The sequence below is a fragment of the Polypterus senegalus genome, chromosome 7 (assembly GCF_016835505.1).
Source record: "Polypterus senegalus isolate Bchr_013 chromosome 7, ASM1683550v1, whole genome shotgun sequence".
Lineage (NCBI taxonomy): Eukaryota > Metazoa > Chordata > Cladistia > Polypteriformes > Polypteridae > Polypterus > Polypterus senegalus.
In genome coordinates this window covers 8,403,009-9,556,441 of record NC_053160.1, presented here as the reverse complement: position 1 = coordinate 9,556,441, position 1,153,433 = coordinate 8,403,009, and the positions used below count along the sequence as shown (strand labels likewise).

General features: G+C 41.6%; 3 protein-coding genes, 1 long non-coding RNA gene and 1 pseudogene across 6 annotated transcripts in view; 2 read left to right on the top strand and 3 right to left on the bottom strand.

The window, feature by feature from the left end:
* Window positions 1-11,365: 11,365 nt before the first annotated feature.
* Window positions 11,366-223,345, bottom strand: LOC120532312 (endophilin-A1-like). The gene is made up of 9 exons (XM_039758211.1): window positions 223,092-223,345; window positions 85,980-86,048; window positions 63,792-63,864; window positions 36,164-36,307; window positions 30,352-30,485; window positions 27,905-28,063; window positions 18,886-18,989; window positions 16,168-16,292; window positions 11,366-13,198 (listed from the first exon to the last, which is right to left on the bottom strand). Exons 1-9 carry the CDS (start codon window positions 223,134-223,136, stop codon window positions 13,002-13,004), a joined length of 1,050 nt encoding a protein of 349 aa, XP_039614145.1. The 5' UTR covers window positions 223,137-223,345; the 3' UTR covers window positions 11,366-13,001.
* A 26,901-nt stretch (window positions 223,346-250,246) lies between these two features.
* Window positions 250,247-250,408, top strand: LOC120533133 (annotated as a pseudogene).
* Window positions 250,409-339,595: 89,187 nt separating this feature from the next.
* Window positions 339,596-354,240, bottom strand: LOC120532106. Its single transcript, XR_005634199.1, has 3 exons — window positions 354,176-354,240; window positions 351,006-351,095; window positions 339,596-339,636 (listed from the first exon to the last, which is right to left on the bottom strand). It is a non-coding gene; the product is annotated as an uncharacterized LOC120532106 (long non-coding RNA).
* Window positions 354,241-364,538: 10,298 nt separating this feature from the next.
* cntln (centlein, centrosomal protein) lies at window positions 364,539-867,943 on the bottom strand. Its single transcript, XM_039758210.1, has 27 exons — window positions 867,643-867,943; window positions 867,023-867,162; window positions 862,029-862,117; window positions 807,620-807,704; window positions 770,899-771,033; window positions 770,091-770,270; window positions 743,835-743,968; window positions 721,228-721,390; window positions 716,366-716,560; window positions 648,409-648,579; window positions 623,686-623,811; window positions 615,696-615,817; window positions 593,944-594,066; window positions 553,898-553,998; window positions 540,541-540,632; window positions 520,331-520,872; window positions 512,937-513,099; window positions 508,041-508,113; window positions 496,371-496,591; window positions 462,710-462,913; window positions 458,945-459,042; window positions 449,912-450,038; window positions 448,091-448,228; window positions 443,036-443,221; window positions 420,405-420,590; window positions 408,029-408,106; window positions 364,539-365,014 (listed from the first exon to the last, which is right to left on the bottom strand). The coding sequence occupies exons 2-27, from the start codon at window positions 867,140-867,142 to the stop codon at window positions 364,877-364,879; spliced, it is 3,990 nt and encodes a 1,329-aa protein (XP_039614144.1). The 5' UTR covers window positions 867,143-867,162; window positions 867,643-867,943; the 3' UTR covers window positions 364,539-364,876.
* Window positions 867,944-957,261: 89,318 nt separating this feature from the next.
* Window positions 957,262-1,153,433, top strand: part of bnc2 (basonuclin 2) — an 803,167-nt gene continuing 606,995 nt past the window's right edge. For all 3 annotated transcript variants that reach the window (XM_039758208.1, XM_039758207.1, XM_039758209.1), the window contains exon 1: window positions 957,262-957,625. In XM_039758208.1, the coding sequence (XP_039614142.1) occupies window positions 957,623-957,625 (3 nt within the window). In that variant the 5' untranslated portion in view covers window positions 957,262-957,622. The remainder of the gene's footprint in view (window positions 957,626-1,153,433) is intronic.

Below are 1,153,433 nucleotides of genomic sequence, written 5' to 3'. Positions count from 1 at the left end.
AAGGCGGAGCAAATGTAGAACGAGAAAATACGAACGTTACAAGTTGGCTCTTGCTGACGAGAGAGTATCGCTGTAGCTGCAGCTCTCACCACTTAATCGTCTGAGTATTACTATGGAAAGATAATTTTCGCTCTGACACCGCTGATCAACACAGTAAACTTTGTAAACTCAGTGACCTTTTCCAGTTCTTCGTGGAGAAAAACATTTTGTTGATACTTCCTTGTAATTTAATTCTCAACGATTATCACTTGATTTTAATTTACGGTAATTTTAATTAAACTTTATCTAGAAAAATTCATACATAGTTTATTCTCGTCACACCTTTATTTATGGGCAGTCCCTCAGGTGCGCCGCGAAAGAAAAGTTTTGGACTAAGTGCGCCGCAACTCGAAAAAGGTTGCCTTTCACTGGTGTAGAGAGAAAGAAACGATATTCACTCACGGGCAGTTATACGTTGTGTTGTCACGATGTCATTCCAAACACGGCTTCCAAATACAATGTGATGTCGATGAAAAGGTAATTCCAAATATTGTTTTTACTGAAGTGTTACAGCAAAAGTGTAAATTTAAAAAGTATTTGAGAGTGAATTTCAAAGCCAAAAAGAACGAAAACGTATAACGCAACCAATCCCTCTAACACAACATGAAACATAAATGCAGAGCAGGTTAGAGATTATGAAAGTACTAAAATTCAAAAGTCTCGAGTAAAGATCATAGTAGTGCTAAGAAACGGAAATTATTACTCGGTGAAATTATGGAACAGCGAAAAGAGATCAAACATATAGACATAGGTGATATGTCAGAAGTATGTCGATATTGTTTGGATTTAAAGTTTAAGTCGGAGACTTGCAGATCGTCTAATTCATGTTGCCATCAGGGGACAGTAGTGTTTCTCCCCAATGAAGAGGCCTAACCGCGAGAATTGAAAGATTTGTTGTTTGGTGAAAGTGAAATCGACATACGTGAGCGGCAGAGACGTGAAGTTGCTGGTGCGTAGTGCGGGCAGGGGGGTTGGCGAGCAAAGCAAACAGAGGGCAAAGCCCCCTACTTTTTTATATAACAGAGAGATGTTTTGTGAATAAATTGTTTCTGCCATCCAAATGTTAACATAATTTTTGACTCACCCTGCACATCTAGGGACAGCCAGGGCCGGATTAAGGTGGGTGCTATTGATGCTGCAGCATTAGGCCCATTCCTGAAATAGGCCCAGATGAAAACAGACGAGAATTTTCCGGAAGCTGAACAGTTTTCCTTTGCTATATTAACCTCAAAATAATTCTTAGAATGAAATTTGGAGTCTGACTTTCGGACGCCTAGACACGGCGTTACTTATTACAGTTAGGTCCATAAATATTTGGACAGAGACAACTTTTTTCCAATTTTGGTTCTGTCCATTGATTACCACAATGAATTTTAAATGAAACAACTCCGATGCAGTTGAAGTGCAGACTTTCAGCTTTAATTCAGTGGGTTGAACAACACGATTGCATAAAAATGTGAAGCAAATAAAGCATTTTTTGAACACAATCCCTTCATTTCAGGGGCTCAAAAGTAATTGGACAAATTAAATAACTGGAAATAAAATGTTCATTCCTAATACTTGGTTGAAAACCCTTTGCTGGCAATGCCAGCCTGAAGTCTTGAACTCACGGACATCACCAGATGCTGGATTTCCTCCTTTTTAATGCTCTGCCAGGCCTTTACTTCAGCGGCTTTACTTTCAGTTTGTGGGCCTTTCTGTCTGAAGTTTAGTCTCCAACAAGTGAAATGCCTGCTCAGTTGGGTTAAGATCAGGTGACTGACTTGGCCATTCAAGAATTTTCCACTTCTTTGCTTTAATAAACTCCTGGGTTGCTTTGGCTGTATGTTTTGGGTCATTGTCCATCTGTATCATAAAACGCCCGACGCCCAATCAATTTGACGTCATTTAGCTGGATTTGAGCAGACAGTATGTCTCTGAACACCTCAGAATTCATTCGGCTGCTTCTGTCCTGTGTCACATCATCAATAAACACGAGTGTCCCAGTGCCACTGGCAGCCATCACAATGCCTGCCTCCACCGTGTTTTACAGATGATGTGGTGTGCTTTGGATAATGAGCTGTTCCACGCCTTCTCCATACTTTTTTCTTGTCATCATTCTGGTAGAGGTCGATCTTGGTTTCATCTGTCCAAGGAATGTTTTTCCAGAACTGTGCTGGCTTTTTTAGATGTTCCTTAGCAAAGTCCAATCTCGCCTTTCTATTCTTGAGGCTTATGAGTGGCTTGCACCTTGCAGTGCACCCTCTGGATTTACTGTCATGCAGTCTTCTCTTTATGGTAGACTTGGATATCGATACGCCGAACCCCTGGAGAGTGTTGTTCACTTGATTGGCTGTTGTGAAGGGGTTTCTCTTCACCATGGAAATGATTCTGCGATCATCCACCGCTGTTGTCTTCCGTGGACGTCCAGGTCTTTCTGCGTTGCTGAGTTCAGCAGTGCTTGCTTTCTTTCTCAGGATGTACCAAACTGTAGATTTTGCCACTCGTAATATTGTAGCAATTTCTCGGATGGTTTTTTTCTGTTTTCGCAGCTTAAGGATGGCTTCTTTCACCTGCATGGAGAGCTCCTTTGACCGCATGTTGTCTGTTCACAGCTAAACCTTCCACATGCAAGCACCACACCTCAGATCAACTCCAGGCCGTTTATCTGCTTAATTGATAAGACATCACGACGAACTTGAACACACCTGCCATTAAATAGCCTTTGAGTCAATTGTCCAAGTACTTTTGAGCCCTGAAATGAAGGGATTGTGTCGAAAAAATGCTTTAGTTGCCTCACATTGTTATGCAATCGTTTAGTTCAACCCACTGAATTAAAGCTGAAAGTCTGCACTTCAACTGCATCGGAGTTGTTTCATTTAAAATTCATTGTGGTAATCAATGGACAGAACCAAAATTGGAAAAAAGTTGTCTCTGTCCAAATATTTATGGACCTAACTGTATATAGTTACTATTGTTCTTTGTGCGGGTGGCACGGTGGCGCAGTGGTAGCGCTGCTGCCTCGCAGTTAGGAGACCCGGGTTTGCATCCCGGGTCCTCCCTGCGTGGAGTTTGCATGTTCTCCCCGTGTCTGCGTGGGTTTCCTCCCACAATCCAAAGACATGCAGGTTAGGTGGATTGGCGAATCTAAATTGGCCCTAGTGTGTGCTTGGTGTGTGGGTGTGTGTGTGTGTGTGTCCTGCGGTGGGTTGGCATCCTGCCCAGGATTGGTTCCTGCCTTGTGCCCTGTGTTGGCTGGGATTGGCTCCAGCGGACCCCCGTGACCCTGTATTCGGATTCAGCGGGTTAGAAAATGGATGGATGTTCTTTGCGCTGTGACATAACTATAACGTCGTTGTGTTTATTGTTAACCGAAGATTTCAAGTTAAAGCTATCAATTTTACGTTAAACCGTTTACTTAGTAATTTAGCTGCGTTTTTTGCACTATCTTGGGGATTCTTGCCACTTTATTATTGTTCGGTAAGTGCCATGTAGTAAATTTTTCACCTTGAAAGTTAGTTGTACAGTAAAAATTGATGCCTATTTAAATCTTTCTGTAAAGGTAAAACTAAAAGCCGGCCTGTGGGCCTGGCATGGATGTTTAGAATTTTTTAAATCTTTAAAGGAGACCTGCGGTCCTCAATGGGGCAGGAAAGGCTAAGCATGCTGGCGCTTTTGAGCATTGAGCATTAGCCTTGACTTCACTGACATGATCGAAGAATTTGCGCCTGCTAAGGCTCGACAAACCGCAATATAAGTAAGCAGCCCTAGCGCAGTAGTTAGGGTGACAATATGCCTAAGTTAAGTTGATCTGGTTTAGCCTTTTCTGCATTAAGTGCACTTTGCAGACGATTGCTATTGAATGTTGGTGTTACATAGTTTGATGTTAATCTCGAGTTGTTACGATACTACGTCGTTATTATTATTCATGTTCAACAAAGGCTGGCCGGTTGCGTCGCAAGCAATTAAGGCTCCTTGGTCGGTCTGAGTGCGCATGTGCGGTGAGTGTCGAATGCACAGGCGCCAATGGCGAGAAAAAATAGGCCTTTTTTGCGCTGCAGCATCAGGCCCAGTTTCGTCTTAATCTGGCCCTGGGGACAGCCCTGGGTGGGTGCCAGGGTGGCGTTGCCCAGCCTCAATTTGGATGAATTCATGAGATGATAAATTAGCATATGGTGTTCAATTTCCCACAACTTCTGATTTGTCGACAATGCCAATCCTGGATGCCCATCGGTGGACAAAATGAGACTTGGACAAGGAGGAATTGTGTCATAGTGTTTATTTCAAGAAGCAACGTTATTGTTTCAAAATATTTTTCTATGTAAAGCTTTTTTTTTGTCTTAATCCAGCACAGGAAAAGAAAAAAAAAGAAAATTAGGAGATAGGAAAGCAGTAAACATTAATGAAGAGACACAATTACTTTTTAAAGATTCTGTACAGGTAAGATAAATATATCTTATATTTATTTATATATAATATAATATAGTAATCAAGCAAAGGAAATGAACTCACAATTATAAAAATAATAAGTTAGTTCCACCACTATACACACAAAATAAAAAAAAAAAAGACAGCATGGAAACATAAATGCATTCGGTAAATTATACAGAGTATCCACTAGGTGTCACTGTTCTGCAAAAACCTGTACAGTCCTCATTGAGGGCAAGAATACTCCACAAAAATGTCTGGAATTAAAGAATTTGACTAACGTGCGGTCACTACACAATGATCCCAATTGTTACATCAAGCAAACAACACTGTGCGGTCCTTTTAAATGTAGAGAAGTACATGATACTTGTGCTTGCTATGTTTCACAGATTACTGGTGTTGTACTGGTGGAGGTCTGGCCATTGAACTGCCATCCAAGTGAGAGGACACCGTGAGCTAAAAGCAAGTTCAAATTCAAATGTTTTGTCACATATACAATCCATGATTGTCACATCCACCGTAAGCTCATTATCACTTTGTGGGATGAAAAGCCAAGATAAATTCAAATCTAGGAAAAGCTCTTTTGTATTTTGGTCTTGCTCAGACTTTATAGAGATCAGCTGCTTTTAGAATGAAATCAATAAATAAATGAATAAAGACAGTGTCACCTTGCTGGCTCTGTTGAGGTAAGCAGTACCACCCCGGGTTGAGAGGGGGCGCTGTTGCTAAACATGTCTTCCCTTTCCCTCACTCCAGTTCAGAGTAAAAGATGGGTGACGAGGACTAGCCCCACCTACCAAGGCTCAAATTGGCCACGCCCCCTTCCACCCTAGACAATTTAAAAGAGGGATGTCTGATTGGATCCAGAGCCGTTTGATGAATCTGCATGATAAGAGATTTGAAGCCAGAAACAATGGCAGCTTTTTCTGTTTTTTATTTTTAAATTTTTATTTTTTTATTTGTATAACGTCTGCTCTGTTTTATGAATTTATTAAATGGGGGGGCGACACCCAACAATTATTTGTCACCCTTAGTCTCTTCCTCGGTCAGAGCAGTTATAATCAGTATATCCCTTTTAAAGGACTACCAAACATTTATTCTTCAGGGCCAGGGTGTCAAACTTCAATCATTTAAGGACGCAGTGGCTTCAGGTTTTTATTCCTGCCACTTTCTTAATTTGTAACTTTTTGCGCTCCTTCCGACCATTTTTTTTTTGTTCATATCTTCCATCTTCTTCTTCATTTATTTTTATTATTCCTGCCAATTTCATTTTAGGCAGATCTCCATGTTAGTATTGTAATAATTTGTTCACGTTGAGATTCATTTGTCTTTTAAAATACATTTTTTTAGAACACAAATATACACTGGAAAATTTGCTGCTTTATTTCCACAACTTTTCTGTGTGGTTTCCTTGTATTATAGATAGATAGATAGATAGATACTTTATTAATCCCAATGGGGAATTTACAATGATAATGTTTCCTGATTACAATGATTAATTAATTCACAGTGCCACGCATTTGGCTGGCACCATGACTGGTGGCACGCTGCTCCCGGTCAGTGCTGGTCGAAGCCCTTTTCGAGCTGGACACTTTGTGGGAGGACGGCACCCCCTGGTGTCCATTCTGCATAGTCACTTTTAGATTCCAAGCACACATCCCTTTACTTACATAATTGGTGCCCTCTGTGTACATAACATGAACTTTAGAAAGAGCGTGCCCCTTTAATCTCAGAAATGGTGCCCCGTGTGTGATGGCACACAAACGAAATTTTAATACTTTGATGACCTGTGGGTTCCCCTTCAGTATCTGGAGTGCATGCCCCTTCAGTTACATAATTGTGTACATAACACGGACTTTACAGAGCGCGTGCCCCTTAACTGTCATAAACAATGCCCCTTGTGTGATGGCGTGCAAACTGCATTATTAGACTTTCCTGATCAGGAGGGGGTCCCCTTTAATGTCTGGAACGCACGTCCCTACAGTTACATAATTGTGTACGTAACACAGACTTCACAGAGCACGTGCCCCTCAACTTTCATAAACGATGCCCCATGTGTGATGGCGAAGAAACTGTATTACTAGACTTGGATGAGCCAGGGGGGTCCCCTTTAATCTCTGGAGCACACGCCCTTTCAGTTATATAGTTGGCACCTCTCTGCCTACATAACACAGACTTTATGAAGCCCATTAACTTTCATAAAGAGCTCTACATGTGTGGCAGCACACGTAAATTATTACCAGAATTTAATGACCCCTAGGGGTGTCCAGAGTGTGCACCCCCATCAGTTTCATATTCATTGCTCCTCCTGGACTATATGGAGCTCATGTCCTGTGGTGTCTGATGCAAGCGCTCCTTAACTTTCATAAACTGTGCCCCTAACGGCTTAGGCTGTAGTCACCATTCAGAAGTCTTTGTTGCGGGAGCCCCAACAAGCTGTCACCCTGGGTGGCTGCCTTTGTCACCCATACTTAAATGCGTCACTGCTCCAGATTGCCATGGGCCATTATTTTGAACGTTGCTTGTCCTTGCATCATTAACGTGACCCTTTAAATCTGGTTCAAATATTCATTCTGTATCTGCGATTTGGACAAAACCTCCATCAAACTTAGCGTATGTTTTATTCTCAAATTTTGGCTTACGATTTTACTGTTTTCTTTCTGACTTTCAATTTTTGGTTAGCGATTAGATTTTGGTGTAAAAAGGTTTTGTCATTAAGATGCCGACTCGTTCCTGGTTTCGACTTCGTTTCATTGCCTGGTCCTCTTCTCACCCTTGATTATTGCCTAGCCCAGGGGTGTCCGGCTCCGGTCCCGGTGGGCCGCAGTGGCTGCAGGTTGCCATTCTAACCTTTTTCCTAATCAGCGAGCCGTTTTCACTGCTAATTAACCCCTTTCACCTTTTAATATCCCCATTTTGAAGGACTCAGCCCTCTGAATTGATTCGTTTGTTCATTAAATGGCAGCCAAACAGAAATGAGATGTGAAACGAGCCAAAAGATGAACAGCTAAACTGGAACATCAAACTCCAACCAGTTTCATTCCAACCAGTTTCTTAATGAGAAGCCGATTCTTGCTGTTAATTAAAGCCTTTATTGACTATCATGACTTGTTGCTGCTCTCATTCTGTCACAGCTGACTGTTGATTTTCTGTTTCTTCTAAGATGTTTTGGTCACCTGAGCAGACCAACAGGACCGAGACCCTCACCTTTCTTTATTTTCAGTTGAGCTGGTCATGTGGCGGCTTGTTTCGTGTCTCATTGTTGTTTGGCTGCCCATTAAGATAAAAGAAACAACTAAGGGTGTCTGAGTCACGTCAGTTCGAACTGAGGCAAAACAAGTGAATCAGCAGCAAAAATGGCGCACTGATTAAGAAGATGGTTAGAATGAAAACCTGCAGCCACTGAGGCCTACCAGGACCGGGGTTTGAGGCCACTGCTCTATACACTGAATAATCATGAATTGATGGTAACAGATTTGTAAAACAAAGGATAATAAGTCTCAATCTGTTAGTGTCCTCCAAGGGGACCTTGAAGATTCTCAAAGCACAAAGAACCAACTTCATATGCAGAGAAGCCTTCCTACAAGGAAATGGCGGTGCTTAGTCAAGCAACGGTTCTACCAGGAACCACACAACCCATTAAAGAACCATAAAGTGCCACTAAAGAACTGGCATGGATACGTGAAAATGGCAGTGACATCACTTAATCCAGTGGTTCTCAACCTGTGGCGGGCCCCCCTAGGGGGGCGCGAAGTAACAAAAAAGGGGGAAGTGAAGATGTGGAAAAAAGAAAACAAGTATCAAAAATATGAAACAAACATCTGTTGAAACCAAAACAAATTAACTTAAACTACATTCTGATACTAGAACAATAAATACAGAGTAAGATAAATGTCAATAAAATTTAAGTAGGTATAATAAAATATGCATCTACGGTTCAAAAAAAAAAAAACGTTAGGGGGCGCAATTAAAACTTATGAAAACTCGGGTCGCAAATACTTAAAGGTTGAGAAATGCTGACTTAGTCATCAATGGCGTACCAAGAAAAGGTGATGTGAGACAGGTGAGGTCTTATAGAGTGTTGACGTTTCCTCTAATTAATTGATATTCTATATGGTGGTCCACAAGGCTCTATCAGGGTCCGCTGCTCTTTTCGATTTACATGCTTCCATCAGGTCAGGTTATCTCAAGGCATAACGTGAGCTACCACAGCTATGCTGATGACACACAACTGGATTTATCAATAGCGCCTGATGACCCCGACTCTCTTGATTAACTGACCCCAATGTCTTACTTGTGCTTCTGAATGGATGAGTAGTCATTTTTTCAAACTAAATAAAGAAAAAAACTGAACTTTTTGTGATAGGTATTGTGATGGCAATAATGGATATAATGAGGTTATTAGAAATAAGGATAGGATTAGGGCGGCACGGTGGCACAGTGGTAGCGCTGCTGCCTCGCAGTTAGGAGACCCGGGTTTGCTTCCCGGGTCCTCCCTGCGTGGAGTTTGCATGTTCTCCCAGTGTCTGCGTGGGTTTCCTCCCACAATCCAAAGACGTGCAGGTTAGGTGGATTGGCGATTCTAAATTGGCTCTAGTGTGTGCTGGGTGTGTTTGTGTGTGTCCTGCGGTGGGTTGGCACCCTGCTCAGGATTGGTTCCTGCCTTGTGCCCTGTGTTGGCTGGGATTGGCTCCAGCAGACCCCCGTGACCCTGTATTCGGATTCAGTGGGTTAGAAAATGGATGGCATTAGGATTAAAAGTCAAGACAGAGGTAAAGAATTTAGGGGTACCTATTGACTCTGGCCTGAATTTTAAATCACATATTATATATAATCAGATTACCAGGACAGCATTTTTTCACTTAAGGAATACAACAAAAGTTAGACCTCTTAAAATATTGCAAGATGCTGAATAATGAGTTCACGCTTTTGTTTTCAGTCGGCTAGATTACTGCAACACACTCCTCTCTGGACCACCCAAAAAAAGACATTAATCGATTACAAGGAGTGCAGAATACGACTGCAGATTTGATTTTTTCTCTCAAGCCGTCTGGAGTTTTTTTTTTTTTTGTTTGTTTATTCTGTCCTCCCTGGCTTTCGGACCTTACTATTATTCTATGTTAATTAGCGTTCCCTAATTTTAAGTCTTATTTATATTGTCTTTTTTCTCTTTCTTCATCATGTAAAGCACTTTGAGCTCAGTCATTTATATGAAAATGTGCTCTAGAAATGAATGTTGTTGTTGTTAAAAACAGGGTTAAGTTTCGAGTTTGGTATTTTTCTGTCCAGTTGTTTTAGCTCTAGACTGTCCTCATAAAATTGTGAAACACACACAGACACACACCCCATCACTGAGATATCGATGTTTTTGGTATTAGGGGAAATTCACAAGAGGTTCATTAATAGCACAAACAGGGCACTCATTAAAAAAATGGTTAGAATGAAAAGCTGCAGCCATGGTGGTCCTAAAGGACCGGACTTGGCGACCCCAGTGACTATTACCTCCCACGTTTTTAAGTTCAAAGGTTCTGCTTCTGTCAATTATTACACAGAATTGTTTATGGTGTTGTGTTTTTGCTGCGTCTTGGACACCATTTTAGATCCTTACAGCCGCCCCATCGCGTTCTTGTCGTTAGGTCCGCTTTCCCTTCGGTTTCTAGGGGCGTGGCCAGTCCGTAATCAACACGACAGGACTAAAGGATGGCTCGGGGTTCGCTTCCTTATCCAATTTGCGGATATCAAAACTATCTAAATATTTGCTCTTGACCTCTAGCCTGTTTTTTCACCTTTGATTTTGTCTCACGTCTCGGCTTCGTGTTCTAATTGTGATTTCCCGGCTTATCCTCTTTTTTTATTTTCTTGCACGTATCTCCTGGTGTTACTTAAAAACAGTTCGCTGTCAGGATAGCATATATTAAACAGTCTATACTTTTACCTTATCTACAGAGTGGAAAAATTCAGTCCCTCCAGGATTTCGCAAGCTTTTTTTTATGACTACTGCGGCATAAAATGCCTGATTTTGCGGCAGCCTTTTCAAAAAGTGGCGCTGAAAGTTGCGATATTTCGAGGTTTTATTTTTTTTCTAAAAAGAAAAAAAAACAAGTAGTACAGATCAAATGCAATAAAACTGTGTAAGATAAGTTACCCACTTTACTAATAAAATATGTGTGAGCTTATGTGTGTACGCCCTTTCTTTTCTCTGCATCACTGCATCCGTGACATGTGACACACACACGCACACATACAACCATAAAACATTAAACAAAGCACATACAGCATGTTTAATTGTTCCATTTAATATTTTTATCCGTAAACATATTTATTTCTCTCATACTCACTCACACACACCATGTACGGGCACACGCGGGTGTGCGCGCGCGCGCACACATACACATCATTGGAGACGCAGACTGACAAGCACGCCAGCGTAACTTTCTAATTATGCCTCTGTAACATTTTCCATAAACGTGCATTTTAATCTAACTCGCCTCTTATTTTCAGCACTTGCAACCGATCTGGATGCACCAGCCTCTGTCACGGTCACTTGTCGCGACTGTAAGTCCTCGCTTTTCAGTCATTCTCCGGGCATGTTTTGAAGTAAAAAAGTGCCCGTCAAGAGATGACTTTCGTCTGTGTTTTACCACGATATTGCATATGGTGTAAAACATCCATCCATCCATTATCCAACCCGCTATATCCTAACTACAGGGTCACGGGGGTCTGTTGGAGCCAATTCCAGCCAACACAGGGCGCAAGGCAGGAAACAAACCCCGCAGGGTACACACACACACACACACACCAAGCACACACTTGGGACAATTTAGAATCTCCAATGCACCTAACCTGCATTTCTTTGGACCGTGGGAGGAAACCAGAGTACCCGGAGGAAACACGGAGAGAACATGCAAACTCCACGCGGGTCTCCTAACTGCGAGGCAGCAGCGCTACCCATTGTGCCACCGTGCCGCCCTGGTGCAAAACAGTTTCGTGTAATACTTCAGGAAATTGACTTGCACGGACTTTAGCAGTAATATCTGATGGCAAATGTGATCTTTTCGCGATTAGCACATCTTCAAGGAAGTGGACCAAGGGGGGCGGTCGGGGGAGGTGCTAAGGTGAGTGATCAAATTTGCTGTAAAAATGCAGTAATTGGACAAAATCGCAAGGCTGCGCAAAGTTCGCGAGTTTTGGTTGAATTTGCATCGACATCGCAACTTCCTGGAGAGACTGAAAATGATTATAGGGCTTTATTATAGGACTTTATTATAGGCAATTATAGGACTAGAGGAAATCCTGGCATATGCATATGCACTGGAATGCCACTAGGGGGCACAAAAGAGTTGACCAGGAAACCTACGCGTGTTCTGATTGAAGGATTAAACAAAATGTGAATTCACAAAATGAAATTAAACTTCAGACTATACCCAGATGGCTAACGTCCTTGTTGTCCATTCTAAATTTCATTAATTAGTTCATCTTTATTGAGTGAAGCCGGAGGGCTTATCTTTGTAATGAGCTAAAAGCTAAGCTCATTAAGCATCTTTTGATTTTGTGCGGTAATAAAGATGTTATTTAAAATAAAGCTTGACTAATTTACATATATTTTTGTCTTTATAGAGCAGTACCTGGTCAAATATAGACAAGTATTAATTTCTGCTGAACTATTTAACACAACAGCCGTTTCCAAAGAAGAATCTGAAAAGAGAGAGAGAGAGAGAGCGCTGCAGGGCGTGTCCAGTAGGGGGAGCACTTAATCCCAACAGTAGACAGCTAAGTTATCTGAGAAGAATCAAGATGGATGAAAAGCAGGACAAGAGAGCGACTACACGACACGATATGATACATGCTACCCGGAAGGCTCGTGATTTTCTTTCCCTTCCAAGACCACCAGTCCAGTATTCCACATAATTCCACATTCCTCAAAACACATGGGTATAAATACAACAGCCAAAGAGGTGGAAATGGTACCTTTGCCGTGCACTCGGCCACCTGGCTCCTTGATTTTGCCAGCCAGGTTGAAGCGTGTGTGTCTGTTTTGAAATGGCACTGTTAATGCTGTACCATCATCAGCTGCCGTATACGTGGGGCAACGTGAATGTGGCCACATGCATGCCATCTGTCAACTAAATCGATATTCATATATAAATTGTGTTATTTTACGCCATTTTACATTGCGTCTATTGTTCAGGGTTTGTTGTCTCCTGTTTAGGGAGAGGAAAGCAATGTTTTCATCCCAGTGAGATAGCTGAGTTAAACGTACAGGGAATACAAATGGTTAAAGACTTCCTACTACTCCAAACACGATTTAAGAAGGGAATAAAACTAAAAATACTGCGCACCGGCGGTCGCCCTCATGGAAAGTCACTTAGCTGCCTTCACACTCCCTTCTCGTTGCTCAGTTCCTCTTGCAGCCACCGTGCAGGTAAAGTGTGTTGGTTTTGTCATCATCAGTCAGTCACGTTGTGTTGTTAGCAGTCGCCCAGTGGGGTTGGGGGTCGGGAGGTGGGGGGATCTGGAGTGTGGTGGTGGGCGCAGAGGAAGTCACTGGTGGGTGCTTAGTGTGGCAAGGGTACCAGGATATCCACATAGTTGATGGGGAAGAATCCTGACTGGCCATGAATCATTCCCTCGTACCAGTTGTCATCGATCTGGTTGGTGAGAGTGATGATGTCCCCTTCCTTGAAGCCGAGTTCCCCTTCGTTCTCGGGGTCAAAGTCGTAGAGAGCCCGGCAGCATGGCTGATCCATTGGGGCTGGAAAGAGAACAGAAAAATATGACCCATCAGCTGGGCTTCATTTACATGTAATGGGTGAAAGAACTTTGATATTTCTAGAAACGATGGGGTAGAAGCAGCCAGACTGATCCTCCTCAGTGTCACATGGACAGCTACTAATAGCAAGTGTGTGATCTTTTAAAGCGCCCTACATAGTAAATCATATTTCTAGGTGCTTTGCAGATATACCACAATCTACCATAACAAAAGGCTAAATATCTGCACAATATAAATATCTTTAGAAATAAAACACACTGCATTTGTCATTCCAACAGATGGCGCATCACAAACATTAACACTCCTTTTATGAACCCCATACCAAATGACATATAACCGAAACAAATGCGCTGCATTTGTAATTCCAACAGATGACACGTCAGAAACATTTTAGTAATAAAATGCACCATATTAGTCTTTCCAACAGAGGGTGCATCACAAACATTAACACCGTTTTTAAGAATCCCATGCTAAAGGCATATAACAGAGAGATATGCATTGCATTTGACAGTACAACAGATGATGCATCACAAATATTTTTAGTAATAAAATACACAGTATTAGTCATTTTAACCAATGGCGCATTGTAAACATTAACACTGTTTTTATGAATCCCATACCAAAAGGTATATAACAGGGAGATACACATTGCATTTGTCATTTCAACAGATGGCACATCACAAACATTGGTACTAATCCATGTTATTACTACAAATGTTTGTAAGGTGCCATCTGCTGGAATGACAAATGCAATGCATCCATCTTAATAAAAGTATACAAGTATATTTGGGCCTGTTTGTGTGTCCACCTGGTTGATGTCATTCCTGTCTCTGTCATTCCAACAGGTGGTGTATCACAGATATTTATAGTAATAAAAGTTATTGCATTTCCAATACAAACATCTTTAGTAGTAAAACACTGCATTTGTCATTCCAACAGATGGTGCATCATCACAAATGTTAACACTGCTTTTATGAATCCCATAGTCAGTCATTATCCAACCCACTATATCCTAACACATTCCAAATGGCTTATACAAGAAACATATGAACTGTGTTTGCCATTCCAACAGATGACATGTCACAAACATTTTTCATAATAACATACACCATATTAGTCTTAGGGGCGGCATGGTGGCGCAGTGGTAGCGCTGCTGCCTCGCAGTTAGGAGATCCGGGTTCGCTTCCCGGGTCCTCCCTGCGTGGAGTTTGCATGTTCTCCCCGTGTCTGCGTGGGTTTCCTCCCACAATCCAAAGACATGCAGGTTAGGTGGATTGGCGATTCTAAATTGGCCCTAGTGTGTGCTTGGTGTGTTTGTGTGTGTCCTGCGGTGGGTTGGCACCCTGCCCAAGATTGTTTCCTGTCTTGTGCCCTGGATTGGCTCCGGCAGACCCCCGTGACCCTGTATTCGGATTCAGCGGGTTAGAAAATGGATGGATGGATATTAGTCTTTCCAACAGATGGCACATCACAAACATTAACACTGCTTTTATAAATGCCACACTAAAAGGCATATAAAAGGATGATATGCATTGCATTTGTCATTCCAACAGATGATGCACCACAAACATTTTTCGTAATAAAATACACCATATTTGTCATTCCAACAGATGGCGCATCACAAACATTAACACTGCTTTTACAAATCCCATACCAAATGGCATATAGCAGAGACATACACAATGCACTTGGCACATCACAAAAATATGTAGTAATCCATGTAATTATTACAAATGTTTGTAATGTGCCATTTGCTGGAATGACAAATGTAATGCATCAACCTTAATAAAAGGATATGTTAATTCGTGTCTGTTTGTGTGTCCATCTGCTTGATATGTCTCTGTCATTCCACAACAGATGGTGTATCACAAATATTTGTAGCAATAAAATTCATTGCATCTGTCATTTGAACAGATGGTGGGTGCATCACAAACATTAACATTGCTTTTATGAATCCCATACCAAATGGTTAATAACTGGGACATTGCATGGTGCAATGCAGACATTAACATAGACTTCTACATTCATTATTTCCATTTCAACCAGTCTGAGATGGGCAGCACAGCAACTGCACCTTAATAAAAGGATACGTATCTGTATGTCTGTGTGTCCATCTGGTTGCTGTTTCCCTGTTGTTCCAACAGATGTTGCATCACAAACATTTGGAGTAATATAAAACATAGCACTTGTCATTTCAACAGATGACATAAATATTAACACTGCTTTTATGAACGCCACACCAAATGGCATGTAATGGAGGCACATGCATTGCATTTATCATTCCAACAGATGGTGCATCTCAAACAGTTGTAATAGTTCATTTTATTACTACAGATGTTTGTGATGCACCATCTGTTGGAATGACAAATACAATGCATTTTATTGCTACATGCATTGAAAATATATTCCAATAGATGGTGCACTACAAACGTTAACAATGAGGTCTACATTGATGACTTAGATTTCAGCCAATCTTAGATGGGTAGCACAGCTAGCCCATCTTAATAAAAGAACACGTGTATGTGTTTGTGCATCTGTGTGACTGTCTGGTTGCTATGTATCTGTCATTCCAACAGATGGCGCATTACACACATTTGTGGTAATAAATGCATTGTATTTTTCATTCCAACAGATGGAGCATCACAAACATTTGTAGTAATAAAATGCATTACTACAAATGTTTGTAATGTGTCGTGTGATACAAGTGTGAATGTGACATTTAAGTTTTTATGTTTTAATACCATACATTTGCCAAAACGTCTGAAATCTTTTATCAGTTTGTCAACCTGAGGTACTGAATTTTGCTTTATGAAGGAAAAAATTAATTTAAATGATTTTAGCACAAGGCGGCAACATAACAAAATGTGTAAAAAGTGAAAGGGGTCTGCATACATCAGTCTCAGTGGACAAGGACAAGCCACGTCTTCTTATAAACCCAAGAGCCTTCCTACCTGGTGACTTGGCAGCTGTGCTGTGGGCGAGGGCACCGTTGTGATTCTCACTGGGTGTGAACTCCATCACCATGCGAGGCTTGGGCATGTATTCTCTCCTTGGCTTTGTCGATGTTTCCTTTATTCTGCAAGACAGTTAAACACCAGTCAGAGCTCGTCTGCCATCTTGAAGAATGATCTGCAAATGAGTAACTATGTGAGTCTCGGCTGAGGGGCTGCTGGGCAGCAGGCTGGCGTCTTGTACTTGGCTGGCTTTGGACACTTCCTGGTTGTACCGGGGCTCTCACGCTTACAGAAAATGAAGAGATGAATGACCACTGTCATTCTGGTTTATGGAGGAATATTTCATACAATCTTCTATAAAATAAGAAAATAAATAAAAGTACTGCGGAATGTGGCAATAAATAGAGAAAAAGAGCATGAAAAGTGAGGGTAAATAAATAAATGCATCACAGAAAATGTTTTTGGCTGCTTATTTATTTAATTTTGTCTGTAAAATTCCTCCAAATGCAACATGGCATACGGCTTGAATTTACAACTGTCACTTCCACTCGTCAAAGCTGAGTGGGTGGGGCCTAGTGAGGGCAGTGCAGTGTCATAATGCAGCTTCACAATCCAGCACAGTGATTGGACGGCAGGGAGCCTGGCCGGGCAGTACTAAGGGGCTGGCTGGGTGGATCAGTGTGCATGTGTGTGTGAGTGTGTGTTCACACTGCAATGGACTACTGTCCTGTCCAGGGATTCTTCCTGCCTTGGAACTGATGATTGCTGGGGGAGGCTCCAGATGCCCTGTGACCCTACCCTAGGGTAAGATGGATGGATGGATGGATGGATGGATGGAAAAGAGCATTTAGATTAGATTAGATAAACTATTAATCTCAAAGGGAAATTTAGATGCATACAACAGCAAAAACATAAAAACAGATACAGATACAGCCGATCAATCATTTTTCATTTTTGTTCATCACTCTAGACTCAATAACCCATGATAACAAAGTGAAAACACATTTTCAGGAAGGTTTGCAAATGTATTACAAATCAAAAACTAAACTCTCCCATTCCTAGAAGTATTCAGAGCCTTCATTCAGTACTTTGTAGGAGCTCCTCTGGGTGTAATTCCAGATTTGAGACTTCTTGGTGAGTCTCTACAAAGCTTTGCACATCTGGATTTGGGCTACTTCTCCCACTCTCCTTGGCAGATCCTCTCAAGCTCTGTTAGACTGGATGGGCAGCGTCTTTGTAAACTGCATTCTTCAGGTCTCAGCACAGATGTTCTACAGGGTTTGGACACTCAGAGACTTGTCCCGAAGCCACTCCAGTGTCGTCCTGGCTGCTTGTTTCAGGTCATGTTGTGCTGTGAGATGAACTGCTGCCCCAGTCTGAGGTCACATGCTCTCTGGTGGAGCAGGCTTTCTTCAAGGACTGGACTTCATTCTTTGTATTTGGCTGCATCAGTTCTGACCAGTCACCTGCATAGCACAATGCCCTCACCACCATGCTTCACCATTGGGATGGTATTAGTCAAGTGATGAGCAGTGCCTGGGGTTTGCCAAACACTATTCTTGGACTTCTGCCTAAACACTCCAACTCATATCCCTTTAATTCAAGAGTTGCTTTCGTCTAGACACTCAACCATTTTGACTAGATTTATGGAGTGCTGCTGAAGATGGTCATCCTTCTGACAGGTTCTCTCATCTCAGCAAATCTTTTGAAGCTCTACTAAAGGGAACAGCAGGTGCTTAATCACCTCCCCGACCCAGGCAGAGGGCTTCTGAAGCTCCCTAACCAAAGGCCCTTCCTCCCCAGAGTCCTGGTGGTTCCAAACGTCTTCCATTTGACAATTATTGAGGTCACTGTGCTCCTCATGACACTAAACGCTTTAGTAATGGTTTGACCCCTTTGACCCGACCTGTGCCTCTGACTACGTAGAGGTCCTTGGACTTCATGGCTTGGTTTTATGTCCTGACAGGCAGCGTCAGTTGTGGGACCTTCTCTACATGGGTACACGTGTGCCCTTTCTCAACTGTCCAATCAATTCAATTTTCCACAGGTAGACTCCAATCAAGTTCTAGAAACATCTCCAGGATGATTAAAGCAAAATGGGAGGGCCCCCACAACAATTTGAACGGCCACAGCAAAGGGTGTGAAGACTTCTATTGGGAGAAGTTTTCAGTTTTTGATTTTTAATAGATGTGTTCCAATAAATAATAAACACGTTACAATATTGTCATTATAGGTTAAGTGAATGTGGATAGATGGGTGCAAATGGAAAATTCATCCATCTAAAAATAAATCTGCAGCACAATAAAGGGAGCAGAAGGTGAAGGGATCTTCTCAGTGCTTTCTGTAGGGAAGCAAATCATACCACCCTCATGTCAGCAGGGCCATTAAGTTAAATTAGGCCCCCGCTTTGGGCACAGATCACCCAGCCACATGGGTCAAATGCCAAAGAGTTGGTCAGCACACTAATAATAATAACCTAGCACTGGCACTGCCTACCAGGGTCATATATGAGGCATGTTTGTAAGTGCCCACTGCCACTTTTTGGCAGGTTTCAGATAATGGTGGTAGGTTTGGATGAATGGAAATGGGCAGATTTTCATCAATCAGACACATTGATTTTCATTTGTCCTGCTTTTGACGTGTGGCGACTTTCACTTCAACAGAAGATCTGATCGAGGCCCCCCATGACAACAGAACCATCCACAACTCACTGACCTGTCCTCCAGCTTACTGGACAGCTGCTGCAGGATCTCCGCGGCCTGTCTGTGGTAATCCACCTGGGCTTGAACCAAGGCCGAGAGCTGGCTCACTTGTTCAATCTGCAAGGGCAAAGAAAGAGGAAAAAATGGAGTAAGTATTACAATCTGAGTTGCTTGGAATGATGTCAAAAAATATATATATAAAATATAAAAGTATACATCCAAAGTTGGCACTATGGACTGTTGATAATTACAAAGCAGATGGCATCATTTCTGAAAAATGGCACCCCAATATAATTACAGATGAATAATTGCCTGTGGTGGGTTGGCACCCTGCCCGGGATTAGTTCCTGCCTTGTGCCCTGTGTTGGCTGGGATTGGCTCCAGCAGAGCCCTGTGACCCTGTGTTCGCATTCAGCGGGTTGGATAATGGATGGATGGATGAATAATTGCTGTCTATCTGGTCTGTAATAATAGGAAATGAGTTCTGCCATATTCAGTTTTTTTGCTTTCTAACCAATTTTCAAGAATGGATTAGAATTGGATAACCAGAGGTTATTGTACAGTTAAAAAAGACAGAATTATAGCCCCCAATTTTGGGGGTGTTCATAAGAAATGTAATGATTAAGTTCATGAGGTTGAAGTACTGCACATAATAAACAAGAATGGTTGCGACAAATATTTGACATATTGAAATGTGTGCTTCAGTTTGAATGTTTAATATCTAAATAATCTTGATTGTAATACAAATTTGTCTTTTGTCACCCTCTGATGGTGGTCCATAGAGGTCTGGATCCCTAGAAATGGATCAGATGGATCAAAAACAACCTCATATTCATAATCGATGACCTTGAAATAGTCTGAAACGATACCCCACAAGCTTATGTTACAAATTGGTTGTTTTTAACCTTCTGGGAGGGCTAGGACCACCAGTAAAGAATCAAATATACAAAATATGAACATATTCATGATCAGCAACCTCAAAAGGGCATGCAAGGGCACTCCACACACCTATTTTACCAATCCCCCATTTCTTCAAAGTTTTGTAAAAAGGAGTAACTTTGATCCCTCGTATCTTATTAGGGGGTGAACCCCTGGGGTTGGTTGAGATGGCATCCACAACTTCAAGTCCTTCTGCTTGTTATATTTCTGCCAGAATTCCCACCCTGCCTGGAGTTTACATTCTTCTTTCATGTCTTGTTTGGTTCATTTTTGCTTATTTTATTTATGTTAATGTTACTTTTGTTAAATATTTGCATTATTCTTTGTTTTCTATTTTATCTCTATGCCTTCCTTATGTGCCTTGTGTTTTGTGGGCAGTTTCCTGAAGAGGCGGGGCCACCTGTTCATCATCTCCTGGGACGGCCCACAGCCCTATAAAGGCGGAGCGTTTCCCACAGTTCCTGGCATTTCATTTTGAATGTGCTACTGTAGATAGTTGGTGAATATTCATCTTCTTTTTTGCTTGGGGGCAATTGTGACTTCTGGATTTTTTTGACCTGTCCTCTGTTTTAACTTTCTCCTCTTCATAATATAGAGTAAGTATAGGAATTGTGAAAAAATCTGACCTCAAGATTTTAATAAATCTTCTTCCACATTTAGATAAAGTTTGCGTTGAATTCCTCCCACCCAATTGCACAGCAGTGCTTCGGCCATTGGATTTGGGCATCATTCACACCCTGAAAGTGTATCATCGCAAGGAAAATGCTGGGAAACATTCTCCTCAGCATAACTTGTAGGCAGGAGGTGATTAAAAAACGTGAAAGTAGCTATTGAAATGATTGTAAACGTCTGGACACAAGTTAAAGAGAGCACTATAGTAACAAATATGGAATCTCATTACAATAAAATATTTTTTAGGCCCCTGGCAGTTCGTTGTAGTGGAAGTTTACCTGTATTTTAATTTATACATCATCAGTTTAACAATAATGTGTAAGCATTGAACATGCCATGTAAATATAGAGATGTAATGGAAACAATAAGCTGCTACATCCTTGTTGTGTTCTTGATCATACATTTAATTTTATGATATTTTTTTTTTTATTTCTGCCATCATTATCATAATTAAATATAGCTAAATGCAGTTTTACTTTTAGCAATTTATTGCAACATACAGTATCTTATATATAAACATCTATGCGTGGAAGTGTGTGAGTCTGTCTGTCCAGCTCTGAAGTGCGAGGCTACAGCATGAGGCTCAAAGAAATCGATTCTGTCGCCAAAGTGAAACTGCAGAGAAAAGAGAAACTCACTTAGCTGAAGACAAAATCCAACATCTGTCTGTCTGTCTGTCTGTCTGTCCGTCCGCTTTTCACGAGAAAACTACTTAAAGATCGGGTTTTTTATTTCTATAATTTGCTTGAACGTTCCGGTTGATTTTGTGATTTCTCTCATTGCGCTATGCATCGTAATTCTCTTGCGGTACCGATTTATTCGCGCGAATCTGAGTGACAGGCTGCGTGCCGAGGGGGAGGCGGGACCTCAGGAGTAGAGAGCTGGGCAGGACCCTCCTCACTCACTCACATGCCAGCCTCTTTGCGAGTTGGTCTACCTCACTCCACGTGTTGGAGTGCACTTTGCCTCTACTTAGCTAGCGATACCTGTTTGTTCAGCAGACATTATTATCTAGAGGTTGTTAAGGACTAACATTTGACGTTTTTGAGAGAGAGATCACAGCTATGTGTGTTTTCGAGGGTAGCTGCTCATTGGCAGATATATCATGGCCACGTGCTCTTCTCCCCACACCGGGTACGCTCTCCCATCAGAGCTGAACACGATCAGATATACTGAACACGATCAGATATAGTGCCAATGTTTGACGATGGAACGTTCAGACCTTCTGCTTGCCAACTTTTTACATTTTTCCCAAAGAGTTCACAGCTACATTCTCACCCCGATAGCAAAACCAAAATATTGTATACTAGCTGAAGCCCGCCGTAGCATGCAGCGGTGTAAGAGTAGGAATGGAATACGATGAGAAAGGAATTCAGAAATCAAAAAGAAAAAAATATTTCTTGAAAGACACAGCTGTGAATAGGTGTTTTGCTGGAGACGATTTGTGTCAAGAAATAACCCACTGATAGGAACAGGCAGTTGCCGGATCACGGAATAGAGATGACGTTGTACAAAAACCCATCGACAGAGAAGATACTGTCGTTCATTTTATAACAAAGGCTTAGGAAACAACCATCGCAGTATAACAAAATTATCAAGGTGTTTGGGAGACCACAGGCAACGTGGGGAAGGGTTTGGAAGAGGACGAATAGGAATCGAGAAATGCCATGTCGGCTGCGTGTGGGCGGGACCGGCTGTGAAGAGGAGCCACAGGCAGCATGGGGAAGGGTTTGGAAGAGGACAAATAGGAATCGAGAAATACCATGTCGGCTGCGTGTGGGTGGCAACGGTTTTGAAGAGGAGCCACAGGCAGCGTGGGGAAGGGTTTGGAAGAGGACGAATAGGAATCGAGAAATGCTGTGTCTGCTGCGTGTGTGCGGGACCGGTTTTGAGGAGGAAGCAGGACGAACCAGAAGAGAAATATATATAAGAGATCAATAGACTCTTGAATATGAAAGCTATTGTGGTGTATTAAGATTGTATGTTTGTGTTTTTTGCCATTTTGGAGCTGCTGTAGTGGAAACCTAAAAAGTAACAAAAAAGTGTTTGGTGGCGTGGCTCAATAATAGAAGTAAGTAGAGAACTTAAGTTTCAAATATCAGTGTGTCTGACTGTCTTTGTGATACTGAATTTCTACATCACAACAATTGGCGACAAGGATTGAAAGAGTCGTAACGAAGATTTCACAGAGTGAGTAAAATGGCTCATCTTGGTGGAATTGACTAATTTAAACCTGGCACTGAATCATGGTCGGCACATGTAGAACACATGGAGCAGTTTTTTTTCTCGCTAACAGCATAGCGCAAGATAAACAGGTCGCCACTCTCTTAAGTGTAATGGGCGCTAGCACTACTGAGGAATTTAGTGCAGCCTTTGAAGCCCAAGGGCAAAACTTTTGTGCAAATTGTGGAAATACTAAAGGATCATTTTGAGCCCAAACCGCTGATAATTGCGGAGAGATTTTGTTTAAATCACTGCAGTCAAAAAGCCAGTGAGACAGTAACTCAGTATGCGGCAAAGCTGAAGCGATGTCCTCTAAATTGAGAGTTTGGGGTTAATTTGGACGAGGCACTGAGAGACCGATTTGTGAGTGGGATTCAGAGTGAGGCTTGTCATAGCAAAAGTTAGACCTCTTACATCATTGAAAGATGCAGAGAAATGAGTTCACGCTTTTGTTTTCAGTCGACTAGATTACTGTAACGCACTCCTCTCAGGACCACCCAAAAAAGACATCAATCGATTACGAGTGCAGAATGAGGATGCTAGAATCCTAACTAGGAAAAGAAAATCCGAGCACATCACCCCAGTTTTGATGTCACTGCACTGGTTACCTGTGTCATTCAGGATTGACTTTAAAATACTGCTTATGGTTTATAAAGCCTTAAATAATCTCGCTCCATTTTATATATCGGAATGTTTGACACGTTATATTCCAAATCGTAACCTCAGATCTTCAAATGAGTGTCTGCTTAGAATTCCAAGAGCGAAACTTAAAAGAAGTGGTGAGGCGGGCGGCCTTCTGCTGTTATGTACCTCAAATCTGGAATAGCTGACCGATAGAAATTCGCCAGGCTGATACGGTGGAGCACCTGCTGAAAACTCATTACTTTAACATAACCTTCTCATAACTTCACTTTAATTTAATCCTGATACCCTGTATATTCAATTCATTATCATTACTATTCATGGTGGTTCTAAAATCCGTACTGACCCCTACTCTCTCTTCTGTTTCGTTTTCCGGTTTTCTGTGGTGGCGACCTGTGCCACCACCACCTAATCAAAGCACCATGATGTTCCTACATTGATGGATTAAAAGCCAGAAGTCTACATGACCACCATCATCAAGTCCTTCCATGAGAACCCTAAATACAAAGAGGACTGTTTCATTTATGTTACATAGAATACTCAGAGGGGGCTGGGTGGTCTTGTGGCTTCGGACCCCCTGCAGATTTTGTTTTTTCTCCCCAGCCGTCTGGAGTTTTTTTTTTTTTGTTTTTTCTGTCCTCCCTGGCCATCGGACCTTACTCTTATTCTATGTTAATCAGTGTTGTCTTATTTTAATTTTTACTTTGTCTTTTATTTCTGTTTTCTTCATTATGTAAAGCACTTTGAGCTACATTATTTGTATGAAAATGTGCTATAGAAATAAATGTTTTTGTTGTCAGCGTCAGCTGTTATCAGAAACGAATCTGACGTTGGCGAGAGTGTTTGAGATCGCACTCAGCATGGAAACAGCAGATAGAGACACACAGCAGCTAAGGCGACAGGGCGCCTCTTTGAGTGCAGTGCAGAAAGTTGGCGCACAGTTTCTCGGTCAGATGGGGAAGAGGCAGTGTCATCGTTGCAATGGTAAAAACCGCAGCTCGTATGAGTGCAATTTTAAAGTTGCAAAATGCCATAGTTGTGGGAAAACCACAGCCACTCCAGCAACATAAAGGTCAGAAAGCTGAAAAAGTATTAAATATGTGGAAATGGGACAGAGTGAGTACCGCATGTTCACAGTACAAACAGACCAAGAGAAATAACCGTTCAAAGCAACCTTTATGATTGATAGTAAGGTTATCCATCCATCCATCCTCTTCCGCTTATCCGAGATCGGGTCGCGGGGGCAGCAGCTTGAGCAGAGAGGCCCAGACTTCCCTCTCCCCGGCCACTTCTTCTAGCTCTTCTGGGGGAATCCTGAGGCGTTCCCAGGCCAGCCGGGAGACATAGTCCCTCCAGTGTGTCCTGGGTCTTCCCTGGGGCCTCCTCCCGGTTGGACATGCCCGGAACACCTCGCCAGGGAGGCGTCCAGGAGGCATCCTGATCAGATGTCCGAGCCACCTCATCTGACTCCTCTCGATGCGGAGGAGCAGCGGCTCTACTCTGAGTCCCCCCGGATGACTGAGCTCCTCACCTTATCTTAAAGGGAAAGCCCAGACACCCTGCGGAGAAAACTCATTTCAGCCGCTTGTATTCGCGATCTCGTTCTTTCGGTCACTACCCATAACTCATGACCATAGGTGAGGGTAGGAACGTAGATCGACTGGTAAATTGAGAGCTTTAAGGCCTTATGGCTCAGCTCCTTCTTCACCACGACAGACCGATGCAGAGCCTGCATCACTGCTGACGCCGCACCAATCCGCCTGTCGATCTCCCGTTAGTAAGGTGATAGATATGGAAAAAGACACTGGGGCTGCTGTGTCAATTATACCTGATCAGTTATTTAAGGAAATGTTCCCTGGAAAGAACTTTGGAAGTTACTAATGTAAAACTAAAAACACAAACATACAATCTTAATACATCACAGCTATCAATATGAATTCTTCTCAATACAAATCATTACATTTTTTATTGATTTTTAAAGTTTGTCCTGTTTCACTGCTATGCGGGTAGAGCCGCGGGGCACAGCTAGTCTTTATATAACTAGGGGGCTTCACCCCCTGCTTGCTTCGCTTGCCAATCCCCGTTTTTGTTTTTCCGGATACACACTTTTAAGATTTCTTTTTCTTTGAATTGTTGCTATTTCATTAGTTTCACTTTTATTTCAGAACTTCTGTAAAAACAATATTTGGAATCTTGCAAGTCCCAATGTGCTGAATCTTTCAATGAGGTCAGTGAGACGTTGTTGTTGTAAAACTTTTAAAACAACTTAATTTTGCCTGTGGAATTATTTGAACACACATCACACTGGTGCTTGAATCATCTAATGAGGCAAACTAAAAGCTGCAGAACTTTGGTAATTTTGGACAGACGCGGCTACACTGATCATTTTTTGTTATTGGCGTACTCTTTATCATAAAGGTGAAATTTCTTGCAGAAACTATGGTTCAAAAATGGCCTAAAAATGAGGACCTTTTGGGTGTAGAGGGCCAAAAATAGGGAAAGCCCCCAAACATCTCTCATTACTAGACATTGTGATGGATGGTGGCTGGAGCCATTACCCAGCCGGGATGCCTCCGAGGTGGAAGGACAGGCAGAGAAGACTTCCAGGGGGATGCTCTCTTCCCCGAACTGTTATTTGGCAGCCCGCCCCGGGTTGTAACAACACCTTGGATTCCTCCAGGGATGTGTGGGAATTACTATTTGCCAGTACGGTCCTGTTGGGATCCGTGGATGCTGCAAGGGGGAGTTGTGGGGACTGCAGGAGCTGCAGAGCCCTACTTTGTGTTTCAGCCGCACCTGGGGGGCAATTGCAGACCTCCTTAATGAACCACCTGGAGTGCTCACGGGCATGTCTTAAAAAAGAGTCGGAGCAGAAGCTGGTGAGGTTTATATCTGGATGAGAAAGGAAGCTGCAAGACTGCAGAGGAAGGGAATGCAGTTTTACTCTGTTTGGGACTATTGGTATCGGTCATTGAGGACTACTCTGGATCTGAGTGTCTTTACGTTAAATAAAGGCTTTTGTTGGACTAAGCTGCTGGCTTTGTCTTTTGTGTCGGGTTGGGGCAGCAGGTGCACACCGAGTCTTCACAGCATCAAGGCGTCCCAAACAGTATTTCATAACATATGAGTTTTCTCGTATCGTGCCTGGGGATCTCCTTTAGTGCTTCAGGAAGGTAAGCGATACCAGCCTGAGCCGAGAGGAGGTGCTGTCGCTCACCATTCTTTCTCTTCCACCTGCCGTAGTTGACTCCACCTGTCTGCAGAGCCTGAAGAAGGCCCCGCCCCTTCCCATTCTGGACCAGACAAAAGGAGGCGTGTCCAAACAGAGGCATCTTACTCTGCTGCCAGCTTTCATAGAGGAAGGAGCCAAATGCTGCCAATTTGTTTCATGTGTTATGTCGAGTTTCTGTTCATTATACCTCAACCTGAATGTGCATCTGCTATTTTCATTACAATACAATACGATACATCCATCCATTTTCTAACCCGCTGAATCCGAATACAGGGTCACGGGGGTCTGCTGGAGCCAACACAGGGCACAAGGCAGGAACCAATTCTGGGCAGGGTGCCAACCCACCGCAGGACACACACAAACACACCCAGCACACCCACGGGCCAATTTAGAATCGCCAATTCACCTAACCTGCATGTCTTTGGACCGTGGGAGGAAACCGGAGCGCCCGGAGGAAACCCACGCAGACACGGGGAGAACATGCAAACTCCACGCAGGGAGGACCCGGGAAGCGAACCCAGGTCTCCTAACTGCGAGGCAGCAGCGTTACCACTGCACCACCGTGCCGCCCTCAATACGATACAATACAATTTATTTTTTGATTAGCCCAAAATCACGTAAGAAGTGCCGCAATGGCCATTAACAGGCCCTGTCTCTTGACAGCCCCCCAGCCTTGACTATCTAAGAAGACAAGAAAAACTCCCAAAAAACCCCAGTAGGGAAAAAATTGAAGAAACCTCGGGAAAGGCAGTTCAAAGAGAGACCCCTTTCCAGGTAGGTTGGGCATGCAGTGGGTGTCAAAAAGAAGGGGGTCAATACAATACAATACACAGAACAGAACAAATCCTCAATACAGTATAAAAATAAAAATTTGACAAGTACGGAGCAGAATTTAACAGTAGATGATATCACGTCTGCAGTGGGTTGGCGCCCTGCCCGGGATTGGTTCCTGCCTTGCGCCCTGTGTTGGCCGGGATTGGCTCCAGCAGATCCCCGTGACCCTGTAGTTAGGATATAGCGGGCTGGATAATAGATGGATGGATGATATCACATAATATGATTTGGATTTGTTTAGAGTCCTGGAGACCTCAGCCATGAAGCTGCCTCCCCCATTTGTCCATTCCACAGCTGAAACAGCACTGAGCCAGCCAATTAAGCAAGGCTGTCCAGCTAGCTCCCCAACAATTATTAGAAGTGACTTCAAAGCATTCCTACGTAATTCTTATGAACACAATAAACTGAAAAAGTGCAACAAAGCAGCCTACAGGAATACACGGACATCTACATTGCGTAAATGTATAGACTTGAAGCTGTAGGTCCTTACATCACTTTCCAGCAGGTTGAACATGCTTTGTTCGGCAATCTCCTTGGACTCGTCAAACTTTTCAAGGGCTTGTTTGATCTCGTCTTCTTGCAGTTTGCCGTGTCTCTTCTTCTTGTAGTCAAAGTCTAAACGCCGGCCCTCCATCTTTTTCAAGTGGTGCTAGAAATACGAGAAAGAAGTGTTATTTTGCATGTACAGACATAAGGCACATTATCAGTTAATTATCTCAGACTATGCATACATTTTGGTGAAAGTGGGTGGTAAACTGCCGGCTTCTTCCGTTCTTGGAACATCTCAGGCTATGGACAAATTACAATGGCTCAAAGAAAATAGTAATCCTAAATGATGGTGGCAAGCCACACTCACGTGACGTCACACAAGTAGCTTGGGGGTGTAATGGAACTGTCAGCGAGGTGCAGATTCCCGGGTTCAAATAAAAGGTTTATTCCACAATTCCTTTCCTCAAGTACCAAGAGCACTAAGCACAGGTTATCTCTCTCCACAATACTCTCCTCTCATAATTCCTCTCACCACCGCACTGCCCTCCTCCAGTAGAGTGTTGCTCCACATTCTCCCAACTTCCACTTTGACTGGATAAGGGAGTGCGGCCCCTTTTATTAAGGACCCGGGAGTATTTCTGATGCCATGGCCACTGCCCGATGGAAGCACTTCCAGGTCATATGGAAGTCCCACTTAATTTGGAAGCGCATCTTCCTTACAGTGTCTCCTGCAGCAGGGCTGTGTTGCTGGACTAGACTTCCCAGCATGCCCTACTGGTTCCGTACTGGGCACCGATATCCAGGGCCACTGCCTTCTATTGTCCTGGAGGGATAAAGAGTCCCCAGTGACATCTTCTGGTGGGCTGTCTGTCTATCCCTTCCGGCCATCACTTCCTGGTCTGGCTCCTTCCCCTCTCCTCGTCGGGATGCCCACCTGCCTGCTCAGATCCTCCCATCCAGGTAAGGAATCATCTCCCTTTCTGATCGGGATGCCCATCCAAACCCTGTGGCATTTACAGTGGTTGTGTCTGATGCTTTCGCGTATATTTCACCCCTGCTGGAGACACCAGCCCCCTGACATCAAGACAGAGTATTGAATGTTCCAGTTGTCTCATTTTGTAACTCGTAATTCTAGACCCCCTACTACAAGAAACGTTACACCCTGGTGGCTCTTCTTCACACTCACAATTCTCTAATTCGGCTGAATTTGTACCACAGTCCTAGGTCCGTTGTTGCTTTCCATTGTGATGGAAGCAATGACATGGGACCTTAGACAAGATCTACACATGAAACTCTGGTACGCTGATGATCTGCTATGGATGGTCGAGAGAGAAGATGAACTTTGAGGAGAAGATTCATAAGTGGCAAGGCAGGGTGGGTGACATGATTTGAAAAGGAGTGAAGGGAAAACAAAAGTGACGGAGGTAGGGGATAAGCAACATGGCAAAGGGGGGGTCTGGTAAGTGGACGTGTGGTGTTATTAAGTGTGTGAAATGTGAGAAATGGATCCATACTTGTGGTAGATTTGAACCACTGTCCCCGCGCTGGCTGGGTTTATGTCCTTTTATGTGTCATGTGTCCATCTCTTGCTGTTTCCATAGTTCTGTTTTTTTACAGAATGGGGTCACTTGCACCACGTCCAACCCTCCTTTCTTTATCCAGGCTTAGGACTGCCAAGGGTAAAGTTACGCTAGATAAGCAATGGATATGTCAAAATGGGATGAGCAAGATCAACTGGCTGACCTCTACATTTCTTTCTAGCTACAAAATATGGCTACCAACCTTGTCAACCAGGCTGCACCACTGGGTTTGGTTGTGAGGGGTGACAAAACCAAGATAATGAAAACTGGGACCATCACAAGCACCCATCCAGGTGCCGTGAAACAAACTCTTCTGGAGGAACTTGAGAAATTCACCTATCTGAGAAGCTGTATAGCATGAGATATAACTGTTGAAGATGATGTCCAGATTTGATTTGGTAAATCTATGATCATTTTCCAGAAAATCCCTGATCATTTTCAGGAAAATTCACAGGATTTAGAAGTCATCCACACAATCACTAAACCTGAAGATTAAGTTGTACAAGTCAATTGTTTTACCCTGAGGCTCAGGCAGATGCTCTTCGTAGTCAATGACTGACAGTCATGAGCGAGAACATGTGACCACCTCAAACGCTCCTCTCAGTCCAAAGAAGCAACGATTCTACGACCTGGTCCTCCCATATTGCTGACTTCTTCCCCATATCATGGAGATTCAGTCCAGCAACACTCCACCAGAACTTCATTCTGACCTCTTATCCTTGAGCTCTCATTCTTTCAGGCGCTACCCACAGCCTGTGACCACAAATGAAGACTGACAGGCAGATCGAGATGTTCAGTTTTTCCAAATACCAAACTCAAAGTGACGCCAATTGATGTCACCTACCGGAATATTCAGAGTTCAACGTACCTGTATCTCCTTTAGATCCTTGTCGTGAAGATTTTGAAGGGGGTCAATAAAATTCTGCTTCACGTCCATGTCCAGAGCGTCCTTTACTTCAGCGAGTTCTCGCATGGTGTCACCAGCGTCTATAAGAGCTAAGCCTGTGTGGCAATTAAAGAGAAAGGTTATGATGGCCAGGTAGATCCTTGCTTAGAACACAGTGCAAATGATCATGGGCTCAAAGGTCAAATTGGAGTTATTGGACCACAGTTGTCTATACAGGAAAATCTCACTACCTAGGAAGCTTCTCCCCTCCTCACCACCCCAGCCGTACATCTAGCCAGCATCCTCCCTTTGCTCTTTCTTGATTTCTACAGTAGAGGTTGATATTTGCACTCTCCACGTGCCCTGTAGCTTCGCATTTATTGCTTTGTCTCCGATGCATCTTTAGGATTGTCATGACGTGTGACAAAGCAGGGGTCATACCACTGGCTCAACTAAAAATATCTACACATGAGACCTTTCTTCTTCTTCTTTTGGCTGCTCCCGTTAAGGGTCGCCACAGTGGATCATCTGCCTGTCCTCTTCATCTTGCTCTGTTACACCCACTACCTGAATGTCCTCTCTCCCCACCTCCTCTTAGGCCTTCCTCTTCTCCTCTTACCTGGCAGCTCTATCCTTAGCACCCTTCTCTCAATGTAAATTCTTTGTGAGTTGTGGTAATCAAATCTCAAAGACACATGATATCCTATATGGTGTTCCACAAGGCTCTATCCTGGTCTGCTGCTCTTCTCAATCTACATGCTTCCGTTAGGTCAGATTATCTCAGTTTACAACGTGAGTTACCACAGCTATGCTGATGACACACAGCTGTATTTATCAATAGCACCTGATGACTCCGACTCTTTCGATACACTAACACAATGTCTTACTGGTATTTCTGAATGGATGAATAGTAATTTTCTCAAACTAAATAAAGAGAAAACTGAAATTTTAGTAATTGGCAATAATGGATTTAGTGAGGTTATCAGAAATAAACTTGATGCACTAGGATTTAAAGTTAAGACGGAAGTAAAAAATTTAGGGGTAACCGTTGACTGTAATCTGAATTTTAAATCGCATATTCATCAGACCACTAGGACAGCATTTTTTCACTTAAGAAACATAGCTAAAGTTAGACCTCTTATATCATTGAAAGATGCAGAGAAATTAATTCACGCTTTTGTTTTCAGTCGACTAGATTACTGTAACGCACTCCTCTCAGGACTACCCAAAAAAGACATAAATCACTTGCAACGAGTGCAGAATGGAGCTGCTAGAATCCTAACTAGGAAAAGAAAATCTGAGCACATTTCTCCAGTTCTGATGTCACTACACTGGTTGCCTGTGTCTATCAGGATTGACTTTAAAATTCTGCTTATGGTTTATAAAGCCTTAAATAATCTCGCTCCATCTTATATATCGGAATGCCTGACACGTTATATTCCAAACCGTAACCTTAGATCTTCAAATGAGTGTCTCCTTAGAATTCCAAGAACAAAACTTAAAAGAAGTGGTGAGGCGGGCGGCCTTCTGCTGCTATGCACCTAAAATCTGGAATAGCCTGCCAATAGGAATTCGCCAGGCTGATACGGTGGAGCAGTTTAAAACACTGCTGAAAACACATTACTGTAACATGGCCTTTTTATAACTTCACTTTAACTTAATCCTGATACTCTGTATGTTCAATTCTTCATAATAACTATTCACAGTGGCTCCAAAATCTATACTGACCCCTACTCTCTCTTCTGTTTCTTTTTCCGGTTTCTTTGTGGTGGCGGCCTGTGCCACCACCACCTACTCAAAGCATCATGATGCACCAACATTGATGGACTGAAAGCCAGAAGTCTACGTGACCATCATCATCAGGTCCTTCCATGAAAACCCTAAATACAAAGAGGACTGTTTGACTTGTGTTAGGTAGATTGCCCAGAGGGGACTGGGCGGTCTCTTGGTCTGGAACCCCTACAGATTTTATTTTTTTCTCCAGTCTTTGGAGTTTTTTTGTTTTTCTGTCCACCCTGGCCATCGGACCTTACTCTTATTCTATGTTAATTAATGTTGACTTATGTTTATTTTTTATTATGTCTTCTATTTTTCTATTCATTTTGTAAAGCACTTTGAGCTACATTTTTTTTGTATGAATATGTGCTTATGTGCTATATAAATAAATGTTGATTGATTGATTGATTGATTGATTGATACCCAGCATCTGTCCTCTGCACATGTCCAAACCAACGCAATCTCGCCTCTCTGACTTTGTCTCCCAAACCGTCTAGCCTGAGCTGACCCTCTAATGTCTTCATTTCTAATCCTGTCCATCCTCGTCACACTCAATGCAAATCTTAGCATCTTTAACTCTGCCACCTCCAACTCTGTCTCCTACTTTCTGGTCAGTGCCACCGTCTCCAACCCATATAACATAGCTGGTCTCACTACCATTCTGTAGACCTTCCCTATCACTCTTGCTGATACCCGTCTGTCACAAATCACTCCTGACACTCTTCTCCACCCACTCCACCCTGCCTGCACTCTCTTCTTCACTTCTCTTCCATACTACCCATTACTCTGTACTGTTGAACCCAAGTATTTAAACTCATCCACCTTCACCAACTCTACTCCCTGCATCTTCACCATTCCACTGACCTCCCTCTTATTCACACACATGTATTCTGTCTTGGTGGTCCTACTGACCTTCATTCCTCTCCTCTCATATCTCCACCTCTCCAGGGTCTCCTCAACCTGCTCCCTACTATCGCTACAGATCACAATGTCATCAGCAAACATCACAGTCCACGGGGACTCCTGTCTAATCTCGTCTGTCAGCCTGTCCATCACCAAATAATAAAGGGCTCAGAGCCGATCCCTGATGTAATCCCACCTCCATCTCTCCTACCACAGACCTCACTACTGTCACACTTCTCTCGTACATATCCTGTACCACTCTTACATACTCCTCTGCCACTCCCGATTTCCTCATACAATACCACAGCTCCTCTCAAGGCACCCTGTCATGTGCTTTCTCCAGGCCCACAAAGACGCAATGCAACTCCTTCTGGCCTTCTCTGTACTTCTTCATCAATACCCTCAGAGCAAACATAGCATAGACATAAGATCTTTAGAGACCTTTATTTAAATACTAAATGACAGGCAAGATACAATGCAGAACTAATGCATGAAAACTCTTCCAGACACAAATTCATCACCTTACTTCTTGCGTGAATGGCGTAAATTTCACTAGAAGTGTAGCACAATTTGTCACATGCAACACTGTGGAAGAAATTTACCAGCACTCCCCCCTTAACTGGGTGTCTCGATTCGGGCAATAAACACAGACAGGAGAAAAGCATCAATCATTCTTCTTTATTATTCAAGTCTTGCAAGAGGTAACCCTTACAGGAGCGTAAGCACCATATTAGCAAGTGTTAAAAAGGCAGGGCGCCTGTCGGGCTCTGTTCATACACTTCACTCATTAGATCAGCGTTTCTCAACCTTTACGTATTTGCGACCCGAGTTTTCACAACAGTTTTAATCGCGCCCCCCTAACATTTTTTGAAAGGAGCCCCTCTAATACCAATTTGTTCTTTTTTAATTAATGATATATCACAGATGCATATTTTATTATACCTACTTAACTTTTATCGACATTTATCTAACTCTACAGTATATTTATTTTTCTAGTATCAGAATGTAGTTTAAGTTAATTTGTTTTGGTTTCAATAGATGGATTTTTCATATTTTCGATTCTTCTTTTCTTTTTTTCACATCTTTGCGCCCCCCTTTTTGTAACTTCACACCCCACTAGGGGGGCCCGCCCCTCAGATTGAGAACCACTGCATTAGATCACAATTCCAAGGAATTCATTACATAATCAGAAAACTTTTAACATGCTAGCGGGACGTGACAAACATTAATACTTTAAATAACCACAATTAACACCAGTTCATGAGGCTGATTGACAGTCCTGTTAGATTAGGAGTACGTGGTTTTATAAACAGAGCATGAGATTTTGCAGATTTATTCTGTTCTCAAGCCTTTGCATTAATCCAGCTTTTTTCTTTAACAGGAAACTTGGCTTATAGAGCAACCAGTACACTTGAAAACAGTGGTCTCAAACTCCGATCCTGGAGGGCCGCCGTGGCCGCATGTTTTCATTCTAACCCTTTTCTTAATTAGTGACCTGTTTTTGCTGCTAATTCCCTTTCTTTTGAATTTGTTTTAATTGACTTGCTCTTGAAGACTCAGACCCCTTAATTCAGGGGTGGGCAAAGTCGTTCCTGGAGGGCCGCAGTGGCTGCAGGTTTTTGTTCCAACCCAATGGCCTACTAAGGAGCACTTTTTGCTCAAGTAACACTTCTTCTTCATTTTAGTAGTCTCGTTCGTTAAGATTTTGAACCCTTATGGCTTATTTTAGTCTTAAACCGCTGTATTCTCGGTTTTTAATTGCCCCTTATTACCAATAAGATGCAAACGACAAAGGAAAGCAGCAGTTCTCCATTTAGATTGTTACCATTCACACCTCTGTGTGTATTCATCATGCACTATTTGGTTTAATGAAATACTTGGAAGGAAAGTGAAGAGAAAAAAGTGGAGGACAGAGGATTACTCCTCTGTTTTAGACTTCAAATCATTTGGATGATATCCTTAGAAAGGGGAAGAAAAATATAGGATATGCGAATAACCTGACATGGCAGCGTTAAAGCACTAACAAGCCATTAAATGTAATTATTGGCAAGGATTGTTTTCTAATTAAGCAACTGGGTTGGATCAAAAACCCGAAGCCACTGTGGCCCTCCAGGACTGACTTTGCCCACCCCTGCCTTAATTGTTTCTTTTTCCCTAATTAGCAGCCAAACAATAATGAGATACAAAATGAACCAAAACATGACCAGCAAACTGTGACCATCTTACAATATCTGAAAATGAAGAAAGATGAAGGTCTCAGGAATGTTGATCTGCTCAGGTCCACAAAATATTTGACCAGAGCTCTTAGAAAAGAGAAAATCAACAATTTCGGATATGTCTGCTATTACACAAATAGAGCAGCAACAAGCCAAGGAATTAAAGAACGGGTTTAATCAACGGAGCCTAATTGAGCAACTGGTTGGAATGAAATTGGTTGGAGTTTGAGGCCCTGACTAGGTTGGTCTTCTGTTGGCTCCCTCATTGTTTGGGTGCCATTTAAGAACTGAAATGAAGCAATTCAAAGGGATGATGAAGAAATTCAGGGGAAGACATCTTAAAAAAACAAGTCAATTAAAACGAAAGGAAAAAGAAGTTAATTAGCAGCAGAAACTGGTCACTAATTAAGAAAAGGGTTAAAATGAAAACCTGCAGCCACTTTGGCCCTCCAGAACTGGAGTCTGAGAGCACTGCCTTTAGATGATGTTTTCAAATAGCTATGTTTGCTTTTGTTTTTTAATTTTTTAATGTATTTATTTTTGCTCTGAAGTTACTTATTATGCCCTTTGTTAATAATTCAAGCCTTTATTATAGTGAATATAAAAAAAAACACCTTGGTCCTTCAAGCGTAAGCTCAGAAGAAGAATAAGTAACTCAAACCCAAACTCATTAAATAATAAAGCTGGTATCTTTTTTAACAGTGCCCCCACATCACAAACATTGACCCAGGGTTCAAATTCAGCTTCTACAACATTGCCCCCGAGAATTCAATTTTGCACAAATTGTTTCAACTCATCGCTACTAACAAGCTTGACGTGAATCTAGAAAGTCCCAATGTCACATTGCAGGTGCTTCAATTCAGTTTTTGATACCAAAACGAAGAGGGGTGCTGGCTTACCAAAGTTGGACTCCTCCCCGAGTTCTCTTCCATACTTCACCATGGCTTCACCTAGTAACGCTTCAGCCTGAGGGTAGCCTGGTCCCTTCTCCTGGCCCCGGATTTTGGACATGGTGTTGATCATCGACAGCTTTGCTCTGGAAGCTGGTAAGAGAGAAATGGAGGTTAGAAAACAAAACAAAAAGAAAACCTCATTAAGAAGGGAGTCCAATAGGAGTAAGAGCATCTTGTGAGTTATGGAGATGGACTAGGAGGAGGAGGAGGAGGAGGAGGGTGGGAGCATGCACTACATTAGAAGATTAGAACAATCGAGACAAGAACGGGCCATTCAGCCCAACAAAGCTCGCCAGTCCTGTCTACTTATTTTCTCCAAAAAGACAGTCGAGCTTTGAAAGTCCCTAACGTCTTACTGTCTACCACACTACTTGGTCGCTTATTCCAAGTGTCTATCATTCTCTGTGTGAAGAACAACCTTTTAATGTTTGAGTGAAATTTAACCTTAGCAAGTTTGCAACTGTGTCCCCGTGTTCTTGATGAACTCATTTTAAAATAACAGTCTTGATCCACTGGACTAATTCACTTTATAATTTTAAACAGTTCAGTCAGGTCTCCTCTTCATTTCCTTTTACTTAAACTATAAAGGCTCAGCTCTTTTAATTTTTCCACCTAACTCATCCCCTGTAGCCCTGGACTCAGCCTTGTTGCTCTTCTCTGGACCTTTTCTTGTGCTGCTATGTCCTTTTTGTAGCCTTGAGACCATAACTGGACCCAGTACTCCAGATGAGGCCTCACCAGTGTGTTATAAAGGTTGAGCAGAACCTCCTGTGACTTGTACTCCACACATCAAGGCGCTATATAACCTGACATTCTGTTAGTCTTCTTAATGGCTTCTGAACACTGTCTGGAAGTCGATAGCTTAGAGTTCACCATGACTCCTAAATCCTTCTCATAAGGTGTCCTCTCGATTTTCAGGCCGCCCATTGTGTATTCAAACCTCACATTTTTACTTCCTATGTGTAATTCTTTACATTTACTGACATTAAATTTCATCTGCCACAAATCTGCGCAAGCCTGTCTGCTATCCAAGTCCTTCTGTGATGATATAATGGGTTTCAAATTATCTGCTAATCCACCTATCTTGGTATCATCTGCAAACTTAACCAGCTTGTTACTTATATTCCTGTCTAAATCATTTATTTATATTAAAAATAGCAGCAGCCCTAGCACTGACCCCTGCTGGTCACCACTCTTAATGTCACCCAATTCTGATGAGGTTCCTCACACCATCGCCCTTTGCGACAATTCTGCACCCATCTAAAAGCATCGCCCTGAATTGCCACTTCTTTCAGTTTGATGCCCACCTCTCATGTAGCGCCTTCTCAAATGCTTTCTGAAAGTCCTGATCAATAATCTCATCTACTTCTATCCGGTCGTATCCCTTTGTTGCCTCCTCATAGAATTCCAGCATGTTAGTAAAACACTAATAACACTAATAATTCCTAATAACTCCTGTCCTTGCCAAGTGTTGCTCAATCTTATCCTTAATAATTCTTTCCATTAATTTTCCTGTGATGCATGTTAAACTCACAGGCCTATAGTTGCTTCGATCTGCCCGGTCACCCTTTTTATACAACAGGATCTTATTTGCCATTTTCCAGTCCTTTAGAATCTCTCCAGTGTGCAGTGACTTCCTAAAAATATGTGTCAAGGGTTTATATGTGTACTCGCTAGTCTCCTTAAGAACTCTTTGATAAATATTATCTGGTCCTGGTGATTTGTTTGATTTCATCTTATTTAATCTGAGCAGCTCTTCTCTCTGTACGATTTCCAAATCCCTCAGTACCTCCTTAGTAGTCCCTGTTACTGCTCTGAGGTTATCCACATCCTCACGTGTAGACACCTCAGAAAAATGTAAGACTATTTCCCTGTCTGTATCTTTTAATTCCCTTTTACTATTCCTGATGCACTTCACCTCCTCCTTGACTGATCTTTAACTACTAAAATACTGAAAGAATCTCTTAGGGTCGTCTCTCTCCTTATCTGCTCTATTCCTCTCCAACTGTCTTTTAGCCTCCCTGATATCCTTCTTAATGGTTGCCCTCATGTTCTCATACGCTCTACGACTCACTTTGCAGTCATTGGTCTTATATGCCTTATAAAGCAGGTTTTTTTTTTCCTTTGCAGCTTCTTTTTTAAATCTTTATTAATCCACTGTGGAGTTTTTTTTTTAATTTCCTATTAATTCCAATTTTAGGTATGTATTCAATTCAATTCAGTTCTTTATTGCCATGTGTACAAGTACCATCTACAACGAAATGCTTGCTTGCATGTGCCCCAGACAGTGAACATAGATAAAAAAAAAATCACAGTAAATCCATCCATCCATTATCCAACCTGCTATATCCTAACTACAGGGTCACGAGGGTCTGCTGGAGCCAATCCCAGCCAACACAGGGTGCAAGGCAGGAAAGAAATCCCGGGCAGGGCACCAGCCCACCACAGGGCACAATAAATAAATGAATATAAATAGGTAAATAAATAAAACCAGAATCCTAGGAATAAATAGAGACAGTGGCAGAAGTATATGTGCAGGTAGCAGTGGAGGTGACACAAGGTTACTGATTGTTCATGAGTCTGATTGAAGTTGGGTAGAAACTGTTCCTGTACCTGGAGGTGTGAGTCCAAATGGACTTTAAGTCACTTCCCAGATGAGGAGGAGGGTGAAAAGTGACAGCTGGGGTCCCGCCTGATATGATTCACTTTCCTGAGACAGCGTGTAGTGTGGATGTCATGGATTGCACTGAGCTGTGTGGCCGTCATCTGCTGTGCCGTATTGACCACCCGCTGCAGAGCTGTGCAGTCCTGAGCTGAGCAGTTGCTGTACCAGGATGTGATGCCTCCTGTCTGAATGGATTCCACAGTTCACCTGTAGTATCTGCACAGGGTTCTGGGGGACATCCGGGCCTTACTCATTCTCCTGAGGAAGTAGAGGCATTGTTGGGCTTTCTTGACTACTGCCGCAGTGTGACTTGACCATTTAAGGTCATCAGTGAGGGCCACTCTGAGGAACCTAAAGCTGCTGACCTGCTCCACAGCTTCACCTCCAATGTAGATGGGGCTGTGCTCTGTTGCCTGTTTGCGGAAATCCACAATCATCTCCTTAGTTTTGCTAACATTAAGTGTGAGGTTGTTGTCCTGACACCATTCTGCCAGGAGTCTGACCTCCTCCCTGCAGGCCGTCTCATTGTCCTCACTGATCAGACTTATCACAGTGGTATTGTCAGCAAACTTGAGGATGGTGTTAGAGTTGTACTTAGCTATGCAGTCATGGGTGCAGAGAGAGTAAAGCAGGGGGCTCAGCACGCTGTCCTGCGGGGTGCCAGTGTCAATGGTGATGATGGAGGAGGTTTTTCCACCAATACACACTTGCTGAGGTCTGCCGGTGAGGAAGTCCAGTACCCAGTTGCACAGTGAAGAGCTAAGCCCCAGATCCAGGAGTTTATCGATGAGCTGGGATGGAATGATGGTGCTAAATGCAGAGCTGCAGTCCACAAACAGCAGCCTGGCATAACAGTTCTTGTTCTCCAGATGAGACAGTGTGGTGTGAAGTGTTATGGAGGTGGCATCCTGGGTGGACCTGTTGCAACGGTAGGCAAACTGGAGGGGGTCCAGACTGTCAGGGATGATGTCCTTGATGTGTTCTAGCACCAGCCTCTCAAAGCACTTCATGGCTATGGGAGTAAGTGCTAATGAGCGGTAATCATTAGGGCAGTCTACTTTATTTTTCTTTGGGACAGGGATGATGCCTGTGAGCTTGAAGCGGGTGGGGACAGATGAAACTCTCAGAGATGTGTTAAAAATATCCGTAAAGACAGCAGCTAGCTGTCCTGCATTACATGTAACACATTTTAAACCTGTTCCACTGCTCCTCGACTGTCTCCACACTTAAAAGCGTATCCCAATCTATCCCACTTAGACTTTGTTGCATCTACTCAAAATTTGCCCTACCAAAGTTCAATTTAACAATTTTAGTCTTTGCATCTGCAGGCACTAATAGGTGGACCTGAAATCAAATTAATAGAGGAGTCTTCTCAGCTGTATATTCCTTCCATTATTGACAAAATAATATTTTTGGCATTGGAGATACAGAAACACAGAGAATATACACTTCAACAGTAATATTATTAAAAAGATAAGTTTGTCTGTCTGGTTACTATGCCCCTGTCATTCCAACAGATGGCGCATCACAAAAATATACTACCTACCTAAGATGGGTTGAAATCTAAGTAATTCGAATAGACCTGCACGTTAATGTTTGCAGCACACCACCTATTGGAATGTATTTTGTAATGCATGTAAGTAATAAAACGTATTACATTTATCATTCCAACAGATGGCGCATCACAAACATTTGTAGTAGTAAAATGAATTTCTACAAATGTTTGAATTGTGCCTTCTGTTGGAATGGCAAATGCAATGCATACTTCTCTGTTATTTGCCACTAGCTGTACTACCTATCTAAGATGGGTTGAAGTCTAAGTAATCAGCATAGACCGGTACGTTAATGTTTGCAGTACACCATCTATTTGGAATGTACAGTGCATCCGGAAAGTATTCAGAGCGCATCACTTTTTCCACATTTTGCTATTTTACAGCCTTGTTCCAAACTGGATTAAATTCATTTTTTTCCTTAGAATTCTACACACATCACCCCATAATGACAACGTGAAAAAAGTTTACTTGCGGTTTTTGCAAATTTATTAAAAATAAAAAATGAGAAAGCACATGTACGTAAGTATTCACAGCCTTTGCCATGAAGCTCCAAACTGAGCTCAGGTGCATCCTGTGTCCCCTGATCATCCTTGAGATGTTTCTGCAGCTTCATTGGAGTCCACCTGTGGTAAATTCAGTTGACTGGACAGGATTTGGAAAGGCACACACCTGTCTATAGAAGGTCCCACAGTTGACAGTTCATGTCAGAGCACAAACCAAGCATGAAGTCAAAGGAATTGTCTGTAGACCTCCGAGACAGGATTGTCTCGAGGCACAAATCTGGGGAAGGTTACAGAAAAAATTCTGCTGCTTTGTAGGTCCCAATGAGCACAGTGGCCTCCATCATCCGTAAGTGGAAGAAGTTCGAAACCACCAGGACTCTTCCTAGAGCTGGCAGGCCATCTTAACTTGAGCGATCGGGGGAAAAGGGCCTTAGTCAGGGAGGTGACCAAGAACCCGATGTTCAGTCTCTCTTTTAGAGCTCCAGAGGTCCTCTGAGGAGAGAGGAGAACCTTCCACAAGGACAACCATCTCTGCAGCAATCCACCAATCAGGCCTGTATGGTAGAGTGGCCAGACGGAAGCCACTCCTTAGTAAAAGGCACATGGCAGCCTGCCTGGAGTTTGCCAAAAGACACCTGAAGGACTCTCAGACCATGAGAAACAAAATTCTCTGGTCTGATGAGACAAAGATTGAACTCTTTGGTGTGAATGCCAGGCGTCACGTTTGGAGGAAACCAGGCACCGCCATCACCAGGCCAATACCATCCGTACAGTGAAGCATGGTGGTGGCAGCATCATGCTGTGGGGATGGAACTGGGAGACTAGTCAGGATAAAGGGAAAGATGACTGCAGCAATGTACAGAGACATCCTGGATGAAAACCTGCTCCAGGGCACTCTTGACCTCAGACTGGGGCGACGGTTCATCTTTCAGCAGGACAACGACCCTAAGCACACAGCCAAGATATCAAAGGAGTGGCTTCAGGACAACTCTGTGAATGTCCTTGAGTGGCCCAGCCAGAGCAGAGCCAGACTTGAATCCGATTGAACATCTCTGGAGAGATCTTAAAATGGCTGTGCACCGACGCTTTCCATCCAACCTGATGGCGCTTGAGAGGTGCTGCAAAGAGGAATGGGCAAAACTGGCCAAGGATAGGTGTGCCAAGCTTGTGGCATCAGATTCAAAAAGACTTGAGGCTGTAACTGCTGCCAAAGGTGCATCGACAAAGTATTGAGCAAAGGCTGTGAATACTTATGTACATGGGATTTCTCATTTTTTTTTATTTTTAATAAATTTGCAAAAACCTCAAGTAAACTTTTTTCACTTTGTCATTATGGGGTGTTGTGTGTAGAATTCTGAGGAAAAAAATTAATTGAATCCATTTTGGAATAAGGCTGTAACAGAACAAAATGTGGAAAAGTGATGCGCTGTGAATACTTTCAGGATGCACTGTACTTTGTAACGCATGTAGTAATAAAATACATTGCATTTATTATTCCAACAGACATTAACACAGCTTTTACAAATCCTGCATCAAATGTCTTATCATTTTCTAACCCACTGAATCCAGACCAGGGTCACAGGGGTTGCTGAAGCCTACCTCAGCTAGCACAGGGTAAAAGGCAAGAATAAACCCTGACAGGGCATCAGTCTATCGAAGGGCAAATACAAACACACACCAAACACACAACAGGGCAAAAAATTTTGCGTCACCTACACTGCATGTCTTTAGGCCGTGGGAGAAAATGGGAGCACCCGGAGGAAACCCAGGCAGACACAGGGAGAACATGCAAGCTCAAAGCAGGGAGGGATGAACTCAAAATGTATAATTTTAATTTACATTTTGTCACCCACGTGCACACAGGGAGCATCTACCAATCTCGGTTAAGGTGACATCTCCGTTAGAAATGTCTGAGGACGCCTGTCCCCCAATGTCTCCATCTTTTTCATCTGCAGACAGGAGGTCAGGTTTTAATGTCACTTCTGATTTTGGCAAGGAGGTCCAACAGCTTCAGCTCCGGGATCCATTTAAAGAGTGATGGTGCCAGGAGTCCAATGTTCACCGACGCACACGTTGCTACCGAGGAGGAGACCAAAAGAGCTAGCAAAGCCAAGGTGTCATCCGATTATAGATGTTCAATTACTGTCATTGGGCTTTACGTTCTTTCATCTTTGCTTATTTTAAATGGGGGGGACTCGGCTGGGCCGGGCGGACCCCAACCCTTTCACGATCTCCCTCTCACTTCTTATTTTGTAATTTTAATAGAATTCCTAATATTGTTTCATATGATAATTTACCACATGTACATGTATTCCATATTAAATTCCCAAGCCTATTTACTTCGATGCTTAGCTAATTCTGCATGCGAGGCTGCACCTGTATGGCGCCTCTGAGCTTCTGTCTGACCTCAGCTGGTGTACAGCAGGCAGCAGCGACTGCAGATTTATGCTTTAGTAGACTCCATTCTGTCAGGATTGCTTAAGCCGCCATCATATTTTGAGTTTTCATGTAGCGAAGGGGTGGCACCGTCACTCGTGGCCTGCCTGTCTCTGCAGTCCACCAGATTTACTGTTCCAGAGTTAGAGGAGCGCAGCTAAAATTTTTGTCCTCAGGTTCACTAATTTTAAAAAGCTGAATCAGTCCACATAGTTTATAGATAAGAGTCATAAATGATACATGGGGGCAGCATTAAGTATTCATGGAATATTTATGAGTGACGGTGCAAGCTGAGAGTCCTCCATGATTATCAGTTCAAGTCCCAGCTGTCAAGCCCGTCGGATCGAGAGCAGCTCCGGTGGATGACGCCGTCGATCTGCTCTTTAGTGACAGCAGCTGGCCATCGAATTCATTAACTGAATGGAAATCCGGAGCATCAGCAACCATACTGGGCAAGAGTTGTGAGTCCAGCTAGGGAGCCACATTACATTATTTATAACATGTAGTGCACACAAAAGGGCAAGGGACGTTCAGTTGGAGGTTAGGATGGGTGAGAAAAGACGTCAACGTCTAGGGGAGGGTGTCACACATAAAGGACGCCACGCAAGACAAACAAATTAGGGAAGCTCAGAAAGAGATCTCCTTCACTTTGTCTAAGTGTCTGATCTAACCTTAGATCTTCAAATGAGTGTCTGCTTAGAACTCCAAGAGCTAAAGTTAAAAGAAGTGGTGAGGCGGGCGGCCTTCTGCTATTATGCACCTCAAATCTGGAATAGCCTGCCAATAGGAATTTGCCAGGCTGATACGGTGGAGCACTTTAAAAAACTGCTGAAAACACATTACTTTAACATGGCCTTCTCATAGCTTCATCTTAGTTTAATCCTGATGCTCTGTATACTGAATTAATTATCATTACTATTCATGGTGACTCTAAAATCCGTACTGACCCCTACTCTCTCTTCTGTTTCTTTTTCTGGTTTTCTGTAGTGGCAGCCTGCGCCATCACCACCTGATCAAAGCACCGTGATGTCCCTACATTGATGGATTAAAAGCCAGAAGTCCACATGACTGTCATCATCAAGTCCTTACATGAGAACCCTAAATACAATGAGGACTGACTGAGGCCATTTATGTTAGGTAGAATGCCTAGAGGGGACTGGGTGGTCTCGTGGCCTGGTACCCCTGCAGATTTTATTTTTTCTCTCCAGCCGTCTGGAGTTTTTTTGTTTTTTCTGTCCTCCCTGGGCATCGGACCTTACTCTTATTCTATGTTAATTAGTGTTCTCTGATTTTAATTCTTACTTGGTCTTTTTTTTCTCTTTCTTCATCATGTAAAGCACTTTGAGCTCCAATATTTGTATGAAAATGTGCTATAGAAATAAATGTTGTTGTTGTTGTTGTTGCTGTTGTCTATGCGCGGACCGCACTGGGTGGCAGCAGTTAGAATTAGCAATTAGAAACAGAAGGTGGAGTGGTGATGATAAGCAAGCTAAGGTCAAAACCAGGTAGTCAGAACATTAGAACATTAGAAGACTCTGGGCGAGAACAGACCATTCAGCCCAGCAAAGCTCGCCAGTCCTGTCCACTTATTTCTTCCAAAATAACATCAAGTTGAGTTTTGAAAGTCCTTAACATCTCACTGTCTACCACACTACTTGGTTGCTTATTCCAAGTGTCTATCATTGTTTGTGTAAAGAAAAACTTCCTAATGTTTGTGTGAAATTTACCCTTCGCAAGTTTCCAACTGTGTCCCCGTGTTCTTGATGAACTAATTTTAAAATAACAGTCTTGATCCACTGGACTAATTCACTTCATCATTTTAAACACTTCAATGAGGTCTCCTCTTAATCTTCTTTTCCTTAAACTGTAAAGGCTCAGCTCTTTTAATCTTCCCTCATAACTCAACCCCTGTAAGCCCCTCAATCAGCCTAGTTGCTCTTCTCTGGACCTTCTTCTTGTGCTGTTATGTCCTTTTTGTAGCCTGGAGACCCAAACTGCACCCAGTACTTTAGATGAGGCCTCATCAGTGTGTTATAAAGGTTGAGCAGAACCTCCTGTGACTTGTACTGCACACATCAAGGCGCTATATGACCTGACATTCTGTTAGCCTTCTTAATGGCTTCTGAACACTGACTGGCGGTCGATAGCTTAGAGTCCACTACGACTCCTAAATCCTTCTCATAAGGTGTCCTCTCAATTTTCCGACCCGCCCATTGTTTATTCAAACCTAACATTTTTACTTCCTATATGTAATTCTTTACATTTACTGACATTAAATTTCACCTGCCACAAATCTGTCTAATTCTGTCTGCTATCCAAGTCCTTCTGTAATGATATAATGGATTCCAAATTATCTGCTAATCCACCTATCTTGGTATCATCTGCAAACTTAACCAGCTTGTTACTTATATTCCAATCCAAATCAATTATATTTATTAAAAATATCAGCGGCCCCAGCACTGCCCCCTGCTGGCCACCACCCTTAACATCACCCAGTTCTGATGAGGTTCCTCACGCCATCACCCTCTGCTTCCTGTGTCTGAGCCAATTCTGCACCCATCTACACTCCACACCCTGAACTCCCACTTCTTTTAGTCTGAAGCCCACCCTCACATGTACCACCTTATTAGTACAGTACACAACAAAGCCCAGGACGAGTCGGCTTCACACCCCTTGGTTTGCTTCGGGAGCCACTTGAACCCAGAAACATACCCGAGGATGAGTCCTGACATGTGAGGCCACACACGATCAGCAAGGGTTGATACAAGTGCATAGTACTTTTATGTAATAATGAAGCAAACAAGTGTCGAAACGTACAATGCAGTCCAATTTTTAAATAAGTACAAATCCATAGAATCAATTTAATAGTCAATTAAAAGTTCTAAATTCTAAAAAGTCCTCTCCAGGTTTGGGCGAGTAGGTTCTCTAAACAGTCAGTCCTTCTTCTTCCTTCTTTGTTTCTCATTGCCAATGGCTCATCCCACCTCTGGCACCATTTGTGATGGTCCGGGTCGGCTCCACGCACCTTGAGTGCTTGAACCCGGAACCGTCAGTAAGGTACCCGAGGATGAGTTGTTTGGTTATTTTATAAAAACTAAGTCTTGGGACGTTATGGTCAGACGACACAGCACACTAGTGAGACCACATCTGGAGTGCTCTGTGCAGTTCTGGTCATCACGGTACAAGAAAGACAGAGCAGCACTTGAAGCCATGCAGAGGAGAGCAACCAGGAGCATCATGGGACTTAAGGAGAATTAAACCTGTTTAACCTCGAGCAGAAAAGAACTGCATGGGCACCTCCAAATTCTCAAATGGCTTTGATAAAGCAGATCCAGATCCAGCTGGATTCTTTCAATTCAAAGGTGGAACACAAACTCAAGGACACGAGTGGAAATGAAGGGGGAGTGCATTTAGGACTGAAAGCAGGGAGAACTTCTTGACGTAAAGACTTGTGGGAATCTGGACGAAAATGACCAAGTCATGAATGAGAAATCTTGACGACCTTTAAGAAGACTCTGTATGAAATATTGGGACACCTCAGCGATTAGCTAAACAAATGAGAGACAGATGGGATGAATGGTCTCCTCTCGTTTGAATCTTATGTTCTTATTGCACCCAGGAAGTACTTTCAGCCCTGGGGGAACCACCCGGAAACACGGAATCCTCCTCCTCATCCTATCTGTAGCTCCTCCTGTTAGCTTCCAAGAAATCCAGCAGGGCTGTCCATCAAGACAGATAAACGCCATGCGGCCTTGCGGGTGTGTAGAGTGGAGATCCACCAGAGAGCTGCTGTATGTTGGGGGGGGGCACATTGACCTGGGATGCAGTCTCCTTCCTATCCATCTGTTGTAATGGCCTCCCGACCAGGCAACCTCTAAGTAGGATCTGTCTCATCCCACCGCTGCCACCATTTGGGACATCTTAGCCAAACCAATGAGCGACAGGGAGGCTCATCTCATTTGTCAGATTTCTTATGTTCTTATGATGTTATGTTTATGCCAGGGTTCCTCTTCTGGCTTATGTTGAGATTTCTTTTTTAGGTTGTCGTTTTTTCATATCTGTACCTATTGATTATCTTATTATTGTTATATTTTTGTTATTTGTCTTATTGTGTATTTTTCTGGGTGTGCAATTATGTTCTCTGATGTTCCTTCTATTTTGTGGGTGGATTCGCCAAAAGGCGGGGCCACCTGTCCATCACTGTTAAAGGACTGCCCCCCTGCCAATAAAAATATGGGGGGGGTATTTATTCAGTTCCGGTCAGGTTTTTTATTTATTGTGTATTGTCTCTTTGGTTTTGAGTTTTTAACTTATTTTGCTCTGTTTTACTGTAGGGTGGTGGATTCAGTGTTGGGTCTCACTGGGTCTTACCCTTCTAATAATAATAATGCTTTGCATTTATATAGCGGTTTTCTCACTACTCAAAGCGCTCAGCAATTGCAGGGTAAGGACTTTGCTTACGGGCCCAACAGAGCTGAGTTCCTTTTGGACATTTACGGGATTCAAACCGGCAACCTTTCGATTGCCAGCGCAGATCCCAAGCCTCAGAGCCACCACTGCGCCAAGCACTTCTGTCTGAGAGGCGGACTTCAGTCGTCAGGAGGACACTTTTAGATGCTGCCTTCCGCTGAGCGAAGTACTGTGAGTAACGGGAAGAAAGAGAAAGCGTGATTGTTTGCACCTCACAAAGCTAGAGAATTCCTTAGAAATAATGTGCGACAGATGAAGCAGCATAAGTTTGTTTTTTTTTTTTGTTCGTATTAAATTGTTTGCGTATTTATGTATATTTCAAAAAACCAATAAGTTATTCCTTTGTTAATGTTAAATGAGTAAAGAACCAGGTAGTAATGATGTATATTTGAGAACTTATAAGGCACTGTTAACTTAGAATATTTAATTTATTAATATCGTTATAATAGTGGGTGGCATGGTGGCGCAGTTAGGAGACCCGGGTTCGCTTCCCGGCTTCCATCGGGTACTCCGGTTTCCTCCCACAGTCCAAAGACATGCAGTTTAGGTGAATTGCGATTCGAAATTGTCCCTTGTGCGTGTGCGCGTGCCCTGCCCAGGCTTTGTTTCCTGCCTTGTGCCCTGTGTTGGCTGGGATTGGCATCAGCAGTCCCCCGTGACTCTGTAGTTAGGATATAGCGGGTTGGATAATGGATGGATTGTTACGCTTGTAATTGTAAAACGTTTCTCAATAGTGCCTTTAGTTATAAAGGTGTCGTCTGGTGGCCAACTTCAGTATTGCAACTTTAGATTAATATTTGTGTAAGATTTGCAACGAAATTTTCCTTTCATTTGAGAACTAAGAATAGAGAGAGAGGGGGGGGTTAGGAGTCTGCGCTGATACAGTGCATTGCCGCAACCACAATATGACAAACCAACTCAAGATCCCAGATTAGGACCCGAGTGCAGCCATGCAATGGGTGACACCACAGCACCACACTAGTTCAGATAAAATGGAACCAGTGTGAGGTTTTTGTGGTGGCTGGAGTGCCAATTCTGCCACCACCCCCCAGGTTTTTTCCTGCAGGTTGGATCCACTTGAATTTTTATTGTAGACCACACACACTTATATGTACATCTGTATCTACAAATTAAAGTCTGGACTTGAAATCTACTTTCCAAGTGTTTTAATGGACACTCTCTACTGCGACAGCCAACCATTTCCGCACACACCAGAAGAAGTCCTTCAGTTGTTTCTCTATTTCACCTTCTGCCTCCTTTTTTTGCTCTTTCGGAACATTTTGGTTTTTTTTTTTGCTTCATTTTTGTGAATAAATCCTTTATTTATAAGGATGCCTTGTGAGACATATTTCTGAGAGCTGGGGTTTTACTGTTCTTCCTCTTGTAGGTATACTTATTGTTATTTTGTGACTTTCAGGAATATTTTTAACTTTTGAAGCCAAAGCCATATTTGGCCTGGTCTAACCTGAAGCCAGCCTATAGAGTTGAAGCACAGGCTGCCTTGGAGTGTTGCATTTTCAGGGAAGGCGGGTGTGGATACCAGCCTGCTCTCGAATCAGTTTTGGAGGCCTCACACCTTTGCTGTTTGTATGCTGCTGCAATCATAACAGTAGGATTCATTCCTTGCGACTTCCTTATTAGTGTTTTCTGACTTTTCATTCCTCTTCTTCACAATTTATAACGTTGATTATTAGATTGTGATTTGAGTTTGGTAAAAGATCGGTTTATTCTTTTTGGCATGAACTTGGAATACATCATATGTCTCTGTTATATGCCCTATTTGGGATGAGATTTATAAAAGCAGTGCTAATGTTTGTGATACACCATCTGTTGGAATGACAAATGTAATGTAGTTCATTACTAGAAATGTTTCTGATGTGCCATCTGCTGGATTGACAGAGACATAACAACCAGATGGACACACAGACACTTGTCCATTTATTAAGGTGAGCTAGCTGTGTTACCTGTCCAATCTAAGTAATCAATGTAGGACTATTAAGATGTGCAGTGCACCAGCTATTGGAATGTACAGTATTTTGTAATGCAGGTAGTAATAAAAAACATTGCATTTGTCATTCCAACAGATGGAGCATCAAAAACATTTTTAACATTAAAATGTACAGTATTACTACAAATGTTTGTGGGTTACCATATTTTGGAATGACAAATGCAATGCATCTGTCTTTGTTATATGCTGATATGCTGTTTGGTATGGGATTTACGAAAACAGTGTTAATGTTTGTGATGAGCCATCTATTGGAATAACAGAGACATAGCAACTGGGCAGATACACAGACACTTGCTATTTTATTACGGTGTACCAGCTGAGCTACCCATCTGGGGTGAAATCTAAATAATAAACATAGACTCACCATTAATGTTTGCAGGGCAACATCTATTGGAATGTATCTTGTGATGCATGTAGTAATTTAATGCATTGCATTTGTCATTCCAACAGATGGCACATCACAAGCATCTGTATAATAAAATGAATTGCTACAAATGTTTGTGATAAGCCACCTATTGTAATGGCAAATGCAATGCAATAAATTACTACATGCATCACAAGATACATTCCAATAGATGTTGCCCTGCAGACATTAATGGTGAGTCTATGTTTATTATTTAGTGCCAATGCCATTTGGTATGGGATTTTTAAAAACAGAGTTAATGTCATCTGTTGAAATGACAAATGCAATGCATTTTAATAATAGAACTGTCTGTGATGTGCCATCTGTTGGAATGCCAAATGCATTATAGTTTTCTTTGTTTAATGCCATTCTGTATGATATTTGTAAAAGCATGTCAAAGTTTGTGGTATACCATCTGTTGGAATGACAAATGCATTTTGTATGTCTTTGTTTAAAGCCAATTGGTATGATATTTGTAAAATCATGTTAAAGTTGGTGATGTGCCATCTGTCGGAATTACAAATGCATTTTAAATGTCTTTATTTAATGCCATTCTGTATGATATTTGTAAAACCATGTTAAATCTTGTGATGTGCCATCTGTTGGAATGACAAATGCAATTTATATCTTTTCCGGTTTCGTCCCACAGTTCAAAGACATGCAGGTTAGGTGCATTGGTGATTCTAAATTATTCCTAGTGTGTGCTTGGTGTGTGGGTAGGTGGGTGTGTGTGTGTGCCCTGCGGTGGGCTGGCACCCTGCCCAGGGTTTGTTTCCTGCCTTGCGCCCTGTGTTGGCTGGGATTGGCTCCAGCAGACCCCCGTGACCCTGTAGTTAGGATATAGTGGGTAAAATAATGGATGGAAGGATTGTTTAATGCTATTTGGTATGAGATTTGTAAAATCATGTTAAAGTTTGTGATGTGCCATCTGTTGGAATGCCAAATGCATTATAGTTTTCTTTGTTTAATGCCATTCTGTATTAAATTTGTAAAAGCATGTTAAAGTTGGTGATGTGCCATCTGTCGGAATGATAAATGCAATTTATATCTTTTCCAGTTTCGTCCCACAGTCCAAAGACATGCAGGTTAGGTGCATTGGTGATTCTAAATTGTCCCTAGTGTGTGCTTGGTGTGTGGGTAGGTGTGTGTGTGTGTGCCTTGCGGTGGGCTGGCGTCCTGCCCAGGGTTTGTTTCCTGCCTTGATCCCTGTGTTGACTGGGATTGGCTCCAGCAGACCCCCGTGACCCTGTAGTTAGGATATAGCGGGTTGGATAATGGATGGATGGATGGATGGATGGTTTAATTCCATTTGGTATGAGATTTGTAAAAGCATGTTAAAGTTGGTGATGCACCATCTGTTGGAATGACAGAAAAATAGCAACTGCATGTTCACACAGATGCACGGACATTTGTCCTTTTATTAAGGTGGATACTGTATATATAGCTGAACGTTACCTCAAATTCGAGCATTATTTATTGTTTGTATTTTTCATTTCAATTTTCAATTTAAAAAAAAAAAAAAATTGTTTCATTGTTCATGGTCCCCCATCTCTGACTAGATTTTCACGTCTGTTTTGTTTCATGCCCGGAGGTCTGCGTGTTCCAGGAATATGACGGAATATGGATCAATCCAGAGAGCTCTCTCCTTGTATGACCTTGATGGACTCATATCGACTGTCAAGAGTTCCAGGAGTAAAAATATGGCCACAATCGTAGTCCATGAGTTCATCACCTTGAACAGCAGACAGAACGATAGCTTCAGGTCCTTGAGGCTGTGCCATTTAATGATCTGAGCTCCACTGACAGCCTTACAAATCTTTACTTTCGGAGACACCAACACCGCACGCTTTACAGGTGTCAAAGGGGTCATATTTCAGAATAATTACAACAAAAGAGCAAACATTACCGCAAACACTACAAACAGAAAAGTCCCTCAAATCAAAGTGATATCCTCATCAGTGAACTTCTGTATTTACAGGCACCATAACGTAAAAATCCTCGGTAATAAGCTGCCAGGACTGTCTGATGCAGTACTCCCCACGCAGCCCTGCAGAGATCTTTTATAGCGGCGAGATTTCTGCAATATTCAAGGCAGAGACATTTTTCAATTCGGTGCAATCGCCGCTGTGACAGTGATTCAGTTGCTTGGAGCTCTCGTAATGAAATTATATTCCCCGAGTGACGCTATGAGCGCAACTGTGTGATTAATCATATTGGCAAGAAATCAAAGCAGAGGTCAACTCGTCGCGCTTTCATTACACGCATATAAAGAGTTCCTTCACTATTAGTGATATCAACAATAAAATCCGCAAAAATGAAACAATAGCCCCCCTGTCGCAGTACCCCTGTCATAACGAATGCTGCACTCTTTATAACTTTGTCAGCCTGCAAACTCAAAACGCCGTTACGCCATTTGGCATTCAGTGGAGCGCAAACATGCAGCCCGACACCCAGCAGTCAGTGTGTCCGCACAACGCGGAGGGGCAGACATGCAGGACCAAAAGCCACCAATCTAAGATAATGTGTGACCCGCAGTTTATACCGCAGCCGAAATAAATTAGTCGATACTTCAACATTTATGTCATTAAACACAATTCAGCTATGCACATGAAATTTAGCCCATGCAGGGGTAAGAATTTAATAAAACGACACGGACAAAGACGTCGCCACATTCTAATCCATAAAAAAGTTACGTGAAAAAATGGAATGAATGACACTGGGAAAAAAAGTACTCGGTACAATAAGGAAAAACTGTCAAGAAGCTGTCTCCACTCCTGCCTGTGCTAATAAGAATCGGCCGGATTAATGAATGTTGGTGATGTGGGACGAAGCGACTTGCAGAGTCCCAAAAATAACTAAACCCCGTTAAATTGCAAAGCCACTGAAAAGTTTGTAGCGTCGAGAAAATAAACAGCCACACGGGGGCGCCAAATCATCAACTATCACTTGCAGCACAAAAAGAGGGAAATCAGAGCTCCACACTGCAGAGAGTTCGGGTCACAAGCGAGAAGTCACCTTAGATAAGCTACTGACCGTTAGGGGCGGGGCTTGTGGAGACGACGGGGGCGTGGTCAGTAGGTCACCTGGGGCATTATCTCAGAATTGCGAAGTAAAGAGACTAAACCAGGGGTGTCCAACTCCTGTCCTGGTGGGCCACAATGGCTGCAGATTTCCATTCTAACCCTTTTCTTAATCAGTGACCAGTTTTCACTGCTAATTAACTTCTTTCCCCTTCATTTGAATAGCACTGTTTTAAAGGATTCAGTCCTATGAATTGATTTGTTACTTCATTAAATGGCAGCCAAACAGAAATGAGACGTGAAACGAGCCGACAGATGACCAGCTAAACTGGAATGGCAAACTCCAGCCAGTTTCACTCCAACCAGTTCCTTAATGAGCAGCCGATTCTTGCTGTTAATTAAAGCCGTTATTGAATATCAGGACTTGCTGCTCTCATTCTGCCACAGCAGATTGTTGGATATTTTGGTCACCTGAGCAGACCAACATGACCGAGACCCTCACCTTTCTTTATTTTCAGGTGAGCTGGTCATGTGGCGGCTTGTTTTGTGTTTTATTATTGTTTGACTGCTCATTAAAGAAAAAGAAACAACTAAGGGGGTCTGAATCACGTCAATTCAAACTGAGGCAAAACAAGTTAATCAGCAGCAAAAATGGCTCACTGATTAAGAAGATGGTTAGAATGAACTGTGGCCCACCAGGACTGGAGTTGGACTAGACCATTGGTGACAGTACCGCTAGTGCTGGGCGGTATGATCAAAATTCTATATCACGGTATTTTTCAAACTTATCCCGGTTTCACGGTATTCAACGGTATTTTTTCCCATGCATGAGGGGATGTTAACCACATTTTCCACCACAATTATTGCAGTAGACTGGTTAAGAATAACCTATTCCACTGTCATGAGCATTGAACATTGTCCAAAAAAACAATTTAATGTGCACACAAGTATTAGGGCAGAGTGGTGGCTCTGAGGCTAAGGATCTGCGCTGGTATCCCGAAGGTTGCCGGTTTTAATCCTCGTCACTGTCAAAAGAGACCCTACTCTGCAGGGCCCTTGAGCAAGACCCTTAACCTGCAATTGCTCCAGGGGCGCTGTACAATGGCTGACCCTGCGCTCTGACCCCAAGGGGTATGCGAAAAGTTACAAATTTCTAATACAAGAAATCGTATAAGGTGAAATAAAGAACCAAAACAGAACCAAGTATTAATACAGGTTTGCATGGCCCCATAAAGTGAGGGTGGCACTAATGAAGAGAAGGAATCACATTGCATGACAGTTGCAGTCAAAATACAGTAATCCCTCGTTTATCGCGGGAGATTCCAAGGTTCCAAGGCCAGCCACAATAACTGAGTTTCAGCGAAGTAGGGACACCACATTTATTTAATTATTTAACGTGTATTTGGACGTTTTTAAACCCTCCCAGTACTGTTTACAACCCACCCTTTACTCTATTAATAACAGGGACAACTGTTAAGCAATATGAAATCGGTAGATAAGTTTACAGTTACTGTATAGCGAAGTACACGTACCTATACTATATGACGTGATGATGGTGATGAATATGCTGTGCAGTAAAAATGATGACGATGAAGGTGATGATGACTTTTACTACTGTATTTTACGTCTCTTCAGACGGCTCAGCAGCAGCCTTGGAAGAAGGAGCACGTTTGAGAGCCATTGCAGGGGGTGAAAATTGAAGCAAAGTTCAACACAAAGAAACCACAAAAAAAATCACACACAGTACAGTGTAAAGTAAACCGCTCGGCGAGAAAACTTGAAGCGAAATGGCCATGACAGGGAGACAGGGGGAGGTGCTGTGGGATCTGGGCATCAGTCAAAGCACCAATCACGGGGCCCGATTAGAAAGCGGGAAGCTGTGATTTGTCGTCTCCCTCTCATGTACCAATCACAGCCCGTGTTACAACGCACTTAGTCACCGAACTTGTTTTGTTGTTCTTAGACTAGGAAATACTAGATAGATAGATAGATAGATAGATAGATAGCAGTATCTATCAGCAGTATACTGATACAAAGAAACAATATTAAATTAAATAGTAATAAAAATTAAAAAAATTAAAATAAAATTAATGTTAGCATTTACTCCCCTGAATGGAATTGAAGAGTCGCATAGTGTGGGGTCTCCTCAGTCTGTCAGTGGAGCAGGATGGTGACAGCAGTCTGTCTGGAGATGACACTGTTAAGTGGATGCAGTGGATTCTCCATGACTGACAGGAGTTTGCTTAGTGCCCGTCGCTCTGCCACAGATGTTAAACTGTCCAACTTTAATCCTACAATGGAGCCTGCCTTCTTAACAAGTTTGTCCAGGCGTGAGGCGTCTTTCATCTTTATGCTGCCACCCCAGCACACCACCGCGTAGAAGAGGGCACTCGCCACAACCGTCTGGTAGAACATCTGCAGCATCTTACTGCAGATGTTGAAGGACGCCAGCCTTCTAAGGACGTATAGTCGGCTCTGACCTTCTTTACACAGAGCATCAGTATTGGCAGTCCAGTCCAATTTGTCATCCAGCTGCACTCCCAGATATTTAAAGGTCTGCACCCTCTGCACAGTCACCTCTGATGGGTGATACTACTACTATATTTAAAAACCCGCGAAGTCGTGAATCCGCGAAAAGTGAACCGCGAAGTAGCAAGGGATTACTGTATAGAACCTTTTTATTGAACAAATTTTGCAAACAACTTAAGCTATAATTTTGACAACATATTTTCAACCAGGGTGGCACGGTGGCACAGTGGGTAGCGCTGCTGCCTCGCAGTTAGGAGACCCGGGTTCGCTTCCTGGGTCCTCCCTGCGTGGAGTTTGCATGTTGTCTCCGTGTCTGCGTGGGTTTCCTCAAACAGTCCAAAGACATGCAGGTTAGCTGTATTGGCGATCCTAAATTGTCACTGGTGTGTGTGCCCTGTGGTGCCAGGGGTTTGTTTCCTGCTCCCTGAAAATCCATGACATCCACACTACACGCTGTCTCAGGAAAGTGAACCGTATCAAGCGGGACCCCAGCCACCCTGCACCGTCACTTGTCACCCTCCTCCTCATCTGGGAAACGACTAAAGTCCATTTGGACGCACAGGAACAGTTTCTACCCAACTGCCATCAGACTCATGAACAATCAGTAACCTTGTGCCACCTCCACTGCTACCTGCACATACACTTCTGCCACTGTCTCTATTTATTCCTAGGATTCTGGTTTTATTTATTTACTTTTTTATATTCATTTATTTATTGTGTTCTGCGCTGAGCTGACGCCCTGCCAGGGGTTTGTTTCCTGCCTTGCGCCCTGTGTTGGCTGGGATTGGCTCCAGCAGACCCTCGTGACCCTGTAGTTAGGATATAGCAGGTTGGATAATGGATGGATATTTTCAACCATCCAAAGAGGCATTTAGACTTAGTCAAATATCCAGAGGTGCTGTCAAAAGTTGTATTGCACTGAACAAATAGTGAATATATTTTTTGTAAACCAACTACACTTTCTGTTAATGTTAACAATCTCTGCCCACCGACACGTTAGCTATATGCATTGCAATGGCGTTGGTTCTCTCGATCCACCGCTTGCTTTTTCTGTCGTAGGCAGCACCTCCAGAAAACGCGTCTACAAGTGACGTCTGACTCGAGTGTCCTCTGGCTTTTTCAGTTTCTCCTGAGGACGTGGAGGGTGCTAATCTTAGTGCCATACATTCATGGTACTCCAAAGCATGTTTGCGGCTACGGTGGTGCAGCACATCGCTCGTGTTAGCAATTTTAGCATTTGCAGTAAATAAATATAATAAATATTAAAACCAAAGTATCTCCAGACAACAGCAAAAGTTCTTCTGTGTCATCGTGTTCCACTTTATCGTCTGCTACAGCTTCCGTTTACGAATGTTCTCTGTCCATTTTCACCGCTCAATACCTCCACTAACACATGTACTGTGTTGCACGCGTGTTTAGCGGCGTAGCAGTCAAAAAGGTCCCCCCTTAAACAGTTTCCCGCTGCGCCACGTTTCAAACGTTCTTTAGGCTATTGAAACCGGTGTTGCGGTAAAAGAAAAATCCATATCATAACAAGAAATAAAAATCAATTTTCGGTATCAACGGGTATACCGCCCAGCACTTGGTACCGCATACCTGAGCAGAGCTGGCAAGGTGGTACTAAGACACATATGTGTGACAGCGGGTTAGAACTTCCACTCTTTGAAACAGAGCAACTCCCACACATCCACAGGGCGACCCTCCAAAGACCTAAGGCAGAAGGTGGCATGGCGCTACCTAACTTTCAGTTTTATTACTGGGCAGCAAACATACAAGCCATAAAAACCTGGACAAGGACACAAATAGATGAAGAGACACAGACTTGGTCTGCAACAGAAATAAAAAACTGCAGCACTTCTTTATATTCCTTGCTTTGTACCCCCAATAAGTACAAGTCATCGCCAATATACTAACAACCCAATGGTGCGTCACTCACTCAGAATATGGAGACAATGTAGGAAGCACTTCAAGCCAGAGAAGCTTTAATCCATGGCACCTCTGCATGATGACCACCTTTACCCACCCTCTCAAACATATGCAGTTTTTAATGTCTGGAAAACATTTTGGATTAAATCACTTAGAGATCTGTACATAGACGACGTCTGCGCATCCTACGAACGATTACACTCCAAATTGAACTTTCCAGCAACACATTTCTTTCACTACCTTCAAATCAGAAGTTTTGTTAAACAGAACCTGCCCAATTTTCCTCACCTCCCACCTGCCTCTATGCTGTAAATAATATTGATCAGTCTCAAGGACTGCATTTCTGTATATATATAAAACTATTTTACAGTCCCTTCCCTTTCAAAGATCCTAGAGGACAGTGAGAAAAGGATCTCTCAGTCAACATCTCAGAGCAGGAGTGGAAGGCAGCAATGCAGAGCATTCACTTCAGCTCCATATGTGCAAGCATACAATTATTCAACTTACAATTATACATCGAGCACATCTCTCTCGTTTAAAATTGTCCAAAATGTTTCCAGAACGAGAGCCAACCTGCGAACGTTGCAGTCGAGCTCCAGCCTCACTGGGTCACATGTTTTGGGCCTGCACCACATTAACATCATTCTGGACCAAAATCTTTAAGTGCCTTTCAGACAGCCTTGATGTCCCAACCACTCGTAACCCACTAACAGCTGTGTCTGGTGGGCTCACTGAGGGGCTTAAAATGGAGAAGGACAAACAAACTGTGATCGCCTTTACCTCACTATTGGCACGTGGACTTATCTTGGTCACCTGGTAGAATCCTAACTCTCATATTCTAACTCAGTGGGTAACTGATGTTCTATACGACTTGAAATCGGAAAAAATCAAATTCTCACTTAGAGGATCTGCGCAGTACTTTTTTAAAACCGGGCAGGATCTGATCAATAATATTTTAGAATAAGATTTTATTTTGGGGGAAAGAGTTATCCTCAGGTGGCGCAGTGGTAGCGCTGCTGCCTTGCAGTTAGGGGACCCGAGTTCGCTTCCCAGGTCTTCCCTGCGTGGAGTTTGCATGTTCTCCCCGTGTCTGCGTGAGTTTCCTCCCACAGTCCAAAGACATGCCGGTTAGGTGGATTGGCGATTCTAAAATTGGCCGTGGTTGTGTTTGTGTGTGTCCTGTGGTGGGTCGGCACCCTGCCCAGGATTGGTTCCTGCCTTGTGTCTGTGTTGACTGGGATTGGCTCCAGCAGACCCCCGTGACCCTGTGTTTGGATTCAGCGGGTTGGAAAATGGATGGATGGATGGAGTTATCCTCCGGCAGTGTGGTAGCGCTGCTGACTTGCAGTTAGGAGACCCGGGTTCGCTTCCCAGGTCCTCCCTGCATGGAGTTTGCATGTTGTCTGCATGGGTTTCCTCCCACAATCCAAAGACATGCAGGTTAGGTGGACTGGCAATTCTAATTTGTCCCTTGTGTGTGTGTGCCCTGCCCGGGATTTGTTCCTCCGGGTGCTCCGGTTTCCTCCCACAGTCCAAAGACATACAGGTTAGGCGGATTGGCGATTCTAAAATTGGCCCTAGTGTGTGCTTGGTGTGTGGTTGTGTTTGTGTGTGTCCTGTGGTGGGTCGGCACCCTGCCCAGGATTGGTTCCTGCCTTGTGCCTGTGTTGACTGGGATTGGCTCCAGCAGACCCCCGTGACCCTGTGTTTGGATTCAGCGGGTTGGAAAATGGATGGATGGATGGAGTTATCCTCCGGCAGCATGGTAACACAGTGGTAGTGCTGCTGCCTTGCAGTTAGGAGACACGGGTTCGCTTCCCAGGTCCTCCCTGCATGGAGTTTGCATGATGTCTGCGTGGGTTTCCTCCCACAATCCAAAGACATGCAGGTTAGGTGGACTGGCAATTCTAATTTGTCCCTTGTGTGTGCTTGGTGTGTGTGTGTGTGTGTGTGCCCTGCCCGGGATTTGTTCCTCCGGGTGCTCCGGTTTCCTCCCACAGTCCAAAGACATGCAGGTTAGGTGGATTGGCGATTCTAAATTGTCCTTGGTGGGTGTGTGTGTGCCCTGCGGTGGGCTGGCGCCCTCCCGGGGTTTGTTTCCTGCTTTGTGCCCTGCGCTGGCTGGAGTTGGCTCCAGCAGACCCCTGTGACCCTGTGTTAGGATGACTGACTGAGTTATCCTCCCTCTTTTCTACTCTTGAACGTTTTACTCCATCTGTTGGCCTTCCTCTCCTTCTCATGGCTGGGGCTGTTGAATTGAATTTCATTTTGTTAAGTTTGACTTGATTGTATGGAATGTCACATGCTTGTAATAAATTCAATAAAAGGAACAAAAAAGAAGTGCATGGTGCGATTTTATTAAGTCAAAGTCCTGAAAATAAAGTGCAGTGCAGATCTTAATAAATAAATCAGTGCATAATGTGGAGGATACAAATGAACAATAAATACTTTAACATCCCAATGTGAGACCCTCCGAAGCAGCAGGTTGGGCTCCTCCACAAGACAAACATGGCTCTCTCCCTCTCTGTGTCTCTCCAGCTCACCCCGGGGGTCCTGCCACCTGGACTCCTGTCCCACCTGCCCACAGTGGAAACAGCCGAGTCGCACCTAGCTGGACCTCCATCTTCAAAAACACTTCTAGGATCCCCAAGAGAGTTGTTCTCCAGTCAGTGTTGTTAATAGGGGCACTGGCGCTGCCATTGCCTCTCTTCCTCCTCCTCTTCCTCACTTTCTGGCGCTCCGGACTTTGCCTTAGTGTTTCTTTTCCAACTCCTTTTCCTATACTGCTTGGACTTTCTTTTTAAATGTTCCCAAGCATGGGTGCTTCATTATCGAGGAAGTTGGCCAGACTGTACACATCTGCACGTGAATGCAAGCACACCAGTTCCCCCATTAACAGCCCCTGGGGTTACTCCGCCATGCTACCACACACCAGTGCCCCATCGTCCTGTTCTTGGCCGCACTGAGTTTCTAAGAGCATGTGCCGCCACGGATCTCACTTCGTGGCAAGGCGTAGAGGCTTCACAACAGGACTGTGGAGTAACACAGCAATGGCGCTGATTACCAATGGATTCCTGAACTCCTCTAAGCACCACTGGGTCCGTCATCTGCAAGTGGAAGGAACATCACTCCACCATCAACCGGCCACACACAAGGCCGAGCAAGTCAGAAGGTTAGTCAGAAGAGTAGCCCACATTCCAAGGACTCCACCCAAAGAAAGACCTGGAAGCGGCAGCTACAGTCGCCACACAGAAGACATTAAATGACGCTCTTCACTAACACTGGAAGACCCCATTACTGAAGAAAAGGCACATTGAAGCTCATTAGAAATTTGAAGTTGGACTGAAACCACTTCTTTACTCTTTACTTAGTTGTGGGAATCTGGAACAAACAACAGAGACATGGAGCTGAAGCTGAAACCTTGAGAGGCTTTAAGAAGGACCTGGTGACTTATTGGATTGCCTTTGCTATTAGCTAAACAAACAAGTGACAAATGCAATGAATGGTCTTATGTTTCCTATTGCACCCTGGAAGCACTTCCAGCTCAGGAGAAACTCCTCCCAGCAGCTCCTCTGGCTGCCCAACAAAAAAGGATAAATGTCTGCGTGGCATTGTGTCCATCCAGTTGCTATGTCTCTGTCATTCCAACACATGGTGCATTTGTAGTAATAAAATGCATTGCATTTGCCATTCCAACAGGTGGAACATCAAAAACACTGCTTTTCAGAATCCAATACCAAATCAATTATCTACACTATATTGCCAAAAGTACTGGGACACCTGCCTTTTACACACACATGAACTTTAATGACATCCCATTCTCAATACATAGGCTCTAATGTGGAGTTGTCCCACCCTTTGCAGCTCTAACAGCTTCAGCTCTTCTGTGAAGGCTTTCCACAAGATATAGGAGTGTGTTTTGGGGAATTTGTGACCAGGAGAGCATTTGTGAGGTCAGGCACTGATGTTGGACGTGAAGGCCTGGCTCGCTCGCTCCCTCGCAGTCTCCGCTCAAATTCATCCCGAAGGTGGTCTGTCAAGTTGAGGTCAGGGCTCTGTGCAGGCCACTCAAGTTCCTCCACACCAAACCCGCTCCTCCATGTCTTTATAGACCTTACTTTGTGCACTGGTGTGTGCCCAGTCATGTTACCATCCCCAAACTGTTCACCACAAAGTTAGGAGCATGAAATTGTCCAAAATGGCTTTGTATGCTGAAGCATTAAGAGTTCCTTACACTGGAACTAAGGTGCCAAGCCCAACCCCTGAAAAACAAACCCACACCATAATCCAACTTTCCACTTGGCACAACACAGTCAGGCGAGTCCCGTTCTCCTGGCCAGACTCGTCCATCTGATTGCGTGATTCGTCACTCCAGAGGACACGTCTGCACTGCTCTCGAGTCCAGTGGCAGGCGGTGGGCTTCACACCACTGCATCTGATGCTTTGCATTGCACTTGGTGATGTTAGGCTTGGCTGCAGCTGCTCAACCATGGAGACCCACTCCATGAAGCTCTCTCTACGCTGCACTGTTGTTGAGATTTTAGAGGTCTGTAGCTATGGACTCTGCAGAACGCTGGTGACTTCTGCCCACCACAGCATGCGCTGTCCCTGCTCTGTGATTTGCGTGGCCTACGTGGCCTGCCATTCCCAATTTCTACCACTTTGTTATAACATAACTAACAGCTGACTGTAGAATATTTAGTAATGTGGAAATTTCACAAATGGACTTATTGCATAGTTGGCATCCTATCACGGTACCAGGCTTGAACTCACTAAGCTCCTGAGAGCGACCCATTCTGTCACAAATGTTTGTAGCAGCCACCTGCATGCCGAGGGGCTCGAGTTTATACACCTGTGGCCATGGAAGTGATTGGAACACAAAATTCAATGATTTGGAGGGGGGGTTCCAATACTTTTAGCAATATAGTGTATGTCTGTAACCCGGAGTCTCCAGCCTGGAGCTCCAAGTAGGTAGAGCTGACTAAATGAGCACCAGTAGTGGGGAGCTGCAGACCTCTAGAGCTCTGTCTGGTTACATTCAGGTTAAGATGAGGGTTGTCTGACTCAAATAATGCCAAGTTCTGTCATATAAATGAATTACTTGGTGCTCCTGGGTGGAGTCTCCAGGATGCAGGGATACCAGACTCTTCCCAACGGCTTATAATAGAGACATGTGCTTTGCATTTGTCATTCCAACAGATGGCACATCATAAACATTTTTATTAATAAAAGGTGTTGCATTTGTCATTCCAACAGATGGCACATCATATACATTTGTAGTAATAAAAGGTGTTGCATTTGTCATTCCAACAGATGGCACATCATAAACATTTTTATTAATAAAAGGTGTTGCATTTGTCATTCCAACAGATGGCACATCATATACATTTGTAGTAATAAAAGGTGTTGCATTTGTCCTTCCAGCCGATGGCACATCACTAACATAAACATTGCTTTTACAAATTCCTATACCAAATCAAGTATGTATGCCTCCAGCCCAGAGTCTCCACCCTGGAGCTCCAAATAGGTGGAGTTGACTCCAATGGGCACTAATAGTGGTGAGCTGCAGACCTCAAGAGCTCTGCCCAGTTACATTAAGGTTAAGAGAAGGGTTGTGGGAGGCTTGCCTGACTCAAATAATGCCAAGTACTGTTGTTATTAATTCCTACTATTTGGAGCTCCTGGGTGGAGTCTCAAGGATGTAGAGATAGCAGCCTCTAAGAAATGGCATTTGACAGAGACATATATTATTGCATGTGTCATTCCAACAGATGGTGCATCACAAGCAAGTACAGTATATTAATGCATTTTATTACTGCAAATGTTTATGACATGCCATCTGTTGGAATGAAAAATGAAATGCAATTTTTTACTACATGCTTCACAAAATACATTCCAAACGATGGTGCACTGCAAACACTACTGCTGAGGTCTACATTGAGTACTTAGATTTCAACCTATCGTAGACGGGTAGCACAGCTAACACAAAAATAAAATAAATTGCACTGAATTGGGTTTATGTTTGGGTATTGGGTTTCTGTTGTTCATACAACATGCTTACCTGGGTTAGGCTGAAGGTATTCTGTTGTTCTGGCCATTATTTCCAATACAGCTCTGCTTGTGATGTCCACTTTCTAAGAAAACAAAGAAAGCAAAATATCATATAGTTTAGGATATGATGGCAACTTTGCTGTTTAATTTAGCTTTGTTGATTTAAGTGAACACATTTCTAAAAAATCTCATCAAAGCAACTGGAGAGCCGTTGATGAGGAAATAAGGCAACATAACCTGGCAGCCAGGTGGATGAGGGTAAAATGAAAGCCTTTAAAGTTACGAGTTCAGAATATGCATATGGCCTACAGCATGGTCCTTGGTGAGACAATTTAGTAGTCTGTACACAATATGTAGGAACGTCAGCCTTCATTATTATATAAGCATCTCTACACACCATAAAGTAACACTTCACAAAGGTGTAGCATGAGATCCTTCAAACTTCAAAACTCAAAATTAAGTAAATCTCGGGAGAAATGCTAAGCCCCTCAGAAGAGACTCATAACATCTTACCATAGGCACAACATAAAGGAACAAATCAGATTAAGAACTCAGTCCACTTGTGCACTTTACTGAAATCCTTTGGTCCAAAAGTCTCCCAAAAGTCACAAATGTTCAGACCCAGACTTTCCAGATTTTAGCAGGTGATGTGACCAACTTAGGGGCCCACAGTGGCAACCGGAAGGCATGGAATGAGCCGGCACACTTGGACATATTTATTTTAAAAGCTTCGTAAAAAGCCAAATTTCACCCTTGGGACAAATACAATTCTATCTATCTATCTATCTATCTATCTATCTATCTATCTATCTATCTATCTCTTATAGTGCCTTTCCTATTTATCCATTTATTATATAGTGCCTTTCCGATCTATCTATCTTATAGTGTCTTTCCTATCTATCTATCTTATTGTGCCTTTCCTATTTATCTATCTATTATATAGTGCCTTTCCTATCTATCTATCTATCTATCTATCTATCTATCTATCTATCTATCTATCTATCTATCTATCTATCTATCTATCTATCTATACCAAATACTTACAGCTTCAACTGTGAAAAACAGGAAGGAGTATCATCCATCCATCCATCCATCCATCCATCCATCCATCCATCCATCCATCCATTCAGGAACACCAGAACCAATGAACAGCAGTATCAAGCCCAAGGCAGTACCCAAGTCTGGACAGGATGCCAGTCCGTCTCATGCCCAGACTCACATTTACTAGCAGCAGGCCAAAGTAAAAGCAGAATAAATTGAACCGTAGGCATAACACAGCATATGATGCCCCTCCTGCCTTCACAAGATGCTGTCTTTCTCTTTTTTGTTTATTTTGTCATCCTATGGCTGGCTTAATATTTTATATAGTGCCTTTTATTATATTATATTATATTATATTATATTATATTATATTATATTATATTATATTATATAGTACCTGTCTACTATCTATCTATCTATCTATCTATCTATCTATCTATCTATCTATCTATCTGTTCCCTTGGTCAACATCAATATGTATTGTAGAAAAGAAATGGTCATGGTGTAATGAACAACATGGATGGACTGCTGTTCTAACAAGGACGAACCTCTTTATTGGTCCTAGACTTGAGGCTGGAGTGCAGAAACCACAATAATAGAAGCTCCAAGGGGTAGATAACCTTTCCAGACTGCATACTAACCCGATATGTTAGTGGACACTGCCCAGGTACCACAGGGCATGCTGGGAGTCACAGTCCCAAGGCAAAGCCCTGCTGAGTTCCATGGGTGCCTCCAGGGGGAGCTGTTGGGATGGACCATCCTTAGTTGGAAACCTTCCAGCTGACCTGGAAGGACTTCCTTCATGCAAGGTCATGATAGCGGAAGTATTATATTTTACTATATTTTATATAGTGCCTTTTATTCTGCTACATTATATAATGCCACACACAAGAGAGAGACTGTATGTAAAAGCCACATGTTCATATTGCTAGTAATGGGAGTTCACTGATCACCAGCTGCCCAGCAGACATAACTTTGCTAGCAACTGAGGACATGATTCGAAACCTTTAAGGGAAAACTGCAGTACTGCATGTAACAGGAAGGAGCAACTGAGGAAACGAAGCAGAAGGACTCCTTATTAAAGTAAGAAGAGCACTCTGAAGATCTTTCCACGTGTACTGCAGTAAGCCAACCATAAAAAGAACAAAGCATCACCCACACCAAACGACAAGTACACCTGCTGTAATGGAGTCTCAATGCACATTCAGTAGATGCCAGTAAGTTACAAAAGCACCTCCTAAAACGCCCATTACAGGGGGATATGTATTATTAATAGTGGAGCTCATTTGAAAAATCAGTTTTTAAATATTATTTAAGACACGATAACTGCATCAGTTCATTGTTTTTTGACTACCTTATTCCTTATCCTGCACCAAGAATCAGACTGACTAAGTTAAGTCATCATTCATACTGTTCTTTCAAAATTCATGAAAAAGTTTAAGAATTCCTGGCATAACATTTTTTCCCATCCTAGCAGAGGGCCACTGAAGCTCTGTAAAGGGATGATTTGTACTTCATGCTCATGGCTGCCACATGTTATCCAGCGTTCATTTGACGCGTTCTCTGAAATTAGCGCGGTGCGTGTGCAAGTTGCAGTACCAACAAAAAGTCTGTCGGGGCGCATTGTGATTAAAGTCGGAATGTGACGCCAGAGTCTCTGGTTACTATCTACATGGGACAGAAAGCCGCTTTGCGGATCCAACGAGATCGATGTGTGTGCTTCAATGTTTAATGAATGGTTCGATGTGGTGAAGCAAAATGCCGACATACAGATGTATTTGTGGTGCTTTATATTCAAGTGTCGCATATTCCTGATCGTGTCGACACGATACATTTTTAAAGTCTCACGTACCATCTTCTGTGCCGTCTTTTTTTTTTTTTTGCAGTATCAGAAAATATGGAAGCGTATTTGAGCAACAGAGAAAAAAATTTGTTTTGGCAGAGAGACGCCCCAGAACTGTGAGCTTGCTGTTGCCCCGGCAACGGATAAACAGTCTTCCACAGACGCGGCGATCGCACTTTGGGACGCTCTTTGGCATGTCGTCGTGTTGGAGGAGGTCCCAAGAGAATTTAGAAACCTCACATTTTCTTGAATGAGTGCTGAATTAATAGGAACGTTTCTTGAACAAGCGACACTGAACCACATAAAAATGGCTTTTTCCACGTCTTCAAATGCGGCAGTTCGCTATACGTTTGCAATCCGAGATTTTTCTTCTTTTTTCGTTCAGCCTTTCAAGAAAGTTGACGGTGTTGATGACGAAATTCCGAATTCCTTGGCAATGTCTTTATTCTTTTTGCTGCAATCGAGAGCCGCAAAATTGTAATTTTTTTTTTTTCTAATATGAACTGTTATCGTTTTTTCGTGTCTGCCATTTCTATAGGAGGGCGGCAATAAGTTCAATTCCAATGGATATTTTTCAAATGTTGATGAGCAATAAGCAAATGGTATCACTGAAAAAACCGCAGGGAAAAAAAACAGGATGAGGAAAGTTCGAAGAAAGAAAAAATTTGCAATGTTTGTGTTCGGGGATCGTTGTGCACAACTGAGCTGCAACCACAGAACGAACTGCTCTGTGGATGATTCATTCAAGCATTTCAAGGTCACTTCGTTGTAATGAAAGGATCTGCTGAATGTACTTTGTAGTAATGAGATTTCTATAGACTCGTGTCATATGGGGAAACTGTCACGACCATAAAAATACTTCGTTGTAATGAAAATTTCGTTGTAAAGATATTCGTTGTAACAGAATTTTACCTGTATAATAGAGCCAAATATCTCACCACTCTTGATAACGTCAGACTCTGCCGCACAATGGTTTTCGCGTGATTATCTTCAAAAGGCCCTCCAGTTATTTGTGGGCACAATTGCAGAGTGCATGGCCACCCAGCTATCAGTTACCAGTTAAAGTGAGTCATTAAGTGTAAGAGGACACCCAATGTCCTGAAGTCGTAACAAAGAAGACAACAGCTCAGTGTCCACGTCTCTGAGTCAATCAATCAATCTGATTACTTCAAGGACTTGAGAGGTGGCTAAAGTCCACCAGCCTGGGCGTGTAGCCATTCGGTGGGCTTCAGGTTAGGTTCCTTGGCATTAGATCAGCTCACAGAGGTGGCAGAGATAGGACAGATTGCACACTGCCATCGACCCCAGGTGAGCAGCGTGAAACATCTCAAGGTGAATGACAGCAAACTGGATGCACCTGAGCACTATGGAGGAATACTTCAGACAAAATTAAATAAATAAATAAATACAGGCGCAAATAAATAAAAGTACTGTGAAATGTGCACATTAAAAAATAAATGTATCATGAAATACGTTTTTTGTTGCTTATTTATTTATTTATTTATTTATTTAATTTTGTCCGTAACATTCCTCCAAACCATCATGAAATGCGACTTGAAATAAAACTGTCACTTTCACTCGTCAAAGTTGAGAGGGTGGGCTCTAACACGCCCTCTAGTTACTGATTGGTGAATCGATAGCACAAGAATTAATTAGAAAAATGCTTACTACTGCCGATGAAATGGATTCTACCAAAGATATTACGTATTTCAGAGAGAGAATTGAAGATTTATCGGAAGAAATTGCAATGTTGGCGGCCCTTTTAGACTCCGATATAGATTTTTGAAAATATCGAAGAACTGGCAGAAGGGACTCGGCTGCACTTCAGTTCAGGTGACGCAGTTCCCTGCTCTGGACGTCCATCCTTTGACTTTCCAGCTGAGTCAATAGAACACCTTCTGTTATGCGGTTTAAAAGTACAACAGATTACAGATCTATATGGTGTATCGGAGAAGACGATCACAAGGCGAATGAGCCAGTTTGATATACGGCTGTATTAGTTTAGGTACTTTGACATGGAATGCCCAAAGCAGCGCCAACTAATATTTTGATCTGAGTATTTGACCCTAGTTTTACGAGTATAAAGTTAGGTGCATATTCACAGCTACTTTTTCAAACAACTTTACAACTCTGATCAGTGGCAAACATTGCAATTTCTTCTGATAAATCTTCAATTCTCTCTCTGAAATACGTAATATCTTCGGCAGAATCCATTTCATCGGCAGTAGTAAGCATTTTTCTAATTAATTCTTGTGATATCGATTCACCAATCAGTAACTAGAGGGCGTGTTAGCGCCCACCCTCTCAACTTTGACGAGTGAAAGTGACAGTTTTATTTCAAGTCGTATTTCATGATGGTTTGGAGGAATGTTACGGACAAAATGAAATAAATAAATAAGCAACAAAAAACATATTTTGTGACACATTTATTTATTTGTGCTCTCATTTCATGACATATTTATTTATTAAGGCTGTCATTTCACAGTACTTTTATTTATGTGCGCATCTATTTATTTCATTTTGTCCGAAATATTCCTCCATAGAGCACAGCTTGGGGTGCCACAGCAAAGGATCAGAATACTTCCAGGAATGAGAGCTTTCAGCTTTGATTTTTAACAACATTGAAAACATTTCTGAAAAGATGTTCTTAATTTGTCAATTTGGGTTATGGAGTTTAGACTGATGTTCAGAGATGGCAAAAGTAGTCCACTTGAAATGAAACCTACAACACAATATAGTGGTGTCTAGAACAGGGGATTCCTGAGCACAATTACCGTATTTACTTGTGTACCACTCGCCCTTGTGTAAGATGCGCACCCTAATTTTTACAAAGAAATCGCGAAAATCGTTTTGCCCTGTGTACGACGCGCGTTGTGATTGTATAGAAAGCGTTTAGAGAGAGAGAGAGCGCGAGCGAGAGAGAGAACGAGAGAGTGCAAGCAAGCGATAGAGAGAGAGTGCGAGTGTGCGAGCAAGAGAGCGAGAGAAAGAGAGAGCGAGAGAGCACAAGCAAGCGATAGAGAGAGAGTGCGAGCGCGAGCAAGAGAGCGAGCGCGAGCAAGTGACGAGAGAGAGAGAGCGCGAGAGAGCACAAGCAAGCGATAGAGAGAGTGTGCGAGTGCGCGAGCAAGAGAGAGAGCGCGAGCAAGTGAGCGAGAGAGAGAGAGAGAGCGAGCCCAAGCAGAAGAAGTAAACATTACAGAATTACATTTCTTCGTGTATGACGCGCACCTGATTTTCTAATGCTAATTTTCAGGAAAAAATGTGTGTGTGGTACACGTGTAAATACGATAGTCCCAAAAAATACCTCTCTAGTGGGCAGAAAACTCTAAAACCCAATCTTAGTGATTGGCAAAAATGGATATAATGAAGATATTAGAAATAAACTTGATCCATTAGGCTCAAAAGGTTAAGACAGAGGTAAAGAATTTAGGGGTCATTATTAACTCTGACCTGAATTTTAAATCACATATTAATCAGATTACCAGGATGGCATTTTTTCACTTAAGGAGTATAGCAAAAGTTAGATCTCTTATAACTTGGTAAGATGCTGAGAAATGAGTTCACGCTTTTGTTTTCAGTCGACTAGATTACTGTAACGTACTCCTCTTAGGACCACCCAAAAAAGACATCAATCGATTACAACGAGTGCAGAATGAGGCTGATAGAATCTTAACTAGGAAAAGAAAATCCGAGCACATCACACCAGTTCTGATGTCACTACACTGGTTACCCGTGCCATTTAGGATTGACTTTAAAATTCTGCTTATGGTTTACAAAGCCTTCAATAATCTGACTCCGTCTTATATTGTGGAATGCCTGTCACCTTACACTTCAAATCGTAACCTTAGATCTTCAAATGAGTGTCTGCTTATAATTCCAAGAGCTAAATTTGCAAGAAGTGGTGAGGTGGCCTTCTGCTGTTATGCACCTCGAATCTGAAATAGCCGACTGACAGAAATTCACCAGGCTAATACAGTGGAGCGCTTTAAAAAACTGCTGAACACACATTATTTTAACATGGCTGTTTCATAGCTTCAGTTTAATGTAACCCTGATATCATGTTGTGGCAGTAGGGGGCAGTAGTGCACCCTCGAACCCTCAGGTACGACTCCTGACACCGGGTAACAGTCCAAGACCTTTTTATTTTTCTCACAGTGCACCAAGCACCTTCCACACTACAAACAAACACACTCTAAACAAACCACTACTATTAAACTCGCTATAACCTCTCCTCCTCGCCCAGACACTTTGCTCCTCTCCCACCCAGCACAGCTCAGTGTCTGGACTGAGGCAGCGTCCTTTTATAGCCCCTGACCCGGAGGTGTTCCTGTCCCAGGAGTCCACAGTTCCCTACTCCTTCCGGGTCAGGGCAATAAGTCCATTACTTCAACCCGGGAGCACGCCATATCTTCCTGTCACGTGACCGTGACGTACTCCCGGGTCATAAGGCACAACAGAGCCGATAAGTCCCCCCACAGCGACTCCTGGTGGCGCCCAAGGTATCCAGCAGGGCTGTGAATAAACACCACAGAGTCCATAAGGCCCTGCTGGACCTCGGAGCACAATCCCGCTGTCTGGAGAGCTCCTCCTGTCGGCCTGGGGGTGCGGACCGGCCTCGGAAGCCGGCAGTCTTCCACAATGTATATGCATTGAATTATCATTTTTATCATGGCTAACCCCTACTTTCTCTGCTGTTCTTTTTCTGGTTTTCTGTGGTGCCAATCTGCGCCACCACCACCTGAGCAGGGTGCCATGCAGTCCCTCCATTGATGGATTGAAGACCAGAGGTCCACATGACTGTCATCGTTTAATTCTTCCACGTCAAGCCTGAAAGCCATGAGGACTGATTGAGATCATTTATGTTAGGTAGAATGCCCAGATGGGGCTGGGTGGTCTCGTGGCCTCAGAACCCCTGCAGAATTTTTTTTTTGTCTCCAGCCCATGGAGTTTTAATTTTTTTTTTTTTTTGTTTTTTCTGCCCTCCTGACCATTGGACCTTAATTTATTCATTGTTAATTAGTATTGCCGAATTTTATTTTTATGTTTTTCTTTTTTCTTTGTTACCTTGTAAAGCACTTTGAGCGACAGCATTTGTATGAAAGTGTGCTATAGAAATTAATGTTGTTGTTGTAGTCATGAGAAGGCAAAGGTAGAATGTATATAAAAATATCTATTATGCAAAAAATGTCAAAGAGCACAAAAGGCACAACAAGGGTTGCCAGAAAAAATCCAAGGTAATCCCAGGCAAACAAATCCCAATACACAAATCCCACGAATGGTCAAAAGACAGAGGGCAGAGGTCAAAAGTCCAGGAAATTCTCAAAAAGCACCAGAGATACTCACCAACATCAGAGCATTCAATGAACCACAAGAGACTCTGTGTATCCTTAGCCTTTATAGGGCTGAGCACAGCCCTTTGATGGTGATGGGCAGGAGGCCCCGCCTCAGGGGGAACCACCCACAAGACACACGGAACATAACAGAACAAGCATAGAAACACGGAAAAATGCAAATAATTGGCATCAGTAACACAAACAAAACAAGCAAAAATGGACTTAAAGGGCATAAAGAAGGAATCTGACTGGCTGGCTGAAATATAACATGGTCTCCACCTTAAGGGGGAGACACCCCGACTCACTCTCATAAATCTCATAAGTCCAAAGTGTACAGAAGGTTGAAGGGGGTCTGGATGCTTTCTGCATCCACTGTATACTCTATGAAACTTCTAGAACACCACACAAGGACAACACACAAACACCAAAAAGAAGACATCACTGGAATCTAACCAGGGTTCAACCTCAATAACAACTGCATCACCATCTTGCTTGAACAGGCATCTCCACTTTGACCATTCCGACTACGGAGTTTTCTTCTATTTTAGATTTTCATCAGTAACGGAAGCCTAACATAGAAATAGCAGATGCAAGGCAGGATGTCATCACACATGGGGTACCATTGGGCACAATCATTCCTTACCCAATCAGTTTGGGTGGCCAATCAACAGGGTGGTCTTTGGGTGATCCTGATGGATGCAAACACCCAGCGACTTAACATGTCAGAGAGGTTTCCATGATCGATGATCCCCTGAGCGATGCCGTCGAGAGTCGTATACTCCTGGTAGTGCCTCCCATGGCGGCAAGGTCAGAGGTGATGTCCTGACTATGACCGAATCAACCCCTATTCCCACCAAGGGTCCATCCAAAGTTTCAAATTGGTGCAACTTCCTGCTGTCCCTCATCACCCTGCGCACGGCTTCCCATGTGGATTCCCGACAGGAAGTGAAGCGGTGCGATTGAGTATTGCCCACCCTCACCACAACAACTCCTTTGCAATGGCTCTTCCTTCCAAACTTGAACAACAAAGGACCCCATCAACAAAAAGAACAAGAGAGTGTCATTATATCACTATCAAAACCAACCCACCATCCCCAGGTGTGGCATTTCCCCGTCCCATCATGCCTCTGGGGTCTGCCTTACCCAAGATGGACTGTTCTCCAACCAGCCTACACACAGGAGGGGGAGTGACAAGGATGGATGAATGGATGGACAGCATCATTATAGGGTCGACAGACAGCCATGACAAAGGCCCAAACCCAACGCAGAGTAGTCCAAGAACTGAAGCGGAGTCAAGCCGCCACCTGTTAAAGCAGATGACTGGTTCATTAATCAGAAGACGTCTATTTAAAATGTGGTGAGCCCTTTTGAGTGCTAAATGTTCAAAACAAATTGATTTTTTTTTTTTTGGCAAGAAGGAAAGTGCTTTATACTGAGAAACTAAAATCAATATGCTGTGTGAAACTGGCATTAAACAAACCCAGAAATGACAGCCGTGTGATTTAAACGAAATTATTTTTAGACCAAGGGTGTATACATAATAAATGATAGGAGCCATTACTGTCGGCACACTGCGGCGCATTTCTAGCTCAGGATTCCATCTTCTGTAGCCTGCCTGGACTGAGGCCTCCCTGCTCTCTCCATCCATTTATTTTTATAACTTTGCCTTCTTGTTAAAGGATTGTAGAGAGACAGAGGTTACAGGGTAAGGCAAAAAACTAAGGTTGAGCCAGGGTATTCCATTAGAGGCCAGCTTACAGTTGTGCTTGAAAGTTTGTGCACCCTTTAGAATTTTCTATATTTCTGCATAAATATGACCTAAAACATCATCAGATTTTCACTCAAGTCCTAAAAGTAGATAAAGAGAAACCAGTTAAACAAATGAGACAAAAATATTATACTTGGTCATTTATTTATTAAGGAAAATGATCGAATATTACATATTTGTGAGTGGCAAAAGTATGTGAACCTTTGCTTTCAGTATCTGCTGTGACCCCCCAATAACTGCAACTAAACGTTTCTGGTAACTTCTGATCATTCCTGCACACAGGCTTGGAGGAATTTTAGCCCATTCCTCCGTACAGAACAGCTTCAACTCTGGGATGTTGGTGGGTTTCCTCACATGAACTGCTCACTTCAGGTCCTTCCACAACATTTTGATTGGATTAAGGTCAGGACTTTGACTTGGCCATTCCAAAACATTCACTTTATTCTTCTTGAACCTTTCTTTGGTAGAGCGACTTGTGTGCTTAGGGTCGTTTTCTTGCTGCATGGCCCACCTTCTCTTGAGATTCAGTTCATGGACAGATGTCCTGACATTTTCCTTTAGAATTCTCTGATATAATTCAGAATTCATTGTTCCATCAATGAAGGCAAGCCGTCCTGGCCCAGATGCAGCAAAACAGGCCCAAACCATGATACTACCACCACCATGTTTCACAGATGGGATAAGGTTCTTATGCTGGAATGCAGTGTTTTCCTTTCTCCAAACATAACACTTTTCATTTAAACCAAAAAGTTCTATTTTGGTCTCATCCGTCCACAAAACATTCTTCCAATAGCCTTCTGGTTTGTCCACGTGATCTTTAGCAAACTGCAGATGAGTGGCAATGTTTTTTTTGGAGAGCAGTGGCTTTCTCCTTGCAACCCTGCCATGCACACCATTGTTGTTCAGTGTTCTCCTGATGGTGGACTCATGAACATGAACATTAGCCAATGTGAGAGAGGCCTTCAGTTGCTTAGAAGTTACCCTGGGGTCCTTTGTGACCTCGCCGACTATTACACGCCTTGCTCTTGGAGTGATCTTTGTTGGTCGACCACTCCTGGGGAGGGTAACAATGGTCTTGAATTTCCTCCATTTGTACACAATCTGTCTGACTGTGGATTGGTGGAGTCCAAACTCTTTAGAGATGGTTTTGTAACCTTCTCCAGCCTGATGAGCACCAACAACTCTTTTTGTGACGTCCTCAGAAATCTCCTTTGTTCGTGCTATGATACACTTCCACAAACACGTGTTGTGAAGAGCAGACTTTGATAGATCCTGTTCTTTAAATACCACAGGGTGCCCACTCACACCTGATTGGCATCCCATTGACTCGAATTTCACCTTCAAACTAACTGATCATCCTAGAGGTTCACATACTTTTGCCACTCACAAATATGTAATATTCGATCATTTTCCTCAATAAATAAATGACCAAGTATAATATTTTTGTCTCATTTGTTTAACTGGTTTCTCTTTATCTACTTTTAGGACTTGAGTGAAAATCTGATGAAGTTTTAGGTCATATTTATGCAGAAATACAGAAAATTCTAAAGGGTTCACAAACTTTCAAGCACAACTGTAGGTGCAAAATTACTGCAATGAGGTAGGAAAGCTGGAGCACCCACAAGGACACAGGGAGAACATGCAAAATGTACAAAAGATGTTCCATAAGAGGACAGGGAATGAGACCAATGAGCTGTGAAGCGGCTAAGGTGCCACTACCAGCAGCCATAGCAGTTGCACTTCAGGTAGGCCCCTTAAGGATAAGCATGTCTGGGCCCGGTCAATACCTTTTTTTTCTGTGCCTTTAACACCATTCTACTTCATCGACTAGGGGAAAAAGCTCAATGCCCCCACAATCTCCTGGACCATGGAGTCCCTGACCAAAAGACAGCAGTTTTTGAAGCTCAAGGACTGGGTGTCAGAAGTGGTGGGGGGGATAATACTAGGGCACCCCAAACTGTCCCGTCTCCCTTCTGTCTACACAACAGCATTCCAACACAATGCCAACGCTTGCCGTCAACTGAAATTTTCAGATGACTCCTCCATCGTAGGCTGCATTAATAATGGAGACAAGTCGGAGTACAGGAAGGCTGTGGAGGACCTCGTCTTGAGGTGCAGGGACAACAACCTGCAACTCAACATCAGCAAAACAGAAGAGCTGGTGGAGGATGTCTGGTGTGCCAGGGAGTATAATAAGTGTTGTGATATATGGCCGGCAGTTTATCCCGGCCAATAACCCCAGGCCGCCAAATGGAGCTCTTCCCTGCAACATGGAGGTGCCCCGAATTCCAGCAGGGCATCATGGACCTTGGAGTTTTAATTCACAGCCCTGCTGGATACCATGGGGGCCGCCAGGGGACGCTGCAGGGAGGCTCAGGGACTTGTATTTTCCATATAGCCCAGAAGTACTTCCCAGTGACAGGGACAGGGGAAATGACATACTTCCAGGCTGAAGAAAAGAAGAAGTTTTCAGCTGACCCGGAAGTGATATGGAATCATGGACTGAAGGACAGAAGCACTTCCGGGTCATGAACTATAAAAGGACTAGGGGAATCCCCACCAGACTGTGCTGAGTTGGGAGGAAGGGTGACTGAGCTGCTGGGAGTGGAGGATTCTAATTATTGTGTTATTCTGATTATTATTATTGTTATTATTGAAAGTATAGCAGAGGTGGAGGTGCTTTGTGCACAATTTATGAAATTAAATTCATTTCTGACTTTTATCTGGTGCCTGACGTGTGGTCTGAGGGTTCAAAGGGACTACAGCGCCCCCTATCTGTCACAGTGTATAAGTTTAATATGTCACTGTGCTCTGTGCAAATATATTTTATAAATCTGTCTTTTTCTACTCACATGCACAGTTGACACAGGGCCAGATTTAGCACAGGGGTTCACCATATAAGGACGACTGCGAAATGGGCAGTCAGACTGAGGACCATTGTATACTGTTTCTATGTGTCAAAGTCAGCATGAAACTGTGTCCTCTCTTTGCCTTGTTTGGAATGGCATGATTTACCTAAGTGGGGGGCCTGCACATGAAGAAGGAGTTTAAAGCCTTGAAACATTGCACACCTTTGAAGTCGACAGACGGATGGGAGATAACGTCATCCGATCCTGAAAATCCTTCCACTTCAAGTGGTGAAAATGGCAGACCCTATACATCGGGACCCCCATTCCCAAACGGGGTTCTTGCCATTGGCTTCCTTCATCTATTATGCAGTGCACGCCATCATTAAACAAAGCTGTGACTTCTTACCGCTATATCACTAAGGGAGGGGTATCACCTTTTTATATAATATCTAGTGTGATGGACAGCCAGGGATCTTGCCCAGATGGGATGCCCTGTTTAGGAGAAGACCGGGGGAATGGGCATACTGCCAGGAATACCTTCCCCGGGACATGAGAGGGCAGCCCCCTTAGTTTACATTGGGGCCACGGAATTGGAGCTTAGAAGCTCAACCCGGTGCGGGTCCATGGCCACCGCCAGGGGGCACTTGGACAGCTCCAGAGTCTGGACTTGCAGCACATCTGCCACACCCGGAAGTGCTACCGGATGTTAATCAAGGGGCACCTGGAGCACTTCCGGGTGCACTATAAAGGAGACCATCTCGCTCCACTCATGAGCCAGAGACGGGAGGAGGAAGACAAAGCTTTGGGAAGGAAGCAGTAGAGGAGAGACGGGAAGAGAAGGACTGAGTACTGTTTGGAGCATAGGAGTAAATAAACGTGTGTGTTTTGGACATATGGTGTCTGTCTGTCTGTGCCCGGGGCCTGATCTTCTACACTATATAGATTTGGGTGATGTAGCACACCACAATTACAAAAGAGCTCATTCCAAGGGAGCTAACGCCCCCTACTGGATACAGGGAGCCTCTGAGACCACCAGTCACCATTCAAGTGGTGCAGAGCTACAAGTACCTGGGGATTCACATGAACAACAAACTGGACTGGCCTGACAGCACAGAGGCGTCGTAGAAGAAGGGCCAAAGCAGACTGGACTTGCTTCGGAGACTCAGGTCTATTGATGTGTGCAGCAAGTGTTGAGGTTTAGATCAAGGAGCGATATGTCTTCTTATTGGTTTTAGAACTATTGGCTATTAAAAGGAGTTGCAACTTTCTTGACATCTTTTTAAGTGGCTTAGACAGGCACTATTATTTTACAGGCCGCTGCTTTTGTTTTGAATGTGGCCTGCTTACTTGCTTTTCACTTGTTTTGCTTTCTATGAACCGAGGACGCTGTGTTTTTTGAGGGAACTGAGAAAACAAGCTTTTGTTTGGGACATGGCGGCTTTGCAGGGCCTTCTGGCTGACTGAAGACCAAACAAGTTTCTGCAAACACTCAAGGCCCTTAAACTAAGTAAACTTGCATGCTAGCGTATAAACACTTTAAATATATAAGCATTTCATTTTAAATTTTAAGGATTATGACTGCTCTAGGCTGCACGGTGGCACAGTGGGTAGCGCTGCTGCCTCGCAGTTAGGAGACCCGGGTTCGCTTCCTGAGTCCTCCCTGCCTGGAGTTTGCATGTTCTCCCCGTGTCTGCGTGGGTTTCCTCCCACAGTCCAAAGACATGCAGGGTAGGTGCATTGGTGGTCCTAAATTGTGAGTGTGTGCCCTACTCGGGGTTTGTTTCCTGCCTTATGCCCATTGTTTGCTGGGATTGGCTCCAGCAGACCCCCGTGACCTTGTAGTTAGGATATAGTGGGTTGGATAATGGATGGGGGTGGCACGGTGGCGCAGTGGTAGCGCTGCTGCCTCGCAGTTAGGAGACCAGGGTTCGCTTCCCTGCCTGGAGTTTGCATGTTCTCCCCGTGTCTGCGTGGGTTTCCTCCCACAGTCCAAAGACATGCAGCGTAGGTGCATTGGCGATTCTAAATTTTCCCTAGTGTGGATGTGCCCTGAAGTGGATGGATGGATGGATGAATATTCTAGATCAGTGTTTCCCAGCCTCGGTCCTGTGGCCCCCACTGTGGCTGCAGGTTTTTGTTCCAACCAGCTTCTGTTTTTAATTGGACTCCTGGGCTAATTAATTGATGTGTTATTTCCCAAGTTCTGTGTTTTGGGAACAATATAGAAATCACAATATTATCCAACCCGCTATATCCTAACTACAGGGTCACGGGGGGCTGCTGGAGCCAATCCCGGCCAACATAGGGCGCAAGGCAGGAAACAAACTACAAACCAAGAGTGAGGGAACTACCTACAACCAAACGCTCATTCAGGAAGTGGTCCCCTGAGGCACAGCAGGCTCTGAGAGACTGCTTTGGAACTACAGACTGGGATATATTGCTGGGGTCACATGGTGAGAACATTGAAGAGGCTGTTGAATGCACAACTGATTACATCAACTTCTGGATAGATAGATAGATAGATAGATAGATAGATAGATAGATAGATAGATAGATAGATAGATAGATAGATAGATAGATAGATAGATAGATAGATAGATTTATCCTTTATCGAGGGAAATTCTTTTGTCATATACATGCTCAGTGCAACAAGAGGAATAAAGATAAGGTAATAAAGAGTTAAAAAGATCAGTAATAATAGTGCAAACAGAATAACTAAATAAACAGAATAACAACATAACTCTCAACAAAATATCAAATAACTATAACTATAACTAATAGTTTGTATTATAACTATATAACTTATTTGTGCAAAGCAACAAACAACTATAACAAAAACTATAACAGATATAATAAATTACAGATTAAAAGTGCAAGTGGTAATGAAAAGTGGCTAGTGTTTATGCTTTAAAAAAATGAGATAGCAGCATGTGATGATGGGAAGGATCACCTACAGAATGAGGAAGAATTATACAGTCTTATTGCCACATGTAGAAAGGATTTCCTGTGGCGTTCGGTTCTACACTTGGAGGCAATGAGTTTTTTGCTATGTGTGCTCCGATGACCCATCAAGGAGGCATGCATGGGGTGAGAGGGGTTGTCCATGATACCGAGAATCTTTTTCAGCATTCTCCTACTGACCCCTACTCTCTTTTCTGTTTCTTTTTCCGGTTTCTTTGTGGTGGTGGCCTGCGCCACCACCACCTACTCAAAGCTTCATGATGCTCCAACAATGATGGACGGATTAAAAGGCAGAAGTCTACGTGACCATCATCATCATCAAGCCCTTCCGTGAGAATCCTAAATCCAAAGAGGACTGTTTCCTTTATGTTAGGTAGAATGCCCAGAGGGCACTGGGTGGTCTCATGGTCTGGAATCCCTACAGATTTTTTCTTTTTTCTCCAGCCGTCTGGAGTTTTTTTGTTTGTTCTGTCCGCCCTGGGCATTGAACCTTACTCTTATTCGATGTTAATTAATGTTGATTTATTTTGTTTTATAATTGTGTCTTTCATTTTTCTATTCTTTAATATGGTAAGGACTTTGAGCTACTGTTTGTATGAAAATGTGCAATATAAATAAATGTTGTTGTAAATGTTGTTGTCTCCTCTCAGACACCTCCGCCAGGTTCTCCAGTTTGACACCCAGGACAGAGCCAGCCTTTTTAATCAGTTTGTTCAGCCTGTCGGCCTCAGCTGTCTTCAGCCCACTGCCCCAACACACAGCTGCAAAAAACACCACACTCTCTACCACAGAGTGATAGAACATAGTCAGCATCTTCCCACAGACATTGAAAGACCTGAGCCTCCTCAATAGGTAAAGTCGGCTCTGCCCTTTCTTGAAAACCATGTTGGTGTTCTTGGGCCAGTCCAGTTTACAGTCAATGTGTACCCCCAGGTACCTGTAGTCCTCAACCACCTCAACATCAGTTCCTCTGATGGTGACAGGGGTGGGAAAAGGAGCCTGTTTTCTAAAGTCCACAACCAGTTCCTTTGTCTTTGTGATGTTTATCTGTAAAAAATTTAGCTCACACCACTCCACAAAACTGTCCACCACCCTCCTGTATTCATCCTCCTGTCTTTCCCTAATACAGGCCACAATGGCAGAGTCATCAGAGAATTTCTGCAGATGACATGACTGAGACCTGTACCTGAAGTCAGATGTATAGAGGGTGAAGAGGAAGGGTGATAGGACAGTTCCCTGCGGTGCCCCCGTGCTGCATCAGAGCAACAGCTCTTCAGCCGGACATGCTGTGGTCGATTGGTTAAATAGTCCGTAATCCAGGCTACCAATGGGGCATCCACCTGCATTTCCGTAAGCTTATTTCCCAGCAGTGATGGTCTGATTGTGTTAAAAGCACTGGAGAAGTCAAAAAACATGACCCTCACAGTGTTCCCAGCAATGTCCAAATGAGAATAAGCCTGGTTCAGCAGATAGATGATGGCGTCCTCCACGCTGATACGGGGCCGATAAGCAAACTGTAGAGGGTCCAGCCAAGGTTCTACCAGCAGACTCTTATGTTTCAGGAGAAGTCTCTCCAGCACTTTCATAACGTGTGAAGTCAGAGCCACTGGCCTGTAGTCGCTGGGGGTCAATGGGTGGGTCTTTTTAGGGACTGGAACCAGACAGGATGTTTTCCAGAGTGACGGGACCCTCTGCAGTTTCAGACTCTTGTTGAAGATCAGATGTAGAGCTCCACACAGCTGGGCAGCACAGCACCTGAGCATCCTGGGACTGATGCCATTGTAGTTCCAGTAAGAACAGTATGCTGCTATGCTAACAACAAGCCATGGATTACAACTGACATCAAAGGCCTTTTGAACCAGAAGAAAAGGGCTTTTAAAGGCGGTGATCAGCATGAGCTCAAGCACGTGCAGAAGGAACTCCGAGTCCAGCTCAGGGCGGTGAAGGAGCAGTACAGGAGAAAGCTGGAGCAGAAGCTGCAGAATAACAGCATGAAGGAAGTGTGGGACAGGATGAAGATTATCACTGGCTGCAGCTCGAAGCGGGGTGCCGCCATCGAGACAGACGTGGAGAGAGCAAACCAAATGAACAACTTCTTTAACAGGTTTGATCACCCTAACCCACCTCGGAGTACTGCATCCTCCAACCATCCTTCTGCTGATACCAGCATAGGAGAGACATCGCCACCCACAATTACAGCAGCCCATGTGAGCAGAGAGCTGAGAAGACTTCGTGCCAGCAAAGCAGCAGGTCCAGATAGAGTATCGCCACGACTGCTGAAGGCCTGTGTGTTGGAGCTGGGGAGTCCTCTACAGCGCATCTTCAACCTGAGCCTGGAACAGGGGAAAGTCCCAAGGCTTTGGAAAACATCTTGTATCACCCCTGTCCCAAAGGTATCAAGTCCTAGTGAGCTGAATGACTTCCGGCCAGTTGCTCTGATGTCACATCTGATGAAGACCATGGAGCGGCTACTGCTTCACCACCTGAGGCCACAGGTCCGCCACGCCCTTGACCCTCTGCAGTTCGCATACCAGGAGAAGGTGGGAGCGGAGGATGCCATCATCTATATGCTACACCGATCCCTCTCCCACTTGGACAGAGGCAGTGGTGCTGTAAGAATTATGTTTCTGGACTTCTCTAGCGCCTTCAACACCATCCAACCTCTGCTCCTTAGAGACAAGCTGACAGAGATGGGAGTAGATTCACACCTGGTGGCATGGATCGTGGACTATCTTACAGACAGACCTCAGTATGTGCGTCTTGGGAACTGCAGGTCTGACATTGTGGTCAGCAACACAGGGGCGCCGCAGGGGACTGGACTTTCTCCGTCCTGTTCAATCTATATACATCAGACTTCCAATATGACTCGGAGTCCTGCCACGTGCAAAAGTTCGCTGATGACACTGCTATTATGGGCTGCATCAGGAGTGGGCAGGAGGAGGAGTACAGGAAGCTAATCAAGGACTTTGTTAAATGGTGCGACTCAAACCACCTACACCTTAGCACCAGCAAGACCAAGGAGCTGGTGGTGGATTTTAGGAGGCCCAGGCCCCTCATGGACCCTGTGATCATCAGAGGTGACTGTGTGCAGAGGGTGCAGACCTATAAATATCTGGGAGTGCAGCTGGATGACAAATTGGACTGGACTGCCAATACTGATGCTCTATGTAAGAAAAGTCATAGCCGACTATACTGTACTTTCTGAGAAGGTTGGCATCCTTCAACATCTGCAATAAGATGCTGCAGATGTTCTACCAGACGGTTGTGGTGAGTGCCCTCTTCTACGCAGTGGTGTGCTGGGGAGGCAGCATAAAGATGAAAGACGCCTCACGCCTGGACAAACTTGTTAAGAAGGCAGGCTCTGTTGTAGGAGTTAAGTTGGACAGTTTAACATCTGTGGCAGAGCGACGGGCACTAAGCAAACTCCTGTCAATAATGAAGAATTCACTGCATCCACTGAACAGTGTCATCTCCAGGCAGAGGAGTAGCTTCAGTGACAGACTTTTGTCACCATCCTGCTCCACTGACAGACTGAGGAGATCGTTCCTCTCCCACACTATGTGACTCTTCGATTCCACCCGGGGGAGTAAATGTGAACATTACTCAAAGTTATTGTCTGCTTTTACATGCATTTTTATTATTATTTAATTTAATATTTTTTTCTGTATCAGTATACTGCTGCTGGATTATGTGAATTTCCCCTTGGGGTTAATAAAGTATCTATCTATCTATCTATCTATCTATCTATCTATCTATCTATCTATCTATCTATCTATCTATCTATCTATCTATCTGTCTATCTATCTATCTATCTATCTATCTATCTATCTATCTATCTATCTATCTATCTATCTATCTATCTATCTATCTATCAAACCCTGTGCAGGGTGCCAGCCCACAGCAGGGCACACACACCCACACACCAAGCAAACACTAGGGACAATTTAGAATTCCCAATGCACCTAACCTGCATGTCTTTGGACTGTGGGAAGAAACTGGAGTACCCGGAGGAAACCCATGCAGAAACGGGGAGAACATGCAAACTCCACGCAGGGAGGATTACAATACTAAGTTTGGTAAAAATAAAAAGTATATCCATTTTCCATGTCCATTTTCCAACCCGCTGAATTCGAACACAGGGTCACGGGTGCTGCTGGAGCCAATCCCAGCCAACACAAGGTTTATATATATTAAAATGTACCAAACAGTTATAGTGGAATAATATATTTATTTCTTTTTAACAGTATTGTCATCTTGATTTTCTTTCTACTTTTCTAGGTGTTCTGATTGTTTAAGTCACCCGTTACTGTATTTACTAATTAGTGGGTCTGATGCTAAAGTCCTTGCGGCCTTTCCGTGTGGTTTGCCAGCGTGTCTGCTCTGCTCATTTTTAATTGTCATTAATAAGATGCAAAGACAGGGAAAAACTGCACAGAGAAAGGGCAAAATATAATAAAAATCAACAAAAGAGAGTTAAGCATTTAAATCTATAGCAAAAGCAGAAATATTTCTAAATGTCTTATAAATATAAAAATCATGCTGCTGTGCTTTTCTGAATGTAGAATAAAAGAAAAATCATACCAGCTAATTAAATGAGATCAGTGCTATCAGGTGTTGTCACTTATTAGGAATCCGGTTGGCACAGAAACCTGCAGCCACAGTGTGCCCCCCAGGACCGAGGTCATCAAACACTGCTCTAGATGATCACGTTTAAAGCAAGCTGCATTGTGTTAGCTAGACTGAGCTATACAGGAGTTTAAGAGTTGACTATCCAAGCAGTCGCCCGCATTCAGCTCCAGCAGCTTAGCTCTAATCAGTGAAGCTGCCTGCCACCCTTACCAGTGCAACCTGCCTATGACTGCAACAAGCAATTATTAATTGAACAGTTTAGTTTCTCATATGGGGGGGGTCACCCTGGTTCCAATTTAATGATGAGGACTGACCTATTAAAAGGCCTCTAATTTTTATTAGATCAAGATTAGAAATGTGAAAATGTGAGAAATGTAAAACATGATCAGACGATGGTCATCTCTGGGCCAGGCGGCAAGTACGACCTTTGAGTCCTAATGATTGTTACTTGAAGATTGATGATTATTAGGGGAAAGGAGTTTACAAGACAAGGTAATTGCTATGAAAACAGGTACAGCGCGAGGTCATTATTATGAAGATAACATGTAAAGTGGATGACGAGAAATCTGTACGAAATGGGGGTGTTTTGTGAGTTAGAACTGAAATAAAAACGAACCGCGCCCTAACCACCTGGCTCACTTCATGAACTGAGACGGCTTTATGTGCTCTGTAATAAAGACTAAATTCTGACTGCCTTTCTGAAGACTCTGCTCATTTTCGTCTGACGATTTCTCCACAATACAAGCTGCTGGACATGTTCTATCAGTCCATAGTAGCCAGTGTGGTGTTCAATGCTGCAGTCTCCTGGGAAGATCAGAAGAAACACAATGGCAGAACAAACGAATCGGGAAAGCCTGTGAACTCTGGACACACTGGAAGCTGTTGTGGAAAAGTGGGTGGTGGTAGAATCGGATGCCATCTTGAAAAATCCCCTCCATCTTCTCCAGGAGGCACTCTCTTGGAGCAAGTCTAGCTACAGGCTCATTCCACCACGGTGGGGGTCTTTACGGCTGCTATCAGGCAATTCAATGCTTCCTCCCAATGTACTCTTTAAGTTCACTTGTATTTGTTTTAATTCTGTACAATATTTATTTATTATATGTCTATCTACTGACTGATTGTCCTGTGAGTCTGCATCTTTGTTTTTTACGTTTCTAACTTTTCCTTGGGATTAATAAAGATTACCTCATCTGATCTACTTGGATAGAAGACCAACTAGAGATGAGGCAGCCTTTTAAATCAATTTGTTTAACCTGCTGGCATCACTTATTGCTGTCGCAAGAGGTGTCGGTGAGGCCAGCAGAGGGCACTTAACCTGTGGTCAGTGTGTGGATCCCAATTTCGGCCATATTATGCTGCAAAAATTGGTGACACTCTTCAAATGAGATGTAAAACCAAAATCCTGATTCTTTGTGATCACTGAAGACCCCTGGGCTTCCTTCAAAAAGAGTAAGGGGTTCCCTGATGTCCTGGATAAATGGCCCACCACGGCCTGGTCATTTTGGCCCCCTAATCATTTCCTGTCATTCACCAGCTAACTATCTCCCCCCAGCCACCTAAAAGCTAATGTGTGGTGAGTGTACAGGAGCAAACATGGCTGCCATCGTGCCATCCAGGTGGGTGATACACATTGGTTGTGGCTCAAGTGGTCCCCCTCTATGCAAAACACACTGAGTATTTTAGAAAAGTGTTATATAAAAATAATAATAATTCTTTTTTTATTATTATGACTATTCAATGAGTCTTTTCCAAAATGTCCTTTCTCACCCACCTTCTCCATTTCTTTGAAGTCATCATCCAGTTTGGTTCCTTCTGCCCCACCAACCTTCTCACTCACTTTCTGCAGAAAAAACAGAAATACAAAATTGTTATAAACTGAACTCATTTTCATTCATAAGGTGATTTATTTTTTCCCATACATTTTACTTTATGATGGTGAGGATGAAAAAAAAAAAACAGACTATACCTCTGCATTCTGGAAGAAAAGTTGCCATGATGGTGGTGTTGATATTTACAATACATGTAAAGAAGCTTAAATTGCTTTCCCTATTAAAGCCACACAGGATTTTATATATTTATACACAAAAGGGCTTGATCGAGGTATGTAATAACCCATAGCGGTGAGAGAGGGCGCTGTGGCTAACAATTTCTTCTCTTGTCCTTCTCTCTCAACAGCACCAAAAAACCGCCCAGTGAGGGCACTTAGCCCCGCCCCCTTTTGTGCTTCTGCTATAAGAAACCTGGCTGACCAGAAGAAGGTGTCTTTTACGACCATTGCTGTATTCTTGTGTGCTGCTTTGTGATTGTAATGTGCTGTGGGAAATTCTTGGGAGAGGCATTTCACATGAATAAAAATCCTCTTGTTGAGTGCAACTAGCCCCTGAAACTGTGTGTGTTGGGCATTTAGGGAGCTGGCACGTGCTCTGGTGGCCACAATATATGAGATAACATGCTTTAACTCCTATCATCATGAAAATGATATCACGTATACATCTCAGCATTTTAATTATTCAGACAGCTGTAATATTATGACTGTAATGGATTCTGTGTCCTGTCGGAGGAAGAGAAAGACCATTTAAGAAGCACGTAGTGATTCACACACATAGAGCGCATAGAACAGGGGTGCCCACACTCTTTTGGCTTGCAAGCTACTTTTAAAATGACCAGGTCGAAATGATCTACCTACATTAAAAATGATTTTATATATATATATATATATATATATATAGCATTCGAAGTCTGAATCACAATCTGATTGAATGGGTGGGTAACGCGTGTGGTTGGTCTGCAAGTCGGCAGACATCCGCCATGGGTGCCTTCTCAGTTGCGAGAAACAGATCATAGAATGTTACATAGTTAACTGTCAAATAATGCAAATATTACGCGACACGTGTTTCGCCCTATTTTGGGCTCATCAGGCATATACACTGCACCCCTCATCGGGGATTGAACCTCAGACGTCAGACAAACGCACTTCAATTGTGACGTTGTGAGAAAAAAAATCCTCTTTCAGTTCCACATTCAGCCCATACCCTCCCCAAACAATTTTTTTTTTTAAATCCCTTCTTTAGTCGATATAAATTGGAAAGCTAAATAGATCACAGCCGGAGTTTTGCAATAGCTCACGGCTTTGATCGTGCGTGAGGGATGGCCAGTGTGTTAGAAAAAAAGAGATGTCAGCCTGGCCACCCTGTATGTCAATCAAGTGGCAAATGCCATAGGGAGGATACATGATAGACTAACGTTTAAAGAAACATTTTTTTTGAATGCAAAGCGATCTACCTGCACTACCTTTGCGATCTACCGGTCGATCGCGATCGACGCATTGGGCACTCCTGGCATAGAAGAACACACAGAATACAGAGCATTTAACGTCCTAATTTAGTTACAATGGGATTTGAGAAACTAGTAAATTAAACAATTTTAAGATGAAGTTTATGATGTTCTACTTTAATGACAAAATAAACTACGTGATTAAAGTGGAAATGTTGAAATTAAAGTTGACATTTCGTGCTTTTTTCTGACTGTGTGCCTATTTTTCTTTTCTCTATACCCTAATAAGCTTTCATATGAAACTCAGACAGTGGGCTACGACTCGCCTTTTCACGGCAACTTTGATATGTGACAACTTTTTATTTCGGGCACTCTGCAACTTTGTGAACTTGACCTTTCGAGTTTCTCCGACACTCTATATCACTCGATCAACTTCCTTTTGTTGTTTAAACCACTGCTTAAACCAACAAATAGTACATTTTTCCTTTCCTCCACTTGGTATTCGCTGAACTTCTTCTATTTGCCCCCCGTGCTTTTGCCATTGCCATTTCACAGAACGCTGAGCTTAAGGGCTATTTATATTGATTTGCATATTGAAAGAGGCGTAATTCTGGGCGGAGTTGGGGAGTGGCATCAGGCGCGTGCACATGAGTTATTTTTCACGCTGACCGGGATTTATGGAGCGGAAGAACGTGGAAGTTGGCGTTCGCACAGATTTATGCATCTGGATTTTTTTTGTGCGTACGCACATTTCTGCTTTTGTCCGAACGTCATGTTAGAGTGTGATTTCTACGCACGCCGTGATACATGAGACCCCAGGACTGCAGTTTGAGATCCCTAGTGTAGATGGAATGGCCAACATGGCAAATGAAGCGTGCAGAACGTGGAGGGGTTCTGAGTACTCTTTGAGTCCACTGTAAACGTTCTCCTTTTAGAGAAGTATTTTCAAGTTTGGCTGAAGAGCGCGCTAAGACACTGCACTGCTGGCTGCTGAAGCATTTTGGTCCAAGAGGGTGTCCTTAATCGCACCTTTTAGGGCATCTGAACAATCCCTAATATATGGGAGCTCAGCGACAGTGAAGATTCCCCTCCTTGTTTACATAGTACATTCAAATTGGTAGGTGACCCCAAAAATAGACCCTGAAAAAGTCAGAGAGATGAGAATTGAGTCTTCCCAGGGCCATCTTAACACATGGGCACGCTGGGCAGCTGCCCGGGGGTACAGGCATAGGGGTCCTATGCTGTATGGTTTACCAATTGGGTATCATTTACTTGTATATGTTGAAATTTTTGTGTTTTTCAAGGCTCATGTTATGTTGTTCAAAGGTTTGTGTTAATTAATCTTTTCTGTACAGCAGAGGTCACCAAGTCCAGTCCTGCAGTACCACCATGGCTGCAGGGTTTCATTCTAACCTTTTTTAATGAGTGACCATTTTGCGCTGCTAATTAACTTCTTGTGCATTCATTTTAATTGAATTGCTTTTTTCAGATTTGTTCCCCTGAATTTCATTCATCGTTCCTCTCAGTTGCTTCATTTCTTTCCTTAAATGGCACCCAAACAGAAATGAAATGTGAAATGAGGGAGCCAAGAGAAGATCAACTAAGTCAGGGCCTCAAACTCCAACCAATTTCACTCCAACCAGCTGCTTAATGAGGCGCAGAGTCTTGACGTTAATTAAACCCGTTCTTTAATTCCGTGGCTTGTTGCTGCTCTCATTGTGCATTAGCAGACATTTCTGAAATTGTTGATTTTCTCTTTTCTGTCAAAATGTTTTGAGGACCTGAGCAGATCAGCATTCCTGAGACCTTCACCTTTCTTTATTTTCACATATTGTATGATGGACACCAGTTGTTTTGGCTCATTTTGTATCTCGTTCTGGTTTGGCTGCTAATTAAGGAAGAAGAAACAATTGAGGGGTCTGAGTCTTCAAGAGCAAGTCAATTAAAATGACTTCAAAAGAAGTGAATTAGCAGCAAAAACAGGTCACCCATTAAGAAAAGGGTTAGAATGAAAACCTGCAGCCACGGTGGTCCTCCAAGACCGGAGCTGGTGACCCCTGCTGTACAGCCTATTTTTAATGTTTAAACACTGATTTAATTGTACCAATATAATGAATATATGTTTAATTTTATTCCTGTGAATGGTTGTGTTGGTAGGGGCCCCAGTGCACTGCTTTGCCCGCGGCCTATAATGCTGTTAAGACGGCCCTGAAGAACTGGAGAGTGGAGTGCACTAGTCTGTTAGCCATTTCAGACAAACCATTTGATATTTTTTTGGGTTTCCGAACCCCAATGACCCAAAATTTCAGATAACTGACCCTGGGAGTAAGGTGGAAAGCAGCCCTGGATGGGACACCACATGTCAAACATGCCACACATTTAGAATTTCTAGTCAGCCTGACAAACTACATGTCTAAGAATAAGGAAGGATAACCCGTACAGACATGGAGAGGACATGGGAACTTCACCCAGATGATGAATGGATACAACCCAGAAGGCTGGAGCTCTGCCCCCGTGCCACCGTGCTGTTAGACGTGAGACATTCACAGTATAAATGTATCTTTGCCTCTCACCCCTGATCTTTTTCTTCTCGAGAAACATTAACACCCATACCAACAGAACAGATTCCAGCCCGAGTTGTAAACGGCGGCCTGCCAAGACGGAATTTCATCAGGATCAGGGGAAGCAGTTCATTACCATGGCAACACGAGGCTTCTTCACACTTCAGTTCTGCGCAGAGAATGAGCTGTGAAACCGAGAAGATGCCATAGTGCAGCTCGTGTGCGTCTTCGTTTTGAAATTAAAGCTGAAGGGGGGTAAAAAAATTTTTTTAGAAATGCTTTATACTCCAGGTGTATGCGTACATACCTTAAATTGTAAAATCACCAGTGGAGTGTGATCTACTGGGTAAGATGCTGGAAAAAACTTTCAGTGGGTGTAATCCATGACAATGCCTCAACAAGAAAGGCTGTAGCCGAGGACCGCTGTAAGCTGCCCAGAAGGAGGCGTCTTTTACGACCAGAGAAACCCATCGAGCAGAGCTCCTGCAAAATGACCCTTACTTCTGCGGCCAAATATATTTTTACTTATATTTCAACATAGCGCCAAGAATTATTTCTTTGGTTAGACCTTTATGTTGATTGAATGGAGCAGCTCTTTTATACTTCTGCGACCTGTCATTCCTGCAACCACTCACCATATCCATCCATCCATTATCCAACCTGCTATATCCTAACTACCGGGTCACAGGGGTCTACTGGAGCCAATCCCAGCCAACACAGGGTGCAAGGCAGGAAACACACCCCAGGCAGAGCGCCAGCCCACCGCAGCATTCACCATTCTTTCGGAATGATTCGGTCCTGAAGACCCCGAACCGTTTAAAAAATAAGTGTAGAGGGGTGCAGAGAGGAAGGGGTCTCTTTTTATTAAATAGAGAAACTCAGACTGTGGGAAACCCCCAAAGCAAACAGGAGAGCCCAAAAATAGAACGGGGGTCTCCTGACAAAGAAAGAAAAGGCGAGAAAGAATATTTAGAAGCGGCGGGAGTTTCCTTCTCCGCAAGAAAAGGGGAGGACCGAACTTTTCCCGATTGTTTTCAGTCCCGCAGGGGGAGAATAACAGGAGGACGGAGGCAGTGCTACGGATGCTGAAGGTTGGGCCACATTTGCCGAAACTGTCCTTGGAGAACGGGGGACCAGATGTTGAATCGGTCTAATATTCCCCCTAGATTCTCCAGGGAACAAGAAACAAGGATCAGCCAAGGCTCGACCGGAAACTCCTCTTGGAGAAAGACTTCCCTTGTGGGGCTGGCCGCTCCAAATTATAATTCTTTGCTGGGAGGGGAGTACTGTGGAATATGTCCGGCCATTCATTCCGGCCAATACCCCCAGGCCGCCAAGTGGAGCCCTCTCTGCAGCATGGAGGTGCCCCGAATGCCAGCAGGGAATTATGGACATCGGAGTTTTCCTTTACAGTCCTGCTGGATACCACAGGGGCCGCTAGAAGGTACAGTGTTTATTTACCCTATGCCCCGGAAGTACGTCCGAGTCACATGGACAAGGGGAATGACGTGCTTCCGGGGTGAAGACAAAGGACTTTTGATCTGACCCGGAAGTGATAGGAGATCACATGGACTGGGGATTGCCACACTTCTGGGTCAGGGATAATAAAAGGATTGTGGGAGCTCCCAGACGGCGAGCTGAGCTGGGTGGAAGGGTGGCACCGCGTCTGGGAGTGGAGAATTGTATTATTGAGTATTTGTAGTGTATATTAATGAGTATTGTGGAGAGGAGGGTGCTTGGTGCACTGTGCAGAATAAATATAGTGTACTTTTGGACTTTTATCTGGTGTCTGGCGTCTTGGACAAGGGTTCAAGGGAGCGATAGCGCTCCCTATCTGTCACTATATATATATGGTTCAAATGGGAGTACTTCTGGTGCCAGGGCTACTGCCCAATAGAAGCCCTTCTGGGTCATCTGGAAGTCCCATATTTTATGGGTGGGGGGGGCACATCTCCTTGCAGCGCCCCCTTGTGACATCCATGGACCCAGCAGGGCTGTGCTGCCGGACTACAACTTCCAGCATTCCCTGCTGGTTCCTGAATGGGCGTCAATATGGGGGGTTGCTGCCATCTAGCGCCTGGGGGGATAAACATCCCCCAGGGACAGTCCTTCCCTGTCCTCTTCTTCTGTCGTGGCCAGGTAAGGTATGAGGTCTATGTCCGGTTGGGACCCTTGTCCATTTATTTTGGTAAGGAACCGTTCACCCTGGCCGGGATGTCCGTCCATCTATTAAGGCTGCCTAGTCCAAGTGTGACCCCCCCTCCTTTTCTGTTCCCATGAGGGCCTCCCATCTGGGTAACGGATCTTCTGGACTCCTGGCCGGGGTGCTCATCCATCCTGTGTGCCTCCTACAATATTCACTTTATTTAATATATATTTAGGATCGGAAGTGCACCACAACATAAAGGATCACCAAACGGTTGTTGTTTAACTCCTGCTTTCTTAATCATTTAAACACTATGACCTGTCCACCTGGAAGTATGAGGGTAAGTCAGACATGACAGTGTTCTGGGTTACATACCAGCATGAGTTACCATAATTCTGGAATCCATTTGGACCCAAAAAGAGCAAATTCTCAACTCAGAGCAGAGACATTGATAGAGAGAGGCAATGAGGATGATGGGTGGGACAGCTGGCAATAACAACAGAGTCACCATTTAAATAACACATCATTCTTTCCTTTCTTTAACCCGTTCTACAAATATATCTGGGCAATGCTGGGTACTTCAGCTCATGTAATATAAGTAAACATGACATTTTAATTTAAAAAATCAAAATAAAAAAGAATATAAAAGAGCCTGAAATCAGACACATACTGTTTCAAACACACACACAAAACAAATGACAGGCACACCATACAAGAAAAGCACAAAGAAGAATGACCTGTTCTTGTTTTAGATGACAGCACAGAGCAGTGGCCTTTCTAAGAAAAGAAAAGAAAAGAAAAAGTGTGATGATGGAGAGTGGAGAGACGAAGTCTGCACGGCCAACCTATTGTTCTTTCTTTCAGACAGCCTGATATATGTTTAATTTAAATAGAAAGGTTATTTATCAAACAATCATTAAACGAAGTAAATAAATTCCATTACACATTAAAAATGCCACATTCCTCAGGATGGTGCATGTTGTGCTTACTTCTCAAATATATAAAGAAAAAATATATTATATTAAAAATTATAAAATAAAATATCTCTTCTCAGGGCAATTGGACTTAGAAAATGGCATTATTATATTATATTATATTATATTATATTATATTATATTATATCTAGGCTAACAGAATTTTCATAATCCCAAAACAACCAGAGGGTGGAAGAGTCTTATTAGTTTTCTTTATTTGTAATCATTCTAGTGTGTATTTGTCAGGGGTTTGTGCAATGTATCTATCTAACTGTTATATAGTGCCTTTCCTATCTATCTATCTATTATATAGTGCCTTTCACATATCTATCTATCTATCTATTATATAGTGCCTTTCACATATCTATCTATCTATCTATCTATCTATCTATCTATCTATCTATCTATCTATCTATCTAACTATTTATCTTGTATATAGTGACTTTCCTATCTAACTATCTATCTATTATATAGTGACTTTCCTATCTATCTATCTATTTATCTATCTATCTATCTATCTATCTATCTATCTATCTATCTATCTATCTATCTATCTATCTCTCTCTTTCTAGAAATAATTAGCATTTCTATATAAAATGGTTATGGTACTTATGGCTTCAACTGTGAGAAATGAAAAAGAGTGCCATCCCACCATTCAACCATCTATCCACTTTTGAAAAAGCATAATCTAACCCAGAGTTACAGGAAGGTCAGAGCCCACACCAGCAGCACCCAAGTCTGAACGGGCTGCCAGTCCATCTCATCACATGTACTCACACTGGGCCAAAGTAAAAGCCGATTAAACTGAAGTGTAGGCATGACACAGTATACGCTGTCCCTCCTTCCTCCACAAGATGTTGATTTTTTCTTTTTTGTTTATTCTGTTATCTTATGGCAGGTGTTAATATTACAATTACTATCATCTTATGCATATTTTTATATTAAATCTTCTGGTCCGGGCACGGTCTGGTCTGCTGCCTCGCAGTTAGGAGACCTGGGTTCGCTTCGGGTCCTCCCTGCGTGGAATGTTCTCCCGTGTCTTGGGTTTCCTCCGGCACTCTTTCCTCCCACAATCCAAAGACATGCAGGTTAGGTGGATTGGTGATTCTAAATTGGCCCTGGTGTGTGCTTGGTGTGTGGGTGTGTTTGTGTGTGTCCTGCGATGGGTTGGCACCCTGCCCAGGATTGGTTCCTGCCTTGTGCCCTGTGTTGGCTGGGATTGGCTCCAGCAGACCCCGTGACCCTGTATTCGATTCAGCGGGTTAGAAAATGGATGGATGGATGAATCTTCTGGTCCACTTTATTAATCTTCTTACCTCACTGACAACCATTCTGTTTTTAAGAATATGCAGATTCACGTAGAAATGCCTACAAGTTGTTGTTTCCTACTCCATAAGCCGCACGGCACCAGCCATTTCTTCGTCTGGAGTTGTTATAGAAGACTCTTTGAACACCACAGAGACTGCACACGCAGATCTACTCCATCACATCCTGCCCACTGTCACACAGCAGATGGCAAGGTCATGGAAAGAAAAGCCATTTCAAATGCCGCAGGCTGCCAAGGTGCCACCAGAAGGCAAAATCAGGGGCAGCAAACGTCCTGCCCGCACCAACCAGCTTTATTTCTTGAGGTGTTCTTTTTCATTTTCTGCAGATCCTAAGCTCAGCCTACAGGAATATCACTCAGAGTTGTAATTGGAACAAACGGAGCCCGAGGAGCTGGCTGCCTCTCAGTTAAAAATGAACAACATGCTCCATATTCCTGCCTTTTTTTTCATGGCCCATCTGTCTGGTTATTGTTATTATGATGATCCATGCTAAACTGGTTTCTGCATTGCTGCCATGACAGACCTCACCGAATGCAATGAATTCTAAAATAATTACCTGGTTCAGTAAAAAGAATGTACAGTTTATTATTATTATCAGAATAACAATACTGCATTCTACAAGGTCATAACTATTACGTGTTTGAGTAATTCTGCTCGACCACTCGTACTAACAGATCAATCCTACTCAGGTTTGGTTCCCGTCCACTTCGCATGTTTGTTTTGTCATTGAGGGGTATTGAGTGTTGCATGATGAGGGAAAAAATTATTTAAATGATTTTATATCAAGGCAGTAACGTAATAAAATGTCGAAAAAGTCAAGGGGTCTGAGTACTTTCTGAAGGCGCTGTATTATACTGTTGCTATACTAGCTGTCCTCCGCGGCACGTACTAGTAAAACAGGACACATTTTAAAAATCAATGAAGAAAAATGTAATTTGTAGTGAGAAGAACGTATATTGACAGCTTTCGTATCCGGGGGATTCTTGATATACAATATTTTTGGTTTTGCTATCAGGGGCTATCAGTTTCTTGGGTACATAAACCGGGAGAAAGCGACGTCCAGCTGACCATGCGAGAAGCCTGGTGAGCTGAGATCAACCCCGGCCAACTCCAGTGTCTGTCCCTGGGTCTTGTTAAATGACATTGCAAAACAAAGCTTCACCGGGAACTGGAATCTCTTCAATTGAAAGGGCATGTCTGTCGCGATTAGAGGAATGAGAGAGAAAGAGGTTAGGAGCACGAGCTGATACAGGCATTGCCGCACCCTCCACACGACAAACCAACTCAGGATCCTAGATTAGGTTCCGAGTGCAGCCATACAGGGGTGACACCTCAGCACCACACTAGTTCAGATGCAGAGGAACAGTGGAAGGTGTTTTTTTTTTTTTTAATGGTGAATGCTAGGGATTAAAACCCTCCTGCCAATGACACATCAGAGCGACTGGCGCGTGACAGAGGAGGGCCCCGCCCACTTCCCCCTCCCCTCGGTCCGCAGCCTCTCTCTAATAAATCGGCGCCACAAGCAAACTCTGATACTTAGCGTGATGAGAGAAGTCGCAAAATCAACCGGAACGTTCAAACAAAATACAGAAAAAAAAACGATCTAAATCCGTTAAGTAGTTCTCTCGTGAAAAGTGGACAGGCATACAGACAGACGTTGGATTTTATATATAATGCTCAAAAGAATTAAAGGAACCCTTTTAAATGAAGAGTATAGCGTCAAGTCAATGAAACTTCTGGACTATTGATCTGGTCAGTTAAGTAGCAGAGGGGGTTGTTAAATAGTTTCAGCTGCTTTGGTGCAGTAGAGGGGCAATAATGAGACGACCCCCAAAACAGGAATGAATGGTTTAACACAGGGGTGCCCAATGCGTCGATCGTGATCGACCGGTAGATCGAAAAGGAAGTGCAGGTATATATATTTTATAATATATATATATATATATATATATATATATATATATATATATATATATATATATATATATATATATATATATATGTTAGTCTGTCATATATCATATATCCTCCCTATGGCATTTGCCACTTGATTGACATACAGGACGGCCAGTCTGAGATCTCTTTTCTTCTAACACGCTGGTCATCCTGCATGCACAATCAAACGCGTGAGCTACTGCAAAACTCCGTCTATCTAAGTGATCTAGTCAGCCTTCCAATTTACAGTACTGTATATCGACTAAAGAAGGGATTTAAAAAAAATGTTTATGGGCTGGATGTGGAATTGGAAGAGGATTTTTTTGTCTCACAATGTCACAATCGAAGTGCTTTTGTCTGATCTGTCAATCTATCGTTGCTATTCCAAAGAAGGAAAATGTGGAAAGGCACTTTCGAACTGTTCATAAAGACTACAAAATTAACTTCCTTCCGAAAAGCGATCTGAGAAAGAAAGGAGAGGGAACTAAAATCGCATTTAATCGGACAGCCGTCATTTTTCACTCGGCTGAATTCAAAAGCAAAGGCAGACACACCGAAGCATCGTTTCGGGTGAGTCATTCGATCATTAAGCATAAGAAGTCCTTCCAAGATGGAGAGATGATAAAAGAGGCCATCCTTGAGGCAGACGGTTGGGGAGAACTTCCTGCTGAGATTTCAAGACCCCTGGCCGGAGAAAAAGGAGTTTCTCCTTGTCATTAAACATGCAGAATACAAGCAACTTAATAACGATCAATGGCCGCTAGACTTGCCGTTTTTTTCCGATCTGACCAATATGTTGAATGGGCTTAATTTAAAGCTGCAAAGAAAAGAGAAAACCAATATGGTCAATATGATTAGCTCAGTTAACGCTTTCAAACGAAAAATGCAACATCTGTCCTCAAAGCTGCAGCGCCTTGATTTGGGGAACATCAAAAACCTCACGTCAGAGCTGGAGACGCAATGGAAGGCGTGTGTGCAACTTGACAGAGCAGATTGAAAATTGCCTGTCAGACTTTATCTAATGGAGAAAAAGTAACGAGTCAATATATACAGTGCATCCGGAAAGTATTCACAGCGCATCACTTTTTCCACATTTTGTTCTGTTACAGCCTTATTCCAAAATTGATGAAATTCATTTTTTTCCTCAGAATTCTACACACAACACCCCATAATGACAATGTGAAAAAAGTTTACTTGAGGTTTTTGCAAATTTATTAAAAATAAAAACTGAGAAATCCATGTACATAAGTATTCACAGCCTTTGCTCAATACTTTGTCGATGCACCTTTGGCAGCAATTCCAGCCTCAAGTCTTTTTGAATCTGATGCCACAAGCTTGGCACACCTATCCTTGGCCAGTTTCGCCCATTCCTCTTTGCAGCACCTCTCAAGCTCCATCAGGTTGGATGGGAAGCGTCGGTGCACAGCCATTTTAAGATCTCTCCAGAGATGTTCAATCGGATTCAAGTCTGGCTCTGCTCTGGCTGGGCCACTCAAGGACATTCACAGAGTTGTCCTGAAGCCACTCCTTTGATATCTTGGCTGTGTGCTTAGGGTCGTTGTCCTGCTGAAAGATGAACCGTCACCCCAGTCTGAGGTCAAGAGCGCTCTGGAGCAGGTTTTCATCCAGGATGTCTCTGTACATTGCTGCAGTCATCTTTCCCTTTATCCTGACTAGTCTCCCAGTTCCATCCCCACAGCATGATGCTGCCACCACCATGCTTCACTGTAGGGATGGTATTGGCCTGGTGATGAGCGGTGCCTGGTTTCCTCCAAACGTGACGCCTGGCATTCACACCAAAGAGTTCAATCTTTGTCTCATCAGACCAGAGAATTTTGTTTCTCATGGTCTGAGAGTCCTTCAGGTGCCTTTTGGCAAACTCCAGCCGGGCTGCCATGTGCCTTTTACTAAGGAGTGGCTTCCGTCTGGCCACTCTACCATACAGGCCTGATTGGTGGATTGCTGCAGAGATGGTTGTCCTTCTGGAAGGTTCTCCTCTCTCCACAGAGGACCTCTGGAGCTCTGACAGAGTGACCATCGGGTTCTTGGTCACCTCCCTGACTAAGGCCCTTCTCTCCTGATCGCTCAGTTTAGATGGCCGGCCAGCTCTAGGAAGAGTCCTGGTGGTTTTGAACTTCTTCCACTTACGGATGATGGAGGCCACTGTGCTCATTGGGACCTTCAAAGCAGCAGAACTTTTTCTGTAACCTTCCCCAGATTTGTGCCTCAAGACAATCCTGTGTCGGAGGTCTACAGACAACCCCTTTGACTTCATGCTTGGTTTGTGCTCTGACATGAACTGTCAACTGTGGGACCTTCTATAGACAGGTGTGTGCCTTTCCAAATCATGTCCAGTCAACTTAATTGACCACAGGTGGACTCCAATGAAGCTGCAGAAACATCTCAAGGATGATCAGGAGAAACAGGATGCACCTGAGCTCAATTTGGAGCTTCATGGCAAAGGCTGTGAATACTTATGTACATGTGATTGCTCAGTTTTTTTTATTTTTAATAAATTTGCAAAAACCTCAAGTAAACTTTTTTCACTTTGTCATTATGGGGTGTTATGTGTAGAATTCTGAGGAAAAAAATGAATTTAATCAATTTTGGAATAAGTCTGTAAGATAACAAAATGTGAAAAAAGTGATGCGCTGTGAATACTTCCCCCCATAAGCTAACATGTCAGTTAGAACATCAGAACACTGTAGACAAGAGCAGGCCATTCAGCCCAACAAAGCTCGCCAGTCCTGTCCACTTATTTCTTCTAAAAAACATCAAGTCCAGTTTTGAAAGTCCCTAACGCCTTACTGTCCACCACACTACTTGGTCACTTATTCCAAGTGTCTGTCATACTTTGTGTAAAGAAAAACTTCCTAATGTTTGTGTGAAATTTCCCCTTCACAAGTTTCCAACTGTGTCCCAGTGTTCTTGATGAACTCATTTTAAAGTCACCGTCTCGATCCACTGGACTAATTCCCTTCATAATTTTAAACACTCCAATCAGGTCTCCTCTTAATCTTCTTTTTCTTAAACTGTAAAGGCTCAGCTGTTTTAATCTTTCCTCATAATTCACCCCGTGTAGCCCCTGAATCAGCCTAGTCGCTCTTCTCTGGACCTTCTCTAGTGCTGCTATATCCTTTATGTAGCCTGGAGACCAAAAATGCACCCAGTACTCCAGATGAGGCCTCACCAGTGTGTTATAAAGCTTGAACAGAACCTCCTGTGACTTGTACTCCACACATCAAGGCGCTATATAATCTGACAGTCTGTGAGGCTTCTTAATGGCTTCTGAACACTGTCTGGAAGTTGATAGCTTAGAGTCCACTATGACTCCAAAATCCTTCTCATAAGGTGGACTCTCGATTTTTTGTGTATTCAAACCTCACATTTTTACTTCTTACCTGTAATACTTTACATTTACTGACATTAAATTTCATCTGCCACAAATCTGCCCAAGCCTGTCTGCTATCCAAGTCATTCTGTGATGATATAACAGATTCCGACTTATCTGCTAATCCACCTATCTTGGTATCATCTGCTAACTTAACCATCTTGTTACTTAAAAATAGCAGCAGCCCCAGCACTGACCCCTGCTGGTCACCACTCTTAACATCACCCAATTCTGATGAGGTTCCTCACACCATCACCCTCTGCTCCCTGTGTCTGAGCCAGTTGAATGCTCTTAATGATCTGCTACATTTCTGGTGTGATAATACAGTAGAATGATCTCAGATTGCAGCTAGATGAACCATTAGACCAGGGGCGAGAAAAAGTTGTTCCTGTTGGGCTGCAGTGGCTGCAGGTTTTTTGCTCCAAACCTTAATATGAAGCGCTTTTTCCTCAAGTGACACTTCTGCTTCACTTTAGTTGTCTTGCTTGTTAAGAATTTGAACCCTTATGGCTTATTTTAGTCTTAAACTGCTGTGTTCTCGTTTTTAAATTGCTCCTTATTAGCAATAAGATGCAAGTGACAAAAGAAACCAGCATTTTCCCTTTAGCTTGTTACAATTTACACCCCGTGTGTATTTATCACGCACTATTTGGTTTAATTAAATACTTGGAAGGAAAGTGAAGAGGAAAAAATCGGGAGTGGTCTCCCCTCGACTTTCTCGTAGACTCAGATATGGGGATAGATATTTGAGGAGTAAACTACAAGACAATGATTATATTTGTATTAACTGATACCAGGACTGAGGCCGGCTGCGAGTTCAGCACTCACTCCAGTGGACAGCGCACAGCGGGCACACTTGATGTGTTTTATTGGCACACACACCATGCATTATCAGAATAACACGAGAAAGCTGCAAAAAAGCACAACACTACAAGTCAAGAAGAAGACATAAACAGCTGCATCTTTTGCAGACACATGGGGTCAATCTACTGTCACACATGTGCGCATAGGGGGACAACTTAAGGGCTTTGCTTGATGGTAATTCCCTGTCACTCCACAGGATGGCGCTGTGTACTAACACCTTTTCTTTTCCCCTCTACAGACTGGAAGACTGACAGCTTTAATATCAATGATGTCACTTCCAGGGCCCCGCCCCTTCCTGCCAGACATATTTAAATCTGAAAGAGCCAGCAGTCAAGAACTGCACTCGTGTCTGAAAAGATGCCATTTGTACATTTTTTTCTCAGTTAAATGGGCTTTGCCTGTACAGTTGTGCTTGAAAGTTTGTGAGCCCTTAACATCATCGGATTTTCACTCAAATCCTAAAAGTAGATAAAGTGAAACTAGTTAAACAAATAAGACAAAAATATTATACTTGGTCATTTATTTATTGAGGAGAAAGATCAAATATTACATATTTGTGAGTGGCAAAAGTATGTGAACCTCACGGATGATCAGTTAGTTTGAAGGTGAGGTGTCGGGTGTTTTCAATCAATGGGATGCCAATCAGGTGTGAGTGGGCACCCTGTGTTATTTCAAGAACAGGATCTATCAAAGTCTACTCTTCACAACACGTGTTTGTGGAAGTGTATCATGGCACGAACAAAGGAGATTTCTGAGGACCTCACAAAAAGAGTTGATGGTGCTCATCAGGCTGGAAAAGGTTACAAAACCATCTCTAAAGAGTTTGGACTCCACCAATCCACAGTCAGACAAATTGTGTGCAAATGGAGGAAATTCAAGACCATTGTGACCCTCCCCAGGAGTGGTCGACCAACAAAGATCACTCCAAGAGCAAGGCACACGTGTAATAGTCGGCGAGGTCACAAAGGACCCCAGGGTAACTTCTAAGCAACTGAAGGCCTCTCTCACATTGGCTAATGTTCATGTTCATGAGTCCACCATCAGGAGAACACTGAACAACAATGGTGTGCATGGTAGAGTTGCAAGGAGAAAGCCACTGCTCTCCAAAAAAAACATTGCTACTCGTTTGCTAAAGATCACGTGGACAAACCAGAAGGCTATTGAAAGAATGTTTTGTGGACGGATGAGACCAAAATAGAACTTTTTGGTTTAAATGAAAAGCGTTATGTTTGGAGAAAGGAAAACACTACATTCCAGCATAAGAACCTTATCCCATCTGTGAAACATGGTGATGATAGTATCACGGTTTGGGCCTGTTGTGCTGCATCTGGGCCAGGACGTCTTGCCTTCATTGATCGAACAATGAATTCTGAATTATATCAGAGAATTCTAAAGGATAATGTCAGGACATCTGTCCATGAACTGAATCTCAAGAGAAGGTGGGTCATGCAGCAAGACAACGACCCTAAGCACACAAGTCGTTCTACCAAAGAATGGTTAAAGAAGAATAAAGTGAATGTTTTGGAATGGCCAAGTCAAAGTCCTGACCTTAATCCAATCGAAATGTTGTGGAAGGACCTGAAGTGAGCAGTTCATGTGAGGAAACCCACCAACATCCCAGAGTTGAAGCTGTTCTGTACGGAGGAATGGGCGAAAATTCCTCCAAGCCGGTGTGCAGGAATGATCAGAAGTTACCAGAAATGTTTAGTTGTAGTTATTGGGGGGTCACAGCAGATACTGAAAGCAAAGGTTCACATACTTTTGCCAATCACAAATATGTAATATTCAATCATTTTCCTTAAAAAATAAATGACCAAGTATAATATTTTTGTCTCATTTGTTTAACTGGTTTCTCTTGATCTACTTTTAGGACTTTGAGTGAAAATCTGATGATGTTTTAGGTCATATTTATGCAGAAATATAGAAAATTCTAAAGGGTTCACAATCTTTCAAGTACAACTTTATGTGTTTTTATAACTTTCATGGTGTGGATGGAAATCCAAAGAATTTGAAGGACAAGAACATATGCAAACCCCCCTATGGACAGTGACCAGCTGAAAGATCTAAACTCAGGACCTCCATGAAGCAGTAGTGTGACCCGCTTTGCCACCATGCCACCCGCAGAAGTGAAAAAGCAGAAATGAAAATAAAATGACAGGTTAACTTAACATCACTGCCCAGAGCCGTTCAAAGAGGCATTTGTGTGCATTTCCGTCTGCAGTCATGTGAGAGGCGGCTCTGAATGGGAGCAGAAAACCATTCAGACATTCTGTGAATGCTGGAGAGCGGTGCCGGGGGGGAGGTTTTGCATTGGAGGATGTGATATTCCATTAAATCACTGGCAAATCCCATAAGGTCATTAATCCCTATCATGACACTAGGAAGTAAGGGATTTCAAAGGAGCACTAAGTACAAGATGGCTTCAGTACAGGAGCTTCCAAGCATGTTTAAGATTACTAGAGGGTCAGGACTTTCTGCCAGCCGTGCCCACGTGCAGAGGAGTGACAGTCACACTCCCACGCATGTGACACCACAGGCTTCCCTAGAGTCCAGCAGGCAGCCAGTTCAGCGGCCAGGGCTGGAGGCTCTTGGATACGCTACAGCAAAATCTCAATCCTCCAGGCGAAGGAAAGAAACGTTTAATATTAGTGAGTCGACAGGATTTTAAGATTTATAAGGCAATTGAATCTGCTTCTGCTACAGTGTTTATGTTTGCTTTGTGATGGGGTTTGTAAGGGAATGCTTTGGGGAAAGGTGTTAAAGAAAATAAGGGTTGGCTTATTGACTAATAAAGTCACACACAGGAATGAGGAGGGAGCAGACTGGGAGCCCCGAATCACTAAGCGAAACGGAGACGAGTTACATGGTGGCACACATATAGCAACCTCTCCCTCAGCTACTGTCCTAAAATAGAGGAGGAGACCCTGTGAGGAGACCTGACTTCAGTTCTGGAGCGGCCACAAAGTCCCATCTGTTCTGGCCCCGAAGACATATAACGAGACTCCCACCAGAAGAAGGTGGTCAATCTGTACCCAGCGACTGAAGGACACTAACTAGCCCTCAGTACCCTCATTGTAATGAGCTCAAGCAGTGCTGGGCATTGTTTATTTGCATCTTTATTTTTGCAGTTATTTTGTGTTGTAAAGTTATTGCACATTGCAACCACTACATGGAGTGTGGCAGACCCCTAACCTTTTACCGCTGTTTTTGCATTTTTTCTAATAGCAGAGTCACAGTAATTATTTCATTCAAACAGCACAGTAACTTTCAACAACTAGAATTTATTTAAAAACAACTTCTTCGAAAAGCTCCCATCTATCTATTATATAGTGCCTTTTCTACCTATCTAGATATTGACCCTATATATTCCTAACTATCTATTGTATCGAGGATTACTGTGTTCTCTTCTGTGTATTGTATTGTATTTGCCCCTTTTTTGGAACCCACTGCATTCCCAACCTGCCCGGAAAGGGGTCTCTCTTTGAACTGCCTTTCCTGAGCTTTCTTCTGTTTTTACCTCCTAAAAGGTTTTTTTTTTTTTGGGGGGGGCTTGTTTTTTTAGAGAGTCATGGCTGGGTGGCTGTCAAAAGAAAGGGTCGGTTAAACCCCAATGAGGCACTCCTTGTGTGATTTTGGGCAATACAAAAAATAAATTGTATTGTATTGAATTGTATCTATCTATCTATACAGGTAGTGCCAAGCAGGGATGCTGCCACCTGCTGTGTTGGGGGGGGACATATAGCCCTGACTAGTTCTCTCCCCTGGTTCTTCTATCACACTGGCCTCACAGCCAGGAATTAGTCCTCGATCTGACTCTGCCAGGACTCCAGCGCACCCAGTTCTATCTATCTATCTATCTATCTATCTATCTATCTATCTATCTATCTATCTATCTATCTATCTATCTATCTATCTATCTAATATATAGTGCCTTTCATATCTATCTATCTATCTATCTATCTATCTATCTATCTATCTATCTATCTATCTATCTATCTATCTATCATGACCAGTAGAGGGCAGCACCCCAAATCCCAAACACAACACTACACAAGTCACAAGCTTAAAATAAAACAAGTTTATTAATCAAAGTACCTTACAACAAGGTTCTTATATGTTAAACCTTCACAAATAGTCTCTCTTTCTCGCTCTTTGTTATTCCTCTACTCCTCCCAAGTGAATGTTGTCCAGCTCCTCACCCAAATTCAACACGCCTGGAAAAGATAGAGCGGCTTCCTTTATCTTAGACCTGGGAGTACTTCCAGTGCTAGGGCATAGTGGAAGTTTCACAAAAGTAAGCATCACAAACCCTTACAGCACCCTCTGGTGGCACTCCCAAAGCCCAGCATGGCTGCCCCATAGGACTACAGCACCCAGCATAGCTGGTGGGGGTAAATACAGGTATTGTATCAGGGGAGCATATAGTCCTGACTAGTTGTCTCTCCTGGTTCTTCTATCACACAGGCCTCACGGCCAGGAATTAGTCCTCAGTCTGACCCTGCCAGGACTCCAGTGCACCAAGTTCCAAACTGGCATCTTCTGTCATCCTCTTGGCTATCCCAATCCCACCTGAAACGCCCGCCCAGGTGCACTGTCCTTTACACTATCTATCTATCTATCTATCTATTGTATAGCGCCTTTGTATAGCGCCTTTCATAGCGCTATTGTATAGCGCCTTTGTATAGCGCCTTTCATAGCGCCTTTGTATAGCGCCTTTCATATCTATCAATCTATCTAGATAGATAGATAGATAGATACTTTATTAATCCCAAGGGGAAATTCACATAATCCAGCAGCGGCATATTGATACAAAAAACAATATTAAATTAAAGAGTAATAAAAATGCCTTTCATATCTATCAATCTATCTATATATCTATCTATAATATAGCGCTTTTCCATCTAGCCATTATCCAAACTACAGGGTCACGGGGGTGTGCTGGAGCCAATCCCAGCCAACACAATGCGCAGGGCAGGAAACAAATCCCGGGCTGGGCGCCAGCCCACCGCAGATATAGCGCTTTTCACTCTGTCTATACAGTATATCACATTGTGCCTATCATCTATCTATCAGTCTATCTGTGTCCTCCACCCGTTTTCCTAACTGTCTCTCTATTCTGGGCACATCCGCATCAGCTTTCAGTAACCCTGCTTGTTAATATTGCAACATCCCAGCTGAGATGCATTGATTCACCGCCGTACCTCTGCATGACAATGAAGAACTGATGCCGATTACCATAGCAACCAGCCACAGCATAACAGTTTCTTATCACTAAAACCCAGATGAGCAAGACGTGGGCTGAGGCATGTTTTGGCTTTTTAGGAATTTGCAAGGCCCCGCATTGGAGGCTCCTCCAGCTTCGCGGGCATTACTTGGGTTCGACGAGGCTGCCGATTCTTCACGCTCGCCATTGTTGTTTCTGACGCACACGTCCGGTGTGTTTCTACAAGCGCCACACTCCTGACGTCACCATGAGGGAAAATCCTTCAACTCTACCCTGATGCTGTTGGTATTTTAAGCGCGTAATCGATAGTAGTAACCTTTATCATTTTTTGAAGGAGCTGCTAAATGAGCTTTAATGTTTTAAAGACTTTAATGTTAGTGGGTTTGCCAAGCATCATCATTATAGCATAATTAATCAAAACACTCAATAGACCGAAGAATCTACTCGAGAGGATTTGAACGCATTAACACTTAGCCCGTATGAATTTTTATTCACTAATTCATGTTAGCATCAATTAGAAGATGAATCGACTGCTACCCTGCAGCGTTTTATTGCCACCGAAGGCCAGTATTTTCCACTCCTAGACGTGAGGATCCACTTGGCTGTGCTTTTTGTTCCAACTAATATTCCAATCAGCGAGTCATTTTATTCTGCATTTACAGAAGTGCAGTTGTGTGAGATTTCGTGTGGAAAAATAAGTACGCCTCATGAAACACTTCTTTTTTTTTTTCTTTTAAGATTTGATCATTTGATTCATGGTGGCTCTAAAATCCGTACTGACCCCTACTCTCTCTTCTGTTTCTTTTTCCGGTTTTCTGTGGTGGCGATTTGCAAAACTAAAAATGGTGCAATTGAAACAGATTCCACAAAAAGGGGCTCCCACATTAAATGAAAAATAACACATACATATTAGGGGAGTGTTCACCCCCCCCAGCACCCAATCCCGCCGTCGATAAGTCACTTCGTTCGCACTCAGTTCACGGTATTTTACACATAGAGGACCCGGGACGCGCACTGAAAATCTTTTCAGGCCGGAGATATAATAATAATAATAATAATAATAATAATAATAATAATAATAATAATAATACATTTTATTTACACAAGGCGCCTTTCAAAGTACTCAAGAACACCGAACAAACAATAAATACAAAACACATATAAACAACACTTAAAAATCAGAAAATATAGAAAATATAAAAATGAAAACCAAACAAAGCCACTGTAATCATAGAGAAAAGGCCATTTTAAACAGATGGGTTTTAAGTTTACATTTGTGCTCTGGTTTCCTCCCACAGTCCAGAGACATGCAGGTTAGGTGCATTGGTGATCCTAAATTGTCCATAGTGTGTGCTTGGTGTGTGTGTGTGCCCGGCGGTGGGCTGGAGCCCTGCCCGGGATTTGTTCCTGCCTTGTGCCCTGTGTTGGTTGAGATTGGCTCCAGCAGACCCCCGTGACCCCGTAGTTAGAATGTAGCGGGTTGGATAATGGATGGATGGGTTGAAAATGATTCGATATTTCTAACTTAATACTACGCGATGCGTACGCTTGAGGACGCTGCTGCTACGTAAGCAGTGTGCGGTGTTCCTTCCAACTCCAACAATTAATAACTACAGAGACAATGGTTAACTCAACGTGCTCTTTACTCAATTTACCAACACTTCCTTTTCCCTACAAAGCAAAGCACACAAGATTTCTTTATGTAAATTAGGGTATTAACATTACTACTTAACAAAGGCAAATAAATAACACAGTGCACTGTCTATACTTGAGCGCGTACTTTAAGTACTGTAAATCTGAAGGATTCCACCAGGTGGCAGTGCGAGACATCTTCGCGGTGAGAAAACAACGCCCGGTTTCGCTGTGAATCGAGGTAAGATAGATGTTAAAGATAAAATTATTTGTATTCTGAAGCTGTTGCGAAGGAGCAAAAAAGGGAAAAAGGACAACAGCGACAGAGAAGATGGTATACGAGACCTTTAAATGAACTGAGTCATTACGATGGGGAATATGCGACGCTTGTATCATCTAGGCGCGAAGTGGATGAATGCCATTCGTGTCAGGTTGCTGCACCTCATCGAAGTATTCATCAAAGATCGAAGCACACACACTGATCATGTTGGAGGACCTACAGTGCGGCTCGCCGTCACATGTTAAAAGTAAACAGCGATGTTTTAGTAACAATAAATATCTCATATTCAAACTTTTTTGATCATTATTTTTCAAAACCGCTAATCATAAATGACGGTGGTAAAAATACATTGTAGTCTCAATAATGCACTAAACAGAGCGCTATAGCGTAAGATACTGGCACTAGTAGGTTACCGTCGCAGACGTACTTTACGAATATAAACTCCGTCTCTTGCAGTCACTTCATCTTGACCGTCCACCTTTAGAAATGACTCCCATTGTAATGATAGTTGATGTTGATTTGTGAACTCGACAGCTAATAGTAATGTCTTAATTCACATACAGGAAGTGGTAATAGGATTTGGTGTTTTGCAGAAGTTGTTTTACATGTCTGCCACTGTTCAAGTAAAGAGTTACTCTTTTCCAAACAACGGGTCGCTGAGTTATTGGAACCCGCAATAAAAACAACACACCCACCTTTCTTTTTAAATATCCATAAGGCTAAAGTGGAACATGAATGCAAATAACACCGATTGGCGATTTGCAGAATAAAAAAGTGTTTGACCGCGACGTTTAAATTTGCGATTGGCTGATGAGTTCCCGACGTAAACAAATTTAATATATGATTGGCTGAAGTCGAAAACATGTCACGCAGCAATATCTACATGGCAATTGCTGATGCTGCAACTCTTGCACGCATCACGTTAATTTCTGGTAACGTGTCAGGAGACGCTTCATAAGAACGCTGGCAACGCGTGGAAGCCGTGCGCCGTCTTGCGTCCTGAGTGTCAAATGTAAACCGGTGTTACACACAAATGAACCACTACTGTTCTTAGCGGGGCAGATGTTTAAAAAAATTTTTTTGACGTATTCGCATTAAATTGGTTGTACTGACATGAGAGTATCATTATTGTATTCCCACAATGAAGACTAAAAAAATTATATATATATATATATTGTGGACTTGGCCCAGACACAGACAGGCGGACATGTTGTTTTTCAACCACCACACGTTTATTTAGAATATTTACAGTTAAATTGGTCACACAGACCCAGTCACGTGCACAAAACCCCCCAAAATACTCAGTCCTGGCCACAATGCCTCTCTTCTGGCCACCTCCACACCTCCTCTGTGCTTTGTCCTGCCTCCTCCCGACTCCAGCCCTGAATGAATGGAGACGGCCCCTTTTATGCAGTCCCTGGATGAGCACCAGGTGTTCCCAGCATTCCTCCCTTGGCCACGCCCCAGCGTGGCAGAAGTGCCAGCCGTCCTCCCGGCAGCTCTCCGGGTGTCACCCTAAATCTTCCCCCCAGCACTTCCTGGTGTGGCAGAAGTGCTGGGGCAACAGGTCCCCAAGGCATTGGGGTGCCTCCTGGCGGTGACCACGGGCCCCTACAGGGTAGGGCTTCAATGCCCTCAACCCATGGCCCCCAGAGCAACCAGGAAGGTGGCCCCCACGTAATCCAGGGTGGGCTTTGACCCTCTTCCGGTCCCTCACGGCGTCCCGGCTGGGTCGTTGCCCCTGGCATCCCAGACAATATATATATATATATATATTTATATATATATATATAGAATGGGGTGACAAACAGGCAAATATAATGATTTTCGGAATATATAAAGTCAGTGTTCTGAATATATAACACCAAAACCTGATTATATAAAATCAGTGTCGGAATTTATAAAGTCATTCCTGAATATATAAAGTGAAAAATTGAATATATAAAGTAAGCGTCAGAATATATAAAATCATTCCCGATTATATATAACGTCAAAGCCTGATTGTATAAAGTCAGCGTCGGAATATATAAAATCATTCCTGAATATATAAAATTTCCGTGCTTGTCATTTCACTCGTACTAGTGAAAGGTAAACTTCGACAGAAGCCACTCAGAGTCGATTGGGCTTGTGAGGTTCAAATGCACCCATACAAAAAGAATAAATAAATATAGTGTTCAAAATGCTGGGCACATACATCATTTTGAATGAATTAACTGAACAGTGGGTTTTTTAAAATATTTTTCTGAAGATGTTTTTGTTAGGGTGGCGCAGTGGGTAGCGCTGCTGCCTCGCAGTTAGGAGACCCGATGGGTTCGCTTCCAGGGTCCTCCCTCCTTGCGTGGAGTTTGCATGTTCTCCCCGTGTCTGCGTGGGTTTCCTCCCACAGTCCAAAGACATGCTGGTTAGGTGGATTGGCGATTCTAAATTGGGCTTGGTGTGTGTCCTGCGGTGGGTTGGCACCCTGCCCAGGATTGGCTCCAGCAGACCCCCATGACCCTGTGTTTGGATTCAGCGGGTTGGAAAATGGATGGATGTTTTTGTTAACTTATTTCATTACGTTGTATTAGGAGCTCATTGAGTTTACTAAAAATGTGCCTGAGTCGCTTCAATCAATATCAATATAATCTGACTTTAAATTTATATATTCAGGAATGAGGTTATATATTCTGACGCTGACTTTATATATTCAGTAGTGACTTTATATATTCTAACTCTGACTTTATATACTCAGGAATGACTTTATATATTCCAACGCTGACTAATCAGGCTTTGACTTTATAAATTCAGGAATGACTTTATATATTCCGACACTGACTATATATATTCCGAAAATCATTGTAACTGCCTGTTTGGCACCCCATTTTATATATATATATATATATATATATATATATATATATATATATATATATATATATATATATATATATATATATATATATTTGCAGCTGGAGATCCACAAAGGAAAAATATGAATCACGTATCATAAAGTAGTTTTTATTCCTGAGCTTTCAACCCCTGCCAGGGGTCTTCATCAGAGGATAATGCTTAGACATACAAGAATCAAAGGTTAGGTGGCTAAGTAAGTCAGTGTGATCAGGAAGGGAGGTATTGGTTGTAAAGTTGTATTTATTATGAACATGTTCTTCTTAAGTTTGCATATGCCTGATTTATGTGCAAGTGTCTGTTGATGGCGTTCTCATTTGATAGCCCAGATTCTGCCAGCTCTCTGGCACTAAAATTTAAAGCCAGTACTAAAAGTGCCAGAGAGCTGGCTGAATCTTGGCTATCAAAAGGTCTTAAGCCTGCCCTGATTGAAAGTCAGAAAAGACGGAAGAGCAAGTGACGAGCCAGCACAGAAGAGGAGGCGGTGCACTCAGACCCCAGTACGGTGCGTAACTGACAATGGGGGCTGCCTGAGCCGACAACAATCGGACATGTAAACAAGAAATTCGCCAGTTCTCCGCGCCTGCACGGGTTTTCTCCCGCACACCAACACTCATGCAGTTTAAGGTGCACCATTCTTCTGTAGCCTTCGTAGCGTTACGTTTATCTCAGTAAAAAATGACCAAAAACATTGCATTTTTTTCAACATGGCAAAATATTAATATGTGGAACATGTAAATACCAAAACATTAACATAAATAAGTAGGGAATGTCTGCCGAGTGACCGCTGGTATACCGAGGCAGATTTAGTGCATGGCATGTCTTCAGACAGTCACCAAAGCACAGCCTGGTGTCACAATTGGGACAGTAGAAGCTTTTTCTTTGCACACATCTCTTATATTTTGTTCTGCTGATTGTACAATCAGAGGCTGCAATGACGGTGCCTGATCTGCATGATTCACGCACCCCCTTGTGTAATTGCAGCCAGGGCCCTCTTAACTCATGGGCACACTGGGCAGTGGTTTTGATTTGCTGAGTGGTTGTGTAAGTAGAGGCCCCAGTGCACTGCTTTGCGCGGGGGCCTATAATGCTGTTAAAACGGCCCAAATTGCAGCCCACCGAACACAAAGAGTGTTGAGGGGGCTAACGACTTTCACTTGATTGCAATTACTTGTATTTTGCCTTTTTTGTCAGGCAGCTACAGTTGCACCACAATGAAGCTTTAGCTCACCAGATTCACCAAGTCATATTCATGGCTGTTTGGTCATACAGTGCCATATCATGCATCAGTCTAACGTTACGTGTCTGATGATCAATTCGCAACGTCATCACTATCACTCGATTCAAGCAATTGTTCATTTTCAGTTCATTCTAAAGCTGTCTTTATGGCATTTCATTCGCCATTGTGTTTTTCGTTAGAGGCTCCACCCCACTCATGAATATTGATGAGTTACCTTCGAGTTTCTATGAAGTAGCAGAAAGCATAGAAAAGTTCATGCATTTTTTATTTTTGCAGCATTATGTTATTTCATCCAGTAGATGGCAGCAAAATCCTGTCCTGAGAGTTATTCAGACTTAACATTGTAGAATGTATTCTTACACGTCATCCTGAGCCTGACTCAGGTTTAACCGTAATAGCATAGAATTCTGAGCCCGAGTCACAGTCTGGGTTAACACTAACTACGTTAAGGGTTTAACATAAACCCTTCACTCCTATTTTGCTGGTCTGCCGCGTTAATATAAGGGATGCTGTCGTCTCACATTGGCCACAAATCCTGGACATGCTCCACCACAGACATGAGATTAGTGTTTAAGAGCCATGTCTGTATGCTTTTTCTCCTGGGAGTCAAATATTCTGCTAATCTGCCTACCAGAATATTTGGTGACTTGCTGTGCTACCTGTCTAAATTGGGTAGAAATCTAACAAGTAAATGTAGAACTCGGCGTTAATGTTTGCATTGTACTATGCAATATGTAATAAATATTCTTTTATAAGCCATTTGGTATGGAATTCATAAAGGAAGCAGTGTTAATGTTTGTGATGCACCTTCTGTTGGAATGACAAATAAAATGCATAGTCTCTGTTAAATGTCATTTGGTACCGGATTATTAAAGCCAGTGTTAATGATCGTAATGCACCATTTGTTGGAATGACAAATACAATGAATATGACTCTGCTCTGTGCCATTTGATATGAGATTCGTAAACACAGTGTTAATGTTTGTGATGCACCTTCTGCTGCAATGACAAACACAATGCCCATGTCTCCATTATATGCCATTTCATTTGAGATTTGTTAAAGCAGTGTTAATGCTTGTAATACGCCTTCTGTTGGAATGAAAGTGAAATAGCAGCCAGATGTGCACACAAATACACAGATACTTGTCCTTTATTTAAGATAGACTAGTTGTGTTACCAGTCTATAAGGGTTAGGAATCTCAGTAATCAACATAGACCTCAGCGTTAATGTTTGCAGCACAGTATGCAATAATATGTGTCTGTTATACACCTTTTGATATTAGAGTAGTAAAAGCAGTCTTAATGTTTGTGATGTGTCATCTGTTGAAATGACAAATGAAATAAATTCATAAAAGTAGTGTTAATTCTTGTGATGCACCATCTGTTGGAATAACTGAGACAAAGCAACTGGATGGACACACAGACAGATACAATCTGGATGTGAATTGGCCCTACTGAAGTAAGTGTGTGTGTGTGTGTGTGCGTGTGTGTGTGTGAGTGTGTGCATATGCGTGATCAGCTGGGTCCCAATCCACTTTTGGTTCAAGCCTTAAGCTCAACTGGTACAGACCCCACTAAATCTTGACCTCCCAAAGTAAAATTTGTGTGTTTGAGAATTAAATGTTAATATTTATATTAATCTGAATTGACTCTCAGTTCATTTTCCGTCATAACAACCCCATTCCATTCTTTGAAATCCCACGTTTAACTCATTTTCTTTAATACAAAACTAATTTAGTCATTTATGTAGCTCCACAGAATGACTAATTAAGACCGCACCGGGTGCCGATTAGCCGACGAGTTCACTGATCAATTGTAATGAAGCATTTGGCAGGCGGCATAATTACACGATTTCATTTCCCCTAACTGCTCACTTTTAATACTCGTAACAAAAGCTTGGTGAATCACAACTCCAACATAAATATAGTATTTCTATGATGACTCACCAAGTTTTGAGATTTAGTTAAAAAAAAGTCAAAGTGCTATTTCTGGAATTAGCAGACTGACGTATTCCCTGGCAGTTGAATCTATTTTTGTGATGATTTGCCTTAAGCCGCCGTATTAGAGGATTGGAGAAGATCACAGCACGTCGAGTGCAGCTGCAAACATGACAGTTGTCCATGAATTCACTGTGAAAAAGTAAATGCACCCCGTGAAATGTTTTTGTTTTTTTTAATATATGTGAGCAGAGCAAGATTTGATCTTCATTTAAACAATGTCTGTAGATAACCGTGATTTAATATAACAAGCATCATGCCACATTTATATTTTAAAGTTTAAAATCTATGCCACATTTATATTTTAAAGTTTAAAATCTATCTATCTATCTATCTATCTATCTATCTATCTATCTATCTATCTATCTATCTATCTATCTATCTATCTCTTATATAGTGCCTTTCATATCTATCTATCTGTCTATCTCTTATATAGTGCCTTTCATATCTATCTATCTATCTATCTATCTATCTATCTATCTATCTATCTATCTATCTATCTATCTACAGTTGTGCTTGAAAGTTTGTGAACCCTTTAGAATCTATATATATAATTCACTAAGGCAAGACACCCATGGAAAGCACGCCAGAAGGGGTGTGGATTCACTAAGCCTCTGACAAGTAAGACACCTATGGCGCACGCAGGAAGGAGCCACGCCGGATGTGAATCGCCATATGCAGCGTGTAAAACGGTTTGCGAGGGGTATCCCATGGGATCCTTAAAACAATCCTTTACAACTGAGGTTAAAACACAATGAAGTAAGCAGTCTTTAAAAAAGAATTTTCGGTTACAACGGACGACCACGTGCACCATAGCAAACTGTTTTACACGCTACATACAGCAATTTTCATCCGCGACAAACATGCGTCTTCTTAGATACTACTGCAGGAACACGGAAAGTCTACGTGAGTCACAGGTGCATGTGGACTGTGCAAAGACGACAACGACTCGAGTGACGAGTTGGAGGTGGGCACATGAGCGATGGCGGTCCGCCAGTTTTCAGTCATGGACGATTGTGTGTTGGTTCATTCCGTGCATTGCTACAATGTTGCTTTTCTTGATGATTTATTACATTACTGATTCTTCAAATGGTAATTTTCTCCCTGTGCTTAAAAATAATTAAAAAACCGGCCTGATTATGCAGCGTATGGTACGCCGCGGGTTGGCTAGTTTTCTATATTTCTGCATAAACATGACCTAAAACATCATCAGATTTACACTCAAGTCCTAAAAGTAGATAAAGAGAAACCATTTAAACAAATGAGACAAAACTATTATACTTGGTCATTTATTTATTGAGGAAAATGATCGAATATTACATATTTGTGAGTGGCAAAAGTATGTGAACCTCACGGATGATCAGTGAGTTTGAAGGTGAGGTGTCGGGTGTCGGGTGTTTTCAATCAATGGGATGACAATCAGGTGTGAGTGGGCACCCTGTGTTATTTAAAGAACAGGATCTATCAAAGTCTACTCTTCACAACACACGTTTGTGGAAGTGTATCATGGCACGCACAAAGGAGATTTCTGAGGACCTCACAAAAAGAGTTGTTGATGCTCATCAGGCTGGAAAAGGTTACAAAACCATCTCTAAAGAGTTTGGACTCCACCAATCCACAGTCAGACAGATTGTGTACAAATGGAGGAAATTCAAGACCATTGTTACCCTCCCCAGGAGTGGTCGACCAACAAAGATCACTCCAAGAGCAAGGCACACGTGTAATAGTCGGCGAGGTCACAAAGGACCCCAGGGTAACTTCTAAGCAACTGAAGGCCTCTCTAACATTGGCTAATGTTCATGTTCATGAGTCCACCATCAGGAGAACACTGAACAACAATGGTGTGCATGGTAGAGTTGCAAGGAGAAAGCCACTGCTCTCCAAAAAACATTGCCACTCATCTGCAGTTTGCTAAAGATCACGTGGACAAACCAGAAGGCTATTGGAAGAATGTTTTGTGGACGGATGAGACCAAAATAGAACTTTTTGGTTTAAATGAAAAGCGTTATGTTTGGAGAAAGGAAAACACTGCATTCCAGCATAAGAACCTTATCCCATCTGTGAAACATGGTGGTGGTAGTATCATGGTTTGGGCCTGTTTTGCTGCATCTGGGCCAGGACGGCTTGCCTTCATTGATGGAACAATGAATTCTGAATTATATCAGAGAATTCTAAAGGAAAATGTCAGGACATCTGTCCATGAACTGAATCTCAAGAGAAGGTGGGTCATGCAGCAAGACAACGACCCTAAGCACACAAGTCGTTCTACCAAAGAATGGTTAAAGAAGAATAAAGTTAATGTTTTGGAATGGCCAAGTCAAAGTCCTGACCTTAATCCAATCGAAATGTTGTGGAAGGACCTGAAGTGAGCAGTTCATGTGAGGAAACCCACCAACATCCCAGAGTTGAAGCTGTTCTGTACGGAGGAATGGGCTAAAATTCCTCCAAGCCGGTGTGCAGGAATGATCAGAAGTTACCGGAAACGTTTAGTTGTAGTTTTTGAGGGGTCACACCAGATACTGAAAGCAAAGGTTCACATACTTTTGCCACTCACAAATATGTAATATTCGATCATTTTCCTCAATAAATAAATGACCAAGTATAATATTTGTGTCTCATTTGTTTAACTGGTTTCTCTTTATCTACTTTTAGGACTTGAGTGAAAATCTGATGATGTTTTAGGTCATATTTATGCAGAAATATAGAAAATTCTAAAGGGTTCACAATCTTTCAAGCACAACTGTATCCATTGGCTGAAGGTCTGGTGACTGTGGAGGCCATTTGAGTCCAGTGAACTAACGATTATGTTCAAGAAACCATTTGAAGATGATCTGAGCTTTGTGACATGGTGCGTTATTTTGCCTGAAGGAGCCATCAGAAGATGGGAACACTGCGATCATAAAGATATGGACATGGTTAGCAACAACACTCAGGTAGGCTGTGACATTTAAACGATGCTCTTTTGGTACTAAGGGGCCCAAGGTGTGCCAGGAAGATATCAACCACACCATTACACCACATCCACCACCACCAGCCTGGACTGTTGATACAAGGCAGGATGGATCCATGCTTTCATGTTGATGATACTGCCATCTGAATGTCGCAGCAAAAATCGAGACTCATCAGACCAGACGACATTTTTTCAGTCTTCTATTGTCCATGTTTGGTGAGTCCTTGATTCTAAAACAGATCGCCATTGACTTGACACAAGATTGCTTCTCACTTGGCCAACTGTATGTTGCATGCTCAACAGTCAGCTCAGCAGACCAGCAGCTTGGTCATTTTACAGCCTGAGGGCAGAACTGCAAACGTTGTTTACAAAGAGATCCTTACATCCTAAAAATGGGCATTTCTCATACACAATATTTACAATCCTAAATTAAACTCTTTACAATCATCAAATTCACTCTCAATCTATACTAATAAAAGGCAAAGCCCTCACTCACTCACTCACTCACTCACTCACTCACTCACTCACTCACTCACTCACTCACTCACTCACTCACTCACTCACTCACTCATCACTAATTCTCCAACTTCCCGTGTAGGTAGAAGGCTGACATTTGGCAGGCTCATTCCTTACAGCTTACTTACAAAAGTTGGGCAGGTTTCATTTCGAAATTCTACGTCTAATGGTCATAACTGGAAACTATTTTTCTCCATATACTGTAAAGGAGTTGAGCTTGATGGCCGTGGGGGGCAGAGTTTCGTGTGACATCATAACGCCTCCCACGTAATCACGTGAACTGACTGTCAATGCAGTGCGTAGAAAACCAGGAAGAGCTTCAAAAAGCGCTGAAGAAAACATGCATTATACAATTGAGAAGGCAGCGAAACAATAAGAAGCGAGCGAGTGACACATACAAGCATATTCATGAGTGCTGCTACTTTGGAAACAAAGCACGATGTAAACCTACACTTTAAATTAAGTTCATAGACAGGCTGCCGCTGGCGTTTGTCATGCCCACGCGTAATGCTGGATACAAGTTTAATGAGAGGACGCAGGGTATAAACGAGAGTTTTGATCACTTTGTAACTAAGTTAAAATTGCTGGTGAAGGGGTGTGCTTATGCAAATTCCGAGAGACTGTGTTTGTGGGGGGGATTGACAGTTAAGGTGGGTGGGGGAGTCACGTCATCCTCTCCCCTCCCATTCACCTCATTTCGATCTGAGCTGAGCTCCGCGGCTAACGCGGTCTTACACAAGTGACTTTGTGACGCTGCCACCAAATACTCACAGAAAAATCCACAAGTTAATACACACGCTGTCTCTACAGTTTCTCCACTCTGAATCCTCCAGGCACTACTTACAAAAGGTTACATTGACAATCGTGTTACGTTATTTTTAAAATGTTTCCTTTTCTTAGCACAAGCACGGCTGAGAAGCTTCGATGCATGTGCTCCATAACGCGTAAAAAAAAATGCATTTAATCACACTTTGCATTCCAAGCAAAGGGGAACTTCTGTCAATGCATGATTTCCTGGTACACCGATTACATTGATGCACACATCAGAGCTACAAAAATGTAACAGTCGGAAGAAAGCGCGTTGCTACGACTGATTGGAGGAAATTTTCATTTCAAAAGACTACTCGACGGAAGCCTTGATAAAAGCGTGGTTTTGTGCACATATATATATATATATATGTATATATATGTGTGTGGATGTATATGTATATATACTGTATATATATGTGTTGTGAAGGCTGGCCCCGGCACAGACAGACGGACAACATTGTTTCACCACACACCATTTATTGTCACTAATATTATCTACAAAAATGGCTCACGTGCACCCCCAGTGCCTTCTTGCACCGATTTCCCCAAGTCCAGGCCCACAGTCTCTTGTGCCTTCCTGGCCGCCTCCCGTCCTCTCTCTCCAGTTCCGTCTACTTCCTCCCGACTTCCACCAATGACTGGAGGGAGGCGGCCCCTTAAATAATGCCCCGGATGAGCCCCAGGTGCTTCCGCCATCTGTTCCTTGGCCACGCCCCAGCGTGGCGGAAGTGTCGGCTGCCTTCCTGGCAGCTCTCCGGGCGCCACATAAAGTCTTCCCCCCGGCACTTCCTGGTGTGGCGGAAGTGTCGGGCTCCCGGGATAATTAGGCACTGGGGCGCCGCCTGGCGGTGGCCACGGGTCCCTGCAGGGCTGGGCTTCCATGCCCTGTACCCGAGGCCCCCTGCCTAACCAGGACGGACGCCCCACTCTGTCTGGAGGAGGCACTCGCCCTCCTCCGGTCCTCCAAGGCGTCCCGGCCGGGCTCCTGCCCGACCGGCAACCGCACGGAATAAACCGCATCGGGCGCCCTGGCGGTGACCACGGGCCCCTACAGGGAAGGGCTTCCATGCCCTCAACCCGTGGCCCCCAACAGAACCAGGATGGACGCCCCCTCGCGGTGTGGAGGAGGCACAAGCCCTCCTCTCGTCCTCCTGGGCGTCCCGGGCTCCAGCTCCGCCGGCGACTGCATGGGATCAACCGCATCGGGCGCCGGCGGCAACCACGGGCCCCTACAGGGTAGGGCTTCCATGCCCTCGACCCGTGGCTCCCAATAGAACCAGGACGGACGCCTCGCGGTCTGGAGGAGGCACAAGCCCTCCTCATGTCCTCCTGGGCGTCCCGGCGGGGCTCCAGCCCCGGCCGGGGGCCACAGTGTATATGTATATATATGTTTATGTGTGTGTATATAAATATGTATATACAATATGTGTGTGTATATATAATATATATGTGTATTTGTATATATGTAGATATATATGTATATGTGTATATGTATATATATGTTTGTGTGTGAGTGTGTGTATATATATTGTGACAGATTAGGGTTTTCTCGCACCCTTGTACGCTCAGACCACACGTCAGACACCAGATAAAAGTCCAATAATATTTATTATAATAATAAGGTGCACAAAGCACGCTCCTCTCCACAATTCTCCAATAAACAAAACACAATAATAATCCTCCTCTCCCAGACGCTTAGCCACCCTGCCTCCCAACTCAGCTCATTGTCTGGGAGTTCCCATGATCCTTTTATACTCCCTGACCCGGAGGTGTTCCTGCCCAACAGTCCACAAGTCCCTATTCCTTCCGGGTCAGGGTAAATTGTCCTTTTCTTCAACCCGGGAACACGTCGTTTCTTCCTGTCATGTGACCGTGATGCACTCCCGGGTCATAGGGCACATAAGAGCCTACGAGCCCCCCTACAGCGACGCCTGGTGACCCCCAAGGTATCCAGCAGGGCTGTGTACAAACACTACATAGTCCATGATGCCCTGCTGGAACTCAGGGCATGATCATGCTGTCGGGAGAGCTCTTCCTGGCGGCCTGGGGGTGAGGGCCGGAGTAAAATGCCGGCAATCCACCACAATATATATATATGACAGCAACACTCATAACAGTGACAAAACAATTACATTGACAATCATGTTACGTTATTTTTAAAATGTTTCCTTTTCTTTTTCATAACTTCTTTAACACACTACTTCTCCGCTGCGAAGTGCGGGTATTTTGCTAGTCTTATATATAAACGTATATGCATAGAAGTGCATGTGTCTGTCCGGCCCAGAAGTGAGAGGTGGAGTCAGGGTAGGAGCTCCGCCTCCGAGTAAACAGAAAACTAAACGTCTACGCATGGAAGTGTGTGTGTCTGTCCGGCCTGAAAGTGGAGGAAAGTGGAGGTGGAGTCAGGGTAAGGACTCCGCCTCCGAATAAAAATAAAAATTAAATGTCTACGCATGGAAGTGTTTGTGTCTGGCCGGCCCGAAAGTGGAGGAAAGTGGAGGTGGAGGTGGAGTCAGGGTAAGGGTTCCGGCTGCGAGGAAACAGAAAATTAATACACAAGCGAGGCGAGCACGTCAGCACAATGAAACCTAGGAGAGAGCCGCCCAGAGTAGTTCCTTTCAATGACCTGACATCTCTACATTTCAATTTTTTTCCGATTTCAATAGTTTCTAGGATGCCGGGCTTTTTACAGCATGGGCTTACATAGCTAGTGTATTATAATGTGCTTTCTAAGTTGCCTTGGATAAAGGCATTTGTTAAGTAATTAAATGTGTTGTAATAATAATAATGACAAATCTTTGGACTTGCACTTAAATGGCTTAGCCGTGGCATGCTTCCTCTGCCCAGAGTCCAGATTCCCTAGGCAGTCACGATGAATTCCTTCCACTTTTCCTGATTTCTCTCTCATTTTCCACTCAAGTCAATCATTTGAATCTCCTCAGTGAAAGCACACGTTCAGGAATCCTGCCAAAGACTCACCAAGACAGACAGTCTGATGCACACTTTGGCTCCTTTCATTAAAAGAATTTCCATAAAGTGTAAATGCACATGAACCGAATGCATGAAAGTTCTGCAGCTTCAGAAAGTTGCTGCCGCCATATAAATTCACTGTAGATTTATGTAGGCATCTCTGACTCCCCCCGCCACCCCCACAAAACAGACTACAAAACACAGACTCCAATTTTCATTTTGCTCCGAGCAGGAGACAGCAGAACATAGAAAGGAAGAAATGAAAAATATCAACCGTGCAGATCACTTTCACACATCATAAAGGCATAGAGCACCATGCAGAGCGTGATTCACTCCAGACGCCCACGCACTGCTGTAACAGCACCAATCATTCAGGACGGCATAATGGTCCGGGGTAGCGAGTCCTCCAGGGAAGACGCTCGGCACACAGAGTTTATCTCATCATTTTTTCCTGTGCTGATAAATGGATAATTAACATTTATCTCATCTTCCTTGCCATCTCTTCTTTGCTTTTAAAAGTTGTGAGGAGGAATCTGGTGATGGAGTGAATAGCAGTGGGTTTCATGTCCCCTATGGGATGCCAGTGTCTTTAGTACCTGGTCAGGAGACTGAGGCTCCATCTGAAACAGCCACTTTTACACCTCCTCAGGACTGGCTCAGGCCGAGTAGGCACCGACCTAAGGGGGGTCATGACTTGGGGTGTGGCAAAGCATATCCAAGTGCCCCCAACCGGTCAACATACTTACATGAACTCGCACTGATCTACATGTAGGAAACTCCACGCCCCCAAACTTTCAATTTCATGAATGACTGCGATCACTCTCCGATCACAACCCAAGCTCTTCGACTTCAAATATGACCGTGAAGGCTCTCCGATCTCCACGTTCACATCTCGGAATTCACAATAGTGTGTCGAATGAGAAGTACCTACAGTAATTGAATAAGATCTCCAAGGGGAACCCAAACCCTAGCTCTTCGGTTTCACAGAAGTCTAAAAATGCTCTCCGATTTCCAATGGGAACACAACCCAAACTCTTCCATTTCAAATACGACTATGAAAACCACCCAGTCTCCAAGGGCACACAACGTCCACTCTTCGATTTCACAAACTGCTGTGAATGTTCTGTGCTTTCCGAGGAAGGCCAAATATAAACCCCTTCACTCCTCATTTTTTTTGATTTCACATATGGCTGTGAATGCTCTCCGATCTCCGAGGTCACATCCCGGATGTCACAATAGTGTGCCTAGTGAGAAGTACCTAAATTAAACTTGTGAAGGGTAAATTTCACACAAACATTAGGACGTTTTTCTTTACACAAAGAACGATAGACACTTGGAATAAGTGACCAAGTAGTGTGGTAGACAGTAAGACGTTAGGGACTTTCAAAACTCGACTTGATGTTTTCTTGGAAGAAATAAGTGGACAGGACTGGCGAGCTTTGTTGGGCTGAATGGTCTGATCTCGTCTAATGTTCTAAATGAATGTGATCTCCAAGGAGAATCCACACTGATCTTAATTTTACATATGACTGTGAACACTCTCCGATCGCTGAGGGATACCCTCACACTTCTCAATTTCAAATACGACAGTGAATGATCGCCGATGGGAACACAAATCCCCAAGCTCTTCAATTTCAAATGAATGCTCTTCGATCCCTGAGGGAAACGGAACACCCACTCTTCGATTTCACAAACATCTGCAAATGCTTTCCAATCTCCAATGGGGATTCTCTCCCCATTTTTCAATTTAAAAATTGTCTGTAAGCGCTCTCCAGGGGAACACAACCCAAGCTCTTTAGTTTCAAGAAGTTGCAAACGTTCTCCAGTCTCTGAGGGGGCCAAATATAAACCACCCTTTTCAATTTCGATTTCAAATACGACTGTGAATGCTCTCCGATCTCAAAGAGAAGCACAACAACCTGCTCTTCAAATTTTCATATAGCAGCAAACACTTCTCGATCTTCAAGGTGACTGTTCCTCCCACACCTCGGTTTTCGTGAATGCTCTCTGATCTCCGAGGACACATCCCGGATGTCACAAAATTGTGTCTAGTGAGAAGTACGTAAATGAATGTGATCTCCAAGGAGAACCCACATCGATCTTAATTTCACATATGACTGTGAACACTCTTCGATCTCTGAGGGAAGCACAACAACCTGCTCTTCAAATTTTCATATAGCAGCAAACACTTCTCGATCTTCAAGGTGACTGTTCCTCCCACACCTTGGTTTTCGTGAATGCTCTCCGATCTCCGAGGACACATCCCGGATGTCACAAAATTGTGTCTAGTGAGAAGTACGTAAATGAATGTGATCTCCAAGGAGAACCCACATCGATCTTAATTTCACATATGACTGTGAACACTCTCCGATCTCTGAGGGAAGCACAACAACCTGCTCTTCAAATTTTCAAATAGCGGCAAACACTTCCCGATCTTCAAGGTGACTGCTCCTCCCACACCTCGGTTTCCAAATTCACTGTGAATGCTCTCTGAGAATACTCCCACCATTCTTTAGTTTCAAATACGACTTTGAATGCTCTCCCATCTCTGAGAGGAACACAAGCCCTGCTCTTTGATGTCACCAACATCAGTAAACACTCTCCAATCTCCAAGGAGGTCAAGTATAACCCCCTTTTTTCAGTTTCACATTCAGCTGTGGACACTCTCCAATCTCCAAAAGGGATACCCCTCTGTTTTCAATTTCAAATACGACTGTGCACGCTTTCTGATCTGCAAGGGGCCCAAATATAAATCCCCACCCCGATTTTCAACATGTGACTGTCCAATCGGATGTCACAATAATACATCTAGCAAGAAGCATCTAAATGAATGTGATCTTCTAGGGAAAACAAAACCACTCGCTCTTCAATTTCACATTTCTGATCTCTGAGGGGCAACTCGCCCCCTCCACTCCCATGCTCCTCAGTTTCAAATAAGACTGTGAATGCTCTCCAATGGGAACACAATCCAAACTCTTCAATATTAAATATGGCTATGAATGCTCTTCAGTCTTCGAGGAGAACACAACACCCGCTCTTCGATTTCACATACAGGCTTTGAGATCTTTGAGGGAGCCATCAACCACGGGTTTGCGATTTTACATGTGACTGTGAGCGCTCGACTAATCTCCAAGGGCGATGGATATCCACCCTTCTTTGATTTCAAATATGACAACTTAATGTTCTCTGATCTCTTTTCAGTTTCACAAAGAACTGCGAACGCTTTCCAATTTTCGAGGGGCCAACCCCCCAACTCCAGTTTTCAATTTCACATATGACCGTGAATGTTCTCTAATCTCCAACAGGAATACCCAGCCTCCTACTATTGTAAATACGACTCTGGACACACTCTCTGGTCCCTTTGGGGAACAGAAGAAATGCTTCTCTATTATAAAAAAGCTGCAAACACTTTCTAAAATTTGAGGGGTCCATTACCCACTTCCAGATTTTTGATTTCACATATGAATGTTCTTCAACCTCCAAAGGGGATATCTCACCACTCTTCAACTTCAAATATGTCTGTGAATGTGTATGTCTCAGTTATATGTCATTTGGTATGGGCAGTGTTAACATTTTTGATGCACCATCTGTTGGAGTGACAAATACTATGAATTGTATTACTATAAATACAGGAAACAAAGAGTCATAGTAACTGGACAGACTCACATGCACTTATTTTTTTTTTAATTAAGGTGGATTAATAATTAAATTATTCGATATTTTCAATTAAATAATACGATCTACAACAAAACACTTAGATTTGTTTTCTCAGCCCACTTTGCAGCACATGGTCAGCAGAAGCTTGAGTCTTTAATGGCATCATTGCACAAACCAGCCATGGATGATGATGCCAGCCTGTCATTTGGTAACCACCAGATTCAATAAACGAGTACAAGTTATTTAGCTCTTTTAACAGCCATAACTCCCACAAAGCCCCTAATTTTGTTCATTGATTGTCTAGAAATTTCAGCTTAATTAATGCTATTCATATAGTGCTTTCCTTAATCTGAACTATGAGATAGTGTTTTAATCCTTTCAGCCAGGTATTTAACTACAGTGCCACCTGATGGCATTGAATGTAAGATGAGAACCCGCCAAAGATGGGATGCCAGCCTGTCACATGGTAATAAACCACTGGATTCAATAAATGACTACAAGTTATATAGCTCCTTTAACAGTTATAACTTCCGCAAAACACCTAATTCTATTCAGCAATCACCAAGTATTTTCAAGGATGAATATGGCTTATATAGTGCCTTTCATAACCTGAACTACCACAATGAGTTTTAATCTCCTCAGTCAGCTTTTTCAGTGCAGTACCACCTGATGTCGTAAAATGTAAGGTAAGAACCCGCAAAGGATGGGATGCCAGCCTGTCACATGGTGAAAAATCATTGGATTCAATAAAGGAGTACAAGTCATACAGCTCCTCTAACAGTTATAACTTCCACAAAGCTCCTAATTCTGTTCAATGATTGTCTAGTAATTTCAATTAAGTATTTCTATTCATATAATTTCTTGCTCAACCTGAACTATGACCTTAATCATTTCCGCCAGCTATTTTAATACAATGCCACCTGATGTCATTAAATGTAAGGTAAGAATCCACCCAGGATGGGATATCAGCCTGTCACATGGTAATAAACCACCAGATTCAATAAACGAGTACAAGTTATTTAGCTCTTTTAACAGCCATAACTCCCACAAAGCCCCTAATTTTGTTCATTGATTGTCTAGAAATTTCAGCGTAATTAATGCTATTCATATAGTGCTTTCCTCAATCTGAACTATGAGATAGTGTTTTAATCCTGGATTCAATAAAGGGGGACAGGTTATATAGCTCCTTTAACAATCAGAAGGTCCACAAAGGACCTAATTCTATTCAGTAATTGTTTATAGTGTTTTCCAGGAGTAATATGATTCATGCAGTGCCTCCCACTACTTATTTTACTTGGCCGGCATGTTCACTGCAGTGCCACCTGATGTCATTGAACGTAAGGTAAGAACCCACCCTGGATGGGATTCCAGCCCATCATTCCAGCCTAGCAAATAAATTCAGTCACGTGAAAATGTACACCCCATTGAAACTGTTGAGTTTTTCCACGTATTGGAAAAGGGAAATATAAGATCTTCATGCAAACAGAGTTTACAGATAAATTGATAAACTTGAATAGGAACACAAGAAAAATTGGCCTTTTCAATTGTTTATTTAACAAAAATATGAATAGATGTGGCGGCACGGTGGCACAGTGGGTAGCGCTGCTGCTGCGCAGTTAGGAGACCTGCGTGGAGTTTGCATGTTCTCCCCGTGTCTGTGTGGGTTTCCTCCTACAGTTGAAAGACATGCAGGTTAGGTGGATTAGCGATTCTAAATTGTCCCTAAGGTGTGCTTGGTGTGTGTATGTGTGTGTGTGTGCCCTGCGGTGGGCTGGCGCCCTGCCCGGGGTTTGTTTCCTGCCTTGTGCCCTGTGTTGGCTGGGATTGGCTCCAGCAGACCCCCGTGACCCTGTAGTTAGGATATAGCGGGTTGGATAATGGATGGATGGATGAATAGATGTTATTATGTACAGGTGGAAAAGGTAAGCCTGCACTTGGCCTCAGGAGTTGGTGTTGCCCCCGTTAGCAGAGACGACGTCTTGTACAGGTAGGTGTTTTGCTTGAAATGACCACCCATCTCTGACCACTGCTCCAGTGCATCACCTTTAAAGACCTGCAGCACCTGGAAGAGTGCGCCACTTGGCTGATGAACAGCATTGACTGCCTTTAAGCTAATTTTGTTCCTTGTCTTACTATCGATCCCCTTGTTTTTTGTTTTAGCCACAAGCCTGGGCCCAGACGAGCTTTTTTTTTTGTTTGCTTGTTTTGGACTGATAATTAACAGGACGACCAAGCTGGCACCCAAATATTGATCAACTCGCCCATCATTCCCGAAGTTGTCCAAACTTCACTTAAATCGGTATTTGGGTTTGACAAAACTTCATTCAGGGGTCTGGTCACAGGGGATTTCATTCCATTCATCATCATCCTCGTCTGCATTTGTTGTACTGGACCGTGTTTGAACTTTTACATCAGATTACATTAAAACTACTTTTATTAATCCCATGGGAAAATTCAGATGCAAACAGCAGCAGAAACTTAAAACATGAGGATACAGCCAATCAATGAATCAATAAATTAATACACTTAACAGAAATTACAAAGAGAACTTAAAGATAATTAATAATAGCAGTGGGCAGAAAAGACCCCAGAGGCACTTCTTAGCACACCGTAGTGAAATGAACCTGTGGCTAAAGGTGCACCGAGAGAGGGGTGATGGAGGGGTTTTATCAGGATGGCATCCAATTGTAGGGGTGGAGGGGTGGCTCTGAGGTTGGGATCTGCACTGGTAATCAGAAGGTTGCCAGTTCAAATCCCATAAATGCCCGAAGTGACTCTACTCTGTTGGGCGGGCCCTTAACCTGCAATTGTTCTGTCCTGAGTATGACGTTAATCTGCATCCAGCCCTACAGGTAGGCCCTAGGGGTTGGTGGCAGAATTGGCACTCCAGCCTCCATTAAGAACCTCCCAGTGTTCCATTCCATCTGAACTAGTCTGGTGCTGAGGTGTCACCCATTGCATGGCTGCACTTGTGTCCAAACCTGGGGTCCTGAGTTGATTTGTCATGTAGTTGGGTGCGGCAATGCACTGTATCAGCGCCTGCTCCGTAACCTCCTCCTCCTCCTCCTCATCCAATTTTGCCACTGTCTTGCCATGAGTGTTTATCGTTATTTGCTTTGTGCGCAGTGTTTTGGCAGGTTTCATTAGTAGTAATTATCACCGTCAGGGTTATTTGGGTGGGCTTTTATGTGTGCATTATTTGTTGATTCATTGGTTTTTGCCCTCTTCATTTGGTTAGTATAATTTTGAGATGCTTCATTACATCTGTGTGTGAATGTGGGTGTGTTTCTGAGGTCTGCAAAATAAAGAAATCACCATTTATCAGCGATGTGAATCTGAGTGCCACGCAACACCACTACATTGGCATTTCTGCAAGTATACCGCCTTCATCTGTTGCCACTGTTTGCATGAATAACTAATGTTTGCCTGTTAAAACATGTTGAAAAAGTCAACCATTTCAATGGGGTGCACTTACTATTTCACAGGACTATAATACAAGTTCACAGCCAGAACTGGCACAGATAACGTCGTTCTGAAACATACCCAGTCATTTGCTGTCTTCAAATAAACGAAAACTGAAACTAGAACTGCCACAAAGCATCTCGGCCTTCTCAGATTCTGCAGTGTAGGACCACCAGACGACCATGGCTGTAAGGCAGGAATCAGTATCTGCTTCTGCTCTCTTCTCCTTCTTTTATGAAGCACCTGCCACACTGCACACAATACAAGTCCCTCCAATTAGAGTTGAATACAAAATAGCAAATTCCATCCCCTCCATTTTGTAACCCTCGTATCCAGTTCAGGATTGTGGTAACAGCTGAGGGGATTCCGTGACTTGACATTGGTGAAATGTGACAATGCAATGACACCAGCACAGCCTGCCTTCTTTGATCTACAGCTCTGGCCTACTTAAGACGCCCGGCATACAGCAGCAATTTTCCATGTAAGCATTACCAGTTGAGCGCCAATGCGTCACTAATGTGGCCGATTCAGGTAATCTGATTTGTAACGCAGTCCGTCTATAAATGCACATCAGTTGTAAGCTCAGGGCTTTGTGATGTGTGCCAGCCTCTGACTCTGCCTTATGTGCCAGGGGATGGTGAGCAAGAGCATTGGCTACTTTGGGAGCTGCAACCCCCTGTTGGGAGTGAACAACGATTTGTAGTTGGCATTCCATTTGGGTGGTCCGAATGAATGTGACTCAGACACTCACACCCCCCTTCCCCTTACATGCCCTGGGGGATGCCAGGTAGCCTTTACCAGCCACATTAGGCTGGCATGAAATGAAGGCTACCAGAATAATTAAGGACAACAACACTTTACTGTAAAAGACATTTGTAAATGGGTGACGGGTAGAGTGGGCAACAGGAGACTTGGCAGGAAGAGGGCCACACATGCATTGACGGTAAGTCTTCAGAACGTATTATTACCTCACTGATGCCTTTACCCAAGTTGATTTAAAACATTTAATTGGTTACTTTTTTTTTTTCAAAATGGAACTCACTACCTCCTTAGTGGTCCCTGTTACTACATGTGAGGTTATCAGATGCTTCACATGTGAAAACACAGCTCTAGTAATTACACAGTCTCTGCATTTTCATTCCCTTTTACAATTGTATTTTACTCCTTAAGGTCGTATTGACAGTTCTGTTTATTTTTATGTATGTCCGGGGTCGGCAATGTCGGTCCAGGAGGGCCGCAGTGGTTGCAGGTTTTTGTTCCAACCCAGTTTCTTAATAAGAAGTCATTTATAGCAGATGAAGCACTTATTGCTCAAGTGACATTTTGATGCTTTGTTTTATTAGTGGTCTCTCTTATTAAGGTTTCCCCCACTTAATTGCTGATTTCAGTTTTAAACCGTTGCATTCACTGTTTTTAAATGGCTTCTTATTACCAATAAGATACAAATGACAAAAGAGCCAACAGCTCTCCATCTAACTTGTTTCCATTTACACCTGTGTGTTCATCAGGCACCATTTGCTTTAATAAAAACACCTAAGAGAAAAATGTGACAGACTGAAAATGATCTGTTTTAGGCTTCAAATCATTTGGATGATATCCTTGGAAAGGAAAAAATTCTAAAATATAAGACTAATAAGACATAAAGTTAAATAAGGTCTCGACAAGGACTGGGTTCTAATTAAGCAATTGGGTTGGAACAAAAACCTGCAGCCACTGTGGGCCAGCAGGACCGATACTGCCCACCCTTGGTGTGTGTGTGTATATATCTATATCTATATATTGTAACAAAGGCACTATATAGACGTCTGACCCGACACAGATGGACATGGAGGCACGTATAAAAAGTACAAAGACTTTTATTTTTCTTCAGCTGTGGGACACGTCTTCCCCGTGCCACACAGCCCAAACACAGTCCCCAAAACACAAAACAATTTTCTTCCCTTTCTTTACCACCACTCCTCCTCAAGCTTCGTCTCCTTCCTCCCAACTCTGGCTCCTCAAGTGGTGGTGGCTGGGCCCTTTTATAGCCCACCCGGAAGCATTCCAGGTGATTGACCACCTGGTCCTGATTGCACTTCCGGGTGGGGCTGAAGACCTGTCCAGCCGGGCTATTGGAAAAAGACAGCCCCTTCTAGCGGCCACCCTACCAAGCTGTGGAGGACTCCATCTCCCATGGAGCCCTGCGGGTGGTTGGGGAATCATCACCAGGCGTCGCGGGGGAGGTATTGGACTGCCCATGGCGGCTCCCCCGGAACATAAGCAGCAGGGGTGTCCCTCACAATATATATATACATATATATATATATCTATATATCTATATATATATATATATCTTTATATCTACAGTATATCTATATATATCTTTATATCTATATCTATATATCCCTATCTATCTACAGTGGTGTGAAAAACTATTTGCCCCCTTCCTGATTTCTTATTCTTTTGCATGTTTGTCACACAAAATGTTTCTGATCATCAAACACATTTAACTATTAGTCAAATATAACACAAGTAAACACAAAATGCAGTTTTTAAATGATGGTTTTTATTATTTAGGGAGAAAAAAAAAATCCATGGCCCTGTGTGAAAAAGTAATTGCCCCCTGAACCTAATAACTGGTTGGGCCACCCTTAGCAGCAATAACTGCAATCAAGCGTTTGCGATAACTTGCAATGAGTCTTTTACAGCGCTCTGGAGGAATTTGGCCCACTCATCTTTGCAGAATTGTTGTAATTCAGCTTTATTTGAGGGTTTTCTAGCATGAACCGCCTTTTTAAGGTCATGCCATAGCATCTCAATTGGATTCAGGTCAGGACTTTGACTAGGCCACTCCAAAGTCTTCATTTTGTTTTTCTTCAGCCATTCAGAGGTGGATTTGCTGGTGTGTTTTGGGTCATTGTCCTGTTGCAGCACCCAAGATCGCTTCAGCTTGAGTTGACGAACAGATGGCCGGACATTCTCCTTCAGGACTTTTTGGTAGACAGTAGAATTCATGGTTCCATCTATCACAGCAAGCCTTCCAGGTCCTGAAGCAGCAAAACAACCCCAGACCATCACACTACCACCACCATTTTTACTGTTGGTATGATGTTCTTTTTCTGAAATGCTGTGTTCCTTTTACGGCAGATGTAACGGGACATTTCCTTCCAAAAAGTTCAACTTTTGTCTCATCAGTCCACAAGGTATTTTCCCAAAAGTTTTGGCAATCATTGAGATGTTTCTTAGCAAAATTTAGACGAGCCCTAATGTTCTTTTTGCTTAACAGTGGTTTACGTCTTGGAAATCTGCCATGCAGGCCGTTTTTGCCCAGTCTCTTTCTTATGGTGGAGTCGTGAACACTGACCTTAATTGAGGCAAGTGAGGCCTGCAGTTCTTTAGACGTTGTCCTGGGGTCTTTTGTGACCTCTCGGATGAGTCGTCTCTGCGCTCTTGGGGTAATTTTGGTCGGCCGCCACTCCTGGGAAGGTTCACCACTGTTCCATGTTTTTGCCATTTGTGGATAATGGCTCTCACTGTGGTTCGCTGGAGTCCCAAAGCTTTAGAAATGGCTTTATAACCTTCACCAGACTGATAGATCTCAATGACTTCTGTTCTCATTTGTTCCTGAATTTCTTTGGATCTTGGCATGATGTCTAGCTTTTGAGGTGCTTTTGGTCTACTTCTCTGTGTCAGGCAGCTCCTATTTAAGTGATTTCTTGATTGAAACAAGTGTGGCAGTAATCAGGCCTGGGGGTGGCTACGGAAATTGAACTCAGGTGTGATACACCACAGTTAGGTTCTTTTTGAACAAGGGGGCAATTACTTTTTCACACAGGGCCATGTAGGTTTGGATTTTTTCTCCCTAAATAATAAAAACCATCATTTAAAAACTGCATTTTGTGTTTACTTGTGTTATATTTGACTAATGGTTAAATGTGTTTGATGATCAGAAACATTTTGTGTTGTGACAAACATGCAAAAGAATAAGAAATCAGGAAGGGGGCAAATAGATAGATAGATAGATACAGTGGTGTGAAAAACTATCTATCTATCTATCTATCTATCTATCTATATATATATATATTGTGGTGGATAGCCAGCTTCATATTCCGGCCCTCACCCCCAGGCCGCCAGGAGGAGCTCTCCCGAGAGCATGGACGGGCCCCGAATTCCAGCAGGGCCTCATGGACCATGTAGTTTTTATGCAGAGCCCTGCTGGATACCTTGGGGGCCACTGGGAGTCGCTGTCGGGAGGCCAGTGGACTCTTTTGCGCATTATGAACCGGAAGTTCGTCACAGGAAGAGCGATGGGCTTCCGGGATAAGGAAAAGCATTGTTTACCCTGACCCGGAAGGAATAAGGACTTGTGGACTGTTGGATTGGGAACACTTCCGGGTCGGGGAATATAAAAGGACTGAGGGAGCTCCCAGACGGTGAGCTTATATGGGTGGAAGGAGGGCAACGTGTCTGGGAGTGGAGGATTGTTGATTTATTATTATAGTTATCGTGTTTATTTGTGAGTATAGTGTGGAGTGGAGAGTGCTTAATGCACATAATTAATATAATAAAATAATTATTGCACTTTTACCTAGTGTTTTGGCATGGTACCTGAGGGTTCAAGGGAGCAATAGCACCCCCTACTGTGACTATATATATACTAGGGGCTTTGCCGTTACTCGCTTTGCTCGCCCACCCCCCTTACCACCATACCCCCTCCCAGGGCACGCTACACACTCGCCACTTCGTGTCTCTGTCGCTTGCATTGTAAAGGGGGTTCGCTGAACGCACACTAAGGGGATGCGGATGGATCAGCTGCAGGGTTGCTGCTACCGAGCTGCGTGTTCTTCTTGTCGCGCTGCGTGACGATCATTTAAAAGCCTGTACAGCAGCTGTCCTTTTGTCTCACTTCCTCGTCTCACAGGACATTAAAGTGTCTCTGAGAAATTGGTTTTAAGTAGGGCGTGATGTGCAACTAGTCTCGAGGGACTTCAAGGTGTTTCCCCGAGATGATCACGTCTCAACCCAAAATTATTTTATATGTATATAGGTTAGGAGCACGCACTGGCACAGTGCATTGGCACAGTGCATTGCCACACCCACCACACGACAACCAACACAGGATCCAGATTAGGACCCGAGTGCAGCCATGCAACAGGTGATACCTCAGCACCACTCTAGTTCAGATGGAGTGGAAGAGTGGGAGGTTTTTTTTTATGGTGGCTGGAGTGCCAATTCTGCCACCAACCCCCAAGTTTTTCCCTGCAGGTTGGAGGGCCAACATGCAGGGACGGATGCGGATTACTGTCATACCCAGGATGGAGATATTGCAGGTTAAGGGCCCAACAGAGCAGAGACCTTTTTGGCATTTTACGGGATTCGAAACGGCAACCTTCCAATTGCCAGTGCAGATCCCTAGCCTCAGAGCCACCACTCCGTCTTACATACTGTACATATATATATAATCTTAAGCCTATAAGGGCAATGTTTTTATGTCACGTTTTTTGTGACGCTTTAAATCTGGCTTATTTTAAAACCTACATATATACCGTATGTTTGGTATCATTCTTTTCAGAATTTATCAGACTTTAATGTGATGTTGTTAGAGTTTCAGGTTCTATTTCCGTTTTTAAATTATAAACTAAAAAATATAAAGAACTCACGAGACTTTGTGCCAAGAGAGTTAACCACGCCCAGGGCCAGAAATAAAAGACAAAGAGTAGATGACAAAGACAGCTGTGGTACAGGCTTCAAAATGTTTGAAGCGCCACAGCTGATTGAGCAAAGAGGAGGTAAAAAAAACCCAACTGTTTGTTGTTTCCCATTGTATCACCGTTTAAGTGGGGGTTTCGGAGGTGCGACCGCATCTCCTTGGGGCGAGCGGCAGAGATGAGAAGTGGCTGGCATGTGGTGCAGGCCGGGAGGTTGGTGAGCGAAATGAGCAGGGGGTGAACCCCCTAGTGTGTATGTATGCATGTATATATATATATATATATATACACACACACACCTGATTGGGGGCGCTTATTGTTCCTTAAGGTCGTATGGAGAGTTTTCTGTATGTGAATGTGAGGGATTGTTTGTACGGACCATCCTTTATAGTTAAAGGTTGCAATTGGGTGTTTTTTTTTTCCTTTAAATGTATATAGAGGTAGGAAATTGCCCAAGGGGCAGCTAAAGGTGACTTTATTTAGTTGATACTTTTGTGTGACGCAAACATGTGTAATTGCGCCGTTAAAATACATCCATTTATCTATCCATCCATTATCCAACCTGCTTTATCCTAACTACAGGGTCACGAGGGTCTGCTGGAGCCAATCCCAGCCAACACAGGGCGCAAGGCAGGAAACAAACCCCAGGCAGGGCGCCAGCCCACCGCAGTACAAAGAACTTAATGAGTTAATCATCAGTGTAGATTTCTCTCTTTGAGTTTAGAGGAATCGTTACCCACTTGTGGCGAAGCAAATTGATTGGCCGTCATTTAAAAAGGTCCACAATTCAGCATTCACACCACATGAGCTTCAGGACAGGTGATCGCCCTGACGCTAAGCCTCTTAAGGCCTGGCCAGTACATGGATGGGAGACCACCTATAGGAAAAGCTTGGGTTGCTACTGGAAGAGAACAGAAGTGGCAGAGAAAAAAATGGAGCCATTGTTCTTTTACACCAGGCCGTCAGTGTCTTGCCTCGTTGATTAAACATAAGTGATTTCAATTTTTGATAAATGTGCCAACCTTTCTGAAAACGTGTTGACACTTTGTCATTTTGGGTTACTGAGTGGAGATCGACTGGCAAAATTGATCAATTTACAAAGAAGTCTACAATACAAAGTATACAGAAAATGAAGGGGTCTGAAAACTTTCTGAATCCACTGTGTCTCTCGCCTCAAAGAAAAAAATGTTGCCAACCTGGTGCCTTCCATAAGGGTGCCTGTTCCTTTATCTGTGCCACTTTCATCTCCCCACTGCCTCCAGCTCTTTAGATCTGACTGAAATTGCATCGACCCTTCGGCCTGTGCTGCCCCCTCAGTGAAGCGTCTAATTTAATATTATTGGACTGGCGGATGGATCGATGGACAAATCCACTTTCTCCACTTCAGATGGGACTTTGTAACGAAGCAATTTGTGACAAAGAGTGGCAGACGGACCCGTGGAGAATCGTTTAGGGAGCTTATCGGTGGTGGGCCTGTAATTGGAAGGAGCAAGCATGGCGAGATACATCCTCCTTCTCTAGTTACATTAGGACTGTGGGTGTGTGCATCTGAGTGGGTCAGCGTGTTAGATCTGATGGGTGTTCAGGAGGTGGGCTGCAGCTGTACCCGAGCAATTTTGGATTGATGTACAGTGGTGTGAAAAACTATTTGCCCCCTTCCTGATTTCTTATTCTTTTACATGTTTGTCACACAAAATGTTTCTGATCATCAAACACATTTAACCATTAGTCAAATATAACACAAGTAAACACAAAATGCAGTTTTTAAATGATGGTTTTATTATTTAGGAGAAAAAATCCAAACCTACATGGCCCTGTGTAAAAAAGTAATTGCCCCTTGTTAAAACATAACCTAACTGTGGTGTATCACACCGGAGTTCAATTTCCGTAGCCACCCCCAGGCCTGATTACTGCCACACCTGTTTCAATCAAGACATCACTTCAATAGGAGCTGCCTGACACAGAGAAGTAGACCAAAAGCACCTCAAAAGTTAGACATCATGCCAAGATCCAAAGAAATTCAGGAACAAATGAGAACAGAAGTAATTGAGATCTATCAGTCTGGTAAAGGTTATAAAGCCATTTCTAAAGCTTTGGGACTCCAGCGAACCACAGTGAGAGCCATTATCCACAAATGGCAAAAACATGGAACAGTGGTGAACCTTCCCAGGAGTGGCCGGCCGACCAAAATTACCCCAAGAGCGCAGAGACGACTCATCCGAGAGGTCACAAAAGACCCCAGGACAACGTCTAAAGAACTGCAGGCCTCACTTGCCTCAATTAAGGTCAGTGTTCATGACTCCACCATAAGAAAGAGACTGGGCAAAAACGGCCTGCATGGCAGATTTCCAAGACGCAAACCACTGTTAAGCAAAAGAACATTAGGGCTCGTCTCAATTTTGCTAAGAAACATCTCAATGATTGCCAAGACTTTTGGGAAAATACCTTGTGGACTGATGAGACAAAAGTTGAACTTTTGGAAGGCAAATGTCCCGTTACATCTGGCGTAAAAGGAACACAGCATTTCAGGAAAAGAACATCATACCAACAGTAAAATATGGTGGTGGTAGTGTGATGGTCTGAGGTTGTTTTGCTGCTTCAGGACCTGGAAGGCTTGCTGTGATAGATGGAACCATGAATTCTACTGTCTACCAAAAAATCCTGAAGGAGAATGTCCGGCCATCTGTTCGTCAACTCAAGCTGAAGCGATCTTGGGTGTTGCAACAGGACAATGACCCAAAACACACCAGCAAATCCACCTCTGAATGGCTGAAGAAAAACAAAATGAAGACTTTGGAGTGGCCTAGTCAAAGTCCTGACCTGAATCCAATTGAGATGCTATGGCATGACCTTAAAAAGGCGGTTCATGCTAGAAAACCCTCAAATAAAGCTGAATTACAACAATTCTGCAAAGATGAGTGGGCCAGAATTCCTCCAGAGCGCTGTAAAAGACTCATTGCAAGTTATCGCAAACGCTTGATTGCAGTTATTGCTGCTAAGGGTGGCCCAACCAGTTATTAGGTTCAGGGGCAATTACTTTTTCACACAGGGCCATGTAGATTTGGATTTTTTTCTCTCTAAATAATAAAAACTATCATTTAAAAACTGCATTTTGTGTTTACTTGTGTTATATTTGACTAATGGTTAAATGTGTTTGATGATCAGAAACATTTTGTGTGACAAACATGCAAAAGAATAAGAAATCAGGAAGGGGGCAAATAGTTTTTCACACCACTGTATACATTTATATTTATTTTCTTGGCAGACGTGTCTCTCATGGGGCATAGGCTCTGTCAGAAACAATGAGTCTCTTATGGGGACCAATGAAAATCCACACTGGACAAGGACAGGGAGGTGGAATGATCTGGAAGAAGAGCAGCATCACATCCAGACCATCTTCTGCTCTTCTGCTCAGCATGGATTAAAAACCCCACAAAGCAGGACATGGTTGCCATTGTACCCACAGACCTTTAGGAGAACAGATATTCCCTTATTGCTGTTTTTATGCATAACTGGTATCAAAGAGGCATCTTAACATCCATCCATTATTGAACCCACTATATCCTAACTACAGGGTCACGGGGGTCTGCTGGAGCCAATCCCAGCCAACACAGGGCGCAAGGCAGGAAACAAACCCCGGGCAGGGCGTGCACACACTCACACACACACACCAAGCACACACTAGGGACAATTTTGAATCGCCAATGCACCTAACCTGCAAGTCTTGTGACTGTGGGAGGAAACCCATGCAGAAACTGGAAGAACACGCAAAATCCACGCTGGGAGGACCCGGGTCTCCTAACTGGGAGGCAGCAGCGATACCCACTGCGCCACCGTGCTGCCCTCTGTACATTTCAAGAAGAACAATCCTACTTTATACCTAGTAAGCGGGGATCTCCTGGTTGGAGCCCCAACTCCTTTTGCTATCATTCTTGTCATCCCAGGTCACTCTTGTTCATGTGGGTTCAAACTGTTCTCTTTGTACAGTTCAATGGATTGGTGCTCCCTCCACAGAGGCGTCTTTGAGAGCCACAAGTGGGAAAAAAAATGTAATTTTCACAAGGATGCCATTCCACAGACATCAATGTGGCACACTGTCTGTTTAGTACCATTGCCGAACAAGTCCTTGTTTCGTAATCAAAAAATGGGCATCTTTGTGTCGCGTTTTGAGTCATTCTCTTTTTGTCTTCCACATGCTGAAGATGTTTTTATTAATTTAATTAACGGTTCAATTTAAGAGCCTGTTTTTGTGTATAGAGATATGCTAGACAACGAAGTGCCACCCTGTCAATGACAGATTCCTTCCATGAGCCAGGATCGGTTCCATGTCACCTTGTAATTTGATTAAATGGGTTGGGTGGATGGAGTGTTCAGCATACCAGCCAACAAATCAGCAGGTTTAGTTTGAATGAAGACGCCATTGACCCAGAACTGCATGCCAATCCATGACAGGGCACACTCAGCCAAACACACCTATAGTCCTCATTTTTAAAATGTTATCAATTCATAAATGAATTCATTCATTTAGTATCTAAGCTTCTATTTACATCATCTATCACAGGGCCCACTTAGGCACATGCAGTCATGATTTATTAAATGTCTTTCAATCATTTTATATCTAAGCTTCTATTTACATTGTGCACAAGCCCATCACAGCACACACTCACACACACACACACAATCACCATTAATGAAATGTCGGTCAGTCACTCACTGATTTTTTCCATCCAATATTCTGTTGACTTTGGGCACACAGCAGGTGCCAGCACATCACAGAGCACAAACACCACCATGCACAGTTAGTCATTCATTCATTCATTCATTCTCTATTTATCACATGTAATGTAGAATGGTGTCCTGCAGGGCTCAGAACTGGGACCTTTACTGTTTTCACTTTACATGCTTCCACTGGGATCTCTCATTAGGAAACATAATGTTAATTTTCTCTTGTATGCAGATGACACCCAGTTATACCTTTCTTTTAGATCAAATGAAGTTTCTCCGATGTTGTCTTTAATTAGTTGTGTTAGTGAATTAAAGGAATGGATGAATGAGAACTACTTGTCTTTAAATACAGATAAAACAGAGATGTTAATTGTTGGAGGGAATGATGCTGATCACAGCAATATTTTGTCGTCATTTAACTCAGTTGGGATCCCAATTAATTTTACGGAATCAGCCCGCAATCTAGGAGTTATCTTTGACTCTAGCATGTCATTTAAAGCGCATATTACAAAGTCGTCCAAAACATGTTTCTTCCATCTTAAAAATGTTAGGAAATTAAGGCGCTTTCTAAATAAACAGGATTGTGAGAAATTAATTCATGCATTTATCTCTAGTAGGATTGACTACTGCAATGCGGTGTTCACTGGCTGTTCAAACTGTTCTTCATTCAGCCTCCAGTTAATCCAAAATGCCGCTGCAAGAATTATTACAAGAACAAGAAAATATGAACACATAACCCCAGTTCTTAAATCCTTACACTGGCTCCCAGTTAAGTTTAGGGCAGATTTCAAAATCCTCCTTTTAACATATAAAGCATTAAATGGCCAAGGTCCGCTTACTTGTCTGAACTTATCATGACTTACAAACCTGAGCGCACATTAAGATCTCAAGATGCCGGTCTGCTTAGGATTCCAAGGATTAATAAAATAACAGTGGGAGGTCGAGCTTTTAGTTACAGGGCCCCTAAACTGTGGAATGGTCTTCCTGCTTCCATAAGAGATGCCCCTTCAGTCTCAGCCTTTAAATCCCGGCTGAAGACTCACTACTTCAGTTTAGCATACCCTGACTAGAGCTGCTGATTAACTGTACAGACTGCATCTCTGTTGTTAGTCATTAGCACTAAAACATAAGTAACATGATAATTATATTTGAATACTAACCCTCACCTATTCTGTTTCTTTTCTCGGTACCCAAATGTGGCCATTGGTGCCACAGCCACCTGCCAAGTTGTTTGCCTGCCTATGGTAAAGTCATCCCTGATGGAGGATCACAGGAATCATGGGAAAGAGGGGTCCTTTCATCGGAGCAACGTTTCAGCCGTGGCATGGCCAAATGGGGAGGCAGCTTGATGGATGAGGTCTCCAGGACTCTAAAAATATCCAAACTAATTATGTCATATCATCTACTGTTAAACCGCATTTCTAAAATTTTATTATTATGCTGTCTTAAGGAATTGTTCTGTTGTGTATATTGTATTGTATTGACCCCCTACTTTTGACACCCACTGCACGCCCAACCTACCTGGAAAGGGGTCTCTCTTTGAACTGCCTTTCCCGAGGTTTCTTCCATTTTTCCCTACAAGGTTTTTATTGGGAGTTTTTCCTTGTCTTCTCAGAGAGTCAAGGCTGGGGGGCTGTCAAGAGGCAGGGCCTGTTAAAGCCCATTGCGGCACTTCCTGTGTGATTTTGGGCTATACAAAATAAACTGTATTGTATTGTAGAAGCCAGCACACGATAGAATGCTAGTCCATCAAAGAATACATTTAGAGACACACACACACATAGAGTAATCATTTATTAAATGTCATTCATTTTATATCAAAGCTTATATTTACATTGTGCACAAGCCCATCACAGCACACAATCACAGTTTATGAAATGCCAAACAGTCAGTCGCTCACTGATTTTTTTCCATCCAACATTAATTGACATTGGGCACCAAGCAGGCACCAACACAGGACAAAGTGGCAGCATATCACAGAGGACAAACACCAACATGCACAATTAGCCATACATTCATTCATTCATTCTCTATCTATTATATGCAATGCAGGAGCCAACCCAAGACAGGATGCCAGTCCATCAAGGGGCACATTTATCCACACACAGTCGTAATTTGTTAAATTTCATTCATTCATTCAGTTCATATCTAAGCACATTTTTCCATTGCACAAAAAGCTGTCACAGGGTATAGTCAGCCACAGACCCTCAATCATAATTAATTTATTAAATGTCATTCATTCATTAATGATGTGACTTTGTATTTACATTTTGTGCAACATAGGGGCACGCTTATCCATACACCTACAGTCATAATTTATCAAATGTCACTCACTCAGACACTCACTCATTCATTCATTTTATATCTAAGGTGACATTTCCATTGTGCAAAGGGCTATCTATCACAGGGCACACTCAGCCACACAAGCAAAGTCCTAATTTGTCAAATGTCATTCATTCGTTCATTCTCTATCTGACTTTCCATTTACATTGTGTGCAACATAGGAACCAACCCACAATAGGATGCCAGTCCATCAAAGGACACACTTATCCATGCACCCACAGTCATACTTTATTAAATGTCATTCATTCATTTCCTGTCTAAACTTTTACTTATACCTTGCACAAGGCTATTAAAGGATGTATTCACACTCGCCTAGTCTGTTTGTTAAGTGACACTCACTCATACATTCAGTCACTCAGTCTTTGGTGCCATTACAGCACAGAGTGCACTCAGATACACACCTGCAGTTACCATTAATGAAGTGGCATTCATTCTCTGTCTAAGTTTCCACACATTCACCGTCGTGATTTATTAAATTTCATTCATTTTATATCTAAGCTTCTATTTGCATTGTGCACAAGGCTATGGCAGGACACAGTTAGCCAGACACCCACAGTCCTGATTTATTAATGTGATTCATTCATTTTCTGTCTGACTTTCTATTTACATTGTGTGCAATGTAGGAAGCAGCCCACGATAAGGTGCTAGTCCATCAAGAGACACATGCAGTCATAATTAATTGAATGTTATTCATTTGCTTATTTTCTAACCAGCCTTCTATTTACATTCGGCACAAAGCCAGCATTGGACACGGAGTCTTAATATATTACAAGTCATTCGTTCATTTATTTTCTGCCTAATCTGATCCAGTATTTATTTTGTTGCTTCCGTTAGGTCAGATTATCTCAGGTTACAACGTGAGCTACCACAGCTATGCTGATGACACACAGCTGTACTTATCAATAGCACCTGATGACCCCGATTCTCTCGATACACTTACACAATGTCTGACTGGTATCTCAGAATGGATGAATAGTAACTCTCTCAAGTTAAATAAAGAGAAAACTGAAATCTTAGTGATTGGCAATAATGGATACAATGAGGCTATTAGAAATAAACTTGATACATTAGGATTAAAAGTCAAGATGGAGGTAAAAAGCTTAGGGGTAATTGTTGACTGTAATCTGAATTTTAAATCGCATATTAATCAGATCACTAGGACAGCATTTTTACACTTAAGAAACATAAGTGAAGTTAGACCTCTTATATCACTGAAAGATGCTGAGAAATGAGTTCACGCGTTTGTTTTCAGTCGACTAGATTACTGTAACGCACTCCTCTCAGGACTACCCAAAAAAGACAGAAATCGTTTGCAACGAGTGCAAAATGCAGCTGCTAGTATCCTAACTAGGAGAAGAAAATCAGAACACATCACACCAGTCTTAGCGTCACTACACTGGTTACCTGTGTCATTCAGGATTGACTTTAAAATATTGCTTATGGTTTATAAAGCCTTAAATAATCTCGCTCCATTTTATATATCAGAATGTCTGACACCTTATATTCCAAATCGTAACCTCAGATCCTCAAATGAGTGTCTCCCTAGAATTCCAAGAGCTAAACTTAAAAGAAGTGGTGAGGCGGGCGGCCTTCTGCTGCTATGCACCTAAAATCTGGAATAGCCTGCCAATAGGAATTCTCCAGGCTGATACAGTAGAGCAGTTTAAAACACTGCTGAAAACACATTACTGTAACATGGCCTTCTCATAACTTCACTGTACTTACAGTAAAATCCTAATACTCTGTATATCCAGCTCATTATAATAACTATTCATGGTGGCTCTAAAATCTGTACTAACCCCTACTCTCTCTTCTGTTTCCTTTTTTTTTGCACCACCATCATCTACTCAAAGCACCGTGATGTTCCAACAATGATGGATGGATTAAAAGCCAGAAGTCTACGTGACCATCATCATCAAGTCCTTCCGTGAGAACCCTAACTACAAAGAGGACTGTTTCATTTCTGTTAGGTAGAATGCCCAGAGGGGACTGGACGGTCCCGTGGCCTGGAACCTCTGCAGATTTTATTTTTTTTTTTCTCCAGCCGTCTAGAGTTTATTTTTGTTTTTTCTCTCCACCCTGGCCATCGGACCTTACTCCTTTTCTATGCTAACTAATGTTGTCTTATTTTAATTTCATATTTTGTCTTTTATTTTTATTTTCTTCATTATGTAAAGCACTTTGAGCTACTTTTTGTATGAAAATGTGCTATAGAAATACATGTTGTTGTTGTTGTTGTGCAATGCACAGACCAGGTGTCTGTTCAGGACTGATTGGAAAATGAATGCTCCCAATTACACCCAGATTCTTGAGGAAAACCCATGGCCCTCAGTGAGGCAGCTGAAGATGGGCAGGTGGCTCACCTTCCAGCTCAATGGAGACACTAAACAGACCAAAAACACAACAAGGCAAGGGCTTAAAGGGCAGGTAGGTGAATATCCCTGAGTGGCCGAGTCAGAGCCCTGCTTGAAATCTGCGCATGGACTTGAAGGGAGCCCTCCATGGCCATGAAATGTGACTGAATTTGTAACAATTCTGTAAGAGTCAACGGGCCCCACCAGTCTAGGGGTGCAAAGCTGGTAGAGACGCATCCAAACAGACTGATGGCCGCCATTAAAGCAGAAGGTGGCTCTGTGAAGTATTCAATCCTGGGATGCGTCACTTTTCCAATCCTGTCATTCTAGCTTTTCATTTTTTATTGATTTTTAGACGTTAAATGAATGGTGTAAGGCAAAATGTGCAAACAAAGCTGGGAAAATAGATTTTTAAAGGGTTTTGATGTCGGTCTGTAAGACGAAAGAAGCGAGTACTTTAAAGGACAGGAGGATTTTCTGTCGGTACTGTCATACGCGGATGTTGCTTATTTCCAAGGTGGCTTAGAGGACTTCATTTTCTTTTTTTAATGTATGATCCTTGACCATGAGGAGTACTTCCATTATTTCCTCATTTGCACAATTCTGGTCCATAAATCGTGGCTCTACTGATTTCCTATCACTTTGTTCCCTCTTGGCGATTGGTCTCTTCTGACGCATGGACAGTGTGACTGACAAAGTCCCCTATGATGATGCTGACTCAGACCACCATAGCAACCACGGCTGCAGAATTCAATTTTCATTATCAAGGCAAATCCCGTGCTGTTCCAAGTAAAGCAAATCTGTCACCACTGTAAACCAGGGCTCAGGACTGAATTAATAAATAAACACACATTTTAAAGTTGTCACTACGTTGAGTGTCATCCTGTGATTCAGATACTTAATATAAGGGATGTCTAAATGGATTCCTACAGCCCTGAAATGGATACAAAGGTGGGATGGCTGGATGGGTTAAAATTCCCTTCCTTTCACTGTAGGGCTGCTGTCACCCTGCATTGGACTCAAGTCAAGTCAAGTTGGGGAGCACCAACTACACGACGAAAAACAACTCAGGATCCTGGATGGCAACCCCCCCAGGTAGACACATAGTCCAGTCTCACTCTCCGGAAAAGACCCTCTATCTGCCACAGCCTGGTGTTACGTGGGTGACCCCTTGGCCTGGTCCAGTCACTCGGGTCCCCAAAAATGAGGATCTTGCGAGTCGGATCACCCTTGGGTAATCGCACCACATGACCATAGTGCCGTAACTGACGCTCCCTCACAATAAAGGTCATGTGCCTCATTTGGGACTCCATGAGCAACACAAAGTCAAACCAGCGGCACCCAATGATTCCCCAAAGAGACACAGTACTGAAGGAGTCCAGTCCTCATCTTAGGTCACCGGATAGCATCCATGTCTCACAAATAGGGAGCTCCAGGACTCAAAAGACTTGGACCTTCGTCCTTTTGCAGAGATATCAGGAGCGCCACACACCCCTTTAAAGTGACCTCATGATCCCCCATGCTCTCCCAATCCGTCTACTGACTTCATAGGAAGAGTCACCAGAGAAATGAATGTCACTGCCGAGGTAAGTAAACCTCTCGATGAAGTCAACACTCTCTCCACAGACAGACACACTGCTGATGGCTGAGCCCAAGAGGTTATTAAAGGCCTGGATGTTGGTTTTTATCGGGACACTTGCAAGCCCAGACACTCAGACTCCTCATTCAGTCTCTCGAGAGCCCCGATCAGAGCGTCTATCTACTGTACAATGAGGATCACCCTCGGGTAATCGTGCCACATGGCCGTAGTGCCGTAACTGACACTCCCTCACAATGCAGGTCATGTGCCTCATTCGGGACTCCATGAGTAACACAAAGTCAAACCAACGGCACCCAAGCACTCTCTGAAGAGACACAGAACTGCAGGAGTCCAGTCTTCATCTCAGGTCACTGGGTAGTGTCCATGTCTCGCAACCAGGAAGCACCTGGACTCTAAAGACTTGGACCTTCATCTTTTTGTAGGGCTATCAGGAGCACCACAAACCCCTTTCCAGTGACTTCATGCCCCCCATGCTCTCCCAATCCGTCTACTGACTTCATAGGAAGAGTCACCAGAGACATGAATGACGCTGCTGAGTTAAGTTAACCTAAATAAACTAAGAGGTCATTAAAGGCCTGGATGTTGGTTTTTATCAGGACACTTGAAAGCCCTGACACTCAGACTCCTCACTCTCAAGAGCCACGATCAGAGCCTCCATCTACAATGAGGATCACCCTCAGGTAATCACTCCACATGGCCGTAGTTTTGTAACTGACGCTCCCTTACAATGCAGGTCATGTGCCTCATTCGGTACTCCATGAGCAACACAAAGTCAAACCAGCGACACCCAAGGATTCTCTGAAGAGACACACATGAAGGAGTCCAGTCTTCTTCTCAGGTCACTGGATAGTGTCCATGTCTCACAACCATATAGCAACCAACCAAATTCTCCAAAGAGATAAAGAAAATGAAACCCACTGGGACAACTACGGTCCACAATTTGAGTTTCAAAGTAGTTTGCCTTGTCAGTATGGTCCCAAAGAGCATCCGTGCACAATTTGGTCCAGATCGGTCAAAGGGTGGGTAATTACAGTATATGGGGAGCATAGAGACAGACAGACATGACATTCTACTTTATTCATGTATAATTATTACTAAGAACTCACATAGTCCAAGAACTATACTGCAAACACTGTTCTCAGTCCAGCTTCGAGTCTGCTGTTGTACATTTCAGTGCTGAAAACTAATTGTAATTCTCTATTGATAAGATTAATGGAATTAGCTCTTGGCTTATATTTTCCACTTACCCTGCCTTTGAGAAAGTGAAATGTTCATCTGGTTTTGATATTTTTGCTCCTGTGACTCAGATGGATTTGACCGAAGTGCTTATGCATATAAAACAAGTAATCTCACCATGAGAAGTCATCCCTGGTCACCTTATTAGGCGCCTGAGGGACACGATTGCTGCTGTGGTTCTCTGGATAATTAAAAGTAGCTTAGCTAGTAGAGTTGTGCCCATGTATTGTAAACATGCTGTGGTTGAACCACTGCTTAAAAAAACTGCATCTGGATCCCTCGGTCTTAAGTAATTAAAAGACCTATTTTGAAAGTGCCCTTCCCAGCCAAGGTCTAAGAGAGGGGTGTCCAACTCCGGTCCTGGTGGGCCGCTGTGGCTGCAGGTTTTCCTTCTAACCCTTTTTCTAATCAGCGAGTAGTTTTCACTGCTAATTAACTCCTTAACGCCTTGCAGTTCATGTTCCCGCCATGTCTGCATGGGTTTCCTCCCACAGTCCAAAGACATGCACGTTAGGTGCATTGGTGATTCTAAATTGTGCTTGGGGTGTGTGTGTGTGTGAGCCCTGAGGTGGGCTGGTGCCCTGCCCGGGATTTGTTTCCTGCCTGCGCCCTGTGTTGGCTGAGATTGGCTCCAGCAGACCCCCGTGTTTTATCTTGGTAGAGCAGCTCTACTTTCCCCTTTGTGTTAGTAAGATGTAGCCTCTGTCAGAATGCCTAACCCCACAGACTTACCACTGTTTATAAGGTATCTCTCTATATAATCTTCATTTGGATCTTGATCTTTGTTTGTCCGCGAATGAATTAGAAGAAGAAGCACTAGATGGCAGTAGAGAGACAGCTAAAACATAGGCGTTGCATTAAGAATCTCCTCCAGGCTTATACTACTGAAGACTGTAGTACGCCAGTCACACCTCAAAACACAGACATTCAAACTAAACAAATCGTTGTGCTTTAAATTAACTAAATAGATCTTAATTTAGATCTTGATCTTTGTTTGTCTGCGAATTCCACATATGCGTAGCCCACCTTCTAGTTTAGTATGTTGTTGTTACTCACAGATGTCAACAATGTGCCGGAATAATGAAAGGGGTGGTGGACAGTGTTACACTGGTTAGCTCCTAAGGCCTGGTTAGAGAATGAGATTGCCGAAGATAAAAGGTACGTGCCTACGTAACATATGAATGAAAGAAAGACAGTGGGTGAAATGAATGACAACGTAATGGCATGTTCTGGAAATTCTGATTGTTACGTTAGAAGCGGTGAGTGCTGCGCTGTCTCACAGTTGTACCGTGGCTTGCTCACATGTCAGTGAAGTGATCTCTATTTATGCTTTAAAGAGCCTGGATATCTATGTGTCCCCCTTTTATAACCATTGCTCCGTGTATATTGCCTTACTCTTTGGATTGCCACAAAGCAACCTGCGAGATTAGATAAAGGTTGAGAAGACATCGTTAGAGGAAACGACAGCGTCGTGAAAACGAGACAGACTGTGAACGGACAGAAGCAGAAATGCTCCTACACCACCACATAATTACTATTCAGACAGTGATTCCGAGTAGGCCGTTCCTGTCGAATCAATTTTCAAGGGATTTCTTTTGTACAGTAATTTTGTTTCCCTTATAAAAAATAATAATGCTGTGCGACGAAGGGCCCAGTTCACGACTGGCAGCTGCGTTAAACAGGGAGCCCTTCACAGACAACTTTAACACGCGCAACGTAGTTGGGCGCACATGGCTAGTTATTGTATGTAACTTATTCCCACCTTCCCTTCTGTATGTATAACCTCAGGCAATTAGATGTAGTAAAAAGACAAGCAGGAGTTACGTTACAATTTAAACAATGTTTTATTAATAATATTCATAAATAATAACAAAATGCAAAGTACATTTGAATATTGACAACCATACAACCTGATCAAATGGTGATGTGTAGTTCAGGCGGCACACACACTTGTTTGTTACTTAATGTCTCTAGTTAAGGCATCATTTGTAGTCAGCTTTCAGCCACATGTCTGTTCAATATGGCTGAAGCCGAGCTGTGCTCTCCATTGTGTTGTCCTTTCAGTTCATGGTGTGATGGTCGTCTTCATCAGATCAGTAAGAGAGATACTTCTTCATCATCAGAGGTTAGTAAGAGAGAGAGTGTGAGGTTAAACAAATAAATTTATAGATTCTCTGTCCAATCCCTAGAGCCAATAGGACGTCATGGTACTTAAAAGCTTCTGATCCAAGCCAATTCCAAACAGCCATACTTCAGACCAATGGGGGAATGGAACAACTTAACACCTGCCACACCCCAAACCATATGTTAAGGTAAAGTTTGGCTTTCTTGCAGGGGTTGAAAGACTTTAGCAGAGAAACACTCGCCAAACTGGTTTAACTCTTTTAGGGCGGATGTCGACTTTTGTCGACAGGAGGGGTTGAGGGCGCATGTCAACTAAAGTCGACATCCAGGGATAGAGAGCGATAATCAGCCGTTAATGGCGACAAATCTCACTGTCACGTCACCGGCATTCCCTCTGTGCTTGGAGGAATGCTAGACTCGTTGACTCTGCAACTAATCCTAGCGTGTGCGTGAGCTGCGAAATGTAAACAATGGCAAGATGGCATCGACATGTGACAAGGGAGCGACGCGGGTGCAGAAAAGAAAACACTCGGCAGACAATGCTTTGCGCATTATCGTGGAGTCGGACTCTGATTTTTCAGAATCGGATTTTATTGACAGTGATCAGGAGATCGAGCAGGAGAGTGAGAAGCCGGCATCAGCTGATCAAACACCAGCCGATGCCGCCAGCGGATCTGCTGCCAGTTGAGCGCTTCACGCAGCCGATGCATCTACGGCAAGGTTTGCATGAAATAAATATACAGACATTGATCCGTTGAGAGCCGATCTGGCTGCTTGACTTCACAAGACGGCATGGCTTGCTGTTGGACACGACAGATCACCAGCTGCTGTACTTCAGGCTGCTCTCTCCTGATGCTGCTTTTCAGCTACCGTCAGACGAGACAAACAGGTAGGCAGAGAGATTTTTTGAAACGCGGGCTGCGTTTGCATCACATTCTCGTTTTTCAAAGTGTAAACCCACAACAAAAGACGAGATGAAGCGTGCTGTGGTATTACAAATAGAGATGGGACAGAACTGGTGATATAACTTCAGGGAGCATTGGTCCAAACGTGCTTTGTCCCCTGGTGGCTTTGGACAGGTTATGTAGCATGGTGATAGGTACGTGCTGCTGCAAAGTTTTATTCACTTCTGTAATAAACAGAAGCAAATCCCATGAGGTGAGCCAGGCTATAATGCCATGCATAAAGTTCATAAAGTTTCAGAAGATGAAAAGAGGTGACAATACGGTTTTCATGCGGGCAGAAAACTTGGTGGCAGTGGAATGGCACGATGGCAAAAGGGTGACTTGTCTCTCTACAGTACACACTAACAATATGTGTGAGAAAGTGCAGCAACAGACAATTGAAAAGTAGGCACCAAAGCAACACGTATTCTAAGCAGTGCAATGTGGCAATGACTGAAATTGGCTGCTCTGAGCGAGATCAGACTTTGCAGTGTGAAATGTATGTGATATGTATGTGAAATCATAGAGTATTGCAGGCTCATACAACATGCAAGACAGGAACATTTGTCAAAAGTAAATATTTGTTGTTGATTTGATATGTTAAACAATTGCTTTGTGTTCTTTTTTAAAAAATGTTAGTTTTTGGAAAAATATTCAGCCCTGGGAGATAAGAAACCAAAAAAAAAATTAGCCCTAAAAGAGTTAAGGCACATCCCTCCAACTCTCTGTAAAATTACAAAGAGACTTAGTTGTAAAGGGGTTGGGGGGTAAACCTGAATGCTTCTCACTAAAGTAACACTAAATTACAAATAAAGACATACAAAATATTTATCAAGTTATATGCAAAATCTTACATCACAACACTCCCGTGACCCTGCACTTAGTATATAATGGGATGGATTGATTTTTTTAAGGATTCACTCTTCTGAATTGATTAATTTCTTCATTAAATGGCAGCCAAACAGAAATGAGACGTGAAACGAGCCGACAGCTGACCAGCTAATTTGGAACATCAAACTTCATCCAGTTTCACTCCAACCAGTTTCTTAATGAGAAGCCAATTCTTGCTGTTAATTAAAGCCGTTATTGAATATCAGGACTAGTTGCTGCTCTTATTCTGCCACAGCAGACTGTTGATTTTCTGTTTCTTCTAAGGCCACCAACATTTTGGTGACCTGAGCGGACCAACATGACCGAGACCTTCACCTTTCTTTATTTTCAGGTTAGTTGGTCATGTGGTGCCTTGTTTCATGTCTCATTATTGTGTGGCTGCTCTTTAAGGTAAAAGAAACAACTAAGGGGGTCTGAGTCACGTCAGTTCAAACTGAGGCAAAACAAGTTAAAGAGCAGCAAAAATGGCTCACTGATTAGGAAGATGGTTAGAATGAAAACCTGCAGAACACTACGACCCACCAGGACTGGAGTTGGACACCCCTGGTCTAAGAGAAGGTGCTGTAACAGTTGTGTTGATGATGATGACAACAAGTTATTGGATAAAATCCAAGGGGAACATCACAAGATGGAGTCTGCTCTCGTATGGGTGGTTGATGATTTACTCCTTATCACTCTTTGCATTTACATGCACTTCAATGACCTGGTCATTCACAGAAACTTGGTTAAAAAACATCATGTGTGCCCTTATTGTTAGTCTCTAACAAACTGACTTAACACATGTAGATTCCTCTGTGAGGAACCCAGTTACTTGGCCATGTAAACCCTTAAACCGGGTTATAGTTAAGAATTTTGTGGTCTGCACATGTCTGATGCACACACACAGTGGGAGCGTCCAAACTGATTATATTGTCTGAATTAGCGTAATTCAGGGTGTTCATAAGAAATGTAAAGATTTACTTCATGAGGTAGAATTGCATAATTGTTACATCAGATATTTGAAATATTAAATTGTTTGCTTTATTGCCAACACAGGGCACAAGGCAGGAACAAATCCCTGGGCAGGGTGCCAGCCCACCGCAGGGCACACACACACACACAAACCAAGCACACACTGGGGACAATTTAGGATCACCAATGCACATAACCTGCATGTCTTTGGACTCTGGGAGGAAACCGGAGCACCAGGAGGAAACCCATGGAGACACGCTGAGAACATGCAAACTCAACGCAGGGAGGACCCGGGAAGCAAACCCAGGTCTCCTAACTACGAGGCAGCAGCGCTACCACTGCACATGAATCCATGCCCATGTTAGAAATTTCCTATTTTTTACTTTCTAGGAGTGTTTCTTAGAAGGCCAGGACCACCAGTAAAGAATCAAATATCAAAAATGTAATCATAGTCATGATCAGTATAGGGCAGCACGGTGGCGCAGTGGGTAGCGCTGCTGCCTCGCAGTTAGGAGACCCGGTTTTGCTTCCCAGGTCCTCCCTGTGTGGAGTTTGCATGTTCTCCCTGTGTCTGTGTGGGTTTCCTCCCACAGTCCAATGACATGCAGGTTAGGTGCATTGACAATCCTAAATTGTCCTTAGTGTGTGCTTGGGATGTGTGTGTGTTTGTGTGTGCCCTGCGGTGGGCTGGAGCCCTGCCCAGGGTTTATTTCCTGCCTTGTGCCCTGTGTTGGCTGAGATTGGCTCCAGCAGACTCCGTGACCCTGTAGTTAGGATATAGCATGATGGATGGATGATCAGCATAGCACAAACAGTAGAAAACGACACTCCACTTGCCTGTTTTATCAATTCCCAGTTTTTTGACGTTTTTGTGAAAAGAAGTAAATTTGACCCCTCGTATCCCTTTAAGGGGGTGGACCCCCTCGGCTCGGTTGATGTGGCCAGCACAACATTTTGCAGGAGACGCATATTGATTTACTCTTCATCATAAGGGTGTCATTTCCTGAACAAAATATGGTCCAAAACTGGCGAAAAAATGAGGGCTTGTTTCAGGTCTAGAGAGCCAAACACAGGGGGGAACCCCAAAAAGCTTGATGTCTTGAATATCTAAACATTAAGATGAGTTGAAAGGTGTGAGCAGCCATGACAACTGCACCTCAGAAGAGGTCATCTACCTGAAGCTAAGCAGGCTCAGGGCCGGCCAGTACTTGGGTGGGAGATCATCTACAAAAATCTTGGATTGCTGCTGAAGGAGGCGTTGGGGCTTACGCTGTGGCCTGATTGTGGATCCCAATGCCCTAGTGCAGTGACGGGGACACTGTGCTGTACAAATGGTGCCATCCAAGGTCCTTACTCTCCATGGTTATTAAAGATCCCTGCAGACCCTTCAAAAAGCGTAGGATGTACCACGATGTCTTGACTAAATTGACCGTCATGGCCTCATCCATTCTGGCCCCCTAATCATTCCCTGTCTCTAACTGACTAGCTATCTCTCACCAGTTTACAACCTAATAGCTAATAAGTGGTGGGCATACTGGCACAATAATGGCTGCCGTTGCATCATCCAGGTGGGAGCTACACATCGGTAGTGGCTGAAGTGGTTCCCATCTGTCCAGGTTTCGGCCTTATCCAGGTGACTCACCTTTATCCCCGTTTTGCATGTCCAGGTAAACATCCTCACTGACTCTAGGAAATGCGATGTTTTATTTCATCTCTTTCAATTACAGACCAGAGGCCGAGTCCCACAGCGGCCTCTAACATCACTTCCGGCTTTGACTCAGAAGTCCTCCCTTCTTCTGCCCCATGGTCTATTTAAAGAATTAAGGCACCAGAAGTGGGCAAAGAAGAACCCAAAGTGGACAGAGAACGACTATTGACCAAGCCTGACGGAATGGCACAGAAGGGTTCTTCATGTCCATGATACTATTCTGACTTTTTATTTTGAGTTTTTGTTTCATACTAAATGGGACACCAGCATGGTCCCCAACATATTACCATCTCCTTGGTATTTATTCTCACAGGGTATATGCGGGTAAAGGAAATGAATGGTGTGGCAGATGGCACACATACGTTGGCATCTCTGTTGGGATGGGACAAGAAGGACAGGATATTGCCAGAAGACTGATAAAGAATACCAATTTGCAGGAGGGCACGTTGGCTTCCTGACAGGATGGACTGAAGACCCTTTCCTGGTTAGAAAGCCAGTAGGATGGAAGAACAGTGGGGGGGATTACCTGGAAGGGCTACTTACTCCCTGCTAGGACACATTCAAGGCATTCTGGGAACTGAAGTCCTGTAGGGCTGCCATGTTGGGTTCCATGGGTGCCACCAGGGGCTACTGCAGGGATTTGTGATTCCTTCTTTGTGGAACTTCTGTTTGACCCGGAAGTGCCTCTGACCGGGTATGCCCTGGCACCGGAAGTACTCCCAGGTCTATGATGAAAGGAGCCACTCCAACTTATTCAGGTGACTCGGGTGTGGAGAACAGACAAAGCTCACTTGGGAGTTGTGGAAGAGAAGAATAGAGAGAGAAGAAGAACTGTCTTGTGTTTATGCCATTGTTCAAAGGTATTTGTTAAAAAGAACCTTTTTATTATACCGGGACTTGTGCCTGTGATGTTGTGTCTTGGGGTTTGGGTGGTGCGGAAATGATCCCTACTGGTCACAATGATTACTTATTCCCTAGAAACTGTCCTTCTTTCAAAAGCCTCAATCAATCAGCCATTGTTGGTCGGAGCCAAGTGTTTATTTACAGCGAGTGGGCAGCGATCAATTCTCGTTTCCCTGGGTCTGCACCAGTTAACTGATTGCCCAGCAGGCAGGATACAAATAGACTGTCTGGTGGGATTCCAGGCCTCTCACGCGTTGGACAGCAGGCTTGTTTACCGTACTGCCACAGCATATAAATTTATACCCGATAAAAAAAAAGATGAAAGGATGTGGATTTAGAATTCCTAGGCTGGCGATGCTGAAGTGGATTTGGTGTTTCCTCCAATTTATCAGACAGATTGGTTGATGGGTGGCGCAGTGGTAGCACTGCTGCCTCACAGTTAGGAGACCCGGGTTCACTTCCCAGGTCCTCCCAGTATGGAGTGTGCATGTTCTCCCCGTGTCTGTGTGGGTTTCCTCCCACAGTCCAAAGACATGCAGGTTAGGTGTATTGGTGATCCTAAATTGTCCCTAGTGTGTGCTCGGTGGGTGTGTGTGAATGCCCTGTGGCGCCCTGCCTGGAGTTTGTTTCCTACCTTGCACCCTGTGTTGGCTGGGATTGGCTCCAGCAGACCCCCATGACCCTGTAGTTAGGATATAGCATAATGGATGGATGGATTGGTGGAGGTGATTACTTGCTGATAAAACATTAATTGGTTGCTGCTTTGCATTAAACGTCAGTTTATGTTGCAGTAAACTTTTACTGGTAACGTATTGAAGATGTCACCTTTATCCAAAGAGACTTACAAATCACAAAAATTAGTCACCTCTGTCATTATATGTATGGGGCTGAATGGCCTGTTCTCCACTAAATGTTTGTGATGTTCTAATGATAACCTTTCAGACGAACCTGGATGAGATTTTGGGACAACTTCGCTATTAGCTAAACAAACAGGCTGGATGGACTGAATGGTCTCCTCTCGTTGGTCAAATTTCCTATGTTTCTTATGAAGGACTCATTAAAGATGCCATTTGCTCCTTCATCTCTAGCAACATTGACCCCACTGCACTGCCTAATAGATCAACTGAAGAAGCTTTCTCTCTCGTTCCACATACCAGCCGTGTTCGACAGCAAAAATGGGAACCATGTGAGTCTGATATTTAGAGACCAACTAGGAAACTCTTCAGACGTTTCTTTCTGCTTTTTCAGTGTTTCAACTGGTTACCGGTTCAATCAAGGATTAAATTCAAGATTCTGCTTCTCAACTTCAAAGCCCTACATAACCTTTTCCCCTCTCTTCCTCACTCAGCTCCTTACACTCCTTGTCGCTCTCTCAGATCCTCGTGGGGTCATCGGTATCCTTCAATAAGGGCGCGTAAATAAAGGAGAGCTTCAAAAGGGCGACCTCAATTGGGCGCAACGAATAAAGGCAAACGCAACACAATTATTACAAAAAATGGATTATTAATGTTGCTCTTCACATATTCCAGAGCCATTTGAACTAAATTATCTACTAACGCCTTTATTCGCCACGCTCAATTGAGGTCGCCCTTTTGAAGCTCGCCTTTATTTACGCGCCCTTATTTTATAGAGCCTGGTCATCTCCTTAATGTCCCACACACCAGGCCCTTTATGGCCCCTCAACTCTGGAGCTCTCTTCCTCAGTCTCTCTCTGAGTTTGCTCCTCTTTCCCCACTTTTAAATCTCAACTGAAAACTTTCCTCTTCTACGAACTTTTATCATTTTTTTTTTTACTCTGTATGTAAAGCGACCTTGGGTTTGTGAAAGGCACTCAGTAAATTTAACTTATTATTATTATAAGTACTGTGCTTTCTATTATACATCACCATTGTTCTTTCGATAATGTCACTCTGTTCATCAGTGTCACTATCCTAGAGTTGACAATCTGCGCAGGAGATGCAATGTGCTTCACAGAGTTCTCTGTGACAAGAGAAGGACCCAAAGCCTAAAGGGTGTGTTGACTTTCTTTTGCGCTCGGCGTGGTCGCGCCTCTCACCAAGGTTGCAGCAAAGTTCTTCATAGCCACTGGATGTCACTGCGCATCCTTTCTTGACAGACGTGTCACATGCTCTTTTCTCATTAGCAGCGGCACATGCAGTCCCCGCTGCTGTTTTCCTGTTATCCGGTTACCACTCATCCATGGTTGCATGCCATGAGAAGGGCCTGAAGAACAATTCCATGGATCGACATAGCCTGCACAACGAATTCACAGGTCATGTTGCACATGTCACGTCATAAGGACCAAGGTCATGCTTCAAGGCCCAGAGATATGCAAGTACACTGGTACCTCGGTATATGTCCTTAATCCATTCCAGATCCTTGGACTTATACTAAACAGGACAGATACCGAACACATTTTTCCCATAAGAAATAAAGGGAAAATGATTAATCCGTTCCCATGAAAAAAATCCTATTGTTATTGGATTATCATACATTGATGGGGTTGTATAAAATACAGTGATCCCTCGCTATATTACACTTCGACTTTCGCGGCTTCACTCTATCGCAATTTTTTCTCATACACGCTTACGTCACTATGCATGCGCTTTCTGAGAACTTTTATCTAAGCCCTACGATGGCTCTTAAACGTGCTGCTTTTTCTAAGCCTTCTGACAATAAAACTAAGCGCCGGAGGAAGATGCTTACTATCCAGAAGAAGGTGAAACTCTTGGATATGATTAAAGATGGCAATACCCAACAAAAACCTCCTCACGCATATGAAAAGACAGCGCCAGCAACTGCCTATGAAGATGTTCTTCCGCCGCGCACCCAGACACCCACTGCCTACTCCTAGTACTTCTTCACTGAAGACAACAACGCACCTGCTGAAGATACTGCACCACCCCTGAAGGCTCTCCTACTGAGGTCGTGCCTTCATAGGTTAGTGGTTGGTGTGTACGAACTGTGTGTGTGTGTGTAATTAAATGTACAGTACAATAATCTACTATAGAAAAGCGCTCGGGATTGTCCTTCTGTCACGTGAGTGCAAAGCGTAGCGGTATTCCGCTTATCACAGACTTACTACTTGCGGCTTGAAGTACGAAGCGACGCAATGTAAGCAGAGCTCTGGTGCTCTCATCGTTCCCTTGCTTTTGTGTGCGATGTCCTGGAAAAATAGACAAAATTATGTCTCTGGAAATAATTAATGTTGATGGAGTACAAATGCCTCACCAGAGTAAATATCAGGGAGATGGTGCTTGCTTATTCTCATCTATAGCTTTTTTAGTGCATGAAACTCCATCTTTAGCGGTACAGATTTGGGCTGACATTGTACGACTTTGGACAGGCACTCGAGGTGATAAAAAAAAAAAACTTAGGTTTTTGGGAAATGTTATGAATTGGCACTTTGATGTTCTCATTCCCTACACTTACAGTACATGCAATGATGTACACATAGAGCGCACACAAATTGAGGATAAAAGTCAGTCGCTTTAAAAGGCGGGTGAGCCTAGTAATAATATGATATTTGTAACGTCTTATTTTCTCTTATTTTGTCTAATATATTGGGTAATACGAGTGTAATGCTGACTAAAGTGTGTTATTTCATGTCTAGAGGGCTCTAATAATGTTAAAAAACGTATTTAGAAGGTCGTGAACAGGTTTTCTATACTCTAACTGCAAAAATATTCAATTTATAAATAAAGAATCCTACTTCGCGAAAATTCATTTATCACGGTAGAGTCTGGAACGGATTAACCGTGATAAACGAGGGTTCACTGTAGTTTAAACACTGTTTAAATCTAAAATAGATAAATACAAAAGCAATTAGATGAAATAAATGAAAATTGAACATTTAACCTCACTTTACTTTGTTTTTCACAATCGTAGATACCGTCGTTCTCGGCATACGGTATGCAGCAGCCAAGTCCCGGATATGCATGCCACCTTCATACTTTTCAACAATCTCATTTTTCACCTCCATGGGATCCTAACCATTTTCTTCGTTCATTTCATTAACTTTCTTAGAACTCATGGTTAATGAATTTACTAAACATTTACATGAAAAAATACAAAATCACGTGAAAATTCACAGAGAGTTATCGCGCGGGTTGTTCACTGATTGGTAGCAACTGGCATACTGACGCTCGTGAGCTGTCGTGGCTTTGTCTTGACAAGGGTAGAGCGTGCGGTGTCGTGAATCATTTTGACTCGTACAAGTTCTAGCACGCAACTCGTATTTCCAACAATCAAAATTTTTGGCATCTAAACAGGACGTATACCAAGTTGGATATATTCCAAAGAGGATGTACAGTGGTGTGAAAAACTATTTGCCCCCTTCCTGATTTCTTATTCTTTTGCATGTTTGTCACACAAAATGTTTCTGATCATCAAACACATTTAACCATTAGTCAAATATAACACAAGTAAACACAAAATGCAGTTTTTAAATGATGGTTTTATTATTTAGGAGAAAAAATCCAAACCTACATGGCCCTGTGTGAAAAAGTAATTGCCCCCTTGTTAAAAAATCACCTAACTGTGGTGTATCACACCTGAGTTCAATTTCCGTAGCCACCCCCAGGCCTGATTACTGCCACACCTGTTTCAATCAAGAAATCACTTCAATAGGAGCTGCCTGACACAGAGAAGTAGACCAAAAGCACCTCAAAAGCTAGACATCATGCCAAGATCCAAAGAAATTCAGGAACAAATGAGAACAGAAGTCATTGAGATCTATCAGTCTGGTAAAGGTTACAAAGCCATTTCTAAAGCTTTGGGACTCCAGCGAACCACAGTGAGAGCCATTATCCACAAATGGCAAAAACATGGAACAGTGGTGAACCTTCCCAGGAGTGGCCGGCCAACTAAAATTACCCCAAGAGCGCAGAGACGACTCATCCAAAAGGTCACAAAAGACCCCAGGACAACGTCTAAAGAACTGCAGGCCTCACTTGCCTCAATTAAGGTCAGTGTTCACGACTCCATCATAAGAAAGAGACTGGGCAAAAACGGCCTGCATGGCAGATTTCCAAGACGCAAACCACTGTTAAGCAAAAGAACATTAGGGCTCGTCTCAATTTTGCTAAGAAACATCTCAATGATTGCCAAGACCTTTGGGAAAATACCTTGTGGACTGATGAGACAAAAGTTGAACTTTTTGGAAGGCAAATGTCCCGTTACATCTGGCATAAAAGGAACACAGCATTTCAGAAAAGAACATCATACCAACAGTAAAATATGGTGGTGGTAGTGTGATGGTCTGGGGTTGTTTTGCTGCTTCAGGACCTGGAAGGCTTGCTGTGATAGATGGAACCATGAATTCTACTGTCTACCAAAAAATCCTGAAGGTGAATGTCTGGCCATCTGTTCGTCAACTCAAGCTGAAGCGATCTTGGGTGCTGCAACAGGACAATGACCCAAAACACACCAGCAAATCCACCTCTGAATGGCTGAAGAAAAACAAAATGAAGACTTTGGAGTGGCCTAGTCAAAGTCCTGACCTGAATCCAATTGAGATGCTATGGCATGACCTTAAAAAGGCGGTTCATGCTAGAAAACCCTCAAATAAAGCTGAATTACAACAATTCTGCAAAGATGAGTGGGCCAAAATTCCTCCAGAGCGCTGTAAAAGACTCATTGCAAGTTATCGCAAACGCTTGATTGCAGTTATTGCTGCTAAGGGTGGCCCAACCAGTTATTAGGTTCAGGGGGCAATTACTTTTTCACACAGGGCCATGTAGGTTTGGATTTTTTCTCCCTAAATAATAAAACCATCATTTAAAACTGCATTTTGTGTTTACTTGTGTTATATTTGACTAATGGTTAAATGTGTTTGATGATCAGAAACATTTTGTGTGACAAACATGCAAAAGAATAAGAAATCAGGAAGGGGGCAAATAGTTTTTCACACCACTGTATACCGAGGTACCACCATATTTGCGTGGGTGATAATCATAACTTAGCTTTGGCCTGTGTGTCTGTCTGTTTGTTCATCCTGTCCAGGGATTTTTCCTGCCTTACGCCATGTGCTTTGCTAGGATAAGCTTCAACTTCTCTCTGATCCTGTTCAGGATAAAGCATGTTTGGAAGATGGATGGATGGATGAATGGGACCAGTCTAGTTTCAGATTCTTACCCTGCTTATCCTGGGCAAGGTCGCAGTACCAATGGAGCCCATCCCAGCAATCATCTAGTGATGGGTGAGTCACAGATGATTAATTCATTTTGAATGACTTTTCTCAGTGAGTTATACAAATCAATCGATATGTGACGTCTTTGCAGTTGGAGAGTTTTGAAGTGCATGTGCAGGTTCTGCCCCATCTCATCCTTGATTCCTGTTTCCATCACTAATCAATACCATCAAACGAGAACTCTGACACTGCTGATTCTCTCATTTATCATACAAGTAAAATACAGGAACAACAAATTTATATTATGATATAATGTTTATTTTGAATTGGATGCTTTGTAAGGAGAATATACTGTATAGACATAATATCACAATAATACGTTTATGTCACTTTGTTTGCATTCAACCAATTAGTCGCATAAAATTAAACCTTATAAAACTATTACTCTAATTTCTAAACATTATTTGCTTTCAATTTTACTTTAACACATAGTTTTTTTTACAGATCATTGAGTGCACCAGGCATGTGTCATTCACTGATTCTTTTGACTTTGAACTGAATTATTACCTGCAAACAAATCTCACGATTCTTATTCATGTGATTCTCAAACCAAATCATTACCCGAGAATTAGGCAAACAAATTTTGTTCATTTGATTCAAACTGAATCATTACGTGTGAATGAGTCTCATGATTTTCATTGATCTGATTCAGAAAAGAATAATTACTTGGCAAACAAGTCTCACAGATTTCTCGTTCATTTGATTCTCAAACCTCATTACTGAGAAATGAGGAGCACAATTCTCATTCAATTCTCTAACTGAATCATTACCTGTGAACGAATCTGTCGATTCTCACTCATTTGATTCTGAAACTAAATCAATATCTGCAAAACAGTCACACGATTCTCATTCATGTGATTCTCAAACAAAGTCCTTACCCGAGAATTTGGCACACAATTCTCACTCATTTGATTCTCAAACTGAATCATTATACTCAAATCAGTCTAACGATTCTCATTAATGTGATTTTCAAACTGAATCATTAATGGGAAATTAGCCACACAGAACTCGTTCATTGGATTCGCAAACTGAATCATCACCTGTGAACGAATCTCATAACTCTTGTTTATTTGAGTCTCGAACTGAATCATTACCTACAAACTAGTTTCAATATTCTCGTTCATTTGATTCACAAACTGCATCATTACGCAAGAATGAGTCTCATGATTTTCATTCGTTTGATTCAGAAACAGAATAATTACTTGGCAAACAAGTCTCACGAATTTCTCATTCATTTGATTCCCAAACCTCATTACTGAGAAATGAGGAACACAATTCTCATTCAATTCTCTAACTGAATCATTACCTGTGAACGAATCTGACAATTCTCACTCATTTGATTGTCAAACTGAATCATTATCTGCAAACCAGTCACACGATTCTCATTAATGTGATTTTCAAACTGAATCATTAATGGGAAATTAGCCACACAGAACTCGTTCATTGGATTCGCAAACTGAATCATCACCTGTGAACGAATCTCATAACTCTTGTTTATTTGAGTCTTGAACTGAATCATTACCCACAAACTAGTCTCCATATTGTCAATCATTTGTTTTGCAAACTGACTCATTACGCGAGAATGAGTCTCAAGATTTTCATTCATCTGATTCAGAAACAGAATAATTACTTGGCAAATGAGTTTCACAAATTTCTCATTCATTTGATTCTCGAACCTAATTACCGAGAAATGAGGAACACAATTCTCATTCGATTCTCTAACCAAATCATTACCTGTGAACAAATCTGACGATTCTCACTCATTTGATTCTGAAACTGAATCATTATCTGCAAATCAATCACACGATTCTCATTCATGTGATTCTCAAACTGAGTCCTTACCCAAGAATTAGGCACACAAATCTTGTTCATTGGATTTGCAAACTGAATCATTGCCTGTGAATGAATTTCATGACTCTCATTCATTTTATTCTTAGACTGACTCATTACCAAAAAACGAATGACAAAATGAATCACTACTTGTGAACGAGTGTCATGATTCTCAGTCGTTGAGCCTCGAACTGAATCATTACCCACAAACTAGTTTCAATATTCTCATTCATTTAATTCGCAAACTGCATCATTACGCAAGAATGAGTCTCATGATTTTCATTCGTTTGATTCAGAAACAGAATAATTACTTGGCAAACAAGTCTCACGAATTTCTCATTCATTTGATTCTCAAACCTCATTACTGAGAAATGAGGAACACAATTCTCATTCAATTCTCTAACTGAATCATTACCTGTGAACGAATCTGACAATTCTCACTCATTTGATTGTCAAACTGAATCATTATCTGCAAACCAGTCACACGATTCTCATTAATGTGATTTTCAAACTGAATCATTAATGGGAAATTAGCCACACAGAACTCGTTCATTGGATTCGCAAACTGAATCATCACCTGTGAACGAATCTCATAACTCTTGTTTATTTGAGTCTCGAACTGAATCATTACCCACAAACTAGTCTCCATATTCTCAATCATTTGTTTTGCAAACTGAGTCATTACGCGAGAATGAGTCTCATGATTTTCATTCATCCGATTCAGAAACAGAATAATTACTTGGCAAACGAGTTTCACAAATTTCTCATTCATTTGATTCTCGAACCTAATTACCGAGAAATGAGGAACACAATTCTCATTCGATTCTCTAACCGAATCATTACCTGTGAATGAGTTTCACGGTTCTCACTCATTTGATTCTCAAACTGAATCATTATCTGCAAACCCGTCACACGATTCTCATTCATGTGATTCTCAAACTGAGTCCTTACCCGAGAATTAGGCACACAAATCTTGTTCATTTGATTCACAAACTGAATCATTATCTGTGAACGAATTTGATGAGTCTCGTTCATTTGATTCTCAAACTAACTCATTACCGAAAGATCAATCACACAAATCTTGTTCATACGATTCGCAAAAAAAGTATCCTCTGCAAACTAGTCTCAAGATTTACGTTCATTTGATTTGTAAACCATGTCATTGCGCATGAATGAGTCTCATGATTCTCGTTTAAAACTGAACTTAAACTTAAAACTGAACAATTACTCTGCAAACAAGTCTCACAAACCTCTCATTTATTTGACTCTTAAACTGAATCAAAACCTGTGATAAGAATGGAAAAGACCAGAAAAACACAACATTAAAATATAGCAGGATGGGGTGCAACAATCTATTTTGAGATTGAAAAGCCTATTTCTCAATTCTGGGACCTGGACAGGCCAGTAGTATTTGGGGTCAGGCTGTCTAGGGTGAGCAATGTTTTTGCCAGGTTAGGAAAGACGTCACACAATTGTTTCTGTTTTGTGTGCTGCTCCATCATAACATAAATATGAAATGAGATCTACATCTTTTGCATGGATCACCCAGAATTCAAACCTGGTCCATCAGATGGTCCCTGACCTGCATCTCCTCTCCTGCACTGGCACTTCCAGTGCTGTATTCCTTGGTTGTCCTTTTCTAAATGGCTTTTTTTGTCTTTTATTCTCTGTATCACTGGAGTCTTTCAGAGCATAAAAGAAGCAGAGGATAAAAAGAGAATTCTCTCTTTGATGATGATGTGAGTAACGGTAAAAATGCCAAGTGTTTTAGCCTCGAGGGAGATGTGGCTGTGTCACATAAATCAGGTCACCGCTGACATGTTGTTTTCCTCCCAACTCTATAGCGCCTCCCCCACAGAGCACTGAGTTATTGTCTAACAGCTCTCTCAGCTGCATAGGGGACACACGGCCCAGGCGCCCTCTGTCTTTGTGAAGTGATGAACTACAAAAGGACATGGCAGCAGACTCCTAGAGTAGAGCCTTTAACTTCACAAAGAGCCAGCCAACCATTTTATGTGCATTGGTATGTCAACGTACTGGCAAGGATTTGAAAGGCAATAGGGAGACAGATGTCTAGACAGAAAAAAGATCAAAAGTAAGGGCACTGAAGACAAAACAAGACACAAAAATGCTGTCAAAATGAGCAAAGTTTAACCAAAAACAGATCAAAAGCAAGAGCTTTGAAAAATAGTATTGTTGTCCCCAGCTTGGATAAGGAAATGCATTATTCAAAGATCACAACCTCAGAAGACACACCTCTAAAAACAGACAGCTGCCCTAATGATGGGCAGTCACAGTCACAAAAATCAAATTGACAGAGGAGCCACGTCAAAATTGAAAATAAAGCTTTAAACAAACCAAGATGGGCAGCATGGTGGCGCAGTGGGTAGTGCTGCTGCCTCGCAGTTAAGAGATTAGGTTCGCTTCCCGGGTCCTCCCTGCATGGAGTTTTTATGTTATGCCCGTGTCTGTGTGGTTTTACTCCCACAGTCCAAATACATGGGGGTTAGATACATTGGTGATCCTAAATTGTGCTTGGTGTGTGGATGTGTGTGTGTGTGTGTGTGTGCCCTGGCACCCTACCCGAGATTTGTTCCTGCCTTGCACCCTGTGTTGGCTGGGATTGGCTCCAGAAGACCCCCACGACCCTGTGATAGGATATAGCGGATTGGACAATGACTGACTAACTGACAAATAAGGACATCAAAAATAAAAATCAGCATTGTAATCCGTGACCCCAAAATATCCTGCATCAAGTGTCAGATGGTCCAGAAAAGACAGCAGCTGATTTTTGCAGTCAACGTCACACAGAGGTAGAATGTGTTCTAGCAGCTATGGATGTAAGGCAGGCACTCACATGAACGGGAACCAAACCCACTCATCTAAAATAACAACATACTGTCATATGAAGAAAATTTGAGAACCCATCTCAGCCTGCATAAGAATTGACTCTCCTTTGAACAAACAAGATAACAGTGGTATGTCTTTCATTTCGTCGGAACATCTGAGTACTGGGGTGTTTTCTGAACAAAGATTTTTAGTGACGCAGTATTTAGTTGTATGAAATTAAATCAAATGTGAAAAACTGGCTGTGCACAAATGTGGGTCCCCTTGTAATTTTGCTGATTTGAATGCCTGTCACTGCTCAATGCTGATTACTGACAACACCAAATTGGTTGGATGAGCTCGATAAGTCTTGAACTTCATAGACAATCATGAGAAAAGCTATTTAAGGGAGTCAATTGCAAGCTGTGCTTCCTTCCCTTTGACTCTCCTCTGAAGAGTGACAGACAGCAAGGGATCCTCAAAGCAACTCTCAAAAGATCTGAAAACAAAGATTGTTGAGTCTCATGGTTTACGGGAATGCTACAAAAAGCCATCTCAGAGATTTAAACTGTCAGTTTCAACTGTAAGGAATGGAATCAGGAAATGGAAGGCCACAGGCACAGTTGCTGTTAAACCCAGCAGGTCTGGCAGGCCAAGAAAAATAAAGGAGCGGCATATGAGCAGGATTGTGAGAATGGTGACAGACAACCCACAGATCACCTCCAAAGACCTGCAAGAACATCTCGCTGCAGATGGTGTATCTGGACATCGTTCTACAATTCATCTCAATCTGCACAAAGAACATCTGTATGGCAGGGTGATGAGAAAGAAGCCCTTTCTGCACTCACGCCACAAACAGAGTCACTTGTTGTATCAAATCCTCATTTAGACAAGTCAGATTCTTTTTGGAACAAAGTGCTTTGGACTGATGAGACAAAAATGGAGTTATTTGGTCAAAACAAAAAGCACTTTGCATGGCGGAAGAAGAACACCACATTTCAAGAAAAACAGCTGCTACCTACTGTCACATTTGGTGGAGGTCCCATCATGCTGTGGGGCTGTGTGGCTAGTTCAGGGACTGGGGCCCTTGTTAAAGTCGAGGGTCAGATGAATTCAACCCAACATCAACAAATTCTTCAGGATAATGTTCAAGCATCAGTCACAAAGTTGAAGTTACACAGGGGTTGGATATTCCAACAAGACAATGACCCAAAACACAGTTCGAAATCTACAAAGGCATTCATGCAGAGGGAGAAGTACAATGTTCTGGAATGGCCGTCACAGTCCCCTGACTTGAATATCATCGAAAATCTATGGGATGATTTGAAGCAGGCTGTCCATCAAATTGAACTGAACTGGAGAGATTTTGTATGAAGAACGGTCAGAAATACCTCCATCCAGAATCCAGACACTCATTAAAGGCTATAGGAGGCGTCTAGAGGCTGTTACGTCGAGGCTGGTACGTCAAAATCTATCTTTGGGCAGTTCGGTTTTGGCATCTGTCCTGACATCTATTGGCAAACTGAGTAATGATGGCTGGGTATTAACAACGGTCATTGTTTAAATTTTATCTAAAATGATCACACCAATATAATTATTACTCCGACTCTGATTAGAGTCGTAAAATACGGTTTGTTTTGAAAATTTGTTTGCCAGAAAAAATCAAACAAGGTGCGCCGAAGAGCTGAGTTCACATCTCGCAGCCCCATTTAAACAGGAAGCTCTTCATTACATCTTCATTACAGGTCTATTTTAAGCACAAATCAATGCCATGATAACAAAATCATTTCAAGGAATTAAAAAAAGAAATAATTCTTTGCAGAGAAAGTATGGATTTCACAAACGTAGAATTTGATTCCCAGTCACTAGTTGTAAAATAAATGAAGTGTTACGTATTGTACTTACATGATGAATGACAGAATCCTAGAAACATGCGTTTAAATGAATCGATTCTTTTCATTCATTTGATTCCTTTATAATTTATTGTATATGGGAAGTCTGGGGTCTCCAATAGTCCATCCTTCCATCCTCTTCTGCTTATCCGGGATTGGGTCGCGGGGGGCAGCAGCTTAAGCAGAGAGGCCCAGACTTCCCTCTCCCCGGCCACTTCTTCCAGCTCTTCCGGGAGAATCCCAAGGCGTTCCCAGGCTAGCCAAGAGACATAGTCCCTCCAGCGTGTCCTGGGTCTTCCCAGGGGCCTCTTCCCGGTTGGACGTGCCCGGAACACCTCACCAGGGAGGCGTCCAGGAGGCATCCTGATCAGATGCCCGAGCCACCTCATCTGACTCCTCTTGATGTGGAGGAGCAGCGGCTCTACTCTGAGCCCCTCCCGGATGACTGAGCTCCTCACCCTATCTTTAAGGGAAAGCCCAGACACCCTGCGGAGGAAACTCATTTCAGCCGCTTGTATTCGTGATCTCGTTCTTTCGGTCACTACCCATAGCTCATGACCATAGGTGAGGGTAGGGACGTAGATCGACTGGTAAATTGAGAGCTTTGCCTTACGGCTCAGCTCTTTTTTCACCACGACAGACCGATGCAGAGCCCGCATCACTGCAGATGCTGCACCAATCCGCCTGTCAGTCTCACGGTCCATTCTTCCCTCACTCGTGAACAAGACCCCGAGATACTTGAACTCCTCCACTTGGGGCAGGATCTCTCCCCCAACCCTGAGAGGGCACTCCCCCTTTTCGGCTGAGGACCATGGTCTCGGATTTGGAGGTGCTGATTCTCATCCCAGCCGCTTCACACTCAGCTGCTAACCGATCCAGAGAGAGCTGAAGATCACGGCTTGATGAAGCAAACAGGACAACATCATCTGCAAAAGCAGTGACCCAATCCTGAGTCCACCAAACCGACCCCTTCAACACCCTGGTTGCGCCTAGAAATTCTGTCCATAAAAGTTATGAACAGAATTGGTGACAAAGGGCAGCCCTGGCGGAGTCCAGACCAAGCTCTGACACCGGTTGTACAGGGACCGAACAGCTCTTATCAGGGGGTTCGGTACCCCATACTCCCGGAGCACCCCCACAGGATTCCCCGAGGGACACGGTCAATGCCTTTCCAAGTCCACAAAACACATGTAGACCGGTGGGCAAACTCCCATGCACCCTCCAGGACTCTGCTAAGGGTGAAGAGCTGGTCCACTGTTCCGCGACCAGGACTAAAACCACACTGTTCCTCCTGAATCCGAGGTTCACTATCCGACGGACCCTCCTCTCCAGAACCCCAATAGACTTTTCCAGGGAGGCTGAGGAGTGTGATCCCTCTATAGTTGGAACACACCCTCCGTCCCCTTTTAAAGAGGGGACCACCGCCCCGGTCTGCCAATCCAGAGGCACTGTTCCCGATGTCCATGCGATGTTGCAGAGACGTGTCAACCAAGACAGTCCTACAACATCCAGAGCCTTAAGGAACTCCGGCGATCTCATCCACCCCGGGCCCTGCCACCAAGGAGTTTTTGACCACCTCGGTGACTTCAGTCCCAGAGATGGGAGAGCCCACCTCAGAGTCCCCAGGCTCTGCTTCCTCATTGGAAGGCATGTTAGTGGGATTGAGGAGGTCTTCAAGTACTCCCCACCACCCACAACGCCCCGAAGTCGAGGTCAGCAGCGCACCATCCCCACCATATACGGTGTTGACACTGCACTGCTTCCCCCTCCTGAGACGCCGGACGGTGGACCAGAATCTCCTCGAAGCCGTCCAAAGTCGCTCTCCATGGCCTCCAAACTCCTCCCATGCCCGAAGTTTTGCCTCAGCAACAACCGAAGCCGCTTCCGCTTGGCCTGCCGGTACCTATCAGCTGCCTCCAGAGACCCACAGGACAAAAAGTCCTATAGGACTCCTTCTTCAGCTTGACGGCATCCCTCACCGCCGTGTCCACCAACGGGTTCGGGATTGCCGCCACGACAGGCACCACCACCTTGCGGCCACAGCTCCGTCAGCCGCTCAACAATAGAGGCACGGAACATGGCCCATTCGACTCAATGTCCCCACCTCCCTCGGACGGGTTGAAGTTCTGCCGGAGGTGGGAGTTGAAGCTACTTCTGACAGGGGACTCTGCCAGCCTCCCAGCAGACCCTCACAACACGCTTGGGCCTACCAGGTCTGACCGCATCTTCCCCACCATCGGCCAACTCACCACCAGGTGGTGATCAGTTGACAGCTCCGCCCCTCTCTTCACCCGAAAGTGTCCAAGACATATGGCCGCAAGTCCGACACACGACCACAAAGTCGATCATACCTGAGGCCTAGGGTGTCCTGGTGCCAAGTGCACATATGAACACCCTTATGCTTGAACATGGTGTTCGTTATGGACAATCCGTGACGAGCACAGAAGTCCAATAACAAAACACCGCTCGGGTTCAGATCGGGGGGGCCATTCCTCCCAATCACGCCCTTCCAGGTCTCACTGTCATTGCCCACGTGAGCATTGAAGTCTCCCAGCAAAACGAGGGAATCCCCAGAAGGTATGCCCTCTAGCAACCCTCCAGAGACTCCAAAAAGGGTGGATACTCCAAACTGCTGTTCGGCGCATACGCACAAACAACAGTCAGGACCCTTCCCCACACCCGAAGGCGGAGGGAGGCCACCCTCTCATCCACCGGGGTAAACCCCAATGCACAGGCTCCGAAGTCTGCTTGGCGCCTCTCACCGGGGGCAACTCCAGAGTAGTAGAGAGTCCAGCCCCTCTCAAGGAGATTGGTTCCAGAGTCCAAGCTGTGCGCCGAGGTGAGTCCACTATATCTAGCCGAACCTCTCACCTCGCGCTAGCTCAGGCTCCTTCCCTTCAGAGAGGTGACATTCCACGTCCCAAGAGCCAGTTTCTCTAGCCGAGGATCAGACCGCCAAGGTCCCCGCCTTCGGCCACCACCCAACTCACACTGCACCCAACCTCCTTGGCCCCTCCCATAGGTGGTGAGCCCATGGGGAGGAGGACCCACGCTACCTCTTCGGCTGTGCCCGCCGAGCCCCATGGGTGCAGGCCCGCCACCAGGCGCCGCCATCGAGCCCCACCTCCAGGCCTGGCTCCAGAGGGGGCCCGTGACCCGTCCGGCAAGGGAAAATGTTGTCCAAAGTTTTTGTTCTTCATTGGAGGTTTGTTGAACCGCTCCTTGTCTCATCCCTCACCTAGGACCAGTTTGCCTTGGGTGGCCTACCAGGGTCATAAAGCACCGGACAACATAGCTCCTAGGATCATTGGGACACGCAAACCCCTCCACCAGGATATGGTGACGGTTCAAGGAGGGGCTCTCCAATAGTTGCATCACAAATATTTAAGTTCATAATTTAAACATAAGTTTATAAATTTACATAAAATTCAAAAGTCCTGTTCCAGATTCTCATTCTGGGGTATTGGGTGTTGATTGACGGAAGGAAAAATGGATTTAAATGATTTTAACAGAAGGCAGCATAACAACAAAACATGTAACTTTCTGAAAACACCCCACACTCTGCCAATTTAACGTCACCAATTAGCCAAGCCTGCGTGTCTTTGGGGATGTGGGAGGAAAATCAGAGTAACTACACAGACATTAAGTGAAGGGGTATAAATCTGAAAGAAACAAATACTAACAATTATAAAGAAAAGTAATGGGAACAAGATAAAAAAAACTAGAAATATGAGAAAAGCAACCCAGCCAAGCAAAGCTGGAAATTCCGGCTCACCTTGAGTGTCCAGAATACAACAACAAGCTACTTGGCGGTGAGCCTGCTGAAAGGAGGATGACACACCTGAAGTTCCTCCTGCACCACACACCGTACTGACAGGGAAAGGATTTAGGATTCTGTCACAGATGAGCAAATGGGAGGCAGTCGATGAGCTTCACTAAATGTGGTATACAGCACGGGTGTCAAACTCCAGTCCTGGTGGGCCACAGTGGCTGCAGGTTTTCATTCTAACCATCTCCTTCATCAGTGACCAGTTTTTGCTGCTAATTAACTTCTTATGCCTTCATTTTAATTAACTTGACTCAGGGCCCTTAGTTGTTTCTTTTTCCTTAATTAGCAGCCAAACAATAATGAGACACAAAACACATGACCAGCTCCCCTGTGCCCATTGCACAATATTTGAAATTAAAGAAAGGTGATGGTATCGGTAAAGGTGATCTCTCAGGTTCAAAAAAACATTTTGCTGGTGTTCTTAGAAAAAAAATGAAAAATCAACAGTTTTGGAAACGTCTGCTGTGGTAGAACGAGAGCAGCAACAAGCCAGGGAACTAAATATTGGGTTTAATTGACAGCAAGAATCAGCTTCTTATTAAGAGATTGGTTGGAGTTTGAAATCCCAGTTTAGCAGCTCATCTATGAGCTTGTTTCACATCTCATTTCTGTTTGGCTGTCATTTAATGAAGAAAGGGATCAAATCAGAGGACTGAATCCTTAAAAATAAGGCTACTAAAATTCAGTTCTATTAAAAGAAGTTAATTAGCAGTGAAAACTGGTCACTGATTAGGAAAAGGGTTAGAATGAAAACCTGCAGCCACTGCGGTCCACAGGGCCTGGAGTTTGACATCCCCTGGTATATTGGACCAGGGGCTGACAGAGTGCATTCACACCTTTACTCCTTCCTCTGCAGATCCTCAGAACATCCATGCATTATCCAACCCACTATATCCTAACTACAGGGTCACGGGGGTCTGCTGGAGCCAATCCCAGCCCACACAGGAAACAAACCCTGGGCATGGCACCAGCCCACCGCACACACCAATCACAATTTAGGATTGCCAAGGCACGTAACCTGGATATCTTTAGACTGTTGGAGGAAACCGGAGCACCCGGGGGAAACCCATGCAGACACGGGGAGAACATGTAAACTCCATTCAGGGAGAACCTGGGAAGCGAACCCAGGTCTCCTAACTGCGAGGCAGCAGTGCTACCCACTGCGCCACCATGCCGCCCTCCTCAGAACAGTTGCCTGCCTAACTGTAATCCCAATCCTCAAACAGACTTCACTGCCAGTTCCAGTTCCCGCCCTACTCCTGACCTCACATCCTGCCTTTAGACACACCTCTTCCTCCTCTCCAGCCCTAAAGCCAGCCACTTTTCTTTGTTTGCTAGTCCCGTCTTGGACTCCGTCATCTTAGTCATCCATACTAATCGATTTTTTTTGCATATTGTTGTGAACAAACAAGGTGGAACCCCAAACTCTTTTTTGTCTCTCTTGTTCTTTTCTCACAACTGAAAATCGGGAGAAAAGACATAGCCTGATAAAACAAGGTGGAATTCCAGAAGCACGATCATCCAAGACACTGACCAAAAATTAAAGTCAAGAAGAAAGCAAGCAGAGATTTTCACGCCAAGAAGTGTCAAAAAGAAAGTTGTACGCAATTGCTAAGGGTTTTTATCCAATTATAGGACAGGAAATGCTTTACATAGTCGTGCAGATTATCGTGCTGAAGCAATGTTGGAAATAATTAGAAAAATTAAACTTCATAACCAGTTTGAATATGACGCTATCTTCTTCTTTTGGCTGCTTCCATTTGGGGTCGCTACAGCGGATCATCCATTACCACATCCTCCTGTTCTCTTCATCTTGCTCCATTACACCCACTACTTTCATGTCCTCTCTCACCAAATTCATTAACCTTCTCTTAAGCCTCCCTCTTTTCCTCTCGCCTGGAAGCTCTAACCTTAGAACCCTTCTCCCTTCATATATATACATATACATATATATATGTATATATGTATATTGTGGAACATGACCCGGATACAAACAGGCAGACACGTAATCACCCCACACACGTTTATTATACATACTATTTACAAGTCAAGTGCTCACAAACCCCAAGTCCCCAAAGTCCTGGCCAACACCACACAATGCCTTCTCTTCTTCAGGCCGTCTCTTTGCCTCCTCCCAGACCTCGTCCTTCTCTCTCCCGACTCAAGTCTCCGATTGAAGGGAGGCGGCCCCTTTTATAATCACCCTGATGTGCTCCAGGTGCTTCCCGGCAATCTTCCACCGGCACTCCCCAGTGTGGCGAAAGTGCCGGCTGCGTACTCGGAAGCACTCCGGGTGTCCCTGCACGTCTTCCCCGCAGCACTTCTGGGTGTGGCAGAAGTGCTGAGGTCCAGGGCTCCTAAGGCATTGCAGCGCCCCCATGGCAGTGACCACGGGCCCCTACAGGGTCGAGCTTCAAAGCTCTGTACCCGTGGTCCCTATAGCAACCAGGGTTGTCGCCCCCATGTGGTCTGAGGTGGGCGTACGCCCTCTTCTGGTCCTCCTAGGCGCCCCAGCCAGGTCGCCCCCCCCAGGCATCTGCCACAATATATATATATATATATATGTAGTGAACACCAGGGGGGTGTACAGCTCCCCAAACACTTGAACACATCAGCCACAGGCACAAGTGTTGCACCAAACAAGACTTTCATTTCTATCCTTTCTGGGGACTCACTTCCAAATAGTCATTTCCCACAGCACCAAGCAAAGTCAGTCATTACCCAACCTGCCATATCCTAACACAGGGTCACAGGGCCTGCTGGAGCCAATTCCTGCCAGCACAGAGCACAAGGCAGGAACAAATCCTTAGACTGGGGGCCAGCCCACCGCAGGGCACATACACACCAAGTGCACACACTAGGGACAATTTAGGACCACCAATGCACCTAACCTGCATGTCTTTGGACTGTGGGAGGAAACTGGAGCACCCAGAGGAAACCTATGCAGACACGGGGAGGACATGCAAACTCCATGCAGGGAGGACCAAGCAAAGTCCTAAGCTCAATACAGCATACAGCACCCTTGACTTTCACTTCTCTCTTGTCCTTCTGCCTCCATTACTCCTCCACTGGCAAGCTTCATCCTCTTCCTCCTGACTCCAACTCCCCGAGTAGTAGTAGTGGCAGCTGGCTCCTTTTACAGGCAGAGTGGTGGCTCTGAGGCTAGGGATCTACGCTCACAATCTCTTTAAATTGTATATCCAGTAAACCAAATCCAGGGGTGGGCGACCAGGAGGCGAAGCCCCCTAGTGTATATATATATATATATATATATATGTATATATATATATATATATATATATATATATATATATATATATATATATATATATATTGTGAGATGTGACCGGCTTGTCATCCCAGCCAATACCCCCAGGCCGCCAGATGGAGCCCTCCCTGCAGTATGGAGGTGCCCCGAAGACCAGCAGGGAGTCATGGACTATGTAGTTTTTATCCTCAGCCCTGCTGGATACCACAGGGGCCACAAGAGGGAGTTGCAAGGAGGACCAAAGACTTATTTGTGCCCTATGACCCGGAAGTTTGTCAAGGGAAGAGCGACGGGCTTCCGGGGTAAAGAAAATAACTTTTACCTGACCCGGAAGTGATACAGGATCACATGGACTGGGGGTTGGGAACACTTCCGGGTCAGGGAATATAAAAGGACTGGGAGAGCTCCCAGACGATGAGCTGAGCTGGTGGAAGGGTGGCAACGCGTCTGGGAGCTGGAGGATTGTTTATTAGTGATTATTGTGTTTGTTTATGAGCATTGTGGAGGAGAGGGTGTTTTGTACACTGTGCTGAAGAATAAAGTCAATTTGAGGACTTTTACCTGGTGTCTGGATTCATGAACAGAGGTTCAATGGAGCGAGAGCGCCCCCTATCTACCACAATATATATATAGTGGCATCCGCCTGGGGGTGGTACCCAGCTGGGACGCCCGAGAGGACCGGAGGAGGGCTTGCTCCTCCTCCAGACCACGAGGGGGCGACCACCCTGGTTGAATTGGGGACCACGGGTGCAGGGCTTGGAAGCTCAACCCTGTAGGGGCCCATTGTCACCGCCAGGGGGCGCCCCAGTGCCTGGAGAGCTCTGGACCTCAGCACTTCCACCACACCCGGAAGTGCTGAGGGGAAGAAGACTGGGGACACCCAGAATGCTGCCAGGTGCGCAGCAGGCACTTCCTCCACACAGGGGAGTGTCCACGGAGGAGTGTTGGGAAGCACCTGGAGCCCATCTGGGCTTGTATAAAAGGGGCCGCCTCCCTTCAGACGATGACTGGAGTCGGACAGAAGTGGACAAGAGTCATGCTGGAGAGGAGTGGAGGCGGCCTTAAGAAGGCAGGCACTGGAGAGAGAGGCCTGGACTTTGGGGGATTGGTGCTGGAAGCACTGGGTTCTGCACCTGACTGTAAATATTACTGTAAATAAATATGTGTGTGTTGGGTGACAAAACGTTTGTGTCCGGGGCTCGTTCCACAATATATATACTGTATATATGTATATATGTATGCACCTGGAGCGCTTCGGGGGCAATATAAAAGAGGCCACATCACTCCAAAAAAGGGAAAAGAAAATAAAAGTGTATGCTTTTATATATATATATATATATATATAAATATATAAAATATATATATATATGTGCAAAACAATACATTCTAAAATAAATGAAGTGTTATGTATTGTACTTGCATGATGATTGAGAGAATCCTAGAAACGTGTTTAAATGAATCCATTCTTTTCATTCATTTGATTCCTTTATAATTTATTGTATATGGGAAGTCAGGGGTCCCCTCTAAGTGCATCATAAATATTTAAGTTAACAATTCATACATTAGTTTCACATATATGTGCATTACTTGTTAATGTACATTTGATTCATTATCTATAAATGTATGATTAATTATATGTAAATACTACATATAATCCATTACACATTTTTCATGATAATTCATACGCCATTGCCCTATTTCTGTACACAAAGCATTGATAACACATTTAAGATGCATAATTAATACAAGCCATTATATGACAGAATCACAACTCGTAATGGTTTGTTCACAAAACAAACGAAGGACACTCGTTAGTGTGATTCTGGTGTACTGCCTCGTTCATGAATCAGATGAGTCGAGACTCGTGAGTCGCATGGTTCTGCCACTTGTGCTTTAAACCATAGACATAGAATTACTAGACACCGCGTGACCAGCAGCAGGCCCGCCGCCAGAAATATTTGGGCCCCAGACAGCTGGGTACGTGTGGGCCCCTCTGCCTTCCCCGGGTCCCCACATGCCAAGACCTTCAAATACGTATACAAAATGATCGAAATATAGTTTATCCGACAGCGACAATGCTGCATTTATGAATACAATACTTGATGAGTTAAGCCTTCCCGCACATCAAAGTTGGACTGCGAGAAGGAAAGCCAGTGCTAACGGAAGCTCGTAGCAGAATTGAAACAATACATTATTGAGATAGGCCTGTGTATTATCTAACGTGTAACGGTACAGTTATACCAATCCAATGAATAGGAGTAACATCTGAACATTTTAATATATACTAACGGTTAGGGTTATCTACATGGTGTACAATCAGTATGGTAACTTACTGTATCAAACTTCTAAAAATCTAGGTGATCCAGAATCTTTAGTGATACACACAAAACCAACGCCAAAACCTCGTCACTGCTTTAAAACCAACAATAAACACCCAAGCGAATGAATTATCAAACTACGGAGACGGACTTCTGCTACACCATACACGTCAACATCCACGATAGTGCACAAGAATATCGCTGTTGTCTGAGACAGAACAGCGCCTGTGTGTGTGAAACTGAAGTGTTCAATTGCAGCGGCGAAGTCAATCCATTATCCACGTATCCTGTACAACAAACATACGACTCAACGTCAAGCTCAAGGATGTCGGCGTCGGCTCTCCTTTGTCTTTGAGAAACGTGCCGCTGCCGGCCCCCTTTGACAAGCGTGCTTCACACGACACGAGCACGATATCTACTTGCGTGGAGCATTTGCGGCTATTAAAACACTCACTTGTATTGTTGTAAGCTAAATGATTTAACTTTTCTATTACATGTAACTTGAATAATTGTCCGAATATATATCTACGCGCACAACATCAGCATAAAAAAAATCAAGCGTGAAGGGGCCCCCTTCCATTAGGTTCCTGGACCAGAATCCCGTTTGTCCCCCCCTGGCGGCGGGCCTGCCAGCAGCCTCGTACGTCAATGTCGCTGCCATATTGCGAGTGTCACTGCTGTGGAGTGAAGTAATGGATAAAGATGCCTCACGCATGTGCTGCTTGGGATTGTACAAACCGCTGTGCACTCCAAAGCAGATCGCAGGGGATTAGATTTCATAGGTAAGGCTGAACAATTGTTTTGGTTGTATTTGGAAAATCCCGTTTTATAATCTTAGCACTCAAGGTCACCTTACAATAAAATTAAACAACATTAGTAAAATTAAAACAAGAGAATGATAAAGCAATAATTATCAAACAAAGATAACTGGCAGTAACAGTGTAAAATTCACAATTGGTATGCCAGTTTGAAAAGATAAGTTTTGAGAGGCAGTTTTAAAATGTGTTACTGAATCAAGCTGACGGGTTTGAGAGGGAAGAGAATTCCCGAGCTGAGGAGCAGTAGGAGAGACGCTCGAGCTCCCATAGCACTGAGTCTGATGTGCGGTACAGAAAGTCGAGCTGCAGAGGAGGATCTGAGTGAGCGAGACGAGTGTCAGTCTGGAGGAGATCAGTGAGGTTATGGAGAGCTTTAAATGTTCAGAGCATTATTTTGTATTGTATTCTGTAGTTAACAGGGAGCCAGTGAAGCTGAGAGAGAGTAGGTGTGATATGTTCAGTGGATTTGGAACAGCAGGTTATCATCCTGGCAGCAGAATTATGAAGAAGTTGTAAGCGATGGATACGTTTTTGTGGGATGCCAGATAGAATAGCGTTACAGTAATCTACACGTGAGGTGACTGGGGCATTAACTGATACTTCAGTACTGTGTTGGGTAAGAACAGGACGAAGTCTAGAAATGTTTCAGAGATAGAAGAAGGCAGTCTGAGAAATGATACTTATAAGGGAGGAATTATTTAATAATAAATAATAATTATTATTATTTAATAATTTCCATTATTAGTGTATAAATGGATATAAATAATTGCATTTAAACGATTCGCTAAAATCTGTTGCATGTAAACGATTCTATTTTAAATGCTATTGTTTTTTCATCAGAACACCCGGTTTCCATGTCTACCTGTATTAGTTTAAATGGCACGTTTGCCACTCGCAATAAGGCTGACGCGCTGACATATCGTGTCAACTGGGCAACACAGTGAATGAGTCATCTATCTATATGTGTCTATGCTTTAAACAGCCACTAGTGGGCAGCGGCACTGAAACGGTAGACGATGACGTCATCACACAGGACTCACTTTTGCTTTACTCCTGTTGAGCTTCACAGAACCGACTCGTTTGTGCCTACGAATCGATTCACATGATTCACTAAAACGAGTCGTGCAAAAAGAATAAATCGTTCCTGAATCGCCCATCGTTACTCTTATCTGGCTACTGTCTGTTAGTAAACGTTGTGAACCCTGCGTGTGGTTGAAGAAATTCCCTTGGGCTGTCTTGTCCTTTACATTCTAACTCTTTGGCCACTAGGGGGCCACAGTTCGGTATATGGCTTGAATTTTCATTAATCTCTGATCAATGTTTCTCTTTCTCTTTATATAAATCTTTCAGGATTTCTTTCTTCTTCATCCTGTCTTTACCAAACTCTTTAAAAGATTACCAGTAAAGCAATCATAACAGATCTGAGAGCAAATTCTGAGCACAGCGTGGAGGCCAAATCCTGATGTAAACCGCCAAGGCGCCTCTGATGTGTTATCGATAAATCTCGCTCCTCAGAATGTCTGCTTCTGTGGGTCGTGCATCACGGTAGGTATCTGCTGTCACTAGATAAGACTCGGATGAAGCCTGCTGCTGCATTCTCAATGTATTTTTTTATCACCTTCATCGTGTTGTTAGCTGGCTGACTGTTAAACTCTCCGTCACCCCAGAGCGCACCTTACCAGTGAGCCCCTAATCACTGGAAATGCAGTTCTTGGTGTGAAAATGCCATGCTAAGGGTGGGCAAACACAGAGCCCGTGGGCCACAGCACCTGCACGTTTGAAACAAACCGGTGAAGACACCTTAGACCTGAGCTGATCAAATACTATAATGCTTTACAATTCCAAATGTATTCATATTCTACCTGTGCTATCAAGTCCAGAAGTGCGAGTGTGATGGTCCAGGTCGGCTCCACGCTCCCTGTCACATTCTGGAGACTCTTGAACCCTAAAAGTCGATAGGGAGCGTGGATCCGACCTAGACTGTCACAAATGGTGACCATCGTGCAGCTGAAAGGAGGCAGGCGGCTGGGAGGAGAGTAGAACTGATGCTCAAGGGGGCCGTAGAGGGTCACACCGGCTGAGCGTCTTTAAGGAGCAGGAGTGACTCTTTGCTCAAGCTGGACTCCAGCATAAGGCCCAAGGAGTGGAGGTTGGAGTTGCAGAAGGGACATTAGACAGCAGCAGGGAGTCGAGCCTGGATTAAAAAGGTTGGCCGTGCCTGTCGGTAGGAAGTCTCCCCCTCGTGCTGCTGGATCCGAACAGGAATCAGGTTTTAGAAGGAGGCACCGGGGCTTGTATATTGTGAATTTCAACCTCTTTTTTTTTATTAATATTCATTTATGGGTTGTTTTAACCTCCATTTTGCACGGTTTTATGGATTACTTATTTATTTTGAAGGAGATTTTGATGCACTGCTCTTTTCAAACACTGAGCACTTGTGTGTGTGTCTATATGTGTCTTCATTTGCCCAGTTCATTTTGGTATACGACTGTCGACGGTTTCTGGTTTAAGAGGCTCCCAGTGACTACGCGAGAGTGTGGAGCCGACTCAGACAGTCACCCTGTGTCTCCAGTGTCTATCACAGTCGTGCCGATCCCGGACTGGCCAGTCTAGCACGAAGCACCTTAACACACACACTGCCTTATTGGAATAAGTTAACGCTGTCAGTGAGCCTAACATGAATGGATTTGAAAAGGAGAGGGAGACGCCACTAACAGCAAAGGGGTAAAAACATGCAAACTCCACGCAGAAGGTGCTTGGGCTCTGATTTCAATCCCGGGCTGTGCTAACCCAAGTGTCCACGTATATAATTTAATTTTGTTTTTCCATTTGGAGCTCCAACGGCACATTTATGAGTCTGATATTGTGAACTGGGGTTTGAGCTGGAAGCCCCCTGAGGCTTACAGTCCAGGGGGCTCATGCGTAATGCGTAGAATTCACACTAAAACATGGTGTAAGGACAAAACGGAAATGTTCGTAAGCACAAAAAAATCCAGATGCATAAATCTGTGCGTTCGCCAATTACACGTTCTTCCACTGCATAAATCCCGTCAGGGTGAAAAGTAACGTACATGCACGCGCCTGCTGCTCCACCCAAACTCCTCCCAGAATTATGCCTCTTTGAATATGCAAATCAATATGAATAGCCCTTAAGCGCAGCGTTCTGTGAAAAGACAATGGCAAAAGCACGGGGGGAAATAGAAGAAGTTCCGCGAATACCAAGTGCAGGCAAAGAAAAACTTACTATTTGTTGGTTTAAACAGTGATATATACAACAAAAGGAAGTTAATCAAGTGACATAGAGTGTCGGAGAAACTCGAAAGCTCAAGTTCATAAAGTCGCACAGTGCCTGAAATAAAAAAAAAAGTTGTCAGATATCAAAGTCGCCGTGAAAAGGCGAGTCGTAGCCCACCGTCTGAGTGTCGTATGAAAGCTTATTAGGGTACAGAGAAAAAAAAATAGGGACACAGTGAGAAAAAAGCTCGAAATGTCAACTCTAATCTCAAAATTTCCACTTTAATCACGTAGCTTATTTTGTCATTAAAGTAGAACATCATAAACTTCATCTTAAAATTGTTTAATTTACTAGTTTCTCAAATTCCATCGTAACTAAAGTGGTACATTAAATGCTTTTGAATTTGATCTTCTATGTGCTCGGCGTGTGTGAATCATTACATGCTTCCGGGCTTTCTCTTCCTCCGACAGGACACAGAATCCATTATATTCATAATATTACAGCTCTCTGAATAATTAAAATACTGAGATGTATACTTGATATCATTTTCATGATGATAGGAGTTAAATCACGTTATTAACAATCGTCACAAAATCAGCTCTGTAATAGACGTTAAACCATCTGTAAGCTGAGAACGCAGATTCTTCAAAATTTTTAAGGAACATTGAAATATCTTCATAGTACATGTTTAATTATTCCATCCATTTATCCTTTCAGTGTCGTGTCGTGCCAGCCCAGCAAGAATACAGTGCAAGGCAGGAATAATCCGTGAAAGGAGCGCCAGCTAGCGCTGCGACACCATGTCCTCACATGTTTAATTATTAACAATATAGATTATTTAAATGAAGTTAAAGTTTTATCTGTATAATATAATAAACATATTTTGCATTTCATCTTAAAAATAATATCGTCATCATATGTAAATACGTGCTTTATAAAGTGGCGCAGGTTGTGCAATATTATAACTGTAGTGCAAGTTTACAATGAGGTGATTGTACTTATAAGTACAGACAGTTCTACAAGGAGCACTTGATGGACTGATTGACTGTGTTTAAAGTTCTTGGGATGAAACTGTTTCTGAACCTTTTAGGTCCATACAGGAAAGGCTCTGAAGCGTTTTCCGTAAGAGGGCAGTTCAAATAGACTGTGTGCATGGCTGAGGCAGCGTATGCTTGATGCTGTATACTGATAATTCTCTTTCTGATCAGCTGCTGTAGAGCTGTGATTCACATTCAAATACAGTGATATAAATACTCCGAGTGATGCAGTGAGAGTAATATGGAAAAAGATGATCCACTGTGGCAATCCCTAACGCGAGCAGCTGAAAGAAGAAGAAGAAGGTGCAGTGAGAGTAACAACGCTAAAGCAGTTATGGTATTTGGAATTGTTTCGACCATTCTGTGGACCATTATATTGTTACTGGTTAACTACAATCAGATGCATTAAACTAATAAGCAATATGCTTATCAAGCAACACTCAAATAGCCCATAATGACAAAGTTTTGCAAATTTATTTAAAAATTAAAAGCTGAAATCTCTCATTTTTATAAGGATTCAGGTCCCTTTTGGTGGCCCTCCACATTGTGTTCAAGTCCATCCTGTTTGCGTTGAGATGTTTCTAGAACTTGATTCGAGTCAAGCTGTGACAAACCGAATTCAGAAAGGTGCAGGTGTGTCCCTGCGTATAGAAGGTCCTGCAGTTCACACTGTCACTGAAGTCAAAGAAACTCTTTACAGTCTTCTGTGATCGGATTATGGTGAGGTGGAGATCAGGACAGGGGGATTAGAGCCATTTGTAAAGCTCCAAGTTGTCCTCAGAAGCACAGTGGTCTCAAGAACTGGGAAATGGTTTTGGAACCACCAGGACTCCTTCCTAGAGCTGGCCATCCAGCCAAACAGAATAACCAGGCAAGAAGGTCCTTGGTCAGGGTGATGACCAAGAACCCACTGGCCACTCAAACAGAATCCTCTCCTGAGATGGGAGATCTTGCAGAGGAAAAAATAAGTATTGAACACGTCAACGTTATCCTCAGTAAATGTATTTCTAATGAGGCTATTGACATGAAATGTTCACCAGATGTCAGTAAGAACCCAAGTGACCCACACATACAAAGAAATCCAAGCAAGTAAGTCCATAAATGAAGTTATGTGTAATAAAGTGGAATGACACGGGGAATAAGTCTTGAACACGCTTACTGAAATATATTTCATACTTAGTAGAAAAGCCTTTGTTAACTTCAAGATGCCTCCTGTATGGAGAAACGAGTCGTATGCATTGCTCAGGTGGGATTTTGGCCCATTCTTCTGTCTTCAAATCTTGAAGGTTCCGGGGGTCCTCTTCTATGAACTCTCATCTTCAGTTCTTTCCATCGATTTTCAATTGGATTCAAGTCGGCTGACTGACTGGGTCATTCTAGCAGTTTCTTTATTTTCTTTCTCTGACACCAATTGAGAGTTTTCTTGGCCATGTGTTTGAGGTCCTAGTCTTGCTGAAATGTCCCCGCTTTGTTTCATCTTCAGCATCCTGGTAGATGGCAACAGATTCTTATCAAGAATGTCCCACTACATTTCTCCAGTCATCCTTCATTCAATTCTATTAAGTCTGCCGGTATTTTGGGGTGTTTTGGGTGTGACGTGCAGCGCCATTTCTCCTCCAAACATGGGATGTGCAATGACATCCAAACAGTTCGGTTTTGGTCTCCTCTGACCAGACTCTATTCTCCCAGGATTTCATTGGCTTGTGCAGTAAACTTTAAATGAGCTTCAATGTGCTTTTTCTTCAACGGTGAGCGTGTACAGAGGCCATGGCGGTGGAGTGCATTACTTCTTGTCTTCTTTGAAACAACTGGACCTGCTCATTCCAGGGTCTTTCTGAAGCTCTCGGCGAGTGGTCCTTGGCTCTCCTGATTATTCTTTTGACAGAAATCTTGAGAGGAGCACCTGGTCATGGCCGGTTTATTGTGAAACTAGCAAAACACCCGCGCTTCGCAGCGGCGAAGTACTGCCTTAAAATTTTTATTAAAAAGAAAATTAAACCTTTTTAAACTGAGGGAAAATATACCAATAATTATTTGTTAAGGATCTCTTTGTATACCACATTGTGAGTTCGGCACTCCGGTTGTAATATGACCAAGCTGTGCTCTTGAGCATGCAACGTACAGTTGGCCATGTGAACAGTAATCTTGTCTCAAATCTCACAGCTTGGATTGCTGCTGTCATAATCGAGTTTCATGGTTTGTTTCAATTACGACAGTATTTGTAGGACTTGTGTTGACATTCGGCATCTGTCAAGCGTTGTAAGCATACAACCAGTTTCATCAAAACTTCACATCCAGCTTTTGAGAGTTTAAACATTCATAAACATCAGAGTGTCCACTACTGAAATCGTCACCTGTGAGTCTAAGATGTTTAAGAGGCATTGGCGGTTGTCCAAAGGTGTAAAATATTTGGCCATTTCGGTGCACTTGAAATCAACAACCGAACAATTCAACGGCAGCCATCAACTCACATGTAGATCCATAGGTGAAGGGCTTAAGCATTTCACTCTTCTAGTGCTCCTGTGTAGTCTAATTATCTCCTGTACGTCATCAGTCGACACCTTGAACCTGTCCCAGTCATTCAATACATAAGACACAATGGATATCAAGAGTGAGCCTGATATGGCCGTGCAATATGTAACACAGAGAATGGAAAAGGCAGGCGCCATCTCCGGGCATGGAAACCACTCGGTAAGTGACAGTTCTTTGATCGATGGTGATCACCTCGATAGACATGTTAATGCGGGTATGCTTGGAATGATAAAATAAATGGGTACCTGAACAATGTAAAGTAAGTCTAAAATACCTATACAATAACTATAATCGTAATAAATGAACAATAAAACAGCGCAGAAACCGTGGATTAAATAAAAAGGCTGTAGTTATCAGCAGGGAGACATGAATCAAGTGGCGAAGCAAGGAAGGGAATGTAGAGACTGGAGCGACGGACGGCCTTATATAGGCAGGCAGCCAACAACGTGGGAGGCGTTGGGATGGGGGGACCCAACGCCGCCTCACATGGTGACCGAGCTGCAGGCTATGGACGTATATATGTACGTAAGTAGGATTCAGTTAGCGTTGGGAACCCGCGTACCAAATTTCTTAAAGATGAGCCCATAAGTAACAAAGACTGTTGAAAAGTTCAATATGGCGGCCGACAATGGCATCATACCACCGAAATAAGTACCAAATTTCAGCCTTCTACCTACACGGGAAGTTGGAGAATTAGTGACGTTGGAAAGTTCAATATGGCGGCTGACAGTGGCGTCATACCACCGAAATAAGTACGTACATCGGTTTCGGTTAGCGCAGGAAAGCTACCTACAAAATTTCGTGAAGATGGGGCCATGAATAAGAAAGTTCAACATGGCAGACGTTGTCGACCGTTATGACCGTTACACTTAGAATTCCGAAATGAAACCTGCTTAACTTTTGTAAGTAAGCTGTAAGGAATGAGCCTGCCAAATTTCAGCCTTCTACCTACACGGGAAGTTGGAGAATTAGTGATGAGTGAGTGAGTGAGTGAGTCAGTCAGTGAGTGAGTGAGTGAGTGAGTGAGTGAGTGAGTGAGTGAGTGAGGGCTTTGCCTTTTATTAGTATAGATGATGTTCTTTTTACTTCCAGATTATCACTGCAAGACTCAGAAGTGTAGAAGTACGTCTTGTCACTGATGCCATCAGGAGGTTTGTAAAGGTCTTGAGAGAGCTCTTTGCTTTTACCCCTCATGAGATGCTTCTTGTGTGACACCTTGAGGATGATAGGCCATCAGTTAGGACTAAAGCAGCTGATATTCATGTGCACTAATGGGGGGCTATCAGGATTGACAGACGTCAGCTTCTTTCTTGGCTTTGCACCTCCTTTTCTTCACGTGTTCAATACTTACTCCCAGTGTCATTCCAGTTTATTACACATAACTTAATTTATGGACTTATTTGTTTTGATTTCTTTGTATGTGTGGGATTCTTGGGTTGTTACCGACCTCTGGTGAAAATTTCATTTCAATAGCCCCATTAGAAATACATTTACTGAGACAAAACGTTGACGTGTTCAATATTAATTTCCCCTGCTGTTTCCAAAGGATGGCCCTCTCAGCATCAAGCCATCAATTAGAGTAAAAGACGTGTGGCAGCCCTCTTGTAGTTTGCCAAATGGCGTTTAAAGGACTCTGATGATGAAGATTATCTGGTCTGAGGAGACTAAAGCTGAAATTCAGAAGTCCTCTGCTGAAATGGGAGGACAACCATCTCAGCGGCCCTTCATCAGTGAGGTGTTTATGGATGCCACTTTTCAGTTAAAGGAACAGGATAGTTTAAAAGACCCTGGGAGCATTTGGTCTGATGAGATAAACACATTGAACTCTTTGGGCTGATCACCATGCCCTGCATCTCGTATAGCATTACTGCTCGTCACCTGTTTATCCCCACCCCAACAGTCAAGCATGGTGGTGGCAACGTCATGTTATTGGGGTGCAAGGAAAAGGTGAGACTGATCAGAGTGAGTGATGAACACAGCCAAGAAAGAAGTCTGAAGAAAACCTGCACTGGAGTGCCCACCAGTTCACACTGGGCAGACAGCTCAATGCCCTGCAATGGATTGGCATCGTGTCCAGGATTGGATTCAGCCATGGACCTGATGGAGGCTTGAACTGAATTTAACAGGCTTGATAGTGGATGCATGAATAGAAGATGAATAAACAAGCTTGTCGCTAATCAGATTGGTGTGTGTGAGTGCATGCCATGCAATAGATTGGCATCATTTCCAAGATTGGTTTCAGCCATGAAGCTAAGGCAGCCCTGAATTGATTTGAACAGGTTCAGTAATGGATGGATGGATGGATGGATGGATGGATGGATGGGAGATAAATTAACAAACTCATCACTCATCTGACTGGCATGTATGAATGCCCACCCTGCAATGAACTGGCATCATGGCCAACATTGGTTTCAGCCATGGAGCTGATGCAGCCCTAAATTGAATTAAAAAGGTTCGATAATGGATGGATGGATGGATGATAAATTAACAAACTCATCACTCATCTGGCTGGCATGTATGAATGCATGCCCTGCAATGGATTGGCATCTGGGCCAAGTCTGGTTTCAGCCATGAAGCTGATGCAGCCTTGAATTGAATTGAACAGGTTCAATAATGGATGGCTAGATGGATGGATGGATGGATGGGAGATAAATTAACAAACATCACTCATCTGACTGGCATGTATGAATGCCCACCCTGCAATGAATTGGCATCATGTCCATTTAATAATGGATGGATGAATGGAAGACAAGTAATCAAACTCATTAGTAATCTGACTGACATGTCTGATTTCATGACCTGCAACGGATTGGCATCATGGGCAGGATTTGTTTCAGCCATTGATCTGATGCAGCCCTGATTTGAATTGAACAGGTTGGATGGACGGATGGACAGCCAGATGGATGGATGGGATATGAGTAAACAAACCCATTATCCATCTGACTGCCATGCTTGAATGCTTGCCCTGCAAAGGATTGGCATCATGTCCAAGATTGGTTTCAGCCATGGAGTTGATGCCACAGGGATAACTTTCAACTTCCATTGCCCTGAACTGAAGTCAACATCTCATTAATGGGTGGATGAGTGGAGAATGACTACACAAACTCATTGTTAATCAGATTGGTGTGTGTGAGTGCATGCCATGCAATGGATTGGCATCATGGCCAAGACTGGTTTCAGCTATGGAGTTGATGCAGCCCTGAATTGAATTAAACAGGTTCAATGATGGATGGATGAGCGATAAGGAAACAAACTCATCGCTCATCTGACTGCCATGTATGAATACATGCCCTACAATGGATTGGCATCATGTCCTGGATTGGTTCCAGCCACAGATGTGATGCAGCTGGGATTGCCTTCAATCCTTAAACTGAATTTAACAGGCTCAATAATGGATGGGTGAATGGAAAATGAATAAACAATCTCATCACTCATCAGATTGGCATGTGTGAGTGTATGAACTGTGATAGACTGGCATCACGGGCAGGATTTGTTTCATCCATTAATCTAAGGCAGCCAGGATAGTCCTCTACTTCCATTGACTTGAGCTCAATTTAACAAACTCGGTGATGGATGTATGAATGGAAGATGAATGAACAAACTTATCATGTATGGTTGCATGCCCTGCCGTGTATTGGCATCATTTTCAAGGACTGGTTTCATATGTGTATTTGTTGTAGCTGAGAGAGCATTTAACTTCCATTAACCTCAAGTGAACTGAACAGGCTCAGTAATGGATGGATAAATGGAAGAGGAGTAAACAAACTTATCATTCATCAGACTGACACGTGCGGGTGCATGCCCTGCAAAGGGTTGGCCTCATGACCAGGATTGTTTTCAGCCACACATTAAATGCAGTTAGGATTGCCTTCAACTTCCATCACCTTGAATTAAATTTAACACAATCAATAACAGATGGATGAATAAACAAACTCAATCACTCATCAGACTGGCATATGCAATTGCATGAGCTGCAAAGGAGTGGTGTCATGGGCAGGATTGCTTTCAGCCATGGATCTGATTTAGCCCTGAATAGAATTTAACAGGCTCAATAATGAATGAAAGACGAGTAAACAAACTCATCACTCATGTAACTGGCATGTCTGAATTCATGCCCTGCAATGTATGGGCATCATTGCTAGGACTGGTTTTAGCTATGGATCTGAGGCAGCTGGGAATGCCTTCAACTTCCATCACTTTGAACTAAATTTAATAAGATCAATAATGAGTGTATGAATGGAAGATGAATAAACAGACTCATCTCTCATCAGGCTGGCATATCAGAGTGCATGTCCTCCAGTGGAGTGGCATCATGGGCAGGATTGCTTTCAGGCATGGATCTGATACAGCCCTGAACAGAATTTAAAATGTTCATAAATGGATGGTCAGATGAATGAAAGACGAGTAAACAAACCCATCACTCATGTATGAATTCATGCCCTGCAATGTATTGGCGTTATTACCAGGATTGTTTTTAGACATGGGTTTGAGGTATCTGGGATAGCCTTTAACATCCATTGCCATGAAGCGAACTGAATAGTCTCAGTAATGGATGGATGAATGGAACATAAGCAAACTAACTTATCACTCATCAGACTGACATGAGTGGGTGCTTGCCCTGCAAAGGACTGGCATCATGTGCAGGAGTGGTTTCAGCCATTGATTTGATGCAGCTGCTACTGCCTTCGATTTTCATCACCTTGAACTAAATGCAACAAGATCAATAATGGATGGATGAATGGAAGACAAATAAACAGACACATCACTCATCAGACTGGCACGTGTGAGTGCATGAACTGGAATGGAGTGGCAACATGGGCAGGATTGGTTTCAGGCATGGAGCTGATGCAGCTGGAACTGCCTTCAACTTCCATCACCTTCAACTAAATGCAACAAGATCAATAATGGATGGATGAATAGAAGATGAATAAAAAGACTGTTCAATCATCAGACTGGCATGTGTGAGTGCATAAACTGCAATGAAGTGGCATCATAGGCAGAATTGGTTTCAGCTATGGATCTAATGCAGCTGGGACTGTCTTCAACTTCCATCACCTTGAACTAAATGCAAAAAGATCAATAATGGATGGATGAATGAAAGACGAATAAACAGACTCGTCACTCATCAGACTGGCATGTGTGAGTGCATGAACTGCAATGGAGTGGCATCACAGGGAGAATTGGTTTCAGCCATTGGTCTGATGCAACCCTGAATTGAATTTAATAGGTTCAGTGATGGATGGATGGATGGATGGATGGATGGATGGATGGACGGATGGATGGACGGAAGACGGATAAACAGACTCATCACTCATATGACGGACATGTGCGGGTGCATGCCCTGCAATAGAGTGGCATCAAGTCCAGGTTTGGTTTCAGCCAAGAATCTGATGCAGCTTAGATTGCCTTCAACTTTGAAATAAATTTAAGTTGATTAATAGTGGATGGATGGATGGATGGATGGAAGGTGAATAAACAAGCCTCATCACTCATCAGATTGACGTGTGTGTGTGTGCATGCCCTATGGACTGGCATCATGGGGATTATGGATTTCAGCCATTGAGATGATGCAGCCAGTGATGGTCTTCAATTTCCATCGCCCTGAAACGAATTTAAAAGGTTCAACAATCGGTAGAGGAGCAGAGGGAGAGTAAATGAACTCATCGCCAGCACCTTCCCACTTCCTGGCTCCTTGTCTCTCCGCTTTGTTCATCTCATGAGCTCAACTTCCATTGTTGTCCTGAAGAGTGGACCGATGTATCCCCAAATGTCATTACCTGTCCATTTTTCTAAAGACTGGCCTGATGAGAACCACCACGGCCATCTGATGTCCCCATATGGCTTGGGTTACAGGGCTATTTAGTCGGCTCAATGCCGCATTAGCGTCAATTTGCGAGCGCCGGTTTGAGTTCGGATTTCCGCTCCGTTCCTCCTCAGCGGAGGGTTAACAGCGCTTCACGTTTCAGACTTGCAGCCATTTAGCACTTCGCTGGTAATTTAGAGGTGTCTCCCTCTGCCACCATACTTAGTCATTTAGAATAAAACCTGACGGGAAGAACTGAGAAGAAACGGCAGAAGGGGAGAGTTCAGCGAAGTGAAGCCGACTATTTGAGCTGGCGAGCACGTACTGCTGCGGGCTGCGGGCGGGATGGCGCACTGACGGGCGGCGCTTCTCTGCGACGGTATGCGGCCCTTCCTTATGTAGGCTTGGAAAAATAAAAAAGCAAATCATCAAATTACAATTAAAATGAACTTAAAGGGGGAGCTCCGGTAAAACAACGCTGCGTATTAAGGCCGTTTTAGAAGGCGGTAATAGCATCGTGGTAACCTGCCTCCTGCGGGACTTCTGCACGGGCTAACTTGTAATGCTGATGTTTGAGTTTTTTTTGTTTGATTTTCAAATAAATATTCCGGTCGCTAGACTTGGATGAGGTTATCCCAAGGTCGCTAGTCCACCGCAAAGCCCACGCGTCCCGTCATCCCCGAGTCTGCGTGTATCCAGGGGACTGCACAGAGTGACAGCTGGACGGCAAAGAAAGTTGAATGCAGGCTATCGGAACGGAAAGTGCTTGTTATGACAGTGACCGTGTACAGTGGCCAGTGACAGCATTAGACACTCACTGATCAAATTATTGGGAACAAGTGTCCACCTGCTCATCTATGCGATCATCTAATCAGCCAATCAGGAAGCAGCAGCGCAATGTATAAAAATATTTAGGTCAGGAGCTTCAGTTCATGTTCACATCGGACACCAGAAGGGGAAAAACGTGATTGCAGTGATTACAAACCTGGCATGGAGGCTTCTTAGAAGAGTTAGGGTTTGAATGTTTCCATAACCGCTGCTCTTCTGGGATTTTCATGCACAACAGTGTCTAGAGATTTAGGAGACCTGAGTTCGCTTCCCATGGTTCTCCCTGCGTGGAGTTTGCATGTTCTCCCCGTGTCTGCGTGGGGTTCCTCCGGTTTCCTCCCACAGTCCAAAGACATGCAGCTTGGTGTGTGTGTGTGTGTGTGTGGTGTGTGTGTGTGTGTGTGTGTGTCCTGCAGTGGGCTGGCACCCTGCCCGGGATTTGTTCCTGCCTTGCACCCTGTGTTGGCTGGGATTGGCTCCAGAAGACCACTGTGACTCTGTAGTTAGAATATAGCAGGGTGGAGAATGACTGACTGACTGACTGACAGTGTCTAGAATTTACTGGGAGTGGTGCGAGAAGCGGGGTGAAAAGGCAAACTCCACGCTAACAACAAGCAGGAGCAGCATTCGAATCTTGGATCAGCACTAACCACTACACCACCCCTACTTTTATCACTCTTCGCTAAGACATTTTCATCGCAGTCAGATAAAACTTAAAAGAAACAGGCGGCTAAAACTATGACAGGTCATTATAGCCGCATATCAAATTGAAGGGAATTCTGAGGTGTCACAGGGGCAGAGACTCTACTCGAGCCTGTCAAAGGCTAAAAGAAACTTCATTCTGGAGAAAAGCGAAACCAGGAAGCAGGCCGACAGGATCCGCCACAACCCCGATGTGACTTGTCAAGGCACGCCATCTTGTTTGGCTGCTGACCGCAGTGAGAAATGTGCGGCAAACATTGCAAAACAGGTGGGCATGAATCTCGGGCATTCTACGGAGAAATCAGTTTGAGAAGTGACAATGTACACTCATTTATGTCTCATGATTTACCTTTTATTAAACCTCTTGGAATAAACTACAATTTAAATATGGACTTCTGTCTTTCTGCTGATTTAACAACCATCAGATTCACACAACATGAACACCTGCCCAAACTCTGAGTTTTGGAGGAAAATATTTTATGTAATGTTGTCATTCCTGACACCTTAAAGGTCACGTAAGCAGGGCAGTGATTTCTAACCCTGGGTCATAGGAGTGAATTGTGTTTATATCAGTTTGTGAATTTACTGACTCAGATATAGAAACAGAATATTTTTATGTAAAGGACTAGGTGGCCTAGATAGATAGATAAAAAGATAGATGTGAAAGGCACTATATAATAGATAGATAGATAGATAGATAGATAGATATGAAAGTCACTATATAATAGATAGATAGATAGATAGATAGATAGATAGATAGATAGATAGATAGATAGATAGATAGATAGATAGATAGATAGATAGATAGATAGATAGATAGATAGATAGATAGATAGAAAAGGCACTATATAATAGATAGATAGATAGATAGATAGATAGATAGATAGATAGATAGATAGATAGATAGATAAGAAAGGAAAGAAATCCAATGGAGTTATCATATGTCATATTTGACATAGCGGTGTGGCCCAGCAAGTGCATAAGGTGCTCTTTAAAATACATAAGTAATAATGTACTGTACTATAGAAGTGGATTTCAAGGCTGGATTTATTCTGTTTGATTTTTTTAGAATTGTTGTTGTGTGTATGAGCAGTGCAAACGTGTTTGTGTAAAATCGTAATGCATAGGGGCCACTCCGTATTCTTTCCAAAGTCCAAAATTAAAAATCTAAATACAAGACCAAAAGTCAAAACCTAAAATTCAAAACTATTAGAGGTCAAAAGACATAAAAAAGAGCAAAATTCAAAAAAGGGGAGCAAAGACACAGCAGACTAAATCCACCAAATGCCACTTGGTAGGAAGAGCCTCAAGTGGAGATATTTCTAGCCATCTTGTGTTGTAACTTGCCTTAATTACAGGCGCCAGAGGACTCCGCGTCTGCACCACTGACTTACTACAACACCTACCTGCATACCTGACTAATGCACACCACAACATTATTATTGCAGCGGCGGCTTTTCCAGGTTCCCAAAAATCGAGCAGCTACCGAGTTGGCAAGATAGGATACAGCGGGAGTCAAACACACATAAAAAAAAAAAAATTCCACAGTACCAATAAAAGTTTGTTTTTAAAAAGTTTAGTGAAAATTTAAAAAAGAACAAATCACAAAAATTCAGAAACACGTTCTTACACGTGCAGAATAAAAGACAAAAAGGGAAAAAAAGGTTTCTTCCCAGTTTCATTACAGTCTTAGCTATCTCAAGTTTAATTTCAGTTACTTTCTATACTTAAAACTTGTATTATTTTTCTGTGATGGACTTACATTGGCTCCACTTCACGTAGGTTCAGTATGCTACGTGCGTTAAATACATTTGGTATACTCCGTATATCCAGTATATTCAATACGTTCAGTACATTCTTTATGTTCAATATGTTCTGTACATGCCCTGTGGTGGGCTGGCGCTCTGCCCGGGTTTTGTTTCCTGCCTTGTGCCCAGTGTTGGCTGGAATTAGCTCCAGCAGACCCCCGTGACCCTGTAGTTAGGATATAGCGGGTTGGATGATGGATGGATGGATGGATGGATGGATAAAATGAAGTTCACGACGTTCTGCTTTAATGAATCAATAAATTACGAGATTAAAGTGGACATTTCAACCTTTTTTTTTCACTGTGTCCCTATTTTTTTAATTTTCCCTGTACCCTAATACGCTTCCGTATGACACTCAAGACAGTGGGCTACGGCGACTGATATCTGACCACTTCTTTTTTATTTTGAGCACTTTGTGACTTTCTGAACTTGACCTTTTCAGTTTGTGTATCACTTGATCAACTTCCTTTTGTTGTTTATACCACTGCTTAAGCCAACAAATAGTACATTTTTCCTTGCCTCCACTTCGCATTCACTGAAATTCTGTTTTTTCATGTTCTTTTAACCAACCACCGAACGGGAAAGGTGTTATTTATATTGATTTGCATATTAAAATATGTGACATTCTGGGAGGAGTCGGAGTGGGGCGGCAGGCCCGTGCATGTGCGTTACTTTTCACGCTGATTTGGATTTATGGAGCTGAAGTGCGCAGAAGTTGGCTTACACACGGTTTTGTGCATCTGAATTTTTTTGTGCATACGCACTTTTCCACTTTTGTCGATACGCCACATTTTAGTGTGAGTTCTACGCACGCCATGATGCATGAGGCCTCTGGTCTGGAATGGCCCTCAAAGTACTGAGTAAAGACTGAATACTTGTGTCAGTGGGGGGCTTCCGTTTTTCATTGTTAACAAAAAAATTGCAAAAAAAACATTCTGGGATAATAAATGTTAGCTGATGGAAGTGGGGGTGGAGAAAATGGAAATGATTTTAGCACAAGGCTGCAAAACCTAACAGAAAAAGTGAAAGCAGTGAAGAGCTCTGAAGACTCTCTGAAGGCTCGGGAGAAGAGCAGAGGTGTGTCACGACATTCCTGGTAAAACCCACAAATAGGAACTGGTCCAGCCGGGCCTGAGGCTCCCCGCGCCTCAGCCTCTACACGCCTGCATTAACAAGAAAAAGCAATTAAGTCTAGCAGAGCTTGTAGCAAGAAGGTTATTTTGTGCCAGTATCATCTGTGAAATGTACTTCAAAGCCATAAGAGAGACAGAGAGACTGGCAGAGAGAAGGACAAATGACAACTGGAGGTCAGGCAAGAGAGAGGGACAGAAAATATGTAAGGGGCACACAAGCAGGCTATTTTAAAAGTGCTCATGTCTGCTAGGCCAGTGAGTGATTCTCAAACTGTGCTCCGCGGCGCCCCTTTTGCAACCGTAACAAAGGTCAGGTCAGGTCAGGTTAGGGAGCATGCACTGGTACAGCGCGTTGCCGCACCCACCACACGACAAAACAGCTCAGGATCCCAGTTGGAAATCCCCGAAGCAAACACGCGGTCCAGTCTCACCCTCCAGAAATGACCCTCTATTTGCCGCAGCCAGGTGTTATGTGGGCGTCCCCTTGACCTGGTCCAGCTGCTCAGGTCCTCAACAATGAGGATCACCCTCAGGTAATTATACCACATGGCCGTAGTGCAATAACTGACACTCCCTCACAATGCAGAACATGTGCCTCATTCGGGACTCCGTGAGCAACACAAAGTCAGACCAGCAGCACCCAAGGATTCTCTGAAGAGACACACAGGAGTCCAGTCTTCATCTCAGGTCACTGGATAGTGTCCATGTCTCATAAACAGAGAGCACCAGGACACTAAATACTTGGACCTTCATTCTTTTGTAGAGACCCCCATGCTCTCCCAATCCATCTACTGACTTCAAATCTGCAAATAATTCAAAATATCTAGAAATAATAATACCACCGTTATAATAACGATATCCAACCCTTTTTCTAAGTTAAGTGTTCTCCGGAGCTAGGATTGTTTTATTCATAATAAATGATGCCCACCAATGATGAGACAGAACAGAATCATTTCGAGAACAGACCTGAATGAACTCATCCAGATGTCTGCCAACAAGCGTATATGTGTATGAATCACGTGAATATAATGGGCTTGTTCCATTCGTGATGCGTGAACTTGTCAGGGCCAATCGACATGCATAAAAGAAGTCACATGGTCGAAATCTGTGTTTTCTGATTGGTGTTTGTACTCGTATGTTAATCGCTGTGTCTGTGTCCTTATTTACTGAGGATCAAACCCCCTCCATATGGGGCTGTGATCAAAATAGGTTTTAAAAGTTGTCGTTTATATCCTCCTAAAAATGGACAAGATAAGCACACTAGGACTGAAAATGAAGAGGATGCACCACAAACGAGTGGCGGGTGTATGAAGAAGCAGAGATATCGTAAATATGACAACAGTTATACAGTATGGACTTTGGCTTTACATCAACAAATGTTAACGGCGAAGAGAGACTGCTGGGTGTAGTGTGTTTGAAGATTTTGGCTCCAGAGTGCATGCTTTCGAAACACCATTTAGAAACCAATCATTCAAGCAAGATCTGATCCTAAGCATTTGTGATAATTCACATTTAACCGCACCAAACTACCAACTACGAAATGAAGTGACAGCTGGCTGACAAGTTAAAGAGGAAAAAATACAAAATACACAAACTGAAGCAACCACTCAAAGTCAAATTGAAACAGTAAATTCTTAGTTGAAGTTGCACCGAACGTTTCTCCGTTTTTAAGATTAATGAGTTTTTCAAAGGGAAATTTTGAAACTTTGTAACTTCCTACAGTGCAATCTGTGTGAGAAATCTGAAGGAAAATGGAACAGTCACAGCAAATTTCTTTGAAGAACAAGTGTGCCACATCTCAACACAGTTGGTTCATGCAGACAGACAGATGGACAATTAGAGAGATAGACACAGGCTACCACATTAGGTGCTTCAGGTGATATATGTGAACAAACTAAAAGTGGTAATTTTTGGTCTGAGAATTTTATCTATCTATCTATCTATCATATAGTGCCTTTATTATCTAACTATCTATCTATCTATCATATAGTGCCTTTCTATTCATCATATAGTTCCTATCTATCTATCTATCTATCTATCGTATAGTGCCTTTCTATTTATCTCTATACATATAAAGGAGAGTTGGGATCCGAGAGACGGTGTTTGTGTATTTGTGGAGGGACGGAGAGTTAAGGCGGGTGTGGGAGTCACGTGATCATCTCCCCTCCCATTCACGTCATTTCATTCGCTTCATTTCGCTCCGAGCTGAGCTCCACAGCTGACGCGGTCTTGCCGTTCTTTTTCTTTAGTGTTTAGTCCTCTCTCCTTTACTGATTTACTGTTTACTAGATGCAGTACTTACTGAATAGTATTTTTTCCTTTAGTGTTTCTTACTGTTTAGTAGACGCGGTGTGCCGGTGTTGCCGGCGGTGTTGCGGTTTACTGTTACTTTGTACTTCGCTTTTGTACTCAAGTGATTAGTAGACTTTTACTTTATCTCATTTACTGTTGTTTTTTACTGTTGTTCCCGGCGCTGTTGCCCTTTTTTACTTTATCTCATTTAGTGTTTGGTAGACTTTTACTTTATCTCATTTACTGTTGTTCCCGGCGGTGTTGCCGTTTTTCCCGTTTCTATTTTTTTATGTAGCATGTTCATGAATTAGTCATAGAGAAAATTTATATATTTTGGATCCAGGAGGACAAACTAAAAATGTTGTATATAAAGAAGCTCTATAAGTCGCATGTAGATACATAATTATTCCAACTACAGCGACTGCAGCGAAGCGCACATGGTCTGCCAGTCTATTATATAGTGCATGTCTATCTACTATCTATCTATCTATCTATCTATCAATTGTATCATACAGTATATAAACTGGTAAGTTTTGTGTGCATGTCTGTTCCTTCTCAGAAATCTGATTGCTCAAACTTTAGTGTTATTGGTCAATTTCACTTTGGTGACACAATCGAAGGAGGAAGTGCAAGTGTGAGACACAAAGAGCATTCAAGGTGTAGAAGGCACGCTGAGAGTCACCTTCAAAGACAGGAGGTATAAAAGCAGATGGGAGGTGACAGAGTCTCAAGAGAGGGCTGATCTGTCAAGAGAGGCTCCGACGGACAAGGATGCTGAAGAAAGACATAGAAGGAATACCGAGGATACACGCAGGGCACAAAATATCAAATATTTTTTTATTTATTCTGTTATCAGTCTTTGACAAGTAACTTGGCTAGTAACATATATTTCAGGTACTCTTTCTTTAATTTGATCCTTCCTTCCATCCTTCCATTTTCTGAACTGGTTCAACTCAATTCAGTGTTGTGAGAAGCTTCTGTATATGTAACAGTGCCAAACCTGCCAATCTATGCCCGCACTGTGCCAGCTCTGCTCTTACCCGGCCTCAGTTAAAGAGGCTTCACCTCAGAGCATCACATTTCAAAGGGTTCACTCAAATTTTCAGATTTGAGTTATTTTGAATTCATAAATGACGCCCTCTTGTATGTCTCATACAAGCCTCATTAACTGATTAAGATTTGCTCAGGTTCTGCTCGCTTTCCCACCCTGCGAACACAAAACCACCCAAATGTTTTAGACAGTTTGATGTTTTGTTTAAAAAAAGGAAAAAAAGAAAAAAGGGTTATACGCTGACTCATTTCTCAGGTTTTGTCAGTGCTAATCATGCTGCATTCTGCAAATTACATTTCATTTTCTGCCAATTACAAGTTCAGCACAGTATTTCACTTCTAGGACATGGAAGTGAAATGAATTTGGAGTATTGTTCTCTTTTTAATGAATGTCTTCAGCAGAACAATTCAAGGCATATTTCTAATGTTCAAATGGAGCCGCTCTTCTCCCAACCGGGCACAGGCTTGTTCTGCATTTTTTCGGAGTTCAGTTGTTAAGCAGCATTAATGCCAAGTAGGGCTTCCCATAGCCTGGGGCTTCACTTTGAGAAAAAAAATGTGAATTTTGTGTTGTTTAAAGAGCCTTTGGGGTTATGAAGGAGGGCAGGGAAGTGTCAGATGATAAAATACAAGGCCTTCACAAAGTATTCAGACTCCTCTACTGTAAGAGCCCATCTTGAAATGTTTAATGGTAATGTTAGTTGTGCTGAATGCTTAACTTCAATAATAGAATAGCAGTTGCTTACGGTTACAATATGGTGTCATTTTTTACCCCCTGTAAGTTAACATGAAATAGATTTTCCTTTGCTATATCTGTAAAAATGAATGTTAATTAACTCTTTGAGGTCAGGTCAGGTCAGGTCGGGGAGCCTGCACTGGTACTGCATGTTGCCGCACCCACCACATGACCAAACAGCTCAGGATCCCATGTAGACACCAGATCCAGTCCCACCCAACGGAAATGACCCTCTGTCTGCTGCGGCCAGGTGTTACGTGGTCATCCCCTTTCCCTGGTCCAGCCACTCGGGTCCTCAACAATGAGGATCACCCTCGGGTAATCACGCAACATTGGCCGTAGTGCAGTATGTGATGCTTCCTCACTATTCGGGACTCCATGAACAACGGCACAAAGTCTGATCAGCGGATTCTCTAATGAGACACAGCACCAAAGGAGTCCAGTCTACGTCTCAGGTCACTGGATAGCGTCCATGTCTCGCAACCATATAGCACGACAGGAAGCACCAGGACTCTAAAGACTTGGACCTTTGTCGCTATTCAGAGATACCAGGAGCGTCACACACCCCTCTCCAGTGACCTCATGACCCCCCCATGTTCTCCCAATCCGTCTACTTACTTCATAGAAAGAGTCACCAGAGACATGAAAGTCACTGCCAAGGTAAGTAAACCTCTCGACGAGATCGACACTCTCCCTGCTGATGGATGTGCCCAGGAGGTCATTAAAGGCCTGGAATTTGGTTTTTGTCAGGATCCTCGCAAGCCCAGACACTCAGACTCTTCACTCAGTCTCTCGAGAGCCCCGGTCAGAGCCTCCATCAACAATGAGGATCACCCTCGGGTAATCACAGTAGTGCCGTAACAGACACTCCCTCACAAAGCATGTCATGTGTCTCATTCATGACTCCGTGAGCAACACAAAGTCAAACCAGCGGCACCCGTGGATTCTCTAAAGAGACACAGAACTGAAGGAGTCCAGTCTTCATCCCAGGTCACTGGGTAGTGTCCATGTCTCGCAACCAGGAAGTACCAGGACTCTAAAGACCCCACCTGGAAGTACAATTAGGACCAGGTGGTCAAACACCTGGAACGCTTCCGGGTGGGATATAAAAGGGGCCAGCCACCACCACTCGAGAGCCGGAGTCGGGAGGAGGAGGACTAAGCTTGGTGGATGAAGAGAGTGTTCTGGTGGTGTTATCCTTTGTGTGTTTTGCTTTGGGACTATGTTGGACTGTGTGACATGGGGAAGACGTGTCCCACGGCTGAAGAATAATAAAAGCCGGTGTTTATTTTGTACTTGCCTCTGCATCAGTCTGTGCCGGCTCAGGCGCTATATAGCATCCAGATTACACTAAGAATAATAAAAGCCTTTAAAAATACCTCAAATAATCCCAAATGATTGCATAAAAACTTTTCTAAAATGGTTTCATAATTATTTTCATAAAACCGTACAAAATTTGCAAAAAAACATTAATACTTACACTTGCATAAATTTAGACAGTTCCATTTAATTTTTCATAAACCCTTTATACAAAATGTAAATAGCAATAAAATTGGGATAAAATAAAGTATGTAAAAGCCATAAATAGATTTAAAAGGGTTATATTACAAGATCTAAACTAACTAGTGCTGTCAGGGTTAAAAATTTAAAATTAGGTTTTTAAACGGGTGAATTAAGATCAGGGACAATAAAAGACGGTAAAAAATGGGTGTCAATTTTAAGATTAGGTGCCTTTTAACACTTTAGGGTTAGGCACCGGGCGGCACGGTGGCGCAGTGGTAGCGCTGCTGCCTCGCAGTTAGGAGACCCGTTTGGGTTCGCTTCCCGGGTCCTCCCTGCGTGGAGTCTGCATGTTCTCCCCGTGTCTGCGTGGGTTTCCTCCCACAATCCAAAAACATGCAGGTTAGGTGGATTGGCGATTCTAAATTTGCCCTAGTGTGTGCTTGGTGTGTGGGTGTGTTTGTGTGTGTCCTGCGGTGGGTTGGCACCCTGCCCGGGATTGGTTCTTGCCTTGTGCCCTGTGTTGGCTGGGATTGGCTCCAGCAGACCCCCCGTGACCCTGTATTTGGATTCAGCGGGTTAGAAAATGGATGGATGGAGGTTAGGCACCCAATCTAATTATTAAGCTAAGACCCAATGGGGACTTAACCCTAGCCTCCACTGACCTTAAATTAGGGTTTGAGTCTTTAAGAAACTGGTTGGAGTGAAACTGGCTGGAGTTTGAGGTTCCAGTTTAGCTGGTCATCTGTTGGTTCATTTCACGTCTCAGTTCTGTTTGGCTGCCATTTAATGAAGAAACGAATCACTTCAAAGGAATGAATCCGTAAAAACAGGCTTATCAAAATGAAGGGAAAAGGAGTTAATTAGCAGTGAAAACGGGTCACTGATGAGGAAAAGGGATAGAATGAAAACCTGCAGCCACTGCAGCCCACCAAGACCAGAGTTGAACACCCCGTCATGTCACAATTATTGAGGCCATTGTGCTCCAGGGAAAATGCAAAGCTTTAGAAATGGCTTTATGCCCTTGCCCCAATCTCTGCCTCACCACCAGGAGGTCTACACAGAGTTCCTTGGACTTCATAGTTTGTTTTAGGTCACACTGACATGCAGTGTGAATTTTGTGACCTTTGTGGCCAGCAGGGGGCGCACCAGCTCCCCAACCCCGACGCCGTCAGATGTGGTCACAAATTTGGCAAACACTTTTTTATTTTTTCTTGTGGGAAACGCTTTCTCCCGTTTCCCACCTACACAACCCTGTTCCAAGTACAAATAATTCTTTTCTTTCCTTTCTTCTTTTTTCTTTCTCTCTCTCGCGTCTCCACTCCTCCCAGCTCTGGCTCCCAGAGTATTGGCAGCTTTAATGGAGCCCTGACAGCACTTCTGGGTATGGTGGCATTCCTAGCATGAAGGGCTCTGCCATTTCCACAGCTACCCCTTGTGGCATCCATGGAACCCAACAGGGCTTCAGTGAACTCCCATGAAACCCTGCAAGAATTGGTGGCACCGATGCAACCCGGGGGGGGCAGCCACCTAGTGTCCCGAGGAAGATAATGTCTTGAGCCTGCTCTCCCCCAACCCGGTCCTCTCATCATATCCTGGCCGGTTAAGGGCCCTGACCGTCCACCACACCTTCTATCCACATGTAGACATGTCCCTTTCTAAATGATGTCGAGTCAATTCAGTGTGCCACAGGTGAACCCCAATCATGTTCTAGAAAGATCTCCAGGAGAATGAAAGCAAACCAGAGGCACCTGAGCACAATCTGAAGTGCTGCAATAAAGGGTCTGAATCCTTCTAGGAATGCTTGATTTTGAGGAAACTGCGCAAACCTTTCTGTAAACATGTCTTCACTTTGTCATTCTGGGTTATTAAGTGTCAATCGATGGGCAAAAATGGCGCCTTTAACCATTTAAGTGCACAAAGTAGCGGGCTCTGAGCATCTTCTGAACCCACCATTCAGAATAATGAAGGAAATACTGCCAGCGAGCTTAGTGACATTCAGTCAGTCAGCCATTTTCTAACCCGCTTAGTCTTGAATGGGGTCGTAGGGGGTGGTGGAGTCTGTCCCGGCCAGCAGAGGGCGCAAGGTAGGAACAAACCCTGAACAGGGAGCCAGTCCATTTAATGAAATGTAGTCATCTGTAATGACAGAGATACAGTGAAATATAACTGAGCCAAATATCACGTCACTCTTGATAATGTCAGACTCTGCCGCACAATGGTTTTCATGTAATTATCTTCAAAAGGCCCTCCAGTTATTAGTGGGCACAACAGCAGAGTGTATGGCCATCAGCTATCAGTTACCAGTTAAAGTGAGCCATTAAGTGTAAGAGGACACCCAAGGTCCTGAAGTCGTAACAAAGAGGACAACAGCTCAGTGTCCACGTCTCTGAGTCAATCAATCAATCCAATTACTTGAAGAACCTGAGAGGTGACTAAAATTCACCAGCCTGGGGGTGTAGCCATTTGGTGGGCTTCAGGTTAGGTTCCTTGGCATTAGATCAGCTCACAGAGGTGGCAAAGATGGGACAGATTGTGCTGCCACCGACCCCAGGTGAGCAGGGGGAAGGCATGAGAAGACACGGCAGGAGGGCATGGAGCCGCAGATGATCCTGGCTGCGTTACGGAGGGTCCGGCTGGGATGGAATCTAATAAGGACCACCTACTGGTAAAGTGAGCAGAGTGCTTATTAAATTCCTACTCTCGCACCCCAGGTCGTTACAGTACTATTTAACCTTTTCAACTCAGCCTCATTGGTTTAGACCTGGCAGTGGGACCAAACAATAACACATTATTTTTTAATATTATCTATTATTATTATAGGTTATCATTGTATACTTTAATTACTATATTAATTATGATATATTATAATTAAAGTACAGTGTTTTCCTGTTAAAATGTTGTACTGCATACCCCAAAGATGGCTGAATTTGTGCATCACAGCAACACCTGCCCGCTCGGCTTGCTTGAATGTCCTGATTCAGCTGCGTACAATTTGACAGACCACATGAGAGAATGTTCAAGTGACACCCCAGGAGAAAACCCAGGAGGACACCACTGTAAAAAGCTAAAATGCGTATTGATAAGCCACAGTGCTTCTGGGAGGATGTCTTTTGGACAGATGAGATCAAACTGGAGCTTTATGGCAAAGTCACATCAACTCTTAAGTCCACAGACAACAAAATGAAGCTTTCAAGGAAAAGGACACCATAGCTACTGTGAAACAAGGAAGGGGCTCAGTAAGGTTTGGGGGGCTGCTTAACTGTGTCTGGCACTGCTCGGGTCTGGGCAGGGAACAATGAAATCTTAAAACTATAATGTCATTCTGGAATTAAACGTCCTGCCCAGTGTCAGAAAGCTCCGTCTCAGTCGGCAGTCATGGACCCTCCAACAGGATAAGGAGCCAAAACACAAAACTGAAAGCCCCCAATAATGTCTGAGAACAAAATATTAGACTGTTCTGAAGTGGCCTTGCAAGACCCCTGATTTGAATCCCATCAAACATCTATGAAAAGAACTGAAACCTGCAGGCTGGAGGAGACCCCCTTCACACCTGACACAGCTGGAGCAGTTTGCTCAGGACGAGTGGGCCGGACGACACGTGGACAGGAGCAGAGGGTCTCATGGAGGGATTCAGGAATCACTTGGGTGCAAAGTATGAGTGTAAGGGTCCCATCATTTTTATCTGTGCCATTTTCAATTGTGTTTTTATTTGAAATATTTAGTTGAATCAAAACTCTAAAGCAAAGTCTGATCAATCTATCTATCTATCTATCTTTAGATGCTTCGTCAGGAACATTTGTACCGATCTCTCTTTTGGGCTCCTAAAAAAACAAAAATGATGTTTTATGATGGATTTTGTGCCATTTGTATTAATTCATGTCTGCTTTTCAATCTTCCCATATTTTTTTCTTGTACAGTTTGTTTGTTTTTTTTTAAACTGCATGTTTTTCTCGCTCCTGGTACAAAGTAGCCCTACCCGTTGATTCTGTCAGAAAAAAAGATAAAAGTAAAAAAGTTTCAGTTATCTCGCGGAAGACACACGTTTTATTAATGACACATAATTATCTAAGTCTGTAACAACCTCCCAAATTGCCGATCATGATCGTCCAAAAAATGCCCTGAAGGGTATTAGCCATCAGGTCGACCTGTCACCCAGCGTGAAGTGGAAAAGGTGTTTGAATTTAAATTTTATTTTACTCTTGATCCACATGACCGATTGTGCTGATTTTTTCAAAAAATGTGTTAAATACTTGTATCAAGACATGTGCAAAGTATTGTGCAATTTGGTTTTATATTTTTAAAGTTATTAATATTTTTTCAGTTTTAACTGCCCCAGTTACTAATGTTCCATATTTTAAATCTATAATAAATCGTGATTTTAATTAATGGTGACACTTAATAACCTTTAGTAATTGAAAAAGGGTGTTTTGATGTACCATCTTTCCTTTTTAAATCGTAATTATCTTCTTTTATCTGCTCAGAAAGCAAAAAAATACTTTCGGGAGCATTTGTATCTTTTATTCTTAATTAAGCATATTTTGGAATAACTGATCAGATTTTAACAGCTGGGTGTCGTTTATGTATTAGTAAATGAATGTCTCTGAACGTCCTGATCGTTTTGATGGTCCGTGGTGAGCAGAAAACAATCCATTCAAGTAGCGGCACTTCAGCAAAAACTCGCAAGAGATAATGCATGTTGAGACGGCTTTATGAGCGCTCATTTCCCGGTGGAGCGCCCCCTAGATGGTTCTATTTTTTTTTTCTAGCGGCACTTCATCAAAAACTCGCAAGAGATAAACACGTTGGGACGTCTTTTTAAGCGCCCAGCGCCCGGTGTAGCACCCGCTAGATGTTTCTATTTTTTTCTATTACCGTTGTACTATACTGTACATGATTTTAATATTTAACCCTTTTCAGAATATTGCGTGATATGTGTAATGAGTGGGTATTTTTGCCTGTTTATTTTAAATGTCTCTTATTTTTACTGCTTTGTTTTACAGAAGCAATATGTTTTTACGTAATGGTCGTGCACGAATATATATTTTTTTATTTTATTTTAATAATAAATATAAGTCGCTATATGAAATATAAACTGATAGTTTTGATACGCAGAAAAATAGATTTCAGGTATGAAGAGCCTTGCTTGGACATCGAGAAATGGAGCTTTTTCACATATAAATAACATATATATATATATACAGTATATATATATATATATATATAATAACAAACGTGTTAATCTTGCTATCCGGAAGTGAATGAAATGACAGCTGCTGCGAGTTTTCAAGCACACTGGATGAAGACCTGCGAAAACTTGGAAGTTTCACTGATCTTTGACATCATATATAAGGTAAGATTATTCACGTTTTGTGCTTTCTGTACATTGCTTAAGTGTTTTTTTTTTTGTACATATTTAACTTGTGCATGTAATGTATTATATAATTAATATGCATTGTGATGTAAACTAATTAATCAAATTTGTCCTTTCATTCTTTTACTTAACCTGCTTCCTATGGTCTCATTAATAACAGTGCACTGTTTAAAAATGCAGACATATATGCATTTGAAGCATAAGGTAAAGCTGTAACAAAATCCAATACTAATCAATTTTTCCATCCAGCCACCTTCCTAACCAACTTATAGGGCAGGACACAGCTGAAGCCTATGCCAGTCCTTCACAGGGTGAACACACACACACACACTCTTTCTCACACACATCCACGCACACACACACATCAGGGCCAGTTTAGTGTTACCCACCCACCTAACCTGCATGTCTTTAGACTGTGGGAATAAATCCACATGAACATGGAGAGAACATGAAAACTCTGTGCAGGAGCACTTGGGACATAAACCTTGGTCTCCTTGTTATGAGGCAGGAGCAGCACCACTGAGTTACTCTGCCATCTGATGATATTCATTATAGAAAAATGAATTCTCTACTTAAATAGCTTAGTGGTGCTGAGGAATTGCAGCTAATATAGCCTTAAAGAAAAGGCATATGACACACCAGTGAAATATGAAAAAGCTTCTGATATAAATCTTGAGCATAGAAACAATCAGTTTTTTTTTCTTTTTCTTTCTATAGTTAAACAATTTTTCTAAAATATGCATTTAATTTGAGGATTCTACTTGATTGTAATTCATGCTTTTCCATGCTAACATATTTTGTGCATTTTCTTTAACCCTTCTGGATGGCATGATTGTTCAGCTCGGTGCCACAGTGGCAGTGCGGCTTTCTTGCAGTAAGGAGACCAGAATTCTCATTGCAGGTCCTCCCTGCGTGGAGTCTCCATGTTCTCCTGTGTCTGCATGGGTTTCCCCTGGTGCTTCTCCCCCACAATCCAAAGACATGCAGGTTATGTGTATTTGCCAATACTAGACTGGTCCTGGTGTGTGTGTGTGTGTGTGTTCACCATGTCAAGTGAACTGAACAGATGCTGTTCCTGCCTCTAGTCCTTGCTTGCTGGGATAGGCTCCTGCTACCTGCAACCTTGTCCTGGTTTAGAAAGTGGATGGTTAAATGGATGGATGACATGATTGCTTTGTGAGATTTATACAGCAATGGGGTCTGAATGTTATCACAAGTAGGGTCTGTCAAATTCAGATAAACAATCAATGAAGTAACCCACAAGAATACAATATCTTAGTTAGGCCTGAAGCCTTTCAATACAAAACAACTACTGAAAGTACAGTGAGTACAAACAACGTCACACATGTATGTTAGTGAGTTAACGTGTTCAAATACAAACTTTAAAGATGACAGGTTCATTCCGAACTAACAACATATGACTGTAAAATCATCAAATTCGGAGGTCAGACAATGTAAAGATGACCATCTGATTAGACAGCATGCTGGTATTGTAGAAGAGCAGGGCCAAGACGGGCTGATTCTGTACCCTTTTTAATGGAAGAGAGAAATCGATCTTTAAAACAAATCACATTTCTTACACTGCTTAAGAAAAATGCTTAAATATTACATTGTACAAGTTAAAATCATTGTGATTGTAAACTTGAATAAGCAGGTTTTGTAAATGAGCGAAAGAACAAATAAAATAATTTAAATTTCACATATTCTTTAATTTGTCAGGAAATGGAAAGAACAGAAAATTAACAATATATCTCATTGATTTTTTCAGCTGCTGTATTCTTGTACAACACCATAAAGGGGATCTTCAGGTCTTCAGGGGGCAGTGTGATAATGGAGAAGTGCCACCACATCATGGCATTGGGCCCAACAGTACAAGAGAGGGTGAAGAAAGCTTTAGGCAGCTGCCCTGAAGGAGGGGAGATGGCAGAGACGTTCAGATCACTCACAGTCTGACAAGAATGAAATCTGAACGCAGAAAAACAAACCTGAAGTACCTCAGGATCACAAGATGTCAGCTGAATGTGTGGCTTGAACATCCGGTCAGAGTCTGTTGCTGTGAGTTTGAAAATGTTTATTTCACTGACTCATTATTGCATTATGAATTAAATATTTAATTAGTATGACAATTGTTTTGTTTAATAAAACAACTACACTAACATTTGTACTTGTAATATTTTGTTCAATAAAAATATTTTTTCCTGAATTATGTTTTTGTATTATTTGTTCTCTGTTATTTTGTTTGTGATTACATTGTTTGATGGAGTGTATAAAACATTTACTTTAGTCTGGTATGGACTATTTCATTATAAAATATACATTATTTTACTAAAAAAAACAAATATGTTTAGTGAATGGAGGAGGGTTGTTGTGAATGTAGAGTTTTATTTGAAATTTCAGTTTTACAAATTTGACCTATAGAAACTACTTTGTGAAAATTAAGTTTGGATGGCGACATGATGGTCTTTGCCTTATACTGTAATAATACTGTTACTATTCTCTCTTATGTTGCCATTTTTAAACATAGTTTATTTAAGTTTAAATATAATATTTTAAGGATTTCAAAACTTAGAAATACTATTCTGCATTTTTAAACAGAGTAGTCATTGCCTGACATTCTGTGATTGCACTTCTATATGTTTTGGGTGTACAGCACAAGGGAAAGAAAGTCAGCACAACTGATGACCACCACTGACCAGCTGGCCTTGGTAACTCAAGGCACTCTGAGCTCACATTACAGGGAAGAGGAAAAGAAATTCAAAAATCACACTAGTTTTCAGTAAGTTGGATTAATCAATAACTTCATATAACCAGGTGCTGGCCACATTTACACAAGGCTTGTCTCCATTAAAGTTTTAATTCACTTTTTTGCATTTAAAACTATTTAGTCTGAGTTCCAGTAGAGTGTTACATAGATAAAGCAGTCTCAGTGGTCGTGTGGTAGGCCTTAGAGAGGAGCAGAAACAACTTAAGACACAAATCAGAATTGTGTTAGGCCACTGAAACGTCACTGTGCGTTAATAAGAAAAGCTTCATACTTTGTTAGCAATCAATCGTTATTGCTAGGATTCCTTATATTAATTCTTTTACTTTTTATAAAACTCACATTAATTTACTAGGCCTTTGATTTCCTTTTTTTCATATAAAACTACAATATTTTTAATCATTATTAATATTTTCTGTAGTGACCTAATCCTCCTGACAAATTTCTCTTTCTTCAAATTGCATCTTCTTGCAAGCCTCAGAGGGGAAGCAAAATTTACCTTTAGTTCAAATTGAAATTACTTAAGCAACAACATTTTTAAAAAGCAGAAATACACCAATTCAGCCTAACCAGCCTGTCTTTGTGAGACTTCAGGATGTTTGCAGGTGTGCCTTCGATCACAAAAATACACAAATACAACATGGAATTTACCAGCACAACACACTGACTTTTAAAACTTGAAGCCTCACATCTTAGCTCATGTATCAGACATCAAGACCTGAACAACAATCCATCAGGATTAGAGCTCGGCCTAACAGTCCACCTCATCTTATCTTGGCAGTGAAGAGAATAGGAAAGAAGGAGAGGGTGCAGGAGTGACATGAATGACTCAATATAAAAGTTAAATATGTCTGTATAGCTAAAAAAAGTCACATCTATCTGTGTATTAAAACTGTAGTGTATCCAGCATGAAGTATTATGGTGCTATAGCCTTTCAACAAACAATGTGCTAAAACCAGGAACCTACTAAGGTTAAGATTAATGTTTAAAACAAATATAAATAGAAAATTTTTTTTAAAAAGTCACCTTTTTGTGTTACAAAAGTGCCAATTGTGTTACAAAATAACCATTTTTTGGCTTGTTACTTAAGAGCCTGACTTGTGTTACAAAAAGGCCCTACAAGCTACAAATGTTCCCTGTGCTGTGGTACAAATGTGCCTTAAAGTTACAAAATGTCCCTACTAGAGGTACAAATGTTCCCTGTAGGTTACAAATGGGCCATTTAGTAGTTACAAAAAGGCCCTAACATCTAGCTATCTATCTATCTATTATATAGTGCCTTTCATATCTATCTATCTATCTATCTGTCTATCTATTATATAGTGCCTATCTATCTATCTATCTATCTATTATATAGTGCCTTTCTATCTATCTATCTATCTATCTATCTATTATAGTGCCTATCTATCTATCTATCTAGTTTTTATATTATTTGTCACCTTATTTAAGTGAAATCAATAACGTTCCTGTTAACATATCTTCTTCTTAGATTTCATGTCAGCAAAGTTCTTACTCATTTCTGACAAATCCAATTCTGCTACTGTGTCCTTTTCAACAGACAGAATTGCCAGTGAATTCAGCCTTGTCCCTGTCATTGAAGATGGCAGACCTGCTTTAATTAGCTTTAGTTCACTAAACCCCTCTCACTACTTGCCACAGTTACAGGAATGGTTAGTTGGATTCTCAATGCAGTCTGTAGGTTTGCTCGTATCTCCTGCACTTTACTTGAATTTATAAACTTCAAAATACCTGAAGCATTCTCAGAGGCGTTTTCAGACAAAAGTCCCCACCAATGTACCATTTGGGTAGACCTTATAGATTCCTAGAAGTGTGTTGTTCCTCTTGTTACATTTTTCATTCCTCACTGCCGCTGAGGGTATTTTTCGGCTATAACACTAATGTCCCTTCTGCACACTCCAGACTTACCCGTCTCTTCTCCTTGCACTTTTTCTGGATCTCTCTTATTGCTATTCCACTACCTCTGCACTCATGTGGAGGTCCTATACTATAATAAGTATGCCTTTCATGTATTTCCTGCAAGTGCTGCGCCAACAGAGTGTAGCTGCAGACCTCCAGAGCACCGCAGGGTCACACTAAAGGCTAAGATTAGGGTGGTGGGAAGGTGAGCTGAATCACATAATGCAGCAGAGGGTCTACTGAGACAGCTCCAAGATGGAGGCTCCAGGCTGCAGAAGGACACCAGACTCAATTAAACAGCTTTCTGGTGTGCAACCCCAAAATCTGAGCCAGTGCTGTAGATGTCAGCTACTGTCAACTGCTGGACAGAGCTGATGGAATAATCAACAATGAAAATGAAGAAGAACAACAGCAACAACATAAGAGAAATACAGCACCATTAAAGGAATATGCCACACAAAAATATTTTCTACTTTCTCGTATACGAAGTATGGGGAAAGTATTGTAATCGTCCAAAAATTCCATTTCAAGATTTTGATGAATCTCGATATTTTAGACCTCCCGAAAATTCCATATTTGGAATTATGTCTCAGTGTGTGTGTGTGTGTGTAAACACAATAACATGAGTATGCTATCAGTTAGGTCAACCAAATTTTTCATACAAATATTAGGTACAAAACTTTTGAGCTATTTCCGCTAACCGGCAGAGGCACTTTACCTTTTATTCATACAGCTGCAGAGTCTGATTTATTCAACTTTACTTTTATAAGAATTGTTCAAGATATTATTCATTTGATTTGATTTGTTGTTGATGATTCTTTAGTGTACATCTCTCTATTACTGTTTAATAAAAAAATCTCGGGATGAGAGACGAGACGTAATTTTCTTGGAGAGACACTTTCATGTCCTGTGAGTCGAGTCTTTGTGCCAAGAGATTTAACCAGGCCTGGGGCCGGAAATAAAAAACAAAGAGTAGCCGACAAAGTAGAACTTCATAAAGAATTCAAAAATGATGCAACGGTACACATGCAGAGCAGGTTAGAGAAAATGAAAGTACTAAAATTTGAAAGTCTCAAAAAAATTAAAGTAAAGAACGCATTGGCGCAAACAAACGGAAATTATTACTCAGTGAAATAACAGAACAGCAAAAAGAGATCAAATATATTGTTCAGATATAAACTTTAAGTCGCGCAGATTGCCTAATTTGTGTTGCCTCCAAATGAAGAGGCCTATCTGTGAGAATTTAAAGATTTGTTGTTTGGTGAAAGTGAAATCAACATACGTGAGCGACAGAGACGCGAATAGTGGCTGGCGCATAGCGCAGGCTGTGGGGTTGGCGACAGAATCGAGCAGGGGGCACAGGCCCCTCCATCCATCGATTATCCAACCCGCTATATCCTAACTACAGGGTCACAGGGGTCTGCTGGTGCCAATCCCAGCCAACACATGGCACAAGGCACGAAACAAACCCCGGGCAGGGCGCCAGCCCACTGCAGGGCACACACACACGCCCCAATTTAGGATCACCAATCCACCTAACCTGCATGTCTTTGGACTGTGGGAGGAAACCCACGCAGACACGGAGAGAACATGCAAACTCCACGCAGGGAGAACCCGGGAAGCAAACCCAGGTCTCTTCACTGCAAGGCATCAGCGCCACCGTGCCACCCCATTCATCCTGTATGTTTATCTATCTATTTATTTATTTATTTCTAAAGCTTCTGTAAAAAGCCAAAAAGCTTTGTGGCTCTGTATATCTCTTAATCAATCATATGGTGCCTTTCTATCTATCTGTCTGTCTAGTCAGGATGTTTTGCTGGCTTACACTGATGTTAGAACATGTTCAGATACCCGCTGAACACAGGGCCACGGGGGTCTGCTGGAGCCAATCCCAGCCAACACAGGGCACAAGGCAGGAACCAATCCTGGGCAGGGTGCCAACCCACCACAGGGCACACACACACACCCCAATTTAGGATCACCAATCCACCTAACCTGCATGTCTTTGGACTGTGGGAGGAAACCCACGCAGACACGGGGAGAACATGCAAACTCCACGCAGGGAGGACCCAGGAAGCGAACATTTCATTGCGAGGCAGCAGCTCTACCCACTGCGCCACCATGCCGCCCGCAAAGGCCCCTAGTAATATAAAAATATAATCCTTGTCTTGCAGTTTACTTCTCAAATATCCATCCCCATAACTGAGAATTGGAGAAAGTCGAGGGGAGACCACTCCCGATTTTTTAAGTTTAGGGAAGACTTGCAATAATATTATTTTTTTAAATTGTGTTCTCAAAATAAAGGAAACATTTTCTTGAGGAAGTGCAATATCATTTTTTTTATTGCTTTCTTAAGATCATTTCCTTGAGACCTTGAAGAAACGAAACGTAACCTTTGCTAAAACATAACAACAACTAACAACAATGAGGGCAACTGATGGTAACTCGTGTGATTTGTCCACAAATGTACGTTGTGGCGGACGGCCAGGATCCTTACCTGGCTGGGACGCCTTCATAATGGAAGGAGGTGGGGGGGTTAGAGAGCATGCAGAGGGCATTGTCTCCTTCAGGGCACTAGATGGCAGCCTGCTGGGTTGGGTGGGATTCCCACAAGGCTCCATAGGAAGTTTGGAGTTTGGCAGAGCCATGTTTGGTACCGTTGGTGCTGCCAGGGGGAGGTGAAGGGACTGCGGTGCCCCACTTTGTCGGGTTTCTGCCTCACCCCGAAGTGCTTCCGGACCACTTTAACGGGCTACCAGAAGTACTCCCGGGTACAGCATAAAAGGAGCCGGCTGCCACTGCTCCAGGAGCCAGAGTCGGGAGGAAGAAGGTGGGCGAAGCTTGCTAGAGGAGGAGGAGGAGGAGTGGAGGCGAAAGGACAGAAAAGGAGAGAAAAGGAAAGAAAGTGCAAGAAGAAACGAAAGGGCTGAGTGCTTTATTGGTGCTGGTAACTGTGCTAAAGTGAGACTTGAGATGATGCTTTCAGAGTCAAAAGATAAAGTGATTAGAGCTGCCGCACCAACTCTGGAAACTGGACGGAAATGGAAAGCTAAGAATGCAGTCCAGCAGGCAAAATCTGCACTCTACCACAGCGACATCGTCGGGCAAGAAGTGGGTTGGGGGTTGGCAAAGGGCGACCCTACTGGAGTAAGGCAACCCCAACAGACTGGAGGAAAATGGTCGTGGCTGATGTCCGTCGGCATGAAGAGGAGAAAAGGTGGGCCAAGGCTGTGGCACAGGCTAAACAGGGCCAATGGACAAAGTGAGAGAATTTGGAAAAGCGAAAGATGCTGAATGATGGAAGCAGGTAGGATAAGTTTCCTCATTCGAGCTACCTATGATGTCCTCCCTACTCCTCATAACCTCAACCAATGGCTAGGCGAAGATCCACCATGCCCCCTCTGCTCAACACCAGGTACACTGCGGCACATCCTCACAGGATGCAAAGTAAGCCTCTCTCAAGGACGATATACCTGGAGACACCACCAAGTGCTTAAATGTCTTGCAGCTACTCTGGAAAGCAAGAGAACTGCCATCAGTGGCCTGCCACCCAGAGAGACCAACTTAAATGTGCCTTTGTTGTTTGTTCGGGAAGGGGACCAAAGGCAACAAAAGGATTCCCTGAAGACCAGATTGGGTGAGATGGAAACAGCGCGGGACTGGCAAATGCTGGTGGACGTGGGCTAACGACTCACAGTCCTACCAGAAATAGCCGTCACCAACCTGAGGCCTGACCTGGTCTTGTGGTCAGGCACACAGCGCCAGGAATACTTTGTCAAGCTCACAGTTCCCTGGGAAGACGCAGCGCAAAAAGCTTTGGAAAGAAAAAAACAAAGATATTCCGAACTTGCAGCAGAGGCAGGACAGCAAGGATGGAATGTAAGGTCGGATGCAGGGGCCTTGTTGCAACATCCACTGTAAGGCTGATGAGGGACTTTGGCATTAGTGGGCATGCCCTACACTATGCCATTAAGGAAATACAGTATCTAGGGTAGTGGAATGGAGCAGCCAGTGGCTATGGATTAAAAGAAAAGACCCTCTCTGGTCTCCCAAATAAGAAGGCTGGACGAATGCAGAGGGGGGTGGTCCCGGGACACCAGATACCACTGCTGAGGCTACTGGAGACGTTGTGGGCCTAGTCAGGGAAACGCTGATGAAGGTAGGAGCTTCATGATGCTCCAACAATGATGGATGAATTAAAAGCCAGAAGTCTACGTGACCATCATCATCAGGTCCTTCCATGAAAACCCTAAATACAAAGAGGACTGTTTGACTTATGTTAGGTAGATTGCCCAGAGGGGACTGGGCGGTCTCGTGGTCTGGAACCCCTACAGATTTTATTTTTTTCTCCAGCTTTTGGAGTTTTTTTGTTTTTTCTGTCCACCCTGGCCATCGGACCTTACTCTTATTCTATGTTAATTAATGTTGACTTATGTTTATTTTTTATTGTGTCTTCTATTTTTCTATTCTTCATTTTGTAAAGCACTTTGAGCTGCTACATTTTTTTTTGTATGAATATGTGCTATATAAATAAATGTTGATTGATGATTGACTTGACAACCCCAGCGAAAGACATAGTGCGATTCCTTCTTTTAGGGTATGCTGTCAGGTGTAAGCTTGGCTCAGGGAAGAGGACGCCCCTTCCTAGCATAGTCCCCAGACACTATGGATGTTAAACATCTCATCCTGTGTATTTGAAATCTGCGCAGGTCGGAAAATGAGGGAAGCGTTTCCCACAACCAATGAAAACACTTGCCTTGCTGAACTTGCATCTACGTCTGTCTGTGTCGGGTTTGGGCAGCTGGTGCGCCCCCTGGTGGCCACAAACTCTAATTGACTCAATACTCGTGTCGGATGATTTCTTGCATGCCTGCTTTGAGGTGCTTTGTCTCAAACCCTAATCTCAAAAATATCAGTACCGAGATCCAATCTGATTCATTTTGGGCAAACCCGCCCCTTCTCCCCCACCCATTGCGAGTCTATCTAGACGCTCCTGCATGTTCTTCTCAGCATGTCCTCTTGGTCCAAACACGCTGATACTTCATACACAAGACCTTCAGTCATCACGAGGAATCTGACATAGCTAAAACGTTACGCTGGATGTTTTCTCAAGAGCTCCAGAAAATGATGGCGTTATTTTGAGAAAACAAATGTTATTTTTCTTCGAGATCTTCAGAACATTATTCCTTGATCTCCACGAAACAATAAAAAAAGATGAATAACACTGCACTTCCTTGAGCAAATTATTCTAAAACCTCTAGCAAACAAGACAAGTCATTACTACTGCATGTCCTTCCTCAACTTCTGTAGTTTTGTAGTGATTACCAACGAAAAACTGTAATCTCACGTTTTTATGGATTTTTAAAAAGTTTGCGATATAACAGGTGTTGATAGTAACCAACGCTGTACGGCAAACAATATGAAACCGTCGGTGGAGAAAAAATAAAACATCTCACGTTACTCCTAATCCCCATGTCAGATCTCCAATTGTATGCTCACAATGTGCAAAACACACGTCATTATATTGCAATAATATTACATTGATATTTAGGAAAAAGCCACCACTCATCATTGAGTCAAACACACGCATTGTTTTACTAAACAATAAATCAATGGTGTTGACAAAGCAGTGCCTGCTGTTATTTCTTCTAAACTTGATTGCTGCGGTGCACTGCTGACCATTGAGGTGATGAATAAACTTCAGCGGGTACAAAATGTCACTGCCAGAGTTCTTACAGGGACAAAGAAAATGGGAGATCAACAGTAAGTCCTGTCTTAGCTGCCATACATTGGCTACCAGTCAAATTTCAAATCCACTTTAACCAAAGGAATAAACGTGTGTCTGGTTGCTAAGTCTCTGCCATTCCAAAAGATGGCACATCCCACACAGTTTTAGAAAAAAAACCTACTTTGCATTTCTCATTCTAACAGATGGCGCATTACAGGCATTATCACTGCTTTTGCAAATTCCATGCCAAGCTGCATATAACCAACCAAGACGTATGCATTGCATGTGTCATTCCAACAGATGGCGCATCACAAATATTAACACTGCTTTTACGAATCCCATACCAAATGGCATATAACCAAGACAAGACGGAGGTAAAAAGCTTAGGGGTAATTGTTGACTGTAATCTGAATTTGAAATCGCATATTAATCAGATCACTAGGACAGCATTTTTTCACTTAAACATAACTAAAGTTAGACCTCTTATATCACTGAAAGATGCTGAGAAATGAGTTCACGCGTTTGTTTTCAGTCGACTAGATTACTGTAATGCACTCCTCTCAGGACTACCCAAGAAAGACATAAATCATTTGCAACGAGTGCAGAATGCAGCTGCTAGAATCCTAACTAGGAAAAGAAAATCCGAACACATCTCTCCAGTTTTGATGTCACTACACTGGTTACCTGTGTCATTCAGGATTGACTTTAAAATTCTGCTTATCTATATATATAATTCACTAAGGCAAGACAACCATGAAAAGCACGCCGGAAGGGGCGTGGATTCACTAAGCCGCCGACAAGTGAGACACCTATGGCGAACGCAGGAAGGAGCCACGCCCACCAACTCCAAGACCATTGAATATGACGACAACTCGCATGGCCACGCCCACCAAGTCGGACGGGAGGACACAGAAAAAGTGGCGTCATTTATATTCGTCTGTCGTGGAGGCCACATGCGGTGCAGGTCATGTTAATGCCATGTTCATGTCATGCACCTCCGAGCTACGTTGACTGTTAGGCATGTTTCTCGCGGAGGTGAATCGCCATATGCAGCGTGTGAAACGGTTTGCGAGGGGTATCCCATGGGATCCTTAAAACATTCCATTACAACTGAGGTTAAAACACAATGAAGTAAGCAGTCTACGAGTTTTCGGTTACAACGCATGATCGCTTGCACCATATCAAACTGTTTTACACACTACATACAGCAATTCGCATCCGCGACAAACATGCGTCTTCTTAGATGCTCCTGCAGGAACACGGAAGACGTTTTCTTGCCCACCAACACTCCTTTTTCACCGGCCCGCGTCTACCCTCGCTAATTACGCATTCACACTGCCTACCCATGTGCCCTGACGCAAAAACTCACCGACCACCCAGTTAGCCCCTTTCGTCTGTGCAAGGAGTCCACATGCACGTCTAAGCCACGTTGACTTTTCATTATTCTTTTCGGTTTCGACACCAACCGCGTCCACCATGAAAAACCATGCGAAAGGAACAACGAAGCCTCGCCCACAAACTCTACCCCTCCTCCCACGTGCTCAGGAACGCACCTCAGACCACTGCCCGCCAAATCAAACAGCTCATCAAACACATACTCACTCGCTTTGGTCTGTGCTGTGGTCCAAACCCAGCTGTGAGCCACGTTGACTATTCTTTTGCCCTCCATGGCTACCGCTTCAAATGTATTTCATGGAAACAACACTTCTTTCAATGTTATAGAAATTCCTGCTTCAGGTAACTGTTTGTTTCTGTCAGTTGGGTTTTTTTGGAGAAATGTCATTGACGAAACTGTTCATAGCAAACTGTTTTACACGCTACATACAGCAATTCGCATCCGCGACAAACATGCGTCTTCTTAGATGCTCCTGCACTTTGTACACACCCCCCCCCCGTGGTCGGGTGTCTTGGTGGATTATATATAGAAAGGCAGCCAAAACCGCACAGAGCAATGAAAAGTCTTCGTGAGTCACAGGTACGGTTACCACTTTTAATACAAACAAATAAGGGACGCATACTGCAGCGGGGGCCAAGACCACGGAACGCGCAATTTCATTCTCAAATACGGGACGATTCCGTATTTTAAACGACGGGTGGCAACCCTAGCCTCACAGGTGCATCTGCACTGTACAAAGACGACAACGTCTCGAGTGACGAGTTGGAGGTGGGCACTTGAGCAGGCGGTGTATACTGAACGAGAAATCAGCAGACTAGCATGACGGAGGGAGCGGAGTGGATGTCGTCCTCCTCTCCTCCCGTTCCACCCTCCGCGCCGCACAGACGATTGTGTGTTGGTTCGTTCCGTGCATTGGTTAAAACCCAATGAAGAAAGCAGTCTTTAAAAACCAATAAGCCCTGTGCCTCTGTTTCATTACCGTCTCACCTGATTCACCAAAGCAGGCCCCGCAACAGGCGATCTGGCAGCGTCATTCCCATGACCCGCCGGGCAGCCAACCGGGTAACCAAAGTCTTTGGGTTCGGGGGAGTATGGTTACAAAGCTGAAACTTAAAGGAATTGACGGAAGGGCACCACCAGATGTGGAGCCTTTCGCTTCATTTGACTCAACACAGGAAACCTCACCCCGCCCGGACAAGGAGAGGATTGACAGCTTTTTCTCGATTCTGTGGGTGGTGGTGCATGGCAGTTCTTACTTAGTGGAGCGATTTGGATGCTTATTTCCGAAAACGAACGAGACTCCCGCCTGCTAAATAGTTACACGACCCAACAGCGGTCGGCGTCCAAATTCTTAGAGGGACAAGTGGCTTTCAGCCACGTGCGATTGAGCATTAACAGGTCTGTGATGCACTTGTATGTCCGGTACTGCACGCGCGCTACACTGAATGGATCAACGTGTGTCTACCCGGCGTGGGTAAGCCGTTGAACCCCATTCGTTATGCAGACCGTGGCTTGCAATTGTTCCCCACGAACGAGAAATTCCCAGTATGTGCGGGTCATACGCTCGCACTGATCACGTTCCTGCCCTTTGTAAAACCCCCCCGGTAGGGGTGACTTGGTGGATTATTTATAAAAAAAGCACCCAGAACCGCAAAAAACAATGAAAAGTCAACGTGGAAACCGACTGAGGCGTTGTTTGGAAAATTACCAGTCAACGTGACTCACAGGTGCATGTGGACTGTACACAGACGAAAGCGACTCAGGTAGGGAGTTGGGGGCGGGCACATAAGCGGGCAGTGCGTACTGAACGAGCGCCATTCAACCCCGTCCTTCGCTTCACGGACAATTGTATGTTGCTTCGTAGCGTGCATTGTTGCAATGTTACTTTTCTTGGTGGTTTATTAAATCACGGATTTTTCAAATGTTTATTTTTTCCTCTGTGCTTAAAAATCATTTAAAAAGCGACCTGATTATGCGGCGTATGCTACACCGCGGGTTGGCTAGTGGTTTATAAAGCCTTAAATAATCTCGCCCCATTTTATATATCGGAATGTCTGACACCTTATATTCCAAATCGTAACCTCAGATCTTCAAATGAGTGTCTCTTTAGAATTCCAAGAGCAAAACTTAAAAGAAGTGGTGAGGCGGGCGGGCTTCTGTTGCTATGCACCTAAAATCTGGAATAGCCTGCCAATAGGAATTCACTACAGTAGAGCACTTTAAAACACTGCTGAAAACACATTACTTTAACATGGCCTTCTATAACTTCAATCTAACTTAATTTAACTTAATCCTGATACTCTGTATGTTCAGTTTCCTCATAATAATTACTCATGGTGGCTCTAAAATCCAAACTGTCTCTTCTGTTTCTTTTTCCGGTTTCTTTGTGGTGGCAGCCTGCATCACCTCCACCTACTCAAAGCTTCATGATGCACCAACAATGATGGATGGATTAAAAGGCAGAAGTCTACATGACCATCATCATCAAGCCCTTCCGTGAGAACCCTAAATCCAAAGAGGACTGTTTCATAGATGTGAGGTAGAATGCCCAGAGGGGAATGGGTGGTCTCATGGTCTGGAATCCCTACAGATTTTATTTTTTCTCCAGCCGTCTGGAGTTTTTTTGTTTTTTCTGTCCCCCCTGGCCATTGAACCTTACTCTTATTCGATGCTAATTAATGTTGATTTATTTTGTTTTTCTTATTGTGTCTTTTATTTTTCTATTCTTTATTATGTAAAGCACTTTGAGCTACTGTTTGTATGAAAATGTGCTATAGAAATAAATGTTGTTGTTGTTACATTTGTTATTCCAACAGATGGTGCATCCCATACTTGACCAAGTGACATATAACAGAACATATGACACTGGTTTTATAAATTCCACTCCCAATGAGAAGCTCCCAACTGCAGAGCCATATGTCACCACAGGTCTACGGCAACAGTGCTAGACCAGCAGTTTCAGGACAGAAGTGACGTCATCTGACATCTGTAGTACACACTAACTACACAAAACCCTAACCTTAACAATGCTAACGCCGAACCTCAAGCTACCCCTAATCTTAACCGTCTGTACCACTCACTAGCCACACTAACCCCCTAACCTTAACTTCCCCCCTACATCTGCTTCTCAACACTGGCAGTCATGTCTGCTCCTCCAGTTCTCCAACTTCTTTTTATTCCGTGACTTCCCCCCAAGAAACTGCAGTCAGAAACCACAGTGACATATGGCTCTGCAGCTCTGCACTTGGATAATATTATACCAAATGGCATATGACAAAGAGATATGCATTGCATGTGTTATTCCAACAGATGGCACATCACAAACATTGACACTGCTTTTATGAATCCCATACCAAATGGCATGTAACCGACACATATGCTTTAGATTTGTCACTTCCAACAGAGGGTGCCTCACAAACATTTGTAGCAATAAAATGAATTGCATTTGTTATTCCAACAGGTGGTGCATCCCAAACTTTACCAAATGGCATTTAACACTGGTATTATAAATCCCACACCCAATGAAAACCATCCAACTGCAGAGCCATATTTCACCACAGGTCTAAGCCAAAAGTTCTAGACCAGCAGGTTCTGAACAGAAGCGACGTTACCTGACATCTGTAGTACACACTAAGCACACAAACCCCTAACCTTAACAATGCTAACGCCGAACCTCAAGCTACCCCTAATCTTAACTGTCTATACCACTCACTGACCCCACTAACCCCTAACCTTAACTTCCCCCCTAAATCTGCTGGTCTACAAATACTGCTCTACACCTGCAGTGATGTCTGCTCCACCGGCTCTCCAACTTCATTATATTCTGTGACTTTTCCCAAGAAACTGCAGTGACATATGGCTCTGCAGCTCTGCACTTGAATAATATTATACTAACTGCCATATGACAAAGACATATGCATCACATTTGACATTTCAATAGATGGTGCATCAGAAACATTAAAACTGCTTTAACAAATCCCATAACAAATATTATAAAACAGAGACATACTCTTTGCATTTGTCATTCCAACACATGGTACCTCAGAAACATTAACACTGCTTTTATGAATTCCATACTAAATGGTAACAGATATACACATTGCATGGTGCACTGCAAATGCTAACACTGAGTTCAACATTGAATACTTCAACTTCAACCCATCATAGACAGGTAGCACTGCTAGTCTACCTTAATCAAAGGATAAGTATCTGTGAGTATTTCCACTTGCTATTTTACTTTCATTCCAACAGTCGGAGCATCACAAACATTAACACTGTTTTTATGAATCCCATACCAAATGGCTTATAACAGAGATATGTATAATGAATGCACTTGTCATTCCAACAGATGGTGCATCACAAACATTTTTAGCAATAAATGCATTGCATCTGTCATTCCAATAGATACTGCTTCACAAACAATAACACTGCTTTTACAAATCTTATACCAAGTGATATAAAACAGACATATTTTTGCATTTGTTATTCCAACACATGGTACATCTGATACATTAACGCTGCTTTTACAAATCCCATACTAAATGGTATATGACAGACATATACATTGCATGCTACATTGCAAATGTTAACACTTAGTTCTACATTGAATACTTCTACCCATCATAGACAGGTAGCACTGCTAGTCTACCTTAATCAAATGATAAGTATCTGTGTGTCTGTGTGTCCATCCAGCTGCCATTTTACCTTCATTCGAACAGATAGAGCATCATAACCATTAACACTGCTTTTGTGAATACCATACTAAATGGCATAAAACCGAGACATATGCATTCATATTTGTCATTCTGTCAGTTCTGACAAATCGTACATCACAAATATTTAGTAATAAAATGAATTGCTTTTCTCATTCCAACAGATGTCGCATCCTAAACGTTTTTAGTAATAAAACGCATTGCATTTGTCATTCCAACAGATGGTGCATCACAAATATTTTTAGTGATAAAATGCAGTGCATTTATCATTCCAATAGATGGTGCATCACAAACAATAACATTGCTTTATCAAATCTCACACCAAACAGCATATAACAGAGACATATGGAGTACATAGTGCACTGCACATGTGAACACAGAGGAATATGTTGATTACTTCGATTTCAGCCTGTCTTGCCTTGCCTGGTGAACCCCACTCTTTCTCAGACCCACCCACTGTATTGCGTATCTCCTTTTGCTAGGGATCAACGGAATTCTGGCTTCCATTGGTCCCAGTGTGGCTCCGCCTCCTTCCTGTAATCCTATGTAAAAATAAAGAGGTTTGTAAAAGATGGGCTCATTGCTGTAGGTGGTGTCCTGTGTGTAGGGTGGCTACTGTTTGACCCGATGGCACCGGGTCTGCATGACCATGATGTGATTAACGGTTTGTTTCCATCCGGTCTCAGTTTCTAACTTAGCGTTGCCCAGGAATAAGCGATTGCTAGCGGAGGTGGAAATGTGCAGAAACCCGCGTCCATGAGACCTCTGGAAAGTCTTTATTGTCGTGGCAAAATTAGCATTTCTTACGTCCAAGGGAGCGATTTTCAGTGAAAGAAGCAGCTTAAATGGCATAGAGCACATCCAGGTATTTGTAACTGAGTATTAGTGTTAAACCAACAAAAATCACAGAGCAAATTAATGCACGGTTCGGTTTAGAGGGGCCCCAAAACGGCAGGGATCACCATAAGCGTGTCCTTATCGGCGGTGGCCGGGCATTTGGGTGCCAGGTAGACGGGCAATCGCTTGACCAGGTGAAGCGGTAAAAACAAAACAAACATTCTTCTGTCTCTCCAGTCCCTGGGAAAAGTAGCAAAGAAAAAAAAAACATGGGGCTCAAATCCATACCCGACATATCGACAAGCTTCAGTCGAAGACATACCTTCACCGAGACTACAACACGTAATAACGGTAGTATTAGCGCAAGAGCAAACCAATAGTTGGAGAATTCGATTAAAATGGTGCAATACGAAATAAAAAATAATTTAGATAAACAGATGCGAAAGGCAAAGTATCGATGAGATTACAAGATTTATGTTTATAAAGTTTTAAGGGATAGCGGCCATAGAGTTAATATAACTTTAGATAGATAGATAGATAGATAGATAGATAGATAGATAGATAGATAGATAGATAGATAGATAGATAGATAGATAGATAGATAGATAGATACTCTAGTAATAAATAGATTCTTAAAGTTTGCTCTAACAAGCTTTAATAAACGAGCACTAAAAACCGAATCTAACAAGCATGGATTCATAAACATCTGTCGCTTGTACCCAGTGCTTGCTGAGTAAGGGGGGGCGGGGTGTTGTTGGTGGCGATGGGATTTTCTACTTAAATATCTGCATCATGCACACACCAGACGATGCGACGTTTGACGCGCTGCTTCTACCCCATAAGTAGATCTTCCGTTGCGCGACAGGATCGAAAATGAGGATAAATCAACCTCTGGGCGCAGTGTCATGAATAAATAACACAGATCGTGCCATCTCTCCTGCCAGCCAATAAGAATGAAATCGTCGCTTACCTGAGTGGCTTTGTGAAACTGTTTTTTCAGTCCTGCCACCGACATGATTTTTGCTTCAGTCAGTGGTCGATTAACGCGATTATTATTATTTTCCTCTTGCAAGGTGAGATGCGATGTGATGCCACGCGCTGCGCTGCGAAGGTCAGCTCCCCACTCTTGCTTATTGTCCTCGTTGGGAAATCTCCGCGGCTCCCGTTTCTCTAATGCTCTGATCGGGTTACGGAATGTCAGTCACGCCTTCGCCTGTGACGTCACGCCTTCGCCTTCCTGCAAGCGCCTCATTAAAGGAGACGCGGCTCCGCTCCAGTCCAGGCTTGTCCTTGTGGAGAGCTGGCGCTCCACAAGCTGTCCTGCTGCCGCAAAGCCACTTCTGCATTGGAAGGGACAGAACAAGTGACGGCCTGTTCACGTGTCGCAAGGAAGATGCCCGGAGAAAAGTGATACGGCTGCAAGAGAATTAGGGCCAAACTGGAATGGTCTGGGCTGTGTTTTTAACAAATGAAGTTACAATAAAAAAATGAAGCACTTTAACATCCTGTTAGGCTGCAGGTCTGACGGACTGATGAATATGATATAGTGGTGCTGGAAATCGGAACTGCCATGTACGCTTCTTTGTAACGTTAGAAGCAACCATTTCATGGGTTACATTAAAAAGCAACCAGCTTATGATTATTGATTTGAGCAGGCAGACAGGAAATCTAGTATTGCTGGATCATAAGCGTTAGTTCCAACAAAATCATTTTACTGTAAATAAATTACTGTGTAGGAATTGCGCCATTAAGCTAACGACGTGTCCATTCCAACGGCACAGTGGGACGGTGGAAGATTTGGGGGGCCAAAATTAAAAAAAAATCTCTGAATGATTTTTAAAGAAGATGGCAGGATATATCTATAATATTAAAACTGAGAGCTGAAAGAAACAAAAAAACAAACAAACAAACAAAACCACAGTCTTCTCTATAATTATAATGCGCCGTTTCAGGTATAAAATATTGATTAATTAAAATTAATCAATATTTTATAAATACGGGTTTTGTTTCCTGCCTTGCGCCCTGTGTTGGCTGGGATTGGCTCCAGTAGACCCCGTGACCCAGTAGTTAGGATATAGCGGGTTGGATAATGGATGGATGGATTTTATAACAGTAACGGCGCACTGCACGAATACACTTCACTTGTCTATTCCTAGTTTTCCTCCTCTTTCTCCGTACGTTTCGCATTCGTTTGCTCAGAGGTTGATGCCCTTGCTGCTTCCTGAGCAGCTCTTCTTTTCTCCACTCTAGCCGCCCGCTTCTTCTCTTCTTTCGTCGGCATCTTTTCGTGTTAAAACTGATTAAGTCAGTGTTTACGTTGCAATTATTTAGTACGTTTTCTTTAATTTTTCACTTAAGCTGGCACTATATCTTCAATCTGCCACAAGTATTATTTAATATATGAAGAGGTAGGAGAAGTGACGGCGAAGGTGGTAGGGAGTGAGAACAGCGCCTGTACGCATGCGCCACATGACCGCCCTGTTGGCCGCTGCTGAGTGTAGATTCTACAATAAAGTAAAATAAAAATAAAAAGAGGAATAACCTTGGAGATCAATCATGACCCCGAAAGCGGATAGTAGACATCACATAGTATATGTGTAGCAAATTTCAAGTCAAAAGTTCAAACGGTTTGAAAGCTACAGGTGATTTAAAATCCTGGACTGACAAACGGACAGCCACGGTAGCGTATTATATAAGAAGATACAGGGAGATTCACTCGAAAGAGGCTCCGAATATTCTGTTGCACCTCACGTTAGGATGAAGCAATTTGAACCAAAAAAAAAGCTTGATATCTTGCCGTACGTGTAATCGACCACATTAAATGCAGTTCTGGAAGTGGTTTCAGTTTTCTGCCAGACACGTTTCGACGCGGCTCTCCATGTTCCTGAATGTGGGGGGAATAGCAGCAATTTCACGTTGGATGAATCTCCCCGTGGTATTGCAATGTCCTTTACAAAGCAATTAAATTACAATTTAATATCATACTGAAGACAAACAAATAATTGGTATTGACACCGTAACCCCTGATCTTCCTCTGGTGGTCCCAGGTATCCTTGCATCTCCAAATTCGCTATTCCTACTTAAAGAGCACAGCATCTCGGTTTGCGCACGTACTGCTCCTTTAACCTATCTAGTAGCTATATATGTCGTGTTTGTGTGTGTTTGTCTTAGATAGATACTTACATGTATGTAGCGCTATAGACTCTAAGCCAGGGGTACCCATAATGTCCATCGCGATCGACCAGTAGATCGCAAAGGTAGTGCAGGTAAATCGTGTTGCATTCAAAAAATATTTTTTTCACCGATAGTCTATCATATATCCTCCGTATGGCATTTGCCACTTGATTAAAGTGCGGCCAGTCTGAGATCTCTTCTCTTCTAACACACTGGTCATCCTGCACGAACGATCAAACGCGCGAACTACTGCAAAACTCCGACTATCTAAGTGATCTAGTCAGCCTTCCAATTTACAGTATATCGACTAAAGAAGGGATTTTAAAAAAATGTTGTTTATGGGCTGGATGTGGAATTGGAAGATGATTTTTTTTTCTCTCCCAATGTCACAATCGAAGTGCGTTTGTCTGATCTGTCAATCTATCATTGCTATTCCAAAGAAGGAAAATGTGGAAAGGCACTTTCAAACTGTTCATAAAAACTCCGAAACTGACGTCCTTCCGAAAAGCGATCTGAGAAAGAGAAAGGAGAGGGAACTAAAATCGCAGTTAATCGGGCAGCCGTCATTTTTCACTCAGCTGAATTCAAAAGCAAAGGCTGAGACACAGAAGCATCGTTCCAGGTGAGTCACTTGGACAGTTTTGAAACTTACTCACAGAGGAAAAGTACCCAAACATGAGGAAATGTGCTTCCTCCTCGATTGCATTATTCGGCTCTAAATATTTATGCGAGTCAGCCTTTTTCCACATGAAGATTATTAAATCCAAATACTGTAGTGACCATAAATGTGTTGAATTGTTATTGTGCCATAAAGGTTATTCAGTTATGCAAGGTACGACAACATATATTTATGCATAAAGTATACTCGATATTATATATATATATATATATATGTATATATATATATATATATATATATATATATATGTGTGTGTGTGTGTGTATTTTTAATGTAGGAGGGGCACGGTGACGCAGTGGGTAGCGCTGCTGCCTCGCAGTTAGGAGACGCGGATTCGCTTCCCAGGTCTTCCCTGTGTGGTGTTTTCATGTTCTCCCCATGTCTGCGTGGGTTTTCTCCCACAGTCTAAAGACATGCAGGTTAGGTGCTTTGGCGATTCTAAATTATCCCTAGTGTGCGCTTGGTGTGTGTTTGTGTGTGCCCTGCGGTGGGCTGGCGCCTTGCCTGGGGTTTGTTTCCTGCCTTGTGCCCTGTGTTGGCTGGGATTGGCTCCAGCAGACCCCCGTGACCCTGTAGTTAGGATATAGCGGGTTGGATAATGGATGGATGGATGGATTTTTAATGTAGGTAGATCATTTCAACCTGGTCATTTTAAAAGTAGCTCACAAGTCGAAAAGGTGTGGGTCCCCCTGCTCTAAGCATTTTACATAGACATGGGGGAACACTTCAACCACCACCACTGTACAGCATCCACCAGCCATTGCACAAGTACACTCACAACACATTAGCTACCAGTTGCTGAAGGGGTGAAGAGTCCCAGACCAGAGTAGCACTGCTATCTTTTGTCCTGGGGGATTAAATGTCCCCGATAACCTGTCTTTCCCAGTCTGCCCATTATGTGATTGCCCCTACTGGGATAAGAAACTAAAGCCATCCACTTATGTCGTCCATCCATTATGTTCTCTTGGCCAGGTAAGGCATCACACTCCAATGCAGCTGAGATGTCAATCCATCCATTCCAGCATTTACAGGGTGAGCCAAAATGAAGCACCACATCTCTCAAGGTCATTATGCAAGGTAGAGGCAGACGACTGGGTGGGCTGGTGGTCCTTTACTAGGCGATTCCTTGTAGTTTTCAGTTTTTTGCGTACCGGGCTTTCGCTTTCAAAGCGTTCTTCAAAAACAACGAATCCATCATCGCTACGCAGCGCGCCTTGTGAACGCACTTCAGCATTCCTCCTATCAGTGACGTCCCAAATCGGAAAAACAACTCTTCAGTGGGTGGCTAAATTTAGACAGACGGGTACAACACTGAACAGAAAATCTCCAGGCTGTCCTTGGACTGTACGAATGCCTGAAAACATCCAAGCTGTAAGGGCATCAATTCTTCAGTCTCCTAGATGTTCCGCGCACTTCTGCCTTAGGCATTTCCAACACGTCTTTGATTTTGCATGAAGACCTTCATTTCCATCCAAACAAAATGATGGCAGTGCAGGAACTCAATGAGAGAGACTGGGAGAGCCGTAGAGAGTTGTGCACCAACATTCTGCAAACCGTTCATCGAGATCCCATCATCATGTGCGGCGACGAGGCCCATTTCCATTGAATGGTTGTGTAAATAAGCAAAACGTTCGCTTATTGGCCTGAAACTGACCCTCGTGAACTTCATCAGAGACCCCCACACAGTGAGCGGGTTACAGTTTGGTGCGCCATTGCAGAATCAGGCATTGTAGGCCCTTACTATTTTGAGGAGGGGGGGAGCAATGGTCACCATCACTTCTGAACGTTACATTGAAATGCTGGAGAACTGGAAGAAATGGAAGTGGTGGATGCCTGGTTTCAACAGGATGGAGCAGCAGCTCATATGGCCTGCGCGGAGATCCATGCAAGTTTTGCAGGAGATGTTTCCAAGGGAGCTGATCTCCCTGCGTGGTGATGTCAGGTGGCTTTCACGTTCGCCTGATCTCACTCCATGCGATTTCTTCTTGTGGGGCAATCTCAAGTCAAAGATATACACACACTGACCTCAAAATCGTGAAGCCCACAGGGATGCTAATCGCCATGAAATTGTATTCCCTTTGAAATGGCCGAACAAGTCATTTGAGCATTCAGAAATCATCTCAAAGAGTGTATCCCTAATGATGGCCACCACCTTCTTCTTCTTCTTCTTTCGGCTGCTCCCGTTAGGGGTTGCCACACCGGATCACCTTGTTCCATATCTTCCTGTCCTCTTCATCTTGCTCTGTCACACTTATCACCTGCATGTCCTCTCTCACCACATCCATAAACTCTCTCTTATGCCTTCCTCTTTTCCTCTTCCCTGGCAGCTCTATCCTTAGTACCCTTCTCCCAATATACCCCTCATCTCTCCTCTGCACATGTCCAAACCAACGCCATCTCACCTCTCTGACTTTGTTTCCCAACCGTCCAACCTGAGCTGACCCTCTAATGTCCTCATTTCTAATCCTGTCCATCCTCGTCACACCCAATGCAAATCTTAGCATCTTTAACTCTAACACCTCCAGCTCTGTCTCCTGCTTTCTGGTCAGTGCCACCCTAACCCATATAACACAGCTGGTCTCACTACCATCCTGTAGACCTTCCCTATCACTCTTGCTGATACCCGTCTGTTACAAATCACTCCTGACACTCTTCTGCACCCACTCCACTCTGCCTTCACTCTCTTCTTCACTTCTCTTCCACAATCCCCATTACTCTGTACTGTTGATTCCAAGTATTTAAACTCATCCACCCTCACCAGCTCTACTCCCTTCATCCTCATCATTCCACTGACCTCCCTCTCATTCACACACATGTATTCTGTTTTGTTTCTACTGACCTTCATTCTTCTCCTCTCATATCTCCACCTCTCCAGGGTCTCCTCATCCTGCTCCCTACTCTCACTACAGATCACAATGTCATCAGCAAACATCACAGTCCATGGGGACTCCTTTCTAATCTCGTCTCTCAACCTGTCCATCACCAAATAATAAAGGGCTAAGAGCCGATCCCTGATGTAATCCCACCTCCATCTCTCCTACTGCAGACCTCACCGCTGTCACACTTCCCTCGTACATACAGTGGTGTGAAAAACTATTTGCCCCCTTCCTGATTTCTTATTCTTTTGCATGTTAAAAAGTAATTGCCCCCTGAACCTAATAACTGCTTGGGCCACCCTTAGCAGCAATAACTGCAATCAAGCGTTTGCGATAACTTGCAATGAGTCTTTTCCAGCGCTCTGGAGGAATTTTGGCCCACTCATCTTTGCAGAATTGTTGTAATTCAGCTTTATTTGAGGGTTTTCTAGCATGAACCGCCTTTTTAAGGTCATGCCATAGCATCTCAATTGGATTCAGGTCAGGACTTTGACTAGGCCACTCCAAAGTCTTCATTTTGTTTTTCTTCAGCCATTCAGAGGTGGATTTGCTGGTGTGTTTTGGGTCATTGTCCTGTTGCAGCACCCAAGATCGCTTCAGCTTGAGTTGACGAACAGATGGCCGGACATTCTCCTTCAGGATTTTTTGGTAGACAGTAGAATTCATGGTTCCATCTATCACAGCAAGCCTTCCAGGTCCTGAAGCAGCAAAACAACCCCAGACCATCACACTACCACCACCATATTTTACTGTTGGTATGATGTTCTTTTTCTGAAATGCTGTGTTCCTTTTACGCCAGATGTAACAGGACATTTGCCTTCCAAAAAGTTCAACTTTTGTCTCATCAGTCCACAAGGTATTTTCCCAAAAGTCTTGGCAATCATTGAGATGTTTCTTAGCAAAATTGAGACGAGCCCTAATGTTCTTTTTGCTTAACAGTGGTTTGCGTCTTGGAAATCTGCCATGCAGGCCGTTTTTGCCCAGTCTCTTTCTTATGGTGGAGTCATGAACACTGACCTTAATTGAGGCAAGTGACCTGCAGTTCTTTAGACGTTGTCCTGGGGTCTTTTGTGACCTCTCGGATGAGTCGTCTCTGCGCTCTTGGAGTAATTTTGGTCAGCCGGCCACTCCTGGGAAGGTTCACCACTGTTCCATGTTTTTGCCATTTGTGGATAATGGCTCTCACTGTGGTTCGCTGGAGTCCCAAAGCTTTAGAAATGGCTTTATAACCTTTACCAGACTCATAGATCTCAATTACTTCTGTTCTCATTTGTTCCTGAATTTCTTTGGATCTTGGCATGATGTCTAGCTTTTGAGGTGCTTTTGATCTACTTCTCTGTGTCAGGCAGCTCCTATTTAAGTGATTTCTTGATTGAAACAGGTGTGGCAGTAATCAGGCCTGGGGGTGGCTACGGAAATTGAACTCAGGTGTGATACACCACAGTTAGGTGATTTTTGAACAAGGTGGCAATTACTTTTCACACAGGGCCATGTAGGTTTGGATTTTTTCTCCCTAAATAATAAAAACCATCATTTAAAAACTGCATTTTGTGTTTACTTGTGTCATATTTGACTAATGGTTAAATGTGTTTCATGATCAGAAACATTTTGTGTGACAAACATGCAAAAGAATAAGAAATCAGGAAGGGGGCAAATAGTTGTTCACACCACTGTATACTATGTGACGTCTACTGTCCACTTTCGGGGTGATGATTTTTATTCCTCTTTTTATTTATTTTTTATTTTATTGTAGAATCAACTCTCGGCAGCGCACCCGGGCAGCCGTGTGGCACATGCGTATGGGTGCCATTCTCATTCCCTACCACCTTCTCTGTCACTTTCCCGACCTCTTCATATCTTATATCATTCTTGAGGCAGATTGAAGATATAGTGCCAGCTTAAGTGAAAAATTAAAGAAAACGTACTAAATAATTGCAACACAAACACTGACTTAATCAGTTTTAACGCGAAAAGATGCCGACAGAAGACGAGAAGAAGCGGGCGGCTAGGGTGGAGAAAAGAAGAGCCGCTAAGGAAGCAGCAAGGGCATCAACCGCTGAGCAAACGATTGGTAAACGTACATAGAAAGAGGAGGAAAACTAGGAACGCTCAAATCAAGTGTGTTCACTGCACGTTATCGTGAAGTACACCGTTACTGGTATTTAATAATGTCGGTCTTATAAGTTGAATATGGAAAACTCACGCTGTTGGTACAAGGGATATGCTAATGGCCACCTGAGAGAGTAATCACGGAGCACACGGCCTTTATTTTCTATGTATTGTGCCTACGTGTCCACACGGTAATACCCAAACTATTCTGAAGCGACGTTTGCACTGATTTGTGATTTTTGTATCTCACACCCTCGTACATCTTTATTGTAAGAGCATCCCTTATCTACGATGGAGCGTTCAATCAGAAGAAAATATGAAGCTGGTTTTAAATTAAAAGTCATTAAAAGAAATTGGTAACTGCACTGCTGCAACAAAATTCGATGTGTCTGAGAAACTGATGCGAGATTGGAGGAGGCAAGAAGATGTGAATTTTTGAACGGGCATATAAGTCGGGGTCTGATCTTATGATCGATTTTTTCAGGTTCAACTTATACGCGAGTATATACGGTAATTAATCATTTAATAGGCATAGGGGAGAAGCCACTTATGTGATGCCCTGATCCTTTCTTTTTTCCTTTTGTTTTGTAAAGTTTCTTGGAGAGGAAAATATAAAACTTCTGTTTGGACCCAACGTGCCTCTGACTTACTGATCATTTACACGACGCAGAGAAAGGCAGATTGCAGTTGGTTACGATGGCACGTGGCACTGTACAACCAAGCCCACCATGATATCCCTGGTGACTTCAGTCACATAACGCTGCATCAGGGTTCAGTATGTACTTGGCAAACAAAGACAAAATGATTGCGATCAAGTGGAAGGACAAGAAAGAGATTAGACCCCTTTGTGATGGTCCGGGTCACTCCACAATCTCTGGTTGCTTCCAGAAGCACCTTGAATTCAGAACCATCCATAGCATACCGGAGGACGAGCCAAGCAAATGAGGACACACACAGTCAGCCATGGGTTGGTGCAAATTGACTCAGTGCTTTTATTTACAAGTGCAAGTAATTCAGAGTCAATGAATAATTTAATCTAAGACCAGATGCCAAAAAATGGAGGTTAAAATGTCCAAATAAAATGAGGTTAAAACACAAAAACTCCATCCCAGGTGCATCCTTCTAAAAACTCAAAGTCTTCTCTGGGGTCCTGCAGCCAAAGGAGACGTCCCTCTGTGGGGCACAGCCAACCTTTTAACTGGACTCGGGCTTCTGCTGCCATTACAGGGTACTGGTAGGGCTCCACGCCAGGCCTTGCTCCTCTGACCTCCGCCGTCACTCCCCAGTCTTACGCGAGAGCCCCTGAGCCGCCAGCTTCTTAAAGATCCTCAGCTGGAATGACCCTCCTGAGCCCCCTTCTCAGAGCTCTCTACCCGAATGCCTGCCTCACGCTGGCACGTCTCCATCCTTCTTTCCTTTAACCTCTCGTTGCTCTCTCTTTTTCCCAGTCCCTCCTGGTTTCGCGGTGCAGGCCCCCTTTATAGAGCCAATAGGGTGCTGGTGCTGTCCTCCATCTGCTCCGAGGGGTGAATGAAGCACTCAAACTGACCTGCACACATTTGCTCACGTGAATCCACAATCAGCCAAGCACCCCAATCAACCTGGGGGTGCTGTGTGCCCACTCACATGGGCAGCTGCACCCACTTGGGGCCTGTGCCCACCAGGGCTTGTGATTATTTATCACCACGGACCTCTTATCACACACTGTCGACAATGCAACATCTGTCAATGCTCGTGGCAGGGGAAAACGTGGAAGTCACTAGGCCATTGCACTGTGGTGGTCTTCAATAACACAAGAGGCGCATCAATCGTGCACATGAGGTGCCGACTTTCTACGCTCTCGTGTGCAAGCAACAGCGGACATACAGTATATTAAAAAAGTGTGTAAAGAAACACGAGTGCAACATAGGACTCTGCGTTGTCGATTGTTTTAAAACATGTCACATTAAGAACATGCTGTAAATCTGCATCAGTACAGCAGGGGACACGATGGCTGACCCTTTCTACTGTATTCATGGTGACAATTTGGTATTTGCATGTTTTTGTTATGCGAAATAATCTACTCTATATACAGTGTATAAAATCCATCCATCCATCCATCTATTATCCAACCCACCATATCCTAACTAAAGGGTCACGGGGGTCTGCTGGAGCCAATCCCATCCAACACAGGGCACAAGGCAGGAACAGATCTTCAGGCAGGGCGCCAGCCCACCTCAGGGGTATATAAAATCCTAAGCATAAAAGTTGCAACGATTTTATGTCACGTTTTTTGTCACACTTTAAATGGGCCTTATTTTAAAACCTACATATATATGTTTGGAATCACTCTTTTCAGAATTTATCGAGCTTTAATATGATGTTGTTAGATTTTCAGATTCCATTTTTAAACTATAAGCTGAAAAACATCAGGAACTCACGTCCCGTGAGACAAGACTTTGTGCCAAGAGATTTAACCACTCCCAGGACCGGAAATAAAAGACAAAGAGTAGATGACAAAGACAGCTGCTGTACAGGCTTTTAAATGTAACCACTCCCAGGACCGGAAATAAAAGACAAAGAGATGAAGATCACTGTACGGCTTTTAAATGTGCGGCCGCACGAGATGAAGATCACACGCAGCAGCAGGAAGCCAGCAGCTGCTCGAGCAAAGAGGAGGTTAAAAAAAGAAACTGTAGGGGGTTTTGGAGGAGTGACTGCGTCTTCTTGGGGTGCGTTCAACCACCTCCCCCTTCACAGGGGCGACAGGTGGCGACATTTTTGACTCATTTTCCTGGGGTTTAAACGTAACGCTAAGGAGGTTAAAGCAACAGGGCACACCCACCCACACACACACAGCACCCCCTGCTGGCCGTTCATCCACACTGACACTTGCTGAGCTCTCTGCTTCCTGGTCTTCAGTCCCCTTTTGAAGATTCACTCCTGCTGGTTTTATCTCCTCTGGTGTTTGTGCCCTTTGCCATTTCTTCCCTGGCAGCTTCCTTGCCAGCTGGGCAGTGTATCACAATACAATTAAATATACCTTTACCCCTATGAATCCTTGATTATTATTATTTATTACATTGGTTTATATTTTTTAATGATTTTTATTTTGTCCCCATCCCAATAGGGAACCCTCAATACCTCAAATTCTTGGCGCTGCTGCCGGATTATTCCAGGCTCAGATTCAGTGACTGAATTGCTTTGTTTTTGTCCCAGACCTCTGTGCCTGCTGCTTCTGTCTGCCATCTGTCATCATGTGCCATCTGCTAATGAAAACACCTCAGAGGAGGCAAAGGCTTAAGATGGAGGCGTTTTTTATGTGTGTGTGTGCTTTTTTCCTCCTGCCTGGATCTTCTCTTCAAGAGGAAGGCATTTAAGGGTCACATGTGTGAATGACAGCTTCACAATTTACAGGTTGAGAGATCCAAAAAAAAAACGGGAGTATCACATTGTAATTATAAATGAAGAGCTGTGGCATGCATTTTTGAGTTTCCTGAATATTATACTGTATATAAACTTAGAATAATCCTGACACAGTGTCCTCACTCAGGCTCTCACGTTTATTATAATGTGTAATATCACGCATGTTTGCATAGGGGACATTTTATTGGCTACAATGAGTTTAACACTTCCATCCCGGACCAAGAGAGGGCGATGTTACTGGCTGAATAATCCTTTTTACCGGCAGTTTCAAGCCTCATTCCAGTGTGGATCAATGACTCAGTTCAGTTTTCTCCCAGTAGCTCTTCCCCTTCTGGCCTGACACCATATAAAGTGCCACAAAGCTGGAAGTCTTTGTTTATTTTGGAACCGGCCCTGAAGGAAGTCAGAGAGCTCTCAAAAACCATAATTGGTTTGCAGCCTTATATGCCTGCTTATTTTGGCTCTTTTTCACCAAATAATACAGGGTTTCCAACCTGGAGCCCCAAAACTCTTTGGTTGTAATGTTATTCTTTCAGAACCCTTTACAGTGGCATAGTCGGCAAGATGGAGCAGCAACAACTTCAAATCGACATTAGTGAAGTCATAAGGGAGGTGAAAGAACAAATCCAGCACCTGCAACTTCAGATAGTCAGTCAGCACACAAAGTTTACAGAGGCAGAGACACGACGGTACACCCGAGCCGGGCCATGGGTCCAGATTAGGTACTTATCGCATCTTAATAATAATAATAATAATTATATTGATATATTTTATTTATATGGCACCTTTCCTGTCTTACTTTTCTCTGACCTTTTTACTCCAGATGAACACATCTGAACCCGGGTTGGGCACTGTGCTTCAAAACAATGGATAAAAAGGAAGATTCAGTCAGCAACAGCACCCTCTCTCGGTCTGGGGTGGAAGTGTTAGAGTCACCGGACTCTTTAAGGTGTCTCCTATCCACACATCTTTGACGCTGCCCACCCTTTTGCTTTTCTGTACAAGATTGTGCCGACCTACACAAACAGGGTATGGATTTGAGAAAGAGCATCTGCATTGTCGGTGACCATTGGTTGGCATTACAAATCCAGCCATTGCACTATTAGGAGAACAAGGGAAAGGTACAAACTGGCAATGGCACCAAAAAAGGTACACACGGCAACCGTTACAGCATCATTTATTGCAAATAGTCCACAACATGTTTTTTCCATTTTAAAAAACTAGGGGGCTTTGCCCCGTGCTTGCTTCGCTTGCCAACCCACCGTGCTTGCGCTACGCGCTTGCCTCTTTGTAGTACTGCCACTTGCGTATGGGGAAGCGAATTTACTATTTTACATTACAGCGAGTAATTAACCATATTAAAAAAGAGTAAAATGTAATAATTTGAAAGTAAATTATGTTTCATGTTGCGTTAGAGGTATTCATCGATAATACATTTTCATTCTGTTTGGCTTTGAAATTAACACGCAAATACTTTTTAAACTTTTACTGTAAAACTTCAGCAAAAGCAATTTTTTAAATTAAATTTTCATCAATATCGCATTGAATTTTGATTCCGTGTTTGGACTTTCATCGTGATTGAATATCGTTTATTTTTCTCTATTAAATAATACGACTTTTTCAAATGGTTGTCCCTGTGATTTGTTAGTTGTCTTTGCAAAAGCTATTCTAACGGGAAACTGTAAATGTTTTAATATGAATGGCATCTCACGATCTCCTTTGGTGTCTAATGTTATCCCCTGAAGATGTACTACATTACCTAACTTGGATACATCCTTCTTTCTACAGTAATTCGCGTGGTGGAAGACCAGACGGTGTTAACGGATATTCTTCGTGATATTGCAAGTTGATGTTTTCATCTTCCGCACCATCACCATCAACTGTTTCCGCAGAGGCTACTGATATGCATTTAACAAATTTGTTGTGTAACCAATCGTCAGTTTTCGTGTTAATTCGTTTCACTTCATGGTTTCTCTGTGCTAGGATTGCCTGTGTACTCATTTTTTCTGTTGATATCCCTTCATGATGAAATTCTTCAATAAGATTTAGAAATAATTTCTTCTTCTTTAATTGGGAACTTAAAGTGAGGAAAACGTTAAAATTTATAAGAGCTCAGAGAGCAGGAAGTGTGTCTGACAAAAGCATTCACACGAATGAGAGGTAAGAGGACCGTGGGCGTGGCTGAAAATGGTTGACAGGAGGGCGGGACTTGAAAAAATCTTCCAAAAAGTCTCATCTCGTCGCAGGATTTTTTTATTATAATAGACAGATATTGGAAAATTATGTTGTTGTGACATAAAGCCGGGGTCCTTTTGAGGAGAGGACTGGGGTAAAAGACATGTCAGCAACAGTACCTCCCCTGAGACACGAGAGGGCAGCACCCCTGAGTTGCATTGGGGACACGTGTTTGAAACTCAGAAGCTCAGCCCTGCCCAGGCCCATGGCCACCGACAGGGCAGCTCTGGAGCATTGGCATGCAGCACTTCCACCACACCCAGAAGTCCTGCCAGAAGAGGAGCTGGATTCCCATGCAGCACTTCCTGCCAGAAGTTGATCGGGGGGCACCTGGAGCACTTCCGAGTGAAGTTTGAAAGAGGCCGCCTCACTCCACTCAGGGAGCCGGAGTCGGGAGGCAGATGACAGAGCTTGTGGGAGAGGAGTTGAGGTGGCAGAAGAAAAGAAAGAGAAAAGGGAAAGGATAAGGACCAAGTTTATTGGGGTTGATACACTGTGTGTATTGTGCAGAAGAAGAAACAAAATAAACGTGTGTGTTTTTGGGACTTCTGAGTCTGCATGCTGCATATCTGTCTGATCTTCCACACTGTTTACTAAATATTTATAAAATTAATTCATTCATTTATTTCTAGTAGGATTAACTACTGCAATTTGGTGTTTGCCGGGTGTTCAAATCATTCTTTATACAGCTTTAAGTTAATTCAGAATGCTCTGGCAAGAATCATTACAAGAAATAGAAAATACCAAGACAAAACCCTGGTGCTCAAGTCCTTACACTGGCTCCCAGTTACGTTTTGGGCAGATTTCAAAAATCCTCCTTTTAACATATAAAGCCTTAAATGGCCGAGGCCCTGCTTACCTATCTGAAATTATCATTATGAACAAACCACAGCAAACATTAAGATCTCAAGATACCACTGCCTATGATTCCAAGGATTAATAAGATAACCGATTGAGGGTGAGTTTTTAGATACAGGACCCCAAAACAGTGGAATGGTCTGCCTCCTGATATAAGAGACTCTACTGCCAAGTAATGGAAAAGTCATTTCTGATAGAGGAGCACTGGAATCATCAGGTAGAAGGATCCTTTCATCTGATTGGCTGGCCCAGCACTGACTTAGCTGTGGAATGGCCAATAGGGTGGAGGGGCTGGCTGAGGTCTCCAGGGGCCTCATGTATAACGCCGTGCGTAGAACTCGCACTATAACATGGCGTAAGCACAAAAGCCAAAATGTGCTTACGCACAGAAAAATCCAGATGCAGGAATCTGTGCGTACTCCAACTTCCACGTTCTTCCGCTACATAAATCCCGATCAGCGTGAAAACTAACGCCCAGAATTACGCCTATTTGAATATGCAAATCAATATAAATCGCCCTTAAGCGCAGCCTTCTGTGTAAAGACAATGGGAAAAGCACAGGGGGAAACATAAGAATTTCAGCGAATACCAAGTGGAGGCAAAGGAAAAACATACTATTTGTTCAAATAAACAGTGGTATAATCAACAAAAGGAAGTTGATCGAGTGACATAGCGTGTTGAAAAAACTTGAAAGCTCACATTCATAAAATCGCACAGTGCCGGAAATAAAAAAGAAGTCACATATCAAAGTCACCGTGAAAAGCCGAGTCGTAGCCCACTGTCTGAGTGTCATATGAAAGCTTATTAGGGTACAGAGAAAAAAAAATAGGCACACGGTGGGGAAAAAGCACGAAATGTAAACTTCAATCTCGACATTTCCGTTTTAATCACGTAGTTTATTTTGTCATTAAAGTAGAACATCATAAACTTCATCTTAAAATCGTTTAATTAACCAGTTTCTCAAATCACATCGTAATTAAAGTAGCACGTTAAATGCTTTGTTTTGTATTTGATCTTCTATGTGCTCTGTGTGTGTGAATCACTACGTCCTTCTTAAACCGGCTCTCTTCCTCCAACTGGACACAGAATCCATGACATTCGTGATATTACAGCTCTCTGAATAACTCAAATACTGAGATGTATACGTGATATCATTTTCATGATGATAGGAGTTAAAGCACGTTATTAAACATGAGTTTCACGGCGCAGTGATTGTGCACGACCTTCGATGAAATAATTTATTGCAGCAGTCCTCAGGGGCGGCTCTAGGCATGTGGTGGCACTGGGCAGAGGAAAAATCGGTGGCTCCTTCGCCCGCCCGTCAGTAAGGTAGCTTATGCCCGGTGGATGGCCTCGTCCGTTGCAGACACTGCATAGCCGCCTCATGCTCATGACACAAGCATTTAACTTTTGCTGAAATTTGTCGCTGCGTTTTTAGCTGTGTTGTTATTTTCTCTTTCTGTTTTATATTCAATATATATTGGCGTAGCCGTCACTGCAGTCAGTGCTTTTCTTTCCCTAAGTAACCGATCGCCACACAATCAGCTCTGTAATAGAAGTTAAGCCATCTGTAAGCTTAGCGCCGATTCTTCAAAACGTTTAAGGAACATTGAAATATTTTCGTAGTAAATGTTTAATTATTCTATCCTTCACGCCAGTCCCAGTGATGAATATAGATTATTTAAATGAAGTTAAAGTTTTATCTGTGTAATATAATAAACATATTTTGCTGCATTTCATCTTAAAAATGATATCGTCATCATATGTAAATACGCGCTTTATAAAGTGGCTCAGATTGTGAGATATTATAACTGTAGTGTAAGTTTACAGTGAGGTGATTGTACTTATAAGTCCTAACAGTTCTACAAGGAGCAATTGATTGAGTGCGTTTAAAGTTCTTGGGATGAAACTGTTTCTGAACCGCGAGGTCCGTACAGGAAAGGCTTTAAAATGTTTTGCAGTGGCTGAGACAGCGTGTCCTTAAAGCTGTATACCGATAATTCTCTTTCAGATCAGCTGCTGCTGTGATTCACGCTCAGATACAGTGATATAAATACTCCGAGTCGTGCAGTGAGAGTAATATGGAAAAAGATGATCCGCTGTGGCAACTCCTAACGGGAGGAGCTGAAAAGAAGAAGAAGAAGAAGGTGCAGTGAGAGTAACAACGCTAAAGCAGTTCTGGTATTTGGAATACTATGGCTGTTCCCTGGACCATTATATTGTTACAAGTTAATTACAATCAGATGCATTACACTAATAAACAATATGCGGTTAGTTTCAGTGTATTTATAAAGCCGCATCAGGAAAATAAAAGAGTAACCACACAGGAACAGTAGCACTGCTTTGACGCTGGGTGGCGCCAGTCTGAAAAACCGAGCGGAGAACTTGCGTACGACAAGGCATGAGGTACCGTGGAAAAGTGCGTGGCTTTACGCCAAGTGTAGGTTTTATACATCACGATTTGAACGTGGAAAAGTTCTTACGCAACATTTCTGTGCGTACGCACCGTTTATACATGAGGCCCCAGGACTCTGACCGTGTCAGGCCTATTTGATTCCTTTTCTACAACCTGGCTGTGGTGCTACAATTAGGTGACAAACAGATTTTGTTGTTTTAAATTTATGTTAATTTGTTTTTTATTTTGTTTGTGATGTATTTGCAAATCTGTACCCTCAAATGTGATATTTCTATATTTAGTGAGTAGTGTCATTTATTTTCACATTTTGCCTTGAGAGTTGATGCTGTGCTCTGCGCCTGCACTTGGTGAGGAGGGCTGGGCAACAACAAAGTCTCTGTTTCTGTTGAGTTGTGTTTCTGAGGTGGCCATCTAACTCTGTGAAGACTGCTGTTCTGTTCTGTGTGTTGTATTTACCCTCTTCTTTGATATCCATTTAATGTCATTTCAGTCAGTTATTTTCCAACTCACTACATCCTAACACAGAGTCACGGGGGTCTACTGGAGCCAATCCCATCCAGCACATGGAGCAAGGCAGGAACAGATCCCAGGCAGGGTGCCAGCCCACCACAGGGCACACACACACCTTAGTAGTAAAAGAACAGTCAAGGAGGAGGTCAAGTGCACCAGAATTAGTAAAGGGGGATTAAAAGACACAGACAGTGAAATAGCGGACATTTTTCTGAGGTGTTCACAAGTGAGGATGTGGATAACCGCCGCGCGGTAACAGGGACTACTAAGGAGGTACTGAGGGATTTGGAAATCATAGAGAGAGAAGAGCTGCTCAGATTAAATAAAATGAAATCAAACAAATCACCAGGACCAGATAATATTTACCTTCGAGTTCTTAAGCAGGTTAGTGAATACAGATATAAACCCTTAACACGTATTTTTGGGAAGTTACTGCGCACTGGAGAGACTCCAAAGTACTGGAAAATGGCAAATATCATCCCATTATATAAGAAGGGTAACAGGGCAGATCCAAGGAACTACAGGCCAGTAAGCTTAACATGCATCACAGAAAAATTAATGGAAGGAATTATTAAGGACTAGACATTAAGCCCAGTAGTGCATAAACATTAGTAGGATCAGTCTATATTAAATGGCAAGGGACCTTGTATGTGGCTGTAATATGCGTCACTGTATTGTGTGCCTTTAATTTTATATACTTTTTTGTATTTCCGTAAAATGCCTGTAATTTTGTCGGACAATAATACAGTGGAACCTCGGTGGAATCGTGTCTCTGCGTGCGGCGTCGCGTCTGTCGTCTGTCTGCGTCTGTCTGTCTGCATGTCTGTCTGTCTGTCTGTCTGTCGGGCGGCCTGCCTGCATGTCTGTCTGTCTGTCTGTCTCTCGGGCGGGCCTGCATGTCTGTCTGTCTGTCTGTCTCGGGCGGGCCTGCATGTCTGTCTGTCTGTCTGTCTGTCTGTCTGTCTCTCGGGCGCACGCACCTGTGTGTGTCTCTCTCTCTGCACACACAGGGAATGCACAGGAAGAGACTGAACACGTGCCGTGTGGCCCTGCGCATGCGCACTTCACCATAAGACACACACACGGACACCTGGACGCACACAGGGGTTTTATTAAAGAGGATAAGATTGAGCAACACTTGACAAGGACAGGAGTTATTAGGAACAGTCAGCATGGGGTTAGAAGAGGGAGGTCATGTTTTGCTAACATGTTGGAATTCTATGAGGAGGCAACAAAAGGATACGATCAAAGTGGAGCAGATGAGATTACTGATCAGGACTTTCAGAAAGTGTTTGATAAAGTGCCACATAAGAGGGTGGGCATCAAACTAAAAGAAGTGGCAGTTCAGGGTGTGGAGTGTAGATGGGTGCAGAATTGGCTGAGACACAGGAAGCTGAGGGTGATGGTGCGAGGAACCTCCTCAGAATTGGGTGATGTTAAGGGTGGTGGCCAGCAGGGGTCAGTGCTGCGGCTGCTGCTAGTTTTAACAGATATAAATGATTTAGATAGGAATATAAGGAAAAAGCAGGTTAAGTTTACAGATGATACCAAGATAGGTGGATTAGCAGATCATTTGGAATCTATTAAAACAATATAGAAGGACTTGGATAGCAGACAGGCTTGGGCAGATTTGTGGCAGATGAAATTTAATATCAGTAAATGTAAAGAATTACACATAGGAAGTAGTACTAGGGTGTTGCACCGTGTTAGCCATTATGAATGTAGAGAAAAGCCAAAAAAATGTCACCTTTTATTAGCTAACTAAAAAGATTACAATATGCAAACTTTCGAGGCAACTCAGGCCCTGGGCTGCCTGAAGATTACATCTCGCCTGAAGAAGGGGCCTGAGTTGCCTCAAAAGCTTGCATATTGTAATCTTTTTAGTTAGCCATTAATAGGGGTCAATTTGCCTTTGCTTTTCTCCACATAGGAAGTAAAAATGTGAGGTTTGAATACACAATGGGTGGTCAGAAAATCAAGAGTCCACCTTATGAGAAGGATTTAGAAGTTGTTGTTGACTCTAAGCTATCGACTGCCAGTCAGTGTTCAGAAGCCATTAAGAAGGCCAACAGAATGTCAGGTTATATAGCGCCTTGATGTGTGCAGTACAAGTCACAGGAGGGTCTGCTCAACCTTTATAACACACTGGTGAGGCCTCATCTGGAGTACTGGGTGCAGTTTTGGTCTCCAGGCTACAAAAAGGATATAACAGCACTAGAGAAGGTCCAGAGAAGAGCAACCAGGCTGTTTCAGGGGCTACAGGGGGTGAGTTATGAGGAAAGATCGAAAGAGCTGAGCCTTTACGGTTTAAACAAAAGAAGATTAAGAGGAGACCTGACTGAAGTGTTTAAAATTATGAACAGAATTAGTCCAGTGGATCGAGACTTGTATTTTAAAATGAGTTCATCAAGAACACGGGGCCACAGTTAGAAATTTGTTAAGAGTAAATTTTGTACAAACATTAGGAAGTTTTTCTTACACAAAGAACGATAGACACTTGGAATACGAGACCAAGTAGTGTGGTGGACAGTAAGACTTTAGGGACTTTCAAAACTGTATAAGTGGACAGGACTGGTGAGCTTTGTTGGGCTGAGTGGCCTGTTCTCATCTAGAATGTTCTAATTTCTGATGGCCCCTGAGTTACGCACAGCCACCAGAGACGGCTAACAGGCGCCGACAGCAGCCACGTCACTGTGTAACAATAGATTTATGTTGATTTATGTGAACAACCACTGCTTTGTGTACTTTTAAAAAAGTTGTGGAAAGAAATATTCAGCCCTCAAAAAGTTAACAGTTGCCCTCTGCCCAGCCATCTAACACGTGCTAAATTAGAAAGGCAAGACATATTATTCATTTTATTGTTTAACTTTATCCTGAAGTTCTTTTCACCCTAATTATTTTAAAGTTTGATTAAAATGGATTGTTTTAAAATGTGTTTTATAAATAAACCAAACTAAACTAGATAAGGACCACTGTTGCAGAGAATTACGTGACGTAAGAAAAGGAATAGACAACGTGAAAGTTTTGGGGCCCCACCCCGTATACTTGCACTGAAGGTTCGATTGATGAGGTCTTTACAGACAGGAGTCCAAAACAGAACTGACAAAACAAACAAAATGGCTGCCCTATATAATCAGTGGGATAGTGGCATGCTGGAACGAGAGATGACATCATCAGGAGGCGGGACCTTGAGGGCCAAAACAGGAAGTGATGTCAAAGTTACAGGAAGTGATTAATAGGCTGAGGGTTCATCAGGTTGTTCTGTAGGGATAAGAGGTCCAGCGTGAACATGCACTTATTCAAGCCCATAAACTGTCTCCCAATCGCACATGTGTGACAGTGATTTCAGGACTACAAACATCCAGTCGGAGATGGATGAAGACGTCCAAAATTTTATTCTATTTATTAATTCCTTCTAAATTTCTATAAATGTGAAGGCACGGTCTAAAATAAGCAATAAACATATAAAATCACAATTTCTCTCTGTTGAATGTGTCAATGTCAATGATAGTTTTTAACAGAGTGCTTTATTTCATCCACTAGGTGGTGCACTACACTCAGGATAAAATCAATATTGGGGAACTTGCTAGAACGTAAAACAATAAAGTATTTAATCTACTTAAATAAGTAAATTAATCTTAATATATATGTATTGTGATGGACGGCCGGCAGCTCAACCCAGCCGGGACACCCAAAGAATGAAAGGATGGGGTGAGAAAGCCACTTTGGGACACTGTCTCCCCCAGGATGCTAGATGGCAACTTCCCTGCAACATAGTGATGCCCCGGATTCCCACAGGGCACCATGGGATCTGGAGTTCAGCATCACAGCACTGCTGCATGGGTGCCGTCAGGAGACGCTGCAGGTGGACTGGAAGTTTTTACTGTCTGCAAAGCCTGGAAGTACTCCAAAGTCACAAGGATGGAAGCCCCAAAGTACTTCCTGGCTGAAGAAAATGCAAGTTCTCCATCTGACCTGGAAGTGTTGGCATGTCATGGAAGGACAGAAACACTTCTGGGTTACGAACTATACAGAGGACTTCTGAGAACCCAGCAAGCGAGCCGGAGTTGGGAGGTGTAGGACAGAGCTTGCTGGGAGGTGTGGAGGAGAGAATTGTGATTATTATTAAGAATTGTGTTCGTTGAATTGCCTGTTTATCATGGCTGGGGTGCTTCAAGGCACTAATATTGAAAAGAATCAAAATTAAAATACGTCTCATTGCTTTTACCCTGTGTCCTGTATGTCTGTCTGTTGTGGTTAAAGATAGATAGATAGATAGATAGATAGATAGATAGATAGATAGATAGAAAGGCACTATATAAAAGATAGATAGATAGATAGATAGATAGATAGATAGATAGATAGATAGATAGGCACTATATAAAAGATAGATAGATAGATAGATAGATAGAAATGCACTATATATTAGATAGATAGATAGATAGATAGATAGATAGAGGCATAGATAGATAGATAGATAGATAGATAGATAGATATGATAGATAGATACTATATATTAGATAGATAGATACTATATAATAGATAGATAGATAGATAGATAGATAGATATGATAGGCACTATGATATTAGATAGATAGATAGATAGATAGATAGATAGATAGATAGATAGATAGATAGATAGATAGATAGATAGATAGATATGAAAGGCACTATATATTAGATAGATAGAAAGGCACTATAGATAGATAGATAGATAGATAGATAGATAGATAGATAGATAGATAGATAGATAGATACTTTATTAATCACAAAGGGAAATTCACATACTCCAGCAGCAGCATACTGATAAAAACAATATTAAATTAAAGAGTGATAACAATGCAGGTATAACAGGCGATAACTTTGTATAATGTTAACGTTTACCCCTCTGGGTGGAATTGAAGAGTCGCATAGTGTGGGGTCTCCTCAGTCTGTCAGTGGAGCAGGATGGTGACAGCAGTCTGTCGCTGAAGCTGCTCCTCTGTCTGGAGATGATCCTGTTCAGTGGATGCAGTGGATTCTCCATGATTGACAGGAGTCTGTTCAGCACCCGTCGCTCTGCCACGGATGTCAAACTGTCCAGCTCCGTGTCTACAATACAGCCTGCCTTCCTCACCAGTTTGCCCAGGTGTGAGGCGTCCCTCTTCTTTATGTATGCAAATGCTCATTTAGACAAGCCAGATTCATTTTGGAACAAAGTGCTTTGGACTGATGAGACAAAAATTGAGCGCTTTGCATGGTAGAAGAAGAACACCGCATTCCAAGAAAAACACCTGCTACCTACTGTCACATTTGGTGGAGGTTCCATCATCCTGTGGGTCTGTGTGGCTAGTTCAGGGATTGGGACTCTTGTTAAAGTCGAGGGTCGGATGAATTCAACCCAATATCAACAAATTCTTCAGGATAATGTTCACGCATCAGCCACAAAGTTGAAGTTACGCAGGGGTTGGATATTCCAGCAAGGCAATGACCCAAAACACAGTTCGAAATCTACAAAGGCATTCATGCAGAGGGAGAAGTACAGTAGAACCTCTGGTCACGAACGTCTCTGAACATGTACAAATCGGGTTGCGACCAAATATTTTGCCAAAATTTTGCATCTGTTCACGACCACACGCTCTGGTGGTGAACAAAAACACTGGTGGCCAGTTTCCCTACGCGCGTTCGTACACACCAATGATTTCCAATTCTCCATTTTCCATTTTCTTTTGTTTGCGTATACAGGGCCTAACAAAGCAGCTGATGCTGCAAAAGGAGTTACAATGTTAACCAAAGCAGCGGCCTCAAGTGCTGGAAGAGGTGGAAAACCTGTTGCTAGTGTGGCTGAACGAGAAGCACCTTGCAGAGGATAGCATAAGCGAGGCGATCATATGAGAGAAAGCCAGGAAGATTCACGGCAATTTGCTGAAATAAAATCCTACTTCAAGTGGAAAAGGTGAGGCATTTAAAGCCAGTAGAGGATGATTTGAAAAGTTTCGCAAGTGAAGTGGCATTTAATTTTTTTTCCCCCTGTGCTTAAAACTCATTAAAAAGAGTGCTTACAGTGAGCAGTTTGTAAGCGTCTAGCACAAACTCTTACAATGTTAGCTTTCTCTGTTCTACAAGGGTTTCTCAGTGTTATTGGGAATGTTTTTACATTAGTTTACTTTTAATCTTTGCATTCTATGGTATAATTCGCTGTTTTTGTATTAAAAAAATGTATATATTTACATACAGCTCATATAGTCTGGAACGGATTAAATGTATTTACAGTACATACAATCTTATGGGGAAATTATATTCAGGTCGCGTCCAGAGTTTTGGAACAAATTTCGGTCATGACCAGAGGTACCACTGTAGAATGTTCTGGAATGGCCATCACAGTCCCCTGACTTGAACATCATTGAAAATCTATGGGACGATTTGAAGCAGGCTGTCCATCAAATTGAACTGAACTGGAGAGATTTTGTATGAAGAATGGTCAACAATACCTCCATCAAGAATCCAGACACTCATCAGAGGCTACAGGAGGACAGCATCGAGAGGCTCAAAGGAGCAAAAGGAGGCTCAACTAAGTATTGATGTCATATCTCTGTTGGGGGGCCCACATTTATGCACCTGTCTAATTTTGTTATGATGCATATTGCATATTTTCTGTTAATCCAATAAACTTAATGTCACTGCTGAAATCCTACTGTCTCCATAGGGCATGCCGTATATTAAAAGGAAGGAAGGAAGGCTTATGCCAATGAGAAACAAAAATCCAAAGAATTAAGAGGGGTTCCCAAACTTTTTCATATGATTGTATAGAGAGAGATTTTAAGAGTGTCCCATATTTCTAATTTTCTAATCTGGCAACCCTGTTCTTTCTAAATATGTGCCTTACCTCTGTGTGTGGGTAAAGAATTCTGATACGAAACATAACCAGTAGTCAATGTGCAGGCTGCCAATTCAATAGTGAATAGGCTACTCTTTTAGGTTCATATATTTGTAAATCTCACTCTGAAGGAGTCACCAGCCATGCGACCCCCTGTAATGACTCTCTAAGAATGAGGACGCATCGAGTCTTTTTTAAATTTTTTTTATTTATTCTGCCTACAGGAATTTGTGTACGTGACGCTGCCGCCATCTTGTGGGCAAATTAAAAATTACAGCCGCGGGCATTCTTGGATAAAAATGACACAGCATATAAATCATTCATTGCGGAGTTTCATACCTCAATTCACGTTTAAATTGTTGTTAATGCAGACAAATTACACCAATTGTTCACTTACACACTTGAACCACTGGATATTAAGGTGGACGGCCATTACTGTCACCCAAGCATGTCCATAAAGCAGAATTTCTAAGTGACGGTGGGCAATGCATCCTTCAGATATAACAGGAGAAGACAAATGTGGAATGGCCAGACTACCACTATACCTGATTTACTCTTCAGCTATAACTTCTATACAGGGAAGTATGGTCGGCAGTGCTTACTTACAATAATTTGGCTTTTATGTCCCACATATTACTACATTATGATTGATCTGGCAGCACAAAATGACAAAAGGGCGAGGCCTCCAAAAAAGCCCACAAAATAAATTTCATCCCTCGGCAAGTCCAACCCCTGGGAAATGGGAGGCTTCAGGTTGACGAGGCCTCAGAACGGAGCTCAGGCTTTCAAATTCAGAACAACACCACAGAGTCTTGAAGTTACCAGAAGGAGAACCGTGAAAACTCCAGCTGAAGAAGAGACAGGTCTACCAGTATAAAAGAAATAAAAAAGAGCAAACTACAAATCAGGCTGTTAATATAGCAAAAAAAAAAAGCAAATGGCTCCCAAACCAAAATCCACCAGGGCAGGTTTTCTTTAAGTATGGGTTGTGGGCTGCGACAATCTGGTCGCGAGTTACTGTTGTATTTAATGGTACTGGGTGGCAGATGATTTGTCGATTGGTTCGCGGTGGGTCACAGCAGGTTAATTAAGCATCTAACATTACTCCATTGCTTGTCCTCCATTCCGCAAAGTGATCCATGGAGGTTCTTCAGACATTGTCTGAGGCAAAGTGACATTTGGCAAACCCAGTTCAGTCTGGGTGGACCAATTTGGAGGTTGAAGGCTAATCTGCATTCATTACGGACAATGGGTGATAAGTAGAACATAGAAGGGGATCTTTGTTATGCTTAAATAAAAGAGAAATAACTGCCGTGTTTAAATGAGGAGAAAACCCAGAAGAGGCAGCATGTTGTGCTGCCATTGCTAGCTAAATAAGTGTTGATTTTCTAAAGTTCTTTTCATAATTTCAGGCTGTTTTACACAATAATTCATGTTTTTAGCAATTTACTTTTTCCAAGCACTATTATTAAATATTCACATTAGAGGAAGCGGTATCTGAGGCTTTGTGGACACATTTAAATCTGTGGACAGATTTAATCAAATGATAAATAAAGCGTCTTCCTCTCAGGTGTTTAGTTTAACATTTACCCCATCTAGTGGCAGGAAAGGGGAAGTGCTGACTGCTGTAATACTGGCCTGACGGCGCTACAGTAATTTTTATTTTTATTTTTTGCCTGAAATATATGAGGCGCGTCTCTGTAAGTGCAGTTCAGATGTGTCAGGTTTATATACAACCTATGACACTTATATCGCAGTGCTTTTATTCTAGAGGCAGTGCTTTCCTTAGGACAACGGTGAGTACCAACACGACAAGTGGATCCCTGTACAGGCTAGGGGGACCCTTGTGAAAATGAAACCAGCACAGTTTCGGAATATCTCTCTATTATATAAAAAAAAATCTTGGGTCGAGACATAACCTTCTTGGAAAGACACTTTGACGTCCCGTGAGACGGTGACTTTTGCAAGTCAAGCGCTACTTACAACCAATTTGTCTGTTATGCCTGTATGTTTGTCAATCTTTAATTTAATATTGTTTTTTATCATCAGTATGCTGCTGCTGGAGTATGTGAATTTCCCCTTGGGATTAATAGTATCTATCTATCTATCTATCTATTATAAAGTGTCCTCTATCTATCTATCTATCTATCTATCTATCTATCTATCTATCTATCTATCATATAGCACCTTTATCTATCTATCTATCTATTATAAAGTGTCCTCTATCTATCTATCTATCTATCTATCTATCTATCTATCTATCTATCTATATGTCTGTCTATCTATCTATTTATCTATCATATAGCACCTTTATCTATCTATCTATCTATCTATCTATCTATCATATAGCACCTTTATCTATCTATCTATCTATCTATCTATCTATCTATCTATCTATCTATCATATAGCACCTTTATCTATCTATCTATCTATCTATCTATCTATCTATATAGTGCCTTATCTATCTATCTATCTATCTATCTATCTATCTATCTATCTATCTATCTATCTATCTATCTTATATAGCACATTTCAAGTCTATCTATCTAATTTAAAACAAGATCACAGACATCTAACCTCTCAGTTGTTGGAATGCTTTTGGCAGACACACTTCATGTGCTGTCAGCTCTTAAAAATGTTATACGTTGTGAATGGCATGTCAACGACTAAGCGAAGAAGAAAGAGCAGCACATCAAAAAGAGACCCAAAAGCGTTGGAGAGAAAAGAAGGCAAAAAAGAAATATAATAATCTATGTTCAAATTCTGAAAATAAGGAAAGTAATACTTAGCCCGGACCAAGCGGAACTGAAAACCTTGCAGGTCCAATAGGGGTCAGAAATAAAAGACTTTTTAAAGATGTTCAAAAACATTGGTGTGATACACATGCAGAGCATGAGCAGGAGACGAGATGTGAATTTCTCAGAAACACACTTACACGTCTCGTGAGAAAGAGACCGGAAATAAAAGGCAAAGAGTAGATGACAAAGTCGTACAGAATTCAAAGATATCGCTTCTCGGCCTTTTGGCTAAGATCAAGTGTCGTATCTGTTCTTATCAGTTTAATATCTGATAAGTCCCTTATCTGGGGACCATATATTAAATTGATTTTTGGAACAGGGAGATGGAATAGGGGCTTGCTCCGTAAAAAAAAAAAAAAGAAAAAAAAATGTTGCCGTGGTACGCATGCAGAGCAGGTTAGAGATAATGAAAGTACTAAAATTCCAAAGTCTCAAAAAAAGGATAGTAAAGATTGCATTAGCGCAAACAAACGGAAATTATTACTCTGTGAGATAACGGAACAGCGAAAAGAGATCGAAGATGTTGTTCGATTTAAACAAGTCAGAGACTTGTAGATCGTCTAATTCGTGTTGCCAGCGAGAATTAAAAGATTACAAAAACGGTGGCGCGGTATGAAGTCCCGTGAGACGGAGACGTTTAACATGAGATTCTTTCAAGTCAACTATTTTCAAACAAGACCTCGGTCATCTAATCTCTCAGTCGTGTGAATGCTTTTGTCAGACACACTCCCTGCGCTCTCACCTCTTATAAATTTTATCAGGACAATAATTTTATACGTTTTAGATGACACATCAACAACAAAGCGAAGAAGAAAGAGCATGGACAAAACATTCAAGAAAATCATTTTATTTATTAGTGAGAAAGAAACGATATTCACTCACAGGCAGTTAGTTATATGTTGTGTTGTCACGATGCTATTCCAAACACAGAATCAAAATTCAATGCAATCTTGGAGAAAAGTTAACTCCAAATATTGTTTTTACCAAAGTTTTAAAGTAAAAGTGAAAATAATGCATGTGTAACAATTCCCATGAAAATAACAATCTCTTTAAATTGCATATCACGGGGGTAGGCAAGCGGAGCAAGCAGGGATAGGAGCCCCCCTAGTAAGATAAAGATTTTCAGGTACCCCAAAAGGTCAGTTTTTAATGTTTTGATAGGACAGGAGCTTCTGTAACAAAAACTGTGGTATGAATTAATATTCGATATTTGCACTCTAGTTGTGTTTTCTATTATATTTAAGATCTGGTGATACATTTTGCCCAATCATTGTCAGTTATCAGTTAAGATATTAAAAAGACCTTATATCGAAGGGTACAATGCTATTGCTTTCCTAGTGCTAGCCACGCTACCTGTCAAATAAAGGTAGTAGAGCAAATAAAACATATTTGATACCTCTGGTGCAGTGGACTTCAAATCCTGAGGTTGTGGGTTCATATCTCACCACTGACTCAGTGTGACCCCGAGGAAGTCACTTCACCTGCCTGTGCTCCAACTGGAAAAAACAAAAGAAATGTAATCAATTGTATCTCAAAAGTTGTAAGTCATTTTTGGATAAGGGTGTCAGCCAAATAAATAAATGTATTGTCTTGCCCTACATGTACCTTCAACATCTTTCTTCTGTATTCATGCGTGTCTGAGCAAAACTTCAAAACATCAATCCCCCCGGTGCAGGCTTTGTGCTGAAGATATTCTGTTGTGTAGCACCAGTCAAGAAGAAGTGGAGGGGAACCTGGAAGGACGGAGAAGAGCTTTGGAAGACAGAGGATTGAAGATAAATAGGAAGAAGAAGACAGACCGTCTGAGGTTTAATGATGATCAGAATTCAGAAGTTAGCCTGCAGGGAGGGCTACTGAAAAGAGTGGAGGGGTTTAAATATCTAAGACCAGTGATAGCCCCAGACTGAAAACTAGATGAAGTCAAGTCAAAGTGAACTTTATTGTCATCTCAACCACATACAAGTATACAGATAGACGAAATTGCAAAGCTCAGGGTCCACAGTGTAACAACATGAAGTGCAAATAATAAACTAAAAATAATTAAAACACAAAGTGGACAATACATTGTGCAAAGACAAGACAAAGAAGTAGCAGCAATATTGACGTGTAGTTAGTAATATGAACATTGATGCACTGTATGGTATTTGCAATCTAGATACTGTGACAGATAGGGGTCGCTGTTGACTCATGAACCCTCAGACCACACGTCAGACACCAGGTAATAGTCCAAGAAATGAATTTAATATTTCAATAATGTGCACAAAGCACCTCCACCTCCACAATACTCACAATAAACAATCAATAATCAATAATGCAATACACTAATCACAATCCTCCACACCTCCCAGCAGCTCCATCACCCTTCCTCCCAACTCGGCTCCCTGCTGCGATCTCCCACAGTCCTTTTATACTCCTTGACCCGGAAGTGCCTCTGTCCCTCAGTCCACGTGATTTCATAGCACTGTCACATGAGATCTTCTTCTTTTCTTCAGCCCGGAATAATAAAAACTTTCATGTCTCCCTGCAACGTCCCCTGGTTACCCCCATGGTATCCGGCAGGGATGTGAAGTTGAACTCCATTGACCAAGACGCCCCGCGGGAATTCGGACCATCGTCCTTGTGGCAGGGAGGACTCCATCTGGCGGCTTGGGGGTATTGGCCGGGATAAACTGCCGCCATATATCACAATACATAAATATGGTCAATAGATATGTAATATAATAAATAAATAATAAATAATAGATATAGATAATACAGAAATGATCAGTGAATGATAATAGTTGTTTAAGACGTGTAAAAAATGACAGGTCAGAATGTTTCGCAGCAGAAGGATATCAAGAATGTCCAAACCCTTCAAGATCAGTATGAGATTTTCAGTTCTTCTCTACCTGCACACTCGTCTTTACAGGACAGCGGCCTGCATGTATAAAAGTTCTGTTTTTCGAGGTGGTTGAGGCCGTGTGGAAGATCCCGGGGGCAGCCTGGTGTTAAGGAGTCTGACAGCTTGGGGGTAAAAACTTGCCTGCAGCCTGGCAGATCTGACTCTGATGCTGCAGTATCTTCTCTTGGATGGCAGAAGTGTGAAAAGTCCATGTGAGGGTTGTAAGGGGTCCTGCTCAATGTTTCAGGCCTTGCGGACACTGCGTTTGTAGAATGTGTCCTGTAGTGAAGGGAGAGGCACCCCAATGATGTTCTCCGCTGTCTTCACTATCCTTAGCAGTTGCCATACCAGACCGTGATGCAGCTGGTCAGAACACTCTCAATGGTGCCTCTGAAGAACATGGTGAGGATGGAAGGGGGAAGACTTGCTCGCTTCAGCCACCTCAGGAAGTGTAGTCTCAGCTGGGCTTTCTTGATTAGTGATGATTTGTTATGTGCACACCGAGGAACTTGGTACTCCTAACAGTCTCCACATCTAAACCGTTGATGCTGAGTGGGATGTGGGCAGGATGTGATTTTCTGCAGTACACGATTATCTCTTTTGTCTTGTCGACATTGAAAGATAGACTGTTGTCTTCACACCATGCGGACAGCCGCTCCACCTCAGTCCCAGCACTGTTGATGATTTGATGATGATGTGTTGGTGTTGTGCGTGGTTGTGCAGTCGTGAGTCAGCAGGGTGAAGAGCAGTGGACTAAGCACACAGCCCTGCGGTGCTCCAGTGCTCAGTGTGATGTTGCTGGAAGTGTTGCGGCCCATCCGAACTGACTGGGCCCTCTCTGTCAAGAAGTCCAGGATCCAATTGCAAAGGGTGGTGTTCAGGCTCAACCTGCTCAGTTTTACAGCCACCTTTTGATGGATGATTGTGTTGAAGGTGGAGCTAAAGTCTATGAATAGCATGAAGAGATAACTTATAGAGTGTGGTGTGGATGGAACAACTGGAAGAAGGTATCAGGAGTATTGTGTGCTCAAACAATTAAAGTGAAGGTTAAAGGTCAGGTTTTAAAGACAGTAGTAAGACCACCAATGATGGATGGTGTTAAGATATGAAAAGTAAAGGGAGCACTGGAGAAGAAGTTGGAGGTGGCAGAAATGAGAATGTTGAGATGGATGTGTGGAGTTACAAAGAAGGACAGAACAAGAAATGAGACAATAAGAGGAACAATAAAAGTGCAAGAGATGTCTAAGAAAGTGCAGAAGCGTAGGCTGAATTGGTATGGACATGTGATGAGGAGAGACAATGAATACATGGTGTTTTATCTTGGTAGAGTAATATAGATTGCTCTACTTTCCCCTATTGTATTATTAACATGTAGCCTTAAAATGCCTAATCGCACAGACTTACCACTGTTTATATGGTATTATTGTATATAACTTAACCCCACCTTCCCTTCTATATCTATAACCTCAGGTAATTAGATGTAGTAAAAAGACAAGCAGGAGTTAAGTTACACATAAAATGATGTATTACTGATAATATGTATAAATAATAACAAAATGCAAGGTACATTTGAATATTGGCAACCATACAACCTGATAAAATGGTGGTGTGTAATTCAGGTGGCACACAGACTTGTAGTTACTTAATGTCTCTACACTATGTGTGCACAATTATTAGGCAAATGAGTATTTTGACCATATCATCATTTTTAATGCGTATATTCCAACTCCAAGCTGTATTAACTTGAATGCTTATTGGATTTAAGCACGTCAGGTGATGTGTATTTGTGTAATGAGGGAGGGTGTGGCCTAAGGAGATCAACACCCTATATCAAGGTGTGCAGAATTATTAGGCAGCTAGTTTTCCTTGGCAAAATGGGCCAAAAAAGAGATTTAACTGACTCTGAAAAGTCAAAAATTGTAAAAAGTCTTTCAGAGGGTTGCAGCACTTTTGGAATTGCTAAGATATTGGTGTGTGATCACAGAACCATCAAACATTTTGTTGCAAATAGTCAACAGGGTCGCAAGAAACGTGTTGAGAACAAAAGACGCAAATTAGCTGCCAAAGATTTGAGAAGAATCAAACGTGAAGCTACCAGGAACCCATTATCCTCCAGTACTTTCATATTCCAGAGCTGCAACCTACCTGGAGTGCCCAGAAGTACAAGGTGTTCAGTGCTCAAAGACATGGCCAAGGTAAGGAGGGCTGAAACCCAACCACCACTGAACAAGAAACATAAGTTGAAACGTCAAAACTGGGTCAAGAAATATCTGAAGACAGATTTTTTCAAAGGTTTTATGGACCGATGAGATGAGAGTGACTCTTGATGGACCAGATGGATGGACCTGTGGATCAGTAATGGGCACAGAGCTCCACTCCAACGTGGAGGTGGGGTACTGGTATGAGCTGGTATTTTTAAAGATGAGCTAGTTGGACCTTTTGCATTGAAGATGAACTCAAAATCAACTCCCAAACCTACTGCCAGTTTTTCAAGACACTTTCTTCAAACAGTGATACAGGAAGAAGACCATGATTTTTATGCAGGCCAATGCTCCATCACTTGCATCGAAGTTCTCCACTGCGTGGCCAGCCAGTAAAGGCCTTAAAGATGAAGGAATAATGACATGGCCCCTTCCTCATCTGACCTAAACCCTATCGAGAACTTGTGGGCACTTCTTAAACGCTAGATTTACGGGGGAGAAAAACAATACACCTCTCTGAAGAGTGTCTGGGAGGCTGTAGTCACTGCTCCACAAAAAGCTGATCGTCAACAGATCAAGAAACTGACAGACTCCATGAATGGAAAGGCTTATGACTGTTATTGGAAAGAAGGGTGGCTATATTGGTCATTGATTGATTGATTGATTTTTTTTGAAATGTCAGAGATGTTTATTTGTAAATTTTGAGGTGTTTGTTTATTATTCTCACTATAACAGATGAAAATAAACAAGTGAGATGGGAAAAGTTTCATTTTTCCTTTAGTTGCATAATAAATCTGCACACTAATAGTTGCCTAATAATTGTGCGCACATATGTATTCCCCTGATGATGTTCACACTCACATTTCCGTTGTGAAACATTCAGGTTTCAGGTTTATTAACATTTTGGATTGACTGATAGCACTGTGTTTGTTCCATATTAAAATTAATCCTCAAAAATACAACTTGCCTAATAATTGTGCACACAGTGTAGTTACGGCATCATTGGTGCTCAGCTTTTAGCCACATGTCTGTTCAAAATGGCTGAAGCTGTGCTCTCGATTGTGTTGTCTTCAGTTCATGGTGTGATGGTCTTCCCTAACCCTAACCCTAACCCTAACCCTAGAGAAAGAGAATGTGGTTGAGCAAGCAAATGTATAGGTTTTCTGTCCAACCCCTCCAGCCAATCCAGACAGCCATATCTCAGACCAATGGGTGAAATGGAACATCTTAACACCTGCAACCCCCCCAAGCCATATGTTAAACATCCTGCCTTCCTTGCAGGGGGGTTGAAAGACTTCAGCAGAGAAATACTCATCAAACTGGTTTAAGACACATCACCCCAAATCCTGTCGTAAACTTACAAAGAAAAGTCGTAAACGGGGGGTTTGGCAAACACGAATGCCTCTCACCAAAGTAACATTAAATCCCATTGCCTAAATTACAAATAAAGACATACAAAACATTTATCAAGTTATATGCAAAATCTTACATCACAACACATGGGCAAAAGAGAAATGAAGATGGAAGTACAGGGGAAGAGAATCCGAGGGATGCCATTGTGGAGGTGGATGGATAAAGTAAAAGAAGATCTGAAGGAAAAGGGCCTGACTGGGGTGGAGGTGCAGGTCCAAGTTGTTTAGAGAAGGTTAATCAAGCACATCGACCCCACACAGAAGTGTGAAAAAAAATGATAAAGAAGGAAGAAGTTTGTATGAACCCTTCCACAGGAGATGCTTTACAAGCCAGCATTCATAATGCGATTTGTCATTCAGAATTGTGCATACTGGACTTTTGTAAACACGACAAAAGGTGCTTGTCAGGCCCTGGTGTTCTCAGCCTGTCTGTCACTCATGACCGGGACTAGGAAAGAGGGAGACCAGGGCCAGTGGAGCAGGAAGGGGGGTAGACACAAAGGTACAGTTCAGAAAATGTGTAATTTTTTATGCAATACATAGTGTAATAAAACAGACAAAAACGTTTTCAAAACTCAGTCAGTCAGTCATTATCCAACCTGCTATATCCTAACTACAGGGTCACGGGGGTCTGCTGGAGCCAATCCCAGCCAACACGGGGCACAAGGCAGGACGCCAGCCCACCGCAGGGCACACACACACACACGCCAAGCACACACTAGGGACAATTCAGAATCGTCAATGCACCTAACCTGCATGTCTTTGGACTGTGGGAGGAAACCCACGCAGACACGGGGAGAACATGCAAACTTCATGCAGGGAGGACCCGGGAAGCAAACCCGGGTCTCCTAACTGTGAGGCAGCAGGACTACCCACTGCGTCACCGTGCTGCCCCTTTTCTAATATTTGAATATAAAATCACTTCTAGATTTTAATAACAATGCACAAAGGTAAATCAGAGCACAGGGTCTTCCAGAAAAATTAAATGAAATTGTGCATAAGACATTTTAACAAATCAATTTACAGTATAAGAACAATCATTAAAATTCAATAGATTATTTTTTACTCTATTATTTTTAATGTCCATACATTTTTAATTAATGAAAAGAATGTTAATGCCACAATTATATATTAATATCCATCCATTATCCAACCTGCTATATCAGGGGTCACGGGGGTCTGCTGGAGCCAATCCCAGCCAACATGAGGCACAAGGCAGGACGCCAGCCCACCACAGGGCACACACATGCCAAGCACACACTAGGGACAATTCAGAATCGTCAATGCACCTAACCTGCATGTCTTTGGACTGTGGGAGGAAACCCACGCAGACACAGGGAGAACATGCAAACTCCACACAGGGAGGACCCGGGAAGTGAAGAGGCAGCAGCGTAGAGTAATAAAAATATGTTTAAAAAGTTGCATATAAAAAATTCACAATAACCATCTCGATTAAAAAATATTCACGCTCTTTGAGAATGTACAAATCAAATTCAGCCTTTCTAATAAGCAAAGAATCAGTCCATAAGAATAAAAACACACCGCAATCGTCTTGCCTTCTCTCTCCAAATCTCAAAAGGACACTAAGCTTTCTCTTTAAAATGAATTCCAGCTCACCTTTAGTTTAGTGCGGCAGCTTAACACTGAACTGTCTTTTCCTCCAAACTCTCTCACAGTCATGATGCCTACAGCGTCTACAGGCATACAGCCAGCTTCTCGCACATACGACTGGACCACCTCATACTGCACCCTCACGGGTCTTTTATAATCTTGACCAGCCATCATCTAACAAGGGTCCGAGTCACACCATCCTCTGTCACTCGCGTACGCGATTATTTATCTACGAGAGAAGTGCGCCCACACGCGTCCTCGAGCATGGTTTAAAGGCTGGTTTATACTTGTACTAGCAACTGGGAGCCCGATTGAATCGGGTTACAAAGTCTACGTTTGTGAAATCCATACTTTTTCTGTAAAGAATGATTTGTTTTTTTTACGTCCGTGAAATGATTTTGTTATCATGGCACTGATTTGTGCTTAAAATAGACCTTTTCGGCCGATGTAATGAAGAGCTTCCTGTTTAAACGGGGCTGCGAGACGTGAACTCAGCTCTTCAGCGCACCTCATTTGATTTTTTCCGGCAAACAAATTTTCAAAAGAAACCGTATTTTACGACTCTAATCGTCGGAGTCGGAGTAATAAATATGTTGGCATGGCGGATCATGTCCTGCCAGTCCCCAATGGGTGCATGGTTGATTAACGTCAACCACAATGTTGACATTTGGATCGGCGACCATTTCTATAGAATCCCAATCCATACATATCGGATTATCGAACGGTTCGGTGTCCTCGTCAGTCATGTGACTTTGTTTTCTACGCATCCTTTCCGCGGCCGCTGCACTTCTGGCTGCGTTGGGATCGTCAGTGGCGTAGGGTACCAGCTCTGAGGGGGTGACAAAAAATTGCTGGTTTTGTATTAATGCACCTTTTTTGTTACATACAATAACATGTCAAATAATTTACATGGGCTCTAACAATCCCTAATTGGAGCAAATTGCGGGTGAACGATGTGATGCTGTAATGATTTAGTATTATTGTGTGGTGCGGGTTTTCTGTCTCGTTTCTTGTGAACTGTGCTGGTGCTCAAGTAAACTAACAACCGGTCCTGTGACTAATTGTCTCATTCCTGCCACAAATATATCAAGTCGTTCTGTGCAACAAGATGATATATTTAACCCGAACATCATAATAATATAGTCGGCGCGAAACGTTTTAGACAGTGGGGTGGGTAGGTATTATTCACGCTAGAACCGACCATAAAGTAAACAAGGATCGTTCTACGAGCGAATGGACAATATCTCCCTCCCCGTCCCACTATCTTAAGGCTCCTATATATACGAGCCGAGACACACAACGAAATCACGTGTCACAATTCTGGTTAATTGGCGATTTTTGGCGACAAATCAGAGGCCAAGAAGGGGCAGTATTGGGAAATTATCATTGGCGTTGTCTTGATTTGGCTTGTTATTGCCTTTATTTTACGTCGCTAAGACGGTATTTGTAAATGTATTTCTTTCTAATTTTTCGACGCTTCTTCGGTTTTTCCTTGAAATTCGTGTCGGAAATCTATGGTAACTTAAACGTGTGCATAATTTATCGTTCCAATTTCGATGTATTTTTCGAGATGTGCTGTTCATAAGACTTCAATAGTGATACCGTTTTTGGAGATTTATTCCTATCTGGCTGCAAATGCATGGGGGTGACAAGTTTAAACTCCGCACCGGGTGCCACCAGACCTTGCTACGCCACTGGGGATCATCATTCATTTTAGATCTGAGATCAGCTAAAATTTAAACAATGACCGTTGTTAATACTCAGCCGTCATTACTCAGTTTGCCAATAGATGTCAGAAGGACAGATGCCAAAAAAAAGATAGATTTTGACGTACCAAGCAAATGGCGATACGTTCCAAATTACTTACGGTTCCAGAGCTGTCGAAGGGTTTAAGTCAGTCGACGATGTTAGTCCTGGAAAGTACGCCCCACCAAACCAATGTTCCAAAAACCAACCGAACTTACTGTTATCTGCTCAAACCAACACTAACTTACTATACTCGGCCATCCAGCGGCATCACTGAAGCAATCATGCAATACTGCATCCGCGTTTGCCACGCTATGTTCTAACTACAGAGGCAGAGTCCCATTGCATGGTTCTAACTTGTATTGAGTCGAGGTATTGACGCGAACACCATACATCAACAACAACAACATTTATTTATATAGCACATTTTCATACAAACAGTAGCTCAAAGTGCTTTACATATTAAAGAATAGAAAAAATGAAAGACACAATTATAAAACAAAATAAATCAACATTAACATCGAATAAGAGTAAGGTTCAATGGCCAGGGGGGACAGAAAAAACAAAAAACTCCAGACGGCTGGAGAAAAAATAAAATCTGTAGGGATTCCAGACCATGAGACCACCCAGTCCCCTCTGGGCATTCTACCTAACATAAATGAAACAGTCCTCTTTGGATTTAGGATTCTCACGGAAGGGCTTGATGATGATGATGGTCACGTAGACTTCTGCCTTTTAATCCGTCCATCATTGTTGGAGCATCATGAAGCTTTGAGTAGGTGGTGGTGGCGCATACATACGAGTATTGACGCGAACACCATACATACGAGTATTGACGCGATATACGGGTATTGACGCGAACACCATACATATGGATAGTATCAAATTATATATAAGGATACTTGATATGTTCGTCCGCATGGGCAAAAATGACGTCAGACACGGAGACACACCCCCAAGCGTGAGGAATCAAGTAAGGAGATGCGATTATGCGATTATGCGAGTATCCTCACAAGAAAGCGCATGCGCGCGTTTACGACCGCTTCCCGGTTCTAGGTGTCCTCCTGCTTTAACAAAGGCACGCTTTCTAAAACTTTGCCGAATTTTCCATTTCTTGTCGCTTTCAATCAATTTAGCACCAGCAAGGAAAGACAAAGACAAAGACAAAGGAAGCGGACTAGCTGCAGATGATACATCAACCCTAGGGATCTTCGAGGATAGACGCCATCCTTCTAAGAACGCACCAGCCTTCTGCCCCTAACCTCGTGCACCTGAAAGGATGCAGGTATGTGACCTTTTATTGAGCCTTGTTTTGAAAGTGGTGGACTGGTAAAACATTTCCAGCAGCTTGCCTCATACATCAGAAGACCTGAGCCAGGTACATGGTACAGAGTAGCAGTGGGTATGGGCCCACTTCAAGCAGGTGCCAACGGGCATATGCACATGTACAGTCATAGGCTGAACGGTTTTACAAACTAAGACGAGGAGACCTGAATCAACAATATGGTTTCTCATTGCAACAGAAGCCAATTCCGTTCTTTTTCATTTACTTTTTTACGACCTCATTAATACAAAATTGGTGATTTTTATTTTTTTAAAACTTTATGCCCGTCTTTCGGCCGAGGCTAGGACATATGAGAGGCCCCATTAATTGCTTTAACAGATACCAGCAAAGATCGGCCCCATCCTGATAACATGTCATCCTGAGAAGCAGAGGTCATCTGTCACAAAAATGCTTACGGCTTTTAAAATCGTCTGGTCATCTGTCACAGTTTCAGTAATGGGATGGCATTCTTGCTCTCTTTCTCTCTCTCTCTCTCATTTTCTTTCTTTCTCTCTCTCTCTCTCTTTAAATTCACGCATCTACTTAAACATGCAAATGTACCTGCAGCCCTAATTGGTCCCTTAGATACTTAAAGCTCCAGCTTTGTTTGTGAAGTGCCTTGAGTTTGTCCCAGGGTCTGGTTTGCAATTGTGTTTTCAATAAATGTTATGCTAACAAAACTCCTTTGTTGTTCTCTCATTATAATTTATCAGGAGGACTGCATATTTTAGCGCCTTACCTACATGATGCCACACTCAAGACAGAAGTGCTCCTCCTGTCACACAGTGTCAACAAACACAAAGAGCGACTTGAGCACAAGTGGGAGGAGAGGCGTTGCGATGTTTGCATGCCGGGGGAACCGCAGCACAGAAACGCGGACGGTAGAGCATGTAGGCGGAACGTCGTCTTTCAGACTGCAGAAGTAAAAAAATAAATCGACATTAACGTAAAATTTAAGTGCTGCCGTCTGTAGTATGAGTACGGTCCAGCCAATCGATTATGAGTCCATCTTGTGCCTTGGATTGTTAGCATATTGTATAGTTATGACCCAGAGGGTGTAATCATGGAAGAACAGTTCATTATTGTGGTGTGTGGGGGATAGAGAGGGAATAGCCCCCTGTATTTTGCGAAAAGGGGTCTATTTAGTTTCTTCAGCGGGTAAACAGAATCTTCAGACCCCTTCAATTTCTTCATATTTAGTTATGTTGCAGCCTTAAATGTATTTCCCTCAACAAGCAGCACTCAACACCCCAAAATGACAAAACAAAAACCCCGATTTCAGAAAACTGTGCACATTTATTAAAAATAATATCACGTTGACACAAGTATTCACAAAGTTCTTTGTTGAAGCCCCTTTGGCATCAATTCCAGCCTGCACTTCACGCACCAGCATTTGAGGATTTTCTGCCATTCTTCTCTGCAGATCCTCTCCCACTCTCAGGTTGGATGGAGACCATCAGTGAACGGCTATTTTCAGGTCATCTCCAGAGACGTTCCCAATCGATTAAAGTCTGGCTGGGCCACTCAAGGACATTCACAGAGTTGACCCCTAAGCCACTCCTTGTGTTGTAATTGTCTTTTTGGGAAGTGGACCTTCAAACCTAGTCTGAAGTCCGGAACACTCTGTAGCAGGTTTTCATGAAGGTTGTCTCTACACTTTCTCATTAAGGATGTCTCTGTACGTTGGTCAGTTCAGCTTTCCTTCAGCTCTGCTGCTGAAAAACAAACCCACAGCATGACGTCCCCACCACCATACTTCACCACAGGAATGGCATTGCACAGTTGATGAGTGGCACATGGTTTCCTCTAGACATGACACATACATTTATTTCTATAGCCTGTTTTTGTACAAATGATGAAGCTCAAAGTGCCTTACAAGATGAAGAAAGAAAAAAAGATATATATTTCTATATAAAAATTAGGCAATTCTAATTAACAAAGATTAAAGTAAGGTCAGATGGCCAGGGAGGACAGAAAAAACGAATAAAAAAATCTGCAGGGCAGATTGAACATTTAAGGGGCAGCTTAAGTGGAAAATTAAAGAAAGCGTACTGAGTAATTGCAACACAAACACTGACTTAATCAGTTTTAATGCAAAAAGATGCCGATGAAAGAAGAGAAGATGCGGGCCGCTAGGGTGGAAAAAGGAAGAGCTGCTCAGGAAGCAGCAAGGGCATTTACCTCTGAGCAAACGAATGGACAACGTACAGAGAAAGAAGAGGAAAACTAGGAATGCTCAAGTCAAGTGTATTCACAGCAGTGCGCCGTTACTGGTAATTAAATAATAAGCACGGAGTGTTTTGCTTTGCACACTCGCTTTGCTCTTTTGCCCGATGTTGATGCCATTCTAGACGTTGTTTACGCTACTTATGCACACGCAGGTATTTGTCATCAAGTCAACGAATCTAACAGTCCTCTGAGCACTCCAACAGGGTCTACCTATAATGTAATGGTGAGTTTTATCGACATTTACAGCTTTAATCCCTCTTTGCACCGGATATTGAAAAACGGGAAGAACACATGGACAGGGTGCCATATTCTCAAATTCTCTTAAGTCTTGTAGGGCAGATGTAGTCGATATCCACCCTCAATCCCTTGTGTTAACAAATGTCGACGTCTACCCTAAAAGAGGTAAGAGGATTTGAGAATAATGGGCGGCACGGTGGCGCAGTGGTAGTGCTGCTGCCTCGCAGTTAGGAGACCCAGGTTCGCTTCCCGGGTCCTCCCTGCGTGGAGTTTGCATGTTCTCCCCGTGTCTGTGTGGGTTTCCTCCCAAAGACATGCAGGTTAGGTGGATTGGCGATTCTTAATTGAAGAGCTCAGTTCCAAAATCAGCTAAGTACAAGAGATAAAAAGGAAAATCTGGGTCCATACTTAGCAGATTTTGAAACTAAATCCCTAAAACCATAGCGCTACACTGTTGCAATTAGCAGGTTTTGAAGCTCAACCATATTTTCGGCACATGACCAACTGCATGAAAATTCACAATCACGTGTTCACTAAATTTTACCAAAAGGTGTAATTAGCAGATTTTGGAACTCACATCTTCAATTGTCCCTAGTGTGTGGGTCTGGGTGTGTGTGTCCTGCGGTGGGCTGGCGCCCTGCCCGGGATTGGTTCCTGCCTTGCGCCCTATGTTGGCTGGGATTGGCTCCAGCAGACCCCCGTGACCCTGTGTTCGGATTCAACGGGTTGGAAAATGGATGGATGGATGGATTTGAGAATATTTCACCCTGTCCATGTGTTCTTCCTGCCTTTCTTCTGATGATTGGTAGAATTGTCTCCAGCTTCCACATGACCTTGTACTGGATAAGTGGGTTCCAGAAATTATTGGATGGATGAAGATTAGGCTATGTCCTGTGAATTAGCAAAGAGGATGACAGGAACTGGGTGTCCAGTGGAGGTTAGTGGCCGTAGTTGATTGAAGGTCATTCCAGAGCCCAGTGTTTATGTAATATGGTGGCTCCTGTCTTGTGCCCAGTGTGGCTTTTGCTCTGACTCATCTCAGACGTGAATTGAATCAAGCATATGAAAGAGATAAATTGAATCTGCGTTACAGAGAACATGTGAGATGATCAAGAGACAAAAAGAGGCACACCTGTCAGGTAATCCCTCTGAGATGGAAGACATTGGAAGAGAAGAAGAAGAAGAATGGCCTGAATCTGATGTGAATACGGGAGGACAGAGAAAAGTGTAAAAACTCTTTTTACAGTCTCTCCCTCCTGTCCAACAAAAACGTCATCAAAGTTTTATAAATCTGCCTTGATGCCCACCTGGAGAGCGAACCCCTGGCAACAGCAATGTCTTAATTCCATGTGGCTGCTGACTCACGCCATTTCTGCTGCATTCATTTTCTGCCTGCTGCAACACCATCTTCAAGGCAGAGCTTGTAATGGACCACAGGCTGAAATCCAGGACTTTGAAATGTAAATCTGGCAACGTTAGGTTTGAATGTTAGAATCACAATGTCCATGCTGGGCCAAGTGGTGCAAGAATAGAATGAAACATATTGCCCTGACCTGTGAGAAGACTGCAAGTGAGACACGCTACATAGGAAATGACTGAGGTGCAGCACACAATATGCAGGAATGATATGAGGAAGCACAAAAGTGTACGATAAGAGAGGTGCATATGATGTCATTTATCTTGATTTTTGATAAGGTATTCCATGAAAATTAAGAGCATGATATAGGACTAGGGCAGCCAAAAAGGAATGTTGGGGCACCAGCTGGGTTACCCCTTTTCATAAGTTCATAAATTAATCTTGTTGGCCAAATTCGTTCAAGCCAAAAGTAAAGCTTCTAGGGCCCTATGGAATCTGTTTTATTTTTTCACAAATTTTGTTTTATTACAGTAAGTAGCAACCGCGACAACAAAACAAACAGTAATGAAATGACCACATTAGCACAAGTGAACCTTATTTTCCATTAGACAGCCAGTCTAGGACTCTGTTGGGTCCTTGAGCAAGGCCCTTAACCTGCAATTGCTGAGCGCTTTGAGTAGTGAGAAAAGCACTATATAAATGCAAAGAATATATCCTTGTATATAATTTGATGCTATCCGTATGTATGGTGTTCGCGTCAATACCCGTATGTTGCGTCAATACCCGTATGTATGGTGTTCGCGTCAATACCTCGACTCAATACAAGTTAGAACCATGCAATGTGACTCTGCCTCTGTAGTTAGAACATAGCGTGGCAAACACGGACGCAGTATTGCATGATTGGCTAAGAATGTTTGAATGCTTCAGTGACGCCACTGGACGGCCGAGTATAGTAAGTCAGTGTTGGTTTGAGCAGATAACAGTAAGTTCGGTTGGTTTTTGGAACATTGGTTTGGTGGGGCGTACTTTCCAGGACTAACATCGTCGATTGACTTAAACCCTTCGACAGCTCCGGAATCATAAGTAATTTAGAACGTATCGCCGTTTACTTGGTACGTCGAAATCTATCTTTGGGTAGTTCAGTTTTTTCATCCGTCCTTCTGACATCTATTGGCAAACTGAGTAATGATGGCTGGATATTAACAACGGTCATTGTTTAAATTTTAGCCGAACTCAGATCTAAAATGAGTGATGATCACAACGCAGCCAGAAGAGCAGCGGCCGCAAAAAGGATGTGTAGGAAACGAAGTTACATGATTGACGAGGACACCGAACCTTTTGATAATCCAATGTATATGGATTGGGATTCTATAGAAATGGTCGTTGAACCAAATGTCAACATTGTGTTTGATGTTAATCAACCATGCACCCGTCGGGGACTGGCAGGACATGATCCGCCACGCTAATATAATTATTACTCCGACTCTGATTAGAGTTGTTGTTTTCCTAACAGTGTTTTTTAGTGACGCAGTATTTAGTTGTATGAAATTAAATCAAATGTGAAAAACTGGCTGTGCACAAATGTGGGTCCCCTTGTCATTGTGCTGATTTGAATGCCTGTCACTGCTCAATGCTGATTACTTGGTATGATGAGCTCGTTAGGCCTTGAACTTCATAGACAGGAGTGTCCAATCATGAGTGGTCAAATGTATTTAAGGTGGTCAATTACAAGTTGTGCTTCCTTACCTTTGACTCTCCTCTGAAGAGTGACAGACAGCATGGGATCCACAAAGCAACTCTCAAAAGATCTGAAATCAAAGATTGTTGAGTCTCATGGTTTACGGGAAGGCTACAAAAAGCCATCTCAGAGGTTTAAACTGTCAGTTTCAACAGTAAGGAATGGAATCAGGAAATGGAAGGCCACAGGCACAGTTGCTGTTAAACCCAGCAGGTCTGGCAGGCCAAGAAAAATACAGGAGCGGCATATGAGCAGGATTGTGAGAATGGATACAGACAACCCACAGATCACCTCCAAAGACCTGCAAGAACATCTCGCTGCAGATGGTGTATCTATACATCGTTCTACAATTCATTACAATTTGCACAAAGAACATCTGTATGGCAGGGTGATGAGAAAGAAGCCCTTTCTGCACTCACACCACAAACAGAGTCGCTTGTTGTATGCAAATACTCATTTAGACAAGCCAGATTCATTTTGGAACAAAGTGCTTTAGATTGATGAGACAAAAATGGAGTTATTTGGTCAAAACAAAAAGCGCTTTGCATGGCGGAAGAAGAATACAGCATTCCAAGAAAAACACCTGCTACCTACTGTCACATTTGGTGGAGGTTCCATCATGCTGTGGGGCTGTGTGGCGAGTTCAGGGACTGGGGCCCTTGTTAAAGTCGAGGGTCAGATGAATTCAACCCAATATCAACAGATTCTTCAGGTTAATGTTCAAGCATCAGTCACAAAGTTGAAGTTACTTAAGCAGGGGTTGGATATTCCAACAAGACAATGACCCAAAAAACAGTTCGAAATCTACAAAGGCATTCAAGAGGAGGGAGAAGTAGAATGTTCTGGAATGGCCGTCACAGTCCCCTGGCTTGAATATCATCGAAAATCAATGGGATGATTTGAAGCAGGCTGTCCATCAAATTGAACTGAACTGGAGAGATTTTGTATGAAGAATGGTCAGAAATTCCTCCATCCAGAATCCAGACACTCATCAAAGGCTATAGGAGGCGTTGAGAGGCTGTTAGATTAGCAAAAGGAGGCTCAACTAAGTACTGATGTCATATCTCTGTTGGGGGGCCCAAATTTATGCACCTGTCTAATTTTGTTATGATGCATATTGCATATTTTCTGTTAATCCAATAAACTTAATGATAGATAGATAGATAGATAGATAGATAGATAGATAGATAGATAGATAGATAGATAGATAGATACTTTATTAATCCCAAGGGGAAATTCACAAAATACTACTGTTTCCGTAAGGCATGTCAGATATTAAAAGGAAGTTGCTACTTTAAAAGCTCAGCCAATGAGAAACAAAAATCCAAAGAATTAAGAGGGGTTCCCAAACTTTTTAATATGACTGTATATAACACAGGCCTCATTAAACTCTGTGTCCAGTGGTTTTCCAGTATCCTACAAACTACACAAACTTGGAGATATAGCCAGTTCCAGAAAAAATATGAAACACGCTTTCCTCACTAAAGTCTTTGAGTCCAGTACTTTTTACATATCATACCAACTACATGTACTGCCCGCAAAAAGGGCCACCAGTACAGAAAATATGAATAAGGTAGAAGAGAAAAATATGTATAAATAAAAAAAAGTGTGGGCGCTTTGGCTAAGATTTTATTGATTGATGAAAAGCACCCACGCTTTTATTTTCCAAGTGATGTATGAGAGACTTATTTTTTACATTTTAGTGCACTTTTTAACTTAATATAAGCGTGGTTTTTAAAAAGTATTTTATATATATATAGTCCTGTGGGTGGTTGGCATCCTGCCCGGGAATGGTTCCTGCCTTGCGCCCTGTGTTGGCTGGGATTGGCTCCAGCAGACTCCCGTGACCCTGTGTTCGGATTCAATGGGTTGGAAAGTGGATGGATGGATTATATATATATATATATATATATATATATATATACATACATACAGTATATATATATATATATATATATCTACATACAGTATATATATATATATATATCTACATACAGTATATTCTAGTTTCTTCACAATAGCCACCCTTTGCTCTGATTACTTTTTTACTCTCTCTTGCCATTCTCTCAATGAGCTTCAAAAAGGTAGTCACCTGAAATGGTTTTCACTTCACAGGTGTGCCTTATCAGGGTTATTTAGTGAAATTTCTTGCTTTATCAATGGGGTTGGGACCAGCAGTTGTGTTGTGCAGAAGTCAGGTTAGTTGGACGATCATTGATTTTTCAACAGGACAATGACCCCAAACACACCTCCAGGCTCTGTAAGGGCTATTTGACCAAGAAGGAGAGTGATGGAGTGCTGGAAATGGTCATGAAAATAAAGAAAACACATTGAATGAGGAGGTGTGTCCAAACTTTTGGCCTATACTGTATATATATATATATATATATATATATATATATATATATATATATATATATATATATATATATATATACTGTATATTATTTTCAACTTTTTTGTCAAGGGTTTGCTTTAGTATAATTTTGTAAACAATATTTTAATGCTTCCTTTAATATTTCTATCCATTACTAGTGCCATCTATTGGTGAAATCTTTAGCTATTCTTCATATGAAAATTTCAGTCATGTCATTATCCAACCCGCTATATTCTAACACAGGGTCACGGGGGTTTGCTGGAGCCAATCCCAGCCAGCACAGGGCACAAGGCAGGAACAAATCCCAGGCAGGGTGCCAGCCTACCACAGGACACACACACACACACCAAGTACACACTAGGGACAATTTCGGATCACCAATGCACCTAACCTGCATGTCTTCGGACTGTGGGCGGAAACCCACGCAGACACAGGGAGAACATGCAAACTCCACTCCACGCAGGGAAGCAATCCCAGGTCTCCTTACTGCAAGGCAGCAGCGCCACTGTGCCACCCCATTCATCCTGTATATTTATCTATCTATTTATTTATTTATTTATAAACCAAAATTCAAAAAGTGAGAACATCAGAGCCAAATTGTAAACCAAAAACCCAGAGTCAAAAGGCAGAGCTATGAATAGCAACCAGTAATCAATATATCAAGTAAAGTGAGTCGCTAGGTTTGGTCCAATCTCAAGATACAAAATGGCCATCGAGGTGATCTTTTAAGCGTTTTCCAATTGTCTTTGATGTCATGACCCTAGAGGCCACACCCCTAGCAACCAGAATTTGCATCATGAAGACTAAAACCACAAAATGGCCACCCCCGTGCTCTAAACAAAAAGACATTAACTAAAAGTCCATTTCTAATAGATGGTTCTATTCAAGAAAATAGCTATAGAATTAAATCCCTTGAATGTATAAACCCCAGAATTGATTCCTGGATGATTTTTACAGCCTCGGAAATTTGAAAAGAAACTCTATTCATAACACTACATAAAATTTTGAAAATTTGAGTCTAAAAATATAAAACACACTTACCTCACTAAACTCTCCATGCCCAAGTATCCTACTAACAACACCACATTTTTCCAGATCCAATGAACTGGATTTTAAACATATAAAGCACACTTACTTCACTGTAACCAGTGGGTTCCAGTATCCTACCAACTACACTAAAATAAACAGAGATTGCACTAATCTCTAATTTTGTGTTATGTTTTCCATTTTCAGCATTTAAAGACACAGAGTACGAGTAAGAGTACGCTTAGTTCTTTTCTATGAATGTTGCCTCAATTTTTGCCATTCCAAGGAACTAAACAGCCCAAGAGTACCGAACAAGCATCAGGTACAAGGACGGAGCTAAAACCAGATGGGGTGTCAGTCCATTGTTTGGCTCATTCACATGTGTTATGGTGAGGTGGGTCCAGCTGCAAACCTCTGTGGCTCCGCTGGACAGCCAATTCAAGTCAAGTTGGGGAACATGCACTGTTATAGTATGTTGCCTCACCCACTACATGACGAAACAACTCGGGATCCTGGTTGGCAACCCTCCAGACAGACACGCGGTCCAATCCCGCCCTCCGGAAATGACCCTTTATCTGCCACAGCCAGGTGTTATGTGGGCTACCCTTTGGCCTGGTCCAGCCACTCAGGTCTCCAACAATGAGGATCTTATGAGCCGGATCACCCTCGGTGAAATGCGCCACATGGCCATAGTGCCGTATTTGATGCTCCCTCACAATGCAGGTCATGTGACTCATTTGGCACATTGTGAGCAATACAAAGTCAAACCAACCGTACCCAAGGATTTTCCGGAGAGTCGCACATGAAGGAGTCCATTCTTCATCTCACGTCACTGGATAGCGTCCATATCTCACAACCATATAGCAAGACAGGAAGCACCAGGACTCTAATGCTTGGACCTTTGTCCTTTTGCTGAAATATCTGGACCACCACACACCCCTTTCCAGCGACCTCATGACCCCCCCATGCTCTCCCAATCCGTCTACTGACTTCATAAGAAGAATCACCAGAGTCATGAATGTCACTGCCGAGGTCAGTAAACCTTCTTGACAAGGTTGACATTCTCTCTGCAGACAGACACACTGCTGATGGACGTGCCCAAGAGGTCATTAAAGGCCTGGATGTTGGTTTTTATCAGGACCCTTACAAACCCAGACGCTCAGACCCCTCACTCAGTCTCTCGAGCCCCCAATCAGAGCCTCCATTGACTCCATGAAGACCACAGCATCATCAGTAAAGTCAAGATCCGTGAATCTTTCTTCACCAACAGATGCCCCATAGACGCTGAACCCCACGACCTTGCCCAAACACCCAGTCCATGGAAGCTTTGAGCAGAGTAGGAGCAGAACAGACCGCTGAAGGACCCAAGAATCAACTGGGAAAAATAGAGAGGTTCTGCCTCCACTCTGCACAGCACTCACAGTACCAGTGTGCAGGGCGGCCATGATATCCAGCAACCTCAAGGGGATACCACAAACCCTCAGGATGTCCCACAGGGCAGCTCGATCAAGTGAGTTGAATGCTTTACGAAAATCGACAAAGGCAATTGGATTGCATATTTTTTGCCCCTTGGTTTAGTTGGCTTCCCCCAAATGCTGATCTTACTGTCGCCAGGTGTTATCACTGACGTATAACGTAAAGTGAGAACCTCCTCAATGGATTGGAGCTCTGGAGGTCTGCTGCTGGGGTTTATTGGTTATTGTGTAGCCAAGGTTTTAACTACGGCTCAAGTTTTTTTCTGCTTTTATTAATTTAGTTTTATTGTCTTTGATGTATTTTGTTCTAAAGATGTTTTTGTTTTTTGTATTATTCATATTCTATTGTACTTCAGTTATTACCATTTTGTTAATCCTCTGTATGCATTTAGTGTTTTATATGCGGACCCTAAAGGGACGGGGCCCCCTCATGCTACAGCTGGAGTTCAGCACTCCCAGGGCTATTTAACCTCCCAGCAGAAGTAAGATGGCTGCTGGGACATCAGTGTTTACTGTAATGATGCATTGTATACGTGTAGTTCTTTTTGTTTTATGATTTTTTAGGTTCTGAATTGTTAATTTGAAGTCTGTTTTTGATTGTAATTTCTTTTGACATCATTTTATATTTTTTAACAACTTGTCCTTAGCGTTTATGGGGTACTGCAATTAGCACCACATGATCGGTTCTGTCATATTTGTGATGTCACAGGAAGTGACACAGTGTTCAGTGTATCTGCTATCCCTCGGTGGGTGCTTTCATTTCTCTTAGTGATAGTGCCAGGGTTTTTTTGAATGACTTGGGTTCACCCTTTCAGATTTTGTGGCACAATCATTTTTTCCTTCTCAGTAACGACTCCCCACCTGTCCATGACTATGATTTTCAGCTCACGTTTTTTATATCTCGGCCCTTTCTGCTCACAATGACCTCAAAAGACACTGCGTGTGGATGAGAAGTTTAGGACAGCTTAACTATTAACGAAACAAATGGGCTTGATGGACTAAGTGGTCTCTATTCATTTGCCAAATGCCTTCTGTTCTTATGTGTCTTGTAACATTTTTCTTCTGTGTACTGTCTCTGAATTTGATTTTGGAAGTGTTTTCTCTTTTTGAGTTTTCTGGTTTTGATTCTGGGCTTTGTGACCGATAGGGGTCGCTGTTGCCCCTTGAACCCTCAGACAACACGCTCAGAAACCAGATGAAAGTCCAAGAAATTAATGTAATAATTTTAATAATGTGCACAAAGCACCTCCACAATCCTTAATAAATCAATACAGTAATACAATAAATCAATAATAACAAATCCTCCACTCCACCCAGCAGCTTCGTCACACTCCCATCCAACTCGGCTCCATCTGCTGGGGTTTTCCATCATCCTTTTATATTCCCTGACCCAGAAGTGCTTCTTTCCTTCAGTCCATGTGATTTCATAGCATTTCCGGGTCAGATGAAAACTTCTTCTTCTTCAGCCCGGAAGTACTTCAGCCCGTGAAGTACTTCATTCCTTCCGATAGATAGATAGATAGATAGATAGATAGATAGATAGATAGATAGATAGATAGATAGATAGATAGATAGATAGATAGATAGATAGATAGATAGATAGATAGATACTTTATTAATCCCAAGGGGAAATTCACAATTAAGGAGTACTTCCGGGCTATAAAAATACGCGTGCCTCCCTGCAGTCCCCTGGTAGCCCCCACGGTATCCAGCAGGGCTGTGAAGTAAAACTCCAATGTCCATGATGCCCTGCTGGAATTCAGGGCCCCTCCATGTTGCAGGGAGGACTCCATCTAGTGGTGTGGGGGTATTGGCCAGGATAAACTGCCGGCCATATATCACAGCTTGTTTTTTGGATTTAGCTTCTCTGTTTTGCAGACTCATTTTTCGAGTCACTTTTGCCTTTTTTGATCTTGTTTTTTTGAATTTTGCAAAATTTTCAAACAGAAAATTACTTTTTTTTGTTATACAGAGTAGAGCTTTCTTTGATTTTCCCTTCTTCATCCATTTTGAGATATTTATACAGCGCCTTCAGAATGTCTACAGACCCTTTCACTTTTTTATGTTTCTTTGGTTGCAGCCTTGTGCTAAAATTGTTTAAATTCATTTTTTTAGTAAATACCAAAAAGGAAAAATAAGGGTTTTAGGAATTTTTGGAACTGAATTTATCTTATATATAAACGTCTACGGGTGAAAGTGTGTGTGTGTCTGTCTGTCCAGCCCGGAAGTGAGAGGTGGAGTCGGTGTAAGGGGAGGATACACAAGCGAGGCCAGCACATCGGTAAAATGAAACCTCCGAAGAAAGTCACTCGCTTGGCCGCTATGAATTATGTTGAATTATCAGGAAAGATTAAAAGAGCATAGCCTTTACAGTTTAAGCAAAAGAAGATAAAGAGGAGACCTGACTGAAGTGTTTAAAATTATGAAGGGAATTAGTGCAGTGGTCAGGACGGTGACTTTAAAATGAGTTCATCAAGAACAGGGGGACACGGTTGGCACAAACATTAGAAAGTTTTTCTTAACACAGAGAACGATAGACACTTGGAATAAGCAACCAAGTAGTGTGGTAGACAGTCAGACTTTAGGAAATTTCAAAACTCGACTTGATGTTTTTTTTGGAAGAAATAAGTGGATAAGACTGGCAAGCTTTGTTGGGCTGAATGGCCTGTTCTCGTCTAGAGTGTTCTGATGTTCTAATACAGAAGCGAGGTGAGCACATCGGCAAAACGAATCCTCCTAGGAGAGAGATGCCCAAAGTAGTTCCTTTCAATTACTGTCGACCCTCGATATACGACCGGCCTGACATGCGAACAACTTGGTTTACAACCAAAATTTTTGTTTTGAATTACAACCAACATCTTCCGTTACGACCCGAATGCGGTCACGTGTATCCGCTTGTGCGATTGTAAACAGACAGCCGAGAGCGTTCATAAGCGTCAGTCGGAGCCCAGATACACGTGTTTGTGGAGGTAATTTCGGTCAGTGCAGTGATTTATATAATCCATCCATCCATTTTCCAACTCGTTGAATCCAAACACAGGGTCACGGGGGTCTGCTGGAGCCAATCCCAGCCAACACAGGGCACAAGGCAGGAACCAATCCTGGGCAGGGTGCCAACCCACCGCAGTGATTTAAATAATTTATTTCGATAATTGCTAAGGAAGGAAGAGAAGGTAACGAAGGTAAAGAAAGCAATCACAATCGAAATGAAGAAGGAAATTGTGCAGAAATATGAGAGTGGCGTCCATGTGACTGATCTCGCTAATATGTACAGCATGTCGAAATCCACCATCTCCTGATGTTCTTATGGAAGAGGGCTCTCCTTCCAAACAATAACCACCTTCCATTTCATTCTCCTCCTCCTCCCTTCCTGCAAGCCAAAGATGTTAACTCAAATGGTGAGTACAGCATGAAATTGTTGTTTCTGGTAGGCTAGACACTTTTTATAACTTTTTGGTTAGTACATTAGAAAAATTATTGGTATTTTTGGTAAATTATGCACATTATACAACCCTTTTTTACTATGAAGGTTAAGTAAGTGTAGCTGTGGGAGGTTCAGAACGCATTATGGGTATTTCCGTTATTTCTTATCTTCAACCAACCCTAGTGAACGAATGGAGTTCGTAAGTCTGATAATTTCAATAGTTTCTAGGACCCCATGCTTTCTACACAGCTAGTGTATACATATGTATAGAAAGAGAGTGAAAACGAGAGAGAGATAGGAGGAACAGACATGAAGGAGACTAAAAGCAAGTTGAGAGTCACCCAGGCCATCCCATTTAATTTTGGCACAAAAAAAGTATAATAAAAAAGCACACAATTCCACTAAACCAAAAATGGGCAATGGCTGCTGAAACCGCCCCACCAGGAGTCTAACACAAAGGGCTCAGTACTCTCGTTTTTGGAGAGTTCCATCTTGTAGTGGCTCAAGACCAAAATGTGACACCTTCCTCTGGGGACACCTACTTTTATACCTTCACTGAGGGGCGGAGCTTCGCAGTAGCAGTTACCCTCATTGGGCATGTGTTCAGTATTGTGGAGGGAAAAAGAGATGATGCCATTAGTGACAGGACCCCCTCTCATCCAGGAGTGGCATTGCATACTTCAGGTGAGCCCAGAAGAAGATCATCCAACCTGCATGTATAACCATATACACATACATAATGACATGTGTGTGTCTGTGGGTCACCTTCCAGGCTCCTGTGAAGAAGGTATTACCAACCCGGGCCAAGAGGTGGCACTCGTGCTAACCTTCTCTTCTTTTTCCTCTGCAGTACTGAGAAGACGCTCAGGGAGGGCAACTGTGTCTGCCCCTTCCTGTTACCCACCTTTAAGACCCACTGTTGCTGGAAGAAGGAAGTCAGTATCAAAACGACTGAACAAGAGTGTGGAGGTAACATCTGCTTGTAAGAGAACCGGCTTACTTACTTTGTTATTTGTTCATTCTTGTAGTGGTGTGCATAGCTGCCCTTTTTTGTTTTTTTTTTTGTGTTGGCGCCCCACCATTTTTCTGGTGTAACCCATAGTGCCTTATTCAATCACAATTTATATATAAACTAGCGACTGGGAGCCCCATCGAATTGGGCTACAAACTCTACGTTTGTGAAATCCATACTTTCTCTGCAAAGAATTATTTGTTTTTTTATGTCCTTGAAATGCTTTAGTTATCATGGCACTGATTTGTGCTTCAAATAGACCTTTTCGGCCGATGTAATGAAGAGGTTCCTGTTTAAATGGGGCTGCGAGACGTGAACTCAGCTCTTCGGCGCACCTCATTTGATTTTTTCCGGCAAACAAATTTTCAAAACAAACCGTATTTTACGACTCTAATCAGAGTCGGAGTAATAATTATGTTGGCGTGGTCATTTTAGATCTGAGATCGGCTAAAATTTAAACATTGACCGTTGTTATTACTCAGTTTGCCAATAGATGTCAGAAGAACGGATGCCAAAACCGAACTGCCCAAAGATAGATTTCGACGTACCAAGCAAATGGCGATTCGTTCTAAATTACTTATGGTTCTGGAGCTGTCGAAGGGTTTAAGTCAGTCGATGATGTTAGTCCTGGAAAGTACGCCCCACCAAAACAACGTTCCAAAAACCAACCGAACTTACTGTTATCTGCTCGAACCAACACCGACTTACTATACTCGGCCGTCCAGCAGCATCACTGAAGCATTCGAACATTCTTAGCCAATCATGCAATACTGCGTCCGCGTTTGCCACGTTATGTTGTAACTACAGAGGCAGAGTCCCATTGCATGGTTCTAACTTGTATTGAGTCGAGGTATTGACGCGAACACCATACATATGGATAGTATCAAATTATATATAAGGATATACACTACCAGTCAAAAGTTTTAGAGCACCTCAGTCTTTCCAGTTTTTCTTTAATCAGTTGAAATGCAATGAATGACCTAAAATGGTGAAAAGGAAAGCAGTAAACTGCCCGAGATTTAAATGAAAAGTTTAGCTTAGCAAAAAATGAAAAAGAACAAAATTTCAGAATATTACAAAGGGACCTTCTTCAGAGAGCAACCAATAGGTTACAACCTACAGAAGTTCTGCAGCAATTAAAGTAAACCAACCCTTGCTAGTTGAAGTAAACAATTTGCACAGGTGTCCCAACTTCTGTTGATTACTTAAAAACCCTCTGTGTTGTAGCAGTGCTACCACGGGAAGAACTCCATTTCCCAGGAGCCCAAGGGGGATTACCTGCATAGGATGACTGAAACCGAAGCAGAGGCTACTGGGAACGAAAGAGGCCAGTGAGAAAGTTGAAAAGGGGGGCCTGACGGACCAACAAGAGATCTGTGATTTTGTGTATCCTGTCCAACGTGTCATCTGAAAAGTCAATTGTGCCTTGGATCGTTTGCCTGTTGTGTGTATAGCGGTGGGTTAATTGTCTTGTGTCTTCAAAATTAGTACTCCTGCAAATCTCACCCCTCGCTGCTCAGGACTACTGGTAGGACTGTTTCGCTCATTTTCTACGGAAGCTGTTCTCGGGTTTCTCATCTTCACACCATACCATTTCACCTGTTTTTGCCGTATTGGACTGTGTAAGGACATTATCGTGAGCGTTTATTGTTGTGGTTCATTGTTATTGTATCACGGTAGAGGAAAGGGGAGGTTTGTCTGATTGTTGTTGTTGTGTATTGGGTTTTCATTTAATATATTACTAAGGGGCTCCGCCCCCTGCTCGCTTCGCTCACCAACCCGCAGGTTTGATTGACTGGATATGCAATTTAAAGAGATTGTTATTTTCATGGGATTTGTTACATATGCGTTATTTTCACTTTTACTTTAAAACTTCAGTAAAAACAATATTTGGAATTAACTTTTCTTCAAGATCGCCTTGAATTTTGATTCCGTGTTTGGACTTTCATCGTGACAACGCAATGTATAACTGCCCGTGAGTGAATATTGTTTCTTTCTCTCTAATAAATAAACTTTTTCAAATGTTTGTCCCTGTGATTTGTTAATTGTCATAGCAAAAGCTATTCTAACGGGAAACTGTAATTGTTTTAACACGAATGGCATATCAAGATCTCCTTTGTGTCTAGTATTATCCGCAGAAGTCGCCGGTTAAAATTTTACATGTTGGAATATTTCAACCAATGTTTAATATAACTACTCTTGTTCCGTTGCATAGTTCATCACCCATACATAAATTACACAATAACATTATGAGACATCCGTATTTCAACAGTAAGTCGGCTGGTGGGAGACCAGACAGTGTTAACGGTTGTAGATATTCTCTGTGATATTGTAAGTTAATGTTTTCATCTTCCACACCATCACCACCAACTCTCTGTTTCAGCAGAGTCTATTGATACGCATTTAATCAATTTGCAGTGTAACCGATTGACAATGTTTGTGTTAATTCGTTTGACTTCATTGTTTCTCGCTGCCATCCTTAGACGAATGGGTGATTCTAAACAGGCTCTTTGTAAGTGTGTGTGTGTGTGTGTGTGTGTGTTTTCATAAGAAACCCCTTTAATGGGTTGCTGTCTGTCCAGCTTAAGTGCCGGAATGCACCGGATGACCGTGGTCTTGTTTGAAAATAGTTGTAAGTATGGTGTGACTTGAAAGAATCTCATGATAAAAGTCTCCGTCTCGTGGGACTTCCTTCCAAAAAGTCTCTTCCAAAAGTTACGTCTCGTCACAGGATTTTTTTATTATAATCGAGAGATTAATTCATTCGTTGGTTTTGTGTCTCTACTTGTGAGTGTGTGCGGGTCGGGCCAAGGCTGGATGCGTCCCTGGAATATCCACCAAAAAAATAAAGAAATCACCGTGTCATCGACGGTGTGAATCTTAGCAGCACCGGATAACGTTACAATGTGTCCTACATCAGACTTAGAACAGATTGTGTTACTACACCCTCTCAAGTCCTACTTGGACAATATTCCGGTGACAATGGCAAGAAAACAGCAGTTAACAAATGAAATGAGGCAGAGTACCATTACCCACAGACATGTAGGCCTTTCATTTCAAGTGTTGGTGAGTCCAGTGGCGTCCTTCACAATCCAAAGGTAATTGGAAACTCTGATAGGAAGAGATCTGGCAGAGCCAAAGTCACAAGCCAATCAGAGGACAAGTTTCTAAAGGGTCACCAGCTGGTGTGATCACAGGCGCCTCACAGCACAACAGCTTAACAGTGCAGGTCGACACAAGCAAGTGTCAGTGTCTACTGTGAAGAGGACAGGCAGGGCGAGTGGCAGGAAGAAGGACACTCCTTAAAGGACCAAATAGGGCCTTGAAATACCAGCTGGGGACTACTGCAGACTGGAAGAGAGACTTGTGGGATGATGAAACCAAATTTGAAATCTTCAGTTCATCATGAGGGGATGACAGGATGGTTCCTCAGTGTGTGCCACGAAACTGTCAAACATGGAGGAGGAAGTGTGATAGTCTGGGGTTCTTTTGCTGAAGGCAGAGTTGGTGATTTGCACAGAGTGAATCAAAAGGGTTACCACAGTTTGGCTGTTACATCAGCAAAAGGGGGCTACTCTGATGAATCAAACATTTTGTATACTTAATGATTCCTTGACTTATTTCTTTTTATTTACCATTGTTTATTTGATTTCATGAAACATTAAGACATTTAACTGCATACATTTCCATAAGAACTGAAAAACTGAGGTATTCTAAAACTTTTGACTTGTAATATCTACTCTCTCTCTCTCTCTCTCTCTCTCTCTCTCTCTCTCTCTCTCTCTCTCTCTCTCTCTCTCTCTCTCTCTCTCTCTCTCTCTCTCTCTCTATATATATATATATATATATATATAAAATCCTAATCCTAAAAGTGCAACGAGTTTATATGACATTTTTGTCACACTTTAAACTGGGCTTATTTTAAAACCTACATATATATGTTTTGTATCATACTTTTCAGAATTTACCAAACTTTAATGTGATGTTGTTAGATTTTCAGATTCTTATCCCATTTTTAAATTTTAAACTAAAAAATATCAAGAACTCTCATCCCGTGAGATTTAGCCACGCCTGCGGCTGCAAATAAAAGACAAAGAGTAGGCCAGCTGCTGTACAGGCTTTTAAATATCTGAAGTGCTGCAGCAGCAAAAAAAATAACTGTATTTGCTTCCCATTGTATCACCATTTAAGAGAGGGTTTGGGAGGAGCAACAGCGTCACCTTGGGGTACGTTCATCCCCCCTCTTCACAACACAAGTGGCAGAGATGCAAAGTGGCTGGCACTTAGTGCAGGCCGGGGTTGTTGGCGAGTAAAGCAAGCAGGGGGCAAACCCCCTAGTGTATATATGTATGTATGTATGTATATATATGTGTGTATATGTATATACAGTGGTGTGAAAAACTATTTGCCCCCTTCCTGATTTCTTATTCTTTTGCATGTTTGTCACACAAAATGTTTCTGATCATCAAACACATTTAACCATTAGTCAAATATAACACAAGTAAACACAAAATGCAGTTTTTAAATGATGGTTTTATTATTTAGGGAGAAAAAATCCAAACCTACATGGCCCTGTGTGAAAAAGTAATTGCCCCCTGAACCTAATAACTGGTTGGGCCACCCTTAGCAGCAATAACTGCAATCAAGCGTTTGTGATAACTTGCAATGAGTCTTTTACAGCGCTCTGGAGGAATTTTGGCCCACTCATCTTTGCAGAATTGTTGTAATTCAGCTTTATTTGAGGGTTTTCTAGCATGAACCGCCTTTTTAAGGTCATGCCATAGCGTCTCAATTGGATTCAGGTCAGGACTTTGACTAGGCCACTCCAAAGTCTTCATTTTGTTTTTCTTCAGCCATTCAGAGGTGGATTTGCTGGTGTGTTTTGGGTCATTGTCCTGTTGCAGCACCCAAGATCGCTTCAGCTTGAGTTGACGAACAGATGGCCGGACATTCTCCTTCAGGATTTTTTGGTAGACAGTAGAATTCATGGTTCCATCTATCACAGCAAGCCTTCCAGGTCCTGAAGTAGCAAAACAACCCCAGACCATCACACTACCACCACCATATTTTACTGTTGGTATGATGTTCTTTTTCTGAAATGCTGTGTTCCTTTTACGCCAGATGTAACGGGACATTTGCCTTCCAAAAAGTTCAACTTTTGTCTCATCAGTCCACAAGGTATTTTCCCAAAGGTCTTGGCAATCATTGAGATGTTTCTTAGCAAAATTGAGACGAGCCCTAATGTTCTTTTTGCTTAACAGTGGTTTGCGTCTTGGAAATCTGCCATGCAGGCCGTTTTTGCCCAGTCTCTTTCTTATGGTGGAGTCGTGAACACTGACCTTAATTGAGGCAAGTGAGGCCTGCAGTTCTTTAGACGTTGCTCTTGGGGTAATTTTGGTCGGCCGGCCACTCCTGGGAAGGTTCACCACTGTTCCATGTTTTTGCCATTTGTGGATAATGGCTCTCACTGTGGTTCGCTGGAGTCCCAAAGCTTTAGAAATGGCTTTATAACCTTTACCAGACTGATAGATCTCAATGACTTCTGTTCTCATTTGTTCCTAAATTTCTTTGGATCTTGGCATGATGTCTAGCTTTTGAGGTGCTTTTGGTCTACTTCTCTGTGTCAGGCAGCTCCTATTGAAGTGATTTCTTGATTGAAACAGGTGTGGCAGTAATCAGGCCTGGGGGTGGCTACAGAAATTGAACTCAGGTGTGATACACCACAGGTAGGTTATTTTTCAACAAGGGGGCAATTGCTTTTTCACACAGGGCCATGTAGGTTTCTCCCTAAATAATAAAAACCATCATTTAAAAACTGCATTTTGTGTTTGCTTGTGTTATATTTGACTAATGGTTAAATGTGTTTGATGATCAGAAACATTTTGTGTGACAAACATGCAAAAGAATAAGAAATCAGGAAGGGGGCAAATAGTTTTTCACACCACTGTATGTGTATATATATGTATGTATGTATGTATATGTATTTATATATATGTATGTATATATATGTACAGGATATGTCTATATGTATATGTATATATATATGTGTATATGTATATGTATGTATGTATGTATGTATGTGAAGAAACTGAAGACCACTTCATCGAAATACCCAGAAATGTTTGCAGGGTTGCAGGTGGGTGTCTTATAAATACAGACAGGTTAATGCTGCATTTGTATTTGCAGTACTAGGTTGTTGTACCGTGTTAGCCATTAAGAATGTAGAGAAAAGCCAAGCAAAATGACACATTTTATTGGCTAACTAAAAAGATTACAATATTCAAGCTTTTGAGGCAACTCAGGTGCCTTCTTCAGGCAAGATGTAAGAAGAAGAGCGTGGAAGATTTAAAAGATCACCTACCACAAGAGGGCGCTGTTTGACAGGAAATTAGCAGCATAAGCAGTGAGCTGAGGCAGCACAAACTGGCAAAGGACCTCGAGTCGTATTCTAAGCTTGAGCTTAAAACCCACCGCTCTGACCGGGCATTGACTGGCAAATGATAACGCACATCAACAAACAATTATACAAAAGAAAAAAAAATGTGAACTATTTTCTTTAATAAACAAATGTATCTCAATTAATGAAATTGTTTTAATATAGAACTTCCCACGGGAGTGTGTCCTCTTTCCTCACTAATGCCGTGATATACTCTGGCAACCAAACGCCCTTCAATGGAGAGTGCAGATCTACAATGTGGATGGACTGATATATTACGTAGCACCTTTCTGGGTAGGCATCGGCCAACAATGCTTTACAGGTAAACTGCTGATTAACTGCTGCCATGTTATGTTATCAAAGAAAAGAAATTCATCTAGAGTTTCCAAATGAAAGTAATGAACTGGTAACAGGAGCTGATCTGTATCATATTGTGCCTTTCCACAGTGAACACCTTCTCATGGTGTGCATTTCACGCAACACTGGATTGTTTTCATTGCTTTGCACATGAAAATGAATCAGCTTGCTTGGGGTCCATCATTAAATTGAGGGTAGGGAATGAACTTGCTTGCTATAGCGCCTTTCCATTGTGAATTTCACTTCATACTGTGAAAACTAAAATTTGCAATACAAATGTGCTTGGCGTACCAAGCAGGTGAGAAGATTCATTTAGGCAGCTCCAGGATGTCGGCAGAGGCTACCCAGTCTGTTATGTTGTGATTTATTAGAGCACTTTTGCATAAAGCGTTATAGGGTGTGACCACAAGGGGGCGCCACTGATCCCCTAATCCCAGACAAAATCGGACTTGGCACAGTCCATCCATCCATTATCCAACCCGCTATTTCCTAACTACAGGGTCATGGGCATCTGCTGGAGCCAATCCCAGCCAACATAGGGCACAAGGCAGGAAACAAGCCCCGGGCAGGGCACACAAACACACACACCAAGCACACACTAGGGACAATTTAGAATCACCAATGCAGGCCTAGGAAATTCTGGGCCCCAGGCAGCTGACAGAGTTCGGGCCCCTTTCGTGTTTCAAATATGTGCGTTACTAATGGACCTTTCGAGAAAAAGAAAAAAAAAAAAGTCGAAAAAGGGCGGGCCCCTGACAAGTGTCATGGTTGTCACCCCTCCAGGTGCGGGCCTGGCCAATGCACATAACCTGCATGTCTTTGGACTGTGGGAGGAAAACGGAGTACCGGGAGGAAACCCATGCAGACACGGGGACCTGACACAGTTCCAAAGTTTAAATAAAAGTTCTTTGATTAGTAAGACCCTACCTCCTCCATAGACACAGCCATAAAACACAAACCTGCTCAGCACTGCACAATGAAAAAATGACGGGATTGCCTTTACGTCATACGTACAATGTAAAATATGTCGGTACATTTAACAATTAAAATACTGCAAATGGTGAAAGTAAAATACACTTTCTGAAAAAAGGAAAGTTACCTTATGTTCTACTGAAAATTACCTGTGTATCTTAAACAATACATTTCATTATTTTATACAGCCAAGTCCCGTGAAATCAATATTTTTCGGCCTTCAAAATATGCTACATACCGTTTAACTGATACATTACAGTTACACTGAAAAAATCACTAATTTTACAGTGCACAACTATTAAATAGCGAAGGTAAACAACTGGAAAATGTAAAGGCGGAAAAGTGCTGCTTTGTTATGGTATTTGCATAAGGACACGCCTCCTTTTACAGTATTGTTCCTGGTGAACCGCATACCTGTGTACAGTTTGACTTAAAGTTAGCAGACTTGATTTTTCCATGTGTGTTGAAGGTTTGTTGAGGTTATGAAAGCTGATTTATGGTGGGATGTATTCGATAAGCTGGCACACCTGTAGGACACCACAGACCAGAAAAGCAGACTTTACTTCTCCACCAGACAATGTGCCATAACCTTCTTAAACACCGAATCCCTTTCAAAGTACAGTCATACCTTGAGATACGAGTTGAATTCGTTCCGTGACTGAGCTCGTAAGTCAAAATGCTCGTATCTCAAATCAATTTTCCCCATTGAAATTAATTGAAATGAGATTAGTTCGTGCCAGCCCCTAAAAAACCACCCCAGTTTTTTGTTCAATGCTTTCAACATAAGAAAAACGTATTTATAATGAACAAATATTGTATACAAACAAAATAAAGCCTAATACATAAAAGAGAATCTAAAGAAATAAACAGATGTTTGCGAAGCTGATTAGCGTATTGTAATGTTTTTTTCTTTCACTTCACTTTTGCTTAACTTAATTTTCTTCTTCACTGGTTTTTTTTCTTTTTTGCCATGTTTCATCACTTTCATTCTCAAGGCGTTTTAATAGAAACCTGTCCGAGGAGCTTTGTTTAGTCCTCCCCTTTAGAATGTTTCCGAAATGAGTTAGGCGAGTGTCATTAAATAGCGCCGCTGCACGATCAATTTCTTTTCAATAAAGTCAAGTGTTAGGCGAGTGTCATTAAATAAGCGCCGCTGCACGATCAATTTCTTTTCAATAAAGTCAAGTGTTAGGCGAGTGTCATTAAATAGCGCCGCTGCACGATCAATTGTAACTTTTTCAGGATGTTTCTTTTCTTTAAAGTTCGATTTTAACTTAATCCTGATACTCTGTATGTTCAATTCATCATAATAACTATTCATAGTGGCTCTAAAATCCGTACTGACCCAAACTCTCTCTTCTGTTTCTTTTTCCGGTTTCTTTGTGGTGGCGGCCTGTGCCACCACCACCTACTCAAATCATCATGATGCTCCAACATTGATGGACTGAAAGCCAGAAGTCTACGTGACCATCATCATCAGGTCCTTCCGTGAGAACCCTAAATCCAAAGAGGACTGTTTGACTAATGTTAGGTAGATTGTCCAGAGGGGACTGGCCGGTCTCTTGGTCTGGAACCCCTACAGATTTTATTTTTTTCTCCAGCCTTTTTTTGTTTTTTCTGTCCACCCTGGCCATTGGACCTTACTTATTCTATGTTAATTAATGTTGACTTATGTTTATTTTTTATTGCGACTTCCATTTTTCTATTCATTTTGTAAAGCACTTTGAGCTACTGTTTGTATGAAAATGTGCTATATAAATAAATGTTGATTGATTGATTGATTGAAACTTTTTTCCCACATTGCAAACACTTCCTTTATCTTTAACTTTAAGAGATAACCTCCTCTGCGATACCGATCTCCTGCAGAACCTCCGTATGTTGCTGCATCTGTAGTTCCGTCAACTCCTCTGTCGTCAGTTCCTCAGAATGTGCGGCGACTAGCTCTTTGATGGCTCATATTTTGAATTTTGGCTTGTAACTCGTCAATAAATCGACCTAGTGACGGATTGCATCTCAAAAAACTCGTACGTTGGGGCACTCGTATCTCACTGTGTATCTTCTTCTATAATACGCTACCGTGGTTGTCCGTTTGTCTGTCCAGGATTTTAAATCACCTGTAGCTCGCAAACCGTTTCACCTATTGACCTGAAATTTGGTACACATATACTACGTGATGTCTACTATCCGCTTGACCTCCAAGGTTATTCCTCTTTTTATTTTTATTTAATTTTATTGTAGAATCAACTCTCGGTAGCAGCCAGCAAGGCAGCCGTGTGGCACCTGCACATGGGCGCCATTCTCACTCCCTACCACCTTCGCCATCACTTCCCCTACCTCTTCATATCTTAAATCATTCTTGATGCAGATTAAAGATAAAGTGCCAGCTTAAGTGAAAAATTAAGGAAAATGTACTAAGTAATCGCAACACAAACACTAACTTAAGATGCCGATGGAAGAAGAGAAGAAGCGGGCCACTTAGGGTGAAGAAAAGAAGAGCCACTCAGGAAGCAGCAAGCGCATCAACGTCTGAGCAAACGAATGCGAAACGTACAGAGAAAGAGGAGGAAGACTAGGAATGCTCAAGTCAAGTGGATTCGTGCAGTGCGCCGTTACTGGTAATTAAATAATACATGTTTGCAATTGGTTGTTGTTACTTTACTGATGCAGACTGTACTGGTGTTTGATCCTGACAATAATTTCTAATGGTTTATTGATTGGCATATTTATTACAGTGCGTGGATATCAGGTTATGGTTAAATGTTCACTGCTAATGGAACGTGTTGTAAACAAAAAAACTGTTATTTACTACAAAGTTATACCGTAGACCTAAAAATACTGACACCTTCTTTTTTATGGTAAAATTCTGGCAACCACAGCTGCCAGTACATTACCGTCAATTTCACGTTATTTTTTTTAACAGTGTATGTAAACATATCTTGTACATACAGGATACTTTTACAAACGTATGAGATAAAGTTATATTACAAATATGACCAAAGTGCGCTTTAGGTATCTCGTACATACATGAACAGCAACAACAACATCATTTATTTCTATAGCACATTTTCAAACAAACAGTAGCTCAAAGTGCTTTACATAATGAAGAATAGAAAAATAAAAGACACAATAAAAAAATAAAATGAGTCAACATTAATTAACATAGAATAAGAGTAAGGTCCAATGGCCAGGGTGGACAGAAAAAAAAAACTCCAGACGGCTGGAGAAAAAAATAAAATCTGTAGGGGTTCCAAACCATGAGACCACCCAGTCCCATTCATTCTGGGCATTCTACCTAACATTAATGAAACAGTCCTCTTTGGATTTAGGGTTCTCACGGAAGGGCTTGATGATGATGGTCACGTAGACTTCTGGCTTTCAGTCCATCAATGTAAGGACATCACGGTGCTTTGAGTAGGTGGTGATGGTGCAGGTCACCACCACAGAAAACCAGAAAACGAAACAGAAGAGAGAGTTGGGGTCAGTACGGATTTTAGAGCCACCATGAATTGTTATTATGATGAATTGAACATACAGAGTATCAGGATTAAGTTAAATTGAAGTTATAGAAAAGCCATGTTAAAGTAATGTGTTTTCAGCAGTGTTTTAAACTGCTCTACTGTATCAGCCTGGCGAATTCCTATTGGAAGGCTATTCCAGATTTTAGGTGCATAGCAGCAGAAGGCCGCCTCACCACTTCTTTTAAGTTTTGTTCTTGGAATTCTAAGGAGACACTCATTTGAGGATCTGAGGTTACGATTTGGAATATAAGGTGTCAGACATTCTGATATATAAGATGGAGTGAGATTATTTAAGGCTTTATAAACCATAAGCAGAATTTTAAAGTCAATCCTGAATGACACAGGTAACCAGTGTAGTGACATCAAAACTGGAGAAATGTGTTCGGATTTTCTTTTTCTAGTTAGGATTCTAGCAGCTCCATTCTGCACTCGTTGCAAAAGATTTCTCAGCATCTTTCAATGATATAAGAGGTCTAACTTTTGTTATGTTTCTTACGTGAAAAAATGCTGTCCTAGTGATCTGATTAATATGCAATTTAAAATTCAGATTACAGTCAACAATTACCCCTAAGCTTTTTACCTCCGTCTTGACTTTTAATCCTAATGTATCCAGTTTATTTCTAATAGCCTCATTGTATCCATTATTGCTAATCACTAAGATTTCAGTTTTCTCTTTATTTAACTTGAGAAAGTTACTATTCATCCATTCTGAGATACAAGTCAGACATTGTGTTAGTGAATCAAGAGAATCGGGGTCATCAGGTGCTATTGATAAGTACAGCTGTGTGTCATCAGCATAGCTGTGGTAGCTCACGTTGTGCCCTGAGATAATCTGACGTAACGGAAGCATGTAAATCGAAAAGAGCAGCGGACCCAGGATAGAGCCTTGTGCAACACCATATCGGATATCATGTGTCTTTGAGTTGTAATTCCCACAACTAACAAAGAATTTTCTCCCTGCCAGGTAGGATTCAAACCAATTTATGACACTGCCAGAGAGGCCCACCCATTGACTAAGGCGATTTCTAAGAATATTATGATCAATGGTGTCAAATGCAGCACTCAGATCTAAGAGGATGAGAACAGATAAATGGCCTCTGTCTGCATTCACCCGCAGGTCATTGACTACTTTAACGAGTGCAGTTTCTGTGCTGTGATTTGTTCTAAAACCCGACTGAAATTTATCAAGAATAGCAGGTTTATTGAGGTGGTGAAAACACCAGAGCTCAATGTGGAGTGCCACAGGAAGGGGTTTGAATACTTTTAGGAATGAGAGATTTCAGTTTTGGATTTGTATTAAATTTGCAAACTTTCTAAAAGCATGTTTACACTTTGGAGTGTACATTGATGGGCAAAAATGACACATGTATTCTCTTTTAAATTTAAATCTACAACACAATAAAGTGTGAAGAAAGTGAAGGCATCTGAACATGTTCTAACATCAGTGTAAGCCAGCAAAACATCCTGACTAGACAGACAGATAGATAGAAAGGCACCATATGATTGATTAAGCGATATACAGAGCCACAAAGCTTTTTGGCTTTTTACAGAAGCTTTAGAAATAAATAAATAAATAGATAGATAAATATACAGGATGAATGGGGTGGCACGGTGGCGCTGCTGCCTTGCAGTAAGGAGACCTGGGTTTGCTTCCCGGGTCCTCCCTGCGTGGAGTTTGCATGTTCTCCCTGTGTCTGCGTGGGTTTCCTCCCACAGTCCAAAGACATGCAGGTTAGGTGCATTGGCGATTCTTAATTGCCCATGGTGTGTTCTTGGTGTTTGTGTGTGTGCCCTGTGGTGGGCTGGCGCCCTGCCCGGGGTTTTTTCTAGCCTTGAGCCCTGTGTTGGCTGGGATTGGTTCCAGCAGACTCCCGTGACCCTGTAGTTAAGATATAGCAGGTTGGACGATGACTGACTGACTGACAGTATGAATGTATATGTGTATATAGATGTGTATATATGTACATGTACAGCGCATACAGAAAGTATTCACAGCGCATCACTTTTTCCACATTTTGTTATGTTACAGCCTTATTCCAAAATGGATTAAGTTAATTTTTTTCCTCAGAATTCTACACACAACACCCCATAATGACAACGTGAAAAAGTTTACTTGAGATTTTTGCAAATTTATTAAAAATATAAAAACTGAGAAAGCACATGTACATAAGTATTCACAGCCTTTGCCATGAAGCTCCAAATTGAGCTCAGGTGCATCCTGTTTCCCCTGATCATCCTTGAGATGTTTCTGCAGCTTCATTGGAGTCCACCTGTGGTCAATTCAGTTGACTGGACATGATTTGGAAAGGCACACACCTGTCTATAGAAGGTCCCACAGTTGACAGTTCATGTCAGAGCACAAACCGAGCATGAAGTGAAAGGAATTGTCTGTAGACCTCCGACACAGGATTGTCTTGAGGCACAAATCTGGGGAAGGTTACAGAAAAAGTTCTGTTGCTTTGAAGGTCCCAATGAGCACAGTGGCCTCCATCATCCATAAGTTGAAGAAGTTCAAAACCACCAGCACTCTTCCTAGAGCTGGCCGGCCATCTAAACTGAGCGATCGGGTCAGGGAGGTGACCAAAAGCCCGATGGTCACTCTGTCAGAGCTCCAGAGGTCCTCTGTGGAGAGAGGAGAACCTTCCAGAAGGACAACCATCTCTGCAACAATCCACTAATCAGGCCTTTATGGTAGAGTGGCCAGACGGAAGCCACTCCTTAGTAAAAGGCACATGGCAGCCCGCCTGGAGTTTGCCAAAAGGCACCTGAGGGACTCTCAGACCATGAGAAACAAAATTCTCTGGTCTGATGAGACAAAGATTGAACTCTTTGGTGTGAATGCCAGGCGTCACGTTTGGAGAAAACCAGGCACTGCTCATCACCAGGCCAATACCATCCCTACAGTGAAGCATGGTGGTGGCAGCATCATGCTGTGGGGATGGAACTGGGAGACTAGTCAGGATAAAGGGAAAGATGACTGCAGCAATGTACAGAGACATCCTGGATGAAAACCTGCTCCAGAGCGCTCTTGACCTCAGACTGGGGCGACCCTAAGCACACAGCCAAGATATCAAAGGAGTGGCTTCAGGACAACTCTGTGAATGTCCTTGAGTGGCCCAGCCAGAGCAGAGCCAGACTTGAATCCGATTGAACATCTCTGGAGAGATCTTAAAATGGCTGTGCACTGACGCTTCCCATCCAACCTGATGGAGCTTGAGAGGTGCTGCAAAGAGGAATGGGCTAAACTGGCCAAGGATAGGTGTGCCAAGCTTGTGGCATCATATTCAAAAAGACTTGAGGCTGGAATTGCTGCCAAAGGTGCATCGACAAAGTACTGAGCAAAGGCTGTGAATACTTATGTACATGTGATTTCTCAGTTTTTTATTTTTAATAAATTTGCAAAAATCTCAAGTAAACTTTTTTCACGTTGTCATTATGGGGTGTTGTGTGTAGAACTCTGAGGAAAAAAATGAATTTAATCCATTTTGGAATAAGGCTGTAACATAACAAAATGTGGAAAAAGTGATGCGCTGTGAATACTTGCCTGATGCACTGTATGTGTGTGTGTATATATGTATACAGTATGTATATATATATATATGTATATATGTATGTGTATATATATATATATATATATATATATATATTATATATATATATATATATTATATATACACACTAGGGGGCTCTGCCACCTGCTTGCTTTGCTTTCCAACCCCTTCCCCCTAAGCCGGTGCTAAGTACCGTTGTGAAGAGGGGGGCTAAACACACCCTAAGGAGATACGCTCACTCCTCCGAAACCCCCTCTTAAACGGTGATACAGTGTTTTTTTTACCTCCTCTTTGCTCGATCAGCTGCTGGCTTACAGCTGCTGCTGTTCTGTGTGATCTGCATCTCGCGCGGTGCTTTGAATGTTTAAAAGCCTGTACAGCAGCTGTCCTTTTGTCTCACTGTCTTGTCTCTCTTCTCCCCCAGATATCTCAAATACTATTCGATCTCTTTTCGTTGTTCTGTTGTTTCACCGAGTAATATTTTCCATTTGTTTGCGCTAATGTGATCTTTACTATAATTTTTTGAGACTTTTGAATTTTCCTACTTCCATTATCTCTAACATTCTCTGCATGTGTATCGTGCCAAAGTTTTTCAATTCTTCACGATGTTCTACTTTGTCTTTTTCCGGTCCCGGGTGTGATTATTACTTTCCTTATTTTCAGAATTTGCACTTAGATTATTATTGTTCTTTTTTGCATTCTTTTCACTTCAACGCTTTTGGGTCTCTTTTTGACGTGCTGCTCTTTCTTTCTTCGCTTAGTCATTGACATGCCATCTAGAACGTATACAATCTTTAAGAGCTGAGAGCACATGAAGTGTGTCTGCCAAAAGCATTCCAACAACTGAGAGGTTAGATGACCGTGGTCTTGTTTGAAAATGGTTGTTAAGTAGGGTGTGACTTGCAAAAGTGACCGTCTCATGGGACTTACTTCCAAATGTTGTAAGTATGACGTGACTTGACAATCTCATGGGACGTGAAAGTGTCTCTCTATCTTTCTTCAAAAGATCTTGTCTCGTCGCAGGAAAAAAAGTCTCATCTCATCCCAAGATTTTTTTATAATAGATATAGATTTATATATATAATAAAAAAAAAATCCTGGGACGAGACGTGACTTTCTCAGAGAGATACTTTCACGTCCAACGAGACGAGACGGGGCCGGAAATAAAAGACAAAGAGTAGATGACAAAGTAGAACGTCGTAAAGAATTCAAAAACGTTGGCGTGGTACGCAGGCAGAGCAGGTTAGAGATAATATAGGGTGGTCCAGATATAATTAAGCAATTTTCTTTACACAATAACTTATTAAGTTTATTACATAGAAAATCAACCGAAAAATCCCGGACCATCAAGAAGTGTGCGAACTGACGACGTGAAGAATCGTCTTCATGCCGAACTGGAATCGTCCCCGCATAAATTAAAGTCATCCAGACGATCTGGATCTGCATAATTAGATCTAGACCACCCTGTATTACGAAAATATGAAAGTCTCAAAAAAATGATAGTAAAGATCACATTAGCTAAAAAAAAAAAAAAACAGAAATTATTACTCCGTGAAATTATGGAACAGTGAAAAGAGATCGAATACATTGTTCAGATTTAAACTTTAAGTCGGAGACTTGTAGTTCGTCTAATTCGTGTTGCCATCAGCGAAAAGTAGTGTTGCCTCCCAGTGAAGAGGCCTAACCGCGAGAATTAAAAGAATTGTTGTTTGGTGAAAGTGAAATCCACATACGCGAGTGGCAGAGACGTGAAGTGCCTGGCGTGTAGCTCAGGCCGGGGGGGCTGGTGAGCGCAGCGAGGATGGAATGAAGCCCCCTAGTGTATATATATACATATATATATATATATATCCATCCATTTTCCAACACACTAGGGCCAATTTAGAATTGCCAATCCACCTAACCTACATGTCTTTGGATTGTGGGAGGAAACCCATATACAGTATATATATATATATATATATATATATATATATATATATATATATATATATATATATATATATATATATATATATATATATATGCCATCCGTACGGCATGGGTAAAAAACTGGTCCACAACAAAGATATCCATCAGGAAGCCTTTATTAATTTACTATACATTATCCAGAATTATTCATCAATACATTTGCATTGAATTTAATGAAATAGATGCTGCTTAACAGGTCGTTGCCCTAGCTCAGAGTACAGAGCATTTTTAGCGTGCATCTAGACACCAAGCCTGTGAGCAAACAACATCAAAAACCTTGGGCTTTTATTGTGTATAACAACCAAGATAACTTTACCACGTGTCAAAGTCACCCCGAACTTTAGAGCAGTTAATACAACAGCCCTGAACATTTTCTAGTCACTACTATATACAAACCGGATTCCAAAAAAGTTGGGACACTATACAAATCGTGACTAAAAACTGAATGCAATGATGTGGAGGTGCCAACTTCTAATATTTTATTCAGAATAGAACATAAATCACGGAACAAAAGTTTAAACTGAGAAAATGTATCATTTTAAGGGAAAAATATGTTGATTCAGAATTTCATGGTGTCAACAAATCCCAAAAAAGTTGGGACAAGGCCATTTTCACCACTGTGTGGCATCTCCCCTTCTTCTTACAACACTCAACAGACGTCTGGGGACCGAGGAGACCAGTTTCTCAAGTTTAGAAATAGGAATGCTCTCCCATTCTTGTCTAATACAGGCCTCTAACTGTTCAATCGTCTTGGGCCTTCTTTGTCGCACCTTCCTCTTTATGATGCACCAAATGTTCTCTATAGGTGAAAGATCTGGACTGCAGACTGGCCATTTCAGTACCCGGATCCTTCTCCTACGCAGCCATGATGTTGTGATTGATGCAGAATGTGGTCTGGCATTATCTTGTTGAAAAATGCAGGGTCTTCCCTGAAAGAGATGACGTCTGGATGGGAGCATATGTTGTTCTAGAACCTGAATATATTTTTCTGCATTGATGGTGCCTTTCCAGACATGCAAGCTGCCCATGCCACACGCACTCATGCAACCCCATACCATCAGAGATGCAGGCTTCTGAACTGAGCGTTGATAACAACTTGGGTTGTCCTTGTCCTCTTTGGTCCGGATGACATGGCGTCCCAGATTTCCAAAAGAACTTGAATCGTGACTCGTCTGACCACAGAACAGTCTTCCATTTTGCCACACTCCATTTTAAATGATCCCTGGCCCAGTGACAACGCCTGAGCTTGTGGATCTTGCTTAGAAATGGCTTCTTCTTTGCACTGTAGAGTTTCAGCTGGCAACGGCGGATGGCACGGTGGATTGTGTTCACTGACAATGGTTTCTGGAAGTATTCCTGAGCCCATTCTGTGATTTCCTTTACAGTAGCATTCCTGTTTGTGGTGCAGTGTCGTTTAAGGGCCCGGAGATCACGGGCATCCAGTATGGTTTTACGCCCTTGACCCTTACGCGACAGAGATTGTTCCAGATTCTCTGAATCTTCGGATGATGTTATGCACAGTTGATGATGATAGATGCAAAGTCTTTGCAATTTTTCGCTGGGTAACACCTTTCTGATATTGCTCCACTATCTTTCTGCAACATTGTGGGAATTGGTGATCCTCTACCCATCTTGGCTTCTGAGAGACACTGCCACTCTGAGAAGCTCTTTTTATACCCAATCATGTTGCCAATTGACCTAATTAGTGTTTATTGGTCTTCCAGCTCTTCGTTATGCTCAAATTTACTTTTTCCAGCCTCTTATTGCTACTTGTCCCATCTTTTTTGGGATTTGTTGACACCGTGAAATTTTGAATCAACATATTTTTCCTTTAAAATGATACATTTACTCAGATTAAACGTTTGATCTGTCATCTACGTTCTATTACAAATAAAATATTGACATTTGCCATCTCCACATCATTGCATTCAGTTTTTATTCACAATTTGTTTAGTGTCCCAACTTTTTTGGAATCCGGTTTGTAGATATATATACTGTATATATATATTGTGAGATGTGGCCGGCTTGTCATCCTGGCCAATACCCCCAGGACGCCAGATGGAGCCCTCCCTGCAGTATGAAGTTGCCCCGAAGACCAACAGGGAGTCATGGACTTTGTAGTTTTTATCCTCAGCCCTGCTGGATACCACAGGGGCCGCAAGAGGGAGCTGCAAGGAGGACCAAAGACTTATTTGTGCCCTATGACCCGGAAGTTCATCAAGGGAAGAGCGACGGGCTTCCGGGGTGAAGAAAAGAACTTTTACCTGACCCGGAAGTGATACAGGATCACATGGACTGGGGACTGGGAACACTTCTGGGTGAGGATATATAAAAGGACTGGGAGAGCTCCCAGATGGTGAGCTGAGCTGGGTGGAAGGGTGGCAACGCGTCTGGGAGTGGAGGATTGTTTATTGTAGTATTGTGAGTGATTTATATGAGTATAGTGGAGGGGAGGGTGCTTTGTGCACTGTGGAGATTTAATAAAATCATCATTTGGACTTTTATCTGGTGTTTGGAGTCATGGACAAGGGTTCAAGGAAGCGAGAGCACCCCCTATCTGTCACTATATATATATATATTGTGAACTTTGCCCGGACACAGACAGGCGGACATGTTGTCTTAAAACCACCACACGTTTATTAAACACAATATTTTACAATAAAGGTCACAAAGACCCAGTCCAATGGTCACACAGACCTTAATCACGTGCACAAAACCCCCAAATCACACACAAAGTCCTGGCCACAATCCCTTTCTTCGGACCGCCTCCACTCTCTCCTGCCTCCTTCTTCCACCCGACTCTAGCCTCGAATGAATGGAGACGGCCCCTTTTATAGAGGACCCGGATGAGCCCCAGGTGTTCCCGGCAATATTCTTCTGGCCACGCCCCAGTGTGGCGGAAGTGCCGGCTGTCCTCCCGGCTGCTCTCCGGGCGCCATCATAAATCTTCCCCCCAGCACTTCCTGGTGTGGCGGAAGTGCTGGGGTAACAGATCCCCAAGGCACTGAGGTGCCTCCTGGCGGTGACCACGGGCCCCTACAGGGAAAGGCTTCCATGCCCTTGACCCGTGGCCCCCAAAGCAACCCGGAAGGCAAACCCCACGTGATCCAGGCAGGGCTCTGACCCTCTTCCGGTCCCTCCTGGCGTCCCGGCCGGGTCATGGCCCCTGGCATCCCTGACAATATATACATACACAGTACACACACACACACAGTGCTATCAGAAACGTATTCAGAACAATTCACTTTTTTCATAATTTTCTCAATGTTACAGCCTTGTGGTAAAATCATTTAAAATTCATTTTTTTCTCTCATCAAACAACCGTCAAATTCCCAAGCGAAAACAAGATTGTAGGAAGTTTTGCAAATTTATTAACAATGAAAAGCTGAAATATCCAATTGACACAAGTATTCAGACCCTTTACTCAGTTCTTAGTTGAAGCCCCTTTGGCAGTGATTCCAGCCTGGAGTTGTCTTGAGTTTCCTGCAAGCTTTGCACACCTGGATTTGGAGATTTTTTTCCTGCCATTCTTCTCAGCAGTTCTTCTCCAGCTCTGTCAGGTTGGCTGGAGATGGTTGGTGGACGGTTACTTTCAAGTCTTTCCATTGATGTTGCACGTCCAGGCGCTTGCTGGGTCACTCAGGGACATTCCAAGAGTAGACTGTAAGCCACCCCTGTGATGTCTTTGCTTTGTACTTTGGGTAGTTATGCTGTTGGAAGTTGAACATTCAGCCCAGTCTGAGGTCCAGAGCGCTCTGAACCAGATTTCATTAAGGATATCTCTGGACTTTGCTCTGTTCTGCTTTTCCTCAACCTTGTCTAGTCTCCCAGTCCCTGATGCTGCCTCCACCATACTTCACTATTGGAATGGTATAGCAGAGGTGATGAGTAGCGCCTGGTTTCCTTCAGACATAATACAAAACATTGTTTTATCAGACCAGAGAATTTTGTTTCTCACAGGTTAAGAATCCTTTAGTTGCCTTTTTGCAAACACCAACTGGACTTCCATGTTTTTGGTTTTTTTTTTATTATTGAGGAGAATCTTCTGTCTGGCCAAGTCAAGTCAAGTCAAGTCAAGCTGGGGAGCATGCACTGGCACAGTGCGTTGCCACACCCACTACACGATGAAACAACTTGGGATCCCGGTTGGCAACCCCCCAGGCACACACACGGTCCAATCCTACCCTCTGGAAATGACCCTCTATCTGCCACAGCCAGGTTTTATGTGGCGACCCCTTGGCCTGGTCCAGCCACTTGACTCCCCAACAATGAAGATTGTACGAGCTGGATCACCCTCGGGGAAACGAGCCACAAGGCCGTAGTGCCATAACGGACATTCCTTCACAATGCAGGTAATGTGCCTCATTTGGGACTCCGTGAGCAACACATAGTCAAATCAATGGTACCCGAGGACTTTCTGGAGTGACTCAGTACCAAAGGAGTCCAGTCTTCATCTCAGGTCACTGGATAGCATCCATGTCTCAAAACCATATAGCAAGACAGGAAGCTCCAGGGGCCTCATGTATAACGGCGCGTGAGAACTCGACTATAACATGGCGTAAGCACAAAAGCCGAAATGTGCTTACGCACAGAAAAATCCAGATGCAGGAATCTGTGCGTACTCCAACTTCCACGCTTCTTCCGCTACATAAATCCCGATCAGCGTGAAAACTAACGCTCGTGCATGCGCTTTATGTAACGCCCCAACTCCTCCCAGAATTACGCCTCTTTGAATATGTAAATGAATATAAAATGCCCTTAAACTCAGCCTTCTGTGAAAAGACAATAGGAAAAGCACAGGGAAAATATAAGAATTTCAGCGAATACCAAGTGGAGGCAAAGGAAAAACATACTATTTGTTCAAATAAACTGTGGTATAATCAACAAAAGGAAGTTGATCAAGTGACATAGCGTGTTGGAGAAACTTGAAAGCTCACGTTCACAAAATTGCACAGTGCCGGAAATAAAAAAGAAGTCACATATCAAAGTCGGCGTGAAAAGCCGAGTTGTAGCCCACCGTCTGAGTGTCATATGAAAGCTTATTAAGGTACAGAGAAAAAAGGCACACAGTGGGGAAAAAGCACAAAATGTCAACTTCAATCTCGACATTTCCACTTTAATCACGTAGTTTATTTTGTCATTAAAGTAGAACATCATAAACTTCATCTTAAAATCGTTTAATTAACCAGTTTCTCAAATCACATCGTAATTAAAGTAGCACGTTAAATGCTTTGTTTTGTATTTGATCTTCTACTCGTATGTGATCAGTGTGTGAATCACTACTTGCTTCTTAAACTGGCTCTCTTCCTCCAACTGGACACAGAGTCCATTACATTCGTGATATTACAGCTCTCTGAATAACTAAAATACTGAGATGTATACGTGATATCATTTTCATGATGATAGGAGTTAAAGCACGTTATTAAACATGAGTTTCACTTGATGAAATAATTTATTGCAGCAGTACTCAGGGCGGCTCTAGGCTTGTGGTGGCACTGGGCAGAGGAAGAATCGGTGGCTCCTTCGCCGCCGTCAGTAAGGTAGCTTATGCCGGGTGGGTGGCCTCGTCCGTTGCAGACACTGCATAGCCGCCTCGTGCTCATGACACAAGCATTTAACTTTTGCCAAATTTGTCGCTGCTTTTAGCTGTGTTGTTATTTTCTTTCTGTTTTATATTCAATATATATTGGCGTACCCGCCACTGCAGTCCTTGCTTTTCTTTCCCAAGTAACCGATCGCCACACAATCAGCTCTGTAATAGAAGTTAAGCCATCTGTAAGCTTAGCGCCGATTCTTCAAAACGCTTAAGGAACATTGAAATATCTTCGTAGTACATGTTTAATTATTCTATCCTTCACGACACTCCCAGTGAAGAATATAGATTATTTAAATGAAGTTAAAGTTTTATCTGTATAATTTAACAAACATATTTTGCTGCATTTCACCTTAAAATGATATCATCATCATATGTAAATACTCGCTTTATAAAGTGGCTCAGGTTGTGCGATATTATAACTGTAGTGCAAGTTTACAGTGAGGTGATTGTACTTATAAGTCCAAACAGTTCTACAAGGAGCAATTGATTGAGTGCATTTAAAGTTCTTGGGATGAAACTGTTTGTGAACCGCGAGGTCCTTACAGGAAAGGCTCTGAAACGTTTTGCAGTGGCTGAGACAGCGTGTCCTTGAAGCTGTATACTGATAATGCTCTTTCCGATCAGCTGCTGCTGTGATTCACACTCAGATACAGTGATATAAATACTCCGAGTGGTGCAGTGAGAGTAATATGGAAAAAGATGATCCGCTGTGGCAACTCCTAACGGGAGGAGCTGAAAGAAGAAGAAGAAGAAGGAGAAGTGAGAAGTAACAACGCTAAAGCAGTTATGGTATTTGGAATACTATGGCTGTTCCCTGGACCATTATATTGTTACAAGTTAATTACAATCAGATACATTACACTAATAAACAATATGCGGTTAGTTTCAGTGTATTTATAAAGCCGCGTCAGGAAAATAAGGTGTAATCACACAGGAACAGTAGCACTGCTTTGACGCTGGGTGGCGCCAGTTTGCAAAACCGAGCAGAGAACTTGCGTACGACAAGGCATGAGGTACCATGGAAAAGTGCGTGGCTTTACGCCAAGTTTAGGTTTTATACATCACGATTTGAACGTGGAAAAGTTCTTATGCAACATTTCTGTGCGTACGCACCATTTATACATGAGGCTTCAGGACTCTAAAGACTTGGACCTTCATCTTTTTACATAGATATCAGGAGTGCCACACACCCCTCTGCAGGAACCTCATGACCCCCCTGTGCTCTCCCAATCCGTCTACTGACTTCATAGGAAGAGTCACCAGAGACATGAATGTCACTGCCGAGGTAAGTAAACCTCTCGACTCAGTTGGCACTCTCTCCGCAGACAGACATACTGCTGATGGCATGTCCAACAGGTCATTAAAGACCAGGATGTTAGTTTTTATCAGGATACTTACAAGCCCAGACATTCAGACTCCTCACTCAGTCTCTCGAGTGACCCAATCAGAGCCTCCATTGACTCCATGAAGATCACAGCATCGTCAGTAAAGTCAAGATCCATGAATCTTTCTTCACTAACTGATGCCCCACAGCCACTGGACCCCACGACCTTGCCCACCACCCAGTCCATATAAGCATTGAACAGAGTAGGACAGAGTAACACTCTGACCACTCTTTGTAAAGTCAAGATTGGTGGAGTGTTGCAGCCATGTCTGTCTTTAATGAAGTTCCTGCCATCTCTACAGAAGATCTCATGAGCTCAGCCAAAATGACCAATCAGGTTCTTGGTCTCCTGTCTTATTGTCCCTTCTCCCCTGATTGCTCAGTTTAGCTAGGTGGCCTGTTCTAGAAAGAATTGTGGTTGTTGTAAACCTCTTCCATTTAAGAAATATGGAAACTGCTCCTTTGGGGGGCAACACAATGGTACAATTGTAGAACTGCAGCTTCTCATTAAAGAGACCAGGGTTTGTATCCTGGAGCCTCTCTGTATGGAGTTTACAGGTTCTCCCTGTGTCTAGATGGGTTTCCTCCAAGTGTTCTGGTTTCTTCCCACTGTCCAAAGACATGCAGGTTAGGTGAATTAGTAACACTACATTGTCCCGAGTGTGTGTGTGTGTGTGTGTGTGTGTTTTCCCTGTGATGGACTGGTGCCATATCCAGGGTGTGTTCCTGCCTAGCTTCCCATGCCAGTTTTGGTTAAGCTCCAACCCTCTTGACCCTGGTTTGGATTGGGTGGGTTATAAAATGACATAAATGTCCTCTTGGGAGCCTTTAATACTGCAGACTGTTTTGTAACCTTCTCCAGATCTGTGCTTTGGTACAATTCTGTCTTTGAGCTCTGCAGTCAATTCCTTCAAACTCATGAGTAAATAAGAAGACCAGGAGCAAACAGAAGGTCCCATATTACTCCGGTTTTAACAGGATTACATTGCCTTCTGAGAAATATAAATGTCATTTTAAAATTCTTGTTCCAATGCCAAGCTCTTGAATATGTGGTGGAACATCTCCAGCCTGATTTCTTAGGTCCTCAAGACTCAATTCCAGACTTGAAGTGATTGAGCTTTCACGGCGGTAACTCCAAGACTTTGGAATTCACTTCCTTTGGCCCTGTGCTCCGAGAGCACTATATTTAATTTTAAAAAGAAAGCTTATGGCGTTTTGGAATTGAAGTGTTTATTTATTTCAGATGTTCAAGACATGTGCAGTATATAAATGTGTATATTGTGGACGGTGATGAAGGCAAGTATGAAACTGAAGATCCAAAGATAATTTGTGGTGCCAAGTGGGCTACCCCGTTTACTGCAATCCTCCAAAAAATTGAACAAAAGTGGGTGTGCATTGGCACAACAGAAGCATAGAATTGGACACACGCACACACACACACACACACACAGAGCAACAACAACAACAACATTTATTTCTACAGCACATTTTCATACAAAAAAGTAGCTCAAAGTGCTTTACATAATGAAGAAAAATAAAAGACAAAATAAGAAATTAAAATAAGACAACATTAGTTAACATAGAATAAGAGTAAGGTCCGATGGCCAGGGTGGACAGAAAAGACAAAAAAAAAAAACTCCAGACGGCTGGAGAAAAAAAATAAAATCTGCAGGGGAACCAGACCACGAGACCACCCAGTCCCCTCTGGGCATTCTACCTAACATAAATGAAACAGTCCTCTCTGGATTTAGGGTTCTCACAGAGTCACTTGATGTTGATGGTCATACAGAACTCTGGCTTTTAATCCATCAATGTAGGACATCACGGTGCCTTGATCAGGTGGTGGTGGCGCAGGTCGCCACCACAGAAAACCAGGAAAGGAAACAGAAGAGAGAGTTGGGGTCAGTACGGACTTTAGAGCCACCATGAATAGTTATTATAATGAATTGAATATACAGAGTTACAGGATTAAATGAAGGTGAATTTATCAGAAGGCCAGCAGGTTTTTAAACTGCTCCACCGTATCAGCCTGGTGAATTCCTATTGGCAGGCTAATCCAGATTTGAGGTGCATAACAGCAGAAGGCCGCCTGCCCGCCTCACCACTTCTTTTAAGTTTTGCTCTTGGAATTCTAAGCAGACACTCATTTGAGGATCTGAGGTTACGATTTGGAATATAAGGTGTCAGACATTCCGATATATAAGATGGAGCAGATTATTTAAGGCTTTATAAACCATAAGCAGAATTTTAAAGTCAATCCTGAATGACACAGGTAACCAGTGTAGTGACATCAAAACTGGAGAGATGTGTTCGGATTTTCTTTTCCTAGTTAGGATTCTAGCAGCTGCATTCTGCACTCATTGCAGTCGATTTATGTCTTTTTTGGGTAGTCCTGAGAGGAGTGCGTTACAGTAATCTAGTCAACTGAAAACAAACACGTGAACTCATTTCTCAGTATCTTTTAGTGATATAAGAGGTCTAACTTTTATGTTTCTTAAGTGAAAAAATGCTGTCCTAATGATCTGATTAATATGCGATTTAAAATTCAGATTACAGTCAACAGTTACCCCTAAGCTTTTTACCTCCGTCTTGACTTTTAATTCTAATGCATCCAGTTTATTTCTAATAACCTCATTGTATCCATTATTGCCAATCACTAAAATTTCTGTTTTTTCTTTATTTAGCTTGAGAAAGTTACTATTCATCCAATTAGAAACACAAGTAAGCCCTGTAATCAGCCTTGTCGCTCTTCTCTGGACCTTCTCTAGCGCTGCTATGTCCTTTTTGTAGCCTGGAGACCAAAACTGCACCCAGTGCTCCAGATGAGGCCTCACCAGTGTGTTATGAAGCTGAGCAGAACCTCCTGTGACTTGCACTCCACACGTCAAGGCGCTATATAACCTAACATTCTGTGAGCCTTCTTAATGGCCTCTGAACCCTACCAGTTGATCAAGTCGAGTCCACTATGACTCCTTGATCCTTCTCATAAGGTGGACTCTCAATTTCATTTTATTTTAACCTCACTGTCTCGATCCACTGCACTAAATCCCTTCATCATTGTAAACACTTCACTCCGGTCTCCTCTTCATCCCCTGTAAAGGCTCAGCTCTTTTAATCTTCCCTCATAACTCATCCCCTGTAGCCCTGAATCAGCCTAGTTGCTCTTCTCTGGACCTTCTCTTGTGCTGCTATGTCTTTATGGAGACCAAAACTGCACCCAGGACTCCAGATGAGGCCTCACCAGTGTGTTATAAAGACTTGAGCAGAACCTCCTGTGACTTGTACTGCACACCTCAAGGCGCTATATAACCTGACATTCTGTGAGCCTTCTTAATGGCTTCTGAACACTGCCTGCCAGCTAATAGTGTTGAGCCCACTACGACTCCTAAATCCTCCTCATAAGGCGTACTTTTGATGTTCAGACCCCGAATTGAGTTGTCAAACCTGTTTCTCACAACATAAAGGACGGACAAGAAAATTAAAGAAAAAACCAATGTAACAAATAAGCTTATGTACTCCGATACTTAGACAGGACCCTGGCCCATCACTCAGTGAACACGCACACTTGAGTTGGTTGGCATTGTCAGTTCCTCTAAAATGAAAGAAGCCAAGCCCAATCAGACATGGGGAGAACATACAAAGCCCATGTTGGGAGCACTTGGGGAGCAAGAACCTCGGTTTTCTTTGTTACAAGGCAGCAGTGCCAACTACTGCCATCGTGCCATCCTTGTTTGTTATTAAACCCTTAACTAATACACAGAAGAGATTAAAAGGATTGCTATAATAAAACGCCGGTGTTTTCTTTACAAGAACATTTTCCTTTTTCTTCCAATCTGTGTGTTTTTCTACTTAACAATGTCCAAATTAACAATTTCTAAATATTTTGTCCAAAATTGGTCAACTAAACAATTACTACGTCAGCGAGTGGAGGGTCCCACTTGTTCCTCTTGGAGAATCATGGACAAGCTGCAGAAGAGGGTGATTGACGGAACAATATCAATTGTTTAATCAACCCTCAGTTACCCACCGTGACCCATTTCATAAACCATCTGTCATTCATTACCATTAAATACAACAGTATCTTGTGACCCAATGGCACCAACCCGCCACCCATTTTGTGTTACCACCCATAGTTAAAGGCACCCTGCTAAAAATGATTTCTGTCTCCTTGGTTTGTCTCCAATTCTCCAGAGCTCATACCTCCACTCTTGCCACTGCCCCCTTTGCCACCCTGCTAGACATTTCTCAATCCTCCTCCCTCCCTGATTGGCACCATGTCATCTTTGCATCATTCCTAGCCTTTACCATAACCTGCACCTCTCTGCTCCACTACCACGTCTCTCTTTGTCCTCAGGTGGTCTCCTTCCCATCCTCCCACCTACGCTCAGTCCACCTTTGCTGTTCTTCTCCCACCATTCCTTCACACTCTGCAGTATAGAAATAATAAATATAAGGTAAGTCTGATCTGATCTAATTTGCTCAGCATCCCAAGAGAGGACCTCACCCTCTTCCAGTGGCCGTTCCTCCCTATATCTCCATGCCTTCCCAGAAGGTGTTGATTGTCTCACGTGAAGGATACCGGGGCATCAGAGAGCCCCAAACATAAACACACAATGAGTCCCGGGTTCAAATAATGGAAGGTTTATTCAATTCACCTCCATTAAGTTGTAATGGCCGACCCCTTACCCAGACCGGCCACTACACTACCAAGACTATTCCTTGGATAACCTGAGGCTACTTGATCTAATAACAAGCCGTACTCCTATAAGTTGTACTTTTTTTCCCCACACGATGAAATAACAAGCAAACAGAAGACAGGAATGTAAAATCAAACACGGATACATTGAAAAGGAAAAAGACAAATATTCAATGATGCAAATATGTGCGCACAAAACACCACTATCTCAACGACACCAGTGACTAGTTATTATATAAAACACGAATATACAAATAATTACGAAGAACCCCCCCTTGCCCCTAAACACTAAATAGAAACACAAACACAGATTAGTTATACATGGAATTTGAAATGTGGTGATAAATGAGTCCAAAATAAAGCCCGGCGGTATTGATACTGGCTGTAGTGTTATTGTGCTCCTTCCCGAAAACAAAACAACCTCACCGTGAACGTCCTGGCAATGGCTTTATGAATCTCAGCTCTGGCTGTCATGATGATGAATCGGATGTTGAAAAAGCAAGCAGTGGAATGATGCAATGAACGGCAGTGATGAGTTGGGAGTTGAACGGGTAAATCGTTTCCTTTCTCCTCTCGATTTCTCTCCTCTCTTCTCCCTTTTGCCTTTCGCTCCTCTTTTCTAAGTACGGAATGTCCCAGAAGTATCTGGTGAGTTTAACAGGCAATGTCCATCTTGGGGCTGCGGTCCCTCTCCATCATCCTTCCCCTTTTCACTTACGGGGACAACATTTACTGATGCACACATACACTCACCTAAAGGATTATTAGGAACACCTGTTCAGTTTCTCATTAATGCAATTATCTAATCAACCAATCACATGCATTTAGGGGTGTGGTCCTGGTCAAGACAATCTCCTGAACTCCAAACTGAATGTCAGAATGGCAAAGAAAGGGGATTTAAGCAATTTGGAGCGTGGCATGGTTGTTGGTGCCACACAGGCCGGTCTGAGTATTTCACAATCTGCTCAGTTACTGGGATTTTGACGCACAACCATTTCTAGGGTTTACAAAGAATGGTGTGAAAAGGGAAAAACATCCAGTATGCGGCAGTCCTGTGGGCGAAAATGCCTTGTTGATGCTAGAGGTCCGAGGAGAATGAATGGGCCGACTGATTCAAGCTGATAGAAGAGCAACTTTGACTGAAATAACCACTCGTTACAACCGAGGTATGCAGCAAAGCATTTGTGAAGCCACAACACACACAACCTTGAGGCGGATGGGCTACAACAGCAGAAGACCCCACCGGGTACCACTCATCTCCACTACAAATAGGAAAAAGAGGCTACAATTTGCACGAGCTCACCAAAATTGGACAGTTGAAGACTGGAAAAATGTTGCCTGGTCTGATGAGTCTCGATTTCTGTTGAGACATTCAAATGGCAGAGTCAGAATTTGGCGTAAACAGAATGAGAACATGGATCCATCATGCCTTGTTACCACTGTGCAGGCTGGTGGTGGTGGTGTAATGGTGTGGGGATGTTTTCTTGGCACACTTTAGGCCCCTTAGTGCCAATTAGGCATCGTTTAAATGCCACGGGCTACCTGAGCATTGTTTCTGACCATGTCCATCCCTTCATGATCCTCTGGTGGCTACTTCCAGCAGGATAATGCACCATGTCACAAAGCTCGAATCATTTCAAATTGGTTTCTCGAACATGACAATGAGTTCACTGTACTAAAATGGCCCCCACAGTCACCAGATCTCAACCCAATAGAGCATCTTTGGGATGTGGTGGAACGGGAGCTTCGTGCCCTGGATGTGCATCCCACAAATCTCCATCAACTGCAAGATGCTATCCTATCAATATGGGCCAACATTTTAAAGAATGCTTTCAGCACCTTGTTGAATCAATGCCACGTAGAATTAAGGCAGTTCTGAAGGAGAAAGGGGGTCAAACACCGTATTAGTATGGAGTTCCTAATAATCCTTTAGGTGAGTGTATATACAGGATAGTAAACGGGACGATGAAAACAAAACACAACTCAATGCAGTCATAAAACAAATGCAGTAAAAGCTCTGGTTACGAACGTCTCGGAACACGTACAGATCGGGTTACGATCAAGAAGTTCGCCAAACGTTTGCATCCGTTCACGACCACACACTCAGGTGGCGAACAAAACCACTGGCAGCCAGCCAGTTTCCCTTCTGGTTCGTACGCGCCAATGATTTCCACGTGTGTTCAGTCCCTCCCTGTACATTGTTCTCAGTCAGACGTGCGTCCATTTGCTGTGAACTCTGTGCACTACTTCATGTGCTTTTGCATTCATTTTGCAATTAACCATGGCCTGTAAGCAAGTGAAGAGTGTTGGTGAGAAGAAAGGTTCGAAGAAAACTGAAATCGAATTAAAGATAAACATGATGAACGACCATGTCGTCTCGCATTTCCAAAAATATTTTAATGTGCAGGAAAATGCAAGTCACATTAGACCTCTACCGTATTTACACGTGTGCCAAGCACACATTTGTTCCCGAAAACCAGCATTAGAAAATCAGGGGTGCGTCATACACAAGGAAATGTAATTCTGTCACTCGCTTGCTCGCGCTCTCTCTCTCTCGAAACGCTTTCTATACAATCACAACGCACGTCGTACACGGGGCAAAACGACTTTCTAAAAATTAGGGTGCGCATCTTACACGAGGGCCCGTGGTACTTGAGTAAAAACGGTATTTCATGAAGTTTGATCCACCAGCTAAACAGCTAAAAACGCAAGAAATCACAAGAGAAAAAAACACCTGAAGGAGAACATCCCCCCATCGTGGAGTCGGACTCTCCACCCAGCTTCCTCCTCACTTCCTTCACGCCAGAACCCGACTCATGCAAGTTTAGTTTTCTTGGTTGTTTATGGTTAGTTTTTGTATAAATGAAGGATTTTTCAAATTTAAAAAAAGTGTTTACAGCAAGTGGTTCATAAAGGTGTAGCCCGAACACTTGCAAGGTTTTCTGTGTTATTCAATGTTTTTACATTTAGCTTACTATTACACTATGCATTCTATGGTATAATAAAAAAATAAAGTTACATACAGTTTGTATGGTCTGGAACGGATTAATTGTATTTACATACAATCTTATGGGGGAAATTAGCTCAGGTCACGACCAAATCGGGTTGTGACCAGAGTTTTGGAGAGAATTACGGTTGTGACCAGCGGTTCCACTCGACTTATTATGTAGCCAAGCTACAAAGTATCACAAGCAGAAAGACACAAGCTCTCTCTCAACCCTTAATTCTCTCACCACCGCACTGCCCTCCTCCAGTCAAGTGTTGCCTCTCTACCTCCCAGCTCCGACTCTCCTGGATAAGGGAGTGTGGTTCCTTTTATTACAGACCCGGGAGTACTTCCGGTGCCAGCGTGAATGCCCGATGGAAGCACTTCCAGGTCACATTGAATTCCATTATAACAGGGAGCTTGTCTCCCTGCAGTGCCCTCTCATGGCACCCAGTGACCCCAGCAGGGCTGCCCTGCAGGACTATACAGTGTTGGACAAATTATTATAATATTTGATCTTTTTGGGAAGTTTGTTGTAATTTTCTGTCTGAATCAAATGAAGTTTGCTAGTATTTTCACTATTATCACTCAGATTGTGTTGCAAATGGATATTAATATGATTAAGAATTGTTTTTGTATGGTCTTTGCATGGCTTTGTCTGAAAATAATATTTTTTTGTGGGGTGACACAAAGGCATTAAAATTTGGCCTATTTCAGTGTTTTGAAGACAATTTTACAACATGACATTTTCGCTATTTCTGCACACCTTTTAAAACGGTTTGAGCTTATATATAAATAAGTCTGCACACGCAAAACAAATTCTAACACACAAGTTTGACCCGAATCTTCTCTGGAACTTGTGCGAAAGCGTGAATGGGTAAGAAAAGCGACATCAGCCCACGAAAAAAAGGCCAGGTTAGAGTTTTGCTGGAAGAAACGACTATGACCATGGTGGAAATTGCTAAGAAACTTGGTGTTTCTCAAGCATTTGTCAGCATTTGTCGAAGGAAGTTGAAAGGCAACCAAGGATTCTTTCCAAAACGTGAAGGTTCGTGCGGCAGGAAACGCCTATCAACATCCAGAGATGATAGGAAGGCTGGTAAACATCTGTCTCCATCACAAGAAAGCCTTCTCAAAGCAACTGAAACAGATGTGGCAGGAGCATGGAGTTGCAGCCAGTTCAAGGACAGTGCGTCGCCGAACTTTTTACAGCCGGTTTGAAGGCATGTCGGCCCTTGAAAAAACCTCTTCTTACGACGACAATGAAGAGGAAGAGGTTGGACTGGGCGAAAAAGTATTCTGACTGGACTTCACAAGACTGGTCAAAGGGAAGAATTGCTTCAGAACACATCTGGAATATTTTCAATAATTTTGTGACAATTATCTAAAATCTAATGAACTAAATAAATAACTGAACACACATTGAATTTTATTTTTAAACAGGTTGTTTTTTCGGATGAGAGTTCGATGCATGTCCTTGAGGATCGTGCTCGATTTGTGCGCCGACGTCCTGGTGAGGAATTCCGCCCAGATTGTGTTAAAGAGACAGTTAAGCACCCACTTTCTGAGATGGTTTGGGGTGCCATCAGTGTTCACGGCGTGAGTCGTCTGCACATCGTGGAAGGAACGATTCACCAGGATCAATACATCCAAGTCCTGGAAACACGGCTCCTTCCTCAGTTAAAGGACTGGACTCAAGGATCTCATCAGGATGTCGTTTTCCAGCAAGATAATGCCCCTTGCCACACATCCAAAAAGGTTAAGAAGTACCTGGCAGAAAAACAACTCCAACTGCTGGAAACAGTGCGGACATGAATCCCATAGAGAAGGTGTGGAAGATGCTGAAAGATAAGATGCATGAATGCAGGATCACAACCAAGCAACATCTTATTGAACAGCTTCTACATGTATGGTTTCACGACAAGGACATTAAAAAGTGTGCAGAGGACATGATTGCAGGCATGCCTAACAGAATACAGGCAGTGATTAAAGCACGTGGCAGCTGGACAAAATACTGACATTTTGGATGACGTTTAAGGTGTCAAGGAAACAAAACCTTAATTTCCATTAAAACTTTCTAAATATATGTTGAAAACCTATTTGGTTTGTGTTTTACATAAGTAACTACAAATACGAAGAATTGCATGTCATTTATAATGCACCATATTGGTAATTTTTAGCTTTGAATCGACAAAAACTGCAGAAAACCAAAATATTATAATAATTTGGCCAACACTGTACTTCCCAGCATGCCCTGCTGGCTCCCCACTGGGCACAGATATCCAGGGTTGCTGCCATCTAGTGTGCTGGGGGAGAAAAAAGCCCCCAGTGACATGTTTCCTTTTCAGTGGGTTGTCATGTCCTTCCTTCTGGGTCTGACCGTTTTCTCCTCCCCGGCCGGGTTGCCCATCTGCCTGTTAGGAGCCTCCCATCCGGATAAGGAACGATCTCTTCTTCTGGCCGGGATGCCCCTCCAGTACCCTGTGGCACCTACGCTCGTTATCGATTTACTTTCTGCGTCTCATCCGTCTACAATTATTCTGATTTTGAACTTAACTTGGAGACCCACCCCACACCCCCACTTCCAAAAACATTCATCCCTTCTGCGTTCCCATTCCTCCTTTATTGCCCACGCCTGCTGATGTCAAGTCCGTTTCGCGTTTCAAAATTGTGAATTCCATTCATCACCCGTTTCCCATTCCTTCCACAAGTGTCATCCGCTTTGTTTAATTATGCACCGTCTCGCGGCTCGATGTCACTTCAAGCTGCTCTGTAATAAGCCGCTGGACTCGACTCGGTACATCAGCATAGTGCCTCTGGCTACCCCTCGGAGTCCGCTTTGAAAGCTACATTCTTTTTTTTCCTTGCAGACATGGCCTTCCATCCCAAATTGTTTTATCTTTAACTTTAATATTTTGTGGCAGTCTATCAAATCAGTACACGCGCTTAAGGCAGGAGGTGCAGAAGGTAAAATGGGAGAATGTCCGTTTCTTTATTAATTACAAGGTACAGGTCACTCTTTTTTCTTTGTATTATATGCTTGGTGAAGGCGCTACATACGGTTGATTGACTGGCCTTGTTTCCATATGATGGATCTCCTTTATTATGGAGGTGGTCTGCTGGGGCCTGGAGCTGCAATTTCCAGGGGGGGCACAAAAGAGTTAACCTTCAAAAACACAAGAAAAAATTGAGAGAAAAAGAAAAAAGGAACGTCAATAGCCGATGCTAAGGGACAGGGGAAGGAGGCAGAAAAAATGAACATCAAAGAGACGCGTGACACAAATATAATGCAAATTGGCAATTCAAATGTGTCATTTCTTTGGGTATTTTATCAAGTGAATTAAAAGCATAATGATGATTGCGCACTGAGCCCCTGCCTGCAGCTCCCAACGAGACGAAGCCGGGAGAGAACTTGTCACAAGGAGTTACCGGAGTCTTTTCCTAACCGTTTCAGCAAGCTTGACATTATCTGTGGACCATTCGGTGGCGCCAGGCTTCTCTCTTCTGAGGGAAGGTTAACAAACACCGCATAGGAGATCAGCCTGGATGAGGTGAATGGTGAGCCTCAGGGGTTTAGACCCCAAGCCTATGGAAGTGGGCGGGGGTGTACACAAGAGAGAGCATTTGAGAAATGAAGAAGACATAACAAAGATCAAAGAAACATTCGGGCTCCCTGGGGCCTCACTTTGAACAACTTTCAGGAATTTGAATCACCCGGTCGTGTTCTGCTCAGGTCAGGGCTTTTTCAGAAGTTATGGATAGGAAAGATGACCTTAGTACCCTCCAGAGGATGCAGGACTTCAGAGTCCAGCTCAGCTATGGAGTCACATGGAGGAACCAAACTAAGCCACTATGGCTATGAATAGGCAAAGGGGAGGTAATGAACCATAAAGTCTGTGGCCTGTATTCTAGCACCACAACGACTGAATTGGATTCACTCATTTAGGGAGCTTGTTGTCCTTTGAAGCCATGATCTGTGGCCAGGATTCTATATCTCATATCTGAACCTCAGGATTCTCCAGTAAATCCTCAGAACATCATAGCAAGTCCATTTTGGATCTTTTCTGAGAGGGACTGTAGGTCTTCTCGGCCTCACTTTTGGTATCAATGTAGTGCCGTGCACTGGCCTGATGGGTCCTTGCTGTTTTCCTTGTTCTTTTCGGTAGTTTGCTTTTCTTAGAAAGGTGGCTTGCCTACCCAAACTAGTTGGCGATCAAGCAAACTGTGGCAGGATTGCCATTTTTGGAAGCTCCCCTACAGCCGGCGCTGAAGCTTTTCATATAAGTGATGAGAAGCTTAGCTCATTCTGTTGGTGAAAACCTGCACGAAATGATAACAATTGAGAGGAAAATCCTGGTGAACTGTCGGTACTATAGCGTTAAATGAGAAGATCGGCAGCAGCATACAATTTGTCATCAGCCATCGAGGTCAGAGTTGACACTGAATCTTGAAGCCACTGCACTGAGACTGTGAAACCACTATTTTAGTTAAGTTATTAAAAAAAAAAAAGAAAAACCTATACAGTCCGGAGTCCCTCAAGCTCGTAGTCCCTTGTACTTTGCACAGTCTGCACAATCCATGGCTACGCTATGGGTCTTCACGTTATCCTGCTTCTCACACCAATGTAGTGCTATGACTCGCTGTCCCTGGCACAAGAGGTTCTCACTGTTTACACTGTGTGCACAATTATTAGGCAAGTGAGTATTTTGACCATATCATCATTTTTATGCGTATATTCCAACTCCAAGCTATATTAACTTGAATGCTTATTGGATTTAAGCACGTCAGGTGATGTGTATTTGTGTAATGAGGGAGGGTGTGGCCTAAGGAGATCAACACCCTATATCAAGGTGTGCAGAATTATTAGGCAGCTAGTTTTCCTCAGGCAAAATGGGCGAAAAAAGAGATTTAACTGACTCTGAAAAGTCAAAAATTGTAAAAAGTCTTTCAGAGGGATGCAGCACTTTTGGAATTGCTAAGATATTGGTGTGTGATCACAGAACCATCAAACATTTTGTTGCAAATAGTCAACAGGGTCGCAAGAAACGTGTTGAGAACAAAAGACGCAAATTAGCTGCCAAAGATTTGAGAAGAATCAAACGTGAAGCTACCAGGAACCCATTATCCTCCAGTACTTTCATATTCCAGAGCTGCAACCTACCTGGAGTGCCCAGAAGTACAAGGTGTTCAGTGCTCAAAGACATGGCCAAGGTAAGGAGGGCTGAAACCCAACCACCACTGAACAAGAAACATAAGTTGAAACGTCAAAACTGGGCCAAGAAATATCTGAAGACAGATTTTTCAAAGGTTTTATGGACCGATGAGATGAGAGTGACTCTTGATGGACCAGATGGATGGACCTGTGGATCAGTAATGGGCACAGAGCTCCACTCCAACGTGGAGGTGGGGTACTGGTATGAGCTGGTATTTTTAAAGATGAGCTAGTTGGACCTTTTGCATTGAAGATGAACTCAAAATCAACTCCCAAACCTACTGCCAGTTTTTCGAAGACACTTTCTTCAAACAGTGATACAGGAAGAAGACCATGATTTTTATGCAGGCCAATGCTCCATCACTTGCATCGAAGTTCTCCACTGCGTGGCCAGCCAGTAAAGGCCTTAAAGATGAAGGAATAATGACATGGCCCCCTTCCTCATCTGACCTAAACCCTATCGAGAACTTGTGGGCACTTCTTAAACGCTAGATTTACGGGGGAGAAAAACAATCCACCTCTCTGAAGAGTGTCTGGGAGGCTGTAGTCACTGCTCCACAAAAAGCTGATCGTCAACAGATCAAGAAACTGACAGACTCCATGAATGGAAAGGCTTATGACTGTTATTGGAAAGAAGGGTGGCTATATTGGTCATTGATTGATTGATTGATTTTTTTGAAATGTCAGAGATGTTTATTTGTAAATTTTGAGGTGTTTGTTTATTATTCTCACCATAACAGATGAAAATAAACAAGTGAGATGGGAAAATTTTCATTTTTCCTTTAGTTGCATAATAAATCTGCACACTAATAGTTGCCTAATAATTGTCGCACATATGTATTCCCCTGATGACGTTCACACTCACATTTCCGTTGTGAAACATTCAGGTTTCAGGTTTATTAACATTTTGGATTGACTGATAGCACTGTGTTTGTTCCATATTAAAATTAATCCTCAAAAATACAACTTGCCTAATAATTGTGCACTCCCTGTACTGTGCTCTTCTAGGTAACATGCTGCTCTTAGATGGAAAGTTCAATGGTGCCATGCCAGCTGGTGATCCCACGGCTGGCACTGTACAGTAGTTACTCATTTGAATGACAGAATGCCTGCTCATATCGTTTGTGATTCATGCCCAGGCACCATTACGTAGTCCTTCCTTCAAAGTTAGCTGTCCTAAGTAACCACTTCCATCTCCTTTCAATGGAGCACAAAGTGGTGAGATGGTCTTTTCTTCTAGTGTAGGTCTCCACAGAGGCATAGCTGGGGTTTTCAGTGCCCGGAGACAACTGAAGATTTCTCGCCCCTTCCTGTTTGCCAAAATGCAATGGGGAAGGGAAAGAAAATTTTTTAAAATGTATTTAAAATAATAGCATTTTAAGAAAAAAATTAAATATTTTTTATTTTAAGTAGTTTCAAATTTTTTAATATTTTCATTTTTTAAAGCACTTTTATGTGGATATTTTCTAAGGTTTCGCTAAATTTATAAAGATAGAACGAAGTAAAATAATTAAGACAACAATGGTAGTTAGGGTTAGGGTTAATATATATTTGCAACAACTTAGACAGTGATACACTAATGCCTCACGTCAGTCGTCAGTCGACTGTTTAATAACGTCAAAAATGTTTCTGGGTGAGAGTCAAGCATGTTAGAGTAGTGGAGGGGATAAATTATTGTCTGTTGGGTATATAGAACTAATACGTGCTGCGAAATCAGAAACAGACAAAAAACATAGGAAAAAGATACCCTCATACTGATGGAGTGATGGACTGAGCATGTGAATGTTTTTTATGTACTTTTTAGTGCATTTAAAAATGGAAAACATTTCATTCTAAAATTTCGTAACATCGGGCGACACGGTGGTGCAGTGGTAGCGCTGCTGCCTCGCAGTTAGGAGACCCGGGTTCACTTTCCGGGTCCTCCCTGCGTGGAGTTTGCATGTTCTCCTCCCACAGTCCAAAGACATGCCGGTTAGGTGGATTGGCGATTCTAAATTGGCCCTAGTGTGTGCTTGATGTTTGAGTGTGTCCTGCGGTGGGTTGGCACCCTGCCCAGGATTGGTTCCTGCCTTGCGCCCTGTGTTGGCTGGGATTGGCTCCAGCAGACCCCCGTGACCCTGTGTTCGGATTCAGCGGGTTGGAAAATGGATGGATGGAATTTCGTAACATCAATTTAGAGCCCCCTGGATCAGATTTCCACCCTAGCTACGCCACTGGGTCTGCACACAATGCAGCATCGGCGTTAAATGTTACACATCGCTGTGGTGATCTATCGATCATACGTGGACAGGTGACCCTCCTTGGGTGGAGCTCCTTCTGGCTGTCTTCCTTCCTAAACGGATGCTGCAATCAGCATTCCAGATCTAAGATCTCTGCTCTGTGATGCTGTTATCATCTGCCTCATCCACTGCCTGCACACTCTCACGGCTGGCTCTGCCTCACACCATTCACCCGGGGTCTGTGGCCACATGGTCTTCTACACTTTTCCGTGGCTTCATCCTTTCCAAAACTCAGCCAGCAGCCACACACCCAAGCCAATGGATCTTAGAAGATGGCGAAATGGTGAAGCTGCTGAGGTAGCCATCACATCGCTCCTGTTCTATTATAATTTTTATTTTTATTTATTTATTTTTAATTTTTCCTGAGGTGTTTTCTGAAAAAAGATGTATATAATTGTTTTTTTTTTTTTACCTATGCATTGTAAATTTGACACTGTGCATCCAATAAGTGTGGTCAAAAAATTGAATTATTTTACTTCCTTTTTCGTGACACCATTTTGTGGTCACCACGTTACTAGGTAAACGACCTAGAAGTGATCGGCTGTGACATCGCAGAGCTGTGGGTATAAAGATCACAATGAACACTTTCTATTTGTCTGAGTTTGTAGAGAAAGTATTAAAGGGTGTGAGTTTTACGAGAGTCTTCTTGGTTAACTATTGCAGTGCAACGACTGTTGACTATGATCAAGGGTTCTGGCTTGGATTTTGACAATCATGTTTATGACTTCCTGGTTATGAATCGTGTCAGTCTCTCGTTTCATGTCTCACCTACTGGAACTTTTCTAAAACTTGTGCCACCTTTCTCATACAAGGCAGTACATGTATCGATGCTGCGATCATAGCCTCAAGACTCTCCAGCGATCCGATTTATACTTCACACCTCAACCTAAGCGTTCCCAGCCTTCATCTGATGCTTCCTCTGAGCATCCATCCATCCATTATCCAACCTGCTATATCCTACAGGGTCAGCCAGCCAACACAGGGCATAAGGCAGGAAACAAACCCTGGGCAGGGCGCCAGCTCACCGCAGGGCACACACACATACCCACACTATGGACCATTTTAGAATCGCCAATGCACCTAAACTGCATGTCTTTGGATTGTGGGAGAAAACCCACGCAGACACGGGGAGAACTTGCAAACTCCACGCAGGGAGGACCCGGGAAGCAAACCCAGGTCTCCTAACTGCGAGGCAGCAGCGCTACCCAGTGCGCCACCGTGCCACCCCCCTCTGAGCATGTCCTCAGAAATTAATGCTACGCATGAGCAAGTTGCAGTACCAGAAACAAATCGTGGATCAGGTTTGTTGGAGTGATGGAGTGCATTGTGGTCAAGTTAGAAAGTGACGTCAGAGTCTCTGTTTACTGTTAACGTGTGACAGCGAGCCACTCTGCAGATCCTACAATGTGCGCGTGCTTCCATGTTTGACTGGTTCAATGTGGTGGAGCAAAAAGCTGACATACAACTGTATTCGTGGTGCTTTTCTTTTTACACATCGCATGTTCCCCAACGTAATGACACGATACATTTTAAAAGTTGTTTTTGGCACCACAGCATCAGAATGTACAGAATCGTATTTGAGCCACGGACACAGTGAAAAAGGTCTATTTTATGATCAAAGTGGAAATTTCGGCTTTAATCTCTAAATTTCCACTTTAATCTTGTAGTTTGTTTTATCATTAAAGTAGACTGTGGTAAATGACCTCTTAAAACCCGATACAGTTGGTAATCACTAAATGCTTCTGGGGCTTCCTCCTGAACTGACAGCAACAGCAGGCAGCAATTGCCACACAGAACACATTCAATTTATGATGTTCCAGCTCTCTGCACATTTAGAATACTTAGATTTGCACTTGATATAACTTTCATGATGAAATGCATCCTTTCATTATCCAACCCGCTATATCCTAACTACTGGGTTCACGGGGGTCTGCTGGAGCCAACCACAGCCAACACAGCGCGCAAAGCAGGAAACAAACCCTGGACAGGGCGCCAGTCCACCACAGGGCACACGTACACACACACACACCCACACACTAAGCACACACTAGGGACAATTTAGAATCGCCAATCCACCTAACCTGCATGTCTTTGGACTGTGGGAGGAAACCCACGCAGACACGGGGAGAACATGCAAACTCCACGCAGGGAGGACCCGGGAAGCGAACACCCAGGCCGTGCCACCCCTGAAATGCATTAAAGTATGTATGTTACAGTTTACAGATAAATCATTAACTTCATGTAAATAACAACAACAAAAACAACATTTATTTCTACAGCACATTTTCATAAAAATAATGTAGCTCAAAGTGCTTTACATGATGAAGAAAAGAGAAAAAAGACAAAGTAAGAATTAAAATCAGAGAACGCTAATTAACATAGAATAAGAGTAAGGTCTGATGGCCAGGAAGGACAGAAAAAACAAAAAAAAAAAAAAACTCCAGGCAGCTGGAGAAAAAAATAAAATCTGCAGGGGTACCAAGGCCACGGGACCGTCCAGTCCCCTCTGGGCATTCTACCTAACTTAAATGACCTCAATCAATCCTCATTGTATTCAGGGTTCTCATGGAAGGACTTGATGATGATGGTCATGTAGACGTCTGGCCTTCAATCCATCAATGTAGGAGATCACGGTGCTTTGATTAGGTGGCGATGGTGCAGGTCGCCACCACAGAAAACTGGAAAAAGAACAGAAGAGAGAGTAGGGGTCAGTACGGATTTCAGAGCCACCATGAATAGTTATGTAATTAATTCAATATACAGAGCATCAGGATTAAATTAAAATGAAGTTATCAGAAAGCCATGTTACAGTGATGTGTTTTCAGCAGTGTTTTAAACTGCTCTACCGTATCAGCCTGGTGAATTCCTATTGGCAGGCTATTCCAGATTTGAGGTGCATAACAGCAGAAGGCCGCCTGCCCGCCTCACCACTTCTTTTAAGTTTTCTCTTGGAATTCTAAGCAGACCCTCATTTGAAGATCTAAGGTTACAATTTGGAATATAAGATGTCAGACATTCCGATATATAAGATGGAGCGAGATTATTTAAGGCTTTGTAAATCATAAGCAGTATTTTATTTCTGAATTACACAGGTAACCAGTGTAGAGAAATAATGAATACTGTTAATAATTACATGTGTGGGTTGCGTCACGGTGGCGGAGCAGTAGCGCTGCTGCCTCATAAGGACTCCTGTCTCTGGTATTCCCTGCCTGGAGTTCTCGTGTTTTCCTGGTAGGTTTCCACCGTATGCTCCGGTTTCTTTACAAGGACATGCGGGTTTGTGGATTTACTGATGCTAAGATGACACCAGTGTATGTGTGTGCATGTATTCACCTAGCGATGAGCTGATTCCCCTTCCAGGGATTGTTTCTGCCTTGCGCCCAATTGCTGGATTGATGGATGTAATCATTAACCATCCATCCTTTTCAGAGATGTTGTGGCAAGGTATCCTAGGAATCTAATGGATATTTCAGGCAATTCACAACACAGCAAAGCCGAACCTGTTCTCACCGTGATGGTATCTCGCACTGCCACCTGGTGGAATTTTCCAGATTTGCATAAAGTTTGCGTGCGACTGTAAACAGTACACTGCCTGTGCAGCAGTCTCGTCCGCAGGAGCACGCATTGCATGAAGTATAAACCCCGGCCTAAGTCTTCTCCTTATCCCACTTCTGACACCAATTTAAGTCTACACGGTACCCACCAGCATCCAGGGCCAACAGAAAGTGGTTTCCACGTTGCTCTTTTAAGGAAGCTCAATACCCGTAGAAGTGTTGTCACATGAGTTGAAATGCTTATGTGACTTTGACAAGCTTGCCATTTTCAGAGGCCACACCCACAGCTGGCACTGCTCATTTTAAAGATGCAATGCCAGCTGAAACAACCAATGAATCTTCCCCAGGCTGATGCAACTTTTCAGCAGCATCCTATGAGAAGCAGAGCACAGGAGGCCCAATGGAAGAATCTTGTCTTGATTTGTCTGCCATGGCAGCTCACGGCTGGCTTCACTGAGTGGACTTTCGGTGCTTCAAGCAGTGTTTAAGATTTAATCCTTAAGTTACCCTGTCTGTTAGAACTGGGATCCTCTGGATTATCTGCTCTTAAACTGAAATGGAGGAACACAATATCTTAACACTAGAAGCACCACGTCCAACACTGATTGCTGTTGTGTTTTTAAATCTTTAATTATTTCAACAGAGCAAGAGGACGAGAAGATATGAAACAAGATGATCCGCTGTGGCGACCCCTAACAGGAGCAGCCATAAGAAAAAGAAGAAGAAGAATTATTTCAACAGTGTCCATGTCCTGCTCCTGTCCTTCCTTGACATTTCCTAAACAGCTCCCCATGTTGTTGCAACACTGAAATTCTACTGAAAACATCCATCCATCCATCCATCCATTATCCAACCCGCTATATCCTAACTACAGGGTTCACGGGGGTCTGCTGGAGCCAATCCCGGCCAACACAGGGCACAAGGCAGGAAACAAACCCTGGGCAGGGCGCCAGCCCACCGCAGCTACTGAAAACATGCGATTGATATTTTTCTTTTCTTTTCTTTTATTTATTTATTTTTTGCATGAAAGACCCCCAATTGGTTTCTGTGCTCCTGCTTGCACTTGACTGCATTGGCATCTCCTTTTTACCTCAACAAATCCTCTGCTGCCACTGTTATTGAGATTATTGGACCTTGTTGCCCGATGTGAATTGCTCTCCGCCTTCAAAAGTCAACTATGAAGAAATCGATGAAAAAAAATGACGCCCTTACACTCACTCACATTGCTTCACTGCCTGCGATGAAGAAACAAAGAAAAACATTTTTGGAGATCCTGTTATTTCAGTTAGGTAGAAATAGCACTCTAAACTCATTTGAAATGGCATCACAATAATTTTTAAAAGTACACAGCCAGAATGAATTTGACGTGACGAAGGGAGAACATGCAAAGTGGCACACAGTGGACAAAGCTGGCAGCTCACTCACAAAGTTTTCACAGACATGGCAAACTTGACAATGAATGCAAAATCAAGAATAAACTGTGGGAAATGGAAGGAATGAGTCAACGTGGTACTTTTTAGGCACCTTTTAGGAGAACAAAACAGCTTTCTCAATTAACAGCATTAACAAAAATGAGAAACCCGTAATCCTTGAGTTTTAAAACCCATAAATTCAGCTGTGGAAATTCAAAAAAAATGATTACGGGTACAGATTACAACACTGGCCATTCCATCCAATACACCTTCCTGCAAAATGCCACCAAACTGAGACTTGAACATTCCTAATGTATTTCTGTCCACCACACTACTTGGGAACTTGCTTCAGATGTCTCTGTGTGAGGAATCTCTTTAAATAATTTATGTAAAATTTAGGTCTAATCAGCCTCTGTGGTCTAATTGACAACACAAGAACATTCGAATAATTGAAGTGAGACCAAGTGGTGCTGTCTGCCCTTTACTTTCCTTACTTTCATTGTTCAGTCAAGTAAAATGGGAGCTAAATCCTTAAATATCTGATTAGTGGAGAGATACTGAGGTAGCCAGCCTCATGCATTGCTGAGATTTAACACTCAGGTAGCCAGCCGTGGCTATTTTGACAGTGAGGGAACCAGCCTTGACCTTGACTGAGATATTGACACTGAAGTATCCAGCTTCATCCATCGGTGAGATCTGATGCTGAGGTAGCCAGCCTTGGCTGTTGAGACATTGAGATAGCTGACTTCAACCATCGCTGAGATATTAAAATTGAGATAGCCAGCCTCGAACATCGCTAAATTGGCATTGAGGTAGCCAGCCTCAGCGATCATTAAGATACTGACAGTAAGGTGGTAGGCAGCCTCATCCATTTAAGAAATCTGACGCTGAGGTAGCCAGCCTTGGCTGTTGAGACATTGCGATAATTGACTTTGACCATCACTGAGATATTGACACTGAGGTAGCCAGCCTTGACTGAGATACTGGCGCTGATGATTATTGCTGAAATATTAGCGTTGAGGTGGCCAGCCTCAACCATCACTGAGATATTGACGCTGAAGTATCTAGCTTCATCCATCGGTGAGATCTGATGCTGAGGTAGCCGGCCTTGGCTGTTGAGACATTGTGATAGCTGACTTTGACCATCGCTGAGATATTAAAATTGAGGTAGCCAGCCTCGAACATCGCTAAATTGGCATTGAGGTAACCAGCCTCAGGGATCACTAAGATACTGACAATAAGGTGGTAGGCAGCCTCATCCATTGCTGAAATCTGACGCTGAGGTAGCCAGCCTTGGCTGTTGAGACATTGCGATAATTGACTTTGACCATCACTGAGATATGGACACTGAGGTAGCCAGCCTCGAACATTGCTGAATTTGTGCTGAGGTAGCCAGCCTCAGCGATCACTAAGATACTGACAGTAAGGTGGTAGGCAGCCTCATCCATTGAAGAAATCTGACGCTGAGGTAGCCAGCCTTGGCGAACACTGAGATACTGGCCCTGATGATTATTGATGAAATATTAGCGTTGAGGTGGCCAGCCTCAACCATCATGAAGATATTGACACTAAGGTAGCCAGCCTCATCCATCAATGAGATCTGACACTCAGGAAGCCAGCCTTAACTGACTTTGACCATCACTGAGATATTGACACTGAGGTAGCCAGCCTTGGGTATTGTGACATTGCAGTAGCCAGCCTTGACCATCACTGAGATATTGACGGTGAAGTATCCAGCTTCATCCATCGGTGAGATCTGACACTGAGGTAGCCAGCCTTGGCTGTTGAGACATTGCGATAATTGACTTTGACCATCACTGAGATATTGACACTGAGGTAGCCAGCCTTGACTGAGATACTGGCGCTGATGATTATTGCTGAAATATTAGCGTTGAGGTGGCCAGCCTCAACCATCACTGAGATATTGACGCTGAAGTATCCAGCTTCATCCATCGGTGAGATCTGATGCTGAGGTAGCCGGCCTTGGCTGTTGAGACATTGTGATAGCTGACTTTGACCATCGCTGAGATATTAAAATTGAGGTAGCCAGCCTCAGGGATCACGAAGATACTGACAATAAGGTGGTAGGCAGCCTCATCCATTGCTGAAATCTGACGCTGAGGTAGCCAGCCTTGGCTGTTGAGACATTGCGATAATTGACTTTGACTATCACTGAGATATTGACACTGAGGTAGCCAGCCTCGAACATTGCTGAATTTGTGCTGAGGTAGCCAGCCTCAGCGATCACTAAGATACTGACAGTAAGGTGGTAGGCAGCCTCCTCCATTGAAGAAATCTGACGCTGAGGTAGCCAGCCTTGACCATCACTGAGATACTGGCGCTGATGATTATTGCTGAAATATTAGCGTTGAGGTGGCCAGCCTCAACCATCATGGAGATATTGACACTAAGGTAGCCAGCCTCATCCATCAATGAGATCTGACACTCAGGAAGCCAGCCTTAACTGACTTTGACCATCACTGAGATATTGACACTGAGGTAGCCAGCCTTGGGTATTGTGACATTGCAGTAGCCAGCCTTGACCATCACTGAGATATTGACGCTGAAGTATCCAGCTTCATATATCGGTGAGATCTGATGCTGAGGTAGCCAGCCTAGTCTGTAGAGACATTGAGATAGCTGACATTGACCATTGCTGAGATATTGACACTGAGGTAGCCAGCCTCGAACATTGCTAAATTGGTGCTGAGGTAGCCAGCCTCAGGGATCGCCGAGATACTGACAGTAAGGTGGTAGGTAGCCTCATCCATTGCTGAAATCTGACGCTGAGATAGCCAGCCTCGCCTATCATGACATTGCAGTAGCCAGCCTTGACCATCACTGAGATATTGATATTGAGATAGCCAGCTTCATCTTTTGCTGAGTTATTAACACTGAGGTAGCCAGGCTCGACTATCACTGAGATATTGGCACTGATGACTATCACTGAAATATTGGCATTGAGGTCGACCAGCCTTGACCATCGCTGAGATCTGATGCTGAGGTAACCAACCTCAATCATCACTGAGGTAGCCCAGCTCTACCATCACTGAAATATTGGCATTGCTCAAGCATCACTGAGATATTCAGCCTGCCTGATGACTGTTTCTGATATATTCACATTGTGGTAGCCAGCCTCGATCGTCACTGAGTTTATTGCTGTTGAGTTACTCAGCTTCATCCATTGCTGAGATATTAACGCTGAGGTAGCCCGGCTCTACCATCACTGAGATATTGGAGCTGATGACTATCACTGAAATATTAGCAATGATGCAGCCACCCTCGACCTTTGCTGAGATACTGATGCTGAGGTAGCCAGCCTTGACTATCACTAAGATCTGATGCTGAGGTAGCCAGCCTTGATCATCACTGAGGTCGACAGCTTCATCTGTCACTTAGATTTTGTCGCTGAGGTAGACAGCTTCAGTCATCACTGAGGTTATTGCCATTGAGTTATTCAGCTTCATCCATTGCTGAGATTTTTGCCACTAAGGTAGCCAGCCAAAAACTTGTCAACTGGCATAACCTTAGAAGTTTAAATACTTTTTGTGAACACTTTTACACAAAAAAATCTATGCCACCCACAACCCTGTGGAGGGAATTGGAACTTGAGAAACTGTTGTTGGTACAGGGTGGTCTTGTCTGTCTCACTTTTTGTCCCTCAAGTGGGTTAGCAGTTGGAGAGTGAACATTTAATCCCCCCGATTCACTATTGGACGCAATGTCACTTGACCTATGAACATTTGGGGCATTCCCTGGGAGGACCTAGAAACTACTGTGAGGGAAAATGAGTTGTTCAATAAGGTGAGGCCCTTGACAAATTGTAGGAAATAATTTATTTCAATTATTTTTTATTGTAAAATGTGTTCCAAAAATATGCAGGAGTAAAAAAAAAAACAATCCAAATTCCATTAAAGAAAAAAAAAAAACAAATCAATATGAACAACATCTCAACTCCAGAGCCAAAAAATTCTCGTTCAGCAAGTTTCGCTTTCATTGACGTGCCAACGAGGAATTAGGCCTTGTTCTCCTTAATGACAGAGTGAATGATGGCTGTCAAGAAATGGATTATTTTTGCCCATCTAGGAATAAATTATTTACAACTGCGCAAGGAAGCCAAGAGGCCAACCCAAAACCCAATAATTTGGATCAGACAAACGTTATAAACAAGGAATTTGTGTTCTCTGCACTGACTGAGAGAGAGACCAGCCCTTACATTATGTGGGAGTCATTACACTGCACCGTCCCACTCTTCGTCAGCCAGACTGCCTTGGATGTAGGCTTTGCAGTTCTTTGTGCACTGAGGGCTCACCAAATGTCTGGTGGTGCGAGCGATCGATGTACACTGTCAAGTTAACGGGAGACCGAAGTTGCCTGCAGTCAGTAATTCTCATCAACCCTGGCCTAGAAGACCCGATAGAAGGTTTGAAGCGCAGTCTCCCAAGACCCTTCATGTCTTTGATAGAATGTTGATTAAGACTAGAAACCATACAAAGCTTTGGTCCTCTCAAGATCAGATGACGCAGCTATTATTCTTCTTCCTAGCATGTAACTGGCCATTGCAATTTGCTTCACGTTCAGCAGATGTCGCTGCTCTTCTTTTTCATCTGCTGTGTCACCTTCCCGATCAGTCTGCCTATGCAGTTTGCGGTAAGAAAGATCCAAACCCTGATAATGTCATAGAGGTTAATGGTATATATATTTTTTTTTGCTTCACCATGGTTGTTTTATCTTGGTAGAGTAATATATATATATATATATATATATATTGCTCTACTTTCCCCTATTGTATTATTAATATGTAGCCTTAGAATGCCTAATCTCACAGACTTACCACTGTTTATGAGGTAGTATTGTATATAACTTATCCCCACCTTCATTTCTATATCTATAACCTCAGGCAATTAGATGTAGTAAAAAGACAAGCAGGAGTTAAGTTGCACATAAAATAATGTATTACTGATAATATTCATAAATAGTAACAAAATGCAAAATACATTTGAATATTGGCAACCATACAACCTGATAAAATGGTGACGTGTAATTCAGGTGGCACACAGACTTGTAGTTACTTAATGTCTCTAGTTAAGGCATCATTGGTGCTCAGCTTTTAGCCACATGTCTGTTCAATATGGCTGCTGTGCTGAGCTCTTCATTGCGTTGTCTTCAGTTCATGGAGTGATGGTCTTCTTCATCAGATATCTCAGTGAGGTTAAGCACGTACATTTATAGATGTTCTGTCCAACCCCTACAGCCAATAGGACATCATGGTACTTAAGGGCCTCTAAGACAAGCCAATCCAGACAGCCATACCTCAGACCAATGGGTGAAATAGAACATCTTACCACCTGCCACCCCCCAAACCATATCTTAAAGTACACCTTAGCCTACTTGCGGGGGTAGAAAGACTTTAGCAAAGAAACACTCGCCAAACTGGTCCCCAAATCCTGTCGTAAAATTACAAAGAGGGGAGCAAACACAAATGCCTCTTACCAAAGTAACACTACATTACATTGCTTTGCCTAAATTATAAATAAAGACATACAAAACATTTATCAAGTTATGTGCAAAATCTTACATCACAACAAGGGTGTATCATATCATACCTTTTTGATTTAGACCAATGGTTTGCAAGTAATTTACATGATAGACAGACACCACTCTTAGTATTCCTTATGTATAGACTAGCTGTGCTACCCACCTAAGATGGGTTGAAATCTAAGTAATCGACGTAGTCCTCAGCATTAAAGTTTGCAGTGCACCATCTATTGTAATATATTTTATAATGCATGCAGTAAGAAAATACATTGCATATGTCATTCCAACAGATGGCACATCACAAGCATTTGTAGTATAAAAGTTATTCTATTGAGCCATCTGTTGGAATAACAAATGCAATGCATATACTGTATCTCTGTTATATGCCATTTGGTATGGGATTCATAAAAGCAGTGTCAATGTTTCTGGTGTGCCATCTATTGAAGTGACAAATGCAATGCATTTTATTTCAACAGATGTTGAAGTATATATTTCAAAAGCCTGGAGCCCCCAACCTGGAGCTCACAGTAGGTAGATTTGACTCCAATGGGCACCAATAGAGTCTAGCTGTGGATCTCCAGACCTCTTTCTGGTTAAACTATGGTTAAGGTTGTAGGAGCCCTATCTGACTCAAATAAGGCAACAGAGTGTCCATTAAGTCTATTTGGAGATCCGGGGCAGAGGTTCCTGGCTGCAGAGATACACGACTCCAAATGTTTGTGATGGGCCATCTGTTGGAATGACGGAGACATAGCAATGGGAAGGACATACAGATACATAGTCACTTATCCTTTTATTAAGAAGGGTTCAACTGAAATGCTACCCCACAGTGATTAGAAAATGTTAAACTTATCACTAGATCTGGAGCTTTTTAACTCCTTTTTAATTTCTCAACCTTCTTGTTTAATCTTACATATAAATGTCTAGGTGTGGAAGTGTGTCGGTCTGTCTTTCCGGGCCGGTAGTGCGAGGCTATAGCATTAAGCTGAAAGAGCCGGCAAGGCGGCCCCAAGTTAACGAGTCAGAAGAAGAAAGAAGTGCGAGGCTACGGCATGAAGATGAAAGAAAGCGACTCCATCGCCAAAGAGGAAAGACAAACGAGAGAGAAACTCGCTTAGCCGCTGATAGACGAGGGGGGCGCGCGCGTCTGCAAAATGAAACCGCCGACTCTGCATTTCAATTTATTTTCTGACAATTTCAATAGTTTCTAGGAGCCTACACAGCTAGTGATATACTGTACTAACACTCAATAAGTAAGTGTTATTATTTAAAAGAGACCAAGTGAGCAGTACAGCAGCCATTAATGCATCACTGACTTTGGATGCCTGGTCAGTTCCCCAGCAAGCGGCTTCTTCTTGTGTTCGGTTTGCAGCTTTTCCCGGTGCTCATATGATGTCCCTTCCCACAGTTCAGTCTTTACCAGTCTATGGCGCCTTTTAAAGGAGGGCAGTGCCTTGAGCACAGCAGTGGTAGTCGGACTAGTCGTAGTTTGTCACAGAGGACATCCAAATTCTTACAGTATGTGCGTGGAGAAGGGCGTAGCGAGTAGACACAGGATGGAACTGTCAGGTGTGAGTAGAAAGCAAACACTGAACGGCCATTGCAGAGGGTTATGTATGCAGTAGGAAAAAAAAACTAATTACAGCAGTGTTAGCGGCAAAGCGTACAAGGACACCATTTACTCTAAACCCTAAACCACACTGTAATCCCAAACCTGTTGTGCAATGCAAGATAAAATATGAGACCAACATGAAAGCGAGGGTCAAAACTGGGCAACCAACAGCACGTAATAATGAGGCCAAAAAATCAAAGACAAAACAATGGGCAAAGCAAAGCCAGACAGCCACGGATGAATGCAGTGATGAGCCAAACGTGAAGCCTTTTGTAACGCGTCACACTGTTAGCGACTTCCGTGATGTTTCCCCAATGACACATTAAAATAGAAATACCCAAAAAATCTAAATGTACCCAAACCACAAACTATGGCAAGGAATAAACACAAGAATTGAATTCCTTGCATTCACAAACCCCACATATAAGGTCTCAAAAGCCCAAAAACCTGATAATAAATGAACAAACAAAAAAAAAATTCAATAAATCATAGCCATTAAATGGGCAGCACAGTGGCGCAGTGAGTAGCGCTGCTGCCTTGCAGTGAGGAGACTTGGGTTTGCTTCCCGGGTCCTCCCTGCGTGGAGTTTGCGTGTTCTCCCCGTGTCTGCGTGGGTTTCCTCCCACAGTCCAAAGACATGCAGGTTAGGTGCATTGGTGGTCCTAAATTGTCTCTAGTGTGTGTGCTTGGTATGTGTGTGTGCCCTGCGGTAGGCTGACACCCTGCCTGGGATTTGCTGCCCGTGACCCAGTGTTAGGCAATGACTGACTGACTGATTGATAACCATTAAATAATTAATTAAATAAATCATACTTCATAACCTAACCTTACTGTCCATCCCAGGCTTTGCAAATACAGTTAGGTCTCGCTTAATAACACCGTGTGGTTCGGACCCGAGTGTCGTTAAGTGCGTTGACAATTATTCAGTGTGCGGGCGTCTGTGTCTGATGTCATTTTTGTCGTGCTGACTTTGCATACAAGGCACCACATCTGCATCGCAGTATTCCATGGGCAGCACGTTGTGAAAAGTAGGAAGCACGCAGGGACGTTGGGACTTTGTGATGGCCATTTTCATTGCAATGACACGTCAAGTACTCACCTGACCTGACGTAGCCCACCTTAAACTAAACTAACCTCAAGTAAAATAACCTAACATTAGCATAATACATGCATTACATGAATTAATAATTATGGAAATGCAGTAAAAATAATACATTAATAACAATATTCATTTTGCAATACAACAGCTAACACTATTTGATTTCATTTCTTGTATCTCTATGTCTTGACTGTACTGTGAATCCAGAAAATTCTTAGCCCCCATCACTGTTTTCACTGGTTTACAAAGCCTTAAATAATCTGCTCCATCTTATACACCCACCTAAAGGATTATTAGGAACACCTGTTCAGTTTCTCATTAATGCAATTATCTAATCAACCAATCACATGCATTTAGGGGTGTGGTCCTGGTCAAGACAATCTCCTGAACTCCAAACTGAATGTCAGAATGGCAAAGAAAGGTGATTTAAGCAATTCTGAGCGTGGCATGGTTGTTGGTGCCAGACGGGCCGGTCTGAGTATTTCACAATCTGCTCAGTTACTGGGATTTTCACGCACAACCATTTCTAGGGTTTACAAAGAATGGTGTGAAAAGGGAAAAACATCCAGTATGCGGCAGTCCTGTGGGCGAAAATGTCTTGTTGATGCTAGAGGTCAGAGAAGAATGAATGGGCCGACTGATTCAAGCTGATAGAAGAGCAACTTTGACGTTACAACCGAGGTATGCAGCAAAGCATTTGTGAAGCCACAACACGCACAACCTTGAGGCGGATGGGCTACAACAGCAGAAGACCCCACCGGGTACCACTCATCTCCACTACAAATAGGAAAAAGAGGCTACAATTTGCACGAGCTCACCAAAATTGGACAGTTGAAGACTGGAAAAATGTTGCCTGGTCTGATGAGTCTCGATTTCTGTTGAGACATTCAAATGGTAGAGTCAGAATTTGGCGTAAACAGAATGAGAACATGGATCCATCATGCCTTGTTACCACTGTGCAGGCTGGTGGTGGTGGTGTAATGGTGTGGGGGATGTTTTCTTGGCACACTTTAGGCCCCTTAGTGCCAATTGGGCATCGTTTAAATGCCAGGGGCTACCTGAGCATTGTTTCTGACCATGTCCATCCCTTCATGACCACCATGTACCCATCCTCTGATGGCTACTTCCAGCAGGATAATGCACCATGTCACAAAGCTCGAATCATTTCAAATTGGTTTCTTGAACATGACAATGAGTTCACTGTACTAAAATGGCCCCACAGTCACCAGATCTCAACCCAATAGAGCATCTTTGGGATGTGGTGGAACGGGAGCTTCGTGCCCTGGATGTGCATCCCACAAATCTCCATCAACTGCAAGATGCTATCCTATCAATATGGGCCAACATTTCTAAAGAATGCTTTCAGCACCTTGTTGAATCAATGCCACGTAGAATTAAGGCAGTTCTGAAGGCGAAAGGGGGTCAAACACCGGATTAGTATGGTGGTCCTAATAATCCTTTAGGTGAGTGTATATCAGAATGTCTGACACCTTACACTCCAAATCGTAACCTTAGATCTTCAAATGAGTGTCTGCTTAGAATTCCAAGAGCTAAACTTAAAAGAAGTGGTGAGGCAGGCGGCCTTCTGCTGTTATGCACCTCAAATCTGGAGTAGCCTGCCAATGGGAATTCGCCAGGTTGATACGGTGGAGCTCTTTAAAACACTGCTAAAAACTCATTACTTTAACATGGCTTTCTCAGAGCTTCATTTAGATAGATAGATACTTTATTAATCCCAAGGGGAAATTCACATAATCAAGCAGCAGTATACTGATACAAAAAAAACAATCTTATATTAAATAGTAATAAAAAAGCATGTACAAGCAGACAAAAACTTTAAATAATGTTCGCATTTACTCCCCAGGGTGGAATTGAAGAGTCACATAGTGTGGGGTCTCCTCAGTCTGTCACTGAAGCTGCTCCTCTGTCTGGAGATGATCCTGTTCAGTGGATGCAGTGGATTCTTCATGATTGACAGGAGTCTGCTCAGCGCCCGTCGCTCTGCCATGGATATCAAACTGTCCAGCTCCGTGCCTACAATAGAGCCTGCCTTCCTCACCAGTTTGTCCAGGTGTGAGACGTCCCTCTTCTTTATGCTGCCTCCCCAGCACACCACCGCGTAGAAGAGGGCGCTCGCCACAACCGTCTGATAGAACATCTGCAGCAACTTATTGCAGATGTTGAAGGACGCCAACCTTCTAATGAAGTATAGTCGGCTCTGTCCTCTCTTGCACAGAGCATCAGTATTGACAGTCCAGTCCAGTTTATCATCCAGCTGCACTCCCAGGTATTTATTGGTCTGCACCCTCTGCACAGTCACCTCTGATGATCACGGGGTCCATGAGAGTCCTGGGCCTCCTAAAATCCACCACCAGCTCCTTGGTTTTGCTGGTGTTCAGGTGTAAGTGGTTTGAGTCGCACCATTTAACAAAGTCCTTGATTAGGTTCCCATACTCCTCCTCCTGCCCACTCCTGATGCAGCCCATGATAGCAGTGTCATCAGCGAACTTTTGCACGTGGCAGGACTCCGAGTTGTATTGGAAGTCTGATGTATGTTGGCTGAACAGGACCAGAGAAAGTCCAGTCCCCTGTGGTGCTCCTGTGCTGCTGACCACAATGTCAGACCTGCAGTTCCCGAGACGCACATACTGAGGTCTGTCTGTAAGATAGTCCAAGATCCATGCCACCAGGTGTGAATCTACTCCCATCTCTGTCAGCTTGTCTCTAAGGAGCAGAGGTTGGATGGTGTTGAAGGTGCTAGAGAAGTCCAGAAACCACTGCCTCTGTCCAAGTGGGAGAGGGATCGGTGTAGCATATAGATGATGGCATCCTCCGCTCCCACCTTCTCCTGGTATGCGAACTGCAGAGGGTCGAGGGCGTGGTGGACCTGTGGCCTCAGGTGGTGAAGCAGCAGCCGCTCCATGGTCTTCATCACATGTGACATCAGGGCGACAGGCCGGAAGTCAATCAGCTCACTAGGACGTGATACCTAATATATGACACCAAAACAACTGCTTTGGATGCAGAACTGAAAAACCTGGATAATTTAGAAGTTTAATAAATGCTGAATACACGTTTGAGTTCAGGAACATCGATTTATGGGCCTCTAAAGTGCTCGGATCTGTCTGAGGCTTAAAACTGTCCTGACTGCAGCTGGACACTTCTCATAAAATGGGCAGGACCTGCTGTGGACAGGCCAATCTCCGAAGCAGGGACATCAGCACATTTCCGAGTATGAGTAACAGGCATTGAGATGCCCAACAAAACAATAAAAGTTTACTGAAGGAATCTAAACAGCTGAATGATCAAACCAAATGAAAGGAGCTCATTAAAGAAGAGCCCATGTTTGAGATGTTGGGCAATAATCAATGGAGCTTGTTTGAAGGCAGAGCGGGGAATAACAGCATAGTCAGTGCATGAAAGCACACGGATCGATGAACGCAAGGAGCTTCATCATAGCCAAGGGTGTCAGAAAAACAAAAAAAGGAAAAAAATCAAAGGAAGAGAAGAGAAACGCTTCCTGGTCTGCTCCACCAGATCCCACAGGATAGGAATTCCAATTATAATACCGCGTACAGAAGATCCCAAGCCCAGAGAAAACCAACTCTGTGCTCACTCCTGATATCGAGGTGTCTTTTTTTTTTAACAATTCACTTTCTTGGTGCCTGTTCAGATACAAAAGCTGCTGCAGTTCCTTGAAGAATTCATGAGCATCTTGGATCTTCTGAGATTTCTTCTTCTTCATCTTTTCAATGGCGGTTGAACTGGTGCCACCAGCTAGACTGGAGTGTGATGCCGAAATCCTCCATGTAAATGCTCTCTAATGAATTCATTAATATCAACTATCAACGTTAAGGCTTAGCAGCACTTTTGATACTCATAGCTGATTCCCTTACCTTCACCTCTCTCCTCATCCCTCTGCCACCTCCACCCTCAACCTCCTTGACAGGTGATGACTTTGCAAGCATTTTTCAGGAAAAGACGAGTGTCCTCAGCAGTCAATTCTCATTCCCCCTTGGCCAGTCTGCTCCCACCTGAACACACCGCCACATTCTCCTTCCAAGTGAATTTATTAAAACCAAGTAACGTTCCATACAAACAAGTCAAACTTAACAAAACTAAATTCAATTCAACCCCCCACCCATGCAGGGCCGGATTAAGGTGGGTGCTATTGATGCTGCAGCATTAGGCCCAGATGAAAACAGATGAGAATTTTCCGGAAGCTAAGCAGTTTTCCTTTGCTATATTAACCTCAAAATAATTCTTAGAATGAAATTTGGAGTCCGACTTTCGGACGCCTAGACACAGCGTTACTTATTAGATAGATAGATAGATAGATAGATACTTTATTAATCCCAAGGGGAAATTCACATAATCTAGCAGCAGTATACTGATACAAAGAAACAATATTAAATTAAATAGTAATAAAAATTAAAAGAATTAAAATAAAATTAATGTTCGCATTTACTCCCGGGTGGAATTGAAGAGTCGCATAGTGTGGGGAGGAACGATCTCCTCAGTCTGTCAGTGGAGCAGGACAGTGACAAAAGTCTGTCACTGAAGCTACTCCTCTGCCTGGAGATGACACTGTTAAGTGGATGCAGTGGATTCTTCATGATTGACAGGAGTTTGCTTAGTGCCCGTCGCTCTGCCACAGATGTTAAACTGTCCAACTTTAATCCTACAATGGAGCCTGCCTTCTTAACAAGTTTGTCCAGGCGTGAGGCGTCTTTCATCTTTATGCTGCCACCCCAGCACACCACCACGTAGAAGAGGGCACTCGCCACAACCGTCTGGTAGAACATCTGCAGCATCTTACTGCAGATGTTGAAGGATGCCAACCTTCTCAGAAAGTATAGTCTGCTCTGACCTTTCTTACATAGAGCATCAGTATTGGCAGTCCAGTCCAATTTGTCATCCAGCTGCACTCCCAGATATTTAAGGTCTGCACCCTCTGCACACAGTCACCTCTGATGATCACAGGGTCCATGAGGGGCCTGGGCCTCCTAAAATCCACCACCAGCTCCTTGGTCTTGCTGGTGTTAAGGTGTAAGTGGTTTGAGTCGCACCATTTAACAAAGTCTTTGATTAACTTTCTGTACTCCTCCTCCTGCCCACTCCTGATGCAGCCCACAATAGCAGTGTCATCAGCGAACTTTTGCACTGGCAGGACTCGAGTCATATTGGAAGTCTGATGTATATAGATTGAACAGGACCGGAGAAAGTACAGTCCCCTCGGCGCCCTGTATTGCTGCACACAATGTCAGACCTGCAGTTCCCAAGACGCACATATTGAGGTCTGTCTGTAAGATAGTCCACAATCCATGCCACAGGTGTGAATCTACTCCCATCTCAGTCAGCTTATCCCTAAGGAGCAGAGGTTGGATGGTGTTGAAGGCGCTAGAGAAGTCCAAAAACATAATTCTTACAGCACCACTGCCTCTGTCCAGGTGGGAGAGGGATCGGGGTAGCATATAGATGATGGCATCCTCCGCTCCCACCTTCTCCTTGTATGCAAACTGCAGAGGGTCAGGGCGTGGCGGACCTGTGGCCTCAGGTGGTGAAGCAGCAGCCGCTCCATGGTCTTCATCAGATGTGACGTCAGAGCAACAGGCCGGAAGTCATTCAGCTCACTAGGACGTGATACCTTTGGGACAGGAGTGATACAAGATGTTTTCCAAAGCCTTGGGACTCTCCCCTGTTCCAGGCTCAGGTTGAAGATGCGCTGTAGAGGACTCCCCAGTTCCAACGCACAGGCCTTCAGCAGTCATGGTGATACACCATCTGGACCCGCTGCTTTGCTGGCACAAAGTCTTTTCAGCTCTCTGCTCACCTGGGCTGCTGTAATTGTGGGTGGGGATGTCTGACCTATGCTGGTATCAGCAGAAGGATGGTTGGAGGATGCAGTACTCCGAGGTGAGAGTGGGTTACTGTGATCAAACCTATTAAAGAAGTTGTTCATTTGGTTTGCTCTTCCACGTCTGTCTGGATGGCGGCACCCCTTCGAGCTGCAGCCAGTGATAATCTTCATCCCATCCCACACTTCCTTCATGCTGTTGTTCTGCAACTTCTGCTCCAGCTTTCTCCTGTACTGCTCTTTCCGCCCTGAGCTGGACTCGGAGTTCCTTCTGCACGCACTTCAGCTCATGCTTATCACCACCTTTAAAAGCCCTTTTCTTCTGGTTCAAAAGGCCCTTGATGTCACTTGTAATCCATGGCTTGTTGTTAGCATAGCAGCATACTGTTCTTACTGGAACTACAATGTCCATACAGAAGTTGATGTAATCAGTTGTGCATTCAACAGCCTCTTCAATGTTCTCACTATGTGACCAGCAATATATCCCAGTCTGTAGTTCCAAAGCAGTCTCTCAGAGCCTGCTCTGCCTCAGGGACCACTTCCTGAATGAGCGTGTGGTTGTAGGTAGTGCCCTCACTCTTGGTTTGTATTGAGGCTGAAGCAGAACCAGGTTATGATCTGCTTTCCCAAGCGCAGGCAGTGGGGTGGCGCTGTATGCGTCTTTAACGCTTGCATATAGTAGGTCAATAGTCCTGTTTCCCGAGTGTTACAATCCACATACTGGGAGAAGGCAGGTAATGTTTTATCCAGCGTTACATGGTTAAAGTCTCCAGCGATTAGCACAAGTGCCTCAGGGTGCTGCGTTTGTAACTTAGCAACTGCGGAATGGATGATGTCACTCGCCATCTCGCGTTCGCTTGAGGGGATGTAAACAATAACAGCAATCACGTGTCCAAACTCTCTGGGCAAGTAATAGGGGCAGACTTACGGCCAACAGTTCGATGTCCCTGCAGCAAGTGGAGATTTTAACGTTTACATGTCCTGAGTTGCACCACTTTGTATTGACATAGAGAGCGAGTCCTCCTCCTTTCTTCTTTCCACAGGTACTTGCGTCTCTGTCCGCTCTAACTGTGCTAAACCCGGGTAGCTCCACGTTAGCATCTGGGATGATAGACGTTAGCCACGTTTCACTAAAACACAGCAAGCCGCATTCTCTGTAGGTTCTGACATTTTTCACCAGCACAGCCAGTTCGTCGATCTTATTTGGTAGTGAGTTTACATTTCCCAGGATCACAGAAGGCACCGACGGTTTATAACGCCATTTTCTCTCAAGTTGTCTCAATTTAATCTTATTTTTATCTTTGCGCTCGGCTGCCCGATATCGTCTTCTTACCTCGTCAGGTAAATAAGGAACCACACCGCATAAGCATTTCTTCTCAGTGCTTTAAGCTGACTACTTGAATAGGCGATTCTCGGAGTGTAAAATCCATGTCAAATAGTAAAATAGTAAAAATGTGTAAAAGTGTCCAGGGAGCAATTCCACATAAAAGAAAGTGGTAGAAGTGATCAGTGAGATAGAGAAAATAGAGATAAAAAGGTAAAAAGATAAAGTCATATACGGAGCTGCTGGAAAGGCTGCCACTCGGATGCGGTGCCGGAAATGATGAAGTTACAGTTACTATTGTTCTTTGCGCTGTGACGTAACTATCACGTCGTTGTGTTTATTGTTAACTGAAGATTTCAAGTTAATGCTATCAATTTTACGTTAAACCGTTTACTGAGTAATTTAGCTGCGTTTTTTGCAATATCTTGGGGATTCTTGCCACTTTATTATTGTTCGGTAAGTGCCACGTAGTCAATTTTTCACCTTGAAAGTTAGTTGTACAGTAAAAATCGATGGCTATTTAAATGGTTACCTGTAAAGGTAAAACTAAAATCCTGCCCGCGGGCCCGGCATGAATGTTTAGAATTTTTTAAATCCTCGACAGGATTCTGGTCTATTATGAAATTTAAATTGTGGACAAATTTTTCCCCTCAAGAGCCTGAACTGAGTCACTTTGACCCAATGTCTCTGCAAATTCATTTATTCTTACTCTGTTTCGTAAGAGAATTGCGAAATTTTGTGCATTTCATTGTTAGGTTTTCTGCATTAAGTGCGCTTTTCAGACGATTGCTATTGAATGTTGGTGTGACATAGTTTGATGTTAATCTCGACTTGTTACGATACTACGTCGTTATTATTATTCATGTTCAATTAAGGCTCCTTGGTCGGTCTGAGTGCGCATGTGCGGTGAGTGTCGAATGCACAGGCGCCAATGCTGAGAAAAAACAGGCCTTTCTTGTGCGTCAGCATCAGGCCCAATTTCATCTTAATCCGAATGAGAAAGAGAGGAAGGCCAACCGCCCGAGTAAAACTTTAAGAGTAGAGAAGCGGGAAGAGAATCCTTTTCCCCGTTATAAATGCTGATTCTAAAATGTTATCGATTAGATCCTGCCAGGTTTTATAAAAGATTGGAACTGATCCTCTAAGTGAGAATTTCATCTGTTTCCAATTTCAAATAGTGTACAACATCAGTTACCCTCTGACTTAAAAGAAGTGGGCTAGGAATCTTCTGGTTGAGCAAGATAAGTCCACGTGCTAATAGTGAAATAAAGGTGATCACAGTTTGACTATCCTTCTCCACTTTAAGCCCATCTGGAAGCCCACCAAACACAGCTGTTGATGGGTTAGGAGGGATTGTGATGCCAAGGCTGTCTGATAGGCATTTCCAAATTTTGGTCCAGAATGATTTTAATTTTGTGTACGCCCAGAACATGTGGCTCAATGAGGCTGGAGCTCGATTGCAAAGTTTGCAGGTTGGATCTCATCCTGGAAACATTTTGGACAGATGTACTTGAGAGAAAAATTTATATCCATCCATCCATAATCCAACCCGCTATATGCTAACTACAGGGTCACGGGAGTCTGCTGGAGGCAATCCCAGCCATGGGCGCAAGGCAGGAAACAAACCCCGGGCAGGGCGCCAGTCTACCGCGGGGCATACACTAAGCACACACTAGGGACAATTTGATTAATAATAATAATAATAATAATTCATGTTATTCATAAAACACTTTACATTTGTAGTAAACCTCAAAGTGCTACATAAAAAAATTAAAAGACACAACAAGATAAAAACAAAGAGAAAACAATAATTAGAGGTACTTTTGTTAATATGGTTTCCTAAATAGAAAAGTCTTTAGCTGTTTTTTAAAACAGCCCACAGTCTGTTGTGCCCTCAGGTTCTCTGGTAGGCCATTCCAGAGCCGTGGAGCAGCGACTGCAAAGGCTCGGTCACCCATTGGATGAAGTTTGGTCACAGGGGGTCCAAGGCGGTGGGTATTTGCAAGACGAATGTTTCTTAATGGTGGATTGTAATATAAGAAGTTCCATAAGGTATTGTGGAGCATTTCCATGGGTACTCTGGTGAGTAAACAAACAGAGTTTGCATTCGATACGGAGGTGGATGAGGAGCCAATGAAGTGACCGAAGGATTGGTGAGATGTGTTCATATTGTATGCTTTGCACATATGGAGCCAGATTTAATTCTGGGAATGGCTGCCTTCCACTTTTTCTGAGCTGTTGAGTGAGAGATCCTTTTCCCACTGTACTCTGAGATCTTTAAAACTGTCACGCATGCGCGACTAGGAGCCCGCGGATGGATCTTAAAACACATCGAAGGACGTTCGCCGGCGGGTATGACGGGGTACTAACCTTTTTTCTTTGTTTTCCAGGACTAAAGACGCTCCGCCATAAGACCTTGCCCGCAGTACGTCCACTTCCGCCCTTCCTCCGCCATCTTCTCTGACGTCAGCAATCCCATCATCCATCACGCCTCCTTCCCAGCATCCCTGCACTTCCGGCTCCTCCCATATAAAAATGGCCGCCGACGCCTAGTATGGCGTCGCGCATGAATGTTTTTTTTTGCTCATGTTTGACCCTGAATTTATTTCTTTGAAACGTTGGAGTGTCGACAATATAAGGGGCCGGAAAACCCCAGACCTGTTTGTTGTCTCCGGTTGAATCTTTTACAAAACGAAGGGACTTTAGAATGGCTTTATATATTATAGAAATGCTGTCTGAGTCCTCCGGACCGATCAATGTTTCTTCCAGAATAGAAATTGGTGAGAGGTGAGGAAAAGTGGGCAGATTGTGTTTAGCAAAGTTTCTAATTTGGAAATAGTGGAACAACTGTGTTGATGGGAAGCTAAAATTGGGAGTGTAATTGTTTGTAGGATGCAAAGACATTATCTGTATGTAAATCTCTAAATGAAATAATCCCATACGTTTTTCAAATATTAAAAACTGTGTAAGTTTGGGAGGGTGGATAAAGGTTTTTATGCAGAGGTGCCACAGATAAAAGCTTCTGTAGCTTGAAATGCCTCCTAATTTGGTTGTTGAGTGAATGAAGGACAACTGGTTTTTAGTATATTGATGATAACTTGTATTTACTGGGACACAAAGCAAGGAATATAATGAAGTACTGCAGGATTTTATTTCTACTGCGGACTATAAGTTTTTATAATTTGTATATCTGCCACTCAGTAGTAAAACTGAAAGTTAGGTAGTGCCATGCCACCTTCTGATTTAGATAATAGTAGGGTCGCCCTTTGGAGGAGTGGATGTTTTGAATTCCAAATGAATGAGGTTATGACCGAATCGAATTTCTTTAAAAATTATTTGTTAATGTATATAGGGATGCTTTGAAATAGAAAAAGAAGCTTGGGAAGGATATTCATCTTGAAAGTGTTAATTTTCCCTGCTAAAATGAGATGGAAGGTAGACCAGCTATGCACGGCGTGTTAAAGTTTTTCCATTGTGACAGTAGGAGGCGCTGTCGCTCCTCCAAACCCACAGACCACACGTCCAGACACCAGTTAAAAGTACCAGAAATAATTTTAATTTCTTCAATAATGTGCACAAAGCACCTCCACAATACACAATAAATCACAATAATCAATACAATAAATCCTCCTCTACTCCCAGCAGCGCTGTCACACCCCCTCCCAACTCCGGCTCTGCTTGCTGGGTTTCCCACAGTCCTTTAAATAGTCCTTGACACGGAAGTGCTTCTGTCCTTCTGTCCATGTGATTCCATAGCACTTCCGGGTCAGATGAAAACTCTTATTTTTCTTCAGTTCTTCCATTCCCATGACTTGGGAGTACTTCCGGCCTATAGGGAAAACAGAAATCCCTGTGTCTCCCTGCAGCGTCCTTCCGATGGCACCCACGTCACCCAGCAGGGCTGTGGAATCGCACTCCATCTCCCACGATGCCCTGTGGGAGTCCGGGGCACCTCCATGCTGCAGGGAGGACTCCATCTACCAGCCTGGATGTATGGACCGGGATAAGCTGCCGGCCATCTCTCACACCATGCAGACAGGAGCTTTGTGTTTACTCCTGATGTTGACCACAGGTTGTAGCGGGGCTACATAGTAGTAATAGTGTTGTCCGTGTTCGTACCACGTGCGTCTTGTTGCCATCGTCCCATTTGCTGTATGTGTGTGTCAGTGATGGAAGGAGACCGCAGCCCCAAACCTGGAAAACACCGGTTTTCAATCAATCAATTACATTTGTCACAGGACTATACGAACAATCAAGAGAGAAAAGAGAGAGGAGAGAGAGAAGGAGACTTTCATTTTGAATGACCACTAACCATCTGTACCTGCTGCATTCCACATCGCACATTTCCATCCAGTTTGTGTTTCATTCCGCCGGACTCACTCCAATACCCTCATCACGAGAGACCCCGGGGTCGGATTTCATCATCCACCACGCGCCGAGGATCCATTTTGTTCCGGGAAATACAAACTCTCCATATATCGGTTAACCAGTCATCTGCATTCAGGACAATTGGTACTCGGACTCAAGTTCACGACCGTTCATTTCCGTACCTCATTCATTTTTGTTATTCGTGTTGTTTGTTACATGTTACAAGGGCAAGGGAGGGTTTGTTATATTCATATCGGTTGTTGTCACGTTGTTACTTTGGTGGAGGGATATTTATGTATAATTTATTTGTTTTGCTATTCTGTTTCATTCAATACAATTTATCAGTTTAAGTTTACATATCTGCTTTTATTTTGTGCTTATTTCCACCGTCAATTGTGGGGAAAAGTTTTAATTTGTTAAAGGTACGGCTTGATTAGATTCAACCTCAGTAATTAATCCAGGCCACAGGTCTTGGAGGTGTAGCTGCCGGCCGGCCGGGTAAGGGGTCGGCCATTACAAGGTATTTAAACTGATCTGCGATGATGAAAGGGAAGGTGTCCAACTCGTTGTTGTGTTGTGTGCTTGAGAGTTCACTGGAAAGAGCACACTTTTATTCAAATTAATTCTGAGACTGGAAACCTTTTAAAATTCAGTTAGTGCTGTTAGGACTGCAGGCACAGTATTTTGTGGATCGGATATATACAGTACCATAAATTTTCTGTTCAAGTCCTTCTCCGATAATCCCCTTTATACAATACAATACAGTTTATTTTTGTGTAGCCCAAAATCACACAGGAGGTGCCGCAATGGGCTTTAACAGGCCCTGCCTTTTGACAGCCCCCCAGCCTTGACTCTCTGAGAAGACGAGGATAAAACTCCCAAAAAAACCTTGTAGGGAAAATGGAAGAAACCTTGGGAAGAAACCTTGGGAAAGGCAGTTCAAAGAGAGACCCCTTTCCAGGTAGGTTGGGCGTGCAGTGGGTGTCATCTCATAAGCATTTTGACAGTGAACAGCCAGTGGCTCAATGGCGATTGCAAATAGCAGTCATGACATGGGGCGTCCTTGTCTAGTACCACGTAGTCTGAAGTAATGTTGTTAATACAAACCAAAGCCTCCGGACTGGTATACAGTAGTTTGATCCTCGTACATATGTTCAGGCCAAACCCAAATTTGATCAATGTGGTGAACAGGTAGTCCCATTCATCAATATCAGCGGTTCTCAAACTTTCTTGCGTGGCGGTCCCTTTAAAAATTGCTTGATGGCTCGCGGACCCTTTAATTAAAAATTAAAAAATCTATATTATTTCAAGAAAATTGGGGGCGCCAAATACTTTTCACAAGGGTGCCACATACCCACTTGTGCGGCACTGCATAGGTTCAGGCTGCTGTGAATAAAACATTTTTTGATAAACAATTATTTATTCAGAAAATATTACGTACATCTTAGTTATTAAATTTAAGTTAAAATTTTAATGGGATGGATGCATCTGCTTTGCACTCTTATTTGCTTCTAAAATATCCGAAAACTGTTCGCGAGTGTTTTGATTCTACGAAAGAATCGATAATTTTTGATTATGATAAAAATAATAAGGGCTGGTTTGTGCCGAGCGATAACGGTGGGAAAACAATGCGATGGCAGCGATTAACGGAACAGCGGATTAGTGGTCGGGTCTAGGTGGTGGGGGTAACGACGGAGCTCAGTCACTTACTTCCCCTCGGATGGTAAAGGTTAATAATTCTAAAAATATAAATAGTATAAATATGCAATCGTTTCTCACGGTCCCACCGAAACCGCTTCCCTAGGGGACCGTGGACCCCAGTTTGAGAACCGCTGATCTATATCAAATGCTTTTTCTTCATCCAAAGATAATAAGATCTCTGGGGTGTCAGACTTTATAGGTGAATATATTACATTAAACAGGTGTCGAAGATTGGAAGCTAAGTGTCTGCCTTTAATAAATCCAGGTTGGTCTTGTGACATTAGCAAAGGGAGCACTTACTCAGTCCTTCTAGCTAGAACTTTAGAGAGTATCTTAACATCATTATTCAGAAGTGAGATCGGTCTGTATGATGCACATTGTAATCCTTAAATCCTTGTTTTTCTTAGGAAAGATGGCAATTAATGCTTGGCAAAAAGTTTGAGGTAGAATGTTATTGTCTCTGGCGTCTGTAAATGTTGCTAATAAAAGGGGAGCTAACTTTAATTAAAAATAGTTTTATAAAACTCTGATATACCTAGAGGCAGAGCATGTCCAGAAAACAAAACAAGCCCCCCAGCAGAGGTTTAGAAAGATTAAAATAGAGATATCTATTGGCAATACAGTCCAAATACTATAAACTTACAATATAATCTTAAACAATCCCAAAAGAATAAACCCAGGGAATGATGCTAAACAATACCCATGGAGAAGCAGATAATGTATGACAGGACAACCCTAATACAGTCGGCCAAGGGTATGATGTTAAACAGTCCCCTTTGGGAAGAGAAAAAAAAGCTAGAATTATAATTGTTATTAAAATGTTAAAATAGCCAAGAAGGAAATAATTACGGCAAAAGTCTCATTGCGAAATTGCAGGTAAAATCTTCTGTTCCTTGCCAGGACGCGATGAGACTCGTGATTGTATTTAAAAAGGTGGCAGGATCAATTCGACACTAAATTTTCTACCGTCTTCCACTCACTCGTTTCTGGAATCGCACATCTCATCAACACTTCACTCAGCACAGGCACACTTCCTACTCTGTTTGAACAGGCCCAAATAACTCCCCTTCTCAAGAAGCCCACCCCAGGTAATTAGAAACCGTTCTTTTTCCTCTCCTTGCTATCCGAAAGACTGGAATGTGCCATCTCTAAAAATGCTTCTTACTAATCACTCAAGACGGACCACTGACTATGTTATGGCATGCTAGAGCTATCAAGATTTCTTCTATCCTTATCCTACTGGATCTCTCCTCTGCCTCTGACACTGTCACCCACCAGATACTCATTGCCACCCTCTCTGACACTGGCTTCACTGGGGATGCCCTCAGGTGGTTTAACCTCTTGGGCAGATCCTAATTATGTGTCCTGGGGAGGAGAGATGTCTAAGGTGCACCAGGCATGCACAGGGTGTTCTAAGGAATGGTATTGAGGACCACCACCTCACTAGGCCTTATCATTAAGTCCCATGTTTGATACTATCAATGCTATGATGATGAAGGGCAGCTGTACCTATCGTTCCCTCAAGAAGACAAGAAGGGATTGTCTGGAATCTCCGCATGTCTAACTGGAGCTCCTAGATGGTGGAAAGAGCTGCCCACCTGCATTCAAAACTCGAACTCCCTCAATATGTTTATGAAGCTTTTGAAGCCCCTCTTGTTAGGTGAGTTTCTGCCCGTTAGGTTTTGTAACAGGTTTGAGTTTGTTTCTGATCTCTTCACTTGTGGTAATAAATTATGTACTGTCGTCCTGTCACACTTGTTACCAAGGAGTCCTCCAAATTGATGTTTACCTGATTATGCTGACCTCTTCTGTAAGTCATATAGATAGATAGATAGATAGCAGCAGTATACTGATACAAAAAAAACAATATTAAATTAAAGAGTTAAAAAAAAGAATAAAAATGCATGTAAAAGCAGACAATAACTTTGTATGATGTTAACGTTTAACCCCCCGGGTGGAATTGAAGAGTCGCATAGTGTGGGGTCTCCTCAGTCTGTCAGTGGAGCAGGATGGTGACAGCAGTCTGTCGCTGAAGTTGCTCCTCTGTCTGGAGATGATCCTGTCCAGTGGATGCAGTGGATTCTTCATGATTGACAGGAGTCTGCTCAGCGCCCGTCGCTCTGCCACGGAGGTCAAACTGTCCAGCTCCATGCCTACAATAGAGCCTGCCTTCCTCACCAGTTTGTCCAGGTGTGAGACATCCCTCTTCTTTATGTTGTCTCCCCTGCACACCACCTGATAGAACATCTGCAGCATCTTATTACAGATGTTGAAGGACGCCAGCCTTCTAAGGAAGTATAGTCGGCTCTGACCTCTCTTGCACAGAGCATCAGTGTTGGCAGTCCAGTCCAGTTTATCATCCAGCTGCACTCCCAGGTATTTATAGGTCTGCACCCTCTGCACAGTCACCTCTGATGATCACGGGGTCCATGAGGGGCCTGGGCCTCCTAAAATCCACCACCAGCTCCTTGGTCTTGCTGGTGTTAAGATGTAAGTGGTTTGAGTTGCACCATTTAACAAAGTTCTTGATTAGGTTCCTATCCTCCTCCTCCTGCCCACTCCTGATGCCGTCCACGATAGCAGTGTTATCAGCGAATGTTTGCATGTGGCAGGACTCCGAGTCATATTGGAAGTCTGATGTATATAGATTGAACAGGACCGGAGAGAGTCCAGTCCCCTGCGGCCCTCCTGTGTTGCTGACCACAATGTCAGACCTGCAGTTCCCGAGACGCACATACTGAGGTCTGTCTGTAAGATAGTCCATGATCCATGCCACCATGTGTGAATCTACTCCCATCTCTGTCAGTTTGTCTCTAAGGAGCAGAGGTTGGATGGTGTTGAAGGCGCTAGAGAAGTCCAGAAACATAATTCTTACAGCACCACTGCCTCTGTCCAAGTGGGAGAGGGATCGGTGTAGCATGTAGATGATGGCATCCTCCGCTCCCACCTTCTCCTGGTATGCAAACTGCAGAGGGTCGAGGGCGTGGCGGACCTGTGGCCTCAGGTGGTGAAGTAGCAGCCGCTCCATGGTCTTCATCACACGTGATGTCAGAGCAACAGGCCGGAAGTCATTTAGCTCACTAGGACCTGATTCCTTTGGGACAGGAGTGATACAAGATGTTTTCCAAAGCCTCTGGACTCTCCCCTGTTCCAGGCTCAGGTTGAAGATGCGCCGTAGAAGACTCCCCAGTTCCAACGCACAGATACATTTTTTTTATTTTAGATAAAAGTGTCTGCTAAACAAATAAATGTAAATGTACTGAGTGACATTACTGCCTAAGGAGATCAGTTACATCATCCTTGTCGATGTTTGCCAACTCACCAACACAAACCATTCACTCGGCTACCAGCACTCTAATGAGGAATCATTCTGACCCCGGAATGCCGGCGACTTCAAGGGAACTGTGGAAGTAACAAACGTCTATCAGTGTGCTCCATTCATGGACATTACAAGCTGGACTAGCTCTTTTCTAGAGAAGGCAGTCATTATGTAGTTAAATGACCACCTCAATAAACCTGCTATTCTTGATAAATCTCAGTCGGGTTTCAGAACAAATCACAGCACAGAAACTGCACTCGTTAAAGTAGTCAATGATTTGCGGGTGAACGCAGACAGGAACCATTTATCTGTTCTCATCCTCTTAGATCTGAGTGCTGCATTTGACACCATTGATCACAACATTCTTAGAAATCGCCTTAGTCAATGGGTGGGCCTCTCTGGCAGGGTCTTAAATTGGTTTGAGTAGATGTGACCAAGTCTAAGTAGGATAGACTGGGATAAGTTTTTAAGTGTGGAGACAGTCGAGGAGCAGTGGTTTAAAAATATTTGACATGTAATCCAGGACAGATACATAATTAATAGGAAACTGAAAACAACTCCACAGTGGATTAATAAAGATTTAAAAAAGAAGTTGCAAAGGAAAAAAAAACTGCTGTATAAGGCATGGGCGGCACGGTGGCGCAGTGGTAGCGCTGCTGCCTCGCAGTTAGAAGACCCGGGTCCTCATTGTGTGGAGTTTGCATGTTCTCCCCGTGTCTGCGTGGGTTTCCTCCCACAATCCAAAGACATGCAAGTTAGGTGGATTGGAGATTCTAAACTGGCCCGAGTGTGTGCTTGGTGTTGGTGTGTTTGTGTGTGTCCTGCGGTGGGTTGGCACCCTGCCCAGGATTGGTTCCTGACTTGTGCCCTGTGTTGGCTGGGATTGGCTCCAGCAGACCCCCGTGACCCTGTATTCGGATTCAGCGGGTAAGAAAATGGATGGATGGATGTATAAGGCATATAAGACTAATGACGGCAAAGTGAATCGTAGAGCGTATGAGAACATGAGGGCAACCATTAAGGAGGATATCAGGGAAGCTAAAAGACAGGAACAGAGCAGATAAGGAGAGAGACGACCCTAAGAGATTCTGTCAGTTGTCACACACGTGCGCATGGGAGGCAGCTAAAGGGCTTGAGTAACGGCCGTTCCGAAGCATGCTGGGATGTGGCAGAGTGCACTGACTCTTTTTCTCCCTTTCCTGCAGACCATTCATGGGAGATCCCACCTGGCTCGCTTGACGTCACTTCTGGGACCAAACCAATGGAAGAAGACCTTGCCGGTCCCAGCCCCTGTGATGTCACGTCCGGACTCGAACCAATGGCTGAAGACCATGAGCCCGATCCCTATGATCTCACTTCCTGTCTTCCCCTTTAAAAGCCTCCACCTTTTCCCTAGTCCCTCAGTTCTGTCTTGGACTCGGTTGTGTGCACACCAGTGCAGTATTCATTCAAACGACTTTTGCAGCTAGGAAACCAAATTATACGGGTGGCTGCCCCAAACTTTCTATGACTCTGTGTGAGTTTTGTGACACAGTATTTTAGTAGTAAAAGATCAGTCAAGGAGGAGGTGAAGTGCATCAGGAATAGTAAAGGGGAATTAAAAGATACAGACAGTGAAATAGCGGATGCCCTAAACTTTGATTTTTCTGAGGTGTCCACAAGTGAGGATGTGGATAACCGCCGAGTGGTAACAGGGACTACTATGGAGGTGCTGAGAGATTTGGAAATTGTAGAGAGAGAAGTGCTGCTCAGATTAAATAAGACAAATTCAAACAAATCATCAGGACCAGATAATATTTATCCTCATGTTCTTAAGGAGACTAGTGAGTACAGATATTAACCCTTGACACATATTATTAGGAAGTCACTGCACAATGGAGAGACTCCAAAGGACTGGAAAATGGCAAATATCATCCCATTATATAAGAAGGGTGACCGGGGAGATCCAAGGAACTACAGGCCAGTGAGCTTAACATGCATCACAGGAACATGAAAGCTCTAATGTTCTAAAGAACAGGCCGTATTATTGGGTAGGTTTTGTTTGATTGTAGTCAGTCAGCTGCTAAGGATGCTCGTCATTGCGGCGTTAACAAGTTGACATAACGAGTAATGTAGGCATTAATAATAATAATAATTCTTTACATTTATATAGTGGTTTTCCCACCACTAAAAGCGCCTTTCAGAGTGAGTGGAGAGCCACTAATGTGCAGCATCCCCCTGGGTGATGCGATGGCAGCCTTTTTAGCCACCAGCACGCCCACCACACATGAGCTGGTGAAGGGAGGAGAGAGAGTTAGCCAATGACCAGGCTGTGGTGAGCAATTGAGCCAGGACATTGGGATGCACCCTGCTCTTTACCACAAGGAGTCAGGACCTCGATTTTACGTCTCATCCAATGGACGGCACCATTGTTACTGCACTGGGATCCACGTTCAGACCACAGGGTAAGTGCACCTCGCCCAGCAGCAACCCAAGCTTTTTCCTAGATTTTTCCATGTACTGGCGGGGCCTGACCATACGTAGCTTCAGGTGGATGCCCTCTTCTAAAGTGCATTTGGGGTGGCTACTGGGTATTAAATTGTGGGTTAATGTTAGGGTTTAGGGATAGGGATAGACAAGGGTACCCATGGGCTCTGCCCACATTGCTAAAATTCATGCTGTTTGTTTCTGGTTCCCATGGTCACCCAGAGATGCATGGGTCATTGGCACTTGTATTTTGGGGATTTTTCTATTATACTGAGGTATAATACTCTGAGCTTTTTATCGTTTGGGTTGGATCCCCTCTCTAGTTTTTTTCTCCCCCTATTAAATGATTGAAGATTTAGAAATTTGGTCCAGTGAGCGAGATTTTTTTTTTAGTCCTGTGTTTTTTGTCTCCTTCTCTGTGGAAGTCTTCCCGAAAGATAGGGTTAGGCAAATTGTAAGGGCCGGCTGAATTTATATTTTTATCGAGCTTCTGTAACTAAGCATTCAGTTAACTCTTGTCAAGCTTGAGTGTCTGAGGATCACCTTCCAGTCCTGGACAAGGTATGCAATAACTCACTGGGGCAAAAGGGGGCACCAAAGCTAACCACACAATCTTTTTTCTCTTTTAGAAAGCCGCCCAATGAGAGCATCCCAGCCACGCCCCCAGCTGAAGTAAACCACACCCCTTCTGGTCAGGACCGTATAAATCTGAGGGCTCCTGGAAGTTGGCATCTCAGTTGATGGAATTATGTCCTGCAAGCACAAACTCCCACACGCAGACCCGCTGATTATTTAGAGATGCTGTTGAGGGGCACCCGTTACGCCAGTTTTCTGATGGACGAGTCATGTAGGTGGTAAGCGCCTGCATTTTAATGCAAGTCCATTATGTAGGCTAAAAAGGGCACCTATTACGGCAGTTTTCTGTTGTGCCCATTTTTGTTCCGTTTTTTTTGATGCTTGCAGTAAACGGGGTGGCCCAGTTGGCACCCCAAGTTTTCTTCAGTTCCTCGTTTGCCATCTTCACCTTCCACACTATAATTTGCACTCCAAGTGTAATTGTACGTAAATAAATAATTTTATTGACAGCTCTTAGAATGGGAAAGGTGCTGTATAAATATGGAATATTGTTCTGTGTATAATTTCCATTATTCGTATTATTTTTATGTTTTTATGATAAACTGCCGGCCAATACCCCAAGCCGCCAGATGGAGTCCTTCCATGTCCCGAATTCCAGCAGGGCATCCTGGGCCTTGGAGTCTTTCTTCACAACCCTGCTGGATACCGAGGGGGCTGCTGCAGGGAGGCCCAGGGACTTGCACTTTCCATATACTGTAGCCCAGTCCCGGGAACGGAAGAAATGACGTACTTCCGGGCTGAAGAAAAGAAGGAGTTTTTATCTGACCCGGAAGTGCTGGGAAATCACATGGACTAAGGGGTAAAAGCACTTCGGGATTCAAGTCCTATAAAAGGACTGTGGGAAACTCCAGCAGACTGAGCCGAGCTGGGAGTGGATGATTAGTGTATTGTATTGTTGTGGAGGTGGAGGTGCTTCACAATTTATGACATTAAAAATATTTCTTTATTTTACCTGGTGTCAGAGCGTGTTGTCTGAGGGTTCAAGTGGCAACAGCGCCCCATATCTGTGACACTGTATATCAGGACCGAACGAGGCATCATAGTACCTTGACTGACTGTGTTAGGAAATACAATGAAAGACGCTATACAGGCTAATGGCAGCAAGTATTGTGGATTGACGGTGTGCTGTCATGTCCACAGTAAACGGCGTTTAAAAATACGACGGAGAAAAAGAAGACGGAGCTGAATATTAGTGATCCAGTAATTAGTGCGCAATTACTCATCTCTAATGGCTCTCCCGGCACACTTGGCAGTTCCACTTTTTCAGTCAGTTGATGGAAATTTCAGCTGTCATTCAGGCTGACACGGCGGAGCGGAGGTTTGCTGAAATGCTAGGAGAGCATCTGGGTGCTTTGGACTTCCTGGTCGTCAACAGCTGGCATTTGTCACTTTCATCCGCGTTGGCCCAGATGAGCACAGTTATCTTGTCCTTTACGGGTTTTCATCTGTGTGTGTGTTATTTTTATTTTTATTATTATTATTATTTTTTTTTTTTTTGGCTCCACACAAGCATTAATGAGCCACTTTTTTGACACGGATCATCAGCTTCATACCGCCTGGGGTTTAAAGTGGCATCGAGCTGAAGGGCTGATTTATTGATTTATTTAAAGGTGACTTACGCCAACAGGCCACCCTGTCACAGCTTTCGCCTTTTCTTGGGCTTCAGTTTGGGGGTCCATCCTGTGGAGTGAAAGTGGAAACTCAGCAACGTGTGGGAAAAGTGGAGAGGGCGACGATTCACCCTAACAACTTAACTAGAGGTGGGCTGCTCTTCGCCCACATTGCCCCGTCCCCATGTAGTTATTCAACCTGACACTTTCATCCAAAGCAACTCACAAATCGCAGCAGCCAAGTCCAAGGCTTGCCAAAGTCCTACAGAACAGTTAGAAGTCGACTCTCTCGTGGGACTGCCGCCCTGCCCAGGTCTTCTTCTTGCCTCGTGTCTGATACTTTCTGGGCTGGACTCCGGCTTCACCGCTACCACACTCTGGATAAGAGGATTTAGAAAAGGGATGGGTGTTGAAAACTACGTAATCAATGCAGACCTCAGTGTTCCTCAGCATTGATGTTTGCTATCTTTGATAGAATGTTCATTAAGACTAGAAAACGTGAATCTCTGGTCCTCTCAAGATCAGACAATGCAGCTGCCGTTCTTCTTCCTGTCACACATTCGGCTTCTGCAATTTGCTCCATGCTTAGCAGGTGCTGCTGCTTTACTTTACATACTCATATGTCATAGTCTGCCAATGCAGCTTGCTGTAAGAAAGATGCAGATCCTGATAACTTCATGGACGCTGTTACTTGGCACATCAGCAAACATCATATAAGCTTTTGATGAAAGACCAAATGGTTTCCAAGTAACTGCATGACAGAGGAACACAACCCTGAACATTTCTTGTTGTGCTACCTGTCTAAGAAGTTGAGGTAGACCTTAGTGTTACGTTTGCAGTGCACTATCTACTGGAATGCATTTTACTGTATAGTGCATGTAGTAACGAAATACGTTACATTTGTTGGTCCAACAGACTTTCCATCACAAACATTTGTCCATCCATCCATCCACCCATCCATTATCCAACCCGCTGAATCCAAACAGAGGATCACGGGGGTCTGCTGGAGCCAATCCCAGCCAACACAGGGCACAAGGCAGGAACCAATCCCGGGCAGGGTGCCAACCCACCGCAGGGCACACACACACACACCCACACACCAAGCACACACTCGGGCCAATCCACCTAACCTGCATGTCTTTGGACTGTGGGAGGAAACCCACGCAGACACGGGGAGAACATTTGTAGTAATAAAAAGTTTTGTGATGCACCATCTGTTGGAATGACAGGTGAAATGCAATATGTCTCTGCTATATGTCATTTGGTATGGGATTCATAATATCAGTGTTAATGTTTGCGATGTGGCATCTGTTCAAATGATAGATGGAATACATATCTCTCTATTATATGCCATTTGGTATGGGATTCTTAAAAACAGCGTTAATGTTTGCAATGTGCCATCTGTTTAAATGACGGAGACATAGCAACTGGACAGACACAGAGACGGACACACAGACACTTACCACTTTATCAAGATGGATGGGTGGAAGAGGCAGGGCTGGAAGTGGGGCTTAAGTGATGACAACCAGTTTTCAATCTGATGTTCCTCCAATCTAGAAAGAGAAATGGAGAAAATAAAAAAAAAGTATTTCAACCCCTTAGTACACCCCGGTATTTACTTAAAATTAGTCTGGGGAAAACACTCACAGGTCCCGTGTATGAAACAGTGCGTCTAACTGTTTGTTCACTCATGCAAGGGCAGGAGCAGAGATTGAACGCAACAGAAAACGTGCGATTCATTAACATGCACGAAAAGAAGAAAATTTGTACTTTCTTCAAAGTATTCAGGACCTTTGCTGTGGCACTCCACATTGTGCTCTGGTGCCGCCTGTTTGTTTGAATTCTCCTTGAGATGTTTCTAGAACTTGATTAGAGTCCAGCTGTAAACTGAACTGATTGGACATCATTTAGAAAGACACACGTGGACCTGCGTATAGAAACGCCACAGTTCACAAAGCGAGTCAGGACAAAAACCAAACCATGAAGTCCAAGGAACTCCTGTAGACCTCCAGGATCAAAGTGTGGTGAGATAGAGATCGGGACAAGGGGACGAAACTGTCCTGTCAAACTAAGTACCCCGGGCAAGAAGGGCATTGGTCAGGGAAGATAGATAGATGAAGGACACTTTATAATAGATAGTGTGGTGGATGGCCAGCTTCATATTCCGGCCCTCACCCCCAGGCCGCCAGGAGGAGCTCTCCCGACAGCATGGACGTGCCCCGAGTTCCAGCAGGGCATCATGGACTCTGTAGTTTTTATACCCAGCCCTGCTGGATACCTTGTGGACCACAAGGAGTCGCTGTAGGGAGGCTCATGGACTTGTGTATGCCCTATAACCTGGAAGTACGTCATAATCCCGTGACAGGAAGAAACGACGTGCTTCCAGGGTGAAGATAAGGACTATTTTCCCTGACCCTGAAGGAATAAGGACTTGTGGACTGTTGGGCAGGAACACCTCCGGGTCAGGGGGTATAAAGGACTGTGGGAGCTCCCAGATGGTGAGCTGAGCTGGGTGGTAGGAGGGCAACGCGTCTGGGAGTTGGAGGATTGGTTATTATTGAATTATTATTGTGTTATTTATGAGTAATGTAGAGTGGATGGTGCACTTTATTATAATAATAATAAAAATAATTATTATTGCACTTTTACCTGGTGTTTGGGGTGGTACCTGAGGGTTCGAGGGAGCGATAGTGCCCCCTACTGTCACGATAGATAGATAGATAGATAGATAGATAGATAGATAGATAGATAGATAGATAGATAGATAGATAGATAGATGAAGGACACTGTATAATAGATAGATAGATAGATAGATAGATAGATAGATAGATAGATAGATAGATAGATAGATAGATAGATAGATAGATAGATGACACTATATAATAGATAGATAGATAGATAGATAGATAGATAGATAGATAGATAGATAGATAGATAGATAGATAGATAGATGACACTGTATAATAGATAGATAGATAGATAGATAGATAGATAGATAGATAGATAGATAGATAGATAGATAGATAGATAGATAGAGGACACTTTATAATAGATAGATAGATAGATAGATGACACTTTATAATAGATAGATAGATAGATAGATAGATAGATAGATAGATAGATAGATAGATATATGAAGGACACTTTATGATAGATAGATAGATACTTTATAAATTCACATACTCCAGCAGCAGCATACTGATAAGAACAATATTAAATTAAAAGAGTGATAACAATGGAGGTATAACAGACAATAACTTTATATAATGTTAACGTTTACCCCCCCTGGTGGAATTGAAGAGTCACATAGTGTGGGGTCTCCTCAGTCTGTCAGTGGAGCAGGACGGTGACAGCAGTCTGTCTCTGAAGCTACTCCTCTGTCTGGAGATGATCCTGTTCAGTGGATTCTCCATGATTGACAGGAGTCTGCTCAGCGCCCGTCGCTCTGCCACGGATGTCAGACTGTCCAGCTCCGTGCCCACAGCAGAGCCTGCCTTCCTCACCAGTTTGTCCAGACGTGAGGCGTCCCTCTTCTTTATGCTGCCTCCCCAGCACACCACAGCGTAGAAGAGGGCGCTCGCCACCACTGTCTGGTAGAACACCTGCAGCATCTTTACGTAAATGTATTTCTTTATATCTTCTTCTTTCACCCTTTCCTGTGCGGCACTGTGGTTCAGTTTTGGCTGTTGTTGTAAATGGACTTTATAATTAAACTCTGACTTGACTGAGTAGAACTTCAGTGTGAAACAGGTGGATAAAATGAAGGAGTAAATGGCACTGTGTCCTTCATAGATCTTGGAAAGATAAAGGAAAAGAGGAAGAAAGAAGAAGAAGAAGGAAAAAAAACACAAGTTTGCATTTGTAACTACTGATCAAAGTAAATCTCCAATGAGACTTTTTAATGAGAGAGTTGTAAAAAGTAGATTAGTCTCATTCTTCATTCCTATAGAGGACGGAGAATTCTGTTCGGTTTCATGGTGGATTTGAAGCGCTCGTTCTGTACCTTTTAACATCTTCACTGTGAAGCAGAATAAGACCAGGTTAATTAAACCTCGGGGAGCGGACGCATTTGAATATGTCACATAAATAGCGGCGCGTCAGTCGGACAGCAAACCCAGCAGACTGCTGAGCTTCGGAAAAGAAACTCGCACGCACGCCGTAACTTCTCGGCCTGAAATTCGTCTGCGAGTTATTAATGTTTGTCATTAAGAGTATGATGCTGTAGGACAGTGACTTGAAAAGTGCAAATTTAAATGGGACAAATATTGACAATAGCTCGCTCTTGGGTATTCCAAGAAGAAAAGATGCAAACTATGTTAATTAATGGTAATTAACCACCAGGGTTTTCTTATCCTGGATCCTAAATAAATTGGTCCCTGTGTTGCCGGAGACACCAGTCCTGTGCTAATCCTTTATTATAAAAAGATAAAGGAAAACGACATCATTAGCATAAATTTGATGAGATAAAAAGTTGAATTATTCTTGTTAATTCCTGAACAGATAATTGAACATAAGCCTTTTAAAAGAAAAGACGCAGCAAGCCTTACAGATTATGGGGGCTGGTGGGTGTGCAGGAAAGGAGTCCATTGTTGTTCAGTTGGTGCACACAGGAAAATGGGAGAGCAGGACTTACCCACAAGTCCAAGGGAATCTCAGGAAAAAAAAACCAAAATGATACCTCATCGGCAGGAGAGGATTCTGGGAAGAAAAACAAAAGAAAAAGGGACGTTAATGACGAGCGTTTGTGTCATCGAATGACAACTCTCCAGACTCATCCAGCTTTCTTTTTTTATTACGTAACGCTTCTTTACCCTTCAGCCACAGGGTAGCGCTAGCCCTGAGTTCATAAACTCAAATTTTTTTCCCCAAAATTAATTTGCGAAAATCCCCTTTAATTTTAAATACGTGTTTTTAGAGGATAAATTAGAATCCCTTAACTAATACCAACTCCCCTAGTAAGAAGCTGCCAGCTGTTTCGCGATTAGTAACACGTAACACAAATCACAATACAAATATGTTCCCAAAAATATAACAAAATGTATTAGCTAAATTGGAAAAATATCTAAAATAAAATGAACAAAACTATTTATAGTTAAGGCCAATCAAAATTCCCACAAATTATAGATTATAAAAATTAGAAAACTCACACAAATTGAAGTAAATTGACCCTTCACAACAAATAGCTAGAGGTGTACTTAACTCTTATAAATGTACTTACTGACCAGGCCTTTAGTGCCCTCCTTGGCACGGCCATCGGCAGTGTGTCTGTCTGCGGAGAGAGTGACGACCTCGTCATCGAGAGGTTTACTGGCCTCGGCAGTGACATTCATGTGACTCTTCATGTGAAGTCAGTAGATGGGCTGGGAGAGCACGGGGGGTCATGAGGTCGCTGTAAAGGGGTCTGTGGCGCTCCTGATATCTGCAAAAGGACGAAGGTCCAAGTCTTGCTATATGGTTGGTGAGACATGGAGGCTATCCAGTGACCTGAGATGAAGACTGGACTCCTTCATGTGCGTCTCTTCAGAAAATCCTTGGGTACCGCTGGTGTGACTTTGTGTTGCTCACTGAGTCCCGAATGAGGCACATGGCCTGCATTGTGAGGAAGCGTCAGTTACGGCCATGTGGTGTGATTACCCGAGGGTGATCCAGCTCGTAGAATCCTAATTGTTACGGACCTGAGTGGCTGAACCAGGCCAAGGGGTTGCCCACGTAACACCTGGCTGTGGCAGATAGAGGGTCATTTCTGGAGGGTGGGTCTGCCTATGCCAACTGGGATCCTGGGTTGTTTCGTAGTGTGGTGAGTGCGGCAATGCGCTGTGCCAGTGCTACAATTATATACTAGCTGAAATACCCGGCGTTGCCTGAGCAGAAAGTAAAGTGTTCCTGGCGGTTTATTTTGAATGCGCTGAGGTGTAGGTGAGTGTTGCTGTGACTTTTACTCTTTATGACTTTTTGATTTTGCCCACTTTTTTGTTCTTTTGACCACTCGTTGATATCTGATATTGGGACCCCATTTGCTTCGGATTGCCTTGTGGTTTTGCCTTTGTGCTCCACAGAGCTTTGTATTGATTAGATGACTTTTTTGTGAGTAGTAAATCTTTTTCTATTTTTATAAAGATTTTGTCAGGCCGGGGTTTCCCAGTATATCCCTCTCTAGTGGGCATCATTGCAAGTATTTGCATTTTTGGAGCTCCTAGTTCACAACATGGATGGGTGATTGACAGCAGATTGTCACATCGATACGCTGAGCTCTGCACTGCGCAGACTGCAAGATGTGAGGGTCTCCAATGTTTTGCATCTTTTGGGGGTGTTTATACCCTAAGGACTCCATTAGTTTAATTTATTTTTGAATTGCAATTATGGTTTTAATTCTAGCCCGTTATTTGACAGCCATTCTGATGGCGCTATTGTGGATTGCTGTTGCTAGGCCCATCCTAGAGTGGGCGTGTCCTAAGAGGTCAGGACCTGTCAATCACAATCTAGGGGTTATACTCCCTCATGTTTGTGTAGTTTCTCTGCAACTCATCTGACTCACAATTCTCTGCTTTGGTTACTGATTGTTCTCCTGGCTGTGACCTCAAAGGCCATTCACTACAAAATTAGGTTAGAAGGGTCATCTTTTCGGCCATTTTCTATCCATGTGAGAGGATCATGTAACTAAACACTTTTCTTTTTGATCTTCTGATTTCTGTTTCCTCTATAAGTACGGCTTGATGTCCTCATTACGATCCCAGCATGTTTTATTCACTATTTCTGCTCTCCTGGTCCTCCGCATAAAAGAAACACTCAAGAGGAAGATCAGGGGTGGCGGAATGAAGACCAAGTATTCGATAGTCTTTAATTTGATATTACATTTGTAGCAGTGCTGCCGCGGGAAGAACTCCATTTCCCAGCAGCCACAAAGGGGATCACCCTTAGGGCTCGTTTATACTTCACACTCAGAACGCGTACTCGCATGCATCATGGCTGCCACGCGTTTCCAGCGTTCGTTTGTATGGCGAAGCCAGGGGCGCAGTGTGCTAAAAGTCGTAATGTGACGTCAGAGTCTCTGTTTACTATCCACATGTGACAGAAAGCCGCTTTGCGAATCCTACGAGATTGGTGTGCGTGCTTCGATGTTTGCTGAATGGTTCAAAGTGTTGAAGCAAAATGCCGACATACAAACGCATTCGTGGTGCTTTCATATTCGAGCGTCGCATATTCCCGATCGTAACGACACGCTGCATTTTTAAAAGTCTCACATACCGGCTTTTGTTCTCCGACAGCAGCGCCAAACAGCAATAGATCGCCACACTGAGCACATCACATGTATGATATTCCGACTGTCTGCACATTTAGAATCCTTACATTTATACTTGATATCACTTTCATGATGAAATGCATTGAAGTTTGTATGTTACATTTTACATATAATTTCGTTTAAATAATGAATACAGTTAATAATTACACACATGGGGGTGACACGGTGGCGGAGCGTCAGCACTTCTCTGCACGTCTCTGGTATTCCCTTCCTGGAATTCTCATGTTTTCCTGCTGGGTTTCCACCGTGTGCTCTGGTTTCCTTCCAAAGATATGCAGATTTGGTGACACTAAAATGACGCCAGTGTGTGTAGGTGTGTCCTTGTATTCGCCTTGCGATGAGCTGATGCCCGTTCAGGGGTTGTTTCTGCTTCGTGCCCAGTGCTAGCTGGAATGGGCACATCCCTGGGTTGATGGATGTCATCATTAAACATCCTTTTCCAAGATATTGCGGTAAGGTGACATTGGAATTTAATGGGTATTCCAGGCAATTCACAACACAGTGAAGCCGAATCTGTTGTCACCGTGATGATATCTTGCACTGCCACCTGGTGGACTACTCCAGATTTACATTAAGTACGCGTGCAAGTATGAACAACACAACGCTTGCATAGCAGGAGCGTCCACTGGAGCACACATTACATTGCGTCGCGTCGCATGAAGTATAAACCCGGCCTTACTGGATGGCTGAAGTGGGAGCAGGGGCTGCTGGGAATGAGAAGAATGGGGAGAGATCGGGGTTTGTGTGATCTGTCCGACGTGTCAGCTGAAAAGTCAGTTGTGCCCCGGGTCACTTCCTGTTAGGATGAACGGACGGTCTCGTGCATGCCAGTCGTGCGTCTTCAAAAGGAACGAGCGCTCCTGCAAATCTCACCCCTCGCCACCCAGGACTGCCGGTAGGACTGTTTCATTCGTTTACTATGGAAGCTGTTTTCCCAGGATTGTCATCTTCTATCACTGAAATGCTAGAGAACTGGAAGAAATGGATGTGGTGGATGCCTGGTGTCAACAGGATGGAGCAACAGCTCATACGACCTGCGCGGAGATCCGTGCAAGTTTTGTGGGAGATGTTTCCATGGAAGCTGATCTCTCTGCGCGGCGATGTCAGGTGGTCTTCATGTTCGCCTGATCTCCCGCCGTGTGACTTCCTCTCAAGTCGAAGGTAGACACACAGCGACCTCAAAACCTTGAAGCCCTCAAGGATGCTATTCACCACAAAATGGCCAAACGAGTCAGGCGAGCGTACAGAAATCGTCTCGAAGAGTGCATCTGTAACGATGGCCACCATTTTTTAAAACACAGTGAAAAAAAATCTATTTTGTATCTCCTTTCTTGAGTTGTAAGGAAATTTAGTTCATCTTATAGTGTTTTTGTAGAATAAATGTTTGAAATGTGGTACGTCTTTTTTGGCTCACCCTGTATTTTAATTAATATTACATTTTTATTTTCAGACGGTAGTGAGACCAGCCATGTTGTATGGGCTGGAGTCGGTGGCACAAGAGACAGAGCTGGAGGTGACAGAGTTAAAGATGCTAAGATTTGCATTGAGTGTGACGAGGATGGACAGGATTAGAAATGAAGACATTAGACGGTCAGCTGAAGTTGGACAGTTGGGAGACAAAGTCAGAGAGGTGAGATGGCATTGGTTTGGACATGTGCAGAGGAGAGATGAGGGATATATTGAGAGAAGGAAGGGTGCTAAGGATAGAGCTGCCAGGTTAGAGGAGAAGTGGAAGGACTAAGAGAAGGTTTATGGATGTGGTGAGAGAGGACATGCAGGTGATGGGTGTGACAGAACAAGATGACGAGGACAGAAAGATATGGAAGAAGATGATCTGCTGTGGCAAACCTAACAGTGGCAGCCAAAAGAAGAAGAAGAAGAAGTAGACATTTTTATTTCCATCATTCATAGGTATAAAACACCAAAAAAAATGCACTTAGTAAGACCCACTATGGCGAGTACCACAGCTTGTAAACGCTTTTTGTAGCCTGCTAAGAGTTTTCCACTTCTTAGTTGGGTTTTATTGCGCCCACTTGTCCCTGCAAAAGGCTTCTAATTGTGCAGGATTCATGGACCGTCTTACATACACTGCTCTTTAGAGATCTCCACAGACAGACAGACAGAGATAGATAGATAGATAGATAGATAGATAGATAGATAGATAGATAGATATAGATAGATAGATAGATAGATAGATAGATAGATAGATAGATAGATAGATAGATAGATAGATAGATAGATAGATACTTTATTAATCCCAAGGGGAAATTCACATACTCCAGCAGCAGCATACTAATAAAGAGCAATATTAAATTAAAGAGTTATAACAATGCAGGTATAACAGACAATAACTTTGTATAATGTTAATGTCCCACAACCCGGGTGGAATTGAAGAGTCGCATAGTGTGGGGTCTCCTCAGTCTGTCAGTGGAGCAGGATGATGACAGCAGTCTGTCACTGAAGCTGCTCCTCTGTCTGGAGATAATCCTGTTCAGTGGATGCAGTGGATTCTCCATGACTGACAGGAGTCTGCTCAGTGCCCGTCGCTCTGCCACGGATGTCAAATTGTCAAGCTCCGTGCCTACAACAGAGCCTGCCAGGCATGAGGCGTCCCTCTTCTTTATGCTGCCTCCCCAGCACACCACCGCGTAGAAGAGGGCGCTCGCCACCACCGTCTGAGAGAACATCTACAGCATCTTATTGCAGATGTTGAAGGACGCCAGCCTTCTAATGAAGTATAGTCATCTCTGTCCTCTCTTGCACAGAGCATCAGCATTGGCAGTCCAGTCCAATTTATCATCCAGCTGCACTCCCAGTTATTTATAGGTCTGTACCCTCTGCACAGTCACCTCTGATGATCACGGGGTCCATGAGGGGCCTGGGCCTCCTAAAATCCACCACCAGCTCCTTGGTTTTGCTGATGTTCAGTTGTAGGTGGTTTGAGTCGCACCATTTAACAAAGTCCTTGATTAGTTCTATGATTTTCCATAGGGTGAAGATTTGCTCGCTGCAGAACCTTTCCGCTGTGGAAGTCAGCTTGTTCCTCTCTCGGGCGCTGGTCAAAGGAGGACTGCACAGAACGCCTTTCTGGGCACTAAGAAAAGGGTAATGCCCCACCAGTTGGTGCATTCAGTGAGGTTTCCTTTCTCCTGACAATGACACCTTTTCGCCAGTGCTCTGGGCCTGCACCACTTTGCCAGTACTTGTTATACAGCAACGTCAATTTTCCTGCCATGGCTTGGCTGCCGTGTTTTAGGATCTCCACAGTTATTTCATCCAAGCCAGCTGCCTTGTTGTTCTTGAGGCTTCTGATCGTGATCTTTACTTCTTTGCTGGTCATCTCACCGGTGTTCACCTGGAGCTCTTGTTGAGCGTTCTCTTCATTGAAGTTGAATGTTATGGTTGGGAGTTTCCTGGAAGTGTCTGATCCACCTTTTGTTCTCCTTTTCTTTGCAGAATAAGAGCTTCCTATATTTATCCATGATCGACAGACTGGAACTGTTCCTCGTTTCAGTCAGTTCATTGGCGATAGCTTTTCATTACCAGCCAGTCGAGCTCTGTGTATCTTTGACTCATTTCTTCCGCTCGTATCTTTGGCCTGTCCCCATTTTAGCTTTACACCCATCCTTTCATCGATCAGCTTCCATGATCTGTCTTGGATCCACTGCTCCTTCCATTTTCCTTGTCATCTCCCAGTGGTGTTTTGGGCACACTAAATGATGGTGTCTCTGAAATTGTTCCAGAGGCCTTCCACATCCACCACATCCTCGAGAGGGTGGATTCCAGAGCGAAGGTGTTGGCGATTGCAGGATCCTTGAACTTCTCTGTTGCAAACCGGCTTTTTGGTTTAGCCTGCCTGTGGTTTTGGAGCTCAAGTTTGATATCCGCAATGACTAGATAATGATCTGATCCAACATCCGCCCTTCTGTAGGCCCTTACACTGTGCAGTGACGATCTCCACTTCTGAATAAAGCAAATAAAATCAGTCTCATTGAAGGTGCTCTGTGAACCCCCCAGTCTCACTGAGAGCGCACAGGTGGTGAACCAGCTAGAGGTAGGGAAGGCTGCAGGGATCTGCGATATCTGGGGTGAACTTGTCCAGGCTGGTGGTAAGGCTGACCTCCTGGCTTTGCAAGCAGTCTTTGCTTCCATTTGTGAGACGGGCATCATCCCACCTGACTGGAAAATGGGACTTATCATCCCTATCTGGAAAGGGAAGGGCGATCGCCTGGATCACGGCAACTACTGGGGGATAACACTGCTCTCTGTGCCGGGTAATGTCCTCGCTAGAGTTGTCCTTGATAGGATCTGGGATCACTTGTTCACCTACCAGTGACCGGAGCAGTCTGGATTTATGCATAAGAAATCAACCATCAACCTCATCCTGGCACTGAGGGTTCCCATCGAGCACAAGGGCGAATATCGGCAGAGTTTCTTTGCAGCCTTTGTCGATTTTTGTAAAGCGTTCGACTCAGTTGATCGAGCTGCCCTGTAGGACATCACGAGACTTCGCAGGATCCCCACAAAGTTGCTGGATATCATGGCCGGCCTGTACACTGGTACTGTGAATGCTGTGCAGAGTGGAGGCAGAACCTCTTTGTTTTCCCCAGTTGATTCTGGGGTCCGTCAGGGGTGTTTTGCTTTCAGTGCTGGCATGGACTGGGTGCTGGGCAGGGTCATGGGGTTCAGCGGCTGTGGTGCATCTGTTGGTGCTGAGAGATTCACTGATCTTGACTTTGCTGACGATGCTGTGATCTTCATGGAGTCAATGGAGGCTCTGATCGGGGCTCTCAAGAGACTGAGTGAGGGGTCTTAGTGCCTGGGCTTGTGAGGGTCCTGATAAAAACCAACATCCAGTCCTTAAGTGACCTCTTGGGCACGGCCATCAGCAGTGTATCTATCTGCGGGGAGAGTGATGACCTCGTCATGAGGTTTACTTACTTTGGCAGTGACATTCATGTCTCCAGTGACTCTTCCTATGAAGTCGGTAGATGGATTGGGAGAGCAGCATGGGGGGTTAGGAGCTCACTGGTAACGGGAGTGTGACGCTCCTGATATCTCAGCAAAAGGACAAAGGTCCAAGTCTAGAGTCCTGGTGCTTCATGATAGCGAGACATGGACGCTATCCAGTGATCTGAGATGAAGACTGGACTTCTTCAGCACTGCGTCTCTTCAGAGAAGCCTTGGGTCCCACTGGTTTGACTTTGTGTCGCTCATGGAGTCCCAAATGAGGCACATGACCTGCGCTGTGAGGGAGCGTCAGTTATGGCACTACCGCCATGTGACGCGATTACCTGAGGGTGATCAGGCTGACAGAACCCATATTGTTGAGGACCCAAGTGGCTGGACCAGGCCAAGGGGACGCCCATGTAACACCTGGCTGCAGCAAACAGAGGGTCATTTTCGGAGGGTGGGACTGGACCGTGTGTCTGTCTGGGGGGGGTTTGCCAGCTAGGATGCCGAATTGTTTCATCATGTGGTGGGTGTGGCAACATGCTGTGCCAGTGCATGCTCCCCAACCTGACCTGAAGGTGCACCCATCTGGTGACTGGCAAGTCTTTTTGTGGATTCGCTGATGTTGGCAGTATGTCTTCCCGACACACAATCCATTGTGTTCACGGGACACCAGTCACTTGCCATTGTCGCTGAGCTGAGCACACATGGGCTCCAATTACATTTTCCAGTTCTTGTCAGTTGCCACCCAGTTGGGCATTAAAGTCCTTGGTCATGGTTTGGAAAGCTGTTGAAGACATCCTGGAGCTGCTAATACAATTTGTCCTTCACCACATTGTCTGCACCATCCGTTGGGTGTGTACACTTGTATGATGGTCAGTTTGGCATGGCCATGGGGGAAGCAGGCTGTGATTATTCAATCACTGACCGGTTCCCATCCAGTGAATTCCTTTGTCACTCGTTGATCAAGGATGAGGCCGACTCCACGTTCATGCCGTTCTTCATGGCCTGCATACAGGATGGTCTTTCCTCTGCTGTTAAATTCATCTGTCAACCTTCAGATCCTGCTCGGGCTCCTGCCCATCAATCCCTTGGAGCCATGCTCCTTTTTCATGCCTGCCATCCCTTGGCCTTCAAGCGGGAGTCCACTCGGTGCGTATGGTCACTTCCTGCTCTTTGGAGTGTGCAGCAGAAGTCAACCCTCTGCTCTTCTGGAGCTCACTTTCCCGACTGTCTGCCTACACTCCCTACAGCACCTGCACAACTTCAATTCTGCCATCTTTCTTTTTCCCCTCGGTTACGTTTCAAACTCCTGCTCATTCTATTTTTCTTTTAAATTCTCGACTTTCTTTCGTTTCTTGCCAGGCTCCCTTCTTTAACAGCAGTCAAGTACAGAAGTTGCAATCACCGGCTCCAAAGTGTGAATGAAGCACTTGACTGATCCACTCATATTAAGATGCACCGACCAACAGAGCCACAGCACCATACGTCACTGCAGGTCGACGGCAGCAGTTTTCAGGGCAGAAGTGACATCACCGCACGTCTAGACGAGTAGTTTGGTAATAAACGTTTATAGGTCGTCACAAATCAAACTGAGTGACTGGCTAACCACACCAAAATCCAACCTTAACTTACGTCCTATAACTGCTCGCGTAGAGCTGCGGTGACGTATTTGCACATGAATGCGCAATCAGCCCAGCACCCCGATCATCCTCAGAGCGACACGTGCCTGGAGTCTGCACGCTCTGGGACCCCCAATTATATTGTAGCAGCACTACGTGATTATGTCTGGCCATGATTGGATGTCTCAGGAGGGCACAGGGGCTGCTGGGGACAAGCGGGAATTTTGAATACGGAAGCTGGCTGGAGAGGAAGGAGGCCTGTCGTTTGTGTCCGAGTTCCCCCCATCTTGTCTTGTCAGCAGTAGCGTCACCTGTGGATTATCATCTCTATCCTGGACCGGTATGGATGTATGGACTGTCTTGTGCCTGCCTGCCTGCTGTGTGAGTACCGAGTCGGATTGATCACCGTGTTTCGTCGGAGGGAGCGCTCCCAAATCTCAGCACCTCACGCAGCCTCAGGAATACCGCTAGCACTGTTTACACGTTACTTACAGCAAGCTGTTTCCCGAGTCGACATTTTTCTTCTTCATTCCACATCATCTGTTGCCGCTCGCTGCCTTTGCAGTGTGTTGTGAACTTTATCAATTAGAGTTTATTGTTAGGTGTTTATTGTGCTTGTTGTTGTTGCCGTATCGAGTTAATTTGGGGATCGCCAATCAGTTGCCAGAGAGGGATTTTGGTTTTGTTTATTGTCGAGTGATATTTTACTCTATTTTTGTTTAATATATTCAATTTGCTTATTTATCTATCTATCTATCTATCTATCGGTTAAGCCCATTTGTTTCTGCATGCCTGTGTTTGAATGGTGCGAGTCCAGCCAAGGCTGGGTGTGTTCCTGGGGTCCCCACCGAAAAAATAAATAAATTTCCGTCGTCGTTGTAGTGTGAGACTTAGTGGCCCTGTTCTCACTATAATATATTGAAATTACGCAGCGTCACGAACCACAAACTGAATTTGATTAATTACGCTTGTGAATTGCTTACCTAATCAAGTTCAGTATCGGAATCACACAAACAACTCCGCTCATTCCAAAGCCGGTCATATAAACGGATGAGACATTAAATGCAGAAAAAAAGGAGGAGACAATGAGGTGCTACTAAGGTCAAGCAAGAAAATCTCCATACATGATTGTTTTATTTTTAATGTAGCACAATGTTTAAGCAGTTACTTCACATACTTTTGTTCGTAAGCTGGATGTGATTGTTAAACAACGGGCAATTTTAAATAAAAGGCCGTGACACCCTGAATAACAGAATGCGTCAGTTACTCGGTAAAACCAACGGCATCCTGAAATAAGTTCTGCACTCGCTCTCACCATGAAATGCAAACACCATGTCGAGTAATTCCTACTTTAAAAAATACATATAAAAATAAATAAAGGAAAAACGTTCTGAACGCATAAATCCGTCATAAAATCGACATTAAAGACACAAATAAGTCCGTCAGAGATTGTGAGTCGTTAATGTGCGAGTTTGGAGCCTGCCGTCCCGTTCGCTTTCCCCATTTCTGCTTTGAGCGATGCTAGTTCTTCTGTCAGCATTTTTGCCTCTTTCATCCTAAGTTGAAAGGCTTCCATTAAATAAGAGGCAAAAGGAACCTGAAAAACACAAAAAGAAAAAATAAATAAAATAAATATTTGGACCTTATTTTTTTCAAAAGCATAATTCAGGTTTAGGGATTTTCATGCTACGATTCACACCCTTGGATTTGGGAAGTGCTGCTTTGTCCTATTCGCCCCTCTCTGACTGATGAAGAGGACGGGAGGGCCTCTTGTTTATTAAAGGCGACAGACGTAATCTCATTAGGTGTTCACTGGAGCTCTGCGGCAGTCATTTGAAAGGAAAAACATTTCGTCTGCTGTTCACTTTAGACAAAGCTCTGCCACACCTGAGTGAACCTGGGAACAGTCGCAAAAACAACAAAAACTGGGCCTGAATTTCACTTGACTGAGAATGACTCCTGCATAGTCCATGAAAGACTTCCTAACGCCATCATTATTATTATTATAATTATCAGTATGTAAGTAAAGGATTACAACAACAGCAGACTAACTTTAGAACAGTGGGGATGAGAACAGAACATTCGGCCCAACAAGGATCAACAGTCCTGTCCACTGGACACAGAGAATCTATGGGGTATTGTCAAGAGGAAGATGAGGGACACCAGAACCAATAATGCAGACGAGCTGAAGGCCACGCTAAAAGCATCCATAACACCTCAGCAGTGCCACAGGCTGATCAACTCCATGCCACGGCGCATTGATGCAGTCATTCATGTAAAAGGAGCCCCGATTTCTATTAAAAATCTTTTTTTTTTTATTGGTCTTATGTAATATTCTAATTTTCTGAGATACAGTGGTGCCTTGGTGTGCAAGCGTAACTCGTTCTGGAAACGTGCTTGTAATCCAAAGCACTCAGATAGATAGATAGACAGATAAGATAGATAGATAGACGGATAGACAGACGGATGGATGGATGGATGGATGGATGGACGGACAGACAGACACTTTATTAATCCCCAAGGGGAAATTCACATACTCCAGCAGCATACTGATAACAAAAAAAAACAATATTAATTAAAGAGTAATAAAAAAAATTAAAAAAGGAAATTTCCCCATAAGAAATAATGGAAACTCAGATGATTTGTTCTACAACCCAAAACTATTCATATAAAAATCCATCCATTATCCAACTACAGGGTCACAGGGGTCTGCTGGAGCCAATCCCAGCCAACACAGGGCACAAGGCAGGAACCAATCCTGGGCAGGGTGCCAACCCACCGCAGGGCACACACACACGCGCACCAAGCACACATTCGGGCCAATTTAGAATCGCCAATCCACCTAACTTGCATGTCTTTGGACTGTGGGAGGAAACCCACGCAGACACGGGGAGAACATGCAAACTCCACACAGGGAGGACCCGGGAAGCAAACCCAAGTCTCCTCACTGCGAGGCAGCAGCGCTACCCACTGCACCACCGTGCCGCCCTTCATATAAAAATGATTAATACAAAATATAAAGTAAAAATTCATCAAACAAATTAACCTGCACTTTACCTTTGAAAAGAATCGTGGCTGGTGTGAGGGAGACGAGGAGAGGAGGGTTATTGTGGAGGACGACTTTCACTCTAACTAACAGAATCCCTGCTATCTGTTGGCTCACTGGAATCTTCTTCTTTTTTTGTGGCCTTAACAAGGAGTCAATCTTATGACAGTCGCTTTTTCCTGAAGAATCACTACACTTGGACACAAAATTTAAAAAATGCTTTACACACTGTAAGGTTTCTAAACTCTTTTGGGATTCCTCCCAACGGGACCACACGCAGAAGAGTGTCCCAAAGCAACCGCAGGCTCCCAGCGCTGTAGCAGTTCACCGTAAAAACGGTTGTGGTCGCTCTATCAGCGCCCGCTGTCGATGGGTGATACAAGGAACATTATAAATGCAAGGACACAGGATTACTTGGCCACTAAGCTGGTCACAACCCTGCCTGACTGCTGTGTCTGTGTATAGGAGAGCAGCAGATCCCGCTACAATAAATAACCGCGCTGTTCCTGTTTCAAGCTGAATAAAGCTGGTGTTGTGAGACTCAGCTTTATGTTTTGGGATGCAAGACAGGGGACTCACACGTTACAACACACACACGTGGTCACAATGCTATAGTAAACAGTATACACTCGTAACGATGTTTACTATATTAATTTTTTCTGAGACTCATATAGTCAGTCAGTTTGACTGAGACCAAGAATGGGAGACGATTACCCACAATCCCACAGTGAGAAAGAGAGAGAGAGCCACCATCGGCTCAGTTGTGATCACGTGATGCTCGGCCGACAAAGCGTATACAGACTACTCGTATTGCAAGACCTCGCTCATTTATCAAGTTAAAATTTATTAAAAAATTTAGCTCGTCTTGCAAAACACTCGCAGACCAAGTCACTCGCAATCCAAGGCTTTACTGTACTGAATTTTGTGTTTTCATTACGTGTAGGCCATAATCAGCAAAATGAAAAAAATAAACGCATGAAAAATATCACTAAGTGTGTAATGAATCTATCTAATACAAGAGTTTCACTTTCTGAACTGAATTATTAAAAATAAATTAACTGTTCGATGACATTCTAATTTGTTGAGATGTACCTGTAGTTCAATTAAAATTAAGCGTTTACAGGAATTATGGGCCTAAAACGTATTCACAGGGGCTAGGGGTACAAGGGATAACTTCACCTTTTACGTGGGTCCTCCTCATCTCGACCCCTAATGGTGTGAATCGATCAGTAAACCTGACGAGGGTTATGGAGTAATGATGGCCAGTTTCGGTCAGGTGATGAACGTTAGGTGACGTTGGGAAGAGCCAGAAGGAGGAGAATATTTTGCATAGATGATAAGAAATGGCACGTAATCCGAGGCACTTCCTGGTTTAAGTCCTTGCACCACCGCTGCTGTGTAATGATGATTGCGCTGTTATGATTTGACGTTTCCTGCTGCCCGACTTTTCAAGCACATTTCACTCTCTTATTACGTTTGCATCTTTTCTTCCATTTTTTGGGAGTTTTTCCTTGTCTTCTTAGAGAGTCAAGGCTGGGAGGCTGTCAAGAGGCAGGGCCTGTTCAGTCTCATTGCGGCACTCCTTGTGTGATTTTGGGCTTTACAAACAAATAAATTGTATTGTATTGTTGTCTTCTTTCCAGGCACGAAACCCAATTGTATTTCCTGTTTCCCAAATGTGAGAAGGCTACACCATTGGGATGAAGGTGCCATGAAAGATAAAAAGGACAGAGACACTGCTTACTGTTCATGGAGGATGAGACTAAGAAGTAAGATGGCTTTGGCGTTAGTGGTGTTTCCCTGTAACGTTTTGGTCACCCCTCAAAAAAGAAAGAAAAATGGACTTTCTAACTGAATAAGAAGAGCTGCTCACACACACAGACACAGACAGACGTGCTGCGTTTATAATTAACAGACTGCCATAACAATGCCCGCCTATCTGTAGTCTCCTTTGCCAAATTATTCAATGCAACAAGAATATGAATGATGGGTGAAAAAAGACCACTTACTCTATCAGCGTCCCAAGAGCCAAGAACACAGCAAAATAAAAAGAGACGCCAGGCCGTGGCCCGTACGATTAGCTGATTAGCCTTAGCTCACCAATCCCATCCGCTCATTCTGTTGGCGTCTGCAAAGGTGCCAGAATATCCACTTCATGATTTTTCAAAATGAATGATACTGGCGTCCCATTGCTTGATGCACACAGCTGCTCTTTCTGACTGGGAGCAGTTTGTCCTCAGCTGTCATTTGCCGCCCAAAGCTGCCTGTTTGGTGCTGCAGACGCACACGTGAGACGAGTAAAGCAGATGGAACTGCACGCTCTAAAAAGAGCAGCTCACAGCGGGACGCCGGACGCCGCGTCTCGTCTTGTCTTCCACTAGAGCCCTTCAGTTTACTTTTCGTGGTTCACTCGCTGACGCTGCCATTTGTTTTTATGATTGTGTTCCCACACGTACCTCTTCTGTGTGTGCGTCAGAAAATCTTCAGCGGGCGCCTACTTACAATTCTGCAGTCAACATCAAAGTGTGACGGGTTATAGAGAGAGTGGACAATAAGGAGGAAACGCAAGGAAAGTCGGCGCATGTAGGATATACAGAGCCCCCCGTAACGTCTGGGGCAAGGACGCTTTTTTCTTCTTCTTGATTTCCACCTCTAAACCACAGCTTCAAATTAAAAAGAAAAGAATGGTAATTAAAGTGCACATTAAAGGGGATTTGCCATCATTTGGGTCACCCAACACTTTTTTTTTTTTTAACGTGGTTCCCCCAATTTCAGGGCACCATAATGTTTAGGACAAGTGGCATCAGAGATGTTTGTGATTCCTTAGGTGGGTTTCATTTATTATAAACTGCTCAAAAAAATGAAAGGCACACTTTGAAAACACATCAGATCTCAATGGGAAGAAACATCCTGCTGGCTCTCTCTACTGCTATGGACTGATATGGTGATGTGTGAGGAATGGAAGGATGGAAATGAAAATGATCAACCAACATTGGGCTGAATTCAAAGACACCCCAAAAATTGAAGGGAACAAGTGAGGCGTCAGGCAGGCGAGTCCATTGTGCCGAAATTTCATTGCAGCAACTCCAAATCGTACTCAGTAGTTTGTATGCAGGCCTGAAAACGTCCTAATGAGATGACGGCTGGTGTCCTGGAGGATCTCCTCCCAAATCTGGACCAGGGCATCACTGAGCTCCTGGACAGTCTGAGGTGTCAGATGGGCCAGTCAATGGTATCAATTCCTTCATCCTCTCGACACCTGAGGCCGGGCATCGTCGTGCACCAGGACGAACCCAAAGCCCACTGCACCAGTATAAGGTCTGAAAGTGGGTCCAAAGATTTCATCCCGATACCTAATGGCAGTCAAGGTGCCATTGTCTAGCCTGTAGAGGTCTGTGCGTCCCTCCATGGATATGCCTCCCCAGACCATCCCCTGCTTCATTTGGGCTTGACCGCGTTCTGACCTTCCCTACAAAAACGAGACCACCAGAATTTGGTTGATCATATCACTTTCTCACTGCTTGGTTGTTTAAATCCTGTAATTGTTAAATCCCCATACCTGCTGTGAGCATTCATAGTAAAGCGGGGCTATTAGAGAAACTGTGCATCACTGCTACATATTGCAACTTAAAAGAAGTTCAAGGAAATAAAAGGAGCAAACAAGGATTAAACTGACAGACTTGGGACTGAAAGTGCAACCCATTTACCACTCTCACCATTTTCTGTCCTAAAGTCAATTATGGATTTTTTTTCATGAAAATAAACAACAACTTGCAAGTATGTGGTGAGCATCACACCCCTCCACATACGACGCAGTTGTAAGAAATCCTTTTTTATACAATGCAGTGAGGTAAGAGGGCAGGGTTATGTGGAAATTCTGTGAAATCATGATTAAATAAAATAAAATAAAAAAATATATGTATAAAATGTAATAAAAAGGTGGCATAATGGCCCTGTGGTAGAGCTGATATCTCACAATAAGGAGACTGCAGTTTGAATCCTGGGTGTTCCCTGCATGACATACAGACAGACAGAAAGGTAGATAGATAGGAAAGAAGGGCAGTATATGATAGATAGATAGATAGATAGATAGATAGATAGATAGATAGATAGATAGATAGATAGATAAACTATATAATAGATAGATAGACAAGCAAAGGTGCTATACAATAGATAGATAGCTCAACTTTACTAGCATACAACCTTCTGTCTACATTCACTTTTGTTTCATTTTTAAACACTAATGCCCACTTTCACTCCAATATACACTGCATCCTGAAAGTATTCACAGCGCATCACTTTTTCCACATTTTGTTATGTCACAGCCTTATTCCAAAATGGATTAAATTCATTTTTTTCCTCAGAATTCTACACACAACACCCCATAATGACAAAGTGAAAAAAGTTTACTTGAGGTTTTGCAAATTTATTAAAAATCAAAAACTGAGAAATCCCATGTCCATAAGTATTCACAGCCTTTGCTCAATACTTTGTCGATGCACCTTTGGCAGCAATTCCAGCCTCAAGTCTTTTTGAATATGATGCCACAAGCTTGGCACACCTATCCTTGGCCAGTTTCGCCCATTCCTCTTTGCAGCACCTCTCAAGCTCCATCAGGTTGGATGAGAAGCGTCGGTGCACAGCCATTTTAAGATCTCTCCAGAGATGTTCAATCGGATTCAAGTCTGGGCTCTGGCTGGGCCACTCAAGGACATTCACAGAGTTGTCCTGAAGCCACTCCTTTGATATCTTGGCTGTGTGCTTAGGGTCGTTGTCCTGCTGAAAGATGAACCGTCGCCCCAGTCTGAGGTCAAGAGCGCCCTGGAGCAGGTTTTCATCCAGGATGTCTCTGTACATTGCTGCAGTCATCTTTCCCTTTATCCTGACTAGTCTCCCAGTTCCATCCCCACAGTATGATGCTGCCACCACCATGCTTCACTATAGGGATGGTATTGGCCTGGTGATGAGTGGTGCCTGGTTTCTCCAAACGTGACGCCTGGCATTCACACCAAAGAGTTCAATCTTTGTCTCATCAGACCAGAGAATTTTGTTTCTCATGGTCTGAGAGTCCTTCAGGTGCCTTTTGGCAAACTCCAGGCGGGCTGCCATGTGCCTTTTACTAAGGAGTGGCTTCCATCTGGCCACTCTACCATACAGGCCTGATTGGTGGATTGCTGCAGAGATGGTTGTCCTTCTGGAAGGTTCTCCTCTCTCCACAGAGGACCTCTGGATCTCTGACAGAGTGACCATCGGGTTCTTGGTCACCTCCCTGACTAAGGCCCTTCTCCCCCGATCGCTCAGTTTAGATGGCCGGCCAGCTCTAGGAAGAGTCCTGGTGGTTTCGAACTTCTTCCACTTACGGATGATGGAGGCCACTGTGCTCATTGGGACCTTCAAAGCAGCAGAACTTTTTCTGTAACCTTCCCCAGATTTGTGCCTCAAGACAATCCTGTGTCGGAGGTCTACAGACAATTCCTGTGACTTCATGCTTGGTTTGTGCTCTGACATGAACTGTCAGCTGTGGGACCTTCTATAGACAGGTGTGTGCCTTTCCAAATCACGTCCAATTAACTGAATTTACCACAGGTGGACTCCAATGAAACTGCAGAAACATCTCAAGGATGATCAGGGGAAACAGGATGCACCTGAGCTCAATTTGGAGCTTCATGGCAAAGGCTGTGAATACTTATGTACATGTGCTTTCTCAATTTTTTTATTTTTAATAAATTTGCAAAAATCTCAAGTAAACTTTTTTCACGTTGTCATTATGGGGTGTTGTGTGTAGAATTCTGAGGAAAAAAATTAATTTAATCCATTTTGGAATAAGGCTGTAACATAACAAAATGTGGAAAAAGTGATGCGCTGTGAATACTTTCAGGATGCACTGTACTTTTCGGGATACTTTCTGCCACACACGTGTGCTTCAGGGATTGTCAATTTGTAATCTCACCCCAAGCCAAGGGTTGCCACTGTCTCGTAACACTTCTCCTCTCCTTCCCTTTGCAAAGCCAGTGACCAACAAATCGGCAGCTCCTGACATCACTTTTGGGTTGTGGAGTTCTTAGACCTGACCCTTCTGCCTCGCTGACTTCATAACTGGCACTGCCGCCATCTTTCTCCAGTCTGATCAGAGACTCGCATCTGGAAAGACATTTCTTGCGTGACACGTATGGTTTTGACACCATAAAATATGAGGTTTGCCTGAGGGTGCCCCAGAAAGCAAATGGTGCCAAGAAATCCACACAGTGCTCTGCTCAATTATCTAAAACACAGGAAAACCTGCGTACATGAAGAATCTGGGCCAGTTTCAAATATGTGCTGCCGCTGATACCGGATCCTCTACCCTGATGTTCTAAACACATCTTTCCACACCTTACAGAATGGATTGACACGGATGTTGATGACATGCAATTATCTGTCTCAAGCATTCCCAGAGATTCTGAGCCCGGACCCGGTGTGTGTACAGCAGCTTGCCGAAGTAGGAAGGGTGAGAGGGCTGGAAGTGACAGCTCAGGACAGAAAGCACATTACTAAACATTACTTCATGAAGGACAACGGCAAAGTAGGGTTTGTTTGGATGACTAATAATATTATTAAACTAAATTTGCCAATTTTCATGTAGTTCCGTTATTTAAACAGAAAATGGAGGCAATTGTTAGGACCAGGGAACGCATAAAATGTTTTCTATTTAAATGAATTGTGATGAAAGTGTTTCCATTGTAATCAGGCGTTTGTGTTACCAAAATTCACTTTACCAAAGGGGTTAAGAAATTGATACTTAAAGTGATTGGCTTTAAGCCTGAGTGTGACTCAGGTGTGAAATTCTGTGTCATTACGTTTCTGTCAGACGCGAGGTGACGTGTAACGATCCTCTTTACAGTGTTAGGCCCAACTAATTGTCGGGACAGTGTGATGATGCCATCTAGTGGATAAAACAACATCATGATGCAAAAAAATGCGGCATATTTCTGTGTGTTTTATCATGAATATTCATGTGTGGGGTGGCACCTTTAACCAAAAACACACAATGGTATCTGGAAACGAGAAACTGGAAATGAAAGATCAAGTGACAGTGACAAAAATCTGAATCGGTTATCAGACTTTGACGCGGATGACGCATACGGCTCTGTACGATTGAACCACCGTGATAATGTCTGATGAATTGGGTCTCATAAAGGGTCATGGTGGTGCAAGTAGCGGTGTGGCAAAAAGGCAAAATGACTGCGATCAAGGGGAAAGAGAGGAGAGGAGAGTTCACAATGCAGCAACTGTTAGTGTTTGTATCGGGGGACATGCACAAGTCTCTAAGCCGCTAGGGGCGCGTCACTCGCCCAGATCAGTTGCTGTCATTCTACTCCCTCACATTTCTGAAAACAGGTTTTTTTGTCATTACGGGCAATATATTGAGAGAAGCTGATGGACAAAAATGAATCCATCTCAAATGAAATCATCACAGTAAAGTGTGCATCAAGTGTAGGTGACCCAAGTACTTTTTGAATTCTATGCGCCATCCCATAGTTAAAAATATCCTAAGTTGATTTATAGGTCAGTCAGGTTGGAGACCCTGTACTGGTACAGCATGTTGCTGCACCCATCACACGACGAAACAGGATCCCGTTTGGCAGACACGGGGTTCAGTGCCCCCCGCCTCCGGAAATGACCCTCTATCTGCCACGGTCAGGTGTTACATGGGCGTCCCCTTGGCCTGCAGTAATAAGTGTTTTATATTTGCAGATGAAAACGCTCACTCGAGGTCACAGAGGGAGCTGGAAATCTTAAATGAATCACCTGCATTGGGGTTTAAAGCCCCAAAACCACAACAATAAGGCCACACAGTTTACAACAAATGAAATGGGTTCATGTGGGCAAACCGAGGCTGCTGTCTTATTAGGGGTACAAAACATTTTATCGAAACACAAGAGGCTATTAAGGGCCCTGATGAGACACTGAAATTGCTTCACTCATTTGATGGAAATTGGTATATTGATCTTTATTGGTAAAACTACGAAAATGTGCCATCTTCAGTGAATCATGCTTGGCATAATTGCATAACTTCAGCAACCCAAGCGGAGAGAAGGCCCAAATATGAGACGGAAAAATAAACGACTGATTTGTGCACACGGCGGTGCCATGAGATCTGTATAATTGCATTCTACATCATCAAAAATGCAGCGACGTAAAAATCTGACATGGAGGTAAGATTGCCATGTTATTGACCACTTCATGGATTACTGATCATGCTAATGATGCAATCTGCAACACTGACGTGACTGTCATTCATCTTCAATGAGCAAATCGATGACAAAGGGGCTACAATTGTCTTCAGGGTATTCATCTGCAAGCAGGCTGCAGGGCTCCAGCAAATCACACCTAGGAGACGTTAACTCAAGTTTGCTAGTCCAAGCAAAAACATTGTGGAAGATCCCTTTTTATTTTATTTATAGTCGGGTCACGTCTCCTCTGATTTATTTTTGATCTACATACGGTATACGGATGACGTGACTAAAGAAAAAAACAGCAAGGCAAAAAAAAAAAATAAATAAAGGATGTCACACTTTTACGATGACCATTTCACCGTGACAGCTGTTATGAACCTCTCGACAAGGTGTTGGGACGACTTTGTGACGGGCCGATCAGATCATTTAGATGAACTCAATTGACTCCTCTTGTTACTCTAATGCAAGAATCAGAATCAAACTTCAGTTTATTGGCCATATCCATTAATGCGTACTAGGAACACAGAATATAAACATAAAAATATAAAATATGATGTAGCTTACAAGGGCAACACAAAATATTAAGATATAAAAATCTACTCTGTAATAAAACACTTAGGTCTGTGAGTCCAGTCCCACAGAGTGATCTGATTGGTCAGTTTGGCACTGGTGATGCAACGAATGAGGAAGTGTGAATGAGAGACACAGGAGGAGTAGTAATGGCGCATGCTGGGAGAGTTGCCTTCAAAAAGAGAAAGTAGAAAAAACAGACAGGAGCAGAGAAAGGTGCCTCAAAAATAATGACAGAGTCTGGGAAGTGTCCGGAGTATGATGTTAATCTGCATCCAGCCCTGCAAGCAGGTCATCCAACTTGCACGGAAAACTCGGGGTTTGGTGGCAGGATTGGCACTACAGCCACCGTAACAAACTTCACACTGTTCCAGTGTGGGGCTGAGGTGTGAACCGATGCATGGCTGCCCTCAGATCGCAATCCAGGAGGTTTGTCGTGTGGTGGGTGCAGCAACGTACAATAATCAGTGCAGGCTCCTAACCTCATCTCTAGGAAGCGGGCTTTACGGGAACGCACCCGGTGACGAGATGTTCATATGCATGCGAATATTGAAAAAAGGCTTTGAAGGTATACATAGGGCAAGGGGTAGCACATATTTTTATGTCTTTCACGGGTACCATGGCTAGTAGGATTATAAAATTCCTGGTAGTCTAGTGTGCGTGTATACATAAATACAAAGTAGAAGCTCAAACCCCAATTAGTCTGAATAACCGCACATGGAAAAAAAAAAACAAACAAAAAAAAAACACGTTGGCTGAGCTTTCACTGCACGAAGGCCGTGGGTGTCTAAGTTGTGCGTCTTTCTGGCGGTTTTGAGTTTCTGCTGATCAAGTATACACGATTACAGCTGAACTGCACAATACAGGATGGGTTGCATTATAATGGCAGGTTTTATCTTGAAATAACAGCGTAGTAGGCATGATCATCTTGACTGTGCTTTCAGATATCTGGCATTATTCACTCAAATTTTTCAAACCACGGACTACAAAGACTGTGACAGCATTTGATGGGATTACAAGAAACTACTTCTAGTTCCAGAATTTGGAAATCCAGTAGTGTATACCAATTATCTGTTTCATTAATACAATTGTAGGTGGTGTACAAAAAACCTTTGTTACCTGTCTAATTGCGTATCACACAGATTAACAATAGAAACAAAACTGACGAGTCTTGAGACCATTTTACAGCGAAACCTACAAAACTGTCAAAATGATTAACATGTCAGTTTATCACAATTATCTTCATACCTGCAAAAGATGTGTAAGAAATGCTGTATTTTGTGAGTATATATTTCACTTTTAATATCACTTTTTACCTTTCTCATATACGAAGTATTGTAATCATCCGAGGACTGGATGTCGAGATTTTGATGAATCTCAATGTTTTAGACCTCTCGTATCAGTTTCTCACACACATCGAATTTTGTTGGTTTAATTTAAAACCAGCTTCATATTTTCTTCTGATCGAACGTTGTATGAGGGTGTGAGATACAAAAAACACAAATCAGTGAAAACGTCGCTTTGGAATAGTTTGGGTATTACCATGTGGTCACGTAGGCACAGTCGATTGCGAGAGGTTAGGAGCACACGCTGATACAACGCATTGCCGTACCCACATAGAAAAAAAGGCCGTGTGCTCTGTGGTTACTCTCTCAAGTGGGCGTTAGCATATCATAATTTCTTGGACCAATAGCGTGAGTTTTCCACATTCAACGTATACGACCGACAGAAATTATACGATAATAATCAAGCCCCAACTTATACTTGGGAGAACTTAAATGCGAGTATATAAGGTATAGGGAAAGTATTGGAATCCTCCAAAAATTCCATTTCGAGATTTTGATGAATCTAAACGTTTTAGACCTCCCTGAATCCAAAAATATAATTTTTGGAATTATATCTGTGTGTCTGCCTGTGTGTCTGTCTGTGTGTGTGTGAACATGATAACTTTCACTTAGGTCAACCAAATTTTGCATGCAAGTATTAGTTACAAAATGTAGATTTCTTTCAACTTTTGAGCTATATCTGCTAAACGGAAGTGGAACTTATTTATTCATGTAGTTTTTCAATTTTACTTTTACAATAATTGTTTAATATATTATTCATTTGATTTGATTTGTTGTTCATGGTTCTTTAATGTACATAATATAAAAATAATCATTGACTTGCGGTTTACTCCTCAAATATCCATCCCCATATCTGAGTATATGAGAAAGTCAAGGACAGACCACTCCTGATTATTTTTTTTTCTGAAAATGTTTTTAATAATAATGATGGCTGGTATTGGATGGTGTATGATAAAGGAAAAGGATTAATGATCCATGACATACGTGATGCTCTTTGCTGCCATATAGCAGATAACGTCAAGCAAACAAGCTAGGCATTATTTGTCAATATTTAACAAAGATATCGGCCTTCTACCCTTGACGTCAACAACAGTCTTAAATGTTTGACCTTAAAGTTTTTTTTTCTTCTTTATTTCGCCTTATCCAATTTCTCATATTAGGAATTTATTAATTTTCGTATACCCCTTGGGGTAAGAGCGCATGGTCAGCCATTGTTCAGCGCCCCTGGAGCAATTGAAGGTTAAGTGCCTTGCTCAAGGGCCCATTAGATTAGGATCTCTTTTTGGCAGTGACAGGGATTCGAACTGCCAACCTTCAGGATACCAGTGCAGATCCTTAGCCTCAGAGCTACCACTTCGCACCACCAGTTAGTAAAAGCCTTGGGGCTAAGCACGCTCTTATTAGAGACATCTTGTAATGTTGATATGGAGGTGCGTATTGTACAAAGAAAAACTCTCAGTTTTGAGTAAAATCCTTGTACTTTTTTACAACATGATATTTTAAAATCCCAATGAATTGGTTATTCTAAGTAAAAATTGTCCATCTAATAAACTAACAAAATAGTGGTTAGTAAATTGCAGCCCTAGTTCATGCTTCTTTTAGCATACAAGTGCACATAAATAGAAAAAAAAGTGCCTGAAAATTGCATTTACTATGAAAGTTGAGATAAACTTTTTAAAAACTGGAAAAGACAGCAGTAAGAAAAATATGTACTTGTAGCCTGGCGTTTGTTTCTCTTGATTGAGGTTATCAAAGCTCTGACTTGTGTGATGCTGGCATTTTTATACAACACAACACCAGCTTCGGTGGGTTTGCCCCGCTTCCTGTCAATATAAAATCAAATATAAAAATGGCCCCCCGTGCCCCCCCTTTTTTGGAGATGTGCCTCTGGGGCTAGTCTGGACTTGAGTTAAAACAGAGCCAGCCAGGGCGTGCTGCGGAGATCCAGTGGTACGTTTGGACTGACGCTCTTTGATCTGCTTCACTCATATGAAGTTTTTTTTTTCTCTTAAATTTTGCTTGGGAAAGTTTTTTTTTTTTTTATAGTCTTCAATACTGGCAAGGGCTTCTGTCTTTGTTTTCAACTTGAAACACCACCTAGCATTACACGACAACTTCTTTCAGCAGAAACCACAAGAGTCGCAATTACCCGTCCAACTGAAGAGTCCAAAAAAAAAAAAAAGGATTTTTCTTTAGCCATTTCATGTAAAACAAAATACATTTCTTCTATGCATAGACAAACAATGAACATTGACTTTATTTTTCCAATAATAATTACTAGAAATTGGCGGCAATTCTCTTCCAAGCCTGAAGCCATGTTCTATAAACATTAGCCTTCATTTGTTTTCTGACTCTTGTGCTCACATTCACTTAACCTTAACCGAATGTGGTACTTCTGGCATAATTTTTTGTAATTTTATGCGTTTCTAGTGTAATTTCTTGTAATTTAAAGCACTTGTGAGCTAAATGCTTTGTTTTCTCACAGTTCTTACTTCACCTTTGTGATGCGCCTTGTTGTTTAGCACTTAAGAAGTCATTTTAAGGCTGTTGAGGCCGTGTAGTGTTTATATGATTTCCTGATGTTTGTTCACATGCGATTTGCTTTGGATAATGGCGCGTCTGCTAAATAATTTCATGTAAATACAGCAGCATGATACACAAAATGATTTATCTGCAAACTGCCTTTTTGTATTTCACCCTCCCTCACAGGAGCAGGCAAAACGGCGTTTTAGGAGGCTGAAGTCATCAACTTTAACTCTTTCAGGGCGGATGTCGACTTTTGTCCAAATTCAGGGGTAGAGGACAGTAATCAGTCGTAAACGGCGACAAAACTCGCTGTTATGTTTTAGTTCAACTCGCTTTGCCAGAAAGAAATTTAGCTTCGCTGATTTAACCTCAATTACCTGCGCATGTGTGAGTAGCAATTTCTAAAATGGCATCAACATCTGGCAAGAGACCAAAGCGAATGCACAAAGCAAAGTACTCCACGGACAGCATTTTGAGTAGTGTCGCCGAATTGGATTCTGACTTGTCGGACTCCGATTTTGATGCAGGTGATCAGAAGATGGAGATTGAAAATGAAATTGAGTTACCGGCTTCAGCTGCTCGATCCCCAGCTGATTGTGTTGTTGAACACGTTTGTGAAGCTGATACGCTTACGGCAACATTCGCCTGGGGCAAACCAGTTTACATTGCACTGCCATGCGAAGACAGCCAGCCCGCCGCCCCTGCCCCGGAACAGCCACCAGAGCCCCTGATCAGGCGCAGACTGCAGCCACAGCAACAGACGTTTTACGTTGTGTGCTTTTCAGAAAATGGAGTTGCCAGAAAAAATATTCAGCACTCAAAGAGTTAAAGGATCTCTCAGGAGTGTCTAATTTAAAGTCTTCTGACGTTGTGACACATAGGGGGCGCTGTCGTCCCCTTGAACCCTCAGATCAGACGCCAGACACCAGGTAAAAGTCCAATAATAATTATTTTTAGACTATACAGTGCACAAAGCACCCTCCACTTCACAATACTCATATAAATCACAATAATCCAATCAATAATCAATCCTCCTACTCTCAGACACGTTAACACCCTTCCTCCCGACTCAGCTCGCCCCTCTGGGATCTCACACAGTCTCTTATAGTCCTTGACCCAGAAGTGCTTCTGAACCCTCAGTCCATGTGACTTCCTAGCACTTCAGGGTCAGATTAAAACTTTTTCATCCCAGAAGTACGTCATTTCCTCTGTCGCTGTGACTAAGACGTACTTCCGGGTTAAAGGTAAAATAGAAGTCTCTGGGCCTCCCTGCAGCGTCTCCTGGTGGCCCCGACGTTATCCAGCAGGGCTGTACAGGAAAACTCCAATGTCCATGATGCCCTGCTGGAATTCGGGGCACCTCCATGTCGCAGGGAGGGCTCCCTCTGGCGGCCTGGGGGTATCGGCTGGGATGAATAGCCGGCCATAGTACACAACGTGTTTCCTTATAATGTTAGTTAGAAATTGTGGCACAAACAGAAAAACCGCAGGTATGTTTGGCCTCATTTTAGTCCCTCACCGAGGTTTACAAATGTAAACCAGAAAATAACTGATCATGTTAAGTAGTCATCCACCGTCAAGTCAGTATGTACGAGATGGCGGCCATGACAGCCTCAGGTCTGTGTGCACAGGCCTCTGTCTGTCTTCTCTATCGGCTCGGCCATTGTCTCCAAACTGCTCAAGCTCTGTCAGGTGTCATGAGGCTCACTGGAATGAACAACCTTCTTCAAGTCCAGCCACAAATTCCCAATCGGACTGAGACGTTATCTCAGACTCGGCCACCCTCTCTTAGCCCACAGCCAATTCTTCTTGGCAAAACTGCTCAGACTACACTATTGGTCAAAAGTTTCAGAACATCTCAGTTTTTCCAGGTTGTCTTCAAATTGAAATTCACTGAAATGAAAGCAATGAGCTAAAATGGTGAAAAGATAAGCAGTAAACTGCTAGAGGTTTCAATTTCAAGTTTAAATTGGCAAAAACTGGAAATTATTACAAATGGGAAAAACTAATGGGTCACAACCTACAGATATTCTGCAGCAATTCAAGTAAATGAAGCCTGGCAAGTTGAAGCAAACAATTTGCACAGGTGTCCCAACTTCTGATGATTACTTAAAACCCTCTGACTGTCTTAAAGCAGAGTTGGAGCAGACCGTGTTACTAAACCCTCTGAAGTACTACGTGGACAATATTCCAGTTACAATGGCAAGAAAAAGGCAAGTAACAAATGAAATGAGGCAGAGCATCATTACTCTTTGGCCGGGTTTATACTTCACGCAATGTGACGCATGCTGCAGCAGACGCTCCTTCTATGCAAGCGTTGTACTGTTAATACTTGAGCACGTACTTTACGTAAATCTGGAGGAATCCACCAGGTGGCAGTGCAAGATATTATCATCGTGAGAAGAGGCTCGACTTTGCTGTGTTGTGAATTGCCTGGAACACCCATTAAATTCCGATGACACCTAACCGCAATATCTCTGAAAAGGATGTTTAATGATTAAATCCATCAGTCCAGGGATGTGTCCATTTCAGCTAGCATTGGGCACGAGGCAGAAACAATCCCTGGACGAGGCATCAGCTTATCGCAAGGTGAACACAAGCACACACATACACTGGCGTCATTGTAGTGCCACCAAATCTGCGTATCTTTGGAAAGACCCCGGAGCACAGTGTGGAAACCCAGCAGGAAAACATGAGAACTCCAGGCAGGGGATATCAGCGACGTGACTCCCTGCAAGACAGAAGCGCTAACGCTCCGCCACCGTGTCACCCCCATGTGTGTAATTATTAACAGTACTTGTTATTTAAACAAAATTTCCGATTTATCTGTAAAATTTAACATACGTACCTCAAAGCATTTCATCTCACTAGCAAACCTACTGCTTCCCTGCCGCCCTCCTCACTTACTGATTGCATAGCAGAAATCAAATCCTGGTTTTCTTCAAAATTTCTTAAATGAAATAACAAAACTGAGGGTCTCCTCATTGGTACAAAATCAACATTATCCAAAACTGATCATTTTTTATTTGTTATTGACAACTCCTCTGTCTCCTTGACAGTTCTTTATCCTTTCAGTCCCACATCAATAACACATCCCGGTCTTCATACAGAAGGACAATAATTCTGCCCGGCCCATTTTTGGAGTTCTATGTGACATGATGTCAGATTTGGCTTTTCTTCTGTTTTTTGTGTTGTTCCAATGCACATAAAGGAAATAAACATGTGTGTACCAATACATTTGTAATTGCAACAATGTTCTGGGAGAAATGGTGCATTTTCTGGGAAAATTCCAGGGGTGCTAATAATTTCGGCCATGACTGTATTTCCACTTGCGTAACATCAATCGTATTCGCCCCCCTTCCCTCACTCCCCACATCGCTGCTGTCCTTGTTCATAGCCTTGACACTTCTCGTCTTGATTATTTCAATTCCCTTTGCTTTGGTCTTTCTCACAAATCTCTTTATAAGCTTCAGATGGTCCAGAATTCAGCTGCCCGCCCCGCCCGCTCATTACTAGACCCCCTCTTATTCACCACATCACTCCCGTTTTGCAGCAACTTCACTGGCTTCCAGTTCAGTTTCGAATTCAATTCAAAATTCTCCTACTAACTTGTAAAGCTCTCCACAACCTCGCCCCTCCATATCTGTCTGACCTCCTCCATGTTGCCATTCCCTCAGATCCTCTTCCTTCATCCACTCGACTGTCCCCTTCGTCCATCTTACCACTATGGGGAGCAGACCAACTGAATGCTTTAAAACTCACTATCACCTGAGCTTAGAAATATTGAATCATTTTCACTTTTCAAATCTAAACTTACAACTCATTTGTTTCAGACTGCTTTTTCTCTTTGATTACAATTGCTCTGCCTGATTTTAACTTTTGTATTTTACTTTTGTTTATAATCTGTGTTTTGTCTATTGTTCTGTGTCTTCGAGTGTTTAGAAAGCCGCCTACAAATAAATAAAATGTATTATTATTATTACATCAAGTATAAATCTAAAGATTCTAAATGTGCAGAGAGTTGGAATATCAGACATTTAATGTGCTCAGTGTGGCGATCTATTGCTGTTTGCCACTGCTGTCAGTACCGGAGGAAGCCCTAGGAAAAAAAAGACGGCACAGAAGAAGGTTTGCGAGACTTTTAAAATGCATCGTGTCATTATGATCGGGAATATGTGACCCTTGAATATAAAATCAGCACGAATGCATCTGTATGCCTGCGTTTTGCTTCACCACTTCAAACCATTCATCAAACATCAAAGCGCGCACACCCATCTTGTAGGATCCACAAAGCGGCTTTCTGTCACATGTTGATAGTAAACCGAGATTCTGACGTCACATTCCAACTTTTAGCTGGTACTGCAATTCACGCACGCGTTGCGTTAATTTCTGAGGACCTGCTCAGAGGACGTATCAAATGAATGCTGGGAACGTGTGGCAGCCATGATGCGGGCTTGTACGCATTCTGAGCGTGAAGTACAAACAAGCACTTAGAAGTGTAGGCCTTTCATTGAGAGAAACTGGGGAAAAAAAAAAAAAAATCAAAGTGTCTGTGACTCCAGTGGTGTCCTACACAATCCAAAGGCAACTGGAGACTGGAAGAAACTCTGATAGGAAGAGATCTGGCAGAACCAACATCACAAGCCAATCAGAAGACAAGTTTCTGAGGGTCACCAGCTTGTGTGGTCACAGGCGCCTCACAGCACAACAACTTCAAGAGCAGCTTAACAGTGCAGGTCGACAAAAGCAAATGTCAGTGTGTACTGTGAAGTGGAGACTTTGTACTGCAGGTCTGACGGGGCGAGTGGCAGGAAGAAAGCCATTCCTTAAAGGACAAAATAGGGCCTTGAAATACCAGCTGTGGACTACTACAGACTGGAAGAAAGACTCCAAATTTGAAATCTTCAGTTCATCACAAAGAGTGTTTGTAAGTTGTCGAGTTGGTAAAAGGATAGCTCCTTAGTATGTGACACCAACTATCAAACATGGAGGACGATGTGTGATGGCTTCAGGTTCTTTTTCTGGAGGCAGGGGTTGGTGACTGGCACAGAGTGACTGGTATTCTGAATCACGACGAGTATCTTTCTGTAGGTCAGTGTCACAAAAGCCAAACAAAATCCACTGGGATTCCATTTTTAGCAACCAAAAAATAAGAAACCTTTCGTAGGCTTAATAAGTAACTTAATATAAAAAAAGCCAAGAAATGCCTGGTAGTAACACTACAGGTCCGTTATACTGCCATAAAAGAAAGAGACAGTAATGTGCATTTCCTGAATTAGCCAATTATTTTTTTTTAAACTGCACTTAATCAGTAAGAACAATGGCCTCAATTGAGGCCCTCGGTATACAATAAAAAATGAAGTGTAAATGAGTTCCCCAAAAATCATTTAAAATACACCATTATAATAACAGAAATTAAAAAACAAAAACCTTCATGATAAACGGGTGAAATGAAAAGTGGAACAAATGAATCAGGGAACCGTTCAGTAACTGATTCAATGGTTGACTGAAATATTGATTCACTGGATGATCTTTTGATTTTAATAACTATATTTTCAACTCCCAAGCTATTTTTCTTTAAGGAAATTTCTGTGCGGAATAATAAAGTTTCTTTCTATCTATCTATCTATCTATAATATAGTGCCTTTCACTCTATCTATCTATCTATCCATTATATAGTGCCTTTCATATCTATCTATCTATCTATTATATTGCACCTTTCCTATGTATCTATCTATTTAATATTATTATTTACTTATTTGGCTGATGCCTTTATCCAAGGTGACTTACACATTTATGACACAACTAGTTACAATTCTTCTGTTTTCCAGTTGGTGCACAGGCAGGTGAAGTGACTTGCTCAGGGTTAGGGTTAGGACTGAGCTCACAGACTCAGGGCCAGAAGTCTAAAGCCGTAACCCTTCATCACACAAAACAAAATTAAAGTTTTTGAGTGACCGACCTAAAGACAACAGGAAACCAGAGGTAGGACCTAAACATTTAGTGATGTTCCTAAATTAAACCAGTCCTGTAAAAAAAACAAACAAAAAAACTGTCCTCACAGTGATGACTAAAATTGAATTATAGGAGGTATTTGATTGTAGTCATTGCAACTAAAAGTTGTGCAATCAGTTATTAAGTCCATGGGGCAATTCATTTCTCTAATAGTGTCAGCTGTTTTTTTTAATCATTTTGTTCATTCAACATAGTGTATGAATTAAAAATATGTTATTTGTTCACTCAGGTGCATATCATTTCATATTAGATTTTGGTTGATGAACTGAAAACATCCAGTGCCAAAAATACAGACCAAAGAGATTTGTAAGGAAGGGGCAAATACATTTTCACAACATTCTATCTATCTATTAAATAATGCCTTTCATTTTACGTATGTATCTATCTACAATAAAGTGCCTTTCACTTTATACCATGTAAAATATAGTGCCTTTGATCTATCTATTATATAGTGCCTTTCACTTTATATCTATCAACAATATAGTGCCTTTCCTATCTATCTATCTATCTATTATATAGTGCATTTCACATCTATCTATTTTATAGTGCCTTTGATCTATCTATCTATTATATAGTGCCTTTCACTTTATATCTGTCTACAATATAGTGCCTTTCCTATCTATCTATCTATCTGTCTATCTATTGCCTTTCCTATACTGTATACTTATTTATCTGAGTAATGCTTTAACCTTCTAAACGAGTGGTTGAAACATTTTGAAAATGAGAGCCATCATGCTTTAAAACGTTGCTTTTGTTAAAATCCCTTTTGTAATTTAGCGTCTCTGCTTTGAACCACTGACAAGTAGCACAACTCACTGTGACAGTTAAAATGACACAGTGACAGTGCAGTACCCATCACTGACACGTCAGCAATCAGATGCGTCTTCATATCAGATCACTGATTCCAAGTGTCTTTGGTTTTCTGCAATGGCAGGCAGTGTCACTCTCACCCGGCTTATGGCACAATCTTTAAATGCAGGCTGCTTTCTCTTAAATCCACCAGCATTATTATGACTGAAAAAGGATCCTCTAATTGCGTTGTGTATTTTTAACATGTTTGTGTTTATCTCAGAGCTGAGGTTTTGCACATTGTTTGGACAGGCAGGTAAAACTTTCCCTGTACTCTGGACATGTGGCAGTACTTCTCCATGTGCACATCTATGGTAGTGTTAACAAGACGGACCCCAAGAGGAAGTGGAGCCTGTTTGGAGTCTGCCTTAGGCAGTGCAGTAGCAACAGGAGGAGTACAGACTCTGGTCTGTGGCCCGAGTGCAATGTCTAAATATCTGCATTCCCCTTGCCCACCACGGAACAGGCTAAAAGCAGTTTTTCTTTTAAATACTACTCATCCTGTGCAATGTTGGAAACACAACATAATATTTGACTTCTTACCTTGTTAATTTAATTGTTGAAAATGAGCAGAACCTCCTGTGACTTGTACTCCACACATCAAGGCGCTATATAACCTGACATTCTGTTAGCTTTCTTAATGGCTTCTGAACACTGTTGGGAAGTTTGTAGCTTAGAGTCCACCACGTCTCCTAAATCCTTCTCATAAGGTGGACTTTCGATTTTCCAACCACCCATTGTGTATTCAAACCTAACATTTTTACTTCTTATGTATAATTCTTTACATTTACTGATATTAAATTTCATCTGCCACAAATCTGCCCAAGCCTGTCTGCTATCCAAGTCCTTCTGTGATGATATAACAGATTCCAAATTATCTGCTAATCCACCTATCTTGGTATCATCTGCAAACTTAACCAGCTTGTTACTTATATTCCTATCTAAATCATTTATATACAGTATATTAAAAATACCAGCAGCCACAGCACTGACCCCTGCTGGTCACCACTCTGAACATCACCCAGTTCTGATAAGGTTCCTCACACCATCACCTTCTGCTTCCTGTGTCTGAGCCAATTCGGCAGCCATCTTAAAACATCACCCTGAACTGCTACTTCTTTATAGTTTGATGCCCACCTCTCATGTGGCACCTTATCAAACACTTTCTGAAAGTCCTGATCAGTAATCTCATCTGCTCCACTTTGATCGTATCCTTTTGTTGCCTCCTCATAGAATTCCAGCATGTTAGTAAAACACGACCTCCCTCTTCTGACCCCATGCTGACTGTTCCTAATAACTCCTGTCCTTGCCATGTGTTGCTCAATCTTATCCTTAATAATTCCTTCCATTAATTTTCCTGTGATGCATGTTAAGCTTACTGACCTATAGTTACTTGGATCTGCCTGTCACCCTTTATATATAATGGGATGATATTCGCCATTTTCCAGTCCTTCAGAATCTGTCCAGTGTGCAGTGGCTTCCTAAAAATATGTGTCAAGGGTTTATATCTGCACTCACTAGCTTCCTTAAGAACTCCATCCATTATCCAACCCGCTATATGCTAACTACAGAGTCACGGGGGTCTACTTAAGCCATTCCCTGCCAACACAGGGTGCTAGGCAGGAAATAAACCCACTGCAGGGCACACCCACACACACACCGGGCACACATTAGGGACAATTAAGAATCGCCAATCCACCTAACCTGCATGTCTTTGGACTGTGGGAGGAAACCCATGCAGACATGGAGGAGAACATGCAAACTCCCCGCAGGGAGGACCTGAGAAGCGAACCCGGGTCTCCTAACTGTGAGGCAGCAGCGCTACCCACTGCACCACCCCTTAAGAACTCAAGGGGTAAATATTATCTGGTCCTGGTGATTTGCTTGATTTCATCTGAGCAGCTCTTCTCTCTCTACAATTTCCAACTTAACAATTCAATCTTTGCATCTGCGCTCATAAAATACTGAGAATTGTATTACATTATGGTCACTTGACCTTAGTAGGATCCCTTCTGGCAGTAATGGGATTTGAACCAGCATCCTCCCAGATCCCAGCGGAGATCCTTATCCTCCTTATCCTCAGAGACACCACTCTACCCTCAGTGGGTTTACAATTCAAATGCTCGTTCATGTTTGAGTTGACGAGAAAGTTTGGGATATCGTGAGTGTACGTACGACTGGATGACTTGACTTGTGGATTATGCAGCAGAACAATGTGAGATGTTTTTCATAGTTGTTTTCAAATTTGTTGTTGTCCAGTGTTGTTCACCATTTAGATCTATTTTAGGGTTGTGTGCTACGACGGCACTGGAAGAATACTGAAAACCACACATTCTAAAACAATATTGGACCAGAGTTTCCTGTTTTTCAGGTAAGTGTCAAATTTCCCCTCAATTTCGATACGCACGACTGCAGTTGCGGAAATGTTCATGAAAGGAAATTATGTCCTTTGAAACACAAGAAATCTGACAAACGCGAGGAGACCATTCAGTCCATCAGGCCCGTTTGCTTAGCTAATAGCTACACTGTCCCAATGTGTCATCCAGATTATAAGAAAACATTGACGTGATATGGACTTCATGTGGGGGACAGGGACACCCCCAAATCGCTTAAACTCGATGTCGATATGTGGGAAACCGCTTAGTTTACTTTGACGCAATTTGGACTTGATGGCTGTCAAGAGGAAAATGGAGCATAGTGTGGTGCAATGGTACGGCGTGCCAGGGAGGCAAGTGATTCTGTGGCACATACTGTTGGAGTCATATGGGGGAATTGGGTTGGCGTGGGGTGGGGTTTATGGGGGTTGTGGTGTTGGTGAGGTTTGGAGTTACTTGTAATTTGCTTTAGTTGTTTTAGTACTGGTGCTCTGAAAAGCTGGTATTGATACCAAACTCAACATCTTAGTGCTGGTCCAACAGTAGCCGATAACAGCAAAAACTTGGCTCTCTCCGTTTCTGCACGAAAACATTTGATTAAAAATGTCAAGAATTCATATTTTACTTTAACGTATTGGCGGCATAATGGTGCAGTGGTAGCGCTGCTGCTTCGTAGTAAGAAGTAAGTAAGAAGACTAGGGTTCGCATTCTTGGGTTCTCCCTGCTTGGAGTTTGCATGTTCTCCCCGTGTCTCTGGATGCTCCAGTTTCCTCCCACAATCCAGAGACATGCAGGTTAGTTAAACTGGTGAAGCTAAATTGGCCCGAGTGTGTGGCTGGTGTGTGTGTGTTTGCCCTGTGATGGACTGGTGCTCTCTCCAGGGTTTCTTCCTGCTTTTGCACCTTATGTTAGCTGGGATAGGCTCCAGCAGACCCCGTCCAGGCCTAAGTGGGTTAGAAAATGACTGACTGACTTTAACATATTAACAAATAAAACTAGCGTAAAAGTGGAGTATTTGGTTATAAGGAGCCGGGGCCTGTCCCTTCAGCACTGGGTCCAAGGAAGGAGCTGACCCTGAACAGGACACACACACACACCCCTACACTCACTTCACTCAGTTTATTACTGTTTTACGTTCATTTTAATAAATGCATTTCAAATACCTTTTGACTAATCCTCATACAGTTTTGTGATTATTCAGGGTTCGATAAGCAGTGCGTCTGGGCAATCATAAAACGACTACATTGAACTCCATTTGACGGGCATCACTGAATGGAAGAGGAGAGCAACACAAAGTATAAAGAGGTGAACAGAGTGTTAATTAAATAAATATAAAAAGGCAACGCAGCTCGGAAATAAACGACTTTGCAGTATTTAATTACACGTTTGCGCTTGTATATATTTTTTTTATTCCAATCCTACAGAGAATTATATTAAAGGGAGTTTGGGCCTTTGGGAAGAGCTTCTAATTACAATGAGGTATTCATTGCACTTAACTCATCTGATTTTATAAAAACCTGACCTATATACACCCAGGCAAACAGTAGCTTTTGTTTACACCTTTCCTCATGGATACCTGAAGGGCAGATTTAATTTTCTATTTCTGTTTTAAAGAACTGCCAACCTCTGTGATAAAAAAAAGGCTGTGATCTAGAAACATTAAAGAACGCTAAAATTCAGGCTATACAGCAGATCGCCGGGCCAACTAAGCCACCAAATGAAGAAATAATTTGATTGCGTTTTTGTGGTTTAGCGTTGAGATGCGTGCAAACTGTAATTCACTGAGAACTAACGAGAACCATTCGGGGTTGGTGGGCTCTGATTGCCTACAGATGAGTTCCAGAGGGACAAAGAGGTGGCAGGTTGTCATTGCGGTCAATCTGGGATTCGGCAACAACTTGGACCTCGTGATGGAATCTCTTGACTTGACTCAACAGTTTTCGGCAATTAGAAATTAAAAAGTGCTGATTAGGTCTTCAGTAAAGATTCAGATTGGTTTTTGAGATCACAGAACTTCACGTTATGCTCCGTCTCAATCTGATCATTCATTTACCTTATGAGGAACTGGACAACGTTTAGCACCGGAAGAAGCTTTGTATGTTGTGTGATACAGCAAGTCAGTGACCCCAAATACCCTAAATACACAAGCAACAATATTCTTTTTGTTCCAGTAGTGGTGGCACTTTATTTACACATCAAATGAAGTGCCAGCAGTCAAGCTGCCTGTTTTACTAAAGACTCTCACTTTCTACTCCAATCTTTGGATGGAACTGACTTCTAAATGCCATGTTCTTTTTGTGGACACAGATAGCGGCACCTGCTCTGTTCAAATGTGAACCCCTTAAAACGTGACCCTGGAGTATATCAGGACTGGTCTCGCCATCTTACTGCCACCTACAAGCCTGTAATTGACAGCAGCCGCTCTTCATGATCCATGGCACAAGTTCTCATGTGTGTTTGAGGAGTGAGGGTTTGCTGTTTATTTAAATATATAAGATAATCAACAAGCTAAATAAAAGGGCAGGCTCAGTTATGGGACACACTCCGGACCACCTGGAGGTCACAGCAAAGGAGAAAATTAAAACAAAACTGAGTGCCATTATGAACAATGCTGCACATCCACTCTCTGACACACCAACACTGAGGACTTTCAGACAATGAATCATTCAGCAGACGTGTGTCAAGACACAAGATGGGGGGGTCCGTTATACCAACAGCAATGTGCATGTATAGCGCCTTACTGGGACTGGCAAGTCAGAAGCAATGTTTCCTTTTAATTTTCTTGCTTTTTAGTCTTTCTGATGTATGTTCAGAGCATGTTCTGTGTGTATATTAATTTATCTATCTCTGTATGGATGCATTTCTTTATAGAGCTTTGGTAAAAAGCCACAATTCCCCCTGTGGACAAATAAAGTTTGTTAATTCATTCTTCCTTTCTTTCTATAGTGCCTTTCACAATATCTATCTATTATATAGTGCCTTTCAAAACTATGTAACTCCCAATCTTATAGTGCCTTTCACATATCTGTGTATCTAGCTATCATATAGTGCCTTTCCTATCTCTCAATCTATCTATTATATAGTGCCTTTCACATCCATCTAAATATTATATATTACCTTTCACATCTATCTATCTAATCTATCCATCATATAGTGCCTTTCCTATCTATCTATGTATTATATAGTGCCTTTCACATCTACAGTTGTGCTTGAAAGTTTGTGAACCCTTTAGAATTTTCTATATTTCTGCATAAATGTGACCTAAAACATCATCAGATTTTCACTCAAGTCCTAAAAGTAGATAAAGAGAAACCAGTTAAACAAATGAGACAAAAATATTATACTTGGTCATTTATTTATTGAGGAAAATGATATTTGTGAGTGGCAAAAGTATGTGAACCTCACGGATTAGCAGTTAGTTTGAAGGTGAAATTCGAGTCGGGTGTTTTCAATCAATGGGATGCCAATCAGGTGTGAGTGGGCACCCTGTGTTATTTAAAGAACAGGATCTATCAAAGTCTACTCTTCACAACACGTGTTTGTGGAAGTGTATCATGGCACGAACAAAGGAGATTTCTGAGGACCTCACAAAAAGAGTTGTTGATGCTCATCAGGCTGGAAAAGGTTACAAAACCATCTCTAAAGAGTTTGGACTCCACCAATCCACAGTCACTGCTCTCCAAAAAAAAAAAACATTGCTACTCGTCTGCAGTTTGCTAAAGATCACGTGGACAAACCAGAAGGCTACTGGAAGAATGTTTTGTGGACAGATGAGACCAAAATAGAACTTTCTGGTTTAAATCAAAAGCGTTATGTTTGGAGAAAAGAAAAACACTGCATTCCAGCATAAGAACCTTATCCCATCTGTGAAACATGGTGGTGGTAGTATCATGGTTTGGGCCTGTTTTGCTGCATCTGGGCCAGGACGGCTTAACTTCATTGAAGGAACAATGAATTCTGAATTATATCAGAGAATTGTAAAGGAAAATGTCAGGACATCTGTCCATGAACTGAATCTCAAGAGAAGGTGGGTCATGCAGCAAGACAACGACCCTAAGCACACAAGTCGCTCTATCAAAGAATGGTTAAAGAAGAATAAAGTGAATGTTCTGGAATGGCCAAGTCAAAGTCCTGACCTTCATCCAATCAAAATGTTGTGGAAGGACCTGAAGTGAGCAGTTCATGTGAGGAAACCCACCAACATCCCAGAGTTGAAGCTGTTCTGTACGGAGGAATGGGCGAAAATTCCTCCAAGCCGGTGGGCAGGAATGATCAGAAACGTTTAGTTGCAATTATTAGGGGGATGTCACATTAGATACTGAAAGCAAAGGTTCACATACTTTTGCCACTTACAAATATGTAATATTCAATCTTTTTCCTTAATAAATAAATGATCAAGTATAATATTTTTGTCTCATTTGTTTAACTGGTTTCTCTTTATCTACTTTTAGGACTTGAGTGAAAATCTGATGATGTTTTAGGTCACATTTATGCAGAAATATAGAAAATTCTAAAGGGTTCACAATCTTTCAAGCACAACTGTATCTATGTATTATATAGTGCCTTTCATATCCATCTATCTATCTGTCTATGTATTATATAGTGCCTTTCATATCTATCATATAGTGCCTTTCATAATATTTATCATATAGTGCCTTTCACATCTATCTATCAATCTCATTTCTTGAGCTTCTGTAGAGTTTCAATTTCTGCTTGCAGGCAAGTAAAGCCTGTCTATCTATCATTCTAGCCATCAATCTGTCTAGTTCAACATGTATACAGCTAGTACCTTTCAAAGCACTTTACTGCCTGTCAAAAAGCAGACATTCCCCTGTATTTTAAAAGAAACTTCTATTTCTATCCTCCCCATTTCCTAATCTGTTTATCCAGGACAGGGTTGTGAGGTAGCTGGGTTGATAAAAGGGGGCTCACTGACTTCCAGAACCTTCTGTCTGATGGCCTTAGACAGCTCTTTTGATTTTGGCTTTATGACACCACACCCGGCAATAGCGGAGAGGACGCCGGGCCTTTGACATCAGTGGTTTAAATGGGACAGTTAGGCCCACCTGCACCCAAAGAAGGTTCTCATAGTTTGTGCCAAATCTGAAGCAGCCGATTCTACTCTGATGGATTTGAAGTGGTGTGATGTGTCGGGGTGGACTTACTTTTTCCACATTTAGATTTTGGGATGTCAGTTATTCAAGTAGATCACCTTTACCTGTTGGCTCTGTTTCTATGAAGATCTGCTGGCTGTTGATTCAAAGATATTGAAAAAGTCAACGGTTTGCAAGGGGTGTCCTTACTTATTCACACGACTGTAAATGTTACATTTTTCTCTGGCTGTGGCATACTACACCTACACTACTATCTGCAATAACAATTCTTATTGCTTAATTTCAAGTTTTTTTTATTGTAGGTAAAATCTAAAAATACAAAGTGCATTACTGCGTCTGCATATTGGATAAGATTTTATAGCACCTTTAAAAACTTCTTTACAAGTACAAACCAGCAATGCAATGGTGTCCATTATACAAAAAGAAAAAAAGAGATGAGTTGAACCAGCAACCCTTTGGCCGCGGGGATCCAGTAGCTTCACCAGCAGGCCACACAGTTTAATGCGTGAAGGTGAAGTGATTGATACTCCCGAAGAGGAGCGTCTCGTACTTTACGGAAACGTCCAGAAGATTCAGGGCGCTTTAACAGACACGGGGCGGCCCTGTTAGAATTTAAGCGCGACGTTTCACAGACTCCCAGGAGTGCAATAGTGAGTAGACATTTGAGTGAGTGACTGGCACCACCACCCCCACCCCGGCACTGAGTTAAAGAGTGCACACAACTAATAAAAAAATAAAATAAATAAGAGAGTCTATGACTTTTTAAACGTTATTGTGCTGTCAAGGTGGAAAAAAAAAATGCGCCTGAAAAATGATCTAAAGGGATATGATGTAGTTCATTATGTCTAACAGCAGAAGCAGTGGTTTCCCAATGTTCATAAAGACTGCTCCATTAAATTTACCTCCAGTCAATAATTAGGACTCCACAAATAAACCCAGGCAATTAAATCAATACTGCTGGGCAATTACCTTCAAGAGCCCTGACGCGGTGGCACAGAAAGACACTATATCTCAAATTGCATTATTCAGTGGCACGCTGTAATTGCTCAGAGGACCTTCATTTACTTAAAATAATTGGAAAAGGCAAAGCTCTTTTTTTATTATCATGAAAGAAGCCTTAGCAATCCTCTTCCGAGAGGCATTCCACATATTTCATTAAACAGCATTGGTATAAACATGAATTAACACAATTTATCACTCAGATTCTCACCCTCCAACTGAAGGGTTTTGGGGGTCGAGGCCTTACTGACACACGCCAGAATTTCCTGGTGAGGACAATATATTACTTCATCAGCACTTCTGTCTGGATCCAGAGAAAGGAAAATGTAATGAATTGATGAGCAGTTCTTTTCTGTCTTGGCACAGAAACAAAAGAGCGTGAGTAAATCATTCTAAAAACCCAACTGCTAACGAGGGTCTCGTTTAAAAGTCTCAATTAAGACAAGAGAGCGAGCAGGATGCCAAGCAAATACACCCGGCGCGCTGAGACGTGTGCAGTTGTCGCATCCTGTCGATGCTGGTCCTTGAGACAACTTTATTGAGTAGTGAGCCCAAACCAGATTAGCGGCGGATTACATTTAGCAACACGGTGTTCACTTTGAGTGTAAGGGGAGGGACAGTCTGCTCCAAAGGCAGGTCCTGTCAGCACGAGCACAAACGGCGGCGCAAGAATTTATTCTGCATTTATCTTCCATTCTTTATTTAGCTTGGTAAATATTCCCTCAGCCCACTGTAATGGAGTAAACACATGTGTGCCCCCTGGCTTATGTTTCTTTTCCTTTTCTGTGTTTTCTTTATGTGTGTATTGTTTGTAACCATTGTTCTATTTAATTATTATATACCAGTGGTTTGCTTCTGATGTTTAGTGGGTGGAAACGTCAAGAGGCGGGCCACCATGATGTCACGGCTGAAGGACCGCCTACATCACAGATATAGCGAGGCTGGGGAGCAGAGCCTTCAGTGGTTCATTGATTGTCATTTGGAGAGTGTGGCTCCTCCACCTAGACAAAGACCTGAAACAGACCCCGAGAATGGAGGAGAAGACAACATGAGACTATTCTGATGGTAACATATATATATATATATATATATATATATATATATATATATATATATATATATATATATATATATACATATATATATACACACACACACACACACACACACACACATATATATATATCTATACTAATAAAAGGCAAAGCCCTCACTTTCTTCCCGTGTAGGTGGAAGGCTGAAATTTGGCAGGCTCATTCCTTACAGCTTACTTACAAAAGTTAGACAGGTTTCATTTCGAATTTCTACATGCAACGGTCATAACTGAAACCTATTTTTCTCCATATACTGTAATGGAGTTCAGCTCGATGGCCGTGGGGGGTGGAGTTTCGTGTGACATCATAACGCCTCCCACGTAATCACGTGAACTGACTGTGAGCGCAGTATGTAGAAAACAAGGAAGAGCTCCAAAAAGCGCTGAAGAAAACATGCATTATACAATTGACAAGGCAGCGAAACAATAAGAAGCGAGCAAGTGACACATACAAGCATATTCATGAGTGCTGCTACTTCGGAAACAAAGCACGATGTAAACTTAAAGTTTAAATTAAGTTTATAGACAGGCTGCCACTGGCGTTTGTCATGTCCACAGGTAATGCAGGATACAAATTTAATGAGAGGACTCAGGGTATAAACGAGAGTTTTGATCACTTTGTAACTAAGTTAAAATTGCTGGTGAAGGGGTGTGCTTATGCAAATTCCGAGAGACTGTTTGTGGGGGATTGACAGTTAAGGCGGGTGGGGGAGTCGCGTCATCATCTCTCCTCCCATTCACCTCATTTCGCTCTGAGCTGAGTTCCGCGGCTAACGCGGTCTTGCGGAAGCGACTTTGTCACGCTGCCACCAAATACTCACAGAAAAATCCACAAGTTAATACACACGCTGTCGCTAGAGTTTCTCCACACTCTGAATCCTCCAGGCACTACTTACAGAAGGTTACATTGACAATCATGTTACGTTATTTTTAAAATGTTTCCTTTTCTTAGCACAAACACAGCTGAGAAGCTTCGATGCATGTGCTCCATAACGCGTTAAAAAATAACGCATTTAATCACACTTTGCATTCCAAGAAAAGGGGAACTTCTGTCAATGCATGATTTCCTGGTACACCGATTACATTGATCAGCGCTTCCCGATTAATTTTACCCTCCCACCCCCTTGGTTTGAGAAGAAGTATGAAAAAATATGCGGTTAATGCAGAAAAACAGATTACCAATTAAAGTTTTATGAATAATGGATACTTTATTCGCCATCAATAATTGTTTTGGTAAAGCCATACTCAGTGTAATCCTCCTTCCATTTTATAATTTTTCCGTGACTAGCCATGATTAAATGAACGGTAAAAAAGTAAGAGCGAAGCGAGGGTGACTTATTCAGGCAGGCAGGTGACAGCTCAATAGCTCGAATTTGGATATAAGTAGGTTCTATTTAGTCTCCAGAAATATCTTTGGTAGGAATGGAAGTTGAATTTAGTCTTTAAATTTCTATCGTGAAGAAAAAGGAGTCCCTTTGGCCAGCCGAGTTGCCTTTGATGTAGGGGCTGGGTGATCTTGTTCTCCGCTTGGAGCAGCTGAGGGGGAAGGCGGTCGCGTCGGGAGAGACGCCGCATAAGACGGAGGATCGGCGCGACGCTGGAGCCTTCGGCAGACAGTACACCACGGGGAAGGTAGGTTGTACCGTCCCCGTAAAGCATGAGGGGGGATTCGCCGAACACGGCCGCGACTGTTTAAAGGTAGACCGGCAACAAGTAGGCAATTCCCCAACAGCGGATGCAGCGGTGCAGACGGCCGATCGGGCGAGGAGAGCGAGCACGCAGGTGCTGGCAGGACAGGGGCTGATGAGTGCCCTGGGTCCTAGCGCCCTGCGCTCCAAGCCCGCGGCAGTCTCCTGTCGCTCTGCAGGGACGCAGACGGGGCTGGATTTGAGCTGTTGCCATGCTCAGACCCAGTCCGTCAAGGCGTCCAAGAGAAGAATGCCGGTTTCTCCGATAGGAAGGGGCGTCTCGCTGGGTGCGAGCGTCCGGAGCAAGGCCCTCCTCTGTGGAGGCAGAGGGAATCCCCTGGGCGGCTGGGCGAGCCGCCTGTGAGAGCGGTCCCAAGAGTGTATGTATATGTGTGTGTGTATATATGTAGATATATATATATGTAGATATATATATATATATATATGCCAGCAACACTCATGACAATGACAAAACAATTACATTGTCAATCATGTTACGTTATTATTAAAATGTTTCCTTTTCTTTTTCATTACTTCTTTAACACAATACTTCTCCGCTACGAAGCATGGGTATTTTGCTAGTATAGATATATACACACATATATATATACACATTTATATATACATTTATATATATATTATATATATACACATACACACATTTTATATATATATATATATATATATATATATATATATATATATATACACACACATACATATATATATATATATATATATATATATATACACAGTACAGTAGAGTCTCGCTTATCCAACATTATCCGATATCCGACCGAAAAAAAAAAAATGCATCAATCGGCAACAAGAACTGCAAGTTGCGAGCGTAGTCTATTTTTAGTTGCTAAGTTCATTTTTTCAGTTAAATTTTTCTGTTTTGTTGTAAAACATGATTACAGTGGATTATGTGGCCAGCCCTCTCTGGCTTGTGTGTGTGCGCGCGTGTGTCTCTCTTGCTCGTGTGTGTGTGTGTGTGTGTGCGCACGCCTGTGTATCTCTTGCGGGCATGTGTGTGTCTCTCTCGTGTGTGTGTGTGTGTGTGTGTGCGTGCGTGCGTCTCTTTTCTCGTGCGTGTGTCTGTCTGTGTCTCTCTCTCTCTCTCTTGCTGCACAGGGAGAGACTGAACACGTGCAGAAATCATCGGCGCGCACAAACCGAAAGGGATCTGGCTCGTTCGTATACCTAGTGCGTGGCCGTGAACAGATGCAAAAGTTTGGCGAACTTTTTGGTCATAACCCGATTTGTATGTGTCCAGAGACGTTTGTGAACCGAGGTTCGTAATGTGTAAAATTATAACATAGTTTGACTTTTAATAGGCTTTTTCTTAAGACCTCACATTATCCGGCATTTCGCTTATTGTTCTGCCGGTCCGTTTATGTCAGATAAGCGAGACCCTACTGTGTATATATATATATATATATATATATATATTTATTGTGGAACGGGACCCAGACACATACAGACGGACAACGGTTTCGCACCCATCACACTCATTTTATTTACAAAATATTTACAGGTTTTGTTCAGTGCACAACCCAGTGCCTCCAGCACCGATTCCCCGAAGTCCAGGCCTCACAGTCTCTCGTGCCTTCCTTCTGGCCACCTCCACTCACTCTCTCAGCTCCATCCTCTTCCACCTGACTCTCGCTCTTGAATGGAGGGAGGCGGCCCCTTATATACCAGCCCGGATGGGCTCCAGCTGCTTCCCGGCAGTCCTCCGCAGACACTCCCTCGTGTGGCGGAAGTGCCGGCTGTGCACCCGGAAGCCCTCTTGATGTCCCTGCTCCTCTTCCCCCCAGCACTTCCTGGTGTGGCGGAAGTGCTGAGGTCCAGGGCTCTTCAGGCACCGGGGTGCCCCCTGGCGGTGACCATGGGCCCCTACAGGGGTGAGCTTCCAAGCTCTGCACCCGTGGCCCCCAACATAACCAGGGCGGTCGCCGCCTCATGGTCTGGAGGAGGCACAAGCCCTCCTCCGTTTCTCCTGGGCATCCCGGCTGGGTACTACTCCCAGCCGCCTGCCACAATATATATATATATATATATATATATATATATATATATTTATATATATATATATATATATTGTCACGCACGCGCGCATGGGAAGCAGCTAAAGGGCTCGAGTGAAGGCAGTTCTGAGGCATGCTGGGATGTGGCAGAGTGCATTAACTCTCTTTCTCACTTCCCTGTAGACCAAACCCAGGAGGCTCCACCTGGCTCTCTTGACATCACTTCTGGGACCAAACCAATGGAAACAGACCTTACTAGCTTCGGCCCCCCTGATGTCACATCCGGGCCTGATCCAATGAATAATGAACACGTGCCCGACCCTTATGACCTCACTTCCTGTCTTCCCCTTTAAAAGCCTACCCTTTTCCCTTCTCCCGCAGTCTGGCTTTGGACTCCATTGTATGCACTTCAGTGCTAGTTGCTTTAAAAAATGACTTTTTGCAGCCAGGATACCAAATTATATGGGCGGCTGCCCCAACCCTTTATCTGTCTTTGTCTCGTTTTGTGACAATATATATATATAAAATATAATATATTTTTTTTATTTTACAGCTGGGAAGCCATTAAAAAAGATTAATTAATTGCATAATTGTATGGAATTGTATTAATTACATCTAACATTAAAACATGCACTCATAAAATACATACTGTAAACCATGAAGTAAATATACACTGATTCACAAAATTAATGCAGAATTAACACAAATGATTTTTTTTTAAATTTAATGACATATTTTAAACTTAAACAATGACCTGAAACCTGACCTATTAACAGAACAGTTGTTGAGTAGTAAGAAAGGCACAATATAAATCTAAAGAATTATTAATATCATCATTAGGGCCAATTTAGCGTCACCAAGTCACCTAACCTGCATGTCTTCAAATCAGACCGGGTGATATTAATTCTGTTTTCATAAATAATACTTACTGCAGTTCTTTTTGTTAAACTGTCATATTTTACTAGAGACACTGACTTTTCTTCACTCATTCATTGCATGTCATTTATTTTATATAACATAACAATCTGAAAAGCACTCAATCCTAGTTAGGGTCACGAGGGGCTGGAGATAATATTAAAAATGTAAAAAAAAAAAAGGTTGTGTGAAATCTATATTCATAGAGCAGCTGAAAATATAATTCTGATCCTAATCAACCTTAAACTCGTGGTGACCTAAACATTTTCATCACACTTTATTTCAATGATAAGCTAAATTATGGACAAAGAAAAACGTTTAAACAGTGAAGTGCCGCTCTCTTTATCTATATTTAAACAAGGATTATATTCAGGGAGCTAAAAAAACCCTAACCCAGAGAATAACATTGAAACTCCTTGTCAAATGCAGGATTCATGAGCAACCAGAGCACTACAGCTAGTCAATAAAAATCAGCCTTGGGCTACAACTCCACGAATTTACACCCCAAGTTCTTAGAAGGCCTCTCTACAGTTCACTGAAAAATGACTTCAGGTGGTGATCTTTCATTAATGTGTGCATAAGATACAAAGCAATATAGTTCAATGCTAATAGAGGACATCAATTAAAACATTTAAATGATAATTTTCTGGGTATTTACAAACTCAAACTCTAATTTAATGATGTAAAAAGAAGCCAGGCTCAGATTAAACATCACCACACTGCTACATCAATTGTTCACGGCTTAGGCATCAAAGGACATAATGGATGAGTTAAAACGACTAAAAATTTCATTCTGGATTTCTGGTTAAGGCATCAATCAGAATGTGCACAGCCACAACGCCAGTTCAAACAACACTCCGTAAGAATGTGGGAGCAGTTTGTAAATTGCTTTGTATGAACCTGTCAGCTTAATTAATTAATACAATAAACGGAAAACCCTTTTTCATTTTCTTGTAAAATGCTGTCAAGTCAGCCCAGGATTAACTGCTAAGCAAAGTTAGGCTGTGCCCCCACTGAGGTAATTCCCCTTCACTCCAAACCATTTCACCATGTGAGGGGCGGAATTGCATCCCAATTGGGATAGACCCTGCTTCTTTGCCCAGGCAAGAGGCCTTGATAACGGGACGGTCTGCAAGGAAGTTGCCATACTCCCCCTTCCATGCCAGTATGTGTTTATGGAAGGACATTGCAGCAGCAGCTACACCGGGGCACAGAAGGACACACCCTGGATGGGCTTGGGGGTCTGGAAAGAGAGGATAGTGGGTGACTGCCCCATACCTTCCAAAACCCAGTACTCTGGGTGGCAGCATCCTGTCTGCCAAGCCGCAGTGTGATCCCATGAGGCTGCCCTGTTGGGGTCCACCAGGGGGAGCCATCAGATATTGACGGCACAAGAACCATTGTGGTCTTATCTGACCCGGGGACCCTGGATTGTACATCGGAACCACTCTCAGGTCGGGCTGTAAAAGAGAGCCCTCCAATTGACCTTTACACTCGGAGTCGGGAGAGGAGCCGAGTGGAGGAGAAAATCAAAGGCTTTACTGAGATACCTGCTTGCCAATAAAAATAACGTTTGGGGGAAGACGGGACTGTCCTGGTGCAGTTGTGTCTGGGGTTTGGGGTGTTGGTATGCCCCCTTGTGGCCACAACTGCAATACTCGACTTTAGTCAAACTTTTTGTAATTGTCCTCTTCTGCCTTATTCGACTTTAATCTGAACTTTTAAGAAAAATGCTTTCTATGACAGGGTGAGCGACTAAAGTTTAAAAGTGAGATTCAAAGGTGTCGTCAGATATCACCTTTGTTTCTGCCTCGTGATGTTTAAGAGTTTTGCTTCCGTTGAGGTTAAATTTGCTAGATTTGAATGATAAATCCTTAAGCTTTTTACTTTATCATTTCTATTATTGATTTTTTTCACATAAACAGAAACATTTTATCTTATGGTCTTTGGGAATAATACATTTTTCGTACAGCTCTTCATAATAATGGAATTTCTCGTTAATTACACCCTCACTGAGCACTTTTTCAGGACCACTATCCTAATATCGGGTAGGGCCTCTCCTTTACTCTCAAAACGGCCTAAGTTCATTGCGGCATGGATTACACAAAATATTGGAAATACTTCTTTGAGATTGTGGCCCACGTTGATGTGACCGTATCACACAATTTTTGCAGGCCTGGCAGCTGCACATTCATCTCCTGTTAATTTTCCACATCCCTCAGGATTTCCATTGGATTCAGATCGGGTGACTGAGAAAGCCACTAAAGAACACTGAACTCCTTTGTCATGTTCATGAAACCAATCTGCTCTGTGACATGGTGCATGGTGTGGCAGAAGTGCCAGCAGTGCACCTGGAAGCACTCCGGGTGTCCCTGGTCTTCTTCCCCCAAGCACTTCTAGGTGTGGTGGAAGTGCTGAGGGCCAGGGCTCCTCAGGCATCTGGGTGCTCCCTGGCGTTGACCACTGACCCCTAACACTATAGGGTTGAGCCTCCATGTTCCTTTCCCGTGGTCCCCATAGCCACCAGGGCCGTTGGGCCCTCATGATCTGGAGGAGGTCTAATCCCTCCTCCAGTCCTTCCGGGCATCCCGGCTGGGTACCACCCCCAGCCGCCCGCCACAACATATTAGCAAATTCCAGTCTGTCTTTATGTTTTTCTTTCAACAATGGAGTCCTCCTGAGTCTTCTTCCATTGAGCCCAGTGTCACTCAAAAAGCAACGGATGCTGTGATCAAACACTGGTAGACCTTGAGTTTGGAGTTGAGCTGGTATCTCTTTGGAAGCTGTCCTTGGCTTTTTCTCTGCCATTCTCACTATCTTGTCCATTCTGTGGCTGTTTTTCTTCTTGTGCCCGTGTCCAAAGAGGTTGGCTGCAGTCCCTTAGACCTTCAGCTTCTTCATCATATTTGCAAAGTTGTCACAGGAATATCAAGCTACTTGGAGATGATGGTCTTCCAGCCTTTGCCTTTAACATGCTGGTCTGTCATTTTCTTTCTGATCTCCTCAGAAGACTCTCTCCTTTGCTTTCACTGCTTCATGTTCAGTGTGGGACACAATGACACTAAACAGCAGAGTGACGACTTTTCTCCACTAAATTGGCTGAATGACTGACGCCACAATTGAAGGCGTGTGTGATACGAATTCAGGAAAACAGCTTGTTTAAAAAATCACTCAAATGCAATTACTGAGGATTGTTTTTAGGGGTACCAACTAATGTGTGCAGGCCATTTCAGAGGATCTTTGTAGAGTAAACAAAACTTGATCTCTTTTAACACTTGAGGACATATCAAAGACATTTAGGTTGTGACCAGTAGGGGGTGTTGCAGCACCCGAAACACAAGCACAACTTATACAAACCCCGGGTTTAAACAAGTGATTTATTGTGCTTGAATGTACCTTTCATTATCTTCTTCAAAGGTTGCACAAGCATAATAATCAGCAAAAGTCTCCTTCTCTGTCTCATCTCTCTCCATTACTCCTCTTCAGTGAGCTTCGTCCTCATCCACCCGACTCTGCCTTACTGAGGGAGGAGAAGTGGCTTCCTTTATAACGGGTGACACACTGCATTCCAGGAAGTACTTCCGGGTCAGGCGGAAACTTCTCCAACTACAGCTCTCTCTGTAGGCTTCCACGAGACCAAGCAGGGCTGCCCGTTGGAACTTCAGTTCCCATGAAGCTCTGCAGGAGTGCATATGGGAGACTCACCAGAAAGCAGCTGCCACCTGTCAGACTATGGGCGCAAATGGCTCCGGGTGGCGGTGTCCTTCCATTATCAAGGCATTCTGGCCAGGTAGAAGACCATCTATTCCAGTTAGGACCCCGGCCACCCCATGTCTTCCATGACAATGTATACAGGGGACAACTGCTTTTCATTTAGTCACTTTTAATGAGGCATACAACGAGCTGTGAGGGGAGCAACACATTTGTCCACTTCTGCATGTAAATGAACTTAATGATAAAAGGAAGTGTTCTCTTAAGGGCAGGGATACACTTGACGCTACGCGACTTACACACTTGCAGATGCTGCTGCTACAAAAGCAGTGCACTGTCTGTACTTTAGGTAAATCTGGAAGAATCCACCAGGTGGCAGTGCAGGAAATCATCATGGTGAGAAAGCAACATCCAGTTTCGCTTTGTTGTGAGTTGTGATAAAAATTCTTTGCATTTTGAAAAAAAAAAAGATGGCAACAGCGAAACAGAAGATGGTGTGTGAGACCTTTAAATGTATTGTGTCATTACAGTGGGGAATATGCAACGTTTAAAAAGAAAAGCACCACAAATACATTTGTATGTCGGCATTTTCCTCCAACACATCGAACCATTCAAACATGTAGAATTGTCAAAGCGGTTTGCTGTCACATATTGATAGTAAACACAGACTGTAACGTCATTTTCCAGCTTGAACACACTGTGCACACTGACGCTTGCATTGCCTGTTTGAGAGATGGATGAAGAAAAGCACCACAAATACTTCTGTACATCAGCATTTAACTCTGATGATTTGCTTCACCACATTGAATCATTCAAGAATGTAGAATCGGCAAAGCGGTTTGCTGTCACATGTTGATAGTAAACACAGACTCTAACGTCATGTTCCAACTTGAACACACTGCGTGCACACTGACGCTTGCATTGCCTAATAGAAAGATGGATGAAAAAAAGCACCACAAATACTTTTGTACAGTGATCCCTCGCTATCTCGCGCTTCGACTTTTGCGGCTTCACTCTATCGCGGATTTTAAATGTAAGCATATCTAAATATATATCACGGATTTTTCGCTGGTTCGCGGATTTCTGCGGATAGTGGGTCTTTTAATTTAAAGTACATGCTTCCTCAGTTTGTTTGCCCAGTTGATTTCATACAAGGGACGCTATTGGCAGATGGCTTAGAAGCTACCCAATCAGAGCACGTATTACGTATTAAATAAAACTCCTCAATGATATACGATGTGCCTGAGCGGTGCTTGATTGTTTGCTTTTCTCGTTCTCTCTCACTCTCTCTGACATGCTCTGCGCCTGACGGAGGGGTGTGAGCAGAGGGGCTGTTTGCACAGAGGCTGTTTGCCTAGAAGATACGGACGCTCCTCTAAAAAATGCTGAAAGACTACCTTCACATTGCTCGCTTCTTTGCGGCTGCTTTATCGCGGTGCTCGGCATACTTAAAACCCCAACAGCCCTATTGATTTTTTGATTGTTTGCTTTTCTCTCGCACTCTCTCTCTGACATTCTCTGCTCCTGACACACATTCCTTTAAAGAGAAGATATGTTTGTATTCTTTTAATTGTGAGAAAGAACTGTCATCTCTGTCTTGTCATGGAGCACAGTTTAAACTTTTGACTAAAGGGTGTTATTTCATGTCTAGAGGGCTCTAATAATGTTAACAGGGTGGGAGAGTTTATAAGGGCTTAAAATATAATAAAATAAATATACAAACATATGGTTTCTACTTCGCGGATTTTCACCTATCGCGGGGGGTTCTGGGACGCAACCCCCGCCATCGAGGAGGGATTACTGTACTTCAGCATTTAACTCTGATGATTTGCTTCACCGCATTGAACCATTCAAACATGTAGAATCGGCAAAGAGGTTTGCTGTCACATGTTGATAGTAAACACAGATTCTAACGTCACGTTCCAACTTGCATTGCCTATTCGAGAGATGGATGAAGAAAAGCACCACAAATACTTCTGTACGTCAGCATTGAACCATTCATTAAACATTGACGCCTGCACACTGATCCTGTTGGGAGCTGCAGTGCGCCACCCAAATTTTTGCTGGTACTACACTCTTGCATGCATTGAGCCAATTTTTGGTGATGTGCTCAGAGGATGCTTTACGACGACGCTGGGAACACGTGGCACCAATGATGCATGAGCAGAAGTGTTCTGAACGGCAAATATACAACGGCCCTAAGACTAACCAGAGGGGCGTGCTGCTCATGCGGAGAGGATCCCCTAGTCTGTCCAAATGAAGGATATCCATTTAGGAATCCAGCTGTAACGATGACTCCAGGCCATTCATTAAACATCGACGCCTACACACCGATCATGTTGAGAGTTGCAATGCATCACCCAAATTTTAGCTGGTAATACACTCGCACACGCATTGAGCCAATTTTTGGTGATGTGCTCAGAGGATGCTTTACGACGACGCTGGGAACACGTGGCACCAATGATGCATGCGCAGAAGAGTTCGGTTCGACAAGTATAAACTGACCCTCAGACTAACCAGAGGCCCTTGCTGTTCATGTGGAGAGGCTCCCCTAGTCGGCCAGAATGAAGGACATCCATTTAGGAATCCAGTTGTAACGATGACTCCAAACTCTTCCTTACCTAAATATTTTCTGCAATGAACACAGACCTTTATTGCTTGCATGTTATCATCTCCTCCACTATAAAAACTTTCTGCAGCAGACAGCTGTTAAAATGATGACACAAGGGGTAGACTGCATACTTTGAAACTGAAAAGTAGCTTTCTAAATGCCTTATGTCAAACCTCTCCAAGGTTTATGCCCACTTTTAGAAAGTTCCACACATACACTAAACATGCCAAAGCCTTGCACTCCTGACAAAGAGCGTGATTTTAATCTTTGAAATAAAAAAAACAAAACACCAGTACAACTTGAGTTAATGTCTGCCGTCACTGAACGCCTATAAAGAAACATGCTGTGTAAAGCAGAAACTCCGTTCAGACGCTCCCCTTCAAGGCAGAGAGGAGTTTGGTACTGCTACACACAGAGAAGCAGAATCTCACCTGCCAATAAACTGCCCTTGATCACATACAAGAGGGGCACCGTCCCCACAGACGCCGAGTTTATTAAGAAAAGAAAAAAAAAATACTTGAAAGAAAAGAAAAAGTATCACACAGGTCACAGCGGCAGTCTCAATGGACTCCTCTGGGATTAGAGTTAGTCTCAGCCTTGTCATCCACTGAGCAGCTTTCCACTCTGCCCAGAAAATGTCGATAAGAATATGTTTGAGGGGGTCTCTAGTGGACATTTTTTCATTCTTTCTGCATCGACAGGATGCCAAATCAATATTTAGTTCCCACTAACAAGCAGCTCTTGGTCTCAGTAGAAAATATTGCACAGAATACAGGACGGCGGTGCAGCTAACAGCTGTCCGGCTGCAAGGAAAACATGAATTGACAGGAAACAGGTCTGTGGATAAAGGTCACCAAAATCTGTGAAGCACTCCTCAGGTGTCCTGTGTAGAAATGCCGCGTGCCAGGCCTTCACATAACAAAGAGTTGCAGTATTCCCATCCCCAATAAAAAATACAATAGCATTCTTATTTATTCTTTCGATATCAAACATGTCTCTAATCACTGAATACGGACAGTCGGTTTGTTCTCCAAGCGCTCGGCAATTCAGGTTTCAAATACTGCATTTGAAAAAATAAAAAATTACAGAGTAAGAGCACAACTCATATAAATAAATGGAGGGCTTAGTAAGTAAATACATAGTGTATATTTATCGGCTTATTGTCAGCTAGTGGCTTTTCAAATGGAGTTCATAACATATCCGTTTCAAGTATTTGTTATGGGTGCCTTGTTGTTATTATAATTATTATTCTTATTATCATCATCATTATTATTTTTTTTTGATGGGTAAAACGAGCAGAGGCTTACTAAAGATTCTTCTTCAAGAGACAAATTAGTGGCACTCGTATGTTTACACGCATATACATGCGCCGCGACGCTAATGACAACCACATATTTTATTCTCCGAGGACTGCGTGCCTATGGGATTTGTGAATTAATCTGTAGCAATGATTTGGTAATGCACAGGGTAAATGAGAAAAAGAAAAAAAAGCAATTAAACGTTGTACCTGTCCTTCGAGGATCCGCGCCACATTATCCATCCATTCTTGTTGTTTTCTTCTCGCTGCCGCACTTTCACTAGGCTCCTACACACATGAAAGGCAAAAAGATTTTCGTGTTAAAAACAGGGGGAGAGCAGGCAAAAGAAATCTGAGCAGAGACAACGTATGCACACTTCACATCACAGATAAAGTCATGAAATTAAAATGCATTTTTGTTTGAAAGAAGAAGTGTCTATAACTTGTGGCCCACCAGGCCGGCAGCGCACAGACACGTGTGAGACACAAGTTCAAGGCACACCAGGTTCATTTTTTCTTTTCCCTTGTGGGTTACGCCTTCCCCGTTCCTCACATTTCATGCACAAGCACAGCACAAGTCTCTTTCTTCACTCTGTTCCTTCTCCTCCTTCACTCCTCAGGTCAAGCTTTGTCGCTCCTCCTCCCGACTCTGGCTCTCCGAGCAGTGGCTGCTGCCTCCTTTTATAACACCCTGGAAGTGCTCCAGGTGTTTGATTACTCGTTTCCGGCAGCACTTCTGGATGTGGTGGAAGAACTGTCCATAAGGGTTCAGCAGCTCCTGCTGCAGCACCCCCTGGTGGCGCCTGCGAATCCCAACAGGGCTGCACCACACTCCAACTCCCATGAAGCCCTGCGGAAGTCTGAGGCACCGCTGTTACTCAGGGGAGTTGCCATTTAGCGTCTCGGGGGAGGTAACGCTCTGGCCACGCTTGTTACCCGGTCCTCCCAGCATGGGACAAGAGCCCTGGCCGCACGCTACAAACTCAAATCAACTTCTTTGTACCACTGTGATAATAAAATAAAAGACTCAAAGGAACACAAAATGAAGTATAAAAATAACAATAATAATACAAAAAAAACACTGAATAATGCAAAATCAAACGAGCATCAATACAAACAAAGCCTATGTGCGTCACTAGGCCCTAATTAGCACAGGTTAGCCATTAACAACTCCACTTATCGCCCTTAGTGTTAAGTTTACCCCCGCCGGAAAAATGAGCCAAAAATTTGGAATTTTTTCCAAAAACAAAAATGTTATTACATGTGACAGAAATGTACCAAAATGTCGACATAACTACGTTAAGAAAGGCACGTCTAGTGTCCACTGCTGTACTGATGCAAATTTAGTACACGTCCTTTGTGAGATACGTGCGTCACCAACACACTAGTCTCACTGAATCCAGACGTTTGATACTCAAGTCTAAAGACAACCAGGAGTGAATTGTGCCTAAAAGTGGGTGGGATCAATTAGACGGCTCATATTTCTAAACCAATCCAATGCCTCATGAGGGCGGGGCTCAAAGTAGGGGCGGGGATTTAGAACTGCAAAGATCAGAGGTGTTCTTGTTAACCTGGGCTGACAGACAGCAAGCTTCCGTTTATGATGTACAGTCGAAAAATCTCCTGAAAAAAACAAATTAGACATAGAAATGCGCGTTACGTGTACAGAGAGCATATTACATGTTTTAACTGTAGCATCAGATAATGCATTGCCATTCGACAGCATCAATGAACGAGTGGTAGATGTGAACGACGTGTTGTCGCGGGTGCCATGTGCGCTCTCTGTCGTTTAGTGTTACGACGATAGTGTTGGAGTCGATGTAACTTTGAAAGAATTGTCAGCTATGCTTTTGAAAATATGAACTGCAAAATATGCATCGGAAGTAAAGGGTGCATCACACTCTGTCAAAAGGACCGCTGTTAACTAGCTTCATATGCTTATTAGTGGAAACAGCCTGGTCTCCAATAGCCACTCAACTCAACAAAGACACTGCTTAGACATGGCCAAGAGGTTCATTTATCATTCAACCAGAAATATGTACGATTGTTGTTGCCAGACATGGTGGTTCCAGCTGCCAACCTGGGATTTTCACACATGATAGTGAACAAATTTTACAGAGACAGGAAAACGTCTAGTGAGCAGCTGAGCCATGGGTAGAAACACCACGGTAATGAGAAACATCAGAAAAGAATGGACAAACCTGTTCAAGGCCACAAAATCCCAAATTACTTAACAGCCCTTTGTAATTTTTTTGCACAAGGACCCTAAATCACATAGGTTACAACCAGGAGTGGAGTCAGTAAAAATGTATCGATTCTGACTGACTGTTAATTTCAGTGTATGGTGTTAAAATTTCCAATTTCACATATACAGTGATACCTTGAGATACAAGTGCCCCAACGTACAAGTTTTTTTTTTTGATATGAGCCGTCACTAGGTCGATTTATTGCCTTGAGTTAAGAGCCAAAGTTCGAAATATGAGCCATCAAAGAGCTAGTCACCACACATTCTGAGAAACTGACGACTGAGGAGTTGACGGAACTACAGACGCAGCAACATACGGAGGTTCTGCAGGAGATCGGTATCGCGGAGGAGGTTATCTCTTCAAGTGAGAGTGAAGGAAGGAAGTGTTTGCAATGTGGGAAAAAGTGTTGAACTTTAAAAAAAAGAAACACCCTGAAAAAGTTGCAACCTATCGTGCTGTTACGCTATTTAATGGCACTTGCCTAACACTTGACTTTATTGAAAAGAAACCCCGAAAAAGTTGCAACTGATCGTGCAGCGGCGCTATTTAATGACACTCGCCTAACTCATTTCAGAAACATTCTAAAGGGGAGGACTAAACAAAACTCCTTGGACAGGTTTCTATTGAAACGCCCTGCGAATGAAAGTGACGAAAGGGTGGCAGAAAAGAAAAAAAATAGTGACGAAGAAAATTAAGTTAAGCAAAAGTGAAATGAAAGAAAAAAAATTACAATACGCTAATCGGCTTCACCGACATCTGCTTATTTCTTTAGATTCTCTTTTATGTATTAGGTTTTATTTTGTTTGTGTATAATATTTGTTCATTATAAATACATTTTTCTTATGTTGAAAACATTTAACAAAAAATTGGGGTGGTTTTGTGGGGGCCAGCACGAATTAATCTCATTTAAATTAATTTCAATCGGGAAAATCGGGATTTGACTTTCGAGCTCAGTCACGGAACGAATTAAACTCGTATTTCAAGGTACCATTGTACTAATCCAATGAAACATTTTCTCTTATCAGGATACGTTCCAATTGCATTTTGCAAATGTATGGTAGTTTAAACCCAATGTACAAATTCACAATAGCAAACAAGAGTTTTAACAAAGTTGTCAGTTTTTGAACACACAACCGATAAGAAACATTACCGATGTTAGTGTATTGTAGAAGATGATGGTGAAAAGGTATGTAAATCAAAAATAGGAACTTTTACTGCTTCTGAAAAGAATGCACCTACAAGAATATTACGTTTAAAAAGACACTTGCAGCCTTTTCATCCAAAAGTGTTAGAAGATGTACCTGGCAATGATAAAATCCCCTGTATGCTTTCAATCAACACAGTAAATGTATTAGTCTAATTAGAAAGAGAGGAGTTGGAGTCAATGATACCATAAATTGAGGAGTCGGAGTTGGTGTTACCATAAACTGAGAACTCTGGGTCAGTGATACTAGGAATTGCGGAAGCTTTTATGTAACCGACTCCACAGGTCCGGTTACAACAACAGCATTTTCTGGTTTAATGAATCCTGTGGCGTCAATTTACCAGTCCATGCTGCCTTCTGCCAATGGTGTAGGCTGGTGGCTCCTTTTAATGGCAATTCATCATCATTTCAGTACTCAGGCCACTGACCATCCCTTTGTGGCCACAGTCAATGCTTTTCAAACAGGTAATGTGCCACGTGTGAGAGAAAATAAAGGCAATTAAGAGGCAAAGCAGTTATTTAAGGTTAATGTAGTTAATGTGTAAGCAGCATAAAGAGTTAAGTAAGCATATGAGGAAGCCACATGAAGGGTGGGTGAGCAACAAAGAAATAAAATGTCCTAAAAGGTCCAATTCCTTAAACCACCAGCTAATGTCACATACACAGACATTTCAAAGGAGAGTAAGAGGTTGACCTTAAGAAATGTTTAAGAAGGACAAAAATGTAGTGGAAGATTGACTTGCTATGGTGACTGCTGAAAACATCTTATGTCTTTTAACCAATCAGAATAAATGTAAGATGGGTATGTAAGCTAATGAACCAATCACAGTAAATGTCAGATGATATGTAAGCATTGATTCGGCACTATTATGTAAAATCAATTGTCTACAAATAAGCGTCTCTGTCTTTGTTCTAGAACCATTCCATTCACAGTGTATCCCTCTTCATGGAAAGAAATGAATGACGCCATGAACAAGCTTCCTCCTGCCTGGTTCTTTGGGTTGATTGATTATTTAATTACTCAAAGAGGTCCTAGTTGAGGACACATTTTCTTTCTTTTAAATATTTCCAATTTATTTCTTCCACACATCACCTCAAACATGACAGTAACAGTAACACACCCAGAGCTCAACGCAGTAGACTGCCTTTGGCAAGAGTCATGGCTTTGTGGCTGAAAAATCTGCAGGAATTACTGTATGTGATGGTATTGAGTCAGCATCTCTAAGAAATGTTTCCAGTATCTTGTTGAATCCGTGGCTCAAAAATTAATGCTGCTCTGGTGGCAGAAGGGGGGGCCATAGCTGATGATTAAGTTGATATTGAGTGTAAAATCTTGAGTAGCAGGTTATTAACATGAATAAATAATGAAATCATAAGGGAACAATAGGTCAGATACAGAATTAAATTAAATGTGTCCTTCATCTCATTAAAATACGAGAAGACAGAAGCTGATGTTACCCTGGGTTCACTTCCGCTTTATGTCTCAAAACTGTTAGTCGAAACGGAGTGCTTCCCTAAGAAATGCACCAGTTGTTTCTGACAGCCATCTGCGTAAGTTAGGTCAGTGATTAAACTTTAATAATAAATCCGAGTATTGTAACATTTCACAGCAGCTGTGTAATACAGGTGAGGGAGGAAACTGTTTTCTTGGTGCCCAGTGCCCCTGATGAAGATAGGAAGACAATAAAAAGGGAGTGATTGGCACAAAGCCCTATGTGAAAAGAATGGGCAAGACTCAGTAGAGAGAAGAGCTCGGCAATAAAATGTGTGCACACAGGGATGTGAAGAAATAAGTACAGGTAGTCCCCAGGTTATGGACATCCGACCTACGACTTACAAACGAAGCCGCAGCTGTGATGCATGCGCATCTGTAACTGGCGCGCCGTCATCTTCGGCCTGGGGACACTGCAAGCGGTGGCTGGACGGAGGCTAGAGGGGGGCGATTTCGGTGCTCGTGCAGTGTACTGTCCCTCGGGCGGCTCCCAGTGGCGAGCGGTTTCACTGCCCGCCCACTACACACGGCTGCCCCGTTCGTTCTCGGTGAGCGGCTGGTGATGCTGCAAGTGGTGACCTGGTTGTGGCTAAACGGAGGCCATTGAGGGTGAACAGAGAGGCGGGGGTGGCATTGTAGTGTGCCTCGGATGGCTGCCTCTTGAATGGGGGCAGTGGTGGGGGATTCACTACACGCCTTTGGCCGCACCCTGTTCGTTCTCGGACGCTGCAGGCAGCATACTGTAGGTGAGGTGCGCTGGTGATGAACAGCCCCTCGCCACCCCTATTCATTCTCAATAGCAAGCCTGCTTGCACTGTTACATACATAGCAGGAAGTTGTCTCTTGTCAGTACATCAGACGTGTTGACGAGGGGTGCCAGCCTGCTGTGATAGCTGTCCAGTGCTGTGCAGAAGAACTCATCTTAATCTTTTGTCTTCACCCTTCAACAATGTCTCTGAAACACAAATGTGATGCAAGTGCTGGTGATACAGTAAAGAAGAGAAAAACCATCACCATGGAAAATAAAGTAGAAATAATAAAAAGGTCAAAGAGAGGTGAAACTCCATTATTCATTGGAAGAGCACTTGGTTACAGTTGGTCAGCAATAGCATTTGTTGAAATAATGTACCTGTTCCGACTTACATACAAATTCAACTTAAGTACAAACCGACAGTCCCTATCTTGTACGTAACCCGGGGACTGCCTGTAACTGCAAGCAGTTTAATCATCTTAAACATACATTACTTAAATAGAGGAACATCTGAATGAACAAACATCTATTATCCTGTCCCATTTGAGGACAAGCTGGACTTGCTCTATTCAAATGTGAAAGCCTGAAAACCTGTGGCACATCTGGGCAGGTCTGACCACATCTTACTGCCACCGACAAGCCTGTTATCAGATGGCGGCAGCTCACTTATTACCCAAGACAGATGTTTTTATGTGTGTTTAGGTTGTTTATTTTATAATACTTATAAAAAAAATAGTATATATTAAAAAAAAAAAGTATAATACTCTCTTGAGCTTCTATAACTAAACATTTCACTGTACCCTTATATGTCTTAACATCTGAAGAACTGATGAAAGCTACATGCATCGCAACTTACGAGAAGTCTTGGCTTAAAAATGTTTAGTTATAAAGGAACATTTTGAAATATAATATACATCTCTCTATTGTATAAAAAAAATCCTTCGACGTGACGAGACTTTTTGGAAGGAACATTTTTTCAAGTCATGCGAGTCAAGACTTTTGCCTTGAGATTTTTTTCAAGTCCTGCCCTCCTCTCAAACATTTTCAAACAAGATCACAGTCCTCTCAACTCTCATTCGTGTGAATGCTTTTGTCAGACACACTTCCTGCGCTCTCAGCTCTCGTACATTTTCCTCACATTAAGTTCCCAATTAAAGAAGACATATTATGTCCAAATCTTACTGAAGAATTTCATTTCGAAGGGTTATCAACAGAAAAAATGAGTACATGCGCAATCGTAGCACCGAGAAACGAGGAAGTCAAACGAATTAACGCCAAAAATCTTGATTGGTTACACATCAAATTGGCTAAATGTGTCCAAAATGTCAAATGCAAATTAGTTAAGTGCGTATCAATAGACTGTGCTGAAACAATTGGTGGTGATCGTGCGGAAGATGAAAACATCAACTTACAATATCCCGAAGGATAACTGCAACCGTTAACAACGTCCAGTCTTACAATGCACAAATTAACGTAGAAAAAAGGATGTATCCAAGAAAGGTAATGTAGTACATCTTCCGCAGATAACATTACACAACAAAGGAGATCTTGATATGCCATTCGTATTAAAACGTTAAAAGTTTCCCGTTAGAATAGCTTTTGCAAAGACAAATAAATCTCGGAGCCAAACATTCGAAAAAGTCGTTTTATTTAATGGAGAGAAAGAAACGAAATTCAATCACGGGCACTTATACATTGTGTTGATGCAAATGTAACAACTCCCATGAAAATAAAAATCTGTTTAAATTGTACATCCGCAACCCCATACGCGAACAGTAGAACCGCAAAGAGGCTAGTGCATAGTGTAGGCCAGGGCGTTGGCATGTTAAGCGAGCAGGGGGCAAAGCCCCCCAGTATAATAAAAATATGTCTCACCAAACACTGCGTCACTCTCCCTTATCAGGGGGTTTGTGCTTTTCAGAGTGAAGATAAGCTTTAAGCCGCACACACCAGCTGTAAAGATCGTATATTTGACTTCCTGGTTGAAAACATGGATGGTACATTATTTATTTATTATTTGTCTGTAGATGTTCACTTTTGTATTTTTTGGGCACCTTTTGCTTTTATAAGTTGGTGCTGAATGCTATTGTGGCTCTAGCTGGTCATCTTTGCTGTCACCTCACTCGAGTGACACTGTCATGTGAGTTTTTCTTTAAACAAACCCTACGCCGCTCGTGGCTTACACTGACTGCAGGTTCAAAGCACATACAAGTCACACATGGATTGGACAAAAATCACCCATAGGTCTGCTCTTTGTTAACGCAGTGTAAGTAATAATCAAGATGACAATTTTAGGGATTCTATAAATATCAACCTGTTCTGACTCTCCAGAAGAGGACATTGTCTGGGAGGAAAAAAGAAGACATCTGGTCACCTGTTGATTGTTTTTTGAAAGTGATATTAATACATCAACTCTGAAAGAATGAATCTGTCATAAACATCCATCCATCCATTATCCAACCCGCTATATCCCAACCACAGGGTCACGGGGGTCTGCTGGAGCCAATCCCAGCCAACACAGGGTGCAAGGCAGGAAACAAACCCCCGGCAGGGCACCAGCCCACCGCAGGGCACACAAACACACACACACTAGGGACAATTTAGGACCACCAATGCACCTAACCTGCATGTCTTTGGACTGTGAGAGGAAACCCACGCAGACACGGGGAGAACATGAAGCGAACCTGGGTCTCCTAACTGTGAGGCAGCAGCGCTACCCACTGCGCCACCATGCCACCCCTGTCTTAAACAGACTTACTTTAATCTTTGTAATTTTTTTTTCCCCCTCACAGATTCTGCTGTTTAAAGAATCTGCTTAAGCTTTGTGCCCGATGCCAGTGCCTTTTAAAAGGGAAAGCAGGAATACTTTTAGGTGCAAAATGGAACCTTAGGGGGATAAGTTATAAGGACTAGACTAGAAATGGGATGAAATTTTGCTGGCTGGGATTGGAACAGAAAAATCAGTACCTGCAGACCTCTACTTCATTCCTTTGCTGCGGACTGAGATTTAGTAGAAAGGCTGCTCTGGTGGTTGCACTTTCCAGAAACGTGTGTTAAGATGCCATTGAACAAACAATTATTTCTGTGATCTAACAATGTCCTTGAAATATAACCATCAAACCTGATCCTTGATTTAATGCGGCTAACTAGTGCATTGATTGATTAATAATCCTTCAGAGACCTGCGGCCTGTAAACAAGTGTAGATCCAGGAGAGACTGGCTGTTGGCTTTTGGATCTCACACTGCCGCTATCTCCCACAGTTTACAATACCTTTTAAGAAACCAATCAACAAAAAGGAAGACAGACAAAGCATTGTTTGTGGATAAATAAACTGAAACATTTACAATGAAGGGTTCAGATTCACTAAATCAATAAAAAAGCACATAAAAAAACAAACACAATGAAAAGAAGTAAAGCTAATTTCAATGCTAAATATAAAAAGTTCCAGCTGCTTAGCCTCCTTTAAGGGTTTTAGATCTTCTTTTGTATAGTGGAGGAAAAAAAAAGAAAGAAAGATTTTTGTTGCAATTGACTGGCGTCCTGTGCAGAACTGCTGCCTGCCAGGTAGACTTTAGCCTTTGAGACCTTGACGTGAATTAGTTCATCCACACTACCTGGGAAATTATATATATATTTATATTGTGGCAGACGACTGGGGACCATGAGAAGGGAAGGGCCAGAAGAGGGGCAATATCTTCCCTGGGGCGCAAGAGGGCAGTCCCCCTGGATTACATTGGGGCCCACTATACCACATGCCATCGCCAGGGGGCACCTGGACAATCCCAGAGACCTTGTTGGCAGCACTTCTGCCACACCAGGAAGTGCTGCAGGAAGTTGATCCGGGCGCACCAGAAGCATATCCGGGTGCAACATAAAAGGGGCCACCACACTCCATTTCAGGGAGCCGGAGTTGGGAGGCAGAGGATGGAGCTTGTGAGTGGAGAAGTGAGGGTGGTGAAGAAGAAGAAAAGGAAAGTAAAGTAAAGAAAAGGGGCGAGTTATTGTGGCTATTTTGGTGCACTGTGTTGTGAGTAGGAGAACAGAAATAAACATGTGCTTTTGGACTTGGTGTCCTGTGTCTGTCTGTGCTCCAGGCAAACTCTTTCATAATATATATATATATACTGCGGTGGGTTGGCACCCTGTGTTGGCTGGGACTGGCTCCAGCAGACCCCCGTGACCCTGTATTCGGATTCAGCGGGTTAGAAAATGGATGGATGGATGGATATATATATATAAATATATATATATATATATATAATTTTATTTTTTCTTTTGTTTCCAGAAAGCAAAATAGTATACCATTAAGCAGATAAAATTGGCAAAACATGTATAACGAACAATTTCAAAATCCATCTTGAGAACAAAAAAAATCCAGAACTTTATTTAAAAAAAAAAAAAAAAAAGAAGAAAACTGAGGGAAAAAAAAAACCCCAAAACATAATAGAAGAAGAATTCAATCCCTACAGAGAGGCAAGCCAACCGAAGGCTCCGAAAATGAAGACTTTAAAACAGGGCCATCTTAACGTATGGGCACAATGGGCACTGACTGGATGCCCACAGAGTTTCTGATGCCTATGAATGGTTCTGTTTTGCGCACTACTTTCCTGGGGGCCTATGTTGCCATTAAGACGGCCCTTCTTTAAAACACTCTCCAGAGTAGTGTACTTCTGACAATGCCAGCTCACTTTGCAGTGTGAACAGGAGAAAACGTAGACATGTAAAAATGCCAACTCCAATGGTGCTCTGATTTGCCTCTGCTTATTAGTAAGCCTTTCTGTGATTGGACCCTGCTCATCAGAACAGCTCATTCTCTGATTGGTCAGCCATCGTGGAAGAAAATCATATAAAAGACATAGTACAGTTTCTATCCATAGTGCTTGTTGTATTGCTTATCTGTACACATTTAAATTTTATTTTGTACAGTTTGAACATTGCATACATATGCAAAGGGAAAATAGTTTACTGGTCACTAGTTTTGCAATCAATCCTGTGGCCGACAGCGTCACCCGTCCCTCTTTCTGCCAATTTACACGTGTTTAGTATAGGAGAGCGTCCACGTCATATACAGTACAGGCCAAAAGTTTGGACACACCTCCTCATTCAATGTGTTTTCTTTATCTTCATGACCATTTACATTGGTAGATTCTCACTGAAGGCATCAAAACTATGAATGAATACATGTGGAGTTATGTACTTAACAAAAAAAGGTGAAATAACTGAAAACATGTTTTATATTCTAGTTTCTTCAAAACAGCCACTCTTTGCTCTGATTACTTTTTTACTCTCTCTTGGCATTCTCTCGATGAGCTTCAAAAAGGTAGTCACCTGAAATGGTTTTCACTTCACAGGTGTTCGAGAGAATGCCAAGAGTGTGCAAAGCAGTAATCAGAGCAAAGGGTGGCTATTTTGAAGAAACTAGAATATAAAACATGTTTTCAGTTATTTCACCTTTTTGTTAAGTACATAACTCCACATGTGTTCATTCATAGTTTTGATGCCTTCAGTGAGAATCTACCAATGTAAATGGTCATGAAAATATAGAAAACACATTGAATGAGAAGGTGTGTCCAAACTTTTGGCCTGTACTGTACGTGTCAAGTCATTTTAGTGTGGACGGTGACATTTTGGTCAAGCGCTAGTGTGGATGGCGAGTATTGCTTAAAAACACTGCTTTTAAATAAAAACCACAGTAGTAAGGACGGAGCCCTAGTTGAATGGGAAATTACTTTAACCTATATACAGTAGAAATGTAACCTATATATTACTTTTAACCATATATATATATATATATATGATGGCATCCTTTATTAATTCCCAAGAGGTAATTGTCTTTTCTCATGACCTCTGGGGGTCTGAGCACCCCTGGAGCAATTTTCAGGTTAAGGGCCTGTAGGAGTAGGATCCCTTCTGGCAATACTAGGAATTTGAACCTGCAACCATTCAGATACCAGCGCAGATCCTTTGCCACAGATATAATACTCGGTACTTTGACTAGTGATTCAGTCATGGGAATGTCTTGTGCTTTTAAAACAAGTCGGTATTTTGTGTGCTCTACCTTAGAATGCAAAGCTGAAGGAATCTGTTTTCGTCCACTGCTGCAATATTGCAGTGTAAATAGCGGGGGGTCACAATGCAGTTTCACTAAGGATACAACTGGGGCACGTCCTCCCAGTTAGAGGGTTATATGATCACACAATCTGGTGTCACTGATGATAACACTACAGTTCCAGAGGTTTACAGAGTTTCCCTTCCATAAACAATCTGCATTTGGCTTCGGCCCACCAAGGTGATATGCGATTCTCTTTCATGAAGGGTATCAGAGGGAGGGTTGTTTTGAATATTTAAATTTATAAAAATGAAACTAGCTTTTGATCTTAAACAAACAAAAAAAAAAGCAAATCCATTCAGTTTCTGCACTATTTCTTCCAGTGCAGAACTACAGGAGCTTGAACGTATCCCAGCAGACACCTGGCAGGCGTTACCTATGCATGATGGGATTACTAGTCCATCACATGACACAATGGCAGCTTAGAGCTACCATCTGACTACTCATCTTTGGGTACTTTCTGATAAAGGTGTTAAAAATAACTTAATCCATGGATGTTTCGTCACAAGTAAGAGCATAAAAGGTGTAGTGGTGTGAAGTGTAGTCTGCACGAGGCGAGTGTGGCTGTTGTTTGTAGATAGTGTGCTATTGCAGTAAGCGGTAATTTAGATAATATTAAAGAATCTTAATTGAAACAGATTACACAGATACAGGTGCTGCGCCTTTTTGATGTCGTATGACAAAATCTTACTAAGAAGATTACACCATACACTGTTGTCAGCTGAAAAGAACTCCAGAAAGGGTGAAGAACATTGTGCTGTCATTTCAAAGGTGGTTACATACCTCATCGTCCACATCCAGTATCTCCTCAAGGTCACTCGGGCAGATGTTAAGGATGGACGCTGCTAAGGACTGAGCCCTGTTGATTGATTCTTTTGAAAGGCGTCCTTGACTCTTCTGCTGTTTCTTGTTTTTCCTTATTTGACTTTTTGTGCTATTTATGTCTTCGTGTATTTCCTTAATGAGGTCCTAAAATGATTAAACAGAAATGAAAATTATTCTTTAGTTTTGTAGTGAGACAAAATGTACATTTAATACATGCATTAGGAAAGCCAGGTGCTTCATTTTAATAATAAACTGACATATCAAAAACCTGAGAGGATGAAAAAGTCTGGTGTGGCAAAAACATGACGTTTGTTACATAAAGCTGTGACTTGAACAGTCAAATATGGCAGGTCAATGTGTGCAATCTTAGGTCTCTAGCAGTTTACACCACTCATACCTGGGTCAGGTTTTATTCGGATTAGACAGACAGATCTTTATTTATCCCAAGGAGGATCAGTTTTTCAGTTTTTTTTTTTTTTACAGAAGATCATTAAAAAAACAAATAAGCAACTGCACACACACACACACACACTGGTCTGAACGCACTACAGAATGATGAAAAGAAAGAAAACTTCTGAACTGACAGTCCCGGTCCCAGTGAGCCGATTAGCTGTTGATATAAAGGAGCCCCCCGTTGTGTTTCTTGAATGATTCGTTGGCTGAAAATCCTCAGTGTTGGTGTGTCAGAGAGAGGATGTGCAGCATTGTTCATAATGGCACACAGTTTTGTTTTTATTCTCTCCTCCACTGCTACTTCTAGGGGGTCCAGATTGCACCCCAGTAACTGAGCCTGCCTTTTAATTAAGTGTGTTGATTTGGTGGGCCTCCCTTGAAGTGATGTTACCAGCCCATCACAGAGTTGTACAAGATGAAGGATGTCACTTCCCATATTAAAGGAACACCGTCAACTAAGACAGAAGAGTCTGCTCTGCTCCTTCTTCTACAGTCCATCTGTGTTATGAGGCCAGTCCAACCTGTCATTGATGTGGACCCCCAAGTACTTGTATTAGTGGACCACTCTCTGAATAGTGACCGAACATAGAAGCTGTTTGTGCGGCGTTGGTTTTGCTGATGTTAAGTTGCAGACAATTCTCAAAGTTCTCCCCCTGACTCCTCTCCTTTGTCTCACCCCCCCATAAGTGCAGAATCATCTGAGAATTTCTGCAAGTGACCTGACCTGCTGTTATATTTATAGTCAGAGGAGTGCAGAGATGAGGAGACAGGCCTATTCCTTGTGGTGTGTCTGGTGGTCTGCTGGTCAGATAGTTCATCATCCAGGACACCACAGGTTCATCCACCCGCATATCTCTGAGCTGACCCCTTAAAAGGGATGGCTGGATGGTACTGAAGGAACTGGAGAATTCAAAAAACATCCTCACAGTGCTGCCAGCTTTGTCCGGGTGAAAATAAGCCGTGCGGAGCAGATAGATAATTGCACCCTTGATACTAATCTTTGTCCAGGTGGTCTACCACAAGAGGACTCATAAAGTCCAGCACCATCTCTCGTTCTTTCTGGTTATTGTTGCCTTTGTTCATTTGACATTCTAGCCCTTATGCCCCTCTTTCTTTTTGCATCTTGTTTCCTTTGGTCATTGCACATCTGAGCACTGTTGTGGACACCAGACAACATTATGCCTGAATACTGGAAGTTTTGTCATTTTATACATAAAAATAATAAGCTCATTGTCACACACAAGCGCATGGGAGGCAGTCAATGGGCTTGGTTGAACGTGATATGCCGGAACAAGGAATAATGGGATGCACTAACGCCTTTTCTCTCTCCCAAAGACCTTCGGAACAGAAGCCTGTCTAAGTCCACCTTCACTTCCAGAACCTTCCCTACCAGTGACCTCACTTCCGGTTTCTGTCCTTTGGACACACCCCTTACATCTCATGCCGGAAAAAAGGGTTAATGAGATGCCCTAATGCCTTTTCTCTCTCTCTCTCTCCCCTCCAGACCCTCTGAACAGGAGCCTGCCTAAGTCCACCTTCACTTCCAGAACCTTCCCTACCAGTAACCTCACTTCCAGTTCCTGTCCCTTGGACACACCCCTTCCTCCTCAGCAGCTATAAAAACAGCCTCTTTCCTCAGTCTTATTTTTGGACAGGGTCTGAAGTGACTACTTGGCTTCATTGAAATTCACTGCGTTTCTTTTTTCATAGAAATTCGAATATACAGGGTGGAACCCCAAACCTTTTTCTGTTTCTTTTGTCTATCTTGCATCGTGTAAGTTCTTTTTCTTTTAACTTGAACTTTTGATTTCTGTAATGGCAGTGTGCTCAAACTACACAAAACAGGTAGTGTCAGTAGAGAAAAGGCAAAGGTAAGCTTACAAAGAAGGGGCTTTCAGCAGAACATAGGGGAGCAGACGACTTTTGTAGGCAAGTAGGAAGGGCTAGTGAGAAAGGTGAAGCTCCAGACACAACAAAAAAGTTATTTAATGGACTTTCCATGTGCATAAAAAGGGAGGCCTTAAAACCATTGGATAGCTTTGTGAATGCACACTTTGTACTGATATGATCTGTTAGAATGATACTGGACAGAAAGGGGCTAGGGGTGTCTCATCAGGAAGAACAAAGTTACCAAGAAGATCCCACGCTGTGCGATGTCCAGGCTGGGAACATTCAGGGTTGTACGGTGATTTGCCACAGACACTCTTACTTAGCTTCTGTTTTTAGATTGTTAAATCTATAGTGACTGAATAAAGTATCTAAACCTGCCTCTCCGCTCTCCCTGTTCCTCTGTTTGGGGTCCAGAGATTAGCAGAGAAGAGAATGTGGAGTCGCAGTAGCTGTCAGCTCTGGGTGAAGTTGGACCAAAGTCCCAGGATTACATAAAATGTCAGTCATGTTTGTTTAGTATATACAAGTGTTGTGTTTGTTTGACCTTTTCCATGTATTTTATATATATATATATATATATATATGCAATACCTGAAGAGGAGTTTCCTTGCTGCATCTGCAAGGAATGTCACCAAGCACGGCACTTGACCCTTGAGGAGGTGGGGATTTCCTTTGACTTCCGGGTTGTCTACAGTGTGAGTTAGGACCACACATTTCAAAAAGAGAAAGATAAAGGAAGCATCAGAGAACCGAGATCTATCACGTCAAGCAGTGCTATTATTGGAGACGCCTCATGCCTGGACAAACTGGTGAGGAAGGCAGCCTCTATTGTAGGCACGGAGCTGGACAGTTTGACATCCATGGCAGAGCGACGGGCGCTGAGAATCCACTGCATCCACTGAACAGGATCATCTCCAGACAGAGGAGCAGCTTCAGCGACAGACTGCTGTCACCATCCTGCTCCACTGACATACTGAGGAGACCCCACACTATGCGACTCTTCAGTTCCACCCGGAAGGGTAAACATTAACATTATACTGTACAAAGTTATTGTCTGTTATACCTGCATTGTTATCACTCTTTAATTTAATATTGTTCTTTATCAGTATGCTGCTGCTGGAGTATGTGAATTTCCCCTTGGGATTAAGAAAGAAAGAAAGTTATGTATCTATCTATCTATCTATCTATCTATCTATCTATCTATTGCATGGAAGGCATCCCCAGGTTATCACTGCTTATCCTGTTACACACGGCAGTAAAGGACTTAAGATCAATTCATCACCAACATGCCAGGGCTGTGGGACTGCTTTCTGGAGTCATCGGTGAGACTTCAAAACAGCACTGTTTGTATTGTGGCTGTCTGTCACTTCATTATTTGGGACCTGGCCGGCTTTCATCCATTTCTCAATCTCCACACTTTCTGTGATTTCATTGAACTTTTTGTGTATATGAAGATTTGTTTGTCATGTTGTGAATTATGTATGTTTTTTTTTGTTAAGACAAGGGAGGACAATAGAGGTTGGGATCGTGTCGGGTTTTCTCTTTTTTTTTTCCTGCTACTGTATTTATTTATATCTGCATCAGGATTGGAGAATACAGGGATTTATGTGACTTTGCTTGAGCAGGTAACTTGTCGCCTTCTGAGCGTGAGTGCGGTTGTCGTCTTCATAGCCAAGTGAGCGCAAAAATATGAAGACAAGAGTTGGGGAGGACATACAGACATGTGAAAAAGTAACAACATTTGAGGTGTAAAACCGAGGTCCTGACTCTTTTGAGGTAATAAAAGATTCTTGGGCATCCTTTGTAAAGAGTAGGCTTCACTCCGATGTCCTGGCTAAATTGCCCACAACAGCCTGGTCATTCTGGCACCCTAATCATCCCCAGTCTCTAATTGGCTAACTCACCCCTACACCACCTAACAGAGAATGTGTGGTGAGTGCAAAAATGGCTGCTGTTGTATCATCCAGGTGGATGCTGCACATTAGCGTTGGCTGAAGTGGCTCCCCACTCACCGTGATAAGTGATCTGTGGCATTGAGCAGGTTTTTTAAATAAATATTTTGGCCCATCAAGTGCAGGCTCCAATAGGGTGTGGGGGGTGCATAAGCCTGCTTTGCTCCGGGGTTGATTGGGGTGCTTGGCTGATCACAAATACACGTGTAAAGGCGAGCGGATCAGTCAGGTGTCTCATTCATACATTGGAGGCAGGAACGTATCACACCTGACACCCAATCAAACCAATATAAGAGGAGCCTGCACGGCAGACAGGGGGACAGAAACAGAAAGAACGAACAGAACGAGCAAGGCAGAGGTTAAAAAGGAACTAAAAGTAAAATAGGAGTCAGTATCTGGAGACGGGCAGGGTGCGGAGCAGAGAAGGCAGGCAGACTGAGCCCCTATAAGGAGTGTAGGGCTGACGCTCGGGGGGTGAAGAGGGTCTCTCTAGCTGAGCGAAGGACCTAATGCTCGTAGGGCGCTACTGCATAAAGCCGAGGAGTGGCAGCGGGAGGTAAAGGAGTGAGGCTTGGCCTACGATAGAAACAGGGACCCGTGCCTGCGAGGAAAAGCTGGCTGTGCTTGCCAGTTGGGCATTGGTTTCAGAAAGGATGTACCAGGGTCTGAGTCTTTGTATGGGACAGAGATTTTAACTTTGTTTTATTGGATTTATTTACTTGAATTGGAACTATTTTAACCTCCATTTTTATTGGATTATTTATTTACTTTCTTATTTATTTAATTATTTATTAGATGATTTATTTACTTAGTAGAACATCCTGAGGAGATGCACTGGACTTTGGAGCACACAGTTTTTGGTATTGATTTTAATAAAAAGCACTGGTCACCTTTACACCCACCCCTTGCTGTAAGTTATGTGTCCTCATTTGCCCGGCTCAACTCGGCCTATGACTAACAACACCACCATTTATTTATACAGCACATTTTCATACAAACAGTAGCTCAAAGTGCTTTACATAATGAAGAATAGAAAAATAAAAGACACAGTAAGAAAAGAAAATAAGTCAACACTAATTAACATAGAATAAGAGTAAGGTCCAATGGCCAGGGTGGACAGAAAAAACAAAACAAAAAAAAAAAACTCCAGACGGCTGGAGAAAAAAATAAAATCTGTAGGGATTCCAAAAGACGGTTTTGGTTTGGAAAGGCTCCCGAAGCATGTAATATCCTCCATTCGAACACTCACTATGACAAAGCGCTTTGAGCAGTGAGAAAAGCGCTATATAAATGTAAAGAATTATTATTATTAATATTACTTTTTCACTTGACTGTATTTGTGCATCACTATTACAAAACTTAGGGCTGGGACTCCAAAACCCCTCCATGATAACATGAATAAAACCTGATGCTTTATGGTCCAGTCCTTCAAAATATAGGCATCTCCACCCACGGCGTTTGCTACAACATCTTGTAGCGAGAGAGGTTGCACTGAAGAGGTGTGTTGCTGCACCCACCACACCACAAACCACCTCAGGATCCCAAATTAGGACCCAAGGGCAGCTGTCCAATGGGTGACACCTCAGCACCACACTGAACGGTGTGAAGATTTTTTTTTTAAAAAACAGTGACTGGAGTGCCAATGCTGCCACTAACACCCAAGTGTTCCCTTCAAGTGCATTAAAAACGAAAGGCAGAATTTTCTACTAAGCAAACAGACGTGAGGTCTTAAAAAATGAAACAGAAGCAAACCGAGACAAGCGCAGTGAACAGTTTTCACAAAATCCTCACAATGTGCATGGATAGCAAACAAAAAGAAAATCTGGAGGGACGAGTTGGAACTCAAAGTGCTGTGCGTATGAAGCCAGCTCACGCTAAGCAAATTTAGCCGTTGAAGAGTTGGATGACTAAAAAGCACGGGGTATTATGAAAAATGTGTATAATTTTGCCGAAAAGCAAGACCTAAAAGGGCTGAGGAAGAAACTCCGTAAGTAAGCAACAAAAAGAGCAAATGGTTTCATCTGTCTAGATGCACGAGACAATTAAATGTGCAAAACCTGCCACTGTACTTTAAAAAGTCAATAAATTAATCTCCCTATTGCTTCATTTAGAATTTATTGATTGTGGTAATAATCTTCTATATCATTTACTATAACTCTAATGAAGATCTGACCTCGAGGAGGCCAGTCAGGAGAGATCGTGCACTGAGAAATATTCCCCAACATGCGCTTTTTTTTTTTTTTCCTCCCTGTGTTTATAACCAGGCCTAATAATGAGAATCCCAAGGCAAGGCAAATCTCACACAACCGCTCTGTTTCTTATTGAAGGGATTTCATCCTGAAGCTCTGGTGTTTTAATTCACATCATTCTGAGGTTTTCTTTTTTTTTTTTTTCTTTATTTGGATCGGGCAAACAATTACTTCAAAAACTTTCTTTGGAGGAGGAAAAAGTGCTAAAGTACAGTGGTGTGTCTCAGGATCAGATCGCCATTACTAGGTAACAATCACCAAAAATTACAATCAGGAAACCTTTCAACAATGGCATTAGAGCAATGAACAAGAGAAAAACAAACAAAGAAATACGCCCAGCAAACTCCCAAAAATTCACAAATTAATTTTAAAAAATAAATACAAATGTACAGTGCAGATAAAAAGTATTCACCTCCTTGGAAGTTTTCACATTTTATCACCATACATCATTGAATCACAGCGTGTTTATACCCTTTTCAACAATGATTAACATTAAAAGACTCAAAGGAAAAAAAGAGAAATACAGACATGCGTCTGCCACCTGAAAAGTCATTCAATGAAAAGCAATCGTCCCCTGTGTCCCTGCATACCTTTGAGATGTCATCGAGTAAAGCAAAGCAAGTCTGACAAGAGATCAAGTGCGAGGTGAGACACACAAATAACTGGACTGGGCTTGGGGCTTTCCTGGAAAACCGTCTGGAGGTCAGCCGGACGTGAATCCTAGATCTATAATCCCCTCTTACATGTCCTCTCAAACCGCCAACCAGCTAGGTATATCCTGTGAATAGCCCAGTCAGTATTTGCACAACAATTGCTTCACAAGTTGCCACGACAATGTCGGGTGAAAACAGAGAACAGCAAAACAAGACAAGACAACGCTCCCGCGCACAATGCTTTTTTCCGTAAAGCAGTGTTTCAATCAATTGAAGATACGTATGGAGCGGTGCAGAGATCAGGAGAGGGTGTATATAGAAGGTGACAATGTTTAGAATGTTGGAATTCATTAAAGAATTTTAAATTTTTTTTTTTACCAATCCGGTTATTTTTCTTTCTTACCTTATATATATACAGTAGTCCCTCGCTATATCGCGCTTCGACTTTCGCGGCTTCACTCTATCGTGGATTTTAAATGTAAGCACATCTAAATATATATCACGGATTTTTGCTGGTTCGCCGCTTTCTGCGGACAATGTGTCTTTTAATTTATGGTACATGCTTCCTCAGTTTGTTAGCCCAGTTGATTTCATACAAGAGACGCTATTGGCGGATGGCTTAGAAGCCACCCAATCAGAGCATGTATTACATATTAACTAAAACTCCTTAATGCTAAAAGATATGCTTCCCGCGTGGCGCTTGTTTTGTTTGCTTCTCTCTGCCTGACGAGGGGGTGTGAGCAGAGGGGGCTGTTTACACAGTAGCTGTTTGCCTAGAAGATAGGACGCTCCTCTACAAAATGCCGCTTTATCGGCGGTGCTTCTGTATACTTAAAAGTACGTATTGATTTTTTGATTGTGCTCCTTTGAAGATAAGATATGTTTGCATTCTTTTAATTGTGAGAAAGAACTGTCATCTCTGTCTTGTAATGAAGCACAGTTTAAACGTTTGACTAAAGGGTGTTATTTCATGTCTAGAGGGCTCTAATAATGTTAACAGTGTGGGAGAGTTTATAAGGGCTTAAAATATATAAAAATAACCATACAAACATATGGTTTTACTTGAAATTCATTTATCGCGCAGAGTCTGGAACGGATTAACGCGATAAACGAGGGTTGACTGTATATATATATATATATATATATATATATATATATAAATAAAACAGTCAAAACCCGGAATCGGCCAAATCGGGAAATGGCCAATATCGCTGTAAATTGACCAGCCAATGTCCGATCTTTTCCTTGATTTCGGGATTTGGCCAGCCAGTTTGTGAAATGGCATGGGGCGATCGGCCAAAGACAGAAGAAAAAAGGCACGAGCAGTGATTTGCTGCGTACTAAGTTGTGCAATTGCAGTGTGTAGCCTTGGCCGCCGGTCAGTGATTGGGAAGACCCTACGGATTCCAGTGTGAGCAGTTTCTCATACAGAATGGAAAACTCACTTCTGAATCTGTATCTGAAATTTTTAAGCATCTTAGCACCTTTAGTGGACACTCTTACATCAGCACATCGGATTTTGGCCAGGGAGTTCTTGCCACTTCACGAAATGGCCGACCAAAGTAGCATATACACTGGTCATTTCTAGTAATTCGGACTTTGGCCACAACTCTTGGCCAAAATGTGAAATGGCTAAACTTTGGGTTTTGGCCATAACATATATATAATATATACCTGTATATATAATAAAATGCTGCAGATGTTCTACCAGATGGTTGTGGCAAGTGCCCTCTTCTACTTGGTGCATAAAGAAGAAGGAAGTCTCACGCCTGTTTAACATCTGTAGCAAAGCGACGGGCACTAAGGAAACTCCTGTCAATCATGAAGAATCCATTGAACAGTGTCATCTCCAGGCAGAGGAGTAGCTTCAGTGACAGACTGAGGAGATCGTTCCTCTCCCACACTATGCAACTCTTCAATTCCATATACACACACATATATATATATATATATATATATATATATATATATATATATATATATATATATATATATATATATATATATATATATATATATATATATATATATATATGTTTGGTATCATTCTTTTCAGAATTTATCAGACTTTAATGTGATGTTGTTAGATTTTCAGATTCTGTTTTTAAATTATAAACTAAAAAATATCAAGAACTCACATCCTGCAAAATGAGACTTTGTGCTAAGAGATTTAACCAGGCCCAGGGCCAGAAATAAAAGACAAAGAGCAGGACAGCTGCTGTACAGGCTTTTAAATTTTTGCAGCGAATCACGCAACATGGTAGCAGCAGCAATCCAGCAGCTGATCGAGCAAAGAGGAGGTTAAAAAAAAAAAAATTGTTTCTCATTGCATCACCATTTATGAGTGGGTTTAGGAGGAGCAACCGCGTCTCCTTTGGGTGCGTTCAGCCCCCCTCTTCACAACGCGAGCGGCAGAGATGCGAAGTGGCTGGTGCATAGTGCAGGCCTGGGGGGTTGGCGAGCAAAGCGAGCAGGGGGTAAGCCCCCTAGTGTGTGTGTATATATATATATATATATATATTTTTATTTTTGGGTGGAGTATTCCTTTAGATGAGCATGTCATTGAAAGTATGGAAGGTTTCATTATGATGACTAAGTTAAGTTTGCTATAAAAATGGATCACATTAAATAACTGAGGCACATTTACTGCTTACTTCATTATTGCACAACAGTGTCATCTGCTGGAAGATGCTGGCTGCAGCGCCCCCACATGCCCAGAATGCAGACTTGCCATCGTTCACAGGACCTGCAGAACACAGACTGATGTGCTTCTTATTAATTCTTGAACAAATGCTCTCCTGTAAATTTCTGCTAATAAAGTCATTAAACTAACTACGGCAGTAACTCCAATAAACTAAGTTTTCCACTGGGCTTTCTGTAGACGGCTCCAGGCAGCCTTTTTTTTTTTTTTTTTTACAATTAACTAACTTGCTTTAAACCCGACATTTTGCTTGCTGCACGTTGTGATATCTCAGTCACAGACAGGGAGCATTTTTTAAAACTAAGCAGCTTATGTCATGTTTATGTATATGAGTGCTGAACATACTGTTCATTCCCTGAACCTGCCTCAGATGTTGTTCGATTAATTTTTTGGTACTCCTTTTTCTTTATATATCTTCCAGTAACGCACCACTTAGGTTTATTTTATGTTGCGTATGATCTGTCAAGCCCTAGAGATCTTGAATAATCTCCTCTGTGGGCTTCATAAACTCCCCACTTTCCAAGACTTTCAGTTCCATGTCCTGTTCTGCCTGTTCCGTATTCTGCATTGTCTTTCGCTCTGATGTTCTGTTGCAGCATTGTGTCTTGTTGGAGTCAATACTGACAACTGCTGGTTTAAATGGGCAGTTCTTATTAAACTTTTGATTGTTCCAATGAAAAAATGTGAAATGATACCATTAACCAGGTGTAACATGTAGTGCTTAAGCTCGTTTGGAATTGTGCAATTGTGTTCAAGTTTATTGTCTTGCGCTAAGAGAATAATAAAATATTGACTTGCATACTGTAAAACGAATAAAATAAATTACAATATTATCAAGTGTATATGCACAGGAGACTTCTTAAGGGTTCTCAAGAGGTAGTAGGCAGTGCCACTCTTGCCAAAGAGGGGGCACTGTCACTATCACATTTTCAACCTGTAGTGTGGAGGGATTGCAGCCAGAAGATCTCTGACCTCACTTCCTCGTCTGACCAAGAGGCTCCACCCCTGATGGGAGGTCTCCATAAAAACCCGGTGACTACTGGAAGTACATTATCAGGTTGAATCCAAAACTGGGAAGAGATGGAGCAACTCCTCAGAAGTGTTCTACTGAAGAAGACATCATATTCAACAGCATTGCTGTTAGCCAGTTGTTATGCACTTGTTTTGCTAATGTCTTCATTTTCTTTTTTCTCATTAACCTCCTACTACTTCACCAAGATGTGTCTCCCGTCATGTTGTGCCTTGATTGTCAGATGATGACATTCCTCACGTCAGATTCAGAACTTATTTATGAGACATCAGGTGGTACACTGCATACCTATGGAAGCACGGAGGTGTTTAGGAGAGTTGGCAGTGGAGTTTTAACCAGTTTAATGGAATCTCGGAAAGTGAGAGGATGCCTGGAGTGGGGAAGAAGTGTACTGGTGCTGATATTTAAGAATAAAGGGGATGTGCAGGACTGTAGTAACTACAGGGAAATAAAATTGATGAGCCACAGCATGAAGTTATGGGAAAGAGTAATGGAAGCTCGGTTAAGAAGTGAGGTGATGATTAGTGAGCAGCAGTGTGGTTTCATGCCAAGAAAGAGCACCACAGATTCAATGTTTGCTCTGAGGATGTTGATGGAGAAGTAGAGAGAAGGCCAGAAGGAGTTGTATTGTGTCTTTGTGGACCTGGAGAAAATTTATGACAGGGTGCCTCGAGACGAGCTGTGGTATTGTATGAGGAAGTCGGGAGTGGCAGAGAAGTACGCAAGAGTTGTACATGATATGTACGAGGGAAGTGTGACAGTGGTGAGGTCTGCGGTAGGAGTGACAGAGGTGGGGGTACATCAAGGATCGGCTCTGAGTCCTTTCTTATTTGCAATGATGATGGACAGGTTGACATATGAGATTAGAGAGGAGTCCCCGTGGACTGTGATGTTTGCTGATGGCATTGCGATCTGTAGTGAGAACTGTAGGGAGCAGATTGAGGAGACCCTGGAGAGGTGGAGATATGAGAGGAGAGGAATGAAGGTCAGTAGGAACAAAACAGAATACATGTGTTTGAATGAGAGGGAGATCAGTGGAATGGTTAGGATGAAGGGAGTAGAGTAGGTGAAGGTGGACGTGTTTAAATACTTGAGTTCAACAGTACAGAGTAATGGGGATTGTGGAAGAGAAGTGAAGAAGAGAGTGCAGGCAGAGTGGAGTGGGTGGAGAAGAGTGTCAGGAGTGCTTTGTGACAGACGGGTATCAGCAAGAGTGAAAGGGAAGGTCTACAGGACGGTAGTGAGACCAGCTATGTTATATGGGCTGGACACGGTGGCACTGACCAGAAAGTAGGGGACAGAGCTGGAGGTGGCAGAGTTAAAGATGCTAAGATTTGCATTGGTGTGACGAGGATGGACAGGATTAGAAATGAGGACATTAGAGGGTCAGCTCAGGTTGGACGGTTGGGAGACAAAATCAGACAGGAGAGATTGCATTGGTTTGGACATGTGCAGAGGAGAGATGCTGGGTATATTGGGAGAAGGGTGCTAAGCACAGAGCTGCCAAGGAAGAGGAGAAGAGGAAGGAATAAGAGAGCGTTTATGGATGTGGTGAGAGAGGACATGTAGGTGATTAGTGTGATAGAGCAAGATGACAAGGATAGGAAGAAGATGATCTGCTGTGGTGACCCCTAATGGGAGCAGCAGGAAGAAGAAGAAGAAGAAGAAGAAGAAGAAGAGGAGGTACACTGCAGGTCAAAAGTGTTAGAACACCTTCAAGTTTAATCAGTTGAAATGCAATGAATGATCTAAATGGTGTAAAGGTAAGCAGTAAACTAGTAGTAGGGTAGAGGGTGTAGTAAGACAGTCTGCTCCAACTCTGCTTTATGACACACAGAGGTAAAAAATCTGCAGAACATCTGTAGGTTGTAACCTATATGTTGTTCCTTGAAGTAGGCCCATTTGTAATTTTCTGAAAATCTGCTTTTGTTAACCAAAGCTTTAAATTTACACCTTTTTACGCCATTTAGTGCTTACTGTTTCACCATTTTAGATCATTCATTGCAATCCAGCTGTTCAAAAAAAAAAGAAAAAACCTGAGGTGTTCTAAACCTTTTGACCGTTATTGTATGTGCCACAGGAAGCTTTTCTAGAAAAAAAAATAGCTTTAACAATTTCATGGCGGCTTCAACAAGTACTGACATAACTTACCACAAGTCAACTCTCTTCATATTTGAAATGGTTAGGGGCGGAAGAACCTCGCGAATGTGAAAAGTTGCGAATAATACTTGGGCCTCTCTAACTATGGTGGTTTCATGTTACAGAGGGATATTTTTGTGGTTTTACTTGTTAGTTGCTGTTAGTTTTAACGTAACTCACGGATTACCTGACTCATGTGCGTTTGCCTTAAAAAGTTGACTGCTATTTAGTGGGCGTGGCGAGTGCACAGTGTCAGCTGGGATTGGTCACATGAACAAAAAGAAGAGGGGCAGGTAAGAAAGGAGAAAAAGAAATCTGGAGAATGGAAATCAGAAGTGCGTGAGTGAGCGCACGCTCAAGAAATGTGAGAGATAAGAAAATTGACTGGAGCTCATTGCAGGTTTCTGGCTGAGTCGATAGAGACAGCGAGCGTGGAGTGCAAACCAGCTGGGGGCGCTGAACAACAAAGGGTGGCAGCAGTGAAGGAGGAAGGGAGCAGGAGCAGACCCTGCAGTTCTATTTTGTACCAAAAATAACTTGTAATAATAATGATACCGTATGTACAGTATGCACTTACACTATCAAATATTAAATAACACTAATGTTTAAATATTCTGCGATTTTATGTGGTACAAATCACTTTCAGTATTGTTTACTTATGTTTGTATGGCTTAGGAGTGGCCTGTGATCTTTTCAAGCTTTCAACTGTTCATTGCCAAGTTGTGAATACTTGAAAACACAAATGTGAAATTCACAAATCTGAAGGAGCAACTGGAATGAGCTGATGTAAGTGAAATAATTGAGTTTTGCTTAACAAAAGGCTTAGTCAAACGTACACAAAAATTTGTAAAATGTGAATGCACTTAAGAGTTTTTTTTTACAAATTTTGTGCAATGGAAAATGGAGGCTTATTGTCCCCTAAAGTCTCAATCATGTTTAAATATCAGATAGATAGATAGATAGAGTAAAGGCACTATATAATAGATAGATAGATAGATAGAGTAAAGGCACTATATAATAGAGATAGATAGATAGATAGATAGATAGACAGAGTAAAGGCACTATATAATAGATAGATAGAGTAAAGGCACTATATAATAGAGATAGATAGATAGATAGATAGATAGATAGAGTAAAGGCACTATATAATAGAGATAGATAGATAGATAGATAGATAGATAGATAGATAGATAGATAGATAGATAGAGTAAAGGCACTATATAATAGAGATAGATAGATAGAGTAAAGGCACTATATAATAGAGATAGATAGACAGATAGATAGATAGCTGATATAAGTGAAATAATTGAGTTTTGCTTCACAAAAGGCTTGTCTAAAAATAAAAAACCATCATGTTCTTTGGGCCAAAAAAGAAAAGAACCCTACAAGCTGTTATAATGCAGAATGATGTTTACACATTTTGGAGCAACTTATGACGCTGTCTTTTCTTGAGATGTTCCTGCATTTTCCGAAAGGGCAATGGCAGACTCCATTGTGCCCGGACTACAAGTGCGCAGTGGTGTAAGCAGAGAGTGCAGGTACGAGACTGGCAGTGACCTGACCTGTGCGGCGCCTTATGAAGCATAAAGTACAGCAACAAAGGCTTTGTACAATTGAAGACCTGCATAATGGATGAATGGGGGAAAATTCCGCTTGGTAAACTCAACCAGCTTTTGTCTGCAGTGCCCAAATGCTTAATAAGTGTTATTAAAAGAAATGGTGATGTGGCATTGCTGTAGTCTCTTCTTAAGAATTTACAAATGCCCTCCTTTTGTGTTTCTATTAGCATTTTCCATACTGTCCCAACTTTTTCCTCTAACATTCTCTCCTAGGCGAGCCCCCTTCAAGTAATAGGCAGCACGATAGCATTTCTCAGTTTTAGTAAGGGTAACAGCATAATAAGAGTTGCAGACAGAACTGACGGGCGAAGAGACAGCGAACACGGCAGCCCATCCCCCGGCCGGCAGGCTGACAGAGAGAAGCTGCCTTTAGGCAGGCATGCAGTTCATTAACGGCCACAGAGCCTATTATTTTGTTTACAGCCTAATAGATATTCACTGTCACTAGCCAGGTCTCAGATTCAATTTGCCTAAATCCCAGGTGTGGAGTAATCCTAATAGAGAGTAACTGAATTTATCGCCGATTTCTTTGCAGATCCTCCATCCATGAGAGAGTCTGTTAATATCTGTCAAGTACTTTGATGAGGGCCACGTTTCAAATTGCACATTGGTAAATTAACTCTTCTTGGACGCATTATTAAAGTAACTAGATCATTATTTTTCTTATAACAAAGTCAAACAGAGAAAATAAAAGCAAAGCCAAAGGAAACAAAGTGCTTGTTTAAAAACTTGAGTCCAGGTATAGTAAAGAAAATGGCGTTACAGTGAGGAAATAATTATTCATTTATCAAGCAAATTCTCATATCAGCATTTTTTCTATTTTTTTATTGTGGACCTTTCATGGCAAAAAAATGTCAGCTCACGTGAAGCAAATCGAACACCCTTGAAAGCTCTCAAATGTGTCATTTGGTACATAAGAGCAGAATGGCAAATGCAGCTATGAGATTATAAAGCGTAATTCTAAGGAACGTCTGACATTTTGAATAATGCAAAGTTATTTGGAATAAACGTGTAAACACGGTGGGCCCTGTAGCACTAAAGCTGTAAGAACAGAAATCCCGGGCCGGATCAATACGTGACAGGCCTAAGTCTCTTCTAGACATTAGGTCAAGCAATCAAACAATATAATGTGCTTCAGTAAATCGCGTGAAGACTCAGAAACAATATACAGTACTGAGGGGGATGTAGTAATGCTTGAATTCCTTTATATATAAGACTGGCGGAGGGACCTGGGGAAGTAATTTTAAGGCTGAAATATCGAACTTCAGTTTGGCAGCAGAAGACCACCCTTTGCCAACTCCATTCCCTTACTTAGGAAGAATAGTTTGGACCAATAAAAAAAACCACAAATAAATACTGAATAATAAATAAATAAACAAACACATATATACTGATACATTTCAAAAAGAAATATTTTTTTCCTCAGATAATAATTATGTGCGACAAGTAACTTTGCTCAAATACAGGACAGCGCCTTTTCCTAGATTTTGAGCCCTGAAATAAATTACATTAAATGGTCAAAATCCAGAAAAAGGGCACTGTCCTCAAAACTCACTGTAGTGTAAAAAAACCCAAACCACCCCACCCCTCTGCCACCGGTACACCCTCAGTGCCAAAATGTGGGTTCCAAATGAGTCTCCTGTCTCTACCTGACAAAGTGGGTCACGTGTGCAAAATTTGCGTGGAATTGTATAGGAGCAACGAAACACAAACACACACAAACTTTATCTAAACTAATCTAATTTAAAAGATAATACTGATACTGTTATCAAAATACTGCAGCTTCAACAATATATATATATATATATATATATATATATATATATATATATACTAGCAAAATACCCGCACTTCGCAGTGGAGAAGTAGTGTGTTAAAGAAGTAATGAAAAAGAAAAAAACATCTTGAAAATAACGTAACATGATCGTCAATGTAATTGTTTTGTCACTGTTATGAGTGTTGCTGTCATATATATATACATATATATATATATATATATATATATATATATATATATATACACATATATATATACAGATATATATACACATACATACACACACACATTATATATACAGTATATCTATCTATATATATATATATATATGTATCTAATATCTATATATATATCTATATATATCTATATCTCCATCCATCCATCCATTTTCTAAAACGCCGAATTCGAATAGGGTCACGGGGGTCTGCTGGAGCCAATCCCAGCCAACACAGGGTACAAGGCAGGAACCAATCCTGGGCAGGGTGCTAACCCACCGCAGGACACACACAAACACACCCACACACCAAGCACACACTAGGGCCAATTTAGAATCACCAATCCACCTAACCTGCATGTCTTTGCATTGTGGGACGAAACCGGAGCACCCGGAGGAAACCCACACAGACACGGGGAGAACATGCAAACTCCACGCAGGGCGAGACCCTAACCCTAACCACTGCGCCACCGTGCCGCCCATCTATCTCTCGCTCTCATATATATATATATATATATACACATATACACACACACACACACACACACACACATAATATCTATATCTACAGTATATATATATAAATATAGCAAAACACCTGTGCTTCGCAGTGGCGAAGTACTGCCTTAAAAGTTTTATTAAGAAGAAAATTAAACCTTTTTAAACTGTGGGAAAATATACCAATAATTATTTGTTAAGGATCTCTTTGTATACCACATTGTGAGTTCGGCCCTCCAGTTGTAATATGACCAAGCTGTGCGCTGAGCTTACTCTTGAGCATGCAACGTACAGTTGGCCATGTGAACAGTAATCTTGTTTCAAATCTCACAGCTTGGATTGCTGCTCTCATAATCGGTTTGAGTTTCATGGTTTGTTTCAATTACAACAGTATTTGTAGGACTTGTGCTTGAAGTGACATTCGGCATCTGTCAAGCGTTGTAAGTACACAACTGGTTTCATTGATAACTTCACATCCAGCTTTTGAGAGTTTAAACATTCATAAACATCAAAGTGTCCACTACTGAAATCGTCACCTGTGAATCTAAGATGTTTAAGAGGCATTGGTGGTTGTCGAAAGGTGTAAAATATTTGGCCATTTCGGTTCACTTGAAAGCGACAACTGAACAATTCAGCGGCAGCCATCAACTCACATGCTGAACCATAGGTGAAGGGCTTAAGAATTTCACTCTTCTAGTGCTCCTGTGTAGTATAATCATCTCCTGTACCGTCATCAGTCCACACCTTGAACCTGTCCCAGTCATTCAATACATAAGACACAATGTTCCTCCGGATATCAAGAGTGAGCCTGATATGGCCGTGCAATATGTAACACAGAGAACGGAAAAGGTAGGTGCCATCTCCGGGCATGGAAACCACTCGGTAAGTGACAGTTCTTTGATCGATGGTGATCACCTCGATAGACATGTTAATGCGGGTACGGTTGGAATGATAAAAGAAATGGGTACCTGAACAATGTAAAGTAAGTCTAAAATACCTAAACAATAACTATAATTGTAATAAATGAGCAATAAAACAGCGGAGAAGCCGTGGATTAAATAAAAAGGCTGTAGTTATCAGCAGAGAGACGTGAATCCCGTGGTGAAGCAAGGAAGGGAATGTAGAGACTGGAGTGACGGACGGCCTTATATAGGTAGGCAGCCAACAACGTGGGAGGCGTTGGGATGGGGGACCCAATGCCGTCTCACACGGTGACTGAGCTGCAGGCTATGGACGTATATATGTACGTAAGTAGGATTCAGTTAGCGTTGGGAACCCGCATACCAAATTTCTTGAAGATGGGCCCATAAGTAACAAAGACTGTTGAAAAGTTCAATATGGCGGCCGACAGTGGCATCATACCACCGAAATAAGTACCAAATTTCAGCCTTCTACCTACACGGGAATTTGGAAAATTAGTGATGTTGGAAAGTTCAATATGGCGGCTGACAGTGGCGTCATACCACCGAAATAAGTACCTACATTTGTTTCGGTTAGCTTAGGGAAGCCGCCTACCAAATTTCGTGAAGATGGGGCCATAAATAAGAAAGTTCAACATGGTGGACGTTGTTGACCGTTATGTGTAGAATTTCGAAATGAAACCTGCTTAACTTTTGTAAATAAGCTGTAAGGAATGAGCCTTCCAAATTTCAGCCTTCTAACTACATGGGAAGTTGGAAAGTTCAACATGGTGGCTGACAGTGGCGTCATACCACCGAAATAAGTATGTACATTGGTTTCGGTTAGCGCAGGGAAACCGCCTACCAAATTTCGTGAAGATGGGGCCATGAATAAGAAAGTTCAACATGGCGGACGTTGTTGACCGTTATGCGTAGAATTTCGAAATGAAACCTGTTTAACTTTTGTAAGTAAGCCGTAAGGAATGAACCTGTGAAATTTCAGCCTTCTACCTACACGGGAAGTTGGAGAATTAGTGATGTTTGGAAAATTCAATAGGGCGGCCGACAGTAGTGTCATACCATCGAAATAAGTACGTACATCGGTTTTGGTTAGCGCAGGGAAGCCGCCTACCAAATTTCGTGAAGATGGGGCCATAAATAAGACAGTTCAACATGGCGGACGTTGTTGACCGTTATGACCGTTATGTGTAGAATTTCGAAATGAAACGTGCTTAACTTTTGTAAGTAAGCTGTAAGGAATGAGCCTGCCAAATTTCAGCCTTCCACCCACACGGGAAGTTGGAGAATTAGTGATGAGTCAGTCAGTCAGTCAGTGAGGGCTTTGCCTTTTATTAGTATAGATATACAGGCAGTCCCTGGGTTATGTACGAAATAGGGACTGTAGGTTTGTTCTTAAGTTGAATTTGTATGTACAGTAAGTCGGAACAGGTCCATTATTTTAATAAATGCTATTGTTGACCGATTGTAACCAAGTGCTCTGCAAATGAATGATGGAGTGTCGCCTCTCTCTGGCCTTTTTATTATTTCTACTTTATTTTCCATGGTGATGGTTTTTCTTTTCTTTACTGTATCACTAGCACTTGCATCAGATTTGTGTTTCAGAGACATTCTTGAAGGGTGAAGACAAAAGGTTAACATGAGCTCTTCTGCACAGCACTGGACAGCTATCACAGCAGGAAGGCACCCGTCGTCAACACATCTGGTGTACTGACGAGAGACAACTTCCTGCTATGTATGTAACAGTACAAGCAGGCTTGCTATTGAGAATGAATGGGGGCAGCGAGGGGCTGTTCACCACCCGCCCAGCACACAGTCACCTCCACTACAGTATGCTGCCTGCAGCGTCCGTCCACTGAGAATGAACACGGTGCCGCCAAAGGCGGGTAGTGAATCGCCCTCATTCAATAGACAGCCATCTGATGCACACTACAATGCTACCCCCACCACCCCGTTAACCCTCTATGGCATCCGTTCGGCCACAACAGAGTCACCGCTTGCAGCATTACCAGCCGCCCACCGAGAATGAACGGGACAGCTGTGTGTGGTAAGTGGGCAGTGAAACCGCTTGCTGGCGGAAGCTGCCCGAGGGACACTACACTGCTCAAGCAGAGAAATTGCCCCCCTCCAGCCTCTGTCTAGCCACCGCTTGCAGCGTCCCCAATCTGAAGATGACAGACTGGCAATTACTAAGGCGCATGCATCGCAGCTGCGGCCCGTTAGTAAGTCGTAGTTCGGATGTCCGTAACCTGGGGACTACCTGTATATATTATATACAGTATATAATATATATATATATTGTCAGGGATGCCAGGGGCAATGACCCGGCCGGGACGCCGTGATGGACCGGAAGAGGGTCAGAGCCCACCCTGGATCACGTGGGGGTCACCGCCAGGAGGCGCCCCAATGCCTTGGGGACCTGTTACCCCAGCACTTCCGCCACACCAGGAAGTGCTGGGGAAGACTTAGGCGGCACCCGGAGAGCTGCCGGGAGGATAGCCGTCACTTCCACCACGCTGGGGCGTGGCCAAAGGAGGAAGGCCGGGAACACCTGGGGCTCATCTGGGGACTGTATAAAAGGGGCCGTCTCCATTCATTCAGGGCTGGAGTCGGGAGGTGGATGGACGAAGCACAGGAGAGGTTTGGAGGCGGCCCAAAGAAAGGCATTTGTGGCCAGGACTGAGAGTGTTTGGGGGTTTGTGCACTTATGGACTGGGCCTCAGTGACCATATCTGTAAATAGTTTGTGTAAATAAAACGTGTGGTGGTGAAAAACAACATGTCCGCCTGTCTGTGTCCGGGTCGTGTCCACTATATATATTATATATTATATATTATATATATATATATATATATATATTGTGAAGCCCAACACAGACAGGCAGGAGATAGGTTTAGCACCTGGCACACGTTTATTTACAGTTCACACCACAACATAAAGCAGAGCACAGTCCTTTCTTTGCCGCCAGTCTTTCCACCTCTACTCCTCCTCAGGCTTTGTCCTTTTCCTCCTGACTATGGCCATCGAGTGGTGGTGAAGGACTCCAGGTGCCCAACGAGCTTCTTCCGGATGTGCCGGAAGTGCTACAAAATAGGGCCCTGTAAAAGTCCATGCGTCACCTGTGGCCCCGCTGGAAACCAAGGGGGCTGCCCTCTGTCGGTCCAGGAGAGAAACTGTCCTGGAAATACTCTCTGCCCCGGTCCTTGTACACTTTGGTCGTCCTGGCTGGGTAAGGGTTCTGGCCATCCGCCACAATATATATTGAGGTGAACTCAATAACACCAATTATCTCATCACAATGGCACCTGTCAAAGGGTGTGATATTTCAGGTGGCAAGTGAATAGTTAGTTCTTGAAGGTGATGTGCTGGAAGCAGGAAAAATACGCCAGTGTAAGATCTGAGCAAGTTTCACAACTGCCAAGTTGTGACGGCTGGACAACCAAGTCAGATCATATCCAAAATGTCAGGTATTATGGGGTCTTCCTGGCATGTATTGATCAGTACCTACCAAAAGTGGTCCAAGGAAGCACAACCAGTGAACCGGCAACACGGCCATAGGTGCCCAAGGCTTGTGGATGAGTGTGGAGAGCGAATAACTAGCCAGTCTGGTCCCACCTCAGAGAAGATCTACAGCAGCACAAATTGCTGAAAAACGTAATGCTGGTCATGACAGAAAGGTGTCAGAACACACAGTGCATCGCAGCTTGCTGTGTAAGGGACTGCGTAGCCACAAACAGGTCAGAGTGACAATGCCGACACCTACAATGGGCAGGCGAGTGTGAGATCTGTACCTTGGAACAATGGAAGAAGGTGGCCTGGTCTGATGAATTGTTTTCTTTTAGATCATGTGCATGGCTAGGTGTGTGTGTATCATTTACCTGGGGAAGAGATGGCAGCAGCATGCATTATGGGAAGAAGGAAAACTAGCTCTGGGCAGTATTCTGCTGGGAAATGCATAGATCAACTGGTGCAAGTGCCAATTGTCCTATACCAGTTGCCAGGAGTGGAAAGAAAAGCACCTATGCAGAATGGAACATTTAAAGTTATATTTCAATATAAATTATATAAATGCATATACAGTGGATTCAGGAAGTATTCAGACCCCATCCAATTTAATGGAGCTTGACGGGATCTTCCAGGAAGAATGTGGTAAACTGCCCAAATGCAGGTGTGCAAAGGTTGTCGAAGCTTACCCAAGAAGGCTTGAAGCTGGAACTGCTGCCAAAGGAGCTTCTACAAAGTACTGAATCTGGGGTCTGAATACTTCTATGAATGAGTGATTTTTTAATACCATGTTTCACTTTGTTGTTATGAGTTATTGAGTGTAGACTGTTGGCAAATGTATCAATTTAAAATTACATCTACATCACAATAAAGTGTGCAGAAAGTGAAGTGGTGTGAATATTTTCTGAATCTAACATACATATATAAAATATAAATATAAATCTATTGGGAATAAAGGATGTAAACATGATTTTATGTCGTCGGGAGTCATACCTTCACAAATTTGATGAACTCGTCTATTTGGCTGTTTGCAGACGTCAGCTTCTTATGGACAGTTTCCAAGGCTTGTTCACTTTGCTGGGCTAATCCATGCATTGTTTGAGAGGCTGTCTCCTCCAGTTCCTTCATGGCGATCTCGGATTCGGCTAATTTGGATTGTAGATCCTGAAGTTTGTGACTCTATGAAGAAAAAGAAAGAACAGAGATATGAGCGTTTCTTTTTTTATTTGTTGATTTTATTTAGAAGCAGATAACATTCCATACAGTCAAATCAAACTTAACAAGGCAAAGCAAAATTCAGTCCCCTCTGGAGAGAAAGAGAGGAGAGCCAAAAATAAAATGTTACTCTATAAGAGGAACAAGAAAGGAAGGGTAACCTTTTGCCTGGAATGGAAGCTTATTCTAAAATGTTATTGATTAGATCCTGCCATATTTTTAAAAAAGTTTCGAACAGATCCTCTAAGTGGGAATTAGATTTTTTCCAATTTCAAATTGTATTGGACATCAGTTAGACACTGTCTTAAAGGTGGCGGGCTGGGATTCTTCCAGTTGAGGAAGATAAGTCAACGTGTTAGTCATGACGTAATGGTGATTACAGTTTGTTTGCCCTTCTCCACATTAGGCCCATCTTGGAATCCACCACACAGAGCTGTTAATGGGTTACGAGTGATTGTGACACCGATAGGCCTGTAAAGACTTTGGTCCAAAATGTTGTTAATTTGGAGCACACCCAAAACATGTGGCCCAGTGAGGCTGGAGCTCGATTGCAATGTTCACAGGTTGAATCTTGCCCTGGTAACATTTTGGACAATTTTAATCGAGATAAATGTGCTGAATAAAAGATTTTAAATTGAATGATTTGAATACTTTGCACATATCCAGCTAAAGTGTATTCTGTGCATGGCTACCCTCCACTCCTTTCCTGAAATATTAAGTGACAGATCATTTCCCCAGTGAATTCTAGGGTCTTTGAAAGGAAGGGACTTTAAAATATTTTTAGAAATTGTGGAGATGCTGTCTGAGTGTTCAACATTGATCAATATTTCTTCTGGAATAGAACAAGGTGGGAGGTGAGGAAAATTGGGCAGATTCTGTTTAGCAACGTTTGTAGCTTGAAAGTACTGGAAAGATTCTGTTGATGAGAAGTTGCACTTGAAGCATAATTGTTCATAGGATGTGAAGAACATTACCTATGTAAAGGTCTCCAGTGGTTTAATCCTGGACATTTTCCAGACATTAAATACTGTATAAGTTTGAGAGGCTGGAAAAAGGTAGTTGTCATGTACAGGTGCAACACATAAAAGCTCCTCTGGCTTAAAGTGCTTTCTACACTGGCTCCATATTCTGAGAGAATGAAGGGCAATTGAGTTGTTAGTGTACTGACGGTAATTTGTATTAACTGGAGCACAGAGCAGGGAATATAAAGAAGTACTGTGAGATTTTATTTCTATTGCAGACCAGGCTTGTGGATATTCATCAGTGTGCCCATGTCCAGGTTTTTATAGCTTTTATATTTGCCACCCAGTAATAAAACTAAAAGTTAGGCAGTACCATGCCACCTTCTGCTTTAGGTCGTTGTAGAATTGCCCTCTGGATGCATGGATGTTTCGAATTTCAAATAAAAGAAGTTATGATTGAGTATAATTTCTTAAAAAATGATTTGTTAATGTACCGTATATACTTGCGTTAAAGTTCTCTCAAGTCGGGGTTTGATTTCACTGTATAATTTCCGGCATTTTATAATGTCGGCCGTATAAATCAAATGCAGAAAACTCACGCTATTGGTCCAAGAGATTATGATACTGTAACACCCACCTGAGAGAGTAATCATGGAGTACACAAACTTTTTTTTGTATGTATTGTGCCTACGTGACCACACGGTAATACCCAAACTATTCTGAAACGACGTTTGCACTGTTTTGTGCTTTTTGTATTTCACACCTTCATACACCTTATCGTAAGAGCATCCCTTACCCAAGATGGAGCATTCGATCAGAAGAAAATATGAAGCTGGTTTTAAATTAAAAGTTGTTGAAGTTGCGAAAGAAATTGGTAACTGCGTTGCTGCAACAAAATTCAATGCGTCTGAGAAACTGATGCGAGATTGGAGGAAGCAAGAAGATGTGTTTAAAAAAAAAAAAAATGTGTTGTATTTTTGAAGGGTTGTATAAGTTGGAGATTGATTTTATGATTGATTTTCTGGGTTTCAAGACCCGACTTATACACAAGTATATATGGTATGTGAGGATGCTTTGAAATAGGAAGAGAAGCTTGGTAAGGATGAGCATCTTAACAATGTTGATTCTCCCTGCTAATGTAAGATGGAGGAAGACCATCTATTTACTACATCAGCGGTTCTCAAATTGTGGAGCGCGCCGAAGCTGTACAAGGGGGGCGGCAATTAAATGAACAAGAGATCAAAATTAATTTTTAACATTTTTATTTAAAATTTAAATTTGCAAGCATATAATCACAACAAATGCATTATAACTGAGGGGACTGGGCAGTCTAATGGTCTGAAATCCCCACAGATTTTATTTTTTTTCTCCAGCCGTCTGCAGTTTTTTTTTTGTTTTTTCTGTCCACCCTGGCCATTGGACTTTACTCTTATTCTATGTTAATTAATGTTGACTTATTTTATTTTCTTATTGTGTCTTTTATTTTTCTATTCTTTATTATGTAAAGCACTTTGAGCTACTTTTTGCATGAAAGTGTGCTATATAAATAAATGTTGTTGTTGTTGATAACTAAAATTAAAATCAAACATTTCTAAGGCATCGATCTAATGACTAATTTGTGCCTGCTTTAAAGTACACGGCCTGTCCAGGTTTGGTTTGATATTCGAGATACGACACTCTGAGCTCCTTTTCTATTTGAAGTTTGTTTCTATGATGAGTGGCGCCGCTGCTGCTGCTTTTATAGTCGCGTATTTTCAATCCAGAAAGTTCGAGACGTATCGGTATCTGTCACGAACATTCGGGTAACAGTAAGTCAGGTGACAATGCGGCACGACTGCACCACGTTGGCAGAGTAGCCAATATTGCCAAATTGAGTTAAATAATTTGCTGCGTATTGGGTTATTTTCATGATGCAACTATTTCATTGGTGTCCTCGTTTACGAGATTTTTAAAAGTGAAAACATATTTAATCGTTTCTTTACTTGAAAAAATAATCAAATAAAAATTGGGATTAGAATTACTACCAACAACCACACAAGGCTTTTTAAAAGTTATTAAAGCACTTAAAAAAAAAAAAATGCAAATATTTCATCAAAGTTAGCCAAACAAAACCCCCAAGTTTCCCCTGCAAGATGAAGGACCTGCTTGGAGGGCTGGAAGGAGATTAACGTCACACCAAAGACATAGCAATTGCAGGTTGAGGGTCTTGCTCAGGGTCCCAACAGAGTGGAGTCACTTCTGCCATTTATAGGATTCGAACCTGCAATCGCAGATCCCTAGCCTCGAGCCACAACTCCGCCCAACATTCAGTGTGGTAGATGGTAATATATTTTGGAAGCTACAAGACTCGACTTAATGTTCTTTTGGAGAAGCAAAGTCAGTAGGATTGGCGAGCTTGTTGAGCTAAATGGCCTGTTCTTGTCAACATTGTTTAAAAGTTCTAATGAGTTGCTGTTTCTTTTTGTCTTTACTGACAAGACAGTTAAGAAGGAAGATTGGAACCATGAGGACTCACCTTATGCTTTAGGGCACGGGTGTCAAACTTCAGGCCTGGAGGGCCGCAGTGGGTGCAGGTTTTCTTTCTAACCCTTTTTCCTAATCAGTGGTCAGTTTTCACTGCTAATTAACTTCTTTTCCCTCTATTTTAATAGCCCTGTTTTTAAGGATTAAGTCATCTGAGTTGATTCTTTTCTTCATTAAATGACAGCCAAACAGAAATGAGACATGAAACCAGCCAACAGATGACCAGCTCAATTGGGGCTTCAAACTCCAACCAGTTCCTTAATAAGAAGCTGATTCTTGCTGTTAATGAAACCCGTTATTTAATTCCATGGCTTGTTGCTGCTCTCTTTCTGCCACAGCAGACATTTCCAAAACTGTTGATATTCTGTTTTTTTCTAAGAACTCCTAAAATGTTTTGGTAACCTGAGGGATCAACCATACTGAGACCTTCATCTTTAATTTCAGATTTTGTTTGATGGGTACAGGTGAGCTGGTCATGTCCTGCTTGTTTTATGTCTCATTACTGTCCGGCTGCTAATTAAGGAAAAAACAACTAAGGGGCCAAAGTCGAGCTAATTAAAGCTAAAGCTAAAGAAGTTAATTAGCATCAAACACTGGTCACTAATTAAGAAGATGGTTAGAATGAAAACCTGCAGCCACTGCGGCCCTCCAGGACTGTAGTTTGACACCCCTGCTTTAGGGCAAGGTTTGCTCACAAAAGTCATGTGTCAGCAGCCATACCACATGTTCTTCAGAAGAGATCATCCACCTGAAGCTAATCATGCTTGGGCCCAGCCAGTACATGGGTGCAAGACCATCTAGGAAAAAGCTTGGGTTGCTGCTGGAAGAGGTGTTGGTGAGGCCAGCAGGGGGCGCTTACCCTCTAGTCTGTGTGTGGATCCCAATGCAGTGATGGGGACACTGTGCTGTAAAAATGGCACTGTCCTTCGGATGAGACGTGAAACTAAGCTCCTGACTCTCTGAGGTCATAAAGAGATCCCTGAGCATCTTTCGTAAAGAGTAGGGTATATCCCAATTGCCCACCATGGCCTAGTCATTCTGTCCCCCTAACCATCTCTCTCACCACTTCGCCATCTAACAGCTAATGTGGTGCAGAGTGGCTGCTGTCGCATCGGGTGGCTGAAGTGGTTTCTGACCCACTGCATTGCTTTGAGTCATGAGAAAACTGCTATGTACATGTAATGAATTATTATTATACTTCAAATTATGCAAGGAGGTGCAGCTTCATTTTATCATATTGAGAGGAGAAGAGAGGTGAAGAGGACTATGGGCAAGCCGCACATCCTTGAAACACACAGTTGAAAATCGGCATCATCTGCTGTATTTATAAAGAAAGCCAGCACCTCACCTTCTTGTCAACATCTTCTTTGCATTTCCTGAACAACTCCTCATAATGGGCTTTCTCTTTTGTTGCAACAGCAAACCTCTGCTTTAACGAATCCACAAAAACTTTTTTGCTTAATGCTTCTTCAGACAACGTCCTTATCTGTTGAAAGATAGAAAGATGTATATATGAAAATTGCTCATTATTCAGTTTCAGCCGTTTAAAGGTCGAGGCTCAAATATGGTCACCACTGGGACATATCTTATAAGAAAACACCATTCATCAAAGTAACGCCGAAATAAAGGATATAGTAATATTTGTCTACAGACTGCAGGGGAGATCGAGAGGAGTTCTTTCTTTTCCCTTAATTATTTTTGTCATTGCTTCACAGTTAGAAATTCTGGAGGTGCGCAGAACCTGTACGCACTGAAAAGTGTTCTACAAACATAACGTGATTTGGATTGAATATCTTTAATATAGGTGCCGTGTCCCTGGACTGGCAGACTGGGGTGGTGGTGGTGGTGGTTGTCCCAATTTTTAAAAAGGAGGGCCAGAAGATGTGCACCAACTATTGGGGATCACGCTCCTCCGCCTCCCTGGAAACACTTAACACTGGCAAGGAGACTCTGCCAAGTCAGGGAACCTCAGATCCAGGAAGAGCAATGTGGATTCCGTCCAGGCAGTGGAATGGTGAACCAGGTCTTTACCCTCATTCTGGAGGGGGCATGGGAGTATGCGCAACTGGCCAGCGTGTGATTTGTGGACTTAGAGAAGACATATGACCGTGTTCCTCAAGGATTCTGTGCAGGTTACGCTGCCCCAGTAAGGGCTATTTGGCCCCTGTATAATCACACTGACGATTTACTATTCGATCTACGTCTCTGCCCTCACCTGTGGTTCTGACCTTTGGGTAATGGCCAAAAGAATGCGATTGTGGGTGCAAGCAGCCAAAATGAGCTTTCTCCACAGGGTGGCTGGGCTTTCCCTTAGAGTAGGTGAGAAGCGCAAACATCCAGGAGTGGCTCATCTCTAACCTCAGAGCTAACCTGACAGAGTTTGGGAAAATCTCCAGGAAAGAATGGCAGAAAATCCCCCAATCTAGGTATGTGAAACTAGTCATGTCAAACCCAAGCAAACTCCAGCCTGGAACTGCTGCCATGGGTGCTTCAACTAAGTACTGAGTAAAGGGTCTGAATACCTGCATTAATGGGTTTGTTTATTTATTTTTTTTTAAACATTCCTAAATTTCTATTTCTACTTTGTCATTTTGGAGTACCGAGTGTTGTTTGATGAATTTATGATTTTAGCACAAGGTGGCAACATAACAAAATGTATAAAAAGTGACAAAGTCTGAGGACTTTCCAATGGCGCTATATGTTGAAATGATGTCTCTACCGGTCAGAACTTTTACTAGCTACAGACACAACTGAAATGGTACCATTTTATGATAAATATATTCAACAATGCCAAAAATACATTTAACATTAAATACTAGCTGAAATACCTGGCATTGCCCAGGAGGAAAATAAAGTTGCAATTTTTTTTTTGAGAAAGATAAAGTAAAAGAAAACACAACTTTAAAAATAAAAATAAATTAACAAACAATGAAGGGTCACTAATGTGCTTGTCTTACGGTCTTGTATGTATGTTTTCATCCAGTTGACGGTCGGAACCGGCCAACTCTATTTAATTTCAAAAGCAACAGGCGGGCGGTGGCGCTCAAACTTAAAGAATGCTGGCAGTCACCTCCAGCCATTTGGAAGTGATGCTGGAACATACATACTTAAATACATAGACTTTTATATACACTATACAGATATACAGTAGTCAATTTTCATTGTTTACCTTTAGTTCCATGTCATGTAATATTTCCTTGTAATTCTTATCGTGCTCTTGAGATGATTTTAATCTCGATTTCAGATCCTCGATTAACTGCCTCTTCATACTAATATCTCTCTCCATACGAGATAATCTAGAATGAAAACATTTTATAAGCCCAACGACTGTTAGATTTCTCCATCCTTGTTAGATTTGTTCATTTGACTCCCACCCTGTCGTAAACCTGTTTGTTTCGCCCCAGTACAGGGTTATCTTCTCCCAATAGACTGGTTATCAAGTAAAAAGCAGCCTTGGATAAAACATCCATTTAGGCCAACACTCAAACACAATGCGCCACTTTAGGGTCATCAGTCCTCCTGCCATCACACTACATATCCCAAGCAGCCCTGGCGATATAAAGCTATTGGACAGTTTCGGAGGGAGCAGAGGATGTTGGGAAGAAGATCGAGCCAGCAGGCCCTTTAAGGCCAGGTTTATACTTCACACAACGTGACACGTGCTCCATCGGACGCTACTGCTACGCGTGTTGTACTATTTATACTTGCGCACATACTTTACGTAAATCTGGACGCTTCCACCAGGTGGCAGTGTGAGATATCATCACGGTGAGAACAGGTTCGGCTTTGCTGTGTTTTGAATTGACTGAGGACACCTCAGAATACGCCGCCATACATTCTGATGCTGTTGTGAGATGCAAAAAAAAAAAAAAGACGGCACACAAGATGATATGTGAGACTTTTAAAATGTATCATGTCATTACAATGGGAAATATGAGACGCTTGGATATAAAAGAACCACGAATGCATCTGTAGGTCGGCATTTTGCTTCACCACATCGAACCATTCATCAAACATCGAAGCGCCCACATTGATCCCTGAGGACCCTCAAAAGGGCTTTCTCTCACATCTAGATAGCAAACAGAGACTCTGACGTCACATTCCAACTTTTATTACACTGCGCCCCCCGACTTTTTGCTGGTACTACAATTCGTGCACGCGTCATTTCTGATGGGCATGCTCAGAGGACGCATCAAATGAATGTTGGGATTGCGTGGCAGTCATGCTGCATGCGCGTACGCGTTCTGAGCATGAAGTATAAATGAGCCCTAAACAGGGAACTGACAAGATGACAAGGGATGGCGATTGTCTGTGTGTCTGCTCATATGCTTTTCATCCATTTGGATTGGATTGAATCTGTCCCTGTCTGAATGTACCGTCTGTCTTGTGCCTGCCTGTTTGTGTGAGTTTGTATGGATTGGACATGTCTTCATCAGAGGGAGCACTCCCAATATCCTCATCCCACACCGCATCAGGAAACTGGTAGGACAAACTTTTACATTGGTCACAGTGAACCATTCACAGGATTGTTTTCTTGCCTATCCAACGTCAACTGCCCTGCTACATTAGACTGGTTCAGACATTTATTGTTTATTCTGTTGTCCTTGGATTTGGTATCACCTTTGGGGGAACTAGGGAGGGTTGTTGTATTCGTAATTTTGATATGTTGCACGTTCTTTTTCTGTCATTTGATTACTATATTTCATTATTATTTATCGAGTGAGTATGTGTGCGTGCTGGGTTAGGGCTGGGCGTGTTCCTGGAGTCCCCACCATTAAATATGTAAATAAATCACCATCTTTCTGACAGTGTCAATCCTAGCAACAATGTGACCACTACGTTTTTTGACGAACCGGGTAGGAGCCAGGATCAGTTTCACATTCCGATATTTATCTCAGTGAGCCCCCTGACTTTTTGCTGGTACTGCAACTTGCGCACACTTCATTTTTGATGAATGTGTTCAGGGGACGCATCAAATGAAAGTTGGGATTGCATGGCAGCCATGATGCGTGCGCGTTCTTAGCATGAAGTATAAATGAGCCCTAAAAAGGGAACTGACAAGATGCCAGGGGATAGCGATCGTCCGTCTGTCTGTTCATAAGCTGTTCGATCATGTGGATTACCCGTTGTTTATCTTGGATTGAATCTGTTCCTGTCTGAATGTACCGTCTGTCTTGTGCCTGCCTGTTTGTGTGAGTTTGTACGGATTGGACATGTCTTAATCAGAGGGAGCACTCCCAATATTCTCATCCCACACCGCATCAGGAAACTGGTAGGACAAACTTTTACATTGGTCACAGTGAACCATTCACAGGATTGTTCTCTTGCCTATCCAACGTCAACTGCCCTGCTACATTGGATTGGTTCAGACACTTATTGTTTATTGTGTTGTCCTTGGATTTATCACCAACTTTGGGGGAAATAGAGAGAATTTTTCTATATGGAATTTCGATATATTGCATGTTCTTTTTCTGTCATTTGATTGCTATATTTCATTATCTGCGGTGGGCTGGCGCCCTGCTCGGGGTTTGTTTCTTACCTTGCGCCCTATGTTGGCTGGCATTGCCTCCAGCAGATCCCCTGACCCTGTAGTTAGGATATAGCGGGTTGGATAATGAATGGATGGGTATTTCATTATTATTTATCGAGTGAATGTGTGTATGCGCTGGGTCAGGGCTGGGTATATTCCTGGAGTCTCCACCATAAAATACGTAAATAAATCACCGTTTTTCTGACAGTGTCAATCCTAGCATCAATGCAACCACATTTTTTGACGAGCCAGGTAGGAGCCAGGATCAGTTTCACGTTCTGATTTTTATCACACTTCACCCCCTAACTTTTTGCTGGTACTGCAACTCGCGCACGCGTCATTTCTGATGGATGTGTTCAGAGGACGCGTCAAATGAACGTTGGGATCACATGGGGGAACTAGGGAGGGTTGCTGTAATTCATAATTTCGATATATTGCATGTTCTTTTTCTGTCATTTGATTACAATATTTCGTTATTATTTATCGAGTGAATGTGTGTGTGTGCCAGGTCTGGGCTGGGTGTATTCCTGGAGTCTCCACCATAAAATACATAAATAAATCACCGTCTTTCTGACAGTGTCAATCCTAGCATCAATGCGCCCACATTTTTTGACGAGCCGGGTAGGAGCCAGGATCAGTTTACACATCCTTCTACTTCTCGTTGTCACATATCACTGTGCAAATACAGTATGTCAATATCAAACAAGCAAGAAATTGAGAAGAGAAAACAGAACCAGATAGTAAGCTACTAGTCCAATAAACATGAATAAAAAGACCCTTGATATTCACAGTGTTTAGATTCCCTGATTCTAGACCAGTCTCTCTAACCCAAATTACACAAAGACGTTGTCACAGTTAAGACTACAAAGTGCGAACAAGGCAGTGTGACTCAAGTTTTATCTTCAGAGGGAAGGTTAACAATAACTGCCTTTATATTTCCACACTTTAGCAGAAGGCACAGCTGTCGAGAGTTAAATGTACAAAAATAAAGCACACTGAAATTTGATTTGGCCGCAGAACTAAAAAATAATTAAGAAAACGGCTCTATGTTGTGCCTCTCCAGTAGACTTCAATGGCAGAAGTTCAAAAGAAAGGCTCCAAATTCCCTCGTTTAACTAAAGATACGTACAAATCCCAGGCACACTAAGGTTCTGCTTAGACCAGCGAGTGACATTAAATAAATGTAAGAGGTCAACCTTTGGGACTAAATACTGGTTACACACTGGATTTTGGTATTAGTGAGACAAACTGCTGGAACCTTTCAGATGAATATAAAAGAGGATTCCGCACTTGGATTCTGTGTTAAAGGCATTTGTACAGGCAATAAACTTCCAAAGTTCAAACATCAAAACGACTTTTAAAGAAAAGTTTAAATATTTATAAATGGTGTGCACAAATGGCAAAAGGAAAATGATTAAAATAAATCACAGGCATTAATATTGTGAATTTGTTCTCTGGTTTTAAATTCAAAGACTAAACACAGCAGGAAAAAAGTGGAATGAAAACCAAATAATTTAATGTTATGAAGAGCTCTAATTCAAGTATTGCAAAGGGGGCTCAATATTCCCAGCTAATGCCCTCCAACTTCACACAATGTTGGATTTTGTTATTTCTTTTAATATCAAATCACTAATAAAGCATCTCTCTATATTTGCCACCTCGTGTTGCCATTTAAAAAATAAAGAATGACGTGCGCCGCTTTTAAACAAATGACTAAACTCCCATACATGACCTTTCTCTGGGAATATTCCCAGATGAAGCTTGAAAGTTACAAACGAAGAAGAAAAATATATTTTACAAACAACACGAAGCTTGTGACACATTAAGGAAAAGCTAAAATGCAGGAAAGTGTGCTGCCTTCCCAATTCAACATAATGTTTGGAAAGGAAAAGCCCGACAAGGCCCACTGCATACGGAGACGGTGGGGCTCTGCTTTGAAACTCAGCAACACCACATTCTGTTTTGTACGTCCAGTGACACAAGACGGGCTTCTCTGGCAGCTGTGACATGAAGAGAGGACTACAAACAGCTGGCTGTGGAAGAATATACAGCTACCTAACAAACAGAATGGAAAGTCTGATTGGAAGACTTACTGGACAAGTCACACAATAGACTGTGGTAACCGTGTTCATCCTGGAGTTTTCATCCTTTTTATCTCAAGAGAGCCTCAGGAATTCCTCAAGATTGCTTTGAGATTTTCCCGTTCATGTTGACATGACTGCCTCACACAATTTCTGTAGATCTGTCAGCTGCCCATTTACTCTGGCAATCTCCTCTGCTACCCCATCCCATAGGTGCTCTAAAGGATTCAGATCTGGTGACTGGGAAGGCTACTGAGGAACACTGAAATCATCGTCATGTTCATGTAAGAAGTTTGAGATGACTCCTTCTTTTTGACATGTCTGCATTATCATGCTGGGAGTAGCCACTACAAGATGGATTAATTGCGGCCATGAAGGGATATAATTATCGGCAACAATACTCAGATAGACTGTGGCATTCCAGCAAAGGTTGATTGGTTTTATCGGGCCCATAATGTTCCAAGAGAAGATTCCCCATACCATTACACCACCAGCAGCAGTATGGACTGTCAAAACAAGGCAAGCTGGGTACATGGATTCATGTTGTTGATGCCAAATTCTGACCCTGCCACCTTTGTGCCTCAGCAAAAATCAAGATTCATCAGATCAGGATACGCTTTTCCAGTCTTCAGTAGTCCAGTTTTTTTGAGCCTGTGCCCACTGCAGCTGTTTTTGGCAGACAAGAGTTGAACCTGACGTGGTCTCCTGCATTTGCATCCCATTTGCTTCAAGGTTGGACATGTTGTGCATTCTTAGATGCTTTCCTGCTCACCACAGTTGTACAGAGTGGTCATCTGCGTTACTGTAGAAATGCTCTCAACTCAAACCAGTCTGGTCAATCTCCTCTGATCTCTCTCACCAGCAAGGCATTTTTGTTCCAACATCATATGCTTGATGGACATTTATTTTTTGCACCATTCTGAATAAACTCTAAAGGTGGTTGGTTGTGTGTGAAAATCCCAGGAGGTCAGCAGTTACAGAAATTTTCAAACAAGCTCATCTGACCCCAACGGTCAGGCCACATTTAAAATCACCTAAGATCACATTTTGACCCGCTCTGGTGTTTGATGTGAACATTAACTGAAGCCCCTGACCTGCATCTGAGGGAGATTTTTTGTAATTTTCTCCTTAGGGACAAATATAATCTAATTTAATTTGATATATTATGCGAGATGATTAGCTGATTAGACAATTGCATGGATACACCGATGTACAGTGATTCCTAAGAATTTTTCCAGTCACTGTGCATGTGTGTGTACAGTATGTATGTAAATACATATACAGCATATATATATATATATATATATATATATATATATATATATATATATATATATATATATATATATATATATATATATATATATATATATATAGATAGTGAAAGGCACTATATAGATAGATAGATAGATAGATAGATAGATAGATAGATAGATAGATAGATAGATAGATAGATATTGTGGTATATGGCTGGCCGTTCATCCCGGCCAATATCCCCAGGCCGGTAGATGGAGCCCTCCCTGCAGCATGGACATGCCCCGAATTCCAGCAGGGAATCATAGACAATGGAGTCTTTATTCACAGCCCTGCTGGATACCATGGGGGCCGCAAGAGGATTCTGCAGGGAGGTACAAGGAATATTTTCCCTACAGCCCGGAAGTACGTCCCAGTCACGGGGACAGAAGAAATGACGTACTTCCAGGTTGATGAAAAAGGAGTTTTCATCTGACTTGGAAGTGTTGCCAAGCCACATGGACACAGAGAGAGAAACACTTCCGGGTCAAGGACTTTAAAAAGGACTGTGGGAGATCCCAGCGTTAAGCTGAGTTGGGAGGAAGGGTGACAACGCATCTAGGAGTGGAGGATTTGATTATTGTTATTATAGAGTATTGTATTGTTTATGAGTATAGTGGAGTGGAGGGTGGTTTGTGCACATTATTATTGTAAAAAAAAATTTATTGGGACTTTTATTTGGTGTCTGGTCTGAGGGTTCAAGGGGACAACAGCGCCCCCTATCTGTTACAATACATACACACACACACATATTATGTAATATATATATCCTTGCCTGTCCAGGACGCCCACACTGGAAGGACTGGGGGAGCCAGCTTAGCTTTAGATAGCAGACCCCCTGGGTTGCAGCAGTGCCTCGGACTCCCACAAGGCATCAGGGGAGTTTTAGTTTGGTGCAGCCCTGTTGGGATCCATGGGCGCTGTCAGGGGGGTGATGCAGCTGCTGCTGAACCCTGGAGAGCAGCTCTTCCACCATACCCGGAAGTGCTGCCGGAAATAGGTTATCTAGCACCTGGAGAACATCCAGGTGGGCTGTAAAAAGAGCCAGCAGCCACCATTCCAGGAGCCAGAGTCAGGAGACAAAGCTTGACCGGAGGAGTAAAGGAGAGAAAAGAGAGAGAAAGAAAAAGAAAGAGAAGAAGAAAAGAAGAGTATTGTGTTGTGTGTGCTTTTGGGAACTGTGTTATTCCCCACAAGGGAAAAGAAAATAAAAAGTCCTGTGCACTTTGGAGTTGTGCCTCTGTGTCTGTCTGTGCCGGGTTGGGGTGGCGGTGCCCACCTGTAGAGGTCCACAATATACGGATACACATACACACGCACATATATTATATAGATATATACAGGGTGGGCCATATATATGGATACACTTCAATAAAATGGGAATGGTCGGTGATATTAACTTCCTGTTTGTGGCACATTAGTATATGTATATACTGCAGCATCTCAACGAGGATGACCCAGATCGGCACACTGAATTTGCAGAATGGGCAAAGCAAAAATTGGAACAGGACCCTCAGTTTACGCAGAAGATTTTGTTCAGTGATGAGGCAAACTTTTATGTGAATGGTGAAGTTAACAAACAAAACCACCGCTATTGGTCTGACACTAACCCACATTGGATAGATCCCTCCAAGACTGTTGGAACAAAAAAATTGATGGTATGGTGTGGTATATGGGGCACAAAGATAGTGGGGCCATTCTTCATCAATGGAAACCTCAAGGCCACTGGATATGCGAAATTGCTACATGATGATGTGTTTCCCTCTTTATGCACTGAAGCTGGCACGTTCCCTGAGTTTTTCCAGCAAGATGGTGCACCACCACATTATGGGTGTCAGGTCCGAGCATTCCTAGATGAACAGTTTCCTGGAAAGTGGATTGGTCGTCGTGGGCCAGTTGAATGGCCCCCAAGGTCTCCCAATCTGACCCCCTTAGACTTTTATCTTTGGGGTCATCTGAAGGCAATTGTCTATGCTGTGAAGATACGAGATGTGCAGCACCTGAAACTACGGATACTGGAAGCCTGTGCTAGCATTTCTCCTGCGGTGTTGCTATCAGTGTGTGAAGAGTGGGAGAAGACAATCCAACACAATGGGCAGCACATTGAACACATTTTATAAGTGGTCAGAAACTTGTAAATAACTCACGAAAGAATAAAGTTACGTTAAAACCAAGCACACCATTGTTTTTCTTGTGAAATTCCCAATAAGTTTGATGTGTCAAATGACCCTCTTCCTATTGAAATAACAAAAGTTGAATCCAAAATGGCCACCATGGTCACCACCCATCTTGAAAAGTTTCCCCCCTCACATATACTAATGTGCCACAAACAGGAAGTTAATATCACCAACCATTCCCATTTTATTAAGATGTATCCATATAAATGGCCCACCCTGTATATCTATATACAGTATATATATATATATATAAATAAATAAATGATTGTCACGTGAGTGCATGTAGAGGACAGCTCTAGGCTCTAGTGACTGTAGTTCTACAGCCACAGCAGGAGTTGGCGCTCTGTCCTGACGCCTTTCTCTCTTCCTCCCTCTGCGGACTGGATGTTTGACGGCTATAACACCTCTGATGTCACGTCCAGTGTCCATCCATTTGGTCCTGCCTCTTCTTGCCAGGAGGACTGAGAACCGGTAGCTCAGCACGCTTTGCCTGCTCAGTCCTGAACTCGCATCTGGAAGGCGTCTCCGCAGTTTCTTTTTGCTTTTGCATTCCAGTTATATAGGGTACCAGGACTGGTACCCCAAACTCTTTATCGCTTTCCTTTAATTCTCTTACAGTAAAAAGAAAATATAATTATATAAATCTTTCTGTTTATTTTTTTGTTGCAATGAACCTGTATAATCCACTTACTATAACTTTGTTATCACTTATGCTCTCCTAAACTCGTACATCGTAAATGGAAAAGCAGAAATGTAATAATAAATAGGTGGAAGTTCATGAAGACAGACTATTTATCTATCTATCTATTTTAACATGCTGAACACCGCGCACGCAGAAAACAGAAAATAATCTCACCTATTTGAAAAAGCCGAGGGGGATATATAATCACATGCTCATCAATTCTCACATGCCTAAACAAATAACCCTGGGTGAGTTCAGGTTTAGCAGCCGCTATCAGGGGAAATGCTGTCTAACTTATTTTCACATAACCTCTCCTAGTCTGGACATGGCCTCCACAAAAAAAAAAAAAAATCACATAAACATAAATTGTTCCCATTAATAAGCCTGAGAAAAAAATGAAGTGGCCACTTGGTGGCATCAAACACAACTGATCACTTACTTCTCCTGCAGTTCCTGCAACTGTTCTTCCTTCTCCTGGACATCGGCTTTCAGAGTTTTACTTGCAGCGATGTGCTTAGTGATCTCATTGTTTGCATTCTGAAATGAAAGAAGAGTTTTATTTTCTCATTCAGGTCACTTTAGTTTCATTCTACTCTTTGTTGTCATCTGTCCCGGTGCAGAAACGTCACCGGTGCAGCAGCATCAGCCCCTGCGTGACACAGCAGCCACAAATACAGCGAGTTCAGATCAATTCACTTTTTGGCATTTTGTTAATAACTTTGCAACAATTTCTAAAATCCTGCTCTGGATTTACCATTCAGTAGTATTGTGTATAGTCTGACGAGAGAAAAAAATAAATTTAAATGATTTAAGCAGAAGGCTGCAACACAGCAAACTGTGAAAAAGTGAAGAGGTTGGAATACTTTCTAAATGCACTGTAAAAAACAAGCAATATGCAACAATATTAAATTAAAAATACATAACTAAATATACAACATGAATCAGAGAAAACAAGAATAATGTCATTGACATAAAGCCAGTCTGTCACACTGAATGAGAAGTGCAGAGGCTTCTACAATGGAGTCTCAGTCACAGGTCAAGCAGATGATGGCTAACAATTTAATGGCCAGCGGGTGAACACAGTTTTTAAAGTCGCTCACATGGCACTGAATGTTAGAATACGGCTTGATTGATGGATAGGAGGATACAAACAAACATTCTGTTACTGGAGTGTGTGGATCGCTACAAAGAAAATGCTTTCCTTAGGCATCTTTTGATGTACAGTGCCCTCCATGATGTTTGGGACACCTTTCTCCTCGATTTATCCCACTGTGCCACAGTTTAAAATTACAAATCAAACAATTCAGATGTCGTGATTAAGGTGCACATGGCAGACTTTCCTTTAAAGATATTTGCAGACACCACTTTTTCTACAAGGTCCCCTCATTTTAGGGCACCATAACATTTGGGACATATGGAATGCCTGCTCAATTGGCTTAAAATCAGGTGACTGGCTTGGCCATTCAAGATTTTTCCATACTTTAGCTTTCATAAATTCTCAGGAGTGTGTTTGGCTCATTATCTTGTTGTAGGATGAAGCGTTGTCCACTGAGTTTGGAGGCCTTTAATGGAACTTGAAGAGATAAGATGTTTCTCTACACCTCAGAATTCATTGTGCCTTCAGCAGTTCCATCACCAATGAAGAGAAGTGTGCCAGGACCCGTGGCAGCCATACATGCTCAAGATGCAACACCCCCAGCACTTCCATGTCTACCAGATGATGTGGCTTGCTTTGGATCTTGTGCAGTTCCTTTAGGTCTCCACGTTTTGCTGTTGCCATCACTCAGATCAGGTTCATCATTGGCTCTTTTAAGTCCTTTTTTCACAAACTGTAATATGGCCATCCTGTCACAAATCACTCCTGACACTCTTCTCCACCCACTCCACCCTGCCTGCACTCTCTTTTTCACTTCTCTTCCACAATCCCCGTTACTCTGTACTGTTGATCCCAAGTATTTAAAATCATCCACCTTCACCAGCTCTACTCCCCGCATCTTCATCATTCCACTGATCTCCCTCTCATTCACACACATGTATTCTGTCTTGGTGATCCTACTGACCTTCATTCCTCTCCACTCCAGAGTATATCTCCACCTCTCCAAGGTCTCCTCAACCTGCTCCCTACTCTCTCTACAAATCACAACGTCATCAGCAAACATCACAGTCCACGGGGACTTCTGTCTAATCTCATCTGTCAACCTGTCCATCATCATTGCAAATAAGAAAGGGCTTGGAGCCGATCCCTGATGTAATCCCACCTCCGTCACTCCTACCACAGACCTCACTACGGTCACACTTCCCTGTCCATATCCTGTACAACTCTTACGTACTTCTCTGCCACTCCCGACTTCCTCGTGCAGTATCACAACTCCTCTCGAGGCCCTTGGCCATACGCTTTCTCCAGGTCCACAAAGAAAAGTCATGAAACCACACAGCTGCTCACTAATCATCACCTCACTTCTTAACCGAGCTTCCACTACTCTTTCCCATAACTTCATGCTGTGGCTCACCAATTGTATCCCCCTGTAGTTACTACAGTCCTGCACATCCGCCTTGTTCTTAAAAATCAGTACCACTACACTTCTTCTCCACTGCTTAGCCATTCTCTTTCCTTGTTTTGATAATTAATACAACCACATATTCGTTGACTTGAGATATCGTTTTGCTTCCATTTTCTCACTTGTGCTTTTCACAGAGTTTCTCGAAGTGTTCTTTAGTCTTCATTGTGTACGTGAGACCACCATACCGACTCACCAGAAGTTGACCCTTCCACATTCAGGTGCATTTATACCACAATCAATTGAAATGGCAGACAGGTGACCTCCATTGAACTAATCATGTGATTTCCAGAACCAATTGGCTACACCAGTGAAGATTTAGGGGCGTCATATTAAAGGAGGCGAACACTTATGTGATCAATTCATTTGTGTTTCATATTTGTAATTAATTTAGACCACTTTGCAGAAATCTGTTTTCATTTTGACATTAAATGTCTTAATTCTGTTGATCAGTGTCAAAAAAAGGCAAATTAAGTTTGTATAACATGAAAATGTTAAAAATTCCAAGGGGGGTAAAGACTTTTTTTTATAGGCATTGTACAACAACAGTATATCTTCGGTCTTTTTACTTTCTCAGATTATTGGATTTTTTTCACATTAGAATAATCCAATCATCATAAATTAACTTTTTAAATGCCATGTTGGATGGAGGGCGAACTCTTGCCCGGCCGAAAGGCCATAATGGAAGGACAACATGAAAGGAGGTGCATCCTGGCCATCATGGTTACTGATTCCTAATCTAGGTGGGATAAAATAATAATGGACGGAGTGGGGGATTCGGAACATTTCATCCCCCACTATGAGAGTGGGCAGTGCTCCTCTGGTTTGGTCCCAGTCTGGACAACCGTAGGGTTACCTGGGAATTGTAGTTTTGAAGGCTGAACCTGTTGTGGTCCTTAGGTGCCACCTAGAGGTGCTGTTGGGAAGACACCTCCCGGGGTTGTTGTTATGTGAGGCCATGACTCTGGAAGTACTCCAAGAACTAGCATAAATTGAGGATATCTTGCTTCAAGGGTTAACTCAGAGTCAGACGGCAGGGGGCAACACTCAAATGGCGGAGCAGAAGGAGACGCTGTGTTCACTGGTTTGGACTTTGAATACTGGAAGAAGAACGTATTGTGAATAAAAAACATTCATCTGCACCCTCTTAATGACATTATGCTTGGAGTTTGGCGCTCAGTGGTGCCCCCTGAAGGTCACAACTTAAATTTATTATGAATGTCTTTAAAGATGCCTGAGGAGTGTCTTAAAGAAACTTGTTGTTATTGATCAATGTACTCGTTTTAAAGCCATGTTATTCCAATCCATACTGGGAACGCTAAGATGAAAGCTGGAGCTTACCCTTCAGGGCAAACACAGCACCAAACGCAAGAAGGCACACAATCAAAGAATGCTGCACAGATTTACCTCTTAGGACTAGGAAACCTTTGATACTGCTTTCAAAACCTCACATGAATAAATGTGTTCTCTTGTAAGTGCTATTTCATTATTTTTTTTCTGTTTCTTTAAAAAAAAAAAAAAAAAGATAAAAGATGAGGAGCAGGTTGGGATGGAGGTGTTGCAGCCTTTGTTACCCAGTCATTGTAAGGTTTTATGGCAAGGTTTGGGGTGCCATGCCATCTCCCCAAGGAGCTTCTCTGACTGACCTTTAATTTATTCTGCAGTTGTTTTATTTCTAGTTCAAGGTCTTTGGTGGGTGGCGTTGCAGAATCCAGAGAATGGCTCGGGGTTACAGCAGGTTCCTGTGCCGCTGACCTCGACTCTTGCGCTTGTTGTTCTTTCAGCTCTGACACTTTTGTCTCCAGCTTATCCTTCTGCCGCTGGAGCTCTTCCAAGTCAGAGGTCAGCTTCTAATAAGAAAAGAAAACAGCAGTTAAGGAGACGTGGGCTAAGCAGGCTTGAGTGTAATTTGTTGTCACATTTACACAGAAATTCTTACATGGCCAACAAGTCCCTACTGTGCTTCAGAGTAATTCTGCAATAGGGGAGGACACGAGCAAGAGTGCAAGGCCTCTGACAAATCCTGTTAGTAGTACAATGGTCAGTTAAACCTCACTAGATACAGTTAGGTCCATAAATATTTGGACAGAGACAACTTTTTTCTAATTTGGGTTCTGTACATTACCACAATGAATTTTAAATAAAACAACTCCGATGCAGTTGAAGTGCAGACTTTCAGCTTTATTTTAGTGGGGTGAACAAAAAGATTGCATAAAAATGTGAGGCAATTAAAGTATTTTTTTTTAACTCATGCTCACTCAGTTCACAGTTCATTTCTGTTTAAGGAAATAAATGAAGCAATTCAGAGGAACGATGTAGAAATTCAGGGGAACAAATCTTAAGAAACAAGTCAATTCAAATTAATTCAAAAGAAGTTACCGTAGATCCCGGAATACAGGCCGACCCGGTATATTAGCCGAACCCCTTCTCTACCTACTAAATTACATGTATTTGCCGATGACCGGTATTTAAGCCGACCCCCTTCTCCAAGCAAAATTTTCTAAATTTCCTTAAAAGTGTCTCTTCAGGTATATTTATAATGTTTATCGGCGAGAATTTGAGACTGCCGGCATTTTTGATATATAATATAATGTGCATAATTTACCAAAACACCAATCATTTTCTAATGTACTAACCAAAAAGTTATAAAAGTGCCAAGCCTACTTCGATTAAGCTAGGAGCATGGCGGCACGCATGGTCACAGCAGCTCAGGGCTCTCCTTTCAGTGCACTTTTTTGCTGTTTTTGTACTTTTTTTTTGTCCTTGTTTGTGCACGATCGGTTTGGCGAACATCCGCTACACCATTCAGAACCTTATAGACATCGGTGTCCAGAGCCAGACATCTGTTTCGAGTGTTTTTCATCACACGCACAACATCTCAGACAACATAGCGAGACCAGCGGGCTCTCCGTGGATTGTTGTCGGGTCTAGGAGACGACACAGACGGAGGAGGGAAAGAAAGCAGAAGCGGGCCGCAGATCCGGCGTTATGCTAAAGCTAAAAAACAACCATACAAGCCCTATACAGAACTTTTTTTCTGCACTGAAGGAGCTGCTTTTAATCTCATTGTAGATGCGTATAGTGACAATAAAAGGCATTCTATTCTAGAAACAATTTCATACTGTACTCACCATTTAATTTGACATCTTTGGGCTGCAGTAAGGGAGGAGATATTTCCACACAATGTCCATCTTTATTTCGATTGCGATCGCTTACTTTTACCTTCTCTTCCTTCCTTAGCAAATATGTGTCTTGCTTGCATGGTCTTAATGAATTATATATATATAGGTAAATCACTGCAATGACGGAAATTACATCCACAAACACATGTATCTGGGCTCCGACTGACGCTACTAACGCTCTTGGTTGTTTGTTTACAATCGCGCAAGCGGATACACGTGACCGCATCCGTTTAAATAGCAAGATGTTGATCGGAAATCAAAACAAAAAATTTCATTTTAAAATTCCCGATAATTTATTATAAATTTTATTAATAAAATCAACAACTAAAACACTTTTTTGAATAAATTCTTTATTTAATTTAAAGTACCGGCATGCAAAGTTACTTCTTCATCTGAAAGATGGCTCTGTGGTTTCGTCATTATTTACTTCCGTATTCATCGGCAAAACCGGCATTTCGCTGGAAATCTTGAATCTGAAACGATACTCGTTGTATAAACCGACCCCCAAACTCCAAGCCAAAAATCTAGGACGAAATTCTCGGCTTATATAACGGGATCTACGGTAATCAGAAGCAAAAACAGGCCTCTAAATAAGAAAAGGGTTAGAATGAAAACCTGCAACCACTTGGGCCCTCCAGAACGGGAGTTGGGGACCCCTGGCCTAGGGGAATACAGGTTACTCAGATGAAGGGACAGTCTGGCCAGGTATGGAATAGGGGATGAGTTGTACACAAACACGACTGGAATGAACCAGGAGAGCCCTTGTACTGCGGTATTCCAATCGACTTGGAAGGTACATCAAAGAAACCAGACTAGCATTAATTTTGTCTTATTGAGGCTCAATGTCTCTGTTGCTTTATTCATGCAGATGGCCATGCTGGTGTCTTTTCTGCCTCATTCATGCAAACAGCCATATTGTGTGTCTACCACTCCATCCAAGAGCCATGCTGGACCACGTAGGACCAGAGACCAATCAACATACTAAGACAGAGAACCACCTGGTAGCACACGTAAGCAAGATAAATGGTTTATTAATCGGGCCTTGTTATTTTGCCAACACTCAGTTCTATTTACTTATACTTTAGGCTCAATTGGAAATCTTAAGTTAATTTATGTATGGATAAAAATCGAAACTTCCTCTCCTGTCTGTTCTATTACATTATCTAACTTAATGTAGTAACAGATGTAGAAGAAAGTGAGAGATACTCTGCTCAAAAAAAGTAAGGAAATGCTTAAACTACACATCGGATCTCAATGAATGAAACGTTCAAATGGAAACTTTTGACTGAGTAATCCTGTGAAATTTCTTGAGATCAAAATGATGTAACAACAGTCCATGGAAACCAAAAATACCAATTCATTGACGGCTGATTCAACATCACACTGAAAATCAAAGCTAAAAATTCAAATCATACATTGATCTTACTCATGTGAATTTCATCAAGGCGACTCATAATGTGACTCAGTTGTGTATATGGCCCCCATGTGCCTGTATGCACTCCCGACAACGTCTGGATCAGGTCATCAGTGAGCTCCTGGACAGCCTGTGGTGCTGCTTGGCGGTGACAATACACTGATACATAACGTCCTAGAGGTTCTCAATTGGATTCAAGTTTGGGGAACGTGCGAGCTAGTCAGTGGTATCAATGCGATCATCATCCAGGAACTGCCTAGAGACTCTGGCCACATGAGGTCGGGCATTGTCCTGCACCGGGAGGAACCTGGGGCCCATTGTCAGAATGTACAGCCTGACAATGGCTCTGAGAATTTCATTCTCGGTGCCTAACAGGAGTCAGAGTACCGCTGTCTAGCTGTCTAGTTTGTGTGAACCACAAGAATATGCCCCGCTAGACCAACACTGTCTCACCGCCAAACTGGACATGCTGAATAATGTTGCAGGCTGCACAATGCTCACCACGGTGTCTCCAGACTCTTTCACGTCTGTCACACATGCTCAGTGTGAACTTCATCTCTGAAGAGAACGGGTTGCCAATTGTGTATTCTCTAGCAAATGCCAATGCACAGTGATTGGCTGTAAGCAAAGGTTCCACTAGAGGACGTCTTACCATCACGTCACCCTTGTGGAGTCTGTTTCTGACAGTTTGGTGAGAAACACGCACCCCAGTAGCCAGCTGGAGGTCATTTTGTAGCGCTCTGGCTGTGCTCCTCCTGTTCCTACTCACACAAAGAAGCAAATAGTGGTTGCTGCTTGCTCAGTTGATGCCCTTCTACGGGCTTGTCCAGCTTTCCTTGTGTAACGGCCCATCTTATGGTATCTCCTCCATGCTCCTGAGGCTGTGATGGGAGACACAACAAATCTTCTTGCAACGTTACATATGGATGTGTCATCCTGGAGCAGCTGGACTACCTGTGCCACCTGAATGAACTGCAGGTACCGCCTCATGATACGAATAGTGACAAAGACACTAGCAAGACACAAAACTAGAGAGGAATCAGTCAAAAAGGATAAACTATCTATGACCATCACCTACAAAACCATTCCCTTTTTGGGGGTATCTTGCTGTTGCCTCTCTAGTGCACCTGTTGTCACTGTCATTTGCACCAAATCAGGTGACGTTGGTTCACAATTGTTTCTGCTATCTTAATTGGACTGACTGATATTCCTGAACCTTCACTGACACTGGGATGATTACGTGTTCTCTTCAATTTTTTGAGCAGTGTATTTACCTACAATAGCAGTCAACTCTGACCACAGCCTGGCTGGTGAGAGTAATTATAATGTTATCAAAATGTTATATTTCATCTTGGGTTCTTTCCTTGGCTGGGGTTCATATTCTTGTTTTATGTATTTTTTGTTCACTTTTGGGTCATTGTTTAATGTTACTTTCATGTATTGTGTGTTATGTACTATGCCTTGTTCCACATGTTTTGAGCGTGGTCCCATCTGCCAAATCATCACTAGGAACTCCCCTCCACCTTAAACAGTATGGCTGGAGGGTCTCCCATAGTTCCCAGTGGTTCATTTTAATTGAACTAGAGAGTTTTGGCAAGTTCTTGTGTTTTGCTGAGCTTTGGTGAATTTCTGACCCTCTTTTGCTCTTTTTTCTGACCATTCTGTACATTTGTGATTTGGAACTTTGTTTGCTTGCAATGCCTTGTGTTTAAGGTAACTCCATTTTTCCATTGTGCTCTTTGGAACTTCGCAGTGTTAACATACCTTTTGTGGAAATTAAATCTTTTTTTATTTTTAAAACGTTTCTGTGTTTGCCCATTTATCAAGCCAGGGTTTGACTGTATAACCCCCTCTAGTGGGCATTTTTTTAAAGTGCTTTATGGGATTTCGTGCTCAAAGGTTATTAGAATTTGAGGCCTTCTGTAAAAGTCTACATAGTAAAGAATCTGATAGGAAAAAGTCTGAGCCTACCGCAACAAAACAAGAACACATCTTCAAGTGACAAATCTATATATATATATATATATATATATATATATATATATATATATATATATACACAGGTATATATATATATATATATATGTATATATATATATATATATACACATACACACAGTGGAACCTCGAGATACGAGTTTAATTCGTTCCAGCACTGAGCTCGTATAGCGAATTTCTCATATCTTCATATTCACCATATTCTATATGGTGTTCCACAAGGCTCTATCCTGGGTCCGCTGTTATTCTCAATCTACATGCTTCCGTTAGGTCAGATTATCTCAGGGCACAACGTGAGTTACCACAGATATGCTGATGACACACAGCTTTACTTATCAATAGCACCTGATGACCCTGATTCTCTTGATTCACTAACACAATGTCTGACTGGTATCTCAGAATGGATGAATAGTAATTTTCTCAAGTTAAATAAAGAGAAAACTGAAATTTTAGTGATCAGCAATAATGGATACAATGAGGCTATTAGAAATAAACTGGATACATTAGGATTAAAAGTCAAGACGGAGGTAAAAAGCTTAGGGGTGATTGTTGACTGTAATCTGAATTTTAAATCACATATTAATCAGATCACTAGGACAGCATTTTTCACTTAAGAAACATAAGTAAAGTTAGACCTCTTATATCACTGAAAGATGCTGAGAAATTAGTTCACGCGTTTGTTTTCAGTCGACTAGATTACTGTAACGCACTCCTCTCAGGACTACCCAAAAAAGACATAAATTGTTTGCAACTAGTGCAGAATGCAGCTGCTAGAATCCTAACTAGGAAAAGAAAATCCGAGTACATTTCTCCAGTTTTAATGTCACTACACTGGTTACCTGTGTCATTCAGGATTGACTTTAAAATTCTGCTTATGGTTTATAAAGCCTTAAATAATCTGCTCCATTTTATATATCGGAATGTCTGACACCTTATATTCCAAATCGTAACCTCAGATCCTCAAATGAGTGTCTCCTTAGAATTCCAAGAACAAAACTTGAAAGAAGTGGTGAGGCGGCCTTCTGCTGCTATGCACCTAAAATCTGGAATAGCCTGCCAATAGGAATTCACCAGGCTGATACAGTGGAGCAGTTTAAAACACTGCTGAAAACACATTACTTTAACATGGCCTTTTTATAACTTCATTTTAATCTTAATTTAACTTAATCCTGATACTCTATATGTTCAATCTCCTCAAAATAACTACTCATGGTGGCTCTAAAATCCGTACTGACCCCTACTCTCTTCTGTTTCTTTTTCCGGTTTCTTTGTGGTGGTGGCCTGCGCCACCACCACCTACTCAAAGCTTCATGATGCTCAAACAATGATGGACGGATTAAAAGGCAGAAGTCTACGTGACCATCATCTTCATCATCAAGCCCTTCCGTGAGAATCCTAAATCCAAAGAGGACTGTTTCATTTATGTTAGGTAGATTGCCCAGAGGGGACTGGGCGGTCTCATGGTCTGGAATCCCTACAGATTTTATTTTTTCTCCAGCCGTCTGGAGTTTTTTTATTTTTTCTGTCCCCTGGCCATTGAACCTTACTCTTATTCGATGTTAATTAATGTTGATTTATTTTGTTTTATAATTGTGTCTTTCATTTTTCTATTCTTTAATATGTAAAGCACTTTGAGCTACTGTTTGTATGAAAATGTGCTATAGAAATAAATGTTGCTGTTGTTGTTGATATCTTGAACAAACTTCCCCATTGAAAATAATGGAAATCCAGTTAATCCGTTCTGCACCCCAAAAATATCAACATAAGAATCAATTTTCCTAACAAATAACACTGATAAATAATATATACAAGTGGAACCTCGGTTTGCAAGTAACTTGGTTTACGAGTGTGAAATGGCAGGAGGTTGACCGTGCATTTGTGTGACTGAAATGTGTGCAAATCACCGTAAATGAGAGTCTGCAATGTGCACTTTAGTTATGCTTGAAGTGTTTAATTTGTAATTTTAAACTGTGAAGCAGAGGGAAAAAAATCAAATATTAAGGAAGGCACTGTATATTTATGTCCCAAAAATTACCTGTGTACATGTAGAAAAAATGTCGTAATTTCTACATCAAGTGACCGAAATGTATGCCAATTCCCTGAAATGAAGATCTGCAGTGTGCACTTTAATCACAATTTCTGAATTGTTTGATTTGTAATTTTAAACTGTGAATTAGATGGGGGCCGGCATGGTGGCACAGTGGGTAGCGCTGCTGCCTCGCAGTTAGGAGACCCAGTTTCGCTTCCCGTCTGCGTGGGTTTCTTCCGGGTACTCCGGTTTCCTCCTATAGTCCAAAGACATGCAGGTTAGGTGCATTGGCAATCCTAAATTGTCCCTAGCGTGTGGGTGTGTGTGCCCTATGGTGGGCCGGCGCCCTGTGTTGTTTTCTGCCTTGCACCTTGTGTTGGCTGGGACTGGCTCCATCAGACCCCTGTGACCCTGTAGGTAGGATATAGCGGGTTGGATAATGGATGGATGAATCAGATGGGGAAATCAAGAAAAAAGAAAAATGGCTCTTTGTCCCAAACACAATGGAGGGCACTGAAGGTGTGTCGTATTAAACACTTACTGTATGTGATCAATTATTTTGTGTTTTATAATCAACTTTGCAGAGTCTTTTTTCTGCCAATCAGTGTTATAAAAGTCAAATTCAAACCACTCAGATTCAGTGTTGTATAACAGTAAAATGTGAAACTTTCTAAAGGTGATGAATATTTTTTATAAGTACAGTAGATGGACAAAAAAAAGGAAATAATTAATGGTATTAATGTTTAAGACAACACAACCGACTGAGAAGTATGCCCAGTCAATGCTGTTAAAAGTCAGGCTTTTTTAGGCTCCCCCAGACCCCAATCTATTTACAAGCCATATTTAAAAGGCTGTTTATGTTTCCATAACTGATTTATTACTTTAAAAAAAAAAGTTTTCCCTCCGAAAAGTTCACTCTCAATGTCTTTCCAAGCGACCAGCTTCAGCCAGCTTCTAATACAATTTAGTAATGACAATAACTTCATATTAACCTGCTGCCTGAATGACAACGCTTTATCTTAATATGCAAGACTGTTAGCTTGAAATGTAAAATTACCATTCCATATTTCACCTGCCACACACAAGTGTCAAGGAAAAGTTTCTTTAAGCTACTGACAAACCAATTTTTTTGCATATCAATGTCCATATTACAGCTAGGAAAATTCACCTAATTACTGCTAATTTTCTATCAATTTTTTTTTTTTTTTGCTCTCTCGAAAGTTGTCTAATAAAGTTGAACAAAGCTTCACCATGTAAAAGCAAGACAAGGATGACACTTGAGAAGTATTAGATTATTAAAAGGTCACATTAAAGATGGGGCGCAATTAGCAAAGCAGCTTTTAAGAAATGTGAAAGCTCTAAAAATGCCAATCTGTCATAAAGTAGCAAAAAAAAAAAAATCACAGAGTGAGAAAAATGCTTTGATGATGGACGAGTTTCTGAGCCTGCACCTTTGGGTACGTTTTTATTTCGGAAAGTGAACATTCTGCTTTAGCTAATCTGTGACCATTAGTATTCTTTCCTTGAAGGGCCATTTAGATTACGTGTTCGGTGTAACATCTCAAAGACGGTTTTGCTTTTTCATAAAATCAATAATTAATCAAACAGAATGACGACATTGGGAAATCATATAGGAGCATGCAAATGTGGGAGAAGTACAAAGATTTTCCTTGTTATTCTGCTTACTTCTCCTTAAATAAAGACGACTGAACACACAGCCCCTCTGATTTACCGACTTTAGTTGCCCAACAATGTTGAAGCGGCGAAGAAGAGTTGGGACTTCAACCGGGACGTCCCATTTAATGCACAATTCCAACAGAAATAAAGCCTTCCTGGTGTCAATAGACAGCTGTTCTCACTCTGCAGGAAAACAGGCAACTAATTTCTTGACAAAACCCGGGAGATGCGAGCAAAAGGCAAACAAAAGAAAATAAAATTAAACTGAAGCAACTGAAACCATGACGAAAGGCAAAAATCAACATCCAAAAACACGCAATAAGTCAAAAACAGGGCAAAACATGAACAGTGATCACACGAGAAGTCAAATTGAAGACAGACAGACAGACAGACAGACAGAGAGAGACAGATAGATAGATAGATATGTGAAAGGCACTATATAATAGATAGATAGATAGATAGAAGGGCGGCACGGTGGCGCAGTGGTAGCGCTGCTGCCTCGCAGTTAGGAGACCCGGGTTCGCTTCCCGGGTCCTCCCTGCGTGGAGTTTGCATGTTCTCCCCGTGTCTGCGTGGGTTTCCTCCGGGCGCTCCGGTTTCCTCCCACATTCCAAAGACATGCAGGTTAGGTGGACTGGCGATTCTAATAAAATTGGCCCTAGTGTGTGCTTGGTGTGTGGGTGTGTTTGTGTGTGTCCTGCGGTGGGTTGGCGCCCTGCCCAGGATTGGTTCCTGCCTTGTGCCCTGTGTTGGCTGGGATTGGCTCCAGCAGACCCCCGTGACCCTGTATTCGGATTCAGCGGGTTAGAAAATGGATGGATGGATGGATGGATGGATGGATAGATAGATAGATAGATAGATAGATAGATAGATAGATAGATAGATATGAAAGGCACTATATAATAGATAGATAGATAGATATGAAAGGCACTATATAATAGATAGATAGATAGATAGATATGAAAGGCACTATATGATAGATAGATAGATAGATAGATAGATAGATAGATAGATAGATAGATAGATAAATCCCCAAGGAGAAATTCCCATACTCCAGCAGAAGCATACTGATAATAAACAATATTAAATTAAAGAGTAATAAAATTGCAGTGCAAGTTAAAAAATGCAGGGTGGAGAGTGCGAGGCAGGTATAACAGACAATAACTTTGTATAATGTTATCGTTTACCCCCCCCGGGTGGAATTGAAGAGTCGCATAGTGTGGGGTCTCCTCAGTCTGTCAGTGGAGCAGGACGGTGACAGCAGTCTGTCACTGAAGCTGCTCCTCTGTCTGGAGATGATCCTGTTCAGTGGATTCTCCATGATTGACAGGAGCCTGCTCAGCGCCCGTCGCTCTGCCATGGATGTGAAACTGTCCAGAAAATAAGGACTGGATAAGGTTCCAATTACTTCCATGGCCACAGGTGTATAAACTCAAGCCCCTAGGCATGCAGATGGCTTCTACAAACATTTGTGAAAAAATGGGTCGCTCTCAGGAGCTCAGTGAATTTAAGTGTGGTAACGTAATAGGATGCCACCTGTGCAATAAGCCCATTTGTGAAATGTCCTCACTACTAAATATTCCACAGTCAACTGTTAGTGGTATTATAACAAAGTGGATGCAATTGGGAACAACAGGAACTCAGCCATGAAGTGGTAGGCCACATAAAATCAAGTTACCGACTTTAGTTAACCAACAATGTCACTAATATGGAGGCAGGGTGCAGAATGCAAAATTAAAGTTAATTACCATGGCCGGATGCAGGAATGACAGGTCAAAGAGGTAAAGAAGACTAGGGACTTCAACCGGGACGTCCAGTTTAACACACAATTCCAACAGAAATAAAGCCTTCCTGGTGTCAATAAACAGCTGTCCTCACTCAGCAATAATACAGGTAACTAATTTTTGAGAAAACCTGGAAGATGTGAGCAAATGGCAAACAAAAGAAAATAAACGGAAGCGATCGAAACCATGACGATAGGCAAAAATCAACGTCCAAAAACACGCAATAAGTCAAAAACAAGGCAAAACATGAAAAGTGATCACACGAGAAGTCAAATTGAAAATAAGGATTGGATAAGGCTCACCTGACCTTTTATGCCATTTGCCGATAAGGTCAAGGTCAACAGCCCAGAGACCATGCCCATAGAAATGCAGGATGTCAACCTGACAACGGTACACAATATGGCTTCTCTAAAAGGATGAGGCTAGAAAAACATCAATAATCAGCCTAAATCAAGACAACAGCCCTCTTGGGTGAAATTAAATAACAAAATATATCCAGTGCTTTGCCGTTGTAAGTCGGGTCATTCAGATGAGCTTCATCTGCTTGTCAAAGATGCCTCCTTCTAGGCAGTTGGGCTTCTTATGTTACACGGACCAAATGGGGCAGGGCCAAGTGCCCTCACTGGGCGGTTAATAGTTGTTGCAGGGAGAGAAGGAGACACAAACCGTTAGTGACAGCGCCCTCTCTCACCTCGGTGGGTTATCACATACCTCGAATGAACCTGTCAGGAGATCCTCGGACGCACATGCGTGACATTACGTGACCTGTTCCAAAGACATTTCAAGGTATACATTTTTTTGTAAATACTAGGGGGCTCTGCCCCCGGCTCGCTTTCCTCACCAACCCCCGGGTTTGGTTAATTGGATATACAATTTAAAGAGATTGTTATTTTGATGGAAATTGTTACAAATTCATTATTTTCACTTTTACTTTAAAATTCAGTAAAAACAATATTTGGAATTAACTTTTCTTCAAGATCGCATTGAATTTTGATTCCGTGTTTGGACTTACATCGTGACAACGCAATGTATAACTGCCCGTGATTGAATTTTGTTTCTTTCTCTCTAATAAATAAACCGACTTTTTCGAATGTTTGTCCCTGTGATTTGTTAATTGTCATAACAAAAGCTATTCTAACGGGAAACTGTAAACATTTTAATACGAATGGCGTATCAAGATCTCCTTTGGTGTCTATTGTTATCCGCGGAAGATGTGCTACATTACCGTTCTTGTCGCCTGTTAAAATTTTACAAGTTAGAATTGTTCGACCAATGTTTAATACAACTAATCTTGTCCCTTTGCATAGTCCATCACTCATAATCTCTAACCTGCTGTGCATGTGTATTGTGCCAACGTTTTTGAACGTCTTTATGAAGTTCTACTTTGTCATTTACTCTTTGTCTTTTATTTCTGACCCCAATTGGACCTGCGAGGTTTTCAATTCCACTTGGTCCGGACTGATTATTCCTTTCCTTATTTTCAGAATCTGCACATAGATTATTATTGTTCTTTTTTGCATTCTTTTCTCTCCAATGCTTTTGAGTCTCTTTTCGACACGCTGCTCTTTCTACTTTGCTTAGTCGTTGACATGTTATCTAGAATGCATAAAATTACTGTCCTGATAAAATTGATAAGAGCGGAGAGCGCAGGAAGTGTGTCTGACAAAAGCATTCACATGACTGAGAGGTTAGATGACCGTGGTCTTGTTTGCAAAAGGTTGTAAGTAGGGAGTGACTTGAAAGAATCTCATGTTAAAAGTCTCTGTCTCGCGGGACTTCATTCCAAAAAGTCTCTTCAAAAAGTCACATCTCGTCCCAAGATTTTTTTATTATAATAGAGAGACATGTTACTTACCCCATGTAGTTTGTAGTGTTAGCCAAGAAAAAAAAAGCAGAGGTTCTGACAGAACAGGCATCTACGCTAGCAAATATGATCATGAAGATCCATGGAAAAAACATTGCGGTAGTTGTGTTGCATAATCCCCATCTGAAGTCTTTTAGTCACATGATCAGAGCGTAACAAAAATACTGAAATATTTTTAAATAAACCACTCCTGGAAAACGTTCTTGGGAACTAAAATGAAACAAACTTGGACGCAAATGAGCATCTGATATGAAGATCTACCTCATTCATTGGTCACGAATGTAACAGTTTAATCGTTGGCTAACACTGTGTGTCACATGATATCGACGGAGACAAGTACGGCTAAAGATTAACACACAGACTGCCACAGTGGCAAAAAGGTAACTCTGTTCTTGACACCGATGTAAAAATTAGGCTGTTACATTAATATACTAATTGTTGTGACACTCGAGAGTTCCCAATACCATTGTGACCTGTGAGTTTTATTATACAGTTTATTGCCAAAAGTATTGGGACCCACCCCTCCAAAGCATTGAATTCAGGAGTTCCAATCACTTCCATGATCACAGGTGTATAACATCAAGCACCAAGGTATGCAGACTCCATCTACAAACATTTATGAAAGAATGGGTCGCTCTCCGGAGCTCAGTGAATTCAAGCCTGGTACTGTGATAGGATGCCACCTGTGCAAGAAGTCCATTCGTGACCTTTCCTCGCTACTAAATATTCCACAGTCAACTGTTAGTGGTATTATAACAAAATGGATGCAATTGGGAACAACAGAAAATCAGCCACAAAGTGGCAGGCCACATAAAATCACAAAGTACAGAGACAGGGCATGCTGAGGTGGGCAGAAGTCACCAACTTTCTGCAGAGTCAATAGCTACACACCTCCAAAAGCTCAAGAACAGTGCAGTGTAGAGAGAGCTTCATAAAATGGGTCTACTTGGCCGAGGAGCTGCAGCCAAGCCTGACATCACCAAGTGCAATGCAAAGCGTCGGATGCAGTGACAAATCACGCAATCTGATGGACGAGTCTGACCAGGGGAACTGGACTCACCTGACTGCATTGTGCCAAGTGCGAAGTATGGTGGAGGGGAGATTATGGTGTGGGGTTGTTTTTCAGGGGTTGGGCTTGGTCCCTTAGTTCCAGTATAAGGAACTCTTAATGCTTCAGCATACAAAGCAATTTTGGACAATTTCATGTTCCCAACTTTGTGGTGAACAGTTTGGGGATGGTAACAAGACTGCACCCCAGTGCACAAAGTAAGGTCTATAAAGAAATGGATGAGCGAGTTTGGTGAAGAGGAACTTCAGTGGCCTGCACACAGCCCTGCCCTCAACCTGACAGAATGAACTTTTGGAATGAATTACTGCGAGTCTGGAGACTGCGAGTGAGCCAGGCCTTCTCATCCTCACAAATGCTCTCCTGGAAGAATGGTCACAAATTCCCCTAAACACACTCCTACACCTTGTGGAAAGCCTTCCCAGAAGACTTGAAGCATGCTCCTAATGAGACAATGGATGGTGCCCTGGGGGATCTCCTCCCAGATCTGGATTAGGGCATCACTGAGCTCCTGGACAGTCTGAGGCGTCGGCTGGACCAAAACATAATGTCACACCCAGAGGTGTTCTATTGGATTGAGGTCAGGTGAGTGAGCATTTCAGGGGCAGTCCATGGTATCAATTCCTTCATTCTCCAGGAACTGCCTACATACTCTTGCCACATGAGGCCGGGCACTGTCATGCACCAGGAGGAACCCAGGAGCCACTGCACCAGCACAGGGTCTGACAATGAGTCCAAGGATTTCATCCCGATACCTAATGGCAGTCAAGGTGCCGATGTCTAGCCAGTAAAGGTCTGCGCATCCCTCCATGGATATGCCTCCTCATACTATCACTGACCCACCACCAAATTGGTCATGCTGAACAATGTTACAGGTGCCAGGTCCAATCGAGCTCCACGGTGCTGGGCAGTGAGCACAGGGCCCACTAGAGGATGTCGGGCCCTCAGGCCACCCTCATGAAGTCTGTTTCTAATTGTTTGACCAGAAACATTCACACCAGTGGCCTGCCTGCTGGAGGTCATTTTGTAGGCTCTGGCAGTGCTCATCCTGTTCCTCTTCGCCCAAAGGAGCAGATATCGGTGGGTCCTGCTGATGGGTTAAGGACCTTCTACGAGGGGCCCTAGAGTAACTGCCTGTCTCCTGGAATCTCCTCCATGCCCTTGAGACTGTGCTGGGAGGCACAGCAAACCTTCTGGCAATGACATGTATTGAGGTGCCACCCTGAAGAAGTTGGACTACCTGTGCCACCAAACTCTGCAGGGTCCAGGTATCGCCTCATGCTACCAGTAGTGACACTGACTGTAGCCAAACACAAAACTAGTGACAAAACAGATGAAGAGGGGAAAAATGTCAGTGGCCTCTACCTGTTAAACCATTTCTGTTTTGGGGGTCGTCTCACTGTTGCCCCTCTAGTGCACCTGTTGTTAATTTCATTAACACCAAAGCAGTTGAAACTGATTAAGGAACCCCTCTGATACTTAACTGACCAGATCAACAGCCCAGAAGGTTCATTGACTTGATGCCATACTCTGATTAAAAAGTGTTCCTTTGATTTTTTGAGCAGTATATATATCTATTTAGGTAACTGCAGTCATGGTTCCAACCAGTGTGTCACTAGTCAATTTTGTCATGATGCACATTGACATATATTAAGAGGACAGGGTGTGCCTCTGTGTCTGATGTCATTTTACAAGGTGGCGAGTCTGCTTTGCTGTGTTCTTTGTATAGCACGTGGGTCCTAGCCATGTGCGAGCAGCATAGAGGGTCACGCCTATCCATCACGTTCATCGCAATGAAGCATCAAGTATACACCTGACCTGACAGAGCCTAACTGAAGTTAACTTAACCTTAAGCAACCTAATCTAAAATTAGCATAACACATACATCATAGAAATGAATAATAATCATTGAAATACAGTAATAATAATACATTAATAACAACATTAAAACTATAATACAACCTTTTACAATGTAATTTCAATGTAATTTGTTTTCATTCATTGTATGTCTTTGGAAGCACAATGTCTTTAGTCGGGACGTTGTTAACTGAGTCATGAATGTATTTATTTTATTTAATGGCCTTTGAAAAGAGCTAAAAAATCTCCCTGGGGACAAATAAAGTTGGCTCATTCATTCTATCTATCATATAGCGTATTTTACATATCTATCTATCTATCTATCTATCTATCTATCTATCGTGCCTTTCCTTTCCTATCTATCTATTGTGCCTTTCCTTTACATCTGGTCTGTCTGTCTAACGTGCCTTTCCTTTCCTATTTATCTATCTGTCAGTCTGTCTGTCTATCTATCGTGCCTTTCCTTTCTTATCTATCTATCTATTTGTCTGTCTGTCTATCCTGTCTATCTATCGTGCCTTTCCTTTCTTGTCTGTCTGTCTATCTATCTATGTATCGTGCCTTTCCTTTCTTATCTATCTATCTATTTGTCTGTATGTCTATCCCGTCTATCTATAGTCCCTTTGCTCTGTCTATCTAAGGAAGCAGGCACGTGATATATCAGTAGTAAACTTGTTTAATTTAGTACGACACTCAAGCACGCTTAATAACCCGCTTCAGCATGCCCATTCATTCTACCCAGAGCGCCTCGCTTGTTCTGCTGCTGTGGCAGGCATTGGCTCACTGAAACCAAGCATTGGATAAAAAGTTTGGAAGCTGGACGGAGAAAAGAGTTCATGTGAAAAGTATGACAAAATCCTGTCAGCTCTGACTTTCAGCCTCCAACTTACCCAGGCATGAAAGTGTTCTACTTTTGCTGCTCTGTCATGTCTTCAATGTGACGAGTTAAAGTTTTACTTGACAGAATTCTGCAGTCACCAAAAGACACTTTTTAATTAACTCTCCCGTGGCAGCCCTTCCATTTTTTTTGTGATCACTGCTGCTATGCCAGGCAATCTCTTGTGCTGCATTTATGAAACTTCAAGTCAAACAATTGGTTTCTTGCTTGTGGTTAGAAGTGGAGGAAAAAAGTAAATGCAGCATAGTATTGCAATTGCTTTGTTCTGTTAGATCATTAATACATTAACTACCAGGGTTGTTTATTTATTTTTTGCAATCCACTGGAATTTAGAAGGAATACATTTTGTTGGCACTTGCAAAAGAAATCTATGTCTCCTACGTTCCCTCAAATGGGACACTGCTATCAAAACGTAGCACATCAATAGATGAGGAGCTGCTTGCAAAGCGCACAGCCTCTATAAAATACAGAATCCAAAACAAAATGCCCTCCTCAGTTCAAGTCCAGTGTTTTGGTTTTGATAAATAGAAGAAAGCACCCAATATTTACCATGCAATTGCCGTATATTGTGAGAAGAAACTCAAGTATTGTGGCACATACAAATTGGAGAGGGTCTCTCAAGGGGATTGAATACTTTTTCTTAGCACAGTACTTGAAAATTGCTGGGGCGCTAGGGTTAAAGTGACAAAACGCATGGGCAGGACAGGGCAGGGCACAAAAAGTTAATACGTAAACAAGGTGTGTGTGTATTTTTTTTTTTTTAATGGAATGCTTTTTTGATCAGATTTTTTTTTAAACAAAATCCTACTTAACTTTACAAGCAATTTGCCAAACCACATTTGTCCAAAGAACTCAATTATGGGTATTCATTCCTATCCTTGTAAGAGTGAAAAAATTCCTATATCTGCGACTTTTACATTTATTTAATACTATTTCCAATGCACACGTCTTAAGTGAAGGTTGATCAGGTAGGGAAATAACCTGAAAAGATGATAAACCTTCTGATGGCACCAGTCAGAAGGGACTCCAGCAGGCTAGTCAAGAGATGGAGAGCTGGATGATTCCTCCTGAAGGTGAGGAGAAGGAACGTGTTAGAGGAGGTCACAGACAAACGGCTGTGGCCCTTGCTTGTGTGTGCTCTTTCAGGTCTGCGTCATATTCGGTCAAATGAGAATGCTTGATTAACATGCTTGCAATGATTACCTGTTGGTCAGTGAGACTGCTTTCATCCTCACAGCAGACGGAATATTTAAACAAGTATCTTCAACAAGACAGTCGAGGTAGTGCACTACAACACAGACAATAAAGAGGCCTCAAGTTCAACCAGCTGATTTATTCAAGCAGAGAAGGAGCAATTTAGTGCTGAATTAGCTTTTCTGCCCTTCGACAGTTACATCAAACAAGGACTATTACTTCTCTCAGGAACAAGAAACCTTACTGAGTAAGAAATTTGCCAACCTATGGGGAAAAGGCTCAAAGTAAAAGTAATCTCAACCTAAGGGGACAGGAGACTATAACAGTTTTAGAGTTTTGAAGATCATTAAACTTTCTAAATTACTAAATTAAATCTACGAAAGAGCGGGTGGGTGTCAGGAAGGTGGTGACACACTTGGAGTTAATTCTGAAAATTCGATTCAGTTTCTTTAATATACATTTATTTACGTCACTAGGCACTTTTATCTAAAGCAACTTAAAAGCTTCAGGTGCACAGTGTTTTACCGTGTAATCACACCGCAAGTCCTTTCCAGGCCACAATTTTTGCTCTGTGGTCAGCTTAAACTCACAACATCTGGATTACAGGGGCCCTTCAAAGCAGGATCCTTTTACCCCAAGCAATACAAGATTTTCCCTCCTTGGCGCGATACACATGCAGAGAAAGGTAAAGAATATCCATTCATTCATCCATCCATCCATCCTCTTCCGCTTATCTGAGATCGGGTCGCAGGGGCAGCAGCTTGAGCAGAGATGCCCAGACTTCACTCTCCCCGGCCACTTTTTCTAGCTCTTCCGGGGGAATCCCAAGGCGTTCCCAGGCCAGCCAAGAGACATAGTCCCTCCAGTGTGTCCTGAGTCTTCCCTGGGGCCTCCTCCTGGTTAGACATGCCCAGAACACCTCACCAGGGAGGCGCCCAGGAGGCATCCTGATCAGATGCCCGAGCCACCTCATCTGACTCCTCTCGATGCGGAGGAGCAGCGGCTCTACTCTGAGCCCCTCGCGGATGACAGAGCTCCTCACCTTATCTTTAAGGGAAAGCCCAGACACCCTGAGGAGGAAACTCATTTCAGCCACTTGTATTCGCGATCTCGTTCTTTCGGTCACTACCCATAACTCATGACCATAGGTGAGGGTAGCAACATAGATTGACCGGTAAATTGAGAGCTTTGCCTTACGGCTCAGCTCCTTTTTCACCACGACAGACCGATGCAGAGCCCGCATCACTGCAGATGCTGCACCGAGCCGCCTGTCGATCTCACGCTCCATTCTTCCCTCACTATGAAAGCAGTAAAATTTTAAAGTATTGTAGCATCCCAGCCAGGCTGAATCCTTTTTGCTTTTAAGTGACTGTTAGGTCCGATTGAGGGAGGGAGGAGTACAGCACGGAAGGCTGATAGCGGGGTATTGATTGATGCGGCAATTGAGACCCGGGGGATGAGGGATTGGAGAGGGCGCTAGAAAGTTGTGTTTGGGATTACGAAGTCGGCGATTGTTCAAGTAAAACTTTTGTGACACTTTATTACGTTAGTCACTACAGTACCCAAAAAAAGATAGTAAAGATCGCATACTCTCTCTTCTGTTTCTTTTTCCGGTTTCTTTGTGGTGGCGGCCTGCGCCACCTCCACCTACTCAAAGCATCATGATGCACCAACATTGATGGACTGAAAGCCAGAAGTCTACGTGACCATCATCATCAGGTCCTTCCATGAAAACCCTAAATACAAAGAGGACTGTTTGACTTGTGTTAGGTAGATTGCCCAGAGGGGACTGGGCGGTCTCTTGGTCTGGAACCCCTACAGATTTTATTTTTTTCTCCAGCCTTTGGAGTTTTTTGTTTTTCTGTCCACCCTGGCCATCGGACCTTACTCTTATTCTATGTTAATTAATGTTGACTTATGTTTATTTTTTATTGTGTCTTCTATTTCTCTATTCATTTTGTAAAGCACTTTGAGCTACATTTTTTTGTATGAATATGTGCTATATAAATAAATGTTGATTGATTGATTGATTGATTGATTAGCGGAAACAAAAGGAAATTAATCATCAGGACCAAAAATAGCAGGACAAAGCAAGGTCAGACATAAAAGGCAAAAAGCAGAAAACAAAGTCTTTTCACCTTCACATCATTCAATGCACAAAACGTAGACTTACACGATTTAGGACCATACGCTATGAGAATCTGTGGTCCCGCAACAGTTAAAGCAACGACAAGTTTCATTTCAAAGAAAACACAATTCGGTCAGGTGTATATTTATAATCACAGAGAAGCGATGCACATTTTAACAGGCAAAAAGAGAGGTAATGTATATATTCCGAGAATATCATTACGCATCAAAGGAGATCGTGATATGCCATTCGTAATAAAACCTTTACAGTTTCCCGTTAGAATAGCTTTTGCTATGACAATTAACAAATCACAGGGACAAACATTAGAAAAAGAATTTAATTATTTATTAGAGTAAAAGAAACGCTATTCACTCACGGGCAGTTATACGTTGGGTTGTCACAATGTATCTCCAAAAACGGAATCAGAATTAAATGTGATCTTGAAGAAAAGGTAATTCCAAATATTGTTTTTAATGAAGCTTTAAAGTAAAAGTGCAAATAATGAAACTGAAACAATTCCAAAGACAAAAAAAAAAAGCTTTTAAAATTATATATCTGATTAACCAAACACAGGGGCTGGCGAGCAAAGCGAGCAGGGGGTAGAGCCCCCTAGTATATTAAAATATACCAAGCAGTTATAGTGGAATAATGTATTTTTTTTCTTTTTAACAGTATTTTCATCTTGATTTTCAATCTACTTTTTTTAGGTGTTTTAATTGTTTAATTAATCCATTATTTACTAATTAGTGGGTCTGACATTAAAGTAGTTGCGGCCTTTGATTATTCTGTGTTGTTTGCCAGCGTGTCTGCTCTGCTCATTTTTAATTGTCATTAATAAGATACAACGAAGGGGAAAAACTGCACAGAGAAAGGGCAAAGTAGAATGAAATCAACAAAAGAGAGTTAAGCATTTAAATCAATAGCAAAAGCAGAAATATTTCTAAATGTCTTATAAATATAAAAATCATGCTGCTATTCTTTTCTGAATGTAGAATAAAAGAAAAACAATACCAGTTAATTAGATTAAAAAGATCAGTGCTATCAGGTGTTGTCACAGATTAGGAATCCGGTTGGCACAAAAAACCTGCAGCCACAGTGTGCCCTCCAGCACCGAGGTTGGGAAACACTGGCTTAGGCAATAATGACTTTGGCAAACTTTTCAAAAGATCTAAGATTGTTATTTCCTCATTGAGAGACTGGCACTTTACGCGCCCTCTTAGCCTTTGAGGGATAGCTTTGACCACTTTGTTGCTTTTTAAAGCCATTTTCTTCCAGAGAAGCAAAAGGTGCACACAGTGCGACACCAAAATTCTCATATCACCTTATAGTCAGATTGCTGACTGAATGGCTTTTGTTTAAAGAAATGCGGGGCAGAGCTCGCCGCCGTGTGCAAGTGTTGCTGTCAATAATAACGGTTTTGTCTGTTGAAATTTTAGCACCGATTGCCTACAGGCAGTCTGTGTGTGTCAAAGCTGCTTCTAGCTTTTTGTATGTGCACGTATAGATAACCTTACCTAAATTTAAAACCGGTGCCCTGGCCAGGTGTCTGCAGGCTGATCGACGGACTTATTTTGACTGGCTCAGTGGGGAGCAATGGGTTAAGAAAGTCCGATTTCAGTTTAACATTTAAGTTAGTGATTTTTTTTAGTCTTCTTTGCTTGAGTGGTTTTGTGTTCCGAAATATATCTGTATGTGTTTAATGTTTAGTTTTAAGAACTGCAGCACTGCGAGAAGCGTAAAGATGGAAACCATTTCCCAACTGGTAGCGTTACGACTTTTATAAATGCAGCGAATGTCGGAGAACGCAGTCGATCAATCTACAGAGTAGAGCAGGGGTGCTTTGTGTGAGCAGTGCTAACCAACTGAAGTGAGAAGTGTGGCGGCTCAACGATTGGCTGCCATATAGAAGGTCAGGTCAGGCAGGGGAGAATGCCCTGGTATACAGTGTGTTGCCAAACCCACCTCACGACGAAACGGCTTGGGGTCCCGTTTGGCAACCTCCTAGGTAGACATGTGGTCCAATCCCACCCTCTGGACATGACCATCTATCTGGCGCAGCCAGGTTGTAACAAGAATGTAAGTTTAATGTCACTGTGCTCTGTAAAAGAGATTATTTTATAAATTCATTCACATATGCAGGCCAAAGTTAGCACACAGGGGCTAGTCAGCATTTAGAAATTGCCAGCATTTGGAGAATAAAGGGGACAACTGCGAAAAATAGGCATTGTACTATTCCTGTATTTTAGAGATGAAATTGAATCCTTTCCTTTCCTTGTTTGGAAACCAAAGAAGGGCCTACAGGTGGAGAAGACTGTATAAATACGTGGACAAGCAGCCAAACACTTCAAAGCCAATGGATGGACGGATGGGTGATATCGTCATTCGTCCCGAAAACCCTTCCAGCGACGAAAAAATAAATGGCAGACTGTATAGATCAAGATCCCACCTTGGTATTGTCTTGCTATTAAGGCTTCCCGTCTGTAATGCCGCGTAAATCGGCAGTAAAGAAAGCTAAGTTATTTTCTCTTATGTGATTTTTACCGGCGTATCACTATGGGAGAGATATCGCCTTTAAATATCATCTTTATATTTTTCGGTTACTTAAAACGCCGCAATTATAAAAGAACTTATTCCAATTAGGGAGCTATATCGCCCCTAAAGGAAACACAGGTGTTACGTGGACGTCCCCTTGGCCTGGTGCAGCCACTCGGGTGCTCAACAATGAGGATCCAGTGAGCTGGATGACCCTTGGGGAATCGCACCACATGGCCGCAGTGCTGTAACTGATGGTCCCTCACAATGCAGGTAATGTGCAAATATTAGTTAATTATAAAAAGGGTGATTGGGCAGATCAAAGTAACAGTAGGGCAAGTAACTTAACAAGCATCACAAGTAAATTAATGGAAGGATTTATTAAGGAAAAAATTGAGCAACACATGGCAAGAACAGGAGTTTTACTGAACAGTCAACGTGCGTTCAGATGAGGAAAGTCATCTTTTACAGACAAACTGGAATTCTATGAGGAGGAAGCAACAAAAGGACACAATCAGAGTGGTGCATACAATATTATTTATCTGCAGTTTCAGAAAGCATTTGATAAGGTGCCACATGAGAGGTTGGGCATCAAACTAAAAGATGTGACAGTTCAGGGTGATGTTTTTAGATGGATGCAGAATTGGCTCAGACACAGGAAGTGGAGGATGATGGTGTGAAGAACCTCGTCAGAATTGTGTTAAGAGTGGTGGCCAGCAGGGGTCAGTGCTGGGGCTGTTGCTATTTTTAATTTGTACTGTAAATGATTTGGATAGGAATATAAATAAAAAACTGGTTAAGTTTGCAGATGATACCACGTGAGATGTACTGCCAGATTATTGAGAATCTGTTAGATCATCACTGGGGAACTGGGATAGCATACAGGATTGGGCAGATGAAATTTAATATCAGTAAATATAAAGTGTTACACGTAAGAATTAACAATCTGAAGTTTGAATGCACAACGGGAGGTCTGAAAATTGAAAGAACACCTTATGAGAAGAATTTAAGAGTCGTAGAGGACTCAGCGGCCAGACAGTATTCAGAAGCCACTAAGAAGGCTAACAGAATGTCGGGTTATATAGCGCCTTGATGTGTGGAGTCTTAACGATCACGGAGTTCCACAAGCTGCCACACAACACCAAGGATACAATTCTAAGATTTGTTAAAAATACATTAAAAAAAAAAAGTATAAGTATAAAATAAATAATCTTTCCATTGGCTATTATATCTGGCATGAGTGTACCGCAAATCATTTTAATCTTCCCTTCATATCAGTATGTGCAATGTAAGGGAAAAAATTGCCTGCTACTGGAAAAGCTGGTTAATAAAATGGAGAGATAGGAAGCAGACAGGAAGATCTTTTGAAGAGATGCGTTAAGCTGCCAGTAAGTCAGGCTGACATCGTAATTAGATTTCTAATTATGCATGAAGAGATGCCAGTGTTAATTATTGCTACTTTTTTATATTTAAATAGTAAATGTGTTACATATATTTATTTTATCTGTCTTTATTGCAACAAGTGTGTCTTGGTTTCTTGGAGTATATTGTTAAGCGTGTTTTATCTTTTTTAAAAGGCCAGGCTGTGAACTTCTGCTTTTTAGTCACCCTTGAGCACAGCGACGTTCATCAGAAATGAATTGCAGTAAACCATTCCGAAGGTGGGAGATGATTCTCCCATCAACTTTCACAATAAATGCTGCCCCTCGGGTGCCAAACAACAAACAGAAGCAGGAGTAGCAACACTAAGAGAAACTGACGGATGGTGTGGTGAAGGGTGAACTCTCAGGGCTGCCATTCACGAGGTGCTGGCGCACGGCGGGGACCTCCTTGTTGTTATTATGGATACAGCAAGTCGGCACGGACTCTAAACATACAGCTAGAGAGTTAATGTGGTGGAGGAGTTACCCAAGTCACAGGTTAAGGGAAAAAATAATAAATCTAGGTGGTCAAAGGACTGGTACAAATGATGAGAATATACATTAAGTGTGTGTTTATATAGTGCCCTCCATAATGTTTGGGACAAAGGCGTATTTTTTCCTTGATCTCCCCCCTTGCTCCAAAGTTTAAAACTACAAACCAAACAAATGCAGAGGTCGTGATTAAAGTGCACATGGCAGACTTTCATTGAAGGGGATTTGCATGCATTTCAGTCACACCATAAAGAAATTACAACACTTTTAAAATATGCCCCCCACCAATTCAGGGTACCATAATGTTTGGACACAGCAATGGTGGGCCTTTTAAAGATCTTCACATTTAGAACTTCATTAAGGTCTTGTTGCATAAGAGTGAGTTATAGAAGAAGTTTTGCAGTATTACCAATGAGTGCTGGCAAAAATAATACAAGCTGATTATTTAGCAGTTTATATTACTTACTTATGCCACCCGATGTCTCTCTCTGTCTTAGTACGTTGATTGGCCTCCGGTCTGACGTGGTCCAGCACAGCCCTTGCATGGAAATGGTAGAGACGCAACATGGCTGTTTGCATGAGTGAGATAGAGAGACACCAGCATGGCCTCCTGAATGAGTGGAGCAGCAGAGACAGCGGGTCTCTGAGCCAAAATCTGTGTATCCTTAATGTACAGGGCCCTCCATAATGTTTGGGACAAAGACACATTTTTACTTAATGTCCCCCTCTGCTCCACAGTTTCAAATCACAAAACAAACAATTCAGATGTTGTGGTTCAAGTGCACATGGCGGACTTTCATTTAAGGGGATGTGCATACATTTCACTCACACCATGAAGAAATTACAACACTTTTTATCTATGCCCCCCACCCATTCAGGGTACCATAATGTTTGGACACAGCAATGGCGGGTCTTTAAAAGCCCTCACATTTAGAACTTAATTAAGGTCTTGTTACATAAGAGTGAGTTACAGATGAATTTTTGCAGTACCCAATCTAAAGGGTTATCAATGAGTGTGGGCAAAAATAATACAAGCTGATTATTAAGCAGTTTATCTTACTTACTTATGCCACCTGGTGTCTATCGGTCTTAGTATGATGATTGGCCTCTGGTCTGACGTGGTCCAGTACAACCCCTGCATGGAATGGTAGAGACGCAACATGGCCGTTTGCATGAATGAGATAGAGGAGACACCAGCGTGGCCTCCTGAATGAGTGGAGCAGCAGAGACAGCGGGTCTCTAAGCCAAAATGAATGCTTGTCTGTGTTTCCTTAATGTATAGGGCCCTCCATAATACTTGGGACAAAGACACATTTTTGCTTAATGTCCCCCTCTGCTCCACAGTTTCAAATCACAAAACAAACAATTCAGATATTGTGATTAAAGTGCACATTACAGAATTCTATTAAGGGGATGTGCATACATTTTGATCACACAACACTTTTTCTACAAGGTCCCCTCTTTTCAGGGCACCATAATGTCTGCACCCAGCAATGGCAGGTCTATTAAGGCCGTCATATTCAGAACTTTGTTGCATATCCCACCCATGCAATGACTGCTTGAAGTCCGCAATTCATAGATTTCACTGTGGTATAACAGGTCCACGGCTCAGATAAAAAAAAGCTCAGGTTTTAAACAGATCGGCTTAAAGAGGGGGCATTGTAGTGTGGCCAGAGCAGTTCTCGGACGCTACATGAGGCGGACGTTTCTTCGCTTATGTGCGCAGATGAGGAATCGTCCGCATCTGTAATTGATGCCAGGAGCTGCTAATCGCCACACCTGAGCCACATCCCCATTATATATAGTAGGAGCGCGAGTGTGGAGGGGGAAGAAAAAAAGGATTGGAGTGAACGAAGGTTAGGAGGAGGAGGAGGAGGAAGACAGGCAAGGCTGGAGAAATAAAGAGCTGGGGCGAGACAGGCAGAGTGAGCAATCGAGAGCAGACTTGCCGGTGTTTTGCAAGCAGCTGGAAGGAGCTAACACACGGTAGGGCTGTAGGAAGTGGTCACTCCAGTTGAGCAATCAAGGAGCTGCAGTGACCTGGAAGGTGGTTGGCTTGCCGCATAAGGCCACGGTAGGCAGCGGGAGTCTTAGGAGAGTGAACCCCAGCGTGAGCGCCCTGACTGTTGGGGAACCTAAGAATCGGTCTGACGGAGCCAGGGATCGAAAGGCAACCGGACGTGAAGAAGGACAGCTGCAGGTAGGGCGAATCCCCTGGTGCCAAGCCTGGATGTGAGAAGCAGGGGAGCCCCAAGTAGAAAGAAGGCACTAGGTTTTGTTTTAAAAAGGACTGCATCCAGCCAATGTTTTAACCTTGGTTTTTAAAGATTCTTTTTAGATATTTTAACCTCCACTTTATCACTGGTTTTAATGGATTATTTCATTCTTTGACATTTTGGAAACCCTGCACTGTTTATTTTGAACATGGTGTTAATTTTGTTGTTTTAAATAAAAGCACTTCTGCATCTTTTGCACCATTCCCTTGCTTCATTGATGTCTTCACTGTCCAGCTCATCCGGTGACATTACCGATAGGTGACAAAGTCAGATGGGAGCGTGAAGCAGAACCCGCATCATGACAGTCACCAGCTTCTGAGGACTTCTCTGGTAGTGCTCTGCCAAGCTTCTAATGCAGCCATCTTCAGATCCAACTTGTTTCAGGGGTCTTGTCCCCTTACGTTTTCTATTCAGCATATGGAAGGCCCACTCAATTGGGTTTAAATCAGGTGACTGGCTTGGCCATTTCAGAATTGTCCATCTTTTTTGCTTTAAAAACCTCTTATGTTGCCTCAGTAGTCCACTTGGCTCATTATCTTTTTGTAGGATGAAATGCCATCCAGTGAGTTTGAAGGCCTTTACTGGAACTCAAGCAGATCAGATGTTTCTCAATACACCTCAGAATTCATTGTGCCATCAGCAGTTCCATCATCAATGAAGAGAAGTGTGTTATAGGACCTGTGGCAGCCATACATGCCCAAGCCATAAGACCACCAGCACCGCCATGTTTAACAGATGAGGCAGTCTGCTTTGGATCTCAGGCAGTTCCTTGTCCTCTCCACACTTTGCTCTTGACATCGCTCTGATGAGGTTCATCTTTGTCCTCATCTGTTTACTCAGACTTCTGCAGACTCTTTTAAGTCCTTTTTTCACAAACTGTAATCTGGCAGTCCTGTTTTTGTGGCTCACTAGTGGTTTGCATCTCACAGTGTGTCCTCAGTGTTTTTGTTCATGAAGTCTTCTGCTGACAGTCAACTCTGACACACAAACTTCTGCCTCCTGAAGACTTTCTAATCTGCTAGACAGGCGTGTGTTGCTTTTTCTTGACCATAGGGAAAATTTTCTGTCATCAACAGTGGAGGCCTACTAGTCCCTTTGTGATTCCAGAGCCCAACGGTGTGTTCTTTCTATTTTGTGACATTCCTGACAGTTGATTTGAGTCATCCTAAGGTTTTATCGATGTCTCCAAGGGTTTAATTCTTGTTTTACACCTCATAATGGCTTCTTTGACTTTCGTTGGCACAGCTCTTGCCCTCATGTTGAACGATGGAGACTACAGACTCCAAGGGGGACAAGCAAGCTGAGGTCTCTTATCAAGCAATGAAACCCACCTGAGGAATCACAAACACATGTGACGCCAATTGTCTTAAACACTATGGTGCTTTGAAACGGAGGGATTAATTAATTCATGCATATACAGGTAAAAGTTCCATTACAACGAATATCTTTACAATGAAATTTTTATTACAACAAAGTATTTTTATGGTCCCAACAGTTTCCCCATATGACACGAGTCTATAAAAATCTCGTTACTAATAAAGTACATTCAGCAGATCCTTTCAATGCCTGAATGAATCATCCGCAGAGAAGTTAGTTCTGTGGTCGCAGCTCAGTTGTGCACAACGATCCCCGAAGAGAAACATTGTTTTAAAAAAAAAAAACTTTCCTCGTAGTTTTTTTTTTTTTTGCCGTTTTTGTTTTCGGTGGTATTCAGTGATACCTTTTGCTTATTGCTCGTTAACATTTGAAAAACATCCATTGGAATTGAACTCATTGTCACCCTCCTATGGAAATGGCAGACACGAAAAAACGATAACAGACATATTAGAAAGAAAAAAAACTTTAAATTTAAATTAGATTTTAAACCAGTGAATTCAGAATTTCGCCATCGACACTGTCAACTTTCTTGAAAGACCGAGCAAAAAAAATCTTGGGTTGCAAATGTATACGAACTGCTGCATTTGAAGACGTCGAAAAAGCCATTTTTCTGTGGTTAACTGATGCTCGTTCAAGATACATTCCTATTAATGCAGCACTCATTAAAGAAAATGTGAAATTTCTAAACTCACTTGGAACCTCCGTCAACTGGACGACACTCCGAACAGCGCCCCAAAGTGCGATCACCGTGTCTGTGGAAGATTATTTATCTGCTGCTGGGGCAACAGCAGGCTCACAGTTCTGCTGCGTCTCTCTGCCAAAGCAAACTCAATGGGTGATACAAGGAACATTGTAAATGCAGGGCACAGTATAAGCTGGCCATGACCCTGCCTGACTGCTGTGCCTGTGTATAGGAGAGTGGCAGATCCCGCTACAATAAATAACTGCGCTGTTCCTGTTTCAAGCTGAATAAAGCTGGTTTTGCTAAATTACTGAGACTCAGCCTCGTGTTTTGGGGTGCAAGACAGGGACTTATAGCGTGACCCTGATCTTTTAGGATTCGCTTCTGTAGTGCTTCACTGCAGCGCTGTGAGCCTACTGTTGCCCTGCCCCGGCAACGGACAAACAATCTTACACAGATGCGGCAATCGCGCTTCGGGACGCACTTCAACGTGACGTTCCCGTTGGGTGGGGGGGATCGCAAAAGAGTTCAGAAACCTCACAATATGAAGAAGGAGAAAAGGATGATTTGGCTTCTGATTGATAACTGTGCTGCCCACAACATACTTCCGTATTTAGATAAAGTTCGCATTGAATTCCTCCCACCCAATTGCACAGCAGTGCTTCGGCCATTGGATTTGGGCATGATTCGCACCCTGAAAGTGTATTATCGTAAGGAAATGCTGAGAAAAATTCTCGTCAGCATAACTTGTAGATAGGAGGAGATGAAAATTAACGTGAAAGAAGCTATTGAAATGACTGCAAACGCCTGGACGCAAGTTAAAAAAAAGCACTATAGTGACAAATACAGAATCTCATTACAGCTAAATATTTTTTTAGGTCCCTGGCGGTTTGCTGTAACGGATTTTTACCTGTAGTTCAAGTAGGATTGACTACTGTAACGCGTTACTCACTGGCTGTTCAAATCACTTTTAACATGTAGCTTTCCGTTAATTTAAAATGCTGCTGCAAGAATCATTACAAGAACTAGAAAGCATAAACACACAACTCAAATTCTCAAGTCCTTGCTCTGGCTCCCAGTTACGCTTGGAGTGGATTTCAAAATCGTATAAGGTCCTGTTTAAAATTCTGAATGTATCACTTACAAACTGAGGGTGCATAAAGATTTCAATATGAAAACCTACTGAAGATTCCATGAATTCATAAAATAACGATGGGAGGTCGAGCTTTCAGGAACAGACACCTGAAGCCATGGATCGATATAACTGGTTATATAAGACAAGTCCCTTCAGTCTCAGGCTGAAATCTCACAACATTAGTCCAGTATACCCCGACTAGAACTGCCGAGTAGCCGTCCATACTGCATCTGTGTCTGTTAGTCATTTGAACAAAAAACATAAGTACTGTTATTTATTGGTAACCATTATTAATCCTCCTCTATTCTGTTTTTCTCCTCAATTTCCTGTTGTGGCATTTGGTGCCACTGCCTTACTGCCAAGCTGTTTTCCTGCCAATGGAAAGGCATTTGACATACTGGGAATCTTAAAATCGACAGAGAGGAAAGATGCTGTTGTCTGATTAGTCGGCCCAGCACTGACTGTTGTATAATGGCCAGGAAGGAGAAGCTGATTGGCCGAGGTCTCCAGGACTGTCACTTTATCTGATCTTGTGTTCTAACTGACTGTGGAATCCCCCCACAGGTTTATTTATTTTTCTAGGAATGCTGCCAAATGGCATTTTTGTTTTCCTCTTCTCCACTGTCAACTGGTAAACATGTCAAATTACAGACATGTCAAACAGATACTTATTTTGGACCTGCTTTCTCTCCATGTGTGTTTAAACAAATTGGTAGCAGTATGTGTATATATTATGTAATTAACAATTTGTAAAGTTTGTAACAGCACCTTATCCTAGAACGTATTAGAGCACTCTCAGCCTGCATTCAGTGAAGAGTACCAAACAAAAATAAAACAAATTAAAATGAATTGTGTAAAGCTCTACTTTGGGTAAATTGGGAAAAAAATCAAATTCACATTATGTGAATTTATGTTTAAAGTCCAAAAGTTCTTTACACTCTAGTAAAAATGCATCAATGGTGTCCTGAATAAATGACATATGGCATGTGCTGACATTTACCTCATTAACTTTTAAATAATTTTCTTTGCTCTCTAGATGGGTAAACAATGAGGTGTCCAATCTGATTTGAAGAAAACCCAGCAGTATATGTGTGACGTACACCATTCTCATTTGATGTAATATTTATAACCAGTAAGATTAAAATAAATAAAAGTTATCTGATGAACGGTAATGAAACTGCAGTAGCATGCTTTGCACTCAATAATACAATAATATATACATAAAAAATGCTTTTTAAAAACCACGCTTATATTAAGTTAAAAAGTGTACTAAAAAGTAAAAAATAAGTCTCTCATACATCACTCGTAAAATAAAAGGTGGGCCCTTCTGCTAAGATTTTAAAAAGTGTTTTTGAATGTTGATTGATGAAAAGTGCCCACGCTTTTATTTTACGAGTGATGTATGAGAGACTTATTTTTACTTTTAGTACACTTTTAACTTAATATAAGCATTTTTAAAAATTATTTATATATATATATATATATATTATTTTCAACTTTTAGTCTTAGGTTTGTTTTAGTATAATTTTGTAATCAATATTTTAACACTTTAATATTTCTAGCTATTACTAGCGCCATCTATTGGTGAAATCGTGAACTGTTCTTCGTATGAAAATTTTATTTCTTAATTAACATGGATTAATTAATCAATTAGTGGAACTGATTATTGATTCATGTATTGTCATTGGAAGTGAGTAAGTTTGCAAAATTTCAAGTCATTTGGACAATAGGAAGTGGGTTAAATATCGATTACAAGATTTGTACCAGACAACAAACAAGTGAAGTTAAAATAAGAATGGTAATAAAAATAAAGATGATTTGGGACAATCATCCTCTAAATTTTATAATAACAAAAATAATTTTAATTTTATTAGTAATGTTTACTCAAGAAACCTGAAATAACCCTGAAATTAAGCTGTATGCAAATAGATTAGAACAAAAAATACATACAGACAACAAATTAAAAATGTTAACATACACACAGACACACAAACCTATTAGATAGACAGACAAACAGAAAGATATGGGAAGTGCTATATGAACGGATAGATGGATAGATGTGAAAGGCACTATATAATAGATAGATAGATAGATAGATAGATAGATAGATAGATAGATAGATAGATAGATAGATAGATAGATAGATAGATATATAGATAGATATAGAAAGATAGATAGATAATAGATAGATAGATAGATAGATAGATAGATAAGGAACTATATAATAGACAGACAGACAGATAAACACTACTTGCCACCATGACACTCCATTGATCCATAACTTAAATATAAGAATGCTATCTTTAAGGCACATTAATGCAGACCCAAGATATTTTAAATTGGCTTCACATTCAAAATGCTTCAGAGAAGTTGGCTTTCTTGCAGTGAACGGAATATGATTTCAGCCCACCCTGTTCTCTGTGAGCAAAGATAAGAAAACCTTAGGAGCAGAGGTGAAATCAAGTGTGTCCTGGAGACCATAAGGGCTCCATTTTCCAATTTTTGTGTAACCAATTATGCCGGTGTTTACTAGGATTTACATACTTGGACATTTGAGATTGCCCCTCTGTGTCTCCATGGAAAAAGAAATGCTAATAAAGAAAGAGGGGCAATGGAGCTCTCTTTACATCAATGCCATTTACATACTCTAATTAAATAAATAAGTTCCTCAGACAGGCTCACAATAACACAGAGGTCAGCATTGTTACCTTTTGGAAATCCTGCCCTGGATTTGAATCCTGCTCCTCATCCAGGCCTGGACATTCTCCCCGTATTATTTATTTATTTTTTCTTTTTATAAAGCTCGGTCTTCTGCTAAGCACAGCACGCAGTACCAGTTGACCATAAACTGACCATTGGACCACGGGGTACATCTGCTCACTTTTAACAGCCTGTCTGAGTCGTCTCTCCACTTGTCTCTTCTCATTTCCCTGTCAGGTGGCTTACATGGCAGTCATGTTTCTCTCGGTCCACTGGTTTACATAGCTCCAATATTTTCAACTGTGTCAATTCATGGCCTTTGTTTTGTGTACTAAGGGATACTCTTCACAGATCACAGTGACACACCACACTCTAATGTTCTCAAAGATGTGAGTGTTAATTTTAAATTGAACTTGTGTTAATGTGTGAGTTTGTATGAGTCCATCTTGTGAAGGGCTGATGTGGTCACAGAAAGCCTCAGTACTCTGTGATGTGATTTAAAAATGCGATCATGATCTGTTCCTGTTTTTTTTTTCTTTTTAAACACAATATCATGCAATATCACCCCAGGGCAAGAGGGGGCGCAGTATCTAACATCTTTGTCTCTTCTGTTATCCTCAGCAGCAAGAAGATATACTTTAAAAGAACAGATGTTCAGGAGAATGTTATCTCAGATCAGACCCGTGTTACGATCAACACAGAGCTCTCAACAATGACCCGTTTAGACTTCTTTCACAAGACTACAAGCTCGAATGAGGTTCATGACCATTTTAACGTCATCAAGCTTTCTTTGTATTTAAAGTTAATGTGTAAGATTAAAAAAGGGGTGACCCAGCTGGCACCCCAAAACTTTCTAGATGTAACGAGTGTCCTTTCAAATTGTCCATACCATATAAGGGCAAAACTGAAATTCTTAAAGGAAGAAACACCAAAAAGCGGAACAGCTACAATAAAAAAGTGCCGGATATATGGAACAGTTTTATTAACCAAAGAAAATATCTTTGCGACTCAATGCAGGGAGAGAGCGAATTCAAAAGCCACCTTTGAAAAACAAGGACCCCTTTCTTTTTTTGCAGTGTCTGAGACGCCGACTGTGTCAAGTCTACGAAATCTCTGGGTCTGCTCATTTATTCCTTTTCCAAATGTGATTATTCCGGTAGCACAGGACATAAGGCTGGAAACCAAATGAGGTACACGTGAATTTTTTGGATGAGTTGTGAAACATTGTCTGAATACTATGTCATAATTTTACCCTGATTCCATTAAACAAAATTTTACTAGAAATGAAGTACGAGACCCAGGGAAATATTTAGTGTATCCATACTAATGGTGACGCTGCATGCGTAATTCCCAACGGCTGCTAACCGAACATTCAAATCTCCAGCACAACACATTACCTTAGACAGAAATAAAATAGGAGTAAGGAATTTTTTACATTTTACTGCGGAGAGACAAGACTGCCAATGAAATGCACAGCCGTACAATGCTATTGTTCTGTAGATGCTGACCTCTTTCTGTAAGGGCAGCCTTGTCAGCCATGTGCTTATTAAGCATGATAAGGGCAGAGGCCCTGTTGTGCAGCCAGTGCAAAATCTCTTTACCTGCGCAACCTGCTTGCTGATCTGAAATCTCTGGTTGACCAAGTTCAACTGTGAAGTTATCTTCTTGTTGGTTTCCTTTAGCTCCCTTGTGGTACTTAAGGCTACTCGCTTTTCTGTGTGTAAAGCAGCTATCTGCTGTTGTAGTGCTGTGATCTTCTGCTGCAGAGCCATCCAGCCAACTTTATTTTGAATCACAGCCTTCTTCTTCTTTGGTTTAATTTCTGCAAACAATAATAAAAAAAATCCTGTAATCAGCAACAGTTGTCAAAACAATGGCAACATGGATCAAATAATATTTTTTGAATCCAATTCAGGATCACAGGGCCCAGCGTGTAACCCGGGCAGCTGGTCCATTCATTGCATGGCCCACTCACAATTAAAGTGTCTTGCAAAAGTATTCAATCTTCTTGAAAGTCAATCTAATTTTCAGCATGACAAAATATTTGTCCACATATTTATCAATATAGTATTTGTAATGTGACTCTTATGCTGCAACAATACATTTCCAAAGTCCAAATAAAGCATTTTCTGTAGATAATTAAATGAAGAAGAGAAACTTAAAGTTAGTTTTTGCATACTAGTTAAATTATCCTCAAGATAGATAGAGTAGTTGGCAGGATTAGATAGATAGATAGATAGATAGATAGATAGATAGATAGATAGATAGATAGATAGATAGATATGAAAGACACTATATAATAGATAGATAGATAGATAGATAGATAGATAGATAGATAGATAGATAGATAGATAGATAGATAGATAGATAGATAGATAGATAGGCCAAGCGCTGTTTCAGCTGTAGAATGGCCAAATGGGGGAGGCAGCTTGATGGCCGAGGTCTCCAGGACTCTAAACAAATCCAAATCATACTAAAAATCCAACTGTCCATCTCCGAAATCTGCAATGCTCTTTAGCTGAAGCTGGAGTGAAGGTGCAGGGGTCCACAATTTCTAGGGCTCTCCATAAAACAGGCCTCTATGGGAGGGGAGCAAGAAAGGAGCCATTCCTTAAGAAGCTCCAGATAAAACCACATATGGCATTTGCACAGTAGGCAGTGTGGTGTCGTAGTTAAGGCTTTGGATTTCAAACCCTGAGGTTGTGGGTTCAAATCCTGCTACTGACACCACGGTGTGACCCTGAGTATGCCTTTCACCTTACGATCCAAATCATAACCTTAAATCTTCAAATGAGTGTCTGACTAGAATTCCAAAAGGTAAACTTACTCTGCTGTTATACACCTAAAATCTGGAATAGCTTACCAATAGAAATTTGCCAGGCTGATACGGTGGAACACTTTACAAAACGTCTAAAAACAGATTACTTTAACAAGGCTTTCTCATACCTTCAGTTTAGTGTAACCCTGATATTCTGTATATGCATTTAAGTATTATTTCTTTCATGGCTCCAAAATCCGTACTAACCTCTACTTTCTCTGCTGTTCTTTTTCTTGTTTTCTGTGATGCTGATCTGCGCCCCCGCCACCTGATCGGGACACCATGCTGTCCTTACTTTGATGGAGTGAAGGCCAGAGGTCTACATGACCAGCATCATCAAATTCTTCCACGTGAAGCCTAAAACCCATGGGGACTGATTGATATCATTTATGTTAGGTAGGATGCCCAGTGGGGGCTGGCCAGGTGGTCTTGTGGCCTTAGAACCCCTGCAGATTTTGTTTTTTTCTCCAGCCGTCTGGAGTTTTTTTTGTTCTTTCTGTCCTACCTGGCCATCGGACCTTACTTTTAGTCTATGTTAATTAGTATTGCCTAATTTCATTCTTATATTTTAATTCTTTTTTCTTTTGTTTTCTCTTCCTTCATCTTGTAAAGCACTTTGAGCTACATCTTTTGTATGAAAATGTGCTACAGAAATAAATGTTGTTGATGAGCAAGTCACGTCACCCGCCTGTGCTCCAACTGGAAAACCAAAAGAAAAGGAAATGATTGTATCACAAATGTTGCAAGTCACCTTGGATAAAGGCGTCAGCCATATAAGTTAATGTAAAATGTAAATGCTACAAAGCATGAGAAAGACACAGTTAAGATGCAAGAGAAGGTGTTATGGTCAGATGAGATGGTCTCATGGCCTCGGAACCCCTGCAGATTTTGATGGCCATCGCACCTTACTTCATTCTTTGTTAATTAGTATTGGCTAATCTTATTTTTATATTTTTCTGTTTTTCTTTCTTCATATTGTAAAACACTTTGAGCGACGTCATTTGCATGAAAATGTGCTATAGAAATAAATGTTGTTGTTGATGACTTCAAAGAGGTATGCGTGGCTTAAAACTAACACTGCCTGTTCCTCAAGAAACATCATATTAACAGTGCAATATGGTGGTGGCAGCATCAGACTCTTGTCAGAGTTGAAAGGGACAATGGATGGACACAAATACTGCAGGAGAACTTGCTCCAACAGTTCGGGAGATGATTCATCTTTCAATGTGACAAAGAATCTCAGTTTAAGGCCAAAGCAACACTGGAATGGCTCAACAACAGAAAGGTGGATGTTTTAGAGTCAAATCCCTAATCTTAACTGTATCGAGAATCTGCATCACTATTTGAAAAATGATGGCCAGAAGTTCCAGCCCACCAACCTTGAAGATCTCGATCAATTGTGCCAAGAAGACTGGAAAGGACTCATTCCTGAACAAAGTGCAAAACTGGAACATATTGACCCTAAAAGAATGAAGGCTGTCATTGCTGCAGAAGGGTCTTCGACAAAGTATGAATGTGTAGGGCTTGAACACTTAGGCAAAGATTAACTTTGGAGTTTTTACTTTTCAGTTAAATATCTACAGAAAAATGGCTTATTTGGACTTTGGAAATATATTGTAAACACCCAAGCCCCCTCCAGGATCCTGGCCAGAGTGTACAGCTGGTCCAGTGTTCCACGGCCGGGACGGAATCCGCACTGTTCCTCTTGAATCCGAGATTTGACCATCGACCGAACTCTCTTCTCCAGCACCCCTGAATAGACCTTACCGGGGAGGCTGAGGAGTGTGATCCCCCTATAGTTGGAGCACATCCTCCGGTCACACTTCTTAAAAAGGGGGACCACCACCCCGGTGTGCCAATCCAGAGGCACTGCCCCCGATGTCCATGTGATGTTGCAGAGACGTGTCAACCAGGACAGCCCCAGAACATCCAGGGTGGAATGCTCTCTCCCGGTTGGGAACACATTACTGCCTCAAGTGAAGGAGTATCTCGGGGTCTTGTTCACGAGTGAGGGAAGAATGGAAAGGGAGGTTGACAGACGGATCGGTGTGGCATCCGCAGTGTGGGCTCTGCAACGGTCCGTCGTGGTGAAGAGAGACCTGAGCCAAAAGGCGAGGCTGTCGATTTACCAGTCAATCTACGTTCCTATACTCACCTTTGGCCACGAGCTTTGGGTAGTGACTGAAAGAGCAAGATCGCGGATACAAGCGGCCGAAATGAGTTTTCTTCGCAGGGTGGCTGGACTTTCCCTTAGAGATTGGGTGAGGAGTTCAGTTATCCATGAGAGACTCGGACTAGAGTCTCTGCTCCTTCGCATTGAGAGGAGTCAGTTGACGTGATTTGGGCATCTGGTCAGGATGCCCCCGGACGCCTTCTTGGGGGGTGCTGTTCCGGGCATGTCCTACTGGGAGAAGGCCACAGGGCAGACCCAGGACATGCTGGAGGGATTATATCTCCCGGCCTGCCTGGGAACGCCTCTGGGTCTTCCCAGAGGAGCTGGAGGAGGTGGTTGGGGAGAGGGAGGTATGGGCTTCCCTGCTTAGGCTGCTGCTCCTGCGACCTGACCTCGGAAAAGCGGTGGATAATGGATGGATGGATGGATGGAAATGTATTGTGACAACATAAGATTTCACATTAAAAATACTGAAAGATAAATATGTGGACAAATCTTCTAACATGCAGAGAATTAAGTTGACTTTCAAGGGGACTGAATAGTTTTGCACGCCACTGTAAAGGGCCAATTTACAATCACCAGTGAACCTAACATGCTTGTTTATGGGAAGTGAAAAAAACAACAAAGACGCAAGGAGAACATGCAGGCTTGTCACAGAAAACGAACAGACGCAAAACCGAAACAGGACTCTGGACCTGTGAGGTAGCAGTGCTTACCATTGGACAACCACAAACAGTTATCTGAAATTTAAAATGAACTAGAAAAAGGAGCTATGCTCACACATTCAGTTGGAAGTTGATTAGCTTGCATAATAAGAAAAACTGATTGTGTCAGATTATAGTTTTTTACTTTGACTGACTGGACAGTCAAAGTAAACTGACAGGAAATAAGGGATGAGCACTGAAGGGACAAAGTAAATGAGGCTGACACAATCAGCCTGTTGTTGTCAAATGCCTGCAAAGTTTACTGTGAATAAGACAGAGTAACCCTGTGAGGTAATACACCATCATACCAACAACAACAATACTTGACAATATATTTTTAACCAAATAAACAAAGTTTAGAAGAAACAGAAAATCAGAGAGCACCTCACCAAAATTAGGATGTGATGCTGAGTAATTATCAATACCGTTTTCTAAAATCTTCTAATTCAAATATCTATAGAGGGTCGATGCGTAAATAGAATTTTGAGCACCAGAAGACAAAATTTTACCTGTCAGCATGCGATGGGATCCAGTTTTGATATTTAAGTTTATAATAAATGTGATGCGGCTGTAAAACACTATTATCTACCCCAGTCTGTCATTTATTGGTCAAGCGCAGTTCTTCCCAAACTTGGTCCTGGGGCACACTGTGGCTGCAGGTTTTTGTTCCAACCAGATCTATACTAATAAAAGGCAAAGCCCTCACTCACTCACTCACTCACTCACTCACTGACTCATCACTAATTCTCCAACTTCCCGTGTGGGTGGAAGGCTGAAATTTGGCAGGTTCATTCCTTACAGCTTCCTTACAAAAGTTGGGCAGGTTTTATATCGAAATTCTACGCGTAATGGTCATACCTGGAAGCAGTTTTTCTCCATTTACTGTAATGGAGATGAGCTTCAACGCCGTGGGGAGTTTCGTGTGACATCATCACGCCTCCCGTAATCACGCAGTACATAGAAAACCAGGAAGACCTCAAAAAAGCGCTTAAGAAAACATGCATTATATAATTGAGAAGGCAGCGAAACAATAAGAAGCGAGCGAGTGACATATACAACCATATTCATGAGTTCTGCTACTTGAAACAAAGCACGATGTAAACCTACACTTTAAATTAAGTTCATAGACAGGCTGCGCTGGCGTTTGTAATTTAGTGCCCTGCCCATATAAGGCCGTCCGTCAGCGGCAATCCAATAGCAAACTGCCACTAAATATTCACGGGTGAAGGACTGTGCTTATGGAGAGGAAGATGAGATGGTCAAGGTGGTGTTTGACACAAACTCAGCGAAACTGCGAGAGAAAGTTTTAAGTGCCAGGACTAAGGTAACATTAAATACAGCCATGGACATAGCACGAGATGGCACCAGCACAGCTGGGAACCTTCGATGCATGTACACCGAGCGGCTCACGTGAACTGGCGCAGTGCACAGGTAAAAGCAACAGTTCCAAAGAGCTGAACAAAACCGAATTACACAATTGAAAAGGCAGCAAAAATATGAAGCGTCTGATACATACAAGCATATTCATAAATCCAACTACTGCGGAAACAAAGCACACGTTGGAAAAAGTCAATGTCCGCTAAAGGAAGACAGTGTAAAAAACCCGTGCATGCAGTGTGTCAGGTCTCAGATAAAGAAGAAGACGAGCTGTTTATTGATGCAGTAAGAAGCGAATCGATGAATGAAACCTGTCATCTTTACAGCGATTGACAAACACGGAATGTAACTTGAACACAACACATCCTACAAATACGAACCTGATTGAAAGAAATAATGATAATCAAATCCTTGATGACAGCAACACTCAGTAACACTCACAAAACAAATACTGTATATTGACAGTCATGTTACGTTATTTTTAAAATGTTCCCTTTTCTTTTCTAGCTTTTTAACACACTACTTCTCGCTGCATACGCGGTATATATATATATATATATATATATATATATATATATATATATATATGTATATATATATCCCGATCTACATTCTCGAATAATGGATACTTTATTTGTCATCAATGATTGTTTTGGTAAAGCCATACTCAGTGTATTCATTAGATGAGCGGTAAAAAGTAAGAGCGAGGGAGGATGACTTATTGAGGCATGCAGGCTGTAGTGCGCGTCAACTCTATCTGAATTGCGCGATCACATTTGAAAAATATATCTTTTCAAGTTCTATTTAGTCCATATGTGTCAAACTCAAGGGCAGGGCCACATCCGCCCGGCGTGTAATTATATCCGCCCGAGATCATTTTATATACTGTATTATTGTTATTAAAGCCGGGTATATGAAGCGCTGGTAACACAATAAACTACAGATCCCATAATGCAGCGCTTCAGCTGCCTTGCCAACACTTACGCGTTAATCAAGTCTAGCTTATGATGCTGCAAGTTATTGTGAAGCTAGCTCACACGATGCTGAAGAGAAAAGTTGATTCTGAAAATAGAGCCTTTAAAAACCGATGGGAGGCTGAGTATATGTTTACTGAACCCGTGTGTCTCATTTGTGGAGCTAATGTGGCTGTAATTACAGAATTTAATTTAAGTCGGCACTATGAGACAAAACATCAGGGTAACCTGAAAGACCTGAATGCAATGCAGAAGATACAGAAAGCAGAAGAATTAAATAAGAATCTGACACTTCAGCGGACGTTTTAACCCGTGCACAATCACAAAGTGATTTCAAGTGAAGCTGCTTTTATGGGAGACACAAATGCACCAGTGCACCTTGCCCCACTTTCCCTGTTGCCAAGTAATGTTAAACCAAGTCGTCACTACGGTGTTCCCAAATCGCACTTTGCTGATAAACTGGCGCACTGAGTTTGCACGGCGCTTTGGTGACTTTGAAGAACAAAAAGTCCGTCTACATGCGGCTCGAACCTTGTGCATGTTTGGTAGCACATATCTGTGTGAGAAGCTCTTCTCAGTGATAAAGACTAACAAAACAGCACACAGGAGTCGCCTCACTGATGAGCACCTGCAATCCATCCTGAGAATCTCCACAACACAGAACCTCACACCAAACAGAAACGAACCTGTTGCCAAAAAAAGATGCCAGGCGTCCAGCTCTAAAATGACATATGAGCAAAGACAACTGAATGATTTGATTTGTTATTGCTGAAAGGAACACATTTTATTTATATTTCCAGGTTTTGTTATGCAGCATGTTCATATTTGAATTTGTATAATTTTGACAGGATATATTTTTATGGAGAGCAAAATCTTTTGGGATATTTAAAATCTAAGTTTATTTTTTATATAAAATTACATAAGAGTAAAGAAATTTGAATGTTTGTTCTTTTAAGTTATTTAAGGTTTGAGTTGATTTATTCACGAATAATATTCCTGTCTATTTTTACCATTCCTACCAAAGATATTTCTGTCGACTAAATAAAAATTCCTTCTATTTAAAATTTAAATAGAACTTGAACAAATACGATAGTTCATAATATCCACGCAGACTTGCACGTAAGAGCGGGAGTTATCCGTTTAAACAAGCAGCGTATTGCACTGATACGAAATAGCTGTGTGTGTATATATGTAGATATGTATGTATATGTATATATATGTTTATATATGTGTGTGTGTATGTATATATATATGTGTATTTGTGTGTGTATGTATGTATGTGTGTATGTATGTATGTGTGTATGTATATGTACAGTATGTGTATATATGTAGATATATATATGTGTATATGTATAGATATGTATATATATATGTTTATGTGTGTGTGTGTATATATATATATATGTATATATATATATATATGACAGCAACACTCATCACTCACTACAGTGACAAAACAATTACATTGACAATCATGTTACGTTATTTTCAAAATGTTTCCTTTTCTTTTTCATTGCTTCTTTAACACACTACTTCTCCGCTGCGAAGCGCGGGTATTTTGCTAGTTCATAATAAGTGACAACACCTGGTAACGCTGGGCTCAATTAATTAGCTGGTATTTTTTTTCTTTTATTCTTTATTCAGAAAAGCACAGCAGCATGATTTTACATTTACTGTATAAGACATTCAGAAATACTTCTGCTTTTGCTATCAATTTAAACGCTTCACACTCTGTTTTTAATTTCATTATAGTTTGCCCTTTCTCTGTGCAGTTTGCTCCCTTCATTGTATCTTATTAATGATAATTAAAAACGAGCAGAGGAGACACCTCGGCAAACAATACTGAATCGTGAATGACTGTAACTACGTTACAATCAGCCCCACTAATTTGTAAATAATGGATTTATTAAACAATTAGAACACCTGGTAAAACTGAATGAAAATCAAACTGAAAATATTGTTAAAAAGAAAAAAAAAATACACTCTTACCATATAACTGCTTGGTACATTTTAATATATATATATATATTTTTTTTTTTCTTTTTACCAAACTAGGGGGCTTCGCCCCTTGCTCGCTTTGCTTGCCAACCCCCAGGCCTGTGCTATGTGCCAGCCATTTCGTGTTTCTGCCGCTCATGTATGTCGATTTCACTTTCACCAAACAACAAGCAGTTATGCCTCTTCATTGGGAAGAAACACTACTTTTCCCTGATGGCAAAACGAATTAGACGATCTACAAGTTTAAAGCCAAACAATATCTACATACTTTTGTCATATCACCTATCTTCATATATTAAATCTCTTTTTGCTTTTACCTTTTCGTCAAAATCGCATTGAATTTTGATTCCGTGTTTGGAATTACACTGTGACAACGCAACATATAACTGCCCGTGAGTGAATATCGTTTCTTTCTCTCTACACGAACTGTGTCTGACAATAGCATTCACACGAATGAGAAATGGTTGAACTGTGTGCGTGGTTGTAAATGTTTTAGATGTGGGCAGGACTTTTCAAATCTCTTTGCATAAGTTCTTGTCTCGCGGGATTTGAAATTTTCTCTCGCGGGACTTCATTTTCACCAAACACCAACTCTTTTAATTCTCACAGATAGGCCTCTGCATTGGGAAGAAACACTACTTTTCCCTGATGGCAACACAAACTAGATGATCTACAAGTCTTTGAATTAAATCCAAACAATATATTCGATCTCTTTTCGCTGTTCCGTTATTTCACCGAGTAATAATTTCCATTCGTTTGTGCTGATGCGATCTTTACTATCATTTTATGAGACTTTCGAATTTTAGTACTTTCATTATCTCTAACCTGCTCTGCATGTGTATCATGTCAACGTTTTTGAACCACTTTACGACATTCTACTTTGTCATCTACTCTTTGTATTTTATTTCCGGCCCCGGGCTTGGTTAAATCTCTTGGCATAAAGTATTGTCTCGAGGGACATGAAATTGTCTTTCTGAAAAAGTCTTGTCTCATCCCAGGCTAAAAAGTCTCGTCTCATCCCAGGATTTTTTTATATAATAGAGAGACTTTGTTTTCTAATTTCTATATTGTTGCCAAAACACAGAACCTGGGAAATAACAGTTCATTTAATTAGCCCAGGAGTCCAATTAAAAACAGAAGCTGCTTGGAACAAAAACCAGCAGCTACAGTGGGTCCCCAGGATGAAGTTTGGGAAGCACTGGTCTAACACTTAGTGTAATATGGTTAGTCTAACTGAACATAATGGAGTGTAACAACAAAAGGGTGTAAGAAATTTGACAAACAGCAGGAAACCACTCAGTGCACCAGGTTTGTTTGATTAGCTAATAGTCCCAGCACAGGATCAGGCCTTTCATGGCCGCTAACTGCAGTCTTCAATGCCTACGACGTCACTTTTGACACGCTCTTAAATTGCACCATTTTCAACATTTCCATTCCAAGGCATTTGTTGCATGTGCTAATTTAATATATATCATGTATCATTACAAAAGACGGAGTCATTGTCAAACGTAATAATAATAATAATGATAATAATAATTAATTGCATTTATATAGCACTTTACTCATGAGTGCTTTACATAGACAGAGGGGAGCCACTTCAGCCACCACCAATGTGTTGCACCCACCAGGATGATGCAACGCCAGCCATTATTGCACCACACATTAGCGGTTAGCTAGTGAAGGGGTGAAAGATTAACCAATTAGAGACAGGGAATGATTAGGGGGCCAGAATGAACAAGACTGTGGTGGGCAATTTACGCCAGATGTCGTGGTACACCCTACTCCTTTTGAAAAATGATGAGAGATTTTTAATGACCACAGAGAGGCAGGACCCCAGTTTTACTTACGTAGCTATTAGCTAACTAAACAAGTCTGAAAGACTGAAGGATCTCCAACATCTTAAATTACGGTTTAAGTTATAATATTATCCTCTAATTCTTAACTAGCAAATAAAATGGGGGTCCACAGCAATGATGAAAGATGAAAACTAAGAGTTTTCCTTTTACTTTAACCAGAGTACACCGCCATCCCAGAAATAAAGAAGAGCTGTGCTGCCTAAGTATTACTAAATCGCAAAACATTTGAAACTTGACGTTTGAATCATAAATAATAATAATTCTTTACATTTATAAAGTGCTTTTTTCCCCACTACTCTAGTAATTCAGCAATTCAGTGAGAGGGGAGCCACTTCAAACACCACCAATGTGTAGCATCCACCTTGATGATGTGATAGCAGCCATTTTTTTGAGCCAGTGTGCTCACCACACATTAGCTATTAGGTGGTGAAATGGTGAGAGACAATTAGAGACGGGGAGTGATTAGGAGGCCAGAATGACTAGGCCATGAAGTGCAATTTAGCCTGGACATCGGGTAACACTCTGCTGTTTATGAAGGATGCCCAGGGATATTGTGTGACAACAGAGAGTCAGGACCTCGGTTTTACGTCTCATCTGAAGGATGGTGCCGTTTTTACAGCACTGTGTCTCCATCACTGTAACGGGACATTGGGATCCACACACAGACTACAGGGTAAGCGCCCCCTGCTGGCCTCACCAACACCTCTTCAAGTAGCAACCTTAGGTTTATTCCTAGATGGTCTCCCGTTCAAGTACTGGCCGGGCCCAAACATCCTAAGCTTCAGGTAGATGAGCTCTTCTGAAATGCATGTGGTGTGGCTGCTGAAAAGTATATCCTGTGTAGAGGGTCTGAATACTTGTGATATTTCAGTTTTTTATTTTTAATAAGTTGGCAAAAATTTCTAAAATCCTGCTTATGATTGTTGCTACTTGATAAGGCTGCAGCGTAACAAAACTGAAGGGGTCTGAAGAGTTTCTGGATCCACTGTACGTGTGTGTGTGTGTGTCTGTATACCAAACTAGTACTTGAGGTGCTTCGGCACGTGTCTAGTGTCCTGGATTCAAATCCTGCGTCGATTGTTGTCACTAGTGTGGAGTTTGCGCTATGTGGGTTTCCCCTCAGGCACTCCAGATTTCCTTCCACATCACCGTCATCTCGTGCGTGTTCAGTTAAATGGCGATTTCGAAAGAAATAACGTCAGTGTGCCTGTACTTGAGTGCATGAGGGGGCCCTGTTAATGGACGTTTCCTGCCTTGAACTCCATGCTGCCAGAATAAGCCGCAGACCTTCCATGAAAGTGAATTAGATGAAGTGGGGTTGAGAATGGTATGACTTGCCAAAAAAATAATAATAATAAATTCAAATCTTACCTTTGTTAAAAGCAGATGGCATGCTCATCTTGGAGGAAGATGTTCGCTTTTCTTTCCTTCTCTCAGCACGTTCCTAAAACACACATTTACAGTAAGAACTAAACATTTCAATTCAAGGTGACTTTAATAAATACTGAATTAGAGACAGGAAGCACATTAATACTGGCTCAGAATAATAAAGATAAGCAGTATAAAACAGGCCATATAAAGCTATAGCGGAACTGCATTACTGCCAAATGAAACATACAATTTCACACAACACCAGTCTTACAGAGTTATAAAGGAACAAAATGCGTATTTAGAAGTAACAGTACGGAAAGCAGCAATAGCAGTGAAAGTGTGGGTACCTCTTGACATCCTCCTTCATTTTGATTGCCGGTTTCAAACCCATTAACCTAAAAGGCCAGTCTTATAAAGCAGAAAGTTTCCAAGGTTTATACTTTTTATCCCAGACTCTTCATTGAAGGCCGGCCATAGGGAGCTGTGCCCATCCAATCAAACTGCTAGGCTTGTCCAATCTTCATTTTATAATAAGCTAAAAGTACTCTTTTGTATAAATCATGCATATGTGTAGACTCAGAAAGACTGACAGGCACCCATCTAAAGGGTGTGATTGGGTTTCATACTTAGAATAATTAGTCGGCACTGATGGAAACTCAGCGCTAACTCTAGCAGGGGTTTGTGTGTATGTCGGCAATGTGGACCGTTGATAATTACAAAGCAGAGAAAATAAATGTAAAAAAAATTACATTGTAGATTTTGGAAAATGCCTGAAATTGCCCCCCACTACTTAACTACACGAAACGCTACCTGATATTGCATCTGAAGATTTCCACATCAGTGACAAAATCCAGCTACCAATCAGCAGGAGTGAGTCTTGTTGCTGGCATTAGCTGCAAACGAGGGGCAGAGCAGTAATGGATTGAATCACAAGTGCCAAGTTCGATCACTTTGGATGCAATCCTAACCAAGCTGTACTGAACCAACAGAAAGAGAGCCATTATTTTGGTCTCCTTCTGTGCTTAGCTGTGTCCCTTGTAGGTTCCAAGGAGGAAAGACGGGTCATCCTGGCTGGAATAAAGGATTCATAGCTGGCTAGGAGGTATGAACAATGAACTGGTCAAATGCGCAGCAGTGTTCCTCATGGCTGAACCAGATTATGACACCCGTAGGTATATGGTGGTTGGAGTCTGGAAATGCTGTCCTGTCAGGGTCTTTGGATACTACTAGAGGGTGCTGTCAGTCTCGGGGGGACTTCCCTGGTTCCTGTACAACCCAGAAATGTCCCGGACAACCTGGCCCACCACCTTACTTAAATCGAGTCAGAGTCGGAAGGTGGTTTGCTAAAGATGTTATGTCCTTGTTGTAGCCTGGAGACCAAAACTGCACACAGGACTCCAGATGAGGCTTCACCAGTGTGTTATAAAGCTTGAGCAGAACCTCCTGTGACTTGTACTCTATAACCTCACGTTTTGTTAGCCTGCCTGGCAGTTGATGGTGTCGAGTCCACTATGACTCCTAAATTCTTCTCATAAGGTGTACTTTGGATTTTCCCATTGTGTATTCTGATCTAAAATGTACTTCCTATGAGTAAAACTTTATATTTAATGATAGCACAGGTAACTTCCATCTGTCACAAATTTGATCAAGCCTGTATGCTGTTCAAACCACTCAGTAATGATTCAACTGATTTGAGATTATCTACCTATCCACCTATCTTGGGAATCATCTGGAAACTTAAACAGCATGTTACTTATATTCCTTTCCAAATCATTTATACTGTCACACACGCGCGCATGGGAGGCAGCTAAAGGGCTCGAGTGAAGGCAGTTCTGAGGCATGCCGGGATGTGGCAGAGTGCACTATCTCTCTTTCTCACTTCCCTGTAGACCAAACCCGGGAGGCTCCACCTGTCTCTCTTGACGTCACTTCTGGGACCAAGCCAATGGAGACAGACCTTGCCAGCTCCGGCCCCCCTGATGTCACATCCGGGCCTAATCAAATGAATGATGAACACGTGCCCGATCCTTATGACCTCACTTCCTGCCTCCCCCTTTAAAAGCCTTCCCTTTTCCCTTCTCTGACAGTCTTGTTGTGGACTCTGTTGTAAGCACTTCAGTGCTGGTATTTTGAAAGAAAAACGACTTTTGCAGCCAGGATACCAAATTACATGGGTGGCTGCCCCAAACCTTTTTCTGTCTTTGTCTCGTTTTGTGACAATACATATTAAAAATAGCAGCAGCCCCAGCACTGCCGCCTGCTAGTCACCGGTCTTAAAATCGGCCAATTCTGATGAGGTTCCTCACACCATCACCCTCTGCTTCCTGTGTCTGAGCTAATTCTGAAAACATCTAAGAACATCACCCTGAACTGCCACTTCTTTAAGTGTGATGCCCAACCTCTTATGTGGCACCTTATCAAATATATTCTCAAAGTCAACATAAATAATATGATATGCTCCACTTTGATCATATCCTTTTGTTGCTTCCTCATAAAAGTCCGGCATGTTAGTAAAACACAACCTCCCTCTTCTGAACCCATTCTGATGTTCAGCAAAACTCCTATTCTTGCCAAGTGTTGCTTAATCTTTTCCTTAATAATTCCTCCCATTAATTTACCAGTGATGAACATTAAGCTCACTGCCTGGTCACCTTTTTTATATACTGGGATAATATTTGCCATTTTCAAGTCATTCAGAATTTCCCAATGCAAAGTTTAGATATATACTAGCTAACTCATTAAGAACTCGAGGATAAATATTATCTGGTCCTGGAGATTTGTTTGATTTCAGCCTACAGTTACGTCCATAAAAATTTGGACAGAGACAACTTTTTTCTAATTTTGGTTCTGTACATTACCACAATGAATTTTAAATGAAACAACTCAGATGCAGTTGAAGTGCAGACTTTCAGCTTTAATTCAGTGGGTTGAACAAAACAATTGCATAAAAATGTGAGGCAACTAAAGCATTTTTTAACACAATCCCTTCATTTCAGGGCTCAAAAGTAATTGGACAATTGACTCAAAGGCTATTTCATGGGCAGGTGTGTTCGAATCCGTCGTTATGTCTTATCAATTAAGCAGATAAAAGGCCTGGAGTTGATTTGAGGTGTGGTGCTTGCATGTGGAAGATTTTGCTGTGAACAGACAACATGCGGTCAAAGGAGCTCTCCATGCAGGTGAAAGAAGCCATCCTTAAGCTGCGAAAACAGAAAAAACCATCCGAGAAATTGCTACAATATTACAAGTGGCAAAATCTACAGTTTGGTACATCCTGAGAAAGAAAGCAAGCACTGGTGAACTCAGCAACGCAGAAAGACCTGGACGTCCACGGAAGACAACAGTGGTGGATGATCACAGAATCATTTCCATGGTGAAGAGAAACCCCTTCACAACAGCCAACCAAGTGAACAACACTGTCCAGGGCTTGGTAGGTGTATCGATATCCAAGTCTACCATAAAGAGAAGACTGCATGAAAGTAAATACAGAGGGTGCACTGCAAGGTGCAAGCCACTCATAAGCCTCAAGAATAGAAAGGCTAGATTGGACTTTGCTAAAGAACATCTAAAAAAGCCAGCACAGTTCTGGAAAAACATTCTTTGGACAGATGAGACCAAGATCAACCTCTACCAGAATGATGACAAGAAAAAAGTATGGAGAAGGCATGGAACAGCTCATTACCCAAAGCATCATCTGTAAAACATGGTGGAGTCAGGCAGTGTGATGGCTTGGGCGTGCATGGCTGCCAGTGGCACTGGGACACTAGTGTTTATTGATGATGTGACACAGGACAGAAGCAGCCGAATGAATTCTGAGGTGTTCAGAGACATACTGTCTGCTCAAATCCAGCTAAATGCAGTCAAATTGATTGGGCGGCGTTTCATGATACAGATGGACAATGACCCAAAACATACAGCCAAAGCAACCCAGGAGTTTATTAAAGCAAAGAAGTGGAAAATTCTTGAATGGCCAAGTCAGTCACCTGATCTTAACCCAACTGAGCAGGCATTTCACTTGTTGAAGACTAAACTTCAGACAGAAAGGCCCACAAACTGAAAGTAAAGCCGCTGCAGTAAAGGCCTGGCAGAGCATTAAAAAGGAGGAAACCCAGCATCTGGTGATGTCCAGGAGTTCAAGACTTCAGGCTGGCATTGCCAGCAAAGGGTTTTCAACCAAGTATTAGAAATGAACATTTTATTTCCAGTTATTTAATTTGTCCAATTACTTTTGAGCCCCTGAAATGAAGGGATTGTGTTAAAAAATGCTTTAGTTGCCTCACATTTTATGCAATCGTTTTGTTCAACCCACTGAATTAAAGCTGAAAGTCTGCACTTCAACTGCATCTGAGTTGTTTCATTTAAAATTCATTGTGGTGATGTACAGAACCAAAATGAGAAAAAAGTTGTTTATGTCCAAATATTTATGGACCTAACTGTATTTAATCTGAGCAGCTCTTCTCTCTCTACAATTTCCAAATCCCTCAGTACCTCCTTAGTAGTCCCTTTTACCGCTGGGAGGTTATCCACTTCCAGTAGGTAACGTCACGGTGACCTTGGGCTTTTAAAGTCTAGTGCTTTTGCCAGTTCATCATACTGCCTGGCATATCAGGGCAGAGTCTTCTGTCTGTCTCACAGACACACACTCCTTCCAATTTCTGGTTGACTATTGTCCTAATATGCACATCCTTGGGATGTGGGTGAAACACAGATGACTTTATTGCAGAAACAAATGCAATACATACAGAAGAGGGACTCCAAAAATGGAGCTACAGGGATTCTCACAACTTCTACATCAGAACTTCATTTGTGTGAAAGGATTTACATCTTTAGAGGAATGAACATCTTTTTGTCATAAGTGTATAAGTAAGAAAAGTGCAAAAGACTATGATACTACACCTTTGAAGCTTTAGGATACAAGGGTCGTACAACATTGTATCTCGCTTCAGTAGTCGTGCTGTTCTCCACCTCACTTTCTGTGGTGGGCAAAATCGATGACTCCTCTTCATAACGCACCTCCTCAGAAGACACTGCATTGTCCTTACTCAAGCTTTCAGATTCACTGCAAAAAAACCCAAAAAAAAAACAGATAGATGAATGAATAGAAGTGATTCATTAATTACAACTAAAAAACTTGTGTAAGTCGAACTTGCAGTTTTATAAAGCAGATAAATCCCACAGGAGCACATATGCAATAACAGGCCTTTTTGTTAATGACGATCTGAATTAGACAGACACAGACACAGACAGACAGACAGATAATGTGAAAGGCACTATATAATAGATAGATAGATAGATAGATAGATAGATAGATAGATAGATAGATAGATAGATAGATAGATAGATAATGTGAAAGGCACTATATAATAGATAGATAGATAGATAGATAGAAAGGCACTATACGATAGATAGATAGATAGATAGATAGATAGATAGATATAGATAGATAGATAGATAGATAGAAAGGCACTATACGATAGATAGATAGATAGATAGATAGATAGATAGATAGATAGATAGATAGATAGATAGACAGATAGATAGAAAGGCACTATACGATAGATAGATAGATAGATAGATAGATAGATAGATAGATAGATAGATAGATACTCCTCTGTCTGGAGATGACACTGTTAAGTGGATGCAGTGGATTCTTCATGATTGACAGGAGTTATGTTATGAAAGTTACATGCTGCAGTCAAACCAGTCTGGATTTGGCACCAGGCAGGAACCAACACTTGATGGGATGCCGGTTATCTGGCACACACCAACAGTTAGAGCTACCAGTTTACCTTGTTGTTGTACTGGTGGAAGTACATGCAAACATATAAACAAAGGAAATCTTCTGTATGTACAATGAATTCAGAAAGTACTGAAGACTCCTTTGCTTTCTGCACACTTTATTCTGTTGTAGATTTCATTTGAAATGAAGAAATGTGCCATTTGTGCCCAACAATCTACACTCAATAACCCATAATGCCAAAGTGAAAATGTGTCTTCAGAAAGGTTCAATTTTTGTAAAAAAAAAAAATCAAAAAATGAGATCTTAGAGACATGCACAATATACCGGCTCATTGAAAAACTGCTGTATTCCCCTTGAAAAGTGATTCAGTGAAACGCAATTGTCCCCAGTGTACCTTCATTCCTTTGAGATGTCATCGAGTGAAACAAAACAAATGTGAAAAAAGATCAAGTGTTGCTTATTCTACAAAGATCTTCTAAAATGTTTTGTTATGACCGTTAGGAAAGGTCCTAAATAAAGCAGCTGTTTTCTTGAATTTGTATCTCACAGGTCTCCAATCGTAAAATCAGTCATTCAGCTGACTGAAACGGAGAAAAAGTCATCACTCTGATGTTTGGTGTCATCGTGAACAAGGATCGTCTGAGGAGATCGAAAAGAAAATGACAGACCAGCATGTGAAAGGCAAAGGCTAGAAGACCATCATCTCCAAACAGCTTGATGTTCCCGTGACACGTTTTAGGTCCATGGGACTGTAGCCAACCTCCCTGGATGAGGCCGCAAGTAAAAAAAATCCACCCCAGCATGGGAAGAAGGATAGTGAGAAAGAGACAAAAAGTCAAGGACGACTTCCAAAGAGAAACAAGCTCAACTCCAAGGTCGAGGTCCAACAGTGGCTGATCGCACCATCTGTCGTTTTTGAGTGACAGTGGACTCAATTGAAGAAGACTCAGAGGGACTCTACTGTTGGAAGAAAAATATAAAAAAATCCTGACTGGAATTCGCAACAATGCAAGCTAACAAGACACAATGCTTCTGTAAGAATGTCCTTTGAACAGATGAGACAAAACTTGAGCTTTTTGACAAGTCTGTCAGCTCTAAGTCCACAAATGAAAAAATGAAGCTTTCAAAGAAAAGGACACCATAGCTACTGTGAAACATGGAGGAGGCTCAGCTATGTTTAGGGGCTGCTTTGTTGCGTCTGGCATTGGGGGGTCATGAGTATGTGCAGGGAACAATGAAATCTCAAGACTGTCAAGAGCACGGGTGTCAAACTCCGGTCCTCGAGGGCCGCAGTGGCTGCAGGTTTTCATTCTAACCATCTTCTTCATTAGTGACCAGTTTTTGCTGCCAATTAACTTCTTTTGCCTTTGTTTTAATTGACGTGACTCAGACCCCTTTAGTTGTTTATTTTTCCTTAATTAGCAGCCAAACAATAATGGGACACAAAACAAGCCGCCACATGAGCAGCTCACCCGTGCCCATCACACAATATCTGAAAATAAAGAAACGGTGAAGGTCTCAGTACGGCTGATCTCTCAGCTCACCAAAACATTTTGTCGGTGTTCTTAGAAATAACAGAACAATCAACAGTTTTGGAAATGTCTGCTGTGGCAGAATGACAGCAGCAACAAGCCATAGAATTAAATAATGGGTTTAATTAACAGCAAGAATCGGCTTCTCATTAAGGAACTGGTTGGAGTTTGAAAACCCAGTTTAGCTGGTCATCTGTTGGCTCGTTTCACATCTCATTTCTATTTGGCTGTCATTTAGTGAAGAAACGAATAAATTCAAAGGACTGACTCCTTAAAAGCAAGGCTATTAAAATCAAGGGAAAAAGAGTTAATTAGCAGTGAAAACGGGTCACTAATTAGGAAAAGGGTTAGAATGAAAACCTGCAGCCACTGCGGCCCTCCAGGCCTGGAGTTCGACACCCCTGGTCAAGAGCAAAACGTACTGCCCAGTGTTATAAAGCTCCACTCTCTCAGTCACGGGTCATGGACCCTCCGACAAGATAATGAACCAAAACACAGAGCTGAAAGCACCCAAGAATGGTGAAGAACAAAACATCGGACAACTGTGAAGTGGCCATCTAGGAGCCCGGATTTGAATCCCATCAAACATCTATGAACAGAACTGAAGTATGCAGTCTGGAGAAGACCCCTTTAAGTCTCAGATAGCTGGAGCAGTTTGCTCAGGACGAGTGGACAGGTACAGAAGTCTCATGGAGAGCTCCAGGAATCGCTTGTGTGCAGGGATTGCAAACTGTAAAGGTTATGCAGCAAAATATTAGGTGAAGGCTCCCATCATTTTTCTTCCTGCCATTTTCATTTGTGTTATTATCTTCTTCTATAAGACGCTACCGTGGCTGTTCGTTAGTCTGTCCAGGATTTTAAATCACCTGTAGCTCACAAACCATTTGACCAATTGACCTGAAATTTGCTACACATATACTACGTGACATCTATTATCCGTTTTCGGGGTGATGCTTGACCTCTGAGGTTATTCCTCTTTTTATTTTTATCTTATTTTATTGAAGAATCAACTCTCAGCAGCAGCCAGCAGGGCAGGCGTGCGGCGCACGGGTATGGGCAGCGTTCTCAGACCTATCACCTTCGCCATTACTTTTCCTACCTCTTCATGTCTTAAATCATTCTTGAGGCAAACTGAAGATGTAAGTGCCAGCGTAAGTGAAAAATTAAGGAAAACTTACTAAGTAATTGCAACTCAAACACTGACTTAATCAGTTTCAACGCAAAAAGATGCCAACGAAAGAAGAGATGAAGCAGGCCGCTAGGGTGGAGAAAAGAAGAGCTAGACGGGCGAGATTGTGTTGGTTTGTACATGTGCAGAGGAGAGATGCTGGGTATATTGGGAGAAGGGTGCTAAGGGTAGAGCTGACAGGGAAGAGGAGAAGAGGAAGGCCTAAGAGAAGGTGGTGAGAGGGGACATGCAGGTGATGGGGGTGACAGAGCAAGATGAAGAGGACAGAAAGATATGGAAGAAGATGATGTGATGTGGTGACCTCTAACGAGAGCAGCCAAAAGAAGATGACGACAATTCTCCTTTTATAATATTTTTGTTTTATTATGTGTTTGTTCATTTTCTTTTATTCAACATTCATTATCAGCTCCTTTACTATCGCAATCTAAAATCTGATGTTCTTGAATAGATAATTTGCTGTAACGGACTGTGTTGAAGTGTGAGTTAGCACTGAGAGTGTGGGACGGAGAGAGGACGTGCGCAGCAGCAGAAATGATTGGGTGAGCGGTGTGGAGGGGAATGGTCAAGGCCGAATAACACGGACACAACGGAATTTTTTTTTAATATAATAGTGAGATAATAATAATAATAATCACAATACTAATTCTTTACATTAATATAGCGATTTTCTCACTACTCAAAGCGCTTTCCATAGCGAGTGGGGAACCACTTCATCAATCACTAATGTGGATGATGCGGCGGCAGCCATTTTCGCACTAGAACGTCCACCACACATTAGCTATTAGGAGGTTGTAACGGTCAACTAAAATATGTGTATGTACCTGTAAGTTTGTACCTTTTCCCTTACTTGTTGTTGTGGTACGCCTTTATGTTTAGGGCTGGCCTTTATACAGACGGAGGGGAGTACCTGGCTTGGAGGGCCAACAGACTGTACGGGGAGGAGCTATCCGAATGTAAATAGGTGGCGGGAAAAAGAGTAGAGAAGGAGGCCATAACAGAAAAGGCACGAGGGAAAGGATTAACACCTCTTGGATTCGTCAGGTGAACCCGGGTTCATTCCAAGCAAATGATTTTTTCTTTCGGGAGGAAGGAATACGGGATAGGACTTGACGGGCAAGCACAAGGAATTGTTAATCAGAACGTTTCCCGGAACAAGAGATATGGTCGGCGTCTCATTCACCACTACAGACTGAGATCAACGCTCGTACAGATAAGATTTAAAAGACTATAAATCCATTGTTTTTGTGTGTTTCCATTGGCTCATGTCTTTATTAGTAATGTATGTTTTTATGTGTTGGTGTTATGATTTGTGTGGGGAAGGGAAGCGCTGCAGCGCGATTTTATGTATATAAGGTTTTGTTGTTGTTACAGTGATCCTATATATTGTCTGCCAATAATCATTTTTTGCTTGATCCTGCCTTCACTAGTGTGTTTCTATAATTGAAGTGGGGAAGTAGAAAAGTAGTGTTGGTCACTCGCGCCCCGGATTATTTTTTTTTCTTTTTGCTGCCTCTCAAATAGGGCAGCGTGTATTATAATCGTGCCGGTTCTGAGAGCGGTACAAGGTGAAGTGGTGAAAGAGACAACAACAACATTTATTTATGAAAATACAAAGTAAGAAAATAAAATAAGTCAACATTAATTACCATAGAATAAGAGTAAGGTGCGATGGTCATGGTGGACAGAAAAAACAAAAAAAACAGACAGAGCCAATTAGAGACAGAGGGTAATTAGGGGGGCAGAATGATCAGGCCATGGAGGGCCGTTCAGCCAGGACATCGGGATACACCCTAGTGTTTATAAAGGATGCCCAGGGATCAGGGCTGTGGAGTCGGAGTCGATGTCAATTTTGGGTACCTGGAGTTGGAGTCGGAGTCGGCAAAAAGTTAACCGACTCCGACTCCTACTAAATTTATATGGGAATTAAAAAAGTAAGTTGAAATGTCCCAATTCACAAACAGTCATAATGAACTACTTCTCTGCTGTAAGAATAAAGCCCAATGCATGCAGTGCATAATGTTACCACAAAACGAACATGTCAAGTAACCATGAAGCATGCTTTTCATTGACTGTATGTGTCACTATATGGTATGTAATGCACAGGTAAGGTGCGGCACCGCTTTCCATTGTGTCGTGTTCCACTGCTACAGGGAACTGTGAACCTAGCCTAAAGCCCCCCATACATTTACAGATGCACTGCCGATTTTTCGGCCGTTCAACGAGTCATCACGCGTCAAACGCCTGAAAAATCATCTGGTGTGTTCTCAGCTCCGTCGGCCCCCCTTCGCTATGCGCTAGTGAAGGGGGCCGAAGGAGCCGAGAACACAGATCTCCCTACCGGTCTCCAGCAGAGGCTCGTTCTGCTGATCAGCTGGCCGGTGAGTGACACAATGCACTAAACTTCCAGCTGGCTGACAGAGGAGACGGCCACTGCAGCAGACAGAGGCATCACATTACTTTGGATGGGGGCGGTGGTCGAGATTTTCGGCAAGCTGGATCTGCCCGTCCATGTGGACACCCGCAATCTGCGGCCGCCAATCAATTGTGTTTGTCTTTAATCTGGCATTATAGTAGAGTGTTGGCTTCCTAGCCAGTAGTTCTGTGGTGAAATGACATGTATGTTGCCTTCCTTTCCTTTAATGGATGTAGAAAATACATTAGCATAGTATATACATACAGAGGAGTCGGAAGATTTAGAAACTGAGGAGTCGGAGTCGGAGCATTTATCTACCGACTCCACAGCCCTGCCAGGGATCCTTGGTTTTAATGTCTCATCCAAAGGACGGCGCCATTTATAGAGCGCAGTGTCCTGGGTCACCGCACTGGGGTCCACATTCAGACCACAGGTTAAGTGACCCCTGCCGACCTCTTCACCAGAACCTCTTCCAAGCTTTTCCTAGATGGTCTCCCATCCCCGGCCCGAACTTCCTTTGCTTCTTCTGAAGTGCTTGTGGTATGGCTGCTGCTGCTGCTGCTGTGCCTGCCTATATTAACTGTCTGTTCTAATAAGCAATGAAACCAAAATTGAGCTCTTGAGTCCTTTGATCCCAAAAATGAGATTTTAAAATTTGTCATGAGCGCATAAAAGCGCCAAAAGGGCAGAAAAGTTTGTCTGCTGTGTGGTACCCTAAATTATTCGGATGTGGGAGTCCTCAACAATTTTAAGTTTGTCATAATCGAGGCTGAGCTCGTCTTTTAAGCAAGAACATTAAGGGCCAAATTACATTTTTTTTAAATCGTCATTCAATAAATGTTAGTTCAGTGACTCCACATTAAACATACATGAAGTAATTAATGTGGATAGTTCTTAATTTAGAGGATGTTAAGCAGCTTGTAGACATCTGGTAGAAAGCCGAAATGGGTCATTCAAAATTTATCTAACTAAATTAAGGAAGGGAAAAAAAAAACAACTTTCTAATTCTGGATCGACATGTCACAAGATAACTAAACTGACTTAGTAGGCTTGCCTGGGAATCCTTAACTGTCAGTGGTGAATATGCAAAGGGCCTGCAAATTAAATCAACCTGCCAAACTGTCAATTTCAAGCCTCATGACTGCATGAAAATGGCATCACTGGAAGAAATCAAGCATCGCTTTGCTCTGGCTTTCCTGGCATCATTTCAAGAGCCTGTGCAGCAGTGGCTAATTTTGCATGCAAATTTCACTCAATAAGCTTAGAGCAAGACATCCCAGGATATTTCAAAGGATCTGACAGTAGTTTTTTTTGAATACCAAATCAACAGTAGTTGAAATTCAATCTCCCATTTGCTTATGCTTTGCATATGCACGCTGTCCCCTCTCTGCAGAGTCAAGTTAATGAGAAGCATACCTGTCTTCACTGATGTCCTCCCAGCCGTCCTGATTGAAGTTCTGGAACACGCAGCTCATTTCCTTGATGGATTGATTGAGAAAAGCTTGCCGCCGTCTCTGAGTGCTCCTGTGCTTGCCTGCTTTGAATTTAACCTTGCTGCTCGCCGTCTTCAAGTCACCCTGCTTAGTGGCCGGTCCCTGTGTGGCGGCAGCGGCGGCGGCAGCAGATGTCTTGCTCTCAGACAGCATGAGCTGCAGCCTTTCTACCTGCTTTAAAATTTCCCTGTTTTCTCTGCGCAGTTCACTCGCCTCAACTAGTTGCCTTTTCAAAGTGGTCACTCTCTTCTCGTGCTCGTTCGTTTTCTCTCGGAGCTCCTTCTTGACAACTTCATTCTCCTTCTGCAGCTTCTCAATCTCTAAAAGTTTCTCTTCCTCTGCATTCTGCAGGCGGGCCACAGACTCCTTGAAAGCGCTGGTGCTTCGGATCAGCTGCTCGTTGGCCTCCTTAAGCTTCTTTGCTTCTTTTTCTACAGTTTTCAACTTCTTTTCTAAGTTAAAAACCTCAAGGAGAAGAAAAAAAAAAAATCAATTATCAAAACCTGTTGCTAATATTGACGACATTTTACTGCACACACACACACAGCGCCTACAGAAAGTATTCTGCCCCTTAACTGTTCACACAGCCCAGTTCATGCTTTCCCCAGCATATCTGCAAATTTTTTAAAAACTATTTTCGCTACGCCTCTAAGGCAGGTTGAAATGAGAGTACTCAACATAGACCTCAACGTTAGCATTTGCAATGTATTTTGTAATGCATTAAGTAATAAAATATTGTATTTGTCATTTCAACAGAAGGCGGATCACAAACATTTGTAATAATAAAATGCATTACTACAAAGGTTTGTGATGCACCATTTGTTGGAAAGACAAATGCAATGTATTTTATTACTACAAATAGCTGAGCTACCGTCTGAAATCTAAATAATCAATGTAGACTTCAGCGTTAACATTTGCAGTGCACCATCTGTTGGAATGTACGTGGTAATTAAATGTATTGTATTTGTCATTACAACAGCAGGTACACTACATACATTTTAAGTAATAAAATGCATTACTATAAATTTTGCAATGTGCCATCTGTTGGAATGACAAATGCAATGTATTTTATTACTACAAATAGCTGTGCTACCGGTCCAAGATGGATTAATATCTAAATAATCAATATTGACCTCAGCGTTAACATTTACAGTGCACCATCTGTTGGACTGTATTTTGTAATGCAAGTAGTAATAAAATGCAATGTATGTGTCATTCCATCAGATGCTGCATCACAAACATTTGTACAAATGTATTTTATTACTACAAATATCTGAGCTACCTGTCAAAGATGGGTTGAAATGTAAATAATCAATGTAGACCTCAGCATTAACATTTTCAGTGCACCATCCAATGCATATATGCCATTTGGAATAGGATTCATAAAAGCAGTGTTAATGCTTGTGATGTGCCATGTGTTGGAATGACAAATGCAATGTATTTTATTACTACAAATAGCTGTGCTACCTGTCCAAGATGGGTTGAAATCTAAATAATCAATCTTACCTCAGGATAAAATTTGCAGTGCACCATCTGTTGGAATGTATTTTGTAAAGCAAGCAGCAATAAAATGCAATCTACAGTGGTGTGAAAAACTATTTGCCCCCTTCCTGATTTCTTATTCTTTTGCATGTTTGTCGCACAAAATGTTTCTGATCATCAAACACATTTAACCATTAGTCAAATATAACACAAGTAAACACAAAATGCAGTTTTTAAATGGTTTTAATTATTTAGGGAGAAGAAAAAATCCAAACCTACATGGCCCTGTGTGAAAAAGTAATTGCCCCCTTGTTAATAAATCACCTAACTGTGGTGTATCACACCTGAGTTCAATTTCCGTAGCCACCCCCAGGCCTGATTACTGCCACACCTGTTTCAATCAAGACATCACTTAAATAGGAGCTGCCTGACACAGAGAAGTAGACCAAAAGCACCTCAAAAGCTAGACATCATGCCAAGATCCAAAGAAATTCAGGAACAAATGAGAACAGAAGTAATTGAGATCTCTCAGTCTGGTAAAGGTTATAAAGCCATTTCTAAAGCTTTGGGACTCCAGCGAACCACAGTGAGAGCCATTATCCACAAATGGCAAAAACATGGAACAGTGGTGAACCTTCCCAGGAGTGGCCGGCCGACCAAAATTACCCCAAGAGCGCAGAGACGACTCATCCGAGAGTTCACAAAATACCCCAGGACAACGTCTAAAGAACTGCAGGCCTCACTTGCCTCAATTAAGGTCAGTGTTCACGACTCCACCATAAGAAAGAGACTGGGCAAAAACGGCCTGCATGGCAGATTTCCAAGACGCAAACCACTGTTAAGCAAAAAGAACATTAGGGCTCGTCTCAATTTTGCTAAGAAACATCTCAATGATTACCAAGACTTTTGGGAAAATACCTTGTGGACTGATGAGACAAAAGTTGAACATTTTGGAAGGCAAATGTCCCGTTACATCTGGCGAAAAGGAACACAGCATTTCAGAAAAAGAACATCATACCAACAGTAAAATATGGTGGTGGTAGTGTGATGGTTTGGGGTTGTTTTGCTGCTTCAGGACCTGGAAGGCTTGCTGTGATAGATGGAACCATGAATTCTACTGTCTACCAAAAAATCCTGAAGGAGAATGTCCGGCCATCTGTTCGTCAACTCAAGCTGAAGCGATCTTGGGTGCTGCAACAGGACAATTACCCAAAACACACCAGCAAATCCACCTCTGAATGGCTGAAGAAAAACAAAATAAAGACTTTGGAGTGGCCTAGTCAAAGTCCTGACCTGAATCCAATTGAGATGCTATGGCATGACCTTAAAAAGGCAGTTCATGCTAGAAAACCCTCAAATAAAGCTGAATTACAACAATTCTGCAAAGATGAGTGGGCCAAAATTCCTCCAGAGCTGTAAAGACTCATTGCAAGTTATCACAAACGCTTGATTGCAGTTATTGCTGCTAAGGGTGGCCCAACCAATTATTAGGTTCAGGGGGCAATTACTTTTTCACACAGGGCCATGTAGATTGGATTTTTTTATCCCTAAATAATAAAAACCATCATTTAAAAACTGCATTTTGTGTTTACTTGTGTTATATTTGACTAATGGTTAAATGTGTTTGATGATCAGAAACATTTTGTGCGACAAACATGCAAAAGAATAAGAAATCAGGAAGGGGGCAAATAGTTTTTCACACCACTGTATGTGTCATTCCATCAGATGGTGCATCACTAACATTTGTAGTAATCAAATACATTTGTACAAATGTGTGTGATACATCATCTTTTGGAATAACAAATGCAATGCAATGCATTTTATTACTACAGATACCTGAGCTACCCGTTGAAATGTAAATAATCAATGCAGACCTCAGCATTAAAGTTTTAAGTGCACCATCCAATGCATATGTCTCTGTTATATGCCATTTGGAACGGGATTCATAAAAGCAGTACTAATGTTTGTGATGTGCCAAATCTTGGAATGACAAATACAATGCCTTTAATTACTAAAAAGTGTTTGAGATGTGCCATCTGTTGAAATGACAGAGACATAGCAACAGTATTGACACACAGAAAAACAGACACTTGTTCTTTTATTAAGATGGATTAAAAAAAAAAAAAAGAAAGTCTCACATTGACACAGGTATTCAGACCTTTTAAATTTGGCTCAGGGGCATCCCATTCTATTGATCATCTTTGAGATGTTTCAACACCTTGTTTGAAGTCCACCCGATTGATTGGACTGATTAGGAAATGCACAGACCTGTATATAGAAGGTAGAAGGAATTGCCTGCAGAGCTTAAGAGACAGGATTGTGTCGAGGCACCCAACATTGAAGGGAAGGCTACAAAAAATGTCTATGACACAGTGGCCTCCATAACTCTTAAATGGAATATGCTTGCAACAGCCAACTCATAGCTGGGTGCAACAGTAGGATGCTTCATAAACACTCCTCATGTCCCATGCTGAGGGAGACGTTTAGTGATATTCCTAAGAGCAATTCTGAGATACGTGAAAAATTTGGGCACCTGTCACCAACAACTGCCCTCAAGTAATGTAGGATCCCTTGAACCTACTGGAACATCACTAGATCTAGGTCCCCTACCTTTTCTATGCTCTGCACTCCTAGAAAATGTTTAATTTATGTTTACACCGCCTACAAAAGAAGATGGAAGATGTCAAATTTCTAATATTTGAACCACATAATAGTACCAAGGATCAAAAAAACTGAACTCAAAACATAAGCGTTTAACTCAGTGCATAAAATTTAAATACACATTGAGCAATTCACTGTTATAAATCTGTATCATCATGTAATGCCTTATCTGCGACATTCCTCTCCAACTGTCTTTTAGCCTCCCTAATATCCTTCTCAATGGTTGCCCTCATGATCTCATATGATTCATATTGGAGTTATCAGTCTTACACGTCTTATTCGTCTGTTTTTTCCTTTGCAGCTTCTTTTTCAACTCTATTAGACTACTGCTAAGTTTTGTTAAGTTTCCTACTGCAGTAATCCCTCACTATATCCCGCTTCGACTTTCGCGGCTTCACTGAATCGCGGATTTTATACGTATGTAACCATATCTAAATACATAACACGGATTTTTTGCTGCTTCGCGGGTTTCTGCGGACTTTTTACTTCCTGTACATGCTTCCTCAGTTGGTTTTTCCAGTTGATTTCATACAAGGGACCCTATTGGCGGATGACTGAGAAGCTAACCAATCAGAGCACACAGTTAAGTTCCTGTGTGCTGATTGGCTCAGCGACAGAGTGCCGAATTCGATTGCACTGCATTAAACCAGGAAGTCTCGTCTCGCTCATTCAGCATCAACGTGTTTTGCTGTGTAAAGACTTAACTTTTGTGCTCTTTTGTGTTTATCTTTGTGCATAGTCAAGCCCTTCATTATGGCTCCAAAACGATCTTCTCCTGCTATTGCTTCAGGGGCCGTGCCCAAGCGGCAACGGAAGATGATAACGATTGCTGAAAAGGTAAAAGTTTTGGATATGCTAAAGGAAGGGAACAGCTATACCGCTGCAGGACACCATTATGGCATCAATGAGTCCACAATTCTTTTTATTTAAAATGGAGGAAAAGAATGTAAGATCTACGGCCGCAGTGTTCTTTTGTGTAAATTGTAAGTGAATGCAATAAGGCGGTAGTCCGGATGGAATCTGCTTTAAGGATTTGGATTGAAGACTGCGGGAAGAAGAACAACGGCGGTGCTACACAGTCACCTGAAGAGGCTCCTTTAGAAGACTTGTAACGCTCATTTGTTATGCAGTAAAATGAAACTCATCATTATCGGACAAGTCATCGTGTCATTGTTGGTAAGTGACCATAATTAATGTTCTACTTACAGTACTTAGTACATGTATGTACGTTTAGTGTCACTGGACACACATTTACTGTATACTATTTTTCTTGCATTGTACGTATTCATTGCTGGTGGCCAGTCTATCGTAATGGCTGTAACATATGTGATATCGGAGACGCTCGATATCTTTAAAATAATATTTAGGTTTTACCGTATATAAACAGTGTGTTTACATACATAATTTCAACGAATCTTACCTAATATCTAAGAGAATACAAAGGTTTATGCTGTATAACTGTGCGGGGAATATTTATAAACAGTGTGAGAGAGTTTATAAGGGCTTAAAATAAATAAAAATTACCATTTGAACGTATGGGATTTACTTTGCGGATTTTCACCTCGAGAAGGGGTTACTGTAATTCCAAATGTAGTTATGTACCTGTCCTGCATTACGCGTTAAACGCTTTTCAAACATGCTCCATTGCTCCTCGACTGTCTCCACACTTAAATGTTGATCCCAGTCCATCCTCCTAAGACTCTGTCGCATCTGCTCAAAATCTGCCCTACAAAAATTAAACTTAATAGTTTTAGTCTTTGTATCCACACTCCTCCAAAACAGTGAGAACTGTATTATAATTATTATTATATTATTATATAACTGTATATATAGCTATAGTCTTTTTAGTAAGCCAATAAAAGGTGTTGTTTTGCTTAACTTCTCATTACATCCATAATGGCTTACTTGGACAGTTATCTCATAAAAAAATATATCCTGTGGAATGAATGACTAGGAGACGTTCTTCATGTTAAAATTACGAAAGACAAATAAAAAAAACGTGAGACGAAAGAGAATGGGCAACAAAAATAAAATCAGTAGTGTAAAGGGAAGCAGCACACACAGATACAGGTGTCTCAGTGCATATAAAGCGTATAAAGGACAATAAGTTATAAATGAAATGTCGACGATTAAAAGATCGCATTAGCGCAAACAAAAGGAAATTAATCATCAGGACCAGGTATACTTGAAAAAATAGCAGGACAAAGCGATTTCAGAAATAAAAGGCAAAGAGCAGAAAACAAAGTCTTTTCGCCTTCGCATCATTCAATGCACAAAATGTAGATTTACACAATAATAGAACATATGCTATGAGAATCTGTGGACCCACAACAGTTAAAGCAACGACAAGTTTAATTTCAAAGATAACACAATTTGGTCAGGTGTATATTTATGATCACGGAGAAGCGATCACAACGTGATCAGCAGAGACACAAAGTAGCAAAAAAGGACAGCGGCTGTACAGGGTTTAGAAAGATTGAAGGGCAGAACGACAGCAGCCGGGGGTGGGCGAGCGAAGCGAGCAGGGGGTGGAGCCCCCTAGTCTTATCAAAAGATCTTGACTATAGATTGCTTTACTCTCTTGTCTTGTCTCACTTAAAGGTTTTCCAATGCTGTCTCTCTCCTGGCGTCTATATAAGCATAGGGAACTCCAGTTTCTGTATTAAATCTCGCCTGGGTTGTCTCGAAGGCCTGCAAATTGTAATTTTTTTAGTAAGCCAATAAAAAGGTGTCATTCTATATCACTATATCCATAATGGCTAACACAGTACAACACCCTAACTACTACTACAGACATATAAGACACAGAAATGTACCACTACTACATGGAACTGAAGACCCGGTGGAAGAAACTGGCACACCTGGACAGGGATATCTCCTAATCAACGAAAGGCAAAAAGGAAAATCTTATCCCACGAGGCATTTTGGACTCTACATTGTTCTCCTCTTTTGCTAAATGAATCTTAGCATGAAGAGGTCCGTTCATTTTTAACATCTAAGATGTCTCACTTAAAGGTTTTCCAATGCTGTATCTGTCCTGGTGTCTAAATATGATATGCACAGGGAATTCCAGTCTCTGTATTACATCTCGCCTAAAGAAGGGGCCTGAGTTGCCTCAAAAGCTTGCATATTGTAATCTTTTAAGTCAGCCCAGAAAAGATGTCATTATGTTTGACTTTTGATTATTAAAAACTAGCCAAATACCCTAAACAGAGCGTAAGTACTGCCTTAAAAGTTTTATTAAGAAGAAAATTAAACCTTTTTAAACTGAGGGAAAATATACCAATAATTATTTGTTAAGGATCTCTTTGTATACCACATTGTGAGTTCAGCCCTCCGGTTGTAACATGACCAAGCTGTGCGCTGAGCTTACTCTTGAGCATGTAACTTACAGTTGGCCATGTGAACAGTAATCTTGTTTCAAATCTCACAGCTTGGATTGCTGCTGTCATAATCGGTTTGAGTTTCATGGTTTGTTTCAATTACGACAGTATTTGCAGGACTTGTGGTGAAGTGACATTCGGCATCTGTCAAGCGTTGTAAGTATAAAATCAGTTTCATCGATAACTTCACATCCAGCTTTTGAGAGTTTAAACATTCATAAACATCAAAGCGTCCACTACTGAAATCGTCACCTGTCAATCTAAGATGTTTAAGAGGCATTGGCGGTTGTCGAAAGGTGTAAAATATTTGGCCATTTCGGTACACTTGAAAGCGACAACCGAACAATTCAGCGGCAGCCATCAACTCACATGAAGAAGCATAGGTGAAGGGCTTAAGCATTTCACTCTTCTAGTGCTCCTGTGTAGTATAATTATCTCCTGTACCGTCATCAGTCCACACCTTGAACCTGTCCCAGTCATTCAATACATAAGACACAATGTTCCTCCAGATATCAAGAGTGAGCCTGATATGGCCGTGCAATATGTAAGAAAGAGAATGGAAAAGGCAGGCGCCATCTCCGGGCATGGAAACCACTCGGTAAGTGACAGTTCTTTGATCGATGGTGATCACCTCGATAGACATGTTAATGGGGAATGCGGTTGGAATGATAAATGAAATGGGTACCTGAACAATGTAAAGTAAGTCTAAAATACCTAAACAATAACTATAATCGTAATAAACGAACAATAAAACAGTGGAGAAGCCGTGGATTAAATAAAAAGGCTGTAGTTATCAGCAGGGAGACGTGAATCCCGTGGCAAAGCAAGGAAGGGACTGTACAGACTGGAGCGACGGACGGCCTTATATAGGCAGGCAGCCAACAACATGGGAGGCATTGGGATGGGGGACCCAACGCCGCCTCACACGGTGACTGAGCTGCAGGCTATGGACGTATATATGTACATAAGTAGGATTCAGTTAGCGTTGGGAACCCGCGTACCAAATTTCATGAAGATGGGCCCATAAGTAACAAAGACCGTTGAAAAGTTCAATATGGCGGCCGACAGTGGCATCATACCACGAAATAAGTACCAAATTTCAGCCTTCTACCTACACGGGAAGTTGGAGAATTAGTGACGTTGGAAAGTTCAATATGGCGGCCGACAGTGGCGTAATACCATTGAAATAAGTACGTACATCGGTTTTGGTTAGCGCAGGGAAGCCGCCTACCAAATTTCGTGAAGATGGGGCCATGAATAAGAAAGTTCAACATGGCAGACGTTGTTGACCATTATGACCGTTACGAGTAGAATTTCTAAATGAAACCTGCTTAACTTTTGTAAGTAAGCTGTAAGGAATGCCAAATGTCAGCCTTCTACCTACACGGGAAGTTGGAGAATTAGTGATGAGTGAGTGAGTGAGTCAGTGAGGGCTTTGCCTTTATTAGTATAGATACTTAATCTAGACAGGCTTCACCCAGTGTTGGTACTTCAACACCCTGTGTTAAAAAACGGTCACCGATTACTTCTAAAAACTCCTGCTCTTGGAAAGGTTAGCCCAGTTAATACTCGGGTAGTTAACAGCCCCAATCCATGCCTATAATATCCCCCTGTAAACTTGCCTTTTTAACATTACCAAAAAGGTGTGCATAGAAATTACTGCCTTCACTGGGCGGTCTGCATCACACTCCTAAACTAAGAACTTTTTTCTCTAATGTTTTCCTCAAGTCCTCACCCTGACATTCTGTTAGCCTTCTTAATGGCTTCTGAACACTGACTGGCGGTCGATAGCTTAGAGTCCACTACGAATCCAAAATCCTTCTCATAAGGTGGACTTTCTATTTCCAGACCCGCCATTGTGTATTCACACCTCACATTTTTACTTCCTATGTGTAATGCTTTACATTTCCTGACATTAAATTTCGTCTGCCACAAGTCTGCCCAAGCCTGCATGCTGTCCAAGTCCCTCTGAGATGATTCAACAACAATTCGAGATTGTCTGCCAATCCACCTCATTTGGTATCATCTGCAAACGTAACCAGCTTATTATTTATATTCCTATTCAAATCATTTATATACAGTTGGTATAGAAAATAGCCCCCCCTTCAAAACAGATTTGAGATTCTCTGCCAATCCCCCTAGCTTGGCATCATCTGCGCCATCACAGAGTCGGACAATGCAGCTCAGTCAATTTTGGTGAATTGCGACACAGCCTTCCTCTGTTGCACTGCCTGAAATGCCATCTCCCACCTTCTGGTTCCCCAAGTTGGGAACACCTGGTCTAGGGGGCTTATAATGGTACAAAGTACTGTGAAATTCTTACTTGCATGCGCTAATCGCCTTGCAATACATCACCGTAACCCTGTATTATTACATAATCGGCTACTTTACAATATGCAAGTTAAATAAGTGCAGCCTTTATTCTTTAGAGTCTTTTGAAAAATGTATGAGATATATAAAACTAAAAATTAAATTAGCCACACTGTGCATTTACATAAGAAAGAAAAAAAGAATAAGGTCTCGGACTATCATAGAAATAATTGTGATCAAACTCGTTTTTTGGCCCCAGTGCTTCAAGAACACAGACATCTATTTAAATGTGAACATCTGTAATCATCTACATTTCTGTCACCCATTACTAAGCAGAAAAAAAAAAACAAGGCTTTGCCCCCGACCCCCCCAACACCACACTCCCACCCCCAGATAGCTCTTTGTCAAGTCACATAAAAAGAACAGCAAATGCCTGCTGGCTGTATACCCTGAGGCAGTCTCTTCCTTTATTTGGCACTCGCTGCCCTCTTGCATTCATGTTACCTTTCAAACAAAATTACTTCTCCTCTACATTACTGATGATAGACTGAAATAAATTGCGCGACATCACCAGAATGTGGGGCCCAAATGATTTTAATTACTCACTCTTCACTAAAAATAAATTAACGTGAACATTTCCCATTCTGTGCGTTATTATATTTAACATGATGTTTGTCATTCAGTAATAACGAGATGACAGCCTTCATTACCTGACCATATGGCATTTGTTAGAAGTACATGCAACTGAATCATCTGCTGCAAATTACTTCCCTCAACTTAATTCACAGTTCAAAAATAAAGCAATAAATCCACAGATACAGCGGGCTGGCTTTAATCCGAAAAATTACAGTATCCGCAAAGTCCTTTCTTCTGCAATTAGTCATATAATTTAGTTACAAGCTGAAAAATTCATAGAAAAAAAAAGGTACTCAGCACTGTGACAAAGAAAACAAAAGTGCCATCATTTCAGTTTTTAGTCACCTCAGGCCCCGTGTTTGTCAGGCGATCACCTAGATTTTATATGACATGGTGGTACTTGGCTGTGGTGGGCTGGCGCCCTGCTCGGGGTTTGTTTCCTGCCAGGCGCCCTGTGTTGGCTGGGATTGGCTCCAGCAGACCCCCGTGACCCTGTAGTTAAGATATAGTGGGTTGGATAATGGATGGATGGATGGATGGTGGTACTTGGGTTTCAGTGTACAAAGCTGAAATCAATATTCTTTTTTAATACAGTCGACTCCACTTAAGTGCATGTTGGTTAAGCGCACCCTCAGTTTAGCTGCACGTAACTTGCACGGTCCCTATTTGTATAAAATCAAGTAAATGGGCAATAACTTCTGCTAAGCGTACAATCCGCTTAAGCACATGTACATTACTGATCCCATTGCTATTCTCTCCTGCCAAATTCACTCCGGTTAAGTGTACGGTCTCTTCACATCCACGATATTGACTGACACAATCAAATGACATAATCTGTATGTGACGATGTAAGTAGCCCGGCTCTTGTGACCAGCTGAAGGCGGATCGTTCAGGTGCTGATGTCCAATCCCGCTATTGAACTGAGGCCTAACAGATTACAGTGCAGTTACTAGGTGTACACTGTAGTCAGTTTAGCACCGTGTTCTTATGTACGTGTAAATGGCATCTCAGAACTGTCAATGCGTTACACAAAAGTCTGTTGGCAAGAAAGATGGATTAGCCTTACAACTCAACTGTGATAAGTTAGCTGTCGTGACTTTTGACTATGGCGCCGACTTCGTCGTCCCGTGTGCAAAAACTGTTGTCTCTGGCTGAACGTGTCGATGTCTTAAACAGACATGAAAACAAGGAGAGTCTCTGTTGCGAAAAATTACAGTGTTCATCCTAGCCAGATGTCTTGGATTTACAAGGAAAAGGAATCGATATTGCAAGACTGGCAGAACAGCAGCAATCCGGACATAAAATGAAAAAGAATAGGCAAGGCTGAAGACGTACAGGTACGGTACGTGTATATCTGAACCGTTAATGTGTATGTACAGTATGTATTATACATGTATTCATTATATTCTTTATCGTAGTCTATTTTAATGAAAGTTTTATTGCATTTGATTAGGCTAGTAGGTGGGGTAACTGAATGGTCAACTTTCAGGACTGACATGTTGACACGCTCCGCTTAATCGCAAGTGGCAATCTCGTCCAGAGTCAACTGTATATAAAACACAGTCTGTGCAAGCTTTATTGTTTGCCTGTTCTTCAAAACTGGCTAAATGAGGTTCTAATCCACCTTCATCTTTTGCCTTTCTGGTGTATTAACACATTCAATTCGGTGTTGCAGGTGTCACACGCTGGCACATAGGGGGCACCTGAAGGGCTCTAGTGACGGTAATTCTACCGGTTGGCACTGTGTCCTAATGCCTCTCTCTCTTCCTCCCTCTGTAGATCAGATATTTGACAGTTGCTAACACCTCTGATGTCACTTTCTGTTCCTGTCCAACTGGACGCACCTCTTCCTGCTCCACCATCTTTGTCAGTTCTATCCTGAACTCACATCTGAAAAGGCATCTTTCGCTATTATTGCATGTTTTGTTTTGGGTTTTGCAATTTAGTTATTAGGTGTTACCAGGCTGGCACCCCAACTCTTTAACGTTGTCTTTCTTAGGGTACTGAAGCCCATGAAAGTAGTACTGAGTGTAAAGAAGGAACCCACAATTTCAGGGTCCACTCTCATCCACATTCACACAGGACCAATGCTAGTGTCACCGAAGCCAGACGTGTAATAAACATGTCTGGAGACAACCAGGAGTAACTTGTTTTTAAAAGTGGGTGGGAACAATTAGACGGTTCACTGAGTGTCACATTTCTAAATCAATTCAACTCCTAATTAATGCGGTGCTCAAAGTAAGGGTGGGGATTTCAAACTGCAAAGATGACAGAAGTGCTCTCGTTAACCTGGTCTGACAGACAACAAGCTTCTGATTATGATGAACAGTCTCCTAAGACAACCCTGTTAGACATACTGTATAAATGAGGGTCACGTGTGCAGAGAGCACATTTCATGTTTAAAAATCTAGGAGGGGAAAAAACTTTCTGTAGCATCAGATTATACGCTGGCATTCAACAGCATCAACGGCCGAATGGTAAACGTGAAGGACATGTTGTCACAGGTGCAGTATGTTCTCTCTTTTGTTCAGAGTTACGATAGTATAGGAGTTGATGTAAGCTTGAAAGAATGGCAGCAATTTTCATGAAAATATGAACTGCAAAATATGCATTTGAAGAAAAACCGTGTGTCACACTTCGTCAAAAGCTTTGCCATTATGAGAGCGGATAACAAAGAGCGGATTTCAGGACTCAAAACACCCGAATCAACAAATGTGCCAAATGACAATAGTAGATACACAGATGAGGATGCACAACATCCACCTACACAAATAATGTATTATGTATTTTGCCACATGCAAAAGTTTGCTGATGACACTGCTATCGTGGGCTGCATCAGGAGTGGGCAGGAGGAGTACAGGAACCTAATCAAGGACTTTGTTAAATGGTGCGACTCAAACCACCTACAGCTGAACACCAGCAAAACCAAGGAGCTGGTGGTGAATTTTAGGAGGCCCTGGCACCTCATGGACCCTGTGATCAACAGAGGCGACTGTGTGCAGAGGGTGCAGACCTATAAATACCTGGAAATGCAGCTGGATGATAAATTGGACTGGACTGCCAATACTGATGCTCTGTGTAAGAGAGGACAGAGCCGACTATACTTCATTAGAAGGCTTGCGTCCTTCAACATCTGTAATAAGATGCTGCAGATGTTCTACCAGACGGTTGTGGTGAGCGCCCTCTTCTACACGGTGGTGTGCTGGGGAGACAGCATAAAGAAGAGGGACGCCTCACGCCTGGACAAACTGGTGAGGAAGGCAGGCTCTGTTGTAGACAAGGAGCTGGACAGTTTGACATCTGTGGCAGAGCGACGGGCACTGAGCAGGCTCCTGTCAATCATGGAGAATCCACTGCATCCACTGAACAGGATCATCTCCAGACAGAGGAGCAGCTTCAGCGACAGACTTTTGTCACTGTCCTGCTCCACTGACAGACTGAAGAGATCGTTCCTCCCCCACACTATACAACTCTTCAATTCCACCCGGGGGTAAACGTTAACATTATACAAGTTATTGTCTGTTTTATCTGCATTTTTAGCACTCTTTAATTTAATATTGCTCTTTATTAGTATGCTGCTGCTGGACTATGTGAATTTCCCCTTGGGATTAATAAAGTATCTATCTATCTATCTAAAGAAATGTAACATTACTGTCAGACTGGAAATGAAAACATTCCATGACAAAACAGTCACAGCGTTTTAACACATTGTATATCCACAGACCACAAATGCTTATCTAAATTCTCTTTGCTGTTATGTCATAAAGTGTTACAATAGTCAACGGCAGAAGCATATCGCAGCAGACAGAGGCACTTCTCAAACATGTGGAGCCCAGTGGGTGCGGTGGTCGACATGTCTGAATGTCTGTCTATCTATCTTCCCTGTTGCAGTGGTCATTAGAAGGTGTAAATTAATTATGAAGCTTCAGTTACCTTGGGCTGCTGAGCTCCTGAATGGATAACAGCAATTTTAGCTTTCTATTTCCTCTCAGCGTCAAGTCTTTCATTCAGCATCTTTTGCTCTCTCATCGAGATCCTGATGGTGTTTTAAAACACACAGACTGAAGGAATTGGGGACGGGTGATTTAGGAAGAAGCCCAGTGGATAGAGCCTTTGCAGTGCCAGATTTCGCCGCTATTCCCTGCACACTTGTTTACTGACTGTCCCCAGACTCTCATTTGAGAATGAGGCCCTGCAAGATTAGGCCAATGCAGGATCACAAGTGGACGACCTCACATGCATGTCTTTGGGACATGAAAGAAAAACTGGAATACTGAGACTCTGTCTACGCTAATATATTTACATTTAAAAACGGCAATTTTACATTAAAACAATCTTCATCTGCACTAGTGTTTTCATATACTCTGTCCACACTAAAACAAATGAAAACACGTACAGTATGGTGTAACCATTCGCCTACACTGGGCTTCCTGTGTAAAGAGTCAGTTGTATCCCGATGTCCTGGCTAAATTTCACTCCTTGGCCTAGTCATTCTGGCCCCCCTAGTCATCCCCTGCCTCTAATTGCTTCTCACCACTTCCCACCCAACAGCTAATGTGTGGTATGCATGCTTCCACAAAAATGGTTGCCACCACATCCTCCAGGTGGATTCTACACATTAGTGGTGGTTGAAGTGGCTTCCCTCTCGCTAAATGTCTTTGAGAAGAGAGAAGCGATACAAAAATATAAATAATAATATAACAAAATCCGCCTCTTCCCATCATTCTTTGGCCAATAGTCCACTTTTCAGTTGAAAAAGTCAATCTAATATGTGTTACATCTCTTCTTTATGATGTGGGCTGATATTTACAATACTTTTCAAAAAATGAACATGGCTTGCACATTATGAGCAACCAACGTGTGGATCATGTGACAAAAGTAACGAGATTTTTTTCTTTCCTTTTTTCCATAGAAGTTCTTCACATCGTTTTTATCGTATTATAAAACTTTTTCTATCTCCATTATGTATGGAAAATGGGGATAATTAACATATTAAAAATATATATATATATATATATATATAAGTTCAGAGTATTTCTTTAAATTATCCACTTCCAGGAAACACTCACATGAATGAAAATGGAATGCATTCAAAGTGAATAAGCATCTGAATTGCAGACCCACCTGTCCCGCCCCTCCATTTATTGGTCACAAGTTCAGCTGATTCACTGGCTAACATGGCAATTCCTGCAATATCAACATTGAAAAGTGCATTACGTGACAAGTACAGCTAAAGATTAAAGAAAAACGAGTGAAAACATTACCAGGAAGAGAATACGCTGCGTCCTTCTGCATATCTGAGATACTTCAACAAACAGACGGTCAGTTCACGTGTACGGTTTCACAGGCTGCCACTAAATAATCCCGAGGTACTCTGGTTGAGGCTTACCGCTATCAATATAAATTTAACAACGGGAGGCGGGTTTATAATTCAAACGCTTGTTCACGTTTGAGTGCCTTCAATTTTCAAGATTGTTTTCTGGAAGTGGTTTATTTAACAGTACCTTAGAAAAAAATACACGTTTGGGACATTGTGAGCAAACAATGGGACGATTTGACACGCAGATTATGCAACATGAGGTAAGTGAGATTTTTTTCACAGAGTTTTTGATATTGTTTGCTGTTGTACAGAGTTGGTCTCCATAGAGGCCTATTTATCAGAAACTTTGTTTACTTTGTTCTTGATAAATTTTTTTCTTGGCCATCACTACAAACCACATGGGGTAAAAAAAGATATTAAACCTTTATGCACTAAGAAGTTTTAGGCATTATAGAGCCTAAAGTACATACCAAAATATAAATGGCTATTACTTGTTTACACTGCACACCCAACCTACCTGGAAAGGGGTCTCTCTTTGAACTGCCTTTCCCAAGGTTTCTTCCATTTTTTTCTTGTCTTCTTAGAGAGTCAAGGTTGGGGGGCTGTCAAGACGCAGAGCCTGTTAAAGCCCATTGTGGCACTTCTTGTGTGATTTTGGGCTATACAAAAATAAATTGTATTGTATTGTTTATTAGAATAAAGGGGCTGCAAATGGCTGAAGGGTATTGAGTGAAGTGTAATACTGTTATCAACCTATACTAACCTATACCAAACTAACATGTTAAGTTACTGATGACGATATGTGATGAATTTAACACCTTGTGTATATTGTTGACGTGCGATTCTGATATCGATAAATGGGTTTATGTATTTAAGATACATTATTTTTTTCTTTAGCTAACCAGCTTAAATCGAAAATTAACACTAGAATTACCAGAACCTACGAAAAAACTCGTAGATCCGTTCCACCTTAAATCGCTTCTTAAATCCGTTCACACCTCTCCACCAGCGTCTTTTGTCATCTAAATGTGCTGATAAAGACAAGCAGTATGTAGCCGGCTGTTCCATCCCCCCACAGCTGCAGAATGTGCACGAACTTCTCCCAGCTCATGTCTTGATTGATTATCTGGGAGTGAAGTGGAGTTTTAGAGTGGAAATAACAGATCGTTATTTGGAATACACGCATTTCATGTCAATGATGACAAAATGTAGGCATAAACTACATAATGTATGAAGCCTGAAGTCCAAATATCAAAGAAACACTTTCACAAAAGGTACAAATATAACACAAGTTTCATTATTATTAATTTAATGATAGATTATAGGTTGATAAAAATATTCACTTCTCTCTTACTGTGACGTTCTTTTATGAGTAGGTGTAGATTTGAATATTTCTGATGGTTATAGTGATTAGAGTATTGATTGCAACACTTCATATTTTTACAAGACAGTATTTATATGATTACAAATATTTGTAAACACCAATATCAACTAAATAAAACCCCAAAAAATGGTGCTTTAGGGATTATTTTTCAAAAAACTGGATTCTACAGTACATAACCAAGACACAAAAGCTTGGTATCAACTTTCTGTTGTGCCAGGTTTAGATGGCATGTCCCATAGTATTGTAGACTTACATTGTTTGGCCCATATATATATATATATATATATATATATATATATATATATATATATATATATATATATATATATATATATATATATATATATATATATATATATATATATATATATACACATATACAGATACAGGGTGAGTCAAAATTATGTTAACACTAATGGTACTGCTATGTATATACTTATATACAATTTATGTGACAATTTATGTGCCACATATAGTACATGTGTTGAACATGATGGAGAACAGGTTGAGACATTCATCTTGAACATATGAAGTATGTTTTGTGAATATATATATATTGTGGCGGACAGCTGGGGTCCATGCCCGATCGGGCCACCCCTTCGCTATATGTTCAGGGGGAGCAGCCATGGACTGTGCAATACCTTCCCCTGGACGCTAGATAGCAGCCCCCCTGGGTTGGAGCGATGCCTCGGTTTCTTGCAGGGCTCCTTGGGAATTGGAATTGGGTGCAGCCCTGTTGGGTCCTGCAGGTGCCGCCAGCGGGGTGCTGCAGCTGGGACTCCTGAGCCCGCATGGGCAGTGTATCTGCCACACCGGGAAGTGCAGCTGGAACTCGGCAGCTAACCACCTAGAGCACTTCCGGGTAGAGAATAAAAGGGGCCAGCGGCAACCACTCAATGGCCAGAGTCGGGAGGAGGAGGAGGATGAAGCTTGGAGGAAGAGTGGTGCCAAAAAGAAGAGTGTTTGTGCTTGTGTTTTGGCTGTTTTGGTGTACTGGGGATTGTGTAGTGCCTGTGGGGGTCACGGGGAAGACGTGCCCCACAGGTGAAGAAAAATAAAAGTTCTTGGTTTTTATATGTCTTTGTCGGGTCATGCACCTTGTTACCAAAAAAAAAAAATTTTATATATATATATATATATATATATATATATATATATAAAACAACAACATTTATTTCTATAGAACATTTTCATACAAATGATGTAGCTAGAAGTGCGTTACATGATGGAGAGCTAGAAAAAAGACAAAATAGAATTAGGGAACACTAAATAAAGGTAAGGTCCGATGGCCAGGGAGGACAGAAAAAACAAAAAAACTGCAGACGGCTGGAGGAAAAAAAAAAATCTGCAGGGGTTCCGAGGCCACAAGACCACCCAGCGCCCTACTAGGCATTCTACCTAACATCAATCATGGTATTCAGAGTTCACATGGAAGAACTTGATGCACAAAGAAGTAACAATTTGCTGACGCAGAGGTTTCCCATGTGCACCTGGCTTGACTTGCAGATGTAGTTAATGATGTCTTACTGTAGTGCTTTCAATATAGTAAATTTACAAATCACTCCTCTTTGTTTTCATTAGGATTATCCATTCTGTCCCAACTGGTTATGGAATTGGGCTACTGGAATGGCTTGGTGACTTCTTATCCCAGATTAATCTAACCTGCTTGTAAGGCCTTCACTTGTAGAGAGCGACTCCAAACAGTACTGTAATTAAGTCTGTGCCACTGTACAGACTACTTCACCCCACGCTAACTATGCTGATTGTCTTCTGTCTAGGAGACGCTACAGCAGGACTGAAATGGAGATTGTGACACTCCAAACAGATTTTACCTCAAGTAAACCGAGCATCAAATGACCAGGCATTTCCATCAATGTCCAGCCTTACACATCACCTTGTCACATTACACCCGGCACATTGGTGTCTATTGCTGTACTGTACAATGAAATGTTCTGTGGCTGCAAATCCCTGCTTTATTTCTATTGAAAGAATCAAATAAAAAAGGTCAAATAAAAAAAAGTGTTAGGTGTCACAAAACAAAAGTGCCACCATTTCAGTTTTCAATCACCTTAGACGCCGTATTTATCACCAAGACTTTTTTATGACCTCATGGTGCTTACATTTCAGCGTACAAATCTTTTAGGCTGTATTTCAGACATCAATATTCTTTTTAAATTTAATATATAAAGTCTGTCTAAACTTTTTTGTTTGCATGTTCTTGAAAACTGGCTAAATGAGTTTTGGATTCACCTTAACCTTTGTGGTTTATTACAAGTAACAAAGCCTTCACAAATTCACTTCATCCAATTCAGTGTTGCACGTGTCACACGTGTGCACACAGGGGACAGAAGAAGGGCTCTAATGACTGTAATTCTCCTGCCGCCCCAGGAGTTGGCGCTGTGTCCTCCTGCCTTTCTCTCTTCCTCCCTTTACAGATCCTGGATGATTGACGGCTATAACATCAATGACGTCACTTCCAGTGTCCGTCCACCTGGACCCGCCCCTTCCTAGTGGAAGGACTGAAAACGGGACGCTCCGCCATCTTTGACAGTTTGAACTTCAACCTGCATCTGTAAAGACATCTCAGCAATGACTGTGTGTTTCATTCTTTTTCTTTGCATTTCAGTTATACGGGGTTACCAGGCTGGTACCCCAACTCTTTAATGTTGTCCTTGTGTTTCTCTTACATTGAATATGAAAAATAAACCTTGAATCTGTACAAACTAAGTGAGCTAAGTAAAGTGCTTCTTTAAAACTGTAATTATTGTAATATTTTTAACCATCACTTGCAGTTTCAGAAGTTAATTACAAGATGACAGGCAAACTTTTGATTGCCACAGATTGATGACAATAGCCAAGCCCTGCTCCGAATCTTTAACACCTATTTCTGCTTTGTCTTTCAGTAAAAGCAGCAGACACCCAGAGTGTTTCGTTTTTTAAATTTTTTTTTTTTTTACCTTATTTAACATTTGCTCCGTCTTTTCTTCTTCTTTCTTTTTGGGCGTACTGCTCTTGACCTCGGTGTCATCTTTAAGCTTCAAGAGAAGTTCTGCAAGGGAACAAAGAACATATTGTGACACTAGATGTCCTTCTGTAACAATGGCCTGTCATTTAATGTCCACGTAGCGCAAAAATTCAATTAAGAATAATTAGGTCTATTTTCTTTTCATTTTCTTTTTCTGGTCATCTTGCTTTGATGGCTTCCCAAAAGGAATATAATTGTCTTTATGAGCAATAGTTAATAACAGCTTCAAATGAAAAGCTGGCTGATGGTAGTGTTAAGATAGGAATCTGTCACTAAATGGAGCATCTAGACAAATGCTCACGCAGGAAGACGAGAAACAAAGCAATGCGCCAGAGGGTCATTAGAAGAATCGGGCGAGTCAAAAGGTGTAAAAAAAGGTATTGCACAACTTATGTCTTGAAGATGAACTTCACCGGTGACTTCTTAAAAGAGGCAAACTGTCCATTGATCTAAACATTGAATGGGCTTCTACTTATTTATTTCTTACCTTTTCACGCTTGTGGATGTGTAAGTATGTAGCCATTGTTAGCCCGGTTTCAGAAGGATTGTTGGTTTAGTAATGGCATCCCTCCCTTCTGATCAGGACAAACAGTGGGGGGAAATAAGAATTCAACTCGCCCACATTTTTTTATTTAAACGTATTTTTAATACATGCAATTTCAACCAGCCTTTGGTATCCTTATATATAATTTGATACTATCTGTATGTATGGTGTTCGCGTCAATACCTCGACTCAGTACAACTTAGAACCATGCCATGTGACTCTGCCTCTGTAGTTAGAAAATAAGGTGGCAAACGCGGACGCAGTATTGCATGATTGGCTAAGAGTGTTCGCATGCTTCAGTGACGCTACTGGACGGCCGAGTATAGTAAGTCGGTGTTGGTTTGAGCAGATAGCAGTAAGTTCGGTTGGTTTTTGGAATGTTAGTTTGGTGGGGCGTACTTTCCAGGTCTAACATCGTTGACTGACTTAAACCCTTCGACAGCTCTGGAACCGTAAGTAATTTAGAACGTATCGCCGTTTACTTGGTACGTCGAAATCTATCTTTGAGCAGTTCGGTTTTGGCATCCGTCCATCTATTGGCAAACTGAGTAATAACAACGGTCATTGTTTAAATTTTAGCCGATCTCAGATCTAAAATGACCACGCCAACATAATTATTACTCTGACTCTGATTAGAGTCGTAAAATACGGTTTGTTTTGAAAATTTTTTGCTGGAAAAAATCAAGTGAGGTGCGCCGAAGAGCTGATTTCACGTCTTGCAGCCCCGTTTAAACAGGAAGCTCTTCGTTACATCGGCCGAAAAGGTCTATTTTAAGCACAAATCAGTGCCATGATAACAAAATCATTCCAAGGACTTAAAAAAACAAATAATTCTTTGCAGAGAAAGTATGGATTTCACAAACGTAGAGTTTGTAACCTGATTCGAACAGGCTCCCAGTCGTTAGTTAAGTCAATAAAATGACACGTTAACATTCCAATCTATGAAAAAGCAACTATGTGGAATGACAAAGTAAAAAATCTGGACGTGAGCGTCAGTAGGTTTTGCTCCCCAGGAACCAAGTTACTCAAACTATTTTGTACCATTCCAGTAATTATTTACCACTCTGATGCTGATCTTTCTGATCATAAAATATGTCATTATGATAGAAATTGACGAGAAGAATTCATAATTAATTGCAGAATTACGGTATTTCAGTGTTCCTCTGGAGTGCCTCTTACGTGATTTAGCTCAAAAAGCACATCGTCATCTTATAACAGGCTTAAGTTTCAAATTTGGCATTTTTCCGTCCAGCCGTTTTAAGTTCTAGACCGTCCGTAAGAAACTGTGACACACAGCCGCACATACACACATCATCGAGATATCGATGTTTTTGAAATCTGTCGAAAACCGGAAATCTAAATTTCTGACGAATCTAAAGCTTTTGCTCCTCTTCCATAGACGATAGATTATGGTGTGGGAGAGCGCAAAGCAAAAAAAGTACCAAACACAGAAAGAAAAAGCACTAAACCATCTGATTCCACTCAGGAGTTCATCTACCTGTGCTAATAAAGATGAGCTGGGTTAGTGCATGATGATATGTCAGAACAGCCAGTCTTTGAAACACAGGTACCCACCTCACGTGAACAAATCATTTGTTACCAACTGTCACACAAGGAACAACTCATGATGGGTAGAGAGGCAAATGCCACCATTACCGACAGAAATCCCAACTCCAAAATGTTACTGTAAATGCTACTGAGGCTATAATCCATATGTGAGAAGTCTACGTGACCACCATCATCAAATCCTTCCGTGAGAACCCTAAATACAAAGAGGACTGTTTCATTTATGTCAGGTGGAATGCCCAGAGGGGACTGGGTGGTCTCGTGGTCTGGAATCCCTACAGATTTTTTTTTTCTTCTCCAGCTGTCTGGAGTTTTTTGTTTGTTTTTTCTGTCCACCCTGGCCATCAGACCTTACTTATTCTATGTTAATTAATGTTGACTTATTTTATTTTTTACTGTGTCTTTTATTTTTCTATTCTTCATTTTGTAAAGCACTTTGGGCTACATTTGTTTGTATGAAAATGTGCTATATAAATAAATGTTGTTGTTGAAAGAAAAATCACTCCTTCGTTAGCCGGCCATGAAAAGGAGTCAATACGTTTTCCGACCAGGCAGTCAGAAGAGTTGCCCACAAGCCAAGGGCCACTTGAAAAGAACAGAAAGACATAGCAGCAGCAGTTACAGATGTCACTGAGAAAACAACAGGCAACAATCAGTACGTGATGACCCTCCATTAATGGAGAAAAAGCACATTGAAGCTCATTAAGCACACAACATGTAGAGAAATCTCTAGATTTACTGGGAGAATGTGATGTGGTCAGATAAGAACAAAAATCAAACTTTAAGGCAAAAGTACGACACACCAAGTCTGCTAGGAGAAACATTAGAACAATGTTGAAGATGAGAACAGGCCATTCAGCCCAACAAAGCTCACCAGTCCTATCCACTTCATTCTTTCAAAATAACACCAAGTCAAGTTTTGAAGGCCCCTAAAGGTCTAACTGTCCACCGCACTACTTGGTTACTTATTCCAAATGTCTGTGGCTCTCTGTGTGAAGAAAAACTTCCTAATGCTTATGCAAAACTTTCCCTTAGCAAGTTTCCAGCTGTGTCCCCGTGTTCTTGATGAATTCATTTAAGAGTCACAGACTCAATCTACCGACTGACTCACTTCATAATTTTAAGCACTTCAGTCAGGTCTCCTCTGAATCTTCTTTGGCTTAAACTGTAAAGGCTCAGCTCTTTTCATCTTTCCTCATAACTCATCCCCATAGTCCTGGACTCAGCCTAGTCACTCTTTTCCAAACATTTCCCAGAACTGCTATGTCCTTTTTGTAGCCTGGAGACCAAAACTGCACCCAGTACTCCAGATGAGGCCTCACCAGTGTGTTATAAAGCTGGAGCTGAACCTCCTGTAACTTGTACTGCACACATCAAGGCGCTATATAACCTGATATTCTGTCAGCCTTCTTAATGGCTTCTAAACACTGTCTGGCAGTAGATAAGTGCCAGATCCACTCCGACTTCTAAATCCTTTTCATAGGGTGGACTATCGATTTTCATACCTCCTACTGTGTATTCTAACCTAATGTTTTAATTTCCAATGTGTAATACTTTAGATTTAATGACATTAAATGTCATTGTCCACAAATCTGCCCAAGCCTGTATGTTGTTCAAGTCCATCAGATTCCAAATTATCTGCCAATCCACCATCTTGGTGTCATCTCCAAACTTAACCAGCTTGTTACTTATATTCCTATCTAAATGATTTATGTAAGTTAAAAATAGCAGTGTCCCCAGTACTGACCCCTGCTGGCCACCACTCTTAAGACAATTCTGATGAGGATCATCACACCATCATCCTCTGCTTCCTGTGTCTGATCCAATCTAATTCTGCACCCATCTACACACATCACCCTGAACTCCCCCTTCTTTTAGTTTGGTGCCCACCCTCTCATGTGACACCTTATCAAATTCTTTCTGAAAGTCCAGATAAATAATATCATAGGCACTATGCTGGTCATATCCTTTTGTTTTCTCCTTATAGAATTCCAGCATGTTAGCAAAACACAACCTCCCTCTTCTGAACCCAAGCTGACTGTTCAGTAAAACTTAAAAATCTTTTCCTTAGTAATTCCTTCCTTTAATTTGCCAAAGCACATAGTCCTAAAAACACTTTTAAAAATGCCCACTAGAGGGGGATATCACTGCCATACCGCAGAGTCTTTATTAAAAAAAAAAAAGATTTATTCTTCACAAAACTGCTTGTAACAATAATGAAGCTCCATAGGAGCCCAAAAGGAAAAAAGTAGTTGCCTGTAACACCAAAGGCAATCCAAATCAAACAAGTCCCAATACAGATATTCAAATAACTGTTAAAATACAGAGCAGAGGGTCAAAAATCCAAAAAAATCAAATAAATACAAGAAGACTCACCAATACCAGGCATATTCAAAATGAACCACCAGGAGCTGTGGGAGACCTGCTGGTTTTAATGGGACAGAGGGCAGTTCTTACCAGTGATTGGCAGGTGGCCCCGCCTCTCTTACGGGACCATCCACAAAACATAACACAAGTGTTTATAAACAAACAAAATCAAAGACAACGTACAATGCACATAAGCAACAAAGGCAACATTAACAAAATGGACATAAATCAAAGAATCAAAAATGGAATTGAGTATGAATCTGAACACCAGCCTGGCTGAGACATGTGTCACACACGTGCGCATGGGAGGCAGCTAAAGGGCCTGAATAATGGTAGTTCCACACCTGACCATGGGGATGGCGAGGTGCACTGACTTTCTCTATTGATCCTCTACAGACCACCTACGAGAAATCTCACAAGGTCCCGGTGCCAATGATAATGTCACTTCAGTGTCTCGGCACCCATGTTGACATCACTTCCCATCCCGATGACGCCACTTTTAGTTCCTGTGCCAACAATGACATCGCTTCTGGAACCAATGACGTTACTTCCGGTCTCGGCCTTTAAATCCGCCATCTTTACACCTCTCAATCAGTTTTTGTTTTGGACTTTGTACCGAGCACTACTCATCAAAAAGATACCTATTTGCAGCCAGGGCATATTATGTGGGTGGGTGCCCCAAACCTTTGATGTCTCCAGTGTATTCTGGTCACACATGACCATATGACCCTCAAAAATACCACAATTATAGAGAAGGTTGGATCATGGTATGGGTCTGTTTCTCGGTACCAGTGGATTTCAAATTATCGAAGAGAAGATGAACAGAGTCACATACCGTGAAATGCATGAGAAGAGTCTGTTGCCATCCACAAGGATGATGAAGAGGACATGCAGGTGGGCCTTCCTGCAGGACAAAAATCCTAAACATCCTGCAAAGGAGACTCTCGGTTGCAGGGTAAGAGAAAAAATGTGCTGGAAAGGCCTTGTCAATCACAAGACTTAACAATAAGAACATTTGTGGAAGGAACTGAAGATCAAGATTCACCAGTGGGCCCCCTGGAATCTTCAAGATTTGAAGACGGTCTGAGTTGAAGGGTGGGCCAAAATCCCACCTGAGCTCTATGACAACTTGATTCTTCACACAGGAAGCATTTTCAAGCTGTCACTACAAATGAAGGCTTCTTCACAAAGTATAAAATACATTTCAGATGGCGTGTTCAGAACTTTATTTCGGTGTCATTCCAAAAAACTTTTTCATGGATTGCAATGTTACAATATTTTTTGGTTGTGTCCTTTTATCAAGTTTATTTCAATGTGTGGTCTAAATTTCATGTGCATGTGCAGAATTGTATCTCCATGATTTTTTTTTTTTTAACAGTGTTGCTAAGGCTTTGTGGGTGAGTGGTAACGGAAGGTGGCAGAGCACTGAATGGGAAAATCGGTTAACTGCCCATTGAAGTGTGAGCGCGACCAGCACAGTCATTCCTCACTGACGCACGGTGGGTTGTTATGGGAGACACGTACACTCACAATGTTATAAAGGGTCCAAGTAGGAGGGGGAGAGAAATCGAGGACAAAATGGCACAATTGGGTATTGAGCCGTTGCAGAGGAAAGGAGATGAGGTGTTTGGAATGCCCCGCGGGTAGTGAAAGTAATGGCAATTCAGGGGTGGGTCACTACAGCATTATGAGGAGCAGGAGCGGCAAAGAATCCAAGGGTCATTCTACAGACATTGAGGGAAGGTGGCACGACAATAGAGTCGGGTTCCCAGTGTTTCAATGGTGATTGGCTGATATAGCTGCGAAGAGAGAAAGATGGTGGACTGGAGTTGCTAGCATCTTAACCTGCTGCAAGACCCGGAGGGTGGGAAAAGAAGACAGGGTGGAGAAGGAGAGAGAGAGAGAGAGAGAGTGAATGAGACGCATGGGGGCATTAAAGTTAAGCTGGTTCTGACTTCACCTAATGTCTACAGACCAGTGGCATGTACATCTCACATCATGAAGACCTCTAACAGACTAGTCCTAGACTATACAAGAAGATTTTTTGGATTTCTCTAGTGTCTGTAGTACCACCCAGCCACCCCTACTAAGGGGTAAATTGAGAGATATGTAGGCGGAGGAGCCTGTGGAGTCCTGGATAATGGACTATCAATCGAGCAGACCGCCATTTGTGAGACTCAAGGACCGTGTAAGCAACACTGGAACACCACACCACAAGGAACAGGCATGTCTGCTTTTCTCTTCACTCTGAACACCTCCAACTATAAATATAACAGCAGGTCATGCAACCTTCTCAGATGATTCTGCACTTATGGGGTGCATTGGTAAGGGGGATGAGACAGGGGAGAGGAGTCAGCGGGAGAACTTTGAGAATTGTCTGCAACTTAACATCAGCAAAACCAAGTCACTCAATATTGACTTTCACCACACCAGAGAGCTTCTGTGTCTGGTCATTACTGAAAGAATGGATGTACAGGTGGTCCACTCCTACAAGTCCTTGGGGGTCCCACATTAATAACAGGCTGGACTGGTCTCACAGATGAACTATACAAGAAAGGGCAGAGCAGATTCTTCTCCCTTAGGAGACCGCACTTCTTTAATGTGAGCAGTGACCCCTTGCACATCTTTGTGATGGCCAGTGTGATTTTCCACACTGTGGTATTTTAGACTGGAAACATCACTTCAGGAGAAGCCCACCGAATCAACAAGCTAATTCAAAGGGCAAGCTCAGTTACAGGACACACTCTGGACCCCCGTGAGGTTGTAGTGGAGGAGAGAATGAATACAAAACTGAGTGCCATTATGAAGAACGCTGCACATCCTCTCTCTGAAACAACAACACTAAGGACTTTCAGCTAACAAATCATTCAGCAGAAGTGGGTCAAAAAACACTACGTTCCTATATACTAACAGCAATCTGTCTCACTGGGACTGGGACTGTCAATCAGAAATTTTCTTTCTTTTCATCATTTTGTAGTGTGATAATCCTGTATGTCACCTCAGTGGGCCTGTGAAGTCAGAAGTGTTCTTTCATTTGAATTTTCTTGCTTTATAGCCATTTTGGTGTGTGTTCAGACCATAACATGTGTGCATATTTATGTATTTGTTCATTTATTTATCTACCTATTTATGTATTTATTCATTTAAAAAACTTCTGTAATGAGCTAAATTTCCACCTAGGGACAAATAAAGTAACCCGGGTTTGCTTCCTGGGTCCTCCCTGCGTGGAGTTTGCATGTTCTCCCTGTGTCTGCGTGGGTTTCCTCCCACAGTCCAAAGACATGCAGGTTAGGTGCATTGGCAATCCTAAATTGTACTTGGTGTGTGCCTGGTGTGTGTGTGTGTGTGTACCCTGCGGTGGGCTGGCACCCTGCCCGGGGTTTGTTTCCTGCCTTGAGCCCTGTGTTGGCTGGGATTGGCTCCATCAGACCCCTGTGACCCTGTAGTTAGGATATAGTGGTTTGGATAATGGATGGACAAATAAAGTTTGTTTGTTCGTTCATTTCTTTCTTTGCTTCTTTCTTACCTACTTACTTACTTCCACAAATGCACTGTTTTTATAGAGGATTATTTGTTGAAGACTGCAGTTTGTTTATGATCATGTTTGACTTTTGATGGTTTTGAATAAAGCACACTTTGTACTTTTACACCATGGGCTGTTCTTTGGGTCCTTATAATCCTTACCCATCTTGGTTCATGACTATCAAAGTCCTGGAAGACAGATGATGCCAAGGCTGTGGGCACCCAGGGCATCACAGTGTAGAGCTGCATTTGTTATACGGTATGTTTAAATGTCAACATGCTGAATGCTTATTTCCCCCACTGTACAGTGTGAAACTCACACTGAGAGACACAATTATTAAACACTTTGGCTGTGCTGCACAGTCACTTGTCCCGTTTTTACCCAGAGGTCCTTGGCCTACTGTCATCCTCAGGTTTTCTGAATGTCGTCTGATGTGCATTTACTGTGTGATGTTCTGTTTTTGGTATTATATTATTGTCAGGGGGTCTGTGGGAGACTACTAAGCATGGATCTTATCGCACAGACACGACCTTACATTCAATTTTAAATCAAGTTCAGGTGTAAATTGTTACATTTAATCGGCAGCATGTTGACCGACTCTGTATATGTATGGTTCACAACTACAAAAAAACAAAAATAATGAGACCTCACTACCAGTTATATTTTTCCTTATCTTTAAGCATTGTATATAAATAATATTTTTTTTTGTTAGCTCATGAAATAGTGATAAGACAACGTAGTCAGAGTTCAGGTACTGCAGTGCACCTTCCCACAGGTGGGGAAAAAAAAAAAATCAGCATACCCTGCAAATGAAATCAGACGTGTTGTGTTGTTTGTGGAAACTTAGAAATGAAAACAAGAGACAAAGGAAAAAGTGAATAAAGGCAGCGACCAATCAAATTCAGACTACTAAAGCGCTTAATTTCAATTACACTCTCCACTCTGCTATAGACGATGGAAGAAACCACATTGCGTTTCACATTTAAAAGCAGTAAATTTGTTACTTGTTTAAAAAAAAAAAAAACATCCAATGGATCCAAATTTCATTAAAGTTTTATGTGGCAACCAGCTGCCAATTTGTTGAATAAGCTTAAGATGTAAAAGATTTATATCCTAACATCCCAGGTCAGCTAACCTTTTTCAAGCAGAGTACAGAAGGGGGCACGGAACTGGGAAATTCTCGGCAGGGTAGTGCTACACAAACAATGGCTAACAAGTTTGTTATAGCACATTAGCTTGCTCTTTTGTCTAGACGTAATGTCACGTTCAATTCCACATCATGCACTTATCAAATAAATGGACATTTAGAAAACAGAAGTAAGGGGATGATTACTGCCCATCTGCTTTGACTGAGGGTGCATGCGTTTTTATTTTAATTTGCAAATAAATAGACAGTTCTCTTGTTACATTTCAGAAAAAAAAAGAGATAAATGGATTATTTTTCTCATAAGACACACCAGGCAGACCTCTGATTTCTTCCCAATTATATGAGTTACATGAGCGGCGAGCGTTCTGACACAAGCGTTGTATGACTGCCCCGTACTCTTGAGAGTGAATCTAAGTTAAGGGCTGCAGTGTCTCGAGTGGTGTTTGTGTGTTCATCCTACGTGTGCTCCATTTCTCCAGGGGGCTTGTACTCATCAAGACAGTGCCATTTAAGCGTGTTCACTTTCCTCTTTTCAAACAATCTAATGATAGAAGACGTTAGGCGGTTTTGCTTATGTTTGCTACAGAAGTAAGAGCTTGATTTTGACATTTGTTTGCATGCTTATAGTGCCCTCCATAACGTCTGGGAGAAAGACACATTTTTTTCTTAATTTGCCCCTCTGCTCCACAGTTTAAAACTGCAAATCAAACCACTCACACATTATGATTACAACAACAACAACGACATTTACTTATATAGCACATTTTCATACAGATAATGTAGCTCAAAGTGCTTAAAGTGATTAAAGTGCAGATTGCAGACTTTCATTTCAGGGGATTTGAATACATGTCATTGGTCACACCATTTTCTCTACAAGTTCCCCTCATTTCAAGGCACCATAACGTTTGGGACACAGTAATGGCAGGTCTATTAGAGCTGTCATATTTAGAACTTAGTTGTGTATTCCTCACATGCAAGGACTGCCTGAATTCTGATTTAAAACCTTGTTGTTCTCACTCTCTGCGCCCTGCCCGGGGTTTCTTTCCTGCCTTGTGCCCTGTGTTGGCTGAGATTGGCTCCAGCAGACCCCCATGACCCTATAGTTAGGATATAGCGGGTTGGATAATAGATGGATGGATCAGGCCCGCCACCGGGGTGGGGGGGGGTCACAAACAGGACTCTGGTCCAGGGCCTTAACGGAAGAGGGCCCCATCACGCTTGATTTTTTTTGGCATGTGGGGACCAGGGGGAAGGCAGAGGGGCCCACACGTACCCAGTTGTCTGGGGCCCAAATATTTCTGGCGGCGGGCCTGGATGGATGGATGGATGTTCTCACTTTATTTAGTTTATTACATTAAATGGGGCATCCAAACACTGTCTGGAGCCCTGGAACCTGGTTTGTTCTCCTTGTTGTCTGTAGCATGCAGCAGTCAGTATTATTACACTTCAAGTCTGGGGGGAGGAGTTTCAGGTCGGTGAGTCGGGAGTCCCCCTAGTTGTTCAGAGTGTCTGCTCCTTTAGTTACAAAAAGTGCTGTCCCTTGGTGTACATTACATGGACTTTCTGGAGCGATCAGCACTTGAGTTACGTTAAAGGTGCCTTTTGGTGTCCAGAGAGCACACCCTTTATCTTTCATAAACATTGCTGCCTACATCATCTGATGATGCAGCTTTACCCAACCTGTGGGCTGTGACCGTCTATGCCCCAACAATCGTGCCTGATTCACCGTGCTGACAAAACGACCACCTCTCAGCTCCGATGATCAAGTTTGATTCACCGCAACAGCACTGCAGGTTGATCGCGGCCGATCCTGGATGGCCTCCCCATATCCTGCTGTGATAATCCCACTCGATTTATTGATAACAGTCCAGCTACTTCCTCCCACCCAGGAAAATTACTTCTACAAACATTCTGTAATAACGCATGAGTTACATTTTTGTAAGGAAGTAGATAACCTCCCAGAGGTAACAGGAACTAATGAGGAGGATTTGTTCAAAGTGGAGCAGATGATATTCTTCATCTTGACTTTCAGAAAGCATTAAAGGAAGGAATTACTAAGGAAAAGATTGAGCAAAACCTGGCTAGAATAGGAGTTTTACTGAACAGTCAGCTTGGGTTCAGAAGAGAGAGGTTGTGTTTTGCTAACATGCAAAACCAGCAGGTCTCCCACAGCTCCTGGTGGTTCATTTTGAATATGCCTAGTTATTGGCGAGTCTTCTTGTATTTATTTGATTTTTTTGGATTTTGAGATTTTTGACCCTCTGCTCTGTATTTTAACAGTTATTTGAATATCTGTATTGGGACTTGTTTGATTTGGATTGCCTTTGGTGTTACAGGCAACTACTTTTTTTCCTTTTGGGCTCCTATGGAGCTTCATTATTGTTACAAGCAGTTTTGTGAAGAATAAATCTTTTTTTTTTTTTAATAAAGACTCTGCGGTTTGGCAGTGATATCCCCCTCTAGTGAGCATTTTTGAAAGTGTTTTTAGGACTATGTGCTTTGGCAAATTAAAGGAAGGAATTGCTAAGGAAAAGATTTTTAAGTTTTACTAAACAGTCTGCTTGGGTTCCGAAGAGGGAGGTTGTGTTTTGCTAACATGCTGGAATTCTATAAAGAGAAAACAAAAGGATATGACCAGCATAGTGCCTATGATATTATTTATCTGGACTTTCAGAAAGAATTTGATAAGGTGTCACATGAGAGGGCGGCCATCAAACTAAAAGAAGTGGGAGTTTAGGGTGTGGTGTGTAGATGGGTGCAGAATAGACTCCGAGACAGGAAGCAGAGGGTGATGGTGTGAGAAACCGCATCAGAATTGGCCGACGTTAACAGTGGTGACCAGCAGGGGTCAGTGCTGGGGCTGCTGCTATTTTTAAAAAATATAAAGAATTTGGATAGAAAAATAAAGAACAAGCTGGTAAAGTTTGCAGATAATATCAAGATAGATGGATTGCCAGATCATTTGGAATCTATTAAATCATTACAGAAGGACTTGGACAGCACACAGGCTTGGGCCGATGAAATTTAATGTCAGCAAATGTAAAGTATTACACATAGGAAGTAAAAATGTTACATTTGAATACACAAAGGGAGGTGTGAAAATCGAGAGTACACCTTATGAGGATGATTTAGGAGTCATAGTGGACAATATGAACTGCCAGGCGGTGTTCAAAAGTTATTAAGAAGGCAAATAGAATGTCAGGTTATATAGCGCCTTGATGTGTGCAGTACAAGTCACAGGAGGTTCTGCTCAAGCCTTATAACATACTGGTGAGGCGTCACCTGGAGTACCGTGTAAAGTTTGGGTCTCCAGGCTACAAAAAAGGACAAAGCAGCACAAGAAAAAGTCCAGGGAAGAGTGACTCGGCTGATTCTAGAGCTACAGGGGATGAATTATAAAGAAATATTAAAAGAACTGAGCCTTTGCAGTTTAAAAAAAAAAAGATTAAAAGGTGAAACGAGTTAAGCGTTTAAAATTATTATGGGAATTAGTCCAGTGACTGTGACACTGGAAACTTGTTAAGAGTAAATTAGGAGGTTTTTCTTTTCACACACAGAGAACCACAGACACATGGAATAAGTGAGCAAATAGTGTGGTAGACAGACTTTTGGGAAGTGGGCACGCTGGCGTCCTGGCAGGGTTGGACCTAAGAACAATACCTAGCCGGCAGGCCAGTGTGATGGAAGGACAGGGGATGAAAATCTGTCAGGTCTACCGGCTCCCCTGACAGACTAGAGAGCAGCATCTTTGAGTCAGTATTCCCACACGGACACCCACAGGGCATGCTGAGACCCAATGTCCGGTGGGTCGGCCCATTTGGCTGTGGGGAGTAATCATCCCTGCTTTATGGGGCTTCCGTTTGACCCAGAAATGTTTTCATCGGGTTATGACCTAGCACCGGAAGTACTCCCGGGTCCAAGGTTAAAAGGAGCTGCTTGACCTCATCCAAGTGAGTTGGTGTCGCGTATGAAGAATGAACCAGGTAGGTATGGAGAAAGAGAGAAGAATTGTATTATATTATTGTGCCTATTTTAAAGCCTTTTTAAGGTATTCTCTATGTATGTTTGCACCCGGGACTTGTGTCAGTGCAGTTGTGTTAGAAGTTCTGCAACGCCCCCCTACTGGTCACAATGTCTTTTACCTTCTTTCTCTTGCTGCAAGCACAGTCTGAGTTCATGAATCGTGGCTTTGTCAGTAGCTGTTTGCACTTTAATCTGGTCCAGCATGTCTTCTAGGTTTGTTCTAAAAGAAAACACAGCAATGTAATCATTAACATTTTAGCAACAAAGTGGTTGGCACCTGACCAGTTATCTCCAAATTGAACTCAAAAATCTTCAAGGTGACTTTTTTATTTGAAAAAATTAATAAAAAAAATGAAATCAATCCAGTTACAGAATGAAAGGAAACAGTAAGGTATTGGACACGGCAGTCATTTTTAAGTGTTTCACCATGAAGACCACACAGACAAAGTAAAACAACAAAAGTGAAGGAATGACAAACACCATGGTGGGTGCCTTTTGTTACTTGCTGAGAAGCAAAATAGTGCTACAGCCTCATGGGTTGACCCCCTTACTTTGAATCTCAAGCCCACTTGCTACATGTATCCAGTTTGCACATTCTCTGTATGTCAGGTGGATGGCTTTTCTTTCATGTCCCAAAGATTTGTGTTTTCACTGGTGATTCAATTTATTCACATGCAAATGTACAGTAAGTCTGTGTGGGTGTTAATGGGATTTTCGAAGGACTGGCTCCATGCCCAGTGCTGGTTTCCTTACTGCACTTTACGTTGCCACAAAAATCTCTGACCTCCTATGACCCTGAATTGCAGGCAGAGTGGCATTCTGGTTAAGGTTTTTGATTTCAACCCTTGAGGGCATGGGCTCAAATCCCACTACTGACATTGTGGGACCTGACCTGCATGTGATCCAATTGGAAAAACAAAAGAAATTGAACCAAATTGTAAGTACCAGGCAAGATTAATTGGCATCACAGAATACCGGCATCCCGGAATGACTATGGGACCCCTACCCGGATGGCAGGACAAGAGTAAGGAGCAGTGTGGGAACACTACTAATTTTGTATATTTTTACCTCCCATCCGCTAGATGGCAGCATCCCAAGGCCATGGTAACCATGTGGAGCCCTGCAGGGCATGATGGGCAGTGTAGTGCCAAAAGTCAGCCCTGCTGGACTCCAGTGGTGCCACCAGTGGGTGTTGCAGGGATTCACAACCCCTACTTTTTGGGTCCTCCGTCTGAGTGCTACCATCAGGCTCCCGGGTCTGACATAAAAGGAAGCCATCCAGCCTCCTCCATTGGAGTCAGAGTCAAAAGAAAGGAAAGCAATACTCACTGGAGGGAGATGGATGGAGAAAAGAGGAAGGAAGGAAGGAAGGAAGGAAGGAAGGAAGGAGCATTTCAGTGGAAACCTTGGTAAGATATTGGCAAAATAAAATATTTTGTTTTGAACCCGTGACAGTCTTTGCATTGGTAGTATCCAGGGTTTGGCCCTCAGTGGCACCCCCTATATGTCACAAACTGTATCTCGCATGTTGTAAGTCACCTTGGATAAAGGTGTCAGCCAAAAAAGTAACTCTAAATAAATTGGGTAAAGCAGGACTGAGAATATTTAGTCTCATGGGAGCTAGACGTGATTCTCAAACGAGAATTATGTCTGTGCAGTGTGACATATTGAAATGATGGTAAAATTACTTGTTAATATGAAGAGTTCATATTGTTTATATCTCAAACGAGAACACAAGGCAGGGACAAAACCTATTAAAAAGTGCGTAGTGAATTACGGCAAAATCCTCCACTGCAAAAGCTCCCCACGCTGGGCTTCTCCTTAAAACATCCGCAACTCCCAATTCCTCCAATCTGCACAATTTAAACTGTCAGTGGGGTTTCAGGGAGAGAGCAAAAGAAGGTAAACAGAAGACTTGATGCTGAGAGAAAATAAAAAGCTACAACTGCTGTAATCCATTCATGTGTTCAGCAGCACAAGCCAACTTAAGCTTAATAATAAATTTGCATGTTGCAATGAGTGCTGAGACAGTAGAGACAGACGCACACATGTAGACCACCACAACTACTGGGCTCCACACATTTGAGGAGTGCCTTTGTCTGCTCCAGTATCCTTCTGTCATATTAACTATTGCATCACTTCATGACATAACAACAGCAAGTAGAGTTTAGATAAGCATTGTGGTGTATGTAAATACAATGTGTTAAAAGGCTGCGGCTATTTTGACATGGCCTGTTTGTAGTTCCAATGTTAAATTTCTTCAGTTATTCGTTTGGATTTGCAGTCAGAGGGTGGATGCCGTGTGGTATTATCCGTGCTTTACTTGTGTTGTTAGGCAGATTTATAAATGCGGGTGTTTGGAGTACTTAAATCTGCATCTCCTGCGGTTCTTCATTATCCACTCTCTTAAAGGCAGTTCTTTTGACGGGATGTGACACGCCATTTACTTCAAATGCTTATATTGCAGTTCATATTTGTGCGAATATTGCTGACAATTCTTTCAAGCTTACGTTGACACTTATACTATCATCGCAATGCTGAACAACAGAGAGAACACAAGGCACCCACAACACATGTCATTCATGTTTACCATTGAGGACCATGCCACGAAAAGTACAAGCAGACACTTCAGTTCGCAAGCATTGATATGAGAATGCAGTCACAAGTACACTGCAGAGCTATAGCGTGTCTTTATGTGAAAACAGCAGAGAATGAAACTGAATTAAAAATAAAAAAATAAAAAAACAGAGCTAAGCTTTACAAGTATCATAAATTACACCGGCTGTTACAGACTGAAATCAAATGTATGTTTTTATTCTAAAATAGTAAGAATAAGAGTAGTTCACTTCTCAAAAAGGAGTCGTGTGGGATCAAACTTGTGACCTTTTGATTCCCAGTCAGCAATTGATACCGTTGTGCCACCGAGGCAATCATAGTAAATGCGTGTCAATGTCACACGCTAACGCGGCTTTTTTTTCTGTAGTTATATTTTTGAATAAAAGCGTATTTGTTCTGTTATATTTGTACCTTTTGTGAAAGTGTTTCTTTGATATTTGGACTTCAGGCTTTACACATTATACACTTCATGTCTACATTTTGTCAATTATTACTAAAACATGAAAAACGTTTCTGTTTTAACGATGAGTTTACTGTTCATAGATCACTGTAGACACGGAACACACGTGAAATGCAAGTGTTCCAAATAGCAATATAGTATTTATAAAAGGTGTCATTTTGCTTGACTTCTCACTCTAAACAACTCTAAGCAACTGACACGCAGGTAAACAGACTTGAGCTGAGAAAACTGTGCGCCAGTGTTATACTAAGGTTGTTATAATATTAAGAATTGTGTCACTGTATCTGTTTTAGATCTCTTTCAATGTATTTTTCATTCTTTTTCTGTATAACATGCCATGAAGAGCTGAGCCAGCTTTAGCACAGGGTGTCAACTTTCAGAAGTGCTGGGATAGGCAAAGCATAAAGATAGACAAGAACAGCTGTTGTCAGCCCTAAAAGGCCTAAGTGTTATATGATCTGACTATCTGCTGCTTAGCCTAAGTGTGTCTACCTTGTTTGGCATTGTACTGGGAGATGTGGTCATGTGGACACAATATAAAAGAACGCTGAAACCTTGCCAAGCTTTGAAGACCTGCGGGAGTGTAAGACATAGACTCCAACGCCACCTCCGTTGTGACAGAAAAAAGCCATTTCTACACGACCAAATCCCCGTGGTTAGAATAGAAATGTGACTGGTCTTCCCTGTCATTTTAAAGCAACGTAAGCCGCATTAAACAAGCTAAGTATATTCTGTCTTTTCTGTGACTTTGTCGCCGCCTATGGCCGAAAAGAGGGATATCGCCGTTATACTTTATACTTATTTATTTATTTATTTATTTTATTTTTTTATTTATTAATTTTATTACAATCAATACATAGCAATCAAGTTTTTACAAAAAAAAGAATTATGCTAAGAACAGATCAATCCCCACCCTTGAGAGAGAGAGCAAGCCAAACGGTGTCAAATTTAAGGCTTGTAAAAATACCTAAATCAACAAATTCTCTGTGCTTTATAAATCATTTCAAAATATTACTGATTAGATCCTGCCATGTTTTGAAAAAGTCTGCACAGATCCTCTAACTGAGTATTTGATTTTTCCAATTTTAAATAATATAACACATCAGTTTCCCACTGACTTAAAGAGGAGAGTTTGGGTTCTTCCAGTTTATCAGAATAAGTCTGCGTACAACAGTGTAGTGAATGCAATCACAATTTGTTTGTCTTTCTCCACTTTAAGACCCTCTGGAAGAACCCCAAACACAGCTGTTAATGGGTTAGGAGGGATTGTGAGTCCAAGACTGTCTGAGAGGTAATTAAAAATTTTTGTCCAGAATAATGTTAATTTGGTGCAGGCCCAGAACATGTGACCTAGTGAGGCTGGGGCTTGGTTGCAACGCTCGCAGGTTGGATCATGCCCTGGAAACATTTTGAGAGTTTTAGTCGAGACAGATGTGCTCGATATATAATTTTGAGTTGTATAATTGTATGCTTTGCATATGGAGCTTGAGTGAATTCTCTGCATTGCTACTTTCCACTCCTTTTCTGATATATTAATTGAGAGGTCATTTTCCCAGTGTCCTCTTGGATCTTTGAAAGGAAGGGATTGTAAAAGGATTTTATATATTGTAGAGATGGAGTCTAACTCCTTGAAATTGAGCAATAATTTTTCCAGCGTGGATGAGGGTGCAAGATGAGGAAAATCTGGAAGGTTCTGTTTAACAAAGTTCCTGATTTGAAGATAGTGAAAGAAATTTGTAGCTGGAATGTTAAATTTGGAATGTAATTGTTCATAGGATGCAAAGACGTTGTCTATATAAAGATCTCTAAGCAAGTTAATTCCAAATTTTTCCAGATATTAAAACTGCATATGTTTGTGAGGGTTGAAAGAGGTGGTTCTTTTGCAGGTGCCACAGAAAGAAGCTTCTCCGTCTTAAAATGCTTTCTACATTGGTTCCAGATTCTAAGTGAGTGGAGCACAATTGGGTTATTAGTGTATTGCCGATAACGTGTGTTTATTGGAGCACAAAGCAAGGAATACAAAGAAGTACTGCAGGATTTTACTTCTATTGCGGTCCATGCCTGTGTATGTTCTTCTATTTGTGTCCAGGTTCTTATCGACTGTATATTTGCGCCCAGTAATAAAACTGGAAGTTAGGTAGAGCCATGCCGCCTTCTGCCTTTTGTCTTTGTAGGGTCGCTCTTTGATGCGTGGATGTTTAGAATTCCAAATAAATGAGGTTATTGTTGAATCTAATTGCTTAAAGAACGATTTATTAATGTATATTGGTATGTTTTGAAATAAAAAAAGGAGCTTAGGAAGAATATTCATCTTAACAGTGTTAATTCTTCCAGCTAGTGTGAGATGAAGGGTTGACCATCTATGCAAGTCTTGTTTAATTTTTTCCATGCAGACGCTAAATTTTGTTGATAAAGAGCTTTATGTTTACTTGTGATGTTTACCCCAGGTATTTAAACTGTTCTGCAATGATAAAAGGAAGGGTGTCTAATCTAATATTATATGCTTGAATTCACCGGAAAGAGTACACTTTTATTCAGATTAATTCTGAGACCAGAGAGCTTTTGAAATTCTGTGAGTGCTGCTAAGACTGCAGGCACAGAATTTTCTGGGTCCGATATATACAGTACCATGTCATCTGCATATAATGAGATTTTCTGTTCCAGTCCTTCTCTGCTAATCCCCTTTATCTGATCAGTATTTCGACAATGTATTGCCAGTGGTTCAATGGCAATTGCAAACAGCAGTGGTGACAAAGGGCATCCTTGTCTTGTGCCACGCTCTAGTTTAAAGTAGTCTGAGCAAATGTTATTGATGCAAACTGAAGCTTCTGGGTTAGTATACAGTAATTTAATCCATGCACAAATGTTCGGGCCAAACCCAAACTTCTCCAAAATAGTAAAAAGGTATTTCCATTCAATCATGTCGAATGCTTTTTCTGCATCCAATGATAATAATATTTCTGGGGTGTTTGATTTAGTTGGTGAGTATATTACATTAAACAGGCGTCAAGATTTGAAGATAAGTGTCGGCCCCTAATAAATCCAGTTTGGTCTTGTGATATTACTGAGGGAGCACTTTCTCCATCCTTCTAGCTATGATTTTAGAGAGTATTTTAACGTCGTTATTCAGAAGTGAAATTGGTCTGTATGATGCACATTGTAATAAGTCCTTATTTTGTTTTGGAAAGACAGTGATTAGTGCTTGGCAAAGGTTTGTGGAAGAGATTGGTTATCTCTGGCTTCTGTAAATGTTGCTAATAGGAGGGGAGCTAGCTAAGCGGAGAATTTCTTGTAAAACTCTGCAGGGTAGCCGCCAGGGCCTGCTGCTTTTCCACCTTGGAGTGACTTTATAGCATCCAGTAATTCTGATAATGACAGAGGTTTATCGAGCTCCTCCACACTAATAGCGTCAATTTGTGGTATCTGTAATTTATCCAGAAATGCATTAGATTGTATATTGTCTTCTTTAAACTCAGTAGTATATAGGGATTTATAGTAGTCTCTAAAAGTGTACATTATATTTTTGTGTTCGATGATTTTATCTCCGTTCGTGTTAGTAATTACCGAGATTGCGCTATGCATATCTTGCTTGTGAATTTGTTGCGCTAAAAGCTTATTAGCTTTCTCCATGTTCATAATAATGATGTCTGGATTTGTAAATTAGTTGTTCGGTTTCTTTAGTTGTCAAGAGGTTTAATTCTGAATGTAGAGCCTGCCTCCTCTTATGTAGAGTCTCGCTTGGTAGTCTGGCATGTTCTTCATCTATTTTAGTAATTTCGCTTTTATCTCTGCTACTTTCTTCGCTCGGATTTATTTCTGTGGGAAAGATATGAGATAATCTGTCCTCTTAAGAAGGCCTTAAGAGTTTCCCAGAGTATTCCTGCAGAGATCTCAGGGGATGTATTTGTCTCTAGAAAGAATTCAATTTGTTTGGATATAAATTCAGTACAATTCTCGTCAGCTAATAGAAGCGGATTGAGACGCCATCTGGGGTGAGTGTATGGGGCTTAGTAATTTCAGCTCCAAGATCATCGGAGCATGGTCTGAAATAACAATAGCATCGTATTTACAAGATTTAATCTTAGGCAAGAAGTTATTATCTATAAAGAAGTAATCAATCCTTGAGTAGCAATGATGTACTGGTGAGTAGAAAGAATATGTTCTTGAATTTGGGTTTAAAAACCTCCAGGGGTCTGATAAGTTGTGATCAGTTATAAACTTTGTAATTATCTTTGCGGTGTTAGTTGCCGGTCCCCCTGTGGAGGAAGTCTTATCTAAAAGTGGATTTAGAACACAATTAAAGTCCCCAGCCATTATAAGTTTATGAGTGTTCAGATTGGGAATGGATGCAAATAAATTTTGTATAAATTCCTTATCATCAACATTAGGTGCATAAACATTTATCAAAATCATTTTACAGTTAGATAAGTCTCCCATGACCATCACATATCTCCCTTCAGGATCCAATACTACATCTGATGCTACAAATGGTACTGTTCTATGTATGAGAATTCCCACCCCTCTAGTTTTCTTTGTAAAACTAGAATGGAACATTTGGCCAGTCCAGTCTTTTGCAGCCGGAACTGATCCTTACTTAGTAAGTGGGTTTCCTGTAAAAATACTATTTTAGCATTTAGACCTGTTAGGTGAGAAAGTACTTTCTTTCTCTTTAATTCGTGATTCAGGCCTTTAACATTCCAGCTTACGGTTAACTGTCCCATCATGGAGACACTGATTCTGAGTTTTTGGTGTCATATTATAGTCTTAACTGGAAGTGAAATAGTTTAGGTCTTAATTTCCTATTCCCCCAAGAGTTGTTGCCATGCAGCTTATTATTACGTTGATAGTTATAATTATAAAGATTGAGATGATAGATTAGATATAGATCAAGCCTGCTCTCTTTCTCTTCCCCTTAACCCCCACCCTCCCTTTTGCCTCCCCAGGTGAGGCTAAAACCCACTTCATGCAGTCCCAGTCCTCTGACATACCCAGAGACAGAGCACGCCCAAAGCACATCAAGCCCCATGCAGTGGCGCTTTAAGGTTAAAAGATAGAGATATCTGTTACCAATATAGTCTTTAAAAGAGGAAAAAGAAAAAAAAAAAAAAAAGAATTTTGCACTTAATATATATATATATCTTCATATATAATATCTTCCTTTTTTTTCCTGAGGAGTTCCATCACCTCTAACTTAAATGATAATCGTTCAAAACGAACTATAAAAGATCTTGGTCGGGTCTGACGGTGTTTGATCAGCGTGCTGTAAGCGCTGCTATCTCAGATTCTGCTTTAAAGTCGCCCCGATTATTTTAGAAAAAGTTCAGTTGCGAATTTCACCGGGTTTAAACTTTCTCGATTCTCCGGCAGGCCTTCAATTCTGACATTATACCTTCTATTCCCATCTTCTAAAGCAGCCAGTCTGTCTCCAAGTTTTTCTCCGAGTTTTTACATTCAACTGACATTTACTGCTCTTTCCTCGGCACTGGCAGCTAGATGTTCGCTATTTCGATCCGATTCGTGAATGTCTCACTAAGATGCTCCAATCGATCAGCAAGCGTGCTCAGTTTAACCGAGTTTTCTCAATGCGCTCTTCAATTTTACCCAGCACCTGTCGAAGTTCAAGTTGTACTTCTTGACGCAGCCTTTCATTTGCCTGTTGGATTTCCTGTTTTAATTCCTGTTTCAGTCTCTCAAGTGCCTTTGCCGTTGCTTTCTCATTAGCCTTCTCGCTTTTCTTTATATCTTGCGTGAGCTCAGCGAGCAACACTTTCAATTCAGATAGCTCAAATGTGCCTTCTTGTGCCGTAGATGAAGCAGCAGACTCTGCTGAAGCCGGTGTCCCCGCTGCTCCAGTCCCGCGTAATTGCGTAACTGAAGCCGAGGACCTCCCGGCCTTTTCCAGTTTCAGGTAATCCTCTCCAATCGGCGAGCTATCCACATCTGCACTCACGATCGCACCTTCGCTCCCCTTTTCGCTCTCAGCCGGCGACGATGTAGCGGACCGTGGTCCCAAGGAGTCTGTACTTTCGCCCATCTGATCCAGGTCTGTCTCTGAGAGGCCGTATCTCGAACTAGGGCTTGCTGATCGCAGCTTGGATGTAGCTTTAGTCTTTGATTCTTTCGGACCCCCCTTCTTGTTGGCCATGTTTATATGTGTTTACATATACTGTAGCGGTCCCTCTCGGGTTGAATAAATACAGGATATCTCAGAATAATAAGCAAATAATATGAAAAATAGCACCACTGCTAGCGGAGCTCCACTTCAGACGTCCATCTCTCGCATCGGACGAGACCAAGTATTTGGTATATAAGTATATAAATACTTTATACTTATTTAACTAAAGGGTTATTAAAACGCCGCAATATAAAAGAACATATTTCCATGGAGCTAACACTCCCATAGGAAACAGCCGGTGGGGGATGTGATAGCAGGCTGCTTGCTGTTTGCTGCTTATCAACACATTTAAAGGACAAAAGACACTGACCGAGAGGTGAGAAGCGATTTAAGGTGGGACAGATCTACGAGTTTGTTCGTAGGCTCTAGTAATTCTAGTGTTAAACAATGTTAACGATTTATCTGAAAAATGGAACATATATATTTTAATGCTTTTCATCATGAAAGTAATATCAAGTATAAATCGAGGAAATTGTAAATGTGCAGAGAGCTGGAATATTATAAATTTAATATGTTCTGTGTGGCGATGCTGCTTGCCACTGCTGTCAGGTCAGGAGGAATCCCCAGAAGCACGTAGTGATTTAACAACTGGGTCGGTTTTAAGATGATGTTTTCGATGGTCTGCTTTAATGATAAAGTAAACTACGAGGTTAAAGTGGAAATTTTGAGGTTAAAGCCAAAATTACCACTTTAATCACAAAATAGACATTTTCATTATGTCCTTTTTTTCTCTCTGTGGTTCAAATATGCCATCGTACATTCTGATGGTATTGTGAAGGTGAAAAAAAAAAAAGACAGCACAGAAGATGGTAAGCGAGACTTAAAATGTATTGTGTCATTACTTTGGGGAATATGCAATCCTGTAGGATCCTAAAAGCAGCTGGAGTAGCAAGAAATTCAGGCTGGAATTCAGGGTTTAAATGTGGAGAGTTATGATAATATTCCAGAAGATGACATGACTATTTAGATAAATGTATATTGTTGTACATGAATAAATATAAGATATCCTCAGAAAATAAGCCATAGTGCATCTTTTGGAGCAAAAATTAATATAAGACCCGGTCTTAGTTTTGAAACACGGTATGTATAATTCACAGGTCTTATACTAAACATGTAATATCTAAGAAATGCATCTCAGTTAAGCCACCTCAGATCACTCCAAAGTGAAGTATTTTTAGTTGGTCACATTGCAAAGATGAATAAACACTTTCCTGGTTCTTTGTAAGTGTTATGAAGACCCAAAGAAGTGCTTGTTAAGTAAGGTCTTGCTACATAAGAGTAAATGAGTACTCGAGTACCTAAACTAAAGGGTTACCCAGGAATGAATGTGCAACTTTCTCTCCTGCCACTCTGTTTAATTGCTTGCGGTTACAGATGTAAAAGAAAGCAGGAAGTGTTCAACTTAGACGATAGCGGTCAACCCTGACCATGACCAGGCCAGTTAAGAGTAAACATACAGGAAAGACAGATGAGGTTTGGGAAATTTGGTTCAAGTTGAGGTAGTAAAGAGTCTAAAAGGGTAAACAGGGTCACCCTAGGACCCTACCGTGACAAAATACAAGGTTCATTTACAAAGGAGTCCCTGACAAAGATCAGTATTACTGTAGAGGGAAAAAGACGGCACATTTTAAAAATGTCGAAAGACAGAAAGAGGGAACAATCCTCAGAGGAATCTCTGTGGATCCTTTATATTAACAAGTATTTTTACCATCTACTCAGGAACGAGAAGGACAAAAGTAAAAACTGTTATTGTCACAAGACAGTCACATGGAGTGCTCAATGGCCCCATTAAAGTCATTATTCATTGTTCTAAATGTAGGAAAGCTCATTCTCGAGAACAAACATCAGAGTGCAGTGCTAATTGTTATAAATAAATAAGTATGTCTAAGTGCTAGAGGTCTAAACTGAAAGTGGAATGGTCTCCAATGTCTCATTATAATACTCTCAAATCACACAACTTTCTAATGTCTGAAACTACTTTAAACTTTAAACAAAAGGGTTTTTACAACAAGAGAAGTGTAATAATATTGAAATACGAACAACAGCTGAACCAGACAAATGCACATCAAAACAACTAAGAAAAAAAGAAAACTAAAAAGAGAGACAAATCTTCTAACTTGAATAAAAAGATAAAGGCGTATTGTCATTGGTATGTATGAATAATTTGTTGGGTGAAACTCCTGAGTGTTGGTGTGTCAGAGAGAGGATGGGCAGCATTGTTCTCAATGGCACTCAGTTTCGTTTTAATCCTCTCATCCACCACTACCTCCAGCTAGACCAGGGAACATCCCATCACTGAACCTGCCTTCTTAACCAACTTGATGATTCAGTGGGCCTCTCTTGAAATAATGGTGACCAGACCAGCACGTCACAGTGTAGAAAAACACACAGGCCATTGCAGAGTTGTAGAACATGTAAAGTGTGTAAATATGAAAAATAAATAAATATTAGACAATATATGTGTATATTGTCATGCATGTGAGCCTACCAAAGGTTGAACTGACAGACAGGATGCTATCAAAGTATTGAAAACAAAAAAAAAAAAGGGCTAAAACTAGAACTAAGAGTGAGAGAGTGCGCTCACCATAGAGTAGGTGATTATGAGTGGTGTGCTGGAGAAGAAATGGCTGACATCAGGTACAAAGCAGAATGAAGCACTCACAGCTGTTGGTTCAGGGGCAAATTCTGATGGCTCCAACTATGAGAAAGGTCAAATAGAAGACTGGGGAGCAGAGTAGTTTGTGTGAGATCTCCCTTTTTTTCTCAATGATAGATGCAATATAATTCGATGACATAAGAAGACTGCAACATGAAAACCATAGGTAGAAGCCAAACAGGATAAACTACAGTGCCTTTAAATTTATGACAAAATGAAGCGGTTAGATGACACACAGCTCATAGGTGGTAAGTGAAGGTTTTATGTAATTTTCATTTTTCTTTCGGCTGCTCCCATTTAGGGGTCAACAAAGCAGATCATCCTTCTCCATCTATCCCATTTTCTGTCACACCGACCGCCTTGAGATGTCCTCCCTTCACCACATCCATAAACCTCTTCTTTGGCCTTCCTCTTTTCCTCTTGTCTGGCGGTTCCATCCTCAACATTCTTTTCTTGGTATCCCCCTCATCTCTCCTTTGCACGTGCCCAAACCATCTCAATCTCGCCTCTCTCATTTGGTCACCAAACCATTGTACCTGTGTTGTCCCTCAAATATACTCCTCCTTAATCCTTTTTACTCTTGTTACTCCAAGCGAAAATCGTAGCATCTTCAGCTCTGTCATTTCCAGCTCTGCCTCCTGTCTTGTCCTCTGTACCACCATCCCAAATCTATACGACACAGCTAGTCTCACTACCGTATCACAGACCTTCCCATTCACTCTTGCAGTTACTTTTCTATCACAAATGTCAAATTTATTTATATAGCACATTTAAAGCAACATAGGAATGATGTGGCCAATGTGCTTTACAATAATAGAATTAAGAAAAACATACAATTAACATGAATAACATAAATAGAAATATATCTGTGACCTCCTTAATTACAAAAAAAGACATAGCAGCACTAGAGAAAGTCCAGAGAAGAGCATCTAGGCTGATTCCAGGGCTACAGGGGATGAGTTACAAGGAAAAATTAAAAGAGAGGTGAGCCTTTTCAGTTTAAATAAAAGGAGATTAAGAGGAGACCTGACTGAAATGTTCAAAATTATTAAAGGAATTAGTGTTGTGGATTCTACTTGTTACTTTAATACCTGGAAATGGATGGAAACTTGTTAAGAGTAAATTTTGCACACAGAGAGTACCACAGACACATGGAATAAGTGACCAAGTAGTGTGGTAGACTTCAGAGGCCTTCAAAACTAAGCTTAATGTTATTTGGGAACAATTAAATAGGTTTGTTGGGCTAAATGGCCTGTTCTTTTTAAAATTTTTCTAATGTAAGTGAACCACAGTGAAATTAGACTTTTGAAATTGCAAAAATATATAACTTATTAATATCCTTATGATATAAATATCATTATGCTCAGATATCATAAATGTCACCTTGCAGACCATTTTCGGTGTTTCAAAAGACTCTTTCTCTGATTCGTTTTGTGACTCTGAGTAAACCTATTAAATTTTGCTTTTAGCAGAAGCTCAACAAATAAATAAATATTATATTATGACAAACAACAAACCCCCTCACAAATATACACCAGAATGACTAAGAGGAAAGAAAATGAACCCTTGGCATGTCAGAGAAAGGATATGCAGCATTGTTCAAAATGGTGTAAGAGATGGCCTGCAGCTCAACCTGGCCGGGACGCCCCTCATGGGGAAATTTGGCTTTTTACAGAAGGTCTTTAAATCAAATAAACAGATAAATATATATTTAGTAGTAGTTGAGCAGAGAATGAAGATAAAAATGATGACCATTGTAAGAGACGGCCAGCAGCCCAACCCGGCCAGGATTGGGATGGGGGAGGCAGCTTTTGTAGGACACTGTCTCCCCCAACACACTAGATGGCAGCTTCCCTGGAGTATAGTGGTGCCCTGGATTCCAACAGGGCACTCGAGTGTTCAGAAGCCATTAAGAAGGCTAACAGAATTTTAGGTTATATAGCACCTTGAATTGTGGAGTACAAGTCACAGGAGGTTCTGCTCAAGCTTTATAACACACTGGTGAGGCCTCATCTGGAGTACTGGGTGCAGTTTTGGTCTCCAGGCTACAAAAAGGACATAGCAGCACAAGAGAAGGTCCAGAGAAGAGTGACTAGGCTGATTAAGGGGCTACAGGAGATGAGTTGTGAGGAAAGATTAAAAGAGCTGAGCCTTTACAGTTTAAGCAAAAGAAGATTAAGAGGTGACATGATTGAAGTGCTTAAAATGATGAAGTGAATTAGTACAGTGGATTGAGACGGTGACTTTAAAATGAGTTCATCAAGAACACGGGGACACAGTTGGAAACTTGTTAGGGGTAAATTTCGCACAAACATTAGAAAGTTTTTCTTTACACAAAGAACGATAGACACTTGGAATAAGAGACAACGTATTGTGGTGGACAATAAGACTTAAGGGACTTTCAAAACTCGACTTGATGTTTTCTTGGAGGAAACAAGTGGATAAGACTGGCGAGCTTTGTTGAGCTGAACGGCCTGTTCTCGTCTAGAGTGTTCTAATCATCACTACCCGTCTAGACTATTGCAATGCATTGTTTTATGGCCTACCGATTAAGTATATCAACAGATTACAATATGTTCAGAATTCTGCTACTCGTTTACCTACACATACTAATATTGGTTACCAGGCTATGACAGGCTATGGAAAAGACTTCTAGGCACACACATATCCGATGTGAAAGGTCACGCGGTCAGGCTAGATATAGGGCGGTGACGTGACACTAATGGGGTCATGAGAGAGGAGCGGGGAACACGTTAGTCCGAAGGAGGAATAGGAATCGAGAAAAGCGGTGTGTCGGCGTATGGTTGGGCGCAGGCAGCGTGGGGAAGAGTTTGGAAGAGGAGGAATAGGAATCGAGAAATGCCGGGTGGGCTACGTGTGGGGGACTGGTTTTGAAGAGGAAGCAGGACGAACCAGAAGAGAAATATATATAAGAGATTATTATGTTGAAAATTAACAAGAACAATAAAAAAAATGTGTTTCTTCTTTCTAATCCTTTTTACAGATTCTTTCGATCACATATATTTCCAACTATTTTAAATTGCACACAGACTTTATTGACACCCTGTATAAATCATTTGAGTGTAAACCAACCAGAGTAAAATGTACACATTGATTGACACTGTATGTAAATTCAACAGTTTATATAATGAATCCCTATTCTTTGATTCTCGGATCATTCTGACCTGGCTGTAACGGACTGCTTCTGAAGAACGCTCTCTCCGAGGTATTTTGCTGAAGAGTCATTAAAAGATCCCATGAACAGCTTTTCTCAAGCCTGATTACGGAATTGTCCTGTTAGAGGATGTTTCTTTCTTTAATAAGATGTTAAATTTCAACCACCAATGAATGTGGACAGCTGTGTGTATCTAGCCTCACTTATTCTGTAGCCACATCTTCCAGCAGACGGGCATGAGGAGCTCACGCTGGTAAGAATGCCAATCCTTTGCATGGCCCACTCGACCCAGGTCAGTTCAGGCCACAAGAAGTTCTCCTCTGCATCTCAATTGTGCGTCATAGAGATTTTAAAAACAGGCCAGAATTTGAACAGAGGACTCAGGAGCTTTTGGCAATAGCATTAATGTTTGCAATAAACCAGTGAGTCTTTTTACTACTGGGCTCCTAACGACACAATGTACCTGACAATTAAAAGCGCAATTGTCTACATGATGTCTCCTAATACCCATATATTTATCATCCCTATATTCCCTGCTTATAAAAAAATTGGAGCAAAGTATCATCAATGCTTTTAAGTAGTTTTGGCTCTTAAATAGGATTTACTAGGCCTTCTCTTCTTCTACAAGTTAATGTATGTGGAATTCTCTGAAGTGTTAGACATTTTTAGCCGATTTGGGAGAATAAGAAAAGACATCAGCATGTGTTTCAGGTGAATAAATCTCTCAAGATTTGCGTAAATCCTCTACAGATTTGTTGGGCCCTAATAATAAACTTGAAAGTATCTTTTTGAGCACTGCTTTCTTTGCTGTTAATTAGCCATTACCATGATAGAAAAAAAACACCACCTAATTACAATTTAGTAATTGGTTTTAGTTTCATTAGTAGTCAAGTTTATTTATGTATTTTGAAAGAGTTTTTACACATAGGGTACTTGTGGATATATTTCAGTGTGACATTTGTCCGTAATACATCTGCTGAAGCAGGGATCATAATCTTTACAATGAAAGGAGCTGCAAGCTGCAGTTCATTTCTGTTCATTTAAAGAAAGAGTTTAACATCCTCATATTGTTTCAGACTGTTCAATAAGCTTTTATCTAAAACCCACCTGTCCATTTATTTTCTAACTTGTTTATCTTGTAAAAAGGAACCGAGAGCCAAACCAAAATTGGAACTAACCCTGATGGGGTGCCCATTATTTCTAATAAACTCATCATTAGAAGAGGCAGTTAACATTTTAGACAAATGAACGTCTCTTGTAATATGTAACGTCATGCATGCGTGTCAGAGGAACACCTTCTGGGCTCATCTAAGGTATGCAACACCCTGGGTGGGGTGAGAGGGGACACTATTGCTGACAGTGTCATCCTTTTTCTCCCCTACAGATCTGAGAAGACACCCCTTGTGGGCAACTAACACCACCCATACAATGAAATAACCGCAATTTAAAAACCTGATGCCCCCCGAAAGTTGACGTCTCATTTCACCTGGGACTTGCTCAAGCTCCACACATCAGACCTGCTCTTAAGAACCACTTGCGTTAAGAAGCCAGGAAGGCTCTTTATGCTCAGATTTTCTTGTACCCTGTTTTGTTTGCAGCCAATGTTATACTTAAAAGGGGCAAACCAGTGGGGACCCCAGCTAGATTTGCCCTGTGTTCCTTTCTTGATTTGAGCGTTTATTTGTAGCTTTACAAGCAGGGAAGCTGATGGACTCTGGCCCCGTTTCTGCATTTTTATGTGCCTGGAGATGTGAAGACTGACACTCTTCTACCATGAAACAAACTGCCAATGCTTTCCTTTCACAGCTTTATCTGGGATGGATGGATGGATGGATGGATGGATGGATACTCAAAAAAGCTGAAATAACCCTGAAATTAAGTTGTATCCAAATAGATTAGAATGAAAAATACATACAGAGAACAAATTAAAAATGTTAACACATACAGACACACACACACAAATCTATTAGTTGGATGGAGAGACAAAAAGATATGGAAAGTTCTATACAAATTACAACCGCTAGATGCTAAAGTTCTGTATAATATCCAGAAAACAGCTACAATCAAACGACATTCAAGTAATACAAATACTTAAATAATGAATATAGCGTGGAGAAGCTGCGAACAGCCAGCGCCTGTGTCCTCTCCCCTGCTAGGAACAGTTGCATTTAATAGACAGAAGCCACGACCAGACTTGAGTCTTTTAAAATAAATAAATATTCACACACACTTTGGTCTGAACACACACCAGAATGACTAAAAAGAAAGGAAATTAGTAAGACAGAGAACTTCTGACTTGGCAGTTCCAGTCCCAGTGAGGTGCTATACAGGTCTGTGTACAGACAGACAGATATGAAAAGGCACTATATAATAATTATATTATAATTAATTATAAATATATAAATTAGGGTTCTGCAGTATAAAAATAAAAGTTGGATGTGTATGTAAAAATCAAAGAACATAAAAAAAAATCTTAAATAGCAGTCATGCAAGATTAAGATGTTAATGTAAGTTGTGATAGACGGCCAGGAACCCTGCCCGGCCGGGACGCCTGGTGGAAGGAGGGACCGGGACAGCAGCACTTCTCTTCCCTGGGCACCTGGATCATAGACATAGAATTACTAGAAGCCGCAAGACCAGCAGCATCGTAAGTCAAAGTTGCCGCCATATTGCGAGTGGCACTGCTGTGGAGTGAAGTAATGGATAAAGATGCCTCACGAATGTGCTGCTTGGGATTCTACAACAAGCTGAACAATTGTTTTGGTTATATTTGGCCATTAGAAAATCCAGTTTTATAACCTTAGCATTCAAGGTCACCTTACAATAAAATTAAACAATATTAGTACAATTAAAACATGAATGATAAATCAAAAAGCAATAATTAGGAAACAAAGATAACTGGCAGTAACAGTGCAAAATTCACAATTGGAATGCCAGTTTGAAAAGATAAGTTTTGAGAGCAGTTTTAAAATGTGTTATTGAAACGAGCTGACGTATAGCAGAGGAAAGAGTTGAGGAGCACAATGAGAGATGCTCGAGCTCCCATAGCACAGAGTCTGATGTGTGGTAGAGAAAGTTGAGCTGCAGAGGAGGATCTGAGTGAGCGAGACGAGTGTCAGTCTGGAGGAGATCAGTGAGGCTGTGGAGAGCTTTAAATGTTAAGAGAGGTATTGTGTATTGTATTTAGTTGGGAGAAAATCGGTGTAATATGTTCAGTGGATTTAGAACAGCAGAATTTTGAATAAGTTGTAAGCAATGGATATGTTTTTGTGGGATGCCAGATAGAATAGCGTTACAGTAATCTACACGTGAGGTGACTCGGGCATTAACTGATACTTCAGTACTGTGTTGGGTAAGAACAGGACGAAGTCTAGAAATGTTTCAGAGATGGAAGAAGGCAGTCTGAGAAATGATACTTATATGGGAGGAATTATTTAATAATAATAATTATTATTATTTTTTAACAATTGCCATTATCAGTGTATAAATGGATATAAATAATTGCATGCAAACGATTCGCCAAAATCTGTTGTATGTAAACGATACCGTTTTAAACGTTATTGTCTTTTCATCAGAAAACCTGGTTTCCACGTCTACCTGTATTAGTTTAAATGGCACTTTTGCCACTCGCAATAGGGCGGACGCGCTGATGTCGACTGGGCAACACAGTGAATGGGGCGTCTACCTATATATGTCTATGACCTGGATGGCCCTTGAACCCTGGAGGACAGCGCTTCCGGTACACCAGGAAGTGATGACAGAAGGGATGGTGTACGCCTGGAGCACTTCTGGGTGCAAGGGCAGCACTTCCGTCACACTGGGGTTCATCATCAGGCACCTGAAGCACAGCCGGGGCATTACAAAAGGGTCCGCTCACTCCATTCGAGGAACCAGAGTTGGGTGGAAGAGGACGAAGCTCAGAGGAGAGGAGTTGAGGCAGTGAAGACAGGACTGTTGAGAGGCCCGGATTTGAGGGTGATTGGTGCAGGAGCACTGAGTTGTGTGTGGGACTGATTACACCTGCAAATAAACGTATGTCTGGTTTGGAACCGTTGGTGTCTGCCTGTCTGTGCTGGGGTTGATCCTCCACAAAGAAAACACAACCTAAAAGTTGCATTATATAAGCATGTAAATATTAAACTGTGCTTCTTTTTTGTTCATACCACATTTAATATTTAAAATTAATTATAGTAATGAGCAGGCACCTGTGATGCTACATTGTTATACTTTATTGATCCATACAGTGTGTCCTGTTATTGGCCCAATATCAAACTAAATGATTAATCGCTTGACTAATACAAACGAATGTAGCCAATTTTAAGTGCTATATTTATGGATGTTTATTTAAAAAAGGTAACACTCTACAATCAAGCACATACACAACTTATGCTACAAATAACTTCAAAACTTATCAAAGCCAAATCTGAACTGCCACCTGAGGTGCCTACATTTCAAATCGGGCAAACAACCTGATAACTTCAAGAAATGACAAACTCGGATTTGTTAAAATTGTTGTCTAACTGTCTGTGAACTTAATGAAGAAGCAGGCATCAATAAAGGTTTGTGTCACACAATTGCCATTATGATGTGCTGCGTTGCTTGACAGATGAACAAAAATTGAACTTTCCCACAGTTTGTCAGGAGTTGTTGCATTATTCAAATAATAATATTAATAATAAATCATAAATATATTTAATTTATATAGCCCATGCTCAATGCTGATAAAGCATTTTTTGTTTTCAAAGTTAAAAATCACCATGAAAGGTCACCAACAACAACAACATTTATTTATATAGTACATTTTCATACAAACAGTAGCTCAAAGTGCTTTACATATTAAAGAATAGAAAAATGAAAGACACAATTATATTACCAGTCTCAAACAAAAGACAAATTTGTCACAGGACCTACACAACATTCCATAAAAAGAGTTGCAGGACGCATTCTAGGAATAGAATATAAACAAATATTGGGAGTGATGTTGTGAAGGCTGGCCCGGACACATACAGGCGGACACTGATGGTTCAAACACCCACACACGTTTATTACACATACTCTTATATACAGTGCAGCAGAACCCCAAAACTCTCCCAAAGTCCAGGCCTCTCTATCCAATGCCTCCTCTTTGTCTTCGACCGCCTCCACTCCTCTCCTCCCAAGCTCTGTCCTCTTCCACCCGACTCCAGCCATCGAATGGAGGGAGGTGGCCCCTTTTATCCCCACCTGGATGTGCTCCAGGTGCCTCCCGACTCACACTAGTGGTCTTCTGGTCTTCTACTAGTGGTGTGGCGGAAGTGCTGAGGGCCAGAGCTCCAAAGGCATTGGGGCGCCCCTTGGCGGTGACCACTGGCCCCTATTGGGTTGAGCTTCCAAGCTCAGTTTCTGTGGTCCCCATAGCCACCAGGGCGGTTGCCCCCACGTGGTCAGGGGAGGCGTAAGCCCTCCTCCGGTCATCTGGGGCATCCCGGCTGGGTACCACCACCAGCCACCTTTGACAATGTATAAATAGAGGAGAGAAATATTTTGAAGGAGACAAGTCTGATTTAGTTGTAAGCATATTAATTCTTTTTTTTTTTTGGTATCTTTTTGGACAGACCTCATATATCAAAAACATGTGAAAACTACCAAGGGGTGAATGCTTTTCATAGGTCCTGTACATTTCCTAAACACCCTTCATCCCATTTAGGGTCACAAGGAAATATGGAGTTGGGGATAAAATGATCATTTTTACTTTTAACGTTTTCATCGTATTGAAACGACAATTTCAGTTTCAGTCCATCCAGTCAGGTGGGCTTGTGAAGAGTTTGTAGTGCGCCAGAGTACTAGATTTGACAATAACAATGCAAGTTTCATATTAAGCTTTTATCGCCATAACAGTACAACACCCAGTCTGAGTCTAAACTTATTGACATTTGGGTGGGGAAGACAAGCAGCAGCCTTTTGGAGAAGCTCCGTATTTCTCACAGCTTTTCTTGCGACACATGAAGCTCTCTGTCTAAACGTGTTACTTAAATATGTACCAAGCATTTGGAATGGAAATGTCTGCAGCAGATGCTGCTTGACTCCATGTATCTTAATCAGCTTCAAACCACTTTGTTTTCTGACTGTTTCAACAAATCTGTGTCTTTGTGTGTGTGGGAACTTAGAATTTGATTAGTGATTTGTAAAGATTATATTTGTATCTACCGGTGAACTCCTCACAGCATTTTATGTCTTCACTCAGTGAAAAGCATTACACAAAAATAAACTGAGAAGTTGAGCAGAATGACACCTTTTATTGGTGAACAGATTACAATCTGAACGCTTTCGAGGCACCTCAGGCCCCTTCTTCAAGGGTGCTTATTGTAATCTTTTTAGTTAGCCAATAAAAGGTGTCATATTGCTTGACTTCTCACTACATTCATAATGGCTAACATGGTACAACACCCTCGTACTACAGACAAAAATAATCTGTACTGAGCTGAACCAAAGTTTGGGGGTCTGCCACTGGAGGGAAGTTAGAAGCAAAGCTACTTACCCTCAATGCATCAGGGCCATATCTAAATCAAAATATTGCAGTGCTGGGTGTTCTTTTTCTCATTTATTTCACTGAACATTTCTCAACAACTCCCAAATATCTACTTTAGCATAGCCCACTTAAATAAAAAAAAAAAAGTAAATAAAATTTATTTATAAAGCACTTATAAAAGAGAAAGGTCACAAAGCTCTGAACAATAAAAACATACAATAAAATAAACGATAAAAGCAAAATACAAAACAAGGACAATATAAAAAACACCCACGCATGACAGTGCTACCCAAATGTCTGTCTGAACAGATGGGTCTTAAGTTGACAGTTCAATAGATTCCATTGATCCCAATGCCAGTGGAAGACAGTCCCCATAACTTTGGAGCAATGGTTTGAATTGCACGACCCCCACGTGGATGCAGATTAACGCCATACGCAGGGCTTAAGAGGCATAACAGAGTGGAATCACTTCTGGCATTTATGGAATTCAAACCATCCCTAGCCTCAGAGCCACCACTCTGCCTGCACTGTAGAGAGTGTAAGACTGGGGAGGTGTGAGTCCATTTGTGCGAGTGTGTTAAAACCCTGACAGCAGCATTTTGGGCAGTCTGAAGACGAGATAAGCCAGCTTTACTTAGACAGGAAAAGAGGGAATTGCAACAACCCAAGGCATGAATAAGCATTTCAATCTCAGCCCAGGTAACAACAGATCTCAACTTGTACGGGTTTGGCCGTTGTTTGGAATCTTCACCGCTTGTAGACGATCTTCCAGACAGTGGAATGGTTGATGTCCAATTGTTTGGAAATCTTTTCAAATCCTTACCTAGACTCAGATGCTTCTTTAACCTGCTTTCTGAAGGACTATTCTGATCTCAGCGTGAAGATAACACACACATTACACACACCAGCTACCCTAACACAAATTAAACAGGTTTAAATAAACCAACAGCCATACCACATGCACTACAAAAGAGGTCACCCGCCTGAAGCTAAGCATGTTCAGGCCTGGCCAGTACTTGGATGGGAGACCATCTAGGAGAAGCTTGAGTTGCTGGTGGAAGAAGTGCTGATGAGGGTCTACAGTGGGGTGCTTACGCTGTGGTTCTATGTAGATCCCAACACCCCAGTACATTGACGCGGACTCTGTACCATAATAATGGTGGTATCCTTCAGATGGGATGTAAAATAGAGGTCCTGACACTCTGTAACTCTTCGAGATTCCTGGGCATCCTTCATAAAGAGTAGGGTGTATCCTATTGTCCATGGCTTAGTCATTCTGCCCCCTGAATCATCCTCTGTCTCTATTTTCTAATCTCTCGCACCTCTTCATTACCTAAAAGCTAATGTGTGGTAAGTGTACTGGTGCGATAATGCAGGTGGGTGATGCACATCGGTGTGTATGTAAAAGTACTTTGAGTGGTGAGAAAAGCGCTATACAAACGTAAAGAAATATTATAAATCAGGCAGGGTCAGACAAGGTCTTCTCTACAACAACAACAACCTTTATTTATATAGCACATTTTCATACAAAAAGTAGCTCAAAGTGCTTTGCATAATGAAGAATAGAAAAATAAAAGACACAGTAAGAAAATAAAATAAGTCAACATTAATTAACATAGAATAAGAGTAAGGTCTGATGGCCAGGGTGGACAGAAAAAAACAAAAAAACACTCCAGACGGCTGGAGAAAAAAAAAAAATCTGTAGGGATTCCAGACCATTAGACTGCCCAGTCCCCTCTAGTGATGGTCTAACCTCTGGCACCGGATAGGCTTCGCCTGACTGTAAATGTGAGGCATCTGAGGTGGTGCTAAATGGAGGGGTGGTCTTACTTTTGTTTATTAAATTATAAAGGGTGAGCCAAAATGAAGTACCACATTTCTCAAGGTCATTGCGCGAGGTAGAGACAGCCGAGTGGGTTGGGGGGTCCTTTGATAGACGATCCCTTGTAGTTTCGGCCACATGCCTTGGACTGGTGTGCTCCGTGCTTTCGCTGTCAAAGTGTTCTTCAAAAACAATGAATCCATCATCGCTATGCAACGTGCCTTCCGGACACACTTCAGCATTCCTCCTAAAGGTGATGTCCCAAATCGAAAAACAATTCTTCAGTGGGTGGCTAAATTTAGACAGATGGGTACAACATTGAACAGAAAATCTCCAGGCCTTCCTCGGACTGTATGAACACCTGAAAAGATCCAAGCTGTAAGGGCATCAATTTTGCAGTCTCCTAGATGTTCAGTGCGCTTCTGCCTTAGGCATTTCCATCACATCCTTGAGTAGGATTTTGCATGAGGACCATAATTTCCATCCATACAAAATGATGGTAGTGCAGGAACTCACTGAGAGAGACTGGGAGAGCCGTAGAGAGTTGTGTGCCAACATTCTGCAAACCGTTCATTGAGATGCTATCGTCATGTGTGGCAACGAGACACATGTCCATTTGAATGGTTTTGTAAATAAGCAAAACTTTCGGTATTGGGCTGAAACCGACCCTTGTGAACTTCATCAAAGACCCCTGCACAGTGAGCGTGTTACAGTTTGGCGCGCCATTGGCATTGTAGGCCCTTACTTTTTTGAGGAGGTGGGAGCACCGGTCACTGACACTTCAGAACGTTACATTGAAATGCTAGAGAACTGGAAGAAATGGATGTGGAAGATGCCTGGTTTCAAAAGGATGGCGCAACAGCTGATACGGCCTGCGCGGAGATCCATGCAAGTTTTGCAGGAGATGTTTCCGGGGAAGCTGATCTCCCTGCGAGGTGATGTCGGGTGGCCTTCACGTTCACCTGATCTCACTCTGTGCGATTTCTTCTCAAGTCAAAGGTCTACATACAGCGACCTCAAAACCTTGATGTCCTCAAGGACGCTATTTGCCACGAAATCGCCGCAATTCCCCTTGAAATAGCTGAACGAGTCATGTGAGCGTTCAGAAATCGTCACCACTGTAGCGTTTTTGTAGAAAAAACGTTTGAAATGTTTGGCTCACCCTGTATAGTGAGTTACAAAATGTAAATATGGAATAATTTTATATCTCAAAATTACATTGCCAATAACCACAGGTACTGTTTAAATGAAGAGCATATGTTGATATGTCCCAATATTTAAAAAAAGAAAACATTTTTTCCGGGGGTACATCTACTTTTATACTTGAATGTAATTTAATTTGTTAATTTGGTGTGATGAGTACCACAGAAATGGGAAGAAATGGCAAGTACGCGCTTACAAAGTCAGACACAACACCAATGGGTATTCGGATTTGAAAACTAAGACACCTGGACCAGAAAGAAGGCAAAAAGGCAAGATTCAGCATTGTGCACATCGTAAATGTAAATGTAAAAGACACATATATACATATATATATATATATATATACATACATATATATATATATATATATATATATATATATATATATATATATATATATATATATATATATATATATATATATATATATATATATATATATATATATATATATATATATATATATATATATATATATACATATACTATATATATATATATACACATATATATATATATATATATATATATATATATATATATATATATATATACACATATATATATATATATATATATATACATTTCTATCACGCTAGACCAAATAATTCATTCTGAATGTATCAAGTAAATTTATATTTTATGACGGAGATAAACAAACAGCAACACAGAAAATAAAACTGAGATGCATTTGGAGAAGTAAACTGATTTAATGATGGAGGATGACCTGGTGAAAAGCTACTGACAAAATCCATTATTTATGCAGAACATCAACTAATTGTGCAGAATCTGCAAGAAAAGGGCCTTTACAGTGCTGAGACGTATCGTGCCTCTTGCTCTGCATCTCTAATCTCCTTTAACCTGTCATAAGCAGGGAGCAAGGACAACAAATGTGAAGGATACAAATAATGCCAGCTGGCAAAATTTCCCTTTCATAGTTAATGTATTTCTCTTATGCCAGTGAAAGACAACATTTTACAAATCATACAAAACCCTGAAGTATTAAACAAAAAAAAATGTTTTCTCTACTTTGAAATGAAAGTTTTCAAATTCTACTTTTTAGTCGAGTGGACTATAGGAGACGCAGCAGGACCTATAGCACACTATTTATTCTAACCTCTGGCCTTGCTCCTGGTACTTTAGCCTTTATCTAATGATCTTGTGTACTCAGCAACTCTGCCATTCCATGCTTTGAGAAAGTAAACATATAACAATCCCTGCTCAAAATTGAGCCAGCTCTTTCTCACATGGATTGGGCCTTTTCTTAGCTGCCCAGACTCAAAAGATAAGTTTCAGCTTCCTAAAAGGTCAGTTAGGTGATGCTTAATGGCTGATTTTTTCAGTATAAACACTTCTGAAATGGTATTCTTGTAACCTTTATTTGTCTAGGGAGACAGCTGAGCAAACTGTGACACACAAGGCTTTTTTTTGTTAAGCACAAATAGAACCTTTACCAAATTAATATAAACTAAATTAAAAAAAAAATGAAAATGAAATGCATTTTAAGCTGATTTCCAAGAGCAATACTTGACTTTTCTACAGATATCCCCTTTTCTTCATCAGTCTTTTTGTGAATTTTAGTTTCTCTTAAGTGCAAATTTGATTTCTGCTTATCTCTAAGAGGCTTCACTCATGGTATAGGGGATAGTGTGCGACATGTGAGGGGAATACAAAAAAATAAATAAAACTAAAACTGTCAAGTCCCATTAAAAATGCGACTGAAAGAGCATCAAATACATTTGAGCAAGTGGGGGCTTAAAACACACTGGGAACAAGAAAAGGCAGCAGAAGCTGATAAGTAGGTAAGTATGATAGATAGATAGATAGATAGATAGATAGATAGATAGATAGATAGATAGATAGATAGATAGATAGATAGACACTATATAGATAGATAGATAGATAGATAGATAGATAGATAGATAGATAGATAGATAGATAGATAGATAGATGTAAAAGGCACTACAAGATAGATAGATAGATAGATAGATAGATAGATAGATAGATAGATAGATAGATAGATAGATAGATAGATAGATAGGAGTCATGCATGTGGATCACCTTCCTGCCCCTGGTGAGATAAGCAGTTCCACCTAGGAACAACAGGTGGTGCTGAAGGTGCCATTGTCTTCTCCTCCTTCCTCTCCCACTTCAAATCTCAGCCCTAAAAGCCTGCATGCTCCTGGAAGGAGGCGTCAGATACTGAACTGAAGCTAGTGAAAGGCAGAGCTTCTGAATGCCAACCCGAGTGCTAACATCTTAAAATATTGCTTTTTGTTTGAGCTGTTTTTCTTCTGTCTTTTAGATAGAAAGATGATAGACAGAAAGACCAACTGACTGACAGACAGACTGAAAGGCACTATGTAACAGATGGATGGATAGATAATACAGCACACCTATTAAAAATGTGTCTCTGTTTTTGTAATACAGTAAATGCAGTAAAACTACTGATATTCAAACAATAATAAAATGTCAATTTGTACAGTTTACCACAAATATCCCTTCTGCTTCTTTTTTGTTTAGAAACAAATATTACTTCTCAAAAAGAAATCGCACCACACCACCACTCACCATTCAAAAATGTAAAAGGTACAAAAATGTTAAATATGGGAATGTTAAATTTGGGGTTCTGCTGTATGAAGAAAAGTTGAATGTGTATGTAAAAGTCAAAGAAGGTTAAAGAAATCTCAAATAGCAGTATTTCAAGATTAAAAGGTTAATGTAAGTAAACACAACCTTAAAGTTGCATTATAGAGACATGTAAACAACATTAAACTGTGCTTCTTTTTCTTTATACCTCATTTAATGTTTAAAATGAATTACAGTAACCCGTTGCCGCCTGTGATGTCACATTGGGGTGCTGTATTGTTTGGCACAGTGTGTACTGTCATTGTCCCAATATCAAACTGTTGGCATGGCATGACATTCAAGTGCGTTTGGTGACTAAGCTTACTAATATGAAAGTTGGAGCATTTTGCAAATTTGTATTTACTTCATCCAAAATTCAGTTATCATATTCTTGATAATTAAATATTTTTACTGAGTCATATTCAAAAGTAATAACGATAATTGAATGCAAATACATGTGTTAGTTGAGGACATTAAATACGTGTTTTTAAACAAAACTTTACGCTGGAGTTAAAAACAACATAAATGGGCTTGTGGTGGCTCAGTGGCTTTCGCACACAGCAGATTGCATTGCATACTAATTAGCTGCAAGTTGATAACTTTGGTTCTTTACAATGATAATCTGTAGATAAGCTTGCTCAATTAATTCAGTCTTATTCATGCTAACATAATTGCTTTCCCCTTCCATTTACCTCTAGAGAAGTGACTTTTTTTGTGCTTTTACCTAATGGACCAGGAGAGGGCGCTGCTGTGTGAGCGGTTTGTGCCCGCGCTTTACCTGGCATTTGACTCACTTGTATTGGGCATCAGAGGAACATTACAAAACATGCCATTTACCGCTGTCAAGGTAAAACTGAAGCAGTAAGCTCATTCCTAGTTGAAGTCGCACGGAGCGTTTATCCATTTTTAGATAGATGAGTTTGCAAACTCACCAGTGCTTTTCAATGGGAAGTTTAGAAATTTTAAAACTGTACTGTGTAATGTGTTCGAGCTATCTTAATGAACATTGAACTGTCTTCAGAGAAGGGTCCACAGAGGACCGAGTTGTTCCATGCGGACAGACAGACAGACAGACAAACATGGGCTTTCACAAAGGGTGCAACGCACATTACATGCAAATGCACCTAAAAAAGGTGAGAGACTGAGGTTGATCTCTCCATACCTGTCAACCCTTTGTACGGCACGATTTCCATCAGGCTGTCAAAAAAAAGTGGTGAGCACAGCTGTGTTGAAACGCAGTCTCTAAAAGTGACATGCACAGTGATTTTCCGTCATGTAAACTTCAGTGACAAAGTCACCGCCTACAGTCGGCAAGTCTGACATACCCAATAACTAGAAGTCGAGCAATGTGACATCATCTTTACGTTAACTGGCGATTCCAAACATGGCCTGGTATGAGCGACTGTGGGTTTGAGCTGGCCATGTGGCCGTCATTCACTCCGTTCATGGCTCGTTCCAGCTTTCCACTGACAATGCCACAGTTAGTATTGGCACTCTGAAACCCTTACTTCAGGGGTGCCCACACTTTTTCAGCTTGCATATTACTTTTTAAATGACCAGGTCAAATGATCTACCTACATTAAAAATGATACATATATATTACACACATACACACACTGAGTATCAGAGGTGTGTAGTGACGACTTACATTTACTTGAGTAACTTTTTAAAAAAAATTGTACTTCTAAGAGTAGTTTTACTGCACCATACTGTTCACTTGAGTACATTTGTGAAGAAGAAACGCTACTCCGCTACATTGGGCAACACTTGACTCGCTACTTTTTCTCCATTAGATAAAGTCTGACAGACAATTTTCAATCTGCTCTGTCAAGTTGTGCTCACGCCTTCCATTGCGTCTCCAGCTCTGACGTGAGGTTTTGGATGTTCCCCAAGTCAAGGCACTGCAGCTTTGAGCACAGATGTTGCATTTTTCGTTTGAAAGCATTAACTGAGCTAATCATATTGAGCACATTGGTTTTCTCTTTTCCTTGCAGCTGTAAATTAAGTTCATTCAACATGTTTGTCAGATCAGAAAAAAAATGCCAAGTCTAGCGGCCATTGATCGTTATTAAGTTGCTTGTATTCTGCATGTTTAATGACAAGGAGAAACTCCTTTTTCTCCGGCCAGGGGTCTTGAAATCTCTGCAGGAATTTCTCCCCAACCGTCTGCCTCAAGGAAGGCCTCGTTTATCATCTCTCCATCTTGGAAGGACTTCTTAAGCTTAATGATCGAGTGACTCACCTGGAACGATGCTTCGGTGGGTCTGCCTTTGCTTTTGAATTCAGCCGAGTGAAAAATGACGGCTGTCCGATTAACTGTGATTTTAGTTCCCTCTCCTTTCTCTTTCTCAGATCACTTTTCGGAAGGACATCAGTTTCGTAGTTTTTATGAACAGTTCGAAAGTGCCTTTCCACATTTTCCTTCTTTGGAATAGCAGTGATAGATTGACAGATCAGACAAACGCACATCGATTGTGACATTGTGAGAGAAAAAAATCCTCTTCCAATTCCACATCCACCCCATAAACAAGAAATTTTTTTAAAATCCCTTCTTTAGTCGATATAAATTGGAAGGCTAACTAGATCACTTACATAGCCAGAGTTTTTCAGTAGCTCACGCGTTTGATTGTGTGTGTGGGATGACCAGTGTGTTAGAAGTGAAGAGATCTCAGACTGGCCGCCCTGTATGTCAATCAAGTGGCAAATGCCATGGGGAGGATACATGACAGACTAACGTTTAAAAACCATTTTAATACAACGCAATCTCCCTTTCCGATCAACTGGTCGATCTCGACTGACACATTGGGCACCCCTGCCTTAGTTAGATTAAAGAGGGTTTCAAGAATGTTGTATACAAAACTAACAGTTTATATACTTAAAACCACAAAAACCTTCAAAAGGAAACAAAATGTTTTAACGAGAGCAGTTTTCCCTGCTAACAAATTCATTGCATTCCTTATGCAAAACTTCAGACGAAACTATAATCACAGTAAAGGAGAAAGCAGTGAAATAATTAATCAGGAATTGAAATGTGGAGTTTAGAAGCATTAATTTAGCAAATAACTCATGCAAAAGCATACAGTGTGGTCTTCCATAAATATGCATAATGCGCTCTTGTCCTTGTATGCATTTCAGTTAGCGATGGTCCTAGGGCAAAAGACACTCATTACCACGAATACCTTTTAGCAATCAAGATGAAACAAAAATAACTAGGCAAAACCCCAAACTTTATTAAACTTCATTAGAATCAAAGTCTAGTTCCAGCTGATAATGGCTGTTCACAGTAGCAGAAATGCTTTTCAGGTCATTTTCAAATTTATTTAAAGCAGCATCTGAGCAAAATGTTTCAAAATTTTTTTTTTTTATTTTATTATAAAATGCTATAAGTAAGTCAACAAGTAAGAACGGTCATAAACAACTGACAAATTGAGTCAAAAGATGGGCCTTCTTGGAGGTTAAGTAAGATGATAATCTGTCTTACTGTATTTTAAAAGATGGCACAACAAAACCAGATTACCAGTTTTTCCTCCTTACACTTGTGCACAGAATTTGCCCTCACGTTAAATTTGATGCTTTCCGCAGGTCCGATTGACGGTGATGTCTAAAATTTTTACTCGTCCCTAGAAGCCATCTCACCTGCACTTCCGAACAGGCAATCCAGCAGAAGCTAAGCATGACTGGGCCCGACCAGTACTTGGATGGGAGACCACCAGGGGAAAGCTTGGGTTGCTGTTAAAAGAGGTGTTGGTGAGGCTATCAACGGGGACGCTTACCCGATGGTCTGTGTGCGGATCACAATGCCTCGGTGCAGTGTCGGGGATGCTGTGCTGTAAAAATTGTCACCATGCTTAGGACGAGATGTAAAACTGTGGGCTTGACTCTGAACAAGTACGCTCATTAAAGATTCCTGGGCGTCTTTCAAAAGAGTCCTGTGTTTCCCAAAGACCTGGCTGAACTGTCCACCATGGCCTTAACAATTCTGGCCCCTTAATCATAATTCTGTCCCCCTCTTGCAACCGTTTACTACGTGTGATGAGTGTACTGACGTAAAATGGCTGCCGTTTCATCATCCAGGTGAATCCTACATATTGATGGATGTTGAGAGCGGCATACCCACTGTCTATGTAACACACTTTGAGTAGGTTAGAAAAGCACTATATAAACATAATAATAAATTATTATTATTATTATTATTATTATTCCCATAGGGCAGAAGTTTCCTTAGTAAAATGTCTAACATGAAACAACACCTGTTCCTGTTATTCACTTACTGCCCATCTCCTTCTTGTCACAGTAGAAGAATGTTTCTTCTTTAATAGACAAGAATGGGGAAAAAAGCAAAACGAAACTCTTTGACATTATACCTCAAAAAACAATAACATTAGGCGCTTCCATTTCATAAGCATTCAATTATTACAATGTCGAGATTTACTCATAATTTAAATGATTCTTGGTACGATTTACATGCATGTTAAAAATCTTCAATCACTTTCCTCAAATAAATCCACATGACTTAGTCAAGAACATTAAGAAAATAACGAGAAAAAAAACAAAATATAATATTTATTAAGCTTCTAAAAAAATATGAGCTTGTGCTGGAGTAAAAATAACTCTTTTACACTATGTAGAAATAATACTAAGTACACGCTACTTAGAGTCGTTTTTAAACAAAGACAATCTCCATCCACACTAGCGTTTTCACATTGTTTACAAAAAAAAATCTCTGCTCATGGCTCTGAGGCTAAGGATCTGCGCTGGTATCCCAATGGTTGCCAGTTCGAATCCTCGTCACTGCCAAAACAGATCCTATTCTGCTGGGCCCTTGAGCAAGGCCCTTAACCTTCAATTGCTCCAGGGGCGCTGTACAATGGCTGACCCTGCGCTCTGACCCCAAGGGGAATGCGAAAACTAACAAATTCCTAATACAAGAAACGTATAAGGCAAAATAAATAAAGAACAAAAAAAAATGCACACGATGTAGTCATTTATGAGCACTGGGCAAGAGGAAGTGTCCTCCACACTAGACAATCATTCGCAGCTTGTGTTTACACACACAGAACAGCAAAGCTTTTGTTTGGACTGACAATGAGGTGAAGTGGTTACTGAGAGCAAATAACGAATATAAGGCCAGCAAAGCAGTTGAGAAAATGTGAAAATGTCCTCCTTTAAGGGATGATTATGCCACCCGCCAGTAAACTGATTACAGAGTTAGAGCAACCAGTAAATTATTCGCAGTATTCAAACTGCACAAAATGCAACTGAGGAGCACACAGGTAAGCAACACCACATGCGCCATTGAAAGCACCTCTGCTGTTTTGTGAATATGGTTTTCTTCAGTGCAATGAGCAGGATCCAATCAGACAAGGTTTGTGCAGTAAGCATGAACCAATGAGAGTGCGGTTAGAGTCTGGGCGGTCTCGTGGCCTCGGAACCCCTGCAGATTTTGCTTTTTTTTCTCTCCAGCCATCTAAAGTTTTTGTTTTGTTTGTTTTTTCCTGTCCTCCTGGCTGTCAGACTTTACTTTATCCTTTGTTACTTAGTATTGCCAAATGATATTTTTATATTTGTCTTTTTTCTTTCTCATCTTGTAAAGCACTGTGCGACATCATTTGTATGAAAATGTGCTATAGAAATACAGTAATCCCTCCTCGATCTGTGAAAATCCGCGAAGTAGAAACCATATGTTTGTATATTTATTTTTATATATTTTAAGCCCTTACAAACTCTCCCACACTGTTCACATTATTAGAGCCCTCTAGACATGAAATAACACCCTTTAGTCTAAAGTTTAAACTGTGCTCCATGACAAGACAGAGATGAAAGTTCATTCTCACAATTAAAAGAATGCAAACATATCTTCTCTTCAAAGGAGTGTGCGAGTCAGGAGCAGAGAATGTCACAGAGTGAGAGAGAGTGCGAGAGAGAAAAGCAAACAATCAAAAAATCAATACGCGCTGTTGGGCTTTGAAGTATGCGCACCACGATAAAGCAGCCGCAAAGAAGGGAACAATGTGAAGGTAGTCTTTCAGCATTTTTAGAGTAGCATCCGTACCTTCTAGGCAAACAGCCTCTGTGCAAACAGCCCCTCTGCTCACACCCCCTCCGTCAGGCGCAGAGCATGTCAGAGAGAATGAGAGAGAACGAGAAAAGCAAACAATCAAGCACCGCTCGGGAAGCACATCGCATATCATTGAGGAGTTTTATTTAATACGTAATACATGCTCTGATTGGGTAGCTTCTAAGCCATCCACCAATAGCGTCCCTTGTATGAAATCAACTGGGCAAACAAACTGAGGAAACATGCACCATAAATTAAAAGACCCATTGTCCGTAGAAATCCGCGAACCGGCGAAAAATCTGTGATATATATTTAGATATGCTTACATTTAAAATCCGCGATAGAGTGAAGCCGCGAAAGTCGAAGCGCGATATAGCGAGGAATCACTGTAAACATTGTTTATAAAATTCTTTGTTTTCACCCATTCACACTGCAATTCTGAGCAGGTGTTTGCAGAAGTATACAACTTTGGATAACGTTTTTAATCAAAAACAGTGGGGTAATGTGGATTAAAGGTGAAAACAGAGACTTAGCATCTGCATTTTTAAACAAACGTGTGGACGTAGTGTTACCGTATTCTGCACTCTCTCGGATGGCTGGTGTCAGCGATTAACTGTACATTACATAATGCAACTTACTTTAACATGGCCTTTTTATAACTTCATTTTAATCTTAATTTAACTTAATCCTGATACTCTATATGTTCAATCTCCTCAAAATAACTATTCATGGTGGCTCTAAAATCGGTACTGACCCCTACTCTCTTTTCTGTTTCTTTTCCGGTTTCTTTGTGGTGGTGGCCTGCGCCACCTCCACCTACTCAAAGCTTCATGATGCTCCAACAATGATGGATGGATTAAAAGGCAGAAGTCTACGTGACCATCATCTTCATCAAGCCCTTCTGTGAGAACCCAAAATCCAAAGAGGACTGTTTCATTTATGTTAGGTAGAATGCCCAGAGGGGACTGGGCGGTCTCATGGTCTGGAATCCCTGCAGATTTTATTTATTCTGCAGCCGTCTGGAGTTTTTTTGTTTTTTCTGTCCCCCCTGGCCATTGAACCTTACTCTTATTCGATGTTAATGTTGATTTATTTTGTTTTATAATTGTGTCTTTCATTTTTCTATTCTTTAATATGTAAAGCACTTTGAGCTACTGTTTGTATGAAAATGTGCTATAGAAATAAATGTTGTTGTTATTTCGGGACAGTTTTATCGCTCATGTGCCTTACATCTGATGGCTTACAAAAAGAAGAAAGGTTTTCTGTGGACTGAAAAGAAATAAACTGTAAGCAGGCGATTTTGTTTAATCAAAAAAGTAGAAATTCTGTACAATTTTAAAGGAAGTACAAATCATATACCAAATATACAATAAAGACTGAAGAAATATGGCAATAAATATCACATATGTTTAGCACTGATGCAAAAGCCCAGAAGATGGATCTAAGAAGCTGCTCATCTCTGCAACTAAATTCGTGTTTACTTCTTTGAATAGCAAACCTGAAGAGAATTATAGAAATCTAAAAAGGCTACAGTGCCCCCTATAAAGACTGGGACAAAGATACACGTTTCCTTGACTTCCCTCTCTGCCGGACATTTTTTTCTACATGCCCTATAATGTCTGGGACAAGTGGCGTCACCGGTGTGTTTCATGGCTTCATGAGATACCTGGGGTTGCTTCTACCCTTTACAGTCTGTAGTTGCCATTGTTCTATATGAGGACAAGAGCTGTGCCAATGAAAGTCAAAGAAGCCATTATGAGGTTGAAAAACAAGAATCAAACCATTGGAGACATCAATAAAACCTTAGGATGACTTAAATCAACTGTTTGGAATATTATGAAGAAGAAAGAACACACTGGTGAGGTCAGTAATCACAAAGGGACTGGTGGGCCAAAGAAAACCTACACTGCTGATGACAGAAGAATCCTCACTATGGTCAAGAAAAAGCAACAAATGCCTGACCGACAGATTAGAAACAGTATCGGGGGCCGATGTGTGCATGTCAGAGACGACTATCAGCAGCAAACTTCCTGAACAGAAACACTGCAAGATGAACACCACAAAAGCAGAATGGCCAGATTACAGTTCGCAAAAAAGGAATTCAAAGAGCCTGAAGAATTCTGGAAAAAAAGTATTGGGGATGATGAGACACAGATGAACCTCATCAGAGTTATGCCAAGAGCAAAGTGTGAAGACAACAAGGACCTGTCCAAGATCTAAAGCAGATCACCTCATCTGTTACACATGGCGGTGCTTGGGGTTGTTATGGCTTGAGCATGTATAGCTGCCACAGGGCCTGGCACACTTCTCTTCATCGATGATGGAACTGCTGACGTCAGTGGCACAATTAATTCTAAGGTGTAGAGAAACATCTGATATGCTCAAGTGCCAGTAGATGTCTCCAAACTCACTGGATGGCACTTCATCCTACAAAAAGATGATGATTCAAACACACTGCTGAGGCAACACAGGAGCTTAACAAAGCTAAAAAATGGAAAATTGTTCAATGGCCAACCCAGTCACCTGATTTAAATCCAATTGAGCAGGTCTTCTGTATGCTTAAAAGAAAACTGAAGGGGACAAGCCCACCGAAACAAAATAGCCGCAATAGAGGCTTGGCAGATCGTCACCAGAGAAGATCCTCAGCACCTGGTAATGTTTCTGAATCGCAGACTTCAAGCAGCCATTGCATGTGAAGGAACGTGTGACAAAATCCTGAATATGATGGCTTTAATAGGCCTGTCATTGTTGTGTCCCAGACATAATGGTGCCCTGAAATGGGGGGACCATGCAGAAAAAGTCTTGTGTGACCGAATTGCATGCAAACCCCCTTAAATGAAAGTCTGCAATGTGCACTTAAATCATGATGTCTGAATGGTTTGATTTGTAATTTTAAACTGTGTAGCAGAGGTGAGGTAAATCAATGAAAAAATGTTCCTTTTCCCCAAATGTTATGGAGGGCGCTGTAAATGAGTACAGAATCGACTTTTACCACATGACTTTAATGCTAGCACTAACACTCGGATAAAATGACATCCATTTAAATGAATTTAGATGTTAGCAGTACACAATAATTGTTTGGGAGAGAGAGAGTGTGTATAACATTGACCGGGCCTTCAATTTAAAACTTACGGCCAAAGAAATGAATGCCACTAAAGCTATCCACTTGTTACAAAGCAAGTACAGGCTTAATTGCCTGCTATCAACAATAATTTAGTTTGTTGGCCGCAAAACAGCTTGATAAATACCAGAGCCTAATTATGCAGTGCATGTTACCTACTTTTCCTTGAACAATAAAGGCAACCAAGGAGCTCTGCTTACTTTATCGCACAATGTATAAATAGTCTGTGAGCTGGAAGATCAAAGAGGCACACTGTAGTTTTTCTAAAGCACGAGTTATACCCGCCAAGTTTATTTTGTACTTACTCCAGCTAAAAAAAGCTGTGTGAAGGGATCAACACTAACCCCAGAGGACAGACGGTGCGCAGCAAGAAAGAGAGTGACTCCCTCGTGCTTTTCGCAGGTCAGTTCCAAGGACCATGTTAGCAGATCCGCACCAGACCCTTAACAGGCAGCTTGGCTGCTACCAGTAATTAGCTTGGACAGCTCTGGCTCCAAGAGAGGCAGCAAGGCTACATCATAATGAGCTCAGCTGGGATTAGCAGGACAGGGCAGAGAACCAAGAGAGCTGAGGCCTTCTGCATCACGTACATTGCAAGGAGATCAAACAAGGATGGCTGGCTAGGTTATCCCCTCACTGCCTCGTTCCGAAAATGAACCACGGCAGTGTGCAAAATACAGGCTAATGAAGAGCGACACCTCCAACAGATGAGAGCCACATTAATTAACACAATCCCTCGATCACATTATGCAGTTACTGTTTCCACGGCTAAACTTGTCATTACCGCTGATAAAAACAGACCGCTTCATTCTGATAAAAGCAGCATTTTTTTTTCACAAGTTAAATCATGTTATGTTATAATGTATAATGTTAAAAGATAATATTCAAAATATTTGGCATTGCTGTTTTCATTAGCCAAAAAAAAATATTTTTTATTTTTCATTGGGTCCGTACTATAATTAATAACAGTGTGCGAAAAATGGAATTTGCTGACATAATGCTGTGATTGTTAAATATTTTGGACACCAAGACACAAAGTAATGTTCTGCTAAGCAAAGTATTGCTTTATGCTAAAATATCCGACTGATAAAGATACACACACAGATAGATTTATTTGTAATCTATACTTATACTCCATGTCTTTCCTTTAGTTCAGATAACCTCACGTATAAAAACCAAATAACCACAGCTGTGCAGAAGACACCCGGCTATACGTATCGTTAGTGCCAGATGACCCTAAGGTTTCCAATTCCCCGATTCAGTGTCTTGTTAGCATTACAAAATGGAAGAGTGGAAATTTTCTTTAATTAAACAAAGAATAAAACTCTAATTACTGGCAGCAGTAAAAAAAAGTCAAGGATATTAGGGTAACACTTGATCATCGTGCTCTGAAAACAAAGCCAGAAGTGAGAAATCTTTTCGATTCAATTCTTTACTGTCATGTGTACAAGTACAAGTACCATGTACAATGAAATGCTTGCTTGCTTGCATGAGCCCCCGCAGACAGTGAACATAGACAAAAAAAAACACAATAAATAAATGAATATAAATAAGTAAATAAATAAAACCAGAATTCTAGGAATAAATAGAGACAGTGGCAGAAGTATATGTTCAGGTAGCAGTGGAGGAGACACAAGGTTACTGATTGTTCATGAGTCTGATTGCAGTTGGGTAGAAACTGTTCCTGAACCTGGAGGTGCACGTCTGAATGGTGAAAAGTGACAGTGCAGGGTGGCTGGGGTCCCGCCTGATACGATTCACTTTCCTGAGACAGCGTGTAGTGTGGATGTCATGGATCGCACTGAGCTGTGTGGCCATCATCTGCTGTGCCATATTCACCACCCGCTGCAGAGCTGTGCAGTCCTGAGCTGAGCAGTTGCTGTACCAGGATGTGATGCCTCCTGTCAGGATGGACTCCACCTGTAGAATCTGCACAGGGTTGTGGGGGAAATCCAGGCCGCACTCAGTCTCCTGAGGAAGTAGAGGTGTTGTTGGGCTTTCTTGACTACTGCCGCAGTGCAACTTGACCATGTAAGGTCATCAGTGAGAGCCACTCTGAGGAACCTAAAGCTGCTGACCTGCTCCACAGGTTCACCTCCAATGTAGATGGGACTGTGCTCTGTGTTGCTTGTTTGCAGAAATTCACAATCATCTCCTTAGTTTTGCTAACGTTAAGGGTGAGGTTGTTGTCCTGACACCATTCTGGGTGCCATTACAGATTTAGAATTAAATTTGAAGTCACTGAAAAGTAACCAGGCCAGACCTACCATTGGAAGCTCGGTTTAAGAACCGAATCAGGGTAAAAATGGATGGGAGAAACTGTGTCGCAAAAAGAATTAAACTGGCGTGTGAAGATATGGCTGCCAGTTTGGAAAATCTGAAAATTATGCAATGAAAAAAGCACCAGAATGAAAACAGCACTTTTCCTGTCAAAGCCTGCTTAATAATGTCAGCTTTTGAACTGCAGGTTTTCTTAGTTTATCTATTAAGATCTTAACTAAGCTATTTTCAGTTTTCTGGCCAAGGTTTGCATGAAAATATAAACTCTAAAAATGCAGGAGATTTTCAGTGAAAACAACTTTAAGGGAAAAAGGACAACCAATTTTTAGAAAAATATAGAATGTGCTACAAATCGAATGGTGTTGCAGGGCTGAAGGGCTGACTTACATGACACACTGCGTGGAGTGCGAGTTGAGGGAGGTTACGCTGAATCGATTATAAGCCACATCTAGAAGAGTGTGTGAAGATTTTTGAACTCCTTATCAGAAAATCAACACAGAAAGTCCACAGAAGTGCTACTAGACTCATTTCGAAACTGGGTATGGGATATGGGGAACGACAGATAGATTAAAAACGTTTATCTAAATCATAGATAAAGTTTAAAGAGAGACATGGGAGAAGGGTTCAGAATTATTAGGACAGTAAAGAAGGTAGAGGCCAGCTGTTCTTCAGCGAGAACATGGAGGAGACGCAGAACAGAATGACGTTAAGGGAAAAATATGGAAAACTAATACAAGTATTCCTGCGGTGGGCTGGCGCCCTGCCCAGGATTTGTTTCCTGCCTTGCGCCCTGTGTTGGCTGGGATTGGCTCCAGCAGACCCCCGTGACCCTGTAGGTAGGATATAGCGGGTTGGATAATGGATGGATGGATGGAATACAAGTATTTCTCTGTGCAGAGAGCATTATCCAAAAACTTACTTTAGGGACTTTCAAATCGTGACACTAGGCAAGTCATTACTAACGAGCTATGCAGGAAGGAATGGCTTGTTGTCGAGAAAACATTTTCTTAAGTTTAAATAGTGTGCTTGTATGTGTGTGTACTAATGTAGACTTCACAGACAGACAAAGTTTTTGTCCTCAGGTGGAAATTTAGCTTTTTACAGAAGCTCCTTAAATAAGTAAACAAATACATAAACAGACAGATAAATAAATACATAAATACACACAAACACATATGATAGTCTGAACATACACACACCAGAATGACTATAAAAGAAGAAAATTAAAAAGAAAACTTCTGACTTGGCAGTCGCAGTCCCAGTGAGGCACTGTACAGGCGTATTTCTGTTGGTATAAAGGAGCCCCCGTAGTGTTTCTTTACACACTTCAATTGAATAATTTATTACCTGAAAGGCCTCAGTGTTAGTGTGCCACAGAGAGGATGTGCAGAACTGCTCATAATGGCACTGAGCTGGTCATGTGTTTTAACCATTTCAAGAAAAACAAAATAGAGAATTCTTACTTTTCTGTCAACAGCTTCTTGTGCTCCCGTTTAAAGTAGGCCAGTTCATTCCAGACGGCATCACTGTCCTCTTGTCGAAGTAGCCAGGGTTCCACACGATGAATTGGGGCTTTATTTTTTGATCTAAACAACACAAAGAAATAAAGAAATGGATTAATTAAAATTATCCTTCTGATAAAGTAATAAATGGTTTAGTCTCCTTACATTACAGAACTTGCTAATGTTGTCACTTGTGATCTCCAGGGTCCTGCATCTTTATTGCAAACAATAAAAATGAAATAATATTGTTTTAAATGCTGAATTAATGTTTCAATTAATCCACTATTTAATAATTTTATGTTAACAGACATTAATTGATTCCCTAGAAACTGCTAAATGGAAATTTCTGCTGTATTGTGTGTATATAGAATACAATATATGCAGTTGGCAAGACAAAATACATGTAGTGCTATTAATTGAAATTAAATGAGTGCAATTACAATATCAAGGGCAACAATCATCAATTATGAATTATGCAGTAATTGTCCACCTCCAATTCTAAGGATAAATAAAACTAGTGTAAGATGGAGGGGCACCCTAACTGTGGGATGATCTACCTACCAATATTAGAAAAGCCCCATTGATCTTAGTATTTACACCAAATCTAAAGACTCTACAGCAGACTGAAGACAAGTTCTTACTTTAGCATAGCATACTCTTCTTTGAGCTCCTGCTGATGTTGTTTTATGCAGTAAGGAGAATGTGGAAGATTGTGGTTTCGCTTCCCGGTTCCTCCCTGTGTGGATAGCGCTTTGAGTATTGAGAAAAGTGCTATATAAATGTAATGAATTATTATTATTATTATTATGTTACTTTCTCATATTTACTTTATAATTCATTGTAAAAATTGCTTTTGATTGGCCATTATTAAGACTTTTCAAAAATCTTTATCTTTTTGATTTCACTGATGGTACTGGAATTGATTTAAATGCCACAGCGAATGGACTAGCATGTGGCATTCTGAATGGGATGGACTGTGGATCCATTCTTGGCCATGGGGTCATTACGACTGAACAATTTGGATGGATGGTCTTCTGTTCCCTTTCCAAGTTGGAGTGAGAAAATAATGAAGATAGAGGCATATGGCATATAAGGAATAGTCATTTCACCAGTAAGTTGGGTGACAGTGTTCTCCAAGGTTGCCCTCAGTTTGGACACCAACAGGTCTTCACGGGACATGTATTTCTGAAACATGGCCCTGTTCCTCAGGGGCTGCCAGTGGGAACTTCTAGAAGAAGATCTCACTCCTTTATGGAGTGTCAGTTTGGCCCAAAAGTGCTGCCCAGTTGTAATCCTATGGCGCTGGAAGTACCCCAGGGTACAGTATAAAACAGGCCACCTTACCACACCACTAGAGTCAAAGTTGGGGGGGAAGAGGACAACGCTTGCTAATGACACAACACAGAAGAGGCCTGCTTATAATATATTGTGTACTGTGTTGGACTGACCAGGAAGCCTATTAAGGTATGGTTACATAATAAATTACTTTATAAATAATAATAATAATAATTAATAAATCTGTCTATGGGAGCTGAGTCTGCTGTTTGGGGCTCTGAGGCACCCCCTACTGGCCAAAACATTGTTTCATATCACTGATACGTTTTCACATGCCACAACTTCTGTTTGATTATAACTGTCATCATTTGCCTACAGAATTAACCTTTTTCTGAATGTGACCTAGAAAAGCTACTATTAGGACTTAAAACCAAGTTATATACATACACAGTGTATTTTTGTACAGTGAATTCAAGAAGTATTTTGATTCCTTCACTGTTCTCACATTTTGATATGTTGCAGGATCACTTAAATTCATTTCTTTTCCTCATCAAACAACTCTCAATATCATAATATTACAAAGCAAAAACAGTATTTTAGAAATTTCTGCCAATTTATTAAAAATAAAAAACTGTAATATCACATTGACAGAAGTATTTAGACCATTTTCTATGACATCTGAAACTTGTCTCAGGTACGTCCCCGTTCTATTGGTCCTTATTTAGATATTAGTACGTTTTGTTTGGAGCCAACCTGCCGTCAATTCAATTGACTGGACTGATTAGTAAAAGAAACACAGAAGGTCTCACTGCTGAGCAAAAACCAAGCCATGAGGTCGAAGCAATTATCGGCAGATCACAGAGACAGGATTGTATCGAGGCACAGAGCTGGAGAAAGCTACAAAGAACTTCCTGCAGCATTGAAAGTTCCCAGTAGCACAGTTGCCTTCATAATTCTTAAATGGAAGATGTTTGGAACAACAAAGACTCTTCACAGAACCTGAGAGACTAGGGTACAAGGAGAAGGTCCTTGGTAAGGGAGGTGACAAAAAACCCAATGGTCACACTAGCTGAACTCCAGAGAACCTACAGAGAGATGGAGGACCCCTCCAGAAGGCCAACTATTACTGCACTGCACTGCACTGCTCTCCACCAATCTGGACTTTATGACGGAGTGGCCAGATAGAAATCTCTCAACAGTGAAAGACAGATAAAAGACACCTAAAGGGCACTCAGACTGTGATAAACAGACTTGGATGGATCCTTTCTCAGGTCTGATGAAACCAAGATTAGCGTCAAATCTGGAGGAAACCAGACACCACTCACCACCTACGCAATACCATTCCAATGCTGAAGCACGGAAGTGGAAAATCATGCTGTGGGGTTTGTGTCAGACTGGAAGACTAGACAGGGTTAAAGGAAAGCTGAGTGGAACAAAATACAGAGACATCCTTAAGGAAAACCTGCTCCGGAGTGCTCTGGACCACGGACTGGGCTGATGGTTTACCTTCCAAAAGGACAATGACCCTAAGCAGAAAGCTAAGACAACACAGGAGTGGCTTTGGGACAACTTTGGGAATGTCCTTGAGTGGCCCAGTCAGAGCTCAGACCTCAAACATCTGTGGAGAGACCTGAAGATAGTGGTCCGCTGGGGGTCTCCATACAACCTGAGAGAACTTGAATGGATCTGCAAAGAAGAATGGCAGAATGTCCTCAAGTCCAGGTGTGTGAAGCTCGTCACGTCAGACCCAAGAAGACTCCAGGTTAGAATGGGTACCAAAGAGGCTTCAATGAAGTATCAAGTAAAAGGTCTCAATACTTACTTGGGTCAATGTGAGACTTGATACTTTTTATTGTTAATAAATTTGCAAAACCACTTGCCTGAAGAAGGGGCCTGAGTTGCCTCAAAAGCTTGCATATTGTAATCTTTTTAGTTAGTCAATAAAAGGGGTCATTTTGCTTGGCTTTTCTCTACATTCATAATGGCTAATACGGTACAACACCCTAGTACCAAAAACATTCTAAAATTCAGCTTTTGCTTTGTCATTCTGGGGTATTATTGCTTGAAGAGGCAAAAAAAAGAACTTAAATAATTTTAGTACAAGGCTGCAACAGAATAATCTATGAAATTTCTGAATCTACTGCATACTGTAAGATGCTTCACTGTTTATACTGCGACATTATCGTTTGTGTTGTATTTCAGTTTTATTATGTTATTTGTAATGACTGTGGAGTGAGCTGGACACAGAAGTGGAAGTGCGTTTAACAAGAATAAGACCAGCTTCACTGGATTGAAGTTATTTTTTTAGATTTTCACACCAGAAAAGCACTGCATAGAGCGTTTCCAGCTTTTTAAATACATCTCACATTCCATAATGTTCGTTAAAAACACAAAGCAGAGCAAAAATGAAATATGCAAAACAACATGCTGGTAGAAACACTTCTAGAAATACAGGCAGTCCCCGGGTTACGTACGAGATAGGGACTGTAGGTTTGTACTTACTTTGAATTTGTATGGAAGTCGGAACAGGTACATGCTATTGTTGACTGACTGTAACCAAGTGCTCTACCAATGAATGATGGAGTGTCACCTCTCTCTGACCTTTTCTTTATTTCTAATTTATTTTCAATGGTGATGATTTTTCTCTTCTTTACTGTATCATCAGCACTTGCATCAGATTTGTGTTTCAGAGACATTCTTGAAGGGTGAAGACAAAAGGTTAATATGAGCTCTTCTGCACATCACCGTTCACGTTATCACAGCAGGAAGGCACCAGTCGTCAACACGTCTGATGTATAGGGTGGTCCAGATCTAATTATGCGATTTTCATTACGCTATAACTTAGTCAGTTTATTACATAGAAAATCACCCGAAAAATCCCGGACCATCGAGAAGTGTGTGAACTGACGACATGAAGAATCGTTTTTGCGCTGAACTGCAATCGTAGCTGCAAAAATCAAAGTCATCCAGACAATCTGGATCTGCATAATTAGATCTTGGCCACCCTGTACTGACAAGAGACAACTTCCTGCTATGTGCGTAAAAGTACAAGCAGGCTTGCTATTGAGAATGAATGGGTGCAGCGAGGGGCGGTTCACCAGCCCACCTCACAGTCACCTCCACTTACAGTATGCTGCCTGCAATGTCCGCTGCACCACCGCCCCCATTCAACATGCAGCCATCCGAGGCACACTACAATGCTACCCCCCCCCGCCACCCCGTTCACTCTAAATGGCCTCCGTTCAGCCACAACCGGGTCACCGCTTGCAGCATCACCAGCCGCCCACCTAGAATGAACAGGCAGCCGTGTGTGGTAGGCAGGCAGTGAAACAGCTTGCCGCCGGGAGCTGCCCGAGGTGACGCTAATATGCACGAGCAGCAAAATCGCCCCCCTCCAGCCTCTGTCCAGCCACCGCTTGCAGCGTCCCTAGGCAGAGGAAGACGGAGCAAAAGTTACTGAGGCGCATGCGTCGCAGTTGAGGCCCTGTTCGTATGTTGTAGGTCGGATGTCCGTAACCTGGGGACTACCTGTACATCATTTTATAAGTCAGCTGTTGTAGCATTGATTATATTATTAAAACAGCTGCTGACATACACATGAGCACAGGGGGCAGCTTAAGAGCTCTGGTTATTGTAAAGCCCCACCACTCCAGACCAGATACAACATCTCTGACATCACTTCCGATGCCTATCCGCCTGGACCCGCCTCTTCCTGCCGGAATGAAATTTGACTGGAAGTTTGGCAATTTTAATAAAAAGTTCACTTTGGAAATCACATCTGAAAGGGCATTTTTGCAATTATTGCTCATTTTCTTGTTTTTACTGCGTTCCAGTTACACAGGGTCTCAAGTTGGGTGTTGTGGTCTTCTGGTCTGTCTGACCTCTGACACTGCCTATTAAATGTTCTAACGCAGATACCAGCCAAGGAAGATCATTGAGATTTACAATTGTAATAAAACCAGAAGATACTTCAGCCCTTAAGGACTACAGAAGGGCACATGATTTTAACAAAGATAGATAGATAGATAGATAGATAGATAGATAGATAGATAGATAGATAGATAGATAGATAGATAGATAGATAGATAGATAGATAGATAGATAGATAGATAGATTAGGCACTATATACTGTAGATAGATAGATAGATAGATAGATAGATAGATAGATAGATAGATAGATAGATAGATAGATAGATAGATAGATAGATAGCTGTTTCAAATGAGGTTTTTCTTATTGGTGCAATTTTATTAATGATTATCCTTAACTCATCAGGATAAGAGAACATGTGACAAAGGCACTACATGTTATAAATGAAATAATTCAGTATTACGAACGGAAAATTTGCCAAAATAATCCGATCAGAATTACAGTTTTCAGAAGAAGATTCTTTTTTTTTTTGTTTCTATAGACCTTATTTTTATTTAATAAAAGCTCTCAATATGAATAATAAAGTGACTTAACAATATGCATTTATAACTCATCCATTCATTTACAAGACATTAGTAAAACTCAAGGGGCAAATTATATTTTTAAATTGGATTAGCAACACTTGTTAATAAAAAAAAGAAGAATAACTAGCAGCCAGACACTTTTAATGAGCATATCAACAAAATTGCACTTTATTTAATACTCCAATGAAGCAAAGTCCATGATGATTTCAAATTACCAGTAGCAGCATAATCATGTCATTCTTAGGATACTTTTAGCAATTTTGCATTTTATCAAACAATAACAGAATTCATAAGAGATGAAGCATTTAAAAATGTTTAATAACTGTAATTGAAAAGGTCAAAAGTGCCTAACCTCATATCCTTTGGATTTCTTCTCCATTACTGAGGTACCAAAGAAGGTCACTGCCTTTTACCCATCCAGTGTTTCCTAATGATTTCTGCTCATCATACTGAGGATTGATCCATTTCACTTTACAATAAACTAAAGTCATAGAAGACACGGGGTGGCTGGCATCCCGGCTCTGATCAATGCTACCTTACCCAGCCGGGAGGCCATGATAATGGAAGGGTAGAATGATTTTGCCTCCTGGGGACATTAGTTCCCCCAGCACAATAGGTAGCACCAACTATCTGGAGGGTTTTTGTGGCCACACGTGAAGTGCTCCATGGGAGATGTAGTTCCAATTGGCATCCCTGCAAGACAACATACATTGAAGATGCCAGGTGGAGCTGGCGGGCGAAGCTTTACCCAGTTTACAGAAGTTTCCCCTGATCAACTGGAAGTGCTTCCTGGAAGCAGTGTGGTGGCATCTGAAGTACTTCCAGATCTGGTACAAAAGAAACTGCACTGCTTCACCCAGGATAAGGAAGGACAAAGCCTGCTAGGAAGAGTGGAAGTGAAAAAATCTAAAGAGAAAGTTCATTGTAACAAGTGGTGATGAAAAAAGAAACCTTGTAAATGGGACTGTGATAATAAAAAGTCTTTACTTGTACTGGAAATTGTGTCTGCGAGTTTGGGGTGTGGCTACGCCCCACTAATTTAGAAATAATTGAAAAATATTTTTTAAAACTTCAATTTCAAGTAAAACGATTCACTCATTTATTGATCCAGGTTAGACTTCAGCTCCCCAAAACCATTTCAATGATGTTATGGTTAGCTTTTAATCACAAAGCTGTAACAAAAAGGACAAAGTGCAGCAATGGGAAAGTAGATTCCAAAAGTATTGAGACCCCTTCGCTTTCTGCACACTTTAATCTAACTAAATTACCAATAATGACAAGCATTTTCAGAAAGGTTTTTAAATGTATCTAAAATCAAAAGCTAAAATCCCTCAACCCTAAAAGTATTCAGAACTTTTGCTGTAACACTCCAAATTGATATTCAACAACTCATTAATAACAAAGTGAAAAGATGTTTTTTTAGAAAGGTCTGCGCCATTATTAAAGTAGTTCTAAGGTGTTGTACCGTGTTAGCCATTATGGATGTAATGAAAAGTCAAGTAAAATGACACCTTTTATTGGCCAACTAAAAAAATTACAATATGCAAGCTTTTGAGACAACTCAGGCCTTGCCTGAACAACAACATTTATTTCTATAGCATGTTTTCATACAAATGACGTAACTCAAAGTGCTTTAACAGGATGAAGAAAGAAAAAAGAAAAAATATAAAAGTAAAATTAGCCAATTAATTCAGCTAATTAACAAAGAATAAAGTAAGGTCTGATGGCCGGGGAAGAGAGAAAAATAAAAAAAATTAAAAATCTGCAGGAGTTCCGAGGCCACGAGACCACCCAGCCCCCACTAGGCATTCTATTTCACATAAATGATCTCAATCAGTCCTCAAGAAGAGGCCTGAGTTGCATCAAAAATTTGCGTATTGTAATTTATTTTAGTTAGCCAATAAAAGGTGTCATTTTGATTGACTTTTCATTACACCATTATTAAAAAATCAAATCTGAAATTATAGTTCTTAAATTTTTGATGTTGTTTTGGACGCTGTTCAATGTTTATTGGCTCACTGGGCCGAAGTTCTATGCAGCTTTGACTCAAGAGAAAATTTGGACAGTATATTAGAACATGAGAACAGTGCAGACGAAAAACAGGCCATTCAGCCCAACAAAGCTCACCAGTCCTATCCACTTAATTGCTCCAAAATGGTCTGCAAGGTGACATTTATTGTCTGCACATAATGATATTTATATCAATTCAGGATATTAATAAGTTATGAAATTTTTCAATTTCAAAATTCAAACTTCACTGTGGTTCACTTACATTAGAAAAAATTAAAAAGAACTGGCCATTTAGCTCAAAAAGGCTATTTAATTCTACCCAAATAACATTAAGTTGGCTTTGAAGGCCCCGAAATCCTTACTGTCCACCACACTACTTGGTCGCTTATTATATGTATCTGGGGTTCTCTGTGTGAAGAAAAACTTAAGGTTTGTGAAGAATTTACCCTAAATAAGTTTAAAACTGTGTCCCCGCGTTCATGATGAACTCATCTTAAAGTCACTGTCTCGATCCACTGGACTAATTCCTTTTATAATTTTAAACACTTCACTCAGGTCTCCTCTTAGTCTTCTTTTTCTTAAACTGTAAAGGTTCAGCTCTTTTAATCTTTCCTCATAACTCATCCCCTGTGTGATGATGTGGGTTCAGCACCAGGCTCCCTTCTAGAGTTTGGGAGCACTTGAACCCGACACCGTCGTTAATGTCACCGATGAGCTAGACAGTGAAGATATTAACAACGAAGCAAGGGGATGGTGCCAAAACGACAAAGTGCTTTTATTAAAAACAAAACCAAAAACAGTGTCCAAATAAATAAAGTGCAGTGCCTCAAATAGTTCTTAAATAAATAATCCGTTAAAACAGGTGAACTGTGGAGGTTAAAATCCAATAAATACATCCTTTTAAAATGAGGTTAAAATGATAACGGCTGGAAGCAGTCTTAAAACTTTCTTCTTTCTATTGGCGACTTCTTCCTTAACCTCCGTTCCCATTCTTTCCTTTTTTCTGACCCCTATCAGCCTCGCGCTTCTACTATATATTACGGGGACGTGGATTAGGTGTGGCATTCAGCAGCTCCCGGCATCAATTACTGATATGGACGACTCCTCACCTGTGCATTTAAGCGAGGACCACCTGCATCACGAAACACCTGGGAACCACTCTGGCCACACTTCTTTAGGCCATGAGTGCAGTGATTATCTATTTAAAACTGGCCTTTTCAATTTGAGCTGTTGACCCGCTACACCACACCCTGTAGTCCTGAAATCAGCCTAGTTGCTCTTTTCTGGACATTTTCTAGTGCTGCTCTATCCTTATTGCAGCCTTGAGACCAAAACTGCACCCAGTATTCCAGATGAGGCCTCACCATTGTGTTATAAAGCTTGAGCAGAACCTCCTGTGACTTGTACTCCACACATCAGGGCGCTATATAACTTAATGGCATCTGAACACTGGCAGTTGATACTATTGAGTTCATGATGACTCCTAAATTCTTCTCATAAGTACCATTGGTTTATATTAAAAAGAGGCAGTTATAATTTTAGGCTTTGATTCCAATACATCATTGTGATTTGTAGAAATCTGAAATCAACATTGAATTAATCTACTTTAAATGATCTTTATAACATTATTGAATACTGTAATAACAGTACTGAGACCTGCAGCAACATCTGTGACGCCCAACAACCCATTGTAGATGCTTTCTGTAGTCTGTGGGTTCAATTGATAGATAGATAGATAGATAGATAGATAGATAGATAGATAGATAGATAGATAGATAGATAGATAGATAGGATAGATAGGATAGATAGATAGAGCACTATATATTAGATAGATTAGATAGTGTGCAATAATTGTTCAAACAAAATCAGGCAGGTGCATAAATTTGGGCACCGTTGTCATTTTATTGATTCCCAAACTTTTCAAACTAATTATTGGAAGTCAAATTGGCTTGGTAAGCTCAGTGACCCCTGACCTACATACACAAGTGAATCCGAGTATTTAAGGGGGTCAATTGTAAGTTTCCCTCCTCCTTTAATTTTCTCTGAAGAGTAGCAACATGGGGGTCACAAAACAACTCTCAAATGACCTGAAGACAAAGATTGTTCACCATCATGGTTTAGTAGAAGGATACAGAAAGCTGTCCCAGAGATTGAAGCTGTCTGTTTCCACAGTTAGGAACATATTGAGGAAATGGAAGACCACCGGCTCAGTTCAAGTTAAGGCTCGAAGTGGCAGACCAAGAAAGATTTCGGATAGACAGAAGCGGCGAATGGTGAGAACAGTCAGAGTCAACCCACAGACCAACACCAAAGACCTACAACATCATCTTGCAGCAGATGGAGTCACTGTGCATCGTTCAACCATTCGGCACACTTTACACAAGGAGATGCTGTATGCGAGAGTGAGGCAGAGGAAACCACAGCACAAACAGAGCCGCTTGAGGTCTGCTCAAGCACATTTGGACAAGTCAGCTTCATTTTGGAATAAGGTGCTGTGGACTGATGAAACTAAAATGAGTTATTTGGGCATAACAAGGGGCGTTATGCATGGAGGAAAAAGAACACAGCATTCCAAGAAAAACACCTGCTACCTACAGTAAAATATGGTGGTGGTTCCATCATTCTGTGGAGCTGTGTGGCCAGTGCAGGGACTGGGAATCTTGTCAAAGTTGAGGGACGCATGGATTCCACTCAGTATCAGCAGATTCTGGAGACCAATGTCCAGGAATCAGTGACAAAGCTGAAGCTGCGCCGGGGCTGGATCTTTCAACAAGACAACGACCCGAACCACTGCTGAAAATCCACTAAGGCATTCATGCAGAGGAACAAGTACAACGTTCTAGAATGGCCATCTCAGTCCCCAGACCTGAATATAATTGAAAATCTGTGGTGTGAGTTAAAGAGAGCTGTCCATGCTTGGAAGCCATCAAACCTGAATGAACTAGAGATGTTTTGTAAAGAGGAATGGTCCAAAATACCTTCAACCACAATCCAGACTCTCATTGGAACCTACAGGAAGCGTTTAGAGGCTGTAATTTCTGCAAAAGGCGGATCTACTAAATATTGATTTCATTTCTTTTTTGTGGTGCCCAAATTTATGCACCTGCCTGATTTTGTTTGAACAATTATTGCACACTTTCTGTAAATCCAATAAACTTCATTTTACTTCTCAAATATCACTGTGTGTGTCTCCTATATGATATATTTAAGTGACATTTTTTATCGTAACAACCAACGATTTATACAGGAAAATAATGACTATTAACAAGGTTGCCCAAGTTAGTTAGTTAGTTAGTTAGTTAGTTAGTTAGTTAGTTGGTTAGTTGGTTGGTTGGTAGGTAGGTGGGTACTTTACTTAAGTCCTCAGGTGTTCCTGGTCACATTAGAACAATCTAGACGAGAACTGGCCATTGAGCCAAACAAAGCTAGCCAGTCCTATCCATTTAACTCTTCTACAAAAACATCAAGTCGAGTTTTGAAGGTCCCTAAAGTCTTACTGTCTACCACACTACTTGGTTGCTTTTTCTGAGTGTCTGTGATTCTCTGTGTATAGAAAAACTTCCTAATGTTTGTGTGAAATTTCCCCTTCACAAGTTTCCAACTGTGTCCCCGTGTTCTTGATGAACTCATTTTAAAGTCACCGTCTCGATCCACTGGACTAATTCCCTTCATAATTTTAAACACTTCACTCTTGTCGCGTCTTAATCTTCTTTTGCTTGGTTGCTCTCCTCTGCACAGCTTCAAGTTCTGCTATGTCTTTCTTGTATTGTGGTGAGCAGAACTGCACACAGGACTCCAGATGTGGTGTTTCACTAATACATTATACAGTTTGAGCCTAACATCTCTTGACTTATATTCAACAGTTATTTTGATCCTACCTAACATTGTATTTCACTTTTTGATCACTTCTGCACATTACTGAGTTGATTAAAATGTTGTGTCAACATAAACCTTTAAATCATTGCCAGAAGTTGCTTCCTGTAGCTCAGTGTCTCCCATCTTGAATCTTGATGTTCCTTGACCCATGTGTAGCACTTTTCTACATTCAACTACATTTTTCAATTGTTTGCCCAGGTGTAAAGCTTATCCAGGTCTCCTTGAATTGTTTTTGGTGCCTCCTCCTTGTCTGCCGTCCCTCCAATTTTAATAGAATCTGTGAATTTTACAAGTTTACTAAACTATACCAGAAGTAATATCATTCATATAAATTCGAAAAGTAATGGTCCAAGGACAGACCCCCGAGGGACTCCACTGATGACTTCTCTCCACGTGGAGCTTTCTCCTCTCATCTTTACTCTTTGTCTCCGGCTGGGCGACCAACTAGAGATCCAGTTTTGTAGGCTACCTGGGATGCTTACAGCTACTACCTGTGTTGCCTACTAGTTTAGGAGGTGGCTGTAAATTTACTCCATAGCAAACAGCATGTCCTTTGACATACTAGCATCCCATTCCGGTTTTGTCCCTGCCTTGCAATTAGGGGTCTGCAAAGATACACTCTTAACTGTCTGCAGATCTGAACTCTATTAGATATTTTGAAAATAAATGCATCTCTAGCATTATTTTATCATTGCTGGCCATTAACACAATACATCTGGTTTGCTTACGATGTTGTCCACAGTCATTTGTTCCAAGTGGCACCAAAGAAAGGAAACCTTTATGGACAACAGATTAGATAATGGCAACAGCCAAAAAAGATGCAATAAAAATTCCAAATTTGGAATACAATAAAAAAGAGCCTTTGGCTTGAAAACTGAAAGAAGAGTTGCAGTAATCTAAGCCAAGAGTTAATGAAGGCTTGTGGAAATATTTCACTCAAGTGCACTGTCACTGTCTTACAAAATAGAAGATCTTTGACACCATTGCAACCTTTCCCTTGTATCACCAATGTCTGCTGTCATAGGTACCAAGCATATGCAATTTACAATGGAGGAATACATTCACCCGTTTAGAAACGCATTTGTGCAGTCTTTCACCTTCAAGGATGAGTTTTCCTTTGTTATATGTTTATCTTTCCTGAAAAATAATCCGCCAATGCTTGATTGTCCAAAATGAAAACAACAAAATGATGCTATATATAACACAGCAACTGACAGACAAGATAGATAGGTAGGAAGGGTGCTATATCATAGATATGAAAGACACTATGATAGATAGATAGATAGATAGATAGATAGATAGATAGATAGATAGATAGATAGATAGATAGATAGATAGATAGATATGAAAGGCACTATATAATAGATAGATAGATAGATAGATAGATAGATAGATAGATAGATAGATAGATAGATAGATAGATAGTCAATATTTAATAAACGGCAGCCACGACCAGACATGAGTCAGTGTCTATAAATAAATAAACTCAAAGTGTTAGAAAAATAAACATACACACATACACTTTGGTCTGAACAGACACCAGAATGACTAAAAAGAAAGGAAATGAACAAGAGAGAGATCTTCTGACTTGGCAGTTCCAGTCCCAGTGAGGTGCTATACAGGTGTATTGCTGTTGGTATAAAATACCCCCAGTTGTGCTTCTGTTGATTGATTTGCTGGCTTAAAGTCCTCAGCGTTGGAGTGTCATGTAGAGGATGTGCAGCAATGTTCATAATGGCACTTTTAGTTTTGTTTTAATTCTCTCCTCTACGGCCTCCAGGGGGTCCGGAGTGTGTCCTATAACTGAGCCTGCCCTTCTAATTAACTTATTAACTCAGTAATGTTATCAGCCTAGCACACCACGGCGTAGAAAATCGAATTGGCCATCAGAGAGCATTGTGTTGTGGCACAGAAATCCTTTGTGTAATTAGAGTTGTGTCTTCCACTCCATGGTCACCAGTTTATTTACAAACAATTTTTGGGATACTTAAGTACTAGGGTGTTGTACCATGTTAGCCATTATGAATGTAGTGAGAAGTCAAGCAAAATGACACCTTTTAATGGCTAACTAAAAAGATTACAATATGCAAGCTTTTGGGGCATAAGCTCGCCTGAAGAAGGGGCCTGAGTTGCCTCGAAAGCTTGCATATTGTAACCGTTTTAGTTAGCCAATAAAAGGTGTCATTTTGCTTGACTTCTCACTAGGATACTTAAGAACTAGGAAGTGTGTAACAACATCAAAACACATCAATGCCCATCTGCAGAAATATATCTGAAAATATATATTTGAAAATAAACAGTGTAGAAAATGGTGTTATGGTTAACTATATGATATTTGTCATATAACATCATGTTCTGAGAATGTCCAGAGTAAATGATGCAATATAAGAAGAAACTTAACTAATAAATGGACAGATATTGTTGATTAATCAGTTTCTACTTTGGTTTCTATGTTTTAACAAATCTGAGCCTTTATGTTTACTAATTCTATACTTCGTAAAGCTATAAAATTTATTCTTGTAGTTTGTCCAAGAACTTTTCACAGTGTTCTGCGCCTGCACTCAGTATAAAGTACTATGCAAAACTAAACCAAAATTGAATTAAATTAACCAAAAAATGAATACTTCTTCCAAAGCATAAATACAGAGCACTGCAACAGTCAATTCTCTCTTTCTCTAGTAATTGCCTAATTAGAACGTCTTCTCAGACTTTGGCCAAAAATCATGCTGAAACGGTGCAAACCTGGAAACCTGCAGTCCCAAAAGAAAAAGACGCTGGCAGAAATAATACGCTAGGAAGCATCCAGACCTCTCTGCAACTATCAATCTCATTTGTGGAAAATCAAAAAAACATAAACAACATGTCAAAGTTAAACAATACAAATGGAGAATTCACACGAAAACCGTCCAGTTGTTATAAAATGTTAAATGTGCAAGACGCCTTAGATAAAAAATTATTTTAAAATTTCCCTTTGAACTCATAAATTATCACATGTATCGATGTAAATTACTTTTTTAAAATTAAATTCCTAGAAATATCCAGTCCATAAACCTATGAAATAATTCTTACAATATATAAAATAACACCACATGACCCTAAGCAAGCAACTTAACCAGCCAGGACTCCAGTGCAAGAAAAATGTAAATCAGCAGGTTCTGCACCTTTGATTTGTGTGTCACTTGATGTGTTTCTGAATGGATATAAATTCAGTATGAACAGAACGTCTCTAAACAGTGAAGGGTGACCACACATACAGTAACGTTTGCAAACGTGTGACACAAAGACACATTTTTCCTTGATTTCCTCCTCTTCTCCAGAGTTTAAAATTACAAATCAAAAGTCGTGATTAAAGTGCACATTGCAGACTTTCATTTAAAGGGATTTGCATGCATTTCAGTCACACACCACTTTTTCTACATGGTCCCCCCATTTCAGAGCACCATAATATTGGAGATACAGCAATGGCAGGTCCATTTAAGCTGTCATCATATTTAGGACTTTGTCACATATCCCAGCATGCAATGACTGCCTGAAGTCTGCAATTCACAAGTGCTGAAGATCTTCTATGGTGATGCTCTGACAATGCAGCCATCTCCAGCTCCTGCTTGTCTGGGGGTCTTGACCCTTGTGTTTTCTCTTCAGCATATTGAATGCCTGCTAAATTGCACTTTAATTTTAAAATTTCAGAATTTTAATTTGTTTAGCTTTGCAAATCTCCTGCGTGGCCTCAGCAGTATGTTTGGCTCATTATCTTCTTGGAGGATGAAGTGCCGTCCAGTGAGTTTAGAGACATTTATAGGAACTTGGGCAGATCAGATGTTTCCACACACCTTAGAATTTACTGTGCCGTTACCATCAGCATTTACATCATCAGTGAAGAGAAGTGTGCCAGGACCTGTGGCAGATATACATGGCAAAGCCATAACATTACCAGGACACTGCCATGTTTAACAGATGAGGTGGTCTGCTTTGGATCTTGGGCAGTCCGTTGTTGTCTCCACACTTTGCTCTTGCCATCACTCTGATGAGGTTCATCTTTGTCTCGTCTGTCCACAACACCTTTTCCCAGAATTCTGCAGGCTCTTTGAAGCCCCTTTCCACAAACTATAATCTGGCCATCTTGTTTTTGTTGCTAAATAGTGGTCTGTATCTTGCAGTGTGGCCTCTGTGTTTCTATTCAAGAAGTCTTCTGCTGATAGTTGTCTCTGACACACACACATTGGCTCCCTGAAGACTGTTTCTGGCCTGTCATGCAGATATTTGGGGCTTTTTCTTGACCCATCAGCAGTAGAGGTCCTCCTTGGCTCACCAGTCCCTTTGTGATTACTGAGCTCACCACACTGTTCTTTCTTCCTCATGATATTCTAGACAGTTGATTCCGGTCATCCTAAAGTTTCACCGATGACTCCAATTTCCAGCCTCATAATGTCTTCCTTGACTATCATTGGCACAGCTCTTGTCCTCAGGTTGAATAATGGCAACTACAGACTCCAAAGGGTAGAAGGCAGGCCAAGGTATCTTATGATGCCATTAAATACACATGAGGAAACACAAACACCTGTGACATTATGGTGCCCCATAGAAAATGAGTTGTCATTTCTACATGGTGAGACCGAAATGTCTGCAAACACCTTTAAATGAAAGTCTGCATTGTTTGATTTGTACTTTTCTACTGTGGAACAGAGAGGAAAATCAAGGAAAAAAAAAGTGCCTTTGTCCCTGGGGGGCATTGTAAATCATATATATGCATTTTTGTATCAAATCTTTATTGAAATACAAAACAAACATTTTAAAGGGGAACGTTAGCCATTCTGATGGGAACTGCAATGAAAAAATGATGCCAAGCTTAGCCTCCCCATTCCCCCGGCCTACCATCCCATAACACAACAGAACCTACACTAAAATGAATAGCAGCAACAAAAGAAAATCGGAGCCCATGAGGACCAGCATGGGAGGGAAAAGCACAGCTTCGACCTCATTAAAGGAAAGAAGTGCTAAAGGTTAGGGCTGCGGCCTGCACCTGGGTGTATCCGCTCAAGGCCCAGCATCACCACATCTGTTCATTTACCAACATCAGAGCCAGATGCCCCTCTGATCCTTGATCGTCATGACGTCTACCTGTTACACTGCGAGTCCGCTTGATATTCTAATTCTGGATTTGTACTCAGGCTAACTAATAACAAAGTCTGGTCGCTCATATAAGTTAAAAAAGAGCACAGCAAAGGCGGTATTATGGCAGCAACAAAACAGCGAATTAAGGTAAAACGAATGCGTTGCAATTCGCACAGGAAATTAAAGTTTGGATTAACGTAAATAACAAAAACAAATGGGGGGATTTGTACGATTAAAGCTCTAGGATTTTGTGACATTTGAGAATTGAATCGGTTTGTCACTTCTGATAAATATTACTCTTTAGTAAGTTTTTTTAACCAGCTACAGTGACAAATAAAAGTATTATAAAACTTTCAATAGCAAATGTAACAAACCTAACCGAGGGACTCTCTGACAAACCACATTTTAAAAGCATGTTGTTATGAAATCTACTTTAAAGGGTTTGTCCACATTGTCTCAGAATTCACAAATTCAACAGTACAGATTTATTGCATTTTGTGTATTGATGTTAAACAGTGTTTTTCAGCTACTGGAGAGAAAATTCCAAAGAATAAATTTGGAACTTGCGCATAAGATAAATCAATTAGTCCACGATGACCCCTATGTTGAAATCCCCCATCAGATTATAAAATTCACCCCATTTGTTGTTACGCTGGAGGAATCCCAATGTCTATCACACATTAAAATTTAAGCCCTGCACTGTATATTGATATTCATGAATGCCTATGCTAGACTACATACTACTGGATGGATATACCAGCATTTGAAAGTTGTTGTTACTACAACAACAACATTTATTTCTATAGCACATTCTCATAAAAATAACGTACCTCAAAGTGCTTTACATGATGAAGAAAGAGAAAAACGACAAAGTAAGAATTACAATAAGAGAACACTAATTAACTTAGAATAAAAGTAAGGTCCGATGGCCAGGGAGGACAGAAAAAACAAAAAAAAAACTCCAGACGGCTGGAGAAAAAAATAAAATCGGCAGGGGTCCCAGGCCATGAGACCACCCAGCCCCCTCCAGGCATTCTACCTATCATTGCATTCAGGGTTCTCATGGAAGGAATACTACTAGTATTTATATTTTACTAGCTGTCTCCCTGCGGCTCCATGTGACGATGTGCGGGTTCACTTTATGCTCCCATTCAGCTTCTGGGAGCCCTGAACCCAACACCGTCGGTAATGTCACCGATGAGCTTGGCAGTGAGGCCCAACAAATAAAGCAAGGGAATGGGGCAAAAGTTTTTATTAAAACAACAACAAAAACAAAGTGTCCAAATAATGGTGCAGTGTTATAAAAAATACGTCATGGTAGTGGGTGGAGGTCAAAATCCAATAGAAAAAAAAACTCTTTAAAAAAACAACAAGGTTAAAACTACAGCTGGAAGCAGTCTCTTTGAAAAACAAAGCCTGGTGCCTTCTTTTACCTGGTGGCTCCCCTGCTTCTCAACAGTATCAACAGGGGAGTCGGCCTTCCTGCAGCTGACCTTATCTCCATTTGACTGGTCTGGTGGCTTCCCGATCCCTGGCTTCAGTTCCGCTACCTCCAGACCGAGACTTGGCTTCCCCCCAACGGCAAGGACGCTCACGTTGGGGAATTCGTCACCAAAGCCTCCCAACTCCCGCTGCCTTCTCTGCCTTATGCGGCCACCCGTCCTTCTTCCAGTCACTCTCACTCCTCCATAAAATGCTCAGCGGGAGCGACCACTACCAACTGCCCTAGGTTTCAGCCTGACACCCCACTGGGGCTCACAGTCCAGCTGCACGTGAGCCTTCGCTCGCTCTCGAACTCACGCACCGGCTTTCTCCTCGCTACTTCCTGCCGCCTTCTTCTATTGCAACCTTCCGTTCTTTCCTTTTCTTTCTCTTTCTCTCCCCCAGCCGCCTCTGGTGTCTATTTATAACTGGGGCGTGACAACTGCGGCAATCAGCAGCTCCCGGGAACAATTATGGATGTGGACAGTTTCTCACCCGCGAACTTAGGTGAGAAACGCCTGCATCACGAATTCCCCAGGAACCGCCTCAGCCACACACCACCACGACCCCTCGATAAGCCGCAAGTGTGGCGATTATTTATTTAAAAAGTGGCCTTTGACATGAGCTGTGGACCCACTATAACACACTCCACCCACGTAACAGTGAAACAGGACAAACTTTAAAAATCAATAAACAAATGAGTATCATTAGCCAAGCAGAGACAAGATACAATCCAACACGTGGCCAGAGGAAGACGGGGTTGAACGGAGGCTGGCATGTGAGTGAGGAGGATCCCGCCCAGTTCCCCACTCAATCAATCAATCAACATTTATTTATATAGCACATATTCATACAAAAAAATGTAGCTCAAAGTGCTTTACAAAATGAATACAAAAATAGAAGACACAATAAAAAATAAACATAAGTCAACATTAATTAACATAGAATAAGAGTAAGGTCCGATGGCCAGGGTGGACAGAAAAACAAAAAACTCCAAAGGCTGGAGAAAAAAATAAAATCTGTAGGGGTTCCAGACCTCCATCCCTCGACCCACAGCCTCTGTCTCAGATTAGTGCGAATATTATCACTCCTGCAAGCGAACTATGATACTTGATGATGACAGAAGTCACAAAATCAACCGGAATGTTCAAAGAAATTATAGAAAAAAACCCAGCCTAAAACCGTTAAGTAGTTCTGTCGTTCTCTTGCTAAGTGGAGGCAAGGCACGCTCCGTGACTGGAGCATGAGTGAGGAGGGCCTGCCTGGCTCCCCACTCCTGACATCAAGCTTCCCCCTCTCCTTGGCCCGCAGCCTCTGTCTCAGATTAGTGCAAATTAATTGTTCCCTTAAGCAAACTCTGATTCTTAGCGCGATAACAGAAGTCGCAAAATCAACCGGAATGTTCAAGCAAATCTCTCTATTATAAAAAAAAAAAAAATCCTGGGGAGAAACAGTAGGTCTACGATACATGATCTTCATGTTAAGATCACGGAAGACACTTAAAAGACCTGTGAGACTAGAGAGATTGGCCACAGAGCGTCTCCCGGGGACCTTAAACATGAGACTTTGTGCCAAGAGATTAACTCAGGACCGTCTCGCGATGATGTAGAACAAGAGATTCTTGCAAGACACGCCCTACTTCCAAATAAATAGCAAGGGCAGCCAGCAACTTGAACACACTCAGTCGTGTTTTGGCTTTGAGCACACACAGATCCAGGGCTCTCAGCGCATATAAAGTGTATAAGGACAATACGTTATAAATGAAACGACAAAGCGAAGAAGAAAGCAGCATGAAGAAAACAGACTCAAAAGCGTTGGAGAGAAAAAAAGAAAAAGAAGAATCTAGGTGCAAATTTAGAAAAAAAGGTAAGTAATTATCAGCCCAGAACAAGTGGAATTGAATAAAAAGCATTCCGGACGTTGGCACTATACACATGCAGAACAGGTTAGAGTTTATGAAAGCAGTTGAATTCTAAAGGCTCAAAAAAAAAAAAAAAATAGTTGGCGTGATACACATGTGCAAAAAGTTAATGGATATGAAAGTAGAAAAATTAGAAAGTATAAAAAAAAGAAAGTAAAGATCGCAGGAGCGCAAACAAAAATGGAGTTTACCTCTTGCATTTATTGGTTACTTTTAAAAAAAAACTGCTGATGATGTCGATCATTTTGACTGTACTGAAATTCCAAACAGAGAAAGCTATCCTGAATTATGGTACAAAATCATTAAACACACGTCTCACTGACCTCATTAAAGAGATTCAGCACGTTGGGACTCAAAAGATTCCAAATATTGTTTTTACAGAAGTTCTGAAATAAAAGGGAAACTAATGAAATAGTAACAATTCAAAGAAAAAAAAATCTTAAAAGTGTGTATCCGGAAAAACAAAAATGTGGGTTGGCAAGCGAAGCGAGCAGGGGGCAAAGCCCCCTAGCTATAGAAAAAAAACAAAAATCTAAAATCCGTTAAGTAGTTCTCTCGTGAAAAACAGACAGACATACAGACAGACTTTGGATTTTATATATAAAGAGATATTGCATTATACAAAGAGGCACAATATTGTTTAATTGAGTAATGAAGGTACTATTAATAAAAAGCCATTGCATGGGATTTTTGTTTTTGCTGTGTTATCAAGTAAGTATTAAGTATTGTGAAATTGCACTTGCATTGGTGTTGAATACAAAAATTGTGGTACTGCGATGTCCCAAGTCATGGCAGACATAAAGTGAAAGTAGAATCTTCATTCACTCTTAACTCTGTCCGCCTCTCAGTGATTAAAAATATAACAGCAGGACGTGCCACTTGCAGAAATCCTCAGATGATTCTGCACTTACAGGGTGTATTGATGAGGGGATGAGACAGAGGAGAGGAGTCAAGTGAAGAACTCTGAGAATAGTCTGTAACTTAACATCAGCACAACCAGGGAATTGGTTATTGACTTTTGTTGCATCAAAGAGCCTAAGTGTCCGGTCACTATTCAAGGAGTGGGTGTAGAGATGGTCCACTCCTACAGGTACTTGGGGGTCTACATCATTGACAGGTTGAACTGGTCTCGGAACACACAGGAACTATAAAAGAAAGGGCAGAGCAGGCTGTTTTATCTTGGGAGACTGCATTTGCTTAATATGGGAAGTGACATCCTTCACATTTTCTTCAACTCTGGGATGGCCAGTGTGGTGTGCTCATAAGATTACTTCAGGAGAGGCCCACCGAATCGACAAAATCATTAAAAGGACAGGCTCAGTTATGGGATACACTCTGGACCCCCTGGAGGTCGTAGTGGAGGAGAGAATGAAGACAAAACTGAGTGCCATTATGAGCAAAGGACTTTCAAGCAACAAATCATTCCGCAGAAGTGGGTCAAGAAACACTACGGGGGCTTCTTTATACCAACAGCAATATGCCTGTATAAGCACTTCACTGGAACTAAATTTACTAAAACTATGCATCATAAGCGTAATCAGACCTCTAGACATGTTTCTGAGTAATATTAAAATTCCAAACTCACTTGCTGTGGCTTTCGTCGACCTCTTTGAGTTGTTCCTTAAGAGTCCTGAAGTTTGTCTGGAGCAGGTGCAAACGCTCTTGGCGTCTTTCATTAACTTGTCGTAGTTCTTTGTTCTCCTCATTCTAATAAAAGAAAAAAACAAACAAGTTTTTCAATTCTTAGTTACTACTGAATATAAAATGCAAGAAGTTACAGTCACATCTTGACATTCACTAAGGTTAGCAGCAGAAGACCCCAACAAATATCAAAATTTGCAAATAATACTTGAGCCCAAATACCTGTGGTAGGGCTTATCACTCACAGTGGGATATTTCTGTGATGTCATTTACTTATTGTTTTTAGGTTTTCTTTGATTGACCACGCTGTTTAACCAGCGCCAGCACACACATACACTCGCCTCAATGAGGTGATTGCCGTTAATGTGGTGTGGCAAGTCCATGAATATAAAGGGGGGGGGGTTTGGGTTTGAAAAAAGTTAAAAAAAGGAAACAGAAATCAGAAAGGAAATCAAGAAGTGAGAAAATGAGTGCGAGCTCAAGAATTGTTGGCTAGAACTCTACGTGGGTTTGCAACAACAACACTGTAAATACATACAAGCTGTGAGGCGATGTCCAGATCTGCTGAATAACTAATGGAGCAGTGAAGGGGAGAACAGCTTGAAAAGATCCCATACATTATAATTATTATATTTTTTTTTTACCAAAATTTATTTTACTGTAAATATTAAAGAAATAGTATGTGCTTACATTAACAAACAATCAATAATACTAATATTAATGTATTATTTTATTTTATGTGATGTGTGTCCAGGTATGGGAATGACCGGTTGTTAGAAGAAAAAAATTGGAGAGCCAACCGGGTCATCCTGTTTAATAAGTAATAAAAATAAACAAAACAAACACTAGGCTCATTTTACTTGGGGGCTCGATCCAGTGGGTCGCACTTGTCAAAATGCTGCCTCCTTCTGGGAAGCCAGCGTTATTATGGATGGGGTACCAGAAAGGGTGGGGTCAGTTGCCCTGACTGGGCAGTTTCTCAGTGCTGCAAGGAGAGAAGGAGAAAACAATGTTAGTGATAGCTAATTAAGCACCATCCTCCATCTACTGTGAAGTGTCCATCCATTACAGCCTTCTAACCGGGCCAGTAATCACCATTAAGCCCAGTTGATATGCCAATCCATCCCTTAGGGAACTTACAATATATTTACTTTGTCACACATGAGTCTTGAGGACAGTTTAAAGGCTCTGGTGGTTGTAATTCCTCGCCAATCCGCAGGGTGTCGCTCTACACTAATGCCTTTTCTCTTCCCTCTACAGACCAGATGATTTTTAGCCTTACCACCTTTGACACCCTTTCTAGTGTATGTGCACCTGGACCTGTCTCTTCCTGTCTGGCCTGTACTTAACCGAAGTGTTGCCATCTTGGAGCAGTCACTGGTGTCACTGAAGACTTTTTTTTCCTTCATAACGCGTGTATACTTTGTGTTTGTATTCAATTATATGGGCTTTGCTTGTGGGTGCTCTAACTCTTTATGTTTATTTGTGTTTCTCTTACACACATACGAGCTGAGCCCATGTAGTAGTGAAACAGGACAAACTTTAAAAGTCAATAATAAAAACAAAAAAATAAGTATCTGAGTGTTCAACCTGACAGGAGAGAGTCTGCCCTGTGGGGAGAAAAGCACGTGGCTGTGATATCTCTGCCAATCAGCACCAAGCCTCTAAAACACATGTAGCTCTGATCTCTCTCTCTCTCTCTCTCTCAAAAACATCAAAAGTTACTCCTTATGATAATGAGATGAGATGATAATGTCTGCTGAACAAATGGGTATCACTAGTAAGTTGCGGCAAGGTACGCTCCAACATATGGCGAAAGGCAGACCGATAAATAAATCTGTACCGCAAACGTACTATGATACTTAGTGTGATGAGAGAAGTTGCAAAATCAACCGGAATGTTCAAGCAAATTATAGAAAAAAAACCCGATTTAAATCCATTAAGTATGGAAAAGCAAACAGACATACGTTGGATTTTGATAGATAGATAGATAGATAGATAGATAGATAGATAGATAGATAGATAGATAGATATGAAATGCACTATATAATAGATAGATAGATAGATAGATAGATAGATAGATAGATAGATAGATAGATAGATAGATAGATAGATAGATAGATAGATAGATAGAAAAGTAAACACCAGGCAGTAAAAGATGGGTGAGTATTACATGAACCACAGTGAGAGAAGAGAGAAAAGAAAAACAATTTCAGACTTCACATATAAAATCTTTAAGGATTTTGAATATTTATTTGAATTGCAAATAGTGGACTTATGGACCCCAAGCCAACCCCTGCTCCAAGACTGTTACATAGTAATTAACTTCCCATCCTTTACATGCCCTAGTCTTTTGATACAATTTTCCTCTTTATATATATATATATATATATATATATATATATATATATATATATATTTACTTATGTAGTTTCCAAGGTTAGTGAGGAGCGCTGCCTGCCCATGCGTATTATACTAAAGCCACCTCAGTAACATTAAAAAGGTGCAATAAACGATCGAAGGAAACAGTTGGTTTCTTTACACTTACTTCTCCCAGCAGGCCTTACTGTTATATGAGGAACACACTGATGTGTTAGGGAATATTAGGGCATCCTAGTAGCCATTAAAATTCCAAAATTGCATGGGACCTAAGGTGAATATATAGATTTTCCTGACAACAAAAATTATTCTGACCTTAACAGATACCATATTAAATAGGCAAGCAAAGGCAGGACAGGTTTCTGCTTCACTGGCCAGGGATGGAATGCTGTTGACTGGTGAAAAGCAAGAGCTTGTTTACTGCTGATATGACACTGTTGGCCTGGTGAGAACGAAATGTAAGCTCTGAACCCTGTTATTATTAACAAGGACAAAAGAACAAACACCACAATAAGCAATGTGACAAGTATAGATTTACTGTTGGATATTCACAGAGGATGCCAGTTATGTTGCAGCTATTAAGAAACAAACATTCTGGTTTGGACTGAAGGTGTTTATTTGAAAATGCTATTGGAAAAAAATGCCAGAAATATGTTATATGAATAATAATCAAAAAAGCCTGAAATAAAGTTAAAGGGAAAATGTATAAATATAATGAACTAACACTATGTAAGACAATCACAAAATAAAATGTAAAATAAGCATTTATAATGAGTAACCTCAATTTGTGAAAATGTGACATAAAAGACTTGAACAAGGCAGCATTTTTGTTTTCATTAAAATATTGCAAAAAAAAAAATAACAATAAATGGGCAGCCTCTGGTCACAAAGCAACTTTTCTTTAACAAAAATATTGTGCGACACCTCCTGAAACAAATTAAACTGTGTAAGGAAAAGCTTTACGATTTGTTGACGAATTATTGAGTCCCGCTGAACACGAAACAAAGCAAAGAACAACAATTTGGACTTGAGGGTGTCTTAAAAAAAAAAAGTCTGGATATACGAAGGAAAGTCAAAAAAGATCTGCACTTTTGTGGTAATTCTGTTTGCCTTGGCTGTATAACTTGCCCCACTAACACATGGAAACACACTACGTCTGTGGTCACAGTGGTAAGGTTTCAATGCTGATCAGGCAGTTTCTCTTAACACGACCACCTCAGGCTCCGTTTGTACCAAAGCAGTACACTGCAATCCATTTTTTCTGGGCTTAAGGTCTATCTTGGGCCAAAATCCATAGAAAGCTTTCTGCACAATGTGGAATGTTTAACCGTGGAACAGGATGCGCATCTGTGATGGTGCGGGTTGGCCATCCTCGCTACCAGGGCCCACAGGGAGCCTCTTGAACCCACCACCACTGTTAACGTTTCAGAGGGATGAGCCAAGCAAATGAGGACACAACATGAAGCAAGGAGATGGTGAAACAGTGCTCAGTGCCATTATTAAAAAACAAACAAATCCAAAGAGTGTCCAAAGTGCACTGCAAAATTTTCATTAAATAAATAATCCATCCAATTGTTAGTGGAGGTTCAAATCAGAATAAATAAAGCCATTAAAACGAGGTTAAAATTGTCTTTATAAACCAGCCATCTCCTCAACTTATCTTAACCCGACCTTGTAGCCAAGGAGACAGCTATCCGACAGGAGCCACCATCCTTCTACTGGTCTGGTCCCTGCTGCTCCTATGGCTTCAACAAGGCTCCCGAATCCAGACCCAATGCTTGGGTCCCAAAAGGCCATGGCGCTCACAATGGGGCTCCCAATCTAAGCCTTCCCCAACACCTGCTGCCTTCCCGGACTTCTGTGGCAAGCTCAGCTGGAATGATCCTCCACAACAACCCCTGAGAATAGGCCACCCGATTCATTGAGGTGTTTTCCTCACAGCTACCAGCCTCCTGGTTCACTCTCTCTTGCACCTGCCCTGGCTCTTTCTCTCTCCCGTCTTCCTGCTTGCGTCTCTTTCATTTGTTTAACCCCTTTCTTTCTCCCCCCATCAATCCCTTGCGCTCTCCTTTTATATGAAGGGGAGCAGTTGCAGGTGTGATTGCCTGATTGCCATCCCAGGGCTGATAATGTAAAAGACCATCGGCACGTGCCAGCCGGCAAGGCAAGGCAACGCATGGTCAGCTGAGTGCCTCGCACCAACCCGGAGATGATCTGTCTTCTCAGACGATCGCTCTCACCTGCTCCACTCCCCAGCGTGAGCCCATTATTTATTTATTAAAAATCGGCCATCTTTTTCGGAGTCGTGGATCCATATACAACAACTTCTACGTCCACTACTTATGTGCAGCACAAAAAGATAAAAAGTGTCGCATGACACGATAAAGGCAATCCAAAGCAAACCAAGTCCCAATACCAAATCCAAGGCCAAGTCAAAACAAAGCAAAATGGTCAGAATATTCAAAACGATCACAAAGCACAGTAATGATAATCACTCACCAACTCCCAAGTCACAAGGACACTTGCAAAATTGCAATACGAGAGAAGAATCAGTCAGGGAGGATAAGGAGAGAGCAATCGTCTGTGGCCACCATTTCTTTGCTGGGGAGGTGTCTTGCTGTGGCCTCTCCAGTGTCCCTGTTGTCACTTTCACAATCACTTCTGCTTCCTAACTGCACAGATTGATATCCCTGAAGCTCCATTTATTTGGTGTCAGACTGGAATGTTTAAGTGATTCCATAATTTTTTTTTGAACAGTGTGTGTATATATATCTTTATATTATAAAAAATAAATCCTGGGAGGGAAATGAGATGTGATCTTCCTGGAAGACAATTTGACATCCTGAGAGAGACACTTTAACGTCACATGAAGACAATTTGATGTCCCGCGAGAGACACTTTAACGTCATGTGAGACAAGGCAGTGAGACCACATTTAAAACAAGTTTACGGGCATCTAACCAAGCAGTTGTTGGAATGCTTTTGGCAGACACACTTCTGGTGCACCCAGCTCTTAAAACACAGACAAGAAGAACACGCAGCTTGACAGCAGCAAGACAGCAGATGATCCAAGCGCTTCTCCTTAGCATGTGTGCAGCACTAGCAAAACGCGAGCATCAGAGACGCAAAGTGGCAAAAGGACAGCTGCTGTACAGGCTTTGAAATGAACGACGTAAAGCACGACAAACAGAAAATGCAGCTCGCCAGCAGAAACAAGACAGCAGATGATCCGACTGCAACTTCTTAGTGTGCGTTCAGCCACCTCTTCACATTGTGAGTGGCAGAGACACGAAGTGGCACAAGGACAGCTGCTGTACAGGTTTTAAAATGATCGACGTGCAGCGGAACAAAATGAACACGCAGCTCGCCAGCAGCAGCAGCAGCAAAAAGACAGCAGATGATCCGACAGCATCACCTTAACGTGTGTTCAGCAGCCCATATCCCATTTCACAACAAGAGCAGCGTTATACATCCTGCAAGAAAGATTTAACCAAGCCCAGGGCCGGAATTAAATGGCAAGTATTATTTTTAGATAAGCTTTAAAGTAAAAGTGAAAATAATGCATATGTAACAATTACCATGAAAATAACAATCTCTTTAAATTGTATATCTGGAAAACCAAACCAGGGGGTGGGCGAGCAAAGCGAGGAGCCCCCTAGTGTAAATATATAAATATATACACACACACACACATACATTTTTGATAAATTTTTTGTTTTACTTCTTGATCACCATGCTGTCACCCTCTGAGCTGAAACGCAAGCATGGATGGTCACATATGCATGTCAGAGGACCACTGTAGGAGCCATTTGCTAGTTATTTAAATTATATCAAATATTTCCTTATATATTAGTGCATAGTCTATGGGAGGCTCTTATAACCCCATAAGCTGAATTGAATTGGTACATTCTAACTATTTCTTATATCTCTGACCATTGCTTAGTCTCAGTTAGTGACCTGTCTTGCCAAGTGTAAGGCATGGAGGGCAGTTTTAAACCGTGCCTTAATGTACTTAATAGTAGGAAATGCAACGTGCTCTATTGAACGTACAGTGGCGTACATTTAGAGCATACTGAAAGCAAAGTAAAGCATCTACAAGTTTCGAAACAACTGAAGTTTCACAAGAAAAGCTAAGTTTAGAGAAGAGACATTTATTCTACTTGTTTAACAACCTTTTGTCTTTATTCTTGTGTGAATTGATTGCTTTGAATTTTCACTAAATCTTTTACAATAAACTTTTGCACTGAGAGATTTCTTTCGGGCACGCATTTGACCCATGCTTGATCCTACTTTACTCACCAGAAGCTACAACCACCTTTCATGTTTATCGGAGTAAAGTGATACCACCCCGTGACAAGAGGGGGCGCAGTTGCTACCATTCTGGTCTCTTCTGTCACCCACAGCAGCAAGAAGATTCCCACTGAGGGCAATGGAATCTGCCCCTAATGGCTGGAGGACTATAACAGAAAGAATGCCCCAGATAATGGTTTCTCAAATCAGACCTGAGTTGCAAACAGCATGGAGCCCCTAAAGATGACCCCATTGATTCCCATTAAAGACGTCACAAAGACTCCTTTTTAGTTTATTTCTGTTTCCTTCTCTATAAGGTATTTGTTTGGATGTATTTACATTTGGATTAAAAGTTGTGACCTGCTGGTACACCCACTCTTCCTCGACGTCATCCACCTAATTATAATTTTTAATACCAATATATTGTTTATGAGATGCCCATGCTATACCACATAATGCTAATAGATCAATAAACACATAAATCTAATACATAAAACAGTGTCAGCACGACAAGCCTCAAAGCATGAGGGACAGGTGTAGACAACAAAGTAATATGCATAATGCCATCTATTGTCTATTAATCCTGACATCTTCTACAGATGAAGTAGGACGTTATAAAGAGAGATGGATGTATTTACTCCTCCTCGTGCGTCTCACATTCAAGGTTTTCTCTTTCATTGCATCACCAAAACCAAACTGACCAATCAGATTGCTCTGAGGTAGTGGACACACACACACACACACACACACACTCACCCCGTAGTGTTTTATTATACAGCAGATTGCTAAGTTAACTGATTGACTAATCATTGTCAAGGTTTTGCAATGCACTAAAACTGCTCAGTGGCAAAAGCGCATTATCCAAGACACCTTGACAAAACAATTAATGAGAGAATTGTACCATGAAGCCAACTTGTGAAGGGTTCAAAGTACGTACCGTACGCTTACACACTGCACCAGCTGCATGTCTGCAAAGTTATAATATATTCTGGCAGAACATTAAACTGCATCTGAAACGGCTATAAATGAAAATGTTATGCAGGAGCCTTCCACTGTGTGAAATTCAGATGTGGCTCATATTCATATTTTAGTGGGCTCGACATTGCCTACTATCATATTTTCATTTCAGTGATAATGGGGCTATATGAAATCTGACACATACAGCCAACTAAAAGAATACAAAAAAAGGCCAAGGTAAACTGGGAACAGCAGTAGCATGGCACAGAAAATCAGACAGATACGTATTAAATAATAACTCATATTCACCTTTAACTTGACAAGTTCTTCTAAGTTCTGGATTTTATTTTTGTATTTTCGGAGCCTTTTCAATTCCTCCAGCTCACCGGCACAGCTCTTTGGGGACAGAGACCTTGAGCGCTTCACAGGTGAATCCTGGAGAATAAAACCAGGGCATGCTTGAACAAGTTTGAACAGTGTATTATGAAAAGCATGCAAAATTAAAGTACAAGTAATTGAGAATACTAATAATGAATTATAAAAATCCTGTATAGAATACCAAAGGAATAACAAGTAGAATTACCACGGTGCTACCACTAAAGGTTTCTCTGTGACTTGCTAATGAGTATATTCATTTACATTTACATTGTTTCTTTCACAATAATGATGTCCCATTAGGGAAGACTAAAGGGTTATAGATTCAGAAATGCAAGAAACCTCATTACAAAGGAGGGGAACGAGGCTCGTCTAATTGCTCTATGAGGGTCCAAGGTTACACTTGATAGGACAACTGGAAACAATTGGGAAATGATTTCCCTTTCTTTGAAATACTTAAACACATTGTAAAGCAGAAGGAACAATATGCTACAAGAATATAAATATAACAGGCAGCATTACGGATCATGTTCAAACCAGATGGTCTATAAACGTAATGAAACTTGGAAGTAGGCAGAGTTATGCTCTCAAAACTAGATAATTGTTCATGAAGCAAGTAAAGAAGATCATCAGCAACCATTAAAGGGAAAGGTTTCAGCCACTTTGTAAATGCTTTGCCTTTTATTACTAATTTAGGTAAGTGAATTATAAATCCTCGGAATACAGGCTCAGAACTCCATGTGTCATGGCCACACTTCTAAAAGGCATTTAAAGCATGACACGAATAGCATAAGAATGACACCAATGTAACCAATGGTCAAATAAAAACATTTAAAGTGTCACACAAATAGCATAATGTAAAAAATGCCCAACAAACACTTAAAGATGCCTTTGATTAAATGATCCATGAGAATGCAAGGAAAGGAAGATTGTTGCTTTTATACAAGATATACAGTGCCTTGTGAAAGTATTCATCCCCTTCAGTGTTTGTCCTTTTTGTCGCATTACAACCTGGGATTCAAATAGATTTTTGGGGGGTTAGCAACATTTGATTAATACAACATGCCTACCACTTTGAAGGTGCAAAATAGTTTTTATTGTGGTTCAAACAATAATTGACACAAAAAAAAAAATCCTGAGCATGCATAAGTATTCACCCCTGAACATCAGTACTCTGTAGACCAGGGGTGCCCACACTTTTTCGGCTTGTAAGCTACTTTTAAAATGACCAGGTCAAAATGATCTACCTACATTAAAAATTATATATGCTGAGTATACTTTATACATAAAATACAGTATATGTTGTCATACCTTGCATAACTGAATAACCTTTATGGCACAATAACAATGCAATACATTTATGGTCACTACAGTATTTGGATTTAATAATCTTCATGTGGGAAAAGGCTGACCCGCATAAATAAGTAGAGCCGAATAATGCAGTCTAGGAGCTTTTGAATTCAGTCGAGTGAAAAATGACGGCTGTCCGATTAACTGTGATTTTAGTTCCCTCTCCTTTCTCTTTCTCAGATCGCTTTTTGGAAGGACGTCAGTTTCGTAGTTTTTATGAACAGTGTGAAAGTGCCTTTCCACATTTTCCTTCTTTGGAATAGCAATGATAGATTGACAGATCAGACAAACGCACTTCGCTTGTGACATTGTGAGAAAAAAAATCCTCTTCCAGTTCCACATTCAGCCCATACCCGCCCCAAACATTTTTTTTTTAAATCCCTTCTTTAGTCGATATAAATTGGAAGGCTAACTAGATCACAGCCAGAGTTTTGCAGTAGCTCGCGCATTTGATCGTGTGTGTGCGGGATGACCAGTGTGTTAGACGAAAAGAGATCTCAGACTGGCCGCCCTGTATGTCAATCAAGTGGCAAATGCCATAGGGAGGATATATGAGAGACTAACGGTAAAAAAGAATCTTTTTTGAATGCATCTACCTGCACTACCTTTGTGATCTACCAGTCGATCTCGATCGACGCATTGGACAACCCTGCTGTAGAGCCCCCTTGTGCTATAATTCCAGCTGCACATCTCCTGGTAAATCTCTATTAGCTTAGAACACATCACCACTGAGATGTTCACCCATTCCTCAAGGCCAAACTGCTCCAACTCCTTCATGTCCAATGGGTTGCATTTGGTGTCCAGCCATCTTCAATTTATGCCAGATTCTTACTTGGATTGAGGCATTAAAAGACATTTCAATGCTTCCCTTTAACCTCCTCCAGTGCCACTTTAGCAGGATGTTTACAAATCTCTGACAGACTCAAACTGGTTTTCCTCAAGAATTGCCCTGTAGTTAGTGCCATCCACCTTTCCTTCAATCCTGACCAGTTTACCTGTCCCCACAATGTGCCACCACCTTTCGTCACAGTGGGAAGAGTGTTCTAAGGGTGATGGGAAGCATTGGGTTTGTGCCACACATGGCATTTCCCATTGTGAGAGAAAATATTCTCAATTTCTATTCTATTTATGGGGATTGTGATACAAAGCAAGGCATCAGTGAGCCCCAAACCCCAACACGAATACACTAAGAGTCCTGGGTTCAAATAACAGTGTGTTTATTACACACATTAATTAAGAAAAGTAGCAAAATATAACACAAAGTCAAAGTAAGCCCAAGATTCTCTTCTTCTCTCTCGCCACAACCACCTGCTCTCATCCAACCGAGTGTTGCCCCACGTTCTCCCAGCTCCGACTTAGCTGTTTAAGGGAGTGCGATCCCTTTTATTAAGGACCTGGGAGTACTTCTGGTGCCAGGGCCACTGCCCGATAGAAGGCATTCCGGATCACGTGAAAGTCCATTATAACAGGGAGCTTGTTTCCCTACAGCACCCTCTTGTGTCACCCAGTGACCCCAGTAGGTCTACTATGCCAGACTACATCTCCTGGCATGCCTTGCTGGGCACAATCATCCGCGGCTGCTGCCATCTAGCGGGCTGGAGGAGTAAAAAGCCCCCAGTGATATCTTCCCTTTTCAGTGGGCTGTCCGTCCATCCCTTCTGGTCTATCCTTCCGGGTTTGATCTCCTTCTCCTCCCTGGCTGGGCTGCATATTTGACTGTTAAGAGCCTTCTGTCCGGGGTAAGGAACTATCCTCTCTTCAGGCTGGGATGCCCGTCCATACCCATGTGGCTGTGATATATGTGTCTATTCAGGGTTTCACTAGGAAAATATATGTTGTTATTTGACACTAAAGTAATGAACTGGGTTTCATGTATGTTAAATACAGGGAGATTCACCTAAAGAGGCCCCAAATATTCTGCTGTAACTTCCTATAGGGTGAAGCAATTGTAGTAATTGTAGAAGTGATGTACGTGTAATTGACTGCATTACATACAATGTTGGAAGTGGTTTCCACTTTCTGCCAGACACATTTTGATGCGGCGCTCCATGTTCCTGAACGTATTAACAAGCATCTCAGGGGGAATAGCAGCAATTTCATGAGGGATGTTTTCCTTCAAATCTTCCACAGTGCAAGGCTTGTTCCGTTAGACTTTTCCTTTGAGCATACCCCAAAGGAAGAAGTCTGGTGGTGTCAGATTTGGCGACCGTGGTGGCCAAAGCCCCTTTGAAATTACCCTGTTTTGCCGAAGGAGGACTCAATTTCTGCCATGCTCCTTGCCGATGTGTGACACGTTGCTCCATCTTGCTGGAAGTAACCTTCCATTAACTCACGATCATCCAGTTGATTCTGACTTCACTTAAACGAACTGGTGACCCAATAGGTTTGCACCATGAAGACACACTGCTCAATACTGTATATACAACGATCCTGATGAGAAGTCGAGTGACTGAGTGAAGGGGCATGGGCGGGTATGCAAGTTGCAAACGGAGGTTAAACGTTGCCAATGCTGTCCAGAGCCTACCTCATCACTCCGACACAGGGGCAACCTGGCTTGTTCGAAGCTCCATATACTGAGGAGCACATTGCACGTTGTTTAGATCCTGGCGAGAGTTATTACTGAATATTCGGGGCCCCTTTAGAGTAAATCTCCCTGTAGTTTCATACTAGTTATTTTCTTTAAGTTTTAACCAAATCTGTATCTTTATAGGTGCTGATTAAACATATCATACTTACAGAATATTTCAACAGGCGGTCATTAGTGTTATATGAATGTGATGTGACTTACCGCATGTCCTGCTTTTGTTAAAGGAGCATCTTGGGAGTTTAAGGACAGGCTGTTAGTGATAGGTCAATTAATGACATCTGTAAGCAATAAAGCTGAAAATTGTTTGCAAATTAAGGGCCACCAAAAAGTCACCAGACATGACCTAACTCTTGTTTGGAATGAACTCAGCACTTTGAGATTGATTTACGGCATGGTGAAGTGTGGGGGCAAGATTTTCAAACTGTTGTACGTAGAGTGGGCACGGTGTTAACTGAGATTTCAGGACTTTAATGTTATCTGAATCAGCATAAATGCTAATAAAGAGCCCCTTTTGTTAAATTAAAATATTATGACTTATTTTCTTTAAAATCCATGATTGCCAGAACGTTCAGTTTTAGTCTCATCTGACCACAGAACCTTCTTTCAGGTGTTTGAGGAGTCCACCACATGCTGTTTGGGCAGTGATTTTGACCGTGGCATGACTGCTACTGTCAGACGGACTAGTTGAAATATTTCTGTAACTGCTGATCTCCTGGGATTTTCACACAAAGGCCAAAAAAATGGCACATTCAGAAGTACTCTGATGATACTGAGGTGTGTATAAGGAATGAGCAGGAAGGGGAGTATAGGCATCTGACTGGAGCGATAAGACCTGCCTGACTCTAAACACGGCGAAGACTAAGGAGATGATTGTGGATTTCTACAGGTCTACGTTAGCCTTTTATATATATATATATATATATATATATATATATATATATATATATATATATATATATATATATATATATATATATACACACTATATATAGTGCATCTGTAAAGAATTCACAGCGCATCACTTTTTCCACATTTTGTTATGTTACAGCCTTATTCCAAAATGGATTAAGTTCATTTTTTTCTTCAGAATTCTACAAACAACACCCCATAATGACAACGTAAAAAAAGTTTACTTGGGGTTTTTGCAAATTTATTAAAAATAAAAAAACTGAGTAATCACATGTACATAAGTATTCACAGCCTTTGCCATGAAGCTCCAAATTGAGATCAGATGCATCCTGTTTCCCCTGATCATCCTTGAGATGTTTCTGCAGCTTCATTGGAGTCCAACCTGTGGTAACTTCAGGTGATTGGACATGATTTGAAAAGGCACACACCTGTCTATAGAAGGTCCCACAGTTGACAGTTCATGTCAGAGCACAAACCAAGCATGAAGTCAAAGGAATTGTCTGTAGACCTCCGAGACAGGATTGTCTCGAGGCACAAATCTGGGGAAGGTTACAGACAAATTTCTGCTGCTTTGAAGGCCCCAATGAGCACAGTGGCCTCCATCATCCGTAAGTGGAAGAAGTTCGAAACCACCAGGGACTCTTCCTAGAGCTGGCCGGCCATCTAAGGGCCTTAGTGGTGGGGTGACCAAGAATCCGATGGTCACTCTGTCAGAGCTCCAGAGGTCCTGTGTGGAGAGAGGAGGACCTTCCAGAAGGCCAACCATCTCTGCAGCAATCCACCAATCAGGCCTGTATGGTAGAGTGGCCAGATGGAAGCCACTCCTTAATAAAAGGAACATGGCAGCCCGCCTGGAGTTTGCCAAAAGTCACCTGAGGGACTCTCAGACCATGAGAAATAAAATTCTCTGGTCTGATGAGACAAAGATTGAACTCTTTGGTGTGAATGCCAGGCGTCACGTTTGGAGGAAACCAGGCACCACTCATCACCAGGCCAATACCATCCCTACAGTGAAGCATGGTGGTGGCAGCATCATGCTGTGGGGATGTTTATCAGCGGCAGGAACTGGGAGACTAGTCAGGATAAAAGGAAAGATGACTGCAGCAACGTACAGAGACATCCTGGATGAAATCCTGCTCCAGAGCGCTCTTGACCTCAGACTGGGGCGACGGTTCATCTTTCAGCAGGACAACGACCCTAAGCACACAGCCAAGATACCAAAGGAGTGGCTTCAGGACAACTCTGTGAATGTCCTTGAGTGGCCCAGCCAGAGCCCAGACTTGAATCCGATTGAACATCTCTGGAGAGATCTTAAAATGGCTGTGCACCGACGCTTCTCATCCAACCTGATGGCGCTTGAGAGGTGCTGCAAAGAGGAATGGGCGAAACTGGGCAAGGATAGGTGTGCCAAGCTTGTGGTATCATATTCAAAAAGACTTGAGGCTGTAACTGTTGCCAAAGGTGCATCGACAAAGTATTGAGCAAAGGCTGTGAATACTTATGTACACATGATTTCTCAGTTTTTTTATTTTTAATAAATTTGCAAAAAACTCAAGTAAACTTTTTTCACGTTGTCATTATGGGGTGTTGTGTGTAGAATTCTGAGGAAAAAAATGAATTTAATCCATTTTGCAATAAGGCCTGTAACATAACAAAATGTGGAAAAAGTGATGTGCTGTGAATACTTTCCAGATGCACTGTATTTGAACAATATTTTAGCACAAAAAAAAAAATTGTTTTGCATGTTTGAAGCATATGTCTGGATAGCCGAGATGCAGATTATGAGAGTGAGATTTTGTTTATTCTTTTTGGCATGGATGTTTTTCACATCTTCTGCCATTGCATAGTATTGGTCACTATTGGCTTCTATTATATCATAAGCTTTTTCTGTGAGCAGCAATATGGTTTCGTGCCAGGAAAGAGTCCTACTGATGACATGTTTGCTTTAAGAGTGTTGATGGAGAAGTACATAGAAGGTCAGAAGGAATTGCATTGTGTGTCTGTGGACTTAGAGAACACGTATGGCAGGGTGACTACAGAAGAGTTATGGTACTGAATGAGGAAGTTGGGAGTAGCAGAGAAGTATGTGAGGGTAGTATAGGATAATGTATGAGGACAGTGTGACTCTGGTGAAGTGTAACAGCCTAGTTCAGGTGACAGTGGGATTACATCAAGGATCGGCTCTCAGCCCTTTCCTGTTTGCAACGGTGATTGACAGGTTGACAGATGAGGTCGGACAGGAGCCTCTGTGGACTATGAAGTTCACAGATGACATTGTGACTCGTAGTGAGAGTAGACAGCAGGTTGAGACAAACCTGGAGAGGTGGAGGTACGCACTGGAAAGAACGGGAATGAAAGTCATCAGGAGAAAATGGAGTACATGTGCATGAATGAGAGGGAAGGTGGTGGAAGGGTGTGACTGCAAGGAGCAGAGGTGGTGAAGGTCGACAAATTTAAATACTTGGGTTCAACAGTCCAAAGCAATGGAAAGAGAGGCAGAGAGGTGAAGAAGAGAATGCAGGCAGGGTGGATTGGGTGGAGAAGAGTGACAGGAGGGGTTTGTGATAGAAGAGAAACTACAAGAGTGAAAGAGAAGGTCTATAAAACAGCATGTTTTATGGTTTGGAGACGGTGGCACTGACAAACTGACAGGAGGCAGAGTAGAAGATGTTACGATTTTCACATGGAATAACAAAGGTAGACAGGAGTAGGTATGAGTATTTTAGAGGAATGACACAGGTAAGAACGTTTGTTGACCAAGTAAGAGAGGCTAGATTCACATGGTCTGGTCATGTGCAGAGTAGAGATGAGGGGTACATCACGAAAAGAAAGTTGAGGATGGAACCACCCGGCAAGAGGAGAAGAAAAAGGCTGAAGAAGAGGTTTATGGATGTGGTGAGGGAGAACATGAAGGCAGTTGGTTTGACAGAAAATAATTTAAAAGTCAGGGATAGATGGAGGCAGATGATCCTCTGTGGTGACTCCAAAATAGGAGAATCCGAAAGAAGAAGAAGATGATGATGATCAGAAGGATTAATGTTTTTTTTCTCTACAAATCACATGGGGTAAGTAACATTTTGGATGTAGTATCCCTTTAAAGGTAATCATTCTTCTTTGTAGAAATCTTATGGGGTTGTGTGTGGAGATTATAACAGTTGCTGTCATATGTTGTGTCTCATCTTATTTTCTTGCACCTGAGTGAAAGCATCCTATGTTTTTGTACTTTCCTGCTGCAAACAAATTTCTCTCTGGGATAATAAAGTCTGCCTAACCTAATGTAATATTAGACAACTATTTAACACTGAATACCCCTTTTTAAGATCGTTGTCTTTTCTGAGCTTCTGTATGAAAAACACCATAAAGCACTGCAGACGGCATAGTGTGGAAAAACTGCAAATTACCAAAATCTCCACATGCACAAATGAACACAAGGGTTTTCTCATGACTGAAGGAACAGCACAAGTGAGAATGGATCCACATTGGTTAGGAGAAATACATCTAGCTGGCGTGCTGCCACAGTGCTGTCAGTCAGTTGTTTAAGCAGCAGAAAGTTGGGATTTCAGGGGTCTCAGTAGATAACATCTTACGTAAGGTACACTTGCACTTATTAGTTTATTTCTATCCTAATTTTAACGTTATACTTCAGTATTTGAGGGTGGCACGGTGATGCAGTTTTAATGTCACTACCTTACAGTAAAGGAGGCCAGGGTTCGTGTCCCAGGTTCTCCATGCGTGGAGTTTCCATGTTGTCCCCATGTCGGTTATGGCTTCCTCCGGGTACTGCAGTTTCCTCCCACAGTCCAAAGACATGCAGGTGAGGTGGATTGGTAATGCTAAATTGACCCCAGTGTTTGGTTAGGGTGTGTGTGTGTGTATTCACCCTGTGATGGACTGTGATGTAATGGACCCTGTCCAGTGTTTGTTTCTGCTCTGCACCCCATGCTAGCTGGGATAGACTCCAGCCGACACAACTCTGGTCTGAATTATGCTGGTTAGAAAATGATACGACCTAAAGACATTAATGGTTTAGTCCCCTTACATTCAAGAACATATTAATGTTGTCACTTAAGGGTGTACATTGCACTCTTGCTTGGTGGATAGGCTCTAGCACCCCCCGCGGCCCTGTTCAGGGCTAAGCGGGTTAGAAAATGGCTGACTGGCTGACTGACTGATTGGCTCAGTATTTGTGTATTGTGTTTCCTCATACAAGGCATCCGGAAAGAATTCACAGAGCATCACTTTTTCCACATTTTGTTATGTTACAGCCTTATTCTAAAATGGATTCAATTCATTTTTTTCCTCAGAATTCTACACACAACACCCCATAATGACAACATGAAAAAAGTTTACTTGAGATTTTTGCAAATTTATTAAAAATAAAAAAACTGAGAAATCCCATGTACATAAGTATTCACAGCCTTTGCTCAATACTTTGTCGATGCACCTTTGGCAGCAATTCCAGCCTCAAGTCTTTTTGAATCTGATGCCACAAGCTTGGCACACCTATCCTTGGCCAGTTTCGCCCATTCCTCTTTGCAGCACCTCTCAAGCTCCATCAGGTTGGATGAGAAGCGTCGGTGCACAGCCATTTTAAGATCTCTCCAGAGATGTTCAATCGGATTCAAGTCTGGGCTCTGGCTGGGCCACTCAAGGACATTCACAGAGTTGTCCTGAAGCCACTCCTTTGATATCTTGGCTGTGTGCTTAGGGTTGTTGTCCTGCTGAAAGATGAACCGTCGCCCCAGTCTGAGGTCAAGAGCGCTCTGGAGCAGGTTTTCATCCAGGATGTCTCTGTACATTGCTGCAGTCATCTTTCCCTTTATCCTGAGTAGTCTCCCAGTTCCATCCCCACAGCATGATGCTGCCACCACCATGCTTCACTGTACGGATGGTACTGGCCTGGTGATGAGTGGTGCCTGGTTTCCTCCAAGCGTGACGCCTGGCATTCACACCAAAGAGTTCAATCTTTGTCTCATCAGACCAGAGAATTTTGTTTCTCATGGTCTGAGAGTCCTTCAGGTGCCTTTTGGCAAACTCCAGGCAGGCTGCCATGTGCCTTTTACTAAGGAGTGGCTTCCGTCTGGCCACTCTACCATACAGGCATGATTGGTGGATTGCTGCAGAGATGGTTGGTCTTCTGGAAGGTTCTCCTTTCACAGAGGACCTCTGGAGCTCTGACAGAGTGACCATTGGGTTCTTGGTCACCTCCCTGACTAAGGCCCTTCTCCCCCGATCGCTCAGTTTAGATGGCCGGCCAGCTCTAGGAAGAGTCCTGGTGATTTCAAATTTCTTCCACTTACGGATGATGGAGGCCACTGTGCTCATTGGGACCTTCAAAACAGCAGAAATTTTTCTGTAACCTTCCCCAGATTTGTGCCACGAGACAATCCTGTCTCGGAGGTCTACAAACAATTCCTTTGACTTCATGCTTGGTTTGTGCTCTGACATGAACTGTCAACTGTGGGACCTTCTATAGACAGGTGTGTGCCTTTTCAAATCATGTCCAATCAACTGAATTGACCACAGGTGGACTCCAATGAAGCTGCAGAAACATCTCAAGGATGATCAGGGAAACAGGATGCACCTGAGCTCAATTTGGAGCTTCATGGCAAAGGCTGTGAATACTTATGTACGTGTGCTTTCTCAATTTTTTCATTTTTAATAAATATGCAAAAATCTCAAGTAAACGTTTTTCACGTTGTCATTATGGGGTGTTGTGTGTAGAATTCTGAGGAAAAAAAATAATTTAATCCATTTTGGAATAAGGCTGTAAAATAACAAAATGTGGAAAAAGTGATACGCTCTGAATACTTTTGAGGATGCACTTTATATGATCCTATAGCTTGACTGCCACTTGTATAGCTCTGGTTCTAGCCTCCGTCTACTAAGCCCAGGGTTTGTAAATTAATTTGGATTAAAAGGTCTGCAGAATACATATAGGTAAATTTAAAATATGCTTTATATACTTGTAACGGGTTTGTTACTTGAGTGTCTATAAAATTTACCAATTTTACACCAATTTGAGCAAAACATCAGAGATTCTTTAATATAATCTTTTCTCTTATTATCTTTCTAGTTATTTATTTTTTTAGTTATGTATTTTTTGTATTTATTCATGGTTTATTTTGGAAAGGTATACCTCCTTATTCTGGTTACATGTGAAATACTGAAAGCACTAATTTTGAATAGGAGTTTTAGCGGATTCTCCATACCGTCCTGTGTGTCTACCTTCCTTACCGTTAACCCCGGAAAGCCACAGTGGCTGCCGGTTTTTATCTCTACCCAATATCTTAAATGACAGATCGATTACTGCTGTTGAACCATTTCTTGTCCAAGCAACACTTTTATGCTTCATTTTAGTTTTGTCTCTTGTTTGCTTAATTCCGTCTTAAACAGCGGCAGTCAGTGTTTTCAAGGGCTCCTTGTTAGCAAAAAGATGCAAATGACAAAGAAACCAGCAGTTCTCCATCTAACTTGTTTCCATTTACACCAGTGTGCATTCATCGTGAACTATCTAGTTTAATAAAATAATCAGAAGGAACCTGAAGAGTAAAAAGTAAAGGACTGAGAATTACTCATCTGTTTTAGGCTTCAACTCGTTTAAAAGAAATCTTTGGAAATTACATAAGAATTGACCTGACACGGCAACACTAACAAGCCATGAAATTAATAATTATTGCCGAAGATTGCTTTCTAATTAAGTAACTGGTATGGAATAAAAAGCTGCAGCCACCATGGCCCTCCAGGACCACAAATGTTACCCACCTCAATCTAAAGTATTTACAAATATAACATTTAACCTGAGGACACTAGGAACCAGGAGTATCTTCAGTGGGCTTGTGGTAGGTATTTAAGGCCAGGTGGTAGGGTTTGGAGAAACGATTGGGCATTGCAGGTAAAATATTGAACTGAGGAATTCTCAGCTGTAAATAACTGGTACATGGTAGTCTGTTCTCTTATTTATTTATTTTTTTTATTTTTGTAGGGAGATACATAATTTTGTAAATTTTTTTAAGGCAAACTGCAGCACCTCACAGTTTCAGACCAAGGAGCTAAAAGCCATAACACATATGCTTCAGAAGAGGTCATCTACTTGAAGCTAAGCATTTTCAGGCCCGGCCAGTGCTTGGATGGGAGACCATCTGGGAAAAGCTTGGGTTGTTGCTGGAAGAGGTGTTGGAGAGACCAGCAGGGGGCACTTACCACGTGGTCCGAATGTGGATCCCAATGCCCCAGTGCAGTGATGGGGACACTGGGCTGTAAAAATGGCACCATTCTTCGGATGAGTTGTGTGGTAATTAAAGATCTCTGGGCATCTCTTGAAAAATGTAGGGTTTATCCCAATGATCTGGCTGAATTGCCCAACACCCCCATGGCCTGGTCATTCTGGCTCTAATCATCTCTCTAACTGGTTATCTCTTTCTTTCACCATTTCACCACCTAATAGCTTACATGTGGTGAGCGCACTGGCACAATAATGGCTGCCGTCACATGATCCAGGTGGATGCTACACATCGGTAGTGGTGGAAATGGTTCCCCTGCTTTGAGTAGCGAGAAAAATAAATATAAATGTAATTATTTATTTAATGTTTTTAGGTTTGAGAGGGACTTGTGTAGACTTTGATTGATTTTTAGGAGGTCCCTTTCCTTCACTCAATTATGGGTGACATAGCTGTTTTCCAATTTGATGCCCTAGTTACCCGCTGAGGTGACAAAATCACAAACATGACACAGCTATATCATCACTGGTGGCTTTAGAACTCGCATCATTAGTTCAATGGAGGACACCAGTCTGGGGTTTCAATTGATTGTAGTATAAAAGCACCTGAATGTGGAAGGGACAACTTGTGGGGAGTCAGTATGGTGGGCTAACCTACACAATGAAGACAAAAGAACACAACAAGCAACTCAGTGAAAAGCACACGTCGGGGGGATGGTGTCAAGAAATTATCCAAACTACCATATATCACTGTAATAAGTGTATATGTTTAATATGTCACTGTGCTCTGTACAAATATTTTATAAACCTACTTTTCTTTCTACTCACATGCACAGCTAGTACAAAACCAGATTTAGCACAGGGGCTCATCATTTAGAACTGCTAGATAGATGGTTCACCGACAAAAGCGCGATAGACATATGCGCCCCGACAAAAACGAGACCAACAAATGAGCACCGACAAAATCGCCACGACAAAATCGCGAGAGAGGCCAAGAGAGTGGGACGCCCTTGCTGCAATTCTTCCTACATATGCAGGGTGTGATCTTAAGGACTATCTGCGTGCCGTGCTGATCGCATGCGGTGTCTCATAATATTGACTTCTAAAATAAACATTATTATAAATGCTTTAAACTAGTAATTCATATTTAATAAAACGTTTGCGATTTTGTCGGCACACATTTGTCTATCACGCAAATGACGGGTCACAAGATAGATACAGACAGACAGACAGATGCTTTATTAATCCCAAGGGGAAATTCACATAATCCAGCAGCAGTATACCGATACAAAAAACAATATTAAAGAGTAATAAAAATGAAGCTACTCCTCTGTCTGGAGATGACACTGTTCAGTGGGTGCAGTGGATTCTTCATGATTGACAGGAGTTGGCTTAGTGCCCATCACTCTGCTACAGATGTTGAACTGTCCAGCTTTATTCCTACAATGGAGCCTGTTTTCTTAACAAGTTTGTCCAGACGCGAGACGTCCCTCTTCTTTATGCTGCCTCCCCAGCACACCATCGCGTAGAAGAGGGCACTCGCCATAACCGTCTGGTAGAACATCTGCAGCATCTTATTGCAGATGTTGAAGGACACTAACTTTCTAAGAAAGTATAGTTGTCTCTGTTCTCTCTTGCACAGAGCATCAGTATTGGCAGTCCAGTCCAATTTGTCATCCAGCTGCACTCCCAGATATTTATAGGTCTGTACCCTCTGCACACAGTCTCCTCTGATGATCACGGGGTCCATGAGGGGCCTGGGCCTCCTAAAATCCACCACCTCTAGGCAAGTATTAGAAGAGAAGACAGGGACAACTGCAAAATGGGCATTGTGTACTATATTTGTGTGTCAAAGTCAGCATGAAACTGTATCCTTTTTGCCTTGTTTGGAATGGCATGATTCACCTAAGTGGGGGCCTGCACATGAAGAAAGAGTATAAAGCCTTGGAACATTGCCCGGCACACCTTTGAAGCCGACGGACGGATGGGAGATAACGTCATCCATTCCTGAAAATCCATCCAATGCAGCGACAAAAATGGCAGACTCTACACATCGGGCCCCCACTCCTGAACTGGGTTCTTGTCATGGCTTCCTTCATCTGTTAATGGAGCATAAACTGTCATTAAAGAAAGCTTAGTTATTTCTCCTATGTGATTTCTTACCGCCGTACCACTAAGGAAGGGCTACCGCCTTTTAATATCATATCTATATAGATTCAGGTTATGTAACACACCGCAATTACTAAAGAACTCATTCCAACAAGGGAGTTAGCACCCCCTGCTGGATACAATCACGTTAAATCAATCAATAAGAAATGGAAAACAAATGTCACAGCCGAAAACCTGCCTAGAGCACTCTACAAAAACTGCATGATCATGCAAAACTATGAGTGCTGGATTCCACGAAAGGTGCTTCCACACTTTTCACACTGTAAACTTTCAGGTGAACTGAACATATCAATAAACGTCCCGTGGGTGGGTGGGTTGTGAACCTCTTTCATTGTGCAGAAGTATTTTTCATTCCCTAGGGGAAAAAAATGATGTTGATGTGCATTTTCCGGAAATATTAACTGGAAGACTAGTTGAAAGTTGTGTGCTGCTAATTTTATTGCGTACATTAATGTGCTTCAATTTCATGACAGTAGATGTACCAGGTCATTTTTCATTTAACTGTAAGATGTTGAGCATTTATTCTCCAGTAGCCAAAATGTGAATGTAATCTCAGTTTAGTTTATATGAAATCACATGTCCACTGTGTTAACTCTTGTACATGTTTGTTATTGACATTTATTTTGGAATGCTTGATTATGTGTGCATTTGACGGATGTCCCACCTGCATGCATGTAATTTCAGGACGTTTGATTGGTTTTCTCACAAGGCACTGCTGTTCGTTTCTTGCCACCTCTGCAAGTGTGCTGATTGGCCAGATTACAAGTAAACTTAAAGCAAATGCTGTCTAATTGCAGGCACAACAGTCTCTGTCACTGAATCGTTTAATGCAAATGATCCTGCATCTTGGAAGACGATTTATTTTACAGTATGACAAGGAACCCAAATTTAAAGGTGAAGCTACATAGGAAGGCTTAAAAACAACAATGTTAGTGTTCTGGAGTGGCAAAGTCAAGAGTCCAGATCGTGATCCAATTAAGAATTTGTGGCTGGACTTGAAAAAAGATGTTCACCTCACTCAATTGCTAAATAAAAGAAAAATATTTGGTGTGGAAAATGGCAGTGTGCAGATGTACAAAGATGATAGGGAGAAAGAAAAGAGAGAGACCTGTGTGCACAAGGCCATCATGGCTGCCAAAGTTGCACCTACTAAATACTGATTTTTAGAAGAGTGAATATGCATGCGGTCAATTATTTTGTGTTTCTGTTTGTAAATACTTCACACACCTTTGCAGATATTGGTATTCTCTAAAGCATTAGGGAGCCTCTTTCTGTTGATCAGTGTTAAAAGTCAAAACTAAATCCATTGTGGTTCAATGTGCAATAACAATAAAATGTGAAAACCTCCAAGGTGGTGAATATTTTTATAGGCACTGTAGATTGGTGCCGGATGCTATCACTCGTCAAGGTGGATAAAGTAAACTGAAATAAAGAACGAGGAGAAGTAGCTCGGCATCTTCTGGTGTTCTTCAAACAGTCCAAAATGCATTAGACTCTCATGACCACAAACTCAGGCCTAAGGTGCTGAAAGGACACTGGGATGTCAAGCGTGAGATACTTTTGTCACATGAACACCGAATGGACCAACAAGTCAGATATAGCATTAGTCTGAGATTTCTATAAATTCTCAGCTATTTCATTGGTAAAAACTCAAGGGAGTATAAGAAGTCATTGAACGTCTGCGGTTACCGCTCAGACATATGTTTTCTGCATAATGAACATTGCTGTCATTAAGTGTAATTTACAACACAAACAAACCTGGCATCCATGACATCTGTCACACACAGCATTAAATAGTCCAAAAGAATGGCTGGCCAATCCTGCTATAAAACAGGCTGGTGTACGGTGGTCTGGAAAAGTATTCAATCCCCTTGAAAGTCATCCTAATTTCCTGCATGACAGGAGATTTGTACGCATATTTATCCATTCAATATTTTTAATGTTGACTCTAATGCTGTAACAATACATTTCCAAAGTCAAAATAAACCATTTTCGGTAGATATTTAACTTAAGAAGAAAAACTAAAAAGTTAGTGTTTGCATAAGTATTTAAAGCTCTGTGCTATGGAGGCTCCAGTTTGACATAAATGACAAACAGATCACAAACAACGTGACACATTTGACAGTCACAATTAAACATAATGAGGTCCTACTTATGAGTCCTTTCTGTCTCTCTGGATATAAAAAGCCCACTTTGTAAGGGCCATAATCCTTGTAGGACAACCACTGTGAAAATGAAGACAGAGCAGCATTCTGCGGATGTGAGAAACAAAGCCATTGAAATGCATAGGGCAGAAAAATGGCTACAAGAAAATATCAAAGAGTTTCACTGTCTCATCAAGAACTGCTGGATCCATCAGAAGGTTCATCACAGCACCGAGACTCCTTCAAAAGTAAACATAAGAGAGAGTCCTCGACTGGTGAAAGAGGCTACTAAAAATCCAACCGTCCCTCTCAGAAGTGTAAGGTGCAGGGGTCCACAGTTTCAAGAGCTTTCCATAAAACAGGCCCCCCACGGGAGAAGAGGAAGAAAGAAGCCATTCCTTAAGAAGTTCCACATAAAAGCATGTATGTTATTTGTTGGAAAGCATGAGAAAGACCCAGTTAAAGTGTGGGAGAAAGTTTTATGGTCAGACCAGACTTTAAATAAGTACTATATGTGTGGCATAAAACTAACACTGCCCATGCCTCAAGAAACACCAAACCGACAGTGAAATATGGTGGTGGCAGCATTAGGCTTTTCATGTGCTGGGACTGGGAATCTTGTCAGAGCTGAAGGGACAATGGATGAACACAAATACCGCACAGTACTGGAGGAGAACTTGGTTCGGTCTGCTATGAACCTACGGCTCGGGAAAAGATTCATCTTTCAATGTCACGATGACCCTCAGCATAAGGCCAAAGCGACACTGGAATGGCTCAGAAACAGAAAGGTGAATGCTTAGGAATGTCAAGTCAAATCCTTAATGATCTTAACGCTATGAATCTGTGGTAGGATTTGAAAGCTGCTGACCAGAGGAACCATCCCACCAATTCTGCCAAGAAGAACGGGGAAGAGTCCCTCCTGAGCAAACAACATTTATTTATATAGCACATTTTCATACAAATAATGTAGCTCAAAGTGCTTTACATGATGAAGAAAAGAGAAATAAAAGACAAAGTAAGAATTAGAATAAGACAACACTAATTAACATAGAATAAGAGTAAGGTCCGATGGCCAGGGAGGACAGGAAAAACAAACCAAAAAAAAAAAACTCCAGACGGCTGGAGAGAAAAAACAAAATCTGTAGGGGTTCCAGGCCACGAGACCACCAAGCCCCCTCTGGGCATTCTACCTAACATAAAAGTTCTACAGGGTGCAGCAGAAATAACTCCCACATTTTGAAAAATCACTGTGGGGTCCATAATGCAGGTAGAGAAGTGCGGTCTGTTCCGTTAGGTGAGGTACATAATAAAGTTTTCAGTTGTCACCATGCCGTGGTAGGGTGAGCATCGAGGCTTTTTAGTGGAGGCTTTTGTCAAAAATAGCAAATCTGTAGCTGCGACGCAGAGGGTGTTTCACACGTGGTTCGGTTTACGTGCTAATGAAAGTGTTCCAGACCGGAAAACGATTTTGCTCTGAGTTCAAAGAGTAAGGGTAACAGGAGGTTTTCAAACATCGTCCTTGGTCCTTGGACCAACTAAAGAAGGCTATTCAAGAAGAAATTGAGGGAATTTCGCCCGACATGCTAGTGAGAGTGATGGAAAACTTCCAATAACGGTTCCAAATGTGTATCAGCTGTCAAGGCCACCATTTGGACGATATAATTTTTAAAACTTAAAGTAAAAAAAAATTTTTATATCGACATTTGGGAAATAAAGTTTTTGGTGATACTTTGTAGCATTTTTTTTCAATCCCCCTTTGAAACGTGGGAGTTATTTCTGCTGCACCCTGTACAAAGTGCAGAACTGGGACATACTTAACATGCCCCAAAAGAATGAAGGCTGTGACTGTAGTAAAATGATTCTCAACAAAGTTTTAATGTGTAGAGCTTGAATACTTATGCAAACTCTCACTTTGTAGTTTGTCTTGTACAGTTAAGTATCTAAAGAAAATGATTTATTTTGACATTGGAAATATATTGTGACAGCATAAGAGTTCACAGTACAAATACTGAATGGATAAACTTGTGTGAAAATATTTTGTCATGCAGAAAATTAAGAAGGGGGATTGAATACTTCTGCACACCACTGTAAGTGAAGCGCAACACCTTGTTTAGTGTGTACATTTATTTATAAATTTTATATACATTTTGACAGGGCCACATTCCTAAAGACTTGGAATTAACTCTTACAATTGTGTAACAAAAGGAATAATAAGACATGGAATTTAATAAAATTTCCCCATGAGTTTAGTGCCTTAAAAGGGTAAAAAAATATTCCGATTTTGTAGATATCACATACGTCCAAGAAAAAAGGTGAAGGTTTATAAACACTAGAATGTGTAAACGATGGTACAGTGAAGGTGTCTTTAACGTATTTTTTTTTTTAATACTGTTGCACTTACATGGCTTCTTTGGCTGATTGATATGGTGGTGTGGAGTTACACTGATTCAAATAGTGAACGTTGTGATTTGACTTACTTGTATACATGAGTATAGTAGTAGGCCATTACAAATATAGTGAGAAGTCAAACAAAATGGCACTTTTACTGGCCAACTAGGAAGATTACAATATGCAAGGTTTCAAGGCAGCTCAGGCCCCTTCTTCAGGACAGTTGTAGCACAATAACTGGAAATCCTTCTGTTTATACAGACATTAAGAGAGATCATACAGTGTGTCCTGGCGAGGGGAGTTGTAAAAGGCTTACCAGACATGCACTGGTGTACCACAAGGACTAGTGCTGGGTCCTCTACTGTTCTCTCTGTACACCACCTTGCTGGGCTCCATCGTCCAATCCCATGGGTTCTCTTATCAGTGCTATACCGATGATACACAGCTATACCCGTCGTACCCTCCAGAGGACAATACAGTATCAGCTAGAGTCTCTACATGTCTTACTGATATCTTAGCTTGGATAAAGAACCACCATCTACAGCTCAGCCTGTCAAAAACCATGCTTCTTGTGATCCCAGCCAGCCAGTCTGCTCATCTCCCCAACTCTGTACAGCTTGACTCACTGTCGCTATCACCTTCCAAGTCAGTATGCAACCTTGGGGTGGTAACTGATGAGCAACTATCTTTTTTTTCTGACCACATTTCTACTGTTTCTCGTTCATGCAGGTTCACACTCTACAACAATTGCAAGATGAGACCCCCTTATCTGGCAGAGTATGCAGTACAACTTCTGGTCTAGGCTTTGGTCTTGTCGCGTCTGGACTACTGCAACTTGCTTCTGACAGGAGTACCCGCATGTGCCATCAAGCCGCTGCAGATGATCCAGAATGCAGCGTCCCATCTTGTATTTAACCAGCTGAAATGGGCACATATCACTCCTCTCTTCAGGTCGCTGCACTGGCTCCCTGTAGCAGCACACATTAAGTTCAAATCCCTGATGCTAGCACCTACAGAGTAGTCAGTGGGTCAGCATCTGAGTATATGGATACACTGGTGAAGTGCTAGACATCTTCTTGCCCACTCAGTCCTGCTGGGGAAACAGCGTCTGGTGGTGCCATCATTAAGTGGCATCAAGTCTCAATCCAGACTCTGTTTTGTGTGTAGTTCCAAGATGGTGGAAAGGGTTGCCCACTTCCATCCATACTGCTGAATCACTCAATGTATTTAAGAAACGACTGAAGACCCAACTGTTCTGTGAATATCTGTCTACTTGATAAAGAAAAAAAAAAACTTTACGATATTTCATATTCTTCTTCATATAATTGCTTGTTTGATTGTAATCTATTATTGTGAATGTAAGAGTTATTACATCTTTTCACTTGTGATAATCGACTTTTGTTACCCATCCTGCTATACTTCTTGAACAAACAGACCCTAACCTAATGTTACTCGATTGTTTACATCTTTTGTAAGTCACTTTGGATAAAAGCGTCTTTAAAGCAAATAAATGTAAATGTAGATGTAAACATCATTTGAAAACCTTTAAGTGAGACGACGATTTACATCTCTGTGACTGATCTAGTCGATGTGATAATAGATCCACACTGTAAGGAAAACTTACCAAAAAAGGTCAAAAGACTTTGTTGGACAGTTGTCTTATCAAACGATTTTGACTATACATTGTTCTCCTCTCCTGCTAAATGAATCTTGGGTTGGGGAGGTCTGTTAATTTTTGACATTGAAGATGACCAACTTAAAGGATTTCAAATGCTTTTTCTCACCAAGATTATACATAAACATAAGGAACTCTAGTTTTTGTTATACAACTTGCCTGAAGAAGGGGCCTGAGCTTCCTCGAAAGCCTGCATATTGTACTTGGTTCAGTAAGCCAATAAAAGGGGTCATTCTGCTTCACTTCTTATTGTATACATAGGCCAATTCTTATTTTCCAAAACGTTCTATTGCATGAACCAATGTATATATGCAATATATTAAATTAATAAGAAATAAAATCAGCATCTGATTTTGATTTAAAAAAAAAAAGTGTAATATAACAAAGAATAACAAATTTATGTTCACAAAGTCAAACATTGAGGGGGTACAATATATGCATATATAGTGGATTCAGAAAATATTCAGACCCCTTCACTTTTTACATATTTTGTCATCTTCTGGCCTTCTGCTAAAATCCCCCCCATCAAGTAACACTCAATTATCCTGAATTATTTTGAAATGTTTGCATATTTCTTAAAAATAAAAAACTGAAATATCCAACTGAAATAGGTGTTTAGACCCTTTGCTATGACATTTTAAATTCGGAAGAGGTGTATCACATTCTGTTGATCACCAATGAGAAGTTTATGCATCATGTTTGGAGTCCACTTGTGATCAGTTTCTTTGACATTATTAAGTAAGGCAAACAGCTGTCTACAGAAAGTCCCACAGTTGAATAAGAAAATTAAGCCGTGAGGTTGAAGGACGTGCCTGCACAGCTTAGAGACAGGGCTGTGTCAAGGAACCGATCAGGGAAAGGCTACAAAATCATTTTTGCAGCATTGAAGATTCCCAAAAACACTGTGTCCTCCATAAATCTTAAATGGAAGAAGCTGGAAACAACCACAACCCACCTGACCCAATAAAGAGAAAATGTGGGAGGAGGGCCTTGGGAACAGACATGAACAAGAAATCAGTGTTGACTCTGGGTGAGCTCCACTTAGCCTATAGTATATGTAGAGATGGGAGAATAGCTAAGAAGGACAACTATTACTGCAATACTCTGCTTATCTGGGCTTTATGGCAGATGTTTCCTTTCTTTTTAGGTATTTTGGTGTGTATTCAGACCATAGAGTGTGCATGTGTGTGTGTGTGTGTGTGTGTGTGTATATATTTCATATATATATATATATATATATATATATATATATATATATATATATATATATATACTGCTCAAAAGAATTAAAGGAACACTTTTTAATCAGAGTATAGCATAAAGTCAATGAAACTTATGGGATATTAATCTGGTCAGTTAAGTAGCAGAGGGGGTTGTTAATCAGTTTCAGCTGCTGTGGTGTTAATGAAATTAACAACAGATGCACTAGAGGGGCAACAATGAGATGACCCCAAAACAGGAATGGTTTAACAGGTGGAGGCCACTGACATTTTTCCCTCCTCATCTTTTCTGACTGTTTCTTCACTAGTTTTGCATTTGGCTACAGTCAGTGTCACTACTGGTAGCATGAGGCGATACCTGGACCCTACAGAGGTTGCACAGGTAGTCCAACTTCTCCAGGATGGCACATCAATACGTGTCATTGCCAGAAGGTTTGCTGTGTCTCCCTGCACAGTCTCAAGGGCATGGAGGAGATTCTAGGAGACAAGCAGTTACTCTAGGAGAGCTGGAGAGGGCCATAGAAGGTCCATAACCCATCAGCAGGACCAGTATCTGCTCCTTTGGGCAAGGAGGAACAGGATGAGCACTGCCAGAGCCCTACAAAATGACCACCAGCAGGCCACTGGTGTGAATGTCTCTGACCAAACAACCAGAAAGACTTCATGAGGGTGACCCAAGGGCCCCATGTCCTCTAATGGGCCCTGAGCTCACTGCCCAGCAGCATGCAGCTCGATTGGCATTCGCCATAGAATACCAGAATTGGCAGATGCACCACTGGTGCCCTGTGCTTTACAGATGAGAGCAGGTTCACCCTGAGCACGTGACAGAAGTGAAAGGGTCTGGAGAAGCCATGGAGAACATTATGCTGCCTGTAACATCATTCAGCATGAGCAGTTTGGTGGTGGGTTAATGATTGTCTGGGGAGGCATATCCATGGAGGGTCACACAGACCGCTACAGGCTTGACAAAGGCACCTTGGCTGCCATTAGGTATCAGGATGAAATCCTTGGACCCATTGTCAGACCCTATGCTGGTACAGTGGCTCCTGGTGCACGACAGTTCCTGGCCTCATGTGGTGAGAGTTCCTGGAGGATGAAGGAATTGATACCATTGACTGGCCACCACACTTTCCTGACCTAAATCCAATAGAACACCTCTGGGACATTATGTTTTGGTCCATCCAATGCCACCAGGTTGCACCTCAGACTGTCCAGGAGCTCAGTGATGCCCTGGTCCAGATCTGGGAGGAGATCCCCACAACACCATCTGTCATCTCATTAGAAGCAGGCACCGATGTTGTCAGGCATGTATACAAGAACACAGGGGCCATACAAAGTGCTGCGTACAATTTTGAGTTGCTGCAATTAAATTTTGGCAAAATGGACTAGCCTGCCACATATTTTTTCACTCTGATTTTTGGGGCGTCTTTGAATTCAGGGCTCTGTAGGTTGATCATTTTCATTTCCATCAAACGATGTGGCATCCTTTCGTTCCTAACACATTACCCAGTCTATATCAGTATAGATATCCAGGAGGATTTCTTTTTCCCATTGAGATCTGATGTGTTTTCAAAGTGTTCCTTTAATTTTTTTGAGCAGTTTATTTATATCCTGAGGACTGAATCGCAGTTTGATTATTTGGGTGGTTACCTATCGGGAAACGCTTGTGGTTGGTTGGCCAGTCGGCAAACATTTGCCATGTCTTCTCAGTTGTTAGAAGCAGATCAATTTAAAAAGCTTCTGTAAAAAGAATTTTTTTTTCTCCCTGAGGACAACAAAAATCCTGTCCATCTATTATACAGTATCACTTCTAGTATCTACCCATCTATTAAAAAATAAATCAAAATACATATTGCCAGTTATCAGAGCACTTTAATCTAATGCTGTACTGTATGAATTCATCCTTAAGGTTTATTAACGGCACCAGTCCATTGATTATATGAGCCGTCTTTGTCCAGTATGAGGGCATTGGGAGCTGCAGCCTACTGTGGGAACAATGGGCTAAAACTAAATGTATAGGAGTGTGAGAAGGAGAGCTCACAGCAAACCTATATAGATAGCTGAACATCTGATTAACAGTTATCATTTCATGATACAAAAATGCCCTTTTTTGGCATGTAACAAAAGTGCCTGACTCTTATTACAAAAGTTCCCAAAAAGTTACAAATGTTCCCTACTAAACTTACAAATACGTCCTACAGGTTACAAATATGCCCCTTGTAGGTTACAAAAGGCCCTAACATCTCTCTATCGATCTATCTATCATATAGTGCATTTCCTATTTGTTTATCTATCCATTATATAGTAGCTTGTATATCTATCATATAGTGCCTTTTTCTATTGTAAAATGCCTTTTCTATCTATTTACTTTGTATTGTATAGTGCCTTTTCTATCTATTAGTCTATCGATCTGTTATATAGTGCTTTTTGCTATCTATTATATAGCAATTTTTCTATCTCTCAACCTAATCTAATCATTATATAGTGCCTTTTTATGTATTAGTCTATTGATCTGATATATAGTGCTTTTTCTATCTATTATATAGCTGCCTTTTCTATCTATCTAACCCCAAAAAAGAAAACAAGAAATGGGGTATGCTTGCACAAATGGGTGTAAGATAAACTGTGCTATTTAGGTAAACTAAAACTGAAATTAAGGAATTTTCCTCAACGCTTCAGCCTTCTAAAGTAACAGAAAGTAAATCCAAATGATGGATGCTTAAGAATATGTGTGGCTGGAATCATGTATCTCATAAAATCGGTGAAACACTTGTATATAGAAAGCTGATCACTTTTTTCAGGGCAAACAAATCAGCCAACATGAGTCTCAGGCCAGTTGATCAGGGCATTACTTATGTAAATACACTGCTATTCATCTATCACTAAACACTTAAAACAAAAGCCTCACAGTAAGATTTCAGTGCACGTCTTGAAAAATTAGACAAAAAGGATGAGTAGAGAAGTAAAGTAATAAGTGAGTAAGTCAGTATCAGTACCTCAAATGTTCTGCCTCTTTGCAAGGTGCTTCCAGCTTCATTATTGCAAGCTAAAGCGTGAGCGGCTAACTTCACTTCAGCTGTCTTCAGTTTCTCCCTCAGTTGCTCAATGTCTGCCTTCTGCGCAGCAATAAGACTTTCCACCTCTGCCGAAGACACATGATGTACTTCCTGGCAAAAATGAAGAAAATATAACCATGGAGTTAAGCTGGCAACTTTCAATTTCAGAAAGAAAAAAAAAAAATCTTTGCTCGAGTACGGGTGAGTATAAAATGAAGGAAGCCTGCTGCCCACTCCATCTCCGATACAGTGGACACTAGTAAACATTACTCTTTCCACAGCAAAGATCAATTCTGCAGATTTCATTACGGTGTGCTGTATTTTTCAGCCCAAACATCTAATATCTATACATTACCACCCGCACGCCAGTCAATTAAGGCGTCCTTAATAGAGTAAATGGTGCATGAAAGGAGAAGAGCAATCTATCTGGTTTCTTGGTTGGGTGAATTAAATTTACTTAATGACACGCAGGCACACAATACTCTCATATTCTGACGTTGCACTTAATGTAAGGTGTTATGGCCTTTGCCTGCTCTTTGTATTGTTTTATTAAGACTAATGCGTAGGAAACATGCAAGTACCACGAAAGATGATAACCTTGACTCACACGTAGATATGCTTTTACAGTTTTGGGCTGTTAAGATGTTATGATTGCAAGTCTACATACTTTACAGTCTATGTAGCAAGAGTAAATTTGTGCCCATAAGTGCCAAATAATGGAAAAGTCTAAAAGCTGAAGTTTATGCCACTTTAAATGGGCCAAGCTACAACACTCCTGACAGTGAAGTAAAATGACGAGGCTCTAGTGCATGATCATCTCTATACATCAGGACCTCCATCATACTCAAAAAAATTGCTAATCTGCGGTCTTCAATCTGCTAACTATGCATTCCATAATAGCTTATAATTATTAAAAACTGACAAGCAGGCTTTGCCACCTGTGTTTTTGTGGAGCCAGGTAATGAAAAAACAACAACGCTGTCATCACCTCTCGATTCCTGATTGCATTATCAAAACTGCAGCCGAGTTTGGCATCTGGGTGTGACCTTGTTAACTGCTAGGGTAATTAAGTTTAACCAATTGGGAGAAGGGATGATAAATTATTAGCAAGAAGATTTTGTTCACATTTTATTAAATTGGCCTGTCAAAGGGGTCGGTCAAATTATCTGGGGCCTCATTTATTGGAGGCCAGCCATATTGCCACATCTGTTACAATTATTTATAATTTCAGCAGTTGAAAACCAACTGAGTTAGGCATCCGCCATGTAAAGTAATTTACAAATTATCTGATGAGGGAGTGTTTTAGCTTTTCCCTTATTTCTAGCCAGCAGAAAGCCTCACTGTAATTACAGAACACGATTAGGTTCTTTGGGGAACTTATCTTGCACTCATAGCCGTAGTAAGATGCAGCAAGAACATATGGAGGAGCTTGTGCTTGTACTCCCTGAAGCTCGTGACCCGTCTGCTGCTGAGCCCTTGAGCTGAATTTGAATGAGAGTGCCATGGCTAATGTTCTACACATGCACCATTTATGCCACAAAACAAATCTGATCACTGTTAATTATGAAGCAGCTATAATCAGCCTTTCACATCTGTGTAATGTGAAACGCAGTAGGCTGCTTTCCAATAATTCTGGACTACCTTAGGGTCGCCGGTGGAGAGCCATATTGTCTAGGTAGCGCTTACTTAATTTAGAAAGGGTTGAATCAGAGGGGCCTCCATGTATCACAAGGACACAGAACTTCATTTTAAGCGTGTACCTTTCTTCTGAATTTTTGACCATGGTGCTTAAAGCATATGGCTGTGGCTCATTAATGAGCTTCAAGACACAGGGCTCTAATTTAATGAAACCACTTGAGCTATTAAAACAGGAAAGTTACTATTAGTTAATTTTCCTTCTCCCTGATTTTTCTCAAGAACCCAGAAACGGAGGGCACTTTGAGGAAAACACTAAAAAAAAAAAAAGAAAAAATATCAAACTCCAAATTAAATGCAAAAATAAGAATAACTTAATTCTGTCCGGAATCAAAAATACACTAACAATTATTTCTTATTAAATAAAAGGTAAAACTTTTCAAACATGAAAAATAGGGTTAAGATAAAGGGTGAGGCAGAAAGGATGAACGTTTTTTTACAAAATCACAAAATTGTAAATTTTTTGTTACAAAGAAATTTATTGAAAGTTCATATTGAAACAGAATTTGACAATTTGTAGGGATGGAAATGCAGGTCTAAATGCAAAATACGCCTTACCGAACGATTACTGAGGCCAAGTTCAGAAGAATGCTTCCGAGCAGATCGACTTGGACTGTGCAGCAGGGTCAGTCGTACGCTTTCCACATTTTCAGGGGTACGTGCCTTTCGTGTAGCTCCTGGCGGTCTTTTGTTCATTAGTGTACCTCGTGTACGAAGTGCTTTAACCCAATGTAGGATAGGGAACAGCTTTATTTCTGTGGATATTGAAATGGCAACGAAACTCACGCTGAACTGCGGTAATAGATTGGTTGTTCTTGACAAAACAGTCGTACGCAAAAACGCTGTGTTCTATCGTCCACGGCTCCATGGCTTCAACTAAAAACAAAATAAAAAAAGGCTAAGACTTCGCGATCCTAACGCCACCCACCGCACATCTATCACTCCACCTAGTGGCGAGTTCTAGCCATTTCAAAGACGTCCATCCTGTACTTAAACTACGGAAGAGAAAACGTTTCTCACAAAGTTAACTACTTGTATTTAGAAGAGGGACAGAGTTAACTTTTCACGACATGAATGTATAATATTTACAGTGCCCTGCATAACGACTGGGACAAAGACCCATTTTTACTTGATGTCCCCCTCTGCTCCACAGTTTAAAATTATGTAGCCTTAGGCGCATATAATGTCATATTCCCTTTCATAATGTTTACTGGTTGTTTTTTTTAAATAAACAAAACATATATTAATTATTATTTAGTTATATCCGGTTTCTGTAATGTGATGGAGTGGGCAAGAGGGCATGCTGGGCTCATACTCTGATAATAGAACGACTACACGGAGACTTTGAAAAGAAAACAAAAATGACAGAGTTTGGGTTTTACATGGTTTTCAGAGGCTTTAGAGCTCCGGGTGGTGTTCACGCGAGAACTGGTTGGACGCAAAAAGACAGGAGGAAGCGGTGGGAGAAAAAAAGAAAAAAGTAGTTGTGAGTTTTGAGCGACACAGGTGAACTAGCGAAGTTAGCCTGCGAAGAGGCACAGGACACTTTGGATAGCGCTCCAGGTGACCAAAGAAAAGCCTGGCAGCTCCTCAGACAAGGAGGAAAAACAGCAAGTTTCACCCCATTTGGACAGACTAGCTCAATTTCGCTTGCAGCATTTTGCCATGAAGCCTGCCTGCAGGGCAACTCCATCATTTTTCCGCAGCGTGGAAGTGCTGTGTTTGGACAATGGACACTGATATTCACTCTGCTTATTTGTGAGTACTGTGACCTTTTTATGTTGGCTTGTTAGAGGGAATGGGCCTTAAAAATTTTGGCCACCATGTTCACGAGCGTCGACCAGGCCTGCAACAAGGGGGGTTTGTGTTAATATTTTACTTTGGTGGCCACTGGCTTGTGTGTGTATGTGTCTGTGAGCCCCTAAAGCTGTTAAGTTAAAATGAGGTTTTAGTGATTAAGTTTGCTCATATTATAGATTTGGTTATTGTGTTCTTCTTTAACAGTGGGATGTTTTAAGTGCTGGAAAAAGCAAACAGTTTAAAGCACATTTGTAAGTACACTGCCTGAACCTTTAGGTATTTGTTGTGAAGGGTAAATATACTGCAATTTGTGTGAGTTTTCTAATTTCTGTAATCTATGATGTAAGTTTGGATTTTTTTTCTCCCTAAATAATAAAAACCATCATTTAAAAACTGCATTTTGTGTTAACTTGTGTTATATTTGACTAATGGTTAAATGTGTTTGATGATCAGAAACATTTTGTGTGACAAACATGCAAAAGAATAAGAAATCAGGAAGGGGGCAAATAGTTTTTCACACCACTGTATATATATATATATATATATATATATATATATATATATATATATATATATGTATATACAGTGGGACCTTGGTTTGCGAGCATAATTCGTTCCGGAAATGTGCTCGCAATCCAAAGCACTCGTATATCAAAGCTTAATTTCCCCATAAGAAATAATGGAAACTCAGATGATTCGTTCCACAACCCAAAACTATTCATATAAAAATGATTAATACAAAATATAAAGTAAAATACATAATACAAATTAACCTGCACTTTACCTTTAAAAAGAATCATGGCTGGTGTGAGTTTCTAAACTCTTGTGGGATTCCACCCAACGGACGACACGCGAAGAGCGTCCCAAAGCAATCGCAGTCTCCCAGCGCTGTAGCAGTTCGCCATATAAGCGCATCCAAAAACATCGCAGACATGCTATAAGCACCTGTCGTCAATGGGTCATACAAGGAACATTATAAAGATCCTGCTACAATAAATAACAGTGCTGTTGCTGTTTCAAGCTGAATAAAGCTGGTGTTAAAGTACTGAGACTCAGCTTCGTGTTTTGGGGAGCAAGATGGGAACTCACGACTTCACAGCTAGCACACACACACAGTCACAATGCTGTAGTAAACAGATGTTGACTATATGGAGTGAGGCACACAGACTCAGACGGAGAATAGGAGACGATTGCCAGAGAGAGAGAGAGAGAGAGAGAGAGATGGGCGAGCGAGCGAGCTAGATAAGGAGAGTGAGAGAGAGAGAGACGTGCTGGGCGAGCGAGCGAGATAAGGAGAGAGAGAGACGTGCTGGGCGAGCGAGCGAGATAAGGAGAGAGAGAGAAAGACGAGCTGGGCGAGCGAGCGAGCGAGATAAGGAGAGAGAGAGAGAGAGACGCACTGGGCGAGCGAGCGAGATGAACCATCAGCTCAGTTGTAATCACATGATGCTCAGCAGACAAAGTGTATCCATACTACTCGTATTGCAAGACATCGCTCGTTTATCAAGTCAAAATTTATTACAAATTTGCAAAACACTCGGAAGTATATTCACATATTCACATATTGTACATGTGAAATGTGAATGTCACCTTGGGATTAATAAAGTATGTATCTATCTATCTAGACACATACATACACATATACACACACAGATATATATATATATATATATATATATATATATATATATATATATATACTCAGCAAAAAAAGAAACGTCCTTTGACTTTCAACTGTTTTTACTTGAAGTACTGCAGTGCATCTCCTCCTCATGGACTGGACCAGATTTGTCAGTTCTTGCTGTGAGATGTTACCCCACTCTTCCACCAAGGCACCTGCAAGTTCCTGGACATTTCTGGGGGGAATAGCCCTAGCCCTCACCCCTGCGATCCAACAGGTCCCAGACGTGCTCAATTCCTTCGACGATAAACACGAATCCGTCCATTACCCCTGGTGAGACAAAACCGTGACTCATCAGTGAAGAGCACTTTTTGCCACTCCTGTCTGGTCCAGCAAAGATGGGTTTGTGCCCATAGGCGGCGTTGTTGCTGGTGATGTCTGGTAAGGATCTGCCTTACAACAGGCCTACAAGCCCTCAGTCCACCCTCTCTCAGCCTATTGCGGACAGTCTGAGCACTGATGGAGGGATTGTGTGTTCCTGGTGTGACTCGGGCAGTTGTTGTGGCCATCCTGTACCTGTCACGCAGGTGTGATATTCGGATGTACCGATCCTGTGCAGGTGTTGTTACACGTGGTCTTCCACTGCGAGGATGATCAGCTGTCCCTCCTGTCTCCCTGTAGTGCTGTCTTAGGCGTCTCACAGTGCGGACATGGCAATTTATTCAGCAGTCCTCATGCCTCCCTGCAGCATGCCTAATGCACGTTCACGCAGATGAGCAGGGACCCTGGGCATCTTTCAATGGGTGTTTTTCACAGTCGGTAGACAAGTCTCTTTAGTGTCCTGCGTTTTTAGAACTGTGACCTTAAATGCCTACTTTCTGTAAGCTGTTAAGGTCTTAACGACCATTCCACAGGTGCATGTTAATTAATTAATTATGGTTAATTGAACATGCATGGAAAACATTGTTTAAACCCTTTACAATGAAGATCTGTAAAGTTATTTGGATTTTTAAAACATTATTGTTGAAATACACAGTCCTGAAAAAGGGATGTTTCTTTTTTTGCTGAGTATATATCCTCAGCCGGAAAAGGATGGAGTGCCATCTCAGGGTTGGCAGGAAGAGATCCTGCCCCAAGTGGTCTTGTTCACGAGTGAGGGAAGAATAGAGCGTGAGATCGACAGGTGGATCGGTGCAGCATCCGCAGTGATGCGGGCTCTGAATCGGTCTGTCGTGGTGAAAAAAGACATGAGCCGTAAGGCAAAGCTCTCAATTTACCAGTCGATCTACATTCCTACCCTCACCTATGGTTATGAGCTATGGGTAGTGACCAAAAGAACAAGATCACGAATACAAGCGGCTGAAATGAGTTTCCTCCGCAGGGTGTCTGGGCTTTCCCTTAAAGATAGGGTGAGAAGCTCAGTAATCCGGGAGGAGCTCAAAGTAGAGCCGCTGCTCCTCCACATCGAGAGGAGTCAGATGAGGTGGCTCAGGCATCTGATCAGGATGCCTCCTGGACGCCTCCCTGATGAGGTGTTCCGGGCATGTTCAACCGGGAAAAGGCCCCGGGGAAGACCCAGGACACGCTGGAGGGACAATGTCTCCCGGCTGGTCTGGGAATGCCTTGGAATTCTCCCGGAAGAGCTGGAAGAAGTGACCGGGGAGAGGGAAGTCTGGGCCTCTCTGCTTAAGCAGCTGCTCCCGCGACCCGATCTCAGATAAGCAGAAGAGGATGGATGGAGATATATATATATATATATATATATATATATATATATATATATATATATATATCTATACTAATAAAGGCAAAGCCCTCACTGACTCACTCACTGACTCACTGACTCATCACTAATTCTCCAACTTCCCGTGGGTGGAAGGCTGAAATTTGGCAGGTTCATTCCTTACAGCTTCCTTACAAAAGTTGGGCAGGTTTTATATCGAAATTCTACGCGTAATGGTCATAACTGGAAGCTGTTTTTCCATTTACTGTAATGGAGATGAGCTTGAACCCGTGGGGGAGTTTCGTGACATCATCACGCCTCCCACGTAATCACGCAGTACATAGAAAACCAGGAAGACCCAAAAGCGCTGAAGAAAACATGCATTATATAATTGAGAAGGCAGCTAAACAATAAGAAGCGGCGAGTGACATATACAACCATATTCATGAGTTCTGCTACTTGGAAACAAAGCACGATGTAAACCTACACTTTAAATTAAGTTCATAGACAGGCTGCCGCTGGCGTTTGTAATTTAGTGCCTGCCCATATAAGGCCGTCCGTCAGCGGCAATCCAATAGCAAACTGCCACTAAATATTCACGGGTGAAGGACTGTGCTTATGCAGAGGAAGATGAGATGGTCAGGGTGGTGTTTGGCACAAACTCAGCGAAACTGCGAGAGAAAGTTTTAAGTGCCAGGACTAAGGTAACATTAAATACAGCCATGGACATAGCACGAGATGGCACCAGCACAGCTGGGAACCTTCGATGCATGTACACCGAGCGGCTCACGTGAACTGACGCAGTGCACAGAAAAAAGCAACAGTTCCAAAGAGCTGAACAAAAACCGAATTACACAATTGAAAAGGCAGCAAAAATATGAAGCGCCTGATACATACAAGCATATTCATAAATCCAGCTACTGTGGAAACAAAGCACACGGTGGAAAAAGTCAATGTCCCGCTAAAGGAAGACAGTGTAAAAAAAAAACCGTGCATGCAGTGTGTCAGGTCTCAGATAAAGAAGAAGACGAGCTGTTTATTGATGCAGTAAGAAACGAATCGATGAATGAAACCTGTCATCTTTACAACGATTGACAAACACGGAATGTAACTTGAACACAACACATCCTACAAATACGAACCTGATTGAAAGAAATAATGATAATCAAATCCTTGATGACAGCAACACTCAGTAACACTCACAAAACAAATACTGTATATTGACAGTCATGTTACGTTATTTTTAAAATGTTCCCTTTTCTTTTCTAGCTTTTTAACACACTACTCGCTGCGATACGCTGGTATATATATATGTATATATATACCCGATCTACATACTCGAATAATGGATACTTTATTCGCCATCAATGATTGTTTTGGTAAAGCCATACTCAGTGTATTCATTAGATGAACGGTAAAAAGTAAGAGCGAGGGAGGATGACTTATTGAGGCATGCAGGCAACTCTATCTGAACGCGATCACATTTGAAAAAATATATCTTTTCAAGTTCTATTTAGTCCATATGTGTCAAACTCAAGGGCCGGGCCACATCCGCCCGGCGTAATTATATCCGCCCGCGAGATCATTTTATATACTGTATTATTGTTATTAATGGCCCGGTATATGAAGCGCTGGTAACACAATAAACTACAGATCCCATAATGCAGCGCTTCAGCTGCCTTGCCGAACACTTACCGTTAATCAAGTCTAGCTTATGATGCTGCAAGTTATTGCGAAGCTAGCTCACACGATGCTGAAGAGAAAAGTTGATTCTGAAAATCGAGCCTTTAAAACCGATGGGAGGCTGAGTATATGTTTACTGAACCCGTGTGTCTCATTTGTGGAGCTAATGTGGCTGTAATTACAGAATTTAATCTAAGACGGCACTATGAGACAAAACATCAGGGTAACCTGAAAGACCTGAATGCAATGCAGAAGATACAGAAAGCAGAAGAATTAAATAAGAATCTGACACTTCAGCGGACGTTTTACCGTGCACAATCACAAAGTGATTTCAAGTGAAGCTGCTTTTATGGGAGACACAAATGCACCAGTGCAACTTGCCCCACTTTCCCTGTTGCCAAGTAATGTTAAACCAAGTCGTCACTACGGTGTTCCCAAATCGCACTTTGCTGATAAACTGAGCGCACTGAGTTTGCACGGCGCTTTGGTGACTTTGAAGAACAAAAAAAGTCCGTCTACATGCGGCTCGAACCTTGTGCATGTTTGGTAGCACATATCTGTGTGAGAAGCTCTTCTCAGTGATAAAGACTAACAAAACAGCACACAGGAGTCGCCTCACTGATGAGCACCTGCAATCCATCCTGAGAATCTCCACAACACAGAACCTCACACCAAACAGAAACGAACCTGTGCCAAAAAGATGCCAGGCGTCCAGCTCTAAAATGACATATGAGCAAAGACAACTGAATGATTTGATTTGTTATTGCTGAAAGGAACACATTTTATTTATATTTCCAGGTTTTGTTATGCAGCATGTTCATATTTGAATTTGTATAATTTTGACAGGATATATTTTTATGGAGAGCAAAATCTTTTGGGATATTTAAAATCTAAGTTTATTTTTATATAAAATTACATAAGAGTAAAGAAATTTGAATGTTTGTTCTTTTAACGTTTACTTTATTTCTAACTTGTATAATTTAGACAGGATATATTTTTATGGAGAGCAAAATATTATAAGTTGTTTAAGGTTTGAGTTGATTTATTCAGGAATAATATTCCTGTCTGTTTTTACCATTCCTACCAAAGATATTTCTGTCGACTAAATAAAAATTCCTTCTATTTAAAATTTAAATAGAACTTGAACAAATACGATAGTTCATAATATCCACGCAGACTTGCACGTAAGAGCGGGAGTTATCCGTTTTAACAAGCAGCGTATTGCACTGATACGAAATAGCTGTGTGTGTATATATGTAGATATGTATGTATATGTATATATATGTTTATATATGTGTGTGTGTATGTATATATATATGTGTATTTGTATGTATATATATATATATGTTTATGTGTGTGTGTGTGTTAATATATATATACAGTAATCCCTCCTCGATCGCGGGGGTTGCGTTCCAGAACCCCCGATAGGTGAAAATCCAAGTAGAAACCACATGTTTGTATGATTATTTTTATATATTTTAAGCCCTTAGAAACTCTCCCACACTGTTTATAAATATTCTCCGCACAGTTATACAGTAAACCCTTGTTTATCGTGGTTAATCCGCTCCAGACAGATAAATGAATTTCCACGAAGTAGGATTCTTTATTTATAAATCTAATATTTTCAGCAGTTAGAGCATAGAAAACCTGTTTACGACCTTCTAAATACGTTTTTTAACATTATTAGAGCCCTCTAGACATGAAATAACACCCTTTAGTCAAAAGTTTTAACTGTGCTCCATGACAAGACAGAGATGACAGTTCTTTCTCACAATTAAAAGAATGCAAACATATCTTCCTCTTCAAAGTGTGCGTAAGGAGCGGAGAATGTCAGAGAGAGAGTAAAGTAAACAATGAAAAATCAATAGGGCTGTTGCGCTTTTAAGTATGCAAGCACCGTAATAAAGCAGCGGCAATGAAGGGATCAATGCGAAGGTAGCCTTTCAGCATTTTTTACAGGAGCGTCCGTATCTTCTAAGCAAACAGCCTCTGTGCAAAAAGCCCCTCTGCTCACATCTCCTCTGTCAAGCGCAGAGAACGTCAGAGAGAGAGAGAGAGATTAAAGCAAACAATCAAAAAATCAATAAGTGAGCTTTTGGACGCACCTCGATAAAGCGGCATTTCTTAGAGGAGCGTCCGTATTCACTAGGCAAACAGCTTCTGTGCAAGCAGCACCTCTGCTCACACCCCCTCCGTCAGGCGCAGAGAATGCCAGAGAGGGTGAGATAGAGGCAGAGACAAGCAAACAATCGAGCACCGCGCAGGAGGAATATCTTATAGTATTGAGTTTTAGTTAATATGTAATACGTGCTCTGATTGGGTAGCTTCTAAGCCATCCGCCAAAAGCGTCCCGTGTATGAAATCAACTGGGCAAACAAACTGTGGAAGCATGTACCATAAATTAAAAGACCCATTGTCCGCAGAAATCCTGAATCAGCTTAAAAATCTGCAATATACATTTACATATGCTTACATATAAAATCCGATAGAGCAAAACCGCGAAAGTCAAAGCGATACAGCAAGGATCACTGTATATATATATATATATATATATATATATATATATATATATATATATATATATGACAGCAACACTCATCACTCACAACAGTGACAAAACAATTACATTCACAATCATGTTACGTTATTTTCAAAATGTTTCCTTTTCTTTTTCATTGCTTCTTTAACACACTACTTCTCCGCTGCGAAGCGCGGGTATTTTGCTAGTATATATATATATATATAAAAGGCAAAGCCCTCACTGACTGATCACTAATTCTCCAACTTCCCATGTAGGTAGAAAGCTGAAATTTGGCAGGCTTATTCCTTACAGCTTACTTACAAAAGTTAAGCAGGTTTCATTTTGAAATTCTACACGTAACGGTCATAACGGTCGATAACGGTCGACAACGTCCGCCATGTTGAACTTTCTAATTTATGGCCCCATCTTCATGAAATTTGGTAGGCGCCTTCCCTGCGCTAACTGAAACCGATGTACTTACTTATTTCGATGGTATGATGCCACTGTCCGCCGCCATATTGAACTTTCCAACGTCACCAATTTTCAAACTTCCCGTGTAGGTAGAAGGCTGACCCCATCTTCACGAAATTTGGTAGGTGGCTTCCCTGCGCTAGCCAAAACCGATGTACGTATTTATTTCGTGGTATGACGCCACTGTCGGCCGCCATATTGAATTTTCCAAACGTCACTAATTCTCCAACTTCCCGTGTAGGTAGAAGACTGAAATTTGGCAGGCTCATTCCTTACAGCTTACTTACAAAAGTTAAGCAGGTTTCATTTCGAATTTATACGTGTAACGGTCATAACGATCAACAACGTCCGCCATACTGAACTTTCTTATTCATGGCCCCATCTTCACGAAATTTGGTAGGCGGCTTCCCTGCACTAACCGAAACCAATGTACATACTTATTTTGGGGGTATGACGCCACTGTCGGCCGCCATATTGAACTTTCCAACGTCACTAATTCTCCAACTTCCCGTGTAGGTAGAAGGCTAAAATTTAGCAGGCCCATTCCTTACAGCTTACTTACAACAATTAAGCAGGTTTCATTTTGAAATTCTACGCGTAACGGTCATAACGGTCAACAATGTCCGCCATGTTGAACTTTCTTATTTAAGGCCCCATCTTCACGAAATTTGGTAGGTGGCTTCCCTGAGCTAACCAAAACCAATGTAATGTACTTATTTCGGTGGTATGATGCCACTGTCAGCCGCCATATTCAATTTTCCAACATCACTAATTCTCCAACTTCCCGTATAGGTAGAAGGCTGAAATTTGGAAGGCTCATTCCTTACAGCTTACTTACAAAAGTTAAGCAGGTTTCATTTCAAAATTCTACGCGTAATGGTCATAACGGTCAACAATGTCCGCCATATTGAACTTTTCAACAGTCTTTGTTACTTATGGGCTCATCTTCAAGAAATTTGGTACACAGGTTCCCAACGTTAACTGAATCCTACTTACATACATATATACGTCCATAGCCTGCAGCTCGGTCACCGTGTGAGGCGTCGGTGGGTCTCCCATCCCAACGCCTCCCATGTTGTTGGCTGGTGCCTGCCTATATAAGGCCGTCTGTCGCTCCAGTCTCTACATTCCCTTCCTTGCATCGCCACGGGATTCATGTCTCCCTACTGATAACTACAACCCTTTTGTTTAATCCACGGCTTCTCCGCTGTTTTATTGTTTATTACAATTATAGTTATTGTTTAGGTATTTTACACTTACTTTACATTGCTCAGGTACCCATTTCCTTTCTCATTCCAACCCCCATTACCATGTCTATCAAGATGATCACCATCAATTAAAGAACTGTCACTTACCGAGTGGTTTCCATGCCCAGAGATACCACCTACCTTTTCCATTCTCTTTGTTACATATTGCACGGCCATATCAGGCTCACTCTTGATATCCGGAGGAACATTGTGTCTTATGTATTGAATGACTGGGACAGGTTCAAGGTGTGGACTGATGACGGTACAGGAGATAATTATACTACACAGGAGCACTAGAAGAGTGAAATGCTTAATCCCTTCACCTATGGTTCTGCATGTGAGTTGATGGCTGCTGCTGAATTGTTCAGTTGTCGCTTTCAAGTGTACCGAAATGGCCAAAAATTTTACACCTTTCGACATCCGCCAATGCCTCTTAAACATCTTAGATTCACAGGTGACGATTTCAGTAGTGGACACTTTGATGTTTATGAATGTTTAAACTCTCAAAAGCTGGATGTGATTTATCGCTGAAACCGGTTGTGTGCTTACAACGCTTGACAAATGCCGAATGTCACTTCAATACAACAAATCCTGCAAATACTGTCGTAATTGAAACAAACCATGAAACTCAAACCGATTATGACAGCAGCAATCCAAGCTGTGAGATTTGAGATAAGATTACTGTTCACATGACCAACTGTAAGTTGCATGCTCAAGAGTAAGCTCAGCACACAGCTTGGTCATGTTACAACCGGAGGGCCGAACTGACAACGTGGTATACAAAGATATCCTTAACAAATAATTATTGGCATATTTTCCCTCAGTTTAAAAAGGTTAAATTTTCTTCTTAATAAAAATTTTAATGCAGTACCGCTGCAAAGTGCGGTATTTTGCTAGTGTATATATTGCTAGTGTATATATATATATATATATATATATATATATATATATATATATATATATATATATATGCACACACACACATACATACATAAACACACACACACACACAAAAGGCGTCTACTACAGTTGCAATGTCCATCTGTCTGCATTAAACAACTTGTCTCTTATTGTGGGTCGCTTTTGTTGAAATTTGGCAGACTTATTCTTCAACAAATATTATAAGAAAGTACAACTTTCAATAAAATTAGTGTCTTTCTTTTTCTATCTGTCCTTTGAAGACCTTTCATTAAGCACGTACATGTATGTGTGAGAGAGAGAGAGAAAGATGGACAGAACAAGAATAGCCCCAGAAGGTATGGCGGTCTTAGTGAATCAGGGCCCAAAGAACTCTTAAATGCCCTCAACGCCTGCACACTGGGCATGTGACTTCAGGTATGTAAATGAGATTTAACTCGTTTCAAAAACTGCTGGAGAAAAAGCAGACTAGATCTTACATGGAAAATCTTTTTATCGACATTTACTTGCCATCAAAATAATTCCAATGGTTATCCCCTCAAGATGAACAAGTAAAAGCTAAACATGGCATCCACGTCGTATGTGTGTTCTTAACTATGCAGCTCAATACTGCTGATAAGACATCAAAGGGACTGAAAAACAACCAGTGCTGCTTCTTATGTTTCAAAGCCAACAGTAACTGTTTTGTCAATCTGAACTTGTACAGGCAAAGTACAGAAACTTGATGAATTTGCGTAGCAGGAACTTGAATCTGTACAATTTATATATTCTATATTTTTCTCTTTACTCACTTGGTACTGTTGTTACACAAGTACTGCCATTGAAAACATTCTTTCTCCAAAAAGAAGGATGGCAGTTCAAAGCTAATTCAGCTGTAAGGCACAGCTGCTGAAATGTGACTCAAGTAAGGTGTGACTCAAGAAGCAGTGATATATAACGCGGCTGAATTTTATCCTCAGAGATTTAAGATCGCTTCACACAGAAGATAAAAATGTATACTCTACCATTCTGATGTCCAATTAATCCAATCAAGAATCAAAAAGCCATGTCACATCACACAACTTTTCCAGCAATTTTCAGTCACAGGTGTAATTGACATACTCTTGTTGAGATGGAGGCAGTTGGAGCACGCACTCCTGTCATATGCGCTTATGTAGCCTGGCATCCCCAGCAAATCAGCCTGTGACTTAAGAGGCAGTCGCAGGGTTGAACTTGTGTGTGTGCAACAGCTGACCATTAGTGAGCGCTCACCCACAAGTACAATTCATAGAATACGGCTCTGAGGAATAACAAAAATGGGTGTTTCAGACCTTGCAAATAGCAGAGACGCTCGTCTGTCACATGTTTTTACATTTCCAAGGATATCACCTAAATGACTTGAAGCCTTAAAACGGATGAGTAATTCTCAGTCCTTCACTGTTTTCTATCTAATTTCCTTCCAAATATAAGTAAATGGAGACAAATTAGATGGAAAACTGCAGGTTCTTTTGTCATTTGAATAGTAATGGGAAGGATGGGACATGTTAAACGAGACAACAAAACTGAAGCCTGACAATTTTGCTTGAGCAATAAGTGCTTCATCGGCAATAACTGAATTCAACTAGGAAATTGGGTAGAACAAAGCACTGCAGCCATTGCAGCCCTCCAGGACTGACAGTGCTTTTACCCCTGACTTAAAACGGTAATGTAGGGTAATCTCATCTTTACCTAACCCTAACCTAACATTCTCAAACCAGGTTAACTGAACTCAGGGTTACAGATAAACCAAAACAATGAGAACTAATTATGTCATATACTCACTTGTGTAAAACACAAATGGCATTCTTTTGAATAATGTTTTTTCAAAATTTTCCCTGCATTTTGTAGCACAGGGCTCTTCAGTCACGATTTACGAGGTACCACCATAGCTGTAGATTTTCGTTCGGTAACATCAGACTTCTAATGGGAAGTCCATCCTTGCAGATAATGAAGCTTGGGATTTAACTATATGGCTTGTTAGTGCTTCCATTAGGCCAAGACAAATTTTAACTACATTGTAGACAAAATACATTTTTTTGTATTCATTTACTTATCGATTGATTGATTGGCTTTATTATTTGTCCTCTATCCTAGTTTTTTATGTTTCTTTTCCTATATGCATCTGAATTTCCCCAATGGGATTAATAAAGATTATCTAATCTAATGTACATCTCCCTTTTTTTGAAAACATTATCCATATGCTTTCTGGAGTGGAACAAATGTGTACCTCTTGGTCCATCCTTTTTTCTCTTTCTCTTCTTTCTAAACATTTTAGTAACACAAAATATTCATGATACATATACACAAGTTGAAAATGGGACCCTGCTCGCGGTTTCCTTTGTCATTTCCATCTCATTATTAACTGCTAGCTGGTTAAGCAAATAACAGGCAATTAAAACCAAAATACAGCTTTTAAAACCTAAATAAAGGAATGACGTCTTCTTAATAATAATTATGTGAGTTAACTAAAATTTAACTGAAAAAAGGATGCTGAATTAACAGCAAATAAATGATTTCTAATAAAGTAAGTGAAAACCTTCAGCCAGTGCAGTCTTCCAGGACTCTAAATGAAGACCCCTGCTCTAGCAAAAGTACTCATTTTAATTGACTTTATTTTTTAATTACATATAAAATATCAAAATATCAATAAAATCAAAAACAATGAAAATGTATCAGTAAAATTGTAACTGAATAAATAAAGTTCTCAGAAGTACCCTCATCACTCTACTTTTTTCACATTTTGTTCAATGGCTGCCTTCTATTAAAATCATTTCAATTAATTTTGTCCCGACATCAAGCAACACTCAATACCACAGAATAACAAAGTGAAAACGCTATTTTACAAATTTTTTGCAAATTTAATAAAAATAAAAAAAACTGAATTATACTGACACAAGTCTTCACTATGAGATTTGAAATTTGGCTCAGGTCATCCCGTTCTACTGATCATTGTTGACATGTCTCCACACCTTGTTGAGTCCACCTGTGGTCAGTTCAAGTGAGTGGACATAATTAGGAAAGGCACACACACCTGTCTAGAGAAGGACCCACAGGTAAGCAAAACCCAAGTCCTGGTTAGAGACCCGAATACGTTGAGGCACAGAATTGGGGAAGGCTACAAAAAGATTCCTGCAGCATGTAAGCTTCCCAAGAGAGCATAGATGGCCTTTAAAATTCCTAAATGGAAGAAGTTAGCAACAACCACAGCTCTTCCTAGAGATGGCCAACCAGTACAACTGAGCAATTGTGGGAGAAGGGCCTTGGTAAGACAGGCGGGGAAAGAGACAAGGAACTGCCTGACACTTTTAGAGACTGGACTGTGTCAAGTTACAGAACTGTGGGAGGCTACAAAAAATAAAATCCTGCAGTATCCATGGCTCCCAAAAGCACAGGGACTTAATAATATTTAAATGGAGGAAGTTTGGAACAACAAGAACTCTTTCTAAAGCTGGACACCTGGTCAAGCTGACAATTTGTTGGAGAAGGGCCATGGCAAGGGAGGTAACCAAGAACCTAATGATTATTCTGGCTGAGCTCCAGAGAACCTGTGTGGAGATGGGAGAAACTTCCAGAAAGATGACCAACACTATAACGACTCCACTGACCTGAGCTTTACGACATAGTGGCCAGACAGATGTCTCTCCTTAGTAAAAAAAAAAAAGACAATGGAAGCACGCTTGAAGTTTGCAAAAAAAAAAAAGGCACCTAAAGGACTCTCTGACTGTGAGAAACAAGATTCTCTGGTCTAAAGAAACCAAGAAAAATGTCAAGTCTGGAATAAACCAGGTTCAATACCATTCCAACACTGAAGCATGGTGGTGGTTGCGTCATACTGTAGGGTTGCTTTCAGTGGCAAGGACTGGGAGACTAGTAAGGTGTCAAGGGAAAGATGAACGGATCAAAGTACAGAGATACCCTTCATGAAAACCTGATCTTGGGCGCTCTGGACTTTCGATTCACCGGAAGGTTTACCTTCCAGCAGGACAATCACCCTAAGCACAAAGCAAAGAGAACGCAAACACAGCGGTGGCATACGGTCAGACCTGTGAATATCATTGAGTGCTCCAGCCAGAGTCTGGACTTCAACCCAACTGAATATCTCTGGAGAGACTAATGACAGGATCCATCCAACCTGACTGAGCTTGAGGGGGTTGGCAGTGTGGTGTAGCGGTTAAGGCTTTGGACTTCAAATTCTGAGGTTGTGGGTTCAAATCCCACTACTGACACCACTGTGTGACCATGAGCAAGTCACGTGACCTTGTTGTGTTCCATAATCGAAAACCAAAAGAAATGGAACCAACTGTATCATAAATGTTGTTAAGTCAATGTAAACGAATGGCAGGAAATCTCTGGTCACATCAAACCCAAAAACACTCCAGGCTGAAACTGCAGCCAAAGGGTCTTCAACTACTGTAAGTACTTAACAGAAGGTCTATATAAATAATATGTATTGTTACCTCACTATTATATTAAAGTTTTCCATCGTGTCTGTATTATTCAGCCTTGACCACCCCATTCATTTCTCCTACTAAGCAAATCCTCTCTCCGTCCCACCCTGTGACACTCTCAGTGCTAACTCTCCCTTCAATGCAGTCGGTTATAATGACAAACAGAAAAGCAAATTATCTATTCAAGAAGATTGAATTTTAGATTGCGATAGAAAAAGAGCAGAAACAGCCGATATCAAATGTCGAAAAAAAGAAAATGAACAAAAAAGAGCTGTGTATCATACAAATCAAGAACAAAGAGAATCATCCAATAAACGAGAAAGAGAAAAATATCCCGAACAATAAGCGAACAGAGATGCAAAAAAGCCACGTTTATAGAATGTAAGTTAGAGGATAAAGTAATTCATAAGGATGTGTTTGATGAGGCTTCAATGTCATTTATTTTTTTTATTACGTTTAACTTTTTACTTTTATGTTTTACTCCATTTTATTATTCATTGGTATTTAAAATAGATAGTTGTAATGCAAAACTCAAGTAACTGATTTTCAATCTCTATACATGTACTGTATATAAAATTCTGCCTGTCTGCTTGTCATGACAGAACTACTTAAAGGATTTAGATCGGGTTTTTTCTATAATTTGCTTGAACATTACGGTTGATTTTGCAACTTCGCTCATTGCGCTAAGAATCATAGTTGGCGTGCAGGAGCGATATATTCGCGCTAATCCAAGACAGGGGCTGCGGGCCGAGGGGAGGTGGAAGTGTGACGTCAGGAGTGACGAGCCGGGCAGGGCCTTCCTCCCTGTCCTGTTTCCTGAAAATCTGAACACATTTCTCCAGTTTTGATGTCACTACACTGGTTGCCTGTGTCATTCAGGATTGACTTTAAAATATTGCTTATGGTTTATAAAGCCTTAAATAATCTCGCTCCATCTTATATATCGGAATGTCTGACACCTTATATTCCAAATCGTAACCTTAGATCTTCAAATGAGTGTCTCCTTATAATTCCAAAAGCTAAACTTAAAAGAAGTGGTGAGGCGGGCGGCCTTCTGCTGTTATGCACCTCAAATCTGGAATAGCCTGCCAATAGGAATTCGCCAGGCTAATACAGTAGAGCACTTTAAAACACTGCTGAAAACACATTACTTTAACATGGCCTTTCTATAACTTCACTTTAACTTAATACTGATGGTCTGTATGTTCAATTCATCATAATAACTATTCATAGTGGCCCCAAAATCCGTACTGACCCCAACTCTCTCTTCTGTTTCTTTTTCCGTTTTTTGTGTGGTGGCCTGCGCCACCACCACCTACTCAAAGCATCATGATGCTCCAACATTGATGGACTGAAAGCCAGAAGTCTACATGACCATCATCATCAAGTCCTCCCATGAAAACACTAAATACAAAAAGGACTTTTTGATTTATTTTAGGTAGATTGCTAAGAGGGGACTGGGCGGTCCCTTGGTCTGGAATCCCTACAGATTTTATTTTTTTTCTCCAGCCTCTGGAGTTTTTTTTTTGTTTTTTCTGTCCACCCTGGCCATCGGACCTTACTTATTCTATGTTAATTAATGTTGACTTATGTTTATTTTTTATTGTGTCTTTTATTTTTCTATTCTTCATCATGTATAGCACTTTGAGCTACATTTTCTTGTATGAAAATGTGCTATATAAATAAATGTTGTTGTTGTTGTTGTTTCAATATTACGTGGACGTAGCCGCGGGAGACAGCTAATCTAAAATAACTAAGGACCAAACTATCTTCCTTCTGTGCCCCACATACTTTTCTATATACCAACTCTTTAAATACAATCGCTTCCTTTAACAGAGGGATGCCCAACGCCCTTCAGCGCCTCAGCCGTGAGATAGCGGGCGCCCAGCGTCTGGCCACAGGGGTTGGCGAGCGAAGCGAATAGGAGGTGGAGCCCCCTAGTTATTATTATTATTATTGTGTCAATTGGATATTTCAGCGTTTTGATTTTTAATTCATCGGCAAAAAATTCTAAAATTCTGTTTTTGCTTTGTCAGAATTCTGAGTTATTGAGCGCTGGTTGATGATGGCGGGGGGGGAACAAAATGTGTAAAAAGTAAAGGGGTCCAAGTATTTTTTTTAAACCACTGCTTTTTCACATTCTAATCCCATCAAGCAGAAAAGAACACGAGCACAAGGAAGTTAGGTTATGCTTAACTATAATTTTCTTTTGTAATTGTTCAGTGATGATTTGCCTGCACAGCACTCCTTATAAAACTGCCTCGCTCCATCATGCCATGTAGGGGATGTTTGCTTTTAGAAAAGTAAAGCACTTTAATAGATAATTAGTAAATAAATTGGTGTTCTGCTAATTATGTTTCACACTTACACTATAATGTCTAAACAGCTCTCTCCTACTCATTCCCACATCTGATCCTTTCTTCGGTTATTAGGAGAACAGTTAATGGGACTGACTGTCATCACAAATCGGGTGCAATCCCACAAGCTGCCCACTCTAAGCTGGAGTAATGAAAAAGCTGATTAATTGCTACTGTCCTTTTGGTTGCCTCCTTTAAATTTGTTCCTTCACCTCCAGCTCCTGCAGATCTTAACATCTCAGTTCAGCACAACACAACATCTAAAACAAAAACTACCAAAAACCATAATATTTACATTGGTCTAGATAATGAGGTTATCAAAATCAATGTAATAATTATAATATCTCAATCATTTTACATACTGGTTTTCTTCATTGTGCGCACTGGGAGATGGAATGAATTCTTTAGTATTGCATAGTCAGATAATTGTGAGAACTGAATCGGTGACCCTATGTTTATTCAAAATACAGACCCTTCTGATCTAATTCAGGATTGTGAGGTGGCCAGAGCTGAACCAGTTCATAAAATAGTCCCTCACAGGTCAACAATTCCTCATATGGCCCACTAAAATACACCTGCAAAACATATTTAAACTGGGCATTTGCATGACCATCAAAGTGTGTGGATGAGCCATAATCGTTTAACTTATAAACAGGAAAAAAAACAGAAATCTGAAAAATATGGAGACATGTCGGTAGATGTGCCTGTGGTGTCCTGATAATGGACTACCTGTCGGGACAGACAGCGGTTTGTGAGGCTCAAGGACTGTGTGAGCAACACTGGAGCACCACATGGAACAGGCCTGTCTGCTTTTCTCTTCACTCTGTGCAACTCTGACTACAAATAAAACTACTGGACAGGTCACATGTGGAAATTCTCAGATGATTATGAACTTATGGGGTGTATTGATAAGGGAGATGAGACCAAGGAGAGAAGTCGGGACGAGAACTTTGAGAATTGTCTGCAACTTAACATCAGCAAAACCAAAGGAATTGCCTATTGAGTTTCACCAAAACAAAAAGCCTCAATGTCCAGTTAGTAATCAAGAGTGGGTGTAAAGGTGGTGCACTGCTACAAGTACTTGGGGGTCCACATCAGTGACTGGTTGGACAGGTCTCAGAACACAGAGGAACTATAGAAGAAAGGGCAGAGCAGAATCTTTCACCTTAGGAGACTGTGGTCCTTTAACATGGGTAGTGACATCCTTTACATCTTCGATAACTCTGTGATGACCAATGTGGTGTGCTGGGCTGGTAACATCACTTCAGGATAGGACCACCAAATCAACACAATGATTAAAAGGGCAAGCTTATTTATGGGATGCTCTCTGGATGCCCTGGAGGTCATAGCAAAGCAGAGAATTAAAGTAAAAGTGAATGCCATTATGAACAATGCTGCACATCCTCTCTGTGAAACACTAACTTAAGGACTTTAAGCCAATGAACTATTCAGGTGAAATGTGTCAAGAAATGCTACGGGGGCTCCTTTATGCCAACAGCAATCTGCCTGTATAGTCTTTTCTTGCATATTATAACCAGTTTGTTACATTCTGCAGCTGTAACATCTGCCCACTCTTCCCTGTAAAATGGCTCCAACTGTTACTAATAGGGGTTTTTTAGTTTAAGTCTTTCTAAAGGCTTTGTATTTGGGGTGCTTGCCTTGTTAGAAAAATGCCTATCCTTGTTTTAGATCTTCTCCAGGATACAGTCACACGCCAATTCACAACCTACAGAGTTGAGGCCATTCTTACTAACGGCGAAGGGCCATAAGAACATTACGCCAAGCTGACAGATGACACAACAGGGACGTTAAGGGCTGTGCAGGCATGCGGGGCAGCAGGGATGTCAAACGCTGCACGTCTATGCCATGATCTCTCCCATCACGTGTGGGCACTCAAACCTCTTTGTGTGTTGCAGATGTACTGTTCTTTTCGCTGTCTTCCTTCACTGAACTGATGCTGCAAATGGTGTTGCAGGTCCGGATGTCCACTTTGACATTCTCCTTTCACTGCTGCTCTGTAACATTTCTGTGATCAACTTCATCATTTTCATGCACAGTCTTACCACCAGCCCTGCTTCACACTGCTCACCTCGATCTACCAACACTTTTTGCCAAGTATGTCGAAGCGAAGGTATGCCACCAATCCCGTGCTCAGGCCAATGGCACTTAACAAATGAAGAAGCAAGGGTGGGGTCCAGCCATCACAGCTTGGCCCTTGTCAAAGTCACTCGGTCCTTGCGCTTGCCCATTTTCCTGCTTCCAGCACGTCACATTCAAGAACTGACTGTTCATTTGGTGCCACCTCTTCACAGGTGCCATTATGAAGAGATAATCCATATTATTAACTTCACTTTTTAGTGGTAGCAAATGCTAACTATTGGAAAATGTTATCTATGCAAGATGAATGGTAACCTACTCGCTGAAGTATCGCCAGTATCTAACTTAATACACAGAAGGAATACGACTTCTCCTGCATGAACACCAGCCCTAATTTTGCCGGGAATTTAAATTTTTTGCAGTTTTACAATTTGTAAGCATGTGCCATTACACTGGCTTTATTTGTCAACTGCTAACACACAACTGAACTACTACTGTTGTTGGCAAAGCGGATGTATTTTGTTTGACGTATGCACGTTAAATTGGTTGTATTGACATGAGAGTATCATTCTCCTGATGAAGATGAAAAAAATAATATATAGAAATACATTATATGATGTACGGTTTTGAAGAAAAAAGAGCATTGCATGAAAATGCCACGTGATTTTGCAAATCTTTATATTATATATATATATATATACTGTATATAAGCAACTAGGAGGTTACCCCCTGCTAGCTTTGCTTACTAGCCACTTCGCGTCTCTGCCACTCACGTTGTGAAGAGGGGGGCTGAACGCACCTCAAGGACATGCAGTCGCTCCTCCCAAACCCTCTCTTAAACAGTGATACAATGGAAAACAAATAGTTTTTTTTTACCTCCTCTATGCTCGATCAGCTGCTGCTGCCGTGCCGCGTGATCTGCATCTCACAAGGTGCTTTGAACATTTAAAAGCCTGGACAGCAGCTGTCCTACCCTTTGTCTTTTATTTCCGGCCCCGGGCGTGATTAAATCTCTTGGCACAAATTCTCATCTCACGGGACGCGAGTTCTTGATATTTTTTAGTTTATAATTTAAAAACGGACTAAGAATCTGAAAATCTAACAATATCACATTAAAGTTCGATAAATTCTGAAAAGAATGACACCAAACATATATATGCAGGTTTTAAAATAAGCCCGATTTAATGCGTGACAAAAAAAGTGACATAAAAACGTCACATAAAATCATTGCACAAAATGTTACACGTTTAGGCTTAGGATTGTATTTACATATATTCATACATAATGCGGTGGGCTGGTGCCCTGCCCGGGGTTTGTTTCCTGCCTTGCGTCCTATGTTGGCTGGGATTGGCTCCAGCAGACCCCCATGACCCTGTATTTAGGATATAGCGGCAGGATAATGGATGGATATATATATTATATATTTTCTATATATATATATTTTATATATATATATATATATATTTTATATATATATATATTATATTTTATATGTATATATATATATATTATATATTTATATACAGTAATCCTCGCTATATCGCTTTGACTTTCAAGGGTTTCGCTCTATCGCTGGATTTTATATGAAAGCATAACTAAATATATAACGGATTTTTCGCTGCTTCGGGTTCTGCGGACAATGTGTCTTTTACTTCCTGTACATGCTTCCTCAGTTGGTTTGCCCAGTTGATTTCATACAAAGGGACGCTATTGGCGGATGACTGAGAAGCTAACCAATCAGAGCATGCAGTTAAGTTCTCCTGACTGAGAAGCTAACCAATCAGAGCACGCAGTTAAGTTCCTGCTTGCTGAATGCAGTGTTAACCAGGAAGTCTCGTCTCGCTCATTCAGCATCAACGTGTTTCGCTGTGTAAAGAGTTGTGCTCTTTTGTGTTTATCTTTGTGCATAGTCAAGCCCTTCATTATTGCTCCAAAACGATCTGCTACTGCTTCAGGGCCGTGCCCAAGTGCAAACGGAAGATGTTAACCATTGCCGAAAAGGTAAACGTTTTGGATTTGTTGAAGGCTATGATTCTTTTTATTTAAAAAGTAGGAAAGGAATATAAGATCTACGGCCGCAGTGTCCTTTTAACCAGGGTGCAAAACAAGTTGTAAGTGGATGTAATAAGGCAGTAGTCTGGATGGAATCTGCTTTATGGGTTTGGATTGAAGACTGCCAGAAGAAGAACAACGGCAGTGCTACACAATCGCCTGAAGTGGCTCCTTTAAGGGCTGTAACGCTCTCCTTTGTTGTGCAGTAAAATAAAACTCATTGTTATCGGACAAGTCATCGTGTCATTGTTGGTGAGTAACCATAATTAATTTTCTACTTACAGTACTTAGTACATGTACGTACGTTTAGTGTCACTGTACACACACATTTACTGTATACTATTTTGTTGCATTGTACGTATTTATTGCTGGTGGCATGTCTATCGTAATGGCTGTAACGTGATATCGGAGACACTCGATATCTTTAAAATAATATTTAGGTTTTACTATATATAAACAGTGTGTTTATATACATAATTTCAATGAATCTTACCTCTAAGAGAATACAAAGGGATTATGCTGTATAACTCTGCGGGGAATATTTATAAACAGTGTGGGAGAATTTATAAGGGCTTAAAATATATAAAAATAACCATAGAAACATTTGGTTTCTACTTCCCGGATTTTCACCTATCGCGGGGGGGTCTGGAACGCAACCCCCGCGATCGAGGAGGGATTACTGTATATATATTATATACTGTATATAATATACATATGCATATATATACGTATATATATTATATACTGTATATAATATACATATGCATATATATACAGTAATCCCTCGCTACTTCGCGGTTCACTTTTCGCGGATTCACGACTTCGCGGGTTTTTAAATATAGTAGTTGTATTTCCTAGTCTAAGAACAACAAAACAAGTTCAGTGACTAAGTGTGTTGTAACACGGGCTGTGATTGGTACATGGGAGGGAGACGACAGATCACAGCTTCCAGCTTTCTAATCGGGCCCGTGATTGGTGCTTTGACTGATGCCCAGATCCCACAGCACTTCCCCTTGTCTCTCTGTCACGGCCATTTCGCTTCAAGCTTTCTTGCCGAGCGGTTTACTTTACACTGTACTGTGTGTGATTTTTCTGTGGTTTCTTTGTGTTGAACTTCGCTTCAATTTTCACCCCCTGCAATGGCTCCTAAACGTGCTCCTTCTTCCAAGGCTGGTGCTGAGCCTAAACGACAACGAAGAATGATGACGATCGCTGAGGAGGTAAGCAGCGGCAGCAATTGCCGATCACAATGTTTTTGCAGCCTCGCAAAAAAGAGCCATCATCACGTCATATATAGCTACATATACTTCGCTATACAGTAACTGTAAACTTATCTACCGATTTCATATTGCTTAACAGTTGTCCCTGTTATTAATAGAGTAAAGGGTGGGTTGTAAACAGTACTGGGAGGGTTTAAAAACGTCCAAATACACGTTAAATAATTAAATAAATATGGTGTCCCTACTTCGCGGAAATTCAGTTATTGCGGCTGACCTTGGAACCTATCTCCCACGATAAACGAGGGATTACTGTATGTGTATATATATATATATATATATATATATATATATATATATATATATATATATATATATATAAATTCATATTCATATACACACACCTTTCATCTTATACCTGTACATGCAAAACAATACACTGAAAATATAATCCACGTACTGTATAAAGAATTTATCTGTTTCTTCAGCAAATAGGTGTAATATATAAAGAAAAATGTCCACTCAGATGGAAATTACTTTTTTTCCTTTTATAAGTATTATAAGAGGCATCGCTAACACAAGTTATTACAAAAAATAAAAAAAATACATATATATATTCCTTTCCATCTAACTTTCAAAAGCAGACACATAATCAACAGCTTATCTGTATGGCATAAATGCAAACAAATTATTGATGCAAATTTTCTTTACTAAACATTTTTTTAATTAGAAAAAGCTCATGTTCACTCTTGCAGAACAATGCCCATGTCCGCTGATAAAAGCTTTTCCAGCGATGCAGTTTGCTTGGCTCTTAATCACTGCTCTGAAGACAATGAATACATAGGGAGCAATGTGAACTGGGGAAATGGTCCAAATTATGTATGTGATACGCTCGGCTCGAGGCTCAGATGTACGTTTGTAGCAGCTCATACACAGTCTAGGCATGTAGAGAGGAACGATGGTGCTCATATCACTCCAAGTACAAAACTACATTTATCAAGGAAACAATACATAATGTGAAAGTGCCATTTCTTTTTTTTTTGCTGATCTGCTTAACTTTAGGAGTGATACCAAGCCAAATACAAAATACACAATATGGTATACACAAGTCTGAACTGATGGTGGCCTAACAGTTGTGCCAATCCTACCTAGAGCAACACAAAGAAAGACAGAACATACAAAAACAAACACTTATATTACAAAAAAGCATCCATTCATCCATTATCCAACCCGCTATATCCTAACTACAGGGTCATGGGGGTCTACTGGAGACAATCCCAGCTAACACAGGGCGCAAGGCAGGGAACAAACCCCAGGCAGGGCACCAGCCTGCCACAGGGCACGCACACACACACACACACCAAGCACACACTAGGGACAATTTTGGATTGCCAATGCACCTAACCTGCATGTCTTTGGACTGTGGGAGGAAACCCACGCAGACATGGGGAGAACATACAAACTCCACGCAGGGAGGACCCGGGAAGCAAACCTGGGTCTCCTGATTGCGATGCGCCAGCCCACTACAAAAAAATCAACAACAATAAAATCACTTGTGAGGGGTAAACACAAAAAAATAAATGAAGTAAAACAAACCCACTGCTACTCCTGTAGGCCTTAGCTGTACACATTTTGGTCTTTGTATCAGGTGGGGTTACTTGTCCACTTGCTCATCACTCTTCTAACCTCTACTGCAGTGTTTTTCAGCCTTTTTGCTGGAGTGGAACCCTGTGCGAATGGTTACCTTGCTCACGGAACCCTGTGCAATTATCCACCAGTATGTCTTATATCATTAGGACTTTTTCGGCGGAACCCTTGGCTAGCACTCACAGAACCTTTGGGTTCCCAAGAACCCTGGTTGAAAAAAACTGCTCTACTGTCTGTCTCTCTCACTCTCTCAACCCTAGACAAGTGTTTGATGGGGACTAAAATTTGGACTATGGTATTGATACCACCTTTCAGACCTCAGTAATGGTATCAAAACAGTCCTGAAGCAAATAACAGATAACTTCAAAAGTCCTCACCTTACTCCAGCTTCTCTGGTGCACCACACAATTGCTTGCATCCCTTGTGTTCTGCATCAACATGCCAGTTCCCTCTCGATAGCCGTGAAGTTTCAATCACGTTGAAGCCTGCAGTTTCATTTCACGCAGTCTACAAAACAGACGTTTCTCCACAATAGAAAGTGCCAAGCGAAGTGGATGGTGGCAGGGAATTGAAAGGAAAGCTGACGTTACTAAAAATCCCGAAATGCTGATGCTGTATCATTTTTGAATTTGGGTTTTTCAGTACTTACTGCTATGCCTTGTAACACTATTCCAGACTCTCATCGACCACCAAGAATAGGAATGAGACAAAATTGTATTGTGGCGAATACTGAGATACAAAATAATACCAATGCAAAATGTGTGACTGTATCATGTATTGTATGACACTACCACATGAGCGAAATGAAACACAAAAGCAAACAGCAACGTCTTTTCTCAAAAGCAGGGGATTTAAAAATCTGACTGAAAAACTGGAACGAAGGTAAAAACATAAAACACTGACCTCACCGTCTGTGTAGCAACGTGAAGGTGAAAGATCTGAGCACATGGATGTTGACAGCATGTGAAAATGGGTTGGACCACAGGTTCACCATTTCGCACACATACATAACTTAGCGAGTCATATCCTTAGAGGAGTACAACAGATCATAACATCATTTCATAAATGAACCACTGACCCCACCTGCTTTTTTTCAAATCCAAGCTTTACTGGGACCGCCAGTTGGAACTTGTAATATATTTGGTATTTGGTACACTGTACTAATCCCCAAGTGGAACATAGGCAGATGTTATTAAAAGCAGAAAACTGAAGTTAGTGGAGCTCTCACCAGCCATGGATGTGAGAACGACTGCTCAAGACATTGATATACCAATCATGGACACTGATTTAGAAACACAGGCAAACTACAGCAAGAATGGATTATAAAGCAATGGACCTTGCATAACTCTCAACAGCAGCCCTCTGGCACAGAGGACATAGAACCATAGAGGCCATTCAGTCCAATAAACTCAGCCATCATATTCATCTGGATTGTCCAAAATAACATCAAATCGAGTTTTGAAGGTACCATTCACAATTACATTTACAGTGGTACCTCAGTATACGTCTGCTTTGGAATAAGTCCAACTTGGTATATGTCCTGCTTGGACATGAAAAATTTTGCTTGGTATACAACCTTTCTTTGGAATACGACTCGCGTGCTAGAACACCGCGCGCTACCCTTGTTTACCTCTCTCAAGACAAAGCCACGACTGCCCACGAGAATCAGTACGTCAGTTGCTAGCATTCAGTGAACAATCCACACTATAACTCTCCGTGAATTTTCATGTGATTTTGTGTTTTTTCGCGTAAATTTGAATTGATTGTTGAAAAGTATGAAGGTGGCATGCGTATCCAGGACTTGGCTGCTGCATACCGTATGCCGAGAACGATGGTATCTACGATTGTGAAAAACAAAGATGTTATTAAAAAGTAAAGTGAGGTAATTTTTCATTTATTTCATCTAATAACTTTTGTATTTATGCATTTTAGTATTAAGCAGTGTTTACATTATTTTATACAACCCCATCAATGTATAATATGCCAATAACAATAGGATTTTTTTCATGGGAACGGATTAATCATTTTCCCTTCATTTCTTATGGGAAAATTTTGTTTGGTATACGTCCTGTTTGGTATAAGTCAAAGGATCTGGAACGGATTAAAGACGTATACTGAGGTACCACTATATTTGTATAGTACTTTTATCTAAAGCAGCTTACAATAGAGGTCAACATAACTGAGCAACATCAGTCTGGGGTCTGTTTGGGAACAAGTGTAACAGGACAAGGGAACAAAACTAATCGTCACACATGAACAGCACAGAACAAAAGCACAAGTGAGTTACATTCCTGAGACAATAAAAACCTAACAGCTAATCTGAGACAGAAATTCACCGAACAAGAGTGTCTTAAAATGCTTCTTAAACACACTGAAGGAGTCAAAATTCCTAATGGAGGTGGGCAGCTCCTTCCATCAGATGAAAACAGTCTGGACTGAGATTTGATGCCAAGCATAATTATGATTTTTTTTTTTTTTTTTTAAATCTGTTTTTCTTGTTTGTAGGCACCATTTTTGCGGTTACCGTATAAGCAAAACTTTAGCATGGAATCTAAGGAAGGTTTTATACATGAGGACCAAGAAGAGGATTAGTATGCGAAGAAGATCACAGTCAAATAAAGTATAAGGGCCAAAAATATTACAAGGCAAAACAAAACCAGACATTCAGAAGAGTCGTTGTCAAAAACTAAAGTGATCAAAATGCCCAGAACACCAACCCAAACATTAGGGCCGATTTAGAAAGTAGGTAGCTAGCAATACAACAAGCAAGTTCTACAGTATATCCACTGACAGATAACCCGAATGTGCAAACGTTTCCATAATTATATAGCAAAATTTTGCGACGTCACAAGCACTAGAGAAGCTGCACCTTCTTGAATTCAATCAAAATAGAAGTCAGAATAAGATTCTATATGTAAAGAAAATTAAATAACACAAAAATTCACACATAAAATTATGTGTATATCACAACATCCAATAACACATGCTACCAAAAATAAATGCTGGCACTTTCCCACTGCTACCTGTTTTTACTAATAAAGAGTTCAATGACTGCATCCCTCTTGCAGCGATTTGATACTGTATGTAATGCTTTAATATGTAAATACTTAAAAGTACAAATTAACTCAAAAATGGTGGCAGTATCGTTTTAAATGTTATTAACCACAATACCTGTCAAAGATAGGTAATATAATAATTTAAAAATATTTGCCCTATATGTATCTTCAGTGCTTTCTGCTCCATATTCGTGTGTGTGCGACCGTCACTCGTTCCTGTAACGCCTGCTTCTCAGACTCTCTCATTATTTTCAAGGCACCTTTCTCACCTCCCTGTCCGGTTTTATACTATCTGTCTTTGAAGGCAACTTCCTCTTCATGCAGCTCTCACTTGCCCTTCCTGTCTTGTTATGGCAGCAAATCCAAACGGACCAATCAGACTGCTCGGAGGAATTGTACACACAGAATTTAGAGTTTTATTATATAGTAGATTTACCCCAAGTAGACTGCAGTGATAGCTGAGAAAAAATTGAATGTCTTAGTTTCAAATCTGCCTCTTTCCCTCGTTCATTGCCTTCAGTTCAAAATCTTATTGGAGCACTTTAAAAATCTGCTAAAAACTCATTACTTTAACATGGTTTTCTCATAACTTCACTTTAATTTAATCCTGATGCTCTGCATATTCAATTAATTATCATTACTATTCATGGTAGCTCCGTAATCCATACTAATCCATACTCTCTCTTCTGTTCTTTTTCTGGTTTTCTGTGTTGGCGATCTGCACCACCACCACCTGATCAAAGCACCGTGATGTTCCTACATTGATGGATTAAAGGCCAGAAGTCCACGTGACCGTCATCATCAAGTCCTTCCATGAGAACCCTGAATACCATGAGGACTGACTGAGGTCATTTGTATTAGGTAGAATACCTAGAGGGAGCTGGGCAGTCTCGTGGCCTTGGACCCCCTGCAGATTTTATTTTTTCTCCAGCCATCTGGAGTTTTTTTTGTTTTTTCTGTCCTCCCTGGCCATCGGACCTTACTTTTATTCTATGTTAATTAGTGTTCTTTGATTTTAATTCTTACTTTGTCTTTTTTCTCTTTCTTCATCATGTAAAGCACTTTCAGCTACATTATTTGTATGAAAATATGCTATATAAATAAATGTTGTTGTTCCCATGTGAACGCATTTCCATTTCGCGCACTGCTCTGATTTTCTGAATTATTTTACAACAATTCAACAAAAAAAAATGTATGCATTCTGTCCGTTGTGAGAATCTGACTGAACCACTTGACATGTGCAGCATAAATAACGTGAGATTTTCTTCACAGGTGTTTTATGCTGTTTGCTGCTGTCCAGCATTGGCCACCATAGACATCCAATCTAAAATAAAGTTTGTTATCTCCCTTCTCCAAGAAAACAATAAAATTAAAATTTTTCTGAGCCATCACTAAAAAATACACGGGTGAGAAACATTAATAAGATATCATTTTTGGGTGGCGCATTCTATACTATAAGACTTTATTCTATACTTGTAAGGAATTCAGCAAAAATATAAGAAATAGGCAAATTCTGCATTTGATTATTACATTTTTTTGCTGTCCAATTTCCTTCACAACTGTTATTTGAAAGTGAATGAAGACGTTTTATTGGTTATCAGAAGGAAGAAGAGAATTTATTCTCAAAAAAACAGCCTTTTACAAACAAAAAAGTGCAAAAATAGAAAATATTTCATCACATTTAGTAATATACTTGGCATATTCTAAAAAGGAAGAATGGAAAATAAAATTTATCATCTGTTAGACAGGATATTTTGGCTGATAAAAACTAATGACACAAATGACATTTTCTCCATGTGTGACTCCATTTCACAGGTTTCGAGAAGAGTATTTTACCTACTGTATATATCATGCAAGGTACAGATGCCAAATTGATAGTAAGCCAAAAACAATTGGCGTCACAAATGTGGAAAACGGCACGTCTGAAATCATTTGTTGAAGCCAAACGCCTTCTACTAAGCTGTATACCTTCACAAAAGGTGAAGGTCACAATATTTATTTCCCACTGAAGACTGGGAAAATTATAGAGAGCTTTGGAAACTGACAACTCTGACTTGGTGACCGTATTGGCAAGACAATCAAATTACTTGGTACATCAGTGTGCAATAGACCAAGAAAAATCATACATCTTAGGAAAACCTACCAAATATAACTAGTGTTCTCCACCAACTAGCAAGTCTGATCTTCTGTACCTTTCAGTTTTCACATTTAGCACTTTTTGTTTCATGTTTGGGTCAGTTCTCACCTTTGTTTTAAAATCTGCCGTACACAGGATTCAGAAAGTATTAAGACCCTTTTCCTTTTTCCACATCTTGTTTAAATTCATTTTTTCCATTCATCAGGCAATACTCAATAACCAAGAATGAGAAAGCAAAAACAGGATTTTAGAAATGTTTGCAAATGTATTAAAAGTAAAAAACTAAAATTAAATGTTAAAACAAGTATTCAGATCCTTGGCTATGACATTTGAAACTTGGCTCAGGTGCATCCTGTTCTACTGGACATCACTGAGATGTTTCCATAACTTGTTTGGAGTTCACTGGTGGTGGAAAGGCATGCAACTGTCTACAGAAGGTCCCGAGCCACACTTGATATCAAAGGAATTGTCTGAAGAGCTTACAGAAAGGATAGTGTTGAGGCACAGATCTGAGGAAGGCTACAAAACTGTTCCCAACAGCACAGTTGCCTTCAAAATTCATAAATGGAAGAATTCTGCCACAACCATGACCCTTCCTAGAGCTGGCCACCCAGCCAAACTGAGCAATCGTGTGAAAAGGGCCAAAGTAAGGGAAGTCCCTGTGGAAACTCTGACTGAGCTCCAACAAACCTGTGTGAGGATCGGAGAAACTTCCAGAAGGACAACCTGTACCACTGCCTCAGGAGAACAACTAAGCCCATCAGAATACCGCTAGAGAAAAGCAGTTCCTTATTGAAATCTTTCGGGTTAAAGTGATCAGCGCTCATCCTATTTTTGACCCACTCATCGCACACCCCAGATCAGCATTAGATAACAAGCATTAAAGCAATAAAAGGGGGGAAAAAAAGAAAAGTTATATTTACATATTAACAGACAAGACAATTTACATCATGCTCCAAACAACAAGTACATAACAAGAATCGAATACAAACTTTCACAGATTAGGGTGCGAGATGCTCTCACATGAGACAATCCGGTTCCCTCGCCAAATAATCCCAAATTAGATCACTGCCGTTATAGTTCAAGAGCACGGTGAAATGCTGGAAGCCCAAAAGAGTAAGCCGGCAGCCAATGCCAATCACATAAATGCTCTTTCCTACCAATCCCAAAGGTCGATCACTCCTTTGTCTTCAGAGACGTGTCTCCCTTGTACCTCCGAGTAAAATAAAACCTTTATCCAGCAGGTGGCTAACAGGTGGATATTTGTCGCTAACACGCTGCTTCTCCCCACTTCACTGCTTGATGTCTCTCTCTCTCTCCCTTTCTGGGTTAAATTGTCTTCAACCCAAGTGTCCTGTCTGCTCTGTGTCTTCCCCTTAAAGGTGTAGTTCCCCATTTTTGGCAAACCCGCAGCAACCCATTTCCTGACGTATGACCTAAGGAGACTCAAACTGACAAAAGGACAATAATACACGTGGCACCCTCTACAACCATCACAACAACACACCACCAGTCTGGGTTTTATGACCAGTGAGTGGCCAGACAGAAGACTCTCCAATGGAAAAGACACATGGAAGCCTGCTTGGAATTTGCTGAAAGGCACCTAAAGGACTCTCGGACGGTGAGAAACAAGATACTCTGGTTTGATGAAGCCAAGGTTAGTTTCATGTCTGGAGAAAACCAGGCACCAGTCACTCAAAACCGAGGCATGGCGGAGGCAGCATCAGTGCAAAAATCACGAGTTAAGCACTAACCAGACATTTACGAACTGAAAAGACCATCATTGTAAGGCTTGAATTTAGTAAGTGAAAGAAAATAAAGTGTACTTTAAAAAAGTTATCCTCATGCACTAGATAGATAGATAGATAGATAGATAGATAGATAGATAGATAGATAGATAGATAGATAGATAGATAGATAGATAGATAGATACATACTTTATATTGATCACAATCACTTCTGTTCTGATTTTATAAGAAAATGGCTGGGTAATTGTGCAACTGAGGAAACGCAGACCATTAAATATAATATGGTTTGAATAAAAATGGATATTAGTGACAAGTCAACATCACATGTTCCAAATAAGACAAAAAATGCACAGACTAGTTGTAAAACTCCTGTTCTATTCGAGGTAGAGATCATCCCCAACTGTGGTTCAATTCCATGTTTTATGTCTTTGTTGTTCTTGGTTGAGCCATTTACTTATATTAATTATCTGCTGTATTGTCTTTGCTTGTGTTATGCTCAATGTGTTTTGTGGGTGGTCCCCAAAGAAGGAAAAGCCACCTGCTATTCATCGCCAGGAACTATCTCTCCACCTTATAAATCCGTAAGGTCTCCCACAGTTCCTGGCGATTCATTTGATATCACTAGGGAGTGGTGGGCTACCGTGATCTTTGACATTTATTGGAGGCAGAATGGTGCTGACTATGATGCTAGAGATCTGCACTGGCAATCAGAAGGTTACCGGTTCAAATCCCGTAAATGTAGGAAGTGATTCCACTCCGTTGGGCTCTTGAGTACAGCCCTTAACCTGTAATTGCTCCGTCCTGGCTATGATGTTAACCTGCATTCGGCCCTGCAGTGTAGGTCCACCAACTTGCAGGGAAAACTCAGTGGCTGGTGGCAGGAATGAAAAAACACATTTTTGCCCTCCATTCAAACTAGCATGGTGCTCAGGTGTCCCCTGTTGCACGGCTGCACTCGGGTCCCAATTTGAGATCTCAAAATAGTTCGCCGAGTGGTGAGTGTGGCAACGCACGTTTTCACTGCATGCTCCTAATCTGCAATCGTTGCAAGTTCAGGAATTTCGACTTCATGCTCTGTTACTGAATTTGTTTTGGCTTACCATATTGGAAATGTGCTTGCACTGAATTGCGTTATTGTTTTGGGCAAATCCTAAATCCTGTGTTGCATGGAGCTTCGTTGTTATTGAAGAGCATTTCTGTGAAGAATATATGTTTTCTCTCTATTATGTAAAAAAAATCCTGGGACGAGATGGGAATTTTTAGCCTGTGACGAGACGCGACATTTTCAGAGAGATACTTTGACGTCCCGCAAGACAAGACTTTGTGCCAAGAGATTTAACCATGCCCGGGACAGGAAATCTATACTAATAAAAGGCAAAGCCCTCACTGACTGACTGACAGACTCATCACTAATTCTCCAACTTCCCGTGTAGGTAGAAGGCTGAAATTTGGCTCATTCCTTACAGCTTACTTACAAAAGTTAGGTAGGTTTCATTTCGAAATTCTACGCGTAACGGTCATAACTGGAACCTACTTACATACATATATACGGCCATAGCCTGCAGCTCGGTCGCCATGTGAGGCGGAGTTGCGTCCCTCTTCATCACACCTCCCACGTAATTGAGTGCCTGCCCATATAAGGCCGTCCATCAGCAGCAATCCAATAGACACGCTGCCGCTAAATATTCACGGGTGAAGGACTATGCTTATGCAAATGAAGATGAGATGGTCAGAGATAGACTAGTGTTTGGCACAAACTCAGCGAAAGTGCGAGAGAAACTTTTAAGTGCCGGGTCTTAGCTAACATTAAATAAAGCCGTGGACATCGCAAGATCGCACGAGATAGCACAAGCACAGCTGAGAACCTTCGATGCATGTACTCCGAGCGGCTTACATGAACTGACTGTGAACGCAGTACGCACACAAAAAGCAAGAGTTCCAAAGAGCGCTGAACAAAAAACGCATAAACAATTGAGAAGGCAGCAAAAGAATATGAAGCGAGTGACGCATACAAGCATATTCATAAGTGCAGGTACTGCGGAAACAAAGCACACGGTGAAAAAAGTCAATGTCCAGCTAAAGGAAGACAGCGTAAAAAAAAAAATGTGGTAAATTAAACCACTTCGCTAAAGTTTGCAGGACTGGGAAAGGTAAACCCGTGCATGCAGTGTGTGATGTCTCAGATAAAGAGGAAGACGAGCTGTTTATTGATGCAGTAAGAAAGGAACAGCCCTCTAAATCTGAACAAGCCTTTGTAGGCATATCAATAGGAAAGCAAGGTGTAAAGCTTAAGTTTAAATTAAGTTCATAGACACGCTGCAGCTAAATATTCACAGGCAAATAGCTTAATACCGGGAATGCCTGTTAAACATCTTAGATTCACGAGTACCGATTTGGGTAGTGAACACTTCGATGAATGAAACCTGTTATCTTTACAACGGTTGACAAACACGGAATGTAACTTGAACACAACATGTCCTCCAAATACGAACCTGATTGAAAGAAATAATGATAATCAAATCCTTCATGACAGCAACACTCATAACAGTCACAAAACAATTACATTGACAATCATGTTACGTTATTTTTAAAATGTTTCCTTTTCTTTTTCATAACTTCTTTAACACACTACTTCTCTGCTGCGAAGCGCGGGTATTTTGCGAGTAAAAGATAAAGAGTAGACGACAAAGTACATCGTAAAGAGGTTCAAAAATGTTGCCGTGATACACATGCTGAGCAGGTTAGAAAAAAATAAAAGTACTAAAACTCTAAAGTTTCAAAAAAATTATAGTAAACATAACATTAGCGCAAACAAATGGAAATTATTACTCTGTGAAATAATGGAACAGCGAAAACAAATCGAACATATGGACATAGGTGATATGACAGAAGTATGTAGATATTGTTCGGCTTTAAACTTTAAGTGAGAGACTTGTAGATCGTTTAGATTGTGTTGCCATCAGGGAAAAGTAGTGTTTCTTCCCAATGAAGAGGCATATCCGCGAGAATTAAAAGATTTGTTGTTTGGTGAAAGTGAAATCCACATACACGAGCGGCAGAGACGCAAAGTGGCTGGTGTGTAGCGCAGGCCGGGGGATTTGGCGTACAAAGCGAGTAGGGGTGAAGCCCCCTAGTATTTTTTTAAGATTCTATTTTGCCCTTTATACATCTAGCCAAGGTTTTTGATGGGATCTCCCCCTTTAGTTCGCATTTTTGGATGTGCTTTGAGACTTGCATGCTTTGGGACTCCCAGTCATAACAACACCTTTGGAAAATTACACAGCAAGAAGTATGTTATTTAAAACTACGACTATGAATTTGCTGTACAGGCTGACTTTTTTTTTTTTATACAATAGTATGCAAGATTGCATCTTCTTATATATAAACATCTACACATGGAAGTGTGTGTGTCTGTCTGTCTGTCCAGCCTGGAAATGCGAGGCGGCCCAGAAGAGCGAGGCTACAGTATGAAACTCAAAGAGCCAGCAAGGCGGCCCCAAGTTAACAAGTCGGAAGAAGAAAGAAGGATGAGGCTACAGCATGTAGCTGAAAGACAGCCTCTCCGTCACCAACGTGAAACCACCGAGAAAAGACAAACGACAGAGAAACTCGCTTAGCCACTGAAAGACCAGGGACAGGTGAGCACATCCACAAAACAAAACTGTCGACTCTGCATTTCAATTTTGTTTTGACAATTTCAATAGTTTCTAGGAGCCTGGGCTTTTTACAGCACGGGCTTACAAAGCTAGTAATATATAACCATTAATTTAAACACAATGTAACATTATTTTTCATTAATTTCTAATGTGACTCTTTCAGTGAACATCATAATATAGCTTAATTTAAATACTAAGTGATTTATTTTTTTTTGTAATATATGATACTTCTGGTTGGAGTAAGTTGAATAATTATATCCTAGTGATTTATTGGTAGACACCAAATGAACATATTTTAGCTCTGCTCGTAAAGACCTCATTCAAATTATTCACAAACAACTCATCTCAAAGGCTGTGACAAATAAGCATGACAATTTTAATCTGACATTATGGGAATTTGGTCGAGATTTGTTTCCTCCACCTACGCCCACAAGTCAAGATGCAGTTAATTAGCAGATCAGTCGAGTTCTGCTCATTTAGTACTGCAGCTCCCACTCTGTGGAATTCTCGCCCCTACAAGTGTCCATGAGGCTCCATCACTGTTAATGTTCAAACAGTGCCTGGTCTCTCGCATCTTATACTAGCTGGAACAGTATTGTTTTATTTTCTAACTAATTCATTAGCACCAAACAAGTTACTGTCTACTCCGCTCTACTGTCTAACAAGTCAATCTGCTCCACCATAAAGAATGAACCTTGAGTGTAATAACATCTGTGAATCCTCTTAGTATTCAAGGATTTCTCCAGTTTGAATTAGTATAATACAATGGACAAATTATAATCTCTTTGTTTTGAATTTGAAAACAAGTTAAATATGCTAGCTTTGAATCTTCTTAGTATATATTAGAACACTTGAACAACCTAGACGAGAACAGGCCATTTAGCTCGACAAAGATCGCCAGTCCTCTCCACCTGATTCCACCAAAATAACATCCAAGTCGAGTTTTTAAGGTTCCTAAAGTCCTACTCTCTACCACACTACTGGATAGCTTATTCCATGTGCCTATGGTTCTTTGTGTAAAGAAAAACTTCCTAATGTTTGTGCAGAATTTACTCTGAACAAGTTTCCAACTGTGTCCTCGTGTTCTTGATGAACTCATTTTAAATTCGCCGTCTCGACCCACTTCAGTCAGGTCTCCTCTTAATCTTGTTTTGATTAAACTGTAAAGGCTCACTTCCTCATAATTCATCCTCTATAGCCTCTGAATTAGCCTAGTTGCTCTTCTCTGGACATTTTCTAGTACTGCTGTATCATTTTTGTAGCCTGGAGACCAAAACTGCACACAGGACTCCAGACGAGGCCTCATGTTATGCATAATTTACTAAAACTTGTCATTATGATTAGCATTCTACTTTCTTTTATGTCTTATGTGTTATCTGTTACAATAAAACACAAGTTATCTGTCTTTATCTTTTCTATCTGATGCTGCACTAGGGAATGAGGGCATCAGTGATAAAGAGGGTGACAAGCTTGAACTTGGTATTTGAGGAGGGTGGCATTGAAGAGAGCGGAGGAGAGGAACACAACCAGAGAGATGAGAGTGCCAGCCAGCATGTGTATGGTGGTGTACCTGAGCACTATGCTTAACATAAGGGGCAGAGACAGCAGACAGGGGCAGCAGGGACTACAGGCAGGAGGTATGCTGTCAATTTTAGCACAGAACTAGACAGGTCCTGTCTTTGGTTGCTGTTGTTATACAACAGATGTGTCTTTTGAGGACATGAAAACAGTCAATCATTTGCCAAGGTGGCAACAGCAAGTGGGCTGACCAATGATGATCATGTTTGGGATGGATCCACGGAAGATGCAATTGTGTTTGAAATGCCACCAAAGTTAAGAGATTTTTTTGTGTGTTTATAGGAGTCTTTGTGACACCAAAAACTAAAAAGAGTCGTTTCATACATACGGCAAGGCTAATCACAGAGTTAAGATTATGCTCGACAGAACAAGGATCATGGAGAATTACATTAGAAAATGTAAGAATGTAATCCTGCTGTTGTGGTAGTAATGACCGTCACCCCTTGGGTGACCTAACATGCAGAAGGAAGTTTAAATAATATACCACTTATTCTCTGTACGGAGTGGTGGCTCCGAGGCTAGGGATTTCAACTGGCAATCAGGAAGGTTGCCAATTCGAATCCCGTAAATGCCAAAAGTGACTCTACTTTGTTGGCACCTTGAGCTAGGCCCTTAACCTGAAACCTGCTCCGTCCAGGGTATTACGTTAATCTGCATCCAGCCCTGCATGTAGGCCCTCCAACCTACAGGGAAAAAACCTGGGGGTTGGTGGCAGAATTGGCACTCCAGCCACCATAAAAAAACCTCACCCTGTTCTATTCCATTGAAACTAGTGTGGTGCTGAGGTGTCACCCGTTGAATGGCTGCACTCGGGTCCTAATCTGGAATCCTGAGTTGGTTTGTCATGCGATGGGTGCGGCAATGTGCTGTATCAGCTCATGCTCCTAACCTTATTCTATTCGAAGAGGGAGCACTCTTATCACAGCACGCTGTAACTAGACACACTAGGGCAAGATAACCACCTTTTCTGCTAGTTGAGATCTTTTTATACACAAGTAAAAGGTACAAAATTAGATCACTCACATCATACAAAGTTTCTTATCATCATTGGCTGTTTCCAGTTGCTAACCGGACACAGGACAAAATGAACCTTGCTAAATTAAAAGCAAACACGGTCAGCAAGAACAGATACAACTGTCCTATATACAGAAGCTTAACTTAAAGCATCCCGTATTTGCTTTGCCATTTTGAGCTCCTTTCTTTATCAGCGGTAAATAAACATATAGAATTCCTACTGACAGCCTAATGTAGTCTCCTTGCATCCCATCTCAGCTGCTGCCCTAGATTACTTGAAAACACTTTTACATTATATAGTGAACTTTGCTACTTTAAGATATAAAATTCAAAGTTCACAACTATTATCACAGCAGGACAAATTAACTACCACACTAGAAATTGGGAGTTTGCTGCAGCAACATGAAAAACAAGGTAGCAACATCCACTTGAGGATACCAAGAGCTGTGCAAGGACATGAGAACTTACAGAGAAATGTGAGGCGTTAAAACAGCGAGATCAGGCAAGGCAAACAACAGAGACATGAGGGCCGCCTTTGATGAGGTTAGGACGGCCATGAGAGACATGACAATGACCTCAGGCTTCATTTTTATTAACAATTATTTTTTATTTTCAATTTACAATATTAAAATTAACATTTTAAACTATCATACTATGTTCTAATAAAAAGTCATCTTTAATTGAATTATTTAAAGTTTTATTATTTTGAAATATTTATTTTCTTTAGGTTTTTCCTATTGGTATTATCAGTTTAACAGATGGAACTCTTTAGTTGTTAAAGTTTGTAATTTTTAATACAATAATATTTGAAACTTTCATACAATACATTTCATCAAAATTCCTTGTTAATTTAATCAAATTATTCAATTACATTTTTTTTTTTGTAGAACCCAAAATCACACAAGAAGTGCTGCAATGGGCTTTAACAGGCCGTGCCTCTTGAGAGCCCCCCAGCCTTGACTCTCTAAGAAGACAAGGGAAAACTCCCAAAAAAACCCCAGTAAGGAAAAAATGGAAGAAACCTTGAGAAAGGCGGTTCAAACAGAGACCCCTTACCAGGTAGGCTGGGTGTGCAGTGGGTGTCAAAAAGAAGGGGGTCAATACAATACACAGAACAGAACAAATCCTCGATACAGTATAAAAATAAAAATTTTAGAAGTACGGAGTAGAATATAACAGTAGATGATACCACATAATATGATTTTGGTTTGGATTTGTTTAGATTTGTTTTAAATGTTTTGAAATATACATTTTCTTTTGCTGCTTAGGCTTTTTCTGTTGCATCATAACTGATGGAACTTTTTAGTCGTTAATTAAAGTTTCTAATTTTTTTAGCTGTTTCTTGTACATTACAATTTAACTTTAATTCAAAATGATTACTTATTTTTATTAATTCCTTTATTTAAATACTTAAGGAATAAGTTTTCACTCAAGAAAAGATTAAACTACATTTAAAAAATGCATTCTTTAATATTTTTTGAATTGGATGTATTAACTATTTTTTAATATTTGCTTTATCCTCTGTCACACATGTGCACATGGGAGGCAGCTACAAGGCATGAACGAGAGCAATTCCACTCCAGACTAGGAGGTGACTGAGTGTGCGGACTCTTTTTCTCACTTTCCTGCATGACGTCTACGGGAAATTCCGCCTGACCCTGATGATGTCACCTTCCGGTTCCAGGCCCATTGATGATGTCACTTCCGGTCACGAGCCTATGGACGAAGACCCTTCTGGCTCAGGGCCCTCTGATGACGTCATTTCCGGGTCCGAGCCTATGGATGATAACCCTTCCTGTTCCGACCCTTTAGATGACATCACTTCCTGTGCTGGCCTTTAAAGCATCAATTTTTCCTCAATCCAGTCAGTTCTGTACACATCTGTACACCATTTATTCTGATTTTGCATCCAGGATATAATATACGGATGGCTGCCTCAACCCTTTTTCGACTCTTTGTTAGTTCTTGCGACACCTCTTTCTTGAATCTAAGGTTCTAGATATAAATTTAAGTCGTATCATTTGGCCAACTCTGTCATTACATCTTTTATTACTATTATATTAAAGGACATATACATTTCTGGATACATTGCTCAAAATGCTCAAAAGGGCTGAATTAACTAAAATAGTGGTTGTAAATGGAGTACCCCATTTTTATGGTTATCATAATTGTGAACCTTGAACATTAGGGGACATTTTCAAGAATTTTTAAAAATACATTTTTAAATTTAAGCTAAAAGCATACAAAAGTATTTAAAGTAATAAACTAGTCATTTAAAATATTAAGAGGAAATTAAAGAATATATTTATTTACCAAACAAAAGTCAGGATAATCTTAATTTTTACAAACAAAGTGGATAAATATATTGTGTATGTGTTATTAGCTTACGAAACTCTATTACATGGGGATTTGGTTTATTTTAGTATTTTTCCATGGTCACTAAACAACAACCCTACAGAATTATATTTTGTTAATTAAAAAATGAACAGGTAACACCAGTGGTCAAAAGTTCAATTGTAAAAATACCAAACTTAGCACTTTAACAATAAAAGGTCTGATACGTAAAAGCATTTCTAAAGTTTATAATGTGTCATCTGTTGTGTTACGATGGTGCAATGTAAACGTTAATACTAAATACATCCAACGGTGAGTAACTACTGGATAGACAGAAATGTGCTTATCCACCTTAATAGAGAGAGAGAGAGAGACAGACAGACAGACAGACAGACAGACAGACAGACAGACAGACAGACAGACAGATAGATAGATAGATAGATAGATAGATAGATAGATAGATAGATACTTTATTAATAGAAGTGGATGTGTGTTTGTCTGCGAATCTGTGTGTCCATTCAGTTTCTAGGGTTAAGAAGAAACTTTTCAAATAGGCAAGCATGTTGAAGAAGAGTAAAAAAAAACAAAACAATGATAATAAAAATATCAAATAAGGGTCTAAAAATAAGAAAATTGGTCTTACCTGCTTATTCTGTTGTTCAACATTATATTAGGTTAGGTAGACTTTGTTATCCCTGAAGGAAAAAATGCTGGCAAGAGCAGCATGTTAGTGACTTTCTTTCACCTGCTTGGGCAACGTGAAAGAAGTTTACAGCTTTAACACTAATGACTGTTAACAATGTGGGCAACGGATAAGTGAAAGTAGCGCTAATTTGACACACGCATTGGGAAATCAAAGTTCTGACGTGACTATGCTAGAGTAGCTAAATCAAGCCAATGCAGTAATGACCACCTCCACATCCTCCCAGCAAAACACTTCAACTATAAGAGTGGTTAGTTCAACAAATGGTGCCAAGAGGAAGTGACAAAAATTGTTTATCCAATTAAAAAAAAACCATAAGGTCTGCATTAATTACTTAGATTTTAACCAGTCTAAGACGGGAAGCATAGCTAGCTAAGCAAAAGACTACTACATATGACTCGTTATGCAGGGGCTTAGTAAAAAAAAAACCATTCTAATGGGTAAAGGAAAAAGATGGCATAATGATTGGCCAATTCTAATAACATGAAATGTATGACCAGTATCAGCCCAAAAACAATGTAATCACAGCAACACAGAAAGTTAAAAATATACAAAAAAAATTAATGTAAAAAACCAAACAGTATTATATAAGATCTAAGAGCTAATTCTGCCTTTCATCGATCTGATAAGCACATTGTGCCTGTAGCTGCATTTTTTCCTAATAAAGCTAGAGGAAAGGTTTAAGCAATTAAGTGTGATGCGTAAATAAAAAAAATCCACTGTCTGAGCGTCTTTGTTTTAAAAGTTTTAGTGTAATTCAAAGCAAACAGTTCACACATAAAATAAAGGGAAAAAACTGCTACAGCATAAACACAGAAAAAAATACATCTTGATGTATAAATGATTTGGACAGGAATATAAATAACATGCTGGCTAAGTTTGCAGATGATACCAACATTGGCAGACCATTACGATCCACTGACTCATCACAGAAGGGCTTGGACAGATTGGTGGCAGCTGAAATTTACTTACATTAAATGTCAAGGTTTAGTAAAAAAGTTAGATTTAAATAAAGAATTGGAGAATCAAAAGTAGACCATATGGAGTCAACACTATCAACTGCCAGACAGAAGTCATTAAGATGGCTAACATAATGTCAGGTTATATAGCGCCTTGATGTGTGGAGTACAAGTCACAGGAGGTTCTGCTCAGGCTTTATAACACACTGGTGAGTCCTGGGTGCTGCTCGCTAGACACCCAACACAACAGACACAAGGCACACAAGTCCAACACAACACACGTTTATTTTTACAGTGGGAAACATTTCCCAAGTCTCCCTCCTGCAGAGCACAGTATATAAGCACAGTGAACAAAGTCCACAGCTCTTTCTTTTCTTTTATTCTCTTCTTTACTCTCTTTTCCGCCTCCACTCCTCCGCTGGCAAGCTTCATCCTCTGGCTCCTTGAGTAAAGTGAGATGGTCCTTTATATGATGTACCTGGGATCACTTCAGGTGGCTCACCAGCATTATCTGGAAGCACTCCCAGTTGTGGTGGAAACCCAATCCCCCTGGCGGCTCCCACGGAACACAGCAGGGCTGTGCCAAACTCCAACTCCCATGGAGCCCTGCAGAGAGCCGAGGTGCCACTGCATCATAGGGGAGCTGCCCACATGGGTGGCAGTGCCCCATGTACATCAGCTACCTTGGTCCTTCCATTACGCTCATCAGCATTATCTAGAAGCACTCTCAGATGTGGTGGAAACCCAAAGTTGGGCTCTGTGGCTCTCATGAAACACAACTGGGCTCTAGCAGTCCTGCGGGGATCTGAGGTGCCACTGCATCCTGGGGGGCTGCCATCTAGCACTCTGGGGGTGGCAGTGCCCCGTGTACATCAGCTCCCTTGGTACTTCCATTATGATGGCTTCCCAGCCAGGATTGTGGTCCAGCCACCCGTCACACTTTATTATTATTATTATTCAAATAAAATAAATACAGGAAAAATTCTCATGTGAAATGTGTAGTCCTTCTGCCTCCTGGTATCCCAACTGGGAAGTTTCCAACATCTGAATAGAATAAATTCAATATCTTTCTGTCCACTATATTTTCTTCACTCCTCACAATATAATATAGTCTGCTACTTTATGTGATTCATTTCAGCTTGACGCTTTAAAAAGCAAGCTAATGTATTCTAAAGTGATGCAAATGTGCGTATTTTTGGAAATTGAGCAGACATCAACGACAATGTGGTCAGCTCTCTTAACTTTTAATGATTTAACGTCAGCCGTACTGGTCAGGAAGCAGATTCCACCCGGTAGCAATCATCAAACCCCGAGTCTTGATAATTTCCAGGAAAGGAAAGCTATTTGTATTCCTGACACTAGCCACGCAGGGGCAGATCCATTATTCACAGCAAGCTGTGTCAGTACCTGCATGCAGTACACAGAGTGACTAGAGTCACCGGCAAAAAGCAAAACTACATACAGGAGCAGGACGACGCATGTAAATCATCAAATGGAAAAAAAAAACGAGTAAGTCAGTTGTACAAAGGTTGCGTATCTCTGTGCGAATGTAAACTGCAATAATGAAGACAAACCCTGGAGAGTGTCCTGGTCTCAAAAGTAATACTCTCTCATCAATCACAATAACCTTTCCAATGGACAGACCGGAGACTCTGGAAACACAAAAGAATATCGTCTCCGGTATTCCCCCTTAAGGAGTCTCGATACAACTAGTGTGAAAGCAATTTTCTCCAGTTATCTTCTGTGAAATTTATCTCCGCATTTGGTTATTTTATATACAAAGAAGGGGGAAAAATGTACAAGTTAAAATCATGCTTAAAAATAAACGTGGAAATATATTTGAGGCCTTCATCATATATGTTCAAACGAAAGGGTGACAGAGAGAGTCCAGGGAGGTGAAAAGCAGGCGAGAAGAAGCGAGAAGCTAAATGCACTGAAGGTGAAGGAAAGTAAACGAGACCATGGTGAGTGGGAAAAGGTTGGCGATTCAAAAAGTAAAATGACTGGAGGATTGTGGGTAAGTGGGGGCCGGAGAGAGTTATTTGTAAAATCCACCTTGACGAGAGGAACTTCTGTTTTTCTTTTATTTTCTTCACTAAGTTAACCAAAAGGCATCTAATTAGGAGAGGCAGTAGAGCAATGAGCTTTGATCGCAACAAATCCATTTAGCTTGCTACTTGAGGACAACAAGTTTAATCATATCTTCAATTCTCTCTCTGCCTTTCACAAGATCACTGCTGGGAAACTTTATACCTCCTGCAAGTGTTTAAAGGGCATAAAAAAATACCATTTTCTAAATAATCTTTTATTTAATTTGGAAAAAGCATGCAGTGCAACTCATGGTCCAGGCTTTAATCTTGTCATGTATGGACTACTGCGACTCTCTGCTGTCAGGAGTATTGGCATGTGCCACCAAGCTGCTGCAGATGATTCAAAATGCAGCAGCATGTCTGGTGTCAGTCCTCTCTTCAGAGCCCTACATTGGCTCCCTGTAGCAGCACATTTTAAATTTCAGAACTTACAGTTGATATTGTCACACACGTGTGTTTAGGAGACAACTAAAGGGCTTGAATACATGTGATTCCACGCCGGACCACGGGGTGGTGAAGTGCACCAACTTTCCCTCTCAATCTTTTGCAAACCATTCTAGCGAAATGCTGCCTAGCTCTGGGGCAGCCAATGACGTCACTTCCGGTTTCCGATAATGATGACATCATTTCCTCCACTGGCCTTCAAATCTGCCATCTTGTGTCAAGAAAGGCAGTTCTGTTTTGAACTCTTTGGAATCAATTTTGCAGCAGGGAACAATTATACGGGTGGCTGCCCCAAACATTCTTAACGTCTTATGGTCATTTTTGTGACTATAAAAAGTCTACATACCCCTGCCAAAATCACAGATTTTGTGCAATAATAAAAGTTTCGGACTTGTTTTCACCTTCTTTGTATAGACTGCAATTTTGCAATAAAGACGGAATAAGTTCTGGCAGGATTAATCTTCATTTTTTTACTATACCGTATATACTCGCATTAAGTACTCCCGCGGATAAGTCGGGACTTGATTTTACCATATAATTTCTGGTATTTTATAATGTCGGTCATTTAAGTCCAATACGGAAAACTCACGCTGTTGGTACAAGAGATTATGATATGCTAACACCCACCTGAGAGAGGAACCACGGAGCACACGGCCTTTGTTTCCTATGTGGGTGTGGCAATGCGCTGTATCAGTGCGTACTCCTAACCTCTCTCTCTATTGTGCCTACTGACCACAAACTATTCCGAAGCGACGTTAGCATTTTTATGTGTTTTTTGTATCTCACGCCCTCATACACCTTTATCGTAAGAGCATTCCTTAAGTAAGATGGAGCGTTCGAACAGAAGAAAATATGAAGCTGGTTTTAAATAAACCTTGTTAAGTGGCAAATGAAACTGGTAACTGCGCTGCTGCAAAAAAATTCGATGTGTCTGAGAAACTGATGTGACATTGAAGGAGGCAAGAAGATGTAAAAAAAAAAAAATAAATAAATAAAAATTAAGTGTATTTTTGAATGGCCGTATAAGTCGGGGTCTTATTTAATGATTAATTTTTCGGGTTTCAAGGTGCGACTGATACGTGAGTATATACAGTATACAAAATCTGTAATTTTGGCAGGGGTGTGTAGACTTTTTAAATCCACTGTACAGAGCAACTAATGGGTCAGCACCTACATATATGGAAACATTTGTGAGGTCCTATTCTTCTTCTCGGCCACTCAGGTCTGCTGAGGAACAGTGTCTGGTGATGCCAACTGTACCCTGGATCAAACCTCTATCGAGACTCTTTTGAAGCTTAGCTCCTAGTTGGTGGAACAAACCATCCACCTCTATTCAAAATTTTGACTCCCTCAATGTGTTTGAGAAGCGTTGGAAGGCTCTTGTTTGGTGACTTTCTGTCTAGTAGCTGTTAAGGTTTTTGTAACCAGGGAATTGTAACTCACTTGCATTTTGTTCTGAGCTCTTCACTTGTAATGATCAAGTTTGTCCCCTTGTTCTGTAACACTTGCTCCCAAACAGACGTCAGACTGATGTTAACTCGATTACGTTGACCTCTTTTGCAAGATGCATTGGATAAAAGCATCTGCTAACAAAATGAATATAAATTGAAATGTGATTTTGAGCCATTGGATCTAATAAATGATCTGTAGGACTTTGAGAAAGTGACACTAATGTAGAGTCTTTACATTTATTTTTTTATTTGAACTAAGCACAATCAGCACGGTGGCACACAGCTAATCCCTCAGAGTATGGAGACCCGGGTTTGTGTCATGGGTCCTCCTTTTTGTGGAGTTTGCAAGTTCTCCCTGTGTCTGAGTGGGCTTCGTCCCACTGTCCATAGTCATGCAGGTTAGGTGAATTGGCAATGCTAAAGTGGCACTTATGTGTATTGGGTGTGGGGGAGTGTGTTCTCCCTATGATGGACTGGCACCCTGCCTAGGATTTGTTCATGTCTTACACCCTATGCTTGGTTGGGATAGGCTCACCCTGTCACCCTGGTATGGATTAAATGGGTTAGAAAATGACATGTCAATCAGCATGACATACTGTCATAATGCTGTATGACAGGAAAATAAACTTTTTTTTATTTATTGATTTATGAGATCACTTTATTTTAAGCGACACTAACCTAATTAACCTTGACCCTAGAGTCATTTTCAAAGGTGACTGAATTATTGAAATTAAATTATTAAAAACAAACACCTCCTTGACAGAGGCAGTCACTCTCTTGTACAAAGGTTCAGTCCTGGAGGTTCAATGTAGCTGAAGGCTTTCATCCCAGTAGTCTGCTAAAGGCTCCTAGTGGCACTTTATTTAAGGTAAGCCATTTGTCACATAGTAAAAGGAAAGACTACCAAACAAAATGGGATTCTGGGTCACTTTAAAAATGTAAGAGAATGTTAGGCTTTCATTCATTGTCTCTTTAAATTCCAACCTTGCCATGAAAACCTAGAAAACCAGAGACACAACAATTTCTTTATCAGTTTTTTAGTATGCAAAGAGGGATTTTATTTGACTATGTTTCTGCCTGGTCGCTCTTAAAGAAAAATCTTTGACACTCTCCAATTTCATTAACACTTTCAACTGACACAATAGAAAATTTGAATAATCCAGACCAGACCAGGCCAATTAGTGCAACAAGCTCCCCACTCCTATCCACTTATTTCTTCCAAAATAACATACAGCAGTGAAGGTTCCTAAAGTCCTCCTGTCCACCACACTACTTCGTCACTTATTCCATGTGCCTGTGGTTCTCTTAGTGAAGAAAAACTTCCTGATGTTTGTGTGAAATTTCCTATTAACAAGTTTCCAACTGTGTCCCCGTGTTCTTGATGAACTCAGTTAAAAGTTACCGTGTCAATCCACTGGACTAATTCACTTCATGATTTTAAACACTTCAGTCAGGTCACCTCTTCATCTCCTTTATAGGCTCAGCTCTTTTAATCTTTCCTTTATAACTCCCCTGTAGCCCTCAATCAGCCCAGCTGCTCTTCTCTGGACCTTTTCTTGTGCTGCTATGTTCTTTTTATAGCCTGAAGACCAAAAGTGCACACAGGACTACAGATGAAGCCTCACCAGTGTGTTATAAAGCTTGAGTAGAACCTCCTGTGACTTGTACTCCACACATCATGGCGCTATATAACCTGAAATTCTGTTAGCCTTCTTAATGGCTTCAGAACACTGTTACTGTCTGTCGTATTTACTTATTTCTTCTAAAATAACATCAAGTCAACTTTTGAAAGTTCCTAAAGTCCTGGAAAGATCTTATTAGTTTGGAAATCTCCAAAATAAAATCTGCACTACCTGTTAACAGCATGCCATGCCAACTGTGGAAAGAAGGCTCTAATATCGGAGCATAAGGCTGCAAGTGCAAAACAAGGATGAGAAAATGGATAAATAAATTATATGCTGCCATGCCTCTGTGTACACATGTACTTTGTATGCTTTAATGCTTCTTGTATCAATACTCACTGGTCACTTTATTAGGTACACCAGTTCAACTGCTTGCTAATGCACATATCTAATCAGCCAATCACATGGCAGCAGCTCACTTCATTTATACATGTAGACATTGTCAAGATGACCTGTTGAAGTTCAAACCGATCATCAGAATGGAGAAGTAAGGGGACCGAAGTGACTTTAGACGTGGCATGGTTGTTGGTGCCAGACAGGCTGGTCTGATTATTTCAGAAACTGTTGATCTACTGGGATTTTCGTGCACAACCATCTCTAGGGTTTACAGAGAATGGTCCGAAAAAGGGAAAATATCCAGTGAGCTGCAGTTCTCTGGGCAAAAATGCCTTATTGATACCAGAAGTCAGAGGAGAATGGCCAGACTGGTTTGAGCTGTTAGAAAGGCAACAGTAACTCAAATAAGCACTCGTTACAACCGAGGTATGCAGAAAAACATCTCTGAATATACCGCATGTTGAACCTTGAAGTAGATGGAGGGCTACTGCAGCAGAAGACCACACCGGGTGCTACTCCTGTCAGCTAAGAACAGGCAACTAAGGCTACAATTCACACAGGCTCAACAAAATTGGACAACAGAAGATTGAAGAAATGTTGCCAGGTCTGAGAAGTCTCAATTTCTGCTGCGACATTTGGATGGTAGGGTCAGAATTTGGCATCAACAACATGAAAGCAGGGACCCATCCTGCCTTGTATCAACAGTTCAGGCTGGTGGTGGTGGTAGTGTAATAGTGTGGGGGATATTTTCTTGGCACACTTTGGACCCCTTAGTACCAACCGAGCATCACTTAAATGCCACAGCTTACCTGAGAATTGTTGTTGAAAATGTCCGTCCCTTTATGATCGCAGTGTCCCCATCTTCTGATTGCCACTTCCGGCAGGATAACGCGCCACATCACAAAGCTCAGATCATCTCAAACTGGTTTCTTGAACATGACAATGAGTTCACTGGACTCAAACACAGTCAACAGATCTCAGTCCTACTGAGCACCTTTGGGATGTGGTGGAACGGGAGATTTGCATCATGGATGTGCAGTCTACAAATATGCAACAACAGCGTGATGCTATCATGTCAATATGGACCAGAATCCTTGAGGAATGTTTCCAGCACCTTGTTAAATCTATGCCACAAAGAACTGCAGCAGTTCTGAAGGCAAAAGGGGGTCCATCTGGGTACTAGCAAGGTGTAACTAATAAAGTGGACGGTGAGTGCATACTTGCATGCTTACGTAACTCTTAAAAGACATGTCAAATTAGACATTTCCTGTTTTTTCTTTTTTTTTTTCCAGCCATAGCTGTCCTTTACATAATCTTAGCGAGTCAGAAGCTGTTGACGACTGGGTCGTGTTGTCTGACATAAGGTAATAAAGCATAAAACAAAGAGGGTCATTAAAAGCACTTAAAGAGTTTTGCTGTGGTGTACAAATTCAAACGCCACAGTTGTAGCATGCCATTATCGGTAGCAAAAACTTTATCAGGCATCTGACATGAAGCCAAGAGGGAGCTGAGGGAGTCTAAATAATTCACTGGTCAGACATGAAGCAAGCAGGTGGTAGGTGGGTGGTCATCTGGAAACAAGTCAGACACTTTAAAGAGTAATGGTATAATTAAGGACCTAAACAGCATTCATTAGGTTTACAAGCACACATACGCCACCTGGACTAAAAACAGAGTTAAACTTTGTCAGCAGCAAGAACACTTCTGTGTCGTCAGTAAAATGAGTCTGTTCCTCTCATGTCACATTGCATGATTTTTACTTAGTTATAGAATAACTACACCTGTAGGAATTAAAGTCGTAATGTGACCTATTACTGCCGAGTGAAACTGAAGAATAACACGGACAATATATAAAAAAAATAAATAAATAAAATACATTTCACTGAGCCAAAATGTCTTTCAAAGACAGATGTGTTCAGTGAAGTCACTGACAAGATACTTGCAGACCTGCAATTTCCAGGTGGATTAGAACTAACCAAAATTGGCAACGAACTTGCTGGTATTTCTTTACAATCTGCGACTTAAGGGTTATTTTTTATGCAATATAAATAACTATTTTGCCTAATTCTTAAGTTAAACACAAATCCTTGACCCAGGAATTTGAGTCAAGTTTTATAACAATTCACGATCTACTCGATATAGACGTCACAGCTTTAATATGATGCCTGCTGCTAATGCAGCGCTACAGCATGTATTGATAGAAAAGCATACTGTATATACAGTATAAATATATATATATATAAATAAAGTAGACACAAACATTTGATTGGAAAAGGGCTCATTCGACTGTAATTCCATGGTTGACTTATGGTTGACGCTGTCACCTAATGTCCCTTCTCTTCATTCAGCTGCAGATCCATTGATTGACAACGAGACAAGCTGTGACATCACTTCCAGTTTGTAGCACTCTGAACCCGGCTGGCTCTTCCTCTCCACTGAGCTCTTAACTGGCTCCAATGCCATCCGAAAAGACATTACTGCTAAATGAACATTAATCATGGCGAGTGCCCTCTTCTACGCGGTGGTGTGCAGGGGAGGCAGCATAAAGATGAAAGACGCCTCACGCCTGGACAAACTTGTTAAGAAGGCAGGCTCCATTGTAGGAGTAAAGTTGGACAGTTTGACATCCGTGGTAGAGCAACGGGCACTGAGCAAACTCCTGTCAATCATGGAGAATCCACTGCATCCACTGAAAAGGATCATCTCCAGACAGAGGAGCAGCTTCAACGACAGACAGACTGCTGTCACCATCCTGCTCCACTGACAGACTGAGGAGACCCCACACTATGCAACTCTTCAATTCCACCCGGGGGAGTAAATGCTAACATTACTCAAAGTTATTGTCTGCTTTTACATGCATTTTCATTACTCTTTAATTTAATATTGTTTTTTTTGTATCAGTATACTGCTGCTGGATTATGTGAATTTCCCCTTGGGATCAATAAAGTATCTATCTATCTATCATTGTGTTATTTTGTTCATCCAAGTATACAGGGTTTGACTACAGGTGTCCCAAATCTTTATGCTCTTTCTGTCTTTTTATTACAATATATATTTTACAGACCCGCTTGATAAAAAACAATGCAGCTCTAAATTTTACTACCCACCCAAGACAATTTTTAATGCCAAAAGGGTTCAAAAGAAGCCCAGTTGGATAGGAACCTGCCCAATCTAGCAATACTGTATCCATGATTTTGGGAATGACTTTTCTCATTCATTAATAATATTCAGAATGCTTCCTGGATTATTATTATTAGTATGATGCGATTAATAAAAAGTCAGTATTTAGTAAAATAAATATAACAAATTGTATTACCGAGTTTTAAATCTGAAGAGAAAAGACTCACACAATTTTAAAATTGCATACATTTTGCTATTTTTAAGTACACTGTTACATTGACCTCAATTGCCAAGATATTTTCCAAAGAAAGCCAACAGCTGGGACCGCCACCTTCACAATTAAAGACTCTCAAATAACTGACAATGTATTCCTCAGGGCCTCCATGAATTTAAATCAGTTCTTCCCCTGTACAGCTTTTAAGTACCGATTTAATTGCATCACATTTATTGAAGAGGCAGCTAATGCCCTGCTTTAGTCCACCTGTGTGTTTACACTGTTGGCTTGAACCCTCACTGGACACGCTGGAATGCCAGAGTAGCAGCTGCTCAACTGGCACACAATCAGCTACATAGTCAGATACAAAAAGACAACCAAAGCCAACATGTTTTTGGTTCCCAGTTAATAGAGCTTTACTGCAACACTGCCCTTTGGCAAGTAAGGCTGAGTGCCAGACTCCATCCACTCCTCATAGGGTGCTGAAGAAGGGATATTAAAGACAGAATCAAAAAACCCAAAACCAACTCATTAGTGCCAATTAAGCAAGCACTAAAACAGGTGCCAGGCCACAATGTTAGACATTGGAACTGCAGGTGTTTGCAGCTAAAGGGCCAGTGTTACAAATGTACGCCATCAAAGGACAGACAAGGTCTGCCGCCTTCATGTGAGTGAGAAGGAGAACACTGGCAATGGCCAAGGCCGTCATTGCTGAGATTTTTGCTTTATTAGCAATGAACAGATGACAAAGTGACAGCTTACAAATTGCCAATATGTGGTAATCTAAGGAATACAAAAATTCAGAACACATGTTCTAATTACCCTTTGCTGAAAGAAAAATTCATGGTGTTACAATATGTTACTTATATTACTCTAAAATACCAGGGCAAAGGGTAATATTTGTCATTCAGCATTGCTTTCTTAAAAAAAAACAAAGAATAGTCAGTACAAATGACACTTCCGTATATGAAAATATGCTATAGAAATAAATGTTGTTATTTTGCTATGTGGTCACAGAGTCCACTTCACTAGGGGCACGTCTTAAAGAATACAGTGGTTTTCAGAAAGCATTCGGTCCACTTCACTTTCTGCCCACTATATTCAAACGGCAACGGATGAAATGTAATGATGAAAATAAAAAGTCCAGAGATCCGCACGTTGAATTGGAATGTACAGATAGTCCTACTGGTAGTTCCTGAAATGGTGAAGACGGGTGGACGGGTTCAGAAGCGCTCCTTTCTTTGCAGGATGGCCGTGAATCCACTTACAGTCCTCATGTACACAGGCAGACGGCAGACAATCCAGACGCATGAAATGATCCAGGACAAAATTAATAAGTACAGGTAACCCAACAGAAGGCAGACAGACAGACAGAGACAGACAGGAACTTGAAACACAAATTACCAAAACTTTTTTTTGCTTTTGGTCACCGGTCCCCCTTTTAAAAGCCACGCAGACATTCTTTGACCTCAACAGCCCCAGCTCCCTCAGCAGAAGACCAATCAGAGCCACTGCAAGGACTGCTGGGAGTTGCAGTTTCAAATTCAATTGGCTACTTTCACCATCCCAAGTCGTGGTTTTCTCTACAGCTGCTTCCTGTTCTCTCTACAATACAGTATTGCCAAAAAAAGCCATAAAAATTGCGTAAGATACAGTTAGGTCCAAAAATATTTGGACAGAGACAACTTTTTTCCAATTTTGGTTCTGTACATGACCATGAATTTGAAATGAAACAACTCAGATGCAGTTGAAGTGCAGACTTTCAGCTTTAATTCAGTGGGGTGAACTAAACGATTGCTTAAAAATGTGAGGCAACTAAAGCATTTTTTAACACAATCCCTTCATTTCAGGGGCTCAAAAGTAATTGGACAATTGACTCAAAGGCTATTTCATGGGCAGGTGTGTTCAAGTCCGTCGTTATGTCTTATCAATTAAGCAGATAAAAGGCCTGGAGTTGATTTGAGGTGTGGTGCTTGCATGTGGAAGATTTTTCTGTGAACAGACAACATGCGGTCAAAGGAGCTCTCCATGTAGGTGAAAGAAGCCATCCTTAAGCAGTGAAAACAGAAAAAAACCCATCCGAGAAATTGCTACAATATTACGAGTGGCAAAATCTACAGTTCGGTAAATCCTGAGAAAGAAAGCAAGCACTGGTGAACTCAGCAGCAAAAAGACCTGGGCGTCCATGGAAGACAACAGTGGTGGATGATGCAGAATCATTTCCATGGTGAAGAGAAATCCCTTCACAACAGCCAACCAAGTGAACAACACTCTCCAGGGGTTGGCGTATCGATATCCAAGTCTACCATAAAGAGAAGACTGCATGAAAGTAAATACAGAGGGTGCACTGCAAGGTGCAAGCCACTCATAAGCCTCAAGAATAGAAAGGCTAGATTGGACTTTGCTAAAGAACATCTAAAAAAGCCAGCAGAGTTCTGGAAAAACATTCTTTGGACAGATGAAACCAAGATCAACCTCTACCAGAATGATGACAAGAAAAAAGTATGGAGAAGGCGTGGAACAGCTCATTACCCAAAGCATCATCTGTAAAACACAGTGTGATGGCTTGGGCGTGCATGGCTGCCAGTGGCACTGGGACACTCGTGTTTATTGATGATGTGACACAGGACAGAAGCAGCCGAATGAATTCTGAGGTGTTCAGAGACATACTGTCTGCTCAAATCCAGCTAAATGCAGTCAAATTGATTGGGGGGCGTTTCATGATACAGATGGACAATGACCCAAAACATACAGCCAAAGCAACCAGGAGTTTATTAAAGCAAAGAAGTGGAAAATTCTTGAATGGCCAAGTCAGTCACCTGATCTTAACCCAACTGAGCAGGCATTTCACTTGTTGAAGACTAAACTTCAGACAGAAAGGCCCACAAACAAACAGCAACTGAAAGTAAAGCCGCTGCAGTAAAGGCCTGGCAGAGCATTAAAAAGGAGGAAATCCAGCATCTGGTGATGTCCAGGAGTTCAAGACTTCAGGCTGTCATTGCCAGCAAAGGGTTTTCAACCAAGTATTAGAAATGAACATTTTATTTCCAGTTATTTAATTTGTCCAATTACTTTTGAGCCCCTGAAATAAAAGGATTGTGTTAAAAAATTCTTTATTTGCCTCACATTTTTCTGCAGTCTTTTTGTTCACCCCACTATTTAAAGCTGAAAGTCTGCACTTCAACTGCATCTGAGTTGTTTCATTTAAAATTCATTGTGGTAATGTACAGAACCAAAATTAGAAAAAAGTTGTCTCTGTCCAAATATTTATGGACCTAACTGTATTTGCGGTTTCCACTAACAATTATTAGTTAGGTTTTAAGGAAAAATCCGCGAACGACTGAGTCCACGAACTCTGAACCGCGACATCGCAGGGGTCTACTGTATATATAAAGATCTCTGTTGCAGGTAGAAAAAGAAACTGGAACCAGGAAGATTACAAATACATGGGGTGGAAATGCACCACTCTTTTCTGTTTAAAGTAGTCTATAACTGGAAAAGCTAAATCTCCAACAGAGTGGGAGTACCAAATGGAACGCAGAGTTCACCGCTTTTTGAAATTAATATATTGTGGCAACTGTAATCATAGCCATGACTAAGAAGAGTATTAATTGTGCAGCCTTACTTAGAAAATTAAGGAGAGATCACAATATACACTCCTCAAGTGACATTACTAAGTTCTGTAATGTAAGGGGACTAAACCATTTTACTTTATGCCATGTCATTTTCTAACCAGAGCTGTCATTTTTAGGTCGTGGTGCTGGAGCCAATCCCATCTACCATAGGGTACAAGGCACAAACAAACCAGGACACCAGTCCATCACAGGGCAAACATACACACACTTCACCATTGCCAGTTCATCTAACCTGTATGACTTTGGACAGTGGGAGGAAACTGGAGCACCCGGTAGAAACCCACACAGATACGGTGAGAACATGCAAACTCTATGCAGTGAGGACCTGAGACGCAAACCCTGGACTCCTTACTGCACCCACAATTCTGACCTCATCCATATAATGATTACATTTTAAAAGAAGTTTAAAAAAATTCATCACCACACATTCTTACAAGCTTAAATTAAACAGTTAATTCTTAAAACTCAGAAAAAGGAAAGAAAAATATTGCTCATACTCAGCATGGAAAGGCGGCATACAATGCTGGCTTCTCCCTTCACAGAACAATGTTCAAAGCCATCGTTCTCATTTATTTAAATGAGAGCCGAGTTACCTGGTCTCCCCAGTGATGAGTACTTTGATCATTCCAACTGTATTTTCAAACATTTAAAATTAAAATAAATCTCTCTAACAACCTGTGCATTAGAATTTAACAGGTGTTCAGGAAAAGTTGTAACAGAATTTCAGATTAGGCTGGAATACACACCCCTGTCAGCACAATTATAAAAAAGGAACAGAAAGCCCAGGTGACTCAGCTGCATCTAGGGATGCCTTATCTGTTAACTTTGATGTCTGCAGGTAAGAAAGTTAAGAAACAAAGCAGTTAGGCACTTGCTACATATGTTCTATAAACATAATTTAATATTAATGAATTTCGTCGTGCAGATTAAAAATACAATGATTACGGAACATGAAAATATGTGATTTGCTTTTTTCATGCTGTGACAGTCCTACATGGCCTGAACTTAATTTAGACATCGAGGCAGACAGCACTGCACAGATCTGTACCGGAGCCAAAGGGGTTGCATATTATTTGCAAGAAAAACATCTTTTGCTTAATTTTTTATACTAATGGAGTCACAGATGCTGACATTACAACTCAAGTAATACAAGGAAGAAAGTGTTTTGATAGATAATGCCAAGAGTCTTACAGAGGATCACCAATTAAAATAAAACAGCAACACTACAGTGACCCAGTAGGCTAGAAAAGCACTTCTTGTTTGCTAGTAAGGAGGTCAAAGAAAGCCTCTGTGAACTTAACGCTTCTGTAGCGTAACCTCCCTAACCTAAGCGCACTTACAAAGAGCAAGCCAAAGCATTGTGCTGTGCTATTCTGTTTGTACTGCGCATAAAGAGATGCAGGATAAAGGAGCAGGAGAGCAAAGATAATGACTTCTGATTCATTTATTCAATTGTAAACTGCCAGACTGCCCCCCTCCCCAATACGTTAACGTCTTTTATGCTACTATTCAAAGTTCAAAGAAGTTGCACTACAAAACAATCTTCTCAACAAACTTTCACTAACAATCAATATAACAGAAAAATGAAGAAATGGTACCTTCTTGGAATTGAAAGACTGGCTGGAATCGACACCACAGCCCCACATTCAGTATCAAGAATCTAAAGCCCTTTAACAAAAAGCAAATGGAGATGTGCAGATAGAGTTCAGACGAGTAGGATGATGCCAGGTCTTAGGAAGACCGTTGGTTGAATTCATTCTCTCCTACCACAGGTAATACTGAGACACAAAAGGAAATTTTCACAAAATGTAGAGCAGGGGTTCTTAACCTGAGGTCTGTGTACCCATGGATAGGTTTCAGGGGGTCCGTGATGGTCAGATAAGTATTCACATTTATGTTCACTATGCAGCCCGGTACGGTTGATTTAGAGCAGGGGTGTCAAACTCCGGGCCTGGAGGGCCGCAGTGGTTGCAGGGTTTCATTCTAACTCTTTTTCTAATCAGTGACCAGTTTTCACTGCTAATTAACTTCTTTTAATAGAATTAAATTTTAATAGCCTTATTTTTAAGGATTCAGTCCTCTGAATGTATTCCTTTCTTCATTAAATGGCAGCCAAACAGAAATGAGATGTGAAACGAGCCAATAGATGACCAACTAAACTGGGATTTCAAACTCCAAACAGACTCTTAATGAGAAGGTGACTCTTTCTGTTAATTAAACTCGTTATTTAATTCCATTGGCTTGTTGCTGCTCTCATTCTGCCACAACAGAGATTTGAATTTTTCTGTTTTTTCTAAGAACGTCATCAAAATGTTTTGGTGATCTGAGAGATCAACCGTACTGAGACCATCACCTTTCTTTATTTCCACATATTGTGTGATGGGCACGGGTGAGCTGGTCATGTGGCGGCTTGTTTTGTGCCTCATTATTGTTTGGCTGCTAATTAAGGAAAAAGAGACAACTAAGAGGCCTGAGTCAAGTTAATTTAAAACTAAGGCAAAAGAAGTTAATTAGCAGCAAAAATGGCTCACTAATGAAGAAGATGGTTAGAATGAAAACCTGCAGCCACTGCGGCCCTACAGGACTGGAGTTTGACACCTGTGATTTAGAGTAAATGTAGAAGTAATGGTAGTAGAAAACATAGCACACTACAATCCCTCTTAACTGGCCTCGCATTTACCGGCCGACGGATTAACCGGCCTGTTAAAATCAAATAATTTTTTTTTTTTTTTAAATCCTGAGTTCAGTTCTTCTTTATATTATATGTATGCACTTCCTTCTTTCCTGGAAGGTGTGAGGTATTTTAAAACAGGCAAACAACAAAACAGTGTTCAAATTAAAAAAAAGTGCAGTGTATAAAGAGTCTTCTTTAAATAAATAATCCATTAAAATGACTGAATTAGTGGAAGTTAAAATCCATTAGTAAAAAAACAAGTAATTTAAAAACAACGCAAACAAGGTTAAAACAATGGCTAGAAGCAGTCTCTTAAAATCCAAAGCACGGTGCCTTCTTCTTTCTACCTGGTGGCTCCCCTGCTTCTCCCATCTGGCTTCGCAACAGAGGAGTCACCCTAGCTGCTGATGCACAATGGCCCGGTAGCCCTCCAATCCCTGGCTACGTCAGGCTCCATCCGGACCAAGACTTGGGTTCTTTCCTCAGTGGCCAGGGTGCTCACGCTGGAACTAAACCAGCCCAAAGCCTCCGCGACTGCCGCTGCCTTTCAACGGCCAGTCGTCTTCAATACCGGTCACTCCAGCTCCGTGATCACTCAGCTGGAGTCGACCGCTTTCTTCAGCATCACGAATGCCCCGGGAACGATCGGCCACACATGCCGCGCCACAACGCTAAGCCGCAAGTGCAGCAATTATTTATTTAAAAAGTGACCTTTTTGACTTGAGCTGTGGACCTGCTACACCACACTATCCAGTCGTTGTATGAAATCGTGGATGGAGCCTTGTGGATATGGTTTCTTCAGGAACGTCAAAGAGGTACAGTACATACCTTAGAAATATTTTTCTACATGAAAATAGGTACAGTATGTGTCGGATTAACTGGCCAAAACGGCAAACCGGCCATGGGTCCAGTCACGGTTAAGAGAGATTGTACTGTAGTAGTAGATCTGTTTTAATTTGCACAAGTGGACTGTATTTCATAATTATAATGAGCGGTCATTACTTTTTGCATTAAAAAAGGAGTGTTTTTCTAGATTGTTTACTTTAAAGATTAATAATACTTTGTGTTTGTCATATATGTAGGATGCAATCAAATCTCGATAAATAAAGTACATTACATTCACTGCATGCAAACTTGTTTTTATGTGAATTTTTCTGGGGAAGCAGGTCCAAAGCTTTCATCAGATTCTTAAAGGGGTCCGTGACAAAAGCACGCAGTGTCAAATGAGGCCACATTCAAGGTATCACCCCACCTTTTCTGTCAGTTATTCACAACTCATTTTTGTCAGAATTTTTTTTTGTGATCAACTTTTTATAAAGTACAGACAAATTGACTGGAACTTTCAATAAATTGACATAGCGTACAAAGTAACCCAACCCACCCACTTTCATCCTCTCCCACCCAGGCTGAGCCAAGGGAAGCCTAGAAAGGTCTAAAAGAAGAAAGGTTTGACGAAACAGAGGAATACTGCAGGAATGAAAGGAAAGAAGACAGCAGATGACTTATGTGTGTCAAAAGGGAGACACAGACAGGGGGACGGTGCCAAAAAATGTGGAGAAAAGTGCCAGGTGATCGACAGAGAGGATCAGCAAGAAGGCCCATCAGAAACCGCCTGCAATGAGTAGGATAGGGTCTTTGTAGAAGTTTAAACTCTGGTGTGATGGTAGTTTGTGTATCTAGAACAAAACTTTACACTGGAGGGAACGGTGTCCCGTGAAAGGGATGAAGGGAGAGGAGAAAGGTCTCTGGACCAAAGAGAAATCAAGGGCAGAGGTGTATAGAATGCTTTGCAAAGTAAAAGAGTAAACAGTAGAGACAGAACAAAACAGAGAGTATAGTGAGTGGTTGGATAGGAGGGTAGTCTGGGAATCCCCTCATGTTCTAAACACTGATCGGCATTGCAGGAAGAAAAGGACACTGGAACCAGGGAGATTAAAATGTGCTTGTAAAGACTGGAATGTCATACGATTTTTTGTCAGAATTAGGGGTACTCCGATCAGGACATTTTTTTTTTTCTTTCTTAAGGCCGATTACAATACTGATTATGTTTTCTTTTATTTCTTTATAAACCATTTTACACGAAGCTTCTGCATAACCAGACGCACATTAGCCTTCTGTACTACATTAGATTGTTAACTTGGGGATTTTTATAATTAAAATATACATCACAGGTATTAACTGTTAATTTTTTATTAATAAAATTAAATTCTGCACGCTTATTGTTCATTGACCATAAAAATACTAAAATAAATAAAACGTCCTTAAAATAACATACTTTGCCCTAATAAAACGTGCAAAAATATTTATCCATTGAATCCGATGAATTTTGGGACGTGGCATATTGGCGGACACTGACGAGGCTCTTTAACAAAGTAGTGGGATAGAAGAAGAAGAAAAAGAAGAAGAAAAAAAACAAGCGATGAAGGGGTCTGGCGGTATGTTTAACTAATGAACATAAGCTAACCATTCAAAATTACCAAAAGGCTGACCGTGGAAGTGACACGCAAAAGCAGACCGGTAAAACACTGCAGCTTTGCACAGCACGTCTGGAGTAACTCGATGCCAATCTGAACGCAGGAAAAACAATCGCTCTTTCACAATCAAATGTCATCTTGTGCCTCTGAATAAGACTGGCTTTTAAATAAATTTGAATTATATTTGAACCGCGACATTGGACCGGACTGCCCTACAATGTGGCCTGAAAAAAGTGCCGAAAATGAGCGGCAAAGTATAACACTGCACAGTGATGATCACAATGGAGAGGGCATCAGTAATTCAAGACGTGTATTGTTTGAGAGTAAAAATAAAAATCATTAAATAAATAAATGCCTCTGAACCTGGTGATTTGAGTTTTGATGATGCAGTATTGTCTGTAAGATGGCAGAGGTGAAAACAATTTGGGATGCTGGATTCCTGTTATATGACAAATACCTTATTGTAACATTGCTTGGTGTAGATCACTGCAATTGAAGAGTTTTATGATTTTTCTTGTTTTAACAAATGTTACCTACCTCTGGATAGCCTTTCTGTCCTCTGTGGTTGTGCTGTCAGCAATAAGGACATGTTTACAAATTAATAGTTGCACAACACGTACGGTACAAGCAAGTCAAAAATGTAATATTTAAACATTTTTTTTAAATGATTTAAAATATGGAATGTTTCATCAGCATTGAATGTATTCAGGGAAAGTATTCCAAAATAATTGTAATGTGATCTTGATAACTGATTTTAGAAAAAAATATATATTTTCCTAGTTTGCTAATGACAAATAAATAAGAAAAACATATTTATTGTAGTCAAGAAAATGATGCTTGTATTCTTATGAATAATTTTTGGTGTTGTTGCTCCTTCTTAGGTCGTTAGTTATAAAGTTTTTTTAAAAAAAATTAAATTAATCAATAACTAAAAGGCTGGGTAGGAGTTACATGGCTTTAGTAAAAATTGTGGCGGGATGAAATGATGGTGCAGGATAAAGCAGAGGGCGGCACGGTGGCGCAGTGGTAGCGCTGCTGCCTCGCAGTTAGGAGACCCGGGTTCGCTTCCCGGGTCCTCCCTGCGTGGAGTTTGCATGTTCTCCCGGGTCTGCGTGGGTTTCCTCCGGCGCTCGGTTTCCTCCCACAATCCAAAGACATGCAGGTTAGGTGGATTGGCGATTCTAAATTGGCCCTAGTGTGTGCTTGGTGTGTGGGTGTGTTTGTGTGTGTCCTGCGGTGGGTTGGCACCCTGCCCAGGATTGGTTCCTGCCTTGTGCCCTGTGTTGGCTGGGATTGGCTCCAGCAGACCCCCGTGACCCTGTGTTTGGATTCAGCGGGTTAGAAAATGGATGGATGGATGGATAAAGCAGGTTGCTTAGGGTGCCAATTGAGCAAAGAAAAAAAAAATCTTAGATTTTAATAAAAATCAGATAAAGCGAATGAAAATCAAGCACTTTAATGTGCCTTTTAATGACAAACAGTCCTCTTTTTGGGACATTCGCAAAAGTGAATAATTGGGTTGTTGAAGCACATGTAAACACGTTAAGTGACACCTGACCAGAAAAGTAGGGGACAAAAATTCAAAGAACAGGGCTTCCTATATATCTTCTGGCTAAATGCAGAACTCCACAACTCAAAAATATCTATTAACTCATGAGTGTTGTTATTTTACTGTGTAGTGGATCACCGGGGCCTTTGCCTGGCCGGGATGCCCCAACACTGGAAGGACCATGGGAGGAAGCGTGGTCAGAGCAATAGCTTCCCCGGAGCTCTAGGTGGCAGCCCCCCTAGCTTGCAGCTGTGCCTCGAACTCCCACAGGGCTCCATGGGAGTTGGAGTTGGATGCAGCCCTGTTGGGATCCATGGGCACCACCCAGGGGTGCTGCAGATGTTGCTGAGCCCTTGACTGCAGCTCTTCTGCCACACCCGGAAGTGCTGCCAGAAGTAGGGCAATGAGCACATGGAGCACTTCCGGGTGCCTTATAAAATGAGCCAGCAGACACTACTTGGGGAGCCAGAGTCGGGAGGAGGGAGACGAAGCCTATCTGGAGGAGAAGGAAATGAGAAAGAGAAGAAGAAAGGAGAGTTGGGTTGTAATATTGGGGGGAGGGGGGGGGACGTTCCCCACAAGTGAAAAAGAAAAATAAAGTGTGTGTGCTTTGAAGTTATGCCTCCTACGTATGTCTATGTTGGGTTGGGGCGGCCACAACTACTAAAAAACGGACACCTACACGTTTGACAAAGTTTCCATTTTGCTTATGCATAAACAAGTGTTTTAGACAGGGGGTTCTTAACTTAGTTATGACACCATAACCATAAATAAAATGCACCTGATTTTTTAATTTTTTTAAGGTTTCAGCTCATATAAATAATCCATGTATCCAATTTCTAAACAAGTAAGAAGTCCATCCATTATCCAACACTGGGACACGGGGGGGTCTGCTGGAGCCAATCCCAGCCAACACAGGGCACAAGGCAGGAAACAAACCCTAGGCAGGGTGCCAGCCCACCGCAGGGCGCGCACACACACACCAAGTACACACTAGGGACAATTTAGAATCGCCAACGCACCTAACCTGCATGTCTTTGGACTGTGGGAGGAAACCCACGCAGACACAGGGAGAACATGCAAACTCCACGCAGGGAGGACCCGGTAAGAAGTCTATTCCAATAATCCTCTGGACCTGAACTATAATCCTTTTTGAAAAAAAGCCTATCAGAACTATTCTCAAACAAGCCATAAAGTCAAGACTTCTAGGCCTTATTCTGGACAGGGCACCAGTCATTAAGAATCCAACAAAGGTAAAGGAAAGGCCTATCAAAATGAATGGATAGAAAACTCATAAAGACACAGAAAACGTTCACATGCTTTAGCGTTACACCACCAAATCTCATGCTCTGCAGCTTGAAGTACCCAGCTCCGTCCATTCAGCTATTGTATGGTGGCAGAATATGCCATATGAAGAATAAATGTTCAAACTCACAATTATGAACCAGACAATATATTAAAAAAAGAACCTGGATTGCAGATGTTTAAACAAATGCAAATCTGAACTGCAATTTAACCCGTCAGAAGATGTGTCATAAAACTAATAGTGATAAAGCACCAAACACTGGACCTGAACTACAACCTTTTTAAAATGAGGCATATTAGCACTATTCTCAAACAAACCATAAACTCAAGACTGCTAGACATTCAATTAAGTTCTAAATCTTAATCTGAAACATAGTTAAATGCTGAAACAAGCCATAATTTTACTTGTTGACATCTTTGATATTTTGCATCTTTTCACTGGTATCAGTCCAAAAGTGATAGCTATTGACTTAAACTTGGAATTTTTATGGATCTGAATCCTTTATCTTTTGCTTAATTTCTTTGGGAATGTCCTAAAAAATAACTATTTACCAGCCTGGGGAAGTTAGGACCAGAAGGAACATCCTGAGAAAGAAAATACCGATGGTTCCATTTTTTATTGACTACTCAAATAATCACTGTCACCCTCTACACAAAAACACAATACTAGCACTTGTCATCTACAGAAAATTCAGATGACTCATCCATCATAGGCTGCATTAATAAAGGAGACAAGTCAGAGTACAGGAAAGTCGTGGAGATTTTGTCTTATGGTAGAGGAAAAACCACCTGTCGCTCAACATCAGCAATACAAAAGAGCTGGTGGTGGACTTCCAACATGCGAAGGAGCCTCTGATACCCATCATCATCCAGTGGAGCAGAGCTACAAGGACCTGGGGGTTCACATAAACAACAAACTGGACTCATCTGACAACACAGTGACGCTGGACAACAAGAGCCACAGCAGAATGGACCTGCTAAAGAGACTCAGGTTATTTGCTACTGGAAATGTTCTACCAGTCCATAGGAGGCGCAGTGTGGTGTTCTACACTGCAGTCTCTTGGGGAAGCAGCCTGAGCTCAAAAGTAGCACAACACCTGAGCAAACTGATCATGAAAGCTTGCTACATCACAGGAAAACCCTGGACACACTGGAAGCTGTGCTGGGGTTTAAGAGGATGATGGTAAAATTGGATACCATCGTGAAAAATCCCCTCCATCCCCTTCAGGAGGCGCTCTCTTGGAACTCTTTTTAGCCACAGGCTCATTCCACCACAACGTGCTAAGAAGCCCCTTCCAGGATCTTTTCTGCCCAATTCTATGTAGCAATTCAATGCTTCCACCCAATTTACTTGTTTAAACTTTTTTTTTTATTATTATTTATTTATTTACTTACTTATTGATTGCTGATTCGTTTTCTGGATTATCTGTGCTATAAGTCTGTATCCTTGTTTTTTTAAGTTTCTGCAGCTGTGTGAATCTGAATTTCCCCATGGGGTTAATAAAGTTTTATTTATTCTAATTTAATCTAATCTAAATCTATGTGAAGAATGGTCTTTTTAAGTTGGATGCATGTTGCACACAGAATACTGGAGCAAATATTAAAGAACAACAAGAGACAGAAGACTGTCACGCAGAATTCTCAAAGAAACTAGTTAAGACCACCGTGGACTGAACAAAAAGCCAAAGCAGTTCTGCACCCAGATTCATTTTCACCATCATCCATATTTCTACAAAAAGATTTCTTTTCAAATAAATTTCCTAACCTTTTAAGACTCTATTGTTGATTTTACTGCATTTTATTAAATTTGCTATACAGTAATACTGATCTTACACTGTTTGATTGGTTGAAAATATATTCTTAAGTGCACCTAGTGTAAGTGATCGCCATATCCCCATAAGGGTTACAAGCTAAGAAAACAGCACCTTCGCTAGAAAGCTGCATGGTGAGTGGGCACCTGCTTTGGTGATTGGCACAGATGTGGCTTAGGTTGTCTAAAGGCAATCATTTGGTCTGCTTGTGCTGAGCTATTAAGTTGTATCGGTTAATGCAGCTACCCACATGCAGGAAAAGCTGTACAATACTCGTGGGGCAAAGCAGAAGTACACTTCCATAATAAAGCAACTATATACTGCAACCATGATGGCCATGTGAAAAGAAAGAGGCATATGTATACAGTAAAACTGAAAAAATGCCCAAGAATTGAACATGCAAAGCTCTTACCTCTTCTAGATGCTTGGCATTGGTCTGCCGTGCTGGCTGATGAGAACAGTGATGTGTCTGTTGCAGCTTTACTTGCAGCTGGTTTATTTTTTGCTCCTTCTGATATAACTGAGTAGTGAGACTAACATGATTTTGAAGAAGTTGAGTCTCGCTGGACTTCAAAGCTTCATGGCGTGCACTCAGTTCATTATACAACTAAAATGACAAAAAAAAAAAATTACTTGAAGTGTAACTGGATATATGAGTGAATAGAGGAAGGTGGAAATTGGCTCTTATTTTCACAGAGAAAAGCCAAGCAAAATGACACCTTTTATTGCCTAGTCCTATACTCTTATTTTCATAAAATCCAGTTTGATTTGTTATCTCATAGACTGGCCACTAATCACTACTTTTGTGTGTTTTCTTTTTTTTGTGTGTTTTCTTTTATTTAGCCCCCCTGGGCTAAGTACACTGTAACCACTTTCTGTTCTGAGAGCATATCCTGTTAATGGACTGTAGAATGTCAAGACAAGGGTGGGTGGCCTTTTAGCCTTGAAACCCCCACAGGTATATTTACTATTATTATTTTATTAATAATAGGTTTATTACTATTATTAGTTGGCTGACACCTTTATTCGAGGTGACTTACAACATTTGAGCAGAGGTGGGTAGTAACGACTTACATTTACCCGGTTACATTTATTTGAGTAACTTTTTAAAAAAATTGTAGTTCTAGGAGTAGTTTTGCTGCACCAAACTTTTTACTTTTACTTGAGTACATTTGTGATGAAGAAACGCTACTCTTACACTGCGACACTGGGCAACACTCGAATAGTTACTTTTTTTCCATTAGATACGCTATATTTTTGCCAGAGAGAAGCCACCAGTGGATCTACTGCATGACTGTTTCACCAATCAGACGTAATAACAATAATCACAAGAGTCCGTTTCACCAATCAGACGTAGCAACAATAATCACATGGCTCCGTTTCACAAATCAGACGTAGCCATGCAGTCACATGACCACACACAAACTGTGGCGGCATAGCGGCACAAACTCCTCACAGACAGCAAACAGGGAAAGAAAGAATACTTGAAAATTGAGAGCCAACTCCTGCTGAAGCTTAACCATCACTTCACTGAGTGAAGAACAAGCTCGTTTTAACCAAACATGCACAGGCACAGACAGTCAAGGTGAAGTGAGACGTCTTGTACGTGCACAGGCTGCCTTGCTCTAATGTTATTTTCTATCAGCTTTTCTATTTGGAGGGCAAGTGAATATGCAGTATTATACTGTCAGTGTACAGGAGATCTAATCACTGTAAGTAGTTTGCACTGTTTAAACATCCATGTTACCTACTGTAGTTATCGGCTTCAAAAGCTATGTTGTGAAAAATGAGATTTAGAACTTTGTGTTATTTGTGCATCCTTATTTTGTAAAGACGTTATTTATTTTTACTCATTTTTTACTTTATTATTTGGAAATAGCAGAATTTGCATATTATTTTAAATTTCTGTCTTATTACAACATTTCTAAAAAATAAATCATTTATTATGATCAAACACTCACTCAGTACTTGAGTAGTCTTTTCACCAAATACATTTTTACTCTTACTTGAGTAATTTTTTGGATGACTACTTTTTACTTCTACTTGAGTAATATTATTTTGAAATAACGCTACTCTTGAGTACAATTTTTGGCTACTCTACCCACCTCTGCATTTGAGACACAATTAGTTCCCCCTTTTTGTCCCCCAAATTCCAGCACAGGCAAATAAAGTTACTTGCTCAGGGTCACATAGTGTCAGCAGCAGGATTTGAACCCACAACCTTCAGGGATTGAAGTCCAAAACCTTAACTGCTACACCACACTGCTGCCTGCCTTGGATTTTCTTCACCGTCCTGGCAACTGAAGTTTTTATTTTGCTCTCCTCCCTGGCCATCTGTCCACATTTTTTGTTATTAACCTGGACATTTTGAATCTCTACTTTATAACCTTATATAAATAACTGTTCACTATTCATTTTGTAACACTCTTTGACACTTAATATTGTAAAGTACGTTGAACAACTTTTATGCAAGTAAATGCGCGATATAAAATGTTGTAAGTTGCAGCTGTTCTGTTGTTACGTAAATGTGAAATGAAGTTGAGTTTTCCACATAGCAAATGGGATGTGATGCCTCCAAAAGGCTTCACTAGCCAAACAAGGCATTCATTTCGCTGCCTATCTGTAATTGGCCTCGCCCCAAATGGCTTAATCCCAGCTCCAAAAACTTCCTTCAGTCTTTCAAGGCCCAAAACGGAAATAATACTCAAAATTAAACTTAAATGCCCCAAAAATACAACAAAAGTCACAAATGAGGAGGGATGGCCTTGCACAACTTTTGTTGTACTATATCACAGTCAAAATATGACAGCCTAGTTTTAGAAATTGCTTTGTGTCAGTTTTGCTCACAGCTCGTGAAATGGAAATTAAACTCTGCAGTAAGTTTTTAATCCACAGAGTAAGATGGAAAGTTGTTGTACAACATTGTGCTATTTGGAATTGATATGTATTTTATATAAAAGCTTATACTTCCATAATTATGCACTCAGTTACATTCAATGACTTGTAAATACGAGGGTAAACCAAAAAATCGAGTCAGTTTAAAAATTACATGGTAACTGCAATAGACAGAAGCTGACGCAACATAACATGTTCTGATTGGCTTACCAGAAGCTGACGCAACATAACATGTTCTGATTGGCTTATGGGTATTTTAAAGAAGTTAGCGTAGTTGAAGCCAAAGTCAAAAGAACATGGACGCCACACTGCAGGATTGCTCAGTTCTTGAACAGCGAGCCAAAGTGAGATTGCTTAGGGTAGAGGGAGTAAAACGTGCTGAAAGTTACCAAAGGATGTTGGCTCAGTACAGAAGTGAAAACAGCATTACTTAATGAAAAGATTTTATGAATGGGTAGAAAGGTTTAAAGCAGGAGGAACAGGTGTAACGACGAGGCACAATCTGATCGACCATAAACACAAGCCCACATCGACATGGCGAATGCCTACATTGGTGAAGGCCAATGGATTGCATTGTCAGCTGTTGCTGTACATTTGGATATCAACTATGGATCTGCACATGCCACAGTGCATGACGACTTGAGATACAATAAATTTTGTACACGTTGGGCACCCAAACAGCTTACTGATCTGCACAACCTAACTTCCTTCAGTGAATTTCAGCAGGTTTCACTCCCTCTGCCCAAAGAAATCTCACTACAGCCCATTGTTCAAAAATGGTGCAATCCCACTGTAGAACGCCCAAGTTCATTTGACCTTGGCTTCAACGAGACCTGAGATTTTCAACCTTTTTCATCGCATGGCACACAAACTAAAAAATGGGAGACGTTTTGTACAAGATCATTACAATATTTATCGATCATTTAAAATTATTACAGTCAATACTTGCAAACAGCTAAGGAGACAGAACTATGAATAAAACAAGTGGAATAAATTTTGAAGAACCACAAAAAAAAAGCTTTTAGCACTGAAGAACATTCCAAAATAAAAGCTGTTTCTTTTGTGAAGCAGGAAAGTGTCCCCACGACACAAATTCAGATGAAAAGTTAATAAAAAGCAATAAAGAAGATCCAGCAGAATTCTTTCAGTTTAACAGTGAATCACATTCTTGAGGACATCAATGGAGATCAAGGGGGAAGTGCATTTAGGACTGAAGTCAGAAAGCACTTCTTTATGAAAAGGGTTGTGTGACTCTGAAGCAAACAATTGGAAGAGGAGAACAGGCATCCCCGGCTGGGAAGAAGGATGGTTTCATACCTGGACGGGAGACCAGAGCACAAGGGGAAATGGATTGGCCAGTGGGACAAGAAAATAACTTTGTGTCCAAACCAGGATCAAATAATGGGTGGACCAATGATACAACGATCGGCAGAAATCAGGAGTGGTTCCATCCCCGATATGCCAGAGATGGCAGTGGTCCTCGCATGGGATTCCAGTTGGGATGCTTGGGTGGGGTCTCCCTGGGGATCGATAGAGGGCGCTGTCAAGGAAGGACTTCTCTATTACCCACAAGTCCTTCCAAGAAGACATGGCATGGCACCGGAAGCATTTCCAGGTTCAGCCCACTGCAGTACATGGATGAGTCAGTGTTGGGAGGCAATGGGCAACACTTCACAGAAGGACGAAAGGAGGAACAATTAGTTTATTTTTATGTTATTTTGGTTAATCTTTGGAGAGGTGACTGTGGAGAATGCTTTTCTTTGAAAAAATATTCTTCATTTGAACCCAAAAGTGTGCTGGGCATTAGAGTGTCTGTGAATTGGGGCTCTCTGGGGGCCTCTACAGGTTACACTACCAAGACAACCTTTAAGAAGAATCTGGAAGAGATACTGGGAGAGCTTAGCAATTCTCTAAATAAAATGGCTTGATGGACTGAATGGTCTCCTTTCATTTGTCAAATTTTTTTATGCTCTTAAAAAAATAATTAGATAGCCAGATTTCTTCAGGTATAAAGCAATGTTAATTCAAAAGACTAAGCCACTGTGACGCCGTATGCACTTGATGATCCACATGGGGCTGCAGAACACATATTAAATATGTCAGCCTGCAGTTTGGAAAACTGATTGATCACAATTGACAAATAAATAAATCTGGCAAAGTGTGCTTGCAATTTCTATGACACTTTACACTTTAAGGAGTTTTGAATTCTATGCAACACTAATAATCTTTTTTTTTCCCTCCATTAAACTGATTCACACTTTCAAACACACTTAAAATAAATGTTACATTAAAGAAAGCTCTTGGCATGAGAGTGATAAAAATATCAAAAGCATCAAAGAATTTACAAAATAATTTAAACAGAGATTCTGCAGTTTTTACCTTTTGATAAGACACAGTTTCTGCTGTGTGTGCTTCTTCTTGATTTTGTAGGACCTTTTGTGCATCAAGATTGAGGCTCTCCAGCTGCTGAATTAGTTCTGCCTGCTGAGCCGCATGCTGTGTGCTCTTCTGATACAGATTCTGAATTTCTTGCAACTCCTTCCTAAAAAAACATAAAGCGAAATGTAGCACTGAGAGACACCAAACACGACTTCATGAGGAATTTTCATTAATCCATTAATGTTAAATTACTCTAATTCACAGACAGACCCATATGGGACTAGGAGAGTCAATTTCAATGAGCATACATTGATATATAATACATAACATGGATTGAGATGTTCTAACCAAAGCATTTACCGTGTAGCAAGTATTAATTTATATAAGCTGTTTGTTAATAAAGTGATTTGAAGATGCTAAACTTAGACCACGGGCGCATTCTCTCATCTCTGTGCAACATTGAGAGTATAGAAATTATAAAGATAAAATAAATTTAAGATTCTCTGCTGAGGAACAAACGTGAAGAGGCTAAAACAGTAATAATAATAATACATTTTATTTATTTGTAGGCGCCTTTCTAAACACTCGAGGACACCGAACAATAAATAAAACACACATTATAAACAAAACTAAAATACAAAAATTTAAATAAGACAGAGCAATTGTAATTAAAGAGAAATTTTAATTAAATTAAATTAAGTTTAAAATACATTTAAATTTTATTCATTTAATAGGCTTCAAGGCCTCACTTTCACATTACTTTAGTCAGGCGACAATGATTGTGTGCTTCAGCTAATATGTTGTTTTTTTCATTATGTGTTGTAAGACTTGTAATATTTAAGCTTGTGTGTTGATAAAGGAATGCAGGGCTACATATATTAATATCGGGTCCTCCCTGCGTGGAGTTTGCATGCTCTCCCACAGTCCAAAGACATGAAGGTTAGGTGCAATGGTGATTCTAAATGGTCCCTAGTGTGTGCTTGGCGAGTGTGTGTGAGTGCCCTGCGGTGGGCTGGTGCCCTGCCCTGCCCTACCTTGCGCCCTGTGTTGGCTGGGATTGGCTCCAGCAGACCCCGGTGACCCTGTAGTTAGGATATAGCGGGTTGGATAATGGATGGATATATTAATATCACCTACATATAAAAGGGCGATTCAGCTTTCTAGTGAGTAAATATGGCGGAGTGGTGGCTCTGAGGCTAGGGATCTGCACTGGCAATTGGAAGGTTGCTGGTTCGAGTCCCGTAAAATGCCAAAAGGGACTCTGCTCTGTTGGGCCCTTGAGCAAGGATCTTAATCTGCAATTGCTGAGTGATTTGAGTAGTGAGAAAAGCGCTATATAAATGCAAAGAATTATTATTATTATTATTAAATTTATACAGTTCCGTCCATAATGTATGAGACAAAGGCATATTTTTCCTCTATTTCCCCCTCCACATTTTAAAACTTCCAAATCAAACAACTGAGATGTCATGATTAAAGTGCACATTGTAGACGTTCATTAAAGGGATTTTCATACATTTCGGTCACATAATTTTTCTACATGGTCCTCCCATATCGGTGGGAGAGGCACCATAATATTTGGGACACACCAATTGCAGGTCTTTTAAAGCCATCATACTTGTACTTTGCTGCATATTCCTCACATGCAAGAACTGTTTGAAGTCTGCGATTCACAGACATCACCAGGTGCTGAAGATCTTCTCTGGTGATGCTCTGACAAGCCTCTCCTGCAGCGATCTCCAGGCTCCTGCTTGTTTCGGGTGGTTTGTCCCCTAAAGTTTTCTCTTTAGCTCATGGAAGACATGCTCAGTTGGATTTAAATCAGGTGACTGGCTTGGCCATTCAACAATTTTCTCATTTTTAGCTTTGACAAACCTGTGTGTTGCCTCAGCAGTATGTTTAGAAGCACAGTCCAGTGAGCTTGAAGGCTTTAACTGGAGCTTGAGCAGATCAGATATTTTCATAACCCCCAGAATTCATCATGCCGTTACCATCAGCAGTTCATCAATGAAGAGCAGTGTGCCTGGATCCGCGGCAGCCATACATGCCCAAGCCAAAACACCCCTAGCACCTTCATGTTTAACAGATGTGGTGGTCTGCTTTAGATCCTTCAGTTCCTTCTTGTCTCCACACTTTGTTCTTGCCACCACTATGATGCAGGTTCATCTTTGTCTTGTCTATCCACAAGACCTTTTTCCAGAATTCTGTTGGCTCTTTGATGGCCTTTTAAGACAAACTGTAATCTGGTCATCCTGTGCTTAAAGCTCAATAGTGGTTTGCATCTTGCAGCATTCGCTTTGTGTTTCTGTTCATGAGTCTTCTATGAGACGTCCACATCTGACTCCTGATGACTGTTTCTGATCTGCTAGACAGGCGCTTGGGTTTTATTCCTAACCGCAGTGAGGATTCTTCTGTAATCAGCAGCGGAGGTCTTCCTTGGCTTACCTTTGCGATTATTGAGCTCACCAGTACAATCTTTCTTCTTAATGATGTACCAGACCAGGGGTGGCCAGCTCTCATTATGGAGAGCCACCATGGCTACAGGTTTTTATTCTAACAATTGTCTTAATTAGTGACTACTAATTTTGGTACTAATTAACTTTGTTTAATTTACTTGCTATGATGAGCAACATCAGTCCTGGAGGGCCACAGTGGTTTCAGGTCTTTATACCAACCCAGTTGCATCATGAGAAATCATTCATTGCTAATGAAGCACTTATTGCTCAAGTGACATTTTTCTGTTTCATTTTAGCTGTCTCGCTTGTTAAGATTTTGAACCCTTAAATGCTTATTTTAGTCTTAAACAGCTGTATTCATTGTTTTAAATGCTCCTTATTAGCAATAACATGCAAATGACAAAGGAACACGCAGTTCTCCATCTAGCTGGTCTCCATATCCACCCGTGTGTATTCATTATTTACTATTTAATTTAATTAAGTACTCTTAAGGAAATTGAAGAGAAAGTGAATAACTGAAAATTACTCATCCATTTTTTGGCTTTATATCACTTGGATGATACATGTAGCATTAGTAAGGAAAAAAAAATCTCTAATTTAAGAATTAACTGACACAGTAGAGATAAAACACTAACAAGCCATGAATTAAAGATCTTTTATTGGTGAGGATTAGCTTCTACAGTCGTGGCCAAACATTTTGAGAATGACACAAATATGAATTTTCACAAAGTTTGCTGCCTCAGTTTTTGTGATGGCAATTTGCATCTACTCCAGAATGTTCTAAAGAGTGATCAGATGAATTGTAATAATTGTAAAGTCCCTTTTTGCCATGAAAATTAACTTAATCCCAAAAAACCCATTTCCACTACATTTCAGTCCTGCCACAAAAGGACCTGCTGATGTCACTTCAGTGATCCTCTCATTAACACGGGTGAGAGTGTCGATGAGGACAAGGCTGGAGATCACTCTGTCATGCTGATTGAGTTTCAATAGAGAGCTTCAATTGTTGTGAAGAAGGCTTCAGGACGCCCAAGAAAGTCCAGCAAGTGCCAGGACCGTCTCCTAAAGTGGATTCAGCTACGGACACCGCCAGTGCGGAGCTTGCTCAGGAATGGCAGCAGGCAGTTGTGAGTGCATCCGAACACAGAGTGAGGGAGGCAAAAAACCTTTGGAGGATGTCCTGGTGTAAGGAGGGGCAGCAAAGAAGCCAAGGAAAACATCAGGGACAGACTGATATTTTGCAAAAGATACAGGGACCGAACTGCTGAGGACTGCTGGGGAAAAGTCATTTTCTCTGATGAATCCCCTTTCCGATTGTTTGGGACATCCGGAAAAAAGAAAAGGTGATCGGCGCTGCCATCAGTTCTGTGTCAGGCCAACAGTAAAACATCCTGAAACCATTCCTGTCACGTGGGGTTGCTTCTCAGCCAAGGGAGTGCAGGGATCACTCACCCTTTGGCCTAACAACACAGCCATGAATAAAGGATGGGACCAACATATCCTCTGAGAACTTCTCCCAACCATCCAAGAACAGTTTGGTGACCAACAATGCATAATGGAGCACCGGGCCGTAAGGCAAAAGTGAGAACTAAGTGGCTCAGGGAACAAAACATCAAATTTTTGGGTCCATGGCCAGGAAACTCCTCAGATCTTAATCCCATTGAGAACTTGTAGTCCATCTTCAAAGGGTGGGTGGACAAGCAAAACCCCACAAATTCTGACAACCTCCAAGCATTGATTATGCAAGACTGGTCTGCCATCAGTCAAGATTTGGCCCAGAGGTTGACTGACAGCATGCCAGGGCAAATTGCAGAGATCTTGAAAAAGAAAGAAGGGACAACACTGCAAATATGGACTCTTTGCATAAACTTCATGTCGTTGTCAATAAAAGACTTTGAAACTTATGAAATTCTTGTAATTCTACTTCAGTACACCATAGAAACATCTGACAAAAAGATCTAAAAACACTGAAGCAGCAAACTGTGGAAACCAACACTTGGGTCATTCCCAAAACTTTTTGTCACAACTGTAATTAAGAAACTGAGCTGGAACAAAAGCCTTCATCCACTGTGGCTCTCCAAGATCGGAGCTGGCCACCCCTGTGTTCCATACAGATTGATTTAAGTCATTCTGAAGTTTTAGCGATGTCTCCAATGGTTTGATTCTTGTTTTTCAGCCTCATAATGGCTTCTTTGATTTTCATTGGCACAGCTCTTTTTCTCGTCAATGTCAACTACAGACTTTAAATGGCAGAAGCAAGTTGAGGTATCTTATGAAGCCATGAAACCCACCTGAGAAATCACAAACACCTTGGATGCCAATTTTCCCTATTATTATGGTGACCTGAAATGTGGGGAGCCGTGTACAAAAAATGCTGTCATATCTACATGCTGTGACCGAAATGTCTACAAATGTCCTTAAATGAAAGTCTGCAATGTGCACTTTTAATCACGATGTCTGAATTGTTTGATATGTGATTTTAAACTGTGGAGCAGAGGGGGAAAACAAAAAAAAATGTGTCATTGTCCCACATTACATTATAGAGGGCACTGTAAATAAGAATACAGAAGGCCAACTACATTTAACAGAAGATTAGTGCGGCTGGGCTGGACAAAGAAACAGTCTGAGGGCTGAAGGGAGTCATGTAGATGGAATGCAAAACAAATATTTGTACAGTGCCATGACCATAGATTGTTCAAGCTTCATGCACAGATAAAGTAACAACTTTGTGATATTGATCAAGATTGTACTGTTACAGTGTTAGGATTAAAAACTTTCTGGCATTCTGGGTAGATGCTGGGTAGTTTATAATCAATTGAGCACAGTGTCTGCACAGAAGGTATGTCATGTGGAATTTCCAGCCTTGGACGTTTAACATTAATGTGTGTCTATGTTTCTTCACAGGCATTTTTTTGCGAACATGGTGCTAAGTTAGTCTTAAACTACTAATGACTTCTTCATCAGTGTAAACATTTTGAAGAGCACTTCTACGTCTGAACATTTTAAATACGTTGCCAATTTGTGTCTAATAGTAGTGACAGCACTAAAAGACCTTTGGCAGTCTACTGTCTACAATCAGCAAAAAAATCTAATCAACAGCATAGGATTGACCAATAGGAACAGATTTAGGCAGGTGGCCTTTCTCTTGATTGACAAGTGCCAAAATCGTTATGACAACAGGCAATGGGAAATAAATAAAAGAGCCATTTGGAAAATTGGCATTGTGAAATAAAAACACATTTTAAAAATAAGGCTATTGAGAATTAAAACCAGCAATAATAATAAAATAATGATTGTGTATTTCATAATAGTTAGATGATAGCGCAGTGGGTAGTGCTGCTGCCTCACAGTTAGGAGACCCGGGTTCGCTTCCCGGGTCCTCTCTGCGTGAGGTTTGCATGTTCTCCCCGTGTCTGTGTGGGTTTCTTCCGGGTACTCCGGTTTCCTCCCACAGTCCAAAGACATGTGGGTTAGGTGCATTGGCGATCCCAATTTGTCCATAGTGTGTGCTTGGTATGTATGTGTGTGTGTGTGTGTGTGTGCCCTGCAGTGGGCTGGCGCGCCCTGACTTGTGCCCTATGTTGGTTGGAATTGGCTCCAGCAGAGCCCCGTGACCCTGTAGTTTGGATACGGTTCACCGACAAAAGCGTCATAGACATATGCGCCCCGACAAAACCGCGACCGACAAATGAGCGCCAACAAACCCCCTAACTGGTTTTTGACAAATGCGCGCCGACAAAATCGCGAGAGAGGCCAAGAGAGTGGGACGCCCTTGCTGCAATTCTTCCTACATATGCAGGGCGTGATCTTAAGGACTATCTGCGTGCCGTGCGGATGGCATGCCGCGTCTCATAATATTGACTTCTAAAATAAACATTATTATATATGCTTTAAACTAGTAATTCATATTTAATGAAACTTTCGCGATTTTGTCGGTGCGTTTTAATCGGCACTATTTTGTCGGCGCGCAAATGTCGGGTCACATTTGGATATAGCATGTTGAATAATGGATGGATAATAGTTAGATGACTTTTATTGAATTACTGTTTTTTTCACAATTTATTTACTCCACTATAGTGTATATATACTCACCGGCCACTTTATTAGGTACACCTGTTCAACTGCTTGTTAACACAAATCTCTAATCAGCCAATTTCATGGCAGCAACACAATGTATTTCGGCTTGTATACATTATCAAGACAACTTGCTGAAGTTTAAACCGAGCACCAGAATGGGGCAAAAAAAAGGTGACTGAAGTGACTTTGAACGTGGCATGGTTGCTGGTGCCAGATGGGCTGGTCTGAGTGTTTCACAAACTGCTGATCTATTGGGATTTTCATGCACAACCATATCTAGGGTTTACAGAGAATGATCCAAGAAAGAGAAAATATCCAATGAGTGGCAGTTCTCGGGGTGAAAATGCCTTGTTGATACCAGAGGTCACAGGAGAATGGCCAGACTGGTTTAAGCTGATAGAAAGGCAACAGTAACTAAACTCAAATAAACACTTGTTACAACTGAGGTATGCAAAAGAGCATCTTTGAACACACAACACGTCAAACCTTGAAGCAGATGGGCTACAGCAGCAACAGACCACACCAGGTGCCACTCCTGTCAGGTTATAATGCATAAACCTAGGATACAATTCACATGAACTCGCCAAAATTGGACAATAAAAGATTGGAAAAACGTTACCTGGTCTGATGAGTCTCAATTTCCATTGAGATGTTCAGATAGTAGGGTCAGAATTTAATGTCAACAACATGAAAGCATGAATCCATCCTGCTTTGTATCAACAGTTCAGGTTGGTGGTGGTGGTGCTGTAATGGTGTAGGGGATATTTCATGGCACACTTTGGGCTCCTGAGTACCAACTAAGCTTGTTTCAATGTCACAGCCTACCTGAGAATTGTTGCTGACCACGTCCATCCTTTTATGACTTCAGTGTACCCATCTTCTCATGGCTACTAACAGCAGGATAACGCTCCATGTGACAAAGCTCAAGTCATCTCAAACTGGCTTCTTGAAAATGGCAATGAATTCACTGGACTCAAATGGCCTCCAAAGCCACAAGACCTCAAGCCAATAGAGCACCTTTGGGATGTGATGGAACGGGAGCGTCACATCATGGATAGCAACTGCGTGATGCTATCATGTCAATATGGACCAATATCCCTCAGGAATGTTTCCAGCACCTTGTTGAATCTTTGCCACCAAAAATGGCAGCAGTTCTGAAGGCAAAAGATGGCCAACCCGCTATTAGCAAGGTGTGACAGTGAGTGCATATATCTACCTTTTTGTGCAATTATTTATTTTATAACTGTCATTTTATTTACTTCATTTTGCCATAAACGATATTCCATATTCATCCAAGGAGATATACCATATTTGACAAAGACCTTGTTACATTTGTTTTCTGCACAGGCAAGTGAATTGACTTGCTCACGGTCACATAGTATCAGTAATCAATAATAAAAATTCTTTACATTTATGTAGCACTTTTTCTCACTATTCAAAGCGTTTCAGTGATTGGGGAGCCACTTTAACCACCACTAATGTGTAACATTCACATGGATGATGCAACGGCAGAAATTTTTGTACTAGTACACTCGCCACACATGAGCTGTTAGGGGGTGAAGTGGTGAGAGATAGTTAGCCAATCAGAGACAGGTGATGAGTAGGAGGCCAGAATGACTAGGCCGTGATGGGCAATTTAGCCAGGAAATCGGGATACACCTTACACTTTTTGAAGAATGCTTATGGGTCTTTCATGAGTACAAAGATTCTGGACCTTGATTATATGTCTCATTGGAAGGATGGTGCCATTTTTATAGCACAGGGTCCTTATCACTGCACAGGGGCATTGGGATCCATATTCACACCACAGGGTAAGCACTCCCTGCTGGCCTCACTAACTCAAGCTTTCCTAGATGATCTCCCATCCAAGTACTGGCTGAGCCTGCACATGTTTAGTAGTAGCAGGATCTGAATTCACAACCTCAGAGTTTGAAGTCCCAAGTGAAAAGCCTTGATCACTACACCATACTGCCAGTAAAAAAATGCTTTTGGCATGTTGTAGCACATTTAGTAGTTGAGATTCTACGTTTCTGTGGTAGGATGGCACCCTGCCTAGGTTTTGTTTCCTGCCTTGCACTCTGTGTTGGCTAGGATTGGCTCCAGCAGACCCCCGTGACCCTGTTGTTAGGATATAGTGGGTTGGATGATGGATGGATGGATTCTACATTTGCAAAATTTGCAATGTCATCACTGCAGGCACTACATTCAATTAAACAGATCACAAAGAATAAATAAAAGACTACTGTTGTAGTTAACCGAGGGTGGCATACTAACTTTAACAGAAAAAAACCACTAATAAATCTGATTTGTACAGGGTGGTCCAGATCTAATTATGCAGATCCAGATTGTCTGGATGACTTTGATTTACGCGGGGACAATTCCAGTTCGAGCGAAGGCGATTCTTCATGTCGTCTGTCCGCACACTTCTCGATGGCCTGGGATTTTTCAGGTGATTTTCTTTGTAAAAAACTTAATAAGTTATAGTGTAATGAAAATTGCATAATTAGATCTGGACCACCCTATACATCCATAGGTATGCAAAACTGAGAAATGCATTAAAAAAGATAAACAAATAAACAAGGTGCCGCTAAATTATACATTATATGCAAATACCCATCAATAGTAAAAACAAAACAAGATTTTTCAAATTACCACATTAGAAAAGAATGATCGCAATGGTGCAAAGAAAACTGTCTTCATTGGAAAACACCTTACAGAATAAAAACGGGCACAATTTAACACAACAAACACGTTTTTCTCTCTTTAAAGTGAACACACCAATTCTGTGAAAAATTTATTTAATTTTCAATAAATTAAATCTGTTCACTCTATGCCAAATCCTGGATGGCACTATTTAATTCTCAATAGCACATCACGTATGCAGAGCTAATCCAATGGATTTAACACAGAAAGAATTTAAACATCACCCGAGAAGCTCAAATTGGAGCTTGAAGTTAAACCTACAACCAAGGAACAGAGAGATGAACGTTAGTCGGTCCAATCTACCTGCAATTTATATTTCAGTTTGCTTTAAAATGCTAGTGGGACAGAGAAATTCGGTGGGATTTAGAGCACAATACCAACCCTTTATAAAAGCTGTAATTACCATCTTGCTATATATAATATTGGCAGTATATGTACTCTCAAGCCTGTCAGTCTGATTCAGTGTGTAAGATGTCACTCAAAAGCAGGCCATGTTGCAGCTCTATTGCCACAGTACTTCCAACTACATGGCTCTTAAATTGGGATTCATGATCTTTAACTACGGCATTGTGCAAAGTGGTTTCTCAGGATTTTGGACATAATACACTTTTGAAAACTGCTAAGGTAAGCTTTATGTTAAAAGTGCATAACAAACGTACTTGCATGTGTGCTTTCAGACTTTGGCCCTGAAGTGCTGGTCCATAAGTCACTGGGAAAGTAAAGTCTTGCATTGAGAGAAACCCCCATGAAAAAAAATAAATAAATAACAAAAAGGTGAAAACAAATATTTTGAAAAAATATGCCTGCCTGCCCTTTGCGTTGCTGTCATTTTCATTCTCTTCATTTTCAGTTTCAGTATATGTGAGCCATCACTTTGTATTAATTTCGTTCCATCTCCAGTGCCTGCTGAAAACATTCAGACCCTTTCACTTGTTACACATTTGGCTATGTTGCAGCCACGTGCAAAAATCATTTTCATTCAATATACAGTATCCTTCATCTAATAAGACTCTGCACGCCCTAGAATGACAACGCAAAAAAACACTTTAGGAGTTTGTACAAATTTATTACAAATAAAAGAACTGAAATCTCAATTGACACAAGTTGTACTTAGTTTAGGCCCCGATTTCCTAGAGCCGTCTTGGGTCTGACATGACAAGCTTCACTCTCCTGGATTTGGTGTTTGTCTGCTATTCCTGTCAAACGCCAGTCAGTAGACAACTATTCTGAGGCCTCTGCAGAGATGTTCAGTTGGGTTCAAATCTGGGCAACTCAAAGACATTACCAGAGTTGTCCCTCAGTCACTCCTGTGTTGTCTTTGTCATTGTCCTGTGAAAAGGTGTACATTCGACGCAGTCTGATGTCCAGAGTGCTCTAGAGCAGGTTTTCATTAACACTAGAATCCCTGAAGCCTACGAAAAAACTCATAATCCTGGCCCACCTTAAATCCCTTTGAACCTCTCCATTCAGCCTCTTTTGTTTTGGAAATGTGTCTATCAGCACAAGCAGCCTGCTATCCCATCTCCCCCACCGCAGAAAAGGCAAAAAGCTCTCCCACCTCAAGCCTTGATTATCTCGGAGTGAGGTACCTTGAGCTGCATAGGGTAAATAATATATTGTTGTTTGGAACACACGCATTTCACGTGTGTTTCGTGTCTACAAAGATCTATGTAAGTGTAGGATGACAGGAAATGCAAGAAATGTTGAGCACATACCTAAAAGAAAAACTTTTTCCATGTTTTAGTACTAACGACAAAATTTTGACATGAAGTGTATAATGTGTGAAGACAGAAGTCCAAATATCAAATAAACACTTTCACAAAAGGTACAAGTATAACAAAACAGGTGCGCTTTTATTCACGGATATAACCGAAGAAAAAGAAATCGGGTCCATGTCGTTGGAACGACTGCTTTGGTAGTACAGTGGTAAGAGCTGCGGACTCATAATTAAGAGGTTGCGGGTTCGATCCTGGCGGATTTCCAGAAATAACATTTTGAGTAGTGAGCTGCTCTTATTGTTACTATTATAAAATAAGAACATACATTTGATTTGAGTCTGCAACAGCCGGTGTAAATGTATGGTACTTGTAAAGGTTAGCGTTTTATTTATTTTTTTTTTTAGTTCAGTTTTATTCTCTTAGTCATATGGAAGAAGATAATCTGCTGTGGCAACCCCTAACGGGATCAGTTGAAAGAAGAAAAAGAAGAAGAAGTTTTATTCTCTCAGTTGTGTTCACGCTCCCCCCGATCTGACACTGCTGTTTTCAAATGAGGACGTGCTATAACAGATGTGACCTCAGATGAGGATGAGGGTTCTAGATCGATCGCAGAAAGAGAACAGAAGCCCTCCCCGCTAGAAATGCCCACTCACATATAAGACCATCAATGCTGCACCAGGCGTAAAGGCAAAAGATGGCACCGTTTGAATGTACCAACAGGTCGGGAGTCATCCTGCCAGTCAGTCTGCCACATGCATGTCCTTCAACAAAACAGCTCGACTTACAGAGCTCGCCATGGTATCCTGCAAAGCCCAGTTTGTGGTTATGTTTTGAGATGGTCTTTACATAAGAAACATTTATATGTTAATTATATAAAAGCCAGATTGAATGTTATTTACCTTGATTTATTTACTTATCTTCCTACAGCGTAAAGTCACAAGTAGACTGCACAGCTTCCTCTGTTTGATCGACACGGGCATGCTGACAAACTACATGTATACTTAGGTGACTTTAGCTGCCGGTGGAAGCTCCTGTCGCACCCTACACAACTGTGTTTGACCTTATTCAGGAAAAGATCCCAGTCGCCCCACGAGAGAAAGACTTTCCAAGACTAAGGTCATAAAGCTTATGAAACCGTCTGTGGACAAAGGCAAAACCATAACAACAGTTGCGTGGAGCTTCCACCTGCATCTAAAGTCAATTCAGTACAGAATTTCTCTGTACTTTCCTCTGCTCAGCTTTCCTTCAACCCTAACTAGCATCCCAGTCCCCAGCCCTACTGCATGATGCTGCTGTCACCACACTTCACTGTTGGAATTGTACTGTTTCATATAAACAATGGAGCTCAAAGTGCTTTACAAAATTAAATAAAAGGAAGTTATAAAAAAACATGATTAGACAATAATATTATACAGTATGTAACGAAAAAATGTAAGGTTGAATGGCCAGAAGGACAACAAAAATAAAAAAATTCCAGTTAAGCTGGAGTTATTCCTAAGAAAGTTTCCTAAACTAACCGTAAGGTGGATTTTCAGGAAATAATTCTGCGAACAAGGTCACCAGCAAACCCAGCAAATTTGCCTTGAAAAACTATTTTCTTGTGGCTCTGGGCTGCTGCCCCAGTAAGCCCTCGCTAGAAATCAGGACATGGAGGCCACCATGAACTCTGAAGTGCTATACTGTAAACTACAGTGGCTGCGATTTGAGAGACGGTGCAGACAGCAACTGTTCTTTGGGTGCTTCACCAGTCGTCGCTTTATGGAAAAGTGGCAAAGAGAAAGCCACTGTTAATAAAAAAAACACACATGACACCACAGCAGAAGGCACAAGGGACTTTGCGGTCAGCTAGAAGAAGGTTTTATGATCTGTTGAGACCAAAATTGAGGTAGTGGCCATAAGACTAAACACCATGTTACACCGCACACTATCACGTTATTGCACATTATCGCTGTGAAGCAGGGTGGTGGCAGGATGAGACTGTGGGGATGCTTCTCCACAGCAACAACATTTAATTGTATAGCCCGTTTTCATACAAATGGTGTAGTTCAAAGTGCTTTACAAGATAAAGAAAGAAAAGTTTATAGGAAACAAAAATAAGTTTGGGCAATACTAAGCAATAAAGCATAAAGTACAGTCAGATGGCCGGGAGGACAGGAAAAAACAAAAAAACAACAACATTTATTTCTATAGCACATTTTCATATAAATAATGTAGCTCAAAGTGTTTACATGATGAAGAAAGAGAAAAAGGACATTAAAATTAGGGAACACTAATTAACATTGAATAAAAGTAAGGTCCGATGGCCAGGGAGGAGAGAAAAAACAAAAAACAAAAAAAAACTCCAGACGGCTGGAGAAAAAAATAAAATCTGCAGGGGTTCTGAGACCACAAGACCACCCAGCCCACTCTAGGCATTCTACCTAACGTGAATTATCTCAATTGGTCCTCATGGTTTTTTCGGCTTAACATGAAAGAATTTGATGATTATGATGGTCATGTGGACATCTGGCCTTCCATCCATCAATGTAGGTGGTAACTGTGTATAGGTGATGAACGGTGCCTGGTTTCCTACATCTGTGATGCTTACAATTGAGATTAAACAGTTCAGTCTTGGTTTCATCAGAACATGGAATCTTGTTTCTCATATTGTGGGATTACTTTAGGTGCCTTTATGCAAACTCCAAGCAGAATTCTATGTCTGACCTCACTGCCATAACATCCAGATTAGTGGAGTGTTGCTGGGGTGGTTGTCCTTCTGGAAGTTTCTCCCAGCTCCACACAGGTTCTTTGGAGCTCATTCATAATGATAATTGGGCTCTTGGTCACCTATCTCACCATGACCCATCTCACCCAATAGCTTAGTATGGCCGGGTGCCCAGCTCTAGGAAGAGTCATGGTTGTTCAAAACTTATTTCATTTAAAGATTAGGGAGTCCCCCGTACTCTTGGGAACCTTCTATGCTGCTGGACTTTTTAGCACCCTTCCCCAGATTTGTGCCTCAAGACAAGCCTGTCTGTGAACTCTGTGAGCCATTCCTTTAAACTAAAACTTAGTTTTTGCTCGGCTGTGGGACATTCAATAGGAAAGGCAAACAATTACCTAATCATATGCGATCAAATAAACTGACTTCAGGTAAAACAAATTATAGAAGCATACCGAGGATGATCAATAGAATGGGATCCACTTGAGCCAAGTTGTGATGTAGCCAGGGCCGGACTTAGATGAAAAGAGGCCCTAGGCTATTCCACTTATGAGGCCCTTTCACCTCCCATTTTTAAGTTTGTTCAAATTGCTAACAATTTGAATGTAGGCCCCTCTTGATCTCGAGGCCCTAGGCTGAAGCCTAGTTAGCCTATAGGAAAATCCGGCCCTGGATGTAGCGTGTCGGGGTCCATAGCAGTGCAAGGTTTTTAAAAGCAGTAGAGCAACTCAGACCTCATGAATGTGGGCGTGTGGGAGGGAAGACGTGCGGCCACGGAGAACTTAACGAGAGAACTGGCTAATTGCATGTTAGTGCAATTAGCACAGCCGTTCCTCAGTGAGGCTTACTTGGTGCACATGCACATTACTCACATAATAGGGGTCTGAGTAGATGGAGAGGGAGGGAAGACAGAGAGACAAAAAGAAGAAAAGATCAGAAAGAGACAAAGAAAGAGAGATACAGGTGGATCAAGCCGGTAAGGAGTAAAGGAAGCGAGGCAGTTGGGATGACTCGAGAGATAACAAGAGAAACAGTCACCCAATTGCTCCAATGGTCAAATCTGACTTGACTTTTATTCTTGATATTAATATATTTATTGGATCTATCCGATTTTAACTTCCATGAAGGCACTGGCTTTCTGGATTTCTTATTTGAAGAGAATTTGCTCTGCACCTTTATTAAACACAGTTTTATTTTTGAGTGTTGTCAATAAACGAACAAGGCACTTTGTACCAGATGTTGTTTGTGTCTTCACTGTACTAGTCTATCTCAGTTATCAATGTCCCAGGAGACGGCAGATGCCCAAGGATGCTGGCACCCAAAGAATGATGCAAGTACCACAGCGAAAGCTAAATATGATACATCAGTTTTGTATTTTTAATAAACTAGGGGGCTTTTTCCCCTGCTCACTTCGCTCACCAACCCCTTAAAACCAGTGCTACATGCCATTGTAAAGAGGGGGAGCTAAACGCACCCAAAAGAAAATGCGGTCGCTCCTCTAAAACCCCTCTTAAACGGTGATACAATGGGATACAAACAGGTTTTTATTTAACCTCCTCTTTGCTCAATCAGCTGCTGCTGCTGCTGTGCCACGTGATCTGCATTTCATGCGGCGCTTCAAACATTTAAAAGCCTGTACAGCAGCTGTCCTTTTGTCTCACTGCCTTGTCTCTCTTCTCCACCAGGCATCCTCAAACACTATTCAATCTCTTTTCACTGTTCCATTATTTCACCTAGTAATATTTTCCATTTTTTTGTGCTAATGTAATCTTTACTAATATTTTTTTAGACTTTCGAATTTTCCCACTTCCATTATCTCTAACCTGCTCTGCATGTGTATCGCGCCAACATTTTTGAATTCTTTACAACGTTCTACTTTGTCTTTTTCAGGCCCCGCATTTTTAAGAGATGAGAGCACAGGATGTGTGTCTGTCAAAAGCCTTTCTAGAACTGAGAAGTTAGATGACGGGACTTGTTTCCAAAGGTTGTAAGTATGACGTGACTTGACCGTGTCTCTCTATCTCTTTTCAAAAGATCTCGTCTCAAGATTTTTTTTATAATAGAGAGATTTGTAAAAAAATCCTGTTTTCATTTTGACATTCCTGAGTGTTACTTGATGAGGGCAAAAAATTTTAATTGAAAGGCTGCAACACAACAAAATGTGTTAAACGTGAAGGGATCTGAAGGCTCAGTAGTTTTCTGATGGGCCTTTTCACTTTAAAATACAGTAATCCCTCGTTATATCGCGCTTCGACTTTCGCAGCTTCACTCTATCGCAGATTTTAAATGTAGGCACATCTAAATATATATCACAGATTTTTTGCTGGTTCGCCGCTTTCTGAGGACAATGGGTCTTTTAATTTATGGTACATGCTTCCTCAGTTTGTTTGCCCAGTTGATTTCATACAAGGGACGCTATTGGCGGATGGATTAGAAGCTACCCAATCAGAGCATGTATTACATATTAACTAAAACTCCTCAATGCTATAAGATATGCTTCAGCGTGCTTGTTTTGTTTGCTTCTCTCTGTCTCTCTCACTCTCTCTGCCTGACGGAGGGGGTGTGAGCAGAGGGGGCTGTTTACACAGTGGCTGTTTGCCTAGAAGATAGGACGCTCCTCTACAAAATGCCGCTTTATCGCGGTGCTTCTGTATACGTATTGTGCACGTATTGATTTTTTGATTGTTTGCTTTTCTTAGCGAGCACTCTCTCTGACATTATCTGCTCTTCACGGAGCTCCTTTGAAGATAAGATATGTTTGCATTCTTTTAATTGTGAGAAAGAACTGTCATCTCTGTCTTGTAATGGAGCACAGTTTAAACCTTTGACTAAAGGGTGTTATTTCAAGTCTAGAGGGCTCTAATAATGTTAACAGTGTGGGAGAGTTTATAAGGGCTTAAAATATATAAAAATAACCATACAAACATATGGTTTCTACTTCGCGGATTTTCACCTATCGCGGGGGGGTCTGGAACGCAACCCCCGCGATCGAGGAGGGATTACTGTATGTACTGTTTTTCTGAGGTGACTGACATCCAAAACCTACAAGGTAGCAGAAGCCTACAAGTGACCTACCAGTTTCCTTTCCTTCTTCAGAGTTTTTTCCATCTTCACTTGCTTTTTCCTTTTAAAGAGCAGCTTGCCCGCCTGGGTTCACTCAGACCCTGATTAGACAAGACTACCACCCTGCATTTCCCTTCCATTGCCAATTAATCAGACTAATTAGAGTCAATTAAACTCTAGCAGCCTGCCCTGCTGGCAGCCGAGCTCCTGGAACAATTTAGTGCTGCATTTTGTTTCAAGGTAACATGAGGATTTGCTATACTCTGTTAGCAACAGTTGTTATAAATGACCTTTGGAGTATCATTTTCAAATCACACTTCAGACTAAATATGACCTTATCATTTGGCATCACTTGTTCTTTATGTTAATGAATGTATGACATTAATCAAATACAAATTAACACTGCCAAAAAAACAGAAGGTCAGGTGGCATACATGGACAAGACAACTCTTGAAATCTGCCCTACATTATCAATCTGTCAATGGCTGCTTCTTCACTTGAAAAATGAATACAAAAGGAAGCTATTTCTTTGAGCATCTTATTAGGACCAGCAGGCACATGAATTCAGAGGGTGACATAGCAAGGGTACAAGGTCAACAACAGGCAGTACCTTAACACTAGAATTACCAGAGCCTACGAAAAAACTCGTAATTCCGTCCCACCTTAAATCGCTTCTTAAAATCGTTCACAGCTCTCCACCAGCGTCTTTTGTCATCTAAATGTGCTGATAAAAATCAGGCTGCAAGCAGCCGGCTATTCCATCCCCCCACCGACTTAGAACGTGCACAAACTTCTCCCAGCTCATGCCTTGATTGATTATCTGGGAGTGAAGTGGAGTTTTAGAGTGGAAATAATAGATCATTATTTGGAATACACGCATTTCACGTGTGTTCCGTTTCTACAGTAATCCGTGTAAACACATTTTTAAAACAGAAACGCGTTTTTCATATTGTAGTAGTAAATGACAAAATGTAAGCTTAAACTATATAATGTATGAAGCCTGAAGTCCAAATATCAAACACTTTCACAAAAGGTACAAATATAACAGAACAAGTATGCTTTTATTCAAAAATATAACTGCAGAAAAAAGCCACCTTAGCATGCCATATTGACACATATTTACTACAGCTGCCACGATAGCGTAATGTTATCAACCGCTGACTAGTATTCAAAAAGGTCATGAGTTCGATCCCACATGGTTCAGTTTTGAGAAGTAAACTGCTCTTATTCCTAATATTTTAGAATAAAAACATACATTTGATTTCAGTGTGTAACAGCCAGTAATTTATATAGTTTTTTTTTTTTTATTCACTTTTCATTCTCTCAGTCGTGTTCAGGATCCTTCCCTGCCCCCACCCACCCCATCTGAGAATGCTGTTTTCACATAAAGATGCGCTGTAGCTCTGCAGTGTACTTGTGACTGCATTCTCGTACCAATGCTTGCGAACTGAAGTGCCTGCGTGCACTTTTCGCGGCATTACACGTCTATTTTTTTGAGCATGCTTGTGTCGCTCAAACACAGGAACATATGTTGGTGTACAAGAATAAAAAACAAGTGCACTTTTATTCTAGACTATAAGTGAAGAAAAAATAAAGCAAGTTACAGTAGGCGGTTGATACGACAGCTTGCGTGGTGCAATGCTAAGAACTGCTGATTTCCGATCCGTGCTATATAAAATCATCACATTCAAATATTATCAATTCTTACACACCCTTCCTACATTCACGACATGTGTACTTGTTGCAGTGTACACATCTCTCTGTGCTATTGTTCCTATTACACTGAATGAGCACCTGACATTTTACTTTCTTCCCTATATAAATAACTTTCGAGTATAGCGCGTCTCCAAATAAATCACATTCGAGTATAGCGCGTCTCCAAATAAATCACATTTGAGTTATGGCGCGTCTTTATGTGAAAACAGCATTGTCAAAGGGGTATGGTGGGGGATCGTTAACGCAACTGAGAGAATGGAACTGAATTTATTCAGTGCAGCAGTTTCAACGCACAGTACATGCAATATTATTTGAAAACGAACAGAGTCAGATCGGGCGCATATTCAAACCCGATCTGACGCTGTTCGTTTTCAAATAATATTGCATTAGTGCAATGATGTTTTTACATATATTGTCTCTTTCATTCATTTTGCGGTTTGTAATCAGTGACCGCGTGTTTTTTCCCCGATCTTGCCAGTTTCGCACATGTTGCTGTATGGTGCCGTTTCTTTTGTACTCCAGGACATGCAGAGGACAGAATAGTACAGAGCAGTAAGTTCAGCGCTATATGCAATCAGACAGACAAACAGGCAGAGAAAGCACTAGATATATAAATAAACAGGGAAGGCACTGTATAATAGATATATAAAAAACAGCTAAGGGGATAGATATATAGATAGGTAGGAAGGAAAGGCGCTATATGATAGGCAGACAGGGAAGCTCCTATATAATAATAAAATTACTGTTATTACTATATAGACAGGGAGTTCAGCGTCGCAGCGTGTATTCAAACCCGATCTGACGCTGTTTGTTTTCAAATAATATTGCATGTACTTAACTATTTTAGAATAAAAACATACATTTGATTTCAGTCAGTCTGTAAGAGCCAGTGTAAATGCATGATAATTGTAAATGTTAGCTTTTTTTTAATTCAGTTCCATTCTCTCAGTCGCGTTCACGAAACAACAAACCCAAAATATAAACCCCCAAATCTGACAATGCTGTTTTCACATAAAGACGCGCTATACTTGAATGTTATTTATATAGGGAAGAAAGTACAATGTCAGGTGCTCATTCAGTGTAAATGGAACCATAGCACAGAGAGATGTGTACACTGCAACAAGTACACGTGTCGTGAATGTAGTTGTTGTTGGACAGACTGCAGTTTTTGAGTCTCAAAACTCTGTGAGCAACACTGGACCATCACAAGGAACAGGCCTGTCTCAATGTCACTTCACCCTGCACACCTGTGACTATAAATATCACAGCAGCTCATGTCATCTGCAGAAATCCTTTGATGATTCTGAACTTCTGGGGTGTATTGATAGGCAGGAGGAGTCAGGTGGAGAACTGTGGTTCCTGATGCAGAAGGAATTGTCTAGAACTTAACATCAGCAAATACAAGTACAGGCTTGAGCCACACCAAACGGCGTCTATGTCACAATTCAGGGAGTGGACACGGAGATGGTGCACTGCTACAAGTTCTTGGGGGTCCACATCAGTGTCAAGCTGGACTGTTCTTTTAAGACACTGGAACTTGATAAGCAAGGGCAGAGAAGATTCTTTGTGTGATGAGACAGCACTCCTTTAATGTTGGTAGTGACATCTTTTACATGTTATATAACTCAGTGATGGCCAAAGCGATATTCTGCATTGTGATGTGCTGGGAAGGTAATTGTGAAAAGCTAAATTTCCCCCAAGGGACAAATAAAGTGAAATTTATCTATCTAAAAAAAGCAAGTGTTTTAAATGTAATCCGAATAACCAGGGCTGTGGAGTCGGAGTCAGAGACAATTTTGGGTACCTGGAGTCTGCAAAAATGTACTGACTCCAACTCCTATTAAATTTAAATTATAATGAAAAAAAAATACAGTAAGTTCAAATGTCGCATTTCACAAACAATAGTCATAAATAAGTACTTACAGTCATATGAAATAGTTTGGGAACTCCTGTTAATTCTTTTGATTTTTGTTTCTCATTGGCTGAGCTTTCAAAGTATCAACTTCCTTTTAATATATGACATGCCTTATGGAAACAGTGGTATTTCAGCAGTGACACTAAATTTATTGGATTAACAGAAAATATGCAATATGCATCATAACAAAATTAGAAAGGTGCATGAATGTGGGCACCAACAGAGATATGTCATCAATACTTAGTTGAGCCTCCTTTTGCTCCTTTGAGCCTCTCGACGCTGTCCTCCTATAGCCTTTGATGAGTGTCTGGATTCTGCATGGAGGTATTTTTGACCATTCTTCATACAAAATCTCTCCAGTTCAGTTCAATTTGATGGCTGCCAGGCATGGACAGCCTGCTTCAAATCATCCCATAGATTGTCGATGATATTCAAGTCAGCCATTCCAGAACATTGTACTTCTCCCTCAGCATGAATGCCTTTGTAGATTTCGAACTGTGTTTTGGGTCATTGTCTTGTTGGAATATCCAACCCCTGTGTAACTTCAACTTTGTGACTGATGCTTGAACATTATCCTGAAGAATTTGTTGATATTGGGTTGAATTCATCCGACCCTCGACTTTATCAAGGGCCCCAGTCACTGAACTAGCCACACAGCCGCACAGCATGATGGAACCTCCACCAAATTTGACAGTAGGTAGCAGGTGTTTTTCTTGGAATGCGTTGTTCTTCTTCCGCCATGCAAAGCACTTTTTGTTATGACCAAACAACTCCACTTTTGTCTCACCAGTCCAAAGCACTTTGTTCCAAAATGAATCTGGTTTGTCTAAATGAGCCTTTGCATAGAACAAGCGACTCTGTTTGTGGTGTGAGTGCAGAAAGGGCTTCTTTCTCATCACCCTGCCATACAGATGTTCTTTGTGCAAATTGTGCTGAATTGTAGAACGATGTACAGATACACCATCTGCAGCGAGATGTTTCTGCAGGTCTTTGGAAGTGATCTGTGGGTTGTCTGTAACCATTCTCACAATCCTGCACATATGCCACTCCAGTATTTTTCTTAGCCTGCCAGACCTGGTGGGTTTAACAGCAACTGTGCCTGTGGCCTTCCATTTCCTGATTCCATTCCTTACAGTTGAAACTGACAGTTTAAACCTCTGAGGTAGCTTTTTGTAGCCTTCCCCTAAACCATGAGACTCAACAATCTTTGTTTTCAGATCTTTTGAGAGTTGCTTTGAGGATCCCATGCTGTCTGTCACTCATCAGAGGAGAGTCAAAGGAAAGCACAACTTGCAATTGACCACCTTAAATACCTTTTACCACTCATGATTGGACACTCCTGTCTATGAAGATCAAGGCTTAATGAGCTCATCATACCAAGTAATCAGCATTGAGCAGTGACAGGCATTCAAATCAGCAAAATGACAAGGGGACCCAAATTTTTGCACAGCCAGTTTTTCACATTTGATTTAATTTCATACCTTCATAACTAAATACTGCTTCACTAAAAATTTTTGTTCAGAAAGCACCGCAGTACTCAGATGTTCCTAGGAACTGAAAGACATACCATTGTTACCTTTTTTGTTGAAAGTAGACTCAATTATTATGCAGGCTGAGAGGGGTTCCCAAACTTTTTCATATGACTGGCTCTGATGTAAGAATAAAGCCCAGCGCATAGTTGTATTCCAATTAGTGTGAAGTTCAGCTGAGCTATTATAGTTTACAACCTAACTTTCTCATATTGCAATCTAGATTATGGTACATTACAAAAAGTGTTTTCATTTAAATTAAGATATAACTTGTTTAACAAGTTAATTTGAGTGTAAACAAGTGTAATGATGTAGGTGGAGACGCGTGCTGTGGCCTGATGTGTGTTCAGGGGTTCTTGTCTTTCATTTAAACTGGCCTATACGGTAGAGAGTCAGCTTCCTAGCCAGTAGTTCTGTGGTTAAATGATGTGTATGTTGCCTTTCTTTAATCAACATGGAAAATATATTAGCATATTAAATACACAGGAGTCCGAGTCTGAAGTACCAGAAATTAAGGAGATGGAGTCGGAGTTGAAGGATTCATCTACCGACTCCACAGTCCTGTGAATAACAATTACCAAACTGATTTACTTGAATTCCACATTATACTATATACTTCCCTCTGACATAATAGGGAAACTTAATACAAATGTGCAAACAACACAAAACATCTGAAGCCATATTCTAAGCTTAGAAACAGAAGGCAGCACACTGGCAAAGACCACTTACTTGAGTTTGGTTATATAATCTTCTTTGTTGGCCACTTGTATTTTTAGAACTGAGAGTTCAGAACACACTTCATTATGATGGCTTTGCAGGTCTTCAGTTTGTTGCTTTGCTTCCTTAATCTCATCATTCAGTAGCTGAAACAAACGAAATAATTGCAACAAACAATGAAATATTTTTCCTTTTTAAATAAAACTTAGAAATGAAAAATATGTGTACGAAAAAAGTATACTGGAATAAACAAAAGGTATGGCGAAGTATTCCTTATGTTTACTAGTGAAACATTTGGAAACATCAGCCTGTATACGTTTTCAGCCTTTAGTGCCCTTCATAATGTTTGGGAGAAAGACACATTTTTCCTTCATTTCCTCCTCTGTTCAACAGTTTAAAATTACAAACTAAACAGTTCAGTTATGATTAAAAGGCACACTGCAGACTTTCATTCTATAGTATTTGCATTCATTTAGGTCACAGCATGTAGAAATGACAACACTTTTTATACACAGTCTTCCCAATTCAGTTACAAGTGTTTGTGATTCTTCAGTTGTGTTTCATGGCTTCATAAGATACCTCGGCTTGCTTTTACCCTTTGGAGTCTGCAGTTGTCCCGGGTTACCATAAGGGCTCATTTAAACTTCACGGTCAGAACGCGTACGCGCCCGCATCATGGCTGCCACGTATTCCCAGCATTCATTTCACCTCGGAAATTAGCACGCTGCGTGCGCGAGTTGCAGTACCAGCAAAAGTCGGGGGGGGCGCAGTGTGCTAAAAGTCGGAACATGACATCAGAGTCTCTGTTTACTATCTACATGTGACAGAAAGCCTCTATGGAGATCCTACGGGATGAATGCTTCGATGTGGTGAAGCAAAATGCCAACATACAGATGCATTCGTGGTGCTTTTATATTCAAGCGTCCCATATTCCCGATCGTAATGACACGATACATTTTAAAAGTCTTGCATACCATCTTTTGTGCTGTCTTTTTTTTGGCAACTTAACAACAGCAGCATAGTGTACAGCGCTGTATTTGAGCCACTGAAAAAAATAAATGACATGGTGAAAACATGTATTTTGTGATTAAAGTGGAAATTTCGGCTTTAACTTCGAAATGTCCACTTTAACCTTGTAGTTTACTTTATCATTAATGCAGACCATCGTAAGGGCTCATTTATACTTCACGCGACGCGACGCATGCTGCAGAGGACGCTCCTGCTACACAAGCATTGAAGTGTTTATACTTGCGCGCGTACTTTACGTAAATCTGGAGGAGTCCACCAGGTGGCAGTGTGAGATATTATCACGGTGAGAACATGTTTGGGTTCTCTGTGTTGTGAATTGCCTAAAACACCTATTAAATTCCGATAACACCTTACCGCAATATCTGTGAAAAGGATGTTTATTGATTAAATCCATCAATCCAGGGATGTGTCCATTCCAACAAGCATTGGGCACGACTGAGAAACAATCCCTGGACGAGGTCTCCGCTCATCGCAAGGTGACTAGCATCATTTTAGCGGCACCAAATCCCCAAATCTGCTTATCTTTGGAAGGAAACTGGAGCACAGTGTGGAATACAAGCAGGAAATACCAGCAACGTAACTCCCTGCGAGACAGCAGTGCTATTGCTCCGCCACCGTGTTACCCCCATGTGTGTAATTATTAACAGTATTCATTATTTAAATGAAATTATATGTAAAATGTAACATACACACTTTAATGCATTTCATCATGAAAGTGATATCAAGTATGAATCTAAAGATTCTAAATGTGCAGAGAGTTGGAATATCATACATTTAATTTGTTCTGTGTGGTGATCTTTTGCTGCTTGCCGCAGCTGTCAGGTCCAAGAAGCTCGTAGCGATTAAAAACTGGGATGACGTTTACGATGGTCTGCTTTAATGATAAAGTAAACTACGAGGTTAAAGTGGACATTTCGAGATTAAAGCCGAAATTTCCACTTTAATCACAAAATACACGTTTTCACCGTGTCCTTTATTTTTTTCTCAGTGGTTCAAATATAACGCTATACATTATGTTGCTGTTGTTAAGTTGCAAAAATAAAAAAATTAAAAAAGACGACACAAAAGATGGTATGTGAGACTTTTAAAATGTATCGTGTCATTACGATCGGGAATATGCGACGCTTGAATATAAAAGCACCACGAATGCATTTGTATGTCGGCATTTTGCTTCAACACTTTGAACCATTCATCAAACAGCAAAGCACGCACATCGATCCCCGAAGGATCTCCATAGAGGCTTGCTGTCACATGTAGATAGTAAACAGAGACTTTGACGTCCGCGTTCCGACTTTTAGCACACTCGCCCCGACTTTTGCTGGTACTGCAACTCGCGCACGCGTCGCGTTAATTTCTGAGGACCTGCTCAGAGGACGCGTGAAATGAACGCTGGGAACGTGTGGCAGCCATGATGCGGACGCGTACGCGTTCTGAGCGTGAAGTATAAATGAGCCCTAAACGTCATCCCAGTTTTTAATCGCTACGAGCTTCTTGGACCTGACAGCAGAGGCAAGCAGCAATAGATCGCCACACAGAACACATGACATGTATGATATTCCAACTCTCTGCACATTTAGAATCTTTAGATTTGTACTTGATACAACTTTCATGATGAAATGCATTAAAGTGTGTATGTTACATTTTACATATAATTTTGTTTAAATAATGAATACTGTTAATAATTACACACATGGGGGTGTCACGGTGGTGGAGCGATAGCACTGCTGTCTCACAGGGAGTTATGTTGCTTGTATTTCCTGCTTGTATTCCATACTGTGCTCCGGTTTCCTACCAAAGATATGCAGATTTGGGGATTTGGTGCCGCTAAAATGATGCTAGTGTATGCGAGTGATTGTATTTACCTTGCGATGAGCTGAGGCCTCGTTCAGGGATTTTTTCTCACTCGTGCCCAATGCTTGTTGGAATGGACACATCCCTGGATTGATGGATTTAATCAATAAACATAATTTTCAGAGATATTGCAGTAAGGTGTCATCAGAATTTAATGAGTGTTCCAGGCAATTCACAGCACAGAGAAGTCAAACATGTTCTCACCGTGATAATATCTCGCACTGCCACCTGGTGGATTCCTCCAGATTTACGTAAAGTACGCATGCAAGTATAAACACTACAACGCTTGCATAGCAGGAGCGTCCGCTACAGCATGCGTCGCGTGAAGTATACTCCGGGCCTAAAAATAAGAGCTGTGCCATTTAAAGTCAAAGAAGCCATCATGAGTCGGAAGAAAATGAACTAAACCATTCGAGACATCAGTAAAACCTTAGGAAGACCAACATCTGGAATATCATTAAGAAGAAAGAAAGCACTGGTGAGCTCATTAATTGCAAAGGGACTGGTATACCAAACAAGACCTCAACTGCTGATTACAGAAGAATCCTCACTATGGTCAAGTCAAAGACCCAAACGCCTGTCCGACAGATCAGAAACAGACTTGATGAGGCAGATGTGTGCATATCAGAGATGACTATCTGCAGAAGACGTCAGAAACAGAAAAACAGAAGCCACACTGCAAGATGAAAACCATTAATGAGACAAAAACAGGATGGCTAGCTTACAGTTTGTGAAAAAAGAAAAATGACTTAAGAGCCTGCAGAATTATGGAATTCAGTATTTTTGACAGATGAAACAAAGATGAACCTCATCAGAGTGATGGAAAGAGGAAAGTTTGGAGATGAACAGGAACTGCCCAAGATCCAAAGCAGACCACCTGTTAAACATGGTGATGGGGGTGTGATGGCTTGGGCATGTATGGCTGCCACAGGTACCGGCACACTTATCTTCACTGATGATGGATCTCCTCACAGCAGTGACACAACAAATTGTATGGAAACATCTGATCTCCATCCATCCATTATCCAACCTGCTACAGGAGTCTGCTGGAGCCAATCCCAGCCAACACAGGGCGCAAGGCAGGAAACAAACCCCGGGCAGGGTGACAGCCCACCACAGGGCGCACGCACGCGCACACACACACACACACACACCAAGCACACACTAGGGACAATTTAGGATCACCAATGCACCTAACCTGCATGTCTTTGGACTGTGGGAGGAAACTCACTCAAACACGGGGAGAACATGCAAACTCCACACAGGGAAGTGAACCCAGGTCTTCTAAATGCAAGGCAGCAGCGCCACCCACGTGCCCTCCCAACATCTGATCTGCTCAAGAAAATGAGTATGTGCTTCCATGTGGATAACACTTCATCCTACAAGAAGATGATGACCCAACATATTACTGAGTCAACACAGGAGTTTTTCAAAGCTGAAAAATGGAACATTCTGGAATGGCCAAATCTGTCACATAATTTAAATCCAGATGAGCAGGCCTTCCATAAGCCAAACATAAGACTTAAGGGGAACAAGCTCCCTGAAACAAGAAGGAGCTGAAGATGGCTGCATTAGAGGCTTGGCAGAGCATCACCAAACAATGAATCTCAGACTTCAAAAAATCATTGCATGCAAGGGATGCAGTATGTGACAAAGTCCTAAATATGATGGTTTTAATAGATCTGCCATTGTTGTGTCACCAATATTATGGTGCCCTATAATTTATGAACCATTTAAAAAAAGTGTTGTGACCAAAATGTATGCAAATCTCATTAAATGAAAGTCTGCAATGTGCACTTTAATCACAATGTCTGAACTGTTTGGTCTGTAGTTTTAAACTGTGGAGCAGAGGGCTAAATCAAAGAAAATGTGTCTTTGTCCCAAACATTATGGCGGTCACTATATATAATATATAAGCATTTGCATAACAATGTCTTCTGATTTTAATTAATAAAGAAACCGCTCATCAAACATTAAAAATTTAATAATCATCTTTCTAAAATGTCAAGAGTGAGAAGGATCTGCATTTTTCATTCTGGATGCCAGGGTTTCATTATTTTGTAAACCAGTGTTGATGGTTTTATGGTTGGACTCAATGGTCCATGAAAGCCCAACATAAACAGAACAGAAAAACTTCCCCACATAAAACAAGGTAATCAGGGCATTCAGCGATGTAATGCCATACAAATTAATAGTGAAATGTAAATTCAGTGCAAGGTTTACTCTGTTGCACTGTTAAGAGTTTCCATTGAATAAGACTCACACGCAGGGTGGCGTAGGAGTGTAAAACAGCAGGGGCTCTCAGCCTCCTTATTCACCTGTGAACTCCACATTAAAAAAAAAAGCTACAACTACTACATATGATAGCATCTAATATGACCCACAACTAGATCTACATCTCATTATTGTTTGGCTGTTGGTTAAGAAAGAATGAAACAATTAAGGGTTTTAAATTAAAAAGCAATTCAATTAAAATTAAGGCAAAGAAGTATGTGCCATTAGCAGCAGTAATTGGTCACTAATTAAGAAAAGTACCTGAAATTAAATCCTGCAGCCACTCCAGCTGTCCAGGACTGCTTGACTTATGGGGCTGTAGGACAGACTGGCATTACCCATGTTGCGATGCATTGGCACGTACAGTACAATTTTAGTAAACACCTTCAGCATGGGAAAGGTGCTATATAAATAAAAAGTATTATTATTACTAAAAAGCAAATGGCCAGACACTTTAAATAACAGCTCAAGTGTCAGTTCTCTCCCCAGAGGGATCCTTTGGAATGCAGCCTCTGGGACTCATCTGATATAATGATTTAATTACACAGTGACACCGAGAGATGTCCCCATGATGCAATCATCTAAGTACTTGCTCAGCAAACAATAAATCAATGATTGGCAACCTTGATGGACAAAATTTTGAACCAGTTGTAAACCAAAAGGTTGGGCTTAAGTGCACCCAAGATACCAATGTCAAATATCTATTCCTTTCTTTAAAAACTATTGAACGCACCTTACCTATGCTCTCATTACACGCTCACTGCTCTCAAACTGGCCATTATCTCTTCTCCAAACAGCAGGACCCGATAGTCTATGGTGTGGCTGTAACAAAATCTGGAGAGATCACTCTTACTATGAAGGGCAATCTGGTGCTTGACTGAAAGAGTTGTCTGTATTGGAGTTAGACAAGGGTGCCATTAGTCGACACCTTGCTAAGGAACAGCAAGTGCACAAGCAAGACAGAGACCACTCAAGGCCAAACGTTTGTCTTGCTAAAGACAAAAGCTGACTGATCACCAACTGCCCACCAGAAATAAACTTTATGCTTAGCAGAGGAGGACACTGTGTGTAAAACCTCAAAGAGAAAACTGCAGTATTGCCCATAACTAGAAGGTGCAGCCAAGGCAAAGAAGGAAAAAATCCTGTGAACAGACAGAAAAGCAAGCTGAACATCCTTCCATGAGAAAGCAAACTCATAAGGATTTAAACAAAACATTCTTCACACCAAACCATAAGTGCACCTACTCTCATTCCGACAAGTATGAATTGTAACTTAATAGTTACAATAAAGCCAGCTAACGTATTATGGTATTGGTATTACTGCAACAGAAAAGAAATCACCTTAGTGAAGCATACGTTTCTAGCTGTTACAAGCTTCTAATCCTAAACCTAGTAGGAAAATTAAGAGCAGCATCTTACTAACACACACAGAACAAACCTGTGTTTGGGGTAAACCACTGTAGACTAGCTGTGCACAAATGAATGGATGCCAGAAACTTTTACAAGCTAAAGGAGACACTCTCTTGTAGCACTTTTAGCTGTAGGATCATTCCTCCACGGTGTGCTGAGGGGGGCTTCTGGGATCTTTTCTGCCTACTACCATCATGCAGTTCAATGTTTCCTGCTGATGTCCCGAATGAAATGCTTATATTTTAAGTTCATTTTGCAATTTCTGAACAATATCTATCTATCTATAGACTGACTGCATTATTTATTTAAAACTCTGTTTTTATGTGTTTCTGCAGCCTTTAAGCTGCAGACAGACAGACAGACAGACAGAGAGAGGTAACCGGATGTACAATTTAAAGCGATTGTTATTTTCATGGGAACTGTTACCTATGCATAATAGAACTATTTTACATTACAGAGAGTAATTAACCATAGTTGAAAATAGTACATTTATGTTTCATTTTGCATTGGAGGTATTCATTGAGTTAAACGTTTTCGTTCTGTTTGGCTTTGAAATTAGCATGTAAGTACTTTATAAAGTTACACTTTTACTGTAACACTTAAACAATATTTGGAATTACCTTTTTGGCAATATTGCATTGAATTTTGATTCCATTTTTGGACCTATATTGTGGCAACACAACATATAACTGCCCATGAGTGAATATCGTTTCTTTCTCTCTAATAAATAAATCGACTTTTTACATTACAGTGAGTAATTAGCCATAGCTATAAAATTGTAAAACGTAATTAATTGAAAGAAAATTATGTTTCATGTTGCGTTACAGGTATTCGTTGAGTTATACGTTTTCATTCGGTTTGGCTTTGAAATGAACACACAAATACTTTTTAAACTTACACTTTTACTGTAACACTTCAGTAAAAACATAAGCCAAACAACAAATCTTTTAATTCTCACAGATACGCCTCTTCATTAGGTAGAAACACTACTTTTCCCTGATGGCAACACGAATTAGATGATCTACAAGTTTCCAACTTAAACTTTAAAGCCGAACAATATCTACATACTTCTGTAAGCACTTTGAGCTACATTATTTGTTAAGAAAATGTGCTATATAAATAAATGTTGTTGTCATATCACCTATGTCCATATATTCAATCTCTTTTCCCTGTTCCGTTATTTCACTGAGTAATAATTTCCATTAGTTTGTGCTAATGCGATCTTTACTATCAGTTTTTCGTGCCTTTCAAATTCTACATAATCTTTAACCTGCTCTGCATGTGTATTGCGCCAATGTTTTTGAACCTCTTTCTGACGTTCTACTTTGTTTTGTACTCTTTGTCTTTGTCCCAGCTTGGTCTGGGCTGATTATTACTTTCCTTATTTTCCAAATTTTCACTTAGATTCTTTTCTCTCCAATACTTTTGGGCCTCTTTTCGATGCGCTGCCTTTTCTTTTTTGCTTAGTTGTTGATGGGTCATCTAGACCATATAGTCCATTTCTGGACATTAATTCTATTACGAATGAAACAAAAAGACTGTATGTATAACAATACTGTCCAGAAAAGCTTCTTTAAAGGATGAAACTGAGGATTTTTCATAAACAACTTAAAATGAGGGAAGTGTAAAAATTTATATGAGCTGAGAGTGCAGGAAGTGTCTAACAAAAGTATTCACACGATTGAGAGGTGATTGGACCCTGTGCATGGTTGAATATGGTTGACAGGAGTGCGGGACTTGAAAAAAATTGCCTAGCAAAAGTCTCGTCTCACAGGATTTGAAATTATCTCTTTGAAAAAGTCTCGTCCCAGGATTTCCTTTTATATATATATATATATATATATATATATATATATATATATATATACACTGTATATATAGTCACACACATGCACATGGGAGACAGCTTAAAGGCTGATGGTAATTACCCACTAGACTAGAAGGCTCTAATCCTTGCGCATCTCCTCTCTCTGTAGAATGGAAGATGGACAACTACTCCACTACTGACATCATTCCCATTGTGCTTCCACCTGGACCCGGCTCTTCCTGACTTATGACCATTTACCCCGGGAATCAGCCATCTTGTTTCCAGTTCATGATCAAACTTGCACATGAAAAGGAGTCTCCACACTTCTTGTGTGCTTTTTCTTAACCAAGATTCCATCCATTATTCCAATCCGCTATATCCTAACTACAGGGTCATGGGGGTCTGCTGGAACCAATCCCAGGCAACATAGGGCACAAGGCAGGAAACAAACCCCAGGCAGGGCGCCAGCCCACCGCAGGTCAACAAGATGGCTGGTCTTATATTTTACTATAAGAACTCTGGTGAAAAATAAAGTTACAAATTCTGGCTATGTAACAATCCTCATGGCGTGATTTATTAACGTGAACTATCATTTAAGATAAGCTATCTTTCTTGGACTTTAATTTTCGCATAGAGCTGAAATCCTTCTCAGCAAAAATATGCTTTATAATTTGCATTTTAAAACATTTAATACTACTATAATGTATCTGGTGATTTTTCTTTCTGGAAAATGGTAAAATAAAAAATAAATATACCCTTTACATTTTGACATTAGAAAATCTATGACGAGAAAAGGCCAATCCTGTCAGCATGTGATATAAGGCAGGAACTACCTTGAATGAAGCAATTCCATCAGCCAGGCTTTAGTCTTCTTTGTAAATTATTTTTTTTCATCTTTTAATGTGGCATTCTGCTTTGCTTCAGAGGTATTTTTAGAAAAAATAAAAGTAAAATAAGGTCTGAAAAATCCTCACAAGCTGTTGTCTGTAATGGGATTTTGGATTTTCCCAATATTCTGTGATACTATCAGCATTTATCTGAGTACTTTCACACAAAGTAAGAGACACATTTTGGTTAGGTACAGGATATTTTTCCATTTATCTTTGTATAATAATGTGCCTTAGTGCCTTTGTTAAAAGATAATATGAGATTTATAAACATGAAGTGTTAATGGAAGAATATGGTTTGACTTGTGCCCCCGGTGAATAATTCTGGATATAAAAGCAATTCCTCTGGCTTTTAAGTTATTAACTAGAATTGCATCCTTATACTTGGGAATAGGTTTGATATTATCATCTATATTAAACAGAAAAGACAGTAATAAACACATAAGGAAAACATTAACTGATCCAGTTTATACAATGAAAAAATATTAATTATATCTGAGGCATCTTTGAGAAACATTAGGATAATGTACGTGTTTCCTCTTGTTCTATACAAAATAAAATAACTCAAAAAATATATTCTTAATAACAGTAACCTACTAAAAAACTTTTTGAAGACATAGCATAAACTATATTTTTTGTATGAATACTCTTCATTTTCAAACTCAGGATGAGGACCGGAATAATTAAAATATCATTCTTGTTATATACAGTATCTTGCAAAAGTTTGGACACCTTGGCCAAATTACATATTTTGTTGACATATCTAGAAGTAGATACAAGCAAACAAGGTAACATAACAGCATTTGTACGAAAATGTTAAAAAACAGATTTATGTGATTAAACAAGAGTATATTTGTTATTTACGAAAGTTTGGGCACCCTGCTACTTTATTACTTAGTAACTCCCACTTTGGCAAAAATCACAGGATTTTTACCCATTCTTCCTTGCAGAACGCTTCCAGCTGTGATAGATTCTTTGGCTGTCTTGTGTCGAACAGAAAGCACCTGCTCCCTGAAAATGTGTTCTTAGTAAATTGTAGCTCAATACCTGAACCTCTACAAGTCCCTTTCCAGTCACCACAGTGGAGAAATAAAGACAAGAAAAATATTATGGGAAATAAAGGATACATGTAGCTTTCACTCCTACTATATACATTGCAGTACATATTATAAAACATACTATACCTGTACCTGAGGAGAAGCAACGCAAAATATTGAAACTATAGACCAGCAAGATTAACATGCATCACAGGTAAATTAATGGAAGGAATTATTAAGGGTAAGACTGAGCAACACATGGCAAGAACAGGTGTTTTACTAACATGCTGGAATTCTATGAAGAAGCAACAAAAGGATGTGACCAGAGTAGTGCATATGATGCAATTTATCTGGACATTCAGAAAGCATTTGATAAGGTGCTACATGAGAGGGTGGGCATCAAACTAAAAGAAGTGGCAGTTCAGGGTGTGGTGTGTAGATGGGGGCAGAATTGGTTCAGACACAGGAAGCAGAGGGTGATGGTGCAAGGAACCTCATCAGAATTGGCTGATGTTAAGAGTGGTGTCCAGCAGGGGTCAGTGATGGGCTGCTGTTATCTCTATATATAATCTTCATTTGGGTCTTGATCTTTGTTTGTCCGCAAATGAATTAGAAGAAGCACTAGATGGCAGTAGAGAGACAGCTAAAACATAGGCATTGCATTAAGAATCTCCTACAGACTACTGAAGACTGTAGTACGCCAGTCACACCTCAAAACGCAGACATTCCAACTAAACAAATTGTTGTGCTTTAAATTAACTAAAGAGATCTTCATTTAGATCTTGATCTTTGTCCGCGAATTCCACACATGCGTAGATCACCTTCTAGTTTAGTATGTTGTTGTTACTCACGGATATTCAACAATGTGCCAGAATAACGAAAGGGGTGGTGGACAGTGTTACGCTGGTTAGCTCCTAAGGCCTGGTTAGAGAATGAGATTGCCGAAGATAAAAGGTACATGCCTACGTAACATATGAATAAAAGAAAGACAGTGGGTGAAATGAATGACAACATAACAGCACGTTCCAGAAATTATTATTGTTGCGTTGTAGCCGGAGAGTGCTGCGCGTCTCACAGTTGTACCGTGGCTTGCTCACATGTGAGTGAAGTGATCTCTATTTATGCTTTAAAGAGCCTGGATACCTATGTGTCCCCCTTTTATAACCATTGCTCCGTGTATATTGCCTTACTCTTTGGATTGCCACAAAGCAACCTGCAAGACTGGAGAAAGGTTGAGAAGACATTGTGAGAGGAAACGACAGCATCCTAAAAACAAGACGGACTGTGAACGGACAGAAACAGAAATGCTGCTACACCACCACATAATTACGATTCGGACAGTGATTCCGAGTGGGCCGTTCCTATCGAATCAATGTCCAAGGGTTTTCTTTTTTAATTTTGTTTCCCTTATAAAAAAATCATAATGCTGTGCGACGAAGGGCCCAGTTCACGACTGGCAGCCGCGATTAAACAGGGAGCCCTTCACAGACAACTTTAACACGCGCAACGTAGTTGGGCGCACATGGCTAGTATTTAATAAATATAAATGATTTGGATAAGAATATAAATAACAAACTGGTTAAATGTGTAGATAATATCAAGTACAGCATATAGGCTTGGGCAGATTTGTGCCAGATTAAATTTAATGTCAGTAAAAGTAAAGAATCAAATGTAGGAATTAAAAATGTTATGTTTGTATACACAATGGGAGATCTGAACATCACCTTAGTACACATTATGAGAACGATTTAGGACACTTCCAGCCAGAGTTCTGAAGCCATTAAGAAGGTTAACAGAATGTCAGGTTATATAGTGCCTTTATATGGAGTACAAGTCGAAGGAGGTTATGCTGACACTTTATAACACACTGGGGAGGCCTCATCTGGAGTACTGTGTGCAGTTTTGGTCTCCAGGCTACCAAAAGGTCATAGCAGCACTAGAAAAAGTCCAGAGAAGAGCGACTAGGGTGATTCAGGTCTGAGACCACCTCAAGAAAAATTACTTGAGACCTTAAATATCTTGGGGAGCTCTAACTCCTGCATGGTGCTCCTTTCCTTTTTTCACCATACAATTGTATAAAACAAAAACAATACACTGATCTTGTATAAAATGCTGAAAAGAAATGTGTCATCTTTAATTCATTGCCTTTTGGTGACCAGTTCTTCTTCTGCTCACTTAACTATTCACAATAACAGACATTTTAAGCAAGGGGGTCCAAACATTTGCATGCCACTGTAGATCTTTGTTTCTGTTCTCATAACATTTTCTTTTTGTTCCTAAATGTAAAATGTCAGGCTTGATACCCACACCTTGGATATACAGTACTAGATTGCATAAAATAATGAGAAAACTTTAAATGTCTGAATTCAGTGGTTTCACAGTAATTACCATTTCATACTGTAGATTTCACATTTGTTTTTGCCTTTCCATTAAAAAGTAACAGAAACTATTTAGTTCACCTTTAAGTTTATGCACAGAGTACAATATAATTTTTATTTGCAAGTCTCCCTCAGGCTAATATCTATAGTAATCCCAACAAATTCACAAATGATTATTTTTGTATATACACAGAGTAAACAGGGTAAATTGTCTTTTTGCAGACCTTTGAGGGTCAGAGTACAGGGTCAGCCATTGTACAGCAATTTTCAGGTTAACGGCCTTGCTCAAGGGCCCACTGAAGTAGGACTCCTTCTTGCAGTAACAGGATTTGAACCAGCAGCCTTCAACATACCAGCGAAGTTCCTTAATCACAGAGACACAATTCCCATTTGAAACTTTTCTTAACCATTCAGTGGTTAATAAAATAAGTTAAAATAAAAAAAAAACTTTATATCCATACTTGTGCCAATTCATGGCCCACCTGGTGGGCATCTTAAAGTAACTTGTTAAAAAACTCATATCACTGTCACAAATCAATGTGGCTGCTGTTCAGCTATGGGCGTAATAAAATTGCAAGTCTGGTGCTAAACCAAGGTGCATGGGCCTCTATGCCTGCACAAAAATGGGGTTCAAATGATGCTACCATCTATTCCTTCCTCCTTGCCATCGCTAGGCTACATACATAGCAGGGTACAATGGTATGAAGCCATTTGCTACAGAGGACGCACAGAGCTCTGAGATGACCCATTGCAGGATTCAGGCCGCATGCCTCCAAATGGTATCTTCCAAGTACACAAAGCCCAGTGGATATCAAAATCAAGTCTCTTATATAAAATAAAACTGTGTAGTATTTTTATATAACCCATGCACATCCTTCCATATACTTTAAATCATCTCCAGATTACTTATAATACCTATCAGTATACTGCTGCTGGATTGTGAATTTCCCCTTAGGATTAATAAAGTATCTATCTATCTATCTATCTATCTATCTATCTATCTATCTATCTATCTATCTATCTATCTAATGCAATGTAAAGTCTATGTAAATACAGTGTCAGTGTCATGCCAATGTATTCATCCCCAACGTTTTATCCTGTTCTGTCACATTATAACCTGGAATTAAAATTAATTATTTCCGAGATTAGTGGCATTTGATTTACACATCATGTCTATGACTTTGAAGCTGCATTTTTAATTGTGACACAAACAATAATTATAACAAAAACCACAAATCATGATTTTGCATAGAAATTCAACTCTAAACACAATATTTTGCAGAGTCCTCCGTTTGCTGTGATTCCAGCTGTATGTCTCTTGGTGAATATCTTGGAGTGGCAGGTGTGAAGATGTTTTCTGTTTCCCCATTGGTCTGAAGTATGGCTGTTTGGTTCTGGCTTGTATCAGAAGCCTTTAAGTACCACGATGCCCTATTGGCTCTAGGGTTTGGACAGAAAACCTATAAATTTGATTGCTTTACCCAAAAAGATGAAAGACCATCTCACACCATGAACTGAAAAAGACAACACAATGAAGAGCACACGTCAGCAGCCATATTGAGACAGGCATGTGGCCTGTTCTGAAGAAAGCTGATCAAAAATTAGGACTTAACTAGAGACATTTTAAGTAACTAACAAGTTTGTGTGCCGCCTGAAACTACACATCACCATTTCTCAGGTTGTCTGGTTGCCAATATTCAAATGTAGTTTGCATATTGTTATGATTTGTGAATATTACCAATAATACATTGTTTAAATTGAAACTTAATTCCTGCTTGTCTTTTACTACACCTAATTGCCTGAGGTTATAGATGTAGAAGGGAAGGTGGGGAGAAGTTACCTCATAAACAGTAGTGAGTCTGAGAGATTTGAGGCATTCTGACAAAGGCTACATATTAATAACACAAAAGGGGAAAGTAGAGTAAAATATTGCTCTACCGATACAAAACTCTCATGAATTATCCTGTATTTAGTGTCATCCATCTGTCCTTCAATCCAAACCAGTTTTCCTGTCCTCACAGAGTGATGCTGCCACCACTATACTTCACTGTAGGAATGGTGTTCTTGGGGTGGTAGGAAGTGGTGGGTTTGCACCACACATGGCATTTCCCATGATGGGTAAAACATTAAATTTTAGTCTCATCTGACCAAAGAACCTTCTTCCATGTGTTTGGGGAGTCTACCTCATGCTGTTGGGCAGACTCCAAACGTGTTGTTTTATTTTTTTTCTGTGGAGTATAAGCCTTAAAGTGGTCCTATGGACAGATACTCCTATCTCTGCTGTGGATTTTTGCATTTCCTTCAATGCTGTGTTATCTTTGGTGTCTTTGTTGCTACTCTGTACAATGCCCACTTTGCCTGGTCTGTAAGTATTGGTGGGCAGCCTTCTTTTATCAGATTTGTAATGGTGCCATATTCTTTCCATTTTGTTATAATGGATTTAATGTTGCTTCATGGGATACTCAAAGTTCTGATTATTTTTTTTTTAACTATAACCCTACCCTGATCTATACTTCTCCAGAACTTTGTCTCTGACCTACTATACTTGGAGTGCTCCTTGGTCTTCATGTTGCTTGCTTACTGGTAATGCAGAATCAGGGGCCTTTCAGAGCAGATTTCATGTGGTACTTGGATTATCACTAATCAACTAATTATGTGCCTTGTGAAGTTAATTGGTTGGACCAGATCTTACTTAGGAGTTAACATAACAAAGGGGATATGCACTGACAACTCTTCAGTGTTTGCTTGTTTTTTTATACTTACACAAGGCATTTTATTTTTATTCCACTTCAGTACTTTGGACAATATTTTTAAGTTCTTTACATAAAATACAAATGAAAATCCATTTTAATTCCACATTGTAATGCGACAAAATAGGACAAACAATGAATACTTTCGCAAAACACTGTGGTTGTTATACAATACTGTGCTGTTTAGGAAACTATGACAAGAAAGTCTGTACATGTTCAGTACAGACGCACCTATAGGGATGCCTAACTACATGTTACACAGTAGCAGTAACACAACATTTCCTTCCAACACTTACAAATTGCTTTCAATTTAAGACTTGAAAGAGAAAATACATAGAATAAAAAACATTTAAAATACAAAGTATGTATCGAAAATATAATCATTAAGAAAATAATTTATTCTCTCTCCCTCTCTCACAAAAAACACTGTGTTAATACTTTGAAGCAGGAGTTGCCAGCTCCGGTCCTGGAGGGCCACCGTGGCTGCAGGTTTTCACTCTAACCCTTTTCTTAATGAGTGACCTGTTTTGCTGCTAATTAACTTCTTTTGAACTAATTTTAATTGACTTTCTCTTGAAGACTCAGACCCCTTGATTGTTTCTTTTTCCTTAATTAGCAGTCAAACAATAATGAGATACAAAATGAGCCAAAACAACTGGTGTCCATCATGCAATATCTGAAAATAAAGAGAGATGAAGGTCTCTGGAATGTCAATCTGTTCAGGTCCCTAAAACATTTGACCAGTGCTTTTAGAAAGAGAAAATCAACAATTTCGGAAATGTCTGCTAAAGCACCACAAGAGCAGCAACAAACCACAAAATTAAAGAACAAGTTTAATTAATGAAAAGAAATGGCACTTCATTAAGCAGCTGGTTGGAGTTTGAGGCCCTGACTTAGTTGGTCTTCTCTTGGCTCACTCACTTCACATTTCATTTCTGCTTGGGTGCCATTTAAGGAAAGAAATAAAAAATTTGAGAGGAACAATGGAGAAATTCAGGGGAAGAAATCTTTAAAAAGCAATTCTATTAAAATGAATTCACAAGAAGTTAATTAGAAACACAAACAGGGCACTCATAAAAAAAAAAGGGTTAGAATGAAGCCACGGTGGTCCTCCAGTACCAGACTTGGTGACCTCTGCTTTGGAGGATGCTCAATAATTCTGTAATGACTCGGGGAGCTGGGAAGATTCAGGGGTGTAAGAGAGTGAGAAACAAATTAGCCTCTTTATGTGGATTGCTGCGGAGTGATCCTAAAATTACCCATTTGGCTTCTTCCCTGCTGTTTCTGCCGTGCTGTTCAGGTCTTCTGCAGCGCCACATGTTCCTAGCTGCTCTGTCCCATTTGTAACTTAATGCACATGACCTCACTACACCCCACGTGCCACACTGTTCTCCTGACTTTTGTGATCAGCCCCAAATCCGAGACACACTGGCGGCCAAGCATATGGCCCAATGGGTTAATAATAATAATAATAATACATTTTATTTATACAAGGGGCCTTTCTGAAAACTCAAGTACGCCGAACAAACAATAAATAAATAAATAAATAAAAGACACAATTCTAAACAACTAAAAAAATCAGAAAATATTTAAAACCAAACATAACCACTGTAATCATAAAGAAAAAGCCATTTTAAACAGATGCGTTTTAAGTTCACATTTGAAGGATGAATATGATTTGATATTTCTTAGCTCGGCAGGTAATGAATTTCAGAGCTTGGGAGCAGAACGACTGAATGCTCTGCTCCCCGAGGTGGTTAGACAGGCGAGAGGGATGGTCAGATGGATGGAGGAAGAGGATCTAAGGATACGGGAGGGAATGGCAACATGAAGAAGGTCAGACAGATATGGAGAGGCGAGGTTATGAATGGCCTTAAATGTTAATAACAGAATCTTAAAATCAGTTCGAAACTTAATCGGGAGCCAATGGAGCTGCTGCAAGACCAGAGAAATATGGTGAATAGATGAGGTTCGAGTAATGATGCGTGCTGCAGAATTCTGGACTAACTGAACCTTATGGAGAGATTTATTCGGGAGACCAAAAAGGAATGAATTGCAGTAGTCCAGCCGAGAAGTAACAAGACTGTGAACAAGAATGGCAGTGGTATGAGGAGTGAGGGAGGGGCGAATGCGATTAATATTACGTAGGTGGAAGTAAGCAGACTGGGTGATGTTATTAATGTGAGATTGGAAGGATAGAGTACTGTCGAGGATGACACCCAGACTCTTGACCTGAGGTGATGGGGAAACAAAAGAGTTATCAATAATAAGAGAAAGATTATTGGTTTTGGATAATGATGATTTTGAACCAATGAGGAGAACCTCAGTTTTGTCACTGTTTAATTTAAGAAAATTCAAAGAGAACCAGGATTTAATTTCAGCAATGCAGTCAATAAGCGAAGGAGTTGGAAAAGAGGAGGTGGGTTTACTAGCAAGGCAGAGCTTGGTGTCATCAGCATAACAGTGAAAATTAATGTTATACTTACGGAAAATATTGCCAAGGGGAAGAAGGTAAATGATAAAAAGAAGAGGCCCCAGGGCTCACACCTGAAGTAACAGCAGTGGGTTGGGAAGTGAAGGTTTTAAGCTGTATGAACTGAGTGCGGCCTGAAAGGTAGGATCTAAACAAATCAAGTGGAATGTGGGTAATGCCAATCAAAGATAATCTATTAAGGAGAGTGGTATGACAAATAGTGTCAAAGGCCGCACGCAGATCAAGGAGGATGAGAATAGTGATTAGGCCGGCGTCAGCAGCCATAAGAAGGTCATTTATAATTTTAACAAGTGCCGTTTCCGTACTATGAAGGGGGCGAAAACCAGACTGGAACTTTTCATATAGATTATTATGAGATAAGTGGGCAAGAAGTTTTTTTTTTTTCAAGAATTTTGGAGATAAAGGGCAAGTTAGAGATTGGGCGAAAATTATTGAAGTTAATAGGGTCAGTCCCAGTTTTTTTCAGTAGGGATGTAGGAGCTGGGAGTCGTAATCAAAAATGTGTGCTTTTCGGAAGGGGTTAAATTTTTTTTTTCGTCTTTCCCTGAATATTTTTGATCCACAGATGGTTGAATTTGTGGATGATGAACCTGGGAATACGAAGGGTCAACTGTACACATTATATACTAAAATAAAAAGGATTTTATCAAGATCAGAAGAAAATGGATATGGTCTGATGGTCTTGTGGGTTCAATGAGCTGGGTTCACTTGTCATCACATCACTGTGAGGCATGTAAAGTGCCCATAAAAAGTATTCATGCCCTTGGAAGATTTCACATTTTATTGTTACACAACACTGAATCACAGCGTCTTTAATTTGTTTTTTTGATAACACTGCTCAACAGAAAAAAAAGACTCTTTTAACGGCAAAGTGAATGGAAACAGATCTCTGCAAAGTGATTTAAATTAATTACAAATTAAAAAATTGGCTGCATGAGTATTCACCCCTTTTAATAGGACACACCTAAATCATCACTGGTGCAGCTGATCGGTTATAGGCCTCCATATAATTTCTTCAATGGAGACTGTCTAGGGTCTCAACTGATTGTTGTAATAAATGCACACTGAATTACATCTCAGACGACGTCCCTTTCAGATGCGGTAGTTTACAATTTCAGAAATATGAGGTCTGACAGTTAAGTATGCAGACTCATCCTAGCAAAAATTGCTACATACCACATTGCTGAATATCACTATGGTCACCTTCGAAATAGTCCCCTTGGGAAGCTATGCACCGACACCAGCGCCAATTTTTTAGGAATGGCCATCAGAGCTGTCGTCGTATTATGCTCGATTTCCTGAATGTCAACAAAATGTCTTCCTTTCAATAGTTTCTTTATCTTCAGGTAAAGAAAAAAAGCCATTGGGGGCCAGATCAGGTGAGTAGGGAGGGTGTTACTTGTTTAGTGGTGTAACGGGCAGCCAGGATTCTTACCCGGGATAGAACACCTCTGAAAGGGAAGAACCAGGGGTAGGAGCTTGCAAGGGGCAATACCTCCTCCGGGACAACAGAGGGCAGCCCAACTGGCTTGCTACAGTGCCCTGGAGGAGGGAAGCTCAACACTGCTGGTGCCCGTGGCCAATGCCAGGTGGTGTATGAAGAACGGCTGAGCCTTCCTCTGCAGGGCTGCCATCTCACCTGGAAGGAGATCATAGAACAGCTGGAGCACTTCCTGGTGCTCTATAATAGGGGACTGCTGCAAGAGCCAGAGTCAGGAGGTGGAGGATGAAGCTTGAGGGAGGAGTGGAGGCAGAAGAGACAAGGAGAGAAAGGAACTGCGTGGTGTTTTACGGTGTGAGCTGTAAATAAACCCTGTGTAGTGCTGAGACTTGTGCCTCTGTGTCTGGTGTGTCAGGTTAGGCTTCACACCGGCTAAAGACTCCCTTACAGACAGTGCCTCGTGAGCTGGTGTTTGTTCCGACATTCTTGCGATGACACCTAAGAACATGCAACAACAATAATGAATGCCAGTCAGCAAGACACCCCACACGTTGACACAAACACAGGTGTGAGACCCTGATATACCAAGGTTATGAAACCTTACCAAGCTGCCAATGTAAGTACATGGTGGCAAATTCGCAAACTTAATTATCAGACCTCATATGCTCACAATGCTATTGGGTTTTAACGAATCAAGAGATAATTTCAAAGAGATTCTGTCGACGAGTGCTTCATACAGAGCAGGGCACTTCCACCATCTCCAACAGGAGTAAGTTACTCAGAAACAAAAAATAAAATCTATAATTTATTAGCCTGTAACTTTTCAGTCCTTTGCCAGTACACAGTAGGACCTCTACAGGTTAATTACTGCATAGATGCAAGCTGGAGATCAGGAGCTAATATGGCCCTGCCTATACAGGCCAAATGATCTCCTATCGTTCCTTTTCTCATAATCCAAAATTTTATTATTCCAAGCTATGCATATTGTAAAATTTCCATTTTCTTCAAGCTGCTGTTTGTGATGCCACGCTCATGCTAGTTATATCTAATCCACTGGGATTTTTCTTCAATAAGGCTTCACAAAGCCAGACTCTCTGGCGACTATTAGAAACAATGGCAGCACATGTTCAGCCTGTGCCTGTTAGAACACACTGGGTAGGAATGGAAACTCTGTCCAAATTTTCTGCAGGTGGCCCATCTTCCCACTGTCTCATTGAAATTAAGATATTCTGTTAGCGTTACACAAAACATACGTAACAAAGAGCATAAAGCTATGGAACCTCCTCAATCTCAGCTACATCCCAAAGAATTAACACTAAAGCCGCATAAATTTGTTCTTTTAATATGTTTACAACTCAAACAATTTATCATTTGAGAATACGAATGTATACATGATTTTGGTATGCTTTACACAAAGCACATTATGGCAAGGTTGCATTTGTTGGATTCAGTAATTATACTGCAAAATACACTTATATGAAAGATTTAGTTACTGAATAAATGAAATCTTAATAAAACAAGATTTCCCAGATTGCCAATATATACCACATTGCTTTAGATTCTTTGGGGTCATCTACAAATTATACAAGATGCCCTAATTATAAAGGTAAAACAATTAAGCAGAGCAAGACCGAACAACTGGCATCAAACACAGCACAATGCATCAATAAAGAAGAAATTCTCTAAAGGACAACTTTAATTAATAACATCCTGAATTAGATGTGAAATAATTACAAAGATGCAGTAATTACTCAGACAAAGACATAAAAACATCTATGGTATACCGTTAAAGATGTCAGAAGGCTAAAAAAAGGATTCTGATCAAACAGTGGATGAACAACAAAAGAAAGTTTAGGTAACTAATTGTTTAGGTGAGAAGGTGCCAGAATCGAAACCCAGCTGATGACAGGTTTACATGTTATTTTTTAAAAGTTAAGAATGCTGTGCCTGGAAAGCAAAAGCAAATTTGACTGCAAAATGGGCTAAAATACGTTCTGCCGTAGATTTCCGCCATCTTTATACCTAGCATCTATCAAACTGATCATGCGGCTACTCAATAGGAAGCTTCTTAATGCAGGAGAGCTGAGAAAATCCCACAGATGTGGAATGAGTTATCTCTGTTGAAGTGACTATAATAATATAGACACCAATATACCATATACACAGACAGACAGACAGAAGAACGGAGCGATAAATAAACAGAGTGACAGACAGACAGACAACAGACCAGATAGACAGACAGACAGAATATCTCCAGCTCTCTGACTGTGTCTGGCTTGTCTGACTCTTTTTCTACAATTCCCATAAAAACTATTCACACTGTTGGGAGTTTTCATATTTTATTGTGATCTCTAATATTACTAATGCCGCAATTATTTCACTGTACAAACAGTAAAAATATAAACTGATATATATAAACAATGAGATTAAATTACCAAGATTAATATGTTGCTATTAATAATAAATATTAATTTTAAATATTACTAAATATAGTACTCCAAAAACAATAAGATGATAACAAAATTTGAAAATGTGAAATTAGGAATTCTACCTAAAGTTTAATGAGATTAACTAAATCTTCCCCTTCCTTTCATAATTTCTTTCAGGATTAACTGTATATTTAGTATTTTTGTTCACATATCATCAGTAAGTTTGTTTGTTGTTTGTTCTTAAGAAGGCACAAGATTGAGAATGCTTACTCATACAAGCAAATGATGCAGAATGGAATCAGATGCATCACAGCATTTTCAGCAGGTTCCTTAGGCTCTGAAAAAAAGTTTTTACCCAGAACACCAACATTTTCCACTTATTCAGCAAACTTTCCTTGAAACCATTACATGTGAGGTGCACAAACTGATTTCGCTCTCTTTCAGGAGACATCATTTGTGAGACACATGCAAATAAGAACCTCTTTTGTAAACTCAGGCCTCTCTTTTATATGTGGCTTGTTTATGCATTTTGTATCTGGATTGTATTCGGGGATAATTCAGACAGAATATATGTATACCAGGCACTAAAATGTGTCTTCTGTGTCCACATGTACCACATACCTTCAAAATCTTGTGTAAGATTCAGGGTTTGATCATCGGTCACGTTTAAAAGCTCACCACATTTTTATGTGGCTTGATTAACCTGATCACAAGTGAATTTGCACTTTGTTTTTAATGTAATTGAGAGACATCAGGGACTTGGAGTGTGAGTAAGGTTCTAGGCTGCCTCTGACTAACTTTAGAACATTACAAGAATTTTCATGAGAACAAAGCGTGCCAGCCCATTCCACCTAATTCCTACAAAACAATATCAAGTTTCCCTAAAGTCCTGCTTCTGCTAAGCTATTTAGTAACATATGAAACGGTGTCTATAGTTCTTTGTGTGAAGATAAGCTTCCTAATGTTAATGGAAAAATTTATATTTAACAAGTTTCCAACTGTGCCATTATGTTCATGTTCAACCCATTTCAAAGTCACAGCCTCAATCCACTGTAATAATTCACAGTAACATAACCTTCATTGCTTTAAACACTCCAAACATGTCCTCTTGATCTCTGCTTGCTTAAGGTGAAAATGTTCCACTCCTTCAGTCTTTCCTCACAGCTCATACCTCATACTCACAGTCCTGGAATCAGACTAGTCACTTCACTCTGATTTTTTTTCTAGAGCGGTTCTGAACATTGCCTGGAGGTTGATAGTGATGACCCCACTAAGACTCTGAAGTCCTCCTGATATGCAGCACTTTCAAGTTTCAGATCTTACACTGTGAATTCAAATCTAATGTTTTTTACTTCATACATGGAATACTTTACATTTCCTTACAATAAACGTCATCTGCCACTAATCTGGCCAAGCCTGTCTGTTGTCCAAGACCCTCTGTGATGATTCAACAGATTCTCAATGATCTGCTAGTCATCTGCAAACTTAACCAGCTTGTTATTCATATTCCAATCCAAATCATTTATATATACATATATATATACATATACATGCATACATACATACATACATATTATATATATATATATATATATATATATATATGTATATATATATATATATATATATATATATATATATATATATTATATATATTTAAAAAATATATATAAAAAATCGTAGCGGTTCCAGAGCTGACCTCTGCTGGCCACCTTTCTTGGTGTCTGACTCTCTTGGGTATGGTGCGATTTAAACCACTTACACCTGAATACCAGTAAGACCAAGGAACTGGTGGTGGATTTCAAGAGGCCCAGGCCCCTCATGGACCCCGTGATCATCAGAGGTGACTGTGCAGAGGGTACAGACCTATAAATACCTGGGAGTGCAGCTGGATGACAAATTGGAGTGGTCTGCCAATACTGATGCTCTGTGTAAAGAAGGTCAGAGCCGACTATACTTCCTTAGAAGGTTGGTGTCCTTCAACATCTGCAATAAGATGCTGCAGATGTTCTACCAGATGGTTCTGGTGAGCGCCCTCTTCTACATGGTGGTGTGCTGGGGAGGCAGCATAAAGAAGAAGGACGTCTCACGCCTGGACAAACTTGTTAGGAAGGCAGACTCTATTGTAGGAATAAAGCTGGACAGTTTAACATCTGTAGCAGAGCGACGGGCACTAAGAAAACTCCTGTCAATCATGAAGAATCCACTGCATCCACTTAACAGTGTCATCTCCAGGCAGAGGAGCAGCTTCAGTGACAGACTGCTGTCACCGTCTTGCTCCACTGACAGACTGAGGAGATCGTTCCTCCCCCAAACTATGCGACTCTTCAATTCCACCCTGGGGAGTAAATGCTAACATTATTTAAAGTTATTGTCTGTTTTTACATGCATTTTTATTACTATTTAATATAAGATTGTTTTTTTTAAACAGTAAACTGCTGCTGCATTATGTGAATTTCCCCTTGGGATTAATAAAGTATCTATCTATCTATCTTAACTTCATCCAATTCTGACAGGGTTTCTTGCACTGTCACTCTCTGCTGCCTGTGTCTGAGCCAATTTTGTAACCATCTATACTTATTTTTACTTCAGAGGGGACAGAGAGGGGACTGGGCAGTCTAATGGTCTGGAACCCCTACAGATTTTATTTTTTTCTCCAGCCATCTGGAGTTTTTTTTTTGTTTTTTCTGTCCACCCTGGCCATTGGACCTTACTCTTATTCTCCATCCATCCATCCATTTTCCAACCCGCTGACTCCAAACACAGGGTCACAGGGGTCTGCTGGAGCCAATCCCAGCCAACACAGGGCACAAGGCAGGAACCAATCCCAGGCAGGGTGCCAACCCACCGCAGTACTCTTATTCTATGTTAATGTTGACTTATTTTAATTTTCTTACTGTGTCCTTTATTTTTCTATTCTTCATTATGTAAAGCACTTTGAGCTACTGTTTCTATGAAAATGTGCTATAGAAATAAATGTTGTTGTTGTACTTCCTTCTTGCAAAACTTTACATTTATTTACATTAGATTTCATCTGAAACAAATCAGCCCAAGCCTGAATGCTTTCCAGGTCCCACTGGATTCTCGATTATCTGTCAATCCACCCATCATGGTATCATCGACAGTCATGACCTAAGCAATGCTATATTATGCAAACTGCATTACGTGAAACTTCTGACGTTTGTAAGTATTTGTGTACTTATTATTGCTTTTAATGTCTGTTTTGCATGTTTCATTGCTGCTCCATTGTGTATCAGCAAGAGTGAAAGGAAAGGTCTACAGGATGGTAATGAGACCAGCCATATTATATGGGTTGGAGACGGTGCCACTGACCACAAAGCAGGAGACAGAGCTGGAGGTAGCAGAGTTAAAGATGCTAAGATTTGTATTAGGTGTGATGAGGATGGACAGGATTAGATATAAGGACATTACAGGGTCAGCTCAAGTTGGACAGTTGGGAGACAAAATCAGATAGGCGAGATTGTGTTGGTTTGGACATGTGCAGAGGAGAGATGCTGGATATATTGGGAGAAGGGTGCTAAGGATAGAGCTGCCAGGGAAGAGAAAAAGAGGAAGGCATAAGAGAAGGTTTATGGATGTGGTGAGAGAGGAGAGGCAGGTGATGGGTGTGCAGAGGACAGAAAGATATGGAAGAAGTTGATCCACAGTGGCAACCCCTAACGGCAGCAGCCGAAAGAAGTACATTGTGTAGTGCTCCGAGGATGCACTGTAATCACTTCCTGTAAGTCATATGATGTTTAGCAAAAGGATACAAGAAACGCAGCAGCAAGGGAAAGAAACCTGGAGGAAGTGGCACAGGATAGAGAGAAGTGGAGGAAGCTTTATAATGGACAGGGACACAGTGTCGAAGACTATGGAACCACGACTAACTAATTAATTAACTGTGGGATCTCAAGGCGTTTCCAGGCACTCTGGTTGATATCATCATCCCAGCAATCCATAGGTCTTCGATGGGATATGATCTCAGCTGGTCATATGTGTAAAACCTCCACAGGGTGACGTTCAGGAGGCAACCATATGAGATGCCTGAACCACCTCAATTGGCTCCTCTCCTTAATGCAAAAGCTTAGCAGCATTACCGCATGTCTGTGCTTCTCACCCTGTCTCTAAGAAAAAGCCCACCTACCCTTCGGAGAAAGTTGATTTCTGTCATTTGTACACGTGAATTCCTTCTTTCAGTCACTACCCAAAGCTACTGAAGGAATTTATTACATCAAATTTTAGAGAAACAGGTGCATCTAAGGAATAAAAAGGTGAAATGAATGTTCCATTCCACAGCAGTTGGCTGTGGTAGTTTGTTTTATAACATTACTGGGCTTCTTTGAAGATTTTTTTTAACTACTCTGTTCCACACAAAAAGAAACTGGCTAAAACCTTCAGGAGTAAAGAATAAAAGGAAAAGCTGTCTTTCCACTGCCTAGGAAACGTCCACACAAATTCTTGATTTCTTTAAATATTACCTTTACTTTTGATTCAATTGCAGATTTTTCTTCTTTCCACTGGGCTGCCTGCTTCTTCAGTTTCTGCAGGTCACTTTGCAGGTCAGAGCCGCGTGTGTCTAATGCTTTTTTTTCTTCCTCGAGATTCTTCACAGCGAGTCGGCTTTCTTCCTCTTTTCTCTTTGCTTTCTCCTTAATATGCTGGTGAGTATAGATGAAAGGAAACAAAAAAGTAAAATATACTGTAAAACAGGCAATTGTTAAGGAGGAACAAGGAGATGAATGTATATGCAAACGAACTAAATGAACGGGCATATCGTAGCGTCTTAGCGGCTCTTTAATACAAGTGAAAGATGAGATGACCTGTTCAGTTTCAGTGGCCTTTTCCCTGCGTAAAGGGTCATTTCATGACAACTCTAATGAGAACATTATTTGCTATGAGCCCATCAATTGATCACACATCCTTTGATGCTGTCCCCTGCTATTTTTGAGACCCACAAGGACACATTCTCCAGACCTTAGCTTTATCAATTAATAATGTGAGTCCCATCAGATTCTAATTAACAGAAGCCACATCATCACTTGCATACTTCCATTGCTCCATTTCCATCATTAACTATTTATTTAAAAGATATCAGGCTTAGATTCTCAGCTTTTAAAGCAGCTTTCACCAAGTTTGGCGCATGGCAGAGAAACCACAAGTTATTTTTTAAGCGCTATTGAGGCCTCAGGCAATGTTCCTCCGAGACTTGTCATTTTCTGTTGTCACAAAGGCTGCTATAACTTCAAGGACTGCTTCAAAGCTGATGTACTAGAAGTACACACAAACCTTAAGTTCTTGACTTTTTTCCTCCAGTCTCTTCTGTAAAACACTCAGTTCTTGCTTCATTTGGTCATTTTCTTGATCCACTGCAATCTTACGCTGAACGAGGTTGTTTATTTCCTGCTGCTGGCCTGTCGCTTGCTGTTTAAGGACAAAAGTGGGGGGGGGGTTGAAAAGCAGGCTATTAGGGAAATGCAATCTTTGGTCAGGCACACTAAATGGAGCTTATATTATTTCTAAACATGATTAAATATTAAATAAATAGTCCCTTTTAAGTGAAATTGCCCGTGGTTATATCGGGAGGTTTAAATGTAGAAAAATAACATATTCCAAAAAGGCTTCATACAAATGTCTTTAATAAAGTGTTTAACAACAGTGCAAACAGATTTGATGTGGGGAAAATTAAAAAAAAAAAAAAATCATGTAAATAACATTTGACATGTTAATAATACTAGGCAGACATATTTATATAAAATAAAAAAATCTTAATTACTCATAATATCATTGAGATATTAAGTAAATAATGTTTAAATATTTTTAGTAATAGTATTAAACTGTCCCAATTAAATAGGAATAAATCTCTTAAAAACATCTCTTAATTGACAGAGGCTCTGCATAAAACACTGCTCATAAAATGGGAAAAAATGTTTTCCATTAAAATGTGAAATATTTAATCAAGTAACCAAGCAAATTTGTTGATAAAGCTATAGTTAAAATGAAAAATGGTGCAAATAGGTAATACTGCAGCTCTTTCAGAAGCAGCATGTAACATTTTCTTAAACTAACTGATTATGTTTATGTGGCAAAACCTCATTGTTTAACTTTGACGTTTCTTTATGGTTTCACATTAAATAAAAAAAAAAAATTGTTTTTCAAGAACATATTGTAGGCAAACACATTATCAATGAAAAGACTGGCTAAGACAATTAATTCAGAAAAATGACGCAAGTAACACAAATATCACACGTTAATGGTATCTAGTATGAACACACAGCACCTGCTAATATCAATTTAAATTTGGGCTCAGAAAACTTGTTTGTGAGTCACAATCTGTGAGATTATTTACGGTTTTCATACATTTATTTTCAGAATTGCAATGCTGAATAAAAGGGTGAAATTTTTTGGACAAAACTTTGTAAAGCAATATGCAAATAAATAAATGTATTGTGAACTATGATACTATAAAACTAAAGCACAGATAAGTGAGTATACACAAATAAATATTTCATGAATTTATTTTTCCTTATTTCTAAATGCATTTTTCAATAGTAATTTTACTATTTCTATATCCATGTACAGTCATCCCTCGCTATATCGCGCTTCGATATTTGCGGCTTCACTCCATCACGGAATTTAATGTAAGCATATCTAAATATATATCACCGATTTTTTGCTGGTTCGCGGATTTCTGCGGACAATGGGTCTTTTAATTTATGGTACATGCTTCCTCAGTTGGTTTGCCCAGTTGATTTCATACAAGGGACGCTATTGGCGGATGGCTGAGAAGCTACCCAATCAGAGCAAATATTAAGTATTAAATAAAACTCCTCAATGATATACAATATGTTTCCCCCGCGGTGTTTCGCATACTTAAAAGCCCGCACAGCACATATCAATTTTTGATTGTTAGCTTTTCTCTGTCTCTCTCACTCTCTCTGACATTCTCTACTCCTAACGGAGGGGGTGTGAGCAGAGGGGCTGTTTGCACACTGGCCTAGAGGATACGGACGATCCTCTAAAAAATGCTGAAAGACTACCTTCACATTTCTCCCTTCCTTGCAGCTGCTTTGTCCGGCGGTGCTTCGCATACTTAAAAGCCTGAACAGCCCTATTGATTTTTGATTGTTTGCTTTTATCTCAATCTGTCTCTCTCTGACATTCTCTGCTCCTGACACGCACTCCTTTGAAGGGGAAGATATGTTTGCATTCTTTTAAATGGAACTGTCATCTCTGCCTTGTCATGGAGCACAGTTTAAAATTTTGACTAAAGGGTGTTATTTCATGTCTAGAGGGCTCTAATAATGTTAAAAACATATTTAGAAGGTCGTAGACAGGTTTTCTATGCTCTAACTGCGAAAATATTCAATTTATAAATAAGGAATCCTACTTCGCGGAAATTCATTTATCGCGGTAGAGTCTGGAATGGATTAACCGCAATAAACGAGGGTTTACTGTGGTACCAGATTTATTTTTATTTGTTTTTTTCTTTATTACTTATTCATGAATATTCTTACCTAATCGTATTTGTTGTCTTTGCTTGTAACTTTCTCTTTGACATCTTATAAAGCACTTTGAGCTACGGTACATTCTTTGCATGAAGGTGTGCCATAGAAATAAATGGTTTTGTTTTTTTTTTTTCTTTGTTTATTGATTTCAATAACATCACACATAACAGAAAATACACACTCAACTTCTGGTGTCAGTCCCCACCGTACTCCAGACCTCACTTCTGCCTATGACCTGCTGGACACACCTCTACCTACTCTGAACCTATAAAACCAACCTACCTACCCCTTATCAGTCAGTCTGGTCTTGGACTCAGTGCTTTGACACTACTCTGTTGGTTATTCCTACTGTTTAATAGAAAAATCTATTAGACAGACAGACAGGCAGATAGATAGATATGAAAGGCACTATAAGATAGATAGATAGATAGATAGATAGATAGATAGATAGATAGATAGATAGATAGATAGATAGATAGATAGATAGATAGATAGATAGATAGATAGATAGATAGATAGGTGTTGAAGTGACATTCGGCATCTGTCAAGCACTGTAAGGCTTCATCAATAACTCCGCATTCAGCTTTTGAACGTTGAAACATTCATAAACATGAAACTGTCCACTACTCAAATCGTCACCTGTGAATCTAAGAAGTTTAAGAGTCATTGGCGGTTCTCCAAAGGTGTAAAATATTTGGCCATTTCGGTAGACATGAAAGTGACAACCGGACAATTCAGTGGCAGTCATCAACTCATATGCAGATGCATAGGTGAAGGGCTTAAGCATTTCACTCTTCTAGTGCTCCTGTGTAGTCTAATTATCTCCTGTACCGTCATCAGTCCACACCTTGAACCTGTCCCAGTCATTCAATACATAAGACACAATGTTCCTCCGGATATCAAGAGTGAGCCTGATATGGCCGTGCAATATGTAACACAGAGAATGTAAAAGGTAGGTGCCATCTCCGGGCATGGAAACTCGGTAAGTGACAATTCTTTGATCGATGGTGATCACCTCGATAGACATCTCACTACCCAAATTGCTACTTGTGAATCTAAGCTCTTTAACAGGCATTCCCGGTATTAACTTGTGGATTTGCCTGCGAATATTTAGCGGCAGCATTTCTATGAACTTGTGGATTTGCCTGCGAATATTTAGCGACAGCGTTTCTATGAACTTGTGGATTTGCGGCCTTATATGGGCAGGCAGCCAACTACATGGGAGGCGTGGTGATGGGGGACGCAACGCCACCTCACACAGCGACCGAGCTGCAGGCTATGGACGTATATATATACGTAAGTAGAACTCAATTATGAACGTTACGCGTAACATTTCGAAATGAAACTTTCTTAACTTTTGTAAGTAAGCTGTAAGGAATAAGGCTGCCAAATTTCAGCCTTCTACCTACACGGGAAGTTGGAGAATTAGTGATGAGTGAGTCAGTGAGGGCTTTGCCTTTTATTAGTATAGATGTGTGAGAGATGAAGTGCTGGTGAAGAGAGGTTCAGACACACATGGATTCTGAGGAAGTGATGAAGGTACACATAGAGAAAGAGATTGGAAATATTTTTAGACTGTTCTATTACCTGCACGGTATTCGCACACACACACACACACGCACATGCACAGAGTCACGCTCCAATTTACTGTTGACTGAGTTGAGGCGATTCATATTTACAGCCGAAGGAATACAATTGGGAAATAATGTTGTAGAAATTGACATAACCAGCCACAGTACTAGACCTTTTGTTACTATTATTATTGTTATTATTAATATTATTATTTCACAGGGTCTCATAAGTTTTGTATATCTTGGAGGGCCTTTAAATGTTTGTTTTCATCGGCGCTGCTCCACATGAGCAATTCTTATGTATTCTGCCCACACCACCCTCCTTACAGCACTATTTCTCAACCTTTAAGGTCTTGCAAACCCAGTTTTAGCTTTTTTAATTCACCTGTCTGTGACTCATTCAGAACAAGTTTTCTGCAAGAAAGCAACAAAAACATTGAACATGACAAATTTCCTTCCACATAACACTTTGCTTTTATTTATTGTCACATTTCATAATACATTTATTTATTTGCAGATATATATTTTTTTTAAAAACAGTGAAATAAAAACTGCCAGTCCCCCATATTCCAAAATTGAGATTACAATTTGTAAGCTTTCGAGGCAACTCAGGCCGCTTCTTCAGGCAAGATGTATAACATGATGATTACATCTTCCCTGAAAAACGGGTCTGAGTTGCTGCGAAAGCTTACATATTGTAATCCTTTTAGTTAGCCAATAAAAGGTGTCATTTTGCTTGACTTCTCACTACATTCATAATGGCTAACACGGTATAGCACCTTAGTACTACATAAATACATAAAGAAAAAGCAAGAAAAGCATATTTCACTATGTCATTATATATGTATATGTCAATGTATATATATACATTTATGTTCATGTACCATTCTGTTTTGATGTCTTTACTCTCACATTTCACAATACACTTATTTAATTGCATATTTATTTATTTTAATTTTTCCAAACTGTTCCTCAATAGTAGGAAGCCACTGCCTATTCCTGAAGCCATGGGTCCAATGCATGAACAAAGCACAGACAAGACACCTGGCCCCCTTGTATCAGCCCATTTAAGATTCAGTCAGTCAGTCTGCTAGCATGTCTTTGGATAACAGAAGGAAATCCATGGAGCACCTAACAGGAATAAAATTTAAACTCCACAGAGATCACACTCCAGCTGGATATCAAGATGGGGTCCAGAGCAACAATATCCACAGTGCAACGGTGCCACTCAAGTACTAATATGAGACAATTTTCATTTTATATCAGCTTTAACAGCAGGTATTCAAAGTGCTTCCCAAAGCAAAATGCATTAAAATTCAAACAGAATCAAACATTATACTCATATGCATAGAAAGGAGTAAATACTATGGGGACCTCTAAGGGAAGCATTTGGCAATATAGAAACAAATAAGCAGAGAGAGGAATGTAAATGATTTATTACATTTGATTAAGTACGATCAAAAGAGTGTTATGTAAGCAATTCACCTTTAAGCTACTGCGCACGTACAGAGGAGCACAAAATGAATTTCAAACTCCACAGCATCGTGTTCCCATCTTAAAATGTCGCCTTAAAATAAACATCCTACTAAAGACCCAGGTGTCTTGCTTGTTTTAAATGAAATGATGCTCTGATAAGAACAAGAGTCTAGAAAAAACTAAATGAGATCCAAACTAAAAGAACTTTGAATTCATCCAGAAAATGCTGACGTTCAGTAACTCCAACTAAAACTTTGCTAAGACCAAAAAAATGAAGGCCATTCTTAATAACACATTTTACTTATAATGATATTGGCTCAGGTTGACTTTAAGGTCTCTTTGGTTTAATTTGGTCCAAACACAGAACCACCTCTCATTATTTTTAACATTCAATTCACAGGAAGCACAACTCCTAGCGGATATTAAACCTCACGTTTGCCAGCACAGATCCTCAACCTCTGACTCACTGCGAGACCCCTTAAACAAATACTCCACTCAATTATTTTTTTTTGATATCATACTTACCCCATATAGTTTGTAGAGATGGCACAGGTAAAAAAATCTCAATCTCATTTTATGCAAAATGGAGACTGCAAAGTTTCTGACATAATAGGGGTCTATGGTGACAAGCAGCAGACAACATCAAAAAGGCCATAAAAAAAATCTCACACTGCTCATGTCATATAATTCACACGTCAAGGCATCTAGTCATTTTTTTCTTTCGGCTGCTCCCGTTAGGGGTCACCACAGCAGATCATCTTGCTCCATATCTTGTTGTCCTCTCCATCTTGCATTGTCACACCCATCACCTGCATGTCCTCTCTCACCACATCCATAAACCTTCTCTTAGACCTTCCTCTATTCCTCTTGCCTGGCAGCTCTATCCTTAGCACCCTTCTCCCAATATACTTAGCATCTCTCCTCTGCACATGTCCAAACCAACACAGTCTCACCTCTCTGACGCCCAACCATCCAACCTGAAGTGACCCTCTAATGTCCTCATTTCTAATCTTGTCCATCCTCGTCACACTAGTTATATGCTCACAATTTCCCAATTAAACGATAGTTTAATTAACCACTTTCTCAAAAAACTACTGTGAACAAAAATGGATTTTAGCAGAAGGTTGCACCTTAACCTAATGTGGGGGGAAAAAAGTGAAGGGGTCTGAATACATTTGAATCCGCTGGTATATGTGGTTTGCTTTACTCTCCTGCAGGGGCAGTAATGTGTTTCTCCTGTTAACTACAATAAACCAAGTGGACTCCACTTATATTCAAATTAGGATGAATTTGCACAAGCAAGAGGAATCTCAAAAAAGGCTTTTGGGGTGGGGTAGACAGGCAGACCATACAGGTACATCTGACAATCACATGTACCTGTATGGGCAGAATGCAGTTTGTGAGACTCAAGGACTTTGTTTCTGACGTGGATGTGAACAACACTGGAGCACCACAAGGAACAGTCCCGTCTCCTCTTATCTTCACTCTGTACACCTCAAGACTATTACAGCACGTCATGTCAGTTTGACTCTGCCCTTCTGAGACAGAGGAGAGAAGTCAAGTGGACAGCTTTGTTTCTTGGGACAGAAAGAATTGTCTGCAACTTAGTTTCATAAAAAAACAAGGAACTGGTCAATGACTTTCATCACACCAAAGATCCTCCTTGTCTGATGCAGGGAGTGGGATGTAGAGGTGGCGCGCTCCTAAAAATCCACCTCAATAGCAGGTTGGACAGTTCTGGGAACACAGAGGAACTATGTAAGAAAGGGCAGAACAGGCTCTTTTTTCTTAGGAGACTGTGTTCATCCATCCGGTTTTCCTCTGACATCTTCTTCAACTGTGTGATGGTCAGTGTGGTATGCCAGGCTACCACATTTCAAGAAAGGCCCACATCACTTCAAGAAAGGCCCACTGAATCAACAGGCCAATTAAACGGGCAGGCTCAGTTACGGGGATGCACTCTGGACCCCCTGGATGTTTTCGCAAAAGAGAGAATTAAAACAAAACTGAGTGTCATTATGAACAATGCTGCACATCCTCTCTCTGACACACCAACAATGAGGACTTTCAGCCAACAAATCATTTGGCAGATTTGTTTCAATAAATACAACTGGGTCTCCTTTATACCAACAGCAGTATGTCTGTATAGCACCTCACTGTGACTGGGACTGCCCAGTCAGAAGTTTTCTTTCTTTTTACCGTATATACTCACGGGGCTTGACTTTACATCTTGCCTGTGCCTGAGTTGCCTCGAAAGCTTACATATTATAATCTGTTTAGTTAGTCAATAAAAGGGGTCATTTTGGTTGGCTTTTCTCTACATTCATAATAGCTAACACGGTACAACACCCTAGTACTCCTCTTGAGGGCAATCGTCTCCTATTCTCCGTCTGCATGTCGGATATAATTCCTGTATTTTATAATGTCAGTCGTAGAGGTCGAATGCGGAAAACTTACGCTATTGGTCCAAGAGATTATGACATGCTAACGCCGACCAGAGAGAGTAACCACGGAGCATACAGCCTTTTTTTTTTTTTGCATTGTGCCTACGTGACCACACGGTAATAACCTAACTATTCCGAAGCGACGTCTGCACCGTTTTGTGTTTTTTGTATCTCAAACCCTGATACACCTTTAGCGTAAGAGCATCCCTTATCTGTGATGGAGCGTTCGAGCAGAAGAATATATGAAGCTGGTTTCAAATTAAACGTCGTTGAAGTGGCAAAAGAAATTGGTAACTGCGCTGCTGCAACAAAATTTGATGTGTCTGAGAAACTGATGTGAGATTGAAGGAGGCAAGAAGATGTGGTAAAAAACAAAAAAAAAAAAAAATTAAGTGTCACATTTTTGAATGGGCCTATAAGTCGGGGTCTGATTTTATGATCGATTTTTCGAGTTTCAAGATACAACTTATATGCGATTATATATGGTAGTCATTCTGGTGCGTGCTCAGCCTAACGTGTGTACACATATTTATTCATTGATCTATTTATGCATTTATTTATTTAAGATCCTTCTGTAAAGAGCCAAATTTCTCCCTAGGGACAAATAAAGTTCTATCTATCTGTCTACTAATCTTCTGAAGCTCTTCGCTATTATCCAAATTTCATAAAACCAAACTCTCCTATATAGTGGCTAGGACTGCTAAGTCAGAAGTTTTCTTTCTTTTTACTCATTCGGGTGTGTGTGTGTGTGTTCAGACTATAGTGTGTGTATCTGAGTACATATTTGTTTATTTAAAGGGCTTCTATAAAAAACTCAAAATTTGCCCCCTGATGACAAATAAAGTTATATCTCTGTAACTTCCATCAAATATCCACAACTGCAGATGGACACAAACATGTAGTCTTCATTAAAAACGTCCCGGATTACATTTACGTAACCTTAATACTGTCACACATGTGCGAATAGGAGGATGTTGCATGGACCAAGCAAAGGTAATTCCATGCCAGACCAGGGGGTGGCAGGATGCACTAAACCTTCTTCTGTTATCTCTACAGACCAGCCGCGGGAAAACCGTTCTGATTCAGAGCAGATGACGTCACTTCCAGTTCCGGTGTCGGTGCCCAGAAGAATATCACTCCCGGTTCTGGCGCCCAATCTAATATCAGAAGAACATCACTTCCGGTTCCCTTGCATCAGTTCCTGTCTGATCCCATAAAGCCGCAATCTTTGCAAACCCTCAACAGTTCTCATTTTGGAGTCCGTACTGAGAACATCTCTTTACTATTTAAAAGCCTTTTGCAGCCAGGAATAATATGCGGGTGGCTGCCCCAAACCTTTTTAGGTGTGTCAAGTCTATTCATTTTACAACAAGGTTGTTTACTATAAGACATTTGGGTTATGACAAATTCACTCACACATTTTTCACTGTTTATTTAATGGACACATTTATCCAAAGGGACTTATAATTCACAAATGCACAGCTGAACCTTTTGCATATTTCTACAACTGAAGCGACAGCAGGTCTAACGACTCACCAAGGGATTCGGAGGGGTTAGTTGAGTGAACCACTGTGGTTTACAGACCACTTGATTCACTCGCTCTTATAGCTGCGTGTTACACACTTACAGTAGACAGGCTGCATGTACAGAATACACAGTGTTATAAATATAAATCACTGCTGAATGGGCACACTTTGAGACAAGGGTACGGCAGTTTTGGCTTTTCTAATTTCATTACAGTAATAGACAACAATTTGGAAAAATACACTAAATAATCAATAACCCCTCCACTTGGACAATATAATCTACACCAAATGATGTTATCAATACACAATTACAAAATTCACTGCTGTCAATAAGTCTGCACTGGTAATAATAAACAAAGCAAAAAAAAGGCAACATCCCATAATAAATATGTCTTTACAGCAATCTCATAAGTTTCCACATTGATATAAACTGCTGACTGAAATTGACATTTTAAAAATAACAGTGCACTGGGATACGATTAATTGCCGTGTTGGGGAAACACTTAAAACCTTCTGCATAGTGGATTTACACTTCTTTACATTCAAAATGTAAAAAGGCTTTAATAGAGATTTATACTGCAAGCTATTTTTTTTTTTCAAATACTGATAATGAGGTAGGCAAGGAGAATTTTAACCCCAGTAGAGATTCACTAGGAAAAGAAAAAAGGTTTAAAGAAGTTAAGAGGTCTAGGACAGAAAGATTAGCATTCAAATTCCCTGCGAGACTTTAAAAAAAAAAAAAAAAAAAAAAATGAAAGCTAATTATGTTATTAAAAAAAGAAAAACACTAGCAAAAAGTTAGAAAAAAAAATATGAAGTACAGACATTTAAAAAAAATTAACAAACCCTCATCATATCTTTAAGAGCATCCATTTATTCAAAGAAATCTTGTATGCCAACATATTGAACAAGTTAATAAAAGTTACATGATAAAAAAAAGTAGGCTTATTTTATTTACATTACTATTCAGAAAACCATTTACTGTAGCCAATCTGAAAAGCGGTTTTTGTTTTTTCCAATAAAAGTAAATGCATTCCTAATGAAGCTTACGAGGCTGCCTTCGGCTAAACCTTTATGCCCAGACATTAACATCGCCTTAAAGTTAGACCAAGAGGCCATCCCAACAGAAAGGGCAGACAGTGTGGTGTGTGTAGTGGTTAAAGCACTGGATGTGAAACCACAAATTCACCCGTTCAACTGCTGTTTTGGGTGCCTCACCCGAATCTTAACTCCAGCTCTGAGAAAGTCACTTTACCATGGGGACACCCCTCCTTTAAAACATAAACCCCTTTATCAAAGCTACAGATTCTATTTAAAATGGACCCACAGTATAACGTTCAGTTCTCTGTGACTACTTTAATTTGCTCATTCTTTACACTTCCTTACCATCCTGGGGAATACACGAATCACAATTACAATGCACCTCAACCAAACACTGCAGCCCACTGCTTCTGTCGGTAGTTTCTTCAGACTACACCTACTGTATATCTGTGATCCCATATAAGTTAAAGTTTAAAAAAAAAAATCCTGATTGGATAACAGAATGTAGCGGACATAACCAGACATAGTGAACGCAACCGCTTCCTGCATTCAACATGCGTATCTCATGTTTCTTGTATGCACAGCAACTTTGCTGCCAATACTGTACTGTACTTTCTATCATTATTTTAACATGAACTCTATCAACAGTGTATGCTTCGTCTCATAGACATCTCTGGAATGCTGGAGTCTAATCTCTCTGTATTTAGTCAAAACAGGTACACTACAATCTCTTATATAGCTTTGCTAATTAGATAGGCAGATAGAACTTTATTTGTCTCCAGGGGGCAATTCGGCTTTTTACAGATGCTCTTTAAATAAATAAATACATAAATAGGTAGAAGAATGGCACGGTGGCGCAGTGGTAGAGCTGCTGTCTAACAGTAAGGAGACCAGGGTTCATATCTTGGGTCCTCCCTATGTGGAGTTTGCATGTTCTTCCTTTGTCTCCTTGGGTTTTCTACCATTCTCCAAAGACATGCAGGTTATGTGGATTGGTGATGCTAAAATTGGCCTTAGTGTGTGGCTGGGGTGTGTGTATGTGTGTGCATACCCTGCGATGGACTTGCGCCCTGTCCAGGGTTTGTTCCTGCCTTGAACCCTATGTTAGCTGGGATAGGCTCCAGCATCCAACATAGAGCTTGGTCAGGACTAAGCAGGTTAAGAAATGACTGAAATGAAAATAAATACATAGATAAGTCAATAAATAGATAGAGAGATAGATAGATATTGTGACGGCCGGGACGCCCCTCTGGCACCGAATCCGGGGGAACAGCCATGGGAGGCCACTTACTTACCCCCGAACATTTGGTGGCAGCTCCCCTGAGTTGCATCTGGGCCACAATCGTGGAATACCACCGCCAAGGGGAGCTGCACGGCTTCCTGAGCCTGTGTGGGCTATGTTTCAGCCACACCCATATATCCATATATATATATATATATATATATATATATACATATACACACACACACACACAGTGGTACCTCGGTACACATCTGCTTTGGAATAAGTCCAATTTGGTATATGTCCTGTTTGGACACGAAAAATTTTGCTTGGTATACGACCTTTGTTTGGAATACGACTCGCGTGCTAACCTTGATTACCTCTCTCGAGACAAAGCCATGACTGCCCACGAGCGTTAGTGCGCCAGTTGCTAGCATTCAGTGAACAACCCGCGCTATAACTCAATTTGAACTTTCACATGTGTGATATAGCAGGTCCACAGCTCCTGTCAAAGTCCAGCTTTAAAATAAATATTCACCGCACTCGCAGCTTGGTGAGGGGGTGTGGTGGTTATGTGGCTGAAGGTTGTCAGGGCGATTAGCGATGTGGGCGTTTCTCACCAAAGTGCACTTGTGAGGGACCGTCCGCATTCATGGTTGTTCCTGGGGCTGCTTATCTTGATAAACAGAAGCGCGAGTCGGCTAGAAGGGGAGTAAAAAGAAAGAACGGACGGGAGGTTGAGTGAGAGAGAGAGAGAGACAGAGAGAGACAGAGAGAGACGAGCGAAGTAGTTGAAGTAGGCAGTTAACGTCAGCTGCAAGTAGGGCGACTCCCCTGTTGGGAAGCAGGGGGGCTGCCAGGTAAAAAGGCACCGGGCTTCTTCTTGTTTTTTTTTTTTTTTTTTTAAAGAATGCTTCCTGCTCTATTTTAACTTTGTTGTTTTTAAGAAGACTTTTTTCTATTGTTTTTAACCTCCACGTTTCACTTCTGATTTTATGGATTATTTATTGGAACTTTGGAGACTGCACTTTAATTTAAACACCTTTTTTTGTTAATTGTTTTAATAAAAGCACTTTGCACTTTTTCACCATCCCCTTGCTTTGTTGTTACCGATGAGGTTAGCAGTGAGGCACATTACCGACGGTGTAGGGTTCAAGGGCTCCCCGGCAGGAGATGGGAGCATACAGCAAACCTGCATCGTCACAACACGATTTTGTGTTTTTTTCATGTAAATTTGAATTGATTGTTGAAAAGTATGAAGGTGGCATGCGTATCCGGGACATGGCTGTTGCATACCATTTGCCGAGAACGACAGTATCTACGATTGTGAAAAACAAAGATGTTATTAAAAAGTAAAGTGAGGTAAAATTTTCATTTATTTCATCTAATTGCTTTTGTATTTATATATTTTAGTATTAATCAGTGTTTCAATTATTTTATACAACCCCATCAATGTATAAATGCCAATAGCAATAGGATTTTTTTTTTCATGGCAACGGATTAATCATTTTCCCATTATTTCTTATGGGAAAAATTTGTTTAGTATACGTCCAGTTTGGTATAAGTCAAAGGGTCTGGAACGAATAAAGGACGTATACCGAGGTTCTGTATCTATCTATCTAATATATATATATATATATCTATATCTATATATATCTATATCTATCTATATATATATCTATATATATCTATATCTATCTATATATATATATATATATAGATATATATATATATAGATATATATACAGTATATACAGTGGAAGCTCGAGATACGAGTTTAATTCGTTCCCAGCACTGAGCTTGTATAGCGAATTTCTCGTATCTAGAACAAACTTCCCCATTGAAAATAATGGAAATCCAGTTAATCCGTTCCGCACCCCCAAAAATATCAACATAAAAATTAATTTTCCTAACAAATAACACTGATAAATAATATATACAAGTGGAACCTCGGTTTGCGAGTAACTTGGTTTACGAGTGTTTTGCAAGACGAGCTAAATTTTTTAATTAATTTTGTCTTGATAAAACAAGAGATGTCTTGCAATACGAGTAGTATGGATGCACTGTCTGCTGAGCGTCATGTGATCATAACTGAGCTGATGGTTCTTCTCGCTCACGCACACGTCTCTCTCTCTCCCTCTCCTTGAGGGTAGAGAAAAGCCAAGCAAAATGACACCTTTTATTGGCTAACTAAAATGATTACAATATGAAAGCTTTCGAGGCAACTCAGGCCATTTCTTTAGGCAAGATGTAATCAAAGCTTGCATATTGTAATCTTTTTAGTTAGCCAATAAAAGGTGTTATTTTGCTTGGCTTTTCTCTACAGCAATAATGGCTAACACGGTACAACACCCTAGTACTCCTCTTGAGGGCAATCATCTCCTATTCTCCGTCTGCATGTCCGCGATATTTTTGGATACGCTTATACGACGAACTGCTACAGCGAAACAATGAAATCACGAGCGCACAAACGCGCAGATCCTCACGCTACGGGAGAACAAGGAACACTGAGTGAGTTGACGGGCTGGCAGCGTCAGCTTGGGTGAATCCCCGAGTCGAGGCGGATCGGGAAACGCGTCACGCATAACCACAGCCTGGCTCGTGGCTCATTACGGGAGCCAATGCTTGTGTTTAGATCCGAATTTTTCGCTCATACTTTCCTCGTATCTTGAATTTCTTGTATACAGAGCTGTTCGTATCTCGAGGTTCCACTGTATGTATTATATATATATATATATATACAGTATATCTATATCTATCTATCTATCTCTATATATATATATATATATCTATATAGATATCTATATATATATCTATATATCTATATCTCTCTATATATATATCTATATATATATATATATATATATATATATACACACACACACATACATATACACACACACTTTGGTTTGAACAAAGAAGAAAATTAAAAAGAAAACTTCTGACTTGGCTGTCACAATCACAGTGAGTCTTTATGCATACGTATAGTTGTTGGGATAAAGGAGCTCCAATAATGTTTCTTGAATTTGCACAACATCCAAAAATCGCATGACGTCATTATTTCACAGAACATATCATGGACATGGATTCCTGTAATGTGAAAAGCACCTACTGCAATAGCCCTGTCTGTCTTGGTGAAACAACTCAGCTAAGCAGTTGATCATTCCCCGAATAGATGTCAATGCAGCACGTCACTATATATGCAAATGTACTGAAAAAGTTTAATGATATCAAAGAGAGAAATCATTATAGTTCAAAATATGTTCAATAAATAAACAAATCAAAAAATCACATTTTCATAAACATTGATTTAAACAGGGAGATAGGATATTAAATCTCAAAGAACTCCACCATTGATGAAGCTAAATATAAAATAAGTACATATAAATATTTAAATAGTAGAGCATTGATAATGCTGCATTTAAAGGATTAGGTTTCTTTCCCCAGCAAAATACTTCCGGATTAACAGTGCTGCCATTTTACAGCTCCAGGAGACTCAATTAAAATCCCGCCACATGCACTGTATGTGTACAGTCTGTGTGTTCCCCACATTTCTATGTTCTCCAATCTTCTCCACACATCCTATACATGCATAATAGGTAAACAGGCAACTTTAAACTGGACCTGTATACCGGAGTATAGGTGTGTGTAGTGTGGTGGACTGGTGTCTTTAATGCAGTTGGTTCCTGCCATGTGCCTGATGTTGACAAATTATAATTATAGGTTATACGCTTACCATCACAACTGTCAAGAGTGCAGACTAAAGTGAACTTCTGACACTCAGCTACTAATGAACCAGGCACCACATTGGTTTAGGATCACAGGAATCAATGGGTAGAGGGGTCCTGTCATTGGATTGGCTGGCCCAGCACTGACTCAGCTGTGGAATGTCCAATATGTGGAGGCAGCTTGATGGCTGTGGTTCTCCAGGACTCTGAACAGATCCAAATCGTATTATGTAATATCATCTACTGTTGAATTCTGCTTTGTACACGTAATATTTCTATTACACTATTGTATTGTATTGAGGATTACTTGTGTTCTGTTCTGTGTATTGTATCATATTTACCTACTTTTTTTTTTTTTTAAAAAAACAGCCACAGCACGCCCAACCACGCCCAACCAACCTGGAATGGGGTCTCTCTTTGAACTGCCTTTCCCAAGGTTTCTTCCATTTTTTCTCCATTCAATGTTTTTTCCTTGTCTTCTTAGAGAGTCAAGGCTGGGCTTATTGAAGCCCAGTGCGGCACTTCTTGTGTGATTTTGGGCTATACAAACATAAATTGTATTGTATTGTATTGTTTATTCAGTTCATTCTGGTATCCTGGTTCTTACTAACTGAAAACTCAAAACACTTACATATACACTCAACAGCCACTTTATTACGTATGCCTGGCTAGTGTCGGGTTGGACCCTCTTTTGCCTTCAGTACTGCAGTAACTCTTCATGGCATAGACTCAACAAGGTGCTAGAGACATTCCTCAAGGATTTTGCTTCATATTATCCTGCAGTTGTGGCAGATTTGTCGACTGCAAATCCGTAATTCAAATCTCCTATTTCACCACATCCCAAAGGTGTTCTACTGGATTGAGATCTGGTGATTGTGGAGGCCACTGGAGTACAGTGAATTCATGGGTATGTTCAATAAACCAGTTTGAGACGATTGGAGATTTGTGGCATGGCTTATTATCCTGCTGGAAGTAGCCATCAGAGAATGGGGAACTTGTGGTCATAAAGGGATAGACATGGCCAGCAACAACACTCCAGTAGGCTGTGGCGTTTAAACAATGTTCAGTTGGTACTAAGGGGCCCAAAGTGTGCCAAGAAAATATCCCCCACACCATTACACCACCAGCCAGAACCGTTGATAAAAAGACAAGATGGATCCCTGCATTCACCAAATTCTGACCCTATTATCTGAATATTGCAGCAGAAATCGATACTCGTCAAACCAGGCAACATTTTTCCAATCTTCAATTGTCCGATTTTGGTGAGTCCATGTGAAATGTAGCCGCAGTTGCCTGTCCTTAGCTGACAGAAGTGGCACACCATGTGGTCTCCCATCTGCTTAGAGGTTTGACGTGTTGTGTGTTCAGAGATGATCTTCTGCATACCTCGGTTTCAACGAGTGCTTATTTGACTTACTGTTGCCTTTCTATCAGCTTGAACTAGTCTGGCCATTCTCCACTGACCTCTGGCATGAAGAAAGCATTTTTGGCCAAAGAACTGGATATTTTCCCTTTTCCGGACCATTCTCTGTAAACCCTAGAGATGGCTATGTGTGAAAATCTCAGCAGATCAGCAGTTTATGAAATACTCAGACCAGCCCATCTGGCAACACCAGCCATTCCATGTTCAAAGTCACTTCAGTCCCCTTTCTTCCCCATTCTGATGCTCAGTTTGAACTTCAGCAGGTCATCTTTAATCCTGATACTCTGTATGTTCAATTCATCATAATAACTATTCATGGTGGCTCTAAAATTCGTACTGACCCCTACTCTCTCTTCTGTTTCTTTTTTGCGCCACCACCACCTACTCAAAGCATCATGATGCTAACAATGATGGATGGATCAAAAGCCAGAAGTCTACGTGACCATCATCATCAAGTCCTTCCGTGAGAACCCTAAATCCAAAGAGGACTGTTTCATTTATGTTAGGTAGAATGCCCAGAGGGGACTGGGCAGTCTAATGGTCTGGAATCCCTACAGATTTTAATTTTTTTCTCCAGCCGTCTGGAGTTTATTTTGTTTTTTCTGTCCACCCTGGCCATCGGACCTTACTCTTATTCTATATTAATTAATGTTGACTTATTTTATTTTTCTTACTGTATCTTTTATTTTTCTATTCTTCATTATGTAAAGCACTTTGAGCTACTTTTTGTATGAAAATGTGCTATATAAATAAATGTTGTTGTTGTATCTTGACAATGTCTATAGGCTGAAATGCACTAAGTTGCTGCCACATTTGTGTTAACAAGCAGTTGAACAGTGTACCTAATAAAGTGGCCGGGGAGCGTATATATTTATTTTTCAGAGTAATCCTTTTAAAGACTTGAAATATGTGATTCATATTAACCTCACAAAAATACCTGTGCAAGGGACCTTTTGAAAAAAAATAATTTTACATTATTTCAAATACAAAACAGAATGGAAACTAAAGTACAACATAAGAATTCTTAAGCCTTTTCTATTATACTTAATTTTACTTTCATTTGTAATATCCTTCGGCCAGCTGGAGCTATTATCAAATTTTCATATCAAGTGAGCCCATAACCCCCACCAAAAAGTCAGCAGACAAGAAGAACTTCAAAGATGTCTAGCAAGCTAGAGCTACAAGGAATGTCCTGCTGAGGTGTGCATGAAAAAGAGTTCCTTTGGACATCATTTTTGAAGCTGAGAGGTCTTGTCAGTTTTCTCCCCTTTGCTGCGATGTAATTGCATGAGTGCACAGTGCAGGTCTTCAGTTGTTTACCACACTAGTTTCCAATACCTTTACTGATTTTACTCCTTAGATCTTTTCTTTGAGATTGGTGGTCTATGGAAAGTGTATATTTAACTCATAGGTCAATCTGGCAAAAAGTGGGAAATGACCATCAGTGAATTAAATATGGAGTGATGAATAAAAACAAGAGATCGTATCCAAGAACATACTGTAGTGTTTGCAAACCTGGATATCCAAGCAAAGTCAGCCTTAGCAACTGCACGTTGTACTACCTCTGTGACATGTTTTATTTCCTTTACTTAACTTAAATCTTTGACTACAGGCAGCTGGATTGTGTTTCACTTTCGTTAAAGGTCTTGTGATTTGAAAAAGATATTTGAGGCTGCTGCTTGTTTTAATACACATAAATAATCTGGACAAGAAAAAAAAAATAAGCTGGTTAAGTTTGTGGATGATACCAAACTAGGTGGAAGGGCAGATAACGGAGGATCAGTTAAATTGTTACAGGGGACTTTATTAGGACAGCTTTATTATTATATTAGGACAGCATTTTTTCACTTAAGAAACATAAGTAAAGTTAGACCTCTTTTATCACTGAAAGATGCTGAGAAATTAATTCACGCGTTTGTTTTCAGTCGACTAGATTACTGTAACGCACTCCTCTCAGGACTACCCAAAAGATATAAATCGTTTGCAACTAGTGCAGAATGCAGCTGCTAGAATCCTAACTAGGAAAAGAAAATCAGAACACATCTCTCCAGTTTTGATGTCACTACACTGGTTACCTGTGTCATTCAGAATTGACTTTAAAATTCTGCTTATGGTTTATAAAGCCTTAAATAATCTCGCCCATCTTATATATCGGAATGTCTGACACCTTATATTCCAAATCGTAACCTCAGATCCTCAAATGAGTGTCTCCTTAGAATTCCAAGAACAAAACTTAAAAGAAGTGGTGAGGCGGCCTTCTGCTGTTATGCACCTAAAATCTGGAATAGCCTGCCAATAGGAATTCGCCAGGCTGATACAGTAGAGCACTTTAAAACACTGCTGAAAACACATTACTTTAACATGGCCTTTTTATAACTTCATTTTAATCGTAATTTAACTTAATCCTGATACTCTGTATGTTCAATTCATCATAACAACTATTCATGGTGGCTCTAAAATCGGTACTGACCCCTACTCTCTTTTCTGTTTCTTTTCCGGTTTCTTTGTGGTGGTGGCCTCGCCACCTCCACCTACTCAAAGCTTCATGATGCTCCAACAATGATGGACGGATTAAAAGGAAGAAGTCTACGTGACCATCATCATCATCAAGCCCTTCCGTGAGAACCCTAAATCCAAAGAGGACTGTTTCATTTATGTTAGGTAGAATGCCCAGAGGGACTGGCGTATCATGGTCTGGAATCCCTACAGATTTTATTTTTCTCCAGCCGTCTGGAGTTTTTGTTTTTCTGTCCCCTGGCCATTGAACCTTACTCTTACTCGATGTTAATGTTGATTTATTTTTTATAATTATGTCTTTCATTTTCTATTCTTTAATATGTAAAGCACTTTGAGCTACTGTTTGTATGAAAATGTGCTATATAAATAAATGTTGTTGTTGTTGTTGTTGTTGTTGACTTGGACAGCATACAGGATTGGGACAGATTTATAGCAAATGAAATTTAATGTCAGTAAATGTGGTACTAGGATGTTGTACCGTGTTAGCCATTATAAATATAGTGAGAAGTCAAGCAAAATGGCACCATTTAGTGGCCAACTAGGAAGATTACAATATGCAAGCTTTCGAGGACACTCAGGGCCCCTTCATCAGGAAAGATGTAATACAGAAACTGGAGTTCCCTATGCCTAAATAGACACCAGGACAAAGACAGCATTGGAAAACCTTTAAGTGAGACATCTTAGATGTAAAAATTTAACAGGCCTCTCCAGGCTACGATTCATTTAGTGATAGAGGAGAACAATGTAGAGTCAAAATCTTTTGATAAGATAACGGTCCAACAAAGTCTTAAAGTTTCTGATGAGTTTTTCAATGCAATGTGGGTCTGTAGTCAGGTAGTCTGGGACAGTCCGAGAAATGCAAACAATCCTCATATCTGGCCATCATAGACAACAGAATAGAATTTTCCTTTATAGCTACCTAGAATATGATATAGTCTCTGCCCCCTGTAATTAACATGAAATAGAACTTTCTTAGCTGTATCTGTAATACAGTATGATAAAAAGTCGGTTTTTGGAATAGACACGTTGGACGTATGGACTGAAGGACCGACACATTTGCAGGTTGTAAATGGGACAGACATACAGTTTTCTGACCATTTAGAATTGTTCAACTGTGTGAGCAAACTTAAAGAATGATATATAAGCTTTAAACACAACTTTTCTTTGCTATATCATTTTTCTTCTCTATTTTATGTGAACTGTTTTACTTTGAATGTTTATGAAAGTTTTGAAAAAACGAAGATATTTTGTTTGTGAACTCATTTCAACGTGTCAAACTATTGCCAGAATCCCATGAAGCATAATAAAGCTACAGAACTTTGGTAATTTGGAGAAATGTGGTTACAATTGTTTTATGCACCATTTTGAGTAAACGCTGGAGACTGTTATGTGCAAAATCCTAGGAGATCAGCAATTGCAAAAGTACTCTGCCCTGATAATCATGCAACAGTCTAAACTGCTGAGATCACATTTTGTCAACATTATGGTGTTTGATGAAAACATCTATTGAAGCTCCTAACCAATCTGCAAGATTTTCTGATGTAGCGGCTGACCACTTACCCAGACCGGCCACTACACTACCAAGACTATTCCTTGGATAGCCTGAGGCTTTTTGATCTAGTAATAAGCCGTACTCCTTACTAGTTGTACTTTTTTCCCCACACAACGAAATTACAAGCAAACGGAAGACAGGAATATAAAATCAAAAACGGATATATTGTAAATGATAAAGACAAACAAAATATTCAATAATGTAAATATGTGCGGACAAAACGCCACTATCCCAATGACACCACTGGTTAATTATTATATAAAACACAAATATACAGTGGGTAAGGAAAGTATTCAGACCCCCTTCAATTTTTCACTCTGTTATATTGCAGCCATTTGCTAAAATCATTTAAATAATTTTTTTTCCTCATTAATGTACACACAGCACCTCATATTGACAGACAAAAAAAATAATTTTTGAAATTGTTGCAGATTTATTAAAAAAGAAAAACTGAAATATCACCTGGTCCTAAGTATTCAGACCCTTTGCTCAGTATTTAGTAGAAGCCCCCTTTTGAGCTCATACAGCCATGAGTCTTCTTGGGAAAGATGCAACAAGTTTTTCACACCTGGATTTGGGGATCCTCTGCCATTCCTCCTTGCAGATCCTCTCCAGTTCTGTCAGGTTGGATGGTAAACGTTGGTGGACAGCCATTTTTAGGTCTCTCCAGAGATGCTCAATTGGGTTTAAGTCAGGGCTCTGGCTGGGCCATTCAAGAACAGTCACAGAGTTGTTGTGAAGCCACTCCTTCGTTATTTTAGCTGTGTGCTTAGGGTCATTGTCTTGTTGGAAGGTAAACCTTCGGCCCAGTCTGAGGTCCTTAGCACTCTGGAGAAGGTTTTTGTCCAGGATATCCCTGTACTTGGCGCATTTATCTTTCCCTCGATTGCAACCAGTCGTCCTGTCCCTGCAGCTGAAAAACACCCCCACAGCATGATGCTGCCACCGCCATGCTTCACTGTGGGGACTGTATTGGACAAGTGATGAGCAGTGCCTGGTTGTCTCCACACATACCGCTTAGAATTAAGGCCAAAAAGTTCTATCTTGGTCTCATCAGACCAGAGAGTCTTATTTCTCACCATCTCAGAGTCCTTCAGGTGTCTTTTAGCAAACTCCATGCGGGCTGTCATGTGTCTTGCACTGAGGAGAGGCATCCGACAGGCCACTCTGCCATAAAGCCCTGACTGGTGGAGCGCTGCAGTGATGGTTGACTTTCTACAACTTTCTCCCATCTCCTGACTGCATCTCTGGAGCTCAGCCAAAGTGATCTTTGGGTTCTTCTTTACCTGTCTCACCAAGGCTCTTCTCCCCCGGTAGCTCAGCTTGGATGGATGGCCAGCTCTAGGAAGGGTTCTGGTCGTCCCAAACGTCTTCCATTTAAGGATTATGGAGGCCACTGTGCTCTTGGGAACCTTAAGTGCAGCAGAAATTTTTTTGTAACCTTGGCCAGATCTGTGCCTTGCCACAATTCGGTCTCTGAACTCTTCAGGCAGTTCCTTTGACCTCACGATTCTCATTTGCTCTGATATGCATTGTGAGCTGTAAGGTCTTATATAGACAGGTGTGTGGCTTTCTTAATCAAGTCCAATCAGAATAATCAAACACAGCTGGACTCAAATGAAGGTGATCTCAAGGATGATCAGAAGAAATGGAAAGCACCTGAGGTAAATATATGAGTGTCACAGCAAAGGGTCTGAATACTTAGGACCATGTGATATTTCAGTTGTTCTTTTTTAATAAATCTGCAACAATTATAAAAAAATATTTTTTTTTTGTCTGTCAATATGGGGTGCTGTGTGTACATTAATGGGGAAAAAAATTAATTTAAATGATTTTAGCAAATGGCTGCAATATAACAAAGAGTGAAATATTGAAGGGGGTCTGAATACTTTCCGTACCCACTGTATAAGGGCAACACGGTGGCGCAGTGGTAGCACTGCTGCCTCGCAGTAAGGGTCCCGGGTCCTCCCTGCGTGGAGTTTGCATGTTCTCCCCTCCCACAGTCCAAAGACATGCAGGTTGGGTGCATTGACGATCCTAAATTGTACCTAGTGTTTTTTGGGGGTGTGCGTGCCCTGCCTGCAGGTTTGTTTCCTGCCGTGTGCCCTGTGTTGGCTGGGATTTGCTCCAGCAGACCCCTGTGACCCTGTGTTAGGATATAGCGAGTTGGATAATGACTGACTGACTGACGAATATACAAATAATTACAAAGAACCACCCCTTATCCCTAAACATTAAATAGAAACACGGAACACAAAACACAAACGCAGATTAGTTATACACATATCCAAAATAAAGTTCGGTGGTATTGATACTGGCTGTAGTGACATTGTGCTCCTTCCCAAAAGTCCTGGCAATGGCTAGTATGAATCCGAACCCCGCGGTTTCTCGCCACTGGCTGTCGTGATGATAAATCGGATGTTGGAAAAAAGTAAGCAGTGGAATAATGCAATGAACAGCAGTGACGAGTTGGTAATTGAACGGGTAAATTTTTTCCTTTCTCCTCTCGATTTCTCTCCTCTCTCGTCTCTTTTGCCTTTCACTCCTCTTTTTTAAATACAGAATGTCCCGGATGTATCTGGTGAGTTTAACAGGCAATTTCCGTCTCGGAGCTGCGGTCTCTCTCCATCATCCTTCCCCTTTTCACTTACAGGGAGAACATTTACTGATGCACATATATACAGGATAGTAAATGGGATGATGAAACCAAAACGTAACTCAACGCAGACATAGAACAAGCACTTATTATGTAGCCCCGCTACACTGTGTTGTGTTGCCGTCACATAGTTGACTGATTAGATAACTGCATGAATAAGAAGGTGTACAGGTGTTCCTAATAATACGCTCAGTGAGTGCATTTCTTTGATGAGAGCAACAGACATCCAATTATCCATCTATTCATCCATTTCCTAACCCTCTTAAACCAGTTCAGAGTCAAGGATACAAATAAACAATAATGGGGATTTAACAGTTAAACATTCTTGTTCAATATTGGAGTCTTATTGCCTGGCAGAAATGTGGTCTTTGGATCTAATGCAATGTTTCTGAAGAATTGTGTTGGAAAATGAACCCATTCTTGTAAAACAAAGCTTGAAAATATGCAGCCATTTCACGGCAAAACCGGAGGTGGTAATAACAGAATGGAAATGACTGCAAACTTCTAATTAATATCTGGGTTTTTTTTAATTATCTTTCCTTTGTTTTGTTGGAAAAATAATTACAGTTTGAGAACAAAATGAAGTACCACATTTCTCAAGGTCACTGTGTGAGGTAGAGGCAGCCAAGTGGGTTGGGGTGAGTGGGGGTCCTTTGATAGGCGATCCCTTGTAGTTTTCAGTCAGCTACATGCCTTCGTCCAGTATGCACCGTGCTTTTGCTGTCGAAGAATTCTTCAAAAACAACGAATCCATCATCACAACGCAATGCGCCTCCCAAAAACACTTCAGCATTCCTCTTAACGGTGACGTCCCAAATTGGAAAACAATTCGTCAGTGGGCGGCTAAATTTAGACAGATGGATACAACACTGAACAGAAAATCTCTGGGCCGTCCTCGGACTGTATAAATGCCTGAAAACATTCGAGCTGTGAGGGCATTCATTTTGCAGTCTCCTAGCCGTTCAGCGCACTTCTGCCTTAGGCATTTCCAACACGTGTTTGTTTCTGCATGAGGACCTTAATTTTCATCCATACAAAATTAAGGTAGGGCAGAAACTCACTGACAGAGACTGGGAGAGCCATAGAGTGTTGTGCACCAACATTCTGCAAACTGTTCATCGAGATGCCATCATTATGTGCGGCGACGAGGCACATTTCCATTGAATGGTCGCGTAAATAAGCAAAACTTTCGCTATTGGGCTGAAACCAGCCCTCGTGAACTTCATCAGAGACCTCCACACAGTGAGCGGGTTACAGTTTGGTGCACCGTTGCAGAATTTGGCATTGTAGGCCCTTCCTTTTTTGAGGAGGTGGGAACACCGGTCACCGTCACTTCAGAACGTTACATTGAAATGCTAGAGAACTGGAAGAAATGGAAAAAGTTCTGCGGGAGATGTTACTGGGGAAGCTAATCTCCCTGCGCAGCGATGTCAGGTGGCCTTCATGTTCGCCTGGTCTTGAGAGTGCTTCCCAAGAAGAAATCGCACGGAGCAAGTCGAAAGTATACACACACCGACCTCAAAACCTTGAAGCCCTCAAGGACGCTATTCGCCATGAAATCACCACTAGTGGCCGAACGAGTCAGGCAAGCGTTCAGAAATCGTCTCTAAGAGTGTACCGCTAATGATGGCCACCACCTTGAAGACATCATTTTCAAAAGACAGTAAAAAAAATCTATACCCTTTCTTGTGTCATAAGGAAATTTATTTTATTTTTTGTAGAATAAATGCTTGAAATGTGGTACTTCTTTTTGGCTCACCCTGTACAAAGCATACAGGGTTCACCTCGCAAGTTTTTAAAAAGACAAGCCTAACTAAGATGCTGGAGTGAGAAAAACAAGAAAAGAGAAAAACTACAAATTCCAAGTGCAAGCCAAATAAAACACACTAAGGCAAGTTGGGTAGGTAAGAAACATGATCTCTACTTCTACACTTTCTCAAGTTAAAGAAAAAAGGCGAACATGAATAATGCATTCCATGATTCCAGGTTTGCAACAGTAAAAGATTTTCATCATCCTCATGTCTATCAGTTACTTTGGTTGCATGCCCAGTGTCAGTCTCAAGTGGCTTGAGCTTTTTTGTAGCTGCCCTAATTCTTGTAATACCCATCTGTTTGCCTAAAGAATGTCTTAAATTTAATGTGACACTTGAATCAAAATTTTTAAGATATTAAGTTGCCCATGGGATTTTGTGACAAATATGAATGTAAACTAGAAGACAGCAATTATTTATAATTCCATAAAAAGTCGACTCTCAATTAACAACATGGGAGTGTTTTTGTTCACAGTTTAATTTCATTCTAATTTTACCTAAAATACAAGCCTGTAATGTTTTAATATAGACATATGTGATATCACAGAAGATTAAATTGCAGTGAAGATAGAAAAACTAACATTTTTCATCATTTATTCCTTCCATTTTCTTAATCCACTTCATCTTAGTCAGAATCAAAAAGGTTCAAACAATTTAATAAATGTACTATTACTAGGGGGCTGTGCCCACTGATCGCTTCGCTCGCCCACCCCCTCACCCAACGGCACGCCATCCACTTCGCATCTCTGCTGTTCGTATTGTGAAGGCAGGGCTAAACGCACACAAAGGAGATGCAGTCGGATCAGCTGCTGTTTTGCTGCTGCTGCTGCCGAGGTGCGTGTTCTGCTTGTCGCACTGCATGACTATCATTTAAAAGCCTGTACAGCAGCTGTCCTTTAGTCTCACTGCCTTGTCTCGCGGGACGTTTAAGTGTCTCAAAGAAAATCACGTACCATCTCCTTCCAGGCCTTCCAAGATTTTTTTTATAATAGAGAGATATTTAAATCTAGTAAATTTAGTACATAAAAGGACAGCTTCAATATTTATCTTTACAGCTACCCATATTATTATCATTTATAATGCCTTGCAAATGTATTCCTCCTCCATGGCGTTTGTCCTGTTTTGTCACATTACAATCTGGAATTAAAATGGATTTTCATTTGGATTTTCTGTAATGAACTGAACAATATAGTCCAAATTATTAACGTGGAATGAAAATAAAATCTCTCTATTATAATAAAAAAAATCTTGGGAAAGAGAGACGAGATGTGACTTTCTCAGAGAGACATTTTCACGTCCCTTGAGACGAGACTTTGTACCAAGAGATTTAACCAGGCCCGAGGCTGGAAATAAAAGACAAAGAGTAGATGACAAAGTAGAACGTCGTAAAGAGGTTCAAAAACATTGCGTGATACACATGCAGAGCAGGTTAGAGATAATGAAAGTACTAAAATTCAAAATTCTCAAAAACTGAAAACAAACGCAAATTACACAGTGAAATAATGGAACAGCGAAAAGAGATTGAATATATTGTTCAGATTTAAACTTTAAGTCGGAGATTTGTGGATCATCTAATTCATGTTGCTATCAAGGAAAAGTAGTGTTTCTTCCCAATGAAGAGGCGTATCTGCGAGAATTAAAAGATTTATTGCTTGGTGAAAGTGAAATCCACATACACTGTCATGCTTGGGTCACAGAGTTGCACAGATACTCAGGAGATTTTACAGATGGAAACGTTATTCAAAAACTTTAAACAAACATAAGTCTCTTTCAGGAGTGAATTGAGCTCCATGTGTAGTCGGAGGGGACAGTTCCGTCTCTCAATTAAAAGAATAAAAAATCTTCCTCTTTATAGAGGCGAGATGCAGATTGCGCAGCATGGCAGCATAGCAGCAAGCCAGCAGCTGATCGAAAAAAGAGGAGGAAAAAAAAAATGTATTTGTTTCACATTGTATCACTTTTTTAGAGGTGGTTTCAGAGGAGCGACAGCATCTCCTTGGGGTGTGTTCAGCCCCCCTCTATTCACAATGTTAGCGGAAGAGACGCAAAGTGGCTGGTGCGTAGCGCAGGCTTTGGGGTCATTGGCAAGCGAAGCGAGAAGCGGGTGAAGCCCCCTAGTAAATATATAATAAAATAATATAAAATAATAAATACAAACTGAAAAATTGTGAGTGATAAAGTATTCAAGTGCTATAAAACCCCTTAATTAGATCTGATCCAACTAATTAACTTCAGATGTCAGATCATTAGTTGATTAGCGTCCTCCTGTGTGCAATCAAAGTGTCACATGAACTGTCACATGATGACATGTCTGTTCTGAGCACCACTAAGCAAGCAACATGAAGACCAAGGAGCAATCTAAACAGATCAGAGACAAACATGTGGAAAGAAGAGGATCACGGTTAGGTTATTAAAAAAAAGCCCAATATAACAAAATGGAAAGAATAAAGGCCGCCCACCACAACTCACCGATCGGATAGGAAGGGCAGTAATCAGAGATACAACAAATACACCATGTATAGCGCTGAAGGAGATGCAAAGATACACAGTGAAGATGGAAGTGTCTGTCCATTGGACTACTTTAAGGTATACACTCCACAGAGCAGGGTGTTATGGAAGAGTGGCCAGTAAAAAGCCACGGCTTAATGAAAAAAAAAAAAAGACACATTTGGAGGTTGCCCAACAGCATGTGGCGGACACCACAAACACATGGAAGAAGGTTCTCTGGTCAGATGAGATTGAAATGAATGATCTGGCCATCATGGGACACTCCATGAGTGGCGCAAACCCAAAAGTTCCCATCACGCCGATAATTCCAATAGTCAAGCATGCTGGTGGCAGTGTCCCACTATGGATCAGGGAAACTGGTCAGAATTAAAGGAAAGATGGATGGCACTAAATGCAGGGCATTCCGTGAGGAAATCCTGTTTCAGTCTACCAGAGATTTGAGACTGTGCTGAAGGTTCACATTCCAGAAGGACAATGAATGGCCCTAAACACAATGGTAAAGCTACAGCAGTGCTTCTCAATTATTTTCTGTCATGCCCCCCCTAGGAAGAAGATAACATCTCGCGCCCCCCGCACGACTATAAATAGTATCATTTGTCTATAAAATTGTTATAAGTACACCTCTGCATAACACTGTATCCTTATTAACGTATAAGAGAATAAAAAAAGAAAGAAATATGGACCAATTTACAACAAAGAATAGCTTTATTAAATGTAACAGAAAAGATTTAAAGTGCATTCTAAATGCAAAAAAAATTTAAAAGAAAAATAAAAAAGCATGTTCCCCGAGGTCAAACGCGCCCCCCTTGACGGAGCCACTATTTGAGAAGCACTGAGCTATAGTGAAGTGATTTAAAGGGCAAGATATTATTACCTTGGCATAGCAGAGTCAACACCCAGACCTTAATGCAATGGACAATCTCTGGCATGACTTGACGATGGCTGTTAAAGTGACACTGGAGTGGTTTAAAGGCAAACACTGAAATGTCTTGGAATGACCACGTCAAAGCCCAGACCTCAATCCAATGGAGAATCTGTGGCATGATCTGAAGACTGCTGTACACCAACGCAACCCATCAGACTTGAAGGAAATGGAGAAGTTTTGCCTTGAGGAATGGGTGGAAATCCCAGTGGCGTGGTGTGATATGCTAATAGAGACACTGTCACACATGTGCGCTTGGGAGGCAGGCTAAGGGCTTAACCGAGGGCAAGATACGAGAGCAGACTTTGACGAAGTGCACTAACCTTACTTCTCCCTCTTCTCCAGATCACCCAAGGAGAAACCAGCCTAAAAAGCTTCTTCCAGTTCCTGTCCCCCTTTCCCAGCCACACCTCCCATCAATGTCAATTCCTGTTTTTTTGATTTTTGGACCTGTTTATTTTGCTGACATTTGTTTAAAGTAAGTAAATAGTAAATGTACAACTAGTACAATTTTGAGAGCAAGCAAACTGAAACAATGGCATATTTATGAAAATGCTAATGTTGAAGTTAATTAGCAACAAAAACAATGCACTAATTAAGAAAGGGGTTAAAATGAAAACCGGCAGTAATCGGGGGCCCCCCAGAACCGGAGCTAGGGACCCCTGGTGTAAAGCATGTCACCATTGAACTATGGAACAGTAGTAATGTGTTCTCAAGTAACCGAATCAAACTTCATTATCTGGCAGTCTGATGGACCAGTCTGGGTTTGGTGGGTGCCAAGGAGAACATCACCTTCCAGACTGCATAGTGCCCAGAGTAAATTTTGGTGGATGAGGAATAATGGCAGGTTGTGGGTTAGACTCTTTGGTTGTGCTGTCAATGCTACACCATAAATAGACATTTCAGACAATTGTGCACTTCCAACTTTCTGGCAAAATTTTGGGGAGGGCCATTTTTGATTCTAGCAGGACTGTGTCCCTGTGCACAAAGCCAGGTCCATAAAGACATTAGAATATGTCAGGACAAAGAACAAAGAACAAAGACCGGACCTCGACCCTACTGAACATCTTTGGGATGAACTGGAACACCTATAGTGAAATAAGTCTTCTTGTCCAATATCAGTACCTGACCTCACAAATGTTCTTTTTGCTGAATGGACAAAAAGCCCACCGGCACACTTCAAAATCTTGTGGAAACCCTTCCCATTAGACTGGAGGCCGTTACAGCTGCAAAGGGGAGGCCAACTCCCACCTATGGCTTTGGAATGGGGGGCATCCTACACAGGGCTGTGGAGTTGGAGTTGGAGTCAGAAGCAATTATTGAGTTTATGGAGTCGGACCTGGTAAAAATGTTTAAAGCATATTTAATTTAGTTAGAATGCCCAGTGGGTAGGCTGGGTGGTCTTTTATAACCCCTGCAGATTATGTTTTTTTGTTTGGTTTTTCTGTCCTCTCAGCCATCTTTAGAGAATTACATTATGATATTTATAGAAGGACGCTACTCTTCCACTAATTTTACCTATGTTTTATAAGATCATGGGGATTTTGTTTTCCTTTGTTACTTAGTCATTATTATTTTCTTAATCTTATTATTTTCTTTTCTTGTAACGTTCACTTTGACATTTTGTAAAGAACTTTGAATTACATTATTCAAATATTTATTTTTATGGCTATGCTTCAATATGTCTGGAAAGGGATATAAACAAGTATATATCACCTGTGCAGCCTGGAGACTCATCCCTGGAGCTCCAAGTAGGTGGAGCGAACTCCAATGGGTGCCAATAGCGTCTAGATGCAGAACTCCAGATCTCCACCTGGGTACACTATGGACTATCGTTGACTCCAGCTACTTGGAGCTCCAGGGTGGAGTCTTCATACTGCAGAGATACCAGGCTTGAAATAAATTGCCATGAGGGAGTATCAGAGTTTTCCACACCAAAAAAAAAAAAGATACAAAACAGATACAAACAGATATAACAGAGCGGCACAAGGCTGTGCCTCAGCCCCACTTGAGGTACACATTTATTCGTATTTGAAGTTCAAAACAAAACTAGTGTTTTGGTTACAACCGAGATTATTATCAGTATTATAGTAGCTTAGAATTTGCCTAAAATTGTGTAAAATTATTTATACTTTGAACAAGCTGTGCTATTTTTGGCTGCAATTTATATTATGACAGATACTGTAGACTAAATAAAAAAAAAACATTGAAGAATAAATTCCCCTATCATCAACATCCTACTTGTGAAAATTCTGATGGCAAGTTGGGAAAATTATTCGAATTATTTCGAAACACTTACAGACATCAAGAAACATATTACCTCTGAAGTGTGTGCCAAAGACTGTATTATTGCACGGAATAACACTACATGAACTAAAATGTGACAGTTTGGAACACAGCAGTGACAACTGTGACTGTTTAACACGCCAGTCTGAAATAACTTAAAGTTGCATAAAAAAAGCCTAACAACTGTCTCAAATGATGGAAAATGTGAATAATCATGTCAACAAACCCATTCACACAGTAATCTTATGCAAAGTAAGAAAACGACACGCTAATCTACAGAGTATTTTAACTGTATTAAATAAAATACAACTTAGCCTTCTGATTACACATCGTCTGTCATGGGAGCAGCGAGTATAATGTGGCAGGTCCGACTAATAAAATGAAAAAAATGAATACAACAGAGTGGATCGAGGCTGTTACTTTAAAATGAGCTCAACAAGAACACAGGGGACAGAGCTGGAAACGTCTTAAGGGTAAATTTCACATGCTAAGTGTATGATCACCAAAAGAAGCTTTTGTTAAGGTCTTGTTACATAAATATAATAGGTCTATTTTTGCAGTTCTGAAACAAAATTGTTACCAACATACCTAATATGTTCTTCACACAGAGAACCACAAACACAAGGAATGAATTACCAAGTCGTGTGGTGGAGCGTTTGGCTTTAGAGGCCTTCAAGACTCACATGCACACAAATAACCGGATTAAGGTGAATAACCCGATTAAGGCAGAAAATCTGGTTTCTTAAAAAATCCACTTTTACATGCACAAGTAAATTTCTGGAGTTCTCCTTTGGCAAGACAGTCCAAAGTCATTACACTGTGCAAAAAAGGGTTAAATGTCATCATCGACCACCGTGAATCTGACAACAAGCATGAAGCCTGTGATAATTTTCATACGTTTTATAAATATGTTTAGTTCTTCATTTGTTCTGGTGTAAATAACATTCATCTCCTTCTTAAATCCCCAACCTGAACCACTAATGACTCATGGTACGAACACAAGCCACTGTGTCACCACATCAGACTGTTTCAAAGTATCGGTAACACTTCAGTTTTAGGTATTGCAATTATGCATCTATTACTTATTTACTCCCATGGATTAAGACCTTAATAAAACAGGCTCTTTTAGTCTTAATTATGGCTAAAAACATCAGTGACATGGGAAAAAAGCATCATCTCTGTACAGTGTGGCATTTGCTAAGCTTTTGTAATATTTGTATACTGTATTGAGAATTTGTTCTGTGTATCGTATTGTATTGTATTGACCCCCTTCTTTTTGACACCCACTGCACGCCCAACGTATCTGGAAAGGGGTATCTTTTTGAACTGACCTTCCCAAGGTTTCTTCCATTTTATCCCTAAAAGGTTTTTTTTGGGAGTTTGTCCTTGTCTTCTTAGAAAGTCAAGGCTGGGGAGCTGTCAAAAGGCAGGGCCTGTTAAAGTCCATTGTGGCACTTCTTGTGTGATTTTGGGCTCTACAAAAATGTCAATGTCAATTTATTGATATAGCACATTTAAAACAACATAGGAATGCTGTGGCCAAAGTGCTTTACAATAATAGAATAAAAGAAAACAAATAACATAAATAGAAATAAAATATATGAACATAAATAAAATAAATAATAAATAGAAGTAATGTTATATAATCACAATGAGGAAACCATCAGTACTACTGAAGATCACGGAATACAAGTGAATAGAAATGAGTCTTTAATCTCATTCTGAACAGTTCAATTGTAGACGACTCCTTCATGTGATAAGGTAAAGAGTTCCACAGGCGAGGAGCAGCAGCTGCAAAACCTCTGTCCCCCTTAGTTTGACACTCGGTACGAGGGACAACAAGAGACAACTGACCAGAAGATCTAAGCACTCTAGATGGCTGGTGTAAAACACACAATTCAGGTAAATAGTCAGGAGCGAGCCCATATAAAGATTGAAAAACTAGCAACAAGATTTTAAAATCAATTTGAAAACTGACAGGCAGCCAGTGTAAAGAAGCTAAAATTGGAGAAACAGAGTCAGACTTCATTCAAGCGAGCAGCATCATTCTGGACCAACTGTAACTTGCGTATCAGGGATTTGCTAATTCCAGAATACAGCGAGTTGCAGTAATCAAGGCGAGAAAAAATAAAAGCAGAAGTAGTTTTCTCAAGATACCTAGAAGATAAAAACTGCTCGATCTTACCTAATAGACGAAGCTGGAAAAAGCTATTCTTGACTACAGAATTTACTTGTTTCTCAAAAGAGAGGTTACTGTCAAAGATAACACCAAGATTGCAGACTTGAAGTTTGCAAAAGACAGAGAAAGAACTGAAAAGTCCAAGACCAATTTGGGCTTTAGCTGATGAACCCACTATAAGCACCTCCGTTTTATTTTGATCAGGTTCAAAATAAATTGAATTGTATTGTATAAGCTTGTAAAATTACTTATGAATATTAATGATTCTTATAATGAAGTATGCAATATCAAGAGACACATATCTCACTTAAGCCACTTCGGACCATTGCAAAGTGAAGATATTTTAGTAGGTCATACTTCATAGATGAATAACAACTTTACTGATGGCTTCTAAGTGTGTTATCAACAAAAGAAGATTTTGTTAAGGTCTCGTTACATAAGAGTAAAGGTGTAATAGGTCTATTTTTGTAGTACTGAAACTAAATTGTTACCAACATACCTGAACTTACACACAGCACACTTTTCAACTTGGCTGTGTGATTAAGCTCCACAAAAGAGCAGAGTACCATTAAATGGGCGTCCTGACTCTTCTGGGACTGCTGCTGGGACAGTAATAACGTGGGTATTTTTACTTCAATAAAATACTATTGCGTTAAGTTTTCTAGTTACTTTCAAAAAGTTATTGGACTACTTGACGCATGATACTTTTAACACATTACTACTCTACTTCTCTTCAGATTATGTTGCTGAGCCTACCACTGTACATTTAGTTCATCAACAAAAATGTTGCCATTTCTGAAACACTGAGACAGATTACTTCAACTATCACAAGGAATAATGCGATCACCTGATCAGTTCCCTCCAAAAAATTATCTGGTGGAAGTTTCGGCCTCTTTCTGCCGAGGCTGCTAAAAGAGTGTTTGAAGCCAACACATGCGCAGGTTGATAGGGTGCAATGGATTTTCCTTAAAGTACAAAATCCTTAACTGTCAAAAAGCAGACAGGAAGTCACCTCAAAATGACAAGAGTCGGAGAACCCGGCTTTACAGGAACATGATCGAGAAAGGAGACACCAGACAACAGAGATTCAGACTCAAATCGATAATGAGGAAAAGTGTTGGAGGAACACAAATTACCAAGCAACATAAGGTTGCTAAACGCCAACAAGACACAACACAATTCGCCTTCAATGATAAGAGGTATTTGCAAGAATATGAATAATGTCATCGCAGTGGGCCCTGTCTACCATTGGTGGTAATCAAAAAGCAGACAGGAGGCAAGCAAGGCACCTTGAGATGACAGAGTCTGAGAAGCAGGCGTAATGAGAATGTGATCGAGAGAGGAAGTGCCAGGCAAGACAGGTTCAGACACACGAGAATATTGAGGAAAGGTGTAGCAGGAACAATAATTGTACACTTAGGGCCAGAGATATCAAATATGAAATGTTTTTAAAATTTCTTGACAGGTAATCAGAGCTGGCTAATAGTAAAGACTTTAAAACAATTGCAAAAAAGAAACAACAAACTTCAGAATTTGTTAAATACCATATACAGTGGTGTGAAAAACTATTTGCCCCCTTCCTGATTTCTTATTCTTTTGCATGTTTGTCACACAAAATGTTTCTGATCATCAAACACATTTAACCATTAGTCAAATATAACACAAGTAAACACAAAATGCAGTTTTTAAATGATGAAAAAAATCCAAGCCTACATGGCCCTGTGTGAAAAAGTAATTGCCCCCTGAACCTAATAACTGGTTGGGCCACCCTTAGCAGCAATAACTGCAATCAAGCGTTTGTGATAACTTGCAATGAGTCTTTTACAGCGCTCTGGAGGAATTTTGGCCCACTCATCTTTGCAGAATTGTTGTAATTCAGCTTTATTTGAGGGTTTTCTAGCATGAACCACCTTTTTAAGGTCATGCCATAGCATCTCAATTGGATTCAGGTCAGGACTTTGACTAGGCCACTCCAAAGTCTTCACTTTGTTTTTCTTCAGCCATTCAGAGGTGGATTTGCTGGTGTGTTTTGGGTCATTGTCCTGTTGCAGCACCCAAGATCGCTTCAGCTTGAGTTGACGAACAGATGGCCGGACATTCTCCTTCAGGATTTTTGGTAGACAGTAGAATTCATGGTTCCATCTATCACAGCAAGCCTTCCAGGTCCTGAAGCAGCAAAACAACCCCAGACCATCACACTACCACCACCATATTTTACTGTTGGTATGATGTTCTTTTTCTGAAATGCTGTGTTCCTTTTACGCCAGATGTAACAGGACATTTGCCTTCCAAAAAGTTCAACTTTTACTTTTGTCTCATCATTTCACAAGGTATTTTCCCAAAAGTCTTGGCAATCATTGAGATGTTTCTTAGCAAAATTGAGACGAGCCCTAATGTTCTTTTTGCTTAACAGTGGTTTGCGTCTTGGAAATCTACCATGCAGGCCGTTTTTGGCCAGTCTCTTTCTTATGGTGGAGTCGTGAACACTGACCTTAATTGAGGCAAGTGAGGCCTACAGTTCTTTAGACGTTGTCTTGGGGTCTTTTGTGAACTCTCGGATGAGTCGTCTCTGCGCTCTTGGGGTAATTGTGGTCGGCCGGCCACTCCTGGGAAGGTTCACCACTGTTCCATGTTTTTGCCATTTGTGGATAATGGCTCTCACTGTGGTTCGCTGGAGTCCCAAAGCTTTAGAAATGGCTTTATAACCTTTACCAGACTGATAGATCTCAATGACTTCTGTTCTCATTTGTTCCTGAATTTCTTTGGATCTTGGCATGATGTCTAGCTTTTGAGGTGCTTTTGGTCTACTTCTCTGTGTCAGGCAGCTCCTATTTAAGTGATTTCTTGATTAAAACAGGTGTGGCAGTAATCAGGCTTGGGGGTGGCTACGGAAATTGAACTCAGGTGTGATACACCACAGTTAGGTTATTTTTTAACAAGGGGGCAATTACTTACCAAGTTGGTCCAAGAGATTATGATATGCTAACGCCCACCTGAAAGAGTAACCATAAAGTGCACTGCCTTTTTTTTTTTTCCTAAGGATTGTGCCTACGTGACCACACAGTAATACCCAAACTATTCTGAAGCGATGTTAGCACTGTTTTGTGTTTTTTGTATCTCACACCCTCATACACTTTTATCGTAAGAGCATCCCTTATCTACGATGGAGTGTTCCATCAGAAGAAAATATGAAGCTGGTTTTAAATTGAAAGTCATTGAAGCGGCGAAAGAAATTGGTAACTGCGCTGTTGCAACAAAATTTAATGTGTCTGAAAAGCTCAGATTGGAGGAGGCAAGAAGATGTATAAAAAAAAAAAAAAAAGAGTGTATTTTTGAACGGGCGTATAAGTTGGAGTCTGATTTTATGACCATCTTTTAGTGTTTCAAGACCCGACTTATATGCGAGTATATACGGTAAACCTCAAAAACATATGAGATGATATTTGTGAAAAACTGGTGCAAATTCACACATAATCAAGAAAGGTAAAGATGATGGAAGCAAAATAAAACTAAACCTAAAGATAAGCAGATAATAACATGCCCGCATCTAACATACTCAGCCATGTAAAAATATCAATAAATTATGCACTTATGGATATTTTATATTTCATATTCTGTGTCTTAATCTTTGCATACATACCAGCTCCAGATGTTCTATTTTACTGTCTTTAACTTGTAATATCTCCAGGACTTTTCTGTCTTTGGCTTCTGCTTTTTCCTTTTCCCTAGAAAAAGAAAAAAAGAAGTATAACAATAATGAGAAAAAGCCTCTTGGTGATCTTTTGTAGCTAATCATGTGAATTTTTCATTGCCTAATGATCAATGTCATTTTCAAGTATTGAGGATCATATGAGACTGACAGACCCTGCATAAGAAATAGCTGAGCATATGGCAAGTGACAGCAAATTAACTCATCAGGTAGAAATGACAACTTTATTCAGCAACCAGAAAATATGTTATGCTATGCAAAGAATTTCCAATAAAAGTGCATTACTCAAAACAAGACATCTGCAAAATGTCTTTTTTATTATTTTCAACAGAGCTTAAAAGGAAGAGACAGTTTTGAGCACAGCAGATTTTTTCCTTTGAAATTTAAAGTACAGAATGAGGCTGAGTTCCTTTACGCAAGTCCCTACAGGAGCAATAATGTACTTAATGATCATTCAAACCTTGATTCAGGAAAATTATGTCAGACAAATGTGAATATTTGAAGCTAGAGAGAGAACACTTTTTGTTCTTTAAAGGAAAGCCATTCTGTTAAGATCAGAATCATGCTTTTGTTATTTATTTCTTGCTTTCTGAAGTATTTTTAGGTAATTAAACATTTTGTCAATGCAGAAATATTGTTATTTCTTAAAAAAAATACCTTAGCACAAATGTATTTTGTAATTAAAAAGGATCATATGAAACTGATAAGGTCATCATTAAGGATGTGCAATTGCAAAGTGGCCAACTCCAGAAAAATTAATCGGTTAAAGTCTGAATTTCACACCATGCACATAGGAAACACACCTATAGAATGCAGAGGACCACAATTGATTTTCTTTCCATTAATCTTTAATTACTGGATTAAATGTATTCTGATATAAAAATTTTATAAAAAGTCAGCTTTAATTTTAATGCCAAATGCAAAGTATTACATGTAGGAAGCAGAAATGTTAGATATGAATACGCAATGGGAGGTTTGAAACTTGAAAGTACACCTGATGAGAAGGATCTTGGAGACATAGTGGACTCGGCACTATCTACAACAAGTCAGTGGACAGAAGAGATCAAAAAAGCTAATTGGATGTTTGGTTACAGTGGATTCAGGAAGCATTCAAGCCCCTTCACTTTTGGCACATTATATTAATTTAAAATGAAATCTACAGCCCAATAAATTTTGCAACTGTTGCCCATTGATGTATACTCAATAAGCCATTAGGACAAACTGAAGGCCTGTTTTCAGAAAGGTTTGCAATTCTATTAAAAATCAAAAAGTGAAATCACTCATTCATAGGAATATTCAGACCTTTAATTCAATGCTTTATAGAAGCTCCTTTGGCACCAAACACTGCTTCGAGTCACCTTGGGAAAGTCTCAACAGGCTTTGAACACCTTTCATTCTGGCAGGTCCTCTCAGTCCCATCCTAGACACTAGACTGGATGGGAAAGGTCTGTAAACTGCAATCTTCAGATATCTCCACACACGTCCTATAGGGCTCGAGTCTGGGCAGTCCCATCCTCGGCCCACAGCAGCTCTAGTGTTGTCTTGGCTGTAAGTTAATGTCATTGTTGTCTGAGGCGGTGTGCACTCTGAACCGGGTTTACTTCAAAGGCCTCACAGTAATTGATGGCATTTATTCGTCCTTCTCTCAATTCTGGCCAGTCTTCATGTCCCGGACACTGAGAAGCACCTGCATGGCATGACATTTCCTCCACCATTCTTCACTGAAAGCATAGTATTATGCTGGCGGTGAGCAGTGCCTGGACTTCACCAGACATAGCACTCACAATTCTGCACAAAGAATTCAATTTTTATCTAACCAGACCAGAGAATCTTTTCCCTCATGCTCTGTGAGTCCTTTAAATCCCGCTCTAAGCAAAGCCACTCTACCATAAACACCCGATTGATGTAGTGCTGCTGAGATGGTTGTCCTAACAACTGGTTCTCCATGCTCAACAGAGGATTTCTGAAGTTCTGTTTTAGTGACTATGGATTTCTGGTAACCTCCCTGACCAAGACCCTTCTTGCCTAAGTTAATGGATGGCCAACTCCAGGAAGAGTCACGGTTATTCCAAACTTTCTTCATTTCACAATTATTGAGGCCTTTGGACTTTGAGAAGTAGTTTTATCCCCTTTGCCCTGATCTATGACTCCCCAAAATTTGATCTTCGAGGTCTACAGAGAGTTCCATGTACTCCATGGCCGTGGTTTTTGTCCTGACATGTACTGTAGTGCCAATTGTGGGTCCTTCTATACACGTGTGCCTTTCTAAATGTGCAATCAATTCAGCTTGCCACAGATGGACTCCAATCAGGTTCTGGACACATCTCAAGAAAAATTAAAGCAAATGGGATGTACCCGAGCACAATGTGGTGTGCCACAGCAATATAAATTAGGGATATTCCGTTTTTTGAGGTTTACTAAACTTGCAAATTTATCTGAAACATGTTTCCACTTTGTCATTATGGGTTACTCAGGGTAGACTGATAGGCAATAATGTCAAATGTATTCATTTAAAATTAAATGCACAATACAATAAAGTGTGCATAAAGTGAAGATGTCTGAATACCGGGTCTGAATCCAATGTATACAGCACAATGTATGGAGTACAAGTCTAGAGAGGTTAAGCCTTAAATGTATAATGCGGCAGTGAGCAACGTCGGTCCTGGAGGGCCACAACGGCTGCAGGTTTTTGTTCCAACCCAGTTGTCTGATTAGGATTTAATTTCAGGGCTTGTTAGTGTTTAACTCTTTGCCATATTTTTTTTTGTTTTTTTCCTTTTTAAGGATATTTATCTTCTGCCTCTTGGTCATATCTTTAGGAATTTTAATATTCATTTTCACTGTTAGGAAGGCACGGTGGTGCACTGGGTAGCACTGCTGCCTCGCAGTTAGGAAACCCGGGTTTGCTTCCCGGGTCCTCCCTGTGTGGAGTTTTCATGTTCTCCCCGTGTCTGTGTGGGTTTCCTCCCACAGTCCAAAGACATGCAGGTTAGGTGCATTGGCGATTCTAAATTGTCCTTAATGTGTGCTTGGTGTGTGCATGCCCTGCAGTGGGCTGGCGCCCTTCCCGGGGTTAATTTCCTGTCTTGCGCTCTGTGTTGGCTGGGATTGGCTCCAGCAGACCCCCGTGACCCTGTAGTTAGGATATAGCGGGTTGGATAATGGATGGATGGATTTCCACTGTTATGCTGATGACACCCAGCAATATCTGTCTACTAAGCCTCATTCCACTTTTCCATCTTTTTCCCTCTCTGACTGTCTTCAGGAAGTTAATCATGGCTGTCTGCTAATTTTCTTAAATTAAATAGTGATAAAACAGAGGTTCTTATGGTAGGAACTAAATCTGTTTTAGATAAATGTGGTAATATTTCAAAGACAGTTGATAATTCTTCCTTCTTCTTCTTCTTCTTCTTTGGCCAACTGTAGCTCAATTTCCGCCAGCACCCTGTTGGCTAACAGTAATGGTGGCGGTCGTTGTTAACATGGGACTCCACTAATCCGGTATGGAAATTTGCATTGCTGTCCGCATATTGATTTGGCAAAATTTTACACCGGATGTCCTTCCTGACGTAACCCTCCCCATTTATCTGGGCTTGGGACCAGCATGAAGAAACACACTGGTTTGTGCATCCCCTGTGGCTGGGTTTTAGGTGTTATTCTCGATTGTACCTTAAAATTCGAGGCACATATTAATAATGTCACTCAGCTAACATATTTCCATCTACATAGTATCAGTCATTACGTCCATCTCTTTCAGTTACCAGCACTGCTATTCTTGTTCAAGCTTTGATTACATCTCGTATTGATTATTGTAATTCTATCCTTTCTGGTCTTCCTCACAAACTCCTTTACAAACTCCGATTGGTTCAGAATGCTGCTGCAGCTCATATTATGACCAGAACTCCTTCAATAGAACACATTACTCCAGTCCTTCAACAGCTTCACTGGCTCCCTATTAAATGTCACATTGACTTTAAGATTCCACTTATTACTTACAAGACCCTTCATAATCTTGCACCTCCTTATCTTTCTGATCTCCATTCCTTCTCGTATTTTTAGATCTTCTTCTTCTATCGATCATATTATACCTCCTGCTCGCTTGACTACCATGGGGTTCAGAGCTTTCCGTCAAGCGGCCCCTTGCCCCTGGAACTCTCTCCCACAAGATATTCGCAATATCGACTCTCTTCCTACCTTTATATATCATCTTCAAGCTGGCTTAGTCTGTCTGATAAATTTAAATTTAATTTTATTATTGTATTTATTCTGGTTTTATTGTACTGTGAAATTAATTTTATGTTGTGACTGTTGTTATTAATGTCTTCTGTAAAGTGTCCTTGTGTGCCTTAAAAGGCACCTATAAATAAATTATTATTATTATTAAAATGAATGGTCAATTCTCAATGCTTCATTTTTTCATCTTCACTTTTTTTCTGAGTATATTATTAAACCAAATAGTTCACGATGAATACACACAGGTGTAAATGGAAACAAGCTGAATGGGGAACTGCTGGTTCCTTTGTCATTTGTATCTTTCTGCCAAAAAGTAGCCATTAAAAACAGTGAATGCAGCTATTTAAGACTAAAATAAGCAATTAAGGGATCAAAATCTTAACAATGAGAGACAAGCAGAAAAATGTCACTTAAGCAATAAGTACTTTATCAGCAATAATTGATTTTTCATGAAGCAACTGGGTTAGAATAAAAACCTGCTGCCACTGCGGCCCTCCAGGACTGACACTGTACAAAATTCCCTGCTTCATACTTCAGCTGGGCAAGACGCACCCCACAAAACTATCGCACATGCACGCCGTTTTGTTCTTGTGTTGTAATGTGCTCACTGACTCTGCCTTCTTGTTTGTGTTTTTCAAGTTATAGTTTGCTGCTACCTTTTGTAACTGTGTGTTATGCGTTACTGACAAAGTAAGTTGTTTTCTTTTTTTTTGCAGTGTTCAATGTAGCTTAAATATCTTAGCTAATATTGCAACTTATATTAATGTTCAGTTTGCAAATACAGTAATCCCTCCTCGATCACGGTGGTTGTGTTCCAGACCGCCCCCCCCCCTCGCGATAGGTGAAAGTCCACGAAGTAGAAACCATGTTTGTATGGTTATTTTTATATATTTTAAGCCCTTATAAACTCTCCCACACTGTTCACATTATTAGAGCCCTCTAGACATGAAATAACACCCTTTAGTCAAAAGTTTAAACTGTGCTCCATGACAAGACTGAGATGGCAGTTCTTTCTCACAATTAAAAGAATGCAAACATATCTTCTCTTCAAAGGAGCGCCGTCAGGAGCAAAGAATGTCAAAGAGAGAGAGCGGAGATAAGAAAAGCAAACAATCAAAAAATCAATACGTGCTTTTAAGTAGCCTATGCCGAAGCACTGCGATAAAGCAGCATTTTGCAGAGGAGCGTCCGTATCCTCTGTGCAAACAGCCCCTTCTGTCAGGCGCAGAGAATGTCAGAGAGGGTGAGAGAACAAGAAAAAGCAAACAATCAAGCGCTGCACCGGAAGCATATCATTGAGGAGTTTTAGTTAATATGTAATACATGCTCTGATTGGGTAGCTTCTAAGCCATCCGCCAATAGCGTCCCTTGTATGAAATCAACTGGGCAAACAAACTGAGGAAGCATGTACCATAAATTAAAAGACCCATTGTCTGCAGAAATCCGCGAACCAGTGAAAAATCCGTGATATATATTTAGATATGCTTACATTTAAAATCCGCGATAGAGTGAAGCGAGATATAGCGAGGGATTACTGTATACAAATGCAAAATTATGGCTATGTTTGCTGTTCATGAATGAACATACTGTTAAATTTGTGCACTGTTTAAGGAGAGATACGCTATACTTCACTCCAAGACGTTAAAATATGTTGATTTTCGTAGTATTAAATGTCAAGTTTTTTTTTGGTAAATGAATGCCATCTTGGGCATTATGTTGTACCTTTATTCTAGGTAATAGTTGGTATGTTTAAACAATACATAAAGTTGAGGAACTGATGGTTAACATTGCTCTTCCTGAATACTATGTAATAATGTTCCAGTTAAACATTCAATCAGTTATATTCATATATGTATTCCATTTGTATTTGTGTACTTATTGTATTTATTTATTTCTGTTTAGATACTACACACACTTACGCATGCACAACTATTAAAAGTACTTCAAGCAAGTTTGAAAAAGGGTGTCAGCTACTCTCTGGTGTGGCTGCGGTTCTTTCTAGCCTAAGAATTAGACCAGCAGGTTTACAATCAGCACAGTACCGCACAACTGTCCCTTACAGACACTGTTCACCACCACTCTGTGTTTAACACCGCTGATCCACAAACTCCATGCACTAGGAGTAACTCTCTCCAACTGGTAACTGGATTTTATAACCAACCAACTCCAGTCTGTTGGGTTGGACAAGCACACATCCTCCACCCTCACCCTATGCACTGATGTGCCGCAGGGCTATGTGCTAAAGCCCCCCTACATTAGGTGCTTTTTAATCCATGACTATCAATCCAGCCATAAATCAAACATTATCAGTAAATCTCCATATGATACAACTGTCATTGGGTTCATATCAAACAACGATAAAGCTGCATATAAGGAAGAGGTTCAGAACCTGACAGCGTGGTGTGACTCCAACAACTTGGTCTTAAAAATCAAAAAGAGCAAATAAGTCATTCTGGACTTTAAGACCACTAAAAAGAGTACTTACAGTCCAGCTAACTATCAAGTTGAGAGGCTGAGGAGAGAGACTGTAGCTTTATGTTTTTCAGAGTCACCATCACAGGGAACTTCTCCTGGGCTGACAATACATCAGTGGCAGTAGGCAAAAGACAATGACACCTATACTTCCTGAGAAAACTTCTCCTAGAAGCTGATGGTCATCTCTTACAGATGCACTACAGAGAGCATCTTGACTAACTGCATAACAGCATGGTACAACAGCTGCACCAAAGCCACCAGAAAAGCCTTGCAGTGGGTGATAAAAACAGGACATTGTTGGCACTGAACTGCCATCACTTCTGTACACAATTATATATGAGACTCACTTGCTGTGTGAGAAGAGCTAATAAGATCAGTCGAGGACATCACTCAACCTGGACATACGGTAACTTGTTTAAGATCCTCCCATCAGCCAGGCGCTTCAGATCTATTTGTACACATACAAGCAGACTAAAAAATAGCTTTTTCCCCCAACTGCTATAAATTTGTTGAACTCTGGTATCTCCTCAGCCTCAGATCATTATTCATAGAATATACTATGCTGGTAACATGTATTATACTGTTTATTAATATGTACAATAATAATCTATGCTGCTGTTACATCTATGCACTAATAATATGTCCTGGTTACTTGAACATTTAACACTGAATATGGCATACGGCTAATATTTTGAACAAATTTTGTATGATTATTCCGTTTTTAATTCGTAATTTGTACTTATTCAGTGTATTGTAATCTATTTGAACTATTTGCCTTTTACATTTTAAACGTACCTTTGGGATTGTTACAAATGTGATTTCATTGTCTTGTCTTGTCACCTGGCCTATTCAAATGGCAGCCCACAGGCCCATCCCGTGGTCCTGCCAGAGAAAAACACATTTCGCAAGCCTTCACAATTACCAGACCATGAATGCAACACTCTGCGTAACCTAGCAACATTCAGTCCACAATTCAGTGCGTTGTTGTGCGTCTCCAAGTGGTGATAGCAGTCTGTTGACGGAGCCCCTCCTCTGTGGGGACTCTCTTCCTGTTCTTTTTACCATTTGCTCCCGTCTCACCCTGATCCTGTCACTCAGCTCTCTCTAGGGAGGTGCCCTGAGCCCTCACAAAGTGCTTTCCACTAATAATAATAATAAATTTTTATTTATACAGCGCCTTTCCCATGCACTAAGACCTCCACCCGCCACAGCCCATGCAGTAGTGAGACATATCACGATATCAACACACATGTGGTGATTTACAACACCCTACAGTTCCTCCAGTGAGCCAGACGCTGTATTCCTGAACATTAGCTACTGTTATGGGTTTGTGCACGGATAGCTTTGATACTGCTCATAGTTCTCTTTTATTATGTTAAAAGCACTTTGTGATGTGTTTGAGTCATATATATGCAGTGGTCTGTCAATAAAAAGACCGTGGGTTCGTGTCCCACATGGGGCACAAAGCATTTCAAGTAGTGAGGAAAACTTCATGTAAGAAAAAATGATTATTATTATTACTAGTTGAAATACCTGGCATTGCCCAGGAGGAAACTTTTTTTAAATTGTTTGAGAAAAATCTAATTAAAAAAACACAACTTAACAGTAATGTTTGTTTTGTGGTGTAGTAATAAGTTTTTACATGCAGAATTTTTGACAATGAAAAAAATGTAAATTAATATTATTATTAAGTTGTATTTAATTCTATTACCACTACAACATTGTTACAATAAGAATAATGCAACATGAAAATATAGTAAACCAAAACAAATATTAAATGATAAACAAATAATACTACGGATTTTTCATGATAAAACTGTTGGTTGCTTTTACGGAGCACACCAGAAACGTTCTGCGTGTCAACTCGATGATAACCTACAAGACCTTACAATTGTTGCAGTGTACTTTACATACAAGATTGTGGATAATTTTTGGAGAGGTGTTCATTGGAAGGTGATTTGTGAAATAAAAACTCTTTATTGTATTTATATTCTTAAATTGTGAACTGTTCTGCTGTGTCTGGGGCTGTCTGGCGCCCCCTCTTGTGGTTACTGGGCATCAACTAGATGTTAACAAGACCGCAAGATTGTTACAGTCTGCCTTATATATAAGATTATTATGACTAAATAATTTATATTATTTCAATAGGGAAACAAATGTCTATTACTAATACTGTGCATTATTTTGTTTTTATTCACTTTGACATGTGCCTGGGTCAGATAGGACTAAAATGTTTATTTTTCTATTATAAAAAGTGGGAAATAACGGATTGCTACTGCCTCAGATTCTGTTCAGTTATAGCTTTTTTTTATTGTCTTTTTATACACTTTTTTAATGTGCCGGTGTCAGATGTGACCAAATTTAAAAGGGAATCAATGAATAAACATTACTTATTTTTCATTACATTCATTTGAGTTGCTTTAAAATTTGTCAATACCTGCAGCTTACCAGCCTCTTAAAATGTCTTGCCCAGCTAAGTTTCTTGGTTTGATGATCTCGCCCAATTGAATTTGTAACTGAATGGCCCTGCCTTACACAATGAGAATAAAGCACTCGAACTTGATATAATGCACTTGAAGTACTGGGTTCAGTTTGTGTCTTCCTATTATAAAAAAAAAAAGATAATGATTGAAGTGTTTAAAATTATGAAGGGAATTAGTCCAGTAATCAATCAGACAGACAGACAGACAGACAGACAGATAGACAGATAGATAGATAATCAAGACTGTTATTTTAAAATGAGTTCATCAAGAACACGGGGACACAGTTGGAAACTTGTTAAGGGTAAATTTCGCACAAACATTAGGAAGTTTTTCTTTACACAAAGAACAATAGACACTTGGAATAAGCGACTAAGTAGTGTGGTGGACAGTAAGAAGTTAGGGACTTTCAAAACTCGACTTGATGTTTTTTGGAAGAAATAAGTGGATAGGATTGGCGAGCTTTGTTGGGCTGAATGGCCTGTTCTCGTCCAGAGTTGTCTAATGTTCTAATGTAGTGACACTGGGAAAACTCCACAGGAGACTGATTCCAGGACTAAGAGGTATGAGCTGTGAGGAAAGATTAAAGCGCTGAACTCTTCTAGTTCAGGCAAAAGGAGAATAAGAGGTGACAAGACTGAAGTGTTTAAAATTAGCCCAGGAAATCCCTGCTATTACTTTAAAATAAATTCTTCAACAAGAACTCAGGGACATTTGTTTCTTAACTTGTTAAGGGCAGATGTTGCACAGATGCTAGAAAGATTTCCTTCTCCAGAAAAACCATAGGCACACAAATAAATGACCAAGTAGTGTGGTGGACAGCTAGACTTTAGGGGTCTTCAAACCTCTACTTGATGTATTTTTAGACAAGTGAAGTGAAAAGAATAGATGAGCTTTATGGGCTGAATGAATGGGTTATTCTAGTCACCATCGCTCTAAATTTCTAAAGAAAATAAAATTAACTATAAAGAAATAATATTTTACTTTAAATATGTTAAAATATAATGACAAAAAGTAAAATTTGTAAAAGAAGATTACTATTTAAGTTCTGCTACATTTTTTATCATTGCTGACCAGCTCATTGCAAATTATTCTTTTTATTTTACAGTATTATCCACATACATGTTCTGCATTGCGGTCAGAATTTAAATCACTCTCACTGTGAAGTTTTCACGTGTGAAATTTCCTGCCATATCCTCAAATACATGCATGCCTTGTTTATCAGAGGTGATAATAAACGGACCCCATGTGAGTGGAGACGTGTGTATGAATTAGACCTGCAATCTAGGGCTGTGTATTGGCAAGAATCTTGTGATTCGATACATATCATACATAATACAGGGGTTATGATTCAATATATTGCAATACTGTAAGTAAAGTGATATACTAAAAAAAATTTTAATCTAATTTTAGGAAAACTACATGTATCATAGTATGAAAAAGACACCACTATATGCATAAAATCTGAGTTAAAAAAAAAAGTTTACTTTTTTTATGCAGTTAGAACAGTGGAATCTGCAACTGCATTTATCACAGTCCCTTTGAGTTCAGACATCATAGCAATACCTTTTGTGCTTTCTGAGGAAAGGAATTAACATGTTCCTATCACTGTACTTTTTGATCCTGCTTTAAAGGTTCATAGTCGGCCACACTAAGTTTCAAGTAGTTTATATGAAAATGCATACCCTGTAATCTGAACAAAAGAATTAACATTTGTTTACAGTATATTAGTAAAAAATAAAAGTGCTTGCAGGATTCTTTAGGTAAACAAATTGAGTAAATTAAAAAAAAAAAATCAAACAGTGTTACATATAAATTCAGAGTTTGGGAACCCGTCTCAGCCTGCATAATAATTGACTCGACTTTCAACAAAAAAAAAAAAAAAAAGATAACAGTGGTATGTCTTTCATTTCCTAGGAACATCTGAGTACTGGGGTGTTTTCCGAACAAAGATTTTAAGTGAAGCAGTATTTAGTTGTATGAAATTAAATCAAATGTGAAAAACTGGCTGTGCAAAAATGCGAGTCCCTTTGTAATTTTGCTGATTTGGATGCCTGTAACTGCTCAATGCTGATTACTTGCAACACCAAATTGGTTGGATGAGCTCGATAAGTCTTGAACTTCATAAACAATCATGAGAAAAGGTATTTAAGGTGGTCAGTTAAAAGTTGTGCTTCACTTTGACTCTCCTCTGAAGAGTGACGGACAGAAAGGGATCCTCAAAGCAACTCTCAAAAGATCTGAAAACAAAGATTGTTCAGTCTCACGGTTTAGGGGAAGGCTACAAAAAGCCATCTCTGAGGTTTAAACTGTCAGTTTCAACTGTAAGGAATGGAATCAGGAAATGGAAGGCCACAGGCACAGTTGCTGTTAAACCCAGCAGGTCTGGCAGGCCAAGAAAAATACAGGAGAGGCATATGGACAGGATTGTGAGAATGGCGACAGACAACCCACAGATCACCTCCAAAGACCAGCAAGAACATCTCTCTGAAGATGGTGTATCTGTACATCGTTCTATAAGTCAGCGCAATTTGCACAAAGAACATCTGTATGGCAGGATGATGATAAAGAAGCCCTTTCTGCACTCACTCCACAAACAGAGTCGCTTGTTGTATCAAATTTATTTATTTATCATATTTCATTTAGACAAGCCGGATTCATTTTGGAACAAAGTGCTTTGGACTGATGAGACAAAAATTGAGTTATTTGGTCAGAACAAAAAGCGCTTTGCAGGGAAGAAGAAGAACACCGCAATCCAAGAGAAACACCTGCTACCTCCTGTCAAATTTGGTGGAGGTTCCATCATGCTGTGGGGCTCTGTGGCTAGTTCAGGGACTGGGGCCCTTGTTAAAGTCGAGGGTCGGATGAATTCAACCCAATATCAACAAATTCTTCAGGATAATGTTCGAGCATCAGTCACAAAGTTGAAGTTACGCAGGGGTTGGATATTCCAACAAGACAATGACCCAAAACACAGTTTAAAATCTACAAAGGCATTCATGCTGAGGGAGAAGTAGAATGTTCTGGAATGGCCGTCACAGTCCCCTGACTTGAACATCATCGAAAATCTATGGGATGATTTGAAGCAGGCTGTCCATCAAATTGAACTGAACTGGAGAGATTTTGTATGGAAGAATGGTCAACAATACCTCCATCCAGAATCCAGACACTCATCAGAGGCTATAGGAGGCGTTGAGAGGCTGTTAGATTAGCAAAAGGAGGCTCAACTAAGTACTGATGTCATATCTCTATTGAGGGGCCCAAATTTATGCACCTGTCTAATTTTGTTATGATGCATATTGCATATTTTCTGGTAATCCAATAAACTTAATGTCACTGTTGAAATACTACTGTTTCCATAAGGCATGTCAGATATTAAAAGGAAGTTGATACTTTGAAAGCTCAGCCAATGACAAACAAACATCCAAATAATTAAGAGGGGTTCCCAAACTTTTCCATATGATGGCATATATTAAATTCTGCTTTAAAGGTTCACATTCTGCTGTGTGTAGGCCATTTTTTAATTTTTCAATCTCAAGTGGTTAATAAAAGAAAATGCATTGTCCCTGTAACATCCAACATCATAACACTATATTTTCTGAAATCTGAAAAAAGTAACTACATCTGCCTATATCAGTGAAAATTAAAAGTGCTTGCAGGATTCCTAAAGAAAATATTAAACAAATGTAAGAAAATATGAATATACTGTATTGATAGTGAACATTTTCAGATCTTAAACTTGGATTGCACGTTATTACAGTTTGTATGTATGTCAGTGCTTATTTTTTAATGTCAAGGTTTTTGTGGAGGAAGATGAGCTGGTCAACATGCCCAGCTTTCAGAACACTTCTCTGCAGTGACAAACTCTTGCGGTGGAGCTGACAGATTCCAGTACCTTCATTTTTTACCTCCTTGTACAACGTGGGCACAGTGATGTCACTGATGTGTTGTCAGGAGGGGATGATGTAACGAGGCTCCATTGTATTCACCATACTTCGGAAGGCTGCATTCTCTACAACACTCAGAGGGCGCAAATCTTTGCAAATGAAATAGAGTATTGACTGAGTTATTTTGTTTACATCAGTTGAGTTCGATGTGTGAACTTATTCCACAGTGAGTTGAGAGGGACCCACTTTTTTAACGCTTGCCGTTTGCTGCTCCTTTATCTGTACATCAGAATGGTGTCTTGCTAAGTGTGCTCTCAGATTCGTTGTGTTCCCCGAATAGTTGATTTTGGCATGGCACAATTTGCAGATGGTATGGCTCTTGTTAATCTCCTTAGTGCTTTCTTTATTGTGAAAGCCAAAATGAGCCCACACTTGCACTTTGTACGCTGCAGGAGCCGGTCTAACTTCTCTGGATTCAGCCATCGGTTGTCGTGTTACTAGTCAGCTCAGTTTGTCACTGCACGATCCATGTTGTCTGCCAGATCCGCTCGCCCGAGAATTGAAAAGCCTACAAACGTCAACCCTTATGTTATTTGCTGTCTCAATTTATGTTGTTACGTTAGCTGCTATCTTGCGATCTGAAATTTAAACGAATTGAATCTTTGAAATGTAAACTAGTAATTAAAAATCAATGCTATGTTTTTGAGAATCGATGCACTACCAAAAATTATAATATTGCAATACTGAAGTGTATCAATATTTTTTTTACACCCCTACTGCAATCGCTTGGTGCCATTGTCCAGGACTTGTTCCGGTCTTGCAGCTGATGTTGTTAAGATAGACCCCCTTGTGACATGAACTAAATCAAACAGAGATGAGAATATACTTTGTAAAAATGAGTGCATCCACATACAATTAAAATCTGAACTTTCACAACGTTTTTAAAAAGGTGGGGAAAAGAAGCGGCACTTATAAATTATCTCTGTTGACCTTAAAAAGTAATGCCCCTAAACACAAGAGGGGGTTGGTGCAGAAGGAATTAAGAAAATAAATAAATTATAAAATATACAAAGCAGTAAGGACACCTTACTGTCTCTCTGGATCCCTCTAAAAAGGTTCGTCACTCTGTCTATCAACATGGGGCATCTTCCCTACTTGCTCGCCATAAAAGTACCACAGTAAAGCATTTCCCAATCACCTACTGTACCTCTTCTCAGATTCTGGCCTTTCTTACTCCCACAAGCTAAATGGTTGTTATTAATCAACACCCACTCCCATGTTCAGTGGGTCTCTGTCAGCCTGGGGTCAACTTCTGAGGAAAACTCCCCAATTACTTCCAAGGTCAGGTGTGTTCTCTGCAAGCCCCGGGACTAACTTCCTTGAGCTTCCTTAAATGCACCCTGGTGCTAATTTTGCATTTCCATTTACCTTGGAAGTCAGAGCTGGGAATGACGTTGCACCCCAGCTGACAGTCTTCCATTAAAACATTCGGAAAAACAATATGGATGCCTCCAGGAAAACATTTTCATTTCTTCTACGGATTAGATTGTTGTATGCATTTGTACGCATTAGTATTCACATTTATGTTAAATGCGATTGCTATCAGTTTCTGACCAACTCTAAATATGGTTTGCTTGATGCATTACCAAGCATGTGTACAGAGCATTAGCTCCCCCGGAGCGCTAGGTGGTTAGGTTGCAGCGGTGCTTCGGACTCCTGCAGGGCTCCATGGGAGTTGGAGTTTGATACAGCCCTTTTGGGTTCTGTGGGCGCTGCCCGGTGGGGGTGGGTTGGGGCAGCGCTGCTGCTGAGCCCGTATGGGCAGTTCTTCCACCACGCCCGGAAGTGCTGCCAGAAGTAGGTCAACAAGCACCTGGAGCACTTCCAGGTGCCTTATTAAAAGGGGTTAGCAGCCACTACTCTGAAAGCCAGAGTCAGGAGGGAGTAGATGAAGGTTGTCTGGAGGAGTGGAGGAGGAAGAAGAAAAGAATTTGTGCTGTGCTTAGTGACTGTGTTGTGCTTGTGGGAAATGGGGGAAGGCGTGACACAAAAAAAAAATGTGTGCCTTGAATTTGTGTCCCACACCTGTCTGTGTTGGGTTTAGGCAGCGGTACTCCCCCTGGTGGTCCACACAACGTTTCCACCCATGTGTCTTAACATGGTCAAGTGCCATCTAATTGAAACACATGTTAATGCAGGTTTCTACAAATTCTTGCCAGAGTCCTGTTTACCCCACTCACTCGACTTTATGCACTGTAATTTTCTCACTCAATGCTGACTTCGGTTCCAGTGTCTGCTGGTAGCTTTTATAACCCACTGGAATGTCCAAGAAAAGAAAAGCTGATAAAGAGGGATGCGAAGCAGGATATATGGTTTTGACGAGCAAAGAGGTACCTGGGTGTAAAATGGTCTTGAAACAGCCTACCTGTTTAACTAGAACATCCTGATATTTGTACCAGCACTTTCAAATTAGTAAATAAGATTATATATAATGTTTAGATATCTTTCTTTAATGCACTCTTGTTAAAAAAGGCAAATGCCCCCCCGGAGACAGATAAAGTTTTATGTATCTATTTTAGGAATTTATATAATACTTAAAACAGAGGGGCTTCTGGACTATATACCATTTATCTGTATGCTAATATGTGTGTTTAGAATTCTTCGTAATCATTACATGTACACAAACCTTGCTGATTAAAGGAAGCTCTCCTTAGATTTATTCAGTCTGCCATGATAATTAGACAAGGTATGTGGGGGCTCCACAGGCTGGTATAAATAAAAGAGACAATGTTAAAATTTCATTTAAAATGATGGCTCAAGACTCATAGGGAAAAGTATTGCAAATGTCCAAAAAATCGACTGAAATTTTGATAAATCTCGATATTTTAGACCTCCCAGAGTCCAATCTATCTGTGTGTTTGTATACGTGCGTGTGCGTGTGTGTGTGTATGTAAACATGATTACATGAGTACGTTTTCACTTAGGTCAACCAAATTTTGCATACAAGTATTAGGTAGAAAATGTACATTTCTAGCAACATTTGGGCAATTTCCACTAACTGGAAGTGGTACTTTACCTTTCACTCATAAAGCTGCAGAGTCCGATTTATTCAACTTTATATTATTAATTTGATTTGATGTTGATCGTTCTTTAATGTACATAATATAAAAATATAATCATTGTCTTGCGGTTTACTCCTCAAACATCCATCCCCATATCTTATATATATATATATAAGCCAAATACCACTGACTCACTCATCACAAAATCTCCCAAAACATGAGGACTTGGGACTTGAAATTTGGAATGTAGGTTACCCTTGGCCCATAGGTGCTCACCAAGTAACAGTTTTAAAAAGTTCGTGGTCCAAGCATGACATTTCTTATCGTTTTTTAGACCCGTTTGTTATGTCTGTCCGCACAAGAGAACCACTTAACGGATTTAGATCGTGTTTTTTTCTATAATTTGCTTGAACATTGCATTGATTTTGACACTTTCTCATTGCGCTAAGTATCATAGTTCACTTGCGGTAACGATTTATTAGCGCAAATTCGACACAGGCTCATCGGGCTGCAGAGAGGGGGGCAGGGCCCTCCTCACTCACGTTTCTGCTTCAGGGCGTAACCTTAACTCCACTTAGTTAGTGAACGAGAGAACTACTTAATGGATTTAACTCTTTTTTTTCTATAATTTGGGTGGGTCTCATTCGAGGTGATGGGGAGGGGGATTACAGAGAGGCAGTGAAGTCATCTGTGGAATGGTGTGATAAAAGCAATCTGATACTGAATGTCGAAAAAACGAAAGAACTGGTGATCGACTTCAGGAGGAAACAGCTGACACACACCCCGGTCTACATCAACAACACTGCTGTGGAAACTGTGCAGTCTACCAAGTTCCTAGGAGTAAATGTGACAAACAACCTCACCTGGTCCCTGTATACCTCCTCCATCACCAAGAAGGCTCACCAGCACCTGATCTTCTTGCGGAGGCTAAAGAGGGCCCATCTCAGCAAGTCAGTCCTCACCTCTATCTACAGAGGGACTATAGAGAGAGTGCTAACCAGAAGCAACTCTCTGTGGCAGAAGAGCTGCAGTGCTTCGGACTGGAAAGCACTGAGGAAGGTGATGTGGGCTGCTGAGAGGATCATTGGAGCCCCGCTGCCTAATGTACAAGACTTGGCAAAACAACGCTGTCTGGCCAGAGCTGTGCGGATCTCCAGAGACCCCACTCATCCTGCCCTCTGAGCTCTTTTCCCTCATGCCTTCAGGCAGAAGATACCGTAGCCTGAAATGAAGAACCACCAGGTTTAGAAACAGTTTTTTTCCTACCGCCGTTCATCTTTTAAATACCATGTGTTTTTATTAATGTCTTGTGCATCGTCTTTTCGTTCTGCGGCACATCTTGGATGTTCTGCTGAATGACAAATAAAATTGAAATGAATTGATTGAATTGAATTTGCTTGAACATTCTGGTTGATTTTGCGACTTCTCTCATTGCACTAAGAATCATAGTTCATTTGCAGGATCGATATATTCGTGCTAATCTGAGACAGAGGCTGCGGGCCAAAGGTCGGGGGAAGAGTGACGTCAGGAGTAGATAGCTGGTCAGGGCCCTCCTCACTGTCCTGTTTCACTAATACATGGGCGAAGCCGTGGGGGGATGGCTAGTCTGAGTATATGAGAAAGTCTAGGGAAGACCATTCCTGATTTTATTTACTAAGTATATTCCGCAACAGGTATCTTTTTGTAAAGAAAACCAGGCCGTAGTTATTTTTATGATATATTTTCAGCCACATTGTTTATAAAGTGGTATTTTTGACCATCAATAAAATTTTCTTTGACATCCCTTGTCTACATGCTTTAAAAGTTAAGTATTCAATAAGTATACCATTTTTTGTCCACAGAGTAGGAAATCTTCAGGAGGTTGACTGAATCACGAAGAATGCAGCCAAGAATGCTAGCCAACTACTCCTTTGCTATTTGGAAATTGCAAGTGTGCACATCTCATTGCCCACCTGTGTTGTAACTGCCTTCACATAAACACAGAAATAATTCATTCTATTTAAGATTTGGGATATGAAACTTAACTCAGAAATTTAGTGAACTTAGCCAAAAAGTCAATCCTGTCTTTTATCAAAGGCTAATAACAAAAACCAAACAGCAATGTTAAAAAAGTAAAGCAAGAAGCAGAAAAACCAGGTCAACTGATTAAAAGCAAAGCGACAAAACATGCAAAGTTATCCAATCTCAAGTATAAAGAGGTGTACAGAGATAACCTTTACATCCCGGACCCCTAATGACATGTGCAGTGTACGTTCTAATTAATTTAGATACACTCACCAGCCACTTTATTAGGCACACCTGGCTAGCACCGGGTTGGGTCCCCTTTTGCCTTCAGAACAGCCGTAAATCATCCTGGCATTGATTCAACTAGGTGCTGGAAACATTCCTCTGGGATTTTGGTTCAAATTGACATGATAGTATCACACCGTTGCTGCCCATTTGTCACCTGCACATCCATGATGCGAATTTCCCATTCCACCACATCCCAAAGGTGCTCTGGATTGAGATCTGGTGACTGTGGAGGCCATTTGAGTCCAGTGAACTAATTGTCATTTTCAAGAAACCAGTCTGAGATGATTGGAGCTTTGTGACATGGAGTGTCATTCTGCTGGAAGTCTCTATCAGAAAATGAGTACACTGCGGTCCTAAAGGGATAGACACGGTCAGCAATAATACTCAGGATGTGGCAAATAAATGATGCTTGGTGCTAAGGGGCCAACAAGGTGTGCCAGGAACGTATTCCCCACACTATTACACCACCAGCCTGAACAATTTATACAAGCCAGGAGGGATCCATGCTTTCAAGTTATTGACGTCAAATTCTGACCCTATCATCTGAATGTCACAGCACAAATCGACTCATTAGACCAGGTGACACTTTTCCAATCTACTGTTGTCCAATTTTGGTAAGCCCATGTGAACTGTAGCCTCAGTTGCCTGTTCTTAGCTGACAGAAGTGGCACCTGGTGTGGTCTCCTGCTGTTGCAGCCCACCTGCTTCAAGGTTCGACGTGTTGTGTGTTCAGAGATGCTTCCAAGTCACATGAGCGGAAGGAATGATGTAACTTCCGGGGTGAAAAAAGGACTTTTATCTGACCCGGAAGTGATAGGGAATTATGGACTGAAGGATGAAAAACACTTCCGGGTCAGGAACTACAAAAGGATTGTGGGAGCTCCCAGACGGAGAGCTGAGCTGGGTGGTAGGAGGGCAACGTGTCTGGGAGTGGAGGATTGATTTATTGGTTTATTGATTGTGTTTGTTTATGAATAGTGTGGAGTGGAGGGTTTCTTAGTGCACATTATTATAATAAAAAGAATAATTGTAGCACTTTTACCAGATGTTTGGTGTGGTACCTGAGGGTTCAAGGGAGCGATAGTGCCCCCTACTGTGACAATATATATATATATATATATATATATATATATATATATATATATATATATATATATATATTTATTATATATATATATTTTATATATATATATATATATATACACACACACACACACACAGTGGTACCTTGGTATACGTCCGCTTTGGATTAAGTCCAACTTGGTGTACGTCCTGTATGGACGTGAAAAATTTTGCTTGGTATACGACCTTTGTTTGGAATACGACTCGTGCGCTACCCTTGTTTACCTGTCTCGAGACAAAGCCACGACTGCCCACGAGCGTCAGTACGCCAGTTGCTAGCATTCAGTGAACAACCCGCGCTATAACTCTCTGTGAATTTTAACGTGATTTTGTGTTTTTTCACGTAAATTTGGATTGATTGTTGAAAAGTATGAAGGTGGCATGCATATCTGGGACTTGGCTGCCTCTTACTGTATGCCGAGAACGACGGTATCTACGATTGTGAAAAACAAAGACGTTATTAAAAAGTAAAGTGAGGTTAATTTTCATTTACTTCACCTAATTACTTTTGTATTTATGTATTTTTGTATTAAGCAGTGTTTCAATTATTTTAAACAACCCCATCAATGTATAATATGCCAATAACAATAGAATTTTATTTGATGGGAACGGATTAATCATTTTCCCTTTATTTCTTATGGGAAAAATTTGTTTGGTATACGTTCTATTTGGTATAAGTCAAAGGATTTGGAGGAGTAAGAAATTTGGAGAAAAGGCTTCACAAAAGCTTTACCTCAGAACTTTTACAATCACCATCTGCTTCCTAGCACATCAACATCACTGAAGACTCTGACCATTTATCCTCACTGATCTCTCTCATTGCCCAGCCTCTCTACCTCTCCAAGCACCTTGGGTAATCAAGTTTATTTAAACCTGAAGTGAAGTGCAGGATCATCTTTTTATTCTAATTTCTTTGTTTCTCTGAGAAATGTTATGCATATTGATCTAGACTGCTCTTTTTTCTTTTGTGATAAGAGATCAAAATATTTTTTAGGAAAAAACATCAAAAGCATAACTTAAGGGAAAAAAATATATGTTAATGTCAATAGCTGAATTTGACTTTAATTAATATATTTATAGTAAAAATCAGACATCAAATTCAGCACTAGTTATTGAAAAAAACAATGACAGGCAGGGGAAGCTGTGGAAAAGCAAAGAGATCAAACAATAAGCCCTGGGTCTGCAGCAGACACAAAAAATGTGAAATATGAAAATGCTGATTTCATTCCAATGTAATATAGAATATTAGTCTACTTTTAGATTCTGATGCAACATCCACAACTTCAATGGACACCCACTGAACTTTACTTCAAATAATCAAAATCTATTTTAAAAAATGTTAATACAACTGTATTTTATTTTAATTTCATCTTATTCCCAATTACAACCCTGTTATTAGACGGCAACCTGTTACCACCAGAATAGTGAGGAAGTGGAGACTGGAGGCTGAAATGGCTCTGGATTACTGCTTCCAACTGACAGACTGGGAAATGATGTGCGAGTCACATGGATGACAATACTGAGGGACAATGTCACTGCATCACAGACTACTGGATATTAACTTTTGTTTCAACACTGTGGTACCTCACAGACATTGTATTCCTTTCCAATCAACAAGCCATGGATTACTAAGGAGCTAACAGGTCTCCTGAAAGAGAAAAAGAGAGTACTCAAATCCAGCGACAAAAAGGCTCTTAAGGATGCACAAAGAGTGCTAAAGAAAAAGCTGAGTGAAGGAAAGAAAGCTTACAAAACTAAAACAGAAAAAAAAAATCACTCAGAACAACATGAAGGGTGTCTGGAATGGACAGGGCATCATTACTGAACTCAAGTAATCCAGGGCTCAGGTGCTAGAAGGAAATGTGGGCAAAGCTAACTACCCTGACCAATTTTTTTAATAGATTTTCCCTCTTGTTGTCACCTTCCTCCAATGACCAGTCTCCCTACACCATCCCTACTACATCAACAGATCCTATCATATCTACTGGAATGGAGATCAGTATGGGTTGTCCATAACTAAAGACCAAGTAAGGAGACAACAAAGGAAGCTACATACAGAAAAAAACGCAGGACCATATGGACTCAATCCTCAGGCTTTTAAGGCCTGCGCTGACCAACTCTGAGGTGTCCTCTGTCTCCTGTTCAGTTTGTCCCTAAGGCCTCACAAATTGCTGCTGCTGTGGAAAGCATCCTGCATTGTTCCTGTTCCAAAGAAGGCAGGGGTCTCTTCAGCTAATGACTACAGACCAGTGGCACTGACATCTCATATCATTGAGACCTTTCAGAAGCTGGTCCTGGACTATAGGAGTCCTCTTGTAGTAGACCACCTGGACCCACTGCAGTTTGCCTAACAGACAAAAATTGGAGTGGAAGATGTAATTATCCATCTGCTCCACAAAGCTTATTCTCACCTAGGTATGCTTTTTGACTTCTCCAGCGCCTTCAGTACAACCCAGCCATCTCCATTGAGGGGTGAGATCAGAGATATGCAGATGAATGAGCCTGTGGTGTCCTTGGTTAATGGACTGTCTGTCAGACAGAACATAGTTTGTGGGACTCAAGGACTGTGTCTCTAATAAGAATGTCAGTAACACTGGACAACCACAAGGAACAGTTCTGTCTCCTTTTCTCTTCACTATGTACACCTCAGACTATGACTAAAACATCAAGTCATGTAATTTGCAGAAATTCTCAGATGATTCTGCACTTATGGGGTGCATTGGTAAAGGGGATAAGACAGCGGAGAGTCTTTGTTTCTTGGTACAGGAACAATTGTCAACCGGTTAACATCATCAATAGCTTATTGACATTCACAGCACCAAAGAGCCTCCATATCTGGTCACTATTCAAGGAGTGGATGTGGAGGTGGTCCAGTCCTACAAGTACTTGAGGGATCCATATCAATGACATGTTGGACTGGTCTCGTAACACAGAGGATCTATAAAAGAAAGGGCAGAGCTGACTCTTCTTCCTTAAGAGATTGTGCTCCTTTAATGTGGGCAGCGACATCCTTCACATCTTCTACAACTTGGTGATGTCCAGTGTGGTGTGCTGGGCTGGTAACATCACTTCAAGAGAGTCCCACCAAATCAACAACTAATTAAATGGGCAAGCTCAGGCACGGGACACACTCTGGACCCCATGGAGGTCATAGCAATACCATTATGAACAATGCTGCACATCTTCTCTCTGACACAACAACATTGAGGACTTTCAGCCAACAAATCATTCAACAAGAGTTTGTCAAGAAACACAAGAGGAGCTCCTTTATACTAACAGCAATCTCTCTTTTGTATTTAAAGAGACTCTGTAAAAAGCCAGAGTTCAAAGAATTAACTCAACATACAGTTCTGTCATAAAGTATTTGCCCCTTCTTGATTCCCTCTATTTTTGCTTTTTCATAACACTTAATTGTTTCTGTTCTACAAACAAATTTAGTATGATAGAAAAAGAAAGCCTGAGTAACCACAACGCACAGATAGTAAACGACCATCTGATTTAGTTCACCAACACCTATATCACAAATGTGACAAAGTTATAGGCCCTAAACCTAAACTTGGTTGCTCCACCTTTAGGGGCAACAACTGTAATCAACCCGTCTAGAACAGGAGATCAATTTTTGATATCGATGTGGAGAAATTGCGACACACTCTTTTCTACAGAATTGTTTTAATTCAGCCACATTGGAGGATTGTCGACTATGAACGGCCCATTTAAGGTCCCACCAACATCTCAATACAGTTCAAGTCAGGACTTTGACTAGGCCCCTCCAAAGCCTTAACTTTACTTTTGTGTTTTTGTTGTTTCTTTTTTCAGCCATTCGGAGGTGTACATGCTTTCATTGTTCAGGACCAGAGTAAAGGATGCGTTTGCTACACCATGGAGAACTGCAAGAAACTATCAAAACATGACGCAGAATGTAGCAGACCTCTGCGTTCAGCACGACGTCAGTTATCAAGATTTATCATATCCCCCATATAATAATATAAATACTACATACAGTTTTAGGAATGATTTAGCTACATGACTATACTTTTTCTACTTAGTTTATTGAATTGTTAAATGAAAACAGGGATATACTGAACAATTTGCAAACTCATTTAGAAGAATGTCGTTAATGATGAAGCTCATTTGAACAAAGTCGTACAAAATAACATAATATTAAGTAGGAAAAGTTCAATAAACGGCATTGATTAATTATTTTTTGACTACTTTATTTCTTGTCTGTCACCATTAAGTGACCTTTCATATTATCCTGTCATAAATCGTCACATGCTTGCACCACACTCCTTATACAGAAGCATCTATTTCTCCCAGCTTAAGCTTACATTTACACAGGCAGTGATATACATCATAAATATGCTCCTTGTTTTAAATAATTATTGTTTTAATAGCAATACAGTATGTTTGCTTTCCACATTTGTCTTTTTAGTGATATTCATATGAGACATATGCTTGAATGGAAACAAAAACTTTTACTGCTTTTTTATGTCCATTGTTATTTGTCTATATATAGCTCAGCTGCCACTATGGTAATAATACTCCACCTTGTTCCCCGGATGGTGCGGATTTTTCTAATTTGGGTCCTCATATTAAAATATTTAACAACCCCATTATAGAGCATGTAGAATACGCCGCAGTAATAAAGTATAACTCGACAGCCAAGAGACAAATGAGGATCAAGCAGCACAAACCCCCTCCTCCTCTCTGAGAAGCACTCCAGGCAGATTCCCACCTCACTGCCACGGCCACAAAACACTTGTGTCACACCAGCTCAAACACAGATATTGTCACAAATGAGTCATTGCTCACTACACTAAAACTGAATAGGATCTTTTTTTTTGTTTGTAATAAAATGAGTAATCATAAAAGAGGGGAATGGATTTTTGATATGCTCAATCATTAAAGAGTTATGGAATGGCAAACGTAAAAATCTTGCTCATTTTCAACATGCTAACACTTAAAAAAAAAAATAGAAATCTATATATATAATAGGCTAACGTGGCTGTCCGTGTGTCTGTCTAGGATTTTAAATTACCTGTAGCTTGCAAACCCTTTGACCAAATGACCTGAAATTTGGTGCACATATACTACGTGGCGTCTACTATCTGCTTCCAGGGTGATGATTGACCTCCAAGGTTATTCCTCTTTTTATTTTTTTTTTTTATTGTAGAATCAACTATCGGCAGCGGCCAGCAAGGCGGCTATGTGATGAATGCATGCGGGCGCCGTTTTCATTCCCTACCACCTTCGCCGTCACTTCCCCTACCTCTCCATATCTGAAATCATTCCTTAAGCAGATTGAAGGTTTAAGTGGCAGTTTAAGTGAAAAATTAAGGAAAATGTACTAAGCAATTGCAGCACAAACACTGACTTAATCAGTTTTAACGTGAAAAGACGCCAATGAAAGAAGAGAAGAAGCAGGCCACTAGGGTGGAGAAAAGAAGAGCTGCTCAGGAAGCAGCAAGCGCATCAACCTCTGAGCAAACGAATGCTAAACATACAGAGAAAGAGAATGAAAACTAGAAATGCTCAAGTCAAGTGTATAAAGTGCAGTGCAAAGTTACTGGTAAATAAATAATTGTTGTGGTCAACAAACACCTGAAAATTGCATCATATTCTTACACCATTATTTTTAATGGTCAGTGAGCAAAAAAAAAAATGTCACAGATGTCATGTTGATTTCTGGAGATAAATGAGGATAAAAGGTGTAAAGGCCCAGTGAAAATGAACTTATAATAAGGTTGTCTCAGGTTTATTTTTCCTAGATATTTATACATATCATATACATTCAAATTTAGACAACACCGGAAATATCTGCAAAGTTTTGTAGAAACAGGTGTGGTGGCTGTTGTGTGATGCTCAAACAGGCAGGCAGACAGACATTTCATTTTATATAACAATAAGAATAAAAATAAAATATAAGATTGGTAGATTTTAAATAAAGTACAGATCCTTCCAAGCAATTTCAGTAAGGATCAGTATTGACTTGTTGCTGCCATCTTGTGGATATGTAGTGCTATTAATTTAGTATTATTTCAGCTGATAATGGAAACTTTTAGGAGAGTCATTTCTAAAACTTTGCTATCCTATATTGTAAGTTAGACTGGTTTTCACATTATGCTCTAACAGATAGAAAGAAACCTATTATAGTTTCTTATTACAGTATCTAGATAATAAAATATTGATGAACAGTTATTAAGTATGAAGGTGTAATTTTGCTTGAATTCTCACTACATTCATAATGGCTAAGACGGTACACCCTAGTACTCCCAGATTTTCTTGAAAACTACAAATCCATTTTTATCATGCAGTCACAACCTTTAAAAGACATTTTCAGCCGGCTCCTCACCTGGGACATGGCACAAGAATAGCCTTAAAATGGCAGTCCAAATGATATTTTAATACCCTCCAGGGCCACCTCTCCTCATTTATTGGTCAAGTGTCTTCTCCTCAGCTCAGAAAGGTAATCGCATGTCACTTGCATTTCCCGTTTATGATGTGTGCCGATTTTTCAGTATCTATTTAACAATATCTTTTGACCATGCAACTGTGTATTCGACATGTGGATTTTGTGAGACAACTAATGTGATATTTTTAATTTTTCCATGAATAATTTTTTATTATATGCTGTTGTACAGCACTGGTCACAAGAATGTATTTTATCATAAACTTATCTTTTCCTGCCCACCCCTGAAAACTACATGGGGTAACTGACATGAAAAAAATATATACTTTCAGGTGGAGGATTCCTTTAATTTTTATGTTTGTTATTAAATTGTTAAATTGTTACAATTGTTAAGTAGGCTGTGTGACGAATGCGCATCAGAGTGTTGTCCTCCAAGTTCTTCCCAGCTACGTGATATCACCCCCAGGCCAAGAAAGGGTGCTGTTGCTAACTGTCTTGTCTTTTTCTTCCTCTACAGTACAGAGAAACAGACTCCAACCCTTCCGGTCCCTGGGTCATAAAAACACAACTTCCTGGAAGGAGGCATCAGTTCTGTCCAGAGTAACCAGAGCAAAGGAGCTCCATAACCATTAAAACAGCAGACAAAAAGCCAAAATTGTGCCAGCCATATTATTCTGGTGGCCATAGTTTTTGTTTCCTTTTTACACCTTTGGGTGATGCTAATCTTCAGTAAACAGGGATGTCCAGGTTGGCACCCCAAAATGTATTTTTGTTTGAGCTGCCTATTGCCTTGGATAAATGAATAAATGAATAAATAAATGACCAAGTATAATATTTTTGTCTCATTTGTGTAACTGGTTTCTCTTTATCTACTTTTAGGACTTGAGTGAAAATCTGATGATGTTTTAGGTCATATTTATGCAGAAATATAGAAAATTCTAAAGGGTTCATAAACTTTCAAGCACAACTGTATGGCCTGCTGACTTTAATGCACATAACCTAATAATCATGAGCAATGTGTTCTTTGATTCATCTTGCGCATGCAGTCTAAACTGCAGGATAAATTAAGAGCTGCCCAAATTGTTCAGGCACTAATCAGAACTGGCAGTTTTCATTCTCAAACAGCAATCAGCCAATAGGTTTAAAATTAACAAGATGAAGTTAAACTCACCAAGTCAGGTCTGAACCTTTGGGGTAAGACACTACGAGCAGGGTTGGTCTGGGTGTAGTCTTCCTGAAGCCAAACGTATAATATGTGCGTCTGGAGACAACCATGAGTGAACTGTGCTTAAGAGTGGGTGGGAAAAATTTAGACGATTCACTGAACGTCACATTTCTAAGCCAATCTGATTCAAGAAGGCGGTGCTCACAGTAGGGGCAGTGATTTTAAACTGCAAAGACCAGAGATGCTCTCATTAACCTGGTCTGACAAAACATTTATGATAAACCGTCTAAAGTCTCCTTAAAAAAAAAACGTATTGAACACATAAATGTGTGTTGCTGTGTGCAGTGCTGAAGAAATAAACTGGAAATATGTTAAAAAAAAGAAATTTTGTCCTCAACTAGGACCCCTTTGGGTATTTAAATAATCAATAAACCAGGAGAACCAGGCAGGAGGAAGCTTTTTCATTGTGTCTTTAATTTATCTTCATGAAGAGGGATACACTCCATCACAGCAGCCTGTGAAGGAACGGACACAGAGGCTCATATTTGTAAACAAGTGAATTTATATAATAGTGCTGAATTATTGCCTTACACATCATCTTGACATTTACTCCGATTGGTTTGTTGGTTTGAACCATCTGAATATTTGCTCTGATTGGTTTACTACCTTACACACCCAAACAATATACTTACATAAGTCTCATTTCTAGCTCTCAAGTTCAGATCTTATCCTTTTATGAAAACTGTGTACGTAATAACTGTCAAGTCTTACCCCATCTAGAACACTCAATCTCCTTGATGCTCACACAACCTGCCTTGCTTAACCCTTCAGGCTAATTTTAAGATAAATGCTAGATATTAATATGGGCAATAATTCCTCTAACTATGTGACCCCTCAGATAACTATATTATTCTCTCACAGCAGAGCGCACATTGCACGTTTTTAAAAATAAACATAGCCTAATGCAAGGGAAAAACCTTCCTGTAATGTCAGAGTTATACATTGGCATTGTGAATTTCAGCAGGTTGGACTCCCTCTGCCCAAAGATAAATCTCAATCTATGGTGTGTCGCTCAACAATGCTGCTATTCCATGGCAGAAGGTCCATGCTCATTCGACCTTGGCTTCAAATAGACTTATAGCAGATCACTGTGCTGTGAGTTTTGAACTACAACAACATTTATTTATATAGCACATTTTCATACAAATAATGTAGCTCAAAGTACTTTACATGATGAAGAAAAGAGAAATAAAAGACAAAGTCAAAATTAAAATAAGAGAACACTAATTAACATAGAATAAGAGTAAGGTCCTATGGCCAGGGTGGACAGAAAAAACAAAAAAAAACAAAACTCCAGACAGCTGGAGAGAAAAAATAAAATCTGCAGGGGTTCCAGAACATGAGACCGCCCAGCACCCTATGGAACTACCCATAAGCCACTGCAAACCTCTTCTCCCTCTTTTGGTTACCCCGTAATTTTCAAATTGACTTTAATTTTTGATTCAATCTGCGCTGTGTGTCTTCAAACTACCCATAAGCCACTGCAAACACCTTGTACTGTGTCAGCTTCTCTCTTTTGGTTACCCCGTAATCTGACTTTATTTTTTGATTCAATCTTCTATAAAAATAAGTGAAAACAAAAATCTTACTATGGAAATATATCTACATGAATATTTACTGGTTATTTTATGTGCAATTACACACTGGATAATTACAATATGGTGTGCAAAGACATTAGAATTTATATGATTAGGCACTTATTTTAACTAAGTACTGTACTTGTTTTACTATGTGATTCGGTACTTTGTAAGACATTATTATTTTTTTAAAGCATCTTGAAATCTCACCAATATTAGTTTAACCACTAAATTGCACTGACCTTAGATAATTAAAACACTGGAATGCACTAATATGCGCTGAGTCTTACATGTTAACTACTCCATCAATGTAAAATGACACCCTGAAAGCTGATGCCAAAGACTGGGAGGAGGATTAGCATAATGAATAATGAGCACGGATAAGAATAACCTAATGTGAAAGAGGGCTTGACTGAAAGTGACCGGACAAAGGTGGCAAAATGCCATTAAGTGTTGACTATAAGCATAAGCAGGAGTGTCAAAGTACTTTATTTACAACCCCAATTTCAAAAAAAGTTGGGATGCTGAGTAAAGTGTAAATAAAAACAGAATGCAATGATTTGCAAATCTCATAAATCCATATGTTAAGCTACCTATAAAAATAATATCTCCAAGCTCAGGAACAGAGGCTTTCTCTGTGGACAGAGCACGGCTTTATTATGGTGTTAATAAAGTCACTAACACCAATGGTTCCGGACTCTGCGCGATTTCCTGGCTTTGGATACTACTGTTTTTTATTCTGTAACATTACACACTATTTATAGTCGGGGTTAAATAAAACCTTCAAAAAGAAAGAAATAATAAAATAATGGGCTCTGAGGGAAGTGGGATGGTGGCTCTGAGGCTAGGGATCTGCACTGGAAATCGGAAGGTTCAAATCCCGTAAAAGCCAAAAGTGACTTCATTAGGCCCTTGAGCAAGGCCTTAACCTGCAATTGCTCTATCCTGGGTATGATGTTAATCTACATCCAGCCCTGCATGAAGGCCCTCCAACCTGCAGGGAAAAATCTGGGGGTTGATGGCAGAATTGGCACTCCAGCTGCCATAAAAAACCTACATACTGTTTCATTCCATCTGAACTAGTGTGGTGTTAAGGTGTCACCCATTGCATGGCTGCACTCAGGATCTTAATCGGGGATCCTGAGTTGGGCTGTATCAGCAGCTGCTCCTAACCGCTCCTCTGAAGGAACCACTTAAACTAAACAAAAATCAGATATCTCAAATAAAAATCAGGAGCCCACAATGGCTAATAGAAATAACAATATATTCAGAGACTGCAGGGCCAGCCTCCCTCTGCTGGAGTGTTTGTACTCTCTCCTCCTCCATACCCAAGTCTTCCCACACCTTCTGATCCCATTTGCATTTAAGTCTAATCCTTATAAAGAACTTGCCATTTCATGACTGCACAGGCTCCAATCGTGTTCAGCTCTGGGAAGTCAGGATGAACCTTCCTGAAACAATTACCCACACAGGTCTGTGACCCAAAATACAATTGAAGAAAGCTGAGTAACAATGAAAATCACATAACAGAAATCAATGAAGCAACCCTCGATGACAGGTGGTCATGGCCATTACCTGAACAGGATGCCATCTGCATGGAAGGACCAGGGGAGAGAGTATTGGCAGGACAATACTTTCCCCGGAACGCTAGGGGGCATCTCACCTGAGCGACAGTGCCACCATGGATTCCCAAGTGGGGACAACACTACACTCCAACCCTCAGGTCTTCTGTTAGCAGAGATTCTATGATGATCGTTAATGACAATTAAGTAGAGCAAAATTGAGTCAAGAAAAAAAAAGTTTAAGAAAGAGTTCTATAGACAGAATATTCTCCTGTCAGTGCTGAGTTACCTTAGGACTGATTTTAACAATTACACATCGAACAATTCAGCCATGAATTAAAGTGCACATTGCAGACTTTTATTTAAGGGGATTTGTATACATTTTGGTAACACAACAGTTTTTTTTCTGCATGAGGGGCCCCACCCATTTCAGAGCACCATCATGTTTGGGTAAATTGACATCACAGATGTTTGTGATTCCTCGGGTATATTTCATGGCTTCATAAAATACCTTTGCTTGCTTGTGCCCTTTGGAGACTGTGGTTGCCATTGTTCAATGTGAGGACAAGTGCTGTGCCAATGAAAGTCGAAGAACCAATTATGAGGCTGAAAAACAAGACTAAAACCATTGGAGACCTTGGTAAAATCTTAGAATGACCAAAATCAACTGTCTGAAATATCATGAAGAAGAAAGAAGAATGAACACACTGGTGAGCTATTATCACAAAGGGATTGGTAGGCCAAAGAAGACCTCCACTGCTGATGACAGAAGGATCCTCACTGTGGTCAAGAAAATGCCCCAAATATCTGTGTGACAGATCATAAACAGTCTTCAGGAGGAGATGTGGACGTGTAAGGCCCGACTATCAGCAGAAGACTTTGTGAATAGAAGTACAGAGGCCACACCGCAAGATGCAAACCACTAGAGAGCCACAAAAACAGGATGGCCAGATTACAGTTTGTGAAAAAGGACTTCAAAGAGCCTGCAGAATTTTGGTAAAAGACCTTGTGGATAGACAAGACAAAGACGGCAAGAGAAAAGTGTGGAGACCAAAAGGAACTGCCCAAGATCCAAAGCAGGCCAACTCATCTGTCAAACATGGTGGTGGGGGTGTTATGGTTTAGTTTTGTATGACTGCCACAAGTGCTGCCACACTTCTCTTCATTGATGATGAACTCCTGACAGAAGAGGTTTAGAGAAACATCTGATCTGCTCAAAGAAAATGATCCAAACATACTGCTGAGGCAACGTAGGAGTTTTAAAAAGATACAAAAATGGAAAATTCCTGAATAGCCAAGCCAGTCACCCAATGCAAGTCCAATTGAGCAGGACATCCATGTGCTGAAGAGAAAACTTAAAGGGATAAGCCCCCCCCCAAAACATGCATGAGCTGAAGATGGCTGCATTAGGGGCTTAGAAGAGCATCATCAGAGAACATCCTCAGCACCTGGTAACATCTATGAATGGCTGACTTCAAGCATGTGAGGGATATGTGACAAAGGACAAAATAGAATGGACCTGCCATTGCTGTGTCCCAAACATGATGGTGCACTGAAATGGGGGGGGACCGTGTACAAAAAGTGTTGTCAATTCCACATGGTTTGGCCAAAATGTATGTAAATTACTTTATCAAGGTAAGGGTTTTTTATCTCTATTTGCAACAACCAAATTACTTGAAGTGTGTAAAATTATGTATTACCTCTCCATTATAAAAAAAAATCTTGCGACGAGACCTTTTTCCTGCGACGAGACGTGATCTTTTGAAGAGAGACAGAGACACTTTCACATCCTGTGAGATGGTCAAGTCACGTCATACTTACAGTCTTTGGAACTAAGTCCCGTGATACACATGCAGAGCAGGTTAGAGATAATGGAAGTAGGAAAATTCAAAAGTAATTTTCAAAAGGAGAGTAAAGATCACATTAGCGCAAACAAACAGAAAATATCACTCGCTGAAATAACAGAACAGCGAAAAGAGATCAAATAGTGTTTGAAGATGTCTGGGGGACAAGAGAGACAAGGAAGTGAGACAAAAGGACAGCTGCTGTACAACCGCATGAAATGAACATCACGTGGCATGGCAGCAGCAAGCCAGCAACTGATCGAGCAAAGAGGAGATTTAAAAAAAATATATAAATAAAAATAAAAATTTCCCCATCGTATCATTGTTTAAGTGGGGTTTTGGAGGAGCGGCCGGGTCTCCTTGGGGTGCGTTCAGCACCCCTCTTCACAACGGCGGCAGGGGGTGAAGCTCCTAGTTCTTTAAACATAAAAGCAAATTATACACTCATTTTTAATAGCAATCAAATATAAATACTTAAAGATCCATCCATCCATTATCCAACCTGCTATATCCTAACTACAGGGTCACGGGGTCTGCTGGAGCCAATCCCAGACAACACAGGGCACAAGGCAGGAAACAAACCCCGAGCAGGGCGACAGCCCACCGCAGGGCACACACAAAACAAGCACACAATAGTTGACCATTTAGGATCGCCAATGCACCTAACCTGCATGTCTTTAGACTGTGGGAGGAAACCCACGCAGGCACGGAGAGAACATGCAAACTCCACACAGGGAGGACCCAGGAAGCAAACCCAGGTCTCCTAACTGCAAGGCAGCAGTGCTACCCACTGCGCCACCATGCCACCCCTACTTGAAGATGCTGTCCAAAAAAAAAAAAAACACATACTGAAGGAAGAAGAGTGAATCAACAACTCAACAAATTAAAAGTATAAAAAGAAATAGTTTTTGGTTTACAATACTTATATGAAGCACAGAATTAAAGCTTCTAACTAACTGCAGAAGACATTCCTGAGGCCAGCATAATCCGAGACAACTGCAGCCATCCAGGTAAGTTGGTTTCCTTGTTAATATTCACTCTCTCTTTCAAAACGCACTTTCCACATGACTTGCTGGCAGCTCCGCTAAGTCTATTAGGCACAGCATGGGGGTCAGTCTTATCAAAGACAAGAGGATGGAGGGTTAAGAAGCAAAGTAAATCAATTTTAACTACAGTGTGTAAATTGTAAGACATCGCTGGAAAGACAACCAAAGAACAGAAGGTATCAAAACAGAAAATAAACACAATGCCTAGAACTGTTCTTCATCTCTATTGAACTTTTCTAAATCTTTAAACACATTAACTGAAATTGTATGTCACAGATTAACAATACACAAATTAGACACTTCGCTTTCAAGTTCCCCATGCTACTAAACTGCGCTCAGTGTTTTTCAAAATGTTATTTTCAGAATTCGGAGTGCAACGTCACCACAATTTAAGAAGAGTGGTCATATTAAGATTTCAGAATGCATTCCACTGTTAACACAGTTTCTCAGTTTTCTCTGAATTGTTTTGAACTGCCAGCAATGTTGAGCTGCCATTGGTAAAGATACAGGCAGCCAGCAGATTATGAAAATGATGGGAAATGTACCCATTTGAATTATGTGGGTTGGCAGCATTCACAACGAAACACCTGGATTGGGACCCAAGTACGGTGACACCTCAGCACCAGGCTGGATCAGTGCCAGTCCTGTCACCAACAAGTTATCCCCTAGAAAGGCGATTTAATTTGCTATTTTATTTCTGCAGGTTTTACTGCAGTGTTTCTCAACCTTTCTCGTGCCATGATCCACCTTTTCCCATTGCAGTAGAGGTCTTCCGAAGAGCTGTTACTGTAATCTTTGCCTTCTTGGATGCCTCTCAGACAAAATACCCTTCTTGCCTAATTACAGTTTGTCTGGACATTCAACTGGGGAAACAGGTTATCCTTGATGTTTAACATTACCCTTATAAAGAGAATGTCTTTGAAGGGGATGGGCTCCCCCAACACTTATCCTGACCTTAACATCCTAACATCCTTATGTTAAATATTCGGAGTTGGGCCATAATCTTCATCAGTTTTCTTGCATGCCTGATGTTAACTTTAACATTGTGAATCACATGCCTAAACTTAAGTACCCTAATTTTTTTTAGAGGTTTGATGGGATGAGACAATAGATGCAGGAAATGGAGTGCGGGGAGATGGGTGTGGAGCCGGTGGGGACCCAATTGGTTTTTGCCGAGTCTTTGAAGTTAAGCCTACAAAATAATTTGGTGAAGAAGAATATTTTACCTATGGTCTTTACTTATTCGGCACAGACTCAATGTACGGCAGGGATGTTGCAGACTAATTTTGGTGTGGTACAGGACATTGTTTCTTCTTTGGGCAATTTTAGAGTGATAGTAGCAAATTGTAGGAACAAGAACTTGAAGGATATGCTGGTACACACGTCATGTATGATTAAAAAAAAGGTGAACAAGTGTGCCTGGGTAATAGAATACCCTTTGTTCATAAAAATGTTAAAAAATAAACAAATACCTAGGGAACTGCCGATCCATCAGTCTTTTCAGTTGACATCTGTTAATTGCATTTATGGCATTCAGGGTCGATCTTATGGTCTCATATACATTGGGGAGACCAAAAATGTCTTAAGATCACAATTTGTCCAACATCTTAGGCTAATTGATAATGGGAAAAAGCAGGCGGTTTCGTACAACCATGTTCATCTAGAAAATCATTGGCCTCCCACGTTCGGTATAGAACAGAATAGGTCATGGAATAAAACAGACTAAAGAAGGAAAGATTTTGGATAGAGGCATTAGGGACCTTTTACCTGGATGGTTTGAATGAAAATTAGTTTTTAAGATAATTTTTCAGTGTGTAAAAAAAAAGAAAAAAGAAATTTGATTTTCATACAAGGGGGTCAGTGTGCCAGAGCTTGCCGTAAAGCTCTGTTCCCCAAATCTAATTGTAAACCCTACCCCTAACCCAAACCCAGTGCTTTACAAATGGTTTTATCCCCTTGACCTGATCAATTCCTCACCACATCTTAACCACTGGAGGTCTACAGAGAGTTCCATGGACTTCATGGCATGGATGTTATCCTGACATGCAGTGTTAATACCATATTTCCCCGAAAATAAGACCGGGTCTTGTATTCATTTTTACTCCAAAAGATGCACTAGACCATATTTTCAGGCGATGTCTCATATTTATTCATATACAACAATAAATGTTAATGAGTTTTGCCTTATTTTAATTTTCTTTGTCTTTTTTTCTCTTTCTTCATCATGCAAAGCACTTTGAGCTACATTATTTGTATGAAAATGTGCTATATAAATATGTTGATATACATTTATCCAAATACAGTCATGCCATCTTCTTCTGGAATGTCATCATAACTCTCCACATTCAAACCCTGAATACCAGCATGAATTTCTTGCTAATCCAGCCGTTTTTAGGATCCTACAGGATCGATATGCGGGCTTCGATGTTTGATGAATGGTTCGATGTGGTGAAGCAAAATGCAGACATACAAATGTATTCATGGTGCTTTTATATTCAAATGTCGCATATTCCCCAACCTAATGGCATGATATATTTTAAAAGTCTTACGTACCATCTTCTGTGCCTTCTTTTTATTTTATTTTATCGCACCTTCACAACAGCATCAGAATGTACGCCGGTGTATTTGAGCCACAGATAAAAAAAAATAAAGACATGGTGAAAATGTCTATTTTGTGATTAAAGCGGAAATTTCAGCTTTAATCTCGAAATGTCCACTTTAAACTCTTAGTTTACTTTATCATTAAAGCAGACCATCGTAAACGTCATCTAAAAACTGACCCAGTTGTTAATTGCTTTTGGGGCTTCCTCCTGAGCGGACAGCAGCGGCAAGCAGCAATAGATCACCACACAGAACACATTAAATTTATGATTTTCCAACTCTTTGCACATTTAGAATTCTTAGATTTATAGAGTACTTAATATCGCTTTCATGATGAAATGTATTAAAGTATGTATGTTACATTTTATAGATAAATCGTTAACTTTGTTTAAATAATGAATACTGTTAATACAGTAGCTACACATATGAAGGTGGCATGGTGGCAAAGCGGTAGCGCTGCTGTCTCGGAGGGAGTCACGTTCCTCATGTTCCCCTGCCTGGAGTTTCCTGGTGGGTTTCCACAGTGTGCTCCGTTTTCCATCCAAAGACATGAAGGTTTGGGGATTTAGTGACACTTAAAAGACACCAGTGCATGTGTGTGTTTGTGTTCACCTTCCAATGAGCTGATGTCCCATCCAGGGATTTTGTTTCTATCTAACGCTTGATGCTTGCTGGAATGGACACATCCCTGGATTGATGGATGTATTTATTAAACATTCTTTTGGGAGATATTGCGGCAAGGTGTTCGAGCACAAGTATCGCGTCGCGTGAATTATCAACCCAGTCTTAGGCGCCTTACTTTTCAGCCGACGATCTTGACTAGGGCTGATTTTTGGGGTAGGGCTTATATTACAGAGCAGCCTGAAAATCATGCTAGGGCTTATTTTCGTAGTAAGTTTTATTTTTGGGAAAATAGGGTAATTGTGGACCTTCCATACATACAGTGGTGTGAAAAACTATTTGCCCCCTTCCTGATTTCTTATTCTTTTGCATGTTTGTCACACAAAATGTTTCTGATCATCAAACACATTTAACCATTAGTCAAATATAACACAAGTAAACACAAAATGCAGTTTTTAAATGATGGTTTTTATTACTTAGGGGAAAAAAAATCCAAACCTACATGGCCCTGTGTGAAAAAAATTGCCCCTTGTTAAAAATCACCTAACTGTGGTGTATCACACCTGAGTTCAATTTCCGTGCCCCCAGGCCTGATTACTGCCACACCTGTTTCAATCAAGAAATCACTTAAATAGGAGCTGCCTGACACAGAGAAGTAGACCAAAAGCACCTCAAAAGCTAGACATCATGCCAAGATCCAAAGAAATTCAGGAACAAATGAGAACAGAAGTAATTGAGATCTCTCAGTCTGGTAAAGGTTATAAAGCCATTTCTAAAGCTTTGGGACTCCAGCGAACCTCAGTGAGAGCCATTATCCACAAATGGCAAAAACATGGAACAGTGGTGAACCTTCCCAGGAGTGGCCGGCCGACCAAAATTACCCCAAGAGCACAGAGACGACTCATCTGAGAGGTCACAAAGACCCCAGGACAACGTCTAAAGAACTGTAGGCCTCACTTGCCTCAATTAAGGTCAGTGTTCACGACTTCACCATAAGAAAGAGACTGGGTAAAAACGGCCTGCATGGCAGATTTCCAAGACGCAAACCACTGTTAAGCAAAAAGAACATTAGGGCTCGTCTCAGTTTTGCTAAGAAACATCTCAATGATTGCCAAGACTTTTGGGAAAATACCTTGTGGACTGATGAGACAAAAGTTGAACTTTTTGGAAGGTAAATGTCCCGTTACATCTCGCGTAAAAGGAACACAGCATTTCAGAAAAAGAACATCATACCAACAGTAAAATATGCTGGTGGTAGTGTGATGGTGTGGGGTTGTTTTCCTGCTTCAGGACCTGGAAGGCTTGCTGTGATAGATGGAACCATGAATTCTACTGTCTACCAAAAAATCCTGAAGGAGAATGTCCGCCATCTGTTCACAACTCAAGCTGAAGCGATCTTGGGTGCTGCAACAGGACAATGACCCAAAACACAGCAGCAAATCCACCTCTGAATGGCTGAAGAAAAACAAAATGAAGACTTTGGAGTGGCCTAGTCAAAGTCCTAACCTGAAACCAATTGAGATGCTGTGGCATGACCTTAAAAAGGCGGTTCATGCTAGAAAACCCTCAAATGAAGCTGAATTACAACAATTCTGCAAAGATAAGTGGGCCAAAATTCCTCCAGAGCGCTGTAAAAGACTCATTGCAAGTTATCGCAAACGCTTGATTGCAGTTATTGCTGCTAAGGGTGGCCCAACCAGTTATTAGGTTCAGGGGGCAATTACTTTTTCACACAGGGCCATGTAGGTTTGGATTTTTTTCTCCCTAAATAATAAAACCATCATTTAAAAACTGCATTTTGTGTTTACTTGTGTTATATTTGACTAATGGTTAAATGTGTTTGATGATCAGAAACATTTTGTGTGACAAACATGCAAAAGAATAAGAAATCAGGAAGGGGGCAAATAGTTTTTCACACCACTGTATGTGTCTTTCTAAACGATGTTTAATCGATTCAATTTGCCATATGTGGACTCCAATTAAGTTCTAGAATGATCTCAAGAAGAAATAAAGAAAACAGGAGGCACCTGAGCACAATTTGCAGTGCCACGACAAAGAATACTTGATTTAAAAAAAAAAAAAAAATCTGCAAACCTTTCTGAAAACATGTTTTCACTTTGTCCTCATAGGTAATCAAGGGTAGATTTATGAACAAAAATGGGAACTTTATCCATTTAAAATTAAACGCACACACAATATAGGATGCAGAAAGTAAAGGGATCTAAATACTTTCCGAATCCACTGTATGCTTTTTTTCCTTTTGCCTAACCACACTGTCACTAGCTGTCTAAAGCAAGAGCCTTAAAGTCCACACATTTTAGCAGTCATTAATGGTACAGACAAGAGTAATACTTCCAATTGTTATATTTTCCTCCTATTCTTGAGAGCGTGGTGCCTTCAATGTATTACATTAATCACTAATTTGTTGCTACATTCAATAAACCCCATCTGCCCATTTCAACACATTATTGTACAAAAAGCAGAGTTACAAAGGGCACAACTCGCTGGCTGCTCAGGTGAAACTGTGAAGAGGCTATTAACAATTTCATCCCTTAGTCAGTGTTTTCATTTCTAATGTGTGTGCAGCCTTTTCACAGAATGATTACAGGTTGATGTTCTAAGTAAGCTTCCATCAAAAGCTGGGAAAGCAGGACAGACTCTCAAAGTCTTGGGCAAACAACTTCAAAATGTTATTTATTTCTTTTTTAAACACAAAAATGACTTGAGGAGCGACAAGGCTGAAGACAAGAAGCAGGTATATCAAACAGAAATGCCTTTGTAACACTGAAAGGGATTAGGTATGGTAGGAGCTAAGCACACTTTTACAGTGCCCTCCATAATGTCTGGGACAAAGACACGTTTTTTTTTTCATTGATTTACCCCTCTAGATCACAATTTAAAAGTACAACTCAAACAATTCAGACATCGTGATTAAAGTGCACATTGAAGACTTTCATTTAAGGGGATTTGTAGATATTTCAGTCACACACCACTGTTCCTATATGGCCCCCCCATTTCAGGGCATCGCGACAATGGCAGGCCTATTAAAGCCTTCATATTTAGGACTTTGTAGCGTATCCTTCACATGCAATGACTGTTTGAAGTTTGAGATTCAAAGACATTATCAGGTGCTGAGGATCTTCTCTGATGATGCCCTTCTAAGCACCTAATGCAATCATCTTCAGCTCCTGCTTGCTTTGGGGGCTTGTCCCCTTACGGTTTTCCTTCAGGATATGGAAGGCCTGCTCAATTGGATTTAATTCGGGTTAACTGGCTTGGCAGTTCAAGAATTTCGCATTTTTTTAGCTTTGACAAATTCCTGAGTTGCCTCAGCAGTGTGTTTGGCTCATTATCTTGTTGTAGGATGAAGTGCCGTCCATCGAGTTTGAAGGCCTTTACTGGAAATTAACACCACCAGAGGTTTCTACATACATCAGAATTCATTGATAGATAGATAGATAGAGATAGATCCTTTATTAATTCCAAGGGGAAATTCACATACTCCAGCAGCAGCATACTGATAAAAAACAATATTAAATTAAAGAGTGATAAAAATGCAGGTAAAAACAGACAATAACTTTGTATAATGTTAACGTTTACCCCCCCCCCGGGTGAAATTGAAGAGTCGCATAGTGTGGGGTCTCCTCAGTCTGTCAGTGGAGCAGGATGGTGACAGCAGTCTGTCACTGAAGCTGCTCCTCTGTCTGGAGATGATCCTGTTCAGTGGATGCAGTGGATTCTCCACGATTGACAGGAGCCTGGCTCAGCGCCCGCCGCTCTGCCACAGATGTCAAACTGTCCAGCTCCGTGTCTATAATAGAGCCGGCTTTCCTCACCAGTTTGTCCAGGCATGAAGTGTCCCTCTTCTTTATGCTGCCTCCCCAGCACACCACCGCATAGAAGAGGCGCCACAACCGTCTGGTAGAACATCTGCAGCATCTTATTGCAGATGTTGAAGGATGCCAGCCTTCTAATGAAGTATAGTCGGCTCTGTCCTCTCTTGCACAGAGCATCAGTATTGGCAGTCCAGTCCAATTTATCATCCAGCTGCACTCCCAGGTATTTATAGGTCTGTACCCTCTGCACACAGTCGCCTCTGATAATCACAGGGTCCAGGAGGGGCCTGCGTCTCCTAAAATTCAACACCAGTTCCTTGGTTTTGCTGGTGTTCAGGTGTAAGTGGTTCTTCATTGTGCCACTGCTGTCAGCAGTTCCATCATCAATGAAGAGAAGTGTGCCCTGATCGGTGGCAGCCATACATGCCCAAGCCACAACACCCCCAGGACCACCATGTTTAACATATGAGGTGGTCTGCTGTGGAACTCAGGCGGTTCCTTCTCGTCTCCACACTTTGCTCTCGACATCACTCTGATAAGGTTCATCTTTGTCTCATCTGTCCACAAGACCTTTTCCCAGAATTCTTCAAGCTCGTTTAAGTCCTTTTTTCACAAACTGTAATATGGTCATCCTAGTTTTATGGTTTGCATCGTGCCGTGTGGCCTCTGTATTTCATTTCAAGAAGTCTTCAGCGGATAGTTGTCTTTGACACACACACATCGGCTCCCTGAAGACTATTTCTGATCAGTCGCATAGACATTTGGGGCTTTTTATTTACCATAGTGAGGATTCTTCTATCATCAGCAGTGGAGGTCTTCCATGGCCCACTACTACCTTTACGATTACTGAGCTCACCAGTATGTTGTTCCTTTTTATTCAGTAGTTGATTGAGGTCATCCTAAAATTTTACAGATGTCTTGAATGGTTTTTATCTTGCTTTTCAGAGTCATGATGAGTTCTTTGTTATTCACTGGCACTGCACTTATCCTTATGTTAAACAATGGCAACTACAGACTCCAAAGGGTAGAAACAAGCTGAAGTATCTTATGAAGCCATGAAACCCACCTGAGGACTCACAAATATATGTGACACCAACTGTCCCAAACATTACAGTGCCCTAAAGTGGGGGGACCGTATAGAAAAAGTGATGTCGTTCCTACATAGTGCGACCAAAATGTCTGCAAATCACCTTAAATGAAGTCTGCAATGTGAACTTTAATCACGATGTCTGAATTGTCTGATTTGTAATTTTAAACTGTGGAGCAGCGGGGAAAATCAAGGGGAAAAAAAAGTGTCTTTGTCTCAAACATTATGGAGGGCAATATAAATATCAATCTGATGATATTTTGTCTATTTGTCATTCTATCATTATCTGTAGTGTATCCCCTACTTGGCGGCACGGTGGCACAGTGGTAGCGCTGCTGCCTCGCAGTTAGGAGACCCGGGTTCACTTCCTGGGTCCTCCCTGCGTGGAGTTTGCATGTTCTCGCCGTGTCTGCGTGGGTTTCCTCCGGGCGCTCCGGTTTCCTCCCACAATCCAAAGACATGCAGGTTAGGTGGACTGGCAATTCTAAATTGGCCCGTGGGTGTGTTTGTGTGTGTCCTGCGGTGGGTTGGCACCCTGCTCAGGATTGGTTCCTGCCTTGTGCCCTGTGTTGGCTGGGATTGGCTCCAGCAGACCCCCCGTGACCCTGTGTTCGGATTCAGCGGGTTAGAAAATGGATGGATGGATATCCCCTACTTCCCTGCATCAATTTTTGGGTGTTTGTGCATCAATTTTGTTTTAAAATTATTTATATTTAAGTAACTTTCACCATCAGAAGATTGTTGGTGCCAGACATGTTAGTTCTAGCATTTCAAAAATATCTGCTCTTCTGGGATTTTTACACACTTTAGGCTCTAGAGCAGGGGTCTTCAACCTTTTTCCCCCCCGAGAGCTACTTTTACAAAATTAAAATGGCCGAGAGTTACTCATGTTTTCTAACATTTATTCTCATAGCTTATTTCAACCCAAACAAACTGAATACACTTGTTTTGCCTGAACATTTACAAAATGTTGGTGGTCAACAACTCACATTTTGCATTAAAACATCACAAAAAATATTTTGTTCACCTGCAAGTGCATTTTGTATGTCTGTATGCATTTCACACTATTGAATTAAAACATGAATGCTGTCAAAACAAAACACAGCAATTCCAAATCCATTTGTCATTTTGTCACATGTCACTGTGTCACTTTATTCACAGGACCAGTCGCATGTGTGATGTGTTTTTGAGTTAGTCAGATGACTGGCACTGAGGTGTATGGTGGAGTGGAGCCTCTCAGGTTCACTCTTATGGAGTCATTTTAATGTTCGTCTGTCAGTCTTGTTCTGAACTTTGATTTCATGACATTCATGTCAGAAAAGGCAAAAGGCATGGAGACCCAAACCAAGCAGACATTTTCGGGGCTGCTTGGTGAAGATTCTTAAGAGTTATCAGGCTCTACTAAGCTCCAGAAATGCAGAGAATGCTGTTGAGACTTTAACTGCACATTATTTTGAAGGTTTACTAATATATAATATATAATATATAAAATCCAATGTCTCTCTGTCTGTATGTCTGTTCGCTTTTCACAAGAGGACTACTTAACGAATTTAGATCTGTTTTTTTCTATAATTTACTTGAACATTATGGTTGATTTTGCGACTTCTCTCATTTTGCTAAGTATCATAGTTCGCTCGCGGTACCGATTGATTTACACAAATCCGAGAGACACAGCAGGCCGAAGGAAGGGGCCTTCCTCACTCACTCGCCAGCTTTGGGGCGTGTTCCTTAACTCCGCTTAGCAAGTGAACGAGAGAACAATTGAATTCAACTTTGTTTGATATTTAAAATAAAGTGCTACTTAGGTCTTGACGAGTTTGAGTCCAGATACTCTCTTAAGTGTCTGCCACATTGAAAAGATAGGATTGCAATTCAGATTGTGGATCATGAGTTTTAAAAGGATCATGATATGATTTTGTGGAAAGATCGCCTACGCCTAATTTGACAAATCCAGTTTTCAAATTTATGTAGGATTCATTAACCCTTTGGCGAAGCTGATCACCAAAACTGTTTTATATCAGTACTTTCACAGCAGGACAGCTGATGCCATAACCAAAATAGTGACATTACTTTTCTCCAGCGGCCATCACAGTTCCCAGATCTCACTCCAATAGAGAATCTATCTACTATATAATAAAACTCGAAGGCCTGTGTGTTCAGTACCTCGGAGCAATCTGATTGGTCCGTTTGGAATTGGTGACTGCAATCGAAAGAAGAAGTACAAGTGAGAGACACAGAAGGAGGAGTAAAAAGTATAGCACCATAAGACGGGAGCCATAAAAGTGGACAGTATGTGAGGAATGACAGAGTCTGAGAAGCAACCCCTTACTGGAACACGCTTTAAAGAGGCAACGCCAGTGGAAGAGAGGTTCAGACACATGTGGATACCAAGGAAATGGCACTGAAGGTACATGTAGGGCAAGAGATGGCAAATATTTTGACAGGTAACATGGCAAGCGTTTGATAAAACAAAACAGGAGGTTAGCACGTGGCATCACAAATCTGCAAAACAATGTCATGTTATTGTGTCCACATGAACCAAAATCCCAAAGAAATGTTTCCAACAACTTACTGAATCCATAGTTCTAAGAAAATGGAAAATGGAAATAAAAAAAGGGAGTCCTGCGGCTCTGTGATGGCAAGTCCAATGCTCTATTCTGTGGTGTGCTGGGCCTGTAACATCACTTCAAGAGAGACCCACCATATTAAAAAGCTATAAATATAGGAAACACAAAGCTTTGGATTAGACCAACAGATGGTAAAGCACAAAAATACAAATACTACAACAAGACTCTGACCAAATAACAGAATTTGTGATAAAAATGCAAATTATTCTGAGCACCTGAACAGAGAGGTCAACTGAAAGAAGGGTCAGAATGCCACGGTAACTTAAATCCCTTGCTGAATAAATGAGTTTTAAGTTGATTTTTTAAAAGAATGGAATCAGCTGATCTAATTAATTTATATTCAAAATATTTTATTGTGCAAAACAAAAAAATAAAAAGAAATGAACAAGAAATAAACAAATATTGTGCATATCATTAAAAATGTGTACTGTACTGTATAGACCATAAAGTAAAAAAGAGACACTGACAATGAAGAAAATTCAATGAGCTATTCTTCCCATTTCCTCTTGCAGCGGGGCTACATAATAATAAGTATTTGGGTTTTTTTTTTGCGTCAAGTGCGTTTCATTTCATCGTCTCATTTACTGTTCGTTGTACGTGCATCAGTAAATGTTGCCCGCGAACAGGGGAAGGATGATGGAGAGAGACCGCAGCCCCAAGATGGATATCACCTGTTAAACTCACCAGATACATCCGAGACATTTTGCATTTAAAAAAAAGAGGAGCGAAGGCGAGAGGATGGAGAGAGAGTGAGAGAGGAGAAAGGAGACAATTTACCCGTTCATTTACAAACTCATCTCTGCAGTTTATTGCATCATTCCACTGCTTGCTTTTCAACAACAGATTCAACATCACGACAGTCAGAACCAAGAAAACCCGGGGTTCAGATTCATACCAGCCATTGCCAGGATTTTTCACAGTGAGGTCCTTTGGTTTTCGGGAAGGAGCATCTCCATAGATGTCCACTTTATCAGAAAGTCTGTTTTCTCCTCTCCCCATGAAATCAAGAGCTTAAAGATTTATCTACCATTAATACAAACTACACAAAGTAAGCAATATATAAAATTATCAAGTTTGGTTGGCGCATTCCTCTAAGTACATTATTTGTACAATACAAAAGGAGTTGAACAAGAAATAATAATTTGTAGATTGTAAAAACAATCAATAAGCTATAGACAACACGTGCAAAGATATGAAGCATATTATTAAGAAACCAAAAGGGTGTAAATTACTGTGTCCTGAGTAGAGCTGAAAATCATTATTGTACCAAGACCTTGACTGTACAAGAGAATCAAACTCTAACACATCTTGAATACAATAAAATGTAAAACCTCTTATGGTTAAAGAAAACTGAAAGATTTAACAGGGGAAAAACAGCTACTGCTCCCCAAGTGCAAATAACAAAAGAAGTATGTCAATCAGCAGTGGTATGAGATTACGCTGATCATCAGATACTGTAATTAAGATGACATCAAACTGAAATTCGGTTCACAATCCCTCATGTACTGTAATCATTTCCAATGTCTCTCATATTTAAACCGGCCTTTGAAAGCTCTCAGAAAAGAAAAAAAAAAAAAGCTCCACGTTTCAGGCCAGTTTGTCTCAACATCTGCAGATCACCAGGGTTTCTCCCTCAGGGAATTTTAAATGATGCCTGCCTCTGTTGAATAAAATGCTAACTTGCACCTTGCAAATCAAGCTGTGTCCTGAGCAGCCATCCAGTTGGTACAAGACCAGCTGAATTCCCACAAGCTTGCAGACCTGACTGCAATTATCATGTCAGTAGTCTATGCGCCGATATGCTGATACAAATCATTCAAAGAGTGTGTTACCTGGCCTCTGTGGAATGCGGCTTACTTCTTTATTTCAACATAAAAAGCGAGGAACAAAAGAGACTACCAGTTGCAAAGCCAACTTTCCCCTCGCATATGTATAATAAAGTACACACTGAAAAATATAATAAACACAATAAAAACAGCCTGCCATCACACTGGTGTTTACAAAGAAATGTAGTAGTTTAACAGAAAAATGAATATGTTTATCTTTCATTTAATAAAAGATTCACAAGCAATAGTAAAAATTGCTTCTGGAATATTTTACAAAAATATTTGTTGGCCATCTTGACACTTTATTGTTATCAGTTAAACCCAACTAATTACACATTACAATTCAATGAATATCAAGCATCATTGGCCTACATTAGCTTGCAGTATTTGGCATTTTAATAAAATAGAAGACAGGTGCTGCATAAGCTAGGAGTTCCTAGAATATGTCAATGTTGGGGATATGGATTTAATTTTTTCTTATGGTGTTTGGTAATCTTAAAATTTACAAAGGTGTAAATTAACAATTACATTTACTTGCTCAACAAACACTTTTATCCAAAGTGACTTACTAAAGAGGACAACACAATCGAGTAAACATCAATCCGGGAGACAATTTGGGGACAAGTGTTACAGGACAAGGCTAATGGCTAATAGCTAATAACAGTTAGACAGAAATTAACCAAACAAGAGTCTGCAAATGCTTCTTAAACACATTAAGGAAGTCAGAGTTTCAAATGGAGGTGGGCAGCTCATTTCAGCAACCAGGAGCTACATGTGAAAAGAGCCTGGACTGAGATTTGATCGCATGCAGAGGGGGCATTACCAGATGCTATTCCACAGCAGACCCGTGTGCTCGACAAGGAACATGGGACCCAACAATAATCCCTATATATATGGGGAGCTAGGTGTTTTCAAAGTCAGGTGACCGGCATCCGCATAGAATAAATTCACACAGTGGAAGACAGGACTCTTGACCAATGAATCAGGGGAAAGGCAGATCTTCAATCAATTCAAAAGTTGCATCCTATGTACGTATCTGTGTGTGTTTATATATCTCTCTATTATAAAAAAAAATCCTAAGAGGGAAAAGACTAGGGAGACGAGACGTGATCTTCACATGATCAGGTAAGACACTTAAAAGACCTGCGAGACGAAAAAGATTGACCACGGAGCGTCTCACGGGGACCTTAAACATGAGACTTTGTGCCAAGAGATTGACCCAGGATTGTCTTGCGGGAACATAGAACTTAAGATTCTTGCAAGACACACCCTACTTAGAACCAATATCAAATAAGACCACGGGCAACAAAACACTCCGTCATGTAAAGGCTTTGAGCACACACAGATCCAGGGCTCTCAGCACATATAAAGCGTATAAGGACAATACGTTATTGATGAAACATTGACGACTAAGTGAAGAACAAAGAGCAGCGCGGAGAAGAGAGACCCAAAAGCGTTAGAGAGAAGAAAATGCAAAAAAGAAAAAGAATAATCTGGGTGCAAATTCAGAAAATAAGTAATAATCAGCCCAGAACAAGTGGAACTGAAAAACAAGGCACGTCCAATTGGGCTTAAAGAAGAACTTCATAAAGTAGTTCAAAAACGTTGGCGCTTTACAGATGCAGAGCAGGTTAGAGATCATGAAATCTCATGATCATGATACAAATACCTAACTTGCTCCCAGCTCTTAAACAAGGACAAACAACAAGCAAAACATGCAGTTCGCCAGCAGCAGAAACCCAGCGGATGATCTGATGGCTTCTCCTTAGCATGCGTTCAGCCACACTGAGCAGTGTTATACTTGATGTATCCACGCCCAGGGCCAAAAATAAAGGACAAGTATTGTTTTTACAAAACTTTTAAAGTGAACGTGAAAATAATGCCTATGTAACAATTCCTATGAAGCTAACAATCTCTTTAAATTGTACATCCGGTAAACCAAATTCGGGGGTGGGCGAGCGAAGTGAGCAGGGGGCCCCCTAGTATATATATATATATATATATATATATATATAGTCACATACCAGCGCATGGGGAGCAGCTGAAGGACCCACGCCAGGGGACAAAGGCAGGGTAATAACCCCTCTTTCTCTTCTCCCATAGAAAGGACGAACCGCCGCCACCATGATCCATCTCACATAAAGAAAATGCCATCACTTCCGGTTTCCTTTCTCTCCTCTGGTCCCCCGTTGATGACGTCCACTACCCATCCACCACCACGCCTTCCCAGCATTCCATGTCCCTAATTTCCTGTCCACTCTTTATAATGTCCGTGTAACAATCCCTGATTGTCTGATGCAATTTTCCATTTTTTGGAGATTCTGAAGACCTTTTGTTACAGTATACGGGGCCTAAAAAACCCCAAACCTTTATGACTTGTTTGATTATTACTATATATATATATATATATATATACACACACACACACATACATACATACGCACACACATATACATACACATATACAGTGTCATGTATGTGGATTTGTGGATCTCCTCAAAGGCTCCATCATGGTATATTATGAGGTTGGTGCTAGTGCTAACGCGGTCTTCTCCTTCTCTTCCTGCAGCACCGAGAAACTGCCCAGTGAGGTTACCTGACTCTGCCCCAACAAAGCCACCGGAGGAGGAAGAGGAGGAGGATGAGTCATTTGCCAGAGGAAAGTGCTGCTAGACGTGCCTCCCTTAAAGTGACAACCCGAGAGAGCTCTGCATGATTTTTTTTTTTCTAGGCCCAAAACCAAGGACATTTAATGCCATGACGGACGTTGTTTTTGTTTATTTTGCCTTTTCATTAAACATGATGACCCAGCTAGCACCCCAAATCATTATTCAACAATCTTTCATTCCTGCACCAGGCCACAATATAATCTGCAGCCCTTCATGTGCTAGAAGTATACACCATCCATTCCCATTTTACATTCCCATCCTAAACCACTGAAGATTAGCGGCATGAATACTGGCCATTGAGTCACCTGACATTGCTGTTTCAACATATCTATAGTAAATAGCTAAATTAAAATTAAACTGACATATTGTTAGTATGTTTCGGTAACACTCTTCTACTTGGCTGTGCGATTGGGTCCTTCAAAGGAGCGATGTACCAGCACGTTTGCTTCTTGTCTTACATCCCATGCTGCTGGGAGAACAATACAGGCATTCTTATGTCAATAAAATAACGACTGCTTTAGGTTACTCGTTACTATAAAAAAATATATATATTCAGACTACATAACACGTTATTTTTAATGTGTTACTCTCCACCACTGATCATGGGATTGTGCTGTTGAGTTTGGCGCTGTACGTTCAGCCTAACAACATTATTTTAGCAATTGAGACAGACTATTAAAACCAGAAGAAAGAATAATGCAATCACCTGAGCATTAGCTTCAAGAAGTTGAATAATGTCGGTGTTTCTACTGTTTTTCTACCAGTTGCTGCAGGAAGCATCTGCAAAGCTAAAACATTCACAGGCTAATGGAGTGCAGCAGACAAACACAGACTACAAAATCTTTAACTGTAACCCAGTCAAGGCTTTATATGGACACATAGCCAGATAACTCGTGGAGAAATCTAGGTGTGTTAACCTGGTTTGTCAAAGAGCAAAAACCTAGGTTCCCTAACTGGAAAAAGGGTTTACATGGCATTTTAGAAAGCAGGTTTCTGTGAGTAGCCAGGTTATTAAAGCGCATGTAAACACACTAACTGATTGTGAAAATAGATAAAATAAAATCCTGTAACCACAGGAGGTCTCCAGAAATTAGTTTGAGAACCACTGATAAATTTTAAATGTAGTGTTAGGTATTGGCCTACATTGGTTGGTTGAGTTATAAGGTTTATATGGTCATTATTGTCACAAGTTCAAAGTACAGTGAAATTCTTAACTTGATGCAATTTGGTGCCATGATTAATGAGTAGAATCGTCTTACCTTGAAAACTCGGTCTTCCTTACTGTCCAGCACTGCACAGTTCGTTCAGCCTTAGTAAGGAGAGTCTCGGCTCGAGGAAAGTTGTGACTGATTGTGACAAACGATAATCATATCATTTTCAAATCTGTGTTATTGCAATGTATTAGAGAGATTTTACTGTAGTATGTTTTATTATTGAATGTATAGTGTGTAAAGACTGTTGTGCTTCCTCCAGCTGTCAGCTCTTCATGTTAAGAGAAATCCCACCACAAACTATTCTTCTGTAAATTATGTAGAATACTGTAGGGTAGCTATTCAGCTAATAAAATCAGGTTAATCGCTTGGGTTTGATGTTGTATAAACACAACTGACCAAATGTCAATGTTTCAGTAATGCATTTTAAGTACAGGTTTGTTGTGGCAGGTAACAGGTACTGAGAGAGAGGAGCCGAAGGTCTTGTGCAGGTCAGGGGTCCATGGAGTTGAGATTGGGCCCCCAAGTGTGCAAGATGGCGTTTCAGAGGGTTTAAAAAAGAGGAAGGCTACATCGAGATTCCTCATAACCGAGTGAGGTGTGTTGTACAAATTTATTTGGATTTTAGTATTTTCATGGTTACAAAGAATTTCATTTTGTTAATAAAAAACGAACAGTTAACGCCTATAGTTTTATTATAAAAATAACAATGTTAACACTTTAATATAGGTTATAAGGCTTCTCTGCGTCTGGTAATGCAGGAGCTTAATAATAATAATAATAATAATAAATAATACATTTTATTTATATAGCACCTTTCCCATGCTCCAGGCACTTACAGAATATAAGAAAGAACGGCAGGGTATACAGTAAATAGTATTGTACAAACCAGATAAATAAATAAATAAAGAAGATTAAGATAGTAAATTCAGAGTTAGCCTAACAAACAACATAATTGAAGGTCTAGCACGCACATATACAAGTTACATAAGCATCTTGACATGGAGGTAAACTGAGAGAAGGGTAATAAAGTCAAGTAGAGCTAAAAGCCTTTCTGAACAGATGAGCTTTGAGTTGTTTTTTAAAAAAATTCATGGAGTCAGCTGACCTGATTAATTTCGGTAGGTCATTCCAGAGTTTGGGCCCTCACTATACAACTGAAGGCCCTGCTGTCACCCATGGAGTGTAGATTAGTGTGGGGCACAACAAGATTGCCAGAATCAGAGCACCTTAGTGAGCGAGCAGGCACATAGTGATGGAGAAGGTCACTGATGCAGTTTGGCGCAAGGTTACTTAAGTTACTTAAAAAGTTTTTTAAAGGGATAAAGAGTTGGGAATCGGAATCAGCATCAGACTAAAAAAAAAACCTGCCTAATATTATTACTGTAGTTCACTGGAGCTGATTAGTTTTTAGTCTTAAACATGCGACCTACAATTGCCCAAAAGTGTTTTTCTAGTTTTAGATTTTGTTTAGTTTCAGTTTTTCACTACTTTCTAATTTTCATTTTTAGTTTTTCATTTTTTGCCATTTTCTAATTTTTTTTTCTTTTTTGTTTTTATTTCGTTCACATTTTTTGCAATCAAATTTTAGTTTTTGTTACAATTTATGAGCTTTGTGCTACTCACTGAAAATGTCCACAAGAACGCAGTTCTGCATGTGTAAAGACACTGTTTTCTTTTTGTCAAACTTTATATCAGTCATGTTGTTCCTGTCAACTTAATACACATGATATTACTCTCTGTGACAGAACTCAATTTTCTCCCAATAATGTGACAGTAAAAGGCTTCCAGAATCATCCAAAAATGCTAAATCTAGTAATGTGTGCTTGGATGCCATTTGTTAACCTACAACAACTTTAAGCAAATTAGTATTTAATTTGAAAAAACACACTCTTTTTTATCTTTGAGATTCCCTTGGTGAGCAGAAACATACTCTTCATATTTTTTTTATATGTCATTGACTTATTTTGAAACTTTCAAAGTGCTTTTTTTTCCAGAGAATTCTTACTTTGCTATTTTTTTTTTTTTGATGTACTGTTGAACTCACTACTTGAACTGTGTTAATAACAATAATAGTAGAAATAGAGATGACAGTTTTTGATATACTGTATATACACTTCCTTTCTACAAGTATACCACTTACATTAAATACTGAATGTCCATTATAGCGACATCTCAGGTCATTCACTTAAGTAACATGCAAAACCTGAGGAGCTCCCTGTGAGCCTAAACAGGGAGGATGTCATTTAACACCACGTGTAGGAATAAACAGATTTGGCAATTGAGAGACATTATTGACTCACTTCTGATATCCAGCTATTAAACAATATCTGAAGTTACATAAACCGAGTCCACATATGCATGGGGAGAACATGCAAACTCCATGCTGATACACTGGCCAGGCTAGCAATAACACCTGAACTCATGGTACTGTGTAATTATAATAATAATAATAATAATAATGCATTTCATTTATATAGCACCTTTAAAATACTCAAAGCACTTTGCAAATAGTTAATGTAATACAATAGAAAAAAGCAAAGACGACATTAATAATACAAGATTCAAACTAATATCAGTATCACTTTAGATTAGGTGTCCCAAACATTCCGTACTTACCATGTATTTACCTGAATAATTACAGAATAACTAGGTGTTATTACCTTGTACTTACTGTGTAATACAGTGTAACACTATTACAATGGAGTACTTATAGTATCACACTGTGTTACACAGTAAGTACAAGGTAATAACACCTAGTTATTCTGTCATTATACAGATAATAACAATGTAAGTACAGCGTATTTGGGACACCTAAAGTGATACCCTAATATCAAACTTTAATAGATACTTGAAAGTCAAAGTTTTGAATTAGATTAACAAGCTGTGCCCTAGATGAACAGTAATTTCTTGATTCAATACTCCCTACTAAGTACTTTATCTGGTTAAAAAACTGCCTAGTAAACATAAACACTAATATGATGTGTCCAGAAAACACGCCATATTGTCAAAAAGCACAAAGAAAACAGACAAAAATATGGTAGTAAATTTTAGTTGATTAATATAATGCTATTAGACAAAACAATTTCCATCAATAAGCAAACACAAATTTGAGCAGCTTTCAAGGATTCGGTAGATTTTCTTAAAAAACAATCTCTACAAAAGAAAAATAAAGAACATTGCCGCACTTAAACCAAAAACTAAAATTAGCTGCACACTGTTCCTTTAACAACAATATAGGTTCATGCCACTGCTGCACTGTTGTGTATTAATGTGTGTTTATGTATGTTATTGTTACTTTTGCTGTTTTTAAGTAGTAGCATGCTTTATTTTCATGTACTGTATGTTGCTGGGCTGTTATTATGTGCTCTCTTCCTAAAAATGCCTCCATTCTTTGTTCCTTGTGGGAGGAGCCCCAAGAGGCGTGGTCATCCTGATGTCACAGCTGCTAGGCCCTCCTCCTGGCTTTACTGGAGGATCCAGCAGTCCAGCATTCATTTATGGTTGGAGTTTTTGTGAGTATTACTGTTCCTAAATTGAATTTCTGGTTATTCTTTCATCTCTTGCTTCTGAATAAAGGATTTTGGTGCCGGACACTGCATTAGAACTTTGTTTGCTGTGGATTGCCTTTTCAGGCAGAACCTTTAATCTATGTTTGCTCTTTTTAGCGTTTTGCTTGTATTTTTCTACTGTATATATAAATTCTAGATTTATAAAGATTCTTCAGTACTCTTCTGTGCACAAGCCGGAGTTTATGGTTACCCTCCTAATAAACTTCATTTGAATGCTTAAATCTCTTTTGTACTTGCAAAGCGTGAAGCAGGACAGTAAAGCTGGATTAAGCCTGTTGGGATACGGCCTTCTCCAGGGAAGGCAAAGGAGACCTGGCCAAGCCAGTAAAGCCTTTTGGAGGCCTCATAACCCCTTATTCACCATGTCTGTATCACCAATTCACAACATGCATGTTGGTAACAACAATTTTATCCAATTGACAGGCACTTAACATGTAAGACTTTATAAAATGCCGTCTCTCTGTCTCCATTTCAGTGTGCGTGTGTGTGTGTTTGTTACTAAAGCCAATCTCCGAGGCGCTTATGTTGTATACAATGCCTTCGAAAAGTACTGAAACTCCACTGGGGTCTAGGCAACCCAAGGTGGGAACCCCTGCTCTAAGGTGACAAAACCCAAACACAGCAGAACACCACAGACTTGAGGAAACAAGAAGCACATTCCAGTAGTGCAACACGTGAGCAGATTTATAAAAAGATTTGAAATGTCAAAATAATAGACTTGAATCACATTGTAAATCTCTGAAAATATTTCAAAGATTCTGCTTCATAGATGTTTCTGAAGACAGAGCTGGGGTAAACCTGAAAAGAAGAATGTGTGAACATCCCCAAATCCAGATGTGCAAAGTGAATACAGACATAGCAAACGAGACACAAGGCTGACACTGGTGCCAAAGAGGCCCCTATCAAGTCATTGACTCAGAGGGTAAGCATTCACTTTTGCATTTTTCATATACTGTATTTCTGTTTCAGAATAAAAAATAATTATCCATTTATAAAGTTCCGCAATATTACATGCCGGTGCAAGAGCAAAATGTTTGATCAGGGGTATCTGTGCAAAGTAATTATTAATAACTCACCTTTCCACAACCAAGCTGACTGCTTGAGTCAAATCTGGATTGGCAACTTGAAGACGTTTCCATAAAGACCACACAAACTCTTTGTCTGCCTGCAAGAGACACAAGATAGACTTAGATAAAGTTCCATTAAGGAAAATTACAAAAAAAGAAATGCTTCATTTTTTCCCACTTACAAAGATGACTGAGTTTTCAAGTTATTTATCATATTAAGGATCAATCCATTTTTAGTATTTTATTGGCAATAAAAAGAGGAAAATAACATCACAACAAGTAAGCAGTGCACAAAATTGTAAACAGCAAAAGTTAAAGAAAAGAAAACTATAAACTTGTATAAACAACTACTTTAATGGCTAGTGAATGAAAACGATTCAAATACATTTACTGTCCCCATCAGTTCTGGGGAGTTTGGGTGTCAATCTCTGAACACACAGCACTGAAATGAAATCCAAATTCTGCTAAACCTAAACAGTTTGCAGGTGCAAACCACCGCAAAGGGGTAATGAAACCACACTGAGCTCCTTTGTCTGTTAATATTTATTAACACGCTGAAATGTCAACACAGAAAACATACGAGTGCTCAAACTCTGCTGGTACAATTCCCCTACAATAAACATTGGGAGAGGCTCATGCAAGCTGATGACGTATCATAACACAGGCAAAGAAAGGATTTGTGAAGCTGTTAAATGTTCAGCACGCATGCGAGTAACAGTAATAACAAAACAAAATAATAAAATGAGAAATAATTCACACAAAAAAAGACTAAAAATTTACACAACCTACTAAGAATGATTATAAAAATTGGGAGTGGTCTCCCCTAGACTTTCTCGTATTCTCAGATATGGAGATGGATATTTGAGGAGTAAACTGCAAGACGATGATTATATTTTTTTATTTTATGTCCATTAAAGAACCATTATCAACAAATCAAATCAATAATATATTGAACACTTATCATAAAAGTAAAGTTGAACAAATCGGACTCGGCACCTGCATGAATAAAAGGTAAAGTACCACGTCCGGTTAGTGGAAATAGCACAAACGTTGACAGAAATCTATGTTTTGTACCTAATACTTGTATGCAAAATTTGGCTGACCTAAGTGAAAGCGTACTCAAGTTATCATATTCACTCACACAATTCCAAAAGTTCGGACTCGGGGTTGGTCTAAGACAGGGGTGTCCACGCGTTGCATTAAAATTTTTTTTTTTTTTTAAAAGTTAGTCTATCATATATCCTCCGTATGGCATTTGCCACTTGATTGACATACAGGGCGGCCAGTCTGAGATCTCTTTTCTTCTAACACACTGGTCATCCTGCACGTACGATCAAACACACGAGCTACTGCAAAACTCCGGCTATCTAAGTGACCCAGTTAGCGGTCCAATTTATATCGGCTAAAGAAGGGATTTAAAAAAAAAAAATTTGTATATATATATATATACACACAGGGAGTGCAGAATTATTAGGCAAGTTGTATTTTTGAGGATTAATTTTAATATGGAACAAACACAGTGCTATCAGTCAATCCAAAATGTTAATAAACCTGAAACCTGAATGTTGCACAACGGAAATGTGAGTGTGAACATCATCAGGGGAATACATATGTGCGCACAATTATTAGGCAACTATTAGTGTGCAGATTTATTATGCAACTAAATGAAAAATGAAAATTTTCCCAACTCACTTGTTTATTTTCATCTGTTATAGTGAGAATAATAAACAAACACCTCAAAATTTACAAATAAACATCTCTGACATTTCAAAAAAAATAAATCAATATAGCCACCCTTCTTTCCAATAACAGTCATAAGCCTTTCCATTCATGGAGTCTGTCAGTTTCTTGATCTGTTGACGATCAGCTTTTTGTGGAGCAGTGACTACAGCCTCCCAGACACTCTTCAGAGAGGTGTATTGTTTTTCTCCCCCGTAAATCTAGCGTTTAAGAAGTGCCCACAAGTTCTCGGTAGGGTTTAGGTCAGATGAGGAAGGGGGGGCCATGTCATTATTCCTTCATCTTTAAGGCCTTTACTGGCTGGCCACGCAGTGGAGAACTTCGATGCCAGTGATGGAGCATTGGCCTGCATAAAAATCATGGTCTTTTTCCTGTATCACTGTTTGAAGAAAGTGTCTTCGAAAAACTGGCAGTAGGTTTGGGAGTTGATTTTGAGTTCATCTTCAATGCAAAAAGGTCCAACTAGCTCATCTTTAAAAATACCAGCTCATACCAGTACCCCACCTCCACATTGGAGTGGAGCTCTGTGCCCATTACTGATCCACAGGTCCATCCATCTGGTCCATCAAGAGTCACTCTCATCTCATCGGTCCATAAAACCTTTGGAAAAAAATCTGTCTTCAGATATTTCTTGGCCCAGTTTTGACGTTTCAACTTATGTTTCTTGTTCAGTGGTGGTTGGGTTTCAGCCTTCCTTACCTTGGCCATGTCTTTGAGCACTGAACACCTTGTACTTCTGGGCACTCCAGGTAGGTTGCAGCTCTGGAATATGAAAGTACTGGAGGATAATGCGTTCCTGGTAGCTTCACGTTTGATTCTTCTCAAATCTTTGGCAGCTAATTTGCGTCTTTTGTTCTCAACACGCTTTCTTGCGACCCTGTTGACTATTTGCAACAAAATGTTTGATGGTTCTGTGATCACACACCAATATCTTAGCAATTCCAAAAGTGCTGCATCCCTCTGAAAGACTTTTTACAATTTTTGACTTTTCAGAGTCAGTTAAATCTCTTTTTTGGCCCATTTTGCCAAGGAAAACTAGCTGCCTAATAATTCTGCACACCTTGATATAGGGTGTTGATCTCCTTAGGCCACACCCTCCCTCATTACACAAATACACATCACCTGACGTGCTTAAATCCAATAAGCATTCAAGTTAATATAGCTTGGAGTTGGAATATACGCATAAAAATGATGATATGGTCAAAATACTCACTTGCCTAATAATTGTGCACACAGTGTATATATATATATATATATATATATATATATATATATATATATATATATATATATATAGTGGAACGTCGGTTTGCGAGTAACTTGGTTTACAATTGTTTTGCAAGACGAGCTAAATTTTTTTAATAAATTTTGACTTGATAAACGAGCGATGTCCTGCAATACGAGTAGTATGGATACACTTTGTCCGCTGAGTGTCATGTGATCATAATTGAGCCGATGGTGGTTCTCTCTCTCTCTCTCTCTCTCTCTCTCTCCCTCTTCTTGAGGGCAATCGTCTCCTATTCTCCGTCTGAGTCTGCGTGCCTCACTCATATAGTCAACATCCATATGAGCGTATACTGTTTACTACAGCATTGTGACCGTGTGTGTGAGCACGCGCACGTGTGTGCTGTGAAGTGCGAGTCCCCATCTTGCGCCCCAAATCACGAAGCCAAGTCTCAGTACTTTAACAACACCAGCTTTATTCAGCTTGAAACAGCAACAGCGCGGCTATTTATTGTAGCAGGACCTTTATAATGTTCGTTGTATCACCCATCAACGGCAGGCGCTTATAGCATGTCCGCGATCTTTTTGGATACGCTTATACGGCACACTGCTACAGTGCTGGGAGACTGCGATTGCTTTAGGACACTCTTCCGCGTGTCGTCCCCATGGGTGGCATCCCACATGAGTTTAGAAACTCACTCACACCAGCCATGATTCTTTTTAAAGGTACTTATTTATGCGAGTCAGCCTATTCCCACGTGATGATTATTAAATCCAAATACTGTAGTGACCATAAATGTATTGAATTGTTATTGTGCCATAAACGTTATTCACTTATGCAAGGCACGGCAACATATATTTTATGTATAAAGTATACTGAAAAAGGTAACGATGCCACTTTTATTACAAGAGTGCCAGTGTCTGCTGCTATCGGAGGATATCTCCTAACAGGTAAGATGAAGATGTGTCAGTTTTTACAAGGAAGCACAGAGGTTCAAGAGGGATTTTTATGGATTTATCTTCACTGTGTATTTAACCTTGATTTTAACTTGCATTTGGTTTATTAATTTTAACCTCCACTGGATACCACTTATTATTACTTTTTATTTATTTATATATTACGATGACTGCACTGCACTTTATTTTTGTTTTGGAATACTATTGAAACCAAAGCAGTAGGCATGTTTGCACCAGCCCTTGATCTGTCTGTGTGTGTCCTCATTGTCCAGTCCATGTCAGTTTATGTCTATTGATGTTCTTGGTCCCAGGTTCAAGGGTGTATGCCAGCTGTGGGAAAGTCGAGTACCAGGAGGGAAGAAAGGTGTCTCATCCATCATTGCCTGTAACAGCTCTGGGATGTCACCCTGACCTCGCAAAACCTTACAGGGCACTGGGGGAAAAACGTTTGTCTAAGCCAGCCGTACAGCAAACTTCCTGAAAAATATTCGTTGAAAAATGTCACCAGAAAACGAAGCATTTATTCACTATGTGAAAAGTACTGTATTGGCAAATATTGCCGATCAACACTACCCTAGGTCATTCACTAGGAACAGCAGGAATGTTTTACTCAAGAGTAAGAAGCCTCATTGAATTAATATTATTAGCCCCTGGTTAAAAAATACAAATATGTTATACAGAAAAGCACTTACTTAACTATTACTTCTGATATATCCAATTCACCAACAGCACATTGTCTTAGAGAGTTTCCCAGGCAGTGAAGTCAGGTAACACAGCCAGTGTCTCTAAGATTATGAGGACCAAGAGTGCATACCAAGTCACTGGGTTGGCCAAATCCTGCACCATTGCAGACTTCAGTGCTCAATGAAACATCACCCTGCTCAGCTAAAAGTTTTCTGTTTGTTGATTTGTTCAGAATTCTTACTTATGTTTCAATGGAGATTCAACAAAGAGGATTACCGATTTCCTTTTTTTTTTTGGATGTATACTCCATAAATGCAAACAGTAATCTAACCACAGGGCACTTTCTTCATCTGTTAATCTATCTAACCAAATCACGATTTTCCCCAATCAGGGAGTACCTGGCATTGGATCAGCTCCTCGGACAGGTTCCGTACTTCTTCTTCCAGCAATGCAATGCGGGGATGCTCAGTCTTCTTTGAGGTCACCGGAAAGCGCTTACTTTCTCCCTGGAACGCCATGCTTGGTTTAGAGTCGATCTCTTTAAGAAAGAAAAAAATGTGGCAAAATGAGGTTTACAAAAATAATAAAATAAGAGTCGCAGTAAGCGTATAATATGACACGACAAGTTGGTTTTCATATAGACGACTCGCGAAAGCTTCAAGACTCAAGTATGGAGGGCCTATGTAATTTAAGCTTGCATTACAAGATAACGTTGAGGATAAAACGCGAGACGGTCCTGGCCGGGACGCCAATTCATGCATGCATGGATGGATGGATGGATGGATGCAATCGCGCACACACCGACAAGGCGACAGTCGCTGGTCAACAGCGAGTCACTCGCATCAGCACTGGATGCACACGCAAACAAAACAAAAGCTACCAGGAAACTGGACAAGCGTTTGGGCTTTTTCACCGAGAATCCCTTTGAGTTTCACGGGAGTACACGAAGCGACACTTTAATCGCCACAGCATCTGCAGCGAATTTTTACTCAGTCGCGAGTTTTAAATTGTACTTTACCTGTCTGTGCTTGAAATTCCCAGGAGAAGGTAATCCAACAGGTGCTGAACTTTCAGCAGTTGTTCGGTTGCCTTGACAACAGCACAAAACAGCGCCCCCCCCACGATAAACAAGGGGGTAATCGCTGACCAGAACAGGGCTTACGGTGACTTCAGGATAACGTCGCCAAAACGTGACTGGCACCGTTTTTTTCTCGTTCCCGTAGAGGGTGCTCTACATCGCCAGTTTATCCAGCATCACACAGTAACAGCCGCCTGTTGCCGTTTCTCTCGTTCAAACCTCCGCGCTATTCGCTGCCGCAAATTATACTGCGTATTAAGTTACGCGACACTTCGCGACAGTGCTAATCAGAATGTGGCACTGGACCGGACGAAAGCCTCCGAACAAGTTTGCGCGTCATAGATGACGCAGTAACGGTCGAGTGCTGTGTGCGCAGGCTCGCGCGGCAGGGGGCGGAGCCGAGCGCCAGCGCGGACAGTTCTTAGAAGCGAACGGTTTTCGTTGCCGCTTTGCTGCCCTGCAAAAAAGTTGAAATGTTTGGGACATAAAATGGTGACGTCACTGTTTTCAATGTGGAAGTGCATTTATTTAACTTAAACGCAAATCAGTGAGTGTTGAAAACTTTTTTCGTGGTATTTAAATAAATATATTACAAAATACAACCAACAGTATATAATACTTAAAAATGGTATTCAAGTGCTGTGCGATACGCGCGTAATACAGACATAAAAAAATGCACAGAGGCACATTATATAGCTATGTCAATTACATTAATCGCATCAGTAGTTCTTACAACCATTTATAGTTTGGAAGTAATGACCAAGTTCAGTATTGAAAATGTTACATTTTGGTTTTCCTCGAGACATTTTCAGTTTATGAATATGATATCGTCCAAAAATTATTTACAGGTTAATCGGAAATGTAATTTTAGGATTACTATCATTCTTTTCGAAACACAGAATATATCTGTCATTCAAATTTAAAGTAAATTTAACAAAGTAATTCACCACATTTTGTTGATCAATCCAGAACACCTTAGTGTTCTGATATTCTTAGAAAAGATGGGAAAATGTTTCTGGATCCTTCTCACAAAACACATTTTCAACCTTAAATTAATGTCAAGAAAACCTTTAACAGGTTAAATTCTATATTTATATTATAAATATAAATTCTATATTTATATTTATATCAATACATACCTCTTTAACTGTATTTTTGATACATAGACATTTATTTGTCCCAGAGCAAAATGTGGCATTTTACCGAAGCTCTTTAAATAAACACATATATAGACAAATAAGCAAATATATATATATACAGTGGGTGGTACAGAAACTATTCAGACCCCCTTCAGTTTTTCACTCTTTGTTATATTGCAGCAATTTGCTAAAATCATTTAAATTAATTTTTTCCCTCATTAATGTACACACAGCACCTCATATTGACAGACAAAAAAAAAGAATTTTTGAAATTGTTGCAGATTTATTAAAAAAGAAAAACTGAAATATCACATGGTCCTAAGTATTCAGACCCTTTGCTCAGTGTTTAGTAGAAGCCCCCTTTTGAGCTCATACAGCCACGAGTCTTCTTGGGAAAGATGCAACACGTTTTTCACACCTGGATTTGGGGATCCTCTGCCATTCCTCCTTGCAGATCCTCTCCTGTTCTGTCAGGTTGGATGGTAAACGTTGGTGGACAGCCATTTTTAGGTCTCTCCAGAGATGCTCAATTGGGTTTAAGTCAGGGCTCTGGCTGGGCCATTCAAGAACAGTCACAGAGTTGTTGTGAAGCCACTCCTTTGTTATTTTAGCATTAGAATACACTACCGGTCAGAAGTTTTACAACACCTCCATTTTTCAGGTTTTTCTTCAATTGTAATCAGTTGAAATGCAATGAATGACCTAAAATGGTGAAAAGATAAGCAGTAAACTGCGAGAGGTTTAAATTTAAAGTTTAAGTTAGGAAAAACTGGAAAAAGGAAATATCAGAATACTGCAAATGGGCCTTCTTCAGGGAAATAGGTTACAATAGGTTACAAACTACAGATGTTCAGCAGCAATTAAAGTAAATGAAGCCTTGCAAGTTGAAGCAAACAATTTGCACAGGTGTCCCAACTTCTGCTGATTACTTACAAATCCCCAAGTCTGTCTTAAAGCAGAGTTGGAGCAGACTGTGTTACTACATCCTCTGAAGTGCTACTTGGATGATATACCAGTGGCAATGGCAAGAAAACAACAATTAAGACGTGAAATGAGACAGAGTATTATTATTCGTTGAAGTGTAGGCCTTTCATTTTGAGAAATTGCAAAAAAATGTGAGTGAACCAGTGGTGTCCTACACAATCCAAAGGCAATTGGAAACTGGAAAAAACTGATAAGAAAAGATGTGGAGGACCCAAAGTCACAAGCCAATCAGAAGACAAGTTTCTGAGGGTCACCAGCTTGTGTGATCACAGGCGCGTCACAGCACAACAACTTCAAGCACAGCTTAACAGTGCAGGGCGACAAAAGCAAGTGTCAGTGTCTACTGTGAAGAGGAGAGTTTGTACTGCAGGTCTGTTAGGGTGAGTGGCAGGAAGAAAGCCATTCCTTAAAGAACAAAATAGGGCCTTGAAGTACCAGCTGTGAACTACTGCAGACTGGAGGAAAGTCTTATGGAATGATGAATCAAAGTTTGATATCTTCAGTTCATTACATATCCATTGAGATTCTCAAGTTCTAGTATTATCCGTGTATAGACCTCCAAAATTTAACGCGTCTTTTTTTGAGGAATTCTCTGACTTAATGTCAATTTTAATTACTAACTATGACACACTCCTAATAGTTGGCGACTTTAATTTTCATATAGATAATCAGTGTGATCTAAAAGTAAAAGAATTTATGAACCTCCTGGATTCTTTTGATTTGAGACAACTCATAAATCAGCCTACACATAAAGCAGGTCATACGTTAGACTTAGTGATTACTAAAGGACTGAAAGTTGATATAAAACAGATCATTGATATTGGTGTATCAGACCATTTTCTTCTATTTTTAATATAGAAATAATGATAAAAAACACTCATGAGAAGCATATTGTTAAAAAACGCTTCTTTGACTCGGCAGCAGCTTTAAAACTTACAAACATTCTAAGCAATCAGTCCGTTTATAGTGCCAGCTATAATAGCGAGGATAATGTAAATAGTAAGGTGGAAAGATTTAATACTAAAGTGAGAGCTGCTGTTGACATAGTTGCACCTGAAAAGACAGTGAAAAAATCTTCTAGCATTGTTATACCATGGAAGACCCAAAGAGTGTCTGATTTAAAGAGAACATGCCGTAGAGCTGAGCGTAAATGGAGGAAGACTAAACTAACTATCCACTATGAAATATTAAAAGTTAAAATAACAGAATACAATAACGCTGCTATTTCTCCAAGATTATAAATAACAATGCTAGTAATCCCAGAGTCTTATTTTCTACAATTGATCGCCTACTAAACCCAGGTAACTCAAAGGAATGCCTCCTAAGTACTTCCAGTGAAACCTGTGAGGCTATCGCTGTATTTTTCAATCAAAAAATTAATGATATTAGAAATAACATAGTATATCCCTCCAACACTAAGGATCCTCCTAAACCCCAGCATCCTGTTATAAACAAATTAAACTCTTTCACTAGGATAGATTTACCTGATTTACAAAAATAATATCTCAATTAAAACCTCCACCTCGTCCTTGACCCGATACCAACAAGGTTTTTCAAAGAAGTATCAGGCGTGCTAATTGATAATGTTCTGGACATAGTAAATTGTCATTAGATACGGGGGTCTTCCCAGACTGTCTTAAGACTGCTGTAGTTAAACCCCTACTTAAGAAACATAATCTTGACCCCTCAGCTCTTGAAAATTTTAGACCCATCTCTAACCTGCCTTTCTTAAGTAAAGTTCTGGAGAAGGCAGTCATTATGCAGTTAAATGACCACCTCAATAAACATGCTATTCTTGATAAATTTCAGTCAGGTTTTAGAACAAATCACAGCACAGAAACTGCACTCGTTAAAGTAGTAAATGACTTTGGGTGAATGCAGACAGAGGCCATTTATCTGTTCTCATCCTCTTAGATCTGAGTGCTGCATTTGACACCATTGATCACAATATTCTTAGAAATCGCCTTAGTCAATGGGTGGGCCTCTCTGGCAGTGTCTTAAATTGGTTTGAATCCTACCTGACAGGGAGAAAATATTTTGTTAGTTGTGGTAATTACAACTCAAGACACATGATATCCATATGGTGTTCCACAAGGCTCTATCCTGGGTCCGCTGTTTTCTCAATCTACATGCTTCCGTTAGGTCAGATTATCTCAGGGCACAACGTGAGCTACCACAGCTATGCTGATGACACACAGCTGTACTTATCAATAGCGCCTGATGACCCGATTCTCTTGATTCACTAACACAATGTCTGACCTGTATCTCAGAATGGATGAATAGTAACTTTCTCAAGTTAAATAAAGAGAAAACTGAAATCTTAGTGATTAGCAATAATGGATACAATGAGGCTATTAGAAATAAACTGGATACATTAGGATTAAAAGTCAAGACGGAGGTAAAAAGCTTAGGGTAATTGTTGACTGTAATCTGAATTTTAAATCATATTAATCAGATCACTAGGACAGCATTTTTCACTTAAGAAACATAAGTAAAGTTAGACCTCTTATATCACTGAAAGATGCTGAGAAATTAGTTCACGCTTTGTTTTCAGTCGACTAGATTACTGTAACGCACTCCTCTCAGGACTACCCAAAAAGACATAAATCGCTTGCAACTAGTGCAGAATGCAGCTGCTAGAATCCTAACTAGGAAAAGAAAATCGAACACATTACTCCAGTTTTAATGTCACTACACTGGTTACCTGTGTCATTCAGGATTGACTTTAAAATTCTGCTTATGGTTTATAAAGCCTTAAATAATCTCCCCATCTTATATATCGGAATGTCTGACACCTTATATTCCAAATCGTAACCTCAGATCCTCAAATGAGTGTCTCCTTAGAATTCCAAGAACAAAACTTAAAAGAAGTGGTGAGGCGGCCTTCTGCTGTTATGCACCTAAAATCTGGAATAGCCTGCCAATAGGAATTCGCCAGGCTGATACAGTAGAGCACTTTAAAACACTGCTGAAAACACATTACTTTAACATGGCCTTTTCATAACTTCAATTTAACTTAATTTAACTTAATCCTGATACTCTGTATGTTCAATTTCCTCATAATAACTATTCATGGTGGCTCTAAAATCGTACTGACCCCTACTCTCTTTTGCTGTTTCTTTTTCCGGTTTCTTTGTGGTGGTGGCCTGCGTCACCTCCACCTACTCAAAGCTTCATGATGCTCCAACAATGATGGATGGATTAAAAGGCAGAACTCTACATGATCATCATCATCAAGCCCTTCCGTGAGAACCCTAAATCCAAAGTGGACTGTTTCATTTATGTTAGGTAGAATGCCCAGAGGGGACTGGGCGGTCTCATGGTCTGGAATCCCTACAGATTTTATTTTTTTTCTCCAGCCGCCTGGAGTTTTTTGTTTTTCTGTCCCCTGGCCATTGAACCTTACTCTTATTCAATGTTAATTAATGTTGATTTATTTTGTTTTCTTATTGTGTCTTTTATTTTTCTATTCTTTATTATGTAAAGCACTTTGAGCTACTGTTTGTATGAAAATGTGCTATAGAAATAAATGTTGTTGTTGTTTGTATGCCGTCGAGTTGGTTACAGGATGCTTCCTCAGTGTGTGACATCAGCTGTCAAACATGGAGGACATGTGATAGTGTCAGGTTCTTTTTCCTGAGGCAAGGTTGGTGACTGGCACAGAGTGACTGGCATCCTGAATCAAAAGGGTTACCTCAGCAGTTTGCACCACCACACAATACCTGCTGGTCTGCGTGTAGTAGGTCAGGGGTTCATCCTACAACAAGAGAACAACCCAAAAAAAACACACCTCCGGGCAATGTCTGAGCTAGATACTAAACTGAGTGAATTTCCATAAATACTGAGATGTTCTGAAACTTTTGACCACTTAATTTACAAAATTGTCATTGTATATTTTAATAATTGAAGTGAATGGTAAATAAGTGGATTATACTGAATGTTACGGTTTGTAATAATTAATATTTTGCATTTGAAATATACAAAATTTGCTTTCTTAAATGCAGCCTTAAGTGGGCCATGTGGTTCAGTGTCTAAGGCCCAGGGGTCAGATTTTTAAAACTTAAATATGCCAAAAAAGATGCTCGAAATGTGTGCAAAAGTTGGTATTTACAAAAAATAAAAAACTTGACGTATATTTACAGCAACTCTGACCCATCCGTATGCAAACATTTTGGAGAAAGTGGGAAATGATGACACCCTCAGTCAAGTAGGGAGTTGCAGCCAAAGCAGGTAAATGATGACCCACACTTATAATAAATCATATCAAAGAGAGAGGAGGAGGAGGAAGAGGAGGAGAGGTTGGGTTCATGCTCTGAATATAGTGCGTTGCCGCACCCACCACACGACAGACCACCTGGATTGGAACCCGAGTGCAGTGGGTGACACCTCAGCACCACACTGGAACAATGAGAGATTTTTTAAGGTGGCTGGAGTGCCAATCCTGCCACCAACCCCCAGATTTCCCCTGTCAATTTGATGACGTGCTTGTTGGGCTGGATGCAGATTAACATCACACTCTGGTCAGAGCAAATGAAGGTTTAAGGGTCTTGCTGAAGGGCCCAACGGAGTAGAGGCATTTACGGGATTCGAACCGGCAACCTTCCAATTGCTGGCTATTTCACCAAGCCGTTATTAATATATGTGTTCACATGACAAACGTATTACACCTTAAAAGTTATAATACGATGCCCAGACTGTTTTTTAGTTCCCTTTTAATTTACAAAAATTTTTTGCTTTCCTCAGTTTATATCGCCTACCTTTTGTCACCTATAAGCATTACAGACCAGTGCAGCTACTGGTTATCAATAATTGCATTAAGTAAGAATACAGATTTGATTCCCCTCCCTTCCCTGCGTATGGATTGCTCTAAATCATACACTGTGGTGGACGGCCAGGACACCTCTTCTATATATGGTCTGGGGGGGTGAACAGTACCTTCTTCGGGACTCAAGATGGCAGCCCCCCTGGGTGGCAGTGGTGCCTAGGATTCCCGCAGGGCTCCATGGGAGATGGCGCTCTCTACAATCCTGTTGGGATCCAGGGGTGCCGGCAGGGGGCGCTGCAGTTTTTCCTGAGCCTGTGTGGGTGGTTCTTCCACCACACCTGGAAGTGCAGCCGGAAATAGGTCGTCAAACATCTGGAGCATTTACGGGTGGGCTATAAATGGAGCAAGCAGCCACCACTCCGGTAGCTAGAGTCGGGAGGAGGAAGACCAAGCTTGCCAGAGAGGACTGGAGGAGAAAAGAGAAAAAGAATTATGTGGTACTGTGCTTGTGGGAATGTGTTGTGCCTGTGGGGAACGGGGAAGGCGTTGAAAAGAAAAGTAGAGAAAAATAAAACATTTGTTTTAACAGTGTGCCTCTTGTGTCTGGCTGTGTCGGGTTTGTGCGCTTGTATAGCAACTTTTGTCACAGCGCCCTGTTGCTTCACGGTTTCACACAATATGGTTTGTGTGGCGCTGCTTGAAGTCTATGCAAATGACCATATATGAAGGAAATGGATTTTTTTTTGCCTATGATGATGACTCATTTATGAGCTGATTTAAGTTCCCAAGAGCCATTCTTTCAGAACGATGTGCTGAATTGGTCCTAACATTAGAAGGACAGACAGCCTGAAATCGGGCTCTAACTGTTTATATCGAGCTTTTACCAATGGTGGGTGCATCTGCATTGAAAAGGGTCTAGCTGCAGCATGCAATACCTATGACATAGATCAGGTTAGGCCCACAACTTCAGTCACAAAACACCCTTTGAGTCAGATAACCTTCCTACAACCCTAATCTTAACCATATTGTAACGGGGCCCTAACGCTAATCATCGTCTAATGCGATGGGTGTTACTTGACTGACGTTGAGAGCGTTTCTCGATGTTGCGGCATTACATGACTGACCTCATAGGTACTGCGGTCTGCAGTTACACTCTGTTGGGTGTATTTACCCAAAATTACCAAAGTTCTCCAGCACCCTTTATGGAATGCTGGCAAAAGTATGACACATTGAAGTGATTCCACAAACAAAATATCTTTGTTTTTAAAAGCTTTAGTAAAAATTCAAAGTAAGACAGTTCACACAAAAATAGGGAAAAATTGATATAGCAAACAAAAGGAAAAGTTCTTCTTTAACAAAAGTTTAAAGCTTATATATCGTGATTATCAAAGGTGACTGTGCAGAGGGTGCAGACTTATAAATACCTGAGAGTGCAGCTGGATGATAAATTGGACTGGACTGCCAATACTGATGCTCTGTGTAAGAGAGGACAGAGTCGACTATACTTCATTTGAAGGCTGGCGTCCTTCAACATCTCCAATAAGATGCTGCAGATGTTGTACCAGGCGGTGGTGGTGAGCGCCCTCTTCTACGCGGTGGTGTGCTGGGGAGGCAGCATAAAGAAGAGGAACGCCTCACGCTTGGACAAACTGGTGAGGAAGGCAGGCTCTATTGTGGGCACGGAGCTGGACAGTTTGACATCCGTGGCAGAGCGACGGGCACTGAGCAGACTCCTGTCAATCATGGAGAATTCACTGCATCCACTGAACAGGATCATCTCCAGACAGAGGAGCAGCTTTAGTGACAGACTGCTGTCACCGTCCTGCTCCACTGACAGACTGAGGAGACCCCACACTATGCGACTCTTCAATTCCACCCAGGGGGGTAAACGTTAATACTGTATTATACAAAGTTATTGTCTGTTATACCTGCATTGTTATCACTCTTTAATTTAATATTGTTCTTTATCAATATGCTGCTGCTGGATTATGTGAATTTCCTCTAGGGATTAATAAAGTATCTATCTATCTATCTATCTATCTATCTATCTATCTATCTATCTATCTATCTATCTATCTATCTATCTATCTATCTATCTATCTATCTATCTATCTTGTTTCATCCCTTGAACCATTTCTAAATGGTCAGAAAGCTGTATGTCTATCCCATCTACAAACTGTAAATGGGTCTTTCAGTCCATGCTAGCCATGTTCCTATTCCAAAACACACCAACGTAATTAACAGACTGTATTACAGATACAGCTAAGAAAGTTCTATCTCATATTGACTACAGGGGGTAAAGGCTGTGCCATCTTCTATAGCTATGAAAGAAAATTATATTCTACTAGCTGTGTAAGCCCGTGCTGTAAAAAGCCTATGGTCCTAAAAACTATTGAAATCGTCAGAAAAAAAACTGAAATGTAGAAATGTCAGGTAATTGAAAATAACTACTTTCTCTCTCCTAGGAGGATTCATGATGCCAACATGCTCTCTTGCTTGTGCATTAGTGGCAGGAAGAAAAGTAAAAGGGATAACGTTTTGCCGATTTTAGTGGTTAAGCAACTTTGTCTTTATCTGAGGTTTCATTTTGCTGACGCGCTCACCTCGCTTGTGTTATTAGCAGCTAAGCGAGTTTTCTGTTTTCTCAGAGGTTGAGCCCTTACCCCGACTCCACCTTTCACTTCCGGGCCGGACAGTCATACACACTTCCACGCGTAGATGTTTATGTATAAGATTCTACTTAAGCAAACACTGATATAAGTTTAACTTAAAGCTTTAACTTTCTAAGATTGGCTCTTATAGTGGGCTTTCTGGCATCAGGCTCCTACCAGCGGGAAAATCCCATCCAGTTTCATCTCCGTCATGCCCGCTAATGCTAGAAGCGATAAATGAGTGATGAGGTACCACATTCAGCTTCTGTATAGTTTGCTTGTAAATGCTGTCAGGGATGCCAGGGGCAACGACCCAGCCTGGACGCCTTGAGGGACCGGAAGAGGGTCTATGCCCACCCTGGATCACGTGGGGGCCGCCATCCTGGTTGCTTTGGAGGCCACTGGTAGAGGGCTTGGAAGCCCAACCCTGTAGGGACCCGTGGTCACCGCCAGGGGGGCGCCCCAATGCCTTGCGGACCCTGGACCTCAGCACTTCCGCCACACCAGGAAGTTCTGGGGGGAAGAGGAGCAGGGACACCCGGGAAAACAGCCGGCATTTGCGCCACACTGGGGCGTGTCCAGGGAGGAGTGCCGGGAAACACCTGGAGCCCATCCGGGGTGAAATAAAAGGGGCCGTCTCCCTTCATTCGAGGCTGGAGTCGGGTGGAAGCAGGACAAAGCAGGAGAGAGAGTGGAGGCGGCCCAAAGAGGAAGGCATTGTGTGGCCAGGACTGTGTGGGGGTTCGTGTGTGCACTTGAAGTTATTGTAAATAGTGTGGTGGTGTTTAACAACATGTCTGCCTGTCTGTGTCCGGGCCGCGTCCACAATGCCAACATAAAAAGGAAATTTGCAGCAGTGTCTGGGTTTTATTAACATAATCACAGCAATTGACTGTACTCTTATTGCAATAAGAGCACCTTGAAAGAACAAAGTTGCTCTTGTAAGCTGTAATCAGTTACATTCCATTAACAAATGAGTCATCTGTGATGCCAATATGAGCCTGAGAAATGTCACTTGGTGGTCTGGGTCAATCCATGATTCATTTATTTCAAGGTAGAATAGCCCTGATCAGACAGCTCCCTGAAAGTGCTATATGTAACAGCTGGCTTGTTGACTGAACCTTCAGTGTTTCAGATGACCTACGCTATTCGTTGTAAACACAATAGTATCATTGCGTGTCCCAGGTGATAGTGGTTACCCGCTCAGACGCTGGCACCTTATACTTCTCCTTGACCCCCAGAACACAGAAGAGAGCTCACCATAGGAGTCTTCTGATGGAGTCCTGATGCGTCGGGTGGGAGGCTGCTCTACCAGCCAGTCAAGGTCTGCAGCATCGTGACCGCATATACATTATACAAAGTTCATTAGCATAGTCCATATATGGTTGTTTCAGTTTGCCAACTGGGTGGCATTTGAAGCACATTCACATAAACACATTTACAAGATGGGCACGGTGGTGCAGTGGTAGCAAGGAGACCAGGGTTCACATCCTGCATGCACCACTGTTCAAAGACATGCAGATTAGGTGGACTGGCAATTCTAAATTTACCCTTATGTGTGTGTGTCTGTTTGCCCTGCGATACATTGGCACCCTGTTCAGGGTTTGTTGCTGTCTTATGCCCTATGTTTGCTGGAATAGGCTATCCCCCCGCAACCCTCGTCTCGATTAAGCAAATTAGAACATGATATGACCTTTAGAAAATGGTTGTGATTTCTAAAGGATTAAAATTGTGAAGAAATGTGCCAGGTTTTATCATTATTATTTTTGCTATATGCATGTATACATTGTGGCAGGCAAATAAAGAAGTGGAGAACCAACGAAAAGTTAGGGGTGCCAACCAGGTCACCTCGTTTGCTGGCAATATCCAGAAAATTGAACAGAAATGAGTGTGCAGAGGTGCAACAGAAAACAGGCGTAAAAGCTGCCCTTTTAAGTCTCAAAGGCTTCTTAAAATATTTGAATCTGTTGAGCAGGTCTGGGAGCTCGTTCACACGGGACTTAGTTCCTTAGAACTTAGATGGCATCTTCTGGGAGCCTTCAGATTTTTACCGTCCCAACCAGTTGGGGCGTGGCTTAATTGAGTTGGGATGTGACTGGAGTGCTCTCCTTGGTCAGCTTCTCAGAGCTAAGGATGTGAAAAGAGATGATATGGTTAGCATTGTCCCAGTATTGCATACTTTACTCTGGCACCCATGTGTGACAACATATTTTCACGCTTAAAACCATGCAGAGTTTTATGAATGAGACCCCTAGACTTTAAACTGCAAAATTGTTAGTTCAGTTCTTATCATGGCGTCATGCAAGTTAAAGGAATACAACACCCAAAAATGATATTTTGTTTAATATGTTACGTACCCCGTGGTTTTTTAAGTGGTGAGGAGGGAGAGAGAGAGGTTAGGCGCACACGCTGATACAGCGCATTGCCACACCCACCACATGATAAACCAACTCAGGATCCCATATTAGGACCCGAGTGCAGCCATGCAACGGATGGCACTTCAGCACCACACTAGTTCAGATGGAATGGAAAATTGTGAGGTTTTTCGTAGTGGCTGGAGTGCCAATTCTGCCACCAACCCCCAGGTTTTTCCTGCAGGTTGGAGGGCCAACATGCAAGGTTGGATGCAGATTGACATCATACCCAGGACGGAGCAATTGCAGGTTAATGGCCTTACTCAAGGGCCCAAAGAAGTAGAGTCACTTTTGGCATTTCAAACTTCCGAGTGCAACCTCTACCAGTGCAAATCTCTAGCCTCGGAGCCACCATGGAGCACAGACATTGCCATGTGACGTAGTAGTTAAGGCTTTTGACCTTCAAGTCCTGAGGTTACAGGTTTAAATCCCACTACTGACACCATGTGACCCTGTGCAAATCACTAAACCTGCTTGTGCTCCAACTGGAAAAACAAATAAAATGTAAACAGTTCTATCTCAAATGATGTAAGTTGCCTTAGATAAAGCCATCCACCAAATAAATAAATGTCAATGAATAACAGAATACAAGCTAAACAATATGAAAAGCATCCATGAAGGAAGAAAAAATTCAGATGTGAGTGTCAGTAGGCTTTGCGCCCTGGGAACCAAGTTACCCAAGCTAACATTTCAATGATTATTTATATGTCATTACAATAGCAATTCATGAGTAGAATTCATAATTACTTGCAGAATTATAGTATTTGCCATAATTCTTGAGAAATTATCAAAAATTAATTTGAAGGTTCCTCCAGAGTGCACATCGTCATCTCATAACAGGCTTAAGTTTAGAGTTTGGTATTTTACTGTCCAGTTGTTTTAGCTGTAGACCGTAATAAAAAAACTGTAACACACACACACAAACACACACCCATCATCGAGATATCAGTGTTTTCAGTATCAGGGGACCCTAAAACATCAAGATCCATCGAAACCAAGGTTTCATATTTGACGACTCTAAAGCTGTCGCTCCTCTTCCACGGATTGCTAGGTTATGGTGGTGGAGGGTGCAAAGCAAAAAATAAAATTTCATGCTACTCATGTCATATAATCTGCATGTCAGTTATCCAGTTGTTTGTTCACAACATGCAAATCCCATGCATCTCTTGTTTAATAGATAATTCTGGACAAATCTGTGCATGTCATGATCTTTAAATGCAATTCACATGGGACTTAGAGGACCTATGAATGAGGGAGTGAGGTGGATCTTCAATTCAGCAAACAAGAAATTAAAAACATTCCTACAAAGCATATGGGATAAGTAATAAAGAAAAGAAATACAGTTGTTCTGTGGAGTGTTCAACCCGATAGTATTCCAACAATACCTAAACATTTGTCATGTGTCCTGATTTTGCAAGCCGTCTTTGATAAAGGCATCTGCCAAATGTATAATAATAATAATCTAAAAAAACGAACATGAAATAACAGAGAGGTTCTGGCACAACAGCCACTTCTGGGAAGATTGATGTCTCTGCAAAACATTTTCCTCTTAGACATCAACGTTTTCCTGCTATTTTCAAAAAAATTTTTTGATGGTGGAGTAACGGGCCTCGAGAATTTGTGTGCTGACAAATTCTCTCGGATAGTTAACCAAAGTCATTTTAATTCATATTGGGGAGGGTTGGCCTAAATCAGGCCTGCTGGTTACCAAAAGTATTTACCAAGCAGCCCTAACTACCCTTTAATTGACTGTTGACAGATGAACCCAGCCATGGTGTCGTTTTATATTCTCTCAGATTTCAGTCTGGCTACAAATACAACACACAAAAAGATCAGGCCAAATTAAATGGGAAAAATATTCAGTTATGCAGAAAAGGCAAACAGAGGTCAAACGGTTTTTACGACAGAGAGTCAGTAATTGTATCAAACACATTTTCCAAATTTAAGATAACTACAACGTGGCTCTAAATAATCTCAGATCAGTCTCTTTTGTCCCTGAGAGTCATAGAGCTTGGCCCTGATTTATGAATCCATTGTCTGTTTCTCCTGGTCTATTAGCCATCAGTCCTGCCAGAATTTTATAATCTTGGCATAACGATGTTATTGGACACCACTCTGTTATATCCTGTTTTGTTTCTTTCTTTGGCAGAAGTTATTAGGCCTAATCTCACTGTTACATGGATATCTTCTTCCAGTATTTCCTTATGGACCTCTAATACATCTTTTTTTATTTGCTTCCAAATATTAAATAGGACCTCTAATACATCTTTTTTTATTTGCTTCCAAATATTAAATAGGACTCAGTGGGAAGTTATTCTTGTGTACAGTACTAGAACATTAGAACAATCTAGACGAGAACAGGCCATTCAGCCCAACAAAGCTCGCCAGTCCTATCCACTTAATTCTAAAATAACATCAAGTTGAGTTTTGAAAATTCCCAAAGTCCTACTGTCTACCACACTACTTGGTTGCTAATTGCAAGTATCAGTGGTTCTCTTTTTAAAGAAAAACTTCCTAATATTTGTGCGAAATTTAACCTTAACAAGTTTCCAACTGTGTCCCTGTGTTCTTGGTGAACTCATTTTAAAATAACAGTCTGGATCTACTGTACTAATTCACTTCATAATTTTAAACACTTTAGTCATGTCTCCTCTTTGGACGGTTGGAAGACAAAGTCAGAGAGGCGAGAATGCATTGGTTTGGACATGTGCAGAGGAGAGATGCTGGGTATATTGGGAGAAGGATGCTAAGGATAGAGCTGTCAGGTAACAGGAGAAGAGGAAGGACTAAGAGGAGGTTTATGGATGTGGTGAGAGAGGACATGCAGGTGATGGGTGTTACAGAACGAGATGACGAGGACAGAAAGATATGGAAGAAGATGATCTGCTGTGGCGACCCCTAATGGGAGCAGCCGAAGGAAGAAATCATGTCTCCTCTTAATCTTCTCTTGCCAAAACTGTAAAGGCTCAGCTCTTTTAATCTTTTCTCATAACTCATCCCCTGTAGTACTCTAATCAGCCTAGTCACTCTTCTCTGGACCTTTTCTAGTGCTGTTATGTCCTGGACACCAAAACTACACACAGTACTCCAGATGAGGCCTCACCAGTGTGTTATAAAGCTTGAGCAGAACCTTCTGTGACTTGTACTTCACACATCAAGGCGCTATATAACCTGACATTTTGTCAGCCTTCTTAATGGCTTCTGAACACTATCTGGCAGTTCATAGTAATGAGTCCATTATGACTCATAAATCCTTCTCATAAGGTGGACTCTTGATTTTCAGACCGCCCATTGTGTATTCAAACCTCAAATTTTTACTTCCTATGTGTGAAACTTTACATTTACTGACATTAAATTTCATCTGCCACAAATCTGCCCAAGCCTGTATGCTATCCAAGTCCTTCTGTAATGATATAACGGATTTCAAATTATCTGCTAATCCACCTATCTTGGAATCATCTTCAAACTTAACCAGCTTGTTACTTCTATTCTTATCTAAATCATTTATATCCATTAAAATTGCAGCAGCCCCGGCACTGACCTCTGCTGGCCGCCACTCTTAACATCACCCAATTCTGATGAGGTTCCTTGCACCCTTGCACCCTCTGCTTCCTGTGTCTGAGCCAATTCTGCACCCATCTACACTCCACACCCTGAACTCCCAGTTCTTTTAGATTGATGCCCACCCTCTCAAGTGGCGCCTTATTAAACACTTTCTGAAAGTCCACATCAATAATATCATCTGCTCCTCTCTGGTCGTATCCTTTTGTTGCCTCCTCATAGAATTCCAGCATGTTAGTAAAACATGACCTCCCTCTTCTGAAACTATTTTAAATTGGCTTCTGCTCCTTGTCAGTCTTCCTCTCCAGATGTTGTCTTTTGTTGTTTCTCATTTACTGCTTCTTCTTCTTCTTTCCCTTCATCTTTTTCCACTTCTATGTGGGGTCGATCTGCTTGATCAACCTTCCTCCGTTCAGCGTGGTCCTGCACCTTCTTGTCAGTCAAGCACTTTCCTTCAGATCTTTTTTTAACTTTGTCCATCCACCTCCACGTTGGCCTCCTTCACTTTCTCTTCTCTTGTTCTTCCATCTTCATCACCCTTTTACCCACATATTCATTGTCTCTCTTTATCACATGTCCATACCACTTCAACCTACCGTATATACTCGTGTATAAGTCGGGTCTTGAAACCTGAAATAATCGATTATAAAATCAGACCCTGAATTATATGCCCATTCAAAAATAGGACACTTTCTTTTTTACCATCTTCTTGCTTTCTCCAATCTCACACCAGTTTCTTAGACACATTGAATTTTGTTGCAGCAGCGCAGTTACCAATTTCTTTCGCCACTTCAACGACTTTTAATTTAAAATCAGCTTCATATTTTCTTCTGATCGAATGTTCCAGCGTAGATAAGGGATGCTCTTACGATAAAGGTATATGAGGGTGTGAGATACAAAAAACACAAATCAGTGCAAACGTCTCTTCAGAAAAGTTCGGGTATTACCGTGTGGTCACGTAGGCACAATACATAGAACAAAAGGCTGTGTGCTCTGTGGTTACTCTCTCAGGTGGGCGTTAGCATATCATAATCTCTTGGACCAATAGTGTGATTTATCCACTTAAACGACCAACATTATAAAATAACGGAAATGATACAGTAAAATCAAACCCTGACCTATCCGTGGGAGAACTTAAACACGAGTATATACGGTATTTTCCCATACTTTCTTAGATATCTCTTCCACTTTGGTTGTACCTCTGATTGTCTCATTTCTCATTCTGTCCTTTTTTTGTTACACCATACTCCCGGGTCTTCTTCTGTTCTCCCTTAACTTCTCATATCTCATCTCTACACATCATTGCTGGTCTTACCACTGTCTTTAAAACCTGACCTTCAACATTCCCCTTAATTCTTCAATCACACAACACTCCTGATACCGTTTTCCAATGGTTCCATCCACATTGCACTCTATAAGTTATCTCTTCATCTAGTTTTCCAAAACAAGTTTCTTTCTCTGAGTCTGTCACATTAAGATTGCGCATCACAAACATATTTAGTAATAAAATACATGGCATTTATCATTCCAACATATGGTACATCACAAACATTAACCCTGCTTTTACCAATCCTGTACAAAATGGCATATAACAGAGTCATACTGTATGCATTGCATTTGTTTCTTCCAACAGACGATGCATCACAAACATTAAAACTGCTTTTACAAATGCCATACTAAATGGTATATAACAGACACATATGCATTCCATGGTGCATTGCAAATATTAACGCTGAGGTCTGTGTTGATTACTTAGATTTCAACTCTTCATCTTAGATGGTGTGGCCACTAGGGGGCGAACCAGCCACCCAAACCCGACTTAGTCAGATGCAAGGCACAAGTCCCTGCAACACACAGGCTTTTATTCAGTTGGAAACGTTTCCCACCAGTTTGGCACCAAGTACAGCACAAAAGCCCCATAACAAATAGAGCACATAGCACTTTGTCTTTGCCTTCTTTCTCTTCCTCTTTCTCCGTCCTTACACCTCCACTCCTCTCCCTCCTGACTTTGGCTTCTGTATCAGTGGCAGCAGGCTACTTTTATGCCGCACCTTGGGAGTACTTCCGGTGGCTCATTAGCATGATCTGGAAATACTTCCGGGTGAGGTGGAAGCCCAACAAAGTAGGGCTCTGCAGTTCCCCCTGGTGGCCCCCATGGAACCCAGCAGGGCTGTTAGGTGGTGTAGGGGTGAGAGAGAGATGGCCAGTGTGAGACGGGGGATGATTAGGGGGCCAGAATGACTAGGCTGTGGTGGGTAATTTTAGCTGGGACATTGGGACGCACCATTGTGACCAATAGTGAACCCCAAAACACCAGAGACAAAACCACACAAGACAGTCCTCTTTATGCTCGGACCCGGGAGTACATCCAGTGCCAGGACACAGCCAGAAGGAAGTACTTCCGGGTCAATGGGAAGTCCTGAAAGGTAGGGTTTATGTATGCCCTCAGCTCCCCCTACAATACAATACAATACAATACAATTTATTGTTGTATAGCCCAAGATCACACAAGGAGTGCCGCAATGGGCTTTAACAGACCCTACCTCTTGACAGCCCCCCAGCCTTGACTCTTTAAGAAGACAAGGAAAAACTCCCAAAAAAACCCCAGTAGGGAAAAAATGGAAGAAACCTCGGGAAAGGCAGTTCAAAGAGAGACCCCTTTCCAGGTATGTTGGGCATGCAGTGGGTGTCAAAAAGAAGAGGGTCGATACAATACAATACAATACACAGAACAGAACAAATCCTCAATACAGTATAAAAATACACATTTTAGAAGTATGTAGCAGAATTTAACAGTGGATGACATCACATAATATGATTTGGATTTGTTCAGAGTCCTGGAGACCTCATCCATAAAGCCGCCTCCCCCATTTGGCTATTCCACGGCTGAAATAGTGCTGGGCCAGCCAATCCGATGAAAGGACCTCTCTTCCCATGATTCCAGTGATCCTCAATCAGGGATGACTTTACCATAGGCAAGCACAACAACTTGGCAGGTGGGCCATGGCACCGAGGGCCACATTTGAGTACCGAGAAGAGAAACAGAGTAGGTGAGGGTTACTAACAAATTATAACTATCATATTACTTATGTTTTAGTGCTAATGACTGACAACAGAGATGCAGTCTGTACAGGTAATCAGCAGCTCTAGTCAGGATATACTAAACTGAAGTAGTGAGTCTTCAACTGGGATTTAAAAGCTGAGACCGAAGAGGCATCTCTTATAGTAGCAGGCAGACCAGTCCACAGTTTAGGGGCCCTGTAACTAAAAGCTCGACCTCCCACTGTTATTTTATTAATCCTTGGAATCAAAAGCAGACCGGTATCTTGAGATCTTAATGTGCACTCTGGTTTGTAAGTCATGATAAGTTCAGACAAGAGCCCTAAAGGCTCCCTTGGAAACCGATAAGGCTGCTCCACGGGACTACAATCTCCAGCATGCCCTGCGGGTGTCCAAGTGGGAAACCAAAGACAGGGAGATCTTCTGATGTTTTGGGGAAGAAACTGTTCTGCAAAACACATTTTCCACGTTATAGGCATTCCTGCTGGGTAAGGATGCAAGTTCTTTTCCAGCTGGGATGCCGATTCCCACGTGGTATCTCTCATTAGATATATATATTTTTTTTTCTGCCTCTTTTATCCTTTCTTGTACAGCACTTTGGTTAATTTTCAGCTGATGTAAATGCGCTTTATAAATAAAGTTTGACTTGACTTACTCTTTACGAAGGATGACCATGGATCTATATTGACTACAGATTGGCAGCACCTGTTTCATTTATGTTAGGTAGAATGCCCAGAGGAGACTGGGCAGTCTAATGGTCTGAAATCCCTACAGATTTTATTTTTTTCTCCAGCCGTCTGGAGTGTTTTTTTGTTTTTTCTGTCACCCCTGGCCATTGGACCTTACTCTTATTCTATGTTAATTAATGTTGACTTATTTTATTTTCTTACTGTGTCTTTTATTTTTCTATTCTTCATTATGTAAAGCACTTTGAGCTACTTTTTGTATGAAAATGTGCTATATAAATAAATGTTGTTGTTGTTTGTATGCCGTCGAGTTGGTTACAGGATGCTTTCTCAGTGTGTGACATCAGCTGTCAAACATGGAGGAGGACATGTGATGGTGTCAGGTTCTTTTTCCTGAGGCAAGGTTGGTGACTGGCACAGAGTGACTGGCATCCTGAATCAAATTCTATTCTTCATTATGTAAAGCACTTTGAGCTACTTTTTGTATGAAAATGTGCTATATAAATAAATGTTGTTGGTTTTATGTTTCATCTGAAGAACGGCGCCATTTTTACAGCACAGAGTCCCTGTCACTGTACTGGGGCATTGGGATCCACACACAGACCTCCAGGGTAGGGGCCCCCAGCTGGCCTCCTCACCAACACATCTTCCAGCAGCAACCCCAGCTTTTTCTTGGTTGGTCTCCCATCCAAGTACTGGCCGAGCCTGAACATGCCTCTCTTCAGGTGGACATCCTCTCCTGTAGGGCAGGTGGTATGGCTGCTGGATGTTATAGTGGTGAACTGTGTATATATTTGCAAGACAATCTTTTGTGAATATTTTATGGCATGTCTGAAATAAAAGTAGAACCTCCATTTCATAACACCATAACACTCAATGGCAACTCCAAATGCCCAGAGTCCGAGGCTGTGCCAAGCTGCCATTGCATGGAGCATCTCACTGCTTCAAAGGTGAGCAAAACTTATTTGGAGCTTTCATATCGGTTTACATTTCTTTTATAAATGCTTGTAGTTTACATTTCATATCTGGCATAAGTAATGAATACTTTCGTCATGATCAGACTCCTGACAGATTGTATATGAAGTATGGTTATGACTGGCCGCATCTTCACAGCTGGCACGCCAACTGTCATGAGAGCCATGGAAATGAATTGTCAAAAAAAAACTCGACAACTTGAAGGAAGTCAGAGGCAAACTTGTAGACATACAAACGGTTTCTTTCATACTAAAAATACCAAGCAATTAACGGGCCTTTTGTTTTCTCTTCTTTTATTGAAGAAGCCACTCTGTAAAATCTGATTTTGGTCTCTTTTAAGGCGATCCCATTTTTTTTTGAAGAGGCTGGGGTCAGGTGTTACTGTTCCCCATTTGTTTCAAACGAAATAAATAAAATATCATATTACATGAAAATACATGAAAACAAAAATTACACGGCCAGAACGGTTTACAGGAGCTCCCCTTCCTTTTCCGCGCTCTGCCATTACTTCACCTTTACATGATCAGTCAGCCGCAGCACAACTGTCAGGTTTGCAAAGTGGTCTTGGAATGGGCCTGTCAGAATGGAAATCACCGTTTTTCTTCACTGAACATGATTTTTGCAGCTTGAAGTTGAGGCAGATTGAGGGCAGACGCATTTTGCAGGACCGAACTTAACTGTAAAGCAGCAAACCTCGCCAAGACTAACATTTGAAGAGTTGAGCATTTTTCTGTCACAACTCACATTTGACAATGTCATTGCATGGCAATGGCAATTACTCTTCTATCACAGAAGAACAGATCCGCCTGGATGTGCTTTTGCATTCAAGGGGAATGGCTTACTTTGAGTTTATGAATGACCATCCTTTGTTCTTCTGGTCATTTAGTGCATTTACCTAAACCGGATTTCTAAACTGCCATGTAAACCCTCATTAGAGGGTTAGAGAAATTGGATCAATGGCCTCTGAGAAACCAGATTAACAGAGGTAGATTTCTCTGCGAATAACCCATGTGATGTAACCAGAGGCGTCAGCAAGCCCCAAACCCCCAAACATGAACACACACAGAGTCAAGTCAGGGTCAAATACAGGTGTGTTTATTACACCACAATACTCAAAAGTAACACAAAGTCCAGATCCCATTCTCTTCTCAGAATATTCTCTTTCACCCACCACCCTGCCCTCCTCCAGTGGAGTGTTGCCTTCCTTCTTTCCAGCTCCGACTCGCCTGGATAAAGGAGTGTGGTCCCTTTTATAATGGACCCGGGAGTATTTCCGGTTCCAGGACAATTGCACATGGAAGCCTGTTATAACAGGGAGCTTTGTCTCCCTGCAGCGCCACCTTGCGGCACCCAGGGACCCCGGCGGGGCTGATCTGCTGGGCTACATCTCCCAGCATGCCCTGCTGGTTTCCTACTGGGGACCAATATCCTTCTGGAAGAGGAAAAAGCCTCCAGCGACATCTTCATTTTTCTGTGGGCTGTCCGTGCACCCTTTCTGGTCCTTCTTTCTGAGTTTGATCCACTTCTCCTCCCCGGCTGGGATGCATGTCTGCCTATTAGGAGCCTCCCGTTCGGGTAAGAAATAATCCCCTCTTCTGGCCATCCATGCAGCCCATGTGGCATCTATGCCCAATTATATCGCCATGTAAACTCTTACTTGGGTTACTGTTAAGGATTTTGTAGCCTGTACATGTTTACTGCACTCAGTCAGCCTTGCTTCGCAGACACGTTCAGTAGCCACAAGTGTCACAAATACGTTTCCAAAGGCAAATGTTCGGCAGATGGCATTATGATTGAGATAATCTGTCTCGATATTTCAGAATTTCTATTGGTGAGCTGAACGTCCGGTGCTAAACTCAGCAACAGAATCTCAAGAGCAGTAAGATAACACATTAAAAGTAACACATACATTATGAAGTCCAACTACTTTTTAAAGTAATATCTTATTGAAGTAAAAATACCGGCGTTATTCTTATTCCAGTAGCAGTGGGCATAAGGCGAGAGCCACACGTGCCGGTATGCCAGTCCTTCGCAGGGCTCAGTCACACAGCCAAACAGAAAAAGGCTGCGCTGTGTGTAATCCGGTAACAGAAACCTGGATTGGGACCCGAGTGCAGTGGGTGACACCTCAACATCACACTGAAACACTGTTTTGTTTTTTTTTTTTATTTTATTGATGTTATTAAAAATCAAACAACATTCCATAAAAATACCTCAAGTTTTACAAAAAAAAACAAAAAAAACAAAAAGGTTCAAAACAAATCAACCCCCACCACTGAGAAAGAGAGCTACGCCAGCAGAGTAAAACTTTAAGCTAGTAAAATTAAGTAAATAGATAAATTGATAAATGAATAAAGGTAAATGGAGTAAAAGATGGGCGAGAACCCGCTTCCTCAGTTCTTTAAAAGCTTATTCTAAAATGTTATTGATCAGATCCTGCCAGGTTTTGAAAAAGTTCTGCACAGATCCGTTAAGTGCGAATTTGATTTTTTCCACTTTCAAACAGTATATAACATCAGTTACCTACTGACTTAAAGAAGGTGTGTACAAAGTTCCCTGCTTTATGCTGAACATAGGCAAGACTCGGCTTACAAGACTACTGCGCATGCACAGCGTTTTGTTCCTGAATTGTAACGTGCTCACAGTCTCGACCTGCTTGTTTGCGTTTCTCCAAGTTACAGTTTGCTGTTACCTTTTGCAACTGTGTGTTGTGCGTTACTGACAAAGTAAGTCGTTTTCTTTTTTGCAGCGTTCACTGTAACTTAATATCTTAGTTAAAGTTGCAACTTATGTTGGCGGTCAGTGCAAGTATACAAAAGCGCTATTATGGCTATGTTTGCTGTTTGCGAATGAACATATTGTTAAGTCTGTGCACTGTTGACCATTTGAGAGAGATGTGCTGTACTTTACTTCGCTCCAGGACGTTAAAATGTGTTGATTCTTGCGGTATTAAATGTAAAAGTTTTTTTTGTTGTAAACGAATTCCGTCTTGGGCATTTACGCTGTGACACGACATTTGCGCGATAGACATATGCGCGCCGACAAAACAGCGGCGATTAAAACGCGCCGACAAAATCGTGCCAACAAAATTGTCCCGACAAAATCGCGAAAGTTTCATTAAATAAGAATTACTAGTTTAAAGCATATATAATAATGTTTATTTTAGAAGTCAATATTATGAGACGCGGCATGCCATCAGCACGGCACGCAGATAGTCCTTAAGATCACACCCTGCATATGTAGGAAGAATTGAAGCAAGGGCATCCCACTCTCTTGGCCTCTGTCGCGATTTTGTTGTGGCGATTTTGTCGGCGCGCATTTGTCGAAAACCAGTTAGCGGGTTTGTCATTTGTCCATTGCGGTTTTGTCGGAACACATATGTCTATCGCGCTTTTGTCAGTGAACTGCGTTACGCTGTACCTTTTATTCTGGTCAATAGTGCCACCTACTGGTTTGATTAAACAATAAGTAAAGTTGAGTTATGTTTAACATTGCTCTTCTTGAATACTATGTAACTTTGACATTTAATTAGTTATGTGCATATATGTATTTCATTTGTATTTGTGCACTTATTGTATTCATTTATTTTTGTTTAGGTACCACACATACACTTACATACACAAATCTATTAAAATACTTGAAACAAGCTGGAAAAGGGTGTTATCTACTCTCTGCTGTAGCTGCGGTTCTTTCTAACCGAAGAATTAGGCCAGCAATTGTACAATCAGCACAGTAACGTGCAACTGTCCCTCACAAAGTGAGTTAGGATTCTTCCTATTGAGCGAGATAAGTCCACGTGCTAAGAGTGTAGTAAAGGCCATTCCAGTTTGTTTGTCCTTCTCCACTTTAAGCCCCTCTGTGAGCCCACCAGACACTGCTGTTAGTGGGTTAGAAGGGATTGTGACGCCCAGGTTGTCTGATAGGCATTTAAAGATTTTGGTCCAAAATTATGTTAAATAGGTGAAGCTCCAAAACATGTGACCCAGTGAGGCTGGAGCTCGATTGCAGCGTTCACAGGTTGGATCTTACCCTGGAAACATTCTGGACAATTTTGAACAAGACAGATGCGCTCGATATATAATTTTGAGTTGAAAAATTGTATGCTTTGCGCATATGGAGCTCGAGTGAATTCTGTGCATTGTTACCTTCCACTCCTGTTCTGAGATGTTGAGTGAGAGACCCTTTTCCCACTGTACTCTGGGATCTTTGAAAGGGAGGAAAATTAAAAAGGTTTTATATACAGTACAGGGGGTCGTCGTGTTACAACATCTCGACATACAACGTTTCGAGTCTACAACGCTCATTCCCATGAAAACTTAAAAAAAATGAGACGTGAGAAGGAATAAATGTAAGGATTTTTTTTACACTCATTCTGTTACTACAGTACAGTGTACAACACAGTATATTTATGTCCTTTTTCTTTTTCTGTGGCTTAGTTGTGTTTTTATGTTCTAGATTATGATTTTGCAAATGTGTTAGGATAGTTAAATGACTTAGGCTAGGGTGTGTTTTGACTTACACCAAAATTCGGGTTACATCACCGCTGTAGGACCGGAACTGTGTCGTAACCCAAGGACCTCCTGTATTACAGTGTCCTCAAGACTGATTCATATTTTTCCAGGGTAGAGGTAGGTGGGAGGTGAGGAAAATTGGGCAGGTTCTGGTTAACAAAGTTTCTGATTTGAAGGTAGTGAAAGAAATATGTTGCTGGAAAAGTTAAATTTAGAGTGTAATTGTTCGTAGGATGCGAAGACGTTGTCTATGTTCTGATCTCTAAGTGATTTTATCCCCAAAGTTTTCCAGACATTAAAAACTGCATATGTTTGAGAGGGTGGAAAAAGGTGGTCATCATGCAGAGGTGCCACGGATAAAAGCTTCTCTGGCTTGAAGTGCTTCCTACATTGGCTCCATATTCTGAGTGAGTGACGCACAACTGTGTTGTTAGTATATTGGTGGTATTTACTGGGATGCAAAGCAAGGAATATTAAGAAGTACTGCAGGATTTTATTTCTATTGTGGACCAAGCCTGTGGGTGTTCATTCATTTGTCCATGCCCAGGTTTTTATAGCTTGTATATTCGCAGCCCTGTAATAAAACTGAAGGTTAGGTAATGCCATGCCACCTTCCGCCTTATGTCTTTGTTATGGTCACCCTTTGGATACGTGGATGTTTTGAATTCCAAATAAATAAGGTTATGGTTGAATTTAATTTCTTCAAATTAAAATTAAAATTCTTGAAATAAAAAGAGAAGCTTTGGAAGGATATCCATGTTAACAATGTTAATTGTTGCAGCTAGAGTGAGAAGGAGGCTAGACCATCTATGCAAGTCTTGCTTAATTTTTTCCATACAGATGGCAAAATTTTGTTGATTAAGAGCTTTATGTTGACTGGTGATGTTGACCCCTCGATATTTAAACTGAACCTGCAATGATAAAATGGAAGGTGTCCGATCTAATATTGTGTGCTGGAGAGTTCACTGGGAAGAGCACAATTTTATTCAAATTAATTCTGAGACCAGAAATCTTTTGAAATTCTATTAGTGCTCTTAAGACCACAGGTACAGTATTTTGTGGATCAGATATATATACAGTACCATATCATCTGCACATACAGAAACATTCTGTTCAAGTCCTTCTCTGATAATCCCCTTTATCTCATAAGCATTTTGACAGTGAACTGCCGGTGGCTCAATGGAGATTGCAAAAAGTAGTGGTGACAAGGGGCATCCTTGTCTCGTACCACATTCTAGTTTAAACTAGTCTGAAATAATATTGTTAATACAAACTGAAGCTTCTGGATTGGTACACAGTAGTTTGATCCATACACAAATTTATCCAATGTAGTGGAGGTTTTTTACGATGGCTGCTGTGCCAATCTTGTCATCAACCCCCAAAATTTCCCTGTAAATTGGAGGACCTGTTTGCAGGGCTGGAGGCAGTTTAATGTCATACCCAGGATGGAGCTATTGCAGGTTAAGGACCTTGATGAGGGGCTCAACGGCATTGAGTCACTTCTGCTGTTTACAGGAGTAGAATCAGCAACTTTCTGACTGATGGCGCAGATCCCTAGCCTCAGAACCACCACTCCACCCAGCATATTTGAACCACAATTGTATTTGGACATTATGTCTGTGATTTGGGGATCAGTGGCGTCACCTTGAGGTTACAACACATTTAACATCAGCCTAAAAAGAAGAATGAATGGGTTTCACACATTTATTTCAATTATTGACCTAAAGCTAGAGGAGCTACAATAGACTCTTGATTTGTTTGCTCCCAGAGTGATTTTTCAATCAGGAACCCGTTACAAAATAATGGAAAAACTGATTGAAACTCAACTAATTCTGGCCAACATATACACACTAAATTCATAGTTTTTGCTCCTTTTGTTGCTCCCAAATATCTGTAGCCACAAACTTATAATGGCTTTAGGTCATTCATTTTCTAAGGGAACCTCATTTTTTAAAACTGTATGAACTGTTTTTTTAAACTGTGAGAGGTTTTTCCTACCTCCATTGAAGACAATATTCTTTTTCTTTTCGGTGTGTTAACTTTAAAGCAGTGCCTCAGCCCCTGTTTTCATTTCTCCTATACTGTTGTTAACCTGGGAGTGCCATAGCATAGCAAACTTCCCAAAAACTGTAGCCATAAGCCCCAGATGTGGAAGGATCCATCAAACTTCAGCTTGTGAACCATAAAAAAGCAGAGAAAGATTCTTCATAAATAACAAAAAAACAAATATTACACAAAAAATACTTTTCTTAATAAAAGATCCATGGAGCACAAAATACATTACACGAGCTGCCTAAAACAGGCAAACCTAAAGCGTGAAGTTTGCATGTTCTCCCCGTGTCTGCATTGGTTTCCTCCTGGTGCTCCAGTTTCCTCCCACAGTCCAAAGACATGCAGGTGAGGTGCATTGGCGAGTCTAAATTGTCCCTAGTGTGTGCTTGGTGTGTGTGTATGTGTGTGTGTGCCCTGCAGTGGGCTGGCGCCCTGCCTGGGGTTTGTATCCTGCCCTGCGCCCTATGTTGGCAGGGATTGGCTTCGGCAGACCCCTGTGACCCAGTAGATAGGAATAAGCAGGTTGGATAATGGATGGATGGACTATATCACATAAAAGGATTTTTCTTATCTATCTATCTATCTATCTATCTATCTATCTATCTATCTATCTATCTATCTATCTATCTATCTATCTATCTATCTATCTATCTATCTATCTATCTATCTATCTATCTTATTATATTGTGCCTTTTGCATTATATAGTGCCTTTCATATCTATCTATCTATCTATCTATCTATCTATCTATCTATCTATCTATCTATCTATCTATCTATCTATCTATCTATCTATCTATCTATCTATTATATTGTGCCTTTTCTATCTATCTATCTATCTATCTATCTATCTATCTATCTATCTATCTATCTATCTATCTATTCATTATATAGTGCCTTTCATATTTATCTATCTATCTATATATATTTTATTGTGCTTTTCATATCTATCTATCTATCTACATTCCTGGCAAGAAAAACAAAAATGTCACGTTCCTTGTGTCACATTATCCACAAGTCCGTTATCCAGTCATATGACTAAAATATGCAAAACACGTTAGAAAACTAGAAAACTGGGATAAGAACAAGCCATTCAGCTCAAAAAGTTTGTCCATCCTTTTCACTGAGATTGTCCAACATCTCCAAGTTGAGATCTGAAGGTCCTAAAAGTTCTGCTCTCCATGAGTTTTAAATGCTGGCTATTTTTAAATTGATTAACACGTCTTAGGTATTAAAACAGGATGAATGCATATTTTCTTCATATTATTAGTTTTGGGTAAACAGAGGAAGGAGGCTGACATGAATTTTAAAAAGACACACATTGGCTTGTCTATTTGTTACAAATTACACATTTCCATTTTCTTAATGGTTCATAAATAATGACAGATGTCTACCCTGATGAGAGCAGGGCATACATTTCATTTATCACATTCTGAGGTCATCAAGCACCCCTTTGACAGAGCAATTCTTTTTCAGTCCTTCTGCCTTTGCCTTATTTGTCGTGAGCACTTTTCTTCCCATTGTCCAGGGGCCTCATGTATAAACGGTGCATATGCACAAAAATGTTGCGTAAGCCCGTTTCCACATTCAAATCGTGATGTATAAAACCTAAACTTGCTGTAAAGCCACGCACATTTCCATGGTAGCTCAAACCCTGTCGTATGCAAGTTCTCCGCTCGGTTTTACAGACTGGCGGCACCCAGCGTCAAAGCAGTGCTACTGTTCCAGTGTGGTTTTCCTGTCTTTTTTAGATCCACATTGCTGACGAGGTTTTATAAATACACTGAAATTAACCACATATTGTTTATTAGTTTAATGCATCTGATTGTAATTAACTTGTAACAATATAATGGTCCACAGAATGGTCAAACTGTTCTAAATATAATAGCTGCTTTAGCGTTGTTACTTTCACTGCACCTTCTTCTTCTTCTTCTTTCAGCTGCTCCCATTAAAGGTTGCCACAGCGGATCATCTTTTTCCATATTACTCTGACTGCACCACTCGGAGTATTTATATCGCTGTATCTGAATGTATAATCACAGCTCAGCAGCTGATTGGAAAGAGAATTATCGGTATACAGCATCAAGCACATGCTGCCTCTGCCATGTGCACAGTCTATTTGAACTGTTCTCATACGACAAATGCTTCAAAGCCTTTCCTGTACGGACCTCGCGGTTTCATCCCAAGAACTATAAATGCACTCAATCTGTCCATCAAGTGCTCCTTGTAGAACTGTTTGTACTTATTAGTACAATTACCTCACTGTTAACTTGCAATACAGTTATCATATTGCACAACCTGTGCCACTTTTTAAAGCGCGTATTTACATATGATAACGATATTATTTTGAAGATGAAATGTAGCAAAATAAAACTTTACCTTAATTAAATAATGTATATTGTTAATAAATAAGCTGGCATTCACGGATTGTTCCTGGCTCGCCTATTCTTTCTATGACTGGAGTGGCACTGGATGGATAGAATAATTTAACATGTACCATGAAGATATTTCAATGTTCCTTAAAAGTTTTGAAGATTTGACGTTCTAAGCTTACAGATGGCTTAACTTCTGCTACAGAGCTGATTGTGTGGTGATTGGGTATTTGGAGAAAGAAAAGTAAGGACAGGAATTGGAGGTTAGTACGTTTGACTGTCATAGTGTGAATTCTACGCACGGCGTTATGCATGAGGCCTAGGTCTTCCTAGATGCCGTTAGCAGCAGCGCCCCCTTTCATCTCCGTGGGGTATTGCATAACTTGGATGAGCCCTGAAGGTGTTCCTCTGACATGCGTGACAGTCCACATGTGTTACGAAAGAAATAAAACATTTAACATTTCATGGGGTGTACTTACTTTTTCACATGTTTGTATTTCATCTTTTGGCCGATAGTGAAATTAATCTTTCAGATAAAAGTGGACAAACTTGAAAAATCATTACAATAAATACTCGGAATACTGTATGGGATTCACCTTATAGGACTCAAGTCTTATATTCACCTTGGTGCAAACCCATAATTATATCACTCTTAGCAAAACAGTAAATAAAACAAAAAGTCCCATATGTGCTGTACGTAGAGTTCATCAAATTGCAATAGGATAAAGAAAAGAAATATCACTAAATACATCATTAACATTTGATAGGCTCCCAGAGAGCCATTAACTTTGCAAATAAACTTTTGTGAAGCTCTACGGATGAAATAAATGAAAATATTCTTTTAGAGGAACCCTGAGCAGAGTTTCCCAACTCCCTTAAAGGTAATTGGAGCAGACATTGTTCACCTGGGCCTGCGTGCAAGTAGTGCTCCGCTTACCCGAGCTGCTTGCATTTTTATTCAGCCTGGTTTGGCGCGGTCCACAGGTAACGTAAAGGGATCAGCAGGCTGCAGCACCTTGCACTTCTTCACACTTTGTAATTGGTTTCATTTTATTTCCCTTTCTTGCTGAGAGTTTTAAGGCTCGGCGATTTAAAGTATTTCAAAAATCGTCTCTTCTTCAAGAAGGGACATTCAAGGAAGATCTGACAGGCCGTAAAGAGGAGCCGCGGCATTGTACGCCTGATAATAACGATCCTATAAACCCAGGAACCGATATACTGTGTGCATATACTGTCACGCATGAGGGACACCTCAAAGACTCATCCCAGGTATGTAATGCCCTACTTGGGCAAAAGGAGGTGCTGCCATCAACAGGCTTGCCTCTTTTTTCTTCAGCCCAGAGAAGATGCCCCCTGAGGGCATGTGACCATGCCCCTTCTGGTAGGAGATGTCCCACAAATGTCGGTTGTCTAATTTGGACCCAAACCTTTGAGAAAAATGGAGCCCCCCAAGCCTTTGAAATGCATCAATTGCTGTAGCCATTGGGACAATTTACATTTATGTCAGCACTATCGAGCTCCTGTTTACTTTGTAAAGGGGGCAACCCAGTCCACAATATATATATGATTTATTCCCAAATGTGAAAGCCAAATTCTTCCTCAACGCAATACTTAATTATTTTAATTAATGTGATGTATATGTCTCTGTTATGTGCTGTTTGGTATGGGATTTGTAAGAGCAGTGTTAATGTTGATTTTGAGCCATCTCTTGGAATGATAAATGCAATGCATATGTCTCTGATATACAGTAATCCCTCCTCGATCGCGGGGGTTGCTTTCCAGACCCCCCCGCGATAGGTGAAAATCCGCGAAGTAGAAACCATATGTTTCTATGGTTATTTTTATATATTTTAAGCCCTTATAAACTCTCCCACACTGTTTATAAATATTCCCTGCAGAGTTATACTGCATAATCCCTTTGTGTTCTCTTAGATATTAGGTAAGATTCATTGAAATTATGTACAGTATATAAACACACTGTTTATATATAGTAAAACCTAAATATTATTTTAAAGATATTGAGTGTCTCCGATATCACATATGTTACAGCCATTACGATAGACAGGCCGCTAGCAATAAATACGTACAATGCAAGTATCTATCTATCTATCTATCTATCTATCTATCTATCTATCTATCTATTCCTTTCCTACTTTTTAAATAAAAAGAATTGTAGCTTTCAACAAATCCAAAACGTTTACCTTTTCGGCAATCGTTAACATCTTCCGTTTGCGCTTGGGCACGGCCCCTGAAGCAGTAGCAGATCGTTTTGGAGCCATAATGAAGGGCTTGACTACGCACAAAGATAAACACAAAAGAGCACAACTCTTTACACAGCGAAACACGTTGATGCTGAATGAGCGAGACGAGACTTCCTGGTTAACATTGCATTCAGCAAGCATGAACTTAACTGCGTGCTCTGATTGGTTAGCTTCTCAGTCATCCGCCAATAGCGCCCCTTGTATGAAATCAACTGGGCAAACCAACTGAGGAAGCATGTACAGGAAGTAAAAAGACACATTGTCCGCAGAACCCGCGAAGCAGTGAAAAATCCGCGTTATATATTTAATTATGCTTTCATATAAAATCCGTGATAGAGTGAAGCCGCGAAAGTCGAAGCGCGATATAGCGAGGGATTACTGTATGCCATTTGGTATGGAATTCGTAAACGCAGTGCTAATGTTTGTGATGCACCATCTGTTGGAATGACAAATGCAATGTTTATGTCTCTGTTATATGCTGTTTGGTATGGGATTTGTAAGAGCAGTGTTAATGTTGATTTTGAGCCATCTGTTGGAATGACAAATGCAATGCATATGTCTTTGTTATATGCCATTTGGTATGGGATTTGCGAAACCTGTGTTAATATTGATTCGGCACCATCTGTTGGAATGACAAATGCAATATTTATGTCTCCGTTATATGCCATTAGGTATGAGATTTGTAAAAGTAGTGTTAATGTTTGTGAGGTGCCACCTGTTGGAATGACAAACGCAATGTATATGGCTCTGTTGTATGCCATTTCGTATGTTATTTGCAAAAGCAGTGTAAATGTTGATGTTACGACATCTGTTGCAATGACAAATGCATTGCATATGTCTGTTATATACCGTTTGGTATGGGATTCGCGAAAGCAGTGTTAATTTTTGCGATGTGCCACCTGTTGGAATAACAAGTGAAATACATTTTATTACAAAAAATGTTTGTGATGCGCCATCACTTGGAATAACAATGACATAGAAACCAGACGAACACAGAGACAAACAGACACTCATCCTTTTCCTAAGGTGGACTTTTCTAACAATGAGTCAAATAAGACAGAAAATAACAGCAATAACAGAATGTAATTACATGTCAGTTTAATACAAGCTCTTTGACAGTGACTACAGTGTCACGTAGTTAAAAAAACGTAGCTGAAATACGAGGATAAGTCAATAATTGCACACACTTTGGTGATCATTTTGTGTGGGTTGTGCCACTTGTTTGAGTCTAATGCTCCATTATCAGATAATGAAAGAAAAATCTGTCTTTGTGTGTCTTAGATGAGCTATTAAGATTTCCAGGTTCCTGATGCTTACTACGATTCATTAGCATAGATTTGCATATTGACATTCAATACGACCAAACTTATATGTGCCATGTGATAACCGCTACCTGCTCAGATGCTGGTGCCTTACGCCTTTCCTGGACCCCTAAACCAAAGAGGAGAGGTGCCTGTAATGCCACGCATGATCTTGTGCTCTCAATTGCAGAGTACAGCCAAATAATCTTGAATGCAGGGGTCTCAATGCACCAGGAGTGAGGCTGCTCTACCAGCCAATGGAGTTCTGCAGCATCGTGACTGCATATGTATGAGGTTGATAAGCATGCTCCATATATGGATGTTTCAGGGCGACGCTCGAGACACGTTCACGCACGCATTTTTAGACGGTGATTTTGATGTATAAACGGAAAATTGCATAGAAATGTGTACACATATGTTTCCTATGTTTTGTGGGTGGTCCCCGAGGGTTCAGGGCCCCCTGCCAATCAGAAAGTGCTCTCCGCCCTCTAAATCCAGGAGGTCTCCCACAGTTCCTGGCGGTTCATGTTGATTGCCCTCTGGGAGTTTGGGGAGTTCTTATGCCTTGTCTGTGCTTTGTTAGCTTTTTTGAGATTTTGGACCTTCATGCTCCGTTTCTTTGACTACATTACTGGATTTCCATATTTGGACAGTGGGGTTGCCTTGGATTGCCTTGTGCTTTTAGGCAAACTCCATGCTTCCATTGAGTTTTATAGAGCTTCTGGGTGTGACAGAGCATTTTCGCGAAGAGTAGAAACTTTTCAACTTTATGACGTTTCTGTGTTTGCCCGTTTATCTAGCCAAGGTTTTACAGGATATCCCCCTCGAGTGAGCATATTTGGAACATTTTGGGACTTGACGTGCCTTGGGGTTCCTAGTCATAACAGTGGAAGCCAATGTAGTGATCTGAAAGGTGGAGTGAGATGTGCCCACCTCAGCTGGTTGAACACCAGCATTTCAAATGATCTTTATTGATTTCATAACCACATTGGAAACACTGCCAAGGGGACTTCCACAAAATAATAAGAAAAAGGGTTTGAATACTTGTGGCAATGTGAAATTTCAGTTGCTCAGGTTGGTACCCTTGCCAGTCGAGAGTTGCAGCAGTCCAGACGTAAGACTGGACCAGGAGTTGTGTCGCATACTCTGTCAGATACTGGCTGAACTTGCATCTACAAGATCTAGAGACCATTGCAATACCTGATCATTGATCACCACCTCGAGGTTGTGCACAGGCTTGGCAGGTGTTAGTGATAGATGGGGGGCTGAATAGACGGATGAGTTGGGATAGCAATGTTGACGTGAAGATGGTGCTCCATTATCCAGGTTGCAGTATCAGTGATACATACAGAGATTCTAGCAGATACCATGTGGAACTCTGGAGGGAACAACAGGCACTCCTGAAAACCAAGACAGATGATGGGATGAGATGAAAGGGCCTAGTAAGGGCGAGAAGATTAGAGGGCCCGGTACCCATCCTTGGAGCACCCTTGTGCTTGCCTGGTGCACCCTTGACCTCTCTCTTCAACAGGATCAGCCGAAGAAGTCAAACTCAAACATCCTGACGGCAGTGCAGGTGACACTAAGGTCAGATCGTGATGGCATGAACTACCCATGGATGTTACAGGGTGGAATTGGCATTGTTGGATTGGAGCACCTTTTTGTTTTTTCCTTCATTCAAGCTAATTTACTACACCTGGACATTTGTATGTAAATGTTTTAATTGACTGTTGGGTCCACCAATGGATGCCAAATGATGTAGATTTTAGGCAAACGATGTATGGGATGGAGGCAGGGCTGTACGTTTTTAAGTGGTGCAGCTGTTCCCTTTAATACTGTGAAGGGACGTACGGTGCTGTAATGGAGAAGGAGAAAGCATTGTAAAGACGGATGAGAGCAGTGGTGATTATCGTTTTGGATCCCCTTTCCATTTCGGAGGTGCATCGTGGAGAAATGCAGGAGAACAAAAAGGGGGTGTCTGCGGAGAGCAGAGTATCGCAGTTGTACAAGGCTGACAGAAGAATAGTGTCCCACAAGGCACAAGCGACGGGCACGTGGTGTGTGTGACCCACGGCCCAGACAGAGTGCGAGTAGCCCCGTTTTTTGTGGTGTATCGGACTGATGTTACACGTGTTGTGCTGCCCAGTGTTCGTTTTCTTGTAGATGCCGCGCTGAAGGAGGGCGTACGTGAAGACACCGGGTGGCAGACTTGTGGACGGCGAATGCGTGCATGGTGTTAGGGCGGGAATCACTTAAGATGACACCCTGAGGAAAAGGTTGCTCTCTTTTTCTCTTGTTTTTGTTTCTTTAAGGAAGCAATTTACGTGACACCCAATGAATGATGTTAGGCAACTCTGACATTTTTGTTCAATGGTATTGATTGGGATATGAGGGAGTTACAAAAGTTTTAATTATTGGTTTTATTTTTACATTGTTGATTATTTTACTAGTAAAAAAATCAAAAGAGTGGTGACATTGGTGTCTTGAAGTTATTGCGCAAACACAACTATGGAACAAAAAGTACCTGAGCAGTGGTGGTGAATTAGTGTGGATTACCATTGGGTTCCCCATACCTGACAAATTTTTTGCCGGTCTGCTTATGATTTCAAGGATTAATAAAATAACAATGGGAGGTCGAGCTTTTAGTTACAGGGGACCCCTAAACTGTGGAGTGGTCTGCCTGCTCCTATAAGAGATGCCCCTTCGGTCTGAGCTTTGAAATCCCGGCTGAAGACTCACAACTTCAGTTTAGCAAAAACAACAATAACATTTATTTCTATCGCACATTTCCATACAAATGCTGTCACTCAAAAAGCTTTACATGATGAAGAAAGAGAAAAAATAAAAAATAAATAAGAAAATAGAATTAGGGAACACTAATTAACATCTGCGGTGGGCTGGTGCCCTGCCCGGGATTTGTTCCTGCCTTGCGCCCTGTGTTGTCTGGGATTGGCTCCAGCAGACCCCCTGTGACCCTATGTTAGGATATAGCGGGTTGGACAATGACTGACTGGTCCGATGGCCAGGGAGGACAGAAAAAACAAATAAAACTCCAGACGGCTGGAGAAAAAATAAAATCTGCATGGGGTTCTGAAGCCACAACACCACCAAGCCCCCTCTGGGCATTCTACCTGACAGAAATGACCTCAATCAGCCCTCATCGTATTTAGGGTTCACATGGAAGAACATTATGATGATGTGGTCTTCTGGCCTTTAATCCATCAATGTTGGGACATCACAGTGCTTTGATCAGGTGGTGGTGGCGCAGGTCGCCACCACAGAAAACCAGAAAAAGAACAGAAGAGAGAGTAGGGGTTAGTATGGATTACGTTGCCACCAGGAATGATAATGATAATTAAGGAATATACAGAGTATCAGGATTAAACTAAAATGAAGCTATGAGAAAGCCAAGTTAAAGTAATGAGTTTTTAGCAATTTTTTTAAAGTGCTTCACTGTATTAGCCTGGCGAACTCCTATTGGCAAGCTATTCCAAATTTTAGGTGTATAACAGCAGGGTGAATAGCACACCCTGCCTAGAGCTGCTGATTAACTGTACAGACTGCATCTCTGTTGTTAGTCATTAGCACTAAAACATCAGTAACATGAGAGTTAGAATTTGTTACTAACCCTCGCCTGTTCTGTTTCTCTTCTCGGTACTCAAATGTGGCACTTTGTGCCACTGCCCACCTGCCAAGTTGCCTGCCTGAGGTGAAGTCATCTCTGATGGAGGATCGCAGGACTTGTCAGGTAGAGGGGTCCTTTCATCAGATTGGCCGTCTCGGCTGTGGAATGGCCAATAGGGGGAGGCGGCTTGATGGCCGAGGTCTCCAGGACTCTGAACAAATCCAAATCCTCTTATGTAATATCATCTACTGTTAAATTCTGCTCTGTACTTGTAATATGTCTATTGCACTATTATATTGTATTGAGGATTACTTGTGTCCTCTTCTGTGTGTTATATTCTTTTTATAACCTTTTTTTTTGACACCCACTGCACGCCCAACCTACCTGGAAAAGGGGTTTCTCTTTGAACTGTCGTTCCTAAGGTTTCTTCCATTTTTTCTTGTCTTCTTAGAGAGTTAAGGCTAGAGGGCTGTCAAAAGGCAAGGCCTGTTAAATCCTATTGCGGCACTTCTTGTGTGATTTTGGGCTATACAAAAAATAAATTGTAATTGTAAATTGTAAATTTGGGGTGGTGTAGTCGATGTTTTGAATTGTTAGGAGGGTTAAGGTGAGAGTGTTTGGGTTCTGACAATTGGATACCTTCTGGCTTTAGATAGATAGATAGATAGGGTATAATTCGCCCTGCCGCCCCTTAACATGTTCATGTATTTCTATGTTATGTGAATTAAGCAATACTTAAAACATTTTCTTTAATTTACTGGCAAATTTCTGTTTCTTTTATGAAAAGTACAGGGGTCTTCTGGAATGGATTAGCTTTTGACAGCAGGGGAGACCTGTATGCCCTGATATGCCTGTAGCCTTTGGGTTCCAAATGTATACATCTCGTTTCTGGCTCCTAATAAATTAGATTCAACTTCCCTTTGTAAATTCTCATTCTGAAACAAAAGTAAGTTGGGAATGCTAGACAAGTGGGAATTGTGCGGCTCGGATTTTCTACTCTATTAAGATGAGCTATTGATCCTAATTAGTCATTAATTGCAGGAAAAAAATGGAGAGATGGCTAGAATTATTTGACAATACTGATTACTGCTTAAAGCACTTGAGCTCATTAGGAAAGCAGTCAGCGGACCTGCCATCGGCTCAAAGCGAAGGATCTGTGTGCTGCTGGCATGCTCTGCCCGTGCTTGTCGCTAATTTCCTCTTTGACTTTGGTGTTACCACTCACGCCACCAGGGTGAAGCCTGGCAGCAGTAGATTGGCAGTGCCTGTGCCCCTGCTCTGTGCCCAATGCTGTTTAATCTAAACAGAATTAATACGGCCTGAAAAATTAATACATGAAAGGCGCTATATAAATCGATTACGATGTAAGTACATTTTAATACAAGGCTGATAACTCATACAGTTGGGTGACTTTAGTGTATCCATTTGGTATTAAAGAGCTGTAAGATGCTCACCTGTTTACAACTATGCCATCTGTGTAAGTGACATTTTATATAAAGGCCCTTCATGCAGTTCTCAAATTTTGTTCTGCTGCATGCTTCTGCTAAAGTCACGTCAGTTAATTTTTTTCTTACATCACGCAACACTTAATACCCCAAAATGACAAAGAGAAAACAGGATTTTAGGATTTTTGAAAATGTATTCAAACAAAAAAACATTCACACAAGTATTCCTAGAGAATCCTATTCTACTGATCCGCGTTGAGATGTTTCTACACCTTTTTTTGGAGTCCATCTGTGATCAGTTCAGTTGATTGGACTGATTAGGAAGGACAAACACAAGATGCCAGCAGCCATCCCACCTGCACTTCACACGAGGTCGTCCACCTGAAGCTAAGCCTGATTATGGCGGCCACTACTTGGATGGAAGGCCATCTAGGAAAAGCTGGGGTTACTACTGGAAGAGGTGATGGTGAGGCCAGCTGGGGGTGCTTACCCTGTGCTCTGAATGTGTGGCTTCCAGTGCTTCAGTGCAGTGGCGTAGCGTAGTGTGGGCGGCAGGGGCGGCCCGTCCCTGGCGGCACTTTTAGGGGGCGGCAAAGAATTCCGGTATATTTTAGTCTTTTAAATTGAAATACCTAAATAAGGGGGCGGCGAAATTTTCCTCTGCCCCGGGTGGCTGACACCCATGCTATGCCACTGCTTCAGTGCAGTGATGAGGACACTGGGCTCATTCTTTGGATGACTCTCTGTGCTCATAAAAGATCCCTGGTCATCCTTTGTAAAGGAGTAGGGTGTATCCTGATGTCCTGCCTATATTGTCCACCATGGCCTGGTCATTCTGGCCCCCTAACCATCTGGCTATCTCTCTCACTCCTTTACCACCTAACAGCTCATGTGTGGTGAGCATACTGGTGCAAAAATGGCTGCCCACACATCATCCAGATGGCTTCCCACTCACTGAAGCACTTTGAGTAGTGATTATTTATTATTATTATTAATTACTAGTTACTAGCACTGGTACAGCGCATTGCCACATCCACTACACGACGAAACAACTTGGAATCCCGGTTTGCAACCTCCCAGTCAGACACACGGTCCAGTCCCACCCAAGGGGGCTTCAACAAACTACTAAATAAATGGTCTGAATACTTCTGTAGATATTTCAGTTGATCATCTTCAGCAATTTTGCAAATATGCCTGCAATCCTGTTTTCATTTGCCATTCTTGGGCTTTGTTGTTTGATTAGGGTAGGAATGAATTAAAATGATTTTAGCACAAGACGGAACAAAGCAAAATATGAAAAAAGTGAAGGGGTCTGAAGACTTTCTGAAGGTACGGTAATGTCTTTCACTATCTATCTATCTATCTATCTGTTATATAGTGCCTTTCACTCTATCTATCTATCTATCTATCTATCTATCTATCTATCTATCTATCTATCTGTTATATAGTGCCTTTCACTCTATCTATCTATCTATCTATCTATCTATCTATCTATCTATCTATCTATCTATCTATCTGTTATATAGTGCCTTTCACTCTATCTATCTATCTATTTGATATATAGTGCCTTTCACTCTATCTATCTATCTATCTGATATATAGTGCCTTTCACTCTATCTATCTATCTATCTATCTATCTATCTATCTATCTATCTATTATATAGTGCCTTTCACTCTATCTATCTATCTATCTATCTATCTATCTGTTATATAGTGCCTTTCACTCTATCTATCTATCTATCTATCTATCTATCTATCTATCTATCTATCTATCTATCTATCTATCTATCTATCTATCTATCTATCTATCTATCTATCTATCTATCTATCTATATAGTGCCTTTCACTCTATCTATCTATCTATCTGTTATATAGTGCCTTTCACTCTATCTATCTATCCATTTGCTATATAGTGCCTTTCACTCTATCATCTATCTATCTATCTATCTATCTATCTATCTATCTATCTGTTATATAGTGCCTTTCACTCTATCTATCTATCTATCTATCTATCTATCTATCTATCTATCTATCTATCTATCTATTGTGGACTTGAACCGGACACAGACAGGCGGACATGTTGTTCTTCAACCACCACACGTGTTTATTTACAACTATTTACAATACTTATGGTCACTAAGACCCAGTCCAATGTGCACAAAACACCCCAACACTCAGTCCTGGCCACAAATGCCTTCTTCTCGGGCCGCCTCCACACCTCTCTCATGCCTTGTCCTTCTTCCACCTGACTCTAGCCACGAATGAAGGGAGACAGCCCCTTTTATATTCTCCCGGATGAGCTCCAGGTGGTTCCCGGCATTCCCTTGTTGGCCACGCCCCAGAGTGGCGGAAGTGCTGGCTGTTCTCCCGGCAGCTCTTCGGGTATCCTCTTAATTCTTCTCCCCAGCACTTCCTAGTGTGGTGGAAGTGCTGAGGTAACAGGTCCCCAGGGGCGCCTCCTGGCGGTGACCACGGGCCCCTACAGGGTGGGGCTTCCATGCCCTCAACCTGTGGCCCCCAGAGCAACCAGGAAGGCGGCCCCCACGTGATCCAGGGTGGGCGCAGACCCACATCTGGTCCCTCACGGCGTCCCGGCCGGGTCGTTGCCCCGGCATCCCTGACACTATCTATCTGTTATATAGTGCCTTTCACTCTATCTATCTATCTATCTATCTATCTATCTATCTATCTATCTATCTATCTATCTATCTATCTATCTATCTATCTACTCACTCAGTCTCTCTCACTCTCTACTCTCTCACTCTCTCACTCAGCCTCCACCTTCCATCTCCACAGTGAAGTACTTCCTGATGTTGTCAGCTGTGCTCTCTCTCTCTCATTCAGTCCCCAGCTTCTGCATAGCATGACCGCTATACTCAATCCATTTCAATAATGCAAATATGTGAAATAATCCATCCATCCATTATCTAACCCGCTATATCCTAGCTACAGGGTCACAGGGGTCTGCTGGAGCCAATCCCAGCCAACACAAGGTGCAAGGCAGGAAACAAACCCCAGGCAGGGAGCCAGCCCACCGCTGGGCGCACACACACACACATACCAAGCACACACTAAGGACAATTTAGGATCGCCAATGCACCTCACCTGCATGTCTTTAGACTGTGGGAGGAAACCGGAGCACCTGGAGGAAACCCACGCAGACATGGGGAGAACATGCAAACTCCACGCAGGGAGGACCCGGGAAGCTGCCCACTGCACCACCGTGCCGCCTGCATTCTGAGTAAATATAAAATGGCAAAATCACTCAATAATTAACAATGAACTCCCGCAGTTGTCTCCTGAAGCCCCCTCTTTGAGACACGAGTCTCTTCTTCCACTGTCTGCTTTTGTTTGCTTCCTTCTCCTCTTCTGAGAATCGAAGGTGTCTGACGCAGGATTTGCAGTCCCAGGCGGCGGGCGCTGCTCTCATGCTGCATTCACAAGTGTGCCACAGGGAGCCCAGAGAAACCCCGGTGTCTCCGCCTGCCACCTCATCTGGGTTGGCTCATTATTCTTCAGTGTTTAGAGCAGCTTTGATTTTTACAGTAAATAAATCGCGTTGCACAGTAAGCCCCTGTGTTCCGAATGTTAAATGCAGTGCCAATATCAAGTTGTTTGCTTTTTTACAATGAATTAGTGTCATTTTTAATTATGCTCTGGGTTTGCAGGAAGTTAAACTACACAGGCAGGAACTAAATGTACACTTTTGTCACACTTGTAGAATACAGCAGAAGAAATGGAAACCCTTAAGGATCGCTTTGGCATAGAACAAGCCATTTGGGTCAGCAGACCGACTCAACTAATATGTCTAAAGAACTTGTGAGGTTCAGGCCACTTGGGGGCAGTGGGGAGCTTTATTACATCATGTGTGGACTGTCCATGTAAAGGGTGGTCCAGATCAAATTATGCAATTTTCATTACGCTATAACTTATTAAGTTTATTAAATAGAGAAGTCACAAAAATTCTTTTTGTTGCCGATAGATGACAGCACCTGCTCTGCATTCCAAAATAGCAGGGAGACGGTTGTCAGTCGAACAGCGGGTGCGATGTGTTCGCCTTTTCTCGATAATGGGCAATGTTTCCGAGGTGCAACACAGGATGTTGGAGGAATCTGGGCCGCCTGCAGTGCATAGGAACACGATCTCCCAAATCAACAAAATGTTTGACCGGACTGGTAGTGCCAATCACCTGAAAAATCCTGGAAGTGTGTGAACTGACGACATGAAGAATCTTCTTCTCGCCGAACTGGAATCTCCCCTGCATAAATCAAAGTCATCCAGACTATTGTCTGCAAAGGTGAACATTGGTAAAACCATTGTGCTGAGGATGTTACATGAAATGAAACATACACCCTATCATCCACGACTTCTTCATGCTCTTAACGAGGATGACTTCGACAGGAGGATTGAGTTTTCGGAAGGGTGGCTGGCAAGACTGGAGGGGGATCTGGAACTGGCTCGAAATGTGGTGTGGACTGATGAGGCCATTTTCCACACATCTGGCTCAGTCAACAGACACAACTTTGTCTTTCTGCGCGCAGACAACCCCCACATTACCATTGAAGTCTAACACAAGAGCCCGGGAGTGATGGTCTGGGCTGGTGGGCCTTATGATGGTATAGTTGGCCCATATTTGCTTGAAGGAAATGTAACAGGGGACAGATACCTCAACCTGCTTGTGAATGGTGTCATCCCAGAACTGCAGAACAGATAGAATTTCGACCGTATGTGGTGGCAACAGGACAGGGCTCCATCTCGCTGTGTGATAAATGTGAGGAAATTCCTTGACCAACAGTTTCCAAACCAGTAATTAGTATGTCGAGGGCCTGTTGAATGGCCTCCACGGTCACCTGACCTTACCCAACCAGATTTTTTCCTGATCTCGTCAGCTGAGCTCTCTTCCTCTCTCATTCAGTCCCTAGCTTCTACGTAGCATGGTCACTACACTCAATCTACTTCAATAATGCAAATCCTGCCGACTACACCAAGTGTTTTGTCGTGGAGTCACATCATGGTCTGTGTCAGTCCAGTCCTTTGTACTGTAGTAACTGCGACTGGCCAACCAACAGACACAACTATGTCTTTTTGTGCGCAGACAACCCCCACATTACCATTGAAGTCTAACACAAGTCCCCGGGAGTGATGGTATGGGCTGGTGGGTCTTATGATGGTATCGTTGGCCCATATTTCCTTGAAGGAAATATCACAGGGGACAGATACCTCAACCTGCTTGTGAATGGTGTCATCCCAGAACTGCAGAACATACAGAACATACAGAACTTCATCCGTATGTGGTGACAACAGGACGGGGCTCCATCTCACTTTGCGATAAATGTGAGGAACCTCCTTGACCAACAGTTTCCAAACCAGTGATTAGGATGTTGTGGGCCTGTTGAATGGCCTCCACGGTCACCTGACCTTACCCAACCAGATTTTTTTCTTTGGGGATATCTTAAGGACAAGGTCCACTCGCATCCTATTGACAGTTTGGAGGATCTGTGCCTGGCGATTGTTGAGGAGTTCAGGAAAGTTCCTCTGCAAATGTGCCGAGACGCATGTGATGCTGTAGCCAGAAGACTCCTAGCCTGTATCCAACTGAATGGAGGTCAAGTGGGACATTACATGGAAAATCAGTGCATCAATTCAATGTAAGTCCATTTTCATTTATTACAAGATATTTCAAACAATTCTTTTGTCTTGTATTGTTTTCCTGCATTGCATTAAAAGTTGCATAATTAGATCTGGACCACCCTAAAGATAGAAAGTCTCTCTGCGAGGCCACTAGATGGCACTTTGAAATGGCATCTCTAGTCTAACTATTGACCAGTCCATGACCCAGATGAAATTCTGAGGGGACTGAAAGTGACCCCAGAAGTTGTCACATACTTAGCTTTTTAAAGGCCAGCAGTGGTCTCAAACCCCGGTCCTGGAGGGCCATAGTGGCTGCAAGTTTTCATTCTAACCCTTTTCTGAATTAGTGACCTGTTTTTGCTGATAATTAACTTCTTTTGCATTCAATTTAATTGACTTGTTCTTGAAGACTCAGACCCCTTAATTGTTTCTTTTTCCTTAATTAGCAGCCAAACAATAATGAGTTACAAAATGAGCCAAAACAGGACCAGCAAACTGTGAAAATCATACAATATCTAAACATAAAGAAAGGTGAAGAGCTCAGGAATGTCGATCTGCTCAGGTCCACAAAACATTTGACCAGAACAGTTAGAAAAAAGAAAATCAACAATTTCAAAAATGTCTGCTATTGCACAATGAGAGCAGCAACAAGCCATGAAATTAAAGAACGGGTTTAATTAACAACAAGAATCGGCTTCTAATGAAGCAACTGGTTGGAGTTTGAGGCCCTGACTCAGTTGGTCTTCCGTTGGCTCACTCACTTCACATTTCATTTCTGTTTGGGTGCCATTTAAGGAAAGAAGTGAAGAAATTAAGGGGAACAAATCTTTAAAAACAAGTCAATTAAAATGAAAGGTAAAGGAGTTAATTAGCAGCAAAAACTGGTCACCAATTAGGAAAAGGGTCAGACTGAAGACCTGAAGCCACTGCGGCCCTCCAGGACTGGAGTTTGAGACCACTGGTGTAAAGCTTGGCGTAAGATATGTAAGATATGTAAGATAAAGTAGTAGACAAAAAATAATGGAAACTCCTTACAATATAGTAATATGATGTTCCTAATAAGAAGTTTGTCTTCAGAACAGCTTCAGTACTTCTTGCTATAATCCTGTCGTTCAAGTTTAGAAGTGTGTGTGCTGTGATATCACACTGTTCTTAACCAAGGAAATCCTTCAGCTCAATGAGGGACGAGGATGATGAAAATCTTCTTAATATTCTGCACTCCAAAACTTCCGATCAAGGTTTATTGAGGTTTAGATCTGGTAATGGAGGGGGGCATGGAAGGAGTTTGAGTTCATTCTGTTCTACTGGAAACCAATCTAGAGCTACTTTAGCAGTAGACGGGAATACCATGAGGGAGTGATGTCTACACCACAGGGTGAACATGTTCTGCTAATATGGCTTCATATTTCTTGGATGTTATATGACTTGGCAGAGTAAACTAATGAGAAGATGACTAGTCACACTATTGTGAATCATACACCTTGTTGAGAAGTAGACAATTAGGGGTTGAAGACATCCATCCAGATGTAGGACACAGGGTGAAAGATGACTCATCTGACCAGATGTCCTTTGCTGATGCGTCTGGTTTTTGTGCTCCTTACAACAAGACATGCATTTTTGTGGTTTCCCACTGGAGAGAAATAAAGTTAAGCTATAGATAGATAGATAGATAGATAGATAGATAGATAGATAGATAGATAGATAGATAGATAGATAGATAGATAGATAGATAGATAGATAGGGTGGACACCAAGGAGCACTCCAGCTCCCCAAACCCAACACAACAGACACAGAACATAAGTTAAAAGCACCAAAGAGCATTTTTATTGTGTGGGAAATTCTTCTCGAAGTGTTTCCAACCACCACAGCCACAAGTACAAGAATAGTGCAGTACACAGTTATACTTCTTTTTTTCTTTCTCTCTCTCTTTGTCCCTTGGTCTTTGCCTCCTCCTCTGCTTCTCCCAGCAAGCTTCATCCACCTTCTGCCCACCTCTGGCTCATCTCTGTGAAGCAGGCAAGTCCATTTATAGTAGCCAAATTCTTCTGCTATTCTGCCCACATGGTCTGTAATCACTTCCGGGTAAAATGGAAACTCCATGCCATACGGCTCCTCAGTCTTTGTAGCACCCCATGGACGGCACCCATGGTAACCAACAGGGCTGAGGTAAAGAACTCCAGATCCCATGATGCCTTCAGGGGAGCTGCCATCTTGCATTCTGGGGGAAGCAGATCCCCAAAAAGAACCTGCCTTCCCCCATCTTTCCATCTCAGCAGGGTTGAGCTGCCAGCCGTCCCTTACAATAGATAGATAGATAGATAGATAGATGTGAAAGGCACTATATAATAGATAGATAGATAGATAGATAGATAGATAGATAGATAATGTACTATAAGATAGATAGATAGATAGATAGATAGATAGATAGATAGATAGATAGATAGATAGATAGATAGATAGACAATAATTTATTTGTCTCAAGGGAAAATTTCAGAGATACTCAAGAAACATTTGAATAAACAACAGCAACCCCCTGAAAAACACACAGAAGAATTTCAGAAAAGAAGAAAAAACTCTGAAGTGGTAAAGTTAAAAGTCACATTGAGTCATTATGCTGGTTTGCATAAAGGAGCCTCATTTGCATTTCCTGACACACTTCTGCTAAACAATTCATTGTCTGAAAGTCTTTAAGGTTGGTGTGTCAGACAGAGGATGCACAACATTGTCCATAATGGCACTCAGTTTTGTTTCCATTTTGTATTCCACTACTATAGCCAGCGGGTCTAAAAAGCATCCCATAACTGAGTTTATCATCTTAATGACTTTGTTGTTTTCAATGGTCCTCTCCTCAACTGATGTTACCAGCCCAGCACACCACACTGGTCGGTCGTCATAGACTGGAAGAACATGTGAAGCTCCAATGCACATAAAATGGCCAAAAACGGTAAATGAAACATCAAAGGCAATCCAAGGCAAACAAGTTCCAAAAACAAAAATCCAGCAGGCAAAGTCAAAAACAGAGCAAAACGTCAACAATCCAATAAATTCACAAGACAGAACTGTGCAATTGCAAGAGAAATTCACCAGTCCCATTGCATTCAATGAACTGCAAGGGACTGCTTGTTTTTTCAGCATTTCTAGGGTTGGGGGCGGTCCCTTAACTGTGATGGACAGATGGACCCGCCTCTTGGGGAACCAACCACATAAAACTGGAACAGAAAGACATTTAGAGAATAAATATTTTTAAGCATAAAAACAGCAATACATTACAATATATTATTTAAATAATATGTGAAGAACACAATTAACAATAATTACCATAGTAAATGATTAAAAAAAATCAAAGAAAAGGAACATAAGCATAAGGAAGGGAAGGAGCCCAAGCCCAGGTGCTTGTGGTCAGACCTGTAATAACTGCATTCAGAGTCAACCGTACCAGCCTTTGGACTGAGCAGGTGCCCAGTGAGGACGGACTTCTTTGTACAACTCTAGAAACTGTCGCGCACAGATGGGGATATTTGGGTTTCATCACAGACTGTGTGACCACCCATCCCATCTGAGACACCATGATAAAAAAAATATATATACTGTATATAGTGCCTGGGTTCGTGTTGTGCTGTTTATGCAAAGTCCTTTAGTCACAAAAGGCGCTATATGCCTTAAAGATTGATTCATGAAGTGTGGCTTTGCCTAATTTAGCTGATGTGTCACTTCAGTCCCATGACAGCTCAAGAATGTGGTTTAATTTGTGAATAGTAAGTAGGACTCACCAAGGTGCAGATGGGCTTACTGGCAGGTGCATCAGAAGTACAGAATCAGGCATTTTGTTATAGAGAAATACACAGATTATTTATTTATATACTTATGTACATATGCATACTCTCCCTCCCTATCTCACTCTCTATATGTATGTATGTAACTCCTTTTTCCTTATCTGACTGTACTGTAAAATAAATGGCTTTCAGAGCGTCTTTGTGGCAGCTCGAGGCTGTTATCTTGGGACAAGGCTAATGAATCCCCATGAGCGTCACAGTCTGCTGGACAGGGCAGTCAGGGGGCCGGTTATCCACGGCAGAGAAGGATTCAGTTGTCATGGACCAGTCAGCATAAGTGAAGTCGGTCTCAGCTGCGTCAGCACCAGGCTTGGCCGCCCCAGCAGCGTCAGCACTATGGCTGCCAGCGGCGTCACGAGCGTCACTTGTCTAAGGTCTCAGCATTATTCAGTGGCAGTGAACCAAACGCAGGTCGTCCTGAACTGTTAATCTTGGGATTCCTCATTTGTGCTCGGTAGTGTCTGCTTTCTTTTGATTTCTATAAAATAATCACTTTGACTTCTGAAATGTGACATTTAAGGAAAGACAGAAGGAATGAAATTAGTGAGGAAAATAGCTAAAGGGATGGCTGATTAGCCTCGTGGGTCACTCATTCCAGAACTGAATGTGCTCGAATCTGATAGAAGTTTTGATGTTCATTTTTAGTGACCACCAATCCATTGGCCACCTGACCACACAGCTGAATGGTCCTTTCTTAACATAAGCTTTCCATCTGATCTCTGAGAAGAGCCATCCATTTTATGAGCTCCCATTTTCCATTACGGTGTCCGAGCTGAACCCACACAGCTTTTCAGTGTGAGATGATCCTGAATCCAGAATGACACCAATGTGACTAAAGGAGTTTAAAGAAGAAATGATTAATTAACAAAATAATAAAAATTTGTTAGTGGTCTTCCCTAGACTTTCTCGTATGCTCAGATATGGGAATGGATATTTGTGTAAACCACAAGAGTAAACCACAAGACAATTGTTATATTTTTATATTATGTACATTAAAAAACCATCGACAACAAATCAAATCAAATTAATAATATATTGAACAATTATTATAAAAGTAAAGTTGAATAAATCGGACTCTGCAGCTGCATGCATAAAAGGTAAAGTACCACTTCCGATTAGCGGAAATAGCTCAAAAGTTACTAGAAATCTGCGTCTTGTACTTTATACTTGTATGCACAACTTGGTTTACCAAAGTGAAAGTGTACTCAAGTTGTCGTGTTTGCATACGTACACAGTCAGACACAAAATTCCAAAAACGGTATTTCCAGACTCAGGGAAGTCTAAAATGTCAAGATTCATCAAAATCTCGACATCGACTTTTTCGACAATTCAATACTTTCCCTCTCCTTTGTATACGAGAAAGTAAAAAGTCGACATTAGCATGAGCTGCCCTAATTTGGGGTGTTCATAAGAAATGTAATGATACACTTCATGAGGCAGAAGTACAAATAAACAGGAATAGTTGTATGAAATATTTAAAATATTAAAATTTGTGTTTCAATTTAAATATCTAACATCTAAATATCTGCGATTGTAACTGAAAAAACTTAAAAATATCACCATATTTGTAATCCCTGACCTTGAAATAGTCTAAAATGACACGTCACATGCTCATGTTTGAAATGTGTCATTTTTAACCTTCTGGGAGTGACACTTAAAGAGTTAGGACCACTGGCAAGTATCAAAAATATGACCATATTTAGGATCAGCAACCTGACTCCGCATGCCAATATTAGCAATCCTCATTTTTTCAGAGTTTCGTGAAAAGGAGTAACTTTGACCTCTCACATTCCATTAGGGGGTGGAGAACACCTGGGGTCTGTTGGTGTGGCTTTCTCAACTTCAGCTCCTTCTCATCATTTTTGCTTAAGATATCGATTGGTTTACTCTTTATTATAAGGGTGGAATTTCCTACACAAACATAGCCTAAAAATTTGTTTTATTTTGGGGGGTTAGATGGTGAAAAATAAGGGGGGGACCCCAAAAAGTTCAGTTTCTCACATAATCAGACATCAAGACGAGTCTGACGGTATATCATATGTGGGGATTTTCTCTTACTGCTGAGTCAGGAGACGCTGGATCTAAAAACTTCTGAAGTGATCTCACGGAGTTTGGAGGTCTTATGTGATTACAGGAGAACTTGGAGTAACCAACAAAACAGGAAACAGTAAAGCCTTCTGGAACTCTTAACTCTTTCTGAAAGGTCCCTTGTCCAGTGTCCACCACATCAGTGCCTATCATGTTTGCTCATTTCAATCCCATTAATATACTGTACACTCCCTTCTCACCTCCCAACACCTACCTGCCACTCTCCTTCACCTCCATTCCTCACATCTTTTGAACTCTTGTATGTAACAGTCTCAATATTTCAAGTTCCCTGGCTACCCACATGAGTTCCTTTTAGGCCCCTATCCATAAACACTTTCATGGTCACATCTGTTTCCCTCAGAGACACTCATAGGCTGGAGGAAGAGGGTCTCCTATAATGACAGGTACCAAGTCAGAGCTCCGCCTACAGAATATACACACCAGTCAGCACCAGGCTTGACCACCTTAGCAGCATCAGCACCAGGCTTGGGCACCCCAGCAGCATCAGGACTATGGCTGCCAGCAGTATCACGAGTGTCACTGTTAATGAAGTACACAACAAAGGTAAAGGTTTGGGGCACCCTCAGGAAAACCCTGTACATTGTCACGCACAAGCGCATGGAGAGCAGTTTAAGGACGAGCCAGGGGACAACGGTGACGCACTAGCCTTTCTCTTCTTATTTTCTCAGCAAGATCGAGGAGCCACCGCCGTAACATTGCCTGGATGATCCAAAAAGCCACAACACTTCCTTTCTTCCCTCTAGTCCTCCTATGATGACATTAACTACCCATCCAGCACCACGATTTTCCCAGCATCCCACTGTTTAAATCCCGGTCAACCCGTATAAATTGTCTGTCCTCCCATCCTTCTATGTCCTTGTTTTGATTTGTAAAAAAAAGAATGCTGATACGTTACTGATTTGTGTTACAGTATACGGGGCTAAAACCCCAAACCTTCACGCTGTGTTTTGTTGTTCTTCACAACATTAAATGACAAAATAATTAAAAGACTTTAACATGTATTAAGAGAAATGTTTTTCCAGACGCAAGACTCAGATCAGAATGGAGAAAGACCGTGGTGGTGCTGGTTATGAAGCCACTGAGGCTGATGGGGCAGGTCCAGAAGCCACTGCAACCAGAAATGTTGTCATGTACCAGTGAGATGTTGGTTTATGGAGAGGAGAAGCTTTACAAGACAGCGCCAACCCTTGGCTTGACGTGAAATTACAAGTCTCCCAGGCATGCGTGTGTGACATCATATATGTGTTTATACATTGTGATGGACAGCAGCCATGGGCTAGCATCTCTGTCAGGATGGTTTCTAGTTCCCTCAGTGGCCGGAAGGACAAGGTAAGTGAGTGGCCACAAATACAGTAGGTGGACATGAGATGCCAAGATGAAAACAGAAGCGGGTATGCTGCCGGGTGGCCAGTATAATGGAAGGGCAGGAGGAGACAGCCTTCCTAGACTGTATGCTCTCCGACATGCTAATCGACAGCATTTCCGAGCCAGGGCATACACATACCTGCAGTGCATACTGGGATCTGTGATCCTATGGGGCAACCCTGCTAGGCTCTGTGGGTACCAACAAGGGGAGCTGCAAGGATTGGCTGTCCCTGCAACATCCTGGCATTGAAAGTACTCCTGGGTCCTGTATAGTTGGTGCGGAGGAAGGACAAAACACGCCAGGGGAGACTTAAGGAATAGAAAAGAAATGTATTTTGTGAGCCTCTGTGGAAGTACATTGTTAAATAAATTCACTAATTTGAACCAGGGCTTGAGTCTGTGGGGTTGTGCCTGAAGTCTGGGGCTCTGTGGCACCACCTAGAGGTCACAACATATTGTCAAGCTTAGATCAGAAAGTTGCACAGAAAAGTCCAGCAGGTTTTTCAAGAAGTAGAAACTTTATTGCTGTTCGGCCAGATACAAACACGAGTCTCTTACAGAGGCGATGTGTGGAGAGAGTGCCAACTGAGTCAAGAGGTTTACTTACCATGGCAGTGACATTCATGTCTCTGGTGACTCTTCCTATAAAATCAGTAGAGGTGTGTGACACTCCTGATATCTGCAAAAGGACAAAGGTCCAAATCTTTAGAGTCCTGGTGCTGTCTATATTGTTGTGAGACATGGAGGCTATCCAGTGACCTGAGATGAAGACTGGGCTCCTTCATGTGTGTCTCTTCAGAGAATCCTTGGGTACCGCTTGTTTGACTTTGTGTTGCTTACGGAGTCCTGAATGAGGCACATGACCTGCATTGTGAGGGAGCGTCAGTTACGGCCCTACGGCCATGTGGCACGTTTCCCTGAGGGTGACCTGGCTTGCAGGACCCTCATTGTTGGGGACCCGAGTGGCTGGACCAGGCCAAGGAGACACCTATATAATACCTGGCTGTGGCAGACAGAGGGTCATTTCTGGAGGGTGGGACTGAACCGCGTGTCTGCCTAGAGGTTTTGCCAATCAGGATCCTGAGTTGTTTCGTCGTGTGGTGGGTGCAGCAACGTGCTGTACCAGTGCAGGCTCCCCAACCTGACCTGACCTGCTTTCACATTGTCGATCTGGGGTATTGAGTGTTGTTTGATGACAGAAAAAATTTTGATTACTTTAGCACAAGGCAGCAACTTAACAAAATGAATGAAGTGAAGGGAACCGAGTACCTTCTGAAGGCACTGTATATGTTGTGACCTCTAGGGGGCACCACAGAGCCCCAGACTCCAGACACAACCTTACAGTCTGAAGACTTTCTGATGGCATTGCATGGTCACAGTTTTTCTTTGTTTGCTTATGAGACACAAAGCAGATGCATAGTAATTCCAAAAGGTGGATTAATGGGGGGTATGGCAATTACAGTCAGTTCACTTCCAGCATGAAGTGAAGAAGGACCCCTGCCATAGCAGTAACAATATGAGGATCTTAACCCAGGAACATAGGAAAAGCAAAGGACTAAGCAAGCAGATGCTAATATGTACTTAGTGACGTGTGGTCCGAGAAGGGAAAGTCTTATGATGGGCTGTCGACGTATTCTGCCTGTTTACATGTTGCATTATTAAGGTAACAACCCCTGGAAATCCATCCATCCATCCACCTCTATATCCTAACTACAGGGTCACAGGGGTCTGCTGGAGTCAATCCCAGCCAACACAGGGTGCAAGGCAGGAACAAATCCCGGGCTGGGTGCCAGCCCACCATAGGGCACACACACACACACACCCACACACCAAGCACACACTAGGAACACTTTAGGACCACCAATGCACCTAACCTGCATGTCTTTGGACTGTGGGAGGAAACCGGAGCACCCGGAGCACGGGGAGAACATGCAAACTCGGGAAGCGAACCCGGGTCTCCTTACTGTGAGGCAGTACCGTCCAACCACTGTGCCACCGTGCCGCCCCCCTGGAAATCAAGACATGTAAAACTATAATTAATGAATTTACGCCATTTCTTGAACTCTTCTCCTGGTTGATATACATGGATCACCCACGGCATTAAGACCACTGCCAGGTGAAGTGAATAACAATGATTATCTCGTTGCAATGGGACCTGTGAAAGTGTAGGATAAGATATGCTGCAAGTGAACAGTCAGTTCTTGAAGGTGATGTGTGGAAAGCAGGAAAAATGAGCAAGCGTAAGGATCTGAGTGAGTTTGACAAGGGCCAGACTGTATCAGGGCATCTCCAGCACGGCAGGTCTTGTGGGCTGTTGGTGGTATGCTACCAAAAGTAGTCCACGAAAGGACAACTGGTGAACTGGTGGCAGGGTCATGATGGACATGGGGAATGAAGGCTAGCCTGTCTGGTGCGATTCCACCGAAGAGCTTGCTGAAAAACCTAATTCTGACCATGAGGGGAAAGGGTCAGAACACGCAGTGCATCGCTGCTGTGCCCATGCTGACCCCTGCCCTACAATGGTTGTCAGATCTGGACCATGCAACAAAGGAAGAAGGTGGCCTTTCCTGATGAATCATATTTTCTCTTGGATCATGTAGATGGCCGGGTGTGTGTGTGCCGTTTACCTGCGGTAATTTGTGGCAGCAGGATGCACTATGGGAAACATGATTATCTGGGTAATGCTCTGCTGGGGAACCTTGGGTCCTGGCATTCTGTGGATGTTACTTCGACATGTACTATCTACCTACAGGTTGCTGCAGACCACATACACCCCTTCCATTCCTGAAGGGGGATTCAATAGGGGGCCGATTATAATCAGTGCGCTTCCAGCATGAAGAAGAAGAAGGAACCCTGCCACTGCAGTAATAATACGAGGATCAGAACTCAGGAAATTAGGAATAGCAAAGGACTAAGCAAGCAGATGATGCTCAGATGTATGCTTTATATGCTTCATGCCAACGACAGTCCCTGATGGCAGTGGCCTGTTTCAGCAATACATTGTAGCCCTACCAGCATTGTTCAGGAATGGTTTCAGGAACATGACAAAACGTTCACGGTGTTGACGTGGCCTTCAGATTCCCCAGATCTCAGTCTGATCGAGCATCTGCGGGATGTGCTGGAAAAACATGCCTGATCCATGGAAGACGCTCCTGGCAACTTACAAGACTTAAAGGGCTCTGCTGCTAACGTCTTGGTGCCAGAGACCACAACAACAACATTTAATTCTGTACCACCTTTTCATATAAATGATGTCACTCAAAGTGCTTTACAAGATGAAGAATATAAAAACAAGGTAGAAGAAGAAGGGGGAGACGTGTCCAGAGGCAGGAGGAGAGGAGGAAAATAAAGAGAGTGAAACTGAGGGCAGCATGACTGGTAAGAGGAGAGAGTTAGCCGATATGATGGAGAGAAGGAAGGTTGATATTTATAAACTAAATGGAAGGATTGGAGACGGTGGCACTGACCAGAAAGCAGGAGATGGCAGAGTTGAAGATGTTAAGATTTGCATTGGGTGTGACGAGGATGGATAGAATTAGAAATGAGGACATTAGAGGGTCAGCTCAAGTTGGAATGTTGGGAGACAAAGTCAGAGAGGCGAGATTGTGTTGGTTTGGACATGTGCAGAGGAGAGATGCTGTCAGGTAAGAAGAGAAGAGGAAGGACTAAGAGAAGGCTTATGGATGTGCTGGGAGAGGACATGCAGGTGATGGGTGTGACAGAACAAGATGAAGAAGACAGGACGATATGGAAGGAGATGAATCACTGTGGCAATGGAGTAGCCGAAAGAAGAAGAATAAAGAATTCAGTAACGTCAGATGGCCAGGGAGGAGAGAAAAAGCAAAAAAATGAAAAGCTCCAGTGAGCTGGAGAAAAAAAATAAAACAAAATCTGCAGGGGTTCCAAGGCCACGAGACCACCCAGCCCACACTAGACATTCTACCTAACATCAAAGATCTCAATCAGTCCTCAGACCACAGGACTTCTTCAGAGGTCTTATGCAGTCAGTTTCTCAAGGGGTCAGAACTGTTTTGGTGGCACAATGTGAGGCAGGTGTTTTTAAAGTACTGTAGTAGCTGATCAGTGCGCCTAGACAATGTTTCATTTTTAACATGGACGTCCGCTCCAGGGCTCTTTTGCCATTGTAATTATATTGGTTGGCAGTATAGGGGGTGCTTCTAGTTTGTAAATAGGCGGCCACTTATTGCTGCTATTGATCGGTTTTGTTGGGACTGCACTTAGCTAAGAGCTTTGCTGTATCCATTTAAAAGGTACATCACTGTTATAATTAGCTGCTTTTAAGTGATTATTTTAACAGTCTGAATAATGCCGAGGCTCTCTGCTCTACCCAATTTGTGAAGGAAGTTCAACTGTTCAAACTAATTCTTTTAAATTTCAGCTAGGAGCTCCAAGAAGTCGAGTTTCATTTTCTTTCCTGGAATAAACTTCATTAGTTCTTGGTTTAAATTGTCGTTAGATAAAAGTCGCCAGTGATAACAAACAGCTGCACTTCTGTAAGTTGGTTTAAAACTCAAGAGCACTGCAATTATAGAGGGACAATTCAACTCAACGTGGAGGTGGGATTACATCAGGGATCGGCTCTGAGCCCGTTCTTATTGGCAATGGTGAATGACAGGTTGACAGACGAGATTAGACAGGAGACCCCGTGGGCTATGATGTTTGCTGATGACATTGTGATCTGTAGCGATAGTAAGGAGCAGGTTGAGGAGACCCTGGAGAGGTGGAGATATGAGAGGAGAGGAATGAAGGTCAGTAGGACCACCAAGACAGAATACATGTGTGTGTGGATGAGAGGGAGGTCAGTGGAATGGTGAGGATGCAAGGAGTAGAGTTGGTGAAGGTGGATGAGTTTAAATACTTGGGATCAACAGTACAAAGTAATGGAGATTGTGGAAGAGAAGTGAAGAAGAGAGTGCAAGCAGGGTAGAGTGGGTGGAGAAGAGTGTCAGGAGTGACTTGTAACAGATGGGTATCAGCAAGAGTGAAAGGGAAGGTCTACAGGACGGTAGTGAGACCAGCTGTGTTATATGGGCTGGAGATGGTGGCACAGGAGACAGAGCTGGAGGTGGCAGAGTTAAAGATTTGCATTGGGTGTGACGAGGATGGACAGGATTAGAAATGAGGACATTAGAGGGTCAGCTCAGGTGGGACGGTTGGGAGACAAAGTCAGAGAGGCGAGATTGTGTTGGTTTGGACATGTGCAGAGGAGAGATGCTGGGTATATTGGGAGAAGGATGCTAAGGATAGAGCTGTCAGGGAAGAGGAGAAGTGGAAGGTCTAAGAGAAGGTTTATGAATGTGGTGAGAGAGAACATGCAGGTGATGGGTGTGACAAAGCAAGAGCTAGAAGACTGGACGATATGGCACAAGATGATCTGCTGTGGGGAGCAGCCAAAAGAAGAAGAAGAAGATTTGTTGAAAGTTTCAAAATATCATTGCATTTGATGATGAGAGGAGTGAGAAGGAGCGGGGTTGGAATAAGTGTACAAGCACTGGAATGAAGCAGCTGGGAGCGTGTGGCACAGTAGTGGAGGCCAATAGTCCGCTTTAGGACTACTCGCCATCAATCTTTCATGAAGTGCCGATTCCACTCCTCTGTGTCTCACACCCCTGGATTGCGGTGGGTAAAGAACCAACTAACAACACCAAGATGGAGGGCTGGTTCAAAACGAGCACTGGTGGACCACTCCATCACATTCATGAGGGCTTGCTTGAGGTCGGACACATCCAGTTGCCTCTCTCCCCTTTAATGGCCCAATGGAAGAGCATCTTACTATCACTAACAACAAGGAGTTTTCAGAGAAGGGCAGAGTAACACCCTGGATTCAGTTCATCCAGTGGCTGAGACCTAAAGATCGCCTTTGATTTTGGTCATTGGACACCAATGTCGGTTTGCTCTGGCGCCATCATGTGGTTGAAAATTGATCTCTCATGTTGAGTAGTAAGTGTTGGGATTCTGCTTGTCCATTCCATAGCGGTTACCCTCTCCCAACATCAAATGACCAAAAGGATGCCTGTGAAACACTGGGAGAAGAATGATGGTACAAGCCCTGAAAGTGCTGAACATCAGTTGGGGTGAAGTGAAGACATTTACTAAAGACCAGAAATGTTGGAGAATGCTTGTTGCTTGATATTCTATGTAGCGTGGGAGTAAGTGTAGAGAGCACATCAAATGCTAGCACTGAATGTTCAAATCCTAGAAGCCAAGAATGATCACAGTAGTAAAGTGTCAACATGGCCACTAGGGATGAGCGGACTCTGCTGGAATTGCTTCTCCTGTGTTTGTCAAACACAATGAAATGTTTGGGAATTTATCCGTAATGCCCTGAAGACAGTGGGGAAGGAGATCAATTACTGATGTGACCTGAACTGTGAGGCAACCACCATGCCTAGTGCAGATAAAATTCTCCTTGGAGTCTTTTATCTTGGTGTGTGTCTCTCTCGAGCTCCTATCACAACGACTGACACCCAAGGGATCAGCGTTACATACTTAGGGGTGCTGTCCCTGTCACTACCCCACTTAGTGAGGAGTGTAAGAAGCTGAATCTACACAGGACAATGACGTATCTTCATAATATCCTCATTAACTCTTTGGGGGCTGAATATTTTTTTTCCAAAAAACTCAATGGTCATGGTTCCAGTGCAATGCAATGGTTTGTACATTGTGTCATCGTAAGTGGCAGTTCTCCCAAGTGAACGTTGCCGTAGGTGCGTCAACTACACACGATCAGGTGATGCCGGTACCTCACTTTCGTTTTCAATCTTGATCTCCAGATCACTCCCATCAATTCAGAGATAATATGCCAAACATTGTCCATGGAGTATTTTGCTTTGTGCATTCACTTTGATCTCTCGCTAGATGTCAATGCCATTCTGGCCTTTGCTTGCTCTTCGCTACTCATGCAAGCGCAGGGAATCTCGGAGAACTCAACAAAGCTAACTTTCCTTCTAGCACAGAGAGCCAAACTAACACGTAACAGTTGGTCTGGTGACCATTTACCGTTAAGTATTGCCCTCAACCTCTCCTGTTGACAAAAGTCGACATCCGCCCTAAAAGAGTTAAGGTCAGCTGGTGTACCACTCTGAGGTTTGTTCTTTTTAACACATGTGGGGTGCAAATCTGACTGGCATGCCAATCGGGTAATAACCCAGCAAACATGTATACGGCGGGCAGTCAATGGGCAGATGAAAAGCCAATTAAATACTGCAATGTGGGGGCTACAACAAGGGGCCCCAGGTAAATTTTCAGGGAGTCCCTCATTGGCCCAGTGATGGCTTGGTAAAGCTGCGAAATGTAATCACTACACTGTTAGATTCCCACTTTTTAATGTTCTTGCAGAGTAAGTAACACACAGAATTTGTTTTCCTGCTGGGTTGTAGAAGTACAGTATAAATAACAATTTGAACAACATCAAAAAGTATTGTTTATACTGTATAATGACTGAAATTGTACAATTGTTATGTTATTGATAATGTTCAACCCTGCAAAAACAAAAAAAAGCTGGACAAGCACCAATACATGCAAAGGCATATTATGTTTTGTAAAAATAAATAGTTTAAAGTTATATTTTGTTTTATTAATTACATTTCTTATCCACCTTAATAAATGGATAAGAACATATCTGAGCACCTGTTCAGTTGCTATGTCTCTGTCAATTCAAACAGATGGCACATTGCAAACATTTGCAGTAATAAAATTCAAAACCAAATGGCATATAACAAAGACATATACATTTCATTTGTCATTCCAACAAATGCCGCCTCACAAGCATTAGCACAGCTTTTACTAATCCCATATCAAATGGCACATAACAGAAATATATGCTTTGCATTTGTCATTCCAACAGATGGCATGTCACAAATATTAACACTGCTTTTATGCATCCCATAGCAAATGGCATATAACACAGAAATATGCATTGCACCTGTCATTTCAAAAGATGGCGCAATGCAAGCATTAATACTACTTTTATTAATCTCACACCATATGGCATATAACGCAGACATGTATTCATCTGTCATTCCAACAGATGGCACATCACAAACATTAACACTATTTTTAGGCATCCTCTACCAAATGGCATATAATACAGAAATATGCATTGCACCTGTCATTCCAAAAGATGGCACAATGCAAGCATTAATACTGCTTTTACTAATCCCATACCAAATGGCACATAACAGAAATATATGCTTTGCATTTGTCATTCCAACAGATGGCATGTCACAAACATTAACACTGTTTTTATGCATCCCATAGCAAATGGCATATAACACAGAAATATGCATTGCACCTGTCATTCCAAAATGATTGCACAATGCAAGCATTAATACTACTTTTATTTATCTCACACCATATGGCATATAACGCAGACATTTATTCATTTGTCATTCCAACAGATGGCATGTCACAAACATTAACACTGTTTTTATGCATCCCATAGCAAATGGCATATAACACAGAAATATGCATTGCACCTGTCATTCCAAAAGATGGCGCAATGCAAGCATTAATACTACTTTTATTAATCTCACACCATATTGCATATAACGCAGACATTCATTGCATTTGTTATTCCAACAGATGGCGCATCACAAACATTAACCCTCTTTTTACTAATTCTATACCAATTGGCATGTAACAGAGATATATGCATTGAATTTGACATTCCAACAGGTGACATGTAACAAACATTTGTATTAATGCATTTTATTACTATACATGTTTGTGGTGTGCCATCTGTTGGAATGGCAAGTGCAATGCATTTCAATTCAACATGCACTACAAAATGCATTCCAATAGATGGTACACTGCAGACGTTAATGCAGAGGTCAATGTTAATTACTTAGATTTCAACCCATCTTAGATGGATAGCACAGCTAGTTAATTATAAATTGTAAATCTTCATGATTATATATTTGTTATTGATAAAAAAACAACTAAACATTAAAATAAGGTTTCAAAGAGGGCACCACTAAGGAGTGGTGCAGTGGTAGTGCTGCTTGCTCATGGTAAGTAGATCGAGGTATGTGTCTTTAGTTCTCCTTGTATGGAGTTTGCATGTTCATGTTGGTTCCCCCTCCCCAGCCTAAAATCATGCAGGTTTGGTGGGCTGGCGGTGCCAAATAGGCCCTATGTTGTTTGTGTGTGTGAGTGTGTTCACCCTGTGATGGGCTGGTGCCCTGTCTAGGGGTTGCTCCTGCCTGTGTCCACTATTTGCTGGGATAGACTCCAGGTGTCCTATAGCTCTACCTTAGATAAGCAGGTATGGGAACTAAATGGATGGCCCAGTAAGGCTTAGCGAGGTATGGACTGGTTTCAGGTTCTTGACCAAATTTGGGCTCCCTGTTTTTTTGCCCACACTGGACCAGTGTTTTGGGGCAAATTCTAATTGGGCCATTGTTGGCTGCCCATATACGGCCAAAATGTTTGCCCAAACTGGATCCACACTGGCCAATGTCAGTTTGTTTGCTGTGGACATCACGCCATGCCAAGTATTCGCCATGAATTATTCACACATGAGTGTGAGGTGGAGGACGTTTACAGTAAGCCTGCGTGAAAGTTGTGCACATGCTCAATACAAATCGGGAAGGTATGAGAGATAAGGTGGTAACATGGCTGCTAAACCTGCATGATGCCACGCCGGCCTCAAAAACCATCATGGGGAGCTAGAAAAAAAAAAAAGTTCATGTAAGTCAGGGAAAAATTTGGTAAACAAAGCCAAACCCAGCAAGAAGAACACTTTGGTGAAGGCTAGCAGCCACATTTGGAGACCAAAAAGACTGAACAGTGGATTACATTACCAGTTCAAACAGCCTGAATTTGTATAGCGTCTTTCCTGTCAGGTAAAGTACAATATTTGGAGTGGTTGAGATGAATTGTTCAGAGTGTCCTGTGCGGCGACTGAACCAACAGCCTCGGGTTTTTAACTCAGTGTCTTAGCCGAAAGGTCACACTGCCTGCCACTTCAGTCGCCATCGCTCTGTCCACCTCTGCATGTCACTTCATCTGCCGGTGCTCTCATTGTAGCAAAAAATGAAAGTAGGTGAACCATTGAAATTTAGAATCTACTTTGTAAGAAAACATCAGCTACATAAATCAATACATGAAATGAAGAGAAGTTCCACCTGAAGGCACATTTGCTGCAGCAGCAGCAGCAGGGAAGATCAGGGGTGTAGCTGGTAACCCTAAATGATTGAACTGGGTAAATGTAATTGGACAAGGGGATCATTCTGGAAAGGAAGAAAATGACAGGCACTAACTGGTAGGCTGAAACGATTTTTTTTGCAGTGAAACTCTAATATCGGCTCACAAGGCCGGATCAATGGATGCCTTTCTGCCTATCTACCCCAGCAGGGAGTTTCCTCATGACTGGTGCCCTCTTGACAGGCAATCAGCTCTACTGAGGCAGGGGTGGCACATGACATCGAGCCCCACAATGAGAACTCAAATGCAAAAAGACAATGCCGAAGCAAAAAGCAGAGAGATGAAAGGTAAGCTCATGTTTGGTTAAACAGAATTAAGTATGCTCCCCGAGGAGAGGGCTTAGTCACTGCCTCTAATAATGACGAGTGACGCTGCAGAGAAGAAGGAGCCGACGCAGGCAAATCATTTGCAATGAGCAATTGGGACGCGGTGAGGAAAAGTATGCAGCAGCTGCTGGGGCTGGCTGGGACTGAAAGAAAAGGACCGGCCTGGAATGTTGTCCAAACCTGAATGACCCCTGGAGCTCTTATGAAATATGACCTCTGGTGAATGGGAGTAAACAGAGGGGTCATTGAGGCTTAGGAAAGCCCCCAGATGGTAGAGATCTGAAAAGGGACATCATCTATTGATCCATCCATACATACTGTACATACACCTATCTGTCCTCCCACTCTGCTTATCCAGTTCAGAGTCTCAGAGCAGCTGGAATTAACAGACCCCAATAGGAGATACTCAGACCCATCCACACATACATCCATCAATGCATAAATACAAAACCATCCAGCCATCCATCCATCTATCAAGACAATACAATTTATTTTTTGTATAGCCCAAAATCACACAAGAAGTGCCGCCATGGGCTTTAACAGGCCCTGCCTCTTGACAGCCCCCCAGCCTTGACTCTCTAAGAAGACAAGAAAAAACTCCCAAAAAAAACCCCTTGTAGGGAAAAAATGGAAGAAACCTTGGGAAAGGCAATTCAAAGGGAGACCCCTTTCCAGGTAGGTTGGGCATGCAGTGGGTGTCAAAAAGAAGGGGGGTCAATCCCCCTTATCCAGTCCATAGTCTCAGAGCAATGGACACTAAGAGGCTTCCATATGAGATCTTTATAAAGTCCAGACCCATCCACCCATACGTCTATCAATGCATACATACAAACTCATCCTTCCATCCACCCTGCTTACCCAGTACAGAGTCTCATGGCAGTGGGCTGTGGCGGATGGCTGGAGGTCCTGCCCAGCCGGGTCGCCTGGAGGAACCGGGAGAGGAGCAATATCTTCCCAGGGCCACGAGAGGGCAGCCACCCTGGTCTGTGTGGGGACCATGGGAGCAGAGCTTGGAAGTTCATCCCGGTTGGGGCCCGTGGTCATCGCCAGGGGGTGCCCAGAAAGTTATGGAGCCCTGGAACACAGCACTTCAACCACACCAGGAAGTGCTGCCGGAAGAAGAATCCAGGTATGCCTGGAGTGCTTCCGGGTGCTGTTTCCTTAAGAGGCATTAGCTCTCTGGAAATGTGTTCTTTTGAAACTGAGGCACATTAAGTAACTAAACAATATAGTAATATGACAGAAAAGGCGATATCCCTCCCATCGTGATTAGGCGGTATAAGAATCACATGAGAAAAAATATACTTTAGCTTACATTTACTGGACGGGAAGCATATGACAGACTTTTATCTAGGTGGGAATCTGGATCTAAGCAGTCTGCCATTTTTTCGTCACCATGCTGAGTGGGTTTTTGGACGGAGGTCCGACACAGCTTCGAAGGGTTTTGCTGTTGTCCAAGACTTTTTATACTGTCTGCTTCACTTACTGGTCTTCTCTGTCTCCAAACAAGTGCAGGTAGGGACTGAACTCCTCCTCCACAAAATACAGAAATATCATAATGCTTACATGCCGGTTCTCATTCTCCCAACAAGGAAAGAAGATTTTGTACTGACAGAGGACAGGAATACCGTTCTGTGTTTAGGCTGACTATACAATCCTCCAGTTGTCTTAGGCTATCTAATCCAATGCTTGGTTGACAATTCTAAATGCTGAGCCCCGGTGTGCCAAACTTAGCATGCACATGTGAATGGAGACTTTAACAGTGTTGTTCAGGACAGTGACATAAAATATTAAAGAAAAATGTATTATAACAAGTGCAAGAGCAGCACTTCCGCCACACCAGGAAGTGCTGTTGGGAGAAGATCAGGAAGCACCTGGAGCACATCCGGGGGAAGTATAAAAGAAGCCGCCTCACTCCAGCAAGGGAGCCGGAGTTGGGTGGAAGTAGACGAGAGCTTGCCTGGGAGGAGTTAGAGGCGATAGAGAAGAAGAAGAGTCTAAGGGATTGAGTTGATGGTTGGTGCACGTATCGTTGGTGTTATTGTGAGTTGCACAGATAAAACGTGTGTGTTTTATGACATTCTGGATCTGCCTGTGTGTGTCAGGTCTGAGTATTTTCCACAGGACACTAACAGACCTCCAATAAGAGACACTCCATACAGTCCAGACCCATCCATACATCCATCCATCCATCAACGCATACATACAAACCCATCCATTCATCCACCCTGCTTAACCAGTACAGAGTCTCATGGCAGTGGACACTAACAGACCTCCAATAAGAGACGCTCTGTACAGTCCTTACTCATCCATCAATACTTACATACAAACCCATCCATCCACACATGCATTCATCTATACAGCCATCCATCCATCCTGCTTATCCATGCCAGAGTCTCAGAGCAGTAGACACTAAGAGACCCCAATATGAGATCTTTATAAAGTCCAGACCCACCCATCCACACGTTCGTTCATCAATACGCTCTGCTTATTCAGGCCAGAGTCTCACAAGTGGGTAATAACAGATCCCAATAGGAGATACTCTGTAAAGAGCCTACCAGTTTGTTTGACTGGACCATGGCAGATGGGTTAGCAGTCAGCTTTTGAGGTTGCCCACTTCAATAATGGACAAGTGTGGAGCCACAGAGCAATATTTCACCGCAATATTAGGCTTCAGTTTTTTTGTCATGGAATACGATGAAGGTGAAGAGATGGAGGAGTAGAGGTCTCTGCAGGTGTAGGGCAGCAGTTATAGACCAGCAGTTTAGGAGGGAAGTTAAGGTTAGGGCTTTGGGTGGGTGACGTGTAGTACAAACCAGGGGTCCTCAAAGTCAGTCCTGGGGGTCCAATGTGTCATCAGGTTTTTGCGTCAACCAGATTCATAATCCATGACAACTGGTAACACTGATCTCAACTAATTAGCTGATTTTTCTTCTCTTCACTTACAGTGGGATGCAAAAGTTTGGGCAACCTTGTTAATAGTCATTATTTTCCAGGATAAATCGTTGGTTGTTACGATAAAAAATGTCAGTTAAATATATCATATAGGAGACACACACAGTGATATTTGAGAAGTGAAATGAAGTTTATTGGATTTACAGAAAGTGTGCAATAATTGTTCAAACAAAATCAGGCAGGTGCATAAATTTGGGCACCACAAAAAAGAAATGAAATCAATATTTAGTAGATCCATCTTTTGCAGAAATTACAGCCTCTAAACACTTCCTGTAGGTTCCAATGAGAGTCTGGATTGTGCTTGAAGGTATTTTGGACCATTCCTCTTAACAAAACATCTCTAGTTCATTCAGGTTTGATGGCTTCCGAGCATGGACAGCTCTCTTTAACTCACACCACAGATTTTCAATTATATTCAGGTCTGGGGACTGAGATGGCCATTCCAGAACGTTGTACTTGTTCCTCTGCATGAATGCCTTAGTGGATTTTGAGCAGTGTTTCGGGTCGTTGTCTTGTTGAAAGATCCAGCCCTGGCGCAGCTTCAGCTTTGTCACTGATTCCTGGACATTGGTCTCCAGAATCTGCTGATACTGAGTGGAATCCATGCTCAACTTTGACAAGATTCCCAGTCCCTGCACTGGCCACACAGCCCCACAGCATGATGGAACCACCACCATATTTCACTGGAGGTAGCAGGTGTTTTTCTTGGAATGCTGTGTTCTTTTTCCTCCATGCATAACGCCCCTTGTTATGCCCAAATAACTCCATTTTAGTTTCATCAGTCCACAGCACCTTATTCCAAAATGAAGCTGGCTTGTCCAAATGTGCTTGAGCAGACCTCAAGCGGCTCTGTTTGTGCTTCCTCTTCATCACTCTCGCATACAGCATCTCCTTGTGTAAAGTGCGCCGAATGGTTGAACGATGCCCAGTGACTCCATCTGCTGCAAGATGATGTTGTAGGTCTTTGGTGCTGGTCTGTGGGTTGACTCTGACTGTTCTCACCATTCGTCTCTTCTGTCCATCCAAATCTTTCTTGGTCTGCCACTTCGAGCCATAACTTGAACTGAGCCTGTGGTCTTCCATTTCCTCAATATGTTCCTAACTGTGGAAACAGACAGCTTCAATCTCTGGGACAGCTTTCTGTATCCTTCCCTAAACCATGATGGTGAACAATCTTTGTCTTCAGGTCATTTGAGAGTTGTTTTGTGACCCCCATGTTGCTACTCTTCAGAGAACATTAAAGGAGGAGGGAAACTTACAATTGACCCCCTTAAATACTTGGATTCACCTGTGTATGTAGGTCAGGGGTCACTGAGCTTACCAAGCCAATTGGAGTTCCAATAATTAGTTCTACAAGTTTGGGAATCAATAAAATGACAACGGTGCCCAAATTTATGCACCTGCCTGATTTTGTTTGAACAATTATTGCACACTTTCTGTAAATCCAATTAACTTCATTTCACTGTGTGTGTCTCCTATATGATATATTTAACTGACATTTTTTATCGTAACAACCAACGATTTATACAGGAAAATAATGACTATTAACAAGGTTGCCCAAACCTTTGCATCCCACTGTATTTGAAATTAAGAAAGCACAGCAGGATGATTTTTACATTTTTAAGACATTTAAGAAACATTTCTCCTTTTTCTATTGATTTAAACACTTAACTCTCTTTTGTTGATTTTATTCTATTTTGCCCTTTATCTGTGCAGTTTGCTCCCTTCATTGTATCTTGTTAATGACCATTGAAAACAAGCAGAGCAGACACACAGGCAAACGACACTGAATCATAAAAGGCTGCAGCTACTTTAGTGTCAGACCCACTCATTAGAAAACAATGAATTAATTAAACAATTAGAATGAAAATCACGATGAAAGTATTGTTAAAAAGAAAAAGAAATACATTATTTCCATTGTCACAAAAAGCACAATGAGACATGAAAATGTTTGGGGCAGCCATCCATCCATTTTCTAACCCGCTGAATCCAAATACAGGGTCACAGGGGTCTGCTGGAGCCAATCCCAGCCAACACAGGGCACAAGGCAGGAACCAATCCTGGGCAGGGTGCCAACCCACCGCAGGACACACACAAACACACCCACACACCAAGCACGCGCTAGGGCCAATTTAGAATCGCCAATCCACCTATGGGCAGCCACCCGCATATTATATCCTGGCTGCAAAGAAGTGCATTATTCAGGGTTCTTTACTTATGCGAGTCCAAAACAGAACTGAATAGCTGCCTTAAAATGGTGGCTTTTAAAGACAAGTAAAGGAAGTGATGTCATTGGGCCGGAACCGGAAGTGACATCATTGGTGGCACCAGAACTGGGCGGGATTTCCCGAGAATGGTCTGTAAGGAATTGAGAGAGACAATTAGTGCACCTTGCCACCCCCTGGTCAGGCATGGAATTACTATTATTCAGGCCCTTTAGTTGTCTCCTAATCGCACGTGTGTGACACCATATAACTGCTTTGTACATTTTAATACATATTTTTTTTTACCAGACGTAGTTTTCTAATTTCTATATTGTTCCCAAAACACAGAATCTGGGAAATATAACAGTTCAGTTAACTAGCCCAGGATGCCAATTAAAAACAGAAGCTGGTGGGAAAAAAATCTGCAGCTACAGGGGGGTCCCCAGGACCGACATTAAGAACCCTTGGTATAGGCAGTTAGGGTTTGTGGTAAGTTAAGGTTAGGACAGGGTAAGAGAGACTTAAGTCTTGCACGGGTACACTGATCCAAATATTTATCGTATTCATTTGTCTTTTCAACCATCCATTTTATTGTACAGTATAAAATTAAATAAACAATAATAAATAAGAGTTATGCTGTATAAAAATCCATTCTAAAATGTTAAAGTACTTTTTAAATATATTTAAATAAAGTATAATTAATCATATAAAATTTGCAATCTATATTCTTTAAAATTATATGAGAGTTTAACAATAGTGCCCCCTATAGGCCATTTTAAAAACTGTGGTTAGTGTGTAACATAGATGTGAGGTAATGTCGCTTCCGTCATGAAACTTCTGGTCTAGAACTGTGGTGACCTGCGGCTCTGCAGCTCTGCAGCTGGATGCTTCTCGCCCACCTCAGAGAGGTTATGACTGCAGTTTATATGAGTGACCACCAGGTGGTGCTGCAGTACAGGTGGAGGTATCACATATGGACCAGGAAGGAGAGCTGACACTTTGGAGAAACTGGAGAGGTATGATTGAAATTGACCAGAAAGAGCTGGCAAAGACAACATCAAAAATGGTCTTCAAAAGAGGTAACAATCTCAGCAAACAAGATGGGGGCACCAACAAAGCCATCTGCATCCTCCTTGCTCCTCATGCTATTCAAATCCACCATAACAGTGTTCTGACATGACTGTAACCCAAGGGTACATGTACATGTACTCTAACTGGTTGCATCATGGGGATGTTAATGGGGTGTCAGACAGTAATGCCTTCTGCAGATATCCAGCAGGTCACCGTGTCACGTGCCACACACTCCACAAATCAGTCTGTACAGTACTGGCATCACTGCTGTCATGTCTGATCCAGGGGAACGTGCAGTAAACTGCTTTATATACAGTACTTTTTTAAGTATATATTGTCAGGTATGAGATGATGGAAAAATATGCAACTTCATACAGGTATTTTCATCCTTCTCAAATAAATGAGCGCATAACTATAGGTTTCTATTTACAGTCAACTTGTGTGGCATGGTGCCGTCTCAAGGGCTCGCCAGGCACTGTGATAAGGAGCACCACATTACAAAGACTCCTCTGACAAATCGGGCACTTTATATTATATTATATTATATTATATTATATTATATTATATTATATTATATTATATTATATTATTTCAGGGAGCCAAAGCCTATTTGTCATCATCAGGTACAAGGCAGATGCCTACCTTGAATGAGTGTGGAGTTCCGTGCAGGGCATACTCACCCACACACACACACAGTCTCTCTCAGAGTGGATGGACTGGCATCCCAATTAGGATGGAGAGTGATGTCTTATCCAGCCAGGAGACCATATTGAATGGACAGCATAATGGGAGATGTAACCCGGCTGGAATGGCTAGCACTTCCTATCCCAATCAGGGCATTTGGGTTAAAATGGATGAACTGGGACAGCTCTGATCCAGTCACCCAGACACCCACAGGGTATCATGGGACCTGTAGTTTGAAAGTACAACCCTGTCGGTGTCCCTGAGGGCCACCAGATGGCACTGATGGGAGACATTTTCTGTACTTTGGGGAGCTTCTGCCTGACCTGGAAATGGTGCCTACGGGCTCTGCCCTGGCACTGGATGTACTCTGCCATACTCAGGTCAGAGTCTGGACTAAGAGGTCAAAGCTCAGCTGGTGGAATGGAAGGAGTGGGAAAAGACAGTGTATTGTACTTGATGGTAGTATTTAGACTTTGTCTATTCTAGAAGATATTGTGAATAATGAAATAACTCCATTTACTTGAACCTGAAACTGTGTTTGGCTTAATTGCATTTGGGGTTGGTGGATCAGTGGCACCCCCTACTGGTAGGAGGCATTAGTGATCCCCAGACACAGGACACAACTGACATAAACACAGTCTCAGCTTCAAATACAGTGGTTTTAATTTCCTTCAAATACCTTTACAAGTCCTTAAGGAATGTTTCCCACAGCACACCATGCATAGAAATGATGAATCCTTCCTGTTTCTGTTCTTCTTTCTTACTCTCTTCCTCCAGGTTGTTGTCCTCTGCCTCCCAATTTGACTCCCCAAGGTGAAGCAAAGGTCTTCTTTTTAATCCGGACCCTGAACGTACTTCCAGTGTTTGAGCAAGGTCCAGGGGAGGTACTTCTGGGTCCGATGGGAGTTTCTACAAAACAGGGACAGTTCATCCCTGTAGCACCCATGCCATGCAGTAAGGATGTCCCCCGGGACTACGATTCCCAGTTTGCCCCACAGGCAGGTAAATGGGAGTAGCAACATAGGAGTGCTGCCGTCTAATGTGTCGGTGGAGTATATACTCTGAAAAGGCTAACTTCCCTGGTCTTTCCATTATTCTGGCATCCCTGTCAGGTTAATGGATTCATTTCCACCCTGGTAGGGACACCAGTCCATTATTGTCCTTTCATTTTGGCCTCCCTTCCTGGCAAGGAACCACCTTTCCTTTTGGACGGATAATCATGCATGGCACTTACACGATATAAACATTTCAGATATGAATTTGCCCTTATCCAGTTTTGCCTCATTAATCCTGGTGGGCATATCATTCACCTCAAATGTAAATCTAGAAACTTTATCATGTGTTTGCACTTCAGGATCGGGGGGTCGAAACCAAAGCCTTTTCCCCATATCCAAAAAAAAAAAAGAAATCTCCAATCCAATCTTCTCTTTAGAGTAAAGCAAAGTAATGAAACCAAAGACAATCCGGTAAACTCGATGATCTTGAAGAACCTGACCTGGCAATGCAGTTGAGCAAGACGTGAGGGCAAAGGGACCCAGGTGGTGGCGGGTTGTGTCTGTTTTCTCTCTCCATAAAAGTAAATGTGGGTGGCACAATGGTCGGCACCGCTGAAGCCCAACTCGATTGCGAGTCTAGCCACTGCCTGTGTTTAGTTTGCACCTTCCTCCTGCAACCTCAGCAGACGTCTTCTGAATATTTGAGTTCATTTCCACATTCATTTGTGTATGTTGGAGATCCCAGGTCCTTTGGATTTCATTCTACATCTCCATTGCAAATTACAACAACTGGCAGCTCCAAATGAGCACAGTGTGGTGGTGCAGATGAGGATGCCCTGCAGTGAACGGGCATACTATCTGGAGCTGGTATGTACTGGGTATCTTAGGCTGCTGAAGTAGACCCCACAGCCCTGTAATGGAAAAAGTACATTCAGAAAATGGCTGGATGTTATGAAATAAATGCAACTGCAGACTAAGATAATTTAATGTTGCATTTGTCTTTGTCAGAAATTATAGGCATTAGAATCCTTAAAATAACGGTTACAAGATTTCTAAGAACTCAGCAGGCTGTGGTGAAAGACCTTTCATGGAGACAAACCAGAGATTTGAAAATGAACTGTATGTAAAGAAAAAAAAAGATCCCATGCCTCTTTTATTAATCTTCAGTTTGTTTTTATTTGGTGTGGCACTGTGGCCTTGACGAACAGGCAGCCTATCCAGGGTTGGTCCTTGACTTGGACCTGATTCTGTCGCTCCCACCAGGATCCTGAATTGGATTGAGTTTAGTCTGTGAATTGTATGCTATGAAATGCTAGGTTTGATTATATTATCATTTGTAATATTGTGTTGTGTTATAAAACAGTTTGTTATGCTATATTCTGTTCTGCTGGGCTTTGATATGTTCTGTTATGTTATTTTATGCAATGTTTTATTTTGTTTTCTGACCAGTCATCCATTTTCTCACCTCACTTCATCCTGAATTGAGTCGCTAGGAGCTGGAGCCTAACACAATGAGCAAAGGGTGCAAGGAAAGGAACCTAACACATTGAACAAAGGGTACAAGGAAAGGAGCCTAACACAATGAGCACAGGACGCAAGGAAAGGAGCTTAACACAGTGAGCACAGAGTGCAAGGAAAGGAGCCTAACACAGTGAGCAAAGGGTGCAAGGAAAGGAGTCTAACACATTGAGCAAAGGGTACAAGGAAAGGAGCCTAACACAATGAGCACAGGACACAAGGAAAGGAACTTAATACAGTGAGCACAGGATGCAAGGAAAGGAGCCTAACACAGTGAGCAAAGGGTGCAAGGAAAGGAGTCTAACACAGTGAGCACAGAGTGCAAGGAAAGGTGACTGACACAGCGAGCAAAGGGTGCCAGGAAAGGAGCCTAACACAGCGAGCACAGGGTGCAAGGAAAGGAGCTTAATACAATGAGCACAGGGTGCAAGGAAAGGAGTCTAATACAGTGAGCAAAGGGTGCAAGGAAAGGAACCTAACACATTGAGCAAAGGGTGCAAGGAAAGGAGCTTAATGCATTGAGCAAAGGGTGCAAGGAAAGGAGCTTAATACAGTGAGTACAGGGTGCAAGGAAAGGAGCTTAATACAGTGAGCAAGGGTGCAAGGAAAGGAGCCTAACACATTGAGCACAGGGTGCAAGGAAAGGAGCTTAATACAGTGAGCACAGGGTGCAAGCAAAGGAGCCTAACACAGCGAGCACAGGGCGTACGTCTATTGTAGGGTTTAGTTTTGGTATTTTGTATTAAATTTTACTTTGTTATTATACATTATCTTTATGAAAGTCTTCGGACCTCCTCACTTTTTTCACATTTTATGTTGCAGCCTTCTGCTAAAATCATTTAAATTCATCTTTTCCCGAATATGCCTGACTGACTAAGCAAAAAGAGGATTTTAGAAATGCTTTGCAGATGTATTAAAAAAAAAATACTGTATATCCCATTAACAAAAGTATTCAGACCCTTTGGTTCAGCTCAGGTTCCTCCTATTCTATTGATCTACGTTGAGATGTATCTGCACTATGTTTGGAGTCCACCTGTGGCCAATTCAATAGACTGCACCTGATTAGGAGAGGCACACAGCTCTCTATCAAAGGTCCCACTGGAATTGCCTTCTGAACTCAGAGACAGGCTTGTGTCGAGACACAGATCTTGGAATGTTACAAAAAAAAGATGTCTGCAGCATTGAGGATTCCCAAGAGCACAGTAGACTCCACAATTCTCCAATGGAAAAAAGTTGTAATAACCCTGACTCTTCCTACAGCTGGCCTCCATAATTCTTCAAATGGAAGATGTTTGCCACAATGATGAGTAATCCTAGAGATGAGTAACTGGTGAAGCGAGGCCATTGTAACAGAGGTGAGCAAGGACCCAATGGTCACTCTGGCTGAGCACCTGTTTGCAGGTGGAAGAAAGATCAGAAAGGACAACCATCATCATTTCAATACTCCACTAATCTGGCCTTAATGACAGAATGGTGAGGTGGCACATGAAAGCCCACTTGGAACTTGCAAAAAGCTACCTAAAGGATTCTCTGCTTGTGAGAAATAAGATTCTTTGGCCTGGCGAAACCAGAATTGAATGGTGTGGCCACAAGTTCTAAGTGTCACGTCTGGAGGAAACCAGGTAACACTCATCGCCTTCACCGTACCTTTCCAATGGTGAAGCATGGTGGTGGCACCGTCAGGGACAGGGAGACAAGACTGGGTTAAGAGAAAGGAATATGGAGCAAGTACAAAGAAACCTGCCCCAGTGTACTCTGGGCTTCAACGACCCTAAGCATAAAGCAAAAGCAAAGCAGATGTGGCTGAGGGACCACTCTGGGATTGTCCTTCAATGACCCTGCCAAAGCCCGGACTTGAACCCAATTAAACAACTCTGGAGAGATGGTGCAGTTTTGTGCTTCTGTTGCTAGGCTGGTTGCTGGGGGCGTGTTTCTGGACATCGGAAACTGTGACATCACACACATGATCCTTTATAACCTGGAAGTTCAGTAGCCATTTCATTCAAGTTTACCGATAAAAAGAGGAAAGGGCTACTCCACCCAAAAATGATGCTCTTTTATATGTTAGTTAGGCATGTAGTTTGAGTGGTGACTGAGAAAAAAAATTAATCTCATACTTTCATGCATATTGGAGAGAAAAGGTTTATGACATAGTAAACGAATGCAGCACAACGGCAAACGACATGAAAAATGTCCGTGGAAAACAGGAAAAAAATTCCCACATTATTGTCTGTTATCCAGTGCTATGCTCAGAACATTAAAAACGCGTTCTTTTTTTGAGAATGTAGTGTTAAAAGTTACTTCCAGAAAAATCTACACATTTGAACTGCAGACAGGACTCTTGACCAGTGAATGAGGGAGAAAGGCGGCTTTTATGAAACTCAATTTAGAATTTGCAGTTGTCATGATCAGGAATTTCGTGAATTTGTTTGCTATTTTCTAACATCTTAAACGCCATGTTTTAGGTTCTTCTGTAGCCGCCATTTTGAGAGCTGTTGTTGGCATGGCTTCCTGTGTTGCTAGGGGTGTGGCTTCTAGGGTCGTGACCTGTAGGTAATTGTGATGGCTGGGGAGTTCGTTTTGTCATCTGATCTGCAGATACAAACCTTCTAAAACAAAGAAATGCTTAAAAGAAATTGTCTGTTATTGAGCTTCTTGTAAGTTTTGTTTGGTTTCACCTCTTTGAATGTTTTTTTCGACTTTGATTCTTGTTCCCTGCGGTGGGCTGGCACCCTGCCCGTGGTTTGTTTCCTGCCCTGCACCCTGTGTTGACTGGGATTGGCTCCAGCAGACCCCCGTAACCCTGTACTTAGGATATAGCGGGTTGGATAATGGATGGATGGATGATTCTTGTTCTTCATTAGGATTTGGTAGTTAGGCTCACTTTGATGCTCTTTGGTTTCATTTTTCTCCCAGTTTATCTCAGTAAATAAATCACTTGTCTGTTTCTTGGCAGTAGTACAAACTGTTGTTTTTGGTTTAACTGAAGTCTACAATACTTACAAATAACTGCTCAATTGCCAAGAAACAAAAATTAAAACACTTTAACAACCAAAGCTTTACTAACGTTTAAAGTGCTAGTTAAAAGCAGATTGAAAGTAGATTTGATCATATTATAAATTCATCAGTGGTTTCAGTATCTGTAAAAGCATTTGGGCTATTATATTATGGAGGAATATTTTGAACAAAAATCAATCAATCAATTAATTAATTAGTAAATACATTTTGTGAAATGTGACAATAAATAAATTACAACATCATATAATGTAAGTATAAATAATTACTTTTATCTTAAATATAATTTTGTTGGTTGAGATGCAGTTTTGCAACTTATTTCTTTATGTATTTATTTAACAATTTCTTTACTATTTATGTCACCGACACCACACATAACATGAAATATGCAATGAAATGAAAGCTGTCACTTGTCAAAACTGAGAGGGCGGGCTCTAGAAAGTGCTGTCTTTTAATTGGTGAATTGTCAGTACTCTGAGCTTAAACCTTCAGTCATCAAATACCACATTTACACAGAGTCGTCTTAACGTATGGGCACAATGGGCACTGACCAGGGACCCCAGGGGCCCACAGTGTTTCTGATGCCTTATGTATGCTTCTGTTTTGCTATCAAAACAGGGGCCCCAGCACGCTACTTTGCCCAGGGGCCTATGATGCTGGTAAGACGACCCTGTGATTTACAGCAGACACTTCAAATTCAGGCTCCTAATGAGGAATTTGGAATTTGTAGAATTAAAGAAGCTACGTGGCAACAGCAATTCTGGGCAGCTTTTTCTTGCACTTGTAGTCAATGTGCACAGTCACAGCTTTGAGCAGCCGCATGAACCCCAAGATACTACAGGTACGCCCACTCGGTGGATGATTCACCAATCATAACACAGCACTCATTAGAGCCCGCCCTCTCAGCTGTGACAAGTGAAAGTGACAGTTTTAAATTCAAGCTGAATTTCATGTTCCATTTGGAGAAATACTAGGACAAAAACAATAAAAAAATACATTAAGAAATAAATACATACATACAGAAATAAATAAGCAACAGAAACATTCTGTTATACATGTATTTGTTTAAACTCACATTTCATGCTCTTTTATTTATTTATTGTCTCATTTCACTGTACTTTTACTTATTTGCATATTTATTTAGTTAATTTTGTCTGGAATATTCTTCAATATTTAGGAAGTTCTCAGTTTTTGTTGATGGAAAATTGTGAACGGATTTTTGTGAATGATGATGAACTTGATATCCAAATGTTTGAATGATGTGTATTATTCGTATTATTTTAAAAAATGTTTTAACATATAACTTGATGTCAATGTTGGTCATATCTGAAGTCATGTTTAAATTTATTTATTTTTTGTTGTGTATATGTTAAAACGAAGGTGTTTTGAAAAATAAAAAAAATATATCTGAGTTTTGTAGCACCTTATCAATCAATGTGTCTATCTGTTCTATTATATAGTGACTTTCATATCTAGCTATGTATCATATAATGCTATATCTATCTATTGATCTATCTATCTATTATATAGTGCCTTTCACTCTATTTATCTGTCTATCTATTATATAGTGCTTTTCACACTATTATATAGTGCCTATCACTTCTATCTATCTTTCATTCAAAATTGCCCCCAAAAATTAAATCCATCGAATTAAACTAAATTACTGGACTCTTATAAAATTACAACGCTGTGTCAGGAAACCAAGAGATCGACAGAACGTAAAGGGTTTACTTTTGTTTGTCAATTCTTCACTTTATTTTTGTTATTTTTATGTTTATTTTCTTCGAGCAGCTTCATTTAATACAAGCGAACTTTTTAGTTTTCGTCGTAATCTCCACGCGGAAAAAATGCCCGTGCCGTGAGCTGACGATAAGAGCCGCGGAGTCAAGAACGGCCAGTACGCAATACGAAGGGTCAGCGCTGCGACTTTCTCTTTATTAATTCGTTTTCAAATGGCACAATGCACTGTTACGTGAAGCCTTCCTATCTCCAGCAGTCCGTCGCTTCCAATCGAGCAGCAGATGATTAACGACACCTCAATGTATCCGAGAAGTGAAGCACACGAACACTCGGACGGTGTGAGCCGGGACTCCGGTAATTATTGGGGCGGAGACTCGGAAATCCGATGGGCTAACTGCGTGTATCTTTAAAAGCGGTGCTTCTTCTTAATCTAACGGCCAAGGCAAAAAGGGCTTGAAGTCAAATATATATAATTTTCGCTGTAATCTTCAAAACTGTCCTAAAGTGTCGTGACCAGTTAGCACATGCTAACTGTCGTATTCCGTGGACCTTCAATTCTAACCTGTGAGACACTCGCGGAGAGTGTGGGGACTGAGAAAAAAAAGAGTGGCGATCTGACAAACAAGAGGACCACATTGTTGCTATGAATCCCCGTCATACAGTACATCTACCACAGGGCTGAAATTTATTTATCCAGAAAGCAAAAAACTACATATTTGAAAACCTTATAAAACTACTGAATTTCGTAGCAAGAATTTATGTTAAAAATGGCGAAACGAAGCATGTGCAGCTTGAAAAAGTGGGGGAAAAAATAAATTATCAACACCGTGACCGCACAATACGTATAGCCAACAATCAGCCAGAAGCTGCAAGGTCCGTACATAAATAAATAAATAAATAAATAAATAGGTAGATAAATAGATAGATAAATAAATAAATAAATAAATAAATAACAAGCGGCAGTAACCGAAAGAGCTTCTTTTATTTAAAATCAAGGGGTCTCGATTCTCTTCACGTCCGTGGCATGGTAGTCGGTGGCAAATTTGTGCCTCAAAGTCTACTGGCATAAACACTGCAGTACACTTCCTATCCAAAATGAGAAGGGCACTAAATAAGAATAAAGTGATGGGCACTGGATAGCAATGGTTTTGAACTTGAGAAGAGAATGTGAAAATGAATGCATGCCGTACAAGTCTGTTTTATTGCAGGGAACTTGTAAGAAAATGCACGGCTTGATACATAACTGTCATTTTTATTTTTATATCACATTTTCATAGAAGAGTGTAGCTGAAACCTATCTATCTATTATATAGTGCTTTTCACATCTATCTATCTATCTATCTATCTATCTATCTATCTATCATATAGTTCCTATCTATCTATCTATCTATCTATCTATCTATCTATCTATCTATCTATCTATCTATCTATCTATCTATCTATCATATAGTTCCTATCTATCTATCTATCTATCTATCTATCTATCTATCTATCATATAGTTCCTATCTATCTATCATATAGTTCCTATCTATCTATCTATCTATCTATCTATCTATCTATCTATATAGTTCCTATCTATCTATCTATCTATCTATCTGTCTATCTATCTATCTATCTATCTATCTATCTATCTTATCATTAATAGCCTTAGACCCAAGCGTTGTGACCTCTTGAAATTCCATTTATTCCCACTAGGCAATTGTAAGATCCTGTAAAAAAAATCACTGCTTCCACATTGTGCATTATGTGAATATTTTATTTTATTTTGATTAATTCCTCTTACGATTTTTTGCAGTGGTGACAAGACGGTACCTGATCAACCCTCAATCTCCGATTTAGCTCGCGTGTTCTAATTCTAATGATACCTGTACATGTCTGCACAGGACGCGGCTTTTAGTCGTCTCCGTGGCCAATCTAGAACGCGGCCCATACAGCAGTCGCGTTTATTTGGTGCTTAAACGTGGACACGCAGAGTGATTAAAATACCGAACTTTTGGGAGTGCGGGGTCCGCCTTCCGCTCGCTTTCCTTGGTATTGTTAAGGGCGCGTATGGGTTTCACTTTCTCAACACACTTGACCTGGAAAAGAAGTCTCAGCGTTAACGGACGACGACGTAGAAACGCGTCCTCCTCGGCTTTGCGCATAACTGCGGACTTAAACCGGGCGCTGTAACGGCTGGACTGCAACGAGAGCCCGAAGAATGCGAGCAAGAACGGCCCCGGTTCTGAGCATCCACTTTATCGGTCCGTGAAGTTTATTGTGTTAGTCAAAAATTTGATTATCAATGTATTTTTAATAGTAACAGAAACTTAAAAAGTAGACGTCAATAAATACAATTTCAGTTTTCTTTATATTACTACTACAGCTATTACTACTGATTATAACAATCACAACAACAGCAATAATAATAACACATTTTGTTCATATAGCAATGTTCCTTTGCTCAAACCGCTTTAAACGAATCGCTTAGAAAATAAAGGCTGCTCGTTAATTATTTTTATTTTTTTTTACGTGTTAACTAAATGACGAGATTCACACCTTCAGCTTCTCTTTTATTCGGCACTGTAATCGAGGAACGTCTTTAGTAAATAATCCACATTTTAATTCTTCCTTAAATGCTATTATTGTAAAACAGAAACAAGAAATGCCACGTAAAAGTGTGTCAGCGACGAATGCTGTAACAATTTCTTACATAAGAAATTATTATTATTAACCATCCATCAATTTAGTCTGAGCAGATTTGCGGGACAGCTGGAGGTTAACCCAATACGCCCGGGACGCAAGACGGGAACAACACCTGGGGAGGGCGCCAGTCCATCGCGGGGTGAACACACACAGATGCGCGCGCACACACACCCATTATTATTATCATTAAAATGTCAGATATTACAGTCTCTTCTTTCCATTAACATACAGAAACAATGCTCTAACTAATTATTGTAACGACTCCCTCAATAAGCCAACACGATTCTGAAGAATGGAGTTTCAATGGTTTCCTTCGAGTTTCAGTTCGTTTAACAAACGGTGCCCAGTCCTCCACTCCGGTATGGGAGTAACGGTGCACACCTCTAGAACAACCAGTTTGTCTTCTGCCACTCACATGTTGTCTTTTTGCATCCTACACACACGCCTGCTTGTGATCTCCTGACTTCCTATACTCACTCCTACCTTCCGCTGCTCCTTCCTTTTTTTCCAAACTCTGTGCTGTAGAAGTCTACCCGCTCCTACAAGGCAGACCCCCATCTCCCACTGTGCTTCACCCTTTCTGTTCTCATACTCTATTAGCAGCTGCCTGCATGTCATATAATAATCCATCCATCCATCCATTATCCAGCCCGCTATATCCTAACTACAGGGTCACGGGGGTCTGCTGGAGCCAATCCCAGCCAACACAGGGCGCAAGGCAGGAATAAACCCCGGGCAGGGTGCCAGCCCACTGCAGGTTATATAATAATAATATTTAATAATATTGTTATTCAATATTCATACAGTACATTTGTTAGAAGGGCGGCACTGGTGGCGCTGCTGCCTCGCAGTTAGGTGACCTGGGTTTGCTTCCCGGGTCCTCCCTGCATGGAGTTGGCATATTCTCCCCGTGTCTGCGTGGGTTTCCTCCCACAGTCCAAAGACATGCAGGTCAAGTGCATTGGTGATCCTAAATTGTCCCTAGTGTATGCCTGGTGTGTGCCCTGCGGTGGGCTGGCGCCCTGCCCGGGGTTTATTCCTGCCTTGTGCCCTATGCTGGCTGGGATTGGCTCCAGCAGACTCCCGTGACCCTGTAGTTAGGATACAGCGGGTTGAAGAATGACTGACTACACACTCTATCTGTCTGTGGAGGTAGTGTAGGGTTACTTCAGTGTGCATCTTCAAAGGAAAAAATGTCCTCAGGTTTTTTGCCAACATTGAGAAGGAAAGATGGAAAAAGACACAACATCTGTCTGTAAGGCTTTCATCAAGTGTGCCATCTACAGTATAAATATATACAATCACATACATATAGAGTATGGCAGCCAGTCGTGGCATAATAGATTTGGTAATACATGTCAGTGTACAGTTTGACATCACTGTGGACTTTTCACAAGTACGAACTTTCATAATTCATGCTTTACTGTTGTTGCGTTTTAAATATTATACATCAACTTAACTTACATGGGTTTGAGAATTTGTTCCTGCCTTGCGCCCTGTGTTGGCTGGGATTGGCTCCAGCAGACCCCTGTGTTAGGCTATAGCGGATTGCAAAGCGACTGACTTGACACTTCATGTGCTCCCAGCTCTTAAAAATGTTATACATTCTAGATGGCATGTCAACGACTAAGCGAAGAAGAAAGAGCAGCTATGTGCAGATTCTGAAAATAAGGAAAGTAATAATCAGCCCAGACGAGTGGAATTGAAAACCGCGCAGGTCCAATCGGGGTCAGAAAGAAAAGACTTCATGAAGACGTTCAAAAACATTGGTGTGACGCACAAGCAGAGCAGGTTAGAAATTATGAAAGCAGTGGAATTCGAAGGTGACTGACTGACTGGCATTCGTTAGACTTATGCCAAAAAGACAGATATTACAGGCTCTTCTTAACATCAACATATAGAAATCATGCTCTAATGTATTACTTTTATATTGATTTATTTTTTAACAATCCTTTCTGGTCAACAAAGCTAGCCCAGTTTTCATAACACAAAGTCACAGCTGCTGGAGGAAATGCAGTAAGAAGGAAATGCGAGACTTGTATGGGGGGTTAATGTGGCTGATGCCATTCCTGACCAATTTAGCTGTCACTCACTGAGGGCTACAGAACTCTAAACAGGACGTGAAGGGCACACCAGGTGGGCTTTTAAACAGGCATTGTGGCGCAGGGGTTAAGGCTTTGGAGGTTGTGGGTTTGTGCCCCGCTACTGACAGCGTGTGACCCTGACCAAGTCACTTCACCTCCTACCTGTGCTCCAACTGGAAAAAAAAAAAACCAAAAACGTGGAACCAACTGGGTCTCAAATATTGTAAGCTGTTTCGGATACAGGAGTCTGACAAATTAAAAATAATTTAAGAAAGACTTGTAGAGTCTCTCCTGCAGGTTATGGGCTCACTGCTTTGTTCTCTGCATCTTCAGCCAGGTGGTTAAGGCTTTGGAGTGGAAGCCCAGAGGTTCACTCTTAAAAATAAAGGTGCCAGAGCAGAGCATTTTTTGGTTCCACATGAAGGTTCCAGAAAGAACTTTTACTTATTTGGTCACGTAGCAGACTCCATCCAGTAAATGACTAGGAAATGATGGTAACGGATCTGTGAAATAGCAGTGGGCCCTGATTTGTAAAAGCACACTTGCTGCATTCAGTAACACAGGCCAAGTTTCAGGTTTTCTTAATCTGTCCGTGGCCTTGTAGGTATAGCCTACCATACATTAAAGATTTCAGTTTGTTTTACCACATATTAGGAAGTTTATTCATACCACAAAGAACCAACTTCATATGCAAAGAACCCTTCCCAGAATGAAATGGTGCTTGGTCTGGCAATGGCTCTGTGAGGAGCTTCACAATCCAGTAAAGAACCATAAGACGCCATTGAAGAACCAGCATTTTTAAGAGTGGCGTTGGCTGAAATCCCACTACTGTCACTATGTGACCCTTAGCAAGTCACTTCACCTGACCTCTGATCCAATTAATAAAACGACAGAAATAGAATTAATCGAATCTCAAATGTCTGAAGTCCACTTGGATAAAGATGCCAGCCAAACAAGTGATTAAAACAATTTAAAAGGCCATTATGTTAGGCATTAGTTCTACTAGGGACCACACAACCCAGTAAAGAAACATAATAGTCCATTCAAAAATACAATATTTTTAAGAGTTTTCATGGCTAAAATCCCACTGGCCATCATGTGACTCTGAGCCAATCACTTGACCTGCCTGTCATCTAATTGGAGAAACAACTGAAACTGGAAAAAAAATATCCAAATTTTCTTTGTTTATTAAGAATTTTAAGTTTTATAGTAACGTAAGATTGTAACAATTTCAGATTTTTATTTTATGTATATAAAATAAATTATATTATGTATATATATACTGGGGGCGGCACGGTGGCACAGTGGTAGCGCTGCTGCCTCGCAGTTAGGAGACCTGATGGGTTCGCTTCCCAGGTCCTCCATGCGTGGAGTTTGCATGTTCTCCCCGTGTCTGCGTGGGTGTCCTCCCACAATCCAACGACATGCAGGTGAGGTGGATTGGCGATTCTAAATTGGCGCTTGGTGTGTTTGTGTGTGTCCTGCGGTGGGTTGGCACCCTGCCCAGGATTGGTTCCTGCCTTGTGCCCTGTGTTGGCTGGGATTGGCTCCAGCAGACCCCCGTGACCCTGTATTCGGATTCAGCGGGTTAGAAAATGGATGGATGGATATATATATACTGGAGTGACACAGAAAAACGGGAACTTTGGAAATGCGTAGTGGCAGCCATGTACAGTTGGCAGCACTGCAGAACAGAGACCTTGAGCTGTAAACAATCAATCAATCAACATTTATTTATATAGCACATATTCATAGCTCAAAGTGCTTTACAAAATGAAGAATAGAAAAATAGAAGACACAATAAAAAATAAACATAAGTCAACATTAATTAACATAGAATAAGTAAGGTCCAATGGCCAGGGTGGACAGAAAAAATAAAAAAAAAACTCCAAAAGCTGGAGAAAAAAAATAAAATCTGTAGGGGTTCCAGACCAAGAGACCACCCAGTCCCCTCTGGGCAATCTACCTAACATAAGTCAAACAGTCCTCTTTGTATTTAGGGTTTTCATGGAAGGACCTGATGATGATGGTCACGTAGACTTCTGGCTTTCAGTCCATCAATGTTGGTGCATCCTGATGCTTTGAGTAGGTGGAGGTGGCGCAGGCCGCCACCACAAAGAAACCGGAAAAAGAAACAGAAGAGAGAGTTGGGGTCAGTATGGATTTTGGAGCCACTGTGAATAATTATTATGAAGAATTGGACATACAGAGTATCAGGATTAAGTTAAAGTGAAGTTATAAAAACTAGAATGAGGTGATTTATCATCTCTCTCTATATTTATTGTAGGCTGGAGAAAAAAAATAAAATCTGTAGGGGTTCCAGACCACGAGACCGCCCAGTCCCCTCTGGGCAATCTACCTAACAATCTCGCCATTTAGTAATCAACTGCAAGGCAATCAATGGCAGCTGTGCGAGGATTGTTCGGTAACCGTGTCCTCTCAAGATTCGGTGACATTCCCTGGCCCTCAGGATCACCGGATTTGTCCATTTGTGATTTTTTCTTGTGGGGCCACCTTAAGAGTCGGGTCTGCACGACTCGGCCAAGGACACTGAATGAACTGAAACAAAGAATTCAAGACGAGATTCGTGGTATCCCAGCTGAGATGTTGCAGCGATCAATGGGGAACCTCAACAGCAGATTGGAAGAATGCATACGTACAGGAGGACGCCACCTACAGGACGTCATTTAAAGACATTGATAATTTGGATTACTGTCTCTTAAAAGGCAAGTTGTACACTGCAGTGGTTCAATTGCTGTCAATAACATTTGTTTTGTTGGATTTCTTCTATTTTTTTTCCTTTTTATTAATTTTATTGCAATCCATACAAATCAATCAAGTTTTTACAAAAAGAAAAATTGAGTTAAAAACAAATCGATCCCCACCCCTAGATTTCTTCTATTTTTATTGGGTTTTTCTGTGTCACCCTGTATATACATACCGTACTAGGGATGTTCAAAAAGTTTCCGCACTTTTTTTTAAACTCTGTTTATTAAGAATTTCAAACACAAATGACATCCCTTTTCTACACAGTCACCTTCGTTTGTGATGCGATTGTCCCAGCGTCGTACCAACTTTTTAATGCTCAGTTACTACTCCTCCCGCCTTCACCATTTCTAATGAAAATATGAAAGTGCGGAAACTTTTTGAACGTCCCTCTTATATATATGAATCTCAAATTTTATTTGTCACTTAAAAAGTACAATATGTAGTGACATAGTGAAATGCTTTTTGGTATGTACTACACACTCTATCTGTCTGTGGAGGTAGTGTAGGGTTACTTCAGTGTGTATCTTCAAAGGAAAAAATGTCCTCAGGTTTTTTGCCAACACTGAGAAGGAAAGATGAAAAAGACACAACATCTGTCTGTAAGGCTTTCATCAAGTGTGCCATCTACAGTATAAATATATACAATCACATACATATAGAGTATGGTAGCCAGTCGTGGCATAATAGATTTGGTAATACATGTCAGTGTACAGTATGACATCACTGTGGACTTTTCACAAGTACGAACTTTCATAATTCATGCTTTAATGCGGCTGCGTTTGAAATATTCCACCAACTTAACTTACATGGGTTTGAGAGTGTTGTTTTGTAATTAATAATAAATGTGAATTTGGGCGGCGCGGTGGCGCAGTGGGTAGTGCTGCTGCCTTGCAGTTAACAGACCTGGGTTCGCTTCCCGGGTCCACCCTGTGTGGAGTTTGCATGTTCTCCCCGTGTCTGCGTGGGTTTCCTCCCACAGTCCAAAGACATGCAGGTTGGGTGGATTGGTGATTCTAAATTGTCCTTGGTGTGTGTGTGCCCTGTGCAGGGTTTGTTTCCTACCTTGCACCCTGGGATTGGCTCCAGCTGACCCCTGTGTTAGGATATAGCGGATTGGAAAGTGACTGATTGACACTTCATGTGCTACCAGCTCTTAAAAGATTTATACGTTCTAGATCACAGGTGTCAAACTCCACGCCTGGAGGGCCGCAGGGGTGCAGGTTTTCTTTCTAACCCTTTTCCTAATCCGAGTCCAGTTTTCACTGCTAATTAACTCCTTTTCCCTCTATTTTAATAGCCCTGTTTTTAAGGATTAAGTCTTCTGAGTTGATTCTTTTCTTCATTAAATGACAGCCAAACAGAAATGAGACATAAAACGAGCCAACAGATAGATGACCAACTAAATTGGGGCTTCAAACTCCAACCAGTTCCTTAATAAGAAGCTGATTCTTGCTGTTAATTAAACCTGTTATTCAATTCCATGGCTTGTTGCTGCTCTCTTTTTGCCACAGCAGACATTTCCAAAACTGTTGATATTCTGTTTTTTTTCTAAGAACTCCTAAAATGTTTCGGTAGCCTGAGGGATCAACCTTACTGAGACCTTCATCTTTATTTTCAGATTTTGTTTGCTGGGTACAGGTGAGCTGGTCATGTCCTGCTTGGTGTATGTCTCATTACTGTCCACCTGCTAATTAAGGAAAAAATAAAACAACTAAGGGGCTCCAGCAGACCCCTGTGTTAGGCTATAGCGGATTGCAAAGCGACTGACCTGAGTCGAGCTAATTAAAGCTAAGGTTAAAGTTAATTAGCATCAAAAACTGGTCACTAATTAGGAAGATGGTTAGAATGAAAACCTGCAGCCACTGTGGCCCTCCAGGACTGGAGTTTGACAACCCTGTTCTAGATGGTAGTGTATGCCTGGTGCGTGCCCTGCGGTGGGCTGGCGCCCTGCCCGGGGTTTATTCCTGCCTTGCGCCCTGTGCTGGCTGGTATTGGCTCCAGCAGACCCCTGTAACCCTGTAGTTAGGATACAGCGGGTTGAAGAATGACTGACTTGACACTTCATGTGCTCCCAGCTCTTAAAAATGTTACACATTCTAGATGGCACATCAATGACTAAGCGAAGAAGAAAGAGCAGCTATGTGCAAATTATGAAAATAAGGAAAGTAATAATCAGCTCGGACGAGTGGAATTGAAAACCTTGCAGGTCCAATCGGAGTCGGAAATAAAAGACTTCATAAAGACGTTCAAAAACGTTGGCACAATACACATGCAGAGAAAGTTACAGAATATGAAAGTAGTAAAATTCGAAAGTATCAAAAAAAAGAAAGTAATAATCGCATTAGCCAATGAAATGGAAATTATTACTCAGTGAAGTAACAGAACAGCAATAAGAGATTGAATATATGGACATAAGTGATATGTCAGAAGTATGAAGATATTGTAAGGCTTTACAGTTTAAGTCGGAGACTTGTAGATCGTCTAATTCGTGTTGCCATCACGGAAAAGTAGTGCTGCTTCCCAATGAAGAGGCGTATCCGCGAGAATTAAAAGATTTGTTGTTTAATGAAATACTGTGGGCAAAAATATCCGAGTCCACAATAATCTGTTTGGGTTCACATCATTCAATGCTCAAAACGTAGATTTACACAACAAATAAACCATACGCTATGAGAATCTGAGGTCCCGCAACAATTAAAGCAACGACAAGTTTAATTTCGAAGAAACCCCAATTCGGTCAGGTTTATATTTATGATCACGGAGAAACGATGCAACAAAGAATCAAAAGAGTATGTAACAATTCCCATGAAAATAACAATAATCTCTTTAAATTGTATATCCGGATAACCAAACCCGGGGGTGGGCGAGCGGAGCGAGCAGGGGATGGAGCCCCCTAGTAATTACATGCAGCATATAAGAGCCAAATACCACTGACTCACTCATCATGAAATCTCCTGAACCATGAGGACTTGAAATTTGGAATGTAGGTTACCCTTGGGGGCGGTGGCACAGTGGGTAGCACTGGTGCCTCACAGTTAGGAGACTCAGGTTCGCTTCCCGGGTCCTCCCTGCGTGGAGTTTGCATGTTCTCCCCGTGTCTGCGTGGGTTTCCTCCCACAGTCCAAAGACATGCAGGTTAGGTGCATTGGAGATCCTAAATTGTCCCTAGTGTGTGCGCCCTGCGGTGGGCTGGCATCCTGACTGGGGTTTGTTCCTGCCTTGCGCCCTGTATCCAGCAGACCTCCGTGACCCTGTAGTTTGGATATAGTGGGTTGGATAATGGATGGATAATATGATATAATATAATATAGGGGAGGTACAGTGGCGCAGTGCATAGCGCTGCTGCCTCGCAGTAAGGACACCCGGGTTTGCTTCTCGGGTCCTCCCTGCGTGGAGTTTGCATGTTCTCCCCATGCCTGTGTGGGTTTCCTCCCACAGTCCAAAGACATACAGGTTAGGTGCATTGGCGATCCTAAATTGTCCCTAGTGTGTGTGCGCCCTGCGGTGGCCTGGCACCCTGCCCAGGGTTTGTTTCCTGCCTCGTGCCCTGTGTTGGCTGGGATTGGCTCCAGCACACCCCATGACCCTGTAGTTAGGATACAGTGGGTTGGATAATGGATGGATGGATGAGTTATCCTTGGCCCCATAGGTGCTCGCTAAGAAACAGTTTTCAAAATTCTGTGCTCCAAGCGCGTTCTCTCTGTATGTCTGTCCACTTTTCATGAGAGAATTACTTAACGGATTTATAATTTGCTTGAACTTTCCGGTTGATTTTACGACTTCTCTCATTAGGCTAAGTTCCACGGTTCTCTTGCGGTGCTGATGTATTTATGCAAATCCAACAGAGTGGCTATAGGCCGACAGCGGGGCCTTCCTCATTCACTCGCCAGCCTCTGTTCAAGTTGGTCTGCGTCTCATCACGTGTTGGAGTGCACCTTACCTCCGCTTAGCTAGAGATACCTGTTTGTTCAACAGGCATTATCATCGAGAGATTGTTAAGAAGTAACATTTGACATTTTTAAGAGAGAGATCAGAGCTACGTGTGTTTTAGTACGTTGTTGTTGTACGAGAAAAAAACACGTCTGTGAAATCGAGGATGAAGCCTTGTGGATATGGTTTCTTCAAGAACGTTGAAGAGGTACAGTACATGCCTTAGAAATATTTTTCTACATGAAAATAGGTATGCGTCAGATTAACTGGCCAAAACGGCAACCGGCCATGGGTCCAGTCCCAAGGTGACCGGTTAGGAGGGATTGTGCTGTGTGTATATGTATATATATATATATGTATATGTATATATAAGTATATGTATATGTATATGTATATGTATATATGTATATGTATATGTAACTCACCAAGAAATTGACATGTGTCAGCCCAGTTTGTCTTAATGGAATAGGGGTAAACATGGCAGTTTTGAAACTGGGCTTCTGTAAATCACTTGGTGATTAGAGTGCATGTGAACAGACTCTGTATCTGTCTATCATATAGTGAATTATCTATCTAATCTATCTAATCAATACCTTTCATATCTTATCTGTAAAATTTTTTATTTTTTCTCCAGCCATCTGGAGTTTTTTTTGTTTTTTCCTCTCCCCCTGGCCATTGGACCTTACTCTTATTCGATGTTAATTAATGTTGATTTATTTTGTTTTCTTATTGTGTCTTTTATTTTTCTATTCTTTATTATGTAAAGCACTTTGAGCTACTGTTTGTATGAAAATGTGCTATAGAAATAAATGTTGTTGTTGTAGTTGAGGGGTAGCCTCTGATTGTCAGAGATATCACGGCCACGTGCTTTCCTCCCCATCAGAGCTGAACACGATCAGATACAGTGCCAACCTCTATTGATTTTTAAAGCTTGTCCTGTTTCATTACTATGTTGGCGCAACCAGAGGGTACAGCTATTCTGTATATAAAATGGAAGAGGGTGGTCGTGTTGGCGTGCCCCCGAGGAGTTGGCGTGCCTGCACAGTTACATGTATAAAAGATGGAAGAACATGGTCGGGGATTGTTGTGTTGCCTTCTTGGGAGTTTTTTTTTGGGGTGGCGGCGCTCCCCCTGGAGTTTTGAGCACACAATTATCCATGGAAGAGCGTGGACTTGTTGGGGGTGCCCCCTTGGAGTTCTGTGCATACAGTTACTGTATATATATATATATATATATATATATATATATAATGGAAGAGTATGGTTGGGGCTGCCCCCTTGGAATTTGGGAGGTGGGTGCTCCACCTGGAGTTTTGAGCGCAGTGCGAAGGCTGTCCCTTTCCTTGGATTTCCGAGTGTTAATAATAATCGCGGTACATTTGAACGTTGCCTGTGTCGGATGAGCCATGTTTGCTGAACGATTAAACGTCCATGAGATGAGCAGCCTGTATAATCCCGGACATGCTGCTTTTAAATGATTGGTCGGGACGCACAGCCTGAAGTCGGGGCAGTCCCGGTGTAAATCGGGACTAATGAGTTGTGATCCTCCTCACCTTCCCCGTCAGGCCCAATGTGATGAAGACGTTCCGCTGTAGGCCCACGCCATGTGATGGTGGTCGGCTCACTGACCTCCCGCGTGACTCCTTGCTTGTTCCAAATGCAGAAAAAAAACCCAAAGCGTTACGCTACGCCTGCTAAGCACTTGGCACGATGATCACCTTGGAAAGACACCACTTAGAAATCAGTCTCACCACTGACTCAACGTGAGAATCTGAATGAATCACTTCAGCTGCCCGTGCTTGCCATCCATCCATCCGTCCATTTACGGAACCCGCACGATCCACAAACAGAGCTGTAGAGTGTTGGCACCTCGTGCGCCATAAACTACAAAGATTGGCACACTAAAACAAAATCGGGTTAGAGTTGACTTGTGGGAGTTGGTTGACGCGGTCTCTGAATCACGGCGTGCTGTTAACGTTTACTCTGAAACACAATTTTCTGTAATCTTCCCCTGTTGCCCCTACATGTCCACCCCCTTCCCCCCCGCCTATAACACACACGCACACCCTTTTCCTTTAGGCCCCGCAGGCCATCGGCTGCCGCTATGCTTGTCTGTCAGTTTGGGCTCCGCTAACTCCTCGTGCCCGCGGGGAAGGGTTTAACTCAGCTGGCTCCGTGTCACTCACAGATGTGACTCTTCAGCCTGCACGCCAAACACAGTGGCGGCCAAAAAAAAAAAAAAAAAAAGTTAGACGGGAAAGCGCGAGCAGGCGGCGGCGGTGGTGTGGCATTCCGGAGGAAGCCGTGAGCTCCTCGAGTGAGTCGCCGATCGCTGGCCCCCCGTCCCGATCCGTCCCGTCTCTTCTCTTCTCCGAAGCTGCAGACGCGGCGCGACTCTTCTTGTTCCGCGGCGTTGTTCAGCTTTGGCTTCGTGTCATTTCGTATCGTATTTATTTTCTTTATCAGAACTCTCCTGCTTCTTGTAGATGATGGGTGCAGCGCCGATTTCTCACTGATTTGTCGGAAATTTGAGAGAACACCCCCCCCACACACACACCCACTCCCGTCAGCCCCCGCCCCATCCCAAGACAGACATCGCCATCCTCCTCAGTTTTTTTTTTTTTTTTTGGGTTTGCATGTCCTCCTCAACATTTTGTAACTCTGGAAAAAAAAAGCGGCATAGCGGCAACTTTAAGCCACCTCGCGACCACCACACCCCCCTCCTCCCCGGGTGTCAGAAGACTACCAGTGCCCCCCACACCCTCCCATACTTAAAAATAAAATTGAGGCAAAAAAGTGAAGCAACACGAGGGTGAGCGCCGGCACAGGCGACACCTTGAGACGTTTTTTTTTTCTTCCTCTTCTCCTCCTTTAATTTCTTCAGAGACTGAAAGTGAAAAAGTTCCCCACCTGAGGGCGAAGCTGACACGAAGGAGGCGAAGCGAGCAGCCGCGGGAGCAGCGAGACAACATGCACAAATGGTAAATATGAGCCCACTTACAACTTTCGCATTTTGGTTCTTTTCATGCCCGATTTGTGTGCCTCTCCAAACTTTGAGAAACATTTCTTGTTTTGCTGCTGCTTGTTGTGCTTGAGACGAGTGTGATGGCCTTTGGGAGTGCAGCGCCTGCCTGTCCGGGACACGGACAGCGTGACAGAGACCCTCGTCGCCTTCTCGTGACTCTTTTTAATGATTCCTACTGTATTACTACCCCAAAGACGTTTGAGAGTCCCCTCTCGATCAGGGGGACGAAGCGGCGCAATTTGTCCGCTAGTGGCAGCGAACTCAGCGGGGTCCTGTGTCGGAATGGCGGGGTTAAATTATAAGACATTACTGTGTTACCTATCTGTATAAGTCATAGAAGACAATGTGGATACCCCCTCCCTCATCAAACTCCACGGGTGGGGGAGCAGGGGGGTACACGTTCCGCTCGCCAGGTAGACTTTGTAACCGCGTAGACGTCTCGTTAAGGTCGGATGACGTGAAGTGTAACGAGCGGCGAGTGGCGGACGGCGTCTGTCCAGAGAAAGAGAAGGTAGCTTGGGCTGTCCAGTGGCTTTGAATTAGGAACGAAAGTGACTGGAAAAATCTGAGAAGCTGGAAAAGCGGGGGCTCTTTACTGAAAATAAAGAAGCAGCACGTGCCCTTGTACTTAATATAATAGACGCAACACGATTGCGAGGTCTTTATGAAACTTGTCACAGTTAAAAGATCGTGCACTGACTTTTAAACTTTAAAGATATTTGGGGATGAGCAGCAGTTTATTAGAAAGGTGCGGAGGTTTTTCTTATAAGAAGCATTCGAATTGTGAACAGCGTGTGTTTAAGCAAGGCACCAAACTTTAACGCATTGTGTCAATATGAAACTTTACCTGGAAGGAGTTTTATAATTAACACGGATAGAACTTTTATATTATTATAATGTACGCTTTTCGTTTATAAGAAATCTGGCAAATGTTAAACAATAAATTTGTCGTCAAGTGTCAAACTGTTTGCCTGTAAGTATTTAGAGAACAGACAGCAGGACTTGCGTCTTGCCTTGTAGCGCATCTCGAGCTTTTACTGCACTAAAAGCTTGTATCTGTTGTTAAGTCCGATCAGATAATTATAGCAGGACATAAGTGTGTCCTTGGTGACAATCGGGTGTGTCAGAGCGGCACCTGGTTTGTGTGGAACGCGTGTCTCACACGGCAGGTCAGTTTACGTGTTAAGATCTTGAGTTCAGCTGCTGCACGTTCGGTGATGGACGCCGACATGGAAAACTCGGGGGGCTTTCAGCTTATGTCACATCTGCAATTATAGTCCGTTTTTCTAGACTGATGTCTAAATATTTAAATAGGAATCCTACGTTCATTAGTACATTTGCAAACATATTGATATGTCACATTGGAGTTTTGAAATTGAAATATTTATAATTATATTCCAGTTTATTATACTAATTATCGTCATATTTGAATATTAAGTGTACATGCATTATTATAATTGAAAACAAAAATATTTCACATTGGATTTGTGAAGTTGTATTATTTTTATTATTATATTCCAATTTGCCGGCGCCCTGCCTGGGGTTTACTTCCTGCCTTGCGCCCTGTGTTGGCTGGGATTGGCTCCAGCAGAGCCCCGTGACCCTGTAGTTAGGATTCAGCGGGTTGGGAAAATGGTATGGTATGGTATATTCCAATTTATTATACTAATATCGTCACATGTGAATATTAAGTCAACATGCATTATTATATTTGAAAACAAAAATATTTCACATTGGAGTTGTGGAGTTGTATTATTTTTATTATTATATTCCAATTTATTATACTAATATTGTCATATTTGGATATTAAGTGTACATGCATTATTATAATTGAAAACAAAAATATTTCACATTGGATTTGTGAAGTTGTATTATTTTTATTATTATATTCCAATTTGCGATTGGCTCCAGCAGAGCCCCGTGACCCTGTAGTTAGGATTCAGCGGGTTGGGAAAATTGTACGGTATGGTATATTCCAATTTATTATGCTAATATCGTCATATTTGGATACTAAGTATACATGCATTATTATATTTGAAAACAAAAATATTTCACATTGGAGTTATGGAGTTGTATTATTTTTATTATTATATTCCAATTTATTATACTAATATTGTCATATTTGGATATTAAGTGTACATGCATTATTATATTTGAAAACAAAAATATTTCGCATTGGAGTTGTGGAGTTGTATTAGTTTTATTATTATATTCCAATTTGCTGGCGCCCTGCCCGGGGTTTGTTTCCTGCCTTGCGCCCCGTGTTGGCTGGGATTGGCTCCAGCAGAGCCCCGTGACCCTGTGGTTAGGGTATAGCGGGTTGAGAAAATGGTACGGTATGGTATATTCCAATTTATTATACTAATATCGTCATATTTGAACATTAAGTCTTACATGTATTATTGTATTTGAAAACAATATTTCTCATTGGAGTTGTATTATTTATAATAATATTTCAATTTATTATAACAATACCTTCATGTTTGAATATTAAGACTATGCATCATATTTGAAAACAAAGAAGCTGTGAAACTATTATATTTATTGTTATATTCTAACTTATTAAACTAATACCTTCACATCTGAATATTAAGTTTGTATGCATTATTTAATTTGCCAAAAAGATATCTCACATTGGAGTTATGAAATTATATTGTTTATTATATTCCAATTTATTATACTAAAATATGAATTGTAGACACATTATGAAACTGCTGCGGTGGGTTGGCACCCTGCCCAGGATTGGTTCCTGCCTTGTGCCCTGTGTTGGCTGGGATTGGCTCCAGCGGACCCCCGTGACCCTGTATTCGGATTCAGTGGGTTAGAAAATGGATGGATGGATTATGAAACTGAATAAAGGTAAATGTTTCACATGAGAGATGATTGACTGTGTAGGGTGTAACTAATATGTTTATTATGTCACTGGCTGTGTTTCAGGTACAACAATACTGAAAGGTACAAATTCACTCCAACATTAGTTAGTGCTGATTTTTCAAGTGTAAAAGACCTTTGGCTGCGTCACTTCCATTAGATGTTATAAGCAGGACTTTCTCTCACCGTTACGCTGGTTTGGTGGTGCACCCCATTGTATCAAATCGGCCGTGTAAAAGTTTCCATTGTAAGAAGCTGCTCATTGTAGTACAGCGTGCAACAGCTGAATGCAAGCATGGCGGAGTTGTTTCACGTTCAGTGCATCTTGTGAAGGAAATCATTTGTTTTATTGTAAGAATGTGCAATTTGTGCTTAGAGATGTTTTGTGCAGCGCATTAATACGAGTGTGCCTGAGTGTTAAAGTAGTGGAGCCTTTTAGCCGAGGCCAGCTCAGGTCCTGTAATCCAAGTAAAGCAGCTGCAGGCTTTTACCTTACAGGCTCTTCGTGACACACAGACGTGGGTTTACTTCATTATGAGAATGTGGACTTTGTAATTATTAGAAACTTCATTTTACAAAGCTATAGATATGTTGTTATATTATATTGTCAATAAGAATGTTAACAGTGCATACTAATACAGTCAAGTGTTACAGTATTTGTATCCCAGACCAAGTGTGGTGGAACATTATAGGGTTTTATAGTAATGTATGATTGTAACAATTTCAGATTTTTATTTTATGTGTATATATATATATATCTATATATACATACTGTACGAGGGATGTTCAAAAAGTTTCCGCACTTTTTTTTAAACTCTGTTTATTAAGAATTTCAAACACAAATGACATCCCTTTTCTACACAGTCACCTTCGTTTGTGATGCGATTGTCCCGGCGTCGTACCAACTTTTTAATGCCCAGTTACTACTCCGCCCGCCTTCACCATTTCTAATGAAAATATGAAAGTGTGGAAACTTTTTGAACGTCCCTCTTATATATATATATGAATCTCAAATTTTATTTGTCACTTAAAAAGTACAATATGTAGTGACATAGTGAAATGCTTTTTGGTATGTACTACACACTCTATCTGTCTGTGGAGGTAGTGTAGGGTTACTTCAGTGTGCATCTTCAAAGGAAAAAATGTCCTCAGGTTTTTTGCCAACATTGAGAAGGAAAGATGGAAAAAGACACAACATCTGTCTGTAAGGCTTTCATCAAGTGTGCCATCTACAGTATAAATATATACAATCACATACATATAGAGTATGGCAGCCAGTCGTGGCATAATAGATTTGGTAATACATGTCAGTGTACAGTATGACATCACTGTGGACTTTTCACAAGTACGAACTTTCATAATTCATGCTTTAATGTGGCTGCATTTGAAATATTACACCAACTTAACTTACATGGGTTTGAGAGTGTTGTTTTGTAATTAATAATAAATGTGAATTTGGGCGGCACGGTGGTGCAGTGGGTAGTGCTGCTGCCTCACAGTATGGAGATCCGGGTTCGCTTCCCGCGTCCTCCCTGCGTGGAGTTTGCATGTTTGCCCCGTGTCTGCGTGGGTTTCGCATTGGCGATCCTAAATTGTCCCTAGTGTGTGCTTGGTGTGTGTGTGTTTGCCCAGCCTAAGATTTGTTCCTCTGGGTGCTCCGGTTCACTCCCACAGTCCAAAGACATGCAGGTTAGGTGGACTGGCGATTCTAAGTTGTCCTTGGGGTGTGTGTGCCCTGTGGGTTTGTTTCCTGCCTTGTGCCCTGTGTTGTCTGGAATTGGCTCCAGCAGACCCGTGTGGAGACTGACTGACTAAATGTGAATTTTGACTATAACACACATACACATTTAGCACATATCTATACAGAGATACTTAAGGCCACACATATACAGTGAAATATATTACATATCCACCCATCCATCCATCTATTAATGGAACCTGCTTAATCCAATATCATAAAAAGGAATTTCTTAATAATTACCAATCCAGCTTTTGTTGTGTTTAAATTTTATTTACCTGGACTGATATGTATTGCGGTGTAGTTCAATAATATTGATATTTTATTTATAAGATGCTTATTTGTCCATACCGGATATACTTACACGTACAAATATGTAACAGAGACGTTTTGCTTGTAGGGTGTTTAATAATGTATGACGCTGTAGTTGTTATACTAATATTGAATACAAAATGTATAATTAGCATTTCAGTGAAATCTAATAATGTTAGATTTTCAGTTATGAAACATTTAACTATGTATTTATAGTTTGTCTACTGCACACACACACACACACACACTCAGTCTGTACACCAGACAATGTTGACCTTATAAACCTACAAACACACACATGCAGACATATATATATATATATATATACTGTATACAGAATTACTGCTTACATAAATTGCATGAAACTTTTTATATGTTGTTGTACCTCTTTGTATAATTTGATTATGTTTATCATATTCCAATGGTGTGTGTGTCCTGCGGTGGGTTGGCACCCTGCCCAGGATTGGTTCCTGCCTTGTGCCCTGTGTTGGCTGGGATTGGCTCCAGCAGACCCCCGTGACCCTGTATTCGGATTCAGCGGGTTAGAAAATGGATGGATGGATATTCCAATGGTGGTTATTTATTTTATTTGTAAGATCCACATAAATAATATGCAATTTCTCTCTCTCTGTATATACTGTATATATATATATATATATATATATATATATATATATATATATATATATATATATATATATATATATATATATATGTTACTGGCAATGTATGAAATGCAGGCATTGTATAGAATGCCTGGCGTGTTTAGGCAAAGTATGAAATATCTGAATTATTTTAATATTATATATACTTTGCCTAGGCATTGTATGTAATACCTTGGCATTATATAGAATGACAAATGCTATTTAGGTAAAGTATTAAAAGAGAGTCATGAAAAGGCTTTTATTGAAAAGACGTATATGAAAATGAAAGAAATACAAAATAAAGTATAAGACTTTCTTATTGAGGAAAACAAGAGAATGTAAAATATGAACCTACTTGTTGGCATGTGACATTAGAAACGTCATTATATTTTATACTTTGCCGGTTTGTCTTTTGGCATTTCATAGAATGCCTAGGAAATGCATGACATGTTAATCATTTCATACTTTGACACCCAATTTTCGTCATTCTGTACAATGCCTGCATTTCATACATTGCCGGTAACATATAAATAATGATAATTCTTTAAATTTATATAGCGCTTTTCTCACTACTCAAAGCGCTCAGCAATTGCAGATTAAGGGCTTTGCTCAAGGGCCCAACAGAGCAGAGTCCCTATTGGCATTTTACGGGATTTGAACTGACAGCCTTCTGATTACCAGTGCAGATCCCTAACCTCAGAGCCTCCACTCTGCCTATATATATATATATATGGTGGGCAAAAGTAGGTTTACAGTTGTTTGTTATGAACAGAGACATGCGGGGTTATGATTATCACAATCGTTTTATTAACTTTATTAACTGAAAGGAATGGCACAATGGCACATTAGTTATAATCTCAAATTGCAAATCTTGTGTAATCACAACTGTAAACCTACTTTTGCCCACCCGTGTATATTATGGTTTATAATTTTGAACTGTGGAGCTGAGGGGGAAATCAATGAAAAAAAAATGAAAAAAAAATGTGACTTTGTCCTAAACATTACGGAGGTCACTGTATATATACAGTATATATATATATATATATATATAGTGGACTTCTTCCCCGTGCCACACAGCCCAACACAGTCCCAAAAGCACAATTACAACACAAAAACACTCTCTTCTCGTTTAGCAGCACTCCTCCTCTAGCTTATTCCTCCTCCTCCCGATTCTTGGCCCTTTTTATAGCCCCACCCGGAAGTGTTCCATGTGCTTGACCACCTGGTCCTAATTACACTTCCGGGTGGGGCTGAGGACTCATCCAGCCGGGCTGTTGACTCCATGCAGCTCCCCCTAGTGGCTATTCGAGCTCCCAAGCAGGCTGTGGAAGACTCCATCTTTCATGGAGCCATGTGAAAGGTTGGGGGATCACCGTTGGCCAGGGTGGCTACCACCAAGCGTCCCAGGGGAGGTATTGTGCTGCCCATGGGCGTGGGACCCGGCTGTCCATCACAATGTACATATATATATATATATAGTGAACTTTGACCCGGACACAGACAGACGGACATCTTTGTTTCACCCAACACACGTTTATTTACAAATTGAACGTGCACCACAAACCCCAGTACCTTCTGCACCGATTCCCCAAAGTCCAGGGCTCACAGTTCCTGTGCGTTTCTTTCCTGGCCGCCTCCAGTCCTCTCTCCAGTTCCGTCCACTTCCACCCGACATCCACTGCTGACTGGATGGAGGCGGCCCCTTTTATAGGAACCCGGATGGGCTCCAGCTGCTTCCCAGCAATCTCCCACGGACACACCCCCTTGTGGCGGAAATGCCGGCTGCACAACTGGAAGCCGTCCGGGTGTCCCCTGTCGTCTTCCCCCCGGCACTTCCTGGTGTGGCGGAAGTGCCGGGCTCCCGGGATAATAAGGCACTGGGGCGCTGCCTGGCGGTGGCCACGGGTCCCTACAGGGCTGGGCTTCCAAGCCCTCTACCCGAGGCCTCCAGTATAACCAGGACGGATGCCCCCTCTCGGTCTGGAGGAGGCACAAGCCCTCCTCTGGTCCTCCTGGGCGTCCCGGCCGGGCTCCATCCCCGGCCACAATATATATATATATATACAGAGAGAGATAGAGACAATGGCTGGTATCCCATGTTAAACTCTGCGCCTGCTTGTTGTCAGTATGGACTCTGCAGGTTCTCCACATGTCTCTATCAGTTTTCCTCTTGCTACTCGCCTTTTATTTCCATATCACCAAAGACGTGCCGGTTATGTTGATCAGCGATTACAAACCTGCCTTGTGTGTGTGCGTAGGCATTGTGATGCACTGCTGCCCGTTGTTCCTGCCTTGTGCTCAGTGCTCTGGCCCACTGTGATACAGAATGTCCCGTATATCTCTCTATTATAATAAAAAAATCTTGGGTCGAGACGTGATGTTCTCGGAAAGACACTTTGACGTCCCGCGAGACTAGACTTTACAACCTTTGGAAGCAAGACATGTAAGATGGTGACTTTTGCACGTCACGCCCCACTTACAACCAGTTTAAAACAAGATCACGGACACCTAACCTTTCAGTTGTTGGAATGCTTTTGGCAGACACAGTTCATGTGCTCCCAGCTCTTAAAAATTTTATACGTTCAAGATGACACGTCAACGACTAAGCGAAGAAGAAAGAGCAGCGCGTCGAAAAGAGACACGAAAGCGTTGGCAGGAAAAGAAGGCAAAAAAGAACAATACTAATCTATGTGCAAATTCAGCAAATAAGGAAAGTAAGAATCAAGTGGAAATGAAAACCTCGTAGGTCCAATCAGTATCAGAAAGAAAAGACTTCATAAAAGCGTTCAAAAACGCTTGGCGATACACATGCAGAGCAAGCTACAGAATATGAAAGTGGTAAAATTCGAAAGTATCAAATTCCGGGAAAGTAAAGATCACATTAGCACATTATTACTCGGTGAAATAACAGAACAGCAAAAAGAGATCAAATATATGGGCATAAGTGATATGTCAGAAGTATGGAGATATTGTAAGGCTTTACAGTTTAAGTCGGAGACTTGTAGATCGTCTCATTCGTGTTGCCATCGGAGAAAAGTAGTGTTGCTTCCCATTGAAGAGGCGTATCCGCGAGAATGAAAAGATTTGTTGTTTGGTGAAATACTGTAGGCAAAATATCCGAGGCTACAATAATCTTTTCGTGTTCGCACCATCCAATGCACAAAATGTAGATTTACACAACAATAAACCATACGCTATGAGAATCTGAGGTCCCGCAACAATTAAAGCAACGACAAGTTTAATATCGAAGAAACCCCAATTCGGTCAGGCGTATATTTATGATCACGGAGAAACGATGCAACAAAGAATCGAAAGAGTATGTAACAATTCCCATGAAAATAACAATAATCTCTTTAAATTGTATATCCGGATAACCAAACCGAGGGGTGGGCGAGCGAAGCGAGCAGGGGATGGAGCCCCCTAGTACATTATATGGCTGACAATTTGTCGTCATCTGACCACCACACCCCTTTGAGCTTGTTGGATGTCCCATGGGCACTAATATGGAGAGTGCCTCCACTTTATTGTTATAGCAGCCACAACTCTTCTTTCTGCAAGAATTTGCAGTTTGGCTGTGAGATTTTGTGCCCTTTCAGCCAAAAGGGCATTTGTGAGGGTGCTGGATGAGAAGGCCTGGCGTTCAAATTCATCCCAGGGGATTTCAGTAGCATTGAGGTCAGGGCTCTATGCATGCCACTTAAGTTCCTCCATGTCTGTGACCTGGCATTGTACATATTGGCACAGTCATGCTGGAACAGCGAGGGGGCCTTCCACAAGCTGTTCCCACTGGCCTCCAGTATTACCAGGACGGACGCCCCCTCTCGGTCTGGAGGAGGCACAAGCCCTCCTCTGGTCCTCCTGGGCGTCCCGGCCGGGCTCCATCCCCGGCCACAATATATATATATATATATATACAGAGAGAGATAGAGACAATGGCTGGTATCCCATGTTAAACTATGCGCCTGCTTGTTGTCAGTATGGACTCTGCAGGTTCTCCACATGTCTCTATCAGTTTTCCTCTTGCTACTCGCCTTTTATTTCCATATCACCAAAGACGTGCCGGTTATGTTGATCAGCGATTACAAACCTGCCTTGTGTGTGTGCGTAGGCCTTGTGATGCACTGGTGCCCGTTGTTCCTGCCTTGTGCTCAGTGCTCTGGCCCACTGTGATACAGAATGTCCCGTATATCTCTCTATTATAATAAAAAAATCTTGGGTTGAGACGTGATGTTCTCGGAAAGACACTTTGACGTCCCGCGAGACTAGACATTACAACCTTTGGAAGCAAGACATGTAAGATGGTGACTTTTGCACGTCACGCCCTACTTACAACCAGTTTAAAACAAGATCACGGACACCTAACCTTTCAGTTGTTGGAATGCTTTTGGCAGACACAGTTCATGTGCTCCCAGCTTTTAAAAATTTTATACGTTCAAGATGACACGTCAACGACTAAGCGAAGAAGAAAGAGCAGCGCGTCGAAAAGAGACACGAAAGCGTTGGCAGGAAAAGAAGGCAAAAAAGAACAATACTAATCTATAGACAAATTCAGCAAATAATTAAAGTAAGAATCAAGTGGAAATGAAAACCTCGTAGGTCCAATCAGTATCAGAAAGAAAAGACTTCATAAAAACGTTCAAAAACGTTGGCGCGATACACATGCAGAGCAAGCTACAGAATATGAAAGTGGTAAAATTCGAAAGTATCAAATTCCGGGAAAGTAAAGATCACATTAGCACATTATTACTCGGTGAAATAACAGAACAGCAAAAAGAGATCAAATATATGGGCATAAGTGATATGTCAGAAGTATGGAGATATTGTAAGGCTTTACAGTTTAAGTCGGAGACTTGTAGATCGTCTCATTCGTGTTGCCATCAGAGAAAAGTAGTGTTGCTTCCCATTGAAGAGGCGTATCCGCGAGAATGAAAAGATTTGTTGTTTGGTGAAATACTGTAGGCAAAATATCCGAGGCTACAATAATCTTTTCGTGTTCGCACCATCCAATGCACAAAATGTAGATTTACACAACAATAAACCATACGCTATGAGAATCTGAGGTCCCGCAACAATTAAAGCAACGACAAGTTTAATATCGAAGAAACCCCAATTCGGTCAGGCGTATATTTATGATCACGGAGAAACGATGCAACAAAAGAATCGAAAGAGTATGTAACAATTCCCATGAAAATAACAATAATCTCTTTAAATTGTATATCCGGATAACCAAACCGAGGGGTGGGCGAGCGAAGCGAGCAGGGGATGGAGCCCCCTAGTACATTATATGGCTGACAATTTGTCGTCATCTGACCACCACACCCCTTTGAGCTTGTTGGATGTCCCATGGGCACTAATATGGAGAGTGCCTCCACTTTATTGTTATAGCAGCCGCAACTCTTCTTTCCACAAGAATTTGCAGTGTGGCTGTGAGATTTTGTGCCCTTTCAGCCAAAAGGGCATTTGTGAGGGTGCTGGATGAGAAGGCCTGGCGTTCAAATTCATCCCAGGGGATTTCAGTAGCGTTGAGGTCAGGGCTCTATGCATGCCACTTAAGTTCCTCCATGTCTGTGACCTGGCATTGTACATATTGGCACAGTCATGCTGGAACAGCAAGGGGGCCTTCCACAAGCTGTTCCCACTGTTTGCTTTTAAATTCAGTGAATATACCTACAAATATTTATTATTATTACTTATTATTAGGCTGACAATTTTATTCAAAGTGACTTATAATGTTTGAGGTGCAGTTGGTTGTTAGAATGCATAAAATTCAAATCTACATTATATCAAAAAATGTCTTATTCAAAGAAAAACACTGACATTCGATTCTAAAAGCCTTTTAATTATTTGTTATCTTGCACTAGTGTGTGTGTGTGTGTGTGTGTGTGTGTGTGTGCTCTGTGATGGACTGGCGCCCTTTCCAGGGTTTGTTCTCTGCTTTGCGTCTTATGCTAGCTGGGATAGGACCAGCAGAGACCCCCATGACCCTGTTCAGGATGAAGCGGGTTAGGAAATGTCTGACTAATTTTGGCAGCATGTAACTCCAGACATGCCATGCTGCAACACTTCTGAATTGCCCACGTGATTTGCACGTAATGCCCAGGAAGTGTGTTTTTGGTCATTTTTTGAGTGTTAGTTTGTATCATCATTTATAAACTGGACAGATTTTTCTACTGCAATGCTCTTCTTTTAGGTGAACGGGGGTACTGACAACAGATTTTAAACTTGTCTCCAATGCCCTGAAAGTATCATTGGGCCCTGGTCTAGTTTTAGTCCACTCTTGAACCTGAGATTTGTGGTTTGCTGTTGTTTTATAATATAAAGGGTAAAGGGCGCAGTGGTGGCTCTGAGGCTAAGGATCTGTGCTGGTATCCTGAAGGTTGCTGGTTCGAATCCCCGCCACTGCCAAAAGAAATCCCATTCTGTCGGGCCCTTGAGCAAGACCCTTAACCTTCAATTGCTCCAGGGGTGCTGTGTAATGGCTGACACTGCGCTCTGACCCCAAGGGGTATGTGAAAACTAACAAATTCCTAATACAAGAAATTGTATGAGGTGACATAAAGAACAAAAAAAAAAAATGTAAAGAATTAATCATAGCAATGAGAAACAAGTGCCATATTTCTGTTTTTCCTTTTGTTATTATTAAATTGTCACTTTAAAGGGCATCTTCAGTGTCAGGAAAGCTACCTCGGCCAACCTGTGTCATTTGGGGGCTGCTGGCTTGACAGAGAATTCCTAAAACAAAGGTGACATGAAAAATACGCATTAGAGGTACATGGGATGATTTTGATGCTTGCGCTATTTAACTTGCTTGGTAAGTTACATTGGATAAAAGCATCTTAATAATAATAATAATAATAAATATGTTATATTTTTGCTGCATCTGTAAAGTGGGAAAAGTCCTTCATTCCTCTCCTCTCTAGACCACCACTCCAGGGTCTCCTCAACCTGCTCCCTACTATCACTACAGATCACAATGTCATCAGCAAACAATATAAATGTCTCTTTAAAAAATACAAATTATTTGTTGACTTTTTTCTATCATTTTTAACAGTGAATTTCTGTTTTTTTCATTTTATAATTTAACATACCTAAATTTTCAAATTGCCCCCCTAAAAATCAAATTGCCCCTCAATGGGGCATGCGCCCCATGTTGGGAATCACCGCTGTAAAGGTATACTAGAGGTTTAAATGCATTGAAACATAAGGACAGGCAAGTGTGGTGACTTTGTAACGGTCTCACAGTGGTGTCAGTAGTGGGATCTGAACCCATAACCTCAGAACTTAAAAATCCAAAGCCTTAGCCACTGTGTCACCGTGGTATAGCGGGTCCACAGCTCATGTCAAAGGGCCATTTTTAAAACAAATAATCACCGTGGTGATGTGTGGCTGAAGTGGTTCCTGGGGTGATTTGCGGTGAGGGCGAGTCTCACTTAAGTGCACAGGTGGGGAGTCGTCCGCATCCGTAATTGTTACTGGGAGCCGCTGATTGCCACAGGTGAGTCACGTCCCCGTCATAAATAGAAGCGCGAGGCAGCAAGGAGGAGAAGAAAAAAGGAAGGAAAAAAGAAGGTGTTTGCAGGAGAGCAGCAAGCAACAAGCAGCATGGAGAGAGAGCGAAAGAGCAGGTGCGAGTGAGTGAGCGAGCGAGTGAAGGCTCGCAGGCAGGCAGCTGGACAGTTCAGCCCTAGCTGGGGTGTTTGGTCAGCACCTAGGGCAGTTGGAAGTGGGCGCTCCCGCTGAACATTTTATGGAGGAACGGGAGTGACTGGTAGTAGAACTGCTGGCTGCGTAAGGCAGAGAAGGCAGCGGGTCAGGAGGCTTGAGCATCCTGGTCGTTAGGGAAGCCAAGTCTCGGTCTGGAGAGCGCAAACGAGGCCAGGGATCAGGAGGCCTACAGACCAGTAGAGTGGTGAGAAGGCCAGCTGCTGGTAGGGTGACTCTCCTGTTGAGATAGATAGATAGATAGATAGATAGATAGATAGATAGAGTGAGTGAAAGGCAAAAGGCAATAGATAGATAGATAGATAGATAGATAGATAGATAGATAGATAGATAGATAGATAGATAGATAGATAGATGAAAGGCACTATATTATAGATAGATAGATAGATAGATAGATAGATAGATAGGAAAGGCACTATATAATGATAGATAGATAGATAGATAGATAGATAGATAGATAGATAGATAGATAGATAGATAGATAGATAGATAGATAGATAGATAGATAGATAGATATGAAAGGCACTATATAATAGATACTTTATTAATCCCAAGGGGAGGTTTCATTTTGCTTGGCTTCTCTTTTAATCCCAAGGGGAAATTCACAAATTTTTTATAGTCTTTCTGATCTGATCTGCTTTCTTTTCATGTTTTTCCTTGCATTTTGTATCAAAATCCCATGACATTACCCTAATCGGCCATACGCTGAGTGGACAGAGCAAAGGCCTGACATAACGAAATGGTGGGCTGTTCCACAGCTGGATCATCTTTTGAAAATATTGACCAAAGAGTAACACACAAGTGTGTATGATCATTGGGGGGGTTTGGAATCTTCTGAATATTCTTTGAGAAACATGTGAAGAACAACAAAAAGTGATGTTCAAGCTTTTTTTTTTTTGTTTTTATTTTTATAGTCAAGCTCTAACACATCACGCATCAGAGGAGAATTACCCACGTAGATGACAGCTTAAAGCCTAGAAGCCTAGAAAACATAATTAACTGGAAAAGTGTTGCCAGCGGTTTGAGTGTGAGCAGGTTGGAATCAGCAACACTGTCTCGCAACAGCGCGATTGCTTCATCGGCTTGATGCTCACTAATTCGTCTTCTTGTTCTTCTCCATAGAGAAGTTTATAAATCTTTTGTTTTTTGTATTTTTTTTTTCCTGTGCCAATAAAGCGGGAGGGCATGATTTTTTTTTTTTGGGTTGAATTTCCTCCAGACTTGCCTCACAGGCTAACAGAAGTGCAGCGAGACAATGTCATAATTTCACTGCGCCGCAGATTAAAGAGATCCTTCTCTGCAGCTGCCGCTCAGTGAGTGAACAGATGTTTTCTGGTGAGTCCTCAAAAAAAAAAAAAAAAAATGTATGACATTGTGTCTGCTGGCTTTTGAGTGATCTCGTATTGGTCTTTGTTATGTTGTGAGCTATCTAAGGTGAATTGTGCTGTGTAATTGCCATGTTCGACGTTCCTGTTAAGGCACGTCATTATCTGTTCACACTCGCTCATGTCCCTTCAGTCTTGGGATGTCCAACTCAGATCATGGAGGGTGGCAGTGGATACAGGTTTTTTGTTCCTGCCTCTTTGTTCATTTGTGACCAATTACTGCTGCTAAAGCGGATGTCACTTTACACGACTTGCAGATGGCAGTTACTGATCTCGTCGCCTGAGTAGGACTAGAACTCGCAGGGGATGTCAAAGTTGAAGACTCTGTGACGATGTTCTGTGTTGTGTGTCGTGACCCCGCCCCCTTTTTCGGACTGCTGCTAGCGTGCTGCCTGAAGGGGGCGGTGCTTGTGTGAAGGCCATACAGGTGCAGCAGCAATCGCTGGCTCTGTTTAAATTCTTTTTTGGTTTGTGAAGTCTACCATCAGGCGTGCCCAGGGACCTGTGACGACAAGGGGCCTTTTCACCAATCCCCACTCCCAATTTGAGGACACAAAGGAATAACCGCGCATCAGAATGATGAAGGGTACCCCCTCTACTCGATGAAATGATTGAGTATCTGAAACCTGTAATGACCAAGAGGGGACCCCCTGCCCCTGACAGCTGAATCGATCGCATATCTGCGAGGATTGTATGCAGCACACTTTAACACTTGGCTAATTAACTTCTTTTGAATTCATTTGAATTGACTTGCTCTTGAAAGTCTGATGCTCATCTTACTGATCATAAAACAAGTCATTATGATGGCAATTCATATTTAATTGCAGAATTACGGTATTTGAGGGTTCCTCTAGAACAGAGGTGTCGAACTCCGGGCCTGGAGGGCCACAATGGCTGCAGGTTTTCATTCTAACTCTTTTCCTAATCAGTGAGTAGTTTTCACTGCTAATTAACTCCTTTTCCCTTCATTTCAATAGCCATCTTTTTAAGGATTCAGTCCTCTGAATTTATTCCTTTTCTTCATTAAATGATAGCCAAACAGAAATGAGACTTGAAACGAGCCAACAGGTGACCCGCTAAACTGGGATTTCAAACTCCAGCCCATTTCACTCCAACCAGTCTCTTAATGAGAAGCTGATTCTTCCTGTTAATTACGCATGTTACTTAATTCAGTGGCTTGTTGCTGCTCTCATTCTGTGGCTGCAGGTTTTCATTCTAACTCTTTTCCTAATCGGTGAGTACTTTTCACTGCTAATTAACTCCTTCGCCCTTCATTTTAATAGCCCTGTTTTTAAGGATGTGGTACTCTAAATGTATTTCTTTCTTCACTAAATGACAACCAAATAGAAATAAGATGTGAAACGAGCCAGCAGGTGACCAGCTAAACTGGGATTTCAAGCTCCAACCAGTCTCTTAATGAGAAGCTGATTCTTGCTGTTAATTAAACTCGTTATTTAATTCCATGGCTTGTTGCTGCTCTCATTCTGCCACTGCAGACATTTCCAAATCTGTTGATTTTTCTGTTTTTTTCTAAGACCACTGACAAAATGTGTTGGTGACCTGAGAGATCAACCTTACTGAGACCTTCACCTTTCTTTATTTTCAGATATTATGTGATGGGCACCAGTGAGCTGGTCGTATGGTGGCTCGTTTGATGTCTCCTTATTGTTTGGCTACTAATTAAGGAAGAAGAGACAACTAAGGGGCCTGAGTCAAGTTAATTAAAACTAAGGCAAAAGAAGTTAATTAGCAGCAAAAATGGCTCACTGATGAAGAAGATGGTTAGAATGAAAACCTGCAGCCACTGCGGCCCTCGAGGACAGGAGTTTGACACCCGTGCTCTAGAATAGGGGTCGCCAGCTCCAGTCCTGGAGGACCACAATGGCTGCTGCTTTTTATTCTAACCCTTTTCTTAATTAGTGACCTGTTTTTGCTGCTAATTAGAAAGATACTTTACTAATCCCAAGGGGAAATTCACATAATCCAGCAGCAGTATACTGATACAAAGAACAATATTAAAGAGTAATAAAAATTCACGTAAAAGCAGACAATAACTTTGAGTAATGTTAGCATTTACTCCCCCGGGTGGAATTGAAGAGTCACATAGTTTGGGGTCTCCTCAGTCTGTCAGTGGAGCAGGACGGTGACAGCAGTCTGTCTGTCACTGAAGCTGCTCCTCTGTCTGGAGATGATCCTGTTCAGTGAATGCAGTGGATTCTCCATGATTGACAGGAGTTTGCTCAGCACCACCGATGTCAAACTGTCCAGCTCCGTGCCTACAATAGAGTCTGCCTTCCTCACCAGTTTGTCCAGGCGTGAGACGTCCCTGTTCTTTATGCTGCCTCCCCAGCACACCACCGCGTAGAAGAGAGCGCTCACCACAACCGCCTGGTAGAACATCTGCAGCATCTTATTGCAGATGTTGAAGAATGACAACCTTCTCAGAAAGTACAGTATAGTCGGCTATGACTTTTCTTACATAGAGCATCAGTATTGGCAGTCCAGTCCAGTTTACCATCCAGCTGCACTCCCAGGTATTTATTGGTCTGCACCCTCTGCACAGTCACCTCTGATGATCACGAGGTCCATGAGGGGCCTGTACCTCCTAAAATCCACCACCAGCTCCTTGGTCTTGCTGGTGTTCAGGTGTAAGTGGTTTGAGTCGCACCATTTAACAAAGTCCTTGATTAGCTCCCTGTACTCCTCCTCCTGCCCACTCCTGATGCAGCCCACCATAGCAGTGTCGTCAGTGAACTTTTGCACGTGGCAGGACTCCAAATCATATTGGAAGTCCGATGTATGTTGGCTGAACAGGACTGGAGAAAGTCCAGGTTCCTGCGGTGCTCCTGTGCTGCTGACCACAATGTCAGACCTGCAGTTCCCGAGATGCACATACTGAGGTCTGTCTGTAAGATAGTCCACGATCCATGGCACCAGGTGTGAATCTACTCCCATCTCAGTCAGCTTGTCCCTAAGGAGCAGAGGTTGGATGGTTAACTTCTTTTGAATTCATTTGAATTGACTTGCTCTTGAAGACTCAGACCCCTCGATTGTTTCTTTTTCCTTAGCGGTCAAACAATAACGAGGTACAAAATGAGCCAAAACAATCGGTGTCCATCATACGATATCTGAAAATAAAGAAAGGTCTCAGGAATGTCGATCTGCTCAGGTCCACAAAACATTTTCACAGAGCTCTTAGAAAAGAGAAAAGCAACAATTTTAGAAATGTATGCCAATGCACAATGAGAGCAGCAACGATCTACGGCATTAAATAACGGTTTTAATTAAGCAACTGATTAGAGTGAAATTGGTTGGAGTTTGAGGCCCTGACTTAGTTGGTCTTCTGTTGGCTCCCTCACTTCACATTGCGTTTCTGTTTGGGTGCCATTTAAAGAAAGAAATGAAGCAATTCAGGTGAACAAATCTGAAAAAACAAGTGAATTGAACGGAATTCACAAGAAGTTAATTATCGGCACAAACAGGGCACTCATTAAGAAAAGGGTTAGGATAAAAAGCTGTAGCCACTGCGGCCCTCCAGAACCAGAGTTTGAGATCACTTGTCTAACTAACGTGCAGAAGCAATTAAAAGGTGAAATAAAATATTAGCCTTCAATCATAAAAACTTAAATATAATTCAAGGGATGTTATGCTCAGACTATATAACCACATCGGGAGTCCTGTGTGCAGTTGTGGTCACCTCATTACAAGAAAGCAGCACTTGAAGCTTCCCCTCCAGGACCGGAGTTTGAGACCACAGCCTTAGACAATTAAAATGTTGCGTCAACATGAATCCCTAAATCCTTTTCACAGGTTGCTTCCTATAGCTCAGTGTCTCCTATTTTGTATTTATTTGTAATTGATGTCCCTTTTGCCCACACACGACACCTTTTTACGTTAAACTGCATTTTCCAGGTGTTCGCTCTGTTCCAAAGTCTTTTTGCAGCCTCCTCAGCGTCTGCCGTCCCTCCAATGTTAGTATCATCTGTAAACTAACTACACCAGAATCAATATCTCTCTATTATAAAAAAAAATCTTGCGACAAGACGAGACTTTTTTCCTACGACGAGACGTGATCTTTGGAAGAGAGACACTTTCACGTCCCGTCACATCATACTTACAACCTTTGGAAGCAAGTCCCGTGATGCACATGCAGAGCAGATTAGAGATAATGGAAATAGGAAAATTTGACAGTCTCAAAAAAAGGAAGGAGTAAAGATCGCTCAGGTCCACAAAACATTTTCACAGAGCTCTTAGAAAAGAGAAAAGCAACAATTTTGGAAATGTATGCCAATGCACAATGAGAGCAGCAACAACCCACAGCATTAAGTAACGGTTTTAATTAACAACAAGACTAATTGAGCAACTGATTAGAGTGAAATTGGTTGGAGTTTGAGGCCCTGACTTAGTTGGGCCTTCTCTTGGCTCCCTCACTTCACATTTCATTTCTTGTTTGAGTGCCATTTAAAGAAAGAAATGAAGAAATTCAGGGGAACAAATCTGAAAAATCAAGTCAATTGAACTGAATTCACAAGAAGTTAATTAGCAGCAAAAACAGGTCACCAATTAAGAAAAATGTTAGAATGAAAACCTGCAGCCACTTTGGCCCTCTAGGCCCGGAGTTTGATACCACTGGTGTTTAGCAGGGGGTCCTGGAGGACCACCGTGGCTGTAGATTTTCATTCTAACCCTTTTTTGTAATTGAGTGCTGTGTTATTGCTGCTAATTAACTTCTTGTGAATTCATTTTATTTGAATTGCTTTTTTAAGATTTTGTTCCCCTGAGATGCTTCATTTCTTTCCTTAAACGGCATCCAAACAGAAATGAAAAGTAAAGTGAATGAGCCAACAGAAGACCAACTAAGTCAGGGCCTCAAACTCCCAACCAATTTCACCCTAACCACTTGCTTAATGAGGTGCCGATTTTTGTCGTTAATTAAACCCGCTATTTAATTTCGTGGCTTGTTGTCTGCTCTCATTGTGCAATAGCAGATATTTCAGAAATTGTTGCTTTTCTCTTTTCTAAGAGCTCTGGTCAAATGCTTTGTGGACCTGAGCAGATCGACATTCCTGAGACCTTTCTTTATTTTCAGATATCGTATGATGGACACCAGTTGTTTTGGCTCATTTTGTATCTCGTTATTGTTTGGCTGCTAATTAAGGAGAAAGAAAGAACTGAGGAGTCTGAGTCTTCAAGAGCAAATCAATTCAAATGAATACAAAAGAAGTGAATTAGCAGCAAAAACAGGACACTAATTAAGAAAAGGGTTAGAATGAAAACCTGCAGCCATTGTGGTCCTCCAGGACTGGACTTGGTGACCCCTGTTCTAGTGGAACCCTCAAATACTGTAATTCTGCAATTAAATATGAATTTGTCTCATCAATTACCATCATAATGACTTATTTTATGATCAGTAAGACCAGCATCAGAACGCAAATTAATTGCTGAAGTGTTATCGAATGGTTTGGGTAACTCAGTTCCACGGATCCTCAATCACAGTCCTGGAGAGCCGCCGTGGCTGCAGGTTTTTGTTCTAACCCACTTGCTTAATTAGAAAGCAATTGTTGTGACCAGGGGTGGGGATCGATCTGTTCTTAACTCGATTTTTCTTTTTGTAAAAACCTGAGTGCTTTGTATGGATTGTAGTAAAATAAAAAAAAAAGGAAGAAAGCAATTCTTGGCAACAATTTAATTTCATAGCTTGTTAGTTGCTTTAACTCTGCTATGTCAGGTAACTCTCATATTCTCGATTTTCTTTCCCTTTCTAAGGATATCATCCAAATGATTTAAAGGCTAGAATGGAGGAGTAGTTCTCAGTCCTTCACTTTTTTCTCTTCACTTTCCTTCCAAGTGTTTTATTAAACCCAATAGTGCATGATAAGTACACACTGGTGTAAATGGTATCAAGCTAAATGGAGAAATGCTGCTCTCTTTGGTCATTTTCATGTTAGATAGATAGATAGATAGATTATTAATCCCAAGGGGAAATTCACATTATTTATTAATTATTAACGCGCACACGTACCGGTCCCGGGACATAACAGCGTTTTAAAAACGTTACAGTAATGTGTGCATGCCCCTCTGTCATGCACCTCGACATACTACCCATCAAATGAAACTTCAAAGTCTCGTCTTTCTGATGATATAAACCATTTTGACACACAACAACCACAGCACTGACACTAAAGCCTTTTTTACAGAGAAGTACATACTTTTAAGAGTTGACTTTCCCTACCTTTGAAGACCCCCTGCAAGTCAAACATCAATATTTCCGAGCAGTATTGATCTCATTCTGTCCGTAAGGCTCCAGCGAATATAATCCAGTAAAACGATTTAGGTCCAAAACACACGATATATCCTCAAAGGGACAAAAACTCCAGAAAACGTTTCATAACTTGAGACCACCTACGTAATTTTTTTTCATTTATATTGATCATATCAGACGTAATTTGTTTCTGTCGGTGATAACCATGCTACCGCATGAAACACGGAAGTGTTAGCTTCTGATCGACACCTAAGTTGGCCAATTACGACGGGTCTGGGGTTGACTGGCACCTCGTATAGCCAACGAGTGTCACAGACAGCTGAAGGATGACGTAAACTCCAAACCCTGGTAGAATCTACCAGTCTGATTGGACACTGTGACTGACACTCCAAACTTACAGCCAATGAGCAGCCGAGCATTTTGATATGTAACTTGCCATACTAACTTGTAAACAAACGATGAGCTGCGAAGGTGGCATTTGTGCCAGTCTGCAGAGTTGGTGCGTGGTTGTTTATTGTGATTTCGCCAAGTTTTTCGCATTTTAAATATGAATAAAGTAGGATAAACGTAAATAAGCGCTCGATTAAATAATAGATGCATGTACGCGTTGTGAAAGTATTCAATCGGCCCAGGTGACGTCTAATGGCAGAGAGCGACGTGCCACGCCCTTGTGCTTTCTGCTGCTAGTGATTGCTGCCATCAAGTGGCACATGGAAAACGCTGAGCTGTGTTGTAACAGTTTGTAAAAGAAATGTATATAGTTTGTGTGCATTTTATAAAAAAAGTAAAAATAAAAATATAAATATATTTTTGGCCCATAAGACTTGTATTGACTATTTTTACATAGAAATGTGTATTTTTTATTGTTTTTATTATTTTTATAACTAATAGAGTGACACTGTGTGTAGATATAGATTCCTTTAGGTGTAAGCTTTCAGTAGAGCCCTCATTGATATCTGTGGGTTGAAGCATTCAAAAGTTATTACACTTTTCCATACGTTCCAAAATGTGGATAATGGTCCCTCTAAAAAGCCCCTGGACATGCCCACATAAAAACTGGTGTAAAAATGTCATTTTTACAGGTATTCTTTTCAAATTTGAAATGTGAGTAGTCAACAAGTTATTCTGTTGGTACATAGTGTGTTTCTGTCCCCACCTACCTACTGCAGCTTTATTTTCCTTTATTTTCATAAAAAAACTTAGGCGAGAACAAAAAAATCATTTTTTTTGTGAGTTCTAATGTGCATAACTTTTGATCAGTCACACCTACAGTGATTCTGACTACTAAGGGTGAAACTAGAGAATGTTACCTTTACAAAGAGACCAAACATGTGTTTATACTCCAGATAGTTCAATAACAGCAATGATTCTAATTTGGAGAGGTCGAATTACAAGCGATTTAGCAAAAATGACCCCACTTGATAAATTAATTTATTTAGTAATTATTATTGTTATTGCTAATTTGGAGCAATTAAAAACCAAGAATACAGCTGTTTAAGACTAAAATAAGCAATAAGGGTGACAACTGAAGTGAAGCAGAAGTGTTACTGGAGCAATAAGTGCTTGTTATTAAGCAAATGGGTTGGAACAAAAACCTGCAGCCACTGCGGCCCTCCAGGACCGTGATTGAGGACCCCTGTTCTAGAGGAACCCTCAAATACTGTAATTCTGCAATTAAATATGAATTTGTCTCATCAATTACCATCATAATGACTTATTTTGTGATGAGTAAGACCAGCATCAGAACGCAAATTAATTACTGAAGTGTTATCGAATAGTTTGGGTAACTCAGTTCCTTAGGTGCAAAGCCTACATGTCTGAAATATTTAAAACTTTATAGAATTACTAGCGAGCACGGCCATTTATTTTACTTGTTCTGTTCCTTATATGCTCTGGGGGCCCTGAAGGGGTGAACTTGTAGAACAAGGGGCGGCTGGTGGCGTGTGATATCACAGTGCCCCCCACTTCACTCACTGTGTCTGCATTCTCCTGCAGTTTCACTCCTCAGTTAAACTTTCTGAGCGCCTCGCTTTCTATAATATTTTGTTCTAATCTCGCTGCGCTGTCAGGGATGTTTCATGCTCGTGAAAGTGCGGCAGTCAAGAATGCCAATTTGCATTCCAGGGGTGTCATTTGATTACTTTTATCTGCGCGGCTCCTACGCCGGCCCAGACCTCGCGTTTCATCTTGCCATGTCACAAGTCAATGTGGTGTCGTCTTTTTCAAACGAAACGAGACCAGATTTATGGAAGAGAGGGACAGGCTGGCGCTGGCCGGCTGGGGAGTTGGGGGGCTGACACACACTGCCCTCCCCCACCCCACCCGCTAGCCTGTCAGCAGCAGGATGTGATTCACAAAGGCCTTGAAGAACGGTAGAGGTTGGAGAAGGGACTGTGAGATGGGTCAGAATTCCTGTGGACAGGTAGAGCGGCTGACACCCCTAAAAGGGTTCCAGCATAATGAAGAACAGACCTGCTGATGTTTTCACTTGCTGACCATCATTTGATCTTTCTTAAGAAAATGGATAGTGTTCACCTTTTCTTAGTGTTTTTCTTTCTTATTCTTAAGGGAAAGAAATTAGCTGAGGTGGGCTGAGTCTGCTCTTTGAAAGCTGCACCATGAAAGCCCGGGCCTCTTCTTTCTTTTCCTTTCCTATATGAACCTGAGATTGACCTCATTTACCAACTGCAGGTATAAGAGATAGCGTCCTGGAAAATGGACAATCTGCCCGTCAGGCCACAGATTGTGAGGCTCACGGCCTGTATGAGCAACACTGGCGCACCACAGGGAACAGGTCTGTCTCCATTAATGTTCATGCTGCCCACCTTGGACTAGAAATACACCACCACTTCACGTCTCCTGCAGAGCTTCTCTGATGATTCTGCACTAATCTGGAAGCAGAAACTGTTGGCAGGAGGGTAACCTGCAAAACTGGAGCGCAGGCTGGTTACGGAGACAAGGAGTTCAGATAAGAAGAGAATGGGGTCATCAGTGGTCTGTTACTTTTCCTGATTTAGCAAGAGTGAAAGAGTGAAAGGGAAGGTCTACAGGATGGTAGTGAGACCACCTATGTTATATGGGCTGGAGACGGTGACACTGACCAGAAAGAAGGAGACAGAGCTGGAGGTGACACAGCTGAAGATGTTAAGATTTGCACGAGGATGGACAGGATTAGACATGAGGACATTAGAGGGTCGGCTCAAGTTGGACGGTTGGGAGACAAAGTCAGAGAGGAGAGATGGTGTTGGGTTGGACATGTGCAGAGGAGAGATGAGGGGTATATTGGGAGAAGGGTGCTAAGGATAGAGCTGACAGGGAAGAGGAAAAGAGGAAAGTCTAAGAGAAGGTTTATGGATGTGGTGAGAGAGGACGTGCAGGTGATGGGTGTGACAGAACAAGATGAAGAGGACAGGAAGATATGGAAGAAGATGATCCGGTGTGGCAACCCCTAACGGGAGCAGCCGAAAGAAGAAGAAGAAGGGGCTCCTGGAACATAAAACAGAGTGACAACATAAGTGTTTTATGTTGATTTATGTGTGAAACCATTGCTTTGAGTTTTTTTGAAAAATATTCAGCCCAGGGGCTGAAGAAAAATGAATTAGCCCTAAAAGAGTTAATGACTAGGGGGCTTCGCCCCCTGCTCGCTTCGCTTGCCAAACCAGCCGTATGCGCCGTTGTGAAGTGGGGGGCTAAACTCACCCCAAGGAGATGCGGTCGCTTCTCCGAAACCCCCTCTTAAATGGTGATACAACGGGAAACAAATACAGTTGTTTCCTTTACCTCCTCTTTGCTTGATCAGCTGCTGCGTCTACCGTGTCACGTGATCTGCATCTTGGCCAGCGCTTCGAACGTTTAAAAGCCTGTACAGCAGCTGTCCTTTTTTCTCACTGCCTTGTCTCTCTTGTCCCCAAGACATCCTCAAACACTATTTGATCTCTTTTCGCTGTTCCGTTATTTCACAGAGTAATATCTTCCATTTGTTTGCGCTAACGCGATCTTTATTCTCATTTTTTTGAGACTGTCGAATTTTCCTACTTCCATTATCTCTAATCTGCTCTGCATGTGTATCATGGGACTTGCTTCCAAAGGTTGTAAGTATGATGTGACGGGACGTGAAAGTGTCTCTCTTCCAAAGATCACGTCTCGTCGCAGGAAAAAAGTCTCGTCTTGTCGCAAGATTTTTTTTTATAATAGAGAGATATTGTTTCTGGTGTAGTTAGTTTACAGATGATACTAACATTGGAGGGACAGCAGACGCTGAGGAGGCTGCAAAAAGACTTCGGAACGGAGCGAACACCTGGAAAATGCAGTTTAACTTAGAAAGGTGTCATGTGTGGGCAAAAGGGACATCAATTATAAATAAATACAAAATAGGAGACACTGAGCTATAGGAAGCAACCTGTGAAAAGGATTTAGGGATTCATGTTGCCGCAACATTTTAATTGTCTAAGGCTGTGGTCTCAATCTCCGGTCCTGGAGGGGAAGCTTCAAGTGCTGCTTTCTTGTAATGAGGTGACCACAACTGCACACAGGACTCCCGATGTGGTTATATAGTCTGAGCATAACATCCCTTGAATTATATTTAAGTTTTTATGATTGAAGGCTAATATTTTATTTCACTTTTTAATTGCTTCTGCACTTTAGTTAGACAAGTAATCTCAAACTCTGGTTCTGGAGGGCCGCAGTGGCTACAGCTTTTTATCCTAACCCTTTTCTTAATTAATGACCAGTTTTTGCTGCTAATCAACTCCTTTTCCTTTCATTTTAATTGACTTGTTTTTCAAGATTTGTTCCCCTGAATTTCTTCATCGTTCCTCTGAATTGCTTCATTTGTTTCCTTTGATGGCACCCAAACAGAAATGAAATGTGAAGTGAGGGAGCCAACAGAAGACCAACTAAGTCAGGACCTCAAACTCCAACCAGTTGCTTAGTTAGGCGCCGAGTCTCATTGTTTATTAAACTCGTTCTTTCGAACATCAGAACACTGTAGACGAGAACAGGCCATTCAGCCCAACAAAGCTCGCCAGTCCTATCCACTTATTTCTTCCAAGAAAATATCAAGTCGAGTTCTAAAAGTCCCTAAAGTCTTATTGTCTACCACACTACTTGGTCGCTTATTCCAAGTGTCTGTCATACTTTGTGTAAAGAAAAACTTCCTAATGTTTGTACGAAATTTCCCCTTCACAAGTTTCCAACTGTGTTCTCGTGTTCTTGATGAACATTTTAAAGTCACAGTCCTGATCCACTGGACTAATTCCCTTCATAATTTTAAGCACTTCATTCATGTCTCCTCTTAATCTTCTTTTGCTTAAACTGTAAAGGTTCAGCTCTTTTAATCTTTCCTCATAAGTCATCACCTGTAGCCCCTGGAGTCAGCCTAGTTGCTCTTCTCTGGACCTTTTCTTGTGCTGCTATGTCCTTTTTGTAGCCTGGAGACCAAAACTGCACCCAGTACTCCAGATGAGGCCTCACCAGTGTTTTAAAAGGCTGAGCAGAAACTTCTGTGACTTGTACTGCACACATCAAGGCGCTATATAGCCTGACATTCTGCTAGCCTTCTTAACGGTTTCTGAGCACTGTCGTGAAGTCGATAGCTTAGAGTCCACTACGACTCCTAAATCCTTCTCATATGGTGGACTCGATTTTCCGTGTGTATTCATACCTCACATTTTTGCTTCCTATGTGTAATTCTTTACATTTACTGATATTAAATTTCATCTGCCACAAATCTGCCCAAGCCTGTGTGCTGTCCAAGTCCTTCTGTGATGATATAACGGATTCCAAATTATCTGCTCATCCATGGAAAATGACAGTACTCATATTACAATGTGACATATAAAACCAACAGAATAGAAATCGGCCAGTCCTTCTAACTTGGTATCATCTGCAAACAACCTACTTGTTCCTTATATTCCTATCTAAATAATTTCTACTGTATATATTAGAGAAGAGCCAAGCAAAATGACACCTTTTATTGGCTAACTAAAAAGATTACAATATGCAAGCTTTCGAGGCAACTCAGGCCCCTTCTTCAGGCGAGATGTAATACAGAAACTGAAGTTTCCTGTGTTTATATCCACACACTAGGACAAGAAACACCAATGGTAAATTTTTAAATGTAAAAAATGAACAGGTTCACTCAGGGTAAGATTAATTTAACAAGAGAGAGAAGAACAATGTATGGTCAAGAGATTTTTGGATAACTGTCCAACAACACCCTAGTACTACTGTATACATTAAAAATAGAAGCGTCCTCAGCACTGACCCCTGCTGGTCACCACTCTTAACATCACCCAGTTCTGATGAGGTTCCTCTCACCATCACCCTCTGCGTTCTGTGTCTGAGCCAATTCTGCACCCATCTAAAAACATCACCCTGAACACCCACTTCTTTTAATTTGATGCCCAACCTCTCTTGTGGCACCTTATCAAATGCTTTCTGAAAGTCCTCATCAATAATATCGTAAGCTCCACTTTGATAGCATCCTCACAGAATTCCAGCATGTTAGTAACACGCGTCCTCCCTCTCCTGACCCCACGCTGATTGTTCCTAATAACTCCTGTCCTCGCCATGTGTTGCTCAATCTTATCCTTAATAATTCCTTCAATTCATTTTCCTGTGATGCATGTTAAGCTTACTGGCCTATAGTTGCTTGGATCTGCCCTGTCACCCTTTTTATATAATGGGATGATATTCGCCATTTTCCAGTCTTTTGGAATCTCTCCAGTGTGCAGTGACTTCCTAAAATTTAATTCCATGGCTTGTTGCTGCTCTCATTGTGTAATAGCAGACATTTCAGAAATTGTTGATTTCATCTTTTCTAAGAGCTCTGGTCAGATGTTTTGTGGACCTGAGCAGATCAAACCTTCCTGAGCCTTTCATCTTTCTTTATTTTCAGATATTATATGATGGTCACAGTTTGCTGGTCATGTTTTGGCTCATTTTGTATCTCATTATTGCATGACTGCTAATTAACTCTTTGATGGTTGAATATTTTTTGCAGGCAAGTCAGTTTTCTGAAAAGCACACAAAGCAAAGGTTTCCCATGTAAATCAACGTACAACGTCTGTTGCTGTGACTGCTGTCGACGCCCGTTCAGCGTCTCTGGTGGCTGCGTAGGGGCAGCTCGATGGCCGGTAGGAATGTGAGGTGGGCAGGCTGCCTGGCCTGTCTTTGCGTGGCGGTGCGATGCAATCTAGTTTGTACCTCTTGTTGTTGTAAGTGGCGGTCCTCCCCAGGCGAACGTCGCTTTAGGCACATCAGCTACATAAGCACGTTGAGCACCACTGATCAGCTGAAGCCGATACCTCACTTTCGTTTTCAGATCACTTGCATCGAAATCAGAGTCCAACAAGTCAGAGTCCGATTCGGCGATAATACGCGAAATGTTTTGCTTTATGCATTTGCTTTGGTCTCTTGCCAGATGTCGACGCCATTTTAGAGGTTGTTTGCTCTTCGCTACGCACGCGTGTGCAAGTAATCGAGGTGAAATCAATGAGGCTAGCAAAGACAGATTTTTTTGGCCTGTCTTCTACCCCTGAATTTTGACAAAAATCGACCTTCACCCAGAAAGAGTTTAGGAAAAAGAAACAACTAAAGGGGTCTGAGTCTTCAAGAGAAAGTCAATTAAAATGAATTGAAAAGAAGTTAATTAGCAGCAAAAATGGGACACTAAATAAGGAAAGGGTTAGAATAAAAACCTGCAGCCATTGGGGCCCTCCAGGACCGGAGTTTGAGACCACACTGGTCTAAGTAATGTACAGAAGCAATTAAAAAGTGAAATAAAATATTAGCGTTAAATCATAAAAACTGTTAAATATAAGTCGAGGGGTGTTATGATCAGACTAACCAGATTTGGAGTCCTATGTGCAGTTCTGGTCACCTCATTACAAGAAGGACACAGCAGCACTTGAAGCTCCAAGTGCATCTCAGGATTTAAGGACATGTCCTACTGTGAGCGACTCACAGAATGAAACCTGTTTACTCTTAACAGGGGAGACTGTGTGGGGACCTCATCCAGGATTTTAAAATCCGCAAACGTCTTGATAAAGGAGATCCAGCAGAACACCTTCCACTTAACGTTGACTCACATACTCAAGGGCATCAGCAAAATTAAGGAGACGTGCATTTAGGACTGAAGCCATAAAGTACTTCTTTATGCAAAGAGTTGCTGGATTCTGGAACAAACTATCAAGACGTGAAGTTGAAGCAGAAACCTTGAGAACCTTTAAAAAGTATCCGGGGTCAGTGCTTGGCCCGTTGCTATTTTGACCCGACATTTGCGCAATAGACATATGAGCGCCGACAAAATAGCGGCGATTACAATGCGGCGTCAAAATCGCACCGACAAAATCGCGAAAAATCGCGAAAGTTTCATTAAATATGAATTACTAGCTTAAAGCATATATAATAATGTTTATTTTAGAAGTCAATATTATTATTTTTATTATTTTTATTATTATTATCAGCACGGCACGCAGATAGTCCTAAAGATCACGCCCTGCATATGTAGGAAGAATTGCAGCAAGACGTCTTGATAGTTGAGCGTATTTAGACTTGCTGGCTGCCTGACTGCTGGTAATTCCACTTTGTATACGACGCGTTATGCCAACCCTTGACTGAGTTATTTGTTCGCAGCGTGCCATCAGCAGTTATAAGAGTTATAAACAAGCACATAATGTGTACATAATGCGCACGTACGCGTCCCACTCTCTTGGCCACTCTCGCGATTTTGTCGGTGCGCATTTGTCGAAAACCAGTTAACGGGTTTGTCGGCACTCATTTGTCCATCGCGCTTTTGTCGGGGCGCATATGTCCATCGCGCTTTTGTCGGTGAACCGTTGCTATTGTTAATATATAGGGTGGTCCAGATCTAATTATGCAATTTTCATTACACTATAACTTATTAAATCACCCCAAAAATCCCAGACCATCGAGAAGTGTGTGAACTGACGACATGAAGAGTCGTCTTTGCACCGAACTGGAATCGTCCCGCATAAATCAAAGCCATCCAGACAATGTGGATCTGCATAATTAGATCTGGACCACCCTGTATATAAATGATCTGGATAGGAATATAAGTGACAAGCTGGTTAGGATTGATGAAGATACCAAGATAGGTGGATTGGCAGATCATTGAGAATCTGTTGAATCCTCACAGAGGGACTTGGGTGGCAGATTGGCAGCAGATGAAATTTGATGGAAGTAAATGCAAAGTATTACATGGAGGAGCTAAAACTGTGAAGTTTGAAGAAAAAAACACCCTTCTGTCTTAACCGCGTCACTCACCTTATCCGGGGTTTGTGGTGTGAGTTCGAGGTGACGTTCTGTTAAGCTGCCTTCTCATTGCGGTAACAGCAGCATAGGGAGTGGTGACCTTATTGCCGCTGTGCCACAGTTCACTCCAGTTTGAAGAAGACACTATCAGAGTTGAGCAATGGTGTTATGAGTCAGGTAGGTTTGTCTGTTACTCATTAATATCAACAACCCGACTTGAAGGGAACTTTAAGGCTGCAACTTAGGGCTCTGAGTGACATCTGGACTAAGAGTCTTCTTACATGGCGGCGTCTTGACGGTTACTTGAATAAGGCCGAGTGTTTTAGATGTGACCTGTGACAAGACATTCTGACACCATGGAGCTCAAAACACCTTTTCATGTCAACGTAATGCGGCTTTTCTTCAGATAGTGGGATTGTCCGGTGGCTGAGTGTACACAATGAACTGATTCTGCAATTTTCTGTGTGAGCTTCTTTCAATGCTTAGGAGCCTAATTCATATTTATAAAGTCTGTGTATACACACACACACACACCTATACATATACACAGTATATATATATATATATGCCTATGTATCTTTTTGATAGAAATGTTATTAAATATACAAATACAAATTAGTGCAAAAAAAAAAAATAATATCAAGAAAATCTGTTATCAATTTCATACAGTTACCAGAATTTCTAAAGTTTTTGCACCAGTAAGGTAATTGTGGACTCTCATGTGATTCTGCATTTACTGGGTGTACTAATAAGGGGGATGAGACCGAGGAGAGGAGTCATGGGGAGAACTTTGAGAATTATCTGTAACTTAGCATCAGCAAAACCAAAGAGCCTCAATGTCCGGTCACTATTCAGAACATGGATGTAGAGGTGGTCAACTCCTGCAGGTACTTGAGGGTCTACATAAATGACAAATTGGACTGGTCTCAGAACACAGAGGAGCTATACAGAAAGGGGCAGAGCAGGCTTTCAGTTTTCTATGCTGTGGCGTGCTGGGCTGATAACAACATTTCAAAAGAGGCCCACCGAACCAGCTAGCTAGTTAAAAGGTACAGGCTCAGTGATGGGACACCCTGTGGACCTACTGGAGTTTGTAGCAAATAAGAAAAATAAAACGAAACTGTGTGCCATGATGAAAAATGCTGTAAATTCTCTCTGTGACAGACCAACACTGAGGACTTTCAGTCTATGAATAACTCAGCAGAAGTGGGTCAAGAAACATTACTGGGGGTCCTTTATACCAACAGCAGTATGTCTGTATAGCACCTCACTGGGACAGGGACTGCCAAGGCAGAGCGTCTCTTTCTTTTGAATGGTTTTGCTTTAGAGTCATTCCAGTGTGTGTTCAGAGCAAAGTGAGTGTGAATATCTATCTATCTATCTATCTATCTTTCTATCTATCTATCTATCTATCTATCTATCTATCTATGTATCTATCTATCTATCTATCTATTATATAGTGCCTTTCCTATCTATCTAGTGTGACAGACAGAGGGCGCTATCGTACTCTTGAACCCTCGGACAATATGTCAGACACCAGGTAAAAGTCCAATAATTGACTTTATTAATGTACAATAGTGCACAAAGCACCCTCCTCTCCACAATACTCATACAAATAATCAATAATCACAAAAATACTCAATCCTCCACTTCCAGACGCATTGCCACCCTTCCACTCAGCTCAGCTCGATGTCTGGGAGTTCCCATCGTCCTTTTATCTTCCCTGACCCGGAAGTGTTTCCAACCCTTCAGTCCATGTGACTTCCTATCACTTCCGGGTCAGATAAAAAGTCCTCTTCTTCATCCCGGAAGTACGTCATTTCCCTTGTCGCTTTGCCTATGATGTACTTCCAGGTTATAGGGCACATATGACTCTCTGGGCCTCCCTGCAGCGTCCTCTGTTGGCCCTGTGGTATCCAGCAGGGTGTAAAGGAAAACTTCATCGTCCATGATTCCCTGCTGGTATTCGAGGCACCTCCATGCTGCAGGGAGAGCTCCACCTGGCGGCCTGGGGGTATTGGCCGGGATGACAAGCCGGCCATAGATCACATTATCTATCTATCTATCTATCTATCTATCTATCTATCTATCTATCTATCTATCTATCTATCTATCTATCTATCTATCTATTATATAGTGCCTATCTATCTATCTATCTATCTATCTATCTATCTATCTATCTATCTATCTATCTATCTATCTATTATATAGTGCCTTTCATGTTTATCAGTTTATTGTGACCACTAGGGGGCATCAAATAGTCCAAAACAACACTATCTTAACAAGTACTTTAAGTCAGTCCAGCACAGAACAATACAACTGTGATGCTTTAGCGTTCTCCTTCCACTCCTAATTATCGAATGCTGTGTCCCTTGTGTGAGGTTAGATTATTTTACGTTGGACTTTGGAGTACATCCGGTGCTACAGTATTGAATGATGGAAGCACTTCTGGATCATATGAATGCTGCAGTGTGCTCTGGTGTCACCCCAAAGACCCTGACAGGGTTGCCCTTCTAAACTAATGACATGCTACATTTTAAAAGTCTCACATACCATCTTTTTTGCCGTCTGTTTTTTATTTTTTTACTTTACCTGCTGTCAGGTCCAAGAAGCTCGTAGCGATTAAAAACTGGGATGACGTTAACGATGGTCTGCTTTAAAAATAAAGTAAACTACGAGGTTAAAGTGGACATTTCGAGGTTAAAGCCAAAATTTCCACTTTAATCACAAAGTACACGTTTTCACCGTGTCTTTTATTTTTTTCTCAGTGGCTCAAATACAGTGCTATACATTATGTTGCCAATGTGAAGTTGCCAATAAAAATAGATGGCACAAAAGATGGTATGTGAGACTTTTAAAATGTAGCGTGTCATTACGATCGGGAATGTGCAACGCTTGAATATAAAAGCACCGCGAATGCATCTGTATGTCGGCATTTTGCTTCACCACATCGAAGCATTCATCCCGTAGGATCTGCATAGAGGCGTTCTGTCACATGTAGATAGTTCCCGAACGTAATGACACGATACATTTTAAAAGTCTCACATACCATCTTTTGTGCCGTCTTTTTTATTTTTTTATTTTTGCAACTTAACAACGGCAACATAATGTATAGCGTTATATTTGAGCCACTGAGAAAAAAAATAAAGGACACGGTGAAAACGTGTATTTTGTGATTAAAGCGAAATTTCGCTTTAATCTCGAATTGTCCACTTTAACCTCGTAGTTTACTTTATCATTAATGCAGACCATCGTAAACGTCATCCCAGTTTTTAATCGCTATGAGCTTCTTGGACCTGACAGCAGAGGCAAGCAGCAATAGATCGCCACACAGAACACATGACATGTATGATAATCCAACTCTCTGCACATTTAGAATCTTTAGATTTGTACTTGATATCACTTTCATGATGAAATGCATTAAAGTGTGTATGTTACATTTTACATATAATTTCGTTTAAATAATGAATACTGTTAATAATTACACACATGTGGGTGTCATGGTGGTGGCAGTGATAGCACTGCTGTCTCGCAGGGAGTTATGTTGCTGGTATTTCCTGCTTGTATTCCATACTGTGCTCCGGTTTCCTTCCAAAGACATGAAGATTTGGGGATTTGGTGCCGCTAAAATGCCGCTAGTGTATGCGAGTGCTTGTATTCACCTTGCGATGAGTGGAGACCTCGTCCAGGGATTGTTTCTCACTCGTGCCCAATGCTTGCTGGAATGGACACATCCCTGGATTGATGGATTTAATCAATAAACATAATTTTCAGAGATATTGCAGTAAGGTGTCATCAGAATTTAATGAGTGTTCCAGGCAATTCACAACACAGAGAAGCCGAACATGTTCTCACCGTGATAATATCTCGCACTGCCACCTAGTGGATTCCTCCAGATTTACGTAAAGTACGTGCGCAAGTATAAACACTACAACTCTTGCGTGGCAGGAGCGTCCGCTGCCGCATGCGTCGCGTCGCTTGAAGTATAACTCCGGCCTAAGGGTGCAAGAGGGGATGGCAACATGGAGGAGGTTGGACAGATATGGAGGGGCGAGGTTGTGGAGAGCCTTAGAAGTTAACAGAAGATTTTTTGGATTCAATGCAGAACTTAACTGGAAGCCAGTGAAGCTGCTGCAAGATGAGAGTGATGTGGTGAATAGAGGGGTTCTAGTGATGATGCGGGCAGCTGAATTCTGGACCAGTTGAAGCTTATAAAGAGATTTGTGAGATTTGCAATAATCCAGACGAGAAGTGACAAGGCTATGAACGAGGATAGCAGTGGTGAGGGGAGTGAGGGAAGGAGGGCAAATACGATTAATGTTACACAAGTGGAAATATGAAGACCGGCAGATGGTATTGATGTGGGACTGAACAGATACTGACTGCATGCTGTGGACACGGGGGGCTCCGTTTATGTAGCTAAAGAAATTTAACTTTACAGAAAAAAAGTTGGAGCTTCTCAGTGCCGGTGATACCAGACGGTGCTGTCGAGTTTGCCATTCCACAGTCAGCGTCGTCAAATGTATGTGCCGACAAAATCCCCGTTATAACAAATGAGTTTTTTCAGTTCCGTTCTCACAAAGTCTGACGTGTACTACATTGTTAATGCGATCTTCTTGATTGTTTTGGTGCTTGACTTTTTGCGTATTCCTTTCTGATTTTGTCTTCTGGTTTTCGTTTTTTTTTTTTTTTGCGCTCTGTCGATTGTGTTTCTCATTTCTGGCTGTGACTATTCGTCGTCTTTTTCTCTTTAAAATCTTTTAAGGCAGGGGTCGCCAACTCCAGTCCTGGAGGACCACTGTGGCTGCAGGTTTTCATTCTAAACCTTTTTCTTGATTAGTGGCCTGTTTCTGCTGCTAATTCACTTCTTTTGAATTCGTTTTAATTGACCTGCTCTTGAAGGCTCAGACCTCTTAATTGTTTCTTTTTTCTTAATTCTTTTAGGGCTAATTATTTTTTTCTTTCTTTTGTCCCAGGGCTGAATATTTTTCCAAAAACTGCGCACAAAGCAATGATTTCACGCATAAATCAACATAAATTACAAATATGGTTTTATGCTCCAGAAGCCCCTACAGTAGGCAGATTCACATACAAATCCAAATCATATTATGTGATATCATCTACTATTAAATTCTGCTCCGTACTTATAAACTTTTTATTTTTATACTGTATTGAGGATTTGTTCTGTTCCGTGTATTGTATTGTATTTGACCCCCTTCTTTTTGACACCCGCTGCACGCTGTTCAAACTTTCATCCCGGCCAATACCCCCACACAGCTAGATGGAGCCCTTCCGGCAGCATGGAGGTGCCCCGAATTCCAGCAGGGGATCAAGGATATTGGAGTTTTCCTTCACAGCCCTGCTGGATACCATGGGGGCCGTAAGGGGATGCTGCAGGGAGGCCCAGAGACATGGGTGTTCAGTACAATCCAAAAGTACGTCAAAGTCACAGGGGCAGAAGGACCAACGTACTTCCGGGATGAAGAAAAGAGGACTTTTTATCTAACCCGGAAGTGATGGGGAATCATGGACTGAGGGATGAAACACTTCCGGGTTAAGCAGTATAAAGGACACTGGGAAGTCCCAGACAAATGAGCTGAGCTGGGTGGCAGGGTGGCAACGCGTCTGGGAGAGAAGAGAATTATTGATTATTGTGAATTGTGTTTATTTATATGAGTATGGTGGAGAGGAGGGTGCTTTGTGCACTTTATTATTATAATAAATTCATAATTTAGACTTTTATCTGGTGTCTGACGTATTGTCTGAGGGTTCAAGGTCCCCCTATCTGTCACAACGCCCAACCTACCTGGAAAGGCGTCTCTTTTTGAACTACCTTTCCCGAGGTTTCTTCCATTTTTTTTCCCTACAAGGAGTTTTCCTTGTCTTCTTAGAGAGTCAAGGCTGGGGAGGCCGTCAAGAGGCAGGGCCTGCTAAAGTTCATTGCAGCACTTCTTGTGTGATTTTGGGCTGTACAAAAATAAATTGTATTGTATTGTATTGTATACTTGTTTCATACTGTACGTGTTAGTCCCATCCCTCATAAGCTGGTCGAGGGGCTGCTAATCCATAGTGTCCACCAGCAGGCCACATCGTTTGGTGAAGTCCAGTTGCTAGCTTCTCTCCCACAGATCGATGTCTGTGTAGTCCTCCCAGGGTGAACGTTTTCATTGGCGCATCAACTACACGAGCCTGTTCAGCACTACGATCAGCTGATGCAGGCACCTGACTTTTGTTTTTTGATCTCCAGATCATATGCATCACAATTGGAGTTCGATAAGCGTCTGTGTAGACTTCCCAGGCGAGTGTTGCTGTAGGCGCGTCAGCTGCAGGACCAACTGGGGACCAATTAGCTGATGGAGGTACCTGACTTTTGTTTTTTGATCTCCAGATCACTTGCATTAAAATCGGAGTTTGATAAGTCAAGAGTCCAATTCAGTTATAATACGCAAAAAATAAATAAAGAAAGAAATAAAATGCACAGAGTATTTTGCTTTGTGCATTTGTTTCGCTCTCACGGCCGACACTGATGCCATTCTAGATGTTGCTTACTCTACGCCACTCACGCACGTGCAACATCAAGTCAACAAGTCTAACAGTCCTCCGAGAAAGGAGGATCTACTTATAACATGATGGTGAGTTTTATCAACATTTACAGCTTTCTTTCGCCCGCTGTCCCTGATATCCACCCTCGACTCCTTGTGTCAACAAAAGTCGACATCTGCCCTAAAAGAATTAATTATCAGCCAAAGAATAATGAGATACAAAATGAGCCAAAACAACTGGTGTCCATCATACAATATCTGAAAATAAAGATAAGTGAAGGTCTCAGGAATGTCGATCTTCCCAGGTCCCCAAATCATTTTAATGGAGCTCTTAAAAAAGTGAAAATCAACAATTTCGGAAATTTCTGCTAATGCTTCACAAGAGCAGCCACAAGCCACGAAATTAAAGATCGGGTTTAATTAACAACAAGAACTGGCACCTCATGAACTCATTCAGGGCTGATGTCGACTTTTGTCAAAAGGAGGAGTTGATGATGGTAATTGACTATAAACTGTGACAAAATCAACCGCTATGTTTTAGTTGGACTCTCGTTGCAAGACGCAAAGTCAGATTCATTGGTCTGACCGAGATTTCCTGCACTCGTGTGAGTAGCAAGGCGCAAACAACGGCAAAAATGGCACTGACATCTGGCGAAATGTCAAAGCGAATGCATAAAGCAAAACACTCCGTGGACGACGTTTTTGCCTGTCATCTCTGAACTAGACTATGACTTGAATGAATCAGATTTTTAAATAAGTTATTGAAAACGAATGTGAGGTTCCAGCTGATTGGTCCCCAGTTAATTGTTGTACTGATAATGTTCGCCAGGGAGGGAGCATTGCCACTTAACAATGATAAGAGGTAGAAACCAGATTGCCATGCACAGCGGGCGTGTCCCAGCCACGCAAAGACATCCTGGCAGCAAGCCTGACGCACATTCTCAGCATGCAGCAACAGACGTTTTATGTTGATTTCCGTGTGAAACCATTGCTTTTCAGAAACAGTTATTTTGGAAAAAATAGTCAGCCCTACTAAGAGTTAAGCAAGCGGTTGGAGTTAGAGGCCCTGACTTAGTTGGTCTTCTGTTGGCTCCCTTACTTCACAACAGCACAACAACATTTATTTCTATAGCACATTTTCATACAAACAGTAGCTCAAAGTGCTTTACATAATAAAGAATAGAAAAATAAAAGACACAATAAGAAAACAAAATAAATCAACATTAATTAACATCGAATAAGAGTAAGGTCCAATGGCCAGGGGACAGAAAAACAAAAACTCCAGACGGCTGGAGAAAAAATAAAATCTGTAGGGATTCCAGACCATGAGACCACCCAGTCCCCTCTGGGCATTCTACCTAACATAAATGAAACAGTCCTCTTTGGATTTAGGGTTCTCACGGAAGGGCTTGATGATGATGATGGTCACGTAGACTTCTGCCTTTTAATCCGTCCATCATTGTTGGAGCATCATGAAGCTTTGAGTAGGTGGAGGTGGCGCAGGCCACCACCACAAAGAAACCGGAAAAGAAACAGAAAGAGAGTAGGGGTCAGTACGGATTTTAGAGCCACCATGAATAGTTGTTATGAGGAAATTGAACATATAGAGTATCAGGATTAAGTTAAATTAAGATTAAAATGAAGTTATGAGAAGGCCATGTTAAAGTAATGTGTTTTCAGCAGTGTTTTAAAGTGCTCTACTGTATCAGCCTGGCGAATTCCTATTGGCAGGCTATTCCAGATTTTAGGTGCATAACAGCAGAAGGCCGCCTCACCACTTCTTTTAAGTTTTGTTCTTGGAATTCTAAGGAGACACTCATTTGAGGATCTGAGGTTACGATTTGGAATATAAGGTGTCAGACATTCCGATATATAAGATGGGCGAGATTATTTAAGGCTTTATAAACCATAAGCAGAATTTTAAAGTCAATCCTGAATGACACAGGTAACCAGTGTAGTGACATTAAAACTGGAGAATGTGTTCAGATTTTCTTTTCCTAGTTAGGATTCTAGCAGCTGCATTCTGCACTAGTTGCAAGCGATTTATATCTTTTTGGGTAGTCCTGAGAGGGTGCGTTACAGTAATCTAGTCAACTGAAAACAAGCGCGTGAACTAATTTCTCAGCATCTTTCAGTGATATAAGAGGTCTAACTTTACTTATGTTTCTTAAGTGAAAAAATGCTGTCCTAGTGATCTGATTAATATGTGATTTAAAATTCAGATTACAGTCAACAATCACCCCTAAGCTTTTTACCTCCGTCTTGACTTTTAATCCTAATGTATCCAGTTTATTTCTAATAGCCTCATTGTATCCATTATTGCTGATCACTAAAATTTCAGTTTTCTCTTTATTTAACTTGAGAAAATTACTATTCATCCATTCTGAGATACCAGTCAGACATTCTGTTAGTGAATCAAGAGAATCAGGGTCATCAGGTGCTATTGATAAGTACAGCTGTGTGTCATCAGCATAGCTGTGGTAGCTCACGTTGTGCCCTGAGATAATCTGACCTAACGGAAGCATGTAGATTGAGAATAACAGCGGACCCAGGATAGAGCCTTGTGGAACACCATATTGGATATCATGTGTCTTGAGTTGTAATTACCACAACTAACAAAAATTTTTCTCCCTGTCAGGTAGGATTCAAACCAATTTAAGACACTGCCAGAGAGGCCCACCCATTGACTAAGGCGATTTCTAAGAATATTGTGATCAATGGTGTCAAATGCAGCACTCAGATCTAAGAGGATGAGAACAGATAAATGGCCTCTGTCTGCATTCACCCGCAAGTCATTTACTACTTTAACGAGTGCAGTTTCTGTGCTGTGATTTGTTCTAAAACCTGACTGAAATTTATCAAGAATAGCATGTTTATTTAGGTGGTCATTTAACTGCATAATGACTGCCTTCTCCAGAACTTTACTTAAGAAGGGTGGGTTAGAGATGGGTCTAAAATTTTCAAGAGCTAAGGGGTCAAGATTATGTTTCTTAAGTAGGGGTTTAACTACAGCAGTCTTAAGACAGTCTGGGAAGACCCCAGTATCTAGTGACGAATTTACTATGTCAAGAACATTATCAATTAGCACGCCTGATACTTCTTTGAAAAACCTTGTTGGTATCGGGTCAAGGGCGGGTGGAGGTTTTAATTGAGAGATTATTTTCTTTAAATCAGGTAAATCTATCCTAGTGAAAGAGTTTAATTTGTTTATAACAGGATGCTGGGGTTTAGGAGGATCCTTAGGATCCTTCACATTTCATTTCTGTTTTGGTGCCATTTAAGGAAACAACATTTATTTATATAGCACATTTTCATATAAGTAATGCAGCTCAAAGTGCTATACATGATGAAGAAAAGAGAAATAAAAGGCAAAGTAAGAATTAGAATAAGACAACACTAATTAACATCGAATAAGAGTAAGGTCCGATGGCCAGGAAGGACAGAAAAAACAAACAAAAAAAAAACTCCAGACGGCTGGAGAGAAAAAATAAAATCTGCAGGGGGTCTGAGGCCACGGGACCGCCCAGCACCGTCAGAGGAACGATGAATGAAATTCAGGTGAACAAATCTGAAAAAACAAGTCAATTGAAATGAATTCACAAGAAGTTAATTAGCAGCACAAACAGGACACTCATTAAAAAAAGGGTTAGAATGAAAACCTGCAGCCATGGTGGTCCTCCAGGACCCCTGTTTTAAGTGACGTTCTCCGTTCAGTGCAGCACTTACCACTGTGCGGCCTCCTTAGTTAAAATGATGGCGGTGTACTCTTCATTTTAATTTGCAGTGAAAGTCAATTCTTTACAGAGCTTGGCCCCAGTCCTGGGTGACCATGACACATTGGCAAGTGCTAATGAGAAAATGGAGTAGGACATGTAGGAGAAAGGGCAAGTCATGGAGGCGGCCAGGTAGTCGGCTGCTGATAAAAAGAAAACATTTTATGTGGCTTTACATTCCACCAGAGACAATCCAGCGAAGTGTACGGGGCAGCGTCTTTTTTTTTCTTCTGGCCATTCTTCTTTCTTGTGATGACCTTAACGTTTATCAAAGAGCCCCATGCTGGAATTCTTTTAAGTATCTTTTCGTTCCCAAAAGCCAGACATGCATCCAGACACACAGAAAAAAAAAGAAGACTGTTGCACTGCAAGCTGTTTTAAATATTGTGACTCTGCAATGTGACGGCCTTGCCGGCTTGAGCCAAGGATCTCTGCGGATTATCGAAGCTGTGCACCCCCCAACTCCACTTACTCCGTCCCCCCTTTGTACTGCTTGTCAGTTCTTCCTATTCATTTAACCTTTCATTAGTGTCTGCACAGTTTCACTGTCTGGGAAGGCAGGAACAAAGCCAAGAGCCCACTGTCACAGTTATTAGATTCCTCACAACAAGCCCAGCAACCACAAAAGAAGGGGCGAGAGCGCCATTGTCACACCAGTAAGAGCTCCTGGGGCTCGCCTCTTGTGTGCTTGTCAAGGACATGTGCCACATGTTGATAGTGCATCCCTGCCGGAGTAATGAGGTACATGAGGACTCGGCTGGGATTGGCAGGGACAGCTTGCTCTCGGGGCTGCGGTGGTAAATGGCATTAACTCTGGCATCCAATCCCCTGAAACGGCATTAAGAGGGACTTCTGCCTCTTCAACTGTGCACACGCTCGATAGATTTTGAAGAACTACCCATCTGGCAAAAGGCTGTCAGGTGGGGCATCTCATGGAATGTTACAAGGCACCGAGCCCCAGTAGCAGACAGAGAAGGCCTGTGCATGCCAGTGTCGTAGGGGGCACTATGCTTCGTATGTGTGCTTGGGGATGTTTTGAGCAATACCCTTTAAAACTTTGGGTTTATACACATAGGAACAATTCTGGCTACTTCTTCTTCTTTCAGCTGCTCCAATTTAGGGGTCACCACAGCCCATCAATCGTCTCTCACATCATTTTCTGCCACACCGACTGCCTTCATGTCCTCCCTCACCGCATCCATAAACCTCCTCTTTGGCCTTCCTCTTCTCCTCTTGCCTGGCGGTTCCATCTTCAACCTTCTTTTCCCCACCTAACCCGCATCTCTCCTCTGCATGTGCCCAAACCATTTCACTTGGTCACCAAACTGTCGTACCTGTGTTGTCTCTCTAATATACTCCTCCCTAATCCCGTCTTCCCCTGTTACTTTGAACGAAACTCTTAGCATCTTCAACTCCGCCTCTTCCAGCCCTTCCATTGGCACCGTCTCAAATCTATACGACATGGCTGGTCTCACTACCGTTTTATAGACCTTCCTTTTCACTCTTGCAACAACAACAACAACATTTATTTCTATAGCACATTTTCATATAAGTAATGGAGCTCAAAGTGCTTTACATGATGAAGAAAAGAGAAATAAAAGACAAAGTAAGAATTAAAATAAGACAACACTGATTAACATAGAATAAGAGTAAGGTCCGATGGGCAGGGAGGACAGAAAAAACAAAAAAACGGCTGGAGGAAAAAAAATAAAATCTGCAGGGGGTCTGAGGCCACGAGACCACCCAGCCCCCTCTGGGCATTCTACCTAACATTAATGAAACAGTCCTCTTTGGATTTAGGGTTCTAATGGAAGGACTTGATGATGATGGTCATGTAGACTTCTGGCTTTTAATCCATCAATGTAGGACATCACGGTTTCCTGATCAGGTGGTGGTGGCGCAGATCACCACCACAGAAAACCGGAAAAAGAAACAGAAGAGAGAGTAGGGGTCAGTACGGATTTTAGAGCCACCATGAATAGTTATGATAATGAATTGAATATACAGAGCATCAGGATTAAATTAAAATGAAGTTATGAGAAGCCCATGTTAAAGTAATGTGTTTTCAGCAGTTTTTTAAAGTTCTTTACCGTATCAGCCTGGCGAATTCCTATTGGCAGGCTAGTCCAGATTTTAGGTGCATAACAGCAGAAGGCCGCCCGCCTCACCACTTGTGTTTTGCTCTTGGAATTCTAAGCAGACCCTCATTTGAGGATCTAAGGTTACAATTTGGAATATAAGGTGTCAGACATTCCGATATATAAGATGGAGGATGTTTCAGGTACTCTTCTATCCCAAATCACTCCTGACACTCTTCTAGCCTACATTCTCTTCTTCACCTATCTGTTGTACTTTTGCTTTGGACTGTTGAACTCAAGTATTTAAATTTGTCGACCTTCACCACCTCTTCTCCTTGTAGTCGCACCCTTCCGCCACCTTCCCTCTCTTTCACGCACTTGTGCTCCATCTTACTCCTACTGACTCTCACTCCCCTTCTCTTCAGGTTTGTCTCAACCTGCTGTCTACTCTTACAGATTGCAATGTCATCCGTGAACATCATAGTCCAGGGAGACTCCTGTCTGAGCTCATCTGTCAAGCTGCCCATCACCGCTGCAAACAGGAAAGGGCTCAGAGCCGATCCTTCATGTAATCCGACTCTCAATTTGAACCAGTCTGTCATTCGCGCACTCATACATATCCTATACTACCATCACATACTTCTCTGCTACTCCCGACTTCCTCATACAGTACCATAACTCCTCTCTTGGCACCCTGTCATGCGCTTTCTCTAAGTCCTCACAATTCTTTCTGACCTTCTCTGTACTTCTCCGTCACAATTATTCCTTCTGGAAGTTAGCATTAAATATTGTATTAATATTTTTATGTTTCCGTGATGTCATTTCGTTTTGCTAATGTTATAAGTCCTGATTGCTTTCAAACATGGCCACATTTGCCGTCTTCAATGCGACCTTTTAATGGATAAGTTTGGTATTTTTCTATGGAATATGATTCGTGTCAAAATGAAATGCGATATAATGCGTTAACTATGGGTTAACTACTTTGCAATGCAATGTTTATGGACTTGGTGCATTCCATTTTGGCACGCTTTTATGGTGTCATAAATTAAAGCATAGCTAGGATTCAAAAAAGCTTTAAAAAACCCTAGCTAAATATTAATATTTTAGGAAACACCTTAGAAAAGGTACAATACAATACAATTTATTTTTGTGTAGCCCAATATCACACAAGAAGTGCCGCAATGAGCTTTAGCAGGCCCTGCCTCTTGTCGGACCCCCAGCCTTGACTCTCTAAGAAGACAAGAAAAAACTCCCAATAAAAATGGAAGAACCCTTTAGGAAAGGCAGATCAAAGAGAGACCCCTTTCCAGGTAGGCTGGGTGTACAGTGGGTGTCAGAAAGAAGGGGGTCAATACAATACAATACACAGAACAGAACACAAGTAATCCTCAGTACAGTATAAAAATTAAAATATTACAAATACGGAGCAGAATTTGACAGATTAAATCACATAATATGATTTGGATTTGTTCAGAGTCCTGGAGACCTCGGCCATCAAGCTGCCTCCACCATTTGGCCATTCCACAGCTGAAACAGCGCTGGGCCAGCCAATCCGATGAAAGGACCTCTCTACCTGATGACTCCTGCTATCCTCCATCAGGGATGACTTTACCTTAGGCAGGCAAAACCACTTGGCCACATTTGAGTACCGAGAAGAGAAGCAGAATAGGTGAGGGTTAGTAACAAATTCTAACTATCCATCCATCCATCCATTCATCCTCTTCCGCTTATCCGAGATTGGGTCGCGGGGGCAGCAGCTTGAGCAGAGATGCCCAGACTTCCCTCTCCCCGGCCACTTTTTCTAGCTCTTCTGGGGGAATCCCGAGGCGTTCCCAGGCCAGCTGGGAGACATAGTCCTGGGTCTTCCCCGGGGCCTCCTCCCGGTTAGACGTGCCCAGAACACCTCACCAGGGAGGCGTCCAGGAGGCATCCTGATCAGATGCCCTAGCCACCTCATCTGACTCCTCTCGATGCGGAGGAGCAGCGGCTCTACTCTGAGCCCCTCGCGGATGACTGAGCTCCTCACCTTATCTTTAAGGGAAAGCCCAGACACCCTAAAGAGGAAACTCATTTCAGCCGCTTGTATTCGCGATCTCGTTCTTTCAGTCACTACCCATAGCTCATGACCATAGGTGAGGGTAGGAACGTAGATCGATTGGTAAATTGAGAGCTTTGCCTTATGGCTCAGCTCCTTCTTCACCACGACTGACCGATGCAGAGCCCGCATCACTGAAATTCTAACTATCATGTTACTTGTGTTTTACATCTAATGACTAACAAACAGAGATGCAGTCTATACAGTTAATCAGCAGCTCTAGTCAGGGTGTGCTAAACTGAAGTCGTGAATCTTTAGCCGGGATTTGAAAGCTGAGACCGAAGGGGCATCTCTTATAGCAACAGGCAGACCACTCCACAGTTTAGGGGTCACATGTAACTAAAAGCTTGACCTCCCACTGTTATTTTATTAATTCTTGGAATCATAAGCAGACCGGCATCTTGAGATCTTAATGTGCGCTCTGCTTTGTAAGTCATGATAAGTTCAGACAAGTAAGCCGGACCTTGGCCATTTAAGGCTTTATATGTTAAAAGGAGGATTTTGAAATCTGCACTAAACTTAACCAGGAGCCAGTGTAAGGATTTAAGAACAGGAGTTATGTGTTCGTATTTTCTTGTTCTTGTAATAATTCTTGCAGTAGCATTTTGGATTAATTGGAGGCTGTACCAAAAAAAAGAATAAAAAATAGCAATCATAACATTGTATGTTGTAATGTTGTAAGTGCAACATTGTAAAGGATGATGGGATAACGTCTGTCATGCATGAGCATCAGAGGGTCACCTTCCAGGCTCATCAGAAGTAAGCACTATCACACCAGGCACACACAAGGGGGCGCTGTCGCCGACACTATTGTTTCTTTTTCCACCCACATATCAGAGAAACCGCCCACTAAGGGCAACTGACTCTGCCCCTTCCAGTCCAGCGACTATAAACCCGAGACACTCCTGACAAGAGTCATCTCATTCTAGGCCGATCAGACCACTGGACGGAGCTCCAACCTCACATATGTGACTGCTCTACAGAGCCAGAACCTACCAGGTGATATTACCTTGGTCTCTGTTGTCTGCGCCATCGAGTGCCTGTTTATTTCGCTGGACTTGTTAGTTGTTAAAAGGGGCAACCCAAGTGGTGGACATGTGTGTTCCCTCCCTTTATAATGATAAAGTATATAAAACATGAAAATGAGACACTCGGCATGAATCAGGCTAGTGGCTGACGTGTTCCTAATGTCGGACAGATGGTTGGATCCGTGTGCTGGTGGTGTACTTGTCAGTAACAGAGCTAAGTGAGAAAGTTGAAAGAATTGCTGGAGAAGCAGAAGGAAAGTTCAGGCTTGTGTTTTCACTTTAGGACCTCAGTCTCCTCACCTGTACTGTAAAACACGTGGACAGGCTAGGAGTTTTTAAAAATGTATAAAAACATTAGATCCCAATTTCATATGGCAAATGAAATCAGAGTTGCTTATGAACAGTAATGCCGGTTCATTTGCTATACGCTGAAGACATCTGTGTTTGACATCAAAAGATGAATATGAGACGAGAGTGCAGAACTTCTACTTTTATTTATTTATTTATTTATTTATGTTGACATCTAGATATGTTCCACAACATGGCAGAGAGCACCTTTTGTAGCAGACCACATATTGTTTTAGGACCATGCGACTGACTGACAAGTGATCTAAGTAGTGCTGAATATGAACTTATGGTTTTATCCTCGGGTTTCACCTGTGAAGACTGCATTAGTTGTTAAAAAGGACAAACCAACGTGAAGACCAGAGAGGTGTCTATGTGAGAAAGGAAAGCCATTATGAGGCTGGGAAAAGAGGGAAAATCCGTCCAAGGTACCACCCATAACAATGAGCATTGCCACTACAACAATATGGAATGCTCCGGGGTACTGAGCAACAGACATTGAAGGGGGCAGCCAGAAAAACAGCAACAGCTGATGACAGGAACATTGTGAAGAAAAGTCAACAGTCATTGACCTCAGTGACAAACTCCATTTTGCAGGGGTGAAAGTGTAACAATCCACCATTCAAAGAAGACTTTGAGAGCAGAGGAAGACGTACTTACGTACGTAGAGATGGGCCACAAAACTTCTGGAGGAAAATGTGATGGACTGATGAGGCCAAGATTGACCAAAGTGACGGAAGGGAGCACGGGATCTGCTGATGAGCCAAAACATACAAGCTCATCTGTCAAGCATGGTGGAGGTAGTGTCATGGCTTGGGCCTTCATCTAGAGATAGATAGATAGATAGTTAAGAAAGGCACTATATGATAGATAGATAGATAGTTAAGAAAGGCACTATATGATAGATAGATAGATAGATAGATATGAAAGGCACTCTATAATAGATAGATAGATAGATAGATAGATAGATAGATAGATAGTGTGGCAGGCGGCTGGTGTCCATGCCCAGCCGGGACGCCCCTGCACACTATATTCAGGGGTACAGTGTAATACCTCCTCCTGGATGCTAGATGGCCGCCCCCACCCCGGGGTGGAGCAGTGCTTCAGTTTCCCACAGGGCTCCATGGGAATTGGAGTTGGCTGCAGCCCTGTTGGGTCTGGGTGGGCAGCATGTTCATTACACCCGGAACTCGGTGATCAAGCACCTGGAGCACTTCTGGGTGAAATACAATAGGAGCCAGCAACCACCACTCAGCGGCCAGAGTTGGGTGGAGGAGGACAAGGTTGCCTGGGAGTAGTGTGCTGTGGGACTGTATATTGCCTGTGGGACACGGGGAAGACGTGTGCCCACAGGGGATGGAAAATAAATATTTCTTTTATTTTACACGTGCCTCCCGTGTTCGATCTGTGTCGGGTCGGCGCAATATAGTGTCCTTCTTACAATAGATAGATAAAAAAGGCACTATATGATAGATATATGATATGACAGATTCTGCTCGCATCAAAAATTGGGGGTCTACTACCTAAAATGCGATCATTCAGATGTCAATACAAGTTAATAAAAGATGAAATTCTGAACTGTTATCTCAAACTCATCTTTTGATCCCAAACCCAAATATCTTCAGAGTTTACCAAAGACAAATGAATTGGCCTTGCCGGTCCAATACTTTTGAAGGGGACTTTATGAATCAGACGAGACGCTTTTCAGGTCTGCCGCTCGTTTGTCTTGTTAGCTGGTGAGCGTAGTCGGCCCTCGGACAGTCTGAAATGTGCCAGTGGTGCCCCTTCTATCTGTTGATATTGTTGAGTTATAAGGTGCCAGTGCAGGTAAAGTGCATGAATTTAACTGTGTAGGAATTTATAGAGCACCCTCTACAAACACACAAAGGGAAATGGAGACTGTATTAAGGACAGATAACAATGGCCTTCTATAATCAACATGACTGTCTTATGTTGGGCCATTTATTTATTTATTTGTTTATTTGTTTCTGCCTTCTGTGACCACTTGGAGCCAAAATTCCAGACACAACCCTAATGTCTCAAGACCCGGGTTTAAATACAAGAGTTTACTTACTGTGGCAGTAGGGGGCGCTAGTGCTCCCTTGAACCCTCAGGGATGACTCCAAACACCAGGTAAAAGTCCAAGACTGTTTATTGTTTTCTAACAATGTGCACAAAGCACCCTCCACACTACTTATTCAAACCACTAACTACAATACTACAAACTCTATAATTTTCTCTCCTCCTCGCCCAGACACTTTGCTCCTCTACCTCCCAGCTCAGCTCAGTGTCTGGACTGAGGCACCGTCTTTTTATAGCCCCTGACCCGGAGGCGTTCCTGTCCAATCAGACCACAGTTCCTTTTCTACACCCCAAACAGTCCTGTTCTTCACCCTGGGAGCACGTCATTCCTTCCCGTCACGTACTCCCGGGTCATAAGGCACAAAAGAGCCAACAGCGCCTCCTGGTGGCCCCCAAGGTATCCAGCGGGGCTGTGTAAAAACACTACATAGTCCATAAGGCCCTGCTGGAACTCGGGGCACGATCCAGCTGTCGGGAGAGCTCCTCCTGGCGGCCTGGGGGTGAGGGCCGGAGCACGAAGCCGGCAGTCCTTCACACTACACAAATACCTTAGAAAGGCCACAAATACTCTGCTTTCCTCTCTTGTTTCACTCCTCTAGGTGATCTTTGTCCGTCTTCCACCTGACTCCATTTTGCCTAGCTGGGTGGCTCCAGGTTTGTCTCAACCTGCTGTCTACTCACAGTACAGATCACATTGTCTGAGATCTGTGGGTACTTCCTGTGCCAGGGCATACTTGAAATGGTCAGAAAGAAGTCCCCAAAAGTAGGGATTTTTTTTTATTATTATATTTTTATTGATTTTATTAAAATCACACAACATTCCATACAAATAACTCATGAGTTACAAAAATAGGTTGGAGACAGACCAACCACCCCTGATAAAGAGAGCTAGGCCAGCAGAGTTAACCTTTAAGCTAATAAAAATAAGTGAATAGATACATTAATAAATGAATAAAGGTAAATGGAGTAAAAGAGGGGAGAGAACATGCTTATTCAATTGAAAAGCTTATTCTAAAATGTTATTGAGCGGATCCTTCCAGTTTTTGAAAGTTCTGCACAGATTCTCTATGTCAGAATTTGATTTTTTTCCAGTTTTGAATAATATAGAACAGGGGTGTCGAACTCCAGTCCTGGAGGGCCGCAGCGGCTGCAGATTTTCATTCTAACCATCGTCTTAATTAGTGACCGGTTTTGATGTTAATTTCTTCTTTTAATTAACTTGACTCAGGCCCCTTAGTTATTTCTTTTTCCTTAATTAGCAGCCAAACAATAATGAAACAAAAAATAAGCCGCTACATGACCAGCTCAGCTGTGCCCATCACACAATATCTAAAAATAAAGAAAGGTGAAGGACTCAGTAAGGCTGATCTCTCGACTCACCAAAACACTTTAACAATGTTTTTTTATTAAAAACAGAAAATCAACAGATTTGGAAATGTCTGCTGTGGCAGAACGAGAGCAGCAACAAGCCATGGAATTAAATAACAAGTCAAGTCAAGTCAACTTTATTTATAAAGCACTTTACTTACAACAGCCGCTGACCAAAGTGCTGAACATAGGCTAAAATAAATTTTAAACAAAACAAACTAATAAATAAGTAGATAAAATACAATCAAAAAAACAAATTAAAACATAGTAAAAACAACTAAACAGAGTTAACACAGAGTAAACAAGTTTAATTAACAGCAAGAATCAGCTTCTCATTAAGGAACTGGTTGGAGTTTGAAGCCCCAGTTTAGCTGGTCATCTGTTGACTCGTTTCATGCCTTATTTCTGTTTGGCTGCCATTTAATGAGGAAACAAATCAATTCAGAGGACTGAATCCTTCTAACAGGGCTATTAAAATGAAGGGAAAAAAGTGAATTAGCAGTGAAAACTGGTCACTGATTAGGAAAAGGGTTAGAATGAAAACCTGCAGCCACTGCGGCCCTCCAGGCCTGGAGTTTGACACCTGTGATATAGAACATCAGTGACCTACTGACTTAGAGTAGGAGAGTTTGGATTCTTCTAGTTGACCAAGATAAGTCTACGTGCCAATAGTGTAGTAAAGGCCATTCCAGTTTGTTTGTCCTTCTCCACTTTAAGCCCCTCTGTTAGTGGGTTAGGAGGGATTGGGACCCCAAGGCTGTCTGAAAGGCATTTAAAGATTTTGGTCCAGAATGATGTTAACGTGGTGAAGGCCCAAAACATGTGACCCAGTGAGGCTGGAGCTCGACTGCAACGTTTGCAGGTTGGATACAATACAATATAATACACTTTATTTTTGTACAGCCCAAAATCACACAGGAAGTGCCGCAATGGGCTTTAACAGGCCCTGCCTCTTGTCGGACCCCCAGCCTTGGATCTCGTCCTGGAAACATTTTGGACAATTTTAAGTGAGAGAGATGTCCTCGATATATAATGTTAAGTTGAATAATTGTATGCTTTGCGCATTCTCTGCATTGCTGCCTTCCACTCCTGTTCTGAGATGTTGAGTGAGAGATCCTTTTCCCACTGTCCTCTTGGATCTTTGAAAGGGACGGACTGTAAAATAGTTTTTTATATTGCAGAAATGCTGTCTGGGTCCTCAGGACTGATCAATATTTTTTCCGGCATAGAGGTAGGTGGGAGGTGAGGAAAATTGGGCAGGTTCTGTTTAACAAAGTTTCTGATTTGAAGGTAGTGAAAGAAATGTGTTGCTGGAAAGTTCAATTTGGAGTGTAATTGTTCGTAGGATGCGAAGACGTCGTCCACGTACAGATCTCTAAGTGATTTGACCCCCAATGTTTTCCAGACACTAACTGAGAGGGTGGAAAAAGGTGGTCATCATGCAGAGGTGCCACAGATATGAGCTTCTCTGTTTTAACTCTTTCAGGGCAGATGTCGACTTTTGTCAAAAGGAGGAATTGACGGTGATACTCAACTGTAAGCGGTGACCTAACCCACTGTTGTGTTATATTTGGGCTCTCTTTGCTAGAAAGAAATTTAGCTTTATCGGTTTGATCAAGTCTCCCTGTACTTGCGTGGGTAGCGAAGGGCAAACAACTGCAAAAATGGCATCGACATCCGGCAAGAGATTGAAGCGAATGCATAAAGCAAAATACAACGTGGAATGAATTACAGTCGTGACCTGAGGTTCCACTGTAATTTAGAGGACTGAATCCTTAAAAACAGGGCTATTAAAATGAATTGAAAAGGCGTTAATTAGCAGTGAAAAGTGGTCACTGATTAGGAAAAGGGTTAGAATGAAAAGCTGCAGCCACTGCGGCCCTCCAGGCCCGGAGTTCGACACCCCTGCTTTAAGACAAAGTGTACAAAGGAGAGGCGATAGACAGCAGAGAACATCAGGGTGTGGAAGCCAGCAGGGAGCTCGCCGTTGGGAAACAGGATGTGAAAATCCTCAGCTGAGGTATAAATGATGAAATTCTGGAAAACAAAAAGCTGCTTTGGAGCGTCTTCATTATTGCGGTCCTCAAAAAAAAAAAAAATGTCATCGCTTGAGGAAAGAGAAGAGCTTGGTTCTTCTGTTCTTCATGTTAACACAGGTCTTTTATTTATTGCTGCCTAAGTAATTACTTTTGTAGTTCTTTTGATAGACGGTTATTGCTTTAACTACATCGTCCCAGTAGGAATTTGGACGTTTTCCAGTCTTATGAGACAAACGTTTCATTATTCATTGTGGCTTTAAAGCAACCATTAGATTCTTATTTCCAACTTAATATATTCCTACAGACCACACTTTTTTTTATTTTTAACAATCTGTTTAAAGTGTTTCAAAACAAACTTCGCACATCTGATGGCTTCTTTAACCAACCCACCGAACCCCACACCCCGGCATGCAGAGATGTGTGATATCAGACACTTGAACGGCACACGGCTTGAACCTTCTACCTTCTACACCCCAGATGTGAGGGGGTTCGAGTGAATTGGGGGTCTGTGCACTTTCTGTGAGCTACGCAGAACGTTTAATGATCGTGTCCTGAGCGGGCTTTGGGGCATTGATCAATGGAGGTGGCGCCTTTTATGAGAGATTATTTGTGTCAAAATTAAATTCAATCCAACATGTTAATGACGTTGAAATGCAAATCATATGCAAGTGGGAGCAAGTGGCACGGTTTTATCACGTCATAATCAAAAATACACTGCCTGGCCAAAAAAAAAAAGTCGCCACCTGGATTTAACTAAGCAGATAGGGACGAGCCTCCTATTGGATAATTACTGCATGGGCGATTATCTTTCAGCTGGCAACAAGTTATTTAACCCCAACTGGTGCAGTGAATTGCTTCTCATTTCTTAAACAACCATGTCCAAAGACACATCTCGTGGTCGTGGAAAAGATGTTAGTCTGTTTGAGAAGGGTCAAATCATTGGCATGCATCAAGCAGAGAAAACATCTAAGGAGATTGCAGAAACTACTAAAATTGGGTTAAGAACTGTCCAACGCATTATTAAAAACTGGAAGGACAGTGGGGACCCATCGTCTTCCAGGAAGAAATGTGGCCGGAAAAAAATCCTGAATGATCGCGATCGGTGATCACTTAAACGTTTGGTGAAATCAAAAACAGTAGAACTCAGGTCTATGTTTAATAGTGAAAGTAAGCATTTCCACACGCACAACGCGAAGGCAACTCAAGGGATTGGGACTAAACAGCTGAGTAGCCGTAAGAAAACCACTAATCAGTGAGGCAAGCCGGAAAAAAAGGAATTCAGTTTGCTGGGGAGCCTAAAGATTGGACTCTGGAGCAATGGAAGAAGGTCATGTGGTGTGATGAGTCCAGATTGACCCTGTTCCAGAGTGATGGGCGCATGAGGGTAAGAAGAGAGGCAGATGAAGTGATGCACCCATCATGCCTAGTGCCTACTGTACAAGCCAGTGAGGGCAGTGCTATGATCTGGGGTTGCTGCAGTTGGTCAGGTCTAGAGGTTCAGCAACAGTATGTGCTCCAAGAATGAGGTCAGCTGACTGCCTGAATATACTGAATGACCAGGTTGTTCCATCAATGGATTTTTTCTTCCCTGATGGCACGGGCATATTCCAAGATGACAATGCCAGGATTCATCGGTCTCTTAAATTGTGAAAGAGTGGTTCAGGGAGCATGAGACATCATTTTCACACATGGATTGGCCACCACAGAGTCCAGACCCTAACCCCATTGAGAACCTTTGGGATGTGCGGGAGAAGACTTTGCGCAGCGGTCAGACTCTACCATCATCAATGCAAGATCTTGGTGAGAAATTAACGCAACACTGGATGGAACTAAATCTTGTGACATTGCAGAAGCTTATCGAAACAATGCCACAGCGAATGCGTGCCGCAATCAAAGCTAAAGGCGGTCCAACGAAATATTAGAGTGTGTGACCTTTTTGTTTGGTGGTGTATATCAACCAAAGGATTAATTTGCTTTTCTGTACGACACGCAGTTTTCACACATTGCATTTTTAATTCATTGTAACTCACGTGTCATAACTAAAAGCAAAAGCAGACTGGGCGAGGAGAATGGGCATCCCAGCCAGGAAGGAAGGAAGGAAGGAAGACGGCCAAAGGAGTCCAATGACAGATGGATTGGCCAGTTGGATTGCTGACATGATATAATGGATGGATCAGCGGAAGTCGGGAGCTCTTCCTTCCCCCATACACCAAGTGGCAGTGGTCCTTGTATGGCAACCCAGTTGGGACACCTGCAGTTAGGCTAGGGAATTGGAGTCTGGAATTGCAGCCCTTTTGGGGTCCCTGGGTATTGATAGAGGGCGCAGTTGAAGGAGGAACTCCTTGCTTTCCTTATGGCCTGGAAGTGCTTCCAGGAAGACACAGAATAGCACCGGAAGCATTCTGAGGTCCGGCTTAAAAGGGAGCCCAGTGTCTCACGTCAGTGAGTCAGAGTCGCGAGGCAGTGGGCAACACTCAACGGGAGGACGAGAGGAGGAAGAGTCATTTGTTATTGTGGTTAGTTGTTGGAAGGCTGATAGTTGGGCTTGTGCGCAGGTTTAATAAATACAAGTGTGTCTAGGGCAGGAGTCTCCAATATGTCGCTTGCCACCCCTTTCCAAGGAGCTCGCCAAAGAGTTAATGAATCCTACATAAATTTGAAAATTTGATTAGTCAAATCAGGGGTGGCCGATCTTTCCAAAACATCATATCACAATCTTTTTAACACAAAATCGCGATCCACAATCTGAATTGCAGTCTATGTTTTCAATGTGGCAGACATTTAAGAGAATATCCGGACTCAAAGTAATCAAGACCTAAGTAACACTTTATTTGACATATCAAACAAAGTTGAATTCAAGTGTTAAGGAGTTAAGGAACACGCAACAAAGTTGGCGAGTAAGTAAGGAAGGCCCCTCCCCTCTGCTCGCTGTTTCTTGGATTCGTGCAAATAAATCAGAACCGCAAGCGAACTCTGATACATAGCGAAATGAGAGGAGTCGCAAAATCAACCAGAATGTTCAAGCAAATTCTAGAAATAAACCTGATCTAAATCCGTCAAGTAGTTCTCTTGTAAAACGCGGACAGACAGACAGATGTTGGATTTTATATACAGTGGGATGCAAAAGTTTGGTCAACCTTGTTAATAGTCATTATTTTCCTGTATAAATCGTTGGTTGTTAAGATAAAAAATGTCAGTTAAATATATCATATAGGAGACACACACAGTGATATTTGAGAAGTGAAATGAAGTTTATTGGATTTACAGAAAGTGTGCAATAATTGTTCAAACAAAATCAGGCAGGTGCATAAATTTGGGCACCACAAAAAAGAAATGAAATCAATATTTAGTAGATCCGCCTTTTGCAGAAATTCCAGCCTCTAAACGCTTCCTGTAGGTTCCAATGAGAGTCTGGATTGTGGTTGAAGGTATTTTGGACCATTCCTCTTTACAAAACATCTCTAGTTCATTCAGGTTTGATGGCTTCCGAGCATGGACAGCTCTCTTTAACTCACACCACAGATTTTCAATTCTATTCAGGTCTGGGGACTGAGATGGCCATTCCAGAACGTTGTACTTGTTCCTCTGCATGAATGCCTTAGTGGATTTTGAGCAGTGTTTCGGGTCGTTGTCTTGTTGAAAGATCCAGCCCCGTGCAGCTTCAGCTTTGTCACTGATTCCTGGACATTGGTCTCCAGAATCTGCTGATACTGAGTGGAATCCATGCGTCCCTCAACTTTGACAAGATTCCCAGTCCCTGCACTGGCCACACAGCCCCACAGCATGATGGAACCACCACCATATTTTACTGTAGGTAGCAGGTGTTTTTCTTGGAATGCTGTGTTCTTTTTCCTCCATGCATAACGCCCCTTGTTATGCCCAAATAACTCCATTTTAGTTTCATCAGTCCACAGCACCTTATTCCAAAATGAAGCTGGCTTGTCCAAATGTGCTTGAGCAGACCTCAAGCGGCTCTGTTTGTGCTTCCTCTGCATCACTCTCGCATACAGCATCTCCTTGTGTAAAGTGCTCAATGGTTGAACGATGCACAGTGACTCCATCTGCTGCAAGATGATGTTGTAGGTCTTTGGTGCTGGTCTGTGGGTTGACTCTGACTGTTCTCACCATTCGTCGCTTCTGTCTATCCGAAATCTTTCTTGGTCTGCCACTTCGAGCCTTAACTTGAACTGAGCCTGTGGTCTTCCATTTCCTCAATATGTTCCTAACTGTGGAAACAGACAGCTTCAATCTCTGGGACAGCTTTCTGTATCCTTCTACTAAACCATGATGGTGAACAATCTTTGTCTTCAGGTCATTTGAGAGTTGTTTTGTGACCCCCATGTTGCTACTCTTCAGAGAACATTAAAGGAGGAGGGAAACTTACAATTGACCCCTTTAAATACTCGGATTCACCTGTGTATGTAGGTCAGGGGTCACTGAGCTTAGCAAGCCAATTGGAGTTCCAATAATTAGTTCTAAAAGTTTGGGAATCAATAAAATGACAACGGTGCCCAAATTTATGCACCTGCCTGATTTTGTTTGAACAATTATTGCACACTTTCTGTAAATCCAATAAACTTCATTTCACTTCTCAACTCTCACTGTGTGTGTCTCCTATATGATATATTTAACTGACATTTTGTATCGTAACAACCAACGATTTATACAGGAAAATAATGACTACTAACAAGGTTGCCCAAACTTTTGCATCCCACTGTATTATATATTAGTAAACCTTCAAAATAATGTGCAGTTCAAGTCTCAACAGCATTTCTGGAGCTGAGTAGAGCCAGATAACTCTAAGAATCTTCACCAAGCAGCTCTGAAAATGTCTGCTTTGATTTGTGGCTCCATACGTCTGTGAGTCTGACGGGAATGTCATGAAATCAAAATTCAGAACAAGACTGACAGACGAACATTTAAATGACTCCATAAGAGTGAATCTCGGTGGCTCCACTCCACCTGACACCTGCCTCTCCTGTTGAGTCATCTGACTAACTGAAAAACACATCACACATACAACTGGACCTGTGAATAAAGTGACACAGTGACATGTGACAAAATAACAAATGAATAAGTCAGATCTGTGGATTTGGATTTGCATTGTTTTGTTTTGACAGCATTCATGTTTTAATTCAATAGTGTGAGATACACTAGAAAATGCATACAGACGTACAAAATGCATTTGCAGGTAAACAAAATATTTTTCGTGATGTTTTAATGCAAAATGTGACATTTTGTAAATGTTCCGGCAAAACAAGCGTATTCAGTTTGTTTGGGTTGAAATAAGCTATGAGAATGAGCTGCTGTCGGCCATTTTCTTATTGTAAAAGAAGCTCTCAGGGGAAAAAAGGTTGGAGACCCCTTGTCTAGGGTTTGGGGCTCGATGGCGCACCCTGGTGGTTACACAGGCAGGTTGCATTTCACTTAGCAGAAGATCCATGCATATTGCATTTCAATTCGAGACTACTCTTTAATCGTGGCAAAACTAAAAATAATTAAATGACCAATAAGTGTAAAAAAAAAAAGGTGGGGCAAAGGCGCATCAACAATTAACCATGCTGATTTATATAACCACAAGAACAATATTAAGCATCAGTAATATCAGGAATCAGTATTATAAAGAAGAGAATCAAATGAAGAATTTTACAACAGTAGAGTTAACTTTAAAAATTACAACAGTGTTCACAAAAAGCCCAGTTATTAATTCAAAAGGGTGTGTAACGTGTTGTGACAGATAGGGGGCGCTGTTGTCCCCTTGAACCCTCAGACCAGACGCCAGACACCAGTTAAAAGTCCATATGTTGACTTTATTAATTACTAGCAAAATACCAAAATACTGCCTTAAAATTTTTATTAAGAAGAAAATTAAACCTTTTTAAACTGAGGGAAAATATACCAATAATTATTTGTTAAGGATCTCTTTGTATACCACATTGTGAGTTCGGCCCTCCGGTTGTAATCTGACCAAGCTGTGCGCTGAGCTTACTCTGAACATGTAACGTACAGTTGGTCATGTGAACAGTAATCTTGTTTCAAATCTCACAGCTTGGATTGCTGCTGTCATAATCGCTTTGAGTTTCATGGTTTGTTTCAATGACGACAGTATTTGTAGGACTTGTGTTGAAGTGACATTCGGCATCTGTCAAGCGTTGTAAGTATACAACCGGTTTCATCGATAACTTCACATCCAGCTTTTGAGAGTTTAAACATTCATAAACATCAAAGTGTCCACTACTGAAATTGTCACCTGTCAATCTAAGATGTTTAAGAGGCATTGGCGATTCTCCAAAGGTGTAAAATATTTGGCCTTTTTGGTACACTTGAAAGCGACAACCGATTCAGCGGCAGCCATCAACTCACATGCAGATCCATAGGTGAAGGGCTTAAGCTTTATACTCTTCTAGTGCTCCTGTGTAGTATAATTATCTCCTGTACCGTCATCAGTCCACACCTTGAACCTGTCCCAGTCATTCAATACATAAGACACAATGTTCCTCCAGATATCAAGAGTGAGCCTGAGATGGCCGTGCAATATGTAACACAGAGAATGGAAAAGGCAGGCGCCATCTCAGGGCATGGAAACCACTCGGTAAGTGACAGTTCTTTGATCGATGGTGATCACCTCGATAGACATGTTAATGGGGGTACGGTTGGAATGATAAAGGAAATGGGTACCTGAACAATGTAAAGTAAGTCTAAAATACCTACACAATAACTATAATCGTAATAAACAAACAATAAAACAGCGGAGAAGCCGTGGATTAAATAAAAAGGCTGTAGTTATCAGCAGGGAGACGTGAATCCCGTGGTGAAGCAAGGAAGGGAATGTAGAGACTGGAGCGACGGATGGCCTTATATAGGTAGGCAGCCAACAACGTGGGAGCCGTTGGGATGGGGGACCCAACACCGCCTCACTCGGCGACCGAGCTGCAGGCTATGGACGTATATATGTACGTAAGTAGGATTCAGTTAGCGTTGGGAACCCGCGTACCAAATTTCTTGAAGATGGGGCCCATAAGTAACAAAGACCGTTGAAAAGTTCAAAATGGCGGCCGACAGTGGCATCATACCACCGAAATAAGTACGTACATTGGTTTCGGTTAGCGCAGGGAAGCAAATTTTGTGAAGATGGGGCCATAAATAAGAAAGTTCAACATGGCGGACGTTGTTGACCATTATGACCATTGCGCATAGAATTTCGAAATGAAACCTGCTTAACTTTTGTAAGTAACCTGTAAGGAATGAGCCTGCCAAATTTCAGCTTTCTACCTACACGGGAAGTTGGAGAATTGGTGATATTGGAAAGTTCAATATGGCAGCCGACAGTGGCATCATACCACTGAAATAAGTACGTACATCGGTTTTGGTTATCACAGGGAAGCCACCTACCAAATTTCGTGAAGATGGGGCCATAAATAAGAAAGTTTAACATGGCGACCTTTATCGACCGTTATGACCGTTACGCGTAGAATTTTGAAATGAAATCTGCTTAACTTTTGTAAGTAAGCTGTAAGGAATGAGCCTGCCAAATTTCAGCCTTCTACCTAAACGGGAAGTCGGAGAATTAGTGATGTTGGAAAGTTCAATATGGCGGCTGACAGTGGCGTCATACCACCGAAATAAGTACGTACATCGGTTTCGGTTAGTGCAGGGAAGCTGCCTACCAAATTTCATGAAGATGGTACCAGCCTTCTACCTACACAGGAAGTTGGAGAATTAGTGACGTTGGAAAGTTCAATATGGCGGCTGACAGTGGTGTCATACCATCGAAATAAGTACGTACATTGGTTTCGGTTAGCGCAGGGAAGTTGCCTAACAAATTTCGTGAAGATGGGGCCATAAATAAGAAAGTTCAACATGGCGGATGTTGTCGACCGTTATCGACCGTTATGACCATAACGTGTAGAATTTCGAAATGAAACCTGCTTAAATTTTGTAAGTAAGCTGTAAGGAATAAGCCTGCCAAATTTCAGCCCTCTACCTACACGGGAAGTTGGAGAATTAGTGACGTTGGAAAGTTCAATATGGCGGCTGACAGTGGCATCATACCACCGAAATAAGTACGTACATCGGTTTCGGCTAGCGCAGGGAAGCCGCCTACCAAATTTCATGAAGATGGTACCAGCCTTCTACCTACACAGGAAGTTGGAGAATTAGTGACGTTGGAAAGTTCAATATGGCGGCTGACAGTGGTGTCATACCATCGAAGTAAGTACGTACATTGGTTTCGGTTAGCGCAGGGAAGTCGCCTACCAAATTTCGTGAAGATGGGGCCGTAAATAAGAAAGTTCAACATGGCGGATGTTGTCGACCGTTATCGACCGTTATGACCATAACATGTAGAATTTCGAAATGAAACCTGCTTAAATTTTGTAAGTAAGCTGTAAGGAATAAGCCTGCCAAATTTCAGCCCTCTACCTACACGGGAAGTTGGAGAATTAGTGATAAGTGAGTCAGTGAGTCAGTGAGCCAGTGAATGAGTCAGTGAGGCTTTGCCTTTAATTAGTATAGATAATAATGTGCACAAGCACCTCTACCTCCACTATACTTAAATAAACAATCAATAATCAATAATACAATCCAAATAACACAATCCTCCACACCTCCCAGCAGCTCAGTCATCCTTCCTCCCAACTCGGCTCACTACTGGGATCTCCCACAGTCCTTTTATACTTCTTGACCCGGAAGTGTTTCTGTCCCTCAGTCCATGTGACTTTATAACACTACTGGGACGTTCTTCTGGGCTATAAGGCAAATAGAAGTCTCTGGGCCTCCTCGCAGTGTCACCTGGCGGCCCCCATTGTATCCAGCAGGGCTGTGCATTAAAACTCCAAGGTCCATGAGGCCGTTGTGGTATGTCTTTCATTTCGTCGGAACATCTGAGTACTGCTGTGTTTTCTGAACAATGATTTTTAGTCAAGCAGTATTTAGTTGTATGAAATTAAATCAAATGTGAAAGACTGGCTGTGCACAAATGTGGGTCCCCTTGTCATTGTGCTGATTTGAATGCCTGTCACTCCTCAATGCTGATTACTTGTAACACCAAATTGGTTGGATGAGCTTGTTAGGCCTTGAACTTCATAGAAAGGTGTGTCCAATCATGAGTGGTCAAAGGTATTTAAGGTGGTCAGTTGCAAGTTGTGCTTCCCTTTGACTCTCCTCTGAAGAGTGACAGACAACATGGGATCCTCAAAGCAACTCTTAAAAGATCTGAGAACAAAGATTTTTGAGTGTCATGGTTTCGGGGAAGGCTACAAAAAGCCATCTCAGAGGTTTAAACTGTCGGTTTCAACTGTAAGGAATGGAATCAGGAAATGGAAGGCCACAGGCACAGTTGCTGTTAAACCCAGCAGGTCTGGCAGGCCAAGACAAATACAGGAGTGACATATGCAGAGGATTGTGACAATGGTGACAGACAACCCACAGATCACCTCCAAAGACCTGCAAGAACATCTCGCTGCAGACGGTGTATCTGTACATCGTTCTACAATTCAGCTCAATTTGCACAAAGAACATCAGTATGGCAGGGTGATGAGAAAGAAGCCCTTTCTGCACTCACGCCACAAACAGAGTTGCTTGTTGTATCAAATGCTCATTTAGACAAGCCAGATTCTTTTTGGAACAAAGTGCTTTGGACTGAGGAGACAAAAATGGAGTTATTTGGTCAAAACAAAAAGCGCTTTGCATGGCAGAAGAAGAACACCACATTTCAAGAAAAACAGCTGCTACCTACTGTCACATCTGGTGGAGGTTCCATCATGCTGTGGGGCTGTGTGGCTAGTTCAGGAACTGGGGCCCTTGTTAAAATCGAGGGTCAGATGAATTCAACCCACTATCAACAAATTCTTCAGGATAATGTTCAAGCACCAGTCACAAAGTTGAAGTTACGCAGGGGTTGGATATTCCAACAAGACAATGACCCAAAACACAGTTGGAAATCTACAAAGGCATTCATGCAGAGGGAGAAGTACAATGTTCTGGAATGGCCGTCACAGTCCCCTGACTTGAATATCATCGAAAATCTATGGGATGATTTGAAGCAGGCTGTCCATGCTCGGCAGCCATCAAATTGACCTGAACTGCATGGAAGAATGGTCAAAAATTCCTCCATCCAGAATCCAGACACTCATCAGAGGCTATAGGAGGCGTTGAGAGGCTGTTAGATTAGCAAAAGTTGACTCAACTAAGTATTGATGTCATATCTCTGTTGGGGGGCCCACATTTATGCACCTGTCTAATTTTGTTATGATGCATATTGCATATTTTCTGTTAATCCAATAAACTTAATGTCACTGTTGAAATCCTACTGTTTCCATAAGGCAGATATTAAAAGGAAGTTGCTACTTTGAAAGCTCAGCCAATGAGAAACAAAAATCCAAAGAATTAAGAGGGGTTCCCAAACTTTTTCATATGACTGTATACATCAAGGGTTTATATGTGTGGATGGATGTTGCATATAGTGGTTTATAAAGCCGCTTATCACAAAAGGCACTATATAAATTTAAAGAGACAAAATAAACTTCTTGGTGGTGGCCGTCAAAAGGAAATACAAATGAGAATGTTTAACTGAGAGGAGTATGAAGTCATCGTGTAGGTAATGAAATGGCTTGAAGGCGCTGACGAGGCAGGGACTTCCTAGCGCTGTGTGCCATCGTGCTGTCTGGACGTGCCTCTATATAAAGTAAAGATTGATTGGCCGAAGGGAGCAAAGCACTCAGTGATAATGGCCGATGCAGACTGACCGACCTTAGCATGCTGCAAAAGTTCTGATGAAGCACTTTTTGTAAGGGCTCTGTGTAACGAGCTGCGATTCAGCGTCCTCCATTAAATTTCTCTCTCAGTTATTCTGCAGCCATCTCGTCTTATTGAAGATTTTCCACAAGTGACATCTTTGGTTATGTCAAGCCACAGTCCCTAACGCTCCTGCAAAGATGGCCAGCACCCCGCAGACTGGCTAAGTTTCTTCAGCCCAGCCGGCAGGCATTTCTGTCCTTCTGACAGATCTGGCATTTCAGGATTCAATCAAACAAAAATCCTAACTTCAATATTGAACTTTTGTTCACTCCTCGCTTAGATTCGCCTGTCCTTTAACATGTAATGATTTCATCCTGATCAAACAAGCCTGTTTATTCCCAATTTATTAGTTTCTCAATTGTCAGAGGGGTGGTTCAGCATTGATGGACGCTTTTCTTCGACCACGTGCCGCTTACTTTCTGCTCCTTGATGAGCCGTGAGAGATCAGACGTGTTTGCTTTTTTGTAGCGTAATGAAGGGCTTGGTGGGGGGGGGCTGGCCTTTTTCCGGCATAAGAGCAGGCCTGCTAGAGAATATTCGGGAATGTTTTAGTAAAAGAAACTGAGGGTGTCTTAGATGTCCAAACGTTCAAATATAAAGGAAATTAGCATTAGGGTTAATTGTCAGCTTTCTCCACCAAGAGTTTGCTTTTCATGTCATTTAAAGTGCCTTTCAGACCAAAAGAAATGAAATCCTTGTTTTTGTTTTATATGTAAATGGAGTGCTCTTCTGCCTCGGTGTCTGTGATGTAAGCCATGAAGCACATCCACTCAATGGAGGGCTCCTACATGACACCCCACTCTGTCAAAACCGTTTGCTTCTTTTTTTTCTGAGCCCTGGAATGTCTAAACATGTTCAGAAAATGGACGAGTGGATGCACGTTGTGTGGCTTTTTTCTGACTTCCAAATTGCAATCAAACTGCAGGGCTTGTGTAAAATGTCCTCCTTTGTTGGTGTCCTTATCTGAAGAAAGTGCCTCGTAAAAGAATTCAGACCCTTAGAAAACCTAAATTATATAGACAATATTATATATATATTATAATTAATTAAGTATAACACTCCATTCAGTTCAGATTATTTATAGTGGACTCAGAGAGACTTCAGACGCCTTCACAATCTGCACACTTTATTGGGTTGTAAATTTCATTTTCAATAAAGCTGTTTCCCATTTTTCCCTGTCAATCTACACTTAATATCCCATAATGACAAAGTGTCAACATGTTTTCAAAAAGGTTTATAGATTTATAAAAAATGAAAATCAAAATATCTCCTCCCTAGAAGTATTCACACTCGTAATTTGGTACTGTACTTTGTGGAAGCCCCTTTGGTAGCAATTCCAGCTTTGAGTCTTCTTGGGTAAGTCTCTGCAAGCTTTGCAAACCTGAGTGTTTGGGCGGTTCATCGCATTCTTCCTGACAGATCCTCTCAAGTTCCATTAGACTGAACGGCAAGTGTCACACGTCTGGTAGTGACTGTCATTTGCAGGAAACACCTCTGTTTGGCACCAAATGTCAGTCCGGACTCTTCATGTGTAACTTCTAACTGTTTGAACGAACTGCCCACCTCCACCTGCACTGCCGACTCCCTCACTGTGTTCAAAACACTCCTCAGGCTGATGTGTGCTCGATTGTGGCAGCCTCATTTGTATGTCACTTTGGATAAAAGTGTCTGCTAAGTGAGCAAATATAAATGACAATGACAATGTCCCCAAATTGTATCTGTTCACATAACGATTGGATGGATCTATCTATCTGTCTGTTATATGGTGCCTTTCCTATCTATCTATCTATCTATCTATCTATCTATCTATCTATCTATCTATCTATGCTATTCTATCTATCTATCTATCTATCTATCTATCTATCTATCTATCTATAATATAGCACCTTTCATATCTATCTATCTATCTATCTATCTATCTATCTATCTATCTATCTATCTATCTATCTATCTATCTATCTATCTATCTATCTATCTATCTATCTATTATAGTGCCGATTCTATCTATCTATCTATCTATCTATCTATCTATATTATAGCATTCTATCTATCTATCTATCTATCTATCTATCTATCTATCTATCTATCTATCTATCTATCTATCTATCTATCTATCTATCTATCTATCTATCTATCTATATATAGCACCTTTCATATCTATCTATCTATCTATCTATCTATCTATTATAGTGCTGATTCTATCTATCTATCTATCTATCTATCTATTATAGTGCAGATTCTATCTATCTATCTATCTATCTATCTATCTATCTATCTATCTATCTATCTATCTATCTATCTATCTATCTATCTATCTATCTATCTATCTATGATATAGTGCCTTTCATATCTTTATCTCTCATCACAGTGGTTATGATGATTTTTGTAAGTTTGTAGATTCAGTCCCATGGCCGACTCCTCTCTGTCACCCTGACTCTTTACGCTGTAGAAAGATGGAGTCAGTGTGCCACTCAATTTTGTACAAGTTCCTCTCTTCATTCTTTTGTTAACATATAGGGTGCCCAAGTAGCTGAGTCAGTAGACTATAAACAGGCAGGGTTCTGGTTTAATTGCCATTACTGTCACTCTGTGTAACCTTTAGGAAGTCATTTCCTCTTCCAGAGCTTCAGTTACAGAACTATAGAATTAGTGGCACCTTCCCTAAACACGCCTGTGAGAGGTGCCATACAGAATCATAAGGTGACTGGCTCAGTCCCCACCAGCTCAGTCCCCACCGTGTGCCTCCTTTGTGTCACTTCACTTGACAGGACTCTGTTACGCTCCTGAGGCTCGGGATTATATTTCGGGGCTCAGAACATGGATGATTAGACAGATGGGTGGATGGATACTGAAAGACGCGTGTCCTGAATTGTTTTTCCGTTCGTTTTTATCTCAGCCTCTCCTCCTGTGAGGATGTTGGTCCGTGCGTCCTGTAAACGCTGAAGGAAGGCATTCTAGTCTGTCTTCTCCTCTAACTTTGCTCTTGCCATTGAGGCTGTTATCCTGATGTGTGCTTTCATGATAACGCCGCCTGGCAATTGTTCCTGACAGCCTGTGAAGAGGCTCATTTATAATTGGTCGGTTGTGTTGAAATGGAAAGGATGCCTGCCTCCCTGACATTGATTGAAGGTATCGTGTCCCTGACAGCATTCATTCATTATAAGCAGCAGAAGAAAAGGCGAGTTAAGTGCGTGTTGGGGGAAATTACAGCGGCATTAACATGGCAATGGGCTCAAAAGTGTAACAAAGGAAAATGATACCCTAAATATTTTCCTTGCACGTATGAAAGTGATACATTGGGGTTGGCGCCTGTCCCAGTAATTACAGGACACGGCAGTCTGGGAAGGGTTTTGTAACTCACAGTTAAATCCCAATGCCAGTGTGTGTCGAAGCCCCCTTGCCTGCATGAGAGGGGTGAGTGCTGATTAATACTTTCCTTCTTGTCTTGTTCTGTTGCTAGTAATTATTTCACTTAAGTGAGTGTGGATGAATGAAGGTTTACCAAGGCTTGGAGTCCATTTGCTGAAAATAAAGCCCCTTGTTTTGAGGAGCTGTGTGCCCCCCGAGAGGGAAAGCTTTGAGGCAGCTGGTGAAAGGCCGTTTAAGTACTCATTTCATAATAAAAGCGCACACACTGTCTGCCCCCCCCCCTTCACTAATTGTGCTTTATTTTTTTCATACCTGTGGACAAGATTTGTGGTTGGCTGTCTGTTGCTCTGCCTTGCAGATTTGCATTAGAAGTGGGCGGGTCCTTATAACTTCATCGAAATGCAGGAAGCCCTATTGCTGCCCCACCCCCTTATTCTATTTTAGAACTGGCCACTCCCCTTTCAGAAATCCTTCATAGCATCACCCAAGTTTGGCACCAGTGCCCAAAACCACAACACCTAACAGAACCCAAACCAAGCTGGGAACTATGGTGTCATGTTTCAGCCAAGCGGCTGGAGTTCAAATGTCACATATTTGTCTATTTTGTAAATTTTTTTATATTAACAGCACAAACAGCTTCTGTATGTCAATGTGTATTCTGCTGTGGTCCTTGTGATTAGTGAGTGGTTCACCAAGAGGCGGGGCCACCTGCCAATCACCACAAGGGACTGCCCTCAGCTCGGCCCTATAAAGGCTGAAGGGAACTCACAGTCCTTTGTGGTTCATTGAAAGCGCTAGGGCGTTGGTGAGTTCTCACTTCTTTTTTGCTTTTTTGATATTTCTGAATTTTGTGACCTTTTTGCTCTGTCATACTGGGACTTTGTTGGTTTTTGGGGTTCCCTTTTGAAGGCACTGTCTTCTGTGATTTTCTGCTCCTCCAAACACATTTTTGTTAGAATAAACCTTTTCTTTATAAAGATTCTTTGTTGTCCTCTTTGTGATTAGCTGGGCTTTGAATGTTTTCCCCCATTAGTGAGCATTTCTGAGATTTTTTGGGACTTGCACTTCGGGCTTCTCTAGGGGTCTCCAGAGGATTTGAAAATCATAGTTGTGGGGGGCACCCTGAAATAAAATGTTCTCATGTTATAAATCACTTTACTCATTTCTGAGATTGCAGGAGAATAACAGTAAACTGAAACATGCTCGAGGTGTGTATTTTAGTCTTCATTTTTTAATTAGAATTCTTTTTTTTTTCAGTTTCATTTATTTTGAAATTTTATTTTGTTCCCATCTTGTATTTTTCGTTGATTATTCAAAGTGTTTTTGATGCTGTAATATAACAGCTGTTGCATTATCTGTCATCCTTTAGTGGAAAAAACATCATCTTTAAAAACCTCAGCCTTTTTGGTGTTTTGACCCACATTTTCTCTTAAAATTATCTTTGTGATCCACCAACTTCCCTTTGGATTAATCAAGCACGATCGTCATTGTCAGTTTTTTGTAGTCTACCCTGGTGAATCGAATGCGATTATCAGAGCTGGGGGCCATCCTGGGTAAATCAAACACAATCGTCAGAGGGACCCACTCGTGACCCACTGCCTTAATAAACAGCAGCAAACTGGCGGCACCCACGAAACACCCAGGGGTTAAGAAACTCTGCTCTAGTGTATCTGCCCAGTTTATGAAATATTTATTACATTGCATGTACTTCAATAGTTTAAGAAAGTCAGCACATTAATACATTTTATATATATAATTAATGTGCTGACTTTCTTAAGCTATTGATATTGACATATATATACTGTAAATATACATATATAGGCGAATATATACCAAGTGTAATTTGTAATGCGTACAACTTATAGTAAACAGTGCGCACAGGTCAATAAAACTAAATTATTTACCTTAAAAAGAAACATTTTTACTCTGCCAACCCTGTTCTTACAGAGAACATTGACAGTGACCAGGGGTCTCATGCATAACGGCGTGCATAGAACTCACACTATAACATGGCGTAAGCATAAAAGCAGAAATGTTGTTACGCACAAAAAAATCCAGATGCATAAATCTGTGTGAACGGCAGCTTCTACGTTCTTCCGCTACATAAGTCCCAGTCAGCGTGAAAAGTAACGCATGTGCATGCGCATATAAGTCGGGGTCTTATTTTATGATCGATTTTTCGGGTTTCAAGACATGACTTATACGCATGTATATATGGTATATGAAAGGTGTTATATGATAGATAGAAGATAAAAGGACGATGGGAACTCCCAGACGTTGAGCTGAGCTGAGTGGAAGGGTGGCAATGCGTCTGGGAGTGGAGGATTGAGTATTTTTGTGATTATTGATTATTTGTATGAGTATTGTGGAGAGGAGGGTGCTTTGTGCACTATTGTACATTAATAAAGTCAATTATTGGACTTTTACCTGGTGTCTGACGTATTGTCCGAGGGTTCAAGAGGACGATAGCGCCCTCTGTCTGTCACAATAGATAGATAGTGAAAGGCACTATATAATAGATAGATAGATAGATATGAAAGGCACTATATAATAGATAGATAGATAGATATTAAAGGCACTATATAATAGATAGATAGATAGATAGATAGATAGATAGATAGATAGATAGATATGAAAGGCACTATATAATAGATAGATAGATAGATAGATAGATAGATAGATAGATAGATGAAAGGCACTATATAATAGATAGATAGATATGAAAGGCACTATATAATAGATAAATAGATAGATAGATATTTGATAGATAGATAGATAGATAGATAGATAGAGATGAAAGGCACTATATAATAGATAGATAGATAGATAGATAGAGATGAAAGGCACTATATAATAGATAGATAGATAGATAGATAGATAGATAGATAGATAGATAGATATGAAAGGCACTATATAATAGATAGATAGGTAGATAGATAGATATGATATACACATATACCATCGTCTGAAAACACACCAGAATGACTAAAAAAGAAGAAAATGAAATATAAAGAAACTAGTGCCAGTCCCAGGCGTATTGCTGTTGGTATACGGGACCCCCATTCTTGTTTCTTGCCACACTTCTGAAGAATCATTCTTTGTCAGAAAGACCTCAGTGTTGTTTTGTCAGAGAGAGCATTGTTCATAATAGCACTCAGTTTTGTCTTCATTCTCTCCTTTACTACGACCTCCAGGGGGTCCAGGGTGTGTCCCATAACTGAGCTTGCTCTTTTAATTAGCTTGTTGACTCAGTGGTCCTCTCTTGAAGTGATGTGACCAGCCCAGCACACCACACTGGCCGTCACAGCGTTATAGAGGATGTAAAGTATGTTATTCTACACTTTAAAGGAGCCCGGTCTCTTAAGAAAAAAAGAGCCCGCTCTGCCCTTTCCCCTTTAGTTAAAAGACCAGTCCAACCTGTCACTGATGTGGACCCCCAAGTACTTGTAGAAGTGGTTCTTCAAATTCATTCCATATGGAAACCATTTTTGATTCCCAAAAGAACCATTCCTATCCTTGATTGAGATCCATTCCACTAATCGCCATGAAGAGATGATAACAGATTTGTGACATACTAATGGGGATCCTGATTTTGAACACTGCACACAATGACACAGGCTAAGTTCTGGTTTTCTTGATCCATTGTATCTTGCTAGGTTCACCAACCAGACATTAAAGATTTCCGTTTTGTCCACATCTTAGTAACCTTTTGAAAGCACTGAGAACCAATTTCATATGCAGAGAACCCTTCCCAGAATGAAGCAATTCTTTGCCAAGCACTGGATGGATCTACGAGAAAACAAACACCCCATTAAAGTGCCACTTTAGAACCATCTTTTGACAGAATGCATCCAGACATTAACCTGGCACAGAACTCACTACTTAACCGCTGCTCCTCCATTGTGCTATTAAACAAACATAAAGTAGTCAGACCCTCCAGGAGACCAGAGCCTGTCACAACAACAATCGACAAAGGCAGGAGTGAAACCTGGAGGGGGAGACGTTCGTCATCATAATGCCCCCTCTTATGCCAAATTCTGTAACAGAGGGTTTAAACCGCAGCGCCAGGCAGTTCCGTTCCAGGAGTTTTGCCGCCATCGCTCAGGTTTCCACGTTCAGTACTCCTGGAGATTTTCTTACGGCACAGAATCTTGGCAGGCACCCTCCTCTCTGACAAGGATGATCCTTTCTTTCTACTCCTCTTTGATGGCATTGCCATGACATGTCAGGAAGAGCTAAATCACAGAGGTGTTGTGAAATTCTTTATTGGAAGTATGCACATCTGGAGTCCAAGCCTACAAAGGGTGTGTGTGTGTGTGTGTGAGGTGGTGGTGGTGGTGACATCCTCCCAGGTACAGCTGTGTGGCCAGTGCAGGGGGGACCCAACACATTTGTTTGGCCCACCTGCACATTTTCCTAAGGTCTACATAAGCGCTAAGGATGAGCCGATAGAGAGGGGATTGTTAAAATTAAGCAGGCAGGGTGGTGTACTGTTTAAGGCTTTGGACTTTAAACACTGAGCTTGTGGGCTCAAATCCCACTGCTGACACCACGGTGTGACCCTGATCACCTCGGATTAAAGTGGGTGGGGAGGTGGTACAGCTGGTAGTGCTGCTATCTCACAGACGTGGAATCTTGAGTGTTTGTCAGCCTGGAGTCATTACGTTATTTTCACACCACTGCTTTCTTCATATTTATAACTCTTTGGGTGTTGGTGGGTGGATGGTGACTTAAGTCGACATCCAGTGGCAGAGGTGATAATCAGCTGTAAATGTCGACAGGACTCGCCATTACGATAAAAGGTAGACTCTCTTTGCTTGGAGGAATGTTAGATTCATTGACTTGACGACGTAACTCTGCGTATACGTGAGGAGCGACGAGCAAACAGTGGTAAAAATGGCAGGAGAGCAAAGCGAATGCTCAAAGCAAAATACTCGGCGGACGACGTTTTGCTTAATATTTTATTATTTTGGTTTGGGCTCTCGACTTGTCCGACTCTGATTTTGGTACAAGTTACCGTATATACTCATGGATAAGTTCTCCCACATATAAGTCGGGACTTGATTTTACCGTATAATTTCCAGTGTTTTATAATGTCGGTCGTATAAGTCGAATACAGAAAACTCATGCTATTAAATAAATAAATAAGTAATAACTATAATCTCTCTCTGTATAAATTCCAATGTCTGTCTGTCTGCTTTTCATGAGAGAAGTACTTAAGGAATTTAGATCGGGCTTTTTTCTATGATTTGCTTGAACATTCCGGTTGATTTTGCGACTTCTCTAATAGCACTAAGTGGTACCAATTCTTTTTACGCGATCTGGAGATCGAGATGTAAAATGACAGTGAGGTCCTGGCATCAGCTGATCAGTTCCCAGATGACTGTGGTGCTGATGCCCCAATGGCAGTGATCATCTTGGAGGATCACCACTTACAATGACAAGAGGTGCACACCAGATTGAGTCGCACTGTGACTGCTGCTGCCACCACCAGAGATGGCGAACACGTAGCGAGATCAGCCACTGAAACCAGCGACAGACATTTTATGTTGATGTACGCGTGAAACCATTGCGTTGTGTGTTTCAGAAAACAGCCCGTCTACCGCTGCCTAACATGCAGTGACTGCTCACTTGTTTATTGATTTATGTGAGTTTTTGTGGAAAAATATTCAGCCCTGGGAGAAACGGGAAAAAACAAAAATCAGCCCTAAAAGAGTTAACTGAAGGATGCGCTGCTAAGTCTAATCGCCGAAGGAGACGCTTCAAACAGCCAAGTGTACAACAGAAGACGAGCTCTGCTGATAGCTGACGCTGATGTGCTTCAGTTTTACGACAGTGGACTTACTCGGGTAATTTTTATTTAACTGTATGATGTCTTCACTTTGGCACATTCACTCACCGGCCACTTTATTAGGTACCGGCTTGGACCCCCTTTTGCCTTCAGAACTGACGTAATCCTTTGTGCCGTAGATTCAACAAGGTGCTGGAAACATTCTGCAGAGGTTATTGACATGATAGCATCACGCAGTTGTTGCAGATTTGTCGGCAGCACATCCATGATACGAATCTCCCATTCCACCTCATCCCAAAGGTCCTCTACTGGATTGAGATCTCGGAGTCCAGTGAACTCACTGTCATGTTCAAGAAACCAGTATGAGATGATCTGAACTTTGTGACATGGCGTGTTATCCTGCTGGAAGTCACCATTAGAAGATGAGGACACTGTGGTCATAAAGGGATGGACATAGTCAGCAACAATACTCAGGTAGGCTGTGGCATTTAAACGCTCAATTGGTACCAAGGGGCCCAAGGTGTGCCAAGAAAATATCAACCACGCCAATACTACAACACCACCACCAGCCTGGACTGTGGATACAAGGCAGGATGGATCCATGTTTTCAAGTTGTTGATGCCAAATTCTGACCCTACCATCCTAATGTCACAAAAGAAATCAAGACTCATCAGACCAGGCAACATTTCTTCAGTCTTCTAATGTCCAATTTTGGTGAGCCCGTGAGAATTGTAGCCTCAGTGGCCTGTTCTTAGCTGACTGGAGTGGCGCCCGATGTGGACTCCTGCTGCTGTAGCCCACCTGCTTCAAGGTTTGACGTGTTGTGTGTTCAGAGATGCTCTTCTGCACACCTCGGTTGTAACGAGTGTTTGAGTCCCTGTTGCCTTTCGATCAGCTTAGACCAGTCTGGCTATTCTCCTCTGACCTCTGGCGCCAACAACATTTTCACCCAGGGAACTGCCACTCACTGGATGTTTTCCGTTTTTCAGACCATTCTCTGTAAACCCTAGAGATGCTTGTGTGTGAAAATCCCAGTAGGTCAGCAGCACCAACAGCCATGCCACATTCAAAGTTACTTCAATCCCCTTTCTTCCCCATTCTGATGCACGGCTTGAACTTCAGCAGGCCATCTTGACAATGACTACAAGCCAATTTGCATTGAGATGCTGCCTTGGGATTGGCTGATGAGAAATTTGCATTAACAATCAGTTGAACAGGTGTACCTAATAAAGTGGCCCAATGAGTTTATTTGTACCTGTGTGCATTATTACCTAGTTACTGTATATACTCATGGATAAGTTCTCCCACATATAAGTCGGGCTTGATTTTACCGTATAATTTCCAGTGTTTTATAATGTCGGTCGTATAAGTCGAATGCAGAAAACTCATGCTATTAAATAAATAAATAAGTAATAACTATAATCTCTCTCTGTATAAAATCCAATGTCTGTCTGTCTGCTTTTCACGAGAGAAGTACTTAACGGATTTAGATCGGGCTTTTTTCTGATTTGCTTGAACATTCTGGTTGATTTTGCGACTTCTCTCATAGCACTAAGTGGTACCGATTTTTTTACACGAATCCGAGAGAAAGATGCAGCAGGCTGAGGGGAGGGGGAAGTGGGCGGGGCCCACCTCACTCACTCACGCTCCATCCTTGGCGTGTTCCTTACCTCCGCTTAGCTAGCAAACGAAAGGACTACAGGGTGGTCCAGATCTAATTATGCAGATCCAGATCGTCTTGGATGACTGTGGGGACGATTCCAGTTCGGCGTTATGGCGATTCTTCATTTCGTCAGTTCGCACCTTTCTTGATGGGCCGGGATTTTTTGGGTCATTTTCTTTTTAATAAACTTAATAAGTTATAGCGTAATGAAAATTGCATAATTAGATCTGGACCACCCTATACTTAATTGGATTTAGATTGTGTTTTTTTCTATGATTTGCTTAAACATTCCGGTTGATTTTGCAACTTCTCTCATCACACTAAGTATTGTAGTTCACTTGCAGGAGCGACTTATTCATGCTAATCCCAGACAGAGGCTGCAGGGCCGAGGGGAGTGGGAAGCGTGACGTCAGGAGTGGGGAGCCTATGTGGCCCTCCTCACTCACACGCCAGCCTCTGTGCAAATCGCTCTACCTATTGAAGCGTACCTTGCCTATGCTTGGCTAGCGATATCTGTTTGTTTATTGACTTTTAAAATTTGGTGGGGTCACGGGGGACAGCTAGCAAATAAATAAAAATAGATAAAATACCAAACTTTTTTTCTTTAACTTAACCAGAACGACTTTGGTAATGTTTGGGGAAATCGGGGAGTTAAACCCACACAAACACGGTCAATGCATGCAGGTGCCGCACAGCAAATGAGCGGGCATTGGATTTGAAATCAGAACTGGTGAGGCGGCGGCGCTGACCACTAAACCACCACTCGGTCCTTATGTCGAACTGCTTGACAACTTGTGGAAGTGAGGAGGCGTACATCCTGGTAATTCATTCCCTCTTTTCTATAAGCACTGCAGGCCCGACAATGTAAACTCCGAGTAGCCAGTTTATCCTTGTAGCGCAGGGTGGTGTGGCATGGCTTGAATGGGCACACCAACAAAAGAGAAAGGAAGGAAAAAGCAATGAAAGGTGAGCAATGAGAGTGAAAGGCAGATGACAAAGGGGGCACAAATAAAAGACTGAAGTTTTTATGTTAATAAGCTTTTATTACAGTATACTGCACTGCCATTTGAAAAGCTTATAATTAAGTGAGCGCTACAGTATAATCATTTGTAACAAAAAAAAAGGCTGAACTCAACAGGAAAAGAAAAATGGTCTACCGTCTGGTTAATCATTCTGTGATGTTGCACATTGCTAAAGAGATAAAAGTCTGCTGATCAACAGAAAAAAAGGCAGGGTATCAATAGGCGACCAGCTTCTGGATTTAATGGCCCTGCTAATATTAAGGCCTGGTCCTGCGGTGGACTGCTGACCCTCCAGGGATGACTCTTGCCTTGTACCCACCCAGTGCTGCCTGGGATAGGCACCAGGCCCTCTGCCTGTGACTTAAGTGGGTATCCTGCGCCCAGGATGGTTCCTGTCTGGCACTCTTGGCCACGGGGACCCCCAAATTGCTTTTTGACTCCGATCTAAATGAAAATCTGAGACGCAGAGGTTACATTTTATTAAAATTGGTGGTGGTCTGTCAGGAAACAACCCCACTGAAAAAGGTCACGTTGGTCATTCAGGCCTTGTTGCTGGTTACAAAGGGGCCCCCATAACAGTTCAAGCTTCAGGGCGACCAAAATGTTTTATGTAAGATTTACAACTTCATTTCAATTGACCAAACGCTCAATTGTTATATAGTGCCTTTCACGATACATGAGGCCCACTCACCAATCATTTTTATATTAAATGACTTTCATAATCTGCGGTGGATTGGCACCCTGCCCAGGATTGGTTCCTGCCTTGTGCCCTGTGTTGGCTGGGATTGGCTCCGGCAGACCCCCGTGACCCTGTATTCGGATTCAGCGGGTTAGACGATGGATGGATGGATGGACGGACTTTCATAATTTACTCCATAGAGTTGACTTCACTGCACCAAAATCCAAAGAAATTGATGTACTTTACAGATTTCTGGTCTGCCGAGGCCGATGTCACATGATGTCGTTGGGTATGTCAAACTTGCCAACAGCAGTTGCTGATCTCTTCCATGGACCATGTCAATTAAACACCGGAAAATCACTGGCCATGTCACATTTAGCGACTGTGTGATGACCCTCTAAGCACAGATATGCTTGTCCCTTTCTGTGACATCCATGATGGAGCTGTTGTTGCGGCTGTTGAGGCTTAACAGATACAGAGAGTTCAGCCACAGACTCTGCTCTTTGTTTTCTCTTTTTTACATTTTGTCATGGAATGTGAAACACAAGACATCACATAAGCGTCTCTTCTCTTCTCTATGGTTCAAAACACATGCGTTCCTTACTCCTCGTTGCTGCTTTATACTCATTGTACATCCAGACGAACGTTCATTGCCTGTCAGCTCTCATGCACACCGAGCCACCCCTACGACTAAAGACAAAGTCCAACCTGTTCGACTTGTCAGGGTGAGAGTTGGAGTGAGTCGGTGGGCTTGTCACATTATGTGATGTTGACTGCCTTTGACTCGCTGAGATTGAGTAAATTCTATGACTGAAAATTGCTTGAAAAGTCGCTAAATGAGACAGGGCCTTACTTAACTTGTACCACTCGCTTCACAGTAAACTCACACGACATGGCAACTTACAGTGGAGTTTATTTTGCGAAGTGAAACACTGAGGTTTTGCTCAAATTCAGTTTCGCAAGAACCATTTCATTCATTCTCACCCGTCAGCATTTCACGTGCTCCTGATCAGAATGGATTGGTTCGGCAAAGGACTGAAGGCCCAGCAGGGCACGCATGTACACAGTGTGGATGTGGAACTGGACCCGGACACAGACAGGCAGACATCGTTTCTTCACCCAACACACGTTTATTTACAGGATATTTACAATAATTGTTCAGTGCACTGCCCAGTGCCTCCAGCACCGATCCCCCAAAGTCCAGGCCTCACAGTCACTCAATGCCTTCCTTCTGGCCGCCTCCACTCCTCTCTCCGAGCTCCGTCCTCTTCCACCCGACTCTTGCTGATGAATGAAGGGAGGCGGCCCCTTAAATACCAGCCCGGATGGGCTCCAGCTGCTTTCCCGGGCAATCCCCCGCGGACACACCTGTGTGTGGCAGAAGTGCCGGCTGCACATCCGGAAGCCCTCCGGGTGTCCCTAGTCTTCTTCCCCCCAGCACTTCCTGGTGTGGCGGAAGTGCAGAGGTCCAGGGTTCTTCAGGCACGGGGGGCGCCGCCTGGCGGTGGCCACAGGCCCCTACAGGGTTGGGCTTCCAAACCCTTTACCCGTGGCCCCCAACACAACCAGGGCGGTCGCCCCCTCGTGGTCTGGAGGAGGCACAAGCCCTCCTCCGGTCCTCCTGGGCATCCCGGCTGGGCTCCACCCCCAGCCGCATATCACAACAGGTGCAAAATCCAACTTCTTTATAGGGTTGTGTATTTATAAGGAAGGTTTGTGGCTTGGTGAGCTCTTTATTGACACCTTTTATCACTAGTATTTCATCAAAACTAGGGATCTGGGGTATGTTTTCAGCAAAGTAAGCGTCAGCTTTCCTCTCAATCAACCATCACAAGCCTACTTACCTCGACACTTCACTCCAATGCTTCACAACTTCAACTACACCAGGGAGGTATAGCTGGGGAGTGGGTGTAGGACTCCATATACTGTAGGACTTGATTTTACCGTATAATTTACGGTATTTTATAATGTCAGTCATATAAGTTGAATGCCACATTAATACATTATTAATATATATACACTCACCTAAAGGATTATTAGGACCACCATACTAATATGGTGTTTGACCTCCTTTCGCCTTCACAACTGCCTTAATTCTACGTGGCATTGATTCAACGAGGTGCTGAAAGCATTCTTTAGAAATGTTGGCCCATATTGATAGGATAGCATCTTGCAGTTGATGGAGATTTGTGGGATGCACATCCAGGGCACGAAGCTCCCGTTCCACCACATCCCAAAGATGCTCTATTGGGTTGAGATCTGGTGACTGTGGGGGCCATTTTAGTACAGTGAACTCATTGTCATGTTCAAGAAACCAATTTGAAATGATTCGAGCTTTGTGACATGGTGCATTATCCTGCTGGAAGTAGCCATCAGAGGATGGGTACATGGTGGTCATGAAGGGATGGACATGGTCAGAAACAATGCTCAGGTAGCCCGTGGCATTGAAACGATGCCCAATTGGCACTAAGGGGCCTAAAGTGTGCCAAGAAAACAGCCCCCACACCATTACACCACCACCACCAGCCTGCACAGTGGTAACAAGGCATGATGGATCCATGTTCTCATTCTGTTTACGCCAAATTCTGACTCTACCATTTGAATGTCTCAACAGAAATCGAGACTCATCAGACCAGGCAACATTTTTCCAGTCTTCAACTGTCCAATTTTGGTGAGCTTGTGCAAATTGTAGCCTCTTTTTCCTATTTGTAGTGGAGATGAGTGGTACCCGGTGGGGTCTTCTGTTGTTGTAGCCCATCCACCTCAAGGTTGTGCGTGTTGTGGCTTCACAAATGCTTTGCTGCATACCTCGGTTGTAACGTCAAAGTTGCTCTTCTATCAGCTTGAATCAGTCGGCCCATTCATTCTCCTCTGACCTCTAGCATCAACAAGGCATTTTCGCCCACAGGACTGCCGCATACTGGATGTTTTTCCCTTTTCACACCATTCTTTGTAAACCCTAGAAATGGTTGTGCGTGAAAATCCCAGTAACTGAGCAGATTGTGAAATACTCAGACCGGCCCGTCTGGCACCAACAACCATGCCACGCTCCAAATTGCTTAAATCACCTTTCTTTGCCATTCTGACATTCAGTTTGGAGTTCAGGAGATTGTCTTGACCAGGACCACACCCCTAAATGCATTGAAGCAACTGCCACGTGATTGGTTGATTAGATAATTGCATTAATGAGAAATTGAACAGGTGTTCCTAATAATCCTTTAGGTGAGTGTATATACATACTTATATAGGTAGATATATATAATGTGTAATTTATAATGCATACAACTTATAGTAAGCAGTGCTCACAGTTCAATAAAACTAAATTATTTTGCTTAAAAACAAACAGTTTTACTCTGCCAAGCCTGTTCTTACAGAGAGCATTGACAGTGACCAGGTCAGAATTTAAATGTTTAGGCGATGTGGACATTATACATTATATTATATACATTCCCTGCAAAGCTCTATGGGGTATTCTATTGTACCTGTTTTGACTGAATAGCCAAGATATTGTACACATACTGTACTGTGTTTCTGCTAATTTACTTAGTAAAGTGCATATATCATAATATCATTACACAGTACTGTAAACATGATTATATTATAATACATATAGAGGTATTATATATCTTTATGTGTCCCCATGGCACTATATAATAGATAGATAGATAGATAGATAGATAGTGAAAGGCGCTATATAACATATGCTGTATATACTTGCGTTTAAGTTCTCCTGTGGATAAGTCGGGGCTAGAGTTTACCGTATAATTTCTGGTATTTTATAATGTCAGTCGTATAAATTGAATGCGGTCCAAGAGATTACGATATGCTAACACCCACTTGACAGAGTAACCACGGAGCACACAGCCTTTTTTTCTATGTATGTGCCTACGTGACCACACGGTAATACCTGAACTATTCCGAAGTGACGTTTGCACTGATTTGTGTTTTTTGTATCTTACACCCTCATACACCTTTATCGTAAGAGCATCCCTTATCGACGATGGAGCGTTCGATCAGAAGAATATCAGAAGTTGGTTTGAAATTAAAAGTCGTTGAAGTGGCGAAAGAAAACGGTAACTGTGCTGCTGCAACAAAATTCGATGCGTCTGAGAAACTGATTTTTTGATCGATTTTTCGCGTTTCATGACCCAACTTATACATGAATATATATATATACGGTATGTATTTCTTACCTGTTTATTGTTTTTAGTGCACCATGTTAATCTTTGACTCATTAAAACTATGAACAAGATTCCCCAATTACTGGCAACAGACACTCAGCGTCCAAAGTTGTTGAAGTGGCGAAAGAAATTGCTAACTGCGCTGCTGCAACAAAATTCGATGTGTCTGAGAAACTGATGCGAGATTGGAGGAGGCAAGAAGTTTAAATGTAGTATTTTTGAACGGGTGTACAAGTCGGGGTCTGAATTTATGATCTATTTTTCGTGTTTCAAGACCCGACTTATACATGAGTATATACGGTAGCTGCTTCTCCAGTCCTATTCTGAGGCAGAACAAATTCTTACCCTAGTCAGACTTTTAGCACAATTCCTCAGAGTAATTCTGATATACTTGACAGACGCGGGCCACAGACTAACAAATCTCAACTTCTTCTGCAACAGGCAGATTCTCTGGTCGGAATTTAGCAGAAACAGTTTGAATCCATGGATTCATCAACAGCAGAGGAAGCTGGCAGTAAATGTGTCGGTTTACACCGGAGTATGAAGATGTTTCAGAAGAAGATGACAGGACTGGATAAATGTATATTGTTTTACGTGAATAAATATAAGATATCCCCTGAAAATAAGCCCTAGTGCATCTTTTGGAGGAAAAATGAATATAAGACCCGGCCTTATTTTCGGGGAAACTGTTACTGTCTGGGATGTGCCGCTTTTTAACCACCTTGGAGCTGAGGGGCCCCAGATTTCCTGGGGTCCTCCAAGAAGCCAACACATAGAGCACTAGTAGAACAGACAGGAGTGGACGTCTGAAGGCGTTTTGTGAGCCTTTTGTTTGGTCTCCTTTGGCGTACAATAAAGCGACTTGCAGCGCGTGGTCCGCATGGCTGTTTTCAGGTCCTAATGCTGAGGGCTGCTCAGGTGAAAGTCAACTTCGAGTTATCGGTTGCAGAGCACACGCTCAGACCCGCCATTGCAGCCTAAGGCTTCTCATCGTAGGTGTTTGTGGCCACTTCTTCCTGGATATTCATTTTTGGATTATTTGATTGGTATGAAAAGATTTTAAACAGAACTGAGAATATGCTGCAGCTACAAGTAATTTGATCTGAAAAAAGTCATCTGAAACATTTAGTGGAGGCGGAATCTTGGAACGTCGTCCTCGCACGTCACACACAGCACCACTCATGCTCACCCACTGCTGGCTCGGCTCTCACATACTCCTGTATTGTGACATCCGGAAATGTATATGTCGTTACTCTTTTAATACTTTCATAGAAATGATGGAGCTCAAAGTGCTTAACATGATGAAGAAATAGAAACAAGACAAAATAAATAAGAGAAGACTAATTAACATAGAATAAAGTAAGGTCCGATGCCCAGGGAGGACAGAAAAAACAAAAAAAAAAAACTCCACAGGCCGGAGAAAAAATAAAATCTGCAGGAGTTCTGAGGCCACGAGACCACCCAGCCCCCTCTAGGCATTCTACCTCACATAAATGACCTCAATCAGTCCTCATGGTATTCAGAGTTCATAAGGAAGAACTTGATGATGACGGTCAGGTGGACTTCTGGCCTTTAATCCATCAAATAGAAGAAGTCTGGAACAACCACAACTCTTCCTAGAGCTGGCTGCCTGGCCAAATTGATCACTCGGGTGAGAAGTTCCTTGGTAAGAGAGGTGACCATGAATGGTCATTCTGGCTGAGCTCTACAGAAGCCTGTGTGGAGATGGGAGAAACTTCCAGAAGGGTAACACTCCACCAGTTCAGACGTTATTGTAGACTGACGAGATGACACATGAAAGCCTGATTTGACTTTGCAAAAAGGCACCTAAGGGACCCTGAGAGTGTGAGAAACGAGATTCTGCAGTCTGATGACACCAACATTGAGCTGTTTGGCTTCAGTTCCAGGTGTCACATGTGGAGGAAGCCTTTGGTGAATTTCAGCAGGTTTCATTCCCTAAGCCTAAAAGAAATCTCCCCACAGCGCATTGTTCAGCAATGGTGTGATCCCATAGTGGATTGTCCATGTTCATTGGAACTAGGCTTCAAACAGACTAACGGCAGAGGAGCGATACGCTATGCGTATCTGAACTACCCATAAGCCTTTGCGAGTGTGTTGTATGGTGTCAGCTTCTATCCATTGCAGTTACTGTGCAATTTTCATGTTGTCTTTACTGTTTGATTTACCTTTGTATGTGACGTATCCCCATATGTGTCATGCGTAGTAAACATGGTGGCAGCAAAAATGTACCTTGCCTTGGGGGGGCATTATTTAACACCATGTTAAGGGTTATTATCTATGGAGGAATATTTTGGACAAAATGAAATAAATAAATAAATAAATGCGTAAATAAATAAAAGTACTGTGAAATGTGAGCATAAATAAATAAATGTGTCATGAAATGAGAGCCTTAATAAATAAATATGTCATGAAATGAGAGCACAAATAAATAAATGTGTCACGAAATATGTTTTTCGTTGCTTATTTATTTATTTCATTTTGTCCGTAGCATTCCTGCAAACCGTCATGAAATACGGCTTGAAATAAAACTGTCACTTTCACTCGTCAAAGTTGAGAGGGTGGGCGCTAACACGCCCTCTAGTTACTGATTGGTGAATCGATTGCACAAGAATTAATTAGAAAAATGCTTACTACTGCCGATTAAATGGATTCTGCCGAAGATATTACGTATTTCAGAGAGAGAATTGAAGACATCGGGGCGCCTCCTGGAGGTGACCACGGGCCCCTACAGGGAAGGGCTTCCATGCCCTTGACCCGTGGCCCCCAAAGCAACCTGGAAGGCAAACCCTACGTGATCCAGGCAGGGCTCTGACCCTCTTCCGGTCCCTCCTGGCGTCCCGGCCGGGTCATGGCCCCTGGCATCCCTGACAACCCGTCACCTGTTTACTTCTCAAATATCCATCCCCATGTCTGAGTATACCAGAAAGTCGAGGGGCGACCACTCTCGATTTTGTTTGATTAAGCAAGTTTAAGAATGTTATGCTATACAGAACCTCTTGTCAGACTCATTTCAAGGACATATGCTGGGTAATGAGCGACTTGCATTGACCAAATGGGCACGTGTGTGACAGAGTGTGCCCTTTGATGGCCTGGCATCCTGTCAAGAGCTCCCTCCTACCTGAATGGACAGCGGTTTTGTCACAGTCATAAACCAGAGGGGTGAAGTTAGAAGGCAGATGAATGGATCTTTACTTTTTATTTTTTATCTTTAGCTGTTTATATAATGTACTGTAACTGATCAATCTTTATCTTACACAGTGCCTATGACAGAGAACACGGCCCTTCGTCAAGTAGCCAGTCTGTTCATAGCTCCTTACATAGGCAGCACTCTGTGGTTTCATGTTTCTTCTGTGTCGCTACACATCATTTATAGACAGCGCTTTAGAGAGTCACTGTTTATTATTATACCGGGGAAGCCCCTGGCATTGCCTGGTATGTTTGTATAATGGACGTGAATCGAGAACTCGCTGAGGCATTGCAATATTTGGGGTGCCAATGTGGCCACAACGTGGAAACGTGGAAACCGGAGCGCCCGAGGAAATCCTCGCAGAAACGGGGAGAACATGCAGACTTCACGCAGGGAGGACCCAGCAAGCGAACCCAGGTCTCCTAACTGTGAGGCAGCAGCACTACCCACTGCGCCACCGGCCTCTAGAAATGAATAATGATAATAATATTAATGAATAATAGGCGGCACAGTGGCGCAGTGGTAGCACTGCTGCCTCGCAGTTAGGAGACCCGGGTTCGCTTGCTGGGTCCTCCCTGCATGGATTTCCTCCGGGTGCTCCGGTTTCCTTCCACAGTCCAAAGACATGCAGGTTAGGTGGATTGGTGATTCTAAATTGTCCCTAGTGTGTGTGTGTGTGTGTGTATGAGTGTCCTGCGGTGGGCTGGCGCCCTGCCCGTGATTGGTTCCTGCCTTGCGCCCTGTGTTGGCTGGGAATGGCTCCAGCAGACCCCCGTGACCCTGTGTTCGGATTCAACGGGTTGGAAAATGGATGGATAGATGGATGAATAATAATAATAACACCTGCTCCTCGCACTTCTCTAAGTAGCTTCACCAAGAGCTCCGTCTCAATGCCTCACAACTTTCATCCCGGGGCACCCTGTTTGTACTGGCCCGCTGCGACGCCTGGCAGGAGATGAGGATGGATCCATGCTGTGGAGGAAACAAGAGACACGGTTGGTGCTGGCACCTCCTCCTGCCTGGCAGTGGTAGCACTTGGTTTACCTGAGCCCTCCAGAAGGTCCCCATTAGTGAGATGGGTTAAGATAAGTTAAACAAATATGTGCAGTATGTGACTTTTCAATGCTGACCGTTCTGTCATTGTCGGCTGTCCCATCCGTCATCTCCATTACCTCTCTGCTCTTATGAGGCGAAGGTTTGCTCCTTTTCTGTACGATTGGATTCCATAACTTAAGTGACTCCTTTTTTTTTTTTGTTGTTGTACTTTATTTTGCCTTATACAATTTCTCGTATTAGGAATTTGTTACTTTTCGCATACCCCTTGGGGTCAGCCATTGTACAATTGAAGGTTAAGGGCCTTGCTCAAGGGCCCAGCAGAGTAGGATCTCTTTTTGGCAGTGACAGGGATTCGAACCTGCAACCTTCTAGATACCAGCACAGATTCTTACTCTCAGAACCACCACTCCTCCCTCCACCCTTTACTGGATTAGAACTATGAATGTTACTTCTTTGTATTTCCTGGTTTAGTGTGATTTTGCACACAGATATTTAATTCCACATTTATAAACTGGATGGCTTGTTGAATAATCAGATTCATGGAACACGAGGAGCTGGCGGAGACTGGAGTTCACGGACGTTGCTGCAAGTCTCCCTGTTATTACAGGAGTTCACGCCAGCGCCGGTATTTGAGAATGTTATAAAGATGATTCAAAGTTATTATTCAAAGTTAATCCTGTACAGTCGGGGTCCACAACTCCGGTCCTGGAGGGCCACAGTGGCTGCAGGTTTTCATTCTAACCCGTTCCTTAATGAGTGACCTGTTTGTGCTGCTAATTAACTTCTTTTGAATTCATTTTAATTGACTTGCTCTTGAAGACTCAAACCCTTTGCTTCGTTTTCCTTAATTAGCAGCCAAACAATAATGAGATGCAAATTGAGCCAAAACAGCTGGTGTCCCATCATACAATATCTGAAAATAAAGAAAGGTGAGGGGCTCAGGAATGTTGACATGCTCAGGTCCACAAAACATTTTAAAATTAAAGAGAAAATCAACAATTTCGGAAATGTCTGCTAACGCACGATGAGAGTAGCAACAAGCCATGAAATTAAAGAACGGGTTTAATTAACAACAAGAACTGGCGCCTGATTGAGCAACTGGTTGGAGTGAAATTGGTTGGAGTTTGAGGCCCTGACTGAGTTGGTCTTCTGTCGGCTCCCTCACTTCACATTTCATTTCTGTTTAGGTGCCGTTGAAGGAACAAAATGAAGCAATTCAGAGGAACAAATCTTAAAAAACCAATTCAATTAAAATCAATTGACGAGAAGTTAATTAGCAGCACACACAGGGCACACAATTAAAAAAAAGGGTTAGAATGAAAATCTGCAGCCACCCACTGGGACCGGACTTGGCGACCCCTGCTGTACAGCATCCACCTGGATGATGCAATGGCAGCCATTTTTGTGCCAGTACACTCACAACACATTAGCTATATGGTAGGGAAGTGGAAAAAGCCAATTAGAAGCAGGGGATGATTAGGAGGCCAGAATGACCAGGCCATTGAGGGCAATTTAGCCAGGATATCAGGATACACCCAACTCTTTACAAAGGATGTCCAGGCATCTTTTATGACCACAGAGCATCAGGACCTTGATATATGGATATCACCATTGTTACAGTACAGTGTCCTCATTCCTGCACTGTGGCATTGGGATCCTCCCACAGACCACATGGCATGCGCCCCCTGCTGGTCCCACCAACACTTCTTCTAGCAGCTTGGTCCCCAATCCAAGCACTGGTCTGAAAATGGACCTGAACATGCTTGGCTTCAGGTGGGTGACCTGTTCTGAAGTGCAGGTGGTGTGGCTTCTGGATAACAGAGCCCCATTGTTCACTACTTTATGTCGTTTTTATGATGCCTATTCAGATAAGTAGCATTTCATAATGTCTGTTTTATATAGTGCCTTTCAGGCAATGAACATTACATGGTACAGTTTAATGTCTGTTTTATATGGTGAACACCAAGCACTTCATGAAGTCTGCACTCCAGATGAGCTCCACATTATAATGTTTAAACAATATAACACCTTTTAAGTGAGTACCATAATGCAACAAGGGTGGCAAGGTGGTGCAGTGGGTAGCACTGCTGCCTCGCAGTAAGGTGACCTGGGTTCGCTTCTCGGGTCCTCCCTGTGTGGAGTTTGCATGTTCTCCCCATGTCTGCGTGGGTTTCCTCCAATAGTCCAAAGACATGCAGGTGAGATGCATTGGCGATCCTAAATTGTCCCAAGTGTGTGATTGGTGTGTGTGTTCCTGCCTTGTGCCCTGTGCTGGCTGGGATTGGCTCCGGAAGACCCCCGTGACACCCCGTGTTAGGATATAACGGGCTGGGTAATGACTGACTGACCATAATGCAACACTTTAAAATGTCTATAGTGACTTTCATGCTGTGCTTTGTAATGTTTGGTTTACATGGCACCTTTCACATCAACACGATTATGTGCTCAACATGCGCCCTGATCAACTTCCTGCAGCACTTCCCGGCATGGCGGAAGTGCAGCCATCCAGGTGCCCCCTGGCGGTGACCACGGACCCCAACAGGGTCAATCCGTGGCCCTGATGTAATCGAGGGGGGCTGCCCTGGTAAGACAGTGCCCCCCTCTCCCGGTCCTTCCCTTCTCCTGGCCTCCCGGTGGGGCAAGGTCCCCCGGTCGTCTGCCACAAAGGTATTCTGTAACTTTTCGCCTTATAAAGCGCCTTCATGCGCAGTATTTGTCACTCTCTTTCTTTTCCGTACTGTATTAGAACTTTTCAGGGTGAGCGTAGTCTTTGAGCACGTCCCGGCAAAGCAGTATTTAAAAGAAGTGAATTTAATTTCAAAGAAGAGAGTGCAGTAACCCAAAGCCTCCGTGCCCATACAGGTTTGGAGTTGGAGCCCAGTTGCTGGGAGCCTGCAGCAGTAGGCTCAGTGCCACCATTTAGGTTATGGCAGCGGCCCTTTTAATGTGACAAGCTTCTGAGTGGAACGCTGAAGGCATCTTTGGCCCGACTTCAGTCAGTAGTGATTAGGATTGGGAATTTTGTTGGGCTCGCAGTAAAGTGACGCTTATTAGGAAAGTCAGTGGGGTGTTGCTGAGAAGAAACCCCAATCTGGGTCCTCATAAAGACTTTTGCGTCATTGCTGCTTGGCATTTGAACGCTGAAGGACCATCGACGAGGTTTCTCTAAATGAGTCTTTGATAAGCTCAGTGGAAAGATCTTTAACCAATCTGAAGGCAGCTAACATGATGACGGAATGGCAAGGCCTGACTGAGGTGGGCTGTGCGTGTCATTTCAAAGACCCCAATAGTGTGTCCTTGAGCCAAATAGACAGGAAGCCCCCAACAGACACAAGCCATTCTGCTGTGGAAGTCCTAAACGTCCTGCCCAAATGAAGCGTCTGTAGCCAAGGGGGGCCCTGGTGGGCTTGGAATGAGTTGGAAAATGACAACCTGCGTCGGCAATTTCATCCTGCACACTTTGCGCTGAAGCCTGTACTTTGAGCAGTGTTGTTATCTGCCTAATAAAGTTTAATTGGAGATAATTACCCCGCCAGTTTGCCTAATTACAGCTAATCGAGAGGGCTTATCCATTTAAGGATTAAAGGATAACGGCAGGCTAATGATAATTGTTACGCCACATACTGCATGTGAGCCTGGCACGGCTTTAATGAGGCTCAGCGTACAGTTAGCTCAGCTTCACTTTACTGTCGGCAACAAACACTCAACCCATCATTTTGGGGTAAATCGGTGGCCATTTAGTCTCGTACACAACTCATGTCTCTTAAACTGAAATCCCAAGGGTTATTTGTCACTTTTGGTCCTACCTGGCTACTCATATTCATATTTGTGTGTGTGTGTGTGTGTACATATACAGTATATACCTGTATAAATATATATATATATATATAGTGTATTTCATTTCTAGGTTTGCTTGAAGGAAGTGCCTAGCCTTAGCAACAAAGCAGAAACCTGAAGGAGGCGCCAGCCCATCTGTCACAGAGCACACTTATCTACACACTCCCATTCATGCTCACACTCACACTCACACTCATATACACACTCCCACTCCCAATCAAACTCACACTCACACTCACGCTCACACTCCCAATGAAAGTCACACACTGACTCACACTCATATACACACTCACACTTCCACTCACACTCCCACTCACACTTATATACACACACTCACACTCCCACTCACACTTAAATACACACTCACACTTACACTCCGTCTCACACTCACACTCCTACCCGTATATTTTTCCTAAAAGTGTCCCCTTTCATATCATTTAGTTGTGTTAGTTCAGCACTACTTGTGTTGTTTGGCTTTCTTGTCAAAGAAAGGAAATTTCCACAGACAACGGGCATCAGTTAAAGTGCTGTTGGTTAATTGGGTGTATCAGAAGTACCACGTAACTAAAGGAGTACTTTGCTGTACAAAATATTTGTACGTTTATTTGTACAAAGGGCGGCGTGGTGTAGTGGTTAAGACTTTAAGACTGTGTGGTCCTGAGCAAGTCACTTCGCCTGTCTGTGCCCCATTTGGGAAAACAAAAGACTTGGAACCAGTTGTGTCTCAGATGTTGAGAGTCACTTTGTATAAAAGTGTCAGTCAAATAAGAAGTAATTAAAGGACACAGTGTTGTGACCATCACACATCTATTGGCAGGTTCAGTTATCAGTTCTAAGTGTGTACCATCAGTCACCTCATGACTCTATAGAGCAACTTTCACAGGCACTTTACAGGTACAGCACCATTTATTTAATGTTTCTATAACTGAACCCTTGGAAGATGAAATGAATGGCTTAGGGTCACACTGGGTGACAGCAGTGGCCAGTAAACCAGCAACCTAACAGGTTATAGTCTATTAACTTAGCTACTTGGGTAGCCGGTATGTTAACAAAAGAATGAACAGAGGAATTTGAACATAAAGAGTGGCATCATACAGTCACACTGCCTCCACACTTCTACAGTGTACGTCCGGGCAGGTGAACTAAGTCGATAGTCAGAGAGGGGAGTCAGCGATGGGAATGAATCTGCAAACTTATATAATCATCATAAGCACTGTGATCAGAGGTGAAGATACGAAAGGCAATCTATAATTCATAGATAGACACTAGATACTGTAACTGATAGATAGATAGATAGATAGATAGATAGATGTGAAAGGCACTATATGATAGATAGATAGATAGATGTGAAAGGCACTATATGATAGATAGATAGATAGATAGATAGAGTGAAAGGCACTATATGATAGATAGATAGATAGATAGATAGATAGATAGATAGATAGATAGATAGAGTGAAAGGCACTATATGATAGATAGATAGATAGATAGATAGATAGATAGATAGATAGATAGATAGATAGATAGATACCTGTATAGTCTGGCACAGTGGTGCAGTGGTTATGCTGCCGTCTCGTAACAAGCAGACCTGCGTTCAAGTCCAGTGGTGCTCCCTGCATGCTGCTTGCATGTTCTCGCGATGTCTCTCTGGGTGTCCTCCAGGTGCACTTGTTTCCTTTCACAATTCAAGAAGACATGTGGTTTAGGTGGATGGATGATGCTAAGTTGACCCCTTGTGTGTGTGCGTCTGCTCCTTAATCATATACATTTATATAGTGCCTGCTCTGAATGAACAGGTTAAGAAAATGGATGGAGGAATAGTAACACAGATATTTAGAAAAGGCACTGTATGACATATATAAAATGTATACGTATACAGTGCATCTGGAAAGTATTCACAGCGCATCACTTTTTGCACATTTTATTATTTTACAGCCTTATTCCAAAATGGATTGAATTCATTTTTTTCCTAAGAATTCTACAAACAACACCCCATAATGGCAACATGAAAAAAGTTAACTTGAGGTTTTTGCAAATGTATATATATAGATATATATATATATATATATATATATATATATATATATATATATATATATATATATATATATATATAATACATGGAAAAGGCACTATATAATAGAAAAAAAGGCAAATGTGATAAACAGAAAAGACACTATATAGTAGATAGACATGAAAGGAAGCATATGGTAGATAAGGCGATAGATAGAAAAGTCACTGTATGATAGATAAATTGATGGAGAGACAGAGAGATATGAAACACAACATATAGTCGATAGGTAAGCCACTCAATAACAGATAGCTAGTTAGTTAGAGAGGTGCCACCTACAATAAACATTTTGTGCTCCTGGCACTGAAACACGCTGGTTGATGTTTCTCCCCAGTGCTGGGCTGTTACTGACATTGATAACTTAAACACACGTTGAAGGATGCTGTGTACAGTGTTGACTGACTCATATCTCTTGTGTGTTCTTATTTCTTGTCATGCAGTACACTGAATGTGAAAGGCACTATACATCGTAAAGACTGCTGGAAGAGTTCTGCTTCTCTGTGATTTTATTTCAGTTCCATAAATGTACAAACTGTGAGTGGCACTATATACAGTAATGTTGGAATGATGCATTTTCTTGGTGCAGTTGTATTTCCAGATGTGTTTTTTTACACTGACTGCTGTCCCTTTCCTCATGAGCCCTGTGTTATCTGTTGTTGTGTTATGCTGTCGACATGAAGGGCACTATAAGTAAGTAAGGCTGAGTGATGCTTTTGCTTGCTGTATTCAGTTATTCAGTCCGGCTCTCATTTCAGAAGGCACTACATGTTCCCTCCTTTGTTCAGTTATTTTAATAGTTGAGATCTGCTGACCATGAACAGTTCTTTACATCACAAGAGCGACTGATGTTATCTGCTTTTTCTAAAATATTCATTCTTCTGTACATTTCAAGTGAATTTGCAATACAGTAAAGCATGAATGGTGTCTTCGTCTCTGTGCAGTTATCTTTTCAACTGGGCGCTATATACAATACAGGCTGGCTGATACGCCTTCCACCCTTTTCCTGTTGTTATAAATGTAGTGTTGCACTTTTTCCCTGTGATTTTGTTATATTTGTAGGCATTTAAATGATGTGAAAGGCACAATATGAAGTTGACTGATGAACAGTACCTTCTTTTTCTCTGTAATGTTGTTGATGACATTTACATGATTTGAAAGGCGCTATATGGAGCTGACTGATGACTGGTACAATCTTTTTTGTTGTCATTTTGTTAATTTGTAGACATTGACACAATGTGAAAGGCGCTATATGTAGCTGATGAACGACTGAAACATTCTTTTTCTCCGTGATTTTTATTGCATATGTATACACTGACATGATATGAAAGGCGCTATATGCAGCTGATGAATAACTGATATGTTCTTTTTCCGTGTGATCTTCTTATATTTACTGACATTTTACATGATTTCAAAGGCGCTACATTGAGCTGACTGAAGATTGGTACAATCTTTTTTGCCGTCATTTTGTTAATTTGTAGACAGTGACACAATGTAAAAGGCGCTATAGATGAAAGATTGGAACATTCTTTTTCTCTATGATATTGTTGGGGACATTTATGTGATTTCAAAGGCACTATATTGAGCTGATGGATACCTGGTATATTCTTTTTTGCTGTCATTTTGCTCATTTGTAGACATTGACACAGTGTGAAAGGCACTATATGTAGCTGACTGATGACTGGAACATTCTTCTTCTCTGTGATTTTGTTGCATTTGTAGACACTGACATGATATGAAAGGCGCTATATGCAGCTGATGAATAACTGGTATGTTCTTTTTCCCTGTAATTTTCTTATATTTACATGGTGTGAAGGGCGCTATATGTAGCTGACTGATGATTGGTGCATTCTTCTTCTCTGAGATTTTGTTGCATTTGTAGACGCTGACATGATATGAAAGGCACTATTTGCAGCTGATTGCTCCTCTGTGTCCTTTAACTTTTCCATGCCATGTCTGTAGTGTCCCACGGCGCTCTTTTTGAATTTTATTCCATCACCTACCAGAAATCTTTTCCCTCAATGTTTGGGTCTGAAATGCCAAGTCAGTGAGTTCGAAGGGCATGTGAGTGCGGGCGCACGCAGGAATGCCAGGACTAGAAAGCACCCCCTTGTCCCAAACACATCCCGGACCCCCTCTCTCCTTACTGTGCGGCAGTTCACATTTCAGTTTGCTCCCAGGAGCTCACAAGTCCGTGCCAGACGGAAATGTGCTGAGCCTGCAGTCGTCCCCGCAGAGGCCACTCGGAGGAGGGACAGACGCCGAACAATCAGGCCCAGTCCTCGTCCTCCCAGCCTGCCAGGCTGCACAGGTCCTCAGGGTGACTCCTGCCTGCCTCTTGGCTTCATTCCTGCCGCCTCCCCACCTCCCCCCACTCAGCACGACTCCCCGGAGTCAACTGTGAGGCCATCCAGTCATACGTTGTCCATCAGATGTGTTTACTTTTTCCGTGACAGCCGACACATCTGGAGCGCATATTCAGGTTATTCCAGTGCCACTAGACACATTCCACAAGATCATTTCAGCGGTTGTTATGGCGATCTTCTTCCCTCCAGTGATTTTCAAGTTGCATGACAGAAATAGCTGGAGCTCGCCAGAGGGGGGACAAAAGTCAACGAGATTGGGGGGCTTGGGGAGGGAGGGGTGGTGGGGTTGGGGCCGCCGAGCCAGCTAATTAGTGACCCGGCCCTCTTCCCAGGGCATCGAGTGCCGGCTTTAGTGAAGTGAGCTGGTGACACTTTTGTGTTTGCATTTTTGTTCGGCCGTGTGCCTACATGCGTTATGGCTAAAGGGGGCCGGGGAGGGTGGGCCGGGCGGCACTGGGCTGTGAGAGCTGCGTTGGCTGCCTTTTGTGTGGCACTCTTTTTTTTTTTCTGTCACCCCATATATTCTGTAATCCCTCCTGATCGGTTCATTTTCTGAAGGATGGAGTCACTGTGAAGATCTAACATCCAACCACTTTTAACTTGTGAGAAGTGCTCACAGTGTCATGGGGCTGATTAACACACTCTTCTTCGTTAGACTTGCAGTTTTTTAAAAAAACATTTTCTATGAAAGATGTTATATACAGTTTAAAGATTGACCGATGCTCTCCCCCCCTTTTGGTACACACACCTACTGTACGTAACATTCTCCAAATTCAGAGTCACGGGGCACCCACGCCCATCCAGAAAGCAACCGGAATCAACCTGCGCTAGTCCACTGCGGGGCACACATGTGGGCACATGCCCACCCGCACTCACTCACACCTGGTCCAACTTGGAGACACCGGTGATCTGTACAAACACACATGGAGGAAAACCGAGCAGGCACAGAGAAGACATGAAAACGTCACACAGGCACGATTTGAACCTTGGAAGTTGGATTTATAAGACGCAGCTGCAAAACACGACTACAAAATAACACCAATCTGATTTGTTACAAAATACACAAAATGTAGGACCCTTGGCAGTGCTGCCATTTCATGTGCCTTTCATGAGCACTTACTGTATTCACCGTCGTGTTTCCTGCCTGATGCTGCACTCTCATATCGCAGACACCTTTTAAATGACACACATGTCCTCTTTGTCGTGTAACTTCATGTGTGAGGCGCACTCGCTATGTAAGGCACTATATGTGATTCAGCTTGACTCCTGTAAGTTTCGTTTGTCTCCGAGTATAGCAGTTGATTTATATCACGGTGGCTGAATGATTTATTTTTCCTTTTTCATAATTTCAGTTTCTTTGCTGGAGGCATACTCACGTAAGGCTCTATATATGTACCTAAGTTTTGTTTGTTGCGGTTCTCTCGTTATAACAGACACTTTATAATCACAGGTGTTGAATAGGATCTCGCTTGTGGGGGCACACACACTTTGTGAGGCGCTATATACGATTACGCTTGACTTGTTGAAGTTCTCTCATTCCACAGTAACAGGTGCTTTATATCACACAGGTTGAATGATTTATTTTTTCCCTTTCCTAATTTCAGTTTGTGGGGACATTGCTTATGTTGTAAGGCACTATATATGTATGATTAAGTTATCTCAGTACATAATAACAGATGGCTTGTATTACACGGTCTGAGCAGTTTATTTTTCCTCTTTATAGTTTTATTCTCTGTGGTGGGTTGGCGCCCTGCCCGGGATTGTTTCCTGCCTTGCGCCCTGTGTTGGCTGGGATTGGCTCCAGCAGACCCCCGTGACCCTGTAGGTAGGATATAGTGGGTTGGATAATTAATGGACGGATAGTTTCATTCTGCATGTGGAAGCACACTCACCTTGTAAAAGGCGCTAAAATGTGGTTCAGCTCGACTCCTGGACATTCTGTTTGCTGCAGTTCTCTCTGTATATCAGACACTTTATATCACAGCAGTTAAATGATGGACTTTTCCTCTTCAGAATTTCAGTTTTGTTTGTGAGGGCGCACTCGCTATGTAAGGCACTATATGTGATTCAGCTTGACTCCTGTAAGTTTCGTTTGTCTCCGAGTATAGCAGTTGATTTATATCACGGTGGCTGAATGATTTATTTTTCCTTTTTCATAATTTCAGTTTCTTTGCTGGAGGCATACTCACGTAAGGCGCTATATATGTACCTAAGTTTTGTTTGTTGCGGTTCTCTCGTTACAACAGACGCTTTATAATCACAGGTGTTGAATAGGATCTCGCTTGTGGGGGCACACACACTTTGTGAGGCGCTATATACGATTACGCTTGACTTGTTGAAGTTCTCTCATTCCACAGTAACAAGTGCTTTATATCACACAGGTTGAATGATTTATTTTTCCTTTTCTTAATTTCAGTTTGTGGGGACATTGCTTAAGTTGCAAGGCACTATATAAATTATGTATGATTAAGTTATGGTAAGTTATCTCAGTACATAATAACAGATGGCTTGTATTACACGGTCTGAGCAGTTTATTTTTCCTCTTTATAGTTTCATTCTGTGTGTGGACGCACACTCACCTTGTAAAAGGCACTATATACAGTATATGTGATTCAGCTCGACTCTTGTACGTTTTGTTCTTTGCAGTTCTCTCATTATAACAGGCACTTTATATCACAGTGGATAAATGATTTTAAATGATTTAATACATGTTGTAAGGCACTACAGGTTAGGTGGATTGGCGATCCTAAATTGGCCCTAGTGTGTGCTTGGTGTGTTTGTGTGTGTCCTGCGGTGGGTTGGCGCCCTGCCCAGGATTGGTTCCTGCCTTGTGCCCTGTGTTGGCTGGGATTGGCTCCAGCAGACCCCCGTGACCCTATTCGGATTCAGCGGGTTAGACAATGGTTGGTTGGTTGGATATACCAGGGTTGCAGGTTTTCATTCTAACCCTTTTCTTATTTAGTGGCCCGGTTTTGCTGCTAATTAACTTCTTTTGAATTAATTTTAATTGAACATTAGAACATTCTAGACGAGAACAGGCCATTCAGCCCAACAAAGCTCGCCAGTCCTATCCACTTATTTCTTTCGAGTCGAGTTTTGAAAGTCCCTGAAGTCTTACTGTCCACCACACTACTTGGTCGCTTATTCCAAGTGTCTATCGTTCTTTGTGTAAAGAAAAACTTCCAAATGTTTGTGTGAAATGTACCCTTCACAAGTTTCCAACTTTGTCCCCGTGTTCTTGATGAACTAATTTTATTCTATCTACTAATTCACTTCATCATTTTAAACACATCAATCATGTCTCCTCTTAATCTTCTTTTGCTTAAACTGTAAAGGCTCAGCTCTTTTAATCTTCCCTCATAACTCAACCCCTGTAGCCCCTCAATCAGCCTAGTTGCTCTTCTCTGGACCTTTTCTAGAGCTGCTATGTCCTTTTTGTAGCCTGGAGACCAAAACTGCACACAGGACTCCAGATGAGGCCTCACCAGTGTGTTATAAAGCTTGAGCAGAACCTCCTGTGACTTGTACTGCACACATCAAGGCGCTATATAACCTGACATTCTGTTAGCCTTCTTAATGGCTTCTGAACACAGCCTGGCAGTTGATACTGTGAGTCCACTACGACTCCTAAGTCCTTCTTAACTCATTTTAAAGTCCCAGTCTCGATACACTGCACTAATTCCCTTCATCATTTTAAACACTTCAATCATGTCTCCTCTTAATCTTCTTTTGTTAAACTGTAAAGGCTCAGCTCTTTTAATCTTTCCTCATAACTCAACCCCTGTAGCTCCTCAATCAGCCTAGTCGCTCTTTTCTGGACCTTTTCTTGTGCTGTTACGTCCTTTTTGTAATCTGGAGACCAAAACTGCACCCAGTACTCCAGATGAGGCCTCACCAGTGTGTTATAAAAGTTGAGCAGAACCTCCTGTGACTTGTACTCCACACATCAAGGCACTATATAACCTGACATTCTGTGAGCCTCCTGTTAGACAGGAAGTTGATAGCTTAGAGTCCACTGCGACTCCTAAATCCTTCTCATATGGTGGACTCTCGATTTTCCAACTGCCCATTGTGTGTTCAAACCTCACATTTTTACTTCCTATGTGTAATTCTTTACATTTACTGACATTAAATTTCATCTGCCACAAATCTGCCCAAGCCTGTATGCTATCCAAGTCCTTCTGTAATGATATAATTGATTCCAGATTATCTGCTAATCCACCTATCTTGGCATCATCTGCAAACTTAACCATCCATCCATCCATTTTCCAACCCACTGAATCTGAACACAGGGTTACGGGGGTCTGCTGGTGCCAATCCCAGCCAACACAGGACACAAGGCAGGAAACAAACCCTGGGCAGGGCGCCAGCCCACCGCAGTGTATTTAATATGCTGATGTATTTTCCATGTTGAGTGAAGGAAGGCAACATACGCATAATTTAACTACAGAACTACTGGCTAGGAAGCTGACTCTCTACCGTATAGGCCATCACACACTCCTCCACCTGCATCATTACACTTGTTTATACTCAAATTAACTTGTTAAACACATTAAATCTGAAATAAAATGAAAACCCTTTTTGTAATGAACCATAATCCAGATTACAACATGTGAATGTCAGGTTGTATAATAGCTCAGCTGAACTTCACACTAGTAGTAACACAACTAGGCACTGGGCTTTATTCTTACATCAGAGACATGTGCAGAGGAGAGATGCTGGGTATACTGGGAGAAGGGTGCTAAGGATAGAGCTGACAGGCAAGAGGAGGTGGTGAAAGAGGACATGCAGGTGACGGGTGTAACAGAACAAGATGAGGAGGACAGAAAGATATGGAAAAAGATGATTTGCTGTGGCGACCCCTAACAGGAGCAGCCGAAAGAAGAAGAAGATGAGAAGTACTTACTTATGACTATTTTTTGTGAAATGGGACATTTGAACTTGCTGTATTTTTTTCCTTACAATTTAAATTTATTAGGAGTCAGAGTCGGTACATTTTTGCCGACTTTGACCCAGGCTCCAGGTACCCAAAAATGTCTCCGAGTCCAAATCCTCCACTTTGTATGCAGCCAGTCATCCATAATAACTTCTCACACTAAAAGACGGTCTAATGGGGGGCAAAAATGGCATCCATCCCAGACCACGTGGATTGCCTTTTCCAGAGATGGGCTTTCTAGGTGGTCACGTTGGATGCAAGAGAGAGTCCTGTGTTGTGATGGGGATTGGTCGGACAGGAGAGAGGATTCTGATCTGAGGAAGTGTCGAGAGTAGGAGCGATTGCTATGAGCGAGCAGGAGAGACGCAGGACGGGGTGGAGAAGAAGTAAAAGTTGTTGTCGTCCACAGGATCAGACAGAGACCACTGTGGTGGCTTTCAAATGACTTTAACAGCAGGAGGCAGCCTGTGTGCTCTCAATGAGTAAAAGTGCAGTGTGGTGTGGCAGTTAAGGCTTTGGACTCCAAACCCTGAGGTTGTGGGTTCAGATCCTGCTGCTAATACTGTTTGACCCTGAGTAAGTCACTTCGCCTGCCTGTGATCCAATTAGACAAAACAAATATGTAATAACTTATATCTCAAGCCACCATAGATAAAGGCATCAGGTGCCATATTAAATAAAATGAGTTATTTACTGTGTATACACAGAATGCCAGGCCGACACACCAGGTCAATTTAAAGTGATGACAGACTAACATAACTGCTACTTCTTCAGATGAACACTAGACTGCTAAAAATATAGAAGGTTGTGCAAGGCGCTATATGAAATAAAGACTGATAATAGAAGACAATTATATTATAACAAAGAATGCCAGGCAAATGCAGGGCGCACACAGACACTCCAGACCAGCTTAAAGTGACTAAACTAACTGACCCTGCTACTCCCTTTGATTTGAGATGAAAGCCAGACTACTGAAAAAAAATGCAGCAGGTTATGAAGGGCACTATATTAAATAAACATCATAAAGGAAGTCAGTTATTTATTTGTAAACAAAGAATAGTCGTTTTAGAAAACTTTAAAGGTGCCATCACCCCCCAGCAAGCTGCCACACTTTCATATGCCATCAGTATCTGAGGTTAGGAAGATAGAAGGGTTAGGGTTGTGTTATGTGAGAGTGGAGACATGTTGCATGTGCGGCAAAGGCGCTATATAGGCGTTGACCCGACACAGACTGGCAACGGTGGCATGTGTAGAAATAAATAAAAAGGTTTCTTAATTTTTCTTCAGCCGTGGGGCGTGTCTTCCCCATGTTCCACAGGCCCAACACAGTCCCAAAACAACACACAAAGTAAATCACCCCAAACCACACTCTTCTTCCTCCACTACTCCCAGGCAGCTTCGTCCTCCTCCTCCCGACTCTGGCGCCCTGAGTAGTAGTTCACCATGAAGTGCTCCACGTGGCAATAAACCTAGTGTGAGACTTGCCCGGACACCACCAGTCGGAGACCACATCTTTATAAAAGCCACACGTTTATTTAACATAAATAAAGACAGTTCCAAACACGACACAAAGCACACAGCAATAATCACCCAAAATGAAATTTTTTTCTCTTAGTCCTTAGCGGCCAATCTCCTCCTTGGAGCTTCATCCTGCTCCCTCTCCCGACTCTAGCTCCCAGATTGCTGGAAGGCGGCCACTTTTATTCCTGCCCGGATGTGCTCCAGGTGGCTGATGATGTCCCTGATGACGTGCCCTTTGCACCGGAAGCACTCCGGGCGTCCCTGGCCGGTTCCTCCGCCATCTCGTCGAGTGTGGCGGAAGTAACTATTTCCAGGTCCCACGAGGTTTAAGGCGCCCTCTGGCGGTGACCACGGGTCCCAATGGGTTATAATCTTTTCTCGTGGTCCTTTCCTATTCCAGGGCGGTTGCCCCCTTGTGGCCCGGAAGCTATTCTTGCCCCCTTCCGGTCCTTTTAGGCATCCCGGCCGGGTAAGAACCCCAGCCGTCTGTGACACTAGATTAGGCTGCACTTCTGGGTGTGGCTGCGTTGCCACCCACTCGGGCTCAGGAAGCCTTGCAGCTCTCCCTGACGGTGGCCACGGAGCCCAAAAAGGACGAGCTCCGGTGTTCCAAGATATTGGCCCCGATGCAACCTAGGGGTGCTGCAACATATGTTCCAAGGGATGTAGTGTGCATCCCATGGCTGCTCCCCTGGATCCAGTATTCAAGGGTCGTCGCCAGCCTGGCATGGGTCCTGGCTGTCCTCCCCACATGTTGATTTGATAGATAGATAGATAGATAGATAGATAGATAGATAGATATGAAAGGCACTATATAATAGATAGATAGATACATAGATAGATAGATAGATAGATATGAAAGGCTATATAATAGATAGATAGATAGATAGATAGATAGATAGATAGATAGATAGATAGGAAGGAAAGGCACTATATAATAGATAGATAGATAGATTGATAGATAGATAGATACTTTATTAATCCCAAGGGGAAATTCACATAATCCAGCAGCAGTATACTGATACAAAAAAAAACATTATTAAATTAAATAGTAATTAAAATGAAAAATGAAACAAAAAAATAATAAAATAAATGAAAAAAAATAAAAATAAAAAAGCAGACAATACCTTTGAGTAATGTTAGCACGTAACATGTAACATGTAAGTAAGAATTCCACCGTATTCTGTACTTGTGCCTATAATGAACCTATGGACCTATGAATATACAGTATGGTGTCATCAGTCTGTATATGCCAACATCATGAAGATGCGTTATGCCACAACAAAATCCACAGACTCCTAAATCCAGATCTCTTTTAAAAACGAGGGGATAAAGAGACCCGAAGGTGTAATCAGACGAGATTTGTGGCCTATTACATCACTAATTCACCGCTAAATGATATCAGAAGTGCATGACAAGATTTTGGGAATGTAAACAAACTTGGTTACCATGGTATCCAGAACTTGCAATTATCCTCAGGCTCTGAAATGAAAAATTCATAGTAAAATACTAATTACTGTATGTGGCCTTCTTTGTGCAATATGACATGCATTTCTGTATAAAATGAGCTGACTTTTCACTTTTCGATGCCATGTTTACATGCGTATCGCACCTTTTATAATTAAAAATTGCATAAAAAGTGCACTAACCAGTCCTCCATTCGTAAACTGCACTGTTTACTTTCCCTGCACATACCACAGATGCATTTATACGTGGAAAATGTTATGACAAGGCAACACATATTTAAACACGCACACACACACAAACACACATATATACTGTGACAGATAGGGAGTGCTGTCGTCCCCTTGAACCCTCAAACCAGAAGCCAGACACCAGGTAAAAGTCCAAATATTGACTTTATTATTAATAAATAGTGTACAAAGAACCCTCCTCTCCACAATACTCATAAATACACTACAATCCACAATAAACAATAATCCTCCACTCCCAGATGCGTTGTCACCCTACCACCCAGCAGAACTCACTCTTCTGGGATCTCGCACAGTCTTTTATATTCCCTGTCCCGGAAGTGTTTCCGATCACTCAGTGCACGTGACATTCTATCACTTCCGGGTCAGATCAAAAGTCCTCTTCTTCATCCCGGAAGTACGTCATTTCCCCTGTCGCTGTGACTAAGACGTACTTCCGGGTTATAGGGCACGTAACAGTCCATGGGCCTCCCTGCAGCGTCCTCTAGGGGCCCCTGTGGTATCCAGCAGGTCTGTGGATGAAAACACCAATGTCCATAATTCCCTGCTGGCATTCGGGGCACCTCCATTCTCCAGGGAGGGCTCCACCTGGCGGCCTGGGGGTATTGGCCAGGATAACTGGCCGGCCATATTCCACAATATATATACAGCAGCAATTAAAAAGGCAGATAAAATGTTAGGTTATATCATACAAACTGTTGCATTTAAGTCAAGGAACATTATGCTCAAACTATTTAATGCACTTACTTGTAAGACCACAGAGTTTTGTGTGCAGTTCTGGTCACCAAAATATAAGAAAGACATAGCAGCACTTGAAGCTGTACAGAGGAGAGCAACCAGGAGCATCATGGGAGTAAAAAACATGTCCAACTGTGACAGACTCTGAGAATTAAACCTGTTTAGTCTCGAGAAGAGGAGACTTCAAAATCTCCAAAGGCTTTGATAAAGGAGATCCAGCAGAATTCTTTCAGCTTAAGGATGAATTAAGTGGAAATTAAGGGGGTGTGCATTTAGGACTGAAGCCAGGAAGCAGTTCTTTACGTAAGATTTATTTGGGAGATCTCAGATTTATATGGTCAATGACCGAAAGATGGCAGAGTTTCAATGGTAGAGGGCGGGGCTTAGGTACCCTCAGTGGGCAGCTTCTCTCAGGTGCAGCTTAGAAAAGAGACAGTTAGCGGGGTGCTGCCCCCTTTTGCCCTGGTGGGGTATTGCATACGTTATTTGAGCCTGGAATGTGATCTTCAGCTACAGATTCATGACTTTTTATATATACTGTACAGGGTGGTCCAGATCTAATTATGCAGATCCAGATCGTCTGGAAGACTTTGATTTATGCGGGGACGATTCCAGTTCGGGCGCAAGAGCGATTCTTCATGTTGTCAGTTCGCACACTTCTCGATGGTCCGGGAATTTTCGGGTGATTTTCTATGTAATAAACTTAATAAGTTTTAGCGTAATGAAAATTGCATAATTCGATCTGGACCACCCTATATATTATACATATACCAGTAACGGCACACTGCAGAATAACGTACAGTGAATCCACTTGACTTGAGCATTTCTACTTTTCATCCTCTTTCTCCGTACGTTTACCATTCGTTTGCTCAGAGGTTGATGCGCTTGCTGCTTCCTGAGCGGCTCTTCTTTTCTCCACCCTAGCGGCTATCTTGTTCTCTTCTTTCGTCGGCATCTGATTAAGTCAGTGTTTGTGTTGCGATTATTTAATACTTAAGTCTTCAATCTTCCTCAAGAATGATTTAAGATATGAAGAGGTAGGGGAAGTGATGGCGAAGGTGGTAGGGATGAGAACAGTGCCCGTACACATACGCCACACGGCTGCCCTGCTGGCCGCTGCCGAGAGTTGATTCTACAATAAAATGTAATAAAAATAAAAGAGGAATAACCTTGGAGGGCAATCATCACCCCGAAAGCGGATAGTAGACGTCACGTAGTATATGTGTACCAGATTACAGGTCAATAGTTCAAACGGTTTGTGAGCTACAGGTGATTTAAAATCCTGGACAGACAAACGGACAGCCATGGTATAGCGTATTATATACCGTAGATCCCGGAATACAGGCCGACCCGGTATATTAGCCGAACCCCTTCTCTACCTACTAAATTACATGTATTTGCCGATGACCGGTATTTAAGCCGACCCCCTTCTCCAAGCAAAATTTTCTAAATTTCCTTAAAAGTGTCTCTTCAGGTATATTTATAATGTTTATCGGCGAATTTGAGACTGCCGGCATTTTTGATATATAATATAATGTGCATAATTTACCAAAACACCAATAATTTTTCTAATGTACTAACCAAAAAGTTATAAAAAGTGCCAAGCCTACTTCGATTAAGCTAGGAGCATGGCGGCGCGCATGGTCACAGCGGCTCAGGGCTCTCCTTTTCAGTGCACTTTTTTGTTGTTTTTGTGTCCTTGTTTGTGCACGATCGGTTTGGCGAACATCCACTACACCATTCAGAACCTTATAGACATTGGTGTCCAGAGCCAGACATCTGTTTCGAGTGTTTTTCATCACACGCACAACATCTCAGACAACATAGCGAGACCAGCGGGCTCTCCGTGGATTGTTGTCGGCTCTAGGAGACGACACAGACGGAGGAGGGAAAGAAAGCAGAAGCGGGGCCACAGATCCGGCGTTATGCTAAAGCTAAAAAACAACCATACAAGCCCTATACAGAACTTTTTTCTGCACTGAAGGAGCTGCTTTTAATCTCATTGTAGATGCGTATAGTGACAATAAAAGGCATTCTATTCTAGAAACAATTTCATACTGTACTCACCATTTAATTTGACATCTTTGGGCTGAAGGAAGGGAGGAGATATTTCCACACAATGTCCATCTTCGTTTCGATTGCGATCGCTTACTTTTACCTTCTCTTCCTTCCTTAGCAATTATGTGTCTTGCTTGCAAGGTCTTAATGAATTATATAGAAATAGAACAATCTAGACGAGAACAGGCCATTCAGCCCAACAAAGCTCGCCAGTCCTATCCACTTGCTTCCTCCAAGAAAACAAAACAAAAGTCGAGTTTTGAAAGTCCCTAACGTCTTACTGTCTACCACACTACTTGGTAACTTATTCCAAGTGTCTATCGTTCTTTGTGTAAAGAAAAACTTCCTAATGTTTGTGCGAAATTTACCCTTAACAAGTTTCCAACTGTGTCCCCGCGTTCTTGATGAGCTCATTTTAAAATACAAGTCTCGATCCACTGTACTAATTCCCTTCATAATTATAAACACTTCAATCATGTCACCTCTTAATCTTCTGTTGCTTAAACTGTAAAGGCCCAGCTCTTTTAATCTTTCCTCATAATTCAACCCCTGTAGACCTGGAATCAGCCTAGTCGCTCTTCTCTGGACCTTTTCTAGTGCTGCTATGTCCTTTTTGTAGCCTGGAGACCAAAACTGCACACAGTACTCAAGATGAGGCCTCACCAGTGCATTATAAAGGTTGAGAAGAACCTCCTTGGACTTGTACTCCACAGATCGTGCTATATAACCTAACATTCTGTTAGCCTTCTTAATGGCTTCTGAACACTGTTTGGAAGTTGATAGCTTGGAGTCCACTATGACTCCTAAATCCTTCTCATAAGGTGTACTCTCGATTTTTCGACCGCCCATTGTGTATTCAAACCTAATATTTTTACTTCCTATGTGTAATACTTTACATTTACTGACATTAAATTTCATCTGCCACAAATCTGCATATATATATATATATATATAGGTAAATCACTGCAATGACGGAAATTACATCCACAAACACATGTATCTGGGCTCCGACTGACGCTACTAACGCTCTCGGTTGTTTGTTTACAATCGCGCAAGCAGATACACGTGACCGCATCCGTTTCGTAACGCAAGATGTTGATCGGAAATCAAAACAAAAATTTCATTTTAAAATTCCGATAATTTATTATAGATTTTATTAATCAAATCAACAACTAAAACACTTTTTTGAATAAATTCTTTATTTAATTTAAAGTACCGGCATGCAAAGTTACTTCTTCATCTGAAAGATGGCTCTGTGGTTTCGTCATTATTTACTTCCGTATTCATCGGCAAAACCGGCATTGCGCTGGAAATCTTGAATCTGAAACGATACTCGTTGTATAAACCGACCCCCAAACTCCAAGCCAAAAATCTAGGACGAAATTCTCGGCTTATATAACGGGATCTACGGTAAGAAGTTAGGAGACGTGGTTGCTCATCCCAAACCCCCTCTTAAACGGCGATACAAAGGGAAACAAATACAGTTTTTTTTTTTTACCTCCTCTTTGCTCGATCAGCCGCTGGCTTACTGCTGCTGCTGTGCCATGTGATTTGCATCTCGCGCGGCACTTCGAACATTTAAAAATCTGTATAGCAGCTGTCCTACTCGTTGTCTTTTATTTCTGGCCCCGGGCGCGGTTAAATCTCTTGGCACAAAGTCTCGTCTCGTGGGACGTGAGTTCTTGATATTTTTTAGTTTATAATTTAAAAATCTGAAAATCTAACAACATCACATTAAAGTTCGATGTATTCTGAAAAGAATGATACCAAACATATATATGTAAGTTTTAAAATAAGCCCGATTTAGAGCCTGACAAAAAATGTCACATAAAATCGTTGCACTTTTATGCTTAGGATTTTATATACACAAGAGCAGATATATATATATATATAGGCTGTACCTAAAAATGAATGCACTAACACAGTCCCAGGTTCAAAAACACACATATTCATTTAACATAATTTCATAGCACAGCAATGTACTGTATATGGTTTTCTTCTTTAGAAAATTAGAATATTAGAGCAATCTAGACGAGAACAGGCCATTCAGCCCAACAAAGCTCGCCATTCCTGTCCACTAATTTCTTCCAAAATAACATCAAGTCGAGTTTTGAAAGTCCCTAACGTCTTACTGCCTACCACACTACTTGGTCGCTTATTCCAAGTGTCTATCGTTCTTTGTGTGAAGAAGAACTTCCTAATGTTTGTGTGAAATTTACCCTTCACAAGTTTCCAATTTCTCATTTTAAAATACAAGTCTCAATCCACTGTACTGATTCCCTCCATAATTTTAAACACTTCAATCATGTCAACTCTTAATCTTCTTTTGTTTAAACCGTAAGGCTCAGCTCTTTTAATCTTCCCTCATAATTCAACCCCTGTAGCCCCTCAATCAGCCTAGTCGCTCTTCTCTGGACCTTCTCTTGTGCTGTTATGTCCTTTTTGTAGCCTGGAGACCAAAACTGCACTCAGGACTCCAGATGAGGCCTCACCAGCGTGTTATAAAGCTGAGCAGAACCTCCTGTGACTTGTACTCTACACATCAAGGCGCTATATAACCTGACATTCTGTTAGCCTTCTTAATGGCTTCTGAACATTGTCTGACAGTCGATAGCTTAGAGTCCACTACGACTCCTAAATCCTTCTCATAAGGTGGACTCTCGATTTTCCGACCGCCCATTGTGTATTCAAACCTCACATTCTTCTTCTTCTTTTTCTCCTCTGATTTGCTCTGCTACTCCTCCCAGATGAGTGTTGTCTCCACTCCCAGCTCTAACTTAGCGTGCTTCATTTTATTAAAGACCTTGAAGTACTTCTAGTGCCCTGGAAATGCCCATTGGAAGCACTTCCTGCTCATAAGGAGGTCCAATTATTTAGGGAGTTAAACTCCCTGTAGCTCCTCCTGGTACCAGCCAGGGAACCTAACAGGGCTGCCCCTCTGGACTACAATTCCCAGCACACTCTGTGAATCTCCTGATGGGTACCAAAGCCCAGGGATGCTGCCGTCTAGTGGGTCGGGGGGAGCATACAGCCTTGATATGGCGCATCCCCTGATTTCTGCCTTGTAATGGTTAAGGAAAATGGGGCCAATCCTGGCAGGGACGCGAGCCCATACATGCTGTCCATTACAATTTTTTTTTTTATTGTATATGGGAAGAGCTTTGTGACTTTTATTTATGAAAGGTGTTGTTTAAATTAAAGTTACTTTCAAAAATGATTACATCTTGCCTGAAGAAGGGGCCTGAGTTGCCTCGAAAGCTTGCATATTGTAATCTTTTTAGTTAGCCAATAAAAGGTGTCATTTTGCTTGGCTTTTCTTTACAAAAATGAAAACACATAAATAAGCAAAATAATATTCAAAGAATATAAACAGACAAAAACATAATAAACACAAAAATGATAATTTAGGAACAAAAAAAAAAATGACAAGAAACGAAAGTCTATGTAGGCCAGGCTCGAGACCCTGGCTTAAACACAACAGTCTTCTTTCGGCTGCTCCCGTTAGGGTCGTCAAAGCAGATCATCTTCTTCCATCTCTTTTTGTCCTTTTCATCTTGTTCTGTTACACCCATCACCTGCATGTCCTCTCCCACCACATCCTTAAACCTTCTCGTGGGCCTTCCTCTTCTCCCCTCACCTGGCACCTCTATCCTTTGAATCCTTCTCTCATTATACTCATCATCTCTCCTCTGCACATGTCCAAACCAACGCAATCTCGCCTCTCTGACTTTGTCTCCCTAATCGTCCAACTTGAGCTGACCCTCTGATGTCCTTATTTCTAATCCTGTCCATCCTCGTCACACCCAATGCAAATCTTAGCATCTTTAACTCTGCATTAAGTGGGCACTGTCAGTGCCCACTCCCTTTGTGTAAATGTTTAACCTGCGCCCACCAGCCACAGGTGCATAGAAAAATCAAACACAGTGATGTTGTATGGCAGGTTACATCAGATCGGTTTTATTTTTCTGCTTTTTATAGAGCAGCTTAAGTACAACTTAACATTCTGGAGGAGAAAGAAGAAAGGAACCAAACCCACTTGTGACTTTTTTGTCCTAAACTTGCTGCCGTCAGCCCCACGGCAGACTCTCCAAACTGCTGCTTCCCATTGGTATTTCTCCATCAGCTTTGTTGCCGTGGGTATGACATGACTCGGGGATCTTGATGAGAGGGTGGGCTCATATCCGTGTTCCTGACCAATACGGTACCCCGATGGTCTTCGTGAGCCCTGTGTCCCCGAGATGTGCCTCCCTCGTGCTGTCTGCTGTGAGCGCGGCCAAGTGGTGCAATGCGATGTGGCGGTCTCCGTCAGGAGGTGTCTGGACTTATTTCAAAAGGTTTAACAAAGTCCTGAAGGAATGCAGCTGTTTTTTGGCTGATAACACAAATAACTTGACGCCACGCTGCTTTTCCATGAGTGCCTTCTGCTCTATCAAAAGGTTCCAAATGGAAGCCTTGTCATGTGGCGTGTTAAGGGTGGGAGCCTATTTGCTAATGGGACGCAACTAAGCCATCATGGTACGGGACCCCATTGGCATTTTGTTTAGAAATTTGTCTTTCAGGTCCAAAAAATGCTTTTTTCTCATAGTCTGTCTATTATGTAACCCACTTAGCTTGTGCAATACAATACAATTTCTTTTTGTATAGCCCAGAATCACACAAGAAGTTCTACAATGGGCTTTAACAGGCATTGACTCTTGACAGCATTGACTCTCTAAGAAGACAAGAAGTAAATCCTTGTAGGGAAAAAATGGAAGAAATCTTGGGAAAGGCAATTCAAAGAGAGACCCCCCTTACCAGGTAGGTTGGGTGTGCAGTGGGTGTCAAAAAGAAGGACGTCAATACAATACAATACACAGAACAGAGCAAATCCTCAATACAGTATAAAAATAAAAATATTACAAGTACTTGTAGATGAAGAGTGACCTACAAAATGATGAAGAGTAGTGACCTTATGATTTTATTTAACACTTTTAACAGTGAACACCTTTCCTAAACACTTGGTTAGAATAAAATGTAATTTTTTCTATATACTGTGCCAATAAAAAGTATTCACCTCCTTGGAAGTTTTCAAATAGTATTGTTGATTAATTAAATTGATTAATTAATTAATTACAGGGCGGCACGATGGTGCAGTGGTAGCGCTGCTGTTCACTTCCCTGGTCCTCCCTGGAGTTTGCATGTTCTCCCCGTGTCTGCGTGGGTTTCCTCCCACAGTATAAAGACATGCAGGTCAGGTGCATTGGTGATTCTGAATTGTCCCTAGTGTGTGCTTGGTGTGTGGGTGTATATGTGTGCCCTGTGGTGGGCTGGCGCCCTGCCCTGGGTTTGTTCCTGCCTTGCACCATGTGTTGGCTGGGATTGGCTCCAACAGACCTCCGAGACCCTGTAGTTAGGATATAGCGGGTAGGACAATGACTGACTGACTGACTAATTAATTACATTTCTATAGTATTTCTCTCGCTACTCAAAGCACTTAGACAGAGTGGGAAACACTTCAACCACTTGGACGATTTGACAGCAGCCATTATTGCACCAGTAAGCTCACCATACTGTATCTATCAGGTGGTGAAGTGGTGAGAGAGAGAGATAGCCAGTTAGAGCCAGTGGTTGATTAGGGGGCCAGAATGACAAGGCCATGGAGGGCAATAACCCTGCTCTTTTCATAAGATGCATTCAGATCTTTAATGATCACAAAGAGTCAGGACCTCGGTTTTATATCTCATGTGAAGGACGGTGCCACAACCCGGTGTCCCAGAATCACAGCACTGGGACATTGGGATCCACATACAGACCACAGGGTATGCGCCCCCTGCTGGCCTGACCAACATCTGTTACAGCAGTTTAGCCATGCTTTTCCTAGATGGTCTTCCATCCCAGTTATTGTCAGGCTTAGCTTCAGGTGGATGACTTGTTTTCTGAAGTGCACTTAATTTAACTTTTTTTGACACTAGATAGATAGATAGATAGATAGATAGATAGATAGATAGATAGATAGATAGATAGATAGATAGATACTTTATTAACCCCAAGGGGAAATTCCCATACTCCAGCAGAAGCATACTGATAATAAACAATATTAAATTAAAGAGTAATAAAATTGCAGTGCAAGTTAAAAAATGCAGGGTGGAGAGTGAGAGGCAGGTATAACAGACAATAACTTTGAATAATGTTAACGTTTACCCCTCCGGGTGGAATTGAGGAGTCACATAGTGTGGGGTCTCCTCAGTCTGTCAGATGACAGCAGGATGGTGACAGCAGTCTGTTGCTGAAGCTGCTCCTCTGTCTGGAGATGATCCTGTTCAGTGGATGCAGTGGATTCTCCATGATTGACAGGAGTCTGCTCAGCGCCCGTCGCTCTGCCACGGATGTCAAACTGTCCATCTCCGTGCCTACAATAGAGCCTGCCTTCCTCACCAGTTTGTCCAGGCGTGAGGCGTCCTTCTTCTTTATGCTGCCTCCCCAGCACACCACCGCGTAGAAGAGGGCGCTCGCCACCACCGTCTGGTAGAACATCTGCAGCATCTTATTACAGATGTTGAAGGACACCAGCCTTCTAAGGAAGTATAGTCGTCTCTGTCCTCTCTTGCACAGAGCATCACTATTGGCAGTCCAGTCCAGTTTATCATCCAGCAGCACTCCCAGGTATTTATAGGTCTGTACCCTCTGCACAGTCACCTCTGATGATCACGGGGTCCATGAGGGGCCTGGGCCTCCTAAAATCCACCACCAGCTCCTTGGTTTTGCTGGTGTTCAGGTGTAGGTGGTTTGAGTCGCACCATTTAACAAAGTCCTTGATTAGGTTCCTATCCTCCTCCTCCTGCCCACTCCTGATGCAGCCCACGATAGCAGGACTCCAAATCATATTGCAAGTCCGATGTATGTTTGCTGAACAGGACCAGAGAAAGTCCAGTCCCCTGCGGCGCTCCTGTGCTGCTGACCACAATGTCAGACCTGCAGTTCCCGAGATAGTCTGTAAGATAGTCAGCTAGTCAACAGAAAAAAGACTGGAGGACCACCGTGGCTGCAGGTTTTCATTCTAACCCTTTTCTTAATGAGTGACCTGTTTTTGCTGCTAATTAACTTCTTTTGAATTCATTTTAATTGACTTGTTCTTGAAGACTCAGATCTCTGAATCATTTATTTTTCCGTAATTAGCAGTCAAATAATAATGAGATAGTGAGATGGACAAAAACAACTGGTGTCCATCATACGATATCTGAAAATAAAGAACGATGAAGGTCTCAGGAATGTTGTTCTGCTCAGGTCCACAAAACATTTTCACAGAGCTCTTAGAAAAGAGAAGATCAATCAGAAATTGTGGAAATGTCTTCTATTGCACAATGAGAGCAGCAACAAGCCACAGAATTAAAGAACGGGTTTAATTAACGACAGGAAGTGGCACCTCATTAAGCAACTGGTTTTGAGGCCCTGACTGAGCTGGTCTTCAGTTGGCTCCCTCACTTCACATTTCATTTCTGTTTGGGTGGCATTTAAGGAATGAAATGAAGCAATTCAGAGGAACGATGGAGAAATTCAGGGGAGCAAATCTTAAAAAAGCAATTCAAGTAAAATTAATTCACAAGAAGTTAATTAGCAGCACAAACAGGGCACTCAATTTAAAAAAGGATTAGAATGAAAACCTGCAGCCACGGTGGTCCACCAGGACCGGAGTTGGCGACCCCCTGCTCTAATGTCAAGGAGAAAACAGACGCCTGTACAAAGTGGTCTAAATTAATTGCAAAACAAAACCCAAAATAATGAATGTCATTAATGTATTCACCCCTTCACTATGACCCCTTAAATTCTCATCAGAGCAGGCAACTTGTTTAGAAGTCACAGAATTAGTTCATTGGAGATCAATTGTCTGGGCTTTCAATTGATTGTATGTGGGGGTGAGTCAGTATGGTGGGCTGAGCTACACAATGAAGACACGAGGACACCCCAAGGAACACCATGAAAAGCACAAGTCTGGAGAGGCGAAAATATCCAAATCCTTGAATGTCCAGTTAAATCAATCACGAAGAAATGGAAAGAAAATGAGGAGGTCATCCATAAAAACCAAAGAAGACGAGTGAGGGTGGCCACCAAGAGACCTCTGAGAACTCTGAAGGAGAAACAAGCTGCAGTGACTGCCACTGGAGAGGTTGTGCGGACAACAACTGTGCCCAGGTGATTCACCAGTCACAAAAAAAAACCAAAGGACATCTTGGCAGAAGGCACATAGGAGACTGAGATATCAGCTCAAAGAAAGTTCAGCACCCTAATGATACTAAAACTGAGCTTTTTGGCCATCCGACTAATCGCTGCTTTACACTGCACATTATTACAAACTCACCATCCCCATCTTGAAGCATCATGGTGGCAGCATCAGGCTTAGGGGATGCTTTTCCCAAACAAGGAGGGTTAAATAAGGCAGCAAAATATGGGGAAATCCTGGAGGGAAACCTGATGAAGTCTGCAAGAAACCTGCACCTTGGAAGTAGATTTGTTTTCCATCAAAAAACCTTGACCCCAAGCATAAAGCTAAAACTACACAGCAATGGCTTCAAAACAATCATGAGAACGTCCTGGAGTGGCCAAGTCAGTGTCCAGATCTCAGACCAACTGAGAAGTTGTGGCTGGACCTGATAAAGGCTCTTCACTCACAATCACTACACAACTTGACAGAGCCTTGTAGCTTTGCAAAGCAGAAGGTGGAAAAATGGATAAAAAAAAGGAAAGAGACCTGTGCACGCCTACTGGATACCGTCATGGCTGACAAAGGTGCACTGCTAAATGCAGGCTTGAAGGGGGTGAATACTTAGGAGATGAATTATTTTATGTATATTATTTGTAATTTATTTCTTCTTCTTCTTCTTTAAGCTGCTTCCATTAGGAGTCCCACAGTGGATCATCTTCTTCCATCTCTTGCTGTGCTCGTCATCTTGCTCTGTTACACCCATCACCTGCATGTCCTCTCTCACCACATCCATAAACCTTCTCTTAGGTCTTCCTCTTCTCCTCTTCCCTGTCAGCTCTATCCTTAGCATCCTTCTCTCAATTTACCCCTCATCTCTTCTCTGCACATGTCCAAACCAACGCAATCTCGCCTCACTGATTTTGTCTCCCAACCGTCCAACTTGAGCTGACCCTCTAATGTCCTCATTTCTAATCCTGTCCATCCTCGTCACTTCCAATGCATATCTTAGCATCTTAACTCTGCCACCTCCAGTTCTGTCTCCTGCTTTCTGGTCAGTGCCACCGTCTCCAGCTCATATAACATAGCTGGTCTCACTACCGTCCTGTAGACCTTCCCTTTCACTCTTGCTGATACCCGTCTGTCACAAATCACTCCTGACGCTCTTCTCCACCCACTCCACCCTCCCTGCACTCTCTTCTTCACTTCTCTTCCACAATCCCCATTACTCTGTACTGTTGATCCCAAGTATTTAAACTCATCCACCTTCGCCAACTCTACTCCCTCCATCCTCACCATTCCACTGACCTCCCTCAAATTCACACACATGTATTCTGTCTTGGTGGTCCTACTGACCTTCATTCCTCTTTAGATATGGAAAAAGATGATCCGCCGTGGCAACCCCTAATGGGAGCAGCCAAAAGAAGGAGAAGAATTTGTAATTTATTTAGAGCACTTTGCTGAGATTTGTTTTCACTTTGACATTTTCTTTTGTGTCAGAAAAGACAAACTAAGTCCACCGTGATTCAATGTGGCTTAATGTTAAAAACGTGAAACTTCTAAGGGGTTTGAGTACGTCTTAGGCTGGAGATATACAGTACGTAATGCTATGTGACGCGTGAGCTTGAGAACGCGAGCAGTGTACTGACTATACATGTGCATGTACTTTAAGTACAGCGTGGCCCATATTTATGTATCCTCACTGTGGTCACTGTGAAACTGACAGATCAGAAACAGCCTTAAGGGGGCCGGTGTGTGTGTTTCAGAGACGACTATCAGCAGAAGACACCATGAACAGAACACCGCAAGATGCAGACCATTAGTTAGCAACAAAAACAGGATGACCAGATTACAGCTTGCAAAAAGGGACTTCAAGGAGACTGCAGAGTCCTGGGAAAAGGTCTCGTGAACAGATAAGATAAAGATGAACCTAATCAGAGTGATGGCAAAAGCAAAGTGTGTGGACCAAAAGGCACTACCCAAGATCCAAAGTAGACCACCTCATCTGTTAAACATGGTGCTGGGGGTGTTATGGCTTGGGCATACATGTCTCCACAGGTCCTGGCACACTTCTCTTCATTGATGCTGGAACTGTTGACGACTGTGGCACAAGGAGGTGTGTAGAAACATCTGATCTGCTCCAGTTCCAGTAAAGGCCTCCAAACTCACTGGACGGCACTTCATCCCATGACAAGATAACAAGCCAAACATACTGCTGAGACAACACAGGAGTTAATTAAAGCTTAAAAATAGAACTTTCTTGTAGTGCAGCCATTCTGGAGGATCTTCGCAGAGCTGTGGAGTCGGTAGATAAATCCTTCAACTCCGACTTCAACTCTGACTCGTTAGTTTCCATTACTTCTGACTCCGACTCCTCTGTATTTAATATGCTAATATATTTTCCATGTCCATTAAAGGAAGACAACATACACGTTGTCATTTAACCACAGAACTACTGGCTAGGAAGCTGTAGGAGCGATTGCTACGAGCGAGCAGGAGAGACGCAAGACGGGGTGGAAAAGTTGTTATTGTCCACAGGATCAGACAGAGCCCACTGTGGTGGCTTTCAAATGACCTTAACAGCAGGAGGCAGTGTGAGTGCTCTCAATGAATAAATGTACAGTGTGGTGTGGAAGTTAAGGCTTTGGACTCCAAACCCTCTAAACTCCGTCTCCACAGCCCTGGATCTTTGACTTTATTTAGCAAATGATTTGATGTTGCGTGTTTACGTCATACATGAGGAGCAATGTTAGAGAGCAATGGGAGCCGGGCAAGCTGGGCTGATGACAATATATAAGAAATGATGATTTCTCTTTGAAGTGACACTTTGAAGGACAATTACAGTTACCAGTTTGGGTTATTTCTATGTAGTCTTCTTTATTCCCACTGTGTGATAAAACAGTAGGGTGGCACTGGGAAAGATACAGAAGCGTGGGACAGGAAAGGAGATGAATGCCATTCTACCAGTCCAGGCGAATAGAATGGTTGAACCTGTTGGACTGGATGACCTGTTCTCGTCAAAACTGTTCTAATCATAATCATACAATGACACCCAGCATCACTTGGATGGGGTACTATACAGTACATGGATTCATTTTGGATATACATAGGCTTGCATGCATTATAATAAGCTGCTAGGTCAGAAGGAACAGTAAGATGACAGTAAATGGCAGAAGAGACAGACTTAGGCCTTGTTAAGAAATAAGAGCCCTCCCTGGTGACCAAAGCACATCTAAATGTCAACCTGATTAAATCCAGTGTCCCACAAGTAGATAGATTCTCCAGGAGTCTCATATCAAGAATGAAGCTCTAGGGGACTGGCAGGACACCAACTTTATTGCTCCAGACCACCAGTTGGCAGTTGCCGAGTCCTTTCAAGTATATTTAAGGTCCTGCTACTTTTAATTGAGTGCAGGCTGCCTAACGTTATTATAGGTCCATGTCCTTTTAAATTACAGGGAAGACTCGGTGGTATCAGTGAAACTAAGGGCAACCAAAGGGCATCATGGTCTTGTGGCCTCTAGACTTTGCAGGACATCCAGTCCAGAGACAGCCTGTAGGTAACCCCAGGACTTTGTTATAAGTGGTCACTGACTGGCACTTGTCATTTGAGCTAAGGATAAGGAGGTGACTGGGGGTCAAGGCCCTCTGCTAAAGAAGTAATGGAGTCAGCAGAGTTGACGGGGAGTGGTACTGGAATGTGGCTTTAGTGGGTAAATGTGCAAACCTCCTCTCCTGGGAGTTTTGAACTATGGTCTGCTGATTTATATTTTTAGCGTTAGATCCCTTTGTTAGCCACCCTCCCTTTTGAGGTGTCATTGATCTTATGATTCTCATATTGTATGGGGGGTGACTATCAATCAATCAATCAATCAATCAACATTTATTTATATAACACATATTCATACAAAAAAAATGTAGCTCAAAGTGCTTTACAAAATGAATGAGAATGAATGAGAATAGAAGACACAATAAAAAATAAACATAAGTCAACATTAATTAACATAGAATAAGTAAGGTCCGATGGCCAGGGTGGACAGAAAAAACAAAAAAACTCCAAAGGCTGGAGAAAAAAATAAAATCTGTAGGGGTTCCAGACCACGAGACCGCCCAGTCCACTCTGGGCAATCTACCTAACATTAGTCAAACAGTCCTCTTTGTATTTAGGGATTTCATGGAAGGACCTGATGATGATAGTCACGTAGACTTCTGGCTTTCAGTCCATCAATGTTGGAGCATCATGAAGCTTTGAGTAGGTGGTGGTGGCCCAGGCCGCCACCACAAAGAAACCAGAAAAAGAAACAGAAGAGAGAGTTGGGGTCAGTATGGATTTTGGAGCCACTGTGAATAATTATTATGAAGAATTGAACATACAGAGCATCAGGATTAAGTTAAAGTGAAGTTATAAAAACTAGAATGAGGTGATTTATCATCTCTCTCTATATTTATTGTATATGTTTGTGGATTTGGAAAAAGCTTATGCCTGCATACCTCATGATCTGGTGGGTGTTCTGAAGCACCCATTCTGTGCTGACATACAGTGAAACCTCTCGTCACGAACGTTTCTCAACACGTACAAATTGGGTTACGATCAAAACGTTTGCCAAAATTTCGCATCTGTTCACGACCACACGCTCTGGTGGAGAACATAAAACACCGGTGGCCAGTTTCCCTTCCGCTTCGTACGCGCCAATGATTTCCCATTCTCCGTTTCCCATTTTGTTTTGTTTGCGTATACAGGGCCTAATAGAGACGACACACGTGTTCAGTCCCTCTCTGTACATCGTTCTCGGTCAGACGTCCGTTCATTCACTGTGAACTCTTTGTGCTCTATTTCGTGTGCTTTTGCATTAATTTTTGCAAATAACCATGTCCTCTAAGCAAGTGAAGAGTGGTAGTGTTGGTGAGAAGAAAGGTTCAAAGAAAATTGACATCCAATAAAAGAAAGAAATCATTGAAAAGTATGAGCGTGGCGTTCGTGTTAACGATTTTGCCGTTGTGTACAAGGAGCCGGACTCTCCCTCAAAACTGTAACCTCCTCTCCTCCCAGCTTCCTCCTCACTTCCTTCACGCCAGAACTCGACTCATGCTAGGTTAGTTTTCTTGGTTGTTTAGGGTTAGTTTTTGTATAAATTAAGGATTTTTCAAACTTTATTTTTTTCCCTGTGCTTAAAAGTGTTTACAGCGAGCGGTCGGTAAGGGTGTAGCGCAAACTCTTGCAATGTTAGTTTTCTCGGTGTTATTCAATGTTTTTACATTTAGTTTACTATTACACTGTGCATTCTATGGTACAATCAACTATTTTTGTGTTTAAAAATCTTAAAAAATAGATTTACATACAGTTCGTATGGTCTGGAACGGATTAATCGTATTTACATACAATCTTATTGGGAAATTACATTTGGGTCGCGACCAAATCGTGTTCTATCCAGAGTTTTGCAATGAATTATGGTCGTGACCAGAGGTACCACCGTATCTAGTATTAAGTCAAGCCCATTCAGTGAGGTCATTGAGGTCCACCGAGGGTGCATCTGGTCTCCTCTCCTCTCCTGTTCATGATTTTCAAGAAAGGGATATTAAGTTTGGAGAGTATCCAGTTCGGAAACCTAAGAATTGCACCTCTGATTTTCTTGACCTCATCAGACTGTGATCTGTGGTTTGAATGAGAACTAGCACCTTCAAATCAGAGGTCATAGGCCTTTCCTGTAAAAACGTGGCTTGTTCCCTGTAAGTGGTGAGTATCTACCATAAGTGGAGATGTTCAAGTATCTTGGGGGTCTTAAAATAATAATAATAATAATTACATGATTATGCCACTTTTCTAACCTACTGAAAGTGTCTTGTTCGGAAGTAATCATCAGAGTTACTGTGATATTGCTTTATTGTATAAAAACATCCTGGGACGAGATGAGACTTTTTCAGAGATAATTCCCATAATAAGTCCCACAAGACGAGACTTTGTGCCAAGAGATTTAACCAGGCCCGGGGCCGGAAATAAAAGCCAAAGAGTAGAAGACAAAGTAGAACGTCGTAAAGAGGTACAAAAACATTGGTGTGTTACACATAATGTTAGAGATAATGAAAGTACTAAAATTCGAAAGTCTCAAACAACTGATAGTCAAAATCACGTTATTGCAAACAAATAGAAATTATTACTCTGTGAAATAACGGAACAGCAAAAAGAGATCGAATATATGGACATAGGTGATATGACAGAAGTATGTAGATATTGTAAGGCTTTAAAGTTTAAGTCAGAGACTTGTAGATCGTCTAATTCATGTTGCCATCAGGGAAAAGATGTGTTTCTTCTTTCTACTTTAGCGACACCAGCTTTATTCAGCTTGAAACAGGAAAAGCACGATTATTTATTGTAGCGTGATCTGCCACTCTCCTATACACAGTCAGGCAGGGTCCGGGCCAGGTTAGTGGCCAAGTAATCCTGTTCCGTGCATTTATATTGTTCCTTGCATCAACCATCGACGGCGGGCGCTTATAGAGCAACTGCAACCTTTTTGGATTCGCTTTTACAGTAAACTGCTATAGCGCTGGGAGCCTGCGGTTGCTTCGGGACGCTCTTCCTCGTGTCGTCCTGTTGGGGGAGGAATCCCAAAAGAGTTTAGACTCCTTACAGTATGTAAAGTATTTTTTTAAATTTTGTGTCCAAGTGTAGTGACTCTTCAGGCAAAAGCGACTGTCATAAGATTGGCTCCTTGTTAAGGCCGCAAAAAGAGAAGAAGATTCCAGTGAGCCAACAGATAGCAGGGATTCCGTTAGTGAGAGTGAAAGTCGTCCTACACAATAACCCTCCTCTCCTCGTCTCCCTCACACCAGCCACGATTCTTTTCAAAGGTAAAGTGCAGGCTAATTTCTTTTATGTATTTTTACTTTATATTTTGTATTAATCATTTTTATATGACTAGTTTTGGGTTGTGGAATGAATCATCTGAGTTTCCATTATTTCTTATGGTGAAATTCGCTTTGATATATGAGTGCTTTGAATTACAAGCATATTATGCTTGCAATCCGAGGCACCACTGTAGTAGGATTGTTAGTAAATAATAAAATTTTTAAACAATAAAAGTATTTAGATTTAAAAATACTTCAAAAATTATAATTCCCTACAAAATCTACTGAAGCATAGTAACAAATGTTCTTGGAACTTGTTACTTTCCAGCACAGTCTATATAACTTTTAATCCATATTCATAGTTGCTGGAATATGGCACCTAGTAAAGTAGCACTGGGCTCAAGGCAGGAACCAATCTTAGATGCCGTGCCAGCCCATCATATGGCACACTCATTCATAAGCAGGAGAAGCAGAACTTGAGCGAGCGTGCAAACTACACAAGGGTAGTGCCAAGTCTGTGATTTAAAGCAAAAACTCTGAAGCTATGAAGCAGGACGGTTTAGCACTATGCCGCTCATAAGTATAATATGACATACAGTAGTCTTCATCCTCTTTCTCTGTATGTTTAGCATTCGTTTTCTTGGAGGTTGATTAGATTAGATAGATAGATAGATAGATAGATAGATAGATAGATAGATAGATAGATAGATAGATATGAAAGGCACTGTATAATAGATAGATAGATAGATAGATAGGAAAGGCACTATATAATAGATAGATAGATAGATAGATAGATAGATAGATAGATAGATAGATAGATAGATAGGAAAGGCACTATATAATAGTTAGATAGATAGATAGATAGATAGATAGATAGATAGATAGATAGATAGAATAGATACTTTATTAATCCCCAAGGGGATATTCCCATACTCCAGCAGCAGCATACTGATAAAAACAATATTAAATTAAAGAGTGATAACAATGCAGGCATAACAGACAATAACTTTGTATAATGTTAACGTTTACCCCCCCAAGGGTGGAATTGAAGAGTCGCATAGTGTGGGGTCTCCTCAGTCTGTCAGTGGAGCAGGATGGTGACAGCAGTCTGTCACTGAAGCTGCTCCTCTGTCTGGAGATGATCCTGTTCAGTGGATGCAGTGGATTCTCCATGATTGACAGGAGTCTGCTCAGTGCCCGTTGCTCTGCCACAGATGTTAAACTGTCCAGCTCCGTGCCTACAATAGAGCCTGCCTTCGTCACCAGTTTGTCCAGGCGTGAGGCGTCCTTCTTCTTTATGCTGCCTCCCCAGCACACCACCGCGTAGAAGAGGGCGCTCGCCACAACCATCTGATAGCACATCTGCAGCATCTTATTGCAGATGTTGAAGGATGCCAACCTTCTCAGAAAGTTTAGTCTGCTCTGACCTTTCTTACATAGAACATCAGTATTGGCAGTCCAGTCCAGTTTGTCATCCAGCTGCACTCCCTGGTATTTATAGGTCTGTACCTTCTGCACAGTCACCTCTGATGCTCACGGGGTCCATGAGGGGCCTGGTCCTCCTAAAATCCACCACCAGCTCCTTGGTTTTGCTGGTGTTCAGGTGTAGGTGGTTTGAGTCGCACCATTTAACAAATTCCTTGATTAGGTTCCTATACTCCTCCTCCTGCTCACTCCTGATGCAGCCCAAGATAGCAGTGTCGTCAGTGAACAACACTTCGCTTCCCTGGTCCTCCCTGGAGTTTGCATGTTCTCCCCGTGTCTGCGTGGATTTCCTCCCACAGTCCAAAGACATGCAGGTTAGGTGCATTGGCGATTTTAAATTGTCCCTAGTGTGTGCTTGGTGTGTGGGTGTGTGTGTGTGTGTGTGTGTGTGCCCTATGGTGGGCTGGCGCCCTGCCCGGGGGTTTGTTTCCTGCCTTGTGCCCTGTGTTGGCTGGGATTGAATCCAGCAGACCCTGTAGTTGTATAATAGATGGGTGGATGGATATTATGTCTAGTCACCAAAAGTCCATGAACACTTCTTGTACGAAAATAATCGTACAAGAAAATAATCAGCTTGTGAAATCAGATTTGAGGAAGTGGGGAGAGGATAATACTGTAATTCTTTATTTTTTTGTCACATACATAGTTATACAAGACAACACGCAGTGAAATGTTTCTTTTCGCATACCCCTTATGGTCAGAGCGCAGGGTCAGCCATTGCACAGCGCCCCTGGAGCAATTGAAGGTTAAGGGACTTGGTCAAGGGCCCAGCAGAGTAGCATCTCTTTGGGCAGTGATGGGGATTCAAACTGGCAACCTTCGGGATGCCAGCGCAGATATAATAGAGAAAGATAAATAAATTCAAGTGAGTGGTGGTAGGAAGATGGGAGAGGGACATAGAGGCCCAAAGATGGATATCAATGACTTCAGCCAGTTCAGTCCCAATATAGATCCTTTCACCGAATGCAACTGCTAAATACAGTAAATCACAATACAAGAAGGATGAATCCCGGAGAAGTGGCCAAGCTTTTAACAGCTTTCGTGGTGGGTGAATAGCTTGGGGGATGCAGTCAGGTCACATTGCCGAGAGTGCTATTCTCTGCTAGCTCCCACACTCAGTCCTTGCATTCTTTTCGCTTGGATACCACAGAGACGGGTCAGCGCAGCAGTTCGGCATACCTGCCCTCAGGAGGGCCGCCGGGGGGTACCGCTGAAAGGTCAGGTTATTAAAGCGGGTTTTAATTTATTATGAGCTGCTTGTCCCGCTGTTGCTGTTGGTCACACGTTATTAACTATGAGGGGCCGGTGGAGGTTTGAGACGCCAACATGTATGCCTGATGGCCTGATCTGAGGGCTTGGTAAAGCAGGCTGGTGACAGTGATCTTCATCATAAAGCAGTGTGTGGCTTGGCTTTCTGGAAAGGGTGTTATATGAATAATCATTTAATTACTGATAGAGGGACTGCTATGCAGAGAAATTAGACATCGGATTTTTTCCCCTAAAAAATTACAAAGCTGGTGTTGACATTTTGAAGGGGAATCTCACTTTAACTGACTATTAAGATCAGGAAGTTTCTTTTTTTCCCACCCAAATCCTTCCAGTGTGACCCCCAGCCCCCAACCCCGAATGGAGCAGTGATTAAAACAACGAAGAATCTGATGCTGAGGGGAGTGGAATTTAAATCCATCACTGAAATAGTCTGTCTCAGGGGTTAGGGGAGGGAGCAGACTTAGCCCAGTTAACATTTGTCACTGGTGAGTAGCTTTTAAAAAATGTATTAGACGACCGCGACGGCAAGTCACTTCCAGCTGCAGGGGATTACTGCTCGGAGTGGCTCGGGGACCTTGGAATGCATTCAGTTTCACCAGGGGATTTGTGACCCTCCTTCTTAGGCTGACCATTAAAAGAGAAGTGAAGATTAAGAACAGGCTTCGGCGGAGCTCTGTCACCTGCTCACATTCCGCCCCCCGGGAGGCTGAGCGTCTGTCCACGTGAAAGGGCACAGAGGCGCACTTGTACACGGTCACTGCAAGGCCTTTTAAGGGACTCCACGTGACCAAAGCCTGGCTCGTGGGCTGGTCCCTACTCCTGGATTTGAACTGTTTGATAACAGCCAGTCGGAGGCTGGTAAAGCTGTAGAACCTTTTATTTTAAAACACACTTTACATTGAGTGGGCAGCACGGTAGCATAGTGGGTAGCGCTGCTGCCTCGCAGTTAGGAGACCTGGGTTCGCTTCCTGGGTTCTCCCTTGCATGTTCTCCTCCTGTCGGCGTGGGTTTCCTCCCACAGTCCAAAGACATGCAGGTCAGGTGCATTGGCGATCCTAAATTGTGCTTGGTTGGGTATGTGCCCTGCCTGGGGTTTGTTTTCGGCCTTGCGCCCTATGTTGGCTGGGATTGGCTCCAGCAGACCCCCGTGACCCTGTGGTTAGGATATAGCGGGTTGGACAATGACTGACTTTACATTGGACATTAAAGAAATCAGCTTACTGCTTCTGCTAAAAATGATAGCAGTTAGAAATCCCTGTATGTTGATTTTCCGTTTTCAGTCAATCTGTCATTCTCTAGCCTGGTCAGTCTAATTCAGAGTTGTGAGGACCAAAGTCTAAAAGTCTATCCTGGCATCACTAGGTACAAGGCAGGAAACAGCTGGTAAGGGTGCCAGTTTGTCACAGCACCCCCTCATGCTCATACACACCTCTGTTCACGTTGGGCCTAATTTAGAGGCATCAATTAACCTGAAATTACCGTTAGGATCATTTATGTGTGTTATATTATTGCACTCTGAAACCATTATAATTACACAATATTATATACAGTGGTGTGAAAAACTATTTGCCCCCTTCCTGATTTCTTATTCTTTTGCATGTTTGTCACACAAAATGTTTCTGATCATCAAATACATTTAACCATTAGTCAAATATAACACAAGTAAACACAAAATGCAGTTTTTAAATGATGAAAAAAATCCAAACCTACATGGCCCTGTGTGAAAAAGTAATTGCCCCCTGAACCTAATAACTGGTTGGGCCACCCTTAGCAGCAATAACTGCAATCAAGCGTTTGATAACTTGCAATGAGTCTTTACAGCTCTGGAGGAATTTTGGCCCACTCATCTTTGCAGAATTGTTGTAATTCAGCTTCATTTGAGGGTTTTCTAGCATGAAGCGCCTTTTTAAGGTCATGCCATAGCATCTCAATTGGATTCAGGTCAGGACTTTGACTAGGCCACTCCAAAGTCTTCATTTTGTATTTCTTCAGCCATTGAGAGGTGGATTTGCTGGTGTGTTTTGGGTCATTGTCCTGTTGCAGCACCCAAGATCGCTTCAGCTTGAGTTGACGAACAGATGGCCAGACATTCTCCTTCAGGATTTTTTGGTAGACAGTAGAATTCATGGTTCCATCTATCACAGCAAGCCTTCCAGGTCCTGAATGTTGACTACATCCATCCATCCATTGTTGAACCCGCTATATCCTAACTACAGGGTCACGGGGGTCTGCTGGAGTCAATTGCAGCCAACAGAGGGATCAAGGCAGGAAACAAACCTCAGGCAAGGGCTTTGTTGACTACAGCTACGCCTTTAACACGGTTATCCCCCATGAACTCACCCATAAACTGTCTGCACTTGGCCTGAATCCCACCCTCTGTGACTGGCTCCTAGACTTTTTGATTGGCAGGCAATTGGATTTCAGCCACCATTGTTAGAAAACACAAGCACCCCACAGGGATGCGTCCTCAGCCACATCCTCTACACCCTGTTCCCCCACGACTGTGTCGCCTTCCACAAAGATAACATCATCCTAAAGTTGGCAGACAACACCGCAGTGATTGGACACATCACTGGTGGGGATGAGGCGGCCTACAGGAGGGAGGTGGATATTCTGGCGCCATGGTGTGATGACAACAACCTCACCCTCAACACAGACAAGATGAAGGAGATGATAGTGGACATGAGGAAGGAGAGAAGACTTCATCGGCCACTGTTCTTCTGAGAGCTTGAAGTGGAGAGGGTGAGCGGCTTTAAATAGCTGGGCGTCTACATCAGTGAGGACCTCACTTGGACACTTAACACCACACAGCTGGTCAAGAGGGCTCAACAGCGGCTGTACTTTCTGAGGAGGCCGAGGAAGTTTGGTATGTTGACTAAGATCCTCAGCAACTATTACAGCTGCATTGCTGAGAGCATCTTGACCAGCTGCATCACCGTGTGGTATGACAACACTACTGCTATGGACCACAAACGCCTGCAGAGAAGATCACCAGGACCCTACTGCCCTCTCTTCAGAGCATCTACAACTGCAGAGTCCGCAGGAGAACTGCCTCGATCCTCAGGGACAGGGACCCCCAACATGGGCTGTCCACACTTCTACCCTCAGGCAGGAGGTACAGAAGTATGAAATGTAGGACTTCCTGGCTAAAGAACTCTTTCTTCCCCAAGGCCATTAACTCCTAAATAACTGACTGGAATTTATAACCGTGGGCCACCTCATTCTATCGACCTCACACAACTGTATTGGACTTGTCCATCACACACCTACCTGCACATTACACTTTATACGTCTATTCTGTGCTGCCTTTGTTACTTATTATGTGTTTGCTACTTATTATTTCCTGTATGTTTATCTTTATATGTTGGTTTGTTAACCATTGGCATTTGGTGTGGACAGCAAAGAAAAAATTTAATTGTACAGGGAAACGTGTTTCCTTACTGTGCACATGACAATAAACTTTAAACTTCCCGACAGTGTTCAGAAGTCATTAAGAAGGCTAACAATGTCAGGTTATATAGCGCCTTGATGTGTGGAGTACAAGTCACAGGAGGTTCTGCTCAGCTTTATAACACACTGGTGAGGCCTCATCTGGAGTTCTGGGTGCAGTTTTGGTCTCCATAAAGACATAACAGCACAAGAGAAGGTCCAGAGAAGAGCAACTTGGCTGATTCAGGGCAACAGGGGATGAGTTATGAAGAAAGATTAAAAGAGCTGAGCCTTTACAGTTTAAGCAAAAGGAGATGAAGTGGAGACTTGACTGAAGTGTTTAAAATGATGAAGGGAATTAGTGCAGTAGAGCGAGACTGTGAGGTTAAAATAAAATGAAATTGAGAGTCCACCTTATGAGAAGGAGTTAGGAGTCATAGTGGACTCTAAGCTATCGACTTCCAGACAGTGTTCAGAAGCCATTAAGAAGGCTAACAGAATGTCAGGTTATATAGCGCCTTGATGTGTAGAGTACGAGTCACAGGAGGTTCTGCTCAAGCTTTATAACACACTGGTGAGGCCTCATCTGGAGTCCTGTGTGCAGTTTTGGTCTCCAGGCTACAAAAAGGACATAACAGCACTAGAAAAGGTCCTGAGAAGAGCGACTAGGCTGATTGAGGGGCTACAGGTGATGACTTATGAGGAAAGATTAAAAGAGCTGAGCCTTTAAAGGAGATGAAGAGGAGACCTGACTGAAGTGTTTAAAATGATGAAGGGAATTTAGTGGGTTGAGACGGTGACTTTAAAATGAGTTCATCAAGAACACGAGGACACAGTTGGAAGCGTGTGAAGGGGAAATTTCAGTCAAACATTAGGAAGCTTTTCTTTACACAGAATCCCACAGACACTAAGTGGAGTAAGTGACCAAGTAGTATGGTAGACAGCAGGACTTTACAGACCTTCAAAACTCGACTTGATGTTATTTCAGAAGAACTGAGTGGACAGGACTGGCGAGCTTTGTTGTGCTGACTGGCATGTCCTCGTTCAGATTATTCTAATGTCAACACCACAGGGTGCAAGAGAAGAACCAGCCCTGGATGGGGTGGCATTCTACCCTAGAGCAATCTCATGCACTGTCGTGATCACCAGCCTGAAAAAGACGTCAAGACGACAAACAGCACTGTTATGTATGATGCGGTTGTGAACACTGACGTAGCTGCGTCTTCCCAAAATTACCAAAGTTCAGCAGCTCTAGCATACAGAATGGGATTCGGCAAAAGACCCGACATGTCAAAATGATTGCACAGACAAAACATCTTCGTTTTTAAAAGCTTTAGTAAAAATTCAAAGTAAAACAGTTCACACAAAAATGAGAAAATTGTTATAGTAAAAAAAGAAAAGTTCTTGTTAAGAAAAGTTCTGTTTAAAGCTTAAAATTCTTGTTTATTTCTTTTAAGTTTGCTTATTCAGTTAATCAATTTCTAAGCATTTCTGAACGATTTCAAAACAGACAGAAAACTGTATGCCTATCCCCTTTCTATACTGAAAATGTGCCAGTGCACTGAGACCTGTTCTAAACAACAACTGGCTCAATTATCACACCGTATCTTAAATTTAGCAAGAGAGTTCTATCTCATACTACCTTACAGGGCGAAAAGACTATACCATTGACTATGGCTATGACTAAGTCAAAATCAAAGCGAACTTTATTGTCATCTCAACCATATACAAATATACAGATAGACGAAATTGTGAAGCTCATGGTCCACAGTGTAACAACATGAAGAGCAAATAATAAATTAAAATTAGAATTAAAATGAAAAATTAAAATTAAGATTTAAAATTAAAACAAACGCAAACAAGACAAGACAAAGTGCAAAGACAAGAAAAAGAAGTAGCAGCAATATTGACGTGTAGTAAGCGATATGAACATCGATGCAACGTATGGTATTATGCAATTTAGATACATAAATATAGTCAATAAATATGTCATATAATAAATAAATAATAGATATAGATAATACGGAAATTATCAGTGTATGATGATAGTTGTTTAAGACGTGTAAACAAAGACAGGTCAGTGACAAGTGCAGTGTGCAAAATCCTTCAAGGTTAGTATACGATTTTCAGTTCTTCTCTACCTGCAAACTCGTCTTTACAGGACAGCGGCCTGCATGTATAAACGTTGTGTTTTTCGAGGTGGTTGAGGCCGTGTGGAAGATCCCAGGGGACAGCCTGGTGTTAAGGAGTCTGACAGCTTGGGGGTAAAAACTCTCCTACAGCCCGGCAGATCTGACTGTGATGCTGCAGTATCTTCTCTTGGATGGCAGAAGTGTGAAAAGTCCATGTGAGGGTTGTAAGGGGTCCTGCTCAATGTTTCAGGCCTTGCGGACACTGCGTTTGTAAAATATGTCTTGTAGTGAAGGGAGAGGCACCCCAATAAGGTTCTCTGCTGTCTTCAGTCTCCTTTGCAGGCACTTGCGGTCGGATATGTTACAGTTGCCATACCAGATCGTGATGCAGCTGGTCAGGACACTCTCAATGGTGCCTCTGTAGAACATGGTGAGGATGGAAGGGGGAAGACTTGCTCGCTTCAGCCGCCTCAGGAAGTGTAGTCTCAGCTGGGCTTTCTTGATTAGTGATGATTTGCTATGTGCACACCGAGGAACGTGGTACTCCTAACAGTCTCCACTTCTAAACCGTTGATGCTGAGTGAGATGTGAGCAGGATGTGATTTTCTGAAGTCCACGATTATCTCTTTTGTCTTGTCGACATTGAGAGATAGATTGTTGTCTTCACATCAATGCAGACAGCCGTTCCACCTCATCTCTGTATGCTGTTTCATCATTCCTGCTTATCAGTCCCAGCACCGTCGTATCATCTGCAGATTTGATGATGATGATGGTTTTATTTTTTCTCCAGCCGTCTGGAGGTTTTTTTTGTTTTTTCTGTCCCCCCTGGCCATTGAACCTTACTCTTATTCGATGTTAATTAATGTTTATTTATTTTGTTTTCTTATTGTGTCTTTTATTTTTCTATTCTTTAATATGTAAAGCACTTTGAGCTACTGTTTGTATGAAAATGTGCTATAGAAATAAATGTTGTTGTTGATGTTGGTGTTGTGCGTGGCTGAGTCAGCAGGGTGAAGAGCAGTGGACTAAGCACACAGCCCTGTGGCGCACCAGTGCTCAGTGTGATGTTGCTGGAAGTGTTGCGGCCCATCCGAACTGACTGGGGCCTCTCTGTCAAGAAGTCCAGGATCCAATTGCAGAGGGTGGTGATCAGGCCCAACTTGCTCAGTTTTATAACCAGCTTTGAGGGATGATTGTGTTGAAGGCGGAGCTAAAGTCTATGAATAGCATCCTGACATCCTGACTAATATGAATTTAACTTAACTTAAAGCATTACTTTCTAATATTGGCTCTTACAACTGATGATATCATTGGATCCAACCGACTGGACATCAAACTCCATGAAAGTAGTAAGAGGCATTGTCTGGTTATTAACATAACCATTCCAGATGAGGTGAATATGTCAGTTAGAAGTAGAAAAATTCAGCAAATAAAAAGACCTTGAGACTGAGATTTCTTGCATGTGGGAACACAAAGGCTTGTTTGATTCCGGTTGTAATCAGAGCAGTTGGAACTTCTCGACTAGGTTTCCAAAAATGTCTTGATGAACTGCCAGGCAAAGCGAGTGCTGCCCAGGTGCAGAAGATCACCCTCCTTGGAACTGCCCACATACAGCACTGGACTACTGTTTCATTCAATAGTGTGAGAGGCAGTAGGAAATGCTTACAGACGTACAAAATGCACTTGCAGGTGAACTAAATATTTTTTGTGATGTTTGAATGCAAAATGTGAGCTGTGGACACCAACATTTTGTAAATGTTCAGGCACAAGAAGCTTATACAGTTTGTTTGGGTTGAAATAAGCTATGAGAGTAAACGTTAGAAAACATGAGGAGCTCTCGGCCATTTTCATTTTGTAAAAGTAGCTCTCAGGGGAAAAAAGGTTGGCGACCCCTGCTGTAGTTCCTTTCCTTTCTATCTGTCTGTCTGTCTGTCTGTTACATGGTGCCATTATTATCTACTGCATTTACGAAAACTTAAATCTGCCACTTCTAACAAGTCCTTGTCATGTTGGCTCAGTTCCCGTCATTACCAGCTTTGCCACTCTTTTTCTATAAATGCAGGCCTGCTTGCTTTGCATATGAGAGGGTGAATTAATTGGCATCAGAAATGAAGACTTGAATCTGAGTGTGTTGTGCCCTCCACATTCCAAGGTGCGTTTTGATTAACGTGGCGGCACTGTAGAGTCTGGCGTGGCTTTTCTTAAGCGCATAGCTTCCAGTGTGGCATACCTGTGCAACACACAGAAGACGCCAGCATGCCGTCACTTGGCCTCTGTTGGAGCTCGCCATCCTCACCTCTCCTTTTTTTGAGGCGTGGTGCCTTAAAGTGGCTCATTCTTGTCATAACAGGTATGGCATTAGAGCCTGTTAAGTGGTGACGAGATGTGACAGCCCAGGCTGGAGATGCCTTCAGGGCACTCAATCAACACTCTGCCACGCAGAGTCATGTCAGTTGAGAAACATTAGAGCGTTCCGGCAGGCAGGCGGGTGGCGGGCTTGAGAGAATTCGACGGTAGCCACAGAGAGACAGAGAAAATTAACCTTCTTCACCCCATTTTTAAGTAATTAGAGCTTCCTTTATTTCCTGCCATGTGAAAATTGCTGCATTTAATCGTCTTAGATTCCGCCTTCGTGTTCCTCCCCAACCTCAGAGATTTTTTTTTTTTTATAAAGTGAAGTTTGTCTTTTTATGAAATATCATGGCATCTTTTGGTTTGCTGCTGGAATGTAAACATATCATGGTTTATAATATCTGAAAGTGTTTTCAATGTGGGGGCCAAACTCCTGAAGACCTGTGCTTAGAATCAAATAACACACTGATTCTCAGACTTTTTTACACTATTAAAATATAAATATATATACATATACATTATTTGTTACTAAAAACTCTAAAAAAAAAGGTATTTGACAGACATAGAGGATTTTTGAGTTGTTTGACTGTAAAAATTAAACAAAAACACCAACCTGAACACCCTCCTTTTCTGCAGTATCTATCCCTCCATCCATTATCCAACCCGCTATATCCTAACTACAGGGTCATGGGGGTCTGCTGGAGCCAATCGCAGCCAACACAGGGCGTAAGGCAGGAAACAAATACCGGACAGGTTGCCAGCCCACCACAGGGTGCACACAGCCACACCAAGCACACACACACACACACACTACAGACAATTTAGAATCGCCAGTGCACCTCACCTGCATGTCTTTGGACTGTGGGAGGAAACCCACGCAGACACATTAGAACATTAGAACATTAGAACACCCTAGACGAGAACAGGCCATACAGCCCAACAAAGCTCGCCAGTCCTGTCCACTTGTTTCCTTTAAGAAAACATCAAGTCGAGTTTTGAAAGTCCCTAACGTCTTACTGTCTACCACACTACTTGGTTGCTTATTCCAAGTGTCTATCGTTCTTTGTGTAAAGAAAAACTTCCTAATGTTTGTGCGAAATTTACCCTTAACCAGTTTCCAACTGTGTCTCCGTGTTCTTGATGAACTCATTTTAAAATACAAGTCTCGATCCACTGTACTAATTCCCTTCATAATTTTAAACACTTCAATCATGTCACCTCTTAATCTTCTTTTGCTTAAACTGTAAAGGCTCAGCTCTTTTAATCTTTCCTCATAATTCAACCCCTGTAGACCTGGAATCAGCCTAGTCGCTCTTCTCTGGACCTTTTCTAGTGCTGCTATGTCCTTTTTGTAGCCTGGAGACCAAAACTGCACACAGTACTCAAGATGAGGCCTCACCAGTGCATTATAAAGGTTGAGCTGAACCTCCTTGGACTTGTACTGCACACATCAAGGCGCTATATAACCTGACATTCTGTTAGCCTTCTTAATGGCTTCTGAACACTGTCGGAAGTTGATAGCTTGGAGTCCACTATGACTCCTAAATCCTTCTCATAAGGTGTACTCTTGATTTTCCGACCGCCCATTGTGTATTCAAACCTAATATTTTTACTTCCTATGTGTAATACTTTACATTTACTGACATTAAATTTCATTTGCCACAAATCTGCCCAAGCCTGTCTGCTATCCAAGTCCTTCTGTAATGATATAACGGATTCCAAATTATCTGCTAATCCACCTATCTTGGTATCATCTGCAAACTTAATCAGCTTGTTACTTATATTCCTATCCAAATCATTTATATATATATTAAAAATAGCAGCGGCAAACTCCATGCAGGGAGGACCCGGGAAGTGAACCCAGGTCTCCTAAGTCTGCAGTATGTATCTCATCTTCATTAAAAAGAACACTACAAATGTAAGAGCACACAATTGTCATAAAACATACTGCAGAAATGATGCTTTAAACAAGAATGACATCAAACAAACCCCAATCCCTGACATCTATACATATAAAAGGCAAAGCCCTCACTGACTCCTCACTAATTCTCCCACTTTCCATATAGGTGGGAAGCTGAAATTTCGCATGCCCATTCCTTGCAGTGTACTTACAAAAGTTAGGTATGTTTCATGTCCTATTGCAACACCCAAGGGGGTGGGGGAATGGGTGTACCCCCTAAACTGTATATATACAGTAGATAAGGATGACCCTCCTCACTATTTCTGCGACTTCCAATATAGTCTTTAGAGTCCTGGTGCTTCCTGTCTTGCTATATGGTTGCGAAACATTGACGCTATCCAGTGACCTGAGATGAAGACTGGACTCCTTCATGTGTGTCTCTCCGGAAAATCCTTGGGTGCCGCTGGTTTGACTTTGTGGTGTTCATGGAGTCCCGAATGGGGCAGATGACCTGAATTGTGAGAGAGCGTCAGTTACAGCACTATGGCCACGTGGTGCGTTTCCTGAGGGTGATCCAGCTTGTAGGATCCTCATTGTTGGGGACCCGAGTGGCTGGACCAGGCCAAGGGGTCGCCCACGTAACACCTGGCTGCAGCAGATAGAGGGTGGAACTGGACCACGTGTCTGCCTGGGGGGTTGCAAACCGGGATCCCGAGGTGTTTTGTCGTGTAGTGGGTGCGGCAAAGTGCTGTGCCAGTGCACGCTCCCCAACTTGACTTGACAATATACGTAGGAAGCCAACATTTCCCATGCTCATCCTTTACACTGTACTTACAAACGTTAAGTAACGTGCCCTGTAACAAACTTTCGAAAATAATGTCTTCTTTTTGGCGGTTCTCACCATTATGCCATAAGGAACTTTTGGAACTGACCTCTCCTTTTGGCAGTTTTATTCCTTATTTCCGTTAACAGAGGATTTCTTTCACGGCAGAGACGCACAAGGGCCACCCCAGTCCCCTTTCCTTTTTCTGCGCACCTACCACGTGGTTGATTACCCCTGCCTATATACACTCACTCACCTCACTCGCTTCCTTACTTTCCTCAGCTGTTCATCGTGCTCACTGCTCCCTTCATCCTTACTCCATGGGTTCAAGGGTAGAAGGACTGCTCATTCTTCTTTCAGGCTACCTGTAAACCTCACCCATACTGATTCACCCATGTGTAACATATCCAAGCAGAGCACCATGGCACAAGTGCTGCGCCATTGTAAGCTCATTGTATTGGATGAATGCACTATGGCACACAGAGCAGGTGTTGAGGCTTTAGACAGGACCCTACAAGACATCGGAAACATGACACAAATGATGACACAAAAGGCAGATCTTACCAGTTGTCCCAAGAGGAACACACGCCAACGAAGTTAAAGCATGTCAGAAGTCTTCATACCTATGGCCTAAGACCAACGTTCTTACCTTAAGAAAAAACATGAGGGTTTACTTGAACTGCGACAAAAAAGCCGGAAAGTTTGCTGCTGTCCTCATCAAAATAGGTGATGGCAATTTAATTGAACAGAACTGTAAAATCAATACTCCTAACAATCTCTGTCTCCTAGTGAATACCTTACAAACCCTTATTAAAAAATGTTTACCCCAACCTATGAATTCTGCATGATAAGGACGTCTCATGGTTGAGGGAGAGAGCTATTCTAACAATAAAAAATGACATGACTTTACATATAAACACCATTTTACTTCACCAAACAAAAACATATATGTCTGTCGACTCTGTCTGTTGTATAACTGGAGGACGCGGTACACTACCCGGTAGAGTTTCTTCACACTCTTAATCCTCCGGGCAGGCCTCCGCATACTCTACTTTTGAAGTTCGGCGTACCAATGATGTTATTACGAAACTTACAACCACCAAAACTTTGTAACGGCACCAGGCTTCAGATCAAATCTCTGCACAAGAACCTCATTGGGGCAACTGTCTTCACTGGAACTGGCTCAGGGGAGACCCTCTCGTACCCTCTGACCTCCCATTCGAATTTCCAGTAAGGGTCTGCATCACTATGACAATAAATAAGTCACAGGGCCAGACTCTAAAACAGGTCGCCATTGACTTGACACAAGATTGCTTCTCACATGGCCGACTGTATGTTGCATGCTTGAGACTAAGCTCAGCAGACCAGCAGCTTGATCATTTTACAGCCCGATGGCAGAACTGCAAACGTCGTTTACAAAGAGATCCTTGCGTCCTAAAAATGTGCATTTCTCTTACACGACATTTACAACCCTAAATTAAACTCTTTACAATCATCAAATTCACTCTCAATACTGAAACAAGCCTATGACAATTACATTGACGATCATGTTACGTTATTTTTAAAATGTCTCCTTTTCTTTTTCATAACTTCTTTAACACACTACTTCTCTGCTGCGAAGGGCTGGTATTTTGCTAGTTGTGTATAAAACATACAACAAAATGCTAAGAAAAGCAATTTCACTAAGTTCAAAGAGGCTCTTTATTTAAAGATGAATAAAAGCTGTCGGCCACATTGTGTGTTTTATTAAGTACAATGAGGCAACACGGTGGTACACCAGGGACTGTGGTGGAACACCAGGGTTCATGTCCTGTGTGCTCCATGTGTGGAGTTTGTATGTTCTCACCCCCTGTCCCCCATGGCTTTGTGATGGTGTGGGTCAGCTCCATGCTCCCTCTTCGTTTTTGGGATCCTCTTAAACCCGACACAGTCAATAACATAACCCGGATGAGTGTGGTAGATGAGGACAAACACACCAAACAAGGGGATGATGAAAAAGTTATTAAAAAAAAAAAAATCACAAAACAAGTGCTCCAAAATGTCACCAAATAAATAATCCATAAAGTAAACTGCATGTTAGAGGTTAAATTCCAATAAACAGAACCATTAAAAGAAGGTTAAACCCATCTGGCAGGAAACAAATTTAAAATCCACAAGCCTTGGTGCCTTCCTTTAAAACTGACGGCTCTCTGGCTTATCCTGTTTGGACCTCGCAGCCTGGAGAGACGTCAACCAACTCGTGCATACACCCATCTCATCTGGCCCATGTCCCTGCCGCCAATCCCACAGCGTCCACAGGCAACCACTGAGCCCTGTTTCACCGGAACCGCTGCCAATCCCGGCTCCACCTGGCATGGGTGCTCTTTACTTCCACTGCTGCCATTGGCTTCACCTGGCGAAAGTGCCATCAGAGCACAATGGTTGCTCCTGCTCCCAAGTTCTTCAACTGGAATGATCCAAGACCCCCTCCCGAGTGATGGCCACTTGCTCCTCCCATCCGCCTGCTTCCATTCACTGCACCAGCTTGTCTCCCCTCTCTTGTCTGCTTGCTTCTTCTCCCATCCCTTAACCCCCGCTTCCTTTATCCTTATTTTCCTTTTTCTTCCCTCTTGTGATGTTGCACTCCACTTTTTATATAACGGGGAGCAGTTGCAGGTGCGATTCGCATGATTGCTGCCCTGGGCTGAAACTGAGACACTCTCAACAGACAAATGTGCCGGCAAGGCAACGAATTCCGGAGACGAGGCGTCTTCACTGCAGATCACTCGCACCTACTCAGGGCCGGATTTTCCTATAGGCTAACTAGGTTTCAGCCTAGGGCCTCAAGATCAAGAGGGGCCTACATTCAAACTGTTAGCAATTTGAACAAACTTAAAAATGGGAGGTGAAAGGGCCTCATAAGTGGAATAGCCTCGGGCCTCTTTTCATCTAAATCCGGCCCTGCACCTACTCCACTACATAGCACGTTCATTATTTATTGAAACGGTCAGTTTTTCTGAGCCGTGGACCTGCTATGCCATAGACATTCTTCCCACACTCCAGAGACATGCAAGTAAGGTGGACTGCCAATGCTAAACTGGCCCCTGTTGAGTGTGTGTGTGTAAACCCTGCGATGGGTTGGTAAGTAAGTAACAAGCCTGTCTGCTATCCAAGTCCTTCTGTGATGATATAACGGATTCCAAATTATCTGCTAATCCACCTATCTTTACGTCATCTGCAAACTTAACCAGCTTGTTACTTATATTCCTATCTAAATCATTTATATCTATTAAAAATAGCAGCAGCCGCAGCACTGCCCCCTGCTGGTCAGCACTCTTAACATTGGCCAGTTCTGATGAGGTTCCACGCACCATCACTCTCTGCTTCCTGTGTCTGAGCCAATTCTGCACCCATCTAAAAACATCACCCTGAACTCCCACTTCTATTAGTTTGATGCCCAACCTCTCATGTGGCACCTTATCAAATGAAGAAGGGTCACAGGAAAGCTAGAGCCTGTCCCATCCAACAGTGACCACATGGTAGGAACAATCTTTGAACAGAGTGCCAACCCATTGCAGGGTTTACACACACACACACTCAACAGGGGCCACTTTAGCCTCGGCAGTCCACCTTACTTCCATGTCTCTGGAGTCAATCATGTCACCTCTTAATCTTCTTTTTCTTAAACTGTAAAGGCTCAGCTCTTTCAGTCTTTCCTCATGATTCAACCCCTGTAGCCCTGGAATCAGCCTAGTCGCTCTTCTCTGGAATGCCTTCAAAGAACACAGAAGTCCAACACTTAACAACTGAGTAATTAAAGAAAAACGTAATCAAAGTAAAACATAATCTTACATAATGGCAAACCAAAATAGAACTAACAAAAGGTGGAAACTTGATAAACAATAAAAATATTACAAGTAATAAACTTAAGTGAGGGCAATAACCCTGGATGAGCCATAACATCCTGTGAATGATTTCCATTTTTCCCCAAGTGCAAGTCTTCACCTGATTGATTGGCCCCACTTGCTTTACACTTACGACTCCTTTGTGTCCAAACTTTTACCACCTGAATAAATGTGAAGTAAAACCAGTGATTCAGTCTCATTAATGAAGACTTTCTTGCTGGTCAGGGTCTCCTAATGTTCTGTTCCTGTTTCTCAGTCCCTCAAGTGATCATTTCCAGAATGCTATGTTATACAAGCAAGTGCATTACAGTCTCAGGTTCACAATCCACCAAACCTACATACTGTACCTGCTGCTGCCAGAGTTTATGTTGTTAACACTAGAATTACCAAAGCCTACAAAAAAACTTGTAACTCTGTCCCACCTTAAATCCCTTCACACCTCTCAGTCAGCGTCGTTTGTCTTATAAATGTGTCGATAAGCAGCAAGCAGTCTGCTATCACATCTCCCCACCACCGCACAAAGTTTTCTCAGCTCAAGTCTGTTTACCTGCGTGGCAGTTGCTTAGAGTTGTTATAGAGTAAATACTATATCGTTATTTGGAACACATGCACTTTGTGTGTGTTCTGTGTCTACAACAGTCTATGTAAACACATCATTAAAAAAGAAACATTTTTCATGTTTTAGTAATACAGTGAAACTCGGGTTATAGTGAATTTGACGGGACCGACACTATTTGCACATTATAAGCGGAATTCGCTATAACCGGGAAATGGGAATTTGACAAAAACTAACTCAGTCTATTAAAATAATAGTGATTTACTGAAAAAATATACATTTAGCCAATAATGAAAACATACATTAAGTGCAATATACTATTTTCTAAGAAAGTTCAAAATACTTTTTTGTTTTAAACTTTGTAATCTGTAGACAGTCACGCAGTTTGCCTCTTAATGCATCCAACTATTGTTTTTTCGCGTCAGTCCCTTGTTAAAATGCCATCAATCTATTGCAGACGTTTTCGGCATCAAACAATGTTGGTAAACTGCGTTCTGGTAAATCCAATATGCCAGCGGCGTCTTCCTCTTCCTCGTCTTCATCGTCGCTTTCTTTTTGATGCAACACGCTTATGATTTCGTTTTTAGTAGGAATTCCTCTAGTAAACGCTAGTCATCCACAGGTTGATAGTCGTAATAATTTACATTATTAATTTCAATATTGTTTTGGCAAAATGATGTAGATGACGGCAATTCGTCCTCTCTTCAAAAATGTCAGATGTTGATTTCCTGAAGCGATTTTGTATGGTAACAGTCAGAAGTGGGTTGTAACGAGTTACATTTACTTGAGTAACTTTTTTAAAAAATTGTTTTTCTACGAGTAGTTTTATTGCACCATACTTTTTATTTTTACTTGAGTACATTTGTGAAGAAGAAACGCTACTCTTACTCCGCTGCATTGGGCAACGCTCGACTCGTTACTTTTTTTCATTTACACATTTATATTTGCTATATTTTACTCTTACTCCGCTACATTGGGCAACACTCGAATAGTTACTGTTTTTCCAATTAGATACGCTATATTTTTGCCAGAGAGATGTCGCCAGTGGATCTACTGCATGACTGTTTCACCAAACAGACGTAGCAACAATAATCACATGACTCCGTTTCACTAATCAGACGTAGCCATGCAGTCACATGACCACACACAAACTTCCTGCGTCTGCAGCCTGTGAGAGACTTTTTAGTCATGCTGTGCTCCTGATCACTGTTAAATGGTCACAGCCTCACTGCAGGAACTTTGAGAGCCAACTCCTGCTGAAGCTTAGCCATCACTTCACTGAGTGAAGAACAAGCTCGTTTTAACCAAACATGAACATACACAGACAGTCAAGGTGAAGTGAGACGTCTTATACGTGCACAGGCTGCCTTGTTCTGATGTTATTTTCTATTAGCTGTGCTGTTTGGAGGTCAAGTGAATATGCAGTATTATACTGTCAGTGTACAGGATATCTCGTCACTGTAAGTAGTCTGCACTGTTCAGACACACGTTACCTACTGTAGTTATCGGCTTCAAAAGCTTTGTTGTGAAAAACTGAGATTTGGAACTTTGTGTTATTTGTGCATCTTTATTTTGTAAAGATGTGATTTATTTTTACTCATTTTTTATTTGGTTATTTGGAAATAGCAGAATTTGCACATTATTTTATATTTTTGTCTGTCTTATCCATCCATCCATCCATCCATCCATCCTCTTCCGCTTATCCGAGGTCGGGTCACGGGGGCAGCAGCTTAAGCAGAGAGGCCCAGACTTCCTCTCCCGGCCACTTCTTCCAGCTCTTCCGGGAGAATCCCAAGCCGTTCCCAGGCCAGCCGGGAGACATAGTCCCTCCAGCGTGTCCTGGGTCTTCCCCGGGGCCTCCTCCCGGTTGGATGTGCCCGGAACACCTCACCAGGGAGGCGTCCAGGAGGCATCCTGATCAGATGCCCGAGCCACCTCATCAGACTCCTCTTGATGCGGAGGAGCAGCGGCTCTACTCTGAGCTCCTCCCGGATGACTGAGCTTCTCACCCTATCTTTAAGGGAAAGCCCAGACACCCTGCGGAGGAAACTCATTTCAGCCGCTTGTATTCGCAATCTCGTTCTTTCGGTCACTACCCATAGCTCATGACCATAGGTGAGGGTAGGAACGTAGATCGACTGGTAAATTGAGAGCTTTGCCTTACGGCTCAGCTCCTTTTTCACCACGACAGACCGATGCAGAGCCCGCATCACTGCGGACCCTGCACCGATCCGCCTGTCGATCTCATGCTCCATTCTTCCCTCACTCGTGAACAAGACCCCGAGATATTTGAACTCCTCCACTTGGGGCAGGATCTCTCCCCCAACCCTGAGAGGGCACTCCACCCTTTTCCGGCTGAGGACCATGCTCTCTGATTTGGAGGTGCTGATTCTCATCCCAGCCGCTTCACACTCAGCTGCGAACCGATCCAGAGAGAACTGAAGATCACGGCCTGATGAAGCAAACAGGACAACATCATCTGCAAAAAGCAGTGACCCAATCCTGAGTCCACCAAACCGGACCCCTTCAACACCCTGGCTGCGCCTAGAAATTCTGTCCATAAAAGTTATGAACAGAATCGGTGACAAAGGGCACTTATTACATTTCTAAAAAATAAATCATTTATTATGATCAAACAGTTACTCAGTACTTGAGGAGTCTTTCACCAAATACTTTTTTACTCTTACTTGAGTCATTTTTTGGATGACTACTTTTTACTTCTACTTGAGTAATATTATTATTTTGAAGTAACGCTACTCTTACTTGAGTACAATTTTTGGCTACTCTACACACCTCTGGTAACAGTCATCACATTGTTCCAGACAATAGATAAGAAATTTATTGCATATTAAAATTTATTCCGCTAAGCAGCTCGTCAAAGTCTAGGATGTGGTCAAGTGTTGTTCATAATAACCGAGATTTCGCTCGTTATAACCGGGCAGATTTACATGCGAATAGCTGGTATATATTTCAAAACTAATTTTTTTTCATTATAACCGAGAAATCGTTATAACCGAGCTCGTTAAAACCGAGTTTGACTGTAATTGACAAAATGTAGACATGAAGCATATAATGTGTGAAGCCTGAAGTCTAAATATAAAATACAAACATTCACAAAATGTAGAAGTATGACAAAAGAAGTGCGCTTTTATTCAAGAATATAACTGCAGAAAAAGAACCCGCGTTAGGGTGTGACATTGACACGTCTTTAATATGACCGCTTTGGTGGCGTAACAGTAAGAATTGCTGACTGGTATTCAAAAGGTCACGAGTTTGATCCCAGACGACTGCGTTTTGAGATGTCAGCTCCTTTTAATCTTATTATTTTAGAATAAAAACATACATTTGATCTGAGTCTGTAACAGCCGGTGTAAATTTATGGTACTTGTAAAGGTTAGTGTTTTTTTTAATTCAGTTTTATTCTCCCAGTTATGTTCACACTCCCCCCGATCTGACACTGCTGTTTTCACATAAAGACGCGCTATAGCAGAGGTGAACTCAGATGATGACGAGGGTTCTACATCGGAGAAAGAATGCCCGTCGTGCTTTTGATCATTCAGTTGGGTTCGGTGAGCATCTGTCGAATCGAAAAGAGAGAAAAAAAACTTTGCCTTGTGATATTCTATATTGTTAGTTAGTTTGTTGTTTAATTTGTTTAAATTTCATTATGGTATTGATTGTAATCTATGATTGTAAACTACGGGATACGTACGAGATAGGGACTGTAGGTTTGTTCTTAAGTTGAATTTGTATGTAAGTCGAAACAGGTACATAAATTTAATAAATGCTTTTGTTGACCGACTGTAACCAAGTGCTCTGCCAATGAATGGTGGAGTTTCACCTCTCTGACCTTTTTATTATTTCGACTTTATTTTCCATCGAGATGGTTTTTCTCTTCTTTACTGTATCACCAGCACTTGCTCAGATTTGTGTTTCAGAGACATTGTTGAAGGGTGAAGACAAAACGTTAAGATGAGCTGCACTGTACACGCTATCACAGCAGAAAGGCACCCGTCGTCAACATGTCTGATGTACTGATGAGAGACAACTTCCTGCTGTGTATGTAACAGTACAAGCCAGCTTGCTATTGAGAATGAATGGGGCAGTAAGGGAAGGCTCACCACCTGCCCACCACACAGTCACTTCCACTACAGTATGCTGCCTGCAGTGTGAGCCCACTGAGAACGAATACGGTGCGGCGGGTAGTGAATCGCCCACCACCACCCCCATTCAACAGACAGTCACCTGAGGCACACTGCAATGCTGCCTCCTGCTGCCCCATTCACCTTAAACGGCCTCCGTTTAGCCACATCTTGGTCACCGCTTGCAGCATCACCAGTGAAATGCACCCCTCCGCCCCATCCGGCCTCCGTCCAATCAGGAGCAGTAGCTGCGGCGGCGTGGTGGGCAGGCAGCAAACCGCCCCATCAAGACTCCGTCCTGCACATAAACGGTAGCTGTGGCCCTGCCGACTATGGACCCCGGGTCACCGCTTGCCGTGCACCCAGCTGCCCTGCTGAGAATGAATGGGGTGCGGCTCCCACCTCCCCATTCATCAACTGGAGCCGCCCGAGGGACACTATACTGCACGAGTAGCGAAATCATCACCACTTGCAGAGTCCCGAGGCTGAAGATGACGGAGCGGCAGTTAATGAGGAGTCTGTGTCACGTCCCCCAGACAGATGAAGGAGCAGATGCGGTCCCGTTCGTAAGTCGTAGGTCGGATATCCGTAACTTGGGGACTACCAGTATTAGATTAATAATTCTTTAATTTAAAGGGTGAGTCAAAATTATGTTAACACTAATGGTACTGCTATGTATATACTTGTATACAATTTTTGTGGACAATTGATGTGCCACATGTGTTTAAAAAGATGGCGAACGGGTCCTATTAGTCATCTTGCACATGTGAAGTATGTTTTGTGAATAAATTGTTTCCGCCATTCAATTGTTGACATGATTTTGACTTTTAAACCCTGTATATACAGTAGCACTTTTCTGACTACTCAAAGTGATCTCCACACACTGAGGACCCGGGAAGCAAACCCACGATCTCCTTACTGCAAAGTAGCAGCGGTACTTCCATTGCACCACCTGCATTTATTACATCTCTTCACCTGTGGCAATCAACTTTTGTTACCTGTCATATTACACTTGCAGAACAAATGGGTCCAAGCCTAAGGTTACTCGATTATATTTACCTCTTTTGTAAGCTGCTTTGGATAAAAGCATCTTCTAAGAAAATAAATGTACAGTGCATACGGAAAGTATTCAGACCCCCTTCAATTTTTCACTCTTTGTTATATTGCAGCAATTTGCTAAAATCATTTCAATTAATTTTTTTCCCTCATTAATGTACACACAGCACCCCATATTGACAGACAAAAAAAAAGAATTTTTGAAATTGTTGCAGATTTATTAAAAAAGAAAAACTGAAATATCACATGGTCCTAAGTATTCAGACCCTTTGCTCAGTATTTAGTAGAAGCCCCCTTTTGAGCTCATACAGCCAGGAGTCTTCTTGGGAAAGATGCAACAAGTTTTTCACACCTGGATTTGGAGATCCTCTGCCATTCCTCCTTGCAGATCCTCTCCAGTTCTGTCAGGTTGGATGGTAAACGTTGGTGGACAGCCATTTTTAGGTCTCTCCAGAGTTGCTCAATTGGGTTTAAGTCAGGGCTCTGGCTGGGCCATTCAAGAACAGTCACAGAGTTGTTGTGAAGCCACTCCTTCGTTATTTTAGCTGTGTGTTTAGGGTCCTTGTCTTGTTGGAAGGTAAACCTTCAGCTCAGTCTGAGGTCCTTAGCACTCTGGAGAAGGTTTTTGTCCAGGATATCCCTGTACTTGGCCGCATTCATCTTTCCCTCGATTGCAACCAGTTGTCCTGTCCCTGCAGCTAAAAAACACCCCGACAGTATGATGCTGCCACCGCCATGTTTCACTGTGGGGACTGTATTGGACAAGTGATGAGCAGTGCCTGGTTGTCTCCACACATACCGCTTAGAATTAAGGCCAAAAAGTTCTATCTTGGAGTTTGCTAAAAGACACCTGAAGGACTCTGAGATGGTGAGAAATAAGATTCTCTGGTCTGATGAGACCAAGATAGAACTTTTTGTTACGTCCTGGTCTGCTATATGTAATTTTTACAAGATTGGCTGACATTGTTTGAATCGATTTACTGCCAATGGAGATCGTCAAAGAATAGCTTTCTGAACACTTGTGCAGAACTCCAGCAGCAATAATGCTTTGGCTGGACATGTGGGGGAAATATTTAAAACTGTGCAAGAGCTGACCAATAATGGCATCAGTATGGTTTTAAATTTGGGGGACAGTACAGCCGATACAGCTCACGAAGCCAATTTTGTTTGTTGTACTTTTCTCTCTCTCTCTAATATTTTCAAGCATTTTAGGGGAAGAGACGAAGCGGAACTGTCACGACCTCACAGCTGTTAACAGCAGCTTCCACTACAAGCTTGCAGCCACAACTGCAGAGGCTTTGAAAGGAAAGATGGGGATTTGTTATGTGCACAGTATACATGGCCGCTCCTTGTTATAAACATCTACTTGGGGAGGCTGCATGGAGGCCAAACTAAATACAAACCAAAATGACCACCACAATGTTCTGACCGTTTACTGACAGCGCCAGCCTTGCGCTGAAGATGGGTCCTCACAAGACTGTCTGCCAGCTGAGAGATGTTAGACAAACCAGTGTCCACATGGCACTCCACGGGTGCTGCTGCTGCTACAGTATATTCTTGTTAGTTCTGCGGCAGCGTTCCTTCTTTACATTTCACACATAACATCTTTTTAAAGCTATAAATATACACATAAATACAAATGGTTACCTTCTATTTGTTGCTGTGAAAATAAAACATCAACAAAAAAATAACAAAAGGTTCACAAATTAATTTAAATATACACTCACCTAAAGGATTATTAGGACCACCATACTAATACGGTGTTTGACCCCCTTTCGCCTTCAGAACTGCCTTCATTCTATGTGGCACTGATTCAACGAGGTGCTGAAAGCATTCTTTACAAATGTTGGCCCATATTGATAGGATAGCATCTTGCAGTTGATGGAGATTTGTGGGATGCACATCCAGGGCACGAAGCTCCCGTTCCACCACATCCCAAAGATGCTCTATTGGGTTGAGATCTGGTGACTGTGGGGGCCATTTTAGTACAGTGAACTCATTGTCATGTTCAAGAAACCAATTTGAAATGATTCGAGCTTTGTGACATGGTGCATTATCCTGCTGGAAGTAGCCATCAGAGGATGGGTACATGGTGGTCATAAAGGGATGGACATGGTCAGAAACAATGCTCAGGTAGCCCGTGGCATTTAAACGATGCCCAATTGGCACTAAGGGGCCTAAAGTGTGCCAAGAAAACATCCCCCACACCATGACACCACCACCACCAGCCTGCACAGTGGTAACAAGGCATGATGGATCCATGTTCTCATTTGGTTTATTCCAAATTCTGACTCAACCATTTGAATGTCTCAACAGAAATCGAGACTCATCAGACCAGGCAACATTTTTGCAGTCTTCAACTGTCCAATTTTGGTGAGCTCGTGCAAATTGTAGCCTCTTTTTCCTATTTGTAGTGGAGATGAGTGGTACCCAGTGGGGTCTTCTGCTGTTGTAGCCCATCCGCCTCAAGGTTGTGCGTGTTGTGGCTTCACAAATGCTTTGCTGCATACCTCGGTTGTAACGAGTGGTTATTTCAGTCAAAGTTGCTCTTCTATCAGCTTGAATCAGTCGGCCCATTCTCCTCTGACCTCTAGCATCAACAAGGCATTTTCGCCCACAGGACTGCCGCATACTGGATGTTTTTCCCTTTTCACACCATTCTTTGTAAACCCTAGAAATGGTTGTGCGTGAAAATCCCAGTAACTGAGCAGATTGTGAAATACTCAGACCGGCCCGTCTGGCACCAACAACCATGCCACGCTCCAAATTGCTTCAATCACCTTTCTTTCCCATTCTGACATTCAGTTTGGAGTTCAGGAGATTGTCTTGACCAGGACCACACCCCTAAATGCATTGAAGCAACTGCCACGTGATTGGTTGATTAGATAATTGCATTAATGAGAAATTGATCAGGTGTTCCTAATAATCCTTTAGGTGAGTGTAAATGTGAAAGAAGATATACAAGAAAATGATTAGCAGGTAACAGCAGACTTTAAAAATTAATTACGGCTCTTAAAAATAATTCACCTGGTGTAATTTCACTCAAATCATGAATCTCTTAGTATAGTTAGTATGTCTTCTTCGATAATACGCTGCCGTGGCTGTCCGTTTGTCTATCCAGGATTTTAAATCACCTGTATCTCGCAAACCATTTGACCAATTGACCTGAAATTTGGTACACTACGTGACTTCTACTATCCGCTATTGGGGTGATGATTGACCTCCAATGTTATTCCTCTTTATATTTTTATTTTATTTTATTGTAGAATCAACTCACGGCAGCAGGGCTGCCGTGTGGCGCATGTGTACGGGCACCGTTCTCATCCCTACACACCTTCGCCGTCACTTCCCCTACCTCTTCATATCTTAAATCATTCTTAAGTCTTCAATCTGCTGCAAGTGCCAGGTTAAGTGAAGAATTAAAGAAAACGTACAAGTTATTGCAACACAAACACTGACTTAATCAGTTTTAACGCAAAAAGATGCCAACGAAAGAAGAGAAGAAGTGGGCCGCTAGGGTGGAGAGCAGCAAGAGTATCAACTTCTGCCAAAAACGTACAAAAAAAGAGGATGAGAACTAGGAATGCTCAGGTCAAGTGTATTCGTGCAGTGCGAAGATTTGTTTTTGGTTCAGTGATAAATTGTTACATTGTAATTATATACACTGTGGAATAACAATGACAACTGAGTAATTAACTATAGCGTTACTTTGTATTACACAGCAAGTACAGAGTAATAACTCGTAGTTAAACTGTACTTATACAGGTAATTACATAGTAGTTACAGTGTAATTATGGACACCTAATGAAAAGTGTTACCGTTTATAGTTTGAAGAACTGAGATGAGTTTCATTCAGATTGAGAGATTTGGTTTTGCGTTATTGTGTCAATGGATTTGCATTTTTACATAGAGTTATCAAATTCAAAGGGACACAGGCATGTTTAGGATTCCTAAAACATACAAATCTGTGGAAATCTCAAGTGTAAAAATCGACAGCCCACCACAGGGACAATTTAGGATTGCCAATGCACCTAATTTGCATGTCTTTGGGAGGAACACCCACACAGAGAACATGCAAATTCCACAGAGGGAGGACCCGGGAAGCGAACCCGGGTCTCCTAACTGAGAGGCAGCAGCACCACCACTGCGCCACCGTGCCGCCCAGATAGAAAAACTAGTAAGGTGAAATATTCATACATCATTTTTTTTTAAGTGACACATCCCTTTCACACAGCAGTAGCGTGCATTGAGTGCCGGCACATGGCTCAACTGGATGTGTGGCGGGGATTCTTGTTCAAGTTCCCCTCAAGTTTATTTGTGAAATTCCCACTTGCATGTCTGACCCTCTTACAGTCGTTCATTCAAGTGTCTGGGCCTCATGTTTACCGTGAAAGGCGCTATATCAGGGTTGAGCATTAAGTACCAGGCCCTATGCGTTCTGCAATGCTGATAAGCTACGGGACAAACTATTGCGGGGAGAGGCTTTCTAGAAGGCACTCCAAGGCCGTGAGCACATTTGGCACGAAAGCACATGTTTTAGCAGAGCCCACTGAACGTTTGTCTTTGGTTTTAGAGATTTTGCTAAATAAAATACTTGTCAAGGCCATTTTTGTTTTGATGGAACAGGGTTGGGTGTAAATGTGAAGCTGTGATTCTTTGTTTGCCAGCACTTTCGGTCTCTTCCAATAAATAAACGCAGATTTTCTTATAAACAGGGATGGTCTAAACTAAATATTAACAATGGATGTGTTAAATCTAAAGGACCCCTCAAGGCTGCCAAACTTTACAAGGTTCCTGAAAACAAATCTTAAAGCACTTACATTATTCCTTCCCCCATTTTGAATTTGGCTTGACCTCCCTGGCGGTAACAACGTCTAGATCTGCTATTATGTTTTATTAAAAGGCAGGAAAATAACCTGTTTACTGAATCTGCACATAGGCAGCCCTGAATTTTACTTTAACTGTCTATGAACTTGGTGGATGGAGTGTGTGGAACTTTTCAGCATTTCTACATTCCTACACATAAAGATGGTTGTTTGCCTGAGTGAGGCTCATGGGATCAACGCTTTCTTCATTGTTTCATCATTTTATTTTGTTTTCTAACTAGGGGGCTTTGCCCCCTGCCACCTTCGCTTGCCAACCCCCTGCTACGCCCAGCCATTTTGTGTCTCTGCCACTCACGTATGTGGATTTCACTTTCAACAAACAACAAATCTTTAAATTCTCGCATTGGGAGGCAACGCTACTTTTCCCTGATGGCAACACGAATTAGACGATCTACAAGTATCCAACTCAAAGTTTAAATCCGAACAATATATTCAATCTCTTTTCGCTGTTCTGCTGTTTCACCGAGTAATAATTTCCATTTGTTTGCGCTAATGCGATCTTTACTATCAGTTTTTTGAGACTTTCATATTTTCGTACTGCCATTATCTCTAACCTGCTCTGCATGTGTACTGCGCCAACGTTTTTGAATTCTTTACGAAGTTCTACTTTGTCATCTACTCTTTGTCTTTTATTTAAAAGATTAAATCTCTTGGCACAAACTCTCGTCTCGCGGGACGTGAAAGTATCTCTCTGAAAAAGGCACGTCTTGTCCCAGGATTGTTTTTTAGTATAATAGAAGAAAATTTATAATCCGTCCATCCTAACTACAGGGTGATGAGGGTCCACCAGAGCCAATACAGGGTGGAAGGTAGGAAACAAACCCCGGGGAGCCCACCACTGGGCACAAATTAGAATCACCAATGCACCTAACCTGCATGTCTTTGGACTGTGGGAGTTAACGAGAGGAAACCCACACAGACAACGGGGAGAACATGCAAACTCCACACAGGGAGGACCTGGAAAGCGAACCCAGGTCTCCTTACTGCGAGGCAATAGCGCTACCCACTGTGCCAACCGAGATTTATAATGACTTGTTTAATAGAATCAATAAAGTACAAGTATGGTGGCTAGCCTCACCTCACTGTTTTGTGGGACTCTCATTCCACTGGTGCAGTGCCAACACTGTAAAAAGTATAACCTCCATTCAACTTAAAATAATTAAGTTAATGACTCACACTTAATATTTTCAATCTGAACCAATATAATTCTTTTTATCTTATTGAACCTACAGTTTTTAAGTTGATCATTTATCAACTCAAAATCATTTAGAGTCATTGGGTGCAATTCACTTGTTTTATACTGAAGTAAATCTATTTTTTGAGTTGTTACAATTTTAAATGGTCATAACCTGTTTTGATGCTATTAGAAATATTATGAACATAACGCATTCCAATGATTTACATTTATATAAAAGTCATGCGCAAATACACAAGCATTTTGCAGTGTAAATCTTAAATATACATCAAAACAATTATTAAACGTTTCTACAGCGTTATTGAAAGTATGTTTTATTACGAGTTCTTATACTTAAAATGAACAGTTGAGAAAGAGGGTTACTTTCCAGAAATCCTGCGTTATAAAACTCTGGATAGAACCTGGATATCCACGTCCACTCCACTCGGGAAAGTCTTCTTCTTTTTGGAAAGTCAGCACGCTGGAAAGTTCGACCAGAAGAATATACAAACGGCCCCTCCAACACAGCACACGAACAGACGAAAATATTAGGTTAACTGAAACGGGATTTTTAGGTTTATTCCCTCCACCATAACTTACTTTGGTACAATGTTTTTTACTTCGATTGAGATCTGAAACCAAATATTTCAAGCTACAACACTAAATGACTAATCCTGAGTTGCTTGAAAGAGAAAATCTCCATTGAATGAACAACATCAATGTTATACTTTTTTCAGTGAACAGCAGTGTCCTTTGTGTCCCTTCGGGTCTATGCAGCATGTGCAATTGCAGCAATAATGTTTCTTCCATGTGGCTTGATGGCCTCTGTTGGCCACTGGACCCCAAGCAATTAATTTTCTGGGTCACTTATCTTACTTAAGCAAGAAACAGCCCCTCTGGACTGTTTTATTGGTAAATGGCCACAATCTAAGGCCTTTGTCACATTATTTGTCATGACCTAGCGAACAGCATTTTGCCATCTATTTGTCTTGGTGGCTATTGCTTTTAGTTTTAAAGTTCCAACTTCTGTGGTGCTGTTCAGCCATCTGGTGTTCTGTCTTTCTCTTCAGCTTTCCTTAACACCATACTGTCTTCTGTTTCAGAGCTTAATCGTCTACTTTGGAATCATTCTTTAGAACACGGGTGTCGAACTCCGGTCCTGGAGGGCCGCAGTGGCTGCTGGTTTTCATTCTAACTATCTTCTTAATTTGTGACCAGTTTTTGCTGCTAATTACCTTCTTTTCCCTTACTTTTAATTACCTTGACTCAAGCCCCTCAGTTGTTTCCTTTTTCTTAATGAGCAGCCACACAATAACGAGCCACAAAACAAGAATCCATATGACCAGCTCACCTGTGCCCATCACAAAATATGTGAAAATAAAGAAAGGTGGAGGTCTCAGTAAGGCTGATCTCTCAGCTCAGCAAAACACTGTGAGGGTGGTCTTAGAAAAAACAGAAAAATCAACAGTTCTGGAAATGTCTGCTGTGGCAGAATGAGAGCACCAACAAGCCATGGAATTACATAATGAGTTTAATTAACAGCAAGAATCTACTTCTCATTGTGAAACTGGTTGGTGTCTGAAGCCCCAGTTTAGCTGGTCATCTGTTGGCTCGTTTCATGCCTCATTTCTGTTTGGCTGCCATTTAATGAAGAAAGGAATCAATTCAGATGAATGAATCGTTACGAACAGGGCTATTAAAATGAAGGGAACAGGAGTTAATTAGCAGTCAAAACTGGTCACTGATTAGGAAAAGGGTTAGAATGAAAACCTGCAGCCACTGCGGCCCTCCAGGCCTGGAGTTCGACACCCCTGCTTTAAAACATTAAAATATTACAAAAGTTGTAACAAGAACAGGCCATTCAGTCCAACATGTTTATCCATCCTGTCCATCTAGATCAGGGGTGTTGAACTCCAGGCCTGGAGGACCGCAGTGGCTGCAGGTTTCCATTCTAACCCTTTTCCTAATCAGTGACCGGTTTTCACTGCTAATTAACTTTTCCCTTCACCATAATAGCCCTGTTAGAAGAGTTCAGCCCTCTGAATTGATTCCTTTCTTCATTAAATGGCAACCAAACAGAAATGAGATGTGAAACACACCAACAAATGACCAGCTAAACTGGGGCTTCCAATTCCAATCAATTTCACTCCAACCAGTTCCTTAATGAGAAGCCAATTTTTGCTGTTAATTAAACTCATTATTTAATTCCATGGGCTGTTGCTGCTCTCATTCTGCCAGAGCAGACATTTCTAAAACTGTTAATTTTCAGTTTTTTCTAAGAACACCAATGTCAAAATGTTTTGGTGACCTTAGAGATCAGCCTTACTGAGACCTCCACCTTTCTTTATTTTCATATATTGTGTGATGGGCACAGGTTAGTTGGTCGTGTGGCGGCTCATTTTGTGTCTCATTATTGTTTGACTGCTAATTAAGGAAAAAGAAACAACAAAAGGGCCCTGAGTCAAGTTAATTAAAATGAAGGCAAAAGAAGTTAATTAGCAGCATAAACTGGTCACTAATTAAAGAGATAGTTAGAATGAAAACGTGCTGCCACTGCGGCCGACCAGGCCTGAAGTTCGACACCCATGATCTAGATTGTCCAAAATAGCATTAAGTTGGGATCTGAAGGTCCCTAAAGGTCTGCCGTCCACCTCACACTACTTGTGTCATTGTCTTATGTCTATGGTTCTTTGTATGAAGAAAATCTTTTGTACAAAATCTACACTTAACATATGTCCAACTTTATCCCCTGGTCTTAGTGCAGAATTTATTTTAACGTAACAACTTGGATCCACGGTATTAAATCCTTTCATCATTTTAAACACTTTAGTCATGTCCTCCCTTAATCTCTGTTTGCTTAAACTGAATAGTTTCCATTTCTTCAATCTCTCCTCATAGCTCATAATTCTTAGTCCTGGAAGCAGCCTAGTAGCTCTTCTCTAGACTTCCTCTAAGGCCGGAGGTATACTTCACGCAACGCGACGCATGCTGCAGCGGACGCTCCTGCTACGGCAAGAGTTGTAGTGTTCATACTTGCGCGCGTACTTTACGTAAATCTGGAGGAATCCACCAGGTGGCAGTGCGAGATATTATCACGGTGAGAACATGTTCGGCTTCTCTGTGTTGTGAATTGCCTAGAACACTCATTAAATTCTGATGACACCTTACCGCAATATCTCTGAAAGGATGTTTATTGATTAAATCCATCAATCCAGGGATGTGTCCATTCCAGCAAGCATTGGGCACAAGTGAGAAACAATCCCTGGACGAGGCCTCAGCTCATCGCAAGGTGAATACAAGCACTCGCATACACTAACGGCATTTTAGCAGCACCAAATCCCCAAATCTGCATGTCTTTGGAAGGAAACCGGAGCACAGTATGGAATACAAGCAGGAAATACCAGCAACATAACTCCCTGCGAGACAGCAGTGCTATCGCTCCGCCACCGTGTCACCCCCATGTTTGTAATTATTCCCTCATGTGTGTAATTAACAGTATTCATTATTTGAACGAAATTATATGTAAAATGTAACATACACACTTTAATGCATTTCATCATTAAAAGTGATATCAAGTATAAATCTAAAGATTCCAAATGTGCAGAGAGTTGGATTATCATACATGTCATGTGTTCTGTGTGGCGATCTATTGCTGCTTGCCTCTGCTGTCAGGTCCAAGAAGCTCATAGCGATTAAAAACTGGGATGACGTTTACGACGGTCTGCATTAATGATAAAGTAAACTACGAGGTTAAAGTGGATATTTCAAGATTAAAGCCGAAATTTCCGCTTTAATCACAAAATACACGTTTTCACCGTGTCCTTTATTTTTTTTCTCAGTGGCTCAAATATAACGCTATACATTATGTTGCCGTTGTTAAGTTGCAAAAATAAAAAAATAAAAAAGACGGCACAAAAGATGGTATGTGAGACTTTTAAAATGTATCGTGTCATTACGTTCGGGAACTATCTACATGTGACAGAACGCCTCTATTTAGATCCTACGGGATGAATGCTTCGATGTGGTGAAGCAAAATGCCGACATACAGATGCATTCGCGGTGCTTTTATATTGAAGCGTCGCATATTCTCAATCATAATGACACGATACATTTTAAAAGTCTCACATATCATCTTTTGTGCCGTCTATTTTTATTGGCAACTTCACATTGGCAACATAATGTATAGAACTGTATTTGAGCCACTGAGAAAAAAATAAAAGACACGGTGAAAACGTGTATTTTGTGATTAAAGTGGAAATTTTGGCTTTAATCTCGAAATGTTCACTTTAACCTCGTAGTTTAATTTATTATTAAAGCAGACCAGCGTAAACGTCATCCCAGTTTTTAATCGCTACGAGCTTCTTGGACCTGACAGCAGGTAAAGTAAAAAAATAAAAAATAGACGGCAAAAAAGATGGTATGTGAGACTTTTAAAATGTAGCGTGTCATTACGATCGGGAATATGCGACGCTTGAATATAAAAGCACCACAAATGCATCTGAATGTCGGCATTTTGCTTCACCACTTTGAACCATTCATCAAACAGCAAAGCGCGCACATCGATCCCCGAAGGATCTCCATAGAGGCTTGCTGTCACATGTAGATAGTAAACAGAAACTCTGACGTCACGTTCCGACTTTTAGCACACTGCGCCCTCCGACTTTTTGCTGGTACTGCAACTCGCGCACGCATCACGTTAATTTCTGAGGACCTGCTCAGAGGACGCGTGAAATGAATGCTGGGAACGCGTGGCAGCCATGATGCGGGCGCGTACGCTTTCTGAGCGTGAAGTATAAATCGGCCCTAACACTGTTATGTCTTTTTTTGTAATATGGTGACCAAAATTGCGCACAGTACTCCAGGTGAGGCCTCACTAGTGTGTTATAAAGCTTGAGCAGAACCTCCTTTGACTTGGACTCCACACCTTATGATATATCATCTTTATCATACTTTTCGCTTTCTTGATTGCTTCTGACCTTGGACTTATGACTACGACACTTTGACTTCCAGGTAATTCTCATTAGGGGTACTTTTTAAAGAATCAGACCTCCCGTTATGCATTCATATCTAACATTTTTACTTCCGTAAAATCCTTTACATTTACATACTTTAAATTTCATCTGCCACAGATCTCCCCAAGCTTGTATGCTGTCCAAGTCCCTCTGTAACAATCTGGAAGATTCTCCATTATCTGCCCTTGTTTTGTCTTGGTAGAGTAACATATTACTCTACTTTCCCCTTTTGTATTATTAATACTAAGGGACATTGACCCCTGCTCGCTGCGCTCACCAACCTCACTGGACTGTGCTATGCGCCAGCCATTTTGTGTCTCTGCCACTCACGTTTATGGATTTCAGTTTCACCAATCAACAAAACTTTTTGTCATGGATATGCCTCTTTATTGGGAAGAAACATTACGTTTCCCTGATGGCAACACGAACTAGACGATCTACAAGTCTCCGACTTAAAGTTTAAATCCGAACAATGTATTCGATCTCGTTTCGCTGTTCAGTTATTTCACAGAGTAATAATTTCCGTTTGTTTGCGTTAATGCGATCTCTACTGTCAGTTTTTTCAGTCTTTTGAATTTTAATACTTCCATTATCTAAAACCTGCTCTGCATGTGTACAGCGCCAACATTTTTTAATTCTTTATGACATTCTTCTTTGTTATCTACTCTTTGTTTTTTATTTCCGTCCCAGGCCTGGTTAAATCTTTTGGCAGAAAGTCTCATCTCACAGGATGTGAAAGTGTCTCTCTGAGAAAGTCACGTCTCGTCCCAGGATTTTTTTTATTATAATAGAGAGATGTAGCCTTTGTTAGAATGCCTCAAATCTCACAGACTAACCACTGTTTATAAGGTATTGTACTTTATAACTTCTCCCCACGTTCTCTTCTACTTTTATAACCTCAGGCAATTAGGTGTAGTAAAAGACAAGCAGGAGGTAAGTTACAATTTAAATAATGTATTATTGGTAACTATTTATAAATAATATCAATAAGCAAAGTACATTTGAATATTGGCAACCATACAACCTGATAAATGCTGATGTGTAGTTTCAAGCGGCACACAGGCTTGTTACTTACTTTAAATGTTTCTAGTTAAGGCAACGTTTGTGGTCAGCTTTCTTCAGAACAGAACTCATGCCTGTCTCAATATGGCTGCCGAGCTGTGCTCTTCATTGTGTTGTCCTTTTCAGCTCATGGTGTGTGAGATGCTCCTTCATCAGTTGGTAAGGGTTGGGGGTAAAGCAAGTAAATTTATGGATTTTCTGTCCAACTCTTGCAGCCAATAGGGCGTCATGGTACTTAAAGGCTTCTGAAACAAACCAATTCCAAACAGCCATACTTCAGACCAATGGGTCACAGAATATCTTCACACCTGCCACCCCCCAAAACCATTTGTTAAGGTGAAGCCTGCCATTTAGGAAGCCTGGCTTTCCTGTGGGGGTTGATTAAGAGAGTCCCGCAGAGGAACATTTGCCAAACTTGTTTGAGGCACTTCCCTAAACTCTGTCATTCAATTACAAAGAGACTCAGTCCTAAAAGGGAGTAAGGGGTACGTAACCATAGAAATAAAGACATTCAAAATATTAACTCGTATGCAAAATTTCACACCACAACAGCCCTTCCACCTAGTTTGGTATCATCTGCCAACTTAACCAGCTTGTTGATTACATTCCTATCCACATTGTTTATGGACTGTATGTTAAAAAGAGCAGCTTCCCCAACACTGACACTGAGGCACACCACTTTTAACATCACGTAATTCTGAAAAGGTTCTGCTCACCACAGCTCTTTACTTCCTGTGTTTGAGCCAATTTTGTCTTGAATGTTAGTTGTGATCTTGAGAGTGTTGGCACAAATATGAGTCAGGTGGTATCACAATCTCCAACTATTTATAATTTTTGAAACTTTTTAGATCTGTATCCTTATCTGCATTGCTTGTAATAAATTTGTATTTATGTCAGTTTTAAGTCTCGATGTGGATGACATCATTCATGAGGTACACTAGTTCCTATGGGTGTCTGTCACTACGGTGCCAACAACACAATGTTGTTTGTGACATAGTGAAAACAATCACAAATAAAAAATATATCTCTCTATTATAATAAGAAAAAACTTGGGTTGAGACGTGATCTCAAAAAACACTTTGACGTCCCGCGAGACAAAGCAGTAAGACAAAACGACAGTTGCGGGCTTTTAAATGATCGACGTGCAGCACGACAAGCAGAACACGCAGCTCGGTAGATGCAGCAAGAGAGCAGCTGATCCAACCGAATCTCCTTAGCATGTGTTCAGCCCCCCACTTCACAGCGCGAATGATCAGAGACGCGAAGTGCTCTCCTTGGGCAAGCAAAGTGAGCATGGGGCTTTGCCCCCTAGCATATATAAAAACATGCAGCGGAGTCACTTGGTTTTTATCTGTGCAAGGAAGATCAGCATGGCGCAAAGCTCTAACAGGCCCTAATGCTATCCTGAAAGGCTGCACTGGGCTTGCGAAAACTTCTTTCCCTCACTGATTCTAACACCATCAGAAACTCAAGTGTTATAGTCCTAAGCAGCTTATGGTATATTTGGATGTGTTATTATTGTGATTTCTATTCGTATTCATTTCTTTTTTGTCTGTGATGTCACTGCACCACCATTTTGTGAAGCATGGCTTTAACGGCTATTACTGTTTTGGAGTTGTTTTCATAGGCATCACGGCTTTATTCTTGACAATGATGTCTGTTACTGCTCACATAACATGACATCAGTGTGATGTGTGATTTCATCATATTGTTATTATAAAAGGTGATGGGACATGTTATCTTTTATCCAATCATAAGTTTGAAGAACTGCTTAATGAAAAATATTACGAAGACTAGCTGTGCAAGCCGTGCTGTAAAAAACCAGGGGTCCTAGCAAGTATTGAAATCGTCAGAAAAAAATCTGAAATGTAGAGATGTCAGGTAATTGAAAGGAGCTACTCTGGGCGGCTCTCTCCTAAGAGCAGAAGTGGGTAAAAATTGTACTAAAGTAAGAGTAGCGTTACTTCAAAATAATAATATTACTCAAGTAGAAGTAAAAAGTAGTCATCCAAAAAATGACTCAAGTAAGAGTAATCAAGTATTTGGTGAAAAGACTACTCAAATACTGAGTAACTGATCATAATAAATGATTTATTTTTTAGAAATGTTATAATAAGAGAGACAAAAATATAAAATAATGTGCAAATTCTGCTATTTCCAAATAACAAAATTAAAAAAATGAGTAAAAATAAATTACATCTTTATAAAATAAAGATGCACAAATAAAACACAAAGTTCCAAATCTCAGTTTTTCGCAACAAAGCTTTTGAAGCCGAGACCTACAGTAGGTGACATGTATGTGTGAACAGTGCAAACTACTTACAGTGACGAGATATCCTGTACACTGACAGTATAATTCTGCATATTACACTTTGTGGTGTAGCGGGTCCACGGCTTCAAAAAAAAAAAAGGCCAGTTTCAAATCCATAAAGCCATGCCACTCTCTGTGGGCACAATTGGGGGAGTTAATGAGGTAGTTGGAGCGAGTCACACCTGCACGTGCGGGTGCGATCGTTCTCAATTGCTTCATTGGCATCCTACGGTGTGTGATTAAGATGGGAGTTTATAAAGAGAAGGGGGGATCAAAGAAAAGGAGAAAAGAAAAGAGCCAAGACAGAGGTTGGCTGAGTCTCCGTCGGTTACGCGAGCAATGGTTGAGCCGGGGAGAATGAGAAGGAGGTGGGCTGAGATCAGGAGGAGTTAGTCTGCATTTTAACCTCGAATTTTTAACGGATTTATTTATTGATGTTTTTGTTCTTACTTTTCACAAGGGTGGCCCTCTGAGGCTAGGGATCTGCACTGCACTGGCAATTGGAAGGTTGCCGGTTCGAATCCTGTAAAATGCCAAAAGGGTCTCTGCTCTGTTCAGCAAGGCCCTTAACCTGCAATTGCTCCGTCCTGGGTATGACGTTAATCTGCATCCATCCCTGCATGTAGGCCCTCCAAGCTGCAGGGAAAAACTTGGGGGTTGGTGGTAGAATTGGCACTCCAGCCACCATATAAAACCTCCCAGTGTCCCACTCCATCTGAACTAGTGTGGTGCTGAGGTATCATCTGTTGCATGGTTGCACTCTGTCCTAATCTGGATCCTGTGTGGTGGGTGCAGCAATCTGTGCATGGTCCTAACCTCTCTCTTCACAATTATTTTTATGAATTTATATATGTACTGTTTTTCAGTACACTGCAGCATTGACACTTTTGTTGATTTTACTTTTGTTTTGACTGTTTTTTAATAAAAGCACTTGAGCTCTTTTTCCACCATCCAGCCTCATCAGTGAATTATCCTCATATGTCAGCTCGTCTCGGTCATAACTATCAACGGTGTGGGTTCAGCAGACTCCCATGTTGGAAAAAGGGAGTCTGTAGAGAACCAGCATCGTCACACACTTGCCCTCCAAATAGCAGAGCTGATAGGACAAAACATCAGAACAAGGCAGCCTGTGCACGTACAAGACGTCTCACTTTACCTCGACTGTCTGTGTCTGTGCATGTTTGGATAAAACGAGCTTGTTCTTCATTCAGTGAAGTGATGGTTAAGCTTCAGCAGGAGTTGGCTTTCAAGGTTCCTGAAGTGACCGTTTAGCAGTGATCAGGAGCACCGCATGACTAAAAAGTCTCTCACAGGCTGCAGACGCAGGAAGTTTGTGTGTAGTCATGTGACTGAATGGCTACATCTGATTGGTGAAACGGAGTCATGTGATTATTGTTGCTATGCCTGATTGGTGAAACAGTCATGCAGTAGAGCCACTGGCAACTTCTCTCTGGCAAAAATATAGCGTATCTAATATGTAAATGGAAAAAAAGTAACGAGTCAAGTGTTGCCCAATGTAGTGGAGTAAGAGTAGCGTTTCTTCGTCATAAATGTACTCAAGTAAAAGTAAAATGTAGTAAAGAGTAAAACTACTCTTAGAAGTACAATTTTTTTTTAAAAGTTACTCAAGTAATTGTAACTCGTTACAATCCACCTCTGCCTAGGAGGATTTGTTTTGCCGATGTGCTCGCCTCGCTTTTACTGCTTTTACTGTTACGAAAAACAACGTAATGGTCCATCCTCTGCTGATGCCAGTGTAACTTCAAGGCCGTCGGTCGATATGTTGTGAGGAGGACTGTTCACACGTGTCATCAAAAATCGCACAGAATGAAGAAGTACTCACAGTTTCAGAAATTAGTCTGTTTTGTTGTTTTTGAGCTATTACACTTTCATTATTTGAATCACAAATAAATCAAGAAAAGTATGTGTCATTTTAAGTTTATGTCTGCTACTTGTTGCTATAGAATTAAAAAAAAACCTTATTTTCCCTCATTTTATTCTTTAATCAAAAATCAAAATCCGAAAATTCCTTTCATATTTTCTTCTAAAATGAAATTTCAAATACCAAAGAGGGTCCGTGTACTTTTTGTTATTTGAAATTTTGTTTCAGAAAATATCATTTAAAAAAGAAACAGACACTTATTTGATTTTCAACTTAAAAGGGAAAAATGAAAAATGCAAAACAATAACTTTTTTTCCTTTTGTTCTTTCACACATCAGAAAAGAACAATGTAAGAAACGAGAAAACGCCCTTTATTTATTTTGTGTGAACCGAATGTTTTTGTAGGTCAACAACCTGGGGTCCATGTACTTTTTAGTATTTGAAATTTCATTTTAGAAGAAAAAACGAAAATGAAAGGAATTTTCGGATTTTGATTTTTGATTAAAGAATAAAATTAGGGAAAATAAGGTATTTTTTAATTCTATAGCAACAAAGAGCAGACATAAAATTAACATTACACATACTTTTCTGGATTTATTTGTGATTCAAGTAATGAAAGTGTAATAGCTCAAAAACAACAAAAGAGACGCATTTTCGTTGTCTGAAACCAGAAATACTTCTTCCTCTGTGCGATTTTTGACGACACGTGCGAACAATCCTTCCCACAACACATTGATCGACGGCCTTGAAGTTTGTCACCTCTATCTCCAAATGTGTGTCAGAGAGTCGACAGCCCGAGATTTGCTCAGCACAAAACTTTCTAATATTTCTCACAGAAAACCCTCTCGCTTCTCTGTGTTCATATGACAGATGCTCAGATATAATTTTCAATGACAGGCCTTGTTTTGCCATCTCTAAAATCATGTCTGAGTGTTGTTCCAACGTCATGATGATGGTCTGGTCTACACACCAGTGACCAGTGTTTGCTGCAAGTGGCGCATTACCTGACCAGGTTGTTGACCTACAAAAACGTCCGGTTCAGACAAATAAATAAAGGGAGTTTTTCGTTCTCGTTTTTTGCATTTTTCTTTTCTGATGTGCGAAAGAACAAAAGGAAAAAAGTAATTGTTTTGCGTTTTTCCCTTTAAGTTAAAAATCAAATTAGTGTCTCTTTTTTTTAAATTATATTTTCTGAAACAAAATTTTAAAAACCAGAAAGTACACAAGCCCTCTTTTTGGTGCTTGAAATTTCATTTTAGAAGCAAAAATGAAAAATGAAAGGAATTTTCAGATTTTGATTCACGATTAAAGAATAAAATGAGGGAAAATGAGGTATTTTTTAATTCTATGGTAACAAATAGCAGTCATAAACTTAAAATTACACACACTTTTCTTGATTTATTTGTGATTCAAATAATGAAAGTGTAATAGCTCAAAAACAACAAATCCGACTCATTTTCGTTTTTCTGAAACACAATTTTTGACGACACGGGCGAACAGTCCTCCTCACAACACATCGATCGACGGCCTTGAAGTTAGTTTAACTGGCATCAGCAGAGGATGGACCATTACAGTAATCCCTCCTCGATCGCAGGGGTTGCGTTCCAGAACCCCCCGCGATAGATGAAAATCCGCGAAGTAGAAACCATATGTTTGTATGGTTATTTTTATATATTTTAAGCCCTTATAAACTCTCCCACGCTGTTAACATTATTAGAGCCCTCTAGACATGAAATAACACCCTTTAGTCAAACGTTTAAACTGTGCTCCATTACAAGACAGAGATGACAGTTCTTTCTCACAATTAAAAGAAAGCAAACATATCTTATCTTCAAAGGAGCGCCGTCAGGAGCAGAGAATGTCAGAGAGAGAGAGCGCTCGCAAAGAAAAGCAAACAATCAAAAAATCAATACGTGCTTTTAAGTATACAGAAGCACCGCGATAAAGCGGCATTTTGTAGAGGTGCGTCCGTGTCCTCTGTGCAAACAGACCCTCTGCTCACACCCCCTCCGTCAGGCAGAGAGAGACAGAGAGAAGCAAACAAAACAAGCGCCACGCGGGAAGCATATCTTATAGCATTGAGGAGTTTTAGTTAATATGTAATACATGCTCTGATTGGGTAGCTTCTAAGCCATCCGCCAATAGCGTCCCTTGTATGAAATCAACTGGGCAATCAAACCGAGGAAGCATGTAACCTAAATTAAAAGACCCATTGTCCGCAGAAAGTGGCGAACCAGCGAAAAATCCGTGATATATATTTAGATGTGCTTACATTTAAAATCCGCGATAGAGTGAAGCCGCGAAAGTCGAAGTGCGATATAGCGAGGGATTACTGTACATTGTTTTTTGGAACAGTAAAAGAGTGACACTCTGGGACGAGGACACGACTGCAGAAAAACTGAGCCGCATCTTTCAGGTAAAAATACAAGTTTTGCAAACTTTGCTTCATTGATGTAGCAGTTCTTTTATGAACGTTATTGTTGTTACTTACTGTGAAATATCTAACATTTGGTGGTTTCTTTTATTAACATAAAGTCTTGAAATTTTTACAGTGCTAGCATTTTGAATGTGTGTAAACGTGTGAATGGCTGCTCATTGACTTTTACCGGCAACTAATTACTAGCTAATTAGTAAACGTTTCGAGTATTAACAGTGCGCACAAGTGTAACACGTGTTAAGAAAACTTTCTGTAAATCACGTTGCTCTCCTAACATGTGCTACTCTTGTGCGCACAATAAATCCAGAAAAGTATTTGTAATTTTAAGTTTATGACTGCTATTTGTTACCATAGAATTAAAAAATACCTTATTTTCCCTCCTTTTATTCTTGATTAAAGAATAAAATGAGGGAAAATAAGGTATTTTTTAATTCTGTGGTAACAAATAGCAGTCATAAATTTAAAATTACACATACTTTTCTGGATTTATTTGTGATTCAAATAATGAAAGTGTAATAGCTCAAAAACAACAACACAGACGCATTTTCGTTGTCGAGAAACCGGAGGCATTTCTTCTTCTGTGCGATTTTTGACGAGACGTGCGAACAAGCCTCCTCACAACACATCGACCAATGGCCTTGAAGTTACACTGCATGGCATCAGCAGAGGATGGACCATTACGTTGTTTTTCGGAACAGTAAAAGAGTGACACTCCGGGACGAAGACATGACTGCAGAAAAACTGAGTCGCTAACCGCTAACATTTGGTGATTTCATTTACTAACAACTAAGTCTGGCAATTTTTAGATTGCTAACATTTTGAATGGCTGCTCATTGACAAATGTAACACATGTTAAGAAAACTTTCTGTAAATCACGTTGCTTTCCTATCGTGTTACACTTGTGCGCATTGTTAATACTCGAAATGTTTAGCGATAGCACTATAAAAATGGCCAGACTTAGTGTTAGTAAATGAAATCACCAAATGTTAGCTGTTTCACAGTAAATAACAACAATAACGTTCATTAAAGAACTGCTACATCAATTAAGCAAAGTTTGCAAAGCTTGCATTTTTATACCGGAAAGATGCGACTCAGTTTTTCTGCAGTCATGTCTTCGTCCCGAGTGTCACTCTTTACTGTTCCGAAAAACAACGCGATGGTCCATCCTCTGCTGATGCCATGCAGTGTAACTTCAAGGCCGTTGGTCGATGTGTTGTGAGGAGGCTTGTTCGCACGTCTCGTCAAAAATCGCACAGAAGAAGAAATGCCTCTGGTTTCTCGACAACGAAAATGCGTCTGTGTTGTTGTTTTTCAGCTATTACACTTTCATTATTTGAATCACAAATAAATCCAGAAAAGTATGTGTAATTTTAAATTTATGACTGCTATTTGTTACCACAGAATTAAAAAATACCTTATTTTCCTTCATTTTATTCTTTAATCAAAAATCAAAATCTGAAAATTCCTTTCATTTTCATTTTTTCGTTTTTGCTTCTAAAATGAAATTTCAAATACCAAAAAGTACACGGACCCTGGACAAGCCTAAAACAAAACTGAATTTGGAAACCAAACATTCAAAGGATTTTAGTAGTATTAGGATGTTGTACCGTGTTAGCCATTATGGATGCAATGAGACGTCAAGCAAAATGACCCCCATTATTGGCCAACTGAACTGATTAAAACGTGCAGGCTTTTGAGCTAAACTGAGGCTCCTTGTACAACCTGCCTGAAGAAGGGGCCTCAGTTGCCTCAAAAGCCTGCACGTTGTAATCGGTTCAGTTGGCCAATAAAGGGGGTCATTTTGCTTGACGTCTCCAAAGATTTTTGGTAATTAGGGTTAGGGTTAAGAACTAAATACAGTGGAACCTCGGGTCACGAACGTCACTGAACACGTACAAAATCGGGTTACGACCAAAAAGTTCACCAAACTTTTGCACCTGTTCACCGCCACACACTCGGGTGACGAACAAGCCAGTTTCCCTTCCGGTTCGTACGCACCGATGATTTCCGCACGTGTTCAGTCTCTCCCTGTACAGTACGTTGTTCTCGGTCAGACGTTCATCGCGCAGAGGGACTTTACCTCAAAACTGTAATCTCCTCTCCTCCCAGTTCCTCCTCACTTCCTTCATGCCAGACGTTGACTCACACAAGGTTACTTTTCTTGGTTGTTTATGGTTAGTTTTTGTATAAATTACGGATTTTTCAAATTGTCATTTTTTTCCCTGCGATTAAAACTCGTAAAAAAGTGTTCGTAAGGCTGTAGCGTGAACTCCTGCAATGTTAGTTTTCTCCGTTCAAGGTTTTCTCAGCGTTATTCAATGTTTTTACATTTAGTTTACTATTACACTGTGAATTCTATGGTATAATTAACTATTATTATGCTTAAAAAATATATATATATTCCGTTTTTACTCGTGTACCACGCGCCCTCGTAAAAAAATTTGTACAGTCCAGAACGGATTAATTGAATTTACATACAATCCTATGGGGCAAATTACTTCGGGTCACGACCAAATCGGTTTGCGACCAGAGTTTTGGAACAAATTACGCTTATGACCCGAGGTTCCACTGTAATGTGAATGTATAAAATGTCAGAATCATAACCGTTTGTTTTGTGATAAATTTGGACAACAAGACTATTTGGCGACACAAATTTAAGCAAAGTTGAGTGGATGACGTCTTCCACCAAGACAACTGGCAACCATGGTGGCGCCCCGTGTGAAGGATGCAAAATAACCAAACCAAATGACAATCTTAATAATAAAATGTCAAATATGAAGTGGAGACTCAAAACAGGGGGAAAACTGAAATCACTGTCTTTCAAAATTCTAAGAAAAAAAAAAACAACTTAGGAGGCCAAAGAAACATTTAATAAACAAATCCCTAATCCTGTCCCACACGTGAACATTATGTTGTCAAGTCATTCATACCACGCAGCCACATCCCGTGTCATGAACATATGGTGGCCATCTTGGGTCGTTTGGAAAAATACTAGATTGCTAACAAAGAAGAAAAAGCAAAACAAAAAAGAGAAATATGAAGCAAAAACATCCAATGGCAGACAAACATGACAGACTCTGTTTAATTGAAGATCGAAGGACAGCAGTAAACAGTATGCGTACTTCAGCTATAAAAATGAATGGCGTGTTCTGTCTTACAGAAGAGTTAAAAGTTTTGTTTCACAACGAATGGCAGCCCCTGTTTAACGCGTACCCTTGGCTATGCTTCTTGTTTCGCCCCATTATAATATTTCACTCAGTCCACTGACCTCTGCTTGTCTTTAGGTTTCTGTTTATGGTTTGCATGTTCAACCTCTGCCACTGAGAAAATGAAAGTAAAATCCAATTCTTTGTCAGGACATTCTCACTTGTCACAGATGGCTGTGGATGGGTCATGCGTAATTCTGAAAGAGGAGTAGCTATTGTGGAGCCGACCCGGACACAGACAGGCAGACATGTTGTTACTCACCACCACACGTATTTATTTACAATTATTAGGTCACTAAGGCCTCGCAGATAGGAGACCCGGGTTCGCTTCTCGGGTCCTCCCTGCGTGGAGTTTGCATGTTCTCCCCGTGTCTGCGTAGGTTTCCTCCGGGCACTCCGGTTTCCTCCCACAATCCAAAGACATGCAGGTTAGGTGGATTGGCGTTTCTAAATTGGCCCTGGTGTGTGCTTGGTGTGTGGGTGTGTTTGTGTGTGTCCTGTGGTGGGTTGGCACCCTGCCCAGGATTGGTTCCTGCCTTGTGCCCTGTGTAGGCTGGTATTGGCTCCAGTAGGCCCCCGTGACCCTGTGTTCGGATTCAGCGGGTTAGAAAATGGATGGATGGATGGAGGTCACTAAGACACAGTCCATATAGTGCACAAACCCCAACACACACAGTCCTGGCCACAAAATGCCATTTCTTTGGGCCGCCTCCACACTCTCTTCTGCCTCGTCCTGCTTCCACCCGACTCCAGCCCTGAATGAAGGGAGACGGCCCCTTTTATCCAAGCCCCGGATGAGCTCCAGGTGCTTCCGACACTCCCCCGTTGGCCACGCCCCAGCTGTTCTCCCGGCAGCTCTCCGGGTGTCCTTTTAATTCCTGGTGTGGCGGAAGTGCTGAGGTAACAGGTCCCCAAGGCATTGGGGGTGCCTCTTGGCGGTGACCACGGGCCCCTACAGGGTGGGGCTTCCATGCCCTCAACCCGTGGCCCCCTAAAGCAACCAGGATGGCGGCCACCACGTAATCCAGGGTGGGCGCAGACCCACATCCGGTCCCTCACGGCGTCCCGGCCGGGTCGTTGCCCCTGGCATCCCTGACACTATATACATAAGTGGTGAGAACAGAGGAAGACACCTGTAGAAGAAAGTACCAGCCTTCTTGATGATGTGTGGTGCCCATTTCATGATTAATGCTGACCTTTCTGCAAATGGAAGTACAGCCTGGCCCCTGCTTTCTGAGCACTATGTAATATTAGTTTAGTCTTGAACTGGTTTGCTGGTGGTGCTGGGGCCTGTGCCAAAGCCTGGGCAAAGACACACACATTCCAATCACACACTTGGGCCAGTTTAGGATGGCCAGTCCACCTAACCTGCATGTCTTTGGGAGGAAACTCAAAACAGACATGGGGAGAACATGCAAACTCCACACAGGGAGGACCAGGGACATGAAGCCTGGTCACCTTACTGCAAGGCAGCAGCGCTACCACTGTGCCACCATGCCGCCCATTTGTTGTAATACACCCAATATTAATCCTCTGTATAAAATAAAGACTGTCCATTTAGGGTACTGTGTGTGACGAAATATAGATGAATGGCAAAACTCTCCTTCTTTCTATTTTATACCCCAGACTACTAAAAGAACTTCAGCAGCAGCATTTAAAAATCACACCCGCAGGCTGAGTATGCCACACTGCCACCTATAAAAATAACTGACCATCTATCTCATAAACTGGTTATTTTGATGAATAATTTTCATCATTGCTACTACTACTAATGACAGTATTCTTTTTTATTCCTTTATTTATTACCTTTCAAATGTAGTTACAGTTACACAGTTTGCTGCACTACCACTGTGCCACCATGCCACCCATTTGTTGTAATTCACTCAGTATAAATGCATAAAATGAAGACTGTCCTTTATATAAATGAATGGCAAAACTCTCCTTCTTTCTATTTTATACCCCAGACTACTAAAAGAACTTCAGCAGCAGCATTTGAACTCACACCCGTAGGCTGAGTATGCCACACTGCCACCTATAAAAATAACTGACCATCTATCTCATAAACTGGTTATTTTGATGAATAATTTTCATCATTGCTACTACTACTAGCGATAGTATTCTTTTTATTCCTTTATTTATTACCTTTCAAATGTAGTTACAGTTACCCAGTTTACTGTGCTACCACTGTGCCACCATGCCACCCATTTGTTGTAATTCACTTAATATAAATACTCTGTATAAAATAAAGACTGTCCTTTATAAATGAATGGCAAAACTCTTTCTTTCTTTCTATTTCATTTCACCCCAGACTACTAAAAGAACTTCAGTAGCAGCATTTAAAAATCACACCCGTAGGCTGAGTATGCCACACTGCCACCTATAAAAGAACTGACCATGTATCTCATAAACTGGTTATTTTCATCAATTATTTTAATTATTGCTACTACTCCTACTACTAATGATAAGTATTCTTTTTTTATTCCTTTATCCATTACCTTTCAGATTTTGTTACAGTTACGCAGTTTGCTGTGCCACCATGCCACCCATTTGTTGTAATTCACTCAATATAAATACTCTATATAAAATGAAGACTGTCCTTTTAGGGTACTATGTATGACTAAATATAAATGAATGGTAAAACCTTTTCTTTCTTTCTTTCTTTCTTTCGTTCTTTCTTTCTATTTCATACTAAATATAAATTAACGGCAAAACTTTTTCTTTCTTTCTTTCTTTCTTTCTTTCTTTCTTTCTTTCTCATACCCGAGACTACTAAAAGAACTAAAGCAGCAGCATTTAAACTCACACCCTCAGGCCGAGTATGCCAACCACCACCTATTAAAAAAAAAAAAAACTGACCATCTATCTCATAAACTGGTTATTTTGATCAATAATTTTCATTATTGCTACTACTACTACTAGCGATAGTATTCTTTTTTATTCCTTTATCATTACCTTTCAAATGTAGTTACAGTTACACCGTTTATGTAATAGAATTTCATCTGTTATTTTATTTCGACAGGGTTATTTTCAGATTTTCTAAATATGATCGTTTTATGAAGGCACATTAGTTCTTGACGATTTTTGGCTCAAATCATCCTTTTATTTAGCCGCCCAATGCCCACCTAACCAGTCAGGTCGAGAAGGAAAGAGCAGCGCAAAACAAAGCCCTTAGGTAAACGCTCGCCGTTTCGAAGGATTTAATTAGTGCTCGTTGTTATTAAAAGCCGTTATCCTGATTTAAGCAGCACGGGTGGCAGCGGAGTTTCGTCAAACTCCATTAAAATTTGCAGTACCCGTCCCTGGGCGCGCATGTGCAGGCGTCGTGCCGCTCGGCCCAGAGAGCGCTCTCCTCGGAGCGCTGATGAGCGGACACATGACATTTGCAGAGAGCGCTTTGCCCACTCGAGTGCCGGCCCGATTCGCGGAAGAACCGCCGCTTTCCAATTTCATCAGAAACGCAGGGAATATTGCAAATGACACGACCAAATCAACTGTAAATAGATGATAATTTGATTGACATCTGGAAGGCTGTCACAGGCTGAGCAGCCCATAACAGGAACATTTACCGAGTGCAAAGGCAGCTTTCAAGTAAATCACTTTTTGTCCAGTGGGGCCCCGCCAGATTATAATTGCATGTCCTTCCCTTCAGTGCAAATTCCCCATTACCGTTACCAGCAGTGTCTCATTTAAAGCAAGGTTGTCTTCTAAATATTCACACAGCACCTTGCCTTAACCCTTTGCTCTCCCAGTTCGCAAACAGAGTTGATCGGTCTGAACAAACAGTTCAGGGAAGCAGGGATTGATTTTATATGTGAGAGAAATTACGGAACTCAAAAGTGGTAGATAGGAAGTAACAACAGTGAGAAAAGCGTTATATGAATTTAAGGAATTATTATTCTTATCTATCCTGACATATTTATTATTATAATGCCTTTTACAATTATCCTTTGACTGTGTTGAACTTTTCACGTTTATCTGTCTGTTACAGCATATCATGCATTTCATATCTATCAATCATATAGTCCCCTTAACATCTGTCTACAATACAGTGCCTTTCACATCTCTCTATCTTTCTATCTATAATGTAAAATTTCACAGACATGTTTAAAATGCAAATATAACAAAAAGCAAAATTGTATTCTTTCAGAAAGGACTCACTAACGACATTCTCAGTTCTAGTTTTTGCCATCAGGACACAGGTTCAAAGTTCCAAGCATTAAAAAGCAACCTGTTCACATACTCTTTCACCCCAAAGGCTATTAATCCTCTAAATAAGTTTAACTTTAATAAACATCCACACGATTATGATGGACATGTAGCATATCCATCACCCATCAGTCAAGTCTAAATGATCGTTTAATTTCTATTTGTAATATAACTGATCTAATGTTTCACCATACATGTCACGTTTACTGCTATGTTATGTTTATTCGTACTAAGGTCATGTTTGATGTATTTGTGATGTGTTTTTAAATGTTTTAATGTCATGGTCTTTCTATAAAGCCTGCTCACAAATCAAATTTCCCTCTTGAAAAGTTTAATTGAATACATTGCCTTTCATATCTATCTATTGTGAATAAGGCGCTATATACGGGTGCGACGCGGCACTGATTCACACTGAGGCACGTGTTAAACACACCTGTGGGGCTTGTCTTCTCCGTGAACCCCACAGGCAATACACAGTCCAAAAACCACTCACAGCAACCAAAAACCCTTCTTCAGGCACCACCACCACTCCTCCTCCTCCTCCTCCTCCTCCTCCTCCTCCTCCTCCTCCTCCTCCCAGGCAACCTCATCCTCTTCCTCCCGATTCTGGCCCTTGAGTTGTGGATGCAGGCTCTTTTTGTTGCCCTCCTGGAACTGCTCCAGGTGGTAATTGGCCAAATTAGACTGCACTTCCGGGTGTGGCTGCATTCCAGCCCACAGAGGCTCGTTAAGCCATGCAGCTCCTCCAGGTGGTGGCCATGGAGCCCAACAGGTCTGAGCCCTGAAGTCCCACACCTGTGGCCCTGATGTAACCCAGGAGGGCTAACTCCACGCATTCTGGGGAACGTACAGTGCACCTCATGGCTGCTCCCCCGGATCCAGTGTTGAAGGGGGCGTCCTGGCTGGGCATAGGACCTGGCCGCCCATCACACTATCTATCTATCTATCTATCTATCTATCTATCTTATATAGTGCCCTATCTATCTATCTATCTATCTATCTATCTATCTATCTATTATATAGTGCCTTTCACATCTATCTATCTATCTATCTATCTATCTATTATATAGTGCCTTTCACATCTATCTATCTATCTATCTATCTGTCTATCTATCTATCTATCTATCTCTCTATCTATCTATCTATTATATAGTGCCTTTCATACCTATCTATCTATCTATCTATTATATAGTGCCTTTCCTATCTATCTATCTATCTTTCTGACATTTTTAATTTGTAATAACATTTTGTAAAATAGTACGATGCTTGTGTTTTTTCGACATTTCTTTGACCAAATATTCTAATCCAGTGGTTCTCCACTTTTTTTGCCCCATGCATATTATTCACCATTCGTCAGAATGTCATCCCTCACAGTCCAATATTAAACTGAAAATATTAAGGACATAATATTGATATTTTATTTTTTTTATATATTTGAACTTATACGTTTATTTGGATTATTTTTGTAGACAACACAGGGTGCCAGGCAAGAAACAAACCCCGGGCAGGGCACCAGCCCACCGCAGTCGTTTCTTATATTCATAATAATTTTAGACTGAAGATTATTTCAGTAATCAAAAAGATCAAAAGAATGCCAGGGTATTGAAAGTCAGTGTATACTGTAGTTATACAGATGAAGGTTGTAGTTAATGAAAAACCTGTGATTGTTTTTTCATTGCCAATTCTTGGATACATGGAGGCGTACCTGAAAGGGCACAACGCAGGTCATTTTCTACCTCCAGTCTATTTCATTTTCACTTGCAGTAGAGTTGAAAATCCTGATGCACAAAGATACTGTACGTCGACACAAATGGAAGCAAAGTCAAAGCGAACTTTATTGTCATCTCAACCATATACAAATGTACAGATGGACGAAATTGCGAAGCTCAGGGTCCACAGTGTAACAACATGAAGTGCAAATAAAAAAAAAATATCATATAATTAAAATTAGAACTAAAATTAAAATTAAAACTCAAACGAGACAAGACATTGTGCAATGCAATGCACAGATAACTCTTTCTGCCACTTTTGAGTGGGAATTGCACATCAAAGGCTAAAATTCCATGATTGATTTCTTTATCGAACGTTATCTCTCGCTCCCGAATCTGTCTTCATCTCCAGAAATTCATCTTGACAATCATCAGGAAGTTTTTCAGCTGCCAATTTGAATGGAATTCGCTCTAAATCCAACTCCTCATCATTTACTTCAGGAAAATATCAGCTGAATTTGTTTTCAAATTCAAATGCTTCAAAATTTCATTTTTGGCAAATTCCAGAAGCATTTTGTCATCCCCACCATCAATGAAAACCGAGGACAGATTTTCAGACCATTACAACATTATTTGCCTTGACCTTTCTTTTCCAGGTTTTCAGCTTGCATGTGAAGGTCTGGCCTGTGGTGGGCTGGCGCCCTGCCCGGGGTTTGTTTCCTGCCTTGCGCCCTGTGTTGGCTGGGATTGGCTCCAGCAGACCCCCGTGACCCTGTAGTTACGATATAGCGGGTTGGATAATGGATGGATGGATGGATGTGAAGGTCTTCAGGAATCTTATGATGAATTTTATGATGGTTGTATTCCTTCCTTGCATTTGAAGATAAAGTTTATTCACCAACTCAAAAATGTTGATCAAATAAGTGAGCCACACGATCCATTTCTCATTTTCCAGCCAGGCTAACTATTGCATTTTACTTTGAACTTCATAGAATAATTTGAGTATATTTCTAAGGTCAAATACTCACTCAGTCACATTTCCTCTTGAAAGCCATCAAATATTTGTATGGTAAAGAAGCAAACCACGATCTGCGTTCACACTGATACACGATTGCTTGAAAAGTCACAAATTGAGAGCTCCTTCTTTGACAAAATTCACAATTTCAATTGCTTGAGCAACAGTGGAGCTGGAAGTGTTTTTGAAGTTTTGGAAGTGCCTGACGATGAATTTTGGAGCTCTCTTTTCTAACTTGGAATCCAGAGTTTGTCCCCAACCTAACTGGTGCTCCATCTGTACAACAACCATAGACTTTATCCCACAAACATCTGTGGTAGTCAAAGAAAGATGAAACGTCTTCCACAATATCTGAGGCCTTGCTAGTTGTTTCAAGTGGAGAACAAAAGAGGAACTCCTCCTTAAACGAACCTGAGTGAACATCCATCCATTATCCAGCCTAACTACAGGGTCTGCTGGAACCAAATCCCAGCCAACGCCGGGTGCCAGTCCACCACACACACCAATGAACCTAACCTGCATGTCTTTGGACTGAAACCAGAGCAGATACGGGGAGAACATGCAAACTCCACACAGGGAGGACTTGGGTAACGAACCCAGGTCTCCTAACTGCGAGGCAGCAGCGCTACCCACTGCGCCACCATGCCGCCCCTAAGTGAACATAACGGGAAAATACCAGCAATTAGGAAACATGATGCCACGTCAGCTTATCAATTGAGTTGAACTGAAAATAAGCAAAATGCTGCGGTCTCGATCTCCTGCACAACTTGATCCTTGATGTCAGTGGCCGTTTCACTGGTTCACTGCTGTTTGATGGCAGAATGGCTGCAATTATTTTCTTCACTCGATTTACCAACATAATTTCTACCAATTTGAGATAGCAAAGTTTGATTAGAGTTTCTACAATCGTATGAGTTTCCTTGTTTTGCTTTGCTATTTCCCAAGCTACGACATAAGAAGCTTCAGTAACCTTGTAGTTCTTTTCCTGGAATGCCTCTGCTGAATCCCTCTTCATTTTTTTGAGAGCATTCCCATGACGTTGAGTAAAGCTTTTGTCCTTGCGCTTGTGTTGAGGATGAACAGTCTGCAAATGTTTCGTCATCTTTGTGGGTTTCAAAGAATTATTTACTTAAACTTTACTACTTTGCTAACGATTTATGATGACGTATGTTAATCCACATTGAATGTATGAATCATCGTACCCTCTTCTTTAGATGGGCTTCATAACTGTGCCACGGTCACTTAAACAGGTGACGTAGCTAGATTGGTAGTTTCATCGGTAACCTTTCAGAAAGATATTACGCACAAGCTTAGACCATGCAACTTTGCAGCCAGATAGCCCTTCTGGCTAGCTTCTCTTAGCCATTGAGGCGATCGCGTCACACCGCCAATATATGAGTCCATCGGAGTGGCACGTTTTGGTCCAATGCTATGATCTCTAATGTGGAGTTGAGGCCACCATGAAGTGATTGCTTGGAATATTTGTGTGCAGAAAGCATGATAGCACCAAGTTGTAAAAATGACTTCTCTCTAGTATAAAAAAAAAAATCTTGGGATGAGACGAGACTTTTTTCCGGCGATGAGACGTGATCTTTTGAAGAGAGACAGAGAGACCCTTTCAAGTCACGTCATACTTAATCCAGTGGTTCTCCACTTTTTTTGCCCCATGCATATTATTCACCATTCGTCAGAATGTCATCCCTCACAGTCCAATATTAAACTGAAAATATTAAGGACATAATATTGATATTTTATTTTTTTTATATATTTGAACTTATACGTTTATTTGGATTATTTTTGTAGACAACACAGGGTGCCAGGCAAGAAACAAACCCCGGGCAGGGCACCAGCCCACCGCAGTCGTTTCTTATATTCATAATAATTTTAGACTGAAGATTATTTCAGTAATCAAAAAGATCAAAAGAATGCCAGGGTATTGAAAGTCAGTGTATACTGTAGTTATACAGATGAAGGTTGTAGTTAATGAAAAACCTGTGATTGTTTTTTCATTGCCAATTCTTGGATACATGGAGGTGTACCTGAAAGGGCACAACGCAGGTCATTTTCTACCTCCAGTCTATTTCATTTTCACTTGCAGTAGAGTTGAAAATCCTGATGCACAAAGATACTGTACGTCGACACAAATGGAAGCAAAGTCAAAGCGAACTTTATTGTCATCTCAACCATATACAAGTGCACAGATGGACGAAATTGCAAAGCTCAGGGTCCACAGTGTAACAACATGAAGTGCAAATAAAAAAAAAATATCATATAATTAAAATTAGAACTAAAATTAAAATTAAAACTCAAACGAGACAAGACATTGTGCAATGCAATGCACAGATAACTCTTTCTGCCACTTTTGAGTGGGAATTGCACATCAAAGGCTAAAATTCCATGATTGATTTCTTTATCGAACGTTATCTCTCGCTCCCGAATCTGTCTTCATCTCCAGAAATTCATCTTGACAATCATCAGGAAGTTTTTCAGCTGCCAATTTGAATGGAATTCGCTCTAAATCCAACTCCTCATCATTTACTTCAGGAAAATATCAGCTGAATTTGTTTTCAAATTCAAATGCTTCAAAATTTCATTTTTGGCAAATTCCAGAAGCATTTTGTCATCCCCACCATCAATGAAAACCGAGGACAGATTTTCAGACCATTACAACATTATTTGCCTTGACCTTTCTTTTCCAGGTTTTCAGCTTGCATGTGAAGGTCTGGCCTGTGGTGGGCTGGCGCCCTGCCCGGGGTTTGTTTCCTGCCTTGCGCCCTGTGTTGGCTGGGATTGGCTCCAGCAGACCCCCGTGACCCTGTAGTTACGATATAGCGGGTTGGATAATGGATGGATGGATGGATGTGAAGGTCTTCAGGAATCTTATGATGAATTTTATGATGGTTGTATTCCTTCCTTGCATTTGAAGATAAAGTTTATTCACCAACTCAAAAATGTTGATCAAATAAGTGAGCCACACGATCCATTTCTCATTTTCCAGCCAGGCTAAATATTGCATTTTACTTTGAACTTCATAGAATAATTTGAGTATATTTCTAAGGTCAAATACTCACTCAGTCACATTTCCTCTTGAAAGCCATCAAATATTTGTATGGTAAAGAAGCAAACCACGATCTGCGTTCACACTGATACACGATTGCTTGAAAAGTCACAAATTGAGAGCTCCTTCTTTGACAAAATTCACAATTTCAATTGCTTGAGCAACAGTGGAGCTGGAAGTGTTTTTGAAGTTTTGGAAGTGCCTGACGATGAATTTTTGGAGCTCTCTTTTTCTAACTTGGAATCCAGAGTTTGTCCCCAACCTAACTGGTGCTCCATCTGTACAACAACCATAGACTTTATCCCACAAACAACTGTGGGAGTCAAAGAAAGATGAAACGTCTTCCACAATATCTGAGGCCTTGCTAGTTGTTTCAAGTGGAGAACAAAAGAGGAACTCCTCCTTAAACGAACCTGAGTGAACATCCATCCATTATCCAGCCTAACTACAGGGGTCTGCTGGAACCAAATCCCAGCCAACGCCGGGTGCCAGTCCACCACACACACCAATGAACCTAACCTGCATGTCTTTGGACTGAAACCAGAGCAGATACGGGGAGAACATGCAAACTCCACACAGGGAGGACTTGGGTAACGAACCCAGGTCTCCTAACTGCGAGGCAGCAGCGCTACCCACTGCGCCACCATGCCGCCCCTAAGTGAACATAACGGGAAAATACCAGCAATTAGGAAACATGATGCCACGTCAGCTTATCAATTGAGTTGAACTGAAAATAAGCAAAATGCTGCGGTCTCGATCTCCTGCACAACTTGATCCTTGATGTCAGTGGCCGTTTCACTGGTTCACTGCTGTTTGATGGCAGAATGGCTGCAATTATTTTCTTCACTCGATTTACCAACATAATTTCTACCAATTTGAGATAGCAAAGTTTGATTAGAGTTTCTACAATCGTATGAGTTTCCTTGTTTTGCTTTGCTATTTCCCAAGCTACGACATAAGAAGCTTCAGTAACCTTGTAGTTCTTTTCCTGGAATGCCTCTGCTGAATCCCTCTTCATTTTTTTGAGAGCATTCCCATGACGTTGAGTAAAGCTTTTGTCCTTGCGCTTGTGTTGAGGATGAACAGTCTGCAAATGTTTCGTCATCTTTGTGGGTTTCAAAGAATTATTTACTTAAACTTTACTACTTTGCTAACGATTTATGATGACGTATGTTAATCCACATTGAATGTATGAATCATCGTACCCTCTTCTTTAAATGGGCTTCATAACTGTGCCATGGTCACTTAAACAGGTGACGTAGCTAGATTGGTAGTTTCATCGGTAACCTTTCAGAAAGATATTACGCACAAGCTTAGACCATGCAACTTTGCAGCCAGATAGCCCTTCTGGTACCGTGAGCTTCTCTTAGCCATTGAGGCGATCGGGTCACACCGCCAATATATGAGTCCATCGGAGTGGCACGTTTTGGTCCAATGCTATGATCTCTAATGTGGAGTTGAGGCCACCATGAAGTGATTGCTTGGAATATTTGTGTGCAGAAAGCATGATAGCACCAAGTTGTAAAAATGACTTCTCTCTAGTATAAAAAAAAAAATCTTGGGATGAGACGAGACTTTTTTCCGGCGATGAGACGTGATCTTTTGAAGAGAGACAGAGAGACCCTTTCAAGTCACGTCATACTTAATCCAGTGGTTCTCCACTTTTTTTGCCCCATGCATATTATTCACCATTCGTCAGAATGTCATCCCTCACAGTCCAATATTAAACTGAAAATATTAAGGACATAATATTGATATTTTATTTTTTTTATATATTTGAACTTATACGTTTATTTGGATTATTTTTGTAGACAACACAGGGTGCCAGGCAGGAAACAAACCCCGGGCAGGGCACCAGCCCACCGCAGTCGTTTCTTATATTCATAATAATTTTAGACTGAAGATTATTTCAGTAATCAAAAAGATCAAAAGAATGCCAGGGTATTGAAAGTCAGTGTATACTGTAGTTATACAGATGAAGGTTGTAGTTAATGAAAAACCTGTGATTGTTTTTTCATTGCCAATTCTTGGATACATGGAGGCGTACCTGAAAGGGCACAACGCAGGTAATTTTCTACCTCCAGTCTATTTCATTTTCACTTGCAGTAGAGTTGAAAATCCTGATGCACAAAGATACTGTACGTCGACACAAATGGAAGCAAAGTCAAAGCGAACTTTATTGTCATCTCAACCATATACAAGTGCACAGATGGACGAAATTGTGAAGCTCAGGGTCCACAGTGTAACAACATGAAGTGCAAATAAAAAAAAAAAAAGCATATAAAAAGTATAAATATCATACTTAAAACCTGTTTCAAACAAGACCATCTAACCTCTCAGTTGTTGGAATGCTTTTGGCAGACACACTCCCTGTGCTCTCAGCTCTTAAAAACTTTATACGTTCGAGATGACACGTCAACGACTAAAGCGGTGAAGAAAGAGCAGCGCGTCGAAAAGAGACCCAAAAGCGTTGGAGAGAAAAGAAAGCAAAAAAGAACAAACATAATCCATGTGCTGTCACAAAAACGAGACATAGACCGATAAAGGTTTGGGGCAGCCACCCGTGTAATATGGTATCCTGGCTGCAAAAGTCGTTTTTCTCAAAATAACCAGCACTGAAGTGCATACAAAGGAGTCCAAAACAAGACCGAAGGAAAAGGGAAAAGGGGCAGGTTTTTAAAGGGGAAGGCAGGAAGTGAGGTCATAAGGATCAAGCACGTGGTCTTCAGCCATTGGATCACAGCCGGATGTGACATCAGAGGGGCTGGAGCTGGTGTGGTCGACTTCCATTGGCTCGGTCCCGGAAGTGATGTCAGGAGAGCCAGGTGGAATCCCCTGGGAATGGTCTACAGGCAAGGGAGAAGAAGAGTCAGTGTACTCTGCCACATCCCGGCATACCTCCGAACTGCCTTCCCTCAAGCCCTTTAGCTGCCCCCCATGCGCACGTGTGTGACAGTGCAAATTCTGAAAATAAGGAAAGTAATAATCAATCTGTCCTGCAAAGACTTTGTGCCAAGAAATTTAACCAAACTCGGGGCCGGAATTAAAGACAAAGTAGAACATCGTAAAGAATTCAAAAACATTGGCGCAATACACAGCGGGTTAGAGATAACGGAAGTAGGAAAAGTTGAAAGTCTCAAAAAAATGATAGTTAAGATCACATTAGCACAAACAAACGGAAAATATTACTCGGTGAAATAACGGAACAGTGACAAGAGATTGAATAGTGTTTGAGGATGTCTGGGGGAGAAGAGAGACAAAGCAGTGAGATAAAAGGACAGCTGCTGTACAGGCTTTTAAACGTTTGAAATGCAGCACAAGTTGAAGATCACGCGACATGTCAGCAGCAGCTGTAAGACAGCAACTGATCGCGCAAAGAGGAGGTAAAAAAAACTATTTGTTTCCCATTGTATCATCGTTTAAGAGGGGGTTTCAGAGGAGCGACCGCGTCTCCTTGGGGTGCATTCAGCCCCCCTCTAACCACACCCGGGGCCGTAAGAAGACAAAGAGTAGATGACAAATTAGAACTTAGTGAAGAATTCAAAAACTTTGGCGCAATACACATGCAGAGCAGGTTAGAGATAATGGAAGTAGGAAAATTCGACAGTCTCAAAAAGAAGGATAGTAAAGATCGCATTAGCGCAAAGAAACATTAAAAATATTACTCAGTGAAATAACAGAACAGCGACAAGAGATCGAATAGTGTTTGAGGATGTCTGGGGGAGAAGAGAGACAAAGCAGTGAGACAAAAGGACAGCTACTGTACGGGCTTTTAAACGTTTGAAGCGCAGCACGAGATGAAGATCACGTGACATGGCAGCCACAGCTGATCGAGCAAAGAGGAGGTAAAAAAACCAACTGTATTTGTTTCCCATTGTATCACCGTTAAAGAGGGGGTTTGGGAGGACTGACCGCATCTTTTTTGGGGTTCACAACAGTGCGTAGCGCAGGAGGGGGCGGGGGGGTTTGGCGAGCGAAGCAAGCAGGGGGCGGAGCCTCCTAGTACCTAATAAAAAGTAAAAAAAAAAAACACATTTAATACACGTAATGAAAACATAACACCGTGTAAAATTTTAGGACTGTTTCATTGTCCCCATTTCCCCCTGGATGAGAACCTCTAATTCAGGGGTGCCTAATGCATCGATCTCAATCGACCGGTAGATCGGAAAGGGACTGCAGGTAGATCGCGTTGCATTCAAAAAAAAATTTTTTAAAAGTTAGTCTATCATATATCCTCCCTATGGCATTTGTCACTTGATTAGCATACAGGGCGGCCAATCTGAGATCTCTTTTCTTCTAACACACTGGTCATCCTGCACGTACGATCAAACGCGCGAGCTACTGCAAAACTCCGACTATCTAAGTGATCTAGTCAGTCTTCCAATTTATATCGACTAAAGAAGGGATTTAAAAAAAATTGTTGTTTATGGGCTGGATGTGGAATTGGAAGATGATTTTTTTCTCTCACAATGTCACAATCGAAGTGCGTTTGTCTGAACTGTTAATCTATCATTGCTATTCCAAAGAAGGAAAATGTGGAAAGACACTTTCAAACTGTTCATAAAAACTACGAAACTGACTTCCGAAAAGCGATCTGAGAAAGAAAAAGGAGAGGGAACTAAAATCGCAGTTGAGACGCAATGGAAGACGTGTGCGCAACTTTACAGCATACGCTACAGAGCAGATTGAAAATTGTCTGTCAGACTTTATCTCATGGAAAAAAGTAACGAGTCGAGTGTTGCCCAATGTAACGGAGTAAGAGTAGCATTTCTTCTTCACAAATGTACTCAAGTAAAAGTAAAAAGTATGGTGCAGTAAAACTACTCTTAGAAGTACAATTCTTTAAAAAGTTACTCAAGTAAATGTAAGTTGTTACTACCCACCTCTGATACTCAGTATATATATAAGGTGGAGGCTTTTAAAGAGGAAGACAGGAAGTGAAGTCAAAGGGGTCGGGCTCATGAAGGTTTTCTGTCATTGGTGCGAGCCCGGACGTGACATCACAGGGGCTGGAGCCGGCACGGTCTCCTTCCATTGGCTCGGTCCCGGAAGTGACGTCAAGAGGACCAGGTGGAATCTCCCGTGAATGGTCTGCAGGCAAGGGAGAGAAAGATTCAGTGCACTCTGCCACATCCCGGTATGTCTCAGAACTGTCCTTACTTCAAGCCCTTTAGCTGCCTCCCATGTGCACGTGTGTGACAATATATACACTCACCTAAAGGATTATTAGGAACACCATACTAATACGGTGTTTGACCCCCTTTCGCCTTCAGAACTGCCTTAATTCTACGTGGCATTGATTCAACGAGGTGCTGAAAGCATTCTTTATAAGTGTTGGCCCATATTGATAGGATAGCATCTTGCAGTTGATGGAGATTTGTGGGATGCACATCCAGGGCATGAAGCTCCCGTTCCACCACATCCCAAAGATGCTCTATTGGGTTGAGATCTGGTGACTGTGGGGGCCATTTTAGTACAGTGAACTCATTGTCATGTTCAAGAAACCAATTTAAAATGATTCGAGCTTTGTGACATGGTGCATTATCCTGCTGGAAGTAGCCATCAGAGGATGGGTACATGGTGGTCATGAAGGGATGGACATGGTCAGAAACAATGCTCAGGTAGCCCGTGGCATTTAAACGATGCCCAATTGGCACTAAGGGACCTAAAGTGTCCCAAGAAAACAGCCCCCACACCATTACACCACCACCACCAGCCTGCACAGTGGTAACAAGGCATGATGGATCCATGTTCTCATTCTGTTTACGCCAAATTCTGACTCTACCATTTGAATGTCTCAACAGAAATCGAGACTCATCAGACCAGGCAACATTTTTCCAGTCTTCAACTGTCCAATTTTGGTGAGCTCGTGCAAATTGTAGCCTCTTTTTCCTATTTGTAGTGGAGATGAGTGGTACCCGGTGGGGTCTTCTGCTGTTGTAGCCCATCCGCCTCAAGGTTGTGCATGTTGTGGCTTCACAAATGCTTTGCTGCATACCTCGGTTGTAACGTCAAAGTTGCTCTTCTATCAGCTTGAATCAGTCGGCCCATTCTCCTCTGACCTCTAGCATCAACAAGGCATTTTCGCCCACAGGACTGCCTCATACTGGATGTTTTTCCCTTTTCACACCATTCTTTGTAAACCCTAGAAATGGTTGTGCGTGAAAATCCCAGTAACTGAGCAGATTGTGAAATACTCAGACCGGCCTGTCTGGCACCAACAACCATGCCACGCTCCAAATTGCTTAAATCACCTTTCTTTGCCATTCTGACATTCAGTTTGGAGTTCAGGAGATTGTCTTGACCAGGACCACACCCCTAAATGCAGTGAAGCAACTGCCATGTGATTGGTTGATTAGATAATTGCATTAATGAGAAATTGAACAGGTGTTCCTAATAATCCTTTAGGTGAGTGTATAATGTAGGTAGGTCATTTTAAAAGTAGCTCGCAAGGTGAAAAAGTGTGGGCACTCCTGCTCTAATTGACAGACAGGCACCGTACCAATTGTTGCCAGGACAGGTTCTCACAGATACATTCACTGTCTGACACTTTATTCATAAACTTATTTGACTTTATTGGGAGTGCTGTGTTTTCTGAATGCCTTCTTTGTCTTTGTGTCACAATTATATTATACCAGTAGCGGCGCACTGCACACACGATAACGTGCAGTGAACACACTTGACTTAACCATTCCTAGTCTTCATCCTCTTTCTCTGTGCATTTATCATTCGTTTGCTCAGAGGTTGATGCGCTTGATGCTTCCTGAGCAGCTCTCCTTTTTTCCACCCTAGCCGCCCGCTTTTTCTCTTCTTTTGTCGGCATCTTTTTGCGTTAAAATTGATTAAGTCGGTGTTTGTGTTGCAATTACTTTTTTACGTTTTCCTAATTTTTCACTTAAGCTGGCACTTAAGTCTTCAATCTGCCTCAAGAATGGTTTAAGATATGAAGAGTTAGGGGATGTGACGGCAAAGGTGGTAGGGAATGAGAACGGTGCCCGTACACATGCCACCCTGCTGGCCGCTGCTGAGAGTTGATTCTACAATAAAATAAAAAGAGGAATAACCTTAAAGGTCAGTCATCACCCTGAAAGCGGATAGTAGACGTCACGTAGTATTTGTGTACCAAATTTCAGGCCAAACGGTTTGCAAACTACAGGTGATTTTAAATCCTGGACAGACAAACAGACAGCCACGCTAGCGTTTTATGTAAAAAGATGATTATTATTATCCATCCATCCATCCATTTTCCAACCCACTGGTCTGCTGGAGCCAATCCCAGCCAACATTGGGCACAGGACAGGAACCAGCACAGGACACACACAAACACACACTAGGGACAATTTAGAATCGCCAATCCACCTAACCTGCATGTCTTTGGACGGTGGGAGGAAACTGGAGTGCCCGGAGGATTCTAACGTGTCCCCAACCTAACTGGTACTCCATCTGTACAACAACCGCAGACTTTATCCCACAAACAATTGTGTGATTCAAAGAAAGATGAAACGTCTTCCACAACATCTGAGGCCTTGGTAGAGGAGAACAAAAGAGGAACTCCTCCTTAAATGAACCTGAGTGAACATCCATCCATTAGCCAACCTAACTACAGGGGTCTGCTGGAGCCAACACAGGGTGCCAGTCCACCACAGGGCACACACGGGACAATTTAGACTCACCAATGCACCTAACCTGCATGTCTTTGGACTGTGGGAGGAAACCTACACAGACACGGGGGGAACATGGAAACTCCACGAAAGGGAGGACACAGGAGGCGAACCCGGGTCTCCTAACTGCGAGGCAGCAGCGCTACCCACTGCGGCACCATGCCGCCCCATTATTATTATTATTATTATTATTATTCAGGTGGTTTTAAAGCATGTTTGCAGCATATGACAGCAACAGTTGAGGTGACAGGAAACCAGATATTTCTAAAATATGCTTAGCAGATGAAAAGTAATTACTTTTAAAGGAGACAGCAAGATGTTGGCTGGCAAGTTCTTACAACAGGGAATAGATTCCAGCTCACCGAGCTTCAAAGGCGATGTGAGTAGGAGTTGGAGTTGCTGTTAGGCTTCTTTAAAAACCAACAGGGCACTACGTAGGAGTCGCCGATCATTTGCCGTCTACTACTACCGTCTGTTTAGTTTCGATAAAAGAGGCAGCTCATGTCCAGCACTGAGCCTGTGCGTTCTTCATATTCTATGGGATTGTGCAGAGAAGGATTTGGTGGGGGCGGATTAAATGTATTTATTTACTTTGTGCCTTAATACAAAGCTTAGTGACATGTGAGCAAAGCAAAAAAAAAAACACACATAAAACAGAGGGGACAATAAAAGATGTGCATGCAAATCTTTGCCTGCTGATTACTTTTTAATTGCAGGTTCCCAGTCCCTCAGCACAGCTTATAAGTAGAGCCGGAACGCAGACTTCAAATGTAAATCTATATCGACGATATGACATTCTGTCAGCTCTATCTGCCTCACCTTGAAGCATCAAGGAATAATTAGGGACGTAATTATTGTCATTTAATGGAGACTGCAGGGGTGTTGGTGGTGGTGGTGGGGGGCTTCCTGTCAAGACAAATAATGATTTATTTCTGCGCTTTTATTTTTTCTTTTTTTTCATAAAGCTTCTTACTTTTTTTGCTCTCCCCAGCCCTGGAAGTGAGCAGATTTTCATTTTTTGCTGCCGAATTCTGCTCTTCCTCTGGGGCGGCTGGTGCGTCAGACTAGCCTCAAACCAAGCCTACACAGCGGTCTTTAGTAAACAAGTGAATTCACAAGCTTGGCAGAACAGATGCCTGTGATACGGTCCTCTCGCCTTGAAATGTGCGGCTCGCTAACAAGCCGGCGGCCAAGCAGGGCTTTCCAAAGGAGCCGTGAGGCATTTGCCTCGCAGTCAGGCCTCTCTCCTCGCGTCTCGCTCGCAGACACAGGAGAAAATGAAATCGCTCCTCGCCTACCTGCTCCGGTTTCTGTAACCTACCTTAAAAGAGCTCCAAGGGGCCGCTGATTCTGATAATTGTGCTGGGCCGGCCGGCCGGCTGGCCAGCCTGCCTGCCTGCTTGGCTTGCGATTTGTCAACTCGTTTCAAAGGAGGAACATGCGGGCTAAATGCGATCGGATGAGACGCGCTGGTGGGCTGCTAGTCCATTAGTTACACCGGCAGCTTGTTTTACTAAGGATCCCTCTAATGGGTTCTCGGCAATAGTTACTCTCTCTCTCTTTCTTGGGCTATTCAACATGACAGGCACTTGCTGAAGTCGCAGCTAATATATTTGCACTCTAACCACTCTTAATGCCGAGTCTCTTCAAGTACGTTGGGCCAAGAAGTGATGGTTATGGCCCTGCTTTTTTTTATTTTTATTAAGCTAAAAGTGCTCTGTAATGGAAACGAAGGAGGTTAAAAATAACGTAAGTGTGTTGTGGACACTCCTTTCTACGAAGGAAGAGGCCTTGGCAGACACACACCTTGTTGTTGTTGTTCACCTCATAAGTTCTGCGAATTTCATAGCGTGCTCTCCAACCATTTACGGTGTTTTCATCAATGATAAAATTAAAGTTCAAACGAGAGAATAATAAACATAAAAAAAAAAAACTTTTAAAATAAAGACAAAAAGATTTGACTCCATTTATCCGTCCATCCATCCATTATCCAACCCACTGCATCCTAACTACAGGGCCACAGGGGTCTGATGGAGCCAATCCCAGCCAACACAGGGCGTAAGGCAGGAAACAGCCCACACATACACGGCACACACACACACACACCGAGCACACACTAGGGACAATTTAAAATCACCAATGCACCTAACCTGCATGTCTTTGGACTGTGGGAGGAAACCCACGCAGACACGGGGAGGACATGCAGACTCCACGCAGGGTAGACCTGGGAAGTGAACCCGGGTCTCCTAACTGCGAGGCAGCAGCGCCACTTATCCATCCTTTCTCAAACCACTTAACTCAATTCACAGTTGTGGGGGCCCTGAAGTATTAGGTACAAACAGTCATCCTCATATGGGTGGCACGGTGGCACAGACCTGGGTACACTTCCTGGGTCCTCTTTGCATGGAGTTTGCATGTTCTCCCCGTGTCTGCGTGGGTTTCCTCCCACAGTCCAAAGACATGCAGGTGAGGTGCATTACTGATCCTAAATTGTCCCTAGTGCTTGGTGTGTGTGCCCTGTTGCGGGCTGGCACCCTGCCCGGGGTTTGTTCCTGTCTTGTTGGCTGGGATTGGCTCCAGCAGAACCCCGTGACCCTGTAGTTAGGATACAGCGGGTTGGACAATGACTGACTGACTGACAGTCATCCTCATTTGTGACAGAAAGATGGCGTAACCAGAGGGCACACGTGTAACGGTCGTCCTGGCAACAGGGGTTGCCAAGTCCGGTCCTGGAGGACCACCGTGGTTTTCATTCTAACCCTTTTTTTTTTAATGAGTGCCCAGTTTGTGCCGCTAATTAACTTCTTGTGAATTCATTTTAATTGAATTGCTTTTTAAAATTTATTCCCCTGAATTCCTTCATCATTCCTCTGAATTGCTTCACTTCTTTCCTTAAACAGAAATGAAATGTGAAGTGAGGGAGACAACAGAAGACCAACTATGTTGGGGCCTCAAACTCCAATTTCACTCCAACCAGTTGCTTAATGAGGTGCCGATTCTTGTCGTTAATTAAACCCGCTTTTTAATTTCGTGGCTTGTTGCGGCTCTCGTGGTGCATTAGAAGACATTTCTAAGAGCCCTGTTAAAATGTTTTGGGGACCTGAGCAGATCGACATTCCTGAGACCTTCGTCTTTCTTTATTTTCAGATATTGTACTTTGGCTTATTTTGTATCTCATTATTGTTTGGCTGCTAATTAAGGGGTCTGAGTCTTCAAGAGCAGTCAATTAAAATTACAGTGATCCCCCGCCTATTGCGGAAGTTACGTTCCAGACCCATCAGCGATAGGTGAAAATCCGCAATATAGAAAGACCTTATAAATAAACATTTTTTTTATAGCTGAAGCCTTAAAATACCCCTCCCACACGCTTTAAACACTTTAAATTTATTAAAACACACTTTGTAAACACATATGATATGTGGATGTCAGGCTAAGGATGTGAGTAACATAATAATAATAATAATAATAATGTAGCAAACCGTCGATTCATTCAAGCCGTAATGGCGAGCGACGTCCGCGTAACGTTTTCCTTCCCTTCTTAGGACTCTTGGGAGCCATCGTAGGGCTTAAAACAAAACGAAAAGCTCACAAAAAGTTTGCTCACAACAATCGGACCTCAAGCAAGAACTGAGATGTGTCGGGGACCCACGCTCGCTGTTCTTGCGAGATTACACCACGTTAGCAGCAGCCAATCAGAGCCCAAGAGAATGAAAATCCCGCTCTGATTGGTTGAGTCTCCTCTTTCAGCCAATAACAGGTCTTGTAAGAAATCATCTAGGTACTGTAATGCGAAACTGTTTGTCTACCGTGGTGACTGCTGAAAACCGTATGCTTTGTTTGTACACTACAGGTGGGATGTGCTTATTGAATTTTTCCCCGATATAGCGGGGGCGCGATAGCTGAACCGCAATACAGCGGGTGATCACTGTAATTCAAAAGAAGTCAATTAGAAGCAAAAACAGGTCACTAATTAAGATAAAGGTTAGAATGAAAACCTGCAGCCACTGTGGTCCTCCAGGACCGAATTGATGACCCCTGGTGTGGTTTAACATCTACTGTTAAACCGTACTTCTAAAATTTTTATTATTATGCTGTCTTAAGGAATTGTTCTGTTCTGTATATTGTATTGTATTGACCCCCTACTTTTGACACCCACTGCACGCCCAACCTACCTGGAAAGGGGTCTCTCTTTGAACTGCCTTTCCCAAGGTTTCTTCCATTTTTTCCCTACAAGGGTTTTTTTGGGAGTTTTTCCTCGTCTTCTTAGAGAGTCAAGGCTGGGGGGCTGTCAAGAGGCAGGGCCTGTTAAAGCCCATTGCGGCACATCCTGTGTGATTTTTGGGCTATACAAAAATAAACTGTATTGTATTGTATTGTGTGGAATATGTGTGTAGTTATGAAGAGGTAGGAGAAGTGGTGGAGATGGTGGTAGGGATGCATACGGGCGCCATTCTCATCCCTACCACCTTCGCCGTCACTTCTCCTACCTCTTCATATCTTAAATCATTCTTAAGGCAGATTGAAGACTTAAATGTCAGCTTAAGTGAAAAATTAAAGAAAACGTACTTGTAAGCAATTGCAACACATAATCTGACTCGGATCAGTTTTAACATGAAAAGATGCCAACGAAAGAAGAGAAGAAGTGGGCGGCTAGGGTGGAGAAAAGAAGAGCTCAAGCACATCAACCTCTGAGCAAACGAATGCTAAATGTACAGAGAAAGAGGAGGAAGACTCGGAATGCTCAAGTCAAGTGTATTCATGCGGTGCGCCATTACTGGTTAGTTTATAGTTTGAAGAACTGAACTGAGTTTCATTCAGATTGAGAGATTTGGTTTTGAGTTATTGTGTCAATGGATTTGCATTTTTACATACAGTTATCAAATTTAAAGGGACACAGGAATGTTTAGGATTCCTAAAACATACAAATCTGTGGAAATCTCAAGTGTAAAAATTGGATCCTGTCTCCATACTTCCCCTATTTGCATATCTACAGTATACAGCACGTAGGGAAACCAATCTAATGTGTATATTGTGATAAGGATGAGTCAAAGACATCATAAAGATTTGGGGTAGCCACCCATATATTGTTTTCACCATTTCCGGCGCCGCATCCGAGTGGCAGCCTTTCCAGCAGCTCTGTATATGACTTTATCTTTTACCTTTTTATCTCTATTTTTCTCTATCTCACTGATCACTTCTACCACTTTCTTTTATGTGGAATTGCTCCCTGGACACTTTTTACACATTTTTACTATTTTACTATTTGACATGGATTGTTACACTCCGAGAATCGCCTATTCAAGAAGTCAGCTTAAAGCACTGAGAAGAAATGCTTATGCCGGTGTGGTTCCTTATTTACCTGACGAGGTAAGAAGACGATATCGGGCAGCCCAAAGATAAAAATAAGATTAAATCGAGAAAATGGCGTTATAAACCGTCGGTGCCTTCTGTGATCCTGGGAAATGTAAACTCACTACCAAATAAGATCGACGAACTGGCTATGCTGGTGAAAATTTTTGCGAATTTCCCCTTGGGATTAATAAAGTATCTATCTATCTATCTATCTATCTATCTATCTATCTATCTATCTATCTATCTATCTATCTATCTATCTATCTATCTATCTATCTATCTATCTATCTATCTATCTATCTATCTATCTAAAACAGATCTTGAAATATCATCAAAACCTATACAGTTATCACTGCAATTCTCCATTACAAACGCCCAGACCATGGAACATCTGTTACATAGTTGTACTTACATACCCTGATGTTTTTATTACATTTTGAAAGTACAGATACGCCGTAACTATGTAAGTACGCTTGTTTTTGGATCAGTGATAAATTGTTACATTGTAATTATATTAACTGTAGAATGACAATGACAACTGAGTCATTAACTATAACGTTACTTTGTATTACACAGTAAGTACGGAGTAATAGGGCAGCACAGTGGCGCAGTGGGTAGTTAGGAGAACTGGGTTTGCTTCCCGGGTCCTCCCTGCGTGGAGTTTGCATGTTCTCCCCGTGTCTGCGTGTCCAAAAACATGTAGGTTAGGTGCATTGGCGATCCTAAATTGTCCCTAGTGAGTGTGTGTGTGTGCCCTGCCCAGGACTGGTTCCTGCCTTGCGCCCTGTGTTGGCTGGGATTGGCTCCCGTGACCCTGTAGTTAGGATATAGCGGGTTGGATAATGGATGGTACAGAGTAATAACTCGTACTTATACAGGTAATTACATAGTAGTTACAGTGTAATTACGGACACTTTTCAATGAGTATTATTCATTTTCTTGTATGCGACTTCTAATGTTTTGTCAGTCAGCCATTATCCAACCCGCTATATCCTAACACAGGGTTACGAGGGTCTGCAGGAGCCAAACCAGGCCAGCACAGGGCACAAGACGGGAATAAACCCCGGGCAGGGTGCCAGCCCACCGCAGTATTGTTTTGTTAATGTGTTTATTGAATTGTAAAGTGTCCTTGAGAGTATAAAAGGCGCTACATAAATGAAACTTATTTTATTAGTTCAAATGGTTTGCGAGCTACAGGTGATTTAAAATCCTGGACAGCCACGGCAGCGTATTATATAAGAAGACAGCATTTTCTGTTACACATAAAAGCATTAAGTGTTTCACTTAGGTAAGCAATGCTTCTTTATGTGTAGTATCTTTAGCCATAACAGCCAGAATATTTTAAAATTTTAATTCTGATGCCCTGCGGTGGGTTGGCACCCTGCCCAGGATTGGTTCCTGCCTTGTGCCCTGTGTTGGCTGGGATTGGCTCCAGCGGACCCCCGTGACCCTGTATTCGGATTCAGCGGGTTAGAAAATGGGTGGATGGATTCTGATGCCTTTGAGGTGCTGACAGGTGGCTGATGTCCTCATGCTGGTTCTGACATTTCATTGCCGGTGGGTCATTCCCAGTCTGTGGTCTGCGATAGCGTTTTTGACTTTTCTTTACACCTCTTTCTGTCTAAGCGTGTGTGTGCTGTTAGGTTGACTGTTGGTGTTAAATTGGCTTGGTAAGAATGTGGGTATAAGAATGTGCCAAAAGGGACTCTGCTTTGTTGGGCCCTTAACCTGCAATTGCCAGGCGCTCTGAGTAGTGAGAAAACGCTATATAAATGCAAAGAATTAATTAATTAATTTATTTATTTTAAAGAATTTTTATATAAGTCCAGTCCGAGGCTGGTCCCTGCTTTGTGTCCCTTTGTGTTCTGCTGGCTCGGCTCCGATTCCTTGTGATCTTAGAATAAGTGGGCTTAAACAGATGGAGGAATGTACCAGTCCTAAGTGTCCCATATCTGTTTCTTTACTAGTCCGGGGCCAATTTTGATCAAATGGAAAGCCATCTGGTTATTTAAAAAAGGAAGACAGACATTAGATCAGTAAGGGCTAAGGATGTTCTGATTATTTAATTATCTGGCTTGTAGAATGAAATGTAGTCAGTGGCCACTAATGGTGACCTTTTGCCTCCCAGATTGCTAAGTTACAAATAAAATCCTTACCCTGTGTACAGAACAAATTTAAAGCAGCAGACATTCAACATGGGAAAAAAAGTTGCTTTTCAAATTCTATTTTCTTTACATGCCCGGTACCAGATGTGGATGTTGGCAGTGCTTTGCGAGGTTGCAGGGTATTTTATAAATCCCAGAGCTGTGGGAGAGTAGGGTTTCAGGTCTGCTCTGCTGGTGGATTTGTTAAAAACCTTAACCCCAGCCATCCCCTCCCCAGCCATCCAGCCACCCACCCACTATGCACTCACTGAGCCAGCAGTCTGTGTGGCACATAAGAGAGCTTCTGGACTGCTACATTCAAATGAAGCCGGGGCGCTTTCTTATTGTGACTTTATATTATATTATTCGGCCATCCATCTTCTGTATCCGCTTATTTAATTCACAGTCATGGGCACTACAGCCTGTCAGTGTAGAACTGGGCGCAAAGTTGGAACCAACCCTAGGGCAAAATGGCAAATTTGTTGCATTGCACACTCTGGACCAGTACATATCACATTATAATATATTTAAGTCAAATCAAGTGGCTTTATTGTCATACCATCTATATACCGTATGGAAGCTGTGACTGAAAGGCGCTATATGAGTGCCAACCCGACACAGACAGACACGGGAGGCACACTGATAAAACAAATAAATGTCTAATTTCTATTTCTTCGTCTGTGGGCAATGCCTTCCCCGTTCCCACTGGCACAATACTTTTATGTCACTTACTAGCGTCTGGGAGCCGATCGAATCAGGCTACAAATTCTACTTTTGTGAAATCCATACTTTCTCTGCAAAGAATTATTTGTGTTTTTTTTAAGTCCTTGAAGTGATTTCGTTATCATGGCACTGATTTGTGCTTAAAATAGACCTTTTCGGCTGATGTAATGAAGAGCTTCCTGTTTAAACGGGGCTGCGAGACGTGAACTCAGCTCTTCGGCGCACCTCATCTGATTTTTTCCGGCAAACAAATTTTCAAAAACAAACCGTATTTTACGACTCTAATCAGAGTCGGAGTAATAATTATGTTGGCGAGGCGGATCATGTCCTGCCAGTCCCCGACTGGTGCATGGTTAACGTCAACCACAATATGGCATCAGTAATATCTGTGTGATTGCACATGGCAATGCCGTGCCGCTGAGCATTTTCACACCGCGAGGCACGGGCTGCTCGATTTCTTTCAACCCGTGCTGCATTTGCGGCTGCTCGAGCTTTTTCAGTCGGTTGTGCACGGCTGGCACGATTTCTTTCACATTAGTAGCATTCTGTAGCGCACGCTCTTCATCTGTCCATTGTGTCCAAATTGAACGATTTGTTTCAGTGTTAGTAGCATTTATAGCCGCATGGTGCTCATCCATTTGTTGTGCTCATTGTGTGCGTCTGGTCGCATTAGCAAGTCTACGTTCCTCGTCAGTCATGTGACTTCGTTTCCTACGCATCCTTTCCGCGGCCACTGATCTTGTGGTTGCATTGCGATCGTCACTCATTTTAGATCTGAGATCGGCTAACATTTAAACAATGACCATTGTTAATACCCAGCCATCATTACTTAGTTTGCCAATAGATGTCAGAAGGATGGATGCCAAATTGTTGCATGGTTCTAGCTTGTATTGAGTCGAGGTATTGACGTGAACACCATACATACGGATAGTATCAAATTATATATAAGGATTCTTCCCTCTACTCCTCCTCCATAAACTTTGTTGTCGTCCTCCTCCCAACTCTGGCCTCCTCGAGTGGTGGCTGCTGGCCCCTTTTATAGTCCACCCAGAAGCGCTCCAGGTGCCTGATTGTCGAGTTCCAGCTGCATTTCTGGGTGTGGCAAAAACACTACCCATAAGAGCTCAGGGGTCCCAGCTGCAGCACCCCCTGGTGGCGCCTGCGGGACCCAACAAGGCTGCACCAAACTCCAATTCCCATGGAGCCCTTCGGGAAACCGAGGTTCCGCTCCAACCCAGAGGGACTGCCATCTAGCGTCCGGGGGAGGTATTACAAAGTCCATGGCTGCTCCCCCTGAACATATAGCGAAGGGGCGTCTCCATGCCACAAAGCATAGAACAGCACAAAGTAACATCCCGTGGTGCAGCATATTCATAAACACAGAACACGGAATAAAGGAACTACACTATACAGCAGAACCTCTGGTCACAAACATACAAATCGGGATACGACCAAAAAGTTTGCCAAAATTTTGCATCTGTTCACGACCACACGCTCTGGTGGTGAACGAAAACACTGGTGGCCAGTTTCCCTACGCGCGTTCGTAAGCACCAATGATTTCCAATTCTCCATTTTCCATTTTCTTTTGTTTGCGTATACAGGGCCTAACAAAGCAGCTGATGTTGCAAAAGGAGTAACAATGTTAACCAAAGCAGAGGCCTCGAATGCTGGAAGAGGTGGAAAAACCTGTTGCTAGTGTGGCTGAACGAGAAGCACCTTGCAGAGGATAGCGTAAGCGAGGCGATCATATGAGAGAAAGTCAGGAAGATTCATGGCGATTTGCTGCAAAAAAATCCTTCATTGAGTGGCGAAGGATGGTTGGAAAAGTTTTGCGAAGAGAAGTGGCATTTAATTTTTTTTTCCCTGTCATTAAAACTCGTAAGAAAGTGTTTACAGTGCTCGGTTCGTAAGGGTGTAGAGTGAACTCTTACAATGTTAGTTTTCTCTGTTGTTCAATGTTTTTACATTTAGTTTATTATTACACTGTGTACTCTATGGCATAATTAACTATTTTTGTGCTTAAAAAAATATATATATATACTGTTTATACTCGTGTAGTGCGTGCCCTCGTGTAAGACGTGCACCGTAATTTTTACAAAGAAAATCGCGGTAATCGTTTTGCCCCGTGTACGACGTGGATTGTGATTGTATAGGAAGCGTTTAGAGAGAGAGAGAGAGAGCGCGTGAGTGAGGAAGAGGGAGCTAGTGAGAGAGAGAGTGAGTGAGAGAATGCGAGTGAGCGAGAGAGTGCGAGTGAGCGAGAGAGTGAGTGAGAGAGAGTGAGCGAGAGAGAGAGAGTGAGCGAGAGAGCGCGAGTGAGCGAGAGGGAGCGAGTGAGAGAGAGAGAGAGAGAGTGAGAGAGAGAGAGAGAGAGAGCGCGGGAGCGAGAGGGAGCGAGTGAGAGAGAGAGAGAGAGAGTGAGCGAGAGAGAGAGAGAGAGAGAGAGTCCAACTAAAACAGTTGGTTTTGTCACAGTTTACAGTCGATCACCATCGTCAACTCCTCCTTTTGACAAAAGTCGACATCAGCCCTGAAGGAGTTAATTTGAGAAAAAGGTATTGTTATTTTAGACAATGTAACTAAATGACATTGATTAATTATTTTTGAGTATTTTATAACTTATCCTGTGCCATGAGTCAAGTGACTTAAATTAAATGATCATTCATTCTTTCTAAAATCATTTTCTTACGCTGCACATCCTCCTTACTAATTACTACAATAAGCATTTACTGCACACTGGCAGTGAACCACCTCAGGAATCTCTTCCCTGTTACACTATGAAGGATAATTATTGTTTTATTGACAGTGTTGTTCTGTTCCACTTTTCTCTTCTAGTAATATTCTGTGAGAAAATATGGAAACAAAAATGTTTATTATAAGGCCATTGTTATTTGTCTGCGTACGGCTCTGCTGTAATTATGGAAATAATCCTCTTCTTGGGTCCCAGTATGGTAGAGATCTTCTTATTTGAGCCCCCAGGTTAAAAAGTTTGAAGTTGATAGAGTGTCATATTTCTCTGTCTTTCACATAAAAAGGGTTTTGAAATTGTGCTGAAAAAAGTTTGAACTGCGTTTAAATGCTTGGGATCAACACTGCAGAGTAATGGGGATTGTGAGAAGTGAGGTGAAGAGGAGAGTCCAGGCAGGGCGGAGAGGGTGAAGAAGAGTGTCAAGAGTGATTTGTGACAGACGGGTACCACCAAGAGTGAATGGGAAGGTCTACAGGACGGTAGTGAGACCAACTGTGTTATATGGGCTGGAGACGGTGGTACAGGAGACAGAGCTGGAGGTGGCAGAGTTAAAGATGCTAAGATTTGCATTGTGTGTGATAAGTGGATTGGATTGGATTGGATTGGATTGACCCCCTTTTCTTTTTGACATCCGCTGCACGCCCAACCTATCTGGAAAGGAGTCTCTCTTTGAACTGCCTTTCCCGAGGTTTCTTCCATTTTTTCCCTACAAGGGTTTTTTGGGAGTTTTTTTCTCGTCTTCTTAGAGAGTCAAGGCTGGGGGGCTGTCTAAAGGCAGGGCCTGTTAAAGCTCATTGTGGCACTTCTTGTGTGATTTTGGGCTCTATAAGAAATAAATGGTATTGTATTGTAATGTGTGCAAGGATGGACAGGATTAGAAATGAGGATGATAGATAGATAGATAGATAGACAAGATTTTGGGCTATATAAGAAATATTGTATTGTAATGTGTGCAAGGATGGACAGGATTAGAAATGAGGACGTTAGATAGATAGATAGATAGATAGATAGATAGATAGATAGATAGGAAAGGCACTATATGATAGATAGATAGATAGATAGATAGATAGATAGATAGATAGATAGATAGATAGATAGATAGATAGATAGATAGATACTTTATTAATCCCAAGGGGAAATTCACATACTCCAGCAGCATCATACTGATAAAGAACAATAATAAGTTAAAGAGTGATAACTATGAAAGTATAACAGATAGACAAACATTTTGCATAGTATTAACGTTTACCCCCCCGGGTGGAATTGAAGAGTCGCATAGTGTAGGGTCAGCTCAAGTTGGATGGTCGGGAGACAAAGTCAGAGAGGTGAGATTGCGTTGGTTTGGACATGTGAGGAGGAGAGATGCTGTGTATATTAGGAGGAGAATGCTAAGGATAGAGCTGCCAGGCAAGAGGAGGAGAAGAAAGCCTAAGAGAAGAGTTGTGGATGTGGTGGGGGTGACAGAGCAAGATGTAGAGGACAGAAAGATATGGAAGAAGATGATCCGCTGTGGCGACCTCTAACGGGAGCAGCCGAAAGAAGAAGAAGAAGTTTAAAAAAGTTTAAACATGGTGTATGGTACAAACCTGTCTGTCTGCGGAGAGAGCGTCGACCTCGTCGAGAGGTTTACTTACCTTGGCAGTGACATTCATGCCTCTGGTGACTCTTCCTATGAAGTCAGTAGATGGATTGGGAGAGCATTGGGGGGTCCTGAGGTCATAAAGGGGTGTGTGGTACTCCCGATATCTCAGCAAAAGGACGAAGGTCCAAGTCTTTAGAGTCCTGGTGCTTCCTGTCTTGCTATATGGTTGCGAGACATGGATGCTATCCAGTGACCTGAGATGAAGACTGGACTTCTTTGGTACTGAGTCACTCCAGAAAATCCTTGGGTACCATTGGTTTGACTTTGTTTTGCTCACAGAGTCCCAAATGAGGCACATTACCTGCATTGTGAGGGAGCGTCAGTTACGGCACTACAGCCATGTGGCGCGTTTCCCCGAGGGTGATCCAGCTCATAAGATCTTCATTGTTGGGGACCCGAGTGGCTTGGCCAGGCCAAGGGATCACCCACGTAACACCTGGCTGCGGCAGATAGAGGGTCATTTCTGGAGGGTGGGACTGGACCGCGTGTCTGCCTGGGGGGATCCCAAGTTGTTTCGTCGTGTGATGGGTGCGGCAACGCGCTGTACCAGTGGAGGCTCCCCAATTTCACTTGACTTGACTTGTATGGCACAAATGCCTTCTTCTCTGACAGGAGCACTGGTGAAGCAGCATGCCCTTCTGTGTATCTTGGTTTATTCAGTAGCCCATCGACATATGCTAATATGGTCCCTCACCCAAAAACAATGGACTGGTCATTAAAGAAATCAGCATCATGGCCTGGGCTTCCATCACAGCACTCCTTGATTTGATAAATCTTGGTTGTATCAGTAACATTTTTGAGTTATTTAAATGAATACTCTGTCATGTGGAAGGTCATTTGTAGCACATGAGTTTCCAAACTAGATGAAGTAAAACTTGGGTCGGCCACTGGTAAGCATGAAATGAGTCCTTTGTGAATGTGACCTTTATTTTTAAAGGATTCACTAAGTGACATTTCTAGATGGAGCACGTGGAAAATTGTGTGGAAAGTGCAACAAGACACCCACAGGGTTCAGCCTGGTTCCACAGAAGAGGTGAGGCATACTAAACAGCCAGTATCTGTAGCCATTGTAAAGGGCCTTGTCTTTCATGCAGCGCCAGGACCACTGAATGCTGCTTATGAGTTGCTTATGAGTTGGATGATGTGCTCCCCAGCGCAGAGCTATAGGCCATTTCCTTCAGATACAGCTTGCTATGCACACAGTTTAAGTTTTATAGTGCCTTTTATGGTGAACATGATTAACCTGAGTGAGTGTGCATTCACAGTACGACCTAACAGAGATATAACATAGCACTGTCAACCCCATAAAAATGCAATTAAGGGTCATGGGTGGCTGCATTACACATATTGGGCCAATTTAGAATTTCTAATTAGCCCAACATGCACGTCTTTGAGATGAGATAAAAACAGGTGTACTGAGAGAACCCACAAAGACATGGCGGACAGTGGCGTAGCGTAGTGGGGGCGGCACTTTTAGGGGGCAGCAAAATTTCTCAATAAATAATAATAATATCTTGTAAAAATTTGAACCATTTCATTTCAGATTTTTGTCGCTCCTACGATTCGGACCGATTGAAATGAGCACGGAATTTTTCATTACTTATTCTGTGACGAAACTGGGGAATCCCCTTTCTTTAAATGAATGTATTATAATGACATCTTGCTCATTGTAGCGACTGGCAACACCGTCTGTACTCGGTACAGTAAAACATACAGTATATACATGTCTTTTTTATTTGTAACCTGTACAATACACAATAATGATGATTGTTCTTGCCGAAAAATTCTTTAGAATTACTGTATATTTTAGTCTTTTAAATTGAAATACCTAAATAAGTGGGCGGCGAAATTTTCCTCCGGGCGGCTGACACCCACGCTACGCCACTAATGGCGGAGGACATGTAAACTTTATATAAACCGCTAATTGGCTCTGAGCCTGAACCAGAGTTGCGTGAAGAAGCAGCACTAACCACTCTACCACCATGTTGCCTGATTATTCTTCCTTTAATACAGCATCTTTTGTAATGTGTGCCATCCCTTGATATTTGAGGTGTACAAAGATACATATTCACATTCACGTACAGTGATCCCCCGCTGTATCGCGGTTCAGCTATCACGCCCCCGCTATATCGAGGAAAAATTCAAGAAGTATATCCTACCTGTAGTGTACTTTGCAGCCAATTCATAACAAAGCATACGGTTTTCAGCAGTCACTACGGTAGACAAAGAGTTTCGTGTTACAGTACCCAGATGATTTCTTACAAGGCCCCTTATTGGCTGAAAGAGGAGACTCAACCAATCAGAGCGGGATTTTCATTCTCTTGAGTTTTGAATGGCTGCTGCTAACGTGGTGTAATCTCGCAAGAACAGCGAGCGTGGGTCCCCGACACATCTCAGTTCTCTGCGTATCGCGTACCTTGCTTGTGGTCCGATTGTTGTGAGCAAACCTTTTGCGAACGTTTCATTTTGTTTTAAGCCCTACGATGGCTCCCAAGAGTCCTGCATCTTCTAAGAAGCAAAAGAAAGCGTTACGTGGACGTCACTTGCCATTACGGCTTGAATGAATTATTATTATTATTATTATGTTACTCATATCTTTAGCCTGACATCCACATATAATATGTGTTGTGGCAGTAGGGGGCAGTAGTGCACCCTTGAACCCTCAGGTACAACTCCAGACACCAGGTAAAAGTCCAAGACCGTTTTATTTTCGTTTAACAACAATGTGCACAAAGCACCCTCCACACTACTCATCCAATTCTCGATACTATAATAAACACTCCTCCTCGCCCAGACACTTCGCCCTCCTTCCTCCCAGCTCAGCTCCGTGTCTGGACTGAGGCACCGTCCTTTTATAGCCCCTGACCCGGAGGTGTTCCTGTCCCAACAGTCCACAGTTCCTTATTCCTTCCGGGTCAGGGCA

Coding starts and splice junctions, on each gene's coding strand:
- LOC120532312 (XM_039758211.1), bottom strand. CDS start 223,136: ATGTCGGTGGCAGGACTGAAAAAACAGTTTCACAAAGCCACTCAG. Junction 36,308..63,791: donor ATACCTTCAGCCTAACCCAG/GTAAGCATGTTG, acceptor CTCTCTTACCAG/CTTCCAGAGCAAAGCTGTCG. Junction 30,486..36,163: donor CGGGGAGGAGTCCAACTTTG/GTAAGCCAGCAC, acceptor ATTGCCACACAG/GCTTAGCTCTTATAGACGCT.
- cntln (XM_039758210.1), bottom strand. CDS start 867,142: ATGGCGTTCCAGGGAGAAAGTAAGCGCTTTCCGGTGACCTCAAAGAAG. Junction 862,118..867,022: donor AGGAGCTGATCCAATGCCAG/GTACTCCCTGAT, acceptor TGTCTCTTGCAG/GCAGACAAAGAGTTTGTGTG. Junction 520,873..540,540: donor CGGAGCAAATGTTAAATAAG/GTAAAAAAAAAA, acceptor CTTCTCCTTGAG/GTTTTTAACTTAGAAAAGAA.